The sequence below is a fragment of the Saccopteryx bilineata genome, chromosome 5, assembly GCF_036850765.1.
Source record: "Saccopteryx bilineata isolate mSacBil1 chromosome 5, mSacBil1_pri_phased_curated, whole genome shotgun sequence".
Taxonomy (NCBI): Eukaryota; Metazoa; Chordata; class Mammalia; order Chiroptera; family Emballonuridae; genus Saccopteryx; species Saccopteryx bilineata.
This window is the reverse complement of record NC_089494.1, coordinates 139823476-140976908: the sequence shown is the minus strand read 5'-3', so window position 1 is coordinate 140976908 and position 1153433 is coordinate 139823476. Positions and strand designations below refer to the sequence as shown.

General features: G+C 40.6%; 3 protein-coding genes and 3 non-coding genes across 35 annotated transcripts; 5 read left to right on the top strand and 1 right to left on the bottom strand.

Annotated features, from left to right (window-relative positions):
- Positions 1 to 229327: 229327 nt before the first annotated feature.
- On the top strand, positions 229328 to 853039 carry KIAA1217 (KIAA1217 ortholog). Of its 22 annotated transcripts, none has more exons than XM_066233561.1 (22): positions 229328 to 229346; positions 505479 to 505762; positions 666599 to 666679; positions 683429 to 683627; positions 731759 to 731957; positions 736146 to 736239; positions 780492 to 781324; positions 800613 to 800714; positions 801232 to 801281; positions 808366 to 808532; positions 820758 to 820933; positions 826147 to 826277; positions 826820 to 826967; positions 832867 to 833314; positions 835593 to 835776; positions 840365 to 840528; positions 841199 to 841360; positions 844891 to 845010; positions 848718 to 848795; positions 848906 to 850492; positions 850995 to 851117; positions 851804 to 853039. In XM_066233561.1, the coding sequence occupies exons 2-22, from the start codon at positions 505649 to 505651 to the stop codon at positions 852296 to 852298; spliced, it is 5655 nt and encodes a 1884-aa protein (XP_066089658.1). In that variant the 5' UTR covers positions 229328 to 229346; positions 505479 to 505648; the 3' UTR covers positions 852299 to 853039. The 22 variants fall into 22 exon arrangements, with proteins under 22 accessions (XP_066089658.1, XP_066089663.1, XP_066089670.1 ...); XM_066233566.1 differs by lacking the exon at positions 229328 to 229346 and adding an exon at positions 229359 to 229375; XM_066233554.1 differs by lacking the exon at positions 229328 to 229346 and adding an exon at positions 494840 to 495211 and having other exon boundaries at positions 840368 to 840528.
- LOC136338096 (serine/arginine repetitive matrix protein 1-like) lies at positions 330256 to 333037 on the top strand. Its single transcript, XM_066280109.1, is given in 8 exon segments — positions 330256 to 331514; positions 331517 to 331938; positions 331980 to 332233; positions 332235 to 332344; positions 332347 to 332525; positions 332527 to 332791; positions 332794 to 332913; positions 332946 to 333037. Coding segments are annotated over 8 exon segments (2688 nt in total). The 5' UTR covers positions 330256 to 330268.
- Positions 575390 to 575465, top strand: TRNAS-GCU (transfer RNA serine (anticodon GCU)). The gene has a single exon. It is a non-coding gene; the product is annotated as a tRNA-Ser (tRNA).
- TRNAI-GAU (transfer RNA isoleucine (anticodon GAU)) lies at positions 805723 to 805798 on the top strand. The gene has a single exon. It is a non-coding gene; the product is annotated as a tRNA-Ile (tRNA).
- A 44389-nt stretch (positions 853040 to 897428) lies between the features above and the next one.
- On the bottom strand, positions 897429 to 1085345 carry ARHGAP21 (Rho GTPase activating protein 21). Of its 9 annotated transcripts, none has more exons than XM_066232789.1 (26): positions 1085206 to 1085345; positions 1083485 to 1083931; positions 1005631 to 1005810; positions 1002577 to 1002601; positions 969392 to 969484; positions 967429 to 967507; positions 964812 to 964866; positions 943400 to 943429; positions 940229 to 942122; positions 922393 to 922551; positions 922148 to 922250; positions 918558 to 918594; positions 915520 to 915645; positions 914173 to 914457; positions 911855 to 911919; positions 911636 to 911778; positions 911182 to 911324; positions 910284 to 910439; positions 910111 to 910189; positions 909362 to 909435; positions 909195 to 909284; positions 905094 to 905219; positions 904889 to 904930; positions 904468 to 904573; positions 902530 to 902561; positions 897429 to 899911 (listed from the first exon to the last, which is right to left on the bottom strand). In XM_066232789.1, the coding sequence occupies exons 2-26, from the start codon at positions 1083557 to 1083559 to the stop codon at positions 898220 to 898222; spliced, it is 5889 nt and encodes a 1962-aa protein (XP_066088886.1). In that variant the 5' UTR covers positions 1083560 to 1083931; positions 1085206 to 1085345; the 3' UTR covers positions 897429 to 898219. The 9 variants fall into 9 exon arrangements, with proteins under 9 accessions (XP_066088886.1, XP_066088893.1, XP_066088891.1 ...); XM_066232796.1 differs by having other exon boundaries at positions 911636 to 911775; XM_066232794.1 differs by lacking the exon at positions 1085206 to 1085345 and adding an exon at positions 1084804 to 1084864.
- TRNAA-UGC (transfer RNA alanine (anticodon UGC)) lies at positions 1034998 to 1035073 on the top strand. Its single transcript has one exon. It is a non-coding gene; the product is annotated as a tRNA-Ala (tRNA).
- Positions 1085346 to 1153433: the final 68088 nt, after the last annotated feature.

The following is a 1153433-nucleotide window of genomic DNA, read 5'->3' as shown; positions in this document are numbered from 1 at the left end:
GTATTTTAATAGGAATTGCATTGAATCTATAGATTGCTTTGGATAATATAGACATTTTAATGATGTTTATTCTTCCTATCCATGAACATGGTATATGCTTCCACTAGTTTGTATATTCCTTGATTTCTTTTTTCAACTCCTTATAATTTTCTGAGTACAAGTATTTTACCTCCTTGGCTAAATTTACTCCTAGGTACTTTATTTTTTTTTTTGTTGAAATAGTGAAGGGGATTGTTTCCTTAATTTCTCTTTCAGACAGTTCATTGTTGGTGTATAAAAATGCCACTGATTTCAAATAGTAATTTTATATCTTGCCACCCTGTCAAATTTATTTATCAGGTCCAGTGGTTTTTTGACTGAGACATTAGGTTTTCTATTTATAGTATCATGTCATCAGCAAATAATGATAGTTTTACTTCTTCTTTTCCAATTTGGATGCCTTTTATTTCTTCTTCTTGTCTGATTGCTATGGCTAGGACTTCCAGAACTGTGTTGAATAAGAGTGGTAAAAGGGGGTACCCTTGCCTTGTTCCTGATCTTAAGGGGATTGTTTTTCATTTTTGTCCATTGAGTATGATGTTGGTTATGGGTTTTTCATAGATGACCTTTATAATGTTGAGGTATGGTCCCTGTATTCCCACTTTGCTAAGAGTTTTTATTATAAATGGGTACTAAATTATATCAAATGTTTTTTCTGCATCTATTCATAAAAACATGTGATTTATATCCTTCCTTTTGTTTATGTGATGAATCATATTGATTGATTTGCAAAAATTGCACCAGCCTTGCCTCCCTGGAATAAATCTCATTTGATCATGATGTATAACTTTTTTAATGTATTGTTGGATTCAGTTTGCTAATATTTTGTTGAAAATTTTAGCATCTATGTTCATCAGGGATATTGGTCTGTAATTTTTTTTCTTTGTAGTGTCTTTACCTGGTTTTGGAGTGAGGATAATGCTTGCCTAATAAAAGGAGCTTGGAAGCCTTCCTACCTCTTGAATTTGTTGAAATAGCTTGAGAAGGATAGTTGTTAGGTTTTATTTGAATATTTGGTAAAATTCGCCTGTGAAGCCATCTGGTCCAAGACTTTTGTTTGTTGTGAGTTTTTTGGTAACTGTTTCAATTTCATTTGTTGTAATTGGTCTGTTTCGGTTTTCTGATTCTTCCAGACTGAGTCTTTGAAGATTGTGTGTTTCTAGAAATTTGTCCATTTCACCTAGGTTGTCCAATTTGTTGCCATATAAATGTTCATAGTATTTTCTTACAATCCTTTGTATTTCTGTGGTGTCAGTTGTTACTTCTCCTCTTTCATTTCTAATATTATTTATTTGAGTCCTTTCTCTTTTTTTTCTAAATGAGTCTGGTTAAAAGTTTGTCAATCTAGTTCACGTTTTTGAAGAACCAGCTCTTGGTTTCATTGATCTTTTGTATTTTTCTTTTTTAGCCTCTATGACATTTATTTCCACTCTGATATTTATTATTTTCTTCTTTCTACTTCCTCTGGGCTTTATTTGTTATTTTTCTAGTTCTTTTAGGTACAGGGTTAGGTTGATTATTTGAGCCTTTTCTTGCTTCTTAAGGTATGTCTGTAATGCTGTGAGCTTCCCTCTCAGGCCTGCTTTTGCTGTGACTCATAATTATATTGAGTCTTTTCTTGTTTTTTAGGTATGTCTGTACTGCTATGAATTTCCCTCTCAGGACTGCTTTTGCTGTGTCCCATAAATATTGAGTTGTTGTATGTTCATTTTCATTGTTTCAAGGTAATTTTTTATTTCTTCCTTGATCTCATTGTTAACCCATTCATAATTTGATAACATGCTATTTAGCTTCCAAGTATTTGAATGTTTTTCAGTTTTTCTATTCTAGCTGATTTCTAGTTTTATGCCATTGTGATCAGAGAAAATACTTAATATGATTTCAGTCTTCTTAAATTTATTGAGACTTGTTTTGTGTCCTAACATGTGGTCAATCCTAGAGAATGCATCATGAGCACTTAAAAAGAATGTATATTCTGCTCCATAGTGTGAAAAGTTCTGAAGATATCAATTAAATCCAGTTGATCTAGTGTGTCATTTAAGGCTTCTGTTTCTTTGTTACTTTTCTGTCTGGAGGATCTATCCATTGATGTTAGTGGGGTATTAAAATCCTCTACTATTATAGTATTGCTGTTGCTCTCGCCCTTTATGTGCACCAAAATCTGCTTTATATATTTAGGTGCTCCTTTATTAGGTGCATAGATATTTACAATGGTTATATCCTCCTGTTGGATTGTTCTCTTTATCATTATGTAGTGCCTTTCTTTATCCCTTACTATAGCCTTTGTTTTAAAGTCTATTTTGTCAGATATAAATATTGTTACCCCAGGTTTTTTTTTTCATTTCCATTTGCATGAAATATTTTTTTTTTCATCCCTTCACTTTCAATCTATGTGTATCTTTGGTTCTAAGGTGAGTATCATATAGACAACATATGTACAGCTCCTGTTTTCTTATCCATGCAGCTACATTAAGTCTTTTGTTTGGAGCATTTAATCTATTTACATTTAGGGTTTTATTCTTTAAATCTACAGCACTCTTTCTCTCAATTTCTTTTTTCCTTTGCTGTGTTTTACAGAAGGCCCCATAACATTTCTTGCACTACTTGTTTGGTTGTAATGAATTCCTTGAGACTTTTTTGTCTGTAAAGCTTTTTATTTCTCCTTAAATTTTGAATGAAAGGCTTGCTGGACAAAGTAATCTTGGTTGTTGGTTCTTGTTTTGCATCACTTTGAGTATTTCTTGTCAATCCCTTCTGGCCTCAAATGTTTCTGTTGAGACATCAAATGTCATCTCTATCAAATGTCTCCTCTGTAGCTAATTAACTGCTTTTCTCTTGCAACTTTTAGTATTCTTTCTTTGTCTTTTATCTTTGGCACTTTAATTATGATGTGTCTTGGTGTAGGCCTCCTTGGGTTTCTCTTTAATGGGACTCTCTGTGCTTCTTGAATTTGTATGACTTTTTCCTTCATCAACTTAGGGAAATTTTCAGCTATGATTTCTTCAAACAGTTTTTTTATCCCTTGTTCATTCTCTTCTTCTTCAGGAATCCCTATGATTTGGATGTTGTTTCTCTTCTTTTTGTCACAAAGGTCTGTTAGATTTTTCCTAAGTCTTTTTGAGGCTCTTTTTGTTTTGGTCCTCTGTTTATGTGCTTTCATTTATTTTATCCTCTAAATCACTGAATAGATCTTTTGTTTCATGCTGCTTGCTGTTGATTCCTTCTAGTGCAGTCTTCATTTCTGATATTGTATTTGTCATTTCAGACTGGTTCTTTTGTTATGATTTCAGTGTTCTATTTCATGCTTGCTATCTCTTTATTTAGGTACTCTGCCCATTTTGTCTGCGTATTAAGTAGCACTGTCTGACTTTGAAATTTGTTGTGATTTCTTTATGAAGATGGGCTTACTGACCTCCAGTCCACCTGTTTTCCTTGTTCTAGATATACTTCTTGAAGGTAGTATTTTCCCTCCTCATGTATGTGAGTGTTGAGTGCCATTGATCCTTTCATGGATGTGGTTATGCATTCAGACTGGTTGGCTTTAAGGGTCAACCTTGATCATGTGTGTTAGACACTGCAGTGTCTGTCCTGTTGGGTGTATTTATTCTCCACAGTGCCTGGTATTGCTGGATTACTCTTTTGGGCATGCTGCTTTTGTAGTTAGCTGAGTCTATAGATGGTACTGTCTGGCACTTGCTACTGGTTGTGTTGGTTCTAGGTCTTCTTGGGTTGGCATCAGCTGTTGTTTGTACCATGTCATGGACTACCTGTATGGAACTACTTCTCTGTTCTCTGTTTGTGTTTCCTGTGCCTGAGTTGTGTGGGAAGGGCCAACCTGTGTATAAGGATCAACTTCCTCCTGCTTAGAGATGATGACAGCTCTGTAAAAGCCCCAAGCTCTGCAAGATTTGCCTCCACTTTTCAGCTGCTTGGTCCTCCCACAGAGTCTTCTGAAGAAAGACTATAGTGTGGGCTCAGATTGGCCTCACCCAACTAACCCCTCCACAGGTAGCAAGCTTGGTGGGTTAGGACAGCTGAGGTTAGGAATACAACATTAGTGGGGCCCCCCTACTTCAGGGGTCTCTTGGTCAGGATCTTAGTATGGGGAAAGTGGCCTCTATTCCAGAGCTTAATCATTCGGCCACTGCTGGATACTCAAATTTTTTTTCTCCCCAGCAACTTGAGCAGCAGGTTCATATCAAGTGACACCAACAGTACCCTCTCCAGAAGTTCTTACAGCTAGTAAGACCCAGGTCTCAGGGAGGAAGACTCTTCTTCTGGGGCTGACTGTGCCCCCAGAATGTGGTTATGCTCCTCAACCAGACTCAAAAATAGGTTCACAGAGACCCACACTTTAAATGTCTATGCTCCAAGACTTTCTCCCTTCCCCCTGTGGAATCTAGGCCAGCAGGGCTGGATATCCAGCACCCAGGCCAGCTGACTGTGAAGCTCCACCCTATCCAATGCACATGTGCTGCTGTTCAGATGCTGATCACAGAAAGCAGAACTTGCCTCAGCTGGGCCAGGTGTGAGGAGCTCTTCTTTAGGATACCCACTAGCAATGGTTTTTAGGTCCTGAACCAATACTCTCCACTGCTGTCTCTTGAATATGCCATGTCTGGACCTTTCTGGAGAGAACCTGGAAGACCAGTAGGAGATACTGCCCCCATGACTTGCCTTCAGCAACCTTCTTGGAGCTACAAACAATCCAAAGTTTGTGGCTGCCTCTGCTGGACCCAGGTGCACATGGAAATACCAAGCCGCATATCTAGACTGGCTTTTCCCATAGTGGGCCTCAAGGAAGGTCCACTTAAAAGCATCAAGATTTCCTGGATCAAGCCTGACCTGTGGTGGCACAGTGGATAAAACGTTGACCTGGAACACTGAGGTCACCGGTTCAAAAAAACCCTGGGCTTGCCTGGTCAAGGAACATATGGGAGTTGATGCTTCCTGCTCCTTCCTCCTTTCTCTCTCTCTCTCTCTCTCACTCTCTCTCTCTCTCTCTCTTTCATTCTAACCCTCTCTTCTCTCCTTTCTAAAATGAATGAATAAATAAAAATTTAGAAAAAAAAAAGATTTCCTGGATCTGGCTTCCCATAGCCTCTGTCTGCTGGCTGCTTGATGGAGTCAACCACTGAAAAATACCTCTGGTTGAGACAAGAGCCTAGGGAAATTCAGGGATTAGAAAGGATCATGGGTGTGGTTCCTGCCGCTCAACCCCAAGTGTCAGTCTTTCCAGACTTTTATCACAGACCTCAGTAGGGTGTGGCCTCTGAGACCTGGAACTGGGGTCTACCCATAGTCCAGGGAATTTCTACAGTTTCTTCTGGGGTGGAATTATCAGTCTTAGACTCAGAAGCATTTTGGGGAAAGCTCTGGCCTCAACACCAGAAAACTGAGTCATTGATGTGACCCCTGCTTCCTGGCTTCTCAAAATGACCCAGTCTTCATGGGTTGGTCAGGAGAGACTCTCGGGGCAGGACAGTTGCTTTTCCCCAGGCTGATGCAGCTCAGAAGGTACTGCTTCACCCAAGAAAGCTGGTGATTGCAGTATTGAAGAATGACTCAGCACAGGGTTTCTGGTGGCCATCTGTCGTGAACCAGCATGACTAGTAATTCCAGGTCCTGCATGGGAATGGCGCAAAATTAAGAAAATATGCTTAAAGAATTAAAGAATGAGTTTGGGAGGGCTCTGCAAAACTGATAGCAGAAAGAGCATGCCCCAAAACCGCATCTTGCTTTATTTATAGGGCAAAGTGAGCCATTAGCAAATCAGTGAGGTCTCTGATCATGTTTTCGAGGCAACCAAGAATTTATTTTTTAATTTTTATTAATTTTAATGGGGTAACATCCATAAATCAGGGTACATATGTTCAAAGAAAACATGTCCAGGTTGTCTTGTCATTCAATCATGTTGCATACCCATCACCCAAAGTCAGATTGTCCTCCGTCACCTTCTATCTAGTTTTCTTTGTGTCCCTTCCCCTCCCCTTTCCCTTCTCCCTCCCTCCCCCATAACCACCACACTCTTGTCCATGTCTCTTAGTCTTGTTTTTATGTCCCACCTATGTATGGAATCATGCAGTTCTTGTTTTTATCTGATTTACCAAATGCAAAAAACCCCCACCATACATAACATCTTAATTTTACACAAAACAAAAGATAGAAGAAACTTGCCTCCAGTCTTGCTGGGGGACATGGGGGTTAGGATGAGTTTCAGCTAACATGCAGGTGTGGGGAAAGGCTTAGCCTTTTGAAACTTAATCAGGCAAGTGAGGTGGAGGGTTGGGAAGACTGTCAGCTTACAGTGAGTTCCCTACACCTCTGTCCCCCAAAAATCTAAACTGCAAAATCCCTGTTTGCTTTCGGTCCCCAACAGTGGTCCCCCACCATGTTTCTCTCTGGTCTTCTAACTTTACACTCTCCTGAAGTACCTTGAGTCCTCTTAGCCCTTCCTCCACCAGAGCCCCAGGTAAGTGACTGTGAACGTGATTATCTGTGCTAGCCTTTTAAGATAAAGTCTACATCTTGGAGAGCTCCCATCTCTTTCTCACAAACAGAAACCAAGGCTCTTTTCACTGCCAAATTCTGTATGGGTGCCTCTTCTAGGCTCTGGGGCTCTAGGCTGGGGCACCCAACCTGGGACTTAGGACCCACACCACTCAGGGCAAACCTCCCCGCAGTGACGGTCCCTCTGGACACTTTGCCGCCACTTGCTCCTGGGATCAGGGCAGCCCTGTCTGTAACTCCGACCTTCCGACCTATCTCGGTGTGGCTTCTTCTGTGATCCTTGGTTATAGAGTCCTCTTCGTTTAGTCCAAAATTAGTTTTTCAAGATGATTATTCTTAAACTAAGTTGTAATCCAATATGGTCCTGGGAAGTGGGAGTTGGAACATCCACCTACTCCATCATCATCTTGGAATCTCTGCTCAGAAAATTGCTGATGGAGTTTGCTCTCTGTACATCTTGGGACGCAGGGCAAAATATCACCAAAGGTTATAACTCCACACTACTTCATTGCAGATGTAAGGTCTGGATTAACACTATCAATGTTGTAGGGAACCCATGTTGGGAAATTAACATGAATACTGTCCTGGAAGAGGAAAAATTAAACCTCTGTCAGAGGCCATCTACAACTGTCATAGTGGTATCTTTCCAACAGAACTCTAATGAAAAACAGTTCCCACTAAAAATGAGCTCACACTCATAAAGTACAAACCATATGAGTATCAAAGTACTACAGAGAAAATTAAAAGACCCAACAAATGGTAAGTGTACATTTCAAGAACTAGAAATGATTAAATAACCAGAAACATCAATATAACTATGTTAAGAATGTTCAAAGAACTAAAGAAAATCATAAAACCATAGGACAAATATAGAACTGTATAAAAGTAAGTGTATTTGAAAATAATCAAGAGATTTTCTAAAATTAGAACTGCAACCATTTAAATCAAAAAGTGAATGGGTTAAATAATATGCCAAACACATACAAAGAAGTAATGAATTAAAATATTAATCTGAGGAAGTAATGGAGAATTCAGTTCAGAAAAATAGAGATGGGAAATACAGAAGTTATGAGAAAAGTTAACACTTTCTAATAACAATTCCAAGAGGAAAGAAAATAAAGAATGTGAGTAATATTCAGATTGATGGTGGTGAGAATACTTCAGAATTAAAGTGAAGGAGAAGATTGGATCCTGGATATAGTCAGTAGATATTACAATAAAAATATAAAGCCACACAAGATACATGACTATAAAAATGCAGAATATCAACAGTATAAAGATAATTTATAAGCTTCTAGAGAGACACTTTTCTAAATAGGACATGCAGATGGCCAATAGACATAGAAAAAGATGCTCAACATCACTAATCATCACAGAAATGTAAGTTAAAACTATATGAGATATCACCTCACAGCTGTCAGAATGGCTATCCTCAATAAATAACAAATAGCAAGTCTTAGCAAGGCCATGAAGAAAGGGAACCCTTGTGCACTGTTGGTGGGAATGCATAGTGACACCACCACTATGGAAAGCAGTATGAAGTTACTCAAAAAAATTAAAAATGGAACTGCGTTTTGATTTAGTGATTCCACTTCTGGGAATATATTCTAAGAATCCCAAAATACCAAATCAAAAGAATTATATATTGCAGCATTATTTACGGTAGCCAAATCTGGAAACAGCCCAAGTACCCATCAATAGATGAGTGTATTAAAAAAAGTGTGGTACTTTTACCCAATAGAATACTACCTGGTCATAAAAAAGAAGAAAATATTACCTTTTGAGCCAGCATGGATGGACCTGGAGATTATTATACTAAGTGAAGTAAGCCAGTCAGAGAAAGACAAGTACCACATAATTTTACTCATATGTGGAATCTAGTGAACAAAGGAACAAGCAAAATAGACTCATAGAGAGAAGGCTGACAGCTATTGGGATTGAGGGAGGAATTGGGTAAAAATGGACAAAAAAAAAAAAAAACCCACAAAAACTCATGAACATGGACAACAGTGTGGTGATTGCCAGGGGTGGGAGGTGGTGAAGTAGGGTTTAGGGGGGATAAATGGTGATGGACAAAAACTTGAATTGGGTGGGGGTGAATATACAATATGATGCACAGAGCTGGGTTGTAGAATTGGGCACCTGAATTTTGTATAATTATGTTAACTAGTGTCACCCAAATAAATTCAATTAAAAAATTAATATGATAAAATATTAAAAAAATAAAATGGAATAAAACTTAAGGTCTTCTCAGTTCTTTTTTGAGCCTGTGTGTGCTTATTTCTGGGACTTCTGTTCTGTTCCACTGATCTATATGCCTGCTTTATGCCAATACCATGCTGTTTTAATTACTATGGCCTTGTTAGTATAGTTTGATATCAAGTAGTATGATTTCTCCAGTTTTGTTCTTCTTTCTCATGATTGCTGTTGTTATTTGGGGTCTTTTGTGGTCCCATATAAATTTTTGGAATATTTGTTCTAGTTCTTTGAAATATACCATTGGTATCTTGACAGGAATTGTATTGAATCTATAGCTTGCTTTGAGTAGTATGAACATTTTAATGATGTTAATTCTTCCTGTCCATGAACACAGTATATGCTCCCACTTATTTGTATCTTCTTCAGTTTCTTTCTTCAGTGTCTTATAGTTTTCTGAGTACAGGTTTTTACATCCTTGGCTAAATTTATTCCTAAGTATTTTACTCTTTTTAATGCAGTTGTAAATGGTATTGTTTTCTTAGTTTCTCTTTATGATAGTTCATTATTTCTGTATAAAAATGCAACTGGTTTCTGGATATTTGTTTTGTATTCTGCTATTTTACTTAATTTGTTAATCAGTCCTAGTAGTTTTTATTGGTGGTATCTTTTCTCTATATACAGTTTCATATCATCTGCAAATATTGACTGCTTTACTTCTTCTTTTCCCGTTTAGATGCCTTTTATTTCTTCTTGTCTGATTGCTGTGGCTAGGACTTCCAGTACTATGTTGAATAGGAGTGGTGAAAGCAGTCATCCCTGTCTTGTTTCTGATCTTAAGGGAAATGCTTGTAGTTTTTGCCCATTGAGTTATGATGTTCTCTGTGGATTTGTCAGATATGGCCTTTCTTACATTGTGATATGTTCCCTCTATTCCCACTTTGCTGAGAGTTTTATCATAGATGAGTGCTGAATTTTATCAAATGCTTTTTCTATATCTATTGATATGATCATGTGGTTTTTATCCTTCATTTTGTTTATGTGATGTGTTATGTTTATTGATTTTCAGATATTGTACCAACCTTGCATCCCCAGAATAAATCCCATTTGATCAGGGTATACAATCCTTTTAATGTATTGCTGGATCCAGTTTGATAATATTTTGTTTAAGTCACTTTCTTGATGATACCCCTTGGAAGCACAAAATTTTGATGATGTTATTTTTAGTTTTTTATTTGTTGCTGGAGCTTTTTGTGTTATATATAATAAATTAATGCTTAATCTAAAGTCACTCTCAGTTTTTAAAAAATAATTTTATTGTTTTTTAGTTACTTTGATACCTTTTTGTTTAGTTTTAAAAAACAAAACATATATACCTTGTCCTGTCTTTTCCTCTCTCTTTCTCTGTAATTATCAATCATTAGAAAAGGTTTTCATGTATATAATGATTTGAGCCTGTATTTCTCACTTAAAATTTTATAGTAAATTTTCCTATATCATTCAAAATATCTGGAAAAGATCACATAAAATGACTACAAAGCCCAGTATGTCATTTATGTATTATAATGTATTTAATCACTTCCATATTCTTGCACATTTATAAACTGCTTTCCATATTGTGGTAATACCATTAAGAATTAGTGAACATGTATATAAACATCTTGGTTCAAATACCTAATTCTTTCCCCGGAAGAGACTCTAGTTAAGACATGGCATTACTGGGTCAAAGGACATTAGCATCTCCCTAAACTGCATGCAAATCACCTTCTAGAAAGTTGTGCCTATTGACATTTTTCTAGACAGTACCCATATCTTTATCAGTATACTTTTAAAAATAAAGTAGTCACTCACTGTAGGACACTTCTACTTTTTGAGGCCCTCCTCCCTTCATTTACTTAAAAATGAGAATGCTGCCTGACCAGGTGGTGGCAAAATGGATAGAGCATTGGCCTGGGACATTGAGAATCCAGGTTTGAAACCCTGAGGTCGCTGGCTTCAGTGCAGGCTCACCTGCTTGAGCACAGGGTCGCCAGCTTGAGTGTGGGATCATAGATATAATTCTATGGTTACTGGCTTGAGCTTAAAGGTCACTGGCTTGAAACTCAAGGTTGCTGGCTTGAGCAAGGGGTCACTGTCTAGGCTGGATCCTCCCGCCCCCCACACAATGCATGTATGAGAACACAACCAATGAACAACTAAGGTGCTGCAAATATGAGTTGATGCTTCTCATCCCTCTCCCTTCCTGTCTGTCTATCCCTGTCTGTTCCTCTCTCTCTCTCTCTCCCACACATGCATGCATGCTAAAAAAAAATAAAATAAAAAACTTAAAATTGGAATGCTGCTACCAATTCCAGTACAATGCAATTTCTCTGGAAAGCCATATACGGTATTCTGCTAAAGCTTTCACAGGATTCCTGTGACTTTTCCTTGACTTTGCACTTCATTTAAAATGGCATAAAAACAATTACCAGGTCATTAGCAAGCCTTTTTAAAGGAGCTTCTAAAAAATCTCTCAGAGATGGCCTAAGAGCTGGTAATAGTTTATTTTGAGGGGAGTTGCATTTTGGGAAGAATGAGTGGATCACCCGCTCACTGGATTTAGGTGATCTTTTTCAGGGCAAGGCCTCTGGCAGACTTGACTAATGAAAGGCATTTAACATGGGCTCTGGGCAGGTACATCAATATTAGAACCCAGGTGCTAACATTTTCTGGCTGTGTGACCTTCGGTTGCCCTTAGCTACACATGAAACACTTAGCATAGCTAAACACATATTCAGTTCTCTATAAATGTTAGCTCTTTTCCATTACTCTTCATTTTTTGTATCCCCAAAAGGACAACAAGCACTATGGATAGCTGATAAAGAGGACTCACAATACAATTATTACGAGTAAGTGAATGAGCCACAGGAAAACTAAAGAGTGTGTATGGAAGAAACCTCCCAGTTTTCAATATTGTGGGCTGTTCATAATCTTCCATTTCAAAATTGAGCCTTCCCATGTATGAAACTTTCCTAAGCTATTATCTGCTTAGGTGAGATTTTACTCTGAAATAAACCATTATTTGTAGCCTGCCATTGTTTCTATTATTGCAGGGGTTGCATTGGGCTTTATTTCTGTTATTTTAAATCATTTAGCAGATAACAAAAAAAATAAAAAGCACTTAGTCTGCTTTAATCAAGGGGGCACAGGATGAAGTGTGAAAACTCCAGTGTTGTTCTGATCCCTGGCTTTATTGAAGGCTGCAGAAAGATATAAATTCAGTGACCTATCCAGGTCAGAATTTAATGGCTTTGATAAATTCCCAGGTTTAGCAGTTGTCAGTGAAAAACATGGGAGTGAGAATATGAAAATCCTCTTTCCAACTATACCTTTCCAATAAGTAGATAAGGCAGTAGTTCTCAAAATATGTGCCAGAGTGCACTGGTGCACCCTAGGAGATTTCCAGGTGTGCCCTATGGTATTCCAGAAAAATATGTGCCTGCTGGGGACCAAAATACCAACAGGATTTTTGGAGTTTAGATTTTTAGGGGACAGAGGTGTAAGGAATTGGCTGTAAACTGACAGTCTGCCCAACCCCCCACCTCACTTGCCTGATTAGGTTGCAAAAGGCTGTTAAGCTGTGGTGCTGGATTATTTACACTACCCCCATGTTCCCCGGAAAGACTGGAGGCAAGTTTCTTCTATCCTTTGGTATAAAGTTAAGATAATATGGATGGTGAGGGTTTTCTGCACTCAACACAATTAAGAGTAAAACCAGAGGAATTCTTCAATGTATTGACGAGGAAATGAGAGTTTGCCTTTCAAATATATGCCCAAACATTGAAGAAATCTCTAGGACACATCAGGCTCACATTTCTTATAAACACAAGAATGAAAAAACTTAACACATTCATACCGGGACCTGCCGAATTTACTAAATCTTCTTAAGAATGTATCTATATATATAAAGTGATAACTTTTTTGTCATTTTTTAATTTTTTAACCCCTCTTTTTTACAAATTCTAACAAGCATAACTAAAAAAATATAACATAAAAATGTTTTTTAATGTCAGAATAAATATAATTTTGCTGTATTCATTTCGTTTACCATAAAAGCACGTTTGGACTTTATATTTTTTTCTTTAATTTTTTTTTTTTTGGTATTTTTTTGAAGTTGGAAATGGGGAAGCAGTCAGACAGACTCCTGCATGCGCCCGACCGGGATCCACCTGGCATGTCCACCAGAGGGCGATGCTCTACCCATCTGGGGCTTTGCTCTGTTGTGACCAGAGCCATTCTAGCACCTGAGATAAAAAGGCCATGGAGCCGTCCTCAGCACCCGGGCCAACTTTGCTTCAATGAAGCCTTGGCTCCAGTAGGGGAAGAGACAGACAGAGGAAGGAGAAGGGGAGGGGTGAAGAAGCAGATGGGCGCTTCTCCTGTGTGCCCTCGCCGGGAATCAAACCCGGGACTCTTGCACACCAGGCTGATGCTCTACCACTGAACCAACCGGCCAGGGCCCTTTAATATTTGATTTAATTATTATAACACATTTCTCAGAAATTTGTATATAGTGTGCCTACAATTATTTGTAGAATTTTGAATGCGCCCCGACTTTAAAAAGTTTGAGAACCAGGCCCTGGCCGGTTGGCTCAGCGGTAGAGCGTCGGCCTGGCATGCGGGGGACCCAGGTTCGATTCCCGGCCAGGGCACATAGGAGAAGCGCCCATTTGCTTCTCCACTCCCCCCCTTCCTCTCTGTCTCTCTCTTCCCCTCCCGCAGCCAAGGCTCCATTGGAGCAAAGATGGCCCGGGTGCTGGGGATGGCTCCTTGGCCTCTGCCCCAGGCGCTAGAGTGGCTCTGGTTGCGGCAGAGCGACGCCCTGGAGGGGCAGAGCATCGCCCCCTGGTGGGAAGAGCGTCGCCCCTGGTGGGCGTGCCGGGTAGATCCCGGTTGGGCGCATGTGGGAGTCTGTCTGACTGTCTCTCCCCGTTTCCAGCTTCAGAAAAATACAAAAAAAAAAAACAAAAAAACCCAAAAAAAAAAAGTTTGAGAATCACTGAACAAGGTAATGGATTTGAAAATGCCGTCAGGAAGATACAGTTTTATAAATCTCATACATTTCTATTGTAATGTAGATGATATAAGCACAGCAAAAATATGAAGGAATTAAAATTGAGGAAAAGATTTTTTTTTTTATTTTATAAGATTTTACAATCAGGTTGTTGGAGCTTTTGCAGTCCTAATCTCTCATTTGTATATATATATAAAAAGAGTAACTTTCTCAAAATCACATTTTTTAAAACCAAAATCCCATTCTCTATAAAAAATGGATTACAAATATTACTCATTTAAGATGTTTATAAAAGTCTATTTATTGTAGTAATATAATGTTATATATAGTAATTAAATATATAGAAATATGAAAAATATGGAAGATATATAAAAGTAAGATATAATATTAAAATTAATTAAGAAAATTAAATAAAGTTATGCCATCTGGATAGGAATTAATATAGTGGGTGCAGATGTGATAAACAGACTCTGACTTTCCAGCAGGGCCCAGTTAGTGTGTGTGTGAAGTTATACATAGATAAGAAGTGGCTTGATGTCATAACTCTGTAAGTTAACATAAACAAGAAGCTTCCCTAGGAACATCTTAAGAGTGGCTTGATGTAACATTTCAGTAGATTAACATAAAAAGGGCTCCCTGTGAGGAACTCCCAAAAAAGTGATTTGAGGTGATAATCCTGTAAATTGACACCTGTTAGAAGGCGTTGGCCAGAAAAGGTATAAAAACTGAGGGGCTCCCTGCTCAGGTAGTCGCCCAGACTCCAATGTGACTATGGACTGTCTCCATGCGGCTCTGAGCTCTGACCAAAAACAGCATAGAGGAGCACGCCGACGAACCCCCTTATGCTGTACCCAAGCACACCAAAAGGATTTGTGAGTAATAAACCGCCTGTGGGATTCTTGCAACTAACTTGTGTGTCAGTCATATCTTCCGTCCAGTGGCTGTAGGCACTGATCAGTAGCATCTTCATAGCTGCCTCAAGAGTAGTCTCTAAGAGGCTGCCAGCCCTGCTCCATTGTGCAGGAAAGTCGAATCAGGGACACCTGATCTACGTAGAGCTTGGGCTCTACTGGGACAACATTATTTATCTTCATGATGTAAGTAAATACAAACATACATTTGTGTAGTTCATTTGTAATGACTTTGAGTGCATTTTACATGTTATTGTCATAAGGCAAATTTTCAAGTTTGAAGTGAGAAATTTCAATTATAAAGGCTTTATTAGAATTGATCATTTTAGTACTATATTTTGAAAATGCTTTTGTTGCATAAAAATACAACATTTTAATTTTCAGTCTCACACTTATACTAAGTTAACCAAACATTTGCCTCTTCCTTTGGTGAACTGCTTGCAAGGAGGGTGTGATCTTCCCTGGAGGTTCATTTACATTGAAATTAATAAAGGTCAATGAAGTCTTTTAGGGACTTCTTTTTTTTTTTCCTGTGGGGTCCCAAACATAAAGTTAAACTAAGTTTCTTAAGCAAAACTTTAAGAAATGTATTTCTTGGTAGTCAGCATGTATATTACCTGGAGCTGTAAAAGTCCTGCATGTTAGATATTGAGTGACATTTTGAATAGACAAAAACAAACACTAAGGTGCAATTTTTTTTGCATATGTTACTTTGATTCTTACAAAGGGCAGCTTCCTACACCCATTTTTGGATGACATTGTATTTAAAATGTTACTCTCTTTTGTCCTACTCTATTTTGAAAAGCTGAAAAGTGGGAAAGTAAGAAATCTAAGCCACTTCAGAGAGTTCTGAAAAATACTGTGTTTTTCCATTATAATCTGAAGGGCAAATAGACAGGCTTTCATAATGTTTATCAGTAAAGAAATGGAGAGGCCTTAGGCGGTAAGCATGGGAAATTCTCCATTGGGCACACACAGATTCTGGAACAGGAAGTAAAGGCAAAGAGAGTAGAATGGGGGAAAAAAGATGACGCTGCTCTTCCAGGCTACAGCATAGACCAGTGGTAGTCAACCTACCACCCACTAGTGGGCATTCCAGCTCTCATGGTGGGCGGTAGCGGAGCAACCAAAGTATAAATAAAAAGATAGATTTAACTATAGTAAGTTGTTTTATAAAGATTTATTCTGCCAAACTTAGCGAAAATCCGACATAAAGTACTTGGTAAGTAATTATTATTATATGCTTTAACTTGCTGTAACTCTGCTTTATAAATTTTATAAAGTAAAGTTACTTCCCTACTTTATAAATCACCATTACTGTGGAACCGGTGGGCGGTTAGAAAATTTTACTATTAACAGATACAAAAGTGGGCGGTAGGTATAAAAAGGTTGACTACCCCTGGCCTAGACTGTTGTCCTTGCTACTTTGAACTTGAAATAACAATGAGCACTGCAGAATATGCATTGCAGAGATACTTGAAATCAGATAATCCTGCATAGTTGGGAAATGAGATGATTCTTTTCTCCTTGTAAAAAGACAAAATGCTAGTTCTTCCAAATGCAATATTCTAAGACTATTACATAACACTTATTCTAAATGATTTGAAATAAATTTGATTGGTACTTACCTAGGAGGTTATAACAGTTTTCATTTCACCAGCGCTTTCAAACTGGCATCATGAATTGCCACTCATTGGCAGCTGTGAGAGTATGATAAGACAGGATGATGTATACCAAAAAAGATTTATTCTTCAGAAGAATTCATCCATAAGAATTGTCAAATTATTTTTTAAATGGCTGTAGTTCCTATTGAAGCATTGCGAGAGAAGTTTAAAGCTTGCATCATGTGACCTTGCTGTTTGGTCTCCCTATCATGGAATCATGGGACATGCTTTCGAGGCTGTCTTTTTTAAAGCACTCACCTTTTTATTTTATTTTCAAATGAGTTAATAGAGATCCAGAGAGGTTAGGTAACTTGAGGAATATAAAGTGAATTTGAGGATAAAAGAAGCTCATTCAGGACCCCAAAAGATCACAAGAAGACTGAAGGATGTCTAAGATTTCTTCACTATTGACAGGACATCGGAGCTGGGAGCAAGGGAGAGGAAGAAGTAGGAGTTTAAGAGCAGGTGTATTTCATTACTGTGGTTGTGATGTTGAAATAGTACTAGTCTCAGAAGAGATTCAGGCTGATAGTAATGTAGGTTCTCTGTATGAAGTATAGGGCCAAGTTTTCTAACAGGGAAACGCTTAAAAGAGGTAACTTAGGTCTGAAGTGAAAAATATTTTGCATTCATTTAAAACCTAAAATCTGAGTGACGCATATTTGCCAGGCTTCCTCCTAGTAGTCTCTCCCACAGGAGGGACCAAGGAAGAAGCAGAAATCTACCTGTCTGTTTGGGTACAGAGGCAAAAACCGATTCTCTGTCTGCTCCACGGGGTCTTCTTGCTTCTTAGTTCTTGTCTAACCATGGACTGGGCAACCTGAATCAGCTGGGGAGAGAGAAGGCCTCGGTTGCCTTGGCAATGATTTGGCCTTTGGCAGAATTTAAGAGGGCAGGAAAGGGGCAAAGTGGGTGGAAAGGGCTGGCTACATTCTTAAAGAAATCATTCACTCTTAGACACTCTCTTCACAAATGTTGTGACCTAGTGACTAATTTCTTGCCATATGAAGAATTATCTAATAGCCCTGGGATTATTGTGCTACTATTAGCATAAATAAGGCAAAGATGTGAGCTTCTAATAATTGCATTCCAGTGGAATATTCTTTATATACCAAATGTGTTTAAAACGATTGTCACTATATGATTTCATATTACTTGATCCATATGCATCATAGCATCCATTTTAATACCTGGATTATTTGCATAATATTAAAGCATCTTTTGAATTTATTGAGAAAGGAATTGTCGAGCAGAAATTCTGTGGATAAAGAGGCTAGTAGCTTCTCATATTTATTCTCCCCTTCTGCCTTAGTAACAGAATCCAAATTTTAGCAGGGCACATGGCACCATGACAAAAGACTACATTATACAGGATACCCTGCAGCCAGATGGGACCACATGGGTTCTAGTTAAGGTGAAGTAAGCAGAATTGCTCTTTGGGACCTCTAGGAGATCTTCTGAAAAAGAGGGGTATGGCCTTTCTCTGCCCCTTCTCCTTGCTGGCTGAATTCAGAGGAGATGGATGGAGCATTAGAGCAACCTTGAACCCAAAAGTAACAGGAAGAAAGAATAGGGACATGGGCCCATCCTAGCTTCTTTAAGTGACAGAAAAATAAATATCATTCTTATTTAAGTTATTATGACTTGGCAGTCTCTGGGTATATTTGACTAAATATAATTCTGAACAATACACATATTAAAATATTTAGGCCATTGATAAAAATCATTAAGGAAAATATTTTGTGTCTATTTTGCCAATAGACACAAAAAAATGTATGTCATTGTGTCAATTCGCTGTGGTGGTTTGAAGTTTTTATGTCATAATACTGAGCTTTTGAATCAATTTTCCTTCATGTTCTGTAAGGGAAGCCTTGAGAGGAATGTGAGAGCCTGGGTTTTATGGCACTGAGTGTCTTATTGTTACTATGCACTTGAATAAGCCATTGTGTCCTCGCTTTCTCTCACTTTACAATAAAACTCTGGACTAAGTCATCTCTATCATTCTTCCAAGCTTTCCAGGTATACATTGAAATAACTACACATTTCTTTTTTAAAATCCCTAAAACTGATTGTGACCATTGTAATATATGCAAATATATGTAAATAAATTGTGAGTGCCTGGTATGTGTAGGTGTTCACCCAACTTTGGGATATATGTCTGTTGAGAGGAGGACCACAAAGCTCATTTTCAAAGAAATCACATTCCAACTGTGTAGAAGACCTAGGCAAACATGAAGTCCTAAGAATCTAAATGCCCTGTGTTCTGATTCTCAGTATCTCTTCTAGGCCACGTTTCTTCTTTTGCAGAATTCCACATATTACCTATGTGGTTTGTAGTTCTTATTAAGTTCCAAAAATCTTATTTAATGCCACTATATACAGTTCTCTTTATTATTACCCATCTAAGATTAATCTGCTTGCTATAATGACAGGCATTTAACCTCTCTCTAACATCAGATGTCCTTCATCTCACTTATGAAGCTACATATCAAGAGGGCAAAATATTTTGTTATTAACTAAATACCCACATGACAAAAGAGTTGGTGGGGCAACTAAATCAGAAAAATCTTTTCTGGAGGAAGCGAGTTGATTCTGAGGTCTATGGAGGTGACAGATCCAGGTTTTCTGAGGAGTGGAGAATTTGATGTAAAGGGTATTTGCAAAGGGACTGAGGTAGCAGTGACCAAGCAGCACATGGCAGATGGCAGCCAGGGGGCTGAAGTGGAGGGCAGGTGGATCTGTGGGGAGTGGGGCCTGAGAAGGTTCCTGCCATTCTTTTTTTTTTTTTGCCCTGACTCTTACTAGCATTAAACACTCCCCAGAAGCCCAGAGTTTGTTTATGTAAGAAGCTCATGGAGATGAGAGATGGATAACAATGTTACTCGGGTGGAAGTCATTTTAAACATGCAGAGCAAGGAATGGAAAAATCTTCACTGCATTAATGCGTCCTCTTCGCACCTCAGACACCGTTTGCATACTTAGGTTTCCTGCTTCACTGTGCACTTCTGTGGTCTGGCGGCAAGAAAGCTGCAGAAGGAACTTGGAATTGCTTGACTTTTGAAAGTTAAGTCAGCTGTGACTTTCCACTAATAAACTATCTTTATGGGCTGAGTGTGTGTGTGTGTGTGTGTGTGTGTGAGATATTTAATGGGAAAAGAATAAGTCGACAGCTGATTTATCACAAGCAGCACATTTACGTGAGTGTATTGTCACTGGAATTATTATCACAGATACCAGAAGTGAAAAAAAACATGACAGTGTTTAATGCCAGTTCCAGTCTTTTCCAGCACATCTTAAAGGAGAAAATAGATGCATAAAGACATGTAAATAAAGTTCAGTAGACTTTATAGTGAAGGTCAATTGAAAGTCTGGTACGTGTAGGACATTTGTCTGTCATCTGTTGGAGTGGCCGTACTCTCCAGTTTTCCTAAGATGGTTTTAGGTTACCCTAATGGTCTTGGCATATTTACTTGTATGCCCTTTCACTCTCAAAGGTGTCCTGATTAGGAGCACATATTATATAATAATTCTTTCTTATTAGGGTTTTTATCTGTAAGTTACATTAACTGTTTACCTACGTTTATTTTATTTTATTTTATTTGTAGCTTTTAACATATTAGAATATCTGCTCCACATGCATTGGTCTCAGAATTCTACAATATATATAAAATTCATTAGTGACTGACTCAGGTCCCTGAATCAGGTTTCTAATTCCTGAATTCATCTGTTGTTTTTGACATTCACAGTCTGTTAACTCTATTATCGGTATTAGAAAAGGGCTGTGTTTTTTCTTGAATAAATTTTCTTTCTTCTCTCAATATGTCATTGTATAACACATAGTTTAAAATGTAATTTTATGCTTTTTGGAGGGAGAAAAATGAAAATCCATTACCTCTTAGATATTAAATTAAAATATGCTTTCTTATATTTTAGTTTTTTCAAGTCAAATGTTCAGCTTTTTTGTATCATTTGGGTCCACTTTAAAACTTTTTATGTTCTTGGAACTGGTATACAGGTTTTCACACTAATTAATCTGTACTGGTAAATATATGTATAAATGATAGTGATAAATAAAAGAGCAGGTGGCCAGTAGACAAGCTCATTGGCTTTAATAAGGATGTATTTCAAGTTGCTTTTGGTTAATAATCCACATATATAGGTCTTGCCTTACATTCAGGAGGACTAGTTATTTGATTATGAAATAGTTTCAATATGTTTTTAATAAAATAGATTTACATGGACTACAGTTCTAGATAACCTATGTGTCATTCTGGATTGTAATGTCTTGAGGAACCAGTGGATAAAGGAAATATCCAATTTGCCATGGATGAAAATTGTGTTCATTGCCCAGGGCTGGTAACATGGCAGGGTGGTAAAAAAAAAAGAGAGAGAGAGAGAGAGAGAGAGAGAGAAAACTTTAGAGAGGCAAGCAGTCAACCCAAATGCTGGCTTTGTTTCTTAGCAGCTGAGTGACCTCAGACAAGTTGCTCATTCTCTCTGATTCTCAGTATCTTCATGTGCAAACTGGAGACCTCAATATCAACCTGAGGATGGGGAGGTTGGTACAAATCAAATGAGATTGAGAGATACCTAGCACACATTTTAGCACAGGGGCAAATTTCAAAAATTGTTTAATACTATCTCCTTACCTCTTGGGATGGCTAGTATTCTAGTATGTCTACCTCACCCTAATCACCCAATCTTAACCCAAACCCTAATTTTGTGATGGAAGACTTCGTCTCTTTAGGTTTAATTTCTTTTATATTGTCTTATCATATATTTGAATTTTTTAGCTATATCCTCATGTTTTGTATGATTTGCTAAAGCAATAATAAAAAGTGCTTTTTATTAAAAGATTAGGTAACCCTTCTATGCTTTTCCTGTGAAATTAGGACAATAGTTTAAATAAGGTATTTTTAAAAAGATTAGAAATTTAAAATTTCATAACAGGGCCAGAAACAATAGAATTTTATTAATTACATTTGTCATAAGCAAATGCTTCTAACTTGAAAGGTTTTACCACAAAGAGCTTAATGTTAATCATTCCTCTCAAGAATAGCAAAAATCTGTTTTGGAATAAAAGAAAATCACTCTTTAACATCAGTTTTAGCAATTTTTTTTTTGGATCTGATTCCAAAGGCAAGGGCAACATAAGCAAAATAAACAACTGGCACTACATCATACTGAAAAGTTTCTACACTGCACAGGAAGCCATTAACAAAATGAAAGGTTACCTTCAGAATAAAGAAAGATATTTGATGCCTGACCAGGCGATGGTGCAGTGGACAGAGCATTGGACTGTAATGCAGAGGACCCAGGTTCAAAGCCCCAAGGTCACCAGCTTGAGCACGGGCTCATCTGGCTTGAGCGTGGGCTCAGAGACTTGACCCCATGGCCACTGGCTTGAGCCCAAAAGTCACTGGCTTGAAGCTGAAAGGTCGCTGGCTTGAGCAAGGAGGGGTCACTCGCTCTGCTGTAACCTCCTGGTCAAGGCACGCATAATAAGAAAGCAATCAATGAACAACGAAGAATTGATGTTTCTCATCTCTCTTCCTTCCTGCCTGTCTGTCCCTATCTGTCCCTCTCCCTGTCTCTTTCTCTCTCTGTCTCTGTCACACACACAAAAGGAAGATATTTGCCAATATATATTCAATAAGGGGTAATATCCAAAATATATAAAAAGCTCATATAACTCAATAACAAAAATTAATACAATCTGATAAAATAGGCAGAGGATCTGAATAGATACTTTCTAAAGAAGGCAGACAGATAACCAATGGATATATGAAAAGATGCTCAAAATCATTAATTGTGAGGGAAATGCAAATCAAAACAACAAGTATACATCACGTCATGCTTGTCAGAATGACTATTATCAAAAAGACAAAAAATAACAAGTTTTGGCAACAATGTGGAGGAAAGGAAACCCCAATGCACTATTAGTGAAAATATAAATTGGTGCAGCCACTATGGAAAACCATATGGAGATTCGTCAAAAAATTAAAAATTAAACTACCATAATCCAGCAATTCTACTTCTAAGTATCTATCCAAAGAGAACAAAAGCACTAATTCAAAAAATATATAAACATCTCATTTTCATTACGGCATTATTTACAATAGCCAAGATATGGAAGAAACCATATAGATTTTTATATATATTATGACTATTAATCATAAGTACCATATTTCTCCATGTATAAGACACACCTTAATTTGGGGGCTAGGAATTTGAAAAAAAATGTATTACATAAAGTTATTGAACTCAAATTTTATTCATCATAATAAATTCATAAAAATCTTCATCACTGTCAAAACTCCCATCCATTAGCTTGTCCACATCTGTGTCTGATGATGAATCATTGTCTTCAACAATGAGCACAAAAACAAGCGCGAAAGAGTGGGAAATGCAAGTAAAACTACTAAAACCACTGTATAAGATGCACCTAGTTTTTAGACCCCAATTTTTTTAAAGGGTGTGTCTTATACATGGGAAAATACGGTATATTACATATTTCCATTTGTGACAATAGGGATGGCCCTTTAGGGCATGATGCTGAGTGAGGTAAGCCAGACAGAGAAAGACCAATACTGCATGATTCCACATTAAAGTGGAATCTAAAAAAAAAATAAAACAAAACCTAGACTCATAGATACAGAAAACAGATTGGTGATTGCCAGAGGGGAGAGGGATTTAGGGGGAAATTGGGTGAAGGAGATCCCGAGGTACAGACTTCCAACTATAAAGTAAATAAGTCATGAGGATGTAGTGTACAACATGGAGAATACAGTCAAGAATATTGTATTTTTTTTTCTAAATAATTTTATTTTTTTATTGGGGCGACATCAATAAATCAGGATACATATATTCAAAGATAACAAGTCCAGGTTATCTTGTCATTCAATTCTGTTGCATACCCATCACCCAAAGTCAGATTGTCCTCTGTCACCTTCTATCTAGTTTTCTTTGTGCCCCTCCCCCTCCCCCTTTCCCTCTCCCTTTCCCCCCTCCCCGCACTCTTATCAATGTCTCTTAGTTTCACCTTTATGTCCCACCTACGTATGGAATAATGCAGTTCCTGTTTTTTTCTGATTTACTTATTTCGCTTCGTATCATGTTATCAAGATCCCACCATTTTGCTGTAAATGATCCGATGTCTTCATTTCTTATGGCTGAGTAGTATTTCATAGTGTATAAAAAAATGGGAAGAGGATATGAACAGACACTTCTTCCAGGAAGAAATACAAATGGCCAACAGATATATGAAAAGATGCTCATCTTCTTTAGCTATTAGAGAAATGCAAATCAAAACTGCAATGAGATACCACCTCACACCTGTTAGATTAGCTATTATCAACAAAACAGGTAATAACAAGTGTTGGAGAGGCTGTGGAGAAAAAGGAACCCTCATACACTGTTGGTGGGAATGTAAAGTAGTACAACCATTATGGAAGAAAGTATGGTGGTTCCTCAAAAAACTGCAAATAGAACTACCTTATGACCCAGCAATCCCTCTACTGGGTATATACCCCAAAAACTCAGAAACATTGATACATAAAGACACATGCAGCCCCATGTTTATTGCAGCATTGTTCACAGTGGCCAGGACATGGAAACAGCCAAAAAGCCCGTCAATAGATGACTGGATAAAGAAGATGTGGCACATAAGAATATTGTATTAATTTTGTGTGGTGACAGATAACTAGGCTCACTATGGTTATCATTTTGCAATGTATACAAATGTCAAGTCATTATGTTGTACATGTGAAACTAAATGATATTGTGTGTCAGTTTTACTTCAGTTTAAAAAAAGGAAAACAGCTTTGATTGATGATTTGGTGTATAGTCCTCCTATGGTTCCTTGGGTGTCTCATTTATAACTCAATTCAAGAATACCGTTTTCTGAGGTGCTGACCACCAAACAGGCTGTGCTTCAGTGTAAGTATTTGATGGCCAGGTTCATACAGAGCTCCCTTTGGTTTATAGCTGCTGTTTTTTTGTTTGTTTGTTTTGGGCCTGTTGTCATTTTAAAAGTCTCCTTAGATTATTTAAATGCTCAGAAGGTCAACTTGCTGCTGGTGTCTATTTTTTAAACACTCGTATCCAGTGTCTTGTATCATGTTGTTTTTCAGTTTTTTGAAATGTTTCTTGGCCCAACTCCCTTGTGGTTGTAGATATTTAAGTCCCCTACATAACTACCTTCATTTATTCATTCTAAAAGCATTTACTGCTCTCCTCCTATTTAGAAAAACAGTCTTCCTTCTTTATTTCTTCTCTACTCTCGCATGACTCTCTCATTCATAACACTTTGGATGCCATACGTAAGTCCAAGTTGTCACCTATGCTTCTGACATACTGGCTCTAGATCCCTGGCTCCAACAACCCCTTTCTTGGGTCCCACTGATCTGCTAGAGTGGCTCACAGAATTCAGGGAAACTGCACTTCCTAGATTTCTGATTCATTATAAAGGAGTATAACGTGGGCACAGCCAGATGAAAGAGATACATAGGGCAAGCTGTGGGGGAACAGGCAGAGTTCCCATGTCCTCTTATTGTGAATCTTTTAACATCTCTATGTGTTCACCAACACAAAAGCTCTTTTAAGCTTGTTCTTATAGTTTTGAGGGGGGGACTTCATGATAGTCAGGATTGATTAAATCATTGGCCTTTGGTAACTGATTTAACTTCCAGCCCTGGTGGTCACAGGAGTAGGATTTAAAGTTCCAATTCTCTAATCACATGGTTGGGACCCCTGGCAATCAGTCCCCAGCCTTGTATTATGTGGGGGCTTTCCAAAAGTCACCTCATTAACATAATAAAAGTCTTCTTTATCACTCTGGTCACTTAGGAAATTCAAAGAGTATAAGGAACTCTGGGCCAGGAATGCGATGAAGACAAAATATATATTTCTTATTATAAATCACAATATCATAACTCCTAAGTATAGGTTTCTAAGTATTGGTACTATATGGAAATAAAAGGTGAATATAAAATCAATAAGCTGACTTCAAGCAGGTACCTGACCTCAAGAAACTTAGGAATTTATCCCAGAGCATGGAGATTTCAGTTCAATTCCCTGGTCAGGGCACATACAAGAGCAGCTCGAAGTTACTGTCTCTTTTCTTCTTGCCTCTCTCTCTCTCTCTCTCTCTCTCTCTCTCTCTCTCAAAGAAGAAGAAGAAGAAGAAGAAGAAGAAGAAGAAGAAGAAGAAGAAGAAGAGGAAGAAGAAGAAGGAGGAGGAGGAGGAGGAAGAAGGGGAAGCAAAAGAGGAAGAAGAGGATAAGGAAAAAACTTAGGAATTTGGTTAGAAATGAGAAGAAGAGATCAGTTAATTATTTGGGAAATTGAGTCAGAATAAACTGACTTTAGGAGAGGTGCAAGAAGTGTGCTCCGTGAGCCTACAACAGTGATGCTCAACTTGGGCTACACAGAATCACCTGGGAGGCTTTAAGGATCTCAGTGCACCACTCAATCCCAGACAAATTCAAAAGATTTAGATAAGGAGGTCAAAGCATTTTACTATGCAGACTAGCTGAGAACCACTGGCTCTGGCTCTTCTGCAGGGTAATCTTAAAGTCATAGATACGTTTGTTTCCATTAAATTCATGCACCTGTCCTCATGTTCTATATTAGATTTTCATCATTACCCATTTCAGTGTTGGTAGGATCTTGTATAACTGTATCTAGTATACACTCAATGAACATTTCTTGATAGATGAATACCCATTTTTTAACGCTCCCCTTTATGGAGGACCTAATATGTTTGGGGCACTGTACTACTAAGTGGTGGGAGAGGGCAGCAAGCACAGTCCTGTCCCTGCCTGGATGCTGATTTCCCTTCAGCAGAACATCAGGAAGCTTGTAAACAGAGCCAACTCCTGCATCTCTCCCTTATTACTGAGTCCCTAGGGTGAAGTTCAAGGATCTGCTCTGTTCACAAGCTGCCCAGATGATTCCTGTGCACATGAACTCCTGAAAGCACTGAATGGCTTGCAAAGTCACAATGACAGGACAGAGCTGGGCAAGAAGCACCACCACCGAGAGGCTGACTTCTGGGACAGCCAGGAGGATGCTGGGAAAAGATGGCCTCTAAGTGGGGTCTTCAAGGATGACTGTTTGCACACATGGAGGTAATGGAGTGGAGAACATTACAGGAAAAAAGGTACTTCAAGGCAAGTCACAGAGACAGGAATGATCACAGCAACTTGAAGAGGTTGGACGCCAACTGCAAGGGGCCCTTTGTAATTTTAAGTTAATTAACCGTCATTGATTTCCTAAATGTTCTAAGCACTGTGCACAAGGAGAGTGGTAAACTGCTCAAGGAACAGTGTGTTACTGGGCCTGGCTTTGAGCTCTTGTTTAGTTCAGCTGAGCAATGCCCTGTCAGTGCCAAGCTCTGGAAGACTCCCAGAAACCCAGAGGTATTCTTGATTGATGGTGTCATAAAGCTAGACCTGGTGTAACAGTGTCTCTGCAAGAAAGGCACAGAGTGCTTGTCTGTGTGGTCAAGATCACCTCTCTCTGATGCAACCCTGGAAGCTGGGCAGGGACTCCTCATCTCCAGAATTCAGGAAGCTCTAGAAGGAGACAGAGTCTGGTCTGGGAAGGTGGCCATGATGGTTGACTGGTAAGACACTCATGGAGGTCTTTGAAATCGGTGGTTTGGTTTTATGCCAGGCTATACACATTATGAGTAAATAGGGTATGGTAAGTTCTAACCACCATTTATTACTTTTTGTCTAAGGGAAATAGTAAACCATGTTCCAGAAGCTGAATTTCTTTGAGTAGCAACAGCTATTTATTTATTACTCACCAGGCACCAGTCCTCACATGCTCTGAGCTTGGCATTTACTTCTCATTACTCCTAGCCTGCTTCTCTCTGCAGCCATCTGAGATAGGGGGCATTATTCTGTCTGCCTTACAGATTGTGAAGCTTGTAAGTGGAAGAGTTGGGGTTTGAATCGAGGTGCATGTAGCTACTAGAAACTGAGTGTGTCACAACCATGCCGGGCTCCTTTTGGAATGTGGCCTTTTATTAAATTGGTGATTTTCTCCTCCTCCTTATTTTACACGCATTGTCTCACAATGTCTATAGAGGCTTATGCTGAGTAGTTGAAAATAAGCAAAATGCTCCAGAATAAACAAGATGAAAAATACTGCCTTTTATCCTTCCTGATGCTCTTTGCTGTAACACAATCCTTTCTCCTGAGTACTTTTGCCTAAGAATGCTGGAGGAAGAGAAAGAAACTGTAAAGCTATTCAATTTGGCAGGAATTGCAGCTAAAGTTGCATATCAGATTATTCTGCTCCAAGGAGTACTTTTAGATCTAATGGTGATAAGAAGATTCTGGCTCCGTAAAACAACACGTAGAAGGTTAGGATGGGTTCAGTTGAGTTACGAAAACAAGTGCTATGATTAAGTATATCCCTTGATCATCTATTTTGTGCCCTGATACCTTGATAATTGCTTGGGCCTTGACTCATCTACACCTAGCCATTTGGTTGTCCTAAGGACCAGATGGGGAGTGTAAGCTGTCAGCTCTCTCAGTTTGGTCGGTAGGTATCTTGTCTATAGAAGAAACACAAAGAATGCTTTGGGGAGAACTTGTAGCTGGAATATGCAACAAGGGGAAAATGCAGAAAATAATTTACAGTGATCTAGAGTTTAAGTAATGTTTAATTATTGTACATTTGCTCCTTCTATTCAAAAGTTTAAGTATTCTCACATTGAGAATTTTCTACATGGCTTGACATTTAATTTAAGTGTTGTATATTTACTTATTGGATAGTCTAAGCATATTCTCTCTTTCTAACTATTACTGATTTTTATTTTATATGATTTAATTATATCATATTATTTAAATAATCCTCTACTGAGTTCCTTTTATGTGTACCAACTATTTTATTTGTAATCTTGATGTAGATGTGGGGATGTCAGGTCCAAAGAGTTAACAAAGTATTGCAGAGTTGTTAGGCATTTCAAAATATTTATAATGAAGATAGAAATTTCTTAGTGAAAAGAAATTAGTCGAGCTCATGCTGTGAAACTAAATCATTCAGTGGGAAGAAAAATGGCAGGTTTACTAGCAGAAGTAATTAGATCAAAGGGCTCTTCTCCATTCTACTAAGTTTGTTTCTAAACAGTTGCTAATGTTTAAATTGCAGAGCTCCCAGATTATTACTTTTTTGCCAACACCATTTTCTCTACTCCAAGTGTTACTAGGAAACTAATCATAGGCAGTAATTGATTTCCTGACTGAAGAATTCACTAGTTGCAATCTCTTGTAAAACTTCCCTTCTTTAGACTTGAGCTAAATTATCACCTTGTGGGTCTTCACAGAAAAGCAGTTCTCTCTGCTCCCTTAAAAAGAAGAGTTCTCTGCACTCAAATCTGTTTGGGGGTTAAATGTTTGACCTACGGAGCCCTGTGCTGGGGTATTAAACACTTTGTTGACAGCCAAGTCTAAGATAATAGGTCCAGAGACTAATTAAATGGCTATTTAAAATAGTATGTAATCAAAATGATATAACTTTGATAAAAGATGACCTTGTCCAAGGCTGTCTGAGAAGAATTCAGTTGTAGAAGTTTATGTGGTTGCCTGTGGCTATGGTAAAAGGCCTGGGGTTTTGCCCTTAAGAGCCTTCTCTCTGCCTGAACTGCCCACCTGGACCCCAACTTGGTCCTTGATGGACAACATGGAGTTCTCCCCTCACAAGACGTATAATATGGGGGGTACATGTACATACACACACCTATATACATATCTAATTACATATTTCCAGGGGTCCTCAGCTTATGACAGTCTCGACATACTATGTTGTGAGTTTATGATACTCAGTCCCATAAAAACCTGAAAAAATTGAGATGTAGGCCTGACCTGTGGTGGCGCAGTAGATAAAACATTGACCTGGAATGCTGAGGTTTCTGGTTTGAAACCCTGGGCTTGCCCGGACAAGGCACATGTGGGAGTTGATGCGTCCTGCTCCCCCCCCCTTCTCTCTCTCTCTCTCTCTAAAAATGAATAAATAAAATCTAAAAAAAAATTGAGATGTGAGTGTTTCTGCTTAGGCTGTCAGCATCATACTTACAGACTACGTGGGTGAACTAGGTTGGTAGCACACAGCGGAAGAATACTCAGTAAGGCGGCATATGCAAGAGGGAGTTGGTGGTCCCCAGTACACTTACCTACACCAGTTTGGACTGTTAAAAGCTCCAGTATTCCATTTGTGTTAGGTTAGTGTGTGTTTCCACTTAGACCAAAATTAGGGTTATATCACTGTCGTAGGAACAGAATTGTGTCGTAACCCAAGGACCCCCACATGTATATATATACTTAGTAACCAGAATAAGTACCACATTGACATGAAAACTGCAGGTTTCTGTCAAGGTTATAAGTCCTCTCCAATGCCCACAGGTATTGAGTATGGCACAGGGCTTGTGGTGAGGGAAAAGGGGTGGGTCAGCAGGAGACACCACTCTGTAGAGCCTGGTGCTGAGCTGACTCCCCACTTGTAGAATTGTCTGCCCTGCCCATCCCTGGATAATTGGCAGCTCCACTCCATATGGCTGGGGACCCTCTTGGTGTCTGTGTGCCACTACCATGGCCCCACCCTCTCCACAGCTGCTCTGTCATATCCTTGCTGGTACACTTCAAACATTTGTATTACAAATGTCATGTATGTATTGGTAATAAAATCTGAATAGTATAGAAATGATAAATAGAAAATAAACATCACCTTCCCCAACTGCGTCTTGGATCCCCTTCCATTCCTGTGTTCAGCTCCCCTTGTCATAGCTATCATTGTCCCAGGTACTATGATAGAGACTTACACCTCTTGATTTTTTTTTCAAAATATACTTTCAACAGTATATTTTGATTCCCTGCTATGAAAGAAGGGGAATTTAGCATACTTGTACTATTTCTTCCACTTCTAAAAATTATTTATTCTTTTTTTTTTTAATAAATTTTTATTAATGGTAATGGGATGACATTAATAAATCAGGGTATATATATTCAAAGAATACATGTCTAGGTTATTTTGTCATCAAATTATGTTGCAAACCCCTCGCCCAAAGTCAGATTGTCCTCCGTCACCCTCTATCTAGTTCTCTGTGCCCCTCCCCCTCCCCCTAACTCTCTCCCTCCCTCCCTCCCTCCCTCCCATGTCCTCCCTCCCCCCCCCACCCTTGGTAACCACCACACTCTTGTCCATGTCTCTTAGTCTCATTTTTATGTTCCACCAATGTATGGAATCATGTAGTTCTTGTTTTTTTCTGATTTGCTTATTTCACTCCTTATAATGTTATCAAGATCCCACCATTTTGCTGTAAATGATCTGATGTCATCATTTCTTATGGCTGAGTAGTATTCCATAGTGTATATGTGCCACATCTTCTTTATCCAGTCTTCTATTGAAGGGCTTTTTGGTTGTTTCCATGTCTTGGCCACTGTGAACAGTGCTGCAATGAACATGGGGCTACATGTGTCTTCACGTATCAATGTTTCTGAGGTTTTGGGGTATATACCCAGTAGAGGGATTGCTGGGTCATAAGGTAGTTCTATTTGCAGTTTTTTGAGGAACCACCATACTTTCCTCCATAATGGTTGTACTACTTTACAGTCCCACCAACAGTGAATGAGGGTTCCTTTTTCTCCACAGCCTCTCCAACATTTGCTATTACCCGTCTTGTTGATAATAGCTAATCTAACAGGAGTGAGGTGGTATCTCATTGTAGTTTTGATTTGCATTTCTCTAATAACTAATGAAGCTGAGCATCTTTTCATATATCTGTTGGCCATTTGTATCTCTTCCTGGGAGAAGTGTCTGTTCATGTCCTCTTCCCATTTTTTTATTGGATTGTTTGTTTGTTTGTTGTTGAGTTTTATGAGTTCTTTGTAAATTTTGGATATTAGGCCCTTATCTGAGCTGTCGTTTGAAAATATCAGTTCCCATATAGTTGGCTGTCTGTTTATTTTGATATCAGTTTCTCTTGCTGAGCAAAAACTTTTAATTCTGATGTAGTCCCATTCATTTATCTTTGCCTTCACTTCTCTTGCCATTGGAGTCAAGTTCATAAAATGTTCTTTAAAACCCAGGTCCATGATTTTAGTACCTATATCTTCTTCTATGTACTTTATTGTTTCAGGTCTTATATTTAGGTCTTTGATCCATTTTGAATTAATTTTAGTACACGGGGACAGGCTGTAGTCGAGTTTCATTCTTTTGCATGTGGCTTTCCAGTTTTCCCAACACCATTTGTTGAAGAGGCTTTCTTTTCTCCATTGTGTGTTGTTGGCCCCTTTATCAAAGATTATTTGACCATATATATGTGGTTTTATTTCTGGGCTTTCTATTCTGTTCCATTGGTCTGAGTGTCTATTTTTTTGCCAATACCATGCTGTTTTGATTATCGTGGCCCTATAATATAGTTTAAAGTCAGGTATTGTAATTCCCCCAGCTTCATTCTTTTTCCTTAGGATTGTTTTGGCTATTCGGGGTTTTTTATAGTTCCATATAAATCTGATGATTTTTTGTTCCAGTTCTTTAAAAAATCTCATAGGGATTTTGATGGGAATTGCATTAAATTTTTATATTGCTTTGGGTAATATGGCCATTTTGATTATATTTATTCTTCCTATCCAAGAACAAGGAATATTTTTCCATCTCATTGTATCTTTTTCAATTTCCCTTAACAATGCTTTGTAATTTTCATTATATAGGTCCTTTACGTTCTTTGTTATGTTTATTCCTAGGTATTTTATTTTTTTGTTGCAATCGTGAAGGGGATTATTTTTTTGAGTTCGTTTTCTAATATTTCATTGTTGGCATATAGAAAGGCTATGGACTTTTGTATGTTAATTTTGTATCCTGCGACCTTACTGTATTGGTTTATTGTTTCTAATAATCTTTTTGTGGAGTCCTTCGGGTTTTCGATGTATAGGATCATATCATCAGCAAAAAGTGATAGCTTTACTTCTTCTTTTCCGATATGGATGCCTTTTATTTCTTTATTTTATTTTTTTTAAAATAATTTTATTTATTTATTTATTCATTTTAGAAAGGAGAGAGAGAGGGAGAGAAGAGAGAGACAGAGAGAGAGAAGGGGAAGGAGCAGGAAGCATCAACTCCCATATGTGCCTTGACCAGGCAAGCCCAGGGTTTTGAACCGGCAACCTCAGCATTTCCAGGTTGACGCTTTATCCACTGCGCCACCACAGGTCAGGCGGATGCCTTTTATTTCTTTGTCTTGTCTGATTGCTCTGGCCAGAACTTCTAGCACCACGTTGAATAAGAGTGCAGAGAGTGGACAACCCTGTCTTGTTCCTAATTTAAGGTAGAAAGTCCTCAGTTTTATGCCGTTTAATAGGATGTTGGCTGATGGTTTATCATATATGGCCTTTATCATGTTGAGATATTTTTCTTCTATACCCATTTTGTTAAGAGTCTTAAACATAAAATTGTGTTGTATTTTATCAAAAGCCTTTTCTGCATCTATAGATAAGATCATGTGGTTTTTGTTCTTTGTTTTGTTGATATGGTGTATTACGTTAACCGTTTTGCGTATGTTGAACCATCCTTGAGATTCTGGGATGAATCCCACTTGATCATGATGTATTATTTTTTTAATATGTTGTTGTATTCGGTTTGCCAGTATTTTGTTTAGTATTTTAGCATCTGTATTCATTAGAGATATTGGTCTGTAGTTTTCTTTCTTTGTGCCATCCTTGCCAGGTTTTGGTATGAGGGTTATGTTGGCCTCATAAAATGTGTTTGGAAGTATTGATTCTTCTTCAATTTTTTGGAAGACTTTGAGTAGAATAGGAACCAAGTCTTCTTTGAATGTTTGATAGAATTCACTAGTATAACCATCTGGGCCTGGACTTTTATTTTTGGGGAGGTTTTTAATAGTTTTTTCTATTTCCTCCCTGCTGATTGGTCTGTTTAGGCTTTCTGCTTCTTCATGACTCAGTCTAGGAAGGTTGTATTGTTCTAGGAATTTATCCATTTCTTCTAGATTGTTGTATTTGGTGGCATATAATTTTTCATAGTATTCTACAATAATTCTTTGTATTTCTATGATGTCTGTGGTGATCTCTCCTCTTTCATTTTGGATTTTATTTATTTGAGTCCTGTGTCTTTTTTCCTTGGTGAGTTTTGCCAAGGGTTTGTCAATTTTGTTGATCTTTTCAAAGAACCAGCTCCTTGTTTTATTGATTTTTTCTATAGTTTTTCTGTTCTCTATTTCATTTATTTCTGCTCTGATTTTTATTATCTCCTTTCTTCGGCTGGTTTTGGGTTGTCTTTGTTCTTCTTTTTCTAGTTCCTTAAGGTGTGAAGTTAAGTGGTTTACTCCGGCTCTCTCTTGTTTGTTCATATAGGCCTGAAGTGATATGAACTTTCCTCTTATTACTGCTTTTGCTGCATCCCAGAGATTCTGATATGTCGTATTTTCATTTTCATTTGTCTGTATATATCTTTTGATTTCTGCGCTTATTTCTTCTTTGACCCATTCATTTTTTAGAAGTATGTTGTTTAGTTTCCACATTTTTGTGGGTTTTCCCCCCTCTTTTTTGCAGTTGAATTCTAGTTTCAAGGCTTTATGATCAGAAAATATGCTTGGTACAATTTCAATTTTTCTAAATTTGCTGATATTGTCTTTGTGGCCCAACATATGGTCAATTCTTGAGAATGTTCCATGTACACTAGAGAAAAATGTATACTCTGTCGCTTTGGGATGAAGTGTCCTGTAGATGTCTATCATATCCAGGTGTTCTAGTATTTCGTTTAAGGCCACTATATCTTTATTGATTCTCTGTTTGGATGACCGATCTAGAGCCGTCAGCGGTGTATTGAGGTCTCCAAGTATGATTGTATTTTTGTTAGTTTTTGTTTTAAGGTCAATAAGTAGCTGTCTTATATATTTTGGTGCTCCTTGGTTTGGTGCATATATATTAAGGATTGTTATGTCTTCTTGATTCAACTTCCCCTTAATCATTATGAAATGACCATTTTTGTCTCTGAGTACTTTTTCTGTCTTGTAGTCAGCATTATTAGATATGAGTATTGCTACGCCTGCTTTTTTTTGGGTGTTGTTTGCTTGGAGTATTGTTTTCCAGCCTTTCACTTTGAATTTGTTTTTATCCTTGTTGCTTAGATGTGTTTCTTGTAGGCAGCATATAGTTGGATTTTCTTTTTTAATCCATTCTGCTACTCTGTGTCTTTTTATTGGTATGTTTAATCCATTTACATTTAGTGTAATTATTGACACTTGTGGGTTCCCTACTGCCATTTTATAAATTGCTTTCTGTTAGTTTTGTATCTAGTTTGATTCTTCTCTTTTGTTTTTCTATCATTTGTTTTTGTTTGTTTGTGTTCCATACTTCTTTCCTCTGTTGCTACCTTTTTAGAGTCAAGTGTTTTTGTGGTGGTTTTTTTAAGGGTGGTTACCATTAAGTAATGAAAAGGGTACCTACCATATTCATTGTAGTACCCTATCTTATAAGTATTTCTGCACTTCATCATCCTTTGCTACTGTTAATCTCCATCCTCTCCCCCCTTTTTTTCCTTTGTTGTCACAGTTTAAGTTTGGTTTTATTGTGTTCTTGGTGGAGCTGTTACTTGTGGTGTTGTTTTCTTTTGTTCTTTGAATCTGGTTGGAAAACCCCCCTTAGTATTTCCTGGAGTGGCGGCTTTCTGTTGATAAATTCTCTCATCTTTTCTGTATTTGTGAATGTTTTTATATCTCCTTCATACTTGAAGGATAGCTTTGATGGGTATAGTATTCTTGGCTGAAAGTTCCTCTCTTTCAGGGCTTTAAATATTGGGGTCCACTCTCTTCTAGCTTGTAGAGTTTCTGTTGAGAAATCTGATGATAATCTAATAGGCCTTCCTTTATATGTTGTACTCTTCTTTTCCCTGGCTGCCTTGAGAATTTTTTCTTTGTCATTGGTTTGTGTCATCTTTATTATGATGTGCCTTGGAGTGGGTTTGTTGGGGTTAAGAAAACTTGTGTTCTGTTTGCTGCTTGAATTTGAGGCTTTAGTTCCTTCCACAGGCTTGGGAAGTTCTCGTCTATTATTTGTTTGAGTATATTCTCCATTCCATTTTCTTTCTCTTCTCCCTCTGATATACCTATTATTCTTATGTTATTCTTTCTGATGGAGTCAGATAATTCTTTAGGGCTATCTCATTTTTTATTATTTTTGAGTCTCTTTCTTCTTCTCTCTGTTGTGCCTCAAGTTGTTTGTCTTCTATTTCACTAATCCTATCTTCAATCTGGGCTGTTCTGTTAGCTAAGCTTGTTACCTCGTTTTTCAGCTCGTGAATTGAGTTTTTCATTTCTGTTTGATTTGTTTTTATAGTTTCAATTTCCTTGGTAATATATTCTTTGTGTTCATTGAGTTGTTTTCTGATCTCCCTATATTGCCTTTCTGTGTTTTCTTTTATATCTCTGAGTATTTTTAAGATTTCTATTTTAAATTCTCTGTCATTTAGCTCCAAGGCTTCCAATATGTTAAGTCTTTTCTCCATAGATTTTTCCACATCTATTTGTGTTACCTCTCTTTCTTTTGTATCCATAATATTCGATTTCCTCTTTCTTATTGGCATCTGAGGGTGGTCTTATTGATAACACTAATTAGAATTAATAAAGAGTAAAAAGAAAAAAAAAAGGGTAAAACACCCCACAAAAAAAACAGTAATAATTTATTATTTCCCCCTTTTTTTCTCTCTTCTCTTTCCCTCCTCTCCCCTCCTCAGGGAAATATCGTGCCTATAATGGAGGGCCTGATTTGGGGTGAAGAGTTTAAGGGGCAAAAAAAAGGGAGTAGGGACCTACTAAATGCAAAAAAAAAAAAAGGAAGAAAATCTTAGACAAGCATAAGATGATTTGCTTGTAAGTGATGGTCAACTAAGAGATATAATGAGAGGGATAAGAGGGAACCAGAAAAAAGGACCAAAAAAGAATAATAAAGAAGAAAAAATAAAAATAATAAGTAAAAATCTGTTGTATTAAGTGGAGCGAAGACTAAATACAATGGAGACCGTGGGTTGGGAGGACCCAAAATGCCTCAAAAATAAACAAACAAGAGAAAAATAAAATAAAAACAAAAGCAAAAAAGAGAAATAAAGCCAAAAAAAAGCCTTGAGTCCCAAATTAACTAATTTGTTCGTGATTGAGGATTATATGGGAGGAAAGTAAAATGAGAAAAGAAAAAACGAATAGAAAGGAAAAAATAAGAAAAAGAGAAAAACGAAGGAAGAAATAAAATAGGAGGAGAAAAAAACAAAATAAAGCAAGACAAAAAAAAAACAAAAAAAAAAACAAACAAAAGAGGAGAGAGTGAGAGTTAAGTGTTTTGGAGTATAACCTTAAAGGAGGGTGAGGATGAAGAAGAAAAATAAAATGCAACACTCATGGGTAGTGTAGTTCAAGAAAGGGGAAGCATAAGATGGGCAGAGAATAGAAGGACTGAGGTGGAGGAAATAAAGGCAAAAAGATAGAAGAAACAAACAACAACAACAACAACAACAAAATTAGTGGATCAAGTTGTAAAGTCTGTGGGTTTTTCTTGATTTTGAGAGGTTAACTTCTTCCTTTTTCTTTTCTCTCCCTCTTCCTAGTCGGTGACTCTGTACCCCAGGCTCTGCCCCTGTGTCACTCTTAGGTAGGGATTTGCAGTTGATGGGATTCTATGGCAATGTCATATAATTGGCTTTAGTCTTGCTGGAAGTAAAGGCTTGTTGGCGTTTGCAGGGTCCAACGATGAGAGAGTTTGCTTTCCTGGATTCTCTCTCCTAGTCCCCCCTTTCTGAATTAGCAGCCTGGTGATCCAGCTATAAGGCTGCAACTGCTTCTGCCTGGGGAGTAAGAGGCTCAAAGAGCTGGGAAATCCCCACTCTATCCCCACTCAGTGCAAGGCTTTGGGAAAGGCTCTGACAGTCAGGGCCTCCAGTGTAATCAGGCGGAGGTGGGAGTCAATTGTTGTCAAGGTGACTGTTCAGCACCTATCATTTAGTTGGACCTCTCAACCCAGGCTTTCCAAACTTTGTAGCCTGTTTTTGCAGGGAAGAAGAGGCACTAGTCTCTGCTTACGACTAGTGTAGTATAGACCTTATTATCTGCCAAGTCCTTCTTGTTAGCGTTTATCCCTGAATATGGAGGCTCTATCAATCAGAAGTTGCCCCCACCCCTTTAGCGAGAGGCACTAAAAAATATCACGCCTCTTGTCTTGGATCACTGAACTGAGAGAGATCTTATCAATTAGAACCGAGGGTGTGCAGATTTTATGGGTTAAGCTAATTTCAGTGATTGGGTCGCAGCTGTGCTTCCGAAGGTATTTTAGGCTGCCTGCGCGCGCCCCTCCCCCAACGCTTGATTGTTAGCTTGAATGGCTGGGTGAGGTGCCCCGCCCACGGAGAGAATCTCCCAAGCCTCTCCCGCTTGCCCCGCCGCTGGCGGCTGGACCGCACCAGGCGCAGGATAATGGAGCCCCCTGGGTGTGCGGGCCAGCAGGGTGCCCTGGGCACGTGGAATGCCCAAGGCACACGCGCGAATGGGGCGCTCCGGGCACCGGTGGCCGGCGACCCCCACTCGCAGTGTGCAGGCCGCTAGGAACGTCAGCTGTGCTCAACCGGACCGGGCGCTCGCGGTGGCAGTTCGTGGCGGCCGCTCGTGGCGGCGGCTCGCGGTGGCGGCTCGCGTCGGCTGCTCGCGGCGGCTCGCGGTTCCCAAGTATATGGGCTGACTCACCGCAGGCGCACTCCCTCGCGGCTTGAATGAGCGTCGCTGCTGCGGTAGCTTCCTCCACACCCTCGTCTCTCAGATTCAAGTGATAACAGTCCTTTTGCTTTCAGTTTGTGTGGAACTCCGGAATGCTCCGAGGATAAATTTTTCTGTTTCTAGTTGATAAATTTGTTGTGATTTAGGGGAGAGCTGTCGGACGCGCTTCTTACGGCGCCATTTCCGTGACGTCACTCCTTAAATTATTTATTCTTAACGATCCATTTACTAATTGATTTTATAACTTCAAATAACACAAATCTCTTTTAGCACTGTATGTATCCTCAATATATCTGTAAGATGGGGATAGTTATTAATACCTATTTTATAAGGCTGTTAGAAGGATTAAGTGAGAAAATTCATTTAAAGTATTTATCAAGAGCCTGGTGCTATGTGAATTCACAATAAATTTGGCCAGTTCTCCAGGAGGGCAGTCTCCTGCCTGCAGCACCTCACTACCCTCCCTCAACATCTGGAGTTTGACTTTCACAGTGTTGGTATTGATGTCATTTACATTCTCAACTGTAGCTTTTCTGTTGACATAAAAGCAGTTGCCTCCCGTCGACTGATTACTGGGACTTCGAGCACAGAAACAGCCCAATTTATTACTATTGAAAGCACTCATTTTGGGCCTTTGCCTTCCCATTCTAATTCGGACTGATTACTTTCTAGATCTGCTGCATAGCATCTGGTTGTTTAAATAAAATAGTAAGGGAAGGCCTCATTGGAAAAGTGGTATTTGAGCAAAAACCTGATATAGAATGAGAGAATCCAAGGCAGAGGAAACAAGTGAGGAGTCCTTGAGGCAGGAGCACCTTGGCAAGGGGCCTAGGGTGGCCAGAGTGGGGTGAGCAATCAGGGTGGAAGCAGTGAAGATAATGAGTAGTATTTTGAAGATAAAACTAAGTGGATTAGATGTGGAATAGGATTGAAAGAGAGTTCAATTCCCAGTCAGGGCACACAGGAGAAGCAACCATCTGCTTCTCCAGCCCTTCCTCTCCCCCTTCTTTCTCTCCCGCTTCCTGTCTTGCAGCCATGGCTCAGTTGGTTTGAGAACATCAACCCCAGGAGCTGAGGATGGCTCCTGGAGCCTCTGCCTCAGGTGCTAAATATAGCTTCATTTTGAGCATGGACCCAGATGGGCAGAGCATCAGCCCCAGACAAGGGTTGCGGGTGGATCCTGCTCAGGGGACATGTGGAACTCTGTCTCTCTATCTCCCCTCCTCTCACTTGGAAAAGAAGAAAAAAAAAAAGATCAAAAGAGAGGAATCAAGGATAGCTCCAATAATCATGTACTAAGCTAGCAATTGTAAGGATTGTGTGGTTGTTTACTAAGATGGCAAAAACTTATGGGAAGAGCAGGTTTGGGCCATGTGGGGTAAAGGAAGATGAGGCAGGAAGGGGAAGAAAGCAAGGGTTCAGTTTTGGAAATATTTATTTAGAATGCCTACAAGATATTGAAGTGGGTGTGAAGTGGGAAGTCAGATCATGCTCTGGAGTTTGGGACAGACGCGTCATCTGAAAGTTTGAGCATGTGCTAGTTAGGCATGGATGAGTCGAGTCATGGAGAGAGAGGATGTGATCAGAAACAGAATATAAATGGGCTCAGGGTCACGCTCCATATTAGACCTACATTGAGAGGTTGGAGGAGATGAGAAGGAGCGAATAAAAAGTCAAGGAGGCCAGTGAAATATGAGAAGTTAGAAAGAAGTGGTGTTTGAGCAGTAAGTAAGGAAAGCATTTCAAGAGGAAAGAGCAAAATGAATTGCAAAAAGGATAAAAGAGAGAGATAAAACAGATCAAACGGTAGTAATGGGAAAAGAATACAAGGGTTGAGAACTAACTACTGGCTTTAGTAAAATGGAACTCATTGGTAAACTTCACAAAAGCTAAGTAATTTTTTTAATATGTATATAGCTTCTCTAAGGAAAGAAGGGAGACCATCCCCCATCCTTGTGGCATTTTCATTCCCAGAAATGATGAACACTCCACTGTCTGCTAGCAATCTGCTTTAGCACTCAGCAGGTCTGTGCTTTCGCTATTGATGTTTCTGCTCTGCTTCTGGTCCAGGGTGATATTTATTTCTTTAAAAGCCTTACTCTTTTTCTATTTGATCACACAGGCATGTGTTTAGAGAAGTAGGAGTGTGAAAAAGTTTGAATCTACTATACCAGTTTGACTGAAATGTCTTTCTGCTAAATGTTTAACTTCTTCACTGAGTGTTTCTTTTCTCTGCTGGCCTTACTTGTCTCACCATTGAGGATGCAATTTCTGTGATCACATTCTCAAATGGAGAGCCTTGGTCTTCTTCATACCATGGACAACTGGGTTGGTAAATTTGGTGTCTCATCACACCACACTGCAACTACGTGTCATTCCTCCCTCATTTCTGCTCATCTCATTTGGCAGAGTCCACTCTGTTCCTCTTAGTTCCCGTCACTTACCAACTCCCTGGTAACTCCCTGTTATGGGCTGAATTGTGTCCCAGTCTCCAAATTCTTATGTCAAAGTCCTAACCCCCAGTACCTTACAATGCAACTGTATTTAGAGATAGGGTCTTTAAAGAGGTGATTAAGGTGAATGAGGTCATTCAGGAGGTGTGTGTGAATGGTATATGACTGGTGTCCTTATAAGAAAAGGAAGTTAGGACACAGCTATTCAGAGGGGATACCTCTTGAAGGCAGAGGGAAGACAGCGATCTGCAAGCCAAGGCGAGAGGTCTCAGAAGAGACCTGGCTTTCCAACACCTTGATCTTGAAATTCTAGCCTACAGAATTGCAAGAAGATATTTTTCTGTTGTTTTAAGTCACCAGTGGACTGGACATTTTAAGGCAACCCTAGCGGACTGATACACCCCCATCATGCCCAGGAGATTCTGGCACTTCGTTCACAACACTTCTTTCCACCCAGTGCTCTGCCTTCCTTCTGGTTTCCATCAGTGGGGGTTCATTCAATACTCTGCTGATTTCATTGTCTCCAGGGTCCTTCCCCATTCTACTCCAGCCAAGCATTCCCGAGGCCCAGCTCTGGTTTCTGCCCCGACCATTTCCTCATTGAAATGACTCATGTCTACCTATCCAGAACATTCATGGAATTATTTTTAATATACTGGTTCTTCCATCACTTTATCATAGAGGCTATGATCTTCCAGATCGTCTCCCTGTTTATCAAGCCACATTGCTGTAACTTGCTCAGCTAATTGTGGTTAGAATTTCTCTCTCGTGTAATATTAGCCTGGATTGTTTTCTCCAGATCTTTCTCTAGTTCCCCGACTGGTAGTTATTCATACACAGTTGGCTGCGCTACACTGTGGAAGGGTCTTCTCTCCCATCATCCATTAATGTGAAGAGGAATTTATGCTTAGGTCCTCTGGTGCAGCCTATAGAACACTCCTTTCCAGAAATCATTCAAGAAAAGCTATTCCCTCCCTGGTTTGGATGGTTCCTATGAATTCTTTCTTCTCCTCATGTTACAGTATGTTTTGTGTCCCAGGATTACTGCCCCACCACAAATCTGTCTTTTTCTACCCCAAACAATTTTGAAAATAGATGTGTCCAAATGCATATGATATGAAAACATGTCCTTTTCATTGGTAGAAGTGGGTGGGAAGGGGGTCCTGGCTGCTGCACAACATCCCCTCTGCATGTTGCTTCCTCACTTTGATCAGAGAGTATTCCCAGACCTGAAGCAGGTCTGCTTCATGGACAGTGGTGGAACTCGCCTTATGTCCTCCCGTTGGGTTCTGCTGGTTAGTATATCTGATATATTACTGACATTATTCCTATTGCCAGTGCTCTTGTAATTATGTCTTTCTTTCAGTGTTGTTGTATTTCAGTGACAAGATAGAAAAGAGGGGGTGTGAAACTATTAACTATATCTTGATATGGAAGTCTGTTTTTTTCTTAGAAGTTATAGAATATGGTTTTTAAATGATAAGTTTAATAGAAGGAAAAAAATCAAGAATGAGAAATCAGTGATCTTTTTAAGTTGCCTTCAAATATGTCATGTAAGAAAAAAACTTAGCCTGACCAGGCAGTGGCGCAATGGATAGAGCATTGGACTGGGATGCAGAGGACCCAGGTTTGAGACCCCAAGGTCACTAGCTTGAGCACGGGCTCATCTGGTTTAAGCAGAGCTCACCAGCTTGGACCCAAGGTTGCTGGCTCGAGCAAGGGGTTGCTCGGTCTGCTGTAGCCCCATGGTCAAGGCACATATGAGAAAGCAATCAATGAACAACTAAGGTGTTGCAACAAAAAACTAATGATTGGTGCTTCTCATCTCTCTTTGTTTCTGTCTGTCCCTGTCCCTATCTATCCCCCCCTCTCTCTGTAAAAAAACAACAACAAACAAACAAACAAAAAACCTTAGACATAATTGAACTTTTATGCATGAAAGTTTTTCACCTATTTATTACATTTTTTAGTTATTTAGTTGATGAAGTTTAATTTATTTTGTTATAATACATTACAGCTAATTCTTAAGCATTTATAGAACATATCAATCTTTAAGGAAATTAATGGAAACGGACATAATCATTAAGAAGACAGTATAAAATATTTATTTTCTAGAAATATTCAATAGAATTGATAATAATCAACTTTCTTCATATTACTCTACCGGGAGCTGCATTGTTGTGATGTTTCATGTTGGAAGCATAGAACAGTAGTCAATAGCACAAGTCCTGGAACCAGACTGAACCATCTTTCAGGTTCACAAATTACCAGCTACAGGTACTTAGGCAAGTTTATTTAAGCTGTCTTATTTCTGTTTCCTCATGTACAACGCAGGAATAACAATACTTTCTAAAGTTGATACAAACATTAACTATGTACATGCATGCAGAATTTGGCCTTTAGTAAGCACTATGTATGTGACTTTTATTAGTTCTTTATCATAACTCGAACACTGTTCAGTGACTTCTGTTATAAAAGTGATTTACTCATGAGGTCGTGCAGAAACCTGAATGTTGAGAAGGAGTCCACAATATGAAGACTGCAGAATAAACCATGCCAGAAAGAAGCCACAACTATAGCCCCGAGACAGGAATGAACTTGCCATGTTTTAGGCACTGCACGATCTGTGGAATTGCCTTGTGGGGCAGCAGTAAAGTGGGGGCGCAGTCCTTGACACATGTTAGTGCTGTTTATTTAATACAGAAAATAGGTAATGTGTGTTACAAAGTGCCCAGTTTGTTCATGCCAAATGCATTATGTATAAGAATGATTTGATTGGCTTTTACATTTTTTGGTATATGCTTTATGGTAAAGCCAGAGCTAACTCTCCATTTTTATTTGTTCTTTTTTTTTTCTTTTCATTTAATTTTCTTTTAGAAATTTATAATAGAAAAACCAATAGTTGACGCAAAATGATAACTTTTATTCATTATGTCCCAATGAGGATTATGGTTTCATGGTTGCAAGAAACAGGAAACCAGCTTGAATTAATGAAAGCCTGATGAGTAATATATTATGAGAATATTGGGGTGTATCTTAGAATGCTAGCAAAGGACTCTAGGTAACTGCTGGAACGAGGCTTTCCCATTTCAGTGGGGCGTACCTCCTTATTTGTGCATATCTATTTTATTTCCTTATTGCAGAGCCTTTTTCTGTTTCCCAGTCTGCATAGTAGGAAAATATGGCTTCTGCCAACAGCTCCTGAGTTAACAGCTTCCCAGTTCAAAAGGACAGCCAGGCTGCTCTTTGAATTCCCAGAGACAACTATGATTGGCTGAGTATGGATCAATTGTTTATCCTTGACTATAGTCATCATAGGATTAGTCAGAGAAAAAGACAAGAGAGAGAGAGAAATTGGTGATGTAGCAATTTTCAGAATTGAAGGGGGTGCTGGGTAGGCAAAATAATTATTCTACTATACATATGTCCTTTGATTTAACCCATATTACACACTTAAGTAGATAATAATTGTCCACCATCAGCCATTTCAGCAGTATATAGAGCTGAGATTTCCACCCAGAACTGACTTCTTTAAGGTCTGGGTTCTTGCGCACATGCACCCCAACAAACTTGAATTATACAATGCTGAGCGCAATGTTCGTGTTTCAGTGTGTTTGTGTAAGTGAAGTTCTGGGGTCTAGAAGAAATTTACCCTAAGTAGAGGAGTTTCCAAGATGAACTTTAGACTTCTATAATATTTCGAACCTTGAGACTTACTATAGGCAAGCATGGCTTTGTCACAACTATCGTGAGTCTGAACGTTGATGTCAAAGGAATTAAGTAGTAGACACTAGGAAAATTTCAAGAAATGTTTATTTCTGACAAAGAACCAAGTAGAAAATTAACTTCATTTGTGGTGGTTGTGTTCTTTACATAGACCTTGAAATAACTTGCTTGTCTAGGCCAGTGATTTTCAACTGTTTTTATCCCATGGTACACATAAAGTAATTACTAAAATTCTGTGGCACACCAAATAATGTATTATGTATTTTTTGCCAATCTGACAAAAAAAACTCGGTATAATTTTGATTCATTCACACTGGACAACAATTGTGCTATTGTCATTTCTTTTAATAATCTAAGGCAGGGGTCCCCAAACTACAGCCTGCGGGCCGCATGCAGCCCCCTGAGGCCATTTATCCGGCCCCTGCCGCACTTCCAGAAGGGGCACCTCTTTCATTAGTGGTCAGTGAGAGGAGCATAGTTCCCATTGAAATACTGATCAGTTTGTTGATTTAAATTTATTTGTTCTTTATTTTAAATATTGTATTTGTTCCCATTTTGTTTTTTTTGTTTTTTACTTTAAAATAAGATATGTGCAGTGTGCATAGGGATTTTTTCATAGTTTTTTTTATAGTCCAGCCTTCCAACGGTCTGAGGGACAGTGAACTGGCCCCCTGTGTAAAAAGTTTGGAGACCCCTGATCTAGATGCTCTTTATGTTTTGTTTATTAAAACACCTACATCTTAGTTAAGCAAAACAGTAATATGTCAAGTAAAAATAATTTTGTACACAACAACTCAGAATACTTCAACCCTCCAAACAGATTCTATAAACCAGTTATTTCTTCGTAATTTTGACTTTTTTTCAACTTCCCAATCTAACAGATGATTTTTATGCTAAAACAGTCCCAACTGTGATTATTTAAAATCGGTTGATATCCATCCTCACTTTGCTGTCTGACTCTGTCCTCCCAAGTTTCCAGAAGGACACCCCACTGCTTGCCCTTCCTTAAGGTCTTGCCCTTTGAGGTAGATATCTTCCATTGGCTCCGCAGAACCACTCCATCTTTCCTCATTCTCTTTTTACCTTGGGAGGTTGATCTATCCATCAGAATCCTTGCCTTTTGACTTCCAAGTGGATTTGACCAATGGGGCTACCCATCAAGAGATCAGAGAGAAAGAAGAGACTTAAGTTAGGTTCTTGGTGACTGTCTTCATTGTCAGGTGACATTGGTTGACTTTTTTATTATTATTATTATTATTTATTTATTTATTTATTTTAGGAAAAACCTATGGGTCTTTTCTCTTCAGATCATTTGATTTTCCTGAGAATGTTCAAGTAAATCTCTTCCTAATCATAGAAGCCTGCCTACAATATATGTCAAGGAAGAGGGCTTGAAAGTCCCAACTAAATAAACTTTGACTTAATTCTCCTTTTTTTAACAAGGTACTCTTATCTTCAACTGTGCCTGCAGCCCACCAGTAGAGGGACCTTATTTCACCCTCTGCAGAGAAAAGCCCCCATTGTGTGCTGGCCTGGGGGACAGCTGAATAGCTACCAGGTGTAAAAAGGGGTAAATGAAGATTTAACTGCTTTTCAAATATTTCCCACTAATCCTTCTATTGTTTTCTCTTTTTCCTTCTTTCTTTTTTTAAAATTAATTTTAATAGGGTGACATTGATCAACCAAGGTACATAGGTTCAGAGAAAACATCTCTAAGTTATTTTGACATTTGATTATGTCGTATGCCCATCACCCAATAATCCTTCTATTTTTAACAACCCACTTTGTCCTCTATTTCAAAGGGAAAGTGTTACAGTTTCTTGAGACTTCTGGTGAAATCTTAGAGGTACCTTGTGATGCTTTTTTACTGTGCAACCCAGTTCTCTAGAGTCTCCAGACTATCTCCTCTTCCTTTCTCTGTGTAAGTTTATGCCTTTAAACAATTATTTTATTTTTGTTTTAGTGGGATTTTGGAAGTCAGTGAGATAAATGCCTATTTCAAGCCACCATTTTTAACTAATGGCCTCTCACTCTTTTTTTGGCATACTCAAAATATAGCTTCAGTCTCCCTTATATCACAAAAATCCCCTTGCTAAGTGACTGGTCACTTGTTCTGTCATATCCAAAATGCTGGCCTCATTCTCATTTTACTTGACATTTTAGCAGCATTTTATTATGTTGACTACTCTTTGAAAGAGTCTATTTTATGAATTCCAAGATAGCACACTCTCCTAGTTTTTTCTGTCACTTTGGTCCCCTCATTATCAATGTCCTTTGCAAGATAAGCAGCTAAGAGTTGGAATCGCCCAACACTGAGGTCTAGGCCCTCTTTTCATCTCACTCCATACCCTCTCCACAGATACCTTTATTCATGCTCCTGCCTTTGGTTTCCTCTCATTTTTGCACATTTTCCAAACTTATATCTCCAGCTAGATATCACTTCTGAATCCCAAGTGCCCACCCAACATCTCTCCTTGAAGGACTCAAACTCAATATGTCTAAAACTAAGCTTTGAAATTTCCTACAATACACAAAACAAAAGTTGTTTAACCCTAAATCATACATCTCTTCTAGCATTTCATATTTCAGTGAATAACACCATTATTCTTGCTGCTTGACAAGTCAGATAGTCATCCTTGACACACCCTATTTCTCACCCTGAATATCTAATACATCTTCATTTTCTCCTGCTTTTACCTCCCACAGCAGTATATTGAGTTCCCATTTGGAAGGTAATTGTCTGCCATGAAGAATTGCATGGTTCTTTAATAGACCTTTTGTGAACAAGAAATATACCTATGTTGTTGCAAGCCACGAGATTTTGAGACTGCTTATAGTCACAGAGTTATTTAGCTCATCCCTTTAGTTAATAATTTCTCATCTTTCTCCCTTTCACTTGTTAGCTCAAGGAGTGGAGAGATTGTGTCTATTTTTTTGTATTCCAAGAACCTAGTACAGTCTTAGCACATAGGAAGGTGCTCCAAAGTGTGTTGGATGAGTAATTAAATAAAAAAAAAAGTAAAGCTTAACATTGTTAACGTTACAGTTCTTCAAACAGCTTGTTGTAAGTATTAACAAAACAAATGAATAAAGAAGTTGATTTTTTGCTATGATTTATATCATTTTACCAGTGGAAGCCTTAAAAAATATATATCTTCCATTGAGAAATCAGAACTAGTGTTGGAAATGAGCTAGCAGCTGGCATTTACTTGCATTTCCTGGGAACTAGTTTTCATTTACACATGCGATCACCGTCCATCCGAATTTTGAGGTATATGGGGCTTTAAGAGCAGCTAGTTCTTGCAGAAAATTTTTTGCTCACCATTAGAGCAAGGAAGCTGGATCTGTCTTAAATAAGGAGAAGAGGGGCAGTTGCTCTAAAACCACCTGCTCCAATTCCTCCGTTTGAAAGTTCATGTCAGGATAGCATTCTAAACACAGGGGAGCTTTGCACCTCACTAGCTGCTTACCAGCACTCGCACTGGGGTTTCTTGTCTTCTAGTGCGCTGCCTAGCTCCTCTCTCATTCCAGCCTGATCCAGAAGACTTTCTGTTCGAACTCACTCTCAGCTGTGATGGCCTAAGTTCTTTCAATATGACAATTTCTTGGTCGACCTTTGTTTTCTCAGGGGTCCTCTGCCAGTTTCCAGGCACTTATAAACATTTTTTATATACACAGACCCACTGTAATCTTGCTGGCTTCTTAATCCAAACAGCCTATATAAATCCATCCTTCAGAGACTGCTGTGAATTTTTTATTGTGTGCTCAAACCAAGAGGCTATTTTTAAACACAATTTACAAATTAGAAAATAAGGTGGCCCAAATTCTAGCATTTTCCACAAGTAAGTGCCTGAAAGTCCATCCCATTAAAGAGTTTTAATTAAAAAGAACAACCCACAGGTGCCTCATTGTTCAAGAGCACAGGATTGTTCATTCTGCGTCCTCGGGAGGAAGCAGAGGAGTGTGCTCCGTGTTACTGTCCTGACAGAATTAACCCACGCAGAGAGCTGGCCAGGCTATTGGAGAGGAAGGTAATTTTGTCTGAAGTGCTACCAGCTCCTTGCTTTCATTTCCTTAAGATTCTCAGAATGGCAAAGATAAGAGTAATCATGGCCTCCATTCTTTTATTTCCTCTCAACACCATTTTAATATGAATTTCAAAGAATGCCAGCAGCAATGCCACAGTGGGGAGAAGCAGACGTGTAAATAGGAACAGGCTAACTCTTCGTGACTAGACAGGTGATCTTCAGGAAGGGAGGCACAAAGATGGACACAACTTCCTAGGTCCCGTGCCTGGTAGAGTACATGAAATTTGGTAGCATTTCAATCAGTCTGTCAAATGAAATTCATGTAAGATTTTACAGTGCTTTCAACTAATAAATTATGCTCTCAGAAGGAGAAAGTTCAATGCTTTATTAACTTATGGCGGACTTCAGGGCTCAGTTTATTTTATTCCTCAGACCCCTAGAGTTTTCTTTGTCACCACTACTGAATGTATTGTCCAATAAAGTTGGTATGTGTACCTTATTTATTAGAGAAAAAAGGACTGGACTGAAGAGGAGGCCAGAGATAGAAAGGAGTGGAAATCAAATGGTCAGTTAAAGGATGCATTTGCTAGAAGCAAAGCTCTGTCATTCACCATAATGACCTTTAGCTGTAATCAAAACCACTTTTTTGATGTGTCCATGCCTGTGTGACTCTCAGTAGAGGTCCTCAAGCCTGAGTCTGCACTAGAACCATTTGGGGAGGTGGGGAGGTGACAGATGTTGGTAAAAAGGTGCTGAATTAGAAGCTCTCTAGGGCTGGGACCCAGGAATCTGTATTTCATAAGAATTGGCTTTGTGAGTTTCCAAAGCACAGCTAGTTAGGAAACCACACTGCCTCTAACATGAGAGGAGACCAGGCCTTCCTTTTTAGGAAAGGGGTGGAGAGTTTTTTCTCAAGAATTTCACAGCAATTGATGAAAGGATAAAGAAAATGTCATACACAGACACACACACACAATGAAATATTATTCAGCTATTTATAAAAAGGAAATTTTGCCTGTTGCAACAACGTGGTTGGATCTTAAGGGCCATTATACTACATGATGTAAGTCAGATAATGACAAATGCCATATGATCTCACTTATATGTGGAATCTTAAAAAAAAGTCATGGTGATTTAATGGTACTATGGTTAATAATACTGTATTGTACATTTTAACGTTGCTAAGAGTAAATTTAAACATTTTCATCACAAGAAAAAACTATTGTAACTTGTGGGGTAATGGGTGTTAACTGGACTTATTGTGGTGATCATTTTGCAATAAAAAAATTTTTTCAGAACCCTATTTGGAAAGATAATGGCATAGCCTTCCACTACCCCCATGGCTGGGGCGCTGTGCTTTGGCGCCCTGTGGCAGTCAGACTGTGGCTCTGTAGATATGTGGGCTTCTTTCACACACAAGCAGCTGTTCTTCATTTTTATATTTAAATCTGAACTTTATTACTTTTAGCCATAGCATGTTACAAAGCTTTCATTTAAAAAAAACCCATACATTGTGTTCTTCAGAAAAGGTTACATGATTTCAGCAGAATTTCTAAATATCCAAAACTGATAGCATTTTTGAGATGGGTTTATTAGCCTCATAAAACCATCACTGTGCTTAGACTGAAGCGGCAAAAATGACTTTACTGTGATTTTTTTTTTTTTGACAGCCACTATAAAAACCATTGCTTAGGGTCACAAACGTTTAAGAGTTTTGCTTCTGCATTAGGATATCATATAGACTTTTAAAGGCATAGGCGCCCACTGTCACATGCTCATTTGCCTGTTGGCATTTGCAGACACGTGCTGAATGTCGCTTGTCTAAGTTTAGGTAGGCGGGGGGGGGGGGGGGGGGTAAGCAGCGGGTACACTGCTGCACCAGCGGCTCCGCCTCTCCCACACTCTGACGTCCACGGCCTCAGCTTCAGCCAGAGAACAGCTAAGAACTGGACCTCACATCCCAGGGCAGTTTTTTATCTTGACAGTAAACTAACTGAACTTAATGGTCAAATCTTTAAAAATTATACCTCTGGTTTCCTAGGTGATAATTTAATATCATTTCTCCTTATTTCCAGCCTACTGGAAAACTGTTCTGTTTCACTCTGGTGTTCTTTTTAGTTTGATTTCCATTGTATAATCCCCACCAAAGCTGGGCAGATTCCCTTGCCACTATAAAATGTGTATCATTATATGACATTAATATTACACATAACAATTTGTAATACTGGTCTATGTGCAGGACCAATCATGTTTAAAATAGATTAAACAGAGAGTTTTGGAGTTCAGAATTGTTTCTAAGCACTTTCTATCATCCTTTATTAACAATTTAAGCAAACAGTTTTGTAAAACTATGCAGATACATTACTACTTTGGGAATAAAATAAAGGAATTGTTGTGGCACTAATCATGAAGACTGAAACTATATTATTTGCTTTCAAATTACTATGGGCAAAATAAAGGACAAGAAGCACTAATTTAAAAAAAAGTTCTTGTATTTTTTTTCCGGGAAAGGGTTTATATTCCTGTTTTATGCAAGGCACCTGACTCTTCAGAGTTTTTTGTAGAGGCTATAAACTGAATGATTGAGTTGCCTCAAATTTATGTGTTGAAATCTAATCCCCACTTTGACAGTACTTGGAGGTAGGGCCTTTGGAAGATGATTATGTCATGAGACTGAAGCCCTCATGAAAGAGATCAGTGCCCTTATGAAAGTGACCCCAGAGAGTGCCCCACCCCTTTTGCCATGTGAGAACACAGAGAGCAGATGGTTGACTATGAACCAGGAAGTGGGTCCTCACTAGACTTTGAATATGATGGTGCCTTGATCTTGGACTCAAGCCTCCAGAACTGTGAGAAATAAAAGTCTGTTTTGTAAGACACCCAGTCTAAGGAATTTTTGTTATAGCAGCTTACACAGACTGGCAGTGAAATGTAGCTTATGTAATAACACAGGTGTGAAAACTGAATGGATAGACTTTTGTGAAATTTCAAATCAATTTTGATTAAATGACAAAATAAACACACAGAGAGTGGTAGTATGGTAATAATTTTATGGGTTCTGAACTGTGAGGATGGTCAAGTGAACTCCAAAATGTCCATGCTTAAATTCTTGGAAACTGTGGCTATGTCACATTACATGGCAAAAAGAACTTTGTAGAAGTTTTTTTAAGGTTACAGTCCTTAAAATAGAGAAACTCTCCTGGATTACCTAAGTGGGCCCAGTTTAATCACACAAATCTTTATTTTCTTTATTTTTTTATTCAGTGAGAGGTAGAGAGGCAAACTCCTGCATGTGCCCCAACTGGCATCTACCTGGAAGCCCACTCTGCTTATCTCAGGCATTGCTCTGTTGCTCAGCAACCAAGCTCTTTTTAGTGCCTGAGTTTAAGCCATGGAGCCATCCTTAGTGCCACGGCCAACTTACTCCAATTGAGCCATGGCTGCAGAAGGGGAAGAGAGAAAGAGAGAGAGAAATGAGAAGGTGGGGGTGGAGAAGCAGGTGGGTACTTCTCCTGTGTGCTCTGACTGGGAATCGAACCTGGGACATCCACACGCTGGACCAATGCTCTACAACTGCACCAGCCAGCCAAGGCCTCACACAAATCTTTAAAAGCACAGAACTCCCTCCAGCTAGAGCCTGAAAGATGTAGCAGAAAGTGAAGTCAGAGAGTCTCAAAGAATGAGAGAAAGACTCAGCGTACCTTCGCTGGCTTGGAGATAGATACTGACTGTGATGAGCCTGCAGGTTGCCCAAAGCACCTTAGAGAGGAGCCTGACTGACAGTGAAAAGGAAACATAGACTCCAGTTTTCCAGACACGTGGAAATGAAGTCTTCCAAAACAGGAATAGCCCTGGAAGTGGATCCCCCTCCCCCCCCAAGTCTGGCCAATATGTTAATTTTGACCTTGGAGTATTCAGAGCAGAAAAACCATTGAACTACCAGGATTTCTGACCTAGAGAACCATGAGAAGCAAGCTATGCTGGTTAAAGCTGCTAAGTTTGCAGTATTGTGGTAATCAGTCATGGCAGCAATAGAAAACAATAGAAGTAGGTAGCCTGATACCCATCTTAAGAGTTTGACTCTAAACTGACCAATGTTGTCAGGATCAAATCTCTGCACTAGTTGTGAATAAGACTAACCTCATTTAGACTGCAGGTCCGAGTCTGGGCATTCAGATGTGTGTAGGTGAATTCCAAGCAGCCCACCATGCTCACTGCTTCCCAAATTGTTGGGTGGCATTTTATACCTAATTTCTTTTCACCTACTTTCTTTTTCCTTATAGCTAGGTGTGTTTTTTGTGTTTTTTTGACAGGGAGAGGGTTTGGGAGAGGGTAAAGGAAGGGTAAGGGGGATCAATGGGGATGGAAGGAGATGACTTGGGGTGGTGAGTACACAATACAGTGTATAGGTGATGTGTTGTGAAATTGTGGACCTGAAACTTGTATAATTTTGTTAAGCAGTGTCACCCCAATGAATTCAATAAAAGGAAATAAATATTAATAAAGATAAACATCTATTTCAGTGAACTTTGAATGTATAGATTATAAATAGGGTTATTGTTCATTTTAAGTTAAATTTTAAAATAAAGAACAGCAGGTCAAAAATTGCGAATAAGGGAAAGAGAGAGATAGAGAGAGATAGATGACAAGGTGTTCATACAGTCACATGTGGGTATCTGAGATGACTCATGTTGACCAAACACATTCCGTCCTGGACCCACTCTATAGCTATCCCTCTGTCTCTGCCACCAGAGACCTCTCTAGACCTGCATTTTCTTTATATTATAGTCTAAAATGTATAGAAAGTTTGTGATTATTCATATTGTATCCAAACAGTTTGAATAGACATAAAAGTTAGTAGATAAGAAGTTCAGGTCATAAAGGTATATTGACAAGTTTTTAGGGGAAAATCCTTCTCTAAGTTATGCCTGCTGTGTGCATGGACATTACAGCCACTCCAAGGCACCTCTGGATGCTCAGGGATTCCACTGGGGGTAAACGCACTCGCTCTGTGGTTCAGTCTGGATGCATTTTATAAGCATCTGAGGAGTTTGTGGCCCTATCATTGCACAGACAGACCCATGCTCAAGTTTCTGAATTAACTGCTTGGGGCAGGGCCTGGGCAGAAGTATTTTTTAAAGCTCACTCAGTGACTATAAAGTGAAATCAGGATTAGAAACCACTGGCTTAGCCACAACCTAAGGCATTAAATGACCCAGGAGCGACTTGGACGAGTTTTCTATTCATCCTCAATATAAGTGATGTAAAGCTTTATTTGTTTGTTTTTTAGTCACTTCAGTTTTGAATTTTCTGAAAAATTTCTGGAAGTTATTGGAGGAAGGCAGTGCATAAGTCATATATAAATAAAATTAATGGCAAAACCCAGTTTTTCTAGAGGAATTTCTTCAGTGTTTTGTGTGTCTGTAGGTGCTGAGACAGAGACAGAGAAAGATGTCATTAATGTTTTTTGAGCTCTCCGGAGCTGACTGTCTCTACATGAATTTCAATTTCAACCTTCTCTCACCCCATATCTGTAGATAAAACATTACTCATTCCTTTCTTACATTTCTCTTTTTGCAAGTTCCTGTCCTCTTCCAAAATATCTCACTTGAACCTCTACACTTGTACAAACTGTTTACTGATTGACCTCAACCCACTATTTTATGAAGCTTGGGTGCTCTGTTTTTGCACTACAATAACTTGTACTCACTTGACTATTTTTTTTGCTTATGCACACATTATATACACACAATTATATTATGGGCTTCTTGGGAAGAGGCACACAGCCTCCCAGCTTTATTCCTTTAACAGATTTGCATTGAGCTCTGAGTTGCTAGGGACATCATAAGGAACAAAAACAAAGTCCTTCTCACAGCTCAGATTTGGTATTGAAAGTAAAAATAGGTGATAGTGATGAATACTGTGAAGGAAAACTAAACAGGGAGAGCAGTGAAAACTGGTGGGTGGAAGAGAGGCTGGATAAGCTGATCGGTGCAGGCCTCGGACAAGGAACACCAAAGACTGTCTCCTGCCTTTGGCTGTTCCATTTCTTGAAAAAATGGGCAGTGTTCGTTTATGCTCCGGTCTTGAGCCATTGAACTCAGATGCTAACAAAGATAAGGTGGCCTCTCGATTGCAAATCCAATGTCTGTTTTCAACACAGGGTGAGGCAAATGTAGGTTTACAGTTGTTCGCATGCAAAATGATACAACAATTAATAAATAATAATGCAAGAATAAACTCTTTTATGGACTCATAACTGTAAACCTATGTTTGTCCCGCCCTGTATTTATCCTTCCAGACTCTTGGCAACCCTTAGTAACGTTTGACCATGGCCTTGATTTTGAAATTCTCTTCATCTATTTATAGCCGAGTTTCAGCAATTGTTAGCTTTGCAACCCTGAGCAAGCTAATTAATGTCTCTGTTTTTCAGTTTCCCCATCTGTGAAATGGGGAGAGCCACTGTAACTGCATATGTTGTGAGAGTCATCAGAGATAAGTACATATTCAATAAATATTGGCTATTCTTATATCCAAGTACAAATTCCTTATCTAACACCTTTCTCCCTAACTTGTTCCTCCTACATTTGTAACATCACTGTCTAATCCAGAGACTACCGAATCATCCTTGATATTGAAATAATCCTGTAGATTTTACCTTTGAGATCATCCCCTGCATGCATTCCTACTGCCCCTGCCTTTTCCCTCTAAGTGTGCCAGGCACACTCACATACACGCACACATACCACACACACACACAAACTTATGTTACTCTGGCTGCATTGAAACACTGTACCATCCACTGAAATAATTACTCTTTGAAAATTTTCCTTGGACCCTTTCAATAATCCCTTAGTAATCTCACTGCCTCTCTCTCATTAACCACAAAAATAAAAATTGTTTTTTTAATAACTGCTCATTGTTCCAGCGTATAGCATTTTCATTTATGATCTCTTTGGATAGTCACTTGTGAAGTAGGTGCTATCATTACTGCCACTGTATTGGCTCAAAAACTGGGACTCAGAGGAATTAAGTCATACATAAAAATCACACTCAAATAAGTGGTAGAGCTGGGGCAAGAACCCAGATCTGCCTGATGTGCAAACCCAAGCTCCTAAATACTGTGCTTCTACCACCTCCACCTCCTGAAATGGCTTATCTTGACAAATTCATCACAAGTCATTGTTACCTGTGTGCTTCAAACATTTGATGACCTTCCATTGTGTACAGAGTAAGGCAGTGCCCTTCAGCCTGGTGTGAAAGGCCTTTCACGGTCTGATCCCTGTTGATTTTCTCAAAGTTTAGTTGATTAATGTCTTTATTTTCTTGCATGTTTAATTTTTATATATTTGAAGTTTTGTTGTACTTTATTTTGTATCATGCTATTTCCTTTTTTTTTTTTTTTACAGAGACAGAGAGAGAGTCAAAGGGATAGACAGGGACAGACAGACAGGAATGGAGAGATGAGAAGCATCAATCATCACTTTTTCGTTGCGCGTTGTGACTTCTTAGTTGTTCATTGATTGCTTTCTCATATGTGCCTTGACCGCGGCCTTCAGCAGAATAACCCCCCGCTGGAGCCAGCAACCCTGGATCCAAGCTGGTGAGCCTTTTTGCTCAAGCCAGATGAGCCCGCACTCAAGCCCGCACCTCGGGGTCTCGAACCTGGATCCTTCCACATCCCAGTCCAACGCTCTATCCACTGCAACGCTATTTCCATTTTGCTCTAGACATTTCTCCCTTTCTTCTGTTTCCCAGCACATGCGCGTGCGCACACACATGCACACACGAGTATTGTCAGCTTGGTGCAAATTCTTCCTCCATTTTCTCCATGTTTGTACTAACCTATGTAAGTATAAATACACATTTAAAAGATATTTATTTGTCTGTAGCCATGGAAATACTGTATACCTTTATTAGGGTCATCCAAAGAAAAACACTCAGTAGGATGTATGGACACACATAGGAAAGATTATTTTAAAGAATTAGCTTACACGATTGTGAAGTCTGGCAAGTTTGCAATTTGAGGGCATGGCAGCAGGCTGGAGACCCAGGGAAGAGCTGATGCTGCAGTCATGGATTGAAGGCATTCTGGAACCGGAATTCCTTCTTCCTTTGGAGATTTCAGTCTTTTCTGCTTAAGGCCTTCAACCGATTGAATGAGGCCCACCCACAATATGGAGGACCATCTGCTTTACTCAAAGTCTACTGATTTAATTTTAATCACATTTGAAAAATATCGTCACAGCAACATCCAGGCTAGTGTTAGACCAAATTTCTGAGCACCATAGCTTAGCCAATGACACATGAAGTTAATCATCACAGTACATTTCTTTATACCTGGCTTTTTCTCACAAACAAGGTAGCATTGATATCCTTCTATGTCAGCAGCTACCGATCTTGCCCATTTTTCTCAGTACCTGTCTGTAACATTTCATATTTTGCATCCTTCACATATTTTTAACAGTATGATGTACCATAATTTATTTAGCCATTTGTCAATTCATAGATATCAAGGTATTTTCTGAGATTTCTTTGGGAAGGCAGTTCCTACAAATAAAGGTACACATTGCAATTCTTTTACTAGATATTACTGGATAACTTTTTTAAATTGTAGTTTTCACATTTCCACCAGAAGCATGTGAGAGAAAGTTTTCCTTTGTCCTGGCCAGCACTAGGGTTTAGTGTTCATTATAATTCATGTCAATCTCTTGAATAAAATATGACATCTTATTGTACCCTTAACTTTCATTTTCTGGATTATTAGTGAAGTTGAGAATCCATCCTTTCATTTATTTATTAACCATTTAGACTCTCTTTTATGAATTGTATTCTGAGAATTTAATTATATTCATTCTTTGCTCATTTTGGTATTGATTTGTAGGATTTTTCCTGATCAATTTATGTATTATAGAATTTAATGCTCTATGTCTCTTGTCATATTCAAATAATTTTTATAGTCATTAGTTTTTTAATATCATGGAATCATTTATCATGCCAAATCTTTTTCTTAAATTTATTTCTATAATCAAAATTGATTTTTGCTCTATAGCTTTGGAGATTCTTATGTTGCTTAAGAACTCTAAATTTCATTTTTTTTAAATCTTACACATCTATATTTTTAATTTATCTAGAATTTAGTTTTGTTTTTGGTGTTTGATGAGGTTCAAATTTGCTTTATCAAAATGGTAAGTTAATGATGCCAGAAAAAAAATTGATCAAACTTTATTAAAATTTAATTGAGAGGAGAAAAGACTTAAGTAAGTATTCTTTCTTCTCTAAATTAAAACACTGTGATTGTCCCAGGTCAATTTCCCATGGATACTTGGGTCTTTTTTTAAATTCTCTATTGGTCAATCTGTTGCTCTTGTGTTGGTTTAATCAAAAAAAAATGAAAAACACAATTTATAATTGGTTAGGCAAATCAACTACCTCCTCAGTCTCAAAAACAATATGCTCTATTCCACTCTTCCATAATTTTTAATACTCTGGGAGACTTATTCTTCCCTGCAAACATCATATTACTTTTCCCAGTTTAAAAATAAAATAAGTCTACCATACCAAACCAAACACACAGCCCTTTGGGGTTCTACTTATAATTTCATTATATTATATGTCATTTCAGGGAAAAGCACTGCTGTCTTCATGAACTAAATTTTCCCATCTCAGTAAAAGTTGCTTATTTGCTGACCCAATATCATAATACTTGTTTTATGTTGATCAAGTCTCAAAGAATACTCCTCCATTGGGTCTGAATGATTCTATTCTATTGATTTAAAAAAACCCGCTACAATAAAAGTAAATGAACACTTAGTAAAGTAAAATTTTATATTTTAACAAGTTTTTCTCTTTGCTAGGTAAGGACCTAATACGGGGGTCAGGAACCTATGGCTCACGAGCCAGATGTGGCTCTTTTGATGGTTGCATCTGGCTCACAGACAAATCTTTAATAAAAAAAAATGTTAAAAATATAAAACATTCTCATGTATTATAATCCATTTATTTCCTACCGCTCATGTTCATGATTGTGGGTGGCTGGAGCCAATCACAGCTGTCCTCTGGACAACACCAAATTTTTATTGGATAATGCATAACATACATTATCGTTGGGTCGTTGTATGGCTCTCACGAAATTACATTTTAAAATATGTGGTGTTCATGGCTCTCTCAGCCAAAAAGGTTCCCGACCCCTGACCTAATATATCTAGTTATGCCCTAACTTTATTATTCCAAAAGGCTAGAAATCCTCTCCCTGATAGGAGCCCAGGTGGTCAAGTGGTCAGTTTAATCTTGCTTATTTCCTAAGGGGCTCCTGCTGCGTCCTTGCCCCAGATGTGTTTTCTTCTAGTGAGAGAAGAAACCCACCTACGGCATCCTACCCAGGGTTAGAAGGAAGTGTGCTATGATCAGTTCTCTGATGCCTCCCTCCCGCACGTCCCCATTCACCTGAGCCTCCTGGCCCAACCACTCTATTTTCAGACCTTTGCATTCTATGTGCTCTCATGCCACAGCAGGGCTAACATGCACAAGCCTGGTACCGTGGAACTCTTGTCCTTGGTGTAATAACAGTATGCATGGGCATGTTTCCTTATTTCCTTCTGGTTCAGGCCTGTTTGCTTCTGTGGCTTTTCCCTCTTATCAAACCCCCAAATACCTCCAGACTACACGATTTTCTTTGTCACTGAGAAAGCAGCCCAGATGGACAGCTGCTCAGTGAAGCCAGTGTTGGCATGAAGGATTTAAACACAGAGCAGCAACTAGGCTGAGCAAAGCCTGCCCAGAGATTGTTTTGACCCAAGGGCACCGTGCCACTCAACCCGCAGCCCAAATGTGCCTGGGGCTCTGGGAAGAGCAGGCAAGTCTATTTGCCTAAATTCCTGTCCTTGTCTGTGTATCTCTTCATATGGGGATTTGAAAAAATTGTCCATCTGTCACCAAACCATGACTCTCTTGGCTTTCTGCCTGTGTCAATCTGCCTGTGTCAAGCTGCAGTGGTTTGTTCCTTGTTTCTTCTGAAGGTTGACATTTCCCAACATCTGCAGCCTAGACATTGAGCAAATAAATGGCTGTCAGCTCACTCAGGAAGAAGATTCTTCATTTCTCTTGTGACCTACATCTAGGACACAGGGCAGGGCCTGAGCTGTCTGTCCTCTTCATTAGCAAAGTCACTGAGCTCTCAGGCCTGTTCTGCTGGCAGGATGTTTCAGAAAGCCCTTTACTGGCTGGGGTAGCTCATAAAAAGTTATCACTTGATATCACAGATTGGGGCTATACTTTCTGGGCATATTTTTTGAATAATATTTGAAAAAACTGTCTTCCCTTTGGAAAAACTAGAATGCCTTCTATAAAAATAGACCTGTTCTAATGTCAATTTTATGCCTGAATAAAAGTGAATGAATATTAAACATTGCTGCAGGCTATCTTGTCATTAGAATTAAAGATTCTCTGCTATAATAATTCTGTAAAAACACAAGTCAAAGCAACATTGAGCTCTAATATTTTGTAAATATATCTGATATCAGGGTACATATATTTGCAGCTAATGTGTGAACATTAAACATAGTTTTTAGAATAAGTAACATGTATTTTGAAATAGCAGTATAGCCACCCACCTGGTAAAAGGTGGCCTGGTGGCTAAATGGAGAATAGATGATTCTTCCTTGTGGGAAGGTGGTAGATTTGGCAGAGGAAAAATGAGTCACAGTCAGCACTACCAAACTGCTGTTCACTTAAATAACACGTTAGGCCTCTGCTGAAAGAATGTGACATGTCTTGCAGAGCAGCGGACTCAAATCAGCAGACTGGGTTTCAAGGTGTTGGTGACTTTGCTACATGCTAGCTGAGTGACCTCAGCTATTTATCTATGTTTTCTGAGTATCAGTTTCATCGACTACAAAAGAGAAGTATCAGACCAGGTGGGAGTTCTGAACCACATTATTTTACACACTGGTGTGTCTCAATTGATTCTGGGGTAAATAATTTATTGCTACTAGAAATAAAGTCCTGACATTTGCAAACAATTTCTGGTTGTGGCATAGGTAAGTTTAGCCTTATGATGTCATTCTCAACAATTCACCTTCTGCAGTGGTTTCTTGGGAGGGAGGGAAGAGTGTGGGCTGTGGCCACCATGTAGTTGAGACAAGTCCCACTGCCACCAAGAACATTCCAATGAGCCATTTTATATTTCTCGTGCCTATAAAATGTATCCATGGCTACTACTCCCAAAATAATTTTTGGATATTTGCCTTCCTTCCTTAAAAACACTTTCTATCAATATTTTGTCAATATCTAGGCACAGCCTGAAGGAGTCAGTATCTCTTCAGTGTGACCTGCTATTGCAAAGTGCTGGGCTAGACTGTCCCCTAGATCCCTCCCAGTCATGAGCCTTTGTGCAGTGACGAGTGAGCATGTGCCGTGTCCAGAAGGGGGGTGGCTGAGGGAACAGAGGCTAGCTACATTCAGCTGTGGGAGTTGATCTGAAGGCAGAGCATCTCTAGGATGTTTTTGCTGTTCTTCTGATTCTGTTTTTGCTACTGGCTGCTTGATCTTAGAGAATGACTTCCCAGGGATTGAGTGCTTCATTTCAAATTTCATGTTTTTATAATCTACATTTCCTTTGCTCTGAGGCTTCTTAATAAAGGTATATGGCATGAGCCATATGTCTTCTCCTCTGGCCCATCTGCTCCACCAAACACACGTACCTCAAGAAACACCCTTGAATGCACATGGCAACACCAAGGAGCAGCACTGACAGCCAGGGTAGTGAGGCTTCGACCCAGCTCTGGCCAGGACTATTTACTGCTTAACCTGTACCAGGCAGAGGTTAAGTTTTCCATATAATATTTCGTTAATTTGTATACCTCTGTGAGGTAGGTAATGTTAATATCCACATTTTATAGGTGAGCATGCTCAGGCACAGAGAAATTAAGTAATTGGTCCAACAAATAGCAATTGGCCAAGGTTCACACTCAGGCATTAGGTCTCCAAAATCAGACTCCTCGGCACCAAGTCATCAGTACTCCGAGTTAACTGAGCTTCTGCAGCTGCTTTCACAATTTCTGATTGCCTGGCAAACCTGACTGCTCCTGGGTCTTCCTGCCTGCCACGGGGCAGGCTGCCGTGTTGGTCTGCCTTACATAAGGCAGCTCCATGGATTGCAGCCTGCCCCGCCCTGCAGCGAACCCTGCACAAGATCCAAGTTCCTCCCTCCTTGACTTTCAGTCAGCTTCTTTGCTGGAACTGGGACTTTGTTCTTCACCTTTGATCACTGAATAGCATCAGCACAGATCAGCTGCCTTGTTTTAAACACAGGACTCTATCATTTATCCTCAATCATTGGCTTGGATTAACGCAAACATCTCTCCCTACAAGTTCACTGTGATCTCCTAAATATGGGGGATTTAGATAACATGTCAGTTATCACTCCTTCAATGGTGACGTCTTCTCAAGCCTCTAAGCCTAACCTCAGATTGTTGGGAGGATTCAGTAACTACTGTGAAAACTCAGTAGCAATCAATAACCATTTGCCAAGAGCAGCAAGAGTAATATTCACAGCTACACCAATATATTTAAAATTCCCACTCAAAATAATACGCATTAAGTGTGTCTGATATACAGGCACTGTGCTGGGCCCGAGGGAGCATGACAGCGAGTCCTGGACCTGCCCACAGCCCTGGCAGACTCTTGTGCCAGAAAAGAAAAATGTCTTCCTTTCCAATGTTATTAATTTTTTTTCTGAGATCAAGTGACCTCTTTGTTTCAGGATCTTATATGATTGCTTTTTCCCACTTGGGAAAATATATTCGACTCTCAAAATTTATTTCAGGAGCAACGCTGCAAGTGTCCGTGGTCAGAAGCTGTAGGAGCAGCAGAGTGGGGTTGTGTGGTCTGGGAAACAAAACGTAAGAGGGTCGTAGGACCGTGATCCCTGGAACCCTCCCAAGGACAAGGACTTGCAAAGGAAGAGAGCAGCCCCAGCAGGAAACTGGAAAGGTCAAGTATAGTAGATTTTCAAACACTTAGAAGTAGAAAGAGAAAGAAGTTTTAACATGACTGCTAAGTCTAATTTTCAACTTGTAGGAGAGAAAATTTGCTCTCAGCTTCCAGAGAGCAAAGCTGAAGGAGATAACTGTGTTCTCTGCTTCCTGGGGACAGGCCCCCAAAAGCCACGTCGTGCTAGACTGGCCAAGACTGTGAAGAGCTTCCTTTACCACCACTAAATGATCTCCAGTGGCTAGCGTTCACATTAAGAGGAACAATTAGCAAGTTAATTATTTGTTCTTTTCCTTTCCTTTCCTGATCTCAAAGCTGCTTTGTCATGATCGGTGGCCTAATCACGTTTGTGTGCTCACCAAACTTGCTTCCAGAGTCCTCAACCACAAGGTTGGTAAAAATATAGCATTTCTATGGTACTTGTCTGTCTCTGATTGGCTTATTTCACTAAGCATAATGCTGTCCAAGTCCATCCTTGTTGTCGCAAAGGGTAAGATTTCCTTCTTTTTCACACAAACTCACAAAATAAAAACAGACTAAGAGAACAAACTGACAGCTGTCAGAGGGAGGGGGTCTGGGGCCTGGGTAAAAACAATGAAGGAATTGAGAAAAAAAACCCTTTGCAGACAACAGCATGGTGATTATCAAAGAGGAAGGAGATTGGTGGAAGGAAACAAAAGAAAAAATTATATATACATTTCCGAAAAGCCAGCTAACTAGCTAACTAAAATAGGAGTTCAATTTCTGATGACAGTACTCAGCAAAGCTCTTTACATATTTATTTATATACAATTAATTTTTAGAATAGAAATAGACATGGAGATGTATTTTCAGTTGTTCTTCCCAGAGTTTATCATGAACATTCAGTACTTCAGGTCAGATTTCCAGCATTTCAGAAAGAATCCAACCCAGAATAAGCAAGTAAACAGCCTGAAATGAAATACTGGTAAGCGACAGAAGTTTGTTACAAAGCCCATGCATTTTACACAATTAGAAGTGAAATCTTCTCACTGTGTCTTTAAGTTTCTAAGTCTGTTATGAGGTATGACCATGTAAGGCACAGGGCCAAGTGCCCATCTTCTCTGTAGCAGGTAATAGACCCAAGGACTTAATAAACCCCAGATATATTACTGCATCCTGTGTGAGTCCTCACATTAATTTCTTAACAGCTTTTAGAGCTGCAGGCGAAATTTGTTTTTTATATATCCTGATATGTGGAATTCTTTTTTTTTTTTAATTTCTAGGATAGTTTTCTTAGACCCTCAATCATGGTTCCCATCCGTGGGCATCATTCTTTCTATGGCTAGAATTAATGAATATTCCATGAGTGAGACAGTGTGCGTGCCTCGGTATCTTGAGAAGTTAATATACTTGTGCCTAAAGTAATTACAGACTCCCTAGGAGTATGTGGGTAGGTTTCAGTGAGCCATATATCTTTTGTCCTGTCAGATATGTGCAATTGTCTTTAAAAATTAGGAAGCTAATTCTGTTTGATAGCTTCTAAATAAATGTTCATTATTAAAGACTTTACCATCAGACATAAATTGACAGTTGATTATAAAATAGACTTTTAAAATTCTCTTATGTGGCTAGCATCTGTTTTGTAATATAATAAAACAAACACAGGTATAAAAAGATTCACGTTGTGATGCCGACATTACTGCTGGAGAAATTCAGGGACACAGTGAAATCTTGATTTGCAGCCACATAAAGGCATCAGTTTTCCACTGTTTCTTGTCAGGCTCGCACAGAGGCACCATGGGAGCCAGATTGCCCAGGGCACACGGTTCAGCAGCTTCTAAGCAAGTACAGAGAAGTTACTGGTAACACAAATGCACAGTGTCACCATAAAAAGGTATAAGTGCCCTCTGTTTTCTTTCCTCATGGGAAGGCTCTCAAACAAGAAGATTGACTTATGAGACTGCTTGGCTCTGAGCAGCACGAGACATTGAGTCAGATCATGGCACGAAGTATTCCAGATGTGATTTATATTCAATAACATACTCTTCAGATACAGAAATTTTGGAAGCGGCATACTCACGTGCCAAAATGTTTTATCTGTATCATTAAACCAGTGGATAGCTTCAAAAAGTAGTGTCCAATAACTGTTTGGGTCAGCTCTTCCTTCTTGCATAAATTGATCACATTATTTTTCTCTTGATTCAGTTACATAATTGTATTTCCAGAGGATATAAAGGATTTAATCATTAATTCTACATATATTTATGTTTGTATTCTAGGTTGTGTTTCATATGCTAGGCCCTGTTGAGGTATTCTAATGGAGAGACAGAATTAATAATCAGCTAAGTAGAAGATGTGGTGTGTCAAATTGTGCTAAATGCAATAGAGTAATAAAATAAAGCAGGAAACAGTGGTGGGACATGCAGTGTGAGAAGGAAGTGGTATTTTAAATACTGTGTTCAGGGCAGACCTCCGTGGGTATGTGATATCTGGGCAATGAGTCAAAGGAAGCAGGGAGCAAGCTGTGTGCAGGTCTGGGGAAAAGTTGATGGGGTTTGGAGCAGGTTGGTAGTAACAAAAGTGGTGAGAAATGATAGGTTCTCCAATCATTGTGGAGGTAGAGGTGACAGGATTTTGGCTTGGCAACTGAAAGATGGAGTTGTCCTTTATGGGCATGAAGAGAATGACAGATGCAAGTTCAGACAGGATAGACTTGGGCATTCTGTCTTACATCTGTGAAGTCTGAGATGCTATTACACATTAAGCATGGAAGTCAAGTGGAAAGTTGACTACTTGAGTGTGGAGTTCAGGGACAAGATCTATGGGGAAGACATGCATTTGATGGTATCAGTTGTTAAGATAGCATTCAAGACTCTTAGGCTGAATGACAGTGATTCTCAACTGGTGCCCCTCCTTCAACCTTAGAAAGTCTTCTCTAATTGATCTGTGGTGGGTCCCCGGCCTAAGGGTTTTTAAAAACCTCCACAGATGGTTTGTATATATTGTACAAAGTGTGTTAAATACATCTGACTTAGGGAGAGAGTGTGGTTAGAGACAAAGAGCTAAGGCAGAGTCCAGGGCATGCTAAGACTATATTTAGAGGCCAAGGAGTGAGGAAGAACCAGCAAAGTCAAGAGCTGCTGTGAGACAGAAGGAAAATAGAGGGAGGGATTCTGAAAGCCAAGTGAACAGTGCATTGAGGAGGAGAGAGTGATCAAATGTATCAAATGCTGTATGCATAGGTCAAATTAATGAAGACCGAGAACTGACCAACGGATTTAGCAATGTGAGTTCATTGGTGGCTTTCACAAGACTTCTATCATTGGCTCAGTAAGCTGATAGTTTGATTGGGATGGATTCAAGAGAGATTTTGGGGAGAAATTGAAGTAAGTCCTTTAAAGACAACTCTTTTGACTTTAAAGGCAAGGTAGGGAGATTCCAAGATGGTGATGGAGCAGGTGGATGTTCCAACTGCCACCTCACAGGACCAAATTGCATTACAACTTAATTTAAGAACAATCATCTTGAAAAACCAACTTCAGACTAAATGAAAAGGAGTCTATAACCAAGGATCACAGAAGAAGCCATACCGACACTGGTAGGAAAGGTGAAGTCATGGATAGGGCTGCCCGCTCCCAGGAGCGAGTGGTGGCTGAGGGTCCAGAGGGACTCTAACTGTAGGGAGGGTCATCCTGAGAGGTGTGGGTGCTCAGGACCAGGCCCAGCTCCCCAGCCTAGATCCCCAGAGCCTAGAAGAGGCACCTACACACCATTTGGAGGTGAAAAGATTGGGTTTCTGTCTGCAAGAAAGAGACAGAGTTCTTGGAGACACAGGCTCTGTCTAAAAGGGCCCGTGCAGAAAATCTTGTTCACAGCCACTTACCCAGGACTCTGGTGGAGGGAGAGCTGAGAAGACTAGAGTTGTGTGAGGAGAGTGTAAAATTGGAAATCCAGGGAGAGACACTGTGGGAAATGGCCACCAGAACCCCTGTGCTGAGTCATTTTCCAATACTGCTGTCACCATATTTCCTGGGTGGAGCTGTCCCCTCTGAGTGGCTTCAGCCTGGGGAAAAACAACTGCTCTGACCTAGGGTGTCTCTCCTGCCCCAGTCATGAAAACTGGGTTGTTTTGAGAAGCCAGGAAGCAGAGGGAGCATCAGTGACTCAATTTTCTGGTATTGAGTCTGGAGCTTCCCCTACACACTCCTGAGTCAAGACTGATAAATACACCTCAGGGGAGACTCAGAAGAAACTGTCTGAAGTGCAGGCAGACCACACCTCTGGGTCTCAGAGGCCACACCCTCTTGAGGTATGTGAAAACAGCTGGACAGACTGACACCTGGGGCCAAGGGAAGGAGCAACACTCACCACCCTTTCTAATCCCTGAATTGCCCCAGACTCTATACTCTACCAGAGGTTTTTTTCAGTGGTCCAGCCCAACAAGCAGCCAGCAGACAGAGGCTGCAGGAGGCAGAACTCAGGAAATCTTGGCCATTTAAAGGGACTTTCTACCAGGCCCACTGTGGTTAAAAGCCAACCTAGGTGTACAGCTTGGTATTTCCATGAGTGCCTGCACCCAGAAGAGGCAGCCACAAACTCTGGATTGCTTGTAGCTCCAAGAAGGTTGCTGAGGGCCAGTCACAGGCAGTGTCTCTGGTCTGCGCTGGGTTCCTGCCAGGGAGGTCCAGGGCAGGCACATCCAATGGCCAGCTTCAGAAAGCATCAGTTCAGGACCTAACAACTCTTGCTAGAGCGGTATCCCATGGAAGGGCTTCTCACACCTAGCCCAGCTGAGGCAAGTTCCGCTCTCTGATCAGCACTTACCAGTGGCTCATGTGCATTGGATAAGGTGGAGCTTCAAAGTAAGCAGGCCTGGGTGCTGTATATCCTGCCCTGCTGGAATATATTTCTCTGAGAGAAGCTTGGATCATGGACATTTAAAGTGTGGGTCCCTGTGAGTTTATTGTTGGATCTGATTAAGGGGCTTAGCCACTTTCTGGGGAGACACAGTCCCAGGAGAGGACTCTCTCAGTCTTTCTCCCTGAGACCAGGGTCTCACCAGCTGTAAGAACTTCTGCAGAGGGAAATGTTGACCCCTCTCGATCTGAACCTGCTGCTCACCTTGCTGGGAAGAAATAAAATTTGAGTATCCAGCAGTGGCTAAGGGATTAGGCTCTGGAATAGGGGCCACTTTCCGCATACTGAGCTCTTGACCAAGAGACCTTTGAAGTAGGGGTTCCCACTAACACTGTATTCCCAATCTCAGCTGCCCTAACCCACCAAGCTTGCTACCTGTAGAAGGGTTGGTTGAGTGAGGCCAGTCTGAGCCCACACTATAATCTTTCTACAGAAGACTCTGTGGGAAGACCAGGCAGCTGAAAGAGGAGGTGGGGCATCTGAAAAGCAGAGACAAATTTTACGGAGCTTTGGGTTTTTATGGAGCTGCTGTCATCTCCAAGCTAGAGAAAACTGAATCTTATACACAGGTTGGCCCCTCCCAAACTACTCATGCACTGAAAATGCAGACACAAACAATGAAAAGAGCAGTAGCTACAGACAGGTAGCCCACAGTTGGTTATAAACAACAGCTGATACCAACCAAAGAAATCTAAAACCAACACAATTTGTAGTTGGTGGCAGACAGCACCAACCCTAGACTCAGCTAGCTACACAAGCAGCATGCTCAAAGGAGAAGTCTAGCAGACACCAGACACTGTGGAGAATAAATAGAACAGAACCCAACAGAACAGATATTGCACAGTGTGTAATGCACATAATCAAGGCTGACCATTAGAGCCAGCCAGCCTGAAGGAATAACCACACCAATGAAAGGACCAACTGCATTCAATACAGTCATCCCTCACCATATTACGGTTCTCTTTTCACAGTCTAACTGTATCACAGATTTTAAAATTGTATATATCTAATTTTGTATCACAGATTTTTTGCTATATTGCATAATTTTGCAGTACCTAGGTATTTTTATATATTTATTATTTTAATTATTTTTGTGGCAAAATAAGCATTTTCTTGCCTAAAAAATACAAACAATATAAAAATATAAAAAATATTAATTGAAACATTAAAAGAATATTGAATCATAATAACATATATAGCATATATTAACTGGTGAGTACCCATATGTTGTAAAAATTACATAGATTTAAGAGTGTAGAAAGTATTTAAGAGCATGAGAAGTGTTTATAAGAGTGTAGGAAAGGTTAACAGTGTGGAAAAGGTTATAAGAGTGTGGGGAGGGTTTATAAAGCCTTAAAATATATATATAAATAATAAAATAAATAAAAGGTTGCTACTTTCCCAATTTTCACCTATCTCAAGAGGTTCAGGAATCTAACCACCACGATAGACAAGAGACCACTGTACTCACATACAACAGGACAAAAAATAGTACCCTCAAGAAGCATTGCTCGAATAAGGAAAACAGGTGGCCTGGAGGTCAGTACCACTGAGCCCATCTTCCTCATAAACTCACCACAAAAATTCAAAGTCAGACAGCACTACCTAATACACAGACAAAATGGGAAGACAAAGGAATGCCACCCAAATAAATCAACAAGAGAAATCCCCAGAAAAAGAACTAAATGAAATGGAAGTAACCAAACTACCAGATGTAGAGTTTAAAATAATGATTTTTAGGATGCTCAAAGATCTTAGAGCAACAATGGATAGACATAATGAGTACCAAATAAAGAGATAGCAAGCATCAAAAGGGACATTGAAATTATAAAAAAGAACCAGTCAGAAATTAAAAATACAATATCAGAAATGATGACTGCACTAGAAGGAATTAAAAGCAGGCTGGATGGAGCAGAGGATCAAACCAGCAATTTAGAAGACAAAATAAATATAAGCACAGGATTAGAGCAGCAAAATAAAAAGAGGCACATAAAACTGAGGAAACCCTGAGAGACCTTTGTGATAACATGAAGAGAAACAACATCCACATCATAAGGGATGTTGAACAAATAAGGTATAGAGAACCTGTTTGAAGAAATAATAGCTGAAAACTTACCTAAATTGATGAAGGAAAAAGTCACAAAAGTTCAAGAAGCACACACAATTCCATTAATGAGGAGCCCAACAAGGCCTACACCAAGACATATCATAATTAAAATGCCAAAGTTAAGAGACAAAGAAAGAATACTAAAAGTTGCAAGAGAAAAGCAGTTAATTACCTACCAAGGAGGCCCCATAAGGATGACATCTAACTTCTCAACAGAAACACTTGAGGCCTAAGGGATTGGCAAGAAATATTCAAAGTGATGCAAACAAGAACCTACAACCAAAACTTCTTTATTCAGCAAGGCTATTGTTTAAAACTGACGCAGAAACAAAAAGCTTTCCAGACCAAAAAAAAAAAAAAAATCAAATAATTCATTACAACCAAACCAGTACCACAAGAAATATTAAAAAGAGCAAGGAAAAAAGAAATCAAGAAAAAGAGAATTGTAGATTTAAAAAATAAATTGGCAATAAATAAGTACTATCAATAGTAATTTTAAATGGAAATGGATTAGTGCTCCAATCAAAAGACATAGGGTAGCTGCATGGATAAGAGAACAAGACCCATCTGTACATATGCTGTCTACAAGAGACCCACCTCAGAACAAAAGATACACATAGACTGAAAGTGAAGGGATTGAAAAAAGTATTTCATGCAAATGGAGATGAAAAAAAGCTGGGGTAGCAATACTCATATCTGACAAAATAGCTTTTAAAACAAATGCTACAGTAAGGGATAAAGAGGGTCACCACATAATGATAAAGGAAGCAATCCAACAGAAAGTTATAACCATTGTAAATATTTATGCATGTAATATAGGAGCACCTAAATATATATAGCAGATTTTGATGGACATAAAGGGTGAGATCAACAGCAATACTATAATAGTAGGAGATTTCAATACCCCACTAACATCAATGGATAGACCCTCCAGACAGAAAATTAGCTAAGAAACAGCACCCTTAAATGACACACTAGATAAACTGGATTTAATTGATATCTTTAGAACCCTTCACCCAAAAGCTGCAGAATATACATTCTTTTCAAATGTTCGAGGTATATTTTCTAGGATAGACCACATGTTAGTACACAAAACAAGCCTCAATAAATTTAAGAAGACTGAAATCATATCAAGCATCTTCTCTGATCACAATGACATGAAACTAAAAATCAACTACAATAGAAAAACTGAAAAACATTCAAACACTTTTAGGGTAAATAGTACATTATTAAATAATGAGTGTGTTAACAATGAGATCAAGAAACAACTCAAAAATTTCCTTGAAACAAAATGAAAATGAACATACAACAGCTCAAAATCTATGGGTCACAGCAAAAGCAGTCCTGAGATGGAAGTTTATAACATTAAAGGCATACCTTAAGAAGCAAGAAAAAGCAGGTACATGCAAAAAAATTAAACTAGATCACCAACTTACACCATTCAAAAAAATAAACTCAAAATGGATAAAAGACTTAAATGTATATCATGAAACCATAAACATCTTGTAAGGAAACATAGGCAGTAAATTTTGATATCTCTCATAGCAATATTTTTGCTGATTTATCTCCAGGGGCAAGTGAAATAGAGGATGAGATAAAGAAATGGGACTATATCAAACCAAAAAGCCTTTACACAGCAAAAGACACCATGAACAAAATTAAAAGACAATCCACACAATGTGAGAATATATTCACCAATATGTCTGGTAAGGGCTTAATAACCAAAATTTATAAAAAAAAACATTTAAAACTCAACACCAGACAGGTAAACAATAGAATTTAAAAATGGGCAAGAGAAATGAATAGACATGTCTTCAAAGAGGACATACAGATGGCCAACAGGCATATGAAGAAATGTTCAATATCACTAATCATCAGAGCAATGCAATTTAAAACCACAATGAGATACTATGTCACACCTGTCAGAATGGCGCTCATTCACAAATCAACACACAATTAAGTACTGGCAAGGGTGTGGAGAAAAGGGAACCCTCCTGCACTGCTGGTGGGAATGCAGACTGGTGCAGCCACTCTGGAGAACAGTATGGAGTTTCCTCAAAAAATTAAAAATGAAACTGCCTTTTGACCCAGCTATCCCACTTTTAGGAATATATCTTAAGTATACAAAATCACTGATTCAAAAAAGGTATGCACTCCCATGTTTATTGAAGCATTATTTACTGTAGCCAAGATCTGGAAACAACTCAAGTGTCCATTAGTGGATGAGTGGATTAAAAAGCAGTGGTACATATACATAATGCAATATTACACGAATGTGAAAAAGAATGAAATCTTGCCTTTTGCAATGGCATGGATAGACCTGGAAATTATTATGCTAAGTGAATTAGCCAGGCAGAAAAAGATAAATGTCATATCTCATATGTGAAATTTAAATAACAAAGTGAACTGAGGAATGGAATAGAGCAAGTCTCAGAGGGAAGGGGGGAGAGAGTTAAAAGGAGAGGGTAAAGGGGGGATAAAGGGGGACACGTGGGTGTGTGGTCAACGTGTTATTTTGAGTGGGAAACTAGAATCCATGTTAACATAATAAATTAAAATTAATGACAAAAAAGAAAAAAATGTAAACACAGACATATTGCTGGATTTAACCCAATCCTGTGTTCCTTGGACACTCATCACGTCCACACTTCTCTTGTCCATTCACTCATTCACTTCCCTTATTTATATTTCATACTTTGCTCTCCTCAAACTTCTAACCCTTCCATTCATTCCTCTGCCTCATCTGAAGATTTTGCTTCTCCATTTCTCTGAGAAAATAGAAGCAGTCAGAAGAAAACATCCTTCAGCACCTGCTCTTATGAGGATTTATTTACCTGCAATTGGCTGATGGCCTCAATCCATTCCTCCTGTTACTACAGAGCAAATGGACTGCCCCATTCGGTGTAAACATTGCACACACATTCCCCTCTTCCCTACCCAATGGGATGTCTCCACCCTGTTTTGTTTTTTTTCTTTCTCCTATATCATCATTTTCTCTCCCTGATGGATCATTTCCAAGGGCATCCAAATGTGCTATGATTTTCCCAATCTTAAAAACATAAAACCCTCTTACACTAAGCCCTTTGTTTAGCTGTGTCCCAACCTTGTCTTTTATTTTTAAATTTTTATTAATTTTAATTTATTGTGTTAACATGGATTCAAGTGTCCCACTCAATTTAACACCATCACCCCCACCCCCATCTGCTCTATTACACCCTCCTTTGTACCCCTCCCCTAACGCCCCCTCTTCAGGATTTGCTGTCCTGTTATCTGTATCTATGTGTTATGTATATATAATTTCACTAATCCCTTTACCTTCTCTGATCCCATCCCCTCATTCCCCTTTCCTCTGACAGCTGTCCCTCTGCTCCTCATGACCCCACCTCTATCTGTATTCCATTTTTTCAGTTCACTTTGTTCATTAGATACCACATATAAGTGAGATCATATAATATTTGTCTTTCTCTGCCTGGTTTATTTCACTTAGCATAATAATCTCTAAATCCATAATGCCATTGCAAAAGACATTCGTTTTCACAGCCACATAGTATTCCATTCATCCCCTGATGGGCACTTGGGTTGTTTCCAGATCTTGGCTATTGTAAACAATGCTGCAATAAATGTGGGGGTGCATGTCTTTTTTTGAATCAGTGGTTTTTTATTCTTAAGGTATATTCCTAAAAGTGGGATAGCTGGGTCAAAAGGCAGTTCCATTTTTAATTTTCTGAGGAATCTCCATACTGTTTTCCACAGTGGCTGCACCAGTCTGCATTCCCACCAGCAGTGCAAGAGGGTTCCCTTTTCTCCACACCCTCACCAGCACTTATTCTGTGTTGATGAGCTCCATTCTGAATGAATGCCATTATGACAGATGTGAAGTGGTATCTCATTGTGGTTTCAATCTGCATTGCTCTGATGATTAGTGATATTGAACATTTCTTCATATGCTTATTAGCCATCTGTCTGTCCTCTTTGGAGAAGTGTCTATCTAGTTCCTTTGCCCATTTTTTAATTGGATTGTTTATCTTCCTGGTGTTGAGTTTACAAGATTTTTTATAAATTTTGGTTATTAACCCCTTATCAGATGTGAATATGTTCTCTTTGTTGTGTGGGTTGTCTTGATTTTCTTAATGGGGTCTTTTGCTATACAAAAGCTTTTCAGTCTGATGTAGTCCCATTTGTTATTTTGTCTTTATTTCACTTGGTTGTGGACACAAATCAGCAAAAATATTTCTATGGAAGACATCAAAGATTTTATTGCCTATGTTTTCTTTTAAGAAGTTTATGGTTTTATGACTTACAATTAAGACTTTTATCCATTTTGAGTTTATTTTGTGAATGGTATAAGTTGGTGGTCTAGTTTCATTTTTTTTTTTTTTTGGCATGTACCTGTCCAATTTTCCCAACATTATTTGTTAATGAGACTATCTTTACTCCATTGTATACTCTTACTGCCTTTGTCAAGTATCAGTTGACCATAAAGGCATGGGTTTATTTCTGGGTTCTCTATTTTGTTCCAACGATCTGTATGCCTGTTCTTATGCCGGTGTCAAGCTGTTTTGATTACAATGGCCTTGTAGCATAAGTTGATATGAGGAAGTGTGATACTTCCCACTTTATTTTTCATTTTTTGAGATAGCTTAGGCTATTAGTGCTCTTTTTTGGTTCCATATAAATTTTTGGAATATTTGTTCGATATCTTTGAAGTATGCCATTGGTATTTTAATAAGAATTGTATTGAATCTATAGATTGCTTTGGGTAATATAGACATTTTAATTATGTTTATTGTTTCTATCCATGAACACAGTATATGCTTACACTTTTTTGTATATTCCTTGATTTCTTTTTTTCTATGCATTATAATATTCTGCGTACAAGTCTTTTACCTCTTTGGTTAAATTTACTCCTGGGATTATTTCCTTAACTTCTCTTTCTGACAGTCTATTATTGGTGTATAAAAATGCCACTGACTTCTGAATATTAATTATATCTTACCACATTGCCAAATCCATTTATTCCATCTAGTAGTTTTTTGGCTGAGGCTTTAGGGTTTTCTATATACACAGTGTCATGTCATTAGCAAATAATGGTTTTACCTCTTCTTTTCCAATCTGAATGCTTTTTACCTCTTCTTCCTGTCTGATTACTGTGGTTAGGACTTACAGAAGTATATTGAATAAAAAGGTGAAAGGGGGCATCCCTGCCTTTTTTCTTATCTTAAGGGGATTGCTTTTAATTTTTGCCCATTGAGTATGATGTTGGCTGTTGGTTTGTCATAGATGGCCTTTATTATGTTGAGGTTTGTTCCCTGTATTCCCACTTTGCTGAGAGTTTTGATTATCATTGGGTGCTGGATTTCATCAAATGCTTTTTCTGCACTTATTTTTATAATCATGTGATTTTTATGCTTTCTTTTGTTTATTTGATGAATCACATTTATTGATTTGCAAATATTGTACCAGCTTTGCCTCCCTAGAAAAAAATTCTACCTGATCATGATGTATGATTTTTTTCATGTATTGCTGGATCTGGTTTGCTAATATTTTGTTGAGAATTTTAGCATATAAGTTTATCAGAAATATTAACCTATAGTTTTTCTTTCTTCATTGTGTCTTTACCTGGTTTTGAAATGAGGATAATGCTTGCTTTATAAAAGGAGCTTGGAAGTCTTGCCTCTTGAATTTTTTGAAATAACTTGAGAGGGGTAGGTATTAGTTCTTCTTTGAATGTTTGATAAAATTTGAATCTGAAACTATCCGATAAAGAACTTTTAGTTTCCTGAGAGTTTTTGATAAGTGTTTCAGTTTTATTTGTTGTAATTGGTCTGTTTAGTTTTTCTGATTCTTCCAGATTGAGTTTTGGAAGATTATATGTTTCTAGGAATTTATTAATTTCACCTAGGTTGTCTAGTATTTGGGGATATAGATTTTCATAGTCTTTTCTTACAATCCTTTGTATTTCTGTGATGTCAGTTGTTACTTCTCCACTTTTATTTCTAATTTTATTTGTTTTAGTCCTCTCTTCTTTGCATGATGAGTCTGGTTAAAAGTTCATGAATCTTGTTTACTTTTTCATAAAACTAGCTCTTGGTTTCACTGATCTTTTGTGTTGTTTTTTAGCTTCTATGTCATTTATTTCTCTTCTGATCTTTATTATTTCTCTCCTTCTGCTTCTTCTGGGCTTTATTTGTTGTTCTTTTTCTAGTTCTTTTAAGTGCAGGGTTAAATTGGTTATTTGAGCCTTTTCTTGCTTCTTAAGGTATGCCTGTAATGCTATGAACTTCCCTCTCAGGACTGCTTTTGCTGTCGCCCATAGATTTTGAGTTGTTGTATGTTCATTTGTTTCCAGGAAATTTTTAATTTCTTCCTTGATCTCATTGTTAACCCATTCATTATTTAATAACATGCTATTTAGCCTCCAAGTGTTTGAATGTTTTTCAGTTTTTCTATTGTAGTTGATTTCTGTTTTCATGCCATATGATCAGGAAAGATGCTTGATATGATTTTAATCTTCTTAAATTTATTCAGACTTGCTTTGTATCCTAACTAACATGTGGTCAATCCTAGAGAATGCACCATGAGCAGTTGAAAAGAATGTATATTCTGCAGCTTTTGGGTGAAAGGTTCTGAGGATATCAATTAAATCCAATTAATCTACTGTGTCATTTAAAGCTGCTGTTTCATTGTTAATCTTCTGTGAGAATCTATCCATTGATCTTAGTGGGATATCTACTATTATAGTATTGATATTGATCTTGCCCTTTATGTCCATCAAAATCTGCTTTATATATTTGGGTGCTCCTATATTAGGTGCATAAATATTTACAGTGGTTATATCCTCCTGTTGGATTGCTCCCTTTATCATTATATAGTGATCTTCTTTATCCCTTACTGACCTCCAGACTACCGGTTTTCCTTGCTCTAGGAATGCTTCTTGAGGGTAGTATTTTCCCTCCTATTGTATATGAGTATTGAATGCAGTTGGTCCTTTTGTGGGTGTGGTTGTCCGTTCAGATAGCTGGCTTTAAGGGTCAAACTTAATCATGTATATTAGACACAGTGCAGTGTCTTCCTGTTGGCCATATTTATTCTCGTCAGTGCCTGTGCTTGTTGGACTCCCCCTTGGGTATGATGCTTGTGTAGTTAGCTGAGTCTAGGGATGGTGCTGTCTGCCCCCCACTACTGGTTATGTTGATTCTAGGTCTTCTTTGGTCGGTGTCAGCCATTGTGTGTAACATGCCATGGGCTACCTGTCTGGAGCTACTTCTCGGTTTGCTATTTGTGTCTGAATTTTCTGTGCCTGAGTAGTGTGGGAAGGGCCAACCTGTGTATAAGGATCAGCTTCCTCCTGCTTAGAGATTACAGTAGCTTTATAAAAGCCCAAGCACCGGAAGATTTGCCTTCACTTTCAGCTGCTCCACATCCTCTGCAGAGGTCTTCTTACAGAGTCTTCTGGAGAAAGACTAGCCTCACCCAACCAACCCTTCTATAGATTGCAAGCCTGTAGGGCAGCTGAGGTTTGGAATACAACATTAGTGGGGCCCCCTACTGCAGGAGTCTCTTGGTCAGGATCTCAGTATGGGGAAAATGACCCCTACTCTAAAGCTTAATCCCTCAGCATTTTATTTCTCCCCATCAAGGTGAGCATCAGGTTCAGGTTGAGTGAGGCCGACAATCCCCTCTGCAGAAATTTTTATAGCCTGTGAGACCCTGGTCTCAGGGAGGAAGACTGAAAGAGTCCTCTCCTGGGACTGACTATGCCCCCCAGAAAGTGGCTAAGCCCCTTGACCAAATCCAACAATAGACTCACAGGGACCCACACTTTAAATGTCCATGATACAGTCTTCTCTCCCTTCCCCCTCTGTCATTTTTCCCATCAGGGTAGGATATTCTGCACCCAGGCTACCTAACTGTGAAGCTCCACCGTAAACAATGCACATGAGCTACTGTGCCGATGCTGATCACAGAGAGTGGAACTTGCCTCAGATGGGCCAGGTGCAAGGAGTCCTTCCTTAGGATATGACTCTAGCAAGAGTTGATAGGTTCTGCACTGATGCTCTCTGCAGCTGGGCACTGGATGTGCCAGCCCTGGCCCTCCCTGGAGGGAACCTGGTGCAGACCGGTGGGAGATACCACCCATGACTGGCCCTCAGCAACCTTCTTGGAGCTACAAGCAATCCAGAGTTTGTGGCTGCCTCTGCTGGGCCCAGGTGATCATAGAAATACCATGGTGCACACCTAGGTAAGCTTTTACCCACATTGGGCTTGGGGGAAGGTCCCCTTAAGAGGCCAAGATTCCCTGAGTCCTGCCTCCTGTAGCCTCTGTCTTCTGGCTGGTTGTTGAGCTCAAACACTAAAAAAACTTCTGGTAGAGTTTAGAGTCCAGGGGAATTCAGAGATTGGAAAATTGGTGGGTGTGGTTTTTGCCCCTTAGTCCCAGGTGTCAGTCTGTCTAGACTTTTATTGCAGCCTTCAGTAGGGTGTCGCCCCAGGAGTTCAATTAATGTGGTCTCTGAAACCCAAAGGTGTGGTCTGTTTGCAGTCCAGGCAGTTTTGACTGAGTCTCCTGTAGGGCTGAAGCACCAATCATAAACTCAGAAGTGTGTGGAAGTATGGTGGTGGTAGTGGGGGGGGGGGGGTTGCTCTGGCCTCAATTTCAGAAAACTGAGTCACTAATTGGTCCCTTGCTTCCTGGCTTCCTGGCTTCTCAGAACAACCCTGTCTCTATGGGTAGGGCTGGAGAGACTCCCAAGTGAGGGGAAGTTGCTTTTCCCTACGCTAATGCCACTCAGAGGGTACTGCTCCACCCAGGAAAGATGGCAACTGCAGTATTGGAGAATGACTCAGCACAGGGTTCCAGTGGCCATCCCCCACAGTGTCTCTCCCTGGGCCTCCAACTTTACACTCTCCTCATGCAACTCTATTCCTCTCAGCCTTCCCTCCACCAGAGCTCCAGGAAAATTGCTGTGAATGAGATTTTCTGTGCCGGCCCTTTAAGATGAAGCCTGAGTCTTCAAGATCTTCATCTCCTTCTCACAGACAGAAACCCAGCTCTTTTCACAGCTAAATGCTGTGTGGGTCCCTCTTCTAGGTTCTGGGGCTCCAGGCTGTGGCGCCAGCCTGGGACTTATGATGCACATCTCTCAGGGTGATACTCCCCGCAGTGAGAGTCCCTCCAGACCAGGCGTCCCCAAACTATGGCCCGCGGGCTGCATGTGGCCCCTGAAGCCATTTATCCCCCCTCCCCCGCTGCACTTCCGGAAGGGGCACCTCTTTCATTGGTGGTCAGTGAGAGGAGCACTGTATGCAGCGGCCCTCCAACGGTCTGAGGGACAGTGAACTGGCCCCCTGTGTAAAAAGTTTGGGACCCCTGCTCCAGACCCTCAAGCGCCACTCGCTCATGGGAGTGGAGCAGTCTTGTCTGTGTCTCGCCCTTCCTATCAGTCTCAGTGTGGCTTTTTTTATGATCCTTCATTATAGACTCCTCTTCATTTAATTCAAAGTTGGTTTTTCAAGGTGACTGTTCTTAAATTAAGTTGTAATGCAATTTGGTCCTGGAAGGTGGCAGTTGGAATATCCGCCTTCTCCATCGCCACCTTGGAATCCCCTGTGTTTATATTTTTTTTCCACAATTACCTGCTTGCCTGTGCAGGGGACCTGGAACATTGAATTCAACCAGCTGGAGTCTGTCAGACAAATAAAATGGAGGCAGAGAGGGCTACAGATTTGAAACTATTTGTAGTGGTGTGATTTTAATGACGAACCCTTAAATGTGTACTTGTTGGGGGGAAAGGAGGACATGTGTGGGTTAGGCATAGTGAAAAGAGATAGCATTAATGAATTAGGGGTATGAGTAGGGTCAAAAAATTCCTGAAGCCGTGGTTCTAACAGTTCATTATGGTATGAAACTATTGTCTATTTTGATGAAAGGTAAACATATATCTCACAGAAACTGATATCACTTTGAATCTACTTAATTAAGTTTCAACCATTAAAATTAGTTAAATTATGCAAAAAAGACCACAGCTTTGAACATTAGTATGCATTCTTTCACTTAAAATTATGAAATGAATATTTTAGTGCATAATCTAAAAACAATTAGTGTTTGCTAGAATACATCTCAGTAATCTGTCTCTTGTAAAGTTATAAATTGCCAAAGACAGAATTAAACTATCCTGAGCACTTTAAAATATTTATGCTTCTTTGTAACCCCAGTGGTTTGGGAAATGATGACAAACAACATAATGTATCTTTTTACTTATTTTGTAAATCACTTTAATTTTACTAGATTGTTCAAAAGGGATTTACTGTGATTGGAAACACTTTTCAAAATCTAACTGATAAAACTGTGTTATGTAAGACTGATGCCCGAGCTATATAATGCTTGACTTTGATGATATTTTGTCCATTGCACTTCACAACTGCTATGGATTAGTGGAGATTTAGCACTCCACAACATAATCTAATGACCTGTCCTTCCATTTCCGGGGGAGGCACGTTAGATGCCTTGCTTCAGGCCCTGTTTCTTTGACTGAATGAGTGCTGACTACCTGCAGCACGAGGACCTGGCAGGCTGGTCCCATGTATGGCTACCCTTCTCTGACACAGCCTTATGGCCAGGTCACTTTCCACCAATTCTACCTTGACTGTCCGTGTTTATGTTTTGATGTCTGATGCTAGAGCCCACATGCCCACTCACCAAGATTTAACCTGATCGCATCACAGGTGTGTGAGACACCATGAACTTGAGTTATTTGCCTCTTTCTTTAGGATAAAATATGGTCTCCAATTCTGCAAAATGGAGTGCCTTTTTCTGGTCTACAGAATGTTTTAACTTTCACTATCATAAAAGTTAGACTAAAATTTTGATAAATTTAAAAACAATCAAAACACATAACAAATCCTCAGCAAAATGTTGAGGATTACTGAATTTCCAGTTAGGATGAGATGACTCAATGTTTGCCTCTACTTCTCAGTTTCAGAATTTTGTGGCCTCAGTCTTCTCCTCCACTCAGTCTCAGCAGTGACATATGTTCAAAATATCTAGTTAAAAGTATTCACTATTTTTCTCAAGGTTCTCAAGTATAGGTCACCAACCATTCTCTTGCCTTCAAATGAGATCACTCTGGAGTCTAAGTGTGCCTACTAAGGTGGCTCTGTGTTCAACTACACAACTAGTCCTCAATTAACTCTACTTGAGCTTCTACCTTGAACTACTACTATTCTTACTTACAGGTCTTTGACAAAAGTAGTATATCATCTGCATAGAGCATATAATGCTATATGGATTGGATGTATAAAACTTTTCTATTTGAATTATTGTAGAAGAAAATTATAATAGTCCTTAATTTTTACATGTAATGTGAAAAATCAAATGTAGGGAAACGAAAAAATAGACTTACATATTACAGGGGATTTCTATTTTTATAGAGAGTCAAAAAACTAAATCCCTAATGACATTTTATCTATAATATTCAATGACATAGTTTTGCTATTCAAGATGTGTTAATTTATCACTACAGGCCTATATGAACAAACAAGAGAGAGCCCAAGTAAACCACTTAACTTCACATCTTAACGAACTAGAGAAAGAACAACAAAGACAACCCAAAACCCGCAGAAGAAAGGAAATAATAAAAATAAGAGCAGAAATAAATAAAATAGAGAACAGAAAAGCTATAGAAAAAAAATAATAAAAGAAGGAGCTGGTTCTTTGAAAAGATCAACAAAATTGACAAACCCTTAGCAAGACTCACCAAGGAAAGAAGAGAAAAGACTCATATAAACAAAATCCAAAATGAAAGAGAAATCATCACAGATATCACAGATATAAAGAGAATTATTATAGAATACTATGAAAATCTATATGCCACCAAATTTAACAACATAGAAAAATGGATAAATTCCTAAACAATACAATCTTCCTAGACTGAGTCATGAAGAAGCAGAAAGCCTAAACAGACCAATTAGCAGGGAGGAAAGAGAAACAACTATTAAAAACCTTCCTAAAAATAAAAGTCCAGGCCCAGACGGCTATACTAGTGAATTCTATCAAACATTCAAAGAAGACTTGATTCCTATTCTACTGAAAGTCTTCCAAAAAATTGAAGAAGAAGCAATACTTCCAAACACATATTATGAGGCTAACATAACCCTCATACCGAAACCGGGCAAGGACAACACAATAAAAGAAAACTACAGACCAATATCTCTAATGAATACAGATGCTAAAATACTAAACAAAATACTAGCAAATCGAATACAACAACACATTAAAAAAATAATACATCATGATCAAGTGGGATTCATCCCAGAATCACAAGGATCATTCAACATACATAAAACACTTAATGTAATACATCATATCAACAAAACAAAGAACAAAAACCACATGATCTTATCAATACATAAAGAAAAGTCATTCGATAAAATACAAAATCATTTTATGTTTAAAACACTTTAACAAAATGGGTATAGAAGGAAAATATCTCAACATAATAAAGGCAGTCTATGATAAACCATCAGCTAATATCATATTAAATGGCATAAAACTGAGGACTTTCCCCCTAAAATCAGGAACAAGATAAGGTTGTCTACTTTCTCCACTCTTATTTAATGTAGTGCTGGAAGTTCTAGCCAGAGCAGTCAGACAAGAGAAAGAAATAAAAGGCATTCATATTGGGAAAGAAGAAATAAAGATTTCACTTTTTGCAGATGATCTGATTCTGTACATCGAAAACCTCAAAGACTCCACAAAAAGATTACTAGAAACAATAAACAAATACAGTAAGGATGCAGGATACAAAATTAACATACAAAAGTCCATTGCCTTCCTGTATGCCAACAATGAAACATCAGAAAACGAGCTCAAGAAAACAATCTTCTTCATGGTTGCAACAAAAAATAAAATAAAATACCTAGGAATAAACATAACAAAGAATGTAAAGGAACTATATAATGAAAACTACAAAGCATTGTTAAGGGAAATCAAAAAAGATATAATGAAATGGAAAAATATTTCTTGTTTTGGATAAAAAGAATAAATATAGTCAAAATGACTATATTACCCAAAGTGATATACAAATTTAATGCAATTCCCATCAAAGTTCTAATGGCATTTTTTAAAGAAAGGGAACAAAATATCATCAGGTTTATATGGAACTATAAAATACCCCGAATAGCCAGAGCAATCCTAAAGAAAAAGAACAAAGCTGGGGGCATTACAATACCTGACTTCAAATTATATTATAGAGCCATGACAATCAAAACAGCATGGTATTGGCAGAAAAATAGACACTCAGACCAATGGAACAGAATAGAAAGCCCAGAAATAAAACCACATATATATGGTCAAATAATTTTTGATAAAGTGGCCAACAACACACAACGGAGAAAAGAAAGCCTCTTCAACAAATGGTGCTGGGAAAACTGGAAAGCCACATGCAAAAAAATGAAACTCAACTACAGTTTGTCCCCTTGTACTAAAATTAGTTCAAAATGAATCAAAGACCTAAATATAAGACCTAAATCAATAAATTACATAGAAGAAACATAGGTACTAAACTCATGGACCTTGGTTACAAAGAGCACTTTATGAATTTGACTCCAAAGGCAAGGAAAGTGAAGGCAAAGATAAATGAATGGGACTACATCAGACTAAGAAGCTTTTGCACAGCAAGAGAAACTGACAACAAAATAAACAGACAGCCAACTAAATGGATGATGATATTTTCAAGCAACAGCACAGATAAGGGCCTAATATCCAAAATATACAAAGAACTCATAAAATTCAACAACAAACAAGCAAACAATCCAATAAAAATGGGAAGAGTACATGAACAGACACTTCTCCCAGGAAGAAACACAATTGGCCAACAGATATATAAAATGATGCTCATCTTCATTAGCTATTAGAGAAATGCAAATCAAAACGGCAATGAGATACCACCTCACACCTGTTAGATTAGCTATTATCAATAAAACAGGTAATAACAATTGTTGGAGAGGCTGTGGAGAAAAAGGAACCGTCATTCACTGTTCGTGGAAATGTTAAGTAGTAAAAACATTATGGAAGAAAGTATGGTGGTTCCTCAAAGAAAAAAAAATAGAACTACCATATGACCCAGCAGTCCCTCTACTGGGAATATACTCCCAAAACTCAAACACACTGGTATGTAAAGACACATGCAGTCCCCTGTTCACTGCAGCATTGTTTACAGTGGCGAAGACATGGAAACAACCAAAAAGCCCTTCAATAGATGACTGGATAAAGAAGATGTGGTACATATACACTATGGAATACTACTCAGCCATAATAAATGATGACATCGGATCATTTACAACAACATGGATGGACCTTGATAATATTATACTGAGTGAAATAAGTAAATCAGAAAAAACTAAGAACTATATGATTCCATACATAGGTGCAACATAAAAATGAGACTCAGGGACATGGAGAAGAGTGTGGTGGTGATGGGGGGGGTGAAGGGGTTGGGGGAGAGGAAGGGCACATAGAAAACCAGATGGAAGGTGATGGAAGACTATATGACTTTGGGTGATGGGTATGCAACATAATCAAATGTCAAAATAACCTGGAGATGTTTTCTCTGAACTTATGTATCCTGATTGATCAATGTCACCCCATTAAAATAAAATAAAAAGATGGGTTAATTTATTTCCTTCTTCATAATTAAGCAAATATCTTCTGAGTTCTAATAAATGTTTAGCTGAAGCTAGAGATTTGCTGTTTCTGTTCATCTATCTTCCTTATCCATAAAATCAGAGCCTTCCTCTTCTGTTTTCCCTTCATTCCTATGAAATAATCTGAACAAAATATATGATTATAGTCACATTCTCACAGGAACCTCAAAATACAGATGAAAATAGCAACATCCTGAGTCTGAGCCATTGTAAAGCAGGCATTACTGCTACACAATGATTCAGGAAGTGTATTCATTCCGTCAACATCAAAGTGTGGCAGTTTAGGTTATCACAGTTACATAATCAAGGTTTCATGTTAGCCGGACATGGCCCTGCCAAGGCTGAAGAACCTACACATTTTCTAAAGCAGACCCTATGAATAAAAGAGAGGAAAATATTGAAGGGAACTAGGCAGGACAGAGTAGCTGATGGGAGTTGGAGGGGCAAGGTCAATGGTTGCTGCAACCAACTCAGCAATTGGTGTGCACAAAAGGAAAGTGCTGCAGGACTTAAGAAAAGACACACAAGACACAACATAGAGAAAAGATGGTTACAGAGGACTCTCAACTTCTAGGACTGAGAGCCCAGATCTCTGCAGCCTCATTGTATTGATTCATTTCTTTACTTGTCAAGCAAATTAGCAGAGCTTTGGTCAAATTAGTCTAGACTGGATTCAGGTGCAGAGAAGGATGATTAACTAATACCTTTCAGGTATGCAGGAAAATGCTATAGGGATCAGCTGTTTCTTATAAACAATCTTATCAGTGCTTGCTGAGGCACTCGCCCCCACAGGACTTGGCATTCCAAAGTCTGCACCAAATACTTGTTTCAGGGCAGTCTAATCTCAGACCATTTTCCTACAAATGATGGTTGAGAAACACGATCCAATATTCTCTCCCATTTGAATTATGTTTTGTTGTTTTTCTTAGTATAGCATCTGGGAGTAATTTGTAAGCATTTTATTGACTTATGTTTATCTATTGATTGATTCATAATTGGGAAACAAATTGTCACAATCATTAAAAGAAACAAAAACTGAAAATGTATGTTCACTACTCAAGGTGTAAATAGCCGTTTGGGGAGTTGCTTATCGATATTTCTTACGTTAAGTATGTATTAGGTACTGGAATGTCACCTTTGGCTTTAATCATGTTTATAAATTCTCCTATTTTTCAGGTAGTTTATAGGTTGGAAGATATTTTTATGAAAATAGGTTAAAGAATGAAAAAAAATGTGGCTTAGGTCACAAGAAATTAATTAGAAAATAATTCAAAAAGCTTGGGCAAAGATGATGAGACAGAGCAACTGTTAGCTGTAGAGGAAGAAGAGTTTATACTTTTAGAATGGACATCACTGTAAGTGCCATGTAACACTTTTACCTAGACTATTTTGCTTTATAGTTAGTAATAACTTCTTAACATCATGCACCATTTACAACAAAAAGAGGATCAAAGGCAGGGACAGATATATTCTTTGAGTTATTATGGTTACTTGGAGAACCAACCAGATAATACTATGCTTCACTGAAATTGTGTTTTCTTAAACTGAGCAAAATTGTGAGAGGTTATTTGGGAATTTTTTGTCTAGAGTATTTGGTCCTTTATCATTTTTCTCCTGTGATTCCAATGACATGGCTATTGAGCTATTTGATATTGTTCCTGAAATTCTGTATTAATGTTTTTACTATACTATATTATATAATTCTGTATTAATTTTTTTATACTCTGTCTTTCCAATTGGATAACTTCTCCTGATTTCTCAAGTACATAAGCCTATTTCTTATTTTACCATATTCCCCCATGTATATGATGCACCCTTTTTTGAAGAATTTGAGGTCTAAAAATTGGGTGCATCTTATACAGTGGTTGTAGATATTTTACTTGCATTTCCTGCATTTTTGCGCAGATGAGGAGTTGTATGAATTTTATGATGAATAAAACTTGAGTTCAAGCCCTGGCCGGTTGGCTCAGCGGTAGAGCGTCGGCCTGGCATGCGGGGGACCCGGGTTCGATTCCTGGCCAGGGCACATAGGAGAAGCGCCCATTTGCTTCTCCACCCCCGCCCCCTCCTTCCTCTCTGTCTCTCTTTTCCCCTCCCGCAGCCAAGGCTCCACTGGAGCAAAGATGGCCCGGGCGCTGGGGATGGCTCCTTGGCCTCTGCCCCAGGCACTAGAGTGGCTCTGGTCGCGGCAGAGCGATCGCCCCCTGGTGGGCAGAGCATCGCCCCTGGTGGGTGTGCTGGGTGGATCCCGGTCGGGCGCATGCGGGAGTCTGACTGTTTCTCCCTGTTTCCAGCTTAAGAAAAACAAAACAAAAAAAAACTTGAGTTCAATAACTTTAATAATTTTTTTTCCCAAATTTTAGGCCCAAAACTTAAGGTGCATGAGAGCATCTTATATATGGGGAAATATGGTATCTACAATCTGCTATGAATTTTTTATCTAGTAAAGTTTTCATTTTGATCATTGTACTCCTAGAACTTCTCTTTATGTATCATTTTCATTTCCCTTCTGATATTTCTTATTATAACCATCTTTTTATGTTCCTGAACGTATTTATAAAAGTGGTTATAAAGTCTTTGTCTGCTAATTTCAACATATAGGTAGCCTCAGGGTTGGTTCTGTTTGTAGTGGTTATTTTTTCTCTTGACAATGGGAACCATTTTTCTGTTTCTTCATGCACAGTAAAATCTGACTGATAATGGCAGTTGTAAGATAGTATATGTAGAAACTTGTTTTCTTTCTGTAAAATATATTAGCTTTCAGTCCTGTACAAAATTTAATTTTTGAATGATTGTCTTGAACTTCTATTGAGCTTTCTTATACTTTCTTAGATTGGATCTGTGGAAAGTCCAACATATTTCCTAGTCTCTTCAAATTAATAAATCTCTAAACCAGTGGTTCTCAAACTTTTTGAAGTCAGGCACATTTAAAATCCTACAAATAATTGTAGGCACATTATATATACTTTACGGTCACACTGTATATAAATACATTCCTAGTAAGATTTAGTAAATTCAGCAGGTCCTAGCACAAATGTGCTAAGTTTTTCAGTCTTGTGTTTATGAAAAACATGAGCCTGATGTGTCCTAGCAATTTCTTCAATGTTTGGGCATATATTTGAAAGGAAAACTCTCATTTCCTCATCAATACATTGAAGAATTTCTCTCTTTTTACTCTTAATTGTGTTGTGTGCAGAAAACCCCCACCATACATATCATCTTAACTTTACACCAAACAAGAGATAGAAGAAACTTGCCTCTAGTCTTTCTGGGGAACATGGAGGTAGTGTAAACAATCCAGCACCACAGCTTAACAGCCTTTTGCAACTTAATGAGGCAAGTGAGGTGGGGATTGGGTAGACTGTCAGCTTACAGCCAATTTCCCACACCTCTGTCCCCCAAAATCTAAACTCCAAATACCCTGTTGGTTTTTTGGTCCCCAACAGGCACATATTTCTCTGGAATACCATAGGGCGTACCTGGAAATCTTCCAGGGTGCACCAGCGCACCCTGGCACACACTTTGAGAATCACTGGTCTAAACTCTTGTCTCCCCTGTGGATCTTTATAAGTTGCAGTTTTAGAATTTATAAAAACAGGCATAGTGGATGGCCCTTTCTCCTAAGACATAGTCTTTCTGGTATTTCAGTAGTGTCCATATTGTATACTGCGATATTACCAAGGTCTCTCTCATCTGATTGAGCCAACTTCAAAATCTACCAGCACTACTTGATCTCCATATCTCTATTGGCCCTCAACCTATAGCAACAGCCCTCTGGTAAGCCTTGAATATTGTTCTGTGAAATGCACAGCCCAACCCTGAACAATGGCTCGTGGAGAACATATTTTTAGACTTCTGAGTCTATTTCCCACACACTGTGCCAACTATCTACCCTCTAGGACCCAGCCATTCAGGTTTCAATAGCTGTAACAATGTCAAACTCTAATCTTTGCCTCCTTAAATTGGCAGAACTTCTGTGCTTTGCTTGGGTTCCAACCCTGAGTAAGACAGGAAATTCTGCTCAGACAGAGTTCCCAGGTAATTATGGGGTTCACCTCATAGGTTTCTCTTCTCACAGAGATTTGCATTCTTGTACTTCCTACTGTCCATTGCCTCATATATTTTGGCCAGTTATTTATGGAAGAATACCTGGTCCTGTTGAGGTTAGATGTTGAAGTCCCTAAATTCTTTCTATAAATTTCTCTTATCTGTTTTGCTCTTACCCTCCAAGTGGTAACTTTCTCTTATTTATTACCTTTTCAGTTATCTTTCTATTCTCAGAGCTATTTATTTTTATACTTCCTAATTGAAAAACTTAGTTTCCCTCTGAGTTCTTGTTTGTTTGAGTTTAAAAATTAAAAAAAAACACATAAGATGTTTGGAAATTAAATATCATTTATTTCAACAATAAATTAAATAATCTGATTTGTTCTAAGAAATGGAAATAAAATTATCATTATACTAAGCTGGAAGGCCATTTCTAGAACCCAGTGGCATGCTTCAGAAGCTTTGTTGAGTTTTTCTGTGGTCTGCCTGGTCTAGATGAGTAAAGACATCTTTTATAAAATGATCAGCATCTGTTGGCCTTAGGACTTAGAGTCTACTCATGAACCTTGACCTCTCAGTAACAGAAATCAGGCTTTGAATTAAGAGTTATTAATGATATGTATTAAGTATCAGTTTTCATTTTCCCCAAGGAGGAGAAATCTCATGAACAATTGGCACAGTGTACCTCATTTTTTATGTCAAGTGTCTTTTAATAATGATAGTTTACCTTTTAATTTTATTCAAGGTTCACAAATTTGAGATAGTCATTTATTCTATGTTATTAAAAAGAAGATAACTCAGTTAAGAATTTTTATATAACTGGGGGAAAAAAACCACAACTCAGAATAAGTAATTTCATCATTAACAAACATGACCTGGTAGTAATAGAAATAGAATCCCTATTTCTCCTAGCTGATTCATGGTATAGAAAATATAACATGGCATTGAAGTTTCTTTGAAAAGTGGAAGAATAATTAAAAGCAAATGGCAACTATTTCTTTACTCTTTTTAGAGCATAATTTTTGTCCATTTTCCAATTTATTTTTTACTATTCTTGTTAATTCTACAACCATTATCCATACGTTTTGATATACATTAAGTGCATCTTTAAGTTTTTTCAACAAGTAAAAAAATTGCTTCTGAATCACCTTTTATTGATGCTCACACTCCATGTGCTGTAAGGAGTCCTTGCTGTGTCTTTTTACCCTGTTCCTTCCCTCATTCTCACCTCACCATGAAAAGTTATCACCCAAGTATAATGTCTCAGCTTTGGGCTATGGATAAAAATCTTGCTGGTGGCCTCTGCAGTGCATTTCACTCCAGTAAATCATATCTTATTTCATTTTGGCCTCTTAATATCTTTGGGCTCATACAGTTGAATGTATGATGATGAGGATTTGTGAACGTAATTTTTAAAAAACAAATTGCTGAGACTTCTAGTCAAGATGGCAATGTAGGTAAACTCAGTACTCATGGCAATGTAGGTAAACTCAGTACTCACATCCTCCCACAACCACATCTAAATTACAGCTAAACACAGAAACACTGTCATTCAGATCCACCTGAGATCTGGCTGAACCTAAGTTCTACAACTGGGGAATTAAAGAAGAAGACACATTGAGACTGGTAGGAGGGGCAGAGACATGGAATGGGTTGGTCCCACACCCATATGTGGCAGTTTAAAATACAGAGGGTATCTTGGCTGCAGAGGTCCCCCCTGAGAAGCAAGGTGTCCCTGCCCCAAACCAGGCACCCCCAGCCCAGAGTTCAGTGGCAGGAAAAGAAGTCCCTATAACTCCTGGATGTGAAAACCAATTTGGATTATTGCTCAGTGAGACAGAGGGCTACAGGAGTCTCAGACAGCTTCTCTTAAAGGGCCCATACACAGACTAACTGGAACTCACTCCCTCTGATCTTTAGCACTGGAGGAGCAACTTGAAAGGAACCAAGGACATACTAACAGGAACCGGATTGTCAGGCATCAAACAAGAGCTTTAGAGTATCTTTCTGCCAGACAAAAGTACTGGCTGAGGCCATTGTTCCTTTTCTGAGATACCCTTTAAAAAAAGAGAGAGAGAGAGAGAAATGGCCCTGGCCAGTTGGCTCAGTGGTAGAGCATTGGCCTGGCGTGCAGGAGTCCCGGGTTCGATTCCCGGCCAGGGCACACAGGAGAGGCGCCCATCTTCTTCTCCACCCCTCCCCCTCTCCTTTTTCTCTGTCTCTCTCTTCCCCTCCCGCAGCCGAGGCTCCATTGGAGCAAAAAGATGGCCCGGGCGCTGGGGATGGCTCCATGGCCTCTGCCCCAGGCCTTAGAGTGGCTCTGGTCGCAACAGAGCAACACCCTGGAGGGGCAGAGCATCGCCCCCTGGTGGGCGTGTGGGGTGGATCCCAGTCGGGCACATGTGGGAGTCTGTCTGACTGCCTCCCCATTTCTAGCTTCAGAAAAAAAAAAAAAAGAGAGATCCTTACCCACAAAGCCAGCAAAAGAGCACCAAATCTGAATTTCCACCAATCTGGCTCATATTGTTGGCCTTGTCAAGGTGATTTCCAGAGACCCCACACATAAAACGGCATAATTAAAATGCAAAAGGTTATTGGCCCTGGCCGGTTGGCCCAGTGGTAGAGCGTCAACCTGGCGTGCATGAGTCCTGGGTTCGATTCCCAGCCAGGGCACACAGGAGAAGCGCCATATGCTTCTCCATCCCTCCCCCTCTGTCTCTCTCTTCCCCTCCTGCAGCCAGGGCTCCATTGGAGCAAGGTTGGCCCCAGCACTAGGGGTGTCTCTATGGCCTCTGCCTCAGGCGCTGGAATGGCTCTGGTTGCGGCAGAGCATCGCCCCCTGGTGGGCGTGCTGGGTGGATCTTGGTCGGGCGCATGCAGGAGTCTGTCTGACTGCCTCCCTGTTTCCAACTTCAGAAAAATACAAAAAAAAATGCAAAAGGTTAAAGGCAAAGAAAGAATCTTAAAAGCAACAAGAAAAAAGTAATTACCTTCACTGGAGCTCCCATAAGACTGTCAGCTGATTTCTCAACAGAAAATTGCAAACCAGAAGAGACTGGCAGGAAATATTTAAAGTGATGAAAAGCAAGGAACTACAGCCAAAATTATTCTACCCATGAAAGCTATCATGAAGTATGGAAAGAGCTTCCCAGACAAGAAAAAGCTAAAGGAGTTCATCACCACCAAACCAGTGTTATATGAAATGTTAAGGGTCTTCTTTAATAAAAAGAAGAAAATATAAAGATAAAAAATATGAATGATAAAGACAATAAATACATAAATATCAACAATTGAATATAAACATAAATTAATTAATAATTAACAAATAGAAGAGATATAGAGAATGTTTTGAAGGTTGCCAAATGAGAGGGAGCTTGGGGAAAGTGGGTGAAAAAGGTAAAAGGATCAAGAAGTACAAATTGCTTGTTACAGAATAGTCATGAAAATGTAAAGTACAGCATAAGGAAAACAGTCAATAATAGTCTAGTAACTATGTATGATGTCAGATGAGTGCAAGACTTAGTAGGACAATTACTTAGTTATATAATGTATAATCACTGGTGTATTGTGAAACAGTATGGTATGTCAACTATAATTTAAAAATAAAAAAATGATTTGAAAATAAAAACTTCTGTTCTACTGCGATAGTTCAGTTGAGGGTAGCACCCCAAAGACTGAACTAGTCTGCGGCCATCCCACCCTGAGCGCACTCCTCGTGTCCGAGCTTGGAAGCTAAGCAGGACTGGACCTGTCACTGAGACGAGGGAGCAAAGACTGAATTAACTTTTTAGGGAAGTCTTGAGTAGCCAAACCTGAGTGACACTCACCTTCTTTGCAAAAACATCTTTAAACTTGAAATTTCTTTAAATTACCAGTTATAGTTTTAAAATTTTGACTTTTTCTGAGACTTGGAAATTTTCTTTTACAAATTTGAATCAAGTGAAAATAGACTCTGTACACTGAAGCTTTGATTGAGGGTCAGTGATGATTCATATATTCGATAGGTTAGAAACTTAAGTGTTCACTTAGAAATTTTTCTGCTTTAAGTTGTTGGCTGGCACACAATGGAGAAAAGAAAGGCTCTTCAGTAAATGGTGCTGTGAAAATTGGAAAGTCACATGCAAAAGAATGAAACTCAACTACAGTGTTCCCCCTGCACAAAAAAAAACTAATTCAAAATGGATCAAAGTCCTAAATATAAAATCTGAAACAATAAATTACATAGAATAAAACGTAAGTGCTAAGCTTTGGACATTGGCTATAGAGAACAATTTATGAATTGGACCCCAAAGGCAAGGAAAGTAGAGGCAAAGATAAATGAATGAGACTACATCAAACTAAAAAGCTTCTGCAGAGCAAAAGAAACTGACAACAAAACAAATAGGCAGCCAACTAAATGGGAGATGATATTGGAAAATAACAGCTCCAATAAGGGGTTAATATCCAAAATACATAAAGAACTCACAATGCTCAGCAACAAACAAGCAAACAATCCAATTAAAAAATGGGAGAGGACATGAAATCACATTTCTCCCAAGAGGCCATACAAATGACCAACAGACATATGAAAAGATTTTCATTTTCACTAGCTATTTGAGAAATGCAAATCAAAACTACAATGAGATACTTCACACCTGTTAAATTAGCTATTATCAACAAGACAGGTAATAACAATTGTTGGAGAGGCTGTGGAGAAAAAGAAACCCTCATTCACTGCTGGTGGGAATGCATATTAGTACAACCATTATGGAAGAAAGTATGGTAGTTCCTCAAAAAATTGAAAATAGAACTACCTTGTGACCCAGCAATCCTTCCACTGGATATATACCCTCAAAACTCAAAAACACTGGCACGTAAGGATACGTGCAGCCCCATTTCACCACAGCATTGTTCACAGTGGCCAAGACATGGAAACAACCAAAGTGTCCTTCAGTAGAGAATTGAATAAAGAAAATGTGGTACATATAGACAATGGAATACTACTCAGCCATAAGAAATGATGACATAGTAACATTTATGACAACATGGATAGACTTTGAGAACATTATACTGAGTGATGTAAGTAAATCAGAAAAAGCTAAGTACTGTATGGTGTCACACATAGGTGGTATATAAAACTGAGACTCATGGACATAAGTAAAAGTGAAATGGTTACCAGGGGGAAGATGATTTGGGAGGGGGATGAAAGGGGGATGGGGGAAGGGTTAAAGAGAGACAAATATAAGGTGATAGAAGATGATTTGACTTTGGGTGATGGGTATACAACATAATCAACAGTTCAAATGCTATAGAAATGTTTACCTTTAACCTATGTATTCATTGATCAATGTCACCATGTTAAAGTTAATTTTCTAAATAAAATTTAAAAATATAAAAAAATACAACGTATAAGTTGTTGGCTGGCCTCTCTCCATTTTAATAGAAACAGTTGTGTCTAGTCTAATGCTATAAAGAGATATTCCTACATTTCCTTAATAATATTTTTTTTTGAAACGAGTGATGGATTTTTGGAAGGTAAGAATGTGAACTGCCCTTTACATTCCTAAAGTTATATTTATTTATCAGAATCTATTTTAATTACCTCATTGGTAGAAATAAAGTTCTAATGTAAGCAATGCTATTCTCTATTAACAGATGCCATGGATTGAAAACTGACCTTGTCACCTCACCAAATCAGGCATATGATCTGGGGGTTCTCATTGACTTTCTTTATTCCTATTTTACTTACAAATCAAAATAAAATCATGTTGCAACAGAGGCCCAAGTTGTCTGATGTGGCTAGAAGTGTCTGAGTGGCTCCTCTTGGTTTGATTCTTCCCTTGTGTATTTACTGCCCTTTCTTTCTGCTCTTGGCTCCAGTCTGAACTATCCCCAGGCTTAGTTACTGCTCAGTGACATCAGAGGAGCAATGAATTTAGTTCTTCAACCCCTGGCCTTCTCCAATGGTGGTCAGGGCTGACTGTGGGAGCTGAAACACTCGTGAATGTGACCAACTATTGAGTCAGTGTGCGCATGTGGATCACAGTCCTTTGTACACTGAAAATATTTTTCATCTGGGCCTCTGGGAGCTGGATGAAATTCAGAGACATGCAAGCAACCTGGCAGGTTGGAGCCCTTCCATTGTCTTCAACCTTTGCTGAACTCTGAATGGAAACAGGGCCAACATTTTTACTTTCATTTAGCATGAGGACAAATCACTGTTCCATGTAAAACAAAACAGGGTTATTCCTTTCTTAAATATTAAAAAAAAACTCTTGGCCCTGGCTGGTTGGCTCGTGGTAGAGGTTTGGCCCAGCATGTGGATGTCCCTGATTCGATTCCCAGTCAGGGCACACAGGAGATGTGCCAATCTGCTTCTCTACCTCTCCTCCTCTCACTTCTTTCTCTGTCCCTTTCTTCCCCTCCTTCAGCCATGGCTCAATTGAAGTGAGTTGGTCCCAGGCACTGAGGATGGCTCCAAGACCTCCACCTCAGGCACTAAGAAGAGCTCAGTTGCTGAGCAACTGAGCAATGCCTCAGATGGATAGAGCATCACCCCCTAGTGGGCTTTCTGAATAGATCCTGGTCAGAGAGCATGAGGGAGTCTGTTTCTGCCTCCCCTTCGATCACTAAATTAAAAAAAAAAACTCTTAAAAATCTTATGACATATTATAAAAATTTAATTTATTAAAATAATCTATGTGAGATTATATTTTATTTAATAGTAAACAATTTTTAACAGTTTTTTTAGAACATTTTCTCCCACATGCTCAATTTTCTTTCTTTTGTAAGTAAAATTCTATTTTGGGGTTAAGCTAAGAGAATTTAGCAAGAAACTGCCAGAGTATGTATGGCATGACTGTTTTCTCTGGGGCCAGTGCCTAGCTGTTGCTAAGGGAGTGGAAGAAAACAGTGACTACAGATATTTTGATAAGCTGCACATAAATTCTGACTCTGACCAAAAGATTGGGTGCTTCATTGTAACAGGATGACTTTCTAACCTGGAACTTGGTTCCATACACTTCATCATGAGGATCTCAATTCTGACATTCATACCTCAGCTTTTGTTTATATATTTATAAGACGTTATGTATTATACATATACAACCATCAAACTGTATCTAACACCCAATTTAAAAGTTAGAACACAATTATAATCACTGAGGATACCTACAAGCCCTTTCCCATTTCATGTATCACCTTATTGTTTATGAAAGCTTGACCATGAATGTTTGTATCTCTAAGAATTGTCTGGTAGGTCTGCAGGTGTTTGAGATTCACAAAAATCAAATTGTACCCTGTATATCAGGGGTCAGGAACCTCTTTGGCTGAGAGAGCCATGAACACCACATATTTTAAAATGTAATTCCGTGAGAGCCATACAATGACCTGTGTACATTACGCATTATCCAATAAAAATTTGGTGTTGTCCCGGAGGACAGCTGTGATTGGCTCCAGCCACCCACAACCATGAACATGAGCAGTAGGAAATGAATGGATTGTAATACATGAGAATATTTTATATTTTTAATGTTATTATTTTTTTTATTAAAGATTTGTCTGTGAGCCAGATGCAGCCATCAAAAGAGCCACATCTGGCTCGCGAGCCATAGGTTCCCGACCCCTGCTGTATATGCATCTCCAACTTTCTCATTTAATTTTTAATAGTGTTTAATTGTGGTAAAATATACTTACACAAAATTTACCATCTTAACTTTTTTCAAGAATTCAGATCAGTATTATTAAGTATATTCATATTATTATGCAACCAGTCTCCAAAATTTTTCATCATGCAAAACTGAAATTCTGTACCTATTAAATATTTCTCATTTTCTCCCCCCCCCCAGCTCCTAGCAACCACTATTCTACTGTCTTTCTCTATGAATTTGACTATATTAGATACCTCATATAAGTAGAATCATAATTTATTTGTCTTTTTCTGACTGGCTCATTTCACTCAGCATAATATCCTCAAAGTTCATTCATGCTATAGCATGTGTTTGAAGTTCCTTCCTTTTTAAGGCTTATGCAGCTTTCTTCTGATCCACTAAATACTGAATCATATATATAGCTATTAATTAATTTTATATATTAATTTTCACTGCTATTATTAACTATTCTATAACTATTCCATAACTTACCCATTCAGTTTTATCTGGACTTCAAACTATTTCCAGGGTTTGTTTGTTTATTCAATCTTGTTTATTGCATCTTGCTCATACAGTGTACTGTGCAAAAGTTTTTCTAGAGTATAATCCTTGGGAAGTGCAGAATGATGGAGTATATGCATGCTGACTTTACCAGACAATGCCAAGTTGATGTTCAAAAATGTTTATACCAATATACATTTCCATATGAGAGTTGTTTTGTATCATTGCCAGTGCTTGATTTTGCAGAATTTTTCATGTCTGCCAGCCTGGAGAGTGTGAAATGATATTTCACTGTGGTTTCAATTTGCATTTCCTTGATTGTTAATGAAGTTGGATGATCTTTTTGTATGTCTGTCTTAAATCTGTAAATCTACTTTAGGACTAACAAAGAAGAAATACAAGTCAAGGAAGAAAAAGAGAAAGTGCTCTCTAACCATATAACTCCACAGCTGACCATAATTCCAGCAGCACTTTCCCTATTGGAGCAGGTGAAATGTATAAAATGAGCAGTTCCTCTAAATCCCCTGTTGAGTGACTTCTGTCCTGATGCTGCTCACAACCTTTGAATGAACCTTTGAATGACAGTCTACTAGCCACGCCATGAGAAAAGCTTAGAGGACCAGAGTCTAACTTTTTTGGTGGAAGGATGTATGTGAATGTATAAAACACACACATGTACATGCACATAAAATAACACACACAGTAAAACAAAAATTTTATGAAATGATATTTACATTTACTAGGTACATTATAGTTTGATATTTTTATTCATATTCTAGTGTCCCTCTCTTTGAGCCAACTAAAATGATTTCACTATCCACAAATACTTTGGTCCTCATCAGGGACAGTACTGTTTCCGGGGAACATTTGGGATATTTGTGGCCTTTTCTGTCATTTAGTGCCTAAGAACAAGAGATGCGATGTATGGCCCAGCCCAAACAATGGAGAATTAGTCCTTATCTCACAAAACTTTCGATATTGCTACGGTGATCGGTGGATATTTATGTAGGTTTAAAATAAAACTGTTTACCTAAGGAAGAACTTCCTCTCATCAAGTATATTTCATATGCAATATTCACTTCAGTTATAAAACTTATGTCAATCTGTCTTATAAAGTAATGGTCTATTTGGTAACAGACTTCACATCGACTTCACATCAAGTAGTCACCGTATTTCCAAGCATGTAGCATCAGGATGTGACCTGGTACCTGAAATTGATGCCAGAAGGGGGCTGCTTATTACTACCGTGAGAAAGTTCATAGGGAGGTTGGGGGAGATTTTCCCAGAATCATGGAACACATATACACACTGCCTACACAGTGGGCCTGAGGGGCTTCCAATTCACCACGCAGCCTCTGAAAGGAATCCCACAAGGACTTTCTGAGGGACTTTAGAGAGCAAATAAGAAGTAAGAAGAGAGGGTGTAGTTGACACCCTACAGCTGGAAAGAATTTGTTTTTTCATGAAAAAGGGGAGGAGTTAATGATGATCTCAATCACACTATAGTTTCATTATCATCCCCTAACAATTTTGCAACATTGAGCAACAAATGTCAACCATTTTCCCAAACTTCCAAGGCTGAGAAGCCACGGCAGCAGGGGAGTGTGAGCAGATGTGCACACGCACCAAACACATAGTCACAGCTCTTCTCATGAGCTTATATTTCTGTTCTCTTCACAACTCACTACTCTCTTAGAGAAACCAGATGTGAAGTATATTTAAGCAATGAGAAGTGGAAAAAGAAATTACTTTTGTAGATGTTTGAGCTTTTTAATTGTGTGTGATTTTAGTTTTATATTTGGGATAAATTGTTATTAGGACAGATATTTATCTTGATTTGTGCATAGTAGCCCAAGTACCAAAAATATTTCATAACTCCTCAATTTTCAGTTTCTTATAGAATTATGTCAAGAGAAATAATTTTGGGTAGACTGCTTCCAACAGTTGATCATGTCCAGGACTGAACTTCCAACATGCATTTGTTTTCATGCTTGCCATGAGCTGATGAGCCTGGAGAATAGGAGAGCAGTAGGTGGCAAGAAAAACAGCATTTTCTGTTGCTGTAGCCCAACAGATGGTGCATGTCAACAGGGAAGAGAAGTCTTGCCTAAGGGCTGATGTCCAGTTCCCCCATCTTGGCTCAATTTATTTGTACTTAATGCTTATGTAGACCAGTGCCAACATGACTGAGCTCCCTTACATTTTATAAATGCCTTTTTTTTGCGAACATGTGTAATTAATGGCCTAAATTCTGTTACAGAGAGAACAATTAGGAGAACAAAAAAACTTTAATGACAAATATTTATACACTGAAGTGTTTAGAGCACTAATATATAAAACTATCTGTGGAAGCTTATAGCCCTTTGTGGATTTCATATTCCAAGTATTGACTTAAAAACTGCCCACTATTCTTTCATGCATGTTAAAGCTAATGGCCTAAGGACCTGTACTGGGCTGCTGCTTGGCTTGAGTTATTCAAAAGATAGGCTGCATCTATATTTCTTTCTCCTTCCTTGGTTTTATCCTTACCTCCTTTCTCCTTATTTCTTTTCTTTCTTCAATAAATAATTATTGAGGGCTAATTATGTGCCTGTCCCTCTTCTGGGCGATAGAGAAACAGCTATGAGCAAGGCACACCTCTCTTCTCATGAAGTTAATACGCAACAGGAAAGGGAAAGCATAGCAATAAAGATGCGAAGATTACTTCAGGGAGTGACAAGTCCTGTGTGGCCCATGGGATGGTGCTTGGTAGTGTGGGCGGGTTGGGTGGACAGAGAAAGCACCTCTGTGCAAATGGGGGCTAATGACCATGAGGGGCCCTGGGGGAAGAGGATTTCGGGACGAGAAAAGAACTAAAGCAAAAGCAGAGGGCAGTGTGGTTCAGAGAGCCCGTGAGGCTGAAGCAGAGACACAGTGATGGTGATGTGAGCAGTAGAAGGAGGTAGGCAGGATCCACATCGCCTTGGCTTCATCTACTGCTAAGGAATTCAGATTTCAGAACATACCGGTAGATAATCTTCTTTCAAAACTTTCCCGTGATTCCAAATTCACCTTCTCATGACACTTCCTCTAACTTCAAGGCTAGTACTTTGCCTTCGGAACTGGTGGTGCCCTCCTCCCCTGAGAGCGGTGCCATTGCTTTCCCTTCCCTCTGCTCCCACCTGTCTGACTGCTCTCGCTCTCTTTCTGCTCGATCGCAGACTCTCTCTCGACTCACCCTGAGGTGTTGCTGTGCCCAGGTATGATCCTCAGTTACCTCCTTTCTTCTGACACCCTCTCTGGGTGGCATCTTTCAAACTGTGGTTTCTATTACCACTAGTTCTACAACCCAACCTTGACTGAATTTATGGGCCAGCTGGATGTCCACTGGGAAATGTTCAGTATCTTTTGTGTCAACCATTTCAATGTCTCTCTCTCCCTAAAGATAAAGTCAAGACTCCCGATTGACCTTCCTACTCTGTCCCTGCTCCATCTTCAAGCCCAAGCCTGCATCTTCCTCCAAAGGCTGTGAGACTCAAATAGGGCAGCTTGTAGGTTACTATCACCAGTCTAACTCTTTCCCCAATGCTCCTCAACTGAAAATCTTGTTCCAGGAACCTCTGGCCACCTACCATGTGTTAAGTGGAGCCCTATGGGCCCAACACACAAAGATGAACAGGGTTCCCTGGATTCATAGGTGGGACTGAGGAAGTCAAAGATGAGAATAATGGAGTTTGGACCAACCAATAAGCACTCAGAGGAAATAACTGAAAGTGAAGAATGTGCATCCTTTACCAGGGAAAGAAAGTGATTTCCCTTTAAGACAAGTAAAAAGAAATGAAATACTCTGAGGAAGAAAATAAAATCCTTGGTAAAGGAAACTGAGCTGACAAGTGACAAGACAGATAAGGACAGCCTGAGGCTCTTTGTTGCAGTGGGATGGTAGATGGAATCCACTGACCACAGCTATAAATAGCCACAGGTGTGAGAGCTGGTCCTCTGGTGGGATGTCCCCCCTAAGCAGATTAAATAGTGCTGGCCAAGAGAGAGCTCAAGGGCCAGGCCAGTCCTGTCAGCAGGGCACGCAAACCTGACAGGTCCCCTGGCAGGGAGCTGTAGATGGAGGACTTGACGGCCCCTCCCAGGATCCACTGCTCTGTACTTCTCAGGACTGGGGTCAGTAATTATGTAAAAATATATTAAATAAACAATTATGTGTGGCACTTATTAAGATAAAAAGAAGATTTTACTCAAGGGAACTTCTACAGTGAGGTTGTGCACAGGGGAGCAAGCAAGCTCAACTCCAAATACAATAAGGAAAAGTAGAAATGTATAGTCAAGGAACAAGTCCATGAGTTGGTAGTTACTTGTCCTAAGTAACATGGAGTTTCAGGGTAATAAGTGGCCATGCCTGGACCCTAACAAAGTTTAGACTCAACCAACACTTAAAAGAATATGTACAGTGTGCAAGGGGCTATCACATACTTCCATGTATTATTTTATTTCATCAACACAAACATCTTGTGATGTAGGTTTCAGTATCCAAATTCTCAAGGTAAGGATATTGAAAGTAGAAGATGTAACAAGCCCAGGGTCCCATCTCTGACAAGTAATAAACCAAGATTCAAGTCAGCAGGCTCCGCATACAGAGACCAAGGCTCTGTAACTGTCTACAAGGTTCTGGGACTGACCTTATTATCTGTCTACTTCTGTCCTGTTATCGCTTTGAAACACTGAAAAGACACCCCAAACAGCCTCAGTTCTCCACATATGCCCATGGGTATTTAGAATTAGAACTGTGTTAATCATTGGCAGCTTTATAGCTCTACCATGGAGATGCAAACAATTCACTATTTTTACTTTATCACCATGTGTAAGATCAGATGCTATAAGAGGAAAAAAATTTTTAAAGATTTGTGATGTTGTGTGGTGTGGTGCGGTGCACTGTGTGTATACGTATGACTCAGGGTTGTATTTCTCTGACTAACCATTCTCTTCCCACCCAACCCCAAATTAAAAATAAATAAATAATAGGTATGAGAAGGAAAATTTACTTATTATGTGCCTGGCAAAACTAAACTGACATTCTTTTAGCAAGGCATTTGATAGAGCTGGTCTTGTCTTCATTGTTAAGAGAATGTCTAGGCATGGTATTAATGACTAGGCAAGTGAGACAGATGTGCAATGCCTTCCGCTCTGACTTCTCTGTACAGAGCTGTGCTCTAAAGTTGGTGAGCACCTGGGATAAGGCTGCCTTGTTAGTGACCACTGGGCTCTGTGCAATTATGAGTTGAGTTGGGGGAGCATTGCCTGCTTCCTGCAACGATGGACAAAGGGCAGGGTGGACAAAGATAAAGCCCTCCCCTCTGTCTCTGCATCACCGTCCTGGGATGCAGCTGCTTACCTGCTACTAGGAGTTGTGGCTCCTTGATACCTTCCTCCCCTGTGACCTACTCATTGATGCTGTAGATTTTATTGACAAGGGATAAAGCTCCCTCCTCAGTTTTAAGGCGAGCTTTAAGCACAAATATTGGAGAAAGGTAGCGTTGGTTTACAGGGACACGGAGGTAGTGGTTTCCAGTGAGCGAGGCTTCAGGTTCTGAGTATTTAAAGTGGTCTGTTAGAGAAGGTCTAGCAGCACCAGGAAAACTACTGGGAGGATCTAAGATAAAATTCAAGACAGGGTATAATAAAATAAGTCACTTGCCTTTCAATATGATTGGAGGATGTAATATGTATTCCACTGGCAAGAATTGGAGAAGCAAGTCAGGAATGGCTAAAATACAGAGCAGCCTTTAGGCACTGCAGCGAAAGGAGCCTGGGATACCAGCCGTCTAAGTGCCACCTCACTGTCTTCTGCAAATACATGGACACAGTCTCCCCCTGTGCTGGCCAGTGTCACTGGTGTTTTCCTTAGAATGTCACTTTCTCCCATGACTTGTGTGTAGAGCACCCAACACAGTGTGGCCAGCAGGAGAAAACCAAAGCAATGTGATTTTCATTCATTTATCCTTAAGAACAAAGTCATCCCTTGTAACTGTCCTTCCCTAAGACAGCCTGTGAGTTACAATGATTTGTTCCAGCCAGCCAGAGCCTTAGTGGAGACCTTCTCTTTACTGAAAAGAGCTCCCCTGAGGGCTCCACATTAGCCTCCCTCATGGCAGGGCGGATAAAGGAGTTGGCATCCTGAATCATGCCCAGAGAACAGACATCCTATAAAGCACGTGAGTTTATTTTGGCAAAGAAGACTAACAGAGCTCCATTGCACTGTTTTTGTTTTTTTGTTTTGCTTTTTACCTGATGCTCTTCTGTTCCTAAAAACAGAAAAAGGTACTTTCCTATTCTAGTATTACCTCTGCCCCCACAACTTGCCTTCTGAACTTGCTTTTTGGATAAAAGTGAAAGGAATGAAGAGGGGGAGGATGCATTTAATTGGAGGACCAGGGACTGGGATGGAGAGTAATGTGGGGTACCCTGAGGTCATTGGAAAGTCCAGGGTTGGTGGAGCAAGAGGCAGGTTGCCAGGGAAATTCCTGCTTCCAAAATACTGTTGGCGCTGTTGCTTGGCATATAATCAGGGCAGAAAAAAATAATCCAGACTCTTAAATAGACTACTACAAATATTATTTCTCCTATTTCTTCTCTAATTCTGCTGTTTCACACCAGGGAGGAAGACAAATAGTTGAATGGAGAAGCATCTTTGGGCACTGAGATTAGCAAAGGACTGCTTCCCGCTCCTTTGATCTGCTGTCTTCACACAGGCAAGGCATGGCTGGCCAGTCTGTGTGCATCCACTCACTCAACCAGCATTCATGAGAACCCCTGAGAGCTGGACACTGCATAGGTGCTGGGGAGGTGACCATCCACATGAACATATTTCCTGCACCAGGGCAGGGCTAGGACACAACAGTAACCCAGGAGAACTCGGTGAGGAGACAGGACCCAACCTCAACTGATGTCTCAAGTAGGGCTTTCTTAGGAAGAGGGCACATGGCCAAGGTTGAAAGTATATGCTGACCTTGGCCAGGCTTCCAGGTAGGGTAGATCCTCCCAGATAGAATGAAACTCCTTAAAGGTTGAGTGGAATTACAAAGGGAGCTTGCGTGAGGATGTCACAGACACATCTGAGGCCAGTCACCAGTGTACTCACTTCCATCTTTTCCTCCGTCCTGGCACAAAGTCCTGATATCAGCTTATACTTAGCTACCGTGGCTCTGTGGGCATAATCAGATGCCATAATAAGTTATTGTCCCTCGCCCTTTGGTCACCACAGTCCAAGCTAGAGGACAATAGGAGTACCTGTGTGCTTAGGTCCAGGATGGGGCTCATTTTCAGTCAGATCCATTCCAAAACAGGAGGAAATAATCTCCTAGTGAGCTGCCTGTTTGGTCATGTGTGATAGCCTCTTAGTTGTAATCCAGCCTCTCAACCTGATAGCAGGACGAGACATGGTACGTGGCCTCAGGAGACGGGGCAGTGGGCAGGTACCCAAGGATGGAGCAGGCAGAGGAAGCAGCAGAGCTGGGATTAGAATGCCTGGGGAGGAAGTCTGGGGGTTTTTGTAACATGCTCTGACATGTGATGCTCAAGGAAAATTTGAGGAATAGATGTAAAGTTGTAGTCATTCAATCTATTGATTGAAAAATTGAATCAGCTCTCTCAGCAAGAAAATCTTGAGTGAAAAGAAAAGAAATTACAGATCAGACCTGAAATAACCAACCTGAAGAGAAAGCAGGAGAAGAACCTCACAAGAGAAAAAAAAAGGGAAAGGAGGTGAGGTGAGGGGAGGGGAGGGAGGGAGGGAGGGAGGGAAGGAAGGAAGGAAGGAAGGAAGGAAGGAAGGAAGGAAGGAAGGAAGGAAGGAAGGGGAGAGGAAGGAAAAAAAATCTGGAAAACAGGATGAAAAGCAGGAAAGTGAAACTGCATAGAAACTAGGAGAAGTGTTAATGCCTCAGAGAAGTTACAGAGCTAAGAAAAAAGATGTGGTCCTAGGAGTTAGAAATAGAAGAGTCGTCTACAACTCAGGCAAAGGTCATTTGAGTGGTTACCATGGGCTGAGAAAGTACCAAGATTTTCTGTGAGAGACAAGGGACAGAGAGGGTGGTTACTGAAGGAAATCATGTATTTGTGAGGCTTTCTATTGTTTTTAATACTATAGAGAGATGGGTATGTTAAAATGCTATTAGGAACAGAAAAAGAGGAGATGTGGGAAAAACTAGTAAAATTCAAACAAAGTTTGGAGTTGAGTTAATTAGTAATATGACAAAGTTGGTTGCTTAATTTTGGCAAATGTATTATGGTCAGGTAAGGTGTTAGCATTAAATGAAGCTGAGTGAAGGGTATGTGGGAATTCTGTACTATTTTACAACTTTTCTGGAAATCTAATAATTATTCAAAAACAAAAGATCATTTTATTGTTGGGAAAATGCCTCTAGAGATGGAGTGAAAAATCAAGAAGAGATAAAGGGATTTGTCCATTTCATCTAGGTTGTCTAGTTTTTTGGCATACAGTTCTTCATAGTATTTTCTTACAATATTTTGTATTTCTGTTGTGTCAGTTGTTATTTCTCCTCTCTCATTTCTAATTTTATTTATTTGAGTCCTCTCTCTCTTTTTCTTGGTGAGTCTAGTTACAGCCCAAGTGTCCGTCAGAGGACGAGTGGATTAAAAAGCTTTGGTATATATATATACTATGGAATACTACTCAGCCATAAGAAATGATGACATCGGATCATTTACAATAACATGGATGGACCGTGATAACATTATGCGGAGTGAAATAAGTAAATCAGAAAAAAACTAAGAACTATATGAATCCATACATAGAAGGGACATAAAAATGAGACTCAGAGACATGAACAAGAATGTGATGGCAACAGGGGTGGGGGTGGTGGGAGGGGGGATGGGGCGAAGAAGGAGAGAGGGGTTGGGGGAGGGGAGGGGCACAAGAAAACCAGATAGAAGGTGACAGAAGACAATTTAACTTTGGGGGAGGGGTACACAGCACAATCAAATGTCAAAATAATCTAGAGTTGTTTTCTTTCAACATATATACCCTGATTTATCAATGTCACTGCATTAAATTTAATAAATAAATTTTAAAAAAAGAAGAGATAAAGGGAAAGATTGGTCAGAAAGCAGGGCCAATGACCAGACCGAAGAGGGCAAATTAGGCAAAAGGAAGTACATTTGTAGATTTGACAGTGGGAAGCTCAAGGCCATCTCCGCAATGGCATCTGCTTTCTCTGTCAGAGAGAAGGTGGCATCATTAACTAGTTTGAGGGAGGAAGGAATTGAAAGATTTAGGGAGCAGAAGTTTTTTTAAAAACCCAGTGCATTCTGGGACAGAAGCAATGCCTAAGGCAATGTAGAGGAGAATCAGTGCCATGGAAGGTTTTTCGGTACTTTATTGGTATTCAACGCTGTCACGTAAGAATATTCAACCTCTGGTTCCATGAACCACAGTACAAATGACTGTTGTCAGATTGTCCACTTGCTCCATCATAATGAAAAAGTTCATCTAAAAGTGACTTCATAGATTAATTTATGTCCAGTGAGGGTGAGCTGAGCTTTCACTTGTCTAGACTCACTGACACAGAATGTCTATTAAATTTCATTTAAGCTGTGGGTTTGAGGGAATTTTAATTAATGCTTCGCAATCCTTTGCCTTTCTCTTTGGCTCTGAGCAGTTCTGACTCAACCACGCTCAGACGGTCCCCCTCTGAATGCTCCAGCTTCCCAGCACACGGTGTTTGTCACTCCAACACCACTTTGTATAAGCTTCAATGAGGTAGCATTATTTCATATTCCTATCATATACTTGTTTATTTAATGCTTTTGAGATAGATTAAAATGAATACATTGCACCTTTCAAATGCTCAATATAAAAGTACTTTCTTTTATGACTAGAAGTTGTGACTAGTCACCCATGTAGATTAGAACAATATCCTGCCACCCAGGTAAACTGGAATTTGAAATGTTCAGCTTAATATTATTTTTAATTTTTATTAATTTTAATGGGGTGATATTGATCAATCAGGGTTCATAGGTTCAGAGAAAACATCTACAGGTTATTTTGACATTTAATTATGTTGCATACCCATCACCCAAAGTCAAATTGTCTTCCGTCACCTTCTGTCTGGTTTTCTTTGTGCCCCTCCCCTTCCCCCACCCCTCCCTCTCTTTCCTCCCCCGCCCCATAACCACCACACTCTTGTCCATGTCCCTGAATCTCATTTTTATGTCCCACCTATGAATGGAATCATATAGTTCTTAGTTTTTTCTGATTTATTTATTTCACTCAGTATAATGTTATCAAGGTCCATCCATGTTGTTGTAAATGATCCTATGTCATCATTTCTTATGGCTGAGTAATATTCCATAGTGTATATGTGCCACATCTTCTTTATCCAGTCATCTATTGAGGGCTTTTTGGTTGTTTCCATGTCTTTGCCACTACAAACAATGCTGCAATGAACATGGGCTGCATGTGTCTTTACATACCAGTGTTTTGAGTTACGGGGGTATATTCCCAGTAGAGGGATTGCTGGGTCATATGGTAATTCTATTTTTAATTTTCTGAGGAACCACCATACTTTCTTCTATAATGGTTGTACTACTTTACATTCCCACCAACAGTGGATGAGGGTTCCTTTTTCTCCACAGCCTCTCCAACACCTGTTATTAGCTGTCTTATTGATAATAGCTAATCTAACAGGTCTGAGGTGGTATCTCATTGTAGTTTTGATTTACATTTCTCTAACAGCTAATGAAAATGAGCATCTTTTTCATATATCTGTTGTCCATTTGTATCTCTTCCTGGGAGGAGAGTCTGTTCATGTCCTCTTGCCATTTTTCTTATTGGATTGTTTGCTTGTTTGTTGTTGAGTTTTATGAGTTCTTTGTATATTTTGGATATTAGGCCCTTATCTGTGCTGTTGTTTGAAAATATCTTCCATTTAGTTGGCTGTCTGTTTATTTTGTTGTCAGTTTCTCTTGCTGTGCAAAAGCTTCTTAGTCTGATGTAGTCCCATTTATTTATCTTTGCCTTCACTTCCCTTCCCTTTGGAGTCAAATTCATAAAGTGCTCTTTGTAACCAAGGTCCATGAGTTTAGTATCTATGTTTCCTCTATGTAATTTATTGTTTTAGGTCTTATATTTAGGTCTTTGATTCACTTTGAATTAACCTTAGTACAAGGGGACAAACTGTAGTTGAGTTTCATTCTTTTGCATGTGACTTTCCAGTTTTCCCAGCAGCATTTGTTGAAGAGGCATTCTTTCCTCCATTGTGTGTTGTTGGCTCCTTTATCAAAAATTATTTGACCATACATATGTGGTTTTATTTCTGGGCTTTCTATTCTGTTCCATTGGTCTGAGTGTCTATTTTTCTGCCAATACCATGCTGTTTTGATTGTCATGGCTCTATAATATAATTTGAAGTCAGGTATTGTAATGCCCCCAGCTTCGTTCTTTTTCTTTTTCTTTTTTTTGTATTTTTCTGAAGGTGGAAACGGGGAGAGACAGTCAGACAGACTCCCTCATGCGCTTGACCAGGATCCACCCAGCACGCCCACCAGGGGCGATGCTCTGCCCACCAGGGGGCGATGCTCTGCCCCTCCAGGGCATCGCTCTATCGCAACCAGAGCAACTCCAGCACCTGGAGCAGAGGCCAAGGAGCCATCCCCAGCGCCTGGGCCATCCTGCTCCAATGGAGCCTCGCTGCGGGAGGGGAAGAGAGAGACAGAGAGGAAGGAGGGGGAGGGGTGGAGAAGTAGATGGGCACTTCTCCTGTGTGCCCTGGCCGGGAATTGAACCCGGGACTCCCGCACGCCAGGCCGACGCTCTACCACTGAGCCAACCAGCCAGGGCCTCGTTCTTTTTCTTTAGGATTGCTTTGGCTATTCGGGGGTTTTTATAGTTCCATATAAACCTGATGATATTTTGTTCCCTTTCTTTAAAAAATGACATTGGAATTTTGATGGGAATTGCATTAAATTTGTATATCACTTTGCGTAATATAGTCATTTGACTATATTTATTCTTCCTATCCAAGAACAAGTAATATTTTTCTATTTCATTATATCTTTTTTGATTTCCCTTAACAATGCTTTGTAGTTTTTATTATATAGGTCCTTTACATTCTTTGTTATGTTTATTCCTAGGTATTTTGTTGTTGTTGTTGCAATCATGAAGGGGACTTTTTTTTAGCTTGTTTTCTGATGTTTCATTGTTGGCATATAGGAAGACAATTGAGTTTTGTATATTAATTTTGTGTCCTGCGACCTTACTGTATTGGTTTATTGTTTCTAGTAGTCTTTTTGTTGAGTCTTTGGGGTTTTCGATGTACAGGATCATATCATCTGCAAAAAGTGATACCTTTACTTCTTCTTTCCTAATATGAATGCCTTTTATTTCTTTCTCTTGTCTGACTGCTCTGGCTAGAACTTCCAGCACTACATTGAATAAGAATGGAGAGAGTGGACAACCTTGTCTTGTTCCTGATTTTAGGGGAAAAGTCCTCAGTTTTATGCCATTTAATATGATATTAGCTGATGGTTTATCATAAATGTCCTTTAGCTTAATTTTTTTTATTTTTTCTTTTAAGGCAGACTATATGCATACCAATTGGGACCCAAATTTTAATGTTTGAACAGTTTAGGTCATACTTTCAGTTTATTTGAATGTGTTAATGACACTGGGGTGGCTGTGGAAACAGTGGGGAGAAAATCAGCTAAAGACAGCATTGCACAGAGACCTGAATTGATTCAATATGCAGAATAGAAAACTTGCTGATTTGCAGTTTCCAAAATCATTGTTACTCACCAGAAAGGAACCACTTTGATTTCGATCCAGTCCACAATCAGGGTAAATGGAGTTGCCAGGACAAGGGGGCGCTCAGATTCTTATCTCTCTCTGTGAAATCTTCAGAGTGCTTGTCCCATGAGTACAGATGCTCCTCGACTTATGATGGGGTTACAGCCCACTAAACACATCATAAGCTGAAAATATTGTAAGTTGAAAATGCATTTGATGCACTTAACATACGGAACATCATAGCTTAGCCTAGCCTACCTTAAATGAGCTAAGAGCACCTACATTAGTTTACAGTTGGGCAATTATCTTGAGTATCATCTCAAAAGTAATTGCCATTCTCTTCTTACCAAAAGCAAGACACATAGATGGGCATTTTGTAGGTGTGATAGATTTCAATAACACAAGGCACAATATTTAGACAACACAAGCAACACAGTACACTAGAGTATCAGTTCTTTACCCTCATGATTGTGTGGATGGCTGGAAGTTGTGGCTTACTGCTGCCACCCTGCAACACGAGAGTATCACTAGCTCAGGAAAACATCAAAACTCAAAGTACACGTACCTACAGCTTTCACACTGTCATAAAGTCAAACCATCGTAAGTTAGGGACCATCTGTACGTAGCAACAAGCTTACCATCTGGTCAAAAGAGGGCATTAGAAATAAGACATGGAGATTGTGGACAGCTGTGGGGTGAAGGCAGGGAACAGGTGTGTTTGAAAGCCATGGAGAGAGAGAGGCATCAGTATTAAGTAACAAATCAGAGAGCTGGCGTGAGGGACTCTGGCTGTGTGAGTGGGAAGTGGCTGAGTTTTAGCTGGGAGACGTTAATTCCCAGAGCTTATCTGTCAGTGCAATATGAAAAGTCAACAACGAAAAAAAGATCCAGCAAGAGAGTTCCAAGGAGGCAGCGCAGGGCTCTTCCCAACTGTCCAAACAGCTGTCGTGACAAATGATTTCTGGTTCTTACTCCCACAGCTCATCCCAGGCATGATCAGCAAGTGAGGGTGATGAAATAGACTCCATTATCTAAAACCAGGAAGGGCTCTGTCTCTGTCTCACCCCTGGTGAGGTTTGATCACTACTTGATTTTAAGTTCTTGGTATGTATTATGTATATCTGTATAGACGTGTATGTGTATAGAATGAGCTAGACTAGTTTCAGTGTAATGTTTTTAGACAGAATTTATTTTTTTCCAATTGAGAGGCAACATATTTTTTTTAATTTTTTTTATTTATTCATTTTAGAGAGGAGAGAGACAGAGAGAGACAGAGACAGAGACAGAGAGAGAGAGAGAGAGAGAGAGGAGAGAGAGAGACGGGGGGAGGAGCAGGAAGCATCAACTCCCATATGTGCCTTGACCAGGCAAGCCCAGGGTTTCGAACCGGTGACCTCAGCATTTCCAGGTCGACGCTTTATCCACTGCGCCACCACAGGTCAGGCGAGAGGCAACATATTTTTTATTGCACTGTTCTTAGGAACAAGAACTCAGGATGCTAATGAAAAATTGGCTCATTTCATCTATGTGAAAATAAAATAAAAAAACAAGCAGTGGCGAATGGATTTTGTCATAAAAATGTAGCATAGCTGACCCTCTGCCAGTCCTTTTGGGGAGCTGTTTTAAGCCATGAAAACCTTTCCACGCAGCCTGCTGCAGGGCTTCTCACAGAAGAGATGCCCTGGGAAAGTTCCCATTCCAGCCACTGCTTCACCAGGAAGGCTTCTATGAGTCCTGCCTTCATCACAGACCTGCTGCCACTGTCAGGCTGCCACCAGATCCTGCTTGGGACAGAAACAAAGTCCAGAGTGCTCTCAGCACTAGATGGCGCATGAGTAATTTTGCATCCTGCATAGAGTAGTAGTTTTGTGATCCTTAAGAATTTAAAGAAGAATGTACAGTCTGTGGCATTAATAGCACCTCTCACCCCCCACACACCAAAAACACAGTCCTCAAAGAGCATGTTGGCTGAGAGCAGATATTGGGACAGTTGTCTTTGGACCGTTGGGACTGTGACAGCATAGAGCTGGGTGTCCCAGAGCCTGACTAGAAGCCAGTGACACAGGTCTTCAACACACATGTGCTGACTGAAAGCAGGTCTCAGCTGAGCATGGTGGCAGGGCCAGGTGGCATCAGTAACTGATATAAATGACTCATTGTTAGTCTGTGATGTTGAGAGAAATTAGAAATGCTCTCCCCACCTCTACTTACTACTCAGTGCTTATAGTCTTTGGTTTAGGGGCTATCACAGTAAATGTTTATCTCATTGAATAGTAATCTCAGAGTCTTTAACCGGGAAGGTACCAAATTTCCAGTGTTAACGATGGGTGTTTGAAGCTAGAGTCACAGTCTTTGAAAAATGTATTCACTTACCCTGGCTAAAACTGCCCTTCCCCAAATCCCTAACAGGCTATGGCTATGGCTATGTAGGTTCATTCATTCATTTAACAAATATTTATTCACACTTACTAAATGCTCAAGCACTGTCCTAGGCTCTAGGAGCAAATGAACACAGAAGACCCTTCATGGAATATGGTCTTAAAATGATTAAACATCAAGTTTGTAAGAACGTCTAAGGACATTAAGACTAACTCCTTGTTAAGACTCTGTTCCCAAACTCCAAATAGAGCTGACCAGAATCTAGAGGAGTCTCTGTAACAAGCCCAGGAAAACAAGGAAAATCCTCCCAAGCCTCTTTCCCCCAAATCACCTACTGCCTCTGTGGTTTCTCCTAAGCAGAGTTCTCCTGATAATTCACTGATTCCAAAAGCAAGGAGGTTTATGGGGCACACCCAGAATGATAGAGCTCCCCAAAAAGACCAATCTAAGGGTCAATCCTCCACAAGAAGACTCTAAGTTCAGTGATCTTAAAGAGGCCTTGTCAGCTTGACCAGGCGGTGGCGCAGTGGATAGAGCGTCAGACTGGGATGCAGAGGACTCAGGTTCGAGACCCCTAGGTCGTCAGCTTGTGCACAGGCTCATCTGGTTTGAGCAAAAAAAAAAAAAGCAAAAAAAGTTCACCAGCTTGAGCCCAAGGTCGCTGGCTCAAGTAAGGGGTTACTCAGTCAGCTGTAGCCCCACAGTCAAGGCACATATAAGAAAGCAATCAATGAACAACTAAGGTGTCACAATGAAAAACTGATGATTGATACTTCTCATTTCTCTCCATTCCTGTCTGTCTGTCCCTATCTATCCTTCTCTCTGACTCTCTTTCTCTGTAAAAAAAAAAAAAAAAAAAAAAAAAAAAAAAGGCATTGTCATGTGGACATGAAGGTCATCAACCCTGTGCTCCGTGCCCAGCACCTCTAGGATGGGAAAGTCCTCGGCTTTGACTCTGCTTGATGTCAGTACTTCTCACTAAGGAGATGCCTCTCAACCCTTTCCTGACTATAGGGAAGACTCGGTGAAGGGGAGAGGGCCTAAATGACCTTTTCCAGGATTTCATTTGGGGCCAACCTGGGGCTGCAAATCCAGGGATGACAATTAGACACTTTTTCTTTCAGTCTCTAGTCATCCTGTTCTAGCCTGTCCTCTCTTTTGGAAAGGTCTTTGAATGGCTAGATTGACTAAAATGCATTCCATTTCTGGACTGCTAAAATTCTGTTTTAAAGGTGATGATACATATAAACAAAATCCAAAATGAAAGAGGAGAAATCACCACGGACACCGTAGATATACAAAAAATTATTGTAGAATACTATGAAAAACTTTATGTCACTAAATTCAACAACCTAGAAAAAATGGATAAATTCTTAGAACAATACAACCTTCCTAGACTGAGTCAAGAAGAAGCAGAAAGCCTAAACAGACCTATTAGTAGAGAAGAAATAGAAAAAACCATTAAAAACCTCCCCAAAGGCCCTGGCCGGTTGGCTCAGTGGTAGAGCGTCGGCCTGGCGTGCAGAAGTCCCGGGTTCGATTCCCAGCCAGGGCACACAGGAGAAGTGCCCATCTGCTTCTCCACCCCTCCCCCTCTCCTTCCTCTCTGTTTCTCTCTTCCCCTCCTGCAGCCGAGACTCCATTGGAGCAAAAAGATGGCCCGGGCTCTGGGGATGGCTCCTTGGCCTCTGTCCCAGGCTCTAGAGTGGCTCTGGTCACAACAGAGTGACGCCCTGAAGGGGCAGAGCATCGCCCCCTGGTGGGCAGAGCTTCGCCTCTGGTGGGCGTGCCAGGTGGATCCCGGTCGGGCGCATGCGGCAGTATGTCTGACTGTCTCTCCCCGTTTCCAGCTTCAGAAAAATACAAAAAAACACACACACACAAAAAAAACACCTCCTCAAAAATAAAAGTCCAGGCCCAGACGGCTATACCAGCGAATTTTATCAAACATTCAAAGAAGACTTGGTTCCTATTCTACTGAAAGTTTTCCAAAAAATTGAAGAAGAAGCAATACTACCAAACACATTTTATGAGGCCAACTTAACTCTCATACCAAAACCAGGCAAGAATGGCACAAAAAAAGAAAACTACAGACCAATATCTCTAATGAATACAGATGCTAAAATACTAAACAAAATACTAGCAAATCGAATACAACAATATATTTAAAAAATAATACATCATAATCAAGTGGGATTCGTCCCAGAATCTCAAAGATGGTTCAACATACGTAAAACGGTTAACGTAATACACCATATCAACAAAACAAAGAACAAAAACCACATGATCTTATCAATAGACGCAGAAAAGGCTTTCGATAAAATACAACACAATTTTATGTTTAAGACTCTCAACAAAATGGGTATAGAAGGAAAATATCTCAACATGATAAAGGCCATATATGATAAACCATCAGCTAAAATCATTAAATGGCACTAAACTGAAGGCTTTCCCCCTTAAATCAGGAACAAGACAGGGTTGTCCACTCTCTCCACTCTTATTTAATGTGGTACTAGAGGTTCTAGCCAGAGCAATCAGACAAGACAAAGAAATAAAAGGCATCCATATTGAAAAAGAAGTAAAGGTATCACTTTTTGCAGATGATATGATCCTATACATCGAAAACCCCAAAGAATCCACAAAAAGACTACTAGAAACAATAAGCCAATACAGTAAGGTCACAGGATACAAAATTAACATACAGAAGTCAATAGCCTTTCTATATGCCAACAATGAAACATTTGAGAACGAACTCAAAAGAATAATCCCTTCACGATTGCAACAACAAAAAAAAAATAAAATACCTAGGAATAAACATAACAAAGAATGTAAAAGACTTATATAATGAAAACTATAAACCATTGTTAAGGGAAATTGAAAAAGATATAATGAGATGGAAGAATATTCCTTGTTCTTGGTTAGGAAGAATAAATATAATCAAGATGGCCATATTACCCAAAGCAATATACAAATTTAATGCAATTCCCATCAAAATTCCAATGACATTTTTTAAAGAAATGGAGCAAAAAATCATCAGATTTATATGGAACTATAAAAAAACCCAAATAGCCAAAGCAATCCTAAAGAAAAAGAATGAAGCTGGGGGCATTACAATACCTGACTTCAAACTATATTATAGGGCCACGACAATCAAAACAGCATGATATTGGCAGAAAAATAGACACTCAGACCAATGGAACAGAATAGAAAACCCAGAAATAAAACCACATATATATAGTCAAATAATTGTTGATAAAGGGGCCAACAACACACAGTGGAGAAAGGAAAGCCTCTTCAATAAATGGTGCTGGGAAAACTGGAAAGCCACATGCAAAAGAATGAAACTGGACTACAATCTCTCCCCCTGTACTAAAATTAACTCAAAATGGATCAAAGATCTAAACATAAGACCTGAAACAATTAAGAACATAGAAGAAGACATAGGTACTAAACTCAAGGACCTGGGTTTTAAAGAGCATTTTATGAATTTGACTCCAAAGGCAAGAGAAGTGAAGACAAAAATTAATGAATGGGACTACATCAGACTAAGAAGTTTTTGCTCAGCAAGAGAAACTGATAACAAAATAAACAGACAGCCAACTAAATGGGAAATGATATTTTCAAATAACAGCTCAGATAAGGGCCTAATATCCAAAATATACAAAGAACTCATAAAACTCAACAACAAACAAACAAACAATTCCATAAAAAAATGGGAAGAGGATATGAATAGACACTTCTCCCAGGAAGAAATACTAATGGCCAACAGATATATGAAAAGATGCTCATCTTCTTTAGTTATTAGAGAAATGCAAATCAAAACGGCAATGAGATACCACCTCACACCCGTTAGATTGGCTATTATTAACAAGACAGGTAATAGCAAATGTTGGAGAGGCTGTGGAGAAAAAGGAACCCTCATACACTGTTGGTGGGAATGTAAAGTGGTACAACTATTATGGAGGAAAGTATGGTGGTTCCTCAAAAAACTGAAAATAGAACTACCTTATGGCCCAGCAATCCCTCTACTGGGTATATAACCCCAAAACTCAGAAACATTGATACGTAAAGACACATGCAGCCCCATGTTCATTGCAGCATTGTTCACAGTGGCCAGGACATGGAAACAACCAAAAAGCCCGTCAATAGATAACTAGATAAAGAAGATGTGGCACATATACACTATGGAATACTACTCAGCCATAAGAAATGATGACATCAGATCATTTACAGCAAAATGGTAGGATCTTGATAACATTATACGGAGTGAAATAAGTAAATCAGAAAAAACCAGGAACTGCATTATTCCATATGTAGGTGGGACATAAAAGTGAAACTAAGAGACATTGATAAGAGTGTGATGGTTACAGGGGGAGGGAGGAGCGGGAGAGGAAAGGGGGACGGGGAGGTGCACAAAGAAAACTAGATAAAAGGTGACAGAGGACAATCTGACTTTAGGTGATGGGTATGCAACATAATTGAACGACAAGATAACCTGGACATGTTATCTTTGAATATATGTATCCTGATTTATTGATGTCACCCCATTAAAAAATAAAATTATTAAGAAATGAAATAAATAAATAAATAAATAAAGGTGATGATGGCTAGCCTGACCTGTGGTGACACAGTGGGTAAGGCGTCGACCAGGAGTGCTGAGGTCACTGCTTCGAAACTCCGGGCTTGCCTGGTCAAGGCACATATGAGAAGCAACTACTATGAGTTGATGCTTCTCACTTCTCCCCCATGCCTTTCTCTCTCCCCGCACCCTTCTAAAATCAATCAATGAATTAAATTTTTAAGATTTAATTTTAAATTAAAAATCTTTAAAAATATGGTGAGATATCTGGATAGTCACAGAGTCAATCTTTTTGCTAATGTCTTTGGGGTTGATACTTAAGAAGAGTAATCAGACCACTTTAGACTTGGCCTTAGACAGATTAAATGTCATTTGTTAGAACTTTTGAGGACATTAAAGCTATCCCCTCTTCCATTCCCCATTTTGTCACTTAAATCCTCTCTGCCGCATTCTGAGAGGTGGTTATCTGGTTTCTTTTTAAACACAGTCAGTGACGGGAATTTTCTATCTCAGGATGGCTCAGTCTGACAGCTCTAACGGAAGTTCTCCTGTTACGTGAAACCAGTTTCACTTTTTATTAAACTTGTTTCCATTTTAAAGATGAAGCATTGCTTTCATCTTTAAACAGGACCATTTCAATAACTGGCACTTTCTTTTCCGGTGAAGCGCATGTGTTAAGGTTTTCTGTGCTCAACAGAAAATGAATAACGGCACTAAAGGATTGGGTCGGAAAGACAGAACACCTCTTTGCTACAGCTGGGGTCCAAAACAAACCACAACAGGATCGTATTTTCTGATCCAGTGAGCAAATTCCATCAGGGAGAGCATTTCAGTCTTCCTGGCTCCATCCGCTTGAAAGATTAAGTGTAAGATTGAGGCCATTGTTGTCTTTTCCTTCTCACATGGTTGATATAGTACTGCCTATCTGCTCTTATATAGATATTTCATGTACAGTTCAAAGATCGCTCTTAAATGTTGCTAGGGAAATTAGAATCCAATTACCAGAAGACCCAAATAGACCTGTTTATAATGTGGCATGTTTTGAGCTGGGTGCTCAGCCTATTCTTCGCATAGTTCAGGATTTCCTCGTGGGAGGGTGCTCAGGGATAAGAAGATTTTCAAGGAAAACTCTTGCCGAGAAGTGCCCATTGTCTTTTCAGAACAAGTGCCAGTGGATTTGGTTCATAGAGCAACTCCTTATTAACAAAACTTTATAGTTACCAGGTTATGGTTCTGTTTATCAAGACATAAAAAAAATCAGAGTTCAATGGATATTAAAGCCTCTAAGAGGGTTATTTTAGTGACAGACAATGTTGCTGAGGAATATGGCTGCACAGGACAAAGCGAAGAAGAACTTAGCCAATAAATAGTCCAATAAGAGAGAGGCAGGGAGAGATATGGCTACACAGAGGATGTGCTGGTGGAAGCAGAGATGGAGTAATGTGCTTTGAAGATGGACGAAGGGGTTACAAGTCAAGGAAACAGGTGGCCAATGAAATTTAAACAAGGCAAAGTAGCAGTTTCTCCTCCCCAGAACTTCCAGAACAAACTAGCCCTGCTAACACCTCGACTGTAGCACAGTGAAACTGATTTCAGACTTCTGGCCTCTGCAACTGTAAAAGAATCTATTTGTGTTGTTTTGAGCCTAAACTTGTGGTCATTTGTTATAGCAGCAATAGAAAACGAATATATTCACCTTTATGTACTTTTAGAAGTGATTAGAAGAATGTTGAAAATCTTAGTCACTGATTGGATGAGAGTATAATTACCAGCATGACCAAAGAACAAATGGAAGATTCTAATCATGAAGACAGAATGTGCAAGTGAATTTTGAAGCTTCTGCATAAGAAGAAAATGTAAGATTAATATCTGTATGTTGCAAGATTTGTAGATTGCACATTTTTTGTAACAAAATGAGAACAGAGAAGAGTGGTAGAATCCAAGTGCTGTAGAAGGACAGTGGTCTTACAGGTCATCTTGTCTGTGCTCCACATCAGATGAAGGGATTTGGATATGGAGAATTTCAGGAACCAGTTCAAGTCACACACAAGGCCATTGTGAGCTGAGACCACACCCTTGCTTCCTGACTCCAAATCCTCCCTTTTCCTCCTATTATATGAAATTTAAAAGTTTGTAAATACTCTGTAATGAAAGGAGAAACACTGTGGGTGAATTTAGAGGACAGTGCCTCAGTCATAGGCTCAGTCTTCATTACGACAACTATTTGGTTGGAAAGAGGCAGCGAGAGGACATTATTGCAATTTTCAAGTAATACTAAATTAGGGTATGAAGTTCACTGCCAGGGCCAAAACAGAACATAAAGAATTGAGAAATAGTCTTTAAATTTAAACATTTTATAAAGTAGATTTACTTAGAGAAAAATAAATTTTTTAATATGGTGGGCAAAATAGCATTATTCTGAGAGACCTGGAGACATGGCATGTTTTTCCCACTATCCAGACCTGAAATTGAAAATGTCTTTTAAGAGGAATATTCCAATTATTTGCCCTCTCAAATGTTAAATTACTCAGAAATGGAGAAGAAAGAGGAGGAGGAGAGTTAGAGCCTCAGTGGCAGCAGAAGCGGAAGAAAAAGGAGGAAACAACTTATAAAGGGTGGTGGAGTCCCAAGGTCTCCTCCTCCCCCAGATACGTAAGCACGTGCCCACTGAGCAGTTACTCAGGAAGCCAGGGCCAGGCGCTGCGCCGGGCACCAGGGAGAGGCTGTGAGCAACACTGCTGGAGGCTCTCAGTGAGGAGACTGCAATAAGACTGAACATAAGGCTTTCCTCTTGCAATACTGATAATTATTTATAGTATGAAAGGAAAATAATATGAGAATTAGTGTTAGGTAAAATTTCTAATAATTAGAAGTAAAAATTTGAGGCAGCAAAATCGAATTTTACTTTGCTGTGCAAGAAGGATGGTATTACACAGTGAGATGCTTGTCTGAGATCTACAGTGAGTGTGTGAGCTCATGAAAATACAATCTTAAGGAAGATAAAATTATTACGGATTAGGTTTTGGGTAAATATTTTTGACATGGGATTTATAAACCCGTTGTTCTTTCCCAGAATAAATGCTACTGAGTGTCTTCTTGCTTTGCATCCTCTGAATATCACCTACTTTTGGTGTCATAAATTCTATAGCACGGAAACAAGTATAAGCAGATGTGCTATTCTGACCTCCTGATACTGTGAGGTTCTTTTTCAGGTTCAGTTTTATTTCTTTTTATTTTTTATTTTATTTATCTATTTTCTTTTTTTTTTGTGACAGAGACAGAGAGAAAAACAGAGAGAGACAGATAGGAACAAACCGACAGGAAAGAAGAGATGAGAAGTATCGATTTTTTGTTGCGACACCTTAGTTGTTCATTGATTGCTTTCTCATATGTGCCTTGACTGTGGGGCTATAGCAGACCAAGTAACCCCTTGCTTAAGCCAGTGACCTTGGGCTCAAGCCGGCAACTTTTGGGCTCAAGCCAGAGACCATGGGGTCATATCTAGGATCCCACACTCAAGCCAGCAACCCCACGCTCAAGCTGGATGAGCCCGCACTCAAGCTAGCAACCTTAGGGTTTTGAACCTGGGGCCCCCACATCCCAGTCCAATGCTCTATCAACTACGCCACTGCCTGGTCAAGCCAGGCTCAGTTTTGAAACTACTGGATGATAAACCAAATGCCACATTGAACATAAGACTGGGAACTCACATATAAAAATAAGTATCATTGTAATCCTTAAATAGTAAAAAAAAAAAAAAAAAGTTAACCATGTACCTGCATATGCCATTGTGAGGACCGGTGCTGCTGAACTTTAGGTCACATGCAGCTACTATATCATCACTTCTACACATGCATCTTGCTTTCTGTCTAAAAGCATAATGTACAAGAAAAAATGGTTCAACTCTTTACCTCTTTTGGCTTAGCTGGCTTTTGCATAATCATCAAGGATTCCAGGGCCTATTTCAGACACTGCTTTTGTATTTCACACAAGCCACACGTGGAAGCTTTTGCTGAGCGGTACAGGGTACCCTGAGAGTACGTTAGGCTTGGGAGCACCATGCAGAATGAGTGTTTACCAGCATTCATTTTGGAAACACATAACACAGTCCAGTTGAAAACACTGCCTTTAACACCAACTACTGAGAATGTACCTTCCCAGAAATTGCAGTGTTGAAATTTTAGTTTTTAGTATTATGATAGATCCTTCTCTTCACAAATGACCACCTATCAAATGGTCAGTTTGTTCATTATTTATTTATGTAAGTATATGCAGTCATCATTTAATAAGTATTTTTAAATATTTTATTGAATGTATTGGGTGACACTGGTTAATAAAATTACTCAGGTGTCAGGTGCACAGTTCTACAACACATCATCTGTACACTGTATTGTGTGCTCACCACCCCAAGTCAGGTCTCCCTCCATCACCACTGATCCCCACGACACACTTTTCTCCCTCCCCATTCCCCTTTCCCTCTGGTAATCACCATACTCTTGTCTATATCATGAGTTTGTTTTTCTTTGCTTAATCCTTTCACCTTTTCCACCCAGCCCCTACACCTTTCCCCTCTGACAGCTGTCAGTCTCTTTTCTGTATCAATGAGTCTGTTTCTATTTTGTTACTTTATTTTGTTAATTGGATTCCACATAGGAGTCAAATCATACCATATTTGTCTTTCTCTGATTGGCTATTTCACTAAGCATAATACTTTCCAGATTCATCTATACTGTCACAAAAGGTAAGATTTTCTTCTTTTTTATAGCTTTTTTTTTTTTGCTCTTATAGCTTTTTTTTATACTATTTCATTGTGTAAAAATAGCACAGCTTTTATCCACTCACCTACTGACAAGCACTTGGGCTGCTTCTGAATCTTGGCTCTTTGTTTACAAACAATGCTGCAGTGAACATCGTGGTGCATATATTCTTTCAAATTACTATTTCGAGTTTCTTTGAAAATATTCCAAGAAGTGCAATCAGTCGATCATAAAGTAGTGCCATTTTTAAATTTTTTTAGGAGACTTTATACCATTTTCCATAGTGCTGCACCAATATGCATTCCTACAAACAATGCACAAGAGTTCCCTTTTCTCCACATCTTTGCCAACATTTGTTATTTATTGACTTATCAATGATTAGCCATTCTGACAGGTGTAATGTGATGTCTTATTGTGGTTTTAATTTGCATTTTTCTGATGATTGCTAATGTTGAGCATCTTTTCATCTGCCTATCGGCCATCTGTATGTCCTCTTTGGAGAAGTATCTATTCACATCTTTTGCCCATTTCTTAATTGGATTGTTTGTCTTTTTGGTGTTGAGTTTTATAAGTTCTTTATAAATTTTGGATATTAGCCCTTTATCAGATATATCACTGGTATATATTTTCTCCCACTCAGTAGTTTGTCTTTTCATTTTGTTGATGGTTTCTTTTGTTGTCCAAAACTTTTTAGCTTGATGTTTATTTTTTTTATTTTTTTTCTTTGCTATGAGAAATGTCTGAGATTTTACTGCCTATGTTTTCTTCTAAAATTTTTATTGTTTTGAGTCTAACATTTAAGTCTTTAAGCCATTTTGAGTTTATTCTTGTGTATAGTGTAAGAAAGTGGTCTACTACAAGTATCTGTCCTATTCTTACAATACCATTTATTGAATAAACTGTCTTTACTCCACTGTATTTTTTTGCATTCTTTGTCAAATATTAGATGACCATAAAAGTGTGGTTTATTTCTGGGCTCTTTAATATGTTCCATTGATCTATATGTTTTTATGCCACTATCATGCAGGGGTTTTTTTGTTTTGGGGTTGTTTTTGTTTTTGTTTTTTTTGTATTTTTCTGAAGGTAGAAATGGGGAGGCAGTCAAACAGACTCCTGCATGTGGCCGACCGGGATCCACCTGGCATGCCCACCAGGGGGCGATGCTCTGCCCATCTGGGGCGTCGCTCTGTTGCGACCAGAGCCATTCTAGCACCTGAGGCAGAGGCCATGGAGCCATCCTCAGCGCCCGGGGCAACTTTGCTCCAATGGAGCCTTGGCTGCGGGAGGGGAAGAGAGAGACAGAGAGGAAGGAGAAGGGGAGAGGTGGAGAAGCAGATGGGCGCTTCTCCTGTGTATCCTGGCCGGAAATCGAACCCAGGACTCCTGCACGCCAGGTTGATGCTCTACCACTGAGCCAATCGGCCAGGGACAATGTAGTTTTGATTACTATGGCCTCATAATGTTGTTCGTTATCTGGTAGCATGATTCTGCCAACTTTGTTCGTTCACAAGATTGCTGTGGCTATTTGGGGTCTTTTGTGGTTCCATATAAATTTTTGAAATATTTATTCTAGTTCTGTGAAATTATCACTGTTATTTTGAGAATAATTGCACTGACTCCACAGATTGTTTTGGGTAGAATGGACATTTTAATAATTAAATTCTTCCTATCCATGAATACGTTATATGCTTCCGCTTATTTCTATCTTCTTCAATTTCTTTTTTAAGTGTCTTATAATTCTCTTAATAGAGGTTTTTAATATCCTTGGTTAAATTTGTTCCTAGTTATTTTTTGATGCAATTATAAATGGGATTGTATAGTTGTTATGGGTATATAAAAATGCCAACAATTTCTGAATATTAATTTTGTATTCTGCTACCTTCCTGAGTTCATTTATCACTTCTAGTAGCTTTTTGGTAGAATCTTTAGAGTTCTCTATATACAGTATTATGTCTTTCGCAAATGACAGTTGTACTTTTCCTTTCCAATTTGAATGCCTTTTACTTCTTCTTTTTGTCTGATTGCTGTGGCTAAGACTTCCAGTACTATATTAAATAAGAGTGGTGAAAGTGAACACCCCTGTCTGTTCCTTATTTTAAGGGAAATGCTTTTAGTTTTTGTCCATTGAGTATGGTGTTGGCTATAGGTTGGTCATATGACCTTTATTGCATTGAGATACATTCTTTCTATTCTTACTTTGCTGATAGTTTCTACCATAAATGGGTTCTGGATTTTATCAAATGCTTTTTTTGCATCTACTGGTATGATCATATGATTTTCATCCTTCTTTTTATTTATGTAATGTATCACACTTATTGATTTGCAGATATTGTACCAATCTTGCATCCCTGGAATAAGTCTCACTTGCTCATGGTGTATGAACTTTTTAAAGTATTGCTTGATCTAGTTTTCTAATATTTTGTTGAGGATTTTAACATCTATGTTCATCAGGAATACTGGCTTATAATTTTCTTTGTAGTGCCTTTATCTGGTTTTGAATTAGAATAATGCTGACCTCAGAGGCAGATTTAACTGAAGGCGCACTGGGCATGCCCTGGGCCCCAACTTCTGAAGGGCCCCACAAAACCCCAGCTCTACACTTTTTTCTAGTGACACCAAGTTTGGTTTCATATGTGCAATTTTAACATTATTAATACATAATATTTTTTATTTATTTAAAAATATGGTTAACATGGATTTTTATTTTCCCTGTCTCTCTCTCTCTTTTTTAAAAAAATTTTTTTATTTATTCATTTTAGAGAGGGGGGAAAAAGAGAAAGAGAGAGAGAGAGAGAAAGAGAGAGAGAGAGAGAGAAGGGGGAGGGGCAGGAAGCATCAACTCCCATATGTGCCTTGACCAGGCAAGCCAGGGCTTTGAACCAACAACCTCAGTGTTTCCAGGTTGATGCTTTATCCACTGCACCACCACAGGTCAGGTCTCTCTCTCTCTTTTTTAAGGGGCCCAATATTTTCTTCTGCGCCCAGGGCCTCAACTGACTTTTATCCACCTCTGGATGACTTCATAAAATGTGGTCTATCTTTGAGAGTGTTCCATGTGCACTTGAAAAAAATATATATACTGCTACTTCAGGGTGAAATGTTCTGAAGATAGCAATTAAATCCAGCTGATCTAGTATGTCACTTAAAGCCACTGTTTCCTCATTGATTTACTGTCAGGAAGATCTATCCACTGATGTCAAAGAGGTGTTAAAATCCCCTAAAGTAACTGTATTATTGTAGCTCTCTCTCTTTTTGTGTCATCAAGATTTGCTTTATATATTTATGTGCTCCTATGTTGGGTTCATAAATGTTCACAAAGGTTATATTCTCTAGGTGGATTACTCCCTTAATTATTATATAATGTCCTTCTTTTTCTTTTACTATAGCCTTAGTTTTAAAATCTATTTTGTCAGATATATGTATTGCTATCCCACCTTTTTTTAATTTCATAAAAAATTGTTTTCCATCTTTTTACTTTTAGTCTGTGTGCATTTTTTGTTGTGAAGTAGATCTTGTAGACAGTCTATATATGGGTCATATTTTTTTATTCATTCAGCTACCCTATGCCATTAGATTGGAGCATTTTAGCCATTTACATTTAAAGTGATTATTGATAAGTACATAGTTATTGCCATTTTTTTCTTTTAACTATTCTTTTTCCTCTTCTTCTTTTTAAAGAATAGCCTTTAACATTTCTTATAATACTGGTCTAGTGATAATAAACTCCTTTAGTTTTTTTCTTTTCTGGGAAGCTTTTTATTTCTCCTTCAAATTTAAATGGTAGCCTTGCTGAGTAATCTTGGCTGTAGGTCCTTGCTTCTCATCATTTTAAATACTTCATGCTGATCCTTTCTGAACTGAAATGTTTCTGTTGACAAATCAGTTGACAGTCTTATGGGAACTCCCTTATAACTAACTGCTCTTCTCTTGCTACTTTTAACCTTCAACATTTTAATTATGATGTGTCTTGGTGTCAGTTTCTTAGGACTTATCTTGTTTGGACTTTCTGTGCTTTCTGGAGGCAAACAATTTACCAGATATAGAGTTCAAAAAAATGATTATAAGGATGCTCAAGAAACTTAGTGAGAACTTCAACAAAAAGATAGCAAGCATATAAAGAGAAACCATTTAGAAATAAAGAATATATCATCTGAAGTGAAGAATACATTAGGGAGAATAAACAGTAAGATAGATGAAGCAGAGATCAAATCAGTGATTTGGAATACAAGGGAGCAGAAAACAGTCAAAACAAAAAAGGAATTAAAAAAATGAGGATAGTTTAAGGGACCTTTGAGACAACATGAACCATACTACATCCAGTATGTGTGCATTTTTTCTTTACCAGGTTAGGGAAGTTTTCAGTCAGTATTTCTTCAAGAAGTTCTTAATCCCTTGATCTTTCTTTTCTCCTTCTAGTACCGATAAAATGTGGATGTAGTATGGTTCATGTTGGCTCAAAGGTCCCTTAAACTATCCTCATTTTTTTTAATTCCTTTTTTCTTTTGACTGTTTTCTGCTCCCTTGTATTCCAAATCACTGATTTGATCTCTGCTTCATCTATCTTACTGTTTATTCTTCCTAATGTATTCTTCACTTCAGATGATATATTCTTTATTTCTGAATGGTTTCTCTTTGTATGCTTGCTATCTTTTTGTTGAAGTTCTCACTAGGTTTTTTGAGCATCCTTATAACCATTTTTTTGAACTCTGTATCTGGTAAATTGTTTGCCTCCATTTTTTATAGCTCTTTTTCTGGAGATTTCTCTTATTCTTTCATTTGGGGCATGTCTTTTAGTCTCTCCACTTTGGCTGTGTCTTTGTGTTTGTTTCTAAGTATTTTGTAGCTCTTCTATGATTTCCAATCTTTGTAAAGTGACTCTATGTAGTAGGTGTTCGGTAGGACCCAGTGGGGCAGTCTCCTTGATGACCTGAGTTGGGTGCTCCAGGATTGTCCTTTATGTGGGGTCCTCATGTTGTAATTAAGTCTTGATTTCTACCGGCCTGTTTGGGCATGGGTCAACTCTCAGGCTAGCTAACTGTGAGGAATGTTTCATACCTTAGTGCATAAGCTGCTGTGCAGCTACTGACCACACAAAGTAGAATTTGCCTCAGTAGAGCCTTGTGCCTACAAGATCTCCCTTTGGCTATCCCACTTGTCAAACTAATCGGATCCTTCTCTGACGTTGTCTGAAGCTGTCCACTAGGTTTTTTGGTTCTGGGGTCTCTAGGTAGGAACTTTGGTCCTGGCCAATGTCAGCTGCTGCCTGGGACTGGCCCTTGGCAACCTGTTTGGAGCCACAAAGTAATAGACATTTAGTGGATGCCTCTGCTAGGCTGGGTGTGTGCAGGAAAGACCAAGCTGTGCACCAAGGCCAACTTTTATGAGCACCTGGCCTGGGGTTAGATCAACAAAAGTCCCAAGTCTCCCTGAGATTTACCTACCTCTGCCTGCCTCTGCCTGTCAGCTGCCTGTTAGGATCAGTTACTGAGAAACCTTTGGTGGTACTTGAGTTGCATAATATAGATTCTCAGTAAGTCACCAGGTAAGGATGAGAAGTGTTCACCAGATTGATATAGGTTCAAACTCAGTGATGTATCTGAGACCACTCAGCAGATGTCCCTGAGAAGACCAAGTCTAGCTGCCCCCACTGGGTGTTTGCACACTTCTGTGATGAGGCGGGTCTCAGGGAATTGTTAGTGTGAGGCCAGCAGAGTTTATATAGCCCATACAGATCAAGATTTGCCCTTATAAAGGAAGGGCTCTAAACTGCTCAGGCATGCAAAGGACAAATGGCCCCCAATCTAGAGCCACAGTACTCAGTGTGTCTCAGATTCTGCCAGGAGCTGATTTTAGTAGGACAGAACTGTGGAAGTAGGGTGGATGGGTCTAATGGATGTCACATGAGGGGTTGGTGCAGGTCAGGCTTGGGGGAAGGTGGGAGAAATGGTGACTTCACCAAAGCCACACAACTCAGTCACTGATACCTCCTGAGTCTGCCCAGACCTCTATATCCTGGCCCAGGCCACTGACTTCACAGCAGGGCACAAGCTGTGAAGGGCTGAGGTACTGGGATTCCAGAGGATGGAGCTATTGCTTTCTCTCAGGCTGATGCCATATGGAGGAGAGTGTGCCACAGAAGAAAAATGCTGCCTGCAGTGTGGGAGTAGGCTTTGGCCCAGGGATCCTGGTGACTGTCTCTTCAACTCTCTCCCCAGAGCCACAAATCCCAGTTTCTCTTCATGTGACTCTGGTCTGCCCCACCTTCCCTTCACCGAAGCCCTGGATATGTAGTTGTAAACAAGATTTTGTGCAGTGACCATTTAGGAGGGCTCTTGGGTTTGTAGCTCACTCCTGTCTCTCCCTGGTGAACAGAATCCACGCTGATTTTTACAGCCAGCTGTTATATGGGTGCTTCTTCACAGCTCTAGTGCTCTGGGGTGGGGAGCCTGGCTTGGAGCTGGCACCCATGCTTCTCAGGGGAAACATTTTCAGCTAAGATATCCTTCCAGAATCTCAGCCACCACCTGTGGGAATGGGCTATGTGTTTTATATTTCCACCCTTCCTCCAATTTTCATTGTGGCTTCTCTTTAAATTCTTGGTTATAAGACTTTGGTTCAGCTAATTTCCAGTTGGTTATTCAAGTTAATTTTTCTATATTTTAGCTGTAATATAGTTTGATCTTGGAAATGAGTGTAAGATTTACCCACTATGCCACTATCTTAGATCTCAAGTAATACCTAGATATTTAGTGCTTACTAAATGCCCAGAATTATTCTAGGCCCTGGGGATCAAGTGTTCAATAGGGCATAAGAAGGTCCTTGTTCTCATGAAACTTAGAGCCTTCAGATGTAGAAAATAGTCAATGAAAAATGAATTACATTTACATGTTCTTATACAGTATTTGCTATCTCTCATGCTTCCAACAACATTATGAGATAGATACTTTCATTATCTGCATTTTGTGGATGAGGAAATTAAAGTTTTAGTCTCCAGGGATCGCACAAGTAAGAAAGAATTTGAATGCAGGGGCTGTGGGTCCAGAGTCTGTTTTCTTCACCTCCATATGTAAAACTGAAATCTGTTGAAGCTATAGCTGCTGGATGGTCCCTTTAAATTGGTAGGTCTCAAGAGGCCTCTCTCTCTGAGGAGATGGTCGATAAACTGAGGTCTGAAGAACAAGAAGAAGGCAACTATGCAAAGATTAAAGCATAGACAACATGTACAAAGGCTCTAAGGCACAAATAAGCTTGGTATAATAAAATGTAGAAAAGACCAGTGTGACTGCCAAGTAAGAGAAAAAAGAGTACAAGATGAGGTGGTTATGCAGAGGCCAAATCAGGTACGGCTTTGTAAGCCAAGAATAGTAGTGTGAACATTTGTTATTTTTTGAAAATATTGTTATGCAAGTATGTATATAATTTTTTAAAGTAAAAAACCTTGCATTTACTGTTGATTATTCATGCATTTATTTTTCATGCTAACTCCATTAAAGTCTGCACCAGTAAGAGGGGGAAACAAGTATATGGACACATTGAAATAAGAGACTTTGCCTAACCTGTGCTGGCACCATGGATAAAGTGTCAACCTGGAACACTGAGGTCGTCAGTTCGAAACCCTGTGCTTTCCTGGTCAAGGCACATATGGGAATTGATGCTTCCTGCTCCTCCCCCCTTCTCTTTCTGTCTCTTCTTGCTGAAATAAATAAATGAAGTCTTAAAAATATAAAGGAATAAGAGATTTTAAATCAACTCCTGGGCCTGACCAGGCAGTGACACAGTGAATAGAGAGTTGGACTGGGACGCAGAGGACCCAGGTTCAAAACCTCGAAGTCACCGGCTTGAACATGGGCTCCTCTGGTTTGAGCACAGCTCACCAAGCTTGAACCCAATGTCACTGGCTTGAGTAAAGGGTCACTCGCTCTGCTGTAGCCCCGGGCAAGGCACATATGAAAAAGCAATCAATGAACAACGAAGCTGCTGCAACAAAGAATTGATGCTTCTCATCTCTCTCCCTTCTAGTCTGTCTGTCCCTATCTTTCTCTTTTTTTTTAATTTTTTTTATTTATTTATTCATTTTTAGAGAGGACAGAGAGAGGGAGAGAGAGAGACAGAGAGAGAGAGAAGGGGGGAGGAGCTGGAAGCATCAACTCCCATATGTGCCTTGACCAGGCAAGCCCAGGGTTTCGAACCGGCGACCTCAGCATTTCCAGGTCGTTTTATCCACTGCGCCATCACAGGTCAGGCCCTGTCCCTATCTTTCTCTAGCTCTGTGTTGGTAATAATAATAATAAATATCAACTTCTGGTTCTTTGAAAATGAATACAGAAAAATGTCCAATTTTTGTAACATTTTCTATGTCATCTTACATAGTTATTATCTAAATATTAAATATTCAAACTGGAAAGTAGTTGGAAGTGGTTAGACTTAGTGAATGGCAATAGTGCTTCAGCAAAAGCTGTGTCCACATTTGTTCTACATCATATACTTTTTTGTTCACAATTCTACAGCAGACATTTTCTTGCATTTGAATGTTTTCAAAATTGGTTTGCATTTTACAATGAAATTGTACATGTATATACTACCAAAATAATTGGCGGCATCTTTCAGAAGTTGCAATTTCTGCATCTTGCTGGGGAAAGGGTAATATGAAAATTGAGCTATCTACAATTTCAGCAGAATCCCAAGTCAGTGAAACAGATTGTTCCAGTGAATCTGTGGTTCCCTGGAAAGAAATTAGAAATTTAAGGGCATTCTGCCTTTTCTTCATTACACTCTAACTCCATCTGATTCATAAAAATTAACTCAGGGTGAAGATGATGTTCTTAAAGCTAAGACTTGGATTCCATTCCTTAAACGGACTTGGCCTAGTGTGTTTCACAGCTATCGACAGCCCCTATCTATTGGCCTATCCTTCCTAAGGTGTGTCTCTTGTTTCTTTCTCCTGATGGATCCAAAATTACACAGAAATTTTAGTTCAGATATCTTATTGTCTTTTTCAAAATTAATATATACATAACATGTCTGAAGTCTGATGGGAGTATTTTTATCACATAGAATGCAACAACAGAATGCTTTATTAAATGCTTTTCTGTACTTTTCTACAGTCCTTTCTAGGCTGTGAGCTAATCAACCCTGTTTGCTTCTCTCAGCTATCACTTATAACAACAACCAACATTTATAGAGTGTTTACTAAAAGTCAAGCACCATGTTAAGTTTTTTTACTTGGATGCCTTGAGTATTTCCTATAATACCCCTGGATGGTATTAGCATTTCCATTTTATAGATGAACAAATTCAGTCCTGGAGGGGAGGAGTAATGTGCTCTTGGTCACATCACTAGTCAATGGCAAAGCTAGGATTTGAATCTAAACAGTCCGAGGTTTGGCCCCACTCAATATGCTCTTGTCTTTCACCCCTATAACTAAAGATACCAAGAGAAAGAAGATTCACCATATCAAGGCTAGTCCATTTAACACTCACTTAGACCACCAGCTAGACTGTAAACTTCTTAAGACAGAAATTGTGTCTTATAGTTTTCCTGTGTCCTTCCCAGTGTCTGACAAAAATCTAGTGATAACTATTGGTGGGTAGATTATCCACCAAGTGTAAGAAACCTTATCAGATTGCCCTGAAAGTGTTAACTCACCTACAACAAATCAGTGCCTTTTCTTTTCTCATTAGTGGTGTTAGATGTATATTCTAATATTTTATTTGAAGATATGGCATATCTGCAATTTCTTAGAACTCTTATGTTTTTGTTGGAGTCTTGGCAAGAAAGAGATGATTCACTCAAGCTGAGTAATCAAGAATTTCTTTAAAGGGGCTTTTTTCAAAGGTGTGAGCAGTGTTGTAGGGAACTCAGAGAAGAATCATGTAGTCCTCCAGAGCTAGGCTTCAGGGGGCTGCCATCAACTCTGTGCCTAAAAAGGAATGGGAAGTCTAGTTATTGGACACCAGAAAAAGAATGCTGAATGGAAAGGCCAGCTGGCCAGAGGTACAGCTGTTGGTAGAAGAAAACCACAGCAGCCAGGCGGGGGAGGAGCAAGAGAATAAACATCTTGGCTTCTCCTTTCCCCCACCTTCATCTCCTGCCGCATCTTTCTCTCATTGGCTGAAGATAACTGGAAGCAATGGTGCAAGGGAGCACTCACTATAGTCCTAGCATAGTCTCCTGGACACAGATAAAGTGAAGAAGAGTGAGAGAGCATTCAGTGTCCTCCCACCTTGTGAGAAAAGCCAACTGTATAACTATATAGTTCAAAAACTGAACTGAGGACAGTACAGCTCTCATTATTACTCCATATAGTATTTCTTCATTCAACAACTAGTTGTTGGTGGTCTCACAAGTGGTAGGTAAAGCATATAAATCCAGCCACATTATTCTAGTCTTTAAAGTGCAACATTAGAGAATCTTGGAAACTTTAGCTCTTCAAAGATGCTTGAGTAATAAAATACATCATCAGCTCAGAGATCTAAGACACAACTTTGAAGAACTTTGAAGAGATTTGTACCAGGAAAGTATGAATAATTATAAAATTTTATATTCACAGAACTCCCTCAGACACCGTTGAATCCTATCCTTAACCTCGTGGAGAATTTTCTTAATGACTTTTTGATAGTGATATTTTAACATTTTTATCTCATGTCATTTTTAAAACACTTGTTTTCACACTAAAATATGTTAGTTCTAAAGTTATTAGGTGTTATCTTTCTTCAAAGAAACCAAATAGATGGTATTAACCATTATTGTCTAATTTGCAAATTATAAAAGAACCTTTGTACTTTGAAATGAGTCTCTTTAATGGGTGTTGGCCTAAATTAATACTTGTAATGATGAAGCAAAAATAATAATGAAAAAACTTGCTTAGAAAAATTAATAAATATTAAAGCAAAATTAGGACCCTTGTAAGTAATGCCCTTAGTTTTCGGTTGTTACTTTGACAGGTGAATTAAATTTCATAAAAATCTTCTAGAAATAATTAGTCTATTAACTAGAACTACTAGCAGTTGTTAAAGTGCTATAGAGGCAGTGTATTAGCATTTGAAACCTGCTTATGATTGCTCTTATTTTGTTTGTTTCACTTCTTGTGTAATAAAATCACCATATTCTTTGCTAAACACCATGGAATGGGTCTTTGGCTCGTATTCCATATTTACATCATCTCTGCATACTGTTTAATGGCACTTCGAAGGAAAGACTGATGGTAGAAGTTGATCGACTCTCAGACTAAAGGATATTATTTGAAAAACCTTGAAGGGCTACACTGTCTTCATGTGAAAATGGAATAGTTTCTGAGATGAAGGTTCTGCTGTGAACTGGGGCTCTTGAGAGGCAGGTCATGTACTTTGTTAGGCACTCAACCCTTCAATTCTGAGGTAATTAAATGGACTTTTCATGGCCACCAAGTCACTTTCAGGCTCTAAAGTTCCATAATTTGCTGCTAACCAAAATATCTATAAAGTGGTCTTAGAGTATGTATTGTAAGTTCTTTAGAGAAAACATACTCATCACAAATGCACTTTAATTTCTCCACATTGACCAGAGTATGAGATCAGTGACTGTAAAAATTCGTGAGCTGTTTCTATTTTCTGCCGCCACCTTGGTGGCATTTCTCATTAAGATACATAAAGTCCATGTTCTATAAGATATGAGTGACAGAGCAGAAAAAGTGATGGGACTTCCTGTGTGCTAAATTTTTGCCTGGCTCAGAACTGAGAAAGGCACAACATAGATAGAAAGGCATTTAAAGACCATGGGTTTATTGTTAACTATTAGGCTGATTTCAAGTCAATATAAACAGACATGGATTTCAGACTTTTTCTCCAGAGGAAATTTCTGTTGTCTTAAGCAGCCCAGTTAGTGGTAATTAGTTATGGCAGCTGTAGGAAACAAACACATGAAAAGCAGTCGTGTTATACTCTACTATTAGAGCACAGCGGCAATTGAGTTCTCCTCCATTTGATATTTTTTGTTAAGTGACCATAGCTCCAAAGCTAGGTTACAAATGATGTCATCAAAGGGATAAAAGTGTTTGGAAGTGAGGGAGGGAGAGCATTTACTGACCCTTTGAGTAGTGAGTTTTTTTCATGCTCACTGACCCCCAGGAGTGAGGTTTGTTTCAAAAAATGAAACTAGTTCTAGTTACAGGTTTTTTAACTTAAAATCATGTTTGTTTGATAACCAATTTATGGAAACAAGAAGATTATACATTTGCCTTTTTTAATGTTGCCTTACACATTTTTAAAATAAATTGATTGTACTCTGGATGGTCAGGAGGCACGAGGACGTGCATGAACGTTCGTACTACTCAAAGGGCTAAAGATATAACTATGGTTTTCTGAGACTCCTGGATAAGATAGTACTATGCTCACCCAAACTAATGCTCCCTCTACATGGCTACTCTGTGGCACATTGACCAATCAGCTTTCTCCTGGTTTCCCTGGGACTTTCAAAATTGCACCCCTTCCCCACATGCATTAAGCAGTCTTTCCTCCATTCTGTTCACCAGAATCTGGACCTCTCAAAGCCCCAACCAATCAACATTTCATATGCTACTTTCAAAAAAAAAAGAAAGAAAAGAAAAGCCAGGTTACAAAGGATTGCTGACAGAAAGACCCATCGACCCTTTTTTTTGCTTTGCAACAACACCTTGCTTATTTTGGCATCATTTAAAATTAGTAGAAATTTCTGCTTCAGGCCAGATTGGAGAAACAGGTCTTAAGTTTGCTTTTTTCTTTCTTTTCTTTCTTTCTTTCTTTCTTTCTTTCTTTCTTTCTTTCTTTCTTTCTTTCTTCCTTCCTTCCCTTCCCTTCCCTTCCCTTCCCTTTCTTTTCTTTTCTTTTCTTTTCTTTTCTTTTCTTTTCTTTCTCTCAGAGAGAGAACACTGGAGATCTGGCAAAAGTCTCTCCCAAGCCTTACACTGAATACATTCAGCACGTGTGTGTGAAGAAATTTTCTAGGTTGGAAAATAAACCACTCAAAGAGAGCAAACAAAAGTTTCATCAGAGCTCACATACAACAGACAGGCAGAGTGGGAATATTTCATAACACATGTGGCATTAGATAGATTAAATGCTCTTATCCTACTAACTAATCATAAATGCAAGCTGGGAAAGAATCAGACTGCTTCCAAATAACTAAACTATGCCTAGAACAAAGCTTATGCATACATATGCATGTGTATCTGTGGAAATATATACAGTGCATAACATGGTAAAATTCGCATTATTTTAAAATAGCTCTACATGATAATATAATAATTAAAATATAAAAATTATTACAATGTTTTTTACACCAATAAAAAGGTAAAAATCTAGTTAAAAAATTAGGAAAGCCTTGAACACATACTTTATCAGAGAAGATGTGCACATGACCAATAAATACACATAAAAATGGTCAACATCCTTGGTCATCAGGGAAATGCTAAAAAATCCCACAATAAGATATCATTTTACACCAACTAGAATGAATAAACTTAAAAAGATATGCCACCAAGTATTGGTGAGATTGGAATTGTTATGATTGCTAATAGTCATATACACTGGAAAGAGTTGGGAAATTTGTTATAAAGTTAAGCATACTCTGTTCAATGACCCAATAAGTTCACTTTAAGTATTTAACCAAGAAAGGTAAAGTACGTGTTCATAGAAAAGACTTCTACAAGAATTTTCATTTTAGCTTTATTCATAATATCCCCAAATAATGGAATTTTTATCAACAGGCGAATGAAGACAAATTATGATGTGTTTATACAATGGAACATAGCTCAGCAATTTAAAAAATGAAATATTGATACCTCCAACCACTCGGATAAATTTCAAAACCATTAAGCAAAAGAAGAGGAAAAAAAGACTCATTAGTACATTAATTTATTAATATGAGGTTCAAAAAGAGACAAAACTAACTGGTGGTGTAGAAATTACAATAATGGCTGCCTAGGGAGTGAGGTGAGACTTGACAGCAAAGGATACATGAAAACTTTCTCAGTGGTGAAAATGTTTTATATTTAAATTGAGGAGATGGTTACAGAAGTGTATACATTTATCAAAACACAACAAATTTTACATTTAGTATCTGTGCAATATAAATTTTATTTGAAAAACACCCTAATCTCAGGGAATTTCAAGGGGCTATAAAATTTTGTTTTTATTATACAGGAGAGATTTATGAAAGCAGATATTTATTAATTTAAATTAAGTAGTGCATTTATAGGATGTGGAAATGACTCTATTGTGTGTTTAGATTCTAAAATAGTAGTAAGAGTTATTATTTTAAGGGTCCACTTCTGTAGGATTCCACACACATGAAATGAGAGGGCTGTTAGCAAGAAAAAAGTTTAATGTCTATTCTAGCATCTGAAAGCTAGTCACAGCTGCAAAAGGGCTTTGCAAAACCTTGTTGGGTAAATGGAAAGCCTGGTTTTTATGCCCTGAGCTATTTGACTATGGATTCTAATCTAGTGGTTAGTAAAGCTTCATGTAGATAAGAGGTCTCCAAACTTTTTACACAGAGGGCCAGTTCACTGTCCCTCAGACCGCTGGAGGGCTGGACTAAAAAAAAAACTTATGGCCTGACCAGGCGGTGGCGCAGTGAATAGAGCGATGGACTGGGATGCCGAGGACCCAGGTTCGAGACCCCGAGGTTGCCAGCTTGAGCACGGGCTCATCTGGTTTGAGCAAAAACTCACCAGCTTGGACCCAAGTTCACTGACTCAAGCAAGGGGTTACTCGGTCTGCTGAAGGCCCACGGTCAAGGCACATATGAGAAAGCAATCAATGAACAACTAAGGTGTCGCAATGCGCAACGAAAAACTAATGATTGATGTTTCTCATCTCTCTGTTCCTGTCTGTCCCTGTCTATCCCTCTCTCTGATTCTCTCTCTGTCTCTGTAAAAAAAAAAAAAAAAAAAAAAAAAACTATGAACAAATCCCTATGCACACTGCACATATTTTATTTTAAAGTAAAAAAACAAAACGGGAACAAATATAATATTTAAAATAAAGAACAAGTAAATTTAAATCAACAAACTGACCAGTATTTCAATGAGAACTATGGGTCTGCTTTTGTTAATGAGATGGTCAATGTCCGGTTCCATATTTGTCACTGCTAGCCGTAACAAGTGATATGATGTGCTTCCAGAGCAGTGACGCGTGCCTTCTGCGTCACAGGTACTGTATGTGAGCAACACTGCGCTTTGCGGTGCCACCACATACAGTACTCCAGGAGCACAGGATGCATCCACCAATGAAAGAGGTGCCCCTTCCAGAAGTGCAGCGGGGGCCGGATAAATGGCTTCAGTGGGCCGCACGCGGCCCGCGGGCCGTAGTTTGGGGACCCCTGATGTAGATGATAGTTATAAACCACACAGACTTTTGGCTATTCTCATTTTCTGAAATATGGCTAACCCTTCTTCTGGTCAGCTTCCCACCCTTCTCCACAGGTTTCTGCCTAAAGAAAATGTGGACAGGCTGTGTGCCTCCAATGTCTGTTCTATGAAAAAGAAAGAAAAAAAGTGATTTGGAATGTGGAAGAAAAGGTCGTAGAAAACCCAGCTGACTAAAAACTCATTAAGGCTTCCTGATTAATTTAGGGGATCAGATTGTGTTTTTCTTTAATTATGTATGATTTATTTTAAATTTATGTATTGGCTATATACAAAGTCATTGCAGAGTTTAAGTTCACCTGCCCATAACAAACAGCAAATTTTTAAACACATACAACTGATGCCTTCACCTTCCAGTGATCCAGGTTTAATTCTGGCTGGGTTGCCAGTAGTGTCAGGGCTTTAATACATTATCTGTCTGTAAAATTTATTCATTCTTGGAACTTTTTTGAGTCAGTCTATATAATGTAACCTGCTAGACTGTGAGCCCTTTGGTAGCATAGATATGAAAGGGAGATAAATAACATAAGGGGTAGAAAGAGCTAGGTATTCTGAAAAGAATAAAAAAAGGAAAGTAAGAGTAGTTAAGCAGAAGAAGATTCTGTACTGGCCTTTTATTTTTTAGGGATAGTTGGGCTGATTTATGTGATCCTCCTATGAAGAATTTTTAAATACTTCTTTTGAAAATTAAGTAATTTGTCAAGTTCACAAACCGTCTGAAACCCTGACATAAAATACATAAGGAGTTCTAGTAAGACATGATGATACCGTCATGTGCCAAAGCAAATAAGCAGTGAGAGAGGACCATTGTTTTCTAGGGGACTCAGATCAGATATCTTTTAAACAGCTTTGTTGAGATATAATTCACATATCGCACAATTCACCTATTTAAAGGATACAATTTGTTTTCATTTACAATAAATATCATTTTCCAACCCTTTACTATCAGTTTGTGTGTGTCTTCCAATATGAAGGGAGTCTCTTGTAGACAGCATATGTCAGGGTCTTGTTTTCATCACCATTCAGCCACCATATGTCTTTTGATTGGAGCATTTACTCCATTTGCGTTTAAAGTAACTGTTGATAGATGTGCATCTATTGCCATTTTATTATTGTAGCTTTTATCTTTTTTTTCTTCTTTTTTTAAAGGAGAACCTTTAACATTTCTTGTAATACTGGTTTGGTGGTGATGAACTTTAGTTTTTCTTGTCTGAGAAGCTCTTTACCTGTCCTTTGATTCTAAATAATAGCTCTGCTGGGTAGAGTAGTCTTGCTAATAGATCCTTCTTTTTCATCACTTTGAATATTTAGTGCCTATTCCTTTTGGCAGGCAAAGGTTCTGTTGATAAATCAGTTGACAGTCTTTTTTATTGTTGTTGTTGTTGTTATTGTTCTGACTGGGTATGTTCTGCTTCCTTATCTAATCATTGATTTGATCTTCTGCTTCATCTACACCATCTTGACTCCCTGTAATGTATTTTTCTTTTCAGTTAGTGTATTCTTCATTCCTGACTGGGAGCTCCCATGTAAGTAATTGACTGCTTTTCTCATGCTGCTTTTAAGATTCTTTCTATGTGCCTGGCTGGTTAGCTCAGCTGGTTAGAGCATTGTCCCAAAAGACCAAGGTTGTGAATTTGACCCAAGGTCAGAGCACATATGAGAAGCAACCAATGAATGCACAGTGGAACAATGAATAAATACCTCTCTCTCTCTCTCACACACACACTTTCTTTCTCTTTAAAATCAATCAGTAAATAAAAAAATCTTTAAAAAAGATTCTCTCTTTGTCTTTAACCTTTGGCGTTTTAATTATGATGTGCTTTGGTGCAGGCCACTTCGGGCTCAGTTTGTGGAGGACTCTGAGCTTCCTGAATCTGTCTGCCTACAGTAATTCCTTCACCAAGTTAGGGAGGTTTTTAGTTATTATTTTTTCAAATAGGTTTCAATTCCTTTTTCTCTGACTTTTGCTTCTGGCATTGCCATGATACAAATATTGTAATGCCTGAAGTTGTCCCAGAGATTCCTTGTACTATCCTCATTTTTTTTATTACAGTGGTGCCTTGAGTTACGAGCAGACCAACATATGATTTTTTATGATACAAGCTGTGACTCAGTCTGTATTTTTGTTCGAGAGTCGAGTGAAATTCCAAGATATGAGTCATAAGTCATGAAGCTGCTGCTAGTTGGTGCGTTGGTGCACAGGTCCAGTATCGGCAGCACAACACCAGCATCTCGTTCTTTCTCATGTTACCCGCAGAATCAAGTCAAATTTCATGTGCTGTACTCATTCTTGCATCATTTTTGCATTTTTATTAACTTTTTTGTGTGCTATCATGGGGCCGAAGAAAGTGAGTATAAAGAACAGTGGTAAGAAGAAGAGAATGATGTTGACAGAAGTAAAGCAAGAAATAATAGAAAAACATGAGCGTGGTGTATGAGTGATTGAACTGGCAAGGCTGTATGACCACAATACATCTACAATTTGTACCATCCTTAAACAAAAGGATGTCATCAAAAGCACAAATCCAGTGAAAGGAACTACAGTTCTGTCCCAATTAAGAACAAATATCCATGAAGAAATGGAGAAGCTTCTGCTGGTGTGGGTGAAAGAGAAAGAGCTGGCAGGAGATACAGTGACAGAGACTGTAATATGTGAAAATGCATGTATTTTTTATGGCAACTTCTTTTATGAAGAAGAAAGAACCATCATCCTCAAAAGAGGCAGCAGAAGATATGTTTAAGGCAAGTCACGGCTGGTTTGAAAATTTCAAGAAGAGATCTGGCATCCACTCGGTGGTGAGGCATGGTGAAGCTGCGAGTGCTGACATTAAGGCAGCTGAGGAATACATCGCACATTTTGCTGCACTTATCGCTACATCCCAACAAGTGTTCAACTGTGATGAAACAGAATTGTTTTGGAAAAAAATGCTCCGGAGGACTTTCATCACCACAGAGGAGAAGAAGCTGCCAGGCCATAAACCCATGAAGGACCATCTGTCCCTTGCATTGTGTGCAAATGCTAGCGGTGACTGTAAAGTAAAGCCACTGCTAGTGTATTATTCTGAAAATCCTCGAGCCTTTAAGACTCACAAGATTCTTAAAGAAAAACTGCAGATTATGAGGCGCTCCAATGCTAGGGCATGAGTTATGTGGCAGTTTTTTATTGACTGGGTAAATCTCGTCTTTGGTCCTGCAGTGAAGAAATATCCTCAGGAAAATAAACTCCCGATGAAAGCATTACTAATCCTTGAAAATGCTCCAACCCACCCACTTGGTCTTGAAGATGACATTCTCAATGAGTTCAAATTTGTGAAAGTCCTCTACTTCCCACCCAACACAACTTCAATCTTGCAACCTATGGATCAGCAGGTCATTTCCGACTTTAAAAAGCTTTATTGAAAGCACTTGTTCCGCCACTCCTTTGAGGTGACTGAAAATACAAATCTAACCCTTCAAGAGTTTTGGGAAGATCACTACAACATCATGATATGTTTACACATTATTGACTTGGCATGGCAAGAGGTTACAAGAAGAACCTTGAACTCGGCATGGAAAAAGTTATGGCCTGATGTTGCTGCAGACAGGGACTTGGAAGGATTCGAACCAGAGAGTGAGACTGAGGTAGAAGCGTTGGAGGAGATTGTGTCCCTCAGAAAGTCGATGGGTCTGGAGGTAGATGAGGGTGACTTAAACGAGCTCATTGAGGAACATGAGGAGGAACTCTCAACTGAGGAGTTGAAGGAACTACAGATGATGCAACATACGGAGCTTCTGCAAGAAATTAGTAGTGAGGAGGAGGTAGAGTCAGAGGAAGTGAAATTAAAGACATGCTGGCAATGTGGGAGAAGCTTTCAAGTTTCATTGAAAAGAAACACCCAGAAAAAGTTTCAACTGGTCATGTTTTAGCACTTTTTAATGACACTTGTTTGTCATATTTCCATAATATTTTAAAAGGCAGGCAAAAGCAAACCTCTTTGGATAGATTTTTATTCAAAAGTCCTGCAAGTGAAAGCACTGAAAGTACAGCCAAAAAGGCAAAAACAAGTGATGATTAAATGAAAAATACGTAATGTTAAGCTTAGGTTAAGTGTAAAGTTAAGAAAATGCATTTTTTTACAATTAAGTTTCTGTGGTTTCATTTTAAGAAAGTGCAGTTTTAGTTTTGTTTAAAGTAAAGAAATGCAGTTTTAGTTTACATTTAGTGTTAAGAAAGTGCAGTTTTAGTTTACGTGTCTACAGTCCTTCCCTCCCTCCCTCCTCCTCTGCCATTCACCTCCGTTAGCTGCACTCATCTGTCTCCAAGGTAAGAATACAGTACTAAATAACACTTTTTTCTTTTATTTCATATATTTTGTTATGCATTGGTAAAGTATACATGTGTGTTTCTTAATAAAAAACATGTCTTTTTTCATAATTTAGGATGGCTTGGGGATGTTTCATAGGGCTGGAACAGATTAAATCTATTTCAGTTATTTTAAATGGAAGAAATTTGTTTGATATACAAGTTGACTGACTTACGAGCTCGGTTACAGAATGAATTAAATTCATATCTCAAGGTACCACTGTATTATTCCTTTTTTTTTTTTTCTGTTCTGATTGGGCATTTTCTGCTTCCTTATCTTCCAAATCATTGATCTGACCTTCTGCTTCATCTACTCCACTGTTGATGTTGATTTCTTGTATTCTTTTCAGTTTATAAATTCTTCATTTCTGACTGGTGCTTTTTATGTTTTCTAATTCAATTTCTATGTTTCCTATATTTTTGCTGAAGTTCTCACTAAATTTATCTAGTCTTCTCTTAAGTTCATTTAAAATCGGAAATATTACCCTCAGGTCTTGCTGCCTGCTGCCATGAAAACCAATTACATGATGGGTGCTGGTGAAAAGGAAAGAGGTTTATTCAGGTGCCACATTTGAGAAGATGAAACTTCTGTCCTCAAAAATCCATCTTCTCCTTCTGGTGCAGACAGGGGTTTTTATAAGGAGGAAGGAGGAAGGGGAATAAGCAAACCTAGAACAAAAGAATCAAATTTGTCCAGATAACTGATTGAAGACCACCCATCTTCCAGAGCTAGCATAGCTGAAAGTTGGAGCCTGCTCCCTCCCTTGGTTGCTACAAGAATTGAAGCTAGCAAGTAACTTATAAATTAGGAATTTTGTTTCATGTAACAAGTGTCCACAGATTCCCACATTCAAGCTTCTTTTGGCCTTGAGCAAGAATCAGAAGTGAGAGGGAGTCAGGAGAAGTGGTTATTCTTGCTTGGATGTTCATCCTTGATGTGCATCAGCCAAAGGAGAACAGCCCTTTTCATTGTAATGAGAACTCAGTCAGAGGTGAAAGTAGGACTGATTATATACATTTGATTTGTTGTAACAGACTACATAACTGTGATTAGCAAAATTAGTGATGTTGAATGATGGTTACAAGAGCAACAAACTGAATTTAACATTTTACAGGAATCCTCTTATAAGCTTACCTTGTTAATTCATTCTTATTTAGCTCTGGTTTATGGCTAGTCCAACTAATATCAGTAAATCTGTAATATAGCATTTTTATTCCTGGTCACACTTTCTTACTGACAATTTTGGTTTTGTTCCTATGGAGCTATTGATGTGTCCAAATCTTGAGGAGTAGAAAACTTGGGTCTGTTGTAAAGAAAAGTCATGTGAATTAAAAGTAGACTTATTTTTCAAAGACCTATATTGGGCAGAAATGCATTTACCCATACAAAAAACAAACAAACAAACAAAAACTTATCAAGAGCTTTAGGCAACTAAAGACAAGAAAAATTCAAACAATAAAGCTAGAACCAATTAAAAATCCTTCCAAGTATGGACTAGAATCTCTGTAGTATCAATGAGAATAAATGTGTAAATCAGTCTCCAGCCCCTGTGTCCTCCTAGTCTTTGGTAGAACCTTAGCTTTCAGTTAAAATGGATGTAAAGGCTTATTGTTTCTTTTGCTGAAAAAAAGCAAGCAGTGTCAATTCTTACTTTCAAGTTGAATGTCTCTTCATTTTGGCTGTGTCCTTGTTTCTATGTATTAGATAGAACTGCTATGTGGACTTTAGAGTAGCCTCATTAAGTGGGTGTCCTATAGGCCCCAGTGGTGCAGCCTCTCTGGTCACCTGGGCTGGTGCTCTAGCTATACCCCACTGTGTGGGCTGTGTGCACCCTCCTATTTAGTTGAGCCTTGATTGCTATTGGCATGTCAATGGAAGGGATTTACCCCCAAGCAGATTGGCTGGGAGAACTAGCCCCGGCCACAGGGAAGGATTGGGCCCAATGCCCTGGAACAGGACTCACTTCAGTGAAGCTCTGGTGCCTGATGGGTCTGTCCCTTAAGAGTGTTAATTGTGGACATAGTTAGGTGGTATTTCTATGCAGTCTGAAGCTGTCCATTGTGTGGGCTGGCTTAGGGGTCTCCCATAAAATGCAGACCAAGGTCAGTTGTCATCTGTGCCCTGTTAAGGGCCACTGGGCATGAGGTACAAAGCAATCTTCAGATGGCTGCTACTTGTGCTGGGCTTGTAGTTTCTCAGGACCTCTCAAGCTGGAAACCAAGGATAAATGCCATGACTGCTGGGCCCAGGGCCAATTAGCAAGAGGTGCAGGACACACCAAGGACAGATGCTGCTTGTTTAAGAGATTATAGAAAGTCCTAAGCATCACCCAAGATAGGCCTGCAAATTGGGTGGGGCAAGGTCTCAGGGAATCACCAGGGCAGAGAGAACACTATTAGCTACGTTGATAGAAACTAAAATATTGTGCATCCCTGCTGGCTCTGGGAAGGGTTGGGGGAGAGCTCAGCAAAAGAACAATGGCCTCTGCCAGCACTTCTCTCTGGGAGAACGTTGCCCCTGCAGCCCTTGTTTTGAAGCCAGACAATTCAGTTCCTTTCCATGTGTTCCTGGTGGCTTTTTAGCTGCTGTCCAGGCACTGGAGCTCAGAGCAAGTGTCTTAGGGTGTGCATAAGCCCGTTAAATGGAACACCTGGGACATTAGAAGCCCTTTGTCTCCCTCAGCAATCCCCGCTGGTATTCACAGCCAGAATTTGGGGGAACTTTTCTTCTTGGCATGGGAACCCTGAACTGTGGGGCTTGGTGTGGGACTGGGACCACTCGCTGGTCAGGGGGCACCTCCCCAGCCAAGATTTCCCTCCTGGTTTTTAAGTGCCACACATGGGTGTAGGACCAGCCTGTTTGGAGTCTCTGCCCCTCCTAGAGTCTCCACATGGCTTCTTTGTATATCTTTAGTTATAGGACTTCTGTCCGATGAGATCTTGTAAATCTGATCAGTTTTTAGTTGATTCATGTATGTTTCAACTTGCAGTAGTTTTGTTACTTCTCAGAGTTTTGTTATTTAATCTGTGGAAATACACAAGACTGGATGACATATGCATAGAGAGAATTTGTTTCTCTGACAATGATTACTTACATTTGTACAGAATAACATTACAAATGCACTAAATCCAGATATCCAAAATAAATTGCAGCTATAGATTTCATTTACCAGAAAAGTTGACATAAACATTTCTTTTTTTTTTTTTTTACCATTTTTAGATTTAATCTTTATACTATTGAAAAAAGACTGTCACTTTTTAAAACCTAACTCTACAGATAATAAGGCAAGTGCTCTTGATGAAACTTTTTATTTTAAAATGTCAAAAAGTATTCCATTTTGTACACACAAAGTAATTGAGAAATACCAAAATGAGAGAATTATAGCTTTATAATTAAAATGACCTAGTTTGCTAACCCATCTTTAGTTGAATTCTGAAGCAAAGAGGGTAGGAAAGTATAACAATCATTTTTTTGATGTTTTTTTTTTTTTTTTTTTTTTTTTTTTTATAATTTTATTTTTTTAATGGGGTGACATCAATAAATCAGGATACATATATTCAAAGATGACAAGTCCAGGTTATCTTGTCGTTCAATTATGTTGCATACCCACCACCCAAAGTCAGATTGTCCTCTGTCACCTTCTATCTTGTTTTCTTTGTGCCCCTCCCACCCCCTATCCCTCTCCCATTCCCCCCTCCCCCCCGTAACCACCACACTCTTATCAATGTCTCTTAGTTTCACTATTATGTCCCACCTACGTATGGAATAATACAGTTCCTGTTTTTTTCTGATTTACTTATTTCGCTTCGTATCATGTTATCAAGATCCCACCATTTTGCTGTAAATGTTCCAATGTCATCATTTCTTATGGCTGAGTAGTATTCCATAGTGTATATGTGCCACATCTTCTTTATCCAGTCATCTATTGATGGGCTTTTTGGTTGTTTCCATGTCCTGGCCACTGTGAACAATGCTGCAATAAACATGGGGCTGCATGTGTCTTTACGTATCAGTGTTTCTGAGTTTTGGGGATATATACCCAGTAGAGGGATTGCTGGGTCATAAGGTAGTTCTATTTTCAGTTTTTTGAGGAACCACCATACTTTCTTCCATAATGGTTGTACTACTTTACATTCCCACCAACAGTGTATGAGGGTTCCTTTTTCTCCACAGCCTCTCCAACATTTGCTATTACCTGACTTGCTAATAACAGCTAATCGAACAGGTGTGAGGTGGTATCTCATTGCCGTTTTGATTTGCATTTCTCTAATAGCTAAAGAAGATGAGCATCTTTTCATATATCTGTTGGCCATTTGTATTTCTTCCTGGGAGAAGTGTCTATTCATATCCTCTTCCCATTTTTTTATTGGATTGTTTGTTTGTTTGTTGTTGAGTTTTATGAGTTCTTTGTATATTTTGGATATTAGGCCCTTATCTGAGCTGTTGTTTGAAAATATCATTTCCCATTTAGTTGGCTTTCTGTTTATTTTGTTATCAGTTTCCCTTGCTGAGCAAAAACTTCTTAGTCTGATGTAGTCCCATTCATTAATTTTTGCCTTCACTTCTCTTGCCATTGGAGTCAAATTCATAAAATGCTCTTTAAAACCCAGGTCCATGAGTTGAGTACCTATGTCTTCTTCTATGTACTTAATTGTTTCAGGTCTTACGTTTAGATCTTTGATCCATTTTGAGTTAATTTTTGTACAGGGGGAGAGACTGTAGTCCAGTTTCATTCTTTTGCATGTGGCTTTCCAGTTTTCCCAGCACCATTTATTGAAGAGGCTTTCTTTTCTCCATTGTGTGTTGTTGGCCCCTTTATCAAAAATTATTTGACTATATATATGTGGTTTTATTTCTGGACTTTCTATTCTGTTCCATTGGTCTGAGTGTCTATTTTTCTGCCAATACCATGCTGTTTTGATTGTCGTGGCCCTATAATAGAGTTTGAAGTCAGGTATTGTTATGCCCCCAGCTTCATTCTTTTTCTTTAGGATTGCTTTGGCTATTCGGGGTTTCTTATAGTTCCATATAAATCTGATGATTTTTTGCTCTATTTCTTTAAAAAATGTCATTGGAATTTTGATGGGAATTGCATTAAATTTGTATATTGCTTTGGGTAATATAGCCATCTTGATTATATTTATTCTTCCTAGCCAAGAACAAGGTATATTCTTCCATCTCATTATATCTTTTTCGATTTCCCTTAACAATGGTTTATAGTTTTCATTATATAAGTCCTTTACATTCTTCGTTATGTTTATTCCTAAGTATTTTATTTTTTTTGTTGCAATCGTAAAGGGGATTATTCTTTTGAGTTCCTTCTCAGTTGTTTCATTGTTGGCATATAGAAAGGCTATTGACTTCTGTATGTTAATTTTGTATCCTGCGACCTTACTGTATTGGCTTATTGTTTCTAGTAGTCTTTTTGTGGATTCTTTGGGGTTTTCGATGTATAGGATCATATCATCTGCAAAAAGTGATACCTTTACTTCTTCTTTTCCGATATGGATGCCTTTTATTTCTTTGTCTTGCCTGATTGCTCTGGCTAGAACTTCTAGTACCACATTAAATAAGAGTGGAGAGAGTGGACAACCCTGTCTTGTTCCTGATTTAAGGGGGAAAGCCTTCAGTTTAGTGCCATTTAATATGATGTTAGCTGATGGTTTATCATATATGGCCTTTATCATGTTGAGATATTTTTCTTCTATACCCATTTTGTTGAGAGTCTTAAACATAAAATTGTGTTGCATTTTATCGAAAGCCTTTTCTGCCTCTATTGATAAGATCATGTGGTTTTTGTTCTTTGTTTTGTTGATATGGTGTATTACATTAACCGTTTTACGTATGTTGAACCATCCTTGAGATTCTGGGATGAATCCCACTTGATCATGATGTATTATTTTTTTAATATGTTGTTGTATTCGATTTGCTAGTATTTTGTTTAGTATTTTAGCATCTGTATTCATTAGAGATATTGGTCTGTAGTTTTCTTTTTTTGTGCCATCCTTGCCTGGTTTTGGTATGAGGGTTATGTTGGCCTCATAAAATGTGTTTGGAAGTATTGCTTCTTCTTCAATTTTTTGGAAGACTTTGAGTAGAATAGGAACCAAGTCTTCTTTGAATGTTTGATAAAATTCGCTGGTATAGCCGTCAGGGCCTGGACTTTTATTTTTGGGGAGGTTTTTAATGGTTTTTTCTATTTCTTCTCTACTGATAGGTCTGTTTAGGCTTTCTGCTTCTTCTTGACTCAGTCTAGGAAGGTTGTATTTTTCTAGGAATTTATCCATTTCTTCTAGGTTGTTGAATTTAGTGGCATAAAGTTTTTCATAGTATTCTACAATAATTCTTTGTATATCTACGGTGTCCGTGGTGATTTCTCCTCTTTCATTTTGTATTTTGTTTATATGAGTTCTTTCTCTTTTTTCCTTGGTAAGTCTTGCCAAGGGTTTGTCAATTTTGTTGATCTTTTCAAAGAACCAGCTCCTTGTTCTATTAATTTTTTCTATAGTTTTTCTGTTCTCTAATTCATTTATTTCTGCTCTGATTTTTATTATCTCCTTTCTTCGGCTGGTTTTGGGTTGTCTTTGTTCTTCTTTTTCTAGTTCCTTAAGGTGGGAAGTTAAGTGGTTCACTTGGGCTCTCTCTTGTTTGTTCATATATGCCTGAAGCGATATGAACTTCCCTCTTATCACTGCTTTTGCTGCATCCCATAGATTCTGATATGTCGTATTGTCATTTTCATTAGTCTGTATATATCTTTTGATCTCTGCACTTATTTCTTCTTTGACCCATTCATTTTTTAAAAGTATGTTGTTTAGTTTCCACATTTTTGTGGGATTTTTTTCCTCTTTTTTGCAGTTGAATTCTAGTTTCAAGGCTTTATGATCAGAAAATATGCTTGGTACTACTTCAATTTTTCTGAATTTGCTGATATTGTTTTTGTGGCCCAACATATGGTCAATTCTTGAGAATGATCCATGTACACTGGAGAAAAATGTATACTCAGTCACTTTGGGATGAAATGTCCTGTAGATGTCTATCATATCCAGGTGCTCTAGTGTTTTGTTTAAGGCCACTATGTCTTTGTTGATTCTCTGTTTGGATGACCGATCTAGAGCCGTCAGCGGTGTATTGAGGTCTCCAAGTATGATTGTATTTTTGTCAGTTTTTGTTTTAAGATCAATAAGTAGCTGTCTTATATATTTTGGTGCTCCTTGGTTTGGTGCATATATATTAAGAATTGTTATGTCTTCTTGATTCAGTGTCCCCTTAGCCATTATGAAATGGCCATTTTTGTCTCTAAGTACTTTTCCTGTCTTGTAGTCAGCATTATCCGATATGAGTATTGCTACACCTGCTTTTTTTTGGATGTTATTTGCTTGGAGTATTGTTTTCCAGCCTTTCACTTTGAATTTGTTTTTATCCTTGTTACTTAGATGAGTTTCCTGTAGGCAGCATACAGTTGGATTTTCTTTTTTAATCCATTCTGCTACTCTGTGCCTTTTTATTGGTGAGTTTAATCCATTTACATTTAGTGTAATTATTGATACTTGTGAGTTCCCTATTGCCATTTTATATCTTGCTTTCTGTTAGTTTTGTGTCTTGTTTGATCCTTCTCTTTCGTTTTTCTATCTTTTGTTTTTATTTGGTTGTATTCCATACATCTTTCCTCTGTTGCTATCTTTTTTATCTCATGTGCTTCTGTGGTGGTTTTTTCAATGGTGGTTACCTTTGAGTAATGAAAAGGGTCCCTACCCTGTTCATTGTAGCGAACTATTTTGTGAGTACTTTTGCACTCCATCGTCCTTTGCTACTGTTAATCTCCGTCTTCTCCCCCTCTTTCTTTTTGTTGTTGTCACAGTTTAAATTTGGTTTTATTGTGTTCTTCTTGGAGCTTTTACTTGTGGCTCTGTTTTTTTTTGTTCTTTGTATCTGATTGGAGAACCCCCTTTAGTAATTCCTGGAGTGGGGGTTTTCTCATGATAAATTCCCTCATCTTTTCTGTATCTGTGAATGTTTTTATTTCTCCTTCGTATTTGAAGGATAGCTTTGATGGGTATAGTATTCGTGGCTGAAAGTTCCTCTCTTTCAGGACTTTAAATATTGGGGTCCACTCTCTTCTAGCTTGTAGAGTTTCTGCTGAGAAATCTGATGATAATCTAATGGGCCTTCCTTTATATGTTGTATTCTTCTTTTCCCTGGCTGCCTTGAGAATTTTTTCTTTGCTGTTGGTTTGTGTCAATTTCATTATGATATGCCTTGGAGTAGGTTTGTTGGGGTTAAGAAAACTTGGAGTTCTGTTTGCTTCTTGAACTTGAGGCTTTAGTTCTTTCCACAGGCTTGGGAAGTTCTCATCAATTATTTGTTTAAGTATGTTCTCCATTCCATTTTCTTTCTCTTCTCCCTCTGATATACCTATTATTCTTATGTTATTCTTTTTGATGGAGTCAGATAATTCTTGTAGGGCTATCTCATTTTTTTTAATTTTTGAGTCTCTTTCTTCTTCTCTCTGTTGTGCCTCAAGTTGCTTGTCTTCTATTTCACTAATCCTCTCTTCTATCTGACCTGTTCTATTAGCTAAGCTTGTTACTTTGTTTTTCAGCTCGTGAATTGAGTTTTTCATCTCTGTTTGATTTGTTTTTATAGTTTCAATTTCCTTGGACATATATTCTTTGTGTTCATGGAGTTGTTTTCTGATTTCCCTATATTGCCTTTCTGTGTTTTCTTGTATATCTCGGAGGATTTTTAGGATTTCTATCTTGAATTCTCTGTCATTTAGCTCCAAGGTTTCCAATATATTAAATTTTTTCTCCATAGATTTTTCCTCATCTAGCTGTGTTACCTCTCTTTCTTTTGTATCCATGATATTCGATTTTCTCTTCCTTAATGGCATCTTTGGGTGTATTGCGAAGAATCTGGAAGCTCCAAGTATAGGTTTTTCTGTTTCTGGTTGAAGATCTTGTTGAGTTTTGGGGGAGATTTATCGGTATCGCTTCCTACTCCGCCATTACTCTGACGTCATCTTGGAAAGTATAACAATCTTAATCAGAATGATAAGAGCTCAAATTTACTGAATACCTCCTATATGTTGGACATTCTTCTAAGGCTTTACATATTCTTATTTACTCTTCTAAGTCTTTATAAAAACTATGAGAGGCTGATGATTTTATTATTTCAAGACATAGATTAATAAATCAAATGAGAGACAGTAAGAGAGTTGCAGTGTTCTAGGTCCGATAACGGCAGAGCAGATTTGAATGAAGACCCTGCTTTCTCTAACTCTACAACCCTGAATCACCCTGTACCACGTGTGTTGACCACCAAGCAGATGCGGTCATACAGTAGTTGTAACTGAGGCAATGATACAGTCTCTGTATCTATAAAGTTTGGGACTTTTTTTTCCATAAGATTACCAGGATTATTATTTTTTTTTGTAATCAATACATTGAAATGCTACGAGGATTCTATGAATGCTTTATGAAAAGATAGTGGCTATGATACCATTCAAATGCTAAATGTTGGAATATTTCAACAAATTTTTCTCATATCTTTTCACAGTGTTAGCTCTACTAGCCCATAATTTCTGATCCACTGAGTTTGGAAAAAAGAAATGACAAGACTCAATCACAGACAGGAGGAGAGGGGAAAAGAATCACTTATTGAACATGTAATTGGGCCAGGCCTGTGCTAGGGCCTTGACTGGCATTATCTCAAATAACACACAGAGTAATTCTATTACTTATTTATTTATTTATTCATTTATTTATTTATTGGGGATAGTGACAGAATGAATTTCAGTTAGGATTACTGTAGGTGAAAATGGGGTAAGATTAGAGACCAGGTAGGGCCAAGGTTGGGCCCAAGGATATGGAAAAAGGTGGAGATGGAGGTGACTTCTGCTTGCAAAAGGGATGGGATGAGGTTAGAGATAGCTATTACCATCTGCCATCTGACCTACTATATATTGTACTTACTGGTTTACTGTCTTTTTTAAGATCCAAGAGGGCTTTGATCATTTTTTGGTTTATTGACTTTGTATTTCCAGGATCTAAAATGAAGCCTACAAAATGAGACCTAACATATGGTAGACATAAAACTTATTTCCTAAATGAATGATTTTATAAATGTTCACTTTGCTGTGCCAGTCACTTCACTAGTGCTGGGATATTTGTGATAAAAGAAATGGCTCTTGTTCTTAATAAACTTTCAGTTGAAAGATAAACACATAAACAGGAGATTACCATTCATGTAAAAGGTATCAACTATTGTGAGGGCAGGAATTCAAGAAGCACCTGTGTGACCCCTTGAACCTGATCCTGTCCTGGGGAGGCAGAACAGCCTTCCTAGAAGAGGCGCGAGCATCTAGGCTGAGGCCTAAGCAGTATTGGAATCACGAGGAAAGCTGGGGAGAAGGTGCTTCAGGTAGAGCAAACAAGGCAAACGAGGGCAGGTGAGAGGAAGTGTGGCGTCTGGGCAGAACTCTAAAGTTAGTCTGAATGTCTTTTGTTTTAGTCTTGAGGACATTGAAGGTAAGAAAAGTAAAATAACTGGCCCAAGGTCACAAGGCATTAAAATTCTAATTCAGTTCTGTCTGCATTCAAATGTCACAGCTTTTCTGATGTGTCTTAGGCATATGACCCTGCAGAGCAGTGTCTCCTCATGTGGCAAATGCCCTCCGCCTGTTTATGTGGCTAACACTTTCCAAGTGGAAAACTTTAGTCCTATTTCTTACTATCTAACATATTCCACAGAGAATCCAAAAGCTAACTTCTCTGAGTTTTCCCATATGATGTAGACTGGGACCAAGCTAAACACATAGGAGGTTGTGGGCACATTCTTAGGATACCAGAGAGCAGTTTTGTAAATTATATGTACATTTAATCAATGCAGCTTAAAGGGCTGGAAGAATGCATGCACCATCCAAATAAAGTTGATTTCTCCCAGGAAATAGCTTGCACACAGGGGTTATCATCACTGTGCTGGGAGAATAATTGTTCCACAATTGTATCAAATTCTGTAATAAGCAGAGACTAAGTGATGGCAGATTGGGCTGTGTCCAGCCAGTGCCATCTGCACCTGCAGCACTCACCCTGCATGGCCTGTTAGCCAGCTTGGCCTTTTCCTGGAGACATTATTTGCCTTTGCCCAGAGACCCACACATTTTTTGAGTTGGAAATGTTTCTGTTCTGTTATTTTACATTTCTGCTATAATCATCACCACCCATGTGCTCTGGACCATTTTGTCTCCCTTCCGTCTTATGTGCTCAACAGGAGTCTCACAAAGGTAGGAACATAGTGAACTTCAAGTCTGTAAAAGGCAGCCCTGCTGGGTTCTGTTCTTGAAACCGTGGGGGGCTCTAACAATGTCCACTGCTGAGAGAAATTGCCTGACTGAATGCAACAAGCAGGGCAGTTCTAAGTACCTGCTATCACCGGGGCCTCAAGAGTCCTTCTATTATGGCAGTATTAATGAGACTCTTCAGCATTTTTCTCGGATCTTTCCTCCCTTGTAAGAATAAGGTACTAGGATTTGGAAAATGTGAGTCTCAGGTTTAGCTCTTCCACTTACAATTCCTTAGTTTTCTGCCTCAGTTTCTTAATCTGTGAAATGAGGATATTAAGAATGTACTAACTTACTTTATAGTGTTGTCATGAGGAATGAATGAGATAATATAAACAAAACTTGTAAACCATAGACATTCTGTAAATGTAAGCTGTTATTACATTTATTATTATTATCATTATTAAATGATTGTTCGTTTGTTTGTTTTCTGTTTGTTTTATTTAAGTGGAAGGAGGGGAGATAGAGAGACAGACTCCTGCATGTTCCCTGACCGGGATCCACCCAGCAACCCCCCTTCCCACCATGTATGGCTGATGCTCTGCCCATCTAGGGCCATGCTCACAACCTTAGCACCTGAGGCGGAAGCTCCACAGAGCCATCCTCAGTGCCCAGGGCCAATGCGTTCAACTCAATAGACCTATGGCCGTGGGACGGAAAGAGAGAGAGAGAGAAGGGGGAAGGAGGGAGAAGCAGATGGTTGCTTCTCTTGTGTGCCCTGACCAGGAATAAAAACCAGGACTTATACATGCCAGGGCGACACTCTACCACTAAGCCAACCAGCCAGGGAAGTACTGTTCTTATAATCATCCAGGCATGGAGATACAAGTAGGTGGTTTCATTTCAGTTCTCTTACTATGACCAGTCATCATTTCAAGCAGAAGACTAGGCTTAATGATCTAGAAACATATTGCTGTGTGTCAGTAGCATCTCCAGATCACTTGAACTGCCTTCTTGCATAAGAGTGAAGAAAGGCAACAATGCGAACGTCAGGGATTTCAAACTAGCGGTTCTGTTAATGTCACTTCTTATCTACTTTCTTAGAGAAGACAGTTGAAATGTTCTCTACATCCATGCAATGATATCTTACATATTACTGAAAGACAAACTTTAGTACTGGGTTATTAAGAAACATGGTTAAGAGTTTGGGTTCTGGAGTCTGCCCAGTGTTCCAGCACAGTGTTTAGTTAGGATTGTACCTGGTTACGCTATAGCAGGGGTCGGGAACCTATGGCTTGCAGACAGATCTTTAATTAAAAAATAATAACAACATAAAAAATATAAAACATTCTCATGTATTATAATCCATTTATTTCCTACCACTCATGTTCATGGTTGCAGGTGCTGGAGGCAATCACAGCTGTCCTTCGGGACAACACCAAATTTTTATTGGATAATGTGTAACGTACACAGGTCGTTGTATGGCTCTCATGGAATTACATTTTAAAATATGTGGCGTTCATGGTTCTCTCAGCCAAAAAGTTTCCCGACCCCTGTGCTATAGGAACAAATTAATCTTGAAAACTCAGCGGTTTAAAATACAGTAAGTTTGTTATCTTTTATATAAATCTGATGCATATCTCCTTTTCCAGTGTCTCAAGAATTCAAGCTTTTTCCAAATTGAAACATTGCTGTCTCAACATGTGACTTCCAAATCTGCCAAGGCAAGAGGCAAAGTTAATATGAAATTAGCACATCAGCATTTGAATGCTTTGGCATCTGTGCATCACCATCATTTCCATCCATGCTTTATTGGCTGGAAGAGTCTTATGGCTTTGCCTAGCTGCCAGTTCTGGTAGTCTTCCCATGTTGCCAGGAAAAAGGGCAGAGCCAATTAGGAGAAGCCTTCAGGGTGTCTGTCATATCCAGCTCCTTAGCCAAGTGAATTTGAGCAACTTAGATTCCTTATGCATAAACTAACTGAAGTAATAATGGTTTCTACTTCATGGAGCTATTGTGCAGATCAAACAAGATAATGTACATGCAACACTTAACATATCTGGCATGGAATAAATACATAATTCATGTTAGGTATTATTATTATTATTGTTACTGAGTAACTGAATGACCTAATAGTCAGTTGTCTTAGGAGTTGATGAGAGCACATCATAGGCCAGGGTCGGGAACCTATGGCTCACAAGCCAGACATGGCTCTTTTGATGGCTGCATCTGGCTCGCAGATAAATCTTTAATAATAAAAAAAATAATGTTAAAAATATAAAACATTCTCATGTATTACAATTCATTCATTTCCTACCACTCATGTTCATGGTTGCAGGTGGCTGGAGCCAATCACAGCTGTCCTCTGGAACAACACCAAATTTTATTGGATAATGTGTAATGTACACGGGTCATTGTATGGCTCTCATGGAATTACATTTTAAAATATGTGGCGTTCATGGCTCTCTCAGCCAAAAAGGTTCCTGACCCCTGTCATAGGCGAGCTCTGAATTACTTGTTGAAGAGCCTTCAGCACAAGAATCAGTTTATTTCCAAGAGGCTTTGAGTTTTCTTTAAACAACTGGTAAAACAGTATGAGTCTCATAATTTTCAGATAAAACTCATCTCTCGCTATGAAGCCAGTACTGTCTTGATTTAGGTCAGTTTTATCCAAAGGGCAGATGAAAATGCATTTGTGTGATGATGTCAGATGTCAGCTCTTTGAAGTGTTTGCCATTTTCCACATTCATTGAACAAGATCATGATATGATTTTTTTTTTTTTGTAGAAGCCCATTTTTTTTGTCTTTTAAATCATCTGGAGCTTTCTTCCTCTAGTAAATAAGTTTACAAAGAGATTAAAGCAGGTGTACCAAGCAGGCAGGGATATTCTCATGTGTCTTGGTCACTGGTTCAAGAGCATCAATGAAAAGAGAGGATAAATTAGCATATTTGGATTACCTGTTTTGTGCTTAGCACTTGACATGTCATTTTATTTCATCTTCAATGTAAATTTGTGAGACCGGTATTATCTCAGTTTACAGATAATAATACTGAGCCTTAGGAGGGTCCAGTAACAAGCCCAAGGTCTCAAGCTAGTAAATGGCAGGGTCTGGACTTGAACCCTGCCTTGAGGGAGGGGAGGAAAATAATAGAAAGAATATATACTTTGCATTGAGAAAGAACTGAGTTTGAATCCTACCTTGGCTGCTTCTAATACTGTATCTTCAGTTACTTAATTTTGTTTATCCATCTATATAATAACAACAACAACAACATTATCAACTACCAGTTACAAAGGGCTTATTGACAGGAATTTTTATGTAGTACTTACTGTGCCAAGTTCTTTTGATGTGCTTTATGTATATCATTAACCCACTTAATCTCCACAACTACCTGATTGAGGTGGGGAACATTATCATCCTTATTTTACAGAAGACAAAACTGAAGCACTCAACGATTAAGCAACATGCCCAAGGTCACAGAGCTGGTAAGTAGCAAAGCAGGAGTTCAAACCCAAGCACTCTGGCTCCCCAGTTGTAGAGTTGTAGCTGTCCTCCACTCAAGGTAGTAGTGTTATAAAGCGCAGTGCCTGCCTATGGGAGAACCTCAATGCATACACATCATTGTCACCATCACCTTTTCACTCTACATTACTGACGTGAAATTTCAAAGGGATGTCTTCTTTCTAAGAAAGGGCAGTCTAGCCTGACCATTGACCTAACTATGAATGACTTTTCACTCCCTTTATCCATCAAAAGGTTCCTCTTCCACCCTTTAGATTGTCTTTTTTTTTTTAATTTTGAAGGAGAAAGGAAAAAGGGGAGAGAAAGAGTGAGAGAGAAAGACATTGATTTATTGTTCCACATATTATTGCATTCATTGGGATCAAATCCTCAACCTTGGCACATCAGGACAATACTGAAGCCAACTGAGCTGCCAGGCCAGGGCCCTTTATATTGTGTTGGATTCTATCCTTACATAGAACAGACATTTGCCATTTCTTTAATCTTTAAGAAAACCACATTTAGGATGGGACTGTTCAGTATCCAACAATCTGTAGAAAGTAAGTTATCTGCCCTATGGGAAGCCTGTGGGTCACAAAAAGAAAGAGATTAAGGAGTCAGATCATGTCCCTTGAGAAGACCATCCATCCAATGATAAGTTAGCTAGATGGTACAATTGCTTAGAGATTTTTATTACATATTTGGTTTTTGCTAATGGAGAGCTTAACTATAATCCTCTTAACTATAATCCTAATAAGCCATTATTTCTGTTGTTAGCCCAAATTGTTAAGATTGGTTTCTCATTGTCTTTCAGTTCAGCTTATCACAGAAATCTTAAAGGATTAAGAGAAGTTCTGTTTTCAGATGAGCAGTTAAATGGACAGGAACAATAAGAGAAGATGCAAAAGAACTAAAAATCTTTAGATTAGATCTGCACCAGTGAATTTGGAGGAAACAGTTGAGGAAGGAAGTTCTTGCTAGCTGAACCAGAAAGAAGATAAAGTATTTTGACTACAGAGAACATTCATAGTCATATGACAATGTTTTCCAAAGCTCCAGGCAAAACCACAGACTCAATGAAGACAAATAAACTCTCAGTCATTTTGTTAGGTGAATCTTAATGGCACTGTTTTAATCTTTTAACACCGATTAGAAAAAATAGTATAAGTCCTAGTGAAGTGAAATAGTGGTCTTATATGATACCTTTGTGTTCTTATATCTTTTGACAGATTTTTACCCCAAATCTAAGGCCTAAAAATCTGCAATTTGCGCGCACACACACACACACACACACATAAACACACTAGTTTTGGCATTATTGTGTATCATATGAACTGCCAGGTGTCCCTGATAACTTTAGGGAACATAACATAACAGTAGTTCAACCCAATACACATAGAGACACATTACATCTGAGGTGGTAGGCTAATTGCCTCACTGCGTTAAAGAAGATCCATTCAGCAGTCACTGTGATGCACCTGCTAGCCCCCATCTATCTAATCAGTTACCAGATGCTGTGGCTTCTGCTGTAAGGACAGCCTCTCAGTGTCACTGCCTTCCCTCTGTCACTATTGTCCTAAGCCTGTGTCACCACACCAGCTTCTCACAGGCCTCCCCAGGTCTCCTTCCTCCCTTTAAATGGCAGTTTGTTCTTCAATGTTAAGCTCATCATGTCACTCCCCCACTGAGATTTCTTCCGTGGTCCCCAGCTGCTCTTAGCATAATGACCCAACTCACAGCATACCTTCCGGAGCCCCACATGTGCTGCCCTCACATCCTCATCAGGTTTTCTGTGTTCTCCTCCTAGCTGTGCCCTTCTCCATCTCACTCCTCGGTCATCTCCAGTGAGCCCTGCCCCTTCCCACCCTGTAGCCTTTACACATCTGCCTCTGCCTCTTCCCTGAGCTAGCCCAGGCGCTGTTCGTAAGCACTCTACTTTTTTCATGTCTCTTTTGTTGCCATTTACGTACATACTTAGTTATATAAGTACATTGTAAGGCCTACTAAAACAAGCTCATAAACCTGCATGAGAAGTTGGTTGACTGCTGTACCCCCAGTGTCTAGCATGGCGCCCCACTTAGAGAGAAGCTAAGTACTTGTTGAATGAATGCATGAAATACCTTATTATGCTTGGAGTGAAAAAGAATATTTGCAACTAAGATAACAAAAATAAGAAGGAAGGAAATGCTGTGAAGAACAGATAAGAAGGCCATTCATTCCCTGTAGTGAGACTGGGAAAATCTCCAGAGATTTAAAATGTACTTTTAAGGATAAACTGCAATCAGATATGCAAAATAGAGGGAAAGTCTTTCCCATTCAAAGATAAGCTAGCTGAACCAAAAAGCAGGCAAGTAACTGACACTTTTGAATGGTGACAAGACGAGTTAGTAGAGCACACATGAGAGGCTGTGATGGATAGAGGCAGGTGGCAGGAGGGAAAGCTGGGCTGGAAGGCGGCCTTGAATGCCGCACCCATTGAGTTGGGCATCCTTGTGAGGGACAGCAGCATAACCCCAGATGATTTTACCAATAGTGATTTATCAGTAGCTGAGTAAGCGGGGGAAACTAAGCTAACAGTGAGGAGAAGGAAAGGAGGGAACACATTCAAGGGATAGTGCAAAAATCAAGGTTTCTTTTCACATTGAGAGCAAATACAAGTTTAATAGTATAAGTGCGTGTTGAAAATGAATGTAATCTTTCCCCTGTGAATGATTCATTAATATGAAAAACTCTTTCTAACTCTTTTGGGAAATAAAAGAGAGAGAGAGAGAGAGAGAGAGAGACTATATTTTTCGCTCCATAAGACGCACCTGACCATAAGATGCACTTACGGTTTTAAGGAGGAAAATGAGAAAAAAATAATTCTGAACCAAATAGTGTGTTAAAATATTTAATAAAATATACCACAATAATATTTCAACAATGTAATCTCAAAAGCAGTATTAACAACCATTAGCACTATTTTTAACAAATTAGAAGAGACTTTAATGTTCAAATACTCTTCTAGTTGTCTGGGAACCCCAGGAACTCATCATCGCTAGTGTCAGAATTTAAAAAGCTGTTGCTCACAATCACTGGTATCACTTTCTTTGCTATTTTCATATATGATACCATCTTCAGTGCCATCTAAGGCATTGCTAATGCCACATTTTTGAATGACCTTACCTTCATTCTTCACTGACTGCTATGTTTTCACCCATTCACAAACTTGGGTGATAGTGGGCCTCTTCATTCTCCAGTTGGTGTCAGATCATGCTCACCAGCAGCCATCCATTTGTTCCACTCTTCTCGCATAAAGACTTTAAACAGTTTGTTGATGAAAATGTCGAGAGGTTGCAACTGGCTAGTAAAACCCCCAGGAATTACAGCTAGATGAATCGTCACTTCTTTAAAGTGTTTTGTTTGTTTGTTTGTTTGTTGTGGTTTCGCTAATATGTGCTCTAAACTGGTCAAGCACTAATAGGACAGATTTTTTCAGAAGCTCTCTAGCACCCTTGGCCTCTTTCATATCTGCCAGCCAGCCAGCCAATGAAATGCTATTAGCCTGGCAACAAGTGACGTCAGCACTTCACACAGAGCCCAGCAGCTGCAGCGCAGCCCTCCACCGCTGCAGCGTGTCCCTCACGTCTGCCCTCATGATGCCAGATGAATGCACCCATACACCATTGCTTGCCTTCCCTCCTGTGCTGCATGCACCTGTGGAAACTGGAACTAGGACATCACTCAGCAGATGCCGGGGTTCTGCACACGGCCAGGGCGGGTATATTTACGCTCTCACTGGCGCTCATTCTACATATGTTTACCAGCACAGCACCCCACAGCAGCTAAAAAAATAAGTATTCACTCCATAAGACGCACAGGCATTTCCCCCTCCACTTTTGGGAGAAAAAACGTGCGTCTTATGGATCGAAAAAAACGGTGTATATATATATTTTGTTTGTTTGTTTGGTTGGTTGGTTTTTGGGGGTTTTTTTGGTTGATTGTCTCAGTTGCAAGAGAAAGCAATGTAATCCAACTAGTTCCAGCAATACGGGAACTCACTGGCTGCTGTGCCACAGGAAGGCCCGTCTGAGGCTGGCAGCCCCCCTGCTTGTCGCCTTTCGCCTCTTTTAATTTGAGTATTACTCTTACTTTCTCAACAGGCACTTTCTGAACATTTTCTTACAATGGTGGTCACCACACTTTTTTTAGAGGCTATTCAAAACTTCCTAGAGAAGGGCTCTCAGTGATCTGGTTGGGTCGCACATACACTCCTGGGGCCTGGAAGAACTGTTCTGTGGTGGCCGTGCTCTAGAACCACAGAATGCCACTGTGTGCTTGGGTGGATTTCAGCATGAAGGGGGGCTCTATGTGGAGAGCAGGAAAAGGTCTGGTGAGACACCACAAGAGACTTCTACTACATATACCTTGACACACTGCATCTGAAGTATTGACTGTTGTCACACATCTGGGGACCGTAGGTCAGCACAGCTATTTATATGTCTCCTCCTGCCACTCACTCACTTGTCTTATAATAATAATACAAAGTATCTTCTCCAGCAAGCCTTGCTCACAGTTTGAAGAAAACAACCCCCCACACACACTTTTTTTCCTCTTACAGGTCTTTCGTTTGGTAAACTAAAAGGTTATGCTTCTTCTAGTAAGTTGGAGAGCACTCTTTTCATTCCAGAAATAAATGAATATTTGTGTAGAAGAGGAAATAGTTGAGCACAACATTGCTGTTTCTTCTAATTCTACCTTGTTTCATGGTCGAATAATGTCTTAGATAGCCAAGGAGAATTAAATAAATAGAACTAATATTTCACTTAAAAATAAACAAAGCTGCCTGACCTGTGGTGGTGCAGTGGGTAAAACGTCAACCTGGAATACTGAGGTCACTGGTTTGGAACCCCGGCCCAGGCTTGCCTGCTCAAGGCACATACGGGAAACAACTACTATGAGTTGATGCTTCCATCTCCTTCCCCACTGACCACACCTGGCCTTTCTCTCTCTCTAAAATCAATTAATAAAATCTTTAAAAAAAAGAAAAAAGAATAACCAAAGCTTTAACCATTACAGTTCTGGGAATCTAACCCTCACCTAATTAGTTTGACACACTTTAATGGGTTCATTGAGTCTTTATTCCTACAGTTCAAAATAATCAATTAAAAAAAGATGAATATGACCTAAGTTCTTAATAGTTTATTTTATATTTCTTGTAATCACTTTTACATTATTTATCATTATTTATCATTATTTATCATATAATAGCAAAATAGGATTTGACAGCCATGGATTTAAGCAACTATATCTAAGGGCATATCATTTAAAGCATATTATATTTAAAAGAGAGATCTTGATATTCTTAAGAAATCAAAGCTGCCTGACCAGGTGTGGCACAGTGGATAGAGCATTGGACTGGGATGTGGAGGACCCAGGTTCGAGACCCTGAGGTCGCCAGCTTGAGCGTGGCTCATTTGGTTTGAGCAAAAATCACCAGCTTGAGCCCAAGGTTGCTGGCTTGAGCAAGGGATTACTTGGTCTGCTGTAGCCCCACGGTCAAGGCACATATGAGAAAGCAATCAATGAACAACTAAAGTGTCACAACAAAAAACTAATTATTGATGCTTCTAAACTCTCTCCACTCCTGTCTGTCTGTCCCTATCTATCCCTCTCTCTGACTCTCTCTCTGCCTCTGTTAAAAAGAAAAAGAAATCAAAGCTACTAAAATATAAAATTATAACGCATTAAGAATGTTCAAATTATATTTTTATAGATTTTCAATTGTAAGATTTTTACAAAGCCTCTACAGAATATTAGAATCTGCATTGGAAGATGTTCTGTGGGATTCCATGAAACACTTTAAAGGGAGGAATTTTCATAGGTCACTTAAGATTTTTGTAGAGCCCCATAAAAATGCAATTTCTATAAGATATCTTATTAATACATTTTAGTTTCCTTATCTTTGTACCTTTCCTCATCTTTAACAATCAACTTTTACTTTTTATATTACTTTTTTACAGTTATATTCAGATATAAATTTGTACATTTATCATATTTCATGTGACTTTTGAAGACTATGTTATCTAAAAATAATATTTGAAATGGCACTGAAAAACATTTTGTGATGCTATCAGTCAGCAGTGTCATGGGTTGAGAGCAAGTTGAAATGGTGACTTTCAAAAATTTCTAAATAAAAAGATTATACAGCAACAAATTTCATGACAGCTTCTATAATTAAAACAATTTATTGGCAAGTATTGCCTTCCTAGTTGTTCCTGACTCTCTCTGTGTGCACTGAAGGTTTGCTGATAAAAGCATACTTTCTCATCTATAAACTATCTTTAAAATAACCCCATGCTCCTTATTTTTTAATGTGATGACAAATTAAACAGATCCAATTAGGAGTAGGCAAACTGTTTTTTGACAGCCATTGAGCTAAGATGATGTGGAGTTTGCTCAAGCTGTTAACACAGAATTACTGACTGGTGGGCTTAAACAACAGGAAGTTATTGTCTCACAGTTTTGGAAGCTAGAAGTGCAAAGTCATGCACAGTGTCATCCTTTGAGGGCTGTGCCCAAGGATCTGTCTCTGGCCTTTCTCCTTGGCTTACAGATGGCCATCTCCCTTGGTCTCTTTGCTTTGTCATCTCTCTACTTGCATCTGTCTCTGTGTCCAAATTTCCCATTCTTGAAAGGACATCAGTCATATTGGATTATAGCCCACCCTGATGACCTCATTTTACCTTGATTCCTTCTGGAAAGACCTTACATCATTATGACAGTGACCTGTCAGGGAAAGGGTCTGTGGACATGTCCTCTTGGACAGTGTGGCCTTAGATCCTGAGGGTTACATTGGTGTATGTCTCATATCCACCTGTGCATGGTCACCCAGAGGAAGCAGAGTAGAGATCAGTTTAGTCATTGTGCATAGAGGATCTTCTGTTTTAGGTGCCTTTCCCTGTTTCCAGCTAGTTTCAACCTTAGGGTCTGGGTTTATAGGTCTGTGTTAAAGAGGCTATGAGCTGACTGCAGTGTAGGTAGCTGGAATTCTGCTACCTACAAGCACAATCACATCAGCAATTCACAATATTGCCATCTTAAAGGTGCTTTTGAGGTCTTTGGGGACACATAAAGTGGAGGAGAGCAAAAGTGATAGCAGTAGATGGCCTTTTAAAAGAACCAACAAGTAAACATATCAATGTAAGTGGGAATGCAGCTTGTTCAAGTGACTGGAGTTACATAGGGTGCAGTTTCTAGCATATGAGGCACATGGGAAGAAAACACCGGCTTTGTGCCCAAGGGCCTGTGCAGAATTTTTCATTCTGTTTCCCTAATATTCTTAAAAGATATCCGTTCAATTTTAGCAAGGGAAAATAACAGTGTTCCTGTAATTGACACTCATTTAATGGTTTCCTCTTGACATGCCATGATTATTTCTGAGCTCTGGCATCATGGCATGTTTTAGCCAACATTGTTCCTGGGACAGTGGTTGTCAGCAGTGCTGTTATGAGGTCACTGGTGGCAGAGCTGGCTTCTTGGACACATGGTCTGAGCCGTCTCACAGAGCTCCATGTTTAGGAAGAGCTGCTCATATTTTCATGTTCTGAAATTTCCATCTGGGGATTCTTAATTTTGAATAAAACCTCACATTTTTGTTTTTCACCAGGACCTGCAAATTATGTTACCTGTGCTGACTCAGGGATAACAAGACTCCATGAGCACCATCTCTGGCACAATCTAAAAAATCTGAACAAATGCTGTAAGCATAGCTTATAGTATTGAAATGAATCTCAAAGATGGAGTGAGTAGGTAATGAGACTCAACTCTGTGTGAGAGAGATGTTTTGGGAAAGAGTGAATGGAGAAAGGAAATAATGCCACTGTACCCATGAAACCTGCCAGAGTGGACTGTGGCCAGCTGGACCCACTCTTAGCCCACTCTGTTTTCTCAAGGAGTAGCAGTCAAACTTCCTTGATTCCCCTAGCTTATAGCAGACTCTTCTGCTACCATACCCCACTGTCTGTAGCCTTATTCTCACTAACCATGAGGAAGATGTGAGAAGTAATAGAATAGAAAAGGTGTTCTTGTCCCTTCTCATATACAGTGATGACTGTTTACCCAAGCTTCATTATTCCCTAGACTAGTCTTCTGGAAAAATGTGAAGAAGGCTAGAGATTCATGATTGGGACTGGCAGAGACCTTTCTAACTATTTATCCCAATGAATGAATCATGTAATAAGAATCTCATGTGATGAGTCATAATTTTATAATTTACCCTCTCTGGGGAGGCAGTAAATTGAACATTGTAAAACCAGCAGAGGCAGTTGCATTCTTATTCTCATCAGTAGGCAAGCCATGTACCTCTTCAAAAATTTTATAGTCTTGATTTGGCAGATGACCCTTTTATTTTAAAACTAAACAAATGTCAAAGAATTTGCTAACCTGGGGTTTTCACAAAATTTTAATTTTTTGAAATTAAATTTGACAAGCAAAGATTTATTAAGTTTTTCAAACAACAACCACATGGGAATATATAAAGCCCCCTTTTAAGCAACTTCAAAAAAATGAAAACAAACTAAAAAGTAAGTAGAAAATAATAATTTTAAAAACATGACATAAGACTAAATTTATATCTTTAATACTTATACATATAATTCAAATAAAAAAATTAAGAGTTCAAGTCAGGAAAGGAAAATAGTGACAGAGTAGGCAGACATTATAACTCCCACCTCCCAGAACCAAAGTGGATTACAACTTAGGAACAATCATCTTGAAAAACTAATGGAACCACACTGATCTGGTAGGAATGGCAAAGACGTGGAAAGGGCTGCCCCACTCCCGGGAGCAAGATACAGCCTGGAGGGTCTCTCCCGACAGGGTGGATTGCCTGGAAAGTTGTAGACCCTCAGCCACAGGACTGGAACCCCAGCCTGGAGCCCCAGATACTTTAGGAGATGTACGGACAGTATTTAGCTGAAAGAAGCTGGGTTACTGTTTGTGAAATGGAGACAGAACTCTCAGACCCAGGCTCTGTCTTAAAAGGACTGTGCAGAAAATCTCATTCACAGCCACTTTCCCTAGGCTCCAGAAATGGGGAGTGCCAGAGGACTGGAGTTGCGAGAGGAGAGTGTAGTCTCAGGGGCACAGGGAGAGACTTTGAGGGACAGCCAACCTGAACCCTGTACAGGGTCACTCCCCAAACCTAAAGTGGACATTCTTCCTGGGAGAGCCAAGCCAGCAAAAGGAAGAGATTACCCCGCCCACCAGAGGCTTTCCTGCTCCAGTCAGTGCAGAGAGACACTTAGAAGCAGGGAGCACATCAGGGACAGGTTTTGAGTGCTGAGTTCTGAGGTACATGGTCCTCCCCAAACTTCTGAGTACCCTTAGAAGGGCAAAAGGCCCAGCTGTGGAAATGGCTGTGGCACTTGGCCCATGTGGCAGACAGGGGCAGAGCCCAGTGAGGCAGCACAAGGAGGTGGAGGCAGCAGGGGGCCAGCAGAAAGACCACACCTTGGGAATAGAAAGGACATACACACTGGCCAAGAGTAGATGAAAGCCAGCCTAGGAGTGCAGCTGACACTTACAATGGCATTAAGGCCCAGCAGAGGCAGCCACAGATTCTATATTGCCTGTAGCTCCAAAAATGTTGCTAAGGGCCAGTCAAAAACAGTGACCCCCACTTATCTGTGCCAGGTTCCGGCCAGGGAGGTCCAGGATGGGTGCATCCAGCTGCCACATACAGAGACTATTAGCTCAGTACCTAACAACCCTAGTTAGAGTAGTATCTTAAGGAAAGGCTCCTCACACCTGACCCAGCTAAGGCATAGAAAACGCTGTCACAAACAGCAAAGAGAGCAATAGCAGCAGACAAGTGACCCACAACAGAATACAAAGAGCTGAAGCTAAACCAAGAAGATCTAGAAACAACACAACTGAAAACTGGAGGCAGACACCACCAACCCAATACTCAGGTAGCTACACATACAACACATCCAAAATAGCAGTCTGTACAAAGACAAAATGAAAAGACGGAGAAATGCAATTCAAATGAATCAAACAGAGAAATCCCCAGAAAAAGAACTGAATGAGATGGAACTGACCAAGATAACAGATGCAGAGTTTAGAATAATGATTATAAGGATGCTCAAGGATCTTAGAGCAACAATAGATGGACAAAATGAGCACCTAAACAAAGAGATAGCAGGCATCAAAAAGGAAATTGAAATCATAAAAAAGAATCAGACAAATGACAAACACAATATCAGAAAAAATTAAAACAGGCTGGATGAAGCAGAGAATCGAATCAGCGATCTAAAAGACAAGATAATTGGAATCACAAAAGCAGAACAGCAAAAAGAGGATCAAAATGTCTGAGGAAACTCTAAGAGAGCTCTGTGACAACATGAAGAGAAACAACATTCGTATCATAGGGGTTCCTGAGAAAGAAGAGAAAAAACAAGCGATAGAGAACATGATTGAAGAAATTATAGCTGAAAACTTCCCAATATTGATGCAGGAAAAAGTCACACAAGTTCAAGAAGCAAAGAGAATCCCATTAAAGAGGAACTCCAAGACCTACACCAAGACACATCATAATTAAAATACCAAAGCTAAGAGATAAAGAAAGAATACTAAAAGTTGCAAGAGAAAAGCAGTCAATCACCTACAAAGGAGCCCCCATAAGCATGACATTCAACTTTTCAATAGAAACATTTGAGGCAAGAATGGAATGGCAAGAAATATTTAAAGTAATGCAGAACAAGAGCCTACAACCAAAGCTTCTTTATCCAACAAGGATATAGTTTAAAACTGAGGAAGAAATAAAAAGCTTCTTAGACAAAAAAAAAAAAAAAAAAAATCTCAAGGAATTCATTACATCCAAACCAATGCTGCAAGAAATGGTAAGGACCCTGTTGTAAACAGATCAAAAAGGAAAAAATTTAGTAAAAGAGAAATTTAGATTTAAAGAATAAAATGTCAATAAAAAAACTACATATCAATAGTAACCTTAAATGTAAATGCATTAAATGCTCTAATCAAAAAACATAGGGTAGCTGCATAGATAAGAAAACAGGACCTGTACATATGCTGTCTACAAGAGACTCACCTCAAAAGGTGGAGTAAAGGGATGGAAAAAAATATTTCATGAAATGAAACTGAAAAAAAAAAGCTATACTTACATCTGAAAAAATAGACTTTAAAACAAAGGCTATATTAAGGAATAAAGAAGGTCACTACATAATGATAAAGGAAGGAATCCAACAGGAAAATATAACCATTATAAATATCTATGAACCCAATATAGGAACACCTAAATATATAAAGCTGATTTTGATGAGGGTAAGATCAACAACAATACTATAATAGTAGGGGATTTCAATAGCCCACTAACAACACTGAATAGATTCTCAAGAAAGAAAATTTAAAAAGAAACAGCAGACATAAAGGACACACTAGATCAATGGGATTTAATAGCTATCTTAAGAACCTTTCACCCTACAGCAGCAGAGTATACATTCTTTTCAAGTGCTCATGGTACATTCTCTAGGATAGACCACATGTTAGGACAGAAAATGAGTCAGTAAATATAAGAAGATTGAAATCATATCCAGCATCTTCTCTGATCACAATGGCATGAAACTAGAAATCAACTGTAATAGAAAAATTGAAAAACACTCAAACACTTGGAAACTAAATAGCATGTTATTAAATAACAAATGGGTTAACAATAAGATCAATGAAAAAATCAAAAATTTCCATGAAACAGGCCCTGGCTGGTTGGCTCAGTGGTAGAGTGCCGGCCTGGTGTGCAGAAGTCCCGGGTTTGATTCCTGGCCAGGGCACACAGGAGAAGCACCCATCTGCTTCTCCACCTCTCCCACTCTCCTTCCTCTCTGTCTCTCTCTACCCCTCCCGCAGCCAAGGCTCCATTGGAGCAAAGATGGCCCGGGCACTGGGGATGGCCCCTTGGCCTCTGCCCCAGGCACTGGAGTGGCTCTGGTCGCAAAAGACCAACGCCCCAGAGGGGCAGAACATCGCCCCCTGGTGGGCAGAGAATTCTGCCCCTGGTGGGTGTGCCAGGTGGATCCCGGTCAGGTGCATGCGGGAGTCTGTCTGACTGTCTCTCCCCGTTTCCAGCTTCAGAAAAATACAAAAAAAATTTCCATGAAATAGCCTGACCAGGTGGTGGTGCAGTGGATAGAGCTGGGATGCAGAGACCCAGGTTTGAGACCCCAAGGTCGCCAGCTTGAGTGTGGGCTCATCTGTCTTGAGCAAAAAAGCTCGCCAGTTTGGACCCAAGATCGCTGGCTCAAGCAAGGGGTTACTCAGTCTGCTGAAGGCCCATGGTCAAGGAACATGTGAGAAAGCAATCAATGAACAACTAAAGTGTCACAACAAAAAACTGATGATTGATGCTTCTCATCTCTCTCCATTCCTTCCTGTCTGTCCCTGTCTATCCCTCTCTCTGACTCTCTCTCTGTCCCTGTAAATAAATAAATAAATAATTTCCTTGAAACAATGAAAATGAACATACAAAAACTCAAATTTTATGGGACACGGCTAAAGCAGTCCTGAGACGTAAGTTCATAGCATTACAGGCATATCCTAAGAAACCAAAAAAACACAAATAAACAACTTAATCCTGCATCTTAAAGAACTAGAAAAAGAACAGCAAGGAAAGCCCAGAGGAAGTAGAAGGAAGGAAATAATAAAGATCGAAGTAAAAATAAATGACACAGAGGCTAAAAAAAAAACCACTACGGATGATCAATTAAACCAAGAGCTGGTTCTTTGAAAAGGTAAACAAGACTGATGAGCCTTAACCCAAACTCACCCATAAAAAAAGAGAGAGGACTCAAATAAATAAAATTAGAAATGAAAGTAGAGAAGTAACAACTGACACAACAGAAATACAAAAGATTGTAAGAAAATACTATGAAGAACTTCATGCCAAAAATTAGACAACCTAGGTGAAATGGACAAATTCCTTGAAACATATAATCTTCCAAAAATTAATCTGGAAGAATCAGAAAACCTAAACAGACCAATTACAACAAATGAAATCAAAACAGTTATCAAAAAACTCCCAACAAACAAAAGCCTTGGGCCAGATGGCTTCACAGGCGAATTCTACCAAATATTCAAAGAAGAACTAACTTCTATCATTCTTAAGCTATTTCAAAAAATTTAAAAGGAGGGAAAACTTCCAAACTCCTTTTACAAGGTGAGCATAATTCTGATTCCAAAATCAGGCAAAGACAATACAATGAAAGAAAACTATAGACCAATATCCCTGATGAATTTAGATGCTAAAATTCTCAATAAAATATTAACAAACCGGATCCAGCAATACATGAAGAAAATTATATATCATGATCAAGTAGGATTTATTGTGGGGATGCAAGGCTGGTTCAATATTCACAAATGAATCAATGTGATTTATCACATAAACAAAAGGAAGGATAAAAATCATATGATTATATCAATAGATGCAGAAAAAGAATTTGATAAAATCCAGCACCCATTTATGATCAAAACTCTCAGCAAAGTGGGAATACAGGGAACATATCTCAATATGATAAAGGCCATCTATGACAAACCCACAGCGAACATCATACTCAATGGGCAAAAATTAAAAGCAATCCCCTTAAGATCAGGAATAAGGCAGGGGAGGCCCTTTTACCACTCTTATTCAACATAGTTCTGGAAATCCTAGCCACAGCAATCAGACAAGAAGAAGAAGAAATGAAAGGCATCCAAATTGGAAAAGAAGAATATTATCATTATTTGCTGATGATATAATACTGTACATAGAAAACCCTAAAGCCTCAGTCAAAAAAACTACTAGACCTGATAAACGAATTCAGCAAGGTGGCAGGATATAGAATTAATATTCAGAAATCAGAGGCATTTTTATACACCAACAGTAAACGGTCTGAAAGAGAAATTAAGAAAACAATCCTCTTCACTACTGCAACAAAAAAAATTAAAGTACCTAGGAGTAAATTTAACCAAGGAGATTAAAGACTTGTACTCAAAAAATTATAAAACATTGATAAAAGAAATCAAGGAAGATACAAACAAGTGGAAGAATATACTGTGTTCATGGATAGGAAGAAAAAACATCATTAAAATGTCTATACTACCCAAAGCAATTTATAAATTCAATGCAATTCCTATTAAAATACCAATGACATACTTCAAAGATATAGAACACATATTCCAAAAATATATATGAAACCAAAAAAGAACACAAATAGCCTCAGCAATCTTGAAAAGGAAGAATAAAGTAGGAGGTACCACATTTTCTGAAATCAAGTTATACTACAAGGCCATTGTATTCAAAACAGCTTGGTACTGGCATAAGAACAGGCATATAGATCAATGGAACAGCACAGAGAACCCAAAAATAAACCCACACCTTTATGGACAATTGATATTTGACAAAGGAGGTAAAAGCATACAATGGAGTAAAGACAGTCTCTTTAACAAATGGTGTTGGGAAAATTGGACAGCTACTTGCAAAAAAATGAGACTAGATCACCAACTTACACCATTCACAAAAAGAAACTCAGAATGGATAAAAGACTTAAATGTAAGCTGTGAAACCATAAGCATCTTAGAAGAAAACGTAGGCAGTAAGCTCTCCGACATCTCTCGCAGCAATATATTTGCCGATTTATCTCCATGGGCAAGTGAAATAAAGGACAGGATGAACAAATGAGACCATATCAAATTAAAAAGCTTTTGCACAGCTAAAGACAATAAGAACAGAATAAAAAGACAAATCACACAATGGGAGAACATATTCAACAATACGTCTGATAAGGGGTTAATAACCAAAATTTATTTAAAAAACTTGTAAAACTCAACACCAGGAATATAAACAATCCAATCAAAAATGGGCAAAAGAAATGAATAGACACTTCTTCAATAAGGACATACAGATGACCAAGAGACAGATGAAAAATGTTCAACATCACTAATAATTTGAGATATGCAAATTAAAACCACAATGAGATATCACCATCACCTGTCAGAATGGTGCTCATTAACAAAACAACACATAATAAGGGCTGGAGAGAATGTGGATAAAAGGGAATCCTCCTGCATTGCTGGTGGGAATGCAGACTGGTGCAGCCATTGTGGAAAACAGTATGGAGATTCCTCAAATATTTAAAAATGGAACTGCCCTTTGACCCAGCTATCCCACTTTTAGGAATATATCCTAAGAATACCAAATCACTGATTCAAAAGAAGACATGCACCCCCATGTTTATGGCAGCATTGTTTACAATAGCCAAGATCTAGAAACAGCCCAAGAGTCCATCAGTGGACGAGTGGATTAAAAAGCAGTGGTACACATATACAATGGAATACTATGAGGCCATGAAAAAGAAGGAAATCTTACCTTTTGACACAACATGGATGGACCTGGAAACTATTATGTTAAGTGAAATAAGCCAGGCAGAGAAAGAAAAATATCATATGACCTCATTCATTTGAGGAATCCAATGAACAATCTGAACTGAGGAACAGAATAGATGTAGAGGCAGGATCAAAGGGACCAGAGGGAAAGTTTGGACAGAGGGAAAGGGGATGAGAGGATGGGATCAGAGAAGGGAAAGAGATTGGTTAAATTATATTCACATAACACATCATTATAGAGAACAGGAAAGCAAATCCTGGCGGGAAGGGGGAAGGGTGTTTTAGGGAGGGGGGCAAAGGGGATGTTGAAGGGAACACAGGGTTGGGGGGGATGTATTCAGTGGGACACTTGAATCTATGTATACACATTAAATTAAAATCAATAAATATAAAAACTTTATTTTCCAAAACAAAAAAAAAACAAAAAAAATTTAATGAATAAAAAACAACTATAAATAAAATAAGTATACAGTAAACAAGTAAAGCCAATAATAGCTTTGTTAAATATATATATATATAAAGCATTGACTAATTTATTCAAAAAATGCACAAAGAAATATATAAGCAATCAAAAAGTAATTTACATAAATTTATAAATAAGTTTGAAAGGCAGAATAAAGTTTTCTAGAAAAATGAATGCATTCTTCTGAGAGTTTTATAATTTTCACTCTTATATTTTGGTTTATGACCCATTTTAAGTTAATTTCTACATATGATTTTCAAAAAAAGTTCAAATTCTTTTCTTTGCATTTAAATACTCAGTTAATCCAACACTGTTTGCTGAAAACACTCATTTCCCTCAATGAATTGTCTTCCAGCACTGCCTTCTAAAGTCAATGTTGATTGATGGTTGATGAGTTTTTATGACTTTTTTTAAACCAAAATTTTATTCCTCATGAGAGACGTTTCATGAGAAAATTGCCACATAACTTTTTCTTACACTGCAGCTTTCACACATATTTGTCAGTAGTAAGAGTGTTGTAATTGGAAAGGCACAATTTGAAAAGCATGCCTTTGATTTTTCTCTATCCATTTTCAAAGTTTGATACCATTTTGTCAGTTGATGCTGATGATTTGATACTTTCTTACATTCTTGTTGTTTCTGTCCACTAAGAAATAAGGATAGAAGAAAAATAGCTCTTGGAGAGAAAAAGTCAAATTATTGAAAATTTTATCTTTATCATTATAATCATAGCTATCATTTATTGACCACTTACTCTAAACTATGTATACCATCTGATTTAACCCTTAAAGCAACCTATTTTCACAGATTAGGAAACTAAGACTAGAAAGATTAAGTAATATTCCCAATGTTGTACTATGTATAAATAGTAGAACTGGGGTTCAAAACCAAATCTGCTGGAATCTAGAGTTCTAAGAAAGCCCACTGTCCATTCCTGTAAGGTTCCCAGCCTCACATTGAGAAATTCTTTAAAATGGCATCATGTATTAAGAGATCAATTAATGCCTGTGTATGAACAAATAAAAAGCATTTCTTTTGGCCAGATGAAGGAAGACCAGTTAGCAAATTTATTATGGCTAAGTACACTTCAAACCAGCACACAGCTTCCTTGTGCAAAGGCTCTTGCTTAGAACAGGCTGTCAGAGGTAACGGGGAACTGGGGTTCAGTTTGCTTCTATCAAGTCTTGGATTTCACAACAGTCTTGGTCAATGGTTTTGGTAGTATGAGGCAAACTTCTGATCAGGGGAGAAAGCATGCTTTGGAAATATTTTCATTTCATTTCTGGGAAGGAAATACAGCAACGTTCTCACTGGTATTGCTTGTTCAATCCTTGCATGTTCAACTCTCTGGAACAATCCTAGAATCAGATGTTAATCAAATAGCCTCCAAATGCATAATCAGTTCTTTAAAGTTGAAAATGCAAAAAGATGTGCCAAATATAGAAGTCAATTTAAGTAAATGTGTTGACCAAAAGAAAGAAGCATTCACATTGACTGTGTGTATACCCCAGACTGAAAAAGACAGATTTAAAGGCTTAGCACTTAGTGAAGACATCTCATTATTAAGCATATTGTAGAATGAAGGTTTTATTTCAGGTGGAGAAGTAAAAGCATGTATTTAGAAGAACTGAGTTTGAGATCTACATCCAACAATTCCTAAAATGCTACCTAGAAAACCCCAAATGTCAGTTTCTTTGCCGATAGGAAGGAGAAGCTATTAATTGTTAAGTATGTAGTCTGATGTAGAAATCAGGGGCATGGGCTTTGTACTTATATAGCCCAAGGATCAAATCCTAGTTCCTTCTCTTATCAGCTGTGTGATACTGGGTAAATAGCTAGCCTCTTTGAACCTCAGGTTTTTCTTCTACAAATGGAGTCATTAATACAGAAGGTTGTGAAGATTAAGATAACATATATAAAGCACATGAAATTTAACTTGCTCATATTACACGCTAAAAAATATATGCACTGTTTTTTGTTCATTATTATTACTACAATAATAATGCTACATGAAATACCTAGTACAATGCCTACCACAAAGCAGGGATTCAGTATATAGTACAGTACTTTTCTCTCCCCACTTTATAATTTGAAAGAATATCTATAATTTTAAAGATTATCCTTTCCTCCCATTGAACAGGCATTTCCTCTTTGGCCATAATAGAAATGTTGTTCTGGGTGGAGCTTTGTTATTTCTTTCTCCTTAGCAGTTAACTGCAGAGCTTTAATTTGCCTATTTCAAGCACATTTCAGAGAGCATGTTTTTCCTGGGTCAGTGATTCAAGCAGCTGACACACGCAGAAGTAAAGGAGCTAGAGCAAGGACTTGCCAGTGTCCTTTTCTCAATATGGAAAATGTGCATTTTCAATTAAGAGCCTCCATGGAAGCCACTGGCCCCAAAGAGAGAGACCATTTTTATCAGTAGAAGTTGACCCCTAACAGTCTCTTGGCCAGCTGATTTTCCCACTCTTCACTCCTCTTCTCTGGATCCCTGCATTCTTTTCCCACTGAGGGTGGGAGCTGATCTCAGGGAGATGCTGGCAGGCAAGCAGGACACATTTCATAAAAAGTAAGTATCTGATATTAAGATGTCAACCTGCTGTCCCCTAAAATGAAATTAGAAATATAAAAAGTACAGTTGAAAACAAGAGGTAAAAAATGGAACACTCTTTGGGTCTGACGAAAATTTACCAGCCAATGCTTCCTTAACTTCCTGGTATCAGTCAAAAGGAACTCACCATGGGGAATTCAGGTCATTTACCAGGCTAGGAGTGACTTCCGTGAAAAGTGCAATTGGTAGGAAGAAACATGAAGGTCAACCACTTCTAGCTAACTTTGAGTCACCAATGGCTATTTATGCTCAGAGCCTCATCGATGTTAACTTCCCACACAACCACATTCATTTTTATTTCATTTTTTTCAAATTCATTCATTCTTAGATGAATGATTGAATGAGTTTCAGGGAGATAAAACAATTAATCCACAATCACTCAAGCAGCATGTGGAAACACTGGGACTAGAGATTTAGATCTTCCTTCATCATTCCAGATTGCCCCTTCTCCTGTCACGAGAGGCAGTTTACCTAAACAAATTCTTCCTCTACAAGATTATAAATGGTCTATTCTCAAATGAATTTCAACTGTTCAATTGTTAATGACAACTTAGGTATATTAGAATATAATAATTTTTACCCAAAAGCACATCTATTTCTAGGTAGATGACACATATATCTATGCCAAAATTCTCCATTTTGTCTTAGACTGTTCTAATATTTGATATACAAGATAATATTCCTCATACCAAATCAGTGCATATTTAATTAATATCACATGCATGCTTAACACATCTGGGTGATGTAGAGCTTAGAGGGAAAAATATTAGTATTATTATATATTTAGAAGACTGAAGATGCCTTTGGAACAAACTTGAAAGAAGGAGTCCAAAGGCTATGGTTCCCAAGGACACAATGGATTCTGAAGTGTCAGTGGCTGCTGGTGGACAAGTTGGGGCAGAGAGTCCCAATGAAGATAATGTTGTATCCCTTGACTCGGTCAAGGGAAACTCTTGATGTTTCAAGATAAAATAAGCTTTACTTTGTTTAAATCAAACTGTGTCTGCCTGACCAGTGGTGGCATAGTAGATAAAGTGTTCACCTGGGATGCTGAGATTCCAGGTTCAAAACTCTGAGGTCACTACCTTGAGCAAGGATTGTTGGCTTGAACCCAAGGGTCACTGGCTTGAAGCCCAAGGTCACTGGCTTGACCTCAAGGTCACTGGCTTGAGCAAGGGGTCACTGACTTGACTGGAGCCCCTCGGTCAAGGTTCAGCTATGAGTTGAAGCTTCTCATCTCTCTCCCTTTCTGTCTCTCTCTGTCTCTCTTTCTTTTTGAAAAATAAATAAATAAATGAATAAATAAATAGCTCTGTGTGTGTTTAATTTGCACAAAAGAAGTACAGGGACAAAGTCATTTGCAGTCAGAGAGCTAACCCCCTAAGATACCACTTTCTATTTCAGCAGAATCATAGTTAAAAGATAAAAGTGATTATGACTATGAGCTTTTCTGCTGACAGAGATCTTTTTCATATGTGTTTTATATCTAAATATAATGATTAGTACCCTTGAAAATATTTTGCCTCTAGAATTGAGTCCTTCTTGATTTCATAGGATGATTCATGACCCAAGGCTTGAAAAGAATTGTATTTAGTTGTAAGAAGAAAAACACATTTTGAAATGGTTTCAAAGTTTGTCAAACCTCTTTTCTTTAATGGAATAAGAGCCCACTTCCAACCCTAGTTTTTAAAATGTTATAAATTTATATAAACCTGAGTTTTGTAAAGCACTTTTTTTTTTATCTCCCTGCTTATAAAAGAAGGAAGATCAAGTATCAGTATCTTTATATTATAGACAAAGAAACTAAACTTCTGAGAGTCTAGGTAACTTACCCAAGGTTATACAACTAAGAAGTGGCAGAGTTAGGTAAGAGAAGTCTTTGCTGGTTTCATTTAATGATTTTTTTTGCCACACTCAAATGAGCTAGTGTTAGAAGGAAGAGGAAAATAAGTAAAATAAAGGAAAGGGTTAAGACTGATGGATATCCCACTTCCCAAAAAGTCAAACAGTTGGAAACAAAAATCTACTCCATTTTCATACATTTTAAAGCCCTCACCACTGTTATATAAAATGAAAAATTAATGAACACCTGTAAAAGATTTCATTGCCCAGCTCTCCAGGGCCACAATTTAAAGCTAATGTTATTCTTTATATCAATATCTGTTCCCAATGATGTTTCCTTTTAAATTAGCGCAGATGCCAGGTAATTTAGAAGAGACCAAAGAGACCAGGAGGAGCAGCTCAAGGTGTTCAGTAGCAGCCCTCTGATTGAAAGAGCCTCAGGAGCAGCTGCTGCTCTTGAGACCTTGTCTGCCGTTGTTAGGCACACACTCGGCTCCTTAAGGACAGCAGCCCCTTTCTTATCCCAGGAAAACGTGTGGGCTCCTAGCAATTGTAGAATAGAATGCCATAATCACAATACTCCCTCTGAGTTTCTCTTCCACTGCTCATTTTTCAAACACTGTCCTTAAACCTGGCTGCTTGTTCTGCAACTGGTAAAGGTGTGGGGTGACACGTTCTGCTCATAAAATAGATCAATCATCATCACTGTGGTTTCAGTTGAAGCCTGGAAATGCCCTAAGGCTGAAAGGCAAGCTTAGTGTTCAGAGATGTCCTCAAGATCCTGCAGATACTCAAGTCAAGTCTTTATCTTGGTAGAGCTGGAGCTGCAACCACCTTCCTTTAACCTTCAGCCTGCCCTCCTCCAAGGAAAGAGAGCCTCCTCAACCTTCCCGAGTTTATTGCTCCCTCTTCTGAGGCGAGACACAATTATGTCTTTGAACAGGAAACAAAGGAAGTATGCTGGTATCTTTGTTGATACTGGTTTGAAGTCATTCTGATAAATTAGCCTAAATTAAAATGGAATTCCTTAAGTACAGTGAGTATTTCATGTTGAATTCATCTCAAGCCTCTATATATGCATGCCTCTTTCCTGGATCTCTGTGAGTTTGCTTTTGATGTACGACATTGTGGAGAATTAATGCACTAGCTGTAGAGTTAATAGACTCCAGATATTACCAGAAATATATGCACTATGTGTGTGTGTGTGCGCTTGTGTGTGTGTAATGTACATATATTATTTTACAAATGTATACTAATACACAACATGCATTTAAACACACAGATAGGGCCCTGGCCGGTTGGCTCAGTGGTAGAGCGTCGGCCTGGCGTGCAGAAGTCCCGGGTTCGATCCCCGGCCAGGGCACACAGGAGAGGCTCCCATCTGCTTATCCACCCCTCCCCCTCTCCTTCCTCTCTGTCTCTCTCTTCCCCTCCCGCAGCCGAAGCTCCATTGGAGCAAAAGATGACCTGGGCGCTGGGGATGGCTCCTTGGCCTCTGCCCCAGGCGCTAGAGTGGCTCTGGTCTTGACAGAGCGACGCCCCAGATGGGCAGAGCATCGCCCCTGGTGGGCGTGCCGGGTGGATTCCGGTCGGGCGCATGCGGGAGTCTGTCTGACTGCCTCCCTGTTTCCAGCTTCAGAAAAGCACAAAAAATAAAATAAAATAAACACACAGATAGAAAATGCAAACTAAAAGATGTTCCAGGTTCAATTCCTGGTTAGAGCACACAGGAGAAACGCCCATCTGCTTCTCCACCACCCCTCTTTTCCTTCTCCTGAGATATAAGAGGGAAAGCAATTTCAAGATTTTTTTTTTAGTTTTTTTCTACGTGCTTGGCACAAGGATGGTGACAGAGCCCACATGTTTCCAAATGCCTAGAATATCAGACAAAGAACCATGTGACTAAGACCCACCTGTATCTTGTCCTTAAAGCCATGTTTCAAATGAATGACTGCAAGTCTGGATAAAATTGCTCTTACATAAAATAACTTTGAACCACAGAATATAGAAAAGAAGAACTAATGACGTTAGAGTAATGGCGGGGTAGGAAGCGATACCGATAAATCTCCCCAAAACTCAACAAGATCTTCAACCAGAAACAGAAAAACCTATCCTTGGAGCCTCCAGATGTTTCACAATACACCCGAAGGTATGATCGAGTGAAAAATTGGCTAAATATAGAAAAGAAGAACTATTACTCTTCACAACATTTCTTAGATTTGTGAGCTTGAGATTTGAGATTTTAGTGGAGTCTTAAAAGCATTTTGTAGCGATTCCCACTGAGTCCCAGAGAGATGACATGGTATGCCCACGTGCACAGAGCCAGTCCCAATGGGTGGAAATCTCATGCTTAAATCCCTCTGTGTTCATTCTCACTCTAGCAGAATTTGTATTTTAAGGTGGAGAAGTGCACAAACAATCCCACATATTATATATGACCCCTTAAGTTATTTTTCTCTTCTTCCCTTTCTTTAGGGAAAACCTGTTGTAATAGTTTTGTATGTGGGCTCCTTTTTTCTCAATTAAGCTACTTTTTATCATTTTCGTGTAAAATAAAATAAAGATACAGAAAAGCACATAAACACATTTTTGGGTTTGTTTTCCCAAGAGGGATTGGGAGCAATCCTGCCTTATCGCTCAGCAGGTAGGTGTGCTGGCCCTTCTCGGCTCTGCCTCTCCCCCCACTCTCCTGTCGTCTCCCACCCACACTGTAGTCTGGAAGCTAGCTTCAGCACTGCTCCCAGCTCTCTCCCTCCTGGCCCGTGGAGCCTGTCCCTGGACGCAATGCTGCCAAATCTCACCCTGGGCTATTTCTTTGCTAATTTCAACTAATTTTCTATTTAAAAAATTACTCCTCATCTCTTTGATCTTCTTCCTGGAAGATTTCTTTTCTTCCTTTCTTTTTTTTACTGTTTATTTATTGATTTTAGGAAGAGAGGAAGGGAGAGACAGAGACAAGAACATGAATCTGTTCCTGTGTGTTCCTGACTGGGGTCGAATCCGCAACTTCTGCGCTTTGGGACAGTGTTCTAACCAACTGAGCTTCGGCCAGGGCCTGAAAGATTTCTTTATCTTCCACCTGGAGTATAAATTTTTTAAATATGTTGGCAGGTTTATTTTCTTTTCCGAGAATTATTTTGCATTTGTGATTGTTTCTCTTTTATAGCATGCTGTGTTTATTTTATGACTATAATATTTTCTCTTTTGTCTCATAATAGGGTCATATATTTCAGGTTTTCCTCTACCTTTGCAGCTTGTTGTTTGCCAATGTTATCTTTCTTCTTGGTGTTTGGCTTGATCTTCCAGGTAGGAGGCTTGCTTGGTGTTTTGATGACCTCAGCTATGTGTCTTACTGAGACAGGGCCACTGAAAAGGGCTTGATGGAAGGTCTGTGTTGAGAGGGCTGATCTTGGTGACTGGCGAGCATCACTGTCAGGCGATCAGGGGCCGGATCAAACAAATGACAGATGGCATGACCTGGAGACTGTCCCTCTGAAATCTTTCTGATTCTTCAGAGTAGAATTGTCCTATTTAACTGGCTGCCAGGACTTCCACAGCAGGTCTTGGAAAGGTGTCTGAGAATTCCACCATTCAGCACGTGGAGTTTTACTTTATCCCGTGTTGAGTCCTTCTCTCCCTGACAGTCCTTTTCTGCCTGCTGCTTTGAGCCCGAGTTCATTCAGAGAGAATACCTCAGGTTTGCTGTGGGCAGGGTGCATTGGGGTGTGGTAGAGAAGGAATGGGATAGGCATTTTGTAAGGTATCAGAGAAGCCCACTACTCTTTCAACAGTTCCCCTGCTTTGGTCTTGCTGTCCTTCTGCACCCCTCCCCCTCCTTTTTGGTACCTGATATTAAGAGCTTCCCTGTCTGGGTTCTTCAGGGTTAGATTGGCTGCTACTTCTTGGCACACCCTTTGGCAGACACCTGAGTCATAATTGTTCTCGATCTGTTACCACTCCTCCTTCCCTTTCCCATCCCTAATATGTGTTAAACTTCCCACCCTTTGCTGTTTTCTCCCATTTTCCATATCCATATGATTAATGCCCTTTTAGGTTTTGAGAAGAAAAGAGATAAATGAATGTGCTTAACTTGCTATTTTTCAGTCTAATACCAATAAGCTTCATTTGCCTTCTCAATATTAGCCAATATCTCCATAAAGTAACTTCAGTTATATGGTCAGTAGTTCAAGGTTGCTTAAATTTTTAAATAAAACTGTATTTAGGCTGTATTTAGAGAAATTTTTATGTGACAGTGACTCTTTAAAAAGACAGAAATTGTATTACTTGCTTAGATAGCAATGATTTAAAACTGGTGAAGACATTGATCAATAACATTCATATGAGATTTGTTATTTTTTGAAATTGTAGGGAAATTGTATAATACAGGTAATCATTTCAAATGATTCTTCATTTTAGAGAATTTTTTCTGAAATAATTTTTTTGCAGTTTTAACAACTTCATCTCAGAGTTATAACCATCTCTTTCCTCTTTAAAAGCATATACTAAGTTTAGTCAGCTTAAACTTTATCTCATGATCCTTGCTCAGTTAGAAAATCCCCATGTCTTTACACATGAAAGGACTATTGGTCACCTTTAATTCAGAGGTTTTGATTGTACAAGCCTTTGTCACATCGGTAAGCAGGTGAATGTCATTTCTAGAACAGATAACTTAGTAAGGTAAAAAATCTATTTATTACTTTCTGCAAGGACTCCAAGTTTTTATTGTCAGAGCAAAGGGCCTTGTTATTCTGCCTGAAGCTCTATATTTTCCTCTTGGGAACTGTGATCTTTCTTCACACACATTAGGACAAGCACTACTTGTACCCTAAGGTACTTGCAGGTCTCCTAACCAACAGAGAATTTTTCATTGACTGTCATTTCTTGGTTTTGCTCATGTAAGTTCCAGTTTGAATGCAAATACACCAGTAAGATTTTCAGCTATTGGTGTCTTGGGGTCATTAGGATGACTAAGTTTAACAGGATATTAAGAGACTCGAATAAGTAAACTTTAATGAAAACAGAACAAAAAAATGATGGTGCCTGAAGTATCATTCAGCGCTGCAGAGGGAAGAGGCGGAGAAGAAGTGGGAATCTCCGAAGACTGAGTGTGGATCGGGCTGTCTCCAATGGTGGCGAGTCGTGAAATCTGGTGAGATCCTGTAATAACAATACTGTCTTCAAAATGATTTTACATCCATTATCTCCTTTTCTTTACTTCCAATAATCTTATGATTCCTATGAAGTAGGAAAACAAGCTACAATTTACAAAGGAAATCAAGTGCAAGAAAAACAGTGTGACTGTTCCCAAGGTCACACAGCTGATAATAAACAGTGGACCCAGCATTAGGACCCACGTTTCCTGGTTCTAGGCTGGACTCCTCACAGTATTTCCCAAAGTCCCCCTGAGAGACCCCTAACAGCAGTGAAGTGACCCGTGGGCCTTGAGGTCTAAATATATAGTCTCAAGAGGTCAAAATTAAGTTTGATATTTCCTTGAAGGCTTAAGTTTTATCTTAAAAACTGGTGGGAAGTTTGAATTTTACTTCATATTGGTCTGCTTTTTCTTCATAACAAACAACCTCAATGATCTCAGGGCTTAGAAAAGTATTTCTTTTCTCACCCCAGGGTCTGTGGGTTGGCTATGACTGCGGAGATTTGGCTGAGCTAGGTCAGTCTTGGCCTAGGCTGTATCTTGGGTTCAGGTCTCATCCACAGTACTTGTTGATCTTGGACCAGCCACGCCCCAAGGTATGCTCTCTCTACTTATGGAAGACAGAGGAAAGCAAGGCCATGCCTGGTAAAGCACTATCACCCCCAACCTCCTTCTGTTGGCTGAAGCATGTCACACAGCTCAGCCAAAGTCAGTGAGGCAAGATATATACAGTGTGTCCGTAAAGTCATGGTGCACTTTTGACCGGTCACAGGAAAGCAACAAAAGGCAATAGAAATGTGAAATCTGCACCAAATAAAAGAAAAACTCTCCCAGTTTCATACCTATTCAGTGCAGTTCGATGTGGGCTCATGCACAGATTTTTTAGGGCTCCTTAGGTAGCTATCCCATATAATAGCCTCTACAGACTCGTCACTGACTGATGGCCTACCTGAACGGGGTTTCTCCACCAAACTGCTGGTTCCTTCAACTGCTTATCCCACCGAGTAATGATATTCCTATGTGGTGGCGCTTCATTATAAATGCGCCGATATTCACGTTGCATTTTGGTCATGGATTCGAATTTAGCGAGCCACAGAACACACTGAACTTTCCTCTGTACTGTCCACATCTCAACTGGCATGGCCGTGGGCTCCACTGTACACGGTGTTACGTCATCATCTGCACATGCGCACATGCTGCCACATCATACTACAGAAGCTGAGAGGGTTTTTCTTTTATTTGGTGCAGATTTCACATTTTCTTTCATCTTTTGTTGCTTTTCTGTGACTGGTCAAAAGTGCACCATGACTTTACGGACACACTGTATATTTTGTTTGCTGTACTGCCAGGTTACATGCCAAAGGAAACAAAGAATTGAGATAACTAGTCCATTTGGTCACAGATTTCCTTCTTGACCACAATTATTCACCTTCACATATAAAATATATTCATCTCCATGCTAAGACTCCCGAAAGCCCCATCTGATTGCAATATCAGGCTCAAAGTCCTGAAGCATGATTGGTGTCAGTTCCAGATGCAACTCTGCTTGGTTCAGAGATTTATAAACTAAAAAGACAAGTTGTTTGCCCATCCCCTATGCTCATACACACACCACTACATACCTAACATATGGTGGTAGAAAGGGGAGAGGTTTAATGCCAAAATATTTGGCAGATCAAGAACAGGAGGCATATAACAGTCACTACTGAAATCTTAATGGGGAAATGTTACCGGATCATAATGGCGTGCTCCTTGATGGATCCAGTCTGCACCCTCAGAGCAGCCTCGAGCATGTTGTTCTTCATTGCTCTTGGATCTCTACCCACCATTAGGTCCTTCCTTTCTTATCATCTTTCATGCCACATCTGAAGAACGTTGTGGTGAATATATCCTTCCTGATGGCTGAGCAGCTCTCTCTGCCTGATTCCTGCTTGTGGACTGTTGGTTGCTCTAAGGTCTTTTTATAGACTGTCAGTCTTTTAATTAGGCTGGTGGTAGTTCTGCCAATATAATCATCTCAGAAGCTATGCAGGTTTTCAGTGTATTTGATTCCAGTCAATTCCATGTACCTAAACCACACCTACCATTTTCAGACATTGATCTCTTCATAGATCAATGTAAGTCCATTGAGTTTAATAGGTTTCAGATGGACTCTACCCCTAATCTATGTAGAAGCATTTTTCCAGTTAAAACCATCTATAGAAGCCATTTTAATCATTTCAAGTGTCTTTTTAAAGCTATGACTAACATGGTCTTAGTTAGCGCTTGCCTCGAGACTGTATTGCAATAAGGCAGCCTGGGTCGGGTCTGTGCCTGAGGTCTAGCTCAGAGGCTTTAGCTCTCTCTAATTTTTTTTCTTAAGTTTTATTTTCCAAACCTAAAGTCTCAAAATTGCTGGGTTCTCACATCTGTTTACAAACTGGCCCTTTTTGAGCTCATTTCTTCCTTTAGTACCTTACCAAAGGAACCAGCTAATTCTTCAATATTTTGCCTCAGAACATTCTCACCCAACACAAGTTATTATAAGTATTTCCTGTGTTCTGGGCTACCACAGAGGACAGTCTTACTGCATGGTTTGACAATTATAGGCATATCTCATTTTATTGTGCTCAACTTTATAATTGTGCATAGATATTGCCTTTTTTTATAAATTGAATATTGTGGGTGCCATTTTTTCAACAATACTTGCTGACTTTGTGTCTGTGTCATATTTTGGTTATTTTTTTCAATATTTTAAACTTTATTATTATTATGTTTGTTATGATGTCATGTGCTCAGCAATCTTTGATGTTACTACTGTAATTGTTTTGAAGGATCACAAAACACACTCATATAAAATGGTGAGCTTGATCAATAAATGTGTGTTTTCAGACTGCTTCACCCACCAGCCATTCCCATCTCTCTCCCATCCTTTGGGTCTCCCTATTCCATGAGACATAATAATGTTGAAATCAAGCCAATTAATAACCCTACAGTAGCCTGTAAGTGTTCAAGTGAAAGGAAGAGTTGCACACTCTCACTTTAAATCAAAAGCTAAAAAAGATTAAGCTTAGTGAGGAAGACACATCAACAGTGAAATAAGCCAAAAGCCAGGCCTCTTGCACCAAAGAGTCATTCAAGTTGTGAAAGCAAAAGGAAAGTTTTTTTTTTTTTTTTTTGTATTTTTCTGAAGCTGGAAACAGGAAGAGACAGTCAGACAGACTCCCGCATGCGCCCGACCAGGATCCACCCGGCCCGCCAATCAGGGGAGAAGCTCTGCCCACCAGGGGGTGATGCTCTGCCCCTCAGGGGCGTCGCTCTGCCATGACCAGAGCCACTCTAGCACCTGGGGCAGAGGCCGAGGAGCCATCCCCAGCGCCCGGGCCATCTTTGCTCCAATGGAGCCTTGGCTGTGGGAGGGGAAGAGAGAAACAGAGAGGAAGAGGAAAGCAAATGGGCGCTTCTCCTATGTGCCCTGGCCAGGAATCGAACCTGGGTCCCCCGCACGCCAGGCTGACACTCTACCGCTGAGCCAACTGGCCAGGGCCAAAAGGGAAGTTCTTAAAGGAAATCAAAAGTGCTATTCCGGCAACCACATGAATGAAAAAAAAAATGTGAAACAACTTTACTGCTGATACAGAGAAGGATTTTCTGGGTAGAAGATCAAACCAGCCACAACCTTCTCCTAAGCCAAAACCTACTTCAGAGCAAGGCCCTAACTCTAAAATTCTATGAAGACCTAAGGAGATAAAGAAATTGCAGAAGGAAAGTTTAAGCTAGCAGAGGTTGGTTCCTGGGGTTTAAGAAAAGAAGCGGTCTCCATAACATAAATGTGCAACATTAAGCAGCAAACACCAATGTAGAAGCTGTAGCAAGTCATCCAGAAGATCTAGCTAAAATGATTCATGAAAGTGTCTACACTAAGCAACAGATTTGCAATGTGCATGAAATAGAGATATATTGGAAGATGCTATCTTTCATAGTGAGAGAGAAGTCTATTTCTGGCTTTAATACTTCAAAGGACAGGCTGACTCTCTTGCTAGGGGTTAATACAGTTGGAGCCAATACACATTTACTAAGCTGAAGCCCATGTTCATTTATAATTGCAAAAATCCCAGGGCCCTTAAGAATTATGCTGAATCTACTCTGCCTGTGCTCCATAAATGAAACAACAAAGTCTGGATAAGAGCACATCTGTCTGCTCACCATATGATTTACTGAATATTTTCAGCCCACTGTTGAGACCTACTGGTCAGAAGAAAAAAAATTTCCAAAGGATTACTGCTCATTGACAATGCACCTGGTGACCTAAGAATTGTGACAGAGATGCACAATGAAATTAATGTCATTTTTATGCCTGTTAGCATAACATCCATTCTGCATCCTATGGATCAAGGAGTACTTGTCACTTTTCAGACTGATTATTTAAGAAATGCATTGTGTGAGACTGTAGCTGCTGTAGATGGTGACTCCTCGGATGGATCTGGGCACAGTATGTAAATATCTTCTGGAAAACACTCCCCCTTCTAGGTTTTATTAAGACCATTTATAATTCAAGGGAAGAGGTCAAAATATCAACAGTAACAGGAGTTTGGAAGAAGTTGATTCCAACCCTCAGAGATGACTTGGAGAAGCTGAAGGCTTCAGGGAAGAAAGTCACTGCAGATGTGATGACAATAACAAGAGAACTAGAATTAGAAGTGGAAGCTGATGTTTGACTGAATCGCTACGATCTCATCATAGAATTTAAATGGTCGAGGACTTGCTTCTTATGGATGAGCAAGGAAAAGTGGTTTCTTGAGATGGAATCTATTCCTGATGAAGCTGTGAAGATTATTGAAATAGCAACAAAGGCTTTAGAATATTGTATAAACTTAGTTGATAAAGCAGTGGCAGGTTTGAGAAGATTAACTCTAACTTTGAAAAAAGTTCTACTGGGGTAAACTACCATCAAACAGTATCACATGTTACAAAGAAAATTGTTTCTGAAAGGAAGAGTCAGTTGTTGCATCAAACTTCACTGTTGTCTTATTTTAAGAAATTGCCACAATCATCCCAACTTTCAACAGCCACCACCTTGATGTCAGCAGCCATCAATGTTGAAACAAGACTCTCCAGAGTATAAAGATTAAGACCTGCTGAAGGCTCTGGTGAAGGTTAGCATTTTTTAGCAATAAAGTATTTTTAAGTTAAGGTATGGACTTTTCACACTTAATAAATTATAATATAGTAGAAAAATAACTTTTACATACACTAGGATACCAAAAAATGTGTGACTTGCTTTATTGCAATATTTGCCTTATTCTGGAAGTCTGGAACTGAACCACAGTATCTCCGCAGTATGCTTGTTTACAATTTTGTATTCTTCTATAATGATTTCCTTAATGCCTATCAGCTGATCTCATAGCCCATATTGCATAGATTTCTATTACTAGTATTGTACTTACAGGTAATAATTTCTGTATTAGTTAATGTTGGCCACATAACACCAAAATCAAAATCTCAAGGGATGGCCTTGATCGGTTTGCTCAGTGGGTAGAGCATTGGTCCGCGTACAGACATCCCGGATTCAATCACTAATCAGGGCACACAAGAGAAGCAACCATCTGCTTCTCTACCTTCCCTCTCCCCTTTCTCTCCCTCTTCTCCTCCCATAGCTAGTGGCTTGGTTGGTTTGAGCATTAGCCTCAGGTGCTAAAAATAGTTCAGTTGATTTGAGCATTAGCTCCAGATGGGGGTTGCCAGGAGTGGTCAGGGTGCAGGTAGAAGTATGTTTTACTATCTCCTCTCCTCTCCTCTCACTTAAAAAAAAAAATCTTAAGAGGTAAAACAGTATGTACTTTGTTCGTGGTTCTTCAGATTTGCTTGGCATGGCTCCAGTTTTTAGGTTGGGTTTAAGTCTGCTCCACATGTCTCCTCATTCTCTCTGAACCAGTGACTGACTATCTGAAGCATGTTCTCATGGAGGATCACAAGGAAGGTGATCAAAAATGCATGATGCTTCATAAAGCCTCAGGTCAGAAGGAGGTTACTCTCACTTCTGTCCCCAATCTCTTGTCCCAAATCAATACCTACTCTACTGCTCTGCAAGTCACATGGCAGAAAGAAGGGAAGAATTGTGACAATCCAATTTTAATGCATTTCATGATGTATCATTATTGTAATGTATTTATTTAAATATTGGTATCCTGAAAACATCAAGAAAAATCAATATTACAGCCCTGGCCAGTTGGCTCAGTGGTGGAGTGTTGGCCTGGCGTGCAGGAGTCCCGGGTTCAATTCCCAGCCAGGGCACACAGGAGAAGTGCCCATCTGCTTTGCCACCCCTCCCCCTCTCCTTCCTCTCTGTCTCTTTCTTCCCCTCCTGCAGCCAAGGCTCCACTGGAGCAAAGATGGCCCGGGCGCTGAGGATGGCTCTGTGGCCTCTGCCTCAGGCGCTAGAGTGGCTCTGATTGCGGCAGAGCAATGCCCCAAGATGGGCAGAGCATCGCCCCTGGTGGGCATGCCAGGTCGAGTGCATGCAGGAGTCTGACTGCCTGCCTGTTTCCAGCTTAGGAAAAATACAAAAAAATAATAAAAATCAATATTACAGAATTTTTCTATGGATTTGAATACTCTTGACATGTTACCAAGTGTCCCTCAGGGCTACATATTGTCCAGTTTAGAAAGTAAAGCTTCATAAAACTGTGCCTCAAGCATTGGGAGGGATGACAATCTTGCCTGTCACTCCCAATAAGGATTTTCTGATTCTACGACAAAGAACAAGGGAATACCAAGTACTTCATGCAATTCACTATTTTGCCTAATTTGATATGAATTAAATATGTCACTTCTAAAGTGTGGCCTCACATGTTTGTTCCCTGTCTTCTAGCAACACAATTTTGAAAACTGAGAATGAATAAAAGAGGAAATCTGCTTTTAAGAACTTGTACAGATTGTTCCCTTCATACATTGCAAAAAAAATACAAAAATACAATGTTCTTTTACTGGTTAATTCATTCCAAGAATATCTTTGATGCATCTATCATGTGTCAGATAATGATGCTAGTAACCAAGGATGTGATACGTGGTGGGTAACAGAGTATGGTTTAGGGACTCTGAGAAATATTAAGGTGGTCTACAAGGACAAAACTATTTCCATACTTATACTGAAGTTATTTGCATATTTTCTTTTAATAGAAGATAAAGAAGCTATATTTTATTATGCTAGATATTAAAAAGATTTCCAAAAATGTGAAACAATGCCACTCCTCTCAGTTTTTTATTATATTTTTTAAAAATAGTCATTTTCAAAAGAAATATTATATTTCTGTTGTATATAATTTTATTATTGCTATTTTAACTGAATTAATCAATTCTGTTAAATGTTCATAATTTTAATTTCTATTGCAGTTAATATTGATTGATATAATTCACATAAACAAAAGCTCTCACTGGTATCCTCAAAAATTTTAAGAGTATAAAGGATCCTGAGTCCAAAGGTTTGTGAACTACTGTGAGAATAAGTGAAAGCAGCATGACCACTTTTACTTATGGAGTTCATACCAGTGATGTGGAGTCCCCCCAGCAACATTCACTCCCTTCTAGGCATTGCTCACTACTACAGGGCTGCAAGCCTGGGGACTCATTCCCTAGAATCCTTTAGCAGGAGGCTTTCAGGTTACATTCTGCCAATGAGATGCATTCTCACAAGATTTAGAAAGTAGACAGAAGCCAAATTGTTACTCCATGGGCAGGTGTCTGGGCTTCAGCTAATGTGAGATATTTCAGCAGCTCTAGATATTGCTGTCATCACTGGGTTGGGTGATTTCTGCAGCTATGATTATCACCAATAATATTCTGTGGTTCCAGACAGTTCCTGACTCTGACAGCTAGTGGCAAACTTTCATTGTTCTCCTCCCATGCTTTCACATTTTTGTAACCATTTAATTCCCTTATTTGTATCCCTTTCTGCTTGAAATACCTGGAGAGGTTTTGTTTTCCTGAACCAGCTTACTTTGTAGTTGAAGAGTCAAACAAAGACCAAATTAACAAACAAATTACAAGATGTACACAAAATACAAGAGAAATAATATGAGTGTTATAATACAGACTAAGAATAGAGGCTTTCCTCTAGGTTAAAAAAACAAACAAATATATACATGAGAACTATATAATCTATTTATTTTTGTTGATTATGTAACTGTTGTTTTTTTTTAAGAAGGCATGCTTTGCTGGGTTTTTTTCAAGTTCAAGGCATGAAGAAATAAAATCACAAAATAATAATGAAAAAATGACATTGACTTTAAGAAATTAAAACTAGTATTTTTGTCACAATAATTTGTGAATGTGTTAAAAATTTCATAGACTCTTACTATATGGAAATGTTTTACACAGAAATTCTCAGAAATATAATTTAGACTTGTTAAATAATTGATATAAAACATTAATTTCCTGATATGATTCATGGAAAGCAATTTTCCATTAATTTTTATATTAATTTCTGAGAATTTTTCTTCTTCATTAACTCTTCTGGAAATATCAGCAGTCTAAGTTATAGGCAATACAACTTCTAGTGATTGGAGCAGAAATCTTAGATTGCAACTATGAAATATATTGTACCTCAGCTTTGCAAAAATAAGCAATGTTCACCATCAGTAATTATTTAATTTAAATATTGTGCCAAAGTTGTAAGAAAGATATAAATGTTGCAATTATATTCATCAGCTAAAATGGATGCTGTGTGTGTGTGTTAAATAGAACTAGATTTCCTTGAAATTTAAGCTATCTTCTAGGATCTACTAGACAAAATGATGTGGCATGGAGGCACAATGGTTTGTCATTAGAAACAGCCTTTGAAGTCAAATATCTGAATCAGTTCATTTCCCAGATTTCAAAAACTGATAAGGCTAGAGGTGGCCAGTTGTGCTGTTTATTTTGATTGGGTTATCAAACTACTCATGTCTTTTTCTAATCTCCACTAAAAGCATGCTTTGTACACCCAGCCTGTGTGTTCACAGGAACAGAAAGGCCAGGCTCTGCGGCCCCATGGCTACCTGCACAGCTTTTAGAACCACAGGCAGCTCAGTCCTGTGCTGGGGAAGTGTCGTCCCTCAATCCTGTTGACATTGACTTAGCTTAGTTTTTACGTCTGTGTACTAAGCACCCAAGACACGCATAGCCCGAGTCTCAGTGCTTAATGAGAATATAAAAGTAAAAGACAAGGTCCTGTAGGAGCTTACAATTTAAATAGGAAATAAATAGATAGATGGGTGGAGATGTGAAGTGACAGATGTGTGCCTATATGTGTGAGGAGTCTGTGTGTCGTTCAGCCAAGGGGGTGACTTCTGTCCACTGTTCTGGATTTAAGCTGGACCAGGAGATGTGAACAGGTTATAGATGTATGAAGGAGATGGGGAGCTGCAGGGGCTAACTGCATTCTAAGGGAGTGATCTGCACATTAGGAAAGGAACATCACGCATACACACAGTTGGCAATTAACATTACATATACCAGGATCAGAAAGAAAAGCAATCTGTTGGGGGTGCAAGGATTCATGATGAGGAATAGTTTTAAAAAGTATGTTTTACAGGGACTTGAACACCAGAATGAAGTACTTTATATTTATCTCCTTTAGTACAAGAATCCCACTCATTGCAATCCTAGGAGTAAACAACCTATTCATGGTGAAAAGTCAAGAAAGTAAATTGCCTTGTAAGCCATTAAAATAATGACATGAAACCAAGTTGCCTGATTTTTTAAAAACCCATTTTTTTATGAACCAATCTCTGGTAAAATTTTCTCGATTCTGTGACAGTATAAAAAAATACTCTCCCAACCACAACACTGTAACAAATGAGAGTGCTTTGGGTTGGAGCCCCAATGTTTTTATTGCTGTTTCATTGAGAAAATTGTTTTGGTAAATATGTAGTCAAAAGTATATTCAAAAAGTAAAAGAAACTAAAAATGTAACAAATCTAACAAAATAACAGAGAAATAGAAATGAGGCTTGAGTGCCCAGTAAATATGTCAATATTTTATGTGACTGAAGTAGAAAGAGGTGCCTATCTCTACCTCTAAGTGATCAAGGTCCAGAGGAAACCTGCAAGATGCAGGGAAAGTGATGCAGACTGATGAGGGAGAGCAGCTAAAGAAAATCACTTCGAATGTGCTCATGGCCTGACTTGAGGTTGAGAACCTACTGGAATAATGGATGGTACACATGACATATTTCTATTAGCAGATAACAAAGGTCAAGGGGACCAAGTTCTATCCCTTATTCTTGGAGTCCCTCATGCTGGGATAAGAAGGAGCATGGCCACCCAATGGTCTGGAAGGAGACTTTGATGGCAAGACGTGAGTTAAAGGGTCCTATCATTCCCTTGTTTACTGTCAAGATGGGCATCTCTATTGACTGTTACAAATGGACCAGAAGAGTTTGTTTAGAGGTTGTGGCAGGGTCAGATAGGGTATCCTACTCCCCTGAGCTTGAAATTCCAGAAGGACATTTATGGAGTGCAGGCACAGGGAATGAAGGGGATGTGGGAAAGGCAACCCCACTTAACCAGCCAGGTTCAACTGAATCAACACTGCAGGGCAACAGGATCAGCGCTGTCAGCTTAACTTAACTGTGTTTATATGTCATTCAAGAACCTCTTGCAGTCAGTTTTCCCCATGGACATAGGCACTCTCATAGCTTTATTTTCATCTCCACCTGTGTAAGTTGACTACATAGCAAGGCTCAGGAATCCCTTTATGGCTTTCTCTCCTTCTGCTCCTGGGCTACTTGCCCAGCCCCCTAGTCCCACTTAGAAACAGTCAACACCTTTGGGAATTCCTTGCAAACCTTTCGTGATTAGGTACCCACCAAACCATTTCAAATGTCCCAGAGTTCAAGAGTTTGCTTATCTAATACAGTCTTTTAAATTGTTTTTTTAAATTTTGGGGCTCCTTTACAAATATTTTTGTTTTTAAATTACAGTTATATACAATATTATATTAGTTTTAGAGGTACAACTTCATGATTAGACATTTATATAACTTATGAAGTGACCACACCCATAAATCTAGTACCCACCTGACACCATACATAGTTATTACAGTATTATTGACTATATTCCTTGTGCTGTACTGTACATCCCCATGACTATTCTGTAACTACCAATTTTTACTTCTAAGTCCCTTTACCTTTTATTATTCCTGGGTTTTTTTTTTTCCTTTTTTCCCTTTTTCTTAAAGAAAACCTATTAACATTTCTTATAATATCGGTTTGGTGGCAATAAATTCCATTAGCTTTTTCTTGTCTAAGAAGTCTAAATGTCCTTTGAGTCTAAATGACAGCCTTGCTGGATAGAGTAATCTTGGTTATAAGTCTTTGCTTTTCATCACTTTGAATATTTCTTGCCACTCCCTTCTGGCCTGAGAAGTTTCTATTGAGAAATCAGCTGACAGCCTATGGGAGTCCTCTTGTATTGTAACTACTTGCTTTTCTCTTGCTGCTTCTAAGATTCTCTCTTTGTCCTTAACCTTTGGCATTTTAATGATGACGAGTCTTGGACTTCTTTGGGTTCATCTTGTTTGGGACTCTCTGTGCTTTCTGGACTTATATGTCTATTTCTTTCCACAGGTTAGAGAAGTTTTTCATCATTATTTTTTTATGTAGGCTTTCAATTTCTTCCTGTGTCTTCTCCTTCAATACCCCCATGATACAAATGTTAGTACTCTTGAAGTCATCCTAGAGGTCCTTACACTATTCTAATTTTGGGGGGAGATTTTTTTTTTTTTTTTTTTTGCTTTTCTGATTGGGTATTTTCTGCTTTTTTTTCTTCCAAATTGCTGATTTGATCCTCTGCTTTATCTGCTGTACTGTTGAGTTCCTGTAATTATACATTTCAATTAGTGTATTTATTTTTGATAGGTTCTTTTTTATGTTTTCTATCTCCATTTTTATATTTCCTACTTCTATGTTGAAGTTCTCACTGAGAAAATTACACATACTTATATTAAATGTTTTGAACTCTGGTAGATTGTTTGTCTCCAATTTATTTAGTTATTTTTCTGGAGTTTTACTCTGTTCTTTCACTTGAAACCTTTTTTTTTCTTCCTCCTCATTTTGGTTGCCTCCTTGCTTTTTTGTTTTATGTTTTGATTTTCTATTTATCAGGTAGAACTCATACATCCCCCAGGCTTGGTAGAGTGACCTTATGTAATAGGTGTCCTGTAAGTTCCTGTGGCACAGTCTCCTTGCACACCTGAGCTGGGCACTCCAAGTGTGCTCCCACTTTGGTGTGGGCTCTGTGCACACTTTGCTTGTAGTTGAACTTTGATTGTTGTCGATGTCTCTGTTGGAAAGAATTACCCCCATGGTAAACTCAGTCAGCAGTAAGGATTGGCTGCAACCACCATGGGGATCTGTAGTTGGAGGTCTGACCCCATAGAGAAGAACTTACTTCAGTGGTGCTCAAGTACCCACTGGGTCTTCCTTTGGGCATATTACTCATGGGTGTGATTGGTGGTCCTTTGGTGTGGTCTGTACTGTCTCTGGGGCCTTTTGGGAAGTGCATGCCAAGGTCAACCACTGCCTATGCATGAGGTAGAGAGTGATCTGCAGATGGCTGCTACTTGTGCTGAGCTTGGAAGTGCCCAGGAGAGAAAAAGATACAGACCAAAAATGGCTGCCACTAATGCCAGGCTTGAGGCCACTTAGCAAGAGGTACAGGGCACATTGAGGTGAGATGCTGCTTGTTTGAGAGATTTTTATGAAAGTAGAAGTAAGGTAACCTTTTTAAAGGAAATACTGAATGTGAGTGGGTATTCTAAGTACCTCGATCTCATCCAAGGCTCCTAAGCATTCAAGATAAGAAAGAAATAGTCTATGTTCAAAGCCCTGCTGCTTCTCCCATCTGGTGAAAAGAGCACCAACCAAGTTTTAACAACTGCTCCAGTTCAGGAGTAAATTTAGGGATCTTTAGAAGGAAATCGAAAACTGTCAATTGAAAACATAACCAATTCCCTTTGGATTAACCTAGTAATGCTTATGCTGTAGTCCTAACCCACACCGGCTTAGAAAAACTGTCATGTTCAAAAGTCTTTCCTGGTATCTAAGCCACAAATTCATGACTACCAAAGCTAAGCATGACCATAATGATCTTTTAGCTGCCACATCATACCTGGGTAGGGAATGTGAGTATTTGGGAGTTTAAGGGATGAGGCATTAGGTACAGCTGATAATAAGAAAGCTCATTTGTGGATGACAGCGGCAACATGGCGATGGAGTAGGCGAACATACCAACTTCCACCTCCCAGAACCTAAGTGGATTACAACTTAATTTTAAGAACCATTATCTGGAAAAACCAACTTTGGACTAAACTAAAAGGACTCTTTAACCAAAGAACACTGAAGAAATCACACTGAGACTGGTAGGAAAAGCAGAAACGAGGAGAGGGCTGCTCAGCTCCCTGGAGTAAACGGCAGCCGGGAGAGACTCACGTGGCGGGAAGTGAGTTTAGCAGAGAGGGGAGGGTCCTGAGCCCCAGGAACAAAGCCCCAGCCTGCAGCCCCAGAGCCTAGAAGAGGTGTGTGGACAGTATTTAGCTGCAAAACAAGTCAGGATATTGTTTGTGAGAAAGAGACAGATTTCTCAGACCTGAAATTCTTCTTAAAGGGACCACGCAGAAAACTCTCACAACCACTCACCCAGGAATATGGGGTACGGGAGAAAGGAGAGGACCGGAGCAGCAGGAAGAGAGTGTAATCTAGGAGGCACAGGGAGAAACACTTTGAGGGAAAGCCACCCTAACTCCTGGGCTGAGTCACTCCTCAAATCTGAAGCAAATATTTCCTCTGGAACCAGCAATACCAGCAAAGGGAAGCAGGACACCAGCCAAACAAACTCTTTCACAGCACGCAGAGCAGAGTTGTTAGAAGGAGGGAGTCTTAAGGAATACAGTATTGAGTCTAGGGTCTGAGGTGCAGTGCCCCCAACCACACAGCCAAGAGCTAGCTGGAGGGTGGGTGGCAGCAGGATGCGGAAATGTGGTCCCATTGGCAAGGGCGGAAGCAGGCTGGCCATGACTGAGGCCTGAGAGTGAGCTCAGTCTTGCCCAGCGCTGGCAGAAAAGACATGCAAAAGTGGTCAGGCACAGCTGTGGGCCTGCCTGCAATCCCACCTGCGGGGGAAGGGCAGGAGACCCTGAAGGGGTGGAGACCCACAGCTGAGCAAGGGCAAGCGGGGCGCTCAGTCTCACCGGCTGGGGAACAAAAGCTTGCCGCCAGATGCGCAAGCTGGCTCCTCTTGGGGCCAAAGCCCAGAACAAGCAGAGTCCCGTGATTGAGCACAGGCACAGAGCCCAGCCTTGTTCACAGAGCCGAGGCTTGCCACGGACCAGAGCAGGCTCCTCCCATGGGGTTGAGGTGAAAGCCCAGAATCAGGTGGAGACCCATAGCTGAGCAAAAGTGTTCAGCCCTGCCTGCAGTGCCTGGGCTTGCAGTTGTGGCATGGCGCATAACCACTCCCACAGGGGCAGGTCAAAGGCTGAGGCCGCCGAAAATTGTAAACTCGGGCACGTGATTACAGCCCCTCCAATGTTGGAGAGGAAATAACCGCAGCAACAGCCCCAGTGGGCTGGCACCAGCAATGCCCATAACCAAATGCCCTAGGCAGCAGCAGCAGAGGGTGTGGCTGGCCTGCAGACAGACCACACCTAGGGAACACAGAGGCCACACCCACTGGACTCCATTTCCACACCCTTCTTATACACAGACAAAATGGGAAGGCAGACAAATGCAACACAAATGAATCAAGAGAAATCCCCAGAAAAGGAATTGAATGAGTCAGATATAACCAAATTACCAGATGCAGAGTTTGAAATAACAATTGCTAGGATGTTCAAAGATCTTAGAACAACAATAGATGGTCATTACAAACACCTAAATAAAGAGATAGCATATATAAAAAAGGACATAGAAATAATAAAAAAGAATCAGTCAGAAATGAAAAATACAATATCAGAAATGAAGAACACAATAAGAGAAATTAAAAGCAGGATGGATGAAGTTGGGGATCAAATCAGTGAGTTAGAAGACAAGATAAATAAAGGCACTGAAGCAGAGCAGAAAAAAGAAAAGAGACTCAAGAAGTCTGAGGACACTCTAAGAGAGTTCTGTGACAACTTGAAGAGAAATAACATCGGCATCATAGGGGTTCCTGAAGAAGAAGAGAAAGAACAAGGGATAGAGACTTTGTTCAATCATATCATAGCTGAAAACATTCCTAAATTAATGCAGGAAAAAGTCTCACAAGTTCAAGTAGCACAGAGAACTCCATTAAAGAAAAACCCAAAGAAATCTACACCAAGACACATCATAATTAAAATACCAAAGCTAAGTGATAAAGAGAAAATATTAAAAGCTGCCAGAGAAAAAAAGGATATCACCTACAAAGGAGCCCCATAAGGATGACATCTGACTTCTCAACAGAAACACTTGAGGCCAGAAGGGAATGGCAAGAAATATTCAAAATAATGCAGACCAAGAACCTACAACCAAGAATACATTATTCAGCAAAGCTATCAATTAAAATTGAAGGAGAAATAAAAAGCTTCCCAGGCAAAAAAAATACTCAAGTAATTCACTACAACCAAACCAATGCTGCAAGAAATACTAAGGGGTCTGTTGTAAACAGATCAAAGGGGAAAAAATATATAACAAAAGAGGAATACATCTTTGAAGAATAAAATGACCTCAAACAACTACATATCAATAAGAACCCTAAATGTAAATGGGTTAAATGATCTAATCAAAAAACATAGGGTAGCTGCGTGGATAAGAAAACAGGACCCATACATATGCTGTCTACAAGAAGCACACCTTAAAACAAAAGATGCACATAGACTGAAGGTAAAAGCATGGAAAAAAAAATATTTCACGCAAATAGAAATGAACAAAAAAGCTGGGGTAGCAATATTTATATCAGATAAAACTAACTTTAAAACAAAGGCTATAGTAAGGGACAAAGAAGGTCATTACATAATGATAAAGGGAGCAATCCAACAGGAAGATATAACCATTATAAATATCTATGCACCTAATATAGGAGCACCTGAATATATAAAGCACTTATAGGCTATAAAGGGTGATATGGGCCTGACCTGTGGTGGTGCAGTGGATAAAGCATCGACCTGGAACACTGAGGTCGCCGGTTCGAAACCCCGGGCTTGCCTGGTCAAGGCACATATGGGAGTTGATGCTTCCTGCTCCTCCCCCTTTCTCTCTCTCTCCTCTCTATAATGAATAAATAAAATCTTAAAAAAAAAACAAAAAGGGTGAGATCAACAGCAATGCTATAATAGTAGGGGATTCCAATACCCCACTAACATCACTAGATAGATCCTCAAGAAAGAAAATTAACAAAGAAACAGAAGACTGAAAGAGCACACTAGATCAACTGGATTTAATAAATATCTTCAGAACCTTTCACCCTAAAGCAGCAGAATATACATTCTTTTCAAGAGCTCATGGTACATTCTCTGGGATAGACCACATGTTAGGGCACAAAAGCTGTCGCTACAAATTTAAGAAGATTGAAATCATATCAAGCAGTTTCCCTGATCACAATGGCATGAAACTAGAAATCAACCACAACAGAAAAACAGAAAAATACTCAAACACTTGGAAACTAAATAGCATGTTATTAAATAATAAATAGGTTAACAATGAGATAAAAAAAAAATTTTAAATCATAGAAACAAATGACAATGAGCATTCAACTCAAAATTTATGGGACACAGCAAAAGCAGTCCTGAGAGGGAAGTTTATAACATTACAGGCATACCTTAAGAAGCTAAAAAAAGAAACTCAAATAAACAAGTTGACCCTGCATCTAAAAGAACTAGAAAAAGAACAGCAATTAAAGCGCAGAGGTACTAGAATGAAGGAAATAATAAAGATCAGAGCGGAAATAAATGACATAGAGGCTAAAGAAACAATACAGAGGAACAATGAAACCAGGAGCTGATTCTTTGAAAAGATAAACAAGATTGATGAACCTTTAACCAGACTCACCAAGAATAAAAGAGAGAGGACTCAAATAAATAAAATTAGAAATGAGAGTGGAGAAGTAACCACTGACACAGCAGAAATACTAAAGATTGTAAGAAAACACTGTGAAGAACTGTATGCCAAAAAACTAGACAACCTAGATGAAATGAACAAATTCCTTGAAACATATAATCTTCCAAAAATTAATCTGGAAGAATCAGAAAACCTAAACACACCGATTACAACAAATGAGATCAAAACAGTTATCAAAAATCTCCCAACAAAGAAAAGTCCTGGGCCTGATGGCTTCACAAGTGAATTCTACCAAATGTTCAAAGAAGAACTAACTCCTATCCTTCTCAAGCTACTTTAAAAAATTCAATAGGAAGAAAGACTTCCAAGTTCCTTTTATGAGGCGAGCATAATTCTGATTCCAAAACCAGGCAAAGACAACACAAAGAAAAAAAATTGTAGGTGATGAATTTAGATGCTAAAATCCTCAACAAATATTAGCAAATTGGATCCAGTAATATATGAAAAAAATCATACATTATGATCAAATGGGATTTATTCTGGGGAGGCAAGGCTGGTACAATATTCACAAATCAATCAATGTGATTCATCACATAAACAAAAGGAAAAAGAAAAACCACATGATAATTTCAATAGATGCAGAAAAAGCATCTATTGATAAAATTTGATAAAATCCAGCACCCATTTGATAAAATCCAGCACCCATTCATGATCAAAACTCTCAGCAAAGTGGGAATACAGGGAACATACCTCAACATGATAAAGGCCATTTATGACAAACCCACAGCCAACATCAAACTCAATGGACAAAAATTAAAAGCAATTTCCTTAAGATCAGGAACAAGACAGTGGTGCCTCCTTTCACCACTCTTATTCAACAAAGTCCTGGATGTCCTAGCAACAGCAATCAGAAAAGAAAAAGAAATAAAAGGTATCCAAATTTTAAAAGAAAAAGTAAAACTATCATTATTTGCAGATGATATGATATTGTATATAGAAAATCATAAAGTCTCAGTAAAAAAACTGGACCTGATAAATGAATTTAGCACGGTAGTAGAATATAAAATTAATACTCAGAAATCAGAGCCATTTTTATACACTAACAATGAACTGTCAGAAAGAGAAATTAAGGAAACATTCCCCTTCACTATTAGAACCAAAAAAATAAAGTACCTAGGAGTAAATTTAACCAAGGAGATTAAAGACTTGTACTAGGAAAATTATAAAACATTGATAAAAGAAACCAAAAAAGATACAAACAAGTGGAAACATATACCGTGCTCATGGTTAGAAAGAATAAACATCATTAAAATGTCTATGTTACCAAAGCAATTTATAAATTCAATGCAATACCAATTAAAATACCAATGACATACTTCAAAGATATACAACACATATTCCAAAAATGTATATGGAACCAAAAAAGAACACGAATAGCCTCAGCAATCTTGAAAAGGAAGAATAAAGTGGGAGGTATCACACTTCCTGATATCAAGTTATACTACAAAGCCATTGTACCCAAAACAGCCTGGTACTGGATAAGAACAGGAATACAGATCAATGGAACAGAACAGAGAACCCAGAAATAAACCCACAGTTCTATGGACAACTGGTAGTTTACAAAGGAGGTAAGAGAATACAATGGAGTAAAGACAGCCTCTTTTAACAAATGGTGTTGAGAAAATTGGACAGCTACCTGGAAAAAAATTAAACTAGACCACCAACTTACACCATTCACAAAAAGAAACTCAAAATGGATAAAAGATTTAAATGTAAGCCATGAAACCATAACCATCTTAGAAGAAAACATAGGCAGTAAGCTCTCTGACATCTCTTGCAGCAATATATTTGCCAATTTATCTCCACGGGCAAGTGAAATAAAAGACAGGATAAACAAATGGGACTATATCAAACTAAAAAGCTTCTGTACAGCTAAAGACAATAAGAACAGAATAAAAAGGAAGATGGCAGCGGAGTAGGCGGATGCACAGACACCCAGCTCTCAACACCAAACTGGAATACAAATCAATTTAGAAAAAATCAGCATGAAAAACCAACACTGAACTGCAAGAACAGCTCTCAAAAACCAAGGAGCAAAGAGGAAGCCACAATAATCCTGGTAAGGAGTGCCTGAATCTCCTCTGCTTACAGGAAGGGAAGGAGGGGGGTGAGGCTGAGAGCCCAGAGAGGATTTCACAGAGGAAAAAGAGCAGAAACTACTGCTCACAGCCACTTACCTGGCGACCAGGGAGCAAGGTGGGTTGAAAAGACCAGCTTATCTCCCAAGTGGAAAAGACAGGGAGAGGGACAGACTGTGAGGGGCTAAGGTATGCAAGAAACAAAATAAAAAAGCTGACTCATTCATGCTGGAGGCGGCCATAGCTGGGGGAGGGACTGAACCTTTCACAAAACAGAGCTGAAGTGCTTCCGGATCAGAGATCTCCGGACATCTATCCAGCTCCAATCAGCACAACAAGACACAGCTGAAAACAAGAAGTGGGGAGGAGGGGCAGTAACTCAGGTCTCCATGGAGATCTGAGATACACTTCCCCCTACTGAAGCTGAGAGAAAAAATCCTGCCCCCAGTGAGATTAGTTGGAGGAAGAGACCTTCAGCGTCTCAGGTTACACCCACAGCATTCCTGGATACAGTTTCAAGGAAGCCCCCTGCTGAGATCAGTTAACAAGACTATCACCTGTTAAGAAAACAAACAAATCAAGACTTCAAAGCTGCCCAAATCTGAAAGTGGATTACAAATAATAGCTGATACCAACCCTCGAAGACCTAAAAATAACACAACTGAAAACTGGAGGCAGACAACACCAAGCCTAGACTCAATCAACTCTACAAATAAAAAAAAAAGAAGAAGATGAGAAAACAAAGGAGTGCAATCCAAATGAAACCACAAGAGACACTTTTGAGAGATGAACTGAGTGATATGGAAATAATCAAACTTCCAGATGCGGAGTTCAAAATAATGATTGTAAGGATGCTTAGGGATCTTAGAACAACAATGGAGGGGGAGTTTGAAAACCTAAATAAAGAAATAGCAAGTATAAAAAAGAATCAGTTGGAGACTACAAATACAATATCAGAAATAAAGACCACAATGGAAGGAATTAAAAACAGGATAGATAGAGCAAAGGATTGAATCAGCGAGTTAGAAGACAACTGGAATGAAGGCATGAAAGCAGAGAAGAAAAGAGAAAAAAGACTCAAAAAGTCAGAGGAAACTCTTAGAGAGCTCTGTGACAACATGAAGAGAAATAACATCCGCATCATAAGGGTTCCTGAAGAAGAAGAAAAAGAACAAGGGATAGAGACTTTGTTCAATCATATCATAGCTGAAAACTTCCCTAAATTAATGCAAGAGAAACTCTCACAAATCCAAGAAGCACAGAGGACTCCATTAAAGAGAAACCCAAAGAAACCTACACCAAGACACATCATAATTAAAATACCAAAGCTAAGCGATAAAGAGAAAATATTAAAAGCTGCAAGAGAAAAAAAAGTTATCACCTACAAAGGAGCCCCCATAAGGATGACATCTGACTTCTCAACAGAAACACTTGAGGCCAGAAGGGAATGGCAAGAAATATTCAAAGTAATGCAGAACAAGAACCTACAACCAAGACTACTTTATCCATCAAGGCTATCATTTAAAATTAAAGGAGAAATAAAAAGCTTCCCAGACAAAAAACAACTCAAGGAATTCATTACAACCAAACCAATGCTGCAGGAAATATTAAGGGGCCTGGTGTAAACAGATAAAGTGGGAAAAGAATACAGAAAAAAAAAAAAGAAAAAGGAATACACCTTTAAAGAAGAAAATGGCAATAAACAACTACATATCAAACATAACCTGAAATGTAAATGGATTAAATGATCCAATCAAAAGACATAGGGTAGCTGCATGGATAAGAAAACAGGACCCATACATATGTTGTCTACAAGAGACACACCTTAGAACAAAAGACACACACAGATTGAAGGTAAAAGGATGGAAAAAAATGTTTCATGCAAACGGAAATGAAAAAAAAGCTGGGGTAGCAATACTTATATCAGACAAATTGGACTTTAAAACAAAGGATATAGTAAGAGATAAAGAAGGCCACTACATAATGATAAAGGGAATAATCCAACAGGAAGATATAACTATTATAAATATCTATGCACCTAATATAGGAGCACCCAAATATATAAAACAGACTTTGATGGATTTAAAGGGCGAGATCAACAGCAATACTATAATAGTAGGGGATTTCAATACCCCACTAACATCACTAGATAGATCCTCAAGAAAGAAAATTAACAAAGAAACAGCAGACTTATTGGAAACACTAGATCAACTCGATTTAATAGATATCTTCAGAACCTTTCACCCTAAAGCAGCAGAATATACATTCTTTTCAAGTGCTCATGGTACATTCTCTAGGATAGACCACATGTTAGGGCACAAAAGTGCTCTCAACAAATTTAAGAAGACTGAAATCATATCAAGCACTTTCTCCGATCACAACGGCATGAAACTAGAAATGAATCACAGCAGAAAAGCTCAAAAATTCTCAAACACATGGAAACTAAATAGCAGGGTGTTAAATAATGAATGGATTCAGAATGAGATCAAAGAAGAAATAAAGAAATTCCTAGAAACGAATGACAATGAGCATACAACAACTCAAAATTTATGGGACACAGCAAAAGCAGTGCTGAGAGGGAAGTTCATAGCACTACAGGCACACTTTCAGAAGCTAGAAAAAGCTCAAATAAACAACTTAACCCTGCATCTAAAAGAATTAGAAAAAGAACAGCAAGTAAAGCCCAAATGTAGTAGAAGGAAGGAAATAATAAAGATCAGAGCAGAAATAAATGACATAGAGGCTAAAGAAACAATACAGAAGATCAATGAAACTAGGAGCTGGTTCTCTGAAAAGGTAAACAAGATTGATGCACCTTTAAGTAGACTCACCAAGAAAAAGAGAGAGAGGACTCAAATAAATAAAATTAGAAATGAGAGAGGAGAAATAACAACTGACACAACAGAAATACAAAATATTGTAAGAAAATACTATGAAGAACTGTATGCCAAAAAACTAGACAACCTAGATGAAATGGACAAATTCCTTGAAACGTACAATCTTCCAAAAATCAATCTGGAAGAATCAGAAAACTTAAACAGACCAATTACACCAAAGGAGATCGAAACAGTTATCAAAAAACTCCCAACAAAGAAAAGTCCGGGGCCCGATGGCTTCACAACGGAATTCTACCAAATATTCAAAGAAGAACTAACTCCTATCCTTCTCAAACTATTTCAAAAAATTCAAGAGGAAGGAAGACTTCCAAACTCCTTTTATGAGGCGAGCATAATTCTGATTCCAAAACCAGGCAAAGACCACACAAAGAAAAAAAATTATAGGCCAATATCTCTGATGAATATAGATGCTAAAATCCTCAACAAAATATTAGCAAACCGGATCCAACAATATATGGAAAAAATCATACACCATGATCAAGTGGGATTTATTCTGGGGAGGCAAGGCTGGTACAATATTCGTAAATCAATCAATGTGATTCATCACATAAACAAAAAGAAGGAGAAAAACCATATGATAATTTCAATAGATGCAGAAAAAGCATTTGATAAAATCCAGCACCCATTCATGATCAAAACTCTCAGCAAAGTGAGAATACAGGGAACATACCTCAACATGATAAAAGCCATCTATGACAAACCCACAGCCAACATCATACTCAATGGGAAAAAATTAAAAGCAATACCCTTAAGATCAGGAACAAGGCAGGGGTGCCCCCTTTCACCACTCTTATTTAACATAGTCCTGGAAGTCCTAGCCACAGCAATCAGACAAGAAGAAGAAATAAAAGGCATTCAAGTTGGAAAAGAAGAAGTAAAACTATCATTATTTGCAGATGATATGATATTGTATATAGAAAACCCTAAAGTCTCAGTCAAAAAACTACTGGACCTGATAAATAAATTCAGCAAAGTGGCAGGATATAAAATCAATACTCAGAAATCAGAAGCATTTTTATACACCAACAATGAACAGTCAGAAAGAGAAATTAAGGAAACAATCCCCTTCACAATTACAACCAAAAAAATAAAGTACCTAGGAGTAAACTTAACCAAGGAGACTAAAGACTTGTACTCGGAAAATTACAAAACATTGATAAAAGAAATCAAGGAAGATACTAACAAGTGGAAGCATATACCGTGCTCATGGTTAGGAAGAATAAACATCATTAAAATGTCTATATTACCCAAAGCAATTTATAAATTCAATGCAATACCAATTAAAATACCAATGACATACTTCAAAGATATAGAACACATATTCCAAAAATTTATATGGAACCAAAAAAGGACACGAATAGCCTCAGCAATCTTAAAAAAGAAGAATAAAGTGGGAGGTATCACACTTCCTGATATCAAGTTATACTACAAGGCCATTGTACTCAAAACAGCCTGGTACTGGCATAAGAACAGGCATATAGATCAATGGAATAGAACAGAGAACCCAGAAATAAACCCACAGTTCTATGGACAACTGATATTTGACAAAGGAGGTAAGGAAATACAATGGAGTAAAGACAGCCTCTTTAACAAATGGTGTTGGGAAAATTGGACAGCTACCTGCAAAAAAATGAAACTAGATCACCAGCTTACACCACTCACAAAAATAAACTCAAAATGGATAAAAGACTTGAATGTAGGCCGTGAAACCATAAGCATCTTAGAAGAAAACATAGGCAGTAAGCTCTCCGACATCTCTCGGAGCAATATATTTGCTGATTTATCTCCACGGGGAAGTGAAATAAAAGACAGGATAAACAAATGGGACTATATCAAACTAAAAAGCTTTTGCACAGCTAAAGACAACAAGAACAGAATAAAAAGACAAACTACACAATGGGAGAACATATTTGACAATACGTCTGATAAGGGGTTAATAACCAAAATTTATAAAGAACTTGTAAAACTCAACACCAGGAAGACAAACAACCCAATCCAAAAATGGGCAAAAGAGATGAATAGACACTTCTCCAAAGAGGACATACAGATGGCCAATAGGCATATGAAAAAATGCTCAACATCACTAATCATTAGAGAAATGCAAATTAAAACCACAATGAGATATCACCTTACACCAGTCAGAATGGCGCTTATCAACAAAACAACACAGAATAAGTGCTGGCGAGGATGTGGAGAAAAGGGGACCCTCCTGCACTGCTGGTGGGAATGCAGACTGGTGCAGCCACTGTGGAAAACAGTATGGAGATTCCTCAAAAAACTGAAAATCGAACCGCCTTTTGACCCAGCTATCCCACTTTTAGGAATATACCCCAAGGACACCATAGAACGGCTCGAAAAGGAGAAATGCACCCGCATGTTTGTGGCAGCATTGTTCACAATAGCGAAGATCTGGAAACAGCCCAAGTGTCCATCAGAGGACGAGTGGATTAAAAAACTTTGGTACATATATACTATGGAATACTACTCAGCCATAAGAAATGATGACATCGGATCATTTACAATAGCATGGATGGACCTTGATAACATTATACGGAGTGAAATAAGTAAATCAGAAAAAAAACTGAGATGAATCCATACATAGAAGGGACATAAAAATGAGACTCAGAGACATGAACAAGAATGTGATGGCAACAGGGGCGGGGGGGGGGTTGGGGGAGGGGGGAGGGGGTGAAGAAGGAGAGAGGGGTTAGGGGAGGGGAGGGGCACGAAGAAAACCAGATAGAAGGTGACAGAAGACAATTTAACTTTGCGGGAGGGGTATACAGCACAATCAAATGTCAAAATAATCTAGAGATATTTTCTCTCAACATATGTACCCTGATTTATCAATGTCACTGCATTAAATTTAATAAAAAAATATTAATATTAAAATAAAAATAAAAATAAAAAAAATAAAATAAATAAAAAAAAAAAGAACAGAATAAAAAGACAAACTACACAATGGGAGAACATATTCGACAATATGTCTGATCAGGGGAATATAACCAAAATTTATAAAGAACTTGTAAAACTCAACACCCGGAAGACAAACAGTTCAATCAAAAAATGGGCAAAAGAGATGAATAGACACTTCTCCAAAGAGGATATACAGATGGCTAATAGGCATATAAAAAAATACTCAACATCACTAATCATTAGAGAAATGCAAATTAAAACCACAATGAGATATCAACTCACACCAGCCAGAATGGCGCTCATCAACAAAACAACACAGATCACGTGCTGGCGAGGATGTGGAGAAAAGGGAACCCTCCTGCACTGCTGGTGGGAATGTTGACTGGTACAGCCTCTGTGGAAAACAGTATGGAGATTCCTCAAAAAATTAAAAATCACACTGCCTTTTGACCCAGCTATCCTACTTTTAGAAATTACCCCAAAAACACCATAGCAATGTATTAAAAGAAGAAATGCACCCTCATGTTTATGGCAGCATTGTTCACAATAGCGAAGATCTGGAAACAGCCCAAGTGTCCGTCAGAGGACGAGTGGATTAAAAAGCTTTGGTACATATATACTATGGAATACTACTCAGCCATAAGAAATAATGACATCGGATCATTTACCAGAACATGGATGGACCTTGATAACATTATATTGAGTGAAATAAGTAAATCAGAAAAAACTAAGAACTATTTGATCCATACATAGGTGGGACATAAAAATGAGACTCAGGGACATGGACAAGAGTGTAGAGGTTACGGGGGGGGGGGGGGAGGGGGGAGGGGCATAGAGAAAACCAGATAGAAGGTGATGGAAGACAATTTAACTTTGGGTGATGGGAATGCAACATAATCAAATGTCAAAATAACCTGGAGATGTTTTCTCTGAACATATGTACCCTGATTTATCAATGTCACTCCATTAAAATTAATTTTTTTAAAAAGAAAGGTTCTTTGTGCTGATTTTAGGACCTAGGACAGTCTCACTACCCAACACTGGCTCACACTAGGCTGTCAGGGTTGCTGGAATCCTAACATCCCTCTTGTAAGCAGTTGTCTTCCTCCCAGGACAGAGACAGTATATAAAAGCTGAGGGAGAGCTTGAGACTATGTTGGTAAATTTAAACTCAGAAGCCTTGCTTGAAGATGTTGCTATGGAAGCCAAAGGTCCATCTGGGTTTTACTCTGAGATTGATAAAAAGTTTCTGAGCATAGTTGAACATGGCACCACCTGGGGGCAGTATGACTTTATCCATTACTCATCATTGCAGTCCGAACCACATAACCTTTTGTCTTTGTACAGGAACTTCTAGAAAGCCTTTAGGTAGCGTTTGAACTTTACAGCTGGGAGAATTTTAGTAAATCTGAAAGCATCATTAAGAGTAGATTAGAGGTCCCCCTTATAACCAATACCAAATTCAATTTTACTGGGAGTATGTGGCTGTTTATTTTCTCATCTGAAATGACCATTTTTTACTGGTTTCACCATCTGAAATAAGAATGCATTATTTAAAATTATATAATGCTTCTGCCCTAAGCTGTAAGCTTTCCTTTGTCTTGTAAAGCTTTGCCACCAACCCATGTTGTTAAAATTTTAAAGTATATAGAGTTAGTCTGGTATACCACAGATGGATTCACACTCAGGTTAACTTTTGCTCATCTCTGGCTGTGTGTCAAGCATTGCCCTGAGAATGAGATGGCTCCTGTCCTCAGAAAGCTTACGGTTTCCCAGGGGATCAGGTAAAATAACAGAAGAGCCAGTCCCTAACACTCTGTTAGCTTTTAGCGAACAACTGGTCAGTTTATAAAATGGAAATAAGAAACACAATAGATTCATTTCTGGAATCATCACAGTTTAGGGAACCTGACATCTTTATGATCTCAGATATTAATTTTCTCAAGTGAATTTTCTACTTTATCAATTCCATTGCAATTATTATGGCATGTGTGTGTTTGTGTGCGAGTGTGTGTGCGTGTCTCTATATTTAACAAAATCAGGCTAACTGGTTTTTTCATTATTAAGAGAGCACTTTCCACTTTTATTAAAGTTTTCATTAGTTCCTAGATAATGTTTCTAAGGGAAAATTTGCAAATATATGATACATGGGAATAGACACAGGTTGAAATGGCAATCCAGAGACTTCCTCATAAAAGTGTTGAGAAGTTTAGAAGAACATTGAGTTTTTGATTGAAGCAGGAATAAAATAATGACCATGTTATGAATGGGGTGCTGCCTTCTTATCTAATAATCCTAATTTCTAATCAATTAAATAGCAAAACAGCACCCTGATTTTTTGGCAAGGTTGAGCATAAGGTTGAGTGTGCTCAGCGTGGGGTAGGGATTTATAAACTCTGAATCAGGGGTCTCAAACTCGCGGCCCGCAGACTAATCCACGAAGTTCAAAATATTTTGGATAAAATTAAGTAAGCCTAGGGGCCTATTTGTATTTTTCATTTCTCTAGCATCCTAGCTAGATATTAGCTTAGTTAACAGCAGTTGTGATGCGAACTACAGTTTCTGGTCATTTTGTGACACTGAGTAAACTGCATGTACGATTGTGCTTGTACTGATTTTTTTTTTGTTTTCAACTGCTGTGAGAAAAGTGTTGCATAACGGTTGCCTTTTGTAGACCTAGTGCGGCCCGCCGAACGGCTGTGATCTTGCTCTGCGGCCCACATACTGAGTTGAGTTTGAGACCCCTGCTCTGAATGCTGGTCCCAGGTCTATATCGACTTTAGGAAAGTCATTTAACCTCTTGTCTCTTATTTCTCTGGAGTAAAAGATAAGTGATAAAATGGTCCAGCTCAGGAGGAGACTGTGATTAATAATATCACAAATGATAGGAATATTTTTGGTATCGCAAGGCTGATGTGAAACCCTAGCAAAAGGGCCTGTGTCCTGTTTTATAGAGTAGCCCTCTGCCTCCCTGTTTAACCCACTCCATCCTTTGAGTATGTCCAGAAACTCCCAGGACATCCCCCAGCCTTTCTTGCCTTTATGGAAAGCAGATGCACAGTCCTATCAAAGACTTGAAAGTGCCTTATCTTTGTGTTCATCAGGAGCAAGGACTGGCAAAGTCAAGTGATTACAGTGATGTTTGCTCCCCTTCCTGCCTCAGCATGACGGAGAAGGTGGTCATGCTGAGAAGATGGTCATTAGGAAGCACAGGGGCAAGGTGCCTGTTAAGTAGGAAGTAGACAGTCTTTAAGAGAATGAGAGCATTGGGCCCAACCTCTTGAGATGGGTCTCTCCTCACTAGACAGTAGCATAGAAGCAGGATCCCACCACTTCCTTTGTCACTGCATATTCAACAGTGGGCACAGTGCCTGACACAAAGCAACCTCACCATATGTGTTTGCAGAAGGAATGGTGGGGGAAAAATCAGCTGAAACTGCTAAAGTGACACCAAAGTGCTTAGAAGTTACATTTTTCATGAAGATCTAAGTAATAAAATAATTATGAAATAATAGAAAGTAATTCTAATCAATTTTATCTCAGTTTGCACATAGAATTAAAATTCAATAGATCAAATACCAAAATTTTAACTTTCATCTTTTTTGAGTTTTTTGGGGGTTGTTTTAGCAGTCAAACTTTTCTGTAAGTCTGATGAGTGTTCAGAACATAAAAAAATAAGAAATAAATAGAGATACTAGTTTACGCAGTTATATTGTGGAATTTCCAACTAAATCAGAATCGTTCACACAGGAAAATGCAATTTCAGTCAAATGGATTGTATTTTTGTTTACTCCTACCTAAGCATCCAAAATATTTCAAAATGTAAAGCTGTAAAGAGTAGATGCAGAAGCGCTCCAAACCCACTGTTACTTCTCAGAGGCCTGGTGTAACTGGAGAATTGAAAACAGCATAGCTGTGTGCTCTGAGCTTTTTCAGATTTAGAAATGAATCCCAAGCTCACCCCCAGATGACTCGTGCCAGATTCCAGCGGTTTGGTCCATCAGTGCTCTTGTAAGAAGAAGCAGCCACATTTCACAACTTTCTCTACCAACTTACAGAAAGTTCCATCGTGAAAGGAAAAAGGATAGGGTAGTATTTCGGGAGAAGAGTTATCTTCTCTCAGATTACCCCATGTCCCCAGATATTATTGTCTAAGGGAAAATAAATCATTACTTGAAAGAAAATGTAGGTTTAAAGCCATTTTTAAAATAAATGCTTTTTTTTAATGACTTGGATCCGTATTCAATCAAGAGTGTGCTGATAGTTTGTCCTAATTACCCTGGCTAACTCATATTTGATGAAAAAATATATATTGTGAAAACTACAGTGAAGTGTAAGTCATCTCCCATGTAATTAGTTTGTTCTGGAAGTTCATTTTTATTATGAAAATCATTTGCAGTAGGTAGTTAGAAGGGAGAGGCTCAAACTGGAAGGCTTTGGGATAATGATTCCTGAATGGAATCTTCTCCACCGTGACGATTCATTTTATTTCTCAGAAGTCAAACATATACTTTACATCCAATCCCAGATGCACGGACTTGACAGGCAGGGATTGACGTTTGGTGGCATTCTGTGGGGAAACAATGGCTTCAGGCCCCAGTAGCCATGTGTTTTCTTTCAAAGAACATATTTCTGGGGCCCTGTTTCTCATCCTTGCCCCTCTCTTCCTCCATTGCCAATTTGATGACATGGGTGGCGATACAGGAACTGGTATTGGATGGAGGGAGGAAACAGCTGAGCTGCACCTGGATTCCTCTTTGCAGACATTGACCGGTTTGGTTCACGGTTACCTGAAGCTAGGAAGGAGGGGATAGGGTGGTGCTTTCATTTTCTTTTAGAATCTCCCTGTCCGTACCAACCCTCCCCAGAAACTTCCAACTATTTTTAATTTTATCCTCCATTTGACTCTTTCTCCTTTGCCTTGAAACATGAAGAAGCTCATTCGTGTTAAAATAAAAAAGACAACCTCACCAATGTCTTCAAACAAATGTCCTCTCCTGGTGCTTCTTTTTCTTTGTGATCCACTTCCTGACTTTCATGTACTATGCTGTCTGGCCCTATCTTGAAATACCTTTATTTCTAACATGTTAATTTAATAACATTAGACTTCAATAGAGAAAAGAACCCCAAAAGATGGTCTGATCTCAATCGGTAACTTTAGGCCATGCATTTCCCCCACCAGAGAACCTATTTTCATGACCCTGAAAATAGGTTCTCTTCCTCCCAGGGACAATGTAATGATATGGGAGGCAGGTGGAAGGACAGCCATGCAATGCTCAGATAGCATCCCTTGTTTTTAAACAAGGCACTGGGACTAACATCCAAAGGAGACCATGCCTTCAGATAAACCTTATGGTGCTTTCTCATACTCTTCAGCCTTTCAACTGTTTGATAGAATGGAAAGGCCAGTTAGGATTCCATGACAATGTGTTCTGAATTTAATTCTAAACAACAAGGAAGAATAGATTGGGGAACTGGACCTTTATAACAAGTCTCATTGTATCTATAGATCAAGAAAAACTATCATAAGTAAAGGGCCTTCACATTACATTGAAAATTTTTTTATTCTAGGAGCAAAAACATGAGCAAGATTCTAAGAAAGAATGGTTACTACTTAAAAACAATTCAGGGCTGAGTGGGAGTTCAAGGTGCAATATTTGACTAAGGTTTTTTTATTTAGACTCTGGAAATATCTCCGAGAAAGAAAAAGCATTGCCTAAGTGATAGTGTAACAGGCAGTATATTTAGATGTGTTTTTAAATATGCAAAATTGAATCTCTCATATTTGAGTAGTTTTATATTCACATTTCTAAGAATAGCTCTATCACTAAAATTAGCCATATTTTTTCCTTTCTTTTTTCTACTTTTCTTCGGACCACTATTATGAAACAATGGATAAGACATACTGCATTGCATCTTAAAATGAGGATACAGATAAAGTGAGTTGCATTGTTATATGTATATTTGGTGCTTCCAGGACTGCTGGAAAGGGATGGGTGGAAGGAGAGAAAAAGATATGAGAAAGATCTGACTCTTTCAGAGCCTTCAGATTGGAGGACAGGTTCTCTCAAAAGCCTGTATACTGGAGAGAATTCCCCAACAAGGGAAAGGGGCTTTGAATTTTGAACAGCTACCCCCACCACTCATTCCACTCTCATATTTAATATAGATAGAAAATGTATTAGAGGACTCTGGTTAATGAAAATGCCATGTGCCCTCTGCTGATTTATTAAGATTACCCTAGAGCTCATAATACTGTTGTAAAGCATGATTAATATATTGCAATAATTTCTAGCATTGTATACTTTTTTAATCCAACTTAGTAAAAACATATTATTATACAGTTGGCCTTAGGCATCGAGAAATCCAACATGCATGTTGTAGAAGATGATGTCACTTCTTCAGCTTCAGGAATCCCCCTTGCTTCACATTAAACCAGCAATAACTAGCAAAAAGCTTAAATGCTTTATTTAATAGGAACTAAATTAACAAAACCCTTGACCTTTAGACTCTTCAAATAATGTTTCTTTAGCACTAAATATTATCAAATATATATTTCACATTTAGGAGAAATCACATCTCATATGCTTGTAGCCTGTCTGGTGGTACAGCCAGTTTGGGTTTCTCAAATGAGGAAGTTTGACTGGTAGCCAGTAGACCAGGGGGAGAAATTCTGTTGCAAAAAGAGGTGAGTTTCCACAATGGCTTTTCTCATAAAGATTTGCTGGCCCAAGATTACTGTTTGATGGTTAACATGTCACTGAATCACAGGATGTTTTCCAAAAATCTGCTACTAATGGTAATTTGCAGTAGTTGAACAATAAAATTCCACTCACTCAGACTCCATAGTTTTCGTATCCATCTTATCTCAAAGTCTTTAAATTTGGAAATAATTTGGAGTTCAGCTGGTTTGAAATTAACATTTATTAAGTAGACTCTTCTAGTGTCTTACAAATTGAGTCACAGTATTCACAATATTTCAGAGGTCTTTTTATTTGATTTGAAGACAAGATTTTCAGGGAACACCGAGTACTTTTAAGGTATTCATTTATTTTTTAAGTACTTTTAAGATATTCATTTAAGGACTTTCACTTGCCCATTTTTAGTAGTGTAACTAAAGTGACTTAGTAAAAGTAATAAAACTAAACCTATTTGAAAATATAGTATAATACACTTTTAAATTACTTGCCTTAATTAGTGTGAATTCCCTGAATTTGACTCTAGAGAACTTTTCTACAAAGCTATCTGAGCAATGGATTTTTAAAATTATTTTTATTATTGTCATTATTATTATTTCCATTATTACTTCCCAACAAAACCTGGTGGCCAACGAACAATTTGGCTGATTTCTCATATATAACATTCTCATATTGCCCTTCTTTTTTCTCACATTTGATGATACAAGTAGAAAGGGAAATGGACAGAGTGAAATGGCAGCCACTGAGGCAAAGATTTTGGGGAATAAGAGCAGAGAAGACTAATACAGACATTTGGAACAGGGAAGAAATTGGGCCAATTCTGGAGACAGGCAGGGCTGTGAACATGGAAACTAGAGGTGACAGGACATCTGGTATGGTGTTGTGAGAGGCCAGAACAAGTGGTTAGGTAATGGAAATCAAAAAAAGGGTGAAAATAGTGGGAACAGCTTGGGACTTTTTGTCCCAAACAGTAAATTTAGTCACATGGAATTGCCAACTGTTCCACACCCAGAAACAGGGTGTCCATTGATAGAATGGACTATGGAGTAGGGCTGACGCCGGGTTGGGTTCGGGCTCTGCCACTTAGGATGTGATTTTTGGACAACTGATTTAACCTCTGTGAGCTTCAGCATTCTCATCTGTGAAAATGAGGCTGATAATAACACCCTCATAAGGTTGCCATGATGATTACTGACCTAATGTGTGAAGAGCAATGCTTGGCACTCAATATAAGCTATTTATTGCCTTTATTATTAACAAAGCAGTAAAATAGCTGGGCCAAAAATATTTTATTCAGTAAAATAATCACCCTTTAGAGTACATGGTGATATATGTAAGTAGAAAGGTCCCAGATTTTGAAGTTAGACTCTGGATTCAAATCCTGAGCCCACTACTTGCAAGAAATATAATTTGTAATCTGGAGACTTTCTTTCCTTGTGAGTAACAGTGGAATCAGCTTCACCTTTCTCAGAGAGTTGTTGTAGGATTAAAAGTGATAGTAATGGGTTTAGTAAAGTGCCTTATTCAAGCGCCAGGTAGTTGGTATAATGATTTTCAATTCTTAGCCTTTCATAATGTCTGTGTCATCCAATAGCCAAGCTAACTCAGTGTGGTAAATGGAGGAAAGCTGCCAGTGTTGGATAAAGAACCATAGTCTCACGGTGAAGCCATTGGTCTGTGTGTCTATTTTGCTGCCAATACCATGCTGTTTTGATTGTCATGGCTCTATACTATAGTTTGAAGTCAGGTATTGTAATGCCCCCAGCTTCATTCTTTTTCTTTAGGATTGCTTTGGCTATTCAGGGTTTTTTATAGGTCCATATAAATCTGATGATTTTTTGCTCCATTTCTTTAAAAAATGTCATTGGAATTTTGATGGGAATTGCACTACATTTGTATATTGCTTTGGGTAATATGGCCATCTTGATTATATTTATTCTTCCTAACCAAGAACAAGGAATATTCTTCCATCTCATTATAACTTTTTCGATTTCCCTTAACAATGGTTTATAGTTTTCATTATATAAGTCCTTTACATTCTTTGTTATGTTTATTCCTAAGTATTTTATTTTTTTTGTTGCAATCGTGTAGACTCATCATTAGAAACGAATACAGACTAGCATTGCTAGGGGAACTAAGCTCCACAATAATAGTGTTTATAACTGATTGAACTCAGCACAAGAAATAACCTAACCAATATTTTAAAAGTTTAATTCAACTATTTCAGAGTCAAAACTCAATATGTTTGTGATATATTTTAATTGTGCCACAGTTCAAATTTTAATAGCATGGCTGTCTTAGGGTCAATACTCAGTAATCTGCTTGTGACGCATTTTAATTGTAATATATGATTTTTTTTATACTTTCTTCCATAAGTTTATTTTCCAATTAGAAATGTGTTTCTCTGGATCTTAAGAGGGTTGATATAAACAAACTTCCACTTGGGGAAATGTTCTAAAATGCTGCAATATTCTGTGTGCACTGAGTTCACCGTCATCAACTAAACTGACCACAACTTCTGCCAGTGTAGAAATCTGCTGACTGCAGGGGAACATGGCAATGTCAAGTTCAGTACTGGGGCTTCAGCATGACCCTAGGATCTTACTCTGCAGAAGAGGTGCATCTCAGCCTCATTCGTAATGTCAGAATCTTTATCTCGGGTAACCCACATTCTTGGGTGGCCCAGACTGCCTCATACATCTTCAGTCTCATGGTTATTTCCCTTTTGGTATGACTAATGGAATCCACGCTTCCCCTCAAATGATACGACAATCATCACTGACTGGTAACTGCCCAACAAAGAACACAGAGGCAAACTGGACATGGTTCAACCTCTCATTCAGCCTTTCTGCATCTCAACTGATGTCCTTCCACCCCCAATTACATATCCTGCTCTTATTTTCATGGGTGATCTAGTTTAATGTGTTTACCTTCTTTTGCAGTGTCCAAATAATATTTTGTGAAAAACCGGAAATTCATTCCCCTGACTCTGGGTATCTTGTACAAAGATGAGTGTGTGATTACAAGGTATTCTATGCTTCACATCATACATGTATTTTATACTTTGTTCTTTCTGCATTTTTTCAATCAGCTCTATAGTTTTTCTTTAATAATTTTATTTTTTTAATGGGGTGACATCAATAAATCAGGATACATATATTCAAAGATAACATGTCCAGGTTATCTTGTCGTTCAATTATGTTGCATACCCATCACCCAAAGTCAGATTGTCCTCTGTCACCTTCTATCTAGTTTTCTTTGTGCCCCTCCCCCTCCCCCTTTCCCTCTCCCTCTCCCCCCTCCCCCCGAAACCACCACACTCTTATCAGCATCTCTTAGTTTCACTTTTATGTCCCACCTACATATGGAATAATGCAGTTCCTGTTTTTTTCTGATTTACTTATTTCACTTCGTATAATGTTATCAAGATCCTACCATTTTGCTGTAAATGATCCAATGTCATCATTTCTTATGGCTGAGTAGAATTCCATAGTGTATTTGTGCCACATCTTCTTTATCCAGTCATCTATTGATGGGCTTTTTGGTTGTTTCCATGTCCTGGCCACTGTGAACAATGCTGCAATGAACATGGGGCTGCATGTGGCTTTACGTATCAATGTTTCTGAGTTTTGGGGGTATATACCCAGTAGAGGGATTGCTAGGTCATAAGGTAGTTTTATTTTCAGTTTTTTGAGGAACCCCATATTTTCTTCCATAATGGTTGTACTACTTTACATTCCCACTAACAGTGTATGAAGGTTCCTTTTTCTCCACAGACTCTCCAACATTTGCTATTATCTGTCTGGTTAATAATAGCTAATCTAAATAAATAAATAAATAAATAAATAAATAAATAAATAAAATAATAGCTAATCCAACAGGTGTGAGGTGGTATCTCATTGCATTTCTCTAATAACTAAAGAAGATGAGCATCTTTTCATATATCTATTGACCATTTGTATTTCTTCCTGGGAGAAGTGTCTGTTCATGTCCTCTTCCAATATTTTTATTGCATTGTTTGTTTGTTGTTGAGTTTTATGAGTTCTTTGTATATTTTGTATATTAGGCCTTTATCTGAGCTGTTGTTTGAAAATATCATTTCCCATTTAGTTGGCTGTCTGTTTATTTTGTGTGTTTTTTTTTAAATGTATATCTTTTTTTTTTAATAAATTTTTATTAATGGTAATGGGATGACATTAATAAATCAGGGTACATATATTCAAAGAAAACATGTCTAGGTTATTTTGTCATTAAATTATGTTGCGTACCCCTCGCCCAAAGTCAGATTTTCCTCCGCCACCCTCTAGCTACTTCTCTGTGCCCCTCCCCCTCCCCCTAACTCTCTCCCTCCCTCCCTCCCATGTCCTCCCTCCCCCCACCCCTGGTAACCACCACACTCTTGTCCATGTCTCTTAGTCTCATTTTTATGTTCCACCAATGTATGGAATCATGTAGTTCTTGTTTTTTTCTGATTTACTTATTTCACTCCTTATAATGTTATCAAGATCCCACCATTTTGCTGTAAATGATCTGATGTCATCATTTCTTATGGCTGAGTAGTATTCCATAGTGTATATGTGCCACATCTTCTTTATCCAGTCTTCTATTGAAGGGCTTTTTGGTTGTTTCCATGTCTTGGCCACTGTGAACAGTGCTGCAATGAACATGGGGCTACATGTGTCTTCACGTATCAATGTTTCTGAGGTTTTGGGGTATATACCCAGTAGAGGGATTGCTGGGTCATAAGGTAGTTCTATTTTCAGTTTTTTGAGGAACCACCATACTTTCCTCCATAATGATTGTACTACTTTACAGTCCCACCAACAGTGAATGAGGGTTCCTTTTTCTCCACAGCCTCTCCAACATTTGCTATTACCCGTCTTGTTGATAATAGCTAATCTAACAAGGGTGAGGTGGTATCTCATTGTAGTTTTGATTTGCATTTCTCTAATAACTAATGAAGCTGAGCATCTTTTCATATATCTGTTGGCCATTTGTATTTCTTCCTGGGAGAAGTGTCTGTTCATGTCCTCTTCCCATTTTTTTATTGGATTGTTTGTTTGTTTGTTGTTCAGTTTTATGAGTTCTTTGTAAATTTTGGATATTAGGCCCTTATCTGAGCTGTTGTTTGTAAACATCATTTCCCATTTAGTTGGCTGTCTGTTTATTTTTATATCAGTTTCTCTTGCTGAGCAAAAACATTTTATTCTGATGTAGTCCCATTCATTTATCTTTGCCTTCACTTCTCTTGCCATTGGAGTCAAGTTCATAAAATGTTCTTTAAAACCCAGGTCCATGATTTTAGTACCTATGTCTTCTTCTATGTACTTTATTGTTTCAGGTCTTATATTTAGGTCTTTGATCCATTTTGAATTAATTTTAGTACACGGGGACAGGCTATAGTCGAGTTTCATTCTTTTGCATGTGGCTTTCCAGTTTTCCCAACACCATTTGTTGAAGAGGCTTTCTTTTCTCTATTGTATGTTGTTGGCCCCTTTATCAAAGATTATTTGACCATATATATGTGGTTTTATTTCTGGGCTTTCTATTCTGTTCCATTGGTCTGAGTGTCTATTTTTCTGCCAATACTATGCTGTTTTGATTATCGTGGCCCTATAATATAGTTTAAAGTCAGGTATTGTAATGCCCCCAGCTTCATTCTTTTTCCTTAGGATTGTTTTGGCTATTCGGGGTTTTTTATAGTTCCATATAAATCTGATTTTTTGTTCCATTTCTTTAAAAAGTCTCATAGGGATTTTGATGGGAATTGCATTAAATTTGTATATTGCTTTGGGTAATATGGCCATTTTGATTATATTTATTCTTCCTATCCAAGAACAAGGAATATTTTTCCATCTCATTGTATCTTTTTCGATTTCCCTTAACAATGCTTTGTAAGTTTCATTATATAGATCCTTTACATTCTTTGTTATGTTTATTCCTAGGTATTTTATTTTTTTTGTTGCAATCGTGAAGGGGATTATTTTTTGAGTTCGTTTTCTAATATTTCATTGTTGGCATATAGAAAGGCTATGGACTTTTGTATGTTAATTTTGTATCCTGCGACCTTACTGTATTGGTTTATTGTTTCTAATAATCTTTTTGTGGAGTCCTTCGGGTTTTCGATGTATAGGATCATATCATCAGCAAAAAGTGATACCTTTACTTCTTCTTTTTCGATATGGATGCCTTTTATTTCTTTGTCTTGTCTGATTGCTCTGGCCAGAACTTCTAGCACCACGTTAAATAAGAGTGGAGAGAGTGGACAACCCTGTCTTGTTCCTGATTTAAAGTAGAAAGTCCTCATTTTTATGCCGTTTAATATGATGTTGGCTGATGGTTTATCATATATGGCCTTTACCATGTTGAGATATGGTAAAACAAAAAAGAAAAATAAAGCCAAAAAAAGCCTTGAGTCCCAAATTAACTAATTTGTTCGTGATTGAGGATTAAGTGGGAGGAAAGTAAAACGAGAAAAGAAAAAATGAATAGAAAGGGAAAAATAAGAAAAAGAGAAAAACGAAGGAAGAAATAAAAAAGGAAGAGAAAAAAACAAAATAAAGCAAATCAAAAAAAAACAAAAAAACAAAAGAGGAGAGAGTGAGAGTTAAGTGTTTTGGAGTATAACCTTAAAGGAGGGTGAGGATGAAGAAGAGAAATAAAATGTAACAGTTATGGGTAGTGTAGTTCAAGAAAAGGGAAGCATAAGATGGGCAGAGAATAGAAGGACCGAGGTGGAGGAAATAAAGGCAATAAGATAAAAGAAACAAACAACAACAAAAAAAAAATTAGTGGAACAAGTTGTAAAGTGTGTGGATTTTTTTTGATTTTGAGAGGTTAACTTCTTCCTTTTTCTTTTCTCTCCCTCTTCCTGGTCGGTGACTCTGTACCCCAGGCTCTGCCCCTGTGTCACACTTAGGAAGGGATTTGCAGTTGATGGGATTCTATGGCAATGTCATATAATTGGCTTTAGTCTTGCTGGTAGTCAAGGCTTGTTGGCGTTTTCAGGGTCCAACGATGAGAGAGTTTGCTTTCCTGGATTCTCTCTCCTAGTCCCCCCTTCCTGAATTAGCAGCCTGGTGATCCAGCTATAAGGCTGCAACAGCTTCTGCCTGGGGAGTAAGAGGCTCAAAGAACTGGGAAATCCCCACTCTATCCCCACTCAGTGCAAGGCTTCGGGAAAGGCTCTGGCAGTCAGGGCCTCCAGTGTAATCAGGCGGGGGGTGGGAGTCAATTGTTGTCAAGGTGACTGTTCAGCGTCTAGCATTCAGTTGGACCTCTCAACGCAGGCTTTCCACACTTTGTAGCCTGTTTTGGCTGGGAAGAAGAAGCACTAGTTTCTGCTTGCGACTAGTGTAGTATAGATCTTATTATCTGCCAAGTCCTTCTTGATAGCGTTTATCCCTGAATATGGAGGCTCTATCAATCAGAAGTTGCCCCCGCCCCTTTAGCGAGAGGCACTAAAAAATATCACGCCTCTTGTCTTGGGTCGCTGAACTGAGAGAGATCTTATCAATTAGAACCGAGGGTGCGCAGATTTCATGGGTTAAGCTAATTTCAGTGATTGGGTCGCAGCTGTGCTCCCGAAGGTATTTTAGGCTGCCTGTGCGCGCCCCTCCCCCAACGCTTGATTGTTAGCTTGAATGGCTGGGTGAGGTGCCCTGCCCACGGAGAGAATCTCCCAAGTAGAAGACCACCCTGGTGCCTCTCCCGCTCGCCCTGCCGCTGGCGGCTGAATCGCACCAGGCGCAGGATAATGGGGCACCCTGGGTGTGCGGGCCAGTAAGGCGCTCTGGGCGTGTGGAATGCCCAGGGCACGTGCGCGAATGGGTGCTTCCGGCACCAGGTGGCTGGCGACTCTCACTCGCAGTGCGCGGGCCGCTGGGAACGTTAGCGGTGCTCGCTCTGCAACCGTACCGGGCGCGCGCCCGTGGCTGCTCGCGGCTCCCGAGTGTGGGCTGACTCACCACAGGCGCACTCCCTCACGGCTTGAATGAACGTCGCTGCGGTAGCTTCCTCCACACCCTCGTCTCTCAGATTCAAGTGATAACAGTCCTTTCACTTTCAGTTTTTGTGGAACTCCGGAATGCTCCGAGGATAAATTTTTCTGTTTCTAGTTGATAAATTTGTTATGATTTAGGGGAGATCTGTCGGACGCGCTGCTCATGGCGCCATTTCCGTGACGTCACTCTGTTTATTTTGTTATCAGTTTCTCTTGCTGAGCAAAAACTTCTTAGTTTGATGTAGTCCCATTCATTAATTTTTGCCTTCACTTCTCTTGCCTTTGGAGTCAAATTCAAAAAATACTCTTTAAAACCCAGGTCCATGAATTTAGTCCCTATGTCTTCTTCTATGTACTTAATTTTTCAGGTCTTATGTTTAGATCTTTGATCCATTTTGAGTTAATTTTAGTACAGGGGGACAAACTCTAGTCCAGTTTCATTCTTTTGCATGTGGCATTCCAGTTTTCCCAGGACCATTTATTGAAAAGGCTTTCTTTTCTCCATTGTGTGTTTTTGGCCCCTTTATCAAAAATTATTTGACTATATATATTTGCTTTTATTTCTGGACTTTCTATTCTGTTCCATTGGTCTGAATGTCTATTTTTCTGCCAATACCATGATGTTTTGATTGTCATGGCTCTCCAGGCGTCCCCAAACTACGGCCCGCGGGCCTCATGCAGCCCCCTGAGGCCATTTATCCAGCCCCCCACCGCACTTCCGGAAGGGCTACTTCCTTCATTTGGTGGTCAGTGAGAGGAGCACTGTATGTGGCGGCCCTCCAACGGTCTGAGAGACAGTGAACTGGCCCTCTGTGTAAAAAGTTTGGGGACCCCTGCAAGTCAGGTATTGTAATGCCCCCAGCTTCATTCTTTTTCTTTAGGATTGCTTTGGCTCTTCGGGGTTTTTTATAGTTCCATATAAATCTGATGATTTTTTGCTCCATTTCTTTAAAAAATGTCATTGGAATTTTGATGGGAATTGCATTAAATTTATATATTGCTTTGGGTAATATGGCCATCTTGATTATATTTATTCTTCCTAACCAAGAACAAGGAATATTCTTCCATCTCATTATATCTTTTTCGATTTCCATTAACAGTGGTTTATAGTTTTCATTATATAAGTCCTTTACATTCTTTGTTATATTTACTCCTAAGTATTTTATTTTTTTTGTTGCAATCGTGAAAGGGATTTTTTTTTTTAGTTTGTTCTCAAATGTTTCATTATTGGCATATAGAGAGGCTATTGACTTCTGTATGTTAATTTTGTATCCTGCGAACTTACTGTATTGGCTTATTGTTTCTAGTAGTCTTTTTGTGGATTCTTTGGGGTTTTCAATGTATAGGATCATATCATCTGCAAATAGTGATACCTTTACTTCTTCTTTTCCGATATGGATGCCTTTTATTTCATTGTTTTGTCTGATTGCTCTGGCTAGAACCTCTAGTACCACATTAAATAAGAGTGGAGAGAGTGGACAACCCTGTCTTGTTCCTGAGTTAGGGGGAAAGCCTTCAGTTTAGTGCCATTTAATATGATGTTAGCTGATGGTTTATCATATATGGCCTTTACCATGTTGAGATATTTTCCTTCTATACCCATTTTGTTGAGAGTCTTAAACATAAACTTGTGTTGTATTTTATAAAAGCCTTTTCTGCGTCTATTGATAAGATCATGTGGTTTTTGTTCTTTGTTTTGTTGATATGGTGTATTATGTTAACCGTTTTATGTATGTTGAACCGTCCTTGAGATTCTGGGATGAATCCCACTTGATCATGATGTATTATTTTTTTAATATGTTGTTGTATTCGATTTGCTAGTATTTTGTTTAGTATTTTAGCATCTCTATTCATTAGATATATTGGTCTGTAGTTTTCTTTTTTTGTGCCATCCTTGCCTGGTATTGGTATGAGGGTGGTTATGTTGGCCTCATAAAATGTGTTTGGAAGTATTGCTTCTTCTTCAATTTTTTGGAAGACTTTGAGTAGAATAGGAACCAAGTCTTCTTTGAATGTTTGATAGAATTCACTAGTATAACCGTCTGGGCCTGAACTTTTATTTTTGGGGAGGTTTTTAATGGTTTTTTCTATTTCTTCTCTACTAATAGGTCTGTTTTGCCTTTCTGTTTCTTCTTGACTCAGTCTAGGAAGGTTGTATTGTTCTAGGAATTTATCCATTTCTTCTAGGTTGTTGAATTTAGTGGCATAAAGTTTTTCATAGTATTCTACAATAATTCTTTGTATAGCTACGGTGTCCATGGTGATTTCTCCTCTTTCATTTTGTATTTTGTTTATATGAGTTCTTTCTCTTTTTTCCTTGGTAAGTCTTGCCAAGGGTTTGTCAATTTTGTTGATCTTTTTGAAGAACCAGCTCCTTGTTCTATTAATTTTTTCTATAGTTTTTCTGTTCTCTAATTCATTTATTTCTGCTCTGATTTTTATTATCTCCTTTCTTTGGCTGGTTTTGGGTTGTCTTTGTTCTTTTTTTTTCTAGTTCCTTAAAGTGTGAAGTTAAGTGATTCACTTGGGCTCTCTCTTGTTTGTTCATATATGCCTGAAGTGATATGAACTTCCCTCTTATCACTGCTTTTGCTGCATCCCATAGATTCTGATATGTCGTATTGTCATTTTCATTAGTCTGTATATATCTTTTGATCTCGGCACCTATTTATTCTTTGACCCATTCATTTTTTAAAAGTATGTTGTTTAGTTTCCACATTTTTGTGGGATTTTTTTCCTCTTTTTTGCAGTTGAATTCTAGTTTCAAGGCTTTATGATCAGAAAATATGCTTGGTACAACTTCAATTTTTCTGATTTTTCCGATGTTGTTTTTGTGGCCCAACATATGGTCAATTCTTGAGAATGATCCATGTACACTGGAGAAAAATGTATACTCAGTCACTTTGGGATGAAATGTCCTGTAGATGTCTATCATATCCAGGTGCTCTCGAGTTTTGTTTAAGGCCACTATATCTTTATTGATTCTGTTTGGATGACCGATCTAGAGCCGTCAGCGGTGTATTGAGGTCTCCAAGTATGATTGTATTTTTGTCAGTTTTTGTTTTAAGGTCAATAAGTAGCTGTCTTATATATTTTGGTGCTCCTTGGTTTGGTGCATATATATTAAGAATTGTTATGTCTTCTTGATTCAGTGTCCCCTTAGCCATTATGATGGCCATTTTTGTCTCTGAGTACTTTTGCTGTCTTGTAGTCAGCATTATCAGATATGAGTATTGCTACACCTGCATTTTTTTGGATGTTATTTGCTTGGAGTATTGTTTTCCAGCCTTTCACTTTGAATTTGTTTTTGTCCTTGTTACTTAGATGATTTCTTGTAGGCAGCATACAGTTGGATTTTCTTTTTTAATTCATTTTGCTACTCTGTGCCTTTTTATTGGTGAGTTCAATCCGTTTACATTTCGTGTAATTATTGACACTTGTGAGTTCCCTATTGCCATTTTATAGATTGCTTTCTGATAGTTTTGTGTCTTGTTTGATCCTTCTCTTTTGTTTTTCTATCTTTTGTTTTTATTTGGTTGTATTCCATACATCTTTCCTCTGTTGCTATCTTTTTTAAATCATGTGCTTCTGTGGTGGTTTTTTCAATGGTGGTTACCTTTAAGTAATGAAAAGGGTTCCTACCTTGTTCATTGTAGTGCACTATTTTGTGAGTACTTTTGCACTCCATCATCCTTTGCTACTGTTAATCTTCATCCTCTCCCCCCCCTTTCTTTTTGTTTTTGTCACAGTTTAAATTTGCTTTTATTGTGTTCTTCTTGGAGCTTTTACTTATGGCTTTGTTTTTTTGTGTGTGTTTTTTGTTGTTGTTGTTGTTCTTTGTATCTGATTAGAGAACCCCCTTTAGTAATTCCTGGAGTGGGAGTTTTCTGATAATAAATTCCCTCATCTTTTCTGTATCTGTGAATGTTTTTATTTCTCCTTCATATTTGAAGGATAGCTTTGATGGGTATAGTATTTGTGGCTGAAAGTTCCTCTCTTTCAGGACTTTAAATGTTGGGGTCCACTCTCTTCTAGCTTGTAGAGTTTCTGTTGAGAAATCAGATGATAATCTAATGGGCCTTCCTCTATATTTATGTCTTCTTTTCCCTGGCTGCCTTGAGAATTTTTTCTTTGCCGTTGGTTTGTGCCAATTTCATTATGATGTGCCTTGGAGTAGGTTTGTTGGGGTTAAGAAAACTCGGTGTTCTGTTTGCTTCTTGAATTTGAGGCTTTAGTTCTTCCCACAGGCTTGGGAAGTTCTCATCTATTATTTGTTTGAGTATGTTCTCCATTCCATTTTCTCTCTCTTCTCCCTCTGATATACCTATTATTCTTATGTTATTCTTTTTGATGGAGTCAGATAATTCCTGTAGGGCTATCTCATTTTTTTTTAATTTTTGAGTGTCTTTCTTCTTCTCTCTGTTGTGCCTCAAGTTGCTTGTTCTCTATTTCACTAATCCTACTATCTATCTGGCCTGTTCTATTAGCTAAGCTTGTTACCTCGTTTTCAGCTCATGAATTGAGTTTTTCATCTCTGTTTGATTTGTTTTTATAGTTTCAATTTCCTTGGAAATATATTCTTTGTGTTCATTGAGTTGTTTTCTGAGCTCCCTAAATTGCCTTTCTGTGTTTTCTTTATATCTCTGAGTATTTTTAGGATTTCTATTTTAAATTCTCTGTCATTTAGCTCCAAGGTTTCCAATATATTAAATTTTTTCTCCAAAGATTTTTTCTTCATCTATCTGTGTTACCTCTCTTTCTTTTGTATCCATGATATTCAATTTTCTCTTCCTTAATGGCATCCGAAGGTGGTTTTGTTGATAGTATTAATGAGATTTAATAAAGAATAAAAAGTTTAAAAAATTAAAAATCGAAGAGTTGTTTTTTTCTTAAAAATTAATAATTAAATAAAACAAAAATTTTTTAAAAAGGAAATTATTTCTCCCCCTCCTTTTTTCCTCTCCTCTCCTCTCCCCTCTTTCCTGAGAAAATCTTGTGATGAACTGTAAATTATATTGTATTAAATAGAACAAATAATGCCTGTAATGGAGGGCCTGAATTGGGGAGAAGTAATAAAAGGGCAAAAAAAAATAAGAAAAATAGAAAAAAAAAGAAAAAATGGGTGTATGGACCCACAAAAAGCAAATAAGGAAAAAATTTGGGTCATGAATAAAATGATTTGCTTTTAGATGTTGGTTGACTAAGAGTTATGATGAGAGGAATAAGAGGGAAACAGGAAAATGGGGGGATAAATTAAAAAATTACTATTGTATTTAGTGGAACAAGAACTAGATAAAATGGAGAGCCAGTGATGGGAGCACTACTAGTGAGTTAAAAAGGTGAAGTAAAAAAACCCCAAAATGCCACAAACATAAGTTTGAGTCCCTGATAAGACAATTTGTTCATTATTGAGGTTTGAATGAGAGGAGACGTATAGGAGAAAGGAAGAAACTAATATAGAGCGAGAAAAGAGAGAGAGAGTAAAAAAGAGGGACCACTAAAAGAAGAAAAAAGAAAAAAGAGGAGAGAGAGAGAGTTAAGAGTTTTTGAGTGCAACCCTCATAGAGAGAAAGAAAGAGGAAAGAAAAGATAATGGGAGATGTAACACTTATGGGTAGTGTAGTTCAAGGAGAGGAGAAAGTAAGACTGGCAGAGAGTTAAACGACCAAATTGGAGGAGGAAAAAAAATCAAGAATGAAGATAAGAGAAACAAACAAAAAATATAATAAAATGGTATAGGTTATAAAGTCTGCGGATTATTCTTGATTTTGAGAGGTTATCTTCTTGCTTTTTCTTTTCTCTCCCTCTTCCTGGTCGGTGACTCTGTACCCCAGGTTCTGCCCCTTTGTCATGCTCAGGTAGAGGTTTGCAGTTGATAAGTCTCTATGGTGATGTCATATATTGTGCTTTAGTCTTGTTGGCAGTCGAGGCTCATTAGCATTTATAGGCTCCGCCAGTTAGAGAGTCCGTGTTCCATTTTATGAACTTGACCCCAATGGCAAGAGAAGTGAAGGCAAAGATAAATGAATGGGACTACATCAGAATAAAAAGTTTTTGCTCAGCAAGAGAAACTGATATCAAAATAAACAGACAGCCAACTAAATGGGAACTGATATTTTCAAACAACAGCTCAGATAAGGGACTAATATCCAAAATTTACAAAGAACTCATAAAACTCAACAACAAACAAACAAACAATCCAATAAAAAAATGGGAAGAGGACATGAACAGACACTTCTCCCTGGAAGAAATACAAATGGCCAACAGATATATGAAAAGATGCTCAGTTTCATTAGTTATTAGAGAAATGCAAATCAAAACTACAATGAGATACCACCTCACCCCTGTTAGATTAGCTATTATCAACAAGACGGGTAATAGCAAATGTTGGAGAGGCTGTGGAGAAAAAGGAACCCTCATACACTGTTGGTGGGAATGTAAAGTAGTACAACCATTATGGAGGAAAGTATGGTGGTTCCTCAAAACACTGCAAATAGAACTACCTTATGACCCAGCAATCCCTCTACTGGGTATATACCCCAAAACCTCAGAATCATTGATACGTAAAGACACATGTAGCCCCATGTTCATTGCAGCACTATTCACAGTGGCCAAGACATGGAAACAACCAAAAGCCCTTCAATAGAAGACTGGATAAAGAAGATGTGGCACATATACACTATGGAATACTACTCAGCCATAAGAAATGATGACATCAGATCATTTACAGCAAAATGGTGGGATCTTGATAACATTATACGGAGTGAAATAAGTAAATCAGAAAAAAACAAGAACTACATGATTCCATACATTGGTGGAACATAAAAATGAGACTAAGAGACATGGACAAGAGAGTGGTGGTTACCAGGGGTGGGGGGAGGGAGGACATGGGAGGGAGGGAGGGAGAGAGTTAGGGGGAGGGGGAGGGGCACAGAGAAAACTAGACAGAGGGTGATGGAGGACAATCTGACTCTGGGTGAGGGGTATGCAACATAATTTAATGACAAGATAACCTAGACATGTTTTCTTTGAATATATGTACCCTGAATTATTAATGTCATCCCATCAACATTAATAAAAATTTATAAAAAAAAAACAAAAACAAAAGAGAGTCTGTGTTCCTGGAACCTCTCTCCTAGTCTTTCCTTCCTCAATTAGTAGCCTGATAATCCAGCTATGGGGTTGCTGGTGCCTCTGCCTGGATAGTAAGAGGCTCAAAGAGCTGGCAACTCCCCACTCTATTCCCACTCAGCACAGGGCTCTGTGTAAGGCTCATTCAGTCAGAGCTGCTAGCATAATCAGGCAGGGCTTCCGCCCACTGAAAGACCTCTGGCTCCAGCCCTGGCCGGTTGGCTCAGCGGTAGTTCGTTGGCCTGGCATGCGGGGGACCTGGGTTTGATTCCTGCCCAGGGCACATAGGAGAAGCGCCTATTTGTTTCTCCACCCCCCCTCCTTCCTCTCTGTCTCTCTCTTCCCCTCCCGCAGCCAAGGCTCCATTGGAGCAAAGATGGCCCAGGCACTGGGCATGGCTCCTTGGCCTCTGCCCAAGGTGCTAGAGTGGCTCTGGTCGCGGCAAAGTGACGCCCCAGAGTGGCAGAGCATCATCCCCTGGTGGGCAGAGCATCGCCCCTGGTGGGCGTGCCAGGTGGATCCCGGTCGGGCGCATGTGGGAGTCTGTCTGACTGTCTCTCCCTGTTTCCAGCTTCATAAAAATACAAAAAAAAAAAAAAAAAGACCTCTGGCTCTGCCACTCTGTCCAGGAACACAGGCAGGCGCCCACTCCTGGGTTGCTTGGAGGAAACTCTCGCTCACTATCTGTGCACAGACCAGGATATCAGGCCAGCAGTCTTACCCTTGGAGTGAAACCCCCGCCCACACGGAAAAGTTCCAGCGTTGGAATTGGCTCTCACTCCCTCCCTGTGCACAGCTTTTTCAGGGCGCTGGGGCGACCTGGAGATTCCACTTTTGGCCCACACAAAGGCCCCTGGCTCTGCCCCTCTGTGGGATAACACGGGCGCCCACTGCTGAGGCACTCAGAGGAATCTCTCCCTCACTATCAGTGCGCACAGACCAGGATATCAGACCAGCCGCCTCACCCTCTGAGTGAAACCCTCGCCCGCACGGAAAAGTTCCAGCATTGGAATTGGCTCTCATTCTCTTCCCATGCATGGCTTTTTCAGGGTGCTGGGGCGGCCCGGAGATTCTGCTTTCAGCCCACACAAAGGCCCCTGACTCTGCCTCTCTGTGGGATAACACGGGCGCACCCTCCCAGGGCTTTGGAAGGAATCTCTCGCCCACTATCTGCGCATGCCAACCAGGAGATCGGGAAAATGGCTGCCCCACTTGTCTTTCTTTGTCTGGGTTTGGCGTGAATGTCAGCTTGTATTACTGGGTTGCCACAGGCACAGTTTTTCCTCGGCTTGGATCTCCATGCCACAGCCTGGTTCGGCCGTTTGTGCCGCGGCCTGGATCTATTCACCCCCTTTGCCTGCCTTAGTTTCTATACTCTCAGTTCCCAGTGAAAGCAGCCCTGTTTAGGTTAGTGAGGAAGGCGGAACATTTCTTACTCCCTATTTCCTTCGGGGTTTGATTATATATTTAGCCAATTTTTCGCTCGACCATACCTTCGGGTGTATTGCGAAACATCTGGAGGCTCCAAGGATAGGTTTTTCTGTTTCTGGTTGAAGATCTTGTTGAGTTTTGGGGGAGATTTATCGGTATCACTTTCTACCACACCATTACTCCGACATCATCTTCAGCTCTGTAGTTTTAATTGGTTGGTTACCAGTTAGTTGATGGAAACAGTGACATTATTGCTTGTATTTTTCAGATGGAGAAACCAAGGTCCTGAATTTGTACTGACTGCACTGTGCTCTTTGTGTCCTGGGGAGAAAGGTAGCACCTCCATCCAGACCCCCTGGTATCACCCTGAAGACTGAACTACTTACTGTGAGTACTCCTTCTCTTCTTCATTCTGGGTAACGTTTATCTTTTATTAAATCATAAAATGAGCATTCATCATGTTGACAGTGAACCAGTTATGAGCTAATGGCCTATCTATACAGCTCAGCTTATGTCAAGTCCCAAGCTTAGTGGAACAACATACCTAAGAACCCCCACCCCACAGTGTCTATGTGTTCTGATACACAGCTGTCTTCTTTACTTACTTAGTTACTTATTTATTTATTTATGCCATTTGACCTTGCAGGCAATGCCATTGGCATATGTGTTACTTTTTAGGCAATGTTTATATTTACCTATACCCCTGTCTTTGTGTTCAGCCTCCAGCGTGATGCCATCGTAATGACTAAAGAATAAGAGAATGCTCAAAAAAAAAAAAAAAAAAAAAAAAAAAAAAAAACATGAACTTTCAGCAAACAATATGTGGACCTGTGCAAGTATCTGATGATGCTGTGTCTAAGGAATGAATAAATGAAATAAAAAACAAGAGTCTCTTTTAGGTTTATCCAGTAAAATGACTCTGATCAAAGTCAGGGTCCCCCAAAAGTAACAGAATAAATATGCTGGTTTCCTTGAAGTCCTTTTGCTTTGCCTAAGTCATCCTACGTAGGTGGACCTGAGTGTCTGGAATCATGAGATGACCAAGTTGTCTCCTGGTTTGAGCTGTACTCATTTGGCCCAAATTCTAATCATAAATCCATCAGTTTGATTTCTTACACAAATAAAACTAGTTTCCATTTTGAATTTTTCCCAATTACAGAGTTCCTCTTACAGCCTTCAAATTCTGACACCACACTGTAAAATTTTGATATTTGAGCCAAGGGAAGATAAGAAAGAGAATAGCTAGATCCTGTCCCAGTACCGTCTTTACTCTACTTGGATTTTGTTTTCATGAGCAACATAAATCGACACTCAACCACCCTACAGATCACTTCGGAATGTCATGATCCAGAAAGCACTAACAAAAACTCATGGAACTTTGCTTCAACAACTTCAGGACAGGGAATTCATGGCTTCCATATATACATCAGCTGTGACACACAAACTCCATAAGCAAGGCAGGAGTCAGACTTGCAACATAGCATCTGAATTCAAGGAACTAAAAAAAGAGTTCCCCATCTTTCACTGAAGTGACAGTGTTGGAAGAACATTGTCAGATGAAAGAGGGTGTATGCTCACTCGACTTGTGCAGCTCAAGGGCTGGTTAGTAGGTCTTCTTTACTCTCAGCTAGAAGCTGAGCCGGCCTCAGAAAGGGAGTTCAAGAGTCTTCTTAGCTCCCGGTAATTTACTCTGACTTCCTTTTGTAGGCATATGGAGTCGATTTTCTACTGTCTTTATAAATACTGTGGTGTCTGTCTCTCTGCCAAACCAGCTACCTTTCTGACCCCAGAGAGAAGCCAGAGATCAGACATTCCTACACTATGGCCCCATTAGACACCATAAGGGGAGGGAGCAGGTTTGGCAGTCAAAATGATTTGTGTATTTGAATCTTGAAAAGGCCAGGCTAAACCAGAGTCAGTGGGCTCCCAGAAATAACCTGTGTTCCTCTCTGTGTGGTTTGGACTGGAATGCCTTTCTCTTTGGAGTTGTCTGAGCAGCCAGAGATCAAAGAGTCAACCGTTTTCGAATGTGTACTTCATTACAAAGCCATCTGCTCAGCGGGAGGACTGGGAAAAGCACTAATAATTTCCCCCTTTTACTACTTGGTTGCATGGATGGGAGTTGGAGGGCACTGGACAAATTTGCAACTACTTTAAATAACTTTTTTCAACAGTAGAGATGAAAATTTACTTTCAAAAGAGGTTAAAACTTAACTGGCATCTTTTTAGGCTATGGAATGTGGTAGGAGGAAAGAGGAAGTAAAGAAATTGACCCATTCCCACATGGAATGTGGTTCGAGAAGAATGATGGAAGGCAGAACAATATCTGGTGTAATTGATTTACCCTTGGGTAAGCATGATGAAGAGCCTTTGATAAACAGAGCAGAACATTTTAGAAGCCCAAACTAGATAATATATTTTAAAAACAGGTTTTGAAGGAATTCCCTAGAGTGTGTGGAATAAATGTGTTTCAAATTACATTATTGGTGAAGTTAACAGTCCCAGGATTGTGGATAATTACAATCATACAAAATACTAACTACTATTTATTCAATGTCCATTGTGTGCTGTGCAGCATATATGATATCTTTTAATCCTCTCAAGTAGGCACAAAGAAATGGTGTTATCCCCATTTACACACAGGGAATTCGGACTCCACAAAGTTTAAGTATTTTGTTCAAGGTCATGCAGTCATTAAATGGTAAGCCCAGGATTTGACCTAAGCTCTGGATTGAAGTGGAAGCAACTATCATTTAGCCTGTAGTAAGTGTTTCTGGTTTCTAGCTCCTCCTCTGGCGTCTGTGGCAGGTGTCATTGGAGCTCTTTTGCTTTCTGAGCTGGGGAGCTTTCCTCTCCAAGAGTAGCTATTGAGGAGCACAAATCATCTATCTCGGAGTCCGGCTTACCTACATTCCCATCTCACCCACACAACCCAGCTCTGGTTTCTAGAACTGTCACTGACCACACAAGCCTTCTACTAGGAGTGTTTCCTAGAATATGTGATGAAGGAAGCATTTCAAAGCACTCGGTTTAGCAGTATATATGCTAAAAGAAAGCACTTCAAGGAAATACTTTGTCTCTAATGCCCTTTTCAAGGCAATAAAAGACCCTCGTTGGACTTCTTGTTTAATTTACCGTATATACAATGTGCAAAATATTTTCTTTGAAAGAAAACTCAGGACCCTAGAGGAGTCTGTCTGTGTGGGCACCTGTTGGTATGTTATCCATTGGCAGTCTGATTTGACCACTGACACCTCATACAACGTACTGCATAGGCCAAGTTCTTGAGCTGGTGTTTTTTGCATAAAGTTTGGAGATGTATCTAGTAAGGAATTCCTGTTACCTGCTTGATCAGTTACAGTGATATCTGAAGAAACATTTTCTTCTGCCTATTATTGCATCGGAATCATGTTGTAGATTCCCATACTTTGTGTTACTTTAGCTTTAATAAAAGCTGAACTGCATAGATCTTAAAAAAAAAAGAGCTTGTGATATAGTGTAAAAAACTTAGTGCTTAGAGTCAATACAAAGTCTCAATGGCTATGCAGTCCCCAGCAATTTTTGTCTTTGTCACAGGTGAAACCTGGCTTACAGGGATACACCAAGATCAAATAATTCAGATGACTGGAAATTTCACTCCTCTACAAATGTTACCTTCTTTCTGTTCTTTTCAATGTTGTTACTTTTTGTTCAACACATCTCTTCATGCTGCTGTAAAAAAAAAATAGTTTAAAATGGTCAGAAGTAGAAGTAAATGATTAATTCTTTTTTTACTGATTGAATTGTGAAGAGATTGAGAACGTCATCCAAAATCCTGTGGCTCTTTCCCCTTCCAAGTTGCCTTGAAAGATTTCACACGTGCAGTGTAAAAGAATGTGAGTCAGCCTTCTCCGTCCTGACTTGAGGAGTTGCAGAAATCATCTGCCAGGCAGCACATATGTTCTTAGTTCCATCAGAGGAAGAAAACATATTTGCTGCAAAGAAATGAAAACTTGCAAGCCAGTTGAGCTGTAATAAAGACACTTTGCATTTTGCTAACTTCTTTCCCCCTCTAGTGCCTGACTGTTTTCTGGCCCTGGACAGGTTCTCCTGATCATGAGACATCTGTCATCCCTGACACTCCTTCCCTGGGATGCAGGCTCCAGCTGGCCATGGAGGGGAGGCCCGGGAAGTGCAGAATGACCAAAAGATGGGATTATAATGCAGAAATCATGAATCATCATTTCTTTACTACAAGGCACTGAAAAGCTATAAACCCATTCTCTTATTAAGATCTTATAACAATTCAGTGTAATCATAAATTTGGTAATAAACTTCTATCTACAGCTGAGGAGATATGGCCTTAGCAGGCTAAGTCACTTGGCCAGGGTCACACAACTAGTGAACTGGGTGAATAATTAAGCCCTCACATGTAGCCTGACATGTATAACATTACATATGGGACCTTCAGGTACTGGAAAGGTACTTTCTCCTCGGCAGTTGTCTTCAACAAACATACACATGAGGCCCCTGACATCCTAAAGGGGCAGACTGCTGATTGCCTCTGTTTTAACATTGCAGAAAAATTTGCTTTCTTTTGCTGTAAAAGAAACCAATTACAGAGACAAGAGAACTCTCAACTTAGTGCTCTACTTAAGAAATTCTAAACTCATTTCATAATGCTTTTGCCCTTCTTTACTTTTCAATGAAGCTGTTCCCTTCTCTAAACACCAATTGGTATTTAGTGGTCCTGTGGACTGTCAGTCAGTGTGTTTTTATTCATTAAAGTGAGTGAGAAAACACAATGTGGTGAAGAACAATGGCAACCCCCATCCCAGAACAAAGCCTTTTCCAACCAGCGTTTCTCCCATAACATCTGGGTCGATGTTTCATGTGGGTTTTCTTTCCACAAGTTCCAATGGCATAATTCTGTGTTTAGAAAAAATTGAGAGTGACATTTTATTTGAATAAAAAAAAAGGTCAAGAAAAAAGAAAAAAACATTTCTACATTTAACAAAACCCAAAGGCAACTTGAAAAACACTCTGAAAGTTGATTTCCACTTTGCAAACTAAAGCAGACAGGGCTAAGGTGTTTCTGGAGACAGGCAGTGCCAGCTGTAATTCTCCGAGTCCTTGAGACAAAGATCTCATTGACTTTCTGAGACTATTTCAGGATTCATCCCCACAAAGGACTGGGAAACTCCCATTGAAATGGGTCACAGTGTAAACCCTAGAGAGAAAACCAGGCTGGGTAAACACAGGATCTTGGTTCCCAATCAAACCTCACCATTTGAAAGCCCAGCTCATACCTTTGGAAGAACTCCTCTAATGCAAGCGCTCTTTTAAGCCCACCTTTGACACAGTTTCCCATTTGGTGGCTTCCTCGACCCTCCTAAAACTCAGCCAAGAAGCAAAAGCTCAGTGAGTGTCTTCTGCATGAAACAATCAGGCAGGAAAAGAGAGCAGCCAGAAAGGAATTCCTCATCATAGAAAACCCAAGTGTCTGCTGGTGAGATAAGAGTCTCTTTCTCTAGATTAGTAAGGAACATTCTCCCGTGAGTCCTTCAATTAAGGATTTCCCAAAAGTCAGTATTGAACTCTGTGTCAGTGGCTGGAACTCTGCAGGGAATTTTTTTAAAAGTTCAAACTTTTAGGGGAATGTAAAACCCAGTATGATGAACTGAACTGAGAAGCACCCTAAAGAGTCAAGAGAATTTAAATACAGTTCTAACAAAAATTTAAACTTCAGCTGGATTAAGCTGTCACTGATTTTCCTGTTCCTCAGTCAGTAGAAAATATATCTTTTAAAACTGGAATGTTTTTTGGTCACTGATAGCACTCTAATCCATAATATTGTTATGACTGAGATGCAGTCAATCCTTATGATTCACAGATTCTGTATTTGCAGGTTCATCTACTTACTAAAATTTAGTTGTAACCCCCAAATCAATACTTATGATATTTTCCCAATCATTCACAGACAAGCATGGAGCAGAGAAACATTTGAGTCACCCCAAATGCAAACATGATCCCAGCTGATGTCCAATAAATAACACGACACTCTGGCTCCTTGTTTCAGCTCATACTGCGAGCGTACTGCCAGCAAGTGTCCTTTTCACAGTTTATTTAGTGCCACGTTTTTTCACGTTTTTGTGCTACAGGTTGATGATTTCACTGTTTAAAATGATCCCCAAGCAAAGCACAAAAGCTCTCTGGAGTTCATAAGCACAAGAAGGTTATGGTATGCCTTAAGAAGAATATATGTTAGATAAGCAGCATTCAAGCGTGACTTACAGTGCTGTTGAACATGAGTTCCATATTAGTGAATCAACAATATGCATTCTAAATAAGATGTCCTTAAACAGAAACATATGTAAAACAAGGTGATGTGTTGATCAGTTGATGAAAATGTTGAGGTCAGGGCTATCGTGAGCAGTACCCTGTATTATCCCTAGGAGCAGTGGTTCAGCATCTCCTGATTAAGTGTTAGTGCAGATATTATAAACCATAGCTACTGCAAATAACAAGAATTGGCTGTATTTGATTGAAAGCTCTGTGTCATCTGCTTACTTGAGTGGCTCTGTTGTGTGTAGATAGTCTCCACTTAACATCTCAAATATGACAGAAATATCCTGCTATCTGGGATCAGGTTTCAGAGAAGTCAGAAGTTCTGTAGATAAGATGAAAACCCTGTGAATTTTACATGTGAGGCAAAGAAAGAGAAGCTGATACTGGAATGTCAGGAGAGATGGGCATGTTGGCCATAGGTCATGGCCAAAGTGGCAACACGGGGAAAGAAGTAGAGGTGAATGAAGAAGTTGAAGAAGAAATTGAAAATAAAAGGAGAAATGAGTGTGTTCATAGTGAAACTGAGAGTCAATACCCAAGATAATGCTGTTAACCGTGGATGTGGGGGTGTTTCATTGTCTGAGAGTATTCAACATACCTCTCCCACTGAAGTATAAAGCAGGAAAACTAATATGCAGAAAATGTTATTCATTACATGTTCTTGAGAAGTAGTGGGTGAGATGCCAACACATTCTATAGAACTTAATGACATAGCTTTTATATAAACTGAGCTTTGTTTATTTTTTTCCCCAGCCTCGTGTAAGGTCATGACTTTTTGTTTCATGTCTATGCAGAAAATACAATTTTGATTTTGGATAAATAGCATCTGTAGAAATGTTTCTCTTCACTCAAGGGCACTTGCATGCACTTAAGTTAATGGAATTTAATAACCTATTTAATACACTATGGCAAGAGACATTATTTTTTACTAGCTTAGAAAAACTATGTTCTCATATTCATGCAAAAGGTCATTTGTTTTATTGGCAGAAAATAGAGATTACAGTTCAAAATAAACAAATCATTGCTCTAAACAGTGCAGGAGAAAGTAGACCACTTCAAAACTAATTGCATGTTTACATACAGTTGCCTGTTGAAAACAAAAACCTGAAATGAGAGCTCCTCTATCTGTTTTAGGCTGCTGAGATTTTGAGGTCTGTTATGCAAAGAAATGAGAAAGTATATACAGGGACCCATAGTATATAGAATTTCCCATAATTTCAGCTGGACACGATGAATGGTACCCTTTTTCCACTTAATGACATATTAGATCAATACAGCATCTAATTCATGAGCTTCATTTAGAAATCTCATGTCGGATGAGAAAGTATTTTTAGTATTTCCTGAAAGATTCTCAAAACTTTAAGAAAAATTAGTGCTGTTGAAATATGGCCAAATTATATCTTCACATACTGTTTCTTTTTAAGAATTTGAAAGTCATTTTGGGCACTAAAAATTCTTGTAAGCAGTGTTAAAATCACATTGAGCAGCTGCTAATATGTAACAATCACACCTTTCTTACAACTTTTTGAAAATTAAACAAAGTAAAACACAAAATGCATAGAACAAAAATTAATATATTGCTAAATAAGTATTAGCTATTATGTTTTGTGAATATTGACCTTAAAATGGTGTACAATTATCAAAGTTGTCCTAAATCAAGGGTCATTTTCTATCAACTTTCATAGAAATAACATTGTCACTCTTGAACCAACAAAACAGAACCAACCAAAATAGAACCTAGAACCAACAAAATAAAAGATAGGAAGTGATAAGGCACAAGAAGATTTTGGGGACTAGAGACACTGACTCCTCTGAAGTGTTCCCTGTAACGGACCATGCATTGATTTTGCTGCTATGCATTCTTATCTATTACATTTGTTAGGGTAATTAAAACTCACTGCTATAACAAACAAACTCAAAATCTCAGCAGCCTAAAAAAATATTTATTTATTCATCATGTCAGACTTTTATAAAAGTCATGTGGCTCTTCTGGGGATTCTGTTATAAATAGTTTTTTTTTTTTCAAGCTCACCATCTTGGACCCAAGGTCCCTGGCTCAAGCAAGGGGTTACTCAGTCTGCTGAAGCCCCCTGGTCAAGGCACATATGAGAAAGCAATCAATGAACAACTAAGATGTTGTAACGAAAAACTGGTGATTGATGCTTCTCATCTCTCTCTGTTCCTGTCTGTCTGTCCCTATCTATCCATCTATCCCTCTCTCTGTTCTCTGTCCCTGTAAATAAATAAATAAATAAATAAATAAATAAATAAATAAATAAATAGGTTTTTTTCATCTGGTAGCTTCTCCAGTCTCAGTGGAAGAGAGAGAGTTTGTGTGATTGTTTGCGATGTTTATGGCCAGGCCTAGAAGTAGCAACATAACTTTTGCTTGCATTACTCAGACCAGAATCTAGTCATAAGGCGACAGTATACCTAATTTGGGAACCCTTGTCTTCCTGTCTGCAGAAGTAAAAGAAACAATTAGCAAAGTTTCTTGATTCTTCAAAGATTAAAAAAGTTTAAACTTCCCAGTAGGCTCAGTTTATTTCTTAGTGTGCCACTAAGTGGGATTAACACTTTATTATAAGAAAGAGAGAGAAAACCCCACCGTTTGATACCATAATGTATGTATCTCAGTACGCACAGTTGCATGCACTGGTGAGGCTGGCCCTAAGTACAGCTAAAGTTCCAGTCTCTCCCAAAGCTCCCCTGCTCACCTCAACGCACCCCACAGTGCTCCTCTCCGCTATGCCCTCACGGTGACATGTAGCAAATACTCCTTTGTTGTCTTTATTCTTTTTATTTGTATTATCTATTATTTTCTATTAGACTCTAAGCTTCTTATAAATAATAGTACAATGTAATAAAGTCTAGTATTATGTAATATCTTATCATATTAGTTAAGGACACAAGCTCTGCAGTTAGACTGCAAGGGTTTGGATCCTTTACCTACTTATTTAACCTCTTTGTAACCCGACTTCCTCATTTAAAAATAAGCATAGTAACTAAAGTATATAGTTCATATATTTGTTATGAGAATTGCACATGATAAAATATATAAAGCACTGAAAGTAATAAGCATTTAAATACGCATAGTGGGTACTTGGGAAACATAAATGTAATTACTAATGCAATAAAGAACTATGACTTATATTCTTAAATCCTCTACTACTGCTATAAGCCTGCCCACTGGAGGTCACAAAAAATGGTTACAAAAGAAATTTTGATTGATGTAGTGGAATGTCTTCTATATCCACATAAAAATTCTTTTCTAATATATTTCCTCACAGTTCTACACAAATGCCAACATTAAAATAAAATTTGTTTTTATAATTAGAAATAAATCTTAAAATCTAAATAATTCTGGAAAAGTGATATATTGGCTTAAATAATACTATATTTTTCCATTTAAATAATACTTTATTAGCACCATGCTCTAACCAAATGAGTTAACCAGTCCATGGTTCAATGTACTATACTTTAAATGAAATGCCTCCTTATACAGGATATCTAAAATGTGGGATAAAGTAAAATATTTAATTTTTTAAATGTATACCTGAGCTGTTATGAAAGTAAAGGAATTCTTACAAAAATTGAACATTATATAAAAGTGTAGCTCCACAGAAGGGCCATCATTTACCCTTGGGCATTTGCCTATCCCTTGTGGCCCAGAACCTGGGCTTCAGTGGCCACACACAGGGTTAAGAAAAAAACTTAGGAACAGAGCAGAGTGGGAGAATAGATTGGAGATGTGATAAAAAGCAAGAAGGGAGTTAGTGTAAAAAATGCATATTTCTTAGAAAGTTAATAGAGATCATTGGTTGCCTCAGCTTTCCACTGGAAATAGCAGGAAAAAGAAAATTTCTGCCTTCAAAATTCCTAAGCTCAACCCTATTAGGCTACCAATGTAAAGGCAAAATTTAAGTTTAAAGTGGCATCAAATAGATAGTGTCCCAGTGCTTAAGAAGAGATTGCAAATTTTCTCTGAAAGGATGCATTTTAAACCTAAGCCTCACATTTAAAAAAAAAAGTCTTTCTAAAAGACATGGATTCACAGACAAAAATCACTGAACACAAGGAAATAAGACACTAATAGCAAAGCCAAGAGAAACAACAAAGTGAAGAATTTTAGAATTGAAATTTTTATACCAGCCTAAATAATAAGTTTTATATGTTTATAGGCTCAAGAAACTAAAATCATATCACAAGTATCATAAAGTAATATAATACATATTCAACTGTGGAATTTGAAAAGAAATTAAACTCCTGGAAAGAAGAAATATAATAATTGAAATTAGAAATTGCTTTACACATTTAGATTCATTGAAGAAAAAGTATGTGAACTGAAAGACAGGTTAATAGTAGTAAGGAAGAATGTCACTTAGACAAAGAGGCAATGAGTATAAAAAAAGAGGTTAAAGATGAAGCAAATATGGTGAGGAAGGTAGAACAAACTAGTAGTTTAGAACAGGAGTTGGTGAACTTTTACTGTAAAACAAATAGAAAATATTCTAGACTTAATGAGACATATGGTCTCAATTGGAAACGTTCAACTCTGCTTTTGTAGTGAAAATACAGCCATAGATAATAATGTAAACAAAATATAGATGCTTCAGACATGACTTATAATGCTATTGCCATGAGTTGCTATATTTTACTAGAATTTGATTAGTATTAACCTGAAGTAGATCATGATAATTTAAGATGAATATTATATATAATCCTTAAATCTGACCCCAAGGAAGTAACTCAAAAATAAGTTTTAAAAATAATAAAATAGGAGATGACGTCAGAGTAATGGCGGAGTAGGAAGCGATACCGATAAATCTCCCCCAAAACTCAACAAGATCTTCAACCAGAAACAGAAAAACCTATACTTGGAGCTTCCAGATGCTTCGCAATACACCCAAAGGTATGATTGAGTGAAAAATTGGCTAAATATATAACCAAACCCCGAAGGAAATAGGGAGTAAGAAATGCTCCGCCTTCCTCACTAACCTAAACAGGGCGGCTTTTTCTGGTAACTGTGAATATAGAAACTGAGGCGGGCAAAGGGGGTGAATAGATCCAGGCCGCCGCAGCAAAAACGGCCGAACCAGGCTGTGGCTCAGAGATCCAAGCCGAGGAAAATCTGATCCTGTGGCAACCCGGGCAATACAAGCTAACACTCGCGCCAAACCCAAACAAAGAAAGACAAGCGGAGAGGCCATTTTACCCGGTCTCCTGGTCGGTGCGCAGTTAGTGGAAGAGAGATTTCTTCCTAAGCCGCGGAAGTGGGTGCCCGTGTTGCCCCACGGAAAGGCAGGGTCAGAGGCCTTTCTGTGGGCTGAGGGCAGAGTCTCTGGGCAGCCCCAGCGCCCTGGGAAAGCCACGCACGGGAGGGAGTGAGAACTAATCCCAACGGTGGAGATTTTCCGTGCTGGAGGCTGTTTCACTCAGAGGGAACCGCAGCCAGCCTCATATCCTGGTTTGCGCGCGCAGATAAGGAGTGAGCGATTCCTCCGAGTGCCTCGGCAGTGCGCGCCCATGTTATCGCACAGAGGGGCAGAGTCAGGGGCCTTTGTGTGGGCCAAAGCGGAATCTCGGGCCGCCCCAGCGCCTTGCAAAAGCCGCGCACGGGGACGGAGCGAGACTCAATTCCAACGCTGCAACTTTTCCCTGCGGTTGGGGGTTTCACTCAGAGCGTGAGACCGCTGGCCAGATATCCTGGTTGCAGACAGTGAGTGAGAGTTTCCTCCAAGCGCCCCGGAAGTGGGCGCCCGCTTGTGTTACAGGATAGAGTGGCAGAGCCAGAGGTGTTCGAGTGGGCGGAAAGCCCACCTGATTATGCTAGCAGCTCTGACTGACTGAGCCTTACCCAGAGCCCTGTGCTGAGTGGAAATAGAGTGGGGAGTTGCCAGCAATTTGAGCCTCTTACTATCCAGGCAGAGGCAGCAGCAACCCCATACCTGGGCTATCAGGCTACTAATTGAGGAAGGAAAGACTAGGAGAAAGGCTCCAGGAACACGGACTCTCTCACTGTCAGAGCCTATAAATGCTAATGAGCCTCGACTCCCAACGAGAATAAAGCACAATACATGACATTGCCATAGAGACTTATCAACTGCAAACCTCTACCTGAGCGTGCCAAAGGGGCAGAACCCGGAGTACAGAGTCACCGACCAGGAAGAGGGAGAGAAAAGAAAAAGCAAGAAGATAACCTCTCAAAATCAAGAATAATCTGCAGACTTTATAACCTATCCCATTTTATTATATTTGTTCGTTTGTTTCTCTTATCTTCATTCTTGAGACTTTTTTTTCCTCCTCCAATTTGGCCGATTAACTCTCTACCGGTCTTACTCTCTCCTCTCCCTGAACTACACTACCCATAAGTGTTACATCTCCCATTATCATTTCTCTTCTCTTCCTTTCTCTCTATGAGGGTTGCACTCCAAAACCCTTAACTCTCTCTCTCTCTCTCCTTTCTTTTTTCTTCTTTTAGTGGTTCCCTCTTTTTTTCTCTCTCTCTCTTTCTTTTCTCCCTCTATATTAGTTTCTTCCTTTCTCCTTTACATCTCCTCTCATTCAAACCTCAATAACAAACAAATTATCTTATCTGGGACTCAAACCTATGTTTGTGGCATTTGGGGGGGTTTTTACTTCACCTTTTTAACTCACTAGCAGTGCTCCCATCCCTGGCTCTCCATATTATCTAGTTCTTCTTCCACTAAATACAATAGTAAGTTTTTAATTTGTCCCCCCATTTTTCCATTTTCTTCTTATTCCTCTCATCATAACTCTTAGAAAACCAACACCTAAAAGCAAATCATTTTATTCTTGACCCAAATTTTTTCCTTATTTGCTTTTTGTGGGTCCATACGCTCTTTTTTATTTTTCTTTTTTCTTTTTTTTTTTTTTTTTTCCTTTTTTTTTTTTTTTTTCTTTCTCTCTTTTTTGCCCCTTTATTACTTTTCCCCAATTCAGGCCCTCCATCACAGGCATTGTTTGTTATAACTCACAGTCCACCACAAGATTTTCTCAAGAAAGAGGGGAGAGGAGAAGAGAGGAAAAAAAGAGGGGGGAATAATTTCCTTTTTTTAAAAAAATTTTTATTTTATTTTATTTTTCTTTATTTCATTATTAATTTTTTTTAAAAAAAACAACTCTTTTCGATTTGTTATTTTTTTATTTTTTTTAACTTTTTATTCTTTATTAAATCTCATTAATACTATCAACAAAACCACCCTCAGATGCCATTAAGGAAGAGAAAATCGAATATCATGGATACAAAAGAAAGAGAGGTAACACAGCTAGATGAGGAAAAATCTATGGAGAAAAAATTTAATATATTGGAAACCTTGGAGCTAAGTGACAGAGAATTCAAGATAGAAATCCTAAAAATCCTCCGAGATATACAAGAAAACACAGAAAGGCAATATAGGGAGCTCAGAAAACAACTCCATGAACACAAAGAATATATGTCCAAGGAAATTGAAACTATAAAAACAAATCAAACAGAGATGAAAAACTCAATTCACGAGCTGAAAAACGAAGTAACAAGCTTAGCTAATAGAACAGGTCAGATAGAAGAGAGGATTAGTGAAATAGAAGACAAGCAACTTGAGGCACAACAGAGAGAAGAAGAAAGAGACTCAAAAATTAAAAAAAATGAGATAGCCCTACAAGAATTATCTGACTCCATCAAAAAGAATAACATAAGAATAATAGGTATATCAGAGGGAGAAGAGAGAGAAAATGGAATGGAGAACATACTTAAACAAATAATTGATGAGAACTTCCCAAGCCTGTGGAAAGAACTAAAGCCTCAAGTTCAAGAAGCAAACAGAACTCCAAGTTTTCTTAACCTACTCCAAGGCATATCATAATGAAATTGACACAAACCAACAGCAAAGAAAAAATTCTCAAGGCAGCCAGGGAAAAGAAGAATACAACATATAAAGGAAGGCCCATTAGATTATCATCAGATTTCTCAGCAGAAACTCTACAAGCTAGAAGAGAGTGGACCCCAATATTTAAAGTCCTGAAAGAGAGGAACTTTCAGCCACGAATACTATACCCATCAAAGCTATCCTTCAAATACGAAGGAGAAATAAAAATATTCACAGATACAGAAAAGATGAGGGAATTTATCATGAGAAAACCCCCACTCCAGGAATTACTAAAGGGGGTTCTCCAATCAGATACAAAGAACAAAAAAAAACAGAGCCACAAGTAAAAGCTCCAAGAAGAACACAATAAAACCAAATTTAAACTGTGACAACAACAAAAAGAAAGAGGGGGAGAAGACGGAGATTAACAGTAGCAAAGGACGATGGAGTGCAAAAGTACTCACAAAATAGTTCGCTACAATGAACAGGGTAGGGACCCTTTTCATTACTCAAAGGTAACCACCATTGAAAAAACCACCACAGAAGCACATGAGATAAAAAAGATAGCAACAGAGGAAAGATGTATGGAATACAACCAAATAAAAACAAAAGATAGAAAAACGAAAGAGAAGGATCAAACAAGACACAAAACTAACAGAAAGCAATCTATAAAATGGCAATAGGGAACTCACAAGTATCAATAATTACACTAAATGTAAATGGATTAAACTCACCAATAAAAAGGCACAGAGTAGCAGAATGGATTAAAAAAGAAAATCCAACTGTATGCTGCCTACAGGAAACTCATCTAAGTAACAAGGATAAAAACAAATTCAAAGTGAAAGGCTGGAAAACAATACTCCAAGCAAATAACATCCAAAAAAAAAGCAGGTGTAGCAATACTCATATCGGATAATGCTGACTACAAGACAGGAAAAGTACTTAGAGACAAAAATGGCCATTTCATAATGGCTAAGGGGACACTGAATCAAGAAGACATAACAATTCTTAATATATATGCACCAAACCAAGGAGCACCAAAATATATAAGACAGCTACTTATTGATCTTAAAACAAAAACTGACAAAAATACAATCATACTTGGAGACCTCAATACACCGCTGACGGCTCTAGATCGGTCATCCAAACAGAGAATCAACAAAGACATAGTGGCCTTAAACAAAACACTAGAGCACCTGGATATGATAGACATCTACAGGACATTTCATCCCAAAGTGACTGAGTATACATTTTTCTCCAGTGTACATGGATCATTCTCAAGAATTGACCATATGTTGGGCCACAAAAACAATATCAGCAAATTCAGAAAAATTGAAGTTGTACCAAGCATATTTTCTGATCATAAAGCCTTGAAACTAGAATTCAACTGCAAAAAAGAGGAAAAAAATCCCACAAAAATGTGGAAACTAAACAACATACTTTTAAAAAATGAATGGGTCAAAGAAGAAATAAGTGCAGAGATCAAAAGATATATACAGACTAATGAAAATGACAATACGACATATCAGAATCTATGGGATGCAGCAAAAGCAGTGATAAGAGGGAAGTTCATATCGCTTCAGGCATATATGAACAAACAAGAGAGAGCCCAAGTGAACCACTTAACTTCCCACCTTAAGGAACTAGAAAAAGAAGAACAAAGACAACCCAAAACCAGCCGAAGAAAGGAGATAATAAAAATCAGAGCAGAAATAAATGAATTAGAGAACAGAAAAACTATAGAAAAAATTAATAGAACAAGGAGCTGGTTCTTTGAAAAGATCAACAAAATTGACAAACCCTTGGCAAGACTTACCAAGGAAAAAAGAGAAAGAACTCATATAAACAAAATCCAAAATGAAAGAGGAGAAATCACCACGGACACTGTAGATATACAAAGAATTATTGTAGAATATTATGAAAAACTTTATGCCACTAAATTCAACAACCTAGAAGAAATGGATAAATTCCTAGAAAAATACAACCTTCCTAGACTGAGTCAAGAAGAAGCAGAAAGCCTAAACAGACCTATCAGTAGAGAAGAAATAGAAAAAACCATTAAAAACCTCCCCAAAAATAAAAGTCCAGGCCCTGACGGCTATACCAGCGAATTTTATCAAACATTCAAAGAAGACTTGGTTCCTATTCTACTCAAAGTCTTCCAAAAAATTGAAGAAGAAGCAATACTTCCAAACACATTTTATGAGGCCAACATAACCCTCATACCAAAACCAGGCAAGGATGGCACAAAAAAAGAAAACTACAGACCAATATCTCTAATGAATACAGATGCTAAAATACTAAACAAAATACTAGCAAATCGAATACAACAACATATTAAAAAAATAATACATCATGATCAAGTAGGATTCATCCCAGAATCTCAAGGATGGTTCAACATACGTAAAACGGTTAATGTAATACACCATATCAACAAAACAAAGAACAAAAACCACATGATCTTATCAATAGACGCAGAAAAGGCTTTCGATAAAATACAACACAATTTTATGTTTAAGACTCTCAACAAAATGGGTATAGAAGGAAAATATCTCAACATGATAAAGGCCATATATGATAAACCATCAGCTAACATCATATTAAATGGCACTAAACTGAAGGCTTTTCCCCTTAAATCAGGAACAAGACAGGGTTGTCCACTCTCTCCACTCTTATTTAATGTGGTACTAGAGGTTCTAGCCAGAGCAATCAGACAAGACAAAGAAATAAAAGGCATCCATATCGGAAAAGAAGAAGTAAAGGTATCACTTTTTGCAGATGATATGATCCTATACATCGAAAACCCCAAAGAATCCACAAAAAGACTACTAGAAACAATAAGCCAATACAGTAAGGTCGCAGGATACAAAATTAACATACAGAAGTCAATAGCCTTTCTATATGCCAACAATGAAACAATTGAGAAGGAACTCAAAAGAATAATCCCCTTCACGATTGCAACAAAAAAAATAAAATACTTAGGAATAAACATAACAAAGAATGTAAAGGACTTATATAATGAAAACTATAAACCATTGTTAAGGGAAATCAAAAAAGATATAATGAGATGGAAGAATATACCTTGTTCTTGGCTAGGAAGAATAAATATAATCAAGATGGCTATATTACCCAAAGCAATATACAAATTTAATGCAATTCCCATCAAAATTCCAATGACATTTTTTAAAGAAATAGAGCAAAAAATCATCAGATTTATATGGAACTATAAAAAACCCCGAATAGCCAAAGCAATCCTAAAGAAAAAGAATGAAGCTGGGGGCATAACAATACCTGACTTCAAACTCTATTATAGGGCCACGACAATCAAAACAGCATGGTATTGGCAGAAAAATAGACACTCAGACCAATGGAACAGAATAGAAAGTCCAGAAATAAAACCACATATATATAGTCAAATAATTTTTGATAAAGGGGCCAACAACACACAATGGAGAAAAGAAAGCCTCTTCAATAAATGGTGCTGGGAAAACTGGAAAGCCACATGCAAAAGAATGAAACTGGACTACAGTCTCTCTCCCTGTACAAAAATTAACTCAAAATGGATCAAAGATCTAAACATAAGACCTGAAACAATTAAGTACATAGAAGAAGACATAGGTACTCAACTCATGGACCTGGGTTTTAAAGAGCATTTTATGAATTTGACTCCAATGGCAAGAGAAGTGAAGGCAAAAATTAATGAATGGGACTACATCAGACTAAGAAGTTTTTGCTCAGCAAGGGAAACTGATAACAAAATAAACAGAAAGCCAACTAAATGGGAAATGATATTTTCAAACAACAGCTCAGATAAGGGCCTAATATCCAAAATATACAAAGAACTCATAAAACTCAACAACAAACAAACAAACAATCCAATAAAAAAATGGGAAGAGGATATGAATAGACACTTCTCCCAGGAAGAAATACAAATGGCCAACAGATATATGAAAAGATGCTCATCTTCTTTAGCTATTAGAGAAATGCAAATCAAAACGGCAATGAGATACCACCTCACACCTGTTCGATTAGCTGTTATTAGCAAGTCAGGTAATAGCAAATGTTGGAGAGGCTGTGGAGAAAAAGGAACCCTCATACACTGTTGGTGGGAATGTAAAGTAGTACAACCATTATGGAAGAAAGTATGGTGGTTCCTCAAAAAACTGAAAATAGAACTACCTTATGACCCAGCAATCCCTCTACTGGGTATATATCCCCAAAACTCAGAAACACTGATACGTAAAGACACATGCAGCCCCATGTTTATTGCAGCATTGTTCACAGTGGCCAGGACATGGAAACAACCAAAAAGCCCATCAATAGATGACTGGATAAAGAAGATGTGGCACATATACACTATGGAATACTACTCAGCCATAAGAAATGATAACATCGGAACATTTACAGCAAAATGGTGGGATCTTGATAACATGATACGAAGCGAAATAAGTAAATCAGAAAAAAACAGGAACTGTATTATTCCATACGTAGGTGGGACATAATAGTGAAACTAAGAGACATTGATAAGAGTGTGGTGGTTACGGGGGGGAGGGGGGAATGGGAGAGGGATAGGGGGTGGGAGGGGCACAAAGAAAACAAGATAGAAGGTGACAGAGGACAATCTGACTTTGGGTGGTGGGTATGCAACATAATTGAACGACAAGATAACCTGGACTTGTCATCTTTGAATATATGTATCCTGATTTATTGATGTCACCCCATTAAAAAAATAAAATTATAAAAAATAAAAATAAAAAAAAAAATAATAAAATAATTATTAGTACTTCACTAATATTTCTTAAACACAAAAGGCAGTTAGGAAAACAGGAAGAAAAATAAGATATAAAATTTAGAAAATAATATCAAGCATAAACCTAACCTTTTAAAATAATACTTTAAATATGAATGGATTAAACATTCAAATCACTAACTCTAAAAAGTAAGAATTCAACTATATGCTGTCTATTAGAGAGTCAATTTAGATTCTAAATGTAAATAGATTCAAAGTGGAAGAATGGAAAAAGTCATACCATGCAACAATAACCATCGAGAGCTGAAATAACTATGATAGTATAAGACAAAAAATACTACTGGAAAAAAGAGAGTTTGTTTCATAATGATAAAGAAGTTAATGAGGAAGCTATCATAATTATAAATGTATATGCATCTAACACCAAAATCTCAAAATACATGAAGCAAAAATTGGAAGATTAATAAGAAAAATGAACAATACCACAATTATAATGACAAATTTATAAAAGAAATACAGTGGCAGAGAGAAAGGAAAGCTTACCACCAAAAAATTCTAATGATTTGACTATGATATATCATTCCTAATGGAAGGCATATACAGTGGACTATCTTTAAAGATCTGAGAAAAAAATAACTGTCGTGACAGAATTTTATACCCAGAAAAATATTTTTCAAGAATGAGAGAAAAGCCTGACCAGGTGGTGTTGCAGTGGATAGAGCGTCAGACTGAGACACAGAAGATCCAGGTTCAAACCCCAAGTTCGCCGGCTTGAGTACGGGCTCATTTGGCTTGAGCATTGGCTCACCAGCTTGCACTTGGAGTTGCTGACTTGAGCATGGGATCATAAACATGACTCCATTGTCACTGGCTTGAGCCTAGAGGTCATTGGCTTGAAGCCCAAGGTTGCTAGTTTGAGCCCAAGTTTGCTGGTTTGAGGACGGAGTCACTCACTCTTCTATAGCCCACAGATAAAGGCACATATGAGAAAGCAATCAATGAACAACTAAGGTGCCGCAACAACAAATTTATGCTTCTCATCTCTCTCTCATCCTGTCTGTCTGTCCCTATCTGTCCCTCTTTCTGTCTCTGTCACACACACAAAAAAGAATGAGTAAAATAAAGGCATTTTTTCCAAATAATGAAAAACTGAGAACATTTTCTACCAATAGAACCTCACTACAGGGTTGTATTTTTACATACGTCAGAATGACAGTTTGAGATTTGATTATTAATAGTTGCTTTTTTTTTTACTATGTGTGGAATACTTGAATAATTTTTAAGGTTATTTATGGTTCCATGAAAAAGCAACAAATAAAATATAGAACTTGAAAATAAATTTTCAATAGTACAATTTGCAAGGCAATATAGGAATATTTCTAACAAATGTGCATAATTTATAGTCTATTATATAACATGATTGAAAGACTTTAAGTCTCAAATAAACATGGGAAGTAATCTAAACAAACAGAAGTAAAACTGTTAACAGACTAACAATTTTAGTGAGAATGATATTTAACTTAAGTTTTTTTTTAAGTCAAGGGAAGATTAAATCTTGAACCCCACTAGCATCTAAGAGAAGGGATAATTCAAATAATATATTCTAGGACCTTGCAATTGTTCTAAAAAAAAGGAAAGAGAAAACAGGGGAAATCACTAAATGAAAAGGACAAAGTATGAGACTAGAAATAAATCAAACTAGATCAGTAATTCCAATCAATTACTTATGTAAGTCACTGCATTAACAGTTGAAAGGAGAAAAAGTATTATTATCATATGTCCAAAGATACAAAAAGAAAAAAAATTAAAGTGCATGATAAAATTCAACAAAATACATGGTTAAAACTGAACAACTAGAAATTTTAAAAAATGTATTTAAACTGAAAAAGAATTTACAAAATCCTATTGCAAATGTTATAACCATATTAAAATAATTATTTTTATAACCAAGGACAAGTCCCAAATGCTTACTATCAAAGTTTATTTTTAATATTGTACTAGTGAGCTTAGCCATCACAATAAGATAAGAAAAAGGAATTAAAGGCATAAAGGTTAGAGAGGAAGAAAAAAATGTCATTATTTGCTGATTATGTACCTAGATAATACAAATAAATTCATATATTATTCAAGTTAATAAGGCTATTAGGTATAAGTTTTTTATCAATTTCTTCGATCATATTTAGGAAGTTTTCTATTATGCTTAGTTTACTAAAAGTTTTTATTATGAATGACAGTTGACTTTGGTCAAATGTTTTTTCTGGCTCTATTAAGATGATCATATAGTTTTTTTTTTATTTAGTCTGTTAAAATGGCAAGTTACATGGATTGATTTTCAAATGTTAGAATAATTTTGCATTTCTGGAATATAGCCTTCATAGCCATATTATATTATCCTTTTTAATATATTGCTAAATTTAAATAGCTGGAATTTTCTTAGAAAATTTTTATATATATTCATGGTGAATTTTGGTTTTTATTTTTCTAATAATGTCATCTAGTTATGGAATCATGGTACTTTGGCCTCATAGAATGAGTTAGAAAATATTCCCTTGCTTCTATTTTCTGGAAGATTGTGAATAAAATTTGTGTTATTTATTTTTAAATGTTCTTTAGAATTCAACAATGAAGCCATCTCAAGCTAGAGTTTTCATCATGGTAAGGTTTTAAATCACCAACTTTATTTCTTTTATAAATATAGAAATATTACCTATGGCTTCTTGGGAGAGTTCTGGTAATTTATATATTTTAAGCAATTTGTATACTTTACCCTGTTGATTTATTGATATAAAATTATTCATGGCCCTGGCCAGCTAGTTTAGTAGATTAAGAGTGTGGTTCCAAAACAGTAAGTTGTGTGCTTGATCCTCAATCAGGACACACAAAACACAGGAGGCAACCAATGAATGTATGATTAAATGGAACAGCAGATGAATGCTTCTCTTCCCCCTTCTTTCTCTCTCTTTTTCTCTCTCTCTAAAAAATAAATTAATCAATAAATTAAAAAAAAAACAAAAAACCTCTGACTGAATAGCTCAGTTAGTTGATGCATTGTCCCGAAGTATGGAGGTTGCTAGGTCAACTCTTTGGTGAGGACACATACAGGAGCAGCTCAGTTTCTGTCTCTCTTTCCCTACTTCTCTCAAAAAAAATGTTATAACAGTTCCTTTTGTAGTATTGCCTTCCTTTTCATTCCTAATATTGGTAATCTATGTAATTCTTTTTTCTTGATTAAGCCAACTACGGTCTCATGAATTTTCATAGAATTAGCATTTTATCAAAAGCATGGACTTTTATTGTTGCTTTTCTGCTTATTTCATTGATTTTTGCTTTTATTTCTTTTCTCTGTATACTTACTTTAGATTTAATTTTTTCAAGGTAGAAGCTAAGATTGTTGTTTAAGACCTTTCTTATTTTCTGGAGCAAAATAATTATAGTACAAGCCTATATAATGTTACATAATGCTGTAACTTTCCCATTAAGCTTGTTTTAACAACATCACTCAGGTTTTTACATGTCATATTTTCATTCTCATTCAGTTCAAAATAATTTTATAATTTTTCTGGTTTAACTCATGGATTATTTAGACAGTTGTTTAATTTTTAAATATTTGGAAATTTTTAGAATATCTTTCTTACTATTAATTTCTATATAATTATGCTGTAATCAGAGAAAAATAATCAGAGAAAAATACTTCATGTATTTTCATAGCTCTGTACAGCACCCTCCTGAAATGTATGCCTTTACCTGCTGAACTCTGTCTCTTAAACTTAGAGAGAATGCTGGCTGCTGTTTGGGTGTTCCTTACCTTTCCTGCAGTCTGGAAAGTCTCCCAGACAGTAACCTGAGACATTCAGGCTCACCTCATTTGTTTTCACCCTCTCAGCAATCACTTTTCTATATTTTGTATTGTACAGTGTTGAAAAACATTATCTTGTATATTTTGTTTGTTTTCCTAATTGTTTGAAGAAGAAAGGTATATCTGATCTCTTTTAGTTCGTCATTGCTAGAAGCAGGCAATAACTCTTTAAAGTCTATTGAGTTTTCTCAAAACAGTAACACACAGAAAATATAACTCCAAAATGACACCTTTTACAGAAGCAAAAGATAAGGTAACTAGAAATATATTTAACAAAAGATGTGCAATTTGTAAATTTTAAAACATGATTTAAAATAAATTATTTAATGCCTAAGATAGAGAGAAATATCATGTTAATGATTAGGGAGGTTCACTAGTGAAAATTTACTTGTGAAAAATAATTCTTCCAGCTTCATTGGAATATAATTGACATATGACATTGTATAATTTTAGGTGTGTAGCATGTGCATTTGCTCCACTTATATATTGCAAAATGACTACCACCATAGCATTTTTTTTATTGTGCAGAGGCTTTTTGGTTCAATGTGGTGAGATTTGATTGTTTTTTTTTTCTATTGTTGCCTTTGCTTTTGGTGTCCATTTTAAGACCCATGTCAAACAGAGCTTATTCTCTGTTTTTTTTCTAGGAATTTTATGGTTATAGGTCTATATATGGTGTAAGATAGGGGTTCAGTGTCATTCTCTTGCACATGGTTCCCCAGTTTTGCCAGCACCATTTATTGAAAAGACTACTGCCCCTTTTTTAATGTATGTTGTTGGCTACTTTGCCTTTAATTAATTGACCATATATTCATGGGTTTATGTCTGGGCTCTCTGTTCTGTTCCATTGATCTATGTGTTTCTTTTTATGCCAATACCATACTGTTTTGATTACTATAGCTTTGTAATATATAGTTTGAAATCAGGACTTGTGATGCCCCCTGCCTTAGTCATATTTCTCAAGATTGCTTAGGCTATAAAGGGTGTTTTGTGGTTCCACACAAACTTTAGAATTATTTGTTCTATTTCGGTGAAAAATGGCATTGGAATTTGGATATAAATTACATTGAATTTTTAGATTGTTTGGGGAATATGCACACCTTAACAATATTAATTTTTTCAATGAGCACAGAATATCTTTCCATTTATTATGTCTTCTTCAGTTTATTACACTTTCTGAGTTAAATTTATTTCTAAATATTTTATTTATTCTGATTCTATTGTAAATGGGATCGTTGTCTAAATTTCTCATCTGATAATTTATTGTTAGTGTATAGAAATGCAATATATTTCTGCATATTGATTTTTGTGTCCTACAACTTAACTAAATTTATTTATTAGTTGACACAATTTTTGATGGAATCGTTAGTTTTCTATATGTAACACAAAATAGAAATAGTTTTACTTCTTTCTTTCCAGTCTGGATGACTTTCTTTTTCTTGCTCAAGTGCTCTGGCTAAGACTCCCAGTATTATGCTGAATAAAAGTAAAGAGAGTGGGCATCTTTGCCTTGTTTCTGATCTTTGAAGAGAAAATCTTCTAACTCTTCACCATTGGGTATGATGTTAGTTGTGGGCTTGTCATATATGGCCTTTATTTTGTTTCAGTATTTTCTCTATATATTCAATACCTAGTTTATTGAGAATTTTTATCAAGAAAATATGTTTAATGTTGTTGAATGTTTTTTCCTGCATCTATTGAGATGATCATGTGATTTATATCCTTCATTTTATTAACATATCACAGTGATTGATTTCCAGATATTGAGCACACTTGAGTCCCTAAAATAAATCCCAGTGATCATGGTATATGGTCCTTTTCATGCACTGTTGAACTCAGTTTGCTGCAGTTTAGTTTTCCTATAATGTTTTTATCTAGATTTAGTATCAGGGTAATGCTGGCTTCATAAAATGAGTTTGAGAGTGTTCCCTCCTCTTTTGTTTTCTGGAGGAGTTTGAGAAAGGTGGGTATTAATTCTTTAAACATTTGGTCAAATTCATCATTAAAGCCATCATGTACTGGACTTTTTTTATAATCAATTGACAATTTAATAATTTTTGTTCTGTGTGGAATTTAGCAAGATGTTTATAAAATTTTCATGTAAGTACAAAGGATTAAGAATATCTCAGACACTCCTTAAGAAAACTCATTGCCCAACCAGATATCATGATTTACAGTATGAATCAGATTTGCACAATCTCTGTGGATAGATTAGGTTTCTAATCCTGTTTAAATATCTACAATTTCTTTCTCTGAATCTCAGTTTTTTTCATTTATATAGTGACAGTGCCCACTTCAAAGGGTAATGATGAAGAATAAGTGAGTTATCATGTATAGTTAGTTCATGGAACAGTATCTGGCATATCATAAATGTCCATATGTATTAGCTATTTTTTGTTGTTGTATTTTTTGCTGAAGTGAAAAGCAGGGAAGCAAAGAGACAGAGTCTCATATGCGCTCGACTGGGATCCACCCGGCATGCCCATCATGGGGCGATGCTCTGTCCACCTAGGGTGTTGCTTCTTTGTAACTGGAGCCATTCTAGCACCTAAGGCAGAGGCCATGGAGCCATCTTCAGCGTCCAGGCCAACTTTGCTCTAATGGAGCCTTGGCTGCAGGAGGGGAAGAAAGAGATGAAGAGAAAGCAGAGGGGGTGGGTGGAGAAGCAGATGAGTGCTTCTCCTGTGTGCCCTGGCTGGCAATCAAACCCGGGACTTCCACATGCTGGGCCCATACTCTACCACTGAGCCAACAGGCCAGGGCTTAGCTATTTTTATTATTATTTAGCTGTGATTATTAAGACAGCCCAGCACAAAGATAAACAAATGGATAAACAAACATATTCAGAAACCAAGAAATGACAAACCTGATATTTCAGATCCATAAGAAAGAATGAATTATGGTATGGTATAACAGATTGATTATCCATGTGGAAACAATTAAAAATGGAATCTTTCCTCACTCTAAAAACTAACTAAATGCTCGCCTTCAAAATGTAATGTGCTCATTCAGTCTAATCATGTATGGAGCACTATACAAAGTGAAAATTAATGAATTATAGTAAGTCAGGTATATACATATATGAATTTCAAGAAACATAATACCAAGCCTACAGGTAAATTACAGAAAAACAAATATTATTTGAGGTCATTCATAGAGAGTAAAGAAAAAGCAAAACTAAACAAAACACACACACACACAAACACACATTTGCAAAATTATGGGAGAAAAAAGAGAAACATTAAAACTAAATCCAAGTAAGCTGTCATGTTGGAGTCCAAGAAACATACAACTGATTGGAAGCACTTCGAGGACTTCCAATTCTTCAAAGTTAGTGTTTTATATCTAATGCTCAGCAATGGGTACAGGAGTGTCCTTTTAGTATTTTTTTATCTTTACATTTTAGTATATATTCTTTTTATACTTCTTTATCTCAAAATTTAAAAGAATTATTTGAGAAGAATCTAAAAATTTAAATATCCCTTGTGGTATATCAATTGTTTTTCCATTTCCAGAAATTTGATATTTTAAAACTTAATACTGTGAAATAAACTTCTTGCTTTAACCTATTCTAAGTTATCCAAGTTATAAATATACCATGAAGAGCTTTTCCAGAGTACAGGCTTTCAGTAGGCTAGAATTAAGGGTATCCTAAGAACATAAAAAGAGATGTCAAGGAAGAAGCAGTCAGTGAAGGGAACTGAAGTCTGTGAGATGACATTAAAGTGTAATGGAAAATAAACTTGTACTTCAGTTTTCTTAACTGTGGGTACATTTTTGTCTCAGAATTATTTGTGGGGGGGGAGAAATGAACCATTTGAATAATCCTACCTTGGATTGAAGGTGCAAGATAATACAGAAAGGGATCTCTAGGGCCTCATCAGGTTTTGTAAATTAGAAGTGTCTAAAAGAAAGAAAACACTAAGCCTGTCCTTAAGATTTATGCTGCTCTACATAAATACCAACTTTGCCTTCTTTGAGAACATTACTCTGCAGAGATAGGAGGGTTGTTGACTATTCATACACAGTGTGGCATAAATTCTTCCTTTCATTCACTCTAAAGAGTATTCGGGGACCTGCGTGAGCATCATTTGTGTAATAAAAACAAATGCAGGGTGCTTAGTGAATCTTTGTTTTGTTTTTTTTCATTTAGAAAAAAATGGAACAGTCATACTGAAGCTTCTATAACATAATTCAGGACAAATTTTGGAATGAAAGAGCCAAAGGATTTGCTAGCGAGGATTCTAAAGCCATGAGGGGAAATCTAGCCTCCCTTCGAAGGTTGTGATATGCCTTTCAAGAGAAAGAGATGCTCCCCAGGGAAATAAAAGGCCAGTGTGGAGAAGTGAAGAGACAGGAGTAAGATCTGAAAAGGTGCTTTTAGAGTGTGTTGGAGGCAAATTCATCTTTAGCCTTGCTCATTGCCATTTGAGCGGTAGTTTGAATTTATCTGTTTTCAAGTCAGGGAAAGAAACTGGAACGAAGTTTCGTTATAGGGGCTTTGCATCATCTGTTTGTGATATGGCCGTGTCACAACAAAAGGGGCTTTGTAGGTTGAGTTGGGCAGCCAAGTTAGACCTCGAAGAGAAAACCAAGTCTCTCCTCTGGTCCCAGAGAGACTCTGGCTCTCTCCTTAAGTCTATCTTGTAAAAATAGGATTTTTGTCTAGGCATTACTCTGGCTACAGAAAGTAGAAGTGAAGGAGATGGTGGATCATTGTCTAGCTGAAATTAAATTCCATTCTCTAACAAATATACTACTCACAAAAATTAAGGGATATTTCAAAAATGAATATTCAGCTATAAAATATCTCTTAATTTTTGTGAGCAGTATATAAGTTAGAATAAGTTTTATTGAGTTAAAATTTACATAATAGAAAACTTTCCATTTTGACCATTTATAAGTGTACTGTCTATGGCATTAAGTACATTCACATTGCTGTGCATCCATCTCAAGAACTTTTTTACTTTCTTAAACTGAAACTCTGTACTCATTAGACACTAACTCCCCAGTCCTCTTTCCCCGCAGTCCCTGGTGACCACTGTTCGGCTTTCTTTCTCTAGGTATTTGACTACTCCACGATACAAGGGGAACCGTACAATATTGGTGCTTTTCATATTTCACTTAGCATAATCTTTTCAAAGTTCACTCATGTTATAGCATGTATCAGAGCTTCCTCTCTTGTTAAGGCTGCATTAAATAGTCCACTGTAGGTGTATACCACAGTTTGTTTAAGCATTCATCTGTCAGTGGACACCTGGCTTGCTTTCACCTTTTTGCTACTGTGAATAATACTGCTATAGCTGTGAGTGTACAAATACCTTCTCATGTCCCTGATTTGATTTATTTTGGGTCTATACTCAGAAATATTAGAATTGCTAGATCATATAGTAATTATATGTTTAATTCTTTGAAGAACTACCAATACCACTGTCCATACTAGCTGCAGCATTTTACCTTCCTGTCAAGAGTACACAGGGTTTCAGTTTCTCTATATCCTTACCAATGCTGGTTATTTTCTGATTTGGGTTTGTGGGTTGTTGTTTTTGTATAATGTTCATCCTTGTGGTTGTGAAGTGGTATCTCACTAAGGTTTTGATTTACATTTCCCCAATGATTGGTGATGTCAAGCATCTTTTCATGTGCTTAATGGCCTTGAATAATTTTTTAAAGCTATGTATAAAATCTACCGGAAAGTTCTGTTCGTTTCTATCACAACAAGTTTCGACACGTAAGCACATGTTTATTTGGCACATGTGTGCCTCTCTATTTTTATCACTTAATGTATACATACTGACGTAGCAAATTAACTAAAACAAAGTTGATTCACATTAGTCTTATGTGTGAAGCGATAGTATACCCATGGCTATTGATAAAGTCCATTTACGCCACTGTAATCTTTACAAATTTCAACAAGGAAGAGAAATGCTACAGAAGCATGTCTGTCACATCCACCATATTCCCCGGGCTTAGCACCCTCCGACTATCACTTGTTTTTGTCCTCACAAAATTTTTTGAAGGGCAAAAAATTCAAAAATGAAGAAGATATCAAACAAGCACTGTTTTAATTTTTCTCATCAAAATATAAAACATTTTTCAAAAATGAGATATACAAATTGCCCTCACTCTGGCAAGAAATCATTAATAATAATGGCAATTATATTATTTAATAAAGTTTATTGATGGTAAGAAAAATTTGTATTTTGTTTTATTCCAAAAACGAACAAAACTTTCTGGTAGACCTTATAATTTCATATTCAAAGAATAGAGCTATTCTTAATTTCACATTTCACTACTTCATTTTTGGTCTCTTATTTTCTTATTACTTGATTTGAATAAATAGAAAAGGGAAATATAATGTGTAAACACACTTAAAAGCACCATTGTGTTGTCTTTTTGATGGATCACATGTCTTTCAAATGTTTAATGGATGCACTTTTTCCTTACTCATCCTTCAAAAGTTAATTAAACTTTAGAATTTCCCCACTTTAGTGTGCTGTTAGTTTTATTCAATTCTGCTTGTTCACATAATGATTTCTCATATTCTTGATAACCATTATATCAGAGTATGTTAAAGCCTATGGAAAGGTATTCTATAGGTATCTCAGAAAAGTAGCAGGTGTCTGTAGACTAAATGTCATTTCTTATTTCCACGAGCACCTGGAAGTTCTGAAATAGCTTCCTTTTAGTTTTTCCTTTTTTAAGATTTGGCTTTTACTAACCTAGAAAATTCAATATGTTGGACATTTTATAATAACTAAGTACTTGACAGTGATAAATTGAAAGTATCCAAATGGAGGCCCCTCACCTTTTGTGGTTTCTTCAAAAGAATTAAGAAGCTCATCCCCTGTACAATCATCATCACAGTAGTGCTTGTCTTCAATGGTTCATATTTTCTTCCTTCTTGAAACTATGTGATTTTAATTTGGATTCTTTAAATGGAGGGGAGGGGGTTCTTCATCAACTTTACCTCTTTTGCATTTTAGAGTAAGTTCTTTAGAATTACAAGTATTTAAAGCCTTGTGGATAAATTTGAATATCTATAATTACTGATAAGTCATAAGAATAACTTTTAGGTTACCCAATGTTTTCAGGTTGTTTTACTTTAAGTTGTACTTTCAATAATATCACTGAAGGCCAGCCTAATAAGGAATAGCTTATCTTTACTTCATAATTCTACTCTGAAATATAAAATTTTAACTCACACTTAAAGCCAATATAATCTTAAAATGGCACATGGAATACTGTCTGTGACTAAAAAATCTTAGCCTCTGTCACAACCTGGCTGTCTGACACATTTTTGTACAACTTTTTCTAACTGCTTCCAAATCTACTGTTGGTTCAGATAAGACATTCTGTCTTCCATGCATGAGAGTGTTTTGCAATAAAAACCTAGAAAGTTCTTGGCACTGATGATTTTATAGCATACCAAAGCATGTCCTAAATAATTTTAAGATTCTTTTACATTGTAGAAGTGCAGATGAGTTACATCATGACATAAAGCAACTTTTATTGAACTCATAAAAAAAATCCTTCTTAAAGGATTCATAGAAATTTGAGTTGTTAAATCAGGAAATTTCTCTATAATGTTTAACTAGGAAATTGAGGAATCTGATTATAAGCTTTGTCTTGAATCTATGAAGAGTGAAAAATTTTACAAGGGAAGTTCAGACCACAGATTCAGTTACCCTTGTACTCAAACCAGGCCTCTTTCCTTATATAAATTAACTATTAATACAAAATGGAAAATCCAGCTAGCCAAAGAGATGGGCATTACTCCTGTCCCTGCTAAGTTTTGTAGTTAAGTTAGAACCAGTATTGGCTGTTCATGGATACAATTGTCAGACTTTGCCTCAAGTTCCTGATGTGATTTAAGGTCCACATTGTAGAGTGAAGTAATTTTAGAAGTTTTTTACATATGTATTTGGAGCCAGAACACAGAGCGCACTCATAGAGACACAGAGCGAGGCCAGGGATCTGAATAATGCTGTCATTCACAAATAATAGTTAATTGGCTGCTATAGAGCAGGAATCTACAAACTATGTCTGCTTTCTGCCGCCAGTTTTTGTATATAAGGTATTATTACAACACAGCTTTGCCCAATCATTTATGTCTTGTCTGTACCTGCTTTCACACTCTGATGGCAAAGTTGAATAGTTGCAACAGAAATCGTACAGTTGCTGAAAATATTTCTTGTCTGGTCCCTTACAGAAAAAGTTTGCTGCCCATTGTACAGAAGATTCTCTTAGGATACCAAAGCAGTCTTCAGGAAGGAAAACTGGTCATTTATAACCCTAAAACTTACTGCCTTTCATGCATGTGTGATTTTACAATTCTCAAAGAGCTTTCATGTTCATGATCTCACTTGATTGTGGCAACAACAGAGGATCTGTGACATAAACAGAGGATCTGTTAGGACACCATTTTCCAGGTGATTTGGTCCTGTGACTGTTCTATGATTACATTAGAAATCAGAGTATTGCATTCTAGGGCAGTAGACAGGGCTGTGAAGTCAGATAATCTTATCAAGTTGTTTTGCTGGACACTTGGCCAGAGAGCAAGGGCAGGAGGCAGGGATGGGAAAAGTCAGGAGATGCCGTTGCTGGGGCACCCAGACTCCTCACCTTCTCACTCTCTCTCTCAGACCTTCTTCAAGGCTTGGGGCTCCAATCTCACTCTCACCCTGCTCGCTCACACCCTCAGACTGCTGCACCCACAGCTGCCCTTGCCGCAGGATGCTGTGCTCCCAGGTAGGAGTTGCTTAATTCCCATGACACTAACCTCAGTTGCACATCCTGTGCAGGGACTGTTGCAGCTCCAGGACTGCAATGTTTTCTGGGACCTGGCACATGGCATCTAAGAAGGAACTATCACTTTATATTCACATTGAGTGTGCAGTGTGGATTACAGTCAGACTTACTGATTTCAAGATCAGAGGCAGATTTTGGGGCCAGTCTGAGTTCAAGTCCCAGCTTCAATATTTACAATTGGTAAGATCTTGGGTAAGTGTTCTAGAGTCTGAGTGCAATGGTTTATTTATCTGTAAAATGGGGATACTAGTATTTACCTCTCAGGGTTTCTGTGAGGTTATAAATGTTTGAGAACAAGATTGGGTATGTAGAAAGTATACAATAATTGTTATTAATGATCAATACTGTCTCAAGAAGCACTTGGACCCTGTACTAGCCTGTATCATTCTTATTGTTATTGTCTTGGGGTACATATAGCCTTTCCATTCTCATGAATTGTCAACTACAATTGGACATGAATAGTCATGTACATTTATCTCTGAGCCAGAGGACATTAAGGCTGGGATAACCCAGTCCCTGCCTGCAACCCCAAGGTGCTGCACACTAGGAAGACACTAGTCACTCCAGCCTCTGAGGACAGGGTGGCTGCCTGGGAAGGTGGAAACAGCCAATTCAAATCTCCAGATCATGGAGAAAGGATAATACATAGAATGCTCATCATACAGAGACATTTCTTATGGACCATAAAGGAGAATATTTCCTTACAGATGATTTTACTTTTTATGTCAAAACAACAAGAGAAAATTTGTTTGAAACCTATCAGAGGGTGTAGGTCAGTGGTTCTCAACCTGTGGGTTGCAACCCTGGCGGGGGTCGAACAACCAAAACACAGGGGTCACCTAAAGCCATCGGAAATACATATTTTATTTTAAGATGTATTGTATAATAAATAGGTATTTTCTGATGGCTTTAGGCGACCCCTGCGTTTTGGTTGTTCGACCCCCACTGGGGTCGCGACCCACAGGTTGAGAACCGCTGGTGTAGATTATCTATGAGAAAGAACTGGTAAGCATGGAAATTTGAGGTAAGCTTGTGCTTTCAGGATTTGGAAAGCAGAACGGACTGAGAGAGGTGTGAGGAAGCTCTGAGTTAGGCTTTCCTGAACCAGGAGAGCAGAGGAGGTGCTGTCCAAACAGCCAGAACCCAGCTCTGGGTTGAAGGACCAGTCATGGGTGGTTACCCACTGGTGTTAGATCCTGATGAGAAAGAAGAAGCTTCAAATTAACAGGTAGAACTATTCATAGGTTATGAGAAAGCCTAGGTAGAGGCCAGCCAAATGCAGGCTTGCTATAGGCCATGGCCTTGAGTCAGCCTCTGGGAGCAATTCCCCAGGAGCCCTCTCCTTCACTGGGGCTTCCAAAGGACATCCCTGAGCCAAAGCTGCTCGGGTTATTAAAAAATTAGAGTTGAGCACTATAACACCGGATCAGAAGCCAGGAGGAAGGTTCATGGGAAAAGGAAGCTGATGTCCAAGCCTCATAGTCCAAGCAGCACACTGTGTTCTCTTTGGTGAAGAATTATGTCAGCAGAATGCAGATTACCAGGGAGGTCTGGGAGCTAGAGGCATCTAGACAGGAAGCTAAATGGAGGTATACATGGGGCAGGGGTTAGGGAGGGACATAATACAATGAATCATTTCATAGTGATAACACTAAAAGTGATTCAGCAAGGGGTGGCAGCAAGATGGTGATGGAATAGGCAGACCAAATTTCCACCTTCCAGAACCAAAGTGGATTACAACTTAATTTTAAGAACCATTATTGGAAAAACCAACTTTGGGCTAAACAAAGAGGAATCTATAACCAAAGAACACCAAAGAAGACACACTGAGACTGGTAGTAAAAGCAGAAACGCAGAGAGGGCTGAGGCACGAAGGGACTCATGTAATGGGGTGGATTTCCCGGAGAAGGAAGGGTCCTGAGCCCCAGGATCAGAGCCCCAGCCTGCAGCCCTGGAGCCTAGAAGATGCGTACAGACAGATTTAGCTGCGAAGTGAGCCAGAATACTGTTTGTGAGAAAGAGACAGATTTCTCAGTCCCGCAGAAAACCTCTTTCACAACAATTCACCTGGGGCTCTGGGGGATGGGGAGAGCTGAGAGGACCAGAGTAGCAGGAAGAGAGTGTAATCTAGGAGGCACAGGGAGAAAAACTTTGAGGGACAGCCACCCTAACCCCTGGGCTGAGGCATTCCCCAAATCTAAAGTGAATATTTTTCCTGGAACCAGCAATACCAGCAAAGGGAAACAGGTCACCAGCCAAATGGGAGCTCTACTGCTACAGTCAGAACAAAGTTGCTTAGAAACAAGGAGTCCATCAGGGATACAGTATTGAGTGCTGAGGTCCAAGCTACATGGCCCCCCTCATACTGCTGAATGCTCCCTGGAGGGTGGGCAGCAGCAGAACATGAGAATGCGGTCCCATCCGCGGGGGCAGGGAGGAGGCCTGGGACCAGCCAAGGTTTGCAGCCAAGGTGAGTGAATGTGGTCTCACCCACGGGGGTAGGGCGGAGGCCAGGGGCAGGCAGCAGCGGAAGCCCATTGCATGCATGAAGTCCCACCTGCAGAGGGGAGGTGATAACTGCAGTGGTAGCAACGGCAGACTGGCACCAGCAACACCAGTGCCCAAACACCAGAGGTGGTGGCAGCAGTGGTGGCAGGCCTGTGGAAAGACCACACCTCAGGAATACAGAGGCCACACCCATTGGACCCCTGTGGCCACACCTTTCTGAGGGCTGAAAAAGAAGAAAAATAGAAAGAAAGAGAAAAGAAAAGAAAAAGGAAGTCTGGATAGAAAGAGGCCTTAGGCTAAGAAGAAAGCCACATCCAATAGTTTACCTAACTCCTGATTTACAGTACTGAGCCCAACAAGTATTCACCAATCAGAGGCGACAGAAACTGAATCTCAGGGGAACCTGAACATTTAAACGAACATCTTCCAGACCAAAAGTAAATAAAAGCCAGCCTAAGAGTGCAGGTGATATTAACAATGACACCTGGGCTCCGCAGAGGCAGCTATAAGATCTGGAGTGCCTCTTGCTCCAAAAAGGTAGATAAGGGCAAGTCATAGGCAGCAACATCACTGGTCTGTGCCAGGCTCCAGCCAAGAAGGTCCAGGGAGGGCACATCCAGAGGCCAGATATGGAGAGCATCAGTTCAGGACCTAAAAACCCTTGTTAGAGTGATATCTTAAGGAAAGGCTCCTCACACTTGACCCAGTTAAGATATAGAAAATGCCAATACAAATAGCAAAAAGAACAGTGACCAGACAAATAGCCCACAGCAGTTTAAAAACAGCAGCTGATGTCAACCAAAGAAGTTCTAGAAAAAGCACAACTGGAAACTGGAAGCAGATAATACCAACCATAGTCTCAGCTAGTTACACAACCAACACATCTAAAGGAGGAGTCTACACACAGACAAAATGGTAAGGCAGAGAAATGCAATCCAAATAAATCAACTAGAGAAGTCACCAGAAAAAGACCTGAATGAGATAAAAATAACCAAATTACCGCAATCAGAGTTTAAAATAATGATTGTTAGGATGTTCAAAGACCTTAGACCAACAATGCATGAACATAATGAGCACCTAAATAATCAGATAGCAAGCATCAAAATGGACATTAAAATCATAAAAATGAACAAGTCAGAAATGACAAATACAATATCAGAAATAAAGAACACACTAAAAGAAATTAAAAGCAGGATGGATGAAGCTGAGGATCAAATCAGCTAGTTAGAGGACAAGATAAACAAAAGCATGAGAGCAGAACAGCAAAAGAGAAAAGAGGCTCAAAACGTCTGAGGAAATTTTAAGAGAGCTCTGTGACAACATGAAGAGAAACAACATCCACAACATAGGGTTTCCTGAAGGAGAAGAGAAAGAACAAGGGATAGAGAACCTGACTGAAGAAATCATAGCTGAAAACTTTCCTAACTTGATGAAGCAAAAAGTCACACAAGTTCAAAAAGCACAGAGAGTTCCATTAAGGATGAACCCAAAGAGGCCAACACCAATACAAATCATAATTAAAATATCAAAATTAAGGAATAAAGAAAGAATACTAAAAGCTGCAAGAGAAAAGAAGTCAATTACCTACACAGGAGCCCCATAAGGATGACATCCGACTTCACAACAGAAACACCAGAGGACAGAAGGGAATGACAAAAAATATTCAAAGTAATGCAAAACAAGAGCCTATAACCAAGACTTCTCTATCCAGCAAGGCTACCATTTAAAATTGAAGGAGCAATAAAAAGCTTCCTAGACAAAAAAAAAAACCTCAAAGAATGCATTACAACCAAACCAATGCTACAAGAAATGTTAAGGGGCCTGTAATAAACAAAACAAAGGGGGGGGAATCTAGTAAAAGAAGAATGTAGATTTAAAGAATAAAAAGGCAATAAACAACTACATATCAGTAGTAACCTTAAATGTAATGGATTAAATGCTCCAATCAAAAGACATAGAGTAGCTGAGTGCATTAGAAAACAGGAACTGTACATATGCTGTAAACAAGAGACTCACCTCAAAACAAAAGATACACATAGACTGAAAGTAAAGGAATGGAAAAAAATTCATGCAAATGGGAATGAAAAAAAAAGCTGGGGTAGCAATACTCATATCAGACAAAATAGACTTTAAAACAATGGCTATAGTAAGGGATAAAGAAGGTCACTACATAATGATAAAGGAAGCAATCCAACAGGAAGATATAACCATTATAAATATCTATGCACCTAATATATGAGCACCTAAATATATAAAGAAGATTTTGATGAGCATAAAGGGTGAGATCAACAGCAATATTATAATAGTAGGGGATTTTAATACCCACTAACATCACTGTATAGATCCTCAAGAAAGAAAATTAACAAAGAAACAACAGACTTAAAGGACACACTAGATCAACTGGATTTAATAGATATCTTCAGAACCTTTCACCCTAAAGCAGCAGAGTATACATTCTTTTTAAGTGCTCATGGTACATTCTCTAGGATAGACCACATGCTAGGAAACAGAATGAGTCTGAACAAATTTAAGAAGTCTGAAATTATATCAAGCAGCTTCTTGGATCACAATAGCATGAAACTAGAAATCAACTACAATAGAAAACTGAAAAACACTCAAACACTTGGAAACTAAATAGCATGTAATTAAATAATGAATGGGTTAACAATGAGATCAAAAAAGAAATCAAAACTTTTCTTGAAACAAATGAAAATGAACATACAACAACTCAAAATTTATGGGACACAGCAAAAGCAGTACTGAGAGGGAAGTTCATAGAACTACAGGCATACCTTTAGAAGCTAGAAAAAGCCCAAATAAACAATTTAACTGCATCTAAAAGAACTAGAAAAAGAAGAGAAAGTAAAGCCCAGAGGAAGTAGAAGGAAAGAAATAATAAAGATCAGAGCGGAAATAAATTACATAGAGGCTAAAAAAATAATACAGATGATCAATGAAACCAAGAGATGGTTCTTTGAAAAGGTAAACAAGATAGATGAACCTTTAACCAGACTCACCAAGAAAAAAAGTGAGAGGACTCAAATAAATAAAATTAGAAATGAAAGGCAAGAAGTAGCAACTGACACTGCAGAAATTCAAAGGATTATAAAATAATACTAAGAAGAACTGTATGCCATAAAATTAGAAAACTTAGGCAAAATGGGCAAATTCCTTGAAAAACATAATCTTTCAAAAATTAATATAAAAGAATCAGAAAACCTAAACAGACCGATTTTATCAAATAAGATTGGAATAGTTACCAAAAAAAACTCCCAACAAACAAAATTCCTGGGCCAGATGGCTTCACAGGTGAATTGTACCAAATATTCGAAGAAAAACTAACTCCTATCCTTCTCAAGATATTTCAAAAAGTTCAAGAGGAAGGAAAACTTCCAAACTCCTTTTATGAGGCAAGCATAGTACTGATTCCAAAACCAGGCAAAGACACTACAAAGAAAGAAAACTATAGACCAATATCCCTGATGAACTTAGATGCCAAAATTCTCAACAAAATATTAGCAAATTGGATCCAGCAATACATGAAAAAAATCATACATCATGACCAGGTGGGATTTATTCTAAGGAGACAAGGCTTGTACAATATTCACAAATCAATCAATGTGATTCAACACATAAACAAAAGAAAGGATTAAAATCACATGATTATATCAATAGATGCAGAAAAAGCATTTGATAAAATCTAGCATCCATTCATGATCAAAACTCTCAGCAAAGTGGGGATATAGGCATCAAACCTCAACTTGATAAAGGCCATCTATGACAAATCCAAGGCCAGCATCATAAATAATGGGCAAAATTTAAAAGCAATTCCCTTAAGATCAAGAACAAGGCAGGGGTGCCTCCTTCCACCACTCTTATTTAACATAGTTCGAGAAGTCCTAGCCACAGCAATCAGACAAGAAGAAGAGATAAAAGGCATCCAAATTTGAAAAGAAGTAGTAAAATTATCATTATTTGCTGATGATATGATACTGTGTACATAGAAAACCTGGCAGTCTCAGTCAAAAAAGTACTGGACCTGAAAAATGAATTTAGCAAGGTGACAGGATATAAAATTAATACTCTGAAATCAGAGGCATTTTTATACACCAACAATGAAATGTCTGAAAGGGAAATTAAGAAACAATTCCATTCACCATTGCAACAAAAAAAATAATAAAGTACCTAGGAATAAATTTAACCAAAGAGGTTAAAGACTTGTAATTGGAAAATGATAAAACATTGATAAAGGAAATGAAGGAAGATACAAACAAGTGAAAGCATATGCTGAGTTCATGGATAGAAAAAACAATCATTAAAATGTCTATATTGCCCAAAGCAATCTATAAATTCAATACAGTTCCTATTAAAATACAAATGGCATATTTCAAAGATATAGGACAAATATTTATATGAAACCAAAAAAGAACACAAATAGCCTTCGCAATCCTGAAAAATAAAAAGAATAAAGTGGGGAGTATCACACTTCCTGGTATAAAGATATACTACAAGGCCATTGTACTCAGAACAACTTGGTACTGGCACAAGAACAGGCATATAGATCAAAGGAACAGAACAGAGAATCCAGAAATAAACCCACACCTTTATGGACCATTTACATTTGACAAAGGAAGTAAGAGCATACAATGGAGCAAAGACAGTTTCTTTAACAAATGGTGTTGGAAAAATTAGACTGGTACCTGCAAAAAAATGAAACTGGATCACCAACTTACACCATTCACTAAAGTAAACTAAAAATGGATAAAATACTTAAATGTAAATTGTGAAACCATAAACATTGTGGAAGAAAACATAGGCAGTAAACTCTCCAATATCTCTCGTAGCAATATTTTTGCTGATTTATCTCCAAGGGCAAGTGAAATAAAGGACAGAATGAACAAATGAGACTATATCAAACTTAAAAGCTTTTGATCAGCAAAAGACAATATGAAAAAAAATAAAAGACAACTCACACAATGGGAAAAGATATTCACCAATATGTTTGATAAGGGGTTAATAACCACTGCTGGTGGGAATGCAGACTGGTGCAACCATTGTGGAAAACAGTATGGAGATTCCTCAAAAATTTAAAAATGGAACTGCCCTTTGACCCAGCTATTCCAGTTTTAGGAATATATCCTAAGAACACCAAATCACTGATTCAAAAGAAGAAATGCATCCCCATATTTATGGCAGCATTGTTTACAATAGCCAAGATCTGGAAACAGCCCAAGTGTCTGTCAGTGGACTAGTGGATTAAGAAGCTGTGGTACACACTCACAAAAATAAACTCAAAATGGATAAAAGACTTAAATGTAGGCCGTGAAACCATAAGCATCTTAGAAGAAAACATAGCTCTCAGACATCTCTCGGAGCAATATATTGCTGATTTATCTCCACGGGCAAGTGAAATAAAAGACAGGATAAACAAATGGGACTATATCAAACTTAAAAGCTTTTGCACAGCTAAAGACAACAAGAACAGAATAAAAAGACAAACTACACAATGGGAGAACATATTTGACAATACGTCTGATAAGGGGTTAATAACCAAAATTTATAAAGAATTTGCAAATCTCAACACCAGGAAGACAAACAATCCATTTCAAAAATGGGCAAAAGAGATGAATAGACACTTCTCCAAAGAGGACATACAGATGGCCAATAGGCATATGAAAAAATGCTCAACATCACTAATCATTAGAGAAATGCAAATTAAAACCACAATGAGATATCACCTCACACCAGTCAGAATGGCACTCGCTCATCAACAAAACAACACAGAATAAGTGCTGGCGAGGATGTGGAGAAAAGGGAACCCTCCTGCACTGCTGGTGGGAATGCAGACTGGTGCAGCCACTGTGGAAAACAGTATGGAGATTCCTCAAAAAATTAAAAATTGAACTGCCTTTTGACCCAGCTATCCCACTTTTAGGAATATACCCCAAGGACACCATAGAACAGCTCCAAAAGGAGAAATGCACCCCCATGTTTGTGGCAGCATTGTTCACCATAGCGAAGATCTGGAAACAGCCCAAGTGTCCATCAGAGGACGAGTGGATTAAAAAGCTTTGGTACATATATACTATGGAATACTGCTCAGCCATAAGAAATGATGAATTGGATCATTTACAATAACATGGATGGACCTTGATAACATTATACGGAGTAAAATAAGTAAATCAGGAAAAAAACTGAGAACTATATGAAACCATACATAGAAGGGGCATAAAAATGAGACTCAGAGAATGTGATGGCAACAGGGGTGGGGGGGGAGGGGGAGGGGGTGAAGAAGGAGAGAGCGGTTGGGGGAGGGGAGGGGCACAAAGAAAACCAGATAGAAGGTGACAGAAGACAATTTAACTTTGGGGGAGGGGTATACAGCACAATCAAATGTCAAAATAATCTAGAAATGTTTTCTCTCAACATATGTACCCTGATTTATCAATGTCATTGTATTAAATTTAATAAATAAATTTTCAAAAAAAAGCTGTGGTACATATACACAATGGAATACTATGGGTCCATGAAAAAGAAGGAAATCTTACCTTTTGCGACAACATGGATGGACCTAGAAACTATCATGCTAAGTGAAATAAGCCAGGCAGAAAAAGAAAAATATCATATGACCTCACTCATTTGAGGAATCCAATGGACAGTGTGAACTGAGCAATGAAACAGAGGCAGAGGCGGGATCAAAGGACCAGAGGGAAGGCGGTCAGAAGGAAAGAAGAGAAGATGGGATCAGAGAAGGGAAAGAGATTAATAAAATAATCTATACATAACACAACCTTATACAGAACAGAACGGCAAATCCTGGAGGGAAGGGTGGAAGGCATTGGGGGAGGGGACATGGGGAGCACGAGGGGAATAAAGGGATGGGGGAGATATATTTGGTGGGACACTTGAATCTATGTAAACACAAATTAAAATCATAAATTTAAAAAAAGTGGTGTTGGGAGAATTGGACAGCTACCTGCAAAAAAGTGAAACTAGACCATAAGCATCTTAAAAGAAAACACAGTCATAATGGCTGAGGGAAAGGGGATGAGAGGATGGGATCAGAGAAAGGAAAGAGATTTGTGAAATTATATACACATAACACAAAGTTATAGAAAGCAGGACAGCAAATCCTGGAGGGAAGGGGGGAGGGCGTGGCAGGGAGGGGGGCAACAAGGATGTTGAGTGGAACACAGTGGGGGGATGTATTCAGGGGACACTAGAATCTATGTAAACACAATAAATTAAAATTAATAAAATAAAAAAGTGATTCAGCAAGATGAGCTAATACTGAAAGAGTGGTGGTGGCTGGGTCTGTAACAGATGGGGTAAGTAAGTACATGGAAGTTTAGAGTAGGAAGAAAACTTCTAGCCCCACCCTTTCTGAATGGGTGAAAGGACAATCAGGTCAAGTCCAGAAGTACTGATGAGACACTGAGACTTGGTGAGAAAGTCCAGAGTGCCCCGACAAAGGTCATCTCCAGCACATGGAGAAATCTTTGTTACAAAGAGCTTTTAGGAAAAGGCCAGTGTCCAAGTCCAGGGTGCTGAATCATGCTGAATCACAATGGTTAGCATTGTGGAGAGACGCTAACCAAGAAAGGAAGCAAGCAGGAATCCAACGTAGAGCTGAGTCTGTTAACATAGTAAATGTCATAACCGGGAAGTGCTAAGCTCTGGAGTCCACGGGCAATTTGCTTATTATCTATAGGAGAGAAGTTGTCTACTGTAGATTAAAGCAGCTTCTTGAAATAAGCTTATGTATGCAAAAATTTCCAGAGGAAGCTAGATATGTTTTGCAAGGGCTGATCTTTGCTCTGGGGTCTCTCATAATAGCAACCATATCTTGTAATCTAATGGCAGCGTTCCTACTCTTTGGAATCAAACTAATGATAAAATATCATAAACTCTACAGACTCTTCCTTCCTGGTTTTTCTTGGTGCTAGGAAGCTCAGCTCCAAATTTGCTCTCCACCTTTAGTATGGAAATACATTTTCACGTCTGACTTTTTCTCCAGTCTCTATTATTATTCATTTCTTATTTTAACTTCACACTAAATCCATTCTAGTATATATTTTGTAAGCCAACTCACACCCTATTTTAGAAATGAGGCAAAGATAGAAAAAAAATTAAAATCTCTCTTCTTCATTTCCATCTTTCATTTTTATAAGGGTTTTCTTGGGCTGATTTGGGATTACATGGGCAAGCAAATGCTTCTATGTCAACTTTCAATTTTTGTCATGCTTTAAAATAAAAATATACCACCATAGTTAACCAGATTTCAAGATGACCTGAGGGTTTGATATATACTAAATGACAAAACATCCCAGGAAACTTCCACTGAGTGGAGAGAAAAGCATTTAAACCATACGCTCTTCAATGTGCTTTAAAGTATTAACCTTGTGGATGAACCAGCGGTTTTTACATGGATGCATGAATTTTAGTGCAGAATGTGAAGCTTATTTTTTGAGTGACAGAGTATACATTTATCCCAAGTACTACACTTAAATCAAGCATGTTTATTGAAACTCCAATTAAGTGACAAAGGAGTTGAGTTTGGTGTTCTCAGACAGATTTCTGAGAATCTGCATTAGGGACCCACCTCACAACCTGCATGCAGCAGGTAATCTTTTTTATTTATTTATTTATTTATTTATTTATTTATTTACTTACTTATTTATTTATTTATTTATTTATTTATTTTCTGAAGCTGGAAACAGGGAGAGACAGTAAGACAGACTCCCACATGCGCCTGACCAGGATCCACCCGGCACGCCCACCAGGGGGCGACGCTCTGCCCACCAGGGGGCGATGCTCTGCCCATCCTGGGCGTCGCTATGTTGCGACCAGAGCCACTCTAGCGCCTGAGGCAGAGGCCACAGAGCCATCCCCAGCACCTGGGCCATCTTTTGCTCCAATGGAGCCTCGGCTGTGGGAGGGGAAGAGAGAGACAGAGAGGAAGGAGAGGGGGAGGGGTGGAGAAGCAGATGGGCGCTTCTTCTGTGTGCCCTGGCCGGGAATCAAACCTGGGACTTCTGCACGCCAGGCCAACGCTCTACCACTGAGCCAACCGGCCAGGTCCTGCAGCAGGTAATCTTTACAGAATGGAGGGGAATGAGCAAACAGCCTCATGGGTAGCCCACCCACGTAGGTTTAGCAGCACAGGTACAGGGAAGGGAGATGACATAGGGTGGCTCTCAAAGCCCACTGAACATCAGAATCACTTTTGAAAATTTCTGAGAGCCCCTGCTAGGCTGTTCTCCAACATTTTAATCCAGGGGGGCTGAAGTGGAGCCTCAGGAATATTCATTCTTTGATGTTCTCCTTGTGGTTCTAGAGTCTCTTGGGTTAGGAAACCACAATGGCTGCCTCCGAACCCCCACCCAGCAGTCCAGGCATGCTCTTCTTGGTAGAGGGCACGTGAGAGGAAGGCGAGAGAGAATGACTCCCCACTGAGGGCAGCTCCTTGGGTAAGGAATAGTGGTGGAGGAAGGGCCGTGTAAGGACATGTGAGGGGAAGTAAGGGGCCCCCCGCGCGCAGGGTAGTGAAGGGAGGACAGAAAGACAGCGTATGGGTCCTGGAGGTGCCACCGCACACAGCCGCACACTGTTCAGTACCAGCTCTGCCCTCTGTAATAAATGGAAACTCTAGAAGTTTCTTTTGCTCCCATGAAGGGTCAGTTGCAGGAAAAGAGGAAAGTACATTTTCTTTTTAATCTCTCCTATAGGTCCTTGGCTATAGTGGGATTAACTGAATGAGATCTTTGAACACCACATTTCACCCAAGAAACCAAATTCAGTGTTGAGGGAAGTTGTGCACGTGGCTAACACACTGTTCTGAGGAACATTAAAAAGCATATCTCCTCTTCTTGGTGTGGCAGATGGCCTAGAGTGGAGGCTTCCGTGGGTTGAAAAACTAGAAAGGGTATAGTTAAATCCTTGTGATGCTTAATTTGATTTGCCAGCTTGGCTTGGTTATGGTGCCCAGTTGCTCAGTCAAATATTACTCAAGATGTCCCTATGAAGGCATTTTGAGATATGATTAACATTCAAATCACTTTAATGAAGCAAATTACTCTCCATCATGTGGGTGGATTTCATCAAATCAGTTGAAGGCCTTAAGAGAAAAAGATTGAGATTTCGTGAAGAAGCATTAGTTCTGCCTCCAGATTACAACAGAAAAATCCTGTCTGAATTTCTAGCCTGCAGATTTTGGACTTAAGACTGCACCAGCTCTTCCTTGAATTTCTGGCCTGCCAGCCTGTTCTACAGAATTCCAACTTGCCAAACTCTGTGATCACAGGAGCCAAGTCCTTCAAATCTCTCTCTCTCTCATAAATATATTATATATGTGTAAGTGTCTGTATGGCAAGGGTGCTCCAGAGAAACAAACCAATAGGAGAGATAGATGGGTAGATAGAAAGAGATAAATAAATAAATATAAATAAGATGTATGTTGTATGTATGTATATACATATACACACATATGTGTGTGCATGTGTATTTGTCTAAAAGTATAAATACTTATACATATTTATATTGCTCACAAAAAATAGGGGATATTTTATCACTTCAAATTCATTTTGAAATATCCCATAATTGTGTGTGGGATACTACTACACATACTACCCAATCCCCACCTTTGTTGAATAGTCACTTTCTGTTTTTTCCCTCTCCTTTCTAAAATTGGTCTAAATATACAGGACTCTGCCAGAGAATGCAAGTGCACCCTGATAAGCCATAATTCCCTCCTTTTGAAATGCTTCCGTGAGGGCTCATCTGGTTTGAGCAAAAAGCTCACCAGCTTGAGCCCAAGCTCGCTGGCTCAAGCAAGGGGTTACTCGGTCTGCTGAAGGCCTGCGGTCAAGGCACATATGAGAAAGCAATCAATGAACAATTAAGGTGTTGCAATGTGCAACAAAAACTAATGATTGATGCTTCTCATCTCTCCATTCCTGTCTGTCTGTCCCTGTCTATCCCTCTCTGTAAAAAAAAAAAAAAAAAAAAAAAAAAAAGAAATGCTTCTGTCCACCTCACAAAGGAGAACCACCTGTTTCCAATGGTGTTAGGACGCAACCATGCTTCGGTCCCGGTCCTGACCCTCCCAGATGGTTTCTGGACTAGAATCTACTGTCATGTACCATAGACCCTCAACAGCCGTGTGATTTGCATACCACAGAGTTCAACATATGTCACTGTTGGTCATCGTTCTGAGGCATGAATTTAAAATGTGAGCCTGGCCTTTGAAGTGGTCATCTGACTGGTGAGAGAACTTTTATGACAGCTGACTCCTCCATTCCAACGCAACTCTTATGTTCTGCACTTGACCATCTCTGACATGGTTAGAGTTAGTTTCTTTATGAAATCTGTTCCTGGAAAGATAACCGGCTGCTAGTGCTAATGAATAAAGTGAAGAAACCCAAAGAGGCCTAAGAAAGCAATGGTGCTCAGGCAGAAGTAAAAGATACTCTGGATAAATTAAAACATGGACTGCCTTATTTGAGCAGAAGTATAAGGGTAAAGAAGTCACTTAAATTTGGTAGCTCTGCTTTACGGCATTTAATGGGGTGCATTTTATGATAGAGCAATATTTGAAAATGTAGTGGCTTACAATATCTACAGGATACATTTCTCATAATACTGAGGGTCTGCTCTCCCATTGGTTCCTCCCAAATCTATAGTTCTGAAATAAAAAATGCAATGTTATTATGGTTTCTCTGGTCTGGGTCAGGATTTGCTTTGTAACTCTGTTTCTTAAGAGTACTAGACCTTTTGGGAATAATTAAAGCTGTGAATTTTTGGAAAGACAGGGTAAGGAAATTCACACTTATTGAATGCTACTATGTGTCAGACACTTGTCATTTCAGTTAAATCACTATCCCAATTTTATTGATGAAAAAAAATCTTGCCCAGGGCTGGGCCCACTTTAAGATTTAGAGGTAACATAAGGTTCGCTTCATCCCAGAATGTATACTCCTCTTTCCAGCACATAACTCTGCCTCTGAGAAAGTGCCTAGTAGCCATGCACTTATCACTATAGATGGGGAATCACACAGTATTTACACTTGGAGTTGTGTCATTTCATATGCCCAGAGCCTTTTTTTATAAATAAATTTTTATTTTAATGGGGTGACATCAATAAATCAGGGTACATATATTCAAAGAAAACATGTCCAGGTTATCTTGTCATTCAATTATGTTGCATATCCATCACCCAAAGTCAGATTGTCCTCCATCACCTTCTATCTAGTTTTCTTTGTATCCCTCCCCCCCTCCCCCTCTCCGTCTTTCCCCCCCCCACCCCCCGTAACCATCATACTCTTGTCCATGTCTCTTAGTCTCGTTTTTATGTCCCACCAATATATGGAATTCTGCAGTTCTTGTTTTTTTCTGATTTACTTATTTCACTCCATATAATGTTATCAAGATCCCACCATTTTGTTGTAAGTGATCCGATGTCATCATTTCTTATGGCTGAATCATATACCATGGTGTATATGTGCCACATCTTCTTTATCCAGTCTTCTATTTTTTTTTTACAACTATTAAAGCCTTTAAGCAAAATCTTGGCCAATACAGCAAGAATCCATAAAAGAGTAGTGTCCTTAACATGTTCACCAAGTCCAAGGTGGCCCCATCACTATGCAAAATCCCTGAAAAATGCAACCCAACCCCAGTTCAGTCTGTTAGGAGCTGTCACAAGGAGCATGAGTCCAGGAAAAGTCCACATCCAGGAAAAGTCCGCATGGCACTGGAATTGTTGTCACAATTCTATACTTTGCAGCTCACATCCAAGTCCCAATGACCGCTGCTTCTAGCTGGTAATGATTCAGGTAGACTGGAAAAGCCATCTGCAGCATGTGTGGAGATGGAGCTTCTGTTCTCCACTGCCTAGAGAGATGAGACCAGGTTGCTTTTCCCTGGAGCTCTGTGACTGTATGCCCAGAGCCTTTTTATAGTTTGTAGAGAGTTTCTGTAAATTCTCCCTAAGGAAACACACAATAATTGAGGTTGGAAACAGTTTAACCCAATGTTAAAAAAAACACTGACATGGGAAACAAAGAGGAAAATGGTTGACCTTAGTGGGGAAGAGGCTGTGTGCTCCTGGTATGGGGTGTGTGCTTAGTGGGTGGAAGGAATGTTTTTAGCCTAGAAAAAAATATCCCTTGAACACACTTATTTTTACATCACTACTATTGGTCTTTCAGAAAGCACAGTAATGACAACTATTCGTGTTCTCATTAGAATAAAGTCTGAGCTTTTTAAAAGGAACAATAGGCCCTGGGCATTTGGCTCAATGGTAGAGCATTGGCCCTGTGTGAGGATGTCCTGCATTTGATTCCCAGTCAGGGCATACAGGAGAAGCACCATCTGCTTCTCCACCCCTCTCTCTCTTCTCCTCTCCTCCTGCAGCCATGGCTCAATTGGAATAAGTTGGCTCCGGGCACTGAGGATGGCTCCATGGCCTCAGCCTCAGGCACTAGAATGGCTCTGGTTGCAGTGGAGCAACACCCCACATGGGCAGAGCATCACCCCCTGGTGGGTTTACAGGGTGGATCCTGGTCAGGGCACATGCGGGAATCTATCTCTACCTCCTGTCCTCTCACTAAATATATATATAATATATATAAAGGAACAATAATTTGTCTCTTTTTCAAGACCTCTTCCCCCCCACACACACATTCACACACATATGTGTCCCAAACCACATCATGTGGACACACAACTCTTCCTCTTATCAGCTGTTACATACCCCAGGGCTGCCCAACCGGTATGGAATCACACTCTCCTGTTCTCCTTTTGCACGGTGCTATACAATATCTGTGTTCTATAAAACAGCAGGAGAAGTAATGATGTAGGTGGGTATTCACTACGCAGTCAACTCTTGAAATATAATATAAGAATGTGCTAAGGTGAGGAAATATTTGCTTGAATTAATGCCTGGAAAGTGAACATGATATGCACGTCGTAGAAATACACACCCCACATCTGACTTATTTTCATATAAGGCACCTGAGTGGGTGGGGTAAACTTACATTCTCTTTCCTCTTCTGGGCTGTCGGGTGTCCTCTAGTCTGAGTTTGCTGGGAACTTCCGTGTGTGTGTGTGTGTGTGTGTGTGTGTGTGTGTGTGTGTGTGTGTTTCACATTCCCTATTTCGACATCTGCCGTTCATGCGAGTTGGAGCATTTACCATTCCAAAACTGTCACTAGCGTTTCTGAAACCCATTTACATTCCACAGATCTAGTCAATGGGCTCAGGGGCTGCATGACGCCTTTCTGCTGAAGAGACACCCGAGGGGCAGCCCAGCACTTTCGGTCCGGCTGTGCTTTGTACTGTAATCATAGCAATGGAAAAGTGAGGCTCAAAGGACTTTTAGAATAGGCTTCCCCAGCAGGTAACATTCTGCGGTTGGTTCTTTCTGTTGCTTTTTCTGCTGCTTAAAATGTCCAAACCTTCTCGCTTGGCTAGACCTTTCTTCACTAATGCAGCATCTAAGCTGCCAGCATCTAGGAAAGATGATCTGAACAGCAAACAGACAAAAAAATTTGGTTTAAATGAGAAGATTTTGAGAACTGGAAGTGAGGGAAATTTGGTCAAACAGCAGCAGGTGCAAACGGCAGCCACTCCTGCTCAGAGAAAGGCTTCCGCACAAAAAGGTAACGTTTCACACGGGTTGCTTTGTCAGCCTGTGCTTAGAAACTTCTTTCTTAATACCACTGACAGGTAATTTAAATGAGTGAGATTTGTTGTGCCTTTAAAACTTATCTGTGTGTGTGAGAGTGAGATTTTCTTAAATCCTAGAGTGCATTGCTAAAATAACCAGTAATTAGGAGGTAATAGACCTTTCTTTCATTAATTAAGGAATGGTAAGAGAAAAATTGATTGTTCGTACTTCTCTTTGAGAATGAAAGATTTTGTACTTGGCTGCCTTTCAGTCTTGCATAATCCAATCATATCCAGATGAAGTTTCTTTTTTATTGCCTATCTATATGAAAAAAAACAAAAAAGGAAGGAAAATGTGCTAAAACCGTATAGACTAGAAAAAGAATTTTTGCATGTTTAATTTTTTGCAATCACTTTCTAAAATGAATTTGTACCGGAAATGATTATCTGATGTTACGATTCCTTGCCAAGTACAACAAAAATCTCTGCTGACATTGTTACCTCCTGGAACATCTAAATGAGTTTTCTCAGGTGAGTATCAGAATGTTTCACTTAACAAGAATATTGTTGAATATTTGACCTGGAATTGAGAAATGTAGTAACCAAAGATAGCTATCTATTATTTTTGTATATTTAATCACAGTGCAATGACATCATAGCTTAAAATATAATAATTTCCTCCATTGGACCAAGAACTATATATAAGTTACTACCAACATTTATAATTATTATTTTAATACATTTTGAGCTCTCCACAAAACCATGTAATATTTAGTCCTGTGATTTTATACTAAAATTAAAAATTGTTTTAATATTTATTCTTATAACTGGAAACTTTTATTACATAGAAAAAAATGTTTATTGTACAACTTTAATCCTGTTTTTTTTCTATTAAAATCTATTACAAGTGAAATTGCAGTAATGCTTTTTTGTGTCATGTACTATTTCAAACATGCAAATATGTCTGAAAGTTTACTTTTTTCTTAACTTATTATTATTTTATTTACTATGGTCAATGAAATGTGTGTACGAAAACCATTTTGTTGACCAAAATTCTTTATAAAAGACAGTGAACACTGAAGGGTTTTGGAAGTGTTGACGAAGCTGCTTTATGGACTGAATTTTGTCTGCTTGAAAAGAAAGTTCACTGATGTTACAATATGTCTAAAAAATATACAAGTCAAAAAAATTCCTCTAAAAATAGTGCCTACCCCCTCAACCTGAAGAGTAATTACACATTTGTGTACTGTATATATCTGTGTTTGTGCAAGGTGTGCTGGGAGGGGATTTTTAAACAAACCGCCTAAAGTTAATGCTATTCAAAGATTATTCAAAATACTGACCTTGTTTTGACAACTTGTGGGGATATCTTTGAATAAACTTAATAGGTGAAAATAGGTTTCCTTTGATAACAAATTTGTTTTAGAACTTTGTTAAAAGTCATTTGAAACCTAGAATGATTATCAACATAGAAAGTCACTATAGATAAGGCACAATTTTTTATAGAAAAAATAAATAAATAAAACAGGGACAGGTGAAAAAATAATTAAGTAATGTTTCTTTTGCATCTCGCTGAGAGGGTTCAAGCTGCTCAGAAGGAAAGTTTCACTGCAATCATTTTGAAATTGGCAGCAAGACTGGATATTTGTGAAAGATAGCACTTATCAGAACGTGTATTTGTTTTTATTTGTAGTCAGAATGACATTTTTTATAGCCACACATCATGTCATATAGAACCAATAGTAACTTTTAATTTTGGAGAACAAGTTTCACACTCTATTTATAGAATAACCATGTTGTATTAGGATTTTACTTAAAGTAGTTATCCTAAAATCAAGAAATCTAATAGTCATAGTTGAGCTGGTGTTTTCTCACCACATTAAGGTCTTAGGGTTAGTTTTTCAGAATGTTTATTTTATTTGGTACACAAAGTTTAATTTAGTCTTTTTATGTGTGTTCTTACATATCTGAGTTCCTTTTTTTCTCCTTGTGTAATTTGTTTAGTAATGTAACTGTATTCTGGTACATTTTAAACGGTTTTTGTTTGTCTCTCATTTAGTTTATTTTTAAATTAGTGCAGTGACTTTTCCCTTCACCTCTTTTCCATGTCCCCTTCCCATCTCCTAAATTTTATCTTCTGAACTTTTGTTTTTATGTTTAAAAGGTTGATAACAGTTAATTTTTGTTGCTGTCTTAATTTTCTGTGGTTTGTTCACAGTCTAATTCTAAAAGCTAAAAATCAGTTAAATGTGTAACTAATAAGATCTCATAATATTTTCATTGCTAAGTCAAAACTGTATTACAATCACTTTCTCTTATAATCTTAATGTCTTTAGTCTTCCCCTCAGCATTCAAACTTCTCCCGAGGACTGGATGGCCATGATGATGTTCATAGAACCCTCTTTTCTTCCAGATACTTCTGCCTATATCCCTCAGACTTTCTGCCTTACATTTTTCTGACTGATTTTTAGAGCACCTGGACAGTTGTCTCTCAGTTTACTTCTTTATTTACTGAAGCACATTCCCAAGAAACTTACTGAGAAAAACTAAACAGGAAGTAAACATTCTGAATTTTTAGCATGTCAAACAATATCTTTACTTTTTTCACATCTCAATGATAGTTGGGGCAGACAGAGATTTTTATACTGAAAATAATTGTTTCCTAATAATACTAAAGTTTTTCTCCATTGCTTTTTGGAATCTAGACAGGTTGATAAGAAACCCCACATCATTCACATGTTCACACATTCCCTTGTAAGTGATTTCTTTTTCTGTCTCTAGAAGCTTTGAGGATATTCTCTTCATCCTTGATGTTCTGAAATTTCACTGAAGTATTTAAAAGTGTGGTGTTCCTCTTATCCTTTTTGATTGGATACTTGATGGGCCCTTTCAATTTGAAGAATAATGACCTTCGGTTCTGTGAATTCTTTTTAGTAGTTGTTTGATCATTTCTTCCTCTGTGTTTGCTTCAATTTTCTCTTGATAGACCTCATGAGTTGGCTCTTGAACCTGTTGCATTGATGTCTGACACTTATCTTCCTTGCACTTTTAGCTCTGTCATTTGTTGTATCCAGATTTTCCTGACCTTATCTTCCACCTCTTCTACTAATTTTAACCATCACCATAGTTTTAATTTCCAAGAAGCTTTTCTTACTCCAATTATTTTAAGACCAAAATACTTGGTGTTGTTTTCTGTATGTAAGCAGTCAATCCGTGTGCTTCCTTTACCAGGTAGTTATATCTTTGTCTATTCCAGTTTGATGACACCATACATTCACACTTTGTGAGGTGGGTATTCCCATCACTGTGATGTTAGTGTGCTTTTCACTCTAATCCAATGGTCTAGAACAGAAGAACCTGGTAACCAATAAACTTTAGGACAGCAGCATTAATATCTAACTTTTACCTAAGAAGAACTATTTTCCTCATGAAAACCAAATGGAAGAAGAGTGAATGTTGGAGTGTGTGTTGATATGTGTCAAAAATTTTATTCGGGATGAAACTAGTAGTTAACATCTAAAAATGTGGAATTTCTTCCTGAGTTTTTTGTATTCTCTTGAATTCAGTTTAGACATATTCCCCCAAAATAATTTCATTCTGACTTTACTTTTTTATCTGTTTATTTATTCATTTATTTATTCTCTTAACTGCTCTAAATAAAGAAAAACTTTTTTTTAGAAGTGGACATAAACAATGACCACTAACCTAGTTTGAACGTATAGTTTACATCTCCTGTATATCTGTATGATCATGACAATGATGATGATATCTAAGCTCTATTGAGCTCTCTCTTCTGAGACAATATATGGTGTCATAGAATCCTTACAATAATTCTACGACACAGTATCATTACTGTCTGTGTTTTGCATTGGATATTTTGGCCCCTGTAAAAAAAGAAAAGAAAAGACTGGTGACATTCTGTAGTTCAGAACATACTTTTCTGGTTTCAGCCTTTTTGTTTGTTGCCCAGAGTTGATGTTGCTTAGACAAAACAAAGAGTAAAGGAAGAGAACAAATTTCAGAATTAATATATACATTTGCACAATACTGTAAATGCTTTTCTAATATTGAGAAACAAGGATATGTTGAATATGGGATCTTGCAAATCCCATTATGATGTACACTCATGCTTGTACATTTGAGTACACACACACACACACACACACACACACACACACACAAATACTCTGCATACAATTTAGAAAAGGCTCTTCCATCACACATGACCTGATGGTCCAAGTACAAGCCTGTAGGCCAAAAATCACTCAAGTCTAATTCTTTTCTAACACAGCCTTCCTCTGTGGCCTTGAGCAAGGCAATTATCCTTCCTGACTGAGTTTTGTCAACCATTAAAGAATAATAATCTGTGCTTTATGGGGAGAGGTAGTGCTGAGGATTAATGACTTAGTTAATGCATGTCCAGTGCTTTCAAAAGAACATATGCCACATGAATACCCTAAGTCAAGTGCACTGGGGTTTTATTTACTTCCAGTTGCTGTGGAAGGTAAAAATTTATTCCTTCACAAATATCATGCATGTACCTACACTGAGAAAATACCTATGCTACTCTTTATGCACAAGGAGTAATCTCACAGGCATCTTATTTGCCATAGCACATATTGACTAGGATGGTCCATGGATACCTGCACCCCAATGTTGACCACCTCTATAAATCAGAAATATTAATAACAGGAGCACAAAAATGTATTTTTCTCTCTAGTAGTATTTAAATTTATTCTGAATACTACTGATGACTGCAGTGACATTAGGACCTTGAGCATTAAACTCTTACACAGTGAAGTAGCAAGGAAGGTAATTATCGCTATGGGAAGGCGCTGTCTCTAAAAGGTGTACTTACTGCATTGCTTTTTCCTGTAACAAGATGATATTAGTAAATAGTCATCACCCACTGTTGAGGCCTGCACTTTGTCTAGTCTACTTCAGAAGCAACAGAATGGGTTTGTACTCACTATACATGTACCTTTATCTAACTGATTTTGTGAATGATATCACTCCCTTAGGAGTAGAGCTAAGGTCAAGGGCACAGTATTTCTTCAACAGAGCAATGGTAACTTATGCTTACAGTTACTAAATTCATAGTTTTGGCTTATAGTTGATATTGGTTAATTCAGACACATCTGTATATACCAATAATTTTCTCTCTATCCTATTAGCAAAACTCACATAGCTTACTCTGGGCAGTTGTTTTATAAATAAAAATTAAATATACTTAATGCTGCTTGCCAGTAATTAATGGCAATTTTTTTCAATGAGGTGTAGTATAAGTTCTGATTATGTGAATACTGAGAATTAACATTTACTTCTAGAATTCTCCTCATTTTCTTTTATTAACATTATCTATGTTTGTCTTCTCCTACCTAGTAATAGATGAGAAGTAAGAAATATAAGTGACATGTATTCTCATAATTCATTTTCTTCATTCTGTTAAAATTCAATGTGTCAGAAAAGGCATATAAGACCACCTCTTAAAATTAATATGTTTTTTAACCAATTTGTGTATTTTCAGTTATGTTGACTTACTTAGCCTAAAGAGGTCAACCACTCACAGACAGGTTTGATAAAAAAGTTAAATAAGTTTGCATTAGAGAAGTGTGGGCCACTGAAGATAAAGAGAATTTAACAGTCTCAGAATTTTAGAATGGGATAAGAACTGAAAGGTCCTCTTATTTATCTCCTCTTCTGATACATATGGAAAAAGTCTAGAGTTACCTATTTTCTTGATCAAGACTAAAGGTACACTGGCTTGAATTAATGTCTTCTAACTCAATGCTCTTTTCCTTCTATATATGGTTCTTTAGATTTCCCTTCAAATGTTCACATCTTTGACATGGACTCCTTTTTACCTCTGATAGGTAATGCCTCTTGTACTATGCTACCTACACTCCTCGATCTCTGTTCTTACTTGCTTTCTTCAAGCACAAGATGCCTGGGCAATGAGTGTTGCTGATTTTTAATTGAATTTTATCTATGTGACTAAGCTATCATCAGGGCTCATTTAATGCTGAAAATTTGTAAGCAGCATCTCTGTTGTTTATAATACACAGATTTGCTATTGGTTGCTTATCTCTAATGGACCTGATAATGCAACAATTTTCAACCAATGTGCAGTAAGAATTTTCAAAACATGAAATACCTGACTGTTTAGTAGTAGATACTAACCCCTTTTCCCTTATATTGTCAGATAGAAAAATGACAACAGCCAACACAACAATAATTGTCCGATGTGAATGAATAAAAATTATACCCATTTTTTGGTCGAATCGGCAAATAATATATTTTTCAGTGTGACACAGAATTTTAGTAATTATTTTATGTGTTCCATGAGAAGAAATAGATTGAAAATAGCTGTGATGAAGGAATATATTTTTTAGCTTGATAACATTAGAAAATCATAAAATAATTTTGTTTCTCCTATTTTTAGAGTTGATAGCTAAAGTAACAAACTCTTTTTTAAACAATTTTCCAAAACCTATGTTATTCAATACTTTCTAAAATTTAGATTTGTGTCCTGGTGAAATATTTTCTCTACAAAGAGCTTAAGACAGTGTATATGATCACAAATGAGAAATTTTGCCAACCTCAATAGAATATTTTACCACCTAAACTACTTTTTCACTTTCATTCTCTGAACTCAGATTTTTACTTTGTTATATAAATTGCTCCAACTTTAATTTTTCAAGTGTTATGAGCCTCTTTATTGTTAAAATAAGTTTATTCTATTGGATTTATTTAAGTGATCAGAATCTGGTTGTTTGAAACATAATCAGAATTAGTATAGAGAAAAGAGCATGTCATTAACTTATTTGGGGATATATTTATAAAAGTTCTCCAAAATAAATAAATCATCTTGGTACATTATTATATGTTGTATATGTTCTTAAGAATTGTTTCATTAATCTTGGCCATCTAGAGTAAGCTTTCATGAGCTTCTATCTGTCTGTCTGCTTAGAAGGCTACTTATCTTTTTTATAATCCCATAATTCTTAGGTCATAGTGAGAAATGTGCCAGGTAAGTGTCTGGGAATTTGAAAATCTAGACAGAGGAAAAGCCTTCTTCTTAGTAATGCTGCTATACCAGGTTCACTGTTATGGCTTCCTTAGTTAATGATCTCTAGGGTCTTAAGTAAAAATCTCCACCTATGTGGTTTTCTCCTCTTTGCAACAAGGAAATACTCAAATGAGTTCAAGTTAATTGTATTTCCTGTGTTTTCAAAATGTACAATTATATTACCAAAATACACCACAGAAGAGTCATTTCTTATATACAAGAAATGTCAGTGAAATGTGTCTGTCAGAATTACAGATTTTGTGTGTGTGTGTGCGTGTGTGTGTGTGTGTGTGTGTGTGTGTGTGTGACAAAGACAGAAAGAAAGGCACAGAGAGGAGCAGACAGGAAAAAAGAGATGAGAAACATCAATTCTTCATTGTGGCACCTTAGTTGTTCATTGATTTCTTTCCATATGTGCCTTAACCGGAGGCTACAGCAGTCCGAGTGACCCCATGCCCAAGCCAGCGACCTTGGGTTCAAGCTGGTGAGCTGTGCTCAAACCAGATGAACCCGCGCTCAAGCTGGCGACCTCGGGGTTTTGAACCTGGGTCCAATGCTCTATCCACTGCACAACTCCCTGGTCAAGCAAGATTTTTTTGTTATATTTTGCTTTTCTTGGGAATTCATATTTAGAAATACAATACATAAGTTAGACTTTAAAGAAAACTCATTATTTAAATAGTTATTCAGACAGAATGCTATGCTTATATCTGACAGTTTATCATATGCATCACAAATATTTATATATATTCATTATTTTGATATTAATAAACTTAAGAAGTTTTATTTCAATATATGTTAACTATACATTAGATTGATTTTTTTGTTAATGTTTTAATATTTGATCCTAGTGATGACATTGTTTTCTGAAAATATGATTGTTACCATGCCTTTACTCACCAGTTCCCCAACCACTCTCCCAAAAGAAACTCATTGACCATATACTATGTGCCTGGCATTGTGCTTAATACTGGAAAGTTTAAAAAAAAATAAGTAAAATATGGTTCTTGCCCTTGAGGAACATTACACAATAACTAAGATATCTGGGTTATCTTGATATCTAAATAAAACTTTCTATACAATTTATTTATGTATAAAGCTGTATGAGTGCACTAAAGAAGCAGAGCAGCTGTTCCCCCAGGTAATGGGTGTTCACCAGGGAGGGGAAAGAAGCATGACAAAAGATTACACTGCATTTCAGAAATGGCAAAGTAGACCAGTGTTAATTCAGTAAAAGGGAACTGGTAAGAAAGAGGTGCAGGGAGGGAGTGGGCTATTTGAAATAATTGCAAAAAAAGAGAAGAATGTTCATTTTTTTCCTTCAATGAACAGTTATTGGGCTTCTACAATATGTCAGGTGTTGTTTTAGACTCTAACCACGTTGAAGGCTGTAATAAATGAAGGCTGTGTGTCCACAGGGGTTACTTCATAATGTGGGTTCTATGATAATTCAAACAAGGCAAAGTGATAGAAAATAATAGGAAGCAAGGTAGGGCCAGGTTCTGGGAACTGAGTAAGCCCAAAGTTCTGATTTTGATATGAATGTGGTCCAGCTACTAAGTATCTAAGAAGCAATGCTAGATAGGAAGTTAGAAAACTGGATCCAGAAGTAAGGTCAGGGTAGGGGCTACCCATACAAGTGAGTAGATCACCAGTATACAAATGCTATTTAAAGCCATGGGACTGAATGAAACTTAGGGATTTGGAAAGATGAGAGGTATCCAAAAGAGAACATGGCCCATGTCTGAGGACCGTAGGCTACTCCAGCGTCCAGTGGGCAGAGCAGGAGCAGAAGTAGGACTAATATCTTAAGACTTGTGGACACAAACTTGAAATTTTCTTTTAAAACTCCAGGCCAGCCTGATTGGTGGTGGCACAGTGGATAGAGCATCAACCAGAGATGCTAGTGTCCCAGGTTAAAAAGCTCAGGCTCACCAGCTTGAGTGCGGGATCATCAACATGATCCCATTGTCACTGGCTTGAGCCCAGTGGTCATTGGCTTGAAACCCAAGGTCACTGGCTTGAGCCCAAAGTTGCTGGCTTGAGCAAGGGGTCACTGGCTCAGCAGAAACCCCCTGGTCAAGATGCATATGAGAAGCAATCAAGTGAACAACTAAAGTGCTGCAACTATGAGTTGATATTTCTCATGTCTCTCCCTTCCTGTCTGTTTGTCTCTCTCTCTCTTTCTCTCCGACTAAAAAAAAAATAGATAGATGATAGATGATAGATAGATAGATAGATAGATAGATAGATAGATAGATAGATAGATAGAACTTCAGGCCAAAAAACACACATAAACACCCACAAACTCCAGGCCAGAGTATTTTAAACCTTCACGCCCAATAGAAACAAATGCATTCATATGTCACTTCTGTGGTTGCAAACAAATACTTGCAAGTACAACTTTTCTTTGCAATGTTTTGTATTTAAAATGATGCAAGTCTTGAAATCTAGCTTACAACATATTGCTTATTTAACATAACTTTATGTTTAACTGAATTATCATTATAATTAAATTTTTTCTACTATATTTAATTTATAGCTTTAGGTATCCACAAAAACCTATCACACACATAACACTGGGGGTATCCCCACTCCACTTTTAGTAGAAAGACTCAACAATGGAGAGCCATTAAATATCCTTACATTCTGATTTGTAATATATTATTTGCATCACATAATTATTTCATATAGTTTGTTAGCATTTGTTTGGCTATCCTTCATATGTCCCTGAGAGTAGTGTTTTTTGTTTTTTAATTATGAACTTTTCTTCCTCAGAAGCTAAGGACCAATTTGCTACTTCAATTTCTAACACAACCTAATGTGAATTTTTTATAATGAAATTTTTGTTTACATTATTAGGGATTTGAAAAGATGCATCTTGAATATGTAAAGATAATATATTAGGAAAATATCAAAGCTCTGTTATTTGTGTCCTTTTATTAGTTAGTTCACATGGATTTTTAAATAGCTATAACTAGAAGAATCACATAATATTTAGAAGAAACATATAATCATGGAAAAACATTATTATTCTCATTATTCCCAAACAATAATGTACATATATTATTATTACATCTCTGTACCTAACAGATGTTCAGAGAATGCCCTCCCAAGACAGCAAAGTTAAGAACACTGGATATTTTTTTCTCCCTTCTTTTTAAATTTGATATTAAATTTAATAGGGTGGCATTGATGAAAAGAGTACATAGGTTTCTGGTAAACATCTCTATAGCATTTGAACTGTTGATTGCGTTATATGCCCATAACACAAAGTCAAATAAGTTTTTGTCACCTTATATTTGTCCTTCTTTCCTCCCCTCCTCCTCTCCCACAACCCTCTTCCCCTGGTAACAACTTCACTCTTACATATATCCATGAGTCTCTGTTTGATATTCTACCTATGTGTGTGAAATCATATAGTTATTAGCTTTTTCTGATTTACTTATTTCACTTAATATAATGTTTTCAAGGTCCATCCATGTTGTCATAAATGGCAACATGTCATCTTTTCTTATGGCTGAGTAGTATTCCATGTATATATGTACCACTTCGTTATTCAATCCTTTATCAAGGGACACTGGTTGTTTCCATGGCTTGGCCACAGTGAATAATGCTGCAATGAATATGGGGGAGCATGTGTCTTTGTGTACCAGTGGTTTCAAGTTTTTTGGGTAGATACCCAGTAAAGAGATTGCTGGGCCATGTGGCAGTTCTATTCTTAATTTTTTGAGGAGCTACCATACTGTCTTCCATAATGGTTGTACCAGTACTCATGTAGTGGAGATGTAAATCATGAGTGCTGAGAAGGATAGTAGTCATTTAGAAGTCTCTACATACAGCCAGATGACACCACCAGTGCATCAACAAGAAAAGATAACTGTAGAGGGACATCATGGAAAATGTTTTTAGCATCATCTCTATGTAAAGAAGAATAAAAGAAAGGAATACCTTAAGGATGTCTAACTTTATATTTTCACATAAGTGGTCTAAGCATCAACAGTAATATTATTATAGATGAAGAAAATCATGCCCCCCCCAAAAAAAGCCAAAAAATATACTTAATAATCCCAGCTTAGAGCAGTGTTCCCAGCTGCCTGGTGGCAGAAAACAAAAATCCTTTTAGAAAGAATCTACTTAATATTCAGGTCTCTTAAAAATTCCAACAAATAAAAATCCAAAAACATGAGCTCACAATAAAAATTTACCAAATAACTTAGGAAAAAGTGACCATGAACAAGACTCTGGAAGAAAAAATAATTCCACAGAATGAGATCTACATACATTGCCAATATTGGACTTATTAGATATGGATATGAAATAAATGTATTTATGTATATTTTAAAAAGATATTCTAATAGTTTTTAATAATATAACTTAAACAATAGATTTTTTAGAAATAAAAATATAATAACCAAAGGTAAAAATTCAATGAACTTGTTAAATGGTATACTTGATACAATGAAGAGAAAACTGATATACTGGAAGATAGACTTAAAATTCCTAATACAGCACCAACAAAGAAAGGACAGAAAATATGAAAGGAGTGTTAAAAGTTATAAACAATAAAGTGAGAAGGTCCAGTATAAATCCAATTTAATGTCCAGAAAGAAACCATATAGAGACTATGAGAGAGGTATTATTTGAAAAGATAATGAATGGTTAAGAATATTTCAGAATCTCCCTGGCTGATGGCACAGTGGAGAGAGCACTGCCTCAGAGCAGCGAGGTCACCAGCTCAAGCCCACAGTTGCTGGCTCAAACCCCAGCTGGGACACAAATGTGTTGCAATCAATGGTACAATCAAGTGGAATGAGTTGGTGCTTCTCTTTGTCTTTCTCTCTCTTTATCTGTCTATCTCTGTCTCTTTCTTACTTACTCTCTCTCTCTGTCTCTTCCTCTCTTTACTCTCTCTCAAAAAAATGAAAGAAATAGTATTCCACAACTGATAAAAAGACATTAATATCTGAGGCATGGAAGCACAACAGTACCCAGGAAGGATATATTAAAAAAATTAACAGGCCCTGGCCGGTTTGCTCAATGGTAGAGTGTTGGCTCAGTGTGTGGAAGTCCCGGGTTCAATTCCCAGCCAGAGTACACAGGAGAAGTGCACATCTGCTTCTCTACCCTTCCTCTTCTACTTTCTCTCTATTTCTACCCTCCCTTCCCATATCCAAGGCTCCATTGGAGCAAAGTTGACCTGGGCACTGAAGATGGTTCCATGGCCTCTGCCTCAGGTGCTAGAATGGCTCTGGTTGCAACTAAGCAATGCCCCAGATGGGCAGAGCATCGCCCCCTAGTGAGCATGCAGGGTGGATCCCTGTTGGGCACATGCGAGAGTCTGTCTCTCTGCCTCCCTGCCTCTCACTTCAGAAAAATAAAAAATTTTTTTAAAAATTAACAAAACAAAAAGCACATCTAGACATTTAATTATTGTTTAATTTTATACATATATGGAGGGTTATGATCAAACTGCTGTTAATAGATTGATATACAACAGTTCATCGATTTTAATAAAATGTGTACTGTGTAGATATGTCTATGGACAATACTTTAATACATAAATCAGTAATTAGTTTGTGTTATAATTGGAGCCAATACATTTGAGAGTTATGTGTTTTACAGCCACATCTTATTTCTTGAACCAACCAGAAATAACAATAGTTAAAACTCTCAACATAAAGCTTAATATTTATACTCTGTTTTCTTATTGGGCTGGAAGGGGAACATCAAGCTAATGTTTTCAATTTTTGCTGAAAGTGTTTTCAACTCACTGCCCTTGATATTATCAGTAGAGAGAAAGGTTGATAAAAGAGAAATCTCTTTTTAGAACAATATGCAAATATATTAGAACATGGAATTCTAGAAGATTCTTGTTTTATATTCAGAGCATGTACTTGTATCACTGAAAGCATGTCTCTTTGTAATTAGTATTCAGGTTGTTTGTATGACATCATAGTCTCATTAGTAGTTTTAAGGATATATCTATAATCATTTCTTGAATATTCAAGAAAGAAGATACTATATCTACTAAATAAATCATGATATCTCTTAGCATACCTAATGAAACCAATTAAAGGAAACATTGTGTTAACTGGCCAGGGATTTAGTACTTCCTTTAATAAACAATCCCCAATTACTAAAGGTAATATAAAGCTTGTGGATTTTCCAGTTATCCATCTAAACGGCTAGGAATTCTAAAAGCTGTACAGATGATTACATAATCCTCTTCCTTGTGCAGGAATCAAAAGTGGACATAATATTGCGATATTTGCTTATAAAACCTTCATTGTGGGAAAAATGGTTTGAAAAGTACCTTTGTGCTCACTGATTCATTTATATATTTAATACTGTATTCAACTGAATTTAATGCATTTACCACAGGCCATCATAAAGCTAGCTTTTCCCTTTCTACTTCACGTAATCTCAGCATTTCCCCAAATCTGAGCATTGATAGCTCAGTGAAATCACCAAAAATAAAAATAAAAAAGAAGTGGATTAGTATTTTTAAGTCCTTCTTTTGACTTAATGTTTAATCACATAGACACCATGCTTCATGGTGTCTGATTTTGAAGTACATATCCGCCTCATTGATCTTATAATGCCAAATGACAGATGAAAGATCAAGAGCAGTCCGGTGTGGGCTGACGCAAGATGAAGAGTGTATTTGCACTTCACTTTAAAGACCATCAGTTATCAGGCAACAATAAACATGAACTGTGACTGCAGCAGTGACCCCAAAGAGACATTATTTTCTGTCACCATCAGAGAGTAGGAGAGAACCATGGTGAGTTGTGAGGAAGGAATGGGAAGTGTGGCACAGAGTGGGGGGGGGGGGGAAGAGACATGAGAAAAACATATTTGGAAAATGTCAAAAATAATAGAATATTATTTCACTTATTATTTCACCATCTTTTAAGTTACTGCACAGAATCCTTGATTAAAAAGTACTTTTCTCAGCAGTATTTTTTATGAACCTTACTGAAAAACAAGAAGAGAAAAATGTTTATTGTGCTTGAATCATAAAAACCTAATTCCAGAAGAGAGATATCTTGAGAAGCACTAATTTAGTGCAGACATCCTAAATGGAAGATTGGTCAAGTTATCAGGAAAGAAGAATACATATCATTTTCTTTAATGTCTAAGGTAACCATAAATAATAGTAACATGATCATTTTTTGTGCTCCTATTTAAATATTTAAACTCAGGTTCTTCATAATGTGTTTCTTTCATAGGATCCACTGCGATTCAGTGTGCGCTGCCTGACAAGTGTGGTCATAGAGCTGTTAGGGTTATCCAGTCACTCAAAGGTCAAATGGCAAGGGTCATTGTTGAGCAGCCACCACCACAAAGGCCTAAACTGTGCTTCGAACACTGATGGTCCAGCAAGACGCTGAAGAATGCTGAGAAGGGGGTGAATGACACGGTTACATTTATTTGATCACGGTAACTTTAGGATAGCAGTGTGTAGGATTGGGGGTGGAGATTAAAAGCTCAGGCAGAGAGGAAATGAAGCTAAGGGAGAAAGGCAGAATCATGTCAGAAAGAAGACAAGTTCTTGAAAGGCCTCAGCAGCTTTAGATAAGAAACATCAAGTACTCTCACTTCATAAACTGTTGTTTTTTGTACTGTACTTTTTCAAATTCAATTTATTGGGGTGACACTAGTTAACAAAATTATACAGGTTTCAGGTTGCAATTCTATAATACATCATCTGTACACTGTTGTGTGTTCACCGCCCCAAGTCAAATCTCCGTCCACCACCATTTATCCCCCTCCCCCCTCCTCCACCTTTCCCCTCCTCCCTGCAATCACCACTGTTGTCGGTGTCCATAAACTTTCAACTGAAGCCTGAATTAAAGAATGAGTTGTGCAGCTGAAGAAGAGAAATATGAAGGAAACAGAGTTGATGTATTTAGGCAATGGGATGAGGGAAGTGAAAAAGAGGGAGGGATTTCAGTTTCTGCCTGGGGCAGCCAACAGGGTAGTGAGACACTCACAGAGCCAGGGAATAGGAGGCGCCAGCAGCTATGTGGAGGAAGGTGCTAGAAATAACCAGGGGGCATAATGAGCTGAGCGTGTCTGAGGAGCCCCCAAGGAGCTGGACATTTGGAGCTGAAATGAAAGGTTTTCAGATAGCCCATACAAGACGTTATTGTCTGTCACCATCAGAAAGTAGGAGAAAACCATGGTTACCAGCTTATTTGAGTTTTGAATCTGGATAAAATTGCCCAGAAAACAAGTCAAGGGCTGAGAAGAGCAGCCTGAGAATTTGAGATGGCTGTCTCACTACACTTCGGAAGAGGCGACGTTGAAATACAGAAGATGGTTTGAGGACTGGGAGGAGTGAGAAATGAATGCTGTTCCAATATGAGTGTGTCATGAGAGGCGTGGGCTCCTCCACACCTCCCGAGCTCAGTTGAGGCCATAGGGGAAGTTAATGGAGGGGCCTTTGACCTTAATATAAAAGAGACCAAATCAATACCTAGTGTTACAACAAGTAGGCTACCTCGTGGAGCAGTGAGCTTCCAGGCATCAACCAGGTGGGGGATGAAGCCAAGCAGAGCTTCTGTCTCCAGCGTGGAGCACAATTACCCTTATTTCCTGCTGATTTCCACTCAGATGCTTTGATCAGTTGTTTAGCAGAATGACAAACAGCAGAATTTCAGAAGAACAGAAAATAAGTGGACTGTCCCTAGAAAGAAGTATTTGAGGTTGTTTTCGAAAAAAACATTTTTTTAAACGCTTTTACTTTTTTCTGTCTGTGTGCCTCTTCAGTTTTCTCCTCTCCCTGCATCTGGTTCCCCATTAGAACACATCGGTGATAATCTCAGGGTTTGTCGCATAAAAATGTCAAGGAAACCACATAAAAGGGGTGGAGCAGGGAGAAGCAGGTCATTCGACATTTTTTTTACATGTCTGTCTTTTCTGTTCATATCATCTGGAATTCTCATTTCATTTCATTTCCTCCAGTGTCTGTCAGGGTGGTCTCTGCCTCGCTGTGGGCCTGAGGAAGTTGAGCAAGTATTTCTCCTCCTACTCTCAATCTCTCCCTCACACACACACATGCACGCACACACATGCACATCCTTCCTCACACGCTCAGACCTAGAGTGCCCTCTGACCCTTTCCTTTTGGTCTTCAAATACCACCACTGGATGTCTTTTTTAGGGTTATCAACATTTCTAAAACTTATTTTGAGTTTATCTTTTCTAAACTTAATTGTCCACTTAATTGTCACAGTGGTGGTTCATGTCAGTCAGTAATAAATTATTTACATTTTTTTAACAATGTTGGTCCTCAATCTAATTATTTTATGTTCATGTATTATCTCCTTTATGGCTTCCCTAGTGACTTGAAATTGTTGGCTCTGTCCCCAAATCTACAAGAATTTCACTCATTCTTATTATTGTGTTTACTAATATTTTTTTAAATTATGAAAATCATTACTAATGATGGCCTAGTCTTTAAGAGAAACCTGGGAATTTTCCTGTTAATGCAGGCACCTAGAGACATATTCTGTGGGGAACCACTTTTGGAAGTAAGACCTTGAAGGGCATGACTGACATTGACAGGAACCTCACCCATATATTGGTTTCTTTGAGATCTGAGATAGAGATTGGTAATCAACTTACAGTATTCCTCAGACACAGCCAAACAAGTATGGCTAGCCTGCGAGTCATACCTGGCTAGTGAGTTAATTTCCTGCTGAGTTAATCTAGAGCAGGGGTCCCCAAACTTTTTACACAGGGGGCAAGTTCACTGTCCCTCAGACTGTTGGAAGGCCGGACTATAAAAAAAAACTATGAACAAATCCCTATGCACACCGCACATGTCTTATTTTAAAGTAAAAAAACAAAACGGGAACAAATACAATATTTAAAATAAAGAACAAGTAAATTTAAATCAACAAACTGACCAGTATTTCAATGGGAACTATGCTCCTCTCACTGACCACCAATGAAAGAAGTGCTCCTTCTGGAAGTGCGGCAGGGGCCAGACAAATGGCCTCAGGGGGCCGCATGCGGCCCGCGGGCCATAGTTTGGGGACCCCTGATCTAGAGAATGATATTGAGCAAGAGGTCATGTCTAATACTGACCATCAGCATCTACTTCTTGGAGGACTTACTGATAGTAAGCAGAGCACAGACATTGGGGCTGCTCAGTATCTGGTAGTGTGGCTAACTGTGGACACCAGTAGACACCTTTGCATTTTGGCCATGAAGAAAAAGCATCTACCCTGGGGATTTGTTTTCAGGACCTCTCCTTAGAACCCAGCCAGCTTATCTGTTTGTTTCTGGAACTTAAGTTTTAAGAACCTTAGGATAGTAGCAGGTAGATCCTTCCTTTTACTCTCTTAGGAAAGAGAAAGACCCCCTGTCTCTGCCTCCTGGTCATTCTAGGAATCACATTCACTCCTGTGTGCAGAGTAGCTCTTTTAGTCTCCATACCAACCCCATCTTATAATGAGGAAACTGAGGTTTAGAAAAGAGAAGTGCCCTCAATGGGGTGGGAGATGAGTAAAAATGGTGAAAGGGATTAGGAAGTCAAGTTGCCAGTTATAAAAACAGTCAAGGGAATGAAAAGTACCACGTAAGGAATAAAGTTAATAGTATTGTAATAACCATGTGTGGTGTCAAACGGGTACTATGCTTATCAGGGTGACTGCTTTGTAAGGTATATAAATGTCTAATCATTATGTTGTGTACCTGAAACTAATACAATTTTGTATGGCAACTGTAATTAGTAAATAAATTAATATTTAAAAGAAAGAAAGGTAAATGCCTTATCTGGGGGGGTCTAAAAATTGTAGAGTTGCAACCTAAACTCAAGATCTTCTGTCTCCAACATCCATACTCTCTTCTGTCCTAACCAATAGCATGAAATAGAAGCATGTTCTCTATACTGCTCTAACACTAGAAAAAATGTGCAAAGTGGCTTAAATTCTTGAATTCAGAAATTTTTTTAATGTTGCATTATACTGTGGACCTAACAAGCCAAAACTACTATTTAAGAATTCATAAGAAAAATACCATTTAAAGGAGATTCAGTTGTAAAGTACTATGAGAGTTCAGAAACACTATTGAGGGAAGAATTTGGTGCAAGGATTTGAACTGGGACTTGGGGTTGGGGATCGGCCACTATTATCGAGGGGAAGCCCAGATGGAGCAGTACTCTGGACACCTTGAGAAGTCAGGGCACCTGGAGCAAAGATGGATAATCAAGAGAGAAATTATTCTTACTAAGCAGCTCTAACTTAGACTAGCAACTTTCTAGGACTTTTTCCAAGCAAAGGCCAAATCCATGTGCTTTAGACTGCACTGTTTTTCTCTCAAGTGAGAATTTTCACACTGGACACTCACCAGCATTGCTGATGTGTGGGACAAGTATTTGGGCTCCAATCTTACTCTTTCTTCTGACTAGTTGAGTGACCATTCACCTCTCTGAACCTCAGTTTTCTCTTACAAAATGCAGGGGCCACAGTGGATAATTGGTTTCTATATTTCCTTCCGCACTTTTCTTAGTCCATGAGATAGTGATCAGTGCCATGGCTTGGGTTCCTCTTGCATGTGGAACACACCAGAGAATGATGTTAACCCCTTCACTTTTCCTCAGATGGATCAGCTCATGCAAGGATTGGTTAAGTGTCTAAAATGCACAGAGATTGTGGGCAAAGACAACTATGAAAGATACATGATTAAAAAGAAACAAACACTCCCTGATATGTAGAGAAAAGATATACTGCAATACATCGATGTGAGGTTTAGAGGATAGGTACAGCTTGGGGGCGGTGAGAGAGCAACAGTCACTGACCTCCCATGGAGGGCCTTCCAAGCGATTGCAAGGCCATGCCCCGGAGTTGGCTGGGGCACTTTCTAGCCACACACTGAACTCTCCTGGTGCACTTTATGGAATGGCTGTTCTTACCATTCTCTCTCTGTATGAGCAATGTAACAATTTCCTTTTCCCTTAGGAAATAAATGAGATGCTATCATTTACCCTTCATGGAATTATATTGTCATTTAAATGAAATAAGATAAGTCTATTTAAATACAAGTAAAGTGGCTGAGTGCCCCCATTTCTTTGATATACTGAAGCATGCTTCTTATAAAAGAACTCTGGTCGAATTTGGATTAAAAAAAAATTATACATTTCATGAGAAAACATTTTTTGTACCCAAATCAATCTTTTGCAAAGGAGACTGTCATCCCTGATGCTGGTCATAGATAACTTTTGGGATAATAGCATGGCTCACAGATACATCCTCATCACACACAGAGATGGCCCCTATAGCAGTGTTTTTATCCCCAGTGCCAGGCTGTAAATGACACAACTGAAATAAAACACCGATATGACTCATAATTTCTTCTGAAAACTTAGAATTGGATCTTAGAGCTGGTAGGGGGTCTCGGATGGTACTAAATCCAGAACATTCTGGCACATCCAATTTGGCCCAGTGCATGGAGAATCAGAGGAAGACAGCTTACAGGGAGAAAAACCAGAGGGACATGCAGGAGACAGATGAGAGAGACAGAGACAGATGGGATCGCTGAGTCCAGCCTCTCGTGTGGCTTGTGTGCTTCTGTGTGTCTGGAATGCAATCAATACTCCCACATCCCGTCAATCTTCCTTTTGTTTTAGCTAGTGTCACCGGGTTTCTGTTTGTACAACCAAAGGATCCCTAGTTAAACATCCTGATTTCCAAAGCTTTCTTTTCCTTTTATTTTTCTTTAAGGCTTTTTGTATGCATGTCAGGTCTGGCAAAATTTTAGTGGAGTGAGAGATAAAGAGGTTTATTTCATTTGTAATGGCCACGCTGATGATGCTGTAAGCTGTTTGGTTGTTTATCTGATGCTCCCTGGTCAGTGTTTGTCCTTGGCTTCATCAAAGAGGATGGAGGAGGAAAAAGGGACACTCTGTCCTTGGCATGACTACCATTGCTCAGTGGCACATCTGTTTTCCTAAGTCATTAACAGGCCTTTCGGAAGCTAATCCTTCCTCAAGCATTAGGTCAGTACTCCTGATTAGAATCAGTGTCAACCACCCATGAAACTAGAAGCTTCCCCTGTGATTTATTGTTACAATAAAACCTCACTAATTACTCATAATTAGAAGAAAAAACCCATCTCAATTTTAAGATTCTAAAAGAAGCAACATTTTAATTTCTTCCAACTATGCCTAGTGATTTAAATTAAGTTAACCAAATGCATTTGACTTAATACATAAGTAAAAATTATTTCTAGATAGCACATCAACTTAATGTGTGCATTTTGGCTATGTAACTGGTCTTTAAGGAACAGCTTGTCCTTTCGGGAAGCCAACTTAAGCATTTTACTGTCCTCTTATAGTATTAATAGTTTAGTAAGTGCTGTTTCCTATCAAAAATGCAATGATCAACTTAATCTTAACATTTGTCAAAATTATTTTTAAACGAGTAGGGTCTGAGTTGCAGAGATTATTTTATTTTTGGATCGATATGACAATCACTAGGGGAATAAAATGGTATGAGTGAGAGTCGTGAAAACCTCCTTTAAAGCTTCCCACACCATGCACAGTGGTTTGCGTTGCAGTTGAGATGAAGCTGGTTTAAGAGATTAGAGGCATGATTGTGTTGAGGATGTGCTGAAAATCATTTCTCCTGAGTATTTGAGAAAGCAGCGATCTTTACACTGTGGCTCCAATTTACAAAGAGACAAGGGCACATGCAAATGGACCTGTGATTGGATGTTGGGTGTCCCGTATCATTCCTCCTGATGTTTAGTTGCTGTTTATGAAATCTAAAGAAAATGAGCTGAGTGGCCCAAACTGATGGTGTAGGTAGAGATATCTTAAGCGACTACGCTAATCTCCCACCTGCAGGAATATCTCTTTAGGAGCTGTGGGTTATCAGGCACAGCGTCTCACTCTCATCTGTTTTCTTTGGGGAGTGAATAAGACCCAAGAAGAGAGTGAGGCACAACATCTGAACTGGCCTTGGGATGGCACCTGCTGAGAAGTCCAGAGCGCCTGGCTGACGCTGGCTGGTCGGTCGGTCGTTTCTTGAGGGAGCCTCCCTTCACCTGGCCCCTGGCCCTTCCTGCCACACTGCAAGCCTTCAGCATCCTGCCTTGCTTCTAACCTGAGCCCCTGAAGTCATCTGCACAGTCTAGTACAGTGGTAGTCAACCTGGTCCCTACCGCCCACTAGTGGGCGTTCCAGCTTTCCTGGTGGGCGGTAGCGGAGCAACCAAACAGCACCCCGATTACATACTAATCAACTAACTATTGACCAGTCAAGATCAGGACGGCGGTCAGACTCTGTTACAGGGCATTTGTATTGCGACCGCACCCGACCTCTTTCGCAACCATCTGACCTGCATCCGTGGGCAGCCAGGTACCTAACCCGGGGTCCAAAACCACCACTGGATCCGGCGGACAGTTTATGACCGCTGTTGTTGCCCAAAAACTAGCAGTTTTATTACCCCACAGACAAAGAACTCCATGGTTCGACACTTCTTTCTATGACAGAAACTGTTGGACAAAGGAGACACCAATTAACTCATATTTTCTTCTCAATTCCTGGATTTTAGGGTAACAAGATGACATTCTAGGAACCCCCCCTTAGACTGCCAAAACTAGCCGATGTCTCGCTACTTCACCCCGATTGCAAAGAAGTGATGCCATTGGCCAACACCCGCCACATAAAATTTTATAAAATGCACAACCACGGATATTCACTAACTTAGTCTCATCTTGACAAACTCTCGCTCAATCACAACACTTGTAACTCGCGACTACGCAACAGACTTCAAGTGCATAAGTTTTGTTCATGTTATGTAAGTGAAGCTAAATTATTACATAATTGAAACTAAAGTCAGTACGTAGTTAGATTTCTGAGAGCAAGCGTGTGCTTACAGCTTCAAACAAAATATTGTGAAATATCGTGAGCCCATGTCTCAAAAAAAAATATGCACGCAGCTATTCGCCAGAGTATCTGAAGATGTGTTTCATAGAATCTATTGCAAATAAACATCCAATGTGTTTATTGTGCCATAAAACATTATCCAATGAAGCCAAGTCGATTGCGAGAACATCTTTCTACAAAGCATCCAAATGACAAGGACAAGCCCATTGAATATTTTCAGGAAATATATAAAAAATTTCAAAATCCTTCAACTATAGTTGTATCATTTAAGAAACAACATACAGCAAACGAAGATGGATTAATTGCCACTTATCGCATTTCACGAATAATTGCAGAAAGTGGTTAAAAGCTATAATATTGGAGAAACTGTAATAATACCCTCTATAAAAGAATTTATCTCAACAGTAATGCATCAGGATATACCTCAAATTTTAAAAATGTTGCCCCTAAGCAATAGCACAGTAAAGCAATGAATTGATGAAATGGCAGTTAATGTTGAAAACAAACTTATAAGTATTCTCCAAAACTCTTCATTCTCCATGCAATTGGACGAATCTACCATTGCAGATAATGATGGTTTATTGATGGCATAGGTACACTATTTTGATGAAACAATATATTTAGAGAAGAAATGCTATTTGCAATAAATCTCATCACAGATACAAAAGGATTATCTATATTTAATACTGTGAAAACATACTTTACAAAAAATAATATTTCTTTGAATAATATTGTTGCATGTGCTACTGATGGAGCACCATCAATGGTAGGTCACTGTCATGGATTTGTTCCTTATTTGAAGCAGGAAGTGCCAAATGTTTTATGTATTCATTGTGTGGTGCACAGACAACATCTTGTAGGAAAACATCTAAGTACAAGTCTCCATTCATCATTAACTATAATAATTCCAGCCGAGCTGTTAACAAGATCAAATCCAATGCGTGAATGATAGAATGTTTCGGCAGCTTTGCCAGGACAATAATGAAGATTTTAAGTTACTTTGGCACACAGAAGTTTGGTGGCTGTCAAAGGGCACATCTTTGGCTAGATTTGTAGCATTATAAGATAGTGTCATACAATTTTTTGAAAGTAATAATGAGACCAATCTGTGTCAACAGTTAAAAACAGTAAAGAATGATGCCTTTTACTTGGCAGATATTTTCAAGAGATTTAATAATGTCAATTTGCAGCTTCAAGGAGCTAATAAAACTCTTATAGGTTGCCAAAGTATTGTGTTATTATTTATTGACAAACGTGAACTACTTCGTCATAATCTATTGAGAGAATTTCCTCAGTTTCCTCAGTTATCATCTATAAAAGATGATGTAACTCCAGAGGATATTGGCAGATTCAGTAGCTACCTCAACGAACTTAAATTGAACATGGAAAAATGATTTGAAGATATTTTGAAATTGAAGGTATATGACTGGATAAAAAATCCTTTTACCACAAATATTGAAAAGGCTGATACAACTTGCCAAGAAGAACTGTTAGAAATTAGATATGATGAAGAAAGTAAACATAAATTCGACAGTGGTGGATATGAAAACCTATGGCAAAATTTAAAAAATGCTGGTCTTATATCCAAATATGTGAAAATGGTATTCAGTTTATTGATACCTTTCCCTACCTCATATCTTGTGGAATCAGGATTTAATGCTGTTAATCATATTATGATGAAAGAAAGAAACCGCCTGAATATTTCCGAAAGGGGAGACCTTCTTTTGTTCCTCACAAAAATTGAACCGGATATTCAATATTTAGTTTCCCAGCATCAGCCTCAGGCATCCCACTAATAATTCAATTAACTATTGTAATTTGTATGTATGCAAAGTATAAATAAAAAGATAGATTTTTTTAACTATAGTAAGTTGTTTTATAAAGATTTATTCTGCAAAACTTAACAAAAATCCGACATAAAGTACTTGGTAAGTAATTATTATTATATACTTTAACTTGCTGTAACTCTGCTTTATAAATTTTATAAAGTGAAGTTACTTCTCTACTTTATAAATCACCACTACTGTGGACCAGTGGGCCATTAGAAAATTTTACTATTAACAGAGATACAAAAATGGGCGGTAGGTATAAAAAGGTTGACTACCCCTGGTCTAGTAGGACAGAGCATGCCTTAACTAAGGCAAGTTTTCAAAAGTAGTTTGAAATGACTTGGCAGATCTCTTAGCTATTAAAATGGACTATAAACAGCATCAATATTGCCAAATTATAAAGGAATGACTGACAGGCTGCAGGAAACACCACCCAGAGCAATTGGTTGTGCTTGGCCGGAACAGCAGCCTTTGGCTTCCAATGCTTTGGGGATTTAACATTTTTTAGTGTGTCTGTTATTTGTTTGGCGCCTTTGTTTCATTTTCACAAATGTTTATTTTATGTAAAAACAAAGCTTATGAGATACTAAAGTCAGCTTTTCCTAAAGAGGTATGACCTAGTGTTTGTTATCAGGGAGCTTTCTTCCAGGCGCGCCACTGTTGCCGCTCCTGATGCTGCGGTCTGTCTGTATGCCTCCCTCCGGCCATGGCCCTGGTCACAGAGGGCACACGGCCCAGCGGACCTCGCGGTCTGTCTGTATGCCTCCCTCCGGCCATGGCCCTGATCACAGAGGGCACACGGCCCAGCGGACCTCGCGGTCTGTCTGTATGCCTCCCTCCGGCCATGGCCCTGGTCACAGAGGGCACACGGCCCAGCAGACCTCGCTAGGCATCACCCTGCCTGAGCTTTAGTCCAGATCCCACTATTCCCTCTGTTAGCTCAGGCAAATTACTTCCTCTCTCTAGGCCTTGATTTTATGAAAAGCATAATTAAATAAGAAGAAGTGCTCAATAGCTAGTTAGCTTCATGACATAGGGTAATATATGAGCCTTTATATATCTTGAGAGAGAATTAGTCTCCATGTTCTTATCTAGCACTTCTTTGCAACAGAGAAATAGCACATAACATTATTAAGTACTTGAACACACATCTCTTAATATTTTGTCTGTCAAATGTTAATTAAATAATGCTTGCTCAGTAGATGAGGTGGCAGAGTAAATATAAAGCCAAATGTAAATCTAAAATTACTACATTAAGAAGTTATAGCTAGTTAGATGCAGGAGGGGGAGGGAGGAGTTGAGGATGCCCTACCTCCCCACACTCCCACCCGGGTTTCTGGGTTTCCGGCTCTTGCCCTGGGTGGGTGACAGTACTGTTCACTCTGGCAGAGATTACAAGGGAAGGGCACATCAGACAGGTCAGTGATCAGTCTGCCTGAGGACTGCGGCATTTTAGTGTCCGTGGGACGTCTAACGAAGTGGATATCTGGAAGCTGGACATCAGACGAGGAACCTAAGAGCTAATATAACGCTACCATCCACAGTTGCTGAGGTCTTTGCAGTTGCTGTACCTCCTTTCTGGAACACTCCTCTCCAGAGAGCTGCATGGTTCACTCCCCATGTCCCCCAGATATTTGCTCAAAATGTCATCTTTGCAATGCCCATCTCCTGACCACCCTGTTTTAAGTGGCAGATGCCTCTTACCCCAGCATTCATTGTCCACTTTCTCTGCAATATATATCCAGCCAAAATATATATTATATTAATTAATTTATTTATTTTGCTTATAATAGCCCATCTATTAGAAGTTAAGTTCCATAGGGGCAGGAAATTTTCTCTGTTTTGCTCACTTCTGTATCCCTAAGCAGCTAGAATGGGATATGGTATGTATAAGCACTTAATAAATATTTGTTTAGTGAGAGAAGGAGCCCTTACTGTGTTCCTGACATTAAGTGCCTTGCCTGTATTATCTCAATTAATGTGGATGAAAGAAATAAATTTAGGAAGCACAACACTATAGTTAGTAATGCAAGCTATGAAAACGTATGAGATCTGCAGGGAGAGTGGTCAATGAAAAGGAGAAGAAGACCTGGAACAGAGAAAGAAAGACCGTCTTCCTGTTAGGCAAATGTGGAAATGGACCGTACATGTGAAACTTAGAAAAGCCACTCAGAGAACAAGAGGAAAACCAAGCTGCTGTTGCCATCAGACCAACTAAGGGAACATTTCAAGAGGAAGCAAGTTCTCCAAGGTGTTGGATGCTACAGAGAGGTTCACGAAGGTCAGGAGCAAATAGTGATTCAGGGAGATGAACCCGCAGAGCCTGGCCTCCATCATCTCTGCTGCTGATTCATTTCTGACTAGCCTCTTACCAACATGATAGATCTGTTTGTGTTATTACCTCCCCTGGAAAGCATAGTGCAAGGATATAAATGGTGGAGTTAAGTTTTAAGGAAAATGTAGGTGCTGTATAAAGTTCAGTGGCTCCCAGACTCTGGAATGTCATGAACAGGTAACATTGGAGAAAAAACCAAGGGTCGCGTCACTGAAATATTAGACTGCCTTACCAATCATCTAGTCATTCCTCTCAGTTCCTATTGGATGATCTGACTACTGGCAGTGAATATGTTCAGAATCATTTAGAAGACATGAAATCCATAAAATAAGAATGTTTATATTGACTTGGCCTCTGGTCCTCGGTGCGCATTAGAAATCCTTTTGGAAGAAATATGACTTCCAGTCCTTTACCACCAACAATCTGCTCCATTGTGGGCACTGTTGTGTGCCCTGTTGCTTCATGTGCCATAATACACATCTGTGAAAGTCTGAATTGAATTGGGAAAAACTATGGTACCCAGTGGTGCCAAGGAATATTCTGAACAGCCTTTAGTACCTTCGACCAGTCATCTCCATCAGCTTCCTCACTCCATTCCACAAGTAAACATAGTCATACAATCTCAATTCAACATTGTACACATTATTGACTTTCGAATAAGTCCCCTGGCCACCCTCACTGCCCACCTGTGCACACCTGGCACTGGGCAGGTGAGATTCTATGTAACATGGCTTCTGTTGTTGGTTGCTAATAAAGTAAAGCTTTACAGGGAGGAGATTACTAAAAACGGGGCAAGGGTAACTTTTCAGGCGTCCCCAAACTACGCCCGCAAGCCGCAATGTGGCCCCCTGAGGCCATTTATCCAGCCCCCACTGCACTTCTGGAAGGGGCACCTCTTTCATTGGTGGTCAGTGAGAGGACCACTGTATTTGGCAACCCTCCAATGGTCTGAGGGACAGTGAACTGGCCCCCTGTGTAAAAAGTTTGGAGACCCTTGCAATAGAAGCTTCAACCAAGGAAGCTTTTTCCTAAGACCAACTCTGCCTCTGGGGTTGCTCAAATGAAGGATTGCTGTGCTTCTGACGAGGCTGCAGACCAGCACAGCCTCCCTATGGGCGAGAGCAGCTCATAGTCATTAGCAGACTGACATTAGCCAGAACATTTTAATGTCAACATAGACAAGTTAATGATTATTAGCCTAATTACTTCTTATATCTCCTTAGGAGGTTTCCCTGTGTACAAGATTTTAAATATGGAATATGTCCAGATTGATTTTGTTGTTGTTGTTCTTGTAAGAATCCTGAATTCTATCAAGGATGAAACCAAGTGAACTTCAAATAAAGCTTTAGTTTCATGTTTTCTGGCTAATGTTCCATAAATATCATAATTTTGCAGTTTAATGAGAAGTATGTTTTTTATGTAATAGATATGTCGAACATTAATAATAAAAAGAAGAAGAGAATGATTGAGAAACACTATCTCAAGCTCTAAAACACTGAAATTAGCATTGAATATAGAAGTTTCTTATCATCGGGAAAAGGAGGGAGATAGTCTTAGACATAAGAATAGACACAGCCAGTATCTTGCTCCCAATTTCCCATGAGGGACTCACTGAGTGACCTTTACTGAGCAGTTCACCCAACTCATGCCTGTGACACCTGCATGTGTTCAGCAGGGACTGTCATACTCCTTTGCCAGGGTGACAGTGAGGGTTCCAGCTGGTGCAGGTGGGGCTGTAATAGTCCTGTGATGATGTGGCTTTGGGTTATCTTCATCACCCCACTGTTCTCCAAGGTTCTGGGTGGAGGCCTTCATCCAATATGGAGATCCATGCTTGATATTGGTTTTCCAAACTCAGCAAATCTATTAATCCTTAAATGAAAACCACTCTGTAGGAAAAGGTTTAATACCACTGTGACTTAGGATGACAGGAAAAGTCAGTCTGATTTAGTTGTAAGTATGCATCGTTTTAGAAGAATTTTAAGAAATATAGTGTTTGTTATTGCTCTGACAGATTTATAATCACTAGGATCTGGTTAAATCCTGGCCTAATGGCAATTCTTTAAGAAGCTACTTAGATAAATCTTTCAGATAATTTTTTTAAGGTATTATCTTTATATACTTCCAAGGTACTTCTAAAGTGAGGCTTCCTAAAAACTACTGTCTTACATAATTTGAGCATTCTTCTACAGCCACATTTTTTCTTCATTTGTTTACTAAGTATCTGTTTCACTGTTAAATTTTACTTATATTCCAAATGAGCCTCAAATTCTTAAATAAGGTGGCCAAATATAAGAAGTTCTAGTACTGTGGTTATCTTTTATCCTTGGTTCTCAATATGTGCACAGTATATGGTGAGCATAATAAATGTTTGAACTAGTGAATTAGTAAATGAATGAATAGCAAAAGGCCATAAATTTGATCCTCACGTCCTCACTTTATTCCATGTACAGAAACAGAATCCCTAATTCTGACCATATATTTAATGGCACCTGCAAAGGTCATTTGTACAATCTAGGCCACTGCCTGCATCCCTTCAAGCTGTTAAAACAAAGTCCCCTAGACTGGATAGCTTATAAACAGCAAACAATTCATTCTCTCAGTTCCCGTGACTGGGGTCTGAGGTCAAGGTGCCAGCATGGTTGGGTGCTGGTGGGACACCACCTTTTCTTTCTTTTTTTAATTAATTTTAATGGGGTGACATTGATAAATCAGGTACATATGTTCAGAGAAAAACCTCTCCAGATAATTTTGACATTTGATTATGTTGCATACCCCTCACCCAAAGTCAAATTATCTTCTGTCACCTTCTATCTGGTTTTCTTTGTGCCCCTCCTCTCCCTCCACCTCCTCCCTCTCCTTCCTCCTCCCTCCCCCCCCCCCCCCCCCCCGTTATCATCACATTCTTGTCCATGTCCCTGAGTCTCACTGATGGTGGGAATGCAGACTGGAGCAGCCACTGTGGAAAACAGTATGGAGATTCCTCAAATAATGAAAAATTGAACTGCCTTTTGACCCAGCTATCCACTTTTAGGAATATACCCTAATAACCCCATAGCACTGTTCCAAAAGGAGAAATGCACCCCCGTGTTTATGGCAGCATTGTTCACAATAGCGAAGATCTGGAAACAGCCCAAGTGTCCGTCAGAGGACGAGTGGATTAAAAAGCTTTGGTACATATATACTATGGAATACTACTCAGCAATAAGAAATGATGACATCGGATCATTTACAACAACATGGATGGACCTTAATAACATTATACTGAGTGAAATACGTAAATCAGAAAAAACTAAAAACAATATGATTTCATACATAGATGGGACACCTTTTCATTGTACCTCACATGGCAGAGAACAGAGAACTCTCTGGGGTCTCTTTTACAGAGTGCTAATCCCATTTATAAGGGCTTCACTCTCATGATATTGTGCACCTTCCAAAGATCCCACGTCCTAATACCAGCATGTTAGGGATTAGGATTTCTAAATATGAACTTGGGGGATGGAAAGACAAATATTCAGTTTATAACAGTCATGAAGGAAAGCACTTTACTGCTATGTGACAGACATGGTCTATGTCAGTTGTTCTCAAAGTGTGTGCCAGGCTGCACTGGTGCGCCCTAGAAGATTTCCAGGTGTGCCCTATGGTATTCCGGAGAAATATGTGCCTGTTGGGGACCAAAAAACCAACAGGGTTTTTGGAGTTTAGATTTTTAGGGGACAGAAGTGTGGAGAATTGGCTGTAAACTGACAGTCTGCCCAACACCCCACCTCACTTGCCTGATTAGTTTGCAAAAGGCTGTTAAGCTGTGGTGCTGGATTGTTTACACTACCCCCCATGTTCCCCAGAAAGACTGGAGGCAAGTTTCTTCTATCCTTTGTTTGGCGTAAAGTTAAGATGGTATGTATGGTGGGGTTTTGGATTGATGATTAAACATAAGGAATTGTTTCTTAAAGCCCTTTTGAGTTTCTATTAAAGAAGAATATGTGGCAATATCTAAAAGAGTTTTGAACATTTTACTACAATTTTCAACATCCTATTAATGTGAATTAAGATTTTCTATCCTCAACACAATTAAGAGTAAAAAGAGAGGAATTCTTCAATGTATTGACAAGGAAATGAGAGTTTGTCTTTCAAATATATGCCCAAACATTGAAGAAATCACTAGGACACATCAGGCTCATGTTTCTCATAAACACAAGAATGAAAAAACTTAACCAATTCGTGCCAGGACCTGCTGAATTTACTAATCTTACCAAGAATGTATCTATATATATAAGAAGATAACTTTTTTGGCATCTTTTAATTTTTTAACCCCTCTTTTTTATGAATTCTAAAAAGCATAACTCAAAAAATGTAACAAAAAATGTTTTTTAACATTAGAATAAATTTAACTTTGTCGTATTTATTTTATTACCATAAAAGCACGCTTGGACTTTATATGTTTTTTCTTTAATATTTGACTTAATTATTATAACATATTTCTCAGAAATTTGGATATAGTGCACCTACAATTATCTGTAGGATTTTAAATGTGCCCTGAGTTCAAAGAGTTTGAGACCCACTGGTCTATGTCGTCATGGCAGTCTGGTCTATGTCGTCACGGCAGTCTTGCTGTTCTCGGTGACAGATCTCAGCGCTGTTTTCACACTGCCGTCTTAGAATTAGGAGGACTTGAGGATGTGTTTGTTTGCTGACTGCACAGGAATTAGAAAGAGTATATTGTAAGTCATTTTATATTAGGTCAGAACTGTGTCAGGCTCTGTGGCTTCCCATGATGGGATATAAATGGACCAGGGCATCTGATGGTTTCATTAGTAACCATCATTCATTACTTCAATAATGAACTGCTCATTACTGGAGAAGTCACCTAAACATCCTGTCCATTCCTATTCCACATCTCTCAGTGGCCCTATAACTATATTGCATAGGATAAACTCCAAGGATTAGGATGGGAAACAAATTTTCCCTGAAGAGGCTTTGGCTTTGGGAAGTCAGAGATGCCTGTAGACACACGGCGCTCCACCATCCAGGCTCAAGGAGTCGTTTCCAAACCTGTGTTCTCTGGGTATTCCTGTTTTAATGCATCTTGGACTGCTGGACTTTGCCTTGCTGTCCTCTGCTTCCTCCATCAGGGAGGTCCTGCTCATTCCTGAGACTCAGGCAGTCTAGACGCTTTCTTAAACATGTCTTCTCTAGACCTTCCAACCTAAATGAGTCTTCCTTTTCCTGTGCTTCCCAATACACCAGTCACATGGAATTCTTGTTTCTGCTTTCAGGTGTCTCCTAAAGAGCCTCTGTGAGAGGGGACTGTGAGTGTTTTTCAGGGATGGTCTGTCCCTAATCCACACCAGATTCCCAGTTCCCAGCACATAGTGGCTGCTCTGCTGAAGTCTGTCAGTGAGTCAAAATCAAGCAACAATTTTGTAATCACAGAGCTATTTCTTAACATTCTGAGCCCTGCTTGAATGATGCTAAGTATTCTAGAAGGTGTTTCCCAAAAGTGCAAGCAAATTTATTTCTGGTATTGCACTGCTGCAATATACAACACTGTGGCTGAGAAAAAATCAGAACAATAACCGAAAGTCATTATGACCCTAGTCACTTGTGTGGATTACTTCTGGATTCATAGCCTGAGATGTTATCTGCAGAGTTCTTCCCTGATTATATTAGACTTATGACTATTTCCAAGCCTTTTTGAAAAAGCAGAAATTATATTTCCTGAATCTAAACCCCTTGTCTTTTCAGGTACGTTAAGATGAGATTACCACAGCAAGTTCTTTAGAGAAGAATAATTCCACAAAATGTTTATTGGTTCCTATGAGTTTTTGAGATATAAAATCAGATACCCAGACTCCAACTGCATTATTCTCATTGGGCTCACAGACTGCTCTCCAGCACAGCAGAGATGCTTTGTGGAATCGGAATGATTGGCTGGCTTTATTTCTTATATTCCCTGAAGGTCTTAAAACCATAACTTCCTCTAAAACATGCTCAGCGACTTACATCATCGTGATTTGGGCTAACATAAATGCTGTTTTTCTTATTGTACCATTATTGTTTCTACTGTTTTCTTGTTAAGGGTAGAAATAGGTGAGGAAAAAATATAGCCTGTTTTACTCATTAATGAGTCAGAGGAAGAGTCACCGCTACTTCTAATTATCAGGGTTAATGTCAGAATCTCTAACAAGAAAACATATTTATATGAAGAGAGCTATATGTGTTGCCAAATTGTACAAAGGTAGGAATTGTACATTTTCATGACTGTATTTCCTGCCCCTACATACCCGGGTCCTATGACCTGGGACTCTTTGTCATCCGGTGGGAGGTTGTTTTTTTTTGTGAATATATTAAGAATATTTTTGTAAACCATGAGGCAAAACACATCTTTGGGGATAAATATTAACAATCTGCTCAACTTGTAGCTTTGCTTCTTTTTGATAGCACCTGCTCTGTCACTGTTGGATGAGCAAAGGTGACTGCTTCCTCCAAGGACATCGCTTGGCTCTCAGAGGACAGCATGATCATGGTGTGATCATGAGACAGTCGGGCTGGGGCCAAGGGTTCATGCAGGTGGGTAGTGGGAAAGGTCTGAACTTGTTTCTTCTCATCCCCAATGAGATCACTTTCAGGTCAGGCTCAGGTTTTGAAAGGCTCCCTGATTCCCTGCCCTCTCACTAAAACAGAGGAGATACCTCATCCTTACCAAAATCCTGCCACCCTCTCAGACACCTTACTTTCTCCTTCCTCTCCCACACCTTTCTCTTTCCTTATCTTCAACCTCTCCCAGTCTGCCTTTCCTTCCCACCATCACTAAATATGCTTGTGTCTCTTTTTATCTTCACCAAACCCTCCCTCCAACTATAGCCTTATTTACTATCTCCATGTCAGCCCTAAGGCATTGCTTTCACTTATATGTCTACCTCCTGATTTCTCTTTTACTTCTTAACCCTCTGCAATCCCGCATTGACCTTACCACCGAAGTTGATAAGGTATTAATGATTATAAAGATAAGCATAGACTGGCCGTATAACCCCGTAGCCTCACTCCCAAGAGAAACTCATCTTCCCTCACTGCTGAGCGTAGCGCCTCAGCTGCTCTGGAGCCCAGGTACTATTTTCTCCATCTCCGCCCGCTGCCACTGCCACTGCACTGGGCCGAACCACCACCCTCTATTTTTACACCCCATTCCTATTTGGTCACCCAGCAACCTCTTTTTCAGCCTTCTCCACTTTGTAGTGGGCGATCTTTTAAACACACAATAAATCATTGCATTCCTCAGCTTCAAACTTGCCTGTGGTTTCCCACCGCTTTTATACTAAAGCCCAAATTCCTCGACACAGCCTACGAGCCTCGGCATGGTCTGACCCTATGACCATCAGCCTTTATACCCCACAGTGCTTCTCCATGTCTCTCTGCATCCAGCCACACCAGCTTTCTTTTCACAGATGGATCAGACTCTTTCCCACCACAGGCCCTTTGCATAGGCTATATCTTCACCTACACTTCCCTAACAAATCATTAGTCACCCTTCAGGCCTCACTGTAAATGTCACTTCTGGGGAAACCTCTCATTACCCCTGAAACTAGTTCTGTGTCCCTCATTACATGCTTTCATAGTTTCTCTTTCTGAGCATTTGTCCTTCATAACAACCCCCTTCTTTGAAAGGCAAGCAGGGAATGGGTCTGGCTTACTCATTGCTGTCTCCCTAAAGCTAGGAATTATGTACAGCATGCTACAGATACCCAATAAACATCAGTGAGAAGGAAATGAAAATAAATAAGATTAGTATGCACAACCCACTAATTGCATACAGGTAATGGTGAGCCATTGAAAGCATTAGTGCATGCAGAGACAAAGGGAAAGTGTGGTGTATAGTATTACTGTGGGAGTCCTGTGGGAGTCTGGGGGCGCCTGAAATACTGGGGTTATCATGGAATGGACCAGACATGGGATAATAAGGGCAAGGAATAGAAAGGTGCCAATAGGAATGGAGAGAAAAAATTCTAGCATTTAATAACTAAATGTATTTGGAAGTGTGTAGGGAACATGTAGATTCAGAAATTAGGGTTGGGTGGTTTTTGAAAGAATAGGAAATTAAAAAATGAAAACTGAGGAAGCTAATGATGTCAGGTCAATACATTGTCATGGGGACGGTCAGGACTACAAAGAAGAATGCCAAGTCGCCTAATAAGCAGAAGTCATATTTCAACGGCTGTTCACATACCTTTTCCAAATCGGGACCATCTGCCAGGAATGCGGCAGTGAAACTCTGGTTTATGCAGATAACTTTCTCAGCAGGTAGTCTCCTTCCCTTCAGGGGGAACCGAGTGAGGTCAGACCACATTTCATACCCAGCCAGGGCCACGTCACCATTGGGTGGGAACAGGGGGCTGCATTCTTCCAGGGAAATTGCCTGAGACTGTAAGCAGACTGCCAAGTCCCCGGACATTGGGCATCGTAATCTCCCTCCTGCTGGCATCTCCTCTAGCTGCCACCGGTTTCTGACAGGTGGCCTAGAACAAAGGGCAGTGAGCCCCAGACAACAATGCAATGATGTGTGAGTGTGGGTTACAGCCTGGTAGACTTTGCTTTCTGGGCCAAGGGGAAAGCACGCATGATGAGTAAGTCGCATGGGAGTCTGTGGAAACAAGAGCAGAGGGGAACGTCGGGGGTCTAGGACTGGAGGAGAGAGCCACCAAAGGGTGCAGTCTCACCAGTGTGCCGGGGACGGCCCCGTTTGCCTAACTTAAACTAAGAGGGAAAATAAAGAGTGGTATTAGACTACAAAACATAAAGGAAGAAGATTGCCTGAAATGAGGAACTGAAATTTGCAAAAACCCTAATAGAGAAGAAACTGATACTGTTTGGTGGTAAAGCCAGCTGAGGCCCTGAATAGAAGAAGGTTCAGGAAGCAGGGAAGTGTCTGCCCAGCTTATCTACAGAGACCAGAGGCCCAACCAAGTTAAGGTCCCAGAGCACTAGTGAAACAAGATAGGTGCCAGGGAACTTTCTCTGAGTTCCGGGTGGTGGGGGTACAGACAAGGATGGGTATGCAGAATGGATTTAAGTTGGACTCCACAGGGTCAGTTTTTGTTCAGATTCCAGACCATTCAACTGTCTAATAGAGAATAGCTTGTAATTCTCATCTGTTTGTGTGTCTATGTAAGAAAGGGAGACAGATACAAAGAAAGAAGCCCTGAGCTAGAATTTGTCCAGGTCCACCTTGGCAGGGGTTTAAAGTCACACTGCATCCACTTTAGTCCAACGTTGTTGGAAAAACAACAGCAAAGCAAACTTTAAAACTCTCTAGTCCTGCTCCTGCAGTCCACCTTACTTAGGCAAATCCCTTTCCCAGCTCTCAGGAGGGGAAAGAAAGGCCTTTTTGTTACACACTGCAGACGTTATAAATCTGAGACTTGATTTGATTTACTTGTGCCTTATTTGTTTGCCTGTTAAAAGGGTATGTGTGTTGTTAGGACAAACCTTTTATTTTTCCTTCTCTCCTGTCTTTATTCTAGCAATCAATCTGCAAGACCTTTGTGTCTTATTTCAGTGGTCTTCCAATTTTTTAGGCTTGTTTTTTTTATCACTTCACCATGAAACAGGCATATGGGGTTGCTATTATGGTAGTTATGTTGGTAACAACCCCAAAATTGTTACTCTATTTGGCTAGTAAGCTCCAAGGGCAGCAGGGTGCACATCTGCTTCACGGACTAAGAATAAAAGGTTTTCTAACAGATGGCAGCCTTTGGGGTGTATGGTCTCAGGTCCCCAGAGAGAATGCTCTGTAACTGGCTGTACTAAATGGGGAGGCAGCAGAGCACACTAGGAATGTGGAGAGGGTGTACTTCCCCAAATATAGTCCATACTTCGGGCCAAAAAATTACTCACAAAAAAAATGACTACAGCCTGACCTGTGGTGGCGCAGTGGATAAAGCGTCGACCTGGAAATGCTGAGGTCGCCAGTTCAAAACCCTGGGCTTGCCTGGTCAAGGCACATATGGGAGTTGATGCTTCCAGCTCCTCCCCCCTTCCTCTCTCTCTCTTTCTCTCTGTCTCACTCTCTCTCCTCTCTAAAATGAATTAATAAATAAAAAATTAAAAAACAAAACAAACAAACAAAAAAAAATGACTACAAAATAAAAATAACTGAATGTTGCCAGATTATAGTATATCATTCTCAAGTCTATCTTCTGATTCTCAACTTTTACAATAAATAGGATATGTTTTTGCTCAGTGTCTTACATAAGGCAGGCACTTAATACATAAAGTGAATGTTGCTTTTAGCAAAACTGTCATTAAGTTTGTGTCCTGGCCCAGTTTAAGAGAGGTGCCTTAAAGGCAAGAACTATCATTAACTCTTCTCTTCCCAAACTATTTGAAGAGAATATCAATTCTATAATGAGGATTATATTTTCAATACAGTACACTTGTATTACTTAAATCTAAATAATCCTAGATATTTTGCTTCTAGGTTTTTTCCCATTTAGTGTCAGTTTTAGGGAAATATTTTTATGACATTTTTCTTATAAAATGGGCTCTAAGAAAAGAAATTTTCTGCTGTAAAACCTTGTTATTAGCTGATATAAGGAAACATATGCAAAAACTATGTCTATAGGACCATGGGGTGAGTGTTTTGTATCAGGAACTTCTCAGCCATTGTGTTGAATACTTTAGCTCTGCCAACTAGCATTCTTTAAGCTTTAATGGTTTTTCTTTTTTTTAAAAAAAAAATATGTTCCACAGGTTAATATTTCTCAAAAGAACTAAAACAACAAACTTCAATTTGTTCGCTCAAATCACAGTAACAGTCAAGGTCAAAATACAGTCACAGCTTGAAGAAAACAGCATCACTGTGTTAATAGCACTTATTCCTGCAGAAACCCCGCTGATGGGCCAGCTGGGAGGGGATGGCCAGCACTCAACGGGAACACAAGTCTGTGGTTTTTTCTCCAGTGGTTAACAGTGGGGTTTTCTGATATGTTTATAAATTACTCATGAAATCCTTTAGTACATTTAATATGGTGAAAAGGTTTTGTCATATATTCAAGTATTTGAACCCTGTTTCTGCACATGCTCAGGAAACCGCCGGCACATTTGTTTGTGTGGAAATATGTGGGCACCAGAGGATGCTTAGATTCAGGATGTGGATGTGATTTTCAAAACGTTTGCAATTTTCATTTATTCATGTTTTGGTTGCAAATTATTCTTACAGTGCTTGGGAACTGATTATAACAAATTGAAGGCTATAGTCATCAAAGTATTCTGAAACAAATCAGTGATTCAAATATACTGATGTGAATATTAGATTGAGCCATATGAAATTGCTATCATTAAAATTATTTTGCCCATAAAAATAACAATTCCAAGCCGTGGCCGGTTTGCTCAGTGGTAGAGCGTCAGCCTGGCGTGCAGAAGTCCCGGGTTCGATTTCTGGTCAGGGCACACAGGAGAAGTGCCCATCTGCTTCTCCACCCCTCCCCCTCTTCTTCCTCTCTGTCTCTCTCTTCTCCTCCCGCAGCCAAGGCTCCATTGGAGCAAAGTTGGCCGCGCTGAGGATGGCTCTGTGGCCTCTGCCTCAGGCACTAGAATGGCTCTGATTGCAACAGAGCAACACCCCAGATGGGCAGAACATCGCCCCCTGGTGGGCATGCCGGGTGGATCCCAGTCGGGCACATGCGGGAGTCTGTCTGACTGCCTCCCCGTTTCCAACTTCAGAAAAATACAAAAATAAATAAATAAATAAGTAACAATTCCATAATGTCTAGTCTAGAATTTTTCACTTGGAAATTGGTCATATTGTGCTTTGAATTGTGTATTGTTTTGTTTTGCTTTTTCCTTTTGTACCTGTAAATTTTTCATAATAATTTATTTACCATGGGTATTGAATTCTTTGCTTAAAATGTAGTTCATTTGGGGAATGAGGAATGGGAAGTGACTATTAACAAGTATGGAATTTCATTTTTGGGTGATAGATGATTTTTGTGTATAGTATACAGCTTTATGTGTGCCATACACAAAAATACTGAATTGTATATTTTAAGAGGGTCAACTTTATTATATATGAGTTATATATCCATGAAAAATTATCTGTGGGTATACTGATTAGGAAAAAAGAAATAAAACTGTCTTTGTTTGCAGATGACATGATCATCTATGTAGAAAAATCTGAAAGAACCGAAATAATAATTCTAGAACTAACAGGCAATTATAATTTTGCAAGGATGCAAAATACAAGGTAAATATACAAAAGTCAGTTGCTTTCCTGTATACCAGCAATGAACACTTGGACTACTTAGGTAAAAGTCTAACAATATATAAAAGATCTCTATGAGGAAAACTACAAATTCTGATGAAAAAAATAAAAAAGATAAATAAATGTAGAGATACTCTTGTTTATTGAAAACTCAATATTGTCAAAGTGTCAGCTCTTCACAACTTGATCTATAAATTCAATGAAATTCCAATCAAAATCCTAGCAAGTTTGTTTATGGATATCAACAAATTGATTCTTATGTTTATAGTTTATATGGCAAGGCAAAAGATCAAGAATAAGCCAACACCTTACTAAGTGGAAAGAACAATGTTGGAGGACAGTGTGGTGACCAATAAACAACAAGTGCTGGCGAAGGTGTGGAGAAAAGGGGACCCTCCTGCACTGCTGGTGGGAATGCAGACTGGTGCAGCCACTGTGGAAAACAGTATGGAGATTCCTCAACAAATTAAAAATTGAACTGCCTTTTGACCCAGCCATCCCACTTCCAGGAACATATCCTAAGAATACCAAAACACTAATTCAAAAGGAGAAATGCACCCCCATGTTCATTGCAGCATTGTTTACAATAACCAAGATCTGGAAATAGCTCAAGTGTCCATCAGTGGATGAGTGGATTAAAAAGCTGTGGTTACATTTGCACAATAGAATACTACATGCCATAAAAAAGAAGGAAATCTTACCTTTTGAGACAGTATGGATATATCTGGAGATTATTATGGTAAGTGAAATAAGCCAGGCAGAGAAAGACAAATATCATATGATCTCACTTATATGTGGAATCTAATGAACACAATAAACAGAGAAACAATATATATATATAATGCATAGATACAGACAACAGGGTAGAAATAGCCAGATGGAAAGGGGGTTGGGCAGGAGACATGCTGGGGGAATAGGGTGGAAAGAGATGGCATGGGGAATGGGGTCACGATGCGGTGTGTAGACAGTATTTTACTGAGTGGAGCACTTGAAACCATGTCAACACAATAAATTAAAAATTAAAATTAAAAGAAATTTCAAGCTATCCTAAAAAAAAATAAAAAGACAATGTGGTATTGGCAAAAGAATAGACAAATAGATCAATGAGGCAGAATGATGAACCCATAAAAACTGCTTTCTGAAAGATACTGCCAAGAGAATGAGAAAACAAGCCACAAAAAATATTGTCAAAAGTCATATCTGTTAAAAGACTGTTACTCAAAATATACAAAGAACTCTTAAAACTCAATAATAAGAAAACAAACAATGCAGTTTAAAAATGAGAGAAAAATTTGCACAGACACATGGCCAAAGAAGATATACAAATGTTAAATAGGCATGTGAAAAGATGTCACCCATCACATACCATTAGGGAACTGCAAACTAAAAACAATGATCTACCACTGTACACCCGTATTAGAATGGCAAAAGTCCAAAACACTGACAGCACCAAATGCTGGTTAAGATGTAGAACAGGAACTGTCAGTCACTGCTGGGAGAAATGCAAAATGGTATTGCCACATTAGAAAACAGTTTGGTAGACATACTCCACACCATCTAGCAGTGTTCTCCTTGGCATTTTCCCAAATGAGTTGAAAAGTTTGTCCACATAGAATCCTGCACATGGACTTTTATAACAGCTGAAATCATAATAACTAAAACTTGGAAGCAACAAAGATGTCCTTCAGTGGGCAAATGAATAAACAATGGTGTGTCCAAATAATGAAATATTACTCAACACTAAAAAGAAATAAACTTTCTTTTTTTTTTTTTTAAATAAATTTTTATTAATGGTAATGGGATGAATTAAGAAATCAGGGTACATATATTCAAAGAAAACATGTCTAGGTTATTTTGTCATTAAATTATGTTGCGTACCCCTCGCCCAAAGTCAGATTTTCCTCCGCCACCCTCTATCTAGTTCTCTGTGCCCCTCCCCCTCCCCCTAACTCTCTCCCTCCATCCCTCCCATGTCCTCCCTCCCCCCACCCCTGGTAACCACCACACTCTTGTCCATGTCTCTTAGTCTCATTTTTATGTTCCACCAATGTATGGAATCATGTAGTTCTTGTTTTTTTCTGATTTACTTATTTCACTCCTTATAATGTTATCAAGATCCCACCATTTTGCTGTAAATGATCTGATGTCATCATTTCTTATGGCTGAGTAGTATTCCATAGTGTATATGTGCCACATCTTCTTTATCCAGTCTTCTATTGAAGGGCTTTTTGGTTGTTTCCATGTCTTGGCCACTGTGAACAGTGCTGCAATGAACATGGGGCTACATGTGTCTTCACGTATCAATGTTTCTGAGGTTTTGGGGTATATACCCAGTAGAGGGATTGCTGGGTCATAAGGTAGTTCTATTTGCAGTTTTTTGAGGAACCACCATACTTTCCTCCATAATGGTTGTACAGTCCCACCAACAGTGAATGAAGGTTCCTTTTTCTCCACAGCCTCTCCAACATTTGCTATTACCCGTCTTGTTGATAATAGCTAATCTAACAGGGGTGAGGTGGTATCTCATTGTAGTTTTGATTTGCATTTCTCTAATAACTAATGAAGCTGAGCATCTTTTCATATATCTGTTGGCCATTTGTATCTCTTCCTGGGAGAAGTGTCTGTTCATGTCCTCTTCCCATTTTTTTATGGGATTGTTTGTTTGTTTGTTTGTTGTTGAGTTTTATGAGTTCTTTGTAAATTTTAAATATTAGGCCCTTATCTGAGCTGTCGTTTGAAAATATCATTTCCCATTTAGTTCGCTGTCTGTTTATTTTGATATCAGTTTCTCTTGCTGAGCAAAAACTTTTTATTCTGATGTAGTCCCATTCATTTATCTTTGCCTTCACTTTTCTTGCCATTGGAGTCAAGTTCATAAAATGTTCTTTAAAACCCAGGTCCATGATTTTAGTACCTATGTCTTCTTCTATGTACTTTATTGTTTCAGGTCTTATATTTAGGTCTTTGATCCATTTTGAATTAATTTTAGTACACGGGGACAGGTTGTAGTCGAGTTTCATTCTTTTGCATGTGGCTTTCCAGTTTTCCCAACGCCATTTGTTGAAGAGGCTTTCTTTTCTCCATTGTATGTTGTTGGCCCCTTTATCAAAGATTATTTGACTATATATATGTGGTTTTATTTCTGGGCTTTCTATTCTGTTCCATTGGTCTGAGTGTCTATTTTTCTGCCAATACCATGCTGTTTTGATTATCGTGGCCCTATAATATAGTTTAAAGTCAGGTATTGTAATGCCCCCAGCTTCATTCTTTTTCCTTAGGATTGTTTTGGCTATTCGGGGTTTTTTATACTTCCATATAAATCTGATGATTTTTTGTTCCATTTCTTTAAAAAGTCTCATAGGGATTTTGATGGGAATTGCATTAAATTTGTATATTGCTTTGGGTAATATGGCCATTTTGATTATATTTATTCTTCCTATCCAAGAACAAGAAATATTTTTCCATCTCATTGTATCTTTTTCGATTTCCCTTAACAATGCTTTGTAATTTTCATTATATATAGGTCCTTTACATTTTTGTTATGTTTATTCCTAGGTATTTTATTTTTTTTGTTGCAATCGTGAAGGGGATTATTTTTTTGAGTTCGTTTTCTAATATTTCATTGTTGGCATATAGAAAGGCTATGGACTTTTGTATGTTAATTTTGTATCCTGCGACCTTACTGTATTGGTTTATTGTTTCTAATAATCTTTTTGTGGAGTCCTTCGGGTTTTCGATGTATAGGATCATATCATCAGCAAAAAGTGATAGCTTTACTTCTTCTTTTCCGATATGGATGCCTTTTATTTCTTTGTCTTGTCTGATTGCTCTGGCCAGAACTTCTAGCACCACGTTGAATAAGAGTGGAGAGAGTGGACAACCCTGTCTTGTTCCTGATTTAAGGTAGAAAGTCCTCAGTTTTATGCCGTTTAATAGGATGTTGGCTGATGGTTTATCATATATGGCCTTTATCATGTTGAGATATTTTCCTTCTATACCCATTTTGTTGAGAGTCTTAAACATAAAATTGTGTTGTATTTTATCAAAAGCCTTTTCTGCATCTATTGATAAGATCATGTGGTTTTTGTTCTTTGTTTTGTTGATATGGTGTATTACGTTAACCGTTTTGCGTATGTTGAACCATCCTTGAGATTCTGGGATGAATCCCACTTGATCATGATGTATTATTTTTTTAATATGTTGTTGTATTCGGTTTGCCAGTATTTTGTTTAGTATTTTAGCAACTGTATTCATTAGAGATATTGGTCTGTAGTTTTCTTTTTTTGTGCCATCCTTGCCAGGTTTTGGTATGAGGGTTATGTTGGCCTCATAAAATGTGTTTGGAAGTATTGCTTCTTCTTCAATTTTTTGGAAGACTTTGAGTAGAATAGGAACCAAGTCTTCTTTGAATGTTTGATAGAATTCACTAGTATAACCGTCTGGGCCTGGACTTTTATTTTTGGGGAGGTTTTTAATAGTTTTTTCTATTTCCTCCCTGCTGATTGGTCTGTTTAGGCTTTCTGCTTCTTCATGACTCAGTCTAGGAAGGTTGTATTGTTCTAGGAATTTATCCATTTCTTCTAGATTGTTGTATTTGGTGGCATATAATTTTTCATAGTATTCTACAATAATTCTTTGTATATCTATGATGACTGTGGTGATCTCTCCTCTTTCATTCTGCATTTTATTTATTTGAGTCCTGTGCCTTTTTTCCTTGGTGAGTCTTGCCAAGGGTTTGTCAATTTTGTTGATCTTTTCAAAGAACCAGCTCCTTGTTTTATTGATTTTTTCTATAGTTTTTCTGTTCTCTATTTCATTTATTTCTGCTCTGATTTTTATTATCTCCTTTCTTCGGCTGGTTTTGGGTTGTCTTTGTTCTTCTTTTTCTAGTTCCTTAAGGTGTGAAGTTAAGTGGTTTACTTCGGCTCTCTCTTGTTTGTTCATATAGGCCTGAAGTGATATGAACTTCCCTCTTATCACTGCTTTTGCTGCATCCCAGAGATTCTGATATGTCGTATTTTCATTTTAATTTGTCTGTATATATCTTTTGATCTCTGCGCTTATTTCTTCTTTGACCCATTCATTTTTTAGAAGTATGTTGTTTAGTTTCCACATTTTTGTGGGTTTTTCCCCCTCTTTTTTGCAGTTGAATTCTAGTTTCAAGGCTTTAGGATAAGAAAATATGCTTGGTACAATTTCAATTTTTCTAAATTTGCTGATATTGTCTTTGTGGCCCAACATATGGTCAATTCTTGAGAATGTTCCGTGTACACTAGAGAAAAATGTGTACTCTGTCGCTTTGGGATGAAGTGTCCTGTAGATGTCTATCATATCCAGGTGTTCTAGTGTTTCGTTTAAGGCCACTATATCTTTATTGATTCTCTGTTTGGATGACCGATCTAGAGCCGTCAGCGGTGTATTGAGGTCTCCAAGTATGATTGTATTGTTGTTAGTTTTTGTTTTAAGGTCAATAAGTAGCTGTCTTATATATTTTGGTGCTCCTTGGTTTGGTGCATATATATTAAGGATTGTTATGTCTTCTTGATTCAACTTCCCCTTAATCATTATGAAATGACCATTTTAGTCTCTGAGTACTTTTTCTGTCTTGTAGTCAGCATTATTAGATATGAGTATTGCTACGCCTGCTTTTTTTTGGGTGTTGTTTGCTTGGAGTATTGTTTTCTAGCCTTTCACTTTGAATTTGTTTTTATCCTTGTTGCTTAGATGTGTTTCTTGTAGGCAGCATATAGTTGGATTTTCTTTTTTAATCCATTCTGCTACTCTGTGTCTTTTTATTGGTAAGTTTAATCCATTTACATTTAGTGTAATTATTGACACTTGTGGGTTCCCTACTGCCATTTTATAAATTGCTTTCTGTTAGTTTTGTATCTAGTTTGATTCTTCTCTTTTGTTTTTCTATCATTTGTTTTTGTTTGTTTGTGTTCCATACTTCTTTCCTCTGTTGCTACCTTTTTTAAGTCAAGTGTTTTTGTGGTGGTTTTTTCAAGGGTGGTTACCATTAAGTAATGAAAAGGGTACCTACCATATTCATTGTAGTACCCTATCTTATAAGTATTTCTGCACTTCATCGTCCTTTGCTACTGTTGATCTCCATCCTCTCCCCCCTTTTTTTCCTTTGTTGTCACAGTTTAAGTTTGGTTTTATTGTGTTCTTGGTGGAGCTGTTACTTGTGGTGTTGTTTTCTTTTGTTCTTTGAATCTGGTTGGAAAACCCCCTTTAGTATTTCCTGGAGTGGGGGCTTTCTGTTGATAAATTCTCTCATCTTTTCTGTATTTGTGAATGTTTTTATATCTCCTTCATACTTGAAGGATAACTTTGATGGGTATAGTATTCTTGGCTGAAAGTTCCTCTCTTTCAGGGCTTTAAATATTGGGGTCCACTCTCTTCTAGCTTGTAGAGTTTCTGCTGAGAAATCTGATGATAATCTAATAGGTCTTCCTTTATATGTTGTACTCTTCTTTTCCCTGGCTGCCTTGAGAATTTTTTCTTTGTCATTGATTTGTGTCATCTTTATTATGATGTGCCTTGGAGTGGGTTTGTTGGGGTTAAGAAAACTCGGTGTTCTGTTTGCTTCTTGAATTTGAGGCTTTAGTTCTTTCCACAGGCTTGGGAAGTTCTCGTCTATTATTTGTTTGAGTATATTCTCCATTCCATTTTCTTTCTCTTCTCCCTCTGATATACCTATTATTCTTATGTTATTCTTTCTGATGGAGTCAGACAATTCCTGTAGGGCTTTCTCATTTTTTATTATTTTTGAGTCTCTTTCTTCTTCTCTCTGTTGTGCCTCAAGTTGTTTGTCTTCTATTTCACTAATCCTATCCTCAATCTGGGCTGTTCTGTTAGCTAAGCTTGTTACCTCGTTTTTCAGCTCGTGAATTGAGTTTTTCATTTCTGTTTGATTTGTTTTTATAGTTTCAATTTCCTTGGTAATATATTCTTTGTGTTCATTGAGTTGTTTTCTGATCTCCCTCTATCGCCTTTCTGTGTTTTCTTGTATATCTCTGAGTATTTTTAAGATTTCTATTTTAAATTCTCTGTCATTTAGCTCCAAGGCTTCCAATATGTTTAGTCTTTTCTCCATAGATTTTTCCACATCTATTTGTGTTACCTCTCTTTCTTTTGTATCCATAATATTCGATTCCCTCTTTCTTATTGGCATCTGAGGGTGGTCTTGTTGATAGCACTAATTAGAATTAATAAAGAGTAAAAAGTAAAAAAAAAAAAAAAGGTAAAACACCCCACAAAAAAAAACAGTAATAATTTATTATTTTCCCCTTTTTTTCTTTCTTCTTTTTCCTTCCTCTCCCCTCCTCAGGGAAATATCGTGCCTATAATGGAGGGCCTGATTTGGGGTGAAGAGTTCAAGGGGCAAAAAAAGGGAGTAGGGACCTACTAAATGCAAAAAAAAAAAAAAAAAAAAAAAAAAAAAAAAAAAGGAAGAAAATTTTAGACAAGCATAAGATGATTTGCTTGTAAGTGATGGTCAACTAAGAGATATAATGAGAGGGATAAGAGGGAACCAGAAAAAAGGACCAAAAAAAGAATAATAAAGAAGAAAAAAAATAAAAATAATATGTAAAAATCTGTTGTATTAAGTGGAGCGAAGACTAAATACAATGGAGACCTTGGGTTGGGAGGACCCAAAATGCCACAAAAATAAACAAACAAGAAAAAAAACAAAAACAAAAGCATAAAAGAAAAATAAAGCCAAAAAAAGCCTTGAGTCCCAAATTAACTAATTTGTTCGTGATTGTGGATTAAATGGGAGGAAAGTAAAACGAGAAAAGAAAAAACAAATAGAAAGGAAAAAATAAGAAAAAGAGAAAAACAAAGGAAGAAATAAAAAAGGAAGAGAAAAAAACAAAATAAAGCAAATCAAAAAAAAAACAAAAGAGGAGAGAGTGAGAGTTAAGTGTTTTGGAGTATAACCTTAAAGGAGGGTGAGGATGAAGAAGAGAAATAAAATGTAACACTCATGGGTAGTGTAGTTCAAGAAAAGGGAAGCATAAGATGGACAGAGAATAGAAGGACCGAGGTGGAGGAAATAAAGGCAATAAGATAGAAGAAACAAACAACAAAAAAAAAAAAATTAGTGGAACAAGTTGTAAAGTCTGTGGATTTTTTTGATTTTGAGAGGTTAACTTCTTCCTTTTTCTTTTCTCTCCCTCTTCCTGGTTGGTGACTCTGTACCCCAGGCTCTGCCCCTGTGTCACACTTAGGTAGGGATTTGCAGTTGATGGGATTCTATGGCAATGTCATATAATTGGCTTTAGTCTTGCTGGTAGTCAAGGCTTGTTGGCGTTTGCAGGGTCCAACGATGAGAGAGTTTGCTTTCCTGGATTCTCTCTCCTAGTCCCCCCTTCCTGAATTAGCAGCCTGGTGATCCAGCTATAAGGCTGCAACTGCTTCTGCCTGGGGAGTAAGAGGCTCAAAGAGCTGGGAAATCCCCACTCTATCCCCACTCAGTGCAAGGCTTTGGGAAAGGCTCTGGCGGTCAGGGCCTCCAGTGTAATCAGGCGGGGGTGGGAGTCAATTGTTGTCAAGGTGACTGTTCAGCGCCTAGCATTCAGTTGGACCTCTCAACGCAGGCTTTCCACACTTTGTAGCCTGTTTTGGCTGGGAAGAAGAGGCACTAGTCTCTGCTTGCGACTAGTGTAGTATAGATCTTATTATCTGCCAAGTCCCTCTTGTTAGCGTTTATCCCTGAATATGGAGGCTCTATCAATCAGAAGTTGCCCCCGCCCCTTTAGCGAGAGGCACTAAAAAATATCACGCCTCTTGTCTTGGGTCGCTGAACTGAGAGAGATCTTATCAATTAGAACCGAGGGTGCGCAGATTTCATGGGTTAAGCTAATTTCAGTGATTGGGTCGCAGCTGTGCTCCCGAAGGTATTTTAGGCTGCCTGCGCGCGCCCCTCCCCCAACGCTTGATTGTTAGCTTGAATGGCTGGGTGAGGTGCCCTGCCCACGGAGAGGATCTCCCAAGTAGAAGACCACCCTGGTGCCTCTCCCGCTCGCTCTGCCGCTGGCGGCTGGATCACACCAGGCGCAGGATAATGGGGCACCCTGGGTGTGCGGGCCAGTAGGGTGCTCTGGGCGTGTGGAATGCCAGGGCACACGCGCGAATGGCGTGCTCCGGGCACCGGTGGCTGGCGACTCTCACTCGCAGTGCGCGGGCCGCTGGGAACGTTAGCGGTGCTCGCTCTGCAACCGGACCGGGGCGCGCCGGCGGCTGCTCGCTGCTCCCGAGTGTGGGCGGTGCTCGCTCTGCAACTGTACGGGGTGCGCGCCAGCGGCTGCTCGCCGCTCCTGAGTGTGGGCGGTGCTCGCTCTGCAAACGGACGGGGCGCACGCCCGCGGCTGCTCGCGGCTCCTGAGTGTGGGCTGTGCTCACTCTGCAACCGGACCGGGCACGCCGGTGGCTGCTCGCCGCTCCGGAGTGTGGGCAGTGCTCGCTCTGCAACCATACCGGGCGTGCACCCGCGGCTACTCGTGGCTCCCGAGTGTGGGCTGACTCACCACAGGCGCACTCCCTCACGGCTTGAATGAACGTCGCTGCGGTAGCTTCCTCCACACCCTCGTCTCTCAGATTCAAGTGATAACAGTCCTTTCACTTTCAGTTTGTGTGGAACTCTGGAATGCTCCGAGGATAAATTTTTCTGTTTCTAGAAAGTTGATAAATTTGTTGTGATTTAGGGGAGATCTGTCGGACGCGCTGCTCACGGCGCCATTTCCGTGACGTCACTCTCCAGAAATGAACTTTCAAATGGTAAGAAGACATGGAGAAAACTTTAATGTCACTAGTGAAAGAAATCAATATGAAAAGGCTACACACCATATGATTTCAATTATATGACATTCTGAGAAAGGTAGAACAATCAAGACAATAAAGATATCAGTGGTTTCCAGCGATTGGGAGAAAAGAGGATGAATAAGCAAAGCACAGAGGAGTTTTAGAGCAGCGACACTATTCTATATGACACTATAATAGTGGGTAATCATACATTTGTCCAAATGCATAAAATGTGCACCACCAAGAGTAAACTGAAATGTAAACTATGGACTTTGGGTGATAATGATTTGTCAATGCAGGTTCGTAGATTATAATGAATGTCTCACTCTGATGCCAATGTTGACAGTGGGGGAAGCCATGAGTGGGGCAGGAGAGGGATGTGTGAGACCTCTGTACTTCCTGCTCAATTTTTCTGTGAACCTCACTGCAATAAAAAATACAGTCTATTTTTTAAAATGTACTGTAGCCAGACAGAAAAACAAGAAACTTGATTTTTTTAATTAGTAAACCAACATTTTGTTAAGGTTGCTGTGTATTTCACTTTGCCCAGTGGAGAATCTTGTGTGGAAAAATCTAAGGCAGGGGTCGGGAAACTTTTTGGCTGAGAGAGCCATGAGCGCCACATATTTTAAAATGTAATTCCATGAGAGCCATACAACAACCCGTGTACATTACATATTATCTAATAAAAATTTGGTGTTGTCCTGGAGAACAGCTGTGATTGGCTCCAGCCACCCACAACCATGAACATGAACGGTAGGAAATGAATGGATTGTAATACATGAGAATGTTTTATATTTTTTATGTTATTATTTTTTATTAAAGATTTGTCTGTGAGCCAGATGCAGCCATCAAAAGAGCCACATCTAGCTCGCGAGCCATAGGTTCCCGACCCCTGATCTAACGGGTTCACCTAAGGTGTATTTCTATCTTTAAGTTTTTAGAATAGTTTTTACTTGGAATTTTATGAAGACACCAAAGAAAATGTTAAAAATTACTAACTCACCCCATCATAGGTGGATTGGTTCACATTACTCTGTATCACAACAGGTGGTGGAATCATTTGCTCATGAAAAGGCAGGTGTGGTGGTTCATTCATAAGAGCATTCAGAACACCCAGTAAGCATCCCATGTTAAGGCAGGGAAGAGGGAAGAGAGAGATGCTACAGGAAGGTTCTGGAAGCCTGAAAGTATCAGGTTTGACCTCTTATCCTAAGGCAGGCTGTTTTATCTACCAGGTGTGAGCAACTGTGTAACCATAGAGACTGTTTATAACAAAAGAAAATCACACATCTTCAGAAAAATACTAACCGCTATTGAGGTAGGGACTGAAATACTAGGATTACCTCACAACCAAATGTATCATATTTAGGTGACAAAAACAGATAAGGACACATGATATTTATGTTAATGTTATTAACTAGCATTCAATGATTGAAGGGTTCTTTTTTAAATTTACTTATTGATTTTAGAAAGAGAGGACAGGGAGAGATAAACAACAATCTGTTCTTGCATGTGCCCTGACCGGGGTTCAAACCCACAACTTTTGTGTATCAGGACGGTGCTCCAACCAACTGTACTATCTGGCAAAGGCAATGACTGAAGAGTTCTTAAGCTTCAAAAGATATAGTGGGCTGCATGGTAAATAACAGCTAAAGGGAAAGGAAAAAATGTGGTACTTTTAGTTTTAAAAGATGTTAACAAAATACATCTTTAAAGTTATTTTCCAGAATGCCTAGCTTAAATCCATTTTAAAATAAATATTAATAGAAAAGAAGCCTTTAAGCCAACTAAAGTTTAGAAAAATGAGGAGTAGAAATTCCAAATATAAGGTGACAGAAAATGATTTGACTTTGGCTGATGGGCACACAACACAATCAACAGTTCAAATGCTATGGAAATGTTTACCTGAAACCTATGTACTCTAGTTGATCAATGTCACCTCATTCAATTTAATTTCTAAAAAAAATCACTTTATATATATATATATAAAGAAATAATGTTTTACTAACTCAACTGCCTTTTTATGGAATGATAAAATTAAAGGATAAGGGGAATGCAACAGATGTAATATACCTGAATGCTAAAGAAGCAGTAATTGCTGTGTAACTGTGTTTTACCCCATAGGTCAGCTCAAACTTGCCAAGATCTAAATATGTCTCCTAGATTAAAAAGTACATGAGAATCTAGGCAACATCCAATGATGAATCAAGACTGAAGAAAAAGCAAAATGATCTCAAATAATTTTACTTGTCACTCTTTTCATTAATGATCTGAGAACTAGGATCAACATCATGAGAACAACAAAACAAACAAAACATTTCTGTGGATGTTTAAATTATTTAATGTCGCAAACAGAAAAAAACTTATACAGTCCTTTGTCTACCTTTCCAGTTGCCTTTTCCTTTTCCATTGTGATGACTACCTTGTCTTATATAGCTAGTTGAATATAGAAGTTAATTTCTTAACTTCTCAGTTGAATTGTGGTTTTTTTAAAAAAAAACATGCTTAAGTTAGCTGGGTCTGTTGCTGAGCAGGATTTACACTGATCCACAGTTTTATGGTGTCTGTTTGGCTGCCATCTTTTGTTGTTATTCTCTTTTTGTGTTAACTGTAGTGGAGAAAACCAGCAGAATGGCGAACAGATGGAAACTGGGGAACAGCAGAAAGTAAGCTAGGGCAGATCTGAAATCAACAGAAATCCAGAAGGACATTCAGGGGGAAATGAAGAGTGTTGAAAAAGAGAGGAAGTAACCTAAAAGTTAAAGGAATAATGATGACTAAAATGATTGATCCAGGAATAAAGCAAGTACTTAGGTTAGAACAATGCAAGTTTTAATTTCTTCAAAGTGCATATTAAAAATGAGGTAATTTGATAGCCAACATCCAAAATCTATTTTTATATTATTCTTTCTGATATGACATAATTTTAGTAATATTTTTCTTTATGCATTCTTATAAATTAAGTATTCAGTTTTTGTAGCTACAATGGGTATTGTATTAGTATTTTCAGTGACACATTAATAATGTATGCCAAAAATGGTTGTTTATACCAGTAGTTATTTTTTATGTTAGCTATTCGGTGCAAAATACAATTCTTATACATTATGGGAACATAAACTTTATAGTCGTGTCATTTCTATGCAGAAGCCAAATATGAGCAAAGGAATCGCATTCTATATTAATCTTCCAAAGATTGGTTATGAGTAACCCAAGTGATTGTATTACAGTTTAATTAATGGAATAAGAAGGAATACATATCTTCAGTATTGCCTGATAAAAGTAATTTTCTCATGGTAAGATGTGCCCAGTGAAAAACGATAGAAGAGTTCTGATGGGATGGCTTTTGTCTATTTTAATAATGCAATCTTCTCTTCTATGCCCTAAAGCTATATTTTGGGCGTTCATCTTTGGGGGTGGAAAATACTTGCTTCTTCAGGTTTAAGGAAGTAGATCTTATTGAACTAGAAAAAAATAGTATCTAAAATACCATAAATTATTTTTTGATTTGTGAAATGTAAATAATCATCATAACACACAAGTGGAGCCACATTAGTTTCAATGATTTTACCCAACCTTTGTCTCTTATGCACAAATACTTGTCCTTTACTTGTACTATTATGGAAATTTTTCTAGGCAGAACAAAATCAGAGGGGTATATTCATGGAGAAAATTTTAGATGAAAATAACTTACTTGAGAGGGTTGGTATTCTTTATGGTTTATTTTGGGTAGTAATGGACATTTCCCACAACTAGTTAATATTTTCTGACAACAAATGCAATGAAAGAAAGCAAGATGTCACTATATATACAGAAGTACCAGGAGATAAGATATGTTTAAAAGTAAAACAAACTGTGGGGTCTTTCATTGTCTTCCACTATAGTATGGTTGGTCAGCATCACCAAGTCTTTCTAGACTCTGTATCTGTAGCTGGTTGGTTTCGTTGATCAGGAACAGACAGCTTTGAGGCCAGAATGTTTGACTTCTGTGTAGACTAAGTGACCTTATTTTGGATTGTATGCTCAGATCTATACCTTGGTATCATGGGTTGAATAGTGTTCCCCGCAGCACCTCAGAATGTGGTGACCTCATTTGGAAATAAGGTCTTTGTAGATGTAATGAAGATGAGGTCATAATAGATTAGGTTTGGACCTAAATCCAGTGACCTTGTTCTTAGAAGAATAGAAGAGGAAGAACACAGACACACACAGAAGAGAAGACCATGCAAAGACCAAAGATACAGAATAGATAAAAGATAAAAGAATGCCAAAAGGGGGGGGGATAGGGAGCGATCTCCGAGCACGGCAGCAAGATGGACCTGGGATTCTTCCATGGAACAAGTGCAGAACAGGATAATCAGCTCAGGAACAAACAGAAGAAGCTACTGAAGCAGCTGAAATTTGCAGAATGCCTAGAAAAAAAGGTAGATATGAGCAAAGTAAATTTGGAAGTTGTAAAGCCTTGGATAACAAAACGACTAACAGAAATCCTTGGGTTTGAAGATAATGTTGTGATTGAGTTTATATTCAACCAGCTGGAAGTGAAAAATCCAGACTCCAAAATGATGCAAATCAACCTGACTGGGTTTTTGAATGGAAAAAATGCTAGAGAATTTATGGGAGAACTGTGGCCCCTGCTCCTAAGTGCACAAGAAAACATCGCCGGAATTCCCTCTGCTTTCCTAGAACTGAAGAAAGAAGAAATAAAACAGAGACAGATTGAGCAAGAAAAGTTGGCATCTATGAAAAAACAAGATGAAGACAACGATAAGAGGGATAAGGAAGAAAAAGAAAGCAGCAGAGAAAAAAGAGAGAGGTCACGAAGCCCTCGAAGACGCAAATCCAGGTCTCCTTCCCCTAGAAGACGATTTTCCCCTGTCAGGTGAGAGAGAGCGCAGTCATTCTCGATCTTCCCGTCACAGAACCATCACAGTCCTTCCCCTGCTCCAGAAAAGAAGGAAAAAACTCCAGAGCTCCCAGAACCATCAGCAAAAGTAAAAGAACCTTCAGTACAAGAGGCCACTTGTACTAGTGACATCCTGAAAGTTCCCAAGCTTGAACCTGTACCGGAACCTAAAGAACCTTCTCCAGAGAAAAATTCCAAACAAGAAAAGGAAAAGGACAAGACCAGACCACGATCCCGGTCACGTTCCAAATCCAGACCCCGGTCACGTTCCAAATCCAGACCCCGGTCACGTTCCAAATCCAGATCCCGGACACGTTCTCGCTCCCCTTCTCCTCCTAGACCTCTACGGCGCCACAGACCCAGGTCAAGACCATCCTCACCTGGAAGGCGGCCACGCCCAGGAAGGCGGCCCTCTCCTCGAAGAAGAACTCCGCCCAGACGAATGCCTCCTCCACCCAGGCTCGGAAGGAGCAGATCTCCAGTGAGGCGAGGAAGGCGCTCATCAGCATCCTTGTCTGGGAGTAGTTCCTCCTCCTCTTCGTCTCATTCCCGGTCACTGCCAAAGAAGCCTCCTAAGAGGACATCCAGCCCCCCTCGAAAAGCGCGGAGGCTGTCTCCTTCGGCAAGTCCCCCAAGGCGACCGCACAGGCCATCGCCCCAGCAACTCCTCCACCAAAAACTCGTCATTCCCCGACACCCCAGCCGTCAAACCGAACAAGGAAAAGCCGTGATTTTGTTTCTCCAGGGAGAACTTCAGTGACAAAACATAAAGGTACAGAAAAAAGAGAGTCCCCTTCACCAGCACCCAAGCCTAGAAAAGTAGAGTTATCTGAATCAGAAGAAGATAAAGGTGGCAAAATGGCTGCAGCAGACTCTGTGCAGCAGAGACATCAGTATAGACGACAGAACCAGCAGTCCTCGTCTGGTTCTGGCTCCTCCTCTTCCTCAGAAGATGAGCGACCCAAAAGGTCCCACGTGAAGAACGGTGAGGTAGGCAGGCGGCGGAGACGTTCACCTTCCCGGAGTGCCTCTCCATCACCTCGAAAGCGCCAGAAAGAGCCTTCCCCTAGGATGCAGGTGGGAAAGCGATGGCAGTCGCCAATGACTAAAAGTGATAGACGGAGGAGAAGTCCCTGCCCCCACCCGCCCGACAGCGGCGTTCTCCCTCTCCTGCTCCAACTCCTCGACGACGTAGGTCCCCCACACCACCACCACGACGGACTCCTCCTCCCCCACGTCGGCGATCACCTTCCCCAAGAAGATACTCTCCTCCAATACAGAGAAGATATTCTCCCTCCCCGCCCCCAAAGAGAAGAACAGCTTCTCCCCCACCCCCTCCTAAACAAAGGGCATCACCCTCTCCACCACCAATGGGTCTCCCATTCTCCACCTCCCAAACAAAGAAGCTCCCCACCCACCAAGAGACGTTCACCTTCACTGTCATCAAAGCAGAGGAAAGGGTCTTCTCCAAGCCGGTCTACCCGGGGGCCCGGTCACCAAACACACGGCATTCGCCCTCACCACGGCCTCGAGCTCCTCAGACCTCCTCAAGTCCTCCGCCCCTTCGAAGAGGACCATCACCATCACCCCAAAGAAGGCAGCCCCCATCTCCAAGTACTAGGCCCATTAGGAGAGTCTCCAGGACTCCGGAGCCCAAAAAGATGAAAAAAAGCTGCCTCACCAAGCCCTCAGCCTGTAAGGAGAGTCTCACCCTCCCGATCTGTCTCAAGGTCTCCTGAGCCAGCAACTAAAAAACCCCCTGTACCCCCCTCTCCTGTCCAGTCTCAGTCGCCCTCTACCAACTGGTCACCAGCGGTACAGGTCAGAAAAGCTAAAAGCCCAACAACACCAAGCCCATCACCGGCGAGGAATTCAGACCAAGAAGGTGGTGGAAAGAAAAAGAAGGACAAGAAACACAAAAAACACAAGAAAGAAAGGCTGTGGCTGCAGCTGCTGCAGCCGCCGGAACCCCTGCAGCCGTTGCTGCTCCTGCTACCACATCAGCACAGGAAGAACCAGAGGCGGAGCCAGAGCCTCGGAAGGAGACTGAGAGTGAAGCTGAGGGTAACCTTGACGACCTAGAGAAGCACAGGATAACCTTGACGACCTAGAGAAGCACCTGCGGAAAAAGGCCCTGCGATCCATGAGGAAGGCTCAAGTGTCTCTACTGTCTTAGGTGGAAATGTTTGTTAGGATGTAAATTTTATTTGGTTTGTACTCAATTCAATTTCAAAATTGCTAAAAATGTGTTTGAACTTTAGACTATAACATTTGTTGTAATAATTGCTAGGTTGAAGTTCACCATGTAAAAAAAAAAGGCATGGATTTACATTGCAAAAGGTGTCCAAGATGTATTAGTGACATTATTTCATTGACAGCTGACATAAATTCATTTAGAGTGGAATATTTTAAGCCAAAAAAGACCCCTTTTTAAAAAGGGGGCTTTAAATATTGCTGGCATCCTTATGGTTTCTTTAAATGCCCCTGGCTACTCCCAGAGGTTCTCTCTCTTTTTTTTTTCCTTTTTCTCATTTGAGTCTTATCACCCATTTACGTTATGATGCTTCCAACCTTGTATGGTTTACAGTTGCCCAGAATTAAGTTGTTGAACTATGACAAAAGTATAAACTTAGTTTAATGCCACAATCTTTCCTGTTGCCTGTGGAGTCTCTGCTGAAATGAGTCAGGATTCAAACTCTAGGATGAGACAGAAAATGAAAGCATGTTGTTAGCCAGGACACTGGGGGTTATTATTGATGTGTAAGAAATTGATTTGGAACACTGGAATTTCATTCTATTCTGTTGTGGTTTTTTGTGAAGGCAATTAACTAGTCCCAGGAAGGATCCTTCAGTCTATTCTGTTGTGGTTTTTTGTGAAGGCAATTAACTAGTCCCAGGAAGGATCCTTCAGTTACATAAATTCTGTTTCTGAAATGCCATGGCTCCATTCATAATTTTGTCTTATTTTTCCAATTGGTATATACAACTTTCCAAGCTCTTGTATTTGGAAGGCTGGAAGAGCCCAGGCTTTGAAATAGTGTCTTGTTTTCACTCTTTTTGGGTTTTTTTGTTGTTGTTGAGTTTGTTTGTTTGTTTTTAAACTAAAGCTATATAAAGCTTGTGGATTAAACAGAATAAATTTCTAAATTTAAAAAAAAAAAGAATTCAAAAAAAAAAAAAAAAAAGCCAAGGTTTGCCAGCAATGCCAGAAGCTAGGAGAGGCAAGGGACAAACTCTCCCTCAGGACTTCCAGAAGGGACGAGCCCTGGAGGGGCTGGTTTGGGATGATTTGGGATGGCTATAGAGTTTGGCACCTTGATCTGGGCCTTCTGGCCTCCAGAATTTTGAAAGGATAAATTCTTACTGTGTTAAGTCACCTAGTGTATAATGATTTGTTACAGCAGCCACAGGTAACTGATACACTACTAGCTTGCTCATATTTCACCTGTCACATGGACATCCAAGTGAAAATGTAGACAGGCTATGCTCATGGGTCCACCAGTAGGGAACCAACAGTATATCAGTAAGGAAAAGAATGCATCTTTGCAATTAAAAGTCATAACTAATATGCCCAAGTCCACCCCTGCTAAACAGCTATTCAGGCTCCCCACTCCATAAAAAGCATGTCCAGAACATGGAATCTCTAAATGCCCCAATAAATTCTACAATCTCAACAGAGTGAAGTCTGATGATTAAACAGGAAAAAAGCTCTTTAAGAAGCCAGATGGTTCCTCCAAGTGTGCCCTTGATTGGGAATGAGCGTTGCAGAAGATATCAGCACCCACTCTATTTGAAACAGAAAGGGAATCAGGGCCTAGGCTGGGCCTCCCCAAATGGCTCCTGACATACTCCCGTGAGCAGAGCTGGCTTCCCTCGGTCATGACCAGGAAGACCAGGAAGACCAGGAAGATAAGGACCAGGAGCCACTGCCCCAGCTGTTGGATCCTGGGTTGTGGCACCTGAGGCAATATCTAGAGAATTGGAAGCTGTTGCCTGCGGGTTCTAGGAGCACATGGTCCTTGCTCCCTCCAGACTGGAGGGCTGACCCAGGACTGTTGGCAGGAAGAGCTGTGTTCTTTGTACAGCCCAGTGGGAAATAAAAATGCTGGTCTCCAAAATGCAGTGCAAAATGAAAATGTCCCTTTGTTCAAAATTAGTAGGAAATAAGACAGCAACAGAGCATCGACAAGTAGGGGGCCGGCCCTTCTGGACTTGGGGCTCTTCTCACAGCCTGTGGAGCTGGCCTGCCCATTAGCTGGGGAGCCGTGCTGGCCTAACTCATACCTGCAGAATGGAAGCATCCTGTGCTATCACTCCTCCCCTCAGTCAGGACCAAATTAAGTCTGTGAGCATGTGTGAGACTAGCAGAGCACTGGCTGCAAGGGCATCTAAGAAACATTCTTTTCAGCTACCCAAGCTCTACCTTGAAGGAAGCCCTCTAGATGGATTTGGAAGAGATGCCGATTGAGCCGACCTACTGTTTCCTCCCCCATGCAAACTCCAGCCGCAAAGCTAGCTCTCGGCAAACCAGCGCACTCTCTTCCCACTCCATGGCTCTGAGACCCACCTGCTCAGTCATAGCTTTTTTTGTTGTTGTTCACACCTAATGTGCAGCTGGCAGAATAACAGGCATTCCTTCTCCGTGTGAGGTGTGTGCTGGATGTTTGCCATATGGTCGCAACCGATAGAGATTTGGTCCCCGCTCTCTGGAGTTTCCCTCAAGTGGGTGGAAATGAAAAATTAACGTGTGAACAACTAAGCAAGGTGATTTCAGGCCACTGTGACTGGGGCACATTTGCTGTACCCGCAAATACATCTCAAAAATGTTCTCTTCCCTTGAATACTAGCGGTGCCATTTTATTGCAGACAACACCCCTCTCTCACCTGATCTGTTTTTCGCTCTTACCCCTCCAGCTCATACTTGGCTGTAGGGCTAGAGAAATCCTTTTGAAACATAAATCAGATCACAGACATTCCCCTGCTTCGTTCACCTTACCCTTGGAAAAGTTCTAAATCTCTTCATCATTCCTATAAGACCACATACCTTCTGGTCTCTGCCCGTCTAACCCTCCCCACTTGCTCACTGTGCCACGCCAGTGTCCTTTCTGGTTTGAGGAACATGCCATGCGTCTTCTTACCTTTCTGTCTTTGAACTTACAGCTCTCATAGCTCCCTGTACAGCCCACTCCTTCTCAGCTTCCAGCCTTCAGCTAGAATGTCCCCTTTTCAGAAAGGTTCCCTCCGACCACCCTGTCTAGGCTGGAATCCCCTCACCACCCAGTTATTCTATAGCAGACCACCTTGCTTTTTTGTCCCCAAACACTTACCACAGTCTGAAATCATCCTGTTTGTATGTTTCTAGATTTCTTTTTTCTCTCATGATGTCAGACACCTTGTTTACCTGATTCAGCCCTATGCCTTAAGCTTAGTACAGTGCCTAGAATATAGTAGCAGCTCAAGAAATATTTGATGTTCTCACTGATAGATGATGAATAAAAAAAAAGTAGTTACATTTGGAGCCTAGAAAGTTGGATCAGCATTCCTTGTTTCATAGATAAGGAAATAAACTTAAAAGCAATGGCCTGACCTGTGGTGGCGCAGTGGATAAAGTGTTGACCTGGAAATGCTGAGGTCGCCGGTTCGAAACCCTGGGCTTGCCTAGTCAAGGCACATATGGGAGTTGATGCTTCCAGCTCCTCCCCCCCTTCTCTCTCTGTCTTCTCTCTCTCTCTCTCTCTCTGTCTCTCCCTCTCCTCTCTAAAATGAATTTTAAAAAAGCAATGTTTGGGATGGCTCTGGAGTTTGGGAAATTAGAGCTGAGAGTTCAAAGTTACGGACAGTAATCAAACTAAGCAGGTCAGCTGGTCTGGAAAAAATGCAGGTTGGTTTTGGGTGAAAAGGCCAGGCTAAACACTATCCAGTGGGACGGATGATCTCACACTTGTATACAGATTGTTCTGACAATATTCTCTTCCTGTTCACACAGTGTGAGTTCTTGCAGTGAGATCACTTAAACAATGAGAACAGAGATTGTGTCTTTCGCCAGTGGCCACCTGTATCACCAAGTAGCTCCCTGCCTCTTATCTAAGCTCTCTGAGGTCGGAAGGTACTGGTCTTTGGGAAGTGTGGCTACTGCACTTCAAGACTTTCTGTCCAGCTAACTTCTACGGCTTCCTGCCCAGCATGCGCAGGTCACACGGCCAACGGCCAGGGTTCCTTGAGACTGAGGACGTTCCTGGATGCAAGACCTTTGGTTTCATATAAGTACCGTGTGCTGACTGATTGCACCACTGGGGCTTTACAAGGACCTTTGGTTTCAAAAATGGGCAAGTCCTGGAAAAAATGGGAAAACGTAGGCACTCTTTCACCAGAAAGAAAGTGTCCAACTCATTTTTTTTCTCAAGGTCTTACTCCTGACAGCTTGCTCCAGCCATCTAATACTCCACATCCTGACTCACAAGCAGGCTTCCTTATTTTTCCTCCGGCTTCTCCCTTGATGATGTCTAAATTCTTCTGACTGTGTCATCCAACAACACCCCCATACAATCCATTTTGTCCCCTGGGAACTTGGGGTTCCACCCCCACTCCATACCACCAAGAAGCCCTCCTTACACATAGTTGGAGGACATTTGAGTGATCAGCATTTTCTTAAATATGATTAAGGTAATACACAACTCCGAAAAGCAAGCCTAAAGATTTGTCATTATCTAGTGACCCTCTATCATATAGAAGATGGGTCTGCAAACCTTTTCTGTAAAGGGCTAGATAGTAAACATTGTAGGCTTTGTGGACCACACACAGTCTCTGTCATAATGACTGAACTTTGTCATTATAGTAGGAAAGCAGCCATAGACAATATATGAACAAACAGGTGTGGCTATATTCCAACAAAACTTCACAAATACTGGCTGTGGGTCTGATTTGGCCCATGAGTCATGGTTGTGGACCCCTGATATAGAACATTGTTTCAGAAAACTTTGAAAAAGTTTTTATTAAGCCCCTGTAAGTTTTCTTTGTCCCACCACACAGATAGGCCATAGTTCCACATACAACTTGCCCGTCTTCCACACACCCCTCTTTACTTCTTTTAATAACTGACACTGTCACTCAGCTGGCCTTATGACAGCATTTGCCCCACAAAGTAAATTTTTGCACAGAGACATTGATGTGGAAAGAAGATCACACACGCTTACTTCTAAAAGATGTTTAAGACCAGTTTTTAATGAAAAAGTTGGGTATGGAGTTGGAGCAAATTATTAGGATAATTGAGATTAACACTGTACATGGTTAATGCTTTGTTAATGGGATTGCTAGGTTAATAGGAGGAAAACTCCCTGGAGGAGCAGCAGTGTCCCTGCTGTTGAGAGGGAAGAAAATAACCCCATTATCAACAGTAGTAGGTTTTGAGATATCACTGTTTCTGTTTTTGTTTTTCAAACTAAGAAGTGTTCATCTGTGGGGGCAGAGAACAGGCCTCTGCCGCTTACATGGCACGCTCTTTTCCTCCTATGTGCAGTCGCATTTTCCTAAGCTGACTAGTGTCTTCATAACATGTTTTGAAATGTGCTGTCCTCTGAAGTTTACTGTCAAACCGGAGAGGGCTGGAAAAAGAAAGAACACACTGGTAACATTTTATATTAATTTTCCAGAACGGGCTCACAAAGTGCACACCTGGAAACTGTTTAACTCAGACAGGATAGCAGGAGGTGAAGGTGAAGAGACCAGGAGGAGACAAATGGGATAAGAAGCCTGTATTTCAGCAGAATGTCCTGTGGACATTTATCTGCTCCTGGAGGTAACATGTGATTGAAACAAGGGCTGTGACAAACAGGGCACTGCCACGCTGTTGACCCGCTTCCTGGGAGTCGTCTCTGCTGCTGGGGTGCTGCGGAATAACAGGGTTGTCTGCAGAGCAGCAGCAGGGCCTGCGGGCTCATGGCTGAGCAGATAGCGCTGAGTATAGGAAACAGAGCGCCTTAACAAGTAATACCACACCCCCTCGAATCTGTGCTTTGGTAGCGATGCCTCAGCAGGAAATCCTCCATATGTTTTCCTTTGCTATAAGGCACTTCAGAGCATGAGTTCATTTTCCTGCAAACATGCTCACATTGCTGCAAAACAGCCCTGGCTGGATGATGAGAAAGGTCATCTGACTTCAGAAAGATGCCTTCTCACGGAGCTAGGGGAGCAGTTACACTTCAGAATTAGATATTAGTTTCGGAGAGGTTTCATTTTTCCTTTGTTGCTTACATTCTGGACTTCATGTGATTTTTTTTTAAAGGATAGACTTTTGTCTTTTTACTACTTCCCAGTAGAATTTTCATATTTGGAAAAACAAATATAAAAGGAAAATATCCCAGAGATTTGTCCTATAGAAGAATGAAGTATATACCCTGAGGACCAAAGGAGTATATAGCTCAGATCAGGGACTTTGCTCTTAAAAAAAAAAGCAAAATTTGAAATTCAGGATTACTTTAAAAAATACCACTGCCGGCCCTGGCCGGTTGGCTTAGTGGTAGAGCGTCGGCCTGGCATGCAGAAGTCCCGGGTTCGATTCCTGGCCAGGGCACACAGGAGAAGCGCCCATCTGCTTCTCCACCCCTCCCCCTCTCCTTCCTCTCTGTCTCTCTCTTCCCCTCCCACAGCCAAGGCTCCATTGGAGCAAAGATGGCCCAGGCGCTGGGGATGGCTCCTTGGCCTCTGCCCCAGGCGCTAGAGTGGCTCTGGTCGCGGCAGAGCGACGCCTCGGAGGGGCAGAGCATCGCCCCCTGGTGGGCATGCCAGGTGGATCCCGGTCGGGCGCATGTGGGAGTCTGTGTGTCTATCCCGTTTCCAGCTTCAGAAAAATACAAAAAAATACCACTGCCAATAAGTACAGGTACTTTATCTTTGTTGTTCTCTTTTATTCCATTGTAATTACCCACTAAGCTAATTTTTGCATGTTGTAATTTCAGTGAAGTTGTCAGCTGGACTGTAAATATAAGTAAAATGATTTGCCAACTCATAAAATTATTACAAGATGAGGTACAAAGTATTATGCTCTTAACACTGTTTATCAGGTAGCAGGTAATATTTATAGTAATGTTCGTGTTTTTATGCCAAAAATTGTGTAATTTCATTAATGTTTCAAGTGAATATCTCCTGCCTCATTTCCTCCAGTAATATAAACGATATTTTAGATTGAGAAATGAGCAAGTAAAGTTTTCTTCTGAGAAGACCATTTGCTGATGAACCTGTAACCCTAGGGTGAAATTCACTAAAACTGACTATTGTGAACCCCTCTTGAAAATGCCATGAAATCATGTCTCAAATATAGAAAAAAAACCTTACTGTATGGCAAAGGGGCATTGAAACATTTAAACATTTCATGTGCTATTACTATGCATTGATTACGCTATTAAATTGAGCTCAGCCGTGCACACGTTGACTCCTGCTCAGAACTCCAGTTATCAGAGCTGTCAAGCAGACCTAGCGGGCTGTGGTCAGACGATGTGCAAGCACTGGGGGAGGCCACTAGAAGCAGCCAAAATGTCCCATTCCCCTCTGGACAGCAAATTCCCACCCCCATCCCTCAGCCCTCCTCCTCTCCTTATGTGGTAGCTATAAATCATGACTTTGCTTCTGGAGACGTTGTGCTACCGTTCCCAGAAATTGTGCAGGGGAAGAGTTGGCTGCTTTCAAAAGTGTTGTCTGATTGACATTTGAGCAAGAATGAATGTAGGAGTGATCTGTGCTTCCCCACTTCCCCACTTCCCCCAATTCCCCACTTCACTACAGCCATCTGGCTGGCCACAGCTTTCTATAACCCAGTGATTTGAAATGATGTATTCAACGACAAGGGAATGGTGGAAGCCTCTTCCACGAACGAAGAGTGTTCCCTTCTTCCCTCCACTTTCCCCTGGTGTTTAGATACTGTCTGCCTTGTCCTTCAAGAAATATGACTCATCACTGATTGCCAAAGCTAGTGTCATGGAACTGGCCTTGTTACTGTGAAAGATTCTCATCTGCCAGGCCATCGGGGGTTTTCACTTGGGAGAGTGAATGATTTCAGTTCTGAAGATGTCCTTTAAATTTCTCTCTACATGTTGTGGAGTAGCTAGATGTAGTCGAAGGTCAACGTCCTGTTGTGAACAGAAGGAACGTGTCCCACTTTGAAAGTGTTAATGGTAATGGTGTAATCTGGTATTGGTGGTGGCCTGAAATGGGGGAGGTGATCTGGGAATGGTGGAAAATGGAGCCAAATGACTCTGGTCTTCACCATCTGGGATGGTTGTTGTTTTCAGAGGACTTGCTTGCTTTCTGATTTAGATGTGCTTAAGGATCTGTGCTTCTTTCTGGAGGGCATAATATTGCCACTCCCCTTATGGATGCTGGCTCCCCATCAGCTGTGGCAACATTGGTGCTCTGCTTGTCGTACCCTCCTTTACAGTGCAGACACTGTTCAGTAAGAGTTGCCTGCTTTCAGTGGCCTGTTACCTACCTGATACCTGTGAAATCTAAAGTGAGCCTTATAGAAATTTGAAGTTAGAATGGGTTTTGGATTATCTTAGTCAAGCCTTTTACATATATATATATATATGAGGAAACTGAAGCCAGCATAGTAAAAAGGTGTATACGACCTTACTAATTAGCTGCATAACTAGAATGTGAATTCTAGACTCTGGCTTCCATATCCAGTGCCTTATTTTTATTACATTTTAATTCTATGTCTAAAAATAGTTTCTTAAATTATAAAAAAATAATAGAGATATGTCCCCATGAGCATACTAATTGTATTGCCATTATGCTTTTTACATGTTAATATAAAATATCTCAAATAAACAAAAATGAAATAATACCAAGATTAAATATGTTATTTGGCCATCTTTAGTTCAGTTAACTTGTAAAATAAAATGAAACACATTATAAATGCAGTCAAAGCATCACTTTCTTTTTTCCCCTTCTTCCCTTGCAAGAGTTAATTATACTAAGATTGTTATATATTATCCCCACTTATATTTTAGTATTTTTACTATGTGCATGGGAGATGGGTAACAAGATCCATACATGAAATATCTATATGTGTGGTTATAGTATTGCTTTATGTTCAAATTTTTAAATGTATAAATCATCCACGAGTTTATAACTTTTTTAAAATTCAGCATTGTTTTGAAAATGTATCCATTTTGGATGACGTCAGAGTAATGGCGGGGTAGGAAGCGATACCGATAAATCTCCCCCAAAACTCAACAAGATCTTCAACCAGAAACAGAAAAACCTATACTTGGAGCTTCCAGATGCTTCGCAATACACCCAAAGGTATGGTTGAGTGAAAAATTGGCTAAATATATAACCAAACCCCGAAGGAAATAGGGAGTAAGAAATGCTCCGCCTTCCTCACTAACCTGAACAGGGCGGCTTTCTCTGGTAACTGTGAATATAGAAACTGAGGCGGGCAAAGGGGGTGAATAGATCCAGGCCGCCGCAGCACAAACGGCCGAACCAGGCTGTGGTACGGAGATCCAAGCCGAGGAAAATCTGATCCTGTGGCAACCCGGGCAATACAAGCTAACACTCGCGCCAAACCCAAACAAAGAAAGACAAGCGGAGTGGCCATTTTACCCGGTCTCCTGGTCGGTGCGCAGTTAGTGGGCGAGAGATTTCTTCCTAAGCCCCGGAAGTCGGTGCCCGTGTTACCCCACAGAGAGGCAGGGTCAGAGGCCTTTCTGTGGGCCGAGGGCAGAGTCTCTGGGCAGCCCCAGTGCCCTGGGAAAGCCACGCACGGGAGGGAGAGAACTAATTCCAACAGTGGAGATTTTCCGTGCTGGAGGGTGTTTCACTCAGAGGGAACCGCGGCCGGCCTCATATCCTGGTTTGCGCACGCAGATAAGGAGTGAGCGATTCCTCCGAGTGCCTCAGCAGTGCGCGCCCGTGTTATCGCACAGAGGGGCAGAGTCAGGGGCCTTTGTGTGGGCCAAAGCGGAATCTCGGGCCGCCCCAGCGCCTTGCAAAAGCCGCGCACGGGGACGGAGCGAGACTCAATTCCAACGCTGCAACTTTTCCCTGCGGTTGGGGGTTTCACTCAGAGCGTGAGACTGCTGGCCGGATATCCTGGTTGCAGACAGTGAGTGAGAGTTTCCTCCAAGCGCCCGGAAGTGGGCGCCCGCTTGTGTTACCGGACAGAGTGGCAAAGCCAGAGGTCTTTGAGTGGGCAGAAAGCCTGCCTGATTATGCTAGCAGCTCTGACTGACTGAGCCTTACCCAGAGCCCTGTGCTGAGTGGAAATAGAGTGGGGAGTTGCCAGCTCTTTGAGCTTCTTACTATCCAGGCAGAGGCAGCAGCAACCCCATAGCTGGATTATCAGGCTACTAATTGAGGAAGGAAAGACTAGGAGAAAGTCTCCAGGAACACGGACTCTCTCACTGTCAGAGCCTATAAATGCTAATGAGCCTCGACTCTCAACGAGACTAAAGCACAATACATGACATTGCCATAGAGACTTATCAACTGCAAACCTCTACCTGAGCGTGCCAAAGGGGCAGAACCCGGGGTACAGAGTCACCGACCAGGAAGAGGGAGAGAAAAGAAAAAGCAAGAAGATAACCTCTCAAAATCAAGAATAATCTGCAGACTTTATAACCTATCCCATTTTATTATATTTGTTCGTTTGTTTCTCTTATCTTCATTCTTGAGACTTTTTTTTCCTCCTCCAATTTGGCCGATTAACTCTCTACCGGTCTTACTCTCTCCTCTCCTTGAACTACACTACCCATAAGTGTTACATCTCCCATTATCATTTCTCTTCTCTTCCTTTCTCTCTATGAGGGTTGCACTCCAAAACCCTTAACTCTCTATCTCTCTCTCCTTTCTTTTTTCTTCTTTTAGTGGTTCCCTCTTTTTTTCTCTCTCTCTCTTTCTTTTCTCCCTCTATATTAGTTTCTTCCTTTCTCCTTTACATCTCCTCTCATTCAAACCTCAATAACAAACAAATTATCTTATCTGGGACTCAAACCTATGTTTGTGGCATTTGGGGGGGTTTTTACTTCACCTTTTTAACTCACTAGCAGTGCTCCCATCCCTGGCTCTCCATATTATCTAGTTCTTGTTCCACTAAATACAATAGTAATTTTTTAATTTGTCCCCCCATTTTTCCATTTTCCTCTTATTCCTCTCATCATAACTCTTAGACAACCAACACCTAAAAGCAAATCATTTTATTCTTGACCCAAATTTTTTCCTTATTTGCTTTTTGTGGGTCCATACGCTTTTTTTTTCTTTTTTCCTTTTTTTTTTCTCTCTTTTTTGCCCCTTTATTACTTTTCCCCAATTCAGGCCCTCCATCACAGGCATTGTTTGTTATAATTCACAGTCCACCACAAGATTTTCTCAAGAAAAGGGGAAGAGGAGAGGAGAGGAAAAAAGGAGGGGGGGAATAATTTCCTTTTTTTAAAAATTTTTATTTTATTTTATTTTTCTTTATTTCATTATTAATTTTTTTTAAAAAACAACTCTTTTCGATTTGTTATTTTTTTTATTTTTTTAACTTTTTATTCTTTATTAAATATCATTAATACTATCAACAAAACCACCCTCAGATGCCATTAAGGAAGAGAAAATCGAATATCATGGATACAAAAGAAAGAGAGGTAACACAGCTAGATGAGGAAAAATCTATGGAGAAAAAATTTAATATATTGGAAACCTTGGAGCTAAATGACAGAGAATTCAAGATAGAAATACTAAAAATCCTCCGAGATATACAAGAAAACACAGAAAGGCAATATAGGGAAATCAGAAAACAACTCAATGAACACAAAGAATATATGTCCAAGGAAATTGAGACTATAAAAACAAATCAAACAGAGATGAAAAACTCAATTCACGAGCTGAAAAACGAAGTAACAAGCTTAGCTAATAGAACAGGTCAGATAGAAGAGAGGATTAGTGAAATAGAAGACAAGCAACTTGAGGCACAACAGAGAGAAGAAGAAAGAGACTCAAAAATTAAAAAAAATGAGATAGCCCTACAAGAATTATCTGACTCCATCAAAAAGAATAACATAAGAATAATAGGTATATCAGAGGGAGAAGAGAGAGAAAATGGAATGGAGAACATACTTAAACAAATAATTGATGAGAACTTCCCAAGCCTGTGGAAAGAACTAAAGCCTCAAGTTCAAGAAGCAAACAGAACTCCAAGTTTTCTTAACCCCAACAAACCTACTCCAAGGCATATCATAATGAAATTGACACAAACCAACAGCAAAGAAAAAATTCTCAAGGCAGCCAGGGAAAAGAAGAATACAACATATAAAGGAAGGCCCATTAGATTATCATCAGATTTCTCAGCAGAAACTCTACAAGCTAGAAGAGAGTGGACCCCAATATTTAAAGTCCTGAAAGAGAGGAACTTTCAGCCACGAATACTATACCCATCAAAGCTATCCTTCAAATACGAAGGAGAAATAAAAACATTCACAGATACAGAAAAGATGAGGGAATTTATCATCAGAAAACCCCCACTCCAGGAATTACTAAAGGGGGTTCTCCAATCAGATACAAAGAACAAAAAAAAAACAGAGCCACAAGTAAAAGCTCCAAGAAGAACACAATAAAACCAAATTTAAACTGTGACAACAACAAAAAGAAAGAGGGGGAGAAGACGGAGATTAACAGTAGCAAAGGACGATGGAGTATAAAAGTACTCACAAAATAGTTCACTACAATGAACAGGGTAGGGACCCTTTTCATTACTCAAAGGTAACCACCATTGAAAAAACCACCACAGAAGCACATGAGATAAAAAAGACAGCAACAGAGGAAAGATGTATGGAATACAACCAAATAAAAACAAAAGATAGAAAAATGAAAGAGAAGGATCAAACAAGACACAAAACTAACAGAAAGCAAGATATAAAATGGCAATAGGGAACTCACAAGTATCAATAATTACGCTAAATGTAAACGGATTAAACTCACCAATAAAAAGGCACAGAGTAGCAGAATGGATTAAAAAAGAAAATCCAATTGTATGCTGCCTACAGGAAACTCATCTAAGTAACAAGGATAAAAACAAATTCAAAGTGAAAGGCTGGAAAACAATACTCCAAGCAAATAACATCCAAAAAAAAGCAGGTATAGCAATACTCATATCGGATAATGCTGACTACAAGAAAGGACAAGTACTCAGAGACAAAAATGGCCATTTCATAATGGCTAAGGGGACACTGAATCAAGAAGACATAACAATTCTTAATATATATGCACCAAACCAAGTAGCACCAAAATATATAAGACAGCTACTTATTGATCTTAAAACAAAAACTGACAAAAATACAATCATACTTGGAGACCTCAATACACCGCTGACGGCTCTAGATCGGTCATCCAAACAGAGAATCAACAAAGACATAGTGGCCTTAAACAAAACACTAGAGCACCTGGATATGATAGACATCTACAGGACATTTCATCCCAAAGTGACTGAGTATACATTTTTCTCCAGTGTACATGGATCATTCTCAAGAATTGACCATATGTTGGGCCACAAAAACAACATCAGCAAATTCAGAAAAATTGAAGTTGTACCAAGCATATTTTCTGATCATAAAGCCTTGAAACTAGAATTCAACTGCAAAAAAGAGGAAAAAAATCCCACAAAAATGTGGAAACTAAACAACATACTTTTAAAAAATGAATGGGTCAAAGAAGAAATAAGTGCAGAGATCAAAAGATATATACAGACTAATGAAAATGACAATACGACATATCAGAATCTATGGGATGCAGCAAAAGCAGTGATAAGAGGGAAGTTCATATCGCTTCAGGCATATATGAACAAACAAGAGAGAGCCCAAGTGAACCACTTAACTTCCCACCTTAAGGAACTAGAAAAAGAAGAACAAAGACAACCCAAAACCAGCCGAAGAAAGGAGATAATAAAAATCAGAGCAGAAATAAATGAATTAGAGAACAGAAAAACTATAGAAAAAATTAATAGAACAAGGAGCTGGTTCTTTGAAAAGATCAACAAAATTGACAAACCCTTGGCAAGACTTACCAAGGAAAAAAGAGAAAGAACTCATATAAACAAAATACAAAATGAAAGAGGAGAAATCACCACGGACACCGTAGATATACAAAGAATTATTGTAGAATACTATGAAAAACTTTATGCCACTAAATTCAACAACCTAGAAGAAATGGATAAATTCCTAGAAAAATACAACCTTCCTAGACTGAGTCAAGAAGAAGCAGAAAGCCTAAACAGACCTATCAGTAGAGAAGAAATAGAAAAAACCATTAAAAACCTCCCCAAAAATAAAAGTCCAGGCCCTGACGGCTATACCAGCGAATTTTATCAAACATTCAAAGAAGACTTGGTTCCTATTCTACTCAAAGTCTTCCAAAAAATTGAAGAAGAAGCAATACTTCCAAACACATTTTATGAGGCCAACATAACCCTCATACCAAAACCAGGCAAGGATGGCACAAAAAAAGAAAACTACAGACCAATATCTCTAATGAATACAGATGCTAAAATACTAAACAAAATACTAGCAAATCGAATACAACAACATATTAAAAAAATAATACATCATGATCAAGTGGGATTCATCCCAGAATCTCAAGGATGGTTCAACATACGTAAAACGGTTAATGTAATACACCATATCAACAAAACAAAGAACAAAAACCACATGATCTTATCAATAGACGCAGAAAAGGCTTTCGATAAAATGCAACACAATTTTATGTTTAAGACTCTCAACAAAATGGGTATAGAAGGAAAATATCTCAACATGATAAAGGCCATATATGATAAACCATCAGCTAACATCATATTAAATGGCACTAAACTGAAGGCTTTCCCCCTTAAATCAGGAACAAGACAGGGTTGTCCACTCTCTCCACTCTTATTTAATGTGGTACTAGAAGTTCTAGCCAGAGCAATCAGGCAAGACAAAGAAATAAAAGGCATCCATATCGGAAAAGAAGAAGTAAAGGTATCACTTTTTGCAGATGATATGATCCTATACATCGAAAACCCCAAAGAATCCACAAAAAGACTACTAGAAACAATAAGCCAATACAGTAAGGTCGCAGGATACAAAATTAACATACAGAAGTCAATAGCCTTTCTATATGCCAACAATGAAACAACTGAGAAGGAACTCAAAAGAATAATCCCCTTTACGATTGCAACAAAAAAAATAAAATACTTAGGAATAAACATAACGAAGAATGTAAAGGACTTATATAATGAAAACTATAAATCATTGTTAAGGGAAATCGAAAAAGATATAATGAGATGGAAGAATATACCTTGTTCTTGGCTAGGAAGAATAAATATAATCAAGATGGCTATATTACCCAAAGCAATATACAAATTTAATGCAATTCCCATCAAAATTCCAATGACATTTTTTAAAGAAATAGAGCAAAAAATCATCAGATTTATATGGAACTATAAAAAACCCCGAATAGCCAAAACAATCCTAAAGAAAAAGAATGAAGCTGGGGGGCATAACAATACCTGACTTCAAACTCTATTATTGGTCCACGACAATCAAAACAGCATGGTATTGGCAGAAAAATAGACACTCAGACCAATGGAACAGAATAGAAAGTCCAGAAATAAAACCACATATATATAGTCAAATAATTTTTGATAAAGGGGCCAACAACACACAATGGAGAAAAGAAAGCCTCTTCAATAAATGGTGCTGGGAAAACTGGAAAGCCACATGCAAAAGAATGAAACTGGACTACAGTCTCTCCCCCTGTACAAAAATTAACTCAAAATGGATCAAAGATCTAAACATAAGACCTGAAACAATTAAGTACATAGAAGAAGACATAGGTACTCAACTCATGGACCTGGGTTTTAAAGAGCATTTTATGAACTTGACTCCAATGGCAAGAGAAGTGAAGGCAAAAATTAATGAATGGGACTACATCAGACTAAGAAGTTTTTGCTCAGCAAGAGAAACTGATAACAAAATAAACAGAAAGCCAACTAAATGGGAAATGATATTTTCAAACAACAGCTCAGATAAGGGCCTAATATCCAAAATATACAAAGAACTCATAAAACTCAACAACAAACAAACAAACAATCCAATAAAAAAATGGGAAGAGGATATGAATAGACACTTCTCCCAGGAAGAAATACAAATGGCCAACAGATATATGAGAAGATGCTCATCTTCTTTAGCTATTAGAGAAATGCAAATCAAAACGGCAATGAGATACCACCTCACACCTGTTCGATTAGCTGTTATTAGCAAGTCAGGTAATAGCAAATGTTGGAGAGGCTGTGGAGAAAAAGGAACCCTCATACACTGTTGGTGGGAATGTAAAGTAGTACAACCATTATGGAAGAAAGTATGGTGGTTCCTCAAAAAACTGAAAATAGAACTACCTTATGACCCAGCAATCCCTCTACTGGGTATATATCCCCAAAACTCAGAAACATTGATACGTAAAGACACATGCAGCCCCATGTTTATTGCAGCATTGTTCACAGTGGCCAGGACATGGAAACAACCAAAAAGCCCATCAATAGATGACTGGATAAAGAAGATGTGGCACATATACACTATGGAATACTACTCAGCCATAAGAAATGATGACATCGGAATATTTACAGCAAAATGGTGGGATCTTGATAACATGATACGAAGCGAAATAAGTAAATCAGAAAAAAACAGGAACTGTATGTCCCATACGTAGGTGGGACATAATAGTGAAACTAAGAGACATTGATAAGAGTGTGGTGGTTACGGGGGGGAGGGGGGAATGGGAGAGGGATAGGGGGTGGGGAGGGGCACAAAGAAAACAAGATAGAAGGTGACAGAGGACAATCTGACTTTGGGTGGTGGGTATGCAACATAATTGAACAAGATAACCTGGACTTGAAATCTTTGAATATATGTATCCTGATTTATTGATGTCACCCCATTAAAAAAATAAAATTGTAAAAAAAAAAAAAAAGAAAATGTATCCATTTTGATATATAGGTATCTATATTATTTATTATAACAGCAAAATAGCATCACATTGCATACATAATTCAAACTTGATTTATACATTTTCCTACTGAGAAAATTTGGGTGGTCCCTGCAGTTCTGCTTTTTACAATAACACTACAGTGACCCTTGCACATCTCTCTTACACTTGGGCAAAGAATTTCCCAAGGGAGTCACCTAGAAGTTGAATTGTTGAATCATACAGAAGCACATCTTCACTTGACTAGATATTGCTAAATGGCGCTCCAAACTGTATTGCTTTATTCAACCATCAACAATGTTGAGCAATATGGAGTCTGAAACTTCAGCTGTGGAAAAGAATCACCAAGGAAGCTTTTGAAAATTATTAATTCCTATGTTCCACCCCAGACCAATAAGTCCATATCTCTGAGGATGGGACCCAAGACTGCTATTTGTTTTAAAGTTCCCTGGGTGATTCTAATGTTCAGTGAGGGCTAAGAACCATTGATTTAGCGTTTCTGTCCTCCACATCTTTTTCAATACTTGGTACTATCAAACATTCTGTTTTGTTAATCTCTTAGGTGTAGGGACTTTCTAATTACTGGTGAAGCTGAGTATATTTTTATATCATTGAGCATTCTATCTAAAAATTGTGTATGATATATTGTACTTACCCATTTTTTTCTCCTTGTCTTTTATCGTTGATTTGTAAACACTTTCTTTATATTCTGCACAGTAATCATGAGGGGGTACATAATTTGTAAATATCTTCCCAGCCAATACCTTAGTTTTCCACTTACTTGTGGTATCTTTTATCAAACAATTTAATTTTTAAAATATTGTTAAATCTGTCAGTAATTTTTATGACTTGTGCATTGAGAAATCTTAAATATTTTTCCACACAATTTAATAAAACTATTTTTCTCTCTTTCCTTTGAAAAGTTTTATAGTTACACTTTTTCTCAGTACATCTTTGAGCTATATATCTAGAATTTAGATTTATGTATGGTATGATGTATTGATTCAATTTTATCTTTTTAAATATATGAACAATTGTTCCCATATAATTTATTAACAAGGCTATCTTTTCCAAGCGACATTTAAGGCTACGGAATCTCCTTTTTTTTTTTTAGTCCTTGTACAATAACATAGTTTACTTATTAGAGTCATAACCCTTTTTTACTCTTTTTCCACAAATATATCTTGCTTATTCTCAAATATTTACTATACTATATAAATTTATATGCATCATCATTTCAGGTTAAATGAAAACCAATGAGGGGATTTTGGTTATAACAGTATTGAATTTATACATTGGTTTGGGGATGATTTTGATATTTAAATATCAAGTTCTTCCCTTAAGGGACATAATCTAGCTCTCCATCTGTTTAAGCTTCCTTACATGTCTTTCAAAATATTTTGTGATTTTTCTCAGCAAAAAAAAATCTACTTTTTTTGCCAGATTCATTGCTATATACCTTCTAATTATTGTTGAAGTTGTTTATTTTTACTATAAATTTTACTATTTTTCTGAAATATTCTAATTCTTGACTGATAGTTCATAGAAATATAATAGATTTTTGTTTAATTCTTGTTTCCAACCATGTTGAACTCATCATTTTTAAGTTTGTAGATTATTTGGATTTTCTAAATAAGCATTCATACATGCAAACAATGACAGTTCTATTTGTTCTTTTGTAATATTTCTATATTTTAGTTAATTTGATTGAGCATGAAGAAAATATTCAATTTCTTTATATTGATATACTTATTTCTCTTTTTTTTCTTTTTTTTTCCACTTGCTATTATAGTTAGGTCATCCTGTGCAATGTTAAATAGGAGCATTGACAGCAGGCACTTCTGTCCCAGATTTTATGTTAAATGCCTTTGACTTTTCACCATTAAGTATTATATTCTCTTGGGTTTTTTAGTGGATGATATCTCTTATCAGGTTAAGAAAGTATTCTTCTATTCCTTGTTTGATCAAAAGTTTTATCAGGAAATTATATTGAACTTTATCAGATATTTTCTGCATCTATTGAAATGAATTTATTTTTCTTTAAATGTGTTAATCAGTGAATTATGTTAACATTTTCTAAAATTAAATCACTCTATTCTGCTGGACCAGGCAGTGGCTCAGGGGATAGAGCAGGGGTCCCCAAACTTTTGACACAGGGAGCCAGTTCCCTGTCCCTCAGACCATTGAAGGTCCGGACTATAAAAACAACTATGAACAAAGCCCTATGCACACTACGCATATCTTATTTTAAAGTAAAAAAATAAAACGAGAACAAATACAATATTTAAAATAAAGAACAAGTAAATTTAAATAAAAAAACTGACCAGTATTTCAATGGGAACTATGCTCCTCTCACTGACCACTAATGAAAGAGGTGCCCCTTCCGGAAGTGTGGCGGTGGCCAGATAAATGGCCTCAGGCCGCGGGCCGTAGTTTGGGGACCCATGGTATAGAGTACCGGATGAGGACACAGAGGACCCAGGTTTGAGACCCGGAGGTTGGCAGCTTGAGCACGGGATCATCTAGTTTGAGCAAAGCTCACCAGCTTGAGCCTAAGGTTGCTGGTTCAAGCAAGAGGTTACTCAGTCTGCTGTACACCCCCCTCCCCCCGTCAAGGCACATATGAGAAAGCAATCAATGAACAACTAAGGTGCCTCAATGAAGAATTGATGCTTCTCATCTCTCTCCCTCCCTCTCTGTCCCTATCTGTCCCTCTCACTGACTCTTTCTGTCTCTGTCCCCCCCCAAAAAAAACACTCTATTCTGAGGTAACTTTTACTTGATAATAATTTTTAAAATATTTATTCTAAATTTTATTTGCTAATATTTTACTTAAACATTTTATATTAAATAAACTGGCCTATATTTTTCCTTGCTCATTTTATATTAAGTTTATCTTTTTATGAGTTAAAAATAGATTGTCAGCTTATTATATTCTATGGAAAACTATATACATGATTAAATTTGAATATTAGAATTTTACTTTGAAAGACTATATAACTTGTCTGAAAGAATCTTTGGCCATGTGTGTGAGAGAGAGAGAGGGTGTGTAACTACAATTTAGTAATTACTCTAACTAGTGTTCTCTCATTATTGTTGGTTAGGTTTTCTTTTTCTTCTTAAGTAATTGTTAGTTACAAATAAAGTGAATTGACCATTTTGGCTAGATTTTCAAATGCATTTACATAAAATTGTTTCTGATAATCTCTTTTTAAAAATATATACTTTATCTGTAGTTATGTCCCCTTACCCATTCTAATACAAAAGACATTTGTACTTGCATTTTCTCTCTTTTTAAATCAATCTTGCAAGTGTTTTACCTGTTTATTGTTTATTTTAACTAAGAAACATTTTTTTGTTTTCTAGAACACCTCTAAATAATTGAAAAATATCCTCAACAGTTAAACAATAATTTATTTTGTTCTGATATTCTAGATTGGTAGTTATCTTCTTTTATTATTTTAAAAATATTTCATTGATGACAGACTCCCAGCTCACACCACCAAACTGGATTACAAACTAATTTAGGAAAAATCAGCATGAAAAACCAACTCTGGACTACAAGAACAGCTCTCAAAAACCAAGGAGCAAAGAAGAAGCAACAACAAACCTGGTAGGGAGCACCTGAATCTCCCCTGCTTACAGGAACAGAGAGAAGGTGAGGTTGTAAGGAAAAGAGCAGAAAATACTGCTTACAACCACTTGCCTGGTGACCAAGGAACAAGGTGTGTTGAAAGTGCCAACTTGTCTTCCAAAAAGAAAGGGGAGACAGGGAGAGACAGATGGTGAGGGAAAGAGGAATGCAGGGGACAACCTGAGAAGTTGACTCATCCAGTGCTGGAGGCAACCAAAGCTGGGGGAGGGACTGATTCTTTCACAAAACAAAAGGTTAAAGTGCTTCCAGTTCACAGATCTCCAGACATCTCTCTAGCTCCAATCAGCACAACAAGACACAGCTGAAAACAAGAAGTGGGGAGGACAGGAAGTAACTCAGGTCTCCATGGAGATCTGAGAGACACCTCCCCTTACTACTGAAGCTGAGAAAACACCCTGCCCCTACAGAGAGTAACAGGCAGAAGAAACATTCAGAGTCTCAGGTTACATCCACCACATTCCTGGATACAGTTTCAAATGAGCCCCCTGCTGAGATTAGTAAACAAGACTGTTGCCTGTTAAGAAAACAAACAAATCAAGACTTCAAAGTGGCCCAAATCCAAAAGTAGATTACAAATAATAGCCAATGCCAACCCAAGAAGATATAGAAATAACACATTTGAAAACTGGAGGCAGACAACACCAAGCCTAGACTCAACCAGTTCTACAAACAAAACACCCAAATACACAGACATAATGAGAAGAGAGAGAAGTGCAATCTAAATTAAACCACAAGAGAAACCTCCAGGAAATGAACTGAGTAATATGGAAATAACCAAACTTCCAAATGCGGAATTCAAAATAATGATTGTAAGGATGCTTAGGGATCTTAGAACAACAATGGATGGTCATTATGAACACCTAAATAAAAAAGTAGCAAGTATAAAAAAGGATATTGAAATATTAAAAAAGAATCAGTTGGAGCTCACAAATACAATATCAGAAATAAAGACCACAATGGAAGGAATTAAAAACAGGATGGAAGAAGCTGAGGATCAAATCAGTGAGTTAGAGGACAAGTTGAATGAAGGCGTAAAAGCAGAGAGGAAAAAAGAAAAGAGACTCAAAAAGTCTGAGGACACTCTAAGAGAGCTCTGTGACAACATGAAGAGAAATAAGGGTCCTGAAGAAGAAGAGAAAGAACAAGAGATAGAGACTTTGTTCAATCATATCATAGCTGAAAACTTCCCTAAATTAATGCAGGAAAATCTCTAACAAGATCAAGAAACTCAGAGAACTCCATTAAAGTGAAACCCAAAGAAACTTACACCAAAACACATCATAATTAAAATACCAAAGCTAAGTGATAAGGAGAAAATATTAAAAGCTGCTAGAGAAAAAAAGGCTATCATCTACAAAGGAGCCCCCATAATGATGACATCAGACTTCTCAACAGAAACACTTGAGGCCAGAAGGGAAGGGCAAGAAATATTCAAAGTAATGCAGAACAAGAACCTACAACCAAGACTACTTTATCCAGCAAGGCTATTGTTTAAAATTGAAGGAGAAATAAAAAGCTTCCCAAACGAAAAAAAACTCGAGGAATTTATTACAACAAAATCAATGCTGTAGGAAATGTTAAGGAGCCTGTTGTAAACAGATCAAAGTGGGGAAAAAATATAGCAAAAGAGGAATACTGTTTTAAAGAATAAAATGGCAATAAACAACTACATATCAATAATAACCTTAAATGTAAATGGATTAAAAGATCCAATGAAAAACCATAGCTAGATAAGAAAACAGGACCCATACATATGCTGTCTACAAGAGACACACCTTAAAACAAAAGATGCACATAGACTGACAGTAAAAGGGTGAAAAAAAAAAACCATTTTATGCAAATGGAAATGAAAAAAAAGCTGGAGTAGCAATACTTATATCAGACAAAATGGACTTTAAAACAAAGGATGTAGTAAGAGATAAAGAAGGCCACTACATAATGATAAAGGGAGCAATCCAACAGGAAGATATAACTATTATAAATATCTACACACCTAAAATAGGAGCAGCTAAATATATAAAGCAGACTTTGATGGATATAAAGGGTGAAATCAACACCAATACTATAATAGTAGGATATTTCAATACCCCACTATCATCACTAGATAGATCATCAAGAAAGAAAATTACCCGGCCAGGGCACACAGGAGAAGCACCCATTTGCTTCTCCACCCCTCCGCTGCGCTTTCCTCTCTGTCTCTCTCTTCCCCTCCTGCAGCCGAGGCTCCGTTGGAGCAAAGATGGCCCGAGCGCTGGGGATGGCTCTGTGGCCTCTGCCTCAGGCGCTAGAGTGGCTCTGGTCTCAACATGGCGACGCCCAGGATGGGCAGAGCATCGCCCCCTGGTGGGCAGAGCGTCGCCCCTGGTGGGCGTGCCGGGTGGATCCCGGTCGGGCGCATGCGGGAGTCTGTCTGACTGTCTCTCCCTGTTTCCAGCTTCAGAAAAATGAAAAAAAAAAAAGAAAGAAAGAAAATTAACAAAAAAACAGAAGACTTAAAGGACATACTAGATCAACTTGATTTAATAGATATCTTCAGAACCTTTCACCCTAAAGCAACAGAATATACATTTTTTTCAAGTGCTCATGGTACATTCTCTAGGATAGACCACATGTTAGGGCACAAAAGTGGTCTCAACAAATTTAAGAAGATTGAACTCATATCAACCACTTTCTCTGATTACAATGGCTAGAAACTAGAAATCAACGACAACAGAAAAACTCAAAAATTCTCAAACACATAAAAACTAGATAGCAGGTTGTTAAGTAACAAATGGATTAAGAATGAGATCAAAGAATAAATTTTAAAATTTCTAGAAACGAATGATAATGAACATAAAACAACTCAAAATTAATGGGACAAAGCAAAAGCAGTACTGAGGGGGAAGCTCATAGAACTACAGGCACAATTTAAGAAATTAGAAAAAGCTCAAATAAAAAACTTAACCATGCATCTAAAAGAACTAGAAAAAGAACAGCAAGTAAAGCCCAAATGTAGTAGAAGGAAGGAAATAATAAAGATCAGAGCAGAAATAAATGACATAGAGGCTAAAGAAACAATATAGAGGATCAATGAAACCAGGAGCTGGTGCTTTGAAAGGTAAACAAGATTGGTGAACCTTTAACTAGACTCACCAAGAAAAAAAGAGAGAAAACTCAAATAAATAAAATTAGAAATGAGAATGGAGAAATAACAACTGACACAACAGAAATACAAAATATTGTAAGAAAATACTGTGAAGAACTGTATGCCAAAAAACTGGACAACCTAGATAAAATGAACAAATTCTTTGAAACATACAATCTTTCAAAAATCAATCTGGAAGAATCAGAAAACTGAAACAGACCGATTACACCAAATGAGATCAAAACAGTTATCAAAAAACTCCCAACAAAGAAAAATCCTGGGCCTGATGGCTTCACAAATGAATTCTAACAAATATTCAAAGAAGAACTAACTCCTATCCTTCTCAAGCTATTTCAAAAAATTCAAGAGGAAGGAAAACTTCCAAGCTCCTTTTATGAGGTGAGCATAATTCTGATTCCAAAACCAAGCAAAGACAACACAAAGAAAGAAAATTATAGGCCAATATCCCTGAAGAATATAGGTGCTAAAATCCTCAAAAAATATTAGTACACCAGATCCAACAATATATGGGGGAAAATCATACAACATGATCAAGTGGGATTTATTCTGGGGAGGCAAATCTGGTACAATATTTGCAAATCAATCACTTTGATTCATCACATAAACAAAAGGAAGAAGAAAAACCACATGATAATTTCAATAGATGCAGAAAAAGCATTTGATAAAATTTAGCACCCATTTATGATCAAAACTCTCAGCAAAGTGGGAATTCAGGGAACATACCTCAACATGATAAAGGCCATCTATGACAAACTCACAGCCAACATCATACTCAATAAGCAAAATTTAAAAGCAATCCCCTTAAGATCAGGAACAAGGCAGGGGTGCCCCCATTCACTACTCTTATTCAACATAGTTCTGGACATCCTAGACACAGCAATCAGACAAGAAGAAGAAATAAAAGGCATCCAAATTAGAAAAGAATAAGTAAAACTATCATTATTTGCAGATGATATGATATTGTATATAGAAAACCCTAAAGTCTCAGTCAAAAAACAACTGGACCTGATAAACAAATTCAGCACGGTGGCAGGATATAGAATTAATATTCAGAAATCAGAGGCATTTTTATACACCAACAATGAACAGTCAGAAAGAGAAATTAAGGAAACAATTCCCTTCACTATTAGAACCAAAAAATATAAAGTACCTAGGCATAAATTTAACCAAGGAGACTAAAGACTTGTACTCGGAAAATTATAAAACATTGATAAAAGATATCAAGGAAGATACAAACAAGTGGAAGCATATACCGTGCTCATGGTTAGGAAGCATAAACATCATTAAAATGTCTATATTACCCAAAGCAATTTATAAATTGAATGCAATACCAATTAAAATACCAATGACATACTTTAAAGATATAGATCACATATTCCAAAAACTTATATGGAACCAAAAGAGAACACGAATAGCCTCAGCAATCTTGAAAAAGGAGAATAAAATTATACTACAGGGTCATTGTACTCAAAATAGCCTGGTACGGGCATAAGAACAGGCATATAGGTAAATGGGACAAAACAGAGGACCCAGAAATAAACCCACACTTCTATGAACAACTGATATTTGACAAAGGAGGTAAGGGCATACAATGGAGTAAAGATAGCCTCTTTAATAAATGGTGTTATGAAAATTGGACAGCTACCTGCAAAAGAATGAAACTAGAGCACCAAGTTACACCATTCACGAAAATAAACTCAAAATGGATAAAAGACTTAAATGTAAGCCATGAAACTGTAAGCATCTTAGAAGAAAACATAGGCAGTAAGCTCTCCGACATCTCTCGGAGCAATATATTTGCTGATTTATCTCCACAGGCAAGTGAAATAAAAGACAAGATAAACAAATGGGACTATATCAAACTAAAAAGCTTTTGCACAGCTAAAGACAATAAGAACAGAATAAAAGACAAACTACACAATGAGAGAACATATTTGACAATACATCTGATAAGAGATTAATAACCAAAATTTATCAAGAACTTGTAAATCTCAACACCAGGAAGACAAACAATTCAATCAAAAAATGGGCAAAAGAAATGAATAGACACTTCTCCAAAGAGGATATACAGATGGCCAATAGCATATGAAAAATGCTCAACATCCTCACTAATCATTAGAGAAATGCAAATTAAAACCACAATGAGATATCACCTCACACCAGTCAGAATGGCGCTCATCAACAAAACAACACAGAATAAGTGCTGGCGAGGATGTGGAGAAAAGAGAACCCTTCTGCACTGCTGGTGGGAATGCAGACTGGTGCAGCCACTGTGGAAAACAGTATGGAGATTCCTCAAAAAATTAAAAATTGAACTGCCTTTTGACCCAGCTATCTCACTTTTAAGAATATACCCCAAGAACACCATAGAACTGTTCCAAAAGGAGAAATGCACCCCCATGTTTATGGCAGCATTGTTCACAATAGCGAAGATCTGGAAACAGCCCAAGTGTCTGACAGAGGACAAGTGGATTAAAAAGCTTTGTTACATATATACTATGGAATACTACTCAGCCATAAGAAATGATGACATCGGATCATTTACAATAACATGGATAGATCTTGATAACATTATACAGAGTGAAATAAGTAAATCAGAAAAAAACTAAGAACTATATGAATCCATACATAGATGGGACATAAAAATGAGACTCAGAAACATGGACAAGAATGTGATGGTAACAGGAATGGAGTCGTGGGGAGGGGGTGAGGAGGGAGAAAGTGGGTGGAGGAGGGGAGGGGCACAAAGAAAACCAGATAGAAGGTGACAAAAGACAATTTGACTTTGGGTGAGGGGTATGCAACATAATCAAGTGTCAAAATAATCTGGAGATGCTTTCTCTGAACATATGTACCCTGATTTATCAATGTCACTGAATTAAAAATAATAATAAAAAAGTCAAAAAAAATATTTCATTGATTTCTACTACTAATCTTTGCTTTTTAGAAGTCTGTTGTTGTCTAATTGTTATTACCTTAGTAAATAATTTTCTTTTCTCTCTGCTGCTTTTAATATCTCTTTTGTCTTTATTGTTCTGCAATTCCACTACAATGTATCTCATTCTTTTTTTTTTTAAATAAATTTTTATTAATGGTAATGGGATGACATTAATAAATCAGGGTACATATATTCAAAGAAAACATGTCTAGGTTATTTTGTCATCAAATTATGTTGCGTACCCCTCGCCCAAAGTCAGATTGTCCTCCGCCACCCTCTATCTAGTTCTCTGTGCCCCTCCCCCTCCCCCTAACTCTCTCCCTCCATCCCTCCCATGTCCTCCCTTCCCCCACCCCTGGTAACCACCACACTCTTGTCCATGTCTCTTAGTCTCATTTTTATGTTCCACCAATGTATGGAATCATGTAGTTCTTGTTTTTTTTCTGATTTACTTATTTCACTCCTTATAATGTTATCAAGATCCCACCATTTTGCTGTAAATGATCTGATGTCATCATTTCTTATGGCTGAGTAGTATTCCATAGTGTATATGTGCCACATCTTCTTTATCCAGTCTTCTATTGAAGGGCTTTTTGGTTGTTTCCATGTCTTGGCCACTGTGAACAGTGCTGCAATGAACATGGGGCTACATGTGTCTTCACGTATCAATGTTTCTGAGGTTTTGGGGTATATACCCAGTAGAGGGATTGCTGGGTCATAAGGTAGTTCTATTTGCAGTTTTTTGAGGAACCACCATACTTTCCTCCATAATGGTTGTACAGTCCCACCAACAGTGAATGAAGGTTCCTTTTTCTCCACAGCCTCTCCAACATTTGCTATTACCCGTCTTGTTGATAATAGCTAATCTAACAGGGGTGAGGTGGTATCTCATTGTAGTTTTGATTTGCATTTCTCTAATAACTAATGAAGCTGAGCATCTTTTCATATATCTGTTGGCCATTTGTATCTCTTCCTGGGAGAAGTGTCTGTTCATGTCCTCTTCCCATTTTTTTATGGGATTGTTTGTTTGTTTGTTTGTTGTTGAGTTTTATGAGTTCTTTGTAAATTTTGGATATTAGGCCCTTATCTGAGCTGTCGTTTGAAAATATCATTTCCCACATTGATACGTAAAGACACATGCAGCCCCATGTTTATTGCAGCATTGTTCACAGTGGCCAGGACATGGAAACAACCAAAAAGCCCATCAATAGATGACTGGATAAAGAAGATGTGGCACATATACACTATGGAATACTACTCAGCCATAAGAAATGATGACATCGGAACATTTACAGCAAAATGGTGGGATCTTGATAACATGATACGAAGCGAAATAAGTAAATCAGAAAAAAACAGGAACTGTATTATTCCATACGTAGGTGGGACATAATAGTGAAACTAAGAGACATTGATAAGAGTGTGGTGGTTACGGGGGGGAGGGGGGAATGGGAGAGGGATAGGGGGTGGGAGGGGCACAAAGAAAACAAGATAGAAGGTGACAGAGGACAATCTGACTTTGGGTGGTGGGTATGCAACATAATTGAACGACAAGATAACCTGGACTTGTTATCTTTGAATATATGTATCCTGATTTATTGATGTCACCCCATTAAAAAAATAAAATTATAAAATAAAAATAAAAAAAAATAAATAAAAAAAAAAAAAGAAAATATCATTTCCCATTTAGTTGGCTGTCTGTTTATTTTGATATCAGTTTCTCTTGCTGAGCAAAAACTTTTTATTCTGATGTAGTCCCATTCATTTATCTTTGCCTTCACTTCTCTTGCCATTGGAGTCAAGTTCATAAAATGTTCTTTAAAACCCAGGTCCATGATTTTAGTACCTATGTCTTCTTCTATGTACTTTATTGTTTCAGGTCTTATATTTAGGTCTTTGATCCATTTTGAATTAATTTTAGTACACAGGGACAGGTTGTAGTCGAGTTACATTCTTTTGCATGTGGCTTTCCAGTTTTCCCAACACCATTTGTTGAAGAGGCTTTCTTTTCTCCATTGTATGTTGTTGGCCCCTTTATCAAAGATTATTTGACCATATATATGTGGTTTTATTTCTGGGCTTTCTATTCTGTTCCATTGGTCTGAGTGTCTATTTTTCTGCCAATACCATGCTGTTTTGATTATCTTGGCCCTATAATATAGTTTAAAGTCAGGTATTGTAATGCCCCCAGCTTCATTCTTTTTCCTTAGGATTGTTTTGGCTATTCGGGGTTTTTTATACTTCCATATAAATCTGATTTTTTGTTCCATTTCCTTAAAAAATTTCATAGGGATTTTGATGGGAATTGCATTAAATTTGTATATTGCTTTGGGTAATATGGCCATTTGATTATATTTATTCTTCCTATCCAAGAACAAGAAATATTTTTCCATCTCATTGTATCTTTTTCGATTTCCCTTAACAATGCTTTGTAATTTTCATTATATAGGTCCTTTACATTCTTTGTTATGTTTATTCCTAGGTATTTTATTTTTTTTGTTGCAATCGTGAAGGGGATTATTTTTTTAAGTTCGTTTTCTAATATTTCATTGTTGGCATATAGAAAGGCTATGGACTTTTGTATGTTAATTTTGTATCCTGCGACCTTACTGTATTGGTTTATTGTTTCTAATAATCTTTTTGTGGAGTCCTTCGGGTTTTCGATGTATAGGATCATATCATCAGCAAAAAGTGATACCTTTACTTCTTCTTTTCCAATATGGATGCCTTTTATTTCTTTGTCTTGTCTGATTGCTCTGGCCAGAACTTCTAGCACCACGTTAAATAAGAGTGGAGAGAGTGGACAACCCTGTCTTGTTCCTGATTTAAGGTAGAAAGTCCTCAGTTTTATGCCGTTTAATATGATGTTGGCTGATGGTTTATCATATATGGCCTTTATCATGTTGAGATATTTTCCTTCTATACCCATTTTGTTGAGAGTCTTAAACATAAAATTGTGTTGTATTTTATCAAAAGCCTTTTCTGCATCTATTGATAAAATCATGTGGTTTTTGTTCTTTGTTTTGTTGATATGGTGTGTAGTACCCTATCTTATAAGTATTTCTGCACTTCATCGTCCTTTGCTACTGTTAATCTCCATCCTCTCCCCCCTTTTTTTCCTTTGTTGTCACAGTTTAAGTTTGGTTTTATTGTGTTCTTGGTGGAGCTGTTACTTGTGGTGTTGTTTTCTTTTGTTCTTTGAATCTGGTTGGAAAACCCCCTTTAGTATTTCCTGGAGTGGGGGCTTTCTGTTGATAAATTCTCTCATCTTTTCTGTATTTGTGAATGTTTTTATATCTCCTTCATACTTGAAGGATAGCTTTGATGGATATAGTATTCTTGGCTGAAAGTTCCTCTCTTTCAGGGCTTTAAATATTGGGGTCCACTCTCTTCTAGCTTGTAGAGTTTCTGCTGAGAAATCTGATGATAATCTAATAGGCCTTCCTTTATATGTTGTACTCTTCTTTTCCCTGGCTGCCTTGAGAATTTTTTCTTTGTCATTGGTTTGTGTCATCTTTATTATGATGTGCCTTGGAGTGGGTTTGTTGGGGTTAAGAAAACTCGGTGTTCTGTTTGCTTCTTGAATTTGAGGCTTTAGTTCTTTCCACAGGCTTGGGAAGTTCTCGTCTATTATTTGTTTGAGTATATTCTCCATTCCATTTTCTTTCTCTTCTCCCTCTGATATACCTATTATTCTTATGTTATTCTTTCTGATGGAGTCAGACAATTCCTGTAGGGCTTTCTCGTTTTTTATTATTTTTGAGTCTCTTTCTTCTTCTCTCTGTTGTGCCTCAAGTTGTTTGTCTTCTATTTCACTAATCCTATCCTCAATCTGGGCTGTTCTGTTAGCTAAGCTTGTTACCTCGTTTTTCAGCTCGTGAATTGAGTTTTTCATTTCTGTTTGATTTGTTTTAATAGTTTCAATTTCCTTGGTAATATATTCTTTGTGTTCATTGAGTTGTTTTCTGATCTCCCTATATTGCCTTTCTGTGTTTTCTTGTATAGCTCTGAGTATTTTTAAGATTTCTATTTTAAATTCTCTGTCATTTAGCTCCAAGGCTTCCAATATGTTAAGTCTTTTCTCCATAGATTTTTCCACATCTATTTGTGTTACCTCTCTTTCTTTAGTATCCATAATATTCGATTTCCTCTTTCTTGTTGGCATCTGAGGGTGGTCTTGTTGATAGCACTAATTAGAATTAATAAAGAGTAAAAAGTAAAAAAAAAAAAAGGTAAAACACCTCACAAAAAAAAACAGTAATAACTTATTATTTCCCCCTTTTTTCTTTCTTCTCTTTCCCTCCTCTCCCCTCCTCAGGGAAATATCATGCCTATAATGAAGGGCCTGATTTGGGGTGAAGAGTTCAAGGGGCAAAAAAAGGGAGTAGGGACCTACTAAATGCAAAAAAAAAAAAAAGGAAGAAAATTTTAGACAAGCATAAGATGATTTGCTTGTAAGTGATGGTCAACTAAGAGATATAATGAGAGGGATAAGAGAGAACCAGAAAAAAGCACCAAAAAAGAATAATAAAGAAGAAAAAAATAAAAATAATAAGTAAAAATCTGTTGTATTAAGTGGAGCGAAGACTAAATACAATGGAGACCTTGGGTTGGGAGGACCCAAAATGCCACAAAAATAAACAAACAAGAAACAAACAAAAACAAAAGCAAAAAAGAAAAATAAAGCCAAAAAAATCCTTGAGTCCCAAATTAACTAATTTGTTCGTGATTGAGGATTAAATAGGAGGAAAGTAAAACGAGAAAAGAAAAAATGAATAGAAAGGAAAAAATAAGAAAAAGAGAAAAACGAAGGAAGAAATAAAAAAGGAAGAGAAAAAAACAAAATAAAGCAAAACAAAAAAAAAAAAACAAAAGAGGAGAGAGTGAGAGTTAAGTGTTTTGGAGTATAACCTTAAAGGAGGGTGAGGATGAAGAAGAGAAATAAAATGTAACACTCATGGGTAGTGTAGTTCAAGAAAAGGGAAGCATAAGATGGGCAGAGAATAGAAGGACCGAGGTGGAGGAAATAAAGGCAATAAGATAGAAGAAACAAACAACAACAAAAAAAAAATTAGTGGAACAAGTTGTAAAGTCTGTGGATTTTTCTTGATTTTTAGAGGTTAACTTCTTCCTTTTTCTTTTCTCTCCCTCTTCCTGGTCGGTGACTCTGTACCCCAGGCTCTGCCCCTGTGTCACACTTAGGTAGGGATTTGCAGTTGATGGGATTCTATGGCAATGTCATATAATTGGCTTTAGTCTTGCTGGTAGTCAAGGCTTGTTGGCGTTTGCAGGGTCCAACAATGAGAGAGTTTGCTTTCCTGGATTCTCTCTCCTAGTCCCCCCTTCCTGAATTAGCAGCCTGGTGATCCAGCTATAAGGCTGCAACTGCTTCTGCCTGGGGAGTAAGAGGCTCAAAGAACTGGGAAATCCCCACTCTATCCCCACTCAGTGCAAGGCTTTGGGAAAGGCTCTGGCGGTCAGAGCCTCCAGTGTAATCAGGCGGGGGTGGGAGTCAATTGTTGTCAAGGTGACTGTTCAGCGCCTAGCATTCAGTTGGACCTCTCAACGCAGGCTTTCCACACTTTGTAGCCTGTTTTGGCTGGGAAGAAGAGGCACTAGTCTCTGCTTGCGACTAGTGTAGTGTAGATCTTATTATCTGCCAAGTCCTTCTTGTTAGCGTTTATCCCTGAATATGGAGGCTCTATCAATCAGAAGTTGCCCCCGCCCCTTTAGCGAAAGGCACTAAAAAATATCACGCCTCTTGTCTTGGGTCGCTGAACTGAGAGAGATCTTATCAATTAGAACCGAGGGTGCGCAGATTTCATGGGTTAAGCTAATTTCAGTGATTGGGTCGCAGCTGTGCTCCCGAAGGTATTTTAGGCTGCCTGCGCGCGCCCCTCCCCCAACGCTTGATTGTTAGCTTGAATGGCTGGGTGAGGTGCCCCGCCCACGGAGAGAATCTCCCAAGTAGAAGACCACCCTGGTGCCTCTCCCACTCACCCTGCCGCTGGCGGCTGGATCGCACCCTGCGCAGGATAATGGGGCACCCTGGGTGTGCGGGCCAGTAGGGCGCTCTGGGCGTTTGGAATGCCCAGGGCACGCGCGCGAATGGGGTGCTCCGGGCACCGGTGGCTGGCAACTCTCACTCGCAGCGTGCGGGCCGCTGGGAACGTTAGCGGTGCTCGCTCTGCAACCCGACCGGGTGCACGCCAGCAGCTGCTCGCTGCTCCCGAGTGTGGGCAGTGCTCGCTCTGCAACCGTACCAGGGCGCGCGCACGAGTGTGGGCGGTGCTCGCTCTGCAACCGGACCGGGCGTGCGCCCGGGCTGCTCCCCGCTCCGGAGTGTGGGCGGTGCTCGCTCTGCAACCGGACCGGGCACGCCGGTGGCTGCTCGCGGCTCCCGAGTGTGGGCTGACTCACCACAGGCGCACTCCCTCGCGGCTTGAATGAAGGTCCCTGCGGTAGCTTCCTCCACACCCTCGTCTCTCAGATTCAAGTGATAACAGTCCTTTCGCTTTCAGTTTGTGTGGAACTCCGGAATGCTCCGAGGATAAATTTTTCTCTTTCTAGTTGATAAATTTGTTGTGATTTAGGGGAGATCTGTCGGACGCGCTGCTCAAGGCGCCATTTCCGTGACGTCACTCCTCATTCTTGATATCTTTTATTTATCTTGATTTCTTCTTAACCCATAGCAATCATACATTTAATCAATTCTGGGACATATACAAGACTATATCTTTGAATATGGATGCTTCATAATTCTTTTTTTTTCTTTTTTTTATTTAGTGAGAGGAGGAGAGGCAAAGACAGACTCCCGCATGCTCCCAACAGGGATCCACCTGGCAAGCCCAGTAGAGGGCAATGCTCTGCCCATCTGGGGCCCTTACTCTGTTGCAACTGGAGTTATTTTTAACACCTTAAGTAGAGGCCGTAGAGCCATCTTCAGTTTCAGGAGCCAACTCGCTCCAATTAAGCCATGGCTGCAGGAGAGAAGGAAAAGAGAGAGAGAAAGAGAGAAAGAAGTGAGAAGGGAAGGGGTGGAGAAGCAGATGGGTGCTTCTCCTTTGTACCCTGAGCAGAAATCAAATCCAGGACATCCACACACCAGGCTGACACTTACCACTGAGCCAACCGGCCAGGGCTTCTATTTTCTTTCTGAAATTCATTAAACATATTCAATTTTTTGTTTGTTTTATGTTCTGTCTCTTAAATTATATTTATCCCTTTATCTCATCATGCTTCATTCTGAGTTATTTTTTAAAACTTTCATACCGTTATGTCTTCAATTGTGTCTAAACAGCTGTTTCACCTAACTATTGGGTTTTTTATTCTTGCTATTGTTTTTCATTTCTAGGTGGTCTACCTACCTACCTATTATTTTAATTCTGTGGGGGGTTTTTCATATACTTTGTATTCTCTTAAGTTTTAGTCATTTAAAATGTATGTTGTTGTCAGCTGTTTTCTTCATTTATCCAAAGTTCTCAGGATTCATAGCATCCTATTTGTTGTGTCTGGTGAGATGGTTCTTCTGGTGGATTGTTTCTTCATGTGATTCGTAATTTAAGATTATGAATTTATCATTAGTGAAGAATACTATATAAAAATATGCTTCCATAATAGATATTGCCAGCCCTTCAGAGACCTTTTGCATTTGTTTTTGCTTAGTATCCTAGAATCAATTCGTGGGTTAATTTTTCTTTTTTTTCAGCTGTTCCTAAACTACACATAATCCTGGGTATAAATTCTGAATGGATTCTATCTTTTCCCTTCACCAGAGACAAATAGATTTCCATTATTGTGTCCATTTGTTAGGACATTATCACCTGTCTCTACTCCTATATAGGAATTTAACTTTTTATTTATTTTTTGCAAGGGGGGTAATAGACAAGCACAGAAAGACAGAAAGGGAGAGAGATAGGAAGCATCAACTCATAGTTGCAGCACTTTAGTTGTTCATTGATTGCTTTTCCTATGTGCATTGACTGGGGTGTTCCCGCTGAGCCAGTGACCCCTTGCTCAAACCAGCAACCTTGTGCTCAAGCCAACGACCTTGAGTTCAGGGTGGAGACCTTGGGTTCAAGCCAGCTACCATGGGGTCATGTCTATGATCCTATGCTCAAGGTAGCAACCTCACACTCAAGCCAGTGACCTCAGGATTTCAAATCTGGGTCCCAGTCTGACACTCTATCCACTGTACCACCACCTAATCAGGCTAGGAATTTAAAATTTAAACCCACGCTTCTAGGTTAATTAGACCCATAAGCTCCCTTAATGAAAATCAGAATCTGTTTGTGCCATTAACACATTGTTTCTTAGATCCTCATATCTTACAACCGGCACTCTTTCTTTGTCTGTCTCTCTCCTTTTCTCTCTTTCTCTCATAAATTTTCACTCTTGTTGCAAGTTCAGTATTTCAGTTGAAAGAATAATGTCTTTTTATCTGTTATTTCTAAGCATTTGTAGTGGTAAAGTTTCCAGGTTTTCTTCTCCTTAATAATTTTTTATTTTTTAATTACTGTTGCCGAACAATATTGTATTAGTTTCAAGTATACAACATAGTGAATAGACATTTATATAACTTATGAAACAATCACCCCAATAAATCCATATGTCTATCATATATAGTTATTTATAATATTAATGACAATGTTCTGTATACTGTAATTTATATCCCTATGACTAATATGTAACTACCCATTTATATTTTTTAGTTTTAGTTTATTATTTTTTCAATTATAGCTGACATACAATATTATATTTAAGATATACAACTCAGTGCTTAGACATTATGTAACTTACTAGGTTATCACTCCAATAAATCTAGTACCTATCTAACACAATACTTAGTTATTATAATATTATTCACTATATTCCCTATGTTCAAATTCTCTGTGACTATTCTGTAACTATCAATTGCATTTCTTAATCTCATCTCATTTTTACCCATCCTCCCAACTCCCTTTCATCTGGCAACCGTCAAAATGTTCTCTGTACTTATGAGTCTGTTTCTGTTCTGCTTGTTTGTTTATTTTGTTTTTTAGATTTCACATATAAATAAAACCATATGGCATTTGCTTTCCTCTGTCTGACATTTTATTTAGCACAATACCCTCTAGATCCATCCATGTTGTTGCACGTGGCAATATTTTATTCTTTTTTGTGGCTGAGATATATTCCATTGTATAATGAATGCATCCATTCATCTACTAACGAACATTTAGGTTGTTTTCATATCTTAATAATGCTGTAATGAACATATATATGTATATCTCTTTTTGATTTCGTGTTTTCAGTTTCTTCAAATAAATACCCAGAAATGGAATTGCTGGTCCTTCTTTGTCTTCTGTCAATTAGCCTTTGTTTTAAAGTCTATTTTGTCTGGTCTAAGTATTGCTACCCCCTTTTTTGTTGGTTTGTTTGTTTCCATTTTCATAAAATATTTTTTCATCCTTTTACTTCAGTGTGTGTGTGTCTGTTCATCTGAAACAAATCTCTTTTAGACAGTATATATAAGCCTTTTATTCTTATCCATTCAGCCTCCATATGTGTTTTGATTGGAACATTTAATCCATTTGCATTTAAAGTAATTGTCGATACATACGTATTTATTACTTTTTTTTAGAAATTCAATTTAATGGGGTAATATTGGTCTATAAGGACACATGTTTCAGGTAAACATCTCTATTACATTTGAACTACTCATTGCTTTGTTGTGTCCATACCCTGAGTCAAGTCCATTTCTGTCACCATATATTTGGCCTTCTTTACTTCCCTCTTCCCCAACCCCCTCCTTCTGGTAAACACTTCTTTTTTGTCTATGTCCATGAGTCTTAGTTTTATATTCCACCTATGTGTGAAATCATAGCGCACTTAGCTTTTTCTGATTTATTTATTTCACTTAGCAAAATATATATTCACAAGGTCTATCCATGTGTCATAAATGAGGATATATCATCATTTCTTATGGCTGAGTAATATTCCATTGGGTATATGTACCACATCATCTTTATCTAATCCTCTATCGAGGGACACTTTGGTTCTTTTCGTGTCTTGGCCACCATGAATAATGTTGTCATGAAAATGGGAGTACATGTGTCTTTTTGTACTAATGTTTTTGAGTTTTTTGGGTACTCAGTAAAGGATTACTGGGTCATATGGTAGCTCTATTCTTAGTTTGTTGACTAACTGCCATACTGTCTTCCATAATGGCTGTACCAATTTACATTTCCATGATCAGTAAATAAGGGTTCCTTTTCTCCCACAACCTGTCTTTTTGATAACAGCCTCTCTAACAGGTGTGGGGTGATATCTCATTGTAGTTTGTATTTGCATTTCTCTAATAGCTAGCAAAGATGAGTATCTTTTCATATATCTATTTGTTGTTTGTATGACTTGTTGAGAGAAGTGTCTATTCAGGTCCTCTGCCCATTTTTTTAATTAAAATGTTTGCTTGTTTGTTGTTGAGCTTTCTGAGTTCTTTATATATTTTGGATATTAACCCCTTGTCAGAGTTGTTGTTTACGAATATCAACACCCATTTGATTGGCTTTCTTTTTGTTTTATTGTCAGTTTCTTTTGCTGTACATAAGCTTTTTTTGTTTACTATAATACTTTCATTTATTTTTGCCTTTATTTCCCTTGTCTGTGGAAAATGTTCTGTATTGCCAAAGCCCATAAGTTTAGTACCTATGTTTTCTTCTATGTAATTTATTGTTTCAGATCTTATATTTAGGTCTTTGTTCCATTCTGAATTAATTTTTGTGCAGGAGAACAAACTGTAGTCAAATTTCATTCTTTGTATGTGACTTTTCAATTTTCCCAGCACCATTTATTGAAGAGGCTTTTCTTTTTTTACATTGTGTTTTTGGCTCTTTTGTCAAAGATTATTTGCCCATATATATGTTGTTTTATTTCTGGGTTCTTGATTCTGTTCCACTGGTCTGTATGTCTGTTTTTCTGCCAATACCACACTGTTTTGATTATCATGGCTCTGTAGTATAATTTGAAATCAGGTAGTGTGATACTTCTAGCTTTGTTTTCTCAGGATTGCTTTGGCTACTTCAGGTCTTCTTTGGTTCCATACAAATCTGATGATTTTTTGTTCTGTTTCCTTGAAAATGACATTGGGCTAAAATGAATAAAATTTTAAAAATTAAATAAAAAAAAGAAAATGACATTGGGATTTTCATTGGCATTACATTAAATCTGTATATTGCTTTGGGTAATATGGCCATTTTAACTATGTTGATTTTTCTGATCAATGAACAGGAAATATTTTTCCATTTCTCTATGGGGTTTTTTATTTCTTCTAATAATGCTTTGTAGTTTTCTGTATATAGATCCTTCATGTCCTTGAAGATTATTCCAAGGTATTTAATTGTTGCAATTGCAAAAGGAGGGGTTTTTTTTCTATTTATTTTTTGAAGTTTCATTATTGACATATAGAAAAGCAGAACTTGTATACTGATTTTGTATCCTGTGACTTTACTGTATTTGTTCACTGTTTCTAATAGTTTTTCAGTAGTCTTTAGGGTTTTCCATATACAGAATATGTCATTTGCAAAAAGTGCTACTTTTACTTCTTCTTTCCCAATATAGATGCCTTTTATTTCTTTCTCTTGCCTTATTGCTCTAAGACTTCCAGCACTATGTTGAATAGGAATAGATAGAGTGGGAAGCCTTGTCTTTCTTCTTCCCAATTTTAAATGAAAAATTTGCAGTTTTTCACCATTGAGTATGATATTGGCTGATGGTTTGTCATATATGGCCTTTATAATGTTGAGATACTTTCCTTCTATACTCATTTTATTGAGTGTTTGAATCATAAATGGATGTTGTATCTTATCAAATGCCTTTTTTACATCTATTGATAGGATCATATGATTTTTGTCCTTTGTTTTGTTAATATGGTGTATTACATTGATCTATTTGCATATGTTGAACCATCCTTGTGCTCCTGGAATGAATCCCACTTGATCATGATGTATTATTTTCTTAATGTGTTGTTGTATTCAATTTGCTAGTGTTTTGTTTAGTATTTTTGCATCTGTATTCATTAGAGATATTGGTCTGTGGTTTTCTTTTTTTGTGTTGTCCTTGCCAGGTTTTGATATGAGGACTATGTTGACTTCATTAAATGTTTTAAGAAGTATTGCTTCTTCTTCTTTTTCTTAGAAGACTTTGAGAAGTATAAGTACCAAGTGTTCTTTGAATGTTTGGTAGAATTCACTAGTAAAGCCATCTGGTCCTGGACTTTTATTTCTGGGGAGGCTTTTGATAGTTGTTTCTATTTCCTCACTGTTTATTGATCTATTTAAGTTTTCCATTTCTTCATGACTCAGTCTAAGATTATGTAATTCTAAAAACTTGTTCATTTCTTCTAGATTACTGAATTTGGTGGCATATAGTCTTTCATAGTATTCTACAATGATCCTTTATATATCTATGATGTCTGTGGTAACTTCTCTTTCATTTCCAATTTTGTTTATATGGGTCATTTTTTTTTTCTTTAGTAAGCCTAGCCAGGAGTTTGTCAATTTTATTGATCTTTTCAAAGGACCAGCTCTTTGTTGTATTAATTTTTTCTATGGTTTTTTAATTCTCTATGCCATTCAGTTCTGCTCTAATTAACTATTTCTTTTCTTCTGCTGACTTTGGGTTGCCTTTTTTTCTTTTTTTAGTTCTTCAATGTTGGGTTGTTTACTTGAGATCTTTCTTGTTTCTTGAGATAAGCCTGTAATAATATGAACTTCCCTCTTATTACTACTTTCATTGCATCCCAGAAGTTTTGATATGTCATATTTTCATTCTCATTTGTCTGTGCTTTTGATCTCTGCTTTTATTTCTTCTTTGACACAGTCATTTTTAGAAGTATGTTGTTTAATTTATACATTCTGTGGGTTTCTTTACTTCTTTTTAGCCTTTTAATTCTAATTTTGGATCATTATTGTCAGACAGTATACTTGGTAAAATTTTATTCTTCTTAAATTTGTTGAAGTTAGTTTTTGGCCCAACATATGGTCTACTCTTGAGAATGTTCCATGTGCACTAGAGAAGAATGTTATAATCTGATATTCTGGGATGAAAGGTTCTATAAATGTCAATTAAGTTCATTTTATCTAGTGTGTCATTTAAGGCTGATATTTCTTTATGGATTCTCTTTTTGGATGATCTATGTAGAGCTGTCAGTGGCATATTGATATCTCCAACTATGACTGTGTTTTGTTTTATTTTATTGTTTCTCCTTTTAGTTCTTTTAGTAGTTGTTTTATATATTTTGGTGCTCCTTGATTCAGTGCACATATATTAGGAAATGTTATGTCTTCTTGTTGTAGTGTACCCTTTGTCATTATAAAATGTCCATCTTTGTCTCTTATTACCTTTCTTATCTTGAAATCAGTATTGTCAGATATTAGTATAACTATACCTGCTTTTCTTTGGGTATTATTTGCTTGGAGAATTATTTTTTAATCTTTCACTTTGATTCTGCTTTTGTCCCTGCAGCTTAGATGTGTCTCCATTCCTTTGCCCCTGATGCTAGACAATTAATTTCTTCCCCGTATGTTCCTGGTTACCTTTGAACTGTTGCCCCAGGGCTGGAGCTCAGAGCTAGTGAGTCACTGTAAGCCTATGCATAGACCCTTTAATAAGAATGCCTGGGACTCAAGCCACCTCCATTTTACTCAGTCACAATCTTTAGTTTTTCACAGCAGAACTCATGGGGACTCTTTTCCTGGCACTAGAACCCTGTCCTGGGGATCCTGGTATGGGATTCTGACTCCTCACCCCTCAGAGACTATCTCTACAGCTGAGATATTGCTCCTGATTTTTATCCCATACAAGTGCACATGGGTCCTGCCATTACCCAACTTTGCTGCTCCTACCTGTCTCAATGTGACTTCTTATTTATATCCTTAGTTATAGGATTTCTGTTCAGCTAGATTTCAGGTGGTTCTGAATGATGGTTGTTTTATAGTTTAGTTGTAAATATGATACAGTTATACAAGGATGCAAGTACCGCATTTACCTACATTGCCACCTTGACTAAAACCATCTACCAAAAAGCTCAGGTTTGCTTGAGAAAAAAATTAGAATGAAACATCCTACTGTTGCCTTTTTGACATTTAAAAAAGAAGTGTAAGAATTTCACAATCATATTCTCTATGTAAAATTTTCTTGCAAACTTGTAGAATGTTCAAAATGCAGCTTGAACATTATTAAACTTATGTAACCATGAATGGTTTGCTATGTAACTGCTGAGGAACTGCGTTCCTTTGAACTTCCACAATAAACTCAACCACAGCCTGGTGTGATGAAAATACATAGAGGAGCAAATATTTTTGAAATAGTGCAATTATCTTTTGCTTTTTCTTATTGAGAGGCTAGGAGGACATATTTTTTAAAAAAAGATTTCAGTAAAAACCATAAACTCTCTCTAGCTCTATAATTCTGTAATTTTTCTATTACCTTGAGACATTTTCCTAACAAATCATGTAGCCTGGGAGGTATCAAATTTGCTCAGTCTTCTTAAGATCCTTTGCAGTTCTCTCTACCACAGCACCTCAACAAATCTATAGATATAAAGTGGACTGTATTCAACATTTTTTTACTGTTAATATTTCTTGATCTGATTTGTGCACATAATTTTTATGACATGTTAAAATAAAATAATTAATTAAAGACAATATTAATTACTGAATGTTTTATAAATATGACATGTTCCAAAATATACACTGTTGGACATTTTTATTACTTCCATGGAACATATTTTTGAGATATTTTGTTTCAAAATTCTCTTTGGAAGCAACAAATTAGTAATAAGTCAGTAACATGACACAGTTGAAATAAAGCAAAAGATCATTAAAAAAAGAGAACAAATATTCTTTTAATACTTAATACCCAGTTATTTTGCCAGAGTATTTTAGATGAAATATCTAAAGCAAAGTATTACACAAATAAATCTATCTCTTAGCTGAACCTCATTCTGTGTTTGGATTAAGGTGGAGTCAGTCATAAGCCACATGATCAGAGCACAGACGCTGAGTCGTTTTATTTTCTTAATTAAGAATTATCACTTCAAACCTTGTCAGTGGTTTACAATGGCAATAATCCCTACTAAAACAGTTGTTCTTCTAGATCCTGAGTGGGTTGCCAGAACATTAACCTTGACTTGACCCCTCATGGTCCCAAGAGAGATATACAAGGGTCAATAATCATTTCTAAAAAGTTATCAAGTGTGGGCTGTTCCCTAGATTATGCAACTTGCCTTTTAAAATAATTTCAATGTGTTTGTCATTTAAAATGACTAAGATCAACAAAGCTAATGAAAATGTTTAAATCCTTATCAGTGGGAATGGAAAAGGACTGGCTCCAGAAAGTGCTGACCTCAAAATTCTTGTGCTGCTTTTGTTAGTTCTTTCTGCTGATGCACATGGTCTACTGATGTGTGGCTTGGTGGGCCATAGAGACTTATTCATCCATGATATACGTAAAAGGGGCTTCTGGGACTCTACAAGTGTTGTGACACATTCTGCTGGTCCTCTAACAAAGCTTTTAATTGGCATCTGTGATTAATGAGCATGAAGTCCCAGGAGAAATGGAGTGCAGTCTTCAACCACCCAGTAAGAGAAGCTGCAAGCTCCAAGCTCATTGAACTAAACCAGGGGAAGCTATGGCCAAAGGCTGGGTAAACTGTCCCTACTAATTGCATAGGTAGCATTAATAATTCTTAGACAAATTACAATACATGTTTAATGTTATTCCAAAGTTATTATAGCCAAGGACCTTACTTGCCCTGCAGTGAAAGGCAGCATACCTCTTCTCAGGACAATCCGAATTAATCCTACTTTACCTAAAGTTTAGTGTAAGGATATTTCTCCAAGTAAACTCATCTTTCCCCTCTTTGTGCAGGCAAGCAATCTCATTCTGCCTGAGGTCACATGAGAAGAAGGCTAGATGAAAAATGAATTGAGCTGATGAGAAATATATGGAAAATCCTGCTGCAGATGTTTCTGCCCTAGGATTTCTGGTATTTTTGTTTTTTAATTTAAACTTTCAATTACATGCCTTGCTGCAGTGCAGTAGAGAAATAAGAGGATTAAAGAAGGAGCAGGACAAAGAATTCAGTTGTTACCTACTTATTATATCTGGTCAAGAATGTTAGATATATAAGGTCAGTAAAAAGCAGTAAGTAGTGGGTAAACTTTTTTTTTAGTTTAAATAAAATGAAAAACTATGCAGAATCTTTTTACAGTGTGCTGCACACTCAAACACCTTATTTTCATATTATATCTGTGCTGCTTGCTGCCAATAAGATCAAAATGCAAAGACAGGCACTGAAATCAAGTGGCAGTTATATATTTGTGCCTATTGGTTGTATTTTTAGATTATTATCGAAGAAAAACACAATTTAAAAACTATAAAAAACCATCAGTAAGTTACAGGGACCAGGAGAAGAGGCCATGTTCCTCCCTAAGACCTCAGCATTGATATTTGAAAGACACTTAGAGGTCTCATTTGGCCATTAGTGTTATAAACTTTATACTTCTAAGTGGCATGAGTGACTATGAAGACATATTTAATTAGAATATTTTAAATGTCTTTAAAATATATAATCAATTAGTTTTAAATTCTAAAACTGCTATATTCTTCCCCAGTCCCATTGTTGATATTGATTTTAAACAACTATATCTCTAGCACAGAACTCTACTATTTCTTGTCCTATATCTCTGTACCCTAACGTTTCTATTTAGCTATCTCATTACTTTATAACTTCCTTTTACCCATCCTTAGAAACTGGATTTGAGCTTTCTTTCATCCTGTCCAGATTGGCCATTCAGTTTCAGTTTTGCATTGAGCTCTGCTTTCTTTCCCCTTTCATTGAATTCCATTGACTCATTATTGCTCTTAATCAGGTCCAGATTCATAATCACAGGTCTCATGGGACTCTGCCCACATACTCTGTCCCACATTATCTTTTCTTTTCTTTTTTTTTTTTTTTTGTATTTTTCTGAAGCTGGAAACAGGGAGAGACAGTCAGACAGACTCCCGCATGCGCCCGACCGGGATCCACCCGGCACGCCCACCAGGGGCGACGCTCTGCCCACCAGGGGGCAATGCTCTGCCCCTCCGGGGCGTCGATCTGTTGCTACCAGAGCCACTCTAGCGCCTGGGGCAGAGGCCAAGGAGCCCTCCCCAGCGCCCGGGCTATCTTTGCTCCAATGGAGCCTTGGCTGCGGGAGGGGAAGAGAGAGACAGAGAGGAAGGAGAGGGGGAGGGGTGGAGAAGCAGATGGGCGCTTCTCCTGTGTGCCCTGGCCGGGAATCGAACCCGGGACCCCTGCATGCCAGGCCGACGCTCTACCACTGAGCCAACGACCAGGGCCCCACATTATATTTGACCACCCCTCACCCCCGCTTTCTTCTTTCTCTCCAATAAGACCTGCATCCTTAACATCTACAAACTACCTTAGAAACTTGGTAATTCTCTCCTGCCACCTCTCACACAAAAATGTTTCTGTTCATATTCCCTCTGCCTTCAGTATATAAGTTATAACTCAAACTTTCAATGAAAACTTCCTTGATTGGCACTATTGGGTTATCTGAAGTGTGACTGACCTCAGAGACATGAAATAACTTATTTCCTATATATAAACATGTGGTTGTACTTGGCATGCTTTGGGAAGACTGTTTCATGATTTCTCTATACACAAGTTTATAAATACTGTAAGGCAGTTACCAGGTTTTATGTCCTGTAACATCTTGCATGAATCCATGAGCCTTTAATTCTCATAATCAATATCACAGTAGTTTGTGATGGTTGTGTTGTATAACTCCCTAAATGAACTTCTAACAAACTTATACCTAGAATGAGATGGCAGTGTGCCATTGAGTTCCTGCATTGTTATCCAGTACTGTAAGAATTGAAAATGGTAAAGAACCACCCAAAACAGATACATCATCCAGCTGCTCATACAAATCAAAACAAAGTCTACTTCAATTACCTTTTTATGCACCTACTAAGTTATCAATAAATATTAAATTTATTGTAATTGGAATATGTTTTCAGTAACACATGATTAATCAAATCACCAACTCTTCCAGCAATTTTCTAAGAAAAATCCGTAAGAATGCCAAAGGCCATTATGAAATCAGTGCCGCATTTGGTGGTTATGACTCCTTCAACTGAAATCCTTTACTCTAGGGGTGCGAGCCTACACCTTCCCCCGGAATGCCTTAAAGATGAAAAGGTGAAAATTTTCAAGACTGATGTGACAAAAATAATAGCTCCTCCCCATAGAGAAATAAGAATGCATAGCTTTAGGTTACTACATGAATAATTTAGTTAAAACATAAATAGTTATTATAGTTCAGTATTATTGAATATTAAAACAATAATAGTGGAAAATATGCAATCATCTTCCTTATATTTTACTAAAAATAGGATAACACATTGAGATCCAGAGTGGATTTGGAGACTAATTTAAACTCCACAGACATCAGATTTTACACTTGTCAATAATAGTTACCTTGTTCTTTGATTACATGGTGTTTCTTTCGAGGTATTTTTAATTTTGGAACACTGAAGCAAAGATGTTCAAATTTAACTTTGGAGTTTAATACATCATCTTTTGCCAGAGACATTTTACTGATTCTATGTTATTTAAAGGCCAAGTAGAACTGTTATGGTGAAAATCTGAAAAGAATGTCAGAACTAACACAGTATAGAGATCACATTTTCACAGAAATAATAATTCCAAGTCTTGTAATTTATTACATTTGCATGGTTGAATGAATTTGTCTTTCTCTTACTCCAAAAACACAGCCTACCACATCCTGATCTGCAGCCTTTCAGAAAAGAGGCCAAGTCCCTAAGTTAGCATTTCATAATTATGCCTACTCTGCACCTTCATACCCAGTAACAAATTTATTAATTAAAAATGAATTCTAAGCCTATAAGCCTGCCTTTCTGAGAAAATGATGGAAGAAGGAGAGAATTGTCTTCTATATTTCTTTTAACTTAAAATAAAGTCATTTAACCTAAAAAGAGCAATCAGACATGTTTCAGGTGGGGGCATATGAACTGTCTTAAAAAGGAATATATCGTGTTACCTAGAACTCAAGGAAATACACTTTGGGCACTTCCTTGGGGACAGTGGTGAGAAAATTCTTCCTGGGAGAATTTCCCTAGCTTGCTTTTATGGGTATGTTATTAGAATCTTGCCCTCTATGTTAATGGTCAATGGCATATTTCTATAATAAACGATTCTATAATAAAACATCTTAGTGGCTATAAATGTGTGCTTATTACTCAGAACACTGTCCAATGGCATGAGGATGAGGACAATGTGAGGGCTATGGTCTAAGCCAGGGGTCCCCAAACTTTTTACACAGGGGGCCAGTTCACTGTCCCTCAGACCGTTGGAGGGCCAGACTATAAAAAAAACTATGAACAAATCCCTATGCACACTGCACATATCTTATTTTAAAGTGAAAAAACAAAATGAGAACAAATACAATATTTAAAATAAAGAACAAGTAAATTTAAATAAAAAAACTGACCAGTATTTCAATGGGAACTATGCTCCTCTCACCGACCACCAATGAAAGAGGTGCCCCTTCCGGAAGTGCGGTGGGGGCCAGATAAATGGCCTCAGGGGGCCGCATGCGGCCCGTAGTTTGGGGACCCCCTGGTCTAAGCAGTCATTTACAGACCCAATGCGTGGCTTTGCTATTTGCATTCAACCCACCAACGGGAACAAATCACAGAGGACTTCTCAAGAGGTCATCTGGGGCCGGACCTGAAGGTCTGTATGTCACTTGTGCCCTCATCCCATTGGCAGGAACTCAATTCTACTTCCCACTCTGCAGGGAAGACTGAGAGATGAAGCCTAGGTACTGCTCGAGGGAAATGAGATAGGATTTGAGGAACACAGAGCAGTCTCTGTCACATCCTCAATAAATTTGAACTGGGGTTAATTAACAGGGTGAGTGAAATAGCCTCATTGTTGGCCCTGAGTGCTAGTTCCCATAAGAAGATACAGGACCATGTGGGCCATTCCGGTAAGCTGCAGGGCTGTCTGTGGTCTGTCAGGGAGAGTTCCGATGCTGTGAGCCCTATGAGATGAACCGGGTGTGGTCTCCACTCTCCGGGAGCAGGAAGTCTCCCAGAGGGGCAGGCTGTTTGCACAACTAGCTGCGCTCTAGCTTGTGAAACAGGATGTTCAACTGGGAGTTTCTGCTGAGGCTCCTGGTTCCAACAGATAGGAAATTTCAAAGCACAGTATCAGATCAAGGTGTCGATTTTCAAAGGAAAATCAAGGCAGGTTTCTATAATCTGAATGTTTCACAGCTACCAAAAGAATATAAAGGGTCGCTGAATGTGAACATTGAGAGAAGATTTCAGGAGGAGAATTTTTATTTTAAAAAAAATTTAATTGTAAAAAAAGAAATTATGCTGAGTGTTCCACCCATATCCCTAAGGCTGAAGGCCAGGGTCTGTCTGCCACCTCACCTGTGTTCTAGGAAGACTGACTTCAACAGGGCCACTCTGAGGATGCGTCTTTTACCTCTGCTGGTGGAAAGCCAACACTTTCCACCTTGTTTTCCATCATTGCCCCATGCTTAGCTCCAGCCAAATGGAACTAATTGCTACTCTGTAAGCACCTGCTATGTTTTTCTGTCTCCTTGTCTTTTCAAAGAGTTTCCTTTTGAGAAGTCTAAAGTTTACAACAAAATAGAGAGGGAGGTGCAGAGATGTCCTGAGAGGCTGGGAGAGGGGCAGAGACTGGCTTCTCCCTCCAGCCTGAGAAGTCTGGCAGAGGACATGCCTGATCGACCTGCTAATCTGACAGCAGGAGTGAAGGAAAGTGGTGGCCGAGTTGAATCAGCCTGACTCTCAAATTTGTTTGGTGAAAGGATTCTGTCTAATATAGCCGCTTGCAGGGGCGATGGGACCTCAGCAAAGATAAGCTGGAGGTGGACTGCCAGATGCCAGGGGCAGAGGGGGGAGCGACCGGCTGGGTGAGGCTGTCTTGCCCAGTCAGCCAGGCAGCATGGGAAAACCTCGGAGGTGGCCTTAGAGACAGCCAACTTGAAAATATTGGCCACACTCTTTCATGATTCTATTAGTCAAAAAGCTCTTCTTTCCTGTCCCTGCTGTCAATTTCCCTTACTTCAACTGTGGAGATGGAGGCTGGCACAAACAGCAGTCAGTGAGTAAAGGCAGATGGGAATGGGAAAGCTAGAGGAGCCAGACATGCTATTCCTGTTGGAGATGGCGACTGGCCTGCAGGCAGCTTTGCCTGGATCAGGAGGTGGCACAGCTTTGCCTGGTGCTTCCAAGTGTGGGTGGGTATTGGACAGGGCATTCCAATCTTTGAATTGAGACTGTTGTAACCCACAGTGTAGACCTTTTTCTGTAGAGGGGATAATCAGAAAAGCCAGAGTTTTCCCAGAGTTTTCATTGGGAGCAGACTTAAAGGCACAGTGACAGGCTAAAACAACGTTTTTTCTGCCTGCAGCTGACACAGCTGATCTGTTCAATGTGTCCTTTACCTCTGAGCTCCAGTGAAGTGTTTCAGGTTAAGTGGAAATAAAGGGATCTGGGAGATTAAATGCATAAGGTTTGCTTCCAGCTGCTGTGGAAGGTGCCTGTGCAAAGGCCCTGTGAAGGCGCCAGTGTCCTTAAAAGGAGATGGGCTGGGAAGGAAAGGTGACTGATGGGAGCAGTGTTGTTAAAGGCATTAACAGAGCAAACAGCACAAAAAAAAACAAGGAATGTGTCATGTAGCTTCATCCTTAATAAAAACTGTTGAGTGATGCTGATAACAGGGTGTGTGGGGGGATGAGGGGTAATGGGACATCTCTGCATCTCCCTCTATTTTTTTGTAAACTTTAAACTTCTCAAAAAAAACTCTTTGAAAAGACAAGGAGACAGAAAAACATAGCAGGTGCTTACAGAGTAGCAATTAGTTCCATTCGGCTGGAGCTAAGCATGGGGCAATGATGGAGAACAAGGTGGAAATTGTTGGCTTTCAGCAGAGGTAAAAGACATAAGGCATGCTTGAAACCTTATCAGGAAGCCTTCAGAAACGGTAAGGAGTCAAGGACAAAGCCGGTGACCAGGGCAAGAGGAGAAGCTTGTAGTTGGGCTGACCTTCATGGGAGGTAGACACATTGCTGCCTCACAGCACCCACTAAGGTATTGGGACACTAGACTTTAATCCAGACAAACCAGGTTGATATCCAGAGGCAGCTAATGTGACAAGTAGGTCATGAAACAGGGAATTGTAGAGAGCAGGTATAGTAATTCAGTAAGCTGTACTCAAAGGTAGTCATTTCATCCTGAAGTAGGTTTGGGAGTCAAATCTGTATGGATAGCAAAAGCTCCATTGCAGATGGGCAGCTCCAGAACACCAGTTCTGTGAGCTCTGACAAGTCATCTGACTTCTCTAAACCTTTGTTTCCTCTTCTGTAATACTAATATATGGTAATAACATCCACACAGATTACCCAGCACATTGTCTGGTACAGATTTGGGGACCAGGAAAAGCCAACTCTCTTCTCTTTCTTTCAAGGGGAGAAGGAGGACATAGGTTCCTGGTTAGTAGGCTGGATTCTTCGACTTAGCGAGGGAACTACAGAAAAAATCCAGAAGCCACAGCAGATGCTGTGTTTCATGGACCCAGATATGCGTGTGTGGGGGATGGGGAGACTTTAAGTCAATGGGCCTTTAGACTCCCTCAAAACTGAGCTTAGAGCAACCTCCACCCTATATATAGCATTTCTGAGTCTGCTGGCCTTGGGCAGACTGTCTCTGGCTGGGTGAGGCCTTTTGTAGGTTACAGGTTCTCAGTGTTTTAAGGTAGTCTGGGAGGCAGAAGAAAACTGGAAAGTAGAGAAGAATTGTGCCAGCCAGGGAATTTGAATGTTATTCTGATGCAATGGCAGGCTTTTTAGGAAGGCAGAGGTGGAAGAGGGGAAAAACCTGAACACTTCACATGTCACATGTCCACACAGCCATGGAGGTAGCAAGGTGAGCAGGTGACGCGGCCCAGAGTGTGGAAACAGCGTGGACCAAGGCCTGGAAGCAGAAAGGAATGGTCAGAGTCAGGAGGCAGAGGCTCTAGTCACAGCTTTGCTGCTCTGCTTTCTGAGCCTCAGATTTTCCATCCATCTCACTTATCCATGGTCTGTGATTGGGAATGTCATCTATCCAAAATACAGTCAACACAGAGAAGTAAATAAAAGTGGTCTTTGGCAGTCCGCATAAACATTATTACAATCTTCATGCTGACAACATGAGACAGTACTCCTCTCCAGTTTATTCATCAAGGACTATATATTAAACTTGGATACCATTTTAATATGTTTGACCTTCTAATTACTCTTCCCAGAGAATTTAAGATACAAATAAAGAGGGAGTTTTAAAGTATGAGATGTGACTAAAGGCAAGCAAGGGTAGAGAACTTGTTATAAGGAGAAGATAAAAGAAAGCAAAAGAATTGTTTTTAAAACAGTAATGTGAATCTATTCAGTATAGGGACAAAAAAGTAAGCATCTTCGTGTGCTCTGGGGCCTATCCATATTCATGTTATAGTTTCCAGAATCACAAACATCATTGAATCATTGAAGTTCGCAAAGATAACTCTGAGTCATCAAGAAATGGATAAATCCCATCCAGAAGTCTCTTTTGTCAAAGAGGCAAGGGAGTGGTTGGGATACATTCAAGATTTTAGAATTCAAAATTTGGGCCTTTCAAGGGACAAGTCTTTATTATACAAATTCATTAATTCAATATTTGTCTTTTATAGATCATGGTATTCTTATACACACCCGCTATGACTGTAAATATGTAGAATGCTTAAAAAAAAGAAAGAGAAAAAAAAAACAGATATACCAGAACATAGTCAAATGAATACTCGTCTTGGAAGGTTATACATTGATAGTGATGATTCTACCATTACTAAAACTATTATTTGAGATTTTGTTTATTGCCTCTATAGCCTTTTTATGTGCTTATAATAATATTAAAAAATAGCCTTTTTACTTTAAAATCCAAAGTTATTATTTACAAAGACCACCACCAATGACAATATATTTTAAACCTAGTTTTTCTAGAAAACATTAGCTGAGCATTTATCTTATGCCATAAAAAGGAGACACTGGCTGGCCCTTGAAATTAGTCCAGAGTGAAGCTGAATTATCTGTATTATTTTTTTTTTTGACATTTACAAAATCATTAAGCCTACCCTAAAGGTCAAAATGTTGCCACCCTTGAGAAGATCTTTGTAAATGTGCCATCAACTCTGGTGCCAGTGTCCCAAATAAAGGTTAAATGGTGGCTTGAGCAGTGACAGTACCATTAAAATAAGGGTACTCCTCTGAAGGGGGCAGCACTCATTTAATAAGTGAGTTCTGACATACTTGCTTCTAAATGCATTGCATGGACTCACATTTGATAGAGCATTGACATTAATCCCTTTACAAAAGTAAAAATATTGCTGCATCATCATTTTGTCAGAGGCTACCTTGGAGCCTGAGGATTGCAGAGACGCAGATTTCCCCTCAGTGCTGAGTTCTCTGTCTGCCCCCAGCAGCCAGATGGGGTGGTGACTGACGCTGGCTGAGACCCAATGACTGGAGATGCCCAGGCTCGTAGCAGAGCACGGTTACGCCCTCCGGAGAGCACTCTCCCGGCAATGATTCAGAACAGAGGACGACACTTTGCAAATAGCATGATCTTCTACTCCACCTACAGCTTCTTTAAAGGCCAGATAACATTTGTACAAACCTGATTTTCTCGAGATGTTGAATACCATAAAATTAGGCCCAATTTTTTGCCCAGACATTGGTTTAAATTGTTATGAATTGAATTCATCTTTTAAGCATGTCATTGTAAAACATGGAATCAAATCATATTATTACATAAAGTATTATAAGCCGTTTTTAACTCTACTGGGATGTGCCAAGCCTGAACTTGAATACAGGAAAAACAGTATGTTGTGTTTGGAAGGTCAGCATCAAAAATATCCTGTTTATACTAATGACTATGAAGAGTCAAGACTTAATTATCTATTTATCCCCTTATTAAACTGATGTCATGACATCTTATTAAAAACACTCTTTTCCGTTCATGGTCTTAAAAAGGTTTTAGGCATATTGGTTCATATTTGGCAGTTCTTTCAAATGCACAAATGAATTCTGTTGGGATTTCTTTTCATTGCAAAGAACATTTGTTTTGTTTTAAGTAACATAATTTAATGTAGAAAAGTAATATAGTCTTAGTGTAGATTTTGAAAATGCAGAACTATAAAAAGAATTTAAGAAAAAATATAAAGATAACCACTATTAAAAACTGGACTCTGCAAAAGACATTGTTGAGAGAATGAAAAGGCAAACTATAGATTGGAAAGAAATCTTTTCAAACTATCTGATTTATAGACGACCACTATCTAGAATGAGTCAAGAACCTTTAACAATTAACAGTAAAAAAATCAAACAACCTAATTAAAAAACAGGTAAATGAATTGCGTAAATGCTTCACCATAAAGCATATATGAATGACAGATAAGCATCTGTGGATGATGACATCATTAGTTAGTAGAAAATTTCAAATTAAACCATGACCAGATGTCACTGTGTGCCTATTAGAATGGACAAAATTTAAAAGACTGACAATACCAAGTATTGATAGGAAAGCAGAGCAAGTGAGACTCATATCCTGCTGGTGGGAAGGCAAAAGGGTATTAGCCACTCACTCGGGAAAATACCTTGGCAATTTCTTGTAAAGTTAAGCATGCACTTCCAATATGGTCCAGCAATCCTACCTCTAGGTATTACACTAGAAAAATAAAAACTGTGTTCACACAAAAACTACTATACAAATATTTATAGAAGCTGAATTCATAATCTCCAAGAACTAGTAACAACCCAGATGTTCTTCAAAGGGTGAGTGGTTAAACAAACTGTGATCCACACAGGGAATAGTCCTCAGCAACAAAATGAAATGAAATTTTGGTACATGCAACAACTTGCATTAATCATAAAATAGTTTTGCTAATTGAAAGAAGCCAAACAAAAAGAATTTACCTTAATATATGGTTTCACTTACATGACATTGTCAAAAAGACAAAAGTAGAGTGGCAGACATCAGTGGTTAAGGATCAGGGGATGGTGTGGCCGCAAGTGGATAGCAAGAGGGGATTTTGACGGGTGATGGAACTTTCAGATATCCTAGTTGTAGTAGCAGTTACGTGAAACTACCCGTGTTTGAATTCATAGGACACACACACTCACACAAAAGTCAACTTTATCGTATATTAGTTAAAAATGAAATAAGTAATAGCATGAATAACTGTACTACAATTTTTATAAGAAGCTAATTTTACTATTAAGTTTTGAAAGCATATATACTTCTTTTTAATTTTTCCATTGATTTGAGAAGAGAGAAGGAAAAAGAGAAAGATCAACTTTTGCTTAGTTCAGTGGTTCTCAAACTTTTTGAAATCAGAACACATTTAAAATCCTACAATAATTGTAAGCACACTACATACAAATTTCTGAGAAATATGTTATAATAAGTCAAATATTAAAGAAAAAATATAAAGTCCAAGTGTGCTTTTATGATAATTAAATGAAATAAATACAAAAAATTAAATTTATTCTGACATTAAAAAACATTTTTATGTTACATCTTTTGAGTTATGCCTTTTAGAATTTATAAAATAGAGGGGTTAAAAATAAAAAAATTAAAAAAGTTATCTTTTTATATATAGATACATTCTTTGTAAAATTTAGTAAAGTCGGCAGGTCCCAGCGTGAATGTGTTAGGTTTTTTTATTCTTGTGTTTATAAGAAACATGAGCCTGATGTGTCCTAGTGATTTCTTCAATGTTTGGGTATATATTTGAAAGGCAAACTCTCATTTCTTCATCAATACATTGACGAATTCCTCTCTTTTACTCTTAATTGTGTTGAGGGTAGAAAATCCTAATTCACATAAATAGGATGTTGAAAATTGTAGTAAAATGTTCAAAGCTTTTTTAGATATTATCACATATTCTTCTTTTATAGAAATCCAAAAGGCTTCAAGAGACAATTCCTTAGGTTTAATCATCAATCCACAATCAGTGGATATAGCTGACAGTTCTTCTTCTTCTGTTAATGTTAAACCAAAATCACTTGAAGCTTCCATGAATGGGTTTCTAATCCAGTGTTAAGTGATGGAAAATGCTATAAATTAAATTCTGCTCATCAGTCTTCAAGTCCTATTTTATTTACCCTTAACTTTTGCTCACTTCCAGAATCGGATTCTGCAATATTGTGCTTCTTTTTGAGAACTCTATCCAAGTCAACCCAAGAATTTTACCAAATGCAGAAAACCCCCACCATACATACCATCTTAACTTTACACTAAACAAAGGATAGAAGAAATTTGCCTCCAGTCTTTCTGGGGAACATGGGGGGTAGTGTAAACAATCCAGCACCACAGCTTAACAGCCTTTTGCAACCTAATCAGGCAAGTGAGGTGGCAAGTTGGGCAGACTGTCAGCTTACAAGCCAATTTCCCACACCTCTGTCCCCCAAAAATCTAAACTCCAAAAATCCTGTTGGTTTTTTGGTCCCCACTAGGCACATATTTCTCTGGAATACCATAGGGTGCACCTGGAAATCTTCTGGGGCGTGCAGATGTGCCCTGGCGCACACTTTGAGAACTGCTGGCTTAGTTGTTCGATTTAGTTGTGATTTACTTAACTTTGTTGTTTACTAAATTGTTTCTTGTATGTGTCCTGACCAGGGATTGAACCCAGAACCCCTGGTGTACCAGGTCAATGCTTTATCTGCTGAGCCATCCAGCCAGGGCAACATAAATAGTTTTTAAAGTAGTTCCAGAAATGTAGTTGTCTTCATACGTTACAGCATGTTTGAAAGCAATCGCTACATTTTTGCAGAAAAAATGTTGTCTTTTTCTTTTTTGGCCAACTTAGAAATCTTTATTTTTGTGATATTCAGGAAATCACAGAATTTGCCTAATCATCTGTACTAATCTTTTGCATGCAGTCACCAAGCAGTGCCAGCATATAAAATTTGAAAATTGCTATTTGATTAAGAATTGAGTTCTTGTTCAAGGGTCTCCTGAGGATGCCTTCAGTGACAGTGAGCCAATGCACAAACAGGTGGAATGTTTGCTTTTCTGCACTGTAAATGGGCAGAAATCAGAGCATGGAAGAGGTAAAAGACAGTCCTGGAAGACAGGAGGAAAAATTTCTGCATCAAAAACTATCCCATCCAAAGTCCAGGGATTTCCATTGTGTTGAAGAATAATCATGCCTGTTTGGTGCAGAATCGCACCGAGGGAAGATTTGGGAAGGAGAAGGAATGACTTAGTAGAAATGAGTGGGAGTTCTGCCCTGGCTATATACTCAAACCCCTCAGTATTTAGTGGGGAAAGCCGCTCCAGATATCTGCTGATGTGTGTTCTAGCTTAAAGGCTCGGTTTGGAGGCGTCTGACTTTGAGTTATGGCTCTGGCACAAAGGCTCACCTCTCTGCGATATGTTCTGGGCTCTAGGGGCCTCTGTGACTTCGTGCAACCACTCTGAGAAATCACAACTGGGAGATTGCTTTGAGGGGATGTTGAATCTTTAGTTATGCAGTTTTGACAAATTTATAATTTTAAATATCTCAAAGGAAAAAAATTTATATGTATAGTGAACACAAATGAAAACGCCTTTTTCAAGAGCAAATGGAAAACAAAAGAGGTGGGGAGTAGTGTTGATTGTGCTATAGCATTTAAATATCTGTGTTGATTGGGTAAAGAGCTTATTTTTTTAATTAATTTATTTTTTATTACAGAGACAGAGAGAGAGTCAGAGAGAGGGAAAGACAGGGACAGACAGACAGGAACGGAGAGATGAGAAGCATCAATCATTAGTTTTTCATTACGTATTGCAACACCTTAATTGTTCATTGATTGCTTTCTCATATGTGCCTTAACCCTGGGCCTTCAGCAGACCGAGTAACCCCTTGCTTAAGCCAGCGACCTTGGGTCCAAGCTGGTGGGCTTTTTTGCTCAAACCAGATGAGCCTGCGCTCAAGCCGGTGACCTCGGGGTTTCAAACCTCAGTCCTCGGCATTATAGTTCGACACTCTACCCACTGCGCCACCGCCCTGTCAGGCGGTAAAGAGCTTATTAGCATTGTTCTTAACCTTCAGATAATTTGATTGGAGAGGGTCAGACATGAGTCTGAAGTATTTCCACAGAATTCTGAGTCCAGTCACAGGATTGAACAGCTGTGATTTAATTATTTCAGCCCCTGTTCTTTATCAAATAACATATTCATTGAACTTGTGGTGCCAAAAAACACATAAATGATAAAAGCAAATTGAATCTGATCTCTACTTTTGATCAATTGGGAAAAGCCAAGATATATAGCACAATCTTATAGACTTGTTATATTTATTTTTTAAATATGATTTAAATCGACTTATTAAAACTTAGAACCAAGTTATTCATAACAATAATAATATAAATAATGAGTAGATTCTTAGGCTATCCTTTGAGGGTCTATTTAATTTATAATGTAGCTGAACCATGAAAACCACACACCACACAACCTTATTTCTCTTGGAAACTGAATTCTAGTATCAGACACAAAAGAGAAGGCACACATCTCTCCAACCAGGCAGCTAAAAAAAGTCCTTCTCATTTACTACAGGGTTATCCAGTAGGCAGACTACACATTTCCTAAAGGTATAAAAAAAATAGGAACAATAAAATCTTTGCTATGATCTAAATACTTGCCCTCCCCAATCTACATGTTGAAATCTTAATCCCCAAGTGATGGGCTTAGGAGATGGAACCTTTGGGAGGTGATTAGGTCATGAAGGCAGAACTCTCATGAATGAGATTAATATTCTCATAAAAAGGACCCCAGGGAGCTAATTGATCCCTTCTACCATGTGAGGCTATAGCAAGAACTCTAACAACCTGCAACCCAGAAGAAGGCCCTCACCAGAACCCAACCATGTTAGTGCCCTGATCTCATACTTCCAGCCTTCAGAACTGTGATTAATAAACTTCTGTTGTTTATAAACTAGTCTCTGGTATTTTCTATATATCAGCCTAAATAGACTAATAAACTTAAAAAATAATAATTTGGTACAAATATTTAATACAAATATATGTATTTGGTTTAAGGTTTGAGACATTCATGGGAAAAATTAGAACTTTGGTGAAATTCCTTAACTAAGTTCAGTATTATTCTTATACTGAATCTCTGAAGCCTCTGAAGGCCTTGATTCTTGATCGTCTTGATTAGGCCCTCCATCCTGTCCTCCTGTCTTCCTTCATTAATTCTGACAATGCTGGCCCCAGTCATGGGACCTGAACCTGGTGGCTAGTTTCCTAAGGGACTTCACCTAGTAGTGAGGGCTGTGGCAGAAGTGGGTTTAATGACCCAGAGTGGCAGGGTGAGGAGATCTCCTTGCAGTTGGTCGGCTCCCCAGTACCTGTGGTGATGCCAACAGCAGTGGGACCAGTAGGGCGTCAGTAGCTCTTCATAAGCTTTCATGCTTTGGAAATTAGTCCTGCCTTCCTACATGCACTCCCAGACAGGATGGCCATCTCAGAAAGGAAGAGCTTATGAACTGGTTTGTTGTTTGTCTTTTACATTAATGGAGAGGATTCCATCACTGAAAAGGACCATCCATGGCAAGGCCAGATGACAGAGAATAAGATTGGATGCAGGTGATCTTACAAAGGTTCCAGGGGTGGGAACCTGAAAGAAACGGCATGAGTCTGAGGAAGGAAAAGTAATCTGTGTTCAAGATTTTGAATTTGCCATAGCAAAAAGTAAATAACCCAATTTTAAAATAGGCAAAAGACTGAACGGACATTACTCCAAAGAACATATACTAATGGGCAACATGTGTATTAAAATGTGTTCAGTATCACAAATCATCATAGAAATGCAAATCTAAATCACAGTGAGATATTGCCTTTAGGCTAGTTAAAATGGCTATTCTCAAAAAAAAAAGTAAACAAGAGTTGGTGAAAATGGGACTCTGACACACTGTAGGGAATGGACTATAAATTGATGCAGCCATTGCAGAAAACAGTTCCTAAAAACATTATAAATAGAACTACCAGGTTCTGGTCAAGATGACAGTAGTACTAAAATCCTCACACAGCCACATCAAAATTAAAACTAAACTTCAGAACAACCATCATTCAGAACCACTTGAAATGTAGCTGAATACAAGTCCTATACCAGCCAAGTGACCTGGGGATAAATCACTCCCACTGACAGCAATCAAGGCTCAGCTACAACAGGAGGGTCCACACAGTCCACCTGGGGGTTGCTTGGACCACTCAGCTTAAGTGACTGGGGAGGCTGCACCACTGGACCCTGCAAAGCACCTACTACATAAGGCCACTCTACCAAAAACGGGAGGCATAGCAGCTCTACTTAATACACAGAAAGTTTATTGAGTTTGAACTAGAAATTGACCAGAAGCAAAGTTTGATCCCAGATATTAAGAATCAAGTTTTGAGTTGGGGTGTATTCAGAAACTAGCCTATCGAAGATGACAGTGATCAGGTTGCGGGGGTATGGGTAGCAACACAACTTATTTACCATATTGAAATTAAATTTTTGCTTTGCCAAATAGTTTGGTTGGTTAGAGCATCATCCTAATATGCTCTGGCACATCAGGCAGCAAAGGTTGCCAGTTTGATCCTCAGTCAGGGCACATACAGAAACAGATTGATGTTTCTGTCTCTCTCTCTCTCTTCCTCTCTCTCTGAAATCAAGAAATAAAAATATTTTTTTAATTAAACTTTGGTCATACTGAATATTGTTCTATTTCTCATACAGTCAGTATACCTGCCAAACAGAGGAAATTTCCACCCAGGACCAGTGGCCCCTGTGCATGTATGTTGGCTCTCCTATCTAAACAGTGCTAACAGGAATAGCATGGGAGCATATATGTAGTTTTAAATATTCTAGTAGCCACATTTAAAAAGTAACAAAACTGGTGAAATTAACTTTAGTAATATATTTTAGTTAACCTAATATATCCAAACTATTAGCTTAGCATGCCATTATTGTTTTAAATGTTAATAAAAAATGTTACTAAAAATAGTAATGAGATATTTTTGCTCTTTTCTTTTCAAAATCCAGTGTGTATTTTACACTTCCAGCACAGCTCAATTCAGACACTAAATGTTCATTAAAAATACTTAATCTGTATTTAAATTTCATAAAAATACAATTAAAAGTATATATTTATATATTTAAGTTGTTCCAAACATATCCAGAAGTTTTTCTAGTAAGTGAATTGAGTATTAGTTTTAAAATTTAAATTTATAAATTGAGAGGCCTGGACTAGGTGATCTCTTTCTGGTCTAGTAGTCTATGGGTCTATTTTTTGCTAAATGATATGATTCAACATTCTCAGATATGAGCTTCATACAGGTGAAAGAGTGTTAAGGCATTGTCTTGATGTAGCTAAGGTTTTCTGCATCTAGAAAGATAGAACAGGGCCAAATGGGACACACAGAAGAGAAGGAGAAAGAATAAAGACCCTGAAAAGGAGATGCCAAGACTATTGTTAGAAGGAAAGATTAAACAGAAAAATACAACTGAGGACAGGACAGAATAGCTGTCAACCTTGAACACATGGGAGACTGTAAAGAGTAAATCAGTTTGGCCTCTCATGGTATCATGTGACAAGAACTGTTACTGAAAAACAGTTTTCCTTCTGGGTTTAACACACACAAAATGACTGAAAAAACATCTGATGCTAAAAAACGGGTATTCATACAGAAAGAGAAAAAAATTTACTGCTAATGTCACAGACCAAAACTATAATTATTTCATTTCAGAGGAGAGACATTAATCTATACCATACTGAAAGTTTTCTTACACCATTAGAAAGCAGAAGGACAGAGAGGAGGAACTGCAAGGAGAAATTTCCTGCTTGTCTCAGGGAGATTCTTTAAGATTGGGAAGAGCAGAGAGCTGTGCAGTTAACTTTCACTGAAGAAAGCTTAAAATTAAACAGAGAAATAAGGAGGGGAGCATCTCTGTCACTGTATAGAAACACTTCATGGAACAAGAAAGCCATGCAGCCTGATCAGGCAATGGCACAGAAGATAGAGTGTCAGACTGGGGACACGGAGGACCCAGGTTCAAAACCCCGAGGTTGCCAGCTTGAGCGCAGGCTCATCCGGCTTGAGTGCGGGCTCACTCAGCTTGAGTGTGGACTCACCAACTTGAGCACAGGGTCGCTGGCTTGAGCGTGGGATCATAGACATGACCCCTTGGTCACTGGCTTAAGGACAAAATCACTGGCTTGAGCCTAAGGTCGCTGGCTTGAGCAAGGGGTCACTCGCTCTGCTGTAGGCCCTCAGTCAAGGGACATATAAGAAAGTAACCAATGAACAACTAAGGAGACTAAGAAGCCACAACGAAGAATTGATGCTTCTCATCTCTTTTCCTTCCTGTCTGTCTGTTCCAATCTGTTCCTCTCTCTGTCTCTCTCTATATATCTCTGTCACAAAAGAAAGAAAAGAAAAAGAAAGAAAGCCACGCAGGACGCAGCTCGAGTGTATCGGCCCTCCAGACATCACAGCTGGAGTGGCCACTTCCTCAGTAGCAGGTGTCCATTTCTCCTAAGCCTGTGCAATACTGTTTGGGGGACTCAGTTAACTTCTGTTTCTGCTGCTGCTTCTTTTGCTTCTATAGTTCATAACTAAGCCTTCCTATGTGTCTCACATTCAGCCTTATTGAGACCCAGGATTGGGTTGGTTCAGCCAGTCACGACTAAGATGGAGCATATGGCCATGTCTGGCCTCCTCCTTTGCTAGTTGCAAGCTTTTGGGTCAGGAGCTGACTCCTGGTAAAAACAACTTTGGCTGGAATCTCAGGCCCATGTGTTGGAGAGCATCTGACAACAGACGTGAGTTCTGGGCATGGCAGACATTAAACAGATCGTTACCTCTAGCTTAAGGTCAAGTTTGTAATCCAACTCTGTAAAAATTAATTCATTTGTTGGCTATGTGCATGATTAGACTAGACTGAAATCTACATAATCTGCATAGAAAAGTAAGAAGACAAAGAATCCAGCAATAAATAAGATAACTATAATTGAACTTACCAGAAAGTTTTATTAAATAAATATTTTTTTATTTATACATACATTCAAATCTTAAAATACTTTTTTTTTTTTTGTATTTTTCTAAAGTTGGAAATGGGGAGGCAATCAGACAGACTCCCGCATGCGCCCGACCGGGATCCACCTGGCACGCCCACCAGGGGGTGATGCTCTGCCCATCTGAGGCATCGCTCTGTTGCAACCAGAGCCATTCTAGCGCCTGAGGCAGAGGCCACAGAGCCATCCTCAGCGTCTGGGCCAACTTTGCTCCAATGAAGCCTTGGCTGTGGGAGGGGAAGAGAGAGACAGAGAGGAAGGAGAGGGGGAAGGGTGGAGAAGCAGATGGGCGCTTCTCCTGTGTGCCCTGGCCGGAAATCGAACCCGGGACTCCTGCACGCCAGGCCGACGCTCTACCACTGAGCCAACCGGCCAGGGCTATGGAAATACTTTTTTTTTTTTTTTTGTATTTTTCCAAAGCTGGAAACGGGGAGAGATAGTCAAACAGACTCGCGCATGCGCCCGACCAGGATCCACCCGGCACGCCCACCAGGGGGCGGTGCTCTGCCCCTCCGGGGCATCGCTCTGTCGCGACCAGAGCCACTCTAGTGCCTGGGGCAGAGGCCTAGGAGCCAACCCCAGCGCCCGGGCCATCTTTGCTCCAATAGAGCCTCACTGCAGGAGGGGAAGAGAGAGACAGAGAGGAAGGAGAGGGGGAGGGGTGGAGAAGCAGATGGGCGCTTCTCCTGTGTGCCCTGGCCAGGAATCGAACCTGGAACCCCTGCACGCCAGGCCGACACTCTACCACTGAGCCAACCGGCCAGGGCTGGAAATACTTTTTAATATTCAATGAGAGACTAAATTTTAAAGTCAGTATCTCATTTTGTCAATCATTGAGGATATGTAGGTAATTCAGAATCCTTTAATTGATTAATGTTAAAACACTAAAAAAATGAATATTTATAGCTCATTGTTTGTAAAGCAAAAGGCAAAGGGAAGTAAAGAAGATATTAAGCAAAAATTAATATAGAGTGAGCCCTGCTCCTAGCAGAGGGATGCACATTTTAAAATGTGTTTGGAAGTCTTCATCTTGCACTTCCATAGTTGGTTGCAAAGATGAGAAGGGCAACTGTTAATGACTCAATTCTGTGATTCGTGTAAAGTTACAAAGAGAAAGCAATGTAACATGTCACCAACCTTTTAAAGTAAGAAATTAAGAACTCCTGGTGTATGGAACAGCAGCACAGAGCGGATGTGTGTGTAATCAGTATCCTTACTGAAAAGATAGGAAGGAAATGATGCATTATTAAAAGATGTCTTTTTATAGGTCTGACTTGAACTGGCAGGATTTGGACTACAATGGCAGATCAACTATCTTTAGGACTGTTTCCTACAGTCCTGATATTTTTAGATGTTTTGTGCTTATCTCTTCCTTAGATCCTATTGGCATGCCTTCTAGTGTCGCCAAGTTCCTGGTATATATGCTCTTCTCTCTTTAACTCCGCCTCTCTTCTTCTTCCTCTGCTCACACCTTTTATAATTTATATATCCTGCTTCTTCTTGAGTTTTCTGATCCTAGAGCTATTTACAGCTACCAAGTGGTCACAGTCGTCCTGTAAACAGGGAATGTACTTGAGTTAATGATTATCCATATTTGGACTTTCATACAGATTAAAGAATGCTCTGGAATTTGGTTTTAGATGAGATGGAGCATTTTAGAGGCTCTGTCTTGGAGCTGCACAGAAGGAAGAATGCAAGCAAAGGCTCCCTAAGCAAGCTCTTAGGAGCTGACCGCTGAGGTTAGTGTTTGTTTTATCTTAGACCCAATCACCAGCCATTACCCAAATAGTTCCTGGATTGTTAGAAAAACAGGATAACAATTTCAAACGGTTTGGTCAAGGATAACTCTGTTATCTTCTTCCTTGTCTACTTCACTGTGACTTTGAGGTCTTGCTCAAAAACCCATCCAGCTGTTTTTATTATCTAAGGTTGTTCCAGGGCTTGCATTATAATTAAGCATTGTACACACCCATGCACATGAGACTCTTACAAGAGCTAATCTGGTAATTAATTGTTATAAAAGAATCATTTAAGATTTCAAGAAAGGCAAAGCCAGAAAATAAGTGTTTACTGAGAAACCAGCATATGATTTTTTTCTTTCTCTTTTTGCCTTTGTAGAAATTTAACATTTACCTGATAAAAGGAGACAGTCATCTACTTGTAGTAAGAATCAACCATTGTTATACAATTGTAACATCTGGTCAGGAAAGATACAATGATGAGATTACATAAATGCTCCTGCTGTACATAATTTCAAAAAAATTTTTAACACCTCTCAAAATATTTGGAAATTTGAAAAAAAAATCAGAAGCTGCTCATTCTCATCTATAGGCTACATTTCTAAATTATATGAGGTCTACAGAGAAATATTCTCCTTTCAAAGTTGGATATCTACAAGAGAATCTAGGCACCGCACACACACAGGAACGTCAGCTTGATCTGTAGAGGAACTAAGTCCTTAACTGGGCACAATCTGATCATTACCAAGCATTTCTTAATTCCCTGGTAAAATATCAAACACGGAGACTACAAATGCCCCTATCTTTGTCTTCTAAGCCTGGAGTGGGGAGACTGGCCAGGATGAGAATTTTCTCATCTCCAAACACCAACACCCACACCTCTCATCTCTCAAAAATGAAGGGAGAACGAAATCACAAAGCAGTGTGAAAGAGTGTTGCCTGGACAATACTTGGTCCTGCTACAGAATTCAAGAGTAGCTCTGATGCTGCATCACACACCACAGCTTAAGAATTCCAGCGGACTGAAGACTCACTTCAGGAGCTTGTTAAACAGAAATTCTGATTCCAACTCAAAAGATTTAGTTAGGCCCACAATCTGCAGTTTCAATTTCCTCTCCCTGTAGTTTGGAATGGTCTGAACCATAGATTTTGCTGGTTGATAAATGTGGGCTACCTTGTTCACTTTACCCAAGTTTTCATTGTGGAGACCGAACAAGCACACTTGTTTCTTTTGACAGTTTGCAAACTTAATATTTTTATTTTTGTAATTCAGCGAAGATGAGGGGGTGAAGAGTGGCTTGTGTTAAGCACATTTTGTTTTGTAGGTAAAGACATACTCTTCAAAGTCAATTCTTTAGAGAGCCTCTCCTAACCTTGAAAGCACCACTTTAGGAATTCTTAGAAGGGGCCAGTTAATACGTCTGTGGAGAGTAGGTTGTCCAAAAGATGTGCTGCTTCTAAATAGTAGTAAAATAGTCGTGATGTCAGAGATGAATGTTAAGCAAAATCATTATCATTAGTCATTTGAAAAAAGAACTTTCTACTCCATGCCTAGATTTGTTTTTCAATTATGTATTTTAGAACATGCAAAATAAAAGCTATTAAATTTCACATATGTATTACCAAAACACTGGTTTTTAAAATATAAGGTTAAAATATTGTTTAAAATACAGTCATTTTTGAGCATATAATTCCAAAAGAGCTAGAGGTTTTTTCTCCAGTTGCCTAAAAATAAGTTCCCTTTGAATAAACACCATATATGGAATACTTATCCTCTAAAAGAGACTTTCTTTTCGTTTTTTGGTTTTAAATTACTAAAACTATTTTGCATTCTTAACTACAGCATTCATTACTATGAATAGATTAAAATTTTTTCTTGCACATGTTTGAACTGAGTTTTCTAGAACATTTATGTGGTATTATGTAGAATTGCTACTTCTGATGCTAACGTTTTACATGTAAATAGAGATAGGTTTCTAAAGCTAAAAAGAAAAAAACTAAAGTTAATGTTTTTCTCATTTATTTCTATTTAACTGTAGTGTGAAAGGATGCATGCTATTCTTTATCTGAATATATTTCCATTTTTGTAAAACATTCATTCCTGACCTCAGACCTTAACTTACTTTGTCTGTCTTAAAATAATATGCACACTGCAGTGAGTTTTTGTTTTGTTGACAACAGATAAACTCGTTCTGTGGTAAAAGGAGAATCTTGGGGTTTTGTATACATCCTGCTTCCTGCCTGGCTTTGCATTTCCCCAGTAAGCAGGGTTAAAGTCTCCCAAATTTTATAGACACATGGTATTGAATGACTTGACAGAATTGACAATTTATGAAAGAGTATAATATCTACAGCAGGTGTTTTCTCCTCAAGAACAATATTTGCTTTTTTAGAATATAGCGGCAGCTTTTTTATAAACAGATACTGAGTTTTGTGTGTATGAGTTTGAAAGCATCCAGAGGTAAGAAAAAAATGAGGGACAGATAGTGCTTTTACATACAACTGAAAGAGATTTTGTATTTTTCTAAAACATTCATAAACGTTTTTTAAAAGTCAGTAAGATTTTGTTCATTATGTGTCCCTATTTAAGCAAAGAGCCAACTTGGAGAAGGCATTTAAAAGATGGTCAATCTTGCTTTCCTTTCTCCAGGGACTGGCCTGATTCTAGTTCCACTGGGGACTATGGGTGAGAACAGAGGAGGAGATCTTGGGAGACAGATGGCTTGTTTATTAGCAATCCTGGAAGTTCCACTGATTTTCAGCTGTTTTCCCTCCCTCTTCCACCACTCTTTCTTTTATGCAATCTTTTATTTATTTGGATGGAGTTTAGGTATCAGAGCTCTCACTTGCAAGGAGCAGAAATCAACATCAATTGTCCAAGAAGTAGAATAGACTGGGGTAAAGATAACTGATCATATAAAATGACTAGGGGTAGATCAGCCTAAGGCATGGCTGTGCCCATGGAAACTGTCATCCGGAACCTCCCCTTTCCCCCATTTCTAAGCAATTTATGCCTTTCTGGTGGCTTTATTCTCAGTAAGTGAGGAATTTGATAGAGCTGACAGACTACAAAGGGCATGAAGTTCTCCATAATTGGGACTGGAGATTGTTATCCCTCCCAGGAGAGAGAGGCAAGACTGGCCTAGATGGCAGTGCTGCAAATTCTGGGTTCCAGCTCACACATGAGATAGAAACGTATGTTATCCAAAGAGGCCAGGAAGAAGATGAACCAGAGAGTGAGGCTTGGAAGACGGGAGAAGCTGAGGTCAGACTTCCAGGTCCTGGGGCCTAAGGCCACAAGGGTCAGAGGCCAGATATGCTCGGAGCTGCGCTGGGAGACAGAAAAAGGCCAAAGGTGAGAGGCTTGCTTGAGGCTGGCTGCAGGTACAGACCCACCTCCGTGCTTGCATCTGCTGTTCACTTACGTTTGGTGGTAGAGAGTGGGCAAAGAGGTAACTAAAGGCAGGCGTCACGTACTTGACAATTTCACCCTAGTTTGGGCTACTCAGAATTTTACATATTTTACCTCATTGAATGAAAACTTCGTGTTAAAAAATAAGGAAATTGAAGCATTTTAAGAGACTAAGAAAGTTATCCTGAGGTTACTTGCCCTAGGCAGCTAGAATCTGGCCAGCGGAGGGGTTTTCCAGGAGTTTGTTCAGTGAACATCTAGTACATAGTATATGCCCCACATGCCCCAAGGTTCTGCAATAGAAGCTGGACGGAGTGTATCCCAAGAGTCCTATACCTCATAGGGGTGTGAGTGCTTCATGAGGACTTAAAGTCTCTCTGGAGAGAGAACAGTCTCTTATCTCAGGAAAGAATATAGCTGCTTTTCTCCCTGCTTGAAATTCCCCTTAAATTTTGCTCAGTATAAATTGAGGGTTCTTTGCTAGATGCACTCCAACCTTTTTGTGTCTATTTACCATAAACACAAAAAGGCTATAAGAATCATAGCCTTATAATGCTACGTAGACCCAAGGGAAGGAGGTAATCCAATTTCCTCACTTTATAGGTTAGTGCAATGGTTTTCAAAGTGTGTACCAGGGCTCACTGGTGTGCCTTAGAAGATTTCCAGGTCTGCCCTATGGTATTCCAGAGAAATATGTGCCTGTTGGGGACCAAAAAACCAGCAGGGTTTTTGAAGTTTAGATTTTTGGGGGACAGAGGTGTAGGGAATTGGCTGTAAGCTGATAGTCTACCCAACTCGCCACCTCACTTGCCTGATTAGGTTGCAAAAGGCTGTCAAGCTGTGGTGCTGGATTGTTTACACTACCCCCCATGTTCCCCGGAAAGACTGGAGGCAAGTTTCTTCTATCCTTTGTTTGGTGTAAAGTTAAGATGTAAGTATGGTGGGGTTTTCTGCACTCAACACAATTAAGAATAAAAAGAGAGAAATTATTCAATGTATTGATGAGAAAATGAGAGTTTGCTTTTCAAATATATGCCCAAACATTGAAGAAATTTCTAGGACACATCAGGCTCATGTTTCTCATAAACACGAGAATGAAAAAGCTTAACACATTCTCACTGGGACTTGCTGAATTTACTAAATCTTACTAAGAATGTATCTATATATATAAAAAGATAACTTTTTGTCATTTTTTTATTTCTTAACCCCTCTTTTTTACAAATTCTAAAAAGCATAAGTCAAAAAATATAACATAAAAATGTTTTTTAATGTCAGAATAAATTTAATTTTGTTGTATGTTTTTTGTTCAATTACCATAAAAGCACGTTTGGACTTTATATTTTTTTATTTAATATATGATTTAATTATTATAACATGTTTTTCAGAAATTTGTATATAGTGTGCCTACAATTATTGGTAGGATTTTAAATGCGCCCTGACTTCAAAAAGTTTGAGAACCACTGGGTTAGAGAACTGAGGACCAGAGAGGATTGATGGATTACTAGAGGTCACACATGGGTTAATGGCAGTGCTAAGACTTTAATCTAACTCCAAATCCTGTGTTCTTTCCATACTAACCCCAACCACTTAAGTTTCATATTTAAATATCCAAATAGAATTCCTTGCTGTTAATCAAAGCAGTCAAGGTTTTGTGACTAGGTCAAACCTAATATTTTAGCTTAGACAGCTTTCCTTTCTTTCTGTCTTCCTCTTCTCTCCCTCCCTCATTCTTTTTAGCTTCCACTGTCTTAGGAATGCTCTGGTTCTTAGATATAAGCAATAAACTCTCTCTTACTCTCTCTGTCTCTTGCTTTCTCAGCATTTAGTGTATCATGCAATGAATGTATGATTTTCTTCTGATGTGGTTTTATGTATTTTAAACTCTGGTTTGTCAAATGTACATTTGCTATAAGAGCCCAGATTGCAAATGGTAGCAAAGTGCTATAAAAGTAAAATGCTATTATTGCAGTAGATATCTCCAGATAGAGAATGAGCACCCCTTCCCACCACCGCTTCCTTCCCTTCTCATTTACTGCATAAGTACTTAGCCTAGTAAAACCTTTCCATGCGAATCAGTATGTAAAATATTTGCTGTGTGTGTCCAAACTGAACATTAATGAATTACAAAAAGTTCTTATTTTGTGAAATAGCATTTTCTATCTCTTTATGCATGAAGTACATAGAAACAGACAATGGCTTTAAGTGTAATGATGGTCTTTACAAAGGAGAGATTATGTTGCTTCTGTGAGACTTCCAAATCCCCCTCGCATCCAGTAAATCTGCTCTTGGACTAAATAAGGCAGAACATAGTATGCTGTTTCATCTATTGTCTAACACTTAAATACACTTTACTGTCTTGCAATTTCTATTGCCTTAAAAAAATTAAAAGTTCTCTTGGTAAAGAAAGGTTGTACTGATCTGTTTTAGAAGCAATGCCAAATCTTTCAGAAAAAAACAAAAGAAGACTCTAAGGTTGACATTTTTTTCTCAATCTGTTTGTAGAAATTGTGGAATGCTGCAAGATTTTTTAATAATAAGTCTCAGATGACCAGCATAGAAAAGGAAAGAAATTCACTCATTCTGGAGTTTAAAATAAACCTGAGAACAGTTTTGTTTGAAAAATATAAATCCTTGAATGTCTATAAGACTGGCCTAAAACAGTGCCTACTGGGTACTAACCCACTATTTTTGGTTGAGGGCCTTTTTTCGCATTCATGAAGGGTTACCCTCAAGTCAGTTGGCCCATCAAAGGCCCCTTTAGCCTTTCCACCATGAAGTCTGGTGGTGGGGGTGTCTGGTTCACTCTGGGGTTGATTGACTACAGCTGGTCTCGGAAGCAAATGTTCCTTCATATAACATGAAGAATTATAAATTCTTATAACCCAGGATTCTCCAACAGCTGAAACAGCAGCCAGGATAGAATTAGTTTATGCTTTTGAGGGTAACAACGCCATTTGTGGTTATGTCTGTCTGGAATCCTATTCTCTGTTTTCTAGAAACATTTAACTTTAAACATTGGAAGCAATAAAAACATATACTATGGTTTCAGGGTACTATGCTTCTTTCAGAAGGAACTTGGAGCTTTGCACATTTTGATTTTTTAGTTCATCTTGGTTTTAGGAAAGAAGTAATATAAATAAACACACATAATTTATAGAGATAGGAAGAATAAGACAGTGTAGTTATAATTGGCCTATTATAATCTAATCAAGACTGGGAGTTGATTGGATTCCACTGATCTGTACATTGTTCTTAAACTTCTATCCTCCCTTTGCTAGATCACTGCCTTTTCACTGAATGTTTTATTATCTGATTACAGTCACAGTTGGGCTGGTGCTTTGAAACTAGCTCATCTGTTTCAATCCTGGCCCAGTGATGTCTTAGTTGTGTGACATAGAGCTCCCTGCTAAAAGCCTTAGTTTCTGCATCATTTTTTTTTAAGAAAAAGGATAATTCTTACTACTGTGGCTTATTGGGGAAATTAAATGCTAATTAAATGTGTTTAATGGAGACAGTGCTTAAGTTTTTCCAGATGGAAAGAGTCCTGGACATGGATGATGGGGTTGGTAGCACAACAGTGCAAGTGCACTTAATGCCACAAAACAGTACACTTAAAAAAGGTTAAAATGGTATATTTCATGTTATGTTCCACAATTTTAAAAAAAGCACTTGGTACATTGCCAGGCAACTCTAATTACCTTCGTCACTTCAGCTTTCTTCCATAGTCTTTCTTTTTGCCCTTGACGAACGGTGGACAGTCACTGGAGCTATGGGGATATCTGGAACTCAGAGTAGGACTCCCTGGGTACAGCCGCTTAAGTAGTGAAGCCAGACCCACAGTTCACAACCACAGAGTATAAATTGTCAGGAATGACATGAGTTCAGAGAATATCTAAGTCCCACATTTTCATGTTAAACATACATACACACAATAAAAAAACTGAGGTCAGGAAAAATTGAGGTTTGAGCCTAAAATAACACAGAAAATCAGTGGCAGACCTGGAACCAAAATCCAAGATTATGAACTCCTCTAATTTGTTTTCCAAAAAAAAATTGGATCTGCAGGCATTTCTGGGCATCATTTGGGTCACCCTGTGACCTCAAATCAGGCTAAGGGTTTTCTATACTCTGATTAGGTAACTTCAGAGAGTAGGATATAAAACATTCCCTTGACAGATGTTTTACATTGCTTTGTTGAGGTATAAACGACTTACAGTGACTGCACGGATTTCAGTTGCATTGGTTGAGAATGTATGGAATATTCAGCTCTTCATATAGTCAAACCCATTACTCTTTTCTTAGTGATTTGTTCTCCCACTTTCAAGTTCAAAATGTCATTCACTACCACAGTTTATTAATCATTTATTTTATCTCCAAAAATATAAACTGTACTATTGGATAAGCCTTGATGTGTGTGTGTGTGTGTGTGTGTGTGTGTGTGTGTGTGTGTGTGTGTGTGTAACATCCATCACCGGCCAAAGTTTCCTTGTTCCCATTCTTTTTCTGTCACTCTATATCCTAGCCCATCACTAGGCAGCCACTGAGCTGCATTCTGTGACCATAAATTAGTTGGCATTTTATAGAATAAATGGAATTCTACATAGTCCATTTTTGTCTCCTTTTTTACCCAATATAATTATTATATATTTTTTGACAGACACAGAGAAAGAGAGAGAGAGGGAAAGATAGGGATAGAGAGACAGGAAGGGACAGAGATGAGAAGCATCAATTCTTCATTGAGGCCCCTTAGTTGTTCATTGATTGCTTTCTCATATGTGCCTTGACTGGGGAGGCTACAGTAGAGAGAGTGACCCCTTGCTCAAGCCAGCAACCTTAGGCTACAAGCCAGCAATCTTTGTTCTCAAGCCAGTGACCATGGGGTCATGTCTATAATCCTATGCTCAAGCCAGTGATCCCACGCTCAAGATGGTGAGCCCACATTCAAGCTGGATGAGCCTGCGTTTAAGCTGGTGAACTTGGGGTTTCAAAGCTAGGTCCTTTGCATCCCAGTCCGATGCTCTATCTACTGCTCCACTGCCTGGTCAAACCCAGCATAATTATTTTTTATTTACTTACTTATTTTTATTTAGTAAGATATGGGAATGCAGAGACAGACTCCCGCATGCACCCCGACCAGAATCCACTCAGCAAGCCCCTAACAGGCAATGCTCTGCCTATCTGGGCCACAGATCCATTGCTCAGCAACCAACCTATTTTTGCACTGGAGGCCAAGACCATGAAGCCATCCTCAGCACCTGGGGCCAACTTTGCTCAAGCCATTTAAGCCATGGTTGTGGGAAGGGAAGAGAGAGAAAGAGATAGAGAGGGAGGAAGGATGGAGAAGACAGTTACCTCTCCTGTGTGCCCTGACCGGAACCGGGACTTCCACACATCTGGCCAACACTCTACCGCTGAGCCAACCAGCAGGGCCCCCAGCCAGAGGTGGATTTAATGGCAGGTGCATCAGGCACACACCTTGGGCCCCGACTTCTGAAGGGCCCAGCAAAACCCCAACTTTACACTTTTTTCTAATGTAAGGGGCCCAATATTTTCTTCTGCACCCGGGGTCTCAACCGACCTTAATCTGCCTCTGCCCCTAGCATAATTATTTTAAGATTCATCTATGTTATTGCATATATCAATAGTTCATTCTTTTCTATTCCTGAGTAGTAAGTTATTTTTTTAGATATGTTTACCCATTTAACCACTGGCATAAATTATATTTCAGTTGTTTTCAGTTTGGGGCTATTAGAAATAAAGCTGACATGGACATTCGTGTGCAGTCTTTGTATGGACGTGTTATTTCTGTATTAACCATTTGTTCCCAACGCTGTGATCGCTGAGTGATCCTGGAGAGGCTGCCTCTCTTCTCAAGCGTTCCCTTTCATATGCAAACTAACCACTGCAGAGCACAGACACCACCCCACCAGCCCCACCCACTTCTTTTATGAGTTCTTACACTGGGGCCACTATTCACTTGACCTAAACAGCCCAGGACCAGGTATTAAGCAACCAGGTGCTGCACCTGCACCCTAGAGCAGTGGTCCCCAGTCCCCGGGCCACGGACTGGTACCGGTCTGTGGGCCATTTGGTACCGGTCCGCAGAGAAAGAATATATAATTTATATTATTTCTGTTTTATTTACATTTAAGTCTGAACAATGTTTTACTTTTTTAAAATGACCAGATTCCCTGTTACATCCGTCTAAGACTCACTCTTGACGCTTGTCTTAGTCAAGTGATACATTTATCCATCCCACCCTAAAGGCCGGTCCGTGAAAATATTTTCTGACATTAAACCGGTCCGTGGCCCAAAAAAGGTTGGGGACCACTGCCCTAGAGCATCCCAGTCATTCAAACTCTAATTCAGCTTGGCCTGTTTACCCTACTCATCTGTCTCTTCTTACAGAAAGCATAGTCAGGTGTCTTGCCCACATTTTTGCCTCACTCCCTGTGCCTCTTGACTGGCTCTGGTGCACCCTGTGTGACCCCGGCCGGGCCAGGCCTCCTGTTTCTAGAGAACTGTGAGTAAAGTTTCTCACCTGCTTCCAGTCATTTCTATCACTGTGTCTTACTATGCCTAAATGAAGATATTCCGGGTACATTTTAAAATACTTTAATTGCTCTTTATTAAATCCTACTTGTGAAATGGTAGATATATGTTTAAGTTTTGAAGAAACTACCAAACTGTTGTTCAAAGTGTACCATTTTACATTCTCAGCAGCAGGTATGAGAGTTTCAGTAGCCCCACTTTCTCACCAGCACTTGGTAAAATCAGTCTTTTTTAATTTTAGCCTTTCTAAGAGCTATGTATCTCTTTATGGTTTAAACTGTTTACCATTAATAAAAATAGTTTTCTTTATATGACAAGATGGAGAAAGACAGACTCCTGCATGCACCCCAACCAGGATCCACCTGACAAATCCCCATCGGGGGCTGATACTTGAATCAACCAAACTATCTTCTGAGCCCGGGCCAATGCTCAAACCATTCAAGCCACTGGCTACAAGAGGGGAAGAGAGAGAGAAGGGAGAGAGGGTGGAAAAAAAAGCAGATGGTCCCTTCTCCTGTATGCCCTGACCAGAGATCAAACCTGGGATGTCCGTACACTGGGCAGCCACTGTATCCACTGAGCCAACCAACCAAGGCTCCCTTAATAAAAATTTATGTTGAATATTTTTGTGCACTAATTTGCTATTCTTGTATATTCTTTGGAGATGTGTCTGTTCAAATCGTGTTCATTTTTTTATTGGGCTGTTTGTTTTCTTATAGTTGAGTTTTGAGAACTCTTTAGATATAAATCCTTTATCAGATATATAGTTTGCAAAGAATTCCCCCCAATCTCTGACTTATCTTTTTATTCTCTTAACAATATCTCTGTTTTGTTTTGTTTTTCTTTTTTAAAAGGGGGGGTGCCCTGGCCGGTTGGCTCAGTGGTAGAGTGTCGGCCTGGTGTGCAGAAGTCCAGGGTTCAATTCCCAGCCAGGGCACACAGGAGAAGCGCCCATCTGCTTCTCCACCCCTCCCCCTCTCTTTCCTCTCTGTCTCTCTCTTCCCTTCCCGCATTCAAGGTTCCATTGGAGCAAAGATGGCCCGGGCGCTGGGGATGGCTCTGTGGCCTCTACCTCAGGCCCTAGAGTGGCTCTGGTCGCGACATAGCAATGCCCCGGATGGGCAGAGCATCGCCCCCTGGTGGGCAGAGTGTCACCCCCTGGTGGGCGTGCCGGGTGGATCCCGGTTGGGCGCATGCGGGAGTCTGTCTGACTGTCTCTCCCTGTTTCCAGCTTCAGAAAAATACAAAAAAAAGGGGGGGGGAGGAGAGAGAGAGATGAGAAGCATAAGTTCATAGTTGTGGCACTTCAGTATGTTAGCTGTTCATTTCTTGCCTCTCATACGTGCCTTGACCAGGGCTGGGGGGGAGTGGGGCTCCAGCTGAGCCCATGACCAGCAACCTTGGACTCAAGCCAGTGACACTGAGCTTCAAGCCAGTGATTTTTGGGTTCAAGCCAGTGACCATGAGATCATGTCAATGATCCCACGCTCAAGACAAGAGACCCTGCACTCAAGCTGGTGAGTCTGCTCTCAAGCTGGTTACCTTGGGTTTTTGAATCTGGGACCTCAGCATTCCAGGTTGATGCTCTATCCACTGCACCACCACTAGTCAGGCAATTCTCCTAACAGTATCTTTTGGAGAGCAGAAATTTTAAATTTTGATGAAGTTCATTTTGTCTGTTGGTTCTTTTTATGGATCTTGTTTATGATGTCAAACCTAAGAAATTTCTGCCTGACCCAAGGTTACAAAGATATTTTTTTTTTTTTCATTTTTTCTGAAGCTGGAAGCAGGGAGAGACAGTCAGACAGACTCCCGCATGCGCCTGACCGGGATCCACCCGGCACGCCCACCAGGGGCGACGCTCTGCCCACCAGGGGGCGATGCTCTGCCCATCCTGGGCGTCGCCATGTTGCGACCAGAGCCACTCTAGCGCCTGGGGCAGAGGCCACAGAGCCATCCCCAGCGCCCGGGCCATCTTTGCTCCAATGGAGCCTTGGCTGCGGGAGGGGAAGAGAGGGACAGAGAGGGAAAGCGCGGCGGAGGGGTGGAGAAGCAAATGGGCGCTTCTCCTGTGTGCCCTGGCCGGGAATCGAACCCAGGTCCTCCGCACGCTAGGCCGACAAAGATTTTTTTTTTGTTTTCTTCTATTAGTTTTATAGTTTAAGATTTCACATGTAGGACTATGACATATATGTGGTACTACTTTCTTTATCTGATGCAAAATACCCATTGAAGTTTGTTTGTTCTCTTTCAATATGGACATCATTTTTTTCAGTACCATTTGATAAAAAGACTATTCTTTCTCATAGAACTGCCTTTGCACCATTTTTAAAAATCAGTTGGCCATTTCTGTATGTCTATTTCTGGATTCCATATTCTGTTCTATTGGTCTATTTGTCAATCTTTCTTCTAATTCCACACTCTCTTGATTGCTATAGCTTTATAACAGTTGAGGAAATCAGTGTTAGTCTTCTTTGTTCTTATTCAAAGTTGTTTTGGCCATTCTAGGTTATTTGATATGCAGTTAGAATCATTTTGTCAATTTCAACAAAAAGAAGAAAAAACTCACTGGAATGTTGATTAGAATACAACAATTGGGAGAAAACTAATGTCTTAACAATGTTAAATTTTCCAATCCACAAACATGCTATATGTCTTTCCATTCACATAGTTCTTTAACTTTTTCAAAGCAATATTTTATAGTTTTCAGTGTCTATGTGTTGCACATATTTTGTGAAATTTATTCCTGAGTATTTCAATTTTTTGATGCTATTGGAATGGTGTTCTTTTCTTAATTTTAATGTCCAATTGGAAAAACTCTTGTTACGTCAAATTCGAATGCTCTGTTTCCATAGAGAAACGTAAAACAATGGTTTCCTTGTTCTATTTTGGATCCTATCTCTTTCAAGAAATATCTACAAATGGATTTTCCTCTCGACATTTTAAACTAAATGCCAAGAGTCCTACAATGAGATGAAAAGGCAACCATATTACCCAGAAGGAGCTAACAAAAAGCTCAGTTTCCTGAGCTTTTTACAAAAGCAGCTCAGGAAACGGAGTGTCTTAGACACATAGATTTCTAAGGCTGGTGAGAATTCTGTCAAGAGTGTAGAATGGGGTTGAATTACTTTGCCATAAGAACATCAACTTTTGCCCTTTCCGACTGTACTGTGGCTAAATTTGAAATACTATCCGGGTAGCCCCCAAAGTCCTTGAACTGGACAACATTAATTATCAAAGCCCCCCTGACACACAAGTCTATAAATTCTTATTTGAAAATCCAACTACTCTAGTTATAATTCCTAGGAATGCTTAACTTTTTGTTTCTTACCAGTAAATTTTCCAAAAAAGCAAACAAGCCCACCTCTGACATCAAGTCCATATAAGGAGTGAGTGAGCAGCTCTGTCTTTCTAAAGAAATAACTGTCTGCAAGAGCTGTTTCATGGTCTAAATTAGGCTGCATCTTGTCTCCTTATCTTCTTAAAACTCTTATTCTCTCAGCTCCCTGAGGAAACCCTTCAGCATAAAATTTTTTTTTTTTGCAGTAAGACTTTTTTATTAAATTTAATGCAGTGACATTGATAAATCAGGGTACATATGTTGAGAGAAAATATCTCTAGATTATTTTGACATTTGATTGTGCTGTATACCCCTCCCCCAAAGTTAAATTGTCTTCTGTCACCTTCTATCTGGTTTTCTTTGTGCACCTCCCCTCCCCCAAACCCTCTCTCCTTCTTCACCCCATCCCCCCTCCCCCAACCCCCCACCCCTGTTGCCATCACATTCTTGTTCATGTCTCTGAGTCTCATTTTTATGTCCCTTCTATGTATGGTTTCATATAGTTCTTAGTTTTTTTCCTGATTTACTTATTTCACTCCGTATAATGTTGTCAAGGTCCATCCATGTTATTGTAAATGATCCGATGTCATCATTTCTTATGGCTGAGTAGTATTCCATAGTATATATGTACCAAAGCTTTTTAATCCACTCGTCCTCTGACGGACACTTGGGCTGTTTCCAGATCTTCGGTGCCACAAACATGCGGGTGCATTTCTCCTGTTCGAGCCGTTCTATGGTGTCCTTGGGGTATATTCCTAAAAGTGAGATAGCTGGGTCAAAAGGCAGTTCGATTTTCAGTTTTTTGAGGAATCTCCATACTGTTTTCCACAGTGGCTGCACCAGTCTGCATTCCCACCAGCAGTGCAGGAGGGTTCCCTTTTCTCCACATCCTCGCCAGCACTTATTCTGTGTTGTTTTGTTGATAAGTGCCATTCTGACTGGTGTGAGGTGATATCTCATTGTGGTTTTAATTTGCATTTCTCTAATGATTAGTGATGTTGAGCATTTTTTCATATGCCTATTGGCCATCTGTATGTCCTCTTTGGAGAAGTGTCTATTCATCTCTTTTGCCCATTTTTGAATTGGGTTGTTTGTCTTCCTGGTGTTGAGTTTTACAAGTTCTTTATAAATTTTGGTTATTAACCCCTTATCAGACGTATTGTCAAATATGTTCTCCCATTGTGTAGTTTGTCTTTTTATTCTGTTCTTGTTGTCTTTAGCTGTGCAAAAGCTTTTTAGTTTGATATAGTCCCATTTGTTTATCCTGTCTTTTATTTCACATCCCCGTGGAGATAAATCAGCAAATATATTGCTCCGAGAGCTTACTGCCTATGTTTTCTTCTAAGATGCTTATAGTTTCATCGCCTACATTTAAGTCTTTTATCCATTTTGAGTTTATTTTTGTGAGTGGTGTAAGCTGGTGATCTAGTTTCATTTTTTTGCAGGTAGCTGTCCAATTTTCCCAACACCATTTGTTAAAGAGGCTGTCTTTACTCCATTGTATTTCCTTACCTCCTTTGTCAAATATCATTTGTCCATAGAACTGTGGGTTTATTTCTGGGTTCTCTGTTCTGTTCCATTGATCTATATGCCTGTTCTTATGCCAGTACCAGGCTGTTTTGAGTACAACGGCCTTGTAGTATAACTTGATATCAGGAAGTGTGATACCTCCCACTTTATTCTTCTTTTTTAAGATTGCTGAGGCTATTCGTGTTCTCTTTTGGTTCCATATAAATTTTTGGAATATGTGTTCTATATCTTTGAAGTATGTCTTTGGTATTTTAATTGGTATTGCATTGAATTTATAGATTGCTTTGGGTAATATAAACATTTTAATGATGTTTATTTTTCCTAACCATGAGCACGGTATATGCTTCCACTTGTTAGTATCTTCCTTGATATCTTTTATCAATGCTTTGTAATTTTCAGAGTACAAGTCTTTAGTCTCCTTGGTTAAGTTTACTCCTAGGTACTTTATTTTTTTGGTTGTAATTGTGAAGGGGATTGTTTCCTTAATTTCTCTTTCTGACTGTTCATTGTTGGTGTATAAAAATGCTTCTGATTTCTGAGTATTGATTTTATATCCTGCCACTTTGCTGAATTTATTTATCAGGTCCAGTAGTTTTTTGACTGAGACTTTAGGGTTTTCTATATACAATATCATATCATCTGCAAATAATGATAGTTTTACTTCTTCTTTTCCAACTTGAATGCCTTTTATTTCTTCTTCTTGTCTGATTGCTGTGGCTAGGACTTCCAGGACTATGTTAAATAAGAGTGGTGAAAGGGGGCACCCCTGCCTTGTTCCTGATCTTAAGGGTATTGCTTTTAATTTTTTCCCATTGAGTATAATGTTGGCTGTGGGTTTGTCATAGATGGCCTTTATCATGTTGAGGTATGTTCCCTGTATTCCCACTTTGCTGAGAGTTTTGATCATGAATGGGTGCTGGATTTTATCAAGTGCTTTTTCTTCATCTATTGAAATTATCATATGGTTTTTCTCCTTCTTTTTGTTTATGTGATGAATCACATTGACTGATTTACGAATATTGTACCAGCCTTGCCTCCCCAGAATAAATCCCACTTGATCATGGTGTATGATTTTTTCCATATATTGCTGGATCCGGTTTGCTAATATTTTGTTGAGGATTTTAGCATCTATATTCATCAGGGATATTGGCCTATAATTTTCTTTCTTTGTGTTGTCTTTGCCTGGTTTTGGAATCAGAATTATGCTCACCTCATAAAAGGAGCTTGGAAGTCTTCCTTCCTCTTGAATTTTTTGAAATAGTTTGAGAAGGATAGGAGTTAGTTCTTCTTTGAATATTTGGTAGAATTGCGTTGTGAAGCCATCGGGCCCCGGACTTTTCTTTGTTGGGAGTTTTTGATAACTGTTTCGATCTCATTTGTTGTAATCAGTCTGTTTCGGTTTTCTGATTCTTCCAGATTGATTTTTGGAAGATTGTATGTTTCAAGGAATTTGTCCATTTCATCTAGGTTGTCTAGTTTTTTGGCATACAGTTCTTCATAGTATTTTCTTACAATATTTTGTATTTCTGTTGTGTCAGTTGTTATTTCTCCTCTCTCATTTCTAATTTTATTTATTTGAATCCTCTCTCTCTTTTTCTTGGTGAGTCTACTTAAAGGTTCATCAAACTTGTTTACCTTTTCAAAGAACCAGCTCCTAGTTTCATTGATCCTCTGTATTGTTTCTTTAGCCTCTATGTCATTTATTTCTGCTCTGATCTTTATTATTTCCTTCCTTCTACTACATTTGGGCTTTACTTGCTGTTCTTTTTCTAATTCTTTTAGATGCAGGGTTAAGTTGTTTATTTGAGCTTTTTCTAGCTTCTGAAATTGTCCCTGTATTGCTATAAACTTCCCTCACAGCACTGCTTTTGCTGTGTCCCATAAATTTTGAGTTGTTGTATGCTCATTGTCATTCGTTTCTAGGAATTTTTTTATTTCTTCTTTGATCTCATTCTTAATCCATTCATTATTTAACACCCTGCTATTTAGTTTCCATGTGTTTGAGAATTTTTGAGCTTTTCTGCTGTGATTCATTTCTAGTTTCATGCCATTGTGATCAGAGAAAGTGCTTGATATGATTTGTCTTCTTAAATTTGTTGAGAGCACTATTGTGCCCTAACATGTGGTCTATCCTAGAGAATGTACCATGAGCACTTGAAAAGAATGTATATTCTGCTGCTTTAGGGTGAAAGGTTCTGAAGATATCTATTAAATCGAGTTGATCTAGTGTTTCCAATAAGTCTGCTGTTTCTTTGTTAATTTTCTTTCTTGAGGATCTATCTAGTGATGTTAGTGGGGTATTGAAATCCCCTACTATTATAGTATTGCTGTTGATCTCGCCCTTTAAATCCATCAAAGTCTGTTTTATATATTTGGGCGCTTCTATATTAGGTGCATAGATATTTATAATAGTTATATCTTCCTGTTGGATTACTCCCTTTATCATTATGTAGTGGCCTTCTTTATCTCTTACTATATCCTTTGTTTTAAAGTCCAATTTGTCTGATATAAGTATTGCTACCCCAGCTTTTTTTTCCTTTCCGTTTGCATGAAATGTTTTTTTCCATCCTTTTACCTTCAATCTATATGTGTCTTTTGTTCTAAGATGTGTCTCTTGTAGACAACATATGTATGGGTCCTGTTTTCTTATCCATACAACTACCCTATGTCTTTTGATTGGATCATTTAATCCATTTACCTTTAAGGTTATTATTGATATGTAGTTGTTTATTGCCATTTTCTTCTTTAAAGGTGTATTCCTTTTTTTTGCTATATTTTTTTCCCACTTTGATCTGTTTACAACAGGCCCCTTAACATTTCCTGCAGCATTGGTTTGGTTGTAACGAATTCCTTGAGTTGTTTTTTGTCTGGGAAGCTTTTTATTTCTCCTTCGATTTTAAACAATAGCCTTGCTGGATAAAGTAGTCTTGGTTGTAGGTTCTTGTTCTGCATTACTTTGAATATTTCTTGCCATTCCCTTCTGGTCTCAAGTGTTTCTGTTGAGAAGTCGGATGTTATCCTTATGGGGACTCCTTTTTAGGTGATAACTTTTTTTTCTCTTGCAGCTTTTAATATTTTCTCTTTATTGCTTAGCTTTTGTATTTTAATTATGATGTGTCTTGGTGTAGGTTTCTTTGAGTTTCTCTTTAATGGAGTCCTCTGTGCTTCTTGGACTTGTGGGAGTTTCTCTTGCATTAATTTAGGGAAATTTTTAGCTATGATATGATTGAACATCTTTATTTTTTGTTCCTTTTCTTCTTCTTCAGGAACCCCTATGATGCGGATGTTATTTCTCTTCATGTTGTCACAGAGCTCTCTAAGAGTTTCCTCTGACTTTTTGAGTCTCTTTTCTCTTTTCTTCTCTGCTTTCATGCCTTCATTCCAGTTGTCCTCTAACTCACTGATTCGATCCTCTGCTCTATCTATCCTGTTTTTAATTCCTTCCATTGTGGTCTTTATTTCTGATATTGTATTTGTCATCTCTGACTGGTTCTTTTTTATACTTGCTATTTCTTTATTTAGGTTTTCAAACTGCCCCTCCATTGTTGTTCTAAGATCCCTAAGCATCCTTACAATCATTATTTTGAACTCCTCATCTGGAAGTTTGATTATTTCCATATCACTCAGCTCATCTCTTAAAGGTGTCTCTTGTGGTTTCATTTGGGTTGCACTCCTTTGTCTTCTCATCATGGTGTTTTATTTGTAGAGTTGGTTCAGTCTAGGCTTGGTGTTGTCTGCCTCCAGTTTTCAGTTGTGTTACTTCTAGGTCTTCTGGGGTTGGTATCAGCTATTATTTGTAATCCACTTTCAGATTTGGGCAGCTTTGAAGTCTTGATTTGTTTGTTTTCTTAACAGGTGATAGTCTTGTTAACTGATCTCAGCAGGGGGCTTCCTTGAAACTGTAATCAGGAATGCTGTGGGTGTAACCTGAGATGGTGAAGGTCTCTTCCACCAACTAATCTCACTGGGGGCAGGGTTTTTTCTCAGCTTCAGTAGGGGGAGGTGTATCTCAGATCTCCATGGAGACCTGAGTTACTGCCCCTCCTCCCCACTTCTTGTTTTCAGCTGTGTCTTGTTGTGCTGATTGGAGCTGGATAGATGTCTGGAGATCTCTGATCTGGAAGCACTTCAGCTCTGTTTTGTGAAAGGTTCAGTCCCTCTCCCAGCTATGGCCGCCTCCAGCACGAATGAGTCAGCTTTTTTATTTCATTTCTTGCATACCTTAGCCCCTCACAGTCTGTCCCTCTCCCTGTCCTTTCCACTTGGGAGATAAGCTGGTCTTTTCAACCCACCTTGCTCCATGGTCGCCAGGTAAGTGGCTGTGAGCAGTAGTTTCTGCTCTTTTTCCTCTGTGAAATCCTCTCTGGGCTCTCAGCCTCCCCCCTCCCCCCTTCTGTTCCTGTAAGCAGAGGAGATTCAGACACTCCTTACCAGGATTATTGTGTCTTCCTCTTTGCTCCTTGGTTTTTGAGAGCTGTTCTTGCAGTTCAGTGTTGGTTTTTCATGCTGATTTTTCCTAAATTGATTTGTATTCCAGTTTGGTGTTGAGAGCTGGGCGTCTGGGCATCCGCCTACTCTGCTGCCATCTTGGAGCTCCCTTCAGCATAAAATATTAAGAACAGAGAACAACACTTAACACTTCTAAGAATATTTGCATTTCAAAAGACTATGACTCTAATGCAGGGACATTTATTGTAATGATGGATTTTAGGCATGTGGGAAGGAAGGACAGAAAGTGGTAAGAAATTTTGCCAGCATCACCTCAGGTCTCATTCTTAGTTGTACCTTTTGGGAGTTCTGATCTAACCTTCACTTCTGACTTTATGAAGGCTGAGCTCTAACTCCTGAAAGACATTACAAATGCATGAAGAGTTTTCTGTTTCTGTATCCCCAACTATGTTAATAGTAAACTATGGTTTTCTTTCCATCCTTTTTTCCTTTCCTTCCTTCCTTTCCTTTCCTTCCTTCCTTCCTTCCCTTCCCTTCTCTTCCCTTTCCTTCCTTCCTTTTTTTCTTCTCTTCCCTTTCCTTCCTTCCTTCCCTCTTTCCCTTCCCTTCCCTTCCCTTTCTTTTCCTTTTCTTTCCTCTCCTCTCCTTTTCCTTCCTTCCTTCCTTCCTTCCTTCCTTCCTTCCTCCCTTCCTCCCTCCCTCCCTCCCTCCCTCCCTCCCTCCCTCCCTCTCTACCTCCATCACAAGAAAATATAGAAAGGACCACATGCTATGCATGCAGTTACAGTAAAGAAAGTTCCCATCTTGGTTGAGTTGGTATCATTACCATTACCATTATCCAGCTTCTCCTTTACCATGACAACCTCTCATGCATTGGCATTATTTGGTGACATTTATTAAACACCCATTGTTTAAAGTCTCAGATGTTCTCCAGTTCAGGAATCAATGTGGGGGCCCAAGTAAAACTCCTCTGACAGAGACAAGGTGGACATTGACCCTAGTGCAGTTCTCTTCATGCATGAGGACAAATTGTGAGAAGATGAGCAAGAAATGACACTAACTAGATAACATCGCTTTAGAAAAGTCTTACCAATCTAGTGAACTTACACTGAACTCTGCAGATGGAAAAAGACACAGCTTAGCAGAAAAACAAGGGTAAAGTGACTCAGGTGCCTTTAAGGCATAAGGCATATCAGCATAAATCTATCTATCTCCTGCCCTGAATTGCAAATATTTTTAGTTGTCCACATGCCGGAAATTTGTTAAGAAAATATGAAATCTGAGTTCCTTAACATCTTTAGAAAAATTTTCACCCAATCCAGAGCCAGGAAAGAGTAGCCTCTGAAAATTTCCAGTTCTCTAAAAACACAAAAATAGCAGCAAAAGATTTTGCACGTCTAAAGGAAGTCTGCCTGAAGTCATGCTTTGTGTTCACCCTTCTCCATGAACATCAAACTGCCGCCATGCCTCTGTCCAAGTTTTCCAGCACACGTTGCCATGAGTTGTCCTTGAGAAGGCAGTGTTGGCATTCAGCAGAACCATCCTCTTTTCTCTTTATCCTGTTGGCAGGTCCTTGAGCAGAGAGATTGGCTGCCTGTCCCTCCCGTGTGTGAGAAGGAGCAAGGAAATGGATCTGTCACTGTGTAATATGACCCATTATCTGATACTAATAGTGATTTTGAAGAAGTAAAGCATTGTGTTTGTATCAGTTATCTACAGCTACACAAAAATATTATCTAAAATTATATTTATTATCTCACAATTTTTCTGTATTAAATCCAGAAGCAGTTTAGCAGGATAGTTCAAGCTCATAGTTTCTTTAGAGGTTGCATTCAAACTGTGGGCTGGGGCTATAGTCACAGGAGGCTGGAGGATCTGCTTCCATGCTCACTCCTGTACCTGTTGGCAAGACTCAGTTTCTTGCTAGCTGTTGGTTGAACATCTCACTTCCTCATCATGTATGTCTTTCCATAGGCTGCCTGAGCACTCACACCATTGCAGCTGGTTTTCCCTGGAATAAGTGATTCAAGAAAGGGAGACCAAGATTGCAGCCACAGTCTTTCATAACCTAATCTCAGAAGTGACATACCATCACTTCTGTAGATGGTAACAATACAAGAATGTGACTATCAGGAGGTGGGGATCTCTTGAAGGCCACATCTCACAACACCTCTAGTCCAACTGGGCTGAGAAAATAGATGGCCCTGGTCTTTGACATAATGTGTGTCAGGTAACATGTCTTAGCTTAAAGGTTTTGTAATATAGTTGCAAGGCTAGTGGACTGGAAGTAAAGAGGTTTAGATTCAAGTTCAACTTCACAGTAATAAATGTTATGTTATTTTGGAATGACGCTTAACCTTTTTGGCCACCTGTTCTCTCGTGTAAAATGAGAGGGTTGTCATTAGTGGTCTGAAAGATATCTTTCAGCTCTAAAATACCATGTCATAAGAACTATGGTCCTGGCTGGTAGTTCAGTGGATAAAGCATTGTCCCAGAGCACTGAGGTTACTGGTTCAGTCCCCATGGTCACTGGCTCAATCCCAAGGTTGCTAGCTTGATCCCAGACCAAGGCACATATGAGAAGCAATCAGTGGGTATAAAACTAAGTTGAACAACAAATTGATGCTTCTTTCTCTCTCTCTCCATTCTCCCCTCTCTATCTCTCCCTTCCTCTCCCTCAGACAGAGAGAAAGAGAGAAAAAAAGAAGGAAGGAAGGAAGGAAGGAAGGAAGGAAGGAAGGAAGGAAGGAAGGAAGGAAAAAAAGAAAGAAAGAGAGAAAGATTTGGACATAAATGTAATAGAGGTGATTTTGTTTAACAAAATGGGCAGTTCCAATGAGATTTTTCTTGTTTCAAAGTACTAAACCAAGTGGAGAAATGGTACCCTTGAGCTTTCTTGGAGCTATTTCTTTCACTTCATTATCCATACTTAACTCATGACAATATATTTTTATTTGTATAATGCTTTAAGATGTAATGCGCAGATTTTAATATTCATGTGAATGCATTCATAAACCCCATTAAGAAGGTTCTGGGTATGTGAAGCCTTCTAGCTCTGTTCTCCCCTTGGCTGGTGGCTAATGTTTACATAGGTGTCTATTTGGTCAGACTACAATACCCTTCTGGTAAGGATACTCCCTAGAACATGACCCAAACAATGAATAAAAGTTCTCTTTCAGCCTTACTGGTGGTGGCACAGTAGATAGAGCATCGGCCTGGGACGCTGATGATGTTCAAGTTAAAAACCTCAAGGCTGCCCATGAGCACAGGTTCCTCTGGCTTGAGCACAGACTCACCAACTTGAGCCTAAGGCCACTGGCTTAAGTCCAAGGTTGCTGACTTGAGCAAAGGGTCACTGGCTTGGCTGGCGCACCCCTACACTCCCCATTCCATCAAGGCACATATGAGAAGCAACCAGTGGACAACTAAGATGCCACAACTACGGGTTGATGCTTTTCATCTCTCTCCCTTCCTGTCTGTCTCTTTAAAAAAAAAAGTGCTCATTTATTTCTAAAATCTCTAAGACTAAAGCCTATCACATACAGGACAGACCAGCAGCAGAATGAACTGTGGAGTTCTTATCTCATGTACTAGCCTGAAGGAAGCAGAAACAGGGAGGAGCATGTTGCAAGGTTGAACTCTGAAATGAGAATGGGAAAACAATACAATCCCTTATCTGAAATTCTTTGGGCATGCCAAACAAACTCTCACACCAGGGCCTGCAAAGTCACCTTGCCTAGGAATCATTTAATCCAGTTCAGTGATCTCTGATCTCCCCTTCAGACAGTCAGTCCTTTTCCAGCCACCGATCTAAAGTGGTGACCTTCCCCCTGCCATCGTTCTACACTGATTTCACTATGTCAGAGCATTTAGCATTATCTGAACTCATCCTGCCAACACACCTGTGTAAAGTGTTCATCACCAACAGAACATAAGCTGTCCGAGATAGGTAACCTCTGTCCTGTCCGTTGTCTCATCCCCAGAGCCAACAGCAGTCTCCCATGCAGAGCAGGCACTCAAAAAATATTTGTTCAGTGAATGAATGAATGGTCAGTCTGGAAAGGCTTCCAGTTTATGGAGGTGAGTTTTAAGAGATGTTCAGATAGTAGTATAAAAAGTATTAACAGGGCTTTTTGCCTATTCCTTTGTAATTGGCAACTAAAGATTAAATCTACAGAACACAGAGGCTTCAGGTAGTCCACAGGGAATCCCCAGCTGTTTCCTGAGCGTTTCGAAGGGACCAAGCCTGCTACCAGAACCAAGAACAGTGCCCAGGGAGAGAGAAAGAGGAAAAGGGGGTTTCTTAAAATAACTGGGACCTCTCCATGAGTGAGATGCCTGCTGTAAAAGAGATTCCCTCCCTGGGTGCAATTTCCTTCTTGAAGCGAAAGGAAGACTACCTTGAGGAGAAGGTGCCGGCCAGCAGGAAAGCCCACCACCTCTCTCACTGGCTGGACGTCTACTTAGACAGCAAGCCAGCTAGTCAGCTCCTGTGTCTTGTTGACCTGAGGAAAGGAAATAGGAAGATGTTGGAGCAAAGCCATCCTTGATAAATAAATAACCAGGAAAGCCTGTGAGACTACTTCTGAATGAAGGACGATGGGGAGGGGAGGTCGGAGGGCACAGGAAGGCACTGTCAAAAGTTAGTCCCACAGACAACTGACTGAATCCATGTCCAGCAACACCCAGGGCAGAAGAAACAATTTTGTTGTTGCTAGCCAGAAGACAAAACATTTTTGTAAAGAACTGATAGTTGAATAAGTTAAAAGTTCAGTAGATAGCTTTGGGTTTTACCTAATCTATGTTTAAAAGGAAAATACCTTTCTTCTGTCTTAGTTTGAAGAAAAAAGGAAATATCTAATGACAGTAAGCTGGTAAAACCCAGGTTTGGTTGGACCTCTCTGACCTTTGTTTCATGGTGGCTCTGTGCCCAAGAACCCCTTCCATCTTCCCGATAAGACGCACCGAATAACAGAAGAGCTCCTACCAAAGACATTAGCGGTGTGAGCACGTGTGACTTTATTTACTTATTTTTATTATTAATTTTAATGGGTGACATTGATAAGTCAGGGTACATATGTTCAGAGAAAACATCTCCAAGTTACTTTGACATTTGATTATGTTGCATACCCATCACCCAAAGTCCAATTGTCTTCCTTCACCTTCTATCTGGTTTTCTTTGTGCCCCTCCCCTCCTCTCAACCCCTCCCTCTCCTTCCTCCCCGCCCCTTCCCCCGGTAACCATCACATTCTTGTCCATGTCTCTGAGTCTCATTTTTATGTCCCACCTATGTTTGGAATCATACAGTTCTTAGTTTTTTCTGATTTACTTATTTCACTCAGTATAATGTTATCAAGGTCCATCCATGCTGTTGTAAATGTTCCAATGTCATCATTTCTTATGGCTGAGTAGTATTCCATAGTATATATGTAACAAAGCTTTTTAATCCACTCGTCCACTGACGGACACTTGTGCTGTTTCCAGATCTGCGCTATTATGAAAAATGCTGCCATAAACATGGGGGTGCATTTCTCTTTTTGAAACAGTGCTATGGTGTTCTTGGGGTGTATTCCTAAAAGTGGGATAGCTGGGTCAAAAGGCACTTTGAATTTAATTTTTTTAGTAATCTCCATACTGTTTTCCACAGTGGCTGCACCAGTCTGCATTCCCACCAGCAGAGCAAGAGGATTCCCTTTTCTCCACATCCTAGCCAGCACTTATTCTGTGTTGTTTGGTTGATGAGCGCCATTCTGACTGGTGTGAGGTGATATCTCATTGTGGTTTTAATTTGCATTTCTCTAATGATTAATGATGTTGAGCATTTTTTCATCTGTCTATTGGCCATCTATATGTCCTCTTTGGAGAAGTGTCTATTCATTTCTTTTGCCCATTTTTTGATTGGACTGTTTGTCTTCCTGGTGTTGAGTTTTACAAGTTCTTTATAAATTTTGGTTATTAACCCTTTATCAGACGTATTGTTGAATATGTTCTCCCATTGTGTAGTTTGTCTTTTTATTCTATTCTTATTGTCTTTAGCTGTGCAAAAGCTTTTTAGTTTGATATAGTCCCATTTGTTTATCTTGTCTTTTAATTCACTTGCTCGTGGAGTTAAATCGGCAAATATATTGCTGCTAGAGATGTTGGAGAGCTTACTGCCTGTTTTCTTCTAAGACGCTTATGTTTTCATGGCTTACATTTAAGTTTTTTATCCATTTTGAGTTTATTTTTGTGAATGGTGTAAGTTGGTGGTCTAGTTTCATTTTTTTGCAGGTATATGTCCAATTTTCACAGCACTATTTGTTAAATAGGCTGTCTTTACTCCATTGTATGCTCTTACCTCCTTTGTCAAATATTAGTTGTCCATAAAGGTGTGGGTTTATTTCTGGGTTCTCAGTTCTGTTCCATTGATGAGCGCCATTCTGACTGGTGTGAGGTGATATCTCACTGGTGTGAGGTACTGGTGCCTGTTCTTATGCCAGTACCAGGCTGTTTTGAGTACAATGGCCTTGTAGTATAACTTGATATCAGAAAGTGTGATACCTCCCACTTTATTCTTCCTTTTCAAGATTGCTGAGGCTATTCGTGTTCTTTTTTGGTTCCATATAAATTTTTGAAATATGTGTTCTATATCTTTGAAGTAAATCATTGGTATTTGAATCAGTATTGCATTGAATTTATAAATTGCTTTGGGTAATATAGACATTTTAATGATGTTTATTCTTCCTAACCATGAGTACGGTATATGCTTCCACTTGTTAGTATCTTCCTTGATTTCTTTTATCAATGTTTTATAATTTTCTTTAATCTCCTTGGTTAAATTTACTCCTAGGTACTTTATTTTTTTGGTTGTAATGGTGAAGAGGATTGTTTCCTTAATTTCTCTTTCTGACAGTTCATTGTTAGTGTATAAAAATGCCTCTGATTTCTGAGTATTAATTTTATATCCTGACACCTTGCTGAATTCATTTATCAGGTCCAGTTGTTTTTCGACTGAGACTTTAGGGTTTTCTATATACAATATCATATCATCTGCAAATAATGATAGATTTACTACTTCTTTTCCACTTTGGATGCCTTTTATTTCTTCTTCTTGTCTGATTGGTGTGGCTAGGACTTCCAGACCTATGTTAAATAAGAGTGTTGAAAGGGGGCACCCCTGCCTTGTTCCTGATTTTAAGAGAATTGCTTTGAATTTTTGCCCATTGTGTATGATGTTGGCTGTGGGTTTGTCATAGATGGCCTTTATCATGTTGAGGTATGTTCCCTGTATTCCCACTTTGCTGAGAGTTTTGATCATGAATGGGTGCTGGATTTTATCAAATGCTTTTTCTTCATCTATTGAAATTATCATGTGGTTTTTCTCCTTCCTTTTGTTTATGTGATGAATCACATTGATTGATTTGCGAATATTGTACCAGCCTTGCCTCCCCAGAATAAATCCCACTTGATCATGATGTATGATTTTTTTCATATATTGATGGATCCAGTTTGCTGACATTTTGTTGAGGATTTTAGCATCTAAATTCATCAGGCATATTGGCCTATAATTTTCTTTCTTTGTGTTGTCTTTGCCTGGTTTTGGAATCAGAATTATGCTCACCTCATAGAAGGAGTTTGGAAGTCTTCCTCTTGAATTTTTTGAAATAGCTTGAGAAGGATAGGAGTTAGTTCTTCTTTAATATTTGGTAGAATTCACTTGTGAAGTCATCAGGCCCAGGACTTTTCTTTGTTGGAAGTTTTTTTATAACTTTTTCTATCTCATTTGTTCTAATCAGTCTGTTTAGGTTTTCTGATTCTTCCAGATTAATTTTTGGAAGATTATGTGTTTTAAGGAACTTATCCATTTCATCTAGGTTGTCTAGTTTTTTGGCGTACAGTTCTTCATAGTATTTTCTTACAACATTTCGTATTTCTGTTATGTCAGTTGTTATTTCTCCACTCTCGTTTCTAGTTTTATTTATTTGAATTTTCTCTCTTTTTTTCTTGGTGACTCTGGTTAAAGGTTCATTGATCTTGTTTACCTTTTCAAAGAACCAGCTCCTGGTTTCATTGATCCTCTGTATTGTTTCTTTAGGTTTTTGTCATTTATTTCCACTCTGATCTTTATTATTTCCTTCCTTTTATTACCTCTGGGTTTTACTTGCTGTTCTTTTTCTAGTTCTCTTAGATGCAGGGTCAAGCTGTTTATTTATAAGGTATGCCTGTAATGCTATGAATTTCCCTCTCAGGACTGCTTTTGCTGTGTTTCATAAATTTTGAGTTGATGTATGCTCATTATTGTTCATTTCTAGAAATTTTTTTACTTTTTTTTTATCTCATTGTTAACCCAGTCATCATTTAATAACATGCTATTTAGTTTCCCTGTGTTTGAGTATTTCTTAGTTTTTCTGTTGTGGTTAATTTTTAGTTTCATGCCATTGTGATCAGAGAAAATGCTTGTTATGATTTCAATCTTCTTAAATTTGTTGAGATCACTTTTGTGCCCTAACATTGGTCTATCCTAGAGAATGTACCATGAACACTTGAAAGGAATGTATATTCTGCTGCTTTAGAATGAAAGGTTCTGAAGATATCTATTAAATCGAGTTGATCTAGTGTGTCCTTTAAGTTTGCTGTTTTTTTGTAAATTTTCTTTCTTGAGGATCTATCCAGTGATGTTAGTGGGGTATTGAAATCCCCTACTATTATAGTATTGCTATTGATCTCACCCTTTATATCCATCAAAACCTATTTTATATATTCAAGTGCTCCTATTAGGTGCGTAGATATTTATAATGGTTATATCTTTCTGTTGGATTGCTCCCTTTATCATTATATAGTGACCTCTTTTATCTCTTACTGTAGCCTTTGTTTGCAAGTCCATTTTGTCTGATATAAATATTGCTACCTCTGATTCTTTTTTCATTTCCATTTGCATGAAATATTTTTTCCATCCTTTTATCTTCAGTCTATGTGCATCTTTTGTTTTAAGGTGTGTCTCTTGTAGACAGCATATGTGTGGGTCCTGTTTTCTTATCCATGCGGCTACCCTATGTCTTCTGATTGGATCATTTAATCCATTTACATTTAAGGTTATTATTGCTATGTTATTGTTTATTGCCATTTTATTCTTTAAAGCTGTATTCCTCTTTTGCTATATTTTTTCCCCACTTTGATCTGTTTACAACAGGCCCCTTAGCATTTCTTGCAACATTGGTTTGGTTGTAGTGAATTCCTTGATTTTTTTTTTTTTTTTTTTGTCTGGAAAGCTTTTTATTTCTCCTTCATTTTTAAATGATAACCTTGCTGGATAAACTAGTCTCGATTGTAGGCTCTTGTTCTGTATTACTTTGAATGTTTTTTGCCATTCCCTTCTGGCCTCAAGTGTTTTTTTTGAGAAGTCGAATATCATCCTTATGGGGGCTTCTTTGTAGGTGACAGCCTTTCTTTCTCTAGCAGCGTTTTTTTTTATAAAGTTTGTGGGGGGTTTTGTTTTTGTTTTTTTTTACAGAGACAGAGAGAGAATCAGAGAGAGGGATAGACAAGGACAGACAGACAGGAATGGAGAAATAAGAAGCATCAGTCATTAGTTTTTCATTGCGCATTGCGACACCTTAGTTGCTCATTGATTGCTTTATCATATGTGCCTTGACCACGGTCCTTCAGCAGACTAACTCCTTGCTCAAGCCAGCGACCTTGGGTCCAAGCTGGTGATTTTGTGCTCAAACCAGATGAGCCCGCGCTCAAGCTGGCGACCTTGGGATCTTGAATCTGGGTCCTCCACATCCCAATCCAATGATCTATCCACTGCGCCACTGCCTGGTCAGGCTCTAGCAGCTTTTAATATTTTCTCTTTATTACTTAGCTTTGGTATTTTAATTATAATGTGTCTTGGTGTAGATTTCTTTGGGTTTCTCTTTAATGGAGTTCTCTGTGCTTCTTGAACTTGTGTGATGTTTTCCTGCGTTAATTTAGGGAAGTTTTTAGCTATGATATGATTGAACAATGTCTCTATCCCTTGTTCTTTCTCTTCTTCTTCAAAATACCCTATGATGTGGATGTTATTTCTCTTCATGTTGTCACAGAGCTCTCTTAGAGTGTCCTCAGACTTTTTGAGTCTCTTTTCTTTTTTCTTCTCTGCTTCTGTGCCTTTATTTATCTTGTCCTCTAACTCATGATTCAATCTTCAACTTCATCCATCCTGCTTTTAATTTTTTTCAGTGTTCTTCATTTCTGATATTGTATTTGTCATTTCTCACTGACTCTTTTTTATTATTTCTATGTCCTTTTTTATATATGCTATTTTTTTATTTAGGTGTTCATAATGACCATCTATTGTTGTTCTAAGATCTTTGAGCATCCTAACAATTGTTATTTTAAACTCTGCATCTGGTAATTTGGTTATATCTGACTCATTCAGGTTCTTTTCTGGGGATTTCTCTTGATTCATTTGTGTTGCATTTCTCTGCCTTCCCATTTTGTCTGTGTATAGGAAGGGTGTGGCACTGGAGTCCAATGGGTGTAGCCTCTGTGTCCCTAAGTGTGGTCTGTCTGCAGTCCCAGCACCCCCTCTGCCGCTGCTGCCAAGGGCATTTGGATATAGGTGTTGCTGGTTCTAGCCCACTGGGGCTGTGGTTTTTCCCTCTCCTCTACAGGAGGGGCTGTGATCACGTGCCTGGGTCTACGAGACTATGTGGGCTCTGCCTTCACTTCAAGCCTTGGCTCTGAGGGCAGGGGTGAGCACCTTTGCTCAGCTGTGGGTCTCCTCTTGATTTGGGGCTTTTGCCCCACCCCCATGGGAGGAGCCTACTCGTGGGTTGGCTGCAAGCCTTGGCTCTGCCAGGCAGGAAGGGCTGCATGCCCATGCTCAGTCACAGGACTCCACCTGTTCTGGGCTTTTGCCCCACTCTCGAGGGAAGAGCCGGCTCTCGGGTTGGGTCACAAGCCTTGGTTCCGCAGGCTGAGGGAGGCTGCATGCCTGTGCCCTTGCTCAGTGGCAGATCTCTGCCCCTCTGGGGCTCCCACCCTTCTCCCATAGGCGGGGTTGCAGGCGGCCTGCAGCTGGGCCTGACACTTTAGTGCATCCCCTCTGTCCCTGCTGGGCAAGACTGAGCTCACACCCAGGCCTCAGTGTGGGTGACCGGCTTCTGCCCTTGCTGACAGAACCGCACTTCTGTGTTCAGCCACCACCTGCCCTCTGGTAGTCCTCAGCCGTGTGGGTGGGGGCGCTGTAGCTCAGACCCTAACACTCAATAATGTAGTCTCAAAAGCTCCCTCCTTCTTAGCCACTCTGCCCTGAGTGCCGTGGGAGAGCTTTTTTGGCTGGTGTCCTGCTTCCCTTTGCTGGTATTGCTGTTTCCAGGGGAAATATTCACTTCAGATTTGGGGGGTGACTCAGCCCAGGGGTTAGGGTGGCTGTCCCTCAAAGTGTTTCTCCCTGTGCCTCCTAGACTACACTCTCTTCCTGCTGCTCCGGTCCTCTCCTTTCTCCCGTCCCCCAGATTCCTGGGTGAGTGGTTGTGAGAAAGGTTTTCTGCGCGATCCCTTTAAGAAGAATCCTGGGTCTGAGAAATCTGTCTCTTTCTCAAAAGCAGTATCCTGACTTGTTTCACAGCTAAAAACTGCCCATACACCTCTTCTAGGCTCTGGGGCTGCAGGCTGGGGCTTTGTTCCTGGGGCTCAGGATCCTCCCCTCTCCGCTAAACTCACTTCCCACCACATGAGTCTCTCCGGGCTGCCGTTCGCTCCAGGGAGCTGGGCAGCCCCCTCTGCATTTCTGCTTTTCCTACCAGTCTCAGTGTGGCTTCCTCAGTGTTCCTTGATTGCAGAGTCCTCTTACTTTAGTCCAAAGTTGTTTTTTCCAGATGATGGTTCTTAAAATTAAGTTGTAATCCACTTTGGTTCTGGGAGGTGGAAGTTGATACATCCTCCTACTCCATCGCCATCTTGCTGCTATCCACATGTGTGACTTTAGATGCAACAAAAAGGTGGAGCAAACAGTGCCCTGCATGTGTGTGTGTGTGTCTGTGTGTATGAGTTTTCAGAATATCATCTTGTGATAGCATTTGTGAAGTCATTTGTTGGTTAACAGCCAAAACTCCAAAGCATCTTTTTCTTTCCTGCTTCTCTTTCCCATCTACACAAAACCTGATCCAAGGTAGAAAGCCTCTCTGGGAGTCACAGGTAGCAGTCTCATCAGTGCCCAGGCCCAGGTACTTCCCAGATCTTGAAGTTTTTTTTGCCTTTGCCCAACACTGACAAATGAAATGAAATCATTGGCCTTTTGTTACATGATTATTATATCCATCCAATCCCTTCCTCACTGAGTCTAATCCCCACTCTTACACAAAACCAACATTCTCTAGTAATCATTTAGAACAACAATTTTTAACCAGTGTGACACAAGAATTTTTAAAACAGGCCATACCTATTTAGTCAGGGGCACTGACCTCTTTTCTATTAAATTGTCAAATAAAAAAAAAGAAAATGACAACAGCCAACACAATAGCTGTCCAGTGTGAATGAATCAAAATTTTACCTATATTTTTTGTCAGATCAGCAAAAAGATATATTTTTTGGTATGCTGCATAATTAGTTTATGTGTACCATGAGATGGAAAAGGTTGAAAACTGCTGATTTAGACCGAGTGTAGGATTTAGGTCTTATCTCCTTTGACAGTTGCCGTCTATTGTCAGAGAAGGCTGGGGTGCTGTGCTGAGAAGGGGTCTGGGCAGGATTCTGGTCAGGGCCCAGTGGAAGGGGAGAGAGTAATGGATGGGGGATTCCTGCAGCGAGACTTGCGACATGTTTACAAAGCGTTTGTCTTCCCAGTTTGAGGCACTGTCTCTTCCCTTCAAACCCCACCTTTGTTAATGGATGGAATGTCAGCATCCTAATTCTGGCAGATTTTTCACTCTGACTGCTGCTGAAATGGAACTCTTTGGCTGTCTCAGGGTCTGGGGCACTGGGACCTCAAACTTCTAAGATTTGAATGATTATAATAGTAATAAAAAGAGGTCCATCAATAATCAGATTTCAACTAGATGCTCAGAGATATATAGATATAAGTACAGTTCTATCATTTCCAAGTTTCAAAGCCTACTTATAAGGAGGGAATTATTTTTTCAGATGAGGAAACGAAGGTTTGAAGAAAGGGTGTGACACACACGAGTAAGTCAGAGAGTAGGGAGTCAGCCCTGAGTTTGTCTGACTAGAACATGGCCCCTTTCCAAAGAAAACTTTTAAGCAGAAGCTGCAGTACTTCAGGCATTTCCTCTGCTGTGGTGACCTTTGTGGAGAGGTTGGGATGGGGAGCCTCCTCTCCCTGTGTGGGATCCTCGCATTTCCTAAGAAAAACACTGCAGACCGAATTGCTGATTAGCAGAGAGTGGGGTTGTTTTCTGTATGACAAAGTGAGGATGGAAGAAAGAGCAGGCTCACCCATATATCAGAGGACTTCCCGACACTCCCCACAGCAGCTGAAGGGGTTGCCCCTGTTACGTGGCTTCCCTGGAGCCAGTCTCGGTTCTCCCGGGCCACCATCTGACATTATCAATGTTCACACATGTCAGCCTCAAAAGTTACCCTGCATTCCAGAGCACCCAGCCTCTCCATTCCTGGACATATTGCTTCTCTGCTCTTAAGCAGAGGAAAACTTCACAGTCGAAAGAAGCCATTTGTCACCTGGATTATTGTGCAGCTGCTCTGAAGGTGTGGTTAAGTTCACTGTGCCCAGCCCTGGCCGATTGGCTCAGTGGTAGAGCGTCGGCCTGGCATGCAGGGGTCCCGGGTTCGATTCCCAGCCAGGGCACACAGGAGAAGCACCCATCTGCTTCTCCACCCCTCCCCCTCTCCTTCCTCTCTGTCTCTCTCTTCCCCTCCCGCAGCCAAGGCTCCACTGGAGCAAAGATGGCCCGGGCGCTGGGGATGGCTTCTTGGCCTCTGTCCCAGGCGCTAGAGTGGCTCTGGTCGCAGCAGAGCGAGGCCCCGGAGGGGGGCAGAGCGTCACCCCTGGTGGGCATGCTGGGTGGATCCTGGTCAGGCGCATGCGGGAATCTGTCTGACTGTTTCTCCCCGTTTCCAGCTTCAAAAAAATACAAAAAAAAAAAGTTTACTGTGCCTAGATGCACTTGCCAAACACATGGTTCAGGGGTTAGATGGGCTCATTCAGGGGCTTAGTCCATGGGCTTCCAGACACCAGAGTGGTCCTGGCAAACCAGTCAGGAAGGCTGGTGGTCCTAATGGAATCAGTTAACTCTTCAGAAGCATGAGATCAAACAACAGTTCCCCAAACCTTCCACACTTCCTTTTTTTTTGTGCTGTGCCCACTGTTATCTTTATTTATGTCTCTTTAAATTGTCAAATTTAAACACTCAAAATTTTGAGGAGGAAGGCTCTCAGTAAATGTGCTATTACTTCTCATCACACTTGTTGTACAATTTACAAGACACTAATGATTTGTCCCGTGTGGACCCTTCCTGACCATGTTCTATACCACTTCCCACTTTATTGTCTCTGCTCCTGTCTCTTCTAGAAACTTCCTTGGTGCTTTGCATATTTATTGAACATGGTTTCCTAGAGTGTTGCTGTTCCTGGAATATTTTTTTCTATGTAGCTGCATGGTTCATTTGGGAACCTAGAGCATTAATGTTTCCTCATCAGTGACACAGTCCCTAATCATCAACCCCCAGCCTCCAAACAGCACTGCCACCATTATCTTCCACTTATTCTGCTTTGTTTTTCTTCACTGCATTTATCGGTCTTTGTTTACCACCAAGAGGTTAGTTCCATAAAGACAGGAATTTGTTGGATTCCCTACTGTACCCCAATGCCTTGTAGTTCTTCAATAAATCCCCCCCAAAATATGATGAATGAATATATAACTGTAGATCAGGAAAAGATGGTGATATTCAGTCAACCAGCAAGTCAGTAAGATGTCACTGAGTACCTAGCCTGTTCTGGGCTCACTGCGTTAAGGTCGGGCATCCTGAGTTAACAACACTCTTCCAAGACAACTCTTAGGTGCAGTAAGTTTCTCCTCTTGCTTTGGTCACCATCTTGTTTAGATTGTAGTCCATACATGGCACTTATAGCTTTAGCAATTTATGGGAAATTAAGTACTCTACAGTCATAAGATAGTAAAAGTCTAAAGTCATTACATTATTTCATTCATCCCTTACCATATCACGGTTCACTTTTCACGGTCTCACTGTATCATGGATTTTAAAATTGTATATATCTAATTTTGTATCATGGATTTTTGCTATATCACAGGATTTTGCGGTGTATAGATATTTTTATATATTTATTATTTTAATTATTTTGTGGTAAAGTAAGCATTTTCTGGCTTAAAAATTTAAAACAATATAAAAATATTAATTAAAACATATTAAAAGAATATTAAATCAAAATAAAATACATAGTGTACAGCAGATGAGCTGAAATGCTCTTCCTGGCTGTGCAGTACATTCATCTCATTATCATCAGTACTGCACAGCTAATTCATCATCATCTTCATCATTCAAGCTGTAGTATATTCACTGGTGAGTACCCATGTAGAATTATATATGTTGTTAAAATTACGTAGGTTTAAGAGTGTAGAAAGTGTTTAAGAGCATAGGAAAGGTTAATAACAGTGTGAGAAAGGTTTAGAAGAGTATGGGGAGGGTTCATAAAGCCTTAAAATATATATATAAATAATAAAATAAATATAAGGTTGCTACTTTGTAGATTTTCCCCTATTGTGGGGGGGTTCTGGAACCTAACCCCCATGATAGACAAGGGACCCCTGTGTTTTAGAAGATAACTTACTAATATTCAAAAAGAGTTAAGAGAATTTTTCCCCCAGAAACAGGTTATATTTAATAGCAATAGTCGACTCTATTGTCCCAGTCCATTTCTTTGCTAGCCCTGGCAAATATACATACTATTTGTCCTCATATAAAAACTACTGGGTCTAATTAAACATGGCCATGCTTTAACGAAACTCAAAATAAATTATATTTTCTGGTGCTAGTATTTTTCTGTCCTAAATACAGCAATAATGAGTAGACTTTATTTCATGGTCAACATTTTGCAGGATTTGCTGCTCTTTTCCTGGTGGCAAGTTGAGACTTCAGAACAGGAAAAGAGTTGCCCCTGAAAGCAGGAGGGATGTGGGAGTCCCCAGGGAACTTGCCTTTGTGTTAGGTGAATGAGTCTTCTTAGGTATCTCTGTTCTTTGGCTTTTAAAGGAAACAGAGACACTCTCCTATCTCTCCCCAAATCCATTGTGTGAAATTTGTCTCATTTGGGCACTCCATTCTTTTCCTGCCTGTGAAATGGAGAGTCAGTGGGGTTTGCAGGAATGCACTGTCTGGAGCCAATCCCTGGGGAGGTTTTTCTTTGGCAACCTTCCTCATACCACAGTCTGGGGAGGAGCACTCAGTCAATAAGTCCAAGTTCATGACAGAGAGAGAACAAAGGCAGCAGTGAATGGATCTAATGGTCAAAAGACCATCAACACTTCAGACTTTTTGTTCCCATCTCTACCACCTCGACTGCCTAGGTAACAGAAGATTGAAGTTGACACCATCCATTTCTATTCTGAATTGACGGGAGTCATGTAGTATAAAAGATGCCCAGTAAACTTGAAGAGAAGTTTGCATGGATTGAAAGTTAGTATGATGTGTAGCTGCAATACTACACAATGTGTGGAACTACATTGTGAGTGATGAGGCTTCATGTCCTGTGCTTTCTCCAGCCTTAACATCCCCTGGAAGAAGATTCTAGATGGAACTTGATTTGTTCAGGGTAGTATTCTGCTCAGTAATGATTTGTGGAAAGCAGAAGTTCCAATGACATTCTTTAAACACATTTTTTTTTCTGAACTGCATCAGCAACACAGATGTATCCCACAGCAACCCATGTGGGATAGCAAAAAGCAGAGATTGACAGGATTCATTGACCAAGAGCCTACAAGGCATAAAACACTTGATTCACACATAAACTTCACTTCATTTCATCAGGATTACCCTCAGCCGAATTAGGAACTGCTCATAGGAGAATGCTCCAAGTGGAAAGGTTTGTCATTGGCATCATCCTCAGCATCGCCTTCATCATAATCATTGAATGGTAAATTTATAAGACCAAAATATACATTCCTACCAAAAAACATTCCAAGAAACATTTTCATTGAAAAGTTCTCCTGAATGGAGAATATAACATAACTAGAAGGAATTTCACTAGACTAGAGCTTTATAAAGATCTCATGCAATGCTTTTTAAATAAATGATCTTATTTTTTAAATCTTAATAAAAACCATTTAAACTATTTAAGACAAAATAGTGTTTCTCTGTAATAATAGTGACAATCAACATCAGAATCCAAATTACAGCAAATAGCTAGGAGTTTTTGAAAGCTTCCTGCAAGCCAGGACCCATGGGGAATGGCATATATCAATATGTATCAGTTTAATTTAATCCTCATGACATCCTCTGAAGGTTGGAGCCTTTGTCCCTGTTTTACCAAAGAGGAAACTGCGGCTTAGAGAAGGCAAATGAATTAACAAAGGTCATATAGTTGGTATATGATGGGACCAGAATTTAAACTCAAAACTGTTGGCTACTCTACAAGTGTGTAATTCATACAGGATGGTATGGAAAAAAACATTGATGTATATTTGAAATTCTGGATTTCAATTGAGATAGCCATCTGAATGATCTGAATGGGAGCTCAGGGTTTACTGCAACTTGTCCTGAAGTGCAAAAAAAAAAGAGAGAGAAATGTTAAAGGAAATGCTGTCAGATAATTTATCATTCCTACCACCACTATGCCAAGAAAGTATTTTTCTCATGTCCAAACTCAGAGATGGATAAATAGGCCCCTCTAGGATTCAGAAAGAAGACAGCTCAGTCAAAATTTTAAATGCCATTCTGTGTGGTTCTTAAGAGCGCAAACCTGGAGCCACTCTCTGGGCTCAGGTTCAGTGTCCTTGGGAAGTGAATAAGCCTCTCTGTGCCTCTGCTTTCTCCTCTGTAGAACTGAGACAACGATAGCACCCATTTCATTGAGCCGCTGTGAGAATGGAATGAATCAGCATTTGTCCAGTGGTTAGAGCATATTTGTCACATTGTAAGTACTTTATAAGTGTTGGCTAGTACTAGTCTCCACATAGTAACCCCTCGTTTAAGCCCCAACAGTTGACTAAGGAGGTCAGTACCCTTCACGATTCTCTGTCTGTCCACAAGTTCAAACTCGGGCTCTCCATGCATCTTTGTCTAAAGGTATTTAAGGAGTATTTATTTACTTCTATTTTCTCCCTTTGATATGATGATTTAAGTCCTGTTCTCACCTTCGTGGCTCATTTTTAAATGAACTGTAGACTCTTTCTTTGTTCTTCACCCAAAGAGTAAGTTTCAATGAAGATAATTCACCCAAGTATAATATTCAACTACTTAGATGATATCATAATAGTTACAGGATCTCAGACTTCAACTTCTAAAGTGATTGGTTTGATTCTTTCCAAAGGATGGTTCAACTTTGTCATGTTAAAAATATTCTATAGACATTCAAATCAGAAACTGAGTCTAAACATTTTTCCTAGATAATTCTAGAACAGTGATTCTCAACCTTTCTAAGGCCATGACCCCGCAATACAGTTCCTCATGTTGCGGTGACCCCAAACCAAAAAATAATTTTGGTGGCTACTTCATAACTGTAATTTTGCTACAGTTATGATTCGAAATGTAAATACCTGATATGCATTATGTATTTTCCGATGGCTTTAGGCGACCCCGCCGGGGTCACGACCCACAGGTTGAGAACCGCTGTTCTAGAATTTAAAAAGCTTAAATATTGTCTGGTCTATAGGAAATACTTAATAAATATCAACCATATTATTAATATTAGTGTTAGTATTAGCTTGAGTAACTCAAGTCTCCTGCTTCCCAAGGACGCGACTAGAAGAAAGTCGTATCACCTTTTAAATTTTTGGCTATCAAGCCTGAAATATATCTATGTGCCATGAGTTTACTAAGTTCCATATGTTTCTCAGGCATTTCTGAGCATTCTGTTGGGGCTTCCTCGCACTCCCAGGAACACAACCCTTGGGACACCCAACACGTTCTCCCTATTGCGGTCGCCATGGCCTGAGCTTTGGTAACCCATCAAGGAACTGTCCCATCCTTGTTCTTTGCAAGGTCACTCTGAAGTCCACCACTAGCCTACCTTTGGGTAGGGGTTCAGAACTCAGAAAGTGCAGGACCTCACTGTGAGTGAACACAAATTTCCCGAATAATCTGTGGAAAAAGAGAGTAGTGTGGCATGAAACACGAGCTATTGTTCCTACTCCTGCTCAGAGCCCACAAACCCAGCCTTCCAAGTCTGCCTAGCTCCTGGACTGCTGCCTAGCCCCTGGCCAGCTTGCCCCTCATCACAGGGTGAGTCCAGACATTTCCACATCTCAAAGTCCACACCAAACCACCACCAGACCCCAGGAGGGAGGAAGTCACCCGCCACCCTTACACCACAACCTCCACACACCCCTGCTTGATCATGAACACCCACACACCCAAGACCAAAGCTATATCTGCAAACACGATTTCCTATCACAGAAGAATATCCTTTCAGGAAATCAAAGAAAGAGAAGTCTATTTTCTTCTTTTTTGCTTTTTAATTTTTTATTTTTCTATTACAGTTGATGTACAATATTATATTAGTTTCAGGTGTACAATCCAGTGATTAGACATGTACTTCACTTACAAAAGTGATGTCTGGTACCCATCTGACATGATACATATTTATTATGATATTATTGGCTATGCTGTACTACTGTACATCCCCATCACTATTCTATAACAGCCAATTTTTACTTCTTAATCCCTTTACCTTTTTCACGTATCTCTCAACCCCCCTCCTATCTGGCAACCATCAAAATGTGCATACATTGATTAGTCAGTTTCTGTTCTGCTTGTTCATTTATTTTGTTTTTTAGATTCCATATTTAAGTGAAATTATATGGCACTTGTCTTTCTCTGTATGACTTATTTCACTCAGCATAATATCCTCTAGGTCCATCCATGTTGTTGCAGATGGCAAGATTTTATTTTATTTTTTTGCTGAGTCATATTCCATTGTCTATATGCACCACCTCTTTATTCCTCTATTGATGGACACTTAGATTGCTTCCATATCTTAGCTACTGAAAATAATACTGCAGTGAATATATGGATAATAGATATGTATTTATTGCCATTTTATTATTTGTATTTCTTCTTCTTCTTCTTCTTTTTCTTTTTCTTAAAGAAGACCCTTTAATATTTCCTATAACACTGGTTTGGTGGTGATAAACTCATTTAGCTTTTCCCTGTCTGGGAAACTCACTATCTGTCCTTTGATTCTATATGATAGTTTTGTTCACTAGAGTAATTTTGGTTGTAAGTCCTTGCTTTTCATCACTTTGAATATTTAATGCCAATACCTCTGGCCTGCAAAATCTCTGTTGATAAATCAGCAAACAGTCTTGTGGGTGTCCTCTTGTAGGTAATTAACTGCTTTTCTCTTGCTGCTTTTAAGATTCTTTCTTTGTCTTTAACCTTGGGTATTTAGTGATGATGTGTCTTGGTGTGAACCTCTTTGGATTCATCTTCTTTGGGACTCACTGTGCTTTCTGGACTTATATGTTTCTGTTCTTCACTGTGTTAAGGAAGTTTTGCATCATTATTTTTTTCAAATAGGTTTTCAATTCCTTGCTCTCTCTCTTCTCCTTCCAGCATCCCTATGATGCAAATGTTGGTACACTTGAAGTTGCCCTGGAGGCTCTGTAAACTGTCCTCATTTGGTGGAGGGGGGGATCTTTTTATTTTTGATGTTTTGATTAGGTATTTTCTACTTTCTTATCTTCCAAATCTCTGATTTGATCCTCTGCTTCATCTACTTTATTATTGATTCCTTGTAATGTATTCTTCATTGTAGTGTACTGTTTATTTCTGACTTTTTCTTTTTAAGTTTTAAGTTTTCTATCTTCATTTTTATGTTTCCTAACTCTTTGTTCAAATTCTCACTGAGATCATTGAACATCTTTATGACCAATGTTTTATTTATTTTTTTTTATTTTTTTATTTTTTACAGGGACAGAGAGAGAGTCAGAGAGAGGGATAGATAGGGACAGACAAAAACAGAGAGAGAAGCATCTATCATCAGTTTTTTGTTGTGACACCTTAGTTGTTCATTGATTGCTTTCTCATATGTGCCTTGACCATGGGCCTTCAGCAGACTAAGTAACTCCTTGCTTGAGCCAGAGACCTTGGGTCCAAGCTGGTGAGCTTTTGTTCAAACCAGATGAGCCCGCGCTCAAACTGGTGACCTTGGGGTCTTGAACCTGGGTCCTCAGCATCCCAGTCTGATGCTCTGTCCACTGTGTCACTGCCTGGTCAGGCTATGACCAATGTTTTAAACTCTGCATCTGGTAGATTGCTTGTCTCTATTTTGTTTAGTTCTTTTTCTGGAGTTTTGTTCTGTTCTTTCATTTGGGACACATTTGTCTCCTCATTTGGGCTACCTCTCTGTGTTTATTTCTATAAATTAGGTAGAGCTTCTATGTCTCCTCGTCTTGATAGAGTGGACTAATGTAGTAAATATCTTGTAGGACCCAGTGGAAAAGCCTCATCGGTCATTTGATTTGGGTTCTTTAGGTCTACCTCTTCCCTCAAGACTGTGCGCAACCTCCTTTTGTAGTTGAGCCTTGATTGTTGTCACTGGAAGGGATTTGCCTTCAGGCAAGAACTGGCAGTGACCACAGTAGAGGATCTTCTGTGAAGGAGCCCATCCCATTGAGCATGACCCATTTCAGCAGGGTTCTGGTTCCCACTGAGTTTGCCCCTTTAGTGTGTCAATTGTGGAGGTGGTTGGGTGGTGCTCCAGCATGGTCTGCAACTGTCTACCAGGTGCACTATTTCTGGGGATCTCCCAAGAGGTACAATCCAAGATTGACTGTGGCCTGTGCCCTGCACAAGTGATCTGCAGATGCCTCCTACCTGTGCTGTGCTTAGAGGTGCTCAGGCAAGGCCAAGCTAAGAACCAAGGTTGGCTGCTGCTAGTGCCGGTCTTGAGGCCACTTAGCAAGAGGCATAGGATATGCAGAGGCAAGATGTTGCTTGTCTGTTGTTTGTGGAACATTGAGAGATTTTAGGAAGGTCTGCAGCATAGCCAAGACAGGCTGCTTGTACGGAAAAGCCACTAGGAACATCCTGGGTGGGCTCAAAAGTTGGGTAGGGTGAAGTCTGAAGGAATCACCAGGACCTGCGAACAGTGTGAGCCACGTCAATGGAGCCTCAAATGTGGTACCCACCTGCCTGATCTGTGGGGAGAGGGCTCAGCAAAAGAACAATGGCCTGAAGCCCAACAATTCAGTTCCTCCCCATATGTCCCTGAATCCTTTTGAGCTGCTACCCCAGTGCTGAAAATCCAGAGTGAGTTAGTGCAAGTAAGTTTGTGCACTGGTCCTTTAAGAGGAATGCCTGAGACTCCAATACCCTCTGTCTCACTCAGCCACAGTCCCCATGGGTTTTTACAGGCAGAAATTATGAAGACTCTTCTTCCTGGTACTAGAACCCTGGGCTTGGGGAGCCTGGTGTGGGTCTGGGACCCCTCACTCCTCAAGGGGCACCTCCCCAGCCAAGATATCCCTCCTGATTTTTAACTACCACATGTGTGTGTGAGACCAGCCCATTTCGTGTTTCCACCCTCCTATCAGTCTCAGTGTGGCCTCTTTATGTCCCTAGTTGTAGGAATTCTGTTCAGCTAGATTTCAAACAATTTTGATTAATGGTTGCTCTGTGGCTTAGTTGTAATTTTGATGTAGTGGTGGAAGGTTCCAAGTACCGGGTTTATCTACACCAGCATCTTGACCAGAAGCCCTCCATTTCCTTCTTAAGGAAACCACATTCTCCTAACAAGAGGGTGTACTTGCCTCTTGGCCTGCAAGGAAACAATTTACATGAGAACATATTGTTTTTGACATAGTACATCTGGGGTCCCAGCTCTGCTGAAATATTTGGGTTACATAATCAGACCACTGAATTTCTCAGTCTGAACTATCTGGATTCTGTACTACTTTAGTACATTTTGTCTTTTTCTTGCTTACATTTCACTGATTAAAAAGCTCAGTGTCTTCCCCATAGGTTAAACTCAAGTCTCCACTCTAAGGATCCCTAAATTGCTGATAATTTTAATTGAATAAAATTAATTTTAAAGCTTAGGGCACAGTCTCAGAGAATCCTTTTTATTTTATTTATTTATTTTTTTAATAATTTTATTTTTTTAATGGGGCGACATCAATAAATCAGGATACATATATTCAAAGATAACATGTCCAGGTTATCTTGTCGTTCAATTATGTTGTATACCCATCACCCAAAGTCAGATTGTCCTCTGTCACCTTCTATCTAGTTTTCTTTGTGCCCCTCCCCCTCCCCTTTCCCTCTCCCTCTCCCTCCTCCCCCGTAACCACCACACTCTTATCAATGTCTCTTAATTTCACTTTTATGTCCCACCTATGTATGGAATAATGCAGTTCCTGTTTTTTTCTGATTTACTTATTTCACTTCGTATAATGTTATTAAGAACCCACCATTTTGCTGTAAATGATCCGATGTCATCATTTCTTATGGCTGAGTAGTATTCCATAGTGTAAATGTGCCACATCTTCTTTATCCAGTCATCTATTGACGGGCTTTTTGGTTGTTTCCATGTCCTGGCCACTGTGAACAATGCTGCAATAAACATGGGGCTGCATGTGTCTTTACGTATCAATGTTTCTGAGTTTTGGGGGTATATACCCAGTAGAGGGATTGCTGGGTCATAAAGTAGTTCTATTTTCAGTTTTTGGAGGAACCACCATACTTTCTTCCATAATGGTTGTACTACTTTACATTTCCACCAACAGGGTATGAGGGTTCCTTTTTCTCCACAGCCTCTCCAACATTTGCTATTACCTGTCTTGTTATTAATAGCTAATCTAACAGGTGTGAGGTGATATCTCATTGCAGTTTTGATTTGCATTTCTCTAATAACTAGAGAAGATGAACATCTTTTCATATATCTGTTGGCCATTTGTATTTCTTCCTGGGAGAAGTGTCTGTTCATGTCTTCTTCCCATTTTTTTATTGGATTGTTTGTTTGTTTGTTGTTGAGTTTTATGAGTTCTTTGTATATTTTGCATATTAGGCCCTTATCTGAGCTGTTGTTTGAAAATATCATTTCCCATTTAGTTGGCTTTCTGTTTATTTTGTTATCAGTTTATCTTGCTGAGCAAAAACTTCTTAGTCTGATGTAGTCCCATTCATTAATTTTTGCCTTCACTTCTTGCCTTTGGAGTCAAATTCATAAAATGCTCTTTAAAACCCAGGTCCATGAGTTGAGTACCTATGTCTTCTTCTATGTACTTCATTGTTTCAGGTCTTATGTTTAGATCTTTGATCCATTTTGAGTTAATTTTAGTACAAGGGGACAAACTGTAGTCCAGTTTCATTCTTTTGCATGTGGCTTTCCAGTTTTCCCAGCACCATTTATTGAAGAGGTTTTCTTTTCTCCATTGTGTGTTGTTGACCCCTTTATCAAAAATTATTTGACTATACATGTGGTTTTATTTCTGGGTTTTCTATTCTGTTCCATTGGTCTGAGTGTCTATTTTTCTTCCAATACCATGCTGTTTTGATTGTCGTGGCCCTATAATATAGTTTGAAGTCAGGTATTGTAATGCCCCCAGCTTCATTCTTTTTCTTTAGGATTGCTTTGGCTAAGAGAATCCTTTTTAAAGGACAAACAAATATTACTCATATACAAGCACACATACACATGTAGAATGAGTAAATTAGGCAAAGACGATTGATAATGTGACATATACCCTTTAAAAGGAGTCACTATAAACTTCTTTGCAGGCAGATGGATTAGTAAGCTTTCCAACAGTTTCATAGGAGGAGAAGGAGATGGTGACTTTGACAAGGCAGGAATAGTGGAAGTGGGAGAAGGAGTCCAATTTGGGATATATTTTAAAGGTAGAATCACAATATCTTTCTATGTAAATTAGATAAAGATGATGAGAGGCAGTGATTTTTTTTTAAGTGAGAGAAAGAGAAAGGTAGGAAAAGAGAGATGAGAAGCATCAACTCATAGTTGTGGCACTTTAGTTGTTCAATGATTGCCTCTCACATATGCCTTGAATGGGCAGCTCCAGCCAAGCCAATGACTCCTTGCTCAAGCTGGCGACCATGTGATCATGTTGATTATCCTACACTCAAACCAGTGACCCTGCACTCAATCTGGTGAGCCTACACTCAAGCCAGCATTTTTGGGGTTTGGGACCTAGGACCTCAGTGTCCCAGGTCAATACTCTATAGGTATTGATCGACTTACAGCCTATGCAATTTACAACGATTTGACTTTACAACCACAATCGCTAGCCACAATTGCTCTGCATCTGGCAGTGCAAGTATTGCCCAGCTGGGCATATGACAGTGTGGACCAGCTTCCAGCAGCACTACCATCTCCGCGTGCACCATTTCAACTGTTATCCCAGACTCGGTACAGCAATCTGTGTTTTGTATCTTGGATATTTTTCATCAAACCTCTCCCAAGATGTCTACTAAGAGGAAATTATCTTTGTCTTTGATATAAAGATTTTTATAACATCATTTCACAGTACTGTACAGATAGCTACTCAACTTATGACCAAATCATGTTATGACCAGTCTGTCGGAACCAATCATGGTCATAAGTCAAGCACTAACTGTATTCATTGTGTCACCACCAGTCAGGCAAGAAGCAGTGATTTTTTGTGAAATATAATTTAGTCATAAATAAAAGGAAATCCTTCCATTTGTACCAACATGGATAGACCTTGAAGACATTAAGCTAAGTGAAATAAATTAGACACAGAAGGACTAGTAGTGTATGATCTCATTTGTACATGGGATCTAAAAAATTTTAACTCTCATTAACAGAGAGGAGATGGCTGGTTGACAGATTCCGGGGGATAGCAGAAGTAGGGAGGTGTTGGTCAAAGAGTATAAATTTCCAGTTATGAGATTAAAAAGTTATTGAGGATCTAACCTACAGCTTGGTGACTGAAGTTAACACTACTGTGCCATATAGTGGAAAGTTGCAAAGTGACATCTTAATTATTCTCACCACCACCACACACACACACACACACACACACACACACACACACACACACAAAGAAAGAATGCTAATCTTGTGAGGTGATAGATGTTAGCTATCCTTATTGTGGGAACCATTTCACAATATATACATGTATCAAATCATCACATTGTATACCTTAAACTTTCACAATGTAATATGTCAATTATATCTCAGTAAAGCTGGAAAAATATTTCTTGTAAATAAGTTTGGGCCTGAACAGCCTAGTGAGTGGGGGATGCTGTGGACAGAAGTGGGCTCACTAGAGGAAGATCGGGTTGCATGGGATAGAAGAGGAGTGGTAAAAGTAAGAGCTCTGAGGCATGTTAAGTCTGAGAAGCCTATTAGATAAAGTTTGAGAAGCCTATTAGATACTCGAGTGGGGATGCCATAGACAGACAAGTCTGAGACTCAAAGGAGAGGTAGAGTATCAGGCAGAAGGGACTATGGAAGGGCTACCAGCAAGGAGAAGGACCAGAAGAGGCAGTGAAACCAAGTGCAGAAGTGTTTCAGGAGGAAGTGGGTGATTAATTCTCTCAATTACTGAGAAAGCCCAAATGAAACTAGGACTGAGCTGACTGTTGGCTTTGTCAAGGTGAGGGGTCATGGTGACCTTGGTGAGTAGGGTTTTAGGGGAAGGGGTACATAAACAAAAGCCTGAGAAAGAAAAATTTTAAAGGGACTCATGGGATCTTTTTAGTGGAAGGCTCTGAGTGTGGATTGGAATTCACGGTCTTAGTGTCTTTCCATATTCCTAATCATCCTTAATAGAAGTACAACTTTTTTACTTCTTGTAGAGGAGACACTTTTGTTGTTATTAAAGCACATAAAATATATGATATTTTGAAATGTCAGGAGTGAACACTATTGCTGAAATTTTAGAAGTGGAGAGTTAGATGAATGATAATGGGCATGCTATCACCTCAAGTCACTACATGCTTAACCACTGGGATATCAGGTGGTGGGAAAGCCCTTAAAAAGGTACTCTCTTACCTGTGCCCCACCCCTCCCTAACCTCCCACCCCTGCCTGGTTATGCCCTATCTGGCTCACCTTACACAAGAAGGAACTGGATTTTACACTCTGAAGAAATACTGGGGGTGGAGGTGGCAGCTGCCCAGTTACATGGCCGCAGAGGACAGAAATAAAGGCACATTTGAGGTGGAATATGGAGGTAAGGATTAGGAACTGAAGAGTGAAGTCAAAAGGAAGTCCAGAAGCCAGGGGAAAACAGATGAGAACAGAAAGGAGACAGTGTAAAGAGATTCTTGAGATGGCTGGGGGTAGAGATGTACTGTACAGAGGAGGGTTTGTATATGCTCAAGACATCAGCTAGGTGGGCCTGTTTAAAGGGACCCAAAGTGGATGTTCACCTATAGGACAGTAGCCCCCCCTTATCTGAGGGGGATATAGTCCATACCCTAGTGAATGCCTGAAACTGCAGATACTACCCAACCCTATTTATACTGCTTTTTTTTCTATACATATATAAATCTTTTCACTTAATGGCAGGTCTTTACAGCTTCTCTTTGGCATATTTGAATTAACAGCATCACTACTTTGGCGCTTTGGAGCCATTATTAAGTACATAAAGTTGATTTGAACACAAATATTGCAATCCTAGACAATTGATCTCACCACCAAGACAACTACCGAGTGACTAATGGGCAGGAAGAGTCTACACAGTGGAGACTGTGGACAAAGGGGTGGTTCATGTCCCTGGAGTGATGGAGTGGGATGGCACGAGATTTCATCAGAGTACTCAGAATGGCATGCAATCTAAAGCTTATGAATTGTTTATTTCTGGAATTTTCTATTTATTATTTTGGACTGCGGTTGACTATAGGTCACTGAAAGTGTAGAAAGCAAAACCACAGAAAAGGGACAACTATTGTAATAATTTTGGAAGATAAGGCTCACACATGCCTTATAAGATCATCTCATAGGATGAGACTCATGCTATTTGGAACTGTTAGAAATTGAATTAGGTACCCAAAAGGGATCTGTTGAAGACATAACCCAATCCATGCCTGTGAATACAGCCTTATTTAGAAGCAAGGTTTTGTAGATGTATAAGGTTAACATGTGGTCATACTGGAATACAGTGGGCTCTAATCCACTGTGACTGTTGTTCTTACTGTAAAAGTAAAATTGGGGCACATCCCAGTGCAGAGGGAAGATGGCCAAGGGAAGGGGAGGCAGAGGTTGGAGCTATGTTCCAAGGCAGGCGTGGGACTACTAGAAGCGGGAAGAGGCCGGAAAGGATTCTGACTTAGAGGATTTGGGGGAAGCCTGACCCTGGCAACAGCCTCATTCCAGGCTCCTGGCTTCCAAAACTGTGAAAAAATACAGTTACTGGGGTTTTTTTTTAAGTCACTTACCTTATAGCACTTTAACAATATCCCTAGAAAACCAACACAGGAACTACAGACATTGTGATCTATGTAAATCTGTAGAATAAAAGCATCCTACTATGTTGGAAAATGTCTAAAGAATGACATTTTTTTAAAAAATTCAACTCAGAAAACCAATGCACAAAATCCAAACCAATGCCTATATCTATTTTTTCTCTGAGTAATTAGAAGAATTTAAGGTGGGAGTGGAGGCTAGCCGCACTTCATTTCCAGTGAATAGTGTTGATGAGTCAGGGCCATTACACCCTCAGATAATGATCTGTAAGAAGCGAACACTGAGCGTTGTGTTTACTAAAGCGTTGCCATATGTTGGTTGATTAACAAGTTGTCAGAATATTAGAAGTTCTTGGCTGATTGCAATAAAGAGCATCTGTTTGCTGAATCTTTTATCTAATGTGTGTAAAGCTATCGCCAGGTTTGGCACTTTTCCTAAATATCTAATATAAATTCCTGCAGCATTTAGCCTTTGGAGAATAACGCTGAGTTATTGCTGGGTTTAAAATGCTTATTCTCAGGAAAGAGAATGAAGTGAGGTCCAAGAGATGATGTCTTCCCGTAAGAGTACCATGTGTATTCAGAAACTTTTCACCATCATACCTCATATCGTCTACTACAACTAAGGTTTACTTGGGTGTCACTTGCATCACAATTTAATAAAAATCAATTAAGTGGGCTTGGGAGCTATTTATATAGTTTTACTTGCTTAGAGTTTAATAATGCCATCTATTTACAAAATGACTTACAGGTCACATATGCTTTCATGTTGAATTCTCACAACCTGTAAAGATGCCAAGAAAGCGGATCCCCTGTCACAGGTGAAGAATTTGCAGTTGGGTGGAGGTAAATCCCTCTAGCTTGGAAGTAGTGGGACCAGGATATAATGCCCAGAACTTCTGAGCCCCGTCTCTGTACTACCTGCAAATTCTAGACATAGAAGTTCAGGAACTGGTCCTGGGTATCTAACAGGATCTGTCAGATGATGTTCTCAAGTCTTTCTTTCTCTCTTTCTTTCTTTCTTTCTTTCTTTCTTTCTTTCTTTCTTTCTTTCTTTCCTTCCTTCCTTCTTCTTTTTCCAAATGAGAGGAGGGGAGATAGAGAGACAGAATCCCACAGGCACCCCTACTGGGATCCATCCGCCAACCCCTATCTGGGACCATGCTTACAATCGAGTATTTTTAGCAACTGAGGCAGAGTCTCCATGGAACCATCCTCAGTGCCCAGAGCTGATGCACTTAAACCAATCAAGGCATGGCTGCAGGAGAAGAGAGAGAGAGAGAGAGAGAGAGAGAGAGAGAGAGAAGGGGGAGGGGGAGGGGTGGAGAAGCAGATGGTTGCTTCTTTTGTGTGCCATGACCGGGATTTGAATCTGGGACATTCACATGCCAGGCTGATACTCTACCACTGAGCCAATTGGCCAGGGCTCCTTTGTACCTTTTTATAACCCTCTTTGATTCAGTCATCCACCATATATTGCATTGTGCCATTCTAATCTCTGAGTAATTTTGCTGTCTTGTAGTCAGCATTATCAGATATGAGTATTGCTATGCCTGCTTTTCTTTGGATGTTATTTCCTTGGAGTATTGTTTTCCAGCCTTTCACTTTGAATTTGTTTTTATCCTTGTTACTTAGATGAGTTTCTTGTAGGCAGCATACAGTTGGATTTTCTTTTTTAATCCATTCTGCTACTCTGTGCCTTTATATTGGTAAGTTTAATCCGTTTACATTTAGTGTAATTATTGACACTTGTGAGTTCCCTATTGCCATTTTATAGATTGCTTTCTGTTAGTTTTATGTCTTGTTTGATCCTTCTCTTTCATTTTTCTATCTTTTGTTTTTATTTGGTTGTATTCCATACATCTTTCCTCTGTTGCTATCTTTTTTAAATCATGTGCTTCTGTGGTGGTTTTTTCAGGGGTGGTTACCATTAAGTAATGAAAAGGGTTCCTACCCTGTTCATTGTAGTGCACTATTTTGGGAGTACTTTTGTACTCCATCGTCCTTTGCTACTGTTAATCTCCATCCTCTCCCCCCTCCCTTTCTTTTTGTTGTTGTCATAGTTTAAATTTGGTTTTATTGTGTTCTTCTTGGAGCTTTTACTTGTGGCTTTGTTTTTTTTGTTTGTTTGTTTGTTTTTGTTCTTTGTATCTGATTGGAGAACCCCCTTTAGTAATTCCTGGAGTGGGGGTTTTCTGATGATAAATTCCCTCATCTTTTCTGTATCTGTGAATGTTTTTATTTCTCCTTCATATTTGAAGGATAGCTTTGATGAGTATAGTATTTGTGGCTGAAAGTTCCTCTCTTTCAGGACTTTAAATATTGGGGTCCACTTTCTTCTAGCTTGTAGAGTTTCTGTTGAGAAATCGGATGATAATCTAATGGGCCTTCCTTTATATGTTGTATTCTTCTTTTCCCTGGCTGCCTTGAGAATTTTTTCTTTGCCGTTGGTTTGTGCCAATTTCATTATGATGTGCCTTGGAGTAGGTTTGTTGGGGTTAAGAAAACTCGGTGTTCTGTTTGCTTCTTGAATTTGAGGCTTTAGTTCTTTCCACAGGCTTGGGAAGTTCTCATCTATTATTTGTTTGAGTATGTTCTCCATTCCATTTTCTCTCTCTTCTCCCTCTGATATACCTATTATTCTTATGTTATTCTTTTTGATGGAGTCAGACAATTCCTGTAGGGCTTTCTCATTTTTTTATTATTTTTGAGTCTCTTTCTTCTTCTCTCTGTTGTGCCTCAAGTTGCTTGTCTTCTATTTCACTAATCCTACATTCTATCTGGCCTGTTCTATTAGCTAAGCTTGTTACCTCGTTTTTCAGCTCGTGAATTGAGTTTTTCATCTCAGTTTGATTTGTTTTTATAGTTTCAACTTCCTTGGAAATATATTCTTTGTGTTCATTGAGTTGTTTTCTGAGCTCCCTAAATTGCCTTTCTGTATTTTCTTGTATATCTCTGAGTATTTTTAGGATTTCTATTTTAAATTCTCTGTCATTTAGCTCCAAGGTTTCCAATATATTAAATTTTTTCTCCATAGATTTTTCCTCATCTATCTGTGTTACCTCTCTTTCTTTTGTATCCATGATATTTGATTTTCTCTTCCTTAATGGCATCTGAGGGTGGTTTTGTTGATAGTATTAATGAGATTTAATAAAGAATAAAAATTTAAAAAAATAAAAAAAATCAAAGTTGTTTTTTTTAATTAATAATTAAATAAAGAAAAATAAGATAAAAATTTTTAAAAAAGGAAATAATTCCCCCCCTCCTTTTCTCCTCTCCTCTCCTCTCCCCTCTTTCTTGAGAAAATCTTGTGGTGAACTGTGAATTATATTGCACTAAATAGAACAAACAATGCCTGTAATGGAGGGCCTGAATTGGGAAGAAGTAATAAAGGGGCAAAAAAAAGGGGGGGTATGGACCCACAAAAAGCAAATAAGGAAAAAATTTGGGTCAAGAATAAAAAGATTTGCTTTTAGGTGTTGGTTGACTAAGAGTTATGATGAGAGGAATAAGAGGGAAACAGGAAAATGGGGGGACAAATTAAAAAATTACTATTGTATTTAATGGAACAAGAACTAGATAAAATGGAGAGCCAGGGATGGGAGCACTGCTAGTGAGTTAAAAAGGTGAAGTAAAAACCCCCCAAAATGCCACAAACATAAGTTTGAGTCCCAGATAAGATAATTTGTTTGTTATTGAGGTTTGAATGAGAGGAGATGTAAAGGAGAAAGGAAGAAACTAATATAGAGGGAGAAAAGAAAGAGAGAGAGAAAAAAATGAGGGAACCACTAAAAGAAGAAAAAAGAGGAGAGAGAGAGAGAGTTAAGGGTTTTGGAGTGCAACCCTCATAGAGAGAAAGGAAGAGGAAAGAAAAGATAATGGGAGATGTAACACTTATGGGTAGTGTAGTTCAAGGAGAGGAGAGAGTAAGACCAGCAGAGAGTTAAACGACCAAATTGGAGGAGGAAAAAAAAAATCAAGAATAAAGATAAGAGAAACAAACGAACAAATATAATAAAATGGGATAGGTTATAAAGTCTGCGGATTATTCTTGATTTTGAGAGGTTATCTTCTTGCTTTTTCTTTTCTCTCCCTCTTCTTGGTTGGTGACTCTGTACCCCGGGTTCTGCCTCTTTGGCACGCTCAGGTAGAGGTTTGCAGTTGATAAGTCTCTATGGCAATGTCATGTATTGTGCTTCAGTCTCATTGGCAGTCAAGGCTCATTAGCATTTATAGGCTCTGCCAGTGAGAGAGTCCATGTTCCTGGAGCCTCTCTCCTAGTCTTTCCTTCTTCAATTAGTAGCCTGGTAATCCAGCTATGGGGTTGCTACTGCCTGGATAGTAAGAGGCTCAAAGAGCTGGCAACTCCCCACTCTATTCCCACTCAGCACAGGGCTCTGGGTAAGGCTCAGTCAGTCAGAGCTGCTAGCATAATCAGGCAGGGCTTCCGCCCACTCAAAGACCTCTGGCTCTGCCATACTGTCCGGTAACACGGGCGGGAGCCCACTCCTGGGGTACTTGGAGGAAACTCTCGCTCACTATCTGTGTGCAGACCAGGATATCAGGCCAGAAGTCTCACACTCTGAGTGAAACCCCCGCCTGCACGGAAAAGTTCCAGCGTTGGAATTGGCTCTCGCTCCCTCCCCGTGCGCAGCTTTTTCAGGGTGCTGGGGCGGCCCGGAGGTTTCACTTTTGGCCCACATAAGGGTCTCTGACTCTGCCTCTCTGTAGGGTAACACGGGCGCCCACTCCCGGGGCTTTGGAAGGAATCTCTTGCCCACTATTTGCACGCACTGACCTGAAGATCGGGGAAAATGGCTGCCCCACTTGTCTTTCTTTGTCTGGGTTTGGCGCAAGTGTTATCTTGTATTGCCTGGGTTGCCACAGGTACAGTTTTTCCTCGGCTTGGATCTTTGTGCCACAGCCTGGTTCAGCTGTTTGTGCCGTGGCCTGGATCTATTCACTCCCTTTGCCCGCCTTAGTTTCTATATTCTCAGTTCCCAGTGAAAGCCGCCCTGTTTAGGTTAATGAGGAAGGCTGAGCATTTCTTACTCCCTATTTCCTTCAGGGTTTGATTATATATTTAGCCAATTTTTTGCTCGACCATACCTTCGGGTGTATTGCGAAACATCTGGAGGCTCCAAGGATAGGTTTTTCTGTTTCTGGTTGAAGATCTTGTTGAGTTTTGGGGGAGATTTATTGGTATCGCTTCCTACCGCGCCGTTACTCTGACGTCATCTCCGCCATTCTAATCTCGGCAAACAGATTCTGTTGGAAAGCAACAGCTTTTTCTCTACCCTCTTAGGTTTAGTGTATGAGAGCATGAAGATTTTGCTGCCAAAAAGAAAAACAGATTAACTGAAGAAAAGAAATACAAATGTGTATTAATGTTTTTGTGCATGGGAGCTTTCAGGAAAGAAGTAAAACTCTAAGAAGTGGTTAGACTCAGGGGCTTATACCCCATTTAACAAAATCTTTCCTTTGTTTAGGCTTCAAGGGACAATAAACTGTGGGGAAATAAATAGGAACTAGATGAGGAAAGCTAATGAAAGATAAGGGTTATTTCAGTAAGGTGTGTTTATGCAGACTCGTTCTGGTGCTGATTCTTGTCTCTAGTAATAAGACTTACTCTCCTCTTCCTGGTATAGAAGGAAGTAGGGACATCTTCTCAGAGGGAAATATAGGCCTTGCTATCAGGTGGAAAGGAGGAAAGCAGAGTTCTGCTGTGTCTGCTGTTTCTTAATTACTTGTTGCTCAAAATGATCCTCATGACAAAGCAGCATATTCTGGAGCGGCATATCCTGATCCCCTTCAATTCCTTGCCAATGCTCATCAAAGCTGGCCTGAAATAAGTAAGGTGGATAAAAGGCACTCTTATCCACTGAGTTCAAAGTTAGACTTATATTTCAGTTGTTTTATTTTCTTTGAAATTTCTCAGCACTCATGTTCTTAGAACTAAGTGTTTCCATGACATGATATACCTGTTGCCTTTTCCTCTAACCTCAATTTTTTGCCCTATATTTTTATAACATACATGAAGACAACATTGTAGAGAAGTCTTGGAGCTTCAGGAAAAATGGGCATATTATGAAAAAAGAGTATTTTCTTGTAAATAACCCAAAATATACCCCTTTATTTAAATTGCAAGTCAGGTGTCACTTGGGCAGGGGGGAGTCCTGTCATACCTTTATGTAATGTAGGGGCAGAAAAGAAACTTTAATTCTACTCTTTTGTGTTCAGTGACAAGGGCTTGTCAATTAAACTGACAGAGATATAATAGAAGAAAAACTTTATTTCACATGCACACAAGAACCTCACATAAAAGAACTAAAAACTCTTGCCTAACCAGGTGGTGACGCAATGGATAGAGCATTGGACTGGGACACAGAGGACACAGAGGACACAGATTCGAAACCCCGAGGTCTCCGGCTTGAGCGCGGGCTCACCAGCTTGAGTGCAGGGTCACTGGTTTGAGAGTGGGATCATAGACATGACCCCATGGTTATTGGCTTAAGCCCAAAGGTCACTGGCCTGAAGCCCAAGGTCACTGGCTTGAGCAAGGGGTCACTGACTGGCTCAGCTGGAGCCCTCCTCCCACCCCCATCAAAACAAATATGAGCCTGACCAGGTGGTGGCTCAGTGGATAGAGCGTCGGACTGGGATGCAGAAGGACCCAGGTTTGAGACCCCAAGGTTGCCAGCTTGAGTGCGGGCTCATCTGGCTTGAGCAAAGAGCTCACCAGCTTGGACCCAGGGTCGCTGGCTCCAGCAGGGGATTACTCGGTCTGCTGAAGGCCCATGGTCAAGGCACATGTGAGAAAGCAATCAATGAACAACTAAGAAGTCGCAACGCACAACGAGAAACTGATAACTGATGATTGATGCTTCTCATCTCTCTCTGTTCTTGTCTGTCTGTCCCTGTCTATCTCTGCCTCTGTAAAAAAACAAACAAACAAACAAAAAAAACACAAATATGAGAAAGCAATCAATGAACAACTAAAGTGCTACAACAAGGAATTGATGCTTCTCATCTCTCTCGCTTCCTATCTGTCCCTCTGCCTCTCCCCCCACTAAAAAAAAAAAGAGAGAGACAAAAAAGAACTGAAAACTCCTAAAAGTGGTTAGTCCTACAAGCTTATATATCAGTTCAGCACAAGGTGATAAATTGTGGAGAGGTGACAAGATAAAGGAAAAGGGTCCCCAGAGGGGATTAATTGTGGAAAGGAAAGTATATTGGAGAAACTAATGGGAAGTAGGATTTAACAGTTTGTTATGCAGACTCAAGTCAGTGCCATTGCCAGTGATAAGAGTCATCTCCTCTTCCTGGTATAAGAGGGGTGAGGGAGACCCTCACAAAAAGAAATCTAGGCCCTACTGTTGGGCAGAAAGGGGGAAGGCAGAGAGTTCCTCCTATATCTGCTGTTTCTCAATTACCTTCAGCTCAAATAATCCTTATGCCCAAGTGGCATGCTGTGAGGTGGCGTAGCTGATCCCCTTCATTAATTCAAGGACCTCTCCAGCCGGGCCCTTCCCCGCAATGCCAGTCACGTCCCCAGCCATGCAGTTTCTGAGCCTTCTTCTCAGCAATGTGCCTCACTTCTCACCCTATCTCTCCTTCCTCTGAACTCATGTTCTTACCTGTCTGTCTGTCTACAATACTATTCCCCTTCCTCTTCTTTCCAACGTGACCCATCTTTCAGCACAGCATGCATTTATGTGCTTGCTTTAATGTCTTGGCACACCTCCAGCCACATCAGGTGGTTTCTTGCTCTAAGCAGTTTGGGCTATCCTTGCTGGGGAGTTCATTGGACAATCTATCTTTTAGTCCTTCAGGTTTTCAGTGGTGATTTGAACAGTTACATAAATCTTCTATTGTTATTTAAGTTCTTCCATTTTGCTCCCTTTTGTCTCCTTAACCTCAATTCTGCTGTCTCTCTTGCTCTGTGCATCCTGGAGTGTCACCTTCCAAAGTGGGAACCGAAGACAATCTGTATCAAAGTCCCCCAGAGGTCTGGCTGAAAAGGTAGATTCCTGGGACTGACCACAGATCAGCTAAACTGGCTCCCCAGGTGATTCTTCTGCTTAGTGAAGTTTATGAATCACTGATTCAGACAGCACATGTCATTCATTCATTTATTCATTCAAAAACTATTTGAGTACAAATTAGGTGCTAGGTACCAGGGCTACTGCAGCGGTTGAGACAGACATAGTTTCTGTTATCCTGGAATTTCTTTTTTTTTTAAAGTGAGAGGAGGGGAGGTAGACTCCCGCATGCACCCCGACCAAGATCCATCCAGCAAGCCCATCTGGGTCCAATGCTCAAATCAACCAAGCTATCCTCAGTGACTGAGTCCAATGCTCAAACCAATAGAGACACTAGCTGTGGGAAAGAAAGAGGGAGAGAAGGGGGAGAGGGAAGGGGAGAGAAGCAGATGGTCACTTTTCATGTGTGCCCTGACTGGGAATTGAACTTGGGAAGTCCATATGCCAGGTCAACACTCTATCCACTGAGCCAACTGGCAAGGGCCATATTCTAGAATTCCTAACCCAATTTTGGAAATGACTATGAACAGGACGTATAAGTATGATGCAGTTTACAAAGGAAGGATGTAAAGAGCTGTGGGAACATTTAAAAGGAGGGCCTCATCTGACAGGGATAGATGTCAGGGAATACTTTCTTGACAATTTAGAGTTGGGATCTGAAGGAAATGTAGGGCTTGATTAGGTGATAGGAGAGAGGGAGGGGAAGTAGGTAGAAGGAACAGCAGTACAAAGTGTTGAGGGGGGATAGGGAGCATGCTTTGGAGGGACAGGGAGCATGACTGGAGCCCTCAGGCAAAAGGGAGAGTGATCAGAGGGACAGCTAGAGAGTTAGCAAGTGGCCAGATCATGCAGATCCATGAGGCCAGGCTGAAGGGTTTGGAACTTATACTAAGGGCCGCAGGAAGCCATCGAAGTGGGGTAGCATGATCAGTTTTGTATTCCAGGTCATTTCGGCTCCAGAGTGGAGCAAGAGTGTACCTGAGAGACTAATTGGGGAGCTACTGCAATTGTCCAGGAGAGAAGATGATGGCTTTGTCCAGAGTGGTGGTGGTGAGATGAACCACAATGGTGTTTAGGAGAAGATTAGGTGGGATTAAGTTATTAATTGCAAATTGGGGTGAAAGAAAGGGAAGTGTCAGGCTGTTTTTCATTTCTGTTTTGATTGCAGTCATTACAGCCAGGTAGTACTAGAAAGCACCAGGCTGGGAGGGCAAAATTACAAGTTTACTTCCAGGTGCACAGATCTGAAGTCCCTGTGAAACATTCGGGCAGAACCTGTCATGTACTTCTGCATATTTCCCATGGAGGAGGTGAATTCAAGCGAGCTTAGAGAGAACTGTGGAATTTAGGTGAGCGCCAATGGAGACCCAGTTACAGGACTGCATATATGTTTATCTATCAATGGAGTTTTCTTTGTGTCTTTGTTCTTACTTGATATTTGGTGATCAGATGATTTCACAGTTCTTATCTTTAAAAGTGACTTTTCTCTCCAAGGGGATTATAATGGCTTTGGTTGTTTGTTTTGTTTTGTTTAGGAAGTGGGTTGGGTTAATGGTGCTCTTCGCATGTATTTGCTCCTTTGGCTGGGGGTTTGCAGGCTTAGTGCAGGTGTGTATGTTTTTTAGAGTTAATTTGTAAACAACCTGTATTTCTTTTTCTTAATTCCTTTTTAAAATATTTTATTTATTCATTTTAGAGGAAGGGTAGAGAGAGAGAGAGAGAGAGAGAGAAGAAGGAGGAGCAGGAATCAACTCTCATATGTGCCTTGACTAGGCAAGCCTGAGGTTTCGAACTGGTGACCTCAGCATTCCAGGTCAACGCTTTATCCACTGCACATATAGCCAATTTCCAAGAAAAAACAGACAATGCAAAGTTGTGGATTCTCCTCCTACCCCTTTCCTCTGCCTCTCCCCCTCTTCCTGTTCATCATCCGCTTCTCATTCATCATCACAAAAGAAGCAATGGGATTAAATTACTCTGTGTCTTAAAAATTATTACTCCCTCAAATCATTATTCTCTTAGTTTTAAAAATTACACAAAAAGCTTTATAACTAAGCATGAATGACAGAATGTAAAAATAGGCCATCAGGTTGGTCTTACATTCCAATAAGAGAAAACTCTCCACAGATTCCTGAGTAATGCTGAACTCGCTTCTCCTTGGTTATTCTTAGCAGCAAGGAGCTCCCTCTCTATTTTAGGAATCAACCAATTTTGTTACTAAATTCAATTAGAATATTTTTTCTATAATGAATCTAAATGAGATGAGCCCACTCGCCAACACCAGTTCTGCAGCTCACAGCAACCCAGAATGAACGTATTCTATATGCCATGTGACAACCTTTTGAATATGTTAAGACAACTGCCATGTCTCCTCAATCCTTCTCCTCAGCAAACTAAACCTCCAGTTCCTCCAAACACTTATTCACAAAGCAGTTTCTGCATTCTTCGCCATCTTTATAAAGACGTGTCTCCCTGGGCCCTCTCAAATGGCACACACCCACTTCTGAGGGACACCCACACTTACCAGGGCCATGTACGGCAGGACAGCTGCCTCTTAGTTGTTCTTGAGCTTCTGTTTAGTGACAAACACTTTAGTTTTAAACAGAAGACAAGGATCAGAGATGGAGGAATGTGTGGAGAGTGGGTTGTTTTCAGAGCTCTGAGACATTCCAAGGCAGGTCAAATATTTATGTTTGGTTTATAACAAACCAAACACGGATTTTCACTTACAGGACTTGAAATGTGCTGAATCTCAGTGGAAGTAGTAGGTAATAAATGAGAGGGTTTTTAAATGCCATCACAGTAAAATGGAAAGATATTTTTCTTTCTTACTCTTTATGTGGCCGTTGTACCTTAATCTGCTTTTAAGAACAGCTGTTGTAACAGATGTTCTGTTTAGATGGTATTATTGTTGTTGTTTTAGTATACCTAGTCAATTTTCTCCCTGAAGAGATGTTTATGGAAGCCCAGATCTTTTCTCTAATGCAAATAAATTTCATTTGTGCAGAACCTTCAGACTGCCACCCATACTGACTAAGCACCTTCCAAGGGCACAGGCCTCTACTCCAGTGTGTGGCGGGTTTCATATGAAGCTGACACTCCTTCATTACCTCAAGAAACTCAAAGCATTGAATGCTGTCTAGGGAAGGCTTCCAACTAATGGGGATGTCACTGCTCAAAAGAGTGGCTCTAATGGAAACAGAAAAGTTAGCGCCATAACTGGGAGTATTAAACTCTAAACCAGGAGCAGCATAAGGTTACTCATTTTCCTGTTTATACTCACTGCTAGGTTCTGAGCCCTATCCCCATAGAGTCATTAAAACAAAGAGGAAATCACAAACATGCAGTGAATCCTGCTCTTGGTTGGTGCAAGGGCAGAGACTATATTATCTCAGAAAAAAATTGTCTTTAGCCGATTGGCTCAGTGGTAGAGTGTCAGCCCAGCATGTAGATGTCCCAGGTTCAATTCCCAGTCAGGGCATACAAGAAAAGCGAGAAGTGCCCATCTGCTTCTCCACCTCCCCCACTTTTGCTTCTTTTCTCTCTCTCTCTCTCTCTCTCTCTCTCTCTCTCTCTCTCTCTCCCCCCACTCTTTCTGAAGCCATGGCTCCATTGGAGCAAGTTTGCCCAGGCATTGACGATGGCTCCATGGCCTCCGCTAGGCTAGGAAGAGCTCAGTTGTAGAGCAACAACCTCAGATGAGCAGAGCATCACCCCCTAGTGGGATTTTGGGGTGGATCCCGGTGGCAGCACATGCAGGAGTCTGTCTCTGCCTTCCCTCCTCTCACTGATTAAAAAAAGAAAAAAGAAAAATAATTATTTCTCTCATTACACATAGTATATGGTATAGGTATATGTAACATTTATAAAATAGGTAATTCTGTATATAAACAAAGAAAAAGATGCAATGCTAAAATATTTTTCAAATCACTGACCTAAAAGCTTAACCTAACATGAACAAGGAGACCCTCAAATAGAAGTTCCTCTTGCAGTTTCAGTTCTCCGTTTATCTATGACCTAAAGGGGGGAAATACTTTGCTGAAGAGTGAGGTGTTGGGATCAACATTTACCCACTGTCACTGTTGTAAAAGTCTTCACACTTTGACGGTGTATCCTGAAAAACCACAGGTAACAGTTCAATATTTGAGTAATAGTGATGTAAAAAATGTATGTCACATATTAGTGCTGCAGTATAAGGGGTTCCAGCTGAAGTCAGTTACAAGCCCATGTACCAAGACACAACTCAGTCCCCAGTTTGGTCTGAAAAAGCTTAATAAGCATCTCTCTCAAAACATTCTTTTTAGCATGTTCCTTGCAAGTCCTCTTCCTTTGTTCTAGCTATGTTATTTTATTATTCATAATTTATTTTAATAAGTGACCTGTACACAGTAACTTCATAATTAAAAACATCAGAGTACTACTACATACTTCTATTACCTGCTTTACCAGCTTTAAGAAATGCCTTCTGCCTGACCTGTGGTGGCGCAGGCCTGACCTGTGGTGGCGCAGTGGATAAAGTGTCGACCTGGAAATGCTGAGGTCGCTGGTTCAAAACCCTGGGCTTGCCTGGTCAAGGCACATATGGGACTTGATGCTTCCAGCTCCTCCCCCCCTTCTCTCTCTCTGTCTCTCCCTCTCCTCTCTAAAATGAATAAATAAAAAGAGAAATTAAAAAAGATTAAAAAAAAAACGTGATATTTTTCAGTGCCTTTCGCTAAAGGGGCGGGGGCAACTTCTGATTGACAGAGCCTCCATCTTCAGGGATATACCTGACAAGAGGGACTTGGCAGATATTAAGATCCATAAAGCAAACAGCAACTAGTGCTTCTTCTTCCCAGCCAAAACAGGCTACCAAGTGTGGAAAGCCTGGGTTGAGTGGTCCAACTGAATGATAGGTGCTGAACAGTCACCTTGACAACAATTGACTCCCAACCCCACCTGATTACGCTGGAGGCTCTGACTGCCAGAGCCTTACCCAGAGCCTTGCGCTGAGTGAGGATAGAGTGGGGATTTCCCAGTTCTTTGAGTCTCTTACTCCCCAGACAGAAGCAGTGGCAGCCTCATAGCTGGATCACCAGGCTGCTAATTCAGGAAGAGGAGACTAGGAAAGAGACTCCAGGAAAGCAAACTCTCTCGTTGTTGGACTCTGCAAATGCCAACAAGCCTTGACTACCAGTGAGACTAAAGCCAATTATATAACATTGCCATAGAATCCCATCAACTGCAAATTCCTACCTAAGAGTGACACAGGGGCAGAACCTGGGGTACAGAGTCACCAACCAGGAAGAGGGAGAGAAAAGAAAAAAGGAAGAAGTTAACCTCTCAAAATCAAGAAAAATCCACAGACTTTATAACTTGTTCCACTAACTCTTTGTTGTTGTTGTTTCTTTTTTCTAACTTATTGCCTTTATTATTATTTCTATTTCTTCCACCTCGGTCCTTTTACTCTCTGCCCATCTTATGCTACCCTTTTCTTGAACTACACTACCCATGAGTGTTACATTTTATTTCTTTTCTTCATCCTAACTCTCCTTTAGGGTTACACTCCAAAACCCTTAACTCTTACTCTCTCCCCTTTTGTTTTTTTTTTCCTTTCCTTTTTTACTTCCTTCGTTTCTCTCTTATTCTTATTTTTTCCTTTCTATTCATTTCTTCTTTTCTCCTTTTACTTTTCCTCCCATTTAATCCTCAATCACGAACAAATTATTTAATTTGGTACTCAAGTTTTTGTGGGGGGTTTTTTTTGTTCTTTTTTTTCTTCTTCTGCTTTTGTTCTTGGTTTTCCTTTATTTGTTTGTTTTTGTGGCATTTTGGGCACTTTTTACATTGCTTTTAAACTCACTAGCATTCCTCCCAACCCAAAGTCTCCATTGTATTTAGTCTTCGCTCCACTTAATACAACAGATTTTTACTTATTATTTTTCTTTTTTTCTTCTTTAATTATTGTTTTTTCTCTCCTTTTTTCTGTTTCCCTCTTATCCCTCTCATTATATCTCTTAGTCGACCATCACTTACAAGCAAATCATTTTATGCTGGTCTAAGATTTTCTCCCTTTTTTTTTTTTTTTTTTTTTTTTTAGTAGGTCCCTACTTCCTTTTTTGCCCCTTGAACTCTTCACCCCAAATCAGGCCCTCCATTATAGGCAATTTTTGTTCCATTTAGCATAATATAATTCACAGGTCATCACGATATTTCCCTAAGGAGGTGAGAGGAGGGGAAGAGAAGAAAGAAAAAAGGGGGAAATAATAAATTATTACTTTTTTTTTGTGGAGTGTTTTCCTTTTTTCTTTTTTTTTTCTTTTCTTTTTTTTCTTTTTATTTTTTATTAATTCTAATTAACACTATCATCAAGACCACCTTCAGATGCCAATAAGAAAAAGGAAATCGAACATTATGGATACAAAAGACAGAGAGGTAACACAAATAGATGTGGAAAAATCTATGGAGAAAATATTTAACATATTGGAAGCCTTGGAGCCAAATGACAGAGAATTTAAAATAGAAATCTTAAAAATACTCAGAGATATACAAGAAAATACAGAAAGGTAATTTAGGGAAATCAGAAAACAACTCAACGATCACAAAGAATATATTACCAAGGAAATTGAAACTATAAAAACAAATCAGACAGAAATGAAAAACTCAATTCATGAGCTGAAAAACGAGGTAACAAGCTTAGCTAATAGAAAGCCCAGATAGAAGACAGGTTCAGTGAAATAGAAGACAAGCAACTTGAGGCACAACAGAGAGAAGAAGAAAGAGACTCAAAAATAATAAAAAAATGAGAAAGCCCTACAGGAATTGTCTGACTCCATCAGAAAGAATAACATAAGAATAATAGGTATATCAGAGAGAGAAGAGAAAGAAAATGGAATGGAGAATATACTCAAACAAATAATAGATGAGAACTTCCCAAGCCTGTGGAAAGAACTAAAGCCTCAAATTCAAGAAGCAAACAGAACACCGAGTTTTCTTAACCACAACAAACCCACTCCAAGGCACATCATAATGAAGATGACACAAACCAATGACAAAGAAAAAATTCTCAAGGCAGCCAGGGAAAAGAAGAGTACAACATATAAAGGAAGGCCTATTAGATTATCATCAGATTTCTCAGCAGAAACTCTACAAGCTAGAAGAGAGTGGACCCCAATATTTAAAGTCCTGAAAGAGAGGAACTTTCAGCCAAGAATACTATACCCATCAAAGCTATCCTTCAAGTACGAAGGAGATATAAAAATATTCACAAATACAGAAAAGATGAGAGAATTTATCATCAGAAAGCCCCCACTCCAGGAAATACTAAAGGGGGTTTTCCAACCAGATTCAAAGAACAAAAGAAAACAACACCACAAGTAACAGCTCCACAAAGAAAACAATAAAACCAAACTTAAACTGTGACAACAAAAGAAAAAAAAAGGGGAGAAAGGATGAAGATTAACAGTAGCAAAGGACGATGAAGCGCAGAAATACTCACAAGAAAGGGTACTACAATGAATATGGTAGGTACCCTTTTCATTACTTAATGGTAACCACCCTTGAAAAAACCACCACAAAAACACTTGACTTAAAAAAGGTAGCAACAGAGGAAAGAAGTATGGAATACAAACAAACAAAAACAAATGATAGAAAAACAAAAGAGAAGAATCAAACAAGATACAAAACTAACAGAAAGAAATTTATAAAATGGCAATAGGGAACCCACAAGTGTCAATAATTACACTAAATGTAAATGGATTAAACTTACCAATAAAAAGACACAGAGTAGCAGAATGGATTAAAAAAGAAAATCCAACTATATGCTGCCTACAAGAAACACATCTAAGCAACAAGGATAAAAACAAATTCAAAGTGAAAGGCTGGAAAACAATACTCCAAGCAAACAACACCCAAAAAAAAGCAGGTGTAGCAATACTCATATCTAATAATGCTGACTACAAGACAGAAAAAGTACTCAGAGACAAAAATGGTCATTTCATAATGATTAAAGGGATACTGAATCAAGAAGACATAACAATCCTTAATATATATGCACCAAACCAAGGAGCACCAAAATATATAAGACAGCTACTTATTGACCTTAAAACAAAAACTGACAAAAATACAATCATACTTGGAGACCTCAATACTCTGCTGACAGCTCTAGATCGGTCATCCAAACAGAGAATCAATAAAGACATAGTGGCCTTAAATGAAATACTAGAACACCTGGATATGATAGACATCTACAGGACACTTCATCCCAAAGCAACAGAGTATACATTTTTCTCTAGTGTACACGGAACATTCTCAAGAATTGACCATATGTTGGGCCACAAAGACAATATCAGCAAATTTAGAAAAATTGAAATTGTGCCAAGCATATTCTGATCATAAAGCCTTGAAACCAGAATTCAACTGTAAAAAAGAGGGGGAAAAACCCACAAAATTGTGGAAACTAAACAACATACTTCTAAAAAATGAATGGGTCAAAGAAGAAATAAGCGCAGAGATCAAAAGATATATACAGACAAATGAAAATGAAAATACGACATATCAGAATCTCTGGGATGCAGCAAAAGCAGTAATAAGAGGAAAGTTCATATCACTTCAGGCCTATATGAACAAACAAGAGAGAGCCCAAGTAAACCACTTAACTTCACACTTTAAGGAACTAAAAAAAGAAGAACAAAGACAACCCAAAACCAGCCGAAGAAAGGAGATAATAAAAATCAGAGCAGAAATAAACGAAATAGAGAACAGAAAAACTATAGAAAAAATCAATAAAACAAGGAGCTGGTTCTTTGAAAAGATCAACAAAATCGACAAACCCTTGGCAAGACTCACCAAGGAAAAAAGACACAGGACTCAAATAAATAAAATCCAAAATGAAAGAGGAGAGATCACCACAGACATCATAGATATACAAAGAATTATTGTAGAATACTATGAAAAACTATATGCCTCCAAATACAACAATCTAGAAGAAATGGATAAATTCCTAGAACAATACAACCTTCCTAAACTGAGTCATGAAGAAGCAGAAAGCCTAAACAGACCAATCAGCAGGGAGGAAATAAAAAAAACTATTAAAAACCTCCCCAAAAATTAAAGTCCAGGCCCAGATGGTTATACTAGTGAATTCTATCAAACATTCAAAGAAGACTTGGTTCCTATTCTACTCAAAGTCTTCCAAAAAATTGAAGAAGAAGCAATACTTCCAAACACATTTTATGAGGCCAACATAACCCTCATACCAAAACCAGGCAAGGATGGCACAAAAAAAGAAAACTACAGACAAATATCTCTAATGAATACAGATGCTAAAATACTAAACAAAATACTGGCAAATCGAATACAACAACATATTAAAAAAATAATACATCATGATCAAGTGGGATTCATCCCAGAATCTCAAGGATGGTTCAACATACGTAAAACAGTTAATGTAATACACCATATCAACAAAACAAAGAACAAAAACCACATGATCTTATCAATAGATGCAGAAAAGGCTTTTGATAAAATACAATAAAATTTTATGTTTAAGACTCTCAACAAAATGGGTATAGAAGGAAAATATCTCAACATAATAAAGGCCATATATGATAAACCATCAGCCAACATCATATTAAACAGCGTAAAACTGAGGACTTTCCGCCTTAAATCAGGAACACGACAGGGGTGTCCACTCTCTCCACTCTTATTTAACATGGTGCTAGAAGTTCTGGCCAGAGCAATCAGACAAGACAAAGAAGTAAAACGCATCCATATCGGAAAAGAAGAAGTAAAGGTATTACTTTTTGCTGATGATATGATCCTATACATCGAAAACCCAAAGGACTCCACAAAAAGATTACTAGAAACAATAAACCAATACAGTAAGGTCGCAGGATACAAAATTAACATACAAAAGTCCATAGCCTTTCTATATGCCAACAATGAAATATTAGAAAACGAACTCAAAAAAATAATCCCCTTCACGATTGCAACAAAAAAAATAAAATACCTAGGAATAAACATAACAAAGAATGTAAAGGACCTATATAAAGAAAACTACAAGGCATTGCTAAGAGAAATAGAAAAAGACACGAGATGGAAAAATATTCCTTGTTCTTGGATAGGAAGAATAAATATAATTAAAATGGCCATATTACCCAAAGTAATATATAAATTTAATGCAATTCCCATCAAAATTCCTATGACATTTTTTAAAGAAATGGAACAAAAAAATCATAAGATTTATATGGAACTATAAAAAACCCCAAATAGCCAAAGCAATCCTAAGGAAAAAGAATGAAGCTGGGGGCATTACAATACCTGACTTTAAACTATATTATAGGGCCACGATAATCAAAACTGCATGGTATTGGCAGAAAAATAGACACTCAGACCAATGGAACAGAATAGAAAGCCCAGAAATAAAACCACATATATATGGTCAAATAATCTTTGATAAAGGGGCCAACAACACACAATGGAGAAAAGAAAGCCTCTTCAACAAATGGTGTTGGGAAAACTGGAAAGCCACATGCAAAAGAATGAAACTCCACTACAGCCTGTCCCCGTGTACTAAAATTAATTCAAGATGGATCAAAGACCTAAATATAAGATCTGAAACAATAAAGTACATAGAAGAAGACATAGGTACTAAACTCATGGACCTGGGTTTTAAAGAACATTTTATGAACTTGACTCCAATGGCAAGAGAAGTGAAGGCAAAGATAAATGAATGGGACTACATCAGAATAAAAAGTTTTTGTTCAGCAAGAGAAACTGATATCAATATAAACAGACAGCCAACTAAATGGGAAATGATATTTTCAAACGACAGCTCAGATAAGGGCCTAATATCCAAAATTTACAAAGAACTCATAAAACTCAACAACAAACAAACAAACAATCCCATAAAAAAATGGGAAGAGGACATGAACAGACACTTCTCCCAGGAAGAAATACAAATGGCCAACAGATATATGAAAAGATGCTCAGCTTCATTAGTTATTAGAGAAATGCAAATCAAAACTACAATGAGATACCACCTCACCCCTGTTAGATTAGCTATTATCAACAAGACGGGTAATAACAAATGTTGGAGAGGCTGTGGAGAAAAAGGAACCCTCATAAACTGTTGGTGAGAATGTAAAGTAGTACAACCACTATGGAGGAAAGTATGGTGGTTCCTCAAAAAACTGAAAATAGAACTACCTTATGACCCAGCAATCCCTCTACTGGGTATATACCCCAAAACCTCAGAATCATTGATACGTAAAGACACATGTAGCCCCATGTTCATTGCAGCACTGTTCACAGTGGCCAAGACATGGAAACAACCAAAAAGCCCTTCAATAGAAGATTGGATAAAGAAGATGTGGCACATATACACTATGGAATACTACTCAGCCATAAGAAATGATGACATTAGATCATTTTTATAGCAAAATGGTGGGATCTTGATAACATTATATGGAGTGAAATAAGTAAATCAGAAAAAAAAAGAACTACATGATTCCATACATTGGTGGAACATAAAAACGAGACTAAGAGACATGGACAAGAGTGTGGTGGTTACCAGGGGTGGGGGGAGGGAGGACGCAGGAGGGAGGGAGGGAGAGATTTAGGGGGAGGGGGAGGGGCACAGAGAAAACTAGATAGAGGGTGACGGAGGACAATCTGACTCTGGGCGAGGGGTATGCAACATAATTTAATGACAAGATAACCTAGACATGTTTTCTTTGAATATATCTATCCTGAATTATTAATGTCATCCCATTAACATTAATAAAAATTTATAAAAAAAACCATTTGCAACAAAAAAAAGAAAAAAGAAATGCCTTCTAATCTCCCATTTGAAAAACTAGGAAATCAACATATATACTCTAGCTTCTATTCTCTGTTTCCACTTCCTCAGGTGTGCTAGCAATGTTGTTATCTATTGTGTTAGTTTTAGCACTAAATGGCTTCTGTCCTCAAAACAGCCCTTTCACCACAGCTTTTCAAATCTCTTGGATGACTGGGGTCTGGCCTTCTTTTAAATAAGCAAAGTTTTTATATTCTTTCCTTTTTACCAAAAATTTTTTTTACTGATTTTACAGAGAGAAGATAAGGGGGTGAATGAGAAGTATCAACTCATAGTTGCTTCACTTTAGTTGTTCATTGCTTGCTCATTGTATGTGTCTTGACCAGGGGTGCCTGGGGCCTCGGACCAGAGACCTCAGAGTTCTAGATCGACACTCTATCCACTGTGCTACCACAGGCCAGGATGGGGTTTGATCTTCTAATATTTCTTCAAAACTTTCACAGAAAATATTTTCCTGAGTTCTTAAAATTGAGTATCCTTTGCTTTTGTACTTAAACGACAGAGCTGTGTATAAAGTTCTTGAGACACACTTGACATCTGTGAAGTCACTGTACTATTCCTTACTGCCTTCCGAAGTTGACATTTTCTTTTTGTGATTTGATCTGTATCCATTCTTTCTTAGCGTATATTTCAATCTGTAGAGTCAAATTGTTTTACCTCAGAAGAGCTTCTTGAATCACCTGTGAATGTGACTATACCTCTTTCCCCTACCTGTTCTTCTCCAGAGATGCCGGTGTTTAGATGCTGGATCTCCCTTGTTGTCCTCAGCTACAAGTTTCCATAATCACTTTTCACACTTTCTTTCCCAGTTCGTCTCATTGTGTGTCTTCGAGCCTACATTCTGGAGATCGAGCTTCCAGCATCATCTCTCCTCCTTTTTTTCTCTTCCAACATTGCCTCATTTCTTCAGTTTTGTGCCTGGGACATGTTCCTCTCAGTCCTTATCCTGCCAGCCCAGCCAGTGTCTTTAGGATCTGTTCATAAACAGATTAGGAAAACTCGATCCCATCTTCCACTCAATTTTTCCTTACCTGAGCTTCCCCTTGTCACATTACAGGTTCACTGAGCCTCTTTCTCTTATTCTTTTCTCTCCTATGTTTGTTCACATAACTTTTCTAGCTGACTATGCTAATCATAATTAAGCTCCTCCCAGTTTCTCCCTCTTCTGTATTCCCAAATCATCTATTTCCTTTCTCAATTTGGAAGGTCCAGCTTCTAGAAAATGTCACCACCTATATGTATCTGTCTCCCTTCACTAGTTAATACATTCTGTACTTATTTTTTAAGAGATAGAGAGAGGAAGGGAGAGGAGGGGGAGAAGGAAGGTAAGAATTCACTTGCTTCACTCAGTCGTGCACTCTTTGGTTGTTTCCTGTGTGTACCCTGACTGGGGATTGAACCTGAAAACCTGTCATTTCAGGATGACACTCTTAACTGACTGAACTAACTGGCCAGGGCCCATTCTGTACTTTTTAATTGTTTGCACCTAGCTATGAAGTAACCCCTATCAGCAGGGAAAATAGAACAAGTACCCTTGAGAATTCACATGTGGGACCTGAAATGGTTGACTTCATGCATGCAATTTCTCTGAAGCCCAGCATTTTATCTTAACTATAAGGCAGAATTTTATTCAACTTTGCAATATCTGTTTGTTTTAAATATTCAAAGTATTGTAAATTACTCATCTATTAAATTACTGAACCTCCCCCACTCTACCTCCAATCTTTGAGTAAAATTGAAGCCTTAATGTAATAAGCCATAATAATAGTGAGGCTTCAAGTACTTTCTAGCATGCCACTGGGGATCCTCATGCATATAGATAAGCCACATGTTAAAAGGGGCCCTTTATTTGTATCTTTGAATCTCTGGCCTCTAGTGTAGTTGCAGGTGCCTATTTGGCATCCAGTAATCGTTTATGGAATTTACTGGATTGAAATAGCAAGATTTCTTTGCTTTATTCAATAAGCTACTCTTCGTTTTAGTTTGGTTTTGATGCATTCTAACTAAAATGCAATTGTTTTTTGTACTGAAAAATAGAGGTGGGGCCTTAAAGACTCAAGTGTAATGTGTGTTTATACTGTAATATCAGAAGTCAGCTATTGAAATAGGTGTTTTCTGGTCATTCCTTTCAGCTTCAAGGAGACCAGATACTTGTCTTGAGCTCTAGCAAGGAAGTACCACAGGCTGAGAGTATGGGCTCTGCATTCAAGCTACTTGCTTGCAAACCCCTGGCATTTCTGAGTTTGCAGGCATATTTGTGCTATGAAGGTTTCATTTTCCAAATCTGTCATATGGGGATGATAATTATATCTACCTCAGAGGGTTGTGGAGAGGAATAAATAATGCCACCTATGAAAATATAAACATAAATCCTGAAACAGCCTGATCAGGCGGTGGCGCAGTGGATAGAGCATCGGACTGGGATGCAGAGGACCCAGGTTCAAGGCTCCGAGGCCACCGGCTTGAGCATGGGCTCATCTGGTTTGAGCAAAAGCCCACCAGCTTGAACCCAAGGTCGCTGGCTCCAGCAAGAGGTTACTCAGTCTGCTGAAGGCCCGTGGTCAAGGCACGTATGAGAAAGCAATCAATGAACAACTAAAGTGTTGCAACGCGCAATAAAAAACCAATAATTGATGCTTCTCATCTCTCTCCGTTCCTGTCTGTCTGTCCCTGTCTATCCCTCTCTCTGATTCACTCTCTCTGTAAAAAATAAATAAAATTTAAACCCCCCCCCAAAAAAAATCCTGAAACAAAGTATGCACTTGTTAAATGTGCATTTAACAGCTCTCCTGTAACACAGGAGGTCCAGACCTAGAAAATCCATCTGGTGTTGTTGTGAGATTCCAAAGAAACCACAAGGAGGACCAAATGGAGCAAATATAGGCTTTATTACTTACATACAAGGGCAGCACCAATGGCAGCAGCTCAGTGAAAGCTCCACACCCGACTGGGGTGCTCACAGTTTAAGAGCTCAACCAAGTGAAACTCTTTGTCTACATACAAGCAAGCAGGTGAGCAAGGAGTAGGGAGAATACATGCCCTTCTATGTTGTCCCTGCTTGATAAATATCTAGTGACTCAGTTCCACTGTTTTTAGTAAAACTTCAGTTACAGTTTTACTACCCTCTATCCCGTGGCTTGTGGCCAGGATTGGTGACTGCAGCACACTTTCGCTGGGGAGGGGTAAGGACCATATCCAGTGGTTTTGTTGTTTTTTTTCTAATGTTTATTTTATTGATTTTAGAGAGTAGAGGGGAGAGAGGGCTCGAGACAAGAATATCAATCTGTTCCTCTATGTGCCTTGTCCAGGGATCAAACCAGCAACCTCTGCATTTTGGAACAATGCTCTAACAAACTGAGCTATCTGGCCAGGGTGGGCCATGTCCACCATTGACCCACACATCCTTACTACCCAATGGTGGGATGAAAGGGTAGAGAGATCAGAGGATGAGCTGAAATCATTTTGTTTCAAAATACTTTGTAAATGTGACCCAGACACTAGGGCACATCTCCAGGCAATAATTCATTGCCTTGTTATAATTCCACAATTTCCACAATGAATGTAATAATTTAAAACCTTCTCCCATATCCCTACCCTGCCGCCCCCACCTGCACATACACTCTTACCCAAAGGCAGTAAGATAGTTAGTGGAGGAAGGTTTTGCCTATAGGTCTCATGCAGCAGCTATTTCTCATCCTTACTTCTAAAGCTCGAACTTTCCACACAGCTTGGTGGGTATGGTAACTAAGCCACCTTCTTAAAGTAGAAAGATAAATAGCACTGGATTCCCACCAAGCGTTAGAAGTTAGCTTTAGGGCTTTCCTATAGCAGGGTTGCCCCCCACTGACACACATAAGGAGTCCAGAAGTTTCTCCTATCCACAGATTCCCCTACCCCTCCATCCCCCCATATGTCCTGGAGAGCCCAGTGCCATCTAGGATTTCCAGAATTAGAACAAGCCATTGAGGATGTCATGTTTAAGGGTAGGCAGGCTGCTGACTAGTTACTTTTTTTAACATCTTCCCATCCTTTGGCATCTATTCCAGGAAACACGAGCCAGAACTCTGCAATTAGCTGCCATATGGATAGACTCTATAAGGAAGCAATGTATAATCTATATCCGTTAAGTGCTCTGAAGAGTTGATTTCCTGGAGAGAACAGGATAACAAGGGTACAGGTTTGTCATAGTGTCTTCCTAAAGAGTTATCAGACAATCTTGTACCACAGAGTCTGTTTCTTCATAACATAGTTTTATTTTGTTTAATGTGATTTAAAGACCTGCATTTTTACCCAATTGATTTGGTCAGAAGTAAGAAATAATTAATGGGCCGAATAGGAGAGTTCTTCATTCAGAAAAAGTAGTTACCATTTTGAAATTCTTGCTAAAAAAAATCCAGATGAGGCTCAAAGACCAAGGTACAAGGCACTGAAATAACCACTGTGACCTTAATTCCCAAAGCCGTCCACAAGGCTAAGGGCTTCCCGTCCCCTTGGCCATGCCCAGGCTTTCGAGAGAAGCACACTTGAGACAGATGACATGAGGCTAGGGTTCTCCAACCACAGCTAAAGGTCATACCCAAATGAGGAGTACAGTACTTGTCTTCCTTAAGCTAAAGGGGAGAATTCTTTAAATTGCTGCTATCTAACCTGAACAAAAACTCTATCTATGCCAACAGATGATGAGAAAAAGTGCACAATGCTTAACATTTGAAGTGTAAGAGCAGATCTTAGCTCTCACTCAACAAGGGCATTTGTTTTGACTTGGTGTTTTCTCCCTCCTCAGGATTTTCTTAACCAGAATAATAGTCACAAAGATGTATATTGGTTTATTGAATTAGAGAGAATTTAAAATAACTTGGTTAGCGAGAGAGAGAGAGAATTATGCCACAGAAGAATGAGCAGAGGCAGTGTTGACTGGAGGTACTTTCTGAGCTCCATAATCTGACTGAGTTTGAATCCCAGCTCTTCCTGTGTCCCATTAATGAATGTCTTGTTTCTTCATTTGCAAAAAAGTAATAATAATAGCTGCACCTTCTTCCTAGGGTTGCAGTGAGTATTAAATATGAAGGCACATGTAAAGGATTTAGAACAATAACTAATGCACACCAGGGGGCGCTTTCTGGTTTGAGAAGGTCACCACTTTCCCGACCCAAATTCCAAGCAAATTAAGGGGTAAACTAAAGAGTAAGAAAAAAAGAGATTAAAATAACAGCCTGTTTACTAATAAAGCTAATGCTAAAATATAGCTTAAGGTTAGGGCAACAGTGGGCTGCACCCCAGAATTAAGCTTTCTTGCCAGTTCCAGTCACCTGTGGACCACCATACCTGCGGATCCTTCCCAGATGGGGTGGGGGCGGGGAGAATGGGAATTGCACTGCGCACACCCTGCTCCTCTCTTGGAACGAGTAAGGTTTGTGGCAAAGGGTAGGGGAAACTGCCCCTTCTGGAAAACCAAAGTGCCACCTCACCAAGCGATTGCTCCTGTGAGCAATTATAATTAAACTGTGGACACTTCATGCTTAATTCACATCATTATGTACTTGACCTGGGGCAGAGAAGGCCCTCAAGAAATGCTTCTGGCCCTGGCTAGATAGCTCCACTGGTGAGAGCATCGGCCTGAAGTGCTAGGGTTGCTGGTTCGATCCCCTGTCAGGGCACATACAGGAGCAGATTGATATTCCTGTCTTTCTCTCCCTTCCTCTCTAGCTAAAATCAATAAATTAAAAAAAGAAAAAAAAAATGCTTCTGAAGGTAGGAATGCTATATATTTTGCTGTTTGTTATTATTAAAAATTACCTCCAAGGAGATTATAACCCTCTATGAAACCTGCCTGCCAATCTGGCCTTTGTTTTCTCCTTTGATCAACTCCCTGACAAGGTGTCCGCAGAGGTAACCTCAGCCCTTCATACAGGAGAGCTGCGTTGATTTGATGCACCTGCACTTTCTCTCCAGCAGTCAGACTCCCTCCACAACCCTCAGTGCGCGCTGCACTGTGGGCTTCACAGCATTTGCCCAGATGGCACAACATTCCCCACAACATGTAGAGGGCAGAGGCGGCACTGCGCACGTCTCAGGCAGGCCAGAGCAGAAGTAGGAACTGACCCGTGGGCAGTGATGGGATTCAGCCGGTTCGCACCAGTTCAGCAGAACTGATACCTTGTGTTTTGTTGAATTTGGCGAACTGGTTATTAAAATGGCACCTGTAATCACGGTTCTCTCTAAGGTCGGTGCCTGGGCAGACGCTCAGTGTGGAAATCACAAATTTACATTCCTTTTCTTTTTTAATGTTCATCTGCGCAACAGAGTATTCTAAGTGCCCGTGATAATGTTTATTCTGTCCATAGGTGAAAAAAATTGCAAGTGAGGACGCCAATCAAGAAGCAATATGGAAATATCTTAACAGCTTTATTGGTTTTTGTCTAGTATTATTTAGTATATTTTTACAACTATTTTAAAACTCTTTTTTATAACATAGTTTTGTGTACCTCTTTTATTGTTCTTATTTAAGTATTAAATGCATGAAATAATAAACTACCTTTTAGTATACTGGTTTTTTATACTTAACACTGTCATTAGAGCAGAGAACCGGCTGTTAGATTATTTGAATCCCACCCCGGCTGGAGTCCTCCGGAAGTGGGGACTGAGCCAGAGGTCCTTCCGGATTACACTGCCTCCACTCTGCATGGAAGAGCTTCGAAACCCCAAAATGGTTGAATTTGCTATTCAATTCAATTCAACAACAAACTCTTGAAGTCAAGGAGAATGAGCTGGGTGTCCTTTCCCAACCCTCCCTTATAAATTGCCATCGGTGGGCTAACTTCCTCCGGGCCAGGCCACGGGCCAGGCCACAGGCCGGGCATCCCTGCCAGGGGCTCTCCAGGCTGGGTTGTGCTCCTTCCTTTTCCTCCTGCACTGTCCTACTGCAGACTCCCTGTGACGTGTTCTGAGCCCCGTCCACACTGTGGGAACACTGAGGTCCCTTTATTAATCTTCCTTCAGGCCTGACCTGTGGTGGCGCAGTGGATAAAGCGTCGACCTGGAAATGCTGAGGTCGCCGGTTCGAAACCCTGGGCTTGCCTGGTCAAGGCACATATGGGAGTTGATGCTTCCTGCTCCTTCCCCCTTTCTCTCTCTCTCTCTCTCTATCTCTCTATCTCTCTCTCCTTTCTAAAATGAATAAAAAATAAAAAAATAAAAAAATAATCTTCCTTCATTACCACTTCAGGGTGCCATCTCTTCTTACCCTGGACCCTGCCTGAACAGCATTAGGCAGATGGCCTGGAGTATTTGTCCTTGTTTAAATTGAAGCTCAGGTTGTCCTCGGATGATGGCTCTGAGCCTGTGGTTTGCCCAGTCCAAGGCGCTGGGCACACAGGCCTTTATGCAGGAGGCAGTGGTGAACCTACCCTGCCCTGAAGGCCCCCTGGGTATCCACTGTTGGGATGGGGGATTAATGTTTCCCATAAAAACTGAGGGGACTGTGGGGGTCAGAGAGTGGCACCACCAATAAGGTGATGTGTGAAATGCTCTCAGGCAAGGAGGAACATCAGAAAACCCGGTGATAGCAAATTATCAAGTAAGTATTCTCCTTGGTGGAGAAGGTGAAGAAGGAGGTGAAGGAGGAGAGGGACACAAAGATTAAATGTACCAGAAGAGGAACAATGGAGAATTCTATTTTTAATGAAGAACGAGATCTTTGCTGACTCTGTTGTTTTAAAAGTTTGTATCTGTGTTGTGTTTCTGCTAAGAACTAGTCTCTGTGCTAAACAGAGAGGACACAAAGATGAGTAACAAACAAGATCTCGTCCCCACCCTCAAAGGGCTGGCAATCTGGCACAATGCTTTCCAGCCTTGTCTTTGCTCCCATATAGAGGAACCTGTGCAATGGCCCCTCCTCCCGAGTGACCCAAATCTGTTGCCTTCCCCTGGCCCCCACTGAGAATCATCTATCCTTGCACACTTACCTGGGATGCTAGGCAGCCATGAATAATGCTGTACCACACACGGAACCGTGGCCCCACAGGCACTGAAGAGGAAGCAGGAGACAACATTCCAGCCGAACCTCGAAGAAGCGCAATGCAGGTGGAGAAGACAGGAAGAGCATTCCAGATGGGGAGGTGGAGTGAGCAAAGGCAGAGACATGAATGTCACCTGCTGCATGAAAGAGCAAGTGTATCCTCATGCCCCATGGTGGGGGGGGGGGGGCTGCCAGAGTTACCAAATAAAAATAACAAAGTTTTCCCCAAATTGGATAGACTTATATGAAAAAAAGTACTCATTGTTTATCTGAAGGTCAAATTTGATTAGGCTTCCTGCAGTGGTGGGATTCAAATAATTTAACAACCAGTTCTCTGCCCTAATGACTGTTTTAAGTATACAAAACTGATATACCAAAAGGTAGTTTATTATTTTATGCACTTAATACTTAAATAAGAACAATAAAAGAGTCATACAAAACTAGATTATGTTATAAGAAACAGTTTTAAAATATTAATGAAAAAATATTAAATAATACTCATACTATCTGGAGGGAATTTTGGGCAAAACACAAAGCTGAAACAAATGACAGCTTGTCACCCCCTGGTTGTTTGACACTTTTTCTCTTAACTTTATATGTTTGTTTACTGAAGTAACAAATGGGAGGGGGCCCTGGCCGGTTGGCTCAGCGGTAGAGCGTCAACCTGGCGTGCGGGGGACCCGGGTTCGATTCCCGGCCAGGGCACATAGGAGAAGCGCTCATTTGCTTCTCCACCCCCACCCCCTCCTTCCCCTCTGTCTCTCTCTTCCCCTCCCGCAGCCAAGGCTCCATTGGAGCAAAGATGGCCCGGGCGCTGGGGATGGCTCCTTGGCCTCTGCCCCAGGTGCTAGAGTGGCTCTGGTCGCTCGCGGCAGAGCGACACCCAGGAGGGGCAGAGCATCGCCCCCTGGTGGGCAGAGCGTCACCCCTGGTGGGCGTGCCGGGTGGATTCCGGTTGGGCGCATGCGGGAGTCTGTCTGACTGTCTCTCCCCGTTTCCAGCTTCAGAAAAATACAAAAAAAAAAAAAAACAAATGGGAGGGAATTAAAATGTAGTCTATCATCAAAGGCAATAATAAGCTTTATGAAATGAATAAATAAATATAAGCATAGTTCTGTCAAATTTTTTTCACCTATGAACGGAATGAACATTACTCAGACACTTAGAATACACTGTTGCTCAGATGAACGTTAAAAAAGAATAAGGAATGTAAATTTGTGATTTCTACATTGGGCAACTGCCCAGGTGCCCACCTTAGAGAGAAGCCTGATTACAACTGCCATTTTGGCCCTGGCAAGTTGGCTCAGCGATAAAACGTCCACCCACCGTGTGGAAGTCCCGGGTTTGATTTCTGGTCAGGGCACACAGGAGAAGGGACCATCTGCTTCTCCACCCCACCCCTTCCTTCTACTTTCTCTCTCTTTCTTCCCCTCCTGCACCCATAGCTTGAATGATTTTAGCAAAGTTGGCCCCACGTGCTGAGGATGGCTCCATGGCCTAGTCTCAGGCACTAAAATATATAGCTTGGTTGCTGAGCAACAGAACAGTGGCTCCAAATGGGCAGAGCATCGCCAGGTAGAGGGTTTGCCAGGTGGATTCCAGTCGGGGTGTATGTGGGAGTCTGTCTCTCTACCTTTCCACCTCTCACTTAATAAAACAAACAAATAAATGAACGATTGAATGGATGAATAAATAAATAAAACAAGTGCCATTTTAACATGTAGTTCACTGAATTCAACAAAAAACTAGGTATCTGTTCTGCTGAACTGAAGCAAACCAGCTGAATCCAGTCACGGCTTCCTGTGTTTTCCTGGCTCCCCTACTCGCAGTGGAGAGCCCGTGGGCACACCCGGTAGCCCTCAGGGGCCCGGCTGCTTACAGCCTCAGGCTCAACACCAAGGCCTTATGGAGTCTGACTGATCAATCTGGGGAAATTTCCTAATTGTTTTTCTTTCTTTTTCTTTTTTTACATTTTGATCTTTTATTTTTCAATTACAGTTGCACTGGGGAACAATTTTTTTTTTCTGTTGCATGAGGTTTTAGAACTGTTTCTGTGTATTTCTGCATCGCTGATTCCAAATCTGAAATCCGTTTTTTGGTCCATGCTCTAGCTTTTTGCAATTTTAATTTCTTCTTGTTACAGTTAATGGCATGCATTGGTTTTTAAATTGAAGTTAAAGGGCAATGACTCTTCAATTGAACATAACCACAAGGCAATTAATGTTTTACAAACATCACTTTTACATAATTGTAGTTGTTTTTAAATGTAAAAATTATTATCTGATAAAAGCACCCTCTTATTTAAGGGTTGAATCATGACTTCTTCGAGTAGGCGTAAATGTAAGAATAGTCCTGTCACCTGTTATATATGTGGCTGTTACACACTTCAACATCAAAGGCGCAATATTTCATCATTTGTGACACATGCATATATTGCCTATTTTCAAGTTCCCCTTGGTGATTAAGACAAGAATTGGGCTCCTCATTGTGTGTGTCATAATTGTGAGGAAATGCTTCATGACTGGACAAAAGGAAAATGCAAAGGAATGCCTTTTGGTATTCCCATGGTTTGGTGTGAACCTAAGGACCACAGCAGTGACTGTTATTTCTGTCTGATCCATACAAAGGGCACCGGCAAGAAAAAACAGCATATGATCATATATCCTAATATTCCTTCAGCAATACAACCTATCCCACACTTTGAGACACTCCTGGTTCCAGTTTTCAATGGTTTTATTTCTTCTAAGGACGAAGAAAGTGAACATGGTGATGAAATGTATTTTGATAAGATACATGAGGAAATGGTTGTAGAATCTGAAGGGTCGTCTTCTGATGCCAAGCAGTCATTAACCCCTCAGCAGTTTAGCCAACCTGAATTGAATGACTTAGTAGGAATGACATAAAAATTGTCCTCAACTTTCTGAAGTATGAGGAGCATAACTGTGTGGATCTTAAAATGGAAAATTTCCTGCTAGAATAACAGAAAGGTTTCACGAAGTATCCTTGCTGTCTGTGTTTGTGTGACAGCCAAGCTCGGAAGAAACACTGGACACAGAAGGAGTGGCCAAAACATGAAGCTCTGGAAGTAGGGATGCAAAATATTGTGAATGAACCTGTAGTTAATCGAAACAGGATTTTTCCCCCACTTCACATCAAACATGGCTCAATAAAGCAGTTTGTTCAGGCTTTGAATAGAGAAAGTGAATGCTTTCAACATATTATTTCTGCTTTTCCTGCCTTGTCTTTTGAGAAGATAAAAGCAGGTGTATTCAATGGACCTCAAATTCGAACCCTCATACGTGATGGAGAATTTGCCAGGAAGATGAATAAGGAGGAGAAAGCAGCATGGCAGTCTTTTGTGGCAGTTACAAAAAACTTCCTTGGCAACAAAAAAGCAGAAAACTATGAACTTCTGGTTCAATGTGGCTTTCCATGACATTGGATGTAACATGAGCATTAAGATTCACTTCCTGAACAGTCACCTTGATAAGTTTCCCCAATATTTTGGAGCCGTTAGTGATGAGCAGACTACTGCTGGAGCATCAAACGAGATTGTCCTCAACAAGTACACAAACGCAAAAGCTACAAACGCAAATTTTTGCCTGAATAGAATTTAAATAAGTTTTGCGCCAATTTTATGATTAAAATAAGTGTTTTAATATGTTCTATCTCAAAATTGTAGACAAATTCTGATGCAATCATATCTTTTCGTGTATTAGTGTACTTACTGCATTATATAAATTATTATATTTTCAAAAGATGATGCCCAAGAAGACATTCTACTCTATTATGTTAAACTAAATATTGAAATTTTTACAATAAGATGAAAACCTAAAATCTTGAATTGCAAAAAAACTGTAGCTCACAGAGAAAAACTAATGTCAGATTTGAGATCAGCTCACTCGAATTAGGTAAGAACAAGTGTTTTTGTGGATGCAACAAAAATTTTGTTCCTGTGTAATCAATACAATTTTATAGTACTTTCAGGCATAGCTTTAAGTAGTTACATATTCATATATATAGATTTTTCAAAAATATTAAATTTTGTTCCGGCGGTTGCTTCTGGATAGTAAAATTTGGGGTGTTTTTATTTTTATTTTTTTAATTGGATTTCTTGGGGTGACATTGGTTAATAAAATTCTATCGGTTTCAAGTATACAAGTCCGTAATACATCATCTGTATATTGAATTTGGGTTCATGACCCCAGCTCAAGTCTTCCGTCATCACCATTTACCCCTCTGCCCTCTCTGCCTCCCCTCCCCCCCCTCGTAATCCCCATGTCTATGTCTATGAGGTTTACTTTTTTTCTTTGCATAATCCCTCCACCTTTTTCACCCAGCCTGATTGTTTTCTGTTTTGGTTTGAAAATTACTATTAGCTAAAAAAGGAAAGAATTTCTGAAAGTGAATATTTCAAATTGCTCAGGGGTGAAACTGTCCTCCCATATACCGAGATTGGGGACTATTAGTATATAAATGTCTAATCACGGGTTGTACTCCTGAAACTAATATACAATATTTACTTACAATAGTAAGTAAACCATAATTTAATAAATGAATTAATTTAATAACTTAGAAAAAACCAAGGATGCTACATAGGAAGCATGGAAGTTTTCGCCCCTGCGAAGGGTCCCCTGCAGACATCCAGAACCAGGCTTTTGACTCTCTCGCCCTCTAGTGGCAGAATGCCTGAACAGGATTTGAGTTTCTACCGGTTATAGCCTCTCATCCCCATGGCGTGTCTACCCCGCAGTAAGTGATATAATTAAGAAAGAGGTGGGAAGGTGTGGGCGCAGGCAAATCATAAGCCCCAAAGCCAGCTGGAGAGGTGCTGGGACCCAAGGAGGAGGTGTAGAATGCTGTGCTGCTCTCCTGTAGCCTCTTGCTTCCCTCCTGGGTGAAGCTTCAGACTCTGGGGATTGAATCTGCACAGGTTGACTTTCCTTTCATTCATTTATCCAACAGATATTTTCCCAACAAATGTTTCTGGAAGGTCTACTATGGGCAAGGCATTGCACTTAGCACTAGGCATAACATCTGGCTTATTTCAGTATGATTTGGAGTTAAACCAAAGAGTTTACAGAATTTTAGAGATTGCACTGTGGTGAATAGAACACACTGGTAGAAACAAGAATAGGATTGTAAAAGGGGTATGTGTACCTGAGTAACATGTTGTTAGCTGAACTCTGATTTTCTGCCATATCCTTTCTTTATAATTTATATATATGATGTCCTTTTGATAAATAGCCATTAGATTTCTTGACAATTATTTCTAATTTGGCACATGGTAATCAATCAAATTGCATATCATACACAAGTAATGCTATGTGATGTGCCTGGAATCATTCCTAACTTTATAATAAAAAATAAATAAAAAATAAAAAAAAAAAGAGGGTCCTGGCAGAATGTTGGCTTTCCCCTCTCTGCCTGGAATGGGCAATGCCGAGTTACTGGCAGTGAGAGACCATGTCAGCAGAATTCCATTAGAACGATGAAGTTGTTCTGGAAGTAGTTGGGCTCATTTGTGCTGGTACTGGCCAAACTAAATCAGGGTAAAAACCTCGGTGGGCTATGACGTGTCACCTGAGTTGGGCCAGTTATAGAGGGCCGTTGTCTCTATTTCTGTTCCTCCTCATTCAGTGAATCTCCACACCATGCCAGTTTAATTTTCTACTTTTTTTCCTCAACTCCACGTAGTTATCTTTTATTATCTCCTTAGTTTAGACTCTGACACTTTTGTTCCTGAACTCTTGTAATAGACGGTGTCATATAGTCCCTTTTCTTGCTCCTATCAAGTTCATTCTCTACACTGATTATCTAAAACACAAATCTGATCGTGTCACAGCTGTTTTTATCCTGTGCATGGCTTCTCAGTGCTTACAGGAGAAAGGTCAAGCTTTTTGTGCACTGAATGCATGAAACCACCACCTGTCCAGCCACATCTACCGTCACTTTATCATTCTTCCCAGCATGTCCCTGTGGGGGTCTTGCAGACTCAGAATTGGTTTGTGGACCTGTAAATAAATGTCTGAACATCTAAATTGACTTTTGTGCTGCAAAAGTGAGTTTTCTCCTTTGTAAAACCAGGTAGCCTTGAGGTACCAAAGCTCGTTCTAAACATGTTATGAATCTGTATTGACTGTGTTTAAGAGTCCCATTATCAGTGAGCAATATGTTTATCAGATTCCCAAGGCTTCCTGCCCTTTCATCCTCCAACCTCCTGCTGTACAGAGTTCTCTAGCTTAATTCTCTATGTGTGCCCAGGGTTCTGTTCATTGGAATTTATGTCAACATACAGCAGAAAGGCTTTGGCTACAAAGCTCTGTTCTTTTTTCTTTTTTGGGGGGGGGAGGGATTTTACTAATGGGGTAAGGATGGGGATTCCTAGCCTTTCTAACTGGAGGAACAAGATTTTCCCAGCAGATGCTTCCTCCAGTGTCTAAGTTTCTATTATTCTAATTTTCCAACCAGTCTTGCAAATCTAATGCCACTGGGCATGCCTCATTCGAATCTATTCTTGATACTTCTATTATGTTTAGATGACTGAGATCACTGTGTTTTATTTTTGTTCAGAGCACTGCAAACATTGAATAAAAGTGCCAAGATAAATTCCCTGTGAAGCAGAGAGGGACTAGCTCCCCATATCACTGTCTAGGAGTGTGCTGAGAAAGACTCAGGGGTTTTTGCTGGTCTATCCAGCACTGCCGCTTCCTACTTAGAACCAGCAGCTGTAGTCACATGCCTGGGTTGCTCAGGGATAGTGACTCACGTGGCGATGTTCAAAGTTGTTTTATCATGTTATAACCAAGATTGATAGAACTGTCTATCGCATTCTATGTACTCACCACACTTATATGGCACTGCCAATGTGCCAGGCACCATTCTTTTATCCTCACAACAACCCTATAAGACAGGTACTATTATTGTTTCCAGTTTATAGGTAGAAAAATTAAAGTATCTTGCCCAAGTTTGCTCAGCAGGCAAGTGGCAGAGCAGAGAGACTTGGACTGGGACTCGGAGCCAACGCTCTCGCCACGCTGACACGCTTGCAGAAATAGCAGCAGCTCAAGGTGGCTGCAACCAGTGCTTCTCCGTGTCTTAGAGCTTGCTGTGTGCTCTGCTCAGCCTCTGTGTGAAGGGGGGGCCTGGATGCGCAGTCAGTGTCCGCACTGAAGGAAGAACACCCGGAGTAAAGTGGAGCTAAATCTCCACTCCCTTCCATTAGGACAGTTGGGGCAGCAGAGGGGAGAGCTGTTTAGGGAGGAAACAGGCTCCAGTGTGTTACTAATATGAACCTGGGTTGACCAAAAGAACTGTCATAGGAGAACTGGAATATCACATTATGATTGAGAGGGGTCTCAGAGTTTATCCCATCTAAAGCCTTCATTTTACAGATAAGAAACCCGGGGACTCAGAGAGATTAAATAACCACTCACCGAGATCACATAACTCAAGCATGAGCAGGAGGTCGCATCCTTGTAAACTGAGAACTTGAATTAAGCAGCACTTTGTGCAATACTAGCTTCCTGCCTGTTCGGTTATCTTTGGATTTCTTGTTCACCAGGCCACATTTGTTGTTGTCTATTTTATTGGACAAATGTAGATGCTGATTGTCTACACAATTTTTGTAGAAGAGTGACTCAAACTGTGTACAATGGATGAGCTTTAACTTGGAAGAACATTTAAGCAGAGTGGGCAGGTTGCAGACCCCCTGCTCCCGTGAGCAAACATGGAGAGGACGGAAGGGACAATGGAGGGGCGGTTTCCTCGACTCGAGTAGTTTGTCACATGGCTCCTAACTGCCCGGCTGCTTGTCTCCCTTACCCTACTTCCCACCACCACTCAATTTAGCCTCCATTATGCCAACAGAATCACTTTTCTAAAGCTCAGATTTGGCCTATTCACACTTTGTTGCTGACTGGAGTCAATTTAAACTCACTAGAAAGACAAGAATCCTCAAAATTGGCTCTTATTTATCCTACCAGTCTTCCACCAATCCTCATCTGCATCATTAATATTTAAAAATGTCTTTATTTTCTGCCATTATTTCCCCCTGCCACCCCCACCCCACTAGCCACACTCCTCACCACACACCCCACAAACCCACACACCCCACACCCCACACACCCCACACATCCACACACCCCACACACCCCACACCCCACACACCCACACACCCACACACCCCACACACCCACACACCCCACACATCCACACCCCACACACCCCACACCCCACACACCCACACATCCCCACAAACCCACACACCCCACACACCCCACACATCCACACCCCACACACCCCACACCCCACACACCCACACATCCCCACAAACCCACACACCCCACACATCCACACCCCACACACCCCACACCCCACACACCCACACACCCCACACCCCACACACCCACACACCCCCCACACCCCATACCCCCCACACCCCACCAGCCACACTCCTCACCACACATCCACACCCCCCACACCCCCCACACCCCATACCCCCCACACCCCACCAGCCACACTCCTCACCACACACCCACACACCCCACACAGCCCACACACCCCACACTCACACATCCATACACCCACACATCCCACACACCCCACACACTCCACACCCCCACACCCCCCACACCCCACCAGCCACACTCCTCACCACACACCCCACACTCCACACACCCCACACACCCACACACCCACACACCCCACACACCCACACACCCCACACACCCCACACTCACACACACCCCACACACCCCACACTCACACACCCATACACCCCACACACCCACACACCCCACACACCCCACGCACCCCACACACCCCACACACCCACACCCCACACACCCCACACACCCACACACCCCACACACCCACACACCCCACACACCCCACACACCCCACACACCCACACCCCACCAGCCACACTCCTCACCACACACCCCACACCCCACACACCCCACACACCCACACACCCCACACACCCCACACTCACACACACCCCACACACCCCACACTCACACACCCATACACCCCCCACACCCCACACACCCACACACCCACACACCCCACACACCCACACACCCCACACATCCACACCCCACACACCCCACACCCCACACACCCACACATCCCCACAAACCCACACACCCCACACACCCCACACATCCACACCCCACATACCCCACACCCCACACCCCACACACCCACACCCCCCCCACACCCCATACCCCCCACACCCCACCAGCCACACTCCTCACCACACACCCACACACCCCACACAGCCCACACACCCCACACTCACACATCCATACACCCACACATCCCACACACCCCACACACTCCACACCCCCACACCCCCCACACCCCACCAGCCACACTCCTCACCACACACCCCACACCCCACACACCCCACACACCTCACACACTCCACACACTCCACACCCCCCACACCCTCCACACTCCACCAGCCACACTCCTCACCACACACCCACACACCCCACACACCCACACACCCACACACCCACACACCCCACACACCCCACACTCACACACACCCCACACACCCCACACTCACACACCCATACACCCCACACACCCACACACCCAACACACCCCACACCCCACACACCCACACACCCCACACACCCCACACACCCACACCCCACCAGCCACACTCCTCACCACACACCCCACACCCCACACACCCCACACACCCACACACCCCACACACCCCACACTCACACACACCCCACACACCCCACACTCACACACCCATACACCCCACACACCCCACACACCCCACACACCCCACACACCCACACACCCCACACACCCACACTCACACACCCATACACTCCACACACCCCACACACCCCACACACCCCACACTCACACACCCCACACACCCACACACCCACACACCCCACACACCCCACACACCCCACACACCCACACACCCCACACACCCATACACCCCACACACCCACACACCCCACACACCCCACACACCCCACACACCCCACACACCCACACACCCCACACACCCAACACACCCCACACACCCAACACACCCCACACACCCCACACACCCACACACCCCACACACCCCACACACCCCACACACCCACACACCCCACACACCCCACACTCACACACCCATACACTCCACACACCCCACACACCCCACACACCCCACACACCCACACACCCCACACACCCACACACCCCACACACCCCACACACCCCACACACCCCACACACCCCACACACCCCACACTCACACACCCATACACTCCACACACCCCACACACCCCACACACCCCACACACCCCACACACCCCACACACCCACACACCCCACACACCCACACACCCCACACACCCCATACACCCCACACACCCCACACACCCCACACACCCCACACACCCCACACACCCCACACTCACACACCCATACACTCCACACACCCCACACACCCCACACACCCCACACACCCACACACCCCACACACCCACACACCCCACACACCCCACACACCCCACACACCCCACACACCCCACACACCCCACACACCCACACACCCCACACACCCCACACTCACACACCCATACACCCCACACACCCCACACACCCCACACACCCCACACACCCACACACCCCACACACCCCACACTCACACACCCATACACTCCACACACCCCACACACCCCACACACCCCACACTCACACACCCATACACCCCACACACCCACACACCCCACACACCCCACACACCCCCACACACCCCACACCCCACCAGCCACACTCCTCACCACACACCCCACACCCCACACACCCCACACACCCACACACCCCACACACCCCACACTCACACACCCATACACTCCACACACCCCACACACCCCACACACCCCACACTCACACACCCCACACACCCACACACCCACACACCCCACACACCCCACACACCCCACACACCCACACACCCCACACACCCATACACCCCACACACCCACACACCCCACACACCCCACACACCCCACACACCCCACACACCCACACACCCCACACACCCAACACACCCCACACACCCAACACACCCCACACACCCACACCCCACCAGCCACACTCCTCACCACACACCCCACACCCCACACACCCCACACACCCACACAGCCCACACACCCCACACTCACACACACCCCACACACCCCACACACCCACACACCCCACACACCCCACACACCCCACACACCCCACACACCCACACACCCCACACACCCCACACTCACACACCCATACACTCCACACACCCCACACACCCCACACACCCCACACACCCACACACCCCACACACCCACACACCCCACACACCCCACACACCCCACACACCCCACACACCCCACACACCCCACACTCACACACCCATACACTCCACACACCCCACACACCCCACACACCCCACACACCCACACACCCCACACACCCACACACCCCACACACCCCACACACCCCACACACCCCATACACCCCACACACCCCACACACCCCACACACCCCACACACCCCACACACCCCACACTCACACACCCATACACTCCACACACCCCACACACCCCACACACCCCACACACCCACACACCCCACACACCCACACACCCCACACACCCCACACACCCCACACACCCCACACACCCCACACACCCCACACACCCACACACCCCACACACCCCACACTCACACACCCATACACCCCACACACCCCACACACCCCACACACCCCACACACCCACACACCCCACACACCCCACACTCACACACCCATACACTCCACACACCCCACACACCCCACACACCCCACACTCACACACCCATACACCCCACACACCCACACACCCCACACACCCCACACACCCCACACACCCCACACCCCACCAGCCACACTCCTCACCACACACCCCACACCCCACACACCCCACACACCCACACACCCCACACACCCCACACTCACACACACCCCACACACCCCACACTCACACACCCATACACCCCACACACCCCACACACCCACACACCCCACACACCCACACATCCCCACAAACCCACACACCCCACACACCCCACACATCCACACCCCACACACCCCACACCCCACACACCCACACATCCCCACAAACCCACACACCCCACACACCCCACACATCCACACCCCACACACCCCACACCCCACACACCCACACACCCCACACCCCACACACCCACACACCCCCCCACACCCCATACCCCCCACACCCCACCAGCCACACTCCTCACCACACACCCACACACCCCACACATCCACACCCCCCACACCCCCCACACCCCATACCCCCCACACCCCACCAGGCACACTCCTCACCACACACCCACACACCCCACACAGCCCACACACCCCACACTCACACATCCATACACCCACACATCCCACACACCCACACACCCCACACACCCCACACACCCCACACACCCACACCCCACCAGCCACACTCCTCACCACACACCCCACACCCCACACACCCCACACACCCACACACCCCACACACCCCACACTCACACACACCCCACACACCCCACACTCACACACCCATACACCCCACACACCCCACACACCCACACACCCCACACACCCACACATCCCCACAAACCCACACACCCCACACACCCCACACATCCACACCCCACACACCCCACACCCCACACACCCACACATCCCCACAAACCCACACACCCCACACACCCCACACATCCACACCCCACACACCCCACACCCCACACACCCACACACCCCACACCCCACACACCCACACACCCCCCCACACCCCATACCCCCCACACCCCACCAGCCACACTCCTCACCACACACCCACACACCCCACACATCCACACCCCCCACACCCCCCACACCCCATACCCCCCACACCCCACCAGCCACACTCCTCACCACACACCCACACACCCCACACAGCCCACACACCCCACACTCACACATCCATACACCCACACATCCCACACACCCCACACACTCCACACCCCCACACCCCCCACACCCCACCAGCCACACTCCTCACCACACACCCACACCCCACCAGCCACACTCCTCACCACACACCCCACACCCCACACACCCCACACACCCACAAACCCACACACCCCACACACCCCACACATCCACACCCCACACACCCCACACCCCACACACCCACACATCCCCACAAACCCACACACCCCACACACCCCACACATCCACACCCCACACACCCCACACCCCACACACCCACACACCCCACACCCCACACACCCACACACCCCCCCACACCCCATACCCCCCACACCCCACCAGCCACACTCCTCACCACACACCCACACACCCCACACATCCACACCCCCCACACCCCCCACACCCCATACCCCCCACACCCCACCAGCCACACTCCTCACCACACACCCACACACCCCACACAGCCCACACACCCCACACTCACACATCCATACACCCACACATCCCACACACCCCACACACTCCACACCCCCACACCCCCCACACCCCACCAGCCACACTCCTCACCACACACCCCACACCCCACACACCCCACACACCTCACACACTCCACACACTCCACACCCCCCACACCCTCCACACCCCACCAGCCACACTCCTCACCACACACCCACACACCCCACACACCCACACACCCACACACCCCACACACCCACACACCCCACACACCCCACACTCACACACACCCCACACACCCCACACTCACACACCCATACACCCCACACACCCACACACCCCACACACCCCACACCCCACACACCCACACACCCCACACACCCCACATACCCCACACACCCCACACACCCACACCCCACCAGCCACACTCCTCACCACACACCCCACACCCCACACACCCCACACACCCACACACCCCACACACCCCACACTCACACACACCCCACACACCCCACACTCATACACCCATACACCCCACACACCCCACACACCCCACACACCCCACACACCCCACACACCCCACACACCCACACACCCCACACACCCCACACTCACACACCCATACACTCCACACACCCCACACACCCCACACACCCCACACACCCACACACCCCACACTCACACACCCATACACCCCACACACCCCACACACCCACACCCCACCAGCCACACTCCTCACCACACACCCCACACCCCACACACCCCACACACCCACACACCCCACACACCCCACACTCACACACACCCCACACACCCCACACTCATACACCCATACACCCCACACACCCCACACACCCCACACACCCCACACACCCACACACCCCACACACCCACACACCCCACACACCCCACACTCACACACCCATACACCCCACACACCCCACACACCCACACCCCACTAGCCACACTCCTCACCACACACCCCACACCCCACACACCCCACACACCCACACACCCCACACACCCCACACTCACACACACCCCACACACCCCACACTCACACACCCATACACCCCACACACCCCACACACCCCACACACCCCACACACCCCACACACCCACACACCCCACACACCCCACACTCACACACCCATACACTCCACACACCCCACACACCCCACACACCCCACACTCACACACCGCACACACCCACACACCCACACCCCCCACACCCCACACACCCCACACACCCCACACACCCCACACACCCCACACACCCACACCCCCCACACACCCACACACGCCACACACCCCACACACCCCACACCCCACACACCCCACACCCCACACACCCCACACTCACACACCCCACACCCCACACTCCCACACACCCTACACACCCACACACCCCACACTCCCACATACCCCACACACCCACACACCCCACACACCCACACCCCGCACACACCCCACACACCCCACCCCCCACACACACCCACACCCCACACACCCCACACACCCCACACCCCACACACCCCACACTCACACACCCCACACCCCACACACCCCACACACCCACACACCCCACACACCCACACCCCCCACACCCCACACACCACACACCCCACACACCCACACCCCCCACACACCCCCACACCCCACACACCCCACACTCACACACCCACACACCCACACACCTCCCACCCCCCAAACCCCATACACCCACACACCCCACACTCACACACCCACACACACACACACCCCACACTCACACAGGCATTGGCTGTGGTACTCAGGGTTCCCTCGGTGGAAATGCTCTTTCTCCAGTGAGTAACCTGGTGAAATTCTAGTCATCCTTTGAGACTACACGTCACCTTCTCTCCCAAGCCTTTCTTGTTCTTAATGGATGGGGTTGGTCATTCTTCCTTGCTCTTTGTTTATATGTCTATTAGAAGTCTCCTTTCTCTAAGTGAACATAGATAGTATCTTCGTAGGCCATGGTCCTATCAGTTTTGTTTTGTTTTTTCATTAATCCCACCATGCAAAGAAATTTACTCAGCATCTTGGCGTGCCAACAGCTGTGGTAGCAGCAAGGGATTCAAGGATGACTAAAGCTATTCTTACTCTTTTGAGAGCTCATAATCTAATGAGAGAGGCTCCCATATAAGTAAATAAATACTGTGCAGTGTATTAACTGTTGACCGATCTCTGATTTGTCTCATCAATTCTACCAGTCACGGCATCCACCAATGGCAAATTACTGCTCAATTATTTTCTGATAAAATGAAAGTGGGTATGAATAACCTAGACCGCAGTGCCTCAGACCACAGTGCTTTGTTAGGCAAGCTTAAGACTTCCATGACCAAAATATATCACTTTTAAAAAACAGTTGTATGTTTACTATATTGAATTTAAGAAAATATATAATTGTTTATCAAACCTATACATTTAACAAGAGTTATAGATATGAAGTGAATGCTAATAAAACTAATATAATGAGGACAGAAAATGAATTGCTAAAGTTTGAGAATGACTAAGCCAAACAAGGTAGCAGTCACTGTTTCCTTTTCCTTAGGTTCCACTCTTGTCCTGAATCCAGTCTACATAAATTTATTATTAGAATTTTTGGAAGCTCTTGAAATAAATCATTTTACTGCAAAAACTTGTGACCAAAGCAATTTTTAACAAATTACCTAAATTTTTGAAAAGATAAGACAAAGAACATTGTGTGTGTGTTGAAAATGAACCAAAATATATTGATTTTACTTCAGAAGTGACTCTGTAAACTCTCTACTTAAATGTTCTGATTTTCATGTTGTGATCTGCATAGGTGACAAGGAACAGACCTTCCCATGGGTTGCGTTATTTATATGAGAAACAGAGAATATCTTTCCCAGGCCTTCTGATCAGCCAGGCCTGGCTCTCTGACATTTAGGATATAGCAGTAGCTACATGAAGATGACAGCAACTCTGGGAAACCGATGGGGATCTGGCCTGTCCCTCCCTTAGCTGTGTCAGCCTGCCTGCTTCTCTCTCTCCCTGCTGTTCTGCGCTCTCTCTGCTTCATAGTGTTTGCTTGCTGATGTCTCTGTGGGTCTCAGCTTTTGCCCAACATGCTGTCTGTGTCTGGCTGACCAACTGAACCCAGTTTTCCCACAACTTACCCAGTTTTAGCACCAAAATTTTTGCATCGTGGGAACACCCAAAGCCCTGGAAATGGGACTGTTGGTCAACCCTACCTACGTCCCTTTCCCATACATCTCATTCAAATTCCATGAGAAAGAAGAGGGAAGATCTGACTGGCCTCTTAGCCCCTTGACAACCCAGAGCACCTGCGTCTCCCTGTCCCACCTTCAATCGGATCCCTGCAGACACGACCAAGGTCAGGCGTGGGCGCGCAGAGGAGCTTCCCCAGCCCTTTCCCTAGGAGGGGCTTGTGAGCAGGGGCCAGACTGGCAATGTCATCATCAATCCCTCTCTGGTCCACTGTGTCACTTTGTACACCAACTTATCACTTATCAGGTTTCTGGGGTTCTTATGCGCATTAAGTGGGGTGGGGGTGGAATGGAGAACGTTAGCTTGTGGGGGAGAAACAATCCATTATCACGTCATTCTGTTCACTTTAATGAATTCAGTCACATTACTCAGATTAGACTCCTAATATTGGGTTAAGTTAAAATTAATTAAATTGATTTAGCAAATTAAATTGTATCTCATTCCACCTTGTACAGTCTAGAAATCGTTAAATTTGCAAAAAGGAGTATTCAAAGAAAAACAGCATAATCTGGGAAATGATGAATTTCAAGATCTAGTTGCACACGGAGACAAAGACAAAATTCCCTGTGGCTAAATGTCAGAGAGCCGTCACCATAGAATAGGCGGTCAGTGTGGGTGGGGATGCGGTCTTCTTCTACCTTCCCGATTTCAGCACCCCACCCTCCCACTTGGCTCCAGAAATCAGATCCTTTATTAGCAAAACTGTTTTCCCATCTGCAAGGAACAAAAATTCTCCCCACCCTAAATTCTGTGGCCTGGGTGGAGAGAGAAAAATGAACACGCTGTAAAAATACTTAAGTGTAGAAGCACACGATTGGTTTTCAAGAACAGACTATAAAATGAGAGGGTGCGCGGTTGTGACCGGGCGCGGAGTGCCGCTGTGGCGCCTCGCACCTTCGGAGCCCCGGAGCCCTGGGAGCCACTCCTCCCCACCCGGGCCGCGCCCAAGGAGCCCCCAGACCCTAGAAACCCTCCCCCGCACACTGGGAGCCCCAGCGCACACGAAGCCCACAGCATGCGCTCCGAGGGTGCGGGGTGTCGCTGCCTGCCTAGCACCTTCTCCTAGTCACTGCGCATACCTCTCAGCCTCCAGCGGGTGAAGGGGAGGGCAGTGCACTTGAACTGACCCTTCCATTCTCTGTTCATGACTATTATTCACTAAGGCTAAAACTGATGAAAAAGTGAAAGAAAAAGAACTACATGAATAACTGAAACAAAGCCTATTTTAGAGTTTATTTGGCAGGGAAGTATATAGAGGCCTTCAGTCAAGTCCCGTTCCCAGGACGTTTCCCCTGCCTCGGAGTTCCAGAGATGGGGAAGGAGAGCAAAGGCTCTGGAGGGAGCAGTAAGGAAAGCCTGCCCCTTTCCTTCAGACCCCAGGAGGCATGGCACAGACCCGTCTTTCTGCTGGATCAAGCTCACCTCCAGGGCTCCGCTCTCAGAGCCTGCAAACCCCATCACTGTGCCACCTCCATGGACGCTCCCACCACAGCCAGCCTACTTTCCATGCCTGCGCCTGGCTGCCCTCACAGGCTCCTTCCCCTCTGACGGTGTCCTGGCTTCTCTCCATCAGAAGGGACGGCTGACCCCAGCCTCATCTCCTCAAGGGAGCCCTGCCCACCTGGGATGCTCACGGGCCAGCACACACCACACACAGCACACGCCACATACCACACACACACAGTGCACACCACACGCAGCACGCCCCAGGTCTCCATGAACAGGGAGGGCGCTGATGCCTAATGCCTCTGGCTTGTACCGCACACCCCCTGATCCCAAACCCTCTATGGTTGAGAAGAAGGGTTTTATAAGAAAAGTGGACCCTTTTCTTTACCTTCCCTGATTTTATTCTCCCTTTCAACATTGCAAAAGTAATTAGAATAATTGAGGGATCCCCTAGGGCAGCTGTGAGAAAAGAGGACAAAAGATCCTATGCAGTCAGCAAGTACAATGGAGTGAATGCTGACTAGGAGATGGGGGAGCTGGGAGCCTGAGTCCATTGAACTCTCCAGGCCTCGATGTGTTTGTCTGCCCAGTGGGGGAAAGCAGGCAGGAGATGTAAACCACAGGATCCCATGATGGCTCCGTGAGCTGTTCCCCGTGGTTCCTGTCCCACCTCCACGGCTCACTGCAGCTTTGAGGGAGGGCATGTGGACAAGGTCAGGGGCGAAATAAAAGGCCACAGAAATAATCCTTTCCCAGTCAGTCCTTACCACATACTCCCTTTGGAAAGAGTTCAGAATGGCACCACTGGGTAGAGCCAGGAAGTGAGCAGGTGTCGTCTCTGTGGAAGTTCTCCCTTTCCCGTGGATTCCATCCTGGGGCCTTTAGGAACTCTGTGGAACATGTCATGATTTAGCTCACTCTGGGATATTCAAGTTGCAATTTTTTTACTTAAAAGTTTCCACCTGGAATCCAGACTGGACCGGTCTGTGGTGAGCAGAAGGCAGAGCTGAGTGTTTCTCCCAGTGTGCTGCACACCTGGCCATTTCGGTCCTATGGTCTCTGCTCCCCATCACCTTCCAACTTAAAAGAGATAAAAAGAAACCCAGATAAAATGAACATCAATGCATTCTCTTGAAAAGAAAGCAAATATGCTGAAAGTATTAACACATTGGCTCTAAGTGCAGTACGTATTTATAACCGCATGAGGAATTTGGATGGGGTGTGGGAGGAAAGTTCTAAGACATTGGAATAGAGAAACTTGAGTGGTGAGGCTATGGGCCACTTCCCTTCTCCTGGGCTGGCAGGCTCCCCTTGGAGCAGCTGGGGGTTTAAGGACTGCAAGTAAGAGCAGGAAGATTGGTTACCTGCTGGAGAGAATGCTCAAGATAAAAATGGTGACCTGGTTCCCTCCTGGACACTCAGCAAGGAAAATTCTGTTTAGATCATGCTGTGGAATTTGTGTTTCCTGATGTGAAACTGTTGGTGAGGCTTGTCCTACAGCTGTAGTGAGGTTCACACCTTTAGTTAACACTTACAGTTCTCTTAGAGGCCTGAGTTGGGAAACTTAGACAGCACTGCTATGCTCACTTCCCATTCAGACACCCGAGGGCACAAGGGCCTGTCTTGGGCCACACACAGGTGACCGTCAGTTCTGATTTGCCAGGAACAGCAATGATTTCTGCATCTTGTCTTACTTTAATTATTAATAGTGTCCCCTTCCTCTGTCACCAGTTCTTTGGTTTACATTTAAGGATTATGCCACCCTAAGCCAGCTGACACACTGCTGGAAAACTAGACTGAAGACCTTATATTTCACTCACCAGACCATCCATTTAAGCAAATGTTTTTTGCAGTTGTCCTTAATTACAGAGTTATAGGGTAACATACAGCAGTGTGTCCCTTAGAAAGGAGACATGTAATACATCAAACATGAGGTCTCTGGTTAAAACGTTTTTTGTTGTGTTTGTTTTTCACTTTACTTTGTTTTGTTTTCCTTTCACGGTTATCAGTGCCTTTGAAAATCACTTTTTATGGTCCTGGCTGGTTGGCTCAGTGGTAGAGCATTGGCCCGGCCTGTGGATATGTTGGGTTTGCCCATCTGCTTCTCCACCCCTCCCCCTCTTCTCTCTCTCTCTCTCTCTCTCTCTCTTCCCCTCCTGCACCATATCTCTATCTCAATTGGAGTGAATTGGCCCCAGGCACTAAGGATCCCATCGGGGTGCATGTGCGAGTCTGTCTCTGCTTCCCCTCCTCTCAATGAATAAAAAAAATCACATTTTATGATTTCAGAAAGTATTAATTATTTCTTTTGTGTCCTGACATCAAGTCACTGAAAGCTATTTCATCCTTAGGATAAAAAAAAATCAAAACATATCAGGGTAATTCCATGTATGCTTGGTTCTAGGAATGATTTCTCTCTTGCAAAACTTACATAAAGGAGGTTAATATGCTTTCCACAGCCCTGTAATTAAATTGGCCTATTGAGAAGTCATACATGATTTAATGATTCTTGTGATTAATGTCCATCATAATGACATTCTTTCAAGTTGTGTTATCAAAACCAACAATAACCCAGTCCTGTAATAGGTTAACTCTAAGTGCAAAATCTTCATTTTCACTAACAATCTTTTATCCCATCTCTTGTTTTTCCTTTAAATGACACTTTTTGTGTGTGTGTGTGTTAGTTCATTTTGAGTCATAAATTGACAGCACATGGAGCCATTAACCAAGAAATAGTCGTGTACCTTCCCTGGTTAACAGAAATGGTTGAAAATTTAGCCCTCGATATCATTATTATAACTCTCCATATAACCAGAGGAAAATCAAATTTCAAGTTCTCCCCGCTTCCCTTAAGCCTTTCACAGCAAATTTCAAAAGATAGCAGTAGGCAGATTGGTTGGCAATGGCAATTTTTAAACCCAGAAATGACATTAAACCAAAAAGCACGGTGTACTTCAAAAAGTGTTTCTTCCAGAAAACATCTCCACAGTACCAGCAATGACAAGAGAGTATTTTTGTGTGTGTGTGTGAAGAGCCGAGTCACACTGAGCTTAAAAGTCGATTGCAAAATTCAGTTACTGTTTTCTAGAGACCCCTCTCAGAGAAACTGACATTCAGCGGAAAGTTTTTAGTAAGTAAGGTCTGTGTGCTTTGGGGAAAGAGGTACAGTCAGCGTGACAACGGCATTAAATCAGTGACTTCTCAAATTGTTTTTAGTTCCTGGACTCAAGGAGGAGGAACAAAGGGCAAGTAAGTAGTCCAAAAGAAGCTTTCCCCCATAGAACAGCCAGGAAGTTGAACTATTCAAGAGACCATGTTGTGCTGTAATATATGTCTAGATTTCATGGTCCTTGATGATTTATGTCGATTAGCTTCACTGGGAATGCCTTTCTCTTTTGTGCATTCCACATAGAGTTTTGCTTGGAGGAATATCTACAGAGGAGGCAGTCTGCATTGTCCATGGGGGAGGGGAGGGTCCCAGCAGTTTGAACTAGTGATCTGCTGAGGGGTGCCTTGGACTGCCTGGAAGCTAATGAAGTTCAGAACTAGTGGGGGAGCTGCCCCCATTTTGCCCATTTGGGGATCAAGTAGGCCCTGAAGGGCTGCCTTCACACTTTCCAAACAGCCTCAGGAAAGCATCATCCATCTAAAAATTGAATTTTTTTTCTGCCTGGATTAGCTAGTTAGGAAGCCCCACCTTCTTGGGGCAGGGCAGGGTGCTATCTACTGTAGGTGCAGCCTGGTCTCTCTTATCCTGGCAGTTTTTTCTCTGCACTGTGTCAAGTGGCAGGTGGGAGCTGCTAGCCGTTCACACACCACAGCAGACCGGGTAGATCTCAAAGACCAGGGACATCTGGTTTAGACGGACACTCTGGGGTTGTAATCTCTCTCCCCCCTCCCCCTCCTCAGCAATCCCCATCCTTTCTGACATTAATAATTCAAACAAAAAATAATTTGAACAGAGCCCTCTTTCATAAATATGTTATACCTGAGGACATAGTAAGAATAAAACAAGATTCATCTGGCGTTTGCCTGTGGGCCACCAATACAGAAGCTGCGTAAGATTAGTTCCTCCTAACTGAGCAAGATTATCAACTAACTCTGTTGCAAAATCATGGAGACCTTGAGTTATCTGCCCTGACAACCCAACTGTGTGCTTTCATGCTGCCAGGCATAGCGTTAACTTTCTGGAAGATTCTCTACATCTTGAATTTCAAGGAAAATCCTGTTGGGAGTTGAGGGGTATCTTCCCTTCCTCATTTATCTCACTCCCTGGCATGTACACTTTTCTTTTTTGGTCTATATTCTGTGTCCTTTAGGGGCTTCTGCATCTTTTTGTCTTAAACAGCCAAAATATGTCCCTCACACTGTCAAATGTAGAGGTGGCTCAAGGTCAGAATCTGGAGGGTAGGGCAGCTATTGTTCTGCACGAATTCTTGATCTAAATTAATCTAAAACCTTGCCTGACTGGCCTGTAAACTGGGTCAAGGTATGGTCAGCAGGCTAACCATTGTCCCTTTTCCTCCCTTTAAATAAAGGTGCTGAAGACAGATGAAAATATCACCCTCTTCCTACCAGTGATTGTGCTACGTTAGATAGCTGCAGTAGCAACAGTGGAGCTCATGCTGCTTGGATTAGTCTTTCATCTTTTACTTGTGAACTTTTGCCTATTTTCACTTTCAGGGAAATTTGCCAGTTTTTCAAAGACTGAGTAAAGAACAAAATAAATATTTGTAGGTAGTTTAAAAGGAGAAAGAATAAGTTGGGCATACCTCTGCCCATCCAAAGTAAGCATGTTAGTTACCTTTCACATATCTTAACTTGAGAATCAAAAGATTGATTTCGCTCATATACATTTCAGATCTATGATCCAGGTGTGAGTGACTGTGTGTGTGTGTGTGTGTGTGTTGGGAAATAGGAAGAATCAGAGTGTAGGCAAATGAGCAAACTCTTCTTAAAGGCTCTTTTAAGTGATTGAAATGGACTGTGTCAAAAGTAAACAATCTCTTGTGTATGTTAATCAGACTCCAAGTAGTGCCAGGAAGTGTTTGGTTAACAACATTCAGCCTATACTCTCTTTCTAAAAAAACTTAGATGTCACTGAAACTTGGTACGTTCAGCAGTTGGCTGTTTATGAACATGTGTATCAAACTATTTGTGAGGCTGACTCAGTGTCTGAGATTAAAGAGACCAGAAGGTTCATGCCGAGAATCCTGTGTGAAATGTTTCCCAGCTCCTGGCTGCGAAGTCTCCGCAGTTTGCAGCGGTGGGAAGAGGCCGTCTGATCCCGGGAGGAAGGCCCATCACCTGTTGGGGCGTCGGGAGCGCGCGGCGCGAGGCCGGCGGGCGGGCGGCAGGGTGGCGGCGGCTGGAAGCACAGCCCCCATCCCTCCGGGCCTGTCCGGAGGGCGGGGGCTCGGGTGAGGGACGCGGGCACGGAGGCACGGGGAGGCCGGCGCTGGAATGCACATTTCTCGGGCCAGAGAGACTTTGCACTGGACTGAATAGTTTGGGGTGGAGTTTCGCACCATCCCCTCCTCCCCACCCCCGAACCCCCTTCCAGGTTCTGTCTGTGAGCATTCAGAACTGCGCTGGGAAGTTTAAAGAGCGGAGGCGCTTGGGCTGTAGGCAGGGACAATGGAAGAAAATGAAAGCCAGAAATGTGAGCCATGCCTTCCTTACTCAGCAGACAGCAGACACATGAGAGGTAAGTAACAGGCTCATTCAAAGATGGAGTTACAGTTACGCGTGTCCCTGGCCGTTTGCTGCGTTTTATAACTGGAGACGGGGCACAGGGAAAAGAAAAGGCATGTTTCTTGGAGTGGTGCATTTTCAAAACTGAGTGGAGAGCTGTGATTTCTTGGGTTTGACTTTATCTCTGGCAGGATTTTCTGAAGCAAAGAAGTGGCGTAGTGATGTCCCATGTGTAGCACAGTAAGCAGTCAGTAGCCGCTGTATCTCGAGGCAATGACAAATGCATCACTAAAAGCAGCTTTTTCATACTCCTTGTTCTAGCCACGGGAGAAAGCAGTTGTTTCTTTGAAGCTCCTCTGGGACAGCAACATTTCCATTCATTGTCGGGGGATTCCATGAGGCAAATGCCTGGTGGATGCAAGTTTTATAGCCTTTTCGAGTTAAATCACAGAGTTTGGGGCAATGTTTTATTTTACAGCAGGGGAGCAATATACATCTGTATGGTAGATGGAATGCTGAATCTTCTGTGTGTTTTAATTCAAAAGTTGAGAGTTGTTAGACAATTTTGGTGAATTTTCTCCAGGCAGCTTTGCTGTAATTGTTTTTATAATAGACTTGTCTTTCCCGTAGGGAATTTCCAGAAGCTTATGTTGTTCCAAAGAAATTTCACAGAGGGTTGGGTACAGAAAAGACTTATCTGCTCTCCAGCGTCTGATGTCGCGGGTTCTGGCATCATACAGGCAGCATGTTCACAAACCATCCCTGCGCACCATACCCCAGGTTCATCCGGGGCCCAGTTAGTAACTAAACGACTTGCTTTGGGGGCTGCAGTTCTGTGCGTGGGAGTAGGGATTATGCACAGGGGAAAAGGTGTGTGTTCTTTTATAAAGCTAAAGGGAACTAACAAATGACTCATCCACACTGAAAATGCAAAAGTTAGGCAGACAGAAGAAAATGCAATGACAAGAGCCAGAGAGGGCCCCCCACCCCCACCCCCAGTGAAACGCTAGAAACTTGAAGTTTAGTGAACCCTGGAGAATGCCTGAGGCTTACAGTCAGTCATCAGTCTAGGGGCCTTTCTGCGTTTCCCAAGCAGAGCATTCTCCTTGAAGGTGCCTGATCAGTGGGGTTCAGCAGGGGATAAGGCCTCCTCTTCTCCTCCCCTCCCCTTACTTCAGTGGTTCTCTAACTTTTTGAAGTCGGGGTGCATTTAAAATCCTACAAATAATTGTAGGTGCACTATATACAAATTTCTGAAAAATATGTTATAATAATTAAGTCAAATATTAAAGAAAAAAAATAAAGTCCAAGTGTGCTTTTATGGTAATTAAACAAAATAAATACGATAAAATTAAATTTATTCTGACATTAAAAACATTTTTATGTTACATTTTTTGAGTTACACTTTTTAGAATTCGTAAAAAAGAGGGTTAAAAAACAAAAAAACGACAAAATAGTTATCTTTTTATATATTTAGATACATTCTTAGTAAGATTTAGTAAATTCAGCACATCCCGGTGCGAATGTGTTAAGTTTTTTCATTCTTGTGTTTATGAGAAACATAAACCTGATGTGTCCTATTGATTTCTTCAATGTTTGGGCATATATTTGAAAGGCAAACTCTCATTTCCTCATCAATACATTGAATAATTTCTCTCTTTTTACTCTTAATTGTGTTGAGTGCAGAAAATCCCCACCATACATATCATCTTCACTTTACACCAAACAAAGGATAGAAGAAACTTGTCCCCAGTCTTTCCGGGGAACATGGGGGGTAGTGTACACAATCCAGCACCACAGCTTAACAGCCTTTTGCAACCTAATCAGGCAAGTGAGATGGGGGATTGGCAGACTGTCAGCTTACAGCCAATTCCCCACACCTCTGTCTCCCAAAAATCTAAACTCCAAAAACCCTGTTGGTGTTTTGGTCTCCAACAGACACATATTTCTCTGGAATACCATAGGGCACACCTGGAAATCTTCTAGGATGCATCAGAGCGCCATGGCGTACACTTTGAGAACCACTGCCTTTCTTGATAGCACAGAATCCTAAAAGCAGGAATTCAGCCTCTGGGCCTTTGCTGAAATAAATGATTCAGAATCTAGATAGGCAATTAGAATGGGACCAATTTAAGAAATAAGTTTCAAACAAGCACAGGAATTCAAAGATGCTTCCGAGACTTGAGATGGTCACAATGAGAGAGTGTGATCACTGTGTTCATTTATTCATTTGTTCAGTGAATACTGAGCACCTGTTATGTAGTAGTCACTGTTTTAGCTACTGGAATCTAACGGTGAACAGACTAAAAATACTTGTCTCCACTGAAGTTTTATTCTTTTTTTTTTTTTTTTTTCATTTTTCTGAAGCTGGAAACAGGGAGAGACAGTCAGACAGACTCCCGCATGCGCCCGACCGGGATCCACCCGGCACGCCCACCAGGGGCGACACTCTGCCCACCAGGGGGCGATGCTCTGCCCATCCTGGGCGTCGCCATGTTGCGACCAGAGCCACTCTAGCGCCTGAGGCAGAGGCCACAGAGCCATGCCCAGCGCCCGGGCCATCTTTGCTCCAATGGAGCCTTGGCTGCGGGAGGGGAAGAGAGAGACAGAGAGGAAAGCGCGGCGGAGGGGTGGAGAAGCAAATGGGCGCTTCTCCTGTGTGCCCTGGCCGGGAATCGAACCCGGGTCCTCCGCACGCTAGGCCGACGCTCTACCGCTGAGCCAACCGGCCAGGGCTGAAGTTTTATTCTAAGGGCTGAGTTTGAGCAGATGAGGGAGGTAGAGACAGATAATGAGCAAATAAGTAAAATATATAGCATGCTAGATGTCAGGGTAGCTAGATTTTGCAAATAAAAGTACAGGATGCCCAGTTAAATTTGAATATCAGATAAATAACAAATAATTTTTTTTAGTATAAGTATATTCCATGTAATATTTGGGATATACTTACATTAAGAATTATTCATTATTTATCTGAAATTCATCTGGAAATAAGTCTGTGGGAGGAAATAAGGCAGGGAACAGGGAGTCCAGGGGTGGCTGGGGGCTTAAACTTCAGATAAGATTATTAAGGAGAACCTCACTGGTGTGATATTTGAACAAATATCTGAAAAAGGTGAGGGAGGGAACAGCAAGGGTACGTTTGAAGAACAGCAAGACATGGGAGACAGATGGGAGGAAAAGAGGTTAAGAGGTAATTCCAGGCCCTGGCTGGTTGACTCAGTGGATAGAGCTTCGGCCTGGAGTTTGTATGTCCCAGATGTGATCCCGGGTCAGGGCACACATGAAAAGTGACCATCTGCTTCTCTTCCTTTCCCTCTCCCTCTTCTCTCTCTCTTCCCCTCTTGCAGCCAGTAGCTCAAATGGTTCAAGCCTTGGCCCCGGGCTTGAGGATGGCTTGGTTGGTCCAAATGTTGGGCTCAGGTGCTGAGGATAGCTTGGTTGGTCTGAATGTCAGCCTTAGGTGCTGAGAATAGCTTGGTTGGTCCAAGCATTGGCCCCAGATGGAGGTTTGCCAGGTGGTCCCAGTCAGGGTGCATTAGGGAGTCTATCTCTATATTGCCCTGCCTCTTACTTAAAAAAAAAGAAAAAGAGGTAATCCTAGGCCACATTATATAGCGACAGTGTGATAAGGACTTGGACTTTTCTTTCAAGGGACTTTTTCTTTCAAGGAACTTGGGGCACTGCTGGCAGAACTGAGGGTGATACTGGGTGCTGTACTGAATTTTACACAAGTGGGGATGAGGGAAGGGCAGGAGGCCAGTTAGGAGGCTTCTGCAGTAAAACAGGTCCAGCAGGTAGTAGAGTGGGAGGTGGTGATAAGTAAACAGTTTCCATGGACCTTGAAGGTAATTATAGCCAAAAGAATTTGCTGCAGGTTTGGATGTGGGACATATGAGAAACAGAGGAGTCAGTGATGCCTCCAGAAATGTTTGTCTGCACAGCTAGACGAATGGAGTTGCCATTTACTTAAACCAGAAGGCATTTGAAGGGAGTAGAAAATAAGGGGGTTATGGTTTGGAAGTGGGTGACATACAGAAAATCTTTCGGATCAGTTAGGATTGAGAAGTTGGTTAGGTGTCCAAGTGGAGATGTTGAATATGGTTTGGGGACACGTGACTGAACTGAGAGAGGACTGGGAACTCTGCGAGATACTAGGGTGCGTCTGTGTGCAGCGGGGAAGGTCCAGGAGACGTGCCCAGGCACTCTGGCAGTTAGGAAGATGGAGCCCGAGCTGCAGAGGTGGTGAGAGGTGCTAAGAACCCCCATCAGAGTTTTACGGTCCTGTTGAGTTCTGGGTAACTGATTCCATAAAGGAGTATGACTTCAGTTCCAGCTCTTTGGTCAGCACCAGGGCCGCACAAAAGGGGCCGGGCCGCTGAAACTCGCATCACCCAGCACACTGTATGGCCGTTCCGGTCACTGCACTCTCCATTGTATTGTTGATGTGTACACTTCAGCTAGTTACACTGTGGTATTCCAGGGCACAGGCCGTGCCTCCATCTTTACGTTCCCAGACTCGGACAGAGCATCACACGCACAGCAATCATTGGAGAAATACTCGAACAAAGGCTGATTATCCCATCCTAGGGCTTTGAGTTTATCAATTTACTATAGATAAGGACCCCTTGGGTGATCAAGTAACTTATTATCCAAATAGAAACAGTGTTGAGAGTGAAAGGGACACTATAAATAATTTCTCTGGGACAACAGTTGTTGCCTGGGTCTGTTTTGGCAAACTGGGGCATATGGTCCCCTCAGGAATAGCTCTAATCAATGAGATTGCCATGACTGAATAAGTAGGCTACTAGGTAAATAATAGGGTGGAAGTGTACTGCCAAGTGCATTTGTAGAGTAGGCACTTAATAATTATTGGTTGAATTTGAGTTTAACTGTGTCAGGTTCCATTTGGAGGCTATGGGCTCCTCAGAGTGGTCCTTGGGGGTTCATTGGGATGCATATGTCTGCTCACAGCAGCCATGAGGAGTCTGCTTTTGCTCTGTCCCCTACGGTCTTGAAACCCCTGTGCTGGTGAAGTACTTACTGACAGCCACCTGCTTGCCTCCCCATCTCCTGATTGCCAGCATTTTAAGATACTTAGTATTTACTATGGTGGTAATCATTTTATAGTATGTAGGTGTGGCAAATCAATACATCAAACACCTTCAACTCAGACAATGTCACTATATCTCAGTGAAGCTGGATGAAAAAATAGTATTGGCACCCCCACAGAGGGCAAGCTTGGTGAGTCCTAGACATTCAGGTCTTTGCTCAGAAATCTCTAAAATTTCCCCATCAATCTCTGTTCCTTATCCTGTTTTATTCTCCATAGCGCTTACCATGACATGACATTTTCATTGCACATTGTTTCTTTGCTATCTGCTTCTCTAATTAAAATGTGGACTCCACTATGAGGGAAGGAAATTAAGTCCATCTCGATTACCAGTTCACTACATTTCCTAACTCTTTTCACTGTACAGAGCAGGCATTCAATAAATATTTTTGTGAATGAATTAATTAATTAATCAATCAACTAACCAGTACTTGAGACAAAATACTTTAACCTCTTCCTCACTTACTTAATTTTTCTTTTTTTTTGAGAGAGAGACAGACAGACAGACAGGAAGGGAGAGAAATAAGAAGCATCAGTTCCTAATTGCAGCACCTTAGTTGTTCATTGATTGCTTTCTCATATGTACCTTGACTGGGAGTGGGGTGAGCTCCAGTGACCAGTGAGCCAGTGACCCCTTGCTCAAGCCAGCTTCAAGCCAGCCTTGGGCTTCAAGCCAGCGACCTTGAGCTTCAATCCAGTGACCTTTGGGCTCAAGCCAGTGACCATAGGGTCATGTCTATGATCCCACGGTCAAGCTGGTGATCTCAGGGTTTTGAACCTGGGTCCTTGATATCACAGGTTGACGCTCTACCCACTGTACCACCACCTGGTCATGCCTCACTTACTTAATTTTTAAATAATTTTTAGAGGAACAAAATGGCTTTGTTTTAGCTGTACCTCCTCTGCCAGTTTGTTTGTATGTGGTGATCTTTATGATATTAACAAGGAATCTGGAACCCAGCGAGTTCTGTGCACCCTCAACAGAATACGTGATATATATTAGTCTAATAGGCTGATTGCTATAACAACAATATTTGTGGTTTAGCATAACCAAGGTCAATTTCTCAAGCACAGTAAACCATGGACGTCCCTGGCTAGGTGGAGCTCCTAGATGGCCCTCCTTCAGGCTGACTCCGGGACCCAGGCTCCTTCCGTCTAGTCATGATACTGTTCCCCAAGGCCCAGGAGACTCTCCCTGGAGATTTTGCAGTCTACTGGCCAAAGAGGAAAGAGAAAGAGTATGGAAGATTATTCAGGAGGTCCAGGGGCCAGGAGTAAAGGCGGTCCACATCATTTCTGCCCACATGGCATTGATTGGAGCTAGGTGAGGGCACTGGAACACGCAGTCTTCCTATGAGTGCAGCAGGAGGACGTTATGGTTTGAATACAGACAGACAAAATGCTGCTGCGGCCACCAAAGGCCCAGACAGATTCTATAGCCAGACAAAACAGTAGCTCCCCACGGTGTTCCTATGACAGCAGAGCCTCTTGGCACACTTTGAAAAGCTCCATCTTAGCGACAGCTAACCAGGAGTCTCTAGAAAGAAGAATAGGAATCCTTCCCTAAGAGGCTGTGGCCATCATGATCTTGACCTGGGAATAAAAGCTCAGTGAAGCCATCAGTCCTGTTCCTGGCTCTCAGACCTGTCATGTCTGAAGGATACAAGGCCCCAGTTCCTTGTGGCAGGTCAGCTGGCCCAGCCAAAGCAACCTGAGCTGTGGCCGGGAAGCCAGCTTTGGCAGCTCCCGAGGTCCTCTGCCTGCTGGACAGCTTTCCTGTGTGGATGACCCACCTTCCCTCATCTTCTATGTTTGGTACCCGCCCCAGCCCCCACTTTCTACTCTTACTTTATAAATGTGCACATCCCAGCCAGAAAGAAGCCCTTTGGAGCTCGGGACAGCATCTCTCTAGCACTCCTGCCTTCGTGTCCCCTCTTCTTCCCCTGGGCATGTCGGAGGGGCTGTGCTCTGCTGGGAGCGCCTGCCTTGCTGTTTGCTTGTCGGAAGCGAGCTCCTGGGAGGAGTTGCTCGGGGCTGTGCACAGCCTGAGAGGGAGGGGCAGGAAGGGGAAACTGGAAGCCTTGTCTTCTACTACAGCCTCTTTATTTGTTTGACATGGATTCCCGGAATAGCAAGCAACAAACCAGACACACCCGTATTTAAACGATACAGCAAAGCATTCTGAACAAGAAATAGAGCTGAATTTCTGTTTTGATGGCTTGGATCATCCATTCATGTGGATAATGAGGGATTGGCAGGACAAGAATCTCTGACTCCATGGCTGTGAAATTGTGAAGAAATGTCCTCTGCCTGCTCCCCCTCTTGTTTGCGGCTGTCCCTGTTTAGTTTCCCCTCCTCAGTTGAAAGACCACATTCTCCTCAAATGACTACCATAGTGGAGCGGTCACTTCTCGCTTACAGAGGAAAAGACTTTGTGTGGAAAATGGTGCGGGATCGTTGTGGGTGCTGGTGACAGCGGAGCAGGTCTGGGGTTGGGACCGAGGCAGGTGAGGTCCCAACAGAGAGCAGGAGCAAAGCGCAAGGCAGGAGGAGGAAGGAGTGGACTCCGTAGGCAGTCAGACACACGGATTGTGCCTTTAGCAGCAGGCACAGTAACCATTGGTGCTATTGGCTTTCCTCCCAAATGCATTCAAACTTGTTAAGCAACTAGAGATATTTTAGAGCGGGGGTCGGGAACCTTTTTGGCTGAGAGAGCCATGAACACCACATATTTTAAAATATAATTCCATGAGAGCCATACAACGACCCGTGTATGTTACACATTATCCAATAAAAATTTGGTGTTGTCCCGGAGGACAGCTGTGATTGGTTCCACCCACCCGCAACCATGAACATGAGCGGCAGGAAAAGAATGTATTGTAATATATGAGAATATTTTATATTTTTAACGTTATTTTTTTTTATTAAAGATTTGTCTGCGAACCAGATGCAGCCATTGAAAGAGCCACATCTGGCTCACGAGCCATAGGTTCCCGACCCCTGTTTTAGGGCAATTCACAAAAAAGAGAAAAAAATAAAAAAGCCACGAAGAGTGATATGCCCTTCCCAGGGCAAAGTGTTTGAATGAAGGGCAGGTTCAGAGAGCCTGGAAGTTGGGCGCTCAAAGGAGAAAGTGGACAACTCTTCAGTCTCCAAGGGGCTACTGTCTTGGCTGTCTTGACCCCCTCTGAGGAGACTTGGATGAAACAGTAGCTCTTGGGAGTCAATGTGACAAAGCAAGGCAGTAGGGGACTTTCTGCTCCTGTTAGTATTTGAGGCACAGGAGTGTTTATCCCTATGGGTATATGTGGATGTGTGTGTTTTATGCCCATGTAAAGAAATCACCTTTCTAGAGATTCAGTTTTGCTAATTAACCAAGCTCTCCTGGATAATTTCAAAAATATTTTAATGAAGTTAAAAATAAACTTAAAACTTCATTTAAAAGTTAACAATGTTATGTCAAACAGATAACTTGGGCTAATAACAAAACTCATATTCACACTCAAAGGATAAAGCTAAATCTCTTCAATTTGCACACACCTTTTCCAACCTGAGATACAGCATTTTCTGCACCTCACTGTACTCCACGGTTTCTGTTACTTCTGTATTTTCAAGGAAGGGACTGCAAAAAAGATAGCCAGCTATGAATCCATGTGATGCGAAGGTGAGCAAAATCAATGAAATTACAGTCTACCTCCCAATATCATCTTAACCAATAGTTTCTTCTTCTTCCCCTTCTAAATTTACTGCTGAGACTAATGAAAAGTAGAAGAATTAGCTAATCTGGCTGTTTTTCTCCCCCCCTTTTGTCATCAGCGTCTGAAGGAGATCCTGTAATTAGCAATGTAATGAGAAGTGAAGGGCAAACAAGAAAAGGAATATTCCCAGGACGTACATTTAGGGATGGAAAACTGAAACAGGAAAACCAGCCTGACATGAACACATTGTCCATGCTGAACCAAAGGGTAGTACCTAGAGTTCTAGACACACGTATTTGTAGCAGTGGAGGAAAAAACTGATGTTGGGCATTGCCGTCAGAGGAACAAGCTTATACCTAAGTCTGGGCACTTGTCACTTTACATCACTGGCATGAGGGCTGGTTCTCTGTTCATCCGAGGCTCAAATCTAGAACTCTCAAATATTGGGTCTCTTTTTCCACACATAACTTCTAAAGATCAATAATTAGCAACTATGCTCTTATGAGAGACTTATTTTTAAAAAATAATTTAGAGTAGATTTAAAGGTTTTAGAGTTAGAATGCTCTTTGCATATATATATAATGCTAGTCCAACATCCTGCTTTTATTAATGAAGAGAGTGAGGCCGGGAAAGGTCAAATTGTTTGTTCTAAGTCTAAGATTAAAGGCAAGACTCCTAGGACCCAGCCCAGTGCTTTTTCCAGGGGATTCTGTGGACAAGGACACATTTCTTTTTTTTCCCTTTCCCATTTTTTTCCTTTTCAAGGGAGAGGAGGGGAGACAGAGAGACAGACTCCTGCATGACCCCGGACTGGGATCCACCTGGCAACCCCATCTGGGGCTAATGCTCAGACCAGCCAAGCTATCCTCAATGCTTGGGGATAATACTCAGGCCAGCCGAGCTATTCTCAGTGCCCTGGGCCATGCTTGAACCAGTCGAGCCATGGGCTGCCAGAGGGGAGAGAAAGAGAAGGGGGAGAGAGAGCGGGAGAGAAGCAGATGGCCGCTTCTCATGTGTGCCCTGACTGGTGATTGAACCCGGGTCTTCTGCACACCAGGTTGACACTCCATCCGCTCAACCAACAGACCAGGGTCAGGAGGATCGGTTCTTAAGCAGTATTTCAGATGCAGGCAGTAATATGTCCTTGTTGGCCTTGGCCAGTTGGCTCAGTTTTCTCCAATTAAGGTGAAGGTAAAGGGTAACCTAGCTGCCTGCAAACTCATCTGGTCAGGTATCTTATTTTGAATAACCTCAAGGAAAGAGTTTTTTGCTGCAATTCCTTAATTTCTAAAGTGCAACTTTTTATATTTCTGGATGGTTGACTTTTTTTCCTTCTTGACACACACACATACAAATCTGCTAAGTTATACTCATGCAATAACCACTGCCACTAACCCTCTCAGTATTCTGTAAATGAGATTTCTAGTGTGAAATCATTAATTGTGAACTGTACTTTTTTTGTCTTTCAGAACAAGTAAAAAGCAATCTGCATGTAACGTCATTAGAAGATGCAGAATGTCGCAGAACCAAGGAACGCCTTTCTAATGGGAACAGTCGAGTTTCAGTTTCTAAGGCTTCCCGAAACATCCCAAGGAGACACACCGTAGGTGGGCCCCGAAGTTCCAAAGAAATACTGGGGATGCAAACATCTGAGATGGATCGGAAGAGAGAAGCTTTCCTGGAACATCTAAAGCAGAAGTACCCCCATCATGCCACAGCGATCATGGGCCACCAGGAGAGGCTGAGAGACCAGGTACGAATGTACTACCATTGCATTCTGCAAAGCTTGTTTTTTAATGAGCATGAGGGAAAGCCAAATGACCTTCAGCTTAAAAGGAAAAAAACAGTTGATTGGAATGTGACCACCACGGAGTTGTTCCAGATCTCGAGAAGAGAGTCCTAAGAGAGCAGGCAGTTCCCCTAAAACAGAGCCCCATGGCCAACCACAAATATATCCAAAGTGCAGGCAATGAGGGACTATTTCTTGACTAAGTAAAGCATAAGACCAGCTGTTCTACACCCTGTAAGCACTGAGTGCTTAGTACAATGAATGAATGAATATCTAAATATATTTTCAGGGTAAAACCAAGCACAGAGGGATAAACTCATGATCAACTCCCTTTTCCTTATGAAGCTGACATTAGGGTTTTATTTCTGCTCACTTTTTGTTCTTCTTTTTTTAATTTTTTTTTTTTTAAAGCATCATCTTGTTGCTCTACTTAGATGAGCACCCATTGATCACTTCTATTTTTATTTTATTTATTCATTTTTAGAGAGGAGAGAGAGACAGAGAGAAAGGAGAGAGAGACAGAGAGAGAGAAGGGGGGAGGAGCTGGAAGCATCAACTCCCATATGTGCCTTGACCAGGCAAGCCCAGGGTTTTGAACCGGCGGCCTCAGCATTTCTGGGTCGACGCTTTATCCACTGCGCCACCACAGGTCAGGCCTTCTTTTTTTTAATTTTTAAAAATTTTTATTTATTTATTTATTTTTTACAGAGACAGAGAATGAGTCAGAGAGAGAGATAGACAGGGACAGACCGACAGGAACGGAGAGAGATGAGAAGCATCAATCATTAGTTTTTCATTGCACGTTGCGACACCTTAGTTGTTAATTGATTGCTTTCTCACATGTGCCTTGACCACAGGCCTTCCTTCAGCAGACTGAGTAACCCCTTGCTGGGGCCAGCGACCTTGGGTTCAAGCTGGTGAGGTTTGCTCAAACCAGATGAGCCTGCACTCAAGCTGGCGACCTTGGGGTCTCGAACCTGGGTCCTCTGCATTTCAGTCCGATGCTCTATCCACTGCGCCACTGCCTGGTCAGGCTTGTTCTTTTTTGTCACAGATATTTTCCTTTTGCATGTTTGGCTTTCTGCTGTCCCAGCTACCTGTTTTCTCAGGTTATCTTGACAGCCAGACAGATATCGTGCACTAAGGTTCGGGGTGTTTTTGTTTCTGGGCTGAGTGTAATTACTTTTTAGCCGACAGGAGATGGGAATCCTCCTCTGTCAACCTCACAGGCATTGTATCAGATTGACCTTTTTCAGGATGGGGAACGTAGCTAAGAAAGCTGAGCACTTGGTGATTTGATGGTCAGGGAGGAGGGCAGGCTGTCACTGATTTTGGCACTCCAGGTAGAGAGGCCAGTGCAGTGGTTTCAGTTTGCTCTCTTGCCAGTTAGTTAGTTCCTAAAGTGACGTCTAACCAAGTCAGCTTTTGAGCATCCAAGGAGGTGGAGATTAGCATCAGCCTGAATAATTTAAACCTATGCTTTCTCCTCAATTTTATATTTTCCCTTAAATTCAACCTTCTATTCTGTGACATCTTTATCAGAGGGCCTAAAACTATGACACATGCTTTATGGACTGTGTGTCTGCTTTTTGTTCACACTGTTAAAAGGCAGTAGACATAGAGAGGAGAAAAGAAATAGGAGTCCTGCTTGACATAGAGATGAGTAGATTAAGTCTTCTTTGATAATTAAGCAGAGGAAGGCTATCTTTTCATTTTTTAAAATTAATTTTAATGGGGTGACATTGATAAATCAGGGTACATATGTTCAGAGAAAACATCTCTAGGTTATTTTGACATTTGATTATGCTGCATTCCCACCACCAAAAGTCCAATTGTCTTCTGTCACCTTCTAACTGGTTTTCTTTGTGCCCCTCCCCCAACTCCCTCCCTCCCCTCCCCCCCACCCCTTAACCCCCACACTCTTGTCCATGTCTCTGAGTCTCATTTTTATGTCCCACCTCTGTATCTTTTCATTTCAAGCATTCAGGCAGACCTCAGAGCTGTTATGGGTTGGGTTTTAGACCACTGCAATAAATTGAGTCATATCTTTTTGCTGCTTGGGGGCTTGTCTTCAGTGTGTACATAGCACATCTGTGAAGTGCAATATAGTGAAGCACAGTAAAATAAGCTGTGTTTATATAGAGAAAACACCCCTATTTTCCAGTTTTAAATTGTATTTATTTATCTTTAATTTTTCCTAGTTTTACTGCGATGCAATTGACATATAACAAAAATACCCATTTTCTGTTGATAGTAAAGTCACTATCCATTAAGTAATGCAGTTGGTACGTCTCTTTGTGTCATTTTTTCTGAGACACCATATTTTATACAGAGCAGTTCAGGTTGAGCAAACTCAAATTTAGGGTAGTGACTGTTACAAGATTTGCTCAGGCAAAGCTGGAATTTGAATCCAGATAAATCTGAGCTCAGAGTCCTTCTTTATTCCACTACTCCAAGTTGAAGATTATTGGTTATAGAGAAGGTCGTGTGGTCTGTACATGGGGTGTAAGGGTCATGGTGTGTGCATGTGTGTGTGTTCATGTGCACACGTGCTATCATGGGGACAAGAGTCAAAGTGAAAGAGACTAGAAAACTGATTATATGTTCGTTGAGTGAGGAGGGAAATATTTTTTAGAGTTAATATATATTAATTTTGCTGTGAAATATAGGAAACTAGTCTGTCAAACATAGTTGTGTTTTCCATGTCAAAATGCAGGTTAGTGAATGTAGGTTAGTGGCTTCCAGCTCTGATCCCTTGCCTTAGGTGTACTCCCGCCATGGCTGGTCAGTGTCCCTTAGCTGGTCATTTTTGTGTGTTCCAAGCTGACCATTCTGATGCATTGATATGTGTATACATTTTTTTACTCTACTGCTTTGTTGTACGTGACCCTTAATCAGCATGGTAAACATCGGAGATAGTCTCAGGCAACGTGTGTGATAGTCCTACGAACAGCACTTGATCTCCTGCCTTTCCCTTCTTTTCCTCGTACCCCCCATTTCCTCTCTCCTTTCCTCTTCTCTGTGACACCCTTTGTTTCTCTCCAACCTTCTGACCGTGGGCTATTCCAGGCTTCCTTTGCAGGAAGAGACATGACCAGCCACAGGAGCCCAGACAGCGCGGGCCGGAGGCACTGCTGCCCACTCTGAATGCTGTGCACTCCTCTGGTGGCCGCCTCCTGGCTTCTCGCTGAGACTCGGCCCAGTGAGAAGAGTGCCCTTGAGGGAGACTGAGAATAAAATGTTGTAAAAGCTCTATCTAGCATCTTACATGAAATACATATTTTTTAATTTTCATTGAATTTATTGGGGTGACACTGGCTCATAAAATTATACAGGTTTCAGGTGAACAATTCTATAACACCTCGTCTGTTTATTGTACTGTGTGTTCGTCACCCCAAGTCAAGTCTCTCTCCGGCACCCTTTACTTCCCCTTCACCCTGTTCTACCTCCCCCACCCCATGCTGTTGTCTGTGTCTGTGAGGACTGTTTTTGCTTAATCCCTTTACATTTTTCACCCGTTACAAGAAATATATTGCTAAAAATTTTTATTTATTGATTTTAGAGAGAGAGGAAGGGGAAGAGAGAGAGAGAACATCAATTTGCTGTTCCACTTAGCTGTGCCCTAACCCCACATCCAACCCGCACCTTGGTGTGTCCTGCAAACTTGATGTATCCCGCAACCTTGGCAAATTGGGACGACACTCTAACAACTGAGTTACCCGGCCAGGGCTACACGAAATATCTTGATATGAAGTGAATCTAGCTTCTAATTCTTTGGTATCAGACATAAAGAAAATTACAGCACACCTTATGTATCAAAATTTGAATTTAAACACTAGAAGATTCATGGTTGAAAAATACATTTCAGTCTTTGAAATTCAGTCAATCAAGAATTTTCTATTGAAAAGCAAACAGTTTTCCTTAACTTCCTTCCATCGCCTTCAAAAACTGCAGATGACAGCCCTGGCTGAGTGGATCAGTGGATAGAGCGTTTTCTTGACAAGCCGGGGTCACGGGTTTGATCCTGTCAGGGCACATACAAGAAGTAACCAGTGAGTGCACGATTTAAGTGGAACAATGACTCCATGCTTCCTTCTTTCTCTGTCTCCCTGTCTCTCTCTCAAATCAATGGGAGAAACTGCAGGTGACCATTATCACAGCCTAATGCTTATCTTCATGATAGTAGCTGTGATAGTACTGGCTCCCATCCATCTTGTGTGCAGATCGACTGATTCTCTATCACCTGGCAGCTGAGGCTTTGGCTCTGGAGTCAGGCTGGACTGGCCTGGAATCAGCCTCCATTCACGTGCTAAGTATGTGATTTGTAACTAATGACTTAACCTTCTCTGTCTCAGTTCCCTCACATGTCAAAAGACAAGAATAACTATATCCTGGAGTACTGAAAAGGAAAATGATGATCCTCTGACTCTTACAGTGGCAGCTATTAGCATTACAATACCCTGGTTTATAGTGTCCCAGAGTCTGAGGCTCAATTTTCAAATTAAGATTTAAAGTCATTTTATTTTTTATTAACACATATTTGAGTTACCTGAAGAACTTTATTTTTCCCATTGACAGAACAAAATGGCATTATTATATTTCTGAAACTTACATTTTTCCTTTAAGAAAAGCCTAAATTTTGGATTTCTTTTGCTTACTCATTCTATATATATTAGTTTGAGGCTAACAAGCTAAGAAAGACTAAATAATTTCCCTCGAGTCAAGAAGCCAGCGTTTGAACCAAGGTCAGAATTCTATAGTCTGTGGTCTTTCCATTTGTTTTTGACCTTGGTGTTTACTCCACCACTCGTTTTTCTAAAGTTTTGGTAACAGATTCGGTAGCTCACAGTGGGTCAAATAATGAAGACATTTCATTGTCATTTTTAAAAAACATAAATCTTATTCAGTGCCAAGCACCTGAGATATCCATAGATTCCTGCATATATTTTACATTGAAAGTTACTTTTCTGAAATAGCTCTGAGTTCAGGCAGGTCTGTGGTTCAGTTGTCTCTCATAGTCATCATCATGGTGACTACAGTATATAAATTGGAAATGCTCTTCTTTCATGTCTTCACTAATGAACAGGTGTCCAGTGGGCCTCTCACCTACATGGACAAGCTTCTCACTAGACTCAGGAACTCTTATGATAGTCATTTTTCTATCTTTATTCCCATCACCCACAGAATCTACTTAACTAAGTAGGCATATGTTACTTGCTTTGTAGTTACAATTAGTTTAGGTGTACTCTTACATGTAATGTGGTCAAGTCTCGGGAAGAGAGAGTAATACATTCATAATTTAAAAGTCTGATGTGTTCTTTCATTCAATACAAAGATAATAAATTGATATGAAGGAGAATTTCCCATTAACATGAATAGCAAGGAGGGCTAAAATAAGAAGATAAGACCCTGAGCAATAAGACTAGCTGACAGGTATCACTGATGCTAGGAGGCCTCTTCCCCAGCCTCTTCCTCAGGCCAGAGCTGTGCTGCTGTCTGAGTGCCCGTCAGGCCTCTCTAACATCCTTCTATCAGGCATCCTCTCCTTTGTGTCTGGATGCAAAAAGCACTGGTGGAACTCTTTCCTCTGTGCCTGGTTAGTTTGGCACCACTCACCATTGTTTGCTATAGTTCATGGTGTCTGTGCGGAAGTGTAATCATGCTACCAATTGTGAAAATGAAAATAAGGAAAATGTCAGTCTGTTTATTCACAAACATCCCAAGTTCTAGACCATTCTACTCTTTTTAACCACCTCTGAAAAACTGTATTCATTGCTGAAGAGTTGTTCTATGGGATTTGGCATTGGAGGCTTTTGTCAGACTCCACATTATCTGTTCCTTTGACTGCCATCTCCTTTTCGGAAGGTATATACTTGATTTTGTCAGAATCATGGAAAATGACACAATTAAAAACAGAGAACAAGAGAAGTCTTAAGTGTATTTGAATCAGAAGACTAGGTCTTAAGAAGAAAACACTACTTCAAGTTGGTAGGCATTTTTACTTCTGTTCTATCAAAACTCACTGAAAATACGTAGAGGCTTGAATAAAACAAGGAAATGATCAGGACCCCTGGAATGAGTGCGGTTGTCTTGGTAGAGACCCTGTATACACAGAATGTAAAAAGAAAAGTAACATTAAAGGAGGAAAGTATTCTACCAATGATATGATCTTGACCTCATCTTCAATAGACAGAGCTTTATGGATGAAAAGCAAGGTTAATAGAAGAGAGTGCAACACCTACAATTACAGAAAGCCTGTAATTTAAGAGGTTTCCTGTGAGCCTTACAAACATTGAATGCTTACAAACTGAACATGATGGTGACATGCTTTTTAGAGCAAAGCATGTAACATATTTTTGAGGGAAAGGCATTTGATGTCATAAACCAGAAATAAAGAGTATAGGCTGCCTCACCTGACTCCTCATTTTAGCATGCTAGGCTTCAGTAGCTATCCATTGAAATAGGAATTATAATAAGAAAGTTGCTGCCTGACCAGGCAGTGGCACAGTGGAGAGGGCATTGATCTGGGATGCTGAGGACCCAGGTTTGAAACCCCAAGGTCACTGTCTTGAGCGTGGGATCATAGAAGTTAATTACCCCATGGTTGTTGGCTTGAGCCCAAAGGTTGCTGGCTTGAATCCCAAGATTGATGGCTTGTGCAAGGGGTCACTGGCTCAGCTAGAACCCCCTAGTCAAGGCACATATGAGAAAGCAATCAATGAACAACTAAAGTGCTGCATCTATGAGTTGATGCTTCCCATCTCTCTCCCTTCCTGTCTGTCCCACTCTCTCTCTCACACTTAAAAAAAGAAAGGAGCCAATAAGAGACTTATACCTTAAAACTAATATGTTAATCAGTGTAGTCTTGATTATGCTGCATAACAAATAAACCCTGTGGGTTGTGGTAGTGTGTGTGTGTGTGTGTGTGTGTGTTGATACAAAAGCATACTTGCAATGACTTAGTGATTAAGACTACTTAAATTTTCTAACAGTGACATTTTAACACATGTCTTACAAGTCACTTGACAGAGAAGGAGAGAGAGCTAATGGGTTTTATACAAGTTCTTAAATATATTCGCCCAGGAGTGGCATATGTCACTCTCCTTTATTGTAGCTCTTTGTTCTAGCATTTGCTAGGATGTTTGGTTTATCCAGATTTTAGCTCTGGAATATAGTTTAAGAAGGAAATCCCTCATTTACTTATATCAGCTCTCCCAAATATAATTAATGGTTTTCTCAACTTTGTTGTATAAAGCACTTTATACCTATCTGTACAATAGTATCAATCACATTTATATATGACCTATTTATATCTTTATATTAATACAAATTAAGGTATTTATATATTCATGTAATTGCATTTTTATGTTTCTTTTTTGATGAGTTTGTGTCATTGCAGAACGATCTTCTTTGGTTATTCTTCATGTTATAGATCTCAGGGTATCAGTTTATACTTTGTGGAATAGATGTAGTCCCTCAACATGTATGAAAAATTTTGTCTATTGCATTAGTCTTAACCCTGGTCAACTTATATATATTTAAAATTCACAACTTTTCATCTCTACTCATAGATACACATATCCATAAAGCTTAGGAGATGAGGCTAATAGAATTAAAAATCTGGTAGGTTCATAAACCCTTCAGTTAGTGGAGGACTTAGGCCATGTGAAGGTCTGTGTAAAAGGCTAGTATTATAAAAGGGGTAGGTTTTAAAAAATTATATGTGTTTTGTAAGTAAATGCATACATAAATGAAAAGTTTATAAACCTATATTAAAGGAAATCGACCCAGCTAAAAATTCTCTTTTTAGAGCTATTAATTTATTCTAATCAAAGAGGTAAATGATGGGAGAATAGCCATGTTTAGTAGCAGAAACCATTTAGCTGTTTGAAGTAATGATCAAATCTGCTTTGACAGACCAGTTGTTTTTTATTTAACCTAAACTTGAAGGGAAAAGGAAACTTCTTGGCAATTAAGAAACCTAATACAATGTCTACAGAACAAATAACAATAGGAAGAGGGAAGAAATCCCCTGCACGAACTACCACGGACATGGAGGATATTAGATAATATTTAGCGTTTCTTTTTAAAGATTTTATTTATTTTTAGAGAGGAGAGAGAGAGAGAAAGAGAAAGAGGTTGGGGAGGAGCAGGAAGCATCAACTTGGAGTAGTAGCTTTATGTGCCTTGATCTGGCAAACCCAGGGTTTCGAACCAGTGATCTCAACAGTCCAGGTTGAATGCCTTCCTCACTATGCCACCGTGGGTCAGGCTAAATATTTAGCATTTCTTTAGCACTTGTTTTCTCGGCTACTACTTATAGTGGTGGAAAAGTGGAGAAGGCTATAAGGAGAACATATGGGCATGGCTGAAACTGTGCACTATTGCTCTTTACACATGCTATTCTGTCTTCCCAGCAGCTCTGTGGGGTAGGCATTGTTCTCAGCTCTCCTTAACAACCTCGGAAACTGAGCATGAGCACTTAGGTCTTGTCCAAGGTGACACGGCTAGGAAGTGGCAACACCAGGATTTAAATCCTTCTATCTGGCTGTGGGGACCTTGCTCTTAACCTACACATTATACCATCTCTCTGAGTGACAGAATTGAAAGGCATTTTGAAATGCTGAGGAAACAGAGAAGGACCAGAATGGGAGACCAGTTTGCCCAGTGTCAGTAAGTGTAAAACCCAGTGGTGATCTTAGAATGACTAAAGTGCCGGTTTCCTAATTACACTGTCCTTTAATAATTTGGGGAAGAAATGAAATTTGGCACAAAAGAAGCAGTAGCATAAGTAGCGGTGAGTCTTAGAGAAGGTAAAAATGGAGATGATGTTATTCTTGCCAGAGCAACACCTCCAATTGGAAGGACCATGGTGTCGTAATAAAGTTACAAGGTATATTTAGAAACTTTATAATAGTGTATGTGTGAATGAGTGCTTAATGAACTACTAGAGACCTGTAAATAAAGAATATGACAGAATTTAAGGAATCAGTTAAAAAAATGTCTTGTCTTTAGAAATTCCAAATAATCTTGGCTTAATCTAATGGCAATAAGAATGTCATCAGAAACTAGAGTCATCTCAACTTAGGTACGATGAGAAACAGTAGTATAAAAAAATAAGCAGAAGGAGCAGTTTAATGCTTAACAGATGATACTATTCAGGAGACCAGCTTGGGAATATTTCCCAGAGGACTGATACTTGAAATGCAACTTAAAGGGTGTTAGAAGTGCATTTTAGAGAATTTGGAGTATTACACAATAGGATGTATTGTGCTAGGGACTCAGCGATCAATAAAACTAAATTCAGGGGGTTACAATTTTACTTGCAAAATTGACTTCAAGTTGACTTTAATCATAGAAGACAGAGAAAAAGAGAAGAATCCTAAATGGGGATCATTCATAACACATGGCTTTTGATCTGTGTTTAATTGGGTGCCACCAACCACTGCGATGGCTGTCATTTTAATTAGTGTTGTGGGAGAGCAAGGGAAACATTTTGAGAATGCTGCTATATTAAGAAGAGCTTTGCAAAGAAATCAAAATAAGATTCTCCTCGAAAACCTGCTAAAAAGTGCCTGGGAGTAGGTGGAAAAGTGAAGGGGAGTCAGGAACCAAAGTATAGCTATGCAGAAGCAGGAGACACCTGCAAAGTGGTAATCAGCAAAACCTAGAGATAACTGTCACCAAATGAGATGGAAATTTTGGTATTGAGGAATAAAAAAAGAAAAAAGGAAAAGACCGCTGTGACTCAGTCCAGCACATTGATGCAGAACTCACATTGCACATGTCTAATTTGTCCTTCCTCTCCTCACTCATCAAGCTGACTTCTTTGTTATTATTCAGCCAGCCTCCTGCAGGTGTTTTCTTGGACAAATTCAGTCAGATGGTTATTTTTCACACACTATGAGCTTAGCATTGGGTGGAATACAAAATACCCACTCTGCCAAGAATACCTCTCTTTAGGGGGGAGATTGGTAAGTTTGAAGTTCAATATAACTGAGTTTCTAAATTCTAGGGTACTCAGCTGTGTGATTATAGGTGAGGCAGCCCATTTCTCTGAGGCTTTTTCTTAACCATAGAAATGATACAGACAATTCTGTCGTTCTGAGAATTACATGCACCTTGTTTCTACTGTAATAGATGTTGAATGCATGCTAAAACTCTTCTCATTAAGGGGGAGACATTCTAGTTGGGAAGTCAGATTCAGTTACCTGTTAAGGGAAGTGTGACATGCTATGTGTTCTAAATTGCTATGATCTAGACCAGAATTTTGTACTAGTATGTTCTGCAGAATCCTAGATCCCAGACTGTTCATAGCTGTTTGGGGAGTAGGGAGAAAGTTTCTAATTTGGGGACACTCTTGGTTAACCCAAGTTAAATAAATTTTTACATTATGGGCTGGTCAGATCTTTTAATATACTAAAAGGCTTTGTAAATCTCAGGTGGAGATTTGGGAATAGGTGAGTATTCCCAAATAAAGGGATGAAATATGCAGTGTTTCCCAAACCTGTTCAGACACCGAATATTGTTTTGGGAACTATTTAGTTATGGGAAATATTAGGAAATGGTGGTATGGTATGTATGTTAAGAGCTTGCTGGAGTTTAGAGCAGTGGGTGAGCAGGAAGAGAAGATTTCACAGAGAAGATTAGAGTTTGAATGGAGTCTCTTGGAAAGATAGGAAACTTGTCCTAATTACACTGGGGAACAGTTTTGTGTTTTTTCATTTTCTGTTGCATGAGGTTTTAGAACTGTTTCTATATGTCTCTGCATCATTGATTCTAAATCTGAAATCCGTTTTTTGGTGCATGCTCTAGTTTTTATGCAATTTTAATTTTTTTTTGTTACACTTAATGGCATGCATTGGTTTTTAAATAGGAGTTAAAGGGCAACGACTCTTGTATTGAACATAACCACAAGGCAATTAATGTTTTACAAACATCATTTTTACATAATTGTAGTTGTTTTTAAATGTAAAAAATTATAATCTGATAAAAACACCCTCAGCCCTGGCTGGTTGGCTCAGTGGTAGAGCGTCAGCCTGGTGTGCAGGAATCCCGGGTTCGATTCCCGGCCAGGGCACACAGGAGAAGCGCCCATCTGCTTCTCCACCCCTCCCCCTTTCCTTCCTCTCTGTCTCTCTCTTCCCCTCCCGCAGCCGAGGCTCCATTGGAGCAAAGTTGGCCCAGGCACTGAGGATGGCTCTGTGGCCTCTGCCTCAGGCACTAGAATGGCTCTGGTTGCAACAGAGTGATGCCCCAGATGGGCAGAGCATCGTCCCCTGGTGGGCATGCCAGGTGGATCCCGGTCCAGCGCATGCGGGAGTCTGTCTGACTGCCTCCCTGTTTCCAACTTCAGAAAAATACAAAAAAACAACAACAACAAAAAACCACCCTCTTATTTTGTTTTAAGATTGAATCATGGCTTCTTCAAGTAGGCATAAATGTAAGAATAGTCCTGACACCTTCTGTTATATATATGGCTGTTACATACTTCAACGTCAAAGGCGCAATATTTCATCATTTGTGACACGTGCATATATTGCCTATTTTCAGCGGTTCCAATTGGTTATTCAAGTCATCTACGAGAAGATTATAATGACATAAAAATTGTCCTCGACTTTCTGAAGTATTAGGAGCATATCTGGATCATTTGTGTGGATCTTAAAATGGTAAATTTCCTGCTAGGACAACAGGGAGGTTTTACAAAGTATCCTTGCTTTCTGTGTTTGTGGGACAGCGAGCTCAGAAGAAACACTGGATATAGAAGGAGTGGCTGAAATGTGAAGCTCTGGAAATAGGGATGCAAAATATTGTGAATGAACCTGTAGTTAATTGAGACAGGATCATTTTCCCCCCACTTCACATCAGACTTGGCTTAATGAAGCAGTTTGTTCAGGCTTTGAATAGAGAAAGTGAATGCTTTCAACATATTATATCTGCTTTTCCTGCCTTGTCTTTTGAGAAGATAAAAGCAGGTGTGTTTGATGGACCTCAAATTCAAACCCTCATATGTGACGGAGATTTTGCTAGGAAGATGAATAAGGAGAAGAAAGCAGCGTGGCAGTCTTTTATGGCAGATACAAAGAACTTCCTTGGCAACAAAAAAGCAGAAAACTATGAACTTCTGGTTCAAAGGATGCTGTTGGCTTTCCGCGACATTGGATGTAACATGAGCGTTAAGATTCATTTCCTGGGCCCTGGCCGGTTGGCTCAGCAGTAGAGCGTCGGCCTGGCGTGCGAGGGACCCGGGTTCGATTCCCGGCCAGGGCACATAGGAGAAGCGCCCATTTGCTTCTCCACACCCCCATTCCTTCCTCTCTGTCTCTCTCTTCCCCTCCCACAGCCAAGGCTCCATTGGAGAAAAGATGGCCCGGGCGCTGGGGATGGCTCCTTGGCCGCTGCCCCAGGCGCTAGAGTGGCTCTGGTTTCGGCAGAGCGACGCCCCTGGTGGGCAGAGCATCGCCCCTGGTGGGCGTGCCGGGTGGATCCCGGTCGGGCGCATGCGGGAGTCTGTCTGACTGTCTCTCCCCGTTTCCAGCTTCAGAAAAAATACAAAAAAAAAGATTCACTTCCTGAACAGTCATCTTGATAAGTTTCCCTAAAATCTTGGAGCTGTTAGTGTTGAACAGACTACTGCTGGAGCATCAAACGAGATTGTCCTCAACAAGTACACAAACGCAAGAGCTACAAATGCAAATTTTTGCCTGAATAGAATTTAAATAAGTTTTGTGCCAATTTTTTGATTAAAATAAGTGTTTTAATATGTTCTATCTCAAAATTGTAGACAAATTCTGATGCAATCATATCTTTTCGTGTGTTAGTGTATTTACTGCATTATATAAATTATTGTATTTTCACAAAGATGATGCCCAAGAAGATATTCTACATCATTATGTTAAACTAAATATTGAAAATTTTACAATAAGATGAAAACCTAAAATCTTGAATTGCAAATAAACTGTAGTTTACAGAGAAAAACTAATGTCAGATTTGAGATCAGCACACCTGAATTAGGTAAGAACAAGTGTTTTTGTGGATGCAACAAAAAATTTGTTCCCCAGTGTTATCTGTTTCCTTAGTTCCTTGTACATAGTAGGCATTCAGCAATTATCTATTGCAGACACAGTGACAGATTATGATTTGATTGACTAGCATGAAGGCATGCAGGCACTTAGGTGGAAAAGGGAGACAGCAGTGACAATGAGACAAAAATGGAGGTGGTTCCTTTGTTAATTAACAGGTAGGCTAGTCTAAGAGAAGCGGAGCATCATTTGGAGAAGTGAGAAATCAGTGGCTCACATAGAGGGAAGCCAGGCTGTGCTGGATCTTGAAAGTCAAGCAGAAAGCTTGGGCTGACACACACGGGGCCCCTTGTAGCCTTGAGTGTGAAAGTGGAATAAAAGCAAAGTTTAAAGGTTAGCTTTTCAGTGCTAGATAGGAGGGGCTCTGTGAAAAGCCAGGGTGTGGTTCTGAGGCGATTTCAGTGTCCAGGACACGGGTTGAGGCCCAGAGGCTGGCAGAACGAAGCTCAGCCAGAATTGAAGGAGAACACATCAGATTTTTGGAAGAAAAATGGGAATAACTTGGTGACTGGTTGCAGGAGGATGAAAACCCAAAGGTCTGCAGCAGAGGTAGCAGAAAGGCAGGCACACCCCGCCAGGTACCTCAGGAGCTAGGTTCTGCTTCTTGCTCTGCTCCCACCCGTGCTAGTACCTTGAGAAAATCACTAAGTTTGTGTCATGTGTCCACATTGTGTGGAACTATTGAAGGATTAGAGGGCTATCATTGACGTAACATTAGTCCTCACTACAAGAGAATTGGGTGTACAAAGACACCACAGTGTTAATTAACTCATGGTTTCTGCTAATGGAGATAGAATTTGAGGGGAAAGATACGGTCTGGAGCTCAGTGGATTTTTCAGTAAACCTCTTTTAGTGTCTTTCTTTTGAACTGCTCCCAGATGAGTCCTTTCAGGGCCCCATTGAAGCACCCATCTCCATTTGTGTTCCCATCTCTACATCTATGTCTTATCAAGTCCACCAGATGTGAAGGTGAATTGTGAAGTGTGTAATGTTGTGAGGCTATCAGTTGGAGCTTTGAACTGCAGTGTTGATTGTGACAGTGTGGAGTAGGGTGCAGCACACTATAGTAAGAGGCTTCACATTGTGTCATGCTTGTACCAGTAAGTATTTCCAGATTAATGGAAGGTATGAGGACTTTGCTTCATGAGTACTTACTGAGGTTGCAGCCAGGGAAATCAACAATTCTACTCAACACCGAGTTGCTGAAGGAGACAGGTGGATGGGGTGGTACTATGCCAGGAGTTTGTACGTGAGAATGAGTGGGCTGCATGTGCTGCAATTACTGCGTACTGACTTTATCCTTTGGGTTCTTTGTCCTCTGTCCCTCCTTCCCTGTCTGTTGTTTTTTCTTTCCTTTTGGTTTTTACACATTTTTTAAAAATTATTATTTTTTCTATTTTAATTTTTTATTTATTCATTTTAGAGAGGAGAGGGAGAGAGAGAGGAGAGGCAGAGAGAGAGAAGGGGGGGAGGAGCTGGAAGCATCAACTCCCATATATGCCTTGACCAGGCAAGCCCAGGGTTTCAAACCGGCAACCTCAGCATTTCCAGGTCGATGCTTTATCCACTGCGCCACCACAGGTCAGGCTAAAAATTATTTTTAAAATTAATTTTAATGAGATGACATTGATAAATCAGGGTACATATGTTCAGAGAAAACATCTCTAGGTTATTTTGACACTTGATTATGCTGCATTCCCATCACCCAAAGTCCAGTTGTCTTCCATCACCTTCTATCTGGTTTTCTTTGTGTCCCTCCCATCCCCTCTTACCCCCCCCTGTAACCCCCATACTCTTGTCCATGTCTCCGAGTCTCATTTTTATGTCCCACCTATGTATAGAATCATATAGTTCTTAGTTTTTCCTGATTTACGTATTTTGCTCAGTATAATGTTATCAAGGTCCATCCATGTTGTTGTAAATGATCCGATGTCATCATTTCTTATGGCTGAGTAGTATTCCATAGTATATATGTACCAAAGCTTTTTAATCCACTCATCCACTGACAGACACTTGGGCTGTTTCCAGATCTTCACTATTGTGAACAATGCTGCCACAAACATGGGGGTGCTTTACACATTTTAACTGAACCAGAACATCTCCTATAGGAAAATGTGAGAACAATTGCACTCCAAGTCCAGCTTGAACATTCCCCATTTCTACGATTCTTTCTCCAGTTACTTTCTACAGTATGTTTTACTTCTAGTTAAGTACCAGAAAGTGTAGTACCCCTCTAAGCTTCTAGAGAGCAAGTATCTTTTTTGTGTTCTCTCAGGTTTATCTGTTTTATTAATTTTTTCAGAGAATCAGTTTACATTTATCCTTTTCAGATTATTGTTTGCTTTGATCATAATTACTTGCCTTTCCTAGTCTTTAAAGTTATCTTCTATAATTTTTTAAATGAGTAGTATGTGTGTTTAGCATTTATTGTTTAGTGATGAAGGCAGTTTGGGCATACATTCCTGACACCATCTTGGGCAGTGTCCTTTAGTTTCGTATGAAATCTTTCCTATTTCTTTGCTTTAAAGAAAGTTGAAATTTTTCTGTTTTGATTTTTCTCTTGGATTTCAGGGATGGCCAAAGAGTTGAGATTGTTGTTATTTATTTATAATGTTATTGGTTGCTATCAGAAAGTAAAGTCTATATAATTCTTACTTTTCAATTTTTTTTAACTCTTTGCTTAAAATTTTTCCTGCCTTGGCTGGATAGCTAGGTTGGTCAGGGCACCATCCCAACATGCAAAGGTTTGAGTCCTAGTCAGGGCATGTACAGGAATAGATCTATGATTCTGTCTATCTCTCTCTCCCCTTCTAAGATCAATAAATAAATTTAAAAATAAAAATTTTTCTTATGCATTGTTAAATACACAACAGATGTTTGTAAGTTTTCCATAAATATAAAATTATCTATGGGTAGATAGATATCAAGTTTGTTTGTATCATTCATTTCTTCTCAGTCCTTATTTTACTCCTTTAGTGCTATTCAGATCTAAAGATAGTAAAATAAAGTCTATAATTGTATGTTTATCCTATTCTTGCATTCTTAAGAATTTTTTGTTTTATGGTTTTTTAGTTGCTTTGTTGATTGTTGCAAACAATTTTATGATGATCATTCTTTCTTCATAAATTATTTTTTTACATTGCCAAATGACCTCTTCATTTTGTTTAATGTTTAAGTTTTTTTTTTAATATTAGTGTTATTACTCTTGCTTTACTTTTCCTTTAAAAAACAAACATGTTTTCTGAGGCTAGTATTCAGAGTCAATGGGAAGAGAATATGAGGGGAGTAGTTTTGGGGTTTTTTATCTTATTTATTGATTTTGCAGAAAGAGGAGAGGGTGGGGGAGCGAGAAGTATAAACTCATAGTTGCTTCACTTTAGTTGTTCATTGTTTGCTTGTTGTGTGTGCCTTGACTGGGCAAACACAGGGTTTCGAACTGGTGACTTCAGCGTTCCAAGTCAGCCATCTATCCACTGCACCACCACAAGCCACACACTCTTGCTTTACCTTTGGTTGCATTTGTCTGGTGTGTCTTGCCCATCTATTTTCAACTTTTCTAAAGATTTTATTTATTGATTTTATAGAGAGAGGAGCAGCAGGGAGCAAGAATTAAACTCATAGTTGCTTCACTTTAGTTGTTTATTCCTTACTTGTTGTGTGTGCCTTTGACTGGGCAAGCCCAGGGTTTTATACTGGCAACCTCAGCGTTCCAGGTTGATGCTCTATCCACTGAGCAACTATAGGCCAGGCTCAACTTTTCTTTATTAATAATGAGTATGTTTATTAGAAACTACATATAACTTGGTTTTGCATTTTTAACCCAATCTATTAGTCTTTGAATTTTAGTGGGAGAATTCAGTCCATTGATATCTAATGTAATAACTGATGAACTTGATTATATTCCTTCATCTTAACATGACAGCAGATATATCTGTTCTCTATTAAATCCAGTCATGCTCGGAAATACTAAACAATGATTTGAGTTTCAGTTTTGACAAGCTGTATTTGCAATGACAGCAGGCACTCCTCGTAACAATGACTGCTGGAAAATTGGAGGTAGATGAGGACTGGAACCTAAGCCAGAAACAAGACCAGACAGTTACATGTTGGCATTATCTGCAGTCTTAGTCAGGGTTCCCTGCAGAAACAGAACCAATAGGTTAGAGAGAGAGAGAGAGAGAGGGAATGAATGACACAGAGAGCGTGATTTAGTGTAATTGGTTCATGCAATTGAAGGGACTGGCAGATGTGAACTCTGCAAAGCGGGCTGGCAGCCTGGGAGTTTAGGTAAGAGTTGATGTGCAGCTGTGAGTCCAAGATCTGCAGATAGGGTTTTTATGTAACAGTTTTGAGGCAGAATTTTTTCTTTGGGGACTCTTTAAGTTTTTGCTCCTAAGGCCTTCAACTGATTGAACAAGGCTTACCCACACTGTGGAGGGTGAACTGCTTGACTCAACATCAGCTGGTTTCAGTATTAATCACATCTAAAAAATACCTTCACAGCAGTATCCCAACCGGTGTTTGACCAAACAACTAGACACCATAGTCTAGCCAAGTTTACACATAAAATTAACCATTGCCTCAGCACCATATAAAACGCTGATTAAATATGAATGGATAATTTCTAACGGGAACAACAACTACAAACAAAAACAGAGCCAGAGTTCAAGGACTTAGCATTAGACAATTAATTACCACGGTTGGTCTCTATTACTTTACTCAGAAATCCAGGTGTCCCATTCTTTTGGTGTACTTAAAGTGTGTTCTTGACATACAATATGTATACTTTTTTTTCCTTTTTACTGTTAGTCAGGTTTTTTTTTCTTTAGACCTGACATTTCTTGAGTGTCTCTGTTTCATTAGTGCATCTTAGTGGTCTGTTTGGGGTTATGAGTTATAATATATATATTGATCCTACCCTATATAGTCCATACAGGTCTCTATACAGCTTAAAGCTAAGTAAATGCTACTGTTCTGTTGCTGCTGTGCTGATAGACCGTACCCGTCTGGACTGTTCATGGCCCCATCCCTTCTGTTGACTTGATATTTCTGGGAGGATCTGCAGAAGGTCTCTGTTTACCCATTGAAACCTAATGTGTTCCAGGTTAGTTTACTATATAAATCCTTCCAGCATGGCTTAGTTAAGATTTTAGTATTTCCAGTAACAAGCACTTTTTTTAAACAGGGAAATCACAGTGCTTACTGGTGAAGCACATGTGTTTTGGGTTTAAATCTTGGGTCTGCCTGGATTCAGTAGCCATGTAAACTTACTGAAGTGACCTAACTTCTCTGAGGCTCCCTCTCTCCCTCTGTGTGACATGGGGGATAGTAAATGTTCTTACATCTTACTTCTGTTGTGAGGCCTAAATAAAATAATAATTGTTTATTTTAATTATAAAAATATTGCTTTTTTGCCTGACCTGTGGTGGTACAGTGGATAAAATGTTGACCTGGAACTCTGAGGTCACCAGTTTGAAACCCTAGGCTTGCCTGGTCAAGGCACATACAAGAAGCAACTGTGAGTTGATGCTTCCCACTTCTCCCCTTTCTCTCTCTCTATCCTCTCTCTAAAATCAATAAATAAAATCTTAAAAAAAAATTTTTTTGTGCCTGACCAGGTGATGGCGCAGTGGATAGAGCGTCGGACTGGGATGCAGAAAGACCCAGGTTCAAGACCCCAAGGTCGCCAGCTTGAGTGCGGGCTCATCTAGCTTGAGCAAAAAGCTCACTGGCTTGATTGGACCCAAGGTCACTGGCTCAAACAAGGGGTTACTCGGTCTGCTGAAGGCCCATGGTCAAGGCACATATGAGAAAGCAATCAATGAACAACTAAGGTGTCGCAACGAAAAACTAATGATTGATGCTTCCCGTCTATCTCCGTTCCTGTCTGTCTATCCCTCTCTCTGACTCTCTCTGTCCTGTAAAAAGAAAAAAAAAAGTAAAAGTATTGCTTTTTTTCGACTAAGTATTTGTTTTCTCTCTGACAACTTTTTTAAATTTATTTTTTTAGATTTTATTTATTCATTTTTAGAGAGAGAGCGAGAGAGAGGAGAAGGTGAGGAGCAGGAAGCATCAACTCCTGTATGTGCCTTGACCAGGCAAGTCCAGAGTTTTGAACCAGCGACCTCAGTGTTCCAGGTCCACGCTTTAGCCACTGTGCCACCACACATCAGGTCTCTCTGACAACTTCTAACTCATGTTTCTTTAAGAAACAAAAAGTAGATTAACTCCTACTTCTTTCACCAATTGTTCTGTTCTTATATTTTCATGGGTTTTTTCAGTGATCCGTTTTCTATGTCTGTTATAAAATAGGTTTGATGAAACAAATTCAAGAGAATGACTTGTTTACTATTCAAGTCAAGGAGGTAGCTCTGATGTTGATAAATTTAGAAATAGGCCCTGGCCGGTTGGCTCAGTGGTAGAGCGTCAGCCTGGCGTGCAGAAGTCCTGGGTTCGATTCCCGGCCAGGGCACACAGGAGAAGCGCCCATCTGCTTCTCCACACCCCCTCCTTCCTCTCTGTCTCTCTCTTCCCCTCCCACAGCCAAGGCTCCACTGGAGCAAGGATGGCCCGGGCGCTGGGGATGGCTCCTTGGCCTCTGCCCCAGGTGCTAGAGTGGCTCTGGTTGCAACAGAGCGACGCCCCGGAGGGGCAGAGTATCGCCCCCTGGTGGGCAGAGCGTTGCCCCCTGGTGGGCGTGCCAGGTGGATCCCGGTCGGGCGCATGCAGGAGTCTGTCTGACTGTCTCTCCCCGTTTCCAGCTTCAGAAAAATACAAAAAAAAAAAATTAGAAATAAAGTACTCCATATACATGCATGTATTGCGCTCTGACATTGGTTGTGGTGCTCAGTTGCTGATGTTGGGGACATCACAGTGCTATTGAAGCTTAGTCCTACTTGATAATTTAATTTAGGGAATTTAGGAAAAATCATTACTGGACCTGTCACCTTTAAGCCCCCATATGTGGTCCTTGCTTAGATGGTGTTGCTCTGCCTGCCTGTGGAAGAATGGGTTAATTAAGTTGCTGTCACCTCTGAGTTATTTCTGTGACTATCTCCATTTACATGACATTCAAATTCTGACTCTTATTCTCTTTCCCAAGCTTGAACTCAGCAAGTAAAACCTGAGATACTGTAGCTTTCTAAATAACCCAGAGGGGAGACGGCATAATTGATAACCACCCTGACTACTGAATCAGCTTTTGCTGGCTCCTCTCTCTGACAGAACTTTGAGGAATAACTGTAATTGAATTGTGCAGGACCCCACTTGCGGCTTTCACCGAATAAAGTCTAGATTTGGTTAAACCTTATTTTATGTTTGTTTCACGTTGTGTTTGTGCCCTGCTGGGTATAGCACAAGCGTGGGCTTCATCTGGATGTATTTTCATCTCACAGAGGCAGTAATGGAATCTCTGACGATAGTCTTGCCTCTGAGGAGTTCAACTTGAGGCTGCCATATTAAACTGGGCTAGTTCTTGGTTCCTTTGGAACAGAATATCCCGGCTGTTGACTGCAAACTATGGCAATGCAAAACTCCCAGAACAGTCAGAGGAGGGGATCTGAAGCATTTACAATTCCATCCCTGCAAAGAGCCATTCTGAGTTTTTACCTAGGATTACTCTCTCTGCACACACGTGGGCAGGCTCAGCGAAGTGTAGAGGTGTGTTTATCTCTGCTCTCTGACCTTTGAGGACAGATGCTGCCAAGCTCGTTACAGGCTGCGGCAGATCTGTGGCAGGTGAGAGCAGCTTCCAGACCTGCTGTGTTGCAGCAGATGCTGCTGGACGCTGCCCTTAGGTGCCTCCCCGCTCCCTGCACTCTGCTCAGTCCCACTGGAGAACTGCCGTTCTTGACAGCCATTTGATAACATCATTATAAACTCTCATACGTTTGGAGCAAGTTCCATTCAAACCTTTCTGGTACCTCCAGGTCAGCTATGGTGGACTTGGGAGTATCTGCAGTAATTTAGAAGTAAGAGGAAGCCTGAGCCCAATGTCACCAACGGGGCCTGGGCACAAATTTAGCAGACGTTTGTCCAAAGTTTTATGCAGACATCAGGGATTCTGTAACATTTGGGATAGTGAAAAGTGAATGAAGGATTAAATATCTTAGAGCCTATTGACCATTTCCCCAAAAGAGCCAAGAACACTGATTTCGATGTTATTCTGGTAATTTATGCAAGCCAGGACAAACATACCAAAGATGTGTGTGAGGAAAGAGTTAAAAAATTCTCCATACCTTCTCCCACTACTTCTGTAAGCCAGAGGCCAAGAGAAAATGCACACACAGACACATACACACACACATTTCAGCAAGGAACCTGTTTTGCAAGTTTTACTGGTAAAAAGTAGGAAGGGGTTGCTGGGGAGCAGAGTGGAAAGAAAGCCTTAGAAGTATTGATTGAAGGTTTTTCAAAACCTACCAACGAAACTTTATCCTTCAGAGAGAGGCCCGTGTGCCACTGTAGGTTTTCTCCAGCCGGTTCAGTGCATTGTTAGACAGGGAGGGGCAGATTAACGAATGCCTATAATTTTGATCATTGTTTCCTACAAAACAGCTCGGGCTTTGAAAATGAAGCCATAGTTCTTGGCTGAGTTTTTGCCGACAGCACAAATTATACTGTGCAGAGATCCAAAGCCCCTAAAAAGGTTTCATTAATGAACAATTTCAGGCGATTGTTTAAGCCTTCGACTGACAGGTAACGTTGGCAGGTCGACTGGTGGGGTTAGGGTTTCCATGGAGATTTATGATGTCATGCTTGAAAGAGCATGTCAAGACAGCCAATTTAACAAGTAGCTACTCAAAAAGTCCTATAGGCTAGAAGTAGGTTTTATGCAAATAACAAGAGTTTCACTGGTAAAAACGGCCAAAGGAAAACAGTAGAGACATGGGGGGGGTTTACCTGACAGCTCAGAAGGATGACCCTGGAGCCCATTAGAGACGAAACTTCCAAAAGAAGAATTAGATTTTCTACTTAACTGCTGCCTCACCTGTGGAGCTCTCAATACAGGTAAATATGCATTTTTTTTTTCTGAGTTATTGCCAAAAATTGTTGGGAACATTGAGGTCTGTTTCCGCATTGTTCCCTTGGCAGGAAGAACGGAATCAATAAGCAGTTTCCCACACGGACTGTTTGAGCTTCAGGGCTGTTTCTTTCAGGACTTTTTTTTTTTAATTGAATGAACTGAGATTTTTGAACACAGCTGAAAAACAAGCAGCGCATCATGCGTTACACTGGTCATGCTTTGTGCATAGTGCTACAAAGTGCCGTAGACAAAGGTTAGACGGACGAGCTGAGACCTCAGGTACTATATGTATTTGTGGATTATTCCCAAATGTTGTTTTTTATAAAACTCTTAGAACAGATCTGAATTGGGACTCCATGTATTTTCTTTGTTTTTAAGTTCTAAGATGCTAAAGATAAAACACATGGAGTATAATGAAAACAGGTTTATGACCGCTGCATTTTTGGTGTGTCTGTCTGTCTGTGTACTTTTCTCAGAGGGGCATTTTATGATACTAGAAAAATATCCTGTTCAAGACAATCAGTTTTTGGACTTAAGGGAAGGTGTTCTAATAAATTCTAAGAAAGCAGATAACGTTTCTAGGGTGGGGCAGTGGTTGATAAAGGTGGTTTTTGAAGCATTGCTTTAGAAAGGAACCTCACTTTGGTGGTAGGAATGGCTTTCTGTTTGCATCGGTTACTAGTAAGACTGAGTAAACAGTCTTGCCAGAGATATGGATTGATAAAAACCACTAAAGGTAGCTGTACACCTGCAAAGTTGACTTAAAGGGGTTAGTTTGGGGACATCAGGCTGTGATGTGAGCAGTGAGGCCCACTGACCTTAAAAAGAAATGAAAAGCATATTTGCTTCTTTCATAAACGCTGGGTAAGGTTGAAGCATAGATTAAAAAAGCAGTCACAGATACCTATGAAATGGGAATTTGGGCTTTTGAAACAAACTATTTAGGAGCAAATGGGCAGACATCCAGATATTTTTACAACTTTCTAATATGTGAGAAGGCGAACCTCCTGAAATTTGTAGTCAGATAATGTGGGTTAACTGATACTCATCTTAGATTGTTGTGTTACCACAGTGATGGCTGAACAAGTTGAGTGACAAAGAGCTGTCCCTCTCACATCAGAATGCCTGGGTTTTAAATCCTGGCTTCACCACTACAACCTGAGTAACTTAGGGAAGTAAATTAATATCTTTCAGACTCAGTTTTCTCCTGATAAAACAGGAGTGATGATGGTGATGTGAGGACAAAATGACTTACTGTGTGGCTCAGGGCTCAGCATTCATGCCTCACAGGCTAGCGATTGTTTTTATTTACTACACGTGTGGTACCGGGCTGTTTGTGAAGTGCTTTCATATTCTTTTCTGACCATTCCAGTAAGAGTAGCAGAATCTTTGTATTCCTCTTTTACAAATGCAGAAACTGTGGCTCAGAGATACTGAAATATACAGCCCAATACACTGTCCTCCTACACCTCCTGCTATTTTTTCTCATTTAAGGAGATCTAGAAAAAAATAATCAACGTGTTACTGAAATAGCTCCCAGCAGCAACGATTATTTCTATAAATTAATTAAAATACAAAATGTTAAATGTGTCAAAGGAGCTAGGGTGTTGATGGTTTTACATTAATTATGTCTGTGACACTTTCTCTAGGTAGGCTTTAGAAGTGGGATTAATTTACTTTCTGCTGGCACCTATTGATAGGAGCTCAAGTTATTTCACAGACATGCTATTTTAACTCGTCTGCCTCCGATGTTTCTTGGTCCTGCAAGAAGAGTCATCCATTTACCTGTTTACAGGTATCCTGAGCAGGAAAGCGACTCACCCAGGGCTGGGCCGCAGGAAGCGAGGGGTTGGACACGCTGTCTTTTCTCTGTATTCAAGACCTTGGCACCTCCCCGCCATCGGCATCCCAGACCGGAACAGCCCGTAGTTATATTCTTCATTCATTGTATGTAAGAGACAAATATGTTTTCCATTGTGTGTTATTTTTAGCAGCAGTGTTTCTAGCCAGAGAAAAGCACTCTATTAGTTCCAGGATTTTCCTGATGACCTTCCCAATTTTTCCAAGTTTTCCATATCAGACTTTTCAGAATTGTTCATAATCCACACTCCTGGCAGAAGGCTCTCAGCAGGAGGAGTGGGTAGGCCCATTGAAGGGGATTCTAAAGGCATTCTGATAACCTGAGCTGCTGAGGCTGGATTTGTTCTGTCCTGGATACTGTGTTAATTCAATATGGTGATATGAATGACATCAAGCTGGGTTGGGGACTCCAGTTCTCAACACTGGTTTGGGGCATTGGAAAGCACTGGTTATCTCAAGGGCAAAATCTCTGAGTTTGAAAGCAAATATTTATTTTATTCAAAGTTTCTATTCCAAATATGAACCACAAAGTAGCAAGTTTAAAGTAGAAAGATGTCATGAAATCAAACAGCCAAAGGGTGCTAAAATTCCAAATAGGTTCAGAATCGCTGATGAATATTCTTAACACATTTTTTTTTACCTACAGACCCTGTTTTAGTCCATTAGCGTTTTAATTACACTTAGTTGTTGTATTGTTCAGAAATTGTCTGTTGATTACTAAGTGGTGATTGCATCTAGAAGTCTGTGTTGTGCCTAGCAGTGTTCAGTGAAGGTCTGTTGAGTCAAAAGTGCTGGGCACACAGTGATCCAAGGGCCAGGCTGTCAGGGTTTAAGTCCTGCCTCTGTTATGTTACGTGCTAGTAGCACAGATTTCCCATTGAAGATTATACGGAGGTCTATTCATTCGCCAAGTAAAATGTTAGCATCAACATTTAAAAAGCCTTTGAGTAATGGAATTAGTGGTCTCGAATTACATTTTTCTCTTGAAAAACTTGAGGATTTCCATGGACATGATTTCTTCCGAATGACGGACACAGACTCCCTGTTCAGGAACTGGAATGAGCTCTTTCTCCTGGCCAGGCCCTGGTGCCGAGTTCCTCTGAGTGGGAGGGGGCTCTTTCTAGAAGTCATTCACAACCTGGGCCTCGTCATTGCATTCATTAATTTAACAGGGTTGGAAACACTCTTGTTCAGAAACTGATGGCAAGTAGTTGGCAAAAATCTATTTTTAAAAAGTCATCTTGGGAAATGGTGTCATGCAGATTATGTTGCACTTGTCTTCAGATGTGAGGCCTCTGACGGAGGGGCAGGGGGATGAGAGAGGTGCTTCTCTCCACCCGCCAGCAGCCTCGGTGTCACCTTTTCTCCCCCCAGCCTTTCTTTAAGCAGGTAAAACCATAATTGAGTGGAAGCCAAAATTCCTCGAGCCACATGAGTTAGGGACTTGTTTTTATTGTGAACTGAGGAGCGTGGTCTTCTGACTGTGCTATGAATAAGGCCACTTCGGATCTCAGGGTGGGATTTCCTCAGCAGCTGTGCAGTAATGATGACCTTTCTGTAAACTTCCCAGTTTTTGCTTTGAACTTGTAACCACTGATAGGAGAAAATATGGGGAAAACAATTTTTGTGTTTTTCTGGAGATGTGATATCAAGATCAACAGGATTCTGAGGTTACTACATCTATGTACTATAAAACCAAAATTCTCCTTGATTCATGGTGACATCTGAACATCTGGAGGCCTTGGGACCCCTGGGGTGTGGTGGAAAGAGTAGAATTTAGGACAGCCTTAGTCGGGAGGGACCAGGAAGGCACGAGGTTTGGAGACGAGGATGAGCTTTATCCTGGTAGCAGGAGCTCTCTTCTTTTGCACCAAGTAACAGACTCACAGGCAGCAGAAAGTCTTTTAAACTACTTACTTTTATGAATGACAAGTGTGAAAGCGAAATATTACACATCTGGAGGAATCCTTTCCTAGAGGTCTCACAGAAAGGAATGCACATCTGACTTCGTGTGACGGCGTGAGTGCAGCGGCCACAGGAACGGCGGGCGATGGCTCCGTGGCCTCTTCCAGCGCTCCGTTCCCCGCCTTGGTTTCCTTCCCAGGTGTGGGCTGCTGCACAGCCCTCTGCATTCCCACTCCTGTCCACTTGCTCATGATGAAGCAACAGACATGGTAATGGTGTTTCCTATGAACGGTTTTCTAGGTTAGTAAATGCAGGTAGATGATCACAGTGGCCCTCACAAACCCGGTGGTGGGACTGTCCTTAGAGCTGTGGGCGTACCCTGCCCGGTTGCCCTACTCTGGGCCCTGCTGGGATTGCACAAGAAAGAGGGAACAAAGACCTATCCCAGGCTGTTGTGCCTGGTCCGTCCAGTGGCATGTAAACTGTTCATATTGGACTTTCTTTGTGCTTCCTACCTGCCACCCCGAAGCAAAGCGGCTGCTGCCTCACAGATTCTGTAATGGCCAAGGAAACAGACTCAGGAGAACCACTGGTCATTTTCAGTCCTTGACACTAAGAATGTTTGTAAGGTCCCCTGAGACTGTCATGTGGGTGTCAATGCATGCGTTCACAGTAGTCATTAGCTAGGTACGTGTGTACTGATCCAGAGGGACAATGTTTGTTTTAATTTTGCTCAAGGAAAGGTTGCATGGGTTCTCTTCATTTTTAACTGTAACTTTATTTGAATCCTGTATCAATTTTAAGACTGAAAAAGAAGGCAACTCTAGTAAATGTCCTCATTAAGGACAATTTTTCATTTCTCCTTTATGGAGCATATGTGCCTGCGTGTGTGTTGTATGTGTGTGTGCATGTGGGGGCATGTGCATGCACGTCTGTGCTTTTGATGGTGAAAACAGCACACAGTCTGATATAAAGCTATTTTGTCTCAAGAGGAATTATAGTAGTGGCCCCATAACATATTAACTTGACCTGTTTTAATTGTTTCTTTTTTTGCCCCATTATGAACACAATTGCAGTGACCTTCTGTGTAACTGTGCACATGTCAGCGAATCTGAAGGACAAGTTCCTGGATGTCAGATTTCTAATCTATTGCTCCTAGTTTACTAGGATTACTAGTGTTGAAAGGTACTGCCCAATTTTCTCTCAAAAAGACTTACCAATTTATTCTGTCACTGTGGATATTTGAGAATATGCTGTAGCACATTCCCATGATCCAGTTCACTGTAGTTGTGATGGTATATAAAATAGATCCTACATGCAGGTGTGGACACATAGCCAAGTCACATTAAATAAGCAATACAATTTACAGAACAGTATAGAAAATATGATGCCCTTTATTTTGAAAAGGCTGAATCCTGCTTGTATGAAAAAGCATATTCGTTTTCTGCCATCAGTTACACACTGGTAATTTCTAGAATGATGCATAATAAATTGGAGAGGAGGATTAATGAGCTAGTGAAGATAAAAGCTTTTGTTTTTAATTTCTGGACTTCTCTAGTACTTACCTAATATTTTTATCATATGTTTGTAATACTTTAAAATTCAAAAACTAGTACGAGAAGCAATCAATGAACTAAAGTGGCAACTATAAGTTGACGCTTCTCATCTCTCTCCCTTCCTGTCTCTGTCTCTTCCTCTTACTTAAAAAAACTTCAAAAACTTGTTAAACAGAAACAGTTGTCCTAGAATGTAACATATGCTCTTCCAAGGGAGGCCAGCAGTTTCCGAGTGAGCTGAAAAAGGGACTTTCTCTGTTTCACTTACTGATCCAGAAGTACGTTTGTGCTCTGACACAGCTGTCCCTTGAGGAAGAGAGTCCCTTTTTCCCCTATCGATACTGGCGCAATCACTTCTGGTGATATTAGTGTCTCATTTCCAGGCATGGAAACTTCCCTAAACTAGTTTATTCCAGTCAGGATTCCTTTTCTTTCTTTTTTTTTTAATTAATTAATTTATTTTTTACAGAGACAGAGAGAGAGTCAGAGAGAGGGATAGACAGGGACAGACAGACAGGAACGGAGAGATGAGAAGCATCAATCACCAGTTTTTTGCTGCACATTGTAACACCTTAGTTGTTCATTGATTGCTTTCCCATACATGCCTTGACCGCGGGCCTTCAGCAGACCGAGCAACCCCTTGCTTGAGGCAGCGACCCTGGGTCCAAGCTGGTGAGCTTTTTGCTCAAACCAGATGAGCCCTTGCTCAAGCTGGCGACCTCGGGGTCTCAAACCTGGGTCCTCGGCATCCCAGTTCGACGCTCCATCCACTGTGCCACCGCCTGGTCAGGCAGGATTCCTTTTCTAATTAACGCTGTTTGAGGTTCTATATGTTTTGATTAAATATATTTAAGCTGCCTGAAATTTTTAACAAAAGCAGTCAATTCAACTTCCCAGGTAGGACATCTTCTCACCCATTGTATAAAACATTCATTTCAAGTTTAAGTTTACAACTAAACCTCATCCTTTGCCAAGTTACGGTGATCCACTTTGGATGAAGGGTACTTAGGCTTTCATGTTAACTTGGTAACTATGTAACAATGATTTTGTTTCCTAAATGAAAAGAAAACTTTTATTATACTGAATATTTCCATTTTAAAAGACTTTTTTTTAAATAGCAAAACAAGTCAAGAATAGAATTATAGGATGCATTTTGAAAGAAAAGAAACAATACCTTTTCAGAATCACTGAGTAAAACTTCAAACACGATTTTAAAATCCAACTCCTTTATAATTCAGATGCAAAGAGTGCATTCAAACCACAAGTGCCGTAGATTTTATAGATACATTTCCTTTGCACCAATCAGTACATATTTCTCACTGTAATTAGACGTTTCTTCCTTTCTCCTTCTCAATAGCTACTTTGTAAACTTCACATTTTCCTCAGATACATCTTTTTCCACTTCATCAAGTATCTCAATTCTGCCACAAATTGCAAATATTTGCAAAAGGGGACAAGTATAAAATAAATGTATCTGAATGCGTTATTTTGTGAATAAACATGATTGACCTTAGTTGGTAAGTCTAAAAAATAATGAGGACTAACTATGCTTATAGAAAAAAGGGTGAAGTCATGGCTGTGATTTATAAGGAAAGCCGTGATTTAAGCAATCCTACTCCAAAGAATATAATTACTATAGTCTCAAGGTGGTGGCAGGTCATTTTAAGTCTAACTGAACATTTTCTTATATCATTCGAAAAACAGACTAAGCTTCCAGTGTCATAGGGTAAATACAATGTTTTCTTCCTGAAATGTTAAATATTACTGGCTCTTTAAGATGGATATATCAAAATCTCAAATGCTTTTATGAGTGCCAATACAATACAAGACAAAAATTTCCCTGTATGCATTAAAGCCATTGCTGTTAAGTACTAGATTGCCCACAAATAATATTCCTTACTGTATGCCAGAAACTTTCACACAAATTTTCTCTGCAGTCCTCTAATAAAACCAGTGGTGGGATTCAGTCAGTTTGCACTGTTTCGGCAGAACTGATACCTAATTTTTTTATGAGTTCGGTGAACTTGTTGTTCAAATGGCACTTGTAATCAGGGCTCTCTCTAAGGTGGGCACCTGGGCAGCCGCCCAATGTGGGAATCACAGATTTACATTCTTTACTCTTTTTTAATGTTCATCAGCACAACAGAGACAGAGTATTCTAAGCACCTGTAGTAATGTTCATTCCATCCATGGATGGAAAAAACTACAAGTGACGACACCAATCAAGAAGCAATAGGCCTGACCTGTGGTGGTGCAGTGGATCAAGGGTCGACCTGGAACGCTGAGGTTGCTGGCTCAAAACCCTGGCTTACCTGGTTAAGGCACATATGGGAGTTGATGCTTCCTGCTCCTCACCCCCCCCCCCGTCTCTCTTCTCTAAAATGAATAAATAAATAAAAATAATTAAAAAGAAAGAAGCAATGTGAAAATATCTTAAATAACAGTTTTATTGATTTTTTCAGGTGTTTAATATTTTTTATTAATATTTTAAAACTTTCTTATAACAATCTAGTTTTGTGTACCTCTTTTCTTGTTCTTAAGTATTAAATGCATGAAATAATAAACTACCTTTTGATATATTATTGTTTTTTACATAATTAAAATGGTCATTAGGGCAGAGAACCGGTTGTTAAATTATGTGAATCCCACCACTGAATAAAACCATACAAGTGGATTCATATAAACAAGGAAACTGAGGTTCAGAAGTCTCTAGAGAGTTGTTTTTTTTGGGGCAACAGGGGCATCTGAACCCAGCAATTCTGACACAGTCTGAGGCATTTTGATCCCACTGAAAAACTTGTTTATTTTATGAATGTGGATTTCCAAGCAACTTAATCATTTGGGGAATGATTTCCTCCTTGCCTCGGTAACCTCTCGCTCTCTATTCCAGTGCCTCTTGTTTGTACCATTCCGTGCACCCTGCAGGGTGGACTTGAAGAAGCAGAGTAGGTTGAAACAGCCATCGGCTTTGCTCCTTGCTTGCGGTGCCTCTGAAGTCAGGCCTGGAGCTGCTTGTGGGGAATGTGCTTATTAAGCTGCCCTCTTCCTGGCATTGCAGGAGGACAGCCACGTGCCTCGTCCAAATGCCTTCCTGCAGACCTGAACTCATGAGCAGACCTCTTGAGCTCACTCCAGAGAAGGAATGCTTGGTGTTCACAGATCTCTATTCACAAAATAGTGTTGCTTACTCATTTTGCATAATAACCCCAAAATACACTCAGTCCCATTGCAGTATTTATTGCCAGTTTCTTTGTATGTGAATGTGAAGGTTTTCACTGGCATTTTAGGGACAGACTGGGTAATCCTCATAGATAAATTCCATGTACCAGAAAAGCCTAGATCAGAGGTACCAGGTGTGGGGTCAGGTTCTTTAGAACAACCTGCACAATGGTGTCTACAAATTTTGATAAGCCACCAAAACTTTGTAGGATCAGAGTATTATATAAAAATCATTTTTTTTTTTTTTACATTATGAGAATAGAAAGCAAATGATCAGGAAACACTGGGCTCAAATTCCTTTGTTAAAACTTATGTTAGGGCAGCTGCCCCGTTAAGAGGGAGTACAGGTCCTGAGGTGCACCATAGTTTCCCTGCATCTCACACCCGTGTCTCTGACCCACTGACTCCTGCCACAGCCAGCCCTGCCACCCTCTGTGGGCCTCCTGTCCAGGGCTGTGGCGCGGTGGCAGGAGCCGGCCTTTGTGCCGCACAGACATGACTTCAGGAACGCGTTCTACCACTTGCTCTTTGTGGTCCTGGGCACATCGCTTGAGCTAAGGAAGCTTCTGTTTCTGCAGCGAGGTGGTTTGCAGATAGGGGATAGTGTGAGTAGTGCCCAACGCAGTGCCTGGCACATAGCAGATGCTTGAAACATGGAAGCAAGTCTGGTTGACCTTTGAGCAACACAGGAGTAGAGGCACTGACCTCCTGTGCAGTAAAAAACCTATGTATAACTTTTGACTCCCCCAAAACTTAACTACTAATAGCCTACTGTTGACTGGGAGCCTTACTGATAACAGGTGATTAACACGTGTTTTGTATGTTATGTGTATTCTGTACTGTGTTTATATCATAGAGTATACTAGAGAAAAGACTGTTATTAGGGAAATCATAAGGAAGAGAAAATATATCATATTTATGGTCTTTATTGAAAAAAATCGTGTATAAGTGGATACACACAGTTCAAACTTATCTTGTTCAAAAGTCAACTGTACAATGGAAACATCTCACAAAACATTTTGTGAGAAAGAATCAATGTCTACCAGAGTCTTAAATATTCATTGGTCATTCAAGGTAGGAGGGTCCTTACAGCTGCTACGGAAAACATTCTAGCTTTATAGGGAAGGACTGACTCTAAAGCCAAGGGGTTCGTTCACTAGTACAAGGTTACTCACTTCAGGGCAAATAGGGCTAGAGCCAGTGGTTTTCAAACGACCTATTCGAAAAGGCCTCAGAATGTAGTTTGGAGAATTAAGGAGAAATTGCTTCTTGAATTATTAAATTGAGAATAAGGTAATTTTGATTAGCCTGAAGATGGTATAGTTACATATGATCGTTGGATTTAGAAAGTATGAACTATCATTCATTCATTCATTCATTCAGCACTGATTGAGTCTCTAGTTCGGACAGGTCCAGCGCCTGGTGCTGGAGTACAGCCTTGCGCACGAGGCTGACAAGGCTGCTGCCTTCGGGGAGCTTAGCATCCAGTGTAGGAGGCAGCAGAGAAGCAAATACTCAATGACTCCAGATTGAGACGAGTGCGTGTAGGAAGGAAAGAGGGTGGCATGCGGATGAGCCAGCCCCTTAACACACAGCAAGGTGAAGGATGAAGTGCAGGACCCCAATACGGGGAGGGGACTTGTTGGTTTAAGGACTCAGGTGACCTTGAAGAGGTGGCTGGGAGTTTAGTAAGCCATGATAAGGAGTTTGGGGTTTTTTTCTTAATGTAGTGCAAGGATTTTAGCAGAAGAGCGATAGAGTATTTTTAGCTTTTGTTCAAACACTAATTTTAAGGAAAAGTCCCTTTTGGATGGGTTGCGGGGGGACTTTAACTAAGCTGGTCTCCCCTTTATCCATCTCTATGACTGTTCCCAGAGAGCCCTTGGCCACTCCAGGGCTCCACATAGTACACTGTGAAGACTCCAAAGCAGGAAGTTTATAGACTCCTGAGGGTCTGTGACTTGCCCACCCAGGGTCTCATGCCTGGTTTTCAGAAATTCAATCCTGTGTCCTTGTTATTATTATTTGTTGTTTTTTCCTCCTAATTCTCAACACTTTCATTGGGTCCCTGTATTCAGATTGTCCACTCTTTGGTCACTAAAATATTTGTGCTCAACCACAATAAAAGGTATAAACTGATGCAGTAATATCTGACATGGGATACAGGTACCATCATCTTTGGGTTGGGGTTTTTCTAGTGATGATATGAGACATCTAACCTTTGCCTTTTCATGTGTTCTCAACTCAAAAAAGAAATCATTAATTTATATTTCAAACCAGTTGTTGTCCGTTTGTTGTGTGGTAGTCGATATGAGGTGTGATAGTATCAACAGTTGAATCCACCAGCTCCCACCCAGAGTAGCGGGCACTCCTGGCAGCTTCTAGCTCAGGCCACAACCCCTCCAGCACCTTTAATGCCGGACATTGTTCAGTTTGGGCTTCCTTGTAAAAACCATAGCGAGTTATGGAAATGGTGGAAAGGCGAGCAGACAAGATTCCACTCTCTCATTTTATAGTTGAGGAAACTGAGCCTCAGAAAACTGGTGTGACTTAGGTCAGCCTCCTAGGTTTTGAGGGCCAGAGTAAGTCTGGGGTCCAGGTTTCTAACTCTGGGGGGCCTCACACACCAGCACATCTTCTCTGGAGATGGTCTGAGACTGGTCAGGGGGATGAGTGCAGAGGTCGTGCCATTGGGAAGTGGGGACAGGCCCTTCGGGTGGCTCTCACGCAGGTGGATGTCATAGCCCCTGTCTTTGTTCAGTTGTCCTAGAAGCTTCTGGCCAAGTGGGAATCTGAGGCAGATCTGGCCACAGATGAAACTTACCATGACCATACCGCCTTTCAGGGCGAAGCAATTTTACTAAACACTAACACTGAGACTCCTGGCAATTTAGGCTTCTGCCTCGTGATGGTAGAGGAGCAATAAACGAAGTTTGATATGTCTTAAGTAAATATCTGTCTCTTTTAAATATGAAACTACACGTGAATGTCACCTGCCCAACTGTGTGCTGATGAACTTCAGATGGCCTTGTCTCACCCCAGTAGACTTGGATTTTCTTTAATGAGAGGTGCGTGGGCCAAGCCCATTTGACCAGGTGAGATACATGGAGAAGAGGCACATTCTTGGGCTCCATTTACACGTCCACATCCGGATTCGCCTAAACCCCACCCCAGTGGCATTCACGCAGCAATGAAAAACCGGTATTTTCTATCATGATTCACACTTTACACCCTGGGCCTCCGTCTGACAGTGCCCGGCCGGCCTGGGGAAGGGTGGGCCCAGCTGCAGGCGAGCTGAACGTGGAGGGGGAAGGTCGGGCCCCCTGTGGGCCAGGCAGGGACTGCTGATGTCCGTGTGGGGGTCCGGACATGGAGCCATCGGCGCCGCCTTTTGTAGAACGGCCAAGAAGGGCAAGCAGCTTCCTGAGTTTCTGCTGTCAGGGGCCCTGCAGTGCAGCAGGCAAGAGCGAGGTACGGAAGCGGGGTGGTTGGAGGGCTCGCGCCTCTCCTTGGGGTCTCTCCTGTGCTCTGCGGTGCCTTCCTGACCACCCAGGCAGCTCACCTGGACTGAGCTGTCTCTGGCCATTCATTGATTGCCAGTTGAGAGCAAGAGAGGGCACTGGGTCACGTGGTTTCTTTTAAGTTAAATTGTGCTTTGGTGCCAGAGGATGATTGCCCACAACAGTTAAACCTTGTTTGATGATAACTTTTTTTTACTCTGAAACATCTGTTCATTTTCTGTACAAAGGCAGGAAGCATTTTTCTTTGATTATACAGAATGTCTCCAGGTAAGGTGTAATCTATCTTACCTTGCTGGACTCTATATTAAACAGTTTGTGGAATTTTGATTTTCATTTGCCACAAAGATTAGAAATCTGAGTACTTCCAGTTAAGAACTTTCTTGGAAACCAAAAAACCAAACAAAACAAAACCTTGCTTTTCCTGCCTTTAACACTTTTGTTAGGTGCCTCTTAAAACATGCACAGCTGCCTCTGAACCTGTGCGGACCACCTTTTCAAAGCGGAGGAGGTATAGCGTGTTCCGTCTTGTCCCTTCCTGACTTCCTCTCTACCCACAGGCGTTGCTGATCTGCCTCGGAAGCCCGCACAGCTTGGACACTAGAAACCTTGGCTCTTCCCAGTGAATGAGAAATAGATTAGCTTTCTTCCCAGGAGGAAAACGTTTTCAGAGAGTAGAGACTGAGGTTCATAAGAAGAAAAGCAGCCCTAATATGGGAATTCATTGGATGAGTTTTGTATCTGATCTGTCATTGAATGTGCCCCACAGTCCTTTATAAAGCACCACTGGTTCAGTTCCTTCTGGAAAATCCACTCCCCTTCCCTTTTCTATTTCTACGTGTGGGGCAGCTGTGTTAGGCTTGCTCGCGGGGTTACCAGCTGCAAGCACTTTACCTGATTGGTGCATGGGAGTGGGACTGCGCCACGTGTGCGTGGCCTGTATAAGGCTATGGGTGCTTGCGCTCGAGAGAGGGGATTGCAGATGCACGGATTAATTGCCTGTCCGCCACTGTGAGGGGCCATTTTGCTGTTTGCCAGAGAGGCGGTTTCCCCCGTTTGTGTGCTTGTCCGCCATTGTGAGACTTTATTAAATGGAATGGCCCAACCCTTTCCAGCTCCACAGTTTTTCTACTGTCTGCCCGAATCCACTGTGAACCTGCCTGGCCTCAGCCACCAGCATTACAATTTTAAATTTTAATATAAATGATTGGCAATGTGAGGATTTGGGGTGTGTGAGAGTGTGTGTGTGTGTTTGTGTTTTGTGTGTTTCAGCATAGGAATATTTGGGTTCACGTTCCCCATGCATTCATCTCGCAGGTTGGTTGGGTGAGCCTTCTTCAGATACCTTTGGGCTGAGCTGATACCGAGCAGGCAGCAGAGGGCCAGGGGGTGAGAGGTACATGTCCTGTCAGTGGAGAATCACTGCCGGTCATGGTAGGAGAAAACAGATGCTAGCCATTTATTTGTAGCCATATTATTGCAAAATTTGGACTTGGCAAATGGTTTGGGTATACATAAATGTATGTAACCAAGATGGTCAGGAAAAAAATAGTTTTCAAAGACAGTATGAGTGAAATGAGGTAAGCAAGCCCCCAGTCGTGGTGCTGGAGGCAGGGTCAGGAAGGACGGGGAGTGACTGCCATGGAGCCCTCCTCTGCCAGAATGGACAGAGGGAGAGCATCCCACTGCGGAGAGGCCCCGTTTAGTTTCAACCTGTTTCCTAATAGCTTTTTGGAACTGGGATCAATGAAGGAATGAAAAGGCAGCCTATTCTTCTGGGTGAATGGAGCTGAGGTGGGAGGGGCCCGGGGCACTCCCCAAATTCCCCTAAGCTGACTGGCACTGGTTCACGCAGGCAGATTCGGCAGACATGTGCGTGCGCCCAGAGAGGGTGCAGGACCCTGTCCTTTCTCATTTTCTTTCTCTCCTCCAGCCTGGGTCAAACTGGGCCTCTGATTCCCTCACACAGACCCAAGACCCTTATCTCATTGAGTTCCTGCCTCCTTAAATCTTCTTAGTCTTAATCTGAGAGCCAAAGCTAACTCAGATCAAAATCTAATGTAGAGAATCAAGGAACATAGGAGCTGGAACATATATCTGGCCACCTGCAAATGACAGATGAGGTCAGTGAGGCTGGAAAGCTTGGGTGCCTTCTTCAGGCTTCCTGAGAATAGTCCCCCCTCACGTCTAGTTTATGACCTTTCTTGAGGAAGGGGCAGGTAACTTATGAGACTCAGGTGGCTTGGACACAGACCCTGATGTCTCCCTAGTGCCCCAGTATCCTGGTTTCTGATCCACCCTGACCTGGTTCCGGCTCTGCTTCCTGACTCCTTGCTCCTCCTCAGTGGACCGCAGGGAGCACAGAAGCCGGGTGGTCCCTCCCAGGGACCACGGGTCCTAGGCCTGGTGCATCACCTTGTTAAAAACTCCCCTGGTGAGCACAGTAGTCTTCCCCCCATCTGTGGATTTACTTTTTGTGGTTTCAGTGACCCAGGATCCATCACATTCCGACAGTATTAAATGAAAAATGAACAGTTCATATGTCTAAAACTGCACTGTTCTGTGTCTGTCCTGCCAGGACTGAGTCATCCCTTGGTCCAGTGTATCCACCTGTAGACATTCCCCGCCCGTTAGCGGCTTAGTAGCTGTCTTGGTTATCAGGTCAGCTGCTGAGGTATTACAGTGCTTGTATTCAAGTCACCCTTATTTTACTTAATAATGGTCCCACATAATTTATTACATTATATTGTTATAATTGTTCTATTTTGTTATTAGCTATTGTTAATCTTTTACTGTGCCTAATTTATAAATTAAGCTTTATTATAGGTATGTATATATAGGGTTTAGTGCTATCCGTAATTCCAGGCACCCACTGAGGGTCGTGCAGTGTATCCCCCACAGATAAGGGGGGCTACTGTGCTATCTATAATAAGTGTTATTAGCCACACAGATTATGGATGGGGAAAAAGAGGCAATGGTAGGTAAAAGGGAGGATATCATACTTGATTATTTATTGTGTTCTCCAAATCCCGAGTGTGGAAACACACACACACACACACACACACACAATGGGACAGGATATTTGAAATCCTGACTGGCTTTGAAAATCTGGGGCTAACAGTTGTCCTCTGTGAAAGGTGACTATGGAAAAGCAAATTTGTGAAAGGTCCAAGCTGAAAATGAAGGCCTGTGACTTGGGGTACAGTCTGTGGAAGTTAAATATTCAGAGGACAAATACTAGAGCCGCCACCAGGTTCAGACAGCACTCAGAAGTAATTCTATCATCCAGGGACTTATGCTTTAAGGAACTTCTAGATCCTATCTGCCCTGGTCATCTTGAAGGTGATAGCCTTTCCCCCAAGCTATTTTTCTCTAAAACAAACCCAGGGCTCAGGCAAGAGCAGCTCTTCCAAGACAACTGCTGTCTTTTTTTTTTTCCTTATTTTATTTATTTATTTTTTATTAAATTTAATGCAGTGACATTGATAAGTCAGGGTACATATGTTGAGAGGAAACATCTCAGATTATTTTGATATTTGATGCTGTGTGCCCCTCACCCCAAGTCAAGCTGCCGTCTTGATTCGAGCAGATGCGCCTGGGGGAGGTGAAGCTGCTGCTGTCCTGTTCACTGTGAGGAGATTCTAAATGAAGTCAGAAATCAAGGGGCTATGTTCGCAGGGGACTTGGGTAATGTTTAAAGTAGAGTGATCTGTCTCTGTGTGGGTGAACATTTCTTTCAATAGGAAAATGAGGGTTCAGGTTTTTCACAAATTAAGTGTTGGCAGTTTCTCACAGTCTTTCCTCACTGACAGCTTGGAATTTCTTGGAATTACCCTAAGAGGAACTTTGGTAAAATACCAGGCATAGAAAATGGGCCCTATGTGTGTGTGGGAGGAGTCCCTTCTGGCAAGTCCTGGAGTCTGGAGCTGCACTTCCTGTTTCCCCACTGCCTGCCTCCCGGAGCCCTTGAAGGCGCAGGCTCCCAGGGCAGCCTCGGTGGGCCCATTGCTGGGATCCCACCTCCTGCCAGCTGTAGGGAGGTCACTTCCTGGCTAATACCGAATACATTCTTTCTCAGTGCTTCCCACTCCCCTGGTTTCTTTTCCCGCAATAAGAAAGAGGAGGGTGTGAGAGGAGAAGCAAACAAACTTCCACTTCCTTCGCTGCCCTTCAGGCCCAACTCCTAATACACACACCCCACCCCACCCCACCCCCAAGACCCCGAGGTTGAGATTCTTTCTCCTGTGAAACTGGATTCTGAGAGACCAAACCATTCCATCCGTGTTTTGGTTCCATTGCTCAAAAGAGAGCTGAGGTGTCTGACTTTGGAATTTTCCCATGGTTTTAAAATTGGGTCCTGCAGCTCTGTCCCTTGCAGGGAGCTAGGGGCTTTCCCTGGGCTTGTTTTTCCACCTTGTAAAGAGGCAGAAAGGTTTAGACCTCGTTACCAGGGCCTGAGTAGGAAGGAAAGATCATGTAATTCACTGTATTCTCATTGTAAGATCATAACCTGGCTTGAGTGAGTGCAGCCAGCAGAGAAGATGGAGAGTCGGAGCTAGGATGGATTTAGGAAGAGCATGCAATACAAGTGGTCATGCTCAGGCCCTGTTTTCATACGTGTTCCTTACAAAGGCTCTCCAAAGCTGACTAGGAGAGATGCCATGAAAACCAAAAACTATTTTGTTAGCCTGTTATATTCTTTCATGCCACAATCAACATTTGAATTGTGTAGTTTTACACTATGAAAGGCAAAAACATATTTAAAAATATATTTTTTTATATAAAACAGTCCACTCATAGCTTTTTCCTTTAGACTTGACAGAAATTTTTATGCACTGGTGTTGGGCGGATAAAGTGTATTATGCTCACTTTGTTAAAGATAACACAAGGAGGCCGTCACCCAGGTGATATTAATGTGTGTTGGGTGGGCTAAAGGCAGGCAGAATCCTTTAGCCTGGGGCTTGGTTTTGGGATTAAGCCTTTCCTACCCTTTTTGATGTAGGGCGGTACAATCCTATCATGCCTCAGAGAAGTGACTTTGTATTAGAGACTTCCCTATTTTGTATATTGGATTAAGGGTTTTGAATCTACACTATAAAATAGGGGTAGAATGGGAGCTTGGGCTCTTGGTTCCTGAGATTAGAAGAGAGAGCAGAGGAGAGCAGAGAAAGGCCACGTGGAGGAGGCCAGGAGAAGCAGCCAAGATGGCGGAGTGCTGAGTGAGATGCCAGTTTGTGTAGAGTTTGTATCTGGGATAAGGAAAGGAGATGGGGAACAGAGGTGAATAAGTCTGGTGAGCTAGAAACCTTTGATTCTAGGAAACTCGGATAAGTCAGTAGCTTTGTGAGCACTGAATGTGACTGGGTTTTGGAGCCCAGTGTGTATTTTTACTTGCCCGCCGGGTGCAAGCTAGATTAAAGACTATGGCCCACCAGTTTTTGGCTCCGCTGTTTCTTTGCCGACTGTCCGAATCCAATGCGAACCTGCATGGACCAGGCTGCTCTGATGGTGGCCCTGGCCTTGGCTCCTGGCTCTACAACTGGAATGTTATATTACTTACCTTGCCTCACCAGTTCTATGAATAGATGTGCATTCTCTGTCGCGAAGAAAGGTGAAGTAATGACTGAGTCACAGCATTAGAGGTGGAGGGCCAAATGCCTCTTCGTAAAAAAGACATAGTTACAGAGCTTTGTGAAGTAAGTGTTCAATGTCAGTTCTAGGACGTGGTTCTCAATGCCACGGAAACATGGGTCAGTACCTCTGTACAACTGAACATGTCATCCCGAAATGACTGTTGCTATGAAAGTTTATCTTTTAAGCCGGTTTTATGGCATTTGACTCCTCCCTTCCAAATCCCCTTACAGAAGTGCGTGTAATCTGCAGTTTAGCTGACCTACTGAGCTGTGATTTTTCTGACTTTTTTTTAAAAATAAGAAATGGGTCTTGAGTTCTAATTTTGCATTTGAGACTTAGTGAGCCCTTCTGGCCCAGGCTGTGACAGTGGTGAGTGGGTGACTGGGGAAAGGGTATGTAAGAGGGACCACTCCCCTGTGCTCTGGGGAGAGAAGCAGTGTTAGTGAGGGATTCTGCGGAGTACTATCAGGGTCGGGAAGAAGAAACATCTGTGGCGGTTGTCTCAGGAGGAGTTGTGTGTGTGTGTATGTGTATGTGTGTGTGTGTGTTTGGGGAGACTGTCTTTGAAGAGGGAAGAGTGGAGTTGAAGAGAGTACAGGGGGGGTTGCTGTGGGTGGTTGGAAATGCAGTCGTAGCAGCTTAGTTACTTTAGCCAGGACCCTGCAGACAGACTGGGGCATCGATGACTGGGAAGAGTTGCAGGGCCTGCTGCCATGTGTATTGCCTGGGAATGACATTTGCCTGAGCTAAGCCATGGGAAAACTCTAAATTTAGAGACCTGACTCTTTCCAGCAACTGAGCCAAGACACAGTAGATGGGATAGTTTGGCCTCTGAGAATTCAGTGTTTGACATACAAAGATCCATATTCACCGGAGAAAGAGCCTCCTCAACTGTGTGTGTATATGGAGGAGAAAGTTGACATAGAAGAGCCATTTTAATGTATTGGAGTCATATGTCAGTGTTTTGTCCTCTTTTAGTTATCACAGGGGATTAGGAAGGAAAGGGGGCAAATGGTAAAAGAATAGAAAGGTGAGAGGATTGGAGGTGTTGTTGAAAAGAGGGTTTGCGGTGATGTATTTGTTGTCTCTAGTTCATGAAGGATTACTCTGAAGAGGATTCGGGTGTTGTTCACATGTCCATATTGAGCCACACAAGGAGAAAAAGGCTTTAAGGCAAAAATACTGCTGGATCAGATGGTGAGAGTCAATGTGACAAAACACTGATTTATGTTACCAATTGAGTAGGTGTTTGTAAAGCCAGTATCCAGGGCCACCATCACAGCGGCCTGGCCCATGTAGGTTTGCATTGGATTCAGACAGTCAATGGTCCATCAACGGAGTCAAAAACTGATGGGCCATTATCTTTAATCCTAGCTTGCACCCAGCAGGCAAGTAAAAAACACACACTGGGCTCCAGAACCCACTCACATTAAGTGCTCACAAAGCTACTGACTTATCTGAGTTTCCTAGAATCAAAGGTTTCTAGCTCACTAGACTTATTCACCTCTGTTCCCCCTCTCCTTCCTTCTCCCTGCACAAACTCCGCACAAACTGGCTTCTCACTCAACACTCCGCCATCTTGGCTACTTCTCCTGGCCTCCTCCACATGGCCTCTCTCCCCTCTCCTCTTTGCTCTCTCCTCTAATGATAATCTCAAGAACTGAGAGAGCAAGCTCCTGTTCTGCCCCCACTTTATAGTGTAGATTCATAACCTTTAATCCAATATACAAAATAGGGAAGTTTCTAATACAAAGTCACTTATCTGGGGCATGATGGGATTGTATCACCCCACATCAAAACGGGTGGGAAAGGCTTAATCCTAAAACCAAGCCCCAGGCTACAAGGATCCTGCCTGCCCTCAGCCCACAGAGACACACATTAATATCACCTGGGCAATGGCCTCCACGTGGGCAGTGCCATCTTTAACAAAGTGAGCATAGTACATTTTATCCGCCCAACAGTGTTGTTGGCCATTATAGAGGCTGGATGATTATCTGTCTTAAATATTTGTGGGTGTCTCAATTCAAGGTGCTAGGGAAAGTGAGAGTTCCTCCTGAGATTTCTTTGAGAATAAAATCCCTTATTACAGTTCTGTTGAGTAACCTTAGTGTCATGGATGAGGGCAAAGGTCCACTCACATATAATATGCGCCCAACAGGAAAGCTCTTGTGTCTCCTCAGCAGCCTCTTGTGCTGAAGCCATGCATTCCTGTTTTCCTGCTTCTCTGTCCCAGACATACGTGACACATGGGCAAGTGTATGTGGAATTCCAGGGTTTCAGCAGAACCTGGCATGCTCAGTCAACTTCCCTCTCTCTTTCCCTCCATCCTTCCTTTCTTTCTGTATATAAGTACACAAGAATATTCACATCTATTTGTAATTTTTCCAGTTGTACTTCCTTAATAACAGTTTACTGCAACTCTTGTCCATTGGTGGCCATGAGGGAGGTGCTGTGTAAAGATAGCTGAGAACTGAAGATGTGCAAATGTGAGGCCATTTTAGAGGGCTTGAAACTAAAGGCTTGCGTGGGTCATTCCACTGTGCTGAGCTCCTGCAGGAAATGCTCGCCACTCCAGGCTACTGTATTATCTCCTTCCTAGTCCTAGACCACTGCAAGAACACATGGAAAATGTGCCTAATATTTTACAGAAGGGACATGTTGGGCGGATAAAATGTATTATGCTCACTTTGTTAAAGATGCCGTCGCCCAGGTGATATTAATGTGTGTTGGGGGCAGGCAGGATCATTGTAGCCTGGGGCTTGGTTTTGGGATTAAGCCTCTCCCACCCGTTTTGATGTGGGGTGGTACAATCCAATCATGCCTCAGAGAAGTGACTTTGTATTAGAGACTTCCCTATTTTGTATATTGGATTAAAGGTTTGGATTTCTACACTATAAAATAGGGGCAGAACGGGGGCTTGCCGCTCTTGGTTCCTGGGATGATTAGCATGAGAGAGCAGAGGAGAGCAGAGAAAGGCCAAGTGGAGGAGGCCAGGAGAAGCAGCCAAGATGGCGGAGTGCTGAGTGAGATGCCAGTTTGTGTAGACTTTGTATCTGGGATAAGGAAGGAGATGGGGAACAGAGGTGAATAAGGCTGGTGAGCTAGAAACCTTTGATTCTAGGAAACTCGGATAAGTCAGTAGCTTTGTGAGCACTGAATGTGACTGGGTTTTGGAGCCCAGTGTGTATTTTTACTTGCCCGCCGGGTGCAAGCTAGAATTAAAGACTATGGCCCATCAGTTTTTGGCTCCGCTGTTTCTTTACCGACTGTCCGAATCCAATGCGAACCTGCCTGGGCCGGGCTGCTCTGATGGTGACTCTGGCCCTGGCTCTGGCTTCTGGCTTTACAGGACACTGGATTCTCAAAGGTACACACTAGCTTTCCCTTTCTGCCACTTCTGCTGTCACTGATGTTGACTCTAGAAAGGTATTTTAACCTCTCAATACCAAGTGAAGATAGAGGAGCTGTCTGTCTCCCACGTGTGTTTGGGAGACTGACTGTCAAGCTTTTAGTTCAGTGATTCTCAAACTCTTTGAAGTCGGGCGCATTTAAAATCCTACAAATAATTGTAGGCACACTATATACAAATTTCAGAGAAGAAGCATGTTATAATAATTAAGTCAAATATTGAAGAAAAAAAAAGTCCAAGTATGCTTTTATGGTAATTAAACAAAATAAATATGACAAAATTAAATTTATTCTGATATTAAAAAACATTTTTTATGTTACATTTTTGAGTTATGCTTTTTAGACTTTGTAAAAAGAGGGGTTAAAAAATTAAAAAACAACAAAAAAGTTATCTTTTTATATATATAGATACATTCTTAGTAAGATTTAGTAAATTGGGCAGGTCTTGGCACAAATGTGTTAAGTTTTTCATTCTAGTGTTTATGAAAAACATGAGCCTGATGTGTCCTAGTGATTTCTTCAATGTTTGGGCAAATATTTGAAAGGCAAACTCTCATTTCCTCATCAATGCATTGAAGAATTCCTCTCTTTTTACTCTTAATTGTGTTGAGTGCAGAAAACCCCCACCATACATATCATCTTAACTTTACGCCAAAGGATAGAGGAAACTTGCCCCCAGTCTTTCCGGGGAACATGGGGGTAGTGTACACAATCCAGCACCACAGCTTAACAGCCTTTTGCAACCTAATCAGGCAAATGAGGTGGGGGGTTGGGCAGACTGTCAGCTACAGCCAATTCCCCAAACCTCTGTCCCCCAAAAATCTAAACTCCAAACCCCTGTTGGTTTTTTGGTCCCCAACAGGCACATATTTCTCTGGAATACCACAGGACGCACCTGGAAATCTTCTAGGGTGCACTTTGAGAACCAGTGCTTTAGTTGTTTAGATTTGAGGGGCAGTTTCTTTCTGACACCTACCTTGTTACTGATTGGCCTTGCCCAACTGAGTGCGGTTAGGTATATATTTTATGCTGTGGGGAGCCTCTAATGTTTTTATTAGGAAAATCGTTTTTGTGTGTGTATGTTTTTGGTCCATTGAATAGTAGGTTTGGGAGTATTGAAGTTTTTGCAGGGAATTATAGATTTAGTGCCAGATATATTCTATCAGTCATACACCTCAACTCCATGTAACAAACACAGGTTGGTTTTTCTTTGCTCTGAGGAGAGCGACTGGTAGAACATATATAATAAGGGTCAAAATTGTGTTAGAGTGCTTAAAATTCAGCCTTTCTCTGTTTTTGTTCCATTTCTGAAACGTGGAGAGGGACAGGGAAAAGATGCCTTTTCAGAGGGTCTACTAGTCAACACATCCGCGAGTGTTAATTTGGAAAGAGGGTAGGCAAGATGAAACAAAGGCAGGCAGGTTTGGGTTTTATCAGGTTGATACAGTTGGGTAAGGAGATGAAAGGCCAAGTCTGTGATAATGTGTTGAACTAGTAATTCCAGTTTTGGAGTTAAAAAAAAAAAAAAAGAGGAAGAAAAAGCAAAGCACATACTCAGAGGGAGGAGTTGCTCAGAACATTCCAGGAAATTAGCAAACTGTGGATGATAACATGTTTCCTTCTTTTCCCTCAAAGACTTTGTTTCAGAGACTATCTAGGATAAGAGCCTGCTTTATAAAACAATATGAGGATTTTGTAAAGGACAAGGAAAGGGACTACTTGATGCAGCATTTACTATTATCACCAGACTTGTGTTGGTCTTTGATAATTTAGATATTGGCCATGAACTTTATAATTTATCTGGACTTGAAGGTTTTGTGTCTTTGTAAGTGATGCTTAAATTGGTCTGTAAAGCCAGTAGCCGCAGCCACCATCACAGCCGCTGGCTCATGGAGGTTCACACTTGATTCGGACAGAGGGTAATGAAACAAGGAACCCAAGAACTGGTGAGCCATTAGCTTTAATCCTAGCTCGCACCCCGCGGGCAAGAAATACACACAGTGGGAAAACACTTCCCTTTCCATTCAGGGCTATCAAAGCCACTGATTTATCTGAGTTTCCTGGAATCAAAGGTTTCTAGCTCGCTAGCCTTATTCACCTCTGTTTCCCATCTCCTTCTCCCTGCACAAACTCTGCACAAACTGGCTTCTCCTTCAGCACTCTGCCATCTTGGCTGCTTCTCCTTTTCCACGTGGCCTTACTGTGTATGTGTGTGGGCCTTTAGAAAATTTTATAACACGTCTTTGGGACCTTCATCCTCATATTAGTGCACACTTCTTCACCCCACCTCTTATTTTCTTAAACTCATGACTTTATTCCAAGGCAATATCTTAACAAACAACTTAGAATTGTAAGAATGGAGGGTGAAGAGACACCCCCTCCAGGCATAGGTAGGTGTCTGTTTCCCATCTCAGGGTCTTTATCTCTTCCGTTTTTCATGTGAAAGATTTTCTTTCTCTTTCTTTTTATTTTCCCTCCATTCATTGAATAAAGAGATTGGGTATCTCCATTGTTCTGGGCATTGTGCTAGGCAGTGTACAAACCATAGTGAGCAACATGGACGAGGTTTCCCTCTTCTTGGGGGTGGGGAGGATAAAATCTTAAATAATTACAAGTGATCATTGTTTATTGGTTATCCAACTCTTTTCTCTTTTTCTTGACTCTGAGATGCTCATCAGCTGTCCCTGTGACTAGGTGACAGGAAGTAGAAGGAGCCCGCCAGTATGCTGTGAGTGTTATGGGAAGATAAAGAGTTGTTTTTCATGGGGCACTGACATGGTCTGTGGGTGGGATGAGGAGTCAGGGAAGTCTAAGTGAGTAAATCCAGAGAAGAAATCCAAGTAGTATTTATCTTTAGGGGAGAGGAAGGAGAAAGCAATACAATTCCAAAGGGAAAAGGGTGAAAGATGCTTTGTTTAATACAGAACCTTGGAAGCCACATAATATTCAACTTTGATCTGCGAAGATCAGCCATTGGTTTTGTTTTTGTAGATGAAAGGAGGGGAAATAGTGATGTAGACTCTAGCATATTCTGGGATTCCAGCAACCTCATCTGGGGCCCATGCTCAAGTGTGGAGCTATTTTTAGCACCTGAGGCTGAAGTGCTCATACCAACCAAGCTATCCTCAGTGTCTGGGGCTGCACTCAAACTGAGCCACTGGCTGCGGGCTGCTGGACAAGAAGGGGGAGATGGAGGTGGGAAGAAGCTGATGGTCACTTCTCCTATGTGCCCTGACTGGGAATTGAACCTGGAACATCCATACGCTTGGCCGACACTCTCTATCCACTGACCCACCGGCCAGGGCCTGGACTGATCATTGTTTATTGGTTATCCAACTCTTTTCTCTTTTTCTCGACTCTGAGCTGCTCATCAGCTGTCCCTGTGACTAGATGACAGGAAGTAGAAGGAGCCCGCCAGTATGCTGTTGTGATCACATGACTGGCTGTCATGTGAGGTGAAAGGTCTGGAGTTGAAATTTGTCAGTTTTGATTACAGTGAAATTGAGTTACCTGTACCTTTATGTTTGTCCCCTTCTCCATAAATACAATGAAATAAATTCCCATTAAGCATACACTTAGAGCCAGGAATTAATGTATCTAATGGGAACATCCAGATTAATAAAGACAAGTTGTGTCCTCAAAGATCTCCAGTCTAATGACAGAAACTCAGACGTGGAAGCGACAGAATAACTCTTCTGCGGTGATATGAGTAAGGCAATACAGGAACCCAAAGGAAAGAGAGTTCTCTCCATGGGAGGGCACCTGGAAGGACTGTAGAAAGAAGGACATACTGTATTTGAATTGATTGTAAAAGAGTGACAGACTGTTAATGGAGCTGAGGTTTTTTAGAGTGAAATTATGTTTGCAGTTCCCCCTTGCTATGAGTAATAATGCTTTACAGAGAGGACGGGACACTTGAGGGAGATCTGTTTTCTTTTCAGCTAGGCATCGTGTTTAGTGCTGTTGGTCTAGAAACAAGCTGATAGGCTGTTAACCCTGATGCATGGTTTGCCAAACGTCATGCAATTAATGAAGGCTTGAAATTTGGGTGTAGGTTGAATTTTCATAAATCAAATCGCCTTTGCCATTATCTTACATTAAATTAAGGAGATGGTGTGCTTCCCGATTGCCCTGTAATTGGCAGTGGTGGCTCACCCTTTACCTGTTTCCATGCTCTAAAGCTCCCTTCTCCAGAAGTCAGTTAGTCATCAGTGCTCTTAGAATAACAGGAAGTTACTATAGGAGATGCTATTTAAAAAAAAATGCTGTCAGTGAACAGGGAGGGATTCTAGTGCAAATCATTGCTCCCTAGTTTGTTTGGGTAGAAAGGTCAGATTTCTTATATTGGATTTTCATAAAACTGAGAAAACAGTTCCTACTGTGCAATGTGTCAACAACCTGTTCTGTTTGAGATTATTCTTAATAGGATATGTAAAACTCTGCTATCCTTTCTCCCTGCCAGTTAATTGACTTGCTAACCTCCTGCCATTGGCTCATTTTAAAAAGGATTGTTTTGCCTGACCATGTGGTTGCACAGTGGATAGAACATTAGCTTGGGACACAGAGGACCCAGGTTTGAAACCCCAAGGTTGCCGGCTTGAGTGCAGGCTCTCCAGCTTGAGCGTGGGGTCACTGGCTTTAGTATAGGATCATAGACGTAACCCCATGGTCACTGGCTTGAGCCAAAAGGTCAGTGGCTTGAAGTCCAAGGTCACTGGCTTGAGTCCAAGGTCGCTGGCTTGAGCAAGGGGTCACTCACTTTGCTGACCCCACCAAAGTCAAGGTACATATGAGAAAGCAATCAATGAACGACTAAGGTGCCACAATGAAGAACTGATGCTTCTCATCTCTCCTTTCCTGTCTGTCTGTCCCTGTCTTTCTCACTAAAAAAAAAAAAAAAAAAAAAGAAGATTGCTTCAAACATTCATTTGGTAGAAACGTGAAGGCTAGTATTCGGACCTGAGCACTCACTCACTCACTCACTCAGGACTTATCACATGAAAGGCAAAATGAATGGGGTGGTTTTCTCTTGGAGAAATAATACTGCTTTGGGACATGATGCCTTGGCTTTTGTTCTGTGCTACCCACGATCATAGAATAGGCTTGGTTATCTCAAGAAGTTCTGTAATATGGCCTAACCTGTGGTGGCAGTGTATAGAGCATTGACCTTGGACACTGAAGTCCCAGTTTCAAAACCCTGATGCCCAGGCTTGAGCACAGGCTCATCTGACTTGAGTGCAGAGTCGCCAGTATGAGCATGGTATCATCAACATGACTCCATGGTCGCTGGCTTGAAGCCCAAGGTTGCTGGCTTGAGCAAGGGGTCACTGGCTCAGTTGGAGCCTCCTGGTCAAGGCATGTATGAGAAGCAATCAATGAACAACTAAAGTGATGCAACTACAAGTTGATGCTTCTCATCTCCCTCCCTTCCTGTCTCTCTTCTCCTCTCTCTACCTCTCTCACTCACTTAAAAAACAACAAAACAGTTCTGTAATATGTTCAACAATGCAAGTATTTAACAAGGGACACTTTTAGAAGTAGCAGAGTACTGAACCATCCCCCCACCACCACCCCTATAGATTCAGGCTCCATACTATCTAAAATACTAAATAAGTCTCAATTTTGTGATTCTAGGAGAACATAAATATTAAGAGACTGTGAGAAAGCCCTTAATCTCATACCTCCATCTCGGCACCTGTGGTAAGCCCCTACCTAAAGCCTATATTCACACAGGTAGGGAAGAGTCACTCCTACCACAGGACAGAGCAGTGGGTGATGGAAACAGAATCATGTCAGATTTCTGAGTTCTGGGTGTCAGTCTACCCAGGACACTGATCTGGTCTGCTTTCCTAACAAAGGAGTTGGCAATGGACAGTCCTTAATACATTCTTTGTTTTCCAAAAGAGAACACTCAATTTTCATCATCTTTCTTAGTAAATCTTTGACATTTTAAACGACTATACTGGACAAATACCCAAGATTGTTTTTGATGTAAAAAGTAAGTTTGGTCACTGAGCACTGCTTCTTCTAGCCCTGGGACACTTACATGAGTTCTGTCTTATGCTCATCCACTTACCAGATTCTGATGACACTCCTCTGCTTATAAGTGGGCTGTTAGAGGAAATACTCACCAGCTATCCATCATCATAAAGACAATTAATGTGCACGCACTCCATTGAAACAGTCCATTGCATGAAGAATGGCATCTTTTGTTATTTTCAATTTTTTTTCCAGTTAGCAAGCATGAAAAATACAGGTTATGGATTAAGCTACTGCATTGTGAAGCGTAGCTTAGATTTCCTTCTTTTGGTGATGTTCAAGAGCAGTCTTGACATGCGTCCTTTGCCCTAATTTCCATTTTAAAGCAATATTTTATTGAACTACAAAACAGAACATACATAGTTCTCTATTCTGCTGAGGGGAAATGGGAGAGATTGCCAGGTTTCTATGAGAATTATAGGGCTTTCAAATCATTGTGGAGAAAATTATTGAGGTTTAGTGTCATTAAGAAGAGCATATTCTTAATTTGCCTGTAATTTTAAAAATTGGTACTTTAGTGCCACTTTCAAAGTACTTTTGCATCTTTCTTTTCCAATTTGGCATCAAAACTATTTTTGGAATGACATTTTTAATTTTAGGATTATTTTCTATTTTGATTACCATAAAATATGTTCTCTTTTTTTTTTTTTTACAGGGACAGAGAGAGAGTCAGAGAGAGGGATATATAGGGACAGACAGGAATGGAGAGAGATGAGAAGCATCAATCATCAGTTTTTCGTTGCGACACCTTAGTTGTTCATTGATTGCCTTCTCATATGTGCCTTGACCGTGGGCCTTCAGCAGACCAAGTAACCCCTTGCTTGAGCCAGTGACCTTGGGTCCAAGCTGGTGAGTTTTGCTCAAGCCAGATGAGCCCGCACTGAAGCTGGCAACCTCGGGGTCTTGAACCTGGGTCCTCTGCATCCCAGTCCGATGCTCTATCCACTGCGCCACTGCCAGGTCAGGCGTAAAATATGTTCTGAATGGAAAATATTAACAAATTTTGGGGTATTGAACTCAGTTCAGTGGACCTTTGTAATCACTTCCTTTGTGATGAACTTTAGAGATTAGATTTGGAAAAATCTCACAATATAAACAACATGCTGAATCTTGGGATTCCACACTATACATGTTAATTTTGGTTCTAACAATAACCATTTCATTAGTTACTACTTTCATTTTACTAAGGGAATAGAAAATAAGGATAATGAAATTATACACACAGAGGCATGTTAACAAACCTGTGCATAGCTCATTCTAATCGTTATATTCCTTGGAACTCCCACTCCCTTCCCCGCTAACCTCTTCATATAAAAATCATTTTATTCAAAATTATGGCCTGGACTCATGCAAGATAAAATAGCGCTCATTTGTCAAGTTCATATAGAACTCACCTTCTCATTCTGGGCTTGTCACAAGAGCAGGGAGACCAAGGCCTTGGAGACACTCATAGGAGAGAGATATGTAGTGGTTTGGGCTCTGGGCTGGGGGAAGCCTGGCATTTCTCCACCCTCAATCTCTCATTGACATTAGAAGGTACCTGGGGCTTCCTTCTTCCTCCTTCCCACATGATTAGGGTCACATTCCTGTAACAGATAGCACTGCGTGTAGGCACTAGAATGAGATAAGGGAGAACTCCCATGAAAGTCACTACCCACTGAGAGCTGGCAGTGATGCTCACCATAATTCAGGTTGGAGTTAGGAAACCCAGACCAAGAGGCAGACTCCATTTCTAATTGATGTGTGACCTTAATCACTTAATTTATTTAGCCTGGGTAATGTTATCTATTGAAAAAAATATTCAGGTTGCATAGATGATGAAATGATGTCTGAGTTTTCTTCTTTCACCTCAAATTCCTTAAATGATATGTTGAGAAGAGTGTGGGCTCTGCCTGACCTGTGGTGGCGCAGTGGATACAGCGTTAACCTGGAAATGCTGAGGTCGCCGGTTCGAAACCCTGGGCTTGCCTGGTCAAGGCACATATGGGAGTTGATGCTTCCAGCTCCTCCCCCCTTCTCTCTCTCTCTCTCTCTGTCTGTCTCCTCTCTGTCTCTCTCCTCTCGAAAATGAAAAAATAAAATAAAATAAAATAAATTAAAAAAAAAAAAAAAAAAAAAAAAGAGTGTGGGCTCCTGAAGCTGCTCTAGGAAGCCCTGCCTGCCCCAGGCCACTCGTCACTGTTGGGCATGGAAGACTGGGGTTGACTGTCAGTTCTAGTCTGTCTCTGCATCCCTGCTTCTCACTTCAGAAAAACTACATATATATATATATATATATCTCCAGATTATCTTTCAGAGGGCCACAGGGCATCTCCTTTCCTACCTTAATTCAAGAACGTGACTACTACCGTCAAACATAAAAAGGTGAGACCTTGAGCCTAACCAGAGCACACATGTAGTGCAGCAGATTTTGCAATCCAGGACCAGTAGATTAGAAATACATACTTTAAGCCAAAAACAACTGAAATTTTGTAAGTAATGAGATATTGGTTTGTGTTCCACATAGTACCAGGGTCACTCTAACAACACAGACATATGAGTTGATTGTATGCCTCTTAACTAGAAACTGTTGAGTTGGGAATAGCTGAGGTGACTGATGCTTACTTTCAGATTGGTCCCATATGATTGGATAATTTGGGGGAATAATGAATGCCTTCAAAAACTTGGCAATAAGAAAGTCCAACTATTGTTGACTTTAAAAAATTTGGAAATAGATTTCACAAAGTGGTACCCAAATCAGACAAAAGTAAATGGTTATAAAGGTTTTAATACAGTATTAAATAACTTTTACTTAGTCTGTATGAAGAGGATTTCTCTGTTTTTATTCTGGTCACTTATTTGTTGAAATTTAGCTTTTTACAAAAAAAAAAAAAAAAATGTCTTGCAAAGCAGTGGCAATGTGACCAAAAACTGTAACTATGTATACTGCTTCTAAACTGACTCAGTGGCCTAACATCTTTTATTGCTTTAGGCACGCCTGTGATAGTCTCATTGTGAGGAAGCCTATTTTTCAGGTGGTTAAGATGTGTACCCTTTTTTTTGAAGGTGAGCATATATGTATATTATACTTAAGAGTTAATCATAAAAATTATGACTAATTGTGTATTCATTTTAATACAAAATCATAATTGATAGAGGACCATGTAAATATGAGCTGGCTATATTTTCTATTACAAGCCTGTGTTCAGAACCTGTCAGATTTCTGCAAAAAAATAAAAATAAAAACGATGAACATGCTACACCTAAGTGTCCTTTGCTTTGGTTTTATCTCCAACTTCTATTTTACAAATTTATGGCATTTTTGTTGTAGTTTGAAAACCCAGACAGTTCTTGTTATTTACTCTAGTGATGTTCTTTAAAGTTGTTGCACACACTGAATTAGTGAATACTGAATATTTTGATGAATACTGAATTTCCCAGGTGAAAGACAGAGGTAGGTTCCTGTGAGCCTCTGGTCACATTTTTGTCCACCAGTCAACACAAAGCCTTGTTTGATGTGTGTCTCTGGTTAAAAACATTTTTTGTAGTATATATATATTGTTGATTCTTTAACATTGAACCCATGGCCAACAGCTATAACTAATGCCTGAAGGACGTTTAAGTCATATATATTTTGTTCATAAAGAACAGCAGAGCCATCTTGTGCTTAGGAACACTGCATACTTGGGAACCATTTTATTTTATTATTATTATTTTTTTTTTTGTATTTTTCTGAAGCTGGAAATGGGGAGAGACAGTCAGACTCCCGCATGCGCCCGACCGGGATCCCCTTCCCCCGCCACACGCCCACCAGGGGCCATGCTCTGCCCACCAGGGGGCGATGCTGTGCCCCTCCAGGGCGTCGCTCTGCCGCGACCAGAGCCGCTCTAGCGCCTGGGGCAGAGGCCAAGGAGCCATCCCCAACGCCCGGGCCATCTTTGCTCCAATGGAGCCTTGGCTGCGGGAGGGGAAGAGAGAGACAGAGAGGAAGGGGGGGGGGGGAAGCAAATGGGCGCTTCTCCTATGTGCCCTGGGCGGGGATCGAACCCGCGACTTCCGCACGCCAGGCCGAGGCTCTACCGCTGAGCCAACCGGCCAGGGCCTTGGGAACCATTTTAAATAGTGAAATCACCAAAAAAAATGTGGCACTACATAGCCTGTAAAAGACACTTTTTTGCAGAATGAAGGCAGAGCAGCACCTTGTGGGACTTCAGGTGAGTACATGCTCATGTAGCAACTCAAATCGTTCTCAGTGCTGCATGTTGGCAAATAACAGCAAAAATGCTGGGAGGATAAATTTGGGTATTACAAATAGTAAATTTTAACAAGTAGATGAGTTTGCAAACACAAAGTTTTTGAATAACAAGGATTGGTTGTATAATAATACTATAGTTCCCCCCCCTCCCCACTAAGCCTTTGCTTAAGATACAGTTGGAATTAATGCTACTGGCTTTGTTGACTTTTAACATCAGCGTAATTTGGTTCTTGATAGATTTTTCCAAAGTCGAGTCCATTGGCCATTATGCCGTGGCAGGAACAGACTGCAGCAGGGGTCCAGGCCATCACTTCAGTCTTCTTGGCTTCTTGATTATTCTCCTCTTCTTTTTCTTTTCTTTTTTAGGTTAGAGGCAGAGAGATAGTGAGGCAGACTCCCACATGTGCCCCAACCGGGATCCACCAGGGAACCCCGTCTGGGGCCAGTGTTTGAGTACCTAGCTATTTTTAGTGCTGAAGGCTGATGCACTCCCATGGAGCTATATTCAGAGCCCAGGTTCATGCTTGAACCAACCGAGCCACTGGCTGTAAGAGAGTAAGAAGGAGAGAAGGAGGAGCGGGGGGGGGGGGGGGGGTGGTTAGAAGCAGATGGTCTCCTCTCCTCTGTGCCCTGAGCAGAAATCAAACCCGGCACGTCTATATGCCAAGCTGATGCTCTATCCACTGAGTCACCGGCCAGGAGCTGTTATTTTTTTCTAACCTGTCCTTCTAGACTCAACCCTCTGGTGACTTTGGCAGTGTTATTGTGAATATCGGAGGGAATGCGGCCAGCTGATGCTCTAGCCCTGACCATTTCTTTCTGCCCAGTTCTGCTCAGACTGTGGAAAGTAAGTTGAATTTAATTCATGAATTAAACAGCATGAGTACTGTTGCTCTTGCTCTGATTTAGTGAAACTGTCATTGAATTGTACTGCCAGGTTATTGGAATGTCATTCCTATCATTTTACATGTTATTATTGTAATAGTACAAACAGAGTTGGATGCTGTTTGCCAATCATCCATCTTACTGATGTCATTGAACAAAATGCAGACACACAAAGGGAATTATGTGGCATTTCAGCTTTGCTGTCCTTTGAAAAAGGAAGGTCTGTCTTTTCAAAAATGGGAAAGACAAACTGACTTACAATTTTGTCTAGTTCTGCCTGGTTTGAGAGCATCCCTTATAGTTCCTGAGATAGCTACTAAAGCCTGGGGAACTCTGGGTTTAAATATTCCAAAATCTTTTAAACTAATTCAAGTGTGTTACCTTTTATAATCCCATCACTCATGTAGTAGATTTGAAATACCTGTACTATTCAAACCATGTCTTAACTTCACCTGATTAAAAGGGGGCAACTTTTCAAGTACAGCTCTGTCAGCTGTCAGCCTAGATTTGTTAGTTCCAGGGACTGGCTTTTTCTGGGTTGCTGAGTTTACTTTCAAGAATGCAGATGTTTGTGAGGAGGATGCTGGAGGGGCTCCCCGTGCAGTAGAGCTGGCAGGTTCATGGCAGGTCTCCCTTCGAAAGGGAAGCCCCACAAGCAGAGTAGGGAGATCCTGTGCAGCCTTTGGATGAGAAGACACTGCCTACTTGCTGTGTATGGTTTTCCCATGCGCTCTCTCTGACTCATCCTCACCCAGGGCAGACAAGAGCCACAGGCTGGCAGCAGCACCACCAGGTACCAGAAGGGACCTGGATTCTGTGTCCCTTGCACAAAGAGTGTGTTGGCCTTTCTACATGATGCTTCTGCATGGCAGCTGTGTAATACCCCCTGTTCTGCAGAGGCCTGGCCTTGGCAGCTGGAGGAAGCTGTCATGCGTGAAGGGCTCTACAGCGTGGTGTCCCTTAGGCCCTGTGTGAAAACGGTGAGGAGAAGCAGGGCCCCAATGAGCCAGTGTGGGAAGGGCTTCAGGCACCTTGGAGAAGACCATTCTAGTACAGTGGGTCAGCCCAGCATCTGGCTTTTGGAAAGTCTTCATTTCTGGAAGACCGTTGGGTAGAAGATGGATTAGCATTCCTCCATGAGGCCTGATGCAGCGCACCCTGGTCCTTGCGCCTGGGCCACAAGGAGAGGCAGCGTCTGCAGTGAGATAAACAGGGGTTTGAAGCTACACAGACCTGGCTTTCAATTCACTGATGTGCTATGTGACTTAGAGAAAGCTATTTAATCCCACTGACCTTCACCTGTAAAATGTCCAAAAATAATACACAGCTGGCAGGGTTATGTGGATAAGAGATAACGTATTCAGAGTACCAGGCCGGGCGCAGCCATGCAGTGGGCATTCAGTAAGAGGCAGCTCCCTCATACAGAACCTGTTCACCAGTCAGTGAGTGTTTGCTGCTGACTCTGGTCTGGCTGTCAGTGTTAGGCACTGGCGAGACAAAAGGAATACAGAGACAAAAAGCAGACAGGTAGTTAAAATAGACTGTGAGAAGTCCCATGACAAAAGAAACTGGGGACAAGAGGCTCTTGACTCATACCTGTGGGCCAGGAAATTTCCATGAGGGAGAAATATCTGCACTGAGCTGTGAAAGATGAGTTAGCCTGGTGAGCAGGGGAAAGGCTGGGCTTCAGACATACGGAACCATATGCAGAGGCCTAAGGGAAAAGCGAGCCTGGCTCTTTAGTGCAACAGAATGGAGGTCAAGGCACTGAGCTCAGGGATGTGTCAGGCATCAGGGTATGGTGGGAAGGGGGTAGAAGAAGGATGGTCAGAGCCAGGGTGCTGTGCCAAAGAGTCTAGACTTTATGTTATGGGCCAGAGAGAGCCATTGAAGGGTTGTGGGCACAGATTTGCTTTTAAAATTTCCAGTGGCTGCAGGGGGGGATTGGTGGGAGCCCAGGGTGGAGGAGGCAGTTGTAGAAAAACAGGCAGGGGGGCCATGTGAGATAGGAGTACTGGCTGATTCAGGGTAGCGAGGCTGGCAGGAAGGGTGGAGAGAGCAGACAGATTTAATTTATCTCTGAGGATGGATGATTTGAGTTCTCTTCCATGCCTCACTTGCATCTCTCACTTTACAAACAAAATAGAACAGAAAGAATTCTATTCTGCAGATAAATACAGTTGTTTTAAATTGTCTTAGTGGTCCCACTGCACTAACATGGTGGGTAATTTAATTTAAACCTCTGGAGCTATCCAGGTTCGCAGATAGGGTGCAGGAATCAAAGTTAGCGCTGGGGTACGTGGCATTACTTTCGTTCGTCTGTCTTCATGAAGAGTCCTATATGACTAGCAGTGAGGAAGGATTCTCGGTGTGCACAATAAAGAAGACTCTGAGTGTTCCCTGGTGTCCAGTGTAACAAAATGTTAAAAAGTCTGTGCTGCAGAACCAGACCAGGAATGGCCGCACAGATGTCGCCCGAAAGAACATTGGAAGAACTGTGCTCTGTCTTTGAAAAACTTACCCTTATCTTATTATCTCTGAATTGCATTTCTATTTGAGGCATTTTATTTAAAGTAGTTTCTGCAGAGGAAATTGGCAGAGTTAATGATCTAGATCTTATGGAAAGCTAAAAATGTAAAGCGAGTGCTGTGTCCAACAGACACTTTTTAATTTCTTAGCAAGGTAACTCAGACTAGAGGGTCCTGCCCGCACCCTGAGCCAGAACCTCCAACAGGGTTAATGGCACCATAACATGTCAGGATTTTGCATTTTTCTAATTTACCTGAGTGTGTCGGTTACTCAGCGATTAATATATAGGTTGGAGATAAGGTGGTGCTACTTTTCTCATTTATGTTTGAGGTACTGTTGACTAGCAAAGCTCTAGGGCAGTGGTTCTCAACCTTTCTAATGCCGTGACCCCGCAATACAGTTCCTCATGTTGTGGTGACCCCAAACCAAAAAATAATTTTGGTGGCTACTTCGTAACTGTAATTTTGCTACAGTTATGATTTGGAATGTAAATACCTGATATGTATTATGTATTCTCATTGCTACAATACAAACATAATTTAAACATAGTGATTAATCACAAAAACAATAATTATATGTTGAGAAATATTTATTACTAATGGACCTCCTTACCTAGTGTATTGGGGCTACCATTCCGTAAATAGCTGCTTAACTAATGGATCTGTTTTTTCCAGATTAGTAGCAAGTTTTCTATATAGAACAGTGTGAACTACGTCATAGGATACACTGCAGTTTCTGCACAGCATGGTATCTTTCAGGGCTCTTTCACACTATGAAGCAGCGGTTTCTGCAGTGGAATCCACATCTCATTTACTTCAATGGGAGACCCGTGGATTCCACAGAAGAGAGATCCCCTGTATGGCAGAAATGCAGTTCCGACACATTTCTTCCTCTCCTATTCAAGTCAATGGGAGGCCGCAGCACATTCCGCTCAAATATAGAGCGTGTTGGTTAATTTTTTCCACACTAGAACTTTTCCTAGAGCAGAAAAATTCCAAAGGTGGAATCCGCCACCCCCAAAGACTTCTATAGGAGGCAGATCTTTTACACTGCAGAATCCGCACAGCAGATTCCTCAGTGTGAGGCCTCTTTCAGTCTATTGGGGGTGGCAGATTCCACCTTTGGAATTTTTCTGCTCTAGGAAAAGTTCTAGTGTGGAAAAAATTAACCAACACGCTCTATATTTGAGCGGAATGTGCTGCGGCCTCCCATTGACTTGAATAGGAGAGGAAGAAATGTGTCGGAAACTGTCATTTCTCCGCCTCTTATTGAAATCAAAAGGAGGCTGCCGCGGATTGTGTGGTAACTCGAAATCCTCCAGAGCTCTCTTCCACAAATCCACCGCACTCCCAATGAAATCAATAGGAGGCGGATTCAATGCCGGAAACTGCTGATTTCAGCAGTTTCCTCATTCAGAATATGGGAAAATAGTGGGAGATATGGGAGATAATTATACATTGGGGAACAGTGTGAACTACATCTTATAGTGGTCTCTTATAGTATAGACCGATGTAGTTCACACTGTGTAAATGTACAGTGCTTTGTGTAAGTGTAAGCTGCTTTGTGTACTGTGTAATGATTACACACAAAGCACCTTACACTTACACAGTATTGTGTGCATGGTGTGTGCACTGTTTTTACATTATTAACCTTTTTTACACCAGCAGGCTGTCTCGCAGGCTCTCTTGGCTCTTCTCCGCCTCTTGCCTCTCCACCTCCTAGGCTTCTGTCCTCCGGCGCTTGCTGCACCCGCCCACTGATGACGTCAGCAAGCGCCAGACACACGTAATGTGCTGCTATGGATGAGCAGCCGTGCTGCTATGGACTGGAGCGTTCCCCCTGCGTCCCCTGCCCCTTAGGCCCCGGATGGATGATGCAATCACGTCTGCGCATGACCGCAGGCATTCAGTTTGGAACGCACGTCCATAAAGGCGTGCATTCAAGCTGAATAGCGCTGCTGCAGATGGTAGCATGGCTTCTCAGCAGCTAAAGCCATCGGAAATATGTATTTTCCAATGGCTTTAGGCGACCCCTGTGTTTTGGTCGTTAGACCCCCGCTGGGGTCACGATCCATAGGTTGAGAACCGCTGCTCTAGGGACTGTTTCTTTTTTAAAAATTAATTGTATTGACGTAGCATTTGTTAATAACATTGTACAAGTTTCAGGTATACAATACTACAATTTGATATCTGAATACTCTATTGCATGCTCACCATGGAGTCTTGTTTCCTTTGCAATCTCTTTGAGTCTTAGCCCCCTTTGGTCTCCTGCAGGTGGAATTTTAAGTTGTTTTAGGCAGCTTCTTGGTCTTTCTAGGAAAACATCTTAGATGGGAGTTAGTGTGTTTGGGCAGAATACTGAAATGTTATGGCTTTTCCCCAAAACATCTGCTTGTCATGTGGACCCGATGGCTTGCATGTAGCTTTCCCCACACTCCCCAAATCTCAAGTGTCACCTTGCACACTCTATCCTTTCTATTCCGACCCATCCTGCCCAACAAAATATGCAAGTCAGAGGAAATTCTCCTAAACCCCAAGATCCACTCCGTTTTGTTCAAGTGGACATCACTAGGTTTTGTGTAGTGGCATCAGTGCTAATTTCTAGTTTTTATTTTGGATTTAAAAGTTGAAAAAATATATAAAAAATACTCCATCATAGCCCCCCCCCCAAGAAGTAATCCTCATTCATATTTTTATTTATAATTTTCAGTATTTTATCGATGTATAGATCTTTTTAGACAAATGTAGGATCTTTTGGAACACTTCAATCTTTTAAAAGTGTCAACACCCGTCGGCCTGGCATGCGGAGGACCCGGGTTCGATTCCCGGCCAGGGCACACAGGAGAAGCGCCCATTTGCTTCTCCACCCCTCCGCCGCGCTTTCCTCTCTGTCTCTCTCTTCCCCTCCTGCAGCCAAGGCTCCATTGGAGCAGGGTTGGCCCGGGCGCTGGGGATGGCTCCTTGGCCTCTGCCTCAGGCGCTAGAGTGGCTCTGGTCGCAACATGGCGATGCCCAGGATGGGCAGAGCATCGCCCCCTGGTGGGCAGAGCATCGCCCCATGGTGGGCGTGCCGGGTGGATCTCGGTCGGGCGCATGCGGGAGTCTGACTGTCTCTCCCCATTTCCAGCTTCAGAAAAATGAAAAAAAAAAAAAAAGTGTCAACACCTCATGAGTATGTTTTTCAAGTCATCAAAATAAGAAATACAAATTTTTGGTCCTGGCTGGTTGGCTCAGCGGTAGAGCGTCGGCCTGGCGTGCGGGGGATCCGGGTTCGATTCCCGGCCAGGGCACATAGGAGAAGCGCCCATTTGCTTCTCCACGCCCCCTTCTTCTCTGTCTCTCTCTTCCCCTCCGCAGCCAAGGCTCCATTGGAGCAAAGCTGGCCCGGGCGCTGGGGATGGCTCCTTGGCCTCTGCCCCAGGTGCTAGAGTGGCTCTGGTCGCGGCAGAGCGACGCCCCGGAGGGGCAGAGCATTGCCCCCTGGTGGGCAGAGCGTCGCCCCTGGTGGGCGTGCCGGGTGGATCCCGGTCGGGCGCATGCGGGAGTCTGTCTGACTGTCTCTCCCCGTTTCCAGCTTCAGAAAAAGACAAAAAAAAAAAAAAAAAAAAGAAATTCAAATTTTCTACTTCACTCATACCTCTTATGACTGGAAATTCACCCTACTTCAGTTCTTTGATCCCTTGGCTGCTGCTCAGCAAACCCCAACCTTAGAGACTGTCTTCAAGTAATAAATGCAAACAGCCTTGTCATAATATCTTAAGGAATAATTAAAATTCCTTTGTCTCACTTATGCCAGCGATGTCAGGTTAATATGTGATGGACAGCTAGAGTCCATTATTTATCTCATTCAGTTGTAGAAAATTCCAGTTGAATATGTAGCCTGTCATAACTGTCACTGTCTCCATCAGAAAGCATTAATTAATCGTGTAATTTACAAAGTATCCATTGACCATTGGAAAACTACACTGCACAATCTCTACTTTCAAGGATTTACCACTGAAGTTAATGAACTGGACTTAGGTCCTCAAAGATATGGCTTTGACATCACAGGAGCCATTGTTGCCCCTGGCTCTGCCACACACAGATGGCCATTGGCTAACGTAAACCACTTATGCTAAATCAAGCCATGAGGTATGTCCTGGAAAATCAGAGTTGAACCAAAGTGCAATAGTTTTTGAGTCCACTAATTCCAATAGCCAGATAGACATACTGTTTGCAGATGAATGGGGTGCTATCGTCAGCATGCTTTACAGTGTCATGCTAGATAGAAATCTACCTCTATCGTGTGGCCACCTCTCCTTTGTTTTTATGTAAAGAAGAAGCTGAAGATAGCTTCCTGTGAAGGCATCTCTGAAGAGCTGAAGCAGCCTGATCAGGTGGTGGAGCAATGTATAGAGCATTGAGTTGGGATGCTGAGATCCAGATTTAAAACCTCAAGGTTGACAACTTGAGTGTGGGCTCACTGGCTGGAGCATGGGGTCACTGGCTTAAGCCTAAAGGTCACTGGCCAGAAGCCTAAGGTAGCTGGCTTGAGCAAGGGGTCACTGGCCTGGCTGGAGCCCCTGGTCAAGGCACGTATGAGAAGCAATCAATGAACAACTAAAGTGCCACAACTATGAGTTGATGCTTCTCATCTCTCTCCCTTGTCTCTGTCTCTGGCTTTTGAAAAAAAAGAGAAAAGAAAAAGAACTGAGGCAGTTGAATTTGCCGGAGGTAAGCTCAAGTTAATGGAGATGATTGAGCATAAAACAGGGTAGGAATAGGGACTTAGGCTTTCTCCTTTTGGTTCCTTAGATCTGACTTTTGTCGATATGCAAAAGGAAAAAAAAAGATGTGGCTTTTTTAGAGCCAAAAGCATAGTATCATCCTTGATTTCAAACTCCTTTAACATGAGGACATCTGACTCAGTCACATTTGTCTTTAATATACCTCTATGAAGTCTACAGTATTTCACAAGTGGAGGTATTACCATTAAACCAGGAGATATTACTGATTAATGAGTATGTACAAGTTTATCTAGAAAAGAAGTCTCAGTGAAAAGGAATGAAGGGGCCCTGGCCGGTAGCTCAGTGGATAAATCATTGGCTGGTTTGTGAATGTCCCAAGTTTGATTCCTAGTAAGACACACAGGAGAAGCATCCATCTGCTTTACTCCCTCTTCATGTCCCCCTTCTTTCCCTCTTCCCCTCCCATAGTCAGTGGCTCTGTTGGTTTGAGCATGATCCTGGGCACTGAGGATAGCTCAGTTGGTCCAAGCATCAGCCTCAGGCGCTGAGGATAGTTCCGTTGTACAGAGCATTGGCCCTAGACTGGAGTTGCCAGGTGGATACTGGTCAGGGTGTGTGCAGGAGTCTGTCTCACTATCTCCTCTACTCTCACCTAAAAAAAAAAAAAAAAAAAAAAGAAAGAAAGAATGAAGAATTTTTGCAAATGAGCATATGAAAAAGATATTATAAACCAAAGATTTATGAATTCTGCATATTAAATATAAATGGCTATTAAAATATTTTATTACAATTAAAAAGAATAACTAAATTAGACCCTGTCATTATGAACCTAGAATTTTTTTTTTTTTTTACAGAGATAGAGAGAGAGTCAGAGAGAGGGATAGATAGGGACAGACAGACAGGAATGGAGAGAGATGAGAAGTATCAGTCATCAGTTTTTTGTTGTGACACCTTAGTTGTTTATTGATTGCTTTCTCATATGTGCCTTGACCGCAGGCCTTCAGCAGACTGAGTAACCCCTTGCTGGAGCCAGCGACCTTGGGTCGAAGCTGGTGAGCTTTTGCTCAAACCAGATGAGCCCACGCTCAAGCTGGCGACCTCGAGGTCTCGAACCTGGGTCCTCCGCATCCCAGTCTGACGTTCTATCCACTGCACCACCACCTGGTCGGGCTGAATCCAGAATTTATACAAAAACTTATGAAACTAAGATGTAGTAAATCCAAAGTAGAAAATTCACCAATTAGCTCCAGTTGAAGCCTTTGCTTCATTTTGCAGTTTCAGCAGGGGGACAATACATGCTATTATGGTGAAAATAATATTGGTAGTGGACAAAAAAAAATAATGAAAGGTATTAAGAGGGTTCAAGTTTATCTGATGGTTGCAGCTGTCATGTTCTAAGGCAATTCCCTGCCATCTAGTTCCCCAAGTTTACTGTTTGACTTTTGAAAAACTAATTTGAAAATTCATGATGGGGAGGGCTCAGTGAAGAGTCATTGTGTTGAAGAAATTTCTTCCTGAAGCAGAAGGAACACGTGGGCCCTACCTCTTTTAACATGATGGAGTGCTTGGGTTCCTGAAGGTGGGTTTGTAGGGCTGGGTGTTCTTCCTCTGCTCAGATTATTGTTGATGCTTTACTAGAAAGGAATATTGAAGTCTTTTAGATGAAACCATATGAAATTGACATTTAACTATACCGCTCACAAAAATTAGGGGATATTTCAAAATGAATATAAAGCGATAAAAGAATCATTTGATTTATTTTTATTAAAGAAGAATATCAGAAAAGCAAATGACAAATCAAAGAAAGCTGTTCAATTATGCAAATGAGTTGCAAAACCAACCTTTATTTCATTGGTGAAAATGCACTATACAAAAGGCTGAAAGTACTAGAGTATCCGCATGTTCCCTGATCCCCTTGTTTTTGTGAACAGTTTTTATGTCAAAAATAGCTCAGTAACTGCATTCATGTCATTCATGCCAGTAAATTCCAAAAGTAATAATGATAATGAGTTCCTTGTTTTCTTTTTTGTGTGTGTGATGGAGACAAAGAGAGGGTCACACAGACAGGCAGAAAGGAGAGAAATGAGATGCATCATTTCTTTATTGCGCCACCTTAGTTGTTCATTGATTGCTTTCTCATATGTGTCTTGATGGGGGGGGGGCGCTATAGCACAGCAAGTGACCCCTTGCTCAAGCCAGCGACCTTGGGCTTCAAGCTAGCAACCTTTGGGCTCAAGCCAGCAACCATGGGGTCATGTTTATGATTCCGCACTCAAGCCGGATGAGCCTATGCTCAAGCTGGCAATCTCTGGGTTTCAAACCTGGGTCCTCTCAAGCCAGCGACCTCAGGATTTTAAACCTGGGTCCTCGGCATCCCAGTCTGACACTCTATCCACTGTACCACCACCTGGTCAGGTAAGTTCCTTGTTTCTTAAGAGTTCTTTCTATAGTCTTATTTTTCACAACCAAAATATTCTGCATATTTTAAGATCCCTTGACATCTTCATTTTACAGAATTTTTATTGATTCATAATAAGCTTTACCCTTCCTCTATTAATATAGGTTAGAAGATTTACTCATTTAGTTTAAATAATATATATATACACACAGCAAATGAGGCAGACAAGGACCCTACTTTTAGAAGTTTACCATTAAGGAATGAAGAGTCAATGGGAGATATTATTGTCGATTTAATTTGATGGGAAACGAGGTGGAAAGTTTTAAAGACATTATTCCCTTAATACCTACTTCACCCTTTACCGATTCCAGCTTTAGGACTTTAGAAGTCTTCTGGAGGCTCCTTTGCATTCTCTGAAGGAATGTTAAAAGTCCTAATTTGGGGTAATTTTGTTTTACTCAAGACTTGTGTCATGGTTTCTCACCAAAGCATTCTGCCTGCCCCCAGGAAGAAAAGTGTTGATTAAAAAACAAACAAACCAAACCAAAAAACCCCACAAACAAACCAAGAACAAAAAAAAACCCCATGCCCTCTTACGTTGTCCACCTAGCAGGAACTGGAAGGGCCACCTGGTCAGCCAGTTACTTCACTTTAAATCTGAAGTAGGGCACAGAAGCCCCAGCCTATGCCTGCAGACTGAGATGGATGGCATCCTTCTCTTTACCTGCCGGAAGCTGATCTCACTTGTTTTCAGTTGGGGTGGATGCTTAGGTCAGTAAGTACTTCTGTGAGTCAAAAATGAACATATTCAGCCTGACCTGTGGTGGCACAGTGGATAAAGCGTCGACCTAGAAATGCTGAGGTTGCCAGTTCAAAACCCTGGGCTTGCCTGATCAAGGCACATATGGGAGTTGATGCTTCCAGCTCCTCCCCCCCTTCTCTCTCTCTGTCTCTCCCTCTCCTCTCGAAAATGAATAAATAAATAAAAATTTTAAAAAAAGGTTTCCAAACAAACAAACAAACAAAAAACCAAAAATGAACATATTCAAAAAGAAAAAAGAAAAAAATTTTTTAAGTGACCACATTTATGTTTGAGAAGATTTAAATCAAGTTTGTAGTTATAGTAAACAATCACAAACTACTGTAGATGCAATTAAAGGCATTTTTCTTTAGGGGAAGCTTCTTTGTCTTTTTATATTATTCCCCCCTGCCACGCTCATTATAAAAATACTACTTTCTTTAATGCTTACAATCTGAACTTTATGATTTTATGCTGTGAATATGTAAATGAATTTTGTTAAAATCAAAGAATAGTTAATAGGATTACTTTATCCTGTGAATAGAAGTGGTTTAAGATTTTTAAAGAAAATAGTTGCTTTGCTCATGATTTAACTGAACCGGGTTATCTGACTTCTGACATTTAAAATCCCATACTCCTCTTTCTGCGACCAATGAATAATTGCTTTAAATTGTACACATTGAAGATTGATGAAATAGAACCATAATGTGATTCTCTTAAATAGTTAGAATTTAAATGTATTTCTCACTTAATAATATGAGAGGTTTTTAGTTTTGTTTTGTTTTTAAAGTTCACTGTGGCATTTGGTAGCTACCAGAGAAGCATGTGGGTTTGGAAGGACATCTTAGGTCAATCCTGAAAGCCCGGAGAAGAACTGAGCTGGCAGAATATAATCCTGCCAGTTGAAATTCAGCCAGCCTTTGAAATTTATTCTCATCTGAAAAGTACTCTGGGACTTTTTAATAATGTAGCAGACATGCTTCCTGGGAGCCCTCTTTCTGATGTTTTTCTAACTATTCATTGGCCAGGATGACTTATTTACTTGAAAGATGTTATGATCGAGGTTGGACTCCATTATATTATGATCTCTTTTCTTTCTGTGTATTATTTTAATTTGAAAATGCCCATGTCTATTATTGAGTATTTTTCCTATTTCACAGATTGGTAAACTGAGAGACATGATTTTGATGGGTTTAAGTGTCGGGGGTTAGGTGTCCATTTAGCTTTATCTTCTATCCATTGCAGGTCATATAAGACAGCTGCACTGCAGGGCATTTTCTCTGAGTCCTACTTCTGTTTGCCATTCCTCAACAAATGTATATTGAAGAGCATTCATACGCTAGGCAATTCAAGTGTGGACTAGGCAATTCAAGTGTGGACGGCACTCAGCCATGCCCTCAGGTCTAGTGGGAGATAAGGCACAGGATTGCTTTATAGCAGGGGTCCCCAAACTTCCTACACAGGGGCCAGTTCACTGCCCCTCAGATATTTGGAGGGCCAGACTATAAAAAAAACTATGAACAAATCCCTATGTACACGGCACATATCTTATTTTAAAGTAAAAAACAAAATAGGAACAAATACAATATTTAAAATAAAGAATAAGTAAATTTAAATCAACAAACTGGCCAGTATTTCAATGAGGACTATACTCCTCTCACTGACCACCAATGAAAGAGGTGCCCCTTCTGGAAGTGCGGTGGGGGCTGGATAAATGGCCTCAGGGGGCCGTAGTTTGGGGACCCCTGTTTTATAGGATGGAGGTGCTGACAGAAGGGACAGAGCATGCGGTGGGACCTGAGTAGCTCCCCTGATCCCACAGGGAGCAAGGAGACGAGAGGTGCTCTGGATCAGAGAGGTTACCCAGAGGAGCTGACCCTGAAGCTGATTCTTGAAGAATGTGTCAGTGTTTGCCAGACACAAAGGAGTCTGTTGGAAGCAGAGAGATTGTGGCCTGAGAAGTGGTCCGCAGATAGTTTAATAAGCCTGCAGCACCGCATGTGTGGATGGGGTGGTGGGGGTCAGGCATGCTGGGAAGAGAGGGAGCTAGGCAGACCAGTCAGGGACCCGGTATGTCAGGTTCAGATGTCTGGATTTCATCTTGAGGACAGTGGGAAGCAACTGAGAGATTATAATTAAGGGAAACTGACATGATAACAATTGCATTTTAGGCAAGTCCCTTGAGAAGGGTTTGAACTGTATCTTTTTATAAAGCTGCTTCTAGAGGTCCTTCACTCTTATATAAAGCTGACATGAATTAGAGCCCTAATATGTGCCTACATGTGCTATTGGGCAAATGAGTTTGTAAAATTTGTATTTTTTGAGTTTGCTTACTTTTACTGTTGCAAAATGGTGCTGGGCAGCACCAGGTATATGTGGTTTGTGAAACTGCAAATTACCTTCCTGCTTGGGAAGGGCCATTGTTATGGTAATGTTGCTGGAGGAGAGGTTTTTGCGCCAGAAAGTTTTGAGAAGAGAGAAGGAGAAGAGTGCTGAGAAAGAAGCCATGTTTCAGAGTGAGAGCAGAGAGAATGCAGAGTGATAAGAGAGAAGCCATGTTGGTAGAGAGGGAAGGTGTGCAGATGGGGAACCAGAGAAGAGGGGCTTTGGGAGCTCCACTGAGACTGGTGGGGCCTTTGATTCTAGGAGGAACGGAGAAGATTCTCCTGGTCGTGGAACCAGAGAATGAGTCAGCGGCTTTGGGAGCCCTGTGTGTTTGCTCATCAGCTGGTGTGAGACTTGAATAAAGGAATGGCCCACCATATTTGGGCTCCACTGTTTTTTTATTATCTACCCAAGTTCAGTGGGAACCAGCATGTGCATGGCCACGACGCAGCAGCCACCAGCCCGGCATGTGCCCATGCACTTTTCCCTATACTCTGACCCCTTTCTCTCCATTGTTTTCCTCTGTCCCATCCCATTCTGAGTCTACTATAAGCACAACCAAGTCCAATAGTATAAATAAAATAAGAATACTAAGGCATTTGGGGTATTGTCATCACTGTTATATTCAGCAGCCGAGAGGCCATTTAAAATTGGAAAGAGCCATTTCAGTTGAGGAACAGGGGCAGTGGGCTAGGAACTGACTGGGAAGTCAGGAAGGTTGAGGAAGGGGGTGCTGTCATAATGATGCTCTTTCTGGAAGCCCTCCTGGGAAAGGAAAGAGTCAACCACAGAAGGGTGTAAAAAGTGTGTGGTCCCTAAAGAAGCGTGCGCGGAGAAAACCAAAACGCATGGGGAGAGTTGGCAGGTGGACTTGCTTTCCGCAGGGGCAGAAATATGAGGAGGGCAGGGAAGAGCTTTTCTGCTGTTGAAGGAGGAAGACAGGTTGGGGCTGAAGAGAGATGGGACTGGCAGTGCAGGGGTCTGAAAAGGCGTGTGGTATGTGTAAGGCCAAGAGCTGCCATCGTGGCCATTCACATGCAGGTGCAGGTTCCCATTGGATTCAGGCAATATTGGGCAGATAAAATATATTATGCTCACTTTGTTAAAGATGGCGCTGCACCACGTGGAGGCCGTCACGCAGGTGATATTAAGGTATGTTGGGGGCAGGCTGTGGGCAGGCAGGATCCTTTTAGCCTGGGGCTTGGTTTTGGGATTAAGCCTTCCCCACCCTTTTTGATGTGGTACAATCCAATTATGCCTCAAATAAGTGACTTTGTATCAGAGACTTCCTTATTTTGTATATTGGATTAAAGGTTTTGATTTCTACACTATAAAATGAGGGCAGAACAGGAGCTTGCTCTCTTAGTTCCTGACATTAGCATTAAGAGGAGAGAGCAGAGAGCAGAGAGCAGAGAAAGGCCACATGGAGGAGGCCAGGAGAAGCAGCCAAGATGGTAGAGTGTTGAGTGAGAAGCCAGTTTGTGCAGAGTTTGTGCAGGGAGATGAAGGAGATGGGGAACAGAGGTGAATAAGTCTGGTGAGCTAGAAACCTTTGATTCTAGGAAACTCAGATAAGTCAGTAGCTTTGTGAGCACTGAATGTGAGTGGGTTTTGGAGCCCAGTGTGTGTTTTTACTTGCCCGCCGGGTGCAAGCTAGGATTAAAAATGATGGCCCATCAGTTTTTGGCTTCGTTGTTTCATTACTGACTGCCCGAATACAATGCGAACCTGCAAGGGCCGGGCTGCTGTGATGGTGGCCCTGGCTACTGCCTTTACAGGCAGACGGTAAAGAAATGGCAGAGTCGGAGGATGGTGGGCTATCCTATTTATTAGTGTCTCACCAAGACAGGCAAACCACAAAAGAAGACAAGGGAAAAGCAGAAAACCAGCTTTTCCCATGAAGGGGAAGGGATCAGGGAAGCCCCTGCAATTGTGATAGCAGGAACTGAGAGAGCAAGATCTTGGTCTGTCCCACTTTATAGTATAGAAACCAAAAACCCTTAATCCAATATATAAATGAGGAAGTCTCTGATACAAAGTCACTTATCTGAGGCATAATTGGATTCCTCAATGGAGTGCACCACCCAGATCATGCAATCAGTCAAGGGTGTGGGGAAAAGCTTAGTCTTAAAACTAAACCTTAGGCTACAACTGTCCTGGCCTGCTTACAGCCTGTCCCCCCCCACCCAATACAAATTATAAGCGAGCAAACGTATATATCATATTTAATAACTTATTTGACCAACAGTATGCCTTTTATTTTCCCAGTCAAGTTCTCCTACTGGTAATGGTAGAACAGGACAGTGAGGAAGGAGCCTGAGAAAATAGATATGGTTTGAAGGAGTGTTGGTGTGGGAAGAAGAGGAGACTGTTAAAAAGAATTTCCATAGCCCTGGCTGGTTGGCTCAGTGGTAGAGTGTCGGCCTGCTGTGCAGGAGTCCCGGGTTCGATTCCTGGCCAGGGCACACAGGAGAAGCGCCCATCTGCTTCTCCACCCCTCCCCCTCTCCTTCCTCTCTGTCTCTCTCTTCCCCTCCTGCAGCCAAGGCTCCATTGGAGCAAAGTTGGCCCGGGCACTGAGGATGGCTCCAAGGCCTCTGCCTCAGGCGCTAGAATGGCTCTGGTTGCAACAGAGCGACGCCCCAGATGGGCAGAGCATCCCCCCCTGGTGGGCATGCCGGGTGGATCCCGGGCGGGCACATGCGGGAGTCTATCTGACTGCCACCCCATTTCCAACTTAAGGAAAAAAAAAAGAATTTCCACAGAGGCCCTATGGGAGTGTAGTGTAAAGGCAGTAGCCAGGGCCACTATCACAGCCTCCTGGCCCATGCAGGTTCACATTGGATTCGGACAGTCAGTGGTAAAGAAACAACGGAGCCAAAAACTGATGGGCCATTATCTTTAATCCTAGCTTGCACCCGGCGGGCAAGTAAAAACACACACTGGGCTCCAAAACCCACTCACATTCAGTGCTCACAAAGCTACTGACTTATCCGAGTTTCCTAGAATCAAAGGTTTCTAGCTCACCAGACTTATTCACCTCTGTTCCCCATCTCCTTCATCTCCCTGCACAAACTCGACACAAACTGGCTTCTCACTCAGCACTCCACCATCTTGGCTGCTTCTCCTGGCCTCCTCCACATGGCCTTTCTCTGCTCTCCTCTCTGCTCCCTCCTCTAATGATAATCTCAGGAACCAAGAGAGCAAGCTCCCGTTCTGCCCCCACTTTATAGTGTAGATTCATAACCTTTAATCCAATATATGAAATAGGGAAGTTTCTAATACAAAGTCACTTATCTGGGGCATGATGGGATTGTACCACCCCACATCAAAATGGGTGGGAAAGGCTTAATCCTAAAACCAAGCCCCAGGCTACAAGGATCCTGCCTGCCCACAGCCCACAGAGACACACATTAATATCACCTGGGCAATGGCCTCCATGTGGGCAGCGCCATCTTTAACAAAGTGAGCATAATACATTTTAGCCGCCCAACATGTAGATACCACGGGTCAATGATGACTGAGGCAGCAAGGCTGGGAATTGTGTTCAGCAGGGCATAGCGAGGGTTCAGGAGGCTGGCCTGGCTGGGGGAGAGGTCTAGTTGCTGGTGTGGGAGAGGATAAGTGGTTAAAGGAGTTGAGAGAAGGGTGGGGAGTGATAACGATCTCAACCCTTTTAGGAATTGATGTGTAAGAGTGAGGGGACTGAAGTGGGCAGAGGAGGGACTGTACGAACAAGAAAGGCTGATCGGAAGGATGAGAACAGAGTTAGAGTTGAAGATTTCAGACAGGGAGCAACAGTTGTGAGCAATGCTAAGCTCCAAAGAATGTCCCATCCTGTGGGTGGAGTGCAGGCAAGGACCGAACAACCTGGAGGCAAAGGTGTGACAGGCTTGTCCTGAGGGCACTGAAGCCACTGGGAATGTTGACAAAAGTTAGAGTGAAGAGAGAGTGGGAGTAGGGCTCAGATATCATCAGTGAACAATGTAGTTATTATCTGAATCAAGAGTGAAGATTAATATAACTGGAATGAGCTCCTCTAGAGAGGAAAGCTTCTTATTTGCATTATAAATATTAAATGTAACTTAAAATCTGATTTTAATCACAATTTCTCACAATGCATCTTAAGGTTTTGGAAAAGGTTAAAAGTAGGAATCTGTTGGAATTCTGAAAGTATCCTGAAAACTCTGCCTGTAAATATTCCCTGTCATCCATCTCTGGGATGGCTTCCGGAAAGATGCCGTCCTTTCTCCTTGGGTGAGCTTCACCTTCCTACAGCGATACAACCAGAAGAAGTCTTCTGCAGAGCAGCCTATGAACTGAAAACTTCCTTAAGATCTTTTATTTTGCGGGTGTATGGCCTGGAGCCGCCATCGTGGCCATTCACATGCAGCTTCCCATTGGAGTTGGGCAGATAGTAAAGAAATGGCGGAGTCGGAGGATGGTGAGCCATTCTGTTTATTGGTGTCTCACCAAGACAGGTAAGCCACAAGAGAAGCCAAGAGAAAAGCAGAAAACATGAAGGGCAAGGGATCAGGGAGGCCCCAGCAATGGTGATAGCAGGAACTGAGAAAGAGCAAGCTCCCGGTCTGCCCCACTTTATAGTGTAGAAATCAAAACCTTTTAATCCAATTTACAAACAAAGAAGTCTCCGATACAAAGTCACTTATCTGAGGCATAATGGGATTCCTCATGAGACTGCACCACCCACATCATGCAATCAGTCAAGGGTGTGGGGAAAAGCTTAGTCTTAAAACTAAGCCTCAGGCTATAAGGACCCAGCCTGCTTACAGCCTGTCCCCCCCACACAATGCAAACTATAAGGAGCAAACATATATATCAATTTACAAACTTATTTGACGAACAGGTGGATTAAAATATTTCTAGTAGGGATAGCAAGTTGTTCTCTCTTTTCAAAGCTTGTTTTCCATCTATCATCTTTGTGGTTGTCCTGTCTTTAAATTTTATAGTGCCACCCCCTGACACCACCACCAATCTGGACCAGTAACCCGGAGCTCAGTATCACTCATTTTATCCTTCATGTCACAAACTGGATCCATCCAAATATCCATTTCTGTGTCCTGGCAGCTTAAGTTGGTCATGCAGAGTTTCCCAAAGACCCTTGTGGTTCTGGCTGTAAAGGAAATCCACTTGCCCAATGTCATCCTAGTAACTGAAAAGGGTTTAGTCAGTGTAACTGTAAACAGATTAAGGAGAAGAGTGGGGAGGCAGTGGGTGTTCTTACATTCCTCTAGAGTTAAACTATCCTATTAACTTCTTAAAATCCTGGCAGAATTTGACCCACATTGTTTATGGAACTTTTTCATATCTACTGGAATTTGATTTGTAGCTAATATGGTGATTTCAAACACGTAGCAACTCATTGCACAGATCTGTTTTCTGGATAGGAAAAAACTACCAGGTGGTGGTTGAGGGGGTCTGAATTAAATTCAACAGTTCGGATATTGCCGCCTGAGTGTGAGACACTGCCTGGTGCAGCCATTTCTGGAAGTCTTCATGGTGAGTGGAGAGGGGTACAGGACACTTCCTTTGGTTTAAACAAAAAGGTGCTCTAAAATATTCTTATTTAAGTAATCTCTGGAAATATACAGACATTTAGGACTTTCGTTGCAGCATCCTGTGAACCAAAAATCTGCCTCCTACTTGCTATAAACTGCACTTCAAAATGCACCTATTGGGCAGATAAAATGTATTATGCTCACTTTGTTAAAGATGACGCTGCCCACGTGGAGGCTGTTGCCCAGATGATATTAATGTGTATTGGGGGCAGGCTATGGGCAGGCAGGATCGTTGTAGCCTGGGGCTTAGTTTTAGGACTAAGCCTTTCCCACCCTTTTTGATGTGGGATGGTACAATCCCATCATGCCTCAGAAAGTGACTCTGTATTAGAGACTTCCCTATTTTGTATATTGGATTAAAGGTTTGGATTTCTTTTTTTTTTTTTTTTTTTTTTTTTTTTTTTTTGCATTTTTCTGAAGCTGGAAACAGGGAGAGACAGTCAGACAGACTCCCGCATGCGCCCGACCGGGATCCACCCGGCACGCCCACCAGGGGGCGACGCTCTGCCCATCCTGGGCGTCGCCATGTTGCGACCCTCCTGGGTGTCGCCATGTTGCGATCAGAGCCACTCTAGCGCCTGGGGCAGAGGCCACAGAGCCATCCCCAGCACCCGGGCCATCTTTGCTCCAATGGAGCCTTGGCTGCGGGAGGGGAAGAGAGAGACAGAGAGGAAGGCGCGGCGGAGGGGTGGAGAAGCAAATGGGCGCTTCTCCTATGTGCCCTGGCCGGGAATCGAACCCGGGTCCTCCGCACGCTAGGCCGACGCTCTACCGCTGAGCCAACCGGCCAGGGCCAAGGTTTGGATTTCTACACTATAAAATAGGGGCAGAACGGGAGCTTGCTCTCTTGGTTCCTGAGATTAGCATGAGATTAGCAGAGAGATCACAGCAGAAAGCAGAGAAAGGCCGCGTGGAAGAAGCCAGGAGAAGCAGCCAAGATGGTGGAGTGTTGAGTGAGAAGCCAGTTTGTGCAGTTTGTGCAGGGAGAAGGAAGGAGATGGGGAACAGAGGTGAATAAGTCTGGTGAGTTAGAAACCTTTGATTCTAGGAAACTCGGATAAGTCAGTAGCTTTGTGAGCACTGAATGTGAGTGGGTTTTGGAGCCTAGTGTGTGTTTTTACTTGCCCGCCGGGTGCAAGCTAGAATTAAATGTGATGGCCTACCAGTTTTTGGCTCCGTTGTTTCTTTGCCGACTGTCTGAATCCAATGCGAACCTGCATGGGCCAGGCTGCTGTGATGGTGGCCCTGGATACTGGCTTTACAGTACCTAACTGTGCTCATGAAGTCTTGTTTAAGGGCAGTAACTACAGAGGCTCTGTCTTGCCTTTGTTGCCCTGAACGCACTGCCTCCATCCTCCCTTACCCTTTCCTCCCACTCATCAGGAAAGCACCTGGCATTTTGCATCTTTTATTCTACACCCAGAAAACAACACATATGCGCAGGGACTTTTCCTCTCACTTGTAGCCAGCCATGTTGGGCTTGGCAGTCATCAGGATTAGGGGGGCTCAGCATAAAAGCTTGTGTTGATCTCTGCTCCGGGTGTGCTCCGTGGGTCTTAGAGGTCCAGGATGTCTTGTGTGTGAGCTTCAAGGGCTGTCTGTTCTTCAGGTAGACTGTATCACCACTGGTGTCTTCAATTAATAGCTTTTCTCTACTGGCAATTTCACCTTCCAGACCTGACATGGGTTTCTCAGTCCCAAGTGCCTGTTGATGAGACTGATGCCTGGGACACAGATCCACTCTGGGTCTGTGTTGTTAGTCTTGCTTGCCTCCTGGCACAGAGTCCCCCACAGCTGCCCTTGTTACCCTCCCCTTCCCTCAAGGGAGGGGTATGCCCCCTTGGGGCCCCACCTTTGTCTCCTAGGTTCAGGCAGTTTTCCCCTATTTCATATATTGTACATTTCACTCTTTCCTTCCAGTAGATTCCCTCAATTCAATTTTTAATGTCATTGCTAAAGAGTCTGGTTTTTTTTTATGTCACTGAGCTAGAGACTGAACAACTGGCCTGGCACGTTTCCCGTCCGTCCAGGGGTGTGCCGTGTGCAGTGCCCACGTGCTGCTCCATTAGGCAAGTGGATGGCAGTTACCAGCACTCCCCCCCACAGGAGAAACTAGACTACTGATTATGTTTTGTAAACAGAAATGTATTCAGTGCATCTGGTGCCTTAACAGAACATGGCTCTGCTGCACTGCACAATTCGACAAGCTGCTTCAGAGGGCAATTATTTCTGAGAGGAATTTTCACTTAAGATTGAGAAAGGAGCACCGCCGCGCCTTTAAGACCTGTCTGGTCTGCTGTGTCCTTGAGGGGCCTCTACAGGCTCCTGCTGAGATGGGAAGAGCCAATGGTTTGAAACCTGAAGATCCAAAAGTTAGGCACCATTTGGACACTGTCCACATTCCAAGGATATTAAAGCACGTGGACCCAGCCTGTTAAAGTGGGAATTGGGAATTTAAAATTATAATATTTCCCACCTCTCAACACCTTGCCGTCTCCCACTCTATAAACTAGGGTTTTGAAGACAGCCTCTCTCACTCTATTTCAAAGCCAGATGCTCTCTTTCTGGCTGACCTAAAGCAACTCAGATCCAGACATTGGAGTAAGAGGAAATGTGGTTAATGACACCGAGACCACCTCTTCTGAGAAAGAAAAGTGACTGAGTTACGTGGGACAATATTCATTAATAGTCACCTTAAATCTTAAGTCTCTGAATAAAATTATAACATTTCTTATTTCCACTATAACCCCAGGGTGAGTGCTCTGAGACCATCATCTTATAACTTTTAATTAATGTATCTGCTTTCCCCAAACCCATTAAAAAAATGCTTGTAACTTTGCTTGTCTAATAAGGAGAAGGTAGACCATTATTCGAAGTAAAACCCAATATAGGAAATTCAAGTGTAAATGGCTCAGCATTTTTCTTTCTTATCAAAGATTTATGACTTTTCTCTATTTCCAACCTTCTTTATCTCTCTCCTGGACTATGTCAGTAGCCTCCTCATTGGTCTGTCAACCGATTTATTTGTTTATTTATTTAGTGACAGAGACAGAGAGAGAGACAGACAGGAAGGGAGAGGGAGATGAGAAGTATCAGTTCTTCTATGCAGCATCTTAGTTGTGCATTGATTGCTTTCTCATATGTGCCTTGACCGGGAGAGGGGAGTCTACAGCAGAGCGAGTGACCCCTTGCTCAAGCTAGCAACCTTGAGCTTCAAGCTAGCAGCCTTTGGACTCAAGCCAGTGACCATAGGGTCATGTCTCTGATCCCATGTTCAAGCCAGAGACCCCAGGCTCAAGATAGTGAGTCCGGCTCAAGCCACAACCTCGGGGTTTCAAACCTGGGTTCTCCGCACCCCAGTCCGACATTCTATCTGCTGTGCCACCACCTGGTCAGCCTGTCAGCCAATTTCTCTTCCTGTGACCCTTCTGTCTGTTCTTCCCGCCGCTCTGCTGTCATAAGCTCCTTCTAGATTTCCCTACTGGTTGTCCCAGAGACTTCCCAGGCTTCTGTCAGGCCGACTTCCCAACCCTACCACTGTAAGGTGGTCAGCAATGGGGGAGGGCTGCGTGGGGAAGGAACCCAGACACAGGAACTCTGGCTGGAACTTCCCACGCTCATGCGTGCGAAAAGAAACTTTCCAGGAGTCCCTTGGAAAAGAGCGACCATCTGTCAGCCAGTCAGATTTTGCTAGGTCATATTAGCTCGACCACCCTAGAGACCCCTTAAATATCCCCTACATGGGTCACCCCATGCGACTTCCCTGGCCTCTGTGTCTCTGGACCAAGGAACATCGTTGGGCGGGATGCCCTGTACTCAATAAAGCTTTTGCTTATCCACACGTCCTGGCTACGCCCCTTCCTGGGGGGGGGGGGAGTACCTAACAACCACCATTTATTCACACTGCCTAGTCACTATCTCTGAATGGAATCTTCCTCTCTTTACCTGAGTATGTCATACTTTCTAATTCTGTCCCTTTGTTGTCACTGGTCCCTTTGCCAGGCTGTGTTCTCCCAGCTATCTCTCCTGGTGGTTACTGCCCAATCCTAAGGAACCAGTCTAAATGCAACCTTCTTCACCATATCTTCCTACACACCCACCCTGAGCCAGTGTCATTCTTTGAATCTTGACTAGTACCGTGTCTGTTGTATCGCTCTTATCTGTTTTTTTTAAAGACAGGAACTTTAATGTAAGGGAGGATCTCAATAGAATATTCATCAGTTCTAATGTGATGGGACAATGAAATTATTTCCCTGATTTCATTGTCCTTGGGTGTGGTAGGCACTAATGGCACTAATTGGATTTTTGCTATCTCTCAACCTGAGTAGAGTTATTAAAGCTATTGACCCTTTGGTAGGGGAGGAAAAATATGAACCATTTACTCTTAAGTGTCTATCCTTGGTTAGGAAAGAGAGGATTTTGCAATTTCTTAGATGGCTGTAAACTGCTTGAATTTGTTTAACTATCTGAGTTTCTGTATGCCACTTGTCTGGTTTACTAGCCTGTCTCATGCTGACAAACAGTATAACATCAGGTGGGAGCTAGTTAGAAACCCAGAATCTCTGTCCCCATCTCCAAACTGGTGAAGCAGCACCCACATTTAACAAGGCCCCCTACGTGATTACAATGTACATGGAAATTGGAGATGTTCTGTTATGTTACATTGCAGAGAATCCCATTTGTAGCAAATACCCCATAGATATTTATTGAATGACGAATGAATAGCATTCAAAGCTTAGATGGTTCTCATTGATTTATGGGAAGATTATCTCATAATCAAACATAAAGAAATGTGACCCAGCACCCATCGTTTTTCTGTGAGCTTTTTTTTTTTTTGTATTTTTCTGAAGTTGGAAATGGGGAGGCAGTCAGACAGACTCCCGCATGCGCCCGACTGGGATCCACCCGGCATGCCCACCAGGGGGCGATGCTCTGCCCATCTGGGGCATCGCTCTGTTGTGACCAGAGCCATTCTAGCGCCTGAGGCAGAGGCCACAGAGCCATCCTCAGCGCCTGGGCCAACTTTGCTCCAGTGGAGCCTTGGCTGCGGGAGGGGAAGAGAGAGACAGAGAGGAAGGAGAGGGGGAGGGGTGGAGAAGCAGAGGGGCACTTCTCCTGTGTGCCCTGGCCGGGTATCAAACCCGGGACTCCTGCATGCCAGGCTGACGCTCTACCACTGAACCAACCGGCCAGGGCCTTCTGTGACCATTTTTAATCTTAAATAATGGAGACCCAATTCTTTATTTAAAATTTTTGATTTGTTTCTTCATTTCACCTTTGGTAGTTGTTCAGGATTTTTTTTTTATGCCTTCACAGGGCAGTATTGACCTTAGGTGAATCAGTATAGAGAGAAAGCTGCTCATTGGGTCTAAATATAGTATATGTGCAAAACACAATTTCTAGCTTGTGAAAAGAAGTACTTGTATGGCGTGTACCATTTTGTCATTTTAGCAGCTATATTCCTCAGGACCAAATAAATGGCAAATGTTGGGCAAATGAGTTTATAAAATTTGTATTTTTTGAGTTTGCTCACTTTTAGTGTTAAAAAAAAATGGTGCTGGGCAGCATCAGGTCTATGTGATCTGTGAAATTGCAAATTACCTTCCTGCTTGGTAAGGGCCATTGTCTTGCTAATGTTTGCTGGAGGAGAGGTTTTCATGCCAGAAAGTGTTGAAAAGAGGAGAAGAAGCAAGGGGGAGGGGAGGGGAGCCATGTTATTGCAGAGAGAAAACAGAGAGGATGAAGGTGTGCAGGTCGGAACCAGAGGTGAGGGGCTTTTGTGAGCTCTGCTGGGACTGGTGGGGCCCTTGATTCTAGGAGAAACTGGAGAAGATTCTCCTGGTTGTGGAACCAGAGAATGTGTCAGTGGCTTTGGGAGCCCTGAGTGAAAGGGAAGTGTTTTCCCTGTGTGTTTGCTCACGGGCTGGGGCGAGACTTGAATAAAGGAATGGCTCACCATTTTTGGGCTCCACTGTTTTTTTACCATCTGCCCGAATCCAATGAGAACCTGCATGTTCATGGCCTCCACGATGATGGCCACAACTACTGACCATACAGCAACTAAAGGCTAGGAGGATGTTCTCTGTCACAAAAGTCCAGTTCACATTGTAAGGTATTTCCTCGCAGAGGAAGAAAGAAGGGCATAGGCACCAAGTGTGGAATAGCAAAAGCTTTATTTAGTAGGTAGAGCGCATCCCGGACGAGATTCTCCGGTCCGCAAAAAGGGTCCGAGAAGCTGTGCAGATTCTCCCGTGGGGGAGGGGGTAATTTATAGCGTTGGTAGGGTGGTCGGGTTGATATGATGTGGCAAAATTTGATCGGCTGACAGACAGTTGTTCTTTTCCAAAGTGTTCCTGGAAGTTTCTTTTGGTGGGCATGGGTGTGGGCGGTTCCAGCCAAAGTTCCCAGACCTGGTTCCTCACGTGACCTTCCCCCATTGCCAGCTGACCTCACAACACATACTTACTAATAGCCTAAAGGTGGTAACAATATACTGGGACTTTTAAAGCCCTAAAGAATTTGATATTAAAGTATTCTTAAACTGTCTGGGAATAAAAGGAAAGATGGGAGAAATAGATAGAATAAGGAGGAACATTTCTTGCAGATGATACCAGGCAAAACAACCACCCACCATGGCGTATTGTGGAAACTTGTGGGGCCATCATTGCTTAATTGGACATGGTGGTGACATTTTCATGGGCGCAGGCTAAGGATACTGTAGATGCCCTATAATGTAAAGCTTTATTGTCTAGCTTGGTCAAGCAGTGGCAACTCCGACAGAAATTTGAGGGAGAGAGCGCCGGCCCTTTGTTCTACTTAGTTTTTATAGTTTTGCAAGTGGGAAGTATAGAAGCAAAAATTGCAATTAGGTGCCCTGTACCACTATTGGTTATAGTCATAAGCCCTTTAACATGATAGGACCATGTTCAATTTGCAAGCCATATATCATTTTGGAGAAAACAAAATTTACAAGTCAACACACTGATAGAAAGATGTCTCTTTACATATTAAGAGACATTCCTATATTTTCTAATGTTTATCCGCTATCTCTCTGTCCAGAGTCACACACATTCACATCTCTTTTTAAATATAAATTGATTATAAAGAATACTGAGTGACTTCAAACCGAGGTTGTCAGGATCTGGAAAACTGAGATTTAGTTGCAGCCCACACCCTGTCCGCACAGCCTGCTGCCTGGCGGAGCCCTGGGCCCTGCGGCCCTCCGCCTCTGTTGCCAATGCGTGCTGGCTCTTCTCGCCCCACCATGCCCCGAGCCTGGCCGCTGCTGGGCAATCTGGCCAGGTCCATGGTCAGCCAGCTGGAAGTGATTTGCCATTTTCTGAATTTCAAGAACTCTTTTGCTTACAAACGAAGGTTTCTCAGTTAGTCTTTTGTATTCATTCTTTATATCCTTCAATATAGTACAAGATAGATGTCTTGAAGGCAGGTGAGAACTAGTGGAACTTTCACTCTACAGTGTGCCCAGTGCTGTGTGTGACTGCCTGTCGCCGTCACTACACAGCGTGCTTCGAATGAGTCATCAGCTAGACACGCTTCGCGCTAGCTGTGGTGGGAGCTAGACAGCCGTGAGCAGAGCAAGGACTACAGGCCAGGCACAGGGGCACCGGGGCTGAATTTCCCGGTGCCTAACAATGGGCAGAACTGGGAAGACAAGGCTTTTGCCCACCCCTGGTAACCTTTCCTGCACTAGCATATTGCTGGTCTTGTGGGTTAGACCTCCTCAGGAAGGGGAATGAATAAGCGGGCAGGAGAACAGCCTTTAAGCACTAACCTCTGGGATGACATCTAGGCCTCAGTTGTGTTTCAGCTCCAGGCCCCAGAAAGCAACAAAACCAGACAAGAGACGCCTCAAAAGCCAGTAGGACTGAGGGCCCTCCTGAGGACCCTCCCAGAAGCATGCCCCCCTTCTGCTTCTTACCCTCAGGCTTAGTATACTTGCCTCTCTCTTTCTCCTAAGCTCTAAGGGACCCCGTGAGACTTGCAACCAGGGAAGCAATGGGCAGCAGCAGCTCAGCTCAGGCTAACCCCCCTGAAATTGATTCCAAGGTCCTTTTTTCTCTGACCTCTAGTGAGCCAGAGCAGCACGCCTTGTCTCTCTCCTGTTGCGTCTTCTCTCCTAGGTCCTTCCTTGTTTCACTGTCCCCAGCTTTAATAAATGTACTTTCAGCATCACCTATACTCCCTGTACTCATGTTGTGAAATCTTCCCTGCACAAAGTCAAGAACCCACATGCTACTGGCTGGCCCTAGCCCCTCTGGGTCTGGTCCACTTTCTGATAACATAACTATAACATAGAGTTGCATATGAGTTGACTTTTTAATATATATATAGAGAGAGACACACACAGGAAGGTTAAGAGAGTGGGGAAAGACAGAGTGAGAGGAGAAAGAATGAGAAGCATCAACTTGTAGTTGCTTCACGTTAGTTGTTCATTGATTGCTTCTCGTAGTGCCTTGATGGTAGGACAATCTGAACAGAGCAGAGAAGTGCGGGAGGGAAGCAACGTGTGAGCATCCGGCTGCAGGAAGAGCCTGCAGAGGAGAGGAGCCAACAGAGGCCGAGGTTGTGTGGTGTGTGTGTGTGTGTGTGTGTGTGTGTGTGTGTGTGTGACTTCCCTGGGGTGTCTGAGGATCAGGTTGCACGGAGGCAGTGTGGCTAGAGCTACCTCAGGGCTGATGAGGAGCCAGCTGTGGGAACAGAGGTGGGCAACCCCAGGTAGTGCTAGTAGACCTGAGGTTTTACCGTGAGTAAGAAGGAAAGTCACTGGAGGGTTTTCACGATCTACATACTATTTATAAAAGAATGGCTTGGGCTGCTGTATGGAGTGGGGCAGGTCAAGCCTGGAAGAAGGAAGACCTGGGAGGAGGCTCCTGAATAGCCTAGTGTCTTGGTTGGCAAACTGCAGCTCGCAAGCCAAATGCGGCTCTTTGTCCCCTTGAGTGTGGCTCTTCCACAAAATACCACGTGTGGGTGCTACCTGGATAAGAAATGTGCCTACCTATATAGTTTAAGTTTAAAAACTTTGGCTCTCAAAAGAAATTTCAATCGTTGTGCTGTTGATATTTGGCTCTGTTGACTAAGGAGTTTGCCGACCACTGGTAGTGATTGGACAATGGGGGCCGAGCCCAGCATGGTGGGTGGCCTAAGGGGTGGGTGAGAAATCATCTGATCTTCATTCAGAGAGTTGACAGGATTTGATGCTGTTCTGACCATGGAAGCCTGTGAGAGAAAGAGGAGAGTCAAGAATGATCATAAACAAAGTTTGTGGACTCAGATCCTGGCCAGTTGACTCAGTGGTAGAGCATTGGCCCAGTGGGTGGATGTCCTGGGCTTAATTCCTAGTCTGGGCACAGAGGAGAGGTGATCATCTGCTTCTCCATTCCCCTCCCCTTCTCTCTCTTGCCCTCCCGCAGCCATGGCTCAATTAATTCAAATGCATTGGCTGTAGGCACTGAGGGTGGCTCCCTGGAGCCTCTGCCTAAGGTGCTAAAAGTAGCTTGGTTGTGAGCATTGCTCCAGATGGGCAGAGCATCAGCCTCAGATAGGTGTTGCTGAGTGGATCCTAGTCAGGGCTCATGTGGGAGTTTGTCTCTCTGTCTCCCCTCCTCTCATTTGCAAAGAAAGGAAACAAAAAGTTTGTGGACTCAGCAGATGAAAGACTCATGCTGTCATTCACTGAGATGAGAAGGTGTGGGGGAGGTTCAAGTGTGAGAGACAAACCCCAATTGGATTTTAGACATGAGACATTTGAAGCGCCTTTTGGGCATCCAAGGTTGTTGGCTGTGAGTCTTCCTTCCAGAACTGTGAGTCCTTCGATTCAAGGTCATGTCTTGGTCATCTTTGTATTCTCCAGTTAAATTGCAGAAGTTCTTGCTCACAGAACACATAATGCTTGTGATCTAGTTAATGGATTCGGATTTGTGTGCACAGGGTTTTCTGAAAGTTACCTGCAGTGCCCTTGCGTTGCCGTATTCTTGTTCTACATTATCTGTAAGAGCAGAGGAAAGACAGTTGGAAAAAATGCTGTGTAGAACTTGCTGAAAATGGGTTATGCCACAAATGGTGCTGAGTACTGAGACCAAATATAAGTAAATTAGCATAAATCATCCTTCTTTGATTTCCATGCCGATCTCATCTGAGTTGGCTGACTCAACAGCTGCTCATGACTACAGCTGTGTGATTCCTTCACATTCTCATTTTGCGTGAAAACAGGGTTCCAGTTTGTCATTGCTTCGTTGTGTGCAGCATTATATTTGGTTCTCCTTTCAGCCTCACTATATGGTTAAGGAAAGTCTTGCCACTGACCCTTATTCTTTTGAAACATTGCTTCACCTGTTTTAACATGGGATTTTGTTTTAGATCCATGGGGTGTTTTACTCTTTGCCTTGGGGGTCCTCTCAGCAACTCTTCTTAGATGTTTGGAAATGCTTCTCTCGGGAAACTTCCTTACCCTTGGTTGAGCTTTGCAGGATGGTGGGGGTTCCAGGTGGAGAAAGACCTCACATGCGGAAGACCAAGTGGGAGGGTGCCTGGTTTGGTGTGGCTGACACGTGGGCTTCATGTGGACTGTGAAGAGACCAAGGCAGAAAGAACAGGTGACAAGAAGGTAATAAAGGCCATTATGGGCTATGCTAAGTAGTATAGAAAATTGGGAGTGTCAAGAGTTTCGAGTCAGAAGTACTGCGATGAGACAGGTATCTCATCATACCTACGCAAAGCTACCATGGCTGCTGTAAGAACAGATGGGAGGTGAGAGAGAGTAGGAAGAAGGTTCTTGGTGTGGAAGGAAAAGATAACGAAGGTCTTTTAAAATTCTCAGAACAGTAATTCCGCGCACATTCAGTGCTATGTAAGTGTTTATGAAATAAAATTAAATAAATGAAAGCAGAAACATTTATTATGGGGAGCAGAACACCAAACTAGAGAGACATCTAAAGTGCAGTATTACAGCATCGACTTGGACGAGTGGTGATGTGGTGGTTCCAGGACTAGGAGCAGGTGGAGTTAGGTGGAGGTGCCTAGGGGCCGCGGTTCTGGCTGGACTTGTCCTGTTTGTGGGGCCCATGCAGCGTTCACTAAGCAGCTGGAAATATAGCTTTGAGGCTCAGCTGAGATCTTAGCCTGGAAGAACATGTTTGGAACATGCTTAGAAGTCTTCAACATCTAGATAATCAGAAAGAAAGAGATCACCCAAGAAAGAAATAAAGCAAGGGGAGGGAACAGTCAAAGAGAGAGTCCTAGGGACACCATACATGTGGGATTGAGTCTCTCTGGTATAAATGGCCCTACCACTGATGCTGGAATTTAAAAAAGGAGAGGCCTGGCCGGGTAGCTCATTTGGTTGAAGTATTGTCCCAAAATGCCAAGGTTGTGGATTCAATTCCTGGTCAAGGCACATACAAGAATTAACCAATGAATGCATAAATAAGTGGAAAAACAAATTGATATTTCCCTATTGATATTTCCCTCTCTTTCTTTCTCCCCCCCCCCTCTCCAAAATCTATTTTAAAAAAATAAGTAAAAGGAGGAGCAAGTTGTTTACAAATTTTGGTTGATTTAACCTTTTATTAAGATTTTCTGCCTAACCAACTGGTAAATGCCCTAGAAAAATATTACATTATTATTGTTTTATTTTAAAAAAGACTACAAAACACTTGATTTCCCTTTAGGCATTGCCAAATGGTGTCGATGAAAACATCTTAACAATGTATCCTTTCTAGCATGAAGACCCATTATAACCAGCTTTGAAGTTCAGTCATCACAGAGGACAGCTGCATGTTCTGGCTTCCCCAGAGCACCTGGAATTTTAACTTTGGGCATGGCTGTTCTGTTCTTGATATTGCACAACACTCAGTGGCACTTGGAATGTCAGGAACCTTAAGGAGTTGAAGTAAAGCACCATTTTGGCCCCAACCCAGATGCCACGGTAAAAAATCAAACAGCCTCCCTTTACCAGCAATGTGGATTCCTGAAGAATATCATCGAATAATAAATTCTCACATTTGTGAATTCACTCCAAAACTCCAGGTCCTTTGCAGAGCACTTATGGTGGCTCTCTGGCCACTTGGTGTGTCCTGGTGACTTGCAGGCCACTTTGAGCCTTTAGCAGGAGTTACTTTCTGAAGCCACCCACAGGTTGCATGAGGGAAAGCGGGATGCATATCACACGCATGTGTGGGGAATGGTGCTTTCAGCAGCAGCATCTTCCAAGTGGTAAAAATAACTTGCCTTAGTCAGTGGTTCTGAAGCCAGGTGTCCCCTTTCACTTCCTGTTCTCTGTTGACATCCTGCAGAGAACATCTTGTCTTCCACAGATAGGAATGTGGCTATAGTCTGTTTGCTTCTACTCTTGTCTGTTGGGGGGTCCTCACCTCTTTGACACTTGCATTTTACATTCCCATGTCTGGTGTTCACTCATGTAGCAAGAGTTGGCAGTGCCCTGCCCAGCGCTAGCTGGCATGGATGTTTGTATGTCTGTCTGCTGTTCCCCCACTCTTTAGACCCAACTCTTAATTACTAGGCAACCACTTTCATGTTGGCCATTTTCTTAAAATGTCTTCCTTTATTTTATTCCCCCGTCACTGAAGGTTCTTTGGGGTCATATGTCTGATAGCAGATGCATTTCCTATAAAATACCGGATCAGTTTTTAGATGTTGAGATTCTTCACCAGTCTCCTTTTTGAAAGCTTTACTGACTTATGGATATAATTCCCTCTTTTCTGGTAGCCCAGGCCAAGCTCCTCCTGAAGAGCTCTTCACGTTGGAAAGCGTACATCCATGAGTGCGGAGGGGCAGACGGTGGGTATTATTCACCATTGAAAGATGTGGCTGCTGTTGCTGTTTCCTCCTGTGTCAAGCTTCCTATTGTCAGACATGGCAAACAGCTTAAGTGCTGTTGAGATCGGCTTTGTGTAAACACGGCTTGACCTGATCCATGGTCTGTCCTTCCGGCGGTGACAGAATGGTGTACACACCCACCCACACACTGCAGCAAGCAGGCTGTCTCAGTCAGGGCAGAGACAAACCTCCCCTGTACCTGCTAACATCACTACTTACTGGTTTGTCATTGAAGCAAACAGTGGACTGGTAAGTCACCGCCTGAGTCACGGGATCACTAACCTGAGCCATCAAAGGTTATTTGTGATTTCGGCCACCACTCAAACTGACTGATCACTTGTGAAATTGTAAAAGAAAAATCTAGCCTAAGATAATTGGATACAGTAAATCAATTTATCTGTTATTATATATAAGATTGTTGTTTGGGGACTATGCTCTTTATTGCTAAGCAGCGTGAGGGCCTTCCTTTTGAACTGTCTTTGTTCTTCCCCATCATTGACTTGGCCACGTCGCTCTCAGCCTCCTGTGCTAACTGATAGCACATGTGTTTCAGAATAGAACCTGGAAAAGGAATGTGTATGGCCCACGTATGGAAATACCTTTCCAAATTCCACATGCCATTAGATAATACACTGGCTAGACCATCAGAAGTCACCATAGGAAGGGAGAATTTGCACTGGAAAGGGATCAAAGGAATTGAAGAGCTCATATAATTGACTGTAGTTCAGCAATAATAGGGTGATCTGGACAACTGGACAAAGGCCAAGTTCAAAATCACAAGCAGTTCCCCCTACCCTTTTAGAATGAGGTGAGTTCTACTGAATGGAAAACAGAGCAAGTCATCAGCTTTGTGGGTTTAAACCAAACAAGGCCCTGAGCTTTGTTTTCTGTTCTCTAAAAGGGATAGAGATACCGAATCCAGCCAGAAAAAACCTGTGCTGATCAATCATAACTATCCACACAATTACTTCTTTTATCCCTTGTTCTTTCTCAGAAACAAGGTCCTGAAATAAGTTCTTGGTGTGTCTGGTAGATATCAGTCAATGTCCATGACTCCTTCATTTCCTTTGTCCCTGGTATAATGACTATCATAACATATTTGCTGAGTAAGAGAATGAATGAATGAATCAATGTTGGATGCATGAATGATAGCCATGGTATCAAAAAAGAGGGTAAATATTAGTGAGTGAAGGAAAAGATGAAAGCAACAAATCCTAGTTTTCACGGTAAGGAGTGTGCTTTCAGTGCCATAGGGGAAGTGATATGAGTGTGAGGCTACCAAAGTGTCTGTATTCCATGGAGCAGAAGATCATGACACATGGCACACACATCCACACTTCTGTAATCTGACAGATGTTGCACACTATATTAGAATGAAGACTCCACAGTGTACCTTTGCACACTGAAGTCTCTGAGAAGACCTGCAAAGAAGATAACCTGGCTAACCTTTATTTCACTCAGCTGAATATATTTGGCCATCAAACTCTGGTTCATATCTGTTTACATCTAGAACCCACTGAGCACATTTTGGCCAACATTAGTAGAAATTTATAAAATTATCATAGACTTGAGTCCTGCTGGCCTGAGTTTGAATCCTGGTTTAATACTTGCTGTGTATTCCCAAGTGAAATCTGGAAGATGAAGGTAATGTCCATTTCTTAAAATATTAGAATTAAACCAGGTAATGCAGGCAGTCTTATCTTCTGTGTCCTTGGCACAGGACAGACCCCCCTGGTCGTTTATTTCCATACTGATGGACTGCATTTCTCTGTAGCACACTAGCACCACAAACAGGGGCTTCTTAGGGTACAACCTATTATTGTTCTTGATCCCTACAGCCAGTGGCAGACAATTGTTATTTGCATTTGTAAAATGTAGGTAAATTATAGCAAGTCTTCCAATAATGTCTTCTCTTCTCTTCTCTTCTCTTCTCTTCTCTTCTCTTCTCTTCTCTTCTCTTCTCTTCTCTTCTCATTCTTTCTTTTTTTTAAATTGAGTTGCGGCAAGATAGTGAGACAAACTCTCACATGCACCCCAACCAGGATCCACCCACAACTATTGTCTGGAGCCCATGCTCAGATATTCAACTGAGCTATTTTTAGTGCCTGAGGCTGACGCATTCATACCAGCCGAGCAATCCTCAGTACCCAGGGCTGATGCTTGAACCAATCAAGCCATTGGCTGCAGGAGGGGAAGAGGGAGAGAAGGGGAAGAAGGAAGGGGGAAGCAGATGGTTGCTCCTCTCTTGTGTTCTGACTGGGAATCAAACTCAGGACGTCCATATGCTGGGCTGATGCTCTATTCACTGACCTAACTGGCCAGGGCCTAATAATGTTTTTTTCATTCAATATTGATTGGTTTTTTCTTTTATTTTTTATTCATTTTAGAAAGGAGAGAGAGAGGGAGGGAGAGAGAAGGGGGGAGGAGCAGGAAGCATCAACTCCCATATGTGCCTTGACCAGGCAAGCCCAGGGTTTCGAACCGGCGACCTCAGCACTTCCAGGTTGACGCTTTATCCACTGCATCACCACAGGTCAGGCCCAATATTGATTTGTTATAACATTGATGGGGTGTCCTAGGAACTTAAGTCTTGTTTATATTGATTAGACTGTGGTACAACTGGTTGGTTACAGTCGTTTTCCTTAAAATTGCAGAACCTGCCCATGATGTTACTGTAGCTTTAAAAAAAAAAAATGCTTTCCCAAAGGAAAGTGATGGCAAAGGGCTCATAATTATTTTGCATTTGTTGGTGCTATTGCTTCCTAAGTTCTGGCAACATTATTTCTCTCTTTTTTTTCCCCTTGACTCCTTTACATTCTTTGAAGAATCTTTCTGGAAATGTTTATTTTATTAAAAAAAATTTTTTTTTGTATTTTCTGAAGTTGGAAATGGGGAGGCAGTCAGACAGACTCCCGCATGCGCCCGACCGGGATCCACCCGACATGCCCACCAGGGAGCGATGCTCTGCCCATCTGGGGCGTTACTCTGTTGCAACCAGAGCCATTCTAGCACCTGAGGCAGAGGCCACAGAACCATCCTCAGCACCTGGGCCAACTTTGCTCCAATGGAGCCTTGGCTGCAGGAGGGGAAGAGAGAGACAGAGAGGAAGGAGAGGGGGAGGGTGGAGAAGCAGATGGGCGCTTCTCCTGTGTGCCCTGGCCGGGAATTGAACCCGGGACTCCTGCACGCCAGGCCGACGCTCTACCACTGAGCCAACCTGCAAGGGCCTTGGAAATGTTTTTTATTAACCTATCAAATAAATGGCTTCCTCAAAACTGTATATAACAAGAAAAACCCAGCCAGGAACATTTATTTTTCTTTTACCCTGTACTGGGCACTGCTCTATACTCAATCTCACAACACCCCAGTGAGTGTCCACTGTTATCTGCATTTTTCAGATAAGGAAACCGAAGCTCTAGTAGTAACAGGCGGCCACCCAGCTACTGAAAGATAGTGATAACTCTGAGTGACAAGAGCTCATGTAGATTAGCACATACAACGAGGAGGTGAAGACGGGAAAGTCAGCTGGTGGAGAACCTTGAGGTTTTTGTTTTCTCGCCAAGTCTAGGTGAAAACTTAGTTCTCAGGAAATATATACATACACATATATACATACATACATATAAAAACATTTATAGGGAATTGGGTCACACAATTATAGAGGCTGGGAAGTCCCAAGATCTGCAGTTAGCAAGCTAGAGATTCAGAACAACCAGTGGTGTAAGTTCCAGTTCAAAAGCTGGCAGGAAGAGCTGATGTTTCAGTTCAAGTCCTAACACAAGGAAAACTGATGCCCCTGCTCAAAAGGCAAGCAGGAAGAGTTTCCTTCTATTCCTGTTTGGAAGGGTCAGCCTTTTTGTTTTAGTCAGGCCTTCAACTGATTAGATGAGGCTCACCCACATTAGGGAGAGCAATCTGCTTTATGCAGTCCATGGATTCAAATGATTATCTCACCCAGAGTACACATTGCAGACACACCCAGATAATGTTTGATGAAATGTCTGAGTGCCTTGTCATACTGACACATAAAATTAACCATTATGCATCCCAAAGTTTTAAATCACAAATTACACATCTTTCTTTCTAGTGCCTATGGTTTTCTAGTGTCAGTGAGGTCCTACTGAGCTCAGGGACCTCATTCCAAAAGTTCCTCCAAAACTTAGCTCTTTTCATGAGATAAAGCATATGTAATTGAATATTGGCAAATATTCAAAGGTCAGTTACTTAAAGTTAGAGCAGTTAGAAAGTTTGAGTAGGAGTCTCCTTAAAACAAAACACAACACTGCTGTTTTCTCTATGCCAGCAAGCATCCCAGGAATACTGGTTCCTCTGGGGTACTCGTGCCCCCAATGCAGAGCTTTGTGCTGTGCATGCACAATGCAGCCCCAGGAGCACAGCTGTATCAGGTCATAGCCTGTGCCCTGTGGCAGCTGGAGAGTGACTGAGACCAGTTCATAGTTGGAGAGGTAAGAAAGGAACCTTTTTTTGCCAGCTACTCTACTGCTGTCTAAACATCTTGAGGGCAGTGAGAGGGCCTGAGCTGAACTGGTTGGTCTCTGAGCTTCAGGCCTTGCCTTACACCCTGGAGTCAAGTAGTAAATATTGGTTGAAGGACTCAGCAGATGTTTGGGTACCTGTGGTGTGCTCTCTTCTGTTTACTGGGGAAACAGTGATAAGGGTGGAGAAAGAGACCGAAGGAGTAATAAGGAGCTGCTCTCTGAGTAAGTCAAAGATGCTGACCGTGACACTTTTCTTAGCCCGCCGTTTCAGCTCTATGTAACTATTGCTACCTTATTACCTATAGCTGACCCCGTGTGGGCGGTCCTGCAGGGGTGGCCTCTAAGTTTCTGTTTGGGTTCCTTGTATCTCACAGGAGACCCTGCAGGGGTCCCCAAACTTTTTACACAGGGGGCCAGTTCACTGTCCCACAGACCGTTGGAGGGCCACCACATACAATGCTCTTCTCACTGACCACCAATGAAAGAGGTGCCCCTTCCAGAAGTGCAGCAGGGGCCAGATAAATGGCCTCAGGGGGCCACATGTGGCCCGCGGGCCGTAGTTTGGGGACGCCTGCGAGTCTAGGGTCAGGGTGTTACAAATCATTTGGGGACTTTTTTTGTCATTTGGAAAAAAGAAAGTTCTTCTGGGGGAAATAAAGCCTCCCTTTCACTTTCAGCAGGTAAAAATGTGGCTTGTTGTAGACTAGGAAAGAGGGGGACTTGACAGGTGACACCTGAGCTTTGTTCAGCAGCAGAAACAGGAGGAATTGGGCAGCAACGCAGCTGATTTTTAAGACTCACTGACCCCGTGGCACCCCGAGGAGAGGCTCTGCCCTGCGTGGTGGACTCTCCCTGCAGCGGGACTTTATTTCCCAACCTGGGTCAGTGTATCAGATTTTCTGGATGCATGAGGTGACCTGAGGAGAAGCAGAAGACATCAACACCACAGGTTTTATGTGGAGTCGGGCCTCCTGCTCAGGGCAGTGTGCTTCCCCCACAGGAGGGAGCGCTTGCTGAGGCCCAGGGTGCCTGCCCATCAGCGCAGAGGCAGGAGCGGAGTCTAGCTCACAGGCCCGTCTGCGGGGTATTTCAGGGAAAGTGGGTATAAATAGGAATGGCTGGAAGGCTGAATGTGTTTTCTGTTGTGCGAAGGTTCAGGTGGGATCCTAAACCATAGGTTTTCTGAAAACAGTATTTAAGACTACACTAGATATGGGAAGTGGAGGGGGATCCTTCAGTTGAATAATATATGGAAAGAGCTTGACCAGGTGGTGGCGCAGTGACTAGAGCATTGGACTGGACACAGAGGACCCAGGTTTGAAACCCTGAGGTCACCAGCTTGAGCATGGGCTCACCAGCTTGAGCTCAGAGTCGCTGGCTTGAGCATGGGATCATAAGCATGACCCCATGATTGAGCCCAAAGGTCACTGGCCTGAAGCCCAAGGTCGCTGGCTTGAGCAAGGGTCACTCGCTCTGCTGTAGCCTCCCCCTCCCCCAGTCAAGGCACATATGAGAAGGCAATCGTTGATCAACTAAAGTGCCACACGGAGAATTGATGCTTCCCATCTCTCTCCCTTCCTGTCTGTCCCTATCTGTCACTCTCTCTGACTCTCTGTCTCTGTCAAAATACCACCACTACTACTAATATAGGGAAGGAACTTCATCCCCAGTGCTCTCCTTCCCTCTCCCCCTATGATCTCCTCCAGTTAACCTCTTGATGACAGTGGGACATGGTTTGCAGTTTTGCTGTTGATTGTTAGGAAACTTGGGAGCTTAGCCTTCTGAATGTTTCTCTGAAGACACCATGGAGTTGTAGTTCTGCTTGTTGACAGGTACTGGCACAGTGTGGGGGAAATGCTCTGTTGGTAGGCTTGGGAGAAGTAGCCTGGTGATGCAGTGTTCTTACTCCCAGGTGAGCAGCGGCTGTTCTCTGAGGAGCCTATGCCATTAAACATGAGGCCCACTGGCAGTCTAATTAAGAGCAAAGGTAGTGTGTCTGTGGAAACATCGGTGGGCTGTGTAATTGGAGCCTTTGTGTTTGGAGCCAAACAAGACTCTTCAGTATGACGTCATATGAAACTCACATGTTCCGTGTCAGATGCCCTCCCACAGAGGGGCTAGTTTTAGATGATTGCTTGTTTCTTCAGGATACCCACTGCAGAAATGTGTATGTTTTGACTGTTTTGAGATTGCTGAAATCAGGTGAAACTGCCTTGTCAGAGAGGATTCCCATCCAGTGACAACGCACAGCTTGGAACTGCTGACAGGCTAAAGGTCAGAGGCCATGACATTAGATCTGAGTGTCGATTTTTTGGAACTATGGACTGTGGGTCATGGTTTTGGTGTGTGTCCTTGGGAATGAGGGAGCCAACCTTATTCACTTCTGAAAGACAACTAATCCTCTTCAAGAGAGCTACAAAGACACCCATTATTTCATCCTTTCATTAAAAATATAAATCCTTATTGCCTTGATAATCCTTATACAATTCCTACCATAGCTTTATTTATGTATTGTAAAAGGAAGGGAACCAGTTGCATGGCTTTTTTTTTTTTCGTTTTTTATTTTTTTTTAGAAGGAATAAATCTCATTTTTTTTTGTATTTTTCTGAAGCTGGAAACTGAGTAGACAGTCAGACAGACTCCCGCATGCGCCCGACCGGGATCCACCTGGCATGCCCACCAGGGGGCGTCACTCTGTTGCGACCAGAGTCACTCTAGCACCTGGGGCAGAGGCCAAGGAGCCATCTCAGCACCCGGGCCATCTTTGCTCCAATGGAGCCTCGGCTGCGGGAGGGGAAGAGAGAGACAGAGAGGAAGGAGAGGGGGAGGGGTGGAGAAGCCGATGGGCGCTTCTCCTGTGTACCCTGGCTGGGAATCGAACCCGGGACTTCTGCATGCCAGGCTGACGCTCTACCACTGAGCCAACCGGCCAGGGCCAGTTGCATGGCTTTTCAGAGGACTAACCCCTTACTCCGTGGTAACATTTCTGCCTAAAATTTAAGTATCTTGATAGCATGGTGAAGACTGAAGTGGGGAAGGCTACGGACCATTTTGCAAAGGAATAGCCCCTCAGTTCGGCAGAGTTGTGTGATCTGTTCAGGGCGGCACTTACGCAGGTGCTGTGAGCACACATCGATGCCTGTGTGTCACATGAGGGACCATCCTTCAGCTCCACTTAGGTCCCTTGGTTGTTATTTATTTATTTTCTTCTTTTCAAAGTGAGAGGAGTGCAGATAGAGAAACAGACTCCCGCATGCACCCCAACTGGGATCCACCCGGCAACCCCCATCTAGGGCCGATGCTCTGCCCATCTGGGCCCCTGCTTTCAACCAAACTATTTATAATGTCTGAGGCAGAGGTTCCACGGAGCCATCCTCAGCACCTAGGGCTGCTGCTCTTGAACCAGTTGAGCCACGGTTGTGGAAGGGAAAGAGAGAACGAGAGAGGGGAGGGAGAGGGGTGAAGTGTTTCTCCTCTGTGCCCTGACCAGGAATTCAACTAGGACATCCACATGCCAGGCAGACGCTCTACCACTTGGCCAACTGGCCAGGGCCTTGGTTGTTGATAAGAGGTTTGTATGTGATATTTAATGACCTCTACTAACTACAAAATAAAGCCATTGTTCCTGCCAGAACCCATGCCTTTCTCTTGGATTGATCTTCATCTAGTGTAGGAACTGATAGTCTCTAGCACTGCGCATCTACCATGGGTCCCAGAGGTGCCCAGAGGCCTCACGGGATGCATAGCAGAGAGGGGCCTGGGCAGTAGAAGGGGGGGTGACTGACATACAGGAAACTTGCCGAGAGCAGAGGTGCTGCAGAGCAACCAGGGCACCTCAGGCGTTGGTACTAAAGGAAGCTGCAGTAAATCAGTGCTACTACCTTGAAAAGAAAGGGAGAATGAAATTTGAAACCCAGACTCTTTTTTTTTCTGAAAAGTGAAAATGAGCCCAAAGGTTTCACAGGATATCAGGACATGTAGGAATTTTTCTTTGTCCTTGCGGTATCATCTGCTTCCTAGTGATAGGGGGTAGAACCTCAGGACTAGCTGTACGCTTCTCTGTGAGCGCGACTGCGTGTTGGAGACAGTCGGAAAGAGGAGTGTGGAGCCTCGTCTGATCATGAGAACAGCTCTTTTGTTTTCAAAGGGCAAATTCACTCCACGAGGCCTCGCTGGCATGGCAAAGCAGCCAGCTCTGCCTCTGGGCTCGGAGCCTTAGAAATGATCATAATTTTATCTGTTGCCAGAATGGGAGTTCAGTATTTTGAAAATGCAAACAGTGAAGCAATATCAGCTTATATTTCTCATGTTTTGTTATTTATGATAATTTTAACTTGGTCATTTAAACAGTAACTGGAGGGAAGTTTATCTTGATATTCTCTAGGAGTGGGGGAGGGAATAAAAGTTTATTCAAAAAAACTAATATAATTAAGATTATAAAAGTAATAGTTACCTGCCTACCTGAAAATTCTGTCTTTAAACACTCTACCTAAAGGACAAGTGCAGAACCCCGTCCAGAACACCTTCAGCAGGTGCTTCCATAAGCACAGTGACGTCTGGTGGTGCAGGAGACGCCAGTGGCTTTTCCTTGCATGAGGCGCTGTGTTCCTCTCAGAGGGACTCCTCACTCTGGGCTCTTTGTCGGTTGCCCGGTTACCTAGGTTTGATCCCATCAGAGTGAGGTCAGCAGCTATTGGCAGCTATTTTGTAGTATGAAGTAGAGGGCAGGAAAACTAATTGTCCTGTCCCAGTTGCCAGCACAGAGGGGTTCCCGGGGTATGGCACTATCAGTTTTTAAAATGGGCAAGTCCTGGGCAACCTGGAGGGAGTTGTTACCCTGTGTGAGGTAATGAATTTGACTGTAAACATCAGCATTACATTTCAAACTATTAAGCGGTTGACATTCTAAATGTTCCTGAACCTACCACTCTACAGTGCAGAGTGGACTCGTTCCCAAAATACCTTGTTTCTATGCTGAGCAACTCTGTATCTGCTCTTGATATTCTTTCTAGAAAGAAACTCAAAAATGGCTTCGGGGTGTGTCCCATTGGCTTTGGTGGCTCTGTCTTCTTGCAGACCAGTGCAGAGAGTGAGCTTAGGCACCAGGGAGCCTGCCCTTCCCTGTCTCCCAGTCTGCCACCCCTCCTTCAGCCACGGGTCACCACTGTCATCTACAGAGAGAAAGACTTCGCAGCTCAAAATTTCATGTTTTTAAATTGATTTTAGATAAAGAGAGGAAGGGAGAGAGAGAAACATCGAGGAGTTGTTTCCCTTATTTATGTACTCCTTGGTTGATTCTTATATGTGCCCTGACTGGGGATTGACCCTGCACCATAGAGTATCAGGACGACACCCTAACCAACTGAGCAGCCTTGCCAGGGCTCATAGCTGAAAAATTTAAAAACAATATATTTATTTCCATGCCAGTGACTGGGTGCCTGCTTATCTCTTCTGGCTCCAGCATTCTGTGGTCTTCTAGGGAGAATTGCTAATTTTCCTGAGGTTTTTGCATGGAGTGAATGGAAAGAAAACTGCCTGTTTGAATGTTTCTGTGATAGTGAGAGATACTCACAGTGTGGTCCTTTTATTTTTAGTACTAGTGTTGGAGAAATCAGGTTCTGTTTATTCTGAGTGTCTCGGGGGGCTGGTATGATTGTGTAGTCTCAAAAAATGCTGGAATTATAAATTATTATAAACGTCTACTGGGTAGAGAATTCATAGACCAGAAATACTGCAATATGTAAGTCAGCCTATAGGTTTTCCACTTGTTCATTGCCCAAAAATGTATACGTTGGCTGAGGAGAATAAACGGAGAAAGCACTTTCACAGAGGAATAGAAATACATTTAACTGCTGTACTTTTGTCAGATGTTTTTGTATCACATTTTTTGCTTGTCCAGAAAGCCCCAATTTTGAGTTTATTTCTTTTTTCTTGGCTTCATTGTAAATCTCATATAGTGTGGGCTTCTTTTCAGTTAGATAAATATATTCAGATTGTAATACTTCCTAGTTTTTAGTATTAACCAGGTATTGTTTAGACTTTCTCTGAGCCATCATTTATTTCCACCTCTCGATGTTTGTTTTCAGTAGAATGCTGAGTGTTCTGGGGATGCGGCAGCTTAGGTGCGTGGGGGCTGGCGACAGCTTTCCCTAAGCCGGAGCCAGAGGCGCCATTTGAAGGAGCCCCATTTGGCTCCTTTTTTTGGCAAATCAACTGCCCTCTGTGAACAAGCTCCAGTCTTTGAGAGGAAAATCCCATTGCCTTGGTATTTTAGGAGTGCAGTTCTATAAATATAACTATGCATGATGAAGCAATATCTTTATTCAATAGAGCAGATATAGCCAACCAAAAAATGAAATAATAGAGGCAGTAGCTTCTGGTGGTTTCCAGCATTAATTATGAGAAATAAGAGAAAAGAGAGTTTGCAAAAATAATTTTTTTTTTTTTTGCACAGTGGTTGTTGGCTATCTTTTGCTCTGAGGTGCATATGCTCTTAGGAGAATATAGATAAAATGAGTGTTTTTGTTTTTTTCCCCTCACATTTTCTGCCTTTAGTTTTTACTTTATAAGGTTACATGTTACACTTGCCTTTGAAGCCACCCACAGACTCAGCTATGTGGGTGAGGCTGGACTCATCACTCACTGGGACAGAGACTGGCTTATGTTTACTGGGATGGTCTGGCCATATTAATGAAATTTCTGCCTACAAAACATTTCATTAGAGGCAGTGTTTTAAACTATTGTTTTTATTCAAAATCAAAGAGAATTTTCCTTATAAAAACATATTTATCATCAGGCTGGGTACTTTTCCTACCCTATCTTGACAGTTTTTGTTTGTTTGTTTTTATTAGTTACAGGCAGGGAGGCAGAGACAGTCTCCCACATGCACACCAACAGGGATCTACCCGGCAAGCACCCTACTGGGGCGTTGTGCTGCCCATCTGGGGCCACTACTCCGTTGCTCAGCAACCGAGCTATTTTAGTGTCTGAGGCGAGGCCAAGGAGCCATCCTCAGCACTCAGGCCAAATTTCTCAAACTGTTTGAGCCATGGCTGTGGCAGGGGAAGAGAAAGAGAGAGGAAAGAGAGACAGGAGATAGGGGAGAGGTGGAGAAGCAGATGGTTACTTCTCCTGTGTGCCCTGACTGGAATTGAACCTGGGACATCCATACACTGGGCGGTGCTCTACTGCTGAGCCAACTGGCCAGAGCTGTTTTTTATGTTTGTTTGTTTACTTGTTTTTCTTTGTTTGTTTTTGTTATTTTAGAGAGAGACAAGAAGGGAGAGAGGGTGAGAAGCATCAACTCATAGTTGCTGTCACTTTTGTTGTGTGTAGATTGCTTTTCATATGTGCCTTGACCAGGGCCAAGCCAGTGTCCCCTTGCCTAAGCCAGTAACCTTTCCATGACAGCGACCTTTGGGTTCCAGCTGGTGAGCTTTGGAATCGTGTGGATGATTTCCCCACTCAAGCCAGCACCGCTGTGCTGATGAGGCCATGTTCAGAGCCAGTGACCTTGGGGTTCGAACCTGTGACTTAGCATTCAGGGTCGATGCTTTATCTACTGTGCCACCACCAGTCAGGTTCCTTTTTTTTTTTTAATTTTTAATTTTTATTTATTCATTTTTTAGAAAGGAGAGAGAGGGGGAGAGAGAGAGAGGAGAGAGAGAGAAGAAGGGGAGGAGCAGGAAGCATCAACTCCCGTATGTGCCTTGACCAGGCAAGCCCAGGGTTTCGAACTGGCGACCTCAGCATTGCCAGGTTGATGCTTTATCCACTGCGCCACCACAGGTCAGGCCACCAGTCAGGTTCTTGACTGCTTTTTCTAAATGTGAAGACAGAAAAGAAGTTAAAAATAAACATTTATTTCTGAAAAATTATAAACTCATAATTTGTGACAAAGGCTTCAATCTGTATTTGATTTTATTTTTGTAATAAAATATATCAGGTAAAAATTATTGTATTATGCTTCCAGTGAATTCCATGAAGGAGGTGGATGGGGAGGAGGGTTGGTGAGGATTAAAAACTGCATAGATTGAAGTCAGATTGACAGTAGGTTTGGTGGAGGAAATGAAGAAATTGTTTGGAACATTAGAGGTGAGGTAACTGGGAATTCTCTTTGGAATGTGCATGCACATTAACAAGCATTTGGAATATGCATGTCTAGGATTTGGGAGCACGGTCTAAGCTGAAACCTTAAGGATGGGAGGGAAGAGCACAGGTGACTGACTGCAAAGGGTGGAGCTTGTAGAGTGAGCCTCAGCATAGCACTTGGACGAGATCCAGGCCCCTGGGCCTCAGAAGGGGTCTTGACCTTGCTTTAAATCAGAGACATAGTTTTCTAACCATCATTAAAACCATGAGTCCTTGCAAAAACACCTAACGTCTCTTGGCATTTATTGAGATTAATTTGCCTGCAAGAAGATTCATATATCCAGCTTTGTTAACTGTACATTCAGGTAAAATGTTTTTGTGAGATAACTAAAGCCCATATTTTGATACAAAAAAAGGTAATTAAGTATATAAAACTCCAGAGATTTTGCAATTACTATCATCTTGAAACTGGTTATTCCATCAGGTAAAAGTAGTGATTTCCAAGAATCATGTGGCTAGGCCCAGTGGGTTTGTGATATGATATGAAACACTATTTGGCATTATTTTTATCTTGAGGAAAAAATAAAGGACAATAAAGTATTCTGTTCCAAGTCTCCAAGAATGTTATGCTTTTAAATTCTGCACCACAGAAAATGCAGACAAACTTGTAATTGCACTTTCTGCGTGGAGATCTGCAAGGGAAAAAGAAGCTGGTACCCATCTACCCAAAAGCCATAGGTAGATACAGAATGGCTAATCACAGATACACATTGCCCGCTCCGTGCCAATTACGTTCTCCTCCGTCTATTGTGTGCAGTTAAGAATGTAGATCTTAGGCTGGCTGTACAATTTTTGAAGCATGACTTAAAAGCATAAAGTTAATTTTTAAGTTGTCCTAATACTGATTCATACTTTTTGTTCTTCTTTTGTTAACATATTATCTTCAGGATGCTTGTATTAAACTATAAGTACTGCCTCAGGGCAGTTTTCTTAGCACCAGAGCACCAATGCATTTATCAGAATAACCAGAGCTGCCTGATGCCTAAGAAAAGACAACCGTTTCTGCTATGTATAAACAAAACAACTTCCTGTAGCAGTCGTCATTAATTAGTGTAATGGGCTGGGGATGGTTCTGATGGGCTCAGCATTGGTTATTACCTTCTCATCCTTACCAGGGTCACCGAGGCTCATCTTAAAAACTACAGAGGAAATGGTACATCTGCTACTAGAAAACAGTGTGACAGTTGCTCAGAAAATTAAAATGAGTTATCATATGACCCAGCAATTCCACTTCTCAGTAGACACCAAAAAGATTGAGAGCAGCGATTCAAAGACCTATTATTGTATTTGGACACCCATGTTCACGGCAGCATTGTTCATGATAGCCAAGCAATGCAAGATGTCCATGGGTCTTTTGATGAAAGAATAGATACACAAATTATGGTATGTCCATACAATGGAATAGTATTCAACCTTAAGAAGAAAAAAATTCTGTCTCATGCTACAACATGGATGAACTTGAGGACATTATGCAAAGTGTAACAAGCCAGTCACAAAAGGACAACTACTGCAGGATTCCACTTACCTGAGGTACTTAGAGTAGTCAAATTTATAGATGTAAAAAGCAGAATGGTGGCCACTAGGGGCTGGGAGTCGAGGGAGTAATTATTTAATAGGTATAGAATTTCAGTTTTCCAACATGGAAAGAGTTGTGGAGATGAATGGTGGTGGCAGTTGCACAACAGTGTGAATGTACATAATGCCACTGACTTGTACACTTAATATGGTTAAGATAGTAATTTTATGTAATGTTGATTTTACTTCAGTTAAAAAAAATGACAGAGGAGTGGGCTGCACCACAGACATTCAGGTCCAGATAGTAAGCAGCAAGGGCCAAGTCGCGGCAATTCTAGTCTAGTCTAGTCTAGTCTAGTCAGCAGGGGTCCCATCTCGGAGAGCGTGGACCCAAGTGGTGCAACCAGCAGCGGGAGGCCCACTCTGCCAAGTGCAGGAGGGGGAGCTGAGCACCAGAAACAGAGCATGGCCAGTGGACTCCCTCCCGCAGGGAAGAAAACCCTGTCCCTGTTTTGCCCAAGGGATTGTTCCAGCAACAGGGATTTCAGGCACTGTGAGTCATTTGTGCACGTAGGCCAGAAAGGTCTTCAATCACATCTGAGCTACTGTCCTAAACACAGGGTGATGTCTGTCATGGAGAAAGGATGGAGAAAGAGCACCATCTCTGTCCTGTACCTCATCTCACTGTCCTGGGTCTCTCTCACCTTGCTGGTTGCTCAAGAGAATCTTGAAGATAGCGCACACACACCTGCTTTCTACCTAGTGTGAAGCAGAGATAGGAGGGAAGCTCAGAGTGAATAGACCATATGACTTTTTTCTTTTTTTAATGAGAGGAAGAGAGACAGAGACACAGACTCCTGCATGTGCCCCAACCAGAATCCACCTGGGAACCCCCATCTGGAGCTGATGCTCAGACCAACCAAACCACTGGCTATGGAAGGGGAAGAAAGAAAGGAGGGGGAGAGGGAGGGGAAGAGAAGTAGATGGTCACTTCTTATGTGTGCCCTGACCTGAGATTGAACCTGGGACATCCACACCCCAGGCTGACGCTCTATCCACTGAGCAAACTGCCAGGGGCTTTTTTCCCCCCTTTTTAAAAAAAGGTTTTATTTATTGATTTTATAAAGGCACGGAGGAGGGAGTAATGGGAACCGCAAGCTTAGAGTTGCATGTTGTATATGTGTTGACCCGGCAAGCCTGAGGTCTCGAACCAGCAACCTCAGCATTCCTGGTGGACTCCTTATCGACAGTGCCACCACAGGTCAGGTCCTGCTACTTTTTATCTCAGTGATTTGTGACTGAATACAACAACATTTTTAGATGCTTAAGAAGGCGACTTGGTGATGTGGCTTTCTTCCTCTTCTTTTTGTGAGGGAGATTTCATTCCCCCCTCCCCCTCTCTGAGCCTGGACTCCTGGTGCAGAAGCACGTTGTTGAACATCTGATTTCTGGAGTGACCTATATGTCCATTCAGTTTAGACCAGGGGTCCCCAAACTACAGCCCACGGGCCGCATGCGGCCCCTGATGCCATTTATCCGGCCCCCGCCATACTTCCAGAAGGGGCACCTCTTTCATTGGTGTCAGTGAGAGGAGCATAGTTCCCATTGAAATACTGGTCAGTTTGTTGATTTAAATTTACTTGTTCTTGCCTGACCTGTGGTGGTGCAGTGGATAAAGCGTCGACCTGGAAATGCTGAGGTCGCCGGTTCGAAACCCTGGGCTTGCCTGGTCAAGGCACATATGGGAGTTGATGCTTTCAGCTCCTCCCCCCTTCTCTCTCTCTTTCTCTCTCTCTCTCTCTCTCTCTCTCCTCTCTAAAATGAATAAATAAAATTAAAAAAAATAAATAAATAAATTTAAAAAAAATAAATTTACTTGTTCTTTATTTTAAATATTGTATTTGTTCCTGTTTTATTTTTTTACTTTAAAATAAGATATGTGCAGTGTGCTTAGGGATTTTTTCATAGTTTTTTTTATAGTCTGGCCCTCCAACAGTCTGAGGGACAGTGAACTGGCCCCCTGTGTAAAAAGTTTGGGGACCCCTGGTTCAGACACATGCACAGATTTTTATGCATGCTTCAGTGGCTCACCAAATAAGACAAGCCTCGCCCAGCTGAGTAACTCCTTCAGTGCCCTGAGAGACCCTGCAAATGCTGCGTGTCCCTTTCACCAGAGAATTGTATGGAATCAATCATCGCTAGCACTGGTGTCTCTATCATGCTATTTATTGGATACAGTTCATTTTGAGTGACCTTTACTTTTCAGTAAATTGTTCTTTATTTGTGGAGTGCAGATTGCAAACAATCCAATCAGCCCTCTGGCTTTTGGTTACTAGCTTACCATCTGCTTTATAACCCCACTGTGGAAACCAGCTGTGCTAGGGAGGGGGGATGAGTCAACTGACTGAATCTTTTCCTCTGGAAAGAAATTCAAAGGGCATTAAGATTGTCAAATGACAATGTCTTCTTTTGGTTGTGTGGGTGTGTGTTTGACCAAATTAAAGTGTCATGTTTCTTCCTTAGTACCTGAGAGTTCATGTGCATTAGTTAATATTTGAATTATAAATAAAAATTTGTAAAAAACTAAAGAAGGAATAATAATTTTAATAGTAAAATGTTGTAAATGATTTTATTAAAAAGAGTGAGATGTTACAAAGGTAAGCATTAGACCTTAGGCTTGGGAGCTATGTAAATATGAAGAAAATGTGTCTAGAGGGTTGAGCACGTGTGGGAATATTAGTGAGAATTCTTGGAATTTTCTTCCCAAGCTGTGGTTCATGAGTTCTTTATTTTGTAGACATGATTCTTCAGTAATATTTGTTCCATGTCTTAGACCCCACTTCTTTTTTTTTATTATTTTAGTGAGAGGAGGGGAGGCAGTCAGACAGACTCTCACATGCATCCAACCGGGGTCCACCCAGCAAGCCCACTAGGGGGCGATGCTCTGCCCATCTGGGGCCCTTGCTACATTGCACCTGGAGCCATTTTTAGTACCTGAGGCGGAGGCCATGGAGCCATCTTCAGCGCCCTAGGCCAACTCGCTCTAATTGACCCATGGCTGCAGGAGGGGAAGAGGAGAGAGAGAGAGAGAGAGAGAGAGAGAGAGAGAGAAGTAGGCCAGGGAGGGGTGGAGAAGCAGATGGGCACTTCTCCTGTGTGCCCTGACCAGGAATCCACCTGGAACCTCCACACGCCCAGCAGATAGATGCTCTACCACCAAGCAAACTGGCCAGGGCCAGACCCCACTTCTTAAAAAGGTGATATCGATACTTGTTTGTATATTTGTCTTGTCAAGTCTTGCAAACTTGCCATTGTGCTGATTTCTTGGATAGGTACCGAAGATTTTCATGTGTTCATAATAATGCTTGTTTTTGTTCAGAGACAGCTTAAAAGAGCTTGCTTTCTGTGTTGACCATGAACTTGAGCCCTGAGATACTGGCTGTGCAGAACTTGTGTTGGAGAAAGTAGAAGCAGGTCACCATCGAGGTCTGTGGCTACCTTCTCAGTGTGAAATAATGCTAGAATTCTTAATTCCATTCATCAAAGAGCAATGCCAAAGCCAGCTAGCAATATGCAGTCCGTTTAAACCTAAACTCAGTTTCCTGGCTTGTCTTCATTGTTCAACGTTTCCTCATTAGTGGTGTGTGGGGAGTCTTGACTTTGCAAGTTCTTCAAAGGCAGCATTTTGTGTTTGGGATTTTCTTTCTCCTTTCAGGTTTGGAGCTTAGCTCTTTGATTTCAAAAAGTAAAGCTCGGGCAGGCTGTGGCAGTTCAGCTGTCCCTGCCTGCTGCAGCTCCTAGAGTTGTGAATAAAACGGGGATTGTTAGGGGGAATGCAGGGGATTGTTAGGGGGAATGCATGGAAGCAAGATGGGATGAGGACAAAGGCTGTGTGGTTCCTGGGTGGGCACCTAAGAACGAGAGCAGGAAGGTCGTCTTGGTATGAGCCCTTCAAGCTATAAATGTGGCCCCGGAAAGAACTCAGGGCGCAACCAACATAGGGCCCCATATATTTAATGACAACTCAGCCTCCAGTCACCTTATCAACTGACTTTTATACCACAGTGTGAATGGATTCTTATAAACATCTCAGACAAGACTAATTACAAGCAGTTAGTTGATCCTATAATTCACCAATTTGTTTGGTCTGGTCATAAGATTAGAGAAAATTACACTCTTGATGCAGACTGAGGCAAACAGTGTCGTAGGCAGTGGGGTGAGAGTTCTGCTGTGCACGTAGGTCTGCATGGATGTGTGTGTGCCATTGGCAGAGTGATGAAGGAAAGAAAATGAAGAAAAATGACAATTTGCCCATCTCTCTCATAAGTTCAATTTTGTTATTTTGCAGTTTTTCTATCCTGTGCCATTTTCTTTCTTTAAAAAAAATTATCAATTGATGTTAGAGAGAGAGAAACTTTGACTTGATGTTTCACTAATTTCTTATTTATGCATTCATTGGTTGGTGTTTGTATGTGCCTTGACCAAGGACCAAACCCACAACCTTGGCATATTTGGACAATGTTCTAACCAACTGAGCTATCTGGCCAGGACCCTGTGCCTTTTCTTGTATTAGTTTATGTTATTTGGGTTAGAGTCTATAACACTAAATTTGGGGGTCTTGTTCCTCAAATCCAGGGTTCGTGAAATTATTTGAGCTTTCAGATAGGGACATATGCACTGGTTACGTCACTTGACCACTCTGGTTGGTTGCATTGTTGATTTACAATGATGACTTTCAGTGACAATTGTAGGTTGTCCACCTCTCCACCTGACACACACTTTTGGATTATTTATTAGTACATTGCTTGAGAAAATTCTAGAAATATATGGGTATACAACAGATGTTATTTATATAATTTGTTATACAAAATTTACATGTTACTGAAAAATTGGCCCTAAATTTTAGCGATTTTTTTATTAACCAAAGGAATTTATTCTGGCAATTTACAGTAGTCCCTGAGTTGCAGTTCAGAGGAGATGGTATACTATACTTGATCTTAGCCAAAAGGCCGAGAAGCGATAGAGGAGATGGTATGAGTCTGAACTTCCCTTCTATTCCCTGTTTGGACTGCTGGTCTTTATTTCTTTCATAAGTTGTAGGCTATAGCCTCTAGTCCTCTTATACACACTATGTGAGCTAGCATCTTTCAGGAGGGCTGGCAGGGACAGACCCCAGGCTTGCTCACGAGGTTTCTAAGCAAACATTATTGTTCCTTCTTCCTAGCCACATCAACCCAGAGTGAACAGGGGTGCCATTCCCAGCCACCCCCGTGCCTTACCTGATTTACCCACCATGGTATCCATGCATGAGAGAGAAACTGTTCTCTAAATGATCACGCAATGATTGTAAGAAAAGTCTGTTTTGGGAATACCAAATAGTTACACTCACATTTTTGCTTTAAATTTGGTTTGTACTATATGCAGCCTTGTTCCATTTATGTGTTACTTTGTTAATAAAATTGCATGTTCTCCGACTCAATAACTTTCTGAAAATTGCTTGGTTTTCATGCACTGTGACTGTCTGGCTAAAGGGGCTAGATAGGATAGGCCACCTTCTTCACAGTTGAAATATATTGCTTGGTTTCACTCCATCTGCACACAGACGTTTATATCATGCATTATATAATGAAAGGGGAATGTGGACAGAAAACCATCACTTTTGTTTTTAACATGAGCAATGTTAAGCAAGCTTGTATGCTGGTGAGAATAACCTAGAGAACAGAGAAGAACAGGGGCGGAGAGAAGACGTTACACCAGCCAGAGGCCCGGGATTTCGCACCCAGTGCAGGTGGCCTCAGAGCAGAGACAACTTTTCTATCTGAAGTGCAGGAGAGGCATGTGTTGGGACGTACATTTCATGGAGTTGAGATGGGGGATGAGGTCGTTCTTGTGTGTGAGCGACAAATGAGGGGGGTGAATAGCTGAGAGTACGGAGGAAGAGGCTGTGGGAAGTTCAAAGAGACAAAAAGGATGAAATAAAGATCGTCATTCTAGAAAAGAAAAATAAAGTAATGAAGAAAGTGTAAAAGAAATATTTAGCAAGAGTTGAGTGCTAGTTTGGGCTCATGGTAATGACTCTAAGGTAAGACTGTTCAGTCAAGTTGTGTAGAGTTTTCTTTTTTCTTTTTTTCCTTCCAGCAATGTTAGCTGCTCATTGCAAGTAGTTAGTTAGGTGAACCTATATGGATTGCCATGCTGGTACAAGGGCAGAAAATAAGGGCAAGGCTGATGAAAATATTTGCAAAACTGGACAAATGATCTAACCTGGGTGTGGAGGCCAGTGAGCACAAAGCGGACGGCAAATTGGGAATCAAGGGCATGACCCATGTGAGGGTCAAGAAGTCGCTGGGAAGGGGTGCTGGCTAAGAGGTGTTCACTGGTTTGATCTCTCTGCCTTCAACTGGACTGTGTCACTGAGCACTGATTAAACTATGCCCTAGATAGCCAACTCCCCTGTGGTCAGACGAGGGGCTGCGGGAGGGAGGATGGATGTCTACAGTTCCATTAGCCAAACTCTCATATCAGGGAAAAACTCAGGAGCGTGGGTTTTTTATTTAATAGACTGTGTGTTAGACTTTGAAGGATTATAGAAGTGTTTGTTTGTTTATCAGCCTTTATTAAATTTGGAGTTAACATAATTTTTTAAAAGCTCAGCTGTTTTTTTCATAGATTTTTCAAAAAAATCTCTTTCATTTTAATTTTGTTACTGAATAAAATAAATCCCAAGTAAAGGTAAAGATTAAGTTTTCTGGAATTTTTTTTCTTCTGTTTGTTTTGTGGGTTTTTTTGTACTTTTCTGAAGTGAAAACTGGGGAGGCAGACAAACTCCCGCATGCACCCAACCAGGATCCACCCAGTATGCCCACTAGAGGGCGATGCTTTGCCCATCTGGGCCATTGCTCCATGTGACTGTAGCCATTCTAGTGCCTGAGGCAGAGGCCATGGAGCCATCCTCAGTGCCCGGGCCAACTTTGCTCCAATGGAGCCTTGGCTGCAGGAAGAGAAGAGAGAGATAGAATGAAAGGAGAGGGAAAAGGGTGGAGAAGCAGATGGGCGCTTCTCCTGTGTGCCCTGGCTGGGAATCAAACCCCGGACTTCCACACACTGGGCCGATGCTCTACCGCTGAAACAACCGGCCAGACCCTGGAAATGTTTTTTTTTTAAAAAAGTAAATCAGCCTGACCAGGCGGTGGCACAGTGGATAGAGCGTCTGACTGGGGTGCAGAGGACTCAGGTTTGAGTCCCCAAGGTCGCCAGCTTGAGCGTGGACTTATTTGGTTTGAGCAAAGCTCACCAGCTTGGACCCAAGGTCGCTGGTTCGAGCAAGGGGTTACTCGGTCTGCTGAAGGCCCGCGGTCAAGGCACATGTGAGAAAGCAATCAATGAACAACTAAGGTGTCGCAACGAAAAACTGATGATTGATGCTTCTCATATCTCTCCATTCCTGCCTATCTGTCCCTCTCTCTGTCTCTGTAAAAAAAAAAAAAAAAAAGTAAATTACAGTCATAATGGAAAACTCAGAAAGTTCTAAAAACATTTTTAAAAATTTTATTCGACAGATAGAAATCTTTCCATTTCTTGGCATATTTTAGAATAGTTTCTATTGCTTAATGTCTTGTCATTTTATTTTTTAAATGCTATAAGATATTTGTTAATTTTTTAAACATATAAAATCGTTGTTGTTAGACATTAATGACTTTCCACATTTATGATATTATGAATAATTCAGCGTGAGCCCCAGCAAGAGACTGCTGTAAGTGCTCTTCCTGGAGGGGCCATGCCTGCCCTGTTACATCCACGATCCGTGTTGGGACCAGTGTTTCTGTTTCAGCAAGTTCCAGGACTATCTGAAGCAAGTACATTGTGAGGGCTTTCAGTACTTGGGAAAGCAAAAGCACCTGACTGGATATCTAGTTTATATTTTATTTTTTCCATCAAGTTCTTTCATTACTGGAGTGCCTGTGTCGATGCTATTAGATGTTCTTCTCAGTTGTAAGGTTTCTGTTGGCAGTCATTTTACTCATCGTGTCTTCTCGCATCATTCATCTCTCCAGGATCTTAAAATTAACATCTTATAGGAGAAAACTTTAAATCATAAAAAAAGTATACTTGCTCCTTCACCCCCTCACCTCATAAGATTAGAGAGTGCTGTTAAAAGTTTCCATGGCAGCATACTTTGGTCTATCTCATAAAATACAAATATTTGGGATGGCCCAGTTTGAGAAAAGTGGGCTAAAGCTCTTTTTAACACAGGTGTTGTAGCTATATGATTCATTTTTTTTTCCAATGTGCTCCAACATTTCTCAAATCTAAAGGTGTGAAGGGCATGGTTACCAAAAACAGATAGATGTAAACGGTGCTGTTATTAAATGTCATGCTTCTCAATTTGTCAGTTGTGTACATCTCAAACCAAAATGGATTTCCCTCCTCTTAGGATTTTGCATTTTCTCAGCTGGCCTATCCACAAAAGGTTTGAGGCATTTGTATTTTCTGGTGAAGAATGAAAATCTAAATTGCTTTTGGACCCTTTCCTAATTATGTAGTTAATATTGGCCCTCAAAACTCTTTTACATAGGAAGATATGGTTGATGTAGACTAGTGTTTTGATGGTAAGTAGGAAAGAGATTGGTATAATGGCTGCTGGCTTGTCAATGACGCTTAATAATTTAAGCAGAGAAAGGTGGTAAATCGTCCACGTTGGGAATGGTCTGTGCTTATGACCACTTTTAGTTTCCCTTTCATTGGATTAAACTTGCTTCTTGGTATTTAAAACAAACAGCATAGAGTGTTTATTTTTGATTTGTGTTTTGAAATATAAGATGAAACTCATCACATTTTATTGGAATGAATGCAAGTTAGTTGTAGCCTTCCCAACTGGTACTGCTTCTCTTGGTGAGAACTAGCCTGGGGAATTGTCATCATTTTAGAAAATTATTTCATTGATTCTGTCTTCACAAAGCATGGTAAGATACCACATGCAAATGTTTCAGAAATATTAGTTCAACAGGCTAGCATCACTGGTACCCAGACCAATCTTGACATATCATGTAAGCGAGATGTTTAACAATCACACCCAAAATGTTGTTACCAGTGTGATTTTAAGTATGTTTTATTAGTTGATACAAACTGCCCTTTCTGTGTAAATTTAAGGGATTTCTCATTGAGTCCTGTGTGCTTTACGTGTATTAATGCCTCTCAAATACCCCTTGAAATAGGTACTGTTGTTTTACCCCCATGTTACTGCTGAGGAAGTGGAGGCATAGAGTTTGTATAACTTGCCCAGGGTCACAGCTAAGAAATGGCAGAGCCGGGATTCAAACTCTGGCTCTAGAGAGGGTGATCATAAATCTATATGTTGTTAGTTCCCTTAGTGCTGGGATTCCTGGACTTAATGTTCTTCATCTGCGACCTGTTATTACAGTGCACTGTGCAGTGTCATTCTGAAGGCTGAACACTAATGTCATCTTTGTGTGTGACCTGAAACTCCCTGATGGGAACCTAGACTGGGCCAAGGAGCAGAGAAGCAGCTCTATTGACAGAGGTGCCAGTGTATTTCTTTTTTACTTGCTAGGGAAAAAATAGTAATTAACAGGGTATATTTTGATCATTAGTAGGTTGCCATAAGGAACTTGAACAGTTCTGGAGAATCCACCTTTAACAAAGAAATTCTAACAGCACAAGGCTTTGTGAATTTGAGTACTGTGGAATGGGTTTGCCTAAAATATAAAAGAATAAGGGAATATGGGGCCAATAAATTTCTCTTCTTGTTTTAGACCTCCTGGACTTGTCTAATGTATAACTTCAGACTTTTAAATGTTGGCTAAGAATAGATAGAGGCTTGAAAAATAAGATTGTGTTACCATTTGCCCAGTTCTTTTTGTGATTGAAGAAGACTTAAAAGGAGGTCACTGGATGGAAAGTTTGTCATTTCAGAAGTAAAATTTTAGAAAAAGCAGAGGGAAACTTTCTAGGAATTCTCATTTTAAGGAAGCTGTGGACAGGCTTTCTGGACATGTGACTTGTTAAGAGAACCGGACGGTGTCAGGGTCTCCTGGCTCTCTACTGCCTGATATATCACAGGGATCCATAGAGAAATAGCAAGATCATTTTGGGGGAGAAAACAAAAGAATCCATGAAGGTAACTGCCCCATTTGAAATGAACTATTGCATATGCAGAAATTAGATTAGTATCTAATGTGAAAGATGCTTGTATTTCTTAGGATCTTCGCTGGCTAAAAATCAGCTATATTATTAAAATTGAATTTGTGAAAGTAAGTTTCAGGTACTTAAGAGGAAATTATCACTACAGCAATTAAACAGAAAAGGCCTCGAGAACCCAGTGGTACTGACTATTGCTTTAGTGAAATTCAGTTAAAGGATACAATGCGAGGCCATTCTAAGGTAGGGAAGGTAGGAGGAAACCCAACAGGATGAACAAAGAACTGCCTGACTAGCTGAGACCGAACAAGAATGCTACAACGAAGCTGAGTGGCAGTGGGCCAAGGAGGAGTACAAAGAAAGAGCAGCAGAGGAAAGTCAGGGAAGCTCAAGCAGGAAATGAGAAGCAACTTTCAAAACACATCAAGGGAAATACTCTTTAAATACATCAGATGCAACAGGACAGGGAAGTGTTTCCCTGTTTGGTAGATAGAGGAGCAAGTTGGTTTCAGTGACAGAATATAGGGCAAGTTGTCTCTCTCTCTCTCTTTTTTTTTTTTTTTACAAAACCAAAACTTCTTTGTTCTAAAAGAGTCTGGTTGTATCGACTGGGAGGAGGGGAGGGGAGCAACGTTATCAGAAGAGCTGGAGAAAGGCTGTTTTAGTAGACTGCTTCTATTAACATCTGTAGGCCCCGATGGATCCTGAAATAGGGTTGATGCTTGAACAACAAGGGTTTGAACTGCATGAGTTGATTTATATGCAGATTTTTTTCAATAAATACTGTAAATGTATTTTTCTTCCTCTGATTTTCTTAATAACATTTTCTTTTCTCTAGGTTACTTTATTTTAAAGTACAGTATATGATACATAACATACAAAATACTATGTGTTATTTGACTGTTATTGGTAAGGCTTCCGGTCAAAAATAGGCTATTTGTAGTTAAGTTTTGGGAGTCAAAGTTATACCTTGTACAGAGATTTTTGATTGTGCAAGGGTCAGTGCCTCTAACCCCCCACATTGTGCAAGGGTCAGCTGTATAGAACACCAGCTGTAGAGAGACTGTGGAGCTAGACACAGAGCAGCGTGCCGTTCCTATGTTACATGGAGGAAGAATGACCTCGACATGACAAATCTGAATGTTATTATCTGAAAAAAAAATGGGAGTGATATGAGAGAGAAGTAGAAGATATTGCAAAATTGATTTGAAAACAACTTTCAGGCTGAAAGGTAGCAGTTACACCCATGTGGTTTGAAAGAGCAAGCCCTGTCAGACTGATGCAGTCTCTCTGTGACATGGACAGCCCAGTAGATTGAGGAACAGTAGAAGGAGTGAGATAGTTTGATTTCAGGATAGCTGACATTGTTTCTTCACTGGTCATACAGCACCTCAAAGAGCTCATTATTTTTTGCTATACAACTCTTTGAGGGGCCACCTCATTGAAGTACATTGAAAGTGTGTTTAATTAGAAATTAATGTCCATAGTGGAATGGGTAAAATGAGTCAGAGCGAGAAATGTTCTGAAGTGATCAGTATAGAGCCAGTGCATATTCAAAATGTTCTGTAACCTGTAAGATGTGCAGGAAACATGGGAGATGGTAGGAATGAAGAGAGGGAACTTAGGTCAGAATAATTGTAACCATTGAAGGCATGGTTGAAGACAAGGTGGTAGAAGGTAAAGTCAAGGGCAGGAAGGTAGAGGATAAGAGAACACTTACATTTTTATATGTAAGGATCACAATAATAATTTGGATTAATGCTCAAAAAGATATACATTTTGAGTTTATGTGATAATGGTATTTTTTTCCAAAAGCAGTAGTGAGATGGTTTCTTTCCAAGCCCTGGAAGTTGGTCCTGTGTGGACCAACTGCCCTCTAAATAGAGTTAAGAGAAGGTCTTGTGGATAAAAAGCTCAAAATCAGCAGGCCAACCTACAAAGTCAAATAACAAAGTATTTTGTATTAAATTCAGGTCTTAGTCTTGGGTAACAAAGAGAATGACTGGAGATGTTGGAAAGAGTCACTAAGATGGTTAATGGGTTAGAGAAAGTAAGGCTTCCAAGCAAAACAAAAGTGGAAATCAGTGTGAAAGAAGTTAATAATGTTAAATGTCTAAATGACTCCCAAAAGCACATATGTATAATATTTTTATGACAAAGTAAGAGGGCAAATACCTACCTGAATAAAGGATTTGGAATAGATTTAAAAGAAAATAGTTTGACCATTACTAAACATTGAGATAAGGTAGTGAACAAGGAGGTGTGCTGCTTTCCCAGAGACCTTTGAAATGATGAGCAGTGTTGTCTTGGGGAGGAGTACATCTCATACATGTTTGAGTATGGACTTGAGGTCCACCAGGAAGGAAATGTGCCCTCTGATCTCTTTCAACTATATGTCAAAATTTCTGTGTGTTTGAAAGGACATAATCTTTCTTTTACATAGTAAAAGAAGTTTTTTTTCTTTATTTTTAAAGCTGTGTGTGTGTGTGTGTGTGTGTGTGTGTGTGTGTGGCAGAGAGAGAGAGTCAGAGAGAAGGACAGATAGGGACAGACAAACAGGAAGGGAGAGAGATGAGAAACATCAATTCTTTGTTGCAGTTCCTTAGTTTTTCATTGATTGCTTTCTCATATGTGCCTTGATGGGGGGGGGGGGGGGTTACAGCACACCGAATAACCCCTTGCTCAAGCCAGCGACTTTGGGCTCAAGCTAGTGAGCCTTGCTCAAACCAGATGAGCCTGTGCTCAAGCTGGCGGCGACCTTGGCGTCTTGAACCTGGGTCCTCCACATCCCAGTCTGACACTCTATCCACTGCACCACTGTCTGGTCAGGCTAAAAGAAGTTTTAATTGGCATTTTCCTCTTTCCACTACAACTGGATGTTTAGCTGCCTTCTGATTGCCATGTAATTCCTGCTTGGTGGTGTTTTAAAGTTTTGATTACATTGGCTTACTCAGTCTCCTTGGTGCCTCTCAGCTCTGTAAATGGACCGTGTCTGTCTTGTTCAGTGTCGCAACTTCAGTTCTCGCACATCATCTGGCACACAGTTATAAAAACTGTAGAAGGGATGATAACATTGAAAGAACTCTGACACAGAAGGTTGTAGGCTTAGGAGGCTGGCACTTTTAGAATGTCTTGTTGGAGGCCGGAATATCGTTGAAATGTCTTTCCCAATCTTGAGAATTTTGATGAAGTCCCTCTGCTGGAATTGTGTGTCATCTGAATCTGAGATCTTCCTTTCTAATCATCTTCTCTTAAAATGCAAATGGAATCTATCTAAAAACTTGTGCCTCATTGTTTATAGCAACATTATTCATAACTACTGAATAGTGAAAATAACCCAAATGTCTATCAACTAATGAATGGATAAACAAAATGTGGCATATTCATACAATAGAATAATATTTGGCAATAAAAAGGAATGAGGTACTGGTATAAAGCCAGTTACAGAGGACCACGTAGTATACAGTTCCTTTATATGAGATGAGGACCACATAGTATTCTTTATATCCAAGATCTGGAAATTAGACGGCTGGTTGCCTGAGACAAAGGTGTTTACAGGGAGATGGGAAGTGACTGCAAATAGGCATGGGGTTTCATTGAAGGGTGATAAAATGTTCAGAAATTGTCATGATAGTTGTATTATACAACCTGTGAATATTCTAAAAACAACTACATCGTGCAATTTAAGCGGGTGACTTTATGGGGGCACCTGTTTCCATGGTGAGAGATCTCTAATAAGAAAATGGGCAGGAGGAACATGGAGTTCAAATAGCACAAAACTTAAAACTTTTTCTACTGTCCAGTTTTGCCTTTGGCTAACAATATTTAAGAATGGTACTGGGCACACAGCTTTTCTACCAAACAAGCATTGCAAAATGTTGCTGTTTTCCCTTAGACTTTGTGCAGACCTCCGAATCTTGCACTTAGTGTGAAAAATCCTGAGTGTGGGTTTCTGCATCCGTTTTACCCGTTACAATGCAGGCATGAATACCATGATCCCACCCTGCTTAGCTCTGCGTCCGTGTTGATTCACCTAGGACCTGGCTCATGGTAGGTGACCACAGATATCTGCCTACATTTAAATATAAAGGCCAAGGGAAATTATGCTTAGAAAAATGGTACACACTCTGTTATGACCATAACAGAGTTGCTTGTTTGGAAAATGTTTTTTTAAAGAATCTTTAAATTATTTAAAACTACGATGAGGTAATACCTCACACTCATTAGAATGGCTATTGGAAAGAAGGGAGGAAGGGAGAGAAAGAGTACATTTGTGCAAGCATAACGGTGTTGATGAGGATGTGGGGTTGTGGAGCCATTGGAGCCCTGTGCACTGCTGATGGGAATGTCAGCAGGTGCTGGTGCTATAGAAAATGGTATGGAAATACCTCAAAAAATTCAACATATAATTGCCATATGGTCTAGCAAATCTGCTTCTGGATATATACCCAAAACAAGTAAAAGCAGGAACTCAAACAGTTTTCTGTGCACCCATGTTCATAGCAGTACTATTCATAATAGCCAAAACATGGAATCAACCTAAGTGCTCACCTCTGGGCAAATGAATAAACAAAATATGGTATATACATACAGTGGAATATTTTTCAGCCTTAAAAAAAGGGGGTAAATCCCTTGCTGGTTGGCTCAGTGGTAGAGCGTCAGCTTGGCATGTGGAAGTCCCTGGTTCAATTTCTGGTCAGGGCACACAGGAGAAGTGATCATCTGATTGAGTACCTATTCCTTTCATCTCTCTCTCTCTTCCTTTACCTCAGCCATGACTTGAATAGTTCGAGCAAAGTTGGCCGCGGGCACTGAGGATGGCCTTGCTCAGGTGCTGAAATAGCTCAGTTACCAAGCAACAGAGCAGCGGCCCCAGATGGGCATGCATGACCCTGTATTTTGCTTGCTCGGTAGATCCTGGTCAGGGCACATGTGGAAGTCTGTCTCTGCCTGCCCACCTCTCACTTAATTAAAAAAAAAAGGGGTGGGGAGGAAATTCTGACACATGCTACAATATGAAGAACCTTGAAGACATGATTACTAAGAGAAATAAGCCAGTCACGAAAGAACAGATGTTGCATTATTTCACTTATATGAAATTTTTTAAGTACTCAAATTTATATCATTTCATTTGGAAAAGATGAAAAGGATGGTAGATATGGTTTCACAACAACATGAATGTATTTAATTTATACAGTTAAAAATAGTTAAAATGGTAAATTTTGTGATATATTTTTACTACAATATAAGATTATTATTTTTAAATGATGGTGTTTACATATATAGACAGAAATCTTCCCTAGAAGTCCTACATCACCTGTCCTAGCCCAAGTATCCTATGTTTAAGCATCACCTCACCTTGGTTCGCTTCTCGTTTGTACTTCAGGACTACCAAGTGACCCAGGCAGTAATGGACACCTTTTTTTTTTTTTTTTTAATAAATTTTTATTAATGGTAATGGGATGACATTAATAAATCAGGGTACATATATTCAAAGAAAACATGTCTAGGTTATTTTCTCATCAAATTATGTTGCAAACCCCTCGCCCAAAGTCAGATTGTCCTCCGTCACCCTCTATCTAGTTCTCTGTGCCCCTCCCCCTCCCCCTAACTCTCTCCCTCCCTCCCTCCCTCCCATGTCCTCCCTCCCCCCCCACCCTTGGTAACCACCACACTCTTGTCCATGTCTCTTAGTCTCATTTTTATGTTCCACCAATGTATGGAATCATGTAGTTCTTGTTTTTTTCTGATTTGCTTATTTCACTCCTTATAATGTTATCAAGATCCCACCATTTTGCTGTAAATGATCTGATGTCATCATTTCTTATGGCTGAGTAGTATTCCATAGTGTATATGTGCCACATCTTCTTTATCCAGTCTTCTATTGAAGGGCTTTTTGGTTGTTTCCATGTCTTGGCCACTGTGAACAGTGCTGCAATGAACATGGGGCTACATGTGTCTTCACGTATCAATGTTTCTGAGGTTTTGGGGTATATACCCAGTAGAGGGATTGCTGGGTCATAAGGTAGTTCTATTTGCAGTTTTTTGAGGAACCACCATACTTTCCTCCATAATGGTTGTACTACTTTACAGTCCCACCAACAGTGAATGAGGGTTCCTTTTTCTCCACAGCCTCTCCAACATTTGCTATTACCCGTCTTGTTGATAATAGCTAATCTAACAGGAGTGAGGTGGTATCTCAGTGTAGTTTTGATTTGCATTTCTCTAATAACTAATGAAGCTGAGCATCTTTTCATATATCTGTTGGCCATTTGTATCTCTTCCTGGGAGAAGTGTCTGTTCATGTCCTCTTCCCATTTTTTTATTGGATTGTTTGTTTGTTTGTTGTTGAGTTTTATGAGTTCTTTGTAAATTTTGGATATTAGGCCCTTATCTGAGCTGTCGTTTGAAAATATCAGTTCCCATATAGTTGGCTGTCTGTTTATTTTGATATCAGTTTCTCTTGCTGAGCAAAAACTTTTAATTCTGATGTAGCCCCATTCATTTATCTTTGCCTTCACTTCTCTTGCCATTGGAGTCAAGTTCATAAAATGTTCTTTAAAACCCAGGTCCATGATTTTAGTACCTATGTCTTCTTCTATGTACTTTATTGTTTCAGGTCTTATATTTAGGTCTTTGATCCATTTTGAATTAATTTTAGTACACGGGGACAGGCTGTAGTCGAGTTTCATTCTTTTGCATGTGGCTTTCCAGTTTTCCCAACACCATTTGTTGAAGAGGCTTTCTTTTCTCCATTGTGTGTTGTTGGCCCCTTTATCAAAGATTATTTGACCATATATATGTGGTTTTATTTCTGGGCTTTCTATTCTGTTCCATTGGTCTGAGTGTCTATTTTTTTGCCAATACCATGCTGTTTTGATTATCGTGGCCCTATAATATAGTTTAAAGTCAGGTATTGTAATGCCCCCAGCTTCATTCTTTTTCCTTAGGATTGTTTTGGCTATTCGGGGTTTTTTATAGTTCCATATAAATCTGATGATTTTTTGTTCCATTTCTTTAAGAAATCTCATAGGGATTTTGATGGGAATTGCATTCAATTTGTATATTGCTTTGGGTAATATGGCCATTTTGATTATATTTATTCTTCCTATCCAAGAACAAGGAATATTTTTCCATCTCATTGTATCTTTTTCGATTTCCCTTAACAATGCTTTGTAATTTTCATTATATAGGTCCTTTACGTTCTTTGTTATGTTTATTCCTAGGTATTTTATTTTTTTTGTTGCAATCGTGAAGGGGATTATTTTTTTGAGTTCGTTTTCTAATATTTCATTGTTGGCATATAGAAAGGCTATGGACTTTTGTATGTTAATTTTGTATCCTGCGACCTTACTGTATTGGTTTATTGTTTCTAATAATCTTTTTGTGGAGTCCTTCGGGTTTTCGATGTATAGGATCATATCATCAGCAAAAAGTGATAGCTTTACTTCTTCTTTTCCAATATGGATGCCTTTTATTTCTTTGTCTTGTCTGATTGCTCTGGCCAGAACTTCTAGCACCACGTTGAATAAGAGTGGAGAGAGTGGACAACCCTGTCTTGTTCCTGATTTAAGGTAGAAAGTCCTCAGTTTTATGCCGTTTAATAGGATGTTGGCTGATGGTTTATCATATATGGCCTTTATCATGTTGAGATATTTTCCTTCTATACCCATTTTGTTGAGAGTCTTAAACATAAAATTGTGTTGTATTTTATCAAAAGCCTTTTCTGCATCTATTGATAAGATCATGTGGTTTTTGTTCTTTGTTTTGTTGATATGGTGTATTACGTTAACCGTTTTGCGTATGTTGAACCATCCTTGAGATTCTGGGATGAATCCCACTTGATCATGATGTATTATTTTTTTAATATGTTGTTGTATTCGGTTTGCCAGTATTTTGTTTAGTATTTTAGCATCTGTATTCATTAGAGATATTGGTCTGTAGTTTTCTTTCTTTGTGCCATCCTTGCCAGGTTTTGGTATGAGGGTTATGTTGGCCTCATAAAATGTGTTTGGAAGTATTGCTTCTTCAATTTTTTGGAAGACTTTGAGTAGAATAGGAACCAAGTCTTCTTTGAATGTTTGATAGAATTCACTAGTATAACCGTCTGGGCCTGGACTTTTATTTTTGGGGAGGTTTTTAATAGTTTTTTCTATTTCCTCCCTGCTGATTGGTCTGTTTAGGCTTTCTGCTTCTTCATGACTCAGTCTAGGAAGGTTGTATTGTTCTAGGAATTTATCCATTTCTTCTAGATTGTTGTATTTGGTGGCATATAATTTTTCATAGTATTCCACAATAATTCTTTGTATTTCTATGATGTCTGTGGTGATCTCTCCTCTTTCATTTTGCATTTTATTTATTTGAGTCCTGTGTCTTTTTTCCTTGGTGAGTCTTGCCAAGGGTTTGTCAATTTTGTTGATCTTTTCAAAGAACCAGCTCCTTGTTTTATTGATTTTTTCTATAGTTTTTCTGTTCTCTATTTCATTTATTTCTGCTCTGATTTTTATTATCTCCGTTCTTCGGCTGGTTTTGGGTTGTCTTTGTTCTTCTTTTTCTAGTTTCTTAAGGTGTGAAGTTAAGTGGTTTACTTGGGCTCTCTCTTGTTTGTTCATATAGGCCTGAAGTGATATGAACTTTCCTCTTATTACTGCTTTTGCTGCATCCCAGAGATTCTGATATGTTGTATTTTCATTTTCATTTGTCTGTATATATCTTTTGATTTCTGCGCTTATTTCTTCTTTGACCCATTCATTTTTTAGAAGTATGTTGTTTAGTTTCCACATTTTTGTGGGTTTTTCCCCCTCTTTTTTGCAGTTGAATTCTAGTTTCAAGGCTTTATGATCAGAAAATATGCTTGGTACAATTTCAATTTTTCTAAATTTGCTGATATTGTCTTTGTGGCCCAACATATGGTCAATTCTTGAGAATGGTCCATGTACACTAGAGAAAAATGTATACTCTGTCGCTTTGGGATGAAGTGTCCTGTAGATGTCTATCATATCCAGGTGTTCTAGTATTTCGTTTAAGGCCACTATATCTTTATTGATTCTCTGTTTGGATGACCGATCTAGAGCCGTCAGCGGTGTATTGAGGTCTCCAAGTATGATTGTATTTTTGTTAGTTTTTGTTTTAAGGTCAAGAAGTAGCTGTCTTATATATTTTGGTGCTCCTTGGTTTGGTGCATATATATTAAGGATTGTTATGTCTTCTTGATTCAACTTCCCCTTAATCATTATGAAATGACCATTTTTGTCTCTGAGTACTTTTTCTGTCTTGTAGTCAGCATTATCAGATATGAGTATTGCTACACCTGCTTTTTTTTGGGTGTTGTTTGCTTGGAGTATTGTTTTCCAGCCTTTCACTTTGAATTTGTTTTTATCCTTGTTGCTTAGATGTGTTTCTTGTAGGCAGCATATAGTTGGATTTTCTTTTTTAATCCATTCTGCTACTCTGTGTCTTTTTATTGGTAAGTTTAATCCATTTACATTTAGTGTAATTATTGACACTTGTGGGTTCCCTACTGCCATTTTATAAATTGCTTTCTGTTAGTTTTGTATCTAGTTTGATTCTTCTCTTTTGTTTTTCTATCATTTGTTTTTGTTTGTTTGTGTTCCATACTTCTTTCCTCTGTTGCTACCTTTTTTAAGTCAAGTGTTTTTGTGGTGGTTTTTTTAAGGGTGGTTACCATTAAATAATGAAAAGGGTACCTACCATATTCATTGTAGTACCCTATCTTATAAGTATTTCTGCACTTCATCATCTTTTGCTACTGTTAATCTCCATCCTCTCCCCCCTTTTTTTCCTTTGTTGTCACAGTTTAAGTTTGGTTTTATTGTGTTCTTGGTGGAGCTGTTACTTGTGGTGTTGTTTTCTTTTGTTCTTTGAATCTGGTTGGAAAACCCCCCTTAGTATTTCCTGGAGTGGGGGCTTTCTGTTGATAAATTCTCTCATCTTTTCTGTATTTGTGAATGTTTTTATATCTCCTTCATACTTGAAGGATAGCTTTGATGGGTATAGTATTCTTGGCTGAAAGTTCCTCTCTTTCAGGGCTTTAAATATTGGGGTCCACTCTCTTCTAGCTTGTAGAGTTTCTGCTGAGAAATCTGATGATAATCTAATAGGCCTTCCTTTATATGTTGTACTCTTCTTTTCCCTGGCTGCCTTGAGAATTTTTTCTTTGTCATTGGTTTGTGTCATCTTTATTATGATGTGCCTTGGAGTGGGTTTGTTGGGGTTAAGAAAACTCGGTGTTCTGTTTGCTTCTTGAATTTGAGGCTTTAGTTCTTTCCACAGGCTTGGGAAGTTCTCGTCTATTATTTGTTTGAGTATATTCTCCATTCCATTTTCTTTCTCTTCTCCCTCTGATATACCTATTATTCTTATGTTATTCTTTCTGATGGAGTCAGACAATTCCTGTAGGGCTTTCTCATTTTTTATTATTTTTGAGTCTCTTTCTTCTTCTCTCTGTTGTGCCTCAAGTTGTTTGTCTTCTATTTCACTAATCCTATCTTCAATCTGGGCTGTTCTGTTAGCTAAGCTTGTTACCTCGTTTTTCAGCTCGTGAATTGAGTTTTTCATTTCTGTTTGATTTGTTTTTATAGTTTCAATTTCCTTGGTAATATATTCTTTGTGTTCATTGAGTTGTTTTCTGATCTCCCTATATTGCCTTTCTGTGTTTTCTTGTATATCTCTGAGTATTTTTAAGATTTCTATTTTAAATTCTCTGTCATTTAGCTCCAAGGCTTCCAATATGTTAAGTCTTTTCTCCTTAGATTTTTCCACATCTATTTGTGTTACCTCTCTTTCTTTTGTATCCATAATATTCGATTTCCTCTTTCTTATCGGCATCTGAGGGTGGTCTTATTGATAGCACTAATTAGAATTAATAAAGAGTAAAAAGAAAAAAAAAAAGGGTAAAACACCCCACAAAAAAAACCAGTAATAATTTATTATTTCCCCCTTTTTTTCTCTCTTCTCTTTCCCTCCTCTCCCCTCCTCAGGGAAATATCGTGCCTATAATGGAGGGCCTGATTTGGGGTGAAGAGTTCAAGGGGCAAAAAAAGGGAGTAGGGACCTACTAAATGCAAAAAAAAAAAAAAAAAAAAGGAAGAAAATCTTAGACAAGCATAAGATGATTTGCTTGTAAGTGATGGTCAACTAAGAGATATAATGAGAGGGATAAAAGGGAATCAGAGAAAAGGACCAAAAAAGAATAATAAAGAAGAAAAAATAAAAATAATAAGTAAAAATCTGTTGTATTAAGTGGAGCGAAGACTAAATACAATGGAGACCTGGGGTTGGGAGGACCCAAAATGCCACAAAAATAAACAAAAAAGAGAAAAAAAAAATAAAAACAAAAGCAAAAAAGAGAAATAAAGCCAAAAAAAGCCTTGAGTCCCAAATTAACTAATTTGTTCGTGATTTAGGATTATATGGGAGGAAAGTAAAATGAGAAAAGAAAAAACGAATAGAAAGGAAAAAATAAGAAAAAGAGAAAAACGAAGGAAGAAATAAAATAGGAGGAGAAAAAAACAAAATAAAGTAAGACAAAAAAAAAAAACAAAAGAGGAGAGAGTGAGAGTTAAGTGTTTTGGAGTATAACCTTAAAGGAGGGTGAGGATGAAGAAGAAAAATAAAATGCAACACTCATGGGTAGTGTAGTTCAAGAAAGGGGAAACATAAGATGGGCAGAGAATAGAAGGACCGAGGTGGAGGAAATAAAGGCAAAAAGATAGAAGAAACAAACAACAACAACAACAAAAAAAAATTAGTGGATCAAGTTGTAAAGTCTGTGGGTTTTTCTTGATTTTGAGAGGTTAACTTCTTCCTTTTTCTTTTCTCTCCCTCTTCCTAGTCGGTGACTCTGTACCCCAGGCTCTGCCCCTGTGTCACTCTTAGGTAGGGATTTGCAGTTGATGGGATTCTATGGCAATGTCATATAATTGGCTTTAGTCTTGCTGGAAGTAAAGGCTTGTTGGCGTTTGCAGGGTCCAACGATGAGAGAGTTTGCTTTCCTGGATTCTCTCTCCTAGTCCCCCCTTTCTGAATTAGCAGCCTGGTGATCCAGCTATAAGGCTGCAACTGCTTCTGCCTAGGGAGTAAGAGGCTCAAAGAGCTGGGAAATCCCCACTCAGTGCAAGGCTTTGGGAAAGGCTCTGACGGTCAGGGCCTCCAGTGTAATCAGGCGGGGGTGGGAGTCAATTGTTGTCAAGGTGACTGTTCAGCGCCTATCATTTAGTTGGACCTCTCAACCCAGGCTTTCCACACTTTGTAGCCTGTTTTTGCAGGGAAGAAGAGGCACTAGTCTCTGCTTACGACTAGTGTAGTATAGATCTTATTATCTGCCAAGTCCCTCTTGTTAGCGTTTATCCCTGAATATGGAGGCTCTATCAATCAGAAGTTGCCCCCGCCCCTTTAGCGAGAGGCACTAAAAAATATCACGCCTCTTGTCTTGGATCGCTGAACTGAGAGAGATCTTATCAATTAGAACCGAGGGTGCGCAGATTTTATGGGTTAAGCTAATTTCAGTGATTGGGTCGCAGCTGTGCTTCCGAAGGTATTTTAGGCTGCCTGCGCGCGCCCCTCCCCCAACGCTTGATTGTTTGCTTGAATGGCTGGGTGAGGTGCCCCGCCCACGGAGAGAATCTCCCAAGCCTCTCCAGCTGGCCCCGCCGCTGGCGGCTGGACCGCACCAGGCGCAGGATAATGGAGCCCCCTAGATGTGCGGGCCAGCAGGGCGCCCTGGGCGCGTGAAATGCCCAAGGCACACGCGAATGGGGTGCTCCGGGCACAGGTGGCCGGCGACCTCCACTCGCAGTGTGTGGGCCGCTGGGAACGTCAGCGGTGCTCAACCGGACCGGGGGCGCGCGCGCGCGGTGGCGGTTCGCGGCGGCGGCTCGCGGGGGCTCGCGGCGGCTCACCGTTCCCAAGTATATGGGCTGACTCACCGCAGGCGCACTCCCTCGCGGCTTGAATGAGCGTCGCTGCTGAGGTAGCTTCCTCCACACCCTCGTCTCTCAGATTCAAGTGATAACAGTCCTTTTGCTTTCAGTTTGTGTGGAACTCTGGAATGCTCCGAGGATAAATTTTTCTGTTTCTAGTTGATAAATTTGTTGTGATTTAGGGGTGAGTTGTCGGACGCGCTTCTCACAGCGCCATTTCCGTGACGTCACTCTCTCTGGACACCTTTTTTAGTGGTGCTTAATACACTGTTGAAACACCTAGGACTGTTAGTCACCATCTGGACCAAGCTCCAGGAAGTTTTAGTCTTGTTTTGTTGTTGGTTGTGGTATTCTAATAATTTTTATACTAAGTCACTTGATTTGGTCATTTTAAAATAAAAGATACTACTACATATTATGAGATGTTTCTTGTTTTTTAATTTTAATGTGGTGACATTGATAAATCAGTGTACATATGTTAGAGAAAACATCTCCATATTATTTTGACGTTTGATTATTTTGCATACCCCTCACCCAGAGTCAAATTGTCTTTCGTCACCTTCTATCTGGTTTTCTTTGTGCCCCTCCCCTCCCCCACCCCCCTCTCTCCTTCCTCGCCCCCCCACCCCCCTCCCCCCATTACCATCACATTCTTGTCCATGTCTCTGAGTTTCATTTTTATGTCCCATCTATGTATGGATTCATATAGTTCTTAGTTTTTTCTGATTTACTTATTTCACTCCGTATAATGTTATCAAGGTCCATCCATGTAATTGTAAATCATCCGATGTCATCATTTCTTTTGGCTGAGTAGTATTCTATAGTATATATGTACCAAAGCTTTTTAATCCACTTGTCTGCTGAAAGATACTTGGGCTGTTTCCAGATCTTTGCTATTGTGAACAATGCTGCCATAAACATGGGGGTGCATTTCTCCTTTTGGAACAGTGCTATGGTGTTCTTGGGGTATATTCCTAACAGTGGTATAGCTGGGTCAAAAGGCAGTTTGATTTTTAATTTTTTGAGGAATCTCCATACTGTTTTCCACAGTGGCTGCACCTGTCTGCATTCCCACCAGCAGTGCAGGAGGGTTCCCTTTTCTCCACATCCTATGAGATATTTCTTAATAGAAACCAAAGACTTCCTAGTAATGATGGAATACAGTTTTTATGCTTGAAAGGTGTCTGGAAAATTTCTACTGTGTACACATTATTTCTTTCGTGACCTAAGGTTTAGCATCTTGGGTTGGACTGCCTGTGTACACCTCACTTTGTGACAGCATGACATGGCAGTTTTCTATGTCATGTTAATCTGCAGACTTAATGTTTTTGCATTTGCCTTTTTCCAGTTTCAGCAATAGATGGTATATAGTAAGCTCTCAAAATGTTTTCTAAATTTCACTTAAGTGAATTTGTAGTCCAGAAGGCAACCAGCAAATGCCCATTCCCTGCATAGGAGTCTCAGTGTTCTACCAGCTTCACTCAATTCCCCTTGAGTCCTCTTTCACCAGAAGTCAGAGGTCGTCAGTCCCCGGTTTGGTCATTTTCTGTCAAGGCTTCCTTCAGGGGCCCCTTCCCAGGTTAGTCAAGTGCTTGAAGTATAGGGCCTTTGTCCATACCTTTCAGAATACTCGGCTTCCCATTATGGGGATCTGGACCTTGAGTGACCTCAGCCCAGTTCCCCGGGACTCGCAGGTCACACCCAAGTGGCCCTGAAACAGATCAATGGCCCCTTCCTTTTAGAAGACTGCCAGGTACTCCTCAAGTCCTTAAAATGTAAACATGCTGGAAACTCCTCATGAAATCACTCCTGCGTTTGAGCTGGGCTGAATCGAATCTTTCAAAGAGAGGCAGCCATCAAGTTTTTGAGATGTTGAACATATTTTATCATTTTGGTCTGGATGTTGAAAGAGATTCTTCTCTAACCTAAACTTTGTTTGAAATGGGTTTTCTTTTCACATACTATAAATTTGTTTTCTCCTGATTCTAGAAGTAATACATAGTTTTTGCAAACCGTCAATTGAAGGCATTTTAAGTTTATTTCCATTGTTTTTTTCTTGTGGCTATGAAATTTAAACAGAATTGATTCCTATAGTACAGGTGACTGTGTGTGTGTGTGTGTGTGTGTGTGTGTGTGTGTGTGTGTGTGACAGAAACAGTAAGAGAGAGAGAGAGAGAGAGAGAGAGAGAGAGGGAGGGACAGACAGGGACAGAGAGACAGGAAGGGAGAGAGATGCAAAGTATCAATTCTTTGTTGCAGCACCTCAGTTGTTCATCGATTGCTTTCTCATATGTGCCTTGACCAGGGAGGTACAGCAGAGCAAGTGATCCCTTGCTCAAGCCAGCAACCTTGGGCACTAGCCGGAGACCTTGGGCTTCAAGCCGGTGATCTTGAGGCTCAAACCAGCAACGATGAGGTCATGTCTGTGGTCCCACACTTAAGCCAGTGACCCCAATGCTCAAGCCGGTGACCTTGAGGTTTCAAACCTGGGTCCTCTGTGTCCCAGTCCAACGTTCTATCTACTGCATCATTGCCTGGTCAAGCTAGATGACTCTTAAGAAGGAGTCATTTCATTTTAACAGAGGCAAGGTAAAACTTTCTTACAAAGGACATATAGAAAAATATCAATGAATGTTTCTAGAATAAATTTCATTTGCATAGAGAAGGAAATCTTTGAGTTCAAGTGACTCACATTTAGATCCAGGTTTATGCCTGAACCAGCATTTGTAAGCAGGTTTTTTGAAGCTTGGTTTCCTTATCTGTAAAACTGAAGATAGCGTCCTTTTCTCAGTGTCAGTATGTACGTTGAATAAAATGCTGCGTGTGAAGAACGTGATAAGCATCTGGTGTGTGCAGTAGCATCTCAATAATCTGCTACCCATTTTTTCTTCTCTATCTCAACTTGACCTCTTTTTCTCACATATTATCTCTTTTTATGTATCTCTTCATTAGCACAGAAAATGTATTCCTCTGTTGTAATCACTGCAATACAGTTACCGAATATATTTCTTCCCTCTTTTGAGGTATTGTCACCCAATGTTGAGCCATTCACAAAAAGGCTCATCTATGATTCATTAGTTATCACCTAATTTTGGTTTAAAGAAAATTATTTTTCACAGTAGAAGGAAACATGGACTTTAGAAGTAGAAGCCAGTAAGCTTAAAGGTGAGATGCAAGTCAGGAATTTTAGTACTGTTTATTTCATAACAACTATGGGCCAGGAGCTGGGGCAGCAAGAGAGAGCAGGAGAGAAGCAGAGTCATACGAAAAAGGAGAGAATCTGTCATCTGAGACAGAACTTAACACTGGCTGTGGTGGAATACTAAAGTTACAAATGTCAAAAGATGGCTCACCATAACCATGATCCCTAAATGCAACTAAAATGTGGCAAATAGTAAAAGTCACGGATATTTTCACATTTACTCTCCCTGACTCTCCAGTGGACGTTATTATCACCAGTTTGCAGAGAGGAAATGAAGGCCCGCAGGTTTGGTTTAACTCACTTGGGATGGCACACTAAGAAAGTTCTGAACCAATGTTGCATCTGGGCTTGTCTTGACTTTTACTATTTGCCACATTTTAGTTACATTTAGGGATGATGGTTATGGTGAGCCATTTTGACATTTGGAACTTTAGTATTCCACCAAAGCCAGTGTTAAATTCTGTCTCAGATGACAGATTCTCTCCTTTTGTCTGACTCTGTCTTCTCTCCCTCTCTCTACTGCTTGCCACAAAAACAGGGTGATTGTTTAGAGAGGGCTAAGAAATATAACTAGCCCCAGGGACTCACAGTGTCACGATGTTAGGGAAGCAAACCTACCGTGCAGCGTGAGGTGTGTGGAGGAGGGAAAGCGAATATCCCAGGGACAGGATCCCAGGCCCCTGGACATATGGGCAGGGCGCAGAGCACCTGGTTTGGCCTCATCCTGGAAGGGCCTGGATCCAACATGGCAGAGTTGTGACCCTCCTCTAATCAGCACTGCTACAGATCCCTCCCAGCCTCCTTCTCTCACATCCCTATAACACCCATCCCAGGGCTGGGACCAGGTGAGGCTCTTCCCCACCCTCAGCCCAAGCAGACAACTCACTGTGAAGTTTACTCCTGGGAGCATTCTGTGGCCTTACATTGCCACTGAATGAACTAGACAGAGCCCTCTGTAGATGACTAACCTCACATTTAGTGACATGCTGTTTACCTCTCAGATATCACCCTCACAAGGAATTATAGAATTCACTTGCAAATTATTTTCAAGTAAGAAATACCTTGGCCCTGGCTGGTTAGTCAGTTAGAGTATCTCCTTAAACACCAAAGTTGTGGGTTCAATTCCTGGTCTAGGCACATACAAAAAACAACCAATGAATGTACAACTAAGTTGAACAACAAATGAATGCTTCCCTCCCCTCTTTGTCTCTTTAAAAATCAATCAGTAAGTAAAAATAAAAGCAATACCTCAGCATCCAATCTAGCTTTCTAATGGTGAGAATATTTTTTGAGTGTGTGTGTGTGTGTGTGTGTGTGTATGCACATGCTGGTGTGTGTAAAAGGGTGATGTGCCCTGTGGAGATAGTTCTGCAAGTCCTTCTCTCTGATTGCTGTGTCCTTCCCTGTAGATCAGGGGTCCCAAACTTTTTACACAGAGGGCCAGTTCACTGTCTCTCAGACCGTTGGAGGGCCGCCACATACAGTGCTCCTCTCACTGACCACCAATGAAAGAGGTGCCCCTTCTGGAAGTGCGGTGGGGCTGGATAAATGGCCTCAGGGGGCCGTATGAGGCCCAGAGGCCATAGTTTGGGGATGCCTGCTGTAGATACTGTGTTATACTCAACAAGCTGCCAGGTCCATGCGGGTTAGAGCTGCTTGTTATCCTTCTACTCATGTTAAAATAATCAACCTTCATGGTGCAAAAGGAAAATCAAGAAATGCACTCTTCCTGAGCTAAAGTGAGACCTAGCGCCCAGCTTGCAAATGAACTATTTTCTAAAAAAATGTCATTTTAGAAGCTTTGTGCACTTATATGTAGTAGAATCCTCTTTTTCATGGCTCCTGCATGTAAACAGTCTTTATCATACCTCCGGTTGGGATGAAGGTCAGGACACCAGCTGGAAGATGGTCATGCCAAGATGATTCCTTCTCCTTCATTCCTGAGAAAGGAATCCCAGTTATGTTTGGTAATCACTGCCAGGAATTAAGTTTTCCTTTTACTTTCCTTTTCAGTGGAGACTTGATGTTTATTTTATTACTTCCACTTCTAGATAAGTATAGTATCTCCCCTAATGGAACTCAACACTCCCGGGAAAGCTATATGAAACTGAATTAGGCAAACAATGTATTTCCCTTCATACTGTACGTCGTATCCTATGGACCCTTTACTATTTTTTCATGAGCTGAGATTATAGTTTAGATTTCCTCAATATGGTTGTAGAGAAAGAATTATGGAACAGGTATTCAGGAGATCTAGGGTTTCCCACTGCTGCTGAGACAGAGCTTTGAGCTTCGTCTGCTTCCAGTCTATGAACTGTAGAGGTTGGACTGGATGGACCCAAAAGTTTCTGTAGCATCAGCATCTGGGATTCTAAAAATAAGATAGTTATACAGAGTAAGAAATATCCTTATTGATTTCTAAAAGATTGTCTTTTATAATAATTAATGTTTGAAAGGAGTGCTGGTAACACATTTTGGACAAATAATTAAGATTTAAGGAAGCATAGCGTCCATTCTTCCTAGAGTGAAATTAGGCTTTGAGGTGAAGCCTTTTTGGGAAGTCAGCTTGTTTTTGAGAAGCACCGTCCACTGCAGACATCAGATAGATAGCCAGTGAGTGCTGTGTACAAACGTGTGCAAGGCCACGATCACAGAGAGCAATAGCATAAACACCTGAAATACAGCCATAAATTCAGATGTGGGAAAATATAACAGAAATAAATGATTGCCATTAAACCTAAGCATTTTAATTAAAACGATGACCACCTACCCTACATACTTGAACAATTTCATAGAAAACTATGACAAAAGAAAAAAATGAAAGCTGACTCAGAAAGAGGACTAATTTTTTAAATTAAAAATTAAATATAATATATGAACAGGGTAAAAATCTTTGAATCATACCTTAACCATGCATATACACCCATAAAATTCAAAGCTTCTACTGCCAGTTCTTAGTTCTTCCTAAAAGTAACCATTGTTAAGAGTTTTTTTGAGATTTTTTCCAAAAAAGGGTATATGTGCATATCCCATTAGATATATCATAACTTCTATTTATGTTTATATAAATTATCATAATGTACAACTGTCCTCCTATACCTTGCTTCTTCCTTTATGGTGCATCTTCAAAAGACCCTACATTAGGTTGTATAGTCATTGTTTAATGACGAAATTGTGTACCACTGTCTAGATTGTCAATGTTAAGTTATTGTGCTTCACAAATGGATGATCATTTCTCTTGTTTTCACCTTTCTCAACATGCAAAACCTATGTTTCAATCATTGTTCTTTCTTAGGAAGTCAAGCTGCATTGAACATGCTATTCCTGTTTGGTTTTCCCCCTTAGCTGTTTAATAGGGTAAATTTCTAAAAGTGGAATTGATTGTTCAAAATGTTTATAAACTTTACCAGAAAGGTTGTTGCAACATGTAAGAATGCTATTTTCTCTATTGTTGCTACACTAGATATCAATTTTTTTTTAATTTTGCAAATGTAGTAAATGAACAAGAGACATTTATTTTTTTTATTTTGTTAAATAAATGATGTTAGGTAATATTTTCTATTAACTAGTTGATTTTATGCCTGTATAAGGTCCCAGTTTGTGCTTTTGCCTATTTTTAATTAGATGATTATTCTTTTTTGTATTGATTTGCAAAACTGTGTCATAAGTTAAGGAATTAACTTTCACTCATACTTGTTAAAAATATTTTTTCAGCATGTCTTTGGATTTTGTTTGTGGAGATTTCTTTTCGCTAGAAATTTAAGTTTTTCATGCAACCCAATTTAGAATCTTTCCTTTCATATTTCTGCTTTTAGAGAGTTGTGCTTGGTCTATGGCCCGACCATCCTGAACGCGCCCGATCTCGGAAGCTAAACAGGGTTGGGCCTCGTTAGTACTTCGATGGGAGAGTTGTACTTTTAGGAAGGCCTTCTCCATTTAAATCTTACATATTAAAAAGTTGTGTTTTATTCTAGTAGTTTTAGAATATAACTCTCTTAGGTTGTAATATTTGATCCATCTGAAGTTTATTTTGAAGATTAGTTAAATAGGGATTCAGTTTTGTTTCTTCTTCCAAGTGGCTGGTCAGTGGTGCCACCACCATTGAATGAATAATTTATCTTCTCCCCCTGACCGTGAGATCCAAGTTTCTGCTTGTGTTTAAGTGTACGTCTGAATTCTGTTTGGTTCCATTGAGCTATTTTTTTCCTCTGAGTCCAATATGTTTGAGTTACTGTATTTTTAGATATGAGTCAAGCAAGGGGAACATTTGCCATTGTTCTGCCCAGTTTATAGCACGCTATTTTGAGGCTCCTTAATGAAAGGACCTCTGTTTTCAATTTTTCTCTTTCAATATCAGAGCGAGTGTTCATGGTGACTCTGTATCCTCTACAGAGTTAGCTTTTGCCTTTATACTAAGCGTTAAGGATTGAATGTACGCCAAATTAAAATTAAATAAGATGATTTTTAAAATAGCATCTACAATATACTTTTTAAAACTTTCTCTGGAAATCTACTTATGTGATGGTGTTCTATAAGTAAGACATTACAAGCAAAGCTTGGATACTGTAGGTTTGACTACAGACCGTCACAATAAAGTAAATATTACAATAAAGCAAGTTATGTAAGTTTTTTATTTCTAGTGTATCTAAAAATAATATTTATGTTATATTGTAGTTTAGTAAGTATGCAGTAGCATTATGTCTAACAAATTTACATACTTTAATTTAAAAATACTTTATTGCTATAGTTGCTCACCATCTCCTGAGCCTTCAGTGAATTTTAGTCATTTTGTTGGTGAAGATTTTGCCTCACTGTTGATGGCGGCTGACTGATAAGTGTGGTGGTTGCTGAGGGTTGAAGTGGTGATTTCTTAAAAAAAGACAGCATTAAAGTTTGCTGTGTCCAATGACTCTTCCTTTCAGGATCGATTCCTCTGTAGCATATGATACTCTGATAGCATTTTACTGATAAAACAAAATTGGAATCAGTTGTCTCAAAATCTGCATCTATTTTATCAACTAAGTTTATTTAATGCTCTAAATCTTTTGTAATTTCAACAGTCTTCACAGCATCCTCACCAGGAGTAGATTCCATCTTTAAAAAAAAAATCACTTTTTTTTTTTTTTTTTTTGGTGACAGAGAGAGACAGAGAGAGGGACTTATACGGACAGACAGACAGGAAGGGAGAGAGATGAGAAACATCAGTTATTTGTTTCAGCACCTTAGTTGTTCATTGATTGCTTTCTCTTATGTGCCTTGATGGGGGAGCTGCAGATAGAGTGACCCCTTGCTCAAACCAGAGAACTTGGGCTAAAGCTGGTGAGCCCTCATTCAAGCTGGTGACCTCGGGGTTTCAAACCTGGGTCCTCCATGATGTCCCAGTCCAATGGTCTATCCACTGCATACCGCCTGGTCAGACAAAAAAAAAATCACTTTTTGCTTATCCATAAAAAGCAACTCCTTATTAGTTTAAGTTTTATCATGAAATTGCAGCAATTCAATCATCTTCAGGTTTCATTCCTAATTCTAGATTTCTTGCTGTTTCTACCACATCAGCTGTTATTCCTCCCCCTGAAGTCATGAACCCCTCAAAGTCATTTATAAGAGTTGGAATCAACTTCTTCCGAACTCTAGTAATGTTATTTTGAAATATTTACCATGAATCACAAGTGTTCTTAATGGCACTTAAAATGGTGAATCCTTTCCAAAAGGTTTTCAATTGACTTCGCCCAGATCCATCAGAGGATCACTGTCTATGGCAGCTATAGCCTTACACAATGTATTTCTTTTTTTAAAAATTTTATTGGTTAAAAAGAAAAAAAAATTATTGGTTAATTTTAGAGAGAATGGAAGGGAGAGAGAGACAGAAACATTGATCTGTTCCTGTATGTGCCCTGACAGGGGATCGAGCTGGCAACCTTTGCATATTGGAACGATGCTCTAACCAACTAAGCTATCCAGCAAGAGCCAAAAGGTATTTCTTGAGTAGTAAGTCTTAAAAGTCAAAGTTGCCCCTTGATCTATAGGCTGCAGAATGGAAGTTGTGTTAGCAGGCATGAAAACATTAATTTCATACAGCTCAATTAGAGCTCTTGGGTGACCAGGTAAAATGTCAATAAACAGCAGTTTTTTTAAAACAATCACTTTATTTGAGCAATAGGTCTCAACAGTGGGTTTAAACTATACGCTACTAGACCATGTGACAAACATATGTGCTCTCATCCAGGTTTTGTTGTTCCATTTGTGGAGCACAGGCAGAGTAGATTGTGGGCCCTATGTTATGGTAAATGAGCATTGGCTTCAACCTAAAGTCACCAGCTGCATTAGCTCCTAACAGGAGAGTCAGCCTGTTTTCTGAAGCTTAGAAGCCAGGCATTGACTTTGCCTCTGGCTATAATCCTAGATGACATCTTGTTCCAATGTAAGGCTGTTTCATCTACATGAAAATCTGTTGCTTAGTGTAGCCACCTTCATTAATGACCACAGGCTTGATCTTCTGGATGCCTTGCTTGCAGCTTCAGATTGTACGTTTATGTCAGAGACGGCTTCTTTCTTTAAACCTCATGCTCATGAACCAACCTCTGCAAGCCTAAATTCTTCTTCTGCAGCTTCCTTAACCTCTCTTGGCCTTCATAGAATTGAAGATAGTTAAGGCCTTGTCTGGATTAGGCTTTGGTTTAAGGAATGTTATAGCTGGTTTGATCTTCTATCCAGACCTCTAAAATTTCCCAATATGAGAAATAAGGCTCTTTCACTTTATCATTTGTGTGTTCACTGCAGGAGAATTCATTTTTTGTTTCCTTCAAGAACTTTCCCTTGGCATTCACAATTTGGCTAGCTGGTACAAAAGGCCTAGCTTTTGAGCTATCTCAGCTTTTGACATGCTTTCCTCACTCAGCTTAATCATTTCTAGCATTTGATTTAAGGTGAGAGATATGAGACTCCTCCTTTCACTTGAACACATAGAGGCCATTGTAGGGTTATTTGGCCAAATTTTAATGACATTGTTTCTCAGGGAATAGGGAGTCTGAGGAGAGAGAGAGGGGTGGGAATGGTTGGCTGATGTAGCAGTCAGACACATACAACATTTATGGAGTAAGTTTGTTATCTTATATGGTTTGTAGCACCCTAAAACAACTCAATATTAACATCAAAGTTCACTAATCACAGGTCACTATAATAAACATAATAATAATTAAAAAGTTTGAAGTTTTGTGAGAATTACCAAAGTGCAACAAACACAGAGACACAAAGTCAGCAAATGCCATCAGAAAAATGGTGCCAATAGACTTGATTGACAAAGGGTTGTCACAAACCTTAAATTTGTAAAAAATAGTATCTGTAAAATTCAATAAAAGAAGGTATGCTTGTTCTGTGTGTATGCACACACGCATTTGTAGGAAATCAGGCAGAAAAGTATTACTGTTTCTTGCGTTGCATTTTTTACTATGTGTCGCATCAAATAGAGTTATGTGTTGCCCTGGTCTGATTGATTTCATCAAGAAGCCTTTGCTTTGGCAGCAGTTGGGACCTATTCACTCCCTGAGTTAAATCTTCTTACAGAACAGGAAATTGAGGTCTAGGGGAAGATTCCAAGGGTCAGTTTTATTTTTTTGTTTTAACTGAGGGAAATGTGAAAACCTGAAGCCTTCCTCTCATTAATAATGTGAATAGTAAAGGCTCTTTTTCACTCATGCGTATTAAGTATTCTCTATAAGAGAAAATAATTTTAGACAAATCTGTGCTTAAACATAATCAGAGAACAGTCTCTGCTTTAAAATTTCCTTATTTGTACATGTTACACTTCAAAGGAGAGAAGTTGCTATTTATGTAGAGAGAGAATAAATGAGATTTCTTTCTGTCTTCCATATATTTAATGGGAGGATTGTGTTTTGGATTGCATTTTGAGTTAAAACAGACTGTGTGCATTCAGTGCATTGCTACAGTTAATAACAGAATAGACTCTGCAGACTATCTCAGAGAATTGAATGCCAGCTGTCCAGGCAGTAGATCACCTTAAGTTGAATGAACAAATAGTTTGATTGTTTCTTTTCAATTGAAAAAACATAGGTGCTCATTGGTCCCAGACCCTGGTCAGAGAAGCAATGTGGGTGTGTGCTAGGAAGTATGTATGTCTTGTATTTAAATGTGAAAAAACTCTTTGTAGTCCAGCTAACTTCAGACATCCAGCATATTGATTTCATGAAGAAGTGTGTCTTCCAATACATCAGAAGGGACTGTGAGAAGCTTTAACACATGTTGCTTGAGGGACAGTTGTAGTGTTTGGTGTGAGGTCCCCTCAGTATGCAGCATGGAGCTGCCCATGTGATGTTAATACTGCACTGTTGGAGAAGACAAGATGGTGCTGGAGTAGGCGGACGTACAAACATCCACCTCCCAAAACCAAAGTGGATTACAAACTAATTTTAAGAACCATCATCTGGAAAAACTAACTTTGGGCTAAACTAAGAGGACTCTTCAACCAAGGAACACTGAAGAAGCCACACCGAGACTGGTAGGAAAAGCGGAAACGCGGAGAGGGCTGCCCAGCTCCCCGGAGCAAACGGCAGCCGGGAGAGACTCGTGTGGTGGGAAGTGAGTTTAGCAGAGAGAGGAGGGTCCTGACCCCCAGGAACAAAGCCCCAGCCTGCAGCCCTAGAGCCTAGAAGAGGCATAAGGACAGTATTTAGCTGGGAACAAGACAGGATACTGTTTGTGAGAAAGAGACTGATTTCTCAGACCCAGGATTCTTCTTAAAGGGACCGCGCAGAGTACGTCTCTAACAACCACGCCCCTGGGGCTCCAGGGGACCGGGAGAGAGGAAAGGACTGGAGTAACAGGAAGAGAGTATAATATAGGATGCACAGGGAGAAACATTTTGGGAGACAGCCACCCTAACCCCTGGGACGAGTCACTCCCCAAATCTGAAGTGAATATTTCTCCTGGAAACAGCAATACCAGCAAAGGGAAGCAGGACACCAGCCAAACAAGCTCTCCCGGGGCACTCAGAGCAGAGTCGCTTAAAAGGAGGAAGCTTTCGGGACTACAGTAGTGAGTGGTAGGGGCTGAGCTGCAGCACCCCCACCCACATTGCTGAGGGCTCGCTGGAGGGCCGGCAGTGGCAGGACGCGGAAGCGCGGTTCTGTCGGCAAGGGCAGAAGCCAGGTGGCCACCACTGGGCCCAGGTGTGACCTCAGTCTTGCCCAGCTGGGGAGGAGGGGGCGTGCAAAAGCGGACAAGCCCAGCTGCAGGCAGCCTGCAATCCAGCCTGTGGGAGAAGGGCGGGAAGCCCCGGACGGGGTGGAGACCCGCCCTTGAGCAAGGGCGCAGGAGCACAGCCTTGCCCCGCCCAAGGAACTGAGGCTTGTGGCCTTACTTGGGAGCTGGCTCCTCCCACGGGGGAGGAGCCAAAACCCCAGAACAGGCAGAGTCCCGCTACTGAGTGTGGGCACGCAGTCCCGCCTGGCCGGTAGAGCCAAGGATAGCAGCTGTTACACGAGCGGGCTCCTCCTATAAGGGTGGGGTGAAAGCCTGGAAGCAGGCGGAGACCCACAGCTGAGCAAAGGTGCTGCCACTGACCACAGGGCCGAGCATAACGCCACCCACAGGGGCAGGGCAGAGGCCAAGACCACCAAGGTTTGTACACCTGAGCACGTGATCACAGTCACTCTCGTGAAGGAGAGGGAGAAACCACAGCAACAGCCCCAGTGGGTAGGCACCGGCAATGCCCATACCCAAATGCCCTAGGCAGCAACAGCAGAGGGGGTGGCGAGTCTGCAGACAGACCATACCTAGGGAACAGAGGCCACACCCAGTGGACTCCAGTGGCCAAAACCTTCCTTTACACAGAGAAAATGAGAAGGCAGGGAAATGCAACACAAATGAATCAAGAGAAATCCCAAGAAAAGGACCTGAATGAATCAGATATAACCAAATTACCAGATGCAGAATTTAAAATAACGATTGTTAGGATGCTCAAAGGTATTAGAACAACAATAAATGGTCATTACAAACACCTAAATAAAGAGATAGCAAATATAAAAAAGGACATTGAAATAATAAAAAAGAATCGGTCAGAAAAGACAAATACAATATCAGAAATGAAGAACACAATGGAAGGAATTAAAAGCAGGATGGATGAAGCTGAGAATTGAATCAGCGAGTTAGAGGACACGTTAAATAAAGGCACGGAAACAGAGAAGATAAAAGAAAAGAGACTCAAAAAGTCTGAGGAAACTCTGAGAGCTCTGTGACAACATAAAGAGAAATAACATCCGCATCATAGGGGTTCCTGAAGAAGAAGAGAAAGAACAAGGGATAGAGACTTTGTTCAAACATATTATAGCAGAAAACTTCCCCCAATTAAGGCAGGAAAACATTTCACATGTTCAGGAAGCACAGAGAACTCCATTAAGGAGAAACCCAAAGAAACCAACACCAAGACACATCATAATTAAAATACCAAAGTTAAATGATAAAGAGAAAATATTAAAAGCTGCTAGAGAAAAAAAGACTATCACCTGCAAAGAAGCCCCCATAAGGATGACTTCTGACTTCTCAACAGAAACACTTGAGGCCAGAAGGGAATGGCAAGAAATATTCAAAGTAATACAGAACAAGAACCTACAACCAAGACTACTTTATCCAGCAAGGCTATCATTTAAAATTGAAGGAGAAATAAAAAGCTTTACAGACAAAAAAACCCTCAAGGAATTCACTGCACCCAATCCAAGGCTGCAAGAAATGCTAAGGGACCTGTTGTAAACAGATCAAAGGTAAAAAAGAATATAGCAAAAGAGGAATACAGTTTAAAAAAAAATGGCAATAAACAATTACATATCAGTAATAACCTTAAATGTTAATGGATTAAATGATCTGATCAAAAGATATAGGGTAGCTGCATGGATAAGAAAACAGGACCCATACCTATGCTGTCTACAAAAGACACACCTTAAAACAAAAGATGCACATAGACTGAAGATAAAAGGATGGAAAAAATATTTCATGCAAATGGAAATGAAAAAAAAGCTGGGGTAGCAATACTTATATCAGACAAAATAGACTTTAAAACAAAGACTATAGTAAGAGATGAAGGTCACTATATAATGATAAAGGGAGCAATTCAATAGGAAGATATAACCGTTATAAATATCTACGCACCAAATATACGAGCACCTAAATATACAAAGCAGACTTTGATAGATTTAAAGGGCGAGATCAACAGCAATACTATAAAAGAAAATTAACAAAGAAACAGCAGACTTAAAGGACATACTAGATCAACTCGATTTAATAGATATCTTCAGAACCTTTCACCCTAACAGCAGAATATCTATTCTTTTCTAGTGCTCATGGTACATTCTCTAGAATAGACCACATGTTAGGGCACAAAAGCGGTCTCAACAAATTTAAGAAGATTGTAATCATATCGAGCACTTTTTCTGATCACAATGGCATGAAACTAGAAATCAACCACAACAGAAAAACTGAAAAATACTCAAACACTTGGAAACTAAATAGCTTGTTATTAAATAACGAATGGGTAAACAATGAGATCAAAGAAGAAATTAGAAAATTCCTACAAATGAATGATAATGAGCATACATCAACTCAAAATTTTTGGGACAAAGCAAAAGCAGTCCTGAGAGGGAAGTTCATAGCGTTACAGGCATACCTCAAGAAGCTAGAAAAAGCTCAAATAAACAACTTGACTCTACATCTAAAAGAACTAAAAAAAGAACAGCAAGTGAAGCCTAGAGCTAGTAGAAGAAAGGAAATAATAAAGATCAGAGCAGAAATAAATGACATAGAGGCTAAAGAAACAATACAGAGGATCAATGAAACCAGGCCTGGTTCTTTGAAAAGGTAAACAAGGTCGATGAACCTTTAACCAGACTCACCAAGAAAAAAAGAGAGAGAACTCAAATAAATAAAATTAGAAATGAGAGTGGAGAAATAACAAGTGACACAACAGAAATACAAAATATTGTAAGAAAATACTATAAAGAACTGTATGCCAAAAAACTAGACAACCTAGATGAAATGGAAAAATTCCTTGAAACATATAATCTTCCAAAAATTAATCTGGAAGAATCAGAAAACCTAAATAGACCAATTACAACAAATGAGATTGACACAGTTATCAAAAAACTCCCAAAAAGAAAAGTCCTGGGCCTGATGGCTTCACAGGTGAATTCTACCAAATATTCAAAGAAGAACTAACTCCTATCCTTCTCAAGCTATTTCAAAATATTCAAGAGGAAGTAAGACTTTCAAGCTCCTTTTATGAGGTAAGCATAATTCTGATTCCAAAACTAGGCAAAGACAATGCAAAGAAAATTATAGGCCAATATCCCTGATAAATTTAGATGCTAAAATCCTCCACAAAATATTAGCAAACCAGATCCAGCAATATATGAAAAAAATCATACACCATGATCAAGTGGGATTTATCCTTCGGAGGCAAGGCTGGTACAATATTTGCAAATTAATCAATGTGATTAGTCACATAAACAAAAGGAAAGGTAATAACCACATGATAATTTCAAAAGATGCAGAAAAAGCATTTGATAAAACCCAGCACCCATTCATGGTCAAAACTCTCAGCAAGGTGGGAATACAGGGAACATACTTCAACATGATAAAGGCCATCTATGACAAACCCACAGCCAACATCATACTCAATGGGCAAAAATTCCAAGCAATCCCCTTAAGATGAGGAACAAGGCAGGGGTGCTCCCTTTCACTATTCTATTCAACATAGTTCTGAAAGTCCTAGCCACAGCAATCAGTCAAGAAAAGGAAATAAAAGATATCCAAATTGGAAAAGAAGAAGTAAAACTATCATTATTTGCAGATGATAGGATATTGTATATAGAAAACCCTAAAGTCGCAGTCTAGAAACTACTATACCTGATAAATGAATTCAGCAAGGTGGCAGGATATAATATTAATACTCAGAAATCAGAGGCATTTTTATATACTAACAATGAACTGTCAGAAAGTGAAATTAATGAATCAATCCCCTTTACCATTGCAACCAAAAAAGTAAATTTCCTAGGAATAAATTTAACCAGGGAGATTAAAGACTTGTACTTGGAAAATTATAAAACATTGATAAAGGAAATCAGGGAAGATACAAACAAGTGGAAGCATATACCGTGCTCATAGTTAGGAAGAATAAACATCATTAAAATGTCTATATTACCCAAAGCAATTTATAAATTCAATGCAATACCGATTAAAATACCAATGACTTACTTCAAAGATATAGAACACATATTTCAAAAATTTATATGGAACCAAAAAAGAACACAAATAGCCTCAGCAATCTTGAAAAGGAAGAATAAAGTGGGAGGTATCACACTTCCGGATATCAAGTTATACTACAAGGCCATTGTACTCAAAACAGCTTGGTACTGGCATAAGAACAGGCATATAGATCAATGGAACAGAACTGAGAACCCAGAAATAAACCCACACTTTCATGGACAGCTGATATTTGACAAAGGAGGTAACAGCATACATTGGAGTAAAGACAGCCTCTTCAACAAATGGTGTTGGGAAAATTGGACATCTACCTACAAAAAAATTAAACTAGACCACCAACTTACACCATTCACAAAAATAAACTCAAAATGGATAAAAGACTTAAAAGTAAGCCGTAAAACCATAAGCGTCTTAGAAGAGAACATAGGCAGTAAGCTCTCTGACATCTCTCGCAGAAATATATTTGCTGATTTGTCTCCACAGGCAAGTGAAATAAAAAGCAGGATAAACAAATGGGACTTTATCAAACTAAAAAGCTACTGCACAGCTAAAGACAATAAGAACAGAATAAAAAGACAAACTGTACAATGGAAGAATATATTTGATAATGCATCTGATAAGCGGTTAATAACCAAAATTTATAAAGAACTTGTAAAACTTAATACCAGGAGGACAAACAATTTAATCCAAAAATGGGCAAAAGAAATGAATAGACACTTCTCCAAAGAGGACATACAGATGGCCAATAGGCATATGAAAAAATGCTCAACATCACTAATCATTAGAGAAATGCAAATTAAAACCACAATGAGATATCACCTCACATTGGTCAGAATGGCGCTCATCAACAAAACAACACAGAATAAGTGCTGGCGAGGATGTGGAGAAAAGGGAACCTTCCTGCACCGCTGGTGGGAATGCAGACTGGTGCAGCCACTGTGGAAAACAGTATGGAGATTCCTCAAGAAATTAAAAATCGAACTGCCTTTTGACCCAGCTATCCCACTGTTAAGAATATACCCCAAGAACACCGTAGCACTGTTTGAAAAGAAGAAAGGCACCCCCATGTTTATGGCAGCATTGTTCACAATAGCGAAGATCTGGAAACAGCCCAAGTGTCCGTCAGAGGACGAGTGGATTAAAAAGCTTTGGTACATATATACTGTGGAATACTACTCAGCCATAATAAATGATGACATCGGATCATTTACAATAACATGGATGGACCTTGATAACATTATATGGAGCAAAATAAGTAAATCAGAAAAAACTAAGAGCTATATGATTCCATACATAGGTGGGACATAAAAATGAGACTCAAAGACATGGACAAGAGTGTGGGGGTTACAGTGTGGGGGGGAGTAGAGGGAGGGGGTTGCCGGAGGGGAGGGGCACAAAGAAAATCAGTTAGAATGTGACAGGAGACAATTGGTCTTTGGACAATGGGAATGCAGCATAATCAAATGTCAAAATAACCTAGAGATGTTTTCTCTGAACATATGTACCCTGATTTACCAATGTCACCCCATTAAAATTAAGCAAAAAAAAATACTGCACTGTTTGCCTCCACATAACATGCTCCCCAGATGGAAGGGTAGCATGACCCAACTGCAGTCCCCTTCAGGGAGTCTATCCAAAGGGTGTTCGTGTGTAGTCCAGTTTTTGAGGTAGGGGCACAGCTAATCAGAAGATTGGCAAAATACCAAAAAGACCCACAGGTGAAATAAAATATTGCTGAAATCTTTACTCCAACTTGATTGAGTACAAAGCCATTCCCCTCTGGAAAGAGTCATTAAGATTTAATTTTGACTAAATACACAAACAAAAAATTGCCCCCGCATCACAAATTATATTCAAAGAATCATTTGCCATTTGAGCCCTCCTATGTATTTAGATACTCGGTAGAGAACCCAGGCTAGAAGTTCTTCCTTGTTCATGTCTTTTTTGTTCTCTTATTGTATTTATTTATTTTGACCATCAACAGTATTTTTTAAAATTTCAGTTGTGTTGAGATGCATATAACACAACATTTTACCATCTTAACTATTTTTGAGGGTATAGTTCGGTAGTGTTACGTAATACAACTTATCTCCAGAACTTTTCATCTTGTAACTGAAAGTCTAACCCCATTAAACAGCAACTCCCCAGTTCCCCTTCCCCAGCATTGGCATCTATAATTCTACCTTCTGTCTCTGAATTGACTACTCTAAGCATCCATAAGTCGAGTCCTGTGGTATTTGTCTTTTTGTGACCATCTTGTTATTTCACTTAGCATAGTATCCTCAGGTTCATTCGTGTTGTAACATGTGTCAGAATTTCCTTTCCTTTTAGGGTTGAATAATATTTTATTTTGTGTATATACCACATTTTGTTTGTCCATTTATCTGTCAATGGATAGTTGGGTCTTGTTCACTTTTAATAAGTGATGGTACATACACTACCGTCATCCATGTGAGTATGTCTCAACAAAATGAAAGTTGAAGATATTTCCTGGTTAGTCTTGTACTATTGTGAGTAATGGTGAGTTGGTTTATTGAATGTTAAGGCACACATTACTATTCCAAATGTTTGCTTAAAAATAAATGACAGCAAGTGCTAACTAGTCTTGAGACCTCCCATCTTCCCTTCTTCAAGTTCAGGCAGCCACAGGATCCACGAAGGAAGCCCAAGGACAAAGCTGTCAGCCATTTGATGAGAGATGTTTGCTTTCTTGAATAGATTCCCTCTACCCAGCATCAAGAAAAGTGTTTTTCATGGACATGTTCAGACATCTAAGCTTGAGATGTGGGTTTATTCCCTCAAAGGCACACTACGTGATCTTTCTCCCCAGACTCTCTCAAAGGCTCCACTAAGAGGTCTGGAAAAGGGGCCTGGAGGAGCTGTTTAGGTTAGTTCAAATCCTCTTGCCCTGAAGTACTTCTCTTACTCCTTACTTCCCTTGCATTTTTCAAAGGAAGAAAGAAATAGAAACTCATTCCACTTAGTTTTCACATGTGTGCCAGATTTGACCATTTTTGGCACTGGCTGAGTAGGAGATTAATGATTGAGGTTATACCATGAAACGAGCCATAAGGCTTTATATCACAATTTTTGTTTCTAAAATATTTTGTTTTCATAGCTGGGGATTACTTTATTGGCATGAGGGGGAGGAAGAATGAAAAAAAAAAGACAGAGTAGGATAAAAGAGTACTGATTTTAAAAAAAGTACACAGGGCACACATAAGGAAACAAATTGCATGTCAGTTTCCTGAAGTAATGCTTTGAGTTTTAAAGTGAATAAACAACATAGTATCTCTATACATATGCCCTTTGCACATCATTTCTTGTCTTAAGAAAACTGTGCTATAACTAAGTGGTAATTACTGACCTGTTGAACTTGTGATATGATGATTCTTATCCTGAAAGGATTACCAATAAATTTACTTCTAAAATAGAAGTTACCCTCGTTTATTCCAATATTCACATAATAGAATCAGCTTATTTTACAGGTATACATTAAGGGGTAAAAATTTAATTGAAAATAAATTGTAGATGAAAATGAAATCACTTGTACATCCTAATATTTAACCAGCTAAGAAGTGAACATTTGCCTGGCCTGTGGTGGTGCAGTGGATAAGGCGTAGACCTGGAACGCTGAGGTCGCTGTTTGAAACCCCGGGCTTTGCCTGGTCAGGCACATATACATGAAGCAACTACTGTGAGTTGATGCTTTCTGCTTCCCCCCTCATCCCCTGCTGCCACCTTTCTCTCTCTCTTCTTTCTATAGCAATAAAGAAAATCTTTAAATAAATAAAAGTTCTCATCACACACACAAAGAAGTGAAAATTCCATTCAAATTTGTTTGACTTACATGCATCCTTTTGGGAGCACATCTGGAATCTGATGTTCACAAATAGCTAGAAATGTGTAAGTGCCTCCGCCCACTGGTTTTGTTGGTGGATGCCTAGGCTTTGGAATAGTGTATTGAGCACAGTGGAGCAGAGGCGCACAGTCAGCGGCTCTTCGTGAGTACTCATAGCAGGTCTTTCTTTTTTATTCTGTAGTTATGGTATGAGATCTTTTCAAAATTATTTTTTATTTTTGTGAAAGTTGCCTAAAGATAAAGAGAAGTTATTTATTTTTTAAATTAGAAACTAATGAGGTCTTGGGGGAAAAGAAGAAATATCAGAGTATACATATCAGAAAAGCCACCTCCTGTGACCCTGTAAGAGTTTCTAATAGATCAGCAGTTCTCAACCTGTGGGTCACGACCCCAGCGGGGGTCGAACGACCAAAACACAGGGGTCGCCTAAAGCCTCGGAAAATACATATTTTGTCTAAAGCCATTGGAAAATACATATTTATTATACAATACATTTTTAAATAAAATATGTATTTTCCGATGGCTTTAGACAAAATATGTATTTTCTGATGGCTTTAGGCAACCCCTGTGTTTTGGTCATGACCCACAAGTTGAGAACCGCTGTTCTAGATAATGGAAACCGAAAACATCTAAGTGAAGAAATAGATCTCAAGAAGAAGCAGGTTAAATTCTCATGGCCATTCCCTGAGCAGTGAGTCAGGGAAAAGCAGTGATTTGGGTAGTCAACGCTGCTCTGAGCCAGTTACTAATCTGATAGAAGAGACAAAATGATCGGGGAGCTAACGTCTTTCTGGGAAGTTATGTTGATTATCAATGGATGAGCACTAACTTAATGATTTTTATAATATGTGACCTTGGTCGTTTGAAAGAAAATAAATGACTCCCAGAGTCAGCCACTGTGAACTGTGGGAAACAACTCTCACCTGGTGATTTCCTACCATTGTGCATATTCTAGCAAGATTTTGGAAGAGAGGTTGGCGAAAGAGCAAAGGGGAAGGTTTGTTGAGCCTGGGTTATGTGCCAGGACAGAAGCATCTCACTTACTCCTCACTGATACTCTGGATCATCTACAGTTCTACATGGTGGCATTCCTGTTTTATAGACAAGAAGACTGAGGCTCAGTCAGGCTGAGTGATTTGGTAGACAGTATACCTAGGACAGTCTGGCTCCAAGCCTGTGCCTCCCGCTCCTGGCCATCCTGTTCTACCAGGCACACTTCTGTGGCACCTCCTTCATATAATCTTATATATAACCTCAGATAACGTGTAACTGCATCTTACCTTCTCCGCTTTGGGTGCTGGAATTGTACATGCTGGGACGTGCATGCCAGTATCTGAAAGCCATTAAGGAAAATGAGTCACCTGCTGGATGCATTGAACTCTCTATTATGAGAGTTGCATGGAGAAATAAAGCACCCAATGATTTTTCTTCTTCAAAAGAATTGAATGTCTCTCCTGAGCAGAGATTGTTGGCAAGTTGATGTACAATCATGGTCAGTGGAAAAGAAATATCAGCAGTAATGAAAAGCTTGTGCGCTCAGAGTGCCTTTAGCCCCAGAACTGAGGCGCAGGCCTTTGGCTAATGGTGCTAAAAAGAGGTAGATTTCAGGCATGAAATAGATTCTGGTCCTGGAAGAAAAGACAGGTAACAGGAAATGAAGAGATTAAAAGCAGGCATAATTGGGAGTTCCACTTCCACTCTGGGTAAGGGGGTGTAAATTGCTTTTGTTTCATCCTCGAACCCCTAAATTATTAATGAAAGAAGAAATTTTTTTTGAGGTAACTCATTACCTTTTGGCTTTAGGCCCCAAAACCTCAGAAGTTGAACATAATTTTATATATTGCAGATGCTTTCTGGTTTTAAAACTGACCTGACTCCCAAACAATGACATCAACATGGACGGCGGTCCTCTTCCGTTCATGGAATCCCAGCAGTGACCGTGGATTGTCTTCATGAAAGTGCTGGGACCGAAGGCAGTCTGATGCATATTGTGAACTAATGGAAGGTTATTTAGTGTGACTTGTCTTGTATGTAAAGATTTTTTTATTGTGCTCTAGTTCTGAGATAATTACAGATAGGTCTGTCTTGCCTGTTTGTGTTTTTAAAAGGTCTTTGTATTGATTACATACTTTTGAGTGTTTTCATGCTCAGCTTGGACTTCTCAGGCCATGGTATAGCAGTGATTAAGAAAAAATGTCCTTGGCCCTGGCCGGTTGGCTCAGTGGTAGAGTGTCGGCCTGGCGTGCAGGGGACCCGGGTTCGATTCCCAGCCAGGGCACACAGGAGAAGCGCCCACTTGCTTCTCCACCCCCGCCCCCTCCTTCCTCTCTGTCTCTCTCTTCCCTTCCCGCAGCCAAGGCTCCATTGGAGCAAAGATGGCCCGGGCACTGGGCATGGCTCCTTGGCCTCTGCCCCAGGCGCTGGAGTGGCTCTGGTCGGGCTCTGGTCGCGGCAGAGCATCGCCCCCTGGTGGGCAGAGCTTCGCCCCTGGTGGGCGTGCCGGGTGGATCCCGGTCGGGCGCATGCGGGAGTCTGTCTGTCTCTCCCCATTGCCAGCTTCAGAAAAAAAAAAAGAAAAAATGTCCTTCACAGAAGAATCAATGGATTTGTTTCTATTATTTAATTTTTGACATTTCTAGAGGGTCAACTCTTTTTACCCCATTAGTAGTTGACCTTGAAATAGGCTATGTGTTTTCTCTGTATTGTGCTAGTGGGTGTCAGTTTGATTTTCTTGTTAGCATGAGGTTAAGTAATAGAATGACAGAAACTTCATATAACAGATTGTGCCTGAATACTGTCTACCTACATTCATTGCAGCTAGCTGACAATAGATTTGTGATTTCTATGTTTGAGCATACCTAATGGGCCAGCATTTCAAATGTTACCCTTCATAGGAGTGAATATATAGCTTTTAAATATACTGCTCACAAAAATTAGGGGATATTTAAAAAAATGAATATGAAGCAGTAAAATACCCCTAATTTTTGTGAGCAGTATAGGTTTTTAGAATCTAATTATTCAAAATTTTCTATTTGTCTTCCTTTTTTTGCTCTCTGCCTTTATTTTCTTCCTTGTCCTGGGCTTCAGTTTTCTTGAGCTACTGAAGGTCTCTATGACGTGCCATTCATAGTGTACAGTCCAAGCTCAGCGTTCACTCATGTGGTCATTTGGTCACCAACAGTGTGGGTGGGCGTAGCCGTGCCTTCTCATGGCTGGCAGGACAGGAACACGGCAAGTTTCGACCACAGTGGGAACCTGCTGTCACTGCAAAGTGGAGAGGTTTGATCTGTAGTAGAGGGGGAGACGGAGAGCCAGTGAGAACACAGGACTTTCCCCCCACCTTGTGTCTACGTAGAACTCATGAAAAACTATGAAGTGAGGAATAGTTAGTTGCCTTTTTATCAGTTATTTCCTCCCTGGCCCGTGCCCCCCTTCCTACATCTTATCAAAATCTTCTCTCAAGAAAGGCTCTCCCTTACTAAGTCTGATTGCTTGATAAGACTGCTGTGTATCTCTCCCTGGGGTGACTGTACCTGTAATGATGGCGTCTAGAGATACTGCTTGTCGCACCAAGGAGCTGTGGATTTGCAGAGTTCGGCTGGCATGTTGGTGAGGTGCTCCCAGAACAAGATAACTTCTTAGTTCACGTGAAATCACTCCCCATGCCCCACAACCCTACCTGTCACAGGTCTGATTCTGACCTTTTGGTAGACGGAGAGGACAAGAGTCTACACACGCTGGTGGCTGGTAACACAGAGGCTGCTATCTAGTGTATCAGGTGGTGTCAGTGGTGAAGGATTGCATTCTTCTGCCTGGGAGTGGAACAGCTCAGGCCCAGCAGTGTGCCTTCTGGACACCCTCAGGATGGGTCACTTGGCGAGCTGGGCTGCTTCTCCACATCCCTGGCTAGTGAGGGCTGGCCTGATAGGAGCCTGCCCCCCACCACACAGCACTGTCTGCTCCCCTGCAGTGAGAAAGAAGTCCCCACAGCAGAGCTAAACTTTGGATTATGCCTTCACTGTAAGCCTTCTCAGCCTACCTAAGAACTGCATTATGAATGAGGATGAGAGGTGACAACTCACTGGAATAATACTTTAAAGAGATGGAGCCCACAGAGTCTGCCTTCTCCAGTGATCCACAGGGAACAATCATGGGCCACATCATAGTTTTGCATTTCCATGCAGTTAATTGCAAGACATGTGTGTATACTTAACTTGTAAACTTAAAAAGAAAACAATAACAGAGTTTTCCCCTTTCATAAACAGGTGCTGATCTGCCCATTGTAGATTATGGTGTCCCGAGCACCACCATTCCACTGAAAATATATTCTTTTTGTATGCCAACCAATGAAACATTGTTATTTCAGCTATCCTCTGCCCTGGATTGTAGAGCTCTTCGGTTACACCTCAGAGTCAGCCCTAGACTGAGAAGGTCAGTGTCAAACTATGTAGAATCAAGGTTATTTCTGCTCAGCAGTCTGGCTTTGAAAGATGAGTTGCTATTCCCAGAGCTGAAGGAATTGCTCTTGTGCTTTAGTTGGTGATAATGCAAGTGGATTTCTTAGCATTGTGCAGCACGTAGGCCGTCATAATGATTGGTACATTATGAAAGGGGACAGGGGTCAAGAGGAGGGAGATTCCATATCCGACATCCCTGGCTAAGAGTTGCAACACAATGGAGCAAATAGTTTGAAAATTATGAGTGACCTTCTCCACTTCGACCTAAACCCTCATATCTGGGGGTGTGAACCAAAGGTGGAAATGTGGCTTCGCAGAGATTTGGGGGAGGGGGATGATGATGGCGCCTCGCCATTTGTTTGTGGGTTCTCTAAGGAGGGTTGGAGGGTGAATGAGGCTGAGCTGTCCCCGAGAGCCCCAGAATGATCCTATATGCCTGCACTTCAGCCCCAGAGCCACGGCAGCCTCCTGGGTCTTCCGGTGGAAGAAGAGAGAGGTGGTCGTGCAGGACGTGTTCAAACCAACAAGGAACACGCATCTCCTCTCATCTTTCCTCCCTGATACAAGCCCCCTGCCCCTCACGCCACTCCAGAGCTGCTGACCCAGACCTGCTCTGTAGGAGGGAAAAGAAAGCCACTTCACCCCACAGTATTCACATCCAGTGTGGTGCCCGCCAGTGTCCTAGAGGACAGGAGAGGGGCAACCCAGGCAGATCGTCCAGATGGAAGTGCTTGTGAAGTTGTAGTGTCCCTCCAAAACCCATTTGGTAAAAAACAAACAAAAAACTGCTTTTACAATAACAATAGGTTTTGTTTGTGAGCAACAGTTTCTGTTTTTCTTTCTCTCTCAACGTATTTCTTATTAGATTTGTCCCATCGGATATTTCCAACCTAATTTCTGTATTTGGATAGAAGGAGTGGCAGGGAAGTTCTTGCTTAACCTTTTTGTGCCCTTCTCTGGGAAGGGCGGTTGGTAATCTTCTTAAATGTGCTTTCGAAAGCCTTTTAGTGGCACCACCCAGAGCCCTGATGATCATTTGTTAACTGGTTGCCCCCAGCATCAGAAGTTTTATATTTACGATGATAAACAGCAGTCATAGGACTTTTCATTTTGCTCAGGGGCTATTTGCTCTCTCATCTCACTCCCTGAGCTTCTCAGTGTAGGGCCAGAGGCTGTGTTCTCACAGACTGCTGTCAACTTCTTGCTCCTGCTATTTCCAGGCAATTAGCAAAGCCTTTTCAGAGTGCAATTGTTATGTGCAAGCATTCTATTTTAATTCATTGTAATTAGAAGGACACATGTTAAATGTCTCCAAGAAGAACTGCTAGAATCCAAACTTCTGATTCTAAAATATTGGAATATTTAGCTATTTTATGGACAAAAGATGAGACTGAATATTAAAAATGACAGCTAATCATGTTCACCAGTTAGGAGAATGTATGAACTCCAATGCAGTAACTTTAAAATCATGCTAGAGAGTTATAGCTCTTTTTTTAAAAAATTTTTACTCCTTAAGAGATTATTTTCTTTAATTGCAACATTAAAAATACTAATTTGTAATTAGGACCCCAGTTATGTAGTCTTTATCATAGTGATGATATTTGGTCACCACAGTCTAGCCATTGATGATGCCCTCTGGTTTTCTTGTCTGTTTAAATAACATCGATCTGTCTTTGAGTTTAAGAAATGGCATCACTTGATTATTTGGTTGCTATTATCAGTGAAATCGGATTGTCAAAGACAGTATTTGTGTAAGAAGTAATTTTTTTCACCCAATAAATCTTACTAGCTTTCACAATAGTCATATGGCTATTTCTGGAGATTAATAGGCCAGAGTCTGGGAAAGGAGGCCAGAGCTCTTAGGCTCTCCTCCCTATTAAAGTTGTTACCTTTAGTCAGGTCTCAAGGAGGCTGCTGCTTTTTTTTTTCTTTTCCAAGTGAGAGGAGGGGAGACAGTTAGACAGACTCCCGCATATACTCCAACTGGGATCCATCTGGCAACCCCGTCTGGGGACCGATGCTCAAGTACTCAGCTATTTTTAGCACCTGAGGCTGACACCTTGACCAACCTAGTTATCCTCAGAACCTGGAGGTGATGCTCAAGAGGGGAAGAGAGAGAAAAGGGGGAGAGGCAGATGGTTGCTTCTCATGTGTGCCCTGACTGGAAATTGAACCTGGGATGCCTGTAGGCCAGGCCGATGCTCTATACTAGGGGTAGTAAACCTTTTTATACCTACCACCCACTTTTGTATCTCTTTTAGTAGTAAAATTTTCTAACTGCCCATCGGTTCCACAGTAATGGTGATTTATAAAGTGGGGAAGTAGTTTTACTTTATAAACTTTATAAAGCAGAGTTACAGCAAGTTAAAGCATATAATAATAATTACTTGGCCTGACCTGTGGTGGCACAGTGGATAAAGTGTCGACCTGGAACACTGAGGTTGCCAGTTCAAAACCCTGGGCTTGTCTGGTCAAGGCACATATGGAAGATGATGCTTCCTGCTCCTCCCCTCTTCTCTCTCTCTCTCTCTCTCTCTCTCTCCTTATCCTGCCTAAAAATGAATAAAGTCTTTAAAAAAAAATTACTTACCAAGTACTTTATGTCAGATTTTGCTAATTTTGGAAGAATAAATCTTTATAAAACAACTTACTATAGTTGAATCTATCTTTTTTGTTGTTGTATTTTTCTGAAGCTGGAAACGGGGAGAGACAGACAGACTCCCGCATGCGCCCGACCGGGATCCACCCGGCACGCCCACCAGGGGCGATGCTCTGCCCACCAGGGGGCGATGCTCTGCCCCTCCGGGGCGTCGCTCTGCCTCGACCAGAGCCACTCTAGCGCCTGGAGCAGAGGCCAAGGAGCCATCCCCAGGGCCCGGACCATCCTTGCTCCAATGGAGCCTTGGCTGCGGGAGGGGAAGAAAGAGACAGAGAGGAAGGAGGGGGGGTGTGGAGAAGCAAATGGGCGCTTCTCCTATGTGCCCTGGCCGGGAATTGAACCCGGGTCCCCCGCACGCCAGGCCAACGCTCCACCGCTGAGCCAACCGGCCATGGTCTAAATCTATCTTTTTATTTATACTTTGGTTGCTCTGCTACTGCCCACCATGAAAGCTGGAATGCCCACTAGTGGGTGGTAGGGACCAGGTTGACTACCACTGGTTTAGACCATCTAGGCCTCAGGTATAGTTCAGTTCCAGGTCCAGAAAAGCAGCAAATCCAAACTGGTGATACCAGGACCAGCTGCAATGACTAATGACCCCCCTGCACTGGGGCTAACCGTTCAGTACAGATCATGACCCTGAAAGGGCACACCTGGAAAAGCCTATGAATATTCTACAGAGATCCTTCCCTTACACTGCAGTTTGTAAAAACCCTCAGAACAAAGGACCCAGCTCCTGTTCTCCCTCCCTGGAGCAAGCCCACTTTTACCCTTCTGCCTTTTCCCCCACAGCTGTATCTCCTAAATGCTAAGGGTCCCTGAAAGGCTTGCAACTAGGGAAGCAATGGGCAGTGGCAGCTCGTTCCAGACTTACCCTCTGAACCTGTCTCCAAAATGCCCTTTTGGCTGACTTAGTGAGCCAAGCAGCCCGCCTAGGCTCTCCTGCTGCTTCTTAGGCCCTTCCTTGCTTCACTGTCCCCAGCTTTAACAAATGTACTCTTGGCATCACCTAGACTCATGCTGTGAAATCTTTCCCACATGAAGTCAAAAACCTACACACTACCAGCCAGCCCTAGGCAGACCCACAGGGCCAGGTCTCCTTCCGAGTAACATTTATATTAATTTGTTGTATGAAATGAAATAACTTAGAAAAATGCAAAACCCAGTGCCTAGTGTACAATAAATAATACAGCTGCTTAAAAAGAGCCCAATAAATATTACAAGTGTCACAGACCCTCTGCCATATGTGCCTGAGAGAAGTGTCTGAACTCCTCTGTTCTTGTGTTCAGAAGAAGTCAAATGTGACTCAGAAGTCAAATGGACATAAAGAGTCTGATTAGAAAAGAAAAAAAAGCAAATATACTTTGTCTACTTTCATACAAACAACAAAGTGCTAGCTTTCAAAGCAGTGGGGTGGCTGGGTTACACAATTATCTGTATCACCTTTCCAATGTCTGCAAAAACCAGATTGCAAAGTAAGCAAATAAATGTGCCATATGCAAGGTGGGTATTCAGCCAGTCCTCTCTAGCCACACCACTGTTTGTAACCACTGGGCTGTAACAGGTAGCAGCCCTCTCCATAGCAGCCTGGTTAAATTCTGTAATATTAACCCTGGTCATTTCTCATTGGTTATATGTTTCAACATCCACGCTTTCTAGCTCATGGAGTATGAGACTAAAATGATGCAACAGATCTAGAAGAGATTTGAATAAGTTAGAGTCATGCAAATAAAAGGTGGCATTAAGATAAATAAATGCATTGGTTTGGTGACTGATGTCTCACTAACAGATTTCAGAGTTCTTTCCTGAGTCCCCACATTCTTGCTTACCAAAGAGGGCAATGCACATAAGTTGACTTGGAAATACCCCTGCCCAGTGTTTTATAAAACATGTAGGAAGAGTTAACCCAGTTCATCTTCACAAGGGTGACAGATATTTTCAGAACTGCCTCGACCGGGTGCAGCCTATGGATGTCAGGATGACCTGTTCCTTAAGAACTCTTATTATTCTTTCATAGCTCTTAACACCACCTGACCCACTAGATATTTTGCTAACCTGCTTATTTCTTGTCATCCTTCCCCTATATCCTCCAATATTCCAGGAAGGCAGAAATCTTCCAAGTGCTCAGATTTCACTTCTAGAATGACTGAAAGGCTGGAAGGAGGCATTGGTTTGGGGTCAGCCTTGGCATTGGCAGCCTGCTTGTTTTGAGGGTTGGTTTACTTCTTGATCATCTACTACTTCACTGGTGTGAGGAGTTCAGACATGTGGTTCAGGCAGCCATGCCTACGCTGGGAGCTGGCCAGAAAGCTCACCAACACTCACATCAGCCTCTGCAGCCAACCTGTGGACCCCCCTCCAGCCCCCAGGTAGGGCCCCGTGGAGAGCATTTCAGTCTATGACCTCGCTCCCCTCTGCTTTGGTGCTTCCTGACCACTCATGCCTTCTAGGACGGAGAAAAGTCTCCATCCAATATGGAATTTCTGTTGGACAGTTTCTCTTCAATTTTCACTAAAACCCTCTTGCTTGGAACACTAAACTCAAGTTCAACAAAAATACTCAAAAACTCTCAAGAAAAACAAGAGCTTCCGAGATCCAGGTTTCTAGCTCTCCCTCACTGTTCTAAAGGCTTTGTAATAGAGTCCATCCTTGTGCCAGCAGCTGCCGGTCAGTGAGTGGCTACAGGGAAACTGCGCTCACAGGCGAAAGTTCACGCCTGCCTCACCATGATCTGCCCAGGTCTTGCTTTAAGAATCAGCCTTCTCGGCCCTGGCCAGTTGGCTCAGCATAAGCTGTGTGACCATCAATATGCCGTGGGAAGGAAAGGCCACCCTGGGGGCGAGGTCTGGTGCCAGTTCTGCCCCTTGCTAGGCACTCGAGGCTTTCCGCCCTGGTGACCTTCTGTATCTGGCTGTAAATTACTCAGCCAGTTTGTTCAGCTGTCTCAGTTTCTCCATTCCACTTGCCAAGGAATTTTCCTAGCTTCTTACTATCCTGCACATAAACAATATTATTACTATATTTATTGTTCTATTGAAGAGGAAACTGCACATAAAACGTGAAGAAGGCAGCATCTCCAAGGCGACGTGCTCAAGATCTCGTAGATATTGTGTTGAAATTGGGGCTCAAGCCCAATTCTGTCTCCTTCCAAAAGGTATACTTCCCAGTCACCAGCCTGAGTTCACATAGGATTACTTACGATTCCTGGAAAACTAGAACTTTCTCAGATTTCTGCCCTAAACTCTTTGTTAGATGTTGCAGTCTTTTTTGATTGTTTATTACCCTAGAGAGTACTCAGACTTGATCCTATATTTTAAGATTATTATAATGTCATTTCCTAAATCTTAGCATGACTTACAGAGTCTCACAAGACTACCTAATTGTATTCCATCTTTAATATTTTGAACATTTTTAGAAATGAAATTATATTACAATTGAGTTTCTTAGTAGAGAACCTTCTTTTTACCCATAGTAACTTGGAATTTCTTTGGTCCCAAGTTACTGATAAAATTGTACGTGTTTAAGATAAAATTAATTCTAATATTATCTTCCCAATATTTGCTTGTCATTGGCATTACCTACACAAGTGGTATAGTGTTTTACACACTGGTTAAGTGAGTTTGTACAGGGATCCTGTGAGGCATATTGAAGAGGAAGATTGACTCAGAGCAATCAAAGTGGAGACGTGTACATGCCAGATTGTACTTCATCATGCCAGATTGTACAGGGTGGGCAAATATAGGTTTGCAGCTGTTTGTATGGAGAGTAATACTATAATTAATAAATAATACAGGCCCTGGCCGGTTGGCTCAGCGGTGGAGCGTCGGCCTGGCTTGTGGGGGACCCGGGTTCGATTCCCGGCCAGGGCACATAGGAGAAGCGCCCATTTGCTTCTCCACCCCCCCCCTTCCTCTCTGTCTCTCTCTTCCCCTCCCGCAGCCAAGGCTCCATTGGAGCAGGGTTGGCCCGGGCGCTGGGGATGGCTCCTTGGCCTCTGCCCCAGGCGCTAGAGTGGCTCTGGTCGAGGCAGAGTGATGCCCCGGAGGGGCAGAGCATCGCCCCCTGGTGGGCAGAGCATCGCCCCTGGTGGGCATGCTGGGTGGATTCCGGTCGGGCGCATGCGGGAGTCTGTCTGACTGTCTCTCCCCGTTTCCAGCTTCAGAAAAAAAAAAAAAAAAGAAAAAAAAATACAAGAAATTCCCATGTACTCTTAACTGTAAACCTACTTTTGCCTCACCCTGTACGGTGCTTGCTGAATTCAAGGCTCCCCTTGGTGGTGCAACTAATCCACAATCAATATGAGAAAAAAATAATGGCAAAATTGTGAAGAGGTGATGAATCTAAATTAAGATCTTCTTTCCATTTGTTAGGCTCTCAAATGGATGAAAATCTTGACTTCCCCCTTTATTAAAATTCATTTGTAGCAACTGATATCATATTCAGGAAAAACAAGCATAAATAATTTGATACCAAAACCTAGGTGAGTTTAAAATAACTTCTTATTTTTTAAAGAGAATAGTAGTACAGGTATAGTCTAGAAGTGTTAGAAAGAGTGTATAAAGAGTAAAAGAATGATTTATAATCTCCTGGGTTAACATTTTGGTGTATTCCTTCTATTTTTTTCTATACATATAGACTGAAAGAAAACTTAACACATGCTGTTTTCTCTAATATGACTTTTTTCCACTTAGTTATACATGTGAATTTTATTCTGTATTCTTACAGAGTCGGCTTCTTTATTGTCAGTGGCTGTTTAGTTTGGTCGGTTTCATTGTGCACATCTTTGTTGGTTATTGTAGATTATTTCCTCAAAGTTAATTGCTAGAAAAAGAATGGCTGATTCAAAAGAGTATGCAGGATTTTAAGGCATTTGATATTTATTGCTTGGTTATTTGTTAAAGTAAAGCATCTTTTTGAGAATGAAGGGTTTTGTTTTATTTTGTTTTTGTTTTGTCTTAGCTTGGTGTTCCTAACATTTGCATTCTTACTCTGTGGCAGGAATCGTGCATTGTTTCACATGCCTCACTCTCATTTAATCCTCACAATAACCTCGTGAAGTAAATGCTATTATGGCCCCGATTTACTGGCAAGGAAAGTCAGGCTTTCAAAAATGAAATAGCTGTTATGTGACTTCTAAAGCAGGGAGATGGTAGGTTTTAAGATATATGATAAAAATAGCACTTGGCATTCCTTGAATTTTGAACTAAGTGCAAACTAATTCTGACAATTCACCATTGGTAAGGTGCAGAACAAAGAAGTTGACGGTAACCCATGGTCATTGGTGCTAATACAGCGCCAACAGGGAATCTCCAATTTGAGGTGTGGTGAGGAATGAAAATACTTAGGGCTACAGTGTGCTGTGCCGGGATCCCTGGAGACATCTATAGTGTTTTAGTTTCAGCCAGGAAATGCAATCTTGAATCTTTGGTGGGAAGTGTTAGGGGAGTCAGAGGGGAGAACTGGCTTATATGGGTAGAAGTCTCCACCCCTGCTCCTTGATTGGTCAGAACAGAGTCCCTCTGATTGGTTAGTGTGTAGCTCTGATTGTTTGGGGAAAACCTCAGTCCCATTGAATAGGAAAGCTTATTTCAACCAATAAGACACCAGAAACTCCTTCATAAGATCTGGCTGAGATGTCAGAATCACAGTCGGTAAAGAGGCTTGTCTGCAAAGTGCAGTTTGGATGAGAGGCCCCTGTGAAGAAATGAAGAAATGGCTGCTAGGTTTCTGGTTTGTTTGTTTGTTTGTTTGTGGGGACTAGTTATCCACCAGGAGTTCCTTCTTAGTGCCTGTTTTTAAGGGGTTCACAACAGTAATAGAGGAGGAAAAAGGAATAAAGTTGGAAAGATGAATAAAAATCTAAGCTACTGGAGTGTCATTTAGATCATGTTAGAAGAAATGCTGGACATCTCGATTATTGTATAATTACAAACTTCAGGGAATTCCTAATAGAGACATGATTTCACTAGATCTTGTAATGTTTTCACAAATATATTTTTCTTTAACCGCAATTAGTCTTGAACCTGGTTAAATTGAATTGCTTCCCAGTAGTCAGACATTGACTAGAAATAAAGTGATATCAGAACATTTTCAATTTGTAAACAAAGCTGAAACTTTTGGTGAGTTATTTATTTTATTTTATTTTTTCTTAAGTGAGAAGCTGGGAGGCAGAGAGACAGACTCCCACATGCTCCCTGACCGGGATCTACCTGGCAAACCCCCTACCAGGAGGTGCTCTGCTCATCTGGGGCCTTTGCTCGGTTGCTTGGCAACTGAACTATTTTAGTGCCTGAAGTGAGGCCATGGAGCCATCCTCATTGCCCAGGGCCAACTTGCTCCAACCCGAGCAATGGCTGCAAGAGGGGAAGAGAGATAGAGATAGGAAGAGGGGAAGAGGTGGAGAAGCAGGTGGTCACTTCTCCTGTGTGCGCTGACTGGGAATCAAATCCAGGATATCCACAGGTCAGGCTGATACTGTACCACTGAACCAACCAGCCAGGACCTTGGTGAATTTTAAAATTTTAGCAATCTCCAATGTTTCTTTAAGTTGATCTCTCATTGTTGCTTATTGGAGAACTACATTTTACTCTTGCCACCTTTATTGATACTTTTTAATTTTATTATATAATTATCTTTATTATATAAAATTCAGAAAATATGTAGCAAAAGAAAGCAAATAAGTATCAGTCATCACTCACTGTTATAAATACTGTATGTTTGAAAGTGTCCATTTTTGCTCCTCTGTGCTTCACCTGGGCACTGGGCATTGACCCCTGTCTGCTGTCTGACCAGCGCTTCTCATCAGCCTTGTCTTTGTTGTCAGAAAAGAAAGTTGTGAGCTCCCTTTCCTTCCTGTTGCGCCTAGCCTTTCTGAGAAATCCCAGGTAGCCTTCAGTATAGCCGCGCCATCTGTAGGTTCCCTTCCATTTGCCTCTTGTAATAGTCATTGGATTTATTAGGAATCTTTGAAATAATCAAAGCATCCTGTTTAATTTTTATGGCATTACTATTTTTAACACTTAAGCTATTTCCTTGAGACTGTGGTGTTTTCTCTTAATCTTAATGTAATCTCAGTGTGTTGGTTGTCATGATTCTCTGGAGTGGCTTGGAGATGCCCAGCTCCTTTCCCATCCACTCTTTTTTTTTTTTTTTTTTTTTGGAACAATTTTCTATTTTATAGTCAAATCTATAAATCAGACTTCTGTGTTCTATCCATTTGATTTAATGGGAATATGTGAGCGGCCTAATAAAATCCAACTTTATCTCCCTTCTTTCTTACTCTGGCGTTCAAAACCTATAGGGCTCAAAACACTTCCCACTGAAGCTTGCTGAAGCGGAAAGATTTTCTGTGAGTTTAATTTTGTAATCTCAGGAGATTTAACTGTCTGTATAGAGGTGAATGCTCCAGCGGCCTCGGGTCCTGGAGCTCTGTCTCCACTGCGTCTTCTGAAAGGACCTCGCCTCTCCCTAGCAGGCCTGGGTCCTCCGTGCTCCGGAGCTCGGAGACTGTTCCTGCTTTGTTCCCTTGACCTCAGTCTGCAAAGGCAAGAAGAGACGCAGCCAGGAGAGTTGGGAAGTGCTCCCAGATTTGAAGACTTTGACCAATTGTGTGTTTTTCTTGGCCCTGCTTTCTTGACTCTCAGATGATTCTGGCCTAAACTTCTTCAGTGACTTTCCAGGTGTTCTGTTCTTGTTGCAGGTTCCTCTGCTCAGTGCCGCCTGCAGAGAGGTTGGTTCTGTTCTTGTTGCAGGTTCCTCTGCTCAGTGCCGCCTGCAGAGAGGTTGGTTCTGTTCTTGTTGCAGGTTCCTCTGCTCAGTGCCGCCTGCAGAGAGGTTGGGGCCTCTGTCCCTTCTGTCAGTAGGGCACAGTCCCCTCCACCCTTCCATTCTCCGCACCTCTGTGCTGGGCTGGCCAGTCCAGTTTAGTCCCATCTCCTTGTGATGGAAACCCTCTCATCTTTCTGCACCCCTTCTTCCGCCTTGTCTCTCCATAGCAGCTCTTCATATTGAGCATCCTGTTTTTATCTTGCACTTTTGTGTATCATGTATCTTTAGAGAGCTTTTATTATTTGTGGTGTACTTTGGGATGTTTCTTTTATGGTTGATGAAGTCTGTAAGCTTCAGGGCATGAGACCTGGCAATCCTCACCTTTCTAGTGAGACTATATTTTCCTTGAAAAGGGCTTTTCTGAGGTTGGTTTAGCTAACAGTTTTAATGGACTTTTCCCTTAAAAGTCCCTTTGAGTTCTTTAATTTTTTTTTAACCTCTAAGTGCATTCTGGGTAGAAAATTATAGAACAATTCTTGTCTGGAGACCTGTCTTTGGTTTTTTTTTTTGTCTTTTGGATATAGCCATTTTTATTCAGATGTTCTTTTTTTGTGGATATTTTTGTCCAATATGTGTGTGAGAATAAAATTATTCAGAAATACACATATTATATATATACACATATTTTATAAATATAATATATACTTATATATATATATATAGTACGGAGCATATATTTTATATAATTCAATTAAGATGATACTTATAGGCTCTGCATATACCGGTTAGCCATATGGATTCAGGAGTGCCTCATTTTATTGTGCTTTTCTTTTCACTTCACAGATTTGTGTTTTTTGGCAGATTGAAAGTTTGAGACAACTCTGAGTTTCTTAGCATTTACATTTTAGTATTAGCATTTTACCAATTAAGTACTTCCTAATTAAGATATTGGTTTTTGTTTTTAAGATACTACATTACTTTAGGTATAATGTTATTGCACACATATTTTGTAAACATAACTTTTATATGTACTGAGAAACCAAAAAAATTTGTGTGACCTCTTTATTGCAATTTTTGGTTATCATGGTAGTCTGCAACCAAGCCCACAGTGTCTCTGAGCTACACCTTTGTGTCTGTCTGCATGTGGGCTGCCAAGCCATGACACTTCATTGGCTGACTTTTTTCTCTCTTTTTAATCATGGAAAAAACATACATGACATAAAATCTACCATCTTAGCACATTTTAAGTGTACACAGTTCATTAGTGTTAAGTACATTTGCATTATTGTGCAACCAATCTGCAGAACTCTTCATTTCGCTCAGTTGAAACTCCATACACATTAAACAACTCCCCCCCTCTTCCCTTCTGGCTCCTGGCAACCCCCATTCTACTTTCCATCACTATAAATTGACTACTCTAAGGATCTCATGGAACTGGGTTCATGTAGTATTTGTCTTTTCCTGATTGCTTATTTTACTTCATGTAAAATCCATGTTGTCACATTTGACCAGATTCCCTTCTAACTGACTCCCTTTTAAAGAGTTTTCTTGACCCTGGCCGGTTGGCTCAGTGGTAGAGCGTTGGCCTGGCGTGCAGGAGTCCCGGGTTCGATCCCCGGCCAGGGCACACAGGAGAAGCGCCCATCTGCTTCTCTACCCCTCCCCCTCTCCTTCCTCTCTGTCTCTCTCTTCCTCTCCCGCAGCCAGGCTCCACTGGAGCAAAGATGGCCTGGGCGCTGAGGATGGCTCTGTGGCCTCTGCCTCAGGCGCTAGAGTGGCTCTGGATGCAACAGAGCGACGCCCCAGAGGGGCAGAGCATCGCCCACTGGTGGGCATGCCAGGTGGATCCTGGTCGGGCGCATGCGGGAGTCTGTCTGACTGCCTCCCTGTTTCCAGCTTCGGAAAAATGCAAAAAAAAAAAGAGTTTTCTTTAAGGCTGAATAATACTCACCCATAACATGTATATATCACATTTTGTTTATCCTCTTATCTGTTGAGTTGCATCCACTTTTTGGCTGTTGTGAATAATGTTACTGTGAATGTGGATGCAGAAATACATCTTTGTGACCCCATTCTCAGTTCTCATTGGCTGATTTGGGATGCGAGATTTAAGCCATTCTTCTCGCATGAGGATTATAGAAATGTTTGTTTTTTTAAAACACAAAAATATTTTTCCACCATGGTTTTTATTTAAAAATATGTCCAAAAATTAGTCTGTGGAGCAACGATGATTGAAATATTTAAATACTGGCACAGGAAACATGGTAAACCGATGGCATATTCCAGAGTCGAGCAGGTTCAGATGTCAGAATGCACCCCCTGAATTCTCTTCTAGATCTCTGTTCCTGTAAGTGTTCACATGGGATCTAATCATGAGAACATCCTGTCATCCTGCATGGCCAGTGTCCCAGCGCCAGTGCCAGTCAAGCTGGCAGGCTGGGGCTCGCCACCAGACGGCATTGGGCATTTCATTCTGCCTCTGCTAATTCCGCTGCAGCCTTGGGACAGTAGGCCAGCCGTGTGGGACTGTCATTGTTCTTTCTTTGGGGGAGGAGAGGGGTCAACTGTGCTACATTTACATCAGGAACAAATAGATGGTCCGTTTAGTCAACCTGTTCTTTTTCTCTTTATGTTTTCACATTTTCTCTTCTCTATTTTTTTTCTCTTTCTCCTGATATACAGGCTTTGCAGTGCATGCTGATCTCCCTTCAGGCAGAACTTGACATTCAAAGGTACTTGATGAAAATCGAATCATCTCAGCGAGTTAGTACTCTACCTTTTCTTTCTTCTGCATTGAGTCGCACCTCACCTCCTGCCTGCTTACGCAGCTGCATGTGGCATTCTAATCAGTGTCAGCCACTAGACAGAGTGCCTGCACTTCTCTGGGGCTGCCCCTGAGCACTGACTTAAACCTCTCAAAGCCAAATGCTTGCAGCATTATGAAACGTGCATTTTTTTCAATCCTGAGAGTTATTAAAATGAACACTAATTGCATGCTTGCTTCAAAACATTCTGTTTATTTTCCACAAGTTGAGTTGTGGAATCCACAGCCATGCAACAGTAAGTCAGAGATCTGGGCCAAATTATCTGCAAAGTGGGGCTCTCTAACCAAAGCCTCCATCCTCAGCAGCTCACCTGGGACTGCACTGTCATGGAAGTAAAGCAGAAACCAGCACCATTGTAATGATCTCAGAGCTCTTAACGACCGTTTCTTTGTTCAGCTCCCATACGTTCAATTCTGAGTCCAGTTCGTATTACTGACATACGTTTTAATAATAAAAAGGAGAGGAACAGACATATTTACATAGAACTTACTATGCACCAGGCACTGGTCTAGTGCTTCACAAGCATTAACTTCTCACAGCAAACCTGTGGGGGAGGCATACTATGGTCCCATTTTACAAGTGAGAAAACTGAGGCACAAAGAAATTAAGTAACTTGTCCAAAGCCACAATGCTGTTAAGTAACAGAATTGGGATTTGACTGTAGGCACTCTGACCCTATATTTTTTCAACATTATTTACTTCCTCAAAATCCTCAATGGTGTCTATTCCATCATAGGTTAGTTTAGACCAGTGGTAGTCAACCTGCTCCCTACCACCCACTAGTGAGCGTTCCAGCTTTCATGGTGGGCGGTAGTGGAGCAACCAAAGTATAAATAAAAAGATAGATTTAACTACAGTAAGTTGTTTTATAAAGATTTATTCTGCCAGACTTAGCGAAAAGCTGACATAAAGTACTTGGTAAATAATAATTATTATATGCTTTAACTTGCTGTAACTCTGCTTTATAAATTTTATAAAGTAAAGTTACTTCCCTACTTTATAAATCACCATTATTGTGGAACCAACCGGGGGGCGGTTAGAAAATTTTACTACTAACAGAGATACAAAAGTAGGCGGTAGGTATAAAAAGGTTGACTATCCCTGGTTTAGACTGTCAAAACTAGAATGCAGTGGGGAGAATTTCTAGGACTTGGATACCTTGCTTGGTATTGGATACCTGTGCCAACTGACCCTTTGCCACATGGCCAACCGCACCCTTCTTGTCACCAAACATGACTTGTTTCTTTATTGTCTCCTGAGCATCCCAGGGCAGAACCGTTTGTCTGTACTACGAGGCCCAAGTCACACTGGCCTCAGCAGTCTGGCTTGTGTACAGAGGTGACCTCCCTCTCATTCTGTCAGTCTGCAGTGACCACACTGACCTTTTTGCCTTCCCTGTCTTACTAACCAGTCTCTTTGAGTTTTTCAAGGAAACAAGCTCAAATGAGAAGGCCCCAAGCTCATAGACATAGAAGTAAAAGTTGGGCTAGACAAAATTCAGACAGTCATTGTCGTATCCTGAACCGTCTCAGCCCTGATGGGTCTGTTACCTTTCATTTTTTCCCACAATTCTTAATAATTTTCACATTTCCATAATTCATGCAAAACAGAAGCTTCTTTATGATGCCTTGAACACACAGTGCATACTAACTAGAAATGTAGGAAAAGGAAAGAGGCCGTGGTGGGCAGTGCGCCCTTCTCCACGACGGTGTGTCCTGCCATCGCTCTTTCTGTCTGCTGTCAGGACAGCGGGCTGACGTGGTCTGGGACTTTCCATCATAAGGTATACACAGTTTGGGGTCTCCCTCACTACTATTTTCTAATGCTTAAAACAAATAGATTCTCAGTACTGACTTTTAAATTTTTTTATTTTTAATTTTGGAGACAAAGGAAGGAAGAGAGAGAGAAGCATCAACTGAATATTCCACTTAGTTGTGCCATTGATTGCTTCTCATATGTGCCCTGACCTGGGCTTAAACTGGCTACCTTGTGGGTCGAACCAGCACCATCCAGGTCCAGCCAGCACCCTTGGGATTGGCAAACCTGGGATTGAACCAGTGACCTCGCTCCAGGATGACCACTGACAGAGCCTTAAAAAAATATTTTTTGACAATAAATTTGACAACAAATTTGGCAGTAAATGAGGTGTTGGAGAATTTTTTCAAGATTTTTTAAAGCATTTATACACAAGTTACAATTAGCACCATGTATTATTATTTTATTAACACCTACTCTTTTTATTTTATATCTATTAAGAGACTATTTTTAACTTAATTTCACATAAACAGTTATCAAATTACTCTCATGCTTCCATAATGTAAGTAAAATAAAATGGTGAAGTCATTTCTAATACTTGAACATGATTGGAGAAAGAATGGGATGGAAGTTAAGGGGTTCTTTCTCCCCTTAAATTCTCTGTTTTGAAATTGGAAGTAACCATTTACCAACTTCACAAGACCAAGAAAAAGGCAAGGTGGACTCAATGAGAAATTGGTTGGTACACTCTTCTCTTACATAGGACTCCTCCAAGCCATGCAACCCCACCCCCCAAATACAGCAGAGGGCAGAGCCATCTGAAACCGCTCCACAGAGAGGATGTTACATGAGGGGAGCTGAATGTCAAGTTATAGTTGACAAGTTCTTGTGCATTTTTTCAGTTACCTCTCACTGCAGTTGTTCAAGTAAATATGATTCTTTTATAAAAGTGAGCACTAAACTTCAAAAGTGCATGTCAGGATTGGTGCCTGCATTTTGTAAGAATTAGTGGGACCAAAAGTCAAGCCAATCTTGTCTTCCTCCTTGTCTCTTCCATCTCTCCGGACCCTGGTATTCTTTTCTCTCACAGGACTAGAGGGAAAAAACCCTTAACCCCAAAATCTAGTCAGAACTTTCACAGGGTGATTCTTCATTGTGAAATCATTGCAGTGAAGTTGGGAGGGGAGTTGGTGGAGGTGTGTGTTTGGATATATGAATCAGAAAGTAACAATGAACTCTATCCCCAGTCTGTCTGGAGAAGGTCTGGCCACAAGCGCCTTAAGTCCTGGTGGCTGTGCACACTAGGCACCCCCTCTGACCCCCTGTGGCCTTCTTTCCTGTGGAGGACATCTTCAGGTCTCCCATGACAGCCTGAGGGAGGTGGCCTTCGCAATCAGGGAAAACCACTTTGGTTTCACAAGGAGGCAGCTAAGCTCCAGGGACAACACCCGCATGCCTGGGGCCCTACACCCCCTCCAAAAAGAACTGAAGCCCGGCTGCAGGGATGAGCTAATAACGGCCTTCGTCCGGAGGCTTATAGAGTGCACATTTTGTACTGCGTGTTACGTTGGCTTATTTGACTTGAAATTTCAAAGCCTGCAAGCGGGCCCCTTTCCTTTCATCACTATAATAACAGCAATCCTCACACGGACACCTTTTATCCTGAAGCCTTTTAAGTGCATTCCTGGCTCTCTGAGTGGCAAAAGCATCTGCCGCTTTGCTGAGGCATTTCCCAGTGGGCACGGTGGGAGCCAAAGCCTGTGAAATTGTTCCTTTGTTTATATAATGCACACCTTCTTGTTTCAAAAATAAACAGAGGCAGACTGAGTCAAGGAGCTGTCCATAAAGAGCCGTCTGTCTATCTGAAGGTGGACAAGCTGAAAACCAAGGGGCTGAGGAGACAGACTTGTGACTGCCACAAACTGTGGTCGATTGAACATTAAATTTACCTTAAGCCTTTCCAATATACATACGTGATATTATATATGTATATGTGTGTGTATATAATATATATACATATATATATTTTATACACCTCTCATAATAGGACAGAGTGATACTTAGAACTCCTTCATGGGGCAAAATTATTTTCCTGTTTCAGATTCTAAAAGAAACATGGTCTGCTCATGCTTTCATGAAAGGGACATGGCTGTATTCTTGACATAAACAGTCGATAAGAAAATAGCAGTATTCTTTACTTGGTCTTTTATTCTGTTCCTTCAAGATGGAAGCACAACACTAAGGGATCATCACAGGAATAGTGTCTGAAAGGTGTGGGGGGGCTGAGCCAACGAGATTGTATTTGGAACTTGGCTGATGGTGTAACTTCCTAACTTGACGGAAGGGTGCTAAATAGAGATGCCGGGGTTATAGGCCTTAGTTATCTTCTTTAAATAGCCTTTATCTTATTCATGGCTTTAGAGTAAAGTCAGAGAGCAGCTAGATTCATGGTGGTATTTCAGAAGCAAGTCTATGTCCTGTTACAGGTGGGATACCAGGTGGGCAGGCAGCAGGTCCATGTCTAACCCTGGAATTGGAAGACGCCGCCCCACCTGCTGACCTGGTGAGGAGCCCACACCCCCTCTGCAAGGCAGCAGGCTTTAGCTGCTCCTCCAGGCTTGGCCAGACCTCTTAAAGGAAAGATAAGAAGAATCATATAATCTGCACACTATGGAGGGGTTGAAAATTTAAAAATATTCAAGGGATTATAGACAATTGTTAAAATCTCAAATTTACCTGGAGTCAATCTTTAAGAGCCTTACTTTAATGGTGTCAGTACTACAGAAGTCAGAGCCTGTCTTTTTAAAAGGTGGCATTACCTACATGCCCAAAATTTATTTGATGGTGTTTGGCTTTTTTCTCTTAACGGTATTTTTTTTGAAATTGGAAATTTATACACGTCTGGATTCCTACAGAATATTGTATATTATGGACATGAAAATGTGTCTCTGTGCCTGTGTTTTTCCCATAAATTTGTGCCCTTGTGTCAGGGACTACCTGGAACTACCTATAACAGCGGTTCTCAACCTGTGGGATGCGACCCCGGTGGAGGTCGAATGACCAAAACACAGGGGTCGCCTAAAGCCATCGGAAAATTTTATTTAAAAATGTATTGTATAATAAATATGTATTTTCCGATGGTTTTAGGTGACCCCTGTGTTTTGGTCGTTCAACTCCCGCCAGGGTCGCGACACACAGGTTGAGAACCGCTGACCTATACGGAGAAGTCCTTTCACCTGGAACCTAATTATACAGAAAGCAGGAGGAGACAGGAAGGGCATGAGCATCCTCAGGTCACCAGAGCCTGGAATCCTTCTGGGGCTCAGTGTTTTGTGGAAAAAGTCTTCCCTTCCTGTGATCCACTCAGAAAGTGTCATGCCAGCTCAGTAGTTCTCTGATTTACCAAAGCAATATATTCTCATTTGGAGAAATAAGAAAGTATATTAACTCAGAATACTGCCATATATATATTTTTTAAAAAACCCAATGCTAATATTTGGTGTTGCTTCAATTTCTTGTTATTTAAAAAAATCCTTAAAAACACCTCAGTTCTGACTGTATAATGTCCCATAGTGTGACCACACTGTAATTTGTTAGCCAACCATCTAAACTGTCTGTACATTTATTTATGCTGTTAAAGATGTACTATATACAAACTTTTCTCCCTGACAGTCTAGTAAAGGAAACATCACTTTTCTAAACTTTTGCAAATATAATTAAACTGGCTTGTCTTCAGCAATTATTGAAAAATTTATTCATTTCACTTTGGGTCACAAAGAAATCCTAGGGAGCACGTCTAGTGCAATCAAACTGGGTAGGTCGTCTGAGCCTCGTACTCACAGTGGATGGCCTGCCAGGCAGAGTGTTGGCATTGGGTTTGTGGGGCTCCCTGCGATGCCTCCTAAGCTTGGGCACCCGGTTTCAGCCACTTGAAGCATGCCACACATTCTTCTTCCCAGTTGGAGCCACTCCTTGTGTAAATGGAATCCAGGTCTCCAGAATGTGAAGAAGACCATCACCATCAACCTCAGCATCAGCGAAACTAGCACCCCCTTCTCAGCCCTGGAAGGTTATGCACCCTGCTCTTCCTGCCCAGCTAGCACCTCCCCTCTCTCTTCTAAATGGCAGCTGCTGGATCATTTTCCAAATGCCTCTACTTTCTAAGCCCAGCCTGAGGAGAGGGTCTGCAGGGGGTCTCTGCAGCATAGAGACACTGTTCACAGCCCTCCCCTCCCGCTCAAGGAAGACCTCAGAACACAAAGACTTGGCAGTTTCCCCAGGAACTTGGGGAAAGGTGTAGCTTGCCCATAATTCTGTTTGTTTGTTGCTGACAACTATAAGTACAAGATAAATTACCATATTTCCCCATTATAAGACACATCTTCTTTCGAAAAATTTGGGGTCTAAAAGTTGGGGGCATCTTATACAGTGGTTGTAGATTTTTTACTTGCATTTCCCACTTTTTGATGGGAAGTTGTGATGAGGAGTTGTATGAATTTTATGATGGATACAACTTGAGTTCAATAACTTTATGTAATACCTTTTTTTAAAATTTCCTGCCCAAATTAGGGTGTGTCTTATGCATGGGGAATATGGTAAAACTACCTCACAGGCTGAGTCTGACACACAAGTAACATGAAGGAGTGTCTGTGCCATGTGGCGCTACTTCAAATAATAAGCTAGCATCCTTTTCTGTACAGAGGCGCCCTTGTCCTCTGTTCCACAGCAGGGGTAGGAAGGGGCTTTGCAGGGCCAAGTGGGTCGGCAGAGGAGCCCTGCTCGGCGCCCTCGGCTCAGTGCAGAGCCGCTCGCTGCGCGACGCCTGTGGCCAGCCTGGACGGGAGCGCAGTGGGCAGTGGCGCGACGCCTGTGGCCAGCCTGGACGGGAGCGCAGTGGGCAGTGGTGCGACGCCTGTGGCCAGCCTGGACGGGTGCGCAGTGGGCAGTGGTGCGACGCCTGTGGCCAGCCTGGACGGGAGCGCAGTGGGCAGTGGCGCGACGCCTGTGGCCAGCCTGGACGGGAGCGCAGTGGGCAGTGGCGCGACGCCTGTGGCCAGCCTGGACGGGTGCGCAGTGGGCAGTGGCGACTCGGCACAGCTGCCTTCCCACAGTTCTGATCTGATAATGAAGTAACATACGTGGTGAAGGAAACGTGCACACAAAAGACACAGTTGTACTTTGCTCAACTGCTGAATCGTCTGATTTTACTCCAGACCAAACAGCTCCCTGTTTTCACAGGTGAAAAATCATGAGAAATGTCTGGGTACTCTTTTGGTGGAAGGAAGGAGGAAGGAGTTGAAATATTACCCTTGGAGAAACAGGATTTAAACTGAGTTTATCGAGGATAATTCATCAAAATAAATCTTAGAGAAAATGTGTACCTTTTATCCAAGCTGGGAAAGGGAAATACGAATTCAAAGCTAAATGTAGGATGGGCGCGATGCCCGAGAACCGCAGATACCCACAGCTGGCGTGAGATGGGTCAGTGCAGGCCGTCCTCGCTGTCAGGCCCAGAAGTTCCCGGCTGCCTGTCACCTGGCATGTGTCCACACAATGCTTGCATGAAGCATCCCGGTAGACACTCAATTGTGTGTTCACCATAATGGCAGGACCCTTTAGTGCTTGCACTAGGTTTTCTATTAAAAACAAAAGCTGATTTCTTTTCCTCTAAGTCTCTAGTGCCAGATCCACCTCGGAGGTTCATAATTGTGCTACAGCTCAGTCCAGTTCTCTCTTACATCTGCACTGCAGCTCTGACACCTACCTGTCCCGTCCTAGAGCTATAGGCGTCAGCAGTCTGTTCCCCAGATCGGCCACCAGCCTAAAACTCTTCCTTAGGAGACAGTGGCTCAGGTTGTGTGTTTCTGGCCATCAGCCGTAGACGTTGTGGGAAGTAGCCAAAGAGCTATGCGAGACTGGGCCCTTGCTTCAGAGCGCACCTGGCTCTGGATTCCAGGACTCACCTGAGAATAACAGGTGGCCCACCTGGAGGGACAGGGCCTCAGCTAATTGCACCACCTAGGATGGGTTTATGTAAGGGGTGGGGGGATATGACACAGGTGGAAGCTAGGTGTGGCTTATGAGAGAGAGCTCTTTGTCTTTCTTCTGTCCTCTGACCCAAAGTCCCCTGACCCAAACCATCTCCAGACCCAAACCCAGCCGAGGCCTTAGACTTCAGGAACAAGGGGAGGCAGAGAGGAAAGTGACTGCTCTGTGCTTCTAGAAAGGACTCTATAATCAAATTTAGAAGCTTAAACCTTTCATCATGACAATTTATTCATTGTCCTAAGGCAAGAGAATTGTGGAGCCAGAATAGTGGAAAAAACTAAAGTTTGGGATGATCCACTGTTTGTTAACTTGTAATATTTTGCTGTTTGAATCCTTCATAGGAGTACCTAACAACTAGAAAGATCTCTTAATTGAATTCAGAATTTTAAGGAGGTTTGAGTTGAAAGCTTCACAAGTGTGAGAAATGAGGTGAAAGTGTCAGAATGTGGTGATTAAATTAACCATGTGAGTTAATGAGTCATTCCGAATACATTTCCATGTGGATGCTTCATTATATTTTCTAATACTCTGTGGTAAGTTGGGCATTAATTAGGATGAAGTAAAACTTCTATAAAGCAATATTGAGTTTTATTCTCAGAACATAATGTAACCTGAAGTGAAAAGGGCTAACCAGACACCCCGCTGTTCCCCACAGTTAACATCCTACGTAAAGCTCTGGACCTGGGCATGTGTAAAGGCTCTGGAAAATGAAAATGGAGAACCATCATCAGTGTTTCTACTCTAACTTTCTCTTCTCTTTAGCTTTAGTCTCCAAACACAACTTTGCAAATAAGAGTAAATTTATCTCCTAGTGAACGATTTGATCTCATGGTGAACAATTCAGCAAATATTTGTTCACAATAATAAAAATGCAAGGACGGCAGTCCTTTAATAAGTAATGCTGTGCAACTGTGTCGCATTCACTTGAAACAAATGCAGAAACTAGATCCTAGCGCTAGCTCATTGCATATTTCTACAGAGCAAGAGCTATAGGGTAAACAATTAGAAGGAAATTTCAGTAAAGTGAAGTTTTGGGGTGACGTGATTTCTTCCTTTTTGTGTGGTATATATAGTATTTATGAGTTAGGAAATTTTTGTCCTGAAAAGACTAATTTCCAACTAATTCAACCTTGTCTTACAGATGAGAACAGTCTTTGAATGTGGTTATACATTGCTCAGTTTTTCTAGAAACTGAACTAGAGCCAGCATCTTCAGACTCCTGGTTAAATGACCTGATTAAATGTCAGCTCTGGAATTCTACAGACTTGACCCGAGTTCCCATACTAGCTAGAATGTCACAATTAAGCTGTTTTCTCAGTGAAGTTATGGTGAGGATTAAGTGAGATGACCACGTCAATCACCCTCGACCTGTTAGCGCCTCTCCTTTTCTCTCCTCCTCACCCCTTCATTAAGCAGAGGATATTCCTAGAAGCCTGCATACACTGCAGAGGAAGAGGAGGGGATCTGCATGAAGTTTGTTACCCCAGCGTCTCTTGGTGACAGAAAACCAGCTTTGCATAAGAGAAGACTAGAAAGGGCAACTGTGGTTCCGGTGGCTGGTTACATGGACCACACCTTTTTGCATGACCCCAAATGACTTCCCATTTGGGTTTTAGGTTTGGGGTTGCCTGATGCTTTGGGGAAAACTCTAGAAGATTGTGATGGAAACAGAAAGAAATTGGTTGGTTCCATGGGTCCCCATGAAGCACAGAGAGACACCCAGCCGTACAGACCCCTCAGTCTTGCTCAGGTGACTGAGAGCATGTCCACCACTCACTGCTCCCCACATCTCCCCACCCAGGGTGGCTTTTCACTCAACACCTAAGGGTAGGATTGCCTAGTGCCACACTGCAGACGAAGCATGTCTGAAAAAAGCTCCACCTGAGCCAAAATGGGAGCAGTGACTCCCAATGCAAGGGTGTTGTGAATAGGCCAAATCTGAAATTATGTAAACATCCTAGCCTCCCTTTTTTGGTGTGAAAATGTTTTGTTTTTCTCATTATTATTATGCTGCTCTACAGTGTGGTATTTTCAATAAAGACAGCATTTTTGGATGCCCCTAACTCTGCAAAATAAAAATCTTAGTAACCCTATATTTACCCACCCCATATTATTTTTTAAAAAAGTTTAATCCTTGAGATACAAAATAATGGGAATTATCTCTCCAAAGATTTTTGCCTTCTCCATGGTTATTACTCATATTATACATGTGTGAGTATCTCAGCAACCTGGGCAGGGGAGCTGTTAGAATTGGTCTCTATCAGCGATGGTTTGTTTGCAAAGCACAGAGCCATCTTAAACTATTTGAAGAACAAATACTGGAATTAATTGGAAGGAATTGTAAAGGCTTTACAGTATACTGGAATCAAGAATTGTGACTCCTGGAAGCCCAGGTAGCTATTCTTTTTATCTTTCAGGCTTTCCCACTGGGGTCAGGGTGTCTCTCATCTCCATTTTCCTATGCTAATCTCCTTCACCCTTTCTCTGCACTTCCTTCTCGGTTTCATGCTCCCTGCCCAGTTCAGCTGCAGATAACCCAGATGACCTCGCTTTTCAAGTTCTCAGTAGATACCAACAAATAGCTCCTCTTCCCCAGGTCTGGAGTTCCAGGAGAGAGAAAATGATTGGTCTAGCCAAGATCAGGTGACCATTGCTTGGTTCAGTCAGATGAGATGGGGCGGGGAGTAGTAACCATTCATTTGATTGCTCAAACCAGTGAATGTTTGAGAGTGAAAGAGGGGTTACTACTCATAAGTACATTAGAACAACTGGTGCAAAGCAGAACTGCCCTGGGGAAGTTGCAATGTTTGTTTACTCTAGATATGGAACCTTGGGCTTCAAGTACCTATTCATGTGGGCAGGGAGGGATTCCTTAGAAAAGGGGAACATTGTATGGGGACAGGAATCCTTTTGAAATTGGCTAAGTGTCAAGTCAACTAATAAAAGTAGGACCTTGCCTGACCAGGTGGTGGTGCAGTGAACAGAGTGTCAGAGGACCCAGGTTTGAAACCTCAAGGTCACCGGCTTAAACGCGGGCTCATCTGGCTTGAGCACAGGCTTGCCAGGTTGAGCACGGGGTTGCTACTTGAGTGTGGGATCGTTGACATGACCCATGGTCGCTGGCTTGAACCCAAAGGTCACTGGCTTGAGCAAGGGATCACTTGCTCTACTGTAACTCCCCCTATCAAGGCGCGTATGAGAACAACTAAGGTGCTGCAACAAAGAATTGATGCTTCCCATCTCTCAATCGGTCTTCCTATCTGTCCCTATCTGTCTCTCTCTCTCTGATTGTCTCTGTCTCTTTAAAAAAATAGTGGGACTTTTTGTATATATTCAGTATTATTGGAGAGGATAACAGGAGGCATAATGCTGCTACGAGGTTGCCCGTGGAAAGAGACAACTTGGTACTCAACTGCTTTGGGGCGCTGTGTATCTGTTAGCTCAGCTGAGAGAACAGAGGAAGACACCTGGCTTCCATTCCTCCATGTGTGTGGTGGGAAAAAACTTAGCCACCCCCCTCCCCCTTTGTATGCCCCCTGAATGTGGAAAGACCTGAGAACTGGAGCAGGTGGCTGAGCTCAGGGCACCCCTTAGCACTTCCTCACCAGTGTTTTTCCTCCTCTCCCATTCCACCCTTTAATGTCAGCAGGTGTTCCCCCAATGCCTCCTGCAGTCACAGTTTCACACCTCTTAGCTCTGCTTGTCCAGCTGTTAAGTGAACACTGTTCTTGGCCCCAAACTGTACCTTAAAGGCATTATGAGCTCAGGAACCACATACAACACTTCTAACCCCTGGAACCTAGTCCTGTGCTAAGTTCTGAGTCCCTGTGCCAAATGCTTTCTGACTTTTCAAAAATCACAGAGCATCTGACACCAGTGTAAGCAATTTCCATTGTCTTTTCTCTGCACGAAGTGATAGCTCAGCTGTGAGCTGGCCTCAGAGGGGAGGGTACCGTGTGCGGAGATTGCTAATATGCAATGATAGTTTGCAGTGAGAAAGTGAATGACATAAAACAAGAGGAGGAGTTTATATTTGGAACTGAGTAGCTGTGTCCTAGAAGTTAAAAATAAAGGTTTAGCCCTCGCATCTCTACTTTTATACATACTACCACCATGATGACCCTGAACAAGAAATAGAAATTTAATGTTGATTTTCTTCGAGGATTATTGCCTTTTGCAATGGAAAATGACAACTCATTGAATGTCTCATGTCTGCTGCAGGCTGCAAAGATGACCAAATAAAAGAGGCTGTAAATGAAGTTATGCCACTTCAAGTAATAATACTTCTTGGCTGTTTTGCTAAACTGAATGTCTTTTTTAATGTCAGGGATGAGGACACCTGAGCTTGATATCCTGCTGAGCGTAGTAACCAGATCCATTGCGCAACACACTTCACTGAAGACCATATGAATTTATGCAAATGTTGGTGAGCTGCACAGTGATGTAGGGTTGGTTTTCATAGTCAGATAATACTCTTTCTTTTTTAAAAGATTTTATTTTTTATTTTATATAAAGGGGAGAGAGAGAGAGAGAGAGAAAGGTGATGGGGGGAGCGGGAAGCATCAACATAGGAGTAGGTTCTCGTATGTACCTTGATCGGGCAAGCCTGGGGTTTCAAACCGGCAACCTGAGCATTCTAAGTTGACTCTGTTTTACCTGCTGTGCCACCACAGGTCAGACAAATAATGCTCTTTAAAAATTTTGTTAATTGATTTTTTTAGGGGGGAGAAAGAGAGAGAAACATCGATTTGTTGTTCCACTTATTTATGAATTCATCCGTTGATTCCTGTATATGTCCTGACAAGGGATTGAACCTGAAATCTTTGTGTATTGAGATGATGCTCTAACCAACTAAGCTACCCAGCCAGGTCCTCAAATAATACTCTGAAAGAATACCAAAGCCAGATTTTAATCTCCATAACAGAAGCAAACTTTATAAAAAATAAATCTGGGAATAAACCACATTGGAGACTTGCACTGAAAAATTAACCCAAAGACACAATTTAACTGTTGCTGGGTGTCCTTTCTGGCCGTGTTATTGGCATGGAACCTGAGCTGAGAGTTTCCTATGGAACACCCAGGTTGGCTAACTCCTCGAAGCCACACCCACATTTAAGGGGGTGCAGGTGCTACATGGTGACCTTATTCCTGTTTCCCCATGGAGAGGGTCCTGAGGGTGTAGCAAGGAACAGACGTCTCGATAATGCTATTGTGCTCCTGCCCAGGAGGGAGTCCTTGTTAGGGGGAAAGATGTGAAAGAAGCTGATCATGACACCCTCAAAGGGTTCCCCTAGAGCACTGGTTCTCAAACTTTTTGAAGTTGGGGCACATTTAAAATCATACAAATAATTGTAAGCGCACTATATACAAATTTCTGAGAAATATGTTATAATAATTAAGTCCAATATTAAAGAAAAAAATATAAAGTCCAAGCGTGCTTTGATGGTAATTAAATAAAATAAATATGACAAATTAAATTTATTCCAACATTAAAAAACATTGTTATGTTACATTTTTTTAGTTATGCTTTTTAGAATTCGTAAAAAAGAGGGGTTAAAAAATTAAAAAATGACAAAAAAGTTATCTTTTTATATATATATATAGATACATTCTTAGTAAGATTTAGTAAATTCGATAGGTCCCGGCACGAATGTGTTAAGTTCTTTCATTCTCATGTTTATGAGAAACATGAGCCTGATGTGTTCTAGTGATTTCTTCAATGTTTTGGCATATATTTGAAAGGCAAACTGTCATTTTCTTGTCAATACATTGAAGAATTCCTCTTTTTTTACTCTTAATTGTGTTGAGTGCAGAAAACCCCCACCATACATATCATCTTAACCTTACACCAAACAAAGGATAGAAGAAACTTGCCTCCAGTCTTTCCGGGCAACATGGGGGGTAGTGTAAACAATCCAGCACCACAGCTGAACAGCCTTTTGCAACCTAATCAGGTAAGTGAGGTGGGGGTTGGGTAGAATTGTCAGCTTACAGCCAATTCCCCACCCCTCTGTCCCCCAAAAATATAAACTCCAAAAACCCTGTTGGTTTTTTGGTCCCCAACAGACACATATTTCTCTGGAATACCATAGAGCACACCTGGAAATCTTCTAGGGGACACACTTTGAGAACCACTGCCCTAGAGTATTAGCACATCTGGGCCTCCCTGAAAGAGCTCTTTAGTCCAAGCCTTGAGGCAGTTCCTGCTACATAATCCTCAGGGTACCTTGTTGCAAGAATTACTACAAATTTCAGGACTGCCACAACACAGCATGAAACCAGCTACAGAATCCTTTCAAGGCTGGGGCCCTGTGTGACTGCCCAGGCTGCACACCCACAGAGCTGGCCCTGCCTTGAGACTTAAATGCTTTGGTGCCTATCTTCAAAATGCATTGGCATCTTTAGGAAGACTTAAAGGAAATTAAGGAAGGCAAATACACCAAAAAATTGTCTACCAGTGATACTGACAGTATGTATATAAAATGCCTGTTTCTCACCTCCAGCCCATCAGTACCTTTGGCATCTTACAAAGTGAAAACTTACCTACCTGATTAAATCAGATCAGTTTGCCTCCCAGAAGGTGCCTGGAATCATGTAATTCAAGTCAAGCAGGCTGTGGGAGGGGAGAGCTGAGGTAATACACTCACTCAGCCTAATCCTCCCAGTTTCCCTGACTCCCTTTCTCTGTCTTTCTACATGTATCATCTGCAGCCTCTACCAGGGGTCCCCAGACTTTTTACACAGAGGGCCAGTTCACTGTCCCTCAGACCGTTGGAGGGCCGCCACATACAGTGCTCCTTTCACTGACCACCAATGAAAGAGGTGCCCCTTCCGGAAGTGCGGTGGGGGGCCGGATAAATGGCTTTAGGGGGCTGCATGCGGCCCGCGGGCCGTAGTTTGGGGACGCCTGCCAGAGTGGTTTTCTAAAAAGGGTATCTGATCCTGCCCCCCCTTCCTTGCTGAAAGGACCTCAATGATGTTCTAGTGCCTTAGAGTCGATCTGCAGTTGACTGCAGGGCTGTGTGTGTTCCGGTCTCTGCAGGACTCTGGCTCACCAAGCCTCAGCCTTGCCACTTCTCTCTGCCTCAGGCATTTGGCAGGAACGCTTCCCTCCACCTGGACGGCCTTTCTTGCTTGTCATCTCTCCCCTATGGTTTCCCCCTTCCTCCCAACTTCCCTCTTTCTTGACATCACAGTGTACATGCTATCCTAACCCTCCACCCATGTATATCCCACCACCACCACCACCACCAGTCTGGGCATACACTCTCATTGCACCTTAATTTGTTTTTTATTATTACTATTATTCAGTGAGAGGAGGAGAGGCAGAGACCAACTCCCACATGCACCCCCACTTGGATCCCCCCAGCAATCCCAATAGGGGGTGATGCTCTGCCCATCTGGAACTTTTCTCTGTTGCTCAACAACCAAGCTCTTACTGCCTGAGGCGGAGGCCATGAAGCTGTCCTCAGTGCCTGGGGCCAGCTTGCTCCAGTGGAGCCTTGGCTGCAGGAGAAGAGTGAGAATGAGAGAGAAGTGAGAGGGTGGAGGGGTGGAGAAGTAGATGGGCGCTTCTCTTGTGTTACTTGACTGGGAATCGAACCTGGGACATCCACACACCAGGCCAACACTCTACCACTGAGCCAAATGGCCAGGGCTAATTTGTCTTCACTTGACTAGACTGTAAGCACCATGGACATGTGGTTCTGTGAATCATTCTGAAAGTGGACATGTCTGTTCTGTGAATCATTCTGTCCTCATACCCAGCATAGTGCCTGAAATGTGGTGGATGCTCAGTAAGTGTCTGTTGAAAGTATGAATAGATATACACCCAGTTCATAATTTATGCTTAACGTCCAATACCTGTGTTACTTGCTGTCCTTTTCTAATTTCACCAGTTAGTTTTGAAACTCTGACATCAGGCTACATTTCTATTCTTCTGCACCTTCCACATTGCTTAACTGGTAGTCTGTGGTCAAGGAATGTTATTGACTAATAGCTTGTAAGCATTTTACACATTCAACATCCTGCCATTACAGAAAAATTACCTGAGAGAAAATTAATTATGTATTGTGTGTGTGCATATGTTATTATACATAGTTTCTGCTGATTAGCGAGGTAATAACCAAAGCAAAGTAATCTTATTTATAGGTTTTGTGCCTCAAAATAAGTTCTACTGTGATATAAAAATGTCCCTCACAATCTTAGGTTATTGAGTTTAGAAATATTCTTGATATAAGACTTTAAATGACTGATTGTGTTCAGTGTACTCTGATGTAATGCACCATTTATTTAGGTATATAGCCACATGCCTTATGACGGAGATGTGTTCTGAGCGATGCGTCATCAGGCGATTTTGTCACTGTACGAACATCCTAAAGGGCACTCACACAAACCTAGGTAGTGGAGTTGACTACACACCTAAGCTCTGTATAATCTTATGGGACCACCAGTCCGTCACTAACCGAAGGGTTGATACAGGGCATGTGGCTGTCTGTGAATGTGCATAATCCTATATGTTATAACAGTTATAACAACTGTTAGAATTTGTCTGGTAAAATGAATTGATATGCCATCATTCTTTCTTATAATGTGGCTTGTCCTCAACTCCTTGTTCAAAATAGCATTTGTAAGATAGACGTGCAGTGATAAAAATCTTAATGTAATGCTCAGGGGCAATATTTTTTTCCCCAGTAACTTTTACAACTGGAACTCTTACAGTAGAGCTTTGACCCAGTGGGTTTTTAGTTCTAGACAGTCTTTCTGATGGACTTCTCCCTGCTATATTGTTTTTTCAGATTGCAGGCCTTGATAGCATTGAAAATATTTTTAGCATAATTAATAATAGCTTATTTTCCTACTTTCTTTCAAATGCTTTTTGCAGACAAGAAGCCCCAAGCTGTCTCACAGTCCTCAACCTCTCAGTTTGGGCGACCCGGTTGAGCATTTATCAGAGACATCTGGTGATTCTCTGGAAGCCATGTCCGAGGGAGAAGCTCCAAGTCCTTTCTCCAGAGGCAGCCGGACGCGGGCAAGCCTTCCAGTGGTGAGATCAACCAACCAGACGAAAGAAAGATCTCTGGGTAAGCCTCGGAAAGCAGTTTATGATGTCCCTTTATTACTGCATGTGTCTGTTTTTATACTTTTGAACACATACCCCTGCAATGAAATGTTAATTTGATCTTGATTTGTAAGAACACAAGTTATAAGAATCTTCACTGATTGACATCAAGCATGAAGATTGGCCCAATGGGGAAGCAGCAAGTGGGAGCTACCTTAGGGCCGGGGCACATTCAGACATTCAGACTTGGCTGGAGTGAGCCCCTCGAGCTGAACGCTAGCTGTACTCGCCTTTGTTGCTGGGGGTAGCAGGGTAAAGACTGCAGAGTGTTGTTCCTCGGGAACCACCTTCCTCATCCCAGGAGCCTGAACGGTTGGGGTACGAGCCCTGGGATGTGGATTTGCACCAGCCCCATGCCATGGTCTGGCAGTCCAGAGGAGGCCGTGAATGGCTGGGAAGAAGAAGTACAGTGTGGCCCAAAGTCCCCAACCATCAGTGAAAGCTGTAAACTCAGGGCTATTCATTGCCCCACCACCACCTCACAAAAGTATGAAGGGACTTGGCACGCCTTGGGCGTAGATAGCTTTTCCTTTCAGCATGCTTTCAAGAAACACAGGAGGTTCCCTCTTTCTGCCTTAACACTTACCCTTTGCGTTTTCATGTTGGACTTGTACTTTCTGTTTCACTCTGATACAGTTTTCTGGCCCTGTAACAAAGTACAGGTTATGAGGACTTAGATCTTTGCCAGTTGTGCTGGTGTTTCGAATGCTCAACATGCCATTTCAGGTTCTCCTCTCAGCACTTGTGTTTGCAGACAGATGGGGTCAAGGGAAAGAGGGGACAGAAACTGGGTCAACTCAGAAAAACTTTCAGGTTTGACCCCGTGCACAAGACAGTTAACTTCCATCTGGTAAAAGCTGCAAATTCTTTGCTTTTAGGAAAATAAGAGAAGATCAAAGGCGTTGTCCTGAATGTATGTGTTCCTCATTTGCAAGCGACGAGAGCAGAATGGGTTTGGACATTGTCCTAAATAAGAAAACCCTATTATTTGCATTATCAATATTAATTTTTAACATTAAATGTATATACTTCATTTTAGTTTATAATTCAGGTTCCACGTTTCACAAACGAGAGAAAATAACACACAGAAAATCTGCTTTTTAAAAAGTTTTTGGAGGTCATACAATTAATTAAGTGGCAGAAGCATGTAGTCTGGCCTCTGGTTCCTGTCGCTTCATTGAGAAAGACAGGAGACACAAGGGGTTGATATGCCCCGGGAGCAACCTGGGCCACGGCAGTGTCAGGAAGACTCGTCTTCCACACTGGTCCAGGCTGGGCTTGCCGGCTGGATCACGGAGCTCTAAACTCACTCAGGCTGGAGGCAGGAGCACCAGCAGCCAGCTAAGGAGTGAAATTTCTCCTTTGTGCTTTGCAGGAAATGAGTGAGGTTCAGTTCTTTGTAAAGATAGCCTGTGCTTTGCAAAATAAAATGAAGATAAGAATAAATGCCTATGTGCCTTCCCTCATGCCTAGGGAACATTGAGCCTGGTGGACAATGGAACCTTTGTCTTGCAGGCAGCCAAACGAGTAGGCTGTGCAGGTAGATACTGGCAGCCTCAGGAGGCAAGCCTCGGGCAGAGAGGTTGCAGGAGCCCATGGCAGCCTTGTCTGAGCAATTTCGAGGGTGGCTGGTGTTTTCTCTTGATGTGGCTGCCCTTTGGCAATACGCCGAGTTTTACTCTGAGTACTCTGCGCTATAAAGTGCTGTGAGTGCAAAAAGTGCATTTGAGTTTTTATTCTTCTAACTGTGAGGGGCTTTGGGCCTGCGATTTTTACAGCTGGGTAGAAGGAAAGGAACACAGAGGAGAGGAATGAGGAATTTGCCTGTGTGAGGGGAGCTGTGGCTCCAAAACACGAACTGGCATTGGGCCAGGGGGGTTGGCACTGTCCTTGATCGCCTCTTGGTGGCCGGTTTGGGAATGTCCTCCCCCCGCACCTGGCCTTGCAGAGTAATTCAGTGGGCCTGGTTGGGAAATAAACAGGAAAGTGAGTCAGAGAGTCTCAACACAGCCAGCCTGCCAGGGAACTTGTTCAGCTTTAGGTTCAGGAAAACCCCTGTGTGCCTGGCTTTATTTAACTCAGACCCGGGCTCCTGGGAACAGCAGGATCGCAGAGGGCTGGAGCACAGGGTGTCTCCCAGCCCTCGGCGCCTGCAGGCCTCGAGGCTGGGACTTGGATGCTGAGCTGGGCTCCCCTGCAAACCCACTGTTGGTGCCATTTGGACACCTGAGTACCTTTTGGTATCTGTACAGTCTCATTTTACCCTAAGACTCCCCCAAAGCCTTGTTTATCCTGCCATTTTAACATTTTCATAGCTTATTTATCATAGATTTTTCATTTTTTAGAAAATCATATTAAATTACTGATTCTGATTATGAATATTTTGGGTCCCCTTAAATTTTGCACTGAAGAATGCCTCACTCTCCTCACTCTAATGGCTGCCCCGCATGTCACTCCAGGAATGACATTCCATTGCTGTGGCCTTAAAGCCACAGAGCCAGGAAGGAGGCTTGTGGAGACCAGTTCGCAGGCTACTCTTATGCACATGCGCAGTGTGTCACTCCAGACCTCTGGCTCAGACAGCACAAGGGAGGAAGACCTGGGCACCCTGAAGGTGGAGCCTGGACTAGACAGATCCTCAGTCCACCCGCCCCCTGGAGGGGATGAGCCTTCCCCTCACTTCAGGCAGCTTGTGCCTGGAGATAAACCTGCCTGCTTAATCGTTTCTGCAGCTGACTGATTCTTCCCTTCTGTTACCTGCACGCACAGGGGATGGGAGGAGTGCGGGAAGTTGGGTGCATTTCCCAGAGGCCTTAAGAAGACAGTGGAGGAGAGAGGAAGGAGAGCCGCAAGCTGCTGGTTAGCACAGAAGTTAGGTGTCGCTGGTGTCTGTTATGACATACCCTCCCTGGGTAGTTATCCGGGGTAATTCGTTCGAGTGTCTGGGACTGCAGGCAGGACCCAGTGACAGCCCAGCACACAAGTCCTTCCTGATGCCGAGGGCAAGCTAGTCATTCTTGGGAATTTACCAAGCAGAAAAGTAAGAAAGAAATATGCTCAGCAGCTCTGATGTATAACCTGACCTGGTTTCAATGATCTTGAAATCTTCTAAATCTTGACTTCTGCAGAGTGCTGGGTTCCTGGCCCACTCTGCCCATCAGAGCCCAGATGAAATTCTTCTCTGAGGCATTTATACCATTTCTCCTTCTCTCTCCCCTCAGTGAAAACATGGAGAAGATAAGGAGAATGGAAGTCTACAAAACAAAGTAAAAACCTCTTTGCAGTAGAGCTTAGTTTTAGAAATGATTTCTGTGAAAAACTGCCATGTGGATATTAGGTCTGGGTCTCAGAGATGGGGTCGTCCCTTGCCTTTTAATCATTGCTGTCTTATAAATGCCTGTCTGGAATGTGACCAAGGGCAAGGGTTGGTGTCTGGCCACTCAGCAGTCAGCTGGGGGGGGGGGGGGGGCGCAAAACCACCTTCCCACCCTTCTCTGTGTGCTTAGGAATTTGAAAATAAAACTCATGTGGAAACAAGAAGAGCAGCAGCACAGCACCTCGCTGTGGCCAGATGCCTGTGTTGACCATATTCTGAGGTTAGCTTGTCTTTTCATCCTCTCGAAGAGGTTTTTTTAGGTTGAGGTCCATTTAATCAGTTTTTCCTTTTATGGATTGAGCTTTTGGTGTTAGGTCAAAGAACTTCACAAAGGTCAAGGTCCTGTAGAATATCTCCTATTTTTCTCTATAAGTTTTATATTTATGTATTGTGCATTTAAGTCCATGATCGATTTTGAGTTCATTTTTGTATTAGGTGTGACACTTAAAAGAGGGGACTCCCTTACCAGCCAGACATGTTGCCGTTTCTGTGACAAATTGTCACTTAACAAGCAAGAATGATTCTAAATGGCTCCAGAGGATGTTAGACTAATTGAGGGAGAACTTTTTCCAGCATGTGCATTGTTGAATATCTATGTGGCTGCTCTTTTATTCCAATGTGATAATAGTAATGGTAACCATTCTGGAGTGGGGGTCTGGGGGATAGGGATTTAAGGAACAGAGGTTCATGATTGCAGAATTTTTCATCCCATGCACAAGAATAGGTAGGAGGTTAGAGCAAAGGATTAACCCATTTATGCCAAAGGTTGAAATTTTTGAAATTCAGTTCTTCAACAATTTTCCAAAACTTCACATTACTTTTTGACAGGCTCCTAGAATGCCAGTATCTGCAGCACTACGAACTCTGTGTACCACGTGATAACATGTGTGAAAGATCAGACCTCAGCCATGACCTTGAGCAGTAGGATAGAAATGACTCTCATGTCTCGAGGGTCCAGTAACAGAACGTGAGGCATGCGGGTTGAGGAAACCTCCATCTGCCGAGGGGAAGGCCAAGAGGGTTATGAGCAATGACTGTGGGACTCAGATTATTTGAGCGTGAAGATGATCTCTTGGATAGTTAAAATAGAAATAAATGTTGGACTAGTGAGAAGTAGTGTTGTTCTGTAGAGGCAGTGAAACATTTATAAAAATTTTTCCTAAGTGCTAGTAGTGATTAAAATGTAATATTATAAACACAAAATTTGCAGAAGAGAGTTTCATAGTATGCCAGTAGGTTTGGGGCACATTCCTGACCTTTCAGGGTGCTGTCAGAGAAAAGGCCCGAGTATCTTCTCTGGTATGGGAACTAAGAGGGTGGGGGTAGGAGATACGGCATCTGGCTGGCAGAGTCCCCTCCATCCTCCTCCTGGGGGCCTTCCTTTGCCTTGGAGGAGGACAGCAGCTCAGTCTGGACTACCAGATGCGCTGGGTGCCCGAAGTAGGAACCCCGAGGCATTTGTGGAGGCTCCTGAGTTTCCTTCAGCATCAGCTGCCGAGCCCCCAGGGTACAGTTATTAGCTCAATAGCAGTGAGAGTCAGGGTGCAAGGCATCTATTTTTCTAGTGCCAAGAGCACATGTATGGTACCTACTGTGGCACAGGAAGCAACTACTGGCAGGTTCCTGCTCGAGGCAGCATGGCTTGGAGTCAGGGCCGGGGTGGGGGGAGCCTTCCTTTTTGTCAGGTGGGCTCTGCAGTTCCCCAGCTCTGTAGTTCAAATCAGCCCCATGATTCTGCAAATCACGTAATCAATCCATATTTGCTTAAACTACTCAGTTCCCTGTAACTGAAGACTGACTGATGGAAGGGGTCTGAGTTGCTGATATTTAGAATTTGTACTGCTGCCTCTTGGGGGTGTTTCAGTAAATATGTACCAGCAGGTTCAGACAAACGACTTCTAGAGGCTTGGCAGTGAACTGGAGAATGAACTGGAAGTGTGGTTTTCAAATTGTGTTCCTCAGAACTCTAGAGTTCTGTGGAGTTTTTTCTGCAATAAATATTGTAGTTTGAAATAATATTTCATTTAAAAAAATGAGCTATGCTAAACTACTAACACACATAGTAAAAACATGAAATAGATGAAGGGTATGGGGGAAGGAAAAACAAAATGAAGGAAGGAAGTTCTGAAGACATTTTTTTCTCTATGACAGGAGGTGTTTGGGATTTTAATTTGGCTAAATTAGGTGAGTCGTAAAGATTAGCTCTCGTTCTCTTGCTCTTGGCATAACGAATATCTTGAGAGGTATATTTTATAAACTGAATCGATCTTTAAACTAAGAAATAAATGGATTTGAGACTGAGAATTAATCACTAAAAGGAATATTTCAAGAAATTCTTTGGCATAGTGAAATAGTTGTGATAAAAGTAATCACTCCTCATTTTTCTTTATAAGTTTGAATTTTTATACTTGAGGTTTTCTGAAAGAACGGAGTACTTATTCAAGTTTACCCAGTTGGCTCTCAACTCACCCATAAAAAAGAGTGTTTTTGTAAAAAGATGTGTAGAATCATATGTGTTTGTGCTTATGTTAAAAAATAAAGTTAGTCAGATGTCTTTTGAAATCTCTCACTGTTCCAATTCCTGGTTTGCATCTCTGCAATGATTTCTCATACTTTGTAGAAATCGTTTAATTAATAAGGTATCTGTGAAGGTCCAATATCTCCAGGAGTACTTTGTAGTATCCTGTGGGGTGCCGGTAGGAAAAGCCCGGGCAGAGGCGATTAGAAGATTTGATTGGTCCCAACGGTCAGAGCCTTGCCGGAGTCACCGCTACTATCCAGGGGCTGCTGTTGGCTGGGTGATAAAAATAAGGAGTCTGGAAAAAGACCAGAGGTCTGCTGTTTCTCTTTCTTTCTTTAGTGCTGGAATATTCCTAAACCTGGACTACAGGTCACCTTTTCATAAAGTTAATATGAAATGTCTCAGTAATGCAGGTGGAGCTGTGAGGTCAAATAGCTGGTTATAGGGTTTCGTTTCTACAGCCACTTCAGAAAATCAACCTGCCAGTAAGCCAGTGGGAAATATTTCTTTTTCTCTCTATCACAGCTGTATATCCCATCCTCACCCAGACACCTAGATCATTTTTTTTGTTTTCTTTATCTTATGTAAAAAAAATACTAAAAAACCTCTTTATCAAGTTTCATAAGACAACATGAGAGAAGGTAAGGCAAGTTTTATTTATCATGTATACACCTCTGTACATCCAAAATAGATTTGATTATGCTTATTCAGAAACAATAAAAATATAAGGACCATTAAAACAAAAATTAATACAATAGCAATCGGGCACAATATGTGTGCCAGAGAAATTAAGATAAGGATAATTGCTGTAATTGCAGCCAAGGCAAAAAGAGAGAGAGAGAAGAGAAATGAGAAATGTAATCAAGTAGATTTCATTATTTAAGAAGAGGTTTATGCCAAATCATTAGAAAAAACAAATGTTTTAAAAAATTATAATCCAAGTCCTGGCCAGGAGGTGGTGCAGTGGATAGAACATCAACCTGGGAAGCGGAGGAGCCAGGTTTGTAGCCCCAGTGACACTGGCTTGAGCGTGGGGTCGCCAGCTTGAGCGTGGGGTCACCAGCTTGAGCGTGGGGTCGCCAGCTTGTGCGTGGGGTCGCCAGCTTGAGCGTGGGGTCGCCAGCTCGAGCGTGGGGTTGCCAGCTTGAGCGTGGGGTCAGAAACATGACCCCAAGGGTGCTGGCTTCAGCAGGGGTCACTGGCTCAGCTAGAAACCCCCTCCCCCTGTCAAGGCACATATGAAGAAGCAATCAATGAACAACTATATGGAATAGACAGTTATATTTAACAGTTGTTTTATGAAAATAACTTTATATAAGTACATATTTATATAAAACCTCAAAATCTAAGAGCATAGTATGAAGCCATGTCTTATGAATTCTACACATTTCTGGTGATTTAATTTGATACATGGAAAAAGTTGATGTAGTCTTGATAATTCACCTGGCCTTCAGAGGATTGGCCCTTGCCTATTCTTGGTCATAGCAGGGTGGATAACTTTAGATAGAGAAGAAAGTTTGAGAAGCAGATCATTGTTGAAGACTTTATTGGGGGGGGGGGGAGAGAAGGAATCTCTCCCACATGATAACATTACAAAATTTTTATACATTCTAATGATGCCCACTGCTGCCCTGCACTCTCTCCAGGAATGAGATGAGAAGTTTCTGGATTCAGAGAACATACTTTGATATGCTCGGCCATGGTTTGGTTGGAACAAGAGACCTTAACAAAATGTGCCTGAACAACTTACAGGGAGAAGATCATCTGTCAGTCTCTAGTTTCCTATTACTCTGAAGACTCGACCTAAAATCTCTTTACTAAGTCTTGCTGTTTCTTTAGTAAATGCAAGATTTGCATTTAAAAGTTTTTTTAGACTGACCAGGCGGTGGCACAGTGGATAGAGCGTAGGGCTGGGATGAAGAGGACCCAGGTTCGAGACCCCAAGGTCGCCAGCTTGAGTGCAGGTCCATCTGGTTTGAGCAAAAGCTCACCAGCTTGGACCCAAGGTTGCTGGCTTGAGCAAGGGGTTACTTGGTCTGCTGTAGCCCCGCGGTCAAGGCACATATGAGAAAGCAATCAATGAGAAACTAAGGTGCCGCAACAAAGAATTGATGTTTCTCATCTCTTTCCCTTCCTGTCTGTCTGTCCCTATCTGTCCCTCTCTCTGACTCTCTCTGACTCTGTCAAAAAAAAAAGGTTTTTTAACCAAATTAACTTGTTCTTTAAAAACTGACTTTAAAATATAATTCTTTATGTTCATCTAATTGTGTAAGAGCTCCCACACATTTGTTTTTGTACCATCTTTAAAGAATACCTTAGTAAACAGTAAAAATAATATTAAGATGTTAAGTAGGACCCCATGTTTAATACTCTCATCCTAGCAGTGACCACCAGAGGGGGGCTGCCTGCTGCCATCTGGAAACAGATTTTTGGCAGCTCTTACACTTTGGGAAGAAGAAACACATTTTTGCATTGTTACAGGGTAGACATATGTCTTCTAAGGTGAAGGACTTGGTGAAGGCTCCAGGTTATTTCCTGAGCAGATTTCTTTTTGTGTCAGCTCTGTGACAAGGAATTGCAGTTAGGTAGCCCTGCAGTTTGAAGCAGCTCTTGTCTAGATCACCGGGACCCAGTCTCTATCCAAAAGCTGCTTTTGAGCGGGAAGCAGGCAAGCCCCAAGGTGCTGTGTGATGGTGCTGCCTCAGTTCTTGTCAGTGTAAGCTGCTCCTAAATTTAAGGGCTTTTATTGGCTGAATCGCACCCCTCAACCCATGAGTTGAAGTCTTAACCCGCCAGGACCTCAGAATATGACTGTATTCAGAGATAGGGCCTTTAAAGAGGTAATAAGTGAAAATGAGGTCACTAAGGTAGGCTGTAATCCAATGTGACTGGTGTCCTTATGAGAAGAAGAGATTTGAACACAGACACACACAGAGGGAAGGCCATGTGGGGACACAGTGAGAAAGTGGCTACCTATAAGTCAAGGAGAGAGGCCTCAGAGGGAACTAACCGTGCTGACACCTTGATCTCAAACTTCCAGCCTCCAGAACCATGAGGAAATACGTTTCTGTTGTTTAAGCCCCCGGTTTGTGCTACTTTGTCACGCAGCCTGAGCGGAGCCATTGGGGGCCCAGGACAGTCGTCTCCTTTCCTCTTCTTCGCGCATTTGAGGGGACAGTCAGGCTATGGCAGTTTTCACAAACTTCACATGTTTTTTCAAGACAGTGAAATGAGGTTTGTCGGTTTTTCTGTTTATTTTAATTTGGTTTTATCCGGCCTCTTCAGCCTTTGCACATGTGTCAGTCTGGTTTGTCAGCGCTGCGAGGGGAAATGGAGAACCCTGGTGCAGACTGAGCTTCCAGCTGGCCTTCCGTCCAGCACCCCCAAGCCCCGTCCCCAAACTGAGCAAACAAAGGCTGTTTGGCCTCTAACGGGTGTAACTATTCCGTCCTGAGAAGCTCCTGTTCCATCATGCTGAGCTGCAGTTCTCCCAGGTTTGGGAATGTCATTAAAAGTGATATTTCCCACTGACTTTGCACTTTCAGAATTTTTCCAAGGTGTTAATTGGCTTTCAGACATCTCTGGCTGGGTGCCTCTTAGGAATATAAAGCTGAACATGATAAAAATAAATTCTCCTTCCCCATAACACACACACACACACACACACACACACACACACACACACACACACACAGTTTTGCCCACTTATTTTTTTTCCTCCATTCATGTATTTATGCATTTACTAAGAATCTGTTCAATTTCTAGTACTATTAGCAGTGCCATGGTGAGTTATTTTAAAAATATATAAAATTTGGTTCTTTTATTTAAGGAATTTTCAGTATAACTAAAGACACATGGTGACCATGTAAGAATTTTAAAATATACATAAATCCAAGACTCCGAAGAATCTGTGCACACCCCAGACCTGACAGCCTCCGGCGGCCCCAGCGAGCTACCCCTCAGGAACCGTGCCCGCACTGAGCTCCGTCTGGACCCATTGCCCGCTTCCCAACCCGCTCACATCTGTGTGACCCACCGCCAGACCTCTGCCCAGAGGGTGCTCACTGGAGAGCCCTCCCCACCAGCCTCTAAGGAATTACCCTGCTGTGTTCTTTCTCATGACACTGATAATTTAGGAATGCGGGTCTCAAACTTTTCCCAGCTCTACCTCTTGAGTTTTGGTTCAGTCTACTTGAGGTGGGACCCCAGAATTTGCATCTCTAACAAGCTCCCAGGTGACCCTGATGCTACTGGCCTAGGAATGACTGACACAGGAGAGCATAGCGCCCTGGGCAAGACTGACAGTGTTATTATAATGCAGCACCCCATGAGGACATTTTCATCAGCCCGCAGTAGAGGGTGGGAGGCACTCAGACTTTGCCAGGAAAACAAGGAGGGCTCAAGTGTCTGGCCTTCATCTTGTTCTTGAGCTAGAGTACTTAATCTTGGCACACATGAGGAGCAGGGCCCTCACAAGAAGTGTGCGAACAGGCACCCTTGCCACACCTTAGTCTATCTTGCCTTCTGTGCGTGCTGTTCTTATTTTTGATCCTGTTTGATCTTTGAACTACTTTTATCTGCTACTTCATCCCCCAGCTGACACACTTAGAAATGTAAGCAGATGCAACAATAAAATGTGGCTGACCTTTTTGTATGACTTCACACCTCTCCATGCACACATCCCAATTTCCTGGATTCAGGACACCCTGAATTCCCCCACCAGCATCCTGCCCTCATCGGCCCCAGGGAACCCTATCCCTTCCATGGTCACTTAGCACCCAGATGTTGATATTCCTTTTGGTGCTGAGGAGCCAGTGAACCAGGGACAGTGCAGCTGAAGATTTTCCTGGGGAAGAAAAGTTTTATTGGGACAAGAGTCTCTGTCGCTTTGATCCAGAAACCGGTTTTGCATGATTCTAGGGTTATGTACTTTCCTAAGCTTCCAGGTGAACTTAACAAGAGCCAAGTAATATAGGAACCTTTTTTAAGAGTAAAAGAGTTCAGTTCAACAAATGCGTATGTATTAAATACCTGCAATGTAATGGTGCTATATCAAGTGGGAAGGAAGAAAATCATTCTTTTAACAAGTAGTTACTGAGTTCCTACTGAAACTCTCACACACAATCAAAAAAAGAGTCACAACCTTCTGATCTTCTAGAGTTTCTCTTCCGTTGGGCTGGCGGGTGATAAACAGCAAACAAAATAAATGATAGCTGGTATAAGTGCACTGGAGAAAACCGAAGTAGGGGAAGGGTACAGAGATGAAGGTAGGGTTGTCATTTTAAAAAGAATGGAGAACATCACTGAGAAAGTGTCACTTGAGCCGTGACCTGGGACATGTGAAGACATAAGCCACTCAGATATTAGGGAGAATTCCAAACATGGAACAACCAGTGCAAAGGCTCTAAGCAAGAAAATGCCTGGAGCATTTCGAGAATGGCAAAGAGACCACTGTGATCAGAGCAGCACAGTAACAGACAAGGAGAGACTGAGGTTGGAGTGTTAATAGGGACTGAATAATATTGGACTATTTAATTACAACAACAAAGACTTGGGCTACACTGGCCGCTTCAGAATGGGAATGACTCTGTGGCACAGTTGTAAGTAGTGGCATCACTTCAGTTATGAAGATTGTATTCTGGCTCTTGGGTTTGGCATAGACTAAAGGGGCACAGGCAGAAGTCAGGACGCCAGTAAGGAGTCATGCAATAGTCTAGGGAGATGGCAGGTGTTAGCAGTGGATGCAAAGAAAAAATCTGAATTCTGTAGGTGTTTTGAAATTAGAGTAAGATCGACCTATGCCATCCAGGAGTTTGTGTTCTAATGGAGGAGGTGTTTAACAACAAAGCATAATGTGCTCACAGGAGCTAATATTTGCCTACTTGTGAACACTCACTTCATGCCAGGAAGTAGCAAATGTGGTGGGAGTGGCAAAGGCAAGATTTGAACCCAGCATCTGTCTCCAGAGCCCTCGTGCTTAACTGCTCCACTGTGTTTACCAGAGGAAGAATTCCAATTTGGAAAACTTGGAAGGCTTTTAATGAAAAGCAGCATTTGAATTGGATTTTGAAGGATGAAGAGCAGCTTGACAGTTTGAAAAAGGCGCCGACCTTTTCAGAGGGCAGAGCAGAACAATAGTTTCGTATTTGATCTCTCAAACTCCCGCAGAAGCGATTCAGAGCCGCAGCGCTCTCCCCCTGCACCCCACCCCCCAGGAAGGGGCCGAGTGTAAGAGAAGCAGCCAGCATAGGGGTCTATTACTTGCCTGCAGTGTGACTTTGGGTAACTCACTGAGTCTCTGAGACCTTTCCAAACATCCACCTCCAGTTGTACAGAGCCATGGAGATCATGAGGGAATGTTCTTAATACAGTGCCTGGTGTACAGTAAGTACTCCCATCATGTTCACAATCATGACCTGAGTTATAAGTAAAAATGTCAATTACATTTTGTTTTCTAAGATAAGACATTATGGATTTTATTTAGTAATATTTACATAAAAGTTAGTCTCATTTTCCATTTGAGATTGATTAGATTCTAACGCACTCTACTTACCTGCTGAGTTCATTCAAGCAGATCTCCTCAATTTACCCCTCATTCAAAATAAATGCCCCATCATTGCCATTTCATATTATTATATTTTCTTTGCTAACTTTGTTATTTCACAGTAATTACATTTTAGGTTTACTGATTTCTGAAAATCTTCACTTTCATCGGTCACATGCCTCTAAGTTACATTTTAGGCTAAATTGTTTCTGGAAATTTCTCTATAAGGTACCTAGCCCCATGCATGACACTCCTTCTCTGTTTGACTGTTAGACATTGCCTCTGAATTTTCAGACCCCCTCCACCTTCCATTGTGTTTCAGGGTCCATATCTTTCACATCCTCTGTTTATCAGCTCTAAGCGTGCGGTCCGGACAGCCCAGATTGTAGAGAGCTGGTGTTAACCTGCATGTGAACAATGCTTCAGAAAGAGTCCAGGAAATACAGAAATTATGCTTCTTCCAGAAGAATGATCTTAGGGGGAATTCCTAGCAATATGGCATAGTGAAGGAGCTTAGAATGGCAACAGTCCCTTTCTTGCTATAAACACATAGAAACTCAGGATGAAGTATAATAACAACAAAAAATTAATACATGGCCGAGTTTGAAAAAAAAGGAAATCTCCAGGTTCCAGAAATAAAGAAGGATATGACATTGGGAACAACAGTGAAATGGGTATTTCATAAGTAGGTATTGGTGCCCGGCCTTTGGGCTAGGACTCTGATACTTGCATAACTTAAATGGCAACAGGAAAATAAGCAGAAAGACAGACTAAAAGCCACCTGCAAAAATGGCCTACAGGTTTAAATAGCTGGTCATTTACTAAAATGGGATCGGAGCAGGGGAAGACCTTACCTGTAGCCCAGGAAAGCTTGCAAGTAAATTTGCCTTCTAACCCAGGCATTGAGTGGAAAAGAAAAATATCATCTAGAAGAAAAAAAGCTCTAGACATGAAGCATGCATAAGAATGGGAGCCTGAACTTACAAGACCTGATTTTAGGGGAATACCCAAGCATATCAGTCAGAGCAGGCTGGATCAGGGGTCCCCAAACTTTTTACACAGGGGGCCAGTTCACTGTCCCTCAGACCATTGGAGGGCCGGACTATAAAAAAAACTATGAACAAATCCCTATGCACAGCGCACATATCTTATTTTAAAGTAAAAAAAAAAAAAAAACGGGAATAAATACAATATTTAAAATAAATAACAAGTAAATTTATTTATTTATTTATTTATTTATTTATTTATTTATTTAGTATTTTTCTGAAGCTGGAAACGGGGAGAGACAGTTAGATAGACTCCCACATGCGCCCGACCGGGATCCACTCAGCACGCCCACCAGGGGCGATGCTCTGCCCACCAGGGGGCGATGCTCTGCCCCTCCGGGGGGTCGCTCTGCCGTGACCAGAGCCACTCTAGCGCCTGGGGCAGAGGCCAAGGAGCCATCCCCAGCGCCCGGGCCATCTTTGCTCCAATGGAGCCTTGGCTGCGGGAAGGGAAGAGAGAGACAGAGAGGAAGGGGGGGGTGGAGAAGCAAATGGGCGCTTCTCCTATGTGCCCTGGCCGGGAATCGAACCCGGGTCCCCCGCACGCCAGGCTGACGCTCTACCGCTGAGCCAACCGGCCAGGGCAAACAAGTAAATTTAAATCAACAAACTGACCAGTATTTAAATGGGAACTATGCTCCTCTCACTGACCACCAATGAAAGAGGTGCCCCTTCCAGAAGTGCAGCAGGGGCCGGATAAATGGCCTCAGGGGGCCGCATGTGGCCCGTGGGCCGTAGTTTGGGGGCCCCTGGGCTGGATAGTACTGCAGTAACAAACAATCCTTGAATCTCAGTGGCATTTAATTACGACTAACCTCTGTTTCTTGCTCGAACTGTATGTCTAGTGCAGGTTGACGGGCGCATCTGCCTATCATAGTCACTCAACATGGCATTGAGGCTGGAGAAAGGGAGCATGACATTCTGCTCTGGCTCTTAAAGCTTCTGCCAGCAGTGATAAGATAGTTAAAAGAAGCTACAAGGTCATGCTCCACATCAAAGAGGACAAAAAAAATGCAAGCCAACAATGTGTCTAGAGAAGAACTAGAAAATTTGTGGACTAATACTACTGACAACTATGCCAAGCCTTTATATTTGCATAGAATTGATCAGGATCACTGACACAGCTAGAGCAGTTTATTCAACTGAAGAGAGAAATAATCAGTAAGAATATAAATCTTAGGCCCTGGCCGGTTGGCTCAGCGGTAGAGCGTCGGCCTAGCGTGCGGAGGACCCGGGTTTGATTCCCGGCCAGGGCACATAGGAGAAGCGCCCATTTGCTTCTCCACCCCTCCGCCGCGCTTTCCTCTCTGTCTCTCTCTTCCCCTCCTGCAGCCAAGGCTCCATTGGAGCAAAGATGGCCCGGGCGCTGGGCATGGCTCTGTGGCCTCTGCCTCAGGCGCTAGAGTGGCTCTGGTCGCAATATGGCGACGCCCAGGATGGGCAGAGCACCGCCCCTGGTGGGCGTGCCGGGTGGATCCCGGTCGGGCGCATGCGGGAGTCTGTCTGACTGTCTCTCCCTGTTTCCAGCTTCAGAAAAATGAAGAAAAAAAAAAAAAAAGAATATAAATCTTAGGAAATCTCACAATCTGAGAAGAGGTTATTTTTAAACCATTAAAGGACAATTCAGAGACATGACAAAATGACTAGGACCACCTATGTCTAATAGGGATTCCAGAAGATGAGACTAAAAATAACTGGGGAAAGATATTACTGGAAGATAAAACTGGTTAGACTTTTTCTAGAACTGAAGACAGACCTGAGCCTTAAAATTCAAACAGCACAAAATCCCAAGCAAAATTAAAAATAATGTCCACACATAGGTCCTCTGTGGGGAAACTTTCAAACATCAAATATCAAAAGAGATTCTTAAAAGCAGCCAGAAAGAAAAGACAGGTTGTCTATAAAGAAGGATGACTTGCCTAGAACGTCTCTCGGCTGGGTAGCTCCATTGGTCAAAGCGTCGTCCCGAAGCACAGAGGTGGCCAGTTTGACCCCCGATCAGGGCACATACAGGTGCAGATTGATGTTCCTGTCTCTCTCTCTCTCTCCCTTCCTCTCCCACTGAAATCAATAAATAAAAATTTTTTAAAAAAAAGAAAAGAAAACTTGACAACAGCATACTTTTATAAGCAAAAAAGTCAGAAAACAATGTAATATTGTAATATCTTCAAAATTCTGTGCGAAAAATTGCTTTCAACTAATATTTCTGTAACCAGCAAAATTATTGCTTGAGAATAAGAGCAAAAAGAATACATTTTCAGATAAACTAAGAATATTTAGCATTCACAGACTGTGGCTGGAAGAACTAGTAGCACATGTATTTCACACAAAAGTACTCAACAAAATGTTAGCAGATCAAATTCAACAGTGTGTGGAAGGTGATTTATCCCAGGTATGCAAGGCCGGTTCAATATTTTAAATTCATTCTATGCAATCTACCATATCAACCTGCTCAAGAAGAAAAACCACACCATCATATCAATTGACACATAAAGGCATTTGGGAAAAAAAAATCCAGCACCCACTTAAGATGAAGAAAAAGCCCCAGCAAACTGGAAGTAGAGGAGAACTGCCTCGGCTTTAAAGAGCATCTACAAAAATCCAAGCCAGCATTACACTGATGGGGAGAGACTGGATGCTTGCCCTCTAAAATTGGGTACAAAGCAGGAATGTCCAATCTCACCACTCATGCAGCATAATTCTGGAAGTTCTAGTAGACAAGACAAGAAAATAAAAGTCCTGCCATTTGAAAACAAAGAAAATTTTCTCTTTTTCTGATGATGTTTTCCCCGTAGAAAGTCTCCATAAAAAACCCCTTCATAGAAGTAGTGAATTCAGCAAGGTCACAGGATTCAAGATCAACACAAAATCAATGTTATTTCTATATATTAACAGCAAGCAACTTAAAGCAAAAAAGAAAAGAAAAGAAAATTGATACCATATATAGTTGCTCCGAAAACATGACACGCTTAGGTATAAATCTAACAGAACATGTGTGGGATCTGTGTGCTGAGAATGCCAAAGTGCTGATGAAGGAAATCAAAGACCTAATAATTAAAAGGACATACTGTTTTCATAGATTGGATAACTTAACAAAGTAAAAGGGTTACTTCTCTCTAAATTGATCTATAAGCTTAAAACAATTCATTTCAGTGTCACAGCAATGTTTTTTATAAACATTAGCAAGTTTCTTCTTAAATTTATGTAAAAATATCAAAGGAGCTAGAAGAGCCAAAGTATTTTACAAAGCAGAATAAAGTGGGAAGAATTCAGTCTACTTGATTTTAGGACCTACTGTAGAGCAACAGGAATCAAGACAGTGTGGTATGGGCAGAAGGACAGACACATAGATCAATGACCAGGATAGAAATTCCAGAAATGCACCCACACAATTATGCCCAACAGATTTTTGACAAAATTTTAAAGCAGTCAGTTGGAGGAGAGAGAGTTTTTCAACAAACAATGCTCCAAAGGCAAAAAACAGAACTTTAATCTAAGTCTCATACCTTATTAAAAAAATTAACCCAAAATAGATTATATACTTCAAGGAAAAACATTTTTAAAAACTATAAAGCTTTTAGAAAAAATTTTCAGGACCTTGAGCTCTGTGAAAAGTTCTTAGACACAACACCAAAAGCATGATCCATAAAAGGAAAAATTGACAAAATGGGCCTCATCCCAAAAAGACCCTATTGAGATGATGAAACGATAAATTACATTCTGGGGGAAATTATCTGTAGTCATATAACCAACAACAGGCTAATATCTAGAGTAGATAAATAACTCTTAACACTCAATAGTAAAAAATCAAACCATCTAATTAGCAAATGGATGAAGAACAGGGAGAGATATTTCACTGCAGTGGATGTCTAGATCGTAAATAAGCAGATGAAAATGTCTTCATCGTTAGCCTTTTGGAAAATGCAGGTTTAAACCATAAGGAGGTAACAAATAATTACAATTACAATTCTGGCAAAGATGCCGAGAGACTGGGTCACTCATACATTGCTCATGGGAATGGAAAATGGCACAGCCACTCTGGAAAATTGTTTTACCGTTACTTTTAAAACTGAGAAATGGACTTACCATATGACTCAACAATTGTACTCTTTGGCATTAATCTCAGGAAAGCGAAAATTTACACCCAGGCGTTTATGCATGAAAGTTCCTAGCTGCTTTTTTTGTATTAGCCAAAAGCTGAAAAGTCCCCAGATATCCTTCAGTGGATGAATAGTTAAACAAAATGTGGCACAGTCGTACCATACAATACGACTGCAATAAAGAGGGATGAACTATTGAGACAGCAGTTTAGGTGGACCTGAGGGATTATACAGAGTGAACAAAAAGCACCTGTCTCTAAAGGTACTATTATTCCATTCATATAAAACATTATTAAAAATAAAAGAAATGGAGAACAGAATAGAAATTAACAAGTGTTGTCTGAAAGGGGCAGCGTCAGGGAGCCTGGTTATGATGGTACAGTTACATATTGTGATTGTGGAGTAGTTATAAAGTGTTAAATTTCATACAAGTATATGCACACGCACCCACACAAGTGCGCGCATAAATGTGAATAAGCTTTGTAGTTGTACCAATTACAGTGCTCTGGTTTTCTGATTGTGTATAGATGGCAACATTGGTGGAAGCAGAGCGATGGATGCATGGGACCTCTCTATAGATTTCTTTGCAACTTTCTGTGAATCTATAATTATTTCAAAATAAAAAGGTAAAAATATATACATTTTACTAAGAAGTACAATAAGCCTAAGAGGGAGCAGTGAAGTGTGAAGTGATGGTGATAAAAATAAATGTTTTTTCAGGAAATCTAAATAAGCTTCAATCATAATGAATCATTTAAGGGAGTTAAAAGCAAGATAAAATATAATACCAAATAGTTACAATGTAAGACCAGAGAGAGCGATCAGAGGAAAAGCATTCTAAAATTCACCCATTGCCTTGAAGGGAGGTAGAAAACCATGTGTGTGAAATATCTTTATAATAAAGATATTTATTATATAAATCAACCAGTATTACTTTAATTCATGTTAAAATCACATACTGCCCTGGCCATATAGCTCAGTTAGTTAAGGGTGTTGTCTCGAAGCACAGAGGTTGCCAATTCCATCCCTGGTCAGGGCGCACACACAGGAACAGATTGATGTTCATCTCTCTCTCTCTCCCCCCCCCGCCCCTCGGTGCCTCTCTCACAAAAATCAATTAAAAAAAAAAGATTCAGAAGACCTAGCTAAAAAAATCATATACGGAGCACCTGCTCTCTCTGTGGAAAGCTACTGCTATCGCAAATTCTTATCATAATCCTGAAAGGAGATGTTACCCCCTTTCATTGATGAAGAAACAGAAGCCAAATAAGGGTGAATAACATGTAAATTGGTCATAGCAGCAAGTGATGAAGTCAGGATTTGAACCCAGGACACGTTGATGCCTAAACACTTTAACTCTGCTGCGCCCTTCTAGATATAATTAATATTCCAATAAATTACTATTTCATGTGGAATGTCTGCAGTGTTTTGAGGATGAAATATTTTTACCTTTTAGGACATGAAATAGGAATCATTGTCAAACTGTGGGTAAAACAAAAAGCTTTTGTTATCTACCTTTTGAATTTTCCTTCATTGACTAAACAGGGCAAAACTTCCCGCCATGCCGAACGCTTCACAGTGGCTCTTGTCCTTGATCAGCTGTGAGCCTTCACTGGGAAGCTGTGTTTCACAGGAGCTCATCATTCAACTGCTTGTGTTACCTGGAAGAATGAAGAGCATCAATTAACATTCAAATGTAGTGTTTATTCAGCAAAGCCATGAGCATAGACATCACATTTTTTATCTTATCCTGTGTGAAGGTGAGAAAGGAGGAGACACTGTGAACATGAGAGAAAAACACAAGTCTGTTGGACTGTTGTCTAATTTCCCATTTGTAAATCTGTTTCTCCCGATTCTAAGATGATCTTGAAACCCAAGCCTGTTAAGATACGTTTTTCACACACATATTCACAGAGCACACCGGGGAATGTGCACACGTGGATAATGGGTCTGTAGAAAAGAGGTGTTAGGGCTCAGTTGTTCATGTGTGTTGACAGGCCAGAATAAAAGAAACCTGAAGAGTTGTCTCTAGTGTGTCAAGCTTTATCTCCTTCTAGCCTGGAACAAATGACTAAAGCCCTCCTTTTTTATAGGATTGAAAAGAACAAGTACTTTTATCTTGAAACATGTGTGGCAGAAGCTTCTATTTATTGTCTCATAAAAGATTGTATGCCTCATGTGTTGTACTTAGGGTGACTATAGCAAATGTACTAGAAAGAGATTTGAAATGTGCTGCCTCCGGAAGTTAGAATTATACTCAGGTGTATTACTGAGCAACCCAGGCTTCCTTCGCGTGCCCGATTTCTGCATGGGCAGCAGGCACTGAAGTGCATACACCCTGACAGAGCATCAAGCAAAATGTGGCTTCGAACTCCAACGTCTGAGGGACAGTGAACTGGCCCCCTGTGTAAAAAGTTTGGGGACCCCTGCTTTTTCCCAATAGTTTCATCTGAGGAACCAACAAGAGTACCTGACCCGGGCAGACCTCATAGCCCTTCTATAAAAACATCAGAAACATTCTGATCTAGCTGTTATCATCCCAGCCCTGTCACGGAATACCCTGGAGACCCTGGGAAAACTTCTTATTCTCCCTAAGCCTCAGTTTCCTCATCCATAAAATCTTGACCCATTTCCCAGGAGGTCTGAGAGGAAGGTTGGCAGTAGAGAAATGGTGATGAAAAGCAGGATGTCTTCCAAAAAAATCTTTTTTTTAAATAATTTTTTATTTTTCAATTACACTTGATGTATAATACCATATTAGTTTTAAATGTACAATATGGTGATTAGACATGTATATAACTTGTGAAGTGATCACCTTGATATAGTACCAGTCTGACACTATACGTAGTTATTACAATGTCATTGACTATATCCCCTACGCTGTGCTCTTTCATCCTGCGACTATTCTGTAACTACCAATTTGTACTTTTTAATCCTTTCCCCTTTTCACTCATCCCCTCCTATCTGGCAACTGTCAAAATGTTCTCTGTGCCTATAAGTCTGTTTCTGTTCTGCTTATTTTGTTTTTTAGGTTCCACATATAAGTGAGATCACTTGACACTTGTCTTCCTCTTTCTGACTTATTTCACTCAGCACAATGCCCTCTCGGCCCATCCATCGTGTTGAAGATGGCAAGATTTCATTCTCATTTATAACTGAGTCATTGCATTGTATATATGCACCTCTTCTTTATCCATTCATCCATTCATGAACACTTAGCTTACTTCCATATTTTGACTATTATAAATAATGCTGCAATGACCATATGGATGCATATATGTCTTTTCATTTTCTTTCTTTCTTTTTTTTTTTTTTTTGTATTTTTCTGAAGCTGGAAACGGGGAGAGACAGTCAGACAGACTCCTGCATGCGCCCGACCGGGATCCACCCAGCATGCCCACCAGGGGCGATGCTCTGCCCACCAGGGGGCGATGCTCTGCCCCTCCGGGGGGTCGCTCTGCCGTGACCAGAGCCACTCTAGCGCCTGGGTCAGAGGTCAAGGAGCCATCCCCAGTGCCCGGGCCATCTTTGCTCCAATGGAGCCTCGCTGCGGGAGGGGAAGAGAGAGACAGAGAGGAAGGAGAGGGGGAGGGGTGGAGAAGCAAATGGGTGCTTCTCTTATGTGCCCTGGCCGGGAATCGAACCCGGGTCCCCCCCACGCCAGGCCGACGCTCTACCGCTGAGCCAACCGGCCAGGGCCGCATATGTCTTTTCAATTTAGTGTTTTGGGTTTCTTTGGATAAATACCCAGAAGTGAGATTGCTGGGTCCTTCCTTGTCTCTTGATATAGCCTTTGTTTTAAAGTCTATTTTGTCAAATGTAACTATTGCTACCCCAAATTTTTTTTTGTTTCCATTTTCATGAAATATCTTTCTCTGTCTCTTTACTTAAAGTCTGTATGTTTCTTTTGATCTGAAGTGAGTCTTTAGATAGCATACAGGGGAGGAGTAAGCAAAAGTAGGTTTACAGTTATACAAATAAGTAATACAGTAAATAACAATACAACAATAAACTTTCACATATGCACAACTGTAAACCTACTTTTGTCTATGTGTGTATGTAAGAGTCCTGTTTTGTTAATCATTCAGTCACTGTTTTTTGATTGGAGCACTTAATCCATTTGCATTTATAATAATTGTTGATAGGTTTGTATTTATTTCCATTTTATTATTCATATATTTTATCCTTTTTTCTTTTATTTTGAGAGAGAGAGAGGAGAAAGGTGAGAAGCATCAATTTGTAGTTGCATTACTTCTGTTATTCATCAAATGCTTCTCATATGTGCCTTTACCAGGTGGCTCTGGCCAAGCCAGTGACCCCTTGTTCAAGCCAGTGACCATAGGACCATGTAGATCAGGGGTAGTCAACCTTTTTATAGCTACCGCCCATTTTTGTATCTCTGTTAGTAGTAAAATTTTCTAACTGCCCATTGGTTTCACAGTAATGGTGATTTATAAAGTAGGGAAATAACTTTACTTTATAAAATTTATAAAGCAGAGTTACTACAAGTTAAAGCATATAATAATAATTACTTACCAGGTACTTTATGTTGGATTTTTGCTAACTTTGGAAGAATAAATCTTTATAAAACAACTTACTATAGTTAAATCTATCTTTTTATTTATACTTTGGTTGCTCCGCTACTACCCACTATGAAAGCTGGAATGCCCACTAGTGGGCAGTAGGGAGCAGGTTGACCACCACTGATGTAGATGATCCCATGCTCAAGCCGACCCCATGCTCACGCTGGCAAGCCTGTGCTCAAGCTGGATGAACCTATGCTCAAGCTGGCAACCTCAGGGTTTTAAACCTGAGACCTCAGCACCCTGGGTCAACTATCCACTGTGCCACCACCAATCAGCCTGCTTTTTCTTAAAGAAGACCCTTTAACATTTCATAGAATACTGGATTGGTGATGATAAACTTCTTCAGCTTTTTCTAGTCTGGAAGCTCTTGCTCTTTATTTTTCCTTTTATTTTAAGTGATAGCTTTGCTGGATAGAGTAATAATTGGTTGTAGGTTCTTGCTTTTCATCACTTTGACTATTTCTTACCAATCCCATCTGACCTGCAAAGTTTCTGTTGAGAAATCAACAATCTTATGGGAGCTCCCTTATAGGTAACTAATTGCATTCTGTTGCTGTTTTAAAACTGTCTCTTTGTCTTTAACTTTTGGCATTTTAATTATGATGTGTCTTGGTGTGCACCTCATTTGGTTCATCTTGTTTGAGACCCTCTGTGCTTCCTGGACTTGTATATCTGTTTCCTTCACCAGGTTAGAGAATTTTTCCATTATTATTTTTTCAAATAAATGTTCAATTTTCTGCTCTCCCTCTTTTCCTTCCAGCATGCCCAGGATGTGAATGTTGATACCCTTGAGACTGTCTCAGAAGCTCCTTAAGCTATCCTCACTTTTTTTTTCTGTTCTGATTGGGTATTTTCTGCTTCCTTATCTTCCAAATTGCTGATCTAATCCTCTGCTTTATCTGCTCTCCTATTGAGTCCCTGTGATGTACTCTCTATTTCAGTTAGTGTTGTCTCATTTCTGACTGGTTCTTTTTTTTATGTATATTTGTGTTTTCTATCTCCATATTTTGTTTCCTATATCTTTGTTGAAGTTCTCACTAAGTTCATCTACTATTTCCCAAAGTTCACTGAGTATCTATATAATCAGTGTTTTGAACTCTGTATCTGGTAGATAGCTTGTCTCCATTTTGTTCAGTTCTTCTTGTGAAGTTCTGTTCTGCTCTTTCATTTGGGACATGTTTTTTTGTCTCCTCATTTTGGCCGTCTCCCTGTGTTTGTTTTTATGTCCTAGGTATAACTGCTACATCTCCCAGTCTTGGTAGAGTGGCCTTATGTAGTAAGTGTTCTGTGGGCCCAGTGGTGCAGCCTCCCCGTCACCAGAGCTGGGTGTTTCAGGTGCCTCCCTCTGCCCTGTGTTCCCCTTCCTATTGTAGTTGAGTCTTGATTGCTGTTGGCATGTCAATGGGAAGGATGTAGCCCCAGGTCAATTGGCTGCGAGGACTGGTCATGACGACCATTGCAGGCTCTGCTGTGCGAGGCCAACTGCAAGAAGAGGACCTGCTTCAGTGGGATTCTGGTGCCTCTGCATCCACTCCTTGAGCATGTTACTCACAGAGGTGCTCTGAAGTTGTCCACCAGTTATGCTAGATCTGGAACCTTCCAGGAGGTGAGCCTCCACCTGTGCCCTGCCCAGCACCCCCCGGCATGACCTACAGAGAGATCTACAGGTGGCTGCTACTTGTGCTGGGCTTAGAGGTCCATGGGAGAGGTCCATCTCTGAATAGAGGATGGCTGCCACTAGTGCCAAGCCTGGGGCCACCTAGCAAGACGTATGAGGCACGCAGAGGCCAGATGCTGTTTGTTTGACACATTTTAGAAAAGTCCAAAGCACGAGCCACGCAGGCTGTTTGTATGGAAAAGCCCCTGGAAACAGCTTGGGTGGACTGACCATTTTGGTGGGGTGGGGTCTCAGGGAATCACCATGAAAGGGCAAACAGTGATAGCCAGGTTGATGGAGATTCAGCTATAACACCCACTTCCCAGCTCTATGTGGGGAGAACTTGGCAAAAGAACAATGGCCTTTGCTAGCGCTTCTGTCTGGGAGATAGCTGCTTCTGCTCTTTCCCAGTGCCAGTTCCTCCCTGTATGTCTGTGGTGCCCCAGTCTGGCACTCAGAATGGGTGAAGTCTGAGTAAGTCCGTGCATGGGTCCTTTAAGGAGAATGTCTAGGACCCCAACAGCCATTCATCTCACTCAGCCACATCCCCCACTGGTTTTCACAGACAGGAGTTATGTGGACTTCTCTTTCTGGCACTGGAACCCAGGCTTGGGGGCCTGGTATGGAGCTGGGACCCCTTACTCCTGGAGAGAAACAAGGAATTCACCAATAGGCAGGCAGCCATGGCCATACTGCTCAGATTCTTCATGCCCAGCCCTGTGTTGGAGTTGTTTTTAAAGAGTCTCCATCGCTACAGTCTTTATCGGCATTCACCATCAGGATGGTCATGGTTATGAATAGCAGCCATGTGTACACCTATGAAAACTGGCTTCACTGAAATTTGGTTTAATAAAAGGTAAAAAAGGTTATTTCTGAAATTTTTGTTTGAAACCTTGTTTCCAGTGAAATGATCACTGTAACATTTGTTTCTTAATTTTTGATTGGTCAAGGTTGACTTGGATCAGAATGGTTGTTATTTCTCTTGTAAATAACCTTGAGGAGTCATATAGCATTGGTTAAAGCATAGACTCTGAACCTTGACAGCTTGGATGTGGTCATAGCTCTGTCATCTATCACTATGTGATATTGGTCAACTCACTTAAATCCCTTTGCCTCTGTTTTCCTGTCTATAAGTGGGCATAAAAGTAGAACCTCCTTCCTGGTGTCCTGAGTTAACATATATTAATTAATTTATTTTAATTGTTCCTTATAGTGCCTGAGCCATAATAAGCACCACGTAAAAGTTGGAGTATTATTATTAAGCATCTTGGAAAACCACTGTGGAAAATTAATCATGGGCTATCAGTTCACCAGCAGAATGTATCTAGAGCCTGACAAGGTAGTGGTGCAGTGGATAGAGTGTCAGCCTGGGACGTTGAGGACCCTGGTTTGAAACCCCAAGGTTGCTGGCGTGAGTGCAGGCTCACCAGCTTGAGTGCAAGGTCGCTGGCTTGAACCCAAGGTTGCTGGCTTGAACAAGAGGTCACTGGCTTGGCTGAAGCCCCACAGTCAAGGCATATATGAGAAAGCAGTCAATGGACAACTAAGCTGCTGCAATAAAGAATTGATAGTTCTCGTATCTCTCCCTTCCTGCTGTTTCTATCTGTCCCTCTCTGTCTTGCTTTAAAAAAAAATTTTTTTAATTGTGTCTATAATCTGACCAATTTTTACCTCCTACACTTGTGGTCCACCACCGCCTCTTGCTGGGAGCATTGCGGTAGCCTCCTAACTGTTCTCCGGCTTCCTTTCTTGCAGTCAATAGTCATTTCAGCCTCTAAGTCACATCATACCAGTCTTCTCTTCCAAAGGCTTCATGGCCCATCACCTCATTCCCAGGACTAGGCAGTGGTGCAGCCCGTCTGCCATAGGCCTCATCTCCTGCCCCCACCCAGCCCTCTGATCTAGCTCCTGGCATCTGGGTAATTCCCGTAACCCTTTGAGTAGTGAGTTTTTTTCATGCTTGCTGACCACCAGGAGTGAGTTTTTATTTTTAAAAAAATGAAATTAGTTCCAATTACAGTTTCATTAACTTAAAATCATGTTTGTTTGGTAACCAATTTATAAAAATAAGAACATACATTTGCCTTTTTTCAATGTTGCCTTACACATTTTTAAAATAAAAATTTTTGTTATCTCATGCAATTCTCACATACCTCTCATCTATAAATAAGTATTGTTATTAGCAGAATCTCAAATATGTACTCGCATATGATGATATTTATTCTTAGGATAATTTATAGGTACTTTTATTTATTCCTTACATTAAAAAATTTTTTCCAGCTGTGGTATTCCTCAAATCATGGATGCAGGCAAAGTGGTTTGTTACGTTCAATGCACATCACCCTGTGTCCCTCCGTTTACGTCCCCTCTTGTAGTGTGCTGACATACGAAGCATTTTTGTTGTGGCTTATCCTTTGAGGCTGTGGCAGGGACTGGCTCTGGGAAGTGATGCCCTGAAAGATGAAGGCTGTCTCCCACTGAGATGGTCGGCCTCCTCTGGGTGATTTCCTCTCTCTCACAAACTCCTCCAAAAGCTGGTCAGTGAGCGTCAGTCTGAAGTCAGCTGTGCTCTTCTTCCAGGCTTCATCTGATACACAATGTATGAGTTCAAAACAGCAATGTCAGTTTCATGAAAAAAAGTGTTATATACCATTTCATGTTTTTTTCTTACATTTCCTATGAAACTTATTTGCATGTCAGCCTTGTCAATCAAACCCATATTCTCATTATATCTAACCATACTTGGTGGCTTGGTAATGCTTTGCCCAGTAGTGTAATTAATCACTTTTGCCAGTTTCAATCATTAAATTCTCATAAATTGTAGTTAGCATGTTGACCTCTCTTTTGTCATGCCATCTTTGAGCTAACATTACTGTAGTATGTCTTGAGATGTATTTGCCCTTTTTTATATTCTCCAGCTCCAAGTTTAAAGACATACATGTACGATTGTACTCTGGATGGGCAGGAAGCACGAGGACATACATGAACGTTCGTTCTACTCAAAGGGTTAACAGCTTAGCTTATTGCTACTCTAAACCTCTACACCAGGGGTCCCCAAACTATGGCCCGCGGGCCACATGTGGCCCCCTGAGGCCATTTATCCGGTCTCCACTGCACTTCCGGAAGGGGCACCTCTTTCATTGGTGGTCAGTGAGAGGAGCATAGTTCCCATTGAAATACTGGTCAGTTTGTTGATTTAAATTTACTTGTTCTCTATTTTAAATATTGTATTTGTTCTCGTTTTGTTTTTTTACTTTAAAATAAGATGTGCAGTGTGCATAGGGATTTGTTCATAGTTTTTTTTATAGTCTAGCCCTCCAATGGTCTGAGGGACAGTGAACTGTCCCCCTGTGTAAAAAGTTTGGGGACCCCTGCTCTATACTTTCTGTTCCTTTGGCCTGAACACTTTTCTCCTAGACATCAGTCAGAGGAGTGGCTTCTTTTTCATTCAGTGTTTATCCAAATATCATCTTACCTAAACTGGACTTCTCTGGACATCCTTTCTGAAATATCTTTTTCCTTCCTGTTTGGCTTACCCTGATCTGCTTTACTTTCTCACAGTGGACTAATTATCACCTGACATAGTAGATGCTCATTTGTTCATTGACATATCTCTGTCTCTCCCCAACTAACATAAATGGTCCATGAGAAAAGGTATCTTGTTTTATTCACTGCTGTTTTACAAGCTCTCACTATGGTGCCTGCATATATTAGATGCTCAATAAATATCTGTGGAATCAATTAATGAACTGGGGTAGATGATAAAGAGGTCTGTATTTGTCAAACACTTCTACATACACTAATTTATTGAATCTCACAAAGGAAACTTCACAGTGAGGCAAATCTCTTGCATAAACACTTATAAAGAATGAGGTCGTTATCTTCATTTTGGTGATAATTTAATGGGTATATGCATACATAAAAACTTATCAAATTTGTGCATTTTAAATATGTAGAATTTATTGCATGTTATTTTATCTCAGTAGAGCTGCTTTGCAAAAAAAACTAAGTAACTTGTCCAAGGTCACACAACATTTTTCTGGCAAAGTGTGGCTAGAGCCCACATCCACACACTCCTGTTATATATATTCTCCTGCATTCCCAAAGTGATGGATGAGGCTTGGGCATTTAACAGCAACAAACCCAATTTACAATAGCATTTATGTACGTATTCTGTGTTGAAAAGGAAACTTCTATTTTAGTTGTTCATTGGTTGCTTGTCGGATGTGCCTTGGCCAGGCAAGCCCAGGGTTTCAAACTGGTGACCTCAGCATTCCAGCTTGACACTTTATCCGCTGCGCCACCACAGGTCAGGCTGGGAATGTCTGTTACCATTTGGAGGTGTTCTCTAGCTCAGTGGTTTCCAACCTTTTTTGGGCCACGGACCGGTTTAATATCAGGAAATATTTTCACGGACCGGCCTTTAGGGTGGGACGGATAAATGTATCGCGTGACTGAGACAAGCGTCAAGAGTGAGTCTTAGATGGATGTAACAGAGGGAATCTGGTTATTTTTTAAAAATAAAATATCGTTCAGACTTAAATATAAATAAAACGGAAGTAATGTAAGTTATTTATTCTTTCTCTGCAGACCGGTACCAAATAGCTCACGGACCGGTACTGGTCCGTGACCCGGGGATTGGGGACCACTGCTCTAGCTCTTATGTAAGATTTCATCCCTTTAATTAAATGAAAATCAAATAACCAAGAGGAATTGGATTGAATTGACAGAATTGTGCGCTTATAGAACTTTTAGATGAGCTAATGTAGAGAATTAAATGCTTTGATCAAAGTCATCTAGAACTGCAGCTTTGGCACATGGATTTAGAAATCGGATAACCCTGAATTTTGGTTTTCAGCATAAAAGCCACATTTCTCCTCCTTCTACTCTTTTTCCAAGGTCCCAAAATATCAGTTTCTCTCATCTTTTGTGCATGTTTTCTCTTTCTGTATTGTGAATGAAGTACTCCAAATGTCTGTTGGCACAGCAGGAGTATTTTTTAATGCAAAGAAAGCATGCTATTTCTAATATCCTTAAGATGATTTGTGAATCATTACAGAATGATTCTTGTGAATTATTACAGAATCTTTGCCTTTTAACACTAAATTTATTGGTTTGTCCCATTTATTGCACTTATATTACCAAGACCCTTGGTCAAATAATTTATAACTGAGATTTTAAGTGCCTTTGGATACTAACTAGCAAAGGACGTGTTTGGTGAATTCTTTCACAATAGTAATAATTACACCTTGATTTATCTATTATGAGAACTTGTGTGTGTATGTGTGTGTGTGTGTATATAGATATATGAGTGTGTATGTATACATATATACTATACACACATGCATACACCTATAAAAATTATATACTTATAAACATACACAGATGATTTTCTTAGATTGGAACTCCATTGTATTTGCAAGCATTACTAAGTGATTTAAGACAAGCATATTCTGTCAGAAAGAAAAGAAACAATGAAAAACTAAACTCTACTGTAATTTTTTTCATTTGCCTCATGCTTCACATCTAAACAGACACTAGTATGTGTTTCCTTGAACCTAACTGTGAACATTGAAAACTTTTCCTTTTTCTTTGGAATTTGGAGACTTGATACTATAAGTAGGAAGTTGCTAATGAAAATTGGTACTTTTGCTTCTGGCCAAGCATATCACAAAGACTGTGATGTAACCCCATTTAGTGTGCAAAATGTGCCTTATAAAGCCAGAGAAACTGTTGCTGAGGGTGAGGGAGTAACGTCTGCATAGGAATGAGCTCTTTTTGGATTGTGAGATATCCCTGGGACTAAAAGTTGTTTGTATCTGCAGAATTCTAAAAGAAAGATCCTGTACAGCTTTTATGTTTGTTACATTTTTCCATTATGATTGTAACAATACCATGAAAATGTTTGGTTGAAAAAAGAAATCTGAATCTTATAAAAATATTTCTTTTATGACTGATGGCATTTGAGCAGTGTCTTATCTGACTTGCTTGTCAGTGTTTGGCGATCATTTGGGACTATTCTGAGACTGGATTACCCAATGCGTTAGCTTAAGCTCCCCAGATTTTGTGAAATCCCCTTCCTGCTACTGTTGCATAAGGACAAAAATGACTTGAAAGAGTTGTCTGGAAGCACTGTTTCCAGTTCCTCTTCTATGGTTTCTCTTGAACCTGTCCATTCCAACCTTCAATCCCACCACTCCACAGAAACAGCTCTGGGCAAGGTCACCAGTGACCTCCACATGTTAATCAGTCTTTATTGTACTTGATCTGCCAACACTGACTCACTAGAGCACTTCCTGTCCTTAAGATGTGCATTTCTCATGCCTTCCTGGCACCTCTTCCTCTCAGTTCTCTTCCTGCTGCATTGACCATTCCTCCTTGATCAACTTTTTTGGTTCCTTCACATTTCTCACCCAAAAGCACTGGCCTCAGCCCCAGACTTCATCTCTTCTTAACTATACCAGCCCCCAAGGTGATCTGATCTGGTCCTATGGTGCCAAACATCACCTAGATGATTGTATTAGTGTAGGCAGTGATAACAAAATACCACAGACTTGGTAGTTGAAACAATGGAAATTTAATTCCTTAGAGTTCTGTAGGCTAGAAGTCCCAGGTCAGGTGTCAGCAGGATCAAGTTCTGGTGAGGCGCCTCTTCCTGGCTTGCAGATGGCCATCTTCTCCCTGGGTCCTCACAGGACCTTCCCTTGGAGCTTGCTCATGAAGAAAGAAAGAGAGCAAGTTGTGTGGTGTATCTTTTTATAAGGGCCATACTCTCATTACAAGGGCTTCACCTTCAAGACCTCATCTAAACCTAGACACCTCTCAAAGGCCATACCTCCAAACACCATCACATTGGGACTTCGGGTTTTAACCTATGAAATTGGGATGAGAGACACAAAGTCTGTAATAATGATGATGATCTCTCTGGCTGGGACCTATCTCCTGAAGTCCAGATTAGTATCTCAGATTACATAATTGATATTTTACTCCTACCAGGTTCAGAAATGAACTTCTAATTCCCCCTAACAAAATCTATTCTTCCCCACGTCTTCCCCATCTCAGTCCACTGCAGCCTCCTCCTGCCAGTGGCTCACACTGAAACCTTGCAATCCCCCGATTCCTAGTTTGATCTCATTTCATATCCAATCTCTCAGGAAGTTCTATTCACTCTACTTTTGAAATACATCCAGAAATCTAACCACTTATTATCTCCAGCAGCAGCCCAGGTCCAACCTACCATGATATTTCTCGTGGACCATCGCCTGAGGTGCCTATGCACCTTGTCCCCTGTGGTCAGTTTTTAACAAAGCAGTCCTGGTAAATAGATCTCGTATCGTGATACCTCTGTTCATCACCCGTTGTTGGCTTCCCAGCTCATTATGGGGACAAGAAACAACACAGTGTGACCACTTGCTAACTTTCTAATCTCATCTTACCCCATTCACTATCTCACTCATTTTCCTCCAAACACACCAGCCCTTCACTGTTCCTGGAGCACAAAGGGCATATTCTTGCCTCAAGAAAACCTGCCACTCGCTCTCCCTGGATTGTTCCTCGCCCAGATATCTTAGAGCCTTGCTCCCACACTTCTTTCAAACATCTTATCAGCAGGACATCCAACACTACAAATAAAATAGCCATCTATCCACTCCCACCCCCTGCGGTCCACCCCCACACCCTGCTTTACTTTGCTCCCCTGTTATTTGGGAGCTTACACTTACACCCTCCTGTCTCTGAGTTTATTGTCTATCGACAACAGTAGGAGTGAAGATCTCTGAGCTCATTGTATCCCAGCCTTTAGAAGACTATGTGGCACACACAGGTACTCAATCAATATTTCTGAAATTCATCTTTCATGGTGCTAATTCTGCATCAGTGAATGTAGCGCTGCTGCTCTGTAAGTCAAAAACAGCCTTGACTTTCCCTGAAGTTTCTCATTTCCTATGGCTGAATTTTAGTTAAGGATCAGAATAACAGTTCAGTCTGCTTGGCTTTTAGTTGTTTTAACTTGCATAAGCACACTGTGTAGGTTGAATTATTTGTCCTGTGGAAAAAGGACATCTCCATGATTCTCCCTTTTATTATGCTTGTTATAAAGTGTAATTAATGTTTATCAGTTGGATTACTATTATAGAAGATAAAGCCAAGAGAATGCACATAGTCATAGTAATTTGGGTTGGGGCTCGTTTCTCCGGGTTTCTGACGGTCTGGAACAGCTGCCCGGCATGTTCCGAGGGTGAGATGATGGGGCACCCCAGACAACAACTTTGCTTGATCAGTTCCTTAGCTGATAACGCAGGTGGATACTACAGCGTCTGTTGTTTCTTTCCCAGTGCTCTTAGTTATAATGCTAATCATTGATCTGGAGGCATTTAGAGGAGACTCTTAGCACCTGGAAGTAGTGAGAAAGGTTACTCATGGCGGATCCGGACACAGGCTGTGATAGCAATGACCTAGGACATGGCTCTGAGCAGGGGCACTCTGTGGTGGTCCTTCCTCACCTTCCACTCCTGCAGCCCTTGCGCCCCCATCAGACATTTGTTCGTTATCTGTGATCCCATGGTTGAGGACAGGAGCTCTTCATCAAAGCAGCACTGAAATTTCCAAAGGAAACGGGGAGGAGGCAGTAGCCACCTCTGATGTCTCTTAAATGCTGCTGCAGAAAGTACCAGAGGGGAATAGAAAGAGGGTCCAAAGAGAAGTCTTCCTGGGTCATTCGAGGGCAGATTAGAAATCCTGTCTTCCTGAGTCGTGGGGACGAGCGCCCAGAGCCAGTCCTTCCTGAGAGTCCCTGCATGCTGGCACCGGCTGTCAGGGAGGACTGCGGACCTGACCGCCTGCTACCCTCCTCCTGTGCAGAGTGCCACTAGCCAGCCCCTCCTGTGCCCCTTGCTCTTAAAGCAAGAAATGGCATACGAGAGGATGCTTTTCTAGAATCAGGTACGCCTTACAAAGACTTGTTAAAGCCCCTTCCCTGACAGAACAAGTGCCACCAAATGACCTGGATCAGAACTCTTGGCCAACACATTGGTCTCCAGCACCCCTCCCTCTTCTCTCCGGTGATCCTGAGCACCTATCCCAGGCCTTAGAGAGCTGGGCACTTCCTGCTGCTGTCCCTCTGGGTTCTCCTGGACAACAGCTCTCTTAGGGACCCCTTTCTGCTTCTGGTCAGGGCTGAAAGAAGGACATGCCTGGTCTCTCCACAGGGCAGGGTGTGCAGAGGGACAAATGCAGGAGATACAGAAGACGCTTCCAGAAGACCCATGCCCTCTGGCATGGGCCCGAGAACACGGGAGGACCGGTACTGGAGCAGCAGGGAAGACACGGGGTGGGGAGCAGGCAGGAAGCCAGGGACAAGGGAGCGGACTCTGCCTCCTCCCACTCACTGCCCACATCCTGTGGAGTCTGGATGGCTTAGCCGGGAGTGCCCACTTGGCCGTGGGGCCAGCTGTGGCAGAGGGAACTTTTATTCCAGCCCGGGAAAGTCAATTGTAAGCTGCAAAGAATCAGATCGTGAACAAATAACCATAATTAGTACAGAATAGTAATAGGAAAAAAATTTACATTTAAAACAGTAATAGAAGCAGTTTGTCAATATCTAAAATGCAGAGACACCAAAAACAACTCAGCATGACTCAGCCTTTCCCATGAACAGAAAACCAAAAATAAAGTAACCGAATCTCGGGAGACGGAGAGGACACTCAGGTGCCGCCCCCATTAGGACTCCTCAGAATAGACATCAAATCACCTGTTGACAGAGGGAGCTCTCAGGGCCCTGGTGTGGAGGGGAGAGCTCTATTCCCAGCCCTGGCACTGGCGAGACACAGCCTGTGCTGCCCAGGAGTTCGCCTGGGGCGAAGCTCAGAGGCTCATCCACTGTCTGTCTAAATATTTTTAATGCTGTAAATCAAGCTGACAAACTGTTAGATAAAATATGTTCTGTCCTCATCCCTTGACAAATACACCTTTATAAAACAACCTAAAAAGCCAGGTGTGGTTTAAGAACTCTTAACTTCTCCGGAGCTCCACACTGGGCGACAGGATGGAGAAGGGTCCCCTCAGGCCCAGCCTGGAGCAGCTGGTCCCCTCATCCCCCACCCAGCTCCGTTCATGGTGCACATGTGAGGCACTGTGGACCCTAGGGGCAAGTGCCCCACACCCTGCCAGCAGCCAGGCCATGATCACCCTTAATTCTTAGGGGCCATGCACTGGTGTTGGGACAGTGGCCTCTAAAGTGCAGTGTCCAAGGCAGGGGCCCTTCCCCTCATGCCTCCTGCATCTACAACTAGGCCTTTATTCCACTGGGAATCCCACTCATGAGCCCGCACTGTCATCGGGTCAGATCACCGACGTGAGGACAAGCAGCATTCCCATGAGCACTGCACTGAGTGGATGACTTAGCGTTGTGTTTCGGGGTCACCCAGGAGATGCAGCAAGTCTATTTTTCTAAAGGCCAGTGAGACATGAATTCCAGGCACTGCCCACACCCTCTTTCTCACCAGCTCTAGAAAAAGGGCTGAGCCTCCCCCTCAGACCCTGCAGAAGAAGCGGAGGAGGAGCCGCCAGCAGTGCTGCAGCAGCCTCCAGTCAGCACGCGCCTCATCCCCAGCCTGCCACGCTTCCCTCTGTGGCCTCCTCCTCTGGGGAACAGAAAAGCAGGGAATAAAATGTGCGTGTTCCTGGAATGCCCCTCAGGGGCTGCCTAGGGCCAGAGTATCATCCTTTGGCTGAAGCACCCTCATTGCAGGCCCGCGACACAGTGGGTGGACCTCTTAGCCTAAGGATGGCAAGACCGGTTGTTCGCAGACTGATGGTCATTTCCCCCTAGAATAGGTCCCTGAGGTGCTAGAGAATAGACAGGTCACATGAGAGTTACAGACTGAGAGGTATTAGAATTTCTCAGGACGAGATCCCCTGCGGAAGGCCGGGTCCAGAGGCGGGAGACCAGGTGTGGCACAAGGACTGAGGGCAAGAAGGAGCAAGACGTGGAAGGAGGTGCACCAGTGGGCAAGGCTCTTTGGAGTCCAATCATCCCACATCTACTACTTTTTAAACACAGCTCAAAAAGATAGGGATTCTGTCCTGTGAACTGGAATCCCACAGGTGTGGGTCTGTGGACACTAGTTAACAATGTTTATCATCAAGAATGTCTTTCATTTTTTTGGTCCTTAGTATGACTTATGGTATAAAAATATAACGAAGCACCAATGCTCCCTTTTATCCTGAAAATTTCCTCTGGAAATTCTTGATGATCCATCATCGTGAGGTTTGTTTACCAAAGGAGGAGACAAGTTCATCCTATAGACACCTCCCTATATCTTTTTCTCCCAGCTTGAGGACAAAACAGATTGTACCTTTTCAAGAAGAATAATTTCTACACAACAATAGAAAATAAGTTCTGAACAATAAAATTCATAGCACTATATATTGGTGTTTTCTTTTTTAATCTCCATGTAATTGTGTAAAAACTAACATTTCATACCAAAAACTTTTCTAAAGATGTAGTCATTCATCCATAATAATTACTGTTTATTATTATGTAAAATAATAATTTAGCAAACAAGAAAACAAATTTCAGCTTAACTCAGACGTTTTCTCATGGACGTCTATAGTCTCTGAGCCTAAATCTGCTCATCAGTGTGACTGAAGAAAATGCAGGATATATAATCTCCTAGTGGGTTGGTTATAGACTTTGTTTGATTTATAGCCAATCTTTCTAAGGCTTTGAAAACATACATTGGAAATGTAAAAGTTGCACTTTTTATATCCTTAAAAGGCTGTTTTTTTTTTTTCCTGGAACCATGATTATTGTACTTTTATACTTTTGTTCTTTAAGAAAATCTACTTAAAAGATTAGTGTTCCTCTCTGTCTCTCTCTCTCTATCTCTCAAATCAAATAAAAATTGTGGTTTGTTTTGTGGGGTTTTTTTTTGTATTTTTCTGAAGTTGGAAACGGGGAGGCAGTCAGACAGACTCCCGCATGCACCCGACCGGGATCCACCCAGCAGGTCCACCAGGGGGCGATGCTCTGCCCATCCGGGGCATCACTCTGTTGCAACCAGAACCATTTTAGTGCCTGAGGCAGAGGCCATAGAGCCATCCCCAGTGCCCGGGCCAACTTTGCTCCAATGGAGCCCTGGCTGTGGGAGGGGAAGAGAGAGAGAGGAAGGAGAAGGGGAGGGGTGGAGAAGCAGATGGGCGCTTCTCCTGTGTGCCCTGGCCGGGAATCGAACCCGGGACTCCTGCACGCCAGCCTGACGCTCTACCACTGAGCCAACTGGCCAGGGCCCAAATAAAAAAGTTTTTAAAAAGAAAATCTTTTTTTTTGGTGGCCTTTACTCTTTGTTTTGCATTATAAAATTTCTACACCCACTCTTTCATCAAAAGCCAAAACTTCCAAATTTCCATAACTACATTCAGGTTTAAGCTCCTGGGACAGAGTGGAGTGCTCTGTGGAAGGAGTGTAATTTAGACAGCATTATTTTGCCATTTTTCTTTAAAAATTATTTAGTCTTTAAGTCTTTGAATAAAAAAGGTAAAGAGAACATAACAATATAATGGATATTACTAAAATTAAACAGGTAGTCTCATCTGTTTAACACCTGAGAGACAGTATAGCATAACAGTTAAGATAATTATATACTTAATTAGTATGACTAGATATGTCATATTAATTCTGTTTGCCTCGGTGTTCCTCGTCTATAAAATGGCGATAATTATAGCAGTGACCTCATAAAGAAGTTTGAATGAGTTAATATTGGGAAAGGGTTGAGATCAGTGCTTCGCACATAGCAAGTGCTATGTTAAGGTCAAGTTGTCAAATTTTAAAGAGAAAACTATGTTTATTCGCTGCTGGGATTTCTTCCTCTATGAGTTACCTATTTTTATCCTTTTTTGGTTATTTATTATTGCCCCTTTTCTATTTTCTTATTGATTTATAAAGGTTATTTAATTACTCTGAATACTAATCCTTAATAGTAAGTATCTTCTCTCAAACTGTAGTTTGTCTTCTTTACTTTGTTTACAATGTCTTTTGCGGTACAAAGTATTGACTTTAATGTGTAGTATGATTAAGAAATATCTTTCTTTATAGTTTATGATTTCCATTTCTTTTTAAAGCCTTTCCCTATACCAATATGCTAGGTGTACTGGTTTGGTTTGTTTTGTTTGTAAAGTTTCATAGTGTTGTTTCTCACATATAGGTCTTTAGCCTATCAGGAATTTATTTTACTTGTAAGGGAAGGATATACTTTTTCAGATGGAGAACCAGTTTTCCTGGCACTATTTATTGAACTGTCATTTCTCCAAGACGTGGTACCACCACATCTGTCGTATAAAGCCTGTGTCTTTTTTCATAAAACCTGTGTCTTTTTATAGGCTTTCTGTTTTGTTCCACAGTCCTGTGTGTTCTATTCTTTCGCTAAACCCACACTGTTTTAATAATATTGGTACTTGGTAGAGCAAGTACCCCCTCTTACTGTTGCTCTTCAAAATTGCCATATTGCTATGTGATTTATTTTTATTAAACTAATCTCTAATTTCTTCTAGTACTTGAGGATGCTGTTGATTCTATATATTGACTTTATATAATTCAGTCACACTGAATCCTTATTAGTTCTACTAGTGTGTTTGCTGGTTCCCTTGGATTCTCTGCTATATCATCAGAGAATAATCATGTTTTCATGATCACTTTTCATCCAAATGCATTTTATTTCTTTTTCTTGTATTAACTGTGCAAGCCAGGGTTTCAGATGCAGGCCTAGCAAAAATTCTGAGTTTAAGGAGACTGTTTCTAATGTTGCATCATTTAGCACTATGCTTTTTTGAGTTTGATGGATTCCTTTTATTAAGAAAGTTCTCTAATTCTTAAGGATTTTTAAAATTATGAATGTGTTTTGGAATTTCTTAATATGTTTTTCTGACACTATCAAGATTATTCTAGTTATATTTTTATTATTGGAGAATGTATTAGGACTAGACTTTCTAGTGTTAAACCATCCTTGCATTCCTGAGATAAACTCTTGTTTTGATGTACCCTTTCATGTATTGCTAGATTTGCTTTACTAATATTTTATTTAGGGGTTTGCATTTAAATTTGAAGTTTGTTCTATTTCTACTTTTCTAATTTTCAGCCTTATAAAATGAGTTTATATTTCAGTGCTTAATTTAATCAACAGGTTCGCCTTAAGTATGAGAGAATTCAATTTTAGTTATAGTATACCCACAATAAACTATAGTTATAGCTTCTCACATTATTGTCTTATAATATTTTCTGCCTTAAGTGTTGAATAATTTTAAGACTAACTCATTGACTGACTTGATGTTGCTTCAAGTTCTATGGTGACTTTGCATTATAGATTCCTTTTTTTTTTTTTTTTTTTTGTATTTTTCTGAAGCTGGAAACGGGGAGAGACAGTCAGACAGACTCCCGCATGCGCCCGACCAGGATCCACCCGGCACGCCCACCAGGGGGCGACACTCTGCCCCTCCGGGGGGTCACTCTGTTGCCTGGGGCAGAGGCCAAGGAGCCATCCCCAGCGCCCGGGCCATCTTTGCTCCAATGGAGCCTCGCTGTGGGAGGGGAAGAGAGAGACAGAGGAAGGAGAGGGGGAGGGGTGGAGAAGCAGATGGGCGCTTCTCCTGTGTGCCCTGGCCGGGAATTGAACCCGGGACTTCTTCACGCCAGGCCGACGCTCTACCACTGAGCCAACCGGCCAGGGCTATAGATTCCTTTTTAAAATTTTTGTTTTTATTGATTTGAAAAAGAGAGAAAGTTTAAAAGGGGGTGGGAGAGAGAGAGAGAGAGAGAGAGGCATCAGCTTGTTGTTCTACTTAGTTGTTTCATTTAGTTGTGTACTTATTGGTTGTTTCTCACACGTGGCCTGAGTGAGAGTCAAACCTGAGACCTCGTCGCGCCTGAATGATGCTTTATTCTTGGATCCGCTGGCCAGCACCATGTTATAGATTCTTCATAGACTGGTTTCTAATAACTCATGTAAAGGACCAGCAGAAGCAATTGGGATGAGGATCACAGCACCAGAAATCAGCATCTTTGACATTCATGTCTTCAACATAGCTACAGTTACAGAAATCATCACATATTCTTCAAGGATTTTTTGAGGGAAATGCTTTGAGATGCTCACTTCAATTGTATTACCATTTCACCTGATGAAACCAAGGTTCAGGCTCCTATAAGTAAATATCATAATTAACTTACATGCTGCATTTTATGTTTCTAACTTTGTATTCGGATTTTTAAAGAGGTCCCTCAGAACTGTGTAAGCTTTAGACCCCACAAAACCTGGAGTCATCACTGCCATCAAGGTGACTGATCAATTTTTTAAAAATCTGACCTCTTTTTGTTTTATAACATTCTTTGACACTTAACAAAATACACATTTTTCTCTCATTGCTATGTTCTTTTAAAATCCTTTTATATAACAATGTAGTATCCCAATAAATAGGTTGATATAATGAATTGATTTATTAATTGAATCCTCTAATGTTGATACCCCCCCTTTTATTCTTATAAATGATGCCATATTAAACATCCTAGAAAGTACATCTTTGTGCATAAATGTGTGGAAATAGAATTATTGGCTCAAACCATATATATATATATTTGGGGTGCTTTTGACACATACTGACAAATAGCTCTTCAGAGAAATGGTATCAATTTACTTCCCCAACAATAGTATGTGATAGAACGCATTTTCCCAACCCTTGTCAACACTATGTATTTTACTTTAAAAACATTTGCCAATTTCCTAGGTGTATAAAGCTCTCGTTTTAATATTTATGTTTTTCTTATTAAGTTAAAAGCTGTTAGTTTCCACCAGAAAGTATTATAAGAGCTCTGTATATTTTTAAGACATCAGCCACTTGCCATAGTTGTAATACAAATGTTGATTTGCATAATCTTACGTTGGATTTAGGGAAACTGAGGAATTTAGGTAATTTGGAATTGTTACCATCATCTGCATGTAGAAATGCTGGTTAGGGAAAATTGCAGGAGGCATCCCAGAAGGCAAGCACACATCCATTAACGTGGCTGCATTACAGGGAGAATTGAGTTAATTTCAATGGAAAGAACCTGGAGCCATACCTGAACCAATTGAACCACTGGCTGTGGGAGGAGAAGAGGGAAAAAAGGGGGAGAAAGGGGGGAGAAAAGCAGATGGTCACTTCTCCTGTGTGCCATGACTGTTAATTAAACCTGGGACATTGATACGCTAGGCCAACACTCTATCCACTGAGCCACCAGCCAGGGCCATAGACTGGGTGTCTTAAGCAACAGTGTTTTTCTCATAATTCCAGAGGCTGGGAAGTTCAACATCAAAGTGCCAGCAGATCTGGTGTCTGTGGAAAACATGTTTTGCAGATGGCTGTATCTTCTGGTTGTGTCCCAGAAGAAAAAGCGAAAGAAAGAGCCCTCTGCCTCTTCCCAAAAAGGCACTAATCTTATTACTGGGGCTCTACCTCATGACCTAATTACCTCCCAGGGCCCCACCTTGAAATACAGTCACACTGGGGATTCAGGTTTTAACATGAATTTTGAAGAACCAGAAACATTCAGTTCACAGCAAGGTCACACTGTGAAAATCCTTGCATGCCATATTAGATAAAGAATATTTTAGAAGATGTCTCACATTTTGGAACTGCTCTGAGTTTCAAAAGATTAGGAGGATGTATGATACAAGTGTGACCTGATAAATGCACTTTATTTTTATGGTAAAGTGTGACCAAGAGCTCTTATTAAGAAAATGCATGTGGCCTCTACAGAGCCACTGAGCTGGGAGTGCCCTTCAGTGTTGAGGCTTCTCAGAAGGGCTCCGAGTGTGCGAGGTTCATTTCAACTGCCTTGCTTTCCCAGCTCTGTGCCTTTCCCCTTCTCCCGGCACGTGCATCGTTTCTACTCATGTGTCAGCATTTACTTCAGTTGACCTAAGGATAGGAATCTTTGTACCAAGCTGCTCCCATCATGCCTCACCCTCTTCAAGCAGATGGTCAGAATAAAGTGTGAGGACAGATAAGATCATCCAGACACAGGAAGGTTAGAGGAAATGGATGTGACTAAACATAGAAATTTATTTAGGCTGTGTGCGTCGAGACAGACCACGGTCCTAACCCAAACATAATAAGGCCCTTCAAAGTGAGAGGTAAACAAGTGTTGACTTGAGATCAAGAAGAATAGCTATTCTGGAATAATTAAGTCAGGCAGAAGCCCAAATAATGTTCCAATTAGGAGGCAAAGGCAATTGGTATTTATGAGAAAGGGAAGGGGAACAGGAACAATGACATCAATGGAAGAAAGGCATTTCTATTGGTGCAGATAACAATATATGATGTTAACTCTAAACAGTGTTTTTAATTTCCAGCCCAGCAGTTATCAGTCCAGTAGACATAATAACTGCTTCCTCATGATCTTTGCAAATAGTCCTTGGGACACAGTGTTGCCTTAGATCCAGTCAAAGGTTATATTACCCTGTTTCAACATTCCAAGATTTGAGGTGCAAGATGTGCAAGGCAGTCCCTCTGGGATGGCATTTCTGGCTCCACTTTAAAGTGACTGTTTATATTATTGTTTACAGTTGGTACTGTGGATGGGTAGAATGGGACATATAAATTAGTTAAGCTACTTACTTGCTGTAACTTTACATAAATGACTGGGACCTTCTGAATTTCCTTTTCCCAATCTGTGAAATGGGGCCATAACATCAACCTGGTGAGAGACATTGTGCTGATTAAATGAAATTCAGCACATCCTCACTATCTGGTGTTCACGGCTCTGCAGCTTAAAGCTGAATGGCATATAACGACACCAATATAATCATAGGGCTAGTTGATATAAGCAAGAGTTAAGTTCCTAGGACTTCTCATCAACGTTATAATTTAACAGCACTACTGAGGACCTGCTGTCCAGGCATGCTGTTTCTGACACATAGCAGACATCCTATAAACGCATTCCCTGTCCTCTTTCCTTCTTCATAAATAAAGAGTTTATGATCCAGAGTCCTTTAGACTTCCTCTGAGGATCTGGAGCAGCCAGCACGAACTTGGGGCGGGGAGAGTGCCAGAGCGTGCTGACTCCTGTCACTGTGCCAATAAAATGCCATCATATATTACGAGAATTCCTTCTGAGTTTAAGCATTTCTAAATACCTTTCCTGAACTGAGAGGCCAAACTGAATCAAGTGTAAAAAGACTGTTCTCTGTTTATGGAGGCATCTCTCCTGTATTCTCCGGATTTTCACGACCTGTCAGTGGGCTTGTGTACCCAGCTGGCGGCCGCGACAGCCAGACCCTGAGCTAACCTTAGTTGAGGTCCAATTTTTTTTCCCACTCAGAGCCTACAAATTCTATTTAAAGTACTCACACGTACAGAATGCAGATGTGGGAATGAATGCTCTGTGGGTGAGCGAGGCCGTGATATTGGACTGTAGTGAGGCCACAGTGGCCCATGGGCAGGGGCCTCGCCCAGGCACGGTTGGGGCCCAGGCCTCAAGAGTGGTTTTGGCCCGTTGATATGGCATTAGCAGTCACGTGGGCAGTCACCACATTTCCCGTATGGGGCAAAAATGTTGCATGATCTGTGATCAGACAGGCTGTTTTTGCCCCCTGCACTCTGAAGAATGTGTAACAGTGAGTATATTCTGGAAAACTAACTCCATGAAGAAGCTGAGGATAAAAACTGTGATGAGGGAGAGAGGAGGTTGAGCTGCTGAATGCAAAAGGACTACTCTAGGCAAGGAAACGGCCACTCCAGAATGTAGTTTTTGGTGTTTACAAAGCAGGAAGGAGATCATTAGGCTATTTACATCTTTTAGCAAAAGCTCTGATAGGTCGGATAGACCCCCCCACACATGAACATTCCTTTTGGATGACTAATATTCATCCATCCATTCATTCATTTCTTCATTCAACATTTATTGATAACCTGTACTATGTAACAGGTCGAATAACAGGTACCAAGGCTACCATGGTAAACAACATAAAATGTTTAATGTACAAAATATGTGTTAATCGACTTTATACAGGGTGAGGCAAAAGTATATTTACAGTAGTTGTTATGGAAAAGAATTTAATAATTAATAAATGACTAACTCTGTTTTGTATACTCACAAGTGTAACCCTGCTTTCATTCCACCCCATATTATCAGTAAGGCTTCTATACGCTGTTAGTACTTACATTTTGGGGGAGTCAAAAGTTATGCTTGGGCCCTGACTCAGTTGTAGAACATGGGCCTGGTGTGTGGAAGTCCCAGGTTCGATTCCCAGTCAGGGCACACAGGAGATGCGATCATCTTCTCCACCCCTTCCTCTCCCACAGCCAGGGCTCGATTGATTAGAGTGCATCAGCCCTGGGTGCTGAGAATGGTTTCATGGAGCCTCTGCTTCAGCTGCTAAAAATAGCTCAGTTCCTAGCATAGCCTCAGATGTGCAGAACATCGACCCCAGATGGGGGTTGCTGGGTGGATCCCAGTCAAGGCACATACGGGAGTTTGTCTAGCTCCCCTTCTCTAACTTAAATTTTAAAAAAATTAAATAAATAAAGTTATGCTTGGATTTTCAACTATGCAGGGGTCAATAATCCTCCCTCTCCCTACGTTGTACAGGCACCAGCTTCATAGTGAGAAATGCTCAGGAACAGAAATAGAGCAGGGATGGGAGTGAGAAGCATTAGGGAAATGACTGCTGAAATAACAAGGCAGTCAGGGACAGACCCCTGAGAAGCTGGCTTTCCTGGGTTCCTGCCTGATGCTTTGGATGGATGTGAGCATAATCAGAAGTATTTCCTCCCAGATTTTGAGGCTGTTTCTCCATTGTCTTTGATTTCTGGGTTGCTTTGAGAAAGCTAATGCCGTTCTGACTCTTGCTGCCTCTCTTGTGCCATTCCGCCAACCTCTGGGCTGTTAGGACCTCTGTTTCCCCTTTCATCTGGATACCTCAGTAATGATCCTCAGTAAATAGAGCATCTCATCACTGCTTTCTTGTTTTTTCTTGTTTTTTTTTTTTGTTTGTTTTTTGAGAGAGGGACAGACAGACAGGAAGGGAAAGAGATGAAAAGCATCAGTTCCTACTTTCAGCACTTCAGTTGTTCATTGCTTGCTTTCTCATATGTGTCTTGACTGCAGTGGGGTGGGGCTCCAGTGAGCCAGTGATCCCTTACTCAAGCCAGCAACCTTGGGCTTTGAGCCAGTGACCTTTAGATCAAGCCAGCGACGATTGGGTTATGTCTATGATCCCACGATCAAGCCAGTGACTCCATGCTCAAGCCGTCAACTCCACGCTCAAGCCAGATGAGCCTACACTCAAGATGGCAACCTCGGGGTTTCGAACCTGGGTCTTCAGCATCCCAGGCCAACACTTGCCACTGTGCCACCGCCTGGTCAGGCTCATGACTATTTTCAGTCTCCAATCTCCCCCCCTTTAGTTTAGAGGGGAAAATCTTTAGAGTACTTTTTGTAAAACTTCTCTGTTCTTCCTGACCTCTTTTTACCCAAATCTATTATTAAGTTGTAGGACGCCATGAAGTAAGTAATCTCTGTTTTTCTTATTGGATTTCATTCCTTTCCCATCCCCTTGGTGTTTTTGCTCCACTCTAAGATTTTATCAATTTCTTTTTTCACTGATTTTTTTTTAATTTCTGCTCTCACAGTTCCCAGAGCTCGCTCCTGCTCTCCAAAACATTTCTTGCCTTTTCTTGGACTCTCATCTCTTCTTAGTTTCTGCGTTCTGTCTATTGCACTCCTTTCTTTCATGTTAGAGGTTCTTATGACATATCTGTGACTCCTGGGTCATCTGCAACGAGTGAGTGAGGCACAGGTGGACCAACAGGAAGCTCATATATATGGTCCTCACTGCTTAACCACGGAGTGTCCAAACAGAACCTGAACAACTGCCTTGAAAATTCTGTTGGTATCTTCCCACAGGCCAGGCAGCTCTCCCAGAGGGGTGGCTCCAGTGTCCTGCCAGCATTCTGTCAGGGGTCACTTGCCTACCTGCCCCTGTGCCTGGTGAGCAGAATCTGGTGTGTTGGCTCAAACCCTTCAGTCTAATGTGGGGACAGAGAGTCACTTAGCTACCTGAGATAGAAAGGGAGATGTGAGCAGGTTGCTATACCATTTAAAAAGAAAGCGGAGTCGGGGGGAGTTCAGTCAGGGCTCATGCTTCCCGCGCTCTCCGCACTCCTGTCTTCAGGGAACCTGTTGCTGGTTTCTTGAGCTTTCCTGAGCCGCACATTTTCCGTGGCAGGGTCTCCTTGTAGGCCTAGATGTCAGCTCTCCCTGTCTGCTGTTGTTTCCTCTCTCCTTCCCTTAATTCTTTAGGCTTTTTAAATTTTTTACTTATTTATTTTATTTTAGTGAGAGGAGAGAAAGAGAGAGAGAAAGAGAGAGAGACAGAGAGAGACAGAGACAGAGAGAGAGAGAGAGGGAGAGGGAGGAGGGTGGGAGCAGAAAGCATCAACTCCCATATGTGCCTTGACCAGGCAAACCCAGGGTTTTGAACCAGCGACCTCAGCGTTCCAGGTTGAGGTTTTATCCACTGCACCACCATAGGTCAGGCTAATGTATTTTTTATTCCTTATTACCATGTTAATGGAATTTCAGGAGCGATAGAAATGAATTTGTTCCATGAGTTGCCATATTTAGCCAGAAGTCGTATACTATTCCCTTTTACATCTGTCCTGCTAAAGGTTACTCTAGAGTAGGGGTCCCCAAACTTTTTACACAGGGGGCCAGTTCACTGTCCCTCAGACCATTGGAGGGCCAGACTATAAAAAAAAAACTATGAACAAATCCCTATGCACACTGCACATATCTTATTTTAAAGTAAAAAAACAAAACAGGAACAAATACAATATTTAAAATAAAGAACAAGTAAATTTAAATCAACAAACTGACCAGTATTTCAATGGGAACTATGGGCCTGCTTTTGGCTAATGAGATGGTCAATGTCCGGTTCCATATCTGTCACTGCTAGCTGTAACAAGTGATATGACGCGCTTCCGGAGCCGTGACGCGTGCGTCTCTGTCACCGGAAGTAGTACCGCACGTGAGCAACGCCGTGCTTTGCAGCACCGCCACATACAGTACTCCAGGAGCATAGGACGGGGATGCGTCCTCTGCTCCTCTCACTGACCACCAGTGAAAGAGGTGGCCCTTCCAAAGTGCGGCGGGGGCCAGATAAATGGCCTCAGGGGGCTGCATGCGGTCCGCGGGCTGTAGTTTGGGGACACCTGCTCTAGAGGGAGTCGTTACTCCTCAGTAGATTTCTCACAAGAAATAGGATTCAGATTAAATGTCAGGATCTCAGATACCCTGGTTCAGTTCTCCATTTCTGAATAGCAAATGACCCCGAATATAGTGACTTAAAACTACCACAGTTATTTGTTTGCTTATGATTCTGCAACTTGGGCGGGTTTGGAGGGGGCGTCTCATTGTCTCATTTCTCTGTCACGTGACATCAGCTGGGGCAGCTCACCTGGGGATGGAGGGGGGTAACCTTGCCAAGATGGCTCACCCTCATCTGGCCAGGCATCCTGGCTGTAGAATGGTGCTTAGTGGGGCCATCAGCTAGGCTCTCCATTCTTCTCTGTGCAGCTCCCACGTTGTTTGGCCGGACTCTACCATGACTTGGTTTTGTGAGGGAGAAACCTTGACGACACTCACCAATAAGATACGGTCTAGTGTGCAAGCACTTATCTAGCCTCCGTTTTGCATCACACTTGCCAATGTCCCATAGGCCAAAGCAAGTCTCATGGCCAAGCTCAGACTCGATCTGGGGAGAAACTAGACTTTATAAGAGCATGACTCCTGTGAGACATGGCTTCTTGGGAGCCACATACCCTCTGGAATAAAATTATGTGACCCTTTGTTTGTTTTTCTTTGTGTTACTGACTTGTTCTAGTTTCTTCCTGAGACATTGAGGTGACAGACTCTTATAGAGAGTTTCATGTGGTATAAACATTTAATACATACCTATCAGACCACAGAATTATTGTAGCATTGCCACTTAAATATTCCTGAATGGATGATAAAGACTTAACCTATATATCTTACACATGGCTATAATGAATGTGTTTTTAAGGAAAGACATGGGAAAAAAATCACCTTTTGGGGTTAAATTCCTAAATATACTGTCGCGGTCCAACCACAACAAGTATATACCGGGGTCCCAATGGAAAAAGGTATGGAATTGAAATAAATGATAGACAGGAGACTTAAAGATATATGGGTTCAGGAGGACGCCACGGCAAACAGTCTCTACTGTTCATTAGCTGTAATGTCCATGCTCCCAGAAGCACATCCACTTTTATTCTTAGAAAAAATGTGGCCCATCAGCAATTCAATTAAGTTTCCAAGGCAACTCAAAGACAACCCCCACCATACCATCCAAATCTACTTTACACTAATAAGAAACTAGCTTCCAGCCTCCTCCGGAAAACATGGGTGAGACAAATGAGAATCAGGTGTAGCTCTTTGTTAACTAGGCAAATGAGGTGGGGTTTGGGCCCAGAACCTCTGTCCAGATTGCAAAAATACACTATTTATTTGGTCCCCAACAATATACCTTTCAAAAGAATTAAATATTGGCTTTTGCTTCAGGCTACCAGAGGTTAGCTTTTTGTTCTTTTGGTTTCAAAAAAGTTTGAAAATTAGCCTCTTTAACACCTGCCTGGACTCCAAAGAATAAAAATAGGGCCTGACCAGGCAGTGGCGCAGTGGATAGAGCATCTGACTGGGACGCAGAGGACCCAGGTTTGAAACCCCTGGGTTGCAGGCTTGAGCACAGGCTCATCCAACTTGAGTGCGGGGTTGCTAGCTTGAGCCCAAGGTCATTGGCTTGAGCCCAAGATTGCTAGCTTGAGCCCAAGGTCGCTAGCTTGAGCAAGGGGTCACTCATTCTACTGTAGCCCCCCAGTGAAAGCATATATGAGAAAGCAATTAATGAACAACTAAAGAGCTGCAATGAATTGATGCTTCTCATCTCTCTCCCTTCCTGTCTGTCCCTCTTTGTCTCTGTCATGCCTGCATGCACGCGTGCACACACACACACACACACACATACAGAATAAAAATGAGTACTTTTGAGATAACCAGAGAGTGCATTCCTTGGAAATTCCAGGTGTATATTTCTCGTTACATGCTTCCAAGCTTGTCCAGATATTCCGGTTTGTGATCAGACAGAAGTGGCTTAGATTGTGCTGCATAGCCCATGAGTCTTGCCTGTGGCTAAGTGCCGTGTTCATTTTACATACAGGGGTTCTCTACCTCCAGTACGGGGACGAAACCAAGCAGCTCAGGATGCCAAATGAAATCACAAGTGCAGACACGATCCGGGCTCTCTTCGTAAGTGCCTTTCCACAGCAACTCACCATGAAAATGCTGGAGTCACCCAGTGTCGCCATTTACATCAAAGATGAAAGCAGAAATGTCTATTATGAATTAAATGATATAAGGTAAGAAGTTACACCACGCATATGTGTGTCCACCACATTGCATTTAGCATTGCTACAGTTTGAACTGAGTCCCAGTCTCTTCATGTCCCAGTGATGAAAGCATTGCTTTTACCCTGACTGGCTGGTTCATCTCCCCCAGGTGTGAATTCACTCTTTGGTTTTCTATAAGTCACTTACAAGATGTGGTTTGCAAAGATGCAGGGAGACTTCTCCCACATAGATCACTGCATGTTACATCTGCTAAGAACTTAGGAAAGGATCCAGTCTACTGGTGACCTGAGAGTTGTGGAAATTGAGGCCCAGGGGGAAAGATCATAACAGTTAAAGGCACTCTTTATGTCTGGAAGTTTCCCAGCTTCTCAAGTGCTCTGTCCCAAATAGACAGAGCCTATAGACATCTCAGGCAGTGAATCCCACTGGGCCATTCTTTACGTGAGCAAGTCAGAATAGAAGCAATGGACTCTGTTACTGTTTATAAGACAAGAGGTGAGGAGTAGTCTCCCTTTCTATTTTTTTTCTTAAATAGTGAGCCTTTACTAAGGGCTCTCACTTCCAGGAGGACTTCCTTAGGGCCTCAGTAGAATGTACTCCAAAGTGAGGCAAAGTAATACATGGGCACCTGCTACTGCAGGTGGAAGTAAACGCATGTTCATTGACTGCAGTGGCATTGTGTATAGAGCAGAAGAGCCTATTTGATCCATCCTAGCCAAACAGCCTGAGAAACAGGCTTTAAATCAACACCCACAGCGGGTGCTAGTATAGCCTCTAAACAGTTTGGAAACTAAAAAAATTATTTAGTGACTAGTCCAACCTTTTCATTTTATGGTTCCAGATACTCAGATGCATAAAAATTAATGGTCTTATTCAAGATTAAACAGCCAGTCTGTTACCACACCTAGCTCCAAACCCGACTGTCCACATTCTTGGTCAAGAATTTTTTATTCCCTCAAATGCTCCGTCCTCAACTGATCTGGGCCACTGCTTGGATTTCTGGGTCCCGGCACTCTGGGTCACAGGCAGGCCTGTGTCTTTATTATGGGATTAATGGAAACCACTTTTTAAAAATATGCCTTTAATGCACAGTAAATATAAACTGATAAATATCTAACAATGGCCACAAATGACATACTTAAGCATGTGCCCAGGTGTATGAGTAATTGAGGGCTTTCAAAGTTTGACAGATGCCCTAAGGTGGAAGGTGCTACATCTGTTGCACAACCTTCCCACTTTTAAAAAAACGTGCTTAAATATTCATGGATATCAGAAAATTCATGTTTGTTTTATTAAGATAAATTATTAATCAGGCTGTCACCAAAAAAAAAAAAAGGGAATTTACAAAGTGTAAACTTAATCATTAAGTAATCATTTTATGTTTAAAGAGTATGTTTGCCGTAATATAACCCCATGTAAATTTTTTTCCCCATGGACACGGCATTTTACAACTATTCTCTTGAATTTCTGCATTTTGCAGTTAGGGGAATTGAGGGATATGATTATAATAAAGAAGCATGAAACTAGGCAAAGCCACTTGTGATGATAGAGCTCAAGTCTGATGAGGTTATTCAGAACAACTGGACCCTGCTGCCTTGTAGCCAGTGCAAGAATTTTTATATTACAGTGAGTCACAATATTCTAGAACCTTTCCCAAGCTCAGAGTATTACCAATACTTTCTTTATGCATTCTGAGGGAGTGTCATTCCATAGCTGCAAAGAGAGAATGAGAGGGAAGACAAAGAGAAACAGGTCCCCATCCAAAGTAAGATGATCCTTTCTCATGCAGATTTAGTTGATAAAATAGATGAGAACAGTGTTTGAGAGGAATGAGCACTTTAACATTGATAATTTTCAGTCATGTTTATATTTGCAAAAACGATGATCTTGTTGATCCTTATGCTGCAGTATTGATAGCCTGGTTTTTAAAAAAAATCTCATTTAAGTGGGAAGTCATTGATTTATAAATTTATCTAGAATTTTACTTATTAGTGTTTTGATTTACTTATAAAAGTAAATCTGAGCCTGACCAGGTGGTGGCGCAGTGGATAGAGCGTTGGACTGGGATGCGGAAGGACCCAGGTTCGAGACCCCGAGGTCGCCAGCTTGAGCGCGGGCTCATCTGGCTTGAGCAAAGAGCTCACCAGCTTGGACCCAAGGTCGCTGGCTCCAGCAGGGGGTTACTCGGTCTGCTGAAGGCCCACGGTCAAGGCACATGTGAGAAAGCAATCAATGAACAACTAAGAAGTCGCAACGCGCAACGAGAAACTGATGATTGATGCTTCTCATCTCTCTCTGTTCCTGTCTGTCTGTCCCTGTCTATCTCTGCCTCTGGAAAAAAAAAAAAAAAAAAAAAAAAAAAAAAAAAGTAAATCTGAAAAAATTTACATGGAGAAAATGTTTTTATTTGATGATAAATACAGTGTTTGTGTTAGATACTCACAGGTATGTCCTTTCCAAAGAACTACTCTATTTTTTTTCTTTTATGCATAAAATGTCTCAACTAGATCATATTTGAATGGTCAGATAAATCTTACCATCAACATTATATAGAACCTCCCTCCACCCCCAAAAATGTATCATGTAGATGTTAACTAAAGACAATGGCTTTCATCTAAACCCAGAGACAAATTTTATTTTACATCCTTAATTATTTTTGAAGTGAGAATGCACTTGTTAAATTTTGGCTGTTTCATCATTGTGTGGGGTTCTCCGTATTTTCCTTAGGGAAATGCCACAGAGAGCTCAGGTTGAAATGCTGTGTTGTAAATGTTGCCATGGTAAATCCAATCTGGGCCTTTACTGTTGGTTCATCTTGGACAAACACGTTTCTAAATTAATCATAAGCCAACTTCATGTATTTTAAATACCTTTAGAATCACACCAAGTTTTTTTTTTGTGGCTCAAGTATGATTTTCAGTTTCTTCATAGCATGACTGTGACTTTACCCTGAAGCAACAGAGTGAGTTCCTTTAGCGAATCCCCACATTCTTACCTTCTGTGAACTCCCTCCTTCATAGTAACCTGGCCCCTTCTAATAACAAGGAGTGCGCACTTCCCCCTAAGCTGACTTCTAATGAGCTACTTGAAATCTGGAGCAATCATGCAAGTTTGGGCTAGCCATTGCTTCAAAGCAATTACTGATGGATATTTAAAGGAGGGAAGCAAGACTAGTTCAAGGATTCTCCACTTTGTTTAAAACAAAAACATAACCCAATAATCCTAGCGATTGCAATCAGCCCACAAAATGTGTGGCTGCACCTGGGGGAGAGGAATGCATCTTACTGCACACATTTGCCTAAGCTCACTGCGCAGGCATTGCGAGCACTCACAGTGCAGGTGAGGCTGCACCTGCATGGGTTACCCTTCTGCTGATGAAATCTGTACATGGAGGGAAAAGGGCTCTGTAGACATTCAGATGCTCTTACATAATGTTAAGGTAGGAATTGAGAAAGCGGTGGGACTTCTGTTCTTTGCTGTGGTATGACGGACTCCCCAGCTCATGTACATGCTGGGTTCAGAAGGAGAGACAAAGAGGTAGAAGAACTTATCTGCTGCTGTTCATTCTAAATACCCTGCACATTAATTCAACTTGTATGTAGAAGAGTATTTTCAAACTGTGGAAGGGGAAAAAAAAAGGCATTGTAAAGATAGATACTAGTTTTGATCTTTGTGGTACCTTTTTTTTTTTTTTTTGGCTGTACTGCAAAGAGATGTTCTTTCTTTTGCTGAAACTGTTTGAAAGGGAAAAAAGCATTTCTTTTGTTTGTGTGTATTCATGAGATAAGCAGAAAACCAGGTGTTTCGGTAAAGTAAGCAATTAAATATTTTAATATTAACCAAATCTCTGAACATATTGTAGATGTTGGAGTTTTATTGTCTCTTAAAGTGTTACCTTTCTTTTTTCAGAATCTTGAAAGAAAGTTCATGCCATCCAATATCTATGGGTGGAGAATGGCACAAATATAATAATACTTTCAGGAGGAACAAAAAGAAGGAAAGAAAAGCTGAAGCCATTTTTCTATTTCTTATTTCTTTTTGCCTATTCGATGGTAAAAGAACTTTTGTCTAGTTGCTTGTTAACAACAGCTAGATTGTCCGCTGCTATCTTTTACTTGATTCTTATGGGCAGACAAAGAAAATGGCCCAAGTAAGTCTCCTTTTGTCTGCCATAGTTATTGATGTTTTTGATTCCAGGAACATTCAGGACAGATCGCTTCTCAAAGTGTACAACAAAGATCCCGCACATGCATTCAATCACATGCCCAAAACTGTGAACGGAGACATGAGGGTAAGTGTTCCTTTTCTATTTTTAATTTTATTTGCTGGTTCAAACCATCTCTTCCTCTGGTATATGTTCCTGATGTGTAATCATGCCCCACCACCAGGTTTTGAGTATTCTCACCATTCATCTCATCTGATGACGCATCTGTTTCTTGGTAGAGAAAGATATACTGGTCATTTGGGGCAAAGAGATTGGAATAGGGCATCACACACTCCCATTCTTCTCCAGCATGGAGTTAGTTCTCACTCCAAGGGGAACCTAATCATCTTTACATAAAAGATTTCTTGGTCCATAATACTTTAACTGACTCAGAGGATCTCTTCTTATTTTTTCTGCAATTAAAACATAACTGATATACAAACAACAATGGAAAAACCATAAATAATTGTATGTAAAATCTGTTAATGTTATTACATTAGCTATTCCAAGTCCTAACACTCTTATTAAATTATTTACCTTATAATTCAGTTCTGTGTTGTCGTTGCACTGTATTAAATATTATCAAATCTTATCTGAATCATGTTGAGGGCATAGTACAAAAATCTGCATGATTTGGAAAATAAAATTCTCTCAATTTAGATAATCTCAGATTATCCAAATGTCTAAAGTAGACAGAGATGCTTTAGAGAAGAAAAGAGCAGAGAAACTGAAAAGGCAGATTTTAAAACCATATTAAGGCAGGGCTGCTAGAAAGGGATTGTGTGTCTAACAATAGTGCTATGTCCTTCTGTAGGAAAAATGGGAGAAAAAAGGAAAGATCAGCTTCTCCATTGTACCTCCTCCTTCCTCCTCACCCCCACACTCAAATTTAGAAGGTGCTATTTTATATCATCTTTCTGAGGATTAGCACTCGGCTAGATGCTAGAGTTTACCTAGAAAAAAAGTAAATGAATTGGTTTTATTGCCAAAGAAGCCGAGGCCCTGTCTGTCTTCAAGTTGGAGTGGAGCGCCGGAGGGAAGCATCTCTGCTTCCTGACAGCATGTGTTTGTTTTCTGTTGCTACCGTGAGAATTGTCACACATTCAGTGGCTTAACATGACACAGATTTACTATTTCACAGTCCTGTAGGTCAGACATCCAACATGGGTGGACTAAAATCAAGGGGTCATCCACAGGACGTTGGCTTACCCTTCTGGAAGCTGAGGAGAGCGTTTCCTATTTTTTCCCTCAGCGTTTCAGGGTCACCCCTGTTCATCAGCTCACAGCCTTCTTCCTCCACCTCAAATCCAGGTAGACTGCATCTCTCCGGCCCTGCTACCATCACCACATCTCAAACTCTCCCTCTCCACTGCTCAGGACACGTGTGATTGCACGGGGCCTACCTCAGTCTCCAGAATCATCTTCCTATTTTAAAGTTAGCTGATTAGCGACCTTAATGCCCCTTTCCCACATAGTCACAGGTTCCAGGGTTTAGGATATAGACATCATTGTTCTGTCTACCACAAAGATATATAAGTTTAGGACCAAGAAGCCAGGAGGTCCAATGCAAAGTACTGGAAGGGTTTCTGTATAATTCTGGCCTGTAGTGTGAGTGGTGACATTGTGGGAGCAGAGGCCACACTTCTGGCAGAAAAGGCCTCTCACGTACACAACTGCTGCTTTTTTTTTATGTCAGAAATGATGTGTGATTTGAAGTGAAGGCTATGTGGCTACTTCAGACAGTCTAGGATTTTGAGGTATATTTTTTGCCACTTACCCTCTAAATGTAGACCAGCACCTGGTGAAGACAGTTCAAGCCATGCTAATCAGGAAGCATGGACCGAAGATTACAGAGTGCTTTGTGTTTTATTACTTCATTATTCTCTTTCTTGGTGATGTTCTTAAGAATCTTTGCTCCCTTGGAAATCTTTGTGTTTGCTATATCTAGCCTTTGAACTGGAGTTTCATGGTGCTCAGGGTTCTGTTTCTATTCCATGAAGCCCACACAGGGCTCCCAGAATTGCCTCTGAAAATCTTGTTCATGGCTGGGGAGGACACCTGTTTTAACTCTCGAGCAGATGTGGTACATACATAAGGGGCCAGCAGTGAGGACCGGCAGGATCAAATATTAACCATATGGACAAAGCCTGTTGGAACTCAGAACTCTTGCTGTGCGTTTCAGTGAAATGGTTCTGTTTCTACTTTTTGAGGAGACCCTTGCTATCACTTTCTGAGTTGCCCACAGCCTACTTTAGGCAACAGTTATTTTATATGAAAAAATCTACTCCTGTCCGCAGATGAGGAGAGGACGAACATTCACCATCCAACCTGCTGGAAAACTTTGAGGTTTCAGTGAAGACGACTTAGAAATGGGAAATAGGACACAGTTTAAAAAACTAACCAGGTGTGATCGTGCCTGCAGTTTGTAAGTCGGCCTCATCACAGATTCCAGAAATTAGAAAACGGCTCTTGTTCAGCCTCACCTTTTGGGTCCAGAGGTTGGAATGCTCTCTTTTTCCTGATGAACGTTGCTACCTTTCCATCAAAAGAAAGCAGGCTCTGCTGAGCCCTGTCTGCAGCGCAGCTGCATAGCCCCACTGTTCGTGGTGAAGAACAGAAGGAGAGAGCAGAGCAGGATGAATGCTTGTAGACTAAACTGAGCAGTACGGTGGGTGGCAAGGCGCTCGGTCCTCCCTGCGTGTGGAGTGTGCGCATGGCCATGGGGGGCTGTGTAGCGCACACTGCGTCCACCGCGCCCCGCACACAATGCCATCCACTTTCGTCCGCTGGCCTGCAGGGGCCGCCACCCAAACCAGTGCACGCACAGAGCGTGCACAACACTGGTAGACCACACAGAGAGGGAGCAACAGCAATGCCAAGACTTTGCAGCGGCCTCTGACCCTTTCCTTACACCAGTGGTTCTCAAACTTTTTTAAGTTGGGGCACATTTAAGATCCTACAAATAATTGTAGTGTACTATATACAAATTTCTGAGAAACATGTTATAATAATTAAGTCAAATATTAAAGAAAAAATATCTATAAAGTCCAAGCGTGCTTTTATGGTAATTAAATGAAATAAATATGACAAAATTAAATTTATTCTGACATTAAAAAACATTTTTATGTTACATTTCTTGAGTTATGCTTTTTAGAATTTGTAAAAAGGGGATTAAAACGTAAAAAAATGACAAAAAAGTTTATCTTTTCATATATAGAGATACATTCCTAGTAATATTTAGTAAATTCAGCAGGTCCCGGTGCAAATGTGTTAAGTTCTTTCATTCTCATGTTTATGAGAAACATGAGCCTGATGTGTCCTAGTGATTTCTTCAATGTTTGGGCATATATTTGAAAGATAAACTCTCATGTCCTCATCAATACATTGAATAATTTTTCTCTTTTTACTCTTAATTGTGTTGAGTGCAGAAAACCCCCACCATACTTATCATCTTAACTTTACACCAAACAAAGGATAGAAGAAACTTGCCTCCAGTCTTTCTGGGGAACATGGGGGGTAGTGTAAACAATCCAGCACCACAGCTTAACAGCCTTTTGCAACCTAATCAGGCAAGTGAGGTGGGGGGTTGGGCAGTCTGTCAGCTTACAGCCAATTCTCCACACCTCTGTCCCCCAAAAAATCTAAACTCCAAAAACCCTGTTGGTGTTTTGGTCCCCAACAGGCACATATTTCTCTGGAATACCATAGGGCGCACCTGGAAATCTTCCAGGGCGCACCAGTGCGCCCTGGCGCACACTCTGAGAACCACTGCCTTACACAATGAATTGAATGTCTTGCTTGGGGAGAAAAGATGAGAGACTCTGGCTCTGATTCAGCCAACTCCCCAGAGCAGTGCAAGGACGGGAGCTGTGTTGCTCAAGAAGCACGTGGGACTAAGGATTAGCTCCAAGGTTGTGAGCACACACGGAATATATGCTTCATGAGGAGAACGTGTCTAGCTGTTCATTTTGCATCTAACTGAGCATTTTTGAGGCCAGGCTATTTAATGAGACTTGTGGTTCTCTGCTGAAACTGTGCACATCTGTCTTCTGATTTTTTCTGTCATGTGGCTTTTGTTTTGTTAGGTTAGATAACAACTTTGATAATTCAGTTTCCATGGTAGTGACCATGTGCTACAGACCCTTTTGCAAAAAAAAATTGTATATGTACTCATGGGTTTGTAATTCACAAATGTACAACTCAAAGAGGAGCCATTCTACCTGACCAGGCAATGGCACAATGGATAGAGCATCAGACTGGGACACAGAGGACCCAAGTTTGAAACACCAAGGTCACAGGCTTGAGTGTGGGCTCATCTGGTTTGAGCACACCTCACCAAGTTGAACCCAAGGTTCAAGCTGGCTTGAGCAAGGGGTCACTCGGTCTTCTGTAGCCCCTGCTCAAGGCACATATGAGAAAACAATCAATGAACAACTAAGGAGCCACAATGAAGAACTGATGATTCTCATCTTTCTCCCTTCCTGTCTGTCTGTCCATATCTGTGTCTGTCATACACACACAAAAATAAATAAATAAAAGAGGTACCATTCCATTGCATGGCTTTTGAAGGATACTTGCCAGTGACTTCCTGTCCACCGAACCCCATGGCTTTTCCACAGTTTGAGGGCTTTTCCGCCTGCTCATGCAGTTTGACATTACTTTCCAACATTCTCTGCTCCCATCATTCACTTCTCTCCTTTTTGTATGTCTTTAATTTTTACTTGTATGTAGTTTCCAGATTTTCATTTAGAACATAATCCCCAGAACTGGCCCTGCACCTACATTACTTACTAACACCCAATTCAGCCACCGTCTCCCAGACCTCTTCTATTTGAGCACTGCATTTGACATTGATGGACGGTCTCCTTAGAAACTTTGGTTTCCATTACACTGCCATTTCGAAATTCCTGCCTACATCCAGACACACCTCAGCAGCTTTTTTTTTTTTATTTGAGAGAGAGAGAGATAGAGAAAGAAAGGAAGAGAGATGGGAAGCATTAACTCATAGTTGTAACACTTTAGTTGTTTGTTGATTGCTTTTCATATCTGTCTTGACTGGGGAGCTCCAGCTGAGTCAGAGATTCCTTGCTCAAGCCAGCAACCATGGGGTCAAATGGATGATCCCATGCCCAAGCTGGCGATCCTGTGCTCAAGCCAGTGACCCCATGCTCAAGCTAGATGAGCCTGCACTCAAGCTGATGACCTCGAGGTTTCAAACCTGGGACCTCAGCATCCAGGTCAATGCTCTATTCACTGTGCCACCATTGGCCAGGCCCACCTCAGTATCTTTCATTCAGTAACTCTTCATCTTCCCCTTGGGCTTTATGGTCCTCAGTGTATTCAGGTGGACATCTCCATTTTGTATGTGTGTCTTTTTGTTTGCTTTTTTTGGGGGGGGGGAGGGTATCTGCACCTTTTCACTTGTGATTTTATCTTAAAATTGAGTTAACTATTACATTAGTGTGGATGATCCCTGAAACTCTATCCCCAGCTCTGCCATTTCTTAAGAGTTCAAGACCAAATGTTCAACTTCCAGGTTGTTGTCTCTTCATGGGTCATCTTCCAGTGCTTCCAGTGTCTCCTGTTGAAGAAAATATTCTAACCGTTTTTCTTCCAAGCCATTTTCCCTCCTGTTTATTTTTTTTATCTTTGTCAGTGATGGTGTGTTTGCATGGTGTGTGTATGTGTGTTTTGAAGGGTGGAGAACATTGATTTAAAAATTTGAATTCGCAGTGAGTCGTCAGTGGCCTGACTCCTGTTTCTCAGTGCATCCCACCACTCACTGGAACCATTCTATGGCACAGGGCCTCTTATGGATACCCCTTCTGCCATGCCTGCACTGCTACTCTGACAATAGCTAACTTTTTTGAGCATTTACTAACTACTTTTCTGGGTAATTTTGTTTAATCTTCAAGACAACTTTTGAGGCAGGTATTGGTATAAGCCCTCATATTTATAACTCAGGAAACAGTTGCTTAGGTTTGTTAAGAAACTTGCCCAAGCCAAACTGCTAGAGCATGGCAGAGCTGAGATTTGTACTCTGGTTAAGCCCCCTACAAGGCAATGTGCCCATCTAGAGCCACTGCTCTGTTGCTTGGCAACCAAGCTGTTTCAGTACCTGAAGTAAGGGCATGGGCCATTCTCAGCACCCAGGGCCATCTTGCTCAACATTTGAGCCATGGCTGTGGGAGAGGAAGAGAGAGAGGAAAAGATACAGAGAGAAAGAAGGGGGAGAGGTGGAGAAGCAGATGGTCACTTCTCCTGTGTACTCTGAACAGGAATTGAGCCCATTCTCTACTTTTTTAGGATTGAAAATTTCCATAATAAAATGTAACAAAGTAAACATGTGCTTTTAGAAGCCAAATAAAAGACTGCCTACTCCATGAAGCTTTTCCTCTTTTCTGGGGACATGGGGGTAGGAGGCATTTTGCACATTCTCTTGGTGTTATAATCAAATAATAAATGCATGTTCATCTCACCCCTAAGATTGTAAATTCTCTGAAGTCACAAACATTCTCATATTCATCTTTGTGTCCTTCCAAAAGCCAGTGTGGTGTCTTCCACATTGTGAATGCAAATTCTTGTTAAGCACAATGCATTGAGTACTATAATGTTAGTGCTACAAATGTTTTGGAATTCATTTTCTGTCATTAATGAGACCCAACTATAAAAGTATCTCCCTGTTCTCATCACCAGAAATAGTTGTCCTTCTCCTGGTTTATTTTTATCATATGGATACTCCAAATCTTGTAAGTGATCATTTTCCCTCTTTTGTGTTGCTACTCTAAAGCTTAGAATTAAGTTTGTGATCCTCCCACAGCAAGCATACAGGCATTCTGCAGTATGTATTTTGTGTGTTGGCTTTGCTCCTGGTCTTGCTTTTTACTTTCCTTCTCTCGTGTTCTTTTTGTCAGACATTCCACTGTGACTTCTTTTGGCAAAATTGTAATTATTTATATGAACTCAAATTTGTGTGGAAGCAGTCAGGATATAAGTAATATTCATTCTATACCATTGTTTTTCTGGACTTAAGATAATAGACTTTGTGTCTACACAGTAGGTAATATGTTAAGTATTTTACATATTATTTAAATTAGTCAACAACTCTGCAAAGTAAGTTTTCTGGCTCCATGTTACAGATGATACACCTGAGGCAATGGTGTATCTCCCAGGCCCCAACACTGGTAGCGTCAGATGCAGGTTTGGACCCAGTTCTTTCTGACTCTCTAGATTCAGCCCACAATCTCACTTTTTTTATATTTCCATATAAGTTTTGCATGTTTGAAATGATGCTCCTAATATGATTTTAGAACACCTAAAATATCCTTCTAAAATGTTTGCTTCACTTCTTAATTATATTATGGCATCTTTTTATATTTGTCTTTGTTTTATTCTATTTCCTTCCTTTCAAAGTTTTATTTATTGATTTTAGAGAAACAGAGGAAGGTAGAGAGAAAGGAGAGAAACATGGATTTGTTGTTCCCACTTAATTATGCATTCATTGTTTGATTCTTGTGTGTGCCCTGACTAGGGATCAAACCTACAACCTTGGCATATTGGGATGATGTTCTCACCAACTGAGCTGCCTGGCCAGGACCTCATTCTATTCTCTTCTGACAAGGTTAGAAAGATATCCCACCAAAAAAAGAAAGAAAGAAGTAAGAAAGGGAGGGAGGGAAGAGAAAAAGAAAGAAAAAAAGAAAGAAAATTAAAAAAAGGTAAAGAAGAAATATGTGCCTAGTTAGTAATGTCATGGAGCTTTTTTTTGTCCACAGGGCAATGTTCTGGTTGGAAAGGGTTTGAGACTTGGGGAGGGCAGAGGTGAATGGAATAAACCTATAGAAATAAAAGAGAAGAGAATTCCACAGAAGTTGAAGTTTCAGGAACACTCCCAATCTTCTTTTGTTCATTCAAGGTCCTTCCTGACCCAGCCCCCACAGTATTTCCTTCACTCACATAACAGCAGTGACATTAATAACTAATACTCATGATATACTTACTCGGGACCAGGTACCGTGCCATGCATTTTGAAAAATGAGCGTTTTGCTAATTTGATTTTCAAAACAACCCAGTGTGAGAACAGTTCTGACTCTCCTCCTGTTTCAGATGTGCAGCTAAGGATCAGAGAGGTTAGGGACTTGCTCAAATCCACACAGCTTGTCAGAAGTGGAGCTGGACTCAGAGCCAGGCAGGTCAATTCCAGCACTGGCCTTCTGAATCACTCCAGCAGTCACTTCTGTCCTCTACACCGCTGTCATCATCGTCACATCATTGGTGTGCCAGCCACTTTTGAAGACCTGACTCGTCATGTCGTGTTCCCTCACTGCTCTTTTCTTCAAGCCGCACTCACCACTGTTCCTTCTGACTGCTGCAGAACTTCACCTGTCTGCCTCCCTCTCACCTGTTCTTGCCTGCATTGTAATTGTTCATGTACACACCTTAAGTTATTTTCTAAACACTGAGCTTCTTAGGAAAAAGTCCCTGTGTTTCCCTTGGACGATGTCCTGCTTTGAGAAAATTCTCACTAAATGTCTGGATGAAAAGGGGGCTCAGTTCAGCACTTTTTCTATCACAAGTGTTCAGTTAATGCCTTCTCTACTAAGAGCAGTGCCATGATATATAAATGGAAATGTCTGAGGTTTACAGCATATTCCCTAATTTATCCCAAAAGTGGTTCCTGGCCAAAATGAGAAATAAGAATGCCTATCTAACCTAACAACATTTTCTATCAACATAATTTTATAGCAGTGAATAGCCCTAAAGTTTAAAATGAGAATAATAGATTTGTCAGATGAAATTAAGTGATTGCCAGAAATAAGTGATTGTCAGAAATGCACTCATATCTGCATTTGGGGGGGAGGAGTTAAGTTCCCCTATTGTAGAAAGTAAACAAATCTCCAGCTAGCAAATCAAATAAGAAAGATCTTGTTTCACTGTATTTATAACTCAGTAGGACAGATTTTGCTTTTAGATTGAACTTGGAACTCAGTATTTTAAATACCTCCAAACTTATAAAGTAAGAATGGTTAAACCAGAATAGTTCATCTGATTCCTTTATTGTGAAGTTTCACTGATTCACTCACCCAAACACCATACATCAAGCCACTTATCTGGTGTAGGCTTCTCTGCAAGATTCTGAAGATATGACCTGACCAGACAGTGGTACAGTAGATAGAGCATCAGACTGGGATATGGAGGACCCAGTTTTAAAACCTTGAGGTCGCCAGCTTGAGCATGGGCTCATCCGGCTTGAGCGTAGGCTCACCAGCTTGAGTGCAGCGTTGCTGGCTTGAGCCCAGAGCTCTCTGGCTTGAAGCCCAAGGTCGCTGGCTTGAGCCTACAGTCGCTGGCTTCTGCAAAAGGCTTTTTGCTCTGCTGTAGCCCCCTGGTCAGGGCACATGTGAGAAAGCAATCAATAAACAAGCAATCATCAAACAACTAAGATGTTACAACAAAGAATTGATGCTTCTCATCTCTTTCCCTTCCTGTCTCTCCATCCCTATCTGTCCCTCTCACTGATTCTCTCTCTGTCAAAAAAAAAAAAAAAAAGATTCTGATACATACTTGAGCTTTGAACAAAGCAGCTTTGAACTGTATGGGTCCACTTATACGCAGAATTTTTCTTTTTACAGTGCAGTACTATAAATGTATTTCCTCTTCTTGATGACTTTCTTTTAAAAATATTGTTAAATTAAATGTATTGGGATGACATTAATAAAGTTACATAGTTTTCAAGTATACAAATCTATAATACATTATCTGTCTATTACATTGTGTGTTCAACACCCAAAGTCAAATCTCTCTCCATCACCATATATTTGACCCCCTTTAACTTTTGCTACCTTCCCCCACCTCCTTTTTCCTTTGGTAACCACCATACAGTTGTCTGTGTCTGTGAGTTTTTGTTTGTCTTGTTTGTTTATTTGTTGCTTTTAGTTTCATATCCCACATGTGAGTGAAATCACATGGTTCTTGACATTTTCCGTCTGACTTATTTCTCTTAGCATGATACTCTCAAGGTCCATCCATGTTGTTGCAAATGTCAGTATTTTACCCTTTCTTGTGACTGTGTAATACTCCATTGTACAAAGGAACCAGAAACACACAACAAAGAAAAAGAAAGCCTTTTCAGTAAATGCTGTTGAAAAAATTGCAAAACCACATGCAACAGAATGAAACTAGACTGCTGTTTGTCCCCATGAACAAAAATTATTCAAAATGGATCAAAAACGTAAATATATGACCTGAACCAATAAAATACGTGGAAGAAAATATAGGTACTAAATTTATGGACCTTGGTCTCAAAGAGTATGTTATGAATTTGAGCTCAAAGACAAGGGAAGTAAAAGAAGAAATAAATGAATGTCAATCTTATAACTTTCTTAGTAAGATTTTTTTTCTCTAGCTTTATTGTAAGACTATAGTGTGATACATATAACATATAATACATAATACGTGTAATCGACTATTTATATCATCAGTAGGCTTCCAGGCAACAGTAGGCTATTAAGAGTTAAGTTTGGGAGGAGCCAAAGGTTAAACATGGATTTTTGACTGTGCAGAGGGTTGGAGCCCCTAATACCCACGTTGTTCAAGAGTCAACTGTAATAGAGACCAAGTTATGGTAACTGCCCTCACAAATTTTACCATCTAATAGATCAGAAAGTCAATAATCAAGAATGATTATTTCCCATGATTTTCATATCAGATCCAGGATATGTGAAATCCTTGCCTTCATTCTGTTACTTGCTTGAGTTAACAGTATGGAACTCACTTATGTGTGACGGATGTAATTATGTCCCTTTGATATCACGTCTGTCTGACCGGCAAAAGATGTTTCTGTTGGAACTGGAAGGAATTACCCTCATTGGGATGAAGTAGCTAAGCAAACAAACACATTTTGATGTGCTGACGATAGAAAACCAAGGCTGTGAGAGATTGATAACAAGGTCACACGATACGGGACAAGGTAGCTGCTTCTGCCTCACTGCTTCCAGTTAATGCTTTATTTTATTTTTAAGGAGCAAGAAAGGGTAATATATGCACATCTGATAGGCAGCTTACAAGTGATAGAAATCTCATCTTTCCTGCTGTGTGGCTGCTTGCTTTTCCTTGCACTTATTTTTCCTTTTTGTCATTGAGAGGTTATGACAGCATGAGCCATATTGTATTTATAAACATCACGTGTTTCCTTGATATGGCTTGCAGTTTCTGCTAGACGGAACACATGGCAGAAACATTTCTCATTAGCTCAGCATTGGTTTTACTTGTGCTGATTTCTAGAGCAGGAAAATAATGCCTTCCTACTCAGATTTAACTTTCAGAGAGTAGAAACAAAACCTCTGAATGTCCGTGAAATAGTTTTAACAAGGGTGGATACTGCTCCTTTAAACCACATATTTTGACTAAAAACTTCCTTCTGTAAAGAAAAAAACAAAAAACAACCAAAAAAAAAAACAAAAACCTCACCCTCAAGCCTTGCATTCAGTCACCATCAAGACAGGCAGAGCTGGAAGCATTCAAGTGATGTGTGGTTTCAAGATTTCTGCAAGTCTAGAAAGTTTCTTCTAGAAGAAAAAGGTCCACAGATGATGTAAGGTAAGAACTGTGCCTTTATAACAAAAGACAATTTTTGAAAAATTTTTTTGTCATGGCTGTGGTACATTTGCTTGAATTGAGTCAGGTCTTCTGTGCTCAAGTTGATTCAATGAGGAATTAAAATTTTAAGTTTTTATTTTAACTGCTTAGAAGAACACTTCACTGTTATTGGCATTAGTCTTTCCTTAAAATCCATTCTAAATTACATCGGGCTGTCTTCAGCCTATAAATCTTGTCATCTAGTTTCTGTTTGACCTTATAATTTAGAAAAGGATTTAAAGCATCGCACTGCTTGCTAGTACTGACCTCATTGATGTATGTGTTTTATGACAACTGTCAGTGTTTTCACAGGAACGTCCCCTTGCACTGAGTGTCTTTGACAAACGTGGGAATTTGAAGCTATGGTGCAAATGGGAGGGGGTAGAGATTAGTATGTGTCCTTTAACATTCCAGGGGAAAGTTTTTGGTTTTTTCCTTGTGAAAAACACTTTAAATTTTAAAATAAAAATAGCTCCTTTGTCTTGATTTAGACATTTTAAAAAGATATATCAATTTAAGCTTTATGAATAACATTCAAAACTTCTACAGTTTTATATAACTGATATATTTCTTTTCTATCAGGTTTAATGATTGCCTGCAAAAGTCTTTGGCAGCAATTATATTCACTTGAGAATAACTATTCTCTCTCTCTCTTGCACTAGTTCAGTCACAGTATTTTGCATTTATTTCTTTTACAAGGGTTTGATAAGAACACTCTTCTATTAAATCATTCTGTTTCCTTTTAGAGGTACATGTGTGCATGGGTCTGCTCATCCATACCCTGTGTATATTTTTATCCCAGTTTATAGATGAGTTAACATGCACAAGAAGTTGTTTTCCAATGTGGTCTAAATAAGACATATTATTTCCTTTAGTCATCATAGTAACCCTATGGTGGAGGTACTATCCTACCCATTTTAAGATTAGAAAACCAAGGCTGTGAGAGATTAATAACAAGGTCACACATTAGTAAGTAGCAAAGTTGTGAGTCAAACCCAGGCTGACTGTCTCTACAGTTCTTGTTTTAAAACCCTCCACTGCATAGCCTTACCAGGAGCTGAGAGCTTCCAGTCTAGGGTCAGATACAGATAACTAATTTTGAAAGTAATAATCATACATAAATAAGTAATGCTTAATTGTCTTCAAGACAAATTATTTTGTACAATTTTAGATTTTATTTTATTTTTTTAGAGCTGTAGCATCCAAAACCTAGTATCAGACCTGTAGTTATTATTTGGAACCCAGTTCCAGCTTACTCAGAGTGCAATGAAATAGTGAGGACCAGGTAGAGGGGGGCAGGAAAGCACTGTGGGTAAAGTATATGACTCTTTATTGCTTTCTTTGTGGCTTCATGTGCCAGGTCACTCAAACATTTTTCTTGGAACAAGGCAGGGGGCTTATTCGGGAGCTTAGTTTGGAAGTGAGAGGGTGTCTTTGTCTGGAGATTGCCCACCTGTGCCTGCCTGCTGTCCTAGGCTTTTAAAAGGAGGCAGACACAACGAGCATTAAAGAGCACTAAAGGCGAATGGTTCTGGAGTCAGGACAGCTAGCCAAGCCATCTTGAAAACATCTCAGTTGCTTTCCTCACCTCCTCCTGAAGACTGAGACATCCCCTCAGCCATGAAACTCTTCTGGTGTCTTGGGCTTCAAGATCAAAGCAACTTGCTCCCAATCCTATTTCTGCAGAAAACCCAGGGCTGGCTAAACAACCAAAACAATGGAGAGCTGACTGGAGCAGGACCTCCCCCACCTTCAGCAGCTCCCGAGGTGAGCTCCTGAGAGCTCTGTGCCTTGCGAGAAAGTTCAGTGAAGATTTATGCCATACCCTCAGCTTTTTAATATCCAAGCCACATCCCTTTTCTTGGCTGTTATAAATACGGATGTTAGCAGAAATTGACATTGATGGGGATTGTGTGCCCTGGTATTCTCAGGTTGTATCCCTTGCACCCACGTGCTGTTTCTTCCTGAGGTTTTATTTCCATCTCCGCTGTGAGTCCTCATCAGGATGGCCTGCACTGTAGGAGTTTGTTTCCTGTGGTGTCAGCATGAGCTACCTCAGGTCCCAGACCTGCCCTGCAGAGGGCTTCCCAGGAACTGTTAGAGGAGGGGAGGCAGAGACAGACTCCTGCATGCAACCCAACCAGGATCCACCCAGCCAGCCCACTAGGGGGCGATGCTCTGCCCATTTGGGGTGTTGCTCTATTGCTCAGCAATCGAGCTCTTCTTAGCACCTGAGACAGAGACTATGGAGCCATCCTCAATGCCCGAAGCCAACTCACTTTAATTGAGCCATGGTTGTAGGAGGGGAAGAGAGAGAGAAAGAGAGAGAGAGAGAGAGAGAGAGAGAGAGAGAGAGAGAGAGGCGATAGGGTGTAGGGTGGAGAAGTAGATGGCTGCTTCTCCTATGTGCCCTGACTGGGAATCAAACCCAGGATATCTACACGCCCGGTCAATGCTCTACCACTGAGCCAACCAGCCAGGGCCCCGTTCTTTACTTTATACTTTTTCTAAAATTTCAGGTGAGCATGTGTTACTTTAATGTAAATTTGGGCAAAAACACATTTTCTTTTTTTTTGAAGAGAAAAAAATGTTTGTAAGATACATATTGCCTGGTGGTAAGCCTTGCTTTTTTGCCATGGAGTTAGTGATGTGTTGCTTACATGTAATGTGCAAGAGTGACAGTGTCTGCTCCTGAGGACCCAGTGCTGGCTGCTGTGCATTTGTGACTAGGAAATGTGCCTGGCCTGTGTCATTGGTGCTCACCCAGGAAACAGGCCTGACTTATTTGGAATCAGGACTGTAGGGGTGGAAAGAAGGTCTTAAGCATTATCTCTTCTAAACCTTTCACCTGTCAGTTGCAACCCAGGAGGCCTACCATGGTTTGTATGACTTGGTGAAGACCACAGAATAAAGAAGTGACACAAGACTGGAGCCCAGGCCCACCGGCCCCTCATACTAGCCTTTTTCCATGTTCAAGGCTCCCCGGTTCTTGTTCTCACCCCCTCAAGGTTGGTTTTCTTGACGGATTCAGGCAAACACTACACATTTGACTTCTCAGCCATCCAGGGTTGCCGTTGAGCATGGCCAGGTCTCATTCACCATCCAGATAGCAGCACAACACTGCTGTGTGACCAGAGCTCATTAATTAGACATGCATGGGCCTGGTCCAAAAACAAATGGATTTCTGAACAAATCAAATTTATATTATTCAATGTTTTATTGAAGGAGAATGAACCATCATGTCAACTGAAAAACAGCAGCTGCTTCAAATTATGAGCTACTTTGAATAAAACAATATTGGCTTAAAAGTGTTGTGTAGTGTTAGAGTGTTATTTTCGAAAGTCAGCCTCTTTGCTAAGGCAAATAGCTCCTACAGTAACTCTATTTGAAACTTTAATATATTGCTATTTAAACTACTTTCAAAACTTTTTTTTTCACTTGGAGCCAATGGTTTTAAGTGGCACATAAAGAAATGGGATTTTAAATTTTAATAATTATATAATATCATTTTAATGAGTATTGGAAAGATAACTGGTGCCAAGAACTTCGTCATAACTAAGTAAAAAAATGCCCATTTAAAATTGACTTAAAAGCATCACAAGCACATTTGGTATGAGGGGATGGCAGAAAGGGTGGCAGTACCTTGTTATTGAGTGAAATGTAGAAATCAAGACTTTCTGACAAAACCGAAGTTGGGTGTTCATGGACAGGACAGAGTCAAACATCACTGAAGATCATGCATTCGAAACAATGAACCATTCTGACATCAGCATCAAGTTGAATTCTTGTTTGAGAATTCTCAAGAACTTCAGCATCTTGTTATTTGGCACAAAAGAGGAGCTGTTTGCTCAACCATTTCTGTGCAGATTTATTGATTTAAGGCCTCTCCTGATATAAAATGTGAATACCCAATTTGCCATTCAAGCCAGAGGACCCTTCTCATAGTTCAGGAAGCACTAACACACTCCATATTCCTGAAATATAGAAAATATGTTTCACTCGGTTGATCGACTCATGCCCTCGATTTCTCTTCATTATTTTCTTTTCCTGTGAAATCAAAGGTCATTCTTTACCCTGTTCTGATTTAACTTTTTGAACTTGTTCCTTTTCATTTGCCCTTGATATAGTAGGAAGAGCAATGAGATATGGTAACAATGTCAGTGACGAGGTAGTTCAGAAACTGCAGGGACCTGGTCTGCAGGGTTTGAACTCCCATACGTGTTTTCTCTGAAACACGCTGCCAAGTGGGAGGTGTCACAGTCAGGTTCTGAGAGCTACTCGAGGAGGCGGTCTGGTGCCACTTCCAAGGAGGGAGGTGACTATAGATAAGGTGACCAATCGTCCTCCTTTAGGGAGGACAGTCCTTCTTTTATAAGTTCCATCCTCCCTCGAAAGTGCCCTCCTACATGTCCTCCTTTTTGATATTGGAAGACTAATCTGTAAATTTCCATATTTGATCAATGCAGAGTTGATCCACTGTGTGTGATGTGACATATTTGTATCTAAATGAGTACTTTTTTCTTACAGTTATTATTAAAAATTAATAGGCATGTAAGCATAATTACAATATAAAATAGTACAAATGTTTTTATTATGCATTTATCATATTATAGTGTATTATTGTTGCAATGCATAAAATGTTTCTTTTATTTATGATATTGTTTTCTTCCATTTATTTTTGTCCTCCTTTTCATTGTAAAAAAGTTGGTCACCTTACTATATAGAACATTCGGTAGATGGTTGACCCATTACCATGGGGACAGAGGGAACTTGCTAGATGCATATCTACAAAGTGTGGATGCCATTTTGTTTGCTTTAAAATTAAGCAAATTTAAAAATGTATTTTTTTTTTTAGCAGCTGTGTAACTGCAAAACAAAATGAAAAAATCTTCTCCAATGCAGTGCATATTATTCACCAGATATCTTCAGGGTGCAGATCTAATGCTTCAGAAATTTGCTGCCAATTTTACTGTTATATATATATTTAGACTAAAGAGCCTATTAGCTTGCGACCTGGGAGAACCTTGCCTTCTTATGAAAATGAGAAACGTGCCACTATTGGCAACTTAAGGCTATAATTATGCTAATCTGACCATTTTAAGACTGAAATATGTTGTTTTAAAATGTGTCTGTATTTTTATTATTTGCAGCAATGATCTTGAAGAAATTCAGTGAAATGCTAATAAGTTTCTATTCAGTATCACTGTGACTACAGCATAACAATGAGTCAGATGTGGTCTTTTGATATTTTTAATTTTGGCAGGGAATTTGGATCTCCAGAATTGTACTCGTGTACATAGTACATCTTAATATAAAAACTACCAAAACATTTTTAATTTTAAAGTAGAAGCGGTGACTATGTGCAAGGCTGTCTTGACATGTATGTTCAGTATCAAAACATTTCTACATTTCTATTAAATCATCACACTTGGCTACACAGTCCCCCCACCTACCCCACCCCCCACACACAAATAATTATTTTTTTGAGCAATACCACAGATAAATGTTTTTCTATTGAGAACTAAAGCACAAAGATCACTATTTTTAATACAAATATGGGACAGGACTAGAATGGACAATATAATTGCAATTCTGAGAGCATTCAAAAACTTGTCCGTAGCCAATTGTTTTGCCTTTCTTACCAACCAAAACTTTTCTTCTGTCCCCGGGCAGGTAATGCACAGATGCTCTTTTCACTCCTAAAGAGGTTCTCCCAGATGATAAACTAGGAAGGGAAGGACATGTGGCTAACTGCCACCCCTCATAATATTTTATAGATAATTGGTATTTGAACATACTTGTCATACCAGTATTAAGTGGATGGGAAGTCTTTCATCCAGCCTGATCTGGGTTCGGAATTGCCAATTCATTTGGGAATGAGAACGAGTAAAAAAGCACCTTCTTGAGTGTGAATCTGTGCAGGTGATTGGACTTTTTCCCCGAGGAGGACGCTTTGGAATACCACACAGCATGATGTTCTTGGTCTGGCTGTGTTCAGAGCCTCCATTCCTTCGTGAGCTCTGGTAACTCGTAAAGGGAGCATGCCATCCTCTTCATCCTCTTGTGAATATAGAGGTGCATACTGTCCATTCCATTCATTTTGTTCTCACAAGTCATTGAATGAGCCCATGAATGTTTGTCAGTGATTTTAATAACAACACATGGTAATCTCACTTTTCTGCATGCAAAGTCATATAAGAATAATTAGCTCAAGTGACGTCTGCAGCACTCAGGAGGGTAAGTGCAGAAGGTATTACTGGACCAACTCATCAGCAGAGCCTCAGAAAAATGCAGTGGTGGGACCACAGTCACAGCCAGGAGATCACAGCCAAGGAAGTCCTCAGAAGGAGAACTCACATCTTTTCATTCATAATCCAGCACTCAGCCCACCATACCCGCCTTCCCTGGGCATGGAGGTGGGGAGAAGTGCTGATTAAAGAGGATGATTAAGCCCTTTTTAAAAACTGGAAACTAATTTGTAGACTTTATCACATTGAAGAAGAACTTGAGAGTTGAGGGTCATTGGAATCAAGCTGCCCTAATTTAAGAAACTCCCTTCATCTGTTTATTGATCCCATATCTTCTTGCCCTCTCTTGGAGGATTTTTTCCCTAATGTTGCTTTTCAAAAAGGTGCAGAAAAGTAAGAGAACAGTATAATATAGAGAAGAAGAAAAAGAAGAAGAAGGAGAAGAAAGGCTGGATCGGGCAGTGGGGGGAAATGAGCTACTTTGGGGTCAGTCTGGAGCTTGTCTGTCTTTGCAGAGAACTGACAGCTCTCACTGCTGATCATGAACTTCCAAAGGCACTTCCCAGACTCCAAAAGGTTTTCTTCCCCTGCCTCACCTGCTGGGTGGCAAAGGATTCTTCCCATTGGGGCAGTGTTTTGGGGAGGCCAGCTAGACCATGCCTGCCCCTTGCTGGCAGTGGGCATTTTGTCATACGGACCGCTGACTTCTCCTTTGCATGAATTCACTGGACTGGTGTTGTAACGTACCATACCCCAGAATCTGAAAGGCACCATACCTCACTCCATTGGGTTTTAGTAGAGACATCCAGTCCAGATGAAGTTTGAAGAGTTTTATTGAAGGAGGATATTTGTTAATTATGCCCACCACATATGGCTGTCATGGGGCATAGCAGACCCAAATCGTGTGTGCCAAGTATATTTCAGAGGCTGGTTATATACCCTTTGACTACATACAGGTTGGGGAGGCATGACAGCATGACAAGATTAACTGTTAACAAGATTCACACTACATTTAACAAGATTAACATTTGAAAAGATTACGTTAAGAAAATTAACATTTGACAAGATTACAATAACAAGATTAACATTTGTCCAGGGGATTTACAAAGTAAATTAAAACTTTCAAGGTAATACAATCAAAGACATTCACAATTCCTTTTAGTATCTGTCTTCTCTCCTCCTTTGCCTAGAGGTACACGTTAATCTCAGGATTCCAGGAAGGGAGGAAGAGAGGGAGAACTAAGATCAGTGTAGGGTGGTGTAAATTTTGTCTCTTATTGAAAGCAAAAGGGAGTTCTTTAGATAGCCTTAATCCTTTCAGACAACTTAAAACCAAATGACCCTAGTCATCCTTGTAAGTCAGGAGACTTCTATATTCCTTTTTCTCCATTTTCCAAAGAAAGGACAGGAAAGTCTGACCTTTTCCTCCTAGAATATCAATATTAATTTTGCAGCTTTTTGGTACCTTACAACATTCCCCACTGGTTTTATATCCTAAGTCAAATCTTTGACTTAAATTACTGAAAAGCATGAGGCTGTTGTGGAGGGATATTAACTTATAACATGTAACAGATATTTAACAGGCAGTGTTGGGCAGATAAAATGTATTATGCTCACTTTGTAAAAGATAACGTTGCCCACGTGAGGCCGTCGCCCAGGTGATATTAATTTGTGTTGAGAATCCTTGTAGCCTGGGGCTTGGTTTTGGGATTAAGCCTTTCCCACCCTTTTTGATGTGGGGTGGTACAATCCAATCATGCCTCAGAGAAGTGACTTTGTATTAGAGACTTCCCTACTTTGTATATTGGATTAGAGGTTGTGAAGCTACAGTATAAAGTGGGGGCAAAACGGGAGTTTGCCTTCTTGGTTCCTGAGATTATCATTAGAAGAGAGAGCAGAGGAGAGCAGAGAAAGGCCACGTGGAGGAGGCCAGGAGAAGCAGCCAAGATGGTGGAGTGCTGAGTGAGATGCCAGTTTATACAGAGTTTGTATCTGGGATAAGGAAGGAGATGGGGAACTGAGGAGAATAAGGCTGGTGGGCTAGAAACCTTTGATTCTAGGAAACTCGGATAAGTCAGTGGCTGTGTGAGCACTGAATGTGATTGGGTTTTGGAGCCCAGTGTGTGTTTTTACTTGCCCGCCAGGTGCAAGCTAGAATTAAAGACTATGGCCCACCAGTTTTTGGCTCCGCTGTTTCTTTACCGACTGTCCGAATCCAATGCGAACCTGCATGGGCCAGGCTGCTGCTGTGATGGTGGCCCTGGCCGTGCCTCCTGGCTTTACAGGTAGCATTAATAGCAATACAGTTCACTAAGAAAACAAATGTTACTGATCAATTTCTTATAAACTGCACAAACCTTTTGCAACTTACATAGAACTAATTGGCTTTTACTTTTAGTCAGAACTCTTAATTTTAAAACCTTTCATCTTTAGTGGCAATTAGGTTTACTTTCTTTTTACCCTAGTTTCCCTTTTCCCAAAGTCTGATTAAAAAGGGAGTCCTGCCTGACCTGTGGTGGCGCAGTGGATAAAGCGTCGACCTGGAAATGCTGAGGTCGCCGGTTCGAAACCCTGGGCTTGCCTGGTCAAGGCACATATGGGAGTTGATGCTTCCAGCTCCTCCCTTTCTCTCTCTCTCTGTCTCTCTCTCCTCTCTCTCTCTCTCTCTCCTCTCTAAAAATGAATAAATAAATAAATAAATGTATCTTAAAAAAAAATTAAAAAAAAAAAAAAAAGGGAGTCCTTAGTAAGTTTCTTCATTCTTCAGCCATATGTAGACCAACCTGCTTCCATACTATCCTTCTACCTTTGCAGCAGTGGGAATTGTCAAGATTACAGTGTGTGGACCCATCCACATGAAAGTCAGTCTCTGGGTGATGTACTGGATCACCTGGCAATGTTGGAAGCGCCTCTTGGACAGTCTTTTGAACAGCTTGCTGTATAACCTGTAAACCAGGGGTCTCCAAACTTTTTACACAGGGGGCCAGTTCACTGTCCCTCAGACCATTGGAGGGCTGCCAAATACGGTGGTCCTCTCACTGACCACCAATGAAAGAGGTGCCCCTTCCAGAAGTGCAGTGGGGGCTGGATAAATGGCCTCAGGGGGCCGCATTGCGGCCCGCAGGCCATAGTTTGGGGACGCCTGCTGTAAACCCTGCAAGTACTTGGAATACTCCTTTTCTCTTGGCAAAATTTTTTTCTAATTTGATTTTGAATAAACCTTTGGTAATAAGAGTCCCAGAACCCCACTGGTTTTGATTGGCATTTTTCTATTCATTTGAATTCCTGATTCCTATATTCTAATTTTGAGGTAGACTGGAAAGATATAAAATAAACAATAGAATCCAAATAGCTAATGTTAACAAATACTATAACAAGTGTCCTAATACAATAAAGTGACCAAAGCCTACTAGATTATTAAGCAAAGTTCTAACTAATACAACAGGATTTTAAAATAAAATCCTCACAGTCTCAAATGTTCTTAACATGTTAACATAATTTCACTAAGTCTATGTTGACACCATCACTGCTTTATATTATTTGCAATTGTAATTCAATTTTATTTCAGTTTGAGAAATGTCCCAAAGAGGAGTCATCACATATGCAGGAAAAGTCTATAAGGCACTGGAGTTGTGGTCACATTTAGCTACACAGTGTAGCTAAAGTCTTAAGTCCTAATGACCACTGCTTTTAACTGAAATTAGGAGTAGGTTTCAGCCAAAAATAAACATGAGGCACCAAGACAATAGGAATAAAGGAGACACTATACATTAAATAAAGCAACAGAGATGAGACTGTCAGTACCCACAGTAGAGATCTTTGAGGGATAAATAAAACTCAAATATTCAGGCAAGGCATAGTAAATGGCCCTTGTGTTCACAAGAAATGAGATCAGTTTACCTGCTACTTCCAAGAAATTCCCTAGGCTCATCCATGGTGACGTGAGATGGGGCCAACAGCCCTGGGCACCTTTTTAGCCTCCAGTGGCAAGTCCCAGCATGCTAAGCAAGGTCAGATCACAGGTAGCTGGATTGGGGCAGGAAGAGACTGAACCCTCCCTCTGCAGAGCAAGGGGGCAGCTTACCTTCTCATGCCCCTTTTTTCCACAGCAAAGGCATGTCCCTGGTGGAGGCCAAGAAGCCTGGCAGGTTTAGCTCAATGACCTTTCTTTTCCACTCTTGAAGCAGGGCCCTGGTGGAATCCTATGAAGCCCCTTTGGGGCATTGGAGCCTTTAAGGGAGTATGCCAAGAACTGGTATTTTCCTGATCTCTTTTGGGCTCTATTTTCTTTCTCTGTTACTATCTTGGTCATTATAGACTTTAAAAGCCATGCTCAGAAGATCTCACTGTGGGGCTTGAGAGCCCTTTTCTGTCTATATAAACTTTTGGAAAAAGACAAAAACAGCATTATTAGCTGGATCAAATAAAAGAGGTAAAAGCTTGCAGGAGGAACAGATTTGGTGTCTCCTTTAAAATTTCAGAGTCTCTCTGCTATTGAATAACTCAGTACATTAGCATTCAAAGGAAATTTTTAACAATACTGTTTCAAAATGATAATAAACTAAACATTACATAAAAAGACATAATCAACAATTATTGCATATTTTCTAAATATTCAAACCAAGATTTTAACATCACAGGGCTATGAAATAGCAGATTAACAAAAGACCTTTGAATATATACATTTTTAACATGAAAAATATTTTTTTTATTTATTCATTTTAGAGAGGAGAGAGAGAGGGAAATAGAGACAGAGAGAGAGAGAGGAGAGACACAGAGAGAGAAGGGGGGAGAAGCTGGAAGCATCAACTCCCATATGTGCCTTGACCAGGCAAGCCCAGGGTTTTGAACCGGTGACCTCAGCATTTCCAGGTTGACGCTTTATCCACTGCGCCACCACAGGTCAAGCAACATGAAAAATATTTTTACACAACAGGGAACCTTGGTACAAAAAGGAAGTCTTTTGGATTTGGCAGGCTATATAATTCTATATTCCTTATTACTAGTACAATTTTAGTACAGTTTACAATAAGAGTATTGTAAACTACTACCCCAATGAATTATTGATTGAGAAAAATAAGAAATGGTCAAAATGCATTCACTATTTTATAACTACTCAGCTAGCAAAGAGATATTAATTTTCTTTTGACCCACAGTAACTTACACTATTAAGTCAACATGAGGAGCGGGATGCCTGGGATTCTTGGTGCCCAAGGGGGTACTATTATGGCTAAAGCAGTGGGTCTCCCGCATGAATCCCATGCCTCCCATATCAGATAACAGTTGTGCCACATGAAGGAACTGGGAAAGGGTAGGGGAAACTTGGAGAGGAGAGAGTCCCACGGGAGAGAGTCAGAACCCTTCTCCCAGTGCTAATTTTGTTCATTTTACACTTATTTTTCCTTCTATAACTTTCTACACATCAGTGGAGGGCAATGAGCCATTAATCCTAACCCATGGAGGGCTCATAGGACCCCTATGTCCTAGGGAGGAGAAGGGGAGAGGTAGCTGGAGGTCCTGTCTCTGATAATCCCATTCCCTATAATCCTGTTACTTATGATCCCAATACTCCTTCTGGAATGTCCTGATAATTCTATCCCGTATAATCCTTTTACTCATGATCCCATCACTCATTCTGGACTGTCCTGATAATCCCATTTTCTATAACCCTATTAATTATAATTCCATCACTTATTCTGGAATTGCAATTCATTTCAAAGAACTGATAACCAGCAAGGTCCACACTCATGGTTTGTTAATTCTTAAATCCTTTTACCTGGCCCTGTTCTTTTTCCTTTTCTAAGATTTTCTAAACCAAAGTTCTAATCTTTAATGCTATTCCTACCCTGTATTTTCCAAATGGGTAAAACTTCTTTTGGTCAGTAGGTGGATATCTCAAACTAGTTTCTATTCTATCTTTTCTCTAGTCACTTCACCCTTAGTTGTCCCTGCCAGTTTACTCCAGCGCCCCTGCCCCGCTGCTCCCCCCACAGCACGTCCAGCCCTGCTCTTCTCTCACCCAGACCGCTTACTTGCCAGCCCTTCGCCCCAGAGGCTAAGGAAACACTTCAAACTGCCCAGAGAGAAGGCAGGAATTAGCACACTAATAAAAGCAAGAAAGTTAAGTCAGACTGTTAACTAGTACCCAGAATAAAGAGTGTTTGACTATAGAGGACACAAGACAAGAAGTAGGAACCAACAGAAGAGAGTAATTTCTTCAGGGGAGAAGTCAGGTAGAGTGCCCTGAAGCTAGAGGTCTTTGGATCCAAGAAAAGATTTTTTATATTTTTCAGGCTTGTTTTACAAATTTTCTTTTACTTTTAACCAGAAATTTCCAATTTTGCATGCAAAAATTCAATTCAGGCCTTAAAAACAGACACAGTTACACATTAAACAAAGACTTTACATACACAAATTATAAATCAAGAAATGTACATGAGCATGCTTCACTTATTCCAATTAAAATCATACTAGAGATATTTTCTGACAAAGAGACAAAACACACAACCACACAGCTCAATAGACAAGGGAAGGGGTTCCACTTTCAGGGGCTTCTCAGATGCTCTCCCCGCCATGTTCCTGGAACTTCGGCTTAGGTGCCAGAAATTCCCACTCATTCAACAATCAGTCAGGGCTCTCAAACAGAAACAAGGAAAGCAAAGAACGAGATCTCGACAAACACAAAGTCCTGAGATGGAACTGATCAGCTCAGTATTAACTCAGTCCCTACTAGGTCTCTTCCTGAGGACACCACTAAATGTGTCCACTCAGGTTCTCTGAGAGCACAACTAGGTGCCTCCCAAACCTAAGGCGGGGGACCAACAGACTTCCTATCGACGCCTCGGTCTTTGGAGAGTATAGATCTAGATAGACTAGTTTCAAACAGCAAAGTAGTTGGCCCTACCTACACACTGGAGTTTCAAATCAGCAAAGCAAAAGATCTGTTCTACCTACACCTCTGGAGTTTCAAATTAGTAAAGCAAAAAGGTTTGCTTTACCTATACCTCCAGGGTTTCAAATCAGTAAAACAAAAGATTTACCTCACCTACACCTCCAGAGTTACAAATTAGCAGAGCCACAAATCTAGATTGGCCACAATTCTAGATTGACCTTACCTACAAGCTTACCAGAGTTTCAAATCAGCAAAACAGGAGATCTGCCTTACCTACACACTAGAGTTACAAATTAGTAAAGTCACAAGTCTACTTTACCTACACCTAGTCCCAGACCAGTACCAGTCCCAAACAGAAAAGCAAAAGCAAGAGTTCAGAGGAAAGCCAGAAAATTCAATAAAGCAAAAAGAGTTGCTTTACCTGCCTCCTTGATTTTTCTGTCGAATTGTCCAAATTGTGGAATTTGAGAACTGAGAGGCGTCTGCCGGAGAACTGCCCAAACCCACAGGAAAACTTGGAGCCCTGAAATCGCCTCAGGGCGCCTCTCCTCGAGATTCAAGCAGGGTTGGGCAGCTCCCTAGTGAGATCGTCTGATTCGGGGTGTCTCTACCCAGTGACGCAAAACACTGGATCCTGGACAAGCCCCCAAATGTTGTACAGTACCATACCCCAGATTCTGAAAGGCACCGTACCTCACTCCATTGGGTTTTAGTAGAGACACCCAGTCCAGATGAAGTTTGAAGAGCTTTATTGAAGGAGGATATTTGTTAAATATGCCCGCTGCATATGGCTGACACGGGGCATAGCAGACCCAGATTGTGCAGGCTGAGTATATTTCAGAGACTAGTTATATACCCTTTGACTACATACAGGTTGCGGGGAGCATGACAGGATTAACATTTAACAAGATTTACATTACAGCCCTGGCCGGTTGGCTCAGCGGTAGAGCGTCGGCCTGGCGTGCGGGGGACCCGGGTTCAATTCCCGGCCAGGGCACATAGGAGAAGCGCCCATTTGCTTCTCCACCCCCCCCTTCCTCTCTGTCTCTCTCTTCCCCTTCCGCAGCGGAGGCTCCATTGGAGCAAGGATGGCCCGGGCACTGGGGATGGCTCCTTGGCCTCTGCCCCAGGCGCTAGAGTGGCTCTGGTCGCGGCAGAGTGACGCCCCGGAGGGGCAGAGCATCGCCCTCTGGTGGGCAGAGCGTCACCCCTGGTGGGCGTGCCGGGTGGATCCTGGTCGGGCGCATGCGGGAGTCTGTCTGACTGTCTCTCCCCGTTTCCAGCTTCAGAAAAATACAAAAAAAAAAAAAAAAAAAAAAAAGATTTACATTACATTTAACAAGATTAACATTTGTCCAGGAGATTTACAAAGAAAGTTAAAACTTTCAAGGTAATACAATGTTGGACAGATAAAATATATTATGCTCACTTTGTTAAAGATGGCGCTGCCCACATGGAAGCCTGTTGCCCAGGTGATATAAATGTGTGTTGAGGGTGGGCTGAAGGCAGACAGGATCTTTGTAGCCTGGGGCTTGGTTTTAGGACTAAGCCTTTCCCACCCTTTTTGATGTGGGGTGGTACAATCCCATCATGCCCCAGATAAGTGACTTTTTATTAGAGACTTCCCTATTTTGTATGTTGGATTAAGGGTTTTGATTTCTGCACTATAAAATGGGGGCAGAATGGGGGCTTGCTCTCTCCGTTCCTGAGATTAGCATTAGAGAGCGGAGCAGAGAAAGGCCACGTGGAGGAGGCCAGAAAAAGCAGCTAAGATAGTGGAGAGCTGAGTGAGAGGCCATTTTGTGCAGAGTTTGTGCAGGGAGAAGGAAGGAGATGGGAAACAGAGGTGAATAAGGCTGGTGAGCTAGAAACCTTTGATTCTAGGAAACTGGATAAAGTCAGTAGCTTTGTGAGCACTGAATGAGTGGGTTTTGGAGCCCAGTGTGTGTTTTTACTTGCCCGCCGGGTGCTCATCAGCTTTTGGCTCCGTTTCTTTACCCACTATCCGAATTCAATGCGAACCAGCATGGGCCAGGCGGCTCTGATGGTGGCCATGGCTACTGGCTTCACATACAATCAAAGACATTCACAAATCCTTTTATTATCTATCTATCCTCCTTTGCCTAGAGCAGTGGTAGTCAACTTGGTCCCTACTACCCACTAGTGGTTGTTCCAGTTTTTTTTGTTTTTTTTTTTACAGAGACAGAGAGTCAGAGAGAGGGATAGACAGAGACAGAGAGATGAGAAGCATCAATCATCAGTTTTTCCTTGTGACACCTTAGTTGTTCATTGATTGCTTTCTCTATGTGCCTTGACCGCGGGCCTTCAGCAGACCGAGTAACCCCTTGCTTCAGCCAGCAACCTTGGGTCCAAGCTGGTGAGCTTTGCTCAAACCAGATGAGCCCACGCTCAAGCTGGCAACCTCGGGGTCTCAAACCTGGGTCCTCCGCATCCCAGTCCGATGCTCTATCCCCTGCGCCACCACCTGGTCAGGCCAGCTTTCATAGTGGGAAGTAGCGGAGCAACCAAAGTATAAATAAAAAGATAGATTTAACTATAGTAAGTTGTTTTATAAAGACTTATTCTGCCAAACATAGCAAAAATCTGACATAAAGTACTTGGTAAGTAATTATTATTATATGCTTTAATTTGCTATAACTCTGCTTTATAAATTTTATAAAGTAAAGTTACTTCCCCACTTTATAAATCACCATTACTGTGAAACTGGTGGGCAGTTAGAAAATTTTACTACTAACAGAGATACAAAAGTGGGAGGTAGGTATAAAAAGGTTGACTACCCCTGGCCTAGAGGTTCACGTTAATCTCAGGATTCCAGGAAGAGTGGGAGAGCTAAGATCAGTGTAGGGTGGTATGTAAATTTTGCCTCTTATTGGAAGCAAAAGGGAATTCCTCAGTTAACCTTAATCCTTTCGGAGAACTTAAAACCAAATGACCCTAGTCATCCTTGTAAGTCAGGAGACTTCTATATTCTTTTTTCTTCATTTTCCAAAGAAAGGACAGGAAAGTCTGACCTTTTCCTCCTAGAATATCAATATTAATTTTGCAGCTTTTTGGTACCTTACAACACTGGTAGCTATCTTGTGTTTTCTCACGAGCATCTCAGTTTCAGGAATGATTAAAGGCCTGGCAGTCTGTCACTGGGACATAGGGAAGCCAGTCTTGTCCCTGAGGAGGAGGCTCCTTGGGAAACAGCAGCTGACAGTCCTGCATGGCTATTAATCAAATAAGTTTGTAAATAATGATATATATGTTTGCTCGCTTCTAGTTTGCATTGGTTGTGGGGGGACAGGCTGTAAGCAGGCAGGATTCTTATAGCTTAAGGCTTAGTTTTAAGACCAAGCCTTTTCCACACTTTTTGATGTGGGGTGGTGCACTCTCATGAGGAATCCCATTATGCCTCAGATAAGTGACTTTGTATCAGAGATGTTCTTGTTTGTATATTGGAGTAAAGGTTTTGATTTCTATTCTATAAAGTGAGGCAGACCAGGAGCTTGCTCTCTCTCAGTTCCTGAGATTAGCATTAGGGAGGAGAGCAGAGAAAGGCCACATGGAGGGGAAGAGAGGCAGCCAAGATGGCAGAGTGCTGAAGGAGAAGCCAGTTTGTGCAGAGTTTGTGTAGAGAGAAGGAGATGGGAAACAGAGGTGAATAAGGCTGGTGAGCTAGAAACCTTTGATTCTAGGAAACTCAGATAAGTCAGTGGTTTTGGGAGCCCTGAATAGAAAGGGAAGTGTTTTCCCACTGTGTGTATTTCTTGCCCACCGGGTGCAAGCTAGGATTAAAGCTGATGGCCCACCAGTTCTTGGCTCCGTTGTTTCATTACTGTGTGTCCGAATTTAATGTGAACCTGCATGGGCTAGGTGGCTGTGATGGTGGCCGCAGTTACTGGCTTTACAACAGCCCAGCTGACTCTGCCGCTGGGCAAAGCAGGACGGGGAGAAGCTTTGATTGTATGTGAAGTCCTCGGGTGTGCCTGACTCCCAAACTGCCTGTCTTTGAGGCTGTTATTTATCCAAATAAAGAGCAGCAGTGGTTTTGCTGACCATCTCAGATTTCTGAGTTATGTCCATTGGCCGGCTGGCTGGCTGACTGACTTGATATTTGAACTGAAAACACAAAGGTATTCCTTTGAAATGGAGCGTTCCTGTGGGTCTCCTGGCTGTCCTGGAGATCCTGTTCGGAAGGCAGCTCCTCCCCACTTTTGCAGATAACAGTAATCTGGCCTCTCTCTTGTACCACTCGCAACATTCAGTACCGATGACTTTGTTCAGGTATTTCTGGACTTGATTTTAGATGGAAATAATATTAATCTTAGTGATTCTTTTTTTTTTTTTTTTTCTTCATTTTTCTGAAGCTGGAAACAGGGAGAGACAGTCAGACAGACTCCCGCATGCGCCCGACCGGGATCCACCCGGCACGCCCACCAGGGGCGGTGCTCTGCCCCCCAGGGGGCGATGCTCTGCCCATCCTGGGCGTCGCCATATTGCGACCAGAGCCACTCTAGCGCCTGAGGCAGAGGCCACAGAGCCATGCCCAGCGCCCGGGCCATCTTTGCTCCAATGGAGCCTTGGCTGCAGGAGGGGAAGAGAGAGACAGAGAGGAAAGCGCGGCGGAGGGGTGGAGAAGCAAATGGGCGCTTCTCCTATGTGCCCTGGCCGGGAATCGAACCCGGGTCCTCCGCACGCTAGGCCGACGCTCTACCGCTGAGCCAACCGGCCAGGGCTATCTTAGTGATTCTTGAACCACTGCCTTCCTTTGAAGAGAGCTCAAGGAAGGTCAGGCCTCTACACTGACTCCCTAACATAGGGCACAGAATTGTTCTGGTACTTCACTGACTCCTGCCGTGTTCTTCAATCCAGGTAGGACCCTTGAAGTCTCCGGGTCCCAGTCCTTCAGCTGTGAAAATGGAGAGTATATTTATTTGGTGGGGATGAGCTGGGAATTAAATAAGAGAATTCTAGAAAACATTTGGTAAACAGGAAGCTTCCCGAAATATGAGTGTCCTTTCCCTATTTCCATCTTCTCCGAGCAGCTTTGGTTGAAAATGTTTACCAAGAAAGAAATTCTAGATAATTACGATTCCCCCCCCAAGTGTAATAAAATCAGCTTTCTGAAATAGGATTTAACCAAGCCCACGGCTGAGTGGATGTTTTGATGTGAGCTTCTGTAGAAGGTGTTCTCTAGTCTCTGAGAAATCGTTCTCGGAGAGTGGTTTCTTGGCCAGCAGGTCAGCATCACCTGGTGACTGGTTAGAAAGACAGATTCTTGGGCCTCTCCCAGAGCTGGGGCATCGGACAGCCTAGAAGTGGAGCCCAGTGCTCTGTGCGTTAGCAGGCCCTCCAGATGGGTCTGATGTACGCTGAAGTGGGAAGCACTGTCCTAGAGAAACTTGCTGGCTGGGTCGGAGAACTACCCATTGCCCAGGGCACTTGGCACTGCTCCACCTCTTGTACTTCCTGCTTTGAATCCCTAAGAAAGGAAACTTTCTTACCCAGGAACATTCTGCTCATTCTTTATGGACTCACTTAAATCTCACCGCTTCAGAGAAGTGTTTCTCAACTCCCCTAGCCAGAAGAATCTTACTCTTCTGTAGGTTCCAGGAGTATTTGTCTGTTATACTCATTTGATAATTGCCAAAGTTGTTCTTGCTTTGTCTTATTTTGAATATTAATGTACAGGCTGCTTTCTACTTACTAGAATGTAATTTCTTCAAAGGTAGAAATTACGCTTTACAGATCCTTTTTCATCATTAGCCTTAATCCTGTGCTTTGCCTATATACTGTCTACTCAAAAACATTTTGTGGACCTACAGAATATTATAATTGGAATGGACCTTAAAAACAGTCAAGATTACTCTGGTTGCAACAGGGCAACAGCCCAGATGGGCAGAGTTGCCCCCTGGTGGGCATGCCGTGTGGATCCCGGTTGGGCATATGCGGGAGTCTGTCTCTCTGCTTCCCTGTATCTCACTTCAGAAAAAAATAAAAAAAGTCAAGATTAGACTTCTTTTTTTTTTTTTTTTTTTTTACAGAGAGAGAGTCAGAGACAGACAGACAGAAACAGAGAGAGATGAGAAGCATCAATTATTAGTATTTCATTGTGACACCTTAGTTGTTCATTGATTGCTTTCCCATATGTGCCTTGACCACAGACCTTCAGCAGACTGAGTAACCCCTTGCTGGAGCCAGCAGCCTTGGGTCCAAGCTGGTGAGCTTTGCTCAAACCAGGTGAGCCTGCGCTCCAGCTGGCGACCTCGGGGTCTTGAACCTGGGTCCTCCGCATCCCAGTCCGATGCTCTATCCACTACACCACTGCCTGGTCAGGCAAGATTAGACTTCTTATTTATAGTTAAAAACTTGATGTTAACACCTGGTCCAGAGCACAGATTCCATGGTTCCCTGTTTAGTGTTCTTCGCACTTATCACGCTGTATTGATTGCAAAAAGACACCTGAAGAGGGATTTGGGACCCTGGTCCGGTCCACACGAGCAGGTACTCTTATGCTCTCTGCCACAGACTCCAGCCAAACCCAGGGGAAACAGATGGATTTTCAAAGGTATTCATTTAATTTATAAACATGGAACCCTTTAAGTTCTTTTATAACTAATGAGAATGAGGAAAGTTTATGTATGTAATTATTTAATAAATGACATCTATCCTCAGTCTTACACAAGAGACGTTTCCTAGTTCACTAGTTCAATAGACCTGGGATACCCATGGAACTTCTTTTGGCTTCAAAAGTTTGTTAAGAGGAGATCAAGTGGCTCTTCTGGACCCAGGAAGGGTCAGCACGAGGACTGTTTCGATCTAGATTTCTATCATCGGTTTTTGGGGTTTTTTTTCATGTTTATTTTGAGGGAAAATTGAACTTGGTGGATTTGTTGAATTATTGACCTTCAGTGTTATCCTCAGGGGCTCTTCCTTCTCACAGCCGTTTCTTTTTTTGACACATTGGCTAGTATTGTTCAGCCAAGGATCAAAATAATGACACCACTAAAAAAAACTTCCATCAGAGGCTATCTATGAAATCCCCTTCGAACGGGCTCTGCTGACGGAGCTCACAGTGTGCTGTGTGTTTGTTCTATTACCTGGTAAAGAAACCAGCGCATATCCTGCTGCAGTCAGTGTAAAAACCGAGCAGACTGCAGGCAGAGGGCTGATTCCAGAGGGTCACTGTTAGAACACAGGTGCCCGGAGTGGGTTTCAGGAGAGCTGTGAGGAAGGGAGGAGGCAGGCAGGGACAGAAAGCCAGTCGGAAGGGGTTGAGCCCGCCCAGGACACCTGCTGTTAAGAAGCTGAAGCTTCTTGACATGTTAGAAAGGGTTTAATGAAAGCAAGCAATGGAAGTCCCAAGGTTTGAGTAGCTACATTGTGAGAGAACAGTGAAAGACCAAGAATAGAGGACCATTTGTTTTCCAACTTGGTATCTACCATTCATCAGTTTGTTTACCACCATTTTCTCTACTGGTCTTTGAAAAATATGTTTTTTGTTTTAATGAGAGAGACAGGAAGGGAGAGAAATAAGAAGCATCAACTCATAGTTGTGGCACTTCAGTTGTTCATTGATTGCTTTCTCATGTGTGCCTTAACTGGGGTGGGGGTGGGCTCCAGCCAAGCCAGTGACCTTTGGGCTCAAGCCAGCAACCATGAGGTCATGTTTATGATCCCAAACTCAAGCCAGCAACCCCGCACTCAAGCCAGCAACCTCAGTTGTTTTGAACCTGGGTCCTCAGCGTCCCAGGTCAACGCTCTATCCATTACACCACCACCTGGTCAGGCATATTTGTTTTTCTACACTACAGCTGTAAAGCATAAAATTCTGTATAGAGCATCATCAATTTGTTGTTTTAAGTTTAGTTATGTTGAAGATATGTTATATCATCAAACTAATATATCTTTTTAATTCTTATTGTGGTGATTACCTAAAGCTATGTAATATATCAACTTTTTTCACTTACAACATAATCAACTTGATCAATTTCTCTAATGGAAGTTAAGAGGGACATAGGGCAAATGATAGAGATGGAATGCCTCTGTCAGAAATTCAGCATATCTGAAAGGGGTGGTCTCAGAAGTGTTACCAGTAGCAGAATGGGGGTCATTATAGTAACAAGTGTTAAGCAGACAAGGCCCAGATATTTTATCCCATTAGTAAATTGGTATCTGTGACTAATGAAAACATCTGTGTGTATATATACATATATGTGTGTATTTATATATATATAACATCACTAGTGATGAAGTGGTATCTATAGAGTGATAATTAATGATACATAGCCCTGGCCTATTGGCTCAGTGGTAGAGTGTCAACCCGGCATTTGAATTTCCTGGGTTGGATTCCCAGTCAGATCACACAGGAGAAGCAACCATCTCTTCCTCCCCCCTCACCTCCCCCTTTCTTCCCCTCCTGCAGCCATGGCTCAATTGTTTTGAGCAAGTTGAGCTCGGGTGCTGAGGATGGCATTGTGGCCTCTGCCTCAGGTACTAAAAAAATGGCTCTGATGCTGAGCAATGGAGCAACGTCCCCAAATGGTCAAAGCATCACCCCCCAGTAGGCTTGCCAGGTGGATCCCAGTTGGGATACATGTAGGAGTCTGTCTCTCTGCCTCCCTCCTCTCACTAAAATTAAAAAAAAAAATACTGGTACATAATATATAAATACATGTATATATAATATAAGCATAATGTATACTAAATATGTATATTATTTGAATAGAATGTATTAATTATATAACTAATATGACTAATTTTGAAGGAAGAAGATAAAACCTACTAGTAAGTCACAAGTACCCAGGCAGTTAGATCCTAAGCCCACTGATATGCCCCAGTTATTGTTTGCTTTGCTGTGAAAACCTCACCTGTCAGTGAAACCAGCGAGGTATTTCTCCAGCAGTGTTCACCATGCTACACACAGAAGGCCAAAACTCAAACAAATAAACCCTCAGTAATCCGGGAGGGAAGGCCTGGGGAACACGATTCCTCTCAGAGCGGCTCCCACAGTCCTGGAGGACACGCGGTTTCACACTTGAACAGTGAAGGGAGCAGCGACACTGCGGCCTGGCTGAGGACAGGGGTTCCTGCTGCTTGAGTTCCCAGCTCCCTACCCATCCACTTCCTGCCCACTTAGATGGGTGTGTTGATATGCCACCTGTGTGTTTCTGAGGCCCGTAAGATGAAATCACAATCGAAAAACTGTGTAAACTGCAAACTGCTGGATGATTATCATGTGTGTATGTGTGTGTGTGTATGTGTGTTCAAGTAATCCTTTGTACAATAAAAAAGGTTATAATTAAATCAAGCCACATATTCTGTAGTGCAGAAAGTATGTTGACAAGTTAAATTGGAGTTTAGAGAACTGTCATAAAAAGACAAATACAGCCTGAGGCACTGAAAGTTGTATTTGGGTGACAGAGATGACTTACTAACAACAAAGCGAAAAGCAGCAAAGGGGTTCCTGTGGGGGACCAGTGTCCATCCAGGAAATGGGCAGCATGCAGAGATGGAGGAGACTAGTGGGAGGGCGTTATTTGCACCATCTGTAATGAGTGGTAGAAAAAAGTTATCATCTTACAAACTAACTATTTTAGGTACAAAAGGAATGGTTGTCCTTGGCCTGGATAAGGCAGGAGTATCCCAACAGAAGATTTAGTATCAGTGAGGGAGGAACATTTTTCTTTTATCTGTCCTGCAGCTCTGTAGTTACTGACTGTGGCTTAGAAGTGAAGTGATTTATCTAACATTACCTCTTTACTCTGTTCCAGACTGAATCTTTAATCACCACTGGCCACAATACGAGGTCATTCAGGTCTGGTACTGGGGGGCTCAGCAGAGTCCCCTGTGTCAAAATATTTGTGTAAATAACACTTATCTTAAATATAGCCATAAATTAATCACCGACTGGACCACCTCTTCCCTGAGAATTAAGTAATTTTGGCAACAGTCATTCTTTCTCATGTCTGGAAGACATTTCATTCATGATCAGATGAAATATTAATAGGTTCACTAAGACCTCACAAATGACCATCATTCCAATTTTAACAGTGGAAGCAAGATGAACTGGAAATGTTTTTTTAACATCATGGTCTTTTCCATCTGCAATGTGGTCTTCTTGTTGGTAGGCACATTTTAGGTTTTCCTTTAGCATTATTTAATTTTGTGAAAGCCAATAAAGAAATTAATAAGAAAATGGAAATCGGAATAAACTTCTCAAGACTCTCAGCCTTCCCAGGGCATAAAAAGTATTTCCTGTTGAGGTAATGCTGAATATATTAGCATGTTGCTTTTTAAATAGTAATTCAAAAGAAAGAGATCGCTTCCCCTTTGCTAAAGTGCTGGTCAGTCAGTGACAGGAAGGGGAGAGTGAAGAGTGGGACCCTATACACAGCTGGGAGGAGCAGGTTCACAAATGCTGTGGCATCCCAAGGGTGGCCCCTCCCAGGAGGGTCCAGTGAAGGAAGGAAACCTGAGTGTGGGGTGTTCATGGTTGGGCTGCGGTGACTTCCCCTGAAGTCCCCTTCTCTGGCAAGTGCAAGCCACTCCAGTGGAGCCAGTCCTGCCTGGCACAGGACTTTGGGAAGTCTGCCTCCCTGGTTCCTCAGGCAGCACGGAGGCTGTTGAATCCCTCCCCTTTCCTATGGGTGAGCTCCATGCCTCTTGCTCAAGAGCACTGAACTTCTGATTCACCTCAGGGTTGGACGAGCTTTCAAAGTCCTGATGGTGAATTACAGCTCCGGCCCTGAGGGAACCGTGTGCCTTCTGGAGACAATGCCCGAAGCCTTGAAAGTGAAACCCCACAGGGAAGGGGAGATGGGAGAGGCGAGCCAGGCCCTCTCTCACCTTGCACCCACCAGCCAACTGGTAACAGGGTCAACAGAAGCCACCTGTCCCTGAAACAGCGGACGTGGGCTCATGTGCTGAGCAGGGCACGATGCACTTAGCCACACAGCGGTGAGCTGAGTGCTGCTGTTTTCTGGGGAGGGGCCACGACCCAGACACTCACATTCGTTCCCTTTACAAGCAGTCCTGCACGTAGAAACAGCGGCTAATTCATACAGGAGCCCTGATCGTTAAGATGTCTTATGCCAAAAGCAGAGTCTTCAGGAATGGATCGGGGCGGAACCACGGCTTAATCAGACAAGGGGGGCCAGCCCTCCTCCCCCTTCCTGGAAAGCTCACGTTGGACCGAAGAAACAAAACCTGCTAAATGTATACCAGATGCGTTGAGGGCTGACGGTGCGTGCTTCCCATACTCAGGCAGGAAATAACAAACTCCTGCTGATTAGATTAAAAATCAAAACAAGGGTTTTTGCATTCCTTCTCCTCTTTTCTGACCTCTTAGGTGGCATCTGTTACAACCACTTCATCCAAATATTGTTTCTAATGAGACATCCTAGGAGGGTGGCGATGTCATGTGCTTTCTCCTCCCCCCTTAATAACCACAAAGCATCTCAATGGCTGTAAACAGTATTTGAGAAAGCCTGCAATACTGACTGAAATTGAACTTGAGAGACGTCATGGAATTCTTTTGGTCAGCAAGAACAACCTCTAAAAGCCTGAAAATGTTTGAAAAATGTGCAGGCTGCCCAGAGTGTGGTCATGGGGTGTGGCCTGAGCCTGCGGAGTCTTCCAGCCCAGCATTTTGAGTGACTTTCACTGGATTGCCACTTTGTCATTCCACTCCGTCCCCAAGGGCTCAGAAAGCATGCCGGTGACTCACAGAGCTACCTGTAAGCTAAGGAAATGCCTTTTTCCTCCCTCATCTTTTGCTAGCAATGTGTTAATACCTGCCCTTCTTTGAGTCCTGCACAAGCCACTTCTTGTCGAGAACACACACGCCCCTGTGCCTGTTAACCAGGAAGAGGACAGCTGCTCTGACGCGGTTGCCCGTGGAGGTTTCTGAAGACAACCCTGGCCTCCTCCTCCTCCTCCTCCTCCTCCTCCTCCTCTGCCTCCTCTGCCTCCTCCTCCTCCATGCTGTTGAGGGTGGGGCAGAAAGGCTCTGGTTTCCTCTCTCAAATCCCCTCTCGGCTTAAGCATTGGCTGGCCCCATCTAGCTCTCCTCTCCTTCCAGGTATGTTTTCCAGATGGTGGACAGCAGAGCCTGCCTGGCACTGCGTAGGGCTGATTAATGCCTCCTATCCAAAGTTCAGCTAGGTAAACTGGGCTGGTTAATGAATAGACAGACAGCCTCCTCCCTCTTGTTTTCCCTCCGGTGTTATAAACCAAGGGAATTGGCTCACGTTTCCTTCCGATGCCAATCTAGAGACTTCACAAGTCAGGCAGCAGCGGGCATGAGCGCTGGTCTGTCCAGGCTGCCCCAGCGGCACCCTCCCTCCACGGGCGCTGACCCGGGAGTCGGTCCTCAGGATAATTTGCAGGTTGGGTTTTCTGGTGGATTCCGTTGCTAGTGGCCGGTTGTTTGCTGGCTTGAGCTATCCTGTTTGCCTTAGTGAATCTATGTTTTCTCCATTGTTAACCCATCTACCTAGGCTTCTCAGAGTTCGCTCGCTGGTGTGTTTCCATGTAAGCTGTTGTTAAAGGACTGAGTCACCCATGCTGTAGCCCGTGGTTGGATGTGGCCTGAGGTTATTTAGTGACTAATTTCCAAGGGGAGGGGAAATTGGCTTATCATAGGGAGGATGACTTTGTATCCATGCTTGTGGCAGCTTTTTCTAGAAGACTGACTAGAACAGGATGGTCCTGACTGGGTGCAGTCGCTCGAGCTGGGGGCAGAGCAGGACCTGTGTCCTTCAGGAGTTCTCTGAAGAGAGGGCTGTCCCAAATATCCAAGTGTGGAACTGAGGATTTGGATGAAGCCAGCAAACAAAGAAACCATGTCACTGGGAGCCCAGCCAATGTGATTTCTCACGGCGTTAGTTACACAGGTGATTTCTGTAAGAAACAGTAAGTGGCTTTTAATTCTTTCTGAGTTAAAAAGGCTCCTAAGAATCCTCTCTTCAGTTTTTCCGGTTACTTCATTGTGTGGTTTGATTGAGTGGGATGTTTACAAATTCTAGACTTCAAAGGGTGGGGTTTGAAATAAAATAAACTGTACATAATATTCCCTTTCTGCAAGCAATATGTGTATTTTAAATGCTCCACAAAAAGACATGATTACATGAGACAGTTTCCCAAAATGATTTGAAATAAACATTTTTATATGCTAGATAGTTTTTTCCCAGAAATAATTGTAAGATGTTTCCCCCTCTTATCCTACATTCAAGAAACTTCTCAATGAGTAATATTTGATTTAACTTACAGTGTCTTGGGGGAAAAAAAAAAAAAAAAAAAAAATATATATATATATATATATATATATATATATATATATATATATATATATATGTTGGGATTTCTAGCTCACACTTTAGGCAATTCATTTGAAACTGCCCTAGATTTTCTTCTGGTCTTTAGGAAGTTCAGGCCCAGCAGCATGTTGGGCTGTGAGCTGTGGTCAGGAACAGCAAACGCCCTTAGCCAGGGCCATGGTGCTGGGCTCTGGAAGCAACTAGGCTGTTTACAAGAACTGAAAGGACTCAACACAGAGACAGCAATGGTTTGGGCAGTCATGGGAGGAGGGAGAGACCATGACCAACACAGTAGATGCATGGTGGAGAAGCGCCTTGTCCATACAGTGCCAGTGTGGCTGGTGCGTAGCAATGAACATTTCCCTTGTCTGGGCCCAGGTGCAGGCAAAAAGGTTGTCTGTGCTATGTTCTAGTAAGGTGTTTATTTGTTTACTTATTTTTGAATTTTTTATTTATTGATTTTAGCGAGAAAGGAAGGGAGAGAGAGAGAGAGACAGGAATATCAATCTGCTTCTGCATGTGCCCCAACCGGGGATCAAACCGGCCACCTCTGTGCTTTGGAACGATGCTCTAACCAACTGAACTATCTGGCCAGGGAAGGTGTTAAAAGAATATTTACCTTTGTGTGTAGTTCCTTTCTGTCTCGATGGAAAATTATATTCTTTAAAGCTCACATAAAGACATTACTGTTGAAATCTTGTGGTGCAAGTGTGTCAATAGTAATAATATATCCAGAACATTTAACTTCCTAGGAGGAGTGAGAAGATAGAGTAATTGGTGGGAAATTGAGGGATTCAAGTATGTTAAGGTACATAGCAACTGTGTGTGTGTATGTGTCAGTTTTGCTTATAAATTTTACCTTTAAAGTTGACTCAAGGGACTGGCTTTGAGTACTACTAGTGCAGGAAAAACCCAGTATGTATTTAATAATATTTCTTTACTTATTAACAGAAAAAATTTTTTAAAAACCCACAAAACTATGTAGGAGCCTGATTCTAGGAATACATCTCCGTGGAGAGAACACTAACGTAAAAGGCTGGGGTTTCAAAGTATGAATTCTAGAACCTTGATCATCGCCCAGTTTCAGCTGGTGAGACAGTGACTATATAATATATAAAGAAGTCCACTTTTTATTAGAATAGCAAACAGTCTCCATGGGTGATCACACAGAAGTTTTGAAAATGATTCTCTCTTCTCATCTCCCCATCCATACCTTCCACCTCATCTAAGAGTGAGTTGCCTTTAGTTGGTCCATAGCCTTTAGTGCAGTGGTCCCCAACCTTTTTTGGGCCATGGACTGGTTTAATATAAGAAAATATTTTCACAGACTGGCCTTTAGGGTGGGATGGATAAATGTATCATGTGACCGAGACAGGCGTCAAGAGTGAGACTTAGACGGATGTAACAGAGGGAATCTGGTCATTTTTTAAAAATAAAACATCATTCAGAATTAAATATAAATAAAACAGAAATAATGTAAGTTATTTATTCTTTCTCTGCAGACCAGTACCAAATGGCCCATGGACTGGTACCGGTCCGTGGCCCGGGGGTTGGGGACCACTGCTTTAGTGTATGAACTCAAGTTATCCAGTTTTAAGGGTTCATTCTAGTAGTAGGTTTAAAACATTTCCCACTGCATAATGGGAACATCATGTCATTCTCTCCGTGGGCTCTCTGTGGAGCCAAGGATGAAATTATCAGGGTTCTTTTTAGAACACAGTCTTGGAAACTCAGTCATAGCTTGGCAAACCAACGTAAGAATTCTGCCAAAGGCTTCCAACCTCTAAGCCATCCCGTGCTGATAAAGACATTCAGCGTTAGATTGACCTGTTCTGCCAAGGCTGAATGCTCGTATGCACCTCCACTGGGGATAAATCAGGTGGACAATGATTCTTCCAGTTGGATGATGGCAAGATTATTTTGAAGTGGACAAGGCCAGGATAACATACAGCTTACCATTAGGTACATGATACCAATTGCTGTGGCTAGGATTCATTCCCTCTGGCTGAGGGCCCATTCTGCTTAGTTGGTTGGTACCCATGCGATTTTGGCTACTGGATGTTAAATATTTTGACTAATCACCCACATTCCCAATATGGATGCACAGCCAATTAGAATTACTGTTAATGATTACATTTCTTTCTGTATTTGCCTACACATGAGGTCATGACAGTCTAATGAGATTTTTTTTCTGAGATTTTTTGCATCTCTTATTTTAAAGGTTAGTTATATAATGTACTTCCTAACCATATCACATCTTTTCACATCAGCAAACATGCTTTTAAACACCTATGCAGAAGTAATTATAAATACCTATGTAGGCACCCTGTTTTGAAAGAAATTTACTCAAATTTTCATGAAATAATGTTAATTTTACATTTTCTTTCATAAATAATAGTCTTTATTCTTCTAGACCAGGGGTAGTCAACCTTTTTATACCTACCGCCCACTTTTGTATATCTGTTAGTAGTAAAATTTTCTAACCGCCCACTGGTTCCATAGTAATGGTGCTTTATAAAGTAGGGAAGTAACTTTACTTTATAAACTTTATAAAGCAGAGTTACAGCAAATTAAAGCATATAATAATAATGACTTACCAAGTACTTTATGTCATATTTTTGCTAAGTTTGGCAGAATAAATCTTTATAAAACAACTTACTATAGTTAAATCTATCTTTTTATTTATACTTTGGTTGCTCCGCTACCGCCCACCATGAGGACCAGGTTGACTACCACTGTTCTAGATAGTTCTGTATTTAGAATCTTGATGTCTGTTTTTATTATCACCAGGAAAAAGGGGGGGTGTTTGATGTGTATTAATTGGGGTCAGGATCCCCCAAATTAAGATGTAATCCAAAGCCAGATAAGGAGAGAAAAAAACAGAGTAGTGACGAGCCCTGTAAGGGTTATTGTTCATCTTAAGTGGATTCTAGACATTTGAAACCCCCTTTAATTTTTAGAATTAGAATAATGATAACAATGCTGACCATTTATTGCACCTGATTCACCTTGAGCACTATATTTTGCTTTATACACAGTGGCATGTTTGAATCAATATGATACATTTATCTTTACATTCATTTGGGTTGATTTTGTGTTGTATTGTTTGATTGCATGGAAAATCGGGCCAGATATGCTCTGCTGGCTGAACCAGTCCCTCTTGTATTTATTTGATGACCTGTGAAGGCCTACTTTGCTCATCACTGAACCAAACCTTTTTCCTTTATTTTTTTTCAATTTGTTTAAATACTTTAATTCAACCGTTGTTACAGCTTATTGGTCATCAGAGTCATCAGTGGATATGTTACAGTTTCTAGGATGTAAAGCAGCTTCAATTTCTGAGTTACTATCTGCAGACTCACCCCAGAAGGCTTTAGACTTCAAGTTGGTATTGAATAGTTTCTTTTCATTGAGCCCTGCCTTGTGGAAGATAGAGTAAGGGAGGTATTTACAGAGGATCTGTGGTGGTCTGATGCAAAACTTCTGTCCCATGGCTGCCCCAGCCCTCCTGGAGTGAGAATCAGGAACTTGTTATCATAAAGTGATAACATCACACTTTGGGGATGCCCTGGAGCAAGTAAGTCATGACAGGGCCAAGGTTAGTGAACAGAGAGAAGACCAGCCGCGCTGTGTGGGGCAGACATACCTGGAGCCTCAGCTTCTGGTTGGATCCACGAGGGCTCGGAAATGGGGAGAGAGCCCCTGGGGTGAGGACAGCTTGAGGATGTCCCAGGTTCAGTTTAAAGGGGGAGCTGACTAGCCTGTGTGTGTGTGTGTGTGTGTGTGTGTGTGTGTGTGTGTGTGTGTAGCTGGAGGAAGTGGAAATAAAGCTGTAAAGCTGTAACTGCCAGTGAGGAACCTGGTGCACTCTGAGGTCCCTGAAAACAGTCACCCGCCTCCCTGCTCAGAGGGCTGAGGAGCCAGTCCAGTGGTGCTTAGATAAGGTAGCCTGACAGGGCTCCTTGTGGTTGCTACATATTTGCACCTTGCTTGCATTTTTTATTGGTCATTCTCATTATGAAATCCCCCATAACATGTAAAACTCTCAGGTCAGCGTTTCTGCACTGTTGGATCTTTCCAGAGACAGAATAAGGAAACCGGGAGTCCCGCCAATCTTCCCCTGCATTCTCAATGAAAAGATGGTGCGCAGGAGTGCCCTCTTAATGGGGCAGGGGTCTGGGCCTCTTAGAGCTGTGTGCTGGAATAATGCCTGGGTTCAAGCTAGTGCCTGGGAAATACTGTAGATGAAGGAGTTTGTAAGATAAGGAATCTATATGTATTCAGGGCATGGGCTCTGCTTCATTTTCAAACTTCTGTTGCCTCCGCCTTATTCTCTCGTTCCCTGTCACCTGCACGATGGGTCTCTTGTTCTCATTCACTTGAGACTACCTCCTCGCCCCTCATCTCCTGCTTAACCCACCCCCAGCCATGTGTGCCCTCCTGGTCTGTCAGGTCTCCCAGAAGTCGGGATGGGAGTGTGGGCTCCCTTGACAGCACAAACAGAGCAGGGAGGATGAACTTGAGAGGTTGCAAGGCTGGCTGTCCTTTCCCTTATATCCAGTTGGACAGATCTCAGTGAGCATCTGAGATTTTTGGGCTTTGACAGAAACAAAAAGTATCAAATACTTATATGGTAACTTAATATGTATTTTTTATTCTGCCCTTGCTAAACACAGCAGTATAATTGCAAACTAATTTTCCCTCTCCCCATTAAGTTGATTCCTTTTTATTGAGATATAATTGACATGTAATATGACATTAATTTCAGATGGGCATAATGACTCCACATCTGTGAATATTGAGAAAGAATCACTGCAATAAATCTAGTTAAATCCATCACCACATATGGTTACAAGTTTTCTTTCTTGTGATGAGAATTTTTAAAATCACTCTTTTAGCCACTTGCAAATGTATAATACAGTATTATTAACTATAATCACCATGCCGTACATTACACCCCTGGGACTTATTTATTTTATTTGTTGTTATAACTGCAAGTGTATATTACTTTACCTCCTGCCCCACCCCTGATCCTGCCCCTGGCAACCACCAGTCTGCTCTCTGTGTCTGTGATTTCTGAGTCATTGATCCTTTAGCCACTGTTTCTTCTAAAGGGGAGCTCAGGGGACCTTGCTGGAGTCCCTGCTCTCCAAAACTGGTGGTAAGGACAGCCCAGAAGTCACTGCTGCCTGAGCAGGAAGTACTGGGCTTACAGTGGTGAGTCCGGCAGGCTTCTCGTCAGCCTGTGGCAGCCCCAGAGGAGGTAGTGTCAGGGTTTCTTCTCTCCACCGTGCCTGGGATGCCCTTCCCTCTGCTGCCAGGTGCCCCTTCTCTCCTGGGTCATTGTTCTCCCAGCCTCTCGGAGCCCTGTTGCTCATAGGCTCAAGTAAGGAGAGGGTGAGTCAGTGACCCCCCCTGCAGGTTTCCCCATGCACGCCCTTTTCCTCTCTGCCCATGTGTCTGGATTGTACCACCTTGGAAAGGTGGCGAAGATGCTTACTCACTATTTTCCAGGACCAATAACTAGAAGTATGCCCAGAACAAGTTTCAGAAAAGATAATTTTAGTACTTTGGATAGAGTAGACCCACATTTACTGACTCTAAGAAGCTGTGACTTTAAAATTTAAACCACTGCACTACTTTCTTCCCAAACCCCACAGTGTTGAGTTCTATATCAAGGGCATTTGGTTGCTGTGGCTGCCGTAACAAATTAGCACCAACCTAGTGGCTTAAAACAGCACAAATGCATGATCTGACAGTTGTGGAGCTTATATGTGCAGAGTGGGTGCACAGGCCATTCTGGAGGCTCTGGGGGAGAATCCATTGCTTGCCTTTCTCAGCTTCTAGACGCCACCTACATTCTTTGGCCCACAGCCCCTCCTCCATCTTCAAAGTCAGTGGTGCAGCATCTTCTAGGGCCTCTGTGACCCCACTTCTGTCACCACACTTCCTTCCCTGCTGCTTCCCTGTCATGTATAAGGACTCCTGTAGTTGCATTAAGGCCAACTGAATGATTCAGTGTAGTCTCCCCATCTCAACATTTTTAAAGACGGGCATCTGCAAAGTCCCTATGCCACATACGGGAACATAGCTGCATGATCCAGGAATTAGGGTGTGGACATCTTATAAGGGCCAGTATTTAACCTCTCACATCAGGAAAGCCACACGGTCACACTTAGGTGTCTCTAAAAATAGGAATATCAAGGTAGATGTTCTAATTTGTTGTTTTATTTTCAGATGCAGAGAGAAATTGTTTATGCAAGAGGAGATGGGCCTGGAGCCCCTCGACCTGGATCTACCGCTCACCCACCGCATGTCATTCCAAACTCTCCCCCCTCCACTCCAGTGCCACATTCCATGCCTCCCTCCCCATCCAGAATTCCTTATGGGGGTCCCCGGCCAGTGGTGGTCCCTGGCAACGCCACCATCCCCAGGGACAGACTCTCCAGCCTGCCAGTCTCCAGATCCATCTCGCCCAGCCCAAGCGCCATTTTGGAGAGGAGAGATGTAAAGCCGGATGAGGACCTGAGTGGCAAGAACATGGCGATGTACCGGAATGAGGGTTTCTGTGCTGACCCTTATTTGTACCATGAGGGACGGATGAGCATAGCCTCTTCCCATGGTGGGCACCCGCTAGACGTCCCTGATCACATCATTGCATACCACCGCACGGCCATACGGTCAGCGAGTGCTTACTGCAATCCTTCTTTGCAAGCAGAAATGCATATGGAGCAGTCACTGTACAGACAGAAATCTAGAAAATATCCAGATAGCCACTTGCCAACTCTGGGTGCCAAAACGCCCCCCGCCTCTCCTCACCGAGTCAGCGACATGAGGATGGTGGACGTGCACGCTCACCACAACGCCCATGGGCCCTTACACATCCTGCAGCCAGATCGGGCCTCGCCCAGCCGCCAGGCCTTCAAAAAGGAGCCAGGCACCTTGGTGTATATTGAAAAGCCACAGACCACCCCGGGATTGTCGGGCCTGGTGGACCTCGGCCCTCCTCTAGTGGAAAAGCAGATGTTTGCTTACAGTACCACCACATTACCCAAAGACAGAGAAACCAGGTAAGATGGCCATGGTGGCCCAGGGTGGTCCATTCCCAGTGTGGAGTGTTGCTCTTCAGAGGTCAGACCAAGAGAACAGGTGTCCACGGAGCACAAGCCAGTGCGGTGTGCCCTGCGGATGCTGCAGAGGGAACGGGGGTGGGGTGGGGGGGTTGGGGGGGGTGTCGAAATCCATCCTTGTCTGTAGTTTCTAAACTGGTGGGTGTCAAGTAAGACAGGCCGTGGCCATGCTGAGAGAGGGCAGACATACCCCGAGTGGTCAGTGCCCCCGAGTGTGGGTCAGACTGGGTCATTGTTACCTGTATCTGAATAACTTGGAAGCAGATTGTGATTAGTGGAAACCATTCAGAGAAATAGATCAAGAGCCCGTAATAATTGATCTGCCACAGAAAATAAGGAGTGAAGGGTTCATGGGAGAACTGTTGAAAATGACAGTTTGTGTTTCTCCTGGTGCGGTGAAATTTTGTTTTCTCATCTGGTTTTGGGAAATGGAAAGAATGTATTACTGGCTGTCAGCGGGAGTGATAAAACATAAATTTGCATTAAAAATAGGATGGTTTAGATTTAGTACTCATTCCAGAGAGATACTGAGATCAGCAACATTGTCTAGTGAATGACACACTCTGGGCATTTAAATTTTTTTAATATTCATATTGTTATAATATGCCAGCCCAGAACCTTCTACTTAAAAACTCTCCAAAGGTCATACATATAGTAATAGAAAAGCTTATTTTGATAGAAGGAATTTCTCTACCCTGAATTGGTTAAAAGAAATCAATATAATTATTACCATAAAAAATCTAGTCAAAGAAATTGAGTCCAAGAAAGGTTAATAAGCCTTTTGCCAGTTGTCATATATGAATTTGGAAGAAGTATGAAAAATAAGATCTAGATGTGTAATCATTCAGTACCTTATAAGAACCATTGTTACCTGTTCCTCACTAAACAATGATAATATTGCTTACTACAGTTACGCAGCCTTGTAAAAACAAAGGCCGAATTTGTGAATGGACTATGAGTTGTCTATCTTACTTTTTCACACAAAAATCAGAAAGCTCTGTCCTCATTAGCAGAATTGTATCATGAAAGGGCTATCTCTCTTTATCTGTTCAGTCACCATGGAAGGATTCCTGGAGAATGGGAAGAGAATGAACATGGAAGTTTGGGGATTATTTACTAACATGTTCTTATCCTCTCTCTCGCACAACTGCGGAAAACACAGCAGGGGCGGCTGGTTTGATTACTAGGACTAAGAAAAATTAAGGATTGGAAAATGATGTTCATTCTCTTCTTCCCAAAGTCCTTAGAAAGCAAAAATTTAAGAATCTAAGAAAGGAATGCTTCTCGTGACCACGGACAGCTGAGGAATGTGGGGTAAATACTGAGGCTTATTAGAACAGACCAATGTCACAACTAGAGGGAAATTGACGGAGATGTGCCTTCAGGCTCAGAAGCCTGTGCCCTGTGCTTTCAAGAAAGGGTACCCACCCTCCACGGTGGGCTGTGCAGGACTGGTTGGGAAAGTGCCTCCCTGAAAGGATGGGGCTTAGAATCCTAAGAATTTAGTATAGGAAACAATAAAAATGATTAATCTCAGGGATATAATGTGAAGGCCTAAGCCCACCCCCCCACCCCCGTGTGATTCCTTTTGTGGGTCAGAGAGGATTGAGAGTGTGGTTCCTCCGTGGACCAGACCCAGCTGTTTCCACCCAGCTGGGCTATAGGGCGTGTTGGTCAACAACAGTGTTTGACTTCTTCCCAGCGCCTAAGCTCAGGGTCATTCATGCTGTTATCACATCTGTATAACGTAACCAGCATCATTGAACACAGCTTTTTTTTACAGGATTTAGTGATGGGAGAGAACCAAGTGAAGGAACTTTGTGCTGACATGTGGCATCCCCTCTGTATTGTATCAAAGTCTTGAAAAATTTTGGCCTTGAGTGGCACCAGAGTTCTCTCGGGACCTCTGCCTCCTCTTCGGGTTACTGTTTTACCAAAACCCAGAAAAATTCTATGGCTGTTAGAAACCCTTTTTAAACAATCTAAATTGTCTTATTTCTAGAATGACAAGTATAAGAAAAATTGACTAGGAAGATTAGTGTTCACCTAAAACATACTGTCATTATCACTACCATATTATAGCCTATGATTATAATTATGAAAATAAGTATGCATTTTTGCCTTTTTTTCCCCATGAAATGTGAAATAGCAGAAGAACTTGATCTCCAGAGGGTAGGATTGGAGTGCTTGTGAATACATGAGCAGGCTGGAGTCTCTTATCCTGTAGGCCTACACACATACACAGTCCACTCGACATGTAGAGTCTCCATTACTTAAACATTTAAACGTCCTCACTGACTCAGCCCAGGCACATGACAGAAGTGTGCATAGAACGGTTCTCTAGTAAAAACCACGTGAGTCTGGAGATCTTGCTCTCAGTACTCCCACCTGTCACCCCACAGTTGCCTCGTCATGCTTCCTCTTCACCTACAATTCTACCTCCCAGAGACCTGAATGACTGGGCTGAAATGAGTACTGCTGAGTACTACACCTACAAGGACTGCTATTTTAAAAAGATTACTAATGATAGGGGTTGTTTGTTTGTTTTTTACAGAGACAAAGAGAGAGTCAGAGAGAGGGATAGATAGGGATAGACAGACAGGAACGGAGAGAGATGAGAAGCATCAATCATCAGTTTTTTGTTGCAACACCTTAGTTCAGGGGTCGGAAACCTATGGCTCACGAGCCAGATGTGGCTCTTTTGATAGCTGCCTCTGGCTTGCAGACAAATATTTAATAAAAAAAAAATAATAACGTTAAAAATATAAAACATTCTTGTGTATTACAATCCATTCATTTCCTACTGCTCACGTTCATGGTTGCGGGTGGCTGGAGCCAATCACAGCTGTCCTCCGGGACAACACCAAATTTTTATTGGATAATGCGTAACGTACACGGGTCGTTGTATGGCTCTCACGGAATTACATTTTAAAATATGTGGCATTCATGGCTCTCTCAGCCAAAAAGGTTCCCTACCCCTGCCTTAATTGTTCATTGGTTTCTTTCTCATATGTGCCTTGACCGTGGGCCTTCAGCAGACCGAGTAAGCCCTTGCTCAAGCCAGTGACCTTGGGTCCAAGCTGGTGAGTTTTGCTCAAACCAGATAAGACCGCGCTCAAGTTGGCAACTTCGGGGTCTCAAACCTGGGTTCTCCGCATCCCAGTCCGATGCTCTATCCACTGCGCCACCTCCTGGTCAGGCTGGTAGTTAGCTTTTATTGAGAGCCTTTTATGGGCCAAACACTGGGTTAAGTAGTCTTTACACATCATGGGATATAATCATCATGACCGAGTGTGGTGTGTACAATCAGCACCTCAATTTCACAAATGCAGAAACTGAGCTCAGAGAGTTTAAGTAACTGACTCAAGGTCACGAAGCCAATGAGTGGCATAGAATGTCCAGGTCCATTAAAGAATCCATACCTTTTACTGATATGTGATAGTCTGCTGGTGGGTAAGAACTATGAGCCTCGTCTTCACCCAGAAGAGATGTGAATTCTGAGAGTTTGAACCAGAATTTTTTAAAAATGGTTTCAGTACTAGCTTCTATTTACAATCATAAACATGGTAGAATTTGCATAATTACCTACTAAATATATACATGTCATTTAAAATGTAACTGCCCCAGCTAATACGTAAGCACAATTATGCAGAAATAAGGAAAGAATATAAAGAAAATTCTTGGTAGATTCTTTTTTCAAAAAATGAATGTGAGTACAATGCCAATGAAAAAATTTAAAAACAAGAATGCAAAACAATTACCGAAGCACAAAATTATAGCCTGTTGTTTCACCTGTACCGTGATGTTATTTCAGATATGTTAGTCTATGTGAGTGTTTTCTAAAGGTGCCTTCAACCCCTAAACATCTAACTTTGTGAGCACAGGGTCCTACAAACTGCCAAACCGATTTGTTGCAGTTTCATGACGTTCAAAAGCAAATGAGTCTGATGGTACTTTGTATACAAAACCTTGAAGTGAAATTTTACATCTAAGATGCGGAGCCACAGACACGCAAGAGGGAGCCTCAGAATGCAGTGGCAGTGCTTTCTTTTGGGCATGGCTGGATTCAGACGCTGTAAAGAAGAGCATTTCTGTTACATAGTCTGAATAGCTGCAGGATGTTTGAAATCCCAGAGAAAATTTTTTCTTTTCCATCTGTACTCAGGAAACTTCCAATGGTAGCTCCCCCCCCCCCCAGGGCACATGATTTCATAACAGCTCTATTGACTTGAAAATGAGTTCAAAGTAATTTCATCTTGATTTTCATATTTAGTCATGTGCCTTGACTTAATGAATTTGGTATCTCTTTCATTATAAACATGGTTCCACAGAGCATTGAGGACTGGCAAATTAGACATAGACTATCTGGAAAACAGAGTGTATGTAGGAGAACGTGTATGTTAGTAATGCTCTCCTTCCGAGATGACCATGGACTTTGGGGTAGAGGAGCAGATTACAACTGCTTTGACCTTCAGGATAGCAACCTTCATGTCTGAGCTTCTAGGAAGAAAAGGAAACGATCTTGAGTGATGAGATGGTTTTACTCAGATGACTTCCCTCCAGCTTGGACTCTGAGAGAGAGTGGGTCCCTGTGACTGCTGGGGAGCCCCAGGGGGACAGTGTGTGACAGATAACTCAGTGCACGAGCCTGTCTTCTCTGGGCTATAAAACTACTTCATTAAATACCACTATTATTTCTGTTCATGGCACATAACATAGCCTTTAATAATTGTAAATTTCTAGGACATTTATGTTTTGCTATTTTCTGTTTATAGTTTGGGTCATATAATGTGCAGTATCTTTATTGACATAACACTCTAAATTCAAGGTTGCTCATTTTAAAGTGATTGATAACTCTCCTTCCAAATGTATAACAGATTACACCTAATGTGATATTTTTCAAAACATGGTAAACTTGCACTAAGATCATATCTTACCATTTTGCACCTACAGTAGCTTTTAAATTCTTCAAACTAGTCACAAGTTCACAGCGAAGCACGTTCTTGCCCTGTCGGGGCATGTATATATGTGGAGAAAGAGAAGCCACGTGAGAGCCGCTATGATTTTTAAAACACCGTAGAGTTGAAGAAACAGAACCTCTTGTCTTGAGGCAGTTAGAAAGAAAAGAAAAAACTCTGTGTACAGGAGGAAGCCTACATGCTAACTGGTAGCTTGTGTCTGTTCTTAATCATTTTACATCATTTCCTCATTTTATGAGGATTAAATCTTCCTGTGTCTATAGCTTTGAGGGGTGGCGTGCATCCTTGGTTTAGCAGTTGATTCAGTGAAAGTCTAAATTCAGATTCATGTCATTTAAACACGTTCACAGTGACTGATAGACTTTTGAAGATTTTCTAAACTATGCTTTATCCTTCTAGAAAGGTGGATCTGAATGATTAAAATAGAATGATTGATTATTTTTCATCTCTGGCATGTATCGTCAGGAGTGAGCCACATCAGAGGTATCCTAAGTAATTAGATTTGGCATCTTTGTAAAGCAAGGTTTTCTTCTCTTGTTTGCTATTGATATTTGGGGCCTGACAATCTGGAGTGGGAGTCTCTCGTGCATTGTGGGAAGTTTAGCAGCATCTCCAGCCTCTATCCTACCAGATGCCAGTAGTACGCTACCCGCAACCCCAGCCAACCCTGCCCCAGTCATGACTATCAAAAATGTCTCCAGACATTGTCAAATGCACCCTGGGGCATAAAATGCTCCTGGTTGAGAAGCACTGCTCTAAAGGAGATTTGGACTTTTTCTACTTAATGCAGTAGAGAAATGGAAGAATACCTCACACTTCAGGAATATAAATTGTGACATATAAAAATACAGATCTTGACAATTTTACAGTCCTGTTCTTACTTCTTGGTAAGTCAACTTTGTTATTGTTATACCTGCTATCCTCACCTTCAGTTCAATCTGCTATCAACCATTTATTGAGAGGCAGTGACAAGCAGTGTTTAGGAACGTGGACTCCAAAGTCAGATTGCTTGGGTTCAAATCTCAATTCTAACACTTACTAGCAGTTAGGACCTTTGACAAGTTACTAAATCTTGCCATGCCTCAGTTTGTTCATCTGTAAAATAAGAATGGTAGTAACAGGATGTCATAGGGTGGAAGAAGAAATTATAATTAAGTGCCTTGTGCCATTCCTGCTATCTCATAAGTGCTCAGAGTGAGCACCCTCCTAAGTATTATCAAACAGAGCTGATTACACAGAGCTGGCTAGGACAAAGAACTGTTTGTGAGTGTAATACCAAGAAGGGTGCCATAAAGCAAGAGAGGGGATTACAGGAGACAGTAAAACTAAGTGTGGACAGAGAATGAAATCAGATGGGCTTTGGGATCCAAATTAGAATGTTTAGACTATCAAAGCCATTTTAAGTCCATTTCAGGGGAGTAGTCAGGGTTGCACATCTTGGATAAACACATTCTTTTAAAAGGGCACCTGAGCCTGACCGGGAGGTAGCGCAGTGGATAGAGCGTCAGACAGGGACACAGAGGACCCAGCTTCAAGACCCCGAGGTCATCAGCTTGAGCGCAGGCTCATCTGGTTTGAGCAGAGCTGACCAGCTTGAGCCCAAGGTTCTGGTTCGAGCAAGGGGTCACTCAGTCTGCTGTAGCCCCCCTGGTCAAGGCACATATGAGAAAGCAATCAATGAACAACTAAGGTGCTGCAATGAAGAATTAATGCTTCTCATCTCTCTCCCTTCTTGTCTGTCTGTCCCTATCTGTCCCTCTCTCTGACTCTCTCTGTCTCTGTCACAAAATAATAATAATAATAATAATAATAATAAAAAAAAAGGCACCTGAGCTGTGTGACTGAGGACGAAGACGCCTAACCAGGTGAAGCTGAGATGATTAGGTTACCTGTTTTAATGCCTAATAGTGCCTGACTCCTTCAGATCTTGTCTCCATTGCTTTTCCATGTAGCTCTAATTATGGATCAATAAGTGTTTTTCAAGCTCCTCTTATATGCTTCACTGTGGGCTGGATGCTCTGCAGGACACAAGGAAACTTCTGTGTGGTCCTCATGTACCTGGAAGATAAACTGTGAAGACCATCACAAAACATTATAATTGTCATATAAACATATAAGCTAAGCCACAACTAAGTATAGGAAGCTTCCAAACTCTGAATGCCTCCTAAATAACTGTTTTATAGAAACAGCCTCAGAATAGGATTTCCTTCATGGGTGATGCTCATTAATTCTCTTCTTGTCACTTTGACAGTGACAGTGTCTCCAGTGAAGCACAGAGAAGGGAGGAGGTCATGTCCAGTCACTAAGAAGGAGAAGTGGCTCTCCCAGGATCCACAGCTCCATTCGGGAGAAGTTCTGTCCCCAGCTTCTCTAGGGCCGGCTGGAAAGTCAGGCCGTGTTTTTCTTGAAAACAGTAAGGAATAATGATAAAACTAATAATACATTGAAAGTTATAGATGCTTCTGGGACCAGCTGGAAATTCAACCACCATTTATTCCAAGTTCTAAATAATGCAAGTACAAGTAAATTTTTAATTCCAAGCCTAATTTGGGGACTGTTTGTACATAATTAATTCCAAAGGAGTGATACAGATAGTAATTGCTATGAATTCAGACAAGGGAGAGCCCTCTTGAACTTATTCTGGTCTGGGAACCTTCGTGGGCACGTGGAGGTGAACTAGACTTTAAAGGATATGTATTACAGAACGAAAAGATACCGTTTGGGGAGTCAGACTGATCTTTAGCCAAAATTTGCTTCATCTTAACCATCACAGTGCCTATAAAAGTGACATCTGGATATGATGTTTTGCCTGTCTTGGAAGTCAAGGAAGGGCCGATAAGATGAATTATTATTTCTGTCACAGGAATATAAACTTCATGGTTAAGTAATATTTGCTAGTCATTTCTTAACTGCTGAGTTCAGGCAACAGCTGTCTAATAAACATGATACTTAACCGCCTGACAAAATTTGAAGATATCCCACCTCTTATACAAAGAATATTCTATCAAAAATACCAGTGGAATGACTGTCACAAAGTCTGTGTTACTTCAGTTTCTCAAAAGGAAAAGCCATCATCTGTCACTAATTAGATGAAATTTAAATATGTTCTTGTATCCTCTTTGAATATTTATGAGGTGCTGTCAATCAAATGCCCTGTGTCTGAAACCAGAAACTAAACTAAAGGAATCTAAATACTGTGAGATTCAGATAAACCCCTTTCCTTGCCAACTGGAACCTCTTTCAGGTTCAGCCTCCTTGAAAGACTCAATGTGGACTCATGTGGGTTCTACCCAGCCTGAAGATGCATCTCTAAGTAGTGAACAGCCCAGCAGCTGGATACTCCTGGGAGCTCATGATGTCCAGGCAACATTTTAGCCTCTTTTAGGATGAGTTGTCCTTCTGTCTTCTGAAGACCATGGAGATTGCACTTGTTTGAATTTTGGACTTCGTTTTTCATGAATGAAGTTATTCAAAATTAGAGTCAGGCCTAACCAGTGGTGGCACAGTGGATAAAGAGTCAACCTAAAATGCTGAGGTCACCAGTTTGAGACCCTGGGCTTGCCTGGTCAAGGCACATATGGGAGTTGATGCTTCCTGCTCCCCACCTCCTCCTCTCTTTTCTCTCAAAAATGAATAAATAAAATTTAAAGAGGGTGTGTGTGTGTGTGTGTGTGTATGTGTGTGTGTGGTCGGGTCTAAGTATGAATTTGAACTTTCAAAAACTGCAGGTCTTAAAAAGGCAGTATTGCCCACAACACTCATAGGAGCAAGGTACATTGCAGGAGTCCCTCCTCTCCCTCCCTGTCCATCGTCAGAGTCCGGTCAGGGATTTTACAGAAGGAGAACAGGAGACTTCCCAAAGGTCCATTGACAGGAGCCACCACCGGTCAAGTGATGTTTTCACTCTCCTGCTCTCAGTATTTTCTTGTCCTTATAATAAATGCAGTGAATCCTAACTCCTCCAACAAGCACAGGTGTCTAAGAAGACAAAATCAAAGTACACTTGAGAGACGCCTAGTATTGGAAATGTTTCCCTTCTTTTTCTTTAACACTCATTATTGTATTTCTTTTGAGTCCGTGCCGAGACTACAGATCCAAAGCAGGTTTCTGGATCTAGGGATTCTAGTCTCACAATGCCCTTGGGACCACCGTCTCCCCACAGCTCTGACACTCTCTCCCATGGGGTGGTAAATTACAGGCCAGTGCTCAGGCAGCGAGAACCTGAACAAACAGCTCCTCATACTGCTTTGTACCAGTACAAAATATGAGCTGTCACTTACAGAGCATGACTATTAAAAACTGCCCTCAGGGAAGAAAAAGAAAATGCAAAGTTGGTGATTTTAGCAAGCAGGGTATAGGCTTGCCCTGGGAGGGATGACTCTTGTCATTGGGGAAGAGGAGGGCCTCACCCACCTGGTGAGTCACTGGTTGGGCAGCTCGGAGCCATGCAGGGAGCACAGATGTGCAGGTGTCTCTGCAGGTAAACTAGCTGTTTCCTTAGGGACCCTACCTCCCTAAGCCTTGATGCCTTTTGCCAGAACAAGATAGTAGCCATGACCTTAGGAGGGTTCTGTTCCTTTTCTGAGCCAGAAAGTTCTCTATAAATAAGATTCTTCATTGACATGAAATTGTGAACCTATTGTTCCTTGCAGAAAGGAGCAATGGTGTCCACTTAGTTCTGAGGACTGTTTGTCCTCATGCCTGACTTGGGACTGTATTCTGGTCCCAGCCAGAACAGCCTTCCAGAAGGGAGTTGTGAAATTAAGTAAAGGCCACCTGGAGCGTTCTCAGGAGCAATTGCTGTGCTGGACAGAAGGCCGTCAGGAGGCTGGAAATCGAGGTGGTGCCTTCACATCGGGAGCCCGGGCCAGGCGTGGCCAGCTTTGCCCAGCCTGCTGGCCTGACCTGCTGGCCTGACCTGCTGTTTACTTCTTTTCTTTTTCTTCTTTTGCTTCAGTCAAGATCATTGAATTAGAATGGAAAGAAGACTATGGGGCCTAGATAAGTTTCCTACAACTAGAAAATCGTGGGAGTTGAGAAGTGTGAGTAGAGCAGGACTTCAGGCGCGGTGGTGTCAGGCATGGGCATTAGAGCATGGCACCGTATTTAACAGAGGCGGGAGCCCTGTTTCCTCTGTGTGCGGAGCGCTCACTCCGCCTTGTACACTCCCTGCCACACGCTCCACCCCACCTACGCTGGCTTCCTGCGTCTGAACTTGGTTGGGGCTTTCCTGCCTCTGGGGAATCTGCATCTGTTCTCGTCCAGCAGTCGTCTGTCTACCTGGGCGGCTTCTTGCCAATGTCAGTCAGGGCTTCATCACACACCATCTGCTCCAGGGGGGCCCTTCCCCAGCACCCGTCATATGCACACACACATACTCAGTGGTATGGTTAAGTAAATAATATATGTGCATTTATATGGAAGTGTATATTCTATATTTAGTTTGCTGTACCATTACCCTCACCTGTAAAATATAAGTTTCATGATGGCAAGAAGCCCTTTGTCTTACTCACAGCAATTGCCCCAGCGTCTGCCACTGTGCCTGACACACAGTCCATGCCAGGCACATATTTGGGGGTTTTTTTTTGTTTGTTTTATTTTGTTTTTTTAGCGAGGGACAAAAAGGAGAGAGAGATGAGAAGAATCAAATTGTAGTTGTGGCACTTTAGTTGTTCATTGATTGTGTTCTCATATGTGCCTTGATAGGGGGCTCCAGCTGAGCCAGTGACCCCTTGCTCAAGCCAGTGACCTTAGATTTAAAATCAGCGACCTTTGGGCTCAAGCCAGTGACCATGGGGTCATGTCTTGATTCCACACTCAAGCCAGCGACCTCAGGGCTTGAATCTGGGACCTCAGCATCCCAGGTCAACACCTAATCCACTGCGCCACCTCTGGTCAGGCAGGGAGATGTTTGCTGAGTGAGTGAAGGGGAAGAGGTAGAAGGAAGCCTCCGCACCTGTAACGTGCATTTTCTCGCTTGCCCTCATTCCCCATGTCTCTGCAGGATGACAGCCTGGGGGACAGGGAAGGCAGTTGTTACCCTGGTTTGACAGTTGAGGGAGCTGAGACGCAGAGATAGTAAGTGATTTATCAGTAGAGATTTGTATCTCTTCCTGGATGTCTGTTGGTCAAGTTCAACTGAGCATGTCCAAATGAAACCATCTCACACATGACAGTTTCATCCACTATTTAGGTCAAAAGCCTTGGTGTCATCTTGGTCACTGTCTCACATTCCACATCTGGGCAGCCAGAGATAGTTCTGTATCCAAAGATGCCCTGGCTCAGTCATTCCTTTCTGCCTTGCTTCCCCATGCTGGTCCAAGCTACTACCGCTCTCACCTGATCTGTCTCAGTGACCTCCTACCTGGTCCTCCCACGCTCTCCCCGCCCACTTCTGCAGTCAGCGCAAATCTAAGTTAGTTCCTGGTCACCTGCTTCCCATAAATGTCATTAGTCTGATGCTTCTGCTTTTGCCTGGAGCTCTGCTTATTTAGACCACTCTGTTCTACTTGTCTTCTTCCTCTTCTCCCTCTGGCTCAATCCTGCTATATGTTTTAGCTTCCTTAAAAAGTTTTCTCTGAGGAGGAGTAGCTGCTCCCAGCTGACTGCTTTGACTCTGCCATCCAGAACCATTAGACCACAAGGAGTACCCACGCTCTGCAGGCTCCAGCCTCCTGGGCCCACTGAGCTCAGTCCCCGCAAGCCGGTGACCTAGGAAAGATTGGCCGCATGCACCCCCAGGGCTGTCACAGTGCTCAATAGCAGTTGTGGAATTGAACTTACTGGTCATCAAACATCACCTGACGCAGCAGTTACACTATGTGAGGAATCTGGAAATACCATCATCTCCACAGCATTTCTCTTCACATCTCACTGTAAACTCTCATTCTCTCAATGCCTTGGTAAATTTATGAAGATTAGATATAGCTTCCCCTACCCAGATCCCCGTAAATGGGGCTCCATTCTTTGCCTGCCTCTGTACGTTCGTCATTCGATGTGCGTCTCCATAGGCCATAAGTAAAACACAGAGGTTTTCCCAGTAAACACCTTTGCTTTGGTCATGGTCTGTTTCCTGACTTGGGAAAAATCTGTTTGCCTGATTAGAGGGTTCCACAGTCGATTTTGGAGTTTCTGACTTGGACAGGAAAATGATAACCAAGTAAATTGAAAGTCAGAGTATGTCTGTGAAGGAAGAGCTTGAGGATCTATAATGCCAAACTTTTTTTTTTTTTTTTTGTATTTTTCTGAAGCTGGAAACGGGGAGAGACAGTCAGACAGACTCCCGCATGCACCCAACTGGGATCCACCTGGCACGCCCACCAGGGGGCGACGCTCTGCCCACCAGGGGGTGATGCTCTGCCCCTCCTGGGCGTCGCTTTGTTGCAACCAGAGCCACTCTAGTGCCTGGGGCAGAGGCCGAGGAGCCATCCCCAGCGCCCAGGCCATCTTTGCTCCAGTGGAGCCTCGGCTGCAGGAGGGGAAGAGAGAGACAGAGAGGAAGGAGAAGGGGAGGGGTGGAGAAGCAAATGGGCGCTTCTCCTATGTGCCCTGGCCGGGAATCGAACCCAGGTCCCCCGCACTCCAGGCCGACGCTCTACCGCTGAGCCAACCGGCCAGGGCCTATAATGCCAAACTTTTAAAAAGGTTCTCAACATGGATGTTGAAGCTATAAGGGATGATGCCCTTTGGGGTGACAGGAGGCCATCTTCCCAAGCTGAAGTCATCCAAGGGTGTGAGGGATTTTCTAGATGCTGGTAGGGAATTGGTGTGTGTTATGTGCCACTGAATCAGCTCCGACTCATAGACATCCTACGAATGAATGATGTGCACAGTGTCCTGTCCTCGGCAGCCCCGCTCAGCTCCTGCAGACGCATGCCTGTGGCTTCCTCCACTCCCTCCCACCGGTGCTCTTCCCCTCTACCTGCTGCCGTCTGTGTTCTCAGCACACTTGTCGTTTCCAGAGAACCCTGCCTTCTCACCATGTGCCAGATGGATAACAGCTTCAGTTTCCTCATTTTTGCTCCAGTGATGTTTCAGGCTTACTTTGGTCTGGGACACACCTGTTCATTTTTCTAGTGGTCCTGCATATCTGTAGAGCTCTCCTCCAATACTTTTTCAAATTAATCAATTTTTTTTCCTGTCAGTCTACTTCACTGTCCAACTTCTGAACCTGTACAAAGTAATTGGGAATACGAGGGTGTGGATGATCTTAGCCTTGGTCTCTAATGGCACTGGGGAATTTACAGATGAGTAATTCAGAATTCAGAAGTGGGGGAGATGCTGAGCATTGGACAGACAATGGAATGAAGTGGCAATAGAGAACTTAGAACAAAGGTCCCCAAACTTTTTACACAGGGGGCCAGCTCACTGTCCCTCAGACCTTTGGAGGGCCGGACTATAAAAAAAACTATGAACAAATTCCTGTGCACACTGCACATATCTTATTTTAAAGTAAAAAAACAAAATGGGAACAAATACAATATTTAAAATAAAGAACAAGTAAATTCAAATCAATAAACTGACCAGTATTTCAATGGGAACTATGCTCCTCTCACTGACCACCAATGAAAGAGATGCCCCTTCTGGAAGTGTGGCGGGGCTGGATAAATGGCCTCAGGGAGCCGCATGCGGCCTGCGGGCTGTAGTTTGGGGACCCCAACTTAGAACATACTCAGTCTTCCTTCTCCATGAGCAGTGGGCAGAAGGACAAACAGTAGCCTTTAAGGTCAGAGTTATGAATGATATTACTTTAATTTTTTTTCTTCTTTTCCAAGTGAGAGGAGGGGAGATAGAGAGGCAGTCTCCTGCATGAGCTCTGACCCGGATTCACCTGGCAACCCCCATCTGGGACTGACGTTCTGCCCATCTAGGGCCATGCTTGCAACCAAGCTATTTTTAGCACCTGAGGTAGAGGATCCATAGAGCCATCTTCAGGGCCAATGCTCAAACTAATCAAGCCATAGCAGTGGAGGAGGAGGGGGGAAGAAAAGGAGGAGGAAGGGTGGAGAAGCAGATGGTCACTTCTGTGTGCCCTGACTGGGAATCGAACCCAAGACATCCACATGCCGGGCCAATGCTCTACCACTGAGCCAACTGGCCAGGGCATTAATGATATTACTTAACGACTCTCAGTGTACCAAGTCCTCATCTAAGGACTGAAAATGCAAGAGAAGTGCAAGAAATGGTCCTTACCTTTAAGGGTATACTGGGGTAAGGAGACAGTCCTAATGCACACAAAATATGAGCCTCAGCTCCATCCTTGTTTTTGATAAATCTGAATAACTCAGTAAGTTATATTTGTTGGGAGTTTTGGAAGAATATCTTTCACAAATAGGTGAAAGTGGGGCAGAAATTGAAAATTTGGGACTCAATCCTATTTGAAGCTTTACCACAAGTCCGGATAATTTGAATTCCAGTGCTCTGTTGAAGTCATCTGAAAACATCATCTTTAATTACTTTGGGGTTTTCCCCATCATTCCAGATCGTCAGGGCATGAGCAAACAAGGACGTAGCCTAGCTTTAAGCCTGTCCACTATTCAGTTCTGGAAAATGCCTTTGGCACTGCCAAGAACTAAAAGGTTTAGTTCTCTTAGATTTTTCCTAGGGGAAAAAAAAGTAGCATTGTGAAAGGAGGGAACTGCTTAATGAGGATACCTCATTCCTGCTTTGTCTGCGGCAGCTTGCCCTGCGCCTGGCACAGCTCACGGGCTCAAAATCATTTGCTGATCAGGTATTAGCCATTCATCACTTTCTGGGGGGTGGGGAGAGATGAAAGGAGACGAGCAAGAACAAAAAATAAAAATCACAAAGTATCAGAACTAGAAGTGAACTGATGGAACATGAGAAAGTCCCAAAAGCCAGCCCTGGTTACTGCTCTTGTTACTGACTGTCCTGCACCACCGGGTTCAAAGTTAGTAACTGGTTCAGAGGGGGATGATCTTACTGGGGGGCCAAACCAATCCTACCAGCTCTTCGGGCTGGTTTCAGCCAGCTCCCAGCCCTCATTCTTGGAGATTTAAAAGCACAGCCTAAGGGCTTTGTTAAAGGGGAATTACCAGTTTCGTACTTGTTATGGCCTTGACTTGTCTTTTAATAGCCATTAATTTACTCAGATAGGCAATGATAAGGACTTAATTCAGGTTTAATGAGAACTCGGTCAGAACAAAAGGACAGGTCCGTGGTCAAAAAATGTTGAAGGTTAAACTTGAATCAAAAAGTTGTGTAAATGGAGTTACTGGCTGAAAATATTCCCTCAAATTCAGTCTTTTTTCCTCTCTCTGAAAACTGCACACAGTTTGGGTTTTGCGTGTCTTCCAGACAGACAGGGGTGCAGGAAAGCCATTGCAGCAGCAGGAATGTTAATACTGGGATCAGCACCTTCCCTGGGTTTGGATTTTAACTTTTATTAATATTATGCTTGGGCCCGAGGAGTCACTCATCCAGGCTGACTTACGGGACTACATGATGAGTTAACCACACATACTAATCCCATAAATAAGGTTTATGGAATGAGAGAAAATGGTTTATGAAATCACTTTTAAACCATCTTTTCTACAGTAATTATACCAGCCCTGTAATACTTTAAACCCAGCAATATTGGCAAGAATTAGCTTAAGCGTATTTTTTAAAAACTGATTTTAGAGAGAGAAGAGAGAAAGGAACATCACTCTGCTCCTGTGTGTGCCCTGACCAAGGACTGAACCAGCAACCTCTGTGCTTCAGGACAATGCTCCATCCAACTGAGCTGTCCGGCCAGGGCTTACGCAGCTTTAATATTCTGACAATTATTATACAAAATTGCCCCTGCAATAAAATGACAGGGTCGTGTATCATTTCTCTTCTCCCACTGCATTTCGCTTTTTTCCCCTTTCACATTAAAACATACTTCATAACATTTCGTCATGGGCAAAGGCTGCACAAGTTTCCAGCTGCTGTAATTTAGTTAACCCATTAAATTATTTCCAGATTACCATCCATGAAATGGAAAGACAATCTTATGATTTTATAAATCAGATAATCTCCCTCAAATGAATCCTGAAACCAGAAACACTTTGATAATTAAATAGGAGAGGAGAAGTTTTCTCATTCCCATGTGCTAAAGGATTGTATTTTCATAAAGGGGTTTTGGCCGAGACTGTGGAACACGCGTGTGCCATCCGTGTGCTCAGTGCCTCGGGCCACATGCAGGACCCACTGTTCCCTGGGCAGTGGGAGAGAATTACTCTCTCGACTGTCAAGCTCAGGCGTCCTGAACTCTCAAGGCTCTGAGAGATTGTGTTTCTCTCCTGTTGGCCCAGCAGTGACAGAGCCTGGAGGAAGCACTAACTTCCATTCTCACAGATGCAGGAAGGGCAGCCAAGAGTGTGGACACCTGGAAGGAATACAGGGCGCTTCCTTCAAAGCCTCCAGACTCTTACCCCAGAAGTTCTGCAACTATGTCAACAGGACCCCTGAAGAGCAAGGAGAGGAAGTTATCTTTCTCTGAATCTAAAGCCGTTGTCTGCGAAGCACAGCAGACAGCCAAGAACCCACTGAGCTAAGGGAAGTGCCACCCTGTGGATGCCTGCATGGAGACGACCCAACCTGTGCTGTAACGTTGTGCAGTTTGAACTGCCGTGATGAATCACTTGCAGATCAATGTCCTGAATCTGGAATGATCCAGATGCTTTGTTTTGGTTTTTAATGCTTAAACAAGATAAAAAAGTTGTTGGTGAGAGAGGAATCAGAAAGAACACTGAATTAGCCCTAAGCAGGACTGTGTTCAGAGTGCGTGTCGGGCCACTTCCCTCTTATCAGAGTCTCACTTGTTTTCCACTGTCGTAGACTCACCTATCTTTTACATTTGTGAGTAGTACTGCCATCTGTGTGTAGTTAGGTTGTTGCAAACCTTCCGACCTCGCTCTCCAGCTTCATGGAACCCATCAAGCTGCTTCCTCACCAAAGCCGTCTAGACACAAAAAAATATTGTGCTGCTTTTTTTAAGAAAATGAAAGAAAGCCTTTGTCTAGGATTGGATAAGTGCAGGAAACTAGTCTATCTCAAGGAAGCTCTGACAGCACCTCGACTCCGAGGGTCATGAGTTTGATTTCCAGCATTATCATGGGGAGAACTGGGCAGCTTCTGCCCCGTACTCAGCGGGTCCCCGTGGAAGTCACTCACTTCCCAAGAGCCCATCTGTGTGAGTTGGTGTCTTCCACATGGCAGGGGGCATGATCAGCCACCACCCATTGACTTCTGAGGTGCCATGGTGACTGGATAAAGTTGGGATACCCATTGGGTATTTACTAACCCACTTTCTTGAGTGGAGCTGCTTACTGATTTTTCTCCTTGGCACATACCCTGTGTGTGGCAGAGAGGAGACCAGGGATGCAGGTGTGAGCGGAAAGGCTACGCAGCTCAGGGTTTTAGCGTTCGCTGCTGCGCCTGGGAGCACGTGGCAAGTCTCTGCACAAAGACGGAGATGCATATCCACGCTCACTGCTTGAGATTTCTCCTTCCCACACTATTGGAGCGGAGCAATCGCACTGTTTATTTCTAAATTGTTCCTTTTTCCTTAGTGGGTTTACAACCATTAACTGTCTAGACTGAATGACTCCAAGAAACTCGGTATTGTGACAGAACCGTCCATTTTAAACTAAAAAAAATGGATGGAATCTGAAGTCAGGAGCTTGTAACTGTTCATATGGCACTAAGGGTTCTGTTCCAAAGGCAGAATGCAAGGCCAGAAAGTGTGTTTGGACATTACCCTTGAATGTCCTCTTGATTGCCATGGAGTTTGAGATTCAGATATTACATCTCTCAATGAGTTATGTAAACAGTTACTGATTTCCAAGGGAAGAACCGACCACCGTGACTTTTTTCCGTTGGACACCAGATAAAACAGTTAGCTTGTGTGTGGAAGCCACAGTATGTGGCTATGCTGTTTGTAGCCCAGGAATCACCATTGCTTACACGGTGCAGGTTGGTGGGACTGGGACCGCAGTGAGGACTAGGGCCCCTTCTCCGCCGCAAGCTCACGCTGGGACACCTGCACTTGGGGCACAATGGGGGTGAGGTTCCCACACTCTTCACACTGACCTCCCTGTCTCCCCTTACCGATTTAAACTCCTTAACACGTGTAACTGAATTTGCACGTTGTGACGTGTGCGATGCTGCCTGTGCCCTGCTAGTGGAGTGAGTCACACGTGATATTGTTTGTATAATGTGCTGAAAATAACAGCTCTGGGATACACTGCCATTGTCTGCGGTGCAGAAGTGTGAGCCACATGAACTGCAGAGGCGGATATAACAGCGGGCGCACCAGGCATGCGCCTTGGGCCTCGACTTCTGAGAGGCCCTGCAAAACCCCAACTTTACACTTTTTTCTAATGACACCAAGTTTGGTTTCATATGTGCAATTTTAACATTAATAGTACAAAATATTTTTAATTTATTTAAAAATATGGTTAACATGTATTTTTATTTTCCCTGTCTCTCTCTTTTTTAAGGGGTCTAATGTTTTCTTCTGCACCCAGGGCCTCAACCGACCTTAATCCACCTCTGGTGAACTATGATGAAGTTCTCCAGAGCCCCAACAGGGCAGGGCAGTGTCTGTGTACAGCAGACGATGGGGAGTTATTCCTCTATGCCTTCAGATGACCAGGTTGTCAAGGGTATTTGCTTTTCTGCTTGGTCCTGTGAGGCCCAGGTTGAAGTTCCTCTGTTGTTAGATTGAGCCTCATTCACCCCCAATGTCTGAAGCAGACATTACTTTTAGTCATATTTTTTCATGGTCTTAAGAGACATCTATTGCTATTGCTCTCAGACGGTGAAACAGTTCTACCTCACACACAACAAACACTGACACCAACACCAGTCATCAGCTCACTGCCTGAGGGGTACAGCTCAGAAGCCAGGGACACTGGGCCACAGCTGGTCTGGGCCTCCGCTGGTGTAGGAGGGCAGAAAGGCTGAAAAACACGAAACACAAACATAGCTGTTTCCAAGGGAGACACTGTTCTGTTCCCAGGAGACCTCTGCAGGCCTGGGCGGTGTCTCTGCACGGAGGTCTTCGGGTTAATACTAAACTTTGATCATTGATTGTTGAGCTCAGCGGCATTTGCAGGTCCTCCACATTCCCTGAGCCAGGCTGGGGTGTGCTCTGATGGACTACTAGGTGGTACCTTCTATGACCCTCAAGTGGTCATTCACCTGGACAAACCAGTCTGCAAGTCAATAAAGCTTTAACAAACAATTCTCTTGTTTTACAGAGAGAGGATGCAAGCCATGGAGAAACAGATTGCCAGTTTAACTGGCCTTGTTCAGTCTGCGCTTTTTAAAGGGCCTCTTACAAGTAATAGAGATGCATCTAGGTAAAAAGAAGAAAGCAAACCAATGAAAAATAATTCAATCTGTTTCTCTCTAATCATTAAGAAAATTCATTCATTCAAATCCGTTTTCTTGTAATCATTTCAAGGCTGAAAATATTTACATCTCTGAATCATGGTTTGTTTGTTTGTTTGTTTGTTTATTTCTTCTGGTAATTCTTGGTCGAAGATAACACTTTGGCCCCAGAAGGGTAAATGGGCTTCCCAGTGCATGTGGACTCCTGGACTGCTGCGCAGCGCCCGCAGCCGCCATGCACGCGTCTCCGCATCCACTGTCCTCTGAGTCATGAGTGCCCACCTGCTGCATTGCACCAGCAGTGTCAGATGCACACCTGGGAAGCCTTTTCCATCCCGGCCAATAGTGGTGCTGATACTAAAAACACCCTCATTGCTTGATACCATCACTACGCGCTGCTCATTGCTTAGAATAATGACTGGAGGGGGGGCTAAAAATAAGACATTTTGGAAACTGTATAGCTGACTCTCTTTTTCTTTTATTCAGTGAGAAAATGATGAAAACCACAGCCTGTAAGAACCACACAGATAGTGCAGGTAAGTGCTCTTGGGGCCCCAGGAGGCCTGCAGGCTGCCCATAGGAGCTCTGCTTGTTGCAGAAGCATAGAACCGTTCCCTAAGTCGGTGATATAGTGTGATTTCAGAGGCTTCCCGGACAATGCCCTGCACTGTCACACCTTTCCTGCCTAATGCTGCAATTCCGGATTCATCATTATTCGGGGAGGGGGTGCCGCTAAGCCCTTCCTTCTTCTCCCTTCAGTCTTACTTGTTCATTCACTATTCATTCATTCATTCATTTGGCTAAAACATCCAACGAATATAGATGCGCCTGGTACCAGGCACGGACAGTGGTCTTGACATGTTGCCTGCCTGGAACCCCTAATCCTGCGGGGAAAAAAGGATATGGGGCAAGTAATTATATGAGTGCTGAGTATAAGCAGAAGTGCAGGGTGAATGTTTAACGGACAGGTCAAGCCTAGACCAAGGACACTACTTGAGGAGGAAACACAAACAGAGACCTGAAAGATGACTGTGACTTAGATAAGTGGAGGGGAAGAGACGAGCCATCTAGGACAAAGGAGAGGTGTGTACAAATCCATGCTAAAAAGCTTAGAGCAGGGGTCCCCAAACTTTTTACACAGGGGGCCAATTCACTATCCCTCAGACCGTTGGAGGGCCAGACTATAAAAAAAACTATGAACAAATCCCTATGCACACTGCACATATCTTATTTTAAAGTAAAAAAACAAAACGGGAACAAATACAATATTTAAAATAAAGAACAAGTAAATTTAAATCAACAAACTGACCAGTATTTCAATGGGAACTATGCTCCTCTCACTGACAACCAATGAAAGAGGTGCCCCTTCCAGAAATGTGGCAGGGCCGGATAAATGGCCTCAGGGAGCCGCAGTTTGGGGACCCCTGGTTTAGAGAATATTCTGGGTGCACAGGGAAGCTGTTGGGAGGCTCTACAGTGGGGAGGGCCTCAGGCTGGTGCAGCATGGGACTGCATGAGGAGAAGGGAAGCCCCCCATGGTCAAGGTGGGAGAAGGTGTCTGTGGATCAGGGCCCACTCTTGAAATGCCAGGATTCCCCCACAATGGTCCTAGTTAAATTCCACATGGAGTTTCCTAGTATCCAGGTATGCTTGATATACATCTTACCTTACAGGCTCAAGGCAAGCCCCTCTCAAAAATATGAGGTCTTCCTTCTCGTGGGTTTAGAAATAGAAATCATTCCAAGGGACAGGTTCAACTACTGAGTTACACAGGAAGAAAGAAGCATGGGGCAAATTGGGTGAAACCCCAAATGCGGGAAACCACAGAGTGCTGTGCAGTGTGGAAGAGTTGACAGAAATTGGGACTTCAGCTGGGACCTAAGTTGGTCCCGGTGCCCCACTGGCCAAGTATAGGCAGCTCAGTGGTAAAGCCTCAGGACTGGTCTCCCAGAACTCCCGGTCCTCATGGGGCTTGTTGGTTTACCCAGGAATTAATCAATGACCTTGGCTGCAGCTAGAGAATCATTTCATAGAAATTGTTAAGCTTGTCTTCAGAACAAGTGCTACTTTGTTTCGAAGATATTTTTTCACTTGTTTATTTTTTGATCTATTATGAACTTACGGGAAAAAAAGAAGCTATGGGACTCATAGAAGGGGAGTGTGGAATGGTGGTTACGGGGGCTGGCGGACAGGAAAATGGGGAGATGTTGGTCAAAAAGTACAAACTCCCAGTTGGAAATTGCATAAGTTGTAGGGATCTACTGCAGAGCATTGTGTTTATACAAAGATAGTAGTACTGAACTGTATACTGGAAAGTTGCCATCAGAGTAGATCTTAAATGTTCTCACCACGAAAAAGAAGTGGTAAGCATGTGACATGATGGTTGTGGTAGCTAATACCCTTGTGGTAATCATATTGCAATGTTTAAGTGTATCAAATTGACATGCTGTATACTTTAAAGTTACACAATGGTATGTCAATTAAAGTTGGGGGAAACAGAAGAAAACTGCTCAGCACTAAAACCTTCTATTCCCTGGATTCTACTTAGGAAATGATTAGTATCTGATACCATTGTTCTAGTCAATATGTACATGCTGTTTTGTTTTCTCCTTTTATTCCTTTCACTTTTAGTGACATCATCGTTGTTATCATCATTATAATGAGAAACACTCAGTGACTGTTTCCAATGTGTCAGGCACTGTTCTGGGTGCTTTTCATGAGTGAACTCATTAGCTCCTGGCTTATGTTCCTTATTCCCTATTCCAGATAAGAAGACTGAACTCCCTTCCACACATGTGACCCATCACGTGGTCCACCCACCTATCATTTTTCTCATTCTTTTTAATGTTATGTGCTCTGGTCCCTTTAAAGATATATAATTTTTTCACTTATTTGTCTTGAAAAAATTTGTAAATATATTGTTGTATGGGTTTCTTTTGGAGCATGGGGGAAAGGGCAGGTGTAATTCCCTTGCAATGTATTTCCCAAAGTGATATCAGTAAGTCCAAAGGGTCAAACTTGAGAATCTTTGGCAACACACTTCCAGTGTTCTATTCTGAAAGGCTGAGCCAACTTGCGACGCCACCGGCCACAAGCATGAGTATCCGTTCCCCCACACCTCTGCTGAGCTTGGTCTTTCTCATTCTCATGTGTCAGGGCTAGATGTGGTCCACAGGGCTTTTGTCGCCATAGCAGCCTTGTTCAATGAACAAAATATATTAGTTCTTTCAGAATCCAAGGAAGCAAGCTCTAAGACAAGAAGTGTTATGCCTGGTCTGTAGACAAGTCCATGGAATTATACAGAAGCTGAAGGGCTCCTTTGTGCAAGGCTAGATGAAAAAGGAAGATCGAGACTTCCTGTTACTTCAGGAATACTTGATGCTGTGGATATAAGACAATAGCAGGAACCTCCCATTCAAAAGGCATACTATGCATTTTATACTGTTTATTATATCACGTGACACACACAGTCCTATAAAGGAGATGTTAGCCACACTGTTGGTAAGAGTCACAGCCAGTCTGGCCAACTCTCAAACCTATGTTCTTTCTATTGCAACAGGATACAGTAAATCTGCATCAAATTTGCCTTTAATAAGTTTCATAGTAAGATATACTCTACTGAAATAATTACCTAAAAGTAATTTGGTGGCAGAAAGGAAGGCCAGTGCCTGGAAAGGGTGAAGTGCACAGAAGGGAGTGTGCTTCTGAGGACAAAATGCAGTTACTCTCCTTACTCTTTTGTGCATGTTGGGAGCAGGATGTGACCACCCTGCATGTGGGTGTGGAGACCAGATCCCAGGTCCAGTCAACCTGTTTGTCACTCAGGGCCCCTCCCACCACATCCTGCTCATGCATAGATTTCAGGGTGCCTGCCTATAGATCTCAGCCTACTGCTGCCACCTCCAGCCTTCTGCACTTGCTGACACTGCAGGTGGGGGTGGGGGGAAGGCTGTCAGAGACTCCTCCTGCTCACTCTGCTAAGAGAAATAATAATCACAGCTGATTGAAGTTGGGGGGGGGGGGTCCCTCTGTACCAGACACCAGGCTAAGCAGTTTACACATGTTAATTCCATTATGTCACACAATAACCCTTATACTTATTTTACAGATGAGGAAACAGAGAGAGAGAGAAGTTAAGTTATTCAACCAAGGTCACACAACTAGGAAATGGATACTGAGAATCATTTCCAGGTTTCTGATTTAAACAAGTGTTTCATAGTGCTACTGGCTAAGAACAGGTCTACAGAGACAAAAAGAGGTCAGGGAAGATGACAGTCCTACAGCAACATGAAGTCCTCGTGTGAGGATCTGAAGAGAATTATATGCTGGAGACAAAGATGCAGGGGCCCTGCTTGACAGGCAGTGGTGCAGTGGATAGAGAGCTCTGACCTAGGGCACTGAGGTCCCAGATTTGAAACCCTGAGGTCACTGGCTTGAGCAAGGGGTCACTGGCTCAGCTCCACCCCCTTCCTGTCAAGGCACATATGAGAAGCACTCAGTGAACAACTAAAATGCCACAACTATGAGTTTATGCTTCTCATCTCTCTTCCTTCCTGTCTGTCTGTCTATCTGTCTGTCTCTCTTTTCCTCTCTCTAAAAAAAAAATAAAGATACGGGACCTTGGCAGGTGGTGGTGGTGCAGGTGACCTCCCTGGAAAACTTGGCAAGTGAGAGAAGGAACAGGCCCAGGATAGAACATGTCAGGGTCTTAAAAGGTGGCCAAGGAAGAAATTAGAAAAGAGATTGGCCAAGATGGAGCAGCAGAGAGGTAAGAAGATGAGAGACAGGAAAGTTCAAGTTGACTGAAAAGGAAAAAATGATGAACCCAGCTCAGCGTCACACCAAGGGAGTATCTGTCGGGTTGACAATGGACCATTACCCACCTCTAAAGACCCATTGCATAAATGATGAAGCTAGAGAGCAAGTTTGGTGGATTAAGAGGTCATAGATGAAGACATTTTTACAAATACATTTAGGGCCCTGGCCAGTTGGCTCAGTGGTAGAGCATTGACCTGATGTGTGGAAGTCCTGGGTTCAATTCCCAGCCAGGGCACACAGGAGAAGCTCTCTTCTGCTTCTCCACCCCTCCCCCTCTCCTTCCTCTCTGTCTCTCTCTTCCCCTTCCTGCAGCCAAGGCTCCGTTGGAGCAAAGTTGGCCTGGGTGCTGAGGATGGCTCCGTGGCCTCCGCCTCAGGTGCTGGAATAGCTCCAGCCACCGCATAGCAACACTGCAGATGGCAGAGCATCACCCCCTGGTGGGCATGCCAGATGGATCCTGGTCGGGCACATGCGGGAGTCTGTCTGTCTGTCTGCCTCCCTGCTTCTAACTTCGGAAAGATACAAATTAATTAATTATTTTTTTAAAAAAAACAAAGAAACAAATGCATTTAGATTTCAAAAAAAAAATTTGGTTGTGAAGATAATTTTTAAACCAGTTACCTGCATTCAGCTCTAACAGATGGTGCACAGACCCGGGCCTCTTTTCCACGCAGGAGGTCAGGGAGGTGCCCGGTGCCCTCAGAATGTGAGGAAATGGAGGGGTTGAGTGATGATAAAGTAACTGAACCAATTCTAAAAAGAAAAACTTCCTATGTATTATGATGCCCTCAGAATATTTTACCTTGAGGGTGCTGGTAATGCTGACATGCTGCTGTTATTGGAAATGTTACTGTGTGTCCTTTCGCTGTAGCCCTTTATTATTGGCACAGTAACAGGGCAAATCTTGCTTTTATGAGGGTGATTTTGATGTGGGGGTGGGGAGATGCCAAAAGTTGGTCAGAGCCATGGTGTTGATGGTAGTAGCTTGTTAAGTTCATAAAATAACAAAAACCTCACTGTCTACGTTGCTGGTTTCCTTGGGAAATCCTTACAGTGTTCTCTGGTGTGTTCATCTACCTTTCCAAGGGGACCGTGAGAGAGCGGGGGGACTTGTTCTGTCAGGGTGAGGGCTCTGTGCCGTCACTTCCCCATTGGCGTTGCGGAGGCCAAGCAATAGGACTGCCATGACGCACTCCCTTGCGCGCACACTGGCACGGCCCTGGAGCCCAGGGCAGCAGCTGCGTGTGTGCCTGGAAAGGACCGCTTCCCATGGCCGGCGCGGAGCTGACCCGGGAAGAGAGCCCACCGCACTGTAACCGCTCCAGGGTTCTGTGGGCGAGGCCAGGCTGGCCCATGGCAAACAGTCCACTTTGTGCTTGAAGGAAAGAATTTAACAGCCCCATTAGAAGTGTGTGTGTGTGTGTGTATGTGTGTGAAAGAGAGAGAGAGAAAGAGAGAGAGAGAGAGATGAGGATTCTACTCTGGTGGCCTGTTCCATAGAGTTACATTGTCCTTAAAAAAAATAGCGCTTCCTTTTGATTCAAGTACCTTGTTCATCCCATAAGTGCTATTTGAGATCTTTTTTGAGGAATTTTTTAAGCAGACTTGGTCGGATCAGGTCCTTCCTTCCCTGTTGAATTTATCAAATACATGAGGCTCACCTAAGTTGGACTCCCAGAGCCAAAGTATATGGCAGCTGGAAAACTGTTGTGGAAGAATGTCTGCTGCCTTGATTTCTCTCCTAAAGAATTCTCACCTTCCACCTGCTTTTCTTGCTGAAGGAGATGAGGCAGGAGTCCTTCTTTTGGTCAGAAGGCTGGGAAGATCCGGGGACTCCTCAGTTCTTAGTGGTTTCCGCTCAATGATCAGCTAGATCTCTGCTCAGAGCTAAGGGTGTGTTCTTGGGATGCATCTAACTGCAGGAAATTGTAGTGGAAGCACCCTGTGTGAAGGCCCAGTATTTTAAAATTATTTTTCTGTTATAAAATTACAGATATTCACTATGCAGATTTAAAAATAGAAGAAAAGTATAATATAAAAATAGTATAAAACTCATGGAATACCAACAGCTAGAGATACTGTTAATATTTTGTTATGCATACATCTAATCTTTTCTCTGTGAAAACATGTGTATAAGAAGACATGTAGCCTGACCAGGCAACGGTGCAGTGGATAGAGCATTGACCTGTAACGCTGTGGACCCAGGTTTGAGACCCTGCTGTTGCTGGCTTGAGCACGGGCTCACCAGCTTGAGCACAGGGTCGCCTGCTTGAGCTTGAGATCATAGACATGATCCCATGGTCACTAGCTTGAACCCAAGGTCTCTGTCTTGAACCCAAGGTCGCTGACTTGAGCAAGGGGTCACTGGCTCAGCTGCAGCCCCCCCCCCCAGGCACAAATGAGAAAGCACTCAATGAACAACTAAGCTGCCGCAACTATGAGTTGATGCTTCTCATCTCTCTCCCTTCCTGTCTGTCTGTCCCTGTCTGTCTCTCCTCAGCTCTCTCTAATAAATAAATAAATAATAAATGAATGAATGGATAAATAAAAGATATATAGATAGACAGGTAGAACATGGTATTTACAGACCATATGCTAGAATATTGCAGAGTTTCCATAATTTTTTAAAACTTAATTCCTTATTTTTGCCATTTAGTGAAAAAACATAAATTAAAAAATTTTTTCCACAGTGAAGGACATGGAAATTTTTAGAGTTACCAAGTCAGATGTTTGGGGATGGGAATTAGTCTGGAGTTTTTTCTTCCTGGCTCTCTGAGGTTCTTTGCTGCTCTTTTCTCATAGGAACTCCCCATGTTTCTGGCGGGAAGACTCTCACAGCCCTGGAGTCCTCGGGGCCACCCAGCCAGCCTCTGCCTGCCGGCACCTCGGCCATCCACATGAGCCTGCTGGACATGAGGCGGAATGTGGCCGAACTCAGGCTTCAGCTGCAGCAGATGCGACAGGTCCAGGTACAGACGGTGTCCTTTGTGGACATCTACAATGTTATTTGTTCAAAATCAGCCTTCTTCTCCTCCCACACCCCTAGCCCCACAGCGCCTGTCCAGGGTTCCTTTACTGTCCTTTCCTGAGGGTCAGCTGAACACCTGAATGGTAGAACCATAGAGTCCTGGTTTCCTCCCTTGCCCACATCATCTGGGCCTAGAGCTGTCCGGTGCAGCCATAGTCAATGTGCAACCACTTCTTTAAGTTATGCACACTTCTACACATGACAATTCCACTACACATCTTTTCTGCGAGGGGATCTGAAAGCAAAAGAGCCCCATGGAGCGTTCTAACAGCGAGTTAGACTTCCTGTAGGACAGTCAGCTAAGTTTTTTTTTCTTTTTTGCAAGGAACTACAATGAATTTAGAAATATGAGTTTAAACTAGAAGATTAAGTCATAAGGAAAAGTAACCACTGTGGATGATTTTGTTGATAAAAACATCTGCATTTTATCTGGATAATATGTTCTATAATATTTTCTTTAACGTTTATCCCTTGTTAAGGAATACATGCACTATAGGGGAAACAAAAGGGAAGGAAATTGACCCTTCACATCATGAATCATAGCCAGCAATCCCTTTAAGTCTGATGAAGCAGAATAATGTATATCCCGGCTGTGGGAATGAAGAGCTAGGACTGTGCCTCTCCATAGGTCACGTGTCTGCTTTGTGTAGCAAGCTCACACCTCTTGTCTTTGGTAGGTGGTTGCTCACTGAGAATGGAGAGCTGGCTCAGACTATAGCCAGTCAGCCTCCTTAACTTTGAGAAGTTCATAGTTCAAACATTAGTACAAGATAAACCCACCCAGAACAGCCACACAGGTGTGGCGCCCACAGTAGCTAGTGAAGTGTAGTGTCCTCAGCCAGAAAGGTTTAATAAGGAAAGGTCTTTCCCTTCAGCTCACAGATGCATGAGCCCTATGCTTTTCACCACCTCATTAAGCCAAAAAGATGATTTCCTTATCCTCTGCTTCCCGGAGAAGTATGGGAAGGCAGCTGGCTTGAGAGGCCCTGCTGCGAACTGCAAGGTCATCTGATGACGGACACTGTGGCTCAGTGCTCAGTTCTCCAGGGTTACTCGGGCTCACAGGCAACGTCCCAGACACCTTGGATCCATGCAAAGTCATGTAAATGCTTTCCTGAATCGTGTCATCTGTGAAGTTCCCCGTCCTTTGCATTAGCTGTGGATGTGTGTGTGCCAGGTGACAAAGTCCAGTGCCCCAGGCAGCAACTTAAGAAGGGAGTGGAGGAGGGACAATGGCAGGGTAGCGCCTCTAAAGGCCAGTGGCCACTTAACTCCAGCCAGCTCTTAACCTGAAAGAATGAGTCAGTGTTCCTAGATGTTTCAAGAGAATCAGGAAATACAGGTTTAATATGAAATATGTATTCATTTTTTTAAATGTTGGAATATCATTAAAAACCAATTACTTAGTATTCTGTAAGCCAAACAACACATGTATAGGAAGGACAGAAAGGCTCTGTCACCTCCCAGGTTATTTATTACCTGGGGTTTACCAAGGGCAAGCCCCTTCTCATATGTTCCTTCCTTGTAGTGCCACCTGTTGGCCATTTGTAAATTGTCGCTTCTCCGTAGATGCAAGAAAAAAAATTCCTAAAGGTGTGTATGGTAGTGCCTACCACTTTCAAAAGTGATCATTTGTTGGTTTTGAGGGCAGAGGTGGAATAGCTATAGCATAAACATTGCTGAAGTGTGACGGATTAGATACCAAGGTTGTGATGTTTGTGGCTGTGACATCATCCTGTCAGTGGCTGGCACTGATTGGTCCTCTGTCTGGCTGGGCGGGGTCTCCTGCAGTTTGCCACTCCTTGCAACCCTGGAACTCTGGAGGCTCTGTTGCAGAATCAGAGTTTCTCAAACAAAGCAGCTCTCCAGTCAAGATCTGGGGGTGCTGTCTTAACCACACGAGTTCCTTTATTGTCCAGAACTAACTGCTCAGCTTTCCTGGCTTCGGAGGTGTGAAGAACAATGAGCAGACATGCTCTTGAGCTTAGAAGTATTTACAATTCTACAGAGCAGACACAAGGGGAGAAATGAGCAGTTTGTCTCCTGCCCTGACTGCTGTTGCTTCTGCCTCAGTCTTTGTGTCCCTGGGTCTGTCAGCTCTCCTTCCCATTACATTCTGTCTCTACACTCAGGGTAGTCTATTTAAGACAGAAAGAACTGAGAGTAATTAAACCATCTCAGCACCAGTTGCCTTCTACGTATGTGTTATAAACTCCAAAAATGAAGTACAACCCCAAAGTGATTATAAGTCCAATAATGGAGCTATCATTAGGGATATACAAAACTCTGTAGAAGTGTCTCAAAAGAACAAAAAATTGAATTAGAAATGCAAATGTTCTTTGAACTGTATTATAAAATAGTGAAACTGAATAAGATCTTTTGTGCTTGGCAGCCAGCTCCAGTAATTAGATAATTAAATCACTGGAAAATCCTAGACTGTGACGCATATCCTATTTGAGCATTTCATTTTCAAAACTGGCAGGTTATTCTCAGGTTATTCAAAGAAATTTGATGCAGATACGATGGGGTGGGTATATTTATTTACTTTTTTTTTAGATTTTATTTATTCATTTTTATTAGAGAGAGAGAGAGAACAGGGGGAGGAGCAGGAAGCATCAACTCCCATATGTGCCTTGACCAGGCAAGCCCAGGGTTTTGAACCGGCGACCTCAGCATTCTAGGTCGACGCTTTATCCACTGCGCCACCACAGGTCAGGTGGGGGTGGGTATATTTAAATAGGGTGAAAATAATGCCATAGGAGGCAAAAGGAGACTAAACAGAAGGTCCAGAAAGCCAATAAAAGTCTGCTTATATCATCCCCTACCATCCAGAATCACACAAACTATCAGTACGAGAGGATGGTCCTTCATCTTGACCACCCATTAGAATCACCTGAGGTCTTTGATAAAAATATTAATACCCAAGCACCACTACCAGAGCCTGACTTCATTGGTATGGGTCACGGGCCACATACTGGTAATTCTAGAATATGCTAGGGTGAGATTCTAGACTGTACCAGGTACTGTTGATTCTAGAATGTTCCAGGGTGAGAACTGCTCTTAGGAATGAATGCTCAGTTCACTGAGATACCTCTTGGAAATGTTGCAATCTCAGGCAGCTATGACAGGGTGAAGTGGAAACAAGTGGCGTATCTGCCACCCTATAAGTGTAAACCCCTCCCCCCATTGATTTTAAAGCTCTGGCTTTACACAATGCCTCTTACTCCCAGTGGCTAATAATATGTGTTCTCTACTTAGCTATAAGTATTATGGGACCTAAATGGAACTTTCTATTGTTATGGTGCCATTCTCAGGGAACAGTTGGGTCTGCCATTAGCTGGCAATACTGGTAAAGGGGACAGGTAAAGGTCTTGTACTAACAAATGCTCCCTTCAAAAGATGACTATCTTTAACCATTACCTTTTCTAGTATGATTGGGGGTGGGTGTTGACTACATCTTTTTCCCAAAATGCCACAGTACTTGGGTTTTACCAAATTAATCCTAGAGCCACAGAAATAACCACAGTTCTGCCCCTCTCGGTTGCTGAGGGGAGAGATAGCCCCTCTCTGGAAGAGACAGTACACGTTTGGCGGGGCCAGATGAGACTTGGCTGAAGAAAAAGTGGAGACGTTCTTCCTTCTCTAATTTCCACAATATTTTTTTTGGTTTCTATTTCCTTATTTTGCTTCCTGATAAATAAAAGACGGGGTTATTCTGAACTCAGTGGGTTTTTTATTTTTTATTTTTTTATTTATTGATTTTAAAGAGACAGGAACATTGATCTGTTTCTGTATGTGCCGCTACCAGGGATCAAACCGGCCACCTTTGCGTATCAGGATGATGCTCTAATGAACCGAACTATGTGGCCAGGGCTTAGTGTTATATTTTTAAAGCTACTGAGAATTTACTCTGTTTTCCTAAGCAAGGGAGGAGGTAAAACATCAACACAAGAAAGAAACATAGCTATACACAGAACCCTTGTATTTGAAATGATATAATTCCGAACAGTTATCTTAAAGTGTCTTTTTATAAGATTGCCTCACAGAAATGTGCCAGAGTATTATTTATCTTCTGACATCCAAAATAATGCTCATGGAAATGTGTGTCCCTGAGAAAAACACACTATAGGTTGGCCCATGCTGAGCAGACCTAATAAATGGAACTGGTTTGGGATTTGACAGTTGGACTGTTGTACAATGTACCAAGTCCTAGTCAAACCTTCATATAGAGGCCTGCTAAGACGGGAAGACTTCTCCCCGATAACATGTAGCTGTAAACAGATATCCTTTACCTTGTCCTGAGAGCCTGGGGAAACTTTCCCCGTGGTCAGAAGTCATTATGGGGTCTGGCTATCATCATAAAACTTCCTGGTTTATAGTAGAACCACAGTTCAGTGCCACTGATAGGCAGCAAAATCAGTGCAGTCACACTTAACTGTATGGTTGGGAATACCAATAGTCTTAGGTTTTACCTAAGAAATCAAGGTTGGGTAGATGAGGCATATGTCTATTTTGAGGTGGGCAGAATTAGCCTTAGGCAGTTTCCTACTTTCTTAATAGAGTTGATATGGATAGTTTATTTGGCCCAATTAAATTTTTAATGCCCAACTACATTATTTCTGTTAAAATATTTTTATAAAAATGTCAAGACACAGCATTGACAATAAGTGTATGTTTGCAGCAGTGAGAGGGTACTGCAATTATACTTGATTTCCCACTGTTGACAACTAGAAGACTGAAAATAAATAAATGAATGAAACAATGGTTTTTAAATTTTGGATAACAAGTAACACAGGATTATGGCCTTTAGGAGAACCGAAACAAAGGCTCTGGGCCTACAATTGACTCAGTTTTCTGCATGGGGGCACTTTTCAGACCATGATGCAGCTGTTAACGCTTGACACTCTCAGTTGAAGAGATACTATTAAAGTTCAGAGATTAGAGGACTGAAGCAGTGAGAATTTGTGGAGTAGAGTCCCAAACAAGGGGGAGCTCTATGGAGAAGGAACTGTATAAATCTGTGGGTCTGTTATTGAATAAGCCAAGTGTATGTAGCGTGAAAGCCAGGCAAAAACAAAATGGCAGATTGTAAGAGAAAAAGTTCCCAGAGCTCACAAAAGGCCAAGAGATGCTTGTGATTTGATGAGCAAGAGTAGAGTCTTGATTGGTCACCTGGGACATTCAGTAGAAACCAGAGATTTTTCTTCCATGCTTCAATCTGGGCCCTAGAGTAAAAAATATCCTAGATGCCCCCTAATAAAGATTAAAAACAAGCCTCTAGTCCTGGTTGGATGGCTCGCTTGGCTGGAGCATTGTCTTTCAATGCACAGGTGGCTGGTTCAGTCCTTAGCTGGGGCACATACAGAAACAGATCGATGTTTCTGTCTCAACCTTACCACTTTCCTCTCTCAGGATTCAATAAAAATAAAAAATTGAAAAAAATAAAGTAAAAAAAAAGGCAACAGAAAACAAAACAAACAAAAACAAAAAACAAAAACAAGCCTTTAACGAACAGAAATGATCCTTGTCCCGGGAACAACAGCCGTAAAAAGGAAAACAACAGAATCTAGAACTGTATGTGCAGCATCCTATCAAAAGTATGAAACATGTAATGATTTGTGGAATGTGACCCGTAACCTTAAGAAAAATCCATCAGTGGCTCTCTACCAGGAGTGACAACAATAATGAGATCAACAACAAGGGTTTTGAAACTGCAGTTATATTTATTCTCAAGCATTTAAAGGAAGACATGGACACAATGGGTAAAAAATGGATGATGTAAAAAATAATGTAAGTGTAACTTTCAAGAACTGAAAAACACAGCATCTGAATAGACTTAATAGAAGATTAATCACTGCTGAGACAAACTATCAGTCAACATTAAAGCACAATAGAAATGTCCAAACTGAAGTATATAGAGAAAAAAGTGATGAAAAGGAACCAAAACTTAGTGATTTGTGGAGCAACATTAAGTGTGGTCAAGGGGAAAGAGAAAAATATATACTAGAGGAAATAGTAGCTGAAATTTTTCCAAATCTGATATATGCTGTAAATACACAGACCAAGAAAAGCTCAATAAATTCTAGAATAACAAGCACAAATGAAACCACACTAAAGCACATTGTAATCAAATTGCTAAACAAACAAACAGAAAAAAAAAACCAGGAATAAATAGAAAAATCTTAGCCCTGGCCAGGTAGTTCAGTTGATTGAAGCATCATCCCAATGCAACAAGGTTGCAGGTTTAATCCACATTCAGGGCATATGCAAGAATCAACCAAGGAATGCATAAATGGGCAGAGCAACAAGTCAGTGTTTTTCTTTCTCTCTCCCTCTGTCTCTCTAAAAGCAATCAATAAAATTAATCAAAGAAATTTAATAGAAATATCTTAAAATCAGCCAGAGGGGGGAAAAGGGACACATTACATAAATAAGAATTAACACTGACTTTTCATCAGAGACAAAAGTTAAATCAGAAGGAAACAAACTGACATCTTTAAAGTATCAAGAGGAAAAAAACAGAAAATAGAAGACACTACCCAGTTCATTTTATGAAGCTAGCATTACCCTAAGAACAAAACTATTCAAGTCTTTTTTAAGAAAAAAATATCCACAGACTGATATCTTTCAAGAAAATATATTTAACAGATCCTTAACAAAATGGTAGTAGTTGAATGCAGCAATATATTAAAGAGATAATACAGTATCCTTGGTTTTATCCCAGGCGCGCAAGATTGTTTTAACATGAAAAAAAATGAATCAATGTATTTGACCTTATTAACAGGATAAAGAAGAAAAAAAATCATATTTCAATAAATCCACCAAAAGAGTACAAAATTCAATACCACTGATAAAAACACTCAGCACTTAAGGAAGAGAAGGAAACTTCCTTAATCTGACAAAGGATGGCTGAAGAAACTATAGAACCTATAGTTAATGGTAAAACACTAAGCACTTTCCCATAAAATGTAGAACAAGGCCAAGGAAGGCTGCTGTCACTTTTGTCGAACACTGTACTGAAGACCCTAGCACAGACAGTAAGACTAGAAAAAGAAAGAAAAGGCATACAGATAGGAACATAAGTGTCATTGGCTTTACTCACAAATTACCTGATGGTATGCATATCAGATCAAATAGAATCTATTTTTTATTTTATTTATTTTTTTAAATAAAGTTTTATTAATGTTAATGGGATGACATTAATAAATCAGGGTACATATATTCAAAGAAAACATGTCTAGGTTATCTTGTCATTAAATTATGTTGCATACCCCTCGCCCAGAGTCAGATTGTCCTCCGTCACCCTCTATCTAGTTCTCTGTGCCCCTCCCCCTCCCCCTAACTCTCTCCCTCCCTCCCTCCTATGTCCTCCCTCCCCCCACCCCTGGTAACCACCACACTCTTGTCCATGTCTCTTAGTCTCATTTTTATGTTCCACCAATGTATGGAATCATGTAGTTCTTGTTTTTTTCTGATTTACTTATTTCACTCCGTATAATGTTATCAAGATCCCACCATTTTGCTGTAAATGATCTGATGTCATCATTTCTTATGGCTGAGTAGTATTCCATAGTGTATATGTGCCACATCTTCTTTATCCAGTCTTCTATTGAAGGGCTTTTTGGTTGTTTCCATGTCTTGGCCACTGTGAACAATGCTGCAATGAACATGGGGCTACATGTGTCTTTACGTATCAATGTTTCTGAGTTTTTGGGGTATATACCCAGTAGAGGGATTGCTGGGTCATAAGGTAGTTCTATTTTCAGTTTTTTGAGGAACCACCATACTTTCCTCCATAATGGTTGTACTACTTTACAGTCCCACCAACAGTGGATGAGAGTTCCCTTTTCTCCGCAGCCTCTCCAACATTTGCTATTACCCGTCTTGTTGATAATAGCTAATCTAACAGGGGTGAGGTTAGAATCTATTTTTTAAATGCTACCAAAAATGAGCAAACTTTAGTAAAATTACCAGAATCAAGTCAGTAAGTAAAAATATAAAAGTTTTAGTACCTACAATATATAAAAATCATACAATGGATTGATCCATACAATGAAATACCACTCCACATTAAAAAGAATCTAAAACAACATGACTGGATCGCAAAAACAATATACTAAAAAAAAAAAGAAGCCAGACACAAAAGATTACCTAGTGTAGGCCCTCACTAGTAGCTCAGTTGGCTAAAGCATCATCTCAATATGCCAAGGTTGAGGGTTCAATCCCCAGTTAGGGCTCATATAAGAATCAATCAATGAATATATAAATAAGTGGAACAACAAATTGCTGTTTCTCTCTCCCTTTCTCTGTCTCTAAAAATCAATAAATAAAATTTAGAAAAAAAGATTACCTGTTTTATAATTCTATTTTTATGACATTCTAGAATAGGAGGAATTAAATCCATAGGAATAGAAAGCAGATTGGTGGTTTCCTTGTGCTGGGGGTTGGAAGATTGATAGCATGAAGGAATCTTCTAGGGTGATAGAAAATGTTATTTCTCTTTTTAGTGGTAGTTTCTTCATTGTATACATTTGTCCAAACTCATTGACGTGTGCACTTAAATGGCTATACAGATGGTCCACCACTTAGGATGGTTCCGCTTTTTTTTTTTTTTTAAATATTACCATGATGTGCAAGTGATACACATTCAACAGAAACTGAACTTCAGATTTTGAAGTTTGGTCTTTTCTGGGCTAACAAAATGAGATCTCCTTTCTCCTGAGGTTGGGCAGCTTCCCGTCAGTCGCGTGATCAGGAGGGTAAACCACTGACACTGCACAGCATGATCCTCATTGCTTGACCTGGCCCAGCTAAGGGCTAAGGGAGGGAATGTTTTAAGCACCTGTAAGGTAGGCTAAGCAATGTGCTCAGGAGGCTAGGGATATTAAATGCATTTTGAACTGATGGTATTTTCAGTTAGGATGGTTTTTTGGGTTCCTAGCTCCATTGGTAAGTTGAAGAGCATCTGAATGTTCTGTTTGTAAACTATATCTTAATTAAGGTTTTTTTAAGTTAATTAAAATGCAGATATCAATGCTAAGCCAAAATACACATAATGACTTGAAGTGCTGATGACCAATTGATCTGACGCTTTCAGAGGGAGGTGCTAGATCAGCTGCTGCTGTCAGCATCATTCCACACACTTCGGGGATGAGGTCCTGGAGACCAGGGCAAGAAACCCAGGCGGGGAGGGCTGTTCCTTCACGATTAACTCATTGCTGCCCTTGTGCCAGCCAGCGTTTAGTCCTTCTAGCTGGCTGCTTGTAAGCGCCTCTTTCTGGGCAGGAGGATCTTGCCCCCTGGGACTCCAGGATGTCTGTCCTTCCCCTCCTCTTTGAGTGAAATCATTCGAATATGATCTGACTGTGCTACCAGTTGAATAATGTCAATGTACATTTGTCTTCTGATGTGTCTGTAGGGCTTTTCAGAAACATAATTTTGAGTCATTCATACAGCAGATATGTGTTGGGTACCTACTGTGTGCCAGCAAGCGCGTGTGCTGGGAAGAAGGCAGACTTGCCCTGCCGGGCTGCCTGGCGCTCCCGACCTGGCAGTGGGCGGTTGAAAGGTTACTGGTTGAATTTAAAGAACTCGGTCCTCATCCTGGCTCTTCCCTACAGATGCCCAAGTGACTGAATACGTCATTTAACCTTTCTGGGCTTCACCTTTCCCATCTTTCCAATTTCAGCTTTAAGAATTTTAAACAGTCTTTCAATAATTTCCAACCTAATAGCCACTGCTACTACCCACTGCTGACCGGACCATGACTTCACAGGAGCTTGCCCGGGGACTTATGCAGGGGCACCACGGGCTGCACCACAGAGCTCACGGCACAGGGCATCATCTCCATCAAGGCCCTTTTCTCCGACCATGATTCTGACTCTTGGTGGCCACCCCACACCTGAGGACTTGCAAAAATTCTCATCGTCGAGGCTGCACCTCAGACCAGTTCTGTCACAATCTCTTGGGGTGGACCCAAGAGTTAGTAACTTTTAGACACAATTAGTTGTCTACTTATTTGTCCCCTTACATACCCATTACCATTTATTTCCCAGACACAAAGTAAATAGCCCTGTGGCAATAGACACATGGCATTGAATTCGAGCGTACCATTAGGTAGTATTGCTGTGTGTATTAAACAACTACCGCAGTCAGAATGAGGGGTGCCATCTCTGAGCCCATCATTGGGTCACCCTACATTTCCATCACCTAGGAGAGAGTTTTTAGATCTCTGTTGTCTGTTATTACCAACGTTGCTGCTTAACTCAATCCATGCATTCAGCTATTATCTATGGACTGCCTGCTATGTGTCTGGCACTGCGTCCTGGAGACTGAAAGCAGAAATTACTTAAGTGGAGGGAACCACACAGCAGAGTCCCCACGGCAGAAAGGAGCTCCATCTGTCCGAAGAGCTGCAGGGATGTTCGTGTGGCTGGAGCAGAGAGCACGCCAGCTGCATGCAGTGTGAGGAGGCTGGCATGCGGGAAGGACCTTGCGCCCCGCGCCTGTGAGCAGTGCTGTGGCCACAGAGAGCATAGGAGGAAGTTGCCCTCTGTGCATTGTCTCCAAACCTGGCAACTTTCCACAACACACCAGTAGACTGTTAAGGCCACAGTAAAAAGACAATAGCCAAAGCAGTATGAGAGCATGATCATGAGTCACAGAGAGGAGGTAGCCCACAAGTGGCACACTTCACCTGGTTCCCTCCCAGAAAAACCCGCCAGCCCTGCCCCAGGTTTATGCTCCCTGACAACAATACTGGTGCATACAGAGAGCCCGGGCTGTGCCAGGCGCTATTGTAAGCGCTGGATTGCCTCACTGAGTCTACATTACGGGCCTATGAGATATGAGCTCTTACTGTTCCTTTATATGGATGGACAGAGAGATGAACTACTTGGCCACATCACACTGCTACTAAGGGGCAAACTAGAAACTGAACCGAACCAGTCTCTCTGGGCAGCCAGTCGGGCACCCTGCTGCACTGATGCTGGAAACGATGGCAGCTCTGCGGGCACTTGCATACAAACACTTTGTATTTGTTTAGAGAAAATGCAAGCCAGGTTGAAGTTCCAAGCAGGTGGTGACATGGTCAGACAACATTTCCCTTAATTTGCAGATAATGGACAGTTGACAAAGACATCAACACTCCTGTGAGGTGATATATATAATAGTTGTAGGAACAGTCCAGGAGACCAGAAAGCAGAGGAAACAATAACAGCTAATTGATATTTCAGGGGAACTTTAGATAGAATGTAATTACTGTTTTTGAGGCTGAGTAAATGAATTCACTTGACATCAGAAAAATTCCTACACCGGGAAACACTTAACACCTTCTTGGAAATAGGACTCAAGTGTTTAACTAGGTTCTTATGAAGCCTCGCAAACTTGCTCATCCTGTGCTCTGGGGTGAGAGACAAGTGTCTAGAAAGTAGATGGAGAACTATACATGCAGGCAGCCTTCGTGTAATCCAGGGAAACGAGGCAATTGCCAAGAGCCATGGGTTCATCTGGAATCATTGCCACCATCCACATAAACACCATGTTTTAACGGTGTGTGATCACCGGGTATTTGGTACATGGACCCATATGAACAAGAGGCACCTGGTTCTCTTATAACATTTATCCTAAAATAGTCCATAGCCTAATCAATGTTCATTGAGTACCTGCTCTCTACTAAGCAGTATCTCATTTAATTCTTAGACTAACCCTGCCAAGGAAAGTGAATCCCCACCCTTAAAGATAAGGAAATGGAGACCAAGACAGTTTAAGTAACATTCCCAGAATCTGACAGTAGCCAGGGAGAGGGAAAAGGGGTTTGATTCCAAATCTGCTTGGCTCCAAACCTGGTGTTCTCGGCTGCTCCCTATTAAAACCTGTCAGTGAGAGGTTATGTTCGTTTTCCTTGACTCATTGACCAGAGTAAAGAAAGGCTCCTCTCTTTTTTTGCAGACTCAGACATGAAAGTCTGCTTCGGTTGGCTGCTAAGATTCAGATGTTGGCTGAAGGAGCAACATATGTAGAGTCTTTGGTCCTTCCCCTTTCCACTGAAGTAAAGAAAGTTTCAGCTGCAGGCTATTTATCCTAACCCGCCCCTGAACACTGCCGGGCTCCCACCACGATGCCAGTCAGGCAGCACCGGTTGAAACTGATTGCTTTTGTTTGACAGCTGCAGAACCAGGAGCTGTTGAGGGCGATGATGAAGAAGGCTGAGCTGGAAATAAGCGGCAAAGTGATGGAAATGATGAAGAGACTGGAGGACCCTGTGCAGCGACAGCGCGTCCTGGTGGAGCAGGAGAGGCAGAGGTACCTGCGTGATGAGGAGAAGATCGTAAAGAAGTTGTGGTGAGTGCTCGCCACTGTTGCATGTTTAGCTGCGTTAAACCAAAAAAGGAAACCTGTCTTTGCCCAAATGGAGGCCCTTCCCAGATGGTGTTCTTTCCTTCTCCTTTATTGAACACCTACTATGTGCAGATTAGCAGCTGCTGGTTCTAGGTATCCATGGAGACTTAGCATCCTTCATCCATGCCTGAGAAATTCAGTCATCCTCAGATACCTGAGCTGGTCTCTTTAAAAGTTGGAGCATCATACTCTTTCGTAGGGCTTGGTAACACTGGCAAAAACCAGTGATAAATGGGAAGTTGGCATTTAATCTCAATAAATTAAAACTAATACCCAAAATAACACAGCACTAAAATTATCTTCCTATTATTCAACTGTAGTTAAAATCACAAAAGAAGAATTTAAATATAGAGTTTGTCTGATTCACAATGAGAGACTCTTCCGTGAGCATTCCCAGTCTTCTTCTGTGAGGGTCTTATTGAGAGCATCTATCGAGTCCCTGTGTGGGAACGAGCAGTGTTTATTACTCCCCAGTCACTAGGGCAAGCACATCTTTTATGTTCATGTATGTTTTCTCATGCAATGGAGATTTCTCTCAGAACTATTTCCCTGTCATGTAATGAATAGCAGTTGTTGCAGTTGTTCCTAGTGTTGGTAATTCTCTTATTTTTTGGAAAACTGAAACCTTCCAAATCGGGATCATAAGGGAGCAATGTCCAGAGTCTTCCCGTGGCCAGAATCACCTGAAGCCTCCCACCTGGACAGCCCTGTGCTATCTCCCGTCTGACATCCACCCGAGTTTCTCTCCCCTCCGATGCCGAGCCAAGGGGCTGATTAAAATTAAAATGTCCCTCTCGGCGGTCTAGAGCAAAGAGTCAATTTCAGTTACTACTTTCCAAAAAAAATTAAATTTGACCACATCTCAAAACATTTTATTTAGTACATGCATTCATAGTTAATCACTCACCATGAGGCATTAAGGCTATTATTTGTCTAAAACATTTTGCCCATTTGTTCAGAACTAGGTCTCAGGATTCCTTCTGAAAACTCCTTTTAAAATAGATAGCCTTTTAATAATATTTTATACATTTTTCCAATTAAATGATGAAAAAGTAGCCTGACCAGTGGTGGCATAGTGTGGATAGAGGGTCGATCTAGGATGCTGAGGAGCCAGGTTTGAAACTCTGAGGTCGCCAGCTTGAGCGCAGGCTCACCAGCTTGAGTGTGGGGTCGCTGGCTTGAGCATGGGATCATAGACATGACCCCATGGGTGACCTCATGGTCACTGGCTTGAGCAAGGGGTCACTGGCTGGGCTGCAGCCCCCCCCCTCGGTCAAAGCATGTATGAGAAACAATGAATAGCTAAAGTGCTGCAACTATGAGTTGGTACTTCTCATCATTCTCCCTTCCAATCTCTTTCTTTTAAAAAAGAAAGAAAAAGACAAAAAAAAAGGTAAATTTCCTCCCTTTAATATTTGTATTTATTGGTTCACTAAGACTAACTCTTGCTTCTTGACCAAAAAAGGCACCTCTGATCTCAGCACTCCTGAGACCAGCAGGCCAGTGTGGGAATGGCCTGAGGTGGGGGTGGAGCAAACACGTCTTTGGGGGCTGACTGGTGGCTTTGTGGGGCGGCTACGCACGTTTAAGTTGTGCACAGGGCATTGGAGGAATTTAGTCTGGCAAAGCAGAACGCAGGCGTATGGATATAGCACAGACGGGTCATTTACAGGTGCCAGGTTAACCTACACAGACGAGAGACTACCTTCATCCCCAGCAATCAGGGAGACTTAAGCCAAAGTAAGTTACTCTTCACTGACCCCAGGCCAAGCGCAGGACCACGTGCATAGGAGGGCCCCACAAAGGTTTGTTGAACTGAACTGAAATGGTTTGAGTTCAATGGGATTTCCTTGGTGGAGGCTAGACAGGGGACCTCCCAGGTAGAGGAACCTTGTGAACCAACAAGTCTTGGGACCAGGAAGGTGCAGAACATTCTTGGAAAATTGTAGGAGTTCAGTTTGGGGGAGAATGGGTGCAACATACTAATCTTATCTTCTACTTGGGTTGTGCTGTTCCTGTTTGCCTGGTGCTCGCCCATGTCTTAGACCACACTCACCCTGCCTGCCTGCTTGATGTCTGTCTGTTCTGTGTCTTCTGAGATCGCAAGATCACGTAACTGCATTTATGGCTTTTCATGCAAGTTCCTGGGTCCATTCCCAGATTCAGAATTTCTCTGGATGGAGCTTAGGAACGTGTATTTTACGAAGATTTAGGGGAAACTTTGAAGCATCTTCATATTTGATAGTTACTGGCCTGATGAGGGGGTCTTTGAAGGCTTTTTGATCAAGGAAGTAACAGATTCAGATATTTCAGCTGTATTTTATATAGATCCCTCTGGCTGTCAGGAGCAGGACTCATTGAGGGAGAAAGAGATTGACAGAAAGAGATTGACATCCAAGAAATCTGACTTTAACAGCCCAGAACAAAAGTCAGTAAGACCTGAATCAAGCAATAGAAACTGAAGTAGAAAATACATGAAATACAAAAGAGACTGATTGGATGGATCAGAGTGGTGAGAAAGAGCAAGTTACAAAAGACAGCTGGAAATTTCAACTCTGGAATGTTAAGAAAACAATTATATCTCCCCTTCCCCCTTTCCCTGTCCCTCCCATTCTTCTTCTGTCCCTGCCCCTCTTCCTCCCCTGCTCTCCCCCCACACACACACACACACATACACACACACACGCGCGCGCGTGCGTACGTTCCCTTAGGAATCATGTTAGGGTAAGTTGCTGGTGAGCCATTCAGATTGCAGAAAATAAAACTTGGGTCTAGAACTATGGAGAGAAATTGGATCAAGACAGTTTTTCTTTGGTGGGTGTCTATATGGAAATAATAATTGGACTTCTAATAACAGTCAAGTGAAATATATTCCAATAAATTAATGCCTCTTTTTAGCCAAGGTAGAATGGACGGCAACCTGAACAAAGCAAAAGGATTTACCTATAAACCATAGCGTCTATGAACATCTGACATTCTTTGAGCAAAGTTTACATCTCAGAAGTCACATTCACTACTATAACATTAAAAAATTATTTCCAGCATTAATTTTTTATTTTATTTACAGAGGCAGAGAGAGAATCAGAGAGAGGGATAGAGTGGGACAGACAGACAGGAACAGAGAGAGATGAGAAGCATCAATCATTAGTTTTTCGTTGCGCATTGCGACACCTTAGTTGTTCATTGATTGCTTTCTCATATGTGCCTTGACCATGGGCCTTCAGCAGACCAAGTGACCCCTTCCTCAAGCCAGCGACCTTGGGTCCAAGCTGGTGAGCTTTGCTTGAACCAGATGAGCCCGCGCTCAAGCTGGCGACCTCGGGGTCTCGAACCTGGGTCCTCTGCATCCTAGTCTGACACTCTATCCACTGCGCCCCCACCTGGTCAGCCTACAGCATTAATTTTAACTTCATTGCCTCTTTTTACATTTTGAATGAACACATTATCTGAATGCTTTATCTAGAAGAGAAGTGTATTAAGAGAAATGATACTGTTGTATACGAGAATATTGTACACATTTGTGTATGTTCCATGATCAACACAGGAAACTGTGGCATTAAAGGGTCTACTCTGTGCAAGGTTATGAAGTCCAGGAGTCACATTGTGTAGAAGAGATTAAAATAGAATTTTAGGCTGACTGACTTTGGATTAAATGACAGCTCCTTAGAGTATTAATTGCAACCTGGCCACTGGAAGACTGTTAATGGGACTGTGATAACATTTGGGTCTTAGCTCTTTCATTAAAACTTAGAAGGACTGGACGGTGTGTCCAGTCTACACAGTAGGATAATTCTGTGTAGACAGGAAATGGAAGAGATCTTCTGCACCGTGGTTAGAACTCTTGGAAGGGAAGGCCACATTGTGCCTCAGGGACGCGGGGACTGTGGGAACTTCCCAGCGGGGATGCCTTCGCATAGTCTGTAAAGGTGGGCAGTGAGAAGGTGGCTTTCCAGTTCAGTCCTGAAGTTGCATTATTTCTTCTGAAGGGACCATAGGCAATTTCAGTTCATTTTCTATAGCAGAATGAGAGACAATAGCAAAAACTTCACCCTCCTTCTCAGAGTTGGAGGAACTTGTTGTTTGCCCTGCGGTCCTTGTTGAACAGAAGCGACATCCTACCTGAATCCTCTTGCAGCTCTCATGCCATCCATAACTTCATCCACTTGCCCACCTAGTGGGAGGGGCCTTGGTGGGCCATCATTCTGCAGAAACTGACTCCCTTTTCCTGCTGCTTCCATGGACCCAGGGCTCCAGCATTGGAAGAGATGTTCACTTACTGCCACCTAGTGGCTCTTCCTCTCAAAGTTCTTTCCCCATTCGTTAAGAGGGGTGGGTTTCTCTGTTGGATTTACAAGCAAACACATGATTAAAAACATGTGTTTAGGATGGGCTTATTACTGTGCCCCAGTGACAGGATGTTGTCTGTTTGTGTTTGTTTTTTGAAGTGAAAGATCTTAGCTAAATTCTTTTGGAGCTGGCAGTACCCTAAGGTGTGTGTGTGCGTGCGTGTGTGTATCAGATCTGTGATCATTTCTTTGTGTCTTGGAATGTCAGTCCTTATTAATGGGACAGTCAGTATAAACCAGAAGGTCAATAAGCGGCAAGTCTGCTCCCCTCCCCCAGGGGCTATTTAATAGTGTCTGGTGACATTACTGTTTGTCACAGGGTGAGGGAAAGTGCTACTAGCATCTAGTGTGTAGGAACCAGGGGTGCTGTAAACCCCTCCACGCACAGAATGGGCCCCACTGCAAAGAATCATCTGGGCCTGACTGTCAAGCACCAAGGTTGAGAAGCATGATCTGGGCTCCTCATCTTGCTTCCTCCCCCTCCTTCCCCACCCCCCATCCTGTCATGAAGTGCACACATCCCTGCATCAGTGCCACTGAAAATGAAGAGTGGGTCCTATGTCAGCCAGCTGCCCTGGACCTCCCCACACACAGGCGCTGGGTAAACGGGCTCACGCCTGCCTGGCACCTCAGCAGGATATTTTAAGGCAAACTACGCTGTTCTACAATGTGCTCCCGCCATCTAGCTGAAAGGCGAGGTGGGCTGGGCCCCAGCACACCGTGGGAAGCCAGGTACACCCTGTGCTACCGCACCTGTCCTTTTTGAGGACCTCTGTGTTCATGCCCATCTGTGGTCTGTCGCTCCCCCAGTGAGCTAGAAGTCCTCGTGGAAGACTTGAAGAAGGACTCTGCATCAGCTGGCCGAGTGGTCACCCTGAAGGATGTGGAAGACGGGGCTTTCCTCCTGCGACAAGTGGGAGAAGCTGTAGCTTCCCTGAAAGGTGAGCCTCCTTCTTGAAGGGAGAAGCCTGGGGTGTGTTTCCTAGGGTTACTGAAAACCTGTCAGACCAGGAGGGCTTCATCTATTCATTCATTTACTCCTGTGTGCAAGTATTCATCACACACGTGTCATGCTCCACTCTGAGCACTTGGGACCCACCACTGAACAAAATAGGCAACGCCTCTATTTTGCAGCTTATACTGCAGTGGGCACTGTGAGATTCAGGACTAAGTGGTAATAACAGCTTCTCCTCCTGAGCCTTTTAGTGTACCAGGCATCTGTACCACTCATTAAAGACAAGCCTAAGGGGCAGCTGACCTCATCTGTAATATACAGACAGGAAATGAGGCCTGGAGGAGCCCTGCCCTTGCGCATGGTCACTTTGAACCCATCTCTGTCTGACACACTCCTGCCACCCGAAGATGTGTGGACTGCACTGTGGCTGGTGTACTCTGTGTGCTGTACCCAGTCCAGTGTTGGGTGTGGGTCGGGGGCTTCCTGTTCTGACTTCTCCTTCCACTCACCCGCTGCTCTTGGCCACAGGAGAATTTCCTACCTTACAAAACAAGATGCGAGCCATCCTGCGCATAGAGGTGGAAGCCGTGCGGTTTCTGAAGGAGGAGCCGCACAGGTTGGACAGCCTCCTGCAGAGAGTGCGGAGCATGACCGACACCCTGACCGTGCTGCGCAGGTGACCGGGCTCACTGCGGGACTGCAGTGGGGCGGGGAGACGTGCTGGGGGGGCTTTGGGCTCACTGCGGGACTGCAGTGGGGCGGGGAGACGTGCTGGGGGGGTTTTGGTCTCACTGCGGGACGTGCAGTGGGGCGGGGAGACGTGCTGGGGGGGCTTTGGGCTCACTGCGGGACGTGCAGCGGGGCGGGGAGACGTGCTGGGGGGGCTTTGGGCTCACTGCCGGACGTGCAGCAGAGCGGGGGGGTATTGGGGGGCTTTGGGCTCACTGTGGGACGTGCAGCGGGGCGGGGAGACGTGCTGGGGGGGCTTTGGGCTCACTGCGGGACGTGCAGCGGGGCGGGGAGAGGTGCTGGGGGGGCTTTGGGCTCACTGCGGGACGTGCAGCGGGGCGGGGAGAGGTGCTGGGGGGGCTTTGGGCTCACTGCGGGACGTGCAGCGGGGCGGGGGGGTGCTGGGGGGGCTTTGGGCTCACTGCGGGATGTGCAGTGGGGCGGGGAGAGGTGCTGGGGATGCTTTGGGCTCACTGCGGGATGTGCAGCGGGGCGGGGAGACTTGCTGGGGAGGCTTTGGGCTCACTGCGGGATGTGCAGCGGGGCGGGGAGACGTGCTGGGGGGGCTTTGGGCTCACTGCGGGACTGCAGTGGGGCGGGGAGACGTGCTGGGGGGGTTTTGGTCTCACTGCGGGACGTGCAGTGGGGCGGGGAGACGTGCTGGGGGGGCTTTGGGCTCACTGCGGGACGTGCAGCGGGGTGGGGAGACGTGCTGGGGGGGCTTTGGGCTCACTGCCGGACGTGCAGCGGAGCGGGGGGGTATTGGGGGGCTTTGGGCTCACTGCGGGACGTGCAGCGGGGCGGGGAGACGTGCTGGGGGGGCTTTGGGCTCACTGCAGGACGTGCAGCGGGGCGGGGAGAGGTGCTGGGGGGGCTTTGGGCTCACTGCGGGACGTGCAGCGGGGCGGGGAGAGGTGCTGGGGGGGCTTTGGGCTCACTGCGGGACGTGCAGCGGGGCGGGGGGTGCTGGGGGGGCTTTGGGCTCACTGCGGGACGTGCAGCGGGGCGGGGGGGTGCTGGGGGGGCTTTGGGCTCACTGCGGGACGTGCAGCGGGGCGGGGGGGTGCTGGGGGGGCTTTGGGCTCACTGTGGGATGTGCAGTGGGGCGGGGAGAGGTGCTGGGGATGCTTTGGGCTCACTGCGGGATGTGCAGCGGGGCGGGGAGACTTGCTGGGGAGGCTTTGGGCTCACTGCGGGATGTGCAGCGGGGCGGGGAGACGTGCTGGGGAGGCTTTGGGCTCACTGCGGGATGTGCAGTGGGGCGGGGAGAGGTGCTGGGGGGGCTTTGGGCTCACTGCAGGACGTGCAGTGGGGCGGGGGGTTGCTGGGGAGGCTTTGGGCTCACTGCGGGATGTGCAGCGGGGCGGGGAGACGTGCTGGGGGGGCTTTGGGCTCACTGCGGGATGTGCAGCGGGGCGGGGAGAGGTGCTGGGGGGGCTTTGGGCTCACTGCGGGATGTGCAGTGGGGTGGGGAGACGTGCTGGGGAGGCTTTGGGCTCACTGCAGGATATGCAGTGGGGCGGGGGGGTGCTGGGGAGGCTTTGGGCTCACTGCGGGACGTGCAGTGGGGCGGGGAGACGTGCTGGGGAGGCTTTGGGCTCACTGCGGGACATGCAGTGGGGCGGGGGGGTGCTGGGGAGGCTTTGGGCTCACTGCGGGATGTGCAGTGGGGCAGGGAGACGTGCTGGGGAGGCTTTGGGCTCACTGCGGGACGTGCAGCGGGGCGGAGGGCTGTGCTGGGGAGGCTTTGGGCTCACTGCAGGACGTGCAGCGGGGCGGGGGGGTGCTGGGGAGGCTTTGGGCTCACTGCGGGATATGCAGTGGGGCGGGGAAACGTGCTGGGGAGGCTTTGGGCTCACTGCGGGACGTGCAGCGGGGCGGAGGGCTGTGCTGGGGAGGCTTTGGGCTCACTGCAGGATGTGCAGTGGGGCGGGGGGTGCTGGGGAGGCTTTGGGCTCACTGCGGGATGTGCAGTGGGGCGGGGAGACGTGCTGGGGAGGCTTTGGGCTCACTGCGGGATGTGCAGCGGGGCAGGGGGGGTGCTGGGGAGGCTTTGGGCTCACTGCGGGATGTGCAGTGGGGCGGGGAGACGTGCTGGGGAGGCTTTGGGCTCACTGCGGGATGTGCAGCGGGGCGGGGGGGTGCTGGGGAGGCTTTGGGCTCACTGCGGGATGTGCAGTGGGGCAGGGAGACGTGCTGGGGAGGCTTTGGGCTCACTGCGGGACGTGCAGCGGGGCGGAGGGCTGTGCTGGGGAGGCTTTGGGCTCACTGCAGGACGTGCAGCGGGGCGGGGGGGTGCTGGGGAGGCTTTGGGCTCACTGCGGGATGTGCAGTGGGGCGGGGAAATGTGCTGGGGAGGCTTTGGGCTCACTGCGGGACGTGCAGCGGGGCGGAGGGCTGTGCTGGGGAGGCTTTGGGCTCACTGCAGGATGTGCAGTGGGGCGGGGGGTGCTGGGGAGGCTTTGGGCTCACTGCGGGATGTGCAGTGGGGCGGGGAGACGTGCTGGGGAGGCTTTGGGCTCACTGCGGGATGTGCAGCGGGGCGGGGGGGTGCTGGGGAGGCTTTGGGCTCACTGCGGGATGTGCAGTGGGGCGGGGAGAGGTGCTGGGGAGGATTTGGGCTCACTGTGGGATGTGCAGCGGGGCGGAGGGTGTGCTGGGGAGGCTTTGGTCCTGCCTAGAAAAGAAAAACAAACCCCCGTGAGTGCTACAGGCCAGTCACCCTGACTGCCAGTAAAAGTGGGTAGCACTGGAAGAAAGGCTAAAATAAATCAGCTAGATCATCCATGACTTCCATGGAAAAGAAAATTCTTGGCCCTGGCCAGTTGGCTCAGCAGTAGAGCGTTGGCCCAACATGTGGGTTCAATTCCTGGGTTCAATTCCTGGTCAGGGCACACAAGAGAAGTGCCCATCTGCCTCTCCATCCCTCCCCTTCTCCTTCCTCTGTCTCTCTCTTCCTTTCCCACAGCCAAGGCAAAGTTGGCCCAGGCACTGAGGATGGCTCCATGGCCTCCACCTCAGGCACTAGAATGGCTCCAGCTGCAACGGAGCAACAGCCCAGATGGGCAGAGCATTGCCCCCTAGTGAGCATGCAGATTGGATCCTGGTCAGGCTCATGTGGGAGTCTGTCTCTTTCTCTCCCTGCTTCTCACTTCAGAAAAATATAAAGAAAAAGAAAAAAAAAGAAAATCCTTGAACTCTATACCCACAGGAAAAGTGCTGACATATGCATGCAGGATTTGTGTTGCCAGTAGCACCTTTATAAGTGACATCTCATGCACCTTTATATACTGCACTGTTCAGTGACAATCACTCTCTTCTCAGCACATTCATGACAGTAGCTTATGTCTGTCTGTGAGCACTTTCTGTGTGTCAGGCACTGAACCAACCCCTTATGTAGACTGGCTCACTTGATCCCAGTTGAAACCCTACACGGTAGGCAGTTGTTGTTACTACCTACCTAATGGTAGGTAGACTGAGCTTTGAGGAAGTCCACTTGAGGTCAGCGGTGAGGCAGGACAGGACCTGATAGTTGGACTCAGGAGATCAGAGTTCATTGGAGTTATGCTGTCCTCACAGTCCGGCAGTCACACCTGTCCCAGCCCTTGTTTGGGTGTTAAGGGTATGATAATAAAGACAAGTAGGAGCCTTGCCCTTATGAAAAACTTCCTCTCTCACATGGCAAATAGACAAAACTACCAAAAATGAACCGGGTTCCAACAGGGGCAGTCCCTGAGTTTCTAGTTTTCTTAGTAGAACTAGGAAATTGCAGAGACTGTCCCCTTCAGATCTTAGACCAGATTGAGAGCAAGTCTCAAGCAGAAGTGACATATAAGACCACTGTTTTAGGAGGATTTTAATCACAAGCTGGAATCGTTTGGTCAGATTTATGAGAGGAATATGTGGTACAGTTGACTTTCAGATGAATTAGTTACCATAGGAGCAAGTGAGATTTTTCTAGGAACAGTGACCTCAAGAAAGAGCCTCTTTTGAGATGAAAACGTGGTAAGCAGCCATATTGTCACCTGCATAAGTTCCAGGATGCCAAAGGGACCCTGAAGTCAACGGCAGTGCTCCTCCTGCAAAGACCACAGCTGACAGCACAGGGAGACATTGGACCTGAATTACATTTTCTCATAGGTTCACTCATTTTAAATGGTCACAGTAAACTTTTTCTTCCAGTACGATAAAAATCTGTTAAAAGAATTCTTCACTAAGCTCTTACCTAAAGGTGGTAACCCATCCGCAAAGCCTCGAACAAACCACCCTTGTTAAGGGAAACAACAGCTGGCGGAGAACTCTCTTCCCCTTCCCTGAAAACAACTAAAAGAAAACTTCAGAGCCAGCACAGAGTGATGACGCTCAGGGTTTGCCTTATCTCCAGGGAATACAAGTTCTAAAACAAAGATGTGGTTGTATGTTTTGAATGTTATAGGACTCTGTCCCGTAAATGCTCAGTGGTCAGAATGACAAACCCAGATAAGTAACTTTCAGATAAAAATAAAACAAAATTCTACAAAATTCTAGCTGTCATCAGGCTGCCTATCACAAGCCTTTTGTACTATGAAATTTTACTGATGTCTGTCCTGTGTGCTGTGCTGTATTCCCCGCTGTGGAGGAGGCAGGGATGTGCATAACCCCCCAAGGGACACGCATATGTGCTGATGCCATGGCAGAGAAGACAAAGCAGGTGACAGTCACAGTTCGGAGCAGCTTAGCAGCTTGGGAAGATGCTGAAATATTTTGATATGTATTGAATTTGAGGTGAGGGAAGAAGAACCAAACACATGCCCACTGGACACTTAGAAATGTGGGCTGGAGTTCGGGAGATAGACAGAAGGTGTCCCTGCCTAACTGCGAGGGCGGGAAGGGAAGAAAGGAGGAGTGATTAGCATCAGAAGTTGCCTTCATGAAGAAGCTTATTAAAGATAGAAGAGATGGCTGTGGTAGAATGAGGGCAGGGGGTCCCTGGGGAGTGAAGGGGCAGCGGAGGAAAAGTAAACAGCGAAAGAAACAGGAGAGAGTCACAGTATATAGTATCTCTTTTCAAATAGAAGAGTGTTTTAATAGGAGAATGAGGGACTAATTAAAAATTATTAGTCAAGTATGTTTCACATTGTCTTACATTAGATCCTAATGACCACCCCTGAGGAACACCTGATCAACATTGTCATCATCATCATTATTATTAAATTCTATAGACAAGTATCTGAGACTCAAAAAAGTGACATTCCCGACATTGTATCAGTAGAATGTGGTGTAGCTGATATTTAGACACAGGTCTGTCTGACCCCAAAAAGCAGAAGAAAATGAGGACTAACCCAGAAGAAAGCCAGCTTTGCAGAAAGTGTGGTCAGGTCCTGGTGGGAAACCAGGTCACAACAGGCAGAACCGCGGGAAGAGCAAGCGGAGGGGTCGGAACACAGGCTGCCCTCCCCAGGTGTTCGGCAGCAAAAGGAACAGAGTGTGGGGTCTTGGGAGACTTTCGGGGTTAGAACTCTGCATCTGTGAGTGCTCTCCAGGCCAGGATGGGGTGGAGCAGATGTTGTCAGTGTCATGTGATTACTAGATGTCACCCAAAACAGTGACAGAATTGTGTCAGTCAGGCCAGCAATGTTGGACAGCAAAACAGGCTACTGTCTGAGGAAATGACTGAGAAAGCAGCTGCAAGAGATAAGTAGGAGGTAACTCACCAGTGTTGGTGGGTTGCTATGGAGTTTTATAATGTTTTAATTTTGCAACAAAATCTCATCTGGCCTTGGGATGGCCCTGCATTCAAGTATATCATGATGAAATGGAAGGCACCCATTGTAATCATTAACGCTGCTCTGCGTGCTTCCTCCTAGACATGTCACCGATGGGCTCTTGAAAGGTGCAGATGCAGCCCAGGCTGCACAGTATGTCGCCATGGAGAAGGCCACCGCCGCAGAAGTCCTGCAGAGCCAGGAAGAGGCACCCCACGCCTGCGGGCAGCCCCTCCCTGGCACGGGACTCCCGCGAGACGTGAAGTCGGAAGTGGTGCCCTTGACGGTGCACCATGCACAGAGCTCTCCTGTGGTCATCCAGCCGTCCCAGCTCTCTGCGGCCCTGCTGCTCCCTGCCCAGCACTCTGCAGCGGGGGCCGGCCCTCCCCCGGCCAGCCCTCCGGCTGGCCCACAGGAAGCGACCGCAGCTTTGCAGTCATCGCAGGCAACTCCATCCCCACAGATGCCCATGAATGGTTCTGCCATGCAGAACTTGTTCATTGAGGAGATCCACAGTGTGAGTGCCAAGAACAGGGCAGTGTCCATTGAGGTAGAGTCCCATTTCCATTTTCATATCACCGTAAAGGAGTGTGCCTCACAGTCCTTTCCCTCAGAGAATTTACATTCTGGCTGTACAGATAATACATACATGTATCAGTTATATTTTTATTTTTAAAAATGTATGAGATGAGGTAGTGTTATGATGGTGAGGTTTAACAATTGGCTCTCTGGTGGGAGAAGTCCTCATTGAGGCATTTGCCCATTTCTGTCGTGTAAACACTCCCACCATTGCTGATATTTCATCACCACAGGGCCTCCAGCGCATGCAGCTGGGAGGACACGGGCGAATCACCGTCCTGCTCCTGTGGGAGCTGGCGCCAGTGTGCCGTGGGTGCGTGTAGGCCTGGGAGGGTTTGCCACCGATCTTCAAAATCGAGTATAAACTGGGTAAACAGAGAAGGGAGGTGAGGGCATTGTAGGACAGAGTGCTGGGGCAAAGGGACCGTGAGTGAGACTTGAACCAGGAGGAGGAGATAAGGCTGCCAAAGCGCCAGAACCAGACCTGGGAGAGTTTGGATCCCAGCCCAAGATGTCTGCAGTTTACTGTGTGGGTATCGGAAATGCTGCTGCTTGAACCAGGGATAGAAAATGGTGTGTTCCGAAAACTAACCTGGACACCATATCGAGAACTGATTGAGGTGATGGGTCTAGAGTTAGGGGCATTGGATGGGAAGTAGTCTCAGAAAAGGAGGCAGGGACAGTTAAAGGGAAGAGGCAAAGCTAGGCCTTCCAGTCACACAATCTTGAGGAAAACGCAGGCTATGCTTTAAATATTCTTTTTATTCAATAGCGAGTGTCTGATCTCAAGTAACACCTTTTCCTTCCCTAGAGCTCTCCTTCCACTCACCCACGGTTTCTCCACTCATTATTGTATGCCCAGCAAGCTGGCCCTAACCATTCCTGCCTCTTGCAAGTCAGACAGGGATAATGTGGGTTTCAAGAGGAGATGACTTCTTATAACTGCTAAGGCCACAGTCATGACAGCTGTATCTCTGAACACTAGGTAGCTGCTCTCTGCTCCAAAGCCAGGGGCTGTGCACCTAATCCAGGTCAGCATTTATCAGGTGCCCTGGCTGATGAGGGTCCATCATGGTGGGCCCACCAGGTGGAACAGAGGACTGAAAAGACACTTCCTCCTGGGAGGGGATGGATCTGCCACGTAAACATGCCCATATTGAAGGGATATCATGGTGACAGCTGTTATGTAACAAATAGCTGTGGAGAACCCGCAGGGTACAGTTCTCATTGTTATTCTGAGTTAGGAGTCGTCTGCCTGGGGCTCTGGCCCTACCTACATAGTGAGGAGCCTGGGCTTTCCTGCCTGCTCTGCCACTGACACAGGTTGACTCCCACTGTGCACCAGCCCCTGATGGGCTCTGGGGTGGGCAGTGCACAGAGGAGACAAAGCCCGTGCCCTTGAGAAACATTACAGGAACAAGTACAGGGCAGGTAATAATAAATGCTGGGAAGGATGGTGATGGCGGTGGCCACTGTGTCTATGGAGTGACTCCTGGGCAAGTCCTTCAGCTCTCCCAGTGTGCTCATGTGTTGATTCAATCATTGACCTCCTAGATCACTTCTAATTTTAACATTGCAAAGTCCCACTTTTTCTGGGGTGCTAACATCCGCTCTGCCCTCCTGGAATGATCTGTGCGCCATCTCAGAATCACAAGCAATGTTCCTTTAACAAATGTACAAATATTTAACAATACATTTTACATATTTCTTCCTATTGTAGAACTTGATGGACATTACAGGTCATCTAAATACCCCAGCCCCATTTTTTACGTAAGAAAGTGTAACCCAGGGGCCACAGAGCACGTTGACAGAGCAGGAGCTAAGATACGGGAGTCCTTGCTCCTAACTGCATGTTTTGGCGTTTGTTTCTGTTGGAGCAGCTCTACAATGAAGACCCAGTTTAAGAAACAAAAACTTGCTTATAGACAAGCCTATCTGTGTGTCTTTCTAGTTACTGTTGGTAGACATGTGTAATGAGTGCTTAGTCATCATTTATGAGTTTCTGAGCTTGCTTTTCTGAACAAGCATCCCGTGAGCTGAAGTGCAGCCCACGCAGCTACAGAAGATGTAGCGGAAAGCACAGGTCAGTTCTGTCCGATGAGCCGTGGTCCTCAGCACATCACCCAGAGCATTATTTTACCACCATTTTAATTGGGGGACACTACTCCCACCCAACGGGATATCTTGGAACAATTATTTCACTTTTTCCCTCTGGTTTTTAAAACTCTTCCCCTGTTGTTTTCCTTCAGAAAGCAGAAAGGAAATGGGAAGAGAAAAGACAAAACCTGGACTACTATAATGGGAAAGAGTTTGAGAAGCTTCTAGAAGAAGCTCAGGCCAACATCATGAAGTCAATTCCAAACCTGGAGATGCCACCAGCCCCAGGCCCACAGCCAAAGGGTGATGCCCCTGTGGACAAGCAGGAACTCGCAGGTGAGGCACTGACAGAGCTGTGTGCATGGTTAAACATGCTGACCAAGCTCTCACTTCTTAAGAATCTTATAAAATTGAAAAATTGGGGGAACAAATCCCTTAGATGGCCCTAGACCTCACTACTACTTTCGAATGGTAGCTCTGGCCATAGTGGGGAAACTATTCTAATTAGGGCGCTAGGGTAGTGCCCAGTGAGGAGGAATGCCGATTCCCTGGCTTCTCTGTTTCATGACAATTGACACTTCGCAGCACCAACTGGGAGAACACAGGGCCTGAGTTTAAAGCAAGAGCTTTTTATTTAGTTGCTGCAGAAAGAACATACCAGCATTTATGAGCTCCTGGGGGGAGGTGGATAGTAGATCATAAGCTGAAATTGCATTTTCTATTTTGACAGAGAGTCAGAGAGAGGGACAGATAGGGACAGACAGACAGGAAGGGAGAGAGATGAGAAGCATCAATTCTTTGTTGCAGCTCTCTAGTTGTTTGTTGATTGCTTTTTCATATGTACCTTGATGGGGCGGGAGGGCTACAGCAGAACGAGTGACCTCTTGCTCAAGCCAGCAACCATGGGGTCATGTCTATGATTCCACGCTCAAGCCAGTGACCCTGCGCTCAAGCGGTGAGCTTGCGCTCAAGCTGGACGATACCATGCTCAAACCAGCAACCTCGGGGTTTCAAACCTGGGTCCTCCACTTCCCAGTCCAACACTCTATCCACTGTGCTACCGCCTGGTCAGGCTGAAATTGCATTTTTTAAAATTAATTTTAATGGGGTGACATTGATAAATCAGGGTACATATGTTCAGAGAAAACATCTCTAGGTTATTTTGACATGAAATTGCATTTTTTTTAATTAAAGTTATTCAATTGTGTATTTAACCAACTAAACTGTGGAAGTTAATCATCAATATATCAATACTAATATAAGTCTCATTTCCATTTTTTAACCCTATAAAAAAGTGTTCCACACCAGCCTTTTCCTCAAAGAACTTACAGTCTGGCTAATACAGATAATATACATATGTGTCAGTTATATTTCTATTAAACATGTATGTGTGTGTGTGTATCTATGGATATATCTATATATATATAGATATATATAGATACATATATGTAAGATTTTTAAAACTGTAAGTGGGTTGGCCAAATTAAGAGAAAAGGTCATCAGATTAAGAAAAAGGTTAAAAAAAACTCAGCTCACTAAATTTCCATGCTGATAATAAAATTTTGTGATATAATTTTTTACTTGTCACCCAGGGGGGTCTCAGAGTCACATTCAATGAGGCCTTGTCCTGCAACTAAAATCGATTGGAAAGGAGTCGCCATCTTACCTTGCATGCTGAGGAACGTGAATGTGGGTGGTTTTTAACCACAGTGTAACCAGTGTCACACTCTCTGGGGTTCTCCAGGGAGCTGCTCTGAAACTCCACTCCCTGGGACCTTCCTCAGTCTGGGCTAAGAGGTGTTTTTGACCTCCTTCCCCACCTGCCAGCTTTGTGAGGCCCTTCCAGGCCCCGAGGGTCAGGCAGTGAGACCTGGGAGGAGAAGCCCAGGACTGGGCGGCTCTGCTCTTCAGCAAGGGCTTCCTGCTCAGTTCCCAGGGAGACCCCGTGGATAAGACAGCTGCCTCGCTGCATCTCTGTCTCTCCTGATTCACCTGCACCCTCCCACACCTGGTATTAACTTTGAAATAGAGCCTCCTTGGATGTTTTAGAATTGCAAATCAGTTACATACTTAGAATGATAAATAAATTATCATCGTGCCTTCTCCTGACTGCACAACAAAAATAATTACCATTTGTTGACCTCCTTTGGGGTTTTTATTCTTTCAGATTTAAATATATTCACATAAATTATATTTTAAATGACTCCCCAACACATTTTTGCTCACTTAAAATGTTCTTATTGTTGTTGTTTTATTTGTTTTTAACATAGGGCCTGGTTTCTTCTCAGAAAGAGTCCACTAATGTTTACGTTATCACTAGAAATGTGTGAAGGAGTCATCCAGTATTTGTAAAACTTTGATTTCTATTATTTTCATTTATTTGTCATGGGTGTTATTGTTTTTTATTTTTGTTTATGAATGAGGTAAAGTTCAAAGCTTGGAGTTTTAAAAAATCATTGTTTTTCCTTTTATGTAAATTGTCTGAAGACTTAGATAATGGGGAAGGATGGATAAGCTCCCCCTTCAAAAGAAAAAAAACAGTGAAAAATTGGGGCATGGTGGCCTCAGGCAGTGTTTTTTGTTGGAGTTTTTTTTTTTTTTTTACAGAGAGTCAGAGAGGAATAAATAGGGACAGACAGGAAGGGAGAGGAATGAGAAGCATCAGTTAGTCATTGTGGCTCCTTAATTGTTCATTGATTGCTTTCTCATATGTGCCTTGACGGGGGGGGGGGGGGGCTACAGCAGACCGAGTCACCCCTTGCTCAAGCCAGCGACCTTGGGCTTCGAGCCAGCGACCATGGGGTCACGTCTGTGATCCCATGCTCAAGCCAGTGAGCCCGCACTCACGCTGGCGCCCTCGGGATCTCAAACCTGAGTCCTCCCCGTCCCAGTCTGATGCTCTATCCACTGCACCACCGCCTGGTCAGGCATCTCAGGTAGTGTTAAAGCCAAAGTATTTAGAAAGAGGTGTTAAAAAAAACATCCAGGAAAACTATTCAAAACAATTGCAGAGGAGAAACTGCACTCAGCTCTGAATGCAGCATGGAGGGTTAGAGGGATCCCTGCCAAAGACAGAACTTAGATAGCAAGAGGGGGAAAGGAAAACCTACCCGATACCAAAAATGGGGGATCCTGGCTAACCTGGATTCTTTGCTAAAACTGTGCTTAGCAGATCAAGGTCAAGGCCTACTAGAGAGGAAGGCTCACAGGAGCTTGAATAATTTGATCAAAGAGGGAGCCTGTCATCAGACCTGAAAGGAGAGAACTAGCCGGTCACCCTGTGCCACTCCATAGAGGGACCAAAATGGAAGTGACCAGCCGGGGCCCGGCTGCTGTCAGAAACCAGCCACGTGGCTGATGCTGCTGGACCCCTGTAATCCAGTGCCCTTATGCACGAGCCAGGAACTATCCAAGACAAATAATCGTGGGTGTGTCACCCTGGTGATTAGCCAAGTCTACCACAACTTTAAATGCGAACTCCTCAAGCGTCTACTTTAAAGAACTCTGCCTCTCCTTTACTCAGAAAGGACTGCAGTCCCTAGAGAGAGGGGGGAAGGCCCAGCTGGAAGGGCTGCCCCTGAATTTCTGGTTCTGCTCTTTCAGTGAGCTGCTGAGTAGAGAGTTTATAAAGAGCGTAGGTGAGGAGGTTGGCAACGGGCAGGAATGAGGCTGAGTTTGATTAAGAAATGCCTTTTTCTGAGATTTTCCTGGGAAAGGCGAGCAGATGTCTGCATGCCCTTCTCTGTGATGTCAATGCTAATTTATAATTCCTTCTTTACTGTGTTTGCCATCTCTTCTCCTTAGCAGAGATGCTTTTCCAAGCCAATAACCATGACCAAAATAATCCAATTTCTCCCTGGTTTTGTTCTCTGTGACCATTTGCCTCTCATTTCCCTCTGCACTTTCCTTGGCCATATTCTACTCTCTAACACACCCCTGTGCAAATCCCTCCTGTTGGGCAAATGAGTTTGTAAAATTTGTATTTTCTGAGTTGCTCACTTTTATTGTTGAAAATGGCTGCTGCTCACATGAAATGGCTGATTACCTTCCTGCTTGGAGGAAGCTTTGTTATGCTAATGTGTGCTGGAGGAGGGTTTTTGCACCAAAGTTTTAAGAATAAGGAGGAGGAGGAGGAGGTAGGAGGCCATATTTTTGCAGAATGAGAGCAGGGAGGAAGAGTGCTGAAGAAGAAGCAACCAAGATGGCAGGGTGCTAAAGGAGAAGCCAGTGTGTGCAGAGAGAAGGGAGAAGGTGTGCAGATGGGGAACCAGAGGTGACTGAGCTGGTAGGGGCCTTTGATTCTAGGAAAAACCGGAAAAAGACTCTCCTGGTTGTGGAACCGGAGAACATGTGAGTGGATTTAGGTGCCCTGTGTGTGTTTTCACTTGCTGTATGGTTGTGAGGCTAGAATGAAGGAATGGCCCACCAGTTCTCAGCTCTGCAGTTCCATTACCGTCTGTCCGAATCTCACGGGAACCTGCAGGGGCCTGGCTGCGACTGTTGCCATGCTCTCCCCCTCTAGGCTCAGAGGAGGGCTGGTCTTTCTCCCAATAATACTCAGAGTTTCTGTTTAATAATGACAGCTGCTACTTGCATACTATTTATAATAAGCCAATAAGCACTGTTCTGAGGGCTTTATGTATATATATTATTATTTAATCCTCCCAGCACCCCAGCGGAGAGGATGTTATTATAATACTCACTTAATAGAGGAGAAAATCGAGGCAGAGGGCGGTTAATTAACTTGTGTAAGGTCTTTCCCGGCTGTCAAGCCAGTGGGCTTCAGGGTTTATCCCACTGAGTTTTGCACTGTAGAGAGAATACAGATAATTTTAAGTCAGAATGTATCAAGTTTGCAGAAATACACGGGGCTTTCCGGGCGTCACAGTGAATATAGATTATGTAACAGTGCACTGTTTTCCAGAAGACTCTCCGAATTCAGAGCAGGACTTGGACAGGCTGGGGGGTAAGTCCCCACCTCCTCCGCCTCCACCCCCGAGACGGAGCTTCCTGCCAGGATCGGGGCTCACCACCACCAGGTCGGGCGATGTGGTCTACACCAGCAGGAAAGAGAACACCACCCCGAAGGTCAGATGGGCTAAGCCCTGCTGAATGGTCTCTGGGTTCAGATGATGCCCTTAGACAAGGTCCCCTCTTTTCTCATTGAGGCATAGGTAGTGAGGCGAAGAATCAAATAAACTAGATGGTCAGGAAGGGCTGCGGAGGGAAAACCGTCAGCCTGCGTTGCTGGAATAGACTCCGCACCAGTTTTATCCTCACTTGACTTTCCACTGCAACTGTGTGAGCTGCAAAGCACAAGCTGCTTCCCCCGCAGGTCATCTAAGACTGAAAATACGGATGGGAGAGGAAAGCACCAGAAAGGCCACGTGACAGGGGGATGGAGACAGGCTAACATGGTTGCTTAACTTGGACTGAACTTGGCAGGTTTTGTCTTTCATGTTCAATGCACAATTCAAGTTTCAAGGAGAGATCGTATGGGAGAGGGCCTTTCTTAAAGGCACTGAGTGTCAAGGAATTACAATTTTATTGTAATTCTTTCATGAAAGTGGAGCTTGCATAAACAAAATCTTATACTAAATGCAAGTAACAAAATAGCCCTTCAGCCGGAGTTGAAGCGCTAGGACATCATTTAGCTCAGCAGCGAGAAAACATGAGTTCTTGGGATCACTGCCCCTCCCCTCCTCTTACCAGCACCTGGGGGTGTTAAACCAGTGCCTGTGGTTTGAATCTTCCACAGGTAAGCAGTGAAGACATTGGACCAAGCATGCAGGCTAGAGCCACAAAGAGCCCAACAGAGGAGTCTGCCTCCTCCTGGACGCCATCCCCACCACCTGTCACTACCTGCTCCTCAAAGGACGAGGAGGAAGAAGAAGGAGACAAAATCATGGCAGAACTCCAGGTACATGGGTGACAGAATGACTGTGTGGCTCCTTGCCCCAGGGACTCTGTGACTAATCTCCCACAGATTGATCAGCTAGAGAAGGCTGGTGACGAGCCCCTGCCCAGCGAGTATCTGCTGGCCTTGGCCTCCGCTGGGCTCTTGGGGCACCTTTGGGATGTGTGTGAGGAATGACCTTTCCACAAAACAACTGGGGAAGTTTACACAAAACGCCAGTTGCCAGCTTTCTTAGCTCTGGCTGGTAGAATTTGCTTCCCTTTCGGTCAGTCTTAATAATCTCTGTTTCATTTCAAAAACAATTAAAAGAAAATCAGAAACACCAGCCATCGTCTTTTCTTGATAAGGACTGATGAAATCCCACTTCAAGTGGGGTCCTGTTTTTTGGCTTCAATGTTTAAAATGACTGATTTTTAAAAAGATTTTATTTATTGGCTTTTTTAGAGAGGAGAGAGAGAGAGAGAGAGAGAGAGAGAGATAGGAGCAGGAAGTATCAACTTGTAGTAGTTGCTTCTCATATGTGCCTTGACCAAGCAAACCCAGGGTTTCAAACTGGCAACCTCACCGTCCCAGGTCAATACTTTATCCACTGCGCCACCATAGGTCAGGCTTGATTAATTGATCTTGAGTCATGTGGCTTCCTTTAATCCATATAGGCTTCTCCTCCGGTGTCAGTTTCATCTTTTCAAATATTCTGAAAAGCTGAATACTTTTATTTCCTATTTTCCTTGCCTGTTTAAGAAATTATTTATTTTTTTAGATTTTTATGTTTTACTTAATTGCCACAGTCTACTCATAGAATTAAGGATGGGGTGCAGGGGCTATACCCCAAACTGATCTTATATGGATAGAAATTTGCCCTGGGTGTACATTCTAAGAACTTGACTCATCGAAGACATACACACAATTCTTGGACCACAGTCTGTCCATAGAGTATTTCATTTTGACCCATGCTGATTATAGGATTATTTTGCTTTTCAGATAGTAAGACCACAACCTTCTTAGGGCTCCACAACATGTTCCCTATTCAGCCGTATACTCATGGTTTTGTGCAGGCCCAAAGACTGCATTCTTCTTTGGGAATTAGGATGTCATTTCCACTGCTGCTGTCCTACTCTGCTTTTCATGGTAATCCCTGCCGAAGAGCAGCTGCTTGGGTTTCATAGGGAACATGGAGCTTCTGGTTGATGGTCACATACCTGACCCTTTTGAGCTTCTAAAACTCAGAGACTGGACCAGGACATTCCTTCCACCAATCACACTATTTAAAGGTTTTTGGAATGGCTAGAGGATTTTATTCATAAGAATTCTAGATTTATAAAGTTAGCAACTCATAAAGCAGTCGAGAACATAGAGGCATCCATTACTGTTACCTGATGATGAGCCTCTGGCTATTGATCCTGGTGGGTAAGGCCACTTGCTGCCGGGGGTGGTGTATGTCCAAGATGTGTATGTAGATTCTGGGGCCAGTCATTGTAGCATCTGTCTCCAAATTAGGGTGTGAATTGATCATGGCCCAGTTTGGTTCAGATGGATGACAGAGCCCTAGATAATTTTAAATCTGTGCAAGGTGAGCAAATACTAGTAAGCAAGGAAGTAGAGATTTTTAGGCTTGTGCATAATCTTGCACTAGCCTTTTCTTTTTTGTATTTTTCTGAAGTTGGAAACGGGGAAGCAGTCAGACAGACTCCTGCATGCACCCGACCAGGATCCACCGGGCATGCCCACCAGGGGGCGATGCTCTGCCCATCTGGGGCGTTGCTCTGTTGCAACCAGAGCCATTCTAGCGCCTGAGGCAAAGGCCATGGAGCCATCCTCAGTGCCCAGGCCAACTTTGCTCCAATGGAGCCTTGGCTGCGGGAGGCGAAGAGAGAAGCAGAGAGGAAGGAGAGGGGGAGGGGTGGAGAAGCAGATGGGCGCTTCTCCTGTGTGCCCTGGTCAAGAATCGAACCTGGGACTCCTGCACACCAGTCCGACGCTCTACCACTGAGCCAACTGGCCAGGGTGCACTAGCCTCCTAAGAAAAGTAATTTATTTGTCTAGCCACTTAGAGCCCATCACTAGAGACTTTCCCTCCATTAAAGTCTGGATGTTTTTGATGCTCTTTAATTGAAAGCTTTGCAAAAGTGAAAGGTCTGGCTTCTGGTTTTATTATTGGCAGTTAAGTCATAGTGTTGAGTGAGGTGCTCTAACCCTAACTTAACCAATCCCCATTAGCCAGCCTGCTGGAGTTGGGGCCCAACCTGCTGCCTCAGAAAATTTGCCAATGGCTCTAGTTAGACAGTAACCGCCCAGGCAGGAAAAGGAGCAGCTGCAGCCCCGAGTGTAATTGTGGAACAACTTTCCTGTTCTGTGTCCACCGGCATCATCAGTAAACACAGGCTCCAGAGCCTAATAGCCCGATGGGGTTTGCGGTGGTCTTAGTGAGTGGAGGCCTGGGCATCTCCAGGGCCAGCAAGGAGGGGCCAGTGTGGCGGGAACGGGTCGGCGGGGAGTGCGAGGCAGGTTGAGGAATGTCCCAGGCATCAGCGCCCTTCTTATTTTAGGACCAGTGCAGAAATGTTCACTTAGGGAGGGCACGGGCTATTCCTTTTGCCTGTATTTATTTCCAAATGGCAATATTTGACATTAAGGAAATATGAAAGAGTTATTTGAGATGATTCATTTAAATAAGTGTTTTTTTTTTAATTTTGACTACACATTAGAATGGCATAGGGAGTTTTTGTAAAAGTCCTACAGCCCAGAAATTCCAACTTAATTTTTCTCTGGGAACCCTGGGTAATAGTATTAATAAAATAGGTAGTATGTTGCAAACCTCTGAAACGGGTTCTTGGGTTAGCATTGCCCTGCTCTCGCCATCACACTATTGCTCCCGTCTGTCCCGTAGAGCCAGCCTGTGCTTCCTCTCTGAGTTCACATGAGTCAGTGTGGGCTCCTGTAACTAGTTTTCAGAGACAAGTCTGGAGCTCAGGCAGCAGGAGGCCCCTCAGAATCACATGGTGCTTTATTCTAAATGAGCCGCAGAGCACATCAGAGCCTCGAGCGCCTGTGACTGTGTCAGACAGTGCATTGGTAAGGCTTACTTTCATTTCAAGTTTTAAGGATGTGTAATATCTTGTGCCCTTTTTTTATGGTATCAATTTTAAAAAATGAGTCTGATAAAAAAATGAATAAAAAAGAAAAGATAAGTTTCTTGTTTTGTTTTCATTCATCTACATATTCCATATTTTGAAAAATCAAAACAAGAAGCCCTAATAACAGTAAGCCTTAACAGAAATAAGCACAAATCAAATTCATCCAGGACAGGAAAAAAGGGCTGTGTCCTTGTATCTTGGTGTGGCCCAGAAACCCGACGCCTTGTGCCAGGCCCTGCCCTCCCTGGCTCTGGGGGCCTGAGGCCAGAGGGGAGCAGTTTCCAAGGCGCTGCCTGGCCGCCTGCTGTGATCCGCTTACAGGCCCTGGTGGGTCTCCACACCTGCATTTACTCCTCGTACACTTGGAACCCTGTTAACCTCAGTATTTTAATTCCTTAGGCATTCCAGAAGTGTTCCTTTATGGATGTAAATTCAAAAAGTCATGCTGAGCGGTCCCGGGCTGACAGTCACGTTAAAGACACTAGGCCGGGGGCCACAGTCTCACCCAAGGAGAAGAAGGTAACGTGGCAATGACACATCTGCCACACGGTCCACAGCCCTTCTTTCCTCGCTCTGACGCTAACACCGCTCCTGCGCCTGTCATCTGTGCCTTCTCTTCTTTCTCTCCCCTTAAAAAAACAACTAGTGGAGACACAGGTTTGGGTTTAGTTCAGAGATAACTGGTGAGGTTTTATGGGCGGATTATTTGCAGAATCAAAGTATTATCTTGCCAAACTAAAGAATATATACCTTTAAAGACTTTTTAGAATGACTCTCACAAAAAGAAAAAGAAACACTACCAAGTATGTAGCACTTTTTCTAATTTTTAATATATCTCGGGACCAAAAACAACATCCTAAACGTGTGAACGCACTTGACTCCAGAGAGAACACAGGGCAGAGCTGCATTCCCACCACCATCCGCGGGCGGTCCTCATGGAAACGGACACGTAGGTATTTGCACACATTTAAAGATGCCAAACAGATTACAGAATTTTCTTAAGTATTACAAATTCTCAAAGTGTACCTTCTAAGAGAATAAATTTGGTGTAGTTTTAATGGCATTCGACTGGCTTCAAAACTAATGTCCAGGCTTTGGAACCAGGTTCATTGCTGTTACCTAAGTACGTCAGGGAAAGGACAGGAGCCTGCGTGTTGGAACTTCAACATGAAGTTAGACTTAGAGCTTTTATAATTTTTGGATTATAGGGCCAACTTATTTGAATGAAGCCTCTCTAAGTTTTAGGATAGAAAGCTCATCATGACAAACTCAAGTCCTAATAACATTTTTCACTAGAATTCAGAGGTTCTAGCTCCCCTTAAATAAAGGCAAACACATCTGCCAGCCCCATTGCTGCTCCAGTGGGTGTCTGCACAGCATAAGTCAGCTCACGAAGAAGCCAACGAACAACCAAATCAGCAGTCATTCCAACCCAGCCCTTCAAAAGACGCCAGCCTGGTGCTAACAGTCCCCGCCGAGAGGCCAGGCCGAGGTCGACCTGCTCCTCCCCAGCTCACAGCCACCATCGAGCCCTGTGTGAATTGAGTCTGCACACAAAATGACCTATGAGCCATTATCCAGGCAACGTGGGATCTCGGTACACCATGAGAGATTACGAGGTCATTGTTAATAAAGCTTTCTCATGAAGAAAACCTCCTACTAATTTGGACGGAATCCATGGCATCACATTGGAAATACATTGCTTTTTCAGTGTTCAAAATTTCTGTATGTGGCTTTATTAAAACCAAAGTAGGGAGCCCCTAGCACATTTGAGTTACATGGCATTTTGGAGTCAATATAACTATTTTTAACACCGGGAACTGGGTACTACTTGAAGATTCCTCTGGAGACAGTCGTCTCATTGTAGAATTTTGCTAATGGGCGTGAAGTTTTTTTCCTAGTGATTAGAAATCCAAAGCCCATTGACCATTTTTCTCTTGGTTAAGGAGCCATCAGATAATAATAGGCAGGTCTGACCAAGTGCCTGACACTGGCTTTAATCACAGGTGCTTAATTCTGGATAATTATACTCAGTAGGTTGATCCACTTCATAATATCAGTATCAGACTATCAGTATCAGACTGATATGTGATTATATACAATATGGGTGTCAGACCTGTCCCCAAATTGTTGTCATTATTAACCTCTCCCTGGGCTATTCATCTTCTTTTTTATATTAATCAAATGTTTTTTTTAATGTTTTCTTAAAATGTTTCTCCTGTCATCATGAAGCATTAGCCTCATACTTGACTTTTATGCAATTTTCCTATAATTGTGTCTCTAGTTTTGGTTTATTGCTCATATCCATATTGAGCCCACTTCCCTGGTTGTCTGAACAATCTGTATCTCCAGGCCCATAAATAGATATTCATGAGGCTAATTAGCTTTCATGTCATCTTGACTATCGAGAAATCATCATGACATTACGTGACAGTTGTGACCACGGTACTCCGAATGAAATTAGTGCACTTGCTTTGACACATGCACCCTTTTTCCTAGCCCAGTAATAAAGTGGTAGGTCCCATGAACCCTGAACTTGACATCTTTATCTTAATGACTTTCCACTCCATATTCCTGCTGCTAGATCTGCTTTAAAATACATCTCATATGGTGGCATTCCAATTATTTAATGATGGGTATGACACAGACCCTGATCGATCGGAACCAGAGCCAGTCCCCCACACACACCCGTAAACAGGCCCAGCAGAACAGCAGCTGTATGGCCAGTTCCTTCCCCGACTCCGGGTAAATTCTCACTCAGGCCCTAGCATGCTGACTCTTTAGTTCAACTTGAAACCTTAGGCAGAAACCTCACCTGTTTTTTTATTAAAACCTTTTATTTGGTGTATTAGTTGTTTAATAATCAAATTTAAAATCCCTGAAAAGATGTTAATGTCATTCGACTGCAGCAGCTAAATCATCGCCCTTGTCGGGGTCTCGTTGGGGTGAGAGGATGTTCACCTGGCAGCGGGCTGGCTCATGCACCTTGTATCTTGTGGGATCTTTCCGCGTGATTAACAGTGACTTTGTTGTTTGTGTGTTGTTCCTTCAGTGTGTATGAATATTCTTTCCATGTTTAACCAGGGTGGGAGGGTTGCTCTGGGTTGACTTTGACGGGGCTTGGGTTATTGTGCTTTGTTATGTTGTCACTGCTTAACCAAACCTCCTCCTTGGGATTGTGGCCCCAGCCTGCTAAAGTGACCTTTTCTTCTTGGGCTTCTGCAGCAAGAAGAAAGGACAGCAGTGCCCTGGAAGTGACAGGGCCTGGCTAGCGTTAGTGTTGTGACAGGGCCCCTGGCTGCTAGAAGGGCCACGTGGGAGAGGGCCCACCCCCAGTGGAGCCGTCTCCATTCCTGGCCTCCCTGCTAGGTGCTGTGTTCCGAATGTTGGTGAGAGCCCCAGAGTGTACAGAGAGTACAGTCTAAACCATGCTGTTCCAGTCCTCATTCTATCCTCAAATAATCTATTTTCTAAATGTTTACATGATATTCTAGCAGCATTATCACATTAAATTTGGTTTTGATCTACTTGGTATGATTACTTTGAAGGCTGTTTTGACACTTCCTTGGCAAGGGCAAGTACAAGCTGTGAGTACGTTTCAATCTGTCATTTGAAAAAGAATGAAAGAGAATGTTTGGTTTTTTTTTCATTAGTACCACACCCAACTAATGCAGATGTCCTTGTAGGATGCTTTCCATAAACAGACTGAGAGGCCTGGAACACTAGCTGGAAGGGACAGGGAAAGTCTGCGGGGCTGGAGTCTCAGTGTCCAGCCGGGAAACCAAGGCCCAGGGAAGTGGCAGGACTTGCCTGAAGTAATGCAGTTAAGTGGCAGATCTGGTTAGAATGAGAGTCTTCTGCCTGCTGGGACATTGTGCTTGCTACAATATCACACCATTCTGGTTCTAGCTTCTGCTTAACTCACCATCAGACGTTGAAGAGAGGACATGTGCATCCAAAATTAGTCCCTTAACTCCTCCCCCCACCAAATTTGAAATTCTTGAAATATTTTGCCAATTGAGATTTTTATCTTGTGCAAACACAGGGAATGTTTTTGGAAGTTGGCAAATAGAACAGCCCAGGGTAAACAGGGTAAACGGGGCTGGTGTGTACAGATGTGGTTGGCCCGCATGTTTTGGAAGAGTAATTAAAGAAACAGTTTAGTTATAGTCCACTTTGGGGGGATGCAGTCTTGTGGAGTAACATGTCCTACACTATTCTACCAGAATTTGGAATTTTTCCATGAAGACATACGGAAATCTGATGCTGAATATGAAAATGGCCCCCAAATGGAGTTCCAAAAGGTGAGTTCCCCAGCTCTGTGTTCCAGCTGATACCATGCATATGAATCACCTTCCCTGCAGGTGCATTCCTGATTAACTCTGTGCTTTCCCTCCTCCACTCTTCCTCTCAGGTCACTGCGCGGGCTCTTAAAGCTGATGACCATCCTAAGTGGGAAAGAGGAATGGAGAATAGTATTTCTGAGGCGTCAAGAACATCAGAATATAAAGCTGACATCTTCATGAAGAAAAATTCCATATCCAATAAGAACAGGAACTACTCCCAGAAAAATGTGTCTAAGGTCAATTCCGGTTTCCCTGGCGTGACTTCATTAGAAGATGAAATTCACAAAGGGCCTAAAATCTCAGGACTGCAGCACCCTACATCTGACACTGAGAATCAGAAGATAAATTATGGAAAGACAAAAGAGATGAGTCCACAAGGTCAAGAAAATGCAGATAAGTGTTCTCTGCTCTCTCTCACTAGATCAACTGAATTGAGTATTTGTGATGTCAAAACTCAAGATCAAGAGGTTCCAGTGACAGAGTGTGACCAAGTTGTGCTAAGACCCAAGGGGGTGTGGCATGCTAGTGCGAAACCTAATGAGGACAGGGAATCAACACCAAGTTCTCCCACCGAAGAAAATGTACCCATGGACAACATTGCCTTCATGATCACCAGGACTGCGGTGCAGGCCCTCTCTAGCGGGGAGGTCCGCGACATAGTGAGCAAGAAGGGGGAGGGTGTGCAGACAGTGAATATCGATGCCAAGAAAGAGACACTGTCCCAACGAGAAGGGACTGAAAGTGAAGAGCCAGTCGTGTGCCTAGACAAGAAACCAGTTATCATTATTTTTGACGAACCCATGGACATTCGGTCTGCCTACAAGAGGCTTTCAACCATATTTGAGGAATGTGATGAGGAGTTAGAGCGAATGATGACAGAGGAAAAGATAGAGGAGGAGGAAGACGAGGAAAATGGAGACGCTGTGGTCCAGAATCACACTTCCCAGAAGTTTCAGAAAGTGGCGCCAGGCGGCCCTGGCTCGGGACCACAGGCCGAGGGTCAGTTACAGCCGCATTTCCTCTCAGATGACACGGAAGTATCAGAAAGACGGGCAGTGAGTAAGGCCGAGCTAACCACGTGCAGCCACACAGACTCTGCAAGTTCAGAGGGCAGGGGTGACGTTGCCTATGACCAATTTGACAGCCCCAAGAAGAAGTTTAAGTTCAAATTCCCTAAGAAGCAGCTCGCTGCTCTGACTCAGGCAATCCGCACAGGAACCAAAACAGGGAAGAAGACCTTACAGGTGGTGGTCTACGAGGAGGAGGAGGAGGATGGCACCTTGAAGCAGCACAAAGAGGCTAAGCGATTCGAAATCACCAGGTCCTCTCAACCCGAAGACAGACCCCAAAACAGGCTCAGGAGACAAGAGCAGCCCAGCCTAGAAAACACGTCTTCCATTTCGAGAACCGATGAAATTAGGAAAAATACCTATAGAACATTGGACAGCCTGGAGCAGACCATTAAACAGCTTGAAAATACGATCAGTGAAATGAGTCCCAAAGCCCTAGTTGATACCTCAGGTTCTTCCAGCAGTGATTCTGTGGCAAGCTCCTCCCCCGTAGCCCGGGAGGCCTCTCCCCAGTCCCCGCTAGTTCTGGAAGAAGCTCCCACTGCCCTAGAGCCCCCTTCAACAATACCTTCAGCTTCACGTAAGGTATCTTGGTCTGATGGAAAATGAAAAGACCCAGCTGCTTTCTTAAATCTGCCATAATCACCATTAGCAAAAGGTGTCTTGTGATTTACTTGCTTCCTGCCAGGTGGCTCATTTTTTTTTCTTGTCTGTTTGCCTTGATAGCTTTCTCACACCTTCTCCCTCACCTTCAAAACAACAACTAGGTGTCTAACAGCTAATTGACTCTGTTTTTACCTCTGCTGCTGATTGGTGTTGGGTAAACTGCAAGGATGCCAGGCATCCATTTGCTGTTGAAATGGTTGCTTTGATACTCACATTAAAATCCGTTTGATCAGTAGTGGGGCAGTTTATTCTGTTTGATTCTTGGAATTAACCCCAGTGGTGTCTTCTGATGTCCTAGATCTGTCCTGCATGTAGGGCTGTGGCTTCTCACGTTGAGCACTCTGCACACGGTGGGGCAGCTGAGTGCTAATCCACTCACGGTTTTCCCCTCTCGCCCCCTTCTTGCCGCTTTCCCCCACAGGCCCCCAGTGGGACCCCGCAGATGAGCAGGATGCCAATCCCCATGAGCGCCAAGAACCGACCCGGAAGCCTGGACAAACCCAGCAAGCAGACCAAGCTGCAGGATCCCCGCCAGTATCGTCAGGTAGTTTTACCTTAAGCCCAGTTTTGGATGGACACTCTTACGGTTCAGAAGCAAGATACTGACTTAGTTTATACCAAAAAATGTGTTTTCCTTGTAAGCTATGGTTTATGTAGACTTCTTGGATCTGGGGGCATGAAAAACGTCTAAAAACCTCTGTTGAATTTTTCACCACGCTTTTGCATGCCTGCAATAAAAACCTTTTACATTGTGACTCCAAAGTTTAACCATTAACCCAGGCTGCCACACATTGGCTTTTTTTTTTTTTTTTGGTGAATGTAGTGATTCATCAGAATGCCTTGAGAAACCGAGCCAGACAAACCTGTTATTGAACTGTCCTGAAAGTCACCCATACTAACGCCTATGTTGAGTGCATTGCATTAGAGGCACATTAACTCTCTGCCACCGTGCCCCACCCCACCCCAGTAAGGACCTAGACGCATGCCTGACTCAGCACCCAGAAATAGAAATGGTCCTCCCTTGCCCCTGTTCTGCACATCCTCTGCTCTTTCCTGTGGGGTTTCCACCAGGTCCAGCACAGTACAGCAAGACTTAGCTCAGGCCTTGAACTGGTTTGGTTTAGTTTGGAGTCTTTTATTTATTCTCAGATGGGCTGTGTTGCCAGACCCTGTGGAGTGATCATGTTACCAGCTTTCTGACAAAATGTCTCCCACCATCTTTATTTGCAGGCTAATGGAAGTGCTAAGAAAGCTGGTGGGGACTGTAAGCCTACTCTCCCCTCCTTACCTGCTTCTAAGATTCCAGCCCTTTCTCCCAGCTCTGGGAAGAGCGGTTCTCTGCCCTCTTCTAGTGGTGACAGCTCTAACTTCCCTAACCCAGCTGCTTCTAAATCACCGGTTACTGCTAACTCTCTCAGCCCCCAAACAGGACGCCCTGCTCCCTCTGCCTCCCATATCCCCTCTGTCTCTAATGGCTCCTTAAAGTTTCAAAGCCCCGCTCATACAGGTAAAGGTCACCATCTTTCATTCTCACTGCAGACTCCCAATGGCCGAGCAGCCCCTCCTTCCTGCACCTCCTCCCCCCCCTCCCCCGCCTCCCCCTCCGCACAGAGTCAGGGTGCCAGGGGCATCAGGACCATCCACACTCCTAGCCTCACCAGCTACAAGGCACAGAACGGAAGTTCAAGCAGAGCCGCCCCGTCCACAGCAAAGGAAACCTCTTAAAAGCCAATTCCTATTAGGCACAAGTTGGAGTTACATTTAAAAATTCAAAAAAGTTTTAACAGTCTCTAACAACTTATTTTCACAAGAGTGTAACATATTGCTGTACTGTTTGAGGTTTAATGCTAACTATGTGCTAAATACTGAATTAATAGATTTCAGTAAAGCTTGTTTGGTTTTTTTTATGTTGCTGTTGTAATTAGAGTGTTAACTGCCTGTGGAATACCTGTTAAATGAAGTGAGCAGGTGTGACAGAGAAGAGTGACCAGAGAGAAGGGTTGTGTGTGAGACAGGATAAAAATGTATCCAGCATATAAAACATGTATGATTCCAGAATTGTAGTATGTTTTGTATAAAAATATTTTTCATTACGGAGACTAGATGTGAACAGAAAAATACACAAGTGTGACTATACGAATTATAAAACAGATATATATATAATATTTCCTTTTATTTTAGTGTTATTTAGCTTTATTACAGATTTCTATTTTTGTCAAAACTTCATGGTTCCTTTCAAGATCTTTTTTGCCAAAACATTTTGATACTGTAGCATTGTACATTTTGAAAGTCGTGTGCTAGACAGTAAGCCAGTGAACTTCTGCACAGGCCAACCCAGGGCATATGTAGAAAGCAATTTATCAACCAACTGCACTGCCATGGACATCATGTATAGTAATTTTCCAGCCCAAGCAAGTTAGCTTTCTTCGCATTTCTTTTTTCTTTCTTTCTTTCTTTCTTTTTTTTTTTAACATATTGGGATTCTCTAGTTGTTTTCTTTACAGTATCTAATTCATTCCTTTGTTTTCTGAGACCCAGAAACCCATGCTATTACATTGTGGATTTTAAAGTGTACACTTCCGTACCGTTCTGTAAACTGATAAACTCTTGTAAATATATAAATAGACACAAAATACTGTATGCGACAACACATAGAGTAGTTTTCCCACACCAAAGTTAATTTTTATGCATGCTATAAAAATATATGTTGGGATAGGCAGAAATGGGACTACCCATACATTTTTTAAAAAGCAACAAGTTTGCACAGCTAGAGTGTTTTTGTAAATAACTGTATTTGTATACCACAGTCCTATAATATCAGAACTATAAGCAGAGACTTTGCAAGACTAAATAAAGGGCTGCATGCTTATTATTTTTTGTACCTTGTTACTATAGCTACTTCCTAGTCAAAGAGCAAAACATAACTGTTACCAAGCTAAACGGTTTGGGCATCGAGGGCATTATAAGTAACATGTGCCCAGCCACAAACTGGTAGTCTGGAAGCTCTGGGGTGACTCCTGATGAGTTCTCAGTGAACTCACTGCAAGTGCGGTACCTTCTGACGTAACCTGCTGACTCTTCTCCACGGCTCCTCGAGGTTTGACTAACAGAAAGCAAACCTGGCCACAGGGGCTCTTCCTGCCCTCTCTTTCCTGTTGGAATTCCAGTAGAAGCAAAGCAGAAATAAAATGTGTTTATCACTAGGATTTTTTTTTGAGTTCTTAATTTTAAAAAATATTCATGGTCTAGAGGGAAATATGCTCACTAGCATCACACTGTTTTCCTTTAAAAAATAGGGATAGACATTAGTGAAAACTGTACCAAGATTATGAGTTGGGTACAAGTGCAATCTCAAGAACCCTCCTATCATTTTTTGCCTCCAAAATATTAATATTTAACTTGGTGGTTTCATGTGAAATGCAGGCTTTATTATTACTTGAGCACCCAGCTACTAGTGCTCACAACCTGTGGACTTACTGAGCTAGGGTACCTTCACTGGTGGTATTTTATCATTTCTCCACTCGTTACAGTAATTATAATCACATGTTTTAGGTAGCACTCAGGAAAGTTATTTTATATGCTTTAGGTATAAAAAGCACCTGCATTTCAATCTCATCCCATAATTGACTCAGCAGCTGTATTGTTGTAAATCTACATAGCAGCTCTTTCGTGCAGGTTGATTTGCTCCTGTTTGCCCACAGCTGAGACTTCATGGTAAGCAGCTGCACAGCAGATACGGGTCACACTTTCATGTAACTTACCACTGCCCAGAGCGCTGGAAGGACGGACAGGTGGTGATGGTTAACTTCAGCCCATGTAATGAAAGAAAGAACGGGCAAGGGAAACTCAACACAGCCCCTGCCTGAGACCCAGCAGACCGCTGCCCACCTCCTCAGGAAACTGGAGGGAGGGAATCAGGTGGGCATAACTGCCTATGACAACAATGAACAAAAAGGCACTCCAGTTCCTTTAACAGCAGAAGTGGGAGACATTCCATAGGATGAGCTGCTGGAGTTTTAGATTTTCCTAAAATGCTATTAGCAGATTCTCGCTACATTATCTTTAAAGCTCATCATTCAACTAACATATTGTTTATCTGAAAAAGATTCTCAGAAGTAAATAAACCACAAGGGCTTCTCAGAGTCATTCAACAGTCCATCATCAGTGCTGCCGGCTGCTGTGCACTCATAGGCATGTCTCCGTTTTCTCACCAGTTAATGGAGAATGATGGCACCTCCCTTACAGGATTGATGAGAGCATTAAATGAGATGGTTAGAAAACTCCTAAGACAGAACCTGACACGCACTGAGCACTTGGCAAAGGGTAGGGTTGCCGTCTTCGTCATTGTCACTGCTACCGTGATGACCCGACCCCGTTCCTACCCCTGGGAGGCCTCCAGGCCAGTGGGGCAGGACAGCACGCAGAGGTGGGCAAAGCGGTCAGGCAGGGCAGTGGTTTCCTGGAGGTAATGGCATATGGCTCTTGCCGGCACAGTACAGAACTTGTAACTGTGTGAAGAGGCTGCTTTGCTTTTAATACTGCTTGTGACTGGAATTCTTTCCAAAGTAAAACAGACTTTCATAGGTTTGGGGCAGAAACAAGGCCCTGGAACCACAGCTACAGAAGAGTGGTCCTTCTGTGAGGTGACATTTTCAGACTTGGGAGAAGTTGCACCCGAATCACCCAACCCATACCCCTCTGGTGGTGCAGGGTGGAGCTGGTGTCCACCCCTGCGCCAGTGCCAGGGGCGAGGCCCATGAGGAAAAGCATGTATTCCACCAGGCACGAAGAGCAGGTTTGGCTACTCTCCTGCCTCAGGCCAGATTCGTGGCAAGTCCAGGCTGCTTCCCGACTGCCTGTCCTGTGGTTGAAACTAGCTTCGCCCCCTCCATGGCTCTGTAAGTGCAGAGGCGTTTGAGAGCAATCAGCAGCTTTTTTGCAGGCAGAGGAACGAAGACTGCTTCTACTGAGTTTTCAAAAGGTAATTCTGCCGAAGTAACCAAGTGACCTTGTACAGGAAAATATGCCATAGGCCGCAGGCAGCCATGCACATGCTGAGCAACTCTCCTCAGGAGAGGATGTCCAGAGGGAATAAAGGGATTACAGAGCACTGTTGAGCCCTGGCCGGGTGGCTCAGCTGGTTGGAACATCATCCCAGTATACTAAGGGCTCAGGTTCGATGCCCAGTTAGGGCACATAGAAAACATTTCTCACTTTCTCTCTTTAAAGTCAATTTAAAAAAAATATTTTTTTGTAAGCACTTTTGAGAAGCCTGACCAGTGGTGGTGCAGTAGATAGAGCATCGACCTGGGACACTGATGTCCCAATTTCAAACCCCCGAGGTCGCAGGCTCGAGTGCAGGCTCATTCGACTTGAGCACAGGCAGGGTTACCGGCTTGAACATGGGATCATCTACATGATCATATGGTCACTGGCCTGAAGCCCCAGGTCGCTGACTTGACCAAGAGGTCACTGGCTTGGCTGAATCCCCACCCACCCCCACACCCACTCCATCCCCCCGGAGTCAAGGCATATATGAGGAACAATCAATGAACAACTAAAGTGCTGCATGCTTGAATGCTTCTCATCTCTCTTGCTTTAAAAACAAAAACAAACAAAAAACACTTTTAAAGACAGAATCCCAGACCTGCCAGGGCTCATGTCCATCCATTGCAGATGCAGATGGAAGGCATAGGCTTACTCTCAAGACCTGGACGCAAGAGGGTCACAGGAGTCCATCTGCCATGCCCTGAAATAGCTCCCTCTAGTGGCACCTCCATGTTGCTACTCACTGCACATTTTTCAGTCCCCATCTTTGGCTTTCTTTAAAGGCTTTACCTAAAAAGATTCCATAATAAACAAAAGAGATTAAGTTCCTGTAATGCAGGTGGCCAAGGCTAGGCAGGTTCACATTGGATTCAGGCAGATGGTTGAAAAACTGTGGAGCCAGAAAGTGTTGGGTCATTCCGTTTAATAAAGTCTCACAACGGCAGACAAGCACACAGGCAGGGAAGCGGAAAACCTCCTCTCATGGCAGCAGGCAGACAGCCAGACAACCCCTCACAGTGGCGGGCAGGCAATCCACAATCCACCGTGTGCTCTGAGTACAAGCACCCACAGCCTTACATGAACTATGCACGCGTGGCGCTGCCTTGTGCTCACACGCTAACTAGGCAGAGTGCTTGCAGCTGGTAAGCCAGAGGTCAGGCAGGACACAGCTGTTTTCCCAACGGTCCCTTTCCTGTTGAAGGGCATAGTGACCAGTCTTGCACCTTTACCCGTCACCATTACCTCTGCAGGGGGAGGAACACAGATGATCCCAACACTGTCAAGCAACAGTCCTGCCATTCTGCCCAGGGAAGGCAGTATTAGATTAGGCCTAAGGCTATAGGCAGATTAGTGACCTAAAATTCCTTCACTTACAAGGAAGGCGAAGTTCATCTTTGACCTATTCAGTTTCTTTCTTCAATTTATCACTCCTTTCCAACTTTGTGATCACTGAGCACACACATCAGTGCCTGAGTCTGGGGCCTTTGCCCCTCCTTCCTCCACTTCCCCGGTCTCCTCTTGGCCAGAAAAATGCCTTCCTGCCATAGTTCCTGCTCTTTCCAAAGGAGATGGGTCTGTTTACCTCCTGAACCATGAGACGCGCTTCTTGCCGACACCAGCCCCAGTATACCAAGGCAGCAGATTGTGTTTTACTCACAAGAAAGAATTCACTCACCTGGAAATGAAGTCAGGGAAGGAAAGTTTCAGCAGTAAACAGATCATTGTGTGGTGATTATAATCAATGTTCTTGAGTTCCACAAGTGAGCAGTCACAGAGAGGAAGGGACCTTGCCAGGTTGGACACACCACAAAGAATGCCCTTTCACTGAGTGACCCCAGGGAACGATCCATGACCTTTCTAAAATTCTTCAAAAGAGTCTACAGCCATACCACCCTGAATGCACCTGAGCTCACCGAAAATTCCTCAAAGGAGGTGTCCCCACGGGACAGCAGGCACTTCTGCCCTGTGGGAGCTAGCTGCCCCTGCCCTCAGTCTTAGCCCAAGCCACCTGCCCCATTGCTGCGCTCATACCAGCCACTTCTACTCCTCAGGTAAGCTCAAGCCCCAGGGGTTCCCTCTGCCTGGAATGTTCTCCTGGGGAAGTCTGGATCAGCACAGCTGCTCTGAGCACCCTCTCCTTCATAGCACTCGGAGGAGTCTGAAGTATATAAGTACAGGAATTAATATCTATTCGTTCACCCAAAGGGGCCCATAGCAGAACTGGCTACAAGTTGTGAAGGATCATGCTCTCCTGTGGAGACAGGTTGGTAGAGTGGGCCGTGGTGGGGTGAGGGCTCACACTGTTCTACCACTCTTATCTAGAGCTAAAAGATTGACTCCCTGAAGATTCTGTAGGGCAGGGGTCCCCAAACTTTTTACACAGGGGGCCAGTTCACTGTCCCTCAGACCATTGGAGGGCCAGACTATAAAAAAACTATGAACAAATCCTTATGCACACTGCACATATCTTATTTTAAAGTAAGAAAACAAAATGGGAACAAATACAATATTTAAAATAAAGAACAAGTAAATTTAAATCAACAAGCTGACCAGTATTTCAATGGGAACTATGATCCTGTCACCACCAATGAAAGTGGTGCCCCTTCCGGAAGTGCAGTGGGGGCCGGATAAATGGCCTCAGGGGGCCGCAGTTTGGGGACCCCTGCTGTAAGGTTTTAGGAACTGTTCACGTACTGCCACCTGGTGGCCATTTCTGGAACTTTGTCAGGAAACTGGAGGAGCCCTGCTCTTCACTAAATCTTTCAACTTCATTGGTTTCCGTTTTGCCACAGCTGTAAAAATGCACAGCCCGCCAGCAGCATGCAGCTGTGGCCCTGGAGGAAAGTGTGCGGCAGGTAGCATTTTTCCTCATCTCAAGGCCTTCATTTCAGAGTTATCAACCTCATCATTTTTATTTTGGGGGAAAGTGATGATAAACTAGGCACTAGAAAATTAATGTTCCCTTCCAAGCATTTTAGGGCTATAGGAAGAAGACAGCATTTCATCAAATGGCCACGCATTCAGTGGTGGAATTCTACATACCAGAGGACAGAACTACATGAGTGGAATGCTGATGGTCACACACACATACACACACCCCATTCATATACTGAAGCCCTAATCAATGGGATGGTATTTGGAGCTGACGTTGGGTAGGTAACAAAGATTAGATGAGGTTGTGACAAAGAGGCCCTCATGATGGGATGAATACCCCCCTAAGAAGAGGTACCTGAGAAGGTGGCATCTGCAAGCCAGCAGACCTCAGACTTCCAGCCTCCAGAACTGTGAGAAATAAATGTCTGTTGGTTAAGCCCCCAGTCTATGGCATGTGTCACAACAGTTTCAGCTGACTAGGGCAAAAAGCAAGGGGAAATTCTCTGGGAAATAATCCTATAGGCACATAGTGCACATTTCTCTCTGGTCACCATGGATTGGCTGTCCTGTTTCTAGAGGACATACTGCAGGGATAAGGGAGCTGGAAGCTAAGAACATGTAGGTAAAGAAAGAAGCCATGTGGCCCCTGCCTTGTCCTGTACAATGGATATTTTGGATCCAACAATGAATTTATGTGTATCCCAGTTACAGTCTCACCTGTTAGAGTCAACAGATCATTGCAGGTGCATTTAAGTAAAATCCAAACCCTCAGCCAGAGCCTACAGGGCTCTGCTATGCAGCTCCTGCCAACACCTCCAAAGGGACCTCCTATTACTTTGCAGGTACTTCGCCTGGTGAGTGAATGCAAAGACATCACCTCAGCTTGTAGGTAACCTTTATTGTCCCCCAAAGCCGTATTAGAATGGTGCGGGAGTTGTGTGGAATTTTCATCTGTAACAAAGGGTTGAATGCCACCAAAGAAGGTGAAGAAGTTCAGCATTGGCATCTTTTTGACGTGATGCTGTCCTTCCGCGTCCAAGTCTTTCGGCTGTCCGCACTGGAGGAAAGGCCGGGATGCACAGAGCGCGAGAGATCCTCACTTCTGATGCAGAATCCCCCGTTCTCTCCATCGACTTCCGACTTCCGCGCCGGAGCTGACCCATCCCTCTTCTGGCGGCCAATAAAACTATCTCAGCGGTTCTCAGCCACAGGCCATTTTGCCCCCAGCAGACATTTAGAAATGTCAGGAGATATGTTTGGTTGTCACAACTGGGAACAGTGGGGGTCCTGCTGGCACTTAATGGGCAGAGGCCAGGGGCATCACTCACCACCCTACACTGCACAGGACAGGCCCCCACAACCAAGAATAATCAGGCCCGAATGGCAGCAGTGCCAAGAAGCCCTGCTGGTTGTATCACATTTTATACGCAAAAGCCATTCCCTTTGAGAGGAACCCCTCTGCGGGCCCTTGGACACAGGGTGGCCCCTAGTGGCGGAGCGGAAAATACTTCCCACTCCCCAAGTTCCCCAAGCCACCTCCTGTCACCCTCACAATACAGCGTTCTAAAACGTTTGTCCTTACCTGTTTATTTGAACATTAAGTTCCCCTGTTACAAATAGGGCTTTGAAGGGAGAGAGGGCCATATCAATTCCCTCAGGAATCACAGGGTCAGCCCTGGCCCCTCACAGCCACCAGAAATGGGAGCAGCGAGGCGAGCGCGTGTTCTCAACGTGACCACCATAGGAATCAGCTGTGGGGCCTGAAGAGCTCGGCCTAGGCTGAGCCCCCACTTGCATGCTGGAAGCTCGCTAGGTAATTCCAAGTTCCACGAGGTCAGAACTGTGCAGGGAACAAGCGCTGCTCTACCGTGAGGGTCCGCCAGGTGGCTCTGAGCCCCGTGCCAGCTTCTCCCTTCTCCGCAGCACGGGGGGGGGGGGCGGGGGGCGCAAAGGGCAAGTGCCTCTGCGGCCCCCTCACCAGCTCAGGGTGCTCTGTGACCTGCTCCTCTGGGTCGTGTATGGCTGGGAGCTGGCAGTGACCTGAGAACATCCTCTTAGCAGCAGGGCATTAAACAATGAGAAGGTGTCGCTTCCTAGTTGGCCTGGAACTGCAGTTAGGAGGGAGCCAGGGTGAGGGGAGGGAGGAGCCCAGAGAAGCTGGGGGAGCCCCAGAAGGAGTGGAAGACATATCAGATCTACTTAATATATAGAAACAAACATAAAGAGGCAGCCAAAATGAAGAGACAAAGAAACATGCCCCAAATGAAAGTACAGGAGTAATCTCCTGAAAAAGAGCCAAATGAAATGGAGGCAAGCAATTTACCAGATATAGAGTTCAACAAAATGGTTATGAAGATGTTCAAGGAACTTAGTGAGATCCTCCACAGCAGGCGTCCCGAACTGCGGCCCCCGCTGCACTTCCAGAAGGGGCACCTCTTTCACTGGTGGTCAGTGAAAGGAGCACTGCATGTGGTGGCCCTCCAATGGTCTGAGGGACAGTGAACTGGCCCCCTGTGTAAAAAATTTGGAGACCCCTGCTCCACAGCATGAAAAAGGACAAAGAGACCATAAGGAAAAAAAAAATAAACCAGTCAGAAATAAAGAATACAATAGCTAAAATAAAGAATACATTAGAAAGAATAAACAATAGGTTTGATGAAGCAGAGGATCAAATCAGTGATCTGGAAGGCAAGGTAGTAGAAAACACTGAATCAGAGCAGCAAAAATGGAAAAAAAAATTTAATGAGGATAGTTTAATGGACAACATGAAGCATAATAACATACACATCATAGGGGTACCAAAAAGAGAAAAGAGAGAGCAAGGTTTCAAGAACCTAGTTGAAGAAATTATGAGATAAAACTTCCCTAATTGGTGAAGAAAAAAGACACATAAGTCCAAGAAGCACAGAGTCTCAAATAAGATGAACCTAAAGAGGCCCCCACTAAGATACATCACAATCAAAATAGCAAAGATTAAAGGCTAAAAGAAATGCTAACAGCAGCAAGAGGATGACAACTATTCACCTACAAGGGAGTTTCCTTAAGACTCTCAGCTGATGTCTCAACAGAAGCATTTCAGCCAGAAGGGATTGGCATGAAATATTCAAAGTGATGAAAAGCAAGGACCTCCAACCAAGACTACTTCACCCAGCAAGGCTATCATTTTAAATTGAAGGGGATATAAAGAGCTTCCCAGAAAAGAAGAAGCCAAAGGAGTTCATTTACACCAAACCAGTATTATAAGAAATGTTAAAGGGTCTTTTTTGAAAAGGAGGAGAGGAGGAGGAGTAGGAGGAGAAAGAAGAAAAAGAAAAAGAAGAAGAAAAACAACAGAGGAACATAGTTATAAAAAATAAAATGTTAATAAATAAGTACCTATCAATAATCACTTTAAATGTAAATGGCTTAAATGTTCCAATCAAAAGACATAGGTAGTTGAATGGATAAGAAAGCAAGACCCATCTATATGCTGTTTTAAGAGGCCCACCTCAGGACAAAAGACACACAATGACTCAAGGTAAAGAGATGAAAAAAGATATGTCATGCAAATGAAAATTTTTAAAAAGCTGGGATAGCAATACTTATATCAGACACAAGAGACTTTAAAACAAAGGCTATAATAAGAGACAAAGAAGGACACTACATAATGATAAAGGAATCAACCCAACAAGAGGATATAACCCTTGTAAACATTTATGCACCCACCACAAGAACACTTAAATATATAAAGCAAATATTGATTAACATAAAGGGAGAGAATAAAAGTAATTCAGTCATAATAGGGAATTTTAACACCCTTTTGACATCAATGGATAGATCTTCCAAACAGACATTCAACAAGGAAAGAGCAGCCTTAAATGACACACAAGATTAGATGGATTTAATTGATATCTTCGGAGCATTTCACTCCAAAGCAGCAAAATATATATTCTTTTCAGGTGCACATGGGATACTTTCTAAAACAGACCACATGTTAGGACACAAAACAAATTTCACTAAATTTAAGAAGATTGAAATCATATCAAGTATCTTCTCTAACCTTAATGGTATGAACCTAGAAATCAATCACAAGAAAAGAACAGAAAAAACACACAAACACAGGGAAGCTAATTAACATGTTACTAAACTATGAATGGGTTAACAATTAGATCAAAGAAGAAATCAAAAGATACATTGAAACAAATGAAAATGAGGACATAACAATGCAAAATCTATGGAATACAGCAAAAGAAGTCCTGAGAGAGAAATTCATAGCATTAGAGACCTACCTTAAGTAATAAGAAAGATCTCAAATAAATAATCTAAAATTACACTTAACGGGACTAGAAAAAGAATGACAAACAAAATCCAAAGTAAATAGAAGAAAGGAAACAATAAAAATCATAGCAGAAATAAAAAAAATAGAGTCTAATAAAACAATATGAGATCAACAAAACAAAAAGCTGGTTCTTTGAAAAGATAAGCAAGACTGACAAACCTTTAAGCAGACTCATCAAGAAAAAAGAGAGGACCCAAATAAATAAATCAGAGATGAAAGAGAAGTAAGACTGACATCACAGAAATACAAAGGATTATAAGAAAATACTATGAAGAACTATATGCCAACATATTGGAGAACTTGAGAGAAATGAGTGAATTCCTAGAAACATAGAATCTTCCAAAACGGAATCAGGAAGAATTAGAAAATCTGAACAGACCAATTTCAACTAATGAAATTGAAGCAGTAATAATTAAAAAATAAAACTCCAAATAAAAGTCCTGGGCCAGATTGCTTCACTGGTGAATTTCTTCTCTTTGAATTGAACATTCAAAGAGAATTAATATGTATACTTTTCAAGCTATTCTGAAAAATTCAAGAAGAAGGAAGATTCCCATTCTCAATTTATGAGGCCCACATTATCCTAATTCTAAAAACCAGATAAAGACACTACAAAGAAAGGAAATTACAGGCCAATATTTCTGATAAATATAGATGCTAAAATCCTCAACAAAATATTAGCAAATTGGATCTATCAACGTCTTAGAAAGATTATATATCATGATCAAGTGGGATTTATTCAGGGGATCCAAGGTTGGCACAATATATGCAAATCAATAGACATGATACATCACATAAACAAAATGAAGGATAAAAATCATATCAATAGCTACAGAAAAAGCATTTGATAAAGTCCAGCATCCATTTATGATAAAACTCCCAGCAAAGTGGAATTAGAGAAAACACAATTCAACATAATAAAGGCCATATATGACAAACCCACAGTCAATATCACACTCAGTGGGCATAAGTAAAAGGATTGATTCCCTAAGGTAAGGAACAAGACAGAGATGTTTACTTTCACCACTCTTAATCATCATAGTCCTAAAAGTCCTAGCCACAGCAGTCAGACAAGAAGAATTAAAAGGCATCCAAATCGGGAAGAAAGAAATAAAACTGTCATTATTTGCAGATAACATGATAATGTATATAGAGAACACTACAGATTCCACCAAAAAAATTACTAGAACTGATAAATGAATTCAGTAAAGTAGAAGGATAAAAAATGAATATCTAGAAATCGGTTCCATTTTTATACAACAATAATGAACTATCAGAAAAAGAAACTAAGAAAACAGTCCCATTTATAATAGCATACAAAAATAAAAATTAAATACCTAGTAATAAATTTAACTAAGAATGTAAAAGACTTGTACTTGTAAAATTATAAGAACTGAAGAAAGAAATTGAAAAAGACACAAATAAGTGGAAGTACATACCATGTTCGTGGATAGAATTAATGTCATTAAAATGTCCAGACTACCCAAAGCGATCTATAGATTCAATACACTTCCTATGAAGATACCAATGGTGTATTTCACAGAACTGAAACAAATATTCTAAAAACTTATATGGAACTGCAAAACACCTCTGAGTAGCTTTAGCAATCTTGAGAAATAAAGAACAAAGCTGGAGGAATCATGCTACCTGATATCAAACAAGGTCATAGTAATCAAAACATTTTGGTACTGGAATAAAAACAGACAAAAAGATCAAGAGAATAGAACAGAAGCCCAGAAATAAAACCATGTCTTTGAGGTTAATATTTGACAGAGGAGGCAAGAATATATGATGGGGTAAAGACAGTATATTCAATTAATAATTGGGAAAATTAAACAGATGCAAAAAAAATGAAACTAGACTACTTTCTTACACCATGTACACAAGAATAAACTCAGAATTAATTAAAGACTTAAATGTAAGACTCAAAACCATAAAAATCCTAGATGAATACATAGGCAATAAACTCTCATTAGTAATATTTTTTATGATATATCTTCTTGGGCAATGAAAACAAAAGAAAAAATAAACAAATAAGACTACATCAAACTAAATTATTTTTGCAGAGCAAAGAAATCATCAACAAATTGAAAAAGCAAGCCTTTAAAAGGGCGAACATATTCGCAGATACATCTGATAAAGGGTTAATATAAAAATTTATAAAGAACCTTTACAACTCAACACCAAAAAAAAAAAAAAAAGCCAATTAAAAAATGGGCAAAGGACCTGAATAGACACTTCTCCAAAGAGGACATACAGATGGCCAACAGGCATATGAAAAGGTGCTCAATGTCACTAATCATCAGAGAAATGCAAATTAAAACCATAATGAGTTATCACCTCATTATGGCTATCATCCATAAATCAACAAACGACAAGTGCTGGCGAGGGTGAGGAGAAAAGGGAACCCTGGTGCACTGCTGGTGGGAATGCAGACTGGTGCAGCCTCTGTGGAACTGCTTTATGACCCAGTGATTTCACTTCTGGGAATATATATGAGGAAATCTGAAACACTGATTCAAAAGAATATATGCACCCCAATGTTCACTGCAGTAATATGTGCAATAGCCAAGATTTGGAATCAGTCCAAGTGCCCGTCAGTAGATGAGTAGATTAAAAAGCCGTAGTATACAATGGAACATTACTTGGCTGTAAAAAAGAAGGAAATCTTACTTTGTGACAGCATAGATAGACCTGGAGATTATTGTGCTAAGTGAAGTAAGGCAGTCAAGGAAAGACAAATACCACATGATCTCACTTATATGTGGAATCTAAAAAACACAATAAACAAACAAAATAGAAACAGACTCACAGAGAACAGATAGCTGACAGAGGGAAGGCAGGTTGATGGTATGGTGAAAAATGTGAAGGGAATAAGCAAAAAACAAAAACAAAAAACCTCATAGACACAGACAACAGTATGCGGATTAGCAGAGGGGAGAAGTGTGGGAAGGGCGAGGACGGGGGAAAGCGGGACAGGGCGGCACATGTGACGGAAGGAGACCTGACCTGGGGTGGTGGGCACAGTGCAATAGACAGATGATGTGTTCTAGAACTGCACACCTGAAACCTGTGTACTTTACCAGCCACTGTCACCCCAATGTATTTTATTTTATTGATTTTACGGGGGGGGGGGGTTGGAGTGAGAAGTACCAACTCATAGTTGCTTCACTTTAGTTGTTCATTGATTGCTTGTTGTATGTGCCTTGATGGGGCAAGCCCAGCTTACTGAACTGGCGACCTCAGGGTTATCAGTCAACGCTTTATCCACTGCGTCACCACCGACCAGGCAGCGAATACATTTTAAAAAAATAAACCTCCAAGGAAACAAACTTGAGCAAGTGTTTTAGAATGTGGTAGCTCAGCGAGGGCTCTGGGCTCATTTCCAGTATTCGCAGATCTGGCCGAGTCTGTTTTGTGTCTAAGAAGAGCAATTGTGTACACCAAGTTACTGTTTGCATTTCAAACAGGGATCGAGCTCAGCGTGTGTTCACTTTGAAATATGCAAATATATGTTTTATCTCCCCAGGAAATAATTTTTGTTTGCACAAATAAAAATAATTTAAATAAATTAAAGCATTTTTCTGAAGGGAGTTTTATTTCTGAGGCCTTACTATAAATTCTGCTTTCCTGTGAAAAACTGAGACTGCTTATGAAAATGACCCGGAGTTAGTAATTAGAAGCTTGTTTAAATTATGTATATAAGAGAAATTAAAAGTGTTTAAACAATTGTAATGCTGGTGGCCAAAGCCAGGCAGGTTCACATTGGATTCAGGCAGAGGGTAGAAAAACTGCAGAACCAGAAAAGGTTGGGCCATTCCGTTTAATTAAGTCTCACAACGGGGGGGGGGGGGGGGGGACACAAACACACAGGCAGGGAAAATCGCCTCTCAGGCAAACAAACAGCAAAACTGCCCCTCACAGTGGTGGGCAGGCAATCTGTGCATCTGCAATCCCCCATCTCTCTCAAGTGAAAGCACCCATAGCCTTATATAGGCCATGCACATGTTGTGCAACACAGACTCACATACTAATCAGGCAAGGTGCTTGCAGCTAGTAACCCTGCTAGCAAGCCTAACACAGCTGCCCCACAACAATAAAAAATTGTGTTCTGTAGCTCAACCAGGCAGTGGTGCAGTAAATAAAGCCTCGGACTGGGATGCAGAAGACCCAGGTTCGAGACCCCAAGGTCGCTGGCTTGAGCAAGGGGTCACTTCATCTGCTGTAGATCCCCCCCAGGTCAAGACACATATGAGAAAGCAATCAATGAACAACTAAGGTGCTACAATGAAGAATTGATGCTTCTCATCTCTCTCCCTTCCTGTCTGTCCCTCTCTATCTCTGTCACACACACACATACACAAAGTTGTGTTCTGAATGTTTATACATTTTCTTTTTGATACACTTTACCCAGTAAATTCATTTTTGGCAAATCTCATACACACATAGAGAAAAACCTCTGATCTATCACAATCTAAAGTCCGCAGGGCCTATAGACTTCATTCAGATATGTCACACTGACCTGACGTTTCCATTTACTTCTGTGTTCTTGTTTTAAAGGGGTAGAAATTTCTAAACATTTTAAGTCCTAAAATTCTGTCACCAAAACAAAAACTGAAACTTTTAGAGTCAGTCTGACAGTTTCCAACACCACTGCTGCGTACTTTGGGATCTGACCTGGGTGGGAAGCCATCTCATCCCTAACTGCATAGTCTTGAACAAACTGCTGAATCTCCCTGCCTCAGTCCTTCATCTACAAGAAATGAACGTTATACTTCTGCATCATCTAGGACTAGCTTCAGCTGCATGTGGCAGAAAACTCAGAATCACAGTGGCTTATTCCAGAGAGAAGCCCATCCCCCTCTCACATATAAGCCCCCAGGGCTGGGTCCACAGCTGTGCGGGGCCCACAGTGTCACATCCCCAGGGCTGGGTCCACGGCTGTGCGGGGCCCACAGTGTCACATCCCCAGGGCTGGGTCCACGGCTGTGCGGGGCCCACAGTGTCACATCCCCAGGGCTGGGTCCACGGCTGTGCGGGGCCCACAGTGTCACATCCCCAGGGCTGGGTCCACGGCTGTGTGGGGCCCACAGTGTCACATCCCCAGGGCTGGGTCCATGGCTGTGCGGGGCCCACAGTGTCACATCCCCAGGGCTGGGTCCACGGCTGTGCGGGGTCCACAGTGTCACATCCCCAGGCTCCACCATGCATCACTGAGAGCTTCCGTATCTCCAGGATCCATGGGGGAGAGGAGGGCTCGTACAAGTGCGTGCCCTCCCCTGTTAAAGGACACTTGCTGGAGGTCACATAAACCAATTCTAGACAGTAGGCAACAACTTAGAGAACTCCGTGCCATACCCCGTTTCACTGGGAAACTGAGACGTCAGCGTGTGGATTCACGGGAAACACTTAGAACAGGGCCTGGAACATCGTCTGTGCTCACTTCACGTGAGCGTTCTCACCATCCCTGGAATGGTGAAGAGGGGCAGTTTGGCATCGAGGAAAAGCATAGATCCAGAAGAACTCCCTACTCAGTTTTCCTTGTTTATTATTTATCCCTGCTTAGACTCTGGAATCGGGGTTGGGGAGAGGCCAAAGGGTTGTGTCTTCTTTATTTAAGGACATCCACTTCAGCCCTGACCAGTTAACTCAGTTGGTAAAAGCCTTGTCCTGATAACATCAAATTTGCAGGTATGGTCTTCAGTTCAGGGCACATCCAACGGTCAATCAATGAGTGCAAGTGAAACAACAAATAAACGTTTCTCTCTCTCTCCTCCCCCACCCAATCAATTAAAAAAAACAAAAACAAAACACATTTCCTTTACCCCAGGAGTCAGGGTGGTAATTTGGGGCAATCCCAGTGTGCAGTGGGCCTGGGCAGGTAGGAGAAAAAGGCTTGGGGGCCTGGGGGAGCCAAGTAGCACAAGATCTCTCTCTATTCTTTTTTATTTATTCATTTTTAGAGAGGAGAGAGAGAGGGAGAGAGAGGAGAGAGACAGAGAGAGAGAAGGGGGGAGGAGCTGGAAGCATCAACTCCCATATGTGCCTTGACCAGGCGAGCCCAGGGTTTTGAACCGGCGACCTCAGCATTTCCAGGTTGACACTTTATCCACTGCGCCACCACAGGTCAGGCCAACAAGGTCTCTCTCTAAAGAGTGGCTGCTAACTAGTCACTGCTCTGAAGGAATTGGGAGCAGTGGAACCCATACTACCAGACCTTCCAGTTTAATAAAAACTTTGCACTTCTATGTCACATCTCTTTTTGTTCCCCTTGAACTCTTCTCATTATGGCCACAGGCAAGCAATCAGTCCCCTAGGAGCACAGGAGATGAAAATTATCAGGTAAGGGGCAGGCTGGAGCCGTTCCTGGAGGACACTACCTGAAATGTTACAAGGTGTCATAGGAAGGGACATGGGGTGGAGCCGAACAAGGCTGGTAGGCAAGGTCCTGCAGTCTGCAGTCCCTTCTCCGCCAGCTAAGGAGCCCAAGGCAGGAAGGAAGGTTGAGCGCTTAAGCTACAACTCCGTGATTCAAAGAGTTTAGCTTGCATGATGTTTGCTCAAGCGGGCTGGAGAAATGGAAAAATTAATTTCCCAGTAATTAAAATGTTATCAATCTTAGAAATAGAATGTAGCCTTCATTATGAAAACAACAGGCCCTGGCCGGTTGGCTCAGTGGTAGAGCGTCGGCCTGGCATGCAGAAGTCCCGGTTCAATTCCCGCCCAGGGCACACAGGAGAAGCACCCATCTGCTTCTCCACCCCTCCCCCTCTCCTTCCTCTCTGTCTCTCTCTTCCCCTCCCACAGCCGAGGCTCCATTGGAGCAAAGACAGCCCGGGCGCTGAGGATGGCTCTGTGGCCTCTGCCTCAGGCACTAGAATGGCTCTGGATGCAACAGAGCGACGCCCCAGATGGGCAGAGCATCGCCCCCTGGTGGGCATGCCGGGTGGATACTGGTCGGGCGCATGCGGGAGTCTCACTGCCTCCCCATTTCCAGCTTTGGAAAAATACAAAAAATGCAACAAAAAAAACCCCCTAAAACCCCAAAACAAAACAACAAAGTCACATTTCTGGGTTTTTTTGCATTTGACTCCTTGTGAAGCAATCTGGTTTTGAGTTTGGGGCCAGTTGCCCGCCACCCTCCCCATACCCTGCCCCTGTGAGGAATCCACAAGCATAAGACTATGGCTTTGCTAATTCCTTCTTTGACTAAGGATAAATCCAGCTCTGTTCAAGTGTTTTCCCCAGGGTGCAGATGAAAAATGTCTTTTTTTTAAAGCACCTTAATTTTATTTATTTATTTTGTGACAGAGAGTCAGAGAGAGAGACAGACAGGAAGGAAGAAAGATGAGAAGCATCAATTCTTCATTGCGGCACCTTAGTTGTTCATTGATTGCTTTCTCATATGTGCCTTGACCCAGGAGGCTACAGTAGACTGAGTGAGCCCTTGCTCAAGCCAGTGACCTTGGGCTCAAGCTGGTGAGCCTTGCTCAAACCAGATGAGCCCGCACTCAAGATGATGACCTCGGGGTCTCAAACCTGGGTCCTCCGCGTCCCAGTCCAAGGCTCGATCCACTGCGTCACCGCCTGGTCAGGCGGGAAATGTCTTATCTATATAAATAAAAATGTAAATGTTTGTTCAAAATCTTAAATCTCCAAAAGTTCTTCACTGATTGCTTTGAAATTTTGATACAACATTGCACTCGAATACCTGTGTGTTTTTGTTTTTATATACCTACTATTATATAGATGTCACACCTGTGACAGGTAAAAACATGTTTTTGAAAAACAGCATCATCTGTTGGACGTAAAAGGAACACATGCTATACTAAATATTTTACGATTCCATTTCAATGTTATAAATCACACACTTAAAGAGAAATATACAACCTTAAATGGTTATATTACAAAAGAAGCACTGAAAATGAATTAAGCAACTTAGCCTAAGCACTTAACTGAAGAAATTAAAAAGAATAATTCCCAATAGACAGAAAAAGTTTAAGACATCATATTGAATTATAACATTTATATGGCATCTCATAGGACCTAGAATAGTCTGGATAAGAAGAATCAGGATGGGAAAATTTCTTGTCAAGCTTTATAAAGCATGTATTAGTCAGGACCAAAGAATTACAGTAGACCCTGGAACAGAACAGCAAGCCCCACACAGTCATGCACATAATGGGAATGTGATATATGGCAGAGTTGGTGTTGCATATCAGTGGGGAAATGGCACTATTCAGTACATGGTTCTGGGACCACAGGATAAAAAAATATGTAGATTCTTACCTTATGAGATGTATAAAAAATCAATGCCACATGGATCAAGATCCTTTACTTTCCATAGTGCCCAGTTTTAGACAATAAATTATATGGTGATCTGATTTTTAATCATAAGATTTCCCTCAATCTAGGTTTTCAATAAGATCTTCATTCATGCAACAAATATTTTCTGTGCCACGTTCCTATCAATGTTCCAAAAGTAAACCAAACAAAATCTTCACCCTTGTAAGGTTCACAGTCTTGTAGATGCTAATATATATAGTATTTACTATGGATCAGGCACCTTCTAAGCCTTAACATTAATACATCTGATCCTCCATACGTGCCATTGTTATTATGGTAAGTGGCAGAGGTAGGATCTAAAATCAGCCTGTCAGTCCTTAGCATCCCTGTGACTAACTACAGTATTGTACTGTGCTTCATCTCTCCCTATTGCTTTGGTGAAGAGTGTGGCATGCAGTATTTTTGCTTAAATAAACAAGCATGGCCTGACCAGGTGGTGGCGCAATAGATAGAGTGTCAGACTGGGATTCGGAGGACCCAGGTTTGAGATTCCAAGGTTGCCAGCTTGAGCAAGGGCTCATTTGGTTTGAGCAAAGTTCACCAGCTTGGACTCAAGGTCACTGGCTTGAGCAAGGGGTTACTCGGTCTGCTGTAGCCCCATGGTCAAGGCACATATGAGAAAGCAATCAATGAACAACTAAGATGTTGAAATGAAAAACTGATGATTGATGCTTCTCATCTCTCTCCGTTCCTGTCTGTCTGTCCCTATCTATCCCTCTCTCTGTCTCTGTAAAACAAACAAACAAACAAACAAACAAGCAAGATGCTCCCAAGACACCTATTGTGCATAATAAATAAACGAACTTCCTTCTTATGACCTTGAATAGCACTGGGCACATACCCTCCAACCTTGGGAGAGTGAGAGAATAGCTACTCAAATCGACTTCTGCATTGTACAGTTCACATAGAAATCCTGGTTGAGAGAAGCTGCTAATGATCTTCCAGAGGCCAGAGAGTGCTGAAGGAAAGCACTAATGAACTGGAACTAGTTCATTAGTCTGATGCTGCCCATTAAGTTCTTCCCCAGGAGAGTCCAAGATGACGATGGAGTAGGCGGACATTCCAACTACCACCTCCCAGGACCAAATTGGATTACAACTTAATTTAAGAACAATCATCTTGAAACACCAACTTTGAACTAAAGGAAGAGGAATCTATAACCAAAAATCACAGAAGAAGCCAAACTGAGACTGGTAGGAAGGGCAAGGACGTGGAAAAAGCTGCCCTGCTCCCAGGAGCAAGTGGTGGCTGAGGGTTTGGAGGGTCTCTCACTGCAGGGAGGGTTGCCCTGAGAGGTGTGGGTGCTCAGCCCCAGGCCCAGAGCCCCAGCCTAGAGCCCAGACAGCATTTGGTGGTGAAAAGAGCTGGGTTTCTGTCTGCGAGAAAGACTGAGCTCTCTGAGACGCAGACTCCGTCTTAAAGGGCCGCACAGAAAATCTCGTTCACAGCCACTTACCCAGAACTCCAGTGGAGGGAGAGCTGAGAGGACTGGAATTATGTGAAGAAAGTGTAAAGTTGGAGGCCCAGGGAGAGAAACTGTGGAGAACGGCCACCAGAAACCATGTGCTGAGTCATTCTTCAATACTGCAGTCACCATCTTTTTTGGGTGGAGCTTCCCCTTTGTGTGGCATCACACTAGGGAAAAGCAACTGTACAGCCCTCAGGAGTCTCTCCTATTCCAGTCATGGCAACAGGTCATTCTGAGAGGTCATGAAGCAGGGGGCACATCAGTGGCTCAGTTTTCTGGTGTTGAGACCAGAGAGTTCCCCTACATGGTCCCAACTCTAGGACTGGTGCTTCCACCTCTCGGGAGACTCAGTAGAAAATGTCCATAAAGTGGGCAGACCACACCTCTGGGTCTCAGAGGCCACACCCACCAGATGCCTGGGGCCACACCCTATTGAGGTCTGTGAAAAAAGTCTGAACTGACACCTGGGGCTGAGGGGCGAAGTCACACCCACCACCCTTCCTAATCCCTGAATTGCTACAGGCGCTAGACTCTAGCAGAAGTTTTTTCAGTGGCTGAGCTTAGCAAGCAGCCAGCAGACAAGCTGCAGGAGGTGAGACTCAGGGAAACTTAGCCTTTTAAGTAGACCTTGCCCCAGGCCCAGAGTGGGTAAAAGCCAGCCTAGGCGTGCAGCTTGGTATTTCCATGTACACCTGAGCCCAGCAGAGGCAGCCACAAACTCTGAATTGCTTGTAGCTCCAAGAAGGTTGCTGAGGGCCAGTCACAGGCAGTATCTCCTACTTGTTTGTGCCAGGTTCCTGCCAGGGAGGCCCAGAGCTGGCACATCCAGGGGCCAGCTGCAGAAGGCATTGATTTAGGACCTAATAATCCTTATTATAGTGGGATCCTAAGGAAGGGCTCATCACACTTGGCCCAGGTGAGGCAAGTTCCACTGTGATCAGCACTGGCACAGCGGCCCATGTACATCGGATAGAATGGAGCTTCACAGTCAGCTGGCCTGGATGCTGGATATCCTGTCCTGCAGGGCTAGATTCCACAGGGGAAGGGAGAGAGGATTGGAGCATGGACACTTAATGTGTGGGTTCCAGTGAGTCTATTATTGGATCTGGTTGAGGGGCTTAGCCATCTTTGGGGCGGGGCACAGTCAGTCTCAGGAGAGGACTCTCTCAGTCTCCCTCCCTGAGACCAGGGTCTCACCAGCTGAAAGAACTTCTGCAGAGGGGACTGTCAGCCACACTTGGTCTGAACCTGCTGCTCACCTTGTTGGGGAGAAATAAAATTTGAGTATCCAGCAGTGGCTGAGGGATTAAGCTCTGAAGTAGGGGCCACATTCCCCATACTAAGCTCCTGACCAAGAGTCCCCTAATGTAGGGGGTCCCACTAACGTTGTATTCACAACCTCAGCTGCCTTAACCGACCAAGCATGCAACCTGTAGAGGAGTTAGTTGGGTGAGGCCAGTGTGAGCCCACACTAGTCTTACTACAGAAGACTCCATGGGAAGACCAGGCAGCTGCAAGAGAAGGAGGAGCAGCTGAAAAGTAGAGACAAATCTTAGAGCTTGGGGCTTTCACAAAGCTGCTGTCACCTCTGAACAGGAGGAAGCTGATCCTTATACAGTGGTACCTTGAGAGACAAATTTAATTCATTCTGTACCCAAGCTCATAAGTCAGTCAACTCATATATTAAACTGCCGATACTGGACCCATGCATCAATGCGCCAACTAGAAGCAGCTTCCTGAATCATGACTCGTATCTCAGAATTTACTCGGATCTCGAACAAAAATAAAGACCAAGTTGCAGCTCGTATCTTAAAAAAAATTGTATGTTGGTTTGTTCATATTTCAAGGTAAGGTACCACTGTACAAAGGTTGGCCCCTCCCACACTATCCAGGCACAGAAAATGCAAACACAAACAGCTAAAAGTGCAGTCACTGTAGACAGGTACCCTACAGCAGGTTACAAACAACAGCTGATGCCAACCCACAAAGACCTAGAGCCAACACAACTGGTAGGCAGTGGCAGACAGCACCAACCCTACACTCAGCTACCTACACAAGCTGCATACCCAAAGGTGGAGTCTAGCAGGCACCAGACATTGTGGAGAATAAATGCACCCAACAGAACAGATATTGCACACTGTGTAATACACATGATCAAGGTTGACCCTTAGAGCCAGCCAGCCTGAAGGGATAACTGTACCCACAAAAGGACCAACTGTATGTAATACTCACATACAGTAAGAGGGAAAATAGTACACGCAAGAAGCATTCCTAGAACAAGGAAACAGGTGGTCTGGAGATCAGTACCACAGAGTGCATTTTCTTCATAAAGACACCACAATAATTTCAAACTCAAACAGCGCTACCTAATGCACAGACAAAATGGGAAGGCAAAGAAATGTGAACCCAATTAATCAACAAGAGAAATTGATTAGAAAAAGAACTGAATGAGAAGGAAGCAACCAAACTACCAGATGCAGAGTTAAAAAATAATGACTTTTAGGATGCTCAAGGATCTTAGAGCAACAATGGATAGACATAATGAGCACCTAAATAGATAGCAAGCATCAAAAAGGACATTGAAATCATAAAAAAGAACCAGTCAGAAATGACAAATACAATATCAGAAATGAAGACTGCAGTAGAAGGAATCAACAGCAGGCTGGATGAAGCAGAGGACAAATCACTGATTTAGAGGACAAGAGAAATGAAAAAATGGAAGCAGAGCAGCAAAAAGAAAAGAGGCTCAAAAAGACTGAGGAAACTCTAAGAGAACTCTATGACAACATGAAGAGAAACAACATCCGTATCATAGGGGTTCCTGAAGGAGAAGAGAACAAACAAGGAATAGAGAATCTGTTTGAAGAAATCATAGCTGAAAACTTCCCTAAATTGATGAAGGAAAAAGTCACACAAGCTCAAGAAGCACAGAGAGTCCATTAAAGAGGAACCCAAGGAGGCCTACACCAAGACACATCATAACTAAAGTACCAAAGTTTAGAAACAAAGAAAGAATACTAAAAGCTGCAAGAGAAAAGCAGTTAATTACCTACAGAGGAGCCCTCATAAGCGTGATATCAACTTCTCAGCAGAAACACTTGGGGCCAGAAAAGATTGGCAAGAAGTATTCAAAGTGATGCAAAACAAGAACCTACAACCAAGATTTCTTTATCCAGCAAGGCTATCATTTAAAATGGAAGAAGAAATAAAAAGCTTCCCAGACTAAAATAAACTCAAGGAATTCATTACAACCAAACCAGTACTGCAAGAAATGTTAAAGGGCCTACTATAAAAAGAGCAAAGAAAAAAAAAATCTAGAAAAAGAGGATTGTAGATTTAAAGAATAAAATGGCAATAAATAAGTACATGTCAATAATAACCATAAATGTAAATGGATTAAATGCTCCAATCAAAAGACATAGGGTAGCTGCATGGATAAGAAAACAGGACCCGTACATATGTTGTCTACAAGAGACCCACCTCAGAACAAAAGATACAGATAGACTGAAAGTGAAGGGATGGAAAAAAGTATTTCATGAAAATTGAAATGAAAAAAAAAAGCTGGGGTAGCAATACTCATATCTGACAAAGTAGACTTAGTAAGGGATAAAACAAAGTATATAGTAAGGGATAAAGAAGGTCACTACATAATGATAAAGGGAGCAATCCAACAGGAGGATATAACCATTGTGAATATTTATGTGCCTAATATAGGAGCACCTAATATATAAAGCAGATTTTTTTAAAATATTTTTTTTTAATTTTAGAGAGTAGAGAGAGACAGAGAGGGAGAAAGAGAGGAGAGACAGAGAGAGAAGGTGGGGAGGAGCTGGAAGCATCAACTCCCATATGTGCCTTGACCAGGCAAGCCCAGGGTTTCGAACCGGCGACCTCAGCATTTCCAGGTCGACGCTTTATCCACTGCGCCACCACAGGTCAGGCTAAAGCAGATTTTTATAGACATAAAGGGCAAGATCAATAGCAATACTATAATAGTAGGGGATTTTAATACCCCACTAACATCACTAGATAGATCCTCCAGACAGAAAATTAACAAAAAAACAGTTGCCTTAAATGACACATTAGATCAACTTGATTTAATAGATATCTTCAGAACTTTTTACCCCAAAGCAGCAGAATATTCATTTTTTTCAAGTGCTCATGGTACATTCTCTAGGATAGACCACATGTTAGGACACAAAACAAATCTCAATAAATTTAAGAAGATTGAACTCACATATCAAGCATCTTCTCTGATCACAATGGCATGAAACTAGAAATCAACAACAACAGAAAAACTGAGAAACATTCAAACACTTGGAGGCTAAATAGCATGTTATTAAATACCAAATGGGTTAACAACGAGATCAAGGAAGAAATAAAAAATTTCTTCATTGAAACAAATGAAAATGAACATACAACAACTCAAAGTTTACGGGACACAGCAAAAGAAGTTCTGAGAGGGAAGTTCATAGCATTACAGGCATACCTTAAGAAGCAAGAAAAAGCTCAAATAAACAACTTAACCCTGAATTTAAAAGAACTAGAGAAAGAACAAGAAATAAAGCCCAGAGGAAGTAGAAGGAAGTAAATAATAAATGTTAGAGTGGAAAAAAATGACATAGAGCCGTGGTCCCCAACCTTTTTTGGGCCACGGACAGGTTTAATGTCAGAAAACATTTTCACGGACTGGCCTTTAGGGTGGGACGGATAAATGTATCTTGTGACCGAGACAAGCGTCAAGAGTGAGTCTTAGACGGATGTAACAGAGTGAATCTGGTCATTTTTAAAAAATAAAACATTGTTCAGACTTAAATATAAATAAAACAGAAATAATGTAAGTTATTTATTCTTTCTCTGCGGATCAGTACCAAATGGCCCACAGACCAGTACCGGTCCACGGCCTGGGGGTTGGGGACAACTGACATAGAGGCTAAAAAAACAATACAAAAGATCAATAAAATCAACAGCTGGTTCTTTGAAAAGGTAAACAAGATTGACAAACTTTTAACCAGACTCATCAAGAAAAAAAAGAAGACTCAAATAAATAAAATTAAAAATGAAAAAGGAGAAGTTAACAACTGACACCACAGAAATACAAAGGATTGCAATAAAATACTATGAAGATCTATACACCAAAAAATTAGACAACGTAGGTGAAATGGATAAATTCCTAGAAACATACAATCTTCCAAGACTCAATCTGGAAGAATCAGAAAACCTAAACATACGATTACAACAAATAAAATTGAAACAGTTATCAAAAAACTCCCAACAAACAAAAGACCTGGTCCAGATGGCTTCACAGGCGAATTTTACCAAATATTCAAAGAAGAACTAACACCTATCCTTCTCAAGCTATTTCAAAATATTCAAGAGAAGGGAAGACTTCCAAGCTCCTTTTAGGAGGCAAGCACTATCCTCATTCCAAAACTAGGTAAAGACACTACAAATAAAGAAAACTATAGACCAATATCCCTGATGAACATAGATGCTAAAATTTTCAACAAAATATTAGCAAACCGGATCCAGCAATACATGAAAAAAACCATACATGTGATCAAGTGGGATTTATTCCAGGGAGGCTGGTTCAATACTCGCAAATCAATCAATGTGATTCATCACATAAACAAAAGAAAGGATAAAAACCACATGATTATATGAACAGATGTAGAAAAAGCATTTGATAAAATCCAGCACCCATTCATGAGCAAAACTCTCAGCAAAGTGGGAATACAGGGAACATACCTCAATATAATAAAAGCCATCTAGGACAAACCCACAGCCAACATCATACTCAATGGGCAAAAACTAAGAGCAATCCCCTTAAGATCAGGAAAAAGGCAACAGTGCCCCCTTTCAGCACTCTTATTCAACATAGTTCTGGAAGTCTTAGCCTCAGCAATCAGACAAGAAGAAGAAATAAAAGGCATCCAAATTGGAAAAGTAGAAGTAAAACTATCATTATCTGCTGATGACATGATATTGTACATAGAAAACCCTAAAGTCTCAGTCAAAAAACTACTAGACCTGATAAATGAATTCAACAAGGTGGCAGGATATAAAATTAATATTCAGAAATAATTGGCATTTTTATATACCAACAATAAACTATCAGAAAGAGAAATTAAGGAAATAATCCCCTTCACTATTGCAACAAAAATAATAAAGTACTTAGCAGTAAATTTAACCAAGGATGTAAAAGCCTTGAACTCAGAAAATTGTAAGACATTGAAAAAAGAAATCAAAGAAGGTACAAACAAGTGGAAGCATATACCGTGTCATAGATAGAAAAAATAAACATTGTTAAAATGTCTATATTACACAAAGCAATCTATAAATTCAATGCAGTTCCTATTAAAATACCAATGGCATACTTCAAAGATATAGAACAAATATTCCAAAAATTTATATGGAACCAAAAAAACCATGAATAGCCTCAGCTATCTTGAAAATGGAGAACAAAGTTGAAGGTATCACACTTCCTGATATCAACTTATTATACAAGGCCATAGTAATTAAAACATCTCGGTACTGGCATAAGAACAGGCATACAGAGAACCCAGAAATAAACCCACACCTATATGGACAATTAATATTTGACAAAGGAGGTAAGAACATACATGGAGTAAAGACATTCTCTTTAATAAATGGTGCTGGGAAAATTAGACATGTACATGCAAAAAAAAAAAAAATGAAATTAGACCACCAACTTACACCATTCACAAAAATAAACTCAAAATGGATAAAAGACTTAAATGTAAGTTGCAAAACTATAAACATCTTGGAAGAAAATATAGGCAGTAAACTCTCTGGTATCTCTTGTAGCAATATTTTTGCCAATTTATCTCCATGGGCAGTGAAATAAAGGAAAAAACAAACAAATGGAACAATATCAAACTAGAAAGCTTTTGCACAACAAAAAACACCATGAACAAAATAAAAAGACAACCCACACAATAGGAGAACATACTCACCAAGACACCTGATAAGGGGTTAATAACCTTAATTTTTTTTTTTTTCTGTATTTTTCTGAAGCCGGAAACGGGGAGAGACAGTCAGACAGACTCCCGCATGCGCCCGACCGGGATCCACCCGGCACGCCCATCTGGGGCTTCGCTCTGCCGCGACCAGAGCCACTCTAGCGCCTGGGGCAGAGGCCAAGGAGCCATCCCCAGCGCCCAGGCCATCTTTGCTCCAATGGAGCCTCAGCTGCGAGAGGGGAAGAGATAGACAGAGAGGAAGGAGAGGGGGAGGGGTGGAGAAGCAGATGGGTGCTTCTCCTGTGTGCCCTGGCCGGGAATCGAACCTGGGACTTCTGCACGCCAGGCCAACGCTCTACCACTGAGCCAACCCGCCAGGGCCAATAACCTTAATTTATAAAGAACTTCTAAAACTCAACACCAGGAGGGTAAACAATCCAATTTAAAAATGGGCAAAAAAACTGAATAGACACTTCTCCAAAGAGGACATACAGATGGCCAATAGGCATATGAAAAAAATGTTTAACGTCATTAATCATCAGAGAAATGCAAATTAAAACCACAATGAGATAACACCTCACACCTGTCAGAATGGCGCTCATTAACAAATCAACACACAGTAAGTGCTGGCAATGGTGTGGAGAAAAGGGAATCCTCCTGCACTGCTGGTGAGAATGCAGACTTGTGCAGCTACTGTGGAAAACAGTATGGAGATTCCTCAAAAAATTAAAAATGGAACTGCCTTTTGACCAAGACATCCCACTTTTAGGAATATATCCTAAGAATACCAAATCAGTGATTCAAAAGAAGATATGCACTCCCATGTTTATTGCAGCATTGTTTACAATAGCTAAGATCTGTATACAGCCCAAGTGCTCATCAGTAGGTGAATGGATAAAAAGCGGTGGTACATATACACAATGGAATACTATGCAGCCATGAAAAAAGAAGGAAATCTTACCTTTTGCGATAACATGTATGGACTTGGAGATTACTTTGCTAAGTGAAATAAGCCAGGCAGAGAAAGACAAATATCATATGGCCTCACTTATATGTGGAAGCTAATGAACAAAGTGAACCAAAGAATGGAATAGAGGCAGAGGTGGGTTCACAGGGAGCAGAGGGACAGCATTCAGAGGGATGGGGGATGAAGGGATGGGATCAGAGAAGGTAAAGGAATTAGTTAAATTATATATACATAACACATAAATATAGATAATGGGACATCAAATCCCAAAGAGGGGGGCATTGGGGGACAAAGGGGTGGGGTGAGGAAGTTATATTGAGTGGGATACTTGAATTCATGTTAACACAATAAATTAAAATTAATAAAAAAAGTGCTTCCCTAAAAAAATATGCTTGTTGCCATAGTAGTAGCTGTCAGAAATTAAGCTTTTTAAGCATCAAGGAGAAAATGAGACCTAGTCAAGTTCTTGACCCCTACCTCCTTCTGTTTAGTACATTTAATAACTTATTGCAGAAAAAAAAGTATGTCATGAGGATATAGTAATTTTTGGTAGGCCACAGTTGTGGTTGGCTGATTCGCTCCCACAGATACACACGTCCTGGTCCCCTAATCCCTAGAACCTGTGAATACTTAACATAGCTCATTTTAAACTGCTAGAATTGGTTAGAATTCTCTGTCTCACACAGAGATAAAAGCCACCTCCTTGTAACTTTTCGTCCACTCTTCCATTTTAAGCAATTAGAATGCTTCAAGTGGAAAAATAAGATTTGGGGGACATGATGAAGATCTTCACACATTTGTTGAATAATTCTGTTGAAAAAGGAAGTTGGCTTCTATTATCATTTATTTCAATATATAAATTAAAAAACCCACCGTGAAGCTATATCATTGTAAGATTATCCAAATATCTGTATTTATATAGTACAGCCAAGAACTGTAGCACAGTAATTTCACTTACTGGAAAAATTTATCCATACCCTGAAGGTAATGATCACTAATTCATGTGAAATATAGCACATAGCACGTGACCTCCCTGGTGTTCAGCTTTTTTCTTTCTTTCTTTCTTTCTTTTTCTTTCTTTCTTTCTTTTTCTTTCTTTCTTTCTTTCTTTCTTTTTTTGTTTGGTTTTTTTTACAGAGACAGAGAGAGAGTCAGAGAGAGGGATAGACAGGGACAGACAGACAGGAACGGAGAGAGATGAGAAGCATCAATCATTAGTTTTTCATTGCGTGTTGCAACACCCTACTTGTTCATTGATTGCTTTTCATATGTGCCTTGACCGCGGGCCTTCAGCAGACGGAGTAACCCCTCGCTGGAGCCGGCAACCTTGGGTCCAAGCTGGGGAGCTTTGCTCAAACCAGATGAGCCCGTGCTCAAGCCGGCGACCTCGGGGGTCTCGAACCTGGGTCCTCTGCATCCCAGTCTGATGCTCTATCCACTGCGCCACCGCCTGGTCAGGCCAATCATTAATTTTTGGTTGTGCATTGCGACACCTCAGTTGTTCATTGACTGCTTTCTCATATGTGCCTTGACCGCGGGCCTTCAGCAGACCGAGTAACCCCTTGCTCGAGCCAGCGACCTTGGGTCTAAGCTAGCGAGCTTTTGCTCAAACCAGATGAGCCCGCGCTCAAACTGGTGACCTCGGGGTCTCAAACCTGGGTCCTTGGCATCCCAGTCTGATGCTCTATCCACTGCACCACTGCCTGGTCAGGCATCTTTTTCTTTTTTTAATGTGAGAGAAGGGGAGATAGACAGACTACGGCATACACCCTGACAGGAATCCACCTGACAACCCCTGTTGGGGCTGATGCTCAAATCAACTAAGCCATCCTCAGTGCCTGAGGCCGACACTCAGACCAACCGAGCTATCAGTGCCCAGGGCCAACGCTGGAACCAATCAAGCCACTGGCTATGGGATAAGAGAGAGAAAAGGGGGAGAAGAGGGAGAGGGAGGGGAAGAGAAGCAGGTAGTTGCTTTTCCTGGGTGCCCTGACTGGGAATCAAACCCAGGACGTCCATATGCCAGGCAATGCTCTATCCATTGAGCCACCAGACAGGAAAACTTAATTCTTTTAGTAGATTTTCACAACCTAGTCTCAGAAAGGTTTCAAGGCATCTTTTTTTTCTTTTCCATCTCTGTAAAAAAGCATCTTTAGAAACCCACAATTTGACAATCAATAAACTATCTCTATTATCCAATACTTTCTTTTTTTAACAGCTTTAAAATGGGAAAGTGTAGGCATGCCTTTAGTCTCAATCCTCTGCTTGGATCAGACAGAACCGAGATTTCCTGTTTTTGTATTTCTTCTTCCTCCTCTCAATGACTGTGTAGCTCTCACTCCATGATTCCATGATTCACAGCAGGGATCCTGGAAGGCCCAGGGAGCGGATGTTTTTCCCCAGGTGCATCTCAGCCTGAAGAGATGCCCAGCCATAGGTAGAACAGCCAGCTCTCTGTTATTCAGCACGACTCAGATTGCCAATGCATCCCTGCCTGGGGGGGGAGGGGATGTCGTTTCTTCTTGCAGTGAAGTGGAAAGTAGACATATGTTGTCTTAAGAATTCCTTGATCTGAAATTTCATAGCCAAAATCTGAGCCATAACACCACAGTGGAAAAATGCTGTCATCCTACCTAATCATTCACAAAGTAAGTCCCAGATTTGGAAACACCTGAAAGTAAAAGCCACACATTAAATATATTAGAAAATAAATACAGCTTATGCCTATGGATCGATGAAAGTATATACTTCTCAAGTGGGACTCAAAATGTACATATGAAAGCTGGTAATTCTGATTAAATAAAAAAATTGTAAGCCTATACTATTAAATACATTAAAGACTACAGACTGAAAGTAGGTATTTGAAATGCACACAACAGGCATCTGGATCAGTATCCAGATTATGTTCAGATCTCAGGAGAAAAAGCCAACAACAGAAAACAAAGTTCTTGACTCATAATGTAGGAAATGCAAAATGCATTTCAAAATTTAAAAGCCATACACTAGCGTCCAAGAGGATGTGAAGAAATGAGAAAACTTAGACACTGCCGATGGAGTCGAAATTGATACAACTTTAGAGATTCAATCTGACAAAACCTAGTCAAGTTGAAAAACGTGTGCAGTTTTCAATCCAGAGGCTTTAAGACACTGCTTGTGTGCTCAGAAAGGCATGCTCAAAGAAACCACTTCGATAACCATGACCATCCCTAACAAAGGGGGAAAATGGAGCTACATGTTCAATATATATCTCAAAATGTATTAAGTGAAAAAAGCAAGTTGGATACTATAGTGTAATATGATTTATATAAATTAAAATATAATACTAACAAAATGGCTATGTACATAATAAAATTGAAATGTGGACTGGAAGAATATATCCATGATGCCTATGAGAAGGGAAGGATGGGGGAGAAAAGAGTAACAGTATAAAAACTTATCAAACATATTTATTTGGTTAAAAAAGATCTGATGTAAAGACTCAAAATGGTAATGTTAGTTAATCCTGGGTGATGTAAACAGAGTGTCACATTATCCTGTTTTAAACTTTTACTTTTTTAAAAAGAAAATGTTGCTATCTCTAGAGAGTTCTATTGTAGTATGGCCGTCTACAGGAGAATCAGAACGGTGGAACAAACTACTTTAGGATCACCCAGTCTGACTTGTTTTCACAGATGGGAAAAGCAAGGCCCAGAGAAGTAAAGTAACTTGCATAAAGTCACACAGCTGGCCAGCAGCCAGGTCATGGCTACAATCTGTTCTGCACATCCTATGCAGCGTGTCAGGTAGATTTTAAATAAGGCTTAAAGAATATGTCAATATGGCCTTACAAAAAAATAAAATAAAAAATAAATAAATCATGTAGTAGAGATCTTAAACATTTCATATATTTTCATCTGTGAACTCCATGGGGGAGTAGCAACTGCACCTCAGAAAGCATTTCATAAATGTTTCAGTGAATGAATCCAATATAAATGCTGGTGTCCTTTAAGTAAAGAAGCAGTAAAAGCTACTTCTAAATGGGACTAAACAATCCTTAAAACATTTTGTTAAAAATAGAAATAAAATTGAGGCACAATTTCTATGGGATAAGCTATTCTACGTGAGACCAGAGTAACTCAGAAACAGAGGGTAGTTTGAATGATTGTAAATTGCTGAATTCTGCACATAGTATCAGATTACTTAAGAGGTACTACCTGCCTATCTGGGTGTTTTTAGGGAACCCATTGTCTCTAAGATTAGAAAATACTTTGTTTTAATATTTAAATGTATTTGTACATATTCCTTTATTGTTAGAATAAACATATTTTCCCAGAAGCTCCAGTGTGACACTGTGTCAACATTTGCAAATAGTAAAGAATGACTTCATAGCCTACATAATTTTAAATGTTCAGATATTCTTGTAGGTGGAAGCCTATTTATAATGATCTGAGTTTAGAGGACATCTATTTCCAACCAAAATGAAGTATCTCATAGCAGACAAACACTCCTACTGAGAATAATGAGAAAAGCTGGATAAACTGCATACAATCAATAAACAAAATACTGGAGAGCTATCAAGGAAGCTAAGATGAGGGGCTGAAGAAGAGGGGTCTACCAAGAAGCAGGCTCTCTTCATTTTCCCTTGGTGGGGTGGGAGCGTAAATAAATACCTGAAGTGCAGGGGAGCAGGATGCCAAGTCAGCTGAGGCTTGAAACAAAAGCCCTGCAAAGTCGAGTAAGAGAACACTTGCAAAGTTGAGTAAGAGAACACTACCTTTGTGGTTTCCCCTTTGCAGCAAAGAGGCTGAAAGCAAGTTGGAAAATAAATCATTGCCTCTGGTGGTCTGACAGGGCTGAGATGACAAACAATGGTGTTCAGGACATGCCAAGGAGAGGGGCCTCAGGAAATACTGTAGACCAGGGGTCGGGAACCTTTTTGGCTGAGAGAGCCGTGAACGCCACATATTTTAAAATGTATCGATAATTCCGTGACAGCCATACAAAGACCCGTGTACGCATTATCCAATAAAAATCTGGTGTTATCCCAGAGGACAGCTGTGATCGGCTCCAGCCACCCACAACCATGAACATGAGCAGTTGGAAATGGATTGTAATACATGAGGATGTTTTATATTTTTAACATTATTTTTTTAATTAAAGATTTGTCTGTGAGCCAGATGCAGCCATCAAGAGTCACATCTGGCTCGTGAGCCATAGGTTCCTGACCCCTGCTATCAACTGTCTGTTGAGATCTCTGGAAAGCTACACTTTAGGAAGAGGGCCTGAACCAGATGATAGACCCAGCTTACAAAGACTGCAATCCTGTCTCAGCCAGCTCTGTCCCTGACTGCAAATATAGTTCCCAAGACAGGGATTGTCAAACTGGCGGCAAGACTCATTGCCAATTCTCAACAGTCACAGAGAAACCAGAAGAAAACAAAGTGACATCTTTAAAGTACTGAAAGAAAATACTATCATTCTATAGGTAGTAAACATATCCTTTGAAAAAATAATGCAGAATAAGGACATGTCCAAACAAACAAGCCGAGGGAACTCATTAGCAGACTCCCACGAAGAGACTTAACAGAGAGCTCCTTAGGAAGGAGGAAAAAGATCCCAGATAAAAGAATGAAGAGCAGCAGAAATAGTTAACTGTTGGTAAATGCAGGTAAATATTCAACTGTAAAAAACAAAAATGCGGAGTGACGTCACGGAAATGGCGCCGTGAGCAGCACGTCCGACAGCTCTCCCCTAAATCACAACAAATTTATCAACTAGAAACAGAAAAATTTATCCTCGGAGCATTCCGGAGTTCCACACAAACTGAAAGCGAAAGGACTGTTATCACTTGAATCTGAGAGACGAGGGTGTGGAGGAATCTACCACAGGGACGTTCTCTCAAACCGCAAGGAAGTGCGCCTGTGGTGAGTCAACCCATATACTTGGGAACCGCGAGCCGCCACAGCGAGCGGCCACCGCGAGGAGCCGCGCGCCCCCGGTCCGGTTGAGCACCGCTGACGTTCCCAGCGGCCCGCACACTGCGAGTGGGGGTTGCCGGCCACCGGTGCCCGGAGCGCCCCATTCGCGCGCGTGCCTTGGGCATTCCACGCGCCCAGGGCGCCCTGCTGGCCCGCACACCCAGGGGGCTCCATTATCCTGCGCCTGGTGCGGTCCAGCCGCCAGCGGCGGGGCAAGCGGGAGAGGCTTGGGAGATTCTCTCCGTGGGCGGGGCACCTCACCCAGCCATTCAAGCTAACAATCAAGCGTTGGGGGAGGGGCGCGCGCAGGCAGCCTAAAATACCTTCGGAAGCACAGCTGCGTCCCAATCACTGAAATTAGCTTAACCCATGAAATCTGCGCACCCTCAGTTCTATTTGATAAGATCTCTCTCAGTTCAGCGATCCAAGACAAGAGGCGTGATATTTTTTAGTGCCTCTCCGTAAAGGGGCGGGGGCAACTTCTGATTGATAGAGCCTCCATATTCAGGGATAAACGCTAACAAGAAGGACTTGGCAGATAATAAGGTCTATACTACACTAGTCGTAAGCAGAGACTAGTGCCTCTTCTTCCCTGCAAAAACAGGCTACAAAGTGTGGAAAGCTTGGGTTGAGAGGTCCAACTAAATGATAGGCGCTGAACAGTCACCTTGACAACAATTGACTCCCACCCCCGCCTGATTACACTGGAGGCCCTGACTCTCAGAGCCTTTCCCAAAGCCTTGCACTGAGTGGGGATAGAGTGGGGATTTCCCAGCTCTTTGAGCCTCTTACTCCCCAGGCAGAAGCAGTTGCAGCCTTATAGCTGGATCACCAGGCTGCTAATTCAGAAAGGGGGGACTAGGAGAGAGAATCCAGGAAAGCAAACTCTCTCATCGTTGGACCCTGCAAACGCCAACAAGCCTTTACTTCCAGCAAGACTAAAGCCAATTATATGACATTGCCATAGAATCCCATCAACTGCAAATCCCTACCTAAGAGTGACACAGGGGCAGAGCCTGGGGTACAGAGTCACCGACCAGGAAGAGGGAGAGAAAAGAAAAAGGAAGAAGTTAACCTCTCAAAATCAAGAAAAACCCACAGACTTTACAACTTGATCCACTAAGTTTTTTTTGTTGTTGTTGTTGTTTCTTCTATCTTTTTGCCTTTATATCCTCCACCTCGGTCCTTCTATTCTCTGACCATCTCATGCTTCCCCTTTCTTGAACTACACTACCCATGAGTGTTGCATTTTATTTTTCTTCTTCATCCTCACCCTCCTTTAAGGTTATACTCCAAAACACTTAACTCTCACTCTCTCCTCTTTTGTTTTTTTTTTTTTTGTCTTGCTTTATTTTGTTTTTTTCTCTTCCTATTTTATTTCTTCCTTCGTTGTTCTCTTTTTCTTATTTTTTCCTTTCTATTCGTTTTTTCTTTTCTCATTTTACTTTCATCCCATATAATCCTCAATCACGAACAAATAAGTTAATTTGGGACTCAAGGCTTTTTTTTGGCTTTATTTCTCTTTTTTGCTTTTGTTTTTATATTTTTTTCTTTTTTCTTGTTTGTTTATTTTTGTGGCATTTTGGGTCCTCCCAACCCAAGGTCTCCATTGTATTTAGTCTTCGCTCCACTTAATACAACAGATTTTTACTTATTATTTTTATTTTTTCTTCTTTATTATTCTTTTTTGGTCCTTTTTTCTGGTTCCCTCTTATCCCTCTCATTATATCTCTTAGTTGACTATCACTTACAAGCAAATCATCTTATGCTTGTCTAAGATTTTCTTCCTTTTTTTTTTTTTTTTTTTTTGCATTTAGTAGGACCCTACTTCCTTTTTTTTGCCCCTTGAACTCTTCACCCCAAATGAGGCCCTCCATTATAGGCATGATATTTCCCTGAGGAGGGGAGAGGAGGGAAAGAGAAGAGAGAAAAAAAGGGGGAAATAATAAATTATTACTGGTTTTTTTTTGTGGGGTGTTTTACCTTTTTTTTTTTTTTTTTTTTTACTTTTTACTCTTTATTAATTCTAATTAGTGCTATCAATAAGACCACTCTCAGATGCCGATAAGAAAGAGGAAATCGAATATTATGGATACAAAAGAAAGAGAGGTAACACAAATAGATGTGGAAAAATCTATGGAGAAAAGACTTAACATATTGGAAGCCTTGGAGCTAAATGACAGAGAATTTATAATAGAAATCTTAAAAATACTCAGAGAGATACAAGAAAACACAGAAAGGCAATATAGGGAGATCAGAAAACAACTCAATGAACACAAAGAATATATTACCAAGGAAATTGAAACTATTAAAACAAATCAAACAGAAATGAAAAACTCAATTCACGAGCTGAAAAACGAGGTAACAAGCTTAGCTAACAGAACAGCCCAGATTGAAGATAGGATTAGTGAAATAGAAGACAAACAACTTGAGGCACAACAGAGAGAAGAAGAAAGAGACTCAAAAATAATAAAAAACGAGAAAGCCCTACAGGAATTGTCTGACTCCATCAGAAAGAATAACATAAGAATAATAGGTATATCAGAGGGAGAAGAGAAAGAAAATGGAATGGAGAATATACTCAAACAAATAATAGACGAGAACTTCCCAAGCCTGTGGAAGGAACTAAAGCCTCAAATTCAAGAAGCAAACAGAACACCAAGTTTTCTTAACCCCAACAAACCCACTCCAAGGCACATCATAATAAAGATGACACAAACCAATGACAAAGAAAAAATTCTCAAGGCAGCCAGGGAAAAGAAGAGTACAACATATAAAGGAAGGCCTATTAGATTATCATCAGATTTCTCAGCAGAAACTCTACAAGCTAGAAGAGAGTGGACCCCAATATTTAAAGCCCTGAAAGAGAGGAACTTTCAGCCATGAATACTATACCCATCAAAGCTATCCTTCAAGTATGAAGGAGATATAAAAACATTCACAAATACAGAAAAGATGAGAGAATTTATCAACAGAAAGCCCCCACTCCAGGAAATACTAAGGGGGGTTTTCCAACCAGATTCAAAGAACAAAAGAAAACAACACCACAAGTAACAGCTCCACCAAGAACACAATAAAACCAAACTTAAACTGTGACAACAAAGGAAAAAAAGGGGGGAGAGGATGGAGATTAACAGTAGCAAAGGATGATGAAGTGCAGAAATACTTATAAGATAGGGTACTACAATGAATATGGTAGGTACCCTTTTCATTACTTAATGGTAACCACCCTTAAAAAAACCACCACAAAAACACTTGACTTAAAAAAGGTAGCAACAGAGGAAAGAAGTATGGAACACAAACAAACAAAAACAAATGATAGAAAAACAAAAGAGAAGAATCAAACTAGATACAAAACTAACAGAAAGCAATTTAAAAAATGGCAGTAAGGAACCCACAAGTGTCAATAATTACACTAAATGTAAATGGATTAAACTTACCAATAAAAAGACACAGAGTAGCAGAATGGATTAAAAAAGAAAATCCAACTATATGCTGCCTACAAGAAACACATCTAAGCAACAAGGATAAAAACAAATTCAAAGTGAAAGGCTGGAAAACAATACTCCAAGCAAACAACACCCAAAAAAAAGCAGGTGTAGCAATACTCATATCTAATAATGCTGACTACAAGACAGAAAAAGTACTCAGAGACAAAAATGGTCATTTCATAATGATTAAAGGGAAGTTGAATCAAGAAGACATAACAATCCTTAATATATATGCACCAAACCAAGGAGCACCAAAATATATAAGACAGCTACTTATTGACCTTAAAACAAAAACTAACAAAAATACAATCATACTTGGAGACCTCAATACACCACTGACGGCTCTAGATCGGTCATCCAAACAGAGAATCAATAAAGATATAGTGGCCTTAAATGAAATACTAGAACACCTGGATATGATAGACATCTACAGGACACTTCATCCCAAAGCGACAGAGTATACATTTTTCTCTAGTGTACATGGAACATTCTCAAGAATTGACCATATGTTGGGCCACAAAGACAATATCAGCAAATTTAGAAAAATTGAAATTGTACCAAGCATATTTTCTGACCATAAAGCCTTGAAACTAGAATTCAACTGCAAAAAAGAGGGGGAAAAACCCACAAAAATGTGGAAACTAAACAACATACTTCTAAAAAATGAATGGGTCAAAGAAGAAATAAGCGCAGAAATCAAAAGATATATACAGACAAATGAAAATGAAAATACGACATATCAGAATCTCTGGGATGCAGCAAAAGCAGTAATAAGAGGAAAGTTCATATCACTTCAGGCCTATATGAACAAACAAGAGAGAGCCCAAGTAAACCACTTAACTTCACACCTTAAGGAACTAGAAAAAGAAGAACAAAGACAACCCAAAACCAGCCGAAGAAAGGAGATAATAAAAATCAGAGCAGAAATAAATGAAATAGAGAACAGAAAAACTATAGAAAAAATCAATAAAACAAGGAGCTGGTTCTTTGAAAAGATCAACAAAATTGACAAACCCTTGGCAAGACTTACCAAGGAAAAAAGACACAGGACTCAAATAAATAAAATCCAAAATGAAAGAGGAGAGATCACCACAGACATCATAGATATACAAAGAATTATTGTAGAATACTATGAAAAATTATATGCCACCAAATACAACAATCTAGAAGAAATGGATAAATTCCTAGAACAATACAACCTTCCTAGACTGAGTCATGAAGAAGCAGAAAGCCTAAACAGACCAATCAGCAGGGAGGAAATAGAAAAAACTATTAAAAATCTCCCCAAAAATAAAAGTCCAGGCCCAGACGGTTATACTAGTGAATTCTATCAAACATTCAAAGAAGACTTGGTTCCTATTCTACTCAAAGTCTTCCAAAAAATTGAAGAAGAAGCAATACTTCCAAACACATTTTATGAGGCCAACATAACCCTCATACCAAAACCTGGCAAGGATGGCACAAAGAAAGAAAACTACAGACCAATATCTCTAATGAATACAGATGCTAAAATACTAAACAAAATACTGGCAAACCGAATACAACAACATATTAAAAAAATAATACATCATGATCAAGTGGGATTCATCCCAGAATCTCAAGGATGGTTCAACATACGCAAAACGGTTAACGTAATACACCTTATATCAACAAAACAAAGAACAAAAACCACATGATCTTATCAATAGATGCAGAAAAGGCTTTTGATAAAATACAACACAATTTTATGTTTAAGACTCTCAACAAAATGGGTATAGAAGGAAAATATCTCAACATGATAAAGGCCATATATGATAAACCATCAGCCAACATCCTATTAAACGGCATAAAACTGAGGACTTTCTACCTTAAATCAGGAACAAGACAGGGTTGTCCACTCTCTCCACTCTTATTCAACGTGGTGCTACAAGTTCTGGCCAGAGCAATCAGACAAGACAAAGAAATAAAAGGCATCCATATCGGAAAAGAAGAAGTAAAGCTATCACTTTTTGCTGATGATATGATCCTATACATCGAAAACCCGAAGGACTCCACAAAAAGATTATTAGAAACAATAAACCAATACAGTAAGGTCGCAGGATACAAAATTAACATACAAAAGTCCATAGCCTTTCTATATGCCAACAATGAAATATTAGAAAACGAACTCAAAAAAATAATCCCCTTCACGATTGCAACAAAAAAAATAAAATACCTAGGAATAAACATAACAAAGAACGTAAAGGACCTATATAATGAAAATTACAAAGCATTGTTAAGGGAAATCGAAAAAGATACAATGAGATGGAAAAATATTCCTTGTTCTTGGATAGGAAGAATAAATATAATCAAAATGGCCATATTACCCAAAGCAATATACAAATTTAATGCAATTCCCATCAAAATCCCTATGAGATTTTTTAAAGAAATGGAACAAAAAATCATCAGATTTATATGGAACTATAAAAAACCCCGAATAGCCAAAACAATCCTAAGGAAAAAGAATGAAGCTGGGGGCATTACAATACCTGACTTTAAACTATATTATAGGGCCACGATAATCAAAACAGCATGGTATTGGCAAAAAAATAGACACTCAGACCAATGGAACAGAATAGAAAGCCCAGAAATAAAACCACATATATATGGTCAAATAATCTTTGATAAAGGGGCCAACAACACACAATGGAGAAAAGAAAGCCTCTTCAACAAATGGTGTTGGGAAAACTGGAAAGCCACATGCAAAAGAATGAAACTCGACTACAGCCTGTCCCTGTGTACTAAAATTAATTCAAAATGGATCAAAGACCTAAATATAAGACCTGAAACAATAAAGTATATAGAAGAAGACATAGGTACTAAAATCATGGACCTGGGTTTTAAAGAACATTTTATGAACTTGACTCCAATGGCAAGAGAAGTGAAGGCAAAGATAAATGAATGGGACTACATCAGAATTAAAAGTTTTTGCTCAGCAAGAGAAACTGATATCAAAATAAACAGACAGCCAACTATATGGGAACTGATATTTTCAAACGACAGCTCAGATAAGGGCCTAATATCCAAAATTTACAAAGAACTCATAAAACTCAACAACAAACAAACAAACAATCCAATAAAAAAATGGGAAGAGGACATGAACAGACACTTCTCCCAGGAAGAGATACAAATGGCCAACAGATATATGAAAAGATGCTCAGCTTCATTAGTTATTAGAGAAATGCAAATCAAAACTACAATGAGATACCACCTCACTCCTGTTAGATTAGCTATTATCAACAAGACGGGTAATAGCAAATGTTGGAGAGGCTGTGGAGAAAAAGGAACCCTCATTCACTGTTGGTGGGACTGTAAAGTAGTACAACCATTATGGAGGAAAGTATGGTGGTTCCTCAAAAAACTGCAAATAGAACTACCTTATGACCCAGCAATCCCTCTACTGGGTATATACCCCAAAACCTCAGAAACATTGATACGTGAAGACACATGTAGCCCCATGTTCATTGCAGCACTGTTCACAGTGGCCAAGACATGGAAACAACCAAAAAGCCCTTCAATAGAAGACTGGATAAAGAAGATGCGGCACATATACACTATGGAATACTACTCAGCCATAAGAAATGATGACATCAGATCATTTACAGCAAAATGGTGGGATCTTGATAACATTATAAGGAGTGAAATAAATCAGAAAAAAACAAGAACTACATGATTCCATACATTGGTGGAACATAAAAATGAGACTAAGAGACATGGACAAGAGTGTGGTGGTTACCAAGGGTGGGGGGGGAGGGAGGACATGGGAGGGAGGGAGGGAGGGAGAGAGTTAGGGGGAGGGGGAGGGGCACAGAGAACTAGATAGAGGGTGACGGAGGACAATCTGACTTTGGGCGAGGGGTTTGCAACATAATTTGATGACAAAATAACCTAGACATGTTTTCTTTGAATATATGTACCCTGGATTATTAATGTCATCCCATTACCATTAATAAAAATTTATTAAAAAAAAAAAGCCTTACAAGGTGTGTGTATGTATATTGATAACAAAAAATGACATGTGGAAACTGCTAAGTGTTCTAATTTAAATTAGACTTTATTAAATGAAGGATGTTACTAAAAAACTAGAATAAATAACATGCTATAGAAAGAAGAAATGGTATAATAAAAATATTTGATTAATCCAATAGAGGCAAGAAGCAAGAGGAAAAGGTACATACAACTTGTGGAACAAGTAAAAAAATGCAATTGGATTACACATTCTAATTAGAAGACAAAGATTACCAGACTGCATTTTAAAAAAACTATCTGCTGCTACAAGAGATAAAAACTAAAAAATATAAACACTAGGGTTGAGAGTAAAGGGAGGACAAAGACTTAGTACACAAACACTAACCAAACATAATTGGTACAGCTACATTAATATCATATAATATAAACTTTAAGAAAAGCAGCTTTCTCAGAGATAACAAAAGGCATTCCATAATGACAGAAGGCTCAACCCACCACAAAGATAGAATGATTCCAAATTTATGTCCCCCTAACAAACTAACTTCAAAATATATGACAAAAAATTAACAGCAGCAAGGGATATATAAATCTACAACCATAACACCAGGTTACATCACCTCTCAGGAACTGAGAAGTTCCAGGTAAGAAATCAGTAAGGATACAGATGATCTGAGAAACGTGCTCAGTAAACCTGATCCAATCCCTGTGCTGGAGCTCCCAATAATGACAGAATACATATTCTCTTCAAATGGGCACGAGACATGATGAAAATCAACCATATGCTATACAATAAACATCTCCATTAATTTCAGTCCATTAAAACTATTAGAGATGTTTACTGATAATGCGGAATTATGGTAGAAATCAATTTTTTAAAAAGATAACAGAGTCTCAAAATGTTTGAAAATTAAAAATAGACATCTAAATAACTCACAGGTTAAAGGAAAAATCACAACAGAAATTAGAAAACAAGAAATACTGAAAAATCAGTGATCTAAGCAATTAAAAATGATCAAAGGCAATAAAAAATGATATAAGAGCAGAAATAAATACAATATATTTGAGCCTTGAACCTAACTTTATTTTTATATAAAAGTATTTTTGGCGGTTTTAATAATACACTGATTTTTCAGGAATACATATACCATGTAAACTAAGAAAAAAGTGTAGTTTTTATCTAGAATTTTACCAAAAATCATACATTTAAGAAAAATCACATCACCAACAGCAAAACTATTTATGGTACATGAAGTTATTATATTGCTAGTGACTGTATATACTGGTGCAAACATCTACTTCACATATTAAAATATTTATTTTATTATAATTTTCCTTTTATTTCTTTTCTGACAATCATAGGCTACATTTTACATTGAATATCTATCAAGTTATATGTGTAGATGTTTAGAGATGTTACATCATCTATGAATTTCATTTCAAAGTAATAAAAAAGAAATCATAAAGTATTTTTTTATATGAAGAGAATATTGGGTCTAACAAGAGATTGAGACCACTGGATTTAATAATTTTTAAGGCCCTCTCAGTCTTAACACTTTAAGATTTTTAAGTTCCATTATTATTATTATTATCATTTTGTGACAGAGTCAGAGACAGACAAGAAGGGAGAGATGAGAAGCATCAATTCTTCATTGCGGCACCTCAGTTGTTCATTGATTCCTTTTTCATGTGCTTTGACGGGGGGGGGGGGGCTATAGCAGACCGAGTGACCCCTTGCTCAAACCAGCGACCTTGAGCTCAAGCTGGTGACCTTGGGGTTTCAAACCCTTGTCCTCTGTGTCCCAGTCCAATGCTCTATCCATTGCGCCACCACCTGGTCAGTACCCATTATTCTAACATAGCTTTGATATATTTTACAAGTAGTGTGGTGCAGGCACTATGTCTGGAACAGTATCTCATTTAAATCAAATAATGCTGAAAAACAGATGACACTGTTATTGTTTAGAAAAGGAAGAAATTCAGATAAGTAAAGTAATTTGTCTGGCTTTACATATCTAGAAACTAAAGAGTTGTTTTGACTTCCAAATTCATGTTCTTTTCACTGTTATCTCCAAGAAATGGTAAACATATATAGTCCAGTGGCTGCCCCCCATTTCTTGTGGTTTCAGTTACCTGTAAATAACTGAGCCCCCAAAATATTAAATAGAAAAACCCAGAAATAAACACTAAGTTTTAAATTGCTCATTGTTTGAGTTGTAGTGTGAGGAAATCTGTCGCTATCCCACTCCATCCTGCCTGGGACCTGAATCATTCCTTAGTCCAGCATCTAGCCACCTCAATGCTCTTTGCCCTCATCAGTCACTTAGTAGTCAGACTTGATTATCCAATTAGCTGTCACAGCTGTGTTTGTGCCCAAAGTGCTATTTTACTTAACCATTTGAGTAGTGAGTTCTCTTCATGCTCGCTGACCCCCTGGGAGTGTTCTTTTTCAATTAATAAAATTAGATCCAGTTACAATTTTATTAACTTAAAATCATGTTTGTTTGATACCAATTTATGGAAACAAGAAGAACACACATTTGCCTTTTTTAAATGTTGCCTTACACATTTTTAAAATAAAAATTTTTGTTACAATCATACTCTGGATGGTCAGGAGGCACGAGGACGTAAATGAACATTCATACCACTCAAAGGGTTAATGATAGCCCCAAAAGGCTAGGTAGTGACACTGGCAATTTGGATGTGCCAAGGCGAAGCTGAAGTGTTTCCTCTAAGTGAAATGGTGAACACTCTCAACTTAAGAAAAAAAAATCATTTGCTGAGGTTGCTAAGAGTTGTGGAAAGAACAAATCTCCTATCCATGAAATCGTGACAAAGGAAAGAGAAATTCGTGCTAGTTCTGCTGTCATACCTCAAACTCTAAAAGTTACTGCCACACTGTGACTTGATAAGGTAAGATGGAAAAGGCATTACATTTGTGGATGGAACCCATGAAAATAAGTTCGATGGGTGGCAAGGTGTTGTACTAGAAACCAGTGAGCTAACAGAAAGCTTTCATCAGGGATCCCCTAAAACAAACAACAGCAAGCCATTCACTGCAAGTAAGGGACATGCGAATTCAGGAACAGGTTTGAACTGATAGATACAAAAGTTCCCAGAGAGGCTGTATGCTGATGAGGACGCTGCTGTCCCATTTCCCATAAAGCTGGAGAAGTCACACCTCCAACTGCTTGGGGTCTTGGCAGGCATCTTCCACAGGGAAGTGCAGACTACTGTGTTAGTTTAGATAGGTAGTTTAAGATCATTTGTGTATAAAAGGGAGGTGAGGCCAGTGTAAACAATTATAAGAGATCAGAACATATAAATAGAGTAGGTAATTTTTTTAAGTCAGGACCAATGAAGGCAGTTATAAATGGATCACACTTAGAAATATATTAGAGTAAGTTTCAAGCCATGCGAAGTTCACCAAAACAATTTTTATTTCCAGTGTTTAATTGGGTATGCACACAGGCATGACACGGGTTTGGATTCATCAAGTCCTCATGCAGAATTATATTCTTCTCCATAAAGAAGCCAGTTCCATCCAGGTCACTATCTACACACCTATGTTACAACATTTATATCAAATCTGGTATCTGAAGAAAAGATACACATATAATATGTTCATTTAAGTTACGTATTTTACAGAAAGATTAAAAATTCAAGTCACACAAAACTCAAAAACTGTATTAAAAGTTTGAATATAAAACTCAGAGATCCACTTGGAATGACTAAAGGATGGAAGTTCTTTATCCACCTGTGTTAAAACTGGTAAATGTAGTGAAACTTGTTACCCATAAAATGCATTCTCTTATTCAATGTAAGTTATCTAATTTTAACAATATGGCACCCTAAAAACCAAATGGATTTTTATGATGAGGCACTTTCGTTAGTGATGGAACCAAAAGAACGGACCTGCTGCACACTAATTAATGCCAGCTTTTCTTCAGTAATCTTGGGTATACACTATGTAGTAAGCTGCAACAAATACCTTACTCATTTGTATACAACTATCCAATATATTTTTAAATATATATATATGTTCTTCTGGCTGTAGTGATGCACTGTAAAGCTATTCCACAGTGCAAAATGATAAAAACAGCCCAAATAAGGGCTGCATAACAACAATTCTGGTACAAGAGAGTATTTACAGATTACTGGACCGTGTAACAGTCGCTTTTTATTTGCTATAGTGGACATACCCCCAGTTTAAAGACAGGGATGGAGCTGTGCTTTATTGCCTGGGGACTCGGACAGTTTACGAGGTTGAACATCAGCTGCAGAACAAGCAGTTTGGCTCATGTTCTGGAAGCTTCCTCCATTTATTTGGTCAGGTGACTGTGGTGGTATAGAAACAAGGGGTCTGTTAGTTGAAACCAAGGTACTGGGAGAACCGCCTACTTCGGACTGAGAAGATATAGGTATGCCCGTCGTGGAAATGTCTAGTGTGTGCGAACTGTCTGGGTGGGAGTCCCCTGGGTCCCCTCTGCTAAGGTCGGGTGTACTGGTGCGTAAGCGTTCCCTTGCAAGCCAGTCTGAGATGGACAGGTCCTGGGCTGAGCATTTGGGCTTCAACCGAGTCACTGCTGAAAGTTCACACTCTCTCTCGCCACTCTGCTCCTGTGCTTTCCAAAAATTCAAAACACTGATTTCAGAAGCATCTCTGTGCCCTCCGAGCGTATGGCGACGTTTGATGTTTTTCCTCCTAGCAGTTTCAGCACTCATTTTTTGATTTCCTACTCCGAACATGTCATCTGCCGGGGCTCTAGGTCTTAGTTTTAACCGATCTGCTATTTTCGTTTTCCAAGTGGGTTCCTGTTTTTCTGATTCGCTCCTGGTTGGCGCCAGTAGACTCCCTGTTGATTTTCCCTTCTTCATAACATCAAATACTTTAGCGACGGAGGGTGTTTCCCTCTCATTTTTGGGCTCTCCTAGACTCCCACTGTCCGACTTGAACCTGGCGGACTTCTTCCTGGAGAGCGTGTCGCACTCGATCAGCTTGTGGGAGCTGAAGAGCTGTCGCCGGCCGTCCAGACTGGGGGTGAGGCTTCCCTCGGGGCAGCTCACTTCGCTCCCTTCTGAGCTCCTCCGGCTGGTCTTGGGGCCTTCCTGCAGCCTTCCCCGGAGGAGCCTCTCGGAGGCCAGGGCGGCAGGGAAGACGGGGAAGTCGTTCTCGCTGTCCGTCTCCACCGGCCGGCCCTCACTGACCAGCTCGCTGCGCTCGTCGTCCGCGTCGTCCCCCTTGCTCTCCGCCACCGACTGCACCTCGGGGCTCAGGCGGCTGGAGTCCAGGCTGGTCAGGTACGTAGCGGACGACGTGGTTGAATAGTCCGAAGTGATGGTGCTGACCTGGGCCAAGAAGTCGCCATGTCTGGTCTCCGGGCTGGTGGATTTCCTGGCGGAGAGCCTTGCCAGCGAGGCCTGGGAAGACGTGCTAAGCAGAGTACCTGAGTCCGACCCCGTCTCCTCAGAGTGGGGGGCCTTCTGTGTGGCCAGCGGCCTGGGGCTCTGCTTTAGGACCGCCAGGCGGCAGCTCAGGGTCGGGGACTTCCGCTTTGAGCAGTGCGGAGGCGAAGGCTCCTCGGATGGCACACTGTCTTTCTGGAGCGCTGTCTTGTGATCCCTGGATGCGCTGCTCTCCTTCTTGGCATTGCTTTCTTTGGACATGCCAAGCCTTTGTTTTCTGCCTGATGTCTCACCCTCTTTTTTGGATTCTTCTTTAGCATCGTTGTGACACCGTTCTGCATTTTCTTTCTTAAAATACACGTTTTCCAGTTCATCTTCTGAGCTGCTAGGTTGTGGTTTTTCTTTTGGTTTTTTCCTCTTGCGACTAGCGGCCGCAAAGATGGAAGAGACGAGCAGTTCCCTGCTATACTGATCTTTTCCGGATCCCCAAGAACCCTGGGGGGCGATCAGAAAGGAGACTTTGAACATAAGAACTCAATCAAGTTCATTTTCTGAGAGTCCCCTGCCCCATTACTTCTCACTGAATTGCCCTACTGAAGCTCTACAAGCACTAACAACATGTAATTAGGTTTCTTATCTTCCTTTTAAGATAAATTTTTACTTATTTATCTATAAAGATAATTTAAGATACATTTTACTTTTTATTTAACTAGCCCGTTTCATGTCCAGTAGTATTTATTGCCAAGTCATACCAGTGTTACTTAACTCCCAGTCACAGCTCACAGACATCTACCTTTGAAATCAGAAGTATTCCGCCCTCTCAGAAGCTGCCCCCCACCCCCATTCCTGTCACTGTCCCTGTACCCGCAGACCTCCTTGCTTCTGCTGGGCTCAGACATTCTTCAGGCTCTTTCAGTGTAAGAGGTAATAATTCCAACTAGCTGAATATAGTATTCTGAAATAGGTTAGTAAAATCTTATGACTGACTTTAACTTTTAATTATAAACAGCATATAATACAGACACTATTATATGATCAGTTCATTAAGATAAGGGAACTCTTGGGTCTTCCACTAGTTCAGCCAGGCTGGACTTCAGGTACTTGCCTTAGGTTGGTAATGTCTTCATGACTCTCAAGGTAACAACAAAATCAAAAAGTTCATAAGATCAGTGAAAGATCTTGAGTCCTTACCAAAGAAACACTGTCTGTTATTTGTAAAGTTGTGGTAGAGATTACTTATGTATAACAGGTTCTTGACGACAACTATTCAATTAATTTGCTCATAATGCCTATGTCCTAAGTAAATAGTGGTGGTAAGGGTCAATGAATACTTGAAGCATGCTGAGTGACAGAAAGTGTATTTCTCTACTGTCACAGAAATCTCAGACAAGCCAAACTACTATACTGAAGTCTCTGAAAAATAAAGTAAAAATTTAGGCTGTTGTATTAAAAAGAATTCACCAAAATGAAATCAGAGATTAACAGAACTTTGTTTTGGGTAATTTATAAAAAGTTTTGTAATTATCCTATACATTTCTAATGGTTATTCACATTTTAACACATTCTGCTAAAGATCGTGGGGGGAGGATAATGGTTGTGACGAGGCTCTGAATTAGTAGACCTGACCGTTCTTCCTGCAGCTTCCTGTGCATGACACTGAGCAAGTGGTTCACATTTAAACATCTCAATTTCATTATTTATTTAAGTGAGAGTAAAATAGATTATATTTTCTTTAAGATTTACTAGGATTCTCTTTAAAACTCTATGATTCTGTTATCAAATATTGTTGGGGCAAATGACTATTTTACAATTGAGAAAATGTTACAGAGTTATGCCATTTGGATATCCATTATTTTACAGGCATGATATAAACACTATGATGATTAAGATAAAGAGATGACTATCACAACAGGTGAAGAAATATGCATTTAATAAGAGGAATGGTGGGAATTTCAGAGAGGTCTGAAATCTAAAATAAAAATCATATATATCAGCAAAAAATAAATTAAAAAAAAGGGGAGTAGTTATCTTTGATTGCATCCTGTATAGCAAATAAAAAATAAACAAATAACATTATTGGGACAATTGGGAAAGTATTTAGGGGTAAGTGCTATCATGTCTATTAATTAACTTTCAAATAATTCAAAAAAATTAAGATTTATCAACTGATGAGTCTAGAATAAAAGGTTTAGGTGCTAACTATTCTTCTAGTAAGTTTTCTGGAGATTTGTAATTATCCAAAATACAAACCTGGAGCAAAAAGATGGTGAAAATAACAATATTACATGACAATGAATAATATGATATATTTAAAACACTTTGCAACATTTTCTGCAAGAAGTATAATTTAATCATATACTGCCCCTTTATTATATATATTTAAACATGATAGGTAATTAACTCATGTCTCATTTCCAAATAGAAAAACGTGTTAAGAAATTTATTGACAATTCTAGTTGCTACTATCTTAGCAAAACAAAGTTTGGATAAACTGAATTAATAAAATACTATTTAAGAAGAAAACTTTCTAAAAATAACAAAAAAATGTGTAATTTGGTGGTGTTGTCAATGAAACCCAAATTATGTTAAAATATTGATGATAAAAAAATTAGTGATTTTGCTGAATTGAAATTTTTTTCTATAAAATATATAATAATAAAATGTCTAGATTACTACTGAAATATTTACAGATACAATAATATGAGTTTGGGATTTGCCTCAAAGTAGTCCTGGGAGGAGCAATGTGGGGGGCGTGCAGAGGAGACAAACTTGGCTGTGAGTTAATTGCTGAGAACAGATAATGGGGGAATGGGGACTCATCTTCCTAATTCTCTCTACTTTTGTATGTTAGAAATTTTTCACATTGAAGAATAAAAAAATAAAGCCTACTTCTTTGCATTCTGCTACACTATGCTGAGGGAAACCTAACATGCCAACTCACAATCCCGTATTCTCCTATCATATTCTACTCTAAGAACTCATTCTTCCTTTTATGAGGCCCTGCTGGTCTGCGTCATCAGACAGAGACAGGGATGCATTTGTATACTGATCATAACAGTCAGCCAAAAATCAACTCCCTCCTAAGATATTTCATAATTGGACAAACAATTTACCTTAGATTTTGTTGAGTCACTAGTAGCTGAATCTGTGAGAAATTAAATAAAATATGGTCAGCATGAGTCAATCTTCACCTCTTTCAGCAAACAATGCAAAACTTATGGAAAAGACGGGCACAGAACAAATGGGAAAGCAGAACTCAAAACCATTGAACACAGTGGGTAGTCAGAGCTCACAAAGATGCAAGCCGCACCACAGAAAGCCACCGCCATGAAAGGATGCTGTGAATTGTAGGCAGAACCAGCTCAATGATAGGAATGGCAAAGGAGCCCTGTACTAAACAAGAACAGAAATACTAGTGTTTGTTAAATTTTCTAAATAGTGGATCCAGCCATAAAGAAGCTTGAAGACCTTTTTAAGAATTGTGCTGTGTACCACATCCTGTATCTGAAACTGATACAAAATGCAGAACTTTTAAAGTTCTTAGCTGCCCTAGCTACAAATTGAGACAATTGTACTTGGTGTATTTAGGTTGATTTTTGTCAGACTATCAGGCTTCAATTTTATAAGCACATACTATATATATGTGTATGGAGGCAAAGGAGGCATCAGGATAACCCTGCTTCCAGGCCACTTCGGTTTTATATTAAATAATGCTGATCTTTGTGCTTTAGACCCTGACTTCGTATCTGTGTAAGTCAGGGATCTTTTTGACTAGTTTGTTTAAAATGCTACCAGTTTTGCAATTATCTATTAACAAATGCTATTATGAAAATGGAAAAATGGAGACCATAATTTTACTGTCTGGCAAAAACTCAGATTATACAATTATAAAGAGGGTAGGAAGGGGCTAGCGATCACACCAATTTTGAAATTTTATGTTTTGACTTTAGGGAAACCGATTTTCAAAATTAATGAGCCAAGCCCCGTGCCACGCCCCTTTTAACACATAGCTAAATGCTTTATGACTTTAAGAACTGGTAGACCATACCATGCTATTTCTCCTCACGGTCTGCTTCAGAAATAACAAGAAACAGCAGAAAAACTTTTAAGAAAGTAGTATTGATCTGTTTACAAGAATCGTAAGAGAAAACTGACACCACAGATCAACAATGTTGGCATTTACAAGAATCGGGGGTTTCTGCAGACAAGGCAGCTACAGTGTGGACAGCAATCCTCCTTCTTCCTACAGTTCCAGCTGTCCATCAGGGACACCACAGAATCCACTAGCGACATTACCGTGTGATAGACTCCTCCCACTTCGCCTGTGCAACATCAGTATAGATTTGCCTGTGTCAGTAAGTGCTGAGAAAACCCTTTAGGACTAGAACAAGAACTAGAGACAAAGGGAGAACATTGTGTAAAACAACATGCTAGGTTAGTGCAACAGTTCAGCAGGAGAAAATCTTCATCAAGAGAGCCTACAAGAACTAATACTTAACCAATCATTAGGTGGCAAGAGAAAATAGAAGAAAATGTCACAATAGATTCACTTTTACTATGACATCTCTAGTCACAAGTAATATACGGTATTTCTGAAAATGGTGTCCATTAGCAGTTGAACATATTTTACTTGCTGCATTTAAATAGAACGCCTAGCTCGAGAACAAGCATGACTTATACAGCCTGGCCCACACTTTCTGCCATCACAGCAACCACATATCCAGCAGCATGTCTCTGTTTTACCTTGTGATGACTATTACATGGAAACTGTGAATTAAAAAAAAAGAACGAAACAGTGGTTTGCATGCTCATTTCCCTATTTCCATTCTGACAAGCATTCCAAGTCCATGCACTGCCAATGGCGTTACAGTCACTGGAAGATCATTAAGACCAATCAGGAAAGGGAGATTCAGTTTCTTATTAGAAAGGAAAGGGAAGAGGAGAAAAGGGAAAAAACCATAGTGAGTTGTTACTTATGATTGATTCGCTCTTTCACGTTATAACAATTTAGCTTTTCACCTAGAGATTGATGCTGCCCAGGCAAGAGTTACCTGATACATCTCCCGGGGACACGCCTGTCCTCCCAATGTTGGTGAGTAAATGGTCTATGTTTGGCACAGGCTGGGAGTCCACTGTGTTTTCCTCCTGCACTGTTGTCTACGGTTAATAAACAAAGATCTTTCCATCATCTCTTCAAAGATACTTTCTTTACAATTCAAGCAACATTTAGTAAAAGACACATTAGTGAATGGAGCACACGGGCTTAATTTTCTTTACCTTCTTTACATGTAACTCACTACAAAATGGGCGTCATATGTGCATTTTCTTTAGATTACAAGCTGAGGAGCTCTAGAGCCGCTCCGGGTGAAGCGGGCATGGGCAGACAGAGCAGGAAGTGGACACTGGAGTCGCGCCAGAGCTCGTGTCCCACATGAAAACATCAGAGCACAGATGCTGACGAACAATACTTACAAGAGGTTCTTCAGCACCTTCTTCTGTGAAAAACCAGTCATGCTAAAATTTAAAATAAAAAAGGTGAAAAGAGAAATCCAATAACCCCCTAATCATATCTATATTTTGAAGGATAATACACAGAAAAAAAATACTATAGCCATATTCTGTCCTATCAGCTGCTCATGAAAACAGAAGTCTGTTGCTGGGCGAAGCCTGGACTTACGTGCTGAATAAGTGTCTCCACGATCTTGTACTGGTCCGGCATGTGTGTCACCATGTGGGTCATATTATCTTCAGATGTTCTCACAAGAGTTGGACCAAAAACTATTGCTAGGTTTCTTGGTTCCATCTGAAATAAAGGACAATATTGAAAATATCACAATTTTTCATAAGAAAATAGGTTTCATAAGAAAATAGGTTTCCATGCCATTGCATGTTTGGCATTTTGTTTCTGACAGCTTCTTTTGGTGAAAAAGAATTCAAAGAATGGTTGATTGATGTGTGTAAAAAAATGTGTCCTAGTTAGGATATCCATATGCTAATCTCTATATAACTTTTCCCTGTTTTAATGACAATGCACAATGCTTAATTGGCATTTCTTCCTTTCAAGGAATCTCTGATAGAAAGCAATTGATGTGTTTCAAAATCAGTCATATTGGAGCTAGATTAATGGACAAAGATATTAATATTAAAGGGAATAAACTCAGCAAAGAATGCGGAAACCTTCTCCCCTCAAAAAACTAAAAAAGTAGAAAAGTGCTTAAAGATACATAAAAATTTACAAATTTGCCCCACTAGTATAATAAAATCTCTACTTTGTGAAAATGAAATGTCTAGAAGTATTCCTTCTGAATCAAATTTTACTCCAACTAGTGTTCTGAAGTTCTTTGTTTATCCTTGGGCCAATGGGAATGCCTCTTATTGCATGCAATCTATTACAAAAGTCTATGTGAGTCTGCACTTCAACAATTTTGGAGTGTTGGGACTTGGTCATTTGTCCTTTCTCCAGGCCTTTGTTTCCAAAGCAATTATCTTCCCTTCCCATATGGACTATTTGAAGGGGCTAGAGGCCCTCATGAGTTGTCCACTACCCAGTGGGGCAGTGTGACAGAGGAGCCACTCAGGAAGGTGGCTGGCTTGTCACGCCCTTTCAAAAAAAGGTGAGCAACAGCCCCTTCCCTTTCACAAAGATGGGCCCTTGCCTCACAAAGCGGAAGCTGTTCTCTCGAAAGAAGGCTTGTGTTTCTTCTACCCTCGAATGTTGCCCATGATCCCTGTGGACTCCATCCTGTTGGTGATGCTGCATGTGTGTTGCCATATTTCTTTCTTGTAAAGTTATACAGTTATTGAATGCGTGGATCTTTTGTTTTCTTTTGTTATATCTTACAGTGTCTGCTGTAATCCTTTGAATTTAGGATTTGATAAAACTGTTAAATAACTTTAACCAACCCTGAAAATATACCAAGAAGTTAAAAATGACCACTGAACTCAAAAACCATACTGAAAAAAGAACTGCTGTTTAGGGACCCACCACACACTATGCTATTTTGTGAGAGGCATGCACACACACACCTTTCAGATATGGGACAGAGTGGAAAACCCACCACTCTTTTCTAATTCTGAAGCAATAGTTCTGTATCTACCATAACACATGCCTTACACCATGCTTACTGCAGAGAAATAAGGGGAAGTTGTGATTCAAGTCAATATTTCCACAGAAAGGTGACTTAGTGGACAGAAAATATGACTGCAGGAAGGATTTACTTAAACTGGGTACAAAAGACAAGTTTCTCATTTTTCCTCTAGAAGGTGGAGTCATCTCATCCTTCTGTCAAAAACCATTAGTCCAGGATGTAAAAGTCTTAAGTAAAATTTTTACTAGACTCTTACAATATTTATGACTTCATTTACATTTTTAGACTAACCATAACGTGCGTTATCTTTATTATATGCGGCTTAAGTGTCTGTCGCCGATAGCTTATTGGTTGCTTGCATAACTGTACTAGCCAATGGGGTGAAGTTGCCATGGCATTCAAATAGTTCCGCCTTCTGGCATGCCACCTCACAAATTGAGGTTAAAGATTGGAGCAATTATTATGCTGTTAAGAAATCTTAACACCAGAAGGGGTCTTTGCAATGGTCTTTGCAAGACTAGAGGTTCTCCAATTGAAAAATAATGTCATAATAGCTAAGTCTTTGACTGGCTCCTCTAAAGGTGAAATACATGTCATTCCAAGAATTGATTTGGCTCCATCTCAAACAGGGTTGCCGTTTCAATTGAGACGTAGACAATTTCCTGTAAAACTTGCCTTTGCTATGACCATCAATAAGTCTCAGGGCCAAACGCTTAAGTGTGTTGGCATTTTTTTACCTGAGCCTGCATTTGGACATGGTCAACTTTATGTTGCCTGTTCAAGAGTTCGTGAAAGAACGGACGTAAAATTAAAAATAATTGATGGTCTTCTGCAAGGCAAGCTTAAAAATGATGGAAAGATCTACATAAGAAATGTGTACAAAGAGATCTTTGACATGTGAATGAACATTTTATTATTTAAATCACCTTTATTTATTGAGCTAGCAGTGGCTCTTAAGAAATGTACCGCCAGTGGTTTCCTTCATTGCACACTCTACTTTAAGCAATTAAGCAAGTAGAAGGGGGAAACCCCGTGGGGCAGTCAGCAAAGGGGCGTCCTCGCCGCCTGCCCTGGGTAATTCAGTTTGAATTAGCAGACACCTTTGCACAAATCATTTTAATTACAATTTATAATATCTAGAACAGCGGTCATTTCGTATGACCGCCGGGCTTTCTAGTTATTTTATATATACAGTAATGTTTATTATGTAAGAATATAGTTTTAGCTCATTTCCATATACAACTAATAACATAAGTAGTTCACTGTTTATTCATTAATTACTTAAAACAAATTCTGTATTTTTTGAAAGATGGTCCACAATGTGTGGTCAAATTAGTCTGGGAAATGAAATGTCTCATATCTTTTACATCTTTATTCAAGACTCGCAGTGTTAATTAATATATCAAAGATTCTAAAAAATGTCTGTAGTAATCAGTTAAATTTTGTTTAATTCTGTGCTTTCTAAACTAATTAGACCATCAAACACTATTTTCCCAGTGACTCCAACTAACATCCAGCAAAACTGATGAATGATACATTGGGAAATGCTGAAATAATTAGAAAATATTTCAACTATAATTGCACGAGACCTCTTTGAATGCTACTGTATAAACTTCTGAAAGCGGTACAATAACCTAATACAGGCTTTCTTTTCTTTCTCTCTCTCTTTACAGACCTACCACCTGAGGAAATTGAGTGTCTAAAAGAAATTATAACGCTGCTTGTAATCGTCTCAGTTTCTAGGTTATAGGGGTTAGCACTGTTCTCAGAGCCCAGCCTCACTCCAGATGTGAGCAGCTATCTTCCAGAAGATGCAGATCCAAGGCACTGACCTGAACGAAAGCTTCTTCTCTACCTGAAGTAGGTACTGCCCTTAGGAAAATGAGTGACAGGAGTATTCCAGTGCTTGTGGCATTTTGGGTCTTTTTCTTCTCCAGAAACCAAAATGCCTATGTTTAAGTATTTTAAGAAGTAATGTCTAAGCATCAGAAAATAACAGTGGCCACTCCAGTGATACAATGGATTGAGGCAGCCATCACCAATGAGTGAGGTAGATGGTGAAAAGTTAAGACTATAATGTATCAAACAAAATGTGTGGACCTATTTGGATATTCATTTAAAGATTTAAAGAAATGTCTTCACAGTTCTTTGTGTAAATCAACATCCAAACAAGGTCCACATATCAATCAGGAAAAACTGAACATGAACTTAGTATTAGATAATATTAAGGAATCACAAATTTGGATATGCTTAACAATGGTAATATACTGGTATTATAAACAACAAAAAAATCTTATCTGCTTAAAACAAAACAAAACAGAAAATGTCTGTTATTTTTCACTGTACACCACTTAGTACATTTTGACTGCTATATCATGTAGATGTTGCTTACTCAAATTACTGATATACAGTTGAAAATTAAAAGAAGTCAAATGTCTGGGTTTTTTTTTCATTTTTCTTGCTGGATAAATGAAAACAAATGTCTTTTGAAAATGGTGGCAATTGGTATTTTGGGATCTTTTGCTTTTAAGAGTGATCTTTGAGGGACTGGTCAGCCAATACGATGTATGTTCAAGATTTCGTTGAATTATAACCTTGTTTTTGTTTAGTTGGCATGAAGCAATGAGACCTACCACTTTCTTCCCCTAAAGCCCCTGGAAGTATGTCACTGCAATGTGCCCTTGACATACCTTGTTTTTTTCTGAGTTTTCTGCCACTGTCTTCAGATGAGCCGAAAGAAACTTAAGTGTTTCATAATGATGTTCAGGCAAATCGTGAATCTGAAACATATTATTTTCATGATGGATTTAGATACTGAGTTTTAGATATACCTCCAGAAATACAAAATAATACCTACTAGTCTTTTTAACGTTTTCAGACGATCTAGAGGATCTTCTTTACGATTGGCTTCAATAAAATCGGCATATTTATCTGACAACAATAAGAACAATAAGGCAAATTTATCTTAAATTGCTCAGGTGAACTGTAATCTAGTTTGCCTTTAACGTTTAATTTCAAACCACAAGTTAAAAAATGTAGGGAAGACCTCAAATCACCTTTGAGATGTATGTCTCTGAAATTGCTGTAGTTTTTAATGATCCTCTAACTCTTATTCTTACCATCAAATAAAATTTTCCTCTAAGATGTTAGTTCTCTGAGGGGATCACCCTATATTTATACACTTGTGCATTCTTCTCTCTCCCACCAACACAAAATTAGTACAGTGTCTTATAGAAGTCAAATATTTGGCTTGAAAAAATATTTTTCTACTTACTGTATCTAATTAGGTCTGAAGACTTCTGACTGAAAATAATATTACCACTTTAACTTGACTGCAAACTTGGATGAATAAGATGATATATATTTTACTGAGCCTAAACAATTTTTTTAAACTCTATACTTCATTAATATTTATCAGGAGGGAAAAAATCCAAATGGTAAAAATATAGCACATAATTATGCCTTATATATAAATAAGAACTAAAAAAAATCTCCTGTTTCCTTTGACAAAAGTGTTTTCTCTTGCTTCAGTTTCATATTCTACGGTTTTCCAACAATGTAATCTTTAACTGTTTCTTCTGGTTTCTTTTGTGGGTGTTAACTCACCATTTGTGAAGAGAGGTTCAGGAAGTTTTCTGAAGAAGGACTTTAGTAAACTGCTTATCACATTCAAATCTCGCCATTTCTAGGTGTGCAAAATAGAAATACAGTAGTCTGTAGTCAATACCACAAAAGGAAAAAACACCGATCATTTATCCATGTAAAAAGATACAACTTACATCATCTTGTATGTCAATATCAGCCATTCCCTTGTTGAGCTCTTCCTGCATACTTGATATGGCTGCATTATTTCCAGGGACTCTATAAATACCTGTATATTCAAGACCTCTTTCTTCAACTAATTTGCAACATATGTCAACTATTAATGGAATATACTGCAAAACAAGAAATAAACATTTTATTTAACATAGTACTGATGTTTATAGTTAGTAGATTTATACCATAGCTAAAAGGTCCCTTTCATCCAAAAGGAAATATATAAGCTACTGCTTTTTGACAGAGAAAATAATGTATCGATACTGCAGAATTGGGAACTGATAAAACCAGAGCGAGAGTTGTGACAGTGGGAAGAGAAAATAAGTAAAGACAGACAGGGAAGGGTCTACAGGGAGATAACAGGAAACAAGAGTGAGCAAGAATGTGGGAACAGCTCAGCTGAATAAAGAGAAACAAAGTCAGAAGAAAAAGGAAGGGGAGAATAACAGCAATCAGCTCATGATATGAGCTCTATCTAACATGGGTGTTGTAAACACACACACAGTTACATCTATTATACTCTCTTAATCAGGTCCTCGTTCTCATCCTTCCTTTACAATGCTAAAAGCAGAAGATACACATGATTTGAAAATAAATTCTTACTGACCATTTCAGATACATTCCTAATGGCTGAATAATTATTCTATTTCAGAGTCAACACATTACAAAAAAGCTTTACAGATAAAATTACTCAACACATCCTTCCTTCTTTCCAGGTCAGAAATGCTTAGGGAAACTAAGGCACCTATGAAGAGGAAAATTCTCAATAAATCCACAGGTGCTGTCGTCTGAGCAGCTGTGTACACGGGTCCCAAAGACTATGACCAAATTCCAGAAACCCATTCAGCTGGTGCTCCCTACCCGGTTTGTATGAGCTGGGGGGCAGTCATCCAGCCTGACCCCGAACGTTCCTGTAGCAGCAGGCTTTTTCTCAAACGTCTTTCTCATAATACTTGGAATGCCTTTTCTCCATGTGCCTTTGTCTTTTGGGGGACTGGTATCGTCTTTTGATTGTTATTCAAAATAAAACAACATAAGAAAGAAAATATGAGTGTTTAAGTCATGACTTAAAAAATCCTTTATCAATATTTATATAAATCAGAGTCCTGTACTATACGTAATATAGCCTATACTTATAAAAATATTGTATTATATTCTCTTCCTAATATAACACTCCCTTTAACCTTTCATATCAGTTAGTTGCTATCAATTACCATTATGTTTCTTTACCTTTTTCAAATCTGTACCATAATTTTCTTTAAAACAGTCAAAAGGACACATAGTTAAATCTCTCCAAGAATGCCACCATCAGTACCTTTACTGAGAAGTCTCCGCTCTGACTCCTCCTTTGGAGAGTGTGGGCTTTGCGTCTTGGCCTCCGATTTGGCACCAAGAAGAGTCTGCCTGATGCTGAGGCTCTGGCGAGGTGTCTTTGGCAACTGTTCTGCTTTGCTGCTGCTAAAAGAAATGCACGTTTCTTAACAATTGTGTATTTTATATCCAAATTAACTTGTGGGCATGGTGGGACTCTCACCTCATCAGACTGTTATATTCTTTTATTCTTCGACTAATTAGATCCCTGTTGGTAACACCAGTGTCCTAGAGAATAAAGAGAAGGTAAAATTAGAAAGTCAATTTCAAACAAAAACAGGAATTCCTCTTTTTGAGGCTCTCTATTGCCCTACTTTGCTTATTCAGTAAAGACACTACACTTCACTCTCAGTGGTGTTGTAAACCTGTTCAACATCATCACCACCCACCATCACTGTGTGACAAATGTTCCCAGTGCCTCCCTCACTGTTTCCTCAGAATAGTGCAGCAAGTAGCAAGTGTTCACATTTATTCATCTGTCATTTTTCATTAATGACTAGGAAGCAGAGAGACACTTTATTCTCTAATACCAGAAAGAATAATCAGCGTTTCAAAATAATACCGTTGGATAAAAGATGAAAAACAAAACCTGCCAAAATTCATTAATAATTAACTTATAGAAGTAGTGAAATTAAGGGCCAATTAGTGTCAGAAGTGACAGATTATCAGAAGAGAAAAGCTCAAAACAGGCTTTTTTGTTTTGCATTTTTAACCGCAATAGGTTAACTTTTATAATATCCTGTATAGCAAACTTAGAGTTGACCATAAAGTGATAATTTTTTTCTACTGATTCCAATTATATATTGGCATATATCCTCAAAAAAGATTTTTTAGTTGTCTCATTTTGGTTATAATAAACAATATAATTTACAAAAAATATAGGCTTTGGAGTCAATCTTGAATTCAAAATGACTCTCCCACTTACCAGCAGAAAGATCATAAGGTAAAGAATTGGATAACATTGCTTGGTTTAAATCCTAGCCCAGGAGCTTATCAGCCATGTGACCCTGAAGAAATTCCTTAACCTCTCTTTGCCACCTGGTTTCTTTGGTTTGAACTGGTGACGCTGATAACAGGACACATTCATACTGTTACTGAGATTAATTCATGTAAAATGTTTAAAATAGTGTCTACCATATGAAATATACTCAGCGAATTATTTTTATCTATAAAAATGGGAAAAAATACCTGTCTTAACATTAGATGATAATGGCTGACATTAAGTAAATACTCAGTATCTACCAGACAGCACGCTGCATTCTTCATATGCAGTATCTCATTAAATCCTTAAAGCAGCCCTCTATGTTTCACACATGAAGTCATCTTCAGGCATTTAACAAGGACACCTGACTGCCTAACAGAATGCCTCGCACACAGTAGGTGCTCCTTAAACACGAACTCCCCTGAACCATTACTTAAAGCTGAAATTTACATCCAAGTTCTAATTCTCCCTGTTTCTTTGCAAAATTTCAGGTCTGATGCTCTCTGTGTAGTGGTGGCTGTAGAACAAAACTTGTACTGATACAATCTGGTATTAACATCAAACAAGGGAGGGTAAACCAGTAGAGGAAAAAAAGCACAGGCATTTTCTTATAGTTTTCATAATTTGAATCGGATATAACAGGAATGACTACATTAAAGGAGACAAATTGTATGACCTTTCAGTAAATATATGTATTCCTGGGTACTGCAGAAAAAGTAAGGGAAAAATAATACTGCACTTTTTTTTGTCATAACAATGGGCACAGAAAATAGAACAATGTGTTAGAAAAAAAGGGTACTCGAGTAAAAGCTAGACATAATCATTGTTGAATTTATGCTTTAAAATTTATAGTTATATACACTTAAAAAAACTACTTTTGCTACTGAAATTCATGCTGCAAAAATATCTTGATGACTGTGAGCTAGAAACTCTGTAAGTCCCTAAACATTATTCTTAATCAAAAAGGAAAACTGGCTTATAACATGTTTTCTCATTATTCAACTTTTCTTAATATCCAATTATTGTATTACAATAGGTTATATTATATTCTTGAGTGCATAATATCACTAACAAAATCATCGTATCATTATCTCTTTGCATTTCCATAGTAATTTGCTTTGATAAGCACTGTCACTATAATTTAAGCCACATAATCCTGTTTTAGAGATAAGAAGAAAACCTGGAATTATTTCGTCATAAAGGTAATGACCAGGACTAGGAACCAAGGTATCCTGATCTGTGGTTCATCGCTTCCGAGAAAGTATGCTGAGTATATGAATAACCCATTTTTCTAGTTCAGTACTGGTGATTTTCCACTAAGTAAAAATAATATAAAATAAAAATAGGTACATTTGAGTTTTCCTTTTGATTAACTATTTTTAATCATATTATTATATTTGTTCAAAATAATGTATCAAATTCTTCCAGTCTTCTGAAAGGAGAAATAAGGAAACCGTGGACAAGTGTGCCCGATTTTGTGAGCTCCACAGGGCACACACCTCGTCGTTGAGGTTACTGCTCTCCTGGATACTCTTGATCCAGGCCAGCATGTCGTCCCGGTCCTCAGCCTGAAAGAGGCACTCGCAGTCCGAAGTGGTAAGGCGGAACACGTTCTTCCTCTTGGTCTCACTGTAGGAGATGTCTATCAAGCAAGCGTTAACACTGATGGGCTGTTCTTCTTCAGAGAGAGTCATCTGCTCTCTTTTATCTTTGTACAAGTAAAGTGAATGGCCCCGAAGTACAACGTACATCTGCTTCCATGGTCGAATGCTTCCTCCAACTCGCTGGAAAACATGAACCAGGTCAGGCATACTTAATAATTAACTAAATCTCAGTGATGGGTAAACACATTAAGCAACACTGCTAACAAGCATAAATGTATATATCAAATGTAACAGCTGTCTTGCTTATGTAAATATATACTTGTTAGGAGAGGAAGAACAAAAAATTGTGGAGCTTAACCCAAGTTAGGCAATGTATTCATATCAAAATCAAGGATAGTAAAATCTCAACTTTAATTTGGTTAGGAAAAAAAACAAAGTAATTAAGATAAAAAACAGGTGTAGCAAAATATACTAAAAATAATAAAGGAACAGAAAATAAGAAAAACACCAGCTAGAAAAATCTTTAAGTTAAAATCTAAAAAGTTAAGCTTAAGACAAGTCAAAGATCATGAAAATCACAAACAACCCATAAGGAGATCCCAAAATGGTATATGTAAGTAATGAAGTAACAAAATTAATCAACTTTATATGGTCGAGTAAAAATAGCCACATTCAAAGTAAATTTTCTTAAAATTTTAAACTCTTTTGACAATGCTAAATTTTGTTATAGTGTAGGAAATTTTATGGCAGTTTTTATTATATTAAAATACACTTAATGAAGTATATATTGATACTGTAATATTCATTATATAACTCAGTATTTATAAAATAAAGTAAAATAAGGAAATTATAAAGGCAGTTTAAAATGGTAAACTGGGAAAAGTTAAATGAAAAATTTTAAATTATTATAATGAAGAAGTACCACTCCCTAAAGAACTACTCTGTGCTAATTAATAACTAATAAACTTAAATAATAAAAGCAGAGTGCCTTCTTTGACTTCTCTTTTATATTATCAAAGTAGAAGACAATATATTCCATACAGAGTTGAATGAAAACAGTAGAAAAATAAAAAGGTGATTATAATTTTTAAAAATAACTTTTCTTTTATATAGAAAAAGATATTTATAAATCTGTTTTCCACTCTTTATTCTGGATATTTTGCCATTTTGTGTTTACAGACTTCATGCTTTCTTTTCAGGGTCTGCATGCCAGCTGCGCACAGGAGCTCAGAAAGCCCCTACCTTGCCCTTATCTGTGCCAAGTGGCCGGTAGTGGAGCCATCCCTCCTTCACAGCATCACTGAAGACCTCTGAGGAAGAGTCTTTTCTGGATCCAGAGTCTTCTGATGACTTCTGACTGTCTGTAATCTACAGAAAAGTAAAAAAAAAACAAAAAACCCATAGTAAAATGTCAACTTTTCCCATTATAAATATTCATGCAATGAAATTGCTTTGCTGAAAGTCTTTTACTTGATGTTCTAAGTGAAGGGCTATTTTTAAAAAAATCCTAACTTTATCAATTACATCCAAAAAATGTCTGGAGGTAGAGCGTCGGCCTAGCGTGCGGAGGACCCGGGTTCGATTCCCGGCCAGGGCACATAGGAGAAGCGCCCATTTGCTTCTCCACCCCTCCGCCGCACCTTCCTCTCTGTCTCTCTCTTCCCCTCCCGCAGCCAAGGCTCCATTGGAGCAAAAAGATGGCCCGGGCGCTGGGGATGGCTCTGTGGCCTCTGCCCCAGGCGCTAGAGTGGCTCTGGTCGCAATATGGCGACACCCAGGAGGGTCGCAACATGGCGACGCCCAGGATGGGCAGAGCATCGCCCCCTGGTGGGCAGAGCGTCGCCCCCTGGTGGGCGTGCCGGGTGGATCCCGGTCGGGCGCATGCGGGAGTCTGTCTGACTGTCTCTCCCTGTTTCCAGCTTCAGAAAAATGAAAAAAAAAAAATTAAGAAAAAAAACAAAAACAAAAAATGTCTGGAGTAGTTAAAAAAAAAATGGGAATTGACCACTATCATCTTTTTAAAAAGTCATCTGAAGTGATGTTTAATCATTAAAAAAATAACAGAAATAATATAATTTTCCTGCTCTTAAGAGGCCCTATTTTATTTCAAAAAGACAAAGAAGAATACGGAACAGAGGAAACAAGAACATGAGCAGCTGTGATGGGTGCTGATGAGGCCCCGTCTCTCGCGGCAAGGACAAAAGCTTCAATCTGGAGAAAAAAATTTACTTTTTGTGCCTGGCTTTATTATTATTATTGGAATTATTATTATTATTTTTTTGAGGAATAAAGTTGAAAAGATCCAACATGAAAGGGAAGGTAGAAAAGTTCAGGGAGATGCACAGCTAAATGTATCAGTATCACTTTAAACATTCACTATTCAATTTCAGAGAAATGGAAAATGATGGCTGCTTTAGGGTCTGTTAGGTCAGCATGTTGGCTTAGGGTCTTTTAGGCCTTGGTAGGAAGCATGAAGGAAGCCATTATAAACAAATCAGGACCCTGGCCAGTGGCACAGTGGATAGAGCGCCACCTGCCACCTCGGGGTGCCTAAATCCCAGTCACCGGCTGGATCCTGGGGTTGCCATTTTGAGTCCTTGATCATAGCACATATGAGAAGCAATCAATGGTGCAACTAAATGGAATGAGTTGATGCTTCTGTCTCTCACGCATGCGAGCATGCATGCGCACGCACATACACAGAATCAGGGAGTGAAGTTATTTATTCAATGCAAATCACTCTGCTTATACATGGAGAATGGATTCTAAAAAGACAACAATGACAAAAGGTGTGACTGGGGAATCCAGATGAGGGATGATGACATCCTGGGCTAAATGAGCAGAAGTAAAGGCAGGGAGGAATATAAAGATTCAGGAAGTAGTAGTGACAGGACTCGATAGGGGAGAAGGTGAGAAAGAACAAACCAGGCTACTTCCTAGATTTGGGCTGGAACCACTGGGTGAATGGAAGTGGCTTCTATGAAACAGGGAAAACTGGGGGATAAATGTGTCTGGGTGATCAAGGTTATCTGGCAGGTAAACCATCTATTGCTTATTAAACATCCCAACAAAGATGTCATATAGGCGGGATGTCATGTCTATGTAAGCTGCAGTTTTCGGAAGAGGTCAAGGCTAGCAATGTAAACTTTGGGAGATGTCTATGTAAGATCATCAGGGAAATCAGGCTAGCTAGGAAGGAAAGAGGGGTCAGAACTAGCTCTAGACATCCCAACACTGTAAATATTTGGCAGAGAAATCAGAAGAAAATGTTTCAGAAAGAGAGTAACAAATTTTGTTGAATGTTACTGGAAGGTCAATAAATTAAATATCTAAATAACTATTAGTTTGGGAACATGAATGTCATTGATAATCTTGGCTGGAGCAGGGTCACTCTGATGTATGTGATATAACAAAGTGGGAAACTATGCACAGTTTTTTTTTCAAGTTTTGCTGTGAAAAGTAGAAATTAAGAGTAGTAAAAACAGGGGAACTATGGATTTGAGGAAGGTGTTTAGAACATGCTCACGGAATAGAATGCTCCCCTATATGGTGGTGAATGAGCCTCTAGCAAGAGACTTGTTGGAGAGACAGGGGTTGGAGAGAGTGAGAAGCAATGAAATCTGAAGAAATGTGAATGTTGGTTTTTAATAGGATAATATACAAGAAAAAGATAGGAGTAAAGAGGCAGAAAGTGTGGGTATTAATGAAAGTAGCTAATATTTTTAGAGAAGGCAAAATAAGGAAATTTCTGCCTAACAGCATTTATGTTTCCAATGAAGTAAGAGAAAAGGTGGACGAGAGAGGGCGGGGTAGACTGTAGGAGGGAGAGCAGGGGAAGGCATGAGATAATGATTCGGAGGCTAGAAAAACAAATCAACAGGAAGATATAGAAGGATTGCTGGGTAGTTCAATTTGGAGCCATTAACTGACAAAGGGAGAAAACCAGCATTATGTGCACAGTATACAGGGTGAGGCAATAGTAGGTTTATAGCTATTTGTATGGAAAACAATACAATAGTTAATAAATAAAAGAATAAATTTTGCATACTGATAGATGTAAACCTACTTTTGTCCCACCCAGTACAATGTTTAGAAATTAGAAAGGAAGACTTTATAAATATTTTCCAAATGCTCTCAAAACTTACAGAATAAAAGATTATGCCACTTATGAAATGTATCTAATGGGTAATAGGACTAATTCTCTGTGAGGAGCTAAAGTATACTAAGGTAAATAGAAACATTTATCATTTGCTGATATTTTTAAAACATTCAATACCGACCTTGATTACCTTCAGGCTGGATATGTGCTTAAAAGTCCTGTTGGGAAAAAATGCATATAAATACTTTCAATAGTGCATAAAATAACTTCAAGAATTTAAGAACAGTTTGAATATTACAACTAACCTTTCACTGAGTTGACATTTCCTCATTATCATATTAAATATTCACCACTCAATACAAGTGAGAAAAGTAGCTAATTTTATAATTACTTAAACTTTTGATACAATGATAGAAGCTTTCTTAGTTGATCTGGTACATGAAAACTATTCAGGCATAAAGTGTAAGACTTTCTTATCCTTTTTTTAGATCAAGGAAAAGCTTCTCAGGCTAAACACTGGGCTTTCTATTCTTAGTAAACCAGAGTTGCGATGCTCTATTGAGGGTTTCCACAGTATTAATAATTGATTAGCTGTCACCAACAGTTAGACACAGAAAGAACAGCATGTCTATATTCATCCATCTTGCGGACACTGAACCTTACAGGAGGCAAGAAAGTGCTGTCGGGTCTGGTCCCAGTCGACCACTCTGACCCTCCAAACACATTCTGAATAATTTCAATAAGAACACCCATTACCCCTAAAAAGGCTTAGGGTTTCAGAAGACAGATTCACATTAGTTAATCAAAAATTTTTAACTTAAGGAACAAAGTTGTTTTTTGTTATTTTTAAATTCCAAATTCATTTAAGGAATTTAGCATTTTAAGATGTGACTCAAGATGGTGCTGTCCTCTTCTCCCAGACACCACCTCAAACAACAAGGTCACCAGAAACAAGCATACAGACTCAGTCTCCAATATCAGAAGATATCGGTAGCTCTGAACAACAATATATGAAGAAAGGTAGTTAAATGCAATGATATAAAAAAATTAATACAAGACAAGAGGACACCACTGCTTGCATATCGTAAACAAAACTGCAGTGCACGGCTCTCTGAGAGATCATGTCAGCATTTCCCAGTCAGGACAATGGGAAGTAGGGTGACTTTGCTGGTGACAGAAGCCTCATTTATCACTAAGAGTATCAGGAAAGGTGACAACTAAGAAAGAAATATATGGACCTGCCATCTTTGCAGGAAGCAGTGTGTAGGGTAAAGTAGACTCTGAAATGTGGCAACTTCTGGTACCTTTCAGTGAGGAAGAAGTAAGTGCTAAAACAGCTCACAAATCAAACCGTGCATCATTAGAAAACTTCCTGCTAGCCTGGACCTCTGCACTGGCCACACCTTACACAGACTTCCCTCAAATGCTGGTGTGCACACAACGTAACATACAGGTCATGTATCATGATAATGTACACTTAAAACCTATGATCCTATTAACCAATGTCATCCCAGTAAATTTAATTACTGGGAAAAATTAATTTCATTGGAATATAAATAATCCTTAATTGAAAAACTCTTAGAATACTATAATAAAAAAGACAAATAGTTCTTTGACAGAGACCCACTATCATAAAGATGTCAATATTCCCTAAATTATAAGTTAAATATTGTCTCAATGAAAATATTCATGACTTTAAGGGGAGGTAGAAGAAAATATAGGGGTGTTCAATGATGACAAAGGAGACTTGACTTGGGGTGGTGAACATAAAATGCAACATACAGATGATGTGTTATAGAACTGTATACCTGAAGCCTATATAATTTTAACCAATGTTACTCCAATAGATTCAATAAAAAAGGGAAAAAAATAAAATAATTTAAGAACAAGAAAATTAATTTTCAAATTTAAACAATAAAATAGAAATAGCCAGGAGAATTTGGAAATGACAAGGTGATGAAGGAGAATAGCCCGTATAATAAAACATCATGGAGCCACCACACTGAACCGAACAGGGTACACACAAATAAACAGACGAATCAACTGAACAGACAGAGTTTAAAAATAAAACAATACATGTTAAACTTTAGTATATAACAAAGATGAAATATTAGTGGGAAAAGTATTACATTCCAGTATAATAATCTATAGATGATTTTGGGACAACTAAGATACACTGGAAAATGGCTCTTTATCCACTAATTAAATTTTAGATGAATCAAAGTTATAAATATACAGAAAAGGAAATGAAAAACAGATCTCAGAAGAAAACATCAAAGAATTTTGTTATAATTCTGGAGGAAAGAAAGGCTTTTTCAGTATGATTCAAAATCCAAAGGTCATTAAAATAATTCCTAAGTTTGAGTACAAAAAATGTTTAACCTTTTTTCATGGTTAAAAAGAATTAATAAAACCAAATTAAAAATATTAAGTTGGGAAAAGACTTGCAACACATTTTAGAAAGAGCTAGTTTCTTTCTCTTTTTTTTTTTTTTTGTGACAGAGACAGGGGACAAATAGGAACAGATAGGAAGGGAGAGAGATGAGAAGCATCAATTCTTCCTTGAGGCTCCTTTGTCTCTTTATTTGTTCACTGATTGCTTTCTCATATGTGCTTTGATGAGGGGAGGGGGGGGCTACAGCAGAGCAAGTGACCCCTTGCTCAAGCCAGAGACCTTGGGCTCAACCAGCAACCATGGGGTCATAGCTATGATCCCACACTCAAGCCAGAGACTCTGTGCTCAAGCTGGTGAGCCCATGCTCAAGCCGGCAACCTTGGGATTTTGAACCTGGGTCTTCTGCGTCCCAGTCTGACGCTCTATCCACTGCACCACCACCTGGTCAGGCACTAGTTTCTTTTCCATAAAGAGCCCAAGAAGTCAATTAGAAAACCCAGTAGGAAACATATGAAAAAGCAGTTCACAGAAAAATATAAATATCTCTTAAATACAAATGAAATGTTCAATTTATAAACAAAAATTTCAAATTAATACTACAACATAATACCATTAGAATTACAAAATAGTAAAAAGTCGAGTAACATGCTGTGTTGGTGTGGGAGCTGCGGAGACACTGTTGGTGGGAATGTGGTTTGGTATAAGCTTTATGGAGAGCAACGGACAATGGTATTGAAGTAAAACACACCTACCCTTCATGTAATAATTCTTTTCTAACCACACTCACTCACATGCTAAATGAACTATGTCCAAATATAGTCACTGAAGTGTTTGTGGTAAAAGAAGATTTAATCAACCTAAATGTCTATTAATGGCATATAGAACACTGGTTGACTATATTACAGTACAAAAGTATACAATGGAAAATTAAACAATAATGAAAAAGAATGAGTAGAGAATCTATTAACTGAATTATTTCCAAGAACAGTGCGTATAGAATCTATCATTTGTTCCTAAAAATAATAAGAATACACACACATAAAGCATATGTAAATTATGTACATGGCTTTCTGCATAGCAAAACTCTGGCAACATACAAAAGAAAACAGAAACATGTCGAAGCAGAACTGGGTGGCTGGAGGTGTAAAGTGGTAGGTGATTACTTAAGATATATGTATTTTTGTATAAGTACTACTGATTTTTAAGTATTAATTTAAAAATTAAATTAGCATACAGTAACAACTTTGATTTTATTTGCATTTCTAATGCCATAAAGTTAGAAAATATAGAAGACACCATTACATTCAATATTTATATGTCAAAGTCATGCTGAACACCCACAAATAAATATTTATAATAATATGCCTGAGACTTACAATTTTGCATCTTCTCTGTAATCATCTAGGCCTTCATCATATGATTTTGATCTTTCTGTCTTTGAGCTGGGCTGAGCATCCAGGCTGGGAGGTCCAACAGATTCTGGAATTAAAACCTGACATTTAGACACATGCAAGTAGTTTCCAGATTCTTTCAGTGGCGAAAAGATCGCAGTGTGTCATAGCACTCTAAGCAGGAAACGGAAAACGAGAGACGGTGCACACAAGCACTCACGGAAACCTACCCTGGTCATGGGAGAGCTGACGTCGGATTAAAGGAGCTGAAGTTGTGAGGCTGGGAGGGACTGTCGCTAGAGAGGGTGCTTGAGAGGCAGAGGCTGAGATGACAGCAGAAGCGGGGATGTGCGCAATATCATGATCAATGCTAGGGCTAGCTGGTTCATCTATTAGATAAAATAAAATGGATATGTTGAATGACCTAACTGTTTTTAATCACAATAACAGGGAAAATAATCAATTATCATTACTAAAAAAAAACCAAACAAAATAAACTGATAAATATTTTTAACACTTAACCACTGAAGTACCAATAAATGACATATTCGGCCTGTTGAAAATCTACTTCTACAGTTATTATTCCAGGACTTCCAAATAATTCTGAGGATATGGGATAAGAAATGAAAGGAGTTGCTTCTTCTACCAATCAACCAATACCTTCACTAATTGATAATCAAAATACCAAAGTTCATAGGTATTCAGAACCTAAACCTACTATAGCAGAACAATCCTACATCACTCAAAAACAGTTATTTTCCAAATTTTAAATTCATTGCACATTATCATTTCAGGAAGCTAAGCAAGGTGACCAACTGGGGCTTAACTTTCAAAGTATCAGTTCCAAAAACCTTACCTCTCCCACCCCCACTCCCAAGTGCCTCTTCAATTTTTGTTGAAAAATAAGAAAGTATAATATATAGCTGCTAGAAGTTAGGCATTATCAGGGCCAGTGTTATGGATGGAATGTTTGTGCCCCCAGCCCAATTTCATGTTGAAACCTAACTGCTGACGTAATGGTACTTGGAGGTGGGGCCAGCAGGAGGTAATCAGGTGATTGGGCACCACCATCATCAATGAGATTAGTGACCTTAACAAAAGAGGTCCCAGAAAGCCTCTTTGCTCCTTACACCATATGAAAACATGCCTATTACCCAGGACACAGGTCCTCAATAGACACTGAACCAGCTGGCGCTTTGACCTGGGACTTCCCAGTCTCCAGAACTGTGAGAACTACATTTCTGTTATTTAAGCCACCCAGTGTGTGGTATTTTTGTTCTAGCAGCCCAAATGGATTAAGATGGTTACTGCTAGTTTATTTGGCACATTAGTGCAAATCTGTAGGGAGATATAGGCCCTCACTCAGAAGAGAAAGCTCCATTTGCTCCCTTGTATCCTTATACAAATATATATATTTTATATGTTATAAAGTTTAAGCTCCTCAAAAGCCTGCCAATACCTGTCATGGGCAGATGTGTTTATATGAATGCATAATAACAAGCGTATTAATAGTGCATACTGGGTATCAGTACCATTCTAAATACCTATCACTTCATTTAATTCTCATGTAAAATAGTATGAAATACTATTTTATAGACTGTTCTATAGAAATAAGTAGTATTTAAAAAAACCAAGACAGACAGATAACTTGTATAAAATTACCAAGCCACAGGGATGGAACCTGACCCCAGACCATCTGTACCAGAGTTCCTGCTCTGTAAATAAAAATTATATTTGCCCTCCAAAATGATGAACAATAGTTCTGTTCAAAATACTTACTTGTAAAAATTTCAGTACAGTAGTTTAAATTCTAACATTTTAGGCCAAGAGAGTCTAATTTATGTAATTTAATAAGATGCAAACACTATAATCCTTAAAATTAAATGCACCAACCCTTAGAAAATCATAATAAAAACCCTTTAAAGAGTATAATATAATGATAAGACAGGGTTTTGATTCCTTGATTTAAAAGGTCAAACATTTTAATTTTGACCAAATCCAAATAATGCTCTTTCATCTTAACAATCAGCATTATAATCAAGACAGTAATGTAACAAAATTATAACATTTCCATTTGATTTAGCAAAAATCAGTACATTCACACTATCTTAAGCTTATTTTCTGTTTTTACAATATCCTTTAAAGGTAGCTCTTTACCAATGTAGCAAGAGAAAACATTTTGAAAATTTCTCTACGAATCAATTTTGCTAAGTCCATGACAGTGAGAATGCAATCATTCTTTTTCTAAAAGCAAGAAGATAACTGAGGTTTTTAAAATAATTCATTAAGGACAAAAACTTAATTTTAATAAAGGTTGAGTAGTTTTAACTTTAAAACTGTCATTAGTATTTACTGTATTTTTCTCTCTATAAGATGCACATTTCCCCCCCAAAGTAGAGGGGAAAATGCCCGTGCGTCTTATTAAAGCGAAAAATACGGTATTTTATTAAATATTTTAACACACCATTTGGTTCAGAATATTTTTTTTCTTATTTTCCTCCTTAAAACCCTAGGTGCGCCTTATGGAGTGAAAAATATGGTAAATCACTACAACTAACAACTATCTTTTTCTAATGATATATATGTATAAAATAAGTTTAGTCTATGGAACTTGCTGGTCCATAATTCTGATACATATTTTATTTTTGAGTCTGCAAAGTACCTATCTTTCTGCCTTAACTTTAGTATTCTTTAGAAATTTTAGATCTAAGCAAACAACCCCCTCAAAATTAAATATATTTTGAAAGCTGAACATCTAAACTTTTCATTTAAATGCTTTAAAATTTTCCAACCTACAAAGATTTTTATAAGTTTGTTCACCCGGTATAAGTACTGAAATGAATGGGAAAATACTGGATTATTTAGGAGTTATCTAGTCTATGTAGTATTAACATTTAAAGAGATTTCTGTAGTAAAAGCATCCACTGGAGTGTTTAGATGAGATCTACTGCATAAATCCAAACAGAGAAAACATTTAGAAAGGCATTTAAAAAAACCAAGATGAGGCTCCTATAAAACAAGGTTTCACAAAGCAGAGCAACCATCCCTCTGGGGATATGTGGTTACCACATGTATCAAAGAATTTCAACAAGATATTGTGGGAAAACCTTTCAAGAGAATCAATTTTACACTTTGCAGAGTAGCTTAAAACATATTGAGATTTATTTATGTAAAATCAAATTTCATGAAGTGAAATTCAAATGGTGCATAGATTAAGCAATAAACAAAATTTCAAAAGCAACTTATTTTTTTATGACTCTGGACTTCCTAGAGGTATGCATTCAATATACAGACTTACTATGTTTTGGAAGAAATTTCTGAAACACACTGATGGATACGACATGATCTCTGCTTCAAGTACATGACTACAGAGGGGGCAGAAGGATAGGCACACCTGTCCTAGGCAGTGAGAGTTAACAGGGAGTGTTGGCGGGAGACCAGAACATGGCCTTACAAGCGCTCAGTGCTGCTTGAATTCTTTAGAACAAATATATTTACTACTATATTAAAGAAAGAAAAGAAAAGCCTAAGTATACTTTTCAAATACACAAAATTATATTATCATATATATATATATGGGTTATGCTAATAAATAAAATCTTTATTCCTGTAAAATATAAAACCTGTCTATTTGTTTTAATTATTACCAATATGTAGACTATGTAAAAACAAGAACAATTCAGGCTTATCTCATTTTCCAATGTAAGAAAATAGACCTTTAGCTGACCAAAGGAGAAACAAAAAATTTTTAGTTTCACATAAAAATGTATTAAAAACCAGTGTGCTGTCAATATATATATTTTTTGCTGTAGATTTTCAACAAGTTTCTAAATTTTTAGTAAACGTAACTATTTTGGTCTGACCAGATGGTGGCACAGAGGATAGAGCGTCAGACTGAGACACGGAGGACAGAGGTTCGAAACCCCAAGGTAGCTGGCTTGAGTGCGGGCTCATCTGGCTTGAGCATAGGATCACAAGCTCTAGCATGGGGTCGCTGGCTTGAGTGTGGGATCATACACGTGACCCCGTGGTAGCTGGCTTAAAGCCCAAGGTTGCTGGCTTGAGCAAGGGGTCACTTGCTCTGCTGTAGTCCCTCCCACCCACCCCCACCCTCGTCAAAGCACATATGAGAAAGCAGTCAATGAACAACTAAGGTGCCACAGTAAAGAATTGATGCTTCTCATCTCTCTCCACTCCTGTCTGTCTCTATCTGTCCCTCTCTGTCTCTCTGTCACAAAAAAAGTATTCTTTCAGGTGATAATAGCGGATTACACTGAGGAACAAATTTTTTATTTTCATTTTTTGTTGCATGAGGTTTTAGAACTGTTTCTATATATTTCTGCATCGCTGATTCCAAATCTGAAATCCGTTTTTTGGTGCATGCTCTAGTTTTTACGCAATTTTAATTTCTTTGTTACAGTTAATGGCATGCATTGTTTCTTAAATTGGAGTTAAAGGGCAACGACTCTTGGATTGAACATAAACACAAGGCAATTAATGTTTTACAAACATCACTTTTACATAATTGTGGTTGTTTTTAAATGTAAAACATTATTATCTGATAAAAACACACTCTTATTTTGTTTCAAGATTGAATCATGCTTCTTCGAGTAGGCATAAATGTAAAAATAGTCCTGACACCTTCTATTATATATGTGGCTGTTACACACTTCAACGTCAAAGGCACAATATTTCATCATTTGTGACATGTGCATATATTGCCTATTTTCAAGTTCCCCTTGGCGATCAAGACAAGAATTGGGCTCCTCATACTGTATGTCATAATTGTGAAGAAATGCTTCATGACTGGACAAAAAGAAAACACAAAGGAATGCCTTTTGGTATTCTCATGGTTTGGTGTGAACCTAAGGACCACAGCAGTGACTGTTATTTCTATCTGATCCATACAAAGGGCATCGGCAAGAAAAAACGGCATATGATCGCATATCCTAATATTCCTTCAGCAATACGACCTATCCCACACTGAGACACTCCCAGTTCCAGTTTTCAATGGTTTTATTTCTTCTAAGGACAAAGAAAGTGAACATGGTGATCAAGTGTATTTTGATAAGATGCATGAGGAAATGGTTGTAGAATCTGAAGGGTCTTCTTCTGATGCCAAGCAGTCATTAACCTCTCAGCAGTTTAGCCAACCTGAATTGAATGACTTAGTAAGAGATTTGGGCCTATCAAAGAAAGCAGCTGAGTTATTAGCCTTCAGGCTTCAAGAAAAGAATGTACTTCACCAGTCAGCTAAAGTATCCCTTTTCAGGAAACATGAACAAAGTTTTGTGGACTTTTCTTCCAAAGACAAACACTTTGTTTACTGTCATGATATCAGTAGTCTTCTCAGCCAGCTAGGTGTTACCACGTACAGTCCAACAGAATGGTGGCTATTTCTTGACAGCTCTAAATGGAGTCTAAAATGTGTTCTCCTACACAATGGTAATGTTTATGCAGAGGTTCCAATTGGCTATTCAACTCATCTGCGAGATTATTATAATGACATAAAAATTGTCCTCGACTTTCTGAAGTATGAGGAGCATAATTGGATCATTTGTGTGGATCTTAAAATGGTAAATTTCCTGCTAGGACAACAGAGAGATTTCACGAAGTATCCTTGCTTTCTGTGTTTGTGGGACAGCCGAGCTCGGGAGAAACACTGGACACAGAAGGAGTGGCCGAAAAGTGAAGCTCTGGAAGTAGGGATGCAAAATATTGTGAATGAACCTGTAGTTAATCGAGACAGGATCATTTTTCCCCCACTTCTCATCAAATTTGGCTTAATGAAGCAGTTTGTTCAGGCTTTGAAGAGAATGTGAATGCTTTCAACACAGTATTTCTGCTTTTCCTGCCTTGTCTTTTGAGAAGATAAAAGCAAGTGTATTCGATGGACCTCAAATTCGAACCCTCATTCGTGACAAAGAATTTTCCAGGAAGATGAGTAAGGAGGAGAAAGCAGCAAGGCAGTCTTTTGTGGCAGTTACAAAGAACTTCCTTGGCAACAAAAAAGCAGAAAACTATGAACTTCTGGTTCAAAGGATGCTGTTGGCTTTCCACGACATTGGATGTAATATGAGCGTTAAGATTCACTTCCTGGACAGTCACCTTGATAAGTTTCCTGAAACTCTTGGAGCTGTTAGTGTTGAGCAGACTACTGCTGGAGCATCAAACGAGATTGTCCTCAACAAGTACACAAATGCAAGAGCTACAAACGCAAATTTTTGCCTGAATAGAATTTAAATAAGTTTTGCGCAAATTTTATGATTAAAATAAGTGTTTTAATATGTTCTATTTTGAAATTGTAGACAAATTCTGACACAATATATCTTTTAGTGTATTAGTGTATTTACTGCATTATTTAAATTATTATATTTTCGCAAAGATGATGCCCAAGAAGACATTCTACTTCATTATGTTAAACTAAATGTTGAAAATTTTACAATAAGATGAAAACCTAAAATCTTGAATTGTGAAAAAACTTTAGCTTACAGAGAAAAACTAATGTCAGATTTGAGATCAGCACACTTGAATTAGGTAAGAACAAGTGTTTCTGTGGATGCAACAACAATTTTGTTCCCCAGTGTTATCTTTGTCCTGGGACGTCAGATGCTACTTTAAGCTACCAAATGATGCATGCAAACACATAGTATGAACTATTAGGGCTGTATGTTATCAAGAGACATAATTATTGATGATAAACTGAACTATATAACCCACAAATTAGCTATCTTAATTATTTTGTTCACTTAAGTAAACAAATTTTAAAAAGGTAGAGAAGGATGTCGAAGTTATTACATATTAAAATGTAAAGTGATCACTATTTCTTAATATATAAAAAAGTACATTTATGTCCAAAATTTTGGGGTTTTTTTGGAAAACAGTGTTTTCCAAAGGTAGAATATATATTTAATAATTAGATAATATATATTTAATAATTCAACCTAGATTTTTCCAAACAGAGACTACTACAAGCTAGTCTATTTAAATTGATTATTCATATCTGAATAAGAAATTTCTACTACTGTTATTTATCAACTGATATTCTAAAGCCCCTAAAAGATTTCACAAATCAGCCTGACCATTGGTGGCTCAGTAGATAGAGTGCCGACCTGGGATGCTGAGGTCAGGTCCCAGGTTCGAAACCCTGGGGTTGCTGGCTTGAGCACAGGCTCGCCGGCTTGAGTGTGGGTGGCTGGCTTGAACATGGGATCACTAAACACGACCCCATGCTCACTGGCTTGAGCAAGGTATCACTGGCTCAGTCTGAGCCACCTCCACACCAAGGCATGTATGAGAAGCAATCAATGAACAATTAAAGTGACACAACTACAAGTTTATGCTTCTCATTTCTCTCCTCTATCACTTTTCTCCCTTTCTCTCTCTCTCTCTCTAAAAGAAAAATTTCACAAATCAAAAAAAATGTAGACATGTATAAAGTCAAAAAGCATATTGTGAAACTTTCTTTATAACTGTTAGTTGTTTTTCAAGCCACAAAGCACGAAAAGAGAATGAGAGCCGCAGTACATATTGAGAGCTCTTATAAGTAAGAACCACTAAAATCACAACATAAAGAAAGCACACGGAAAGACAATTCATGGAAGAAATACAAAAGCCTAATAAAAATGTGAGGAAAAAAACTTGTGAAAACCTGGCCACCAATGAAATAACCAAATAAAAGTGAAACAGTGATCACATTGTTGTTTTTCATCTAATAAACCTGCAGTATTTTCACTTCATGATGTTCTATACTAGTTCCTTTTCATATTCTGCAAGATGCCCACAGAGAATACATGCTGTTTAGCTGCCTACCTATCTCTGTCTCTGAGGTCCGGTGGACTTCACGAGAGTGCCTGCTTTTCCTGTGGGAGAGCTGTGACCGTGGCCACACCCTCACAGGCCCTAACCCTGAGTCCACAGTTACTGGCCACGGGGGAGAACATGACCCGGTCAGGGCTGATCATTGCATCCGCATCTCAAATTTGATATACAAACACTGAGAAGAGTACAGTGCCATTCTTGGTAAATGAGAACTGTAAAAATTTATATACTGTGAGTTGTCAGTGGATATCTTTTTTACCACGTGGAGAAAAGTACCTAAAAATAAAGAAATCAAAACTGAGGGGGAAAAAAGGACATCATCTTAATGTCAAATCACTTGCATATCCTGATCCAGGTCTACCCAGAACTTCTTTATTGGGAACAGACATTCCTTTCAGCACTGAGCTCATTTGAAATATGTTTCCATCATCTATAACCAAGAGAATTCTGATCAATACAAAAGTAGAATGAATGTGTTTCTAGCTCCCTTTCATAAGCAAGCATTGTAACGCCCAATGTCCAATGCTGTAGGTCAGAGCAGGCAGCAAAAAGGCCCCTTCTAAATGAGCTGAGTTAGGAGAAACTGTTCTCACAGGTCACATAATTCCTCAAAAAGAACACATTGTCAATGGAGCTTGTACTTTATAGGTGAGAATAATTTTATATAACTCAGTGAAATTATCAGAATTTCTGGCACAGACTGTGGTAGAATAATTGGTTCCTTGACGTGATTTTGCTTTTTATTTCACCTATGGCTAGAAAGAGGTGATTCTACTGCTCTCCAAATTATAGCATAACTATTTAAGGCATATTAATGCTGTAATATTCAATGATGGAGTAAACTACCTGTCACACAGAGAAGAATCAATTTGTTTAAGGTGGAAGAAATGGTAACTAATATAAAAGTATGTACATATTTCTAAAATACCAAGAGAATATATATGCAATTCTTTTTTTACTAAAAATATGGATTAAATTATTCCTTTTCTAAGTCCTACGAGAAGGGACATTCACTGCAAATGATATAAAATGTCAACCTCTACCTCAATCAAAACATGCTTAAAAATCTTTCTTGAGAATTTTCCCTTGTCCTTATGGAAAAGAAGAATAAATACTGTTAATAGATTTTTGTCTTAAAAAGAAATTCAATGGCACAACTACCTCTTCTTTTTATTTATGTTCTAATATATAGTTATGTGTATACAGACAGTTTAAATCAAGGGAGAGGAGAACTGCAGTTACAGAAGGTGGAATTATCTTTTCAGTAGGTAAACATAAGCTCTTTCTTTACAAATGACAGCTTATTATTTTTAAAAAATATTTTATTTATTGATTTCAGAGAAAGGAGAAAGAGAAAGGTGGTGGTGGAGTGGGAAGCATCAACTCTTAGTTGTTGCTTCTCGTATGTGCCTTGACCTCAGCACTCCAGGTCGATGGTTTACCCATTGCACCACCACAGGCCAGTAAATGACAGCTTATTAATCTTTGGCAATACTGCAAGTTTTTTTCAATCCAATTTAAATTTGAACCCAAAGAAATAAAGTTATCCTTAAAAATGAACTCCCTAGTGGTGGCGCAGTGGATAAAGTGTCAACCTGGAACGCTGAGGTCGCCGGTTCGAAACCCTGGGCTTGCTTGGTCAAGGCATATATGGAGTTGATGCTTCCTGTGCCTCTCTGCCCCCCTTCTTTCTCTCTCACCTCTCTAAAATGAATAAATAAAATTAAAAAAGAAAGAAAGAAAATGAATTCCTTAGGCAAATTTTACTTAACCTCATTAACACCAATTAGTGACCTCAGGTAAGAAAAGTTTGGGGGTTGATAAAAATGGCATACTCTGGAAACTCCACTTACATTAAATTAAAAAGGCATGCTTATAAAGAATGTTAAAGAAAAAGCCACTAATATATTAATATGTGTTCCTAATCTTTGATCAAGTGACAGACCTCTGTAGATTCACTGAAACTTTTACACTGATTATCAGGCTCTTGAAGTAATAAGTCTTGTTAACTTTTACATAAACTGGGAAGGAGGTGTCATTACCTAGTTCAAATATCCTCATTTTTTATAACAATTCAACCTATCTTCATAATTAGAATTCAAAGACCAAGCAGCTCAATAAAACATACATTTAAATTAACATTTAGCTTCTTGAAAGCCATTTTGAGATTTGGTTATCCTAAAAAAATTTCAATGCTGTATTTTCCTACTAGATATATGGCTTTTCAAAGGGTTAGGAAGTGGGGAGATTTTGAGTATTTCAGTCACACTTACCATGACCATACAGCAGTTGGTGCTGAAGCAAAGGGAGAGGAGCTGGAAGAGGCACTGCTGCTCTAGTAGGAATATGAGAGACGGGTGATGAAATCAGAGGGAAAGCAGGGCTGAGCAACGCCCTGGTCAACACAGGGTCTGCTGCTCAGCCACAGGTAGGCTGACCACAGCAAGTGCTCTACATCTGAAGGTCAAATGCAAGTGTTACTTTTAGATTTATCACAGATGATGGGTTATAATTACTTTGCTGAATTTCTGCAGTCCCATAGATCAGAGAAGGTAACTTAAGATTTCATTAGTTTGTATGTATGTGAGGGGACATGTGTGTATGAAAAATGACCCAGCTGGACAGCTGACAAATGCTGCAAGTATTTGAGAAACTGAGCATTTACCTAAAAAGAATTTTATGCACCAATTTCATCAATCAATCAATCATTCAAATGATTTTCACACATAAAATAAGGAAGCTACTGAAAAAGGGGAAGACTGAGCAGGAAATCAAGAGGCTTAGATCCTGGCTTGTTTGACTTTGTGAGGCTACTTACTTTTTCTGGGTATTAAATTTATCATCTATAAAATAAAAATGTTGGACTATGATTATCAGAAGGGTCAATTTCAGTTCAACAGGCTGACAATAAATCTACTAAATGGGTAAAATTATCTTTTTATTTTATATAATAATATAAAACCCTACTAGTTTTTTTTTAAACAAAGGATTTGTTAGGGGGTTTTCAGGGTTTGATTCTATTTTAAAAACTGACAGATGAAGCTGAGAGTGTAATTACCATTGGATCTATTTTCACCACTAAAGAAATAGCCAAAAATCTAGGAAATCTACTTTAGAGAAATATTTCCATAGTTTTTATAAGTGCAAAGTTGAAAAAGAAGTATTTCCTTAAATAAATAAGCATAGTATTCTACAAGGTGTAATACAGATAAATTTAAAATATTTTAGGATGGAAGCTAATGCTACTATCAAAAGGAAGATAAATGATGATCTGAAATCATTCTGTGGTGAACAATGTAGTTAACAATCTTGGAACAAATAAATTTATTTAGTGAAAAGATCCCAGTTCAAGCTTAGGATCTGGGTTAAGAATGGTGAATATTAAATTCAGAATTATTTTTTAGGCTAAGAGTTAAAAGAATAAAAAGGCAGGATTTAAATTTAACACAGTTTTAAGGCATTGTCAAAAGAATATATCATCTACTAGAACCAGCAGGCCATCAAGCCTGTCTGTTACCTGCTGAGAGATCTTAGGAATATACTTAACTTTCCCTATCCATAAAGTGGGTTATTTATTCCTGACCTAAATTTCTTACCAGGTTATCATAAGGACTGGTACATGAAATATTTAGTAGGTTATAAAGTACTACAGAAGTGCTAGACCAAGCAGTGGCGCTGTGGATAGAGTGTCAGATTGGGATGCGGAGGACCCAGGTTTGAAACCCCAAGGTCGCTGGCTTGAGTGTGGGGTAGACATGACCCCATGGTAGCTGGTTTGAGCCCAAAGGTTGCTGGCTTAAAGCTCAAGGTTACTGGCTTGAGCCCAAGGTCACTGGCTTGAGCAAGGGGTCACTCACTCTGCTGTAGCTCCCTGGTGAAGGCACATATGAGAAAGCAATCGATGAACAACTAAGGTGCTGCAATGAAGAAGTGATGTTTCTCATTTTCTCTCCCTTCCTGTATGTCTCTCCCTCTGTCTCTGTCAAAAAAAAATGCTACAATTTTTTTTTTAATTACCTCATATCACCACCCAGATGGGTACAAGATTCATTGGGGTGATAACCTAGTAGGTAATACGTCTAATCACTGGGTTGTATACCTGAAACTAACATAATATTGTATGTCAACTATAATTGAAAAATTAAAAATTATTTAATGTAAAAAGAAATAAAGATAAAAAAAGAACCAATGGAGGCCCGGTGGCGCAGTGGATAAAGCGTCGACCTGGAAATGCTGAGGTCGCTGGTTCGAAACCCTGGGCTTGCCTGGTCAAGGCACATATGGGAGTTGATGCTTCCAGCTCCTCCCCCCTTCTCTCTCTCTGTCTCTCTCTCTTTCTCTCTGTCTCTCCCTCTCTTCTCTAAAATGAAAAAAAAAACCAAAAAAAAGAACCAATGGAGCCACAGTTTTGGGGAAAGCAGATCTATATAACAAAGATTGTAAGACGATGGAATACAGTTTTTCTCTTTATAGATTTGTTTTGCAAAAAACTCAAAGGTCTGGGGTGTTCACTGCATCCTCCTGCAATATCACCGTTGGCATTAAAGACTAGCACTCCCAAGTGGAGAAGCTGGATATAAGGTGATAGTCACCCATGTCCATGTCTTTTGGGTAAATTTCAGATAGCTAAGCTCACCTGAATAGAAACTGTCACTTATAAGCTTTAAAACTTCTAAATTGGTTTAAAATGGCAATGCAAGAAGCCTGCACCAATCTAGTTCAATTTTAGTTAGGTTAACACAAGCACACACACTGGCCAACTTTGGATCACGAAAAACAAAGAGTACTAGAAATATGCCTAGAAGGGGGGAGGGGGTAAATTTGAGATGAATTCTGGATATAAGTAATACAGCTATATTTTCTTCACATTAATAGTTAAGAATACTATAAATTAATGTACAAAGTAAGATTGCAGAATACATCTTAATACTTGCTACTAATTGTTAAATTACTGATGAACTCATTATTCATTTTGTGTTTTGTGCTTACTTGCAAAAGAAGTTGAAATTTATTTTCAGAACTTATTATGAAGCTTTCAAAAGTATATGAATGTGGAGGGAGAGGGCAACAAAATAATGTGACTGATATTCTTAATTTAAAAACAAATATAAATGTTTACTTTCATTTTCTAAATCTTTATAACATAGAAAAAAATTAATGTTGAATGTGTAAAAGTGATGGAAAACTTTTTCTGTAGATATATCATTAGCTCATCATAGACAAGTAAGTAAAATTATTAGCTCCACTATCTTATATTTTGCATTAGTGTATGATGTTTGAAATAACAAAGATGATTATTAAAATCACAGAATATGATACTCTGGAGATTGATGATACAAAAGCAAAACTTAGTTTCTTTTTTCCTTTTTTTATTTTATTTTTTTTATTTTTTTTACAGAGACAGAGAGAGGAATAGATAGGGACAGAGAGACAGGAACGGAGAGAGATGAGAAGCATCAATCATCAGTTTTTCATTGTGACACCTTAGTTGTTCATTGATTTCTTTCTCATTCTTTTTTCCTTTTAAGTATTCCATAAAATAGTGTAGAATATAGACCAACATATCCAAAACTGTGTTTTATGATACACTATAGTGAGACACTCTAAATAAAAGGATTCATGGTCAAATAATTCTGAGGAAAATTATATTATATCCTACCTGGAAAATTCACAATATATAAGAACACATGAATGATTGTGACAGTCTTATGATAAAGACAAAGAAAATTTGTATAACTATTTAAACCTAACATTTCACAATTTATTTGATCACTGGTCATTTTTTCTCCTTTAACCAAATGGAATGAGTGTTCTTGGAAGACACTTTGAGAGCCTGCAGTGTTTCCAATGCAGGCATCTATCCCACTAAAATGTTTTGTTTGTTTGTTTTTTGTAACAGAGACAGAGAGGGAGACAGAGAGAGGGACAACTAGGGACAGACAGACAGGAAGAGAGAGAGATGAAAAGCATCAATTCTTCATTTCGGCACCTTAGTTGTTCATTGATTGCTTTCTTGTTATGTGCTTTGCTGGGGGTGGGGGCGCTACAGCAGAGCAAGTGACCCCTGGCTCAAGCCAGTGACCATGAGGTCATGTCTGTGATCCCACACTCAAGCCAGATGCGCCTGCACTCAAGCCAGCGACCTCAGGGATTCGTACCTGGGTCCTCTGCATCCCAGTCCAATGCTCTATCTACTGCGCCACTACCTGGCCAGGCAAAAATGTATTTTTCTTAAATAAAAATATTGAAAAGAGAAACATCTAAAGGTCAGATAAAACTTTAAGCTCAATAGGGCCCTGGCCGGCTGGCTCAGTGGTAGAGCGTCGGCCTGGCGTGCGGGGGAACCAGGTTTGATTCCCGGCCAGGGCACATAGGAGAAGCGCCCATTTGCTTCTCCATCCCCCCCCCCCCCTCTCTGTCTCTCTCTTCCCCTCCCGCAGCCAAGGCTCCATTGGAGCAAAGATGGCCCGGGCGCTGGGGATGGCTCGGGCGCTGGGGATGGCTCCTTGGCCTCTGCCCCAGGCGCTAGAGTGGCTCTGGTCGCGGCAGAGCGACGCCCCGGAGGGGCAGAGCGTCGCCCCCTGGTGGGCAGAGCTTCGCCCCTGGTGGGCGTGCCGGGTGGATCCCGGTGGGGCGCATGCGGGAGTCTGACTATCTCTCCCCATTTCCAGCTTCAGAAAAAATACAAAAAAACAAACAAACAAACAAACAAAACCCCCAAAAACTTTAAGCTCAATAATAAAAGGATTTCAATACTTAATTTTGGAACTTTAATAAAATGCTGAAAGTTCTTTTATTGACTGGTTATTTATACACTTAACAGTGGCACTACTAGAGCAAACTAACACATAGGGTGGGCAAAAGTTGGTTTATAGTTGAGTACATGAAACAGTTTACTCTTGTGTTATTTATCTATTAATTACTATATTATATATTATTATTATAAACCTACTCCCATCTCTAATTTTTTTTTTCATTTTTCCGAAGCTGGAAACGGGGAGGCAGTCAGACAGACTCCCGCATGCGCCCGACCGGGATCCACCCGGCATGCCCACCAGGGGGCAATGCTCTGCCCATCTGGGGCGTCGCTCTGTTGCGACCAGAGCCATTCTAGCGCCTGAGGCAGAGGCCACAGAGCCATCCCCAGCACCCGGGCCAACTTTGCTCCAATGGAGCCTTGGCTGCGGGAGGGGAAGAGAGAGACAGAGAGGAAGGAGAGGGGGAGGGGTGGAGAAGCAGATGGGCGCTTCTCCTGTGTGCCTTGGCCGGGAATCGAACCCAGGACTCCTGCACACCAGGCCGACGCTCTACCACTGAGCCAACCGGCCAGGGCCTCTAATTTTTTTTTACTTCAAGGTTTACAGTAAAAGATTTTTAGTTAATCAAAGAATTAAAAGATTTTTCACAATAAAAAGGCAAGTATATTATGCAAAAGAAAAACATTTTGATACTATATTCTAAAAATTACATAAATACTAACACTAAATTATTTCTCACACCTTTATCTCAAACAGCATTCAATTATATAAAAGCCATGAAAATGCTATAAAAACCCAGGATGCATTGGTGTCATCCAACCTCAGGGCCTAGAAATTTTTTAAAATGTTTATATCCATGGACAACATTCACATATATAAACAGAGTGAAATGAATTCTGTTCCTATTTCAGTTCTTCATTCTGCTCTACTCCACTGGTACCATAAAACTGATATACCACAGTAATCAAATGCTATATATTAAGGGTCTAAGAGGCACATAAAAAATAAATGGCCTATGTAAACATTTTGCTGCTGGGTGACTTTTAAAACTCATGATTCATTAAACAAAAAATATTCACAAGAATTATGAAGGAGACTCTCTAATGAGTACCTAGTATACAATCAGATCAGATCTAATCAGTGAACATTTTTATTTTTAATGAATAGACTGATTTATTTTAATCATTTCTTTAAATCTGTATGTATATGGTACTATATACAGTTTTATTTTATATTTTAGCCAAAGTTCTCTCTTTCATAACATAAGTGACTTTTTTATTTATTCCTATACTGAGTAGTAAGTAGAAAGAAATATTGACTGCTATAACTAGCACATTTTTATTACTCTAATACAGGGGTCATCAAAATTTTTATAAAAACCGCCCACTTTTGCAGTGCTGGTCAACCTGGTCCCTACCGCCCACTAGTGTGCGTTTCAGCTTTCATGGTGGGCGGTGGTAGAGCGACCAAACGGCGCCGCCATTGGCACACCATGAAAGCTGGAACGCCCACTAGTGGGCAGTAGGGACCAGGTTGACCAGCATTGCAAAAGTGGGCGGTTTTTATAAAAAGTTTGATGACCCCTGCTAGTAATCTTAGCCTGACCTGTGGTGGCTCAGCAGATAAAGCATCAACCTGGAATGCTGATGTTGCTGGTTTGAAACCCTGGGCTTGCCTGTCAAGGCACATATGGGAGTTGATGCTTCCAGCTCCTCCCCCCCATCTCTCTCCCCCTCTCTAAAATAAATAAAGTCTTAAAAAAATATACATATAATTTAAAATATGTATAATCTGATATTATTTTTTTTATTTTAGTGAGGAGAGAATTTGAATATATCATATAAAAATAAGTTATGTAGAACATTTTAAAAGTGGATTCTGATTGTATCACCTGACAGTCTAACAGTTCAACAGCTTTAAAAACTTTCTCTAGGAAAGAAAAACTGAACAATCACTCAAAGAGAAGCATGTTACATTGTCAAATTGTGGAGAGCTCTCATGAACCTATGGGGTAATAAAGTAACAGTGTGAGCCACCCAACTCCAGGGGCCGCTCTTCACAATGCGTTTTATGTAAACGATAACTCTGTGACATGGTGGAATCAGGAAAGCCTCCAACCCTTGCCTCTACCGCTTTTTGTGTGACTTTAGGGAACTCATTTAACCCTTTGAGTAGTATGAATGTTCATGTACGTCCTTGTGCCTCCTGACAATCCAGAGTACGATTGTACAAAAATGTTTATTTAAAAAATGGTAAGGCGATGTTTAAAAAAGGTAAATGTATGTTCTTCTTGTTTCCATAAATTGGTTATCAAACCAACATGGTTTTAAGTTAATAAAACTGTAACTGGAACTAATTTCATTTTTTGAAAAGAAACTCATTCCCGGGGTCAGCAAGCATGAAAAAAATCCACTACTCAAAGGGTTAAGGACAGATGACTGAAAGAAGGAGCTAAAATCCTGGCTCTCATGTAGCTTATGTTTTAGTTCACCAATGAAACACGTAATAAACAAAAAATACCAAACATGTCAAGTGGAAACAGGTGATGTGAAGGTAAGTGGTTTAAGAGGATAGAGAATTGCCAGGCCCTCTAGTAAGGGGGTACCTGTTTTAGACAGGCTGGCCAAGAAAGGCTGCTTTGATAAGGTAATACTTCAGTGGAGACCCAAGTAGTGAGAGAGGGGAGTCTGCGAGTATCCCTAGAAACTGGCTGTGCCAGGGCCCTGAAGCAGGACCACAGGGCTGGAGTGGCTAAGACGGGGTGCACACACACACAAGACAGGACACAGGGTCCAAGGAGGGCTGATGTGCAGAGCAGATAGTAGAATGCCTTGCAGGCCACCGTAGAATTTGAGATTCTATTCTAGGTAACAAAGGAAGTAAATAGAGGGTTCTGGTTGGAGGAGTGACATGATCTGATTTACATTTCTGAAACACAACAGTGGCTGCTTCCTGGAGAACATACCTGGGAGGTGTGGGAGCTGACTACACACTCAATACACGTAACTGGTGTTCTACATTGGGGCACAGGCTTGTCATTTAGCTAATTTTTCAAAATCTATGCCAGGAATTATTTTAAGACAGTAATTTGACAATGAAGAGGTCTTTTCTTTCAACTTAAGTTAAATTTACAAACAAGCTTTAGAGAATAAAAAGCACTGTTTATATGAAAGATTATGAATTATCAAAAAATGTTCTGTGTGGCTTTTGATTCAGATAAATTATCAACTAGGTACAATTCAATTTGCTGAGTTCCTTGGCCCCAGAAAGTGGAAATTGTTTCTTTAACATTTAAACAAAAATTAAAAATGACTAAATGTAAAAAGTCTTAAAAAGGAAAGGAGGGTAAAAGCACAACTTGGGAAATTCAGAACACTTGTTTTAAAATCATTGTAATATTTCTGTGCCTGTCAAACTAGAAATAACGCTTTGCTAAGAAGATGTGTTAAATATTGGACACACAGCCAGTGACTATAAATGAGCTCACCTATGAATGGGATGGAAGCCAAGGAGTCACCTGGAGGGCTGGTGCTTGAGGCCTTCCTTTCCTCGATCCTCTTTATGTGGACTTCGCGGCGGGCGTCATTAGGCAGCCAGCAGGTCGTGTCTGACCCGGTCTCGTGGTCATTCACTGCCAAGATGTAGGACTGATGCCGTAAAGGCTGCGGTGTTTGGCGACCAGATGGAGGTTTTTCTCTCAGGATGACTGTTTCCCTATTATCAAAAGTATCTGATTGCTGAATTTCTGCCACTTGTACATCTAAATCTTGATTCCTTTGAGTGACAAGTAATTCCCCTTCTGAAGTGCCAAAGTTCTCACTTGTTGGAGAGGTGGGCTTAACAGAAGCTCCAGACAGACAGGGGGATTTCCCATTCTCCGCTTGGCGATCAGGGGCACTTTCTGTTCTTAACCGCATCTGCTGACTCAGCAGACTGTTTTGATGCAAGTGATTTACTGGTCTTTGGTCTTTGATAGAAACAAATGAATTCTGGCTAAAGGATGGTTTTGTGACATGCATCGAAGGTGCTTTGAGAGAATTACTTCTGATTTTCGCAAGAGGTGACCTGTCTTGCAAAATACCTTGAGGCAGTGACATTTCACAGGTCGTTTGACAATTTCTGCTTGACTGCGGTGGTTTCAGATCTGGTGGAATTTTTGTAAACTGAGACACAGATCCCACTCCCCTGCTACTCATTCGCCTGTTATCAGAATTAACACTTGGAGCCACTGTAAAATTGGAGCCTCGAGAAGATTTATGGAGTTCTTGCTGCCTAGGCCTCTCATAAATACCTCGTCTATCGTCCTGCTCAGTGAATCCAGTCCACTTGTAAGACTGGTTTCGCTCTCCATTGGAATCTGACATTTGACTTTCAGAAGTGACATTTTCTAAGGTTTCACCTTGTCCTTCGATATAATCCCACGAGCGAGTTCTGTGGTTGCTGAAACCGATGGGCGGGGCTGTCAGCGCTCCCTGGGACGCACTGCGCGGACAATACTTCACCCACACGGAGCTCTCCAGCCTCTCCTGGGACACGCTGCGCTGTCGAATCTGAACCGACTGGGGCGCTCGGTCGTGAGAGGTGCTGCGGCGTCGCACTTGCGCAGTCGTGCGGTTCGGTGCTACCTGGTTATAATCTGCTGTGCTCTGAGATGCTGCCCTCAAACTATCTAATCTTTCTTGAATTGTCCGACAACCCATGTGCAATCGTCTGTTATCAATATACTCTTTGTAAGTTTTATAGTTTTTCCAGTCTATGTGCTGATGGGAATTTGAAGAGTAATGATTAACAGAGACGGAAGGAGAGTCCACAGCTTGAGACCTATTGCTTGAGATTCCTTCTGAATGGCCACTATAATTGCCAGATTTGAGTAAAATTCCGGAAGGTTCCAATGATCTTGAGCCTGGAGCCTGATGAATTAGATGGGCAGTAGGAATGGATGATGATGGAGATGTGGTTCTCGACACCGTTTTTAATGGGAGCTGCTCACTTAGGCCATACCTCACTTCTTCAATTCTATGTGAAGAAACCGTATGGTTATTTCTATTACTTAACAAGTCTACAACCTTCTCAGAAGGTACAATGACAGTCCTCACACTCTCATTGCAAACACACACCGTGGTGTTTGACTTGGCAACATCTGTTGGTGATGGAGGCACTTGTATTTCCATTCTGTAGGCCCTGCCAGGTTGGGTCAGTACAGGTGTACTGGTCTGCTGTTGGCTGGGTGATGAGTCTGGAGGAGACACTTCACTTGGCTGTGCAGCGGCTGGGGGGGCTGACGGCAGCCAGGGGTAGTGAATCGGGGGCGGCTCGGGGATATTGCGGGCATTGCCACTGTAGGCCTCATTGCCTTTCAGGTAGGCGTCTTGAGAATATGCCTACATGGAAATGAGAGAAAAGTGTCATTAAAAACTCACAGGAAGAACAATAATTCCCATTCTGGCAGTGCACTATTTTATTTTACTATGCCCTACCTCATTCCTGAATGACAGACAGTTACTAAAGCATGCATGCAGACACACATAGGGTGCTCCACAAATTTAGAACAGGGCTAGTCTCTCAGAAATCAAATAAATTGTAGACTGCACAAAAAATAAAAATTACAATTGCCCATTTTCTCAAAGGATCAGAAACACACCAAAATTTTTCCCTTACCAATTAGACATAGCCAGATTGCTTCTAAAATTTTCCCCATTAAAGTTTTATGATTTTTCAGCAGTTGATAGGTTAAATGGCTGCTTAAAAAATCTCAGTAAAAGATTCAGAGCTTTTGCCAGAATAGAGGCAAAAATATTAAAAATCTTAACCAATCACATTTTTATTTTAAGCACTAATGCTATCATAAATGAGGTATCTTGTCAATTTATGATTACTAAATCCAAAATAACAATCCATTTTGATAAATCAGGTCTTTCAATAGCCATGTTAAACAAAATAAGCACAGATGTTAAAGGAATAAAAATAGGAAAAGAAAGGTAACTCACTTTTCTGTCTATACTTTTTAAGATCATGCAAAATTATATTGTACAAATTTATTTGGTCTCTTTTACTTATTAGGAGGAGAGGTTTCTTCTCTACTACTAACAGGCAGGCATGCAGCTCAAATAATTTTTCATCAACTATTTTTGAAAATACCTAGCAATATTTTTTAAAACTTAAGAAAAACTGAAATTAAACAGAGCCTAAAATGGAGCTAAGGGATGGAACTCAGGACTGTTAAGGACTGTTAAGCAGCTGACACAATAGGTGTGGTGTCATATCACATATCCTCTCCTAATCAAACAAGCTGAATTCAAGACTGTCATTTGATCCCGTCTTTGCATTAGCTAGTTTGCAAAGCTCAAGCGCAGCGACAAACATAGCATCACAGCAAAGGACTAAGGAAAGAGAAAGGATGAAATATTTTAAAAAACAGATGCAGATAAATATCATGTTCTAACACCATTTATGTACAAGATACCAAAAATTAAAAAAATTAAAAAAAACAATAAAAAAAAAAACACCCATATATAACAAACACATTCTGCAAATTAGTAAGATTAACACTAAGGAGGGATTTCTCTAAGCAAACCACAATTTTAATCCATTGGCTTATTACAAATCTCTATCAAACATGACTTAACAAACAAGGAAATGGCTTCTGTGCATTTCTTACCAGAGCTGTGACATCCTTTGTAAACTGTAGCTAGCAGAAAATAGAAAAACATAGTAGAAGCTGCTTACTGATAGAAAGAATCATGTTGTCATACTGATGCTGGAAACAGCAAGCTAAAAATACATCTACAGTGATTTCTCTGGAAGGTACCAAGAGAGGTAAAGGGCAGTGAAGCAAAAAGAATAACTTCAGTATTATTCTGAGCATCTTTCCTCAGGCTTTTATCTGGTTCTTATTTGATTTGTCTACCAGTTTTGAAAGCAAAATACATTGGGTGAGGAGCATTCCTAACAGATACTGTCTTCAATATGCACTGCTATCTGCCAATATGCTACAAAGCTTCCCTTCCACAAGAGCAACACTGATGTCTTTCAGTTCCCCTGAGCTTCTTCCATTTCTGCTTCCAAATGACGAAACGAATGATCTATCATGCATTTAAAATAGTACAACCTCCTCCTTCCCTGTAAATCAGAGCATAACCACAAGCAGTCAGCTGACTGCAGCTGCCTTTACAATATGATTTGGAAAAAAGGATGACTTATTAAGTAGGTTTCACTTAAAAACTAAGATCTTTCAATACTGCACCTTTGCCCTGTTTTATTATGAAAATAACTACTGTATAGAGAAAATATCACTTCCAGAGTAATCCTTTTTATAATGAGTATTCTAAAACAAACTAGGTTGCAGGAAGAAATTAAAGCTAAGTAGATAAAAGGAAACATGCACGCTATAGTATGTTTAATGCATGACATAAGCAAACCTATCTTATTAACGATGATTATTTTCACACCAATACCTTTCCATGAAAGGAAAACTGTGGTTGGATGAGTGAACTCTATGATATTGTATTTCCCACAACGTGTTTGTGCAATTTTATTAGGTATCACCTGAAAGGGGGTCGGGGGAGGGAGAGTTCTCTGTGGTCAGTGATGTAGGGACAGCTTAGTTGGTAAGTTTCTTGACTTCTCAAGACTTCTACTACATTAATGAACAGATAAATTAAAAACTTATTCAGCCATTGAACCCACTTTTTCTAGGGGTTTTAACATGATTATAATTTCTGCTAGAAAATGCTATACTAGAACTAATAATTTAAAGATATCTCCTTTATTCAAATTTGGGGAAGAACATTACCTTTTAATAATAGAAGTACATGACTAGAACTATCAAATATTTGAAAATATTATTTCACATATTTCAGACATTGCTAAGATTCCTATATAGCAACCCTAACTAGGAAATAGTTTATATTCATAGGCTCCCATTTACAGATAAAGTTCTGGCAAGGGATCCTTAAAATACATCCACATGAACCAAGAATTAATGGTGGACTGAGTAAATACAATATCTTACACTATTGTCTAATGTAAGCAGATATAGTTGCAATTAATAAAGTAATTTATTCAAGAGCATTACTGAATTTTCTCAGATATTCTCTCAGTTCCTAAACACTAAAAAATGCTTATCTATTTGTTTAAAAGTAACTTATTCTCGAGAATCTGGGAGTGACGTCACGGAAATGGCGCCGTGAGAAGCGCGTCCGACAGCTCTCCCCTAAATCACAACAAATTTATCAACTAGAAACAGAAAAATTTATCCTCGGAGCATTCCGGAGTTCCACACAAACTGAAAGCAAAAGGACTGTTATCACTTGAATCTGAGAGACGAGGGTGTGGAGGAAGCTACCGCAGCGACGCTCATTCAAGCCGCCAGGGAGTGCGCCCGCGGTGAGTCAGCCCATATACTTGGGAACCGCAAGCCGCCGCGAGCGGCCGACCGCGAGCCGCCGCGAACCCCCGCGAACCGCCACCGCGAGCTGCCGCGAGCCCCCGCGAACCGCCACCGCGAGCGGCCGGTCCGGTTGAGCACTGCTGACGTTCCCAGCGGCCCGCACACTGCGAGTGGGGGTCGCCGGCCACCGGTGCCCGGAGCGATCCATTCGCGCGCGTGCCTTGGGCATTCCATGCGCCCAGGGCGCCCTACTGGCCCACACACCCAGGGGGCTCCATTATCCTGCGCCTGGTGCGGTCCAGCCGCCAGCGGCGGGGCGATCGGGAGAGGATTGGGAGATTCTCTCCGTGGGCGGGGCACCTCACCCAGCCATTCAAGCTAACAATCAAGCGTTGGGGGAGGGGTGCGCGCAGGCACCCTAAAATACCTTCGGAAACACAGCTGCGACCCAATCACTGAAATTAGCTTAACCCATAAAATCTGCGCACCCTCGGTTCTAATTGATAAGATCTCTCTCAGTTCAGCGATCCAAGACAAGAGGCGTGATATTTTTTAGTGCCTCTCCGTAAAGGGGCGGGGGCAACTTCTGATTGATAGAGCCTCCATATTCAGGGATAAACGCTAACAAGAAGGACTTGGCAGATAATAAGGTCTATACTACACTAGTCGTAAGCAGAGACTAGTGCCTCTTCTTCCCTGCAAAAACAGGCTACAAAGTGTGGAAAGCCTGGGTTGAGAGGTCCAACTAAATGATAGGCGCTGAACAGTCACCTTGACAACAATTGACTCCCACCCCCGCCTGATTACACTGGAGGCCCTGACTCTCAAAGCCTTTCCCAAAGCCTTGCACTGAGTGGGGATAGAGTGGGGATTTCCCAGCTCTTTGAGCCTCTTACTCCCCAGGCAGAAGCAGTTGCAGCCTTATAGCTGGATCACCAGGCTGCTAATTCAGAAAGGGGGGACTAGGAGAGAGAATCCAGGAAAGCAAACTCTCTCATCGTTGGACCCGGCAAACGCCAACAATCCTTTACTTCCAGCAAGACTAAAGCCAATTATATGACATTGCCATAGAATCCCATCAACTGCAAATCCCTACCTAAGAGTGACACAGGGGCAGAGCCTGGGGTACAGAGTCACCGACTAGGAAGAGGGAGAGAAAAGAAAAAGGAAGAAGTTAACCTCTCAAAATCAAGAAAAACCCACAGACTTTACAACTTGATCCACTAAGTTTTTTTTTGTTGTTGTTGTTGTTGCTTGTTTCTTCTATCTTTTTGCCTTTATTTCCTCCACCTCGGTCCTTCTATTCTCTGCCCATCTTATGCTTCCCCTTTCTTGAACTACACTACCCATGAGTGTTGCATTTTATTTTTCTTCTTCATCCTCACCCTCCTTTAAGGTTATACTCCAAAACACTTAACTCTCACTCTCTCCTCTTTTGTTTTTTTTTTTGTCTTGCTTTATTTTGTTTTTTTCTCCTCCTATTTTATTTCTTCCTTCGTTGTTCTCTTTTTCTTATTTTTTCCTTTCTACTCGTTTTTTCTTTTCTCATTTTACTTTCCTCCCATATAATCCTCAATCACGAACAAATTAGTTAATTTGGGACTCAAGGCTTTTTTTTGGTTTTATTTCTCTTTTTTGCTTTTGTTTTTATTTTTTTTTTCTCTTGTTTGTTTATTTTTGTGGCATTTTGGGTCCTCCCGACCCAAGGTCTCCATTGTATTTAGTCTTCGCTCCACTTAATACAACAGGTTTTTACTTATTATTTTTATTTTTTCTTCTTTATTATTCTTTTTTGGTCCTTTTTTCTGATTCCCTCTTATCCCTCTCATTATATCTCTTAGTTGACCATCACTTACAAGCAAATCATCTTATGCTTGTCTAAGATTTTCTTCCTTTTTTTTTTTTTTTTTTTTTTGCATTTAGTAGGTCCCTACTCCCTTTTTTTGCCCCTTGAACTCTTCACCCCAAATTAGGCCCTCCATTATAGGCACGATATTTCCCTGAGGAGGGGAGAGGAGGGAAAGAGAAGAGAGAAAAAAGGGGGAAATAATAAATTATTACTGTTTTTTTTTTGTGGGGTGTTTTACCCTTTTTTTTTTTTTTCTTTTTACTCTTTATTAATTCTAATTAGTGCTATCAATAAGACCACCCTCAGATGCAGATAAGAAAGAGGAAATCGAATATTATGGATACAAAAGAAAGAGAGGTAACACAAATAGATGTGGAAAAATCTATGGAGAAAAGACTTAACATATTGGAAGCCTTGGAGCTAAATGACAGAGAATTTAAAATAGAAATCTTAAAAATACTCAGAGATATACAAGAAAACACAGAAAGGCAATATAGGGAGATCAGAAAACAACTCAATGAACACAAAGAATATATTACCAAGGAAATTGAAACTATAAAAACAAATCAAACAGAAATGAAAAACTCAATTCACGAGCTGAAAAACGAGGTAACAAGCTTAGCTAACAGAACAGCCCAGATTGAAGATAGGATTAGTGAAATAGAAGACAAACAACTTGAGGCACAACAGAGAGAAGAAGAAAGAGACTCAAGAATAATAAAAAATGAGAAAGCCCTACAGGAATTGTCTGACTCCATCAGAAAGAATAACATAAGAATAATAGGTATATCAGAGGGAGAAGAGAAAGAAAATGGAATGGAGAATATACTCAAACAAATAATAGACGAGAACTTCCCAAGCCTGTGGAAGGAACTAAAGCCTCAAATTCAAGAAGCAAACAGAACACCAAGTTTTCTTAACCCCAACAAACCCACTCCAAGGCACATCATAATAAAGATGACACAAACCAATGACAAAGAAAAAATTCTCAAGGCATCCAGGGAAAAGAAGAGTACAACATATAAAGGAAGGCCAATTAGATTATCATCAGATTTCTCAGCAGAAACTCTACAAGCTAGAAGAGAGTGGACCCCAATATTTAAAGCCCTGAAAGAGAGGAACTTTCAGCCAAGAATACTATACCCATCAAAGCTATCCTTCAAGTATGAAGGAGATGTAACAGCTCCACCAAGAACACAATAAAACCAAACTTAAACTGTGACAACAAAGGAAAAAAAGGGGGGAGAGGATGGAGATTAACAGTAGCAAAGGATGATGAAGTGCAGAAATACTTATAAGATAGGGTACTACAATGAATATGGTAGGTACCCTTTTCATTACTTAATGGTAACCACCCTTAAAAAAACCACCACAAAAACACTTGACTTAAAAAAGGTAGCAACAGAGGAAAGAAGTATGGAACACAAACAAACAAAAACAAATGATAGAAAAACAAAAGAGAAGAATCAAACTAGATACAAAACTAACAGAAAGCAATTTATAAAATGGCAGTAGGGAACCCACAAGTGTCAATAATTACACTAAATGTAAATGGATTAAACATACCAATAAAAAGACACAGAGTAGCAGAATGGATTAAAAAAGAAAATCCAACTATATGCTGCCTACAAGAAACACATCTAAGCAACAAGGATAAAAACAAATTCAAAGTGAAAGGCTGGAAAACAATACTCCAAGCAAACAACACCCAAAAAAAAGCAGGTGTAGCAATACTCATATCTAATAATGCTGACTACAAGACAGAAAAAGTACTCAGAGACAAAAATGGTCATTTCATAATGATTAAGGGGAAGTTGAATCAAGAAGACATAACAATCCTTAATATATATGCACCAAACCAAGGAGCACCAAAATATATAAGACAGCTACTTATTGACCTTAAAACAAAAACTAACAAAAATACAATCATACTTGGAGACCTCAATACACCACTGACGGCTCTAGATCGGTCATCCAAACAGAGAATCAATAAAGATATAGTGGCCTTAAACGAAATACTAGAACACCTGGATATGATAGACATCTACAGGACACTTCATCCCAAAGCGACAGAGTATACATTTTTCTCTAGTGTACATGGAACATTCTCAAGAATTGACCATATGTTGGGCCACAAAGACAATATCAGCAAATTTAGAAAAATTGAAATTGTACCAAGCATATTTTCTGATCATAAAGCCTTGAAACTAGAATTCAACTGCAAAAAAGAGGGGGGAAAACCCACAAAAATGTGGAAACTAAACAACATACTTCTAAAAAATGAATGGGTCAAAGAAGAAATAAGTGCAGAAATCAAAAGATATATACAGACAAATGAAAATGAAAATACGACATATCAGAATCTCTGGGATGCAGCAAAAGCAGTAATAAGAGGAAAGTTCATATCACTTCAGGCCTATATGAACAAACAAGAGAGAGCCGAAGTAAACCACTTAACTTCACACCTTAAGGAACTAGAAAAAGAAGAACAAAGACAACCCAAAACCAGCCGAAGAAAGGAGATAATAAAAATCAGAGCAGAAATAAATGAAATAGAGAACAGAAAAACTATAGAAAAAATCAATAAAACAAGGAGCTGGTTCTTTGAAAAGATCAACAAAATTGACAAACCCTTGGCAAGACTCACTAAGGAAAAAAGACACAGGACTCAAATAAATAAAATCCAAAATGAAAGAGGAGAGATCACCACAGACATCATAGAAATACAAAGAATTATTGTAGAATACTATGAAAAATTATATGCCACCAAATACAACAACCTAGAAGAAATGGATAAATTCCTAGAACAATACAACCTTCCTAGACTGAGTCATGAAGAAGCAGAAAGCCTAAACAGACCAATCAGCAGGGAGGAAATAGAAAAAACTATTAAAAATCTCCCCAAAAATAAAAGTCCAGGCCCAGACGGTTATACTAGTGAATTCTATCAAACATTCAAAGAAGACTTGGTTCCTATTCTACTCAAAGTCTTCCAAAAAATTGAAGAAGAAGCAATACTTCCAAACACATTTTATGAGGCCAACATAACCCTCATACCAAAACCTGGCAAGGATGGCACAAAGAAAGAAAACTACAGAGCAATATCTCTAATGAATACAGATGCTAAAATACTAAACAAAATACTGGCAAACCGAATACAACAACATATTAAAAAAATAATACATCATGATCAAGTGGGATTCATCCCAGAATCTCAAGGATGGTTCAACATACGCAAAACGGTTAACGTAATACACCTTATATCAACAAAACAAAGAACAAAAACCACATGATCTTATCAATAGATGCAGAAAAGGCTTTTGATAAAATACAACACAATTTTATGTTTAAGACTCTCAACAAAATGGGTATAGAAGGAAAATATCTCAACATGATAAAGGCCATATATGATAAACCATCAGCCAACATCCTATTAAACGGCATAAAACTGAGGACTTTCTACCTTAAATCAGGAACAAGACAGGGTTGTCCACTCTCTCCACTCTTATTCAACGTGGTGCTACAAGTTCTGGCCAGAGCAATCAGACAAGACAAAGAAATAAAAGGCATCCATATCGGAAAAGAAGAAGTAAAGCTATCACTTTTTGCTGATGATATGATCCTATACATCGAAAACCCGAAGGACTCCACAAAAAGATTATTAGAAACAATATACCAATACAGTAAGGTCGCAGGATACAAAATTAACATACAAAAGTCCATAGCCTTTCTATATGCCAACAATGAAATATTAGAAAACGAACTCAAAAAAATAATCCCCTTCACGATTGCAACAAAAAAAATAAAATACCTAGGAATAAACATAACAAAGAACGTAAAGGACCTATATAATGAAAATTACAAAGCATTGTTAAGGGAAATCGAAAAAGATACAATGAGATGGAAAAATATTCCTTGTTCTTGGATAGGAAGAATAAATATAATCAAAATGGCCATATTACCCAAAGCAATATACAAATTTAATGCAATTCCCATCAAAATCCCTATGAGATTTTTTAAAGAAATGGAACAAAAAATCATCAGATTTATATGGAACTATAAAAAACCCCGAATAGCCAAAACAATCCTAAGGAAAAAGAATGAAGCTGGGGGCATTACAATACCTGACTTTAAACTATATTATAGGGCCACGATAATCAAAACAGCATGGTATTGGCAAAAAAATAGACACTCAGACCAATGGAACAGAATAGAAAGCCCAGAAATAAAACCACATATATATGGTCAAATAATCTTTGATAAAGGGGCCAACAACACACAATGGAGAAAAGAAAGCCTCTTCAACAAATGGTGTTGGGAAAACTGGAAAGCCACATGCAAAAGAATGAAACTCGACTACAGCCTGTCCCCGTGTACTAAAATTAATTCAAAATGGATCAAAGACCTAAATATAAGACCTGAAACAATAAAGTACATAGAAGAAGACATAGGTACTAAAATCATGGACCTGGGTTTTAAAGAACATTTTATGAACTTGACTCCAATGGCAAGAGAAGTGAAGGCAAAGATAAATGAATGGGACTACATCAGAATTAAAAGTTTTTGCTCAGCAAGAGAAACTGATATCAAAATAAACAGACAGCCAACTATATGGGAACTGATATTTTCAAACGACAGCTCAGATAAGGGCCTAATATCCAAAATTTACAAAGAACTCATAAAACTCAACAACAAACAAACAAGCAATCCAATAAAAAAATGGGAAGAGGACATGAACAGACACTTCTCCCAGGAAGAGATACAAATGGCCAACAGATATATGAAAAGATGCTCAGCTTCATTAGTTATTAGAGAAATGCAAATCAAAACTACAATGAGATACCACCTCACCCCTGTTAGATTAGCTATTATCAACAAGACGGGTAATAGCAAATGTTGGAGAGGCTGTGGAGAAAAAGGAACCCTCATTCACTGTTGGTGGGACTGTAAAGTAGTACAACCATTATGGAGGAAAGTATGGTGGTTCCTCAAAAAACTGCAAATAGAACTACCTTATGACCCAGCAATCCCTCTACTGGGTATATACCCCAAAACCTCAGAAACATTGATACGTGAAGACACATGTAGCCCCATGTTCATTGCAGCACTGTTCACAGTGGCCAAGACATGGAAACAACCAAAAAGCCCTTCAATAGAAGACTGGATAAAGAAGATGTGGCACATATACACTATGGAATACTACTCAGCCATAAGAAATGATGACATCAGATCATTTACAGCAAAATGGTGGGATCTTGATAACATTATAAGGAGTGAAATAAGCAAATCAGAAAAAAACAAGAACTACATGATTCCATACATTGATGGAACATAAAAATGAGACTAAGAGACATGGACAAGAGTGTGGTGGTTACCAAGGGTGGGGGGGGGAGGGAGGACATGGGAGAGAGGGAGGGAGAGAGTTAGGGGGAGGGGGAGGGGCACAGAGAACTAGATAGAGGGTGACGGAGGACAATCTGACTTTGGGCGAGGGGTTTGCAACATACTTTGATGACAAAATAACCTAGACATGTTTTCTTTGAATATATGTACCCTGATTTATTAATGTCATCCCATTACCATTAATAAAAATTTATTAAAAAAAAAAAAAAAAAAAAAAAAAAGTAACTTATTCTCATGAAGTTTGGGAACCAATACCATGCATTTAATATCCCTGGGGAAATTAGTGCCCTAATGCCACTATAGATTAGTGTGTGTTCCAAGTAGGTCATGGACATATCTCAAAGTAATTCTGGAACCTCTATGGCTATTCTGAGAGGTATGGTACAGGCACAAATTGGCTTCATATAAATTTATGCCAGTAAATTAGGAATAGACAATGTGCATTTTAAGGAATCCTCTTCTCCCATAATGCTTTTAAGTGTTCCACCAGAAAACAAACCATCTGCTAAGGAATGCATTAGACTCCAAGAAGGAGAGTATTCATCAGGGCTTGGGAAAACACTGGGTGGATCATCTGAAATGCATTTCAACATGCAAATCATTAAAGTGAACATGGAATACATTGATAAGGTTTTATATTCTGGGGACAGATTTGAAAACTCTATACTAGCTCTTAGCTATGACTGTGGAAAACTTTCCCTTGAGTGCTTGGTCAGAAAGTACCAAGTCTTGAGACCTGAAGATGGCAGTGGAGTAGGCGGATGCACAGGCACCCAGCTCTCACCACCAAACTGGAATACAAATCAATTTAGGAGAAATCAGCATGAAAAACCAACTCTGGACTACAAGAACAGCTTTCAAAAACCAAGGAGCAAAGAAGAAGCCACAACAAACCTGGTAGGGAGCGCCTGAATCTCCCCTGCTTACAGGAACGGAGTGGGAGGGGGGGAGGGTGAGAGCCAAGAGGGAATCTCACTCCTGGGAAAAGAGCAGAAAATACTGCTCACAGCCACTTGCCTGGCGACCAGTAGCGAGGTGTGTTGAAAAGACCAGCTTATCTCCCAAGTGGAAAGGAAAGAGAGAGGGACAGACTGTGAGGGGCTAAGGAATGCAGGAGATAACCTAAAAAAAAAGCTGACTCATCTGTGCTGGAGGCGGCCATAGCTGGGGGAGGGACTGATCCTTCCCCACAAAACAGTACTGAATTGCTTCTGGATCAGAGATCTCCAGACATCTATCCAGCTCCAATCAATGCAACAAGACACAGCTGAAAACAAGAAGTGACGAGGAGGGGAAGTAACTCAGGTCTCCATGGAGATCTGAGATACACCTCCCCCTACTGAAGCTGAGAAAACACCCTGCCCCCAGAGAGATTAGTTGGTGAAAGAGGCCTTCAGAGTCTCAGGTTACACCCATCACATTCCTGGATATAGTTTCAAGGAAGCCCCCTGCTGAGATCAGTAAACAAGACTATCACCTGTTAAGAAAACAAACAAATCAAGACTTCAAAGCTGCCCAAATCCAAAAGTAGATTACAAATAATAGCTGATACCAACCCAAGAAGACCTAGAAATAACACAACTGAAAACTGGAGGCAGACAATACCAAGCTTAGGCTCAACCAACTCTACAAACAAAACACAGACAATGAAAAGACAAAAAGTGCAATCCAAATGAAACCACAAGAGAAACCTTCAGGAGATAAACTGAGTGATATGGAAATAATCAAACTTCCAGATGCTGAGTTCAAAATAATGATTGTAAGGATGATTAGGGATCTTAGAACAACAATGGATGGTCATTATGAACACCTAAATAAAGAAATAGCAAGTATAAAAAAGAATCAGTCGGAGATGACAAATACAATATCAGAAATAAAGACGACAATGTAAAGAATTAAAAACAGGATAGACAGAGCTGAGGATCAAATCAGCGAGTTGGAGGAAAACTGGAATGAAGGCATGAAAGCAGAGAAGAAAAAAGAAAAGAGACTCAAAAAGTCTGAGGAAACTCAGAGAGCTCTGTGACAACATGAAGAGAAATAACATCCGCATCATAGGGGTTCCTGAAGAAGAAGAAAAAGAACAAGGGATAGAGACTTTGTTCAATCATATCATAGCTGAAAACTTCCCTAAATTAATGCAGGAGAAACTCTCACAAGTTCAAGAAGCACAGAGGACTCCATTAAAGAGAAACCCAAAGAAACCTACACCAAGACACATCATAATTAAAATACCAAAGCTAAGTGATAAAGAGAAAATATTAAAAGCTGCAAGAGAAAAAAAATTTATCACCTACAAAGAAGCCCCCATAAGAATGACATCCAACTTCTCAACAGAAACACTTGAGGCCAGAAGGGAATGGCAAGAAATATTCAAAGTAATGCAGAACAAGAACCTACAACCATGACTACTTTATCCAGCAAGGCTATCATTTAAAATTGAAGGAGAAATAAAAAGCTTCAAAAAAAAATAAATAAATAAAAAATAAATAAAAAATAAATAAAAAGCTTCCCAGACAAAAAACAACTCAAGGAATTCATTACAACCAAACCAATGCTACAGGAAATGTTAAGGTGCCTGTTGTAAACAGATCAAAGTGGGAAAAGAATATAGCAAAAAAGGAATACAGCTTTAAAGAATAAAATGGCAATAAACAACTACATATCAATAACAACCTTAAATGTAAACAGATTAAATGATCCAATCAAAAGACATAGGGTAGCTGCGTGGATAAGAAAACAGGACCCGTACATATGCTGTCTACAAGAGACACACCTTAAAACAAAAGATACATATAGATTGAAGGTAAAAGCATGAAAAAAAATATTTCATGCAAATGGAAATGAAAAAAAAGCTGGGGTAGCAATACTTATATCAGACAAATTAGACCTTAAAACAAAGGATATAGTAAGAGATAAAGAAGGCCACTACATAATGATAAAGGGAGTAATCCAACAGGAAGATATAACTATTATAAATATCTATGCACCTAATATAGGAACACCTAAATATATAAAGCAGACTTTGATGGATTTAAAGGGTGAGATCAACAGCAATACTATAGTGGGGATTTCAATATCCCACTAACATCACTAGATAGATCCTCAAGAAAGAAAATTAACAAAGAAACAGCAGACTTATTGGACACATTAGATCCACTCGATTTAATAGATATCTTCAGAACCTTTCACCCTAAAGCAGCAGAATATATATTCTTTTCAAGTGCTCATGGTACATTCTCTAGGATAGACCACATGTTAGGGCACAAAAGTGGTCTCAACAAATTTAAAAAGACTGAAATCATATCAAGCACTTTCTCCGATCACAACGGCATGAAACTAAAAATGAACCACAATAGAAAAGCTCAAATATTCTCAAACACATGGAAACTAAATAGCAGGCTGTTAAATAACAAATGGATTAAGAATGAGATCAAAGAAGAAATAAAAAAATTCCTAGAAACGAATGACAATGAGCATACAACAACTCGAAATTTATGGGACACAGCAAAAGCAGTACTGAGAGGGAAGTTCATAGCACTACAGGCACACTTTAAGAAGCTTTTAGAAAAAGCTCAAATAAACAACCTAACCCTGCATCTAAAAGAACTAGAAAAAGAACAGCAAGTAAAGCCAAAATGTAGTAGAAGGAAGGAAATAATAAAGATCAGAGCAGAAATAAATGACATAGAGGCTAAAGAAACAATACAGAGGATCAATGAAACTAGGAGCTGGTTCTTTGAAAAGGTAAACAAGATTGATGAACTTCTAACTAGAATCACCAAGAAAAAAAGAGAGAGGACTAAAATAAATAAAATTAGAATTGAGAGTGGAGAAATAACAACTGACACAAGAGAAATACAAAATATTGTAAGAAAATACTATGAAGAACTGTATGCCAAAAAACTAGACAACCTAGATAAAATGGACAAATTCCTTGAAACATACAATCTTCCAAAAATCAATGTGGAAGAATCAGAAAACCTAAACAGACTAATTACACCAAATGAGATCAAAACAGTTATCAAAAAACTCCCAACAAAGCAAAGTCCGGGGCCTGATGGCTTCACAACTGAATTCTATCAAATATTCAAAGAAGAACTAACTCCTATCCTTCTCAAACTATTTCAAAAAATCAAGTGGAAGGAAGACTTCCAAGCTTTTTTTATGAGGCGAGCATAATTCTGATTCCAAAATCAGGCAAAGACAACACAAAGAAAGAAAATTATAGGCCAATATCTCTGATGAATATAGATGATAAAATCCTCAACAAAATATTAGCAAACCGGATCCAAAAATATATGAAAAAAATCATACACCATGATCAAGTGGGATTTATTCTGGGGAGGCAAGGCTGGTACAATATTCGTAAATCAATCAATGTGATTCATCACATAAACAAAAGGAAGGAGAAAAACCACATGATAATTTCAATAGATGCAGAAAAAGCATTTGATAAAATCCAGCACCCATTCATGATCAAATCTCTCAGTAAAGTGGGAATACAGGGAACATACCTCAACATGATAAAAGCCATCTATGAGAAACCCACGGCCAACATCATACTCAATGGGCAAAAATTAAAAGCAATCTCCTTAAAATCAGGAACAAGGCAGGGGTGCCCCTTTCACTATTCTTATTCTACATAGTTATGGAAGTCCTGGCCACAGCAATCAGACAAAAAGAAGAAATAAAAGGCATTCAAGTTGGAAAAGAAGAAGTAAAACTATCATTATTTGCAGATGATATGGTATTGTATATAGAAAACCCTAAAGTCTCAGTCAAAAAACTACTGGACCTGATAAATGAATTCAGCAAAGTGGCAGGATATAATCAATACTCAGAAATCAGAGGAATTTTTTTACGCCAATAATGAATAGTCAGAAAGAGAAATTAAGGAAACAATCCCCTTCACTATTACAACCAAAAAAATAAAAGTACCTAGGAGTAAACTTAACCAAGGAGACTAAAGACTTGTACTCAGAAAATTACAAAGCATTGATAAAGAAATCAAGGAAGATACAAACAAGTAGAAGCATATACCATGCTCATGGTTAGGAAGAATAAACATCATTAAAATGTCTATATTACCCAAAGCAATCTATAAATTCAATGCAATACCAATTAAAATACCAATGACATACTTCAAAGATATAGATCACATATTACAAAAATTTATTTGGAACCAAAAAAGAACACGAATAGCCTCAGCAATCTTAAAAAAGAAGAATAAAGTGGGAGGTATCACACTTCCTGATATCAAGTTATACTACAAGGCCATTGTACACAAAACAGCCTGGTACTGGCATAAAAATAGGCATACAGATCAATGGAACAGAATAGAGAACCCAGAAATAAACCTACAGCTCTATGGACAACTGATATTTGACAAAGGAGGTAAGGAAATACAATGGAGTAAAGACAGCCTCTTTAACAAATGGTGTTAGGAAAATTGGACAGCTACCTGCAAAAACTGAAACTAGATCACCGGCTTACACCACTCACAAAAATCAACTCAAAATGGATAAAAGACTTAAATGTAGGCCGTGAAACCATAAGCATCTTAGAAGAAAACATAGACAGTAAGCTCTCCGATATCTCTCGGAGAGCAATATATTTGCTGATTTATCTCCATGGGGAAGTGAAATAAAAGACAGGATAAACAAATGGGACTATATCAAACTAAAAAGCTTCTGCACAGCTAAAGACAATAAGAACAGAATAAAAAGACAAACTACACAATGGGAGAATATATTTGACATTGCATCTGATAAGGGGTTAATAACCAAAATTTATAAAGAACTTGTAAAACTTAATACCAGGAAGACAAAATATCCAATCCAAAAATGGGCAAAGGAAATGAATAGACACTTCTCCAAAGAGGACATACAGATGGCCAATAGGCATATGAAAAAATGCTCAAGATCACTAATCATTAAAGAAATGCAAATTAAAACCACAGTGAGATATCACCTCACACCAACCAGAATGGCGCTCATCAACAAAACAACAGAGAATAAGTGCTGGCGAGGATGTGGAGAAAAGGGGACCCTCCTGCACTACTGGTGGGAATGCAGACTGGTGCAGCCACTGTGGAAAACAGTATGGAGATTCCTCAAAAAATTGAAAATCGAACTGTCTTTTGACCCAGCTATCCCACTTTTAGGAATATACCCCAAGAACACCATAGAACGGCTCCAAAAGGAGAAATGCACCCCCATGTTTGTGGCAGCATTGTTCACAATAGCGAAGATCTGGAAACAACCCAAGTGTCCGTCAGAGGACAAGTGGATTAAAAAGCTTTGGTACATATATACTATGGAATACTACTCAGCCATAAGAAATGATGACATTGGATCATTTACAATAACATGGATGGACCTTGATAACATTATACGGAGTGAAATAAGTAAATCAGAAAAAACTAAGAACTATATGAATCCATACATAGATGGGACATAAAAATGAGACGCAGAGACATGAACAAGAATGTGATGGCAACGGGGGTGGAGGGTGAGGGGAGGGGGGAGGGGGCGAGGAAGGAGAGAGGGAGTGGGGGAGAGGAGGGGCACAAAGAAAACCAGATAGAAGGTGACAGAAGACAATTTGACTTTGGGTGAGGGGTATACAGCACAATCAAAAGTCAAAATAATCTGGAGATGTTTTCTCTCAAAATATGTACCCTGATTTATCAATGTCACTGCATTAAATTAAAAAAAAAAAAGTACCAAGTCTTTTGTTGAGATAGCATGATCTGACATACCAATGTTTTAATTAATAAAAATGTATTATTTAATATTAATAACCTGATCTTTATTACATGTACAGTGCCTAACAGTCTTTTAAATCAGTTTTAGGAGAGTTGTATCAACATCACTATTTCCATACCTACGATACTTATATTATCCAGTAAATGGTAAAAACAAACAATAGAAAACCTTGCAGGATAGATACATAAGCTGGTAAGATGCAAATTCCTGCCTACCATTTTACTTTACAGCTGACAGTAAGTTAATGTCATTACCTGTGATCAAAGCAAAAGAACAACCTGTCTATGTAGTAAATATATGCCAACCATGCCACAGTGGGGTGTGGGAGAAGGGGATGGTATGGATACTTTACACCGTTCTAAATTATTTGAAACTTTTCTAGCAAGCATGTACTATGCTTATATTCTGTAAAAAATGATTTCAACAACAACAACAAAATAACTGCTACACATTTGCTAAACAAGTCCCTCCAGAATTCCTTCTCCTGTTACTCTTATTCTTTGCAGGACCACCTTGATCCACACTTGAGAAATGGATATCTTATTTTTAAATAGAATATTCTACTGTTTATAAAACATATTAAATGAAGGCCCTAGCCTGTTGGTCCAATGGTAGAGTGTCAGTCTGGTGTGTGGATTCAATTCCTGGGTTCAATTCCCAGCCAGGGCACACAGGAGAATCACCCATCTGCTTCTCCACCCCTACCTTTGCTTTTCTCTCTATTTTTCTCTCTCTCTTCCTCTCCCCTTCTGCAGTTATGGCTCGAATGGAGCAAGTTTGCCCCATGCTCTGAGGATGGCTCCATGACCTCCACCTCAGGTGCTAAAAAAAAATGGCTCCAGTTGCAACAAAACAAGGGCCCCAGATGGGCAGAGCATCGTCCCCTAGTGGGCTTGCCAGGTGGATCCTTGTCCAGGAACATAGTCTGTCTCTGCCTCCCCTCCTGTCACTAAATAAAAAATAAATAAAAATACATATTAAGTGATTATTTTGAAAGTAATTCTTTTTTTTTCCAATTAGAGTTTACATTCATTGTTATTTTGTATTAATTTCAGGTGTACAGCACCATGGTTGGACAGTCATATATTTTACAAAGTGTTCTTCCTCCATGATATTTCCAGTGCCTGCCAGACACCATACATAGTTCTAATAACTTTAAGGAAAAACTGGGTTAAATTATATTTTTTCAATTTAGATCACATCTTCATGCCTTGGCACAAATAGCACGGGACTCAGAGCCCAGAGATGTAAGGAGAACAGCTCTGAACTAACTAGCAGTGTGACCATAGTTAGCCACCCTAACACCCCATCGGTATCCAATGGCAGTGGTTTAGTTTAGAGGTCAGGCTTTAGTTTCTAACCAGCCTGGGTTCAAGTCCTAGTGCCATCACTTTCTGTCCTATTATAATAGAAAAGATGTTTCACCCAGACCAACACCAAGTAGGCTCAAAATGCCCTTGTCAAACACTAGACACACCCAAGAATCTCCACAGCTATAAGAACTGAACAACTTGAAATTTAATTTTTAAGCCAAAAATTAAAATGTGACAAAACCTTGAGACATCCACTGAAAAGAATGTCCAGATTGAGTTCTCCTATCACCGGTCTACTCACATAAGTACTTTATTTAGCCAGCATCACTGTTCAGATCATTTGATGGGTGGTGGCTGTTCACTCACACAGAGACATTTGAGAAAGTAACAAATCCATTTTGATATTTTTTTTTAATAAAACAGAAAATGCTTTTTATTTTGTAGTAATACCTTACAAATATGAACCAGGACATAACAGTCTAAAATAGCACTATAAAATACTGTCAAAGTGAATAACATGAATGTAATCCTAGTTATCATATATCATTAACCTAGAAAATATATGTTGGTTTACAAAATGAGGCTGAGTATAGGAGCACTATGAATAGCACTAGTAAATAACATAATAAAGTATTCTTAATTTTACTTCTTATGTTTCCTTTTAAAAAAATTTTATTGAATTTATTGGGGTGACATTGGTTAATACAACTATATAGGTTTCAGGTGTACAGTATAATGCATCACCTGTATATTGCATTGTGTGTTCTTGTTTCAACATTCCATCTGTAAATTATGAAATTATTATACACCTGTCCTTGTATGAGTCAAGCTTTAAACCAAATGACATTTTTCTGTTCCCTCTCAAAGATGAACGGAGCGTCTCTAGAACAACATGTTTCCATATATCATTTCAGGAACAAAACTGCACGGACACCAACCTGCCGTTGCCCAAGCAAACCTACACAAACTATGACTGGCTTTCTTCCCATTGGTAAGCAAGTCATACTGTGGCTGTAAAAATGTTCCTGTTTATTTATTGATTTATTTATTATTTTTTGTATTTTTCTTTAGTTGGAAACGGGGAGGCAGTCAGACATGTGCCTGACCGGGATCCACCCGGCACGCCCACCAGGGGGCGATGCTCTGCCCATCTGGGGCGTTGTTCTGTTGCACCCAGAGCCATTCTAGCGCCTGAGGCAGAGGCCACAGAGCCATCCTCAGCACCCGGGCCAACTTTGCTCCAATGGAGCCTTGGATGCGGGAGGGGAAGAGAGAGACAGAGAGGAAGGAGAGGGGGAGGGGTGGAGAAGCAGATAGGCTCTTCTCCTGTGTGCCCTGGCCGGGAATCGAACTCGGGACTCCCGCACACCAGGCCAATGCTCTACCACTGAGCCAACCGGCCAGGGCCTATTTATTTATTTTTTTACAATGAGTATTCAACCTCACGTGAAAATCATGTTTTGGGTATCAGATTTAAAACCAACACAAATACTTCTGAAGGACCCTTAGAAAATTTGTTAGCTCTAGAATCTGTTAGAAGTATCTGTGCCTGTGTTTTTTTTAAATGCCAGATTCTTTTATGTGATTTATAATAACTATTAAAAATGACGCTTTCAGCTATAAACATTTATGCAGAAAAGAAATTGTCCTTAATGGGACAATGCATGATATACACTAACTAAATATACTCCTTCAGTTTTCTAATGAATATATAGTACACTGCAATGGGGATAAAGGCCAGGCTTTGAAGTAAGGTTTTCTTTTATCATTATGGGTGTTAGTTTTTAATTCCTTATAATTGAAATAACGTGCTTTAAAAAGAAATTTTGTGTTATAAGAACTCTGTACTGATGAACCTTGAAGATCTGTGTACTCATGTTAGTGAACCAGTTTTCCCCTTTGTTCGCAACACTTTGTATTTTACTTTTATTTAAAATGTATTTATCTTAAATGTAAGGTAAAAAGACAGACTAATTACGCTGCTTTCCCACTGATATCATCATTAGGAAAGTATTCCTCCACTGCTATGCAGCAGGCTAAGGTACTCCCTGCAGGCTTCCTGCCCCATTCAGTGCAAAGCCCGCCTTTCTGTGAAATGCACACAGGTTCAATCCGCCTGCAACCAGCACCTTCACTTCAGCAAAGAAAGCATCAATTGAAGATGAAAAAACAGTTCTGCTTTGGAAGTGCATTGCCTCTGAGCCCTCAGACTGCAAGGAGGACTCAAGGCAAACCTTTCCCTACCATCCAGCTATCATTTCCTAGTCCTTTGAAGGGAAGCACTAGAGAAGTCCCCTCCTTATTACTAACCTAGTGACTTCCATTGCCTTCAGTGGTTCTGTCTGCTACTCTACCACCCTGCTGAATGATCAAGGTTGGAACTCAACTACTATCTCTTCCTGCCTAGGAACATTACCTTGGAGAGCTGCACCTTCCTTGCTGAGGCCCCAACCCTTACAAACCTGTGTCTTAAAATGGGTAATCTGTAATTGGTAAAAAGCCATTGCCAAATAAAATCACACACTTTATATCACAAGGCTGAGCTCTGGGTTTCAGTTAATTACATTTAAATATCAGTGAGTAAGATGAATCAATAGGATCAGCTTTGGTGACATTTTTGTAAAAATAAATGTTTTCAGAAGATTATCTAGGAGTTTTGTTGGTCTAAGTTCAAACTAATGCCTTACAAATGAGAAATATTACTTCACCATTTCCATTCTCACCACAAAGAGTCCATAAGTTCCCTACTTTTCTTTTTTTTTTCAGAGACAGAGAGAGGGATAGAAAGGAACAGACAGGAACAAAGAGATGAGAAGCATCAATCATTAGTTTTTCGTTGCGCATTGCGACACCTTAGTTGTTCACTGATTGCTTTCCCATATGTGCCTTGACTGTGGGCCTTCAGTAGACCGAGTGACCCCTTGCTCGAGCCAGTGACCTTGGGTCCAAGCTGGTGAGCCTTGCTCAAACCAGAAGAGCCCGCGCTCAATCTGGCGAGCTCAGGGTCTCGAACCTGGGTCCTCCGCATCCCAGTCCGACGCTCTATCCACTGCGCCACTGCCTGATCAGGCCCCTACTTTTCTTGAATAAGAAAAAATTCAACTACTTACTAAAAGGAATTAAAAAAAACAAAACAGTAACAGCCACTGCCATTTCCTAATCTAATTGTTAGCTTTTAGTGTATAACTTAAATGGTTTTACTCATGTTGTTTTATTCTACAGAACTGCAAAGTTAATTGGGGAAAAGTATTAGTTCCTTAAATGAAATTTATATATTTTATAATCATTTTAAGTAATATTTGAGCTTACTAAAAGGAGGTAAGTATTCCATTTATTTTCTTTCTAAAAAATAAGAAAAAAATGTTTTAAACTAAATGCTAAAGTTTTCTTTTTTTCTTTTTCTTTTTTTGTATTTTTCTTAAGTTGGAAACCGGGAAGCAGTCAGACAGACTCCCGCATGCACCTGACCGGGATCCACCCGACATGCCCACCAGGAGGCGATGCTCTGCCCATCTGGGGCGTCGCTCTGCCGCAACCAGATCCATTCTAGCGCCTGAGGCAGAGGCCACAGAGCCATCCTCAGCGCCCAGGCCAACTTTGCTCCAATGGAGCCTTGGCTGCGGGATGGGAAGAGAGAGACAGAGAGGAAGGAGAGGGGGAGGGGTGGAGAAGCAGATGGGCGCTTCTCCTGTGTGCCCTGGCCGCAAATCGAACCCGGGACTCCCGCACACCAGACCGACGCTCTGCCACTGAGCTAACCGGCCAGGGCATAAAGGTTAAAGTTTTCAATAATATAGTTTCACTTCCTCTCTAAGATCTTCATATATGTTTCCCTTAAGTTCTCCATTGCACTTACTGCAAATATTACTAATAAGGTGAATTAATACTGTTAAACAAAACTAATTGCTAAGTTAATTTACAAATAGCAGTACTTTTGGAAAATTAAGAAATAGCTTTCATAAAATTCCTCATTTTAAAAAATAATTGATTCTAATTCCTGGAGATATATGTTTGAACCCTGTGTTTTGGCTTTTGGTCAAACGACTGACTACCTAGAAAGCAACACTGGGCTAACCTCTAGGGGTCTCACTGCAAATGACAACAGGAGGAAGAGTTCACTGTGGAATCAATAACACATATTCATGCTACTTAACTGCAAAATATTAACAATGGTATTTTTCTTTTTCTTTGTAAAATATAGAGAATTCCTGACTCTGCTATTGAACTAGAGTTGGTTTTTCTCTAGAATTATTTTTAATTCAATCAACCTCCTTATTAAAATCTAAAACATTTTTGCTAACACTCATGACTAAAAAACAATTCATAGCTGAACAAATAAAACTTACCACTTGGAGAATGTCTTCATCTTTTGGCATAACACTAAGTTCTAATGTTGTATCACTGAAATTGAATACATACAAATACTGTTTTAGGAAGGTGAGAATGTACAAGAAAAATACAAAGGAAAAATAGTAAACTCAGAAGCTATTTCTTAAATTGCATAAGAGTTTTAAGTTCTAGTTTATAAAAATCTTTACTTTTCATATTCAAATCATTAAAGTGAAAATAAAATAAAGTCATATCTATATAATTACATATTATAATACATATAATATATAACTTATATAATTTATGTATATTATAATATATAGTTATGATATAGTATACTAATTATGTATGAAAGAGATCACCCTACCATGTTTCAGCTATTCATTAACAATCAAGACTTCTTTATAATTTAAAACATAATTTCATTTAGAAACAATGTATATTACTTATTTAAATAGTCCTAGAACAAAATTTATCAGTATATAATTTATTATTTTACTTCAAGTAATAGAACAAATCACATTTTTAGCACATATTCTACCAAGTTAAAAGTCTGTTTAACATAAAAATAATCAAAGAGCCCTCCCATTTAACTATTCAATATTTAAGCAATATTAAGCATTCTCATTTTGAAATATTCCCTTTTGGCCTCAGAGGTGAAGGAAATCAGAGTTCATCACAACTTATTTTTTACAAACTATATAGCATTTCAACTACTATACTGTTTTTGCTTTCTTCTCTAGGGTTTTTAATTTTAGAGCTTTATCAGGACACTGAAAGTCTCTCTTTATTTTGGTACTGAAGTTCCTGTTCAAAGTTAGTTTCTCTACATTAGAAAGGGTGCTGTGAGCAGAACTGCATTAGATGTAAGGCAAGGATAGTGGTGCTGCGTTCCCATTAAGCGCTTCAATATCTAACCTAACAATATCAGAAAGAATTTTCCCCAATACAATCGAGGGATTTAAAAAAACATTCAAACAAACAAACAAACAACAAAAACAAAATGTATTAAGTTATTGGTGTCTCTTTTTGATAGATGTGAACTCTTATTTGAGAGGATTCATAAATGCCAAGAGAGTAGAAAACCAAGAAGAACTACAGCTTCAAATAAATGTAACTAGTAAAATATGTAGGTACTTATATTTCAATATTTAGAGTTGGTAGATAATACATATTGATATTTAGATAAATTCTTCTGCAATGACACATTTTTTACATTAATACACAGTAGAATTTCAATGGCTTAGTGTTTCATTATTCATTTGCTACTAACTGCAGACAAAAGAAACACAATTTAAAAAAAATAATAAGATCATGAAAAAAGGTATTACTCTAGTTTTTAAATCACTATATTGGTTGAAAAATTAAGAATGTCATTTCATCTGAAAGATGAATTGCCCCAATAGCAAAAATAATAATAATGTGAATGAAGAAACAAAGATAAGTTATGGTCAGTTGGAAAATACTACTTTTAACAAATACACAAAGTCCTCAAATTACAGGCTAACAAAATATACTGGTATATTTACAATAATCTAAATTATTCTAAAGAACAGAAATTTGGGGTGGATCTTCCTACAGCCTCTGGAGAAACTTTAAATGTTTTATCAGTCCCTAAGCCTCCTCGACACTTTAAGTACAATTAGTATCACTGTAAGAAACAGGCTGAATCCAACACTGCAGACTAGATTTAAGATTTGCTCTTTCTAAGAATCTTATTATATATTAAAACAGTAAGAATACTCTGAGATTAATAAATCATGATCATATTATCTAATTGTAAGAATGACAACATATCAGTACATTTGTGTAAATAACAGATTATGACATGAACTGCTTTAGACATAGAGGAGCTTGATATACATCTCCATAAAATAAAAAAACTTCAATTTAATCACAGACTGGTAGATATGAATAATATAAGGCAATATATAATTCAAAGGTTACTATATCTGAATCTGGGAAGAACCTCTTCAACAGTGATGATCTAGAAACTGGACCTCAGATTTATGCCTATTCCCGACAGAAATTCAATATGGTAACCTCTTTAGCTTTCAGTTTCCTTATCAGTAATTAAAAAAAAATTTCTAGGTATGTGGTAGACAGAGAATAGGACTAAATTTTCTTTCAGGCCCAAAAGATAGTCACTCTACAAATATTTACTTACTTTTAAAACTCAAAATTCTATCCTTGTAGGCAGACAAATAAAAGAGAATTTCTTGCTGTCATGGTTAAAACAAATCAATAAATATGAACCAAGAATATTATTTAATAACCTACTTAAAAATAAGTTATCTTAGTAAGAGGTTTTAAAATAAATTATGTACACATTTATTTATATATTATAAACAAATGAACATTTGTAACTTCAAATAAAAGTGGGAAACTCACAGAAAATCTCAAGTGTGTACCTCTTAGACTCTAAAGAATTTTAATCACAAATTTGTCAAATTTGTCAAAGCAAAGCTACCGGCCAAGTTCCCCTCAGAAGTTTCTCCCTGGGAATGCTCAAGTGTGTGTTCTCCACATCACACCTATTCCCTACAGAAGTACAATGTTGTATCGAATCTACTTGCTCTGTTGAATTATAAAACCCAACATTGGCCAAAATGAATCATATTTCAAGAGTCTTACCTGTTTTGAATTAAAGCAATTACTTGGGAATAGGTCTTTCCAATAACACTTTCTCCATTGACTTTAATAATTCGGTCACCTTCAAAGAACAGTAAAAAAGTCACATGAGCGAACTGCTAAAGAAGTCACTTCTGAAATATGTCTTAAATAACATTTATTTTTTTAATGTATCCTTGTTCATAGTTTTTAAAGGTATTTCCCATAAAAATTAATCTGAATTTTAATATATCCAGCTTCTTATGCAATATATCCATGTTTTAAACAATAGTTCAGTCAATATGAATTTAGATACCTCAAAAGGTATGGTCACTAAGTGATCACAGCTCTACTGTACTATTTAGGCCCATCAGCTATTTTCTGAGTTGTACTTTTCCTGTTTATCTTCTCATTTATGATAGACAAACACTGTTTATTAGAATTAAAAAGTTGATTGTGTTAGTACTTCAGTGTCCTCTAAGTCTAGTCCAGTGGATTTTCTTGTAGTCTCTCTGTTTCCTGAGTTTATTATTAGTACTGTATTACAGAACTTAAATACAAGTACAAATATGATTTTGATTTTATACACATTAACTTTTCAACATTTTAATGGGGAAATAGACATTTGGATTACTCAAAAAAAAGAGTAGAAAGGAAACAATGGGAAGAGAAAGGATAGGTACAAGAGGAAGAGAAGAAAATGCCTTGTGTGTGTATCAGAATATCTGCATTTCATATTGTCAACCTTGGGAGGCTTAGGATGTGATACATGATACATTCTAGGAAATGGAATCCCGCATGTAAATTGACATGCACATTATACACATTAATGATATTAAAATTAAGCTTACTTTAAGTATGATGAAAAAGATAATTAAGGCAGGTAATAAAGGTAGATAACAGTGCATCCTAATAAATCTTAGCAATGATACTCACTACTGATATTTGATAACCTGTAGCTGAAAAGACAATGTATTTGTTGCTAAAAAGACATTTTATTCAAAAGGCAATAAAAGATAGTTTTTCAGTAATATTCATTTTAAATTATTTTACGTTTAATAATAGGAGAAAATAACTATTTTAGAGTGTGCACTAATCTAAATGAAATCTCTACTTAGCTTTTATTAAAATTACAAATCACAAAGTATTTTAGAACAAAGAGCTATCAGACTATACAGCCACTAGTACCTAAAAGATGAGGCTAGGCTTGCATTGCATTAGAGATTTAAGCTACTGTTTGTGGTACAAACTGATTCAGATCAGGTACTTTCAGAACTTGGAGATCCAAGATGATTTCAATGATGTCCATCAACAAATATCTTTCTCGCCAGACCAGGCGGTGGCGCAGTGGATAGAGCGTCGGACTAGGATGCCAAGGACCCAGGTTCGAGACCCCGAGGTTGCCAGCTTGAGCACGGGCTCATCTGGTTTGAGCAAAGCTCACTAGCTTGGCCCCAAGGTCGCTGGCTCGAGCAATGGGTTACTCGGTCTGCTGAAGGCCCATGGTCAAGGCATATATGAGAAAGCAATCAATGAACAACTAAGGTGTCGCAATGCGCAACAAAAAACTAATGATTGATGTTTCTCATCTCTCCGTTCCTGTCTGTCTGTCCCTGTCTATCCCTCTCTCTGTCTCTATAAAAAACAAAAACAAAAAAAACAAATATCTTCCTATTTTGTAATCATTTGTCAAATGGAATGTGTGCCAACTAGGCTCTTTGAAAGGACCTCCAAGAGTCCATTCTCTAGCTGACAACCTAACCTGCCCACAACTTATAATCTGTATTAAGGTATTTCTTCAAACCCATCCATTTGGGTAACAAGAGTCATAACCAATTAGGTCTCAAAATATAGCAATAATAGATGTGAAGAGAAAGGAAGAAACATACAAAAGGACAGCTAAGCAAAAATATGAAGATGAAATATAGAAGAAAAAATGAAGTAAAAAGCAATGGAAAGGCCTTATCTAAAGAAGAAATATCAGCACCTGTGCACAACCCAGCTTCATAAGCAGGGCCCCCTTCTTTAACCTGTTTAACAAATATGGTGTCCATTGGCTCCAAGCGGTTTCTCTGTTTTCCTGTGGGAAACAAAAAGCCCAAGGCATAATTTTACTTTACAATATTTTATTAAAATACCAAAATGTAAAATGACATTTAACTGAAATAATAAAGTAAAGATTTTGAATGAAGTATTAAACATATACCCTGCATTTGGATGCTGCAATCATAAGTTAGGGGTTTTCATTAATTCAAACATTTATTATGTTTCTTCCATAAGACAACAACAGTAATGGTTTCCATTTACTAGGTACATTCTGTACGTAAATTACTACACTAAATATTGCACATAGCTGAGAGGTAATGTCCACAGCAAGTGTTACTTATTGCCACTGTATAAATAGAGAAGACCGAGGCTCAGAGACATTAAGTAAATTCTCCAAGGTCACCTAGTTAGATTACAAAGGTAGTATTCACTCTACCACTTTTTAACACTGCATTGTGCTAAGCTTTAAGTTATAACAATGAGTAAGACACAGTCCTTCCCTTTTGGGGATTTTGGTAGGAGAGACATAAAAACAAATGGCACTACAGTATGGAAAACATATAGCCCCAACAGTGAGGAACATATGATCAACTAGGTAAGTCAAGCATTTTACAAACTGCTGTCCACAAACCATATGCCATCACATCTAAAGTGATCGCTAAAAACCAATGTTTCAGGGCCCATCAGAAATCTGCTGTGCCAACATGTTTTCTAGATGCTCCGTACACACACTAACATTTAAGAATAGCAAACAGTCTCAGTAAAATAGAAGCCAAGGAAAATTTACAGATAAGAGAACATTTTGGCCAAATGATAGGCATTGTGGTAAGTACTGTGGGGGTACAAAAAGTTAGTGGTTTTTGAAGAGTGGTCCCCAGACCAGCAGCATTAGTTTTACCAGGCACTGAGTTAGAAATGCAAGTTTGTGGACCCCACCCAGGTCTACTGAGTCAGAAGCTCTGAGGTGGCTGTGAAGCACACTCCAGTGTAAGAACCCCAGCCCTGACCTTAAAGAAGAATGTAACAGATACATGCATGGAATAATAGAATCATACTTGTCAAAGAGCAATGCTGGGCAGAAAATGATTATGTATCAAATATAAAGAATTCATAAAAGTTGCCACATGAAGCTGAATTTTTATCATAGTGTATCACAAAGATGGCTCAAAAGAAGTTTACCAGTAAAGGAATATTGGAGGGGGGGGGGGGGCAGAGCGACATGAAAAGAGAGAGATGAGAAGCATCCTCTCATAGTTATATCACTTTAGTTGTTCACTGATTGCTTCTCATATACATGCCTGACCAGGAGGCTTAAACCAGCAACCTTGGGGGCTCAAATCAGCAACCTTGGACTCAAGGCAGTGACCATGGGGTCATGTCCATGATCCCACACTCCAGCTAGAGAGCCTGCACTCAAGCGGGATGAGCCCGTGCTCGAGAGCTGAAAACCTCGCGGTTTTGAACCTGGGTCCTCAGCATCCCAGATCCACACTCTACTCACTGCACCACCATTGATCAGGCAAGGAATATTGATCAATAGCTCCCCTTACATATTTACTCTGAAAGAATCCTTCTAATTAGTGAATGGCTAACTCAACTACTAAAAAAGCAACAGGCTTTAGTGCAAATTGCTTGTTTTAGGAGCCAGTAAACGGGGAATCAAATCCCGGCTTTGGCACTTGATAGTCCAGCTGCAATTAAGTAAACTTTTTTTTACTTAAAGAAATTATTAGTTTTTCTTCTATAATTATTCTGTTTTTTAACTCCTCAAGGATTTCCCTGACGACTAAATGAGACAGCATGTGAATGCATTCGGCATAGTACGTAACTGGAGTAAGTCCTCACTGCATGTATATTCCTACTCTTCCTTGCTTAGTCCTTAAAGGATGAATGCCATGTTTTTATGTTCTCAAGAATGAATATTTTGATGAGTTATAAAAACACACTTGCAAAATACTGTGAATCTACATTAAATACATATTGAATAGCTTCCTAAAGAAACTTTATACAGCCTTCTCTCTATGACAGGAAAATATTGTGAATCTTTTTTGTCAGTTCTGAGTAGCTATGACAGCTGTGACAGACATCCATGACTGCTTTCTCCATAAGGTTTAGGAGGAAAAGAGAACTAATATCAATTAAATCCCTACTACATAGAAGAATGTCCTAATTCTTGAAGTACTTCAGGACTAATTAGATCTGCATCTTAATTTTTAATTTTCAAATGGTTTGGGGAAAAAAAATAAAACAAGATACCCACACACCCAGACACACACATGGATAAAGCAAACACAGTAATGTGGTAATTGGTGAATCAAGATGGAGACCATTTGTTTGCTATACTTTGAAATGTTTTCTTTAAAGAGCTGTGGGAATTTCTCTGTTATACACCAGGCTTTACTTCCCTTCCTAGAAGTTATCGCTCACTACCTACCTTACCATATTTCCCCATGTATAAGACGCTCAGATGTATAAGACGCTCAGATGTATAAGACACACCTTAATGTTGGGGCCCGAAATTTGAAAAAAAAATGTATTACATAAAGTTATTGAACTCAAGTTTTAGTCATCATCAAATTCATACAACTCATCCGCATGAAAAAGCAGAAAATGCAAGTAAAAAAATCTACAACTACTGTATATATAAGACCCACCCAGATTTTAGACCCCAAATTTATTGGAAAATGATGTGTCTTATACATGGGGGAATACAGTACATTTTTATTTACTGACACGTTAGTGGTTGTCTCTCCCACTAAAATGAAGAGCAGGGATTTTGTCACGTTTCCTGATATCCATGACACCTACCATACACCTGACACAGAGCAGGCATTCCATAAGTAATTATTCACAATTGTTTAAGATGGGCTTTATGATCCGAGTATCACCACGGTACTGAGGGTGAAACAGACTGACTAATTGAAGAGAGAGAGAGAGCAAGGATTTGAACCCAGGCTGGAATCCAAACATGGGGCTCCCTGCTGCTTCCAAAGGCACTGAACTACTTATTCATTTCTCAAGCTTTACTGAATACAATAGACAGTTCACTTACCATTAATCCGAAAGGATGCAAATACTTAACCGTATTTCCCCATGTATAAGGTGCTCCCATGTATAAGACGCACCTTAATTTGGGGGCCCAAAATTTGAAAAAATAAATGTAGTACATAAAGTTATCGAACTCAAGTTTTAGTCATCATAAAATTCATACAACTCATCACTGTCAAAAAAGCAGGAAATGCAAGTAAAAAATATACAACCACTTATAAGATGCACCCAGTTTTTAGACCCCAAGTTTTCTGGGGAAAAGGTGCATCTTATACATGGGGAAATATGGTAATTCCAATCAAACTGGTAATCAGGCTAGGTCTCTGTGGCCAACTTAATCTGTACAACAGCTGGCATTAGGAAAACTATCTATTTTCTCTTGACTAAAGATTTGAGGGGTAAGTGTTCTATCAAGTCATTGCTTTCATGAAAAGATTTTTTTTTTTTTTTGGAGAGAGAGAGAGAGAGAGAGAGAAGCATCAACTCGTAGTTGCAACACTTCAGTTGTACACTGAGCTTCTTACCAGGGCTGAGTCAGTGTCCTTTGGGCTCAAGCTGGCGAGCTTTGGGATCATATGAACAAATCCCCCACTGAAGCCAGCGACACCATACTGACAAGCCTGCACTTAGAACCAGCGACCTCAGGATTCTGAACTTGCAACCGCAGCATTCTGGGTCAACACTTTATTCACAGCCCCATCACTGATCAGGCATGAAAAGATTTATATAATAAAAGAGAAGAAAAATTTTTCTTATTACTGTCTACTCTGTGGTCTACTCTGTCCCAAAGGTGGTAATACAATAATTATATTTAGAAATATAAAATGTCAGTGACCATTAATAAAATTCTACAAAATAATAAAAAGTTGGGCTGAGTAGCAATGTAGTGACTTTTGAAAATTTTGGTAGTTCTATTTTCAGTTTTTTGAGGAACCACCATACTTTCTTCCATAATGGTTGTACTACTTTACATTCCCACCAACAGTGTATGAGGGTTCCTTTTTCTCCACAGCCTCTCCAACATTTGCTATTACCTGTCTTGTTAATAATAGCTAATCTAACAGGTGTGAGGTGGTATCTCATTGCCGTTTTGATTTGCATTTCTCTAATAACTAAAGAAGATGAGCATCTTTTCATATATCTGTTGGCCATTTGTACTTCCTCCTGGGAGAAGTGTCTGTTCATGTCCTCTTCCCATTTTTTATGACCCAGCAATCCCTCTACTGGGTATATACCCCAAAAACTCAGAAACATTGATACGTAAAGACACATGCAGCCCATGTTTACTGCAGCATTGTTCACAGTGGCCAGGACATGGAAACAATCAAAAAGCCTGTCAATAGACGACTGGATAAAGAAGATGTGGCACATATACACTATGGAATACTACTCAGCCATAAGAAATGATGACATCGGATCATTTACAGCAAAATGGTGGGATCTTGATAACATTATACGAAGTGAAATAAGTAAATCAGAAAAAAACAGGAACTGCATTATTCCATACGTAGGTGGGACATAAAAGTGAAACTAAGAGACATTGATAAGAGTGTGGTGGTTACGGGGGGAGGGGGGAAAGGGAGAGGGAAAGGGGGAGGGGGAGGGGCACAAAGAAAACTAGATAGAAGGTGACAGAGGACAATCTGACTTTGGGTGATGGGTATGCAACATAATTGAAAGACGAGATAACCTGGACTTGTTGATCTTTGAATATATGTAACCTGATTTATTGATGTCGCCCCATTAAAAAAATAAAATTATAATTAAAAAAAAAAAAAAGAAAATTTTGGTAGAAAATTTCACTTATACAGAATAGATGGTAGTCCAAAATAATTTAGTTTTAATTTCTATAAAGGAAATACTAATTTTGCAATGACTGATTGTATTTAAAAAATGGCACTTTGCCACTGACAAATCTCTCAATACGCTATGCCTGGAAACACCTGAGTACAGTAAAAACACATGGAATAGACTGAAAAAATAGGCCAGTCCTGTAGCAAGTCCTGTTATCTCTGCTGAGAGTTATACCTTTGATTCTTGCTTCTGGGCTTTCCTTTCTGGACTTGTTCCAAACTTCTGACTGGCCATTACCACCTAAGTATTACCCAACCAACTCCTTCTGGACAACAGAAAAACTTCCATAGAGATCCCTCAATTACAGGCAGCTTCACTAAGAAATACGCTTCTCTTCCAAGTCTATATTCTTTGATGGCAAGCCTTGAGTGAACACTTGGCTCAGTAATTTGAACAGTGACTTCTTTTTAACATTTGCTGTCTGCACTTCTGCTGAACAGGAAATCAGTGGTATCAAATATAAATTGTGTGTTTTTCTATCTCTTCATTTTCTGTAAGCCGGTTCTAAATATGCAAAACTAAAAGCCTGATCCCAAACTCCGGCAGTCCCCCATGAAAAGGACTCCATGCTTCTCTGCATGGTCACACAGCCAAGTCACAGGGCTCCCCTGGCAGTTCTCAGGAAAAGCCTCCTTTAAGTCACTCTTAGAAGTTTTCCATTTTCTGGGAACACATAGGACATGTTAACTGCCTTATCCATGTGTCATTTCCTTGATCTTATCAAAAGAAAAGGAAAATGCTTCACTTTACAGCCACATGTCATTAAAGCTTTCTATATTTGAGAAAAGGAAGTAAAAACACAATGATCTTAAACAAGGACAAGAATGGCTAACCTGACCAAGTACTGAAAAGTCTCATTTTATGCTATTTAATGTATAATTAGGGAAAACTTAAACTTTAGACAAAAAAAGTATACAAGAATTTACCAGAAGTTGAATATTAGACTTTGAAATCAGAAAGCACACCATACTTTTACATTATAAGTATAATCTGTTGGAGAAAAAAATAACTTGAGTAAAAATAATAATATATAGGTAGTAGCTGCCATCCAAATGCTGGGTGGATGCCCAGGTGGAACACGATGTTTAGTCTCCTCACCAAGCCTAACGCAGCAGCAGGTGAGAGGGTGGGCCCTATGACCAGACTCCGTGGTTTAAAATCTCAGCTCTACCATTATTTTCCAAGTAGGATTTCCAGATTCCGTAATATCTGGTACATGTTTGGATTAAAAATTATTAGTTGTCTATCAGAAATTCAAATTTAATTGGGCCTCCTGTATTTTATTGGACAATCCTATCTCCAAGTGGTTTTAGACAAATGATTTATTCCTACCTCCCAAGCTTGCTATATTAAAATAATCCATTAAAATGCTTACATAATGTCAAATACAAGTAGATATTTAATAAATGTTCCATACTATGCTAGTCTGGTGATGAGCCTCAGAAGGCTTACGTGCAGATGGGGGACACTCAGGGTCAGGGACTCATCACATGGCAAGTGCCTGATACATACTGGCTGCAGGGGTGTACAACCTCCACTGTCATATTATGCGGAAGCCCCGGAAGATAGACCAAAGAAAGAACGCTAAAGAACAGAAGGTAGGACAGTCAGACTGTACTGAAAGCATCCCAGTAGCTGGCAGGCCCTCCGCCCACCCTCAAAGGGGTGGGGTCTAAAGCCAGGCGATTCATCTCTAGGCCCTGGATTTTGTCAGTCTGAAAGATGCTTTAAGCCACTAAAACCCTCATCTTTGAAGAGTGCTGAAATCAAAATCACCTGCAACATTAATTTCAAAATTAGAATATTTAGTATACAAAACAAACAGAGGAAAGCAAATAGATTATTTTGTGAAGTAACAAATTTGAGTTATGCCAATGATACAAAGGGAGCTGTAATGAAGAGCTACAAAAAATAGACAAGAATGGGTGAGAGAATCCCACAGTTCTGAGGACAAAAGAGAACAGACTGGGAAAATATATCCTTTACACAAGGAAAGTTACCCAGATTTTAAGCAGACGTAAAGCAATAGGAAATAACGGCTATCACTGAGATAAAGCTTTTTTCTCTTCTCTCTCTGAATTTTCAAACATGCTATTAAAATTTTTTAATGGAAACAAATTTTATCTGCTTGTATTACGACAAGTATTTTTTCAAAGTATTCTACTCATTCACTTCTTTGTTGTAAAAAATAACTCTTATCTCTCTAAAGAAAGGTGGCTGAAATTAAACTGTGCTTCAATACAAAAGTTATAAATTAGCCCTGAAAAAAGTTGAGACTCTCCACCTAAGTGGAAAGCTGAAGAGGTACATCACATAATAGAATAGTAGAGCTCCAAGTATTAATTATTTAAAGAAAATCGATTAAATAGCCCACTGAAATAAATATCTGTTTTCAGACCAAAAATAATTAAAACTGTAATGGCCTGCCTTAATTTAGGGAAGTTTTCAGCTATGATATGATTGAACAATGTCTCTATCCCTTGTTCTTTCTCTTCTTCTTCAGGAACCCCTATGATGCTAATGTTATTTTTCTTCATGTTGTCACAGAGCTCTCTTAAGAGTTTCCTCAGACTTTTTGAGTCCCTTTTCTTTTTTCTGCTCTGGTGTGCCTTCATTTATCTTGTCCTCTAACTTGCTGATTCGATTCTCAGCTTTTAATTCCTTCCATTGTGTTCTTTATTTCTGATATTGTATTAGTCATTTCTGACTAATTCTTTTTTATTATTTCAATGTCCTTTTTTGTATTTGCTATCTCTTTATTTAGGTGTTCGTAATGACCATCTATTGTTGTTCTAATATCTTTGAGCATCCTAACTATCGTTATTTTAAACTCTGCATCTGGTAATTTGGTTATATCTGACTCATTCAGATCCTTTTCTGGGGATTTCTCTTGATTCATTTGTGTTGCATTTCTCTGCCTTCTTATTTTGTCTGTGTAAAAGAAGGTTTTGGCCACTGGAGTCTACTGGGTGTGGCCTCTGTGTTCCCCAGGTGTGGTCTGTCTGCAGGCCCGCCATCCCCTCTGCTGCTGCTGCCTAGGGCGTTGGGTATGGGCATTGCCAGTGTCAGCCCACTGGGGCTGTTGCTGTGGTTTCCGCCTCTCCTTCATGGGAGGGGCTGTGATCACATGCTTGGATGTACAAGCCTCGGTGGCCTCGGCCTTTGCCCTGCCCCCGCGGGTGTGGTTATGCGCCGGGCCTGGCTGCAAGCCTTGGCCCTGAGGGCAGGGGTGAGCACTTTTGCTCAGCTCTGGGTCTCTGCCTGATTCCAGGCTTTTGTCCCACCCCAGCAGGAGGAGTCCCTCGCGGGAGGGCTGTAAGCCTTGGCTGCATGAATGTGGGGAGGCTGCGTATCTTTGCTCAGTCGCGGGACTCTGCCTGTTCTGAGCTTTCGCTCCAATCCCACAGGAGGAGCTGGCTCGTGGATCAGGCTGCAATCCTCGGTTCCGCAGGCTGGGCGAGACTGCGCTCCTGCGCTCTTGCTCAAGGGTGGGTCTCCGCCCCTTCCGGGGCTCCTGCCCTTCCCCCTCAGGCTGCACTGCAGCTGGCCTGCAGCTGGGCTTGATCACTTTTGCATGTCCCCTCCACCCCAGCCCGGCAAGACTGAGCTCACACCTGGGCCTCAGTGGTGGCCAGCCGGCTTCCCACTGCCCACCCTTGGGTGAGCCCTCAGCTGTGTGGGTGGGGGCGCTGCAGTTCAGACCCTAACACTCACTACTGTAGTCCCGAAAGCTCCCTCCTTCTAAGCGACTCTGCTCTAACTAACGGGGAAGAGCTTGTTTGGCTGGTGTCCTGCTTCCCCTTGTTGCTATTGCTGTTTCCAGGGGAAACATTCACTTCAGATTTGGGGAGTGACTCAGCCCAGGGGTTAGGGTGGCTGTCCCTCGAAGTGTTTCTCCCTGTGCCTCCTAGATTACACTCTCTTCCCGCTGCTCCAGTCCTCTCCTCTCTCCTGTCCCTGAAACCCTGGGTGGGTGGCTGTGAAAGAAGTTTTCTGCGCAATCCCTTTAAGAAGAATCCTGGGTCTGAGAAATCTGTCTCTTTTTCACAAAGAGTGTCCTGACCTGTTTCCAGCTAAATACTGTCCATATGCCTCTTCTAGGCTGTGGGGCTGCAGGCTGGGGCTTTGTTCCTGGGACTCAGGACCCTCTCCTCTCTGCTAAACTCACTTCCCGCCACATGATCCTCTCCCGGCTGCAGTTCACTACCAGGAGCTGGGCAGCCCTCTCCATGTTTCTGCTTTTCCTACCAGTCTCAGTGTGGCTTTTTCGGTGTTCCTTGGTTGAAGAGTCCTCTTAGTTTAGTTCACAGCTGGTTTTTCCAGATGACAGTTCTTACAAGTAAGTTGTAATCCACTTTGGTTCTGGGAGGTGGAAGTTGGCACATCCGCCTACTCCACTGCCATCTTGTCCTCCCTTTTTTTATTGTTGACAACAGGCTTCCAATTTTTATTCTGGGGGTTGTGTTTGCCGATGACATACAGAATTATCTAAAGAGCCTAATAGAGATGCATTGCCTAACATAAAAATAATCCCTGTGCATTATATGAAAAATACATCTTGTCTGATAAATAATTAAGCATTCAATTTAAGAATTCAATTTAAGAAGTTAGGTACTCTTTTCCTTTGGTAATGGGCAGAAACACCAAGAAGATACAGGTGCTCCCCAAATTTCCACTAAAGGGGCTCTCACTTCTGGGGTGATAGCTAGTACTTTAAATCTCCCATGTCTCCAATCTGAAGATCTAACAATGATCAATAGCTTCAGACCTAAAATTCAAATAACCTCTGGACACTGTCAGTAGAATGTCACCTGTCAGGTCTCAGTCATATTACAGTATATCTATTAAAAGCAAAGACATACTGTTTACTCAATCTGATTTTCAAGTGATACAAAATACAACAAAATCAAATAAATTCTGTTAAATACTTAAAAGCAGACCATTATCTTAATCATGATAAACATTCTTTCAATTCCTTTCCATCCACTGTATCTTTTGCTCCATAAGACACACCTGACCCTAAAATGCATCTAGGGGTTTAAAGAGGAAAATAAGAAAAAAATATTCTCAACCAAATGGTTTGTTAAAACGCCTGACCAGGTGGTGGCGCAGTGGATAGAGCGTCGGACTGGGATGCGGAGGACCCAGGTTTGAGACCCCAAGGTCGCCAGCATGAGCACGGGCTCATCTGATTTGAGCAAAGCTCACCAGCTTTGCTGAGCTGGCTTGAGCAAGGGGTTACTCAGTCTGCTGAAGGCCCGCGGTCAAGCACGTATGAGAAAGCAATCAATGAACAACTAAGGTGTCACAATGAAAAACTGATGATTGATGCTTCTCATCTCTCTCCGTTCCTGTCTGTCTTTCCCTATCTATCCCTTTCTCTGACTTTCTCTCTGTCTCTGTAAAAAAAAAACCAGAAAAACCACCAAAAAAACAAATGGTGTGTTAAAATATTTAATAAAATATACCACAATAATATTTCAATAATGTAAACTCAACAGCAGTATTAATAACCATTAGCACTGTTATTAACAAATGAGAAGAGACCTGGCCTGTGGTGGCGCAGTGGATAAAGCGTCAACCTGGAAATGCTGAGGTTGCCGGTTCAAAACCCTGGGTTTGCCTGGTCAAGGCACATATGGGAGTTGATGCTTCCTGCTCCTCCCTCCCCCCCCCCCTCACTCTCTCTCCTGTCTAAAAATTAATAAAAGTAAAAAAAAAAATTAAAAAAACAAACAAAAAACAAATGAGAAGAGACTTTAATGTCCAAATACTCTTCTAGTTGTCCAGGAACCCCAGGAACTTGTCATCGCTCATGTCCGAATTCGAGAAGCTCAGTTGCTCACAATCTCTGGTACCAGTTTCTTCACTATTTTCATATATGATACCATCTTCAGTGCCATCTAAGGCATTGCTAATGCCACATTTTTTGAATGACCATACCAGGGTTTCATTCTTCACTGACTGCCATGATGTTTTCACCCATTCACAAACTTGGGTGATAGTGGGCCTCTTCATTCTCCAGTTGGTGTCAGATCATGCTTATCATTTGTTTCACTCTTCTCGCATAAAGACTATAAACGGTTTGTTGATGGAAATGTCGAGAGGTTGCAACTGGCTGGTACGACCCCCAGGAATTAGTTAGATGAGTCTTCACCTCTTTAAAGTGTTTTTTGTGGTTTCGCTAATATGTGCTCTAAACTGGGCAGATATTTTTCAAAAGCCCTCTAGGATGTCTGTACCAAACTTCTTAAATCCACACTCTCAATCCATTTTCGTCCATCCATCCTTTCTCATGACCCCCCCTGCTGCTGTGCTAGGGAAAGTCCAGTTATTTTTTACTATAATGGCACTACACAGGTAAACTACCTGGATTACAGCTGGAATAAACTGATGGAAATGAGCAGCACAGCCTGCTCCGTCTGCCGCTGCTTTGCCTGTGCTCGCAGTGGCTTCTCAGCTCATTGCACATGTCTCACACCCTTGGCCCCTCCCCTATCTGCCACCCAATGAAATGCTATTAGCCTGGCAAGAGTGACTTTAGCACTTCACGCAGAGCTCCAGCAGCTGCAGTGCAGCCCTCCACCGCTGCAGCAGGCCTCTCACGTCTGCCCTCATGATGCCAGATGAATGCACCCACACACTGTCGCTGCCTTCCCTCCTGTGCTGTATGCACCTGTGGAAACCGGAACCAGGAGATCACTCAGCAAATGCCAGAGTTCTGCATGCCACCATGGCGGGTATGATTACACTCCTGCTGGCACTTATTCTACATCTGTTTACCAGTGCAGCGCCCTGCAGCAGCTAAAAAAATGAGCATTCCTCCATAAGACGCACAGGCATTTCCCCCTCTACTTTTGGGGGGGAAAAAGTGTGTCTTATGGAGCAAAAAATAAGGTAAATTTTTTCCTTTACTCTTTACTCTGGGAAATGCCCAACACAAAAGTAGAGAAAACAGCAGATTAAACTCCTATGAACATAACTTAAATACCGTATTTTTTGCTCCATAAGACACACTCCCCCCCCCCCCCCCCCCCCGCCAAAGTAGAGGGAAAAATGCCCGTGCATCTTATGGAGCAAAAAATACGGTATTTTATTAAATATTTTAACACACCATTTGGTTCAGGATATTTTCTTTCTTATTTTCCTCCTTAATACATTAGATGTGTCTTATGGTCAGGTGTGTCTTATACATAGAGCGAAAAATATGGTAATTGTGAAAAATCTATCCATTTGTTTCATTTTCCTAAAAAATATTTAAAGCTAATTCAAGGTGTCATGTCTATTCATTAATAAATACTTTAAATATTTACTATGTATCACTAACAAGTAAAAACTTAATTTTTTCTTAAAGGAAAGACAAAAAAAATCCTCCCATGGTTTTCTGGAGTAGGTAGTATTCTGCTCAGGGGAGAATATAAACTGACAACAAATCCAATCCTACTTTCAGCTTCCAAATGCTGAGTTACATCAGGAAAAGCAGTAAGTCATGATACAGGTTCAACAGCACCAAAAACTACGAAATAAATTGACAAAGGTTTCACATGTAAAATCACAACAGTACCCTAAACTAAGCCCCCAGTGGAATGCTCAAGCTATATATTCAAATTCAGTGAGTTCATATATGCAGAACATACCCTCCATGAAAATCTCCAACAGTGAATAGTGCCTGGCATATCAGTAGATGCTCAATAAATATTTACTGCTGGCTGGTTCAAATTACAACCCTGGAAAACGCTAGCAGTAAAACTGCCCCAAACCAACTCAGAGATTTGTTTTGGGAACAAAGCCACTGTTCTGCAACTGATCTATCTGTACAATTTAATTCAACTACTAAAAGGAAAATATCTCCACTTAGCTGTAATTTGAGTACACTACCACTAGGTGTCAGACGTGAATCAAAGTTTTCTGGCATTATAAACTACCTGGACAATAAAGACTCTGGAAGGGTGTTACTCATTCAACAAATACTGACTGAGCTCTGACCATGTGCCAGGTGCCGATTATCCTACAATGAACAAAACAGCCCTGAGACCTGCCTTCCGGGGTATTTGAAGTTTTTCTCTCTCTAAAGTTGCAGGAATTTCACAAGCATGAATCACACTTAGATTCATAGCCTTGTTATTCCTGTTGTGCTGGATTTTTAATTTTTCTGCAAACCTAGGAAAAGCTGTTATAGTGCTCTAACCACCAGGAACTATCTTTCCATCTCTGACCTTAGCATTACTCCACCCCTAAACCTATTAAACTTGTTCCTTGACTCTTCCATGCCCTTTAGCCCTCTCTATTCTCTGAGACTATTGATCTCCCTCCAGAAATCACTTTCTTTCTTACTAAAACTACTCATGGATCCATATTTTGACAAAATTCACCAGCAACCTCAAATTCCTTTCCCCCTTGACCTTACAAAGCATTCACTTTGTCACCTCCAACTGTAACCTGCTCTTTTTCTTGGTCTGCTACTGCAGCTGAAACTACGTAACCCATTGATCGATAGTTTCCCAGTTCAGCTAAGTTCTTGACACCGTTCATTAATGTCTCTTGCTTGTATTTTAATTCCCCTCCCCTCAAGGTTGCTTTCATAAACTTGCTAATCTATTCTGATTTCCTCACACTCTATGAACAACCTGGTCTTTTACTTCAGTGTATCACAATTGCTGTATCCTCATTTTTTCTTTTCTAATCTTTGTTCATCCCTTCTTCCTCCTGTCCTATCTCAGGTGAGGATTTCATTACCAGCATTTCTCAGAGCCCTGTTCCCCTAAATCATCTCTTCTCATGTGTAAAGCCTGTCAATCTCTGTTCTTCTACTGAGATCTCACAGACATACATGTTTCCAAAACTTAAAGAGAACACAACTTCTCCCTATCCTTCTACATAGCTATCTTCCATCCTCCATCCCTTCAATTTCATATGTCTTGCAAGAACAGTCTACACTCACTTATCCTCATTCTCTTCCTTTCTAATTCAGGATTTCTTGGGCACTGACAAATGGCCCCGGGGTGGGGGGGTGGTGGCAAAATTGCCCATCCAGTCCACTGCCATCCTCATTGAGTTCACTGCTCTAATTTATGTTGCAAGCCACTGATACTTGGTTTCCTCATCCCTCTGTCCACTGTACACTCTCCTTTTCAGTAACTCTACAAATTTGCTACTTGTCAAGTCCAATCCAACAGTATTTTTTAGTCCCCTTCTAACTGTAACAAATGACAAGGTATCCACTCCTTAAAATATGACCTCTTAATTAGTTGGCAAGTCACTAACTCCTCCTGGTTGTCCTCATACCTTCCAAATCTTCTTCTCAGACCCTTTCTGATTCTTCTTCCTGACATCTCAATGCTGCCTTCCCTAGGGTCTTGTCTTTATCCTGTATGTCTTCATGATCTCGGTGCATGGCTTCCTGTGTGCCTAGGACTTCAGTATAACATACAGAATGATGACTTCCAGACCCAGCCCTGGGAGCTTCACACCCAAATTCTGAAACAAGTACTGAGCATTCCACAGGCATCAGAAATGCAACTTACCCCAAACCAAACTCATTTCTCCAAGGGGAGGAGTGGTTATGTTTTTTCTTCAGTAACCCTCAGTTAATGGTACCCTCATCTATCCACTCACTCATGCCCAAAAAGATAAGCATGATCCTCCCCAAGTCACCCTTAACTGGTGACAGAGAACCCACCCCGAAGTCCCTACCTCTAAACCTGGGTAAATACAACTTCTAAATATCCCTCACGTCTTTCTGGAATACTGCTTTTCCTTCCTCCTAATAAAATCCTATGCATCTGTCAACAGCACAGAAGACATGATGCCTGAGAGCTCTTCCCTGGTGGCTGGACGATGCCCTGCACTGGGATCCTGCAACAGCTGCACGTACCTCTATTTGTGCACTTTTATCCTCCACTAGAGTAGGTGATTCTTTAAGCCAGAGCCTGTAGCAAATATATTCAGAAAATATACATACAGAAACTGGTTTGGGTTTTAGGGGAAAAGGAATGAATCAAATAAACTTCTTGGACTACATTCCAACAGAGACAGGCAAAGGTTAAGAAATAATAATGTGGGAGATGGTGATATGTGTTACGGAGAATAATAAGCAGAGAAGGAGGAAAAGAGAAAGGCAGGGCTGTAATACTATTTTTGTGAAATAATCAGGTGACATTTGAACAACTCTCTGAAGGAAGTAAAGTCAGAGGCCACATTGCTCCCTTCCCAGCAATTAGTTTAGTGAATGGCTCATAGCAGCTACTCAACAAATATTTGCTAAATGAATGGATAAACAACCGTAAATATATTTCTAGACATACTGTATTCCACATTCATACCCAAATTTTTCTATTCTGGTTTTACACCAAAGGCAAAGGCAAAGGCAAAAGGCAAAAGTTATCTGTTAAACTTAGGAAGCAAGGACCATAACTATTATATTGTATTATATAAAAATTAATTTTATTACCTGGAAACATGAATCATATACTTTGAATTAGACTAGTCGGAGAGTAATCAGGAAAAAAATTAAATGGGACTACCCAGCTAGGTGGTATCTGTTCAAAGCTTAAGTTATGGAACAGTTAGGAAAAGACAACTCAAAATCACCTAATTACAGGGTCACTTCTGGACTTTTTCTACAGAGAATTCAGTTCTGGAAAACAGTTTGGCACTTGACTATTTCAACCGGGCACTTTCTTTGACTTTTTCATCTTTATAGTCCTACATGTTCAGTATCTCTACTCAGATTTCTGAAACCCACATTTCATATTTCTTAAAGGTTTGGAACCCTTAAAAAGGTTATCTATTTTCTTATTCTGACAAAGTAATTTCACTCAGTCGTAAATCTACAACCAAAAAAAAAAAAATTGGATTTCAGATAATGCCAAAATTAATCCAAAGTGCCTTCTTTTAAATTGCTATAAATATGGTTTCCTGGGACTTTCAAAGTAAAGTTAGAAAATTATTTTCTGCTTCCCATTTAACTTGACCACCTTATCAGCATTTTACAAAAATGCTGCTCAAATTCCTACTGATGTCCAGAATTATCATGTTGTTATTATTGTTCTAGCTTACACACTTAGTAGCTAAGTGAAGATTTCTAAATTTAAAAAGTGTCACTAGCTTTGTGTTAGAGCAGGGGTCGGGAACCTAGGGCTTGTAGGCCAGATGTGGCTCTTTTGATGGTTGCATCTGGCTTGCAGACAAATCTTTAATAAAAAAAATAATGTTAAAAATATAAAACATTCTCATGTATTACAATCCATTTATTTCCTACCGCTCATGGTCATGGTTGCGGGTGGCTGGAGCCAATCATAGCTGTCCTCTGGGACAACACCAAATTTTTATTGGATAAGGCGTAACATACATAGGTCGTTGTGAGGTCAGGAAGTAAACTTCCCTCCTTTTAATCAAGTAGTCAGCTAGCTAATTGCACAAACCCTTTCGACAAAGAAGATGGCTAAAAGAAAAAAAAGATGAGGAGTATCGTACTTTTCAGCAGGAATGGTCAGAGGAATTCGCCTTTATGGAGAGAGCAGGTTCTGCAGTGTTTCTAATATGCAATGATAAAATTGCATCGATGAAACGGTCAAATATAAAGCAGCACTTCAACACACACCATACTACATTTGCATCGAAATATCCAGCAGGGGAAAGCAGGAAGAAAGCATGTCAATGGCTACTGTGCAGAGTGCAAGCTAGTCAGCAGCAACTCCATGTTTGGACCCAACAAGGTGACTGGAATTCAGCTAGTTTTGCTGGTGTTTTAGCAATTGTGAGAAACAGAAAGCCATTCACAGATGGAGAGTATGCCAAAACATTCATGCTTGATGTTGCCAATGAAATTTTTGATGACTTTTCGGATAAAGACAAGATGATCAAACAAATAAAAGACGTGCTGCTGTCGGCAAGAACTGTTCACGATCGTACCATCATGATGGCAAATCAAATTGAGGCAACACAAGTGAAGGACATAAATGCAGCACCATTCTTTTCTCTCACTTTGAGTCAACAGACGTAAGCCATTTATCCCAGTTCAGTTTGAATGCAAGATATGCTGTCGGTGACACATTACATGAGGAAAGTCTTGCTGTTTTGCCTATGAAAGAGACAAGAGGGGAGGATTTATTCAAGTCTTTCACTGAGTTTGCTAAAGAAAAAAATCCAGAGGTACCAGGTTCGATTCCCGGCCAGGGCACACAGGAGAAGCGCCCATCTGCTTCTCCACCCCTCCCCCTCTCCTTCCTCTCTGTCTCTCTCTTCCCCTCCCGCAGCCGAGGCTCCATTGGAGCAAAGATGGCCCAGGTGCTGGGGATGGCTCCTTGGCCACTGCCCCAGGCGCTAGAGTGGCTCTGGTCGCAACAGAGCGACGCCCTGGAGGGGCAGAGCGTCGCCCTCTGGTGGGCGTGCCAGGTGGATCCCGGTCGGGCGCATGCGCGAGTCTGTCTGACTGTCTCTCCTGGTTTCCAGCTTCAGAAAAATACAAAAAGAAAAAAAAAGAAAAAAATCTACCGATGGATAAACTTATTTTGGTGTGTACTGGTTGATGGTGCTCCGTGCATGGTGGGGAAAAACAGAGGATTCGTAGCACTTCTTCATGAACATGAAAAGAGACCCATCCTAAGTTTTCACTGCATTCTACATCAGGAGGCGCTCTGTGCTCAGATGTGTGATGAGCAGCTTGGTGAGGTGATGTCGCTGGTCATTCAGGTGGTCAATTTTATTGTTGCCCGAGCTTTAAATGATCAACAGTTTAAAACACTGCTGGATGAAGTTGGGAATAATTATTCTGGTCTGCTTCTGCACAGCAATGTGCGTTGGTTGTTAAGAGGGAAGGTGCTCAGCCGTTTCGCGGCTTGTCTGAGTGAAATCCGGACTTTTCTTGAAATGAAAAACGTCTAACATCCTGAGTTAGCTAACAATGAGTGGCTCCTAAAGTTCTACTATCTTGTAGACATGACTGAACATCTGAACCAGCTCAATGTGAAAATGCAAGGCATTGGAAATACAGTCTTATCCCTTCAACAAGCAGTGTTTGCATTTGAAAACAAGCTGGAACTCTTCATCGCCAACATTGAAACAGGTCAAAACAGGTCGTTTACTACACTTTGAAAAACTGGGAGAGGCCTGACCTGTGGTGGCACAGTAGATAAAGCGTCGACCTGGAAATGCTGAGGTCGCCGGTTCGAAACCCTGCTTGCCTGGTCAAGGCACATATGGGAGTTGATGTTTCCAGCTCCTCCCCCCTTCTATCTCTCTGTCTCTCCTCTCTCCCCCTCTCCTCTGTAAAATGAATAAATAAATTAAAAAAAAAATTGAAAAACTGGGAGAGTTTAAAGATGCATGCACAGCAAGTGACCCTGCTCAACATCTTTATCTCCAGCAGCTAGCGGGCTTCACATCTAATTTCCTGCAGTCATTCAAAGTGTGCTTTGGAGAATTTCATGAGCGCACCTGTCTTTTTAAGTTCATCACCCATCCACATGAGTGTGCAGTGGACAGCGCTGACCTGAGTTACATCCCTGGTGTCTCCGTTAGAGATTTTGAGCTACAAGCTGCTGACCTGAAGGCCTCAGACATGTGGGTGAATAAGTTCAAGTCACTGAATGAAGATCCGGAAAGACTTGCACGACAGCAAGCAGAGTTGGTGAGCAAACACAAGTGGGGAGAAATGAAAAAACTTCAACCCGCGGACCAGCTGATTGTCAAAACGTGGAACACACTTCCTGTCACATACCACACACTGAAGCGTGTGAGTATTGCTGTATTGACAATGTCTGTCTCTATGTATGCATGTGAGCAGTCTTTCTCACATCTAAAGAACGTTAAGACCAACCTACAATCATGTTTAACGATGGAAGTCTCAACACCTGCTTGAAGCTTAACCTCACCACATATCAACCAGATTACAAAGCCATCAGCAAAACCATGCAGCACCAGAAGTCGCATTAATGGTAAGAAGTACTTTATTCATCATTGGTTAGCAACAGCATAACAATGTTATTGAAAAGAATTCAGAGACCTATTGTACTTTAAAAGCGTTGGTCTTACATAAAAAGCACACATTTACTTGTATTTAGTGGTAAACATATTGTATGGCTCTCACAGAATTACATTTTAAAATATGTGGCGTTCATGGCTCTCTCAGCCAAAAAGGATCCCGACCCCTATGTTAGAAGGTAACTGATGGGATAAAAAGGGAAGAAGAGGAGGACGCAGGAAAGACAAGCATCCTTGCCTGCAGAGGTTTGGTTACTAACAGGTGAACTTTTGCAGCTTTGGGAACGTCATCTTGAAGTAGTGCCAAATCAAGGTAGCACCTTCCAGGGGTCCCCAAACTTTTTACACAGGGGGCCAGTTCACTGTCCCACAGACCGTTGGAGGGCCACCACATACAGTGCTCCTCTCACTGACCACCAATGAAAGAGGTGCCCCTTCCAGAAGTGCAGCGGGGGGCCGGATAAATGGCCTCAGGGGGCCGCCTGTGGCCCACGGACCGCAGTTTGGGGACGCCTACACTCAGTGCATTTACTTAACAAATATTTGAGCTCTTACTGTGTACCAGTCCTTCCTGGGCACTGAAAATTCAACAATAAAAGACAGATTCCATCCTTGAGGATCTTGTTTTTAAAGCACCACATAAAAACATTTTTTCTCATAAACATAATAAATAGTATGGGTATGTAGGAAAATTGTACTTTGCATATTCTGATGACCAATTTTGGTTAAGAGATGTGCTCACTCACTTCACTCCCTTATTTTCCTGATTCCCCATCTCAGATGGGTGCTGCTGCCACCACCTCCCAAGAGTGGGTATTTTAGGAGGTGGAATGTTTCTACTTATTTACCACATAGCATGAACAATCACTCAGACTAACTGTCTCCAAAATATGAGATGGGATTTTCCAGTAGAGATCAAAGAAAGGGTTTATCTGCATTTTTCACTGATTGTAAACATCAAACAATCTATTACGACTTGTATAAAGTATCCTTTCAAATACATGAAAACAGCTATTACTTCTGCCCCAAGCAGCTCTTTTAAAGCAAAGTTTCAAGTTCTTCCAATCTTTTCAACGAATATATATTGTAGTTTCAAAATTTACATATATCCTTGCCATCGTCCTTTACATCCGAGGCTTCCAGTGTTTTCCCCTTAATCAGAAGTCCTAGAACCCACCTTTCAAATGCAAAAAATCAAAATAAGAATACTGATGTTACCTTGCTATAAGCAACATACAAAATCACCTATTATCTGTGTGTGCATATGTACATGTATGTATATATATTGTATATGAATGTATGTGTGTACATATATAAGCTTATACATCTTACACTAGGAAACACTGCCCACAATATCAAACAACAAATATCTTGGTGATTTTATTATTATTGATTTTATTATAACTACTTTTGATAAGATAAATACATGAGCGGCAAATCATCCAAGGGTGTACCAAAGTACTAGCAAACTGAACTAGGAAAAAGAAATGTTTAATTTATATTTGAACCATAGTATATACCCATATATGCCTAACTACTACAAAATTACACTCCAAAATACTATTAATATCAATAATATGTCCAGACTGGTAAACATGATTTAAAGACTTCTCCATCCAGGAGGCAGAAGAAAAAGCCCAAGTCCTATTAAGTCAGGAATCTATTAGAGACTTCCCCACACTTCTGAGAAAGTAACTAACTGTAAACAGCGCTCCCACCCCAAAGGCCACTTTGGTGCTATGCAAGCAGAGAGGGGAGGTTGGGGAAGGGAAGACCAATATCTAAGGGCTGCAGGCCAAACTTCACATAGATGTGTAGGCCAAATTCAGTCATAGCCTGCCTCTGGATAAAAGCAAATATCAATCAACTTGAAGAATAGCTTTTTTATTCTAGATCACAAAGAATTTCCAGTAATAAATTTTGAAGGTCAACAACCATAAAATAGCCAAATATACACAACAGAAAACCCATTCCAAGCTAGAATGGGAAGAAAAAAAGAAAAAAGAAAAAAAAAAAAAAAAAACAGAAAAGAGAAACAAACCCACAGACTCCTAATAATGGAATTATCAAATTATAAAAAACTCAGCTTACCATGCTTAAAGAAATTTGAAAAATAAGCCTGAAAATAGTAAAGAGAAAACTATAAGAAGTGATCAAGCATGTTTCGCGCAGCACCCTAAAAAACTTCTAATAAAAACTTAAAACTCAAAGAGCTAAGAAGAAAATTACCAAAATATATTTGAAGAAATGGTAGAAAATGTAGCCCCCAAAATAGAGAATTTAGGAGCCACGGGGGATAGAGTAAACAAAATCTACAATAAGTCTGCAACCCCAAAAGAATGAAAGAGAACACTAGAATACAGAGGGACACATAATATATGAAGAGGCTCTGGATGAAAATTTTCTTGAACTGGTAATAGATATGCATTCACAGACACAAGAAGCTCAAATGAATCACAAACATGAAAAATAAAAATCAGTTCTCACCAAGACTCTTCATTACTAAATGGCCAAACACCAAAAACACAATGAACATCTTACCAGCAGATCTTTTACAAGTTTGCCTTCAAAGAACCAGTAAGTCAAAATATGACTTCTTAGTAACAAGAAGAGAAACCTAAAAGAGAGAACTATCTCCTTCAATATGTTAAAAGAAAATAGCAACCAAGAATTGTTGCAGTAAAATATCTTTGAAAAATGAGGGCAAAACAAAGACCTTTTGGGGAAAAACAAAAATGGAAAGAATTGCAACACAACATAAAGGTAGCATGTAGGTAGAAGGGCAACAAGTACAGTTAATAACATGTTCTGGATTTATATACATAGTAACCTCTGCCAGAACAGGAGAGGCTGCTAAGCAGGTTATAGCTCATTGTCTGTATGTATTTTTCTATTATTGGATTTCCTAAAATGGTTAAAACTGACAATGCTCCTGCATATGTAGCAAAAGCATTTACTGTAATTTTGTCAACCCTTTCGAATTATGGGTATTTCTTACAATCTTTAAAGTCAAGGTATTATTAAAGTGTACCCAGCAAATATTTTAAGGTCAATTTAAAAAAATTTAAAAGGGGGGAGTCATATCCTGGGGCCTACCATATCATGCTTTTTAGTTAAAAATTTTTAAATTTCTTTTGAATGCTGATGAACAGGAGATGCCAAATCTTCTTCTCCTGCAAACTTCTATCTTCTTTTATTTGATCCAGCTAATAACACTGTTTTGTCTTTTTCCAAATAGCTCCAGATATACGGAAAAGGTTTATATAGGTGGATGGGGATCCTCAAACCCCTCAACGAGATCTTCTGAGCATGGCTTTTAAGATACCTAGAGGCAGAAAAAGCCCAACAGAGATCAGGTGAACTACCAGCTTTTGGGATATGCCCTTAAAGGTTCCAATGCCCCAAAGAAGTCTCATAGGATGCCATCTGGGTCCTGCTTCAATAGTGAAAAGGAAGGTCATTGAGCTAAAGTCTACCAGGCTTACATGCCTTTGCTGTGAGGAAAAAGGGACACTGGAAGGTAGGCTTCCCCCTCGCTCCTCTAAGGGAGAGTTCAGTCTCTTCCAGCCCTGCTCCAGCCACCTATGACCTAACCTTGCCCAGAATGCTGGGGGTTGCCACTGAAGGCTGAAGGTGCCCAGAGCGGTCGGTCCCAATTACAACACTGTGGACGAGCCTAGGGCATTTCTTCCAAGAAGCAGGTAAACTGATCTCACTTGCACAAGGGCCACTTAACTATGTCTTGCCTGAATAGTCAGGTTTTTTATTCTTACCTCGAAGATCTCTGTTGTGGGTGTTGATAGTCCTATTTTCTGCTGCTTTGCTTAATATATAGTGTTTCCTTTATTCCTCCTACCTCAATGCCCCACTCATATTTCAGGCTGGGACCTACTCCTAATTTAGAGCTGTCTCTCCCCCTTTTCCCAACTTCTACTGTGAATTTACCTTTGCCACCCAGCTTAGTGTATCCCAAGGTTCTCTTTACCACATCACAATTGCAGAGCTCCAGGGAAAAGCAACCTGGTCTCATCTCTCCAGGCAGAGGAGAACAGAAGCTCCATCTCCACACATGCTGCAGATGGCTTTTCCAGTCTACCTGAATCATTACTAGCTAGAAGCAGCGGTCATTGGGATTTGGACAAGAGCTGCAAAATATAGAATTGTGACAATTCCAGTGCCATGCGGACTTTTCCTGGATGTGGACTTTTTCTGGACTCCTGCTCCTTGTGATAGCTCCTAATGGACTGAACTGGGGTTGGGTTGCATTCGCAGGGATTTGGAATGGTGTTGGGGCCAACTTGGACTTGGTGAACATGTTAAGGACACTACTCTTTTATGGATTCTTGCTGTATTGGCCAAGAGTTTGCTTAAAGGCTTTAATCACTGTTTTAAAAAAAAAAAAAAAAAATATATATATATATATATATATATATATATATATATATATATATATAAAATGACTGGATAAAGAATATGTGGCACATATACACTATGGTATACTACTCAGCCAAAAGAAATGATGACATCGGATTATCTACAACAAAATGGTGGGATCTTGATAACATTATACAGAGTGAAATAAGTAAATCAGAAAAAACCAAGAACCACATGACTCCATACATTGGTGGGACATAAAAACAAGACTAAGAGACATGGACAAGAGTGTGGTGGTTACGGAGGAGGGGGAGGGAAGGAGGAAGAGGGGAAGGAGGAGGGGGAAGGGCACAAAGAAAACTAGATAGAAGGTGACGGAGGACAATCTGACTTTGGGTGATGGGTATGCAACATAATTGAATGACAAGATAACCTGGACATGTTTTCTTTGAATATATGTACCCTGATTTATTGATGTCACCCCATTAAAATTAATAAAATTTATATATATAAAAAATAACGTGTTGTAAAATCCTTATATTGCTTCAAAGGAGAATAAAATATTAATTAGTATTAGACTTCACTAAACTTACATATTATAATTTCTTGGAAAACAAAAGCAAATATATATTATTTAATATCAATAAAGACAAAAATATGTAAGAAATTCAAAATAAAACAAATTTCAAAATAAATTGGGAGCTTAAACTATAAGTACATAAGTAATTACATGTAAATAAACAGATCCCAAATCTAACTATACAATAAGAGAAAATATATGCAAATCATAGATCTGATAACAGTCTAGTACCAAAAACACAACTCAAAAACAAAAAGACAGCCTGACCAGGCGGTGGTGCAGTAGATAGAGCATCGGACTGAGATGTGGAAGACCCAGGTTCAAGACCCTGAGGTCGCCAGCTTGAGCACGGGCTCATCTGGTTTGAGCAAGGCTCACCAGCTTGAGCCCAAGGTCGCTGGCTCCAGCAAGGAGGGGTCACTCGGTCTGCTTTAGCCACCCCCCCCCCCCCCCCCCGTGAAGGCACATATGAAAAATAAATCGATGAACAACTGAACAACTAAGACAGGGGTCGGGAACCTATGGTTCGTGAGCCAGAGGAGGCTCTTTTGATGGCTGCATCTGGCTCACAGACAAATCTTTAATAAAAATAATAATGTTAAAAATATAAAACATTCTCATGTATTACAATCCATTTCCAACTGCTCATGTTCATGGTTGCGGGTGGCTGGAGCCAATCACAGCTGTCCTCCGGGACAACACCAAATTTTTATTGGATAATGCGTAATGTACACGGGTCATTGCATGGCTCTCATGGAATTACATTTTAAAATATGTCGCGTTCACGGCTCTCTCAGCCAAAAAGGTTCCCAACCCCTGAACTAAGGAGCCACAATGAAGAATTGATGTTTCTCATCTCTCTCCCTTCCTATGTGTCTGTCCTTATCTGTCCATTTCTCTAACTCTCTCTCTGTCACAAAAAAAGACAGAAAATCCAATTTAAAAAATGGGCAATGGACTTTAATAGACGCCATCTCCAAAGAAAATATATAAATGGCCAACAACCACATGAAAAGATACTTAACATCATTAGTTATTAAGCAAATGGACAGCAAAACCACAATGAGAAACTCCATTCTCACTAGGTTGGCTATATAATACAAAAAACCCCAAATAAACCAGGCACTGGTGAGAATGAGGAGAAATCAGGACCCTCAAACATTGTTGGAGACAATGTAAAATGATATAGTCCCTGTGGAAAAGTTTGGCAGTTCCTCAAAATGTTAAACATATAATTACTATATAATACAACAATCCACTCCTAGATATAGACCCTAAAAATTTGAAAATAGGGACTCAAACAAATACTGTTCACATATGTTCACAGCAGCACTAATCACAATAGAAGGGTGAAAAAGCCCAAATGTCCAACATTAGATAAATGGATAAGTAAACTGTGGTATCTACATGCAATGGAATTTTATTCAACCTATAATAAGAAATAAAGTCCTGATACGTGGCATATACAGAGAAACCTCAAAAGCATTACAGTAAGAGGAAAAAGCCATACAAAGACAAGGTTAGTAATGTATGATTCCATTTATATGAAATATCCAGAACAGGCAAATCCATGGGGACAGAAAACAGATTGGTGGTTGCCAAAGACTTAGGGGAGGAGAGAATAGTGAACGACTACTTAATGGGCATGGGTTTCCCTTTGGGATGATGAAATGCTCTGGAATGAGACCGAGGTGGTAGATGGACAGCATTCCATACAGGTCCTTTAATTCTGTACTAACTGCTGTTGAACTGTCCACTTTAAAATTGTTCACTTTATGTTATGTGGATTTCACCAATAAAAGAAATGTTTCTGAGACTGATACACTGTATGGATATACACCAATTTGGTTATCTATTTATATGTTTATGAGTCTTCAGATCAAATACAGTGTTTATTTATTATGAATAAAAACAGCTATGAACATGCCTGTAGTATAAATATTTTTCCAGACAAATATTTCATTTATCTTTGGTAAATTCCTATGAGTGCCCTTATCATTTCATAAAAATAAGTGAAAAACAATACCAAAAGTGTTAGGTATCAAAAATATAACTCAATCAAAGATGGAAATCAATTACAAGTGATAGAGCAATAATGCTTTATTTTTAAGCTCAACAGACTTAAGCCAATAGGATATATTCAATGACAAACATAAAGAAGAAAATTAAAAAACAAGTATTATATTACCCAAATTTTATCTGAAAGTTAAATTAGGGATCTCTTAGTACTACTTAATTTTCAAGGGAACAGAACTATCTTTCTTACACATTTTCAAGAATGAATTATGTGAGAGTAAAGAACTTTCTGAGACGCCATGGTAAAAACTGAGAGGAAACTCTAGACCAGGCTGCCTGAGTCTATAATCCAACACGCCACTTGCTAGTTAGATAAAAACTTTGTGCCTCAGCTTCCTCACCTAAAAAATGGAAATGATAATAATATCCACCCCAGAAAATTGTTGGTAGGATTAAATAAATTAATCCACTAAACGTCTTAGAACACTGCCTGACACACATAAGCAGCGGCCACTGCCACCACCACGCTACCACCAGCACCATCATTGCCACCAAGCACTACCACGCTATTATCACCACCATCATTACTGCCAACCACCACTACCACCACCCTACTTCCTAAATATGTTCAAGACAATTTCAAACAGCTGTGATAGTTCTACCAAAAAGTACTAAAAATTAACAAAAGTATGCAACTAATAAGAATATTTACCTAACTACCAGAACAACTCAAATAGTTTAAACAATCAATACAGTTAAAAACGAACTCTAAGGGGTTCACTTCATGCCCCTCCCCGAAGAGCTCAGAAGAGAGCCACGGAAGTCAGTCAGCACTGCTGCGTTCTAGAAGAAAGGAAGCAGGCTTCTGATACTGTCCCACTGCACCATAGATTTTAACCTGCCCATCATAAGAATATCTTCTTACAAATTTTTATGTCCGTATTTTCATGTGATATTAATTTGAGGGAATAGATTTTCAATTCGTTAATGGAAATTAGTGGCTAAAACTATTCCCAATTTTCTTAGCTTAACAGAATTTACCTCTTCATTAAAATGAAGAATATCTGATCTTTAAACACAGTGGATATTGTACAGCTGGTATAAAAAGATGAAGAGGAACAATTAGATTTCTCTCTCAGGAATTTGGAAGTATTATACTGAGAGAGAAGGGGAAAAGAAAGAGATGGTAAAAGGTGTACCTTTTACAGAAGTCAGCTCAGGAGAAAATCATGAATAATCAAAATTAACTGAAAATCATTTTAATCATCCTGTCAATACCAGACTTTGAGTCTTTGGAAGATCAAAAGCCAAGATTTTGTAGCTGTGACTGTATTTAGTAGCTTTCCAAGTCCTCGTTCTAGTGTCTGTGGTTCCCTGGCTTTCCTATAGTGCTTGACTTTGAATTTGAAGATGCCTTGTTGGTTTTAGAATGAATACATCTTTGCTGGCATGGTTTCAGGGAGTTTCTATTTCCTGCCACTAAAAGAGGTTATTAGAAAACACTAACAAGCGAGAAGCTGTTTAAGTCAGAGAAAAAAAATGCAATTACAAAATACAAATTTTTATTGCTAAGAAAATTTATAAAATCCCATTACTTTTTGTTTCTACTATTAACACACTTGAAGATAAATTTTAAAACCAAAGTTGAAATCCAATAGTTATTTAAGGACCTAAAAAATGATGTAACATTTTAAATCAACAATTTTCAACTTGTGTTACGCAAGAATTTTTAAAACATGCAATTCCTGACTATTTAGTCAAGGGCAATGAACTATTTTCCCTCAGATTATCAAATAAAAATATGACAGTATCTAACACAACAACTGCCTGGTGTGAACAAATCAAAATCATCCTTACTTTTTGTTGTTGTTGTTAGATCAGCCAAAAGGATAACAGTTTTTGGTGTGCCACAGAATTTTAGTGTGCCATGAGATAAAAAAAAAAGGTTGAAAATCATTGTTTTAGAACACTGGAAATATCCCTACAACTAAATTAGAGTAAATTTTTACTCATGGAAGAAGAAATAATAGTAATCACAAACTCACAACTATTTCTATTATCCACAAACTATTATCACCCAAAAAATTTTTCTACCTTAATTGCCCTTTTTCTTGTAAAAGTTATTTGTATTACAGTACAATAAACTAACAAACAAAAAAGAAAAATAAATTTAAAAAAAAAAACCCAAGAAAGTTATATAGGATATAAGAAACACAAGAGAACAGACAATTGGGCAAGGAGAACAATCAGAATGTTAGTGGCTAGGAGATCCCACCGCTGCCTAAAGGAAAGAAGACCAAAACAAAAGCTGTCCAGAGCCTCACAGAATTCTGGCATGGTAATAGGATCTCTTCGGAGCTCGACAAAATTCTAGCAATTATTATCTCTCCAGTGGTTCTAGGCTTTGACTCAGATCACTGCACACTGAAGGCTGGGCTTCTACTTAATCAAAACAAAATTCATTTAAAGGGATTTTATAATCTCAATATGCTCAAAAATAAATTTTTTTAAAAAGTGAGACTATAAAATAAGAATCATAAAAATTAGTTCAATCAAAATAATAAATTATATGGAGTCTGTTTATGAATAGGTTGCATTCTAAAAACTAATCTGTTAAGAACTGTTCAGTCAGAAGTTTTTTTCACGTGAAATAAGTTGAGATGGTTGGTCAGTTTAGTTGGAATGGTAGTACAAGTACTATTCTTAACCTACTAGGCCTCTGTGCACTAGCCTCAAACCCACACTACCAAGTGAGATGACAAGAGCAAGGCTGGCCCAGGAGAGCAAGGGCAGGCAGAGCACCAGTAATTCCAAATCTCATTCTAACTTCCCAGGTCCACTGCTAGCCAGGTATTCCAAACTGAGAAACGAGGGACAGTGCTCCTAGAAGATATTCAGTGATCCTAGAAGATATTCAGTGCCTCTAAACTTGGGGTATCTCTAACTTTTATGTGACCTCTTTGTCCTCAGGTATTCACAAATATGAATCAAGTTTCCTTGTTTTTAACTTTTACGAAGTGGAGAGATTTTTACAGAGTTAATTTCATAACATTCTAAATATACCCTATAATTATTCACTACTTGTTGAAATTACATTAAATTATTTCTAAAGACATTTTTAAAACAAAATTAAAGAAATACAAGACTTCAAAATGAGTCAATGAAATAAGATGGCAGAGGTGCTCTCATGCCTTTTCAAATATTCTTAAGAAAGAAAATGTGCAACGTTCTGGACTTTATAAGGATCTTACTTTGACAAAGCTTGCTTTACCAGGAAGTAAGGTGCCTGAATTTGTATTTCTCTCATTTTAAAGCCTTAATTTTGTTGTGTTCATCTTATACTAGTCTTTTTTTTTTTTTTTTTTATAGAGACAGAGAGAGAGTCAGAGAGAGGAATAGACAGGGACAGACAGACAGGAACGGAGAGATGAGAAGCATCAATCATTAGTTTTTCATTGCGAGTTGCAACACCTTAGTTGTTCGTTGATGGCTTTCTCATATGTGCCTTGACCGCGGGCCTTCAGCAGACCGAGTAACCCATTGCTCGAGTCAGCGACCTTGAGTCCAAGCTGGTGAGCTTTTGTTCAATCCAGATGAGCCCACACTCAAGCTGGCGACCTCAGGGTCTCAAACCTGGGTCCTTTGCATCCCAGTCCGACGCTCTATCCACTGCACCACTGCCTGGTCAGGCTATACTAGTCTTTTAAATTATTGATTTTAAATTTTTGTTAACCTAGCCTATAATTATTTTCTCCTTCAATCTGTTAGATCCCTGGTGTTACCTTTTTATTACATTTCAATTATCTTCCAGCTGTTTTTATATTGATTATATTTTTTTTAACATGTAACTTTTCTTTACTCATGATTATTCCTTCACCAACAACATGCAATGCCAGTGAAAGAGCCTGATAACTTAACCCCAAACTACAGCAGTGGCTTGATTCATTCCGAAATTCAGTTGTGAGGGCTCAGACTCCTAAAAGATCACTGGAGATGTGGTCTTGAATATCCATTCTTCTAAATGGTCTGTTATCCTTCGATCAGGCCAGACTCGGAGGACCTATACAGTTGGACCACACTGTTTCGGTACCTGTCACTCTAATCCAGAGTATCTCACAGCAGCACTATTCACATTTTGGGTCAAACAATTCTTTGCTATGGACTCTCCTGTGCCCCGCGGGATGTCAGTGGCGAAGCACCTTCTCCCCAGCTATGACAACCAAAAGTGCCTACAGAGGTTGCCAAGTGTTCCCTGGGGAACAAGACATCTCCAGTTGAGAAGCCCTTTAAACTGAATTGGACCTTGGGGTTTTGAAATCAGCTTACACTGAAGGATCTGTTAAAAAAAATAGCCAAACGAAGAAACGGTACTGTGGATACTATCTACTGTACTACTCTTTGTTCTCCATTATGAGGGCCCAGATGAGAAATCTGCCTCAGACTCCAGTGCCAACAGGAAGTTATTTTTTATGGATAATGTGAATCTTTAACCATATTTTCCTTTTTCCTCTGGACACTGGAAAAGCTCAAATGTAGAGCCCATCCTGGTAACAGTGCAGAATCCACAGCACATGTTTATGTGTAAATTTCTCAAATACCTGTTTGACTTACTTTTTATTTTCATCTTCCTATAATATATATATATATATCTTCAGGTGAACACAAACCCATTTTAGAGTGAGATTAGGCATAAGTTAATAAAAAAAATAGGCATTAAACTGTAATGCTCCCCTTTAGTCTCACTTTCTTGCCCCTCTCCAACTTTCTTGTGTTGAACCTGGTTTTTTTAGTGTTCCTTTACAAATGTTTAATTCTGTCCTCTCCAGTCAAACCACATAACTAAATCCATTCACTTCAGTGAGCTATGTCATATATAGAATCATTCGTGTAATGTAGTGGTAGTCAACCTGGTCCCTACCGCCCACTGGTGGGCGTTCCAGCTTTCATGGTGGGCGGTAGCGGAGCAACCAAAGTATAAGATTTAACTAGAGTAAGTTGTTTCATAAAGATTTATTCTGCCAAACTTCGTGAAAATCTGACATAAAGTACTTGGTAAGTAATTGTTATTATATGCTTTAACTTGCTGTAACTCTGCTTTATAAATTTTATAAAGTAAAGTTACTTCCCTACTTTATAAATCACCACTGCTGTGGAACCAGTGGGAGGTTAGATAATTTTACTACTAACAGATATACAAAAGTGAGTGGTAGGTATAAAAGGTTGACTACCCCTGGTGTAATGTTTGATAACTACATCTTGCACATCTATGAAGACCAGCACATGACAAGCATGAGATTCTAGGTGCTATGTGTCCAGGAGGTTGTCCAGACATCAGCACATCATGCTATAGGACGACAGTAGGACAGAGGACACATATCCTCTCTTCTCTTGCTGATGCTGGTTTTGTAAAGTTTTCTTTCCCCACTAATGTCTAGTTCTAACCCATACCAAGTAACACTAGCAGTTCATCCTGAACTGTGGTGTATGACAGATGGTGACACAGGAGTGACCCATCTTGCACAACAGTGACAACTATGAGGGTCCTACCTGGCCCTACTTTCTCAGATTACTTTTGGTAATACTGAAAGAAACCATGTCCTTCCATTTTAACCCTTAACATAACCACTCCTTATCGTAAATCTGATATCAGTATTATAGAGGTTCAGCCACAGGTGAATCAATCAACAATTGAGCAATCCATACAAGGGAAAACTACTTGGCAAAAAAATTAAAAAAGAATAGTATTGCCTGACCGGGAGGTGGCGCAGTGGATAGAGCATTGGACTGGGAAGTGGAGGATCTAGGTTTGAAACCCCGAGGTCTCTGGCTTGAGCACAGGCTCATCTGGCTTGAGCACAGTCTCCTCAGTTTGAGTGCGGGGTTGCTGGCTTGGGCATGGGATCATAGACATGACCCCATGGTCACTGGCTTGAGCCCAAACATCGCTGGCTTGAAGCCCAAGGTCGCTGGCTTGAGCAAGGGGTCACTTGCTCTGCAATTGCTCTGCCCCCCCCCCCATCAAGGCACATATGAGAGAGCAATAGATGAACAACTAAGGCATCATAACAAAGAATTGATGCTTCTCATATCTCTCTCCCTTCCTATCTGTCTGTTGCTATCTGTCCCTCTCTCTGGCTCTGTCACAAAAAAAACAAAAAACAAAAAAAAGGTATTATTAGTACCTCCACCTACAAGGTAGAGAAACTCAAAAATATGATGTCAAGTGAAAGACACAAAAGAATACATATTGTATTGTTCCATTCTTGACTGCAATGGTGGTTTCACAATTTATGGATTATCAAAATACTATACACTTAAAATAGGCACAAATGTATTCTTGCTAAAAATGTGTAACTTCAAACTAATGATGAGAAAACATCAGCCAAACCTAAATTGAAGGACATACTACAAAACGACTGGCCAATACTCTTCAAAAGTATCAAGATTGTGCGACACTGAAAAGGGGAAGCCCTGAGGAGACTAAGGGGACATGACAAGTAAATGCAGTACAGAATCCTGGGACAGGAAAAGGACACTAGTAGAAAAACTGGTGGAAAAAATTTTGGATTTTTTCCAAATAAAGTCCGTAAGTTAGGTAATAGTATCATACCAATGCTAATTTCTTACTTGTGTTCATTATACCATGGTTATATAAGTTTTTAACATTAGAGGAAGTTATATATGAAAACTCTCTGTACTATTCTGGTAATTATTAATATTTTTTATTCTGGTAATTTTTTAAAATCTAAATTTATCTAAAAATAAAATTTTTTTAAATGGGTGAATTTTATTGTGTATAAATTTTAATTCATTAAAGTTCATATGAAATTAAAGCTAAACAGGAGTTATTAAGAAATAACCCTATCCCCAGTCTGATTCTCCTTTAAAGGTCATTATACATAATCATAAACCCAACAGTGAATCAATAAATCTAATAGATAAAACACACAACATTTCTTAGCTAAAGAATCAGTAAATTTAAAAGATTACTAAGTGAATAACAATCTCAAGAAAAACTTTCCTCAGAATTATGATATATCCCCCCCATAAACAGGAATATATAATTAATATAAAATTACTTGTTTAAATTAGGACACAATAAATTCATAAAATTATAAAATCTAAAGTAAAACTATTTAATTTCTATAACTCTCACATCTAAGAATTGTTATATATTTGAACTCCAAAAATTGCATCATCTCATTTAATATTAAAGAACAGAAAGAAATAAACAGAAAACATTCAGAGAAAAATGAAAACTTATAGCATACCTCCTCTGTTGCCATTTTCTTCATCCTACAAAATAAAAAGATATATATCCATATATGAATACATATCTATAAACTCTCATGAAATCACAGCAAAGCTCAATCCAATTCAAACTGTCCTCTCAAAAATATGCCAATTAAATCTCATTAACAGTGCCTTTTGCCAGAAATATGGAGCCTTCACAAACACAGATGGGAAGACCATGGGTGAAGTCAACTTAGAGAGAAGGCATCAGGAATGCAGTCTGTGACACTGAGTGTGGAGATAGCCACAGTGAGGGAGTCAAAAGTAGGTAGCTGGATAGATGAACCCAGAACTTGGGAGAGAGGGACAGGCTGGTCATCATCACTATACTATCCTTTAATAAAATGTGCCATTAAAGGCTATTACAGGATGCAGAACTGTCTTTATATAAATTGAGTGGCTCCAAAATGCTGTATATTTGATTTCTTATATTCAATTTTGAGGTTTATCTATTTGGTCTCAGTCATTGCTACCAGGCTGTCCTGCTGCTATTCATCTAATCTTTAGCTAGGAAATCAGAAAGCAACTTTGAAAAACTAGTATAAAAATACACTTTTTGAGCCTCTATCAGATTAAAGACACAATTTACTATAGAAATAAAAAAAGACATTTAGTCTTCAGGGCTGATAATATATTATATGAATTTTGACCTTTAGTTTGGCTGCCCAGATATACAGGGTGTGGCAAAAGTACATGAAATACAGAGTTTGTTCTTGTATTATTATTTACTAATTATTGTGTTAAAATTTTCCACACAAACAACTATAAACTTACTTCTGCCCCAGCTTGTATATATTTTTTCTAATTATAAGCCCTGTTCTGAGACCGGTAAGGTTGCCAGCTAAGTGACATATTAAAGACATTATTGTATTAATTGCACTTTCTCTAAAAGTTATACAATAGGAATTTAAAAAATAACTCCTTTGAAATGAATGGACAAAATTTTATAGTTATAAAGGATAAGATTTCAATATGTATTTTCCATGTAAAATTTATAAGACAGACCTATTTGCAAGAGTATCTGTGTTAAATAATAACAGCATTAACAGCTAAAGTTTACTGAGCAATTACTCTACAGCAATTCCTGGACTAAGTGGTCTGCATATATTATATAAGCAACACAACCACCTGTGAGAAAGGTACTGTTTGTCAGGTGGCCCACCCAGGATCACACAGCTAACAACAGGCAGAGATGAGACTCAAATCTAGGCTCTTTTGACTCTAATAAAACAAGGTTAACAATGAACTGTTACTAAAACTTGTGGAAGTATTTTTTAATAATGGCAATAATAATAATTCACTTTTAACCTGTTTGGTAAAATTATCTTATAAAATTATACTAATATATGTTCATCACAATCAAAAGCTCTTTTACAAACAAAACAAGATGACAAAAATAGATTCAGTCTTCGTATGTAATTAAAGGGAGTTTAAATTTCCCAGTGCTCTTAACACATGATTAACACTTAAGGAATACTGTTAGGTATTTTAGAGTAAATTATATTCTTAAAAAACATACTTAAGTAGTTTTATAGACATTTAAGGAACTCCAAACTCATTAGTTTAATTCCAAAGTAGTAATTATTCATAATTTTTAAAAACTATTTGGAACTTTTTAAAAAGTTTATCCCTTTATTACATTTTACTGAAAAGATATAATAAAAGGAGTGTGGTCTCCAGAAGCAATTTGAAATGATGATTTAAGGCAGCCTCGAGTCATAAAAATTTGAATTAGAAAAGGTTTTCTAATCTTCTAATTCTATTCCTTCAAATTAAAGTGGAAATCTAGAAGCCAAAAGAAACTAAATGGCTTGGCCAAGGTCTCACAACTCTTCTAAAGATCATACTTCCTTATACTGTTGTACAATAGTTAAGCATCAGGCATTCATGTTGGAGGATTAAAATCCTGGGACCACGAGTTACTCATCATGTGACTCAGAGCAGTTTCCAGATCTGTTATACAGGGCAATAGCAAAGTGAGACGATGCTCACAGAGAACAGTAGAGGACATAGGCCAGTACTCAGTGTCAGCTGCTATCACACTATGCCACACTGCCCCTTATTAGACCGTGTTACCAGTGGTGGGATTCAGCCATTGTGCACTGGTTTGGCAGAACCGATACCTAATTTTTGTTGAGTTCAGTGAACCAGTTGTTCAAATGGCACTTGTAATCAGGGTTCTCTCTAATGTGGGTGCCTGGGCAGCCGCACAATGTGGAAAACACAAATTTACATTCCTTACTCTTTTTTAACTTTCGTCGGCACAACAGCGTATTCTAAGCGCCCATAGTAATGTTCATTCTGTCCATAGGTGAAAAAACTATAAGTGAGGACGCCGATCAAGAATTAATATGGAAATATCTTAAATAACAGTTTTATTGTTTTTGTCATATTATTTAATATTTTAAAACTCTTATAACAATTTAGTTTTGTGTAACTCTTTTATTGTTCTTATTTAAGCATTAAATGAATGCAATAATAAACTATCTTTTGGTATATCATTTTCTTATACTTAAAACAGTCATTAGGACAGAGAACCGGCTGTTAAATTATTTGAATCCCACCACTGCATTTACTACTCACTATACATTGAAGCATATGAATGTAATTTACCCTGGGCAAAAGCTGTGTCTTCAGACTCTGGCTTATGATTATAATACAGATTTGAAAGTCAAGTATTATTCTAATCCCATTCATTTTTATAAGTGTCAGAATATTTTAACAAATTATTTTCTCTGCATTCTCTGCCCAGAAAACTCACCACCTTTCTAGATAGTATAAAAACAGCTACATATTAGAAAAAGTAAAATGATTTGGAATTAGAATTCCTGGAAAAATTAATTTGGAGTTAATCAACATATCCTTTCAGAGAAGATTAAAATTTCTGTTCTAGCAGGTAGAAATATAAAAGAATATGATAAAAATAAAAATATAACACTTCCAAGATAGAAGGTAGGAGGGATGGATAAGAGGAAGAAGGAGATAGAAATAGCTTCATTTTTATTTCAGGTTACTTTAATTATTTCTTTTACCTTGTATGAAAATTGAATTGCAGACTCAGGGGGATAAACAATAAAATGCCTTAATGTAAAACCAAAGCCTTGAGATGTTCTTTTCAACAAAACCGTCTTGGGGCCCGGCCAGGAGAAGGTTTCATCCTCGGACGATGGTACAGTTTCGCTTTGTTCTTTTCCATCTTTGCTCTTTGAAACCTAAAATGAAAAGATAGACTAGATTAACTACTGATACAATACACTTGCTAGCTTAGAGAAAACGGTATGTAAAATACAATACATGAGTGCAGATCTGACCCTACTGGGAAAAAAGAACCACATTCTGATGTATAAACTACATGTATTGGCACAAATCACGCAGAGCATCAAAAACTAAGTTTTTTTTTTCCCTATGAAGGGATGCTATGAAAAGTTAATCAGAAGAAAAAACTCTTAGAAATTTGAAATATAACAGCTAAAATTTAAATTCAATACAAGAAATGAAAGATCACACCAAGAAAATCAAGTAGAGCAAACTATGACTAAGAAACTATGAAAGAGACAAGGAACTCTTACCAAGTAAAATTATTAAACTGTCATCAGTCCAACAGCAAAAAGGATATCAGAAATTAAGAGGTAAAGCCTTCAGGATCTGAGCATAAGTTCACTATCCACATAGATAGCCTTCCACCATCTTGGCCTTATAATTCTTTGATCTCTTCTCGCCCACTCTTGGCATTTATCTGGTCATGACTGGAAACCAGTCACAATCTCAAATCAAGGGCTCCATTTTTCATTCCCTCTTGTACACCAACCCTTACGACTCTCCAATCTGAGCTGACCCTACCATCTTCTCCCTGTATCTTATCAACCAATGTCCTCACTTCTCTGGCAGCCAGCTTCAATTCATTACTTTCCCTTCCTCTTCCTCAAAGTCATATAACCCTAGATAAATCAATAATGCCTAATATGGGCCGGCACCTATGGAGCTGAACACAGGAGGAGGAAAAAACTAAGCTATTTTCACTCTACATTCATGACCATTAACCTCAACAGTCTTCACTCTGTCTTCATCTGCTGAACTTCTAATGTTAGGAGTCTCTAGGATTTAGGTCTCTAGCCTGTGTTTTGGAGATTACATACAGTGTCATGCAGTAAATAAATACCATCTACTGTATAAACAGATGACACCTCAATTTTCACCTCTAGTCCAGACATATCCCTAATCTAATAGGAACTCAAACTTGACATGTCTTCATTGCTGCTAATAGTTTGTAATAAATTACAACCCCAAGTTCACCTCAGCAATTTTGAAATGTCACCTTTATCAAATGGCCAATACTTGTATAAACCTGATTCTGTTATGTATTTTTATTATGTTCCACTAGTGAATCTATCTATTCCTCCACAAGGATATGCTTCATGTGAAGGTGCCAAAACTTTAAAATGCTTCCAAAAGCAATTTTTGCATGATAAAAATATATTACACTGTGAAGAAAGTGAACTCAAGAGACTGCAAAATCCTGAACATTTCCACCATAAAGTCAATATTTGGGCTGTTACTAGTTAGCTATTTATCAATTTCAACTCTTTTCTTTGAGGAAGACAGCCATATAGTATCATTTCCCAGCCAAACCTACAGTAGGGGCAGCTGTGATTGAACTCTATCTAGTCAATGAAATGTGAACGAAAGGAGTATGTGATATACAAAAGCAATGGCATTTCAACTGAAAAAATTTATTATTATTATTTTGAAAGATCTTATTTATTCATTCCAGAGAGGCGAGAGAGAGAAAGGGAGAGAAAGAGAGAGAGAAGGGGGGGAGGAACAGGAAGCATCAATTCCCATATGTGCCTTGACGAGGCAAGCCCGGGGTTTTGAACTGGAGACCTCAGTGTTCCAGTTAGACACTTTATTCACTGTGCCACCACAGGTCAGGCTCAACTGAAATTTTAAAATTTTTTAAATATATACCATTTAAAATATTAAAATACTTAGGGACAAGCCTGGCAAAAGAGCTGCAAGGCCTGTAAAAGTCCAAAACTCTGCTGAGAGATGGACTATCTGAATAAAGAGAGAGACCACGCTCAAGGCGCAGGAACACAGCATCCACCGTCTCACCTCTCCCCAACTCGATTTACAAATTTAAGGAAAGCCCAAAGTCTGAGAAAATTTTTGTGTAGAAGTTGGCAGGTTTTTTCTAAACTTAATTTTAAAATTAAAAGGACCTAAATAGCCAAACAACTCTGAAAAAGAACAAAACTGGAGTATTTACACTACAATACCTTAAGACTTCTTATAAAGCTACTATAATCGTACTCTCAAGCCATCTCTGGAGAGTCCATACTCTTGAAGCTACTGTAAGTGCATTTTAATTTATCCCTTTCTAGGATTTAAAGATTAGGGGGTGGGGTAGGGGGAGAGAACCAATCTCAACATGGACGATTCTAGTTGACACCCCAGTAACTGTAACAGTGATCATATAATCAGGTAGAACTTGCAGGATAAAAGTTATTATTCTAGGTTTAATTACCCAAATAGTTTAGTTAAGCTTTAGTGGTGACTGTATCCTCCCCTTTTGTGATCCAAAAGAGAGAACCATTTTATACATGCACTCTTTCTTTCTCTTTCTCTCTCTCTTTCTCTCTCTCCATTCATTCAGTGAATAAAGATTCACTGAGTACCTGCTATTGTCACAACACAATTCTACACATGAGATACACGGGTGAATGAAATATCACATTTCCCCATGTATAAGACTCACCTTAATTTTGGGGCCTGAAATTTTTAAAAAAGACAACAAGCGCAAAAAAGCAGAAAATGCAAGTTAAAAAATCTACCACTGTATATAAGACGCACCCAGTTTTTAGACCCCAAAATTTTCAAGAAATGGTGCGTCTTATACATGGAGAAATACGGTATATACTAGGTTTAGCTTGATTTTTCTAATTAAACTTCTTATTTTGAGATATATATATATGCATGTGTAGTTGCAAAAAATAATACAGAGGGACCCCATGTAATCTTGATGCAGTTCTCCTCAACAGTAACATCTTAGAAACCTACAGTAAACATCATAACCAGGATATTGATACAGATACAAAATATAATCCATCCATCTCATTCATATTTGACTAGGTTTATCTGTACTCATGAGTGTGTCTGTTTATGCTAAGCAGTTTTATCTCATGGACAGATTTGTATACCTACAACAAGTCAAGACAAAAAACAGTTCCATCACCACAAAGACCTCTCCTGTTGCCCTTTTATAACCATACTTACTCTTCCTTTCACCCTTCACCCAGTCCCTAACCCTTGGCAACCACTAATCTATTCCATCTTTTTATCACTGTCATTTCAATAATGTTACATAAATACGGTTACACCGTCAGTCAACTTTTGGGACTTTTTTCACTCAGCATAATTCGTTTAAGTTGTTGAGTGCACCATTCCTTTTTTATTGTTGAGCAGTATTTCAGAACATAAATGCACTACAGTTTTTTAAAAAGACATCTGGGTTGCTTTGGGCTATTATGAATAAATGTGTTATAACCATTTATATGCAGGTTCTTGTGTGAACATAATTCCCATTTCTCAGGATAAACGTCCAAGAATGCAACTGCTGAGTTGTACAGTAGCTGCATGTTTAGTTCTGTAAGAAACTGCCAAATTTTTCCCAGAAGAGTTGCACAATTTTACATTCCCACCAGCAATGCATAGCATGGCCCAGTCAGTTTCTTTGCATCCTCAAACAGCATTTGGCACTGACATTATTTTTTATTTTAGCCATGTGATAGTGGTGTAGTGATATCTTATTTTGATTATAATTTGCATTTCCCTGATGGTTAAGGATAAATGTCTTTTTATGTGTTTAGTTGCCATCTCAATATATAATTTTAAGTCACAAAAAAAGTTTTATAAAAAAAATCTTTATGCTTTATCAAGATAAGTGAACCTTTCACTGTATACCTGAGGAAACTGAGGTCCAGATTAGTTAATTGATTCATTCAGAATCACTGCTAGCTAGGATCAAGACAAGAATAAAATCAGTATTTTCTGAATCTGAACATATTTCCCCCATTTTTCATCATCTATTCTGTAGTCTGCATAGATTCTTACACCTAATGTCTCTCTGATCTAACTTATATTTTTAATTTTTTTTTTTTTTTTGCATTTTCTTTTGCATTTTTCTGAAGCTGGAAACAGGGAGAGACAGTCAGACAGACTCCCGCATGCGCCAGACCGGGATCCACCCGGCACACCCACCATGGGGCGACGCTCTGCCCACCAGGGGGCGATGCTCTGCCCATCCTGGGCTTCGCCATGTTGCGACCAGAGCCACTCTAGCGCCTGAGGCAGAGGCCACAGAGCCATCCCCAGTGCCCGGGCCATTTTTGCTCCAATGGAGCCTTGGCTGCGGGAGGGGAAGAGAGAGACAGAGAGGAAGGTGCGGCGGAGGGGTGGAGAAGCAAATGGGCGCTTCTCCTGTGTGCCCTGGCCAGGAATCGAACCTGGGTCCTCCGCACGCTAGGCCGACGCTCTACCGCTGAGCCAACTGGCCAGGGCCTATATTTTTAATTTTTTATTTCTTTAGGACTCTCATTTTAGCACTATAAAAAATTTACATGTAATAAGCTTCTTTCTAGTGCATTATTGTATCTTGGCCTCACAGCTCCCAAATACATTCATGTTTCCTCTTCTTTTCCTTTCAATCAATCAGGAAGATAACACTGGGGAACAAAATTTTTGTTGCATCAACAAAAACACTTGTTCTTACCTAATTCAAGTATGCTGATCTCAAATCCGACATTAGTTTTTCTCTGTAAGCTACAGGTTTTTTGAAATTCAAGATTTTAGATGTTCATCTTATTGTAAAATTTTCAACATTTAGTTTAACATAATGAAGTATAATGTCTTCTTGGGAATCATCTTTGTGAAAATATAATAATTTATATAATGCAGTAAATGCACTAATACACTAAAAGATATGCTTGCATCAGACTTTGTCTACAATTTCGAAATAGAACATACTAAAACACTTATTTTAATCATAAAATTTGCGCAAAACTTATTTAAATTCTATTCAGGCAAATATTTGCCTTTGTAGCTCTTGCGTTTGTGTATTTGTTGAGCACAATCTCGTTTGATGCTCCAGCAGTAGTCTGCTCATCACAGCTCCAAGATTTTCGGGAAACTTATCAAGGTGACTATTCAGGAAGTGAATCTTAATGCTCATGTTCCATCCAATGTCGTGGAAAGCCAACAGCATCCTTTGAACCAGAAGTTCATAGTTTTCTGCTTTTTTGTTGCCAAGGAAGTTCTTTGTAACTGCCACAAAAGACTGCCTTGCTGCTTTCTCCTCCTTATGCATCTTCCTGGCAAATTCTTCATCACATATGAGGGTTCAAATTTGAGGTCCATCGAATACACCTGCTTTTATCTTCTCAAAAGACAAGGCAGGAAAAGCAGAAATACTATGTTGAAAGCATTCACATTCTCTATTCAAAACATGAACAAACTGCTTCATTAAGCCAAGTTTGATGGGAAGTGGGGGAAAAATGATCCTGTCTCGATTAACTACAGGTTCATTCACAATATTTTGCATCCCTACTTCCAGAGCTTCACATTTCAGCCACTCCTTCTGTGTCCAGTGTTTCTCCCGAGCTCGGCTGTACCACAAACACAGAAAGCAAGGATACTTTGTGAAACCTCTCTGTTGTCCTAGAAGGAAATTTACCATTTTAAGATCCACACAAATGATCCAGATACACTCCTCATACTTCAGAAAGTCAAGGACAATTTCTATGTCATTATAATCTTCTCGCAGATGAGCTGAATAACCAATATGAACTGCTGCATAAACATTACCATTGTGTAGGAGATCACATTTCAGACTCCATTTAGAGCTGTCAAGAAATAGCTGCCATTCTGTTGGACTATAAGTGGTAACACCTAGCTGGCTGAGAAGACTACTGATATCATGACAGTAAACCAAGTGTTTTGTCTTTGGAAAAAAAGTCCACAAAAATTTGTTCACGCTTCCTGAAATGGGATACTTTAGCTCAGTGATCCCCAAACCCTGGGCTGCGGACCAGTATTGGTCTGTGGGCCATTTGGTACCGCTCCGCAGAGAAAGAATAAATAACTTACATTATTTCTGTTTTATTTATATTTAAGTCTGAACGATGTTTTATTTTTAAAAAATGACTAGATTCCCTCTGTTACATCCCTCTAAGACTTACTCTTGATGCTTGTCTCAGTCACGTGACACATTTATCCATCCCACCCTAAAGGTCGGTCCGTGAAAATATTTTCTGACATTAAACCGGTTCGTGGCCCAAAATAGGTTGGGGACCACTGCTTTAGCTGACCGGTGAAGTACATTCTTTTCTTGAAGCCTGGAGGCTAATAACTCAGCTGCTTTCTTTGAGAGGCCCAAATCTCTTACTAAGTCATTCAATTCTGGTTGGCTAAACTGCTGAGGGGTTAATGACTACTTGGCATCAGAAGAAGACCCTTCAGATTCTACAACCATTTCCTCATGCATCTTATCAAAATACACTTGATCACCATGTTCACTTTCTTTGTCCTTAGAAGAAATAAAACCATTGAAAACTGGAACCGGGAATGTCTCAGAGTGTGGGATAGGTCGTATTGCTGAAGGAATATTAGGATATATGATCATATGCCGTTTTTTCTTGCCGATGCCCTTTGTATGGATCAGATAGAAATAACAGTCACTGCTGTGGTCCTTAGGATCACGCCAAATCATGGGAATACCAAAAGGCATTCCTTTGCGTTTTCCTTTTGTCCAGTCACAAAGCATTTCCTCACAATTATGAGGAGCCCAATTCTTGTCTTGATCGCCAAGGGGAACTTGAAAATAGGCAATATATGCACGTGTCACAAATGATGAAATATTGTGCCTTTGACGTTGAAGTGTGTAACAGCCACATATATAACAGAAGGTGTCAGGACTATTCTTACATTTACGCCTACTCGAAGAAGCCATGATTCAATCTTAAATACAAAATAAGAGGGTGTTTTTATCAGATAATAATATTTTACATTTAAAAACAACTACAATTATGTAAAAGTGATTATTTGCCTTGTGATTATGTTCAATCCAAGCGTCGTTGCCCTTTAACTCCAATTAAAAAACTAATGCATGTCATTAACTGTAACAAAAAGAAATTAAAATTGCATAAAAGCTAGAGCATGCACCAAAAAACAGATTCCAGATTTGGAATCAGCGATGCAGAACTATATAGAAACAGTTCTAAAACCTCATGCAACAGAAAATGAAAAAAAATTTGTTCTCCAGTATAATTTTTCCAGATCACAGTTTCATGCTTTTAAGCTTCTGAAATGAGACTACTCTGTCTTCTTCTAAATTTTTAACAAAAACAGAGATGGGATGAAGATTAAGCAATTTCTTTTCTTACTTTCTGCAAACTAAAATTAAGATTTTTTATTGCAACAAAGCTCAGTTCTCTCAATTACCACATCCTCCCTAGAGCATCACAATGGATCCACTCTAGTCTCCTCTCCTCATTTATCCCTGCAGGAGAGAGGGGCAGGTGATACTTCTCTCTACACAGAAAGAGAACATGAAAGCAAATACACATACATGCCTTCTTCATTCTTTCTACCAACCCACGGAGCCTTGTGATCTACTGGATTTCTAACAAGGGCATACTGCAAGCACATAGGCAGGGACACTGCAGTCACAGACTTCTCTACTTGAGAAGACCCCACAACATAGATCGCTCTGTGCCTGTCTCGTCTTCCCACCCTAGTGCGAGCTCACATACCAACAGCACCAGAGTGCAAGAAGCCAAGCAGTGACTGGAGTGACAGCAGTCAAGTTCCTGTGAAATAGGAACTGTCATTTGATTCCCTTAAAAGTCTTCATTACAAGGTCACTTGATTGAATAACTCAAGGGTAAGAGAAACCAAAATAAAGGATAAAAACTAACTCCATAATAACTAGATAAAACAACTAGAAAAAGCAACCTAAAAGCAGAGAGACCGTATAAGGGGAAAACACTAATCATTTCACAATAAAGGTAATACAAACCTCACAGAAAGGAATGCAATCTGGCCTGAGGACCCTTCTGGGCATGTTTTAGAAGTAACTGTAATAAAATTTCCACAACTGTGTAAATTTACTACAAACCACTCAAATATACACTTATGATGGGTGAATTTTATGGTATGTAAATTATACTTACTTCATGAAATATGTTTTTAAAATAACTGTCATAGATAAAAAGTACGAAGTCCAAATGTTAGCCAGAGATGAGAGGCTGTCATGCAAGTAAACATAAGCCTGACAGGTGCTGGCACAGTGGATAGAAGACCTGGGATACTGAAGTCCCAGGTTCAAACCCTGAGGTCAGCAGCTTAAGCACAGGGTCTCTGGCTTGAGTGTGGGATCATCAACATGACCCTATGGTCGGTGGCTTGAAGCCCAAGGTCACTGGCTTGAGCAAGAGATCACTGGCTCGGCTGGAGCTCCCCAGACAAAGCACATATGAGAGAAGCAATCAATGAACAACTAAGGTGCCAGAATTACAAGTTGATGCTTCTCATCTCTCTCCTTCCTGTCTGTTTCTATCTCTCTCTCACTAAAAAAAAAAAAAGTAAACATGAGTTATGAGTTAGAAAAAACTGGTTATATACACAATAAATATATAGCCCCTAAGCTATCCTTTGTAATTATTTGTACTTTAAGTAGAATGGGCATGGCTTCCAATGTGTTTTCCAGGAACCATTCATAAGGGAGCATGAGAAAGTATTATACTATATTCATCCTGAAATATTCTAATGTCAATTATGAGCCCTACTCCTATGGATTCTTTGAAAATACTTTGTTATATAATATTTGTTATGTATTATTAGTAGTACCAATTGCTTAAAGTAATGTTTTCTTCCTTATTTTAGAGCCAGATATTTTCATGTGATGCAACACCTTTTAAGGTATCCCTTCCTTAGAAAACACCACATAGGATTTGAATGTGTGAGCTTTAGGGATTTTTTCCCTTTTATATAATTGAATCATTTAACTATCACAGTTATGACTGCCACCTGAAATGGCATGGCTGGGGTGGTGGGGCATGGACTCTGGAACCAAACTCCCTGGACCTGAATCTTTCCTTTACCAGTTGGGGATCTTAGGCAAATCCCTTAACACATCTGTGTCTCAGTGCCTCATCTTTGCTGTGAGGATGATAATAACAGTACATACTTCTACGTTTCCTATAAAGGTTAAATAAGTTCAAGTTTGTAAAGTATTTAAAACAGTACATTAAACATAGTAAGAACTACTATAAATATTAAATTTGAAAAAAACAGGTCAACAATACATAAACATATAGGCTTGTTCCCAAAAGAGATTACGGTAACACTTTTCATATCTCAGAATAGTGTATAAAATACAGTTTTGTCTGAGGAAACACACACCCATGAACATCCTTAAAACTTTTTACTCAACTTTTAGGTATACCATAAATCTGAATAAGAAATGGGCTCACAGTGGTGGAATAATCCATCAAAAATACAGAACCAGTAATGACATAGCTAGCCTACTCTGTCTACTCTACGCCACCAGCAGAAAAGAAATGTAATTATAAACAATGACACATTGCTCATCTTTAAACTACTTTCTCCATGGTCCTAAAACCAGAGAGAATTAATCTTATAGCAAATTTTTCCTCACATATTGAGTTTCTCTAATGGGATATTTCTCTGTAAAATATTTCAGCAGAAGTAGAAATCTGATGTTTTTAATTAAAAGGTTTATTTGTTTGAATTAAAAGATTTTTATAGTTTTTTTATATACTAAGCATGCCTGGAAATTCTTGACTTGCAGCTTCTGTTTATAGAATCTAAAGATTTGGGGCTTTTTTATTTTTGTCTACTTCAAGTCGATAACAATTGGAACTACTTCGATCTTGAATATCTAGATGTATTTTTCTAAGAATTATAGTAGATATTTTAGCATTTAAGGCATGAAAGATGATGACCAAAGGAATCTCAACACTCTGATGACCTTTTTCTTTTTCTTTTTTTTTTAGTGAAAGGAGATGAGGTACAGACTCCTGCATGCGCCCTGACTAGAATCTACCCAGCAAGCCCACTAGGGGGCGATGCTCTGCTCATCTGGGGCATTGCACCATTGCAACTGGAGCCCTTTTTAGCGCCTGACGCAGAGGCCATGGAGCGATCCTCAGGACCCAGGGCCAACTCATTCTAATTGAGCACTGGCTGCAGGAGGGGAGGAGAGAGAAAGAGAGAGGAAGAGAGAAGGTGAGGGGTGGAGAAGCAGATGTGTGCTTATCTTGTGTGCCCCAACAGGAATCAAACCTGGGACTTCCACACACTGGGCCGATGGTAAGCCAACCAACCAGGGGCCCCAGTGAGCCAATTGGCCAGGGCCCCAATTTGAAGCTGAAAAATCTAGATGATTTTAGTTCAGAATATTTCAAATTGAACATTTGAACTTAACTTTAAAAAATATAACTCAATATTTAAGTACATGATTTACTTGGACATTCACTGATAACATCTTTCACTGACTGCTGATACGGGCCTTTCAGTGGCTGATATCCATTTTTTTACATACTTCCTTGTAAAGAAGCTCTATTATCAGATAATACAATAGCTATTTCAGATGCTACTTTTTTTTTATCAGAGAGACAGACAGAAAGACAGACAGACAGGGACAGACAGACAGGAAGTGAGAGAGATGAGAAGCATCAATTCTTTGTGTGGCACCTTAGTTGTTCATTGATTGCTTCCTCATATGTGCCTTGATGGGTGGGAGGGGGGGTACAGCAGAGCGAGTGACCCCTTGTACTGGAGTGATCCACTACAGCACAGTCAGCGACCTCTGGGTCATGTCTATTATCCCACACTCAAGCCAGAGAACCCAGCTCAAGCTATTGAGCCTACGCTCAAACCAGATGAGCCCATTCTCAAGCCAGGGGTTTCAAACCTCGGTTTTCAGTGTCCTAGTCCATTGTTCTGTCCACTGCATCACCGCCTGGTCAGGCAGAAACTACTTATTTTTTGATGCAAATAAAATCTTGTTTACTCTGAACCAGAGAACGGACTGTATTTTTAGGTTAAAAACAATGGTCTCCCTATCCTTTGGGTAGACAGGAATCTCCAAATGAAGAGTCAAGCATCCATTTCAATACATTTTAGCCATCAATGAAATAATACAGTCCCCTCGGGGCAGATGTGAGCAATACTGAGCATGTGCACAGGCTCAAAGAAGTACCGGCACAGGTCAGACCCTGATCATGTGGTTGTGCCTGCCTCCCCCTTTTTTTGAAGCATCATAATGATCTAAAATAACAGACTCATTTCATTAAATATATATTCAAATAAGTTTTCTGAATCTAAGTAAATTTTGGATTATCAATTAGTGATTTAATTTCTTCAACCTAATCTATAGAGACTATAATTTCACAGAACTTTATAGCTAGAAGGAAATTTGGAGATAATATAATTCAACTTGGTCACTCACCATTTTATAGAATAAAAATAAAAGAGTCTCTGAGAGGTTAAGCAACTTGCCAAAAGTTATATAATATTGGTAACCCAAAATATTCATTAGGGTCCAAACTGAAGTAGGGTAGACCAGGGAGGTCAGGGGCAAGCAGGAAAACAATTCATAAAAGATGCTGAAATGGTTTTTTATAAGCGCAAAAGTATACATCTCTCTATATATGTCAGCTAAGGTGAAGGCACTCTACCCCAGTCATGAATTATTTATTTACTCTCCAGTGCTCAATGAATGTAGACTATCATAGTATGATTATCTCCAGGAGAGCAAAGGGGTCCTTATGACGGGTAAGCTCTGTCCTACAAGATCTTGCGTCTGTCCCAGTGAACAGAAAGAGGGGAACTTAAAAGAGAGAAGCATAAAACACACTTAGAATTACTGAATCTTAGAGGATTCTTTTTCTTTCCCATGGTCTGTTGCTGAAAGACAGCTTTAAACAGAAAGTTATAATACAAAGTATTAAATATGCAGAGTTGCTTTGTATGGGGACAAAAGCAGGGGAGTTTGTACAGAAACCTGCTCCCGTTCTGCCAGTTCCTCAGAAACTCTAACAGTCTGTTAAAGACCTGAAAAATCAGAGATCAAGTTCAAGCAATTTATTTACAAACACAGAAACTAAAGCCCAAAGAGACGCACTGATGATTTCATAGCTAATTAGTAACCCAGCTTGCACTAGAAGCTACATTTTCAGTCTCCTGATCCTGGAACTTTTCCACTACACTACACCACTGACAGGCTGGTTTAGCCACCTGGGCATAATAGCTAACGGGTAATAAACCACTCTTTTGTCTTTTATAATTTATACATATTCGATACATAATATATATTCATTGAAGTCAAATTAGAAAACAAAGCTAAACAAAAAGAAAACAATTTATCTACTATTACCCCTCTAGAGAAAACTGGTGTCAATACTTTGGTGCAGATATAGTCTTACAGACTTTTTCAAAATGTAAACATATGCAAATAAACTTTAGAAATATGCTCTCCTAATCTACTTATTTTTATTTAATATGTTATAAATGTCTTTCCATGTTAATAAATACATAGCTAGACATTAAAGACTGCATGGCATTTCAATATATGAATAAATCACATTTTATTTATTCACTCTTCTTTGTCATTTAAGGATGTTCACTGTTCATTAAGCTTTTTTATACAACTAGCACTATTATTATACATATTTATAGTATATATTATACATATAGTATAGTATACTATTATTATACTATTTTTTATACAACTAGCACTACAACCACTTTGTTGACAAATCTCTGTGAAATATCCTAAGTAGTTCATTAGGATAAATTCTCAAGAACGAAGTTGTTGGTCAAACAGTTATCTTTTGTTTGTTCTTAGCTTTATATACAGAATTTCAAAAAGTGCCATCTATAAAGTGGGTAACCAAGTCACAAACCTACTGACAGCTTATGAGACTGCCATATGCATATTCTAGACAACATTGGGTAGTTATTAATCTTTATAAATGTGTTAAGATAAAAAATGGTTATTGTTTTAATTTTTGTTTCATTAGGCTAGACATCTTTGCATCAAACATCCAATTCTTAAATATCTATAATTTAAATAATATAGAAAAGAATACACAGCTAGTCTCTAGCTTGCTTAAGATTACAAAAGAACATGCTGTCACTGGAATTCAGTACACAGTTCTCATACAAAATTATAAATGAGGATTCACAGGAATATCTTAGTAACAGAAACCAAAGCAAAATCCCTCGGAACTAGAAAAAGAACTTAAAATATAAGGAACTCAGAGGTGATCACTGGAGAACAAACAATGAGGGTCCCCCAAAGAAGTAGGGTCACATAGTCTCACATTCAGATTAGTCCGAGTACCAGGATGCACTTAACTTCAGGCGGAGACACCAGAGCAGGTTTGGGTCCAGCAAAGACAAATGACAGGAAGTGAGCTCACAGCATCCACAGTCCCTGGGAAGACAGGGCTTGTAGACTGAGCAAGTCAGCTGCCATCCAATTGCTAACGTTGGTAATGCGCCATCCACTTACGCCCTTTCAAATGCACCACTGCCTGGGCTGAACTCAATTGTGTTTTGTTTCAAAACCCCCAGCTAAATAAAAAAATTCTCAATGCAGGAGAGCTTTATTTTATAATTTGTTCATGAAAGTTATGATTAAATATCAAAAAATATTTTATACACATTTTAAAGGCTTTGTGGTGCTAACTAACTACTTTAAAAAAAAACCTAGGATAAAATCTTCGGGAAAGTAATAAATTATTTTGATCACTCCATAATTTATGCCCTATAAATATATATATTGCCTTTCACCATAACATGTTTCTGGAAACCACATTATAAAATGGGTCATTTTAATAAATAATATTTTTATATAGAGAATATGCTCGGATTGATTAAAACACAGAAATAATTCAAAATATATCAGAAAAGCAAAGCTTCTTTTTAGAAACCTCTAAAACCATTTACAAGTACAAACTGCTACAAGTTTACAATAAGCATAAATATAGCAGCTGCATATGACACAAGGATATAAAGTGTTATAAAGTACATACAATAACTCATAAAAATACAAATCTAACAGACTATAAATTTTACTAAAAATTTATGTTAGAAAGAAACATTAATTGTTCCAGTCAGACTAAACAATCAAAGGGAATTATAGTTCTAAAAAGGGCTTTTTACATTCCTTCACTCTCCTTTATTTCGGTTATAGTGAAAATGTTTATGGTTACAATGATTGCCATGGGGCATTTCTTTAAACACTAGCTCGCTTGATCAACTGCCAAATCAATTTACAGGTTTTTGTTGATGAGAATGATAATGTTTCTGTAAAAATAATTCAAAATCTCATTAAATAATTATAATGTCCACAGGAAAAAACAAGAGTTCATCTTCCTATAAACTAGTCTTATTTTTTTGAAATGATATATTTCTATATCCATTTAGCATAGCTATTCCACTCACTCTCTGGATCGTCTATCTTTAAAAATCTTTATATTCAAGTAGATATCATCAATGCAGAAAATATTTAATAAGTAGTTCTTGCCTGACCAGGTGGTGGCGCAGTGGATAGAGTGTCAGACTGGGATGCAGAGGACCCAGGTTCAAAACCCCAAGTTCATCAGCTTGAGTGCGGGCCCACCAGCCTGAGCACAAGGTCTCTGGCTTGAGCATGGGATCATAGACATGACCCCATGGTTGCTGGCTTGAGGCCAAAGGTTGCTGGCTTGAACCCAAAATAGCTGGCTTGAGCAAGGGGTCACTCGCTCTGCTGCAGCCCCCTCCATCAGAGCACATATGAGAAAGCAATCAGTAAACAACTAAAGTGCCGCAATGAAGAATTGAGGCTTCTCATCTCTCTCCTTCTGGTCTGTCTGTCCTTGTCTGTCACACACACACACACACACACACACACACACAAATGTAGTTCTTAAGGACTTCTAGAAAATGAAGGCCTGTCCTGTGGTGGCACAGTAGATACAGCGCTGCCCTGGAATGCTGAGGTTGCTGGTTTAAAACCCTGGGCTTGCCTGGTCAAGGCACATAAGGAAGCAAGTACTACCAGTAGGTGCTTCCTGCTTCTCCCCCCTTTCTCATTTTCTCTTACTCTCTCTCTCCCTAAAAAAAATCAATACAAAATAAATAAATAAAACAATCATAAAAGAAAAATGAAGGCCTGGCATTGACATAACCTGTTTCGTTTACTCAAATGGAGATTACTCAAGGAAACTGAAAATTAGATGACATCCTATTTTATGAATTTTTAAACTTGTACTCCTAGAAATTAGGAAACTTATCCAAGTTTCAGTTAGTGAATGATGGACAGAGGATCTAAACAGATACTTCATAAAAGAGAAAATGCAAATGGCCAAGAAATATTAAGAAAAGATGCTCAACCTCATTAGTCATCAGGAAAATGCTAATTAAAACCATAATAAGGTACACACACACTGAAATGCCTTAAAAAACTTTTTTAACTGGCAATCAATTACTGGCAAGGATATAGATTATGGGAGTATAAATTGGTATACTTGGTCGTATCTGTTAAAGTTTGGCCATAAAATTCATGTATCCCAGTAATCCCACAACTATGAATATACTCAACAGAAATCAATACATATAATATAAAGCCATGTGCAAAATATTCATAGCAGAATTATTTGTAATGGTCAAAAGTTGGAAACAAGTCAAATATCCATCAAGAGTAGAACTGATAAACTGTGGTGCCATCATACAATGAACTACCATAAATAAATTCTTATAACTATTGCAATAACATGGATAAATTTCAAAGATAATAGTGAAAAAAGTCAAATACAAATGGGTACAAAGAATGTGAAAATATTTATAATACATTTCAAAGCAAGCAAATCCATGGTGATTATCTTTTTTTTTTTTTTAAACAAGAAAGACAGACAGCCAGGAACAGACAGACAAGAAGAGAGATAGCCCTGGCCGGTTGGCTCAGCGGTAGAGCGTCGGCCTAGCGTGCGGAGGACCCGGGTTCGATTCCCGGCCAGGGCACACAGGAGAAGCGCCCATTTGCTTCTCCACCCCTCTGCCGCGCTTTCCTCTCTGTCTCTCTCTTCCCCTCCCGCAGCCAAGGCTCCATTGGAGCAAAAATGGCCCGGGCGCTGGGGATGGCTCTGTGGCCTCTGCCTCAGGCGCTAGAGTGGCTCTGGTCGCAACATGGCGACGCTCAGGATGGGCAGAGCATCACCCCCTGGTGGGCAGAGCGTCGCCCCTGGTGGGCGTGCCGGGTGGATCCCGGTCGGGCGCATGCGGGAGTCTGTCTGACTGTTTTTCCCTGTTTCCAGTTTCAGAAAAATGAAAAAAAAAAAAAAAAAAAAAAAAGAAGAGAGATAGAGGAGAAGCATCAATTCTTCATTGGGGCCCCTTAATTGTTCACTGATTGCTTTCTCATATGTGCCTTGCAGGGAGCTACAGCCAAGCCAGTGACCCCTTGTTCAAGCCAGCGACCTTAGGCTCAAGCCAGTGACCATGGGTCACAGCTATCATCCCACGCTAAAGCCAGCAACCCCTCGCTCAAGCTGGTGAGTCCATGCTCAAGCTGGCCACCTTGGGGTTTCAAACCTGGTCCTCTGGGCCCCAGGCCGATGCTCTATCCACTGTGCTACTACCTGGTCAGGTCATGGTGATTATCTTTAGAAGAGAGAATGACTTCAAGGAGCATGACAGAGGCTACTGAGGAGTCCTATCAATATTCTATACCTTGATCAGAACAATGATCCACAGGTGTGTTCACTGTGTAAAATTCACCAAGCTATATATTAAGGATTTATAAACATTATTATATATTGCTATATTTCTATTTAAAATGTCTATGTGTTTGTCAATACTTGTTCATGTTTCTTTAATCATGATTCTGATTATATCACTGTCATGCTCACCACCCTACAACAGGCCTCCCATCACTGGAGGGGGGGGGGAATATGCAAACTCTGCTCTCACAGACCCTCTAGGCCTGGGCCTGGACAAGCCTGACTTGACTCCCTCGCTCCTCTCCCCTAGTCACAGGGTCCTGACAGCTTAGGGGTTTACCTGGGCAATTCAATCTACCCAGAGTGCTGATATTTGTATGGCTTGCCTCCCTAAGTCACTTGGACCTACTTAACATCTATTCAGAGAAGTGACTTCAAAGGAGCTTTTCCTGACTACCACACCTAAAACGCTGTCACATTGCTCTATCCTATTTCATTTTTTCCTCAAAGCACTCATCACAATCTGAAACAGTATTACAAATTTATTTGTTCATTTATTTATTGTCTGTCCCTACCCCACCCCCAATTAAAATGTATGGTCATAAGAGCAGGGACTTTATTTTGTTCACACAAGAACAGTAGTACAAAGCAGGGACATAAAAAACTGTATTGAATAAATAGAAAATAAGTATTTTCTTTTCCTGAAAAGGAAATTTTATATTTGTAATTATATACTTATTTCTATATTTATTTGTTTAATATCTGTCTCCTCCACCCAATTTCACAGAAATCCATGCTCACCATTTTATAGGCAATACCTAGCTCTTTAGCAAGGCAAAAACCAGGTGCTGAATAAGTATTTGTAGAAGCATAACATTTACATCAATGCACTGAAATTTCATTTTTTCTAAGCTTTCTACAAATATGCATGCTAATACCCTAGTCAGGATTTGAACATTAGGATTACAGCCTGAATTAAACCCCTTTAATCTCTAGACCCTTAAAAGCAGCATTTTTCCTCACCACTACATGTAGGCCCAGAGTCACCAGATTACTAAAATATTTTGACTAATCATCATTGTTTAGGGTAAGATTAACACAAATTCCCATTCTCTCCTGCACAGTAAGAGTTAACAGATAAGACCTAAGATGGTTATCCTTAGAAAGTTCTATATACAGGATTGGTCCATGTATTTGGGAACTTGGATTTCAGGAAGATTCTTGCTATTCCCTAACTGATCAAGTGGCTCCGTGTGCCTAAACTGTTTATGCAAACAATATGGTTTACACCAAACAACTGCTTTCCTTGGGTTTGTGCTAGTCAGGGGGTGCTTACGTGACCAACCCCCAAGAAGAACCTAGTCTTGAACACGCTTCGCTCTTAGACGACATGCCCATGTTATCACAATTTGTTGTTAGGGAAATCAAGCGCAGCTTGTGTGTCTACTGAGGGCAGACTCTTGGAAGCTTGGGCATGGCTTTCCCTGAGCTTTGTCCCACACTCCTCTCCCCTTTGCTGACTCTGCTCTGCATCTTTTAACTGTAACAAACTATAGTTGGGAAGACTACTGTATGCTGAGTCCTGTAAGTCCTCTCAGCAAGTCATTGAACCAGGGCATCGTTTGGGGCCTCCCAACACACCTCCCCATTCTGTAGTAGATTATAATCAATCACAACTGTAGAAAAACAAAAGAAAAAAGAGAACACTGACCCCTGCCTTCTGGTATCAATGCAATTGCCTTCCCGAGTGTGGGCGAAGCCTGGTGATTTTCTTCCAATGCATGGAATCCAGCAAATGAGATGGGGGACACCCCCAGGACTAGATAACAAGAGACTGCCAGGCTGCTCTGTACCACTCTCTCTCTGGCTCTTTCCCTTGCTCATTCCTATGACATAAGCTGCCAGCTGTGAGCTTCCCTCTGGCAAGGCCCCAATGACAAGAAAGGGCCACCAACAGCCAGCAAGTAACCAAGGCCCGAGGCCCAATGTCCTGTGAGGAACGAATCCCACCAGCACGCACATCAGTGAGCCCACAGTAGGCCCTTCCCCACGCAAGTCCTGAGATGACTGAGTCTGTGAGCCCCACAGTGCGGCACTGTGCAACATTCAGTCAGAGGACCCGGCAAGCCACACCTTATTTCTGACCCACAGAAACTGTGAGATAAGTGTTATTGGTTTAGGTCACTATTCTCTGAAACAGATAGCTAACACACTTTATCACCAAACACAACTAGAAAAGCCAGACAACATATATGAAATAATGGTTTCTAGACACAGGATATCAGACAACAAAAGACAGTGATCTGTGGTGAAAAAAGGAAAACTAGTCGGCTGTGCTGCCCTGGCTCACTCTACAGTTTCGAGCCACGACACGGGGAGGGGACTCAGGCAGGGCCCGAGTTCTCTCTGAAGTTCAGTGAGCCATGATGGCTGGAGTTCGCAGGGAAAAGCAGGGAAGAGGCTGGAGAGAAGAAAGCCCTGGGAGGGAGCGCTGGCCACTGTAGTGGGGGCCCCACTTGCTCCTCTGCTGCTTAGCCTGAGGGGAAAGAACCTCCAGAAGAATCATGGGACCAATCCTTGACCCCGAAAGGCCAGAAATAGGGCCTATTCCCACCAGTCAGAGTGGGGAGGACCTCCTAATTTATGCGGCACCAGGTGAAACACTCTGAAGTGTACTGCCCCGCCAGTGGGGCAAAATCAGACCAGACTAAAACAGCTTTGGTCTCATCCAGTAATAGTTAAAACAAGACTCCTCCACTTCACCCCCCAAAAAAGAAAATTCGAATGAACTGCGGGCTGACCTACATACTGGTGTATGCAGAGTGCAGCTGGGAGCGGTTCTGTGGGTGTCAGCTCAAGGGCAGGATTAAAGCTGGAGAAAGGCTGAGCTGGGGTGCGCCACACAGGATTTCACACTGAGGCAAGGGCTATGGCAAGTAGAGGCTCAAACACACGACTAGGGCAGCTCTAGGAAGCCTGCAGGAAGTGATGTCCATATTAAATGAAGTGTAGATACCAGAAGTGGTATAGTAGACTGCAGTGAAAGAGAACTGGGCACACTAGGATGTGTCTAATGTATCCAGCCAGAAATCCAAGCAGTGTGTCCTCGGGAGGGAGGACACTCCGTTTGCAGCAGCAGTGCAGAGTCCTGACGCAGGTGGATCCGCCCCACTGAGAGGCTTGGTGCGGTCTGTGCCAGCAGGCCAGCCCTGACCGTGGAGGACATGGCTACATATCGGGGCTTCTTAAGGAGCAATGAGAATGTAACATCACACAAAGGCAGAGGCCAGGGAGCAGAGTCAACATCCACAGCCAAGGTGGAGAAATTTAGGAATGAGTTATCAAAATCAGAATAGCTTCCAGGGCTCCTGGCCCAGAATCTACAGGTGGGCACTAAACATGTTCTTCCTAGGGGCAGTCAACTGCTGGTGCTCACATGCCCTGGGTAAGGCCGGTGTGATGTCAGCTCAGTATGTCAGGGAAACTGGGGGTGGGGGGGCAGCAGCTGGAGCTACCAGCTCCTGGGAGCGGGCAAAATGGCCTTGCAAAGCAGATTTAGGCAAAAGGGCGAGAGGAGGTGTGGCACAACAGCAGCAAATAAAGAGATACCTTCCAAGCAGAGGAAGAAGAGAGAGAAAAACCCTGCATTCACCCTTCCGCTCTCTCCCCCTTCGGCGCGTTAGCTCTCTCCCCACTGTCCTCTCCCCGTCTCCCCTCTCCCTGCTCCTGTCATTTCCTTCTCAGTCCACACTTTCTCTAGCACTCCTGAAAATGCCCATCAATTAAAATGCTTTTACATTTTTAATACAGCTTTATAATTCCCATTTTAGAAGCTGATGAGTTGAACACTAAATTCTTCAACTAAAAGCAGCATCGTTTGAGAACAAAATATATTACGTTTTGGGTATTCTAAGCATGTTGTTGATAAAACTAGTAAATTCTATAGTTCCTACATTTGTTTACGTTTGAACCTTCTTGGAAAAATTAGCTTCGGCATCATCTGCAATGCATCTACTATAAAGTCTGTATTAAATGATAGATTTTTCCCACTCATTCTCTAGACAAAAGTCACCATGAATGGTACTCTACATTAGCACTTTTCCACTGGTCATGAATAAGCATGGAATAACACAGGAGTTAAAATATCGTTCCTCAACTACACAGCAGTATGTAAGACATGGCCTGCTGTTTCGAGAATCTCTTTTTGTTAGAACTGGAGGAAAGCAGCCCTGGAACTCATCTCATCAGCTTACAGGAAAGGACACTAAAACCTAGGAGTTCACAGCCTTGGTCAGAATCACACAACCTGGTAGTGACAGAACAGAGATGAGTGTGCAAGAGTCTCTCCACAGTCCAGACTCTGCCTACTTCTAACGCACTGTTTTCTCCAGAGTGGGGAGGCAATAGCATTCAAAAGCTACTATTTTAGGTGCTTTTCTCCTGGCAATCAAGTCTAGCTATCAACAAGCAGTTGTGGTCTGCCATTCCATTCATCCACAGATCATTTAGCCTGTCCTTTCCTGATCTGCCGTTTCCCTCAGCTAGTTCCATTTTGTTTTTCTTATTCATTTAAACCTGCTTTCACCAATCAGCCCAAGCCCCCAGGTACAATGCCAAGGCCAAATATGGGTCTGACAAGGGAGTTAGTCAGGGGACCTCAGTTACAGATCCAGAAGCAGCTGGCTTCATGTAAACCAGTGGTAGTCAATCTGGTCCCTACCACCTACTAGTGGGCATTCCAGCTTTCAGGGTGGGCAGTAGCAGAGCAACCAAAATATAAATAAAAAGATAGACTTAACTAGAGTAAGTTGTTTTATAAAGATTTATTCTATCAAACAGCGAAAATCCGACATAAAGTACTTGTAAGTAATTATTATTATATTCTTTAACTTGCTGTAACTCTGCTTTATAAATTTTATAAAGTAAAGTTACTTCCTTACTTTATAAATCACCATTACTGTGGAACCGGTGGGCGGTTAGAAAATTTTACTACTAACAGAGATACAAAAGTGGGCGGTAGGTATAAAAAGGTTGACTACCCCTGATGTAAACCATCAATAAGAATTCAAGGAGGCTCTTCCTAGTCCCTCAAAGCAATTACCTCTGTCTTTCTTTCTAAGCTCCAACAGCCCTTTTACTACCTCTGTAACTTTCTAAATAAACCTTCCTTTAAAATTTAAAAAAATATATACAAACAAAAAATCACTAGATATTAAGCTAATTTCTTGCCAATCAAATTAACCACTTTTTCAGAACAAAAGCAATTATACATTGTTAAAAGACATTAAAGATGTCACTTTTTAAAACTATTTCAATGTTAGAATACATTAATTCAGTCATACTGCAGGATAAAAAAACAATATCCAAAAATCTGTTATGTTTCTGTATACCAATAATGAACCATCAGAAAGAGAAATTAAGAAAACAATGCCAGCCTGGCCGGCAGTGGCCCAGTGGCCTAAGCATCAGTCCAGAATGCTGGGGGCTCTGGTTTGAAACCCCAAGGTTGCCAGGTAGAGTGCGGGCTCCTCGGCTGGAACAGGCCAGGTTTCTGGCTTGAGCATAAGCTTGCCAGCTTGAGTGTGGGGCCATTTACATGATCCCAAGGTTGCTGGCTGGAGAAAGGAGTCACTGGATTAGCTTGAGCCTTGGAGGTCAAGGCATGTTTCAGAAGCAGTAAAAAACTAAAGTGTTTCTCATTTCTCTCCTCCTCCTCTTTCTCTCTTTTCCTGCCTTTCTCTCTCTCTCTAAAAAATAAAAAATAAAAATAATAAATTAAAAAAAGAAAAAGAAAGAAAACAGTCCCAATTACAATTCTATCAAAAAAACAGTAAAATATTTAGGAATAAATTTAACCGAGGTGAGAAACCCATACACTGAAAACTGAAAGAAACTGCAGGTGACACAAATTTAGAAAAAGATATTCCATGCTCATGGATGAGAACTCAGTCTTGTTAAAATGTCCATATTACTGAAAGCAATCTAAAGACTCAATGTAATCCCTATGAAAAGTCCAATGGCATTTTTGACAGAAATAAAACAGACAATCCTAAAATGTATATGGAGGCCCTGGACGGTTGGCTCAGTGGTAGAGTGTCGGCCTGGTGTGTAGGAGTCCCGGGTTCAATTCCCGGCCAGGGCACACAGGAGAAGCGCCTATCTGCTTCTCCACCCCTCCCCCTCTCCTTCCTCTCTGTCTTTCTCTTCCCCTCCCGCAGCCAAGGCTCCATTGGAGCAAAGTTGGCCCGGGCGTTGAGGATGGCTCTGTGGCCTCTGCCTCAGGTGCTAGAATGGCTCTGGTTGCAACAGAGCAACGCCCCAGATGGGCAGAACATCGCCCCCTGGTGGGCGTGCCGGGTAGATCCCGATCAAGCGCATGCGAGAGTCTGTCTGACTGCCTCCCCGTTTCCAACTTCAGAAAAATACAAAAAGAAAAAAAAAAAGGGAGAGACAAGATGGCGCTGGAGTAGACAGACGTACCAACATCTACCTCCGAGAACCAAAGTGGATTACAAACTAATTTTATGAACTATCATCTGGAATAACCAACTTTGGACTAAACTAAGAGGACTCTTCAACCAAGGAACGCTGAAGAAGCCACACAGAGACTGGTAGTAAAAGCGGAAACGGAGAAACACGGAGAGGGCTGCCCAGCTCCCCGGAGCGAACAGCTACAGGGAGAGACTCGCATGGCGGGAAGTGAGTTTAGCAGAGGGGGAAGGGTCCTGAGCCCCAGGAACAAAGCCCCAGCCTGCAGCCCCAGAGCCCAGAAGAGGCGTAAGGACAGTATTGAGCTGGAAACAAGTCGGGACACTGTTTTTGAGAAAGAGTCTGATTTCTCAGACCCAGGATCCTTCTTAAAGGGACCGCACAGACCGCTCATAACCACCCACCATGGGCTCCTGGGGGCTGGGGGGGGGGGAGGAGAGGACGAGAGTAACAGGTAGAGAGTGTAATCTAGGAGGCACAGGGAGAAGCATTTTGGGAGATAGCCACCCTAACCCCCGGGATGAGTCACGCCCCAAAGCTGAAGTGAATATTTCCCCGGAAACAGCAATACCAGCAAAGGGAAGCAGGAGAGCAGCCAAACAAGCTCCCCCTCGGCATTCAGAGCAGAGTCGCATAGAAGGAGGGAGCTTTTGGGTCTACAGTAGTGAGTCTTAGGGTCCGAGCTACAACGCCCCCACCCACGCAGCTGAGGGCGTGCCAGAGGGCGGGTGGCAGCGAGAGACAAAAGTGCAGTTCTGCAGGCAGGGGCAGAAACCAGCTGGCCACCACTGGGCTCAGGTTTGAGCTCAATCTTGCCCGGCTGGGGAGAAGGGGGCATGCAAAAAGGGTCAAGCTCAGCTGCCGGCAGCCTGTAATCCAGCCTCCAGGCGAAGGGCGGGAACCCTGGAAAGGGTGGAGACCAGCCCCGGAGCAAGGGCAGAGGAGCACAGCCTTGCCCCGCCCCTGCAACCCAGGCTTGCAGTCTGACTTGGTAGCCGGCTCCTCCCGCAGGGGTGGAGCCAAAAGCCCAGAAGAGGCGGAGTTCCGCTACTGAGCTGAGCTTGGGAACGCAGCCCTGCCCAGGGGTAGAGCCAAGGCTAGCAGCCGTTCCTTGAGTGGGCTCCTCCTGCAAGGGTAGGGCGAAAGCCCGGAAATAGGCAGAGACCCGCAGCTGAGCAAAGGTGCTCGCCAGTACCCTCAGGACTGAGCATAACGTCACACACGGGGGCGAGTCAAAGGCCAAGGCCACCAACGGTTGTGAACCCGAGCACGTGATCACAGCCACTCCCGTGAAGAGAAAATGCGGAGGCAGAGAAATACAACAAAAATAAACCAAGAGAAATCCCCAGAAAAGGACCTAAGTGAATCAGATATAACCAAATTACCAGATGCAGAGTTTAAAATAACGATTGTTAGGATGCTCACAGATATCAGAACATCCATAGATGGCCATTACAAAAACCTAAATAAAGAGATAACAAATATAAAAAAGGACATTGAAATAAAAAAAAAGAATCAGTCAGAAATGACAAATACAATATCTGAAATAAAGAATACAATGGAAGCAATTAAAAGCAGGATGGATGAAGCAGAGAATCGAATCAGTGAGTTAGAGGACACAATAAATAAAGGCACGGAAGCAGAGCAGAAAAAAGAAAAGAGACTCAAAAAGTCTGAGGAAACTCTAAGAGAGCTTTGTGACAACATGAAGAGAAATAACATCCGCATCATAGGGGTTCCTGAAGAAGAAGAGAAAGAACAACGGATAGAGACTTTGTTCAAACATATTATAGCAGAAAACTTCCCCCAATTAAGGCAGGAAAATATTACACATGTTCAGGAAGCAAAGAGAACTCCATTAAGGAGAAACCCAAAGAAACCGACACCAAGACACATCATAATTAAAATACCAAAGCTAAATGATAAAGAGAAAATATTAAAAGCTGCTAGAGAAAAAAAGACTATCACCTACAAAGGAGCCCCCATAAGGATAACTTCTGACTTCTCAACAGAAACACTTGAGGCCAGAAGGGAATGGCAAGAAATGCAGAACAAGAACCTACAACCAAGACTACTTTATCCAGCAAGACTATCATTTAAAATTGAAGGAGAAATAAAAAGGTTTACAGACAAAAAAAACCTCAAGGAATTCACTGCAACCAAACCAAGGCTGCAAGAAATGCTAAGGGACCTGTTGTAAACAGATCAAAGGAAAAAAAGAATATAGCAAAAGAGAAATACAGTTTCAAAGAAAAAAATGGCAATAAACAATTACATATCAGTAATAACCTTAAATGTTAATGGATTAAATGATCCGATCAAGAGACATAGGGTAGCTGCGTGGATAAGAAAACAGGACCCATACATATGCTGTCTACAAGAGACACACCTTAAATCAAAAGATGCACACAGACTGAAGATAAAAGGATAGAAAAAAATATTTCATGCAAATGGAAATGAAAAAAAAGTTGGGGTAGCAATACTTATATCAGACAAAATGGACTTTAAAACCAAGACCATAGTTAGAGATAAAGAAGGTCACTACATAATGATAAAGGCAGAAATCCAAAAGGAAGATATAACCATTATAAATATCTACGCACCTAATATAGGAGCACCGAAATATATAAAGCAGACTTTGATGGACTTAAAGGGCGAGATCAACAGCAATACTATAATAGTTGGGGATTTCAATACCCCATTAACATCATTAGATAGATCCTCAAGAAAGAAAATCAACAAAGAAAGAGCAGACTTTTTTTTTAATTTTATTTTATTTATTTTATTTTTATTCATTTTAGAGAGGAGACAGAGAGAGAGAGAGAGAGAGAGAGAGAGAGGAGAGAAAGGGGGGAGGAGCTGGAAGAATCAACTCCCATATGTGCCTTGACCAGGCAAGCCCAGGGTTTCAAACTTGCGACCTCAGCATTTCCAGGTCAACGCTTTATCCACTGCGCCACCACAGGTCAGGCTTTTTTTTTTTTTTTAATTTTTTTTTTTTTACCAGTGTTTTTTTTTTTTAATTTTATTTATTTTTTTACTTAGTCATTTTTTTAGAGAGCAGAGAGAGAGAGAGAGATAGAAAGAGAGAGAGAGGAGAGAGAGGAGCTGGAAGCATCAACTCCCATATGTGCCTTGACCAGGCAAGACCAGGGTTTCGAACCGGCGACCTCAGCATTTCCAGGTCGACGCTTTATCCACTGCGCTACCGCAGGTCAGGCCGAAACAGCAGACTTAAAGGATATATTAGATCAACTTGATTTAATAGATATCTTCAGAACCTTTCACCCTAAAACAGCAGAATATACATTCTTTTCAAGCGCTCATGGTACATTCTCTAGAATAGACCACATGTTAGGGCACAAAAGCAGTCTCAACAAATTTAAGAAGATTGAAATCATATCAAGCACTTTCTCTGATCACAATGGCATTAAACTAGAAATCAACCACAATAGAAAAATTAAAAAACATTCAAACACTTGGAAACTAAATAGCACGTTATTAAATAACGAATGGGTTAACATTGAGATCAAAAATAAATTTAAAAATTCCTAGAAACAAACGATAATGAGCATACATCAACTCAAAATTTATGGGACACAGCAAAAGCAGTACTGAGAGGGAAGTTTATAGCATTACAAGCATATCTCAAGAAGCTAGAAAAACCTCAAATAAACAACTTAACCCTGCATCTAAAAGAACTAGAAAAAGAACACCAAGTAAAGCCCAGAGCTAGTAGAAGGAAGGAAATAATAAAGATCAGAGCAGAAATAAATGACATAGAGGCTAAAGAAACAATACAGAGGATCAATGAAACCAGGAGCTGGTTCTTTGAAAAGGTAAACAAGATAATGAACCTTTAACAAGACTCACCAAGAAAAAAAGAGAGAGGACTCAAATAAATAAAATTAGAAACGAGAGTGGAGAAATAACAACTGACACAACAGAAATACAAAATATTCTAAGAAAATACTATGAAGAACTATACGCCAAAAAACTAGACAACCTAGAAGAAATGGACAAATTCCTTGAATCATATAATCTTCCAAAAATAAATCTGGAAGAATCAGAAAACCTAAATAGACCAATTACAACAAATGAGATTGAAACAGTTATCAAAAAACTCTTAAAAAAGAAAAGTCCTGGGCCTGATGGCTTCACAAGTGAATTCTACCAAATATTCAAAGAAGAACTAACTCGATCCTTCTCAAGCTATTTCAAAAAATTCAAGAGGAAGGAAGACTTCCAAACTCCTTTTATGAGGCGAGCATAATTCTGATTCCAAAACCAGGCAAAGACAACACAAAGAAAGAAAATTATAGGCCAATATCCCTGATGAATTTAGATGCAAAAATCCTCAACAAAATATTAGCAAACCAGATCCAGCAATATATGAAAAAAATCATACACCATGATCAAGTGGGATTTATTCTTGGGAGGCAAGGCTGGTACAATATTCGCAAATCAATCAATGTGATTCATCAGATAAACAAAAGAAAGGAGAAAAACCACATGATAATTTCAATAGATGCAGAAAAAGCATTTGATAAAGTCCAGCACCCATTCATGATCAAAACTCTCAGCAAAGTGGGAATACAGGGAACATACCTCAACATGATAAAGGCCATCTATGACAAACCCACAGCCAACATCATACTCAATGGGCAAAAATTAAAAGCAATCCCCTTAAGATCAGGAACAAGGCAGGGGTGCCCCCTTTCACCACTCTTATTCAACATAGTTCTGGAAGTCCTTGCCACAGCAATCAGACAAGAAAAAGAAATAAAAGGCATCCAAATTGGGAAAGAAGAAGTAAAACTATCATTATTTGCAGATGATATGATATTGTATATAGAAAACCCTAAAGTCTCAGTCAAAAAACTACTAGACCTGATAAATGAATTCAGCAAGGTAGCAGAATATAAAATCAATACTCAGAAATCAGAGGCATTTTTATACACTAATAATGAACTGTCAGAAAGAGATATCAAGGAATCAATCCCCTTTACCATTGCAACCAAAAAAATAAAGTACCTAGGAATAAATCTAACCAAGCAGATTAAAGACTTGTACTCGGAAAATTATTAAACATTGATAAAAGAAATCAGGGAAGATACGAATAAGTGGAGGCATATACCGTGCTCATGGTTAGGAAGAATAAACATCATTAAAATGTCTATATTACCCAAAGCAATTTATAAATTCAATGCAATACCGATTAAAATACCAATGACTTACTTCAAAGATATAGAACACATATTCCAAAAATTTATATGGAACCAAAAGAGAACACGAATAGCCTCAGCAATCTTGAAAAGGAAGAATAAAGCGGGAGGTATCACACTTCCAGATATCAAGTTATATTATAAGGCCACTGTACTCAAAACAGCATGGTACTGGCATAAGAACAGGCACATAGATCAATGGAACAGAACAGAGAACCCAGAAATAAACCCACAGTTCTATGGACAACTGATATTTGACAAAGGAGGTAAGGAAATACAATGGAGTAAAGGCAGCCTCTTCAACAAATGGTGTTGCGAAAATTGGACAGCTACCTGCAAAAAAATGAAACTAGACCACCAACTTGCACCACTCACAAAAATAAACTCAAAATGGATAAAAGACTTAAATGTAAGCCATGAAACCATAAGCATCTTAGAAGAAAACATAGGCAGTAAGCTCTCTGACATCTGTCGCAGCAATATATTTCCTGATTTGTCTCCACAGGCAAGTGAAATAAAAGACAGGATAAACAAATGGGACTTTATCAAACTAAAAAGCTTCTGCACAGCTAAAGACAATAAGAACAGAATAAAAAGACAAACTACACAATGGGAGAATATATTTGACATTGCATCTGATAAGGGGTTAATAACCAAAATTTATAAAGAACTTGTAAAACTTAAGTTCTTTAAGGAACTTAAGAAGACAAAATATCCAATCCAAAAATGGGCAAAGGAAATGAATAGACACTTCTCCAAAGAGGACACACAGATGGCCAATAGACATATGAAAAAATGTTCAACATCACTAATGATTAGAGAAATGCAAATTAAAACCACAATGAGATATCACCTCACACCTGTCAGAATGGCGCTCATCAATAAAACAACACAAGCCCTGGCCGGTTGGCTCAGTGGTAGAGCGTCGGCCTTGCGTGCAGAAGTCCCAGGTTCGATTCCCGGCCAGGGCACACAGGAGAGGCGCCCATCTGCTTCTCCACCCCTCCCCCTCTCCTTCCTCTCTGTCTCTCTCTTCCCCTCCCGCAGCCAAGGCTCCATTGGAGCAAAGATGGCCCGGGCGCTGGGGATGGCTCCTCGGCCTCTGCCCCAGGCGCTAGAGTGGCTTTGGTCGCGACAGAGCAACGCCCCGGAGGGGCAGAGCATCGCCCCCTGATGGGCAGAGCGTCACCCCCTGGTGGGCGTGCCAGGTGGATCCCGGTCGGGCGCATGCGGGAGTCTGTCTGACTGTCTATCCCCATTTCCAGTTTCAGAAAAATACAAAATAATAATAATAATAACAAAATAAAACAACACAGAATAAGTGCTGGCGAGGATGTGGAGAAAAGGGAACCCTCCTGCACTGCTGGTGGGAATGCAGACTGGTGCAGCCACTGTGGAAAACAGTATGGAGATTCCTCAAGAAATTAAAAATCGAACTGCCTTTTGACCCAGCTATACCACTGTTAGGAATATACCCCAAGAATACCATAGCACTGTTTGAAAAGAAGAAATGCACCCCCATGTTTATGGCAGCATTGTTCACAATAGCGAAGATCTGGAAACAGCCCAAGTGTCCATCAGAGGACGAGTGGATTAAAAAGTTTTGGTATATAAATATATACTATGGAATACTACTCAGCCATAAGAAATGATGACATAGGATCTTTTACAACATGGATGGGCCTTGATAACATTATACTGAGCGAAAGAAGTAAATCAGAAAAAACTAAGAACTATATGATTCCATACATAGGTGGGACATAAAGATGAGACTCAGAGACATGGACAACAGTGTTGGGGGTACAGGGTGGGGGGAGGAGAGGGAGGGGTTGGGGAGGGGAGGGGCACAAAGAGCATGGATTTTCAGCATTTGCCATATTCCCCCTTTAATCTATAGACAGACAGCAAATATTTACTTATGGTGTTTCCACTATAAAGACTGCTGTCTTAGGGACAAATGCTGATGAACTATTTCAGCAGTTCCTCCTTCTTCAAAGACTTATATGTCAACATAGAGCTCCATGGTTCATAGGGCATACTCAAGCTCACTCCATGCTCCCTGGAGCTTTAACACAAGGGAATGCCCTTTTTTTTTTTTTTGGTTGTATTTTTTCTTTTATTTATTTATTGTTTGTATTTTTCTGAGGATGGAAATGGGGAGGCAGTCAGACAGACTCCCGCATGCGCCTGACCGGGATCCACCCGCCATGCCTACCGGGGGGAATGCTCTGCCCATCTGGGGTGTTGCTCTGTTACAACCAGAGCCATTCTAGCGACTGGGGCGGAGGCCATGGGGCCATCCTTAGTTCCCCAGGTGGCTTTGCTCCGGTGGAGCCTTGGCTGCGGGAGGGGAAGTGAGAGACAGAGAGGAGGGACAGGGGGAGGGGTGAAGAAGTAGATGGGCGCTTCTCCTGTGTGCTCTGGCCAGGAATCGAACCCAGGAATCCTGCACACCAGGCCAATGACTCCTACGGTTCTACCATATCATGCTTTTTACTTTAAAAAAAAAAAATTTACATTTCTTTTGAAGACTGATGAACAGGAGACACCAAATCTTTTTCACCTGCAAAGTACTTCCTTCTTTATTAGATCCAGCTAATAACACTGTTATGTCTTTTTCCAAATAGCTCCAGATATACAGAAAAGATTTATATAGGCGGATGGGGATCCTCAAACCCCTCAGCGAGATCTTCTGAGCATGGCTTTTAAGATACCTAGAGGCAGAAAAAGCCAAATAGAGATCAGGGGAACTACCAGCTTTTAGGATACACCCTTAAAGGCTCCAACGCCCCAAAGGGGTCTCAGAGGATGCCATCTGGGTCCTGCTTCAATAGTGGAAAGGAAGGACATTGAGCTAAAGCCTGCCAGGCTTACATGCCTCTGCTGTGAGGAAACAGGGACACTGGAAGGTAGGCTTCCCCCTCGCTCCTCTAAGGGAGGATTCAGTCTCTTCCAGCCCTGCTCCAGCCACCTATGACCTAACCTTGCCCAGAAAGCTGGGGTTTGCCACTGAAGGCTGAAGGTGCCCAGGGCCGTCGGCCCCATCTATGACACTGTGGACGAGCCTAGGGTATTTCTTCCAAGAAGCAGGTAAACTGATCTCATTTGCACAAGGGCCACTTAACTATGTTTTGCTTGAATAGTCAGGTTTTTTATTCTTCCCTCAAAGATCTCTGTTGTGGGTGTTGATAGTCCTATTTTCTGCTGCTTTGCTTAATATATAGTGTTTCCTTTATCCCTCCTACCTCAATTTCCCACTCATATTTCAGGCTGGGACCTACTCCTAATTTAGAGCTCTCTTTCCCCCTTTTGCCAACTTCTATTATGAATTTACCTTTGCCACCCAGCTTAGTGTATCCCAAGGTTCTCTTTACCATGCCACAGTCGCAGAGCTCCAGGGAAAAGCAACCTGGTCTCAACTCTCCAGGCAAAGGAGAACAGAAGCTCCATATCCACGCATGCTGCAAATGGCTTTTCCAGTCTACCTGAACCATTACCAGCTAGAAGCAGCGGTCATTGGGACTTGGACATGAGCTGCAAAGTATAGAATGGTGACAACAATTCCAGTGCCATGCGGACTTTTCCTGTGTGGACTTTTCCTGGACTCCTGCTCCCTGTGACAGCTCCTAACAGACTGAACTGTGGTTGGGTTGCATTTTTCAGGCATTTGGCATGGTGATGGGGCCAATTTGGACTTGGTGAACATGTTAAGGACACTACTCTTTTATGGATTCTTGCTGTATTGGCCAAGAGTTTGCTTAAAGGCTTTTAATCACAGTAAAAAAAATAGAAGACTGGATAAAGAAGATGGGGCACATATACACCATGGTATACTATTCAGCTAGAAGAAATGATGACATCGGATCACTTACAGCAGAATGGTGGAATCTTGATAACATTATGCGGAGTGAAATAAGCGAATCAGAAAAAAACAAGAACTGCAGGAGTCCATACATTGGTGGGACATAAAAGCGAGACTAAGAGACATGGACAGGAGTGTGGTGGTTACGGAGGGGTAGGGAGAGGGAAGAGGGGAGAGGGGGAAGGGGAGGGGGAGGGGTACAAAGAAAACTGGATAGAGGGTGACGGAGGACGATCTCTCTTTGGGTGATGGGTATGCAACATAATTGAACGACAAGATAACCTGGACTTGTTATCTTTGAATATATGTATCCTGATTTATTGATGTCGCCCCATTAAAAAAATAAAATTATTTATAAAAAAAAAGAAAAAAAGAAAAAAAAAAGAATAAAATGTGTATGGAGCCATAAAAGATCCCCAAATAGCCAAAGCTATCTTGAGAAACAAAAAGTGTGGAAGAATCATGATCCTTAATTTGAAACTATACTACAAAGCTATAGTAATCAAAACAGTATAGTACTGGCATAAAAAGACTCAATGGAACAGAACAGAAAGTCCAGAAATAAACCCAAGCATATACAGTCAATCAATTTACAACAAAGAAGCCAAGAATATACTCTGGGGAAAGAGCAGTATATTCAATAAAAGGTGCTGGAAAAACTGGACTGCCAGTTAAAAGAATGAAACTGGATCACTATCTTATACCACACTCAAAAATTAACATAAAGTAGATTAAAGACTTGAATGTAAGACCTTAAACCATAAAACTCCTAAAAGAAAACATAGACTGTAAGCTCCCTGACATCAGTCTTGGTGATAATTTTTGGATTTGACACTAAAGCAAAAATAAATGTATGAAACTTCATCAAATTAAAAAGCTTCTACATAGAAAGAAAAAAAAGAAAACTTCAGTAAGATGAAAAGGCAACCTACTGTACAGGGAGAAAATATTTGCAAATTATTATCAAATGAAGGGTTAAAAATCCAAAATACATAAAGAACTAATACACTTAATAGCAAAAAATGACAACCCAGCTGACAATGGACAGAGGACATGATTAGACATTTTTATAAAGGTAACACAGAGATGACCAACAAATATATAAAAAGATGTTCAGCATCACTAATTATCAAGGAAATGTAAATCAAAACCACAGAGATATCACCTCACACATGTTAGAGAGGCTTTTATGAAAAAGGTAAAAAATAACAAATGTTGGTGAAGATGTGGAGAAAAGGAAACCCTCATGCACTGTTGGTGGGAATATAAACTGGTGCAGTCACTATGGAATACAATAAGCAGGTTCCTCAAAAAAATTAAAAATAGAGCTGCCATATGATCCAGCAATTCCACTTCTGGGTATTTACCTGAAGAAAACAAAAAGACTATCTGGAAAAGATATATGCACCTCTATGTTCACTGAAGCATTACTTATAATAGCCAAGATATGGAAACAACCTAAGTGTTAACTAATAGATGAATGGATAAAAAAGTGGTGCATACACAACAGAATATTATTAAGCCATAAAAGAATGGAATCTTGCCATTTGCAACAACATGGATAGACACAAAGGGCATAATGCTAAATGGAATAGACAGAAAAAGACAACTATTATATGATCTCACTTATATGCAGAATCTAAAAAATAAATAAACAAGATGCCAAAGCTCATAGATACAAAGAACAGACAGGTGGCTGCCAAAGGTGGGGGTGGGCAAAATAAGTGAAGGTGGTCAAAAGGTACAAACTTTCAGTTACAAAAAATATAAGTCATGATAACTATAGTTAATAATACTATATTGCATATTTAAAAGTTTCTAAAAGCAAATCTTAAAAGTTCTCATCACAGAAAAAACAATTCTGTAACTATTGTATATGGCGACAAAGGCTAACTATAACTAGACTTATTGTGGTGATCACTTTACAATACATATCAATATCAAATTACTATGTAATACATATGAAACTGTTTAATTTTGATGTCAATTATAGCTCAATAAAAAAATTTCAACATTAACCTGCTCACATTGGCTTAATGTTTAGAATTACATTGCTTATATAACGTCACCAATTCACAATATAGTCCTTTGTATATGTAATAGGTTTCAGTTCTTCAGGCTATGAACATAAGTTTCCTTTCTTTAAGTTTCAATTTATCTGTCCCCGCCATTTGTATATTCCAACCATTTGTTCTACTCAATCACCTTTTGACATCTACTTCTATATAAGGTAATACTCCTTACTAAGCTAAAACTTCCGCATAACTGCCTAACTACTTCTACCAGGGATAGGCAGCCCCGTATCCTCCTTCCTCCCATAAATGCCTTTAAAATTACTGTACCAACCATAAACCAGGCTGCTCTGCCTTCCTTACAAGAGAGCCCGGCAGGTTTTCTCTCAATAAAGCCTGTTACACTGGTCTTTCGGACTCCGATTGATTCTATCAATATGTATATCAGCAATGCAAAGGTTTCAATATCAGAACAAAGGAAAAGCTAAGAAAGTGACTCATCAACTAACCTACTTTACAAAAGGTACCTAAAACTCAGTGAGTTATTGCAAACCTAATCCCCTCCTTCTGTTTCTTCAGCCTGCTCTTCAACCTTGTTATCTCTTTCAACACTAGGCATCTGACATTCCAGACATTCCTATCCTTTCCCCTTCCCCTACTCCTGTTTCAGTCCATTTTTCTTGACTACTCCCTAAACTGGTTATTAATTGAAAATACATAGATTTGCTGTACATTCCTTTATTTTAAATTTTATTTATTCATTTGGGGGGGTGGGGAGGAGCAGAAAGTCTCAACTCCCATATGTGCCTTGACCAGGCAAACCTGGGTTTTGAACCAGTGACCTCAGCTTTCCAGGTCGATGCTTTCTCCACTGTGCCACCACAGGCCAGACTCTACATTCTTAATACAGCTGTAGAATTACTAGTTTTAAAAGCTGAAGAATTGAATACTGTATTATATCCTTCAGTATACTGAGAGCCTTAAGGGCAGGACTCTATATAGTTTGACAACCTACTCTGCAGCTTCCGAGCTATACAGCCCCAGTCAAGTGCCTTAACTCCTTGTTTCATCTGTTTCCTTAACATTAAAATAATATCACTTCTATTGGATTGTTATAAGAATTAAGGTTCATGAAGTATGTAAAGTTTGGGGCACATAATGTTACCTCTTTTCTCTCACACAAAATATTAAACTAAAAGTCCTTGTGACATTTTTCAGCATTTTGGTAGCTTGGTGTTACAAGGTTAGTCACAGGGCATAGGGGTGGATTTTTCCTCTTCTATTGAAAGTCAGTTGTTGGACAGATAAAATATATTATGCTCACTTTGTTAAAGATGGCGCTGCCCACATGGAAGCCCGTCGTCCAGGTATTGGATGCCCTTCTTGCTTGGGATGGATGTGATTATATTAATGTGTGTTAGGGGCGGGCTGTGGGCAGGCAGGATCCTTGTAGCCTGGGGCTTGGTTTTGGGACTAAGACTTTGCCACCCTTTTTGATGTGGGGTGGTGAACTCTCATGAGGAATCCCATTATGCCTCAGATAAGTGACTTTGTATCAGAGACTTCCTTGTTTGTATATTAAAGGTTTTGGTTTCTACACTATAAAGTGGGGCAGACCGGGAGCTTGTTTGCTGGTTCCTGAGATAAGCATTAGAGAGGAGAACAGAAAAAGGCCACATGGAAGAGGCCAGGAGAAGCAGCCAAGATGGTGGAGTGCTGAATGAGAAGCCAGTTTGTGCAGAGTTTGTGCAGAGAGAAGGAAGGAGATGGGGAACAGAGGTAAAAAAAAGTCTGGTGAGCTAGAAACCTTTGATTCTAGGAAACTTGGATAAGTCAGTAGCTTTGTGAGCACTGAATGAATGAGTGGGTTTTGGAACCCAGTGTGTGTTTTTACTTACCCGCCAGGTGCAAGCTAGGATTAAAGCTGATGGCCCACCAGTTATTGGCTCCGTTGTTTCATTACCGTCTGTCCAAATCTAATGCGAACCTGCATGGGCCAGGCTGCTGTGATGGTGGTTGCAGACACTGGCTTTACAACTGTAAATCTGACAACTACAATTCTGAAACTGTAGGTCAATAGTTCTCAAACACGCTGGTGAAATGCAGCCGTGGCTCCCTGGATCTCTCCTAGCAATGATGAAGAGGCCCTTGTCCTTGCACTGTCAGCCGCCCACTGCACCGCATTTCACCTGCTGTCTACCTGTAGAAAACAGGCCACTTTTGCATTTTGGCAATGTTAGCTGTATCCCTGCACAGTAAATGTTTCTGCTAATCCCATATGCACCAGCCTGCCATCAAGGTTCTCCCGTGTCACTCCGGCATCTCCAGTGTAAGGCCATGGGTACAGATGTGAGAAGTGACCTAATGAGGAGAGGGGGGAGGACACGGAAAAGCTACACAGAAGGTGGTCCTGGTGGTCAAGTCAAGAAAAAAAATTAGTTTACACTGTTGTGCCTTACAAGGAAAACTTCTCAGGGTCTTTAACCTTATTATGTTCAGGTACTCTGTACTAACTGGTGGAAGGGAGGGAAGGAGGGAGGGAGGGAGGGAGGGAGGGAGGGAGGGAGGGAGGGAGGGAGGGAGGGATAACTATTTAGAATTTTTTATAAATATTATTATCTTAAAAACTTTGTGATAATCCCTTCAATTCCCGGCCAGGGCACACAGGACAAGCGCCCATTTGCTTCTCCACCCCTCCGCCGCGCTTTCCTCTCTGTCTCTCTCTTCCCCTCCCGCAGCCAAGGCTCCATTGGAGCAAAGATGGCCCGGGCGCTGGGGATGGCTCTGTGGCCTCTGCCTCAGGCGCTAGAGTGGCTCTGGTCGCAACATGGCGACGCCCAGGATGGGCAGAGCATCGCCCCTGGTGGGCGTGCCGGGTGGATCCCGGTCGGGCGCATGCGGGAGTCTGTCTGACTGTCTCTCCCTGTTTCCAGCTTCAGAAAAATGAAAAAAAAAAAAACAAAAAACAAAAAACTTTGTGATAATCCCATAGCACTGTGGATTGCCTTAATTTTTAAAGGAAAATAAAATGTAAATATTTAAGTAAAAAGAGTTAAGTAAAGGATCTCTTAAAAATAAAAACAAAAACGCTTTACCTCTCTTTTCCATCATTTAAGCGGGGCTTCACTGTGCTGCTTGTCACAATGAACCTCTGCCTTCACGAGCCTGCGGCAGCACCTGCAAGTCTGTGTTTCTACACGCTTCCCGGCCCTGCGGACCTGCTGGTCTGTGCACCATACTTAGAGTGGCAAGCGTTTCAAATACCTTAAGTGTCCAAATTCCCAATTTCCTAGCTCATCAATTTAAAGCCTCCTTTTAGGGTGTTAGAAGCAGGGGTCTGTTTTCACAGTTCTAAGGAACAAAATGAGCCCTAGGCAAAAACCACTTCTTACCTTAAAGGAAGGAGGCAAGAGCTTCAAGGGGGAAGCAATAAAAAGAAGTTCTCTGAGGCCTCTTTCTGGCTTCCATTTGGTTTCCCCAGAGAAGAGGGGACAACTGCTGCCTGGGTCCCCAGTAGGTCACCTACTAGCTTACCATTCAAGGAATGCTAGCTAGGATTCCCTAAAACAGACTGATACAGAATGACTATTTCTATTAAATATAAAAGTTTCCTACCATTTTTACATCTTCTTTCAAAGCAAAAAACAACAACAAAAAATGTATCTTCTTTAATGGTAAAATTATTTTCCCTTCAAAACATTTTATAACAAATTTGAACAGAGCACTTAATTGAGAAGGGCCATGTGAAGCATTTCCAGAAGAGGAAACAGTGAGTGGAAAGGCCCTGGAACTGAAACAGCAAGGGGTCTAGCGTGGTTAGAGATGAACAAGTAAGGCAAACGAGTAGGATGAACGTACATGGAAACAAGGTGAGGCAGTTAATAAAGGAAAACCACCCACCTAATGCCCCTGGCTTTTATGCTCAGTGACACAATCTGTGAGGGGCTCTGAGTAGTATAACATGTTCTGATATTTAACATGATCACACCAGCTACATGGCTAAAAACAGACTGTAGGCTGAATACAAATAAACACAAAGAATGATAAATCCAGGATCTCCCATGCTTGGTGCAACCAGTATTCCCTCTGAGTTCTCTATATACGTGGACATACACTACCATTTGTCAATGGATTAGAGGGAAAATTCAAGAACTGGATTAGAGGGTAAATCATATACATGAAACCTTACTGCCCAACTTCTTATATCCGACTCCACTATCACCATTCAGCCCTTAGTTCTAAATGGTGATGAAAACATTTGACATTTATCACACAACAAGGTGGAAAAAGAGAGTGTAACACATGGTTCTCTCTTCCTGATGGTACTGTGGTATTACAATATTACAATCCATTAAGTGCTGTACTTATCTCTCACAAAGTTCAGTAATACCCTCTTCTCTAAAATCTCTTAACTACTATAGAAATGTATTTTGTAGCCTGACTGGTGGTGGCTCAGTGGACAAAGCATCAACCTGGGATGCTGAGGTCCCACCTTCATAACCCCGAGGTCGCCAGCTTGACCTCGGGCTCATATGGCTTGAGTGCAGGCTCACCAGTTTGAGTAAAGGGTCGCTAGCTTGAGCGTGGGATCAATGACATGGTCCCATAGTTGCTGGCTTACACCCAAGGTTGCTGCGACATGGTCCCATAGTCACTGGCTTGAGCTCAAGGTCGCTGGCTTAAACAGGGGTCACTGGCTCAGCTAGAGCCCCTCAGTCGAGGCATGTATGAGAAAGCAATCAACGCACAACTAAAGTGATGCAGCTAAGAGTTGATGCCTTTTATCTCTCTCTCTCTATTCCTGTCTCTCTCTCTTGCAAAAAACAAAAATAAAATAATGTATTTTGTAAAGTTATGCTTTAAAAATATTACCACTCTGACCCAGTAATTTTATTTCTGAGATTGTATCCTATGAAAATAATTCTAAACATGAAAACAATTTTAATCACAAAGATCTCTACAAAACTTTATATAACAAAAAGAACTAGAAGCAATTTAAATATGCAACAGATGTTTAAATATATTAATATTATAGGCCCTGGCCTGTTGGCTCAGTGGTAGAGCATTGGCCTGGTGTGCGGGGGACCTGGGTTCGATTCCCGGCCAGGGTACATAGGAGAAGCGCTCATTTGCTTCTCCATCCCCCCCTCCTTCCTCTCTGTCTCTCTCTTCCCCTCCCGCAGCCAAGGCTCCACTGGAGCAAAGATGGCCCGGGCGCTGGGGATGGCTCCTTGGCCTCTGCCCCAGGCGCTAGAGTGGCTCTGGTCATGGCAGAGCGACACCCCGGAGGGGCAGAGCATCGCCCCTGGTGGGCGTGCCGGGTGGATCCCGGTCGGGCGCATGCGGGAGTCTGTCTGTCTCTCCCCGTTTCCAGCTTCAGAAAAATACAAATATATATATAAATATTATATTAAATATACTGATAACATTAGATTTATATCATCTAGCTCAGGGGTTGGGAACCTATGGCTCGCGAGCCAGAGATGGCTGCATCTGGCTTGCAGACAAATGTTTAATAAAAAAATGTTAAAAATATAAAACATTCTCATGTATTACAATCCATTCATTTCCTACTGCTCACGTTCATGGTTGTGGGTGGCTGGAGCCAATCACAGCTGTCCTCCGGGACAACACCAAATTTTTATTGGATAATGCATAACGTACATGGGTTGTTGTATGGCTCTCACAGAACTACATTTTAAAATATGTGGCATTCATGGCTCTCTTAGCCAAAAAGGTTCCCGACCCCTGCTCTAGCTAGAGTACTAAGCAACCATTAAAAATGATGTCACTGCCTGACCAGGAGTTGGCGCAGTGGACAAAGTGTCAGCCTGTGACACTAAAGACTCAGATTCGAAACCCGAGGGTCGCCAGCTTCTGCGCAGGCTCACTGGTTTGAGCGTGGGGTCACTGGCTTGAGCGTGGAGTGACACACATGACCCCATGGTTGCTAGTTTAAGCCCAAGGTCACTGGCTTGAGCAAGGGGTTACTTGCTTGGCAGAGCCCCCTTGTCAAGGCACATATGAGAAAGTAATCGCTGAACAACTAAGGTGCCACAATGAAGAACTGATGCTTCTCATCTCTCTCTCTTCCTGTCTGTCTGTCCCTGCCTGTCCCCTAACCTTGCTAAAAAAAATAAAATAAAAATAATAATGTCACAACATGGCAAAATGTGTATAACTATAATTTCTAAAACACACGTATATCCACACAAGATAAACATTGGAAGTATACACATCAAATTATTAACAGGATTTGTATTTGAATGACTGAACTAGATAAATCTATTTTAATTTATATTTTCCAATTTTTACAAGTGACGATGCATTTTATTAACAATTTAAAAAATTAACTCCAGAAACCTCTTTACTGCTATCTTTTTGTTTTTAATACAATCTTATATAACAATATAGTCAACAATATTATATAATAACTATGTATGCTGCCAGGTGGGTACTGGAAACATTAGAGGGAACACTTTGTAAAGGATGTGATTGTCTAACCACTCTGCTGTACACCTGGAGCTAATACAAATATTAAATGAATCGAAACTGTAAATGAAAAAAATTTAATTAAAAAACAGGTTTGGCTTGAAAAAAAGCCTTCATTATTACAAAAAATGATAATGGATAAAAATCTCATATAACACGTGTACCATATCAACCTAGAATATATTAATAATGGTAAGCATGTATTAAGCACTCATCATGTCAGGTACTATTCTAAGTGCCATATCCAGGTCACCTCACTGAATCTTTACAAAAACCCATGATGTAGGTACTACTGGAGAGGAAGAAACAGAGGTAAATGAATCAGGAGCAGCACTGGGCTTGAAGCCAGTTCTTAAGCACTAGAATATTCGCTCTTACCCACAACACAACACTGGCTCCTTACCACAGTGTGGAAATATTTAACAAACAGAACCTTGATTAGAATTCCCCAGCAGTATGCCAAACAAGTGCCTACTGAAACCTTTGCCAGCTGTGGCCCTCCAATTTCCCATCCCATCATTACTGCCTCTTTCTTCAGTCTGCCTCCGTTGCCCCTCCACCCTGCCTTTCACTTACTCCTCCTGTTTCTCTCTCACACTTCCTCCCTACCTATATGTACCACAAACTTTCCAAAGGTATCCGGCAGCATCCTTAGCTTCAAAAGCAAAACGCAAATAAAACCAACTGCTACCCTAAGTCCTTACAAATCAGAAGTTATACACTGGAAGCCTAGAGCCATGTCTGGCCACAGTATTTTTAAAAACTTGAATTAGTCATCAACATTGAAATATTAGGATAAATTCATATTAAAAAAAGCAAAATTTTAGCTTCTCCAGAAAACTAAATGATTTGACAATGGTAGGTCCAGCACGGCCTAATTCTTCTGTTAACCCCAGTCTCCACCAGCCACTCCAGCTCATACCTGGTTTGTCATCTCTCTGCACTCTTGTATGGAACCTGTCTATCCCCAAAAGCACTGAGTATGTTACCTCCACCAAATACTTTACATGATGGCACAAAAGCCACCAGCCATTTTTACTTAATGCTAAATTCTGCACACTCTTCTTCTGAGAGCTGCTAGAAACAGAATGACCTATTATTGGATCTAAACCACAGGGAAGAGTACAAACAGCAACCCTGCAAAATCCCAGGCCATGGCATGTCCAAGAGGACTTTCTATTGCTGGCTAACTAGATCAGCTCACCCCTCGATTCTGTTGCAATCAAATATTCCTTCGAAATTAGGATGAAGAAGCCCTCACAAGGATCTCAAATTAGAAAGTTTTCTAATGATGAGGCTAACTAATGAGTTTAGTAATAGCTGCAAACTAGTTACTCAACACTGTTTTATTGCTTGTTTGTTTCAGCTTTAATAGGCTCCCAATACCATGAATTTTACATGCTAAGGTAACTGCACTATCTCTCTCCTTTTATTCTCTAAGCAGCCATTTGAAATCCATATTTTTAAGGTAATGTAAGTCCATTAGGGAGAGAACTAGAAAGTGCACTGAGAGATCAATCTTATGCTGGAAGAAATAGACTAAAGACCTCTATCTCTAATCCCTCTGATACATTAGTCTATTGTGCCCAACCGAAACTATGAAAGTATCTTTTCATCATTCCAGGAGACAGAATAGGACATAAAGGAAAGTACTGGAGACCCAAAAGTCCCATTTGGAACTAACTGTGTGGTTCATAAGTATCTGTTCACTCATTGGCTACTGGAGAACAGAAATAAATATGTGTGTGTGTGTGTGTGTGTGTGTGTGTGTGTGTGTGTGTGTGTGTGTGTGTTTGGAGGAGGACTGGTACATTTCATTTATCATTCATTGCTTCCAATGTTTTAAATTTAGATTTTCCTTCTATTTCAGACAATACTAAAGAACTTTTCTAAATAAGGAAGATGAGTACCCACAAAGTGATGAATAACCCTACAAGGTAAATATAATTCATTATTTTTAAATATTCACTGGGAACTAAAACAAAAAACAACCATGTACATTTCTTCTATTCTAAAGAGAGGCCATTATGCTGAATATGTACAATATTACTCAAGACTTCCAAAAGCAGTCTACATCTGATAATAACCACGTTGACTGAAGGTTGAAGGAAAAAATAAGTTTTTGCTTCTTAGGGAAGAAAACTCAAAAACTTATGATAATGATCACAAAAAAATATACCCAGAAAATTTCCTCTATCGCAAAAAATAACTACTTTCTCAAAAGACTGTCTAGTAACAGAATTCAAAAAAGAACTTCCATTTTATCCTATAATGAAAGAAACCAAGAATCACATTTCTTTTAAAATGAAACACTAGCTAAAAAGTAACTCATTCCAAAATCTTGCCTACCTTCTTATAAACACAGCAAATGTTTCCAAAAATATGGAACATTTACCTTATCTTACAATCTCATTGCTTTAATTTTTACACATTATATTTCTCCCCTCCTCCACCACATAAAGCTTTACAAATAGTCTTATCAGCACAGCTTAAGAGTTAATTATTTTAGAGAAATTCAGCTCATCACAGTTGAGATATGTCATAGCACACAAGTATTTCAATAAAAAGTAAGTCTAAAAGATTACTTTTTTACTGTTACAGGAAGACAGTGATTCCATATCCAGCATTTTCTGATTTTTTTTTTTTTTTTTGCTTTATACATAACAGCAGTTTTGAATTAGAAAGTAAAAATACATGTATTTATCAAACAAACCTGACCACTCCACGCACAATACAGATTGCACAGTAAACTCCAGTTGCGGTAGATCATGCAGTCTAAGAGCCTGAACTGGGACATGACTGCCTCTAGCGCAGTCTGCGTCTCTTCTGACTCAGCTTCTGTCAGCTCAAGGCAGGCAAGGTTAGAGAGCTCCGCAGTGATGTGAGCCACAAACAGGCTCTTCCCCTCCCTTTCCTGTCTCAACAGCAAGCGCTAACTGGCAGGACCACATCACTACATCTTCCTAAACACTGGGACATTCCAATTACTAGATCACAGAGGAAAGACTGTTCATAAAAGTCTTATTCCATATTTGTTTTGTTTTTTTAATGATTGCTTTTACCCTCTTTCTGCGTATTGTAGACTGGCTCTTACTCATTCAGTAAAAACACACAGGAAGGTGGTATAACCACTCAATCATACCAACTGTTCCCACAACAAGCCAGTTCTAAACACAAGACTGTGGCAGCATACACTGCACTCAATTCAAAGGGTGCTTCCATTCTCAGTTCTTCAGTACATCTCACATTGCTAACCACTCCTTAAATATCTCTCACCTGGGTACCATGTTACCACTCTCCTGGTCCTCTTCTTACTTCTCAAAACGTCCCTTCTTTGAAAGATAGCAAAGTGAGAAAGCCTAAACAGACTTTATAATCTTCACTTCTCGACCTGCTGCCTTTCCGGTGTCTGACGGGGAGCTAAGGACTGAACTTTTGAGCTTCATTTTATTCTTTGTAACATAACACCTACCTGTTATAGGGGTTTAGTATCAAATAACAAGCTTAAAGGGGTGTCTACTAGACACCTAATAAATGAAGGTTATTAATATTCTTAGGATGGGCTTCCCTTCCTACTTAAATTAGAATTCTACCTCTCATTTCTTATTCTATCCCTAGATATCATCCTCTAGACCAGTGGTTCTCAAAGTGTGCACCAGAAGATTTCCAGGTGCGCCCTATGGTATTCCAGAAAAATATGTGCCTTTTGGGAACCAAAAAACCAACAGGGTTTTGGGAGTTTAGATTTTGGGAGGACAGAGGTGTGAGGAATTGGCTGTAAGCTGACAGTCTGCCCAACTTCATTTGCCTGATTAGGTTGCAAAAAGCTGTTAAGCTGTGGTGCTGGATTGTTTACACTACCCCCCACGCTCCCTGGAAAGACTGGAGGCAAGTTTCTTCTATCCTTTATTTGGTGTAAAGTTAAGATAATATGTATGGTGGGGGTTTTCTGCACTTGGTAAAATTCTTGGGTTGCCTTGGAAACATGATCAAAGATCTCACTGATTTGCTAATGACCCACTCTGCCCTATAAATAAAGCAAGATGTAGTTTTTGGGCACTCTTTGTTCTTGCCAGCAGCTATTACAGGACCCTCCCAACCTCGTTATTTTCTTATTTCCACATATTTTCTTAATTCCGCACTGTTCCCACTAGGAACCTGGAATTACTAGCTGTGCTGGTTCACGGCATGTGTCCAGATATAAAAATAAATATAGTTACTCTATTATACCATTTCATTATGGAAATGCCGCTCTTTTTGTTAACACATCATTATTATATTTATTATTAACACATCATTATTTTTAGATAAATATGCCCAAATAAAATGGATAGATTTCTCAAAAAGAAGCATGATATTTAAGAATCCGATTCTGGAAGTGAACAAAAGTTAAGTGTAAATAAAACAGGACTTGAAGGCTGACGGTCAGAATTTAATTTATAGCATTTTCCATCACTTAACACTGAACAATATGATTGGATTAGAAACCCATTCATGGAAGCTTCAAGTGATTTTGGTTTAACATTAACAGAAGAAGCTCTGGCAGCTATATCCACTGATCGTGGACTGATGATTAAACATAAGGAATTGTCTCTTGAAGCCTTTTGGATTTCTATAAAAAAAAGAATATGTGCAATATCTAAAAAAGCTATGAACATTTTACTACAATTTTCAACATCCTACTTATGTGAATTAGGATCTTCTACCCCCATCACAATTAAGAGTAAAAAGAGAGAAATTCTTCAATGTATTGACTTGGAAATGAGAATTTGTCTTTCAAATATATGCCCAAACATTGAAGAAATCACACATCAGGCTCATGTTTCTCATAAACACAAAAATGAAAATACTTAACACATTCACACCAGGACCTGCCAAATTTACTAAATCTTACTAAGAATATATCTATATATATAAAAAGATAACTTTTTGTAGTTTTTAAATTTTTAACCCCTTTTTCACGATTCTAAAAAGCATAACTCAGAAAATATAACATAAAAATGTTTTTTAATGTCAGAATAAATTTAATTTTGTCATATTTATTTTGTTTAATTACCATAAAAGCACACTTCAACTTTATATTTTTTCTTTAATATTTGACTTAATTATTATAATATATTTCTCAGAAATTTGTATATAGTGCGCCTATAATTCTTTGTAGGATTTTAAATGCGCCCTGACTTCAAAATGTTTAAGAACCACTGCTCTCTAGACCCATGACTTTAATTAGTCATTACTTCTAAACCTCTCTTTAGCCTCACCCTTTCTGCCAAGCTCCAAATTTGCATGTCTAAACTCTTGCTAAACACATACATCTAGAGACCTTATACATATTACATGCCCAAACTGAACTCACCATCTTCCCTCTCACAACCTGCACCAGCTCTGCAAACTCTCATCTGTATAAAGGCAGCACAATTCCTCCCCTTGGTCATTTCAACCAGAATGCATATTGACCCTGTCAATTTTCTATCTCCACTGTCACTGCCTAAATTGGTGGAGGTCATCTCATCAACTTCCTACTGGACCATCACAAGTGCCTTGAGCTGGCCTCCCAAACATCCTGTCTCACTCCTTCCTGGACTCTTGCCTCCATAGGACCACCAACAGAATCTGAAAAGCCACAAGCTCATTATGAGTGCAGCCTAAATCCCTCCCCTGCTCCTTTCTGCCTCCAGCAGACTTTCCCAAAGTATGTTCCTACTTGCTCTCTAGAATCCAGAGTATGAATTAGTTAAATGAGATAAGTTTCCAATGGCAAAATAAATTTGCAAAAAGCCAGGTTAAACACACATTAAAGTTGCAAAGTCAGATTCAAAGGCCTCAAAATCTGAAAACAGAAGCTTCTAGGTGCTTGTTTCTGACTAGTCCTGGAAATCTTTAGCTCTGTCTTCCTCTGTCTGTCCTATACGTGGGGCTATTCCCTAAGGTGCAACCTTGGCCCTCTTCCCGTCTCGTCTCCCTCGATAAATCTATGTAGTCCCAAAAGGTAATGATAGATGTCAGCTTAACTGACTGCTGCCTAGCTTCCCTGCCAGACAAACCTAAATTCTCAGTTCCCGCTGTGTGAACACCGCTATCCCAAAACAAGCTCAACTCACATCCGGTAAGATCTTCTTTAATTAACGACATCTGCTTCCACCAAATGTGATCGGTGCTTAACACAGTCAGTTTATATTTGCACAAACCTTTTTAAGTCAGTTTGGTTTGTGTTGCTGTTATTATGTAACTTAGATGATATGCAAACTGATAAAATATGAGTGAAAATGAGAATTATTTCTAAGAAAATCCGAATGCTTTGAAAAGACTCAGTAAAGGCCATTGTTCACTTCCATATTTGTCCCTTCCCTGGTCTTGCGGACCTATACTTTTTTTTCCACTGAGATATTAGATATTCTATCTGTAGCCATTACACATACTCAGAACATGTTTTGTAACTCATTAACAGCAAAACCTGATCTGCCTGAGCTGACACGAAGCTCTAAGTCTCTTTATTCCCCACAGTATAAGTATCCATGCGTTTACAGCAGAAAGCACCCTAACCCTGGGTGCCATCACAGAACCGGCGTCGTCGTACATTTCAAAAATTCTGAAAATCCCAATGATTTTGGATAACAGATTACAGACCTATACAAACAACATTAAAAATAAGGGTAGCCAGACAGCAGGAGTTCATTAAAACAAGAAAGAATGGCCTGACCAGGCAGTGGCACAGTGAATAGAGCATGGGACTGGGATGCGGAGGACCCAGGTTTGAAACTCTGAGGTCGCCAGCTTGACCGCAAGCTCATCTGGCTTGAGCAAGGGGTCACTGGCTCTGCTGTAGCCCCGCCCCCCATCAAGGCACATATGAGAAAGCAATCAATGAACAAGCAATCAATGAACAACTAAGATGCTGCAATGAAGAATTGATGCTTCTCAGCTCTCTCCCTTCCTGTCTGTCTGGCCCTATCTGTCCCTCTCTCTGACTCTGTCTCTGTCACAAAACAAAAACAAAACAAAACAAAAAAAACAAGAAAGAATGAGGAGAAAAAACTACTCCCTCTGAGACTGGGAAGATCCTTTCTACCACAGGTCACCAAGGTCAGAGGAAGTTTTACAAGCAGGTAAAATTTGAGCCAGACTCTGAAGGAAATACGGAACTAACATAAATAAGACACAGGCAAAATGGACATGAGCAAACAAGAAAACACGTCCCACTTCATGTAGATTCAGGGGACAATATGCCATTTGCTTTGAGCGAATGTTTTAAGCATATGTACTTTAAATCTTGTTACAGTGCTCAGCTTTAACTGAACTGCAGGCTTTGTCTAGAAAAACCTATAAAATATGATTGATCTACTACTTTAGGGAAGTGATATATAGAAACTTAAGACACCTATAGAAAGTGATCTTCCAAACCTTAGTCTTAAAGACCAGCTCTAAGACAATAAACTCAGCATTTGGCTTTTGCTCACTAATGTAACACAATGAAGCAACAGATTTCAGTCATTTGCATACCATAAATTGACATTTTGAAGACATCAAGTTTCTTAGTTTGCCAAAAGTCAATACGGGCTTGAGAAAATTTTCAATCTATTAATTTGCTATTGAACTGTTTACCTCTTAGGTAACTGAACACAAATGACTTCCATCTATGTGAAACCAGTAAATCTAGATCAAAGGAAAGATTTTTACCCTAAAGTTTTTTTTCTTCTTTCTAGGAAAACTATTATGATCAAGTTACCACTCTGTTCAGTGATTTAAATCACTATATTCTTCTTCTGGTTGTAGAACCTTAACTAAGCTCTCTGTACCTAAGTTTTCACATCTTTAAAATGGATATAATAATAGTATTGTACATATCTCATGGGGTTGAGGATAAAATTGAGGTAAAGTACTTAAGAGTTCAATGTTCTCTCTTAAAATCCTAAAAAAATTATCTAAAATCTATTTAATTTCGCTGCATGTTTCTAGGAAACACATTACAGTCTAGCACTTACAAACAGTATATTAAGATTAAATAAGTATTAAGGCTCATAAATGTCAAAAGCATAAATACCTGAAGTACAACAGGAATAAAAAATATTAAAAGGCGATGACACTCAAAACTGGAGACAAACAGATACATATCAGATGCCAGAAATCAAGGACTACTAAGTAACTTTTTGTGATTTATGTATTTCTGAGCAAAAAAAGTACAAACTATACAGTTCTTTACCAGCTGTATCACCTTTGCAAAGGCAGAGAAAATCTTATACAGAAACTGATTTCTAGATTAAATAGTGTTTATTGTAACATGACTTTTCTTCCTCAAATTGGCAGTTTTTTTCCTTAATCACTCTCACTCTTTGCCTTGGCCACGCTGTTTTCGTGCCTGAAACGCGCAGTCACCACCTGCGTCAGACTTCTGTGTGCACTTGGTGCCTCCCCTAGGGGACTGTTTGTCTTATTATTATTGAGTTGTAAAGGTTCCTTATATCAATATATTCTGGAAGAAAGTTCCTGATTAGATATATGTTTTGCAAATATTTTCTCCCCATCTGTGGCTTGACTTTTCATTCTCTTAATGGTGTTTTACAGAGAGCAGAGGTTTTTAATTTTGTGAAGTCCAATTTATCATTTTTTTCCCTGCTAGTGTTTTTTGTGTCCTGTCTCAGAAATCCTGATCTACCCCAGAGCCATGCATGTTTTGTTCTTGACTAACAGTTATATTGTCTTGACTTTTACATTTCCTTCAGTAATTTTTTGGGGCTAACTTTTCTGCATGACATAAAATAAAGGAGATTTATTTTTGTCCTCCAAACTAATTTCTTTTTCAAAATTGCTTTATTTACCTATGTCCTTTGCCTTTCCATAAAAATTTTAGAATCACCTGTCTGTCTCTAACAAAAAGGTTAAGACCCCTCTGAAATTTTAATTGGGGTTAAACTGGATTTACATAGCAATTTGTGGCTAAGTCATATCTTAATAATAGTGAGTTTTCCAATCCATAAACATAGTATATCTATTTAGATTGTCTTTAAAATATTAAAAAATAAAACGCTATTATTTTTATTCTAGTTTCTAATTATTGACAGTGTATAGGAAATACTAATTTTTGTATAGTAACTTTGTATCTTTGTATCTTTATATTCTGACCTTGCGAAATTCACTAGTTGTAGCAACTTTTATTGGTAGATTCATTACAACTTTCCATGTGCACAATCCTGTTGTCTGCAAGAAAAGAGTTTTTCTCCCTTCCCTTTTTTCCATCTTCTTACTTCTTTTTCTTAACTTATTGCACTAAGGTGGGTCTCCAGTTTGATGTTCAATAGAAGTATGGAAAGCAGACATACTCACCCTGTTCCTGATGTCAGTAGCAATAAAGCAGTCAATATTCCACCAAGTACAATAGCAGTAAGAAGCCCTTTTAACAAACTGTTTCCTTATATTCCTAGTTTTCTAAGTTTTTATGATGAATGAGTGTTAAAGTCTGTCAAATACTTCTTCTGCATCTACTGAGATGACCATATAAATTTCCTCCTTTATTCTGTTAATATGTTAAACTGTTTATATGTTAAAATGAGTGGTGGGATTCAGCTAGTTCACACTGGTTCAGCAGAACACTACCTAAATTTTTGTTGAGTTCAGCGAACTGATTGTTAAAATGGCCCTTGCAATCAAGGTTCTCTCTACGGTGGGCACCAGGGCAGTCGCCCAATATGGAAATCACAAATCTACATTCCCTATTCTTTTTTAATGTTCATCTGCACAACAGCATATTTTAAGCATCCTAGTAATGTTCATTCCGTCCAAGGGTGAAAAAAATTGAAAGTGAGAGTGCCAATCAAAAAGCAACATGGGGCCCTGGCCAGTTGGCTCAGCAGTAGAGCATCGGCCTGGCGTGTGGGGGACCCGGGTTCAATTCCCAGCCAGGGCACATAGGAGAAGCGCCCATTTGCTTCTCCGCCCCCTCCCCCTCCTTTCTCTCTGTCTCTCTCTTCCCCTCCCGCAGCCAAGGCTCCATTGGAGCAAAGATGGCCCAGGCGCTGGGGATGGCTCCTTGGCCTCTGCCCCAGGCGCTAGAGTGGCTCTGGTCGCGGCAGAGCGACGCCCCAGAGGGGCAGAGCATCGCCCCCGGTGGGCAGAGCGTTGCCCCTGGTGGGCATGCCGGGTGGATCCCGGTTGGGCGCATGCAGGAGTCTGTCTGACTGTCTCTCCCCATTTCTAGCTTCAGGAAAAAAAAAAAAAAAAGAAGCAACATGGAATAGTGCATGTAGGCAGTTCAGCACAGAGGCAGGAAGTCCAACACTTGCTTGTCTGTGAAGTGCAGTTTGCATGAGAGGCCTCTGTGCAGAGATGGCTGCTAGGCTCTGTCTTTAAAATTGAGCCCAGTTAGAGACCGGCGGCAAAATGGTAATAAAGTAGGCGGACGTACCAACATCAACCTCTCAGACCAAAGTGGATTACAACTTAATTTTAAGAACCATCATCTGGAAAAACCAACTTTGGACTAAACTAAGAGGACTCTTTAGCCAAGGATCACTGAAGAAGCCACACCGAGACTGGTAGGAAAAGTGGAAACACGGAAAGGGCTGCCCAGCTCCCCGGAGTGAACAGCAGCCCGGAGAGACTCATGTGGCGGGAAGTGAGTTTAGCAGAAAGGGGAGGGTCCTGAGTCCCAGGAACAAAGCCCCAACCTGCAGCCTAGAAGAGGCATATGGACAGTATTCAGCTGGAAACAAGACAGGATACTGTTTGTCAGAAACAGACAGATTTCTCAGACCCAGGATTCTTTTTAAAGGGACTGTGCAGAAAACCTCTCTCACAACCACTCACCTGGGGCTCCAGGGGACAGGGAGAGAGGAGAGGACTGGAGCAGCGGGAAGAGAGTGTAATCTAGGAGGCACAGGGAGAAATACTTTGAGGGACAGCCACCCTAACCCCTAGGACGAATCACTCCCCAAATCTGAAGCGAATATTTCCCACTGGAAACAGCAATACCAGCAAAGGGAAGCAGGACACCAGCCGAATAAGCTCTCCCCCATTACTTAGAACAGAGTCGCTCAGAAGGAGGGAGCTTTCAGGACTAGAGTTTAAAGTGTTAGGGTCTGAGCTGCAGCGCCCCGACCCACACAGCTCAAGGCTCTCTGGAGGGCGGGTGGCGGCAGGACACGAAAGCGCAGTCCTGCCAGCAAGGGCAGAAGCCCGTGAGCCACGACTGAAGCCTGGGCATGAGCTTGGTTTTGCCTGGCGGGGACAGAGGGGACCCACGAAAGTGGTCAGTACCAACTGCGGGCTGCCTGCAACCCCGCCTATGGGGGAAGGGTGGGGCCCCAGAAGGGGCAGAGACCTGCCGCTGAGCAAAGGCCAGGGGAGCAGCCTCCCCGGCTGCGGAACCAAGGCTTGCGGCAAGACACACAAGCCAGCTCCTCCGGCAGGGGTGGGAGGAAAGCCCAGAAAAGGCAGAGTCCCAAAAATGACTGTCTGTGCACAGCCCGCCTGCCCTGCGGAGCCAAGGCTTGTAGTCACCCCGAGGGGTGGGGAGAAAGCCAGAAAGGTGCTCACCACTTCCTGAGGTGCCGCAGGGGCAGGGCAAAGGCCAAGGCCCCCCGAGGCTTGTAGACCCAGGCACATGATCACAATCCCTCCAGTCGAGGAGAGGCAGAAACCACAGTGACAGCCCAGCTGGCTGGCACCACAATGCCGACACACAAACACCCTAGGCAACAGAGACAGAGGGGGTGGCAGGCTTGCAGACAGACCACACCTATGGAACACAGAGGCCACACCCATTGGACTCCAGAAGCCAAAACCTTCTTATACACAGACAAAATAAGAAGGCAGAGAAATGCAGCACAAATGAATTAAAAGAAGTACCCAGAAAAGGAACTGAATGAGTCAGATATAACCAAATTACTGGATGCAGAGTTTAAAATAACGATTGTTAGGATGCTCAAAGATCTTAGAACAACAATAAATGGTCATTATGAACACTTAAATAAAGACACAGCAAATATAAGAGATTGAAATAATAAAAAAGAATCAGTCAGAAATGACAAACACAATATCAGAAATAAAGGCCATAATGAAAGGAATTAAAAGCAGGATGGATGAAGCTGAGGATTGAATCAGTGAATTAGAGGACATGATATATGAAGGGACGGAAGCAGAAAAGAGAAAAGAAAAGAGACTCAAAAAGTCTGAGGAAACTCTAAGAGAGCTCTGTGACAACATAAAGAGAAATAACATCCGCATCATAGGGGTTCCTGAAGAAGAAGAGAAAGAACAACGGATAGAGACTTTGTTCAATCATATCATAGCTGAAAACTACCCTAAATTAATTCAGGAAAACATCTCACAAGTTCAAGAATCACAGAGAACTCCACTAAAGAAAAACACAAAGAAATCTACAGCAAGACATATCATAATTAAAATACCAAAGCTAAGTGATAAAGAGAAAATATTAAAAGCTGCTAGACAAAAAAAGGCTATCACCTACAAAGGAGCCCCCATAAGGATGACCCAACTTCTCAACAGAAACACTGAGGACCTGGCCGGTTGGCTCAGTGTTAGAACATCGGCCTGGTGTGCAGGAGTCCCTGGTTCGATTCCCAGCTAGGGCACACAGGAGAAGCGCCCATCTGCTTCTCCATCCCTCCCTCTCTCTTTCCTCTCTGTCTCTTTCTTCCCCTCCCGCAGCTGAGGCTCCATTGGAGCAAAGATGGCCCAGGCGCTGAGAATGGCTCTGTGGCCTCTGCCTCAGGCACTAGGATGGCTCTGGATGCAACAGAGCGACGCCCCAGAGGGGCAGAGCATCACCCCCTGGTGGGCGTGCTAGGTGGATCCCGGTCGGGTACATGCGGGAGTCTGTCTGAATGCTTCCCCGTTTCCAGCTTCGGAAAAATGAAAAAAAAAAAAAAAAGAAAGAAAGAAAGGAAAGAAAGGAAAGAAAGGAAAGAAAGGAAAGAAAGGAAGGAAGGAAGGAAGGAAGGAAGGAAGGAAGGAAGGAAGGAAGGAAGGAAGGAAGAAAGGAAGAAAGAAAGAAAGAAAGAAAGAAAGAAAGAAAGAAAGAAAGAAAGAAAGAAAGAAAGAAAGAAAGAAAGAAAGAAACACTTGAGGCCAGAAGGGAATAGCAAGAAATATTCAAAGTAATGCAGAAAAAGAGCCTACAACCAAGACTACTTTATCAAGCAAGGCTATCATCTAAAATTGAAGGAGAAATATAAAGCTTCCCAGACAAAAAAAAAAAACCCTCAAGGAATTCACTACAACCAAACCAATGCTGCAAGAAATGCTAAGGGGCCTGTTGTAAACAGATCAAAGTGGGAAAAAAATATAGCAAAAAAGGAATACAGCTTTAAAGAAAAAATGGCAATAAACTACTACATATCAATAATAACCTTAAATGTAAATGGATTAAATGATCCGATTAAAAGACATAGAGTAACTGTGTGGATAAGAAAACAGGACCCATACATGCTGTCTACAAAAGACACACCTTAAAACAAAAGATGCACAGAGAATGAAGGTAAAAGAATAGAAAAAAATATTTCATGCAAATGAAAATTTAAAAAAAGCTGGTGTAGCAATACTAATATCAGACAAAATGGACTTTAAAACTAAGGCTATAGTAAGAGATAAAGAAGGTCACTACATAATGATAAAGAGAGCAATCCAACAGGAAGATATAACCGTTATAAATATAGGAGCACCTAATATAGGAGCACCTAAATATATACAGCTGACTTTGATGGATATAATGGACAAGATCAAGAGTAATACTATAAAAAAAAAAGAGTAATACTATAATAGTAGGGATTTTAATACCCCACTAACATCACTAGATAGATCCTCAAGAAAAAAAATTAACAAAGAAACAGCAGAGTTAAAGGACATACTAGATCAACTCGATTTAATACATATCTTCAGAACCTTTCACCCCAAAGTAGCAGAATATACATTCTTTTTGAGTGCTCATGGTACATTCTCTAGGATAGATCAAATGTTAGGGCACAAAAGCGGTCTCAAAAAAGTTAAGAAGATTAAAATCATATCAAGCACTTTCTCTGATCACAAGGGCATAACACTAAATATCAACCACAACAAAAAACTGAAAATACTCAAACACTTAGAAACTAAATAGCATGTTATTAAATAACAAATGGGTTAACAATGAGAACAAAGAAGAAATAAAAAAATTCCTGGAACCGAATGATAATGAGCATATATCAACTCAAAATTTATGGGACGCAGCAAAAGCAGTCCTGAGAGGGAAGTTCATAGCATTACAGGCATACCTTATGAAGCTAGGAAAAGCTCAAATAAACAACTTAACCCTGCATCTAAAAGAACTAGAAAAAGAACAGCAAGTAAAACCCAGAAGTAGTAGACGGAAGGAAATAATAAAGATCAGAGCAGAAATAAATGACATAGAGGCTAAAGAAATAATACAGAGAATCAATAAAACCAGGAGCTGGTTTTGTGAAAAGGTGAACAAGATCGATGAACCTTTAACAAGACTCACCAAGAAAAAAAGAGAGGACTCAAATAATTAAAATTAGAATCGAGAGTGGGGAAATAACAACTGACACAACAGAAATACAAAATATTATAAGAAAACACTATGAAGAACTGTATGCCAAAAAATTAGACAATCTAGATGAAATGGACAAATTCCTTGAAACATATATATAATCTTCCAAAAATTAAACTGGAAGAATCAGAAAACCTAAACAGACTGATTACAACAAATGAGATCAAAACAGTTATCAAAAAACTCCCAACAAAGAAAAGTCCTTGGCCTGATGGCTTCACTAGTGAATTCTACCAAATATTCAAAAAAGAACTAACTCCTATCTTTCTCAAGCTATTTCAAAAAATTCAAGAGGAAGGAAGACTTCCAATCTCCTTTTATGTGGAGAGCATAATTCTGATTCAAAAACCAGGCAAAGACAACACAAAGAAAATTATAAGCCAATATCCCTGATGAATTTAGATGCTAAAATCCTCAACAAAATATTAGCAAACCGGATCCAGCAATATATGAAAAAAATCATACATCATGATCAAGTGGGATTTATTCTTGGGAGGCAAGGCTGGTACAATATTGGCAAATCAATCAATGTGATTCATCACATAAACAAAAGGAAGGAGAAAAACCACATGATAATTTCAACAGATGCAGAGAAAGCATTTGATAAAATCCAGCACCCATTCATGATCAAAATTCTCAGCAAAGTGGGAATACAGGGAACATACCTCAACATGATAAAGGCCATCTATGACAAACCCACAGCCAACATCATACTCAATGAGCAAAAATTAAAAGTAATCCCCTTAAGATTAGAAACAAGGCAGGAGTGCCCCCATTCACTACTCTTTTTCAACATAGTTCTGGAAGTTCTAGCCACAGCAATCAGACAAGAAGAAGAAATAAAAGGTATCCAAATTGGAAAAGAAGAAGTAAAACTACCATTATTTGCAGATGATATGATATTGTATATAGAAAACCCTAAAGTCTCAGTCAAAAAACTACTAGACCTGATAAATGAATTCAGCAAGGTGGCAGAATATAAAATTAAACTCAGAAATCAGAAGCATTTTTATACACCAACAATGAACTGTCAGAAAGAGAAATTAAGGAAACAAATTTCTTTCACTACTGCAACCAAAAAAATGAAGTACTTAGGAGTAAATTTAACCAAGAAGATTAAAGACTTGTACTCAGAAAATTATAAAACATTGAAAAAAGAAATCAAGGAAGATACAAACAAGTGGAAGCATATACCGTGCTTATAGTTAGGAAGAATAAACATCATTAAAATGCCTATATTACCCAAAGCAATTTATAAATTCAATGCAATACCAATTAAAATACCAATGACTTACTTCAAAGCTATAGAACACATATTCTGAAAATTTATTGGAACCAAGAAAGAACACAAATAGCCTCAGCAATCATGAAAAGAGAGAATATAGTGGGAGGTATCACACTTCCTGATACCAAGTTATACTATATATATACATATATATACTGAATATATGTACCCTGATTTATCAATGTCACCCCATTAAAATTAATAATAATAAAAAAAGAAGCAACATGGAAATATCTTAAAGCCCATTGTACTCAAAACAGCCTGGCATTGGCATAAGAACAGGCATATAGATCAATGGAACAGAACAGAGAACCCAGAAATAAACCCACACTTTTATGGACACCTGATATTTGACAAAAGAGGTAAGAGCATACAATAGACTAAAGACAGCCTCTTTAACAAATGGTGTTGGGAAAATTGGACATCTACCTGTAAAACAATAAAACTAGACCACCAACTTCTTAAACCATTCACAAAAATAAACTCAAAATGGATAAAAGACTTAAATGTAAGCTGTGAAACCATAAGGATCTTAGAAGAAAACATAGGCAGTAAGCTCTCCAACATCTCTCGCAGCAATGTATTTGCCGATTTATCTCCACAGGCAAGTGAAATAAAAGACAGGATAAACAAATGGGACTGTATCAAACTAAAAAGATTTTTCACAGGTAAAGACAATAAGAACAGAATAAAAAGACAAACTACACAATTGGAGAACATATTCGACAATATGTCTGATAAGAGGTTAATAACCAAAATTTATAAAGAGCTTGTAAAAATCACCAGGAAGCCTGACCAGGCGATGGTGCAGTGGATAGAGTATCAGACTGGGATGCAGAAGACCCAGGTTTGAGACCCCGAGGTCGCCAGCTTGAGCGTGGGCTCATCTGGTTTGAGCAAAAAAAGCCCACCAACTTGAACCCAAGGTCGCTGGCTCCAGCAAGGTGTTACTCAGTCTGCTGAAGGCCCGCGGTCAAGGCACATATGAGAAAGCAATCAATGAACAACTGGGATGTTGCAACGCGCAATGAAAAACTAATGATTGATGCTTCTCATCTCTCTCCGTTCCTGTCTGTCTGTCCCTATCTATCCCTCTCTCTGACTTACTCTCTGTCTCTGTAAAAAAAAAATAAAAAAAAATAAAAAAGTTAAAAAAAAATCACCAGGAAGACCAACAATCCAATCAAAATATGGGCAAAAGAAATGAATAGACACTTCTCCAAAGAGGACATACAGATGGCCAATAGGCATATGAAAAAATGCTCAAGATCACTAATCATTAAAGAAATGCAAATTAAAACCACAATGAGATATCAGGTCACACCAGTCAGAATGGCACTCATCAACAAAACAACACAGAATAAGTGCTGGCGAGGATGTGGAGAAAAGGGAACCCTCCTGCACCGCTGGTGGGAATGCAGATTGGTGCAGACACTATGGAAAAAAGTATGGTGATTCCTCAAAAAATTAAAAATTGATCTGCCTTTTGACCCAGCTATCCCACTTTTAGGAATATACCCTAAGAACACCATAGCACTGTTCCAAAAGGAGAAATGCACCCCATGTTTATGGCAGCATTATTCACAATAGCGAAGATCTGGAAAGAGCCCAAGTGTCCATCAGTGGACGAGTGGATTAAAAAGACTTGGTACATATATACTATGGAATACTACTCAGCCATAAGAAATGATGACATCGGGTCATTTACAACAACGTGGATGGACCTTGACAACATTAGACTGAGTGAAATAAGTAAATCAGAAAATACTAAGAACTATGATTCCATACATAGGTGGGACATAAAAATGAGACTCAGAGACATGGACAAGAGGGTGGTGGTTACAGGGCGGGGGGTGGCGGGGCACAAAGAACACTAGATAGAAAGTGACAGAAGACAATTTGACTTTGGGTGATAGGTATGCAACATAATCAAATGTCCAAATAACCTGGAGATGTTGTCACTGAATATATGTACCCTGATTTATCAATGTCACCCCATTAAAATTAATAATAATAAAGAAGCAACATGGAAATATCTTAAATAACTGTTTCATTATTTTTGTCAAGTATTATTTAATATTTTTTTCATTAGTATTTTAAAACTTTTTCTCTCACCTGACCAGGCGGTGGCACAGTGGATAGAGCGTTGGCCTGGGATGCGGAACAACCAGGTTCGAGACCCCGAGGTCGCCAGCTTGAGCCCAAGGTCGCTGGCTCGAGCAAGGGGTTACTCGGTCTGCTGAAGGCCCACGGTCAAGGCACATATGAGAAAGCAATCAATGAACAAGTAAAGTGTTGCAACGCGCAACAGAAAACTAATGATTGATGCTTCTCATCTCTCCGTTTCAGTCTGTCCCTGTCTATCCCTCTCTCTAACTCCCTGTCTCTGTAAAGAATAAAAAAAAAAAAAACTTTTTCTCATAACATAATCTAGTTTTGTGTTCTTCTTTTATTGTTCGTATTTATGTAATAAATTCATGAAATAGGCCTGACCTGTGTTGGCGCAGTGGATAAAATGTTGACCTAGAGTGCTGAGGTCACCAGTTTGAAACCCTAGGCTTGCCCAGTCAAAGCACATATGTGAGTTGATGCTTCCTGCTCTTCTCCTCTCTACTCCCTTCCCTCTCTCTCTCTCCTTTCTAAAAATGAAGTCTTTTAAAAAATGCATGAAATAATAAACTACCTTTACGTTTATCTTTTTTTATATACTTAAAACAGTTATTAGAACAGAGACCCAACTGGTAAATTATTTAAATCTAACCACTGGTTAAAATGATAAACTAACCTCTCATTCCTGGGATAACTCCAACTTAAACATGATATACTATCCTTTGCATATATTGCTAGATTTGATTTGCTAATATTTTGTTAAGGATTTTTACATCTATACTATAAGGGTTATTGGTCTGAATTCCTTTCCTTATGTAAGATGTTCTCATCTGGCTATTGACAGGCCTATGCCAGCCTCCCGGAAAAAAGCAGGTAGGTGTTTCCTCCATCTCTATTTTCTGAGTTTGTATAGAATTAGTATGATTTCTTCCCCAAACATGTGATAGGATATATCAATGCTGCCATTTGGGTCTAGAGTTTTCTTTGTTAGGAGGTTTTTAATTACAAACTCAATTTCTTTAGCACATATGGCACTAGTCAAAATTTTTAAAAATTTCTTCTTGTGGCAGGTTTTGCAATTTGTATCTCTTACAGTGTGATAGATACTGTGATTTAAAATAAATATATATTTGGTCTCCACCCCAATTTCTGGCACAGAGCTCCTAAAACCCTTGGAATTTTCTAAGTGAGGAATATCAGAGGTGTCTTTGGTTATGTTAATAAGGTGACTTACAGACTATAGCATAGGATGGCTGCCAGAAGAACCAAGCATATGATTGGGTGGATGGAAGTTTTAATCCCAATCCCCTGACCTCCCAGGAGGGGAGAGGGCTAGGCTGGAGGTTAAATCAATGGCCAATGATTTCATCAATCCTGCCTACATAGTGAAGCCTCCATAAGAGCCCAGAGGATGAGGTTTGTAGTTTCTGGGCTGGCAAATACACAGGGATGCAGCAAGAATGGTACTCAGGGAAGGGATGTGGATGTGCCAAGCCCTCCCCAAGAGCTCACTCTGTGTCTTTCTCCCATCTGGCTGTTACTGAGCAAATCCTTTTTATAATGAACGAGTGATCTAGTAAGTAATATGTTTCCCTTGAGTTCTGTGAGCCATTCTTACAAATTAATTGAATTCAAGAAGGAAGTTGTTGGAAATTCTGACCTACAGCCTGAGGTATGGGTGACTAACTATCCAGACTTGCCATTGGCGGCTGATGTGGAGGTGGGCGGTCTCCATGGACTTCGCCTTAACCTGTGGGATCTGATGCTATGATGCTAGATGCTCAGGGTAGATACTGTCAGAACTGTGTTGAACTGTAGGACACTCAGTTGGTGTAGAATTGTTTGGTATGGGAACCCCAAACATATTCACAAATATAATTGGTATCAAAATCCTTACAAAGAATTAGCCCATTTCTTCTAAATTGTCAAATTTATTGGCATAAAGTCGTTCATAATATTTCCTTTTTATCTTTTTAAATGCCCATAGGCTCTGAAGGATGTCCCCCTTTTTATTCCTGATACTGGAACCTTATCTTCTTCCTCTTGGTCACACAAGCTGATTTCTGAGGTTCAAAATCCTTTTCAGAGACTAACATAATAAGATTCCTAGCTGGTAAACTGTCAATTCAAAGCCAACTGTGCTGTATACCTAAAACTAGTATAATACTGATACCAATTATAACTTAAAAGTTAAAATTTGCCTTTGGCTTCGGCCCTGGCCAGTTGGCTCAGAGGTAGAGCGTCGGCCTAGCGTGTGGAGGACCCGGGTTCGATTCCCGGCCAGGGCACATAGGAGAAGCGCCCATTTGCTTCTCCACCCCTCCGCCGCGCCTTCCTCTCTGTCTCTCTCTTCCCCTCCCGCAGCCAAGGCTCCATTGGAGCAAAAGATGGCCCGGGCGCTGGGGATGGCTCTGTGGCCTCTGCCCCAGGCGCTAGAGTGGCTCTGGTCGCAATATGGCGACACCCAGGAGGGTCGCAACATGGCGACGCCCAGGATGGGCAGAGCATCGCCCCCTGGTGGGCAGAGCGTCGCCCCCTGGTGGGCGTGCCGGGTGGATCCCAGTCGGGCGCATGCGGGAGTCTGTCTGACTGTCTCTCCCTGTTTCCAGCTTCAGAAAAATGAAAAAAAAAAAAAAAAATTTGCCTTTGGCTTCAAACTTTACCACCTCAGACTCAGGGAAATGGTGCCGTAAGGAGCGATACCAATAAATCTCCCCCAAAACTCAACAAGATCTTCAACCAGAGACAGAAAAATCTATCCTTGGAGCCTCCAGAAGTTCCACACTAAACGCGAAGGTATGATTGAGTGAAAAATTGACTAAATATATAATCAACCCCGAAGGAAATAAGGAGGAAGAAACATTCCGCCTTCCTCACTAACCTAAATAAGGGCTGCTTTCACTGGGAACTGAGAGTATAGGAACTAAGGCGGGCATAGGGTGTGAATAGTACCAGACTGCAGCACAAACGTCCGAACCAGGCTATGGCACGGACATCCAAGCCGAGGAAAAACTGTGCTTTTGGCAACCCACTCAACACAAGCTAACGCTCGCGCCAAACCCAGACAAAGAAAGGCAGTTGGGACAGCCATCAGCCCCGATCTCCTGGTCGGCGCACGCAGATAGTGGGCGAGAGATTCCTCCTAGAGCCCCGGGAGTGGGCGCCCGTGTTACTGGACAGAGGGGCAGGGTCAGAGGCCTTTCTGTGGGCCGAAACCGGAGTCTCGGGTCGCCCCTGCGCCCCGAAAAGCAGCGCGTGGTGAGTAAGTGGGAGCAAAATTCCCTACGCTCGAACTTTTCCATGCAGGCGGGGTGCCTCAGCCGAGTGAGAGGCAGCCGGCCTGATCTCCTGGTCGGCAAGCGCAGAGAGTGGGTGAGAGATTCCTCCGGGAGTGGGCACCCGTGTTCCCGGACAGAGGGGCAGAGTCAGAGGTCTTTGTGTGGGCCAAAGTCCCGCCTGATTATACCAGCGGCTCTGACTGAGCCTTACCCAGAGCCCTAAGCTGAGTGGGGATAGAGTGGGGATTTGCTGGCTCTTTGAGCCTCTTACTCTCCAGGCAGAGGCACCAGCAACCCCATAGCTGGATCATCAGGCTACTAATTCAGGAAGGAAAGACTAGGAGAGAGGCTCCGGGAACACGGACTCTCTCATTGGTGGAGCCTGCAAATGCTAATGGGCCTCAATTGCCAACGAGACTGAAACCCAATATATGACATCGCCATAGAGACTTATCAACTGCAAACCTCTACCTAAGCGTGCCACAGGGGCAGAACCCGGGGTACAGAGTCACCGACCAGGAAGAGGGAGAGAAAAGAAAAAGCAAGAAGATAACCTCTCAAAATCAAGAATAATCCACAGACTTTATAACCTATCCCATTTTATTATATTTGTTCGTTTGTTTCTCTTATCTTCATGTCTTGATTATTTTCTTCCTCTTCCAATTTGGTTGTTTAATTCTCTGTTGGTCTTACTCTTTCCTCTCCTCTCTTCTCTCTTCTTCCTTTCTCTCTATGAGGGTTGCACTCCAAAACCCTTATCTCTCTCTCTCTCTCCTTTTCTTCTTTTTTCTTCTTTTTGTGTTTTCCTCTTTTTTTTCTTTTTTTCCCCTCCCTCTATACTAGTTCCTTCTTTTCTCCTTTATTTTTCCTCTCATTCAATCCTCAATCACGAACAAATTACTTTATCTGGGACTGAAATTTTTCACTGTAGCACATTGGGGGTTTTTTACTTCGCTCTTGTAACTCGCTAGCAGTACTGCCAACCCTGGATCTCCATTTTATCTAGTTCTTGCTCCACTAAATACAATAGTAATTTTTTAATTTTTTCCTCCTTTTTCCTGTTTTCCTCTTATTCCTCTCACCATATCTCTTAGTCAACCATCACCTAAAAGCAAATCATTTTATTCTTGACCCAAATTTTTTCCTTTTTTGCATTTTTTGGGACCATACCCCCTTTTTTGCCCCTTTATCACTTCTTCCCAACTCAGGCCTTCCATTATAGGTAGTTTTTGTTCTATTTAGCACAATATAACAATATAACTCACAGTTTACCACAAGATTTTCTCAAGAAGGAGGGGAGAGGAGAGGAGAGGAAAAAAAAGGGGGGGAATAATAATTTTTTTTAATTTATTCTTTTCTATTTTTTATTTTTATTTTTTTAACTTTTTATTCTTTATTAATTCTCATTAATACTATCAACAAAACCACCCTCAGATGCCATGAAGGAAAAAGAAATCGAATATCATGGATACAAAAGACAGAGAGGTAGCACAGATAGATGAGAAAAAATCTATAGAGAAAAAATTTAATATATTGGAAACCTTGGAGCTAAATGACAGAGAATTTAAAATAGAAATCCTAAAAATACTCAGAGATATACAAGAAAACACAGAAAGGCAATTTAGGGAGCTCAGAAAAAAACTCAATGAACACAAAGAATATATTATCAAGGAAATTGAAAATATAAAAAACAAATCAAACAGAGATGAAAAACTCAATTCACGAGCTGAAAAACAAGGTAACAAGCTTAGCTAAAAAAACAGGCCAGATAGAAGGTAGGATTAGTGAAATAGAAGACAAGCAACTTGAGGCACAACAGAGAGAAGAAGAAAGAGACTCAAAAATTGAAAAAAAAATGAGAAAGCCCTACAGGAATTGTCTGACTCCATCAAAAAGAATAACATAAGAATAATAGGTATATCAGAAGGAGAAGAGAGAGAAAATGGAATGGAGAACATATTCAAAAAAATAATAGATGAGAACTTCCCAAGCCTGTGGAAAGAACTAAGGCCTCAAATTCAAGAAGCAAACCGATGGAGTGCAAAAGTACTCACAAGATAGTGTGCTACAATGAACAGGGTAGGAACCCTTTTCATTACTTAATGGTAACCACCATTGAATAAACCACCACAGAAACACATGATTTAAAAAAGATAGCAACAGAGGAAAGATGTATGGAATACAACCAAACAAAAACAAAAGATAGAAAAACGAAAGAGAAGAATCAAACAAGACACAAAACTAACAGAAAGCAATGTATAAAATGGCAATAGGGAACTCACAAATGTCAATAATTACACTAAATGTAAATGGATTAAACTCACCAATAAAAAGGCACAGAGTAGCAGAATGGATTAAAAAAGAAAATACAACTGTATGCTGCCTATAAGAAACTCATCTAAGCAACAAGGATAAAAACAAATTCAAAGTGAAAGGCTGGAAAACAATACTCCAAGCAAATAACATCCAAAAAAAAGCAGGCGTAGCAATACTCATATCCGATAATGCTGACTACAAGACAGTAAAAGTACTCAGAGACAAAAATGGCCATTTCATACTGATTAAGGGGACGCTGAATCAAGAAGACATAACAATTCTTAATATATATGCACCAAACCAAGGAGCACCAAAATATATAAGACAGCTACTTATTGACCTTAAAACAAAAACTGACAAAAATACAATCATACTTGGAGACCTCAATACTCCGCTGACGGCTCTAGATCTGTCATCCAAACAGAGAATCAATAAAGATATATTGGCCTTAAACAAAACACTAGAGCACCTGGATATGATAAACATCTATAGGACATTTCATCCCAAAGTGACAGAGTATACATTTTTCTCCAGTGTACATGGATCATTCTCAAGAATTGACCATATGTTGGGCCACAAAAACAACATCAGCAAATTCAGAGAAATTGAAGTTTTTTTCTGAATCGAATATGTACCAAGCATATTTTCTGATCATAAAGCCTTGAAACTAGAATTCAACTGCAAAAAAAAGAAAAAAAACATAAAAATGTGGAAACTAAACAACATACTTTTAAAAAATGGGTTAAAGAAGAAATAAGCGCAGAGTTCAAAAGATATATACAGACTAATGAAAATGACAATACGACATATCAGAATCTATGGGATGTAGCAAAAGCAGTGATAAGTGGCAAGTTCATATCACTTCAGGCATATATGAACAAACAAGAGAGAGCCCAAGTGAACCACTTAACTTCCCACCTTAAGGAACTAGAAAAAGAAGAACAAAGACAACCCAAAACCAGCCGCAGAAAGGAGATAATAAAAATCAGAGCAGAAATAAATGAATTAGAGAACAGAAAAACTATAGAAAACATTAATAGAACAAGGAGCTGGTTCTTTGAAAAGATCAACAAAATTGACAAACCCTGGGCAAGACTTACCAAGGAAAAAAGAGAAAGAACTCATATAAACAAAATCCAAAATGAAAGAGGAGAAATCACCACGGGCATCATAGATATACAAAAAATTATTGTAGAATACTATGAAAAACTTTATGCTACTAAATTCAATAATCTAGAAGAAATGGATAAATTCCTAGAACAATACAACCTTCCTAGACTGAGTCAAGAAGAAGCAGAAAGCCTAAACAGACCAATTATTAGGGAAGAAATAGAAAAAACTATTAAAAACCTCCCCAAAAATAAAAGTCCAGGCCCAGACGGTTATACTAGCGAATTCTATCAAACATTCAAAGAAGACTTGGTTCCTATTCTACTCAAAGTCTTCCAAAAAATTGAAGAAGCAATACTTCCAAACACATTTTATGAGGCCAACGTAACCCTCATATCGAAACCAGACAAGGACAGCACAAAAAAAGAAAACTACAGACCAATATCTCTAATGAATACAGATGCTAAAATACTAAACAATACTAACAAATCGAATACAACATATTAAAAAAATAATGCATCACGATCAACTGAGATTCATCCCAGAATCTCAAGGATGGTTCAACATATGTAAAATGGTTAACGTAATACACCATATCAACAAAACAAAAAACAAAAACCATATAATCTTATCAATAGATGCAGAAAAGGCATTCGATAAAATCTAACACAAGTGGTAGAGCGTCGGCCCGGCGTGAGGGGGTCCCGGGTTCGATTCCCGGCCAGGGCACACAGGAGAAGTGCCCATCTGCTTCTCCACCCCCACCCCCTCTCCTTCCTCTCTGTGTCTCTCTTCCCCTCCCGCAGCCAATGCTCCAATGGAGCAAAGATGACCCGGGCGCTGGGGATGGCTCCTTGGCCTCTGCCCCAGGTGCTAGAGTGGCTCTGGTCGCAAAAGAGCGACGCCCCGGAGGGGCATAGCATCGCCCCTTGGTGGGCAGAGCGTCGCCCCTGGTGGGCATGTCGGGTGGATCCCGGTCGGGTGCATGAAGGAGTCTGTCTGACTGTTTCTCCCTGTTTCCAGCTTCAGAAAAATACAAAAAAAAAAAAAAAAAAAAAAAAAAAACTAACACAATTTTATGTTTAAGACTCTCAACAAAATGGGTATAGAAGGAAAATATCTCAACATGATAAAGGCCATATATGATAAACAGGTTGAGAACTGCTGCTCTAAGTCATTATGATAATCATTCAGAATTACCTGACTCAAATTCCTACCAAAGCAGGAATTTCCTATGTAATGTCATAACTGCAGGTCATCCTACCTCTGCAAGAACACATCAGCCCATTTATCTACCCACTGATCCTAGTTTTGCCCTTTATAGCCATACACAATCAAGCTCTTTTCCATAATATCATTCTTTTTCTCTTTTTTGTGTGTGACAGAGGCAGAGAAAGGGACAGATAGGGACAGACAGACAGGAAGGGGGAGAGATGAGAAGTATCAATTCTTCATTGTGGCTTCTTAGTTGTTCATTGATTGCTTTCTCACATGTGCCTTGGCTGAGGGGGGAGGGCTCAAGCTGGTGAGCCTTGCTCAAACCAGATGAGCCCACATTCAAGCCGGCGACCTCGGGGTTTCAAACCTGGGTCCTCCGAGTCACAGTCTGACGCTCTATGCACTGTGCCACTGCCTGGTCAGGCTCCATATTATCATTATTGAAAATATCTTTATAGAGTGCTTTTTAAGAGTTTCTTCTTGTCCTGGCTGGGTGGCTCAGTGGGTAAAGCACTGTCCTGGCACACCAACATTATGGGTTCGATCTGCGGTCAGGGCATGTACAAGAAGTAATCAATGAATACATAACTAAATGGAATCAGAGTTGATGTCTCTCTCTGTCTCTCTCTTTCCCCTTCTTCTCCCCAGCTTCTCTTCCTCTCTCCCCCTCCCCTTCCTCAAACCAATAGAAAAAATTTTTTTAATGTTTCTTCTTTTTTACATTTACAAAATATACGTCATCAGTTTTGTAAATGGAAATAGAAATATCTCCATCCTCCTTATGGGCAGAGAAGGGTATTTAAATTATATTATGAAATGACTAGCCCTGGCCAGTTGGCTCAGTGGTAGAGTGGAAGTGGTAGAGTGGCGTGTGGAAGTCCCAGGTTGGATTCCTAGTCAGGGCACACAGGAGAAGCACCCATCTGCTTCTCCACCCTTCTCTTTCTCTCTCTCCTCTTCTCTTTCTCTCTCTCTCTCTCCCCTTCCTGCATCCATGGCTCGAATGGTTCCAGTAAGTTGGCCCCAGGCCTGAGATGGCTCCATGACCTCACCTCAGGCACTGAAAGAGCTCAGCTGATGAGCAACAGAGCAGCAACCAAGATGGGCAAAGCATCATCCTGAGGAAGCTTTCCAGGTGGATACTGGTTGGGGCACATGCAGGAGTCTGTCTCTCTGCTTCCCTGCCTCCCTACCTCTCACTTAATAAAAAATAAAAAAATAAAAATTGTGAAAAAAAAATTGTAAACTGAAGTTTCCTAAAATCATTATCATAAAAATCTGATTTAAACTGGGTGCGCAGAACAATTCCCTCCCCTCACATTCACTATATGTGAAATATGTTTCCAGAAGCCAATATGCAGAACCCAGAGGAGAAAGTATGTCTCGTTGATCATGCTAATACGGTTTTTTTTTCATTCAGAATCTTCATTTATTAGGAAAATATTGAAGATTAAGATTACTAGATATCTCAAGGTTAAAAATAATGATGCTTATTAATCCCCAATATCATAATAGCTGAGACATATCCAGAAGAAACATAATCAATCTATCTACTGATATTTAAGGATACTCTCTCCACATTGTAAGTAAGGAGAAAATCAAAATGTTCTTAAGAATATAAACAAAAGAGAAGTCAAGAAACTATGTCTTCATTAGGTCAGAAGGAAAATAAAGGTGTGGCCCTGGCCGGTTGGCTCAGTGGTAGAGCATCGGCCTGGCGTGCAGAAGTCCCGGGTTCGATTCCCAGCCAGGGCACACAGGAGAAGCGCCCATCTGCTTCTCCACCCCTCCCCCTCTACTTCCTCTCTGTCTCTCTCTTCCCCTCCCGTAGCTAAGGCTCCATTGGAGCAAAGATGGCCCGGGCACTGGGGATGGCTCCTTGGCCTCTGCCCCAGGCACTACAGTGGTTCTGGTCGCAACATAGCGACGCCCAGGATGGGCAGAGCATCGCCCCATAGTGGGCAGAGCATCGTCCCTGGTGGGCGTGCCGGGTGGATCCCAGTCGGGCGCATGCGGGAGTCTGTCTGGTTGTCTCTCCCCGTTTCCAACTTCAGAAAATTACAAAAAAAAAAAAAAAAAGGAAATAAAGGTGTGAGGTTATAAGCAATACTTCATATGTATCATTATTCATAACTGTGCCAAATGTTTCTTCAGAACAGAGATAAACAGGGGGAAAGGCATAAATAACCAATTCTGAATCAAAAACATGCCCAAGATGAAACAGAAAACTCAACAGCAGTCAATCTGACAATGGAAAAGTAAACTCAACTTGTCATTTTTTGATAATAGTTTTTGCTGGTCTGATCTAAAAAAATTCCTAATAGATGAATATTCAGAAACATCAAATTTGGGTTCCAAATTATTGTATATTGCTAGATAATTAGAAAAAACAAGATTTATAAAAATAATTTCTATCACAATAAATTTCTTAACCCTAGAGTACAATATATTCATTTGTCTTTCAGATTATCTTAGAGGTACAAAAGGCCATCTTCCTGATTTTATTGTGAAATAAACTATTTGCACAATACTAAGTTTTTTAAGGATTATGACAACTTAAACTCTAAAAATAAAACTATTTTGGTGGAAACAATCCAAAATTGAGCTTTTGATCGAAGACGTCTGTCTTCCTACTTAAACCAATAAAATATATAGAAGGCTCAAAATATCTTTACATATTTAATTCCTCATGGTCAATTAAAATTAGATAAATACTGGGACAATCTTTAAGTCCAATAACCTTTTGTTTTCCTAATCTAATCACATCGACCAGAAAGAAAAACAAGTGCCTACCATATGGTCTTTCTGTAACAGAAAATAGCTGCTTTCAATAACAGCATCTGTGCATCTTTATTAACACTAGAACTGCCCTGTACTTAAATCAGCAAATAAAGATGACAGGTCTCTTCACAAGGCAAAGAACAAAAGAAAGTGAAGATTACTCCCGTACAAGATTATTTGAGCTGGTCATAACTAAAGCAATGATCAGAGATTACATAATCAAGAAACAAGGACTTCATAACATGTTTAACTTGGAAGAAATGAATGCTAAGGAACACTAACAATATCTTGAGAAATTTTCCTCAGACCTGGTTACTCCTTTACTTGACGGTCCTTATCTAGCGAGGTTCCACTCCACACATTCAAATCTAGACTTTTGCTGAAATGATGCTTAGTGATACCTGCTGCTGGCATTGCTTCTATTCTTAATTCCAACAGGCTTTATCTTTAATCCTAATTTACAGCATAAAGCTTCTGACATACCATGGTATTCTGACAGATTCAGGTGCACAAACACACACACACTTAAAATGAAATGACAGTGTTATATTATATTGTACTACAACCAGCCCAGAATAAATCCTAGGCCTCAATTAGGAAAACATAGGATTTTAAAACAATGAACAATGTTTAAATATTTTTAGTAGTGTGTATCCAAAAAGTGTTTAAGCGTTCTTTTAAGCAGTGCAGGTTTTCTAGAAACCAGATTTTCACCAGAATGATAAATAATTACTTATTTTGTATTTATTTTTTTGTGTGAGAGGGACAGATAGGGACAGACAGACAGGAAGAGAGAGAGATTAGAAGCATCAATTCTTTGTTGCGGCACCTTAGTTGTTCATTTCATCTGTGCCTTGACGGGGGTGGGGAGTCCTACAGCAGACAGAGTAACCTCTTGCTCAAGCCAGCGACCTTGGGTTCAAGCTGGTGAGCTCTTGCTCAAACCAGATGAGCCTGTGCTCAAGCCAGCGACCTTGGGATTTTGAACCTGGGTCCTCTGAGTTCCAGTCCGACGCTCTATCCACTGCACCACCGCCTGGTCAGGTAATAATTACTTATTTTTAAACTCTATAAATGGTGTTTTTTATTGTTGCTTTGGAATTAAACAAAAGTAATACAAACCCCAAATTCTCATCATTCAGAATTAACAACTGCCAATATTCTGTCATAGTAAAAGTTGTGATACCTTTTAGCTCATAATGCAATGTTTGGTATTAAAAAATAAATAATAAAGAATATTCCTCTACTAGCCATTTATTCATTTTAAGAAAAAGGAAATATATCAGTACAGATATTTTCTTTCTATAATTCTTCCACTGCTCTGATTTCCCCATCCACTAGTCTGTTAATTACTATTTTCTCACTTCTTAGTACAAATTATTTCATACATTTGTACTACACACCGCTTTGGTTACTATTACTTGGTTAACAGCTTCAAAAGGTAAGAAAGATGCAAAGAAAAAAGGCACCAAAAATGTTAACAGCAATCCTACTGGAAATACAATCTAAGGAGAAGCATATATTTCATATTCTATATATTTTTGTATAATCTAAATTAAGTATTCACATATTACACACCTAAATAGAAACTTAACAGCATTTTGGAGTGTTTCTTACTCTTCATTTTATTCATTCATTGGAAAAAAAATATCTGAGGGCCTATACTGTGCTAAGTATAAGTACTCTTCTAGGCACAAGAAACACAATGAGAACAAAACACACAAACTACACTTAACATTTACATTCTAGATACATTAGCTGTCCAAATAAATGAGCAAAATGAGGATAAGCATGTCAGATGGAGATTATGTGACAGGGAGAAAAAAAAAAGCGAGGAGGAAGGCAGGTCTTGTCACAGAAGCAGGGGAGAGGTGTTCAATAAACAGAATGGCCAGCAGAGGCTTCACTCAGCAGATGACCTCTAAGTAAGCCCAGAAGCAGACAAGAAAGCCAGCTGTGAGGACACCTTTGCTGGCGTTGTGGGATTGGGGGGTGGGGGGTGGAGTGTTGCAAGGAGAGGGTGTAGCAAGTGGAAAGGCTCTGAGGAATGGCATGTGTGGTGTGTGTGCACAGGAGCAAGAGTCCAGAACAGTCAGTCTGGAGTGAGGTGGGTGACAGTAACAGGAGGTGAGATCAGGGAGGGGAGGGGAGGGGAGGGGAGGGGAGGGGAGGGGAGGGGAGGGGAGGGGAGGGGAGGGAAGGGAAGGGAAGGGAAGGGAAGGGAAGGGAAGGGAAGGGAAGGGAAGGGAAGGGAAGGGAAGGGAAGGGAAGGGAAGGGAAGGGAAGGGAGGAAAGGGGAGTGGAGGGGAGGAAAGGAGAAAGGGGAGTGTGCAGGGCTTGCGGGGTGGTCAGAACTTTGGTTTTTATACTGGGAGAAATGAGAAGCCATTAGAGGAATTTGAGCAAAGCAGTGACATGATCAGTTTTATAAAAGGTCCACTCTGATTACTGTGTGGAGAGCAGACTCTAGGCTAGCAGGGATTGAGACTGAGACCATTCAACCAGATTTGCACGTTATGCCTGAGAAAAACCGATCAAAGATCACTCACAGAAGCCTGGCCTGGAAGTGTGTGACTGCTGTTGCTTAAAAAGAGGAAGACTGTAGAAGGAGCAATTGGGGGTGAGGGGGTGAGCCGAGGAAGTGGATGCAGAGAAGCAGAGATTTGGGTCTGGATTGGCCTATTTAATATCCAAGTGGAGTGCCTGAGTGGTCAGGTCGGTTGGATATAGGTCAGAGTGAGGAAACACACACACACATACACACAAAGGTATGAGTATATATGTACATATATGACTTAGCAGTTTATACTAAAACCGTGAAACTAAGTATAGCAAGAAGAAAAGAGGATCAAATAGAGCCCTGAGACGACATATGAAGACTGAACAGGTCAGGAAGTTGAGGAAACCTCAGAGAGACAAGGGAAGAGGAAACAGTAACTAACATAGGAGGGTAATCAAGAGAATATAGCATACTGAAATCTAAATGAACACTGCATAAAAATTAACACCCTTCCTACATATCCATTTGTTCATTCAACAAAATTTTTTTATTGATTGATTTTAGAGAGCAGAACAGAGAGGAAGGGGGAGAAGGAGGGAGGGAGGGAAAGAGGGAGACACACAGAGAGAAACATTGATTTATTGTTCCACTCATTTACACACTCATTGGTTGAGTCTTGAATGTGCCCTGACCAGGGATAGAATCCACAACCTCGGCATATCTGGATGACACTCTAACCAACTGAGCTACCAAGCTAGGGCAACAAATATTTACTGAGCACCTCCTATGTACCACAACACTGTAGAAAAAACATGGTCCCTATTCTTATAGGGCCTGTTATCCAGGATAATACAAATAATAAACTTTTTTAAGATTTTATTTATTGATTTTTTTTTCTTTTTTTTTTTTTTGTATTTTTCTGAAGCTGGAAACAGGGAGAGACAGTCAGACAGACTCCCGCATGCGCCCGACCGGGATCCACCCGGCACGCCCACCAGGGGCGAGGCTCTGCCCACCAGGGGGCGATGCTCCGCCCATCCTGGGCATCGCTATGTTACGACCAGAGCCACTCAAGCGCCCGAGGCAGAGGCCACAGAGCCATCCCCAGCACCCGGGCCATCTTTGCTCCAATGGAGCCTTAGCTGCGGGAGGGGAAGAGAGAGACAGAGAGGAAGGAGAGGGGGAGGGGTGGAGAAGCAGATGGGCGCTTCTCCTGTGTGCCCTGGCCAGGAATCGAACCCGGGACTTCTGCATGCCAGGCCGACGCTCCATCACTGAGCCAACCGGCCAGGGCCTATTTATTGATTTTTAGAAAGAGGACACAGAGAGAATGTGGTGGGGAGGAAAAGGAAGCATCAACTCATAGTAATTGCTTCTCATATATGCCTTAACCGGGCAAGCCTGGGGTTTCGAACCAGCAACCTCAGCATTCCAGGTTGATACTTTATCCACTGCGCCACCACAGGTCAGGCCAAATGATAAACTTTTAAGTGCTATTTCTAATAAGGTACAGGGTGTTTTGGTATAACACACTAGGGACAACTCATTCAATCTTGGAAGGTCAGGGAAGGCTCTTCTTGGGAAAGTAATGTTAAAGAAAAGACCAGAATACTAAATAAAAATCAGCTAGGGATGGGTGAAGGTAGAGGAGGGGTGACTGAAGGAAGGGTGAAGAAAAACTGCCTTTGTAAGGACCACTTACAAGGACCTGAAATGCAGACACTGGTGCCCCAGGGGACTGAAAGCAGTTCAGTGCAGGATATACAGAAAGAGGAAACAGATGAGATAGGAGATGGGCAGGCCACCCTATCATTGTCCTTTAAGACTTCTCAGGAGTTTGAACTTTATTCCCAAGGCAATGGGGAACCAGAAAATTGTTTTACACATGGGAATGCAGTGATCAGCTTTCTACTACAGGAGGAGTAGCCCACGGCAGGGACAGTGATGGAAGGAGAGAAGCTTGGCCCATGGTTCAGTGAGGAAGTGTAGCTGATCTGAACTCAGGTAGTGGCAGTGGGATCGGAATGCAGTCTCAAAAGGACTTTGGATAGGAGGAAAAAAGAGTGAGATAAGTCAGGATGATAACCTAGCTTTTAACCTGGACAAATGAGGATAGTGGTGCTACTCACTAAAAGAAACACAGGTTGATGGTAAGGGAACAATTCGTTGAGTTTGAAATGCCTGTGGGCTATCCAAAGAAAATACTGGTAAGCAGCAATTGGCTATATAAGTCTAGAGATTAACCATAAAATCTGTAATAGAGTTGTAAATTTTGAATCACTGGCATATAAATTAAAGCCATGTTAGAGTGTGAAATAAAACCCAGGGAATGAGAAGAGAGAGTAGAGGAAACTGGGAGGTCCTGGCTCTGGTTACGACCAACATGAAGGGGGCAACAGAGAAAGAAGAACCCTAAAATAAGTAAGAATAAAAGGGAGAGAGAGCCTGAGAAGGAACACGCAAATCTGGGATAAAAGCAAAGTACATAGTGTGTATTGCAGATAGAAAAGTACAAGTATGGATCTTCAGAGGAAGTCATGCACAGAAAATGTTTTATTATTCACACTATTCCAAAATCAACCAAGAAATATTTTTCATCAGCTATAATGCATTCATTCTAGTTATAGAATAATCTTAGCCTAGGTGAAGACACAAAAACAAAATAAGCTAGTCCTGGCTGGTTGGCTCAGTGGCAGAGTGTCAGCATAGCATGTGGATATATAAATGTCCCGGGTTTGATTTCCAGTCAGGGTACAATGGAGAAGCAACCATCTGCTTCTCAACTCCTCCCCCTTCTCTCTTTCTTTCTCTCCTCTCTTCCCCTCCTGCAGCCATGGCTCAATTGGTTCCAGAGCATTGGCCACAGGCGCTGAGGATGGCTCTAAGGGACCTCTGCCTCAGGCACTAAAAATAGCTCAGTTGGGACCATGGCCCTAGATGGGCAGAGCATTGGCCCCAGACAGGGGTCTTGGGGTGCAAGCAGGAGTCTGTCTATCTCCCTTCCTCCCACTTGGAAAAGAAGGGGAAAAAAGCTAATTAAATTATTAAATAAGTTCATTTTAATAATAGGTGGTAAAAGTGCTGAACACTTGGACAACACTAGGAACTACAAATGAAAGGCAAAATAAATGTTACAAATGGGAAAATTATGTGGTCTCGGAAGCTGAAATAACGTGGTCACTTTTGACTAAAAAACAAGGAAGAAAAAAGCAAGTTGAACCTCAAAAAATCCATACTAGGTGACATGAAAGGGGGACAGAATATCAGAGGATTCAGAGAATCTACACAAAGTGACTTTGTAAGCACAGTTACTCAGGCGAGGTGTCACAGTACTTTACAATCACACTCTCCAAACACACACACGAGAAAAAACTTTTCTGGCTCAGAATACGTGGAACAGTTTTGAAAAAATATATCCTTTGATGTGCAAAGTATGTAACTTTGTGTGACTATAATGTGGCATCCTTACTGTATAATGCCAATCTAAATATATTCTACTGGATTGTCACAATTCTTGATTACATAAGAAGACTGTTATTTGTTTTATAACCTTCCAGTATATTCTTGGAGGAGTTGCCTATTTATTCAAATATCAACACAATTAAATTCTAATTCTTAAGATAAACAACAAATTTCTGATTATTTTTCAAAAAAGCAATAGGCCTACCTATTCATAGAAGGTGGTGTTAGAGCTAATTAGATAAAGCATGAAACAGAGAAGCCTATTAACTCGATTTCTCGTGTCCTACAAAGTTAAGTTTTTTGGCTGATTAAGAGCATTTATATTAAGACATATATGTTCATCTCTTGGTTAGGTAAAAACACAAATGTACTATTCAAATATACATTTGGAACATAGCTATTGGTTTTTAAAAGTTTTTAAAGAAAAAAAGAAAGAAAAATGTTTTTAAAGAATGACAGTACTACTCTAGAATGTAATACTTCTGAGAAAATTAAGTACCAAAACTAAATGCAATGTTCTAAGACTTAAATACCTATCAACCCAAAGCTGATATTCAAAAGTATTCCACTGGCTGCTCACCCACCTAGTCTTCAGAAAACCAAACAATATTGTAGTTTAAATACACACTGAAGTATGTATATAGTCTTTAAATGAGCAAAATACAGACAATACAGTGTTTTCATGGTTCTCAGACTAGAAATAATACGGCCATGCCAGCAGTAAGGGCCAAGTAAAAACAAATTTCTCAGCCCTTAAAAAAATACATAACTGTCATTGTTAATGAAAGCCAAGTTTGCAACTGGAAACACTGCCTTGTAAGCCAAGGACAAGATGTGTCTATTATAAATTGTTGGTTTCAGGACATGCTTTAAAGGACCAAAAAAAAAAAAAAAACAAAGAAAAAAAAATCAAATAATATTAGTTCTTGCAAATATAATGCAAATGAGTGCTAATTAAAGTATTCACCAGATAATGATAAATAAGGCTTTGGGACCACAGTACATATTATTATGTAACTACAATACACATTAAGCAATCACCAGTAGTAGCTAGGCCTTCCAAAAGGAGTGATTACGGTTTACCATGATCAGAGGATTGTGGTGTTATACTTAATCACATTTTTTACCTGCAGGCAGGTGTTTACAGGTGTCAAGAAGTAAAACACTGATTCTAACTATAAACCTTTAGTTCTGTCTAGTTAACTGTACCATAACTACCTCCTAATTTTTCTGCTTAAACTTTCTAATCCAGTATGAAGTAAACTGCATGGTGTAATTTTCTCTGCATGCTTTACAAACAAAAAACTTAACTTCTGATATATTTTTATTAAAATGCCAAAACTCACACACTTAGAATTACTTAGAGTCATGAAGTTACATTTACAAGGCACAAAATGAATGTGAGAAGAAACTCATTTGGGAATGTTATTGTAACCTAAAGTAACCTTCAATTTTCTATAAAAATATAGGCATCTAGGAAGTAAAGTTTAAAGGGTAACAACACTCAGTACATTTAGCAAGCAAATTACAGAAAGTATCAATAACAAACGAAACACAATATAGTCCTCAAAGAAGTAAACTCTAAATATACTAGTTTTGGGGGGAGGAGATATGAGAGGCAACAGGGTATACACATGTCATAAATCAATGGATTTTCTGTGATTTCTGTCCTATCTGCTCAAAAAATTTCAGAAAGCCTGGCATAAAATCTGCTGGGCCCTACTAATGATGCTTGTCTGAAGGCTGTGCAAGCCACCTGACACCCCCCCCCCCCCCCGGGCAGTGACAGGAAAGGCCTAAATAAAGAACAGTAAAGGCAGGAGATTTTTCAGGGAGGTGAAATTACAACTCTATAAAGTCGTTTTCCAAGGCTATGCCTAAACTAGCCATGAGAAAAGACCTGTTTTTCTACCCCAAACAGCCACACCAACGGTGCCAGGCCAACCACTGGTGTCAGAGGGAGGAAGGTTCCGGAGCAATAAGCACACCATCTGCCAGCACCTCAGAGAACAAACCTTGGAGTGGCACGTACAAAGTTCACAAAGCCACCCCCCCCCCCCCTGCCCAACTCCAAAAACGCTGGAGGATGGGGACTGAAGGACAAGACACTTTTGGTATTCCCAGACAACTGAAATGCGAGAATTCCCCGCTCAGAGGTGACTAAGATGGTGACATTTCCAAGTGAGGAAAACATTCTTGCAAAGGAATCACTGGCAGTTCCTGGAAATAATAATGGGTGAGGCTTCATCTTAGTAGTGGTTAGGGCAAGGGAGCTCCCACCCATCAGCTCAAAGTTTCTTAAAGCCTCTTCTGAGGCCTGGTGGCAAGTAAAGCCCGCAAGAGAGAGCACCCACAAAAACACGGGCCACGGAGGGCCCGGGATGCTGCTTCTGCACTTACCTCACAGGCGGGGGACCCATGGGCCTTGTTGTCACCATCTCCCTCTGGCAGACCAGTCCGACGTGTGGCCATCATTTCATTTCAAATCACAAAGAAAGGACCAACCCCTTGGAGTACACATTGGGAGGCGAAGGGGAGGAGGACTGCCGCCACACAGCAAAAATGGGGGAGTAATTTCACACCAGGCTCCCAGGAGGGGCAGGGCTGGTAAATCAAATAATGTGCCAGGGAAGGTATGTTTTTATGAAGCCCTCGCAGGATTCCCCGATGATTTCTTCGGACTTCAACTGACCGCACCGTCTCCGTCCATTTCTCGAGACTTCAAAAACAAAGGCAGGCTTCTTAGCAGCGAGGTCAGCTGCAGAAAGTGGTCCCCTTCCGCCCGGGCCCAAGCCGAGTCTGAGTGGGTCGTGAAGGCTCCAGCGTCAGCTCCCAACGAGATCGCTCCTGGAACAAGGAAAAGTTAGAGGGCGTGAACTTTCTTCAGACGCTGACCTTAGCCATTCCCTCCTGTCTACTCCAAGTGCGGACTTCCAACACCTGGAAAGATAATTCGATCCAGGCTGATGAACTACACAAACTGATGTTGAAATAAGCCCCCCATACAAAGAGAAAGAGAGAGGGAAATCAGGAGAAAGAAGAAATACCACAAATGCATGGTGGTTGCGACAAAGACGCCTAGCTGTTGTACAGCCTTTAAGAAAACCATTTCCAAGTACATTTAATTAATGTATTTTCTGAGCAGAATAGAGAAGCGCGTTGATTCTTCCGCCTCACCCGGATAGGTACACTTAAGTTCCTTTCCACGATACTAAAATGGGATATTTTACAAAGACCCTCCTCGCTCCCCTCCCACCCACCCCAAAATAAAAACAAAGCACCAGCCTGGGCCGCGGCCGGCGGCGGCCGGGTGGCTCGGGCGCCCGCAGCTGCCCCTGCGCCCGGCCGGAGTCCCGGAGGAGGCGGCTGTTTTCCTTGGCCCGCGGCGAGGCTGGGTGGGGACGGCGCGGGGACGGGCGGGACTCGGGAGCAGCTCCCTCTCCGGGGCATGGTTCCGGAGCTACCTAAATGAAGCTGCAACCCAGTCAACTTTTATTTAGTTGCTGCCCCACAAACTACCACTCGACATTATCTTCCCCTTTCCCTGTGGCCACCTAGGGGGGGAAAATAGGAAAAAGAACACCACCCACCTACCAGGACTTCCTCCGCCCCTTCCAGAGGCGGGTCGGGATCTAGATCTCCGGGGCAGGGCGGCCCAAATATGTACGTTGTAAAAGGTGTGGGGAGCCCCGGGGAAAGACTAGAAGCGAGGGGCTCACCCTTCCAGCCCGCGGGGCGCGACGGCGAGCGGGAGCAGGGACGCGGGCCGGGCCGGGCCGGGACGCGCTAGGCCGCAGGCTCGGTTAATATTCATGAGCGGCCGGGAGGCGCCCCTCCTCCACGGCCGCGGGCCGGACCCCGGCGTCCGCCGCAGGCCTTTGTGCCCTTCCCTCCTCCCGCGGGCTCTCCCTCGCTCCTCACACGCGGGCGCGGCCCCTCCGCCCCGCCAGGCAACCCGCCGAGGGCTCGCTCCGGCCCCGCGCCAGAGCCGGCCGGGCGGGCGGGCGGGTGGTCCGCGGTGGGAAGGCGGGAAGGGAAGGAGCCTACGGCAGGTTGGGCTCTCCGCCGCCCGCGGGCGCTGCACCCTGACGGCTACGACGGAAAGTCAAACGAGAACGCACCGGAGGGAGCGGGCAAGTAGATCCGCCCGGGGCTGCCGGGTCCCGGACACCGCGGCCGCAAGCCCAGTGCGAGCCGGTCGGAGCCGGACGACGACCCGGTGCTGTCCGCCGCTGCGCTCCGAGGCCGCCGCCCCCGGCCGGCCGCTCCCAGGCACCGCCGCGACCTGTCCCGGCCGGCCCCGGGTCTCGGCCGCCGCGGGAGGGCGTGGGGCGGGGCGGCGGCCGCCGGACTCTCCCTTCGCCTCGCCGGGCCGCACCGGGGCCGGGCTCGAGCGCCGGCGATCGCCAAGTGACAGAAGTGCCTCGCTCCGCTGCCGCGCCGAGCTGTTTCCCGGGGGCGGATTTCTCGCTTCTTCCTTTCTGGATCCACCTCCTCCCACTCCACCTCCTTCCCCTCCCCTCCCCAGGGAGGCTCTGAAGCTGAATATTTTCTGTCTTGAATAATACGGTCCCGGGAGCCGACGCTGGAGAAGGGGGGGATTAGCTCGGGAGAGGGTGCTCGACACCCCGTTGCCACTGTGTCTCGGGTCTACGAGCCCGAGCCCCACAAAACCTTCCCCGCCTTCTCCGATCTCCAGAGCGGGAGCGGCCAGGAACCCGGCTTTCTGCTGGGGAGAGACTCGGTGTTGCGCGTCAGAGCCGGATAGGGGACAATTATATAGCTAGATGTGCAGAACTGAGAGATCACAAGTCGCCGACTGAAGAGGACCTGTGAATTTTGGTGAATTTTTGCCCCTTTTCTGTAACGGGAGGGGAAAGAGGCTGCGAGGCGAAGTGGGACTGTAAAATAAGAGTGTTTTCATGCCCACCGGCAAAATAGCTTCCGGTAACGGGGGAAGAGGGCAGCAGCGAAGCGTTATTCATTCAATTTTTTCCCCTTTTTAAATCTTCAGAGCAGCTGAACGAATTCGGCGCTGCAAGCAGATCAGAGGGAAGGTGGCCGCGCTGCTTTACACTACAGGTCACAACTCTCAGGGTTCAGAGCCACCGCCGCCGCCCCTCGTTCCCAATTCCGGGGCCGAACCACGGACCCCTGACGGCTTGCTCCGCCCCGTCGTGCCTCATAACATCTCCCGCTGCAAATGGCCCAATCGAGAGAGCGTTCAGGCAACACAAGCCAATCAGGAGCTGCTGACTCAGGCTTCCTCCACCCTTTGTTCCGCCTCCAATGGGGAAAGCCACGCCCCTCTGCCTCCCCTTCCCACCTCATCCCCGCTCTGCAGAGGCTAGCTGCTATCCTCCCGAGGTGGAAGTAGACTAGCCCGCGGAGGCGTCAGCGTTTGTCACCTTGTTACCTTCATCTTCGCCCCCTCCCATACGCACCCATCCTTCCTTTCCCAGTCCTCTTCCTGGTGCTATTGAGGGTCATTTTTGCCCTCACTGGGGCGCGGGACTGCCAGCTATTGTGTCTGATCCGCTAACCACCACCATCCTAAGGGAAAAAAGAGGAACAAAAAAACCCAAGAAGCTATGGAGTCTGCTTACCTTTTCCTTCTTCTTTACCACAATATCCCTAGAGGCTTTAGAGAAACCTCCGCCCCCACCTCTGCTCTCCCCACCCCTGTTTCTTGATGAGAAAAATACTAAAAACACTCCCTGGAACCTGAATACCTGTACCTTAGTTTTTAGTTCTTCCTAAGAGCGGAAGCTGCCAAACCTTTGGTATATACAACTAAACTCTCAGCCTCAACTAGAGCAAAGACCCTAGCTAGGTTATTTTTATATGACCAAACTTGCATGTTCTTGACAGCCCCTAATGAAACCAGTCAGCCAATAACAAAGGAAAAATAGAATAAACTAGAGAATGCCTGTCAGTCGGGTGATAATTTACTGAATAGCCCACTGGGCTTTAGCAGCATCCAGTTCTAGATACCATTGAGTAAATTTACAGGAAATGAATAGAAATGCAGGTTTCAAGTAGTGGACCTCTAGTGGGCTTATACAATATGTCTGGACTTACATAATATGTCTAGAAAGGAAAAATAATTTTAAGCACAAAACAGCTTACAAATGCATGGCATAAACTGACTACCTAACAGTTGAGGACATCTAGGGTTAAGACTTTTGTAAATGGAAATTTTTATAAACATTATTTTGAAAAGGGTTTTCAGTTTGGTAAAGGAGATTAAATATAATTTTTATGACTTAAAAGGAGATAAAACACATTTTAGGAATTCTGAAAAAATAACATCACCTAGAAAGAAATTTCTACAAAAGGTAGATGGATCTAGATTGCAGTCTAACTCCATTATCTAACTAAGGGCAAATTACTACTTATATGTATATGTACTAGAGCTACCAGATAATAATAGTGACTACCACCTATATATTTCTGGAAAAGCTTACACACAATTTAATGAGATAGGTGTGCAGAGCCAGTGTTCAAATTTAGCAGGTCAGCTTCACAGTCCATGCCTTTCTTCACGAAGCTATCCTACCTCTATCATGGTTTTTAATAGCAACAACAGCTAATGCTTATGATGTGCTAATTGTTGTGCTTTCTGGGTATTAATTTAATCCTACCCCTGGTCTCAGTGTGAGTATGATGTTGCGATATTTGGGGATGTATTTAAGAACCATTACAATAAGTTACTGTCACATTTATCTTATGTGAGTGAGGATGGGTGTTGTTAGATAACCAGGGGTCCCCAAACTTTTTACACAGGGGGTCAGTTCACTGTCCCTCAGACCGTTGGAGGGCCGGACTATAAAAAAAACTATGAACAAATCCCTATGCACACTGCACATATCTTATTTTAAAGTAAAAAAACAAAACGGGAACAAATACAATACTTAAAATAAAGAACAAGTAAATTTAAATCAACAAACTGATCAGTATTTCAATGGGAACTATGCATCCTCTCACTGACCACCAATGAAAGAGGTGCCCCTTCCGGAAGTGCGGTGGGGGCGGATAAATGGCCTCAGGGGGCCGCATGTGGCCCGCGGGCCATAGTTTGGGGACCCCTGGATAAGACAAAGATCTCAAGGTTAGGGTGGTTCTTACTAAATGCTATTCTTGCTAAATGTTAAAATGTAGCACAATATTTTCCAGAGGCAGCTATAACCTGATGAGCTTGACCTGAAACTAACAGGATAAGTTTATCAAGTTGCAAAGAAGAAATCAACATATAATTAACCAAATAGTGTATATAAGCACGGACTAAACCTCCCTTTGGGGAGATAGAGCTTTGGATATGAATCCCGTTTACTTGCTGCAAGTAAATAAAACTACCGAACAATAACCACATCTTGGTCTTGAATAGAGCACACAACCCGGGGAATCCTTTGAGTTCAGTGACAGTATGATCATCATATTCCCAAATTTGGGAATGTTTTAAGAAAAATTTATAATAAGTTGCTATCCTGTGTTTCTTAGGTGTGTTAAAATATCTGAATAGAGAAAGACAAAAGCACAGTATTAAGATTTGGGAAGCCTGAGTCCTAGTTCTCTAGCAGGATCTCAGACTATGACTATCCCGCTGGGCTGCTGAGAGCATCAAATGAGATGATAGGTGTAAAGGAGCTTTAAAAAGGTAAAAAAACAGTATTCTGATGAAAATATTATTATGAAGCAAGAATTTGTCTTATTTCCCAACATGACTTCTACTCTTTATAATGTCTTATTGATATTTATTAGGAACATATAAAACCAGTTAAAAGGTAAGTCTATTCCTTTCTGAAGGCACGAGTAATAACAATGGTTTAATAACTGTGAGTTCTCATTTAGATGAATTCTGAGTTGACAAAAGTGGACGCCCTAGAGGTATCTGGGAAATGGAAGCCATCAGTTAGTCATTCTCCATTCCAAAGGCTAATGGTGTACTTGGGAAGACAAAGCCTTAGAGGTGCCTTCAGCTCCTGAGCATTTCACTCATAAACACCTCCACCAGAGGAAGGGCAAGAGAAAGGAAAAAGAGCCCAATTTATGTCATGTGGCTACTTTTAACTGCTCCAGCAAGAAATGGTGAAATAACAGGTTTGGGGATCCTTACATCTGAAAGGAGATTTGAAATTAACTGTGGGTTTCACAATTAATATCTTTTTTATTATTATAAATTTTAATGGGATGACATTGATAAATCAGGGTACATATGTTCAGAGAAAACATTTCCAGGTTATTTTGACATTTGATTATGTTGCATATCCATCACCCAAAGTCAAATTGTCTTCTGTAACCTTCTATCTAGTTTTCTATGTGCCCCTCCCCTCCCCCCCATAACTACCACACTCTTGTTCATGTCTCTGAGTCTCATTTTTATGTCCCACCTATGTATGGAATCATATAGTCCTTAATTTTTTTCTGATTTAATTATTTCACGCCGTATAATGTTGTCAAGGTTCATACATGTTATAAACGATCTGATGTCATCATTTCCTATGGTTGAGTAGTATTCCATGGTATATATGTACCAAAGCTTTTTAATCCACTCGTCCACTGATGGACACTTGGGCTATTTCCAGATTGTTGCTATTGTGAACAATGCTGCCATAAACATAGGGTTGCATTTCTCCTTTTGAAACAATACTATGTTATTCTTTGGGATATATTCCTAAAAGTGGGATAGCTGGGTCAAAAGACAGTTTGATTTTTAATTTTTTGAGGAATCTCTATACTGTTTTCCACAGTGTCTGCACCAGTTTGCATTCCCACCAGCAGTGCAGGAGGGTTCCCTTTTCTTCACATTCTCACCAGCACTTAATTCTGTGTTGTTTTATTGATGAGCCCCATTCTGACTGGTGTGAGGTGATATTTTATTGTGGTTTTATTTTGCATTTCTCTAATAATTAGTGATGTTGAGCATTTTTTCATATGCTTATTGGCCATCTGTATGTCCTCTTTGGAGAAGTGTCTATTCATTTCTTTTGCCCATTTTTTTATTGGATTGTTTGTCTTCCTGGTGTTGAGTTTTACAACTTCTTTATAAATTTTGGTTGTTAACCTTCTATCAGACGTATTGTCAAATATGTTCTCCCATTGTGTAGTTTGTCTTTTTATTCTGCTCTTATTGTCCTTAGCTGTGCAGAAAGAAGCTTTTTAGTTTGATATAGTCCCATTTGTTTATCCTGTCTTTTATTTCACTTGCCCGTGGAGATAAATCGGCAAATATATTGCTGCGAGAAATGTTGGAGAGCTTACTGCCTATGTTTTCTTCTAAGATGCTTATGGTTTCACGGCTTACATTTAAGTCTTTTATCCATTTTGAGTATTTTTTGTGAATGGTTTAAGTTGGTGGTCTAGTTTCATTTTTTTTGCAGGTAGCTGTCCAATTTTCTCAACTCCATTTGTTAAAGAGGCTGCCTTTACTCCATTGTATGCTTTTACCTCCATTGTCAAATATCAGGTGTCCATAAAGGTGTGGGTTTATTTCTGGGTTCTCTGTTCTGTTCCATTGATCTATATACCTGTTCTTATGCTAGTACCAGGCTGAGTATAATGGCCTTGTAACTTGATATAAGGAAGTGTGATACCTCCCACTTTATTCTTCCTTGCTGAGTCTATTTGTGTTCTTTCTTACTTCCATATAAATTTTGGGAATATGTGTTCTATATCTTTGAAGTATGTCATTGGTATTTTTAGTGGTATTGTATTGAATATATAAATTGCTTTGGGTAATATAGATATTTTAATGATGTTTATTCTTTCTAACCATGAGCATGATATATGCTTCCACTTGTTTCTATCTTCCTTGATTTCTTTTATCAATGTTTTATAATTTTTCGAGTACAAGTCTTGAATCTCCTTGGTTAAATTTACTCCTAAGCACTTTATTTTTTTGGTTGCAATAGTGAAGGGGATTGTTTCCTTAATTTCTCTTTCTGACAGTTCATTGTTGGTGTATAAAAATGCTTCTGATTTCTGAGTATTAATTTTATAAGCTGCCACCTTACTAAATTCATTTACCAGTTCAAGTAGTTTTTTGACTAAAACTTTAGGGTTTTCTAATACAATATTATATCATCTGAGAATAATGATAGTTTTACTTCTTTTTTCCAATTTGGATGTCTTTTATTTCTCTTTGTTGTCTGATTGCTGTGCCTAGGACTTCCAGAACTATGTTGAATAAGAGTGGTAAAAGGGGGCACCGCTGCCTTGTTCCTGATCTTAAGGGGATTACTTATAATTTTTGCTCATTGAGTATGATGTTGGCTGTGGGTTTGTCATAGATGGCCTTTATCATGTTGAGGTTTGTTTCCTGTATTCCCACTTTGCTGAGAGTTTTGATCATGAATGGGTGCTGGATTTTATTCAAATGCTTTTTCTGCATTTTTTGAAATTATCATGTGGTTTTTGTCCTTCCTTTTGTTTATGTGATGAATCACAGTGATTGATTTGCAAATATTGTACCAGCCTTGCCTCCCCAGAATAAATCCCACTTGATCATGATGTATGGTTTATTTCATATATTTTGGGATCTGGTTTGCTTGTATTTTGTTGAGGATTTTAGCATCTAAATTCATCAGGGATATTGGCCTATAATTTTCTTTCTTTGTGTTGTCTTTGCCTGGTTTTTGAATCAGAATTATGCTTTCCTCATAAAAAGAAATTGAAAGTCTTTCTTCCTCTTGAATTTTTGAAATAGCTTGAGAAGGATAGGAGTTAGGTGTTTTTTTTTGAATATTTGGTAGAATTCACTAGTGAAGCCATCAGGCCCAGGACTTTTCTTTCTTGGGAGTTTTTTGATAACTGTTTCTATCTCATTTATTGTAATCAGTCTGTTTAGGTTTTCTGATTCTTCCAGATTAATTTTTGGAAGACTATATATATGTTTCAAGGAATTTGTCCATTTCATCTAGATTGTCTAATTTTTTGACATACAGTTCTTCATAGTGTTTTCTTACAATATTTTGTATTTCTGTTGTGTCAGTTGTTATTTCCCCACTCTCATTTCTAATTTTATTTATTTGAGTCCTCTCTTTTTTTCTTGGTGAGTCTGGTAAAAGGTTCATTGATCTTGTTTACCTTTTCAAAGTACCAGCTCCTGGTTTCATTGATCCTCTGTATTGTTTCTTTAGCCTCTATGTCATTTATTTCCACTATGATATTTATTATTTCCTTCCTTCTACTACCTCTGGGTTTTACTTACTGTTCTTTTTCTAGTTCTTTTAGATGCAGGGTTAAGTTGTTTATTTGAGCTTTTTCTAGCTTCTTAAGGTATGCCTGTAATGTTATGTACTTCCGTCTCAGGACTGTTTTTCTGTGTCCCATAAATTTTGAGTTGATGTATGCTCATTATCATTCATTTCTAGGAATTTTTTTATTTCTTCTTTGATCTCATTGTTAACCTATTTGTTATTTAATAACATGCTTTTTAGTTTCCAAGTGTTTGAGTATTTTTCAATTTTTCTGTTGTGGTTGATTTCTAGTTTCATGCCATTGTGAACAGAGAAAATGCTTGAGAGGATTTCAATCTTAAATTTGTTGAGACCTGTTTTGTGCTCTTACATGTGGTCTATCCAAGAGAATGTACTATAAGCACTTGAAAAGAATGCTGCTTTAGGGTGAAAGGTTCTGAAGATATCTATTAAATCTAGTTGATCTAGTGTGTCCTTTAAGTCTGCTGTTTCTTTGTTAATTTTCTTTCTTGAGGGTCTATCTCGGTGTTTCCCAACGTGGGGCCCACGCCCCACAGGGGGGCAATTCGATAGTTAAGGGGGGCAATTTGAAAATGGACTCAACACGACTTTAACTCTTTCACGCCGGGCCATTTAAATGCAATGCTAGATATCGGTGCCAAATTTAACAAAAAATGTAATTCTTAAATAATTGCGGTAAATAATTATTAAGTATAATTTCGTTTGACGAGACCAAAATATCAACTGGGTGATTGGCGTTGTCAAGTAAACTTCGTCCTGGGTTCACCACGGAGCGTGCCGTCTGCCGCGGGGAACTACGGACGTTTTAAAAACTCGCTAAACAACGCAGTTATTCTCACCTAATTGGCCCATCACAACTTCTGTAGTGTTTCACATCATTCAGTTGGTGTTAATTTGAAATAAGTGTCAGTCAAAACTGTTGTAAAAGCTCGTTGATTTAATAAGTATACATATATATTGTATAGATATAATTGGTAAGTATTTGATTTTATTTTTATCAATATTAAACTCTTTATTAAGTACTTTTTGCATCGGGGCTAGAAAGCAATAATATTTTATAAATATTATTGGGGCTATAATAGTTCATGCACGACAATTTTAATTTTAGAAGCATAACTTTCCAGAAAATTTTGTCAAGTGGAAAAAATATAGATACCTTTTGATTTATGGTGGTAGTGTAGTAAATGTGTTATATACATTTAAATAAATATGAATTTTTAGTATACGTTTACTCTATGTCACATTGAATATATATTAACATATATTTTAATATTAGTTTTTAATTGATCTTATTTTTATTTCTTATAGCCCATAGTAAAATAAGTGGTGCAAGCAAGAAAAAAACTCGTCAATATTCAGAGGAATATTTAAAATTTGGGTTCATACCCGCTGTTCACAATGAGTGGATTCCTTTTTGTCTTTTATGCCAGCAATGCTTGACCAACAAATCAATGAAATGAGGTCATCTTGAGGCGCATTTGAAGGTGAAACATAGTGGTCATATTAATTCAGATTTGAGTTACTTTAAAACTTTAAAGAAAAATTTTGAAAAAAGAACAACATTAAAGTCTCTATTTACTGCTCATACTTCAACTAATAATTGTGTTCTTGAGGCTAGTTATCAAATTTCTTTATTCACTAAAACTTGAGAAAATCACACTATAGGAGAGAATTTAATAAAACCATCAATATCAGTATTTCTTAAAACGGTTCTTGAAAAAGATGACAAAGATGTAAAAGCTATGCCACTCAGTAACAATTCTGTTAGCAGAAGAATAGACGAAATGAGTGAGGATATTGAAAAACAACTTATTGAAAAGCTGAAAACAAGAAAATTCTCCTTGCAAATGGATGAATCAACTTTGAGAGACAGTGAGGCAGTATTGACAACTTACGTAAGATATATTGATAAAGGACATTTTGCTGAAGAAATATTGTTCTGTAAAAGATTAGAAAGCACCATTACCTCCAAAGATATATATAATAAGCTAAAAAACTACTTAGATGTCAATGATATACCAATGAAAAATATAACATCTTGTGCTGCAGATGGTGCTCCCAATATGATGGGCAAGAAAAATGGCTGCTTAAAATTGATGAAAGATGCAAATCCAGAAATGATTCTTGTGCATTGTGTTATTCATAGGGAAAACTTGGTAGCTAAAAACACCTCGCCTGTTCTGAATGAAGTATCACATACAGTAATAAAGTGTGTTAATGCTATTAAAGCTAGTGCCAAATGTGAGCATCTTTTTAAGCTATTTTGTGAAGAACAAAATGAAGACCATGTGAGACTTTTACTTCATACTGAAGTAAGATGGCTATCTAAAGGAAACTGTTTGAAAAGATTTATGGAACTGTTTGATACTCTTAGTGATTTTTTAAGCAACAAACCTGAAATGAAGTATCTGTTAACAATAGTTGGTAAAGCATTTGTGAGTTATTTAGCCGATATCTTTGAAAAACTAACTATATTAAATAAGCAACTTCAAGGAACAAATAAAACTCTTATCGATGCAAAAGGCAAAGATATTTGGTTTCATTACCAATATTGAGTTATGTCAGAAACATATTAACAACAAAAACTTTAAACAGTTTCATTGGCTCCAAAAATGTGAAGTAACTGATACTGCTTTACTTGTTATTGTCAATCATTTGAATATTCTATCAGCTGATTTAAAAGAAAGATTTTCTGATTTAAAACAAATTGATTCCCCAACATGGGTGATGCAGCCAATGTTAGTGGATTTGTCTGATATATCAAATATGCAGTATCAAGAAGAACTCGCAGAATTGCAAAATGATGAGTCAGTTAAAGCTTTATTTAATATCAAAGGAGTGATGGCATGGCTTTGTGAGGAAACAGAAATCAAATACCCAAATTCAACCAAATGTGCAAGAAAACTATTGCTACCGTTTCCATCTTCATTTTTAGCTGAATGTGGATTTAGTGCTGTAAATGATTTACTGGTAAAAAAAAGAAATCGGCTGGATATAACACAACATGGAGACTTGAGACTAAAGCTAACCAAGTTGGAACCTAATATAAAATCTCTGTGCAGCAAGCATCAAGCGCAAGGATCACACTAAATTAAAATAATAAATTAATATAGAAAAATCTGTATTAAAATTATTGGGAATTTAAATTTCTGTTTTTCATTATATGTTTTGAAATTTTACTTACTGTGTTTTGTTAACAATTTCATAGTGATTTCTTCCTAGAATCTATCATTTATGTTTATTAAGTGAACAAATCAGTTTTTTAATGTGAAAAATTATGTATGTTACATAGGGGGGGGACATAAAAATTTTAGAAAGGTTAAGGTGGGGCATGGCACAAAAAAGGTTGGGAAACACTGGTCTATCTAGTGATGTTAGTAGGGTATTGAAATTTCCTATTATTATAGTATTGCCTTTGACCTTGCCTTTTATATCCATCAAAGTCTGTTTTATATATTTAGGTGCTCCTATATAAGGTATGTAGATATTTATAATGGTTATATCTTCCTGTTGGATTGCTCCCTTTTTCATTATGTAGTGACCTTCTTTATCTCTTACTAAATCCTTTGTTTTAAAGTCCATTTTGTCTGATATTAGTATTGTTACCCCAGCTTTTTTTTTATTTCCATTTGCATGAAATTTTTTTTCCATCCTTTCATCTTCATTCTATGTGCATCTTTTGTTTTAAGGTGTGTCTCTTGTAGACAGCATATGTATGGGTCTTGTTTTCTTAAACACGCAGCTACCCTATGTCTTTTAATCGGATCATTTAATCCATTTACATTTAAGTTTATTATTGATATGTAGTTGTTTATTGCCATTTTATTCTTTAAAGCTGTATTCCTTTTCCCTTTTGATCTGTTTACAACAGGCCCTTTAGCATTTCTTGCAGCCTTGTTTTAGTTGTAGTAAATTTCTTGAGTTTTTTTTTGTCTGGGAAGATTTTTATTTCTCCTTTAATTTTAAACGATAGCCTTGCTGGATAAAGTAGTCTTGGTTGTAGGCTCTTGTTCTGCATTACTTTGAATATTTCTTGCCATTCTTTTTTGGCCTCAAGTGTTTTTGTTGAGAAGTCAGAAGTCATCCTTATGGGGGCTCCTTTGTAGGTGATAGACTTTTTTTCTCTAGCAGCTTTTAGTATTTTCTCTTTATCACTTAGCTTTGGTATTTTAATTATGATGTGTCTTGGTGGAGATTTCTTTGGGTTTCTCTTTAATGGAGTTCTCTGTGATTCTTGAACTTGTGAAACATTTTCCTGAATTAATTTAGGGAAGTTTTCAGCTATGATATGATTGAACAATGTCTCTATCCCTTGTTCTTTCTCTTCTTCTACAGGAACCCCTATGAAGCAGATGTTACTTCTCTTCTCTTCATGTTGTCACAGAACTCTCTTAGAGTTTCCTCAGACTTTTTGAGTCTCTTTTCTTTTTTTCTGCTCTACTTCCGTGCCTTCATTTATCATGTCCTGTAACTCGCTGATTCATTCCTCAGCCTCATCCATCCTGCATTTAATTCCTTCCATTGTGGTCTTTATTTCTGCTATTGTGTTTGTCATTTCTGACTGATTCTTTTTTATTATTTCAATGTCTTTTTTTATATTTGCTATGTCTTTATTTAGGTGTTCGTAATGACCATCTATTGTTGTTCCAAGATCTTTGAGCATCGTAACAATTGTTATTTTAAAATCTGCATCCAGCCTGACCTGTGGTGGCGCAGTGGATAAAGCATAGACCTGGAAATGCTGAGGTCGCCAGTTCAAAACCCTGGGCTTGCCTGGTCAAGGCACATAAGGGAGTTGATGCTTCCAGCTCCTCCCCCCTTCTCTCTCTCCCTCTCTCTCTTTTCTCCAAAAAAATATGAATAAATAAATATAAAAAAATTTTTTAAAAATCTGCATCCGGTAATTTGGTTATATCTGACTCATTCAGTTCCTTTTCTGGGGACTTCTCTTGATTCATTTGTGTTGCATTTCTCTGCCTTCCTATTTTGTCTGTGTATAAGAAGGTTTTGGCTTCTGGAATCCAATGGGTGTGGCCTTTCTGTTTCATAGATGTGGTCTGTCTGCAGGTCCACCAACCCCTCTGCTGCTGCTTCCTAGGGCATCTGGGTATGGGCATTGCTGGTGCTAACTTGCTGGGACTGTCACTGTGGTTTCTGCCTCTCCTTCAATGGAGGGGCTGTGATCACGTGCCCGGGTCTACAAGTCTTGGTGGCCTCGGCCTTTTCCCGCCCCCGCAGGTGGGGTTTTGCCATGCCTGGGCCGCAAGCCTCAGCACTACAGGCAGGGGTGAGCACCTTTGCTCATCTGCAAGTCTCTGCCTGTTCTGGGCTTTTGCCCGACTCCTGCGTTAGGAGCTGGCTCATGTTTCGAGCTGTAAGCCTCTATTCCGTGGGCTGGGGAGGCTGCTCGCCTGTGAGCCCACATGCCCTTGCTCAATGGCGGGTCTCCACCCCTTCAGGGCTTCTGTCCTTGCCTCGTAGGTGGGATTGCTAGCGGCCCCGCAGCTTGGCCTGACCACTTTCTTGGGTTCCCTCTGCCCCTGCCACGCAAAACTGAGCTCACACTCAGGCCTCAGTCGTGGCCAGCCAGCTTCTGCCCTTGCCGAGGGAACCGTGCTTCTGTGTCCTGCTGCTGCCTGCCCTCCAGCAGCCCTCAGCTGTTCAGTGGGGGTGCTGCAGTTCAGACCCTAACACTCACTACTGTAATCCCACAAGCTCCGTCCTCCTAAGCATCTCTGCTCTGAGTGCCATGGGAGAGCTTGTTTGGCTGGTGTCCTGCTTCCCTATGCTGGTGTTGCTGTTTCCAGTGGGAAATATTTGCTTCAACTTTGGGGAGTGACTCAGCCCAGGGGTTAGGGTGGGTGTCCCTCAAAGTGTTCCTCCCTGTGCCTCCTAGATTACACTCTCTTCTCACTGCTCTGGTCCTCTCCTCTCTCCTGTCCCCCGGAGCCCCGGGTGGGTGGTTGTGAGAGAGGTTTTTTGCATAGCCCCTTTGAGAAGAATCCTGGGTCTGAGAAATCTGTTTCTTTTTTACAAACAGCATCCTGACTTGTTTCACAGCTAAATACTGTCCTTACACCTCTTCTAGGCTCTGGGGCTGCAGGCTGGCACTTTGTTCCTGGGACTCAGGACCCTCCCCTACCTGCTAAACTCCCCGCCGCGCGAGTCTATCCCGGCTGCCGTTTGTTCCTGAAAGCTGGGAAGTTCTCTTCGCATCTTTGCTTTTCCTACTAGTCTTGGTATGGCTTCTTCAGTGGTCCTTGGTTAAAAAGTCCTCTTAGTTTAGTCCAAAGTTGGTTTTTCCAGATGATAGTTTTTTTTAAATAAATTTTTATTTTAATGGGGTGACATCAATAAATCAGGGTACATATATTCAAAGAAAACATTTCCAGGTTATCTTGTCATTTAGTTCTGTTGCATACCTATCACCCAAAGAGAGATCGTCTTCCATCACCCTCTATCCAGTTTTCTTTGTACCCCTCCCCCTCTCCCCTTTCCGTACCCCCCATAACCACCACACTCCTGTCCATGTCTCTTAGTCTCGCTTTTATGTCCCACCAATGTATGGAATCCTGCAGTTCTTGTTTTTTTCTGTTTCACTTATTTCACTCCGCATAATGTTATCAAGATTCCACCATTCTGCTATAAGTGATCCGATGTCATCATTTCTTCTAGCTGAATAGTATACCATGGTGTATATGTGTCCTATCTTCTTTATCCAGTCTTCTATTTTTTTTTACACTGATTAAGAGCCTTTAAGCCAACTCTTGGCCAATACAGCAAGAATCCATAAAAGAGTGGTGTCCTTAACATGTTCACCAAATCCAAGGTGGCCCCATCACCATGCCAAATGCCTGAAAAATGCAACCCAACCACAGTTCAGTCTGTTAGGAGCTGTCACAGGGAGCAGGAGTCCAGGAAAAGTCCACATCCAGGAAAAGTCCACATGGCACTGGAATTGTTGTCACCATTCTATACATTGCAGCTCATGTCCAAGTCCCAGTGACCGCTGCTTCTAGCTGGTAATGGTTCAGGTAGACTGGAAAAGCCATTTGCAGCATGCGTGGATATGGAGTTTCTGTTCTCTGCCTGGAGAGATGAGACCAGGTTGCTTTTCCATGGAGCTCTGCGACTGTGGCATGGTAAAGAGAACCTTGGGATACACTAAGCTGGGTGGCAAAGGTAGATTCACATAATAGAAGTTGACAAAAGGGGGAAAGAGAGCTCTAAATTAAGAGTAGGTCCCAGCCTGAAATATGAGTGGGGCATTGAGGTTGGAGGGATAAAGGAAACACTATATATTAAACAAAGCAGCAGAAAATAGGACTATCAACACTCACAACAGAGATCTTTGAGGGAAGAATAAAAAACCTGACTCTTCAGGCAAAACAGTTAAGTGGCCCTTGTGCCAATGAGATCAGCTTACCTGCTTCTTGGAAGAAATATCCTAGGCTCATCCACAGTGTCATAGATGGGGCCGACAGCCCTGGGCACCTTCAGCCTTCAGTGGCAAACCCCAGCTTTCTGGGCAAGGTTAGGTCATAGGTGGCTGGAGCAGGGCTGGAAGAGACTGAACTCTCCCTTAGAGGAGCGAGGGGGAAGCCTACCTTCCAGTGTCCCTGTTTCCTCACAGCAGAGGCATGTAAGCCTGGCAGGCTTTAGCTCAATGTCCTTCCTTTCCACTATTGAAGCAGGACCCAGATGGCATCCTATGAGACCCCTTTGGGGCATTGGAGCCTTTAAGCATGTATCCTAAAAGCTGGTAGTTCCCCTGATCTCTATTGGGCTTTTTCTGCCTCTAGGTATCTTAAAAGCCATGCTCAGAAAATCTCGCTGAGGGGTTTGAGGATCCCCATCCGCCTATATAAATCTTTTCCATATATCTGGAGCTATTTGGAAAAAGACAAAACAGTGTTATTAGCTGTATCTAATAAAGAAGGTAGTAGTCTGCAGGCGAAAAAGATTTGGTGTCTCCTGTTCATCAACATTCCAAAGAAATGTAAAAAAAATTTTTTAAGTAAAAAACATGATATGGTAGACCCGTAGGAGTTCCAGGATATGACTAACCCCTCTTAAATTTTTTTTAATTGACCTTAAAATGTTTGCTGAGTACATTTAATAATACCTTAACTTTAAAGATTGTAAGCATGACAAAATACAGTAAATGCTTTTGCTCCATATGCAGGAGCATTTTCAGTTTAGCCAGTTTAGGAAATCCAGTAATAGAACAATGCATACAGACAATGAGCTATAACATGCTTAGCAGCCTCTCCTGTTCTGACAGAAGTTACTATAGATCCGGAATATGTATCCATTGTAATGTGGACATATGACTGTTTGCCAAATGAAGGTATATGAGTAACATCCATCTGCCAAAGTTGTCCTGGTAGGGGTCCTTGAGGGTTAACTCGAAATGAAGGGGCAGATTGTAGTATTCCCTGAACAGGATTTCCCAATCTGCCATGCTGCTTCCCGAGAAAGTTGAAACTGTTTACACCTGGCTGCAGCGTTCTGGTGATGAATAGTATGAGACTGACTTGCTCGGTCTGTCATGGTTGCTCCACATAATTTTCTCTTGGGTAGATTGATCAACAAAGGCATTCCTAGGCCCTGGCCGGTTGGCTCAGTGGTAGAGCATTGGCCTGGTGTGCAGGATTCCTGGGCTCGATTCCCAGTCACAGCACACAGAAGAAGTGCCCATCTACTTCTCCACCCCTCCCCCTCTCCTTCCTAACTTTCTCTCTCTTCCCCTCCCGCAGCCAAGGCTCCACCAGAGCAAAACCACCCCCGGGCAATAAGGATGGCCCCATGGCCTCTGCCTCAGGCGCTAGAATGGCTCTGGTTGCAACAGAGCAACACCCCAGATAGGTAGAGCATTCCCCCCTGGTAGGCATGCCAGGTGGATCCTGGTCAGGCGCATGCGGGAGTCTGTCTGACTGCGTCTCCATTTCCATCTTCAGAAAAATACAAAAAATAAGTAAATAAAAGAAAAAATATAACCCCCCCCCAAAAAAGGGGGGGGCATTCCCTTGTGCTAAAGCTCCAGGGAGCATGGAGTAAGCTTGAGTCTGTCCTATGAAACATGGAGCTCTATGTTGACATATAAGTCTTTGAAGAAGGAGGAACTGCTGAAATAGTTCATCAGCATTTGTCCCTAAGACAGCAGTCTTTATAGTGGAAACACCATAAGTAAATATTTGCTGTCTGTCTATAGATTAAAGGGGGAATATGGCAAATGCTAAAAAGGCATGATCTTTGTGCCCCTCCCCTCCTCCAGCCCCCTCCCTCTCATCCCCCCCAACCCTGTACCCCCAACACTGTTGTCCATGTCTCTAAATCTCATCTTTATGTCCCACCTATGTATGGAATCATACAGTTCTTAGTTTTTTTCTGAATTACTTCTTTCACTCAGTATAATGTTATCAAGTCCCATCCATGTTGTTGTAAAACTTCCTATGTCATCATTTCTTATGGCTGAGTAGTATTCCATAGTATATATATACCAAAGCTTTTTAATCCACTCGTCCTCTAATTGGACAGTTGGGCTGTTTCCAGATCTTTGCTATTGTGAACAATGCTGCCAAAAACATGGGGGTGCATATCTTCTTTTCAAACAGTGCTATCGTGTTCTTGGTGTATATTCCTAAAAGTGGGATAGCTGGGTCAAAAGGCAGTTCGATTTTTAATTTCTTGAGGAATCTCCATACTGTTTTCCACAGTGGCTGCACCAGTCTGCATTCCCACCAGCAGTGCAGGAGGGTTCCCTTTTCTCCACATCCTCGCCAGCACTTATTCTGTGTTGTTTTATTGATGAGCGCCATTCTGACTGGTGTGAGGTGATATCTCATTGTGGTTTTAATTTGCATTTCTCTAATCATTAGTGATGTTGTCCTTTTTTTCATATGCCTATTGGCCATCTGTGTGTCCTCTTTGGAGAAGTGTCTATTCATTTCTTTTGCCCATTTTTTTAAATTTTATTTTTTTTAATGGGGTGACATCAATAAATCAGGATACATATATTCAAAGATAACAAGTCCAGGTTATCTTGTCGTTCAATTATGTTGCATACCCATCACCCAAAATCAGATTGTCCTCTGTCACCTTCTATCTTGTTTTCTTTGTGCCCCTCCCCCTCCCCCTTTCCCTCTCCCATTCCCCCCTCCCCCCCATAACCACCACACTCTTATCAATGTCTCTTAGTTTCACTTTTATGTCCCACCTACGTATGGAATAATGCAGTTCCTGGTTTTTTCTGATTTACTTATTTCCCTTCGTATCATGTTATCAAGATCCCACCATTTTGCTGTAAATATTCCGATGTCATCATTTCTTATGGTTGAGTAGTATTCCATAGTGTATATGTGCCACATCTTCTTTATCCAGTCATCTATTGACGGGCTTTTTGGTTGTTTCCATGTCCTGGCCACTGTGAACAATGCTGCAATAAACATGGGGCTGCATGTGTCTTTACGTATCAATGTTTCTGAGTTTTGGGGGTATATACCCAGTAGAGGGATTGCTGGGTCATAAGGTAGTTCTATTTTCAGTTTTTTGAGGAACCACCATACTTTCTTCCATAATGGTTGTACTACTTTACATTCCCACCAACAATGTATGAGGGTTCCTTTTTCTCCAGAGCCTCTCCAACATTTGCTATTACCTGTCTTGCTAATGATAGCTAATCGAACAGGTGTGAGGTGGTATCTCATTGCCGTTTTGATTTGCATTTCTCTAATAGCTAAAGAAGATGAGCATCTTTTCATATATCTGTTGGCCATTTGTATTTCTTCCTGGGAGAAGTGTCTGTTCATATCCTCTTCCCATTTTTTTATTGGATTGTTTGTTTGTTTGTTTGTTGTTGAGTTTTATGAGTTCTTTGTATATTTTGGATATTAGGCCCTTATCTGAGCTGTTGTTTGAAAATATCATTTCCCATTTAGTTGGCTTTCTGTTTATTTTGCTATCAGTTTCTCTTGCTGAGCAAAAACTTCTTAGTCTGATGTAGTCCCATTCATTAATTTTTGCCTTCACTTCTCTTGCCTGTGTAGTCAAATTCATAAAATGCTCTTTAAAACCCAGGTCCATGAGTTGAGTACCTATGCCTTCTTCTATGTACTTAATTGTTTCAGGTTTCATGTTTAGATCTTTGATTCATTTTGAGTCAATTTTTGTACAGGGGGAGAGACTGTAGTCCAGTTTCATTCTTTTGCATGTGCCTTTCCAGTTTTCCCAGCACCATTTATTGAAGAGTCTTTCTTTTCTCCATTGTGTGTTGTTGGCCCCTTTATCAAAAATTATTTGACTATATATATGTGGTTTTATTTCTGGACTTTCTATTCTGTTCCATTGGTCTGAGTGTCTATTTTTCTGCCAATACCATGCTGTTTTGATTGTCGTGGCCCTATAATATAGTTTGAAGTCAGGTATTGTAATGCCCCCAGCTTCATTCTTTTTCTTTAGGATTGCTTTGGCTATTCGGGGTTTTTTATAGTTCCATATAAATCTGATGATTTTTTGCTCTATTTCTTTAAAAAATGTCATTGGAAGTTTGATGGGAATTGCATTAAATTTGTATATTGCTTTGGGTAATATAGCCATCTTGATTATATTTATTCTTCCTAGCCAAGAACAAGGTATATTCTTCCATCTCATTATATCTTTTTCGATTTCCCTTAACAATGGTTTATAGTTTTCATTATATAAGTCCTTTACATTCTTTGTTATGTTTATTCCTAAGTATTTTATTTTTTTTGTTGCAATCGTGAAGGGGATTATTCTTTTGAGTTCGTTCTCCATTGTTTCATTGTTGGCATATAGAAAGGCTATTGACTTCTTTATGTTAATTTTGTATCCTGCGAACTTTCTGTATTGGCTTATTGTTTCTAGTAGTCTTTTTGTGGATTCTTTGGGGTTTTCGATGTATAGGATCATATCATCAGCAAAAAGTGATAGCTTTACTTCTTGTTTTCCGATATGGATGCCTTTTATTTCTTTGTCTTGTCTGATTGCTCTGGCTAGAACCTCTAGTACCACATTAAATAAGAGTGGAGAGAGTGGACAACCCTGTCTTGTTCCTGATTTAAGGGGGAATGCCTTCAGTTCAGTGCCATTTAATATGATGTTAGCTGATGGTTTATCATATATGGCCTTTATCATGTTGAGATATTTTCCTTTTATACCCATTTTGTTGAGAGTCTTAAACATAAAATTGTGTTGTATTTTATCGAAAGCCTTTTCTGCGTCTATTGATAAGATCATGTGGTTTTTGTTCTTTGTTTTGTTGATATGGTGTATTACGTTAACTGTTTTACGTATGTTGAACCATCCTTGAGATTCTGGGATGAATCCCACTTGATCATGATGTATTATTTTTTAATATGTTGTTGTATTTGATTTGCTAGTATTTTGTTTAGTATTTTAGCATCTGTATTTATTAGAGATATTGGTTTGTAGTTTTCTTTTTTTGTGCCATCCTTGCCTGGTTTTGGTATGAGAGTTATGTTGGCCTCATAAAATGTGTTCGGAAGTATTGCTTCTTCTTCAATTTTTTGGAAGACTTTCAGTAGAATAGGAACCAAGTCTTCTTTGAATGTTTGATAAAATTTGCTGGTATAGCCGTGTGGGCCTGGACTTTTATTTTTGGGGAGGTTTTTAATGGTTTTTTCTATTTCTTCTCTACTGATAGGTCTGTTTAGGCTTTCTGCTTCTTCTTGACTCAGTCTAGGAAGGTTGTATTGTTCTAGGAATTTATCCATTTCTTCTAGGTTGTTGAATTTAGTGGCATAAAGTTTTTCATAGTATTCTACAATAATTCTTTGTATATCTACGGTGTCCGTGGTGATTTCTCCTCTTTCATTTTGGATTTTGTTTATATGAGTTCTTTCTCTTTTTTCCTTGGTAAGTCTTGCCAAGGGTTTGTCAATTTTGTTGACCTTTTCCAAGAACCAGCTCCTTGTTCTATTAATGTTTTCTATAGTTTTTCTGTTCTCTAATTCATTTATTTCTGCTCTGATTTTTATTATCTCCTTTCTTCGACTGGTTTTGGGTTTTCTTTGTTCTTTTTTTTCTAGTTCCTTAAGGTGGGAAGTTAAGTGGCTCACTTGGGCTCTCTCTTGTTTATTCATATATGCCTGAAGTGATATGAACTTCCCTCTTATCACTGCTTTTGCTGCATCCCATAGATTCTGATATGTCGTATTGTCATTTTCATTAGTCTGTATATATCTTTTGATCTCTGCACTTATTTCTTCTTTGACCCATTCATTTTTTAAAAGTATGTTGTTTAGTTTCCACATTTTTGTGGGATTTTTTTCCTCTTTTTTGCAGTTGAATTCTAGTTTCAAGGCTTTATGATTAGAAAATATGCTTGGCACAACTTCAATTTTTCTAAATTTGCTGATGTTGTTTTGTGGCCCAACATATGGTCAATTCTTGAGAATGATCCATGTACACTGGAGAAAAATGTATACTCAGTCACTTTGGGATGAAATGTCCTGTAGATGTCTATCATATCCAGGTACTCTAGTGTTTTGTTTAAGGCCACTATATCTTTGTTGATTCTCTGTTTGGATGACCGATCTAGAGCCGTCAGCGGTGTATTGAGGTCTCCAAGTATGATTGTTTTTTTGTCAGTTTTTGTATTAAGATCAATAAGTAGCTGTCTTATATATTTTGGTGCTCCTTGGTTTGGTGCATATATATTAAGAATTGTTATGTCTTCTTGATTCAGCGTCCCCTTAGGCATTATGAAATGGCCATTTTTGTCTCTGAGTACTTTTCCTGTCTTGTAGGCAGCATTATCCGATATGAGTATTGCTACACCTGCTTTTTTTTGGATGTTATTTGCTTGGAGTATTGTTTTCCAGCCTTTCACTTTGAATTTGTTTTTATTCTTGTTACTTAGATGAGTTTCCTGTAGGCAGCATACAGTTGGATTTTCTTTTTTAATCCATTCTGCTACTCTGTGCCTTTTTATTGGTGAGTTTAATCCGTTTACACTTAGTGTAATTATTGACACTTGTGAGTTCCCTATTGCCATTTTATATCTTGCTTTCTGTTAGTTTTGTGTCTTGTTTGATCCTTCTCTTTCGTTTTTCTATCTTTTGTTTTTATTTGGTTGTATTCCATACGTCTTTCCTCTGTTGCTATGTCTTTTATCTCATGTGCTTCTGTGGTGGTTTTTTCAATGGTGGTTACCTTTGAGTAGTGAAAAGGGTCCCTACCCTGTTCATTGTAGTGAACTATTTTTGAGTTTCTCCCCTCCTTTTTTTTTTTTTTGTTGTCACAGTTTAAATTTGGTTTTATTGTGTTCTTCTTGGAGCTTTTACTTGTGGCTCTGTTTTTTTTTTTTTCTTTGTATCTGATTGGAGAACCCCCTTTAGTAATTCCTGGAGTGGGGGTTTTCTGATGATAAATTCTCTCATCTTTTTTGTATCTGTGAATGTTTTTATTTCTCCTTCATATTTGAAGGATAGCTTTGATGGGTATAGTATTCGTGGCTGAAAGTTCCTCTCTTTCAGGACTTTTAATATTGAGGTCGACTCTCTTCTAGCTTGTAGAGTTTCTGCTGAGAAATCTGATGATAATCTAATGGGCCTTCCTTTATATGTTGTATTCTTCTTTTCCCTGGCTGCCTTGAGAATTTTTTCTTTGCTGTTGGTTTGTGTCAATTTCATTATGATATGCCTTGGAGTAGGTTTGTTGGGGTTAAGAAAACTCGGAGTTCTGTTTGCTTCTTGAATTTGAGGCTTTAGTTCTTTCCACAGGCTTGGGAAGTTCTCATCTATTATTTGTTTGAGTATGTTCTCCATTCCATTTTCTCTCTCTTCTCCCTCTGATATACCTATTATTCTTATGTTATTCTTTTTGATGGAGTCAGATAATTCTTGTAGGGCTATCTCATTTTTTTTAATTTTTGAGTCTCTTTCTTCTTCTCTCTGTTGTGCCTCAAGTTGCTTGTCTTCTATTTCACTAATCCTCTCTTCTATCTGACATGTTCTATTAGCTAAGCTTGTTACTTCATTTTTCAGCTTGTGAATTGAGTTTTTCATCTCTGTTTGATTTGTTTTTATAGTTTCAATTTCTTTGGACATATATTCTTTGTGTTCATTGAGTTGTTTTCTGAGCTCCCTATATTGCCTTTCTGTGTTTTCTTGTATATCTTGGAGGATTTTTAGGATTTCTATCTTGAATTCTCTGTCATTTAACTCCAAGGTTTCCAATATATTAAATTTTTTCTCTATAGATTTTTCCTCATCTAGCTGTGTTACCTCTCTTTTTTTTGTATCCATGATATTTGATTTTCTCTTCCTTAATGGCATCTGAGGGTGGTTTTGTTTATAGTATTAATGAGATTTAATAAAGAGTAAAAAGTTAAAAAAATAAAAAATCGAAAAGAGTTGTTTTTTTAAAAAATTAATAATGAAATAAAGAAAAATAAAATAAAATAAAAATTTTTTAAAAAGGAAATTATTCCTCCCCCTCCTTTTTTCCTCTCCTCTCCTCTCCCCTTTTTCTTGAGAAAATCTTGTGGTGAACTGTGAATTATAACAAACAATGCCTGTGATGGAGGGCCTGAATTGGAGAAAAGTAATAAAGGGACCAAAAAAAGAAGAAAAAAAGAAAAAAAAAAGAAAAAAAGAAGGGGCTATGGACCCACAAAAAGCAAATAAGGAAAAAATTTGGGTCAAGAATGAAATGATTTGCTTTTAGGTGTTGGTTGTCTAAGAGTTATGATGAGAGGAATAAGAGGAAAACAGAAAAATGGGGGGACAAATTAAAAAATTACTATTGTATTTAGTGGAACAACAACTAGATAAAATGGATAGCCAGGATGGGAGCACTGCCAGTGTGTTAAAAAGGTGAAGTAAAAAACCCCCAAAATGCCACAAACATAAGTTTGAGTCCCAGATAAGATAATTTGTTTGTTATTGAGGTTTGAATGAGAGGAGATGTAAAGGAGAATGGAAGAAACTAATATAGAGGGAGAAAAGAAAGATAGAGAGAGAAAAAAAGAGGGAACCACTAAAAGAAGAAAAAAGAAAGGAGAGAGAGAGAGAGAGAGTTAAGGGTTTTGGAGTGCAACCCTCATAGAGAGAAAGGAAGAGGAGAGAAAAGATAATGGGAGATGTAACACTTATGGGTAGTGTAGTTCAAGGAGAGGAGAGAGGAAGACCGGCAGAGAGTTAATCGGCCAAATTGGAGGAGGAAAAAAAGTATCAAGAATGAAGATAAGAGAAACAAACGAACAAATATAATAAAATGGGATAGGTTATAAAGTCTGCAGATTATTCTTGATTTTGAGAGGTTATCTTCTTGCTTTTTCTTTTCTCTCTCTCTTCCTGGTCGGTGACTCTGTACCCCGGGTTCTGCCCCTTTGGCATGCTCAGGTAGAGGATTGCAGTTGATAAGTCTCTATGGCGATGTCATGTATTGTGCTTCAGTCTCGTTGGCTGTCGAGGCTCATTAGCATTTATAGGCTCTGACAGTGAGAGAGTCCGTGTTCCTGGAGACTTTCTCCTAGTCTTTCCTTCCTCAATTAGTAGCCTGATAATCCAGCTATGGGGTTGCTGCTGCCTCTGCCTGGATAGTAAGAGGCTCAAAGAGCTGGCAACTCCCCACTCTATTTCCACTCAGCACAGGGCTCTGGGTAAGGCTCAGTCAGTCAGAGCTGCTAGCATAATCAGGCAGGCTTTCCGCCCACTCAAAGACCTCTGGCTCTGCCACTCTGTCCGGTAACACAGGCGGGCGCCCACTTCCGGGGCGCTTGGAGGAAACTCTCACTCACTGTCTGCGCGCACAGACCAGGATATCCTGCCAGCAGTTTCACGCTCTGAGTGAAACCCCCAACCGCATGGAAAAGTTGCAGCGTTGGAATTGGCTCTCGCTCCGTCCCCGTGCGTGGCTTTTGGAAGGCGCTGGGGCGGCCAGAGATTCCGCTTTGGCCCACACAAAGGCCCCTGACTCTGCCCCTTTGTGCGATAACACGGGCGCGCACTGCCGAGTCACTCGGAGGAATCTCTCACTCCCTATCTGCGCGCGCAGACCAGGATATGAGGCCGGCCGCGTTTCCCTCAGAGTGAAACCCCCACCAGCATGGAAATTTTGCACCGTTGGAATTAGTTGTCGCTCCCTCCCGTGCACGGCTTTCCCAGGGCGCTGGGGCTGCCCAGAGATTCTGCTTTCGGCCCACAGAAAGGCCTCTTATTTTGCCTCTCTGTGGGGTAACACGGGCACCCACTCCCGGGGCTTAGGAAGAAATCTCTCACCCACTAACTGCGCACTGACCAGGAGATCGGGTAAAATGGCTTCCCCGCTTGTCTTTCTTTGTTTGGGTTTGGCGCGAGTGTTAGCTTGTATTGCCCGGGTTGCCACAGGATCAGTTTTTCCTCGGCTTGGATCTCCATGCCATAGCCTGTTTCGGCCGTTTGTGCCGCGGCCTGGATCTATTCACCCTCTTTGCCCGCCTCAGTTTCTATATTCACAGTTACTAGAGAAAGCCGCCCTGTTTAGGTTAGTGAGGAAGGCGGAGCATTTCTTACTCCCTATTTCCTTCGGGGTTTGGTTATATATATAGCCAATTTTTCACTCAACCATACCTTCGGGTGTATTGCGAAGCATCTGGAGGCTCCAAGTATAGGTTTTTCTGTTTCTGGTTGAAGATCTTGTTGAGTTTTGGGGGAGATTTATCGATATTGCTTCCTACACCGCCATTACTCTGATGTCATCTTTTTTTTGCCCATTTTTTGATTGGATTGTTTGTCTTCCTGGTATTAAGCTTTACAAGTTCTTTATAAATTTTGGTTATTAACCCCTTATCAGATGCAGGAGCCCCAGGTTAGTGTTTGTGAAAGAGATATTCTGTGCGGTCCCTTAAGAAGGATCCTGGGTTTAAGAAATCAGACTCTTTCTCACAAACAGTACCCTGACTTGTTTCCAGCTAAATACGTTCCTTACGCCTCCTCTGGGCCCTGGGGCTGCAGGCTGGGACTTTTTTCCTGGGGCTCAGGACCCTTCTCTCTCTGCTAAACTCACTTCCCGCCATGCAAGTTTCTCCCTGCTGCCGCTTGCTCCAGGGAGCTAGGCACCCCTCTCCGTGATTCCGCTTTTCCTACCAGTCTCGGTGTTGCTTCTTCAGTGTTCCTTGTTTGAGGAGTCCTCTTAATTTAGTCCAAAGTTGGTTTTTCCAGATGATAGTACTTAAAATTAGTTTGTAATCCACTTTGGTTCTGGGAGGTAGATGTTGGTACGTCCGCCTACTCCAGCGCCATCTTGTCTCTCCTGGGACTTCTACACACTGGGTGGATGCTCTACCACTGAACCCAGATCATAGTTCTTAAAATTAAGTTGTAATCCACTTTGGTTCTGGGAGGTGGAAGTTGGTATGTTGGCCTACTCCATCGCCATCTTGCCACCCCCACAATTAATATCTTGATAGTGTTCTTTATCCCACATATCATGATATGCAAGAGCCAGCAGTAATTCTGGCTTTGATTACTTTGAAAATATGCTATTTTTTTTTAGCATAGTTAATATATGTGTAGATTCCTATAACCTAACAACTTAAGCGTTTCCTTTGAAAGAGCTTCAAAAGGTACTACAGCTATAGTAATAACAATTGTAAGAAAACCTTATACACTACAATTCTCGCAATGTAGGCAAGATATTTTTAAAGTTGAAAACTATATTCTTAAAATTTAAGTTTTGACTTTATTAATGACTCAATAATATTGTTTTGGTAAACCATTATCATGGAAAAATGTCAAAGCCAGAAATAGAACCAAAGTGTCCTAGCACTTGGTCTAATGTCACTCTGTGATAATCTATGGATGATTTCTACTCTGAATATAGAAGTTGGCAATTCTAAGAGGCACAAGTGTTTGTCAGAGAATTTTACAAATGAAATGTATAACTTGGGGTGAAGTATTTGCAAAACTATGTGTCTGAGGCAGATAGATCAATGGCCCTCAGAGGAGTATACATTTTTTGGTTTTAAGAAAATACTGTAGACTTTATTTCTTATTCATATAATACCAAAAAACACATTATCTACTAATATTTCTTTGAAAAAGGCTTCAATTCATATTGAATTGAATAGCTACAGAAAACCCATCTCTTTTGGAAGGCATTATTACTGTAATCAAGAGATGGGATTGATTTTTCACAATAGACAATTTCTAAGGTTCTTTTTCCTTTATCACCTTTTAAATTAATAATGCAAATAATTTTTTAGTTTAATGTTCTTCATTTGCTAGATTTATGACTTATTATTTCTGTATACATAATTACTATCTATCTTCAGTTATTAATTTCTAATCTATTTAATTCAATATATGCAGTCGACCAGAAAGTGCCACACACAATAGATACTCTTGAATAATTTCTCTGCCCTGAGCTTATTGTGGTCTTTCCCTCCTCTGGCCTAGGACTCTGCTTTGGGTTTTCTTTTTGTTTTGTTTGTTGCTATTAATTAGTTACTTGATCATAAACAATCTCATGTTTTAATTGAATATTATCTCCTTTTCTATCTAGAATATAAACTTCTCTAGGACAAATTCCAAAATTTTTACTTCTTTTCAGGCCCCCATTATGCTTATTACAGCTTTTACACGTAACAGTAACTGTAAAATTATGCAAGAGGTGAGTGGTATATGTGTCATAATGTTTGATAAATATTTATAAGTCAAGAAATTCCTGGCTGATCAGCAACTCTCTGGGTTGCAGAGAAATATGTGTACATGTCTGTGTGCACAGGCCCTAAATAGACATTATTAATGATAAGAGGTGTTCACAAAAAGAACTCTTGGTATGGGTGTCTACTTCCAGAAATGCCACATTTGTCTCTACCTAACTTTCACCTCTGATAGCCAAGATGTATTGTGGCCACAGCCTCATTCCAAAACTTAGTGTCACTTTGCATTTGGGCAGAAATTATGAAATTTCAGCCCGTAGTTTATCCATAATTATGTCTTCAACATTTTCTTCTGTATTCAAATGATTTTTCAGCACCAACATCTCCATAGTTAAAATTGAGTGGTATGGTAATCATATGCATTGTCAAGAGTTTATTTTTTAAAAAATACTTTAAAAAAACACTTTAAGAAAAAATAAGAATAAAATGTTTTAAAATATTTTATCCCAAGAGTTGTGACTTTCATTTCCACTCACTAGATTACTTATAGGTTGGAACATCCTGTGAAAACACTGTAAAATCCTAAATTACAACAGGAGAACTACAATGTGTTTTTATCATCTTGGAATAGAATGCTAAATTCCAATCATTCTAACTAGAAACAGTGCTAGCAATTGATTTTTGATATTATAAACCTAATCCAGGGCAACCAAATATTTTTTTATTATAATGAAAAAAATATACTATTTTTCTCTTCTTTCTTCATGGGGGCAGAAGTAGAAAAGGCATTTAACAACCTCTCAATTCTCTGGGTCAGGGTAACTGGGTATTTTCCAATACTCTCTATCAGTGTAGATTCCATCCCTCTAGTCTTATAATTACTTGCATTCTCTACTAATCCAAAATCAACTAGCCAAGGGTTCTTCCTTTATGTAGGAAAGGAATGCAGAATAATATTTGACAATTCACATCTGGGCTTAAGTAGGATAGCTACAGGCTTACATAACTTTCTTCCTTAAACATCTTTTCCATTAAATTTTAATTTAGAAAATTGCAACATAAAAAAAACAAACCAAAAAATGGTAAACATTGAAATAATGAAAGAGCCCATTCTTTTTTTAAAAAATAATTTTATTTATTTAATGGTATGACATCAATAAATCAGGATACATATATTCAAAGATAACAAGTCTAGGTTATCTTGTCGTTCAATTATGTTGCATACCCATCACCCAAAGTCAGATTGTCCTCTGTCACCTTCTATCTTGTTTTCTTTGTGCCCCTCCCCCTCTCCCTTTCCCTCTCCCTTTCCCCCTTCCCCCCGTAACCACCACACTCTTATCAATGTCTCTTAGTTTCGCTTTTATGTCCCACCTACTTATGGAATAATGCAGTTCCTGGTTTTTTCTGATTTACTTATTTCACTCCGTATAATGTTATCAAGATCCCACCATTTTGCTGTAAATGATCCGATGTCATCATTTCTTATGGATGAGTAGTATTCCATAGTGTATATGTGCCACATCTTCTTTATCCAGTCATCTATTGATGGGCTTTTTGGTTGTTTCCATGTCCTGGCCACTGTGAACAATGCTGCAATGAATATGGGGCTGCATGTGTCTTTACGTATCAATGTTTCTGAGTTTTTGGGGTATATACCCAGTAGAGGGATTGCTGGGCCATAAGGTAGTTCTATTTTCAGTTTTTTGAGGAACCACCATACTTTATTCCATAATGGTTGTACTACTTTATATTCCCATCAACAGTGTATGAGGGTTCTTTTTTCTCCACAGCCTCTCCAACATTTGCTATTACCTGTCTTGCTAATAATAGCTAATCTAACAGGTGTGAGGTGGTATCGAAAGAGCCCAATCTTATACCACAATTTATGAACCCATTCTCTTGCCCTCTTCCAGCCTCCTATTGTGGCTCCTTATTGGCTGGCTTCAACAGAAAGACCAAGGCACTCAAAGATGATTTATCCACTCTGGTTTTCTATAAATAGGAAATCTAGGTAGTAAATCTTGATCAAAGATGAATAGGAAGAAAACTTTAAAAACTGATGTAAATATTTTAAATTGTAGGGGAAAGGGGAAAGATGAAATAAGGGAACATATTCTAAAGAAAGAGAAAGAATGTATTATAGAAGACAACTAACTTCCATAAACAGAAGAATAGAGACAAAAGTGAAATGACAAGAGAATGAATAAGATATAAAAGGGGTTGGAAGAGTTAAGATATTGAGAGTAGGAAATAATCACACCATTGCTGAAGTAATACATGAATTAGAAATATGAAAGAGTAAGAAGAAATATCTGGCAGAAAATAGAAAATATCTAGTGGGATGGATGAGAGGATTTTTAAAAGCACATCAAATACAAAAGCAAAGGACAAAGAGGTTAAAGTGATTAGACAGCAGATGAAAAATAAGGAGGACAAATAAAAATCAAATTTAGAGAAATTGATGTTTCTAACAAAGAATTTAGAACTAATGAAACTAAAAAATATTCAAATATATAATGTGGCAGACTACTAAGTGTCTCCCTATATCTGCTCTCTTCTTCTGCAACAATATCATTTTAGCTGGGCACTAGGTCAACAAGATAGACTTTGTTTCACAGTCTCCCTTTTAACTAGTTGTGGCCATATGACAAAATCCTAGCCAGTAAAATGTGGGCAGGAATGAGTACCTGACACTGGAGGACTGAACTTCTGCCTTCCTAGTCCCTTCCCCTCTGCCGGTGGTTGGACATAAGGATTGCTAGATTTAACAAATAAAGAAATAGAATGTCTAGTTCAATTTGGATTTCATAGAGACAATTTTTTAGTATATTTCAATTATTGCATGAGACACAGTTATACTAAAAAAGTAATCACTGTTTATCTGAAATTCCAATGGAACTGGATGTCCTACGTTTTGCCTGGCAATCTTTCTGGAGATACAGTATTGAGAAGTGGAGTATCTGCCTTTGATGGAGAGATGGATGCCACCTGTGCAAGATGTCAGACACATTACAATAGGCCTGAATTGCCTACTTCTGACATATTGCCTGAACAAAACCCATAACTTTCTATGTTGCCAGTTCAATATATATATAAGGACCTTGGTATTACAAAGATTTTTTTTCATACAGGAGCTCATTTTTGTCCTAACTGATATGTGTAAACTTTTTTACAATTCCAAAGATTAAAAGGACTTAGCATGTTTCAGGAAGTTATTAAAAGAGAATAATTACTTAGGGGAAGTTGTTAAACTTTGGGTATGAAGAATGGAATCCTACAAGCAAATCAAAGTAAATCACCTAAAGCAGAGAGTGGCAAACTGTGGCACACAGTCTGCTGCCTGGTTTTGTAAACAAAGTTTTATGAGAATATAGTCTCCCTCATTTGTTTACATGAAGATGGTTACTTTAACACTTAATAGCAGGGATGAGGAATTGCAATAGAGGCCCTGCAGTCTGCAAACAAAGCCTAAAATATTTTCTATCTAGGATTGTGCAAAAAAATATTTGCTGACTTCTGACCCAAAGAAAAACTATTACTGGCCTCAAAACCCTTCTCAGCGTTATTGATGTAAGAAGAAATTTGAAAAAAAGAATGTGACTTAAAAGTAACACACAACCATGTAGTGATCCACATTTAAAAGCAGCGGGAAGACCCTTTCAAATATGTAAAAATTTGGGAAATATATCACCTTTCCCCAAAATAATAACATATGATGATATAATCGACTAAATGATGCTTCAAGATATATAAAAGGACTGAGAGTGAAACTGAAAAAACTGGCAATTACTATTATGATAATACCAAATATACATGTCATAAATATTGAAAGGAAGATACTAAAATAAATGTAATAATACTATAATATACCAGAACAAAAACAAGGATACAAAAATTTAAGAGATGGAAGGGGAAGGAAAGATGGAAAAAGTGGTAATTGCTGTAATTTCCTCATTGGTTATAGGGAATTATGGAAATAATATCATGTTATTATTTAAGGCAGAATGGTTAAATGAATAAGTGGTAATAAAAGTGAAAAGAAAAGCCACATACTAGCAGAAGATATATGCAATGATATAGCTCACCAAAGAGTTTTATTGAGAGTTTATCAAAGAGTCCCTATACACAAGTAAATAAAATAGAAAAGATAAATAGGCATTTCACAAAAGAGCAAACATAATCATAAGTGCTTAATATCACTGAAATCAGGATAATGCAAATTAAAATGATAACAAGACCATTTCAAATCAAGTGTTAAAGTGGTGATAAAAACAGAAACTCTTTCACATTGCAGGTGGGAAATATAAATTCATAAAACCCATTAGGGGGTAAATCGCCTTGCTCAGGCCCCAGATCATGTATTGTCTTCAACATCTGAAATGACTATTATTTCTACCTCGATATCCAATAACGTTCTCAAATTTAAAACACCCTAATCTTCTTATCCCACAGTAAATGGCAATCCTGTTCATCCCGCAGCTCGACACCAAAATCTTTAAGGGAGACTTGACTCCTCTTTCTCTCATGCCCCCCATGCAAGTCGCCCATAAACCCTGTCAGTTCTCATGTCAAATTATAGCCTTAAGAAAACTGGGGGGAAAATTATATCCAGAATCTGTTTACCTTCACAGCTATCACTCAAAGCTAAGCCGAGTCACCAGTCACCTGGATCATGACAACCGTCTTACTCACTCTTCTAGCTTTTTCCCTTGCCTTCACTGGAGCTTGAGGCACCCTTGTAGGACCTAAGTCAGATCATTTTACTTCATTGCTACAAACCTTCTACTGGTTTTCCAGATATAGACGGAAAGGTCCCATCTCCTGTGAAACCTATTCTCTCTAGCCAAGAACCAGAAAAGGGGCACCCTAGAAAAAGGATTAAAAAAAGCTTTTAAACAATAAATGTGCCAATAAAACACCCCAGAAAACATATATTAGACAAAGCTTAATAAAAAGAGAGGAAGGATTTCTATATTAATATCAGATAAAGTAGTCTTCAGAGCAAAAAAATTGACCAGAGACAAAGGCATTAAATAATGACAAAAATGTCAATCCATAAAAGAAGACCTAGCAATCTTAAATACACATGAACCAAAGAAGAGTGCTGCAAAATATTTGAAGCAAAAATAAATAGAAATGAAAGGAGAAACAGATAAATTCACAATTTTTATTGAAGACATCAGTACACCTCTCTCAACAACTGCTAGAACAACTATACAGAAAATCAAATAAAATATTGTTGATACAAAAAAGTATATTGTTGATCCATACAATCTGATAATACCATGCAGCTGCTTGAAAACCATATAGTTGTATGCATTTATATGTAAATATATCTCTATCAATCAAGATAGGCAAGGTTTATGCTATTGTAACAAATGCTTCCCAGCCTGACCTGTGGTGGTGCAGTGGATAGTGTCGGCCTGGAATGCTGAGGTTGCTGGTTCGAAGACCTGGGCTTGCCTGGTCAAGGCACATATGGGAGTTGATGCTTCCTGCTCCTCCCCCCTTCTGTCTCTCTTTCTCTCCTCTCTAAAGTGAATTTTTTTAAAAAAATGCTTCCCATATCTCAAAAGTTTCTTTTTTGCTCACTTCACATATCCATCATGAATCAACTCTACATCATTTTCTCTACATCATCTTAACTCCAGAACTCAGTCTGATGGGACAGCTTCTTTTTTTTTTTTTTTTTTTTTTTTTAAAATGATGCTCCTTTTTTTTTTTTTTTAATTTTTATTTATTTATTCATTTTAGAAAGGAGAGAGAGAGGGAGAGAAGAGAGAGACAGAGAGAGAGAAGGGGGAGGAGCAGGAAGCATCAACTCCCATATGTGCCTTGACCAGGCAAGCCCAGGGTTTCAAACCGGCGACCTCAGCATTTCCAGGTCGACGCTTTATCCACTGCGCCACCACAGGTCAGGCCGGGACAGCTTCTATCTAAAGGTTTGGTCTCATGGAAGAGGATAAAGAGAGACATGACAAAAGTTTAAGCTGGCTTTCAAAGTTTCTGCTTGGACATTATGCATATTTCTGCTCACACCTTAGAAAGGAGCACCAGATGAACCTAATATTATCTACCATAATATTCATGATATATTATAATGTAAAAACAAACAAAACAGGTCACAGTGTTGGGGAGAATATTCACTATGAATATTGATTTTTTAAATAAGGTGAGTAGGATTAAAAAACAACATGACTAGTAGTTTGTGCTTTTTATGTTTTTGTAATGTCACCAGATTTTGCAAAGAATATGCATTAATTTAAATAAAAATAATATTTTATTTAAAAAAGCAAAAAAGGAAGAAATTTGATCTTAATTCTTCTGCTTTAATTGAAATACATGCATTTTCCCTTTGTTGTTAGTAGACAAGGAAAATATGTGTGATCATTCACAGAGTAATGCTTAAAAGCATTTACTAAATACAGTTGTAGTTTTTAAAAACTAATCTTGTTTGAATCAAACATCCAGTTGATCAAGTGAGAGGTTCTATATACTGCATCAAGCTCTAAAAAATGCAAATTTAGTCACAAAAAGAAAATACCCATACTTTGCACAACTTCGAGCATGACCATATCTATAATACATTGCAGAATTTTATTAAACCTAACTAAAAACAGAAAAAGAACAACAGTACTTCCTAGGAGAGTTGTTAGGTTTTTCTCTGTGTAGAGAAAGGGAAGGTAGGGGTGGTGGTAGGCACATAGATGCCTGGTCTTCTGGCCATTGTAGAGGGTCTCAGCTCTGCCATCGGGCAAGAGTGGCAGTCCCTGTAACCATGTCCAGTGGGAGACTGAGTGATATGGGGGATGGGGTGAGGAGAGAGAAGTCAGTAGGAAAGACGGAACAGTTATGAGGGTGCATATGGCTGAACGACAGGCGACATTTTTTAGTATACTTCCATCAAAGTAAAGCATTGGGGGTGAAGAAGGACTATCTAAACAGGATAAGGATGTTCTTCTGTGTGATATGCATACTGACTCCATGAAGAAAGACTTTAGGCACTGTCACAGAGATAAAGATCCTCCTTATTTTCATATGATATTAATACAGCAAGAGATATCTACTAATAGCTTAACCAATGCCCCAAATTCTCAGGTGCTACTGGAAGAACATGATGCTATGACCTCTAGGGGCTCAGATGGAGATGAGAGTAAGAGAATACATTTTTTACAGTTTCTCTTCCCCAGAGATGAGATTAGAGGGGAGCACAACCTTGGATACAGTAAAGAAAAACCTGGGATGCTGAGGGCCCTGACTTGAGAGCAGTCTCACCAGCTTGAGCGTGGGATCATAGACGTGATCCTGTGGTTGCGGTTTGAACCCAAAGGTCATTAGCTTGAAGTCCAAGGTTGTTGGCCTGAGCAAAGGGTCACTGGTTTGAGATAAGAAACCTCCTTTTCACTAAGAGGCTTCAAAGGTATTGTATAATTTAGGCCAAGCATTCAGAGAAAGTTTGTAAATATGATTTTTATACTTGTGTGTAATTTATAACAGCTCAAGATGGCCGATCGCATTCCTGCTTAGGAAAGGCTGTTATATTGTAAATGAAGAGGTTTTCATACTTAGAAGGTTTTGAATGGAAGGAGGAGGAAGGAGACTGGGACTCCCTCCCTTCTCTACACCTGGTGAAAGAAGATAAAGCAGCCAGGAATGGGGGCGGGGGGAGAGGGAGATTTGAGTAGCCCTTTCCTCTCCCCTTTCTTTCTCCTTAATTGGCGATTTACAAACACTTATCCTCTGACATCATGTAGGCCCCTCCCATCCTGAAATCGTTTGACTGATGTATGTACCTCTAGAGTAGACAGAGGAATCTTGAGATCCATGTATGTGAACTTGTGTTCTCTAAAGGGTATATAAGATGTAAGAAATCTAATTTTGGGGAGCACATGTCTTTGGAGCCACAGGCCCTGCATGCCCTGTTGGCTTTAATAAATTCTCTTTTCCTCTTATAGTTATCTGTCAATCCTCCATTGGGTTGCTTTCCTGCAACACAAACACGAGATACACTTGCTTTTCTTTTTCCCCAAATATGCTATAGAAATGTGACTGGCTCTTGAAGAGGATGGAGAATGAGAGTGTGGTGTGTTCCAGGGACAGGGATGAAGTAACATGAGTTCCATAGACATGGAAATGTTTACAATGGAAAGTTTTTGATGTATGACTTTACAGCTCTTTTTATGCTCTTTTCACTTACACCAACATGTTTTCTCACTTGGAGGCCATTTTTAACCAAAAGACAAACGTGTTATGCAACGTATCAATCCATGACAAGTAGAATAGTGCAAAACTGAATGAGACATGGATGCTCAGCTCTCTAGTCTCAAAACATGTCTTATTCCAATGTGTGCATCAGCCAAATTACAACCTCCTATGTGTGCAAACCTCCAGTTTGCTCATGAACACCCAAGCTGCAAAATCTAAACTACTGTTCAATTCCTGGGCAGGGCACACAGGAGAGGCACCCATCTGCTTCTCCACCCCTCCCCCTCTCCTTCCTCTCTGTCTCTCTCTTCCCCTCCCGCAGCCGAGGCTCCATTGGAGCAAAGATGGCCCGGGCACTGGGGATGGCTCCTTGGCCTCTGCCCCAGGCGCTCGAGTGGCTCTGGTCCCGGCAGAACGATGCCCCGGAGGGTCAGAGTATCGCCCCCTGGTGGGCAGAGTGTCGCCCCCTGGTGGGTGTGCCAGGTGGATCCCAGTCGGGCGCATGCGGGAGTCTGTCTGTCTCTCCCCGTTTCTAGCTTCGGAAAAATACAAAAAAAAAAGATAAAAAATCTAAACTACTAATTAGCTTACTAATAAAATCAGGGGCATTTTGTTATTTTATTTTATTTTTCAACTTTATTGAAGAACAATTAAAAAATACATATAATTGTTTATATTTAAAGGGCACAATGTGATATTGATATACATCATGGAATGATTACTAAGAACAAGATAACTAAGTTACTGATTTAAAATGAACTGCCTAATTACTGGAGAGGGAACATGGAACTTAGATGCAAAGTTTGATTTTAGAATTCCAATTGCATTTCTGCAAAGTGCAGGTTCATTAGACTAGGAGTTGAGTTGACTCAGAAGGGCAAATTAAGTTAACTTCAGCAAATTATAATATGTTCTCTGTGGGTTGGGCCCAGGCATGGGTTTTTTTGAAAGCTTCTCCAATGATTCCCTTGTGCAGTCAAAACTAGGACCCTACTGCACTAGATGCCAGAAGAGGGAAAGAGGGACTGTTGCATCGCAGAAGCCTGCAGAAACATGACATTTCCAGAAAGTGTGGAAGCCCTTGTATCTCTGTTTTCTTGCATTCTAGAGCAGAAGGCATTTTAGTTCTTATTTAGTCCAGAAGTGTGAGCTGTTCTGTTCAGACTTCATGAAGACACGTGTGGTCGATGTTGCCATGAATCACTTTAATCATCTGACAAGGCAACAGGAAGTTATTCTGATTTTGAGTAAAGTAAAGTAAAAAAAAAAAAGTGGGGTGAAGCTGCACTTAAAACTTATCAAAATAGCTTTGATTGTCTGAGTGGTACAGAAAGATATTCTTTCTTTCCAAAGGGATTTTCTTTTTTCTTCTCCATTATTTCCATAGAAAATATTTCTAAAGCTAAGAGTTAACTTAATTTGTGTCTGTTATATTAAGAAATAAAATAAGCTAATATTTCAAAGGCTTTAATAAAAACATAAAGCTCAATTTCTTATTCTCATGGAGAAGAATGTATAAATCCAATTAATGGTATCTGAAGTAAATATTGAAGTACTATTTAAAATGTTTTTAGCCTGACTGGTAATGGCAAGGTGGATAGAGTGCCGGCCTGGAATACCTAGTTCCCAGTATTGAAACCCAGAGGTTGTCAGCTTGAGTGCGGGATCATTGACATGATCCCAAAGTCACTGGCTTGAAGTACATACAAGAAGCAATCAATGAACAACTAAAGTGAAGCAACTACGAATTGATGCTTCTCACCCTCTCTCCTCCTTCTCTCTTTCTCTCTTTCTGTGTACCTCTCTCTCAAAATCAATAAAATAAAATAAATGCTTTGACACAATTAAAAAATGTATGAAGGACTTGACTGATACAGGGCTGGTTGGGAACATCAAGCATCACCTAGTTAGGAAGGTGAGGGGAAAATGGTCTCCATAATATATTTTTACCATCCCTTGGTGAAATATTTTGAGGTAACCACCATAATATTAACTGTTTAGTCTTAGCACTGTTCTAGTTGTTTGATTATGTTGTGTCTTTTAACAGGTTTTTCATTTGCTTCCGTGAGTTCTACTTTCTTAACCTCTTTATTAGAAGAATCTCTTTTAGCCCTGCTGGCACCCCCACTCCACCCACCCCCTGAGCCACAAAGGATACTAGAGTGGTAAGTCTGAACATGTCTTTTTGTCATCCTTGAACCTAAGTATGGTTTTCTAGATTTACGAACATTATCTATTTCTTAACTCAACTTCCTATTTTGAGAAAATTGCTGATTTACATGCAGTAAGAAGTGATGTGGAAAGACTGTGCTATCTCTCCCCAGTTTCTCCCAAGGTAACAGTGGGTGCTGCCAGAGTATTAACATCGGTGTCGCCAAGATTGAGGACACTTCCACCACCTCAAGAATCCCTCAGGTTGCCCTTGTTTTGCGACCCCTACTTTTGTCCCACTCCCAACCCCTTCATAATTCTTGGCAACCATTGATTTGTCTTCCATTTTTATATTTTTGTCATTTCAAGAGTGTTATATAAAAGGAATCAAATAGCCTCTCACCTCCTGGGAACACTTCTTCTCACTTGATATAATTCTCTGGAGATTCATCCTGGTTGTTGCATGTATCATTGGTTTGGTCTTTTTTATTGCTGAGTAGTATTCCATGTTATTAGTAGATCGCAGTTTGCTTTATTCCGCACCCTGTGAAGGACATCTGGGTTGTTTTCAGTTTGGGGCTGTTGCCTATAAAGCTGCTATGAAAGCATTTGTGTACAGGTTTTTGTGTGAACATAAGGTTTCATTTCACTAGAATAACTACCCAGGAGTGTGATTGCTGGGTCATATGGTAGTTACATGTTTCTTAAGAAATTGCCAAAGTATTTTCCAGAGTGACTTGATCACTTTACATCCCCTTCAGCAATGTATGAGTGATTGTGATGGAGTTTCTCTGCATCCTTGCCAGCATTTGGTGCTATCATTTTTTTTTTATTATTGTAGCAGTTGTGATGAATTTGTAGCAACAGATCATTGTGGTTAAAATTTGCATTTCTCTAATGGCTCTTGATACAGAATATCTTCTCCCATACTCTCTTCACGTTTATTTTATATAGAACATCTGACATCTGGTGTTTTAGTTTTTTTTTTCTAGCAGAAGCAGGAAAGAAAGCATTACATTATTTCTTGTGGTAGGTCAAAATAGAATAGCAGTTAAGATGTCAACTTTTGCTCTCACATGGCCAAAGTCCAAATCCTGGCTTTACAAATTTGGGCAGCCTCTCTTTCCTTAGTTTTCCACTCTGCAAAATGGGATTAACACCGACCTTGTTTTGAGGGTTTAATGAGCTAATGCAAAGCAAGTCCAACAGTATGTTCAATTGTTTCTAGTTATTATATAGAATTTACATACATTTTATAAAATTGATTTTATGGTTTCAGCAAATTGTAATATTTGCATCACTCTCTTTTGGTACTTAATATTACAGAAAACTATTTTGATGCCAATGATTTTTTTATTTTTTGAGTAACTTTTTCTGGGTGTGTCAGTAATGCTTGGGAGATTTTTAATTTTTCTTGCAATTCCCAGCTGCCATCAGTCTGAGTAGAGGGGAGTGTGAGTTCATGCTTGATAAATACCTGATAAGCTCTTTCTGTCTTAAATATGCAAGTGTTTCTGTAACTCATGGGTAAATATGGTCCAGATTCTCTGACTTTCTAGGCATCTGTGAGACACATTTTCTTTACTAATATTAAATTCCTTTAATCATTTCATGAGTTAAAAAGAGCACTATACAACTATACAGAGAAGGAAAGCACTTTAAATCTGATTATTCTATTCAAACCCAAGACATAAACAGGGTATACTAACATTCATTCTTCTTCTAAGGTTTATAATAGTATAATATTTTGAGTATTTTAAAATTTGGATATTTTTTAAAGGGTAAATTATACCTTTGAAATGTAAAGATGGAAAAAGTTATTTTGTGAGTGATAGAGAAGAGACAATCAAATTATTGGCAACATAAGAAATTTTTAAATTTAAATTTTTTTATTTATTAATTTCAGTGAGAGAGGAAGAGAGAGAGAGAGAGAGAGAGAGAGAGAGAGAGAAACATCAAGCTGTTCTTGTATGTGCCCTGACCAGGAATCGAACAAGCTCCATCTTTGAATGATGCTTTAACCAACCAATTTATTTAGCTGGGGCTGAAAAATAATAATTTTATAGCACTTTTCAATCATTGTCTAATCCTCAAAAGATGTGTACAAACTATGTAAGAAGCATCTTCATATTTTTTAAATATTTATTTTACAACAAATAGAACACAGGATTCTAAAATGAGTATGATTAAACTAGAAAGTCCAGCGGTTATACAAAATGACCACTGTTCTAGATATTATAAATTGTAATTAAAATGATTTGTGCAAAGGTGTCTGCTAATTCAAACTGAATTACCCAGGGCAGGCAGCGAGGACGCCCCTTTGCTTACTGCCCCACGGGGTTTCCCCCTTCTACTTGCTTAATTGCTTAAAGTAGAGTGCAATGAAGGAAACCACTGGTGGTACATTTCTTAAGAGCCACTGCTAGCTCAATAAATAAAGGTGATTTAAAGAATAAAATGTTAATTCACATGTCAAAGATCTCTTTGTACACAACATTTCTTGTGTAGATCTTTCCATCATTTTTAAGCTCACCTTGCAGAGGACCATCAATTATTTTTAATTTTATGTCCGTTCTTTCATGAACTCTTGAACAGGCAACATAAAGTTGACCATGTCCAAATGCAGGCTCAGGTAAAAAAATGCCAACACGCTTAAGCGTTTGGCTTGAGACTTATTGATGATCATAGCAAAGGCAAGTTTTACAGGAAATTGTCTACGTCTCAATTGAAACGGCAACCCTGTTTGAGATGGAGCCAAATCAATTCTTGGAATGACATGTATTTCACCTTTAGAGGAGCCAGTCAAAGACTTAGCTATTATGACATTATTTTTCAGTTGGAGAACCTCTAGTCTTGTACCATTGCAAAGACCCCTTCTGGTGTTAAGATTTCTTAACAGCATAATAATTGCTCCAATCTTTAACCTCAATTTGTGAGGTGGCATGCCAGAAGGTGGGACTATTTGAATGCCATGGCAACTTCATCCCATTGGCTTGTACAGTTATGCAAGCAACCAATAAGCTATCAGCGACAGACACTTAAGCCGCATATAATAAAGATGCACAAAGCTATCCCCATAGGGAACAGATGTTTGGTTAAATGGCTATAACTATGGGATGTGTTAAATAAATTATGGTAATCTCTAAAACGGACTGTTAAAATAGGTTGTTAAAGTGAATTAAATAAATATGTGTGTACTGATGTGCAAAGTAGTACTATATATAGAAGATAGATTTTATATATATATATATATATGTTTGTATAATTTATATATCCAGAAACATTTATAGAAAGACAGCTAAGTTGAATTAGATGATTAATGCACAGGAGTCAGAAATATCAAGGAAGAATATGATTTTGTGACTGAGTAGAAACCACCATTGCTCAGAGTTCATTTTCTCATCAATAAAGAAATTTATAGCCACTCCCTTGGTTTGTTGTATGTATGGGTGTGTGTTGGGGAAGGGGTTATAATGTAAGTAAAACTGCTTTGCACACTGTAAACCTTGCATATATTTTAGATGTCTCAGTTGCTATCATCATCATTTTCTAAATTTTGTGTAGTAATCTGCATTCAACATCTTTTTGTGACAAAGATTCCAACCACACATTTTATTCTGTCATTCCCAGAAGCAGCAGTACAGTATTATACTCAATTTCTCTACCAGATTGAAGGGTCATGATCTCTCTGGCAGGGAGGGAGTTACTGTCAGGAAAATCTTGGGTCTGGGACAAACCCTTCCAAAGTTGCGTAAGCCTTTGTCAGCTTCGAGCTGCTGTTCTGCAGGTGCTTCGCTGTGCTGACACAGCTCATGTTAGCCTGTTTTATTTATTGCTCTTTCTTTTGGAGGAAATCAGAGAGAAAACAGGACTCAGACCACAAACAGAAAACTTTATCTGTTTAGTTGTTGAACTCCTCGGGAAAGAAGGAAGAAATCTGTCAGAGATCTGTGAATGAATTAAAAAATTCACCTTCAAAACACAATAAAAAAGAGGAAGGAACCAGATTAAGGAGCCTTGTGCCACAGAGACACTGGGGCTCCTGGAAACAGAGAGGGAAAAGTGAGAGACAATTCGATTAATTTCAATAGAGAAAATAATTGTTCCTCTCTAGTCATGTTCAAGGTTCTGAAGGATATGCGTGGGTAAGGAAAACAGTCTTTGACCTCACATTGCTTATTATAGCTGAACAGAGAAAAAGTGCGAGCCAACAACCAGAATATAAAGCAAACCACAATAAAGAGACTGTAGCTGGTGTGACACCCCCCCCATTCTAGTTATATGATCAGATCTTGTATCCCAAATTATGTTTTGTTACAAACTCATATTAGAATCCTGTTCTCAAAAACAGTACTTAATGAGCCCAGTAAACACACTTTCAGAGAGTAAAATGTAGTTGTCAGGGAAGAAATAAAAGTTTTAGAAAATATAAGTAGCTTTCGTCCAAGTGCCTATCCCTGTGCCTGTTGATGGTCACCAGAGAGCCTGAGCATATAGGAAATCGTCCTCTTTCTAATATGAAAGGCATATTTATGTTCCGTGGAATGAGAGGTATGTGTGGTATGGGAACAGGACCCAAGGTCATTGCAGGGCTCCCAGTTGTAGTGCGTATTTCCTGAGTTAGGTTTTTCCAAATGGATCATTGCTTGTTGATTATTCACATCCATACTTTCTACTGGATTAATCTTGGGGTGTTGAGTTATTCTTGTAATTTGTCATCATTCTTCCCCTTTTCAGAGTTCTCTAGATTTGCTGTTGTGGAGTTTTATTTTAGTCTTGCAGTGCATTCCAGCTCATCTCTAATGTCCCAGTCACATTTGTTTCACAGTTCCTCAGTCTTTACACATGGTTTCTTAAAACTCTTAAGTAAAGGCTCAGAAATGTGTACTATTTTATAAAACACATGCATTTTAAGTTTGTTTAAAGATAATATGTATTTAATGTTTTACAGAATAGAAATTTGAAGCTTATTTTAAAAAAGAGAAATCAAAGCTCAGAAACACAGACTTATATAAACTATCGATCATCACCTGTCACCTAACCAAGTTAATATTTGTCTAATTTTTAAGGCAAGGTTTGTGTGAATACAATGCAGAAATCTGAAACATACATTTTGATAAATGCATATACGCCTATAAAACCACTACCCCAATCAAGACGACAAAATGTTCACCCATATCTCCTTCCCGTTAATCCTCAAAATCCATGGGCAATCACTTTCCTGACTCCTATCTTCAGAGATCAGTTGTGCCTGTTCTTTAACTGTATGTATGAAAGGATACAATTTTCACATTTTTGTGACTCTCTCTTTCAATCTATATACTGTTTTTGAGATTGATCAATATTGTACATATTGGTAGATCCTTTTTTATTGCTAAGTAAGTATTGCACTGTATGGAATATACCATAATTTGATTATCTATTCCACTGTTGATGGATATTTGTGTTGTTTTTGGGTATTATAAGTACATATCCATTTACAACTAACCCAAGTCCACTTTCAGACAATACTGTGCTACTTTACTTTGTAGTGTGAATATCGTATAAAAGCAAAATAATCTTAATATCTCCTCCCATCTTTTGTCTCATTGCTGTCATTCATTTCATTTATATACTGTATATATAAACATGTATATGCATATATAGACACACATGAATAAGATATATACAGAAACATAGTTAATTGAATATATTGTTGCTGTTAATATTTTTAAGAAACTTATCAGCTAGATAGATCAATTAAGAATAAGAAAAGTAAAAGTTTTTATTTTACCTTCACTTATTTTCTTTTGATGCTTTTTAATTCTATATGTAGATCTAGATTTCTGACCTAAAGTATTTTCCTTCCCTCTGAAGAACTTGTAATGTTTCTTACAAGGCATATGTATTGGCAATAATTCTCTCAATTTTGTTTGTTTGAAATAATCTTTATTCCTCCTTCCCTTTTGAAGGATAATTTCACAGGATCCAGAATTATAAATGGATTAGTTTTTTTCTTTCAACGCTGTAATTATTTCCCTCCACTCTCTTCTTGCTTGCATGGTTTCCAAGGAAAAATGAACTCCAACTCTTATCTTTGTTTATCCCTCTCTCTTCTTTCAGGATTTCTACTTTATCTTTGATTTTTGGTAGTTTGAAAATAATATGTCTTGATGTAGGGTTTTTGGCATTTATACTGCTTGGTATACACTCAGGCCCTGAATCTGTAATTTGATATCTGACATTGATTTGGTGGAAATTCTCAGTCATTGTTTCAAATATTTCTTCTGTACCTTTCTCTCTTTCTTCTCCTCATGTTCCCATTACACACATTATACCTTTTATAGTTCCCACTGATCTTGGATATTCTGTTCTGTTATTAATTTATTTTCACTCTTTGTTTTCTTTTCAGTTTGGGAGGTTTCTATTGCTATATCTTCACTTAGAGATAATTTCTTTAGCCATGTCCAGTCTACAAATATAAGCCAACACTTCTGTTGCAGTGCTGTTGACCCTCTAGCATTTCTTTTTGGTTCTTCCTTAAGATTTTCATCTCTCTGCCTACATTGCTCATCTGTTCTTGTATGTCACCTACTTTACCTGTTAGAGCCGTTAGCATATTCATCATAGTTGTTTTAAATTCCTAGTCTGATAATTTCAACATTCCTGCCATGTCTTGTTTTCATGCTTGTTCTGTTTCTTCAAACTGTTTTTTTGTTTGTTTTGCCTTTTGGTACACTTTGTAATTTTTTCTTGATAATTTGACACGATGTACTGGGTAAAAGAAAATTTTGTAAATAGGCCTTTAAAAGTGTGGTTGTAAGGTGTTCTATAGTCTTTCCTACAAGGGGAAGTGTTCTACAGTACTATAATTAGGTCTCAGTCTTTAATGAGCCTATGAACTTTGGATTGTGAACTTCACAAGTGTTTCTCAGTTGAGTTTTGTTTGTTCTGTTAGTACTGTTTTGTTTTAGTAGGTGGGACAGGATGGCTAGAGTGGATTGGAGTTGGAGCTAGTATATACTTCCTTTCCCCATGTCAGTTAAGCTTGATAATACCCCAGCAGGTCAGACTCAATTACCTAGTTCTGCCTGAGGGCAAGCCTTGCTAAGAACAGAATGCTAAGGACCTTTTCTTCTCCCTGTATTGGAAGCACATGAGGGTTTTTCTTTCATATTTACTGTGAGTACCAGATTGGAATCTGGAAGTAAATCTCACAATATTGTGCCCCTCACTTCCAATGATTGAGTTTCCCTGGAGATTTTTACTTTTAGAGTTGTCCACATTCAGCCTCCAGCAATTTGTCCATTACAGTCCTGGTTTCCCCACGATGGCCCCGGTTCCCGCAGCAGTTTCCTCTCCTGAATCTGTTCTTAAAAGCAGCCATTCACTGTATTCTTTGGTCAGTCTCTCCAGTCTCCGGGCAGCGGTTTGTCCTATGTCTTCCTCTCTCTTAGGAATCTAAGAAGGGTTGTTGATTTTTCAGTCTGTTCTGCTAAAAACTTGTTAGGATGGGTTGGCAACTTTCAAGCTTCTTACATATGGAACTGGAAACTGAAATTCTGGCCATTATTATTAAAGCCAAATATATTGTTATACAAGTCTTTTGTGGCCATGTTTAATTTGGGGGGATAAATCACTAGATGAATTACTAAATCAAAGTAGGTATAATGTTTAGCTTTACTTAACACTTACATTTTCCAAATGGTTGTATCTATTTATAGAGTCCTATGAAAGTTTCAGTAGCTTTATACCCTTGTCAATATTTGATGTTGTCAGTATTAAACTTTAATCATTCTTATGTGTGTGAAATGGTATATCACTGTAGTTTCTATGTTCATTTCCTTGATGACAATTAATGTTGAGCATCTTTGCATATATGTTTATTTGCCATTACGAGAGTTATTCTTTCTGAAGTGTCTGTTCGGGAATTTGCCCATTTAAAAAAGAGCGTTGTTTTTCTTTAATATTGACTTGTAGTTTTTCTTTATATATTATGGATTCAAGTAATTTGTTTTACATATATACTTGTTATATGTACAACAATATATACTGTACATGTATAGGTATTGTTGTGTACAATATATAACAAATATATACATATATTTGTTAAATATATATAAAATATAAATATATGTATACCATTTCTTCCAGTGTGTGACTTCTCCTTACATTTCTAAATTCTAAATTCTGTCTTTTGACAAATGTACACTGCTCACAAAAATTAAGAGATATTTTATGCTTCACATTCACTTTGAAACATCCCCTAGTTTTTGTGAGCAGTATAGTTTAATGTTTATGAAGTTTAATTATACTGCTCACAAAAATTAGGGAATATTTCAAAATGAATATGAAGCAATAAAAAAAAAGAAGCATTTGATTTTTTTTTATTAAACAAGAACATCAGGAAAGCAAACAAGTCAAAGAAAGTTGTTCAATTATGCAAATGATATGCAAAACCAACTTTTATTTCATTGGAGAAAATGCACTATACAAAAGGCTGGAAGTACTGGAGTGTCTTCTGCATGTTCCTGATCCCCTAATTTTTGTGAGCAGTGTATTTTAATTTTTTTTTTCTGGAAGCTTTTAGTTCTAGCTTTGTGATTAGCTTAACAATCCAGCTCAAATTAATTTTTTGTATGTGGCTTAAGGTAGCTGTCAAGGTTTATTTTTTTTCTATTTGCTTATCCAGATAATCCAGGGCCATTTGTTGAAAAGACTTTCTTTTCCTTGTTAAATTCTATTGGAAGCTTTGTGAAAATTAATTTGTTGTATTTGTGTGGCTCTTTTTCTGAACTCTATTCTGTCTTGTAGATTCTATTGGATAGTTTACATAAACTATTGTGTCATCCATGAATAATGATAGTGTTGTTTCTTTCTTGCCAATCTGGATGCCTTCTTTTCCCCTTGTGTTGGTTATAACTTCAGTAGAGTGCTGAGTAGAAGTGCAGACATCCTTATCTTGTTTCTGACTTTAGAGGGAAAGCATTTTGTGTTTCAACATTAGTATGATGTTCACTGTAGGACTTTTGTGTTGAGAATTTTTATCAGAAACGGATGTTGTTTTTGCCAAATGTCTTTTCTGTGTCTGTTGAAAAGATCACATGGTTTTCCTTTTTTAGTTTGTTAATACAGTGAATGACAGTGATTGATTTTTGAATGTTAAGCCAAGCTTGCATTTTTGGAGTAAATCTCACCTGACCATAATGCTTTTAATACTTTATTGGATTTGATTTGATAAAATTTTGTTTAGAAATTTTGCATCTAAGTTCATGATGAATATTTTCTCTAGTGTTCTCTGACTACACTCGTTCATTTGTCTATTTCTCATTGTAGATTGATCAAGAGTTAGTTATTTTTGCTCTGGTATTTGGTGCATAAACTTGTTTCTTGTGCTAAGGGTTTATTGAGCTTGGTGTATCAATGGGTTTATAATTTTTATCACACAGAAAATTTGAAAATATTATTTTTTCAAATATTTCTCTGCCCTCTCATCTCCTTTGGCAACTCTAAATACACATATATTAGGTCACTTGAAGTTGTCCCATAGTTCACTTATGTTCTTTTAATTTAAAAAATTATTTTTCTCTTTGTATTTCATTTTGAATAGTTTGCCACTATATATTCAAATTTACTAATCTTCTACAATATTTAATCTGCTGCTAATCTCATCCAGAATTTTTTCTTCACATACATTGGTTTTTTTCTCTTTAAAAGTTCAATTTGGGCCCTTTAAAATAATTTCAGTAACTTCTAGTATTTACTTTTTATTTTTTATTTTTGAGAGAGAGAGAGAGAGAGGAAGGAAGAAAGATAAGACTCATCAACTCATACTTGCAGCACTTTGGTTGCTGTTCATTGATTGGTTCTCATATGTGCCCTGACTAGGGGGCTGTAGCCAAGCCAGTGACCCCTTCCTCAAACCACCAATATTGGCTCAAGCCACTGATCTTGGGCTTCAAGCCAGTGACCTTTGGGTTTGAGGTAGTGACCATGGGGTCATGTCAATGATCCTACTCTTAAGCCAGTGACCCCATGCTCAAGCCAAATGAGCCTGTGTTCAAACTTGAGACCTCAGGGTTTTGAACCTGGGACCTCTGAGTCCTAGGTTGATGGTCTATCTACTGCACCACCACCAGTCAGGCTCTAGTATTGATCTTTATAGCGGCAGGATCCAAGACAAGTATTTTTATAGGTTTCCTAGGGAAATAAACAATAATGAGATAACTAAAAACAGAGTATAGGTCTAAGAACAAATACATTTTTCTGAAGAATGTTATAAAGCATAAGATACAGCATGGTATTAGGAGACAACGTCAAGGATTACATTGGGGTAAAGACCTAGTTCTGATGTTTTGTGTCTGTGTAGCCTCAAAAGGCCACTCAAACTTTTAGAGACTCAGTTTCTTCATCAACAAAGTAAGGATAATAATGTCCTCTTTTTGCCTTTATGGATTATTCTATATAGGACTCAAATTAAGCAATTAGAGTTATCTTGAAGTTAGTTATTTAATAATCAAAGCATTTCTTGTCTTTGTGCTACTCAACCTTTCCAAATTTTCTTTCCTTTTATAACATAACAATATTGGTTCTACTTCCAACTCAAGAAAACTTCCCTTATCCATATCCTTTATTGACTTCCTTCTTCCTGCTTCATAAAGTTAATACGCTATAATTGTCTCTTTAGACTTCTCCTTGTTTTCCTCCTCCTCCTCCTCCTCCTCCTCCTCCTCCTCCTCCTTCTTCTTCTTCTTCTTCTTCTTCTTCTTCTTCTTCTTCTTCTTCTTCTTCTTTTTCTCTCTCTCTCTCTCTCTCTCTTCTTCTCTCTTTTTCAATCTTTCTCTTTCCAATCTTATCATTCACGAGGACTAAGTATCCCCTTTAGGTGAATGATTCTCATTCTGTGTCCTAGTTTACAGCTCTGCTCTGAGATTCAAACTAATGTTTTCAATTGCCTAGTCAATAGGTCCACTAGAAAGCTCACAGATAATTGACACTCATGATTGACAGCTACCTCCCTGAATCAGCACTTCTAATTTGAAACCTATTTCTATGACTGGCACACTTTTTCTCCTGATCCTCCACTATTAACACATCAGGTATACAACTTACTTTTCATTCTTTCTCATCCCCAATTTCCATATTTTTGTTGGTTTTTCTCTCTACAGAATCATTTGTATCTATTGCCTTCCAATTTCAATGCCCCTGCCATGGCAGAGCCTTACCTTGCCTCCTGCCTAATCTAATACAGTAGCCTTCTCATTGTTCTCATGCTATGCTTATCTCCCTCTCATTCATTCACTACATGTCACCATAAAAATCTTCCTATTGCATAATTCTGGATGTAGCATTCTTCTAAAATGAATACTTTTTAAAAAAAAATTATTGTGTTTACATAGATTCAAGTGTCACATCGAATATATCTCCCTCTCTTCCCACCCCTGTGTTCCCCTTGATATTCCCTTTGCCCCTTCCCTCAGTACACTCCCCCTTCCTTCCAGGATTTGCTGTCCTGCTCTCTTTGTCTCTGTGTTATGTATACATAATTTCACTAATACCTTTCCCCTCTCTGATCCCATCTTCTCTCCCCCTTTCCCTCTGTCCCTTTGACCCTGCCTTTGCCTCTATTTCATTCCTCGGTTCACATTGTTCATTAGATTCCTCATATGAGTGGGGTTATATGATATTTTTCTTTCTCTGCCTGGCTTATTTCACTTAGCATAATAGTCTCCAGGTCCATCCATGTTGTCGTAAAAGGTAAGATTTCCTTTTTTTCATGGCTACGTACTATTCCATTGTGTATATGTACAACAGCTTTTAATCCACTCATCCACTAATGGACACTGGGTTGTTTCTAGATCATGGCTATTGCAAACAATGCTGCAATAAACATGGGGGTGCATGTCCTCTTTTGAATCAATGATTTGGTATTCTTAGGATATATTCCTAAAAGTAGGATAGCTGGGTCAAATGGCAGATCCATTTTTAATTTTTTGATGAAACTCCATACAGTTTTCCACAGTGGCTGTACAAGTCTGCACTCCCACCAGCAGTGCAGGAGGGTTCCCTTTTCTCCACACCCTCGTCAGCACTTATTGTGTGTTGATTTGTTAATGAGCATGATTCTGACAGGTGTGAGGTGGCATCTCATTGTGGTTTTAATTTGCATTTCTCTGATGATTAGTGATGTTGAACATTTTTTCATCTGCTTATTGGCTATCTGTATGTCCTCTTTGGAAAAGAGTCTATTCAGTTCTTTTGCCCATTTTTTGATTGGATTGTTTACCTTCCTGGTGTTTAATGAATATTTTAAAGACTCCAATTAAATTTAGACTTCATATTCTAATCCATTTGTTAATTGATTTGATGAATATTTATTATTAAATGCTGTAAATACAATAGTGAGCAAAACAGGCATGATTCTTGCCCTCAAGAAATTATCAGTCTTACATGAAAGACAAACATTACATGAACAGGTTAAAAAAAGTTAGATAAAATTGTGGATACTATTAAAGAGAAACAGATTTTATATCAAAAGATTTAACCTTGTCTGGAAGATCAGAGAAGCCTTTTTTACAGAAGTTTTATATTTATGTATCATATATAGAGACTTTAGTTTTCTCAAATTCCCACTCATAATTGACATTTCAGTTAAGTTGAACTACACAGAATCCTTTATTATGCCTTCTTCTGTGCTTTGTTCATGTTGTAGATTTTATTCTACATGTCTTTCAAATCCCACATCCTCCATATTAGTAGTGGTTGTCAGTAACTTTGAAAGAATAAAGCCTCAGAATCTTTGTTTGCCAGCATAGGATGGTGTTCGTTGAGATAATGTAGGTAAATACATATTATTAGGAGACTTTCTAGTAGAGCACATACCACATTCCCTCATGTATAAGATGCACCCATTTTCGAAAAATTTGTGATCTAAAAACTGGGTGCATCTTATACAGTGGTTGTGGCATTTCAAATGCCATAGATGGAACTGAGGATGAGTCAATATATGAAGACAGTGATTCGTCATTAGACACAGATGAGGACAAGCTAATGGATGGGAGTTTTGACAGTGATGAGGAGTTGAATGAATTTTATGATGAATAAAACTTGTGTTCAATAACTTTATGTAATACATTTTTTTTCAAATATCGGCCCCCAAATTAAGGTGCATCTTATACATGGGAAAATATGGTATGTGAAGTTTTCCTTTTCAATTCTATAAATAAATTAATATGCTCTATGTTTTCTTAGGTTTAAATTTCATTAAAGACTCATATATGTATTAATTGTTTCATCTATTTAGTTACTTACTATTATCATCTGAAAATCATACAAGGCTATTTAAATACCAGTAACATTTTATGAGTTCTAGAAGGCCCAGAATAGCATGTCTATTTTCCTCCAAATCAAATATTCATCCTGAAAGGCACAGAGGAAAGATGAAGAAAAGGCTCAAAGGAGTGTGCCTTAAGCTAGTTTACAGTTGGTTTTTGTAATCAGAGAAAGAAAAAAGACATTTGAGATAGTTAAGCTGTTAGGCTTGGTTCCCACTTTAAATAAGTAGTTAATGTAGTTAATATGAGACAGTAATATGTGCTTTTGTCATCTCCAAAACCTTCTAAAACGAACAGAAAAACAAGCAAGAAAATAACTGTTTTATCTGTAGACTCTTTTGCTAGAATCTGGTGAGTAGAATATTGGGTCTGCTGATTGCTGTGATGGGCATTTATACATAGGAAGAACTGACCTTATCATGAGGGGCTGGTTCATTTAGTTCAGAGAAGAGTTGCAATTATTGCCCTGAAAGGCTAATGTCTAGGCTTCTCAAAAAAGATGGTAGTCAGTTTGAGGGAGAGAGAGCTCTCAATTATGCAGCTAAAAAAGGTGAGAGCATCTTCTGAAATGTAAGCTTAGTTGTCTAAGACTATTACTGCCTCAGAGCAAAATGCTAACACCAAAGTTTTGGGAAAGTTGATTCTTCTTTAAGAGTCTCTGCTCAGTGAGTTTGTCAACCCCTTTGACTAGGATTAAAATTTACTTTATAAATTGGTACCATTTTTTTTTTCAGAAGAAAATGAGGACAATTTTAAGAGCATTCACTTTTCCCTTGCCAAGAAGTAATGAGACAAGCCTACAGGCTTGGTTCCATTTTGGTCAAATTGCAAATATGTGACATTTTAGGAATCTTGGGACATTTTACTCTTCACACCCATTTAATCACAGTTTTGTGACTGGGGTTTGATGGAATAAAGGAGTTCTGTAGACTCAGTGCAGTTTTGTTTCTGGAATTTTGTAGCAACTATGGTTTCAGAAGAGAATGGAAAAAATAAACACACTTAGCAACTCAAAGGCCAGCTGCCTTAAAACTGGCTTGGACATTCTGGACTCATCACCATGACTTTTTCAATTTATTTTTTTTCTAAATTGTAAACAGACTTGTGTGTATTCTTCTTTTGTATATTTGTATTTGGGGAAGGAAATAGTTGGGGTAGTCCTCTTTTCTACATTTATATAACCTTTAGAAATTTAAAATAACAAAGCCCAGATTTCACATTTATTAAAAACTGAGAGCAAAGACTGAAAAGCAATGTACTTGATGAATATTAGTACCATTTCTTTTTACTTTTAGTAAAACTGAATAATGATACTCTTTTCCTAATAACTCTCTGTGGTCTAAAGGTCAAAGACCTTTAGAAAACATTAATTTAGACTTAAAGACCTCCAGTGTGTATGATGGCTATAGTGCTGACTTTCATTACAGGGAATACAAGGGAAGTGTGGCATAAAAGTTTAACTAGTAGAGTTAATTGAATATTCCCAGTTTATACAGTAGTGTAGCTGAGTGAGAGGTTACCCACTTACTGAGACTTTCTTCCTTAGGTCTAGACAAAGCTTTTAAAATGGAATTTCTATTACTGTGGTGTACCCAATAATTTTGTTCCTTCTATAATACTTACTCAAAGGTGTATATCTTCTATACATATATCATGATGGGGTACCTTATGGTATAGCAGTAAGTGTGCTGCCTAGGAATATAAAAGCCTAATCCAGGCTATATGAGTGCCTGACTTCTGTGACTTTCAGTATAGCGTAAACACATCATCATCTACCATTTTGGAGAAAGAGTAAAAATGAAGAGTATGGAGGAAAATTTGGGGGTGACCTACCAAAATATATTTTTGTTGTTATTTAAAGTAGTCTGAGGTTTTTTATGGGGTGGGAGGAGGAAGGAGTCTGTTTGTTAATCCAAAGTACACTAATCATGAAATTACAGTAATTACACTGCGGTTTACCTAGGCATAGGTTCGATTTCATTCAGAACATCTTATCTCTCTGGCTGCAATGGTTATTCAGACATAAAATCATCAGATTTGTGTCATTGAAACATAACTAGATATATGATGAGGTTTTGAAAAGTTAGTTGCCTTGCTCTTCTAACTACCTCAAAAGATAATTCTCTGGATGGGTGGGATGGTCTAGGACTACTAAAGTCATTATCACCATGAATGGAGCTGGCCTGAAACAAAGCACTGGGTGTAGGGAAGGAAGGAAGGGGAGGGGAAACGTGAGAGATAGCAAGATAACAGGCCCTGGCTGGTTGGCTCAGCGGTAGAGCATAGGCCTGGCGTGTGGAGGTCCTGGGTTTGATTCCCAGTCAGGGCACACAGGAGAAGCGCCCATCTGCTTCTCCACCCTTCCCCTTCTCCTTCCTCTCTGTCTCTCTCTTCCTCTCTTGCAGCCAAGACTCCATTGGAGCAAAGTTGGCCCGGGCACAGAGAATGGCTCCATAACCTCCACCTCAGGTGCTAGAATGGCTCTGGCTACATAGGAATGACCCCCCCCCCCCCAGATGGACACTCCCTGGTGAGCATGCTGGGTGGATCCCAGTCGGGTGCATGTGGGAGTCTGTCTGACTGCTTCTCCGCTTCTATCTTCGGAAAAATACAAAAAGAAAAAAGAAAAAAAGAAAAGAAAAAAAAAGAAAACAGTAGTAAGAGCCCATATGGCCTCACAAACCCTGGACTACCCAATAACATGAACAAAAAAAAAAAAACCCACTCTTTAATTCTTTGGTTAAATCAGTCTTGGCCAGGTTTTCTCCTATTTGGAACCAAAAGCACCCTAATTGCTACAAAGGGGTTAAATTAGAATGTAATCACTAGGGCCACAGTGTCAAATAGAAACTTCTATGATGACAGAAATGTTCTTAAAAGCACTGTCCAATATGGTAGCCACATGTGTCTATTAAGTTAGGGCTGGTGACTGAGGAAGTAAATTTTTAATCAAATTAATTACATTTAAATTTAAGTACTCACATATTGCTCATGACTGCTTTATTGGACAACATATCACTAGATCGTCTTTAAGAGCTCTAAGAGTTATGATATTGTATAATTTTGTGAATGTACTTAGTACATATAATACCCATGAATGCATCCAAATGTTACCTAAATTAAAGTCTTTCCAATATACACAAGACCTCTGATTTCCAATAAGAATGGGTATATTAGATTTATGTTTTCAGTCAAAGTTGCTATGGGTGTTAATTTATGAGCAGGTGATAAACATCAATATTCACTACTTCTTTCTATATTAGTCCTTTTATAGTGGGTGGACTTGAGCAAATTATATAAAAATCTCTAATGATATTTTGAGGGTTAAGTGAGATAGATAATACATGTAAAAGACTCAGCATAGAATCATGCCCACTGTAAATTTTCAGTGAATGGCAGTTGTGTTCGTTGCTACCTTTGCTACCAAAAAGTGACACAGATGACCAAATGCTGCCACCCCTTAGTGAAAATGCTTGTATCTGACTGAGTACATGAGTGATAGATCACTGAGATATAGACATAATGAAGCTGAAAAGGACTTAGAGAACAAGTCCTATAGTTGTGGAGGGTTCAACTAAGTCTTAATCATCAAAATGACCAGGAAGTTAGTATAGAAGAGAAATTAAAAGCAACATCAACTGGCTCAAAATTCAGGTCCCTGTTTACTCTTCTACACTGTATTTTATTTTGCTTCACCTTTTCCCAGATTTTTCAAACTGCCTAGCATTCTCTATTCAATTTAACAAACAGGTTAAATAATGGAGACACATAGAAAAGTTTATTTGTCATCGAGGCAGTTTTACTGTAAGTTAATCTTCTCTAGACCATTCTACCTCATAATTGACTCCAGTTTCACTCTTTGAGAAATGAGGGGAACATTTGCTATCAGAGTTTTTAAATGTCTGGAACATACCTGTTTAAAAGACTTAAAATTCAAACAATGTTTTAATCTCTTTTTTACTTTCTTTTGCTTTTTCTTAGCAGGCAACCAACCTTCTCTCTTTTTTTTTTTTTTTTAATTTTTCTGAAGCTGAAAACGGGGAGAGACAAACAGACTCCCGCATGCGCCCGACCGGGATCCACCCAGCACGCCCATCAGGGGGCGACGCTCTGCCCACCAGGGGGCGATGCTCTGCCCCTCCGGGGCATCGCTCTGTTGCGACCAGGGCCACTCTAGCGCCTGGGGCAGAGGCCAAGGAGCCATCCCCAGCGTCCAGGCCATCCTTGCTCCAATGGAGCCTCGCTGCGGGAGGGGAAGAGAGAGACAGAGAGGAAGGAGAGAGGGAGGGGTGGAGAAGCAGATGGGCGCTTCTCCTGTGTGCCCTGGCCAGGAATCGAACCCGGGACCCCTGCACGCCAGGCCGACGCTCTACCACTGAGCCAACCGGCCAGGGCCCAACCTGCTCTTGAAGACTATATTATTATGGTTTAAAGCAGACTCATATAAATTCCTTATTGGAATTTTTTTATTTCCTTGTTAAAAAGGCTACCTTTTTATTGCTTTCAAAATAGAGCAAACAATGCCTGAAAACAAAATCTCTGCTGGTTCAGTACTGAGTCAGCTCACCTATGGGTCAAGGTGGCAGGACACAGTCTACCTCCAGTTTATTACTAAATAAACAGACACTATTTGTTCTACATCTCCAAACTCAGAGGTTTCAAAGTCATTCTAGTCTTTGCCTCTGTGGCACTGTAGGGATGGAGTGGTCCAAATGTAAATCTCGCTGCTGCATTACCTCATTAAAAATATTATTAGGTTAATGCTCCTATTAGATTGTGAGCAATACTTTCTTGTTAGAAAATCAGAATGAGAAGGTGAGGTGCCATTTGAGTTAATTTTGTATTATATTGCTTCTGCATTGATCTATACCTTTCAAGCTACTTTATGATATTAAATATGAGTATTTTGAAAGCAATACCTGATTTAAAAAGAACTTTGTGTCTTACTATCCATCTCAGGCCATACCAGACATTCTAAGGGGCTCACCTTAACTACCTGAAGAGGGAGAAAAGATTCCTATACTTCCGTATTCTTTTTTAAAGAAATCATATATTAGCAGACCATAGTTGCCATGGTTTTAAGAAAGAAAAAATTGTATACTTTCCCTTCTCATAAGAAAATTTAGGGGAACAAACATTTTCATTAGATAAATGTGTATTCTTTTTGATGCCAAAGGATTGATTTTTCCCAGACATTGTTATATGGTGATTAGACTTCTAAGATGATCTACACACACACACACACACACACACACACACACACACACACCGTGTTTCAACTACATTAGGGGTTAAAGTGGCCTTGGATAGCTACAATTGGGATTAATCATAAATTTCAAAATTATTTCTGAGAATGTCAACGTAGCTCCAAAAAGTAGACTTTATAACATAGCTCACATGGAAGTTGGGGACTTCCTATATTTCAATCAGGTTTAAAACCTAAATTATATTAACTCAAACATTTTATAACAATATAATTCAATTTATGGGCTAGAGTGCAAAATAAAATATAATGAGTATGTTATATGAAAAATTTCAAAATGTAAAGCATTGATGCAAATGAACGACTACCAGTCATATTCAGGAAGACATTTTAATACTGGTAGCCAAAAAAGTGTCTTACTGGCAAAATAAATGTTCTGGTTGATGTATACATATAAAAGATGCAATAGGTCAATGTTAATCATATCATCCATTGCATTTTTTCACTTTGAAAGCACTGAGAGATCCAGTAGTGAGTCATAACTGTTACTCCCAAACGAGATCAATTTTAAAGGAGACCTATTCCTGAGACTAGCTGATAAATGTCATTTGTAATGGGAAACATTTGTTTTCTGGCTAGTTTAGTGCATTTAGGTAGACAGTAATGAGTTGCAGCTGTAGGGTGGAGATCTTCTAAAAAGAAGTATATTTTTTCTTGCCAAATGTAATGAAAAAAGTATGACTTCCAACTGCCCCATTATTGATATTCATTCAAGAAAGATTCTTGCAATGTGACTTTTTCACAGAAAAAGAAAAACACTGGAAAATCAGAAGAGAGGATTATTATAGCTCAATAAACAGTATGGAGATATAAGAATAATAATTAAGATTTATCACTATAGAAACAAAGACAAATTTTTTAAAAAATGGTTTAAAATACAGCAAAATACGTATATAATAAACCATATATAGGAATGGGTTAGTTAATGTTTTAATTACAAATAAACCCCAAATCTCAGTTGTTCAAGACAATAAAGCTTTATCTTTCACATGTTGTATGCTTGGTGTGGGTGTCTGTAAGCAGGCTTTGGCCATCCTTGTCACCAGTATTTCCCTAATCAATGTGGCAAGAGGGAGGCAGCACTATAGTATTTAGCACTGGCAATTAAATGGCTCCATATAGAAATGACACACATCACTTTCAATTTCATTTCAGGGACCAAAGCAAGTCACATGACCATGACTAACTTCAATAGCATGAAGTGCAATTCTACCATTTGTCTGTCTGCAAGATGAATCAGGATATATATTTGTGAACAACTTTAATGACTATCACATCATTTCTGACATATTTGACATGTAAGAAAAACTACGTATAGACCAAAGACAATTACATGTAAGGAGAGTCCATGGGTCCTATTAACACCAACTGGAAGGTGTTTGTTGACTTCAAAAGAATAACTTTCATATTTATGGCTAATTAACACATTAACATTAGAATCTAGAAAATGTATCACTTAGGTTGAACATTAGGATGCAAGTATTCATGAAAAATGGTTTGAACATAAGCATCAGGCAAAACTTTACTGGTCTGCCAATATATTCTCTGTGTGCTTACTTAGCAAGTCAAAAAGTTTTTCTAATCATTTTTGTTAGGAAGTATGATTTTGGTCTGTAGACTTCAACTTTTTTTTTTTACTTTTATTTTTTTAATCCAGAGGAAACTTCCATCCCCATAGGACCTCCCAAACAAAATCTTCTGTAGCAATATGGCGTTGGAAAACAGAGAAGTGGAGGTGAACTAACTGAGCTGGATTTGGGGCTGTAGAAGCCTCACGATGGTCTCGAGTCACTTCAGAAAACCTGGAATACTCTACACTGCAGCTTCACGAACACTACCCAAAGGAAGGGAGTTGTCTCAATGTCCAAAAATGGGAGTTTTCATTTTAAAAAGTCAAGAATTTTAAGTGTAGCAATGAGGTTTTCAGTTCATTTGTATGTTTTTAGTTTGTTTTTAAGAAGTAGCACAATATTTAGTCTCCAATTTAATTATGTGATTCGTGTGTCAATATTATTTGTATCTGTCTGTGATTGTGTTACATAGACCTTAATAAAATATGTATGTATGTGTGTATATGACAGAGACAAAAGTTTCACAACATATAACTTGCCTTTACTGCATGCAGTAAACTTTGACGTGTTCTATTCTATTCCATGCCGTTTTTTGAAAAATGCTTATTTCAGCCCACTAAATTGTTTCATGACCTACTAAGGGATCAGCACCACAGCTTGAAAGACAGGTTTCTAGTTTGGTATACCACAGTGGCCCAGTCTGCTGAACATATTTCTCCTGGTCATTTGAATCAGGACATTGATTGAACACTGATTTTGTTTGTAGATGATGTCAGACTGGAAGATGTAGCTAAGATAGCCTGAATTGGCTGCAACAATGGGTCCAAGGAAACAACTTAAGGTTTAAAAGACAGTTAAATATATAACCCTACATGTGACTCTAAACTGTGTAAAGCATATACATCAATAGGGGAAATATTTTAATAATTAATTTTATTCTTATGGAAGAAGATACGGCTTAAAAGTTGAACAAATGGAAAATGTTTCTGTAAGAACCATTTGAGTCATCGGTGTTAAGTTACTACCAAAAGAACCAGAAGAACTTAGCAGAAGAACACCCAGATGAAGATTCCCCAGGAGCTTTCTCTGAGATCAGAGCTTACTGAAGCTTTGCATTTAGTTTTCGGGACCACATTTTAATCAGACAGGCAGTAGCAAATAAGAACAAATTAAACAAGTACAGTGGGGAGCATCACATCACATGAGGAATAGTTGAATGATCTAAGGGTGTGGAGCCTAAGAACATAAGACTAAAGGCTTGGTGGTCTTCAGGTGTCAGAAGTGATATGAAATCCCATGAAGGAAAGTTTATTTTTGCTTCCTCCTCTCTGATAAGGCAGACCATTCCTTTGTTCCTTCCTTCCTTCACTCATTCATTCAACAATCATCTGTTGAACACCTTCCATTGTTTATAAGCCAGGTTATAGAGGTACAAGAGTAAAAGCAACTCTTCCTTCCCCCAAAGAACATACACTGTAGGGGAGATGAAGGTCAAGTTCCAGCTTCTGAGACCTGTATTTACGTCTCTCATGGCAGCACGGGTCCCTGGGCTGGCACGGCCACTGACAATGTGTCACCCCTGCATGGCACTGCTTCACTGTCCCGGCACATGGTCTGTGCGCTGCGCCTGACCATATCACCATCCAACAAAAATATTTCCAGAGCCCTTAGTTACCTTTAGTATAAAATATAAAATCCAAAATCCAAGGCTTGTTTTCAAAATGTCTAGATATTTTCATTAACATCTCCTGCCACTCACATACACTCCAACCTTTCTGAGTTAATTTCAGTTCCCTGACGTGCCATGCTTATTGCTGTGTACCCTTGGCTGGCTTTCTTTTTTTTTTTATTTAGACAATTAAATTTAACAGGGTGACATTGGTCAATCAGAGTACATAGATTTAGAGAAAACATCTCCACATCACTTGGACAGTCAATTATGCTGTATACCAGGGGTCCCCAAACTTTTTATACAGGGGGCTAGTTCACTGTCCCTCAGACCGTTGGAGGGCCGGACTATTAAAAAACTATGAACAAATCCCTATGCACACTGCACATATCTTATTTTAAAGTAAAAAAACAAAATGGGAACAAATACAACATTTAAAATAAAGAACAAGTAAATTTAAATCAACAAACTGACCAGTATTTCAATGGAAACTATGGGCCTGCTTTTGGCTAATGAGATGATCAATGTGCTCCTCTCACTGACCACCAATGAAAGAGGTGCCCCTTCCGGAAGTGTGGCAGGGGCCAGATAAATGGCCTCAGGGCCGCATGTGGCCCGTGGGCTGTAGTTTGGGGACCTCTGCTGTATACCCATCATCCAAAGTCAAATCATCCTCTGTCACCTTACATTTTGTTTCTCTTTAAGCCCCTCCCCTTCCCCCCACCCCCCTTCCCCTGGTAACCACTGTACCCCTGTCTATGTCCATGAATCTCAATTTTGTGTCCCACCTATGTATGGAATCATACAGTTCTTAGCTTTCTCTGTTTTACTTATTTCACTCAGTATAATGTTATCAAGGTCCATCCATGTTGTAAATGACACTATGTCATCATTTCTTATGGCTGGGTAGTATTCCATTGTATATATGTACCACATCTTCTTTATCCAATCCTCTATTGAAAGGCATTTTGGCTGTTTCCATGTCTTGGTCACCTTACACAGTGTTAGAGAGAGCAGAAAAGAAAATCCTGGGGGGCGTGGGGAGAAGGAGGCAAAGGGGAATGTTGAGGGGAACATGGGGGTGGGAGGGATGTATTCGGTGGAACACTTGAATCTATGTAAACACAATAAATTAAGATCAATTAAAAAAAGAAATGATTACAGTTTTTAAAAAAGACACATGCACCTCCATGTTCATCACAGCATTGTTCATGGTGGCCTTGGCTGACTTTCATTTGACCACTGTTACAATTCAGTCACCACCTTCAATGTGAAGCTTCCATGACTCCCAATGGCTATGTTCTGTGACCCTTCCTCTGGGCTCTCATGGCTCCCAAGTTTCCTTTGTTACTTTTCCCAATGAACTGTCACTTAGTCTAAACTCCCTGAGGACAGAAATGTTTCTTCTCACTGCCTCAGCACCAGGTGCAGTGGTGGCTCAGAGCTGGTCTTCAACAAATGCCTGTGAAACATTTTGATGAATGAACAAATGCTGCTGAGTCTCTCTAGTAGCTCAGGCTTCACCAGCAGGTAAGCATTTTGTTTTTTTATTTTATTTTTTAGAGAGAGAGAGAGACAGACAGGGAGGGAGAAAGATGAGAAGCATCAACTTGTTGTTGAGGCATCTTATTTATTCATTGATTGCTTTCTCACATGTGCCTTGAGGGAGGGTGGGGCTCCCACTGAGCCAGTGATTCCTTGCTCAAGCCAGTGACCTTAGGGTTCAAGCTAGCAACCTTGGACTTCAAGCCAGCAATCATGTGGTCATGTCTATAATCCCATGCTCAAGCCTATGACTCCAGCACTCAAGCTGGTAAACCACACTCAAGCTGGCAACCTCGGACTTCGAACCTGGGTTCTCTATGTCCCAGGCTGGCATTCTATCCACTGTGCCACCGCCTGGTCAGGTAACATATAAGTAGTTATAAAGATTAAGCTGTTCGTTGACTTTCAACTTTTAAAAATGAATCTAAATTAAGAAAATGTGAGAGATCCTTAGAAACTCCACTTCTAAGCTCCAGAACCACTGTTAACTCTGAGGCGGTAGGAGCCACAAATCAGTCAAATAACAGAAAGTGCTCCTCAACCTTGCTTCCTGGGGATGTAAGAGGAGAAGATGAATGACTGAGAGTCATCATCAGAAGTTCATCGCCATTTGCTGCTTTGTAAGTTGTCCTGGCATCACAGGGGGCATCAGCATTTCTCTCCTGCGTGAAGGATGGCACCAGGCAGTCCATGCATCAGGGAAATAAAACAATCTCACAGCCCAGGGACACAGTACTGCCTTTGAGAGACACAAAGAACCACTGTCCTTGCCTCTTTCTTTCTTCTTCAAAAACGGTTAGGAGTCCAAAACTCTCTGTGGAGATAACAAAGGCTCCTTGCAGACTGAGCAGAAGGTGGCAGTCATTCCACCTGTAGATTTGCAGCCAGACTGGCTCAGGACACAGCCCACAAGATTAGGGCAGTCAAGCATCTTTTTCACCTGGACTATAATTTGAAAGAAAAATAAACTCCATCGAAAACAGAATAGCCCTTTTCTCTCAGCATCTGCCTCTGCTGGACTGCCCTGTCCTCAATGACAGAGCAAGTCAGCCCCTGTATGCATGGAGGTTTTCTTGGAAATGTTTACCCCACATACTAGTATCTTTCATGATGCCTCCATTTTATCCACTTATAATATAAAAGCCTTGGGAATTATTTCAATGCAGTCTGAATGACCATCCATAAGGACAGTTCTGCAGTAGATGGGAGGTCAGACTGGCTAACCACTGATAACCCTTACTGGCTCTGTAATTAGAAGCTTGGGAAAGGGACATGTATGTAATTCATTTAAATCTGTCGGTACCTGGTGGTCACATTAATACTCAAGTGGCAAATGTAAACAGTGCTGTCATGGATTCAAGTGCAGAGGGCAAGAGTTTCTAGGAGAAGACAGAGGGACAAGAAAGGCTAAGGGATAGGGCTGTTATTAAGAAAATTGACTGAACTAATCTGCACTGGGCACTTGCTATGTTTCTGGCAGGGGCTGGAGATACAGAGATAAACTCCACTTACTTTTAGGTAAGAAGAGATCATTATAACAAAATGGAACCAATGCCACCCAGGTAACACAGAGAGGAGTGCCTGAAGGCAGCATAGAAGAAGAGTCCTCGCTCTGGCCGGGTTAGAGTCCATGCTCAGTTGGTTAGAGCATGTTCCTACTACGCTAAAGTTGAGGGTTTGATCCCTGGTCAGGGCACATATAAGAATCAACCAATGAATGCATAAATAAGTGGAACAACAAATCTATGTTTCTCTCTTTCCCTTCCTCTCTCTCTAGAATCAATAAGTAAAATTAATTAATTAAGAGAAGACTCCTTGAATGAAGTGACAGGTGAACTTACGCTTAAGAATGAATAACAGTTAAACTAGGTCAGGAGGTGGGCATGGAGATATTCCAGGTAGGAGGGACAGCTCATGCAAAGCAATAAGCCATGGGAGAGCAGGGCAGATGTCGCGGGCTGCAGGTGGTTTCTCAGCATGGCTGGCATGAAGGATTCATGTAAAGAGATGACAGGAGATGGGTGGTAGAAATAGGTGGAGGCCAGACACTGAAGAACTTGCCTGCCGTGCATAACAGTAGCAAATGGACCGCAGTGATTATAAGGGTCTCAGAGCCATGGGAGCAAGTGTTGTTTCCTGGCAGGGACCTCTGGAAGGGGCGAGACTTCAGAGAGGGAAAGAGACCACAGACTAAATTTCCCAGCCTAATCAAAGATTCTCTTATCTCCAGCATGGCAGGACAATGACTGAAAGCCCACTAGGACCAAGGCAATAGATATCTCAAATACAGACAAGAATCACTTACCCCTCACCCTCAACTATAATGGGGTTCTGTGTGAGGCCCAGGACTCTGTCTGGGGATATGGGTGAGAACACTCCAATTGGATCTGAAGTTAAATTTGTAGTAACCCAGATGGTTAGGGCTCTGAGTTGATCTAATTTTTCAAAATTTACATGTATACATGATTATTTCTTTTATATCAGAATTTGTGTATTGAAATTTATTCTTTCTACATATAATATCTCATTTAAGCCTCCCAATAACTTATATATGAAGTTTTAATTACCCCTATTTTACAGTAATTAAAAGTGGAGGCTACATGAAAAATGGACACATAAAAAGAAATTCTTATTCAAGTACCTTATTCTACTATGGAATGGAAATTTCAGAAAAGCTAAATAGATTTTCAATTTCAAAGTCCAAGCCCAGAGGAAAGGCTGGTTATACAGACTAGCATTTAAAAAAAAATTCGCAGTATTGTTATGGTTTCCCCCTTTCTATGGCAGGCACATTTGAAAAGCAGTGGAGATTTTCTACTTTTGAAGCATTAATTACAGCCTAAAACAACAAGACCATGTTGTAGAGCACTGAAGCCGCAGGGTCTCATAGGGCTAACATTTTCTGAAATTTATCCTAGCCCAAGTTCCTTTGAGAGAGGTAGCACATACTAGGGGAGGTGGGAGCGAGGGAAACTTCTGGAAGAGACTGCAGCTGTTCAGAGGGTACTGACCAGCATCCAGCCTACTGGACAAAGCCAGCAAGCAGCACCAGTCAGCCACCAGAGTAAACCGAGCTAGCAAGGCATCCTGGGGAGAGGCAGAGTTTCCAACCCTGCTGTCAACTGCTCTTGGCTTAAGCGAGAAACTACAATTTCTAAGAGCCCTGTGGGCCAAGGACTCTTACCTGTGTTATCTGATTTAATAGTAGCGAGAATACTATGACAAAGTATTTCCACTCAACACAAAGACAAAACCAAAGGCCAGAGAGGTTGGGTATCGTGACGATGTCAGAGCACTGGAGACAGAAACCAGGGTTCCTATCCCTGAACCCATTTGCTTTGTTCTTGTTACCCCACTCCATTCCCACCCTCGCTCATTTCCCTGCCACGCCCCCCACTGCTTTCCATTTGTAAAAGGGGGCTGGAAAGGGAACACTAAAATATTCCTTACCTTAATGAAAACTGAGTGAGCCAATGTAAACTATTTTGAAAGAAAAAGATGCAAAATACATGTAAAGGGTGCTTGTGGTTAAAAGAAACTCAAAATTAGGTTTTGCATGACCAATTAGCATCAGTCTGAGGGCTCAAACTTAGTGTCAACAGACGGAACCATTTTGATTCCATTATTATTAACACAGTAGGCACAGGGAGAAGGGAAAATACGTTACCCTTTTCTCAGTGACTTTGGGGGGGGGTTAGAAATCTTTTTTTGGTGAGCTAATCTCGACCATGAGGCACTGTTCCTTTGTTGTCCAGCTGCTGCCTCTGAATCCTGTGTTTGTGTTACTGACAATTGCCACGGAAGTGTTTCATTTCATTTATTTATTATTCATATCCCTTCAACTTCCAAAGATAAATGCAGGGCATGGAAGTGAAGCTTTTTTCATTCTTATGCACTAGATTCGTATCTCAACCACTTTGTTTTGCTGTTCCCTGAGTTTAAAAATTAGGAGGGAGATATAACCCCAGTCAAGAGGGTTAGACCACAGCAGTTACTCTAAAATTCAAATATTTGGATTTGCTGTAGAGGTCTAAGGCCAAGGACATGCTGATCAGCGATTGAAGAGCAGGAACATTAAAATGCCAATCATATTGTCTTCTCTTCTGACTAGGTATCGTGGATGCGCTGCTGATCTAATCTCTCTAATCTGCCTTGCTGTTTCCAATGCTACAATTACTCTGAAACCGCGCACCAGCCGGCTGCAAGAGCAGCGGGGCCCTGAGCACAGGAGCGCTGGGACCACACAGCCCTGCAGCTTCTTTGTTCTGTCGGCAGAAGATTCTCTCAGTGGCCAGTGGAAGGCCTTTCCTTTGTGTCATGATTGACAGACATGAATTAAATATCACCTCGCTGGGCTCTCTGATTGGTGAATGACAATGGATTACAAGGATGTCTTGGGAAAATGGTGTTTTGTGATAGGGAGCAGGGCTTGTCCAGCTAATCCTGAACTTGATAACAGCAGAGACCATTCTGGGCTCTGTTTTTTTGTTTTGTTTTGTTTTATTTGTTTTTAGCTTGAGATGCCTTGTTCAGTTCAGGAAGAAATTATCTTAGAATGGCCTAAGAGAAGAGGATGAAACCAAAGTAAAAACGGAGGGGAGAGAAGGGGATTGTTTTCTTTAGAAGTCTGATGTTTCTGGAGATGCCTTTCAAAGATTGATTCCGTTCTAAAATGTGTCTGGCATTGTCCCTGAGGCATTTTTTTTCTTTCTCCATTTATCAGAGTAGCAATTAATGTTCCTTAGGGTTATGATATGCATTGCAGAGCCTACCGCATTCCCAGCACACAAAGCATAGCTGTGGGCATAAACAGCTCTGCACACACACTCTTGTTTGGAACAAGGAGAAAGGGTGTGATTAGAAAGTAGGGAGAGATGGAAGAGCACAGAAGGCATCAGAATTCTAGGGGACAGCATGAATGCTTCTAACTAGACAAAGAAGGGGGAAGTCGGGAGCAAAATGAGGGAAACAGACCTGTCGTCTAGTTTAAGTAGAGCTGGTGAGAGGTTTAGATGAGTGTTGCTTTAAAAAAAGGCGGTTGAGCAGCTCAATTGATGACCTCTTGAAACAGAAAGGGGCGGGGGTTGTAATGAGAGCTCTCACAGTAGCTGGAAGCAACGTTATTTCTCTTAGATTATATTTTGTGAATGATTTTTTTCTGATGCAGCTGATGGGTATTCGACTGTGAAAGCAAGCTAGTTCTGAGGTTTGCCAGGCAGGTTTGTTACCGGTTAGTGCCGTTGGAAGAGAGCATTCAGGAGGATTTTTTTTGCCTGGCTTCCAATAAATACAGATGTTGTTTTGCCATTAAATTGGACACAAACATGCTTTCTACAAAATAAGAAGAAAGGGGAAGTATTTGGATGTTGGCCAGGTTTCAGGCAGTTACAATGTGACAGGCACAGAGTTTGTTTGGCCTGAGAGCTCTTCCCAGGTCTGGAAAGCTAGTGTCAGTTTTTGACCAAAGAATCAAGATCAGGCTCATAACCCCCAACTAGGAAAGCCCATTGGCCCCAACCAGATGAGAAAATGAAAATTGGATGGGAATATCCCAGGGTCAGGAGAGCAGTCATGGACAAACCTGGAATACGGAGGGTAACATCCTGGGTACAGGGCTTGGGAAATTAGGGGGAAAGCTGGGAAAAATAGCTCACAATCCTGGCAAGAAAATTTGGGAAACAGGTAGAGTCCATAGTATAAGAAGCAGGCTCAAGCCTAAGAGTTATCTCAGCTAGGATGCTGTCATGATCCCTGAAGAAGCAGAAATGAATCTGGGCATGACCGGCTGAGTAGGCATGTGGCCATGTGGCTTCCACAGGATGTGTGAGGTGGTGGGGAAGGGAGAAGCTCACGGCAGACACTTAGGAGTTCAAACCGAAGGAGCTATCCACCTACACTCTCTGACTGCTGGAAATGGCATCTTTCTTTGGGGATTAATGTTTGTGGGTTTTCTTGTTCACATATATTATAATCAAAGCAAGATCCTTATTTAGAGACTGCACAATTTGCCTGGACTCCTTGTGACAGTGCTAAGTAGATGCCTGAGTGCTGAGCTATTAATGCAGTAGTGCCAGCTCCAGGGAGCCTTCCTACTCTGGAAGAGTCCTACTCTCGAAGGAAATGTGAGTAATAACAAATATGCTTTTTTAATAGAGCAACAGCTTGCTGAGCTGTGGCATAGTTCATCCCCTCCGCCTCCCACCATGTTTTTTTTTTTCATGCACACTGTGTTGCTAGGAAGATTTATTAGCTGTGTGTTTCTTCAGCTCCTTCATGACTCTAAAGAATTTGGTCCTAATGTCTTGGATATAATATCACTGAAAGAATGGGATTCTTAAGGAATCAGAGAAATGAACTAGGCATTGACAGAGTGTATTATTGCTAGAGTTGCCATAACAACATACTATAGGCTGGATGGCTTAAGCAACAGAAATTTACTTCCTTGTAATTCTGGAGGCTAGAGCTCCAACATCAAAGTTTCAGCGGGGTTAGTTTCTCCGAAGGTTTTTTTCCATGGCTTGTGGATGGCTGTCTTCTCCCTGTGTCTTCATATGGTCTTTCCCTTGTGTGTGTCTGCGTTCTGATCTCTTCTTTTAATGACACCAGACATATTGGATCAAGGCAGACAATAATGACCTAATTTGGCCTTAATTATTTCTTTAGAGACCATACCTTTAAATGTATTCTGAAGTACTGGAGGTTAGGATTTCAACATATGAACTGGGAGGGGGGCACAATTTGGACCATAACATACCAACAGTGGCTTCCCTGTATTCCCAGAAGTACAATTGTTTTGGGTTCTGTAAGATTACAGTAAAACAGTTTTTATATAAAAACAATGTTTATGACCTATATTCAGTAGATTTTCACTTCCTCAGTCACAGCCCCTTTATTATCATAACTCTATTGTCATATAGCATATAATTATATCAATATCAATAAATATTTATTAAATGAAGGAATAGCTTTTTTCTCTTAAAAAGTTAACTGTTTCTTGTAAGAAAGCCTTAACAGTTGAGAGGCAGGCCAAGGTCTCAGGTTATTCTGCCGCCTGCCTCCTATTGAGTGAGTTGTGGGCAGTCTCTAGCGGATGATAAAGCATCATAAATAATTGAAATTAAACAACTCTTGTCAAAATAAATTAATAGAGTGCTCTTTATGACATAGTCACTTCAGTTTCTCTAAGTCTGCTGGCTTGTTCACTAGCAGCAGGTGCTGTGGCTGCGGGCCATGGCGTGAGGTCCTCTCTAAGGAATGGAGCAAGGAATGCAGGCAAAGAGCCTCCTTCACAATGAGTTTCTGTGAAGAATGCCAGCGTGGCAGGGATGGAAATGGGGAGCCTTCACTTTAGGCTTATTCCAGACCAGAAAAAAACCAAGCTCATGGTTAACTCATGGGTCTGCTCTGTCACTGGTTTCACAGTATTGTTCTGGGGTCCTCAGCTCTTGTCCTCTTGAGAGAAAGATTTCAGACCAGAGATGCGAATAGCAAAGTGGATAGCAGTTTATAAGCAAAGAGAAAGCACACTTGGAAGATTTCCAAGCAGGCAACTCGGACCAATCTGAATGCTCCTCTGGGTTAGTCAAACTTTTATGCTTGACTGGGCACTCCCCTGCTTCCTGGCTCCCCTACCCCCACCAGTTTGTCCCTGCCCATCATTTGTGCACATCTCTGTCAGTCATCGGAGGTCATAAGCCTGCACTGTTCATGCTTTGAGAACACATGCATGCTCTTTTCTATTATTTTGTCCTTTCACGTCTAGTGTCCCAGTGGAAGTTCA

Bases quoted from the DNA above. Each gene is read 5' to 3' on its own strand.
- ARHGAP21 (XM_066232789.1), bottom strand. From the start codon at position 1,083,559: ATGATGGCCACACGTCGGACTGGTCTGCCAGAGGGAGATGGTGACAAC. The intron at 922,552-940,228 runs GTGAGCTCATTT...TTTATCTAATAG, and splicing joins GGCTTCCATCCCATTCATAG to ATGAACCAGCTAGCCCTAGC. The intron at 910,440-911,181 runs GTAGGGAGCACC...CTTGTTTTGCAG, and splicing joins CCCCAGCTCATACAAACCGG to TATATTCCATTAATAGTTGA.
- KIAA1217 (XM_066233553.1), top strand. From the start codon at position 495,142: ATGGAAGAAAATGAAAGCCAGAAATGTGAGCCATGCCTTCCTTACTCA. The intron at 505,763-666,598 runs GTACGAATGTAC...CCTGATATACAG, and splicing joins AGGAGAGGCTGAGAGACCAG to GCTTTGCAGTGCATGCTGAT. The intron at 683,628-731,758 runs GTAAGCCTCGGA...TTTTACATACAG, and splicing joins GACGAAAGAAAGATCTCTGG to GGGTTCTCTACCTCCAGTAC.